The 1,153,433-nt window shown below is 44.5% G+C and overlaps 1 protein-coding gene across 1 annotated transcript; it reads left to right on the plus strand.

Moving 5' to 3' along the window:
• The first annotated feature begins 239,279 nt into the window (after window positions 1–239,279).
• ST8SIA2 (ST8 alpha-N-acetyl-neuraminide alpha-2,8-sialyltransferase 2) lies at window positions 239,280–793,091 on the plus strand. Its single transcript, XM_069766262.1, has 6 exons — window positions 239,280–239,680; window positions 496,734–496,796; window positions 622,606–622,734; window positions 624,972–625,229; window positions 669,105–669,398; window positions 791,203–793,091. The coding sequence occupies exons 1-6, from the start codon at window positions 239,583–239,585 to the stop codon at window positions 791,486–791,488; spliced, it is 1,128 nt and encodes a 375-aa protein (XP_069622363.1). The 5' UTR covers window positions 239,280–239,582; the 3' UTR covers window positions 791,489–793,091.
• The last annotated feature ends 360,342 nt before the right edge of the window (window positions 793,092–1,153,433 follow it).

Genomic DNA, 1,153,433 nt, shown 5'->3' on the forward strand with positions numbered 1-1,153,433 from the left:
TCACGTGACCCTCACATTATAAAAATTTTTGGGTGACACTCATTACTGGTTGGTGACACTTCTAGACCCATGCTACAAGGCGAAATTTCGATCTCTTCTGACAGAGGAAGAGAGAGGTATTATAAAATGTTGCAGTAACAGAGGGCACTTGTAGCAGAATTACTTAGAAAAATTCCCATGTGAAAACGCTGGCAGCAGACTTCAGAGTTTGTTGTACAACCAAGGAGTCCAAGTGAGAGAGACAGAAGTACAATCCAGCACAGGCAGGGGAACAATGGCAAAGTTCTTGGACAGTTTTTTCAGACCCTCCCATCGTGACGGCACAGAGGCAATGGGTGCTGACACAAGAAGTTCAATGTTTGGGAAGATGGTGAGGGAGTACCTTGCAGATCATACAAACGTCCTCCGTGATTCCTCTGTGCCTTTTAATTATTGGGTATCCAAGCTGGACACGTGGCATGAACTGGCTCTCTATGCCTTGGAGATCCAGCTCTGCCCTGCTGCTATCGTTCTGTCACAGAGGGTTTTTAGTGCCGCTGGTGGAATTATAACAGATAAGTGCATTGGCCTGTCAACTGAAAATGCTGACAGGCTGACTCTTATAAAAATGAACAAGGGCTGTATTGGGAAAGACTTCTGTATACCACCAAGTGAAAACAGTGAAACATAACCTCAAATACATTCTCTTTTTTGGGGAAGTGTATTCTCATGCAACTCTTCACAACCACACCTGGGTATACGCTTCCAGATTTGGTCTGTTTGTTCTTATCCTCCTCCTTATCCTCATCCTCATCATCCAGAACCACTAGATGACCTGGGTGAACGTGCTTTGTACTGTTATAGGCCGGTGAATTTTTGGCAAGGGGGCTGTGATGGCACAATTTTATATTGTTAAAAAAAGGACCCCACATTGAGGAATTGGGCATTACATTACATTGGGCCTACTTCTTAACTCTGTCTCCTGCAAGGTGTCCTTTAATTGCCACTAGATCACCAGGGTGAACGTGCTCTATATGGTGAATTTTGGTCAAGGGGCTGTGATGGCACTATTTTATTTAGTAAACCCACATTTAGGACCCCACATTGGGGAATTGTTTGTCAGCTCATGCCCTCCATTACAAGTCTCAGAGACCCACACCATTACATTGGGCCTACTTCTGCAATGTCTTTTTCTTATCTCCGACGACATCACCTGGGTGAATGTGTTCTGTACTTTTATAGGCCACAGAATTTTGAGCAAGGGGGGCTGTGATGGCAAAAGTATATTTTCAGAAAAGGTACCCCCCATTGATGAAACAACATCCTTGTTGGCAAAGACTTCGTAACATTTGTGTACCATAAAGAGCTCACTTGAAAAGCTCCTTTTTGTGTTGCCTGGTTGCTCACATTGAACACAATACACTTCATATACATTTGATAAAGCAATGCTGTTAGTTTGGCTCAGTAGTTCATTACAAATATTTCTTTGTCGACTATATTAGTTTCTCTCCTTGAGAGCCATAACTTTGGCTGCCTAAAATGTACAAATGGTAAATATACAAATGGTGATTTGGAATCCAGATTAAAATACTGCATACTGAATGCATTCAGACAATCACATAGCTGCATCTGCATTTCTGATAAAACATTTACAGATGTGACAGAAAATGCTCATAGTGACACAATCTTGAGAAATGTTTGTTTATTCACTTCACAAACAGTTCTAAACCTCTATGTGTTTGCAGTTTGTCATTGTAAAACATTAAGGTTTACTGAAACTCTACCTGTGGTGGTTTGATCTAAATCCTTGTGGGGTTCTCTGTCTTGGTGTTGCTTCTCTGATATTCCAGATGGATAATGTTTAAAAGCCTCTTGTGGATGATGTAAATATACTGTATGTAGTTAATCTTTATATATACGTAATCACTATATGTATTTAATCCTTATATGTACTTATTAACCTTTGTATGTTAACATATACAAAAGTGTACGCAGTCACACTACTCAATCATACTATTCCTTGAATTTTGTAGTTTGCAATAAAATTGTGTTGCATTGCAAGTATTAGCCTTATTTAAAGCCATATCTGAACCTTAGTGTTAAAAACATGGCAAAAAAAATTGCCAAATTCTCCTGTAAATAATTGTGCAAAGAGGGAACCATCATACCATTAAAAAAAAACGAGTGGATTTTCATGGGCCCATCCAGTATGTGGGTTCCAAGGCGTAATGGGGTGCATATGACTGACTATGCAGCAGGGCTAGCCTTGCAGCCAATGTGTAAAACAAAGGAGTATGGTGTTAGGGCTAGCGGAACGCACTGAGTAAATAGAGATGTTTTTATTGATATTGGTGCGCAGCCCGGGGTCCACCGTGCAGGAGTACCTGCTGCTAGCAAACGGCGGCACTATGTGGCGGTATAGACCAACTCAGTTAATTCACCGAGTAGCTGTGGAAGAGAAGCACTGAACCCTGTTAGACTCCACAGAGGCACAGCCTAACTGCCCAAACAGAGAGCAGTCAGTGGTCACACACGTACACAAAACTCCTCGCCGGAGGAGCCAGCATTCTAGGGGCTTATTTCAGCTGGGTCCCTGAACACACACTCATGTGACCACACTGGCGCAAAGCACATAACAATAGACAATACTAGCGCATGGCCGTGCGGCCATGCGGGCCTTAAATAGTTGCAGCACGTTTAGGACCTTTCAAAGAAGGACCAATGGAGTTGCTGCAGTACCTGAGCATGTGACCCTAGATCTACACTGAGAGATCTTGCCCTGGGCATGCTCAGAGTGCAAAGCAGGACTTAGTCCTAGCACCTACAAGGACCTTCCAAGAAGGACCAATGACCTTAGCTGCAGTATCTGATCATGTGACCCTCGATCTCCACTGAGAGATCTTACTCTGGGCATGCTCAAAACGTGAAAAGCAGGACTTAGTCCCAGAAGCGTCTGCTCGCCGCTGCCCAGCACTGACCTCAATGGCAGAAGCAGGAAATGCAGCAGTAACTCTTAGCACAAGTCAGACTGAGCGAGACGCTGGGATCGACGTCTCTGCTGAGCAGGCTCCACTGCGGCAGGAGAAGAATGGGAGATCGCAGCGGAGATGGCCCGAGATTCCCCCTGTGCAGAGGCAGGAACTCGACCCCTAACATATGGGAGTACAAAATGAATATTGTGAAGTGGATTTTCATGGGCCCATCCAGTATGTGGGTTCCAAGCTGTAATGGGGTGCATATAACTGACTATGAAGCAGGGCTGGCCTTGCTGCCAATGTGTAAAACAAAGAAGTACGGGAGTATAAAATGCATATCCTGAAGTGGATTTTCATGGGCCAGTATGTGGGTTCAAAGGCGTAAGTGGGGCATATGAATTGATAGTAGGGCAGGCCTTGCATTCAATGCTACATTTTTTCAGGAGGCCCTCCTGGACATCTTATGAAAGGGGTATTGTGGTGCGTCATAATTCTTGGCAGCCTATCCACTCACAGCATAGGCTACAACAGTTTAGGAGACCCACTGTTTAATAATGGCCCTTTAAGAAGATTAATGCCGTCTGATGCACCAGTAAAAATAAGCTCTGTGACTTTGAGTACCTACTTCATAAATGAAACAAGATGGGTCTGCTTATGTGTCACACACCACATGGCCAGCTAGGGTTGTAAAATGTTACAATGACATTTACCAGTGAATGCATTTGTAGTGGTTGAAAGTAGGGTTGAGCGAATTTTTTGAGATCGAGTCGGGTTTCACAAATCCCGACTTTCTCAAAAGTCAAGTCGAGTGAAATCGGCCGATCTTATTGAAAAGTCAGGGTCGGGGATCGGCCGAAACACGAAACAAAATGCAAAGTCAATGGGAATTTTTCTTTTTTTATATTTGCTTTAGCGTGATATATCAGAAAAGCCGGTAATTCAATTGCCGGCTTTTCATTTCTCCTGCCTAAACACGACATGATATGAGACATGGCTTACATACAGTAAACCATGTCATATCCCCCTTTTTTTGCATATTACACACTACTAATGTTAGTAGTGTGTATGTGCAAAATTTCGGCGCTCTAGCTGTTAAATTTAAGGGTTAAATCGCGGAAAAAATTGGCGTGGGCTCCCGCGCAATTTTCTCCGCCAGAGTAGTAAAGCCAGTGACTGAGGGCAGATATTAATAGCCTGGAGAGGGTCCATGGCTATTGGCCCCCCCCTGGCTGAAAACATCTGCCCCTAGCCACCCCAGAAAAGGCACATCTGTAAGATGCGCCTATTCTGGCACTTGGCCACTCTCTTCCCATTCCCGTGTAGCGGTGGGATATGGGGTAATGAAGGGTTAATGCCACCTTGCTATTGTAAGGTGACATTAAGCCAGATTAATAATGGAGAGGCGTCAATTCTGACACCTATCCATTATTAATCCAATTGTGTGAAAGGGTTAAAAAAACACACACATTATTAAAAAGTATTTTAATGAAATAAACACACAGGTTGTTTTAATATTTTATTGCTCGCTCAATCCACCTGAAGACCCTCGTTCTGTAACAAATTAAAAATAATAAACCAACAATATACATACCTTCCGTTGATCTGTAACGTCCCATGCTGTAAGTCCATCTGAAGGGGTTAAAATATTTTACAGGCAGGAGCTCTGCTAATGCAGCTGTGCTAGTGGCTGTAAAACCTGGGGAATGAAGGTAATGTAGGTCAATGACCTATAGTTACCTTCATTCGTGGTGATGCGCCCTCTGCTGGATGTCCTCATATGAACTCGAGCCTGGGAACTTGTCTGATTTTTTTCCCACGCTCGAAGGACATCCAGCAGAGGGCGCATCCCCGGGACTGAAGGTAACTATAGTTCATTGACCTACATTACCTTCATTCCCCAGGGTTTTACAGGCACGAGCACAGTTGCATTATAGCAGAGCTCCTGCCTGTAAAATATTTTAACCCCTTCAGATGGATTTACATCGTGGGACGTGACAGATCATCGGAAGGTATGTATATTGTTGGTTTATTATTTTTCCTTTGTTACAGAGCGAGGGACTTCAGGTGGATTGAGAGTACAATAAAATATTACAACAACCTGTGTGTTTATTTCATTAAAATACTTTTTAATAATGTGTGTGTTTTTTTAACCCTTTCATACAATTGGATTAATAATGGATATGTGTCAAAATTGACGCCTCTCTATTATTAATCTGGCTTAATGTCACCTTACAATAGCAAGGTGACATTAACCCTTCATTAACCCGTATCCCACCGCTACAAGGGAGTGGGAAGAGAGTGGCCAAGTGCCAGAATAGGCACATCTTACAGATATGCCTTTTCTGGGGAGGTTGGGGGCATATGTTTTTAGCCAGGGGGGCCAAAAACCATGGACCCTCTTCAGGCTTTAATATCTGCCCTCAGTCACTGGCTTTACCACTCTGGCGGAGAAAATTGCGCGGGTGCCCACGCCAATTTTTTCCATGATTTAACCCTTAAATTGCCTGTAGCTATTAAATTTAAGGGTTAAAGGCAATTTAAGGGTTAAATCGTGGAAAAAATTGGCGTCCTCTGCTGGATGTCCTTCGAGTGTGGGAAAAAAATCAGACGAGTTCCCAGGCTCGAGTTCATATGAGGACATCCAGCAGAGGGTGCATCACCGCGAATGAAGGTAACTATAGGTCATTGACCACCATTACCTTCATTCCCTGGGGTTTTACAGCTATGAGCACAGCTGCATTAGCAGAGCTCCTGCCTGTAAAATATTTTAACCCCTTCAGATGGATTTACAGCGTGGGACGTTACAGATCAACGGAAGGTATGTATATTGTTGGTTTATTATTTTTAATTTGTTACAGAACAAGGGTCTTCAGGTGGATTGAGTGAGCAATAAAATATTAAAACAACCTGTGTGTTTTTTTCATTAAAAAAACTTTTTAATAATGTGTGTGTGTTTTTTTAACCCTTTCATACAATTGGATTAATAATGGTTAGGTGTCAGAATTGACGCCTCTCCATTATTAATCTGGCTTAATGTCACCTTACAATAGCAAGGTGGCATTAACCCTTCACTACCCCATGTCCCACCGCTTCACGGGAATGGGAAGAGAGTGGCCAAGTGCCAGAATAGGCGCATCTTACAGATGTTCCTTTTCTGGGGTGGCTGGGGGCAGATGTTTTTAGTCTGGGGAGCCAATAACCATGGACCCTCTCCAGGCTATTAATATCTGCCCTCAGTCACTGGCTTTACTACTCTGGCGGAGAAAATTGCGCGGGAGCCCACGCCTATTTTTTTCACGATTTAACCCTTAAATTTAATAGCTAGAGCGCCGGAATTTTGCACATACACACTACTAACATTAGTAGTGTGTAATATGCAAAAAAAAGGGGGATATGACATGGTTTACTGCATGTAAACCATGTCTCATATCATGTCGGGTTTAGGCAGGAGAAATGAAAAGCCGGCAATTGAATTACCGGCTTTTCAACATTATCGCGCTGAAGTAAATATATGTGTCTCTATGACATATATATATATATATATATATATAAACGAAACCCGACTTTGGAGTACAGATCGCCGACCGCCGACCCGATCCGAGAGTGGGATCCGGTCGGGTTTCACGAAACCCGACTTTGCTAAAAGTCGGCGACTTTTGAAAAGTGCCGATCTGTTTCACTCAACCTCGGTTGAAAGCAATGTTAAAGTTGAAAAACGCTTCAAAAACGCTGCGTCTGAACTAAGCCTAAGTGGAGGAGGAAATTTTTGGTCTGGGGTTAATTATTTGGCCTTACAGGCAAGTTATTAACCTGCAAAGGATGTACCTTAACATATTTCCCAGCAAAATCCGTTTTGGTCTCGTTTTAGTGTGTTTTTTGTTGCATCAAGAAAAATTGCATGAATTTCGGAAAAAAATGTTTACAGCTGTGAACTAGGAGTCAGGAATGCTTCCAGGGGCGATACCCATGATGTCCCTGTATCATTTGAGCAGTGTTTCCATCATTTTCAGACATTTTTAGACCTTAAAAGGACCCTCGGGGGGGATCGCGGTAAAAATACTCGGGTCTCCCATAGACTTACATTGGGCTCGTTGTTCTGGCCGAGTACCCGAGTATTCCAATCTGCTCGACCCGAGAAATGAGCACCCGAGCATTTTAGTGCTCGCTCATCACTAATTATTACCATAAAGGAACATAAAAATGAATTAATGTATCAAGTGATATTCATAAGCATTAGTGAATGTTTTTAAGGCCCTCCTTAAAGGGGTTCTACCAAGTTGTCGAACAAGAGTGCACTGTTCCTCTGCCTCCTGACTGGGTGGTTCATTTCGGATTGATAGTTCAGGTCAGTGGCATGGATGTGCTGCTGGTTTGAACTGTTCTCTCCCTGATGCTGCAAGCAGAGGTAGCCAGCCTTTATAGTGTCAGAGGAGCAGGAGGGCATTGAAGTAGCAACAGATTTCTTCCCGTGTTTATGTGGGTTTCCCCCCTCACTTCAAAGACAAGCTGATAAGGAATTTAGATTGTGAGCACCGATGGGGACCGTACTGAATATCTGTAAAACGCTGCAGAAAATCATTATATAACATCATTATATTCTGAAGCAATAAATGTATTGTAAGCTGGGTTTTATTTTCAAACAGCAAAGGAACCCAACACTCCATAGTTTTTCTGTTTGGTGTGAAATTCCCGATGTCCCAATGGATTAACCTACAGCTAATTACTGCTCTGTTTTTTAAGTGATTTCCATTAGAAAAAAAGACAATTGCCTAATGTACAATAATTGAAGCAGTATGACTTTCACAGAACACAAAGTTTTTTTAGTTACTGTTACTTTCAAAAATAAAGGAAGCAGAGAAGCCCAAATAATGAAAATTTGACAATCTATATTGCAGCTATATATAAAAACATAATAATAAAAAAAGGGTAACAAATGTACAGAGGAGTCCTAACCACCTTTGATTTTTCTGTTTTTGAGTTTTCGGTCCCCTTCTTCCCAGAGCTATAACTTGTTTATTTTTCCATCAATATGGCCATATGAGGGCTTGTTTATTGTGGGATGCGTTGTACTTTTGAATAAGACCATTGTTTTTACCACATAGTGTACTGGAAAACTTGTAAAAAATTCAAAGTGCTGTGAAATTGCAAAAAAAAGTGCAATTTCACAATTGTTTTTTGTTTTGTTTTTTATCATGCTCACTAAATGCTAAAACCGACCTAAAGTTATGTTTCTCCAGGTCATTATGAGTTCATAGATACCAAACATGTCTAGGTTACTTTTTATCTAAGTGATGAGCACCTTCCCCCCCCAAAAAAAAAAATCCCATAAAAAAAAATCCAAAAAAAAAACCCCAAAAAAGATCCAAAGGGATCTTGGCCTTATTTTTTTGCGTGTCTAGCTGAAGTTTTTTATTGATACCACTTTGGTGCAGATACAATCTTTTGCCCACCCATTATTGCATTTTAATCAATGTTGCAGCAATGAAAAAACGTAATTCTGGTGTTTCGATTTTTTTTTCTTGTTTATAGTGATAAATCGAGTGTTTCTGAACTCAGCAATGTGCATTTTTTTTTTTTAAATTGTTTTATTTTGAATGGGGTGAATGGGTGATTACATAGACTTTTTATATTATTTTAGATATTTTTAAAAAGTTTTTATTACTTTTTGGTTGCTTCAATATTCTCCATGGAAGACTAGAATCTGCGATATTCTGATAGCTTGTGCTTCACACAGCTGGGCTGCAGCCCTGCTCTGTGTAGCAAAAATGCTCACTTGTTATGAGTGCCAGCCACTGAGCGGAGTTCATAGCTATCTGGTATTGGCAACCACAGTGGACTCCTGCTGACCCCAGGTTATCATGGCAACCCATTGGCGTCCCGCGGTCAGGTGACACAGGCACCGATGGGCAAGGTTTGTGACCTGCTTCCGGTGTGATCATGTTAATGCCACTATCAGAGATTGAGAGTCTGTTATCCATAAGGTTACTGCTTCATACAAATACACCAGTTACAATCAAAGATGCAATCAAAGACAAAGTCCAAAGCTTTGCAAGTACTACCTTAGGCCGGTTTCACACGTCAGTGGCTCCGGTACATGAGGTGACAGTTTCCTCACGTACCAGAGCCACTGACACACGTAGACACAGTGAAATCAATGCATCTGTTCAGATGTCATTGATTTTTTGCGGACCGTGTCTCCGTGTGCCAAACACGGAAACATGTCAGTGTTCGTGGGAGCGCACGGATTACACGGACCCATTAAAGTCAATGGGTCCGTGTAAAACATGTACCGCACATGGACGTTGTCCGTGTGCAGTCCGTGTGCCGTGCAGGAGACAGCGCTACTGTAAGCGCTGTCCCCCCTACTGGTACTGAAGCCGCGATTCATATCTTCCCTGCAGCAGCGTTTGTTGTAGAGAAGATATGAATAATCGTGTTTAAAATAAAGATCCATGACCCCCCCTCCCACCCCCTGTGCGCCCCCCCGCTGTTATTAAAATACTCACCATCCCATAGGGGTGGAGCCGCATATTCATTACTGTAAATGAACGGCCCCACGTGACCGCTCATACAGTAGAACGTGCGGCCAGGACAGGAAGCAGCGCCAGCCAGCGAGGGAGCCAGGTGAGTATTTTAATAACAGCGGGGGGCGCACAGGGGGTCGGAGGGGGGGTCATGGATCTTTATTTTAAACACGAATATTCATATCTTCTCTACAGCAAACGCTGCTGCAGGGAAGATATGAATCGCGGCTTCAGCACCAGATGCAGGGGACAGCGCTAAACTTTAGCAGTGTCTCCTGCACGGTGCATGTGGTACCCAGTGGGCACACGGGCGGCACACGTGTGCTGCACGTGTGCCACACTGATGTGCCACAGAAACGCACCGGCACACGGACACAGATAATTCCGGTACCGATTTTTCCGGTACCGGAATTATCTGGATGTGTGAGACTGCCCTTAGTGAGATTGGTGCATAGGACAAATGACCCCAACATACGTTTCGCTTTATGGCTTCATCCTGGGGGTAGATTGTCACTGCACAGGCTCGTCTACACATTTTATCCCTTTTTTACCATTATGTTTTTAATTTTTTTTTCGGCTTCACTTCTTATGGATTCTTACATACTTTTGGAAGTGCCCATATTGCATTATGGGTCTCATACAGGTTTTGTTACTTTAAAATGCACAATGTGCCTATTGGTCTCAACACTCATATGAAGTATAAATTCTTAGCTAATTAAATAATCACAAAGCAGCAACATTTCTTATAGTTTGTTGCAGAACAAACCAAAATATTAAGACAGAGAGCAGCTTATTTATCCTTCTCTCTCTGGTCACTATTTGCTTCACAGGGGCCACAACCAGTACTGAGTTGCTTCACACAGATTATTGAAAATAATTTATTCTTAAGGCTAGGGTAACAAGACCATTTTTCTCTCATCGGTCTGATTAGCGTTTGATTGAATTTTGGACACACTGGGGGCAGAATGCTGGAGACACTGGGGGCAGAATGCTGGAGATTCTGGGGGCAAAATGCTGGAGACACTGGGGGCAGAATGCTGGACACACTGGGGCAATATTCTGGAGACACTGGGGGCAGGATGCTGGACACACTGGGGGCAGAATGCTGGACACACTGGGAGCAGGATGCTGGACACACTGGGGGAAGGATGCTGGACACATTGGGGCAGAGATGCTGGACATTGGGGGCAGAGATGCTGGACATTGGGGCAGAGATAATGGACACTGGGGGCAGATATGCTGGACACTGGGGGCAGAGATGCTGGAAACTGGGGGCAGAGGTGCTGGACACTGGGGCAGAGATGCTGGACACTGTGGGCAGAGATACTGGACACTGTGGGCAGAGATACTGGACACACTGGGGTAGAGATGCTGGACACTGGAGGCAGAGATGCTGGACACATTGAGGCAGAGATGCTGGACACTGGGGGCAGAGATGCTGGACACTGGGGGCAGAGATGCTGGACATAGTTGCATCTAATTCCTCCGACAACTGGAGCTAGGCTTCAGTCCTAGGGTGAAGCCCAAATGAATAGGAGCTTATCTGCAATACCTGCAACCAGATCCACCAGTGTGACATAGCAGTGATATTCTACTCCATACACAGTTTACAACCAGTCAATTCCAAAGGTGGTAACAGACGACTGGTGGGAGTGAAGGATGCTTAACCCCCATCCGGTTTCGGCCTGGGATGCCTAATATTATACTGATATCTTAATCTTTACTAAGCTTGGGAGACTCACGGTCAGTCAGGGTGCAGTTTGTGAGGTTGTATCAGCAACAGTCAGAGACTCAAATTGTCTTCTATCATTGTCATCATCTATGTTTTGTATGGGATCACTGCATACTGGACAACCTACTTTGAATGTCCCTAATTTGCTTATGAAAATGCATACTTACCTACTGCACAGGTTCTGTTGCTTACCTCTAAGTGCACATTTTCTACAGCAATCTGAAGATATTGTTTTTGTTACGTAAGCCGTGAAGGCAGTAGACTTCATAGTTCCGCCAGAACAGTAAAGGCTACAGCCCATCAGTGGCTTCTGATATGCCGCATTGCACACTGTTTACATGACATAATGTCATTCGATCGATGGCAAACACAGCATTTAGAGTGGAGAAGCCGTACCTGTATAGTAAGTATGCTTTTTCAACTAGTTGGGCAAATTAAGGACATTCACAAGATATCGTCCAGTAGTGGACAACCCTTTTAAATCTTCTGTCCATAACAGAGAGTTCCCAATGCTGTATGTAATGGCAGTGCAGTATAGTACTAGCATGAAAATGAAAGCCTGTGGATGAAATAGGAGTTGTCATCTATGTCAGAATGTAGGAAATTGCACAACTTTTAATGTTATGTTTTTTATTTTATAATGTTAATAATAATAATAATAATAATAATTTTATTTATATAGCGCCAACACATTCCGCAGCGCTTTACAATTTATAGAGGGGACTTGTACAGACAATAGACATTACAGCATAACAGAAATCACAGTTCAAAATAGATACCAGGAGGAATGAGGGCCCTGCTCGCAAGCTTACAAACTATGAGGAAAAGGGGAGACACGAGAGGTGGATGGTAACAATTGCTTTAGTTATTCGGACCGGCCATAATGTAAGGCTCAGGTGTTCATGTAAAGCTGCATGAACCAGTTAACTGCCTAAGTATGTAGCAGTACAGACACAGAGGGCTATTAACTGCATGAAGTGTATGAGAACATGATCCAAGGAACCTGATTATGTTTTTTTTTTTTTTGAATGGGCCACACAGGGATAGTTAGGTTAATGCATTGAGGCGGTAGGCCAATCTGAACAAACTGTTCAATATGCTGCAATACTGAGGACAAACAGATAACTTTTATAATTGTGTTTTAGGCTACTTTCACACTGGCGTTTTTTGCAATACGTCGCAATGCGTCATTTAGGGGAAAAAACGCATCATGCAAAGTTGTGTGCAGGATGCGTTTTTGCCCCAAAGATTAACATTAGCGACGCATTGCGACGCATTGACACACGTTGCAACCGTCGTGCGACGGTTGCGCCGTGTTGTGGTGGACCGCCGGGAGCAAAAAACGTTACATGTAACGTTTTTTGCTGCCGACGGACCGCTTTTTCCAACTGCGCATGCGCAGCCGGAACTCCGCCCCAGGGCCGGCGTCAGCACCCGGCGCACCTGGGCAAATGCCGGGGCCCTGGGGAGAGAGGGGGGCCCACTCATGCTGTCATAGATACAGCTGGGAGAGCAGAGCAGGAGATAACATGCTCTCTCCGCCCACAAAGTCACTGCTGGCTGCGTTCTGTTAACCCCTATGTGCCAGCTCTGACACAATCATCTTCTCACTCAGTCAGTGCAGCCAGGCAGGCACACATAGGGGTTAAGAGAAGGCAGCCAGTGTGACATTGTGGGTGGAGAGAGCACTTTCTCCTGCTCTGGCCCCTGGCTGGCTGCTGTGCTGAAGTTTATCAGGCAGATTCCGGAGCTCCTACCAGTGACTGAGTGAGTGCAAAGGTATCCAGCAGTGGTTGCAGATGGACTTGTGGCTCAGTCTGCTGCTGTCTGTCTCCGCTGCCTAAAAATGTGGGTGATGTCTGGAGGAGCAGCTGGTGGGGTGCAGCCTGCAACCTGCAACCACCCAGCTCTCCCAGGATACATGCATGCTGCACCAAACCTGCACCAGTGGGGTAGGAAGAAGCTTAACCCCTTCCCATCTGTATGAAGGTTATTGCTGAACCTTAAAGATAACAATCCGACCCGCATAAATGGGGTTAACCAGATGCCAGGAGGAAGGGGAGCTGCTGCCATGGATAAAACTGAGCTGTGGGCTTTATGTTTGGGCCCCGTGGCCCCAGGCTGGTGACTGGAGGGACTCTGCCCAGTGCTGGCATGTAGGTGATTTCTGCTCCGGAGTCTCAGCTTCTCTCCTCCAGGTCACACTGTGCAGTCACAGCAACATTGGTTGTCTCTGTCCAGGTCCCAGCAGCTGCCACTGCTCCCACCAAGGACATGGCATCACTTAACCCTTCCCCTGCAGCCACCGGAAACAAATCCACAGTATTCCTTGATTAAATCAGGTTCCAACCCAATAGAGGAGCAGACATTTCCTGCTGCCATTAGGATCCGGGACGGGGTGACATTGGCTGCCCTGCTACTCTGTAGTGGGGGGTGACAAGTGTAACATGGGGTAACAATGAAGGAGAAATGCACAGGATAATAGTGAGCGCGACAGTGGGCAGTGTATGGTATGGAGCAGTCAGGGGGTGGGCTGCAGGATCCCCCCATACTGTACATGACTGCTCAGGACAGGGAGGTGTTTAATGAGGTTCTAATGACGGGGCACTAATTGGGTCATTAGGGTTTGTGGAAAGGATTCAGCATCAGGTCCCTCATTAATGCCCGAGCCACCTGTTACTTTGTAGCACCGATCTGTTGGGGCCGCAAAACCAAAGTTGTTTATGTAGAAAAGTCTTTGTTTCATAGAAAAACTCAAAACAGAAAAGATTTTCTGATACAACAACGCCCTGCTCACGACACTGCTCAGCACCTCTCCCCCTGTATATATACACTGCACAGCACCTCTCCCCCTGTATATATACACTGCACAGCACCTCTCCCCCTGTATATATACACTGCACAGTACCTTTCCTCCTGTATATATACACTGCACAGCACCTTTCCTCCTGTATATATACACTGCAGAATTTACAATAGCTGTCACTCATGTAAGAAGTGAAATCTGGCATTGTACTATACATTTCTCTGCCGTATCTGTGCATCATAAATTGGGGTATGTGTTAAAGGGGGGGGCCCACTGAGACTCTTTCGCCCGGGGCCCTCGAAAACCTGGAGCCGGCCCTGCTCCGCCCCCACCTCCCCGCACCTTACAATGGGGCTGCGGATGCGCAGGAAAAATGCATCCACTGCCTCCGTTGTGCCTCCATTTCACTGCTTGAAAAGAAGCTGCGGAGACACCATCACGTGTTTCTCGACGCAAGCAGTGAATAGCCAGGCCTTTCCCCGGGAAGGAACAACCACGGGAAGGGCAGCATCCTATGAAGGAAAGCCACCTATGCCAAGCATGGTATCCATCCACAGACAGCTGTTTCGGGGTTTTTGTCCCTCATCAGTGTGGAGTAGGAATCAGGCTATTAGGAGCAGTGCCTAGTAAAAAGGCTATAAAGGCACAGATGATTGGCCTCGGGGAGACCAAAACATCCAACACCGCAGAGACACCATCACGTGTTTCTCAACGCAGTGACTCCAGAACACTGCCCCCATCCCTTATGGGAAATATGCAGATGCATGAAAAGAAGCTGCGGAGACACCATCACGTGTTTCTCGACGCAAGCAGTGAATAGCCAGGCCTTTCCCCGGGAAGGAACAACCACGGGAAGGGCAGCATCCTATGAAGGAAAGCCACCTATGCCAAGCATGGTATCCATCCACAGACAGCTGTTTCGGGGTTTTTGCCCCTCATCAGTGTGGAGTAGGAATCAGGCTATTAGGAGCAGTGCCTAGTAAAAAGGCTATAAAGGCACAGATGATTGGCCTCGGGGAGACCAAAACATCCAACACCGCGGAGACACCATCACGTGTTTCTCAACGCAGTGATTCCAGAACACTGCCTCCATCCCTTATGGGAAATATGCAGATGCATGAAAAGAAGCTGCGGAGACACCATCACGTGTTTCTCGACGCAAGCAGTGAATAGCCAGGCCTTTCCCCGGGAAAGAACAACCACGGGAAGGGCAGCATCCTATGAAGGAAAGCCACCTATGCCAAGCATGGTATCCATCCACAGACAGCTGTTTCGGGGTTTTTGCCCCTCATCAGTGTGGAGTAGGAATCTGGCTATTAGGAGCAGTGCCTAGTAAAAAGGCTATAAAGGCACAGATGATTGGCCTCGGGGAGACCAAAACATCCAACACCGCGGAGACACCATCACGTGTTTCTCAACGCAGTGATTCCAGAACACTGCCCCCATCCCTTATGGGAAATATGCAGATGCAAACAGCTGTCTGTGGATGGATACCATATTTTGGCATAGGTGGCTTTCCTTCATAGGATGCTGCCCTTCCCGTGGTTGTTCCTTCCCGGGGAAAGGCCTGGCTATTCACTGCTTGCGTCGAGAAACACGTGATGGTGTCTCCGCAGCTTCTTTTCATGCATCTGCATATTTCCCATAAGGGATGGGGGCAGTGTTCTGGAATCACTGCGTTGAGAAACACGTGATGGTGTCTCTGCGGTGTTGGATGTTTTGGTCTCCCCGAGGCCAATCATCTGTGCCTTTATAGCCTTTTTACTAGGCACTGCTCCTAATAGCCAGATTCCTACTCCACACTGATGAGGGTCAAAAACCCCAAAACAGCTGTCGTGAGGAGCTTATATAAAGACATTTATAGTTGTGTTTTGATGAATGGTTCTGTGGGTAGAAGAGTGAATGTTTTTTCAGGTGTGCGACAAGGTTGTCCTTTGTCTCCTGTGGTTTTTATTTGTGCGATTGAACCGTTGCTTTGTATGTTGAGGAAAGATAAAGTGATTAGAGGTGTACAAGTGCCAGGAGGTGGAGGGAGGGAATGGAAGGTTAGTGCTTATATGGATGACGTGTGTGTGTTGTGTGATTCAGAGTATTCTGTGAGGCGGGTGAAGTTATTAGCGTCTATTTTTTGTGGTGCGTCAGCATTTAAGGTGAATTGGGAGAAGAGTGAGTGTAAGGTTTTTGGGGGAGGGGTTTTAAGTAAGGATGTAGGAGTGAATGAGGTGACTGGGTCTATTAAGGTTTTGGGTGTGAAATTTTCAGAGAGTTTGGATGGGAAAGAAAGTTGGGATGATGCAAAAGGAAAGGTTGAGCGGAAGTTATGTTTTTGGAAGATGAGAAGTCTTTCGTTTTTTGGAAAAATCTTAGTTATTAAAAGTGTGATTTTGCCTATTTTCTTATGTATTGCAGTGGTCTTTCCGCCGGGGTATATGTGTATGAGAGGGTTAAATAGGATTCTGTTTGTGTTTTTGTGGAATTCTAGAATGGAGAGGGCTAGGAGGGAGGTTTTGGTGAAACGTTTAGAAAAAGGTGGGTTGGGTTTTCCAAACCTTGAGGTGTTTTTTGGTGTAAATATTGTGATTTTTGTGTTGAGGGTGATTAGGATGGATGGCAAGTTTTCTTGTCTGTGTAGGTTTTTGTTTGGGGCGTATTTATTTCGTTTGAAGTGGCGAGAGAGGGATCTGAGGTATCCGGTTGCTTTTGACGTGCCTAGATGGTATGTGTGGGTTTATAAATTTTTGGTGAAGTATGAGTTATGTGATGTGGATGTTAGGTTGTTGAGTAATAAGAAGGCTGTGTATAGGATGATTGAATGTAGAGAGACAGAGTGTGGAATAAACATGGTTAGAGGGAATGATATAGAAAAAGTATGGAAGAAAGTGCGGTTAGACGGTATGACGAATAGGCAGAGTGAGATTGTGTGGCAGTCTTTGCATGGAGTGTTACCAGTTAGAGAATTTCAGAAGAATCGTGGGTTGGGGAGAAATGATATGTGTCCGAGAGGTGGGTGTGGTGGAAGGGAAAGTGTAATACATGTGTTTTGGAATTGTCATTATGCTAGGGAGGTGATTGGAAGAATGGGACCGTTGTGTAAAGAATTGTGTGGTGTGAGCTTGTTATCATTCGAGTTGTTCATGTTTGGCTTGGGAATGTGTGATGGAGTGAAGGAGAGAGTGTTGTGGTTAATAGTTGCATGTATAAAAGAAGTATTATGGGATGTGAGGAATGTGTATGTTTTTAAGAGAAAGGAAATTGTAGTAAAGAATAGTCTAAAAGTGATTTTGGGGAAGATGTATGTGTGTTTTCTATGGGATAAAAGAAGAAGGGGGGAGGTGGATGCCGAAGGGATTTGGAAGGTGAAGAAGTGGAGATACCTTGTAAATATGTCTTGACTTGCTTTTTCTGATGTTGTATTAAACTGAAATTTTCCGATGATGATGGGAACAGCTTTTGTGTTTTGGATTTGACGCAGCTGTTTGGGATTTTTCTTTGGTCTTGGATTTCTGGACCGTGGATTTTCCCATCTGAGGGGAAAAAAAAGAAAAAAAAAAAAAAAACAGCTGTCTGTGGATGGATACCATGCTTGGCATAGGTGGCTTTCCTTCATAGGATGCTGCCCTTCCCGTGGTTGTTCCTTCCCGGGGAAAGGCCTGGCTATTCACTGCTTGCGTCGAGAAACACGTGATGGTGTCTCCGCAGTTTCTTTTCATGCATCTGCATATTTCCCATAAGGGATGGGGGCAGTGTTCTGGAATCACTGCGTTGAGAAACACGTGATGGTGTCTCCGCGGTGTTGGATGTTTTGGTCTCCCCGAGGCCAATCATCTGTGCCTTTATAGCCTTTTTACTAGGCACTGCTCCTAATAGCCAGATTCCTACTCCACACTGATGAGGGGCAAAAACCCCGAAACAGCTGTCTGTGGATGGATACCATGCTTGGCATAGGTGGCTTTCCTTCATAGGATGCTGCCCTTCCCGTGGTTGTTCCTTCCTGGGGAAAGGCCTGGCTATTCACTGCTTGCGTCGAGAAACACGTGATGGTGTCTCCGCAGCTTCTTTTCATGCATCTGCATATTTCCCATAAGGGATGGGGGCAGTGTTCTGGAATCACTGCGTTGAGAAACACGTGATGGTGTCTCCGCGGCGTTGGATGTTTTGGTCTCCCCGAGGCCAATCATCTGTGCCTTTATAGCCTTTTTACTAGGCACTGCTCCTAATAGCCAGATTCCTACTCCACACTGATGAGGGGCAAAAACCCCGAAACAGCTGTCTGTGGATGGATACCATGCTTGGCATAGGTGGCTATCCTTCATAGGATGCTGCCCTTCCCGTGGTTGTTCCTTCCTGGGGAAAGGCCTGGCTATTCACTGCTTGCGTCGAGAAACACGTGATGGTGTCTCCGCAGCTTCTTTTCATGCATCTGCATATTTCCCATAAGGGATGGGGGCAGTGTTCTGGAATCACTGCGTTGAGAAACACGTGATGGTGTCTCCGCGGTGTTGGATGTTTTGGTCTCCCCGAGGCCAATCATCTGTGCCTTTATAGCCATTTCACTGCTAGAGTCGGAACCTCGGCCCGACGCACAGCGACGGGCCGAATCCAACGCTAGTGTGAAAGTAGCCTTATGTGACAGAACGTGGTGGTAAAAGCAGGGACTCTCTTTAATAGCTGAGCAGTGGAAAACAACACCTATCACAATGAATGGTAAATGGTTGCCCAAGGGTGAGATAAGATGCACAAACAACTTTACAGAATGCTCCTCAAGTGTTCCTGTGAGCTGACAGATGGCCCTGATGCTGGTTCCTAGCTCCCTTTCAGTATCACCTCTTAACTGCCCACTCCTCATATCATCCGCTTATCTTCATGTCTTTCCCTTCATGTCTCTGTTTGTCTACTCTTTCTTCCTTGCTTAATTGTCTCCAGAGCTTTTCTTTATACTTTTTATCTGTATTTTTAATTCTGCCAGATTGATTTATGGGCCCCAACCCCTCTCCCTCCTGATTTTCCAATGTCTATTCCTATCATTATAGACCTCTGTCCTTCTCAGCAGGGGAGGGACAAGCACTGATTGGACATTTCCCGGTCTCCCAGCAAATGGTTTCAGATCACACTACTCAATTGCTTTGGTTGGGGGACAGAAGCTGTATCTAATTAGATCAGCCTCTATGTTTCCAGTCACATTACACACAGATATAAGTGATAATTTCAATGAAAGAAATCTAACACTCCATATGCTTTTGTCATAAAGGAGAATATTGGATCACTCAAACCTAGAGCAGATGTGTACTTACAAGGTGGCCACTTACGGGTGGCACTTGAGCGACAGCATAACCTTGCAGGTAATTTGCTATACTTTTTAAACATGGCTTAAAAAAATTGAGAATTAATGTCCTAGAGCAAATTTGTCATATAAAAACCATCAAGCCTGTGTCTACTTGTAACTCAACTGGTTGTTATTGCAATCTATATATATAATCGTCTAAGGTCCACTTCCGTCTCTTTGTTTGTCTGTTCCGGAAATCCCGCTTCGCTGATTGCTCCCGGCTGGCTGGGCATGACCAATCAGCGACAGGCACTGTCTGGCCGCGAACTGGCCCCTCCCAACTCCCCTCCAGTCAGTCAGTCAGCGCCCACATAGCGTTTTAGCAGTCCGTTAAACAGACTGCGTTACACCGCGGCATAACCCGGTGTAACACAGTCTGTTAACGCTGCTATTAACCATATAAGTGTGACCAACTTTTTACTATTGATGCTGCGTATGCAGCATCAATAGTATAAACATATAATGTTAAAAATAATAATTAAAAAAATCATTATATTCTCACCTCCCAGCGCCCGCGGCAGCCTTTCCCGCTCCTCGAGACGCTCCGGTCTCAAGAATGCATTGCGGCAATGACCCCAGATGATGTAGCGGTCTCACGAGACTGCTACATCATCACGGGTTATTGCCGCAAGGCATTACTGGGAACGGACCATCGCGAGGAGCATGGCTGAAGACCTGGGCTGGATCCGGGGGCCAGCAGAAGGTGAGTATATAACTATTTTAATTCTTTTTTTAACAGGGATATGGTGCCCACATTGCTATATACTACATGGGCTTTGTTATATACTACGTGGGCTTTGTTATATACTGCGTGGGCTATGTTATATACTGTGTGGGCTGTGTTATATACTGCGTGGGCTGTGCTATATACTACGTGGCTGTGCAATATACTACGTGGGCTGTACAAAATACTACGTGGCTGTGTTATATACTGCATGGGCTGTGTTATATACTGTGTGGTCTGTGCTATATACTTCATGGGCTATGTTATATACTGCGTAGGCTGTGTTATATACTGCGTGTGCTGTGTTATATACTGCATGGGCTGTGCTATACACTACATGGCTGTGCTATATACTATGTGGCTGTGCAATATACAATGTGACTATGCTATGTCCTACGTGGCTGTGTTATATACTATGTAGCTGTGCTATATACTACATAGCTGTGCTATATACTACGTGGCTCTGCTATATACTATGTGGCTGTGCTATATACTACGTGGGCTTTGTTATATACTGTGTGGGCTGTGTTATATACTGCGTGGGCTGTGTTATATACTGCGTGTGCTGTGTTATATACTACATCGCTGTGCTATATACTACGTGGCTGTGCTATATACTACGTGGGCTGTGTTATATACTACGTGGGCTGTGTTATATACTGTGTGGCCTTTGCTATATACTATGTGGGCTGTACTATATACTGCGTAGGCTGTGTTATATACTGCGTGGGCTGTGTTATATACTGCATGGGCTGTGCTATACACTACATGGCTGTGCAATATACAATGTGGCTATGCTATGTCCTACGTTGCTGTGTTATATACTATGTAGCTGTGCTGTATACTACATAGCTGTGCTATATACTACGTGGCTGTGCTATATACTACGTGGCTGTGCTATATACTACGTGGATGTGCTATATACTACGTAGGCTGTGTTATATGCTACGTGGGCTGTGAGACTCTTTTGCCTGGGGCCCTTAAAAACCTGGAGCTGGCCCTGGCTTCACTGATTGGTTGCGCCCGGCCAACCACGAACAATCAGCAACAGACGCAGTCTAGCTGCGAATTGGCGTGGGATTTTAACCACGCTCAGCTAATTGGTCGCGCCCGGCCGGGCGAATCCTGTGTATTCATTGCATTATTCTGAAATCTTCATAAATAAACTACATACATATTCTAGAATACTCGATGCGTTAGAATCCGGCCACCATCTAGTGGTTAATAAATATTATTGACAACCATTGTCCTAGTACAATGTTACCTTCTTCTCGTATCTCTTAAAATAGAAAGCTTGTGTCAGACTATTATTATTATAGTCAGGTTTACACACATATCCATAATCTGCTACAAGAGGGTTAATATAAGTTGAACCCATAAAGTACAATTTATTAACATTAAATGTCTTTGCAGCTTTTTTCTATGAGATTAGTTTAATGCTGAAATCGCCAGCGGATCTGTCTGGCTTATTACTCATTAGATCTTTGCTGAACCTTGCATAGTCATATTGCCGACAGAATGTCTGCTTGCATAGAAACATTAATGCATCACCTTTCACATATCTTTGAGACATTTCATTCTGTTTGCTACTAAACCACTTGAAGACTTTAATTTTCCTCGAAGTATTGTAGCATCACAAGCAGCACATTTTATCTGGATGCTGAAGAGTAATTATAGGAGGATTTCCATTATGGCATAGATGCATTTTCCAGACATGTTTGGTTGTGCACTGATGAAAAGCTTGGGTTGGGCTTAACCATGTCCTAATAACGCACTGATTCTTATGCTGAAATAAATGAAAAGTTGCATTGAAACTCTAGTGGAGATCTGCATGGAGAATGGAACCTCTGTCATTGCCAACAAAGGATATATAACAAAATATTGAGATGAACTTTTGTTAATGACTAAATACTTATTTTCCACCATAATTTGTAAAATAAATCTTGCAAAATCAGACAAGGTGATTTTCTGGATTTGTTTTCTCATTTTGACTCTCATAGTTGTGGTCTATTTATGATGTAAATTACAGGCCTCTCTCATCGTTTTAAGTGAGAGAAAGCTGACTAAATACTTTTTCTCCCCACTGTAGTCAATAGCTGACCAAAAGTCTTCCCCAAATATTATATTAGGTGACCAAATGTCAGCCCCGAATATTATAGTTGGGAACCAAAGGTCAGCCCCAATATTATAATAGGTGACCAAAGGTCAGCCCTGAATATTCTGTAAAAACTGTTGACTTGGTCACTAAAGGAGGCCTATTTAGTACTTTTGTCCATTTTATAAAACACCCTGACCACATTACATACAGAGAAAACCCTCAAATAAATAAATAGGCAACCTAATTTTGCAGTGATGTCTTTATTTCACAATATAAAGAACCCCCCCCCCCCACAATGCTTTTTTATTCCATTTTGTTGCCTTTCTAGGAAGATAATGAATCCATAGCAAATGCACCTTAGTTTATTTGATGCACTTCTAGTCCATGATAATTTCCTGTGTTTGTTTCTTTCTCTATGAGCTTTCACTCAGTATTTTTTCAGTTACGTTTTCACAGTGGATTACTGTGAGGCCTGGCGGAACGCACCAAATAATAATTAGAGAGGATATGAGGTGTGTTCGCAGTCCGGGGTCCACCGTGCAGAAATGACTCCTGCTGCTCGGTATGAAGGAAGCGAACCCTGTTGCATCACAGGGCCGCGATACCGCACAGAGAGCGCATGTAAAGAGTCACAGAACTCTGTCCCAAGACTCGGGGAAAGAGTTCCTCTAGACCTCTTATGCTCGACACCGCTACTGTGGTGTCATGGATAGAACTGAACTAATAATTTATCGCACAAGAGTGCATACAACGCCGCTCTGGCGGGCGCCACTAACCACCCTAACCAGGGCCAGGAAAGCGGACTAAGCACACGGTGCCACGCTGGCGGTCGCTGCTGAGAGACGCTGAATTGTGTGCTGGATGTGCAGAGTAGCACTGTCTGGTACTAGGTAGGTTTCACCATTCGCAAGCAGGCAACAACTCTAGGGATGGGAATGATTCGGAGCTTTCATCCATCGATAGGCATACATCCACACACACATTAGCAAGTTTACACTAGTGCATGGCCGAGCGGCTATGCGAACCTTTTATAGCAGTAGCGCTCTGGGACCTTCCTGATGGTCCAATAGGAGTCGCAACAGGACCTGAGCATGTGACCCCCGACCTCGGATGGAAGGTCGTCCAGTGGGCAAGCTCAGTATGGGAAAAGCAGGACTTAGTCCCAGAAAGGCTCGTTCGCTTCTGATCAGTACTGGCTACAAAGGCAGAGCCTGGAAAGGCAGCAGTAACCAGGCGCACAGTATCAGCTTGAGCCAGACACTGGGACCGACGTTTCCACTGAGCAGGTTCCACTGCGGCTGGAGGAGAATGGGAAACCGCAGCAGACAAGGTTTGAGATTCTCACTGTGCAGCGGTGTAAACTTAACACCTAACAATTAGTTTCTTCTGAATAATTTTTTAATAAATACATTATTGTTAATGTTTCCCATTAATTAAGCATTCATCCAGAATCTACATGTATACAGCAATTTTTATTTTTTACAAACAAGTTTTATACTAGCAAACTTTGTTTTGTCACACACCCTTTTTCTCAGCTTCAGATTTATTTGTACAGGCAAGACAAAAAGGTGCTTCTTACAAAATTAGAATATTATCGAAAAGTTACTTATTTCAGTTCTTCAATACAAAAACTGAAACTCATTTCTTTCCTTTCTGTAATGTTTGGAGGTTTTTGATGTATTTTTTCGATTCCTGTACCTAGTGACCAGTCCTGATCGCATAGGTATCTCTCTATCACTTTCAAAACCTTGTGCTCCCATAGACGAGGCCAGTGAAGTGAACTCATGGATTCACTCCTTGTGGGTTGGAGGGATTTAGTATTACGATTAGGGTTGAGCGAAACGGATCGTTCATTTTCAAAAGTTGCCGACTTTTGGCACAGTCGGGTTTCACGAAACCCGACCCGATCCCTGTGTGGGGTCGGCCATGCGGTACGCGATTTTCGCGCCAAAGTCGCGTTTCAATGACGATAAAAGCGCCATTTCTCAGCCAGTGAAGGTGGACGCAGAGTGTGGGCAGCGTGATGACATAGGTCCTGGTCCCCACCATCTTAGAGAAGGGCATTGCAGTGATTGGCTTGCTGTCTGCGGCGTCACAAGGGCTATAAAGAGGCATTCCCGCCGACAGCCATCTTACTGCTGCTGATCTGAGCATAGGGAGAGGTTGCTGCCGCTTCGTCAGAAGCAGGGATAGCGTTAGGCAGGGTCCATTAACCACCAAACCGCTTGTGCTGTAGCGATTTCTACTGTCCAACACCACCTATTGTTTGCAGGGACAGTGGAAGCTACATTTTTTTTCCTCAGCGCTGTAGCTCATTGGGCTGCCCTAGAAGGCTCCCTGATAGCTGCATAGCTGTGTGTACACCGCTGTGCAAACCAATTGCTTTTTTCAAAGCACAAATCCTGTTGTTCCTTCCTTTCTGCACAGCTATCTTTTTTGTTTGTCCACACTTTTGATTTAATTTGTGCAGCAGTCCACTCCTTCTTATTGCTGCCTGCCATACCTGGCTGAGATTACTGCAGGGAGATAGTAATTGTAGGACAGTAGGACAAAAAACGTTGGAGATTAATATTGGCCTTTCTGCTTTTGTGCCAGTCCTGAGTGTGCCATCTCTCTTAAATAGTGGGCTATAGAAAGCCTAGTGTTTTTTTTTTTAAATTTGGTATCTAAATTCTCCCTGAAAAAAAAAAAACAGTGGGAGATTAATATTGGCCTTTGTGCTTGAGTGACAGTCCTGCGTGTGTGGCATCTCTCTCATTTGGTGCCACAGAAAACAGAGTGTGTAACATCGTGCCTGATTTTCCTTGCGGTCTCACCCACCTATAAAGGGATTTCTAAATCATACAGAAGTTAGAGTTCACCTTGTAAGTTGTTTGACATGTTTCCCATTAATTAAGCATTCATCCAGAATCTACATGTATACAGCAATTTTTATTTTTTACAAACAAGTTTTATACTAGCAAACTTTGTTTTGTCACACACCCTTTTTCTCAGCTTCAGATTTATTTGTACAGGCAAGACAAAAAGGTGCTTCTTACAAAATTAGAATATTATCGAAAAGTTACTTATTTCAGTTCTTCAATACAAAAACTGAAACTCATTTCTTTCCTTTCTGTAATGTTTGGAGGTTTTTGATGTATTTTTTCGATTCCTGTACCTAGTGACCAGTCCTGATCGCATAGGTATCTCTCTATCACTTTCAAAACCTTGTGCTCCCATAGACGAGGCCAGTGAAGTGAACTCATGGATTCACTCCTTGTGGGTTGGAGGGATTTAGTATTACGATTAGGGTTGAGCGAAACGGATCGTTCATTTTCAAAAGTTGCCGACTTTTGGCACAGTCGGGTTTCACGAAACCCGACCCGATCCCTGTGTGGGGTCGGCCATGCGGTACGCGATTTTCGCGCCAAAGTCGCGTTTCAATGACGATAAAAGCGCCATTTCTCAGCCAGTGAAGGTGGACGCAGAGTGTGGGCAGCGTGATGACATAGGTCCTGGTCCCCACCATCTTAGAGAAGGGCATTGCAGTGATTGGCTTGCTGTCTGCGGCGTCACAAGGGCTATAAAGAGGCATTCCCGCCGACAGCCATCTTACTGCTGCTGATCTGAGCATAGGGAGAGGTTGCTGCCACTTCGTCAGAAGCAGGGATAGCGTTAGGCAGGGTCCATTAACCACCAAACCGCTTGTGCTGTAGCGATTTCTACTGTCCAACACCACCTATTGTTTGCAGGGACAGTGGAAGCTACATTTTTTTTCCTCAGCGCTGTAGCTCATTGGGCTGCCCTAGAAGGCTCCCTGATAGCTGCATAGCTGTGTGTACACCGCTGTGCAAACCAATTGCTTTTTTCAAAGCACAAATCCTGTTGTTCCTTCCTTTCTGCACAGCTATCTTTTTTGTTTGTCCACACTTTTGATTTAATTTGTGCAGCAGTCCACTCCTTCTTATTGCTGCCTGCCATACCTGGCTGAGATTACTGCAGGGAGATAGTAATTGTAGGACAGTCCCTGTTTTTTTTTTTTTTTTTTAAATCTCCCTAAAAAAATAAGTTGTGGGAGATTAAAATTGGCATTTCTGCTAGAGTGCCAGTCCTGTGTGCGCCATCTCTCTTAAATAGTGGGCCATAGAAAGCCTAGTTTTTTTTTTTTTAATTTTGTATCAAAATTCTCCCTGAACAAAAAAAAAAAACGTGGGAGATTAATATTGGCCTTTCTGCTTGTGTGCCAGTCCTGAGTGTGCCATCTCTCTTAAATAGTGGGCCATAGAAAGCCTAGTGTTTTTTTTTTTAAATTTGATATCTAAATTCTCCCTGAAAAAATAAAAAAACAGTGGGAGATTAATATTGGCCTTTCTGCTTGTCTGCCTTTCCTGAGTGTGCCATCTCTCTTAAATAGTGGGCCATAGAAAGCCTAGTGTTTTTTTTTTAAATTTGGTATCTAAATTCTCCCTGATAAAAAAAAACCGTGGGAGATTAATATTGGCCTTTCTGCTTGTGTGCCAGTCCTGAGTGTGCCATCTCTCTTAAATAGTGGGCCATAGAAAGCCTAGTGTTTTTTTTTTTAAATTTGGTATCTGAATTCTCCCTGAAAAAAAAATACCGTGGGAGATTAATATTGGCCTTTCTGCTTGTCTGCCAAGTCCTGAGTGTGCCATCTCTCTTAAATAGTGGGCCATAGAAAGCCTATTTTTTTTTTTTTAATTTGGTATCTAAATTCTCCCTGAAAAAAAAAAAAAACGTTGGAGATTAATATTGGCCTTTCTGCTTTTGTGCCAGTCCTGAGTGTGCCATCTCTCTTAAATAGTGGGCTATAGAAAGCCTAGTGTTTTTTTTTTTAAATTTGGTATCTAAATTCTCCCTGAAAAAAAAAAAACAGTGGGAGATTAATATTGGCCTTTGTGCTTGAGTGACAGTCCTGCGTGTGTGGCATCTCTCTCATTTGGTGCCACAGAAAACAGAGTGTGTAACATCGTGCCTGATTTTCCTTGCGGTCTCACCCACCTATAAAGGGATTTCTAAATCATACAGAAGTTAGAGTTCACCTTGTAAGTTGTTTGACAGTAACAAATACCGTTAGTTTGGTGACGTTTTTAAAACAATGAGGAAGTCTGGTGGAAGAGGTCGTGGCCGTGGGCGTTCATTGCCAGCTGGCAATGATGGTAGTGGTAGTGGAGCATCGGGTGGTCGTGGGAAAAACAATATAGCAACTAAGTCTCGAGCTGTGGAGCCAGGTTCGTCGTCTGGCTACACAAGGCCTCGAACGCTCCCTTTTCTGGGAGTAGGAAACCCGCTTTTAAAGCCGGAGCAGCAAGAGCAAGTTTTGGCTTGTACTCATAGTACAATAAACCTGAAGACACAAAAGAGAATAGTAAAACCAAAAACACTCAGTTTGAAAAAATGTTGCAGTAATCCGCAAGTGCTAGTAAAAGATGTAAAAAACAGGGTATTTGGTTGATACGTTTTTTGCAAAAAATGTATACTAAGCTGCTCTACCAATCTTCACGGTATACCCTTATCAGAGCAGTCCTAACTAATGTATGCAATCCCTATCTGATGTATTTAAAAACCTGATCATCTGTATATAACCTGTGTGAACAGGGTTCAGAGAGGAAAAATCCATGTGTGCATACAGGGTAGAACAGCTTTTGTGCAGATAGCCCAAGAGGAGTGGTGGAACTCCCCAGTCTTGTAGACACAAGAGAACAATTATGGAAACAGGAACATATGGGCTACTTGCACAGTGAACAAGTCTGTATGATCATGTTCACACACCACCAAGAAACCTGAAGACACAAAAGAGAATAGTAAAACCAAAAACACTCAGTTTGAAAAAATGTTGCAGTAATCCGCAAGTGCTAGTAAAAGATGTAAAAAACAGGGTATTTGGTTGATACGTTTTTTGCAAAAAATGTATACTAAGCTGCTCTACCAATCTTCACGGTATACCCTTATCAGAGCAGTCCTAACTAATGTATGCAATCCCTATCTGATGTATTTAAAAACCTGATCATCTGTATATAACCTGTGTGAACAGGGTTCAGAGAGGAAAAATCCATGTGTGCATACAGGGTAGAACAGCTTTTGTGCAGATAGCCCAAGAGGAGTGGTGGAACTCCCCAGTCTTGTAGACACAAGAGAACAATTATGGAAGCAGGAACACATGGGCTACTTGCACAGTGAACAAGTCTGTATGATCATGTTCACACACCACCAAGAAACCTGAAGACACAAAAGAGAATAGTAAAACCAAAAACACTCAGTTTGAAAAAATGTTGCAGTAATCCGCAAGTGCTAGTAAAAGATGTAAAAAACAGGGTATTTGGTTGATACGTTTTTTGCTAAAAATGTATACTAAGCTGCTCTACCAATCTTCACGGTATACCCTTATCAGAGCAGTCCTAACTAATGTATGCAATCCCTATCTGATGTATTTAAAAACCTGATCATCTGTATATAACCTGTGTGAACAGGGTTCAGAGAGGAAAAATCCATGTGTGCATACAGGGTAGAACAGCTTTTGTGCAGATAGCCCAAGAGGAGTGGTGGAACTCCCCAGTCTTGTAGACACAAGAGAACAATTATGGAAGCAGGAACACATGGGCTACTTGCACAGTGAACAAGTCTGTATGATCATGTTCACACACCACCAAGAAACCTGAAGACACAAAAGAGAATAGTAAAACCAAAAACACTCAGTTTGAAAAAATGTTGCAGTAATCCACAAGTGCTAGTAAAAGATGTAAAAAACAGGGTATTTGGTTGATACGTTTTTTGCTAAAAATGTATACTAAGCTGCTCTACCAATCTTCACGGTATACCCTTATCAGAGCAGTCCTAACTAATGTATGCAATCCCTATCTGATGTATTTAAAAACCTGATCATCTGTATATAACCTGTGTGAACAGGGTTCAGAGAGGAAAAATCCATGTGTGCATACAGGGTAGAACAGCTTTTGTGCAGATAGCCCAAGAGGAGTGGTGGAACTCCCCAGTCTTGTAGACACAAGAGAACAATTATGGAAACAGGAACACATGGGCTACTTGCACAGTGAACAAGTCTGTATGATCATGTTCACACACCACCAAGAAACCTGAAGACACAAAAGAGAATAGTAAAACCAAAAACACTCAGTTTGAAAAAATGTTGCAGTAATCCGCAAGTGCTAGTAAAAGATGTAAAAAACAGGGTATTTGGTTGATACGTTTTTTGCAAAAAATGTATACTAAGCTGCTCTACCAATCTTCACGGTATACCCTTATCAGAGCAGTCCTAACTAATGTATGCAATCCCTATCTGATGTATTTAAAAACCTGATCATCTGTATATAACCTGTGTGAACAGGGTTCAGAGAGGAAAAATCCATGTGTGCATACAGGGTAGAACAGCTTTTGTGCAGATAGCCCAAGAGGAGTGGTGGAACTCCCCAGTCTTGTAGACACAAGAGAACAATTATGGAAACAGGAACACATGGGCTACTTGCACAGTGAACAAGTCTGTATGATCATGTTCACACACCACCAAGAAACCTGAAGACACAAAAGAGAATAGTAAAACCAAAAACACTCAGTTTGAAAAAATGTTGCAGTAATCCGCAAGTGCTAGTAAAAGATGTAAAAAACAGGGTATTTGGTTGATACGTTTTTTGCAAAAAATGTATACTAAGCTGCTCTACCAATCTTCACGGTATACCCTTATCAGAGCAGTCCTAACTAATGTATGCAATCCCTATCTGATGTATTTAAAAACCTGATCATCTGTATATAACCTGTGTGAACAGGGTTCAGAGAGGAAAAATCCATGTGTGCATACAGGGTAGAACAGCTTTTGTGCAGATAGCCCAAGAGGAGTGGTGGAACTCCCCAGTCTTGTAGACACAAGAGAACAATTATGGAAACAGGAACACATGGGCTACTTGCACAGTGAACAAGTCTGTATGATCATGTTCACACACCACCAAGAAACCTGAAGACACAAAAGAGAATAGTAAAACCAAAAACACTCAGTTTGAAAAAATGTTGCAGTAATCCGCAAGTGCTAGTAAAAGATGTAAAAAACAGGGTATTTGGTTGATACGTTTTTGCAAAAAATGTATACTAAGCTGCTCTACCAATCTTCACGGTATACCCTTATCAGCACTTGCGGATTACTGCAACATTTTTTCAAACTGAGTGTTTTTGGTTTTACTATTCTCTTTTGTGTCTTCAGGTTTCTTGGTGGTGTGTGAACATGATCATACAGACTTGTTCACTGTGCAAGTAGCCCATGTGTTCCTGTTTCCATAATTGTTCTCTTGTGTCTACAAGACTGGGGAGTTCCACCACTCCTCTTGGGCTATCTGCACAAAAGCTGTTCTACCCTGTATGCACACATGGATTTTTCCTCTCTGAACCCTGTTCACACAGGTTATATACAGATGATCAGGTTTTTAAATACATCAGATAGGGATTGCATACATTAGTTAGGACTGCTCTGATAAGGGTATACCGTGAAGATTGGTAGAGCAGCTTAGTATACATTTTTTGCAAAAAACGTATCAACCAAATACCCTGTTTTTTACATCTTTTACTAGCACTTGTGGATTACTGCAACATTTTTTCAAACTGAGTGTTTTTGGTTTTACTATTCTCTTTTGTGTCTTCAGGTTTCTTGGTGGTGTGTGAACATGATCATACAGACTTGTTCACTGTGCAAGTAGCCCATGTGTTCCTGTTTTCATAGTACAATAGAGTGTCTCTGGCGGTGGTGGTGCGCACCCAACGTCAGACACACTGTTGTAACATGAGGGGCCCTGGGCCTGTACCACCGGCCACAAGAGAGTTCTTCCCCCCCAGCTCAAACATTGCTCTACCACTTGCACAATTATCTATCACAGTTCCACCAATGTTTAGTCTATGCGCTGACATTATTCAATGCCTGGCACTGACAATACCAATGTGTTGACATGTATGATGGTACTTAACATAGTCAGGGGCAGTGTCCTATATTTACACCAGTAAATAATTAGCACCAAATTACTAGGTCTAAAACTCAGTAGAGGAGCCCACCCCTGTACCTAAGTATTCCACCCTTTTGTGTTTTGGTTTTGTTGTAATGCGAGACATTAACATCTATTTATTTTTTTGGAGTACTAACTGGCAGACACTCATTACATTCGGCCTCCGCTGACAACACCAATGCTGCCTGCGTACCCCTGCAAGAGAATTGCAAGTGGCTACAGCCAAATTTTGTTATGTTAGGCCTACTATACCTGTCTGCGGTCCCTCCTTCCACTAGTCCTCCAGTGTCCTGTCTACTGCTGCCCGTGTACCCCTGGAACCAATTTAAAAGTGCCTACAGCCAAATTTTGTTATGTTAGGCCTACTACGCCTGTCTGCGGTCCCTCCTTCCACTAGTCCTCCACTGACCAGACCACTGCTGCCCGTGTACCCCTGGAACCAATTTTAAAGTGCCTACAGCCAAATTTTGTTATGTTAGGCCTACTACGCCTGTCTGCGGTCCCTCCTTCCACTAGTCCTCCAGTGACCTGTCTACTGCTGCCCGTGTACCCTTGGAACCAATTTAAAAGTGCCTACAGCCAAATTTTGTTATGTTAGGCCTACTACGCCTGTCTGCGGTCCCTCCTTCCACTAGTCCTCCACTGACCAGACCACTGCTGCCAGTGTACCCATGGAACCAATTTTAAAGTGCCTACAGCCAAATTTTGTTATGTTAGGCCTACTATGCCTGTCTGCGGTCCCTCCTTCCACTAGTCCTCCAGTGTCCTGTCTACTGCTGCCCGTGTACCCCTGGAACCAATTTAAAAGTGCCTATAGCCAAATTTTGTTATGTTAGGCCTACTATGCCTGTCTGCGGTCCCTCCTTCCACTAGTCCTCCACTGACCAGACCACTGCTGCTCGTGTACCCCTGGAACCAATTTTAAAGTGCCTACAGCCAAATTTTGTTATGTTAGGCCTACTATGCCTGTCTGCGGTCCCTCCTTCCACTAGTCCTCCACTGACCAGACCACTGCTGCCCGTGTACCCGTGGAACCAATTTTAAAGTGCCTACAGCCAAATTTTGTTATGTTAGGCCTACTACGCCTGTCTGCGGTCCCTCCTTCCACTAGTCCTCCACTGACCAGACCACTGCTGCCCGTGTACCCCTGGAACCAATTTTAACGTGCCTACAGCCAAATTTTGTTATGTTAGGCCTACTACGCCTGTCTGTGGTCCCTCCTTCCACCAGTCCTCCAGTGTCCTGTCTACTGCTGCCCGTGTACCCCTGGAACCAATTTTAAAGTGCCTACAGCCCAATTTTGTTATGTTAGGCCTACTACGCCTGTCTGTGGTCCCTCCTTCCACTAGTCCTCCAGTGTCCTGTCTACTGCAGCCCGTGTACCCCTGGAACCAATTTTAAAGTGCCTACAGCCAAATTTTGTTATGTTAGGCCTACTACGCCTGTCTGCGGTCCCTCCTTCCACTACTCCTCCACTGACCAGACCACTGCTGCCCGTGTACCCCTGGAACCTATTTTAAATTGCATAGAGCATCCTTTTTTAATAGTAGGCATACAAACTCTGTCTGTGGTCCATAATTGAAATTGTCCTCCACTGAACAGACCAATGCTGCCTGTGCACCCCTGTAACCTTTTTTAAACTGCATTGAGCCAAATGTTGTGTTTAAGGCCTACTACCTGTGTCTGTCTGCGCCACTCAATACAGCTGTCCTCCTTTTAAAAAAGCTGAGTGTCAATAGTCTGGTTTTCAGCCTATAGGAATTTAAAAACTGCATTGGGGATTCTACTAATACTTCGGTAGGGCCTACTAATGGTGTCTGCCGCTCCAAGGTGTTCCCCAGGTTTCCTCTCCATAGCTTAGAGCTTCTAGTTCTCATTTAGTAGTTGTTGAAAACAACACTGCATTCGGCCTACAAATTGGGTCTGGGGTGTAGAGACGGTGTGTTCCGCTCCAAGGTGTTCTCCAGGTTTCCTCTCCATTGCTTCAATCTTAAAGCTCTTGTTTAGTAGTTGTTGAAAACAACACTGCATTCGGCCTACAAGTTGGGTCTGGGGTGTAGAGACGGTGTGTTCCACTCCAAGGTGTTCCCCAGGTTGCCTCTCCATTGCTTCGATCTTCTGGCTCTTCTTAAGTAGTTGTTGAAAACAACACTGCATTCGGCCTACAAGTTGGGTCTGGGTTGTAGAGACGGTGTCTTCCGCTCCAAGGTGTTCTCCAGGTTTCCTCTCCATTGCTTCAATCTTAAAGCTCTTGTTTAGTAGTTGTTGAAGACAACACTGCATTCGGCCTACAAGTTGGGTCTGGGGTGTAGAAACGGTGTCTTCCACTCCAAGGTGTTCCCCAGGTTTCCTCTCCATTGCTTCGATCTTCTGGCTCTCGTTTAGTAGTTGTTGAAAACAACACTGCATTAGGCCTACTAGTTGGGTTGGGGCCTTCTATCTGTGTCTGCCGCTCCTTGCTGTTCTCCTACAGTGAACAAAGCTGTGCTGCCGGTTTACTACTGTTGCCAATTTTGAACTGCATTTAGAATACTTACTGATTTGGGCCTACTCTCTGTGTCAGCCTCTCATTCCAGTTGTCCTCCACTGAACAAAACAATGCCCCCTGGTTAGTCCTGTTACCAATTTTGAACTGCATTTAGCCCACTTTATTCTTTGGGCCCATATCTGTTTCCCCCTCATCCTGCCCATTGCCCAGCCAGTGATAGATGAGTCTGCTGGTACATTGACCCATAATGCAACATTCCCCGTGCACGCTACACTGCAAGATTGTGACCCTGCTGAAAGTCAGGTCCCCCTTCCCGCATACCATACCACCTTACACGGGGACAAAGAGGAAGGTGTAGATGAAGGTGCAGGTTCCTTCATCAGGTGGGGGGAGGAATACTCGTTGGCGACGTCACAGGCACAGGGCCCCTCATAGTACGCAAGAGTGTTGCTGCCGGTGGGAGGTGCCCCCGCCGTGCAAACACACCGCTGTACTTTGAGGGGCCCTTTGCCAGTGCCAATGCCAACGAGTGGGCCCCCCCTGCTTGCTCAGGATCACAGCACTTGCAAAGTTGAAATACTTACCTCTCCCTGCTCCACTGCCGTGACGTGGTCCAGATTTACTGGGCCCACTAATTACTTGAACCAGCCCTACCCCCCACAACTTTAGCCAAATGACCCCCAATTTCAAATGCCTTACAATTATTATAAGCTAAATTAAGATTGACAAGCTTCAGTAACAAGAATGGATGTTTTTGCCATTAAAATGGGCTCTGTACATGTTTTCCTGGCCTCTACTCACTGCCGACTATGCTCCCCCATTGACTTGCATTGGGTTTCGTGTTTCGGTCGATCCCCGAATTTTTGCGACAATCGGCCGATTCCACTCGACTCGACTTTTGAGATAGTCGGGTTTCGCGAAACCCGACTCGAATCTAAAAAGGTCAAGGTCGCTCAACCCTTATTACGATCTTGATTTTGCCAGCGAAAATTTTTTTTCGATTCATAATCCGCCACATCTCTGGAGAATTTTTTCTTTTTCCCTTCACTGATTTTATGCTCACATTTTTCCAACTCCTACTCAATGTCTTTAAGACAACGATCCAATGCATCTCCCTGAATTTCTTTCTGAATAGTTTTGAGCTGGAGATCGATTTCATCATCTAGTTTTTTCAGAACTAAAACATTATGTTCTATGATGATTTGCATAAATGTTGCTGAACAAACATTAGCAGCATCAACCCATTTTTTCAACAGTTCATCATTATTCAAGTCAAATGTTGGAAACAATTGGATACGTAATCCTCTGGGTATAATTTTTAGCTCCAGATAATTATCCAAAAAGGTTTTTGTCCCCTGAAGAAATGTGGACGAAACGCACGTCGGGGTAGAGAGACCAGACACTCTTCCATACACTCAGCAGTAAGTACTGTGGCTTTATTACTGCCGCCGGGCAATATAACTTATACAGCTCATCCTATTGGGAGAACAATCTTTAGGCTCTTGGAGGCTATAGTTACGGCGGCGGTCACCACACTTTAAATCTTAGTAGACATGGGCGGGTAATACCCTGTTATAATGTGTATTTTGTGTGGGTTATACCACGGATATCTAAGAGGGAGATTCCATTCCAGCGCCCAGCTGAGGAGATTTAATTAAACTATTGGATGAATATATGCTTTGTGGTTTTTTGAGTTGAGTAGTTTAGTGGTCCCTCACATTTGAGATACCTGTTTTTTTGTTATATTTTATGATGTATGTATTTAATTGTTAAATAAAAATGATTTTATTCAGCTAAATGAGATGGTTGTGCTTTTCTGTGTCACTACTGGTTGCAGTTATATGTGATATGGACGGAATGGATAGTTAGCTTATAGCACAAATTATTATCAGATCAAAAGTTTGGATAAATTATACTTCATGATAGTGATACATTTTCTTAACATTACTTGAGTTTATTTGTGAAAAAGTGGAAATTTGGTGAAAATTTTGAAAATTCCGCAATTTTACAACTTTGAATTTTCATGCCCTTAAATGACAGAGATATGTCACACAAAATACTTAATATGTAACATTTCCCACATGTCTACTTTACATCAGAACAATCTTGGAACCAACATTTTTTTTTGCTAGGGTGTTATAAGGGTTAAAAGTTGACCAGCAATTTCTGATTTTTACAACACCATTTTTTTTTAGGGACCACATCACATTTGAAGAGACTTAGAGGGGTCTATATGATAGAAAATACCCAAGTGTGTCACCATTCTAAAAACTACACCTCTCAAGGTGCTCAAAACCACATTCAAGAAGATTATTAACCCTTCAGGTGTTTCACAGGAATTTTTCGAATGTTTTAAAAAAAATGAACATTTAACTTTTTTTCACAAAAAATTTACTTCTGATCCAATTTGTTTTATTTTACCAAGGGTAACAGGAGAAATTGGACCACAAACATTGTTGTACAATTGGTTCTCAGTACGCCGATACCCCATATGTTGGGGTAAACCACTGTTTGGGCGCATGGCAGAGCTTGGAAGAGAAGGAGCGCCATTTGACTTTTCAATGCAAAATTGACTGGAATTTAGATGGGACGACATGTCTCGTTTGGAGAGCCCTTGATGTGCCTAAACATTGAAATCCCGCACAAATGACACCATTTTGGAAAGTAGACGTCCTAAGGAACTTACATAGATGTGTGGTGAGCACTTTGAACCCCAAGTGCTTCACAGAAGTTTGTAATGTAGAGCCGTGAAAATTAAAAAATCCTTTTTTTCCCACAAAAAATGATGTTTTAGCCCCCAATTTTGTATTTTCGCAAGGGTATCTGGAGAAATTGGACCCCAAAAGTTGTTATGCAATTTGTTCTCAGTATGCTGATGCCCCATATGTGGGAGAAAACTACTGTTTGGGTGCATGGCAGAGCTCGGAAGGGAAGAATTGGCGTTTTGCAATGCAGACTTTGATGGAAAGGTCTGCGGGCATCACGTTGTGTTTGCAGAGCCCCTGATGTACCTAAACAGTAGAAACCCCCCACAAGTGACCCTATTTTGGAAACTAGACCCTAATTGGAACTTATCTAGATGTGTGGTGAGCACTTTGAACCCCCAAGTGTTTCACTAAAGTTTATAACGCAGAGCCGTGAAAATAAAAAACCTTTTTTTTCCCCCAAAAATGATTTTTTAGCCCCCAGTTTTGTGTTTTCCCAAGGGTAACAGGAGAAATTGCACTCCAAAAGTTGTTCTCCAATTTGTCCTAAGTACGTTGATACCCCATATGTGGGAGAAAACTATTGTTTGGACTCATGGCAGAGCTCAGAATGGAAGAAGTGGCGTTTGGAATGCAGACTTTGATGGAATGGTCTTTGAGTGTCACGTTGCGTTTGCAGAGCCCCTGCTGTACCTATGCAGTAGAAACTCACCACACGTGACCACATATTGGAAATTAGACCCCCTAAGGAACTTATATAGATTGTGGTGATCACTTTGAACCCCCAAGTGTTTCACTAAAGCTTATAAACAGAGCACTGAAAATAAAAAAATCTTTTTTGTTTCCACAAAAATGAGATTTTAGCCCCCAGTTTTGTATTTTCCCATGGGTAACAGGAGAAATTGAACCACAAAAGTTGATGTCCAATTTGTTCCGAGTACCCTGATACCCCATATGTGGGTGCATGGCAGAGCTTAGAAGGGAAGGAGCACGGTTTTACTTTTTCAATGAAGAATTGTATGGATTGAGATCGGACATCATGTTGCGTTTGCAGAGCCCCTGGTGTGCCTAAACAGTGGAAACCTCCCAATTCTAACTCCAACCCTAACCCAAACAAACCCCTAACCCTAACCATACCCCTAACCCTGACACACCCCTAACCCAACCGTAAGCGTAATCTAAACCCTAACCCCAACTCTAGCACCAACCCTAACTTTAGCCCCAACCCTAACTTTAGCTCCAACCCTAAATCTAACTTTAGCCCCAACCCTAACTTTAGCCCCAACCCTAACCCTAACCTTAATGGGAAAATGGAAATAAATAACAGACGTATCCAGGACATGAGCTACAAGTGTCACAGTCCCTGTGTCAAGCAACTCATGACCAACAAACCACACCAGAAGCGTGTTACCTTGGCCCAGGAGAAAAAGAACTGGACTGTTGCTCAGTGGTCCAATGTGTTGTTTTAAGATGAAAGTAAATTTTGCATTTCATTTGGAAATCAAGGTCCCAGAGACTGGAAAAAGAGTGGAGAGGCACACAATCCAAGCTACTTGAGGTCTTGTGTGAAATGTCCACAATTCGTGATGGTTTGGGTGGCCATGTCATCTGCTGGTGTAGGTCCACTGTATTTTATGAATACCAAAGTCAGCGCAGCCATCTACCAGGAAATTTTAGAGCATTTCATGCTTCCCTCTGCTGACAAGCTTTTTGGAGATGGAAATTTCATTCTCCAGCAGGACTTGGCACCTGTCCACACTACCAAAATTACCAATACCTGGTTTAAAATCAACAGTATCACTGTGCTTGATTGGCCAGCAAACTCGGGAAAGGTCAGAGAGGCCCGCCGCCTGCACACTGCAGTACTTTGCTCTGCCCTCAACAGGGCAGACAATGTACGCTTGTGCCAGAGCCGCAGAGTGAAGACCAGAAGAGGACGTCATCTGACGAAGATGGGAGGCACCGGACCGGACCGCCACACCTATTGGACCGGACCGGGACCGCCACTGGGTGAGTATAGTCTAACCTCTTTTTCTTATCTTTTAGGATACATCGGGGGCTTATCTACAGCATTACAGAATGCTGTAGATAAGCCCCTGATGCTGGCTTAGCTCACCCTCGATTTTGAGGGTGACAGGTTCCCTTTAAATACTACTGTTCATAAGGTTGGCTGTGGGATACTACAAAACAGACGTCTGTTGGATGATTATACCCTTTCAGAAGAAGCACAAGTGAAACACACGTAAAAGGGTGTATCTGGGTAACTATTTGCCCTGTCTCATGTGCTCTAGTAGTGTGGGTTCTTTCTGGGGTCTCCTTAATACTACTGTTCTTTGTGATTTATGCACTTGCAGTCACAATAGTATTTTAGAGCAGTATTTGTGGCATACCCATGGTGCCTCACACACCATATGGAATTAGATCCACTATATTTAATCATAGTTGTATATTTTTTTGTTGTTAAAAATTATTTTTTTGATATCCATTTAATATGCTGAATAGACTATTTATGATAGCCATATACTAGCACTCACCACTAGGTGGAGATTGTATATGATTGGAATTCCCTCATGCTATAGGAAGTGTGAGATTTTTGTTATTGTTTATATTCTTTCCTTATGGGTCTGCCAAGCTATACATGAAACACATATAAATACCGGTAATTATTTTGGGATTGTGTTATGAAACAGTGTTGCTATATACTTTGTACACTATGTTCCAAATTATTATGCAAATAACATTTTTCTCGGATTTTCCTAAATGGTCGGTGCAAATGAGAGTGAGTCTAATAAAAGTCATCACCCGTTAGATTATACATCGAATTTTATTGAAGAAACCTCCAAGTGATAACAGTATAATCTCCAAAATGAATAAAAACTCAAAATGCACTGTTCCAAATTATTAGGCCCAGTAGAATTTATAAACATTTGATATGTTTTAAAGAACTGAAAATGCTCATTTGTGGAATTTGCAGCATTAGGAGGTCACATTCACTAAACAAAAAAGCTATTTAACTCCAAAACATCCCAATAGCCAAGTTACATGTTAACATAGGAACCCTTCTTTGATATCACCTTCACAATTCTTGCATCCATTGAACTTGTGAGTTTTTGGAGAGTTTCTGCTTGTATTTCTTTGCATGAAGTCAGAATAGCCTCCCAGAGCTGCTGTTGTGATGTGAACTGCCTCCCACCCTCATAGATCTTTTGCTCGATGATACTCCAAAGGATCCCTATAGGGTTGAGGTCAGGGGAAGATGGTGGCCACACCATGAGTTTATCTCCTTTTATGCCCCTATCAGCCAATGACTCAGAGGTATTCTTTGCAGCATGAGATGGTGCATTGTCATGCATGAAGATAATTTTGCTCCTGAAGGCACATTTCTGCTTTTTATACCATGGAAGAAAGTTGTCAGTCAGATACTTTATATGCTTTGCAGAGGTCATTTTCACACCTTCAGGAACCTTAAAGGGCCCTACCAGCTGTTTCCCCATGATTCCGGCCCAAAATCATGACTCCTCCACCTCCTTGCTGACGTCGCAGCCTTGTTGGGACATTGTGGCCTCCACCAACCATCTACTACTCCATGAATCTGGACCATCCAGGGTTGCTCGACACTCATCAGTAAACACGACTATTTGAAAATTAGTCATCATGTATGTCTGGGCCCACTGCAACCGTTTCGGCTTGTGAACACTGTTCAGGGGTGGCTGAATAGTAGGTTTATGAACCAAAGCAAGCCTTTGAAGGATCCTACACCTTGAGATTTGAGGGACTTCAGAGGCACCAGCAGCTTCAAATATCTGTTTGCTGGTTTGTAATAGCTTTTTAGCAACTGCTCTCTTAACCCCTTCCCGACCTTTGACGCACCGTATGCGTCATGAAAACCCGTGCCAATCCGACCTTTGACGCAGCATATGCGTCATGGCCGGATTGGGCTCCTGCAGGCCGGGTGAAAGGGTTAACTGTAATTTCACCCGATCTGCAGGGACAGGGGGAGTTGTACTTTAGCCCAGGGAGGGTGGCTTCACCCCCCCCCCCCCCCGTGGCTACGATTGCTCTGATTGGCTGTTGAAAGTGAAACTGCCAATCAGAGCGATTTGTAATATTTCACCTAAAAAACTGGTGAAATATTACAATCCAGCCATGGCCGATGCTGCAATATCATCGGCCATGGCTGGAAACACTTTTGTGCCCCCACCCCACCCATCGCCCCCCAGCCCTCCGATCTGTGGTCCGCTCCCCTCCGTCCTGTGCTTCGCTCCCCCGTCCTCCTGTCAGCTCCCCCCGTGCTCCAATCCCACCCCCCGTGCTCCAATCCACCCCCCCTGCACTCCGATCCACCCCCCGCACACCGATCCACCCCCCCGTGCTCCGATCCACCCCCCATGCTCCGATCCACCCCCCCGTGTTACGATCCACCCCCCCATGCTCCGATCCACCCCCGTGCTCCGATGCCCCCCCCGTGGCCTGATCCCCCCCCCCCCCTTATACTTACCTAGCCTCCCGGGGTCCGTCCGTCTTCTTTCCTGGGCGCCGCCATCTTCCAAAATGGCGGGGGCATGCGCAGTGCGCCCGCCGAATCTGCCGACTGGCAGATACGTTCCAATGTGAATTTTGATCACTGTGATAAAAAAAAAAAACAGTAAATGACCCCCCCCCCCCCCCTTTGTCACCCCCATAGGTAGGGACAATAATAAAATAAAGAAATTTTTTTTTTCCCCAGTAAGGTTGGAGTTAGAACTAGGGTTAGGGTTAGGGTACGGTATATGCACACGTATTCTGGTCCTCTGCGGATTTTTCCGCAGCGGATTTGATAAATCCACAGTGCTAAACCGCTGTGGATTTATCGCAGATTTACTGCGGTTTTTCTGCGCATTTCACTGCGGTTTTACAACTGCGATTTTCTATTGGAGCAGTTGTAAAACCGCTGCAGAATCCGCAGAAAGAAGTGACATGCTGCGGAATGTAAACTGCTGCGTTTCCGTGCAGTTTTTCTGCAGCATGTGTACAGCGATTTTTGTTTCCAATAGGTTTACATTGAAATGTAAACTCATGGGAAACTGCTGGGGATCCGCAGCATTTTCCGCAGCGTGTGCACATACATTTAGAATTAGGCTATGTGCACACGGTGCGGATTTGGCTGCGGATCCGCAGCGGATTGGCCGCTGCGGATTCGCAGCAGTGTTCCATCAGGTTTACAGTACCATGTAAACATATGGAAAACCAAATCCGCTGTGCCCATGAAACGCTGCGTTGTATTTTCCGCAGCATGTCAATTCTTTGTGCGGATTCCGCAGCGTTTTACACCTGTTCCTCAATAGGAATCCGCAGGTGAAATCCGCACAAAGAACACTGGAAATCCGCGGTAAATCTGCAGGTAAAACACAGTGCCTTTTACCCGCGGATTTTTCAAAAATGATGCTGAAAAATCTCACACGAATCCGCAACGTGGGCACATAGCCTAAGGGTTAGGGTTGGGATGGAATTAGGGTTGTGGTTAGGGTTAGGGGTGTGTTGGGGTTAGGGTTGTGGTTAGGGGTGTGTTGGGGTTAGGGTTGGAGTTAGAATTGAGGGGTTTCCACTGTTTAGGCACATCAGGGGGTCTCCAAACGCAACATGGCGCCACCATTGATTCCAGCCAATCTTGTATTCAAAAAGTCAAATGGTGCTCCCTCCCTTCCGAGCCCCGACGTGTGCCCAAACAGTGGTTTACCCCCACATATGGGGTACCAGCATACTCAGGATAAACTGCACAACAATTACTGGGGTCCAATTTCTCCTGTTACCCTTGAGAAAATAAAAAATTGCTTGCTAAAACATCATTTTTGAGGAAAGAAAAATGATTTTTTATTTTCACGGCTCTGCGTTGTAAATGTCTGTGAAGCACTTGGGGGTTCAAAGTGCTCACCACATATCTAGATAAGTTCCTTGGGGGGTCTAGTTTGCAAAATGGGGTCACTTGTGGGGGGTTTCTACTGTTTAGGCACACCAGGGGCTCTGCAAACGCAACGTGACGCCCGCAGACCATTTCATCTAGTTTCCAAAATGGGGTCATTTGTAGGGGATCTCCAATGTTTAGGTACACAGGGGCTCTCCAAACGCGACATGGTGTCCGCTAATGATTGGAGCTAATTTTCCATTTAAAAAGCCAAATGGCGTGCCTTCCCTTCCGAGCCCTGCCATGCGCCCAAACAGTGGTGTACCCCCACATATGGGGTATCTGCGTACTCAGGACAAACTGGACAACAACATTTATGGTCCAATTTCTCCTATTACCGTTGGCAAAATAGGAAATTCCAGGCTAAAAAATCATTTTTGAGGAAAGAAAAATTACTTTTTATTTTCATGGCTCTGCGTTATAAACTTCTGTGAAGCACCTGGGGGTTAAAGTGCTCAGTATGCATCTAGATATGTTCCTTGGGGGGTCTAGTTTCCAAAATGGGGTCACTTGTGGGGGAGCTCCAATGCATAGGCACACAGGGGCTCTCCAAACGCGACATGGTGTCCGCTAACAATTGGAGCTAATTTTCCATTCAAAAAGTCAAAAGGCGCGCCTTCCCTTCCGAGCCCTGCCGTGTGCCCAAACAGTGGTTTACCCCCACATATGAGGTATCGGCGTACTCAGGAGAAATTGCCCAACAAATTTTAGGATCCATTTTATCCTCTTGCTCATGTGAAAATGAAAAAATTGAGGCTAAATGATTTTTTTTGTGAAAAAAAAGTACTTTTTCATTTTTACGGATCAATTTGTGAAGCACCTGGGGGTTTAAAGTGCTCACTATGCATCTAGATAAGTTCCTTGGGGCGTCTAGTTTGCAAAATGGGGTTACCTGTGGGGGAGCTCCAATTTTTAGGCACACGGGGGCTCTCCAAATGTGACATGGTGTCCGCTAAAGAGTGCAGCCAATTTTTCACTCAAAAAGTCAAATGGCGCTCCTTCCCTTCCAAGCCCTGCCGTGCGCCCAAACAGTGGTTTACCCCCACATATCAGGTATCTGCGTACTCAGAACAAATTGGACAACAACTTTCATGGTTCAGTTTCTCCTTTTACCATTTGGAAAATAAAAAAATTGTTGCTGAAAGATCATTTTTGTGACTAAAAAGTTAAATGTTCATTTTTTCCTTCCATGTTGCTTCTGCTGCTGTGAAGCACCTGAAGGGTTAATAAACTTCTTGAATGTGGTTTTGTGCACCTTGAGGGGTGCAGTTTTTAGAATGGTGTCACTTTTGGGTATTTTCAGCCATATAGACCCCTCAAACTGACTTCAAATGTGAGGTGGTCCCTAAAAAAATGGTTTTGTAAATTTCGTTGTAAAAATGAGAAAACGCTGGTCAAATTTTAACCCTTATAACTTCCTAGCAAAAAAAAATTTTATTTCCAAAATTGTGCTGATGTAAAGTAGACGTGTGGGAAATGTTGTTTATTAACTATTTTGTGTTACATAACTCTCTGGTTTAACAGAATAAAAATTCAAAATGTGAAAATTGCGAAATTTTCAAAATTTTCGCCAAATTTCCGTTTTTATCACAAATAAACACAGAAGTTATTGACCTAAATTTACCACTAACATGAAGCCCAATATGTCACGAAAAAACATTCTCAGAACCGCTAGGATCCATTGAAGCGTTCCTGAGTTATTATCTCATAAAGGGACACTGGTCAGAATTGCAAAAAACGGCCAGGTCTTTAAGGTCAAAATAGGCTGGGTCATGAAGGGGTTAATCAGATGAACTTGCCTGGCAGAAACCTTCCTCATTCTGCCTTTATCAGCACAAACATGTCTGTGCTCAGATTCAGCCACAAATCTCTTAACAGTACGATAATCACGCTTAAGTTTTCGGGAAATATCTCATGTTTTCATCCCTTGACAAAGGCATTGCACTTAGCTGATGCTTTTCAGCAGCAGAGAGATCCTTTTTCTTTCCCATGTTACTTAAAAACTGAGGCCTGCTTAATAATGTGGAACATCATTTTTTAAGTACTTTTCCTTTAATTAGAATCACCTGGAAAACTAATTATTATCACATGTGTTTAAGATTGATTTCAGTGATCCATTGAGGCTTTTCTTGTTTCAATCCCATGTAAAGTACAGACGACACACCTTCTCATTGAAAGATTTTTCTGTAATTTCATGACTATGAAAATTGTACATTCACACTGAAGGCATCAAAACTATGAATTAACACATGTGGAATTATATACTTAACACAAAAGTGTGAAACAAATGAAATTATATCTTATATTCTAGGTTCTTCAAAGTAGCCACCTTTTGCTTTGATGACTGCTTTGCACATTCTTGGCATGCTCTTGATCAGCTTCAAGAGGTAGTCACCGGGAATAGTTTTCACTTCACAGGTGTGCCTTGTCAGGTTAAATAAGTGGGATTTCTTGAATTAGAAATGGGGTTGGGACAATCAGTTGTGTTGTGCAGAAGTATGGTGGATACACAGCTAATAGTCCTACTGAATAGACTGTTAGAATTTGTATTATTGCAAGAAAAAAGCAGCTAAGAAAAACGAGTGGCCATCACTAGGGTTGATGTTATGATCAGGTGGCCTTGGAGCAGCATGAAAAGACCTTCGCTGGAGCAGTGGTAACTTTACTGACCGCAAACCCTGATCCTATCACTGCAACTAGAAGTAGCCGTGGGGTGTGCCTAACCAGACCTAGACACCTCGACACAGCCTAAGGACTAAATATCCCTAAAGATGGAAATAGGAAAACTCTCTTGCCTCAGAGTAGATTCCCAAAGGATAGGTAGCCCCCCACAAATAATGACTGTGAGTAGGAGAGGAAAAGACACATGCAGACAGAAAACAGGGATAAGCAAAGGAGGCCACTTCTACCTAGATAGGAAAGGATAGTACAGGATATTATGCGGTCAGCATAAATGTTGTGAATTCTGTTGTCGAGCTCCCTCCTGTGGTCATGAATGGTACTTCGGCTGGTTCTGTCCATGGACTTTCTCTGGTGGCTGTGGGTGTTTCTGAGTTTCCTTCCACAGGTGACGAGGTTAATTCGTTAGCTGGCTGCTCTATTTAACTCCACTTAGATCTTTGCTCCATGCCACCTGTCAATGTTCCAGTATTGGTCTAGTTCGCTCCTGGATCGTTCTTGTGACCTGTCTTCCCAGCAGAAGCTAAGTGACTGCTTGTTTTTCTCTGGTTTGCTATTTTTCTGTCCAGCTTGCTATTTTGATTGTTGTCTTGCTTGCTGGAAGCTCTGGGACGCAGAGGGAGCGCCTCCGCACCGTGAGTCGGTGCGGAGGGTCTTTTTGCGCCCTCTGCATGGTCTTTTTGTAGGTTTTTGTGCTGACCGCAAAGCTACCTTTCCTATCCTCAGTCTGTTCAGTAAGTCGGGCCTCACTTTGCTTAATCTATTTAATCTCTGTGTTTGTATTTTCATCTTTACTCACAGTCATTATATGTGGGGGGCTGCCTTTTCCATTGGGGAATTTCTCTGAGGCAAGGTAGGCTTTATTTTTCTATCTTTAGGGCTAGCTAGTTCCTTAGGCTGTGCCGAGTTGCATAGGGAGCGTTAGGAGCAATCCACGGCTATTTCTAGTGTGGTTGATAGGATTAGGGATTGCGGTCAGCAGAGTTCCCATGTCCCAGAGCTCGTCCTATATTATCAGTAACTATCAGGTCATTCCGTGTGCTCTTAACCACCAGGTCCATTATTGTCCTGACCACCAGGTCATAACAGTACAGGTGGCCCAAAGTACTAATGCATCTCAATAGAGGGATAAGAGAAGTTCTGAGACCATTTTTTTTTCTTTGCAGTGTGTTTTGTCTCTCTTTTCCCCTTTACATCTGGGTGGTTCAGAACACAGGTGTAGACATGGACATTCAAGGTCTGTCCTCTTTGATGGATAATTGTTGTGAATTCTGTGGCAGAGCTCCCTCCTGTGGTCACAAGTGGTACTTCGGCTGATTCTCTCTGTGAGCTTCTGTTGGTGGAGGGAAGTGGTACTGCGGCTTCTGAGTTTCCTCCCTCAGGTGATCTGGTGAGGTCGTTAGGTGCTTCTCTACTTAACTCCACCTAATGCTTTGATCCTGGCTTCCTGTCAATGTTCCAGTGTTGGACTTGCTTTTCCCTGGATCATTCCTGTGGCCTGCTGCTCTGCATAGCTAAGTTCTTCTTTGCTTTTTGTTTGCTATTTTTTCTGTCCAGCTTGTCTAATTTGTTGCTGGAAGCTCTGGGACGCAAAGGGTGTACCTCCGTGCCGTTAGTTCAGTACGGAGGGTCTTTTTGCCCCCTTTGCGTGGTTTTCTTTAGGGTTTTGTGTAGACCGCAAAGTTATCTTTCCTATCCTCGCTCTGTTAAGAAAGTCGGGCCTCACTTTGCTGAATCTATTTCATCTCTACGTTTGTCTTGTCATCTTAACTCACAGTCATTATATGTGGGGGGCTGCCTTTTCCTTTGGGGTATTTCTCTGAGGCAAGGTAGGCTTATTTTCTATCTTCAGGCTAGTTAGTTTCTCAGGCTGTGCCGAGTTGCATAGGCAGAGTTAGGCGCAATCCACGGCTGCCTCTAGTGTTGTTTGGAGAGGATTAGGGATTGCGGTCTGCAAAGTTCCCACGTCTCAGAGCTCGTTCTATGATTTTGAGTTATTGTCAGATCACTGTATGTGCTCTGACCGCTATGTCCATTGTGGTACTGAATTGCCTTTCATAACAGATAATCTCACTATAAGTGTACAAAACATTCAAGATTTTGTGGTTCAGAATCCAATGTCAGAGCCTAGGATTCCAATTCCTGATTTGTTTTTTGGTGATAGATCTAAGTTCTTGAATTTCAAAAATAATTATAAATTGTTTCTTGCCTTGAAACCTCGCTCCTCAGGTGACCCTGTTCAACAAGTAAAGATCATTATTTCTTTGTTACGTGTTGACCCTCAAGACTGGGCATTTTCCCTGGCGCCAGGAGATCCGGCATTGCGTGATGTTGATGCGTTTTTCCTGGTGCTTGGATTGCTTTATGACGAACCTAATTCACTGGATCAGGCAGAGAAAATCTTGCTGGCTCTGTGTCAGGGTCAGGATGACGTAGAGATATATTGTCAGAAGTTTAGAAAGTTGTCTGTGCTCACTCAGTGGAATGAATGTGCACTGGCAGCAATCTTCAGAAAGGGTCTCTCTGAAGCCCTTAAGGATGCCATGGTGGGATTTCCCATGCCTGCTGGTCTGAATGAGTCTATGTCTTTGGCCATTCAGATCGTTCGACGCTTGCGTGAGCGTAAAGCTGTGCACCATTTGGCGGTACTATCTGAGCATGGGCCTTAGCCTATGCAATGTGATAGGACTTTGACCAGAGCTGAACGGCAAGAACACAGACGTCGGAATGGGCTATGTTTTTACTGTGGTGATTCCACTCATGCTATCTCCGATTGTCCTAAGAGCACTAAGCGGTTCGCTAGGTCTGACACCATTGGTACGGTACAGTCTAAATTTCTATTGTCTGTTACTCTGATTTGTTCTTTGTCATCCTATTCTGTTATGGCATTTGTGGATTCAGGTGCTGCCCTGAATTTGATGGACTTGGAGTATGCTAGGCGCTGTGGTTTTTTCTTGGAGCCCTTGCAGTATCCTATTCCATTGAGAGGAATTGATGCTACGCCTTTGGCCAAGAATAAGCCTCAGTACTGGACCCAATTGACCATGTGCATGGCTCCTGCACATCAGAAGGACATCCGCTTTCTGGTGTTGCATAATCTGCATGATGTGGTCGTTTTGAGGTTGCCATGGCTACAGGTTCATAATCCAGTATTGGACTGGAAATCTATGTCTGTGTCCAGCTGGGGTTGCCAGGGGGTACATGGTGATGTTCCATTTTTGTCTATTTCGTCTTCCACTCCTTCTGAAGTTCCAGAGTTTTTGTCGGATTATCGGGATGTATTTGATGAGCCCAAAGCCAGTGCCCTACCTCCTTATAGGGATTGCGATTGTGCAATTAATTTGATTCCTGGTAGTAAGCTTCCTAAGGGCCGATTGTTCAATTTATCTGTGCCAGAACACGCCGCTATGCGGAGTTATATAAAGGAATCCTTGGAGAAAGGCCATATTCGCCCGTCATCATCACCGTTAGGAGCAGGGTTCTTTTTTGTGGCCAAGAAGGATGGTTCTTTGAGACCTTGTATTGATTACCGCCTTCTCAATAAAATTACAGTCAAATTTCAGTATCCTTTGCCGTTGCTGTCTGATTTGTTTGCTCGTATTACAGGGGCTAGTTGGTTCACCAAGATAGATCTTCGAGGGGCGTATAATCTTGTGCGTATTAAACAAGGCGATGAATGGAAAACAGCATTTAATACGCCCGAGGGCCATTTTGAGTACCTGGTTATGCCATTCGGGCTTTCCAATGCTCCATCAGTATTTCAGTCCTTTATGCATGACATCTTCCGAGAGTACCTGGATAAATTCCTGATTGTGTATTTGGATGATATTTTGGTCTTTTCGGATGATTGGGAGTCTCATGTGAAGCAGGTCAGAATGGTGTTCCAGGTCCTTCGTGCGAATTCCTTGTTTGTGAAGGGGTCAAAGTGTCTCTTTGGAGTTCAGAGGGTTTCATTTTTGGGGTTCATTTTTTCCTCTTCTACTATCGAGATGGACCCTGTTAAAGTCCAAGTCATTTACGATTGGACTCAGCCGACATCTGTGAAGAGCCTGCAAAAGTTCCTGGGCTTTGCTAATTTTTATCGGCGCTTCATCGCTAATTTTTCTAGTGTTGCTAAACCGTTGACTGATTTGACCAAGAAGGGTGCTGATGTGGTCAATTGGTCTTCTGCAGCTGTAGAGGCTTTTCAGGAGTTGAAGCGTCGTTTTTCTTCTGCCCCTGTGTTGTGCCAGCCAGATGTTTTGCTCCCGTTTCAGGTTGAGGTTGATGCTTCTGAGATTGGAGCTGGGGCTGTTTTGTCGCAAAGAAGTTCTGATGGCTCGGTGATGAAGCCATGTGCTTTCTTTTCTAGAAAGTTTTCGCCTGCAGAGCGCAATTATGATGTTGGTAATCGAGAGTTGTTGGCCATGAAGTGGGCATTCGAGGAGTGGCGTCATTGGCTTGAAGGAGCCAAGCATCGCGTGGTGGTCTTGACAGATCACAAGAATTTGACTTATCTTGAGTCTGCCAAACGGTTTAATCCGAGACAAGCTCGATGGTCGTTATTTTTCTCCCGTTTTGATTTTGTGGTTTCGTACCTTCCGGGCTCTAAGAATGTGAAGGCTGATGCCCTGTCAAGGAGTTTTGTGCCTGACTCTCCGGGTGTTCCTGAGACGGTGGGTATTCTCAAAGAGGGGGTAATTTTGTCTGCCATCTCCCCTGATTTGCGGTGGGTGCTGCAAAAATTTCAGACTGATAGACCTGACCGTTGCCCAGCAGAGAAACTGTTTGTCCCTGATAGATGGACTAGTAGAGTTATCTCTGAGATTCATTGTTCAGTGTTGGCTGGGCATCCTGGAATCTTTGGTACCAGAGATTTGGTGGCTAGATCCTTTTGGTGGCTGTCTTTGTCACGGGATGTGCGTTCTTTTGTGCAGTCCTGTGGGACTTGTGCTCGGGCTAAGCCCTGCTGTTCTCGTGCCAGTGGGTTGCTTTTGCCCTTGCCGGTCCCGAAGAGGCCCTGGACGCATATTTCTATGGATTTTATTTCGGATCTCCCCGTCTCTCAAAAGATGTCGGTCATTTGGGTGGTTTGTGATCGCTTTTCTAAAATGGTCCATTTTGTACCTTTGTCTAAATTGCCTTCCTCCTCTGATTTGGTGCCATTATTTTTCCAGCATGTGGTTCGTTTACATGGTATCCCGGAGAACATCGTTTCTGACAGAGGTTCCCAGTTTGTTTCGAGGTTTTGGCGATCTTTTTGTGGTAGGATGGGCATTGATTTGTCTTTTTCCTCGGCTTTCCATCCTCAGACAAATGGCCAAACCGAACGAACTAATCAGACTTTGGAAACATATCTGAGATGCTTTGTTTCTGCTGATCAGGATGATTGGGTGTCCTTTTTGCCGTTGGCTGAGTTCGCCCTTAATAATCGGGCCAGCTCGGCTACTTTGGTTTCACCGTTTTTCTGCAATTCTGGTTTCCATCCGCGTTTCTCTTCAGGGCAGGTTGAGTCTTCGGACTGTCCTGGTGTAGATACTGTGGTGGATAGGTTGCAGCAGATTTGGACTCATGTGGTGGACAATTTGACATTGTCCCAGGAGAAGGCTCAACGTTTCGCTAACCGCCGGCGTTGTGTGGGTCCCCGACTTCGTGTTGGGGATTTGGTTTGTTGTCGTCTCGTTATGTTCCTATGAAGGTTTCCTCTCCTAAGTTTAAGCCTCGTTTCATTGGTCCGTATAAGATTTCTGAGGTTATCAATCCTGTGTCATTTCGTTTGGCCCTTCTTGCTTCTTTTGCCATCCATAATGTGTTCCATAGGTCGTTGTTGCGGAGATACGTGGCGTCTGTGGTTCCATCCGTTGATCCTCCTGCCCCGGTGTTGGTTGAGGGGGAGTTGGAGTATGTGGTAGAGAAGATTTTGGATTCTCGTATTTCGAGACGGAAACTACAGTACCTGGTCAAGTGGAAGGGTTATGGTCAGGAAGATAATTCCTGGGTTTTTGCCTCTGATGTTCATGCTGCCGATCTGGTTCGTGTCTTTCATTTGCCTCGTCCTGGTCGGCCTGGGGGCTCTGGTGAGGGTTCGGTGACCCCTCCTCAAGGGGGGGGGTACTGTTGTGAATTCTGTTGTCAGGCTCCCTCCTGTGGTCATGAATGGTACTTCGGCTGGTTCTGTCCATGGACTTTCTCTGGTGGCTGTGGGTGTTTCTGAGTTTCCTTCCACAGGTGACAAGGTTAATTCGTTAGCTGGCTGCTCTATTTAACTCCACATAGATCTTTGCTCCATGCCACCTGTCAATGTTCCAGTATTGGTCTAGTTCGCTCCTGGATCGTTCTTGTGACCTGTCTTCCCAGCAGAAGCTAAGTGACTGCTTGTTTTTCTCTGGTTTGCTATTTTTCTGTCCAGCTTGCTATTTTGATTGTTGTCTTGCTTGCTGGAAGCTCTGGGACGCAGAGGGAGCGCCTCCGCACCGTGAGTCGGTGCGGAGGGTCTTTTTGCGCCTTCTGCGTGGTCTTTTTGTAGGTTTTTGTGCTGACCGCAAAGCTACCTTTCCTATCCTCAGTCTGTTCAGTAAGTCGGGCCTCACTTTGCTTAATCTATTTAATCTCTGTGTTTGTATTTTCATCTTTACTCACAGTCATTATATGTGGGGGGCTGCCTTTTCCTTTGGGGATTTTCTCTGAGGCAAGGTAGGCTTTATTTTTCTATCTTTAGGGCTAGCTAGTTCCTTAGGCTGTGCCGAGTTGCATAGGGAGCGTTAGGAGCAATCCACGGCTATTTCTAGTGTGGTTGATAGGATTAGGGATTGCGGTCAACAGAGTTCCCACGTCCCAGAGCTCGTCCTATATTATCAGTAACTATCAGGTCATTCCGTGTGCTCTTAACCACCAGGTCCATTATTGTCCTGACCACCAGGTCATAACACATAAAACACTACAAAATATCCACAGCAGAAAAATACAAAAACTCCACCACCCAACTAAAGATGTGGAGAGTACATCTGCGACTCCAGCGAGTCCAACTAGACTGAGAAATACATCAGGCACAGTCTACCAGGAACAAAATAGAAACAAGATAAGCACAGAAAATAAACACACAGCAGTGTGTCTAAAAAAATGAAGCAAACACCAATCTTAGCTGAACTGGCAGCAAGCAGGAGAGGCCAGGCAGAGGACCAACACTTCCAAAGGAACATTGTCTATTGGCAAGGACTAATGAGTCCTGCACAGCTAAATACCCCAGTCAGAATTGCAATTAGCAGAAACACCTGTCCAAGACTGCTGCTCAGGAATAACTGCATTACCATCAACAACCACCAGAGGGAGCCCAAGAGCAGAATTCACAACAGTATCCTTGAGGAGGGGTCACCACACCCTCACCAGAGCCCCCAGGCCGGTCAGGACGAGCAAGATGAAAGGCACGAACCAAATCAGCATGGACATCAGAGGCCAAAACCCAAGAATTATCCTCCTGGCTATAACCCTTCCATTTAACAAGGTACTGAAGCTTCCGCCTCGAAAAACGAGAATCCAAAATCTTCTCAACCACATATTCCAACTACCCATCGACCAACACAGGGGCCGGAGGATCAACAGAGGGAACAACGGGCTCCACATATTTCCGCAACAAAGATCTATGGAAGACATTATGGATAGCAAAAGAGGCCGGAAGCGCCAGATGAAAAGACACCGGATTAATAATCTCAGAAATCCTATAAGGACCAATAAACCGAGGCTTAAACTTAGAAGAAGAAACCTTCATAGGAACATGACGGGAAGATAACCAAACCAGATCCCCAACCCGAAGCCGGGAACCAACACAGCGACGTCAGTTAGCAAAACGTTGAGCCTCCTCCTGAGACAACACCAAATTGTCCACCACCTGAGCCCAAATCTGCTGCAACCTGTCAACCACAGAATCCACACTAGGAAAGTCAGAAGACTCAACCTGCCCAGAAGAAAAACGAGGATGAAAACCAAAATTACAAAAAAAAGGCGAAACCAAAGTAGCCGAACTAGCCCGATTATTAAGGGCAAACTCGGCCAATGGCAAAAAAGCCACCCAATCATCCTGATCAGCAGACACAAAGCATCTCAAATAAGTCTTCAAAGTCTGATTAGTACGCTCGGTCTGGCCATTTGTCTGAGGATGAAATGCAGAAGAAAAAGACAAATCAATGCCCAGCCTAGCACAAAAGGCCCGCTAAAACCTAGAAACAAACTGGGAACCTCTGTCGGACACAATATTCTCAGGAATACCATGCAAACGGACCACATGCTGAAAAAACAATGGAACCAAATCAGAAGAAGAAGGCAATTTAGGCAAAGGCACCAAATGAACCATCTTAGAGAATCGGTCACAAACAACTCAGATAACAGACATCCTCTGGGAAACAGGAAGATTGGAAATAAAATCCATAGAAATATGCGTCCAGGGCCTCTCAGGGACCGGCATTGGCAAAAGCAACCCACTAGCACGGGAGCAACAAGGCTTGGCCCGCGCACAAGTCCCACAGGACTGCACAAATGACCGCACATCACGCGATAAAGAAGGCCACCAAAATGACCTACCAACCAAGTCTCTGGTACCAAAAATGCCAGGATGACCAGCCAACACAGAACAGTGAACCTCAGAAATCACTCTACTAGTCCATCTGTCAGGAACAAACAGCTTCCCCACAGGACAACGATCAGGTTTGTCAGCCTGAAATTTCTGAAGAACCTGTCGTAAATCAGGAGAAATGGCAGAAAGGACCACCCCTTCCTTCAAATTACCGACTGGTTCCAAGACCTCAGGAGAATCAGGCAAAAAACTCCTAGAGAGGGCATCAGCCTTAATATTCTTAGAACCCGGAAGGTACGAGACCACGAAATCAAAGCGAGAAAAAAACAAGGACCATCGAGCCTGTCTAGGATTCAACCGTTTGGCAGACTCGAGGTAAATCAGATTCTTATGATCGGTCAAGACCACAATACGGTGCTTAGCTCCCTCAAGCCAATGTCGCCACTCCTCAAACGCCCACTTCATAGCCAACAACTCCCGATTGCCGACATCATAATTGCGTTCAGCAGGCAAAAACTTACGGGAAAAGAAGGCACACGGTTTCAATAAGGAACCAACAGGATCCCTCTGAGACAAAACAGCCCCTGCCCCAATCTCAGAAGCGTCAACCTCAACCAGGATGCCGCGCGTGCGCTGATGGAGATCGCGGCGGCCATTTTCCCAAAGCCGAGTTTGCATCTCGGCTTCAGGAAAATGGCTGCCGCGATCTCCATCTGCGCACGCGCGGCATCCCGCGGCCATTTTCCTGAAGCCCCGTGCAGCAGAGCACTCCATCTGCGCACGCGCGGCCCCAGGAAGATGGCCGCCCCCACCGATGACAAGGGTTATAGCGCAGATCGCGCGCTGTTTCTTCACGTGCGCACAGTGGATTCGGCACTTGGACATGCGCACATCACTACGCCACCAACGGAAAGCTGGGGAAGAAACAGCGATGTCACCACGCCCACCTGACCTGACCAGCCTGATTGACAGGCGAAAACGGCGACTTTGGTAATGTATTTCGCAGCATAGGTTGGGAATCAGGGTACACTACATACACTATTGTAACGCACAGCGCAGGCCCTATTTAACAGTATTTTTATCTCAATCTGAAAAAACGGGGTGACAGGTTCCCTTTAAGGAACCATCTTTTTTAGCAACAAAAAAGAACCCCACTCCCAACGGTGAAGAAGAAGGCCGAATATGCCTTTCTCCAAAGACTCCTTAATATAGCTCCGCATGGCGGTATGTTCAGGTACAGACAGGTTGAAAAGTTGGCCCTTAGGAAACTTACAGCCTGGAATCAAGTCAATAGCACAATCGCAGTCCCTGTGTGGTGGAAGGAAACTGGACTTGGGCTCATCGAATACATCCTGAAAATCAGACAAAAACTCCGGAATTTCAGAAGAGGGAGAAGGGGCGATAGACATCAGAGGAACATCATTATGAACCCCCTGACAACCCCAACTAGTTACAGACATGGACTTCCAATCCAAAACAGGATTATGTACTTGCAACCATGGAAAACCCAGCACGATAGCATCATGCAAATTATGCAACACCAGAAATCAACAATCTTCCTGATGGGCTGGCGCCATGCGCATGGTCACCTGTGTCCAAAACTGGGGCTTATTTTTAGCCAAGGGTGTAGCATCAATGCGCCTTAAAGGAATAGGGTTCTGCAAAGGCTGCAAGGGAAAACCACAATGCCTGGCAAACTCAAAGTCCATTAAGTTCAAGGCGGCGCCTGAATCCACAAACACCATGACAGAAAATGATGACAATGAACAGATCAAGGACACAGATAACAGAAATTTAGGTTGTACAGTACTGATGGTAAATGAACTGGCGATCCTCTTGGTCCGCTTAGGGCAGACAGAAATGACATGGGAAGCGTCGCCACAATGATAACACAACGTATTCTGACGTCTAAAACCTTGTCGTTCCGTTCTAGACAGAATCCTATCACATTGCATTGGCTCAGGAATTTGCTCTGAGGATAACGCCATAGTGCGCACAGTTCTGCGCTCCCGCAAGCGCCGATCAATCTGAATGGCCAGAGACATAGAATCACTCAGATTGGAGGGTGTGGGAAACCCCACCATAACATCTTTAACGGATTCAGAAAGACCCTTTCTGAAAATTGCCGCCAAAGCATTATTATGCCATTTAGTCAATACAGACCATTTTCTGAATTTCTGACAATACAATTCTGCCGCCAATTGACCCTGAGACAGGGCCAACAAGGTCTTCTCAGCTTGATCCACCGAATTAGGTTCATCATACAGTAATCCTAACGACTGAAAGAAGGAGTCTACATTAAGCAAAGCAGGATCCCCAGATTCCAGGGAAAATGCCCAATCCTGTGGATCCCCACGCAGCAGGGAAATGATGATTTTAACTTGTTGAATGGAATCGCCAGAGGATCGAGGTTTCAATGCAAAAAACAGTTTACAGTTGTTTTTAAAACTCAAAAATTTGGACCTGTCACCAAAAAACAAATCAGGAGTAGGTATCTTTGGTTCTAAAGCAGGAGTCTGAACAATGTTATCTGAAATACCTTGTACTCTAGCAGCAAGCTGGACTATACAAGAAACTAATTCCTGAACATTCATGCTAGCACAAGGCTCGTCAGCCACCCAGAAGACAAAACAGACTGGAGAAAAAAAAATGGCTCAAGATCTTTCCTCCCTTCTTCTGAGATGCAATTAACTCATTGTTGGCCAGAAGTACTGTTATGATCAGGTGGCCTTGGAGCAGCATGAAAAGACCTTCGCTGGAGCAGTGGTAACTTTACTGACAGCAAACCCTGATCCTATCACCGCAACTAGAAGTAGCCATGGGGTGTGCCTAACCAGACCTAGACACCTCGACACAGCCTAATGACTAAATATCCCTAAAGATGGAAATAGGAAAACTCTCTTGCCTCAGAGTAGATTCCCAAAGGATAGGTAGCCCCCCACAAATAATGACTGTGAGTAGGAGAGGAAAAGACACACGCAGACAGAAAACAGGGATAAGCAAAGGAGGCCACTTCTACCTAGATAGGAAAGGATAGTACAGGATACTATGCAGTCAGCATAAAACACTACAAAATATCCACAGCAGAAAAATACAAAAACTCCACCACCCAACTAAAGATGTGGAGAGTACATCTGTGACTCCAGCGAGTCCAACTAGACTGAGAAAAACATCAGGCACAGTCTAGTAGGAACAAAATAGAAACAAGATAAGCACGGAAAATAAACACACAGCAGTGTGTCTAAAAAAATGAAGCAAACACCCATCTTAGCCGAACTGGCAGCAAGCAGGAGAGGCCAGGCAGAGGACCAACACTTCCAAAGGAACATTGACTACTGGCAAGGACTAATGAGTCCTGCACAGCTAAATACCCCAGTCAGAATTGCAATTAGCAGAAACACCTGTCCAAGACTGCTGCTCAGGAATAACTGCATTACCATCAACCACCACCGCAGGGAGCCCAAGAGCAGAATTCACAACAGGTTGAGCGACTTTTAGTTTTTTAGGGTCGAGTCGGGTTGAGCGAAACCCGACTATCTCAAAAGTCGAGTCGAGTGAAATTGGCCGATTATCGCAAAAAGTTGGGGATCGACTGAAACACGAAACCCAATGCAAGTAAATGGTGAAGCATAGTCGGCAATGAGTGGATGCCAGGAAAACACCTACAGTGCCCATTTTAATGGCAAAAACATCCATTCTTGTTACTGAAGCTTGTCAATCTTAATTTACCTTAAAATAATAGTTAGGCATTGGAACATGGGGGTCATTTGGCTAAAGTTGTGGGGGTAGGGCTGGTTCAAGTATTTAGTGGGCCCAGGAAATGTGGACCACGTCACGGCAGTGGAGCAGGGAGAGGTAAGTATTTCAACTTTGCAAGTGCTGTGATCCTGAGCAAGCAGGGGGGGCCCACTGGTTGGCATTGGCACTGGCACAGGGTCCCTAAAAGTACGGGGGTGTGTTTGCACGGCGGGGCCGCCTCCCACCGGCAGTGACACTTTTGCATACTATGAAGGGCCCTGTGCTAGTGACGTCGCCAACGAGTATTCCCCCCCACCACCTGATGAAGGATCCTGCACTTTCATCTGCACCTTCCTCATTGTCCCCGTGTAAGGTGGTATGGTATGCGGGAAGGGGAACCTGACTTTCAGCAGGGTCACATTCTGGCTGTGTAGCGTGCACGGGGAATGTAGCGTTCTGGGTCAATGTACCAGCAGACTCATCTATCACTGGTTGGGCAATGGGCAGGATGAGGAGGAAACACAGATATAGGCCCAAATAATAAAGTGGGCTAAATGCAGTTCAAAATTGGTAACAGGACTAACCAGGGGGCATTGCTTTGTTCATTGGAGTACAACTGTAATGAGAGGCTGACACAGTGAGGAGGCCCAAATCAGTAAGTAGGCTAAATGCAGTTCAAAATTGTTAACAGAAGTAAACAGGCGGCACTGGTTTGTTCAGTGGAGGAGAACATCAAGGAGCGGCAGACACCGTTAGTAGGGCCAACAAAACAAGTAGGCCAAATGCAGTGTTATATTAAAAACAATTTAACGAGAGCATGAAGATAGAAGCTAGGGAAAGGCAACCTGGAGAACACCTTGGAGCGGCAGACACCGTCTCCACAACCAAGACCCAACTTTTAGGCCTAATGCAGTGTTGTTTCAACAACAACTTAACAAGAGCTTGAAGATAGAAGCTAGGGAGAGGCAACCTGGAGAACACCTTGGAGTGGCAGACACCGTCCCTACAACCCAGACCCAACTTGTAGGCCAAATGCAGTGTTGTTTCAACAACTATTAAACAAGAGCTTGAGGATAGAAGCTAGGGAGAGGCAACATGGAGAGCACCTTGGAGCGGCAGACACCGTCCCTACAACTCAGATCCAACATGTACGCCTAATGCAGTGTTGTTTCAACAACTACTTAACAAGAGCTTGAAGATAGAAGCTAGGGAGAGGCAACCTGGAGAACACCTTGGAGCGGCAGACACCGTCCCTACAACCCAGACCCAACTTGTAGGCCAAATGCAGTGTAATATTAACAACTACTTAACGAGAGCCTGAAAATGGAAGTTCAGGACAGGAAACAGGGAGAACAGCAAGGAGCGGCAGACACCGTTAGTAGGCCCCAACCCAACTAGTAGGCCAAATGCAGTGTAATATTAACAACTACTTAATGAGAGCCTGAAAATGGAAGTTCTTCAGTAAAACTGTACAAATATATAACAAAATGTGACAATATAATGTCAAATAAACAACAAGGTAAATCTCATAAAGTGAATATGTGATGGGTGGGAAGGAAGGGAAGAGAGGAGGGGAAAAGGTAACATTTTTACATACCCGACTGCTGGTGTGTAGGTGTTTATAAGGCACTAGTATATGTGGAGAGGCTCCTATGACAGAATTTTATTTCTATGACCTCTGAGAGAAAGCCAATATCATTAAATTAGTAAAAGGATATAAGGAGAATTGTGCCATATTGATCAAAAGAAGAGAGAGCGTAAGTAATACTAACCGAACAAATGACATAGAAGTATATGTTTTTCATCCACACTGGGTATGTAGATAGTCTAATAGAAAATGCACAAGAAGTATAAGTAATGACAAAATGGAGCAGTACCCCAGAGATATAAGGAGAAAAAGATGGACTCTCACCTATAATGGATGTTTTAGAAAAGGAACACTCAGAGAATACTGGTGCTGTAGGAGTGAAATCCAAAGGATTAACTAAACATAAGGAAAGAAAACATACTATAGTAATGTGGCCATAAGAATGAGCGATTCTAAAGGAATATAGATATTGCATTAATACTATACTTCTAACCTTAGAGTACGGTGGTCTAAATCACAAAGAACAGGAGCAGCGATGATTTAATGCACGGAGGTACATGGAGCAGTTGCCAAAAAGAACTGTCAGCGCAGGTGAGCTCCTAGACAATAGCAAAGTATAAGCGGTGTCCCATTAAAACAGGGAGTCAGAAGTAGACATGTAGCTTACCGGTATTTGATAGGCAGAGGGAGTACATCAACGCGGTGTCCACCGCTGGTTGAATACCCCATGCCTAAAGAGACCGGCATAAATAGTGACAGGGCGGGACTATCAGCTGGACCGAGAACCAGAAGAAGCGTGTCATACCGGAAGAGGATATGTGCATGGCCTACAAGAGGAGAGAATGACGCGAATCAGCACAGTAGAGGGGCGGGATTACCCGCAGGGCCAATAGCCAGAATGCGTGTACTAGGAGGAAATAGCTAAAGAAAATAGCAAAGAACTATGGGAGAAGTAGTTCAGGGAACGGCCTGATGTCAGTGCCACCTAGTAAGAGATGATAAAAGTCTCATAAATGTAACGCTATTGTAGCCATAGACACCGGGGCATAAATTCAGAAGCTGATAGGAGGGTGTTGTGTGTGCATAGAGCATATGTAAATGTATATATACAAAATACAAATTTGAGAGGGTAGCATATAAATATGAACATGTTAACATCTATGCAGCCGGGTAGGGAACAAAGGAAGGGAAAAATCCAGGGAGGGGAAGGAGGCAGGCAGTGACTTGCATGATGGGTGTCAGTAAAGGCGACTCTGTAGAGAGAAATAAACGCATTAGTATATGACGTATATAAATAAATCACTGTATGACCCAATGAGTGACCTTAATATGAGATATCTAAGTAATATAGACGGTCTTAAATGAAAGCCAAGGAGTCATAATCTCTGTTTAAACCTTTGGGAGCTAGGGTTTGCAATTCATGAATCCAATATGCCTCCTTCTTCTTCAGGAGGTGGATCCTATTACCACCCCGTCTTTGTACTGGGATGTGTTCCAAAATCTGGAACCTAAGTTGTGATATATTATGACCCTTGGCAAAAAAATGGGATGGAAGTGGCAGTAATAAATTTTGACAACGAATAGTAGATTTGTGTTTGGAAATGCGGGATCTAATAGGCTGAGTTGTCTCACCAATATATAGAAGGCCACATGGGCATTTGATAGCATAGATTACAAATGACGATTCGCAGGTGAAGTAACCTTTAATTCTGTATCTCTTACCAGAGTGGGGATGATGAAAGACGTCTCCCTTAATAACACTACTGCATTGATTGCAGTGCAGGCATGGGAAGGTGCCACATCTAAGTTGGTTAAGAAAGCGTTGTGTCTTATCCTTATTAGTCCCCATATCAGCTTTGACTAGGGAATAACGGATGTTTGGGGGACGCTTATAGCATGGCAGGAAGTGTTCCTGGAACTCTGGAATATGTGGATGGGCTGTGCGTAAGAGATTCCAATGTCGTCTGATGCTATGATGTAGGATATGTACATATGGATGGTATATATGTACAAAGGGAACCCTTTTATTACTCGGGGGACGTGCTGTGGTATTAGGATCAATGGCCTCGGTTAGAAGGTCAGGGGGATAGCCTCTTTCTCTGAATTTGGAATACATTTCCTCTGTCCTAGTTTTGAGGAGAATAGGATCTGTGACTATCCTTTGTACCCGTTTGAATTGAGACCGAGGAATAGATTTTTTTGTGGCAGTAGGATGTAGACTATGATAGTGTAACAGGCTATTCCTGTCTGTTGGTTTGGTATAGAGGTCGGTCTTAAGGGTGCCTAATTCATCTCTGAAAACCAAAGTGTCTAGAAAGCTAACTCTGTCTGTACTGTTCGTCATAGTGAAAGTCAGCCCTGGCCAAGCTGTATTGAGGGTGTGAAAAAACAAATCCAACGTCTGTGGTGTGCCAGTCCACAGACAAAAAACATCGTCTATATACCGTCTCCAAAAGGGGCAGTAGGCCTGAAACAGAGGATCAGGATATACAATCTCCTCCTCGAATAGGGCCATGTAACTGTTGGCATAGGGTGGGGCAACATTTGACCCCATGGCGGTACCTTTCGTTTGGAGAAAAAATTGGTCTTCGAACATGAAAAAAATTTTTGTGAGAACAATGGTCAACAGGTCAATGCAAAGATTTATAACGTCAGGGTGAAGAGGCGAATTTGTCAGGAGGTGTCTTACGCTGAGAATCCCTTGTGTGTGGGGAATGGAGGTATATAGATCTTTAACGTCTAAAGAGACTAATAGGAGATCAGATGGAAGTGGGTCTATGTTTCGTAGTTGGCGTAGGAAGTCACCTGTGTCAAGAAGAAATGAAGGTAAGTTGCGTATAAGTGGGGTCAAATTTTTTTCTAAGAAGATGGCAAGAGGAGAGAGTATGGACTCAGTAGAGGCCACTATGGGGCGGCCCGGAGGGTGTTCAAGGTTCTTATGGATCTTGGGCAGTATATAGAATACTGGAGTGATGGGAAAGTCCTTAGTCAAATACTCCCGTGTCTTGTAATTAATGACACCCTTTTCAACATAGGGATCGAGGGTATCCCTAATGTGATTCCTGATCATGATTGTGGGGTCAGATGGTAACGGTCTGTAAACAGTATTGTCATGTAGTTGTCGGTAAATCTCTTTAGTATAGTCTGATTTATTCATAACCACTATAGCTCTGCCTTTATCGGCTGGCTTTATGATGATATTTTTGTCATTACGTAGTGACTGTAAGGCTTGAAAATCAGGAGCACTGAGGTTAGCAGCGGTATGTAACTTACGTGCCTCAATGTCCTGACGGAGTTTGGAAAAGGACTGTTCGATGAAACCAATAAAGGCTTCAACGGCATGAGAAGTCCTAGGTGGTCTATACCAGGGGTCCCCAACTCCAGTCCTCAAGGCCCACCAACAGGTCATGTTTTCAGGATTTCCTTTGCATTGCACAGGTGATGCAATTATTACCTGGGCAAGACTAAGGAAATCCTGAAAACATGACATGTTGGTGGGCCTTGAGGACTGGAGTTGGGGACCCCTGGTATAGACCACCTAGGACTTCTCATGCCGTTGAAGCCTTTATTGGTTTCATCGAACAGTCCTTTTCCAAACTCCGTCAGGACATTGAGGCACGTAAGTTACATACGTTTATAACCAATGGTGTTTTACCTGGGACCGGGTCACTCTGTAGAAGTCTGCGTCTCTTCTTTCGTTGGCTCCTCCGGGTCCTCTTCTTCTTTGTGGCTGTCGTCGTCTGCGTTGTCCTAAAAAACTATTGGATCCACCCGGATTGTCACGTCGGTCTGTTTCCGAACGTGAAGTGGAAAGGTCAATGGAGGAATGAAAATCAGATCTAGTGGTATTAGAATAGAATGAGGGTTTATCTTGCCAACGATAGACACGATTGTTCTCGTAGTCGTCTGAGTCTCTTTGAAATTTAGTCCTCTTCCTACTCTCAGTATCTCGTCTATGTTGGTCAGTGACTGTTTTTATTCGGACTTTCAGGGCTTCAAGTTCTTCGGCAGTGCCGGAGGAAGACAATTGTGTCTCTATGTTCTTTATAATATCCTTGCTGGAAACTATGGCCCTTTGTAGGTGTTCCACTGTGAGAGTCATTAAATCGAATGAGCACTTATTTAGTATTTGTTCATATTTTTGACAAAATTCCTGACAGTCACTGAACAAGGTAGGACGGAGGGGAACTCGTATCCCCCTCGGGATTCTCTTCACACGTAGGTATTCAGTAAGGGTGGCACAATGTAGTTCCAAATTGATCTGGCGTCGCTGTTCGCGCTCCAGATCCCTCCCTCTCGTTTCTCTTGGAGGTGCTTTGAGAAAGTCACTAGGGAGATTCAACTTAGAAAGTATATTGTTAGTTTCATCCGGATTATACGAAAATGTCAGTGATGACATATCAGACAGCGTGCTCACGAAAAGGAAGATCAAGTAGTAGAGTATATCGTGGCACAGCTGTGTCGGTGCTCAAGAGAGGTTTCCCACACCAGTATATAGTAAGCAAATAACTTGGCACTCAACTTGGTGGATAGTGATAATAAAGAAAACAATTTTATTACTTGAGTAGCAGCCCAGCAAAATAAACGTTTCGGTCAAACAATCAGACCTTCTTCAGTAAAACTGTACAAATATATAACAAAATGTGACTCCCTGTTTTAATGGGACACCGCTTATACTTTGCTATTGTCTAGGAGCTCACCTGCGCTGACAGTTCTTTATGGCAACTGCTCCATGTACCTCCGTGCATTAAATCATCGCTGCTCCTGTTCTTTGTGATTTAGACCACCGTACTCTAAGGTTAGAAGTATAGTATTAATGCAATATCTATATTCCTTTAGAATCGCTCATTCTTATGGCCACATTACTATAGTATGTTTTCTTTCCTTATGTTTAGTTAATCCTTTGGATTTCACTCCTATAGCACCAGTATTCTCTGAGTGTTCCTTTTCTAAAACATCCATTATAGGTGAGAGTCCATCTTTTTCTCCTTATATCTCTGGGGTACTGCTCCATTTTGTCATTACTTATACTTCTTGTGCATTTTCTATTAGACTATCTACATACCCAGTGTGGATGAAAAACATATACTTCTATGTCATTTGTTCGGTTAGTATTACTTACGCTCTCTCTTCTTTTGATCAATATGGCACAATTCTCCTTATATCCTTTTACTAATTTAATGATATTGGCTTTCTCTCAGAGGTCATAGAAATAAAATTCTGTCATAGGAGCCTCTCCACATATACTAGTGCCTTATAAACACCTACACACCAGCAGTCGGGTATGTAAAAATGTTACCTTTTCCCCTCCTCTCTTCCCTTCCTTCCCACCCATCACATATTCACTTTATGAGATTTACCTTGTTGTTTATTTGACATTATATTGTCACATTTTGTTATATATTTGTACAGTTTTACTGAAGAAGGTCTGATTGTTTGACCGAAATGTTTATTTTGCTGGGCTGCTACTCAAGTAATAAAATTGTTTTCTTTATTATCACTATCCACCAAGTTGAGTGCCAAGTTATTTGCTTACTATATACTGGTGTGGGAAACCTCTCTTGAGCACCGACACAGCTGTGCCACGATATACTCTACTACTTGAAAATGGAAGTTCAGGACAGGAAACCAGGAGAACAGCAAGGAGCGGCATACAACGTTAGTAGGCCCCAACCCAACTAATAGGCCAAATGCAGTGTAATATTAACAACTACTTCACTAGAGCCTTAAAATGGAAGTTCAGGACAGGAAACCAGGAGAACAGCAAGGAGTGGCATACACCGTTAGTAGGCCCCAACCACACTAGTAGGCCAAATGCAGTGTAATATTAACAACAATATTAACAACTACTTCACGAGAGCCTGAAAATGGAAGTTCAGGACAGGAAACCAGGAGAACAGCACGGAGCGGCATACACCGTTAGTATGCCCCAACCACACTAGTAGGCCAAATGCAATGTAATATTAACAACTACTTCACGAGAGCCTGAAAATGGAAGTTCAGGACAGGAAACCAGGAGAACAGCAAGGAGCGGCATACACCGTTAGTAGGCCCCAACCAAACTAGTAGCCCCACTGCAGTTTTAAAATTCCAGGCTGAAAACCTGACAATTGCAGGTCATTTTTTTTAAGAGGACAGCTGTATAGAGTGGCACAGACAGACACTGCTAGTAGGCCTTACACCAGAAATTTGGCTCAACGGTCAGCATTGGTGTGGTCAGTGGAGGACAATTGGAAGGAGGGACCGCAGACAGACTTATTAGGCCTAAAATAAAAAAGGAGGCTCTATGCACTTTTAATTAGGTTCCAGGGGTACACAGGCAGCATTGGTGTGGTCAGTGGAGGACTATTGGAAGGAGGGACCGCAGACAGACTTAGTAGGCCTAAACAAAAAAAAGTAGGCTCTATGCACTTTTAATTAGGTTCCAGGGGTACACAGGCAGCATTGGTGTGGTCAGCGGAGGACTATTGGAAGGAGGGACCGCAGACAGACTTAGTAAGCCTAAAATAAAAAAAAAATAGGCTCAAAGCACCTTCGATTATGTGGCAGGGGTACACAGGCAGCATTGATGTGGTCAGCGGAGGATGATTGGAAGGAGTGTCTGACACAGTTAGTACTCCCAAAAAAGAAATAGATGTTAATGTCTCGCAAAACAACAAAACCCAAAAAAAAGGGTGGCATACTTAGGTACAGGGGTGGGCTCCTCTGCTGAGTTTCAGACATAGTAATTTGGCTTTAAGTATTTACTGGTGTCAATATAGGACACTGACCCTGACTATTTTAACTAGCATCATAAATGTCAACAAATTAGTATTGTCAGTGCCAGGCAATGAAGGATGTCAGCGCATAGACTAAACATTGGTGGAGCTGTGAGAGATAATTTTGCAAGTGGTAGAGCACAGTTTGAGCTAGGGGGGAAACTCTCTTGTGGCCGGCGGTACAGGCCCAGGGCCCCTCATGTTACGACGGTGTGTCTGACGTTGCGTGCGCGCCACCACCGCCAGAGACACTTTATTGTACTATGAGGGACCCAGTGGCAGTGCCATCGACTAAAAGCGGGCACACCCACCTCTTCAGACAAACGGCACTCTCACGGGTGCTTGTGCCAAGTGGCGAGACCACGGCCCTGTGGGGGAAGTTAGCCCATTTAGGGAGGTGTAAACATGTTATATGCTGGACAAACAGCTGTTGCAAATTAAGAGATTGGAACAGTCAGTAAGACCAGTCCACAAGCAAGATCTTTTCATAGGAAAGCTAGGTGTCAGCCGGGAAAGGTGGGGCAAAATAATTCAAAATCCATGAGTGGTTCATTTTAATGAAGGTTAGATCATCAACATTTTGGGTAGCCAGATGAGTCCTTTTTTCGGCCAATATTGAACCAGCAGCACTGAATACTCTTTATGATAGCACACTAGCTGCTGGGCAAGCAAGATCCTGCAATGCATATTCTGCCAATTCAGGCCAGGTGTCTATTTTGGTTGCCCAGTAATAAAAAGGGGAATAACGGTTGAGAGAGAACATCGATAAGGGATGAAAAATAGTTAGTAACCATACTGGACAAATGTTGTCTCCTGTCACTTTGAATTGATGCTGCAGTACCTGTCCTGTCTGCAGTCATTGTGAAATCACTCCACAACCTGGTCAGAAAACTCCTCTGTCCAACGCCACTTCTGATTTGTGCACCTCTAACACCTCTGCCCTGTTGCCCCCTGCAGCTCGTGTGAGAACCATCATCGGCGCTGTGTGCTGGGAATGCCTGAATCAAACGGTCTACAAGAATTGCTTGTTTGGTTGCTAATATTTGTTTGAGGTTCTCATGTGGCATGATATTTTGCAATCTGCCTTTATAGCGAGGATCAAGGAGGCAGGCCAACCAGTAATCGTCATCGGTCATCATTTTAATAATGCGTGGGTCCCTTTTGAGGATACGTAAGGCATAATCCACCATGTGGGCCAAAGTTCCAGTTGTCAGATCTGCGCTTGTGATGGGTTGAGGGGAATTTTCTGGCAAATCTACGTCACTTGTCTCCCTCAAAAAGCCTGAACCCGGCCTTGCAACGCCACCAGTTTCTATTGGCCCCGGAGAAGCTTCTTCATTCAAAAAATACTCATCCCCATCATCCTCCTCGTCCTCCTTCTCTTCGCCTGCTACCTCGTCCTGTAGACTGCCCTGACCAGACAATGGCTGACTGTCATCAAGGCTTCCCTCTTCCTCGGCTGCAGATGCCTGCTCCTTTATGTGCGTCAAACTTTGCATCAGCAGATGCATTAGGGGGATGCTCATGCTTATTATGGCATTGTCTGCACTAACCAGCTGTGTGCATTCCTCAAAACACTGAAGGACTTGACACAGGTCTTGTACCTTCGACCACTGCACACCTGACAACTCCATGTCTGCCATCCAACTGCCTGCCCGTGTATGTGTATCCTCCCACAAATACATAACAGCACGCCTCTTTTCACACAGTCTCTGAAGCATGTGCAGTGTGAAGTTCCACCTTGTTGCAACGTCGATGATTAGGCGATGCTGTGGAAGGTTCAAAGACCGCTGATGGTTCTGCATACGGCTGGAGTGCACGGGCGAACGGCGGATATGCGAGCAAAGTCTGCGCACTTTGAGGAGCAGGTCGGGTAACTGGGTCATCTATGACCTCCTCTTTTATCTCGTGTGCAACTTCGTCTGTGTCACCGTGTGAGCCAGTGGTATAGCGTTCGTGACGGGGCACCATATTCTCATCAGGGTCAGATTCTGGATCAGTACACTGCGAGGGCAATGTTCTGGTCTGAGTCAAAGGAACAGCATTGTAATCTGGCTCTGGCTGTGCATCTGTGCACTCCATGTCCGATTCAACTTGTAATGGGCATGACCTGTTAACTATTTCACTTTCTAACCCAGGAACAGTATGTGTAAAGAGCTCCTTGGAGTTACCCGTTGTGTCGCCTGATGCATCCTTCTCTGTTGTTCTTGGTGAAGAAGACAAGTAAGTGACTTGTTCCTGACCATGAACATCCACTAACCACGCGCTGCGTTTACATTTAGCAGTTTCAGAAGAGGAGGCGAAAGAGCTAGAGGCAGAGTCAGCAAGGAAAGCCAAAACTTGTTCTTGCTGCTCCGGCTTTAAAAGCGGTTTTCATACCCCCAGAAAAGGGAGCGTTCGAGGCCTTGTGTAGCCAGACGACGAAGCTGGCTCAACAACTCGAGACTTAGGTGCTATATTGCTTTTCCCACGACCACCTGATGCTCCACCACCACTACCATCATTACCAGCTGGCAATGACCGCCCACGGCCACGACCTGTTCCACCAGACTTCCTCATTGTTTGAAAAACGTAACCAAACTAACGGTATTTGTTACTGTACAACCAGTTACAAGGTGAACTCAAACTTCTTTTGGATTTATATATCCCTTTATAGGTGGTGAGACTGCAGGGAAAATCAGGCCCAATGTATAACAGTACACAGCTTCAGTGGCAGACAGATGTGCCACTAACAGGAGTGACGCAGATGCACACACTACCAATAAAAATCTCCCCCTTTTTATTTTTTCAGGGAGAATATTGAAGAAATGTGGCCCATTCTTATACAGTATATGTTCTGTGGCATAAAATGAGAGACAGATTCCACACACAGGACTGGCACTGAGGCAGAATTGCCAATCTTAATCTCCCACTAGTTTTTTTTTCCTGGGAGAATTGTCAAGAAATCAGGCCCAGTGTTACACACTAGTTTTTCTGTGGCACAAAATGAGAGACAGATGTCACACACAGGACTGGCACAGAGGCAGAATGGCCAATCTTAAATTCCCACTTTTTTTTCCTGGGAGAATTGTCAAAAAATCTGGCACCGTGTTACACACTAGGTTTTATGTGGCACAAAAAGAGAGACAGATGGCACACACAGGACTGGCACTGAGGCAGAAATGTCAATCTTAATCTCCCACTATTTTTTTTTGGGGGGGGAGAATTGTCAAAAAATCTGGCCCAGTGTTACACACTAGGTTTTATGTGGCACAAAATGAGAGACAGATGGCACACACAGGACTGGCACTGAGGCAGAAATGCCAATCTTAATCTCCCACTATTTTTTTATTTTGGGAGAATTGTCAAAAAATCTGGCATTGTGTTACACACTTGGTTTTATGTAGCACAAAATGAGAGACAGATGGCACACACAGGACTGGCACAGAGGCAGAATGGCCAATCTTAATCTCCCACAATTTTTTTTTCTGAGAGAATTGTCAAAAATTCTGGCCCAGTGTTACACACTAGGTTTTATGTGGCACAAAATGAGAGACAGATGCCACACACAGGACTTGCACTGAGGCAGAATTGCCAATCTTAATCTCCCATTATTTTTTTTATTTATGGGAGAATTGGCAAGAAATCAGGCCCACTGTTAGACTGTATGTTTTCTGTGCCAGAAAATGAGACACAGATGCCACACACAGGACTGCCACTGATGCAGATTTGTCAATTTTAATCTGCACCCTTTTTTCTTTTTTTTTTCTTCAGGGAGACTAGTGAATAAATCTGGGCCACTGTATTAGAGTATATTTTCTGTGGCAGAAAGTGGCTTGAAGAGATATAACAAAAAAAAGGGACTGTACTCCAATTACTATCTCCCTGCAGTAATCTCAGCAAAGTATGGCAGGCAGCAATAGCAAGGAGTGGACTGCTGCACAAAAAAGTCAAAATTGTGGACAAACAAACAAGATAGCTGTGCAGAAAGGAAGGAGCAACAGGATTTGTGCTTTGAAAAAAGCCGTTGGTTTGCACAGCGGCGTACAAACAGCAATGCAGCTATCAGGGAGCCTTCTAGGGCAGCCCAATGAGCTACAGTGCTGAGGAAAAAAAAAAGTACCCTCCACTGTCCTTGCAAACAAAAGGTGGTGTTGGACAGTGGAAATCCCTACAGCACAATTGGTTTGGGGGTTAATGTACCCTGCCTAACGCTATCCCTGCTGCAGCAACCTCTCCCTATGCTCAGATCAGCAGCAGTAAGATGGCGGTCAGCGGGAACACCCCTTTATAGCCCCTGTGATGCCACAGAAATCAAGCCAATCACTGCCATGCCCTTCTCTAAGATGGTGGGGACAAGGAACTATGTCATCACGATGCCCACACTCTGCGTCCACCTTCATTGGCTTAGAAATGGTGCTGAACGCATCATCAAAACGCGACTTTGGCACGAAAGTCATGTACCGCGTGGCCGACCCCACAAGGGATCAGGTCGGGTTTCATTAAACCCGACTTTGCCAAAAGTCGGTGACTTTTGAAAATGACCGATCCGTTTCGCTCAACCCTAGCCATCACTACTTTAAGAAATTAAGGTAAGTCCGAAAAATTGGGAAAAGTTTGAAAGTGTCCCCAAGTGCAGTGGCAAAAACCATCAAGAGCTACAAAGAAACTGGCTCACATGAGGACTGCCCCTGGAAAGGAAGACCAAGAAGACCTCTGCTTCTGAGGATAAGTTAATCCGAGTCACCAGCCTCAGAAATCGCAGGTTAACAGCAGCTCAGATAAGAGACCAGGTCAATGCCACACAGAGTTCTAGCAGCAGACACATCACTACAACAACTGTCAAAAGGAGACTTTGTCAGCAAGCCTTCATGGTAAAATAGCTGCTAGGAAACCACTGCTAAGGACAGGTAACAAGCAGAAGAGACTTGTTTGGGCTTTAGAACACAAGGAATGGACATTAGACCAGTGGAAATCTGTGCTTTGGTCTGATGAGTTCAAATTTGAGATCTTTGGTTCCAACCACCGTGCTTTGTGCGACATAGCAAAGGTGAAAGGATGGACTCTACATGCCTGCTTCCCACCGTGAAGAATTGAGGAGGAGGTATGATGTGTGGGGGTGCTTTGCTGGTGACACTATTGGGGATTTATTCAAAATTGATGGCATACTGAACCAGCATGGCTACCACAGAATCTTACAGCGGCATGCTATTCCATCCGGTTTGCGTTTAGTTGGACCATCATTTATTTTTCAACAGGACAATGACCCCAAACACACCTCCAAGCAGTGTAAGAGCTATTTGACCAAGAAGGAGAGAGATCGGTGATACGCCAGATGACCTGGCCTCCACAGTCACCAGACCTGAACCCAATCGAGATGGTTTGGGGTGAGCTGGACTGCAGAGTAAAAGCAAAAGGGCCAACAAGTGCTAAGCATTTCTGGGAACTCCTTCAAGATTGTTGGAAGACCATTCCCGGTGACTACCTCTTGAAGCTCATCAAGAGAATGCCAAGAGTGTGCAAAGCAGTCATCAAAGCAAAAGGTGGCTACTTTGAAGAACCTAGAATATAAGACATATTTTCAGTTGTTTCAAACTTTTTTTTTAAGTATATATTTCCACATGTGTTAATTCATACATTTGATGCCTTCGGTGTGAATGTACAATTTTCATAGTCATGAAAATACAGAAACGTCTTTAAATGTGAAGGTGTGTCCAAACTTTTGATCTGTACTGTATGTATATGACCACTTTGGGTTTCTGCTCATAACTCTCTTCTCGACCTTCTTCAATCTGGCTTCCGCTCTTACACTCTACTGAAACTGCCCTCACTAAAGTCTCTAATGATCTACTAACAGCTAAATCTAATGGTCACTACTTCATGCTAATTCTCTTGTATCTCTCTACAGCATTCCATGCTGTGAATCATTAGCTCCTCCTCACTATGCTACACTTCATCAGCTTCAAGAACATTGTTCTCTCCTGATTCTCCTCCTATCTCTCTGACCGCTCTTTCACTATATCCTTTGCTGCTTCCTCCTCCTCTCATCTTCCCCTTATTGTCGGGGTACCTCAAGGATCAGTCTTACGTTCCCTCCTCTTCTCTTTTTATACTGCCCCTATTGGAGAAACAATCAGTAGATTTGGGTTCCATTCAGATGACACCCAATTATACACTTCTTCTCCTGACAACACGCCTGCCTTTTTAGAAATCACCAGTGTTAGGTGTTGAGTTCCCGCCACTGCACAGGGGGAATCTCGAACCATGTCCACTGCGGTCTCACATTCTCCTCCAGCCACAGTGGAACCTGCTCAGCAGAGATGTCGATCCCAGCGTCTGGCTCAAGCTGATACTGTGCGCTTGTGTACTGTTGCCTTTCCAGGCTCTGCCTTTGTAGCCAGCACTGATCAGTAGGGAGCAGGCATATCAGGGACTAAGTCTTGCTTTTCCCACATTGAGCATGCACACGGGACGACCTCCCATTGGAGGTCAGGAGTCACATGCTCAGCTCCTGTTGCAGCTCCTATTGGACCATCAGGAAGGTCCTGGAGCGCTATGACTATAAAAGGTTCACATGGCAACTCGGCCATGCGCAAGTGTAAAACTTGTTAACTTGTGTATGTGGATGAATGCCTGTCGATGGATGAAAGCTCCGAAACATTCCCATCCCTAGTGTTGTTGCCTGCTCGCAAATGGTAGAGCTACCTAGCGCCCAACAGTGCTATCCTGCACATTAGCACAAGATACTAATCTAGTTAGCAGCGATTGCCAGAGCGGTGCCGTGCGTAGATAATGCGCTTTCCTGGGCCTGGTCAGGGTGGTTAGTGGCGTCCGCCAGAGTGGTGCTGCATGTCCTCTGGTACGGTAAATGTTTAGTTTAATTGATTCCCTTGCACCACAGTAGCGGTGTCGAGCACAAGAGATCTAGAGGGACTATTACCCTGAGTCTTGGGGCAGAGTTCTGTGTCGCCTTGCTTGCATTCTCTGTGCAGTATTACGGCCCTGTAACGTAACAGGGTTCGCTTCCTTCATACCGGGTGAAGCTAATCCATGTGTGTGCTCCCATTATACTGCCATATAGTCCATCATTACCGGGTGTGTTAGCTGCAAGGTGGACCCCGGACTACGAACGCACCTTATATCATCTCTAATTATCATTTGGTGCATTCCGCCAGTCCTAATATTACACTAGCGCCAGGGTCTGACCTGGCTAATAAGCGGTGGACGCCGCGATGACAGCACCCATATAGGCTGTAACTTTTCTCTCTGGATATCCAATACTATATTGGTAGCAACCTCCGGGCAGGCCATATAGCCACTTGAATCTATACATTGTCCCAGTAAACGTTACTGATGAAGGTCCAGCTGTGGGACCGAAACGTTTTCTGATTTGGGATAATAAATCTTTCGTTTCTTCACACCACAAAGTTGAGTGCCGGGTTTTGTATTATTTATGACCTGAGGATAACATCCTCAATAATCAGAATGTCCCACTCCCGTCTGCAAGATTTTTCACGTGCTGCGCCAATTCTTTGAAATGCACTACCCAAGTTAATACGATTAATCCCCAATCCTCACAGTTTTAAGCATGACCTAAAAACGCATTTGTTCAGACTGGCCTACTGTCTCAACGCATTAACCTAACTATCCCTGTGTTGCCCATTCACATAACTTAAACCATATTCAGGTTTCTCGCATCATGTTCTCTTACGCTTTATGCATTTAATAGCCCTTTGTCTGTACTGTTACATATGTAGGCTGTTAACTGGTTCATTCAACTTTATATAAATAACCGTTTCTTACACTATGGCTGGCCCCAACAACGAAAGCAATTGTTACCATCCACCTTTCGTGTCCTTTTCCTCATAGTTTGTAAGCTTGCGAGCAGGACCCTCTTTCTACTTGGTATCTGTTTTGATCTGTGTTTAATGTTATGCTGTAATGTCTATTGTCTGTACAAATTACCTCTATAATGTAAAGTGCTGTGAAATATGTTGGTGCTATATAAATACAATTATTATTATTAGGTTGTACCTGAAGACGGTGATTTCTTCTTAACCTTCAAGGGATTAAAGAACAGTTATGGAAGAGAGAGGTTCTGAGTCTGCATGCTGCTTCCAATTTGTAGGCAGTAGCCATATCTGCAGAGCTTCTTTATAATACTCAGTTTGAAGTAAGAGACAACAGTTTAATGGCAGCACACATCTTCACTATTCACTGTATACATGCTGCACAATGCCAGTGCAGCGCCCCAGAGACCTGGTCGCTGCAGTATGGCACTCTGCCGCTAAGGGGAGTAGCGGTACGTCTGATGGCACTAAGGAGTTCTCCTGACCAGGTATCACCAGAACACATTACACTTCACACTCCGGCCACTAGGGGGAGAAAAAGGCTTTATTTATTGGGCCACTCCTCACACTGGTAAAACTAGGGGCTGGGGAGGAAGTTAGTCAGAAGCTGACTGGGCTGGATTCAGGCAACATCCCGTGGCAGGGGGTGTTGCAGGGAGACGGCACAGGGGGCCCCTGTCGGGCGTGGGAACCTGGCAGGTGCCTAGCGAACAGAACAGAACGTAACGGAACCGCGCCTGTACACCCTGCGGCGGTATCCTAAGAAAGAGACACGAAGGGAAGGATATTGTGGAACCGTGTAAAGAAGATCAAGCACAAAGGAAAGCCAGTAAGAGTCGTGCCGAGAGAGAGAGAGGCAACATCTTACTGAGGAGCGTAGTCAGTGGCCGGAACACCGTAGGAGTAACTGACTTTAGGCCTTACTTCAAACTCCGCTGGACAGTTAGCTATAGGTTGGCTGTCTACCTTACTACACCTACGAAGACATAGGGGGCAACATTGGGAGAGGGGCGTCTCTAGGGTCCTGGAAGACCTCCAAGCCTTCCCGTCATACGGGTGGCGTCCTAGCCATAACATACCTGGGGGACGGTAGAAACTAGTAACACCTGGAACCAAAGAACGAGAGAGAGAGAGCTGTAGAGAACGAACGAACGAGAACAGCAGTTGTGAGGACTAGTCCGAATGCTCAGCAGGATAGGACTACAACACACAGGCGCTATTGGTAGGCAACGATTTCCATCTGTGAAGGAAACTCTGGATGTGCCCATCGGACCGGCCGGTCTCTGAGAGCCCTGTTAAACATACTCTGGATAGAGGATCCTGAAGCCTTCAGTAAAGAGGTAAAGAGATTGCAACCTGGTGTCCTCATTATTGACTGTACCTCACACCATCACCATCCACTTAGCTGGGAAGCCCTGGGGACATACTTCACCTGTGGGAAGGTATACCATCCAGCTGCCATTCCATCACCCCAGTGGACCCCATAGCAGCGTCGGTCACCCTGACCGAACACCACAGGTGGCGTCACAAATCCCTGACAGACTGCTTAACTGCTTCCATTGGATGCCCCTTAGCAGGGTCGCGGACCGGGTCTAGCCACCGTGACAGCCTCAGAACCGAACCAGAGAGGCCAGTTACCGAAACGCGTGGCCCTGTGTCTGGGGGCGCTCCACCAGATCCCCCTACACCAGGGATTCCCAACAAGTAGCTCAAGAGCCATGAGTGGCTTGCAGGCCTGTGATGTGTGGCTCGCGGCTGCCTGCCAACTTGGTGCATTAGCACCAGGTCTAGCAAACAGCTATTAAGAATGGATCTCTAGATAGTGGCTTTTGTGTGTAGCCCTGCACAGAAGAGAATATCTGAATGGGGTTAAGATAGGAAACCCTGTAGCTTGGCATACTGCCTTAGGCCAGTTTCACACATCAGTGGCTCCGGTACGTGAGGTGACAGTTTCCTCACGTACCGGAGACACTGACACACGTAGACACATAAAAATCAATGCATCTGTTCAGATGTCATTGATTTTTTGCGGACCGTGTCTCCGTGTGCCAAAGACGGAGACATGTCAGTGTTCGTGGGAGCGCACGTATTACACGGACCCATTAAAGTCAATGGGTCCGTGTAAAGCACGTACCGCACATGGACGTTGTCCATGTGCAGTCCGTGTGCCGTGCAGGGGACAGCGCTACATTAAGTGCTGTCCCCCCCACTGGTGCTGAAGCCGCGATTCATATCTTCCCTGCAGCAGCGTTTGCTGTAGAGAAGATATGAATAATAGTGTTTAAAATAAAGATCTATGTGCCCCCCTAACTCCCACCCCCTGTGCGCCTCCCCCCCCCCGCTGTTCTGAAAATACTCACCCGGCTCGCTCCCTCGCCGGCGCTGCTTCCTCTCCTGGCCGCATCTTCTCCTGTATGCGGTCACGTGGGGCCACCGATTACAATCATGAATATGCGGCTCCACCTCCCATAGGGGTGGAGCCGCATATTCATTACTGTAAATGAGTGGCCCCACGTGACCGCTCATACAGTACAAGGTGCGGCCAGGACAGGACGCTGCGAGGAATCCAGAAGCTAGGTGAGTATTTTAATCACAGGGGGGGGGGGGGGCGCACAGGGGGTGGGAGGGGGGTGATGACCTGGATCTGCATTTTACACACTAATATTTATATCTTCTCTACGGTAAACTCTGCTGCAGGGAAGATATGAATGGGGCTTCAGCACGATGCGGGGGACAGCGCTAAACTTTAGCACTGTCTCCGGCACGGTGCGTGTGGTACCCAGTGGGCACACGGGCGGCACACGTGTGCCGCATGTGTGCCACACTGATGTGCCACAGAAACGCACCGGCACACGGACACAGATAATTCCGGTACCGATTTTTCCGGTACCAGAATTATCTGGACGTGTGAGACTGGCCTTAGTCTGCCGTCACACTAGCAGTATTTGGTCAGTATTTTACATCAGTATTTGTAAGCCAAAACCAGGAGTGGAACAATCAGAGGAAAAGTATAATAGAAACATATGCACCACTTCTGCATTTATCACCCACTCCTGGTTTTGGCTTACAGATACTGAGGTAAAATACTGACCAAAAACTGTTAGTGTGACGGCAGCCTTAGTGTGATTACAGTGGAAAAGCTTTGGCTGTCATTATAAAAGTAATGTGGGCTCTGGTTGTCATTGCTGCGAGAGTGACAGGAGCTGAATGTGGCTTGGGACCCTATTTCATAGCTAAATGTAGCATTCAAGGTCAGAAAAATTGGGGGCTTCTTCCCTACACAGTGTTTTCTTTCAGCTCAGGAGCAGGAGGTCTCTTAGACTGTTTTCAAAATAGTGAAGCAGCAGACAATCCAAATTTAGGTGAGCACCACCTGAGGATGAAACAGCTGATCCAACTGCACCAGAGTTGTTTGGAGCAGCATTACTAGAGCACTACAGCATTATTACAGGACGGAGCAGTGGCAAACTATCCTCTTTGCCCAATTTTTTTTTAAGTGTTTTTAAAAATATGGAAAAAAAGAAAATATTAGTTTGAACTATCTTATTCTTCCCACTAAAATAAATAAAAACAATTTACAAAATATACATATGTGGTATCTCTATGCCCCGTGGTGCAGTGACCCATGTTACAACCAGGGTGCGCTGTATGTGCTCCTCAGGATATGCATGGAGGCGTATCTGTAATGGTGATAATGAAACTGTGTCCGGCACGATTGTAAATGTAAGCCTTAAGTAATGTTGTTGTCCTGGGACCTCTAGTCCCACAAGCATTTGTATAGTTGTAAAGGGAGGCTTGCAGGGTTGGTCGGATGAGCTGGGTGGGTCTGGCCAACCACACACACCTCCCATCCAGAGGAGGGGTTACAGGTACATAATGTGACCATGGTGTGGTCACATGGTTCAGAGTGTTTGGACCTGAATGGTCTGTGTTGTAGGTCCTGAAAGAGGTCAGGTCTGTGTTGGAATTTCCGGAGAGTGGAGACTTTCAGAAGAGAGACTGTGTGTTAAGGCTAGAGGAACACACCGAGTAAAAATAGATCTCCTCACCGCAGGTGCCGGTATTCTAGGGGCTTATTTCAGCCGGGTCCCGGTATACGTTCACACAATCTCCTCACTGGAGGTGCCAGTATTCTAGGGGCTTATTTCAACCGGGTCCCTGAACACATTCATGCATAACCATACTGGCGCAAAGCACATATTTGGATTGATACTAGCGCATGACCGTGCGGCCATGCGAGCCTTATATAGCTGCAGCAAGTACAAGACCTTCCTAGAAGGACCAATGAGAGGCTGCCACAAAGCCAGAGCACCTACAGGACCTTCCTGAAAGGACCAATGGACTTAGCTGCAGTATCTGACCATGTGACCCTCGATCTCCACTGAGAGATCTTACTCTGGGCATGCTCAGAACGAGAAAAGCAGGACTTAGTCCTAGAAGCATCTGCTCGCCGCTGCGCAGCACTGATTTCAATGGCAGAAGCAGGAAAAGCATCAGTAACTTTGTACAGAGTGGGACTGAGCAAGATGCTGGGACTGACGTCTCCGCTGAGCAGGCTCCACTGCGGCAGGAGAAGCATGGGATACCGCAGCGGAGATGGCCCGAGATTCCCCCTGTGCCGAGGCGGGAACTCGACCCCTAACATCACCCGCCCTAGGGCCCCCCCTTCCTTGGGCCTCGCTACGCTTGAAGGCGACAATGAGCTGCGGAACCCGAATGTGCTCAACAGGCTCCCAGGACCTATCCTCAGGACCATAACCCTTCCAGTTCACCAAATAAAATTTTTTGCCACGTACCACCTTGCACCCCAAAATAGCGTTCACCTTGAAATTGTCCGTAGACGAACCCGATGTCCTGGCAGATGACTCAGAAAACCGGGACATGTATACGGGCTTAAGGAGGGACACATGAAAGGTGTCGGTGATACCAAGGCGTGGAGGAAGGGCTAGATGGTAGACCACATGATTAACCTGTTCGAGGACCTTGAAGGGACCCAAGTAGCGAGGTGCAAACTTAGTGGAATCTACACGCAGCCTGTTACGGGCGGAGAGCCGCACTAAATCACCAGGAGCAAAGGTCGGGTCAGGGCGCCGATGTGCATCGGCGGAGGACCTCATCCTCTCCTTGGAGGCCCGGATGGCATCCTGAGTGTGGTCCCAAATGTCTAGTGCCTCCACTGCCCAGTCTGCCACCCTGGAGTCAGCAGAGGACACGGGCATAGGCAAAGGAACCCGCAGATGCTGGCCGTAATTAAGGAGGAAAGGAGTCTGACCGGTGGAGTCGGCTACAGCGTTGTTAAGGGCAAAAGCCCACGGTAACAAGGATGCCCAGTCATCCTGCCTGGCAGAAACAAAATGTCGTAAATAAGTGACCAGAGTCTGATTGGCTCTCTCAACCAACCCATTCGACTCAGGATGATAAGCCGAGGAGAGATTTAACTCAATATTGAGTAGACGACAAAGCTCCCTCCAGAATTGAGACGCAAACTAGGGACCCCGGTCACTGACAATCTTGTCCGGCATACCGTGTAAGCGAAAGATATGCTTAATGAACAAAGCTGCCAGAGCCCGTGCAGAAGGTAGCCGTGGAAGAGGCACCAAATGAACCATTTTGGAAAAATGGTCGGTGATCACCCAGATAATGGTGCAGCTACGAGACCTGAGTAAGCCCACCACAAAGTCCATCCCGACGATCTCCCAGGGCCTGTCCGCCACCGGCAGCGGGTAAAGCAACCCAGCTGGCCGTTGATGAGGGGACTTGTTCTTGGTGCAAGAGACACACACCCGAACAGAGTCTGCGACATCACGAGCCATATGCGGCCACCAGTATGTCCTCGCCAGTAACTCATATTTCCTTTTGGAACCAAAATGTCCACCCACCTTGGATGAGTGTGCCCAAGAGAGAACCTCCGGTCGCAAACTGGATGGTACAAAAGTCTAGCGAAACCAGGGCCACAGTTCTCAGGCTCTCGGTGGGGACAATTAGCCGATTCTCCTCTTCCTCCACAGAAGACACAACGGAGCGAGAGAGAGCGTCGGCACAAATGTTCTTCTCCCCAGAAAGAAAATGGAAGGTGAAATGAAACCGGGAGAAGAACAAGGACCATCTGGCCTGGCGAGAATTTAACCGCTGGGCTGTCTGCAGGTACACCAAATTTTTATGATCTGTGAAGACTTGGAAGGGAAAACGAGCTCCCTCCAAGAGATGTCTCCACTCCGAGAAAGCCAGCTTCATGGCTAGCAACTCCCTGTCCCCGATGGAATAATTTCTCTCTGCTGGTGAGAAGGTCTTAGAGAAGAAAAATCAAGGATGCTTCTGACCTTGAGCATCCTTTCGGAAGGGGACTGCTCCAGCACCAACGGATGAGGCATCCACCTCCATGATAAATGGCTTATCTACATCGGGGCAATGTAGGATGGGAGCGCTAGCAAAGTGAGACTTTATGGAGTCAAAGGCCCTGGAGACCTCCTCAGACCACAATTTGGGATTTTCCCCCTTCTTGTTGAGGGCAACCAAGGGAGCTACCAAAGTTGAGAAGTGCGGAATGAACTGGCGATAATAATTAATGAACCCCATAAAGCGCTGCACCGCTTTTAGAGAATGGGGTTCCTGCCAGTCCATCACAGCCTGTAGTTTGGCAGAATCCATAGCCAATCCTTGGGCGGAGATGATATAGCCCAGGAAAGGTAACGACTCCTGCTCAAACATACACTTCTCCAACTTGGAATAGAGGGAGTTTGCCCGTAGGAGGTCGAAGACTTTGCAAACATCTCTCCGGTGGGAGTCAATATCAGGAGAGTAGATGAGAATATCATCCAGATAGACTATGACCGGGGTGAAGCGCATATCCCAGAAGATGTCGTTCACAAAGTCTTGGAAAATGGCTGGGACATTACAGAGCCCGAAGGACATCACCAGATATTCATAGTGCTCATCCCTGGTGTTAAAAGCCGTCTTCCATTTGTCCCCCTCACGGATGCGAATCAGGTTGTAAGCACCCCCCACATCTAATTTAGTAAATACCCTTGCTCCCCGAAGCCTATCGAAGAGCTCAGATATCAAGGGCAAAGGATACTTATTCTTAACGGTGATGGCGTTAAGACCCCTGTAGTCTATGCATGGACGCAGTTCCCCATTCTTCTTCTGCACGAAGAAGAACCTAGCCTCAGCAGGTGACACTGATTTCCTGATGAACCCTCTTGCCAGATTGTCTTGAATGTACTGAGACATTGGCTCCATCTCCGGGAGAGATAATGGATAGACTCGACCCCGGGGAGGCTTAGCACCATGCAATAGATCAATAGGACAGTCATAGGGGCGATGGGGCGGAAGGGTCTCCGCCGCCTTTTTGGAGAACACGTCTGCATAAGACCAATATTGCTTGGGGAGAGAGGATAGATCTGTGGGTACCTCTGTAGTAGCAACCTGAATGCACTTCCTCTGACACCTACCCCCACAAGATTCACCCCAGCCCAGAATTCTGCCTGAGGACCACTCGATATGAGGAGAGTGGTACCGTAGCCAAGGTATTCCCAACAGGACCTCATCAATTCCCTCAGGAATGACAAGCAGAGATATATTCTCCTGATGGGATGGCGACAAGGACAGAGTTAAAGGGATGGTCTGGTGTGTTATCTGTGAGGGCAGTGTCGACCCATTCACCACTCGTATCGTTACTGGTTGAGCTAGCATAACCAGGGGTATTGCGTGACGTTGGGCGAAGGCAGAAGACATAAAATTGCCCTCCGCCCCAGAATCCATGCAGAGCTCTACCGAGTGGGAGGATAAGCCTATAATAATTGTCCCCTTAAAGGACAATTTGGAGGCAAACCTTGCTGTGTCTAGTGTACCTCCACCTACTACCACTAGAAGCTGACGCTTCCTCGACCGCTGGGGACATCTGGTGGCAAGATGTCCTGACTGCTGGCAAACATGACAGACCTTGAGTGCACAAGCGGTCTGGGACTTAGATCCCGTTCTTGACACTTCCATGGCCTCATGTTATTCAGGAACCAGGACCGGAGATTCCAGAGGTTTGGCGATGGTAGGAGCCAGCCAAAACCTCTGCCTACACTGGGCTCGCTCTAACCTCCGCTCGTTAAAACGGAGGTCAACACAAGTAGAGACAGTTATTAACTCGTCCAGTGTGGCAGGAATCTCCCTAGTGGCCAGAGCGTCCTTCATGTGATCAGCCAGCCCCCTGCATAAGATGGGGATAAGGGCTTTATCCGACCACTCCAGCTCAGAAGCTAAAGTGCGGAAGTGGACGGCAAAATGGCTGACCAAGGACTCACCCTGAGTTAATGCCAGCAGTTGGAGCACCGTATCATGGGTGACTTTAGGTCCTAAAAAGACCTGTTTCAGAGTGCTCAGGAACAGAGGAGCACTCTGCACCACATGATCGCCACACTCCCACAGCGGCGTAGCCTATTCCAACGCCCTGTCCGACAAGAGAGACACAATAAATCCCGCTCTGTGGGAAAACGTGCAGCCAGGAGCTCGAGGTGAATAGAGCAGTGACTCACGAATCCCCTACAAGATTTGCTATCTCCAGAAAATTTTTCTGGCAGCAGGAGGGGAGATAATGTCGGAACAGGGGTGGCAGTGGACAAGGTTGCTGCAACCACGCTAGCAGCCTGTACAGCAACTGCGGTTACATCCACAGCTGAGGTTGAGCTCTCGAGAGCGGCCAACCTACCCTCCAGCTGCTGGATATACCGCAAGGATTGCTGAATGTCCGCCATTTACTAGCCAGACCCTGGCGCTAGCATTATGTTAAGGCTAGCGGAATGCACCGAGTAAAAATTGATGTTTATTATAAACTAGATTGTGGCCCGATTCTAACGCATCGGGTATTCTAGAATATGCATGTCCCTGTAGTATATGGACAATGATGATTCCAGAATTTGTGGCAGACTGTGCCCATCGCTGATTGGTCGAGGCAACCTTTATGACATCGTCGCCATGGCAACCATTATGACATCTACGTCGATACTGTGCCCGTCACTGATTGGTCGAGGCCTGGCGGCCTCAACCAATCAGAGACGCAGGATTTCCAGGACAGATAGACAGAAAGACAGACAGACAGACAGACAGATGGAAAAACCCTTAGGCAATTATATATATAGATGGTGTGTTCGCAGCCCGGGGTCCACCGTGCAGGAGGAACCTGCTGCTAGTGAATGGTGGCACTGTTTGGCGGTATAGACTAGCTCTGTTACCTCACAAAGCAGCCGTAAGAGGAAAGCACTGCGCCCTGTTAGCCTCACAGGAGCACAAGCTTACTGCCGAACTGATAGCAGTCAATGGTTATGCACACACGCAATCTCCTCACCGGAGGTGCCGGTATTCTAGGGGCTTATTTCAGCCGGGTCCCCGAATACATTCATGCATAACCATACTGGCGCAAAGCACATATTTGGATTGATACTAGCGCATGGCCGCACGGCCCTGCGAGCCTTATATAGCTGTAGCAAGTAAAAGACCTTCCCAGAAGGACCAATGAGAGGCTGCCACAAAGCCAGAGCACCTACAGGACCTTCCTGAAAGGAGCAATGGACTTAGCTGCAGTATCTGACCATGTGACCCTCGATCTCCACTGAGCGATCTTACTCTGGGCATGCTCAGAACGAGAAAAGCAGGACTTAGTCCTAGAAGCGTCGGCTCGCCGCTGCCCAGCACTGGCTTCAATGGCAGAAGCAGGAAAAGCAGCAGTAACTCTTTGTACAGAGTGGGACTGAGCAAGACGCTGGGACTGACATCTCCACTGAGCAGGCTCCACTGTGGCAGGAGAAGAATGGGAGACCGCAGCGGAGATGGCCCGAGATTTCCCCTGTGCAGAGGCGGGAACTCGACCCCTAACACCATGGACCAGGATGATCTGTGTTGGAAGCTCCTGTGAGTGGAGACTTCCTGAATAGCGCCTGGTGAGAACATGTACCTACAGAGCCTGGGACGGCATCTGTGTTGGCGAATCCAGGACTGACAAGGAGTCAGCGTGACGAGTGGAGCTCCTGGAAGGAAACCCCAGACAAGGAGAGTTTCAATACATGGCAGAGAAGTTTATCTGCTACATGAAAAGACTGGTGGTCTTGACGTGTTCGTGGATGTAATGAGATGAACTTTACGTTATGTGGTTTATGATAACTGAATAAACCAAATAGACTGATTTATTTGAGGAAACCGCTCCTGTGTGCTTTAATCCCGAGCCAAGCGAGTGTCACCCATCCCACTCAGGTAGCGCTATCTCACAGTTTGTAAAAGTTTGATCTATCAAAATATAAAATTATAACTTGAAAAACAATTAAGGTTGCACCATGATTTACCAAGAATGTGCTGGTCTTTTCTCTTAATTTTATCGAAGGCTTTTTCGACATGTGCACTCCCAATACCATTAGCCACAGGTGATTTTAAGTAGTTATCTGATCAATTCCTGCCCCATAAATTGTAGGCTTTTTTGATCAGGAGAGGTGACATATCAGGAAAGGGACCTAATTTTCGAAGAACGCCTAGAGAGAGCAGTTGGGCTCATATATATTTGCCAATCTATGCGCTAACTACCTTCGATTTTTACTGTGTTTTTCATAGCAATTTTTGCAGATGAATATTTCATATATACAGTGGGTATGGAAAGTGTTCAGACCCCTTTAAATTTTTCAATATTTGTTTAATTGCATCTATTTGGTAAATTCAAAAGAGTGATTTTTTCTCATTAATGCACACTCTGCACCCCATCTTGAATGAAAAAAAAAACTGAAAAGTAGAAATATTTGCAAATTTAATAAAAAAGAAAAACTGAAATATCACATGGTCATAAGTATTCAGATCCTTTGTTCAGACACTCATCACTCATTTAAGTCACATGCTGTCCATTTCCTTGTGATCCTCCTTGAGATGGTTCTACTCCATCATTGGAGGCCAACTGTGTAAAATTTAACTCATAGAACTTGATTTGGAAAGGCACACATCTGTCTATATAAGACCTCACAGCTCACAGTGCATGTCAGAGCAAATGAGAATCATGAGGTCAAAAGAACTGGCCGAGGAGCTCGGAGACAGAATTATGGCAAGGCACAGATCTAGCCAAGGTTACAAAAGAATTTCTGCAGTACTCAAGATTCCTTAGAACCAGGGCCGGACTGGCCATCTGGCAGTTCTGGCAAATGCCAGAAGGGCCGATGGCAGTAGTGGGCCACTCGAGTGTGCCGCTGTCGGCACACTCCCCCCGCTGTCGGCACACTCCCGGCACCGCATTCAACTATACTGGCGTCATAGACGCCGGTACAGTTGAATGCAATGATGGGGAGAGAGCGTCTGCTGTCGCTCCCTCTCCCATCATTCCCCGCTCTGTCTGCCGCTTACACTGCAGGTGTGCGATGACATCATATCATCGCGCACCTGCTGTGTGACCGGGCGGACAGACTGCAGCTGCTGAGACCGGAGCCAGGAGCAGTGCGGGGCAAGAGGAAAGGTGAGTAGAGTCAGTGTTTTTTTTTATTATTATTACATGGCATGGCTGCATTACATTCTATGGGGCTGGGCAGCGCTGCATTATATTGTATGGTGGCTGTGCTGCATTACATTCTATGGGGGCTGGCTGCATTACATTCTATGGGGCTGTGCTGCATTACATTCTATGGGGTCTGTGCTGCATTACATTCTATGGGAGCTGGCTGCATTACATTCTATGGGGACTGGCTACATTACATTCTATGGGGGCTGTGCTGCATTACATTCTATGGGGCCTGTGCTGCATTACATTCTATGGGGGCTGGCTGCATTACATTCTATGGGGCTGGGCTGCATTACATTCTATGGGGCTGTGCTGGATTACATTCTATGGGGCTGTGCTGCATTACATTCTATGGGGACTGGCTGAATTACATTCTATGGGGACTGGCTGCATTACATTCTATGGGGCTGGGCAGCGCTGCATTATATTGTATGGTGGCTGTGCTGCATTACATTCTATGGGGGCTGGCTGCATTACATTCTATGGGGCTGTGCTGCATTACATTCTATGGGGGCTGTGCTGTATTACATTCTATGGGGGCTGTGCTGCATTACATTCTATGGGGTCTGTGCTGCATTACATTCTATGGGAGCTGGCTGCATTACATTCTATGGGGACTGGCTACATTACATTCTATGGGGGCTGTGCTGCATTACATTATATGGGGCCTGTGCTGCATTACATTCTATGGGGGCTGGCTGCATTACATTCTATGGGGCTGGGCTGCATTACATTCTATGGGGCTGTGCTGGATTACATTCTATGGGGCTGTGCTGCATTACATTCCATGGGGACTGGCTGAATTACATTCTATGGGGCTGGGCTGCATTACATTCTATGGGGCTGTGCTGCATTACATTCTATGGGGACTGGCTGCATTACATTCTATGGGGCTGGCTGCATTACATTCTATGGTGGTTGTCTGCATTACATTCTATGGGGGCTGGCTGCATTACATTCTATGGGGGCTGGCTGCATTACATTCTATGGGGGCTGGCTGCATTACATTCTATGTGGGACTGGCTACATTACATTCTATGGGGCTGTGCTGCATTACATTCTATGTGGGCTGTGTTGCATTATATTCTATGCGGCTGTGCTGCATTACATTCTATGGGGACTGGCTGCATTACATTCTATGGATGCTGGATACAGCTGTAATTATATGTTATATAGTCGTGTTACACTCCCCTCACTTCTTGTAACCTACAAGTGTACAAAGATATTATACAATCACCATGTGACAAGTGGGCCTGTGTGACTTCAAATGCCAGGGCTGAATTTTATGGGGGCTAGCTGCATTACATTCTATGGGGCTGTGCTGCATTTCATTCTATGGGGCTGTGCTGCATTACATTCTATGGGGGCTGTGCTGCATTACATTCTATGGGGGCTGTGCTGCATTACATTCTATGGGGGCTGTGCTGTATTACATTTTATGGGGGCTGTGCTGCATTACATTCTATGGGGTCTGTGCTGCATTACATTCTATGGGAGCTGGCTGCATTACATTCTATGGGGACTGGCTGCATTACATTCTATGGGGGCTGTGCTGCATTGCATTCTATGGGGCCTGTGCTGCACTACATTCTATGGGGCCTGGGCTGCATTACATTCTATGGGGGCTGGCTGCATTACATTCTATGGGGCTGGGCTGCATTACATTCTATGGGGCTGGGCTGGATTACATTCTATGGGGCTGGGCTGCATTACATTCTATGGGGACTGGCTGCATTACATTATTTGGGGACTGGCTGAATTACATTCTATGGGGACTGGCTGCATTACATTCTATGGGGACTGACTGCATTACATTCTATGGTGACTGGCTGCATTACATTCTATGGGGACTGGCTGCATTACATTCTATGGGGCTGGGCTGCATTACATTCTATTGCGCTGTGCTGCATTACATTCTATGGGGGCTGTCTGCATTACATTCTATGGGGGCTGGCTGCATTACATTCTATGGGGGCTGGCTACATTACATTCTATGGGGGCTGGCTGCATTACATTCTGTTGTGAATTCTGTGGCTGAATTCACTCCTGTGGTCACAAGTGGTACTGCAGCTTCTGAGCTTCCTCCCTCAGGTGTTCTGGTGAGCTCGTTAACTGCTTCATTACTTAACTCCGCCTGATGCTGCTATCCTTGCTCCTTGTCAATGTTTCAGTGTTGGATCTGAGCTTCTCCTGATTGTTCCTGTGACCTGCTGCTCTGTATAGCTAAGTGCTTTTGCTTTTTTGTTGCTTTTTTTCTGTCCAGCTTGTCTTTTGTTTTGCTGGAAGCTCTGAGACGCAAAGGGTGTACCGCCGTGCCGTTAGTTCGGCACGGTGGGTTTTTTTTTGCCCCTTTGCGTGGTTTTGCTTTAGGGTTTTTTGTAGACTGCAAAGTTCGCTTTACTGTCCTTGCTATTTCATCCCTACGTTTTGTCTTTTCATCTTACTCACAGTCATTATATGTGGGGGGCTGCCTTTTCCTTTGGGGAATTTCTCTGGGGCAAGTCAGGCCTATTTTTCTATCTTCAGGCTAGCTAGTTTCTTAGGCTGTGCCGAGTTGCCTAGGTAGTTGTTAGGCGCAATCCACAGCCGCTTTTAGTTGTGTTTAGGATAGGATCAGGTGTGCAGTCTACAGAGTTTCCACGTCTCAGAGCTCGTTCTTGTATTTTTGGGTATTTGTCAGATCACTGCGTGCGCTCTGATCGCTAAGCACACTGTGTTTCTGGATTGCCTTCATAACACCTGTCATTAGCAAACATAACAGTACAAGGAGCCCAACTAATGATTCTCAATAGAGGGAAAGAAAAAGTTCTGACATCATATTTTTTTTTTTTTTTTCTGCTCTGTGTTCACTTTTTTTTTTTCCCCTAGACATTTGGGTGATTCTGGACACAGGTGTGGACATGGATATTCAGGGTCTGTGCTCTTCAATGGATAATCTCGTTATAAATGTACAAAAAATTCAAGATACTATTGATCAGAAATCTATGTTAGAACCAAGAATTCCTATTCCTGATTTGTTTTTTGGAGATAGAACTAAGTTTCTAAGTTTCAAAAATAATTGTAAGCTATTTCTGGCCTTGAAACCTCATTGTTCTGGTAATCCTATTCAACAGGTTTTGATTATTATTTCTTTTTTGCGCGCCGACCCTCAAGACTGGGCATTTTCTCTTGCGCCAGGAGACCCTGCATTGAGTAGTGTCGATGCGTTTTTCCTGGCGCTCGGATTGCTGTACGATGAGCCTAATTCAGTGGATCAGGCTGAGAAAAATTTGCTGGCTTTGTGCCAGGGTCAGGATGATATAGAAGTATATTGTCAGAAATTTAGGAAATGGTCAGTACTCACTCAGTGGAATGAATCTGCGCTGGCAGCTTTGTTCAGAAAGGGTCTCTCTGAGGCTCTTAAGGATGTCATGGTGGGATTTCCTATGCCTGCTGGTTTGAATGAGTCTTTGTCTTTGGCCATTCAGATCGGTCGACGCTTGCGCGAGCGTAAATCTGTGCACCATTTGGCGGTACTGCCTGAGGTTAAACCTGAGCCTATGGAGTGCGATAGGACTATGACTAGAGTTGAACGGCAGGAATACAGACGTCTGAATGGTCTGTGTTTCTACTGTGGTGATTCCACTCATGCTATTTCTGATTGTCCTAAGCGCACTAAGCGGTCCGCTAGGTCTGCCGTCATTGGTACTGTACAGTCCAAATTCCTTCTGTCCATTACCTTGATATGCTCTTTGTCGCCGTTTTCTGTCATGGCGTTTGTGGATTCGGGCGCTGCCCTGAATCTGATGGATTTGGATTATGCTAAACGTTGTGGGTTTTTCTTGGAGCCTTTGCGGTGTCCTATTCCATTGAGAGGAATTGATGCTACACCTTTGGCCAAGAATAAACCTCAATACTGGGCCCAGCTGACCATGTGCATGGCTCCTGCACATCAGGAAGTTATTCGCTTTCTGGTGTTGCATAATCTGCATGATGTGGTCGTGTTGGGGTTGCCATGGCTACAAACCCATAATCCAGTATTGGATTGGAATTCCATGTCGGTATCCAGCTGGGGTTGTCAGGGGGTACATGGTGATGTTCCATTTTTGTCGATTTCGTCATCCACCCCTTCCGAGGTCCCAGAGTTCTTGTCTGATTATCAGGATGTATTTGAAGAGCCCAAGTCCGATGCTCTACCTCCGCATAGGGATTGTGATTGTGCTATCAATTTGATTCCTGGTAGTAAATTCCCTAAAGGTCGATTATTTAATTTATCCGTGCCCGAACACGCCGCTATGCGCAGTTATGTGAAGGAATCCCTGGAGAAGGGACATATTCGCCCATCGTCATCACCACTGGGAGCAGGGTTCTTCTTTGTAGCCAAGAAGGATGGTTCGCTGAGACCGTGTATTGATTACCGCCTTCTTAATAAGATCACTGTTAAATTTCAGCATTCCTTGCCATTGTTATCTGATTTGTTTGCTCGGATTAAGGGGGCTAGTTGGTTCACTAAGATAGATCTTCGTGGTGCGTATAATCTGGTGAGAATCAGGCAAGGAGATGAATGGAAAACTGCATTCAATACGCCCGAGGGTCATTTTGAGTATCTAGTGATGCCGTTCGGACTTGCCAATGCTCCATCTGTGTTTCAGTCTTTTATGCATGACATCTTCCGTGAGTATCTGGATAAATTCCTGATTGTTTACTTGGATGACATTTTGATCTTCTCAGATGATTGGGAGTCTCATGTGAAGCAGGTCAGAATGGTTTTTCAGGTCCTGCGTGCTAACTCTTTGTTTGTGAAGGGATCAAAGTGTCTCTTCGGTGTGCAGAAAGTTTCATTTTTGGGGTTCATCTTTACCCCTTCTACTATCGAGATGGATCCAGTTAAGGTCCAAGCCATCCAGGATTGGATTCAGCCGACATCTCTGAAAAGTCTGCAAAAGTTCCTGGGCTTTGCTAATTTTTATCGTCGCTTCATCTGTAATTTTTCTAGCATTGCCAAACCATTGACCGATTTGACCAAGAAGGGTGCTGATTTGGTTAATTGGTCTTCTGCTGCTGTGGAAGCTTTTCAGGAGTTGAAGCGTCGTTTTTGTTCTGCCCCTGTGTTGTGTCAGCCAGATGTTTCTCTTCCGTTCCAGGTCGAGGTTGATGCTTCTGAGATTGGAGCAGGGGCGGTTTTGTCACAGAGAGGTTCTGATTGCTCAGTGATGAAACCATGTGCTTTGTTTTCCAGGAAGTTTTCGCCCACTGAGCGTAATTATGATGTGGGCAATCGAGAGTTGCTGGCCATGAAGTGGGCATTCGAGGAGTGGTGTCATTGGCTTGAAGGAGCTAAGCATCGCGTGGTGGTATTGACTGATCATAAGAGCTTGACTTATCTCGAGTCTGCCAAGCGCTTGAATCCTAGACAGGCCCGTTGGTCGTTATTTTTTGCCCGCTTCGACTTTGTGATTTCGTACCTTCCGGGCTCTAAAAATGTGAAGGCGGATGCTCTGTCTAGGAGTTTTGTGCCCGACTCTCCGGGTTTATCTGAGCCAGCGGGTATCCTCAAGGAAGGAGTCATTGTGTCTGCCATCTCCCCTGATTTGCGGCGGGTGCTGCAAAAATTTCAGGCGAATAAACCTGATCGTTGTCCAGCAGAGAAACTGTTCGTCCCTGATAGGTGGACTAATAAACTTATCTCTGAACTTCATTGTTCGGTGTTGGCTGGTCATCCTGGAATCTTTGGTACCAGAGAGTTAGTGGCTAGATCCTTCTGGTGGCCATCTCTGTCACGGGATGTACGTACTTTTGTGCAGTCCTGTGGGATTTGTGCTAGGGCTAAGCCCTGCTGTTCTCGTGCCAGTGGGTTGCTTTTGCCCTTGCCGGTCCCAAAGAGGCCTTGGACACATATTTCGATGGATTTCATTTCTGACCTTCCCGTTTCTCAAAAGATGTCAGTCATTTGGGTGGTCTGTGATCGCTTTTCTAAAATGGTCCATCTGGTGCCCTTGGCTAAATTGCCTTCCTCCTCTGATTTGGTACCTTTGTTCTTTCAGCATGTGGTTCGGTTGCATGGCATTCCTGAGAATATTGTTTCTGACAGAGGTTCCCAGTTTGTTTCAAGGTTCTGGCGAGCCTTTTGTGGTAGGATGGGCATTGACCTATCCTTTTCCTCGGCTTTCCATCCTCAGACTAATGGCCAGACCGAACGAACCAATCAGACCTTGGAAACATATCTGAGATGTTTTGTTTCTGCAGACCAGGATGATTGGGTGTCCTTTTTGCCGTTGGCTGAGTTCGCCCTTAATAATCGGGCCAGCTCGGCTACCTTGGTTTCTCCATTTTTTTGCAATTCTGGGTTCCATCCTCGTTTCTCTTCAGGACAGGTTGAGTCTTCGGACTGTCCTGGTGTGGATTCTGTGGTGGATAGGTTGCAGCAGATCTGGACTCAGGTAGTGGACAATTTGATCTTGTCCCAGGAGAAAGCTCAACTTTTCGCTAATCGCAGACGCCGTGTGGGTCCCCGACTTCGTGTTGGGGATCTGGTTTGGTTATCTTCTCGTCATATTCCTATGAAGGTTTCCTCTCCTAAATTTAAACCTCGTTTTATTGGTCCATATAGGATTTCTGAGGTTCTCAATCCTGTGTCTTTTCGTTTGACCCTCCCAGACTCCTTTTCCATACATAATGTATTCCATAGGTCGTTGTTGCGGAGATACGTGGCACCTATGGTTCCATCTGTTGAGCCTCCTGCCCCGGATTTGGTGGAGGGGGAATTGGAGTATATTGTGGAGAAGATTTTGGATTCTCGTGTTTCTAGACGGAAACTCCAGTATCTGGTTAAATGGAAGGGTTATGCTCAGGAAGATAATTCCTGGGTTTTTGCCTCTGATGTTCATGCTTCCGATCTTGTTCGTGCCTTTCATGCGGCTCATCATGGTCGGCCTGGGGTCTCTGGTGAGGGTTCGGTGACCCCTCCTCAAGGGGGGGGTACTGTTGTGAATTCTGTGGCTGAATTCACTCCTGTGGTCACAAGTGGTACTGCAGCTTCTGAGCTTCCTCCCTCAGGTGTTCTGGTGAGCTCGTTAACTGCTTCATTACTTAACTCCGCCTGATGCTGCTATCCTTGCTCCTTGTCAATGTTTCAGTGTTGGATCTGAGCTTCCCCTGATTGTTCCTGTGACCTGCTGCTCTGTATAGCTAAGTGCTTTTGCTTTTTTGTTGCTTTTTTTCTGTCCAGCTTGTCTTTTGTTTTGCTGGAAGCTCTGAGACGCAAAGGGTGTACCGCCGTGCCATTAGTTCGGCACGGTGGGGTTTTTTTTGCCCCTTTGCGTGGTTTTGCTTTAGGGTTTTTTGTAGACTGCAAAGTTCGCTTTACTGTCCTCGCTCTGTCCTAGAATATCGGGCCCCACTTTGCTGAATCTATTTCATCCCTACGTTTTGTCTTTTCATCTTACTCACAGTCATTATATGTGGGGGGCTGCCTTTTCCTTTGGGGAATTTCTCTGGGGCAAGTCAGGCATATTTTTCTATCTTCAGGCTAGCTAGTTTCTTAGGCTGTGCCGAGTTGCCTAGGTAGTTGTTAGGCGCAATCCACAGCCGCTTTTAGTTGTGTTTAGGATAGGATCAGGTGTGCAGTCTACAGAGTTTCCACGTCTCAGAGCTCGTTCTTGTATTTTTGGGTATTTGTCAGATCACTGTGTGCGCTCTGATCGCTAAGCACACTGTGTTTCTGGATTGCCTTCATAACACCTGTCATTAGCAAACATAACAACATTCTATGTGGGACTGGCTACATTACATTCTATGGGGCTATGCTGCATTACATTCTATGGGGGCTGTGTTGCATTACATTCTATGGGGCTGTGCTGCATTACATTCTATGGGGACTAACTGCATTACATTCTATGGGGGCTGAGCTGTAAAGCTGGATACAGCTGTAATTATATGTTATATAGTCGTGTTACACTCCCCTCACTTCTTGTAACCTACAAGTGTACAAAGATATTATACAATCACCATGTGACAAGTGGGCCTGTGTGACTTCAAATGCCAGGGCTGAATGTTAGTCCCAGTCCGGCCCTGCTTAGAAAACAGTGGCCTATATAATACTTAAATGGAAGAAGATTATTTTGGGACCACCAGAAGTCTTCCTAGACGTGGCCGTCCAGCCAAACTGAGCAATCGTGAGAGATGAGCCTTGGTGAGAGAGGTAAAAAAGAACCCCACGATCACTGTGGCTGAGCTCCAGAGATGCTGAAGGGAGATGGGAGAAAGTTCCACAAAGTCAACTATCACTGCAGCTCTTGATCATTCGGGCCTTTATGGTAGAGTGGCCGGACGGTAGCCTCTCCTCAGTGCAAGACATATAAAAGCCCGCCTAGAGTTTGCTAACCATGAAGGACTACAAGACTATGAAAAATAAGATTCTCTGGTCTGATGAGACTAAGATAGACCTTTTTGGTGATAATTCTAAGCAGTATGCATAGAGAAAACCAGGCACTGATCATCACCTGCTCAATACTATCCCAACAGTGAAACATGGTGGTGGCAGCGTCATGCTATGGGGTGTTTTTCAGCTGCAGGGACAGGACGACTGGTTGCCATTGAAGGAAACATGAATGCGGCCAAGTACAGAGATATCCTGAGTGAAAACCTCTTCCAGAATGCTCTAGACCTCAGACGTAGCCAAAGATTCACCTTCAAACAAGGCAATGATCCTAAGCAAACAGCTAAAATAATAACAGAGTGGCTTCAGAGCAACTCTGCGACCATTCTTAACTGGCCCAAAAAGAGCCCTGAATAGCTACAGTAAACCATCTCATATCCCCATTTTTTGCAGATTACACACTACTAATGTTAGTAGTGTGTATGTGCAAAATTTGGGCTGTCTAGCTGCTATTAAAGGGTTAAATGGCGGAAAAAATTGGCGTGGGCTCCCGCGCAATTTTCTCCGCCAGATTAGTAAAGCCAGTGACTGAGGGCAGATATTAATAGCCTGGAGAGGGTCCATGGTTATTGCCCCCCCCCCCCGGCTAAAAACATCTGCCCCCAGTCACCCCAGAAAAGGCACATCTGGAAGATGCGCCTATTCTGGCACTTGGCCACACTCTTCCCATTCCCGTGTAGCGGTGGGATATGGGGTAATGAAGGGTTAATGTCACCTTGCTATTGTTAGGTGACATTAAGCCAGATTAATAATGGAGAGGCGTCAATTATGACACCTATCCATTATTAATCCAATACTATGAAATGGTTAAAAAAAACACACACACAATATTGCAAAGTGTTTTAATGAAATAAACACACTGGTTGTTGTAATATTTTATTCCACTCTCAATCCACCTGAAGACCCTCAACCTGTAACAAAGTAAAAATAATAAACCAACAATATCTCATACCTTCCGTCGATATGTCCCACGATGTAAATCCATCTGAAGGGGTTAAATTATTTTACAAGCAGGAGCTCTGCTACAATGCAGCTGTGCTCATGCCTGTAAAACCCTGGGGAATGAAGGTAATGTAGGTCAATGACCTGTAGTTACCTTCAGTCGCGGTGATGCGCCCTCTGCTGGATGTCCTCATATGACCTCGAGTGTGGGAACTTTTCTGAATATTTTCCCAGCCTCGAGGTCATATGAGGACATCCAGCAGAGGGCGCATCACCACGAATGAAGGTAACTACAGGTCATTGACCTACTTTCCATTCATTCGCTGTGGTTTTACTGGCACGAGCACAGCTGCATTGCAGAGCTCCTGCCTGTAAAATAATTTAACCCCTTCAGATGGATTTACATCGTGGGATGTGACAGATCATCGGAAGGTATGGGATATTGTTGGTTTATTATTTTTAATTTGTTACAGGTCGAGGGTCTTCAGGTGGATTGAGAGTGGAATAAAATATTACAACAACCTGTGTGTTTATTTCATTAAAATACTTTGCAATATTGTGTGTGTGTTTTTTTAACCATTTCATACTATTGTATTAATAATGGATAGGTGTCATAATTGACGCCTCTCCATTATTAATCTGGCTTAATGTCACCTTACAATAGCAACGTGACATTAACCCTTCATTACCCCATATCCCACTGCTACACAGGAGTTGGAAGAGAGTGGTCAAGTGCCAGAATAGACGCATCTTCCAGATGTGCCTTTTCTGGGGTGGCTGGGGGCAGATGTTTTTAGCCAGGGGGGGGTCCAATAACCATGGACCCTCTCCAGGCTATTAATATCTGCCCTCAGTCACTGGCTTTACCACTCTGGCGGAGAAAATTGCGCCGGAGCCCACGCCAGTTTTTTCTGCGATTTAACCCTTAAGTTTAGTAGCTACAGCACCCAAATTTTGCACATACACACTACTAACATTAGTAGTTGTGTAATATGCAAAAAAAATGGGAATATGACATGGTTTACTGTATGTAAACCATGTCACATATCATGTCGGGTTTAGGAAGGAGAAATGAAAAGCCGGCAATTGAATTACCGGCTTTTCTGCATTATCGTGCTGAAGTAAATATATATATATATATATATATATGTGTGTCTCAATGACATATATATATAAAAATGGTGCTGATCGCGTCATATGAAACCCGACTTTGGTGCGAAGATCGCCGACCGCATGGCCGATCCCACACTAGGATCGGGTCGGGTTTCATGAAACCCGACTTTGCCAAAAGTCAGCGACTTTTGAAATTGTCCAATCTGTTTCACTCAACCCTACTTTGAACTCCCAAGTGTTTCACTACAGTTTATAACGCAGAGCCGTGAAAATAAAAAAAAAAATTTTCACAAAAATTATTTTTTAGCCCCCAGTTTTGCATTTTCTCAAGGGTAACAGGAGAAATTGGACCCCAAAGATTGTTGTCCAATGTGTCTTGAGTACGCTGATACCCCATATGTGGGGGGGAACCATCGTTTGAGCGCATGGCAGAGCTAGAAAGAGAAGGAGTGTCATTTGGAATGCAGCCTTAGATGGATTGGTCTGCAGGCATCACATTGCGTTTGCAGAGCCCCTGATGTACCTAAATAGTAGAAACCCCCACAAGTGACCCCATATTGGAAACTAGACCCCCCAAGGAACTTATCTAGATGTGTTGTGAGAACTTTGAACCCCCAAGTATTTCACTACAGTTTACAACGCATAGCCGTGAAAATAAAAAATCTATTTTTTTCCACAAAAATTATTTTTTAGCTCCCAGTTTTGTATTTTCCCAAGGGTAACAGGAGAAATTGGACCGCAAAAGTTGTTGTACAATGTGTCCTGAGTACGCTGATACCCCATATGTTGGGGTAAACCCCTGTTTGGGCGCACGGGAGAGCTCGGAAGGGAAGGAGCACTGTTTTACTTTTTCAACGCAGAATTGGCTGGAATTGAGATCGGACGCCATGCCTCGTTTGGAGAGCCCCTGATGTGCCTAAACAGTGGAAACCCCCCAATTATAACTGAAACCCTAATCCAAACACATCCTTAACCCTAATCCCAATGGTAACCCTAACACAACCCTAACCCTAATCCCAACCCTATTCCCAACCGTAAATGTAATCCAAACCCAAACCCTAACTTTAGCCCCAACCCTAACCCTGATTTTAGCTCCAAGCCTATCTGTAGCCTGAACCCTAGCCCCAGCCCTAGCCCTAACCCTAACCCTAACCCTAGCCCTAGCCCTAACCCTACCCTAACCCTAGCCCTAACCCTAACCCTGATAGGAAAATGGAAATAAATACATTTTTTTCATTTTGTAATTTTTCCCTAAAGGGGTGATGAAGGGGGGTTTGATTTACTTTTATAGCGGGTTTTTTAGCGGATTTTTATGATTGGCAGCCGTCACACACTGAAAGACGCTTTTTATTGCAAAAAATATTTTTTGCGTTACCATATTTTGAGAGCTACAATTTTTCCATATTTTGGTCCACAGAGTCATGTGAGGTCTTGTTTTTTGCGGAACAAGTTGACGTTTTTATTAGTATCATTTTCGGGCACGTGACATGTTTTGATCGCTTTTTATTCTGATTTTTGTGAGGCAGAATGACCAAAAACCTGCTATTCATGATATTCTTTTGGGGGAGGCGTTGATACCGTTCCGCGTTTGGTAAAATGGATAAAGCAGTTTTATTATTCGGTGCAGTATGATTACAGCAATACCTCATTTGTATCATTTTTTTATGTTTTGGCACTTTTAAACTATCAAAACTATTTTATAGAAAAAATTATTATTTTTGCATCGCTTTATTCTGAGGACTATAACTTTTTTATTTTTTTCTGATGATGCTGAATGGCAGCTTGTTTATTGCGGGACAAGTTGATGTTTTCAGTGGTACCATGGTTATTTATATCCGTCTTTTTGATCGCGTGTTATTCTACTTTTTGTTTGGCGGTATGATAATAAAGCCTTCGTTTTTTTTGTTGTTTTTTTTTACGGTGTTCACTGAAAGGGTTAACTAGTGGAACAGTTTTATAGGTCGAGTCGTTACGGACCCGGCGATACTAAATATGTGTACTTTTATTGTTTTTTTTTATTTAGATAAAGAAATGTATTTATAGAAACAATATATATATATATATATATATATATATATATATATATATATATATATTAGGAATTTTTTTTAATCTTTTTTACACATGTGAATTTTTTTTTTTACACTATAACATTGCCCCGGGGGGGCATCATGTTATAGTGTAAGATCGCTGATCTGACACTTTGCTGTGCACTGTGTCAGATCAGCGATCTAATGTGCACTCCTGGAGGCTTCCCGGCGCCTGCGCAGGCGCTGTAAAGCCACCTCCCTGCAGGACCCGGATGCCGCGGCCATTTTGGATCCGGGGCCTGCTGCAGGGAGGAAGGAGGTAGGAGACCCTCGGAGCTCCGGGGGTTTCAAGGAAGCACGCAGGGAGCCCCCTCCCTGCGCGATGCTTCCCTATACCGCCGGAACACTGCGATCATGTTTGATTGCAGTGCTCCGGGGGTTGATGTGCCAGGGGCGGTCCGTGACCACTCCTGGCACATAGTGCCGGATGTCAGCTGCGACAGTCAGCTGACACCCGGCCGCGATCGGCCGCGCTCCCCCCGTGTGAAGTACTATCCCGTATGTGGTCATACGGGCCCACCTCGACGGGATAGTAGATAGTCTACTGTCAGAAAGGGGATAATGAGAAAAAATTAACTTTGTTGAATTTACCAAATGGCTGCAATAAAACAAAGTGTGAAAAATTTTAACCCCTTAAGCCCCGAGGGTGGTTTGCACGTTAATGACCTGGCCAATTTTTACAATTCTGACCTCTGTCCTTTTATGAGGTTATAACTCTGGAACGCTTCAACGGATCTTGGCGATTCTGACATTGTTTTCTCGTGACGTATTGTACTTCATGTTAGTGGTAAAATTTATTCGATATAACTTGTGTTTATTTGTGAAAAAATGGAAATTTGGCGAAAATTTTGAAAATTTCGCAATTTTACAACTTTTAACTTTTATACCCTTAAATCACAGAGATATGTCATGCAAAATACTTAATAAGTAACATTTCCCACATGTCTACTTTACATCAGCACAATTTTGGAACCAAAATTTGTTTTTGTTAGGGAGTTATAAGGGTTAAAAGTTGACCAGCAATTTCTCATTTTTGCAACACCATTTTTTTTTAGGGACCACATCTCATTTGAAGTCATTTTGAGGGGCCTATATGATAGAAAATACCCAAGTGTGACACCATTCTAAAAACTGCACCCCTCAAGGTGCTCAAAACCACATTCAAGAAGTTTATTAACCCTTCAGGTGTTTTACAGGAATTTTTGGAATGTTTAAATAAAAATGAACATTTAACTTTTTTTCACACAAAATTTATTTAAGCTCCAATTTGTTTTATTTTACCAAGGGTAACAGGAGAAAATGGACCCCAAAAGTTGTTGTACAATTTGTCCTGAGTACGTTGATACCCCATATGTGGGGATAAACCACTGTTTGGGCACATGGCAGAGCTTGGAAGGGAAGGAGCGCCATTTGACTTTTCAATGCAAAATTGACTGGAATCGAGATGGGATGCCATGTTGCGTTTGGAGAGCCCCTGATGTGCCTAAACATTGAAACCCCCCACAAGTGACACCATTTTGGAAAGTAGACCCCTTAAGGAACTTATCTAGAGGTGTGGTGAGCACTTTGACCCACCAAGTGCTTCATAGAAGTTTATAATGCAGAGCCGTAAAAATAAAAAATCATATTTTTTCACAAAAATGATCTTTTTGCCCCCAATTTTTTATTTTTCCAAGGATAAGAGAAGAAATTAGACCACAAACCTTGTTGTGCAATTTGTCCTGAGTACGCTGATACCCCATATGTGGGTGTAAACCATTGTTTGGGCGCATGGCAGAGCTCGGAAGGGAAGGAGCGCCATTTGACTTTTCAATGCAAAATTGACTGGAATTGAGATGGGACGCCATGTTGCGTTTGGAGAGCCCCTGATGTGCCTAAACATTGAAACAACCCAAAAGTGACACCATTTTGGAAAGTAGCCCCCTAAGGAACTTATCTAGATGTGTTTTGAGAGCTTTGAGCCCCTAAGTGTTTCACTACAGTTTATAACGCAGAGCCATGAAAATAAAAATTTTTTTCACAAAAATGATATTTTAGTCCCCAGTTTTGTATTTTCACAAGGGTAACAGGATAAATTGGACCCCAAAAGTTGTTGTCCAATTTGTCCTGAGTACGCTGATACCCGATATGTGGGGGGGAAGCACTGTTTGGGCGCATGGCAGAGCTCGGAAGGGAAGGAGCGCCATTTGGAATACAGACTTAGATGGATTGGTCTGCAGGCGTCACGTTGCATTTGCAGAGCCCCTGGTGTACCCAAACAGTAGAAACCCCCCACAAGTGACCCCATATTGGAAACTAGACCTCCCAAGGAACCTATCTAGATGTGTTGTGAGAACTTTGAACCCCCAAGTGTTTCACTGCAGTTTACAATGCAGAGCCGCGAAAATAAAAAAAATCTTATTTTTCCCACAAAAATGATTTTTAGCCCCCCACATTTTTATTTTCCCAAGGATAACAAGAGAACTTGGACCCCAAAAGTTGTTGTCCAATTTGTCCTGAGTACGCTGATACCCCATATGTTGGGGTAAACCCCTGTTTGGGCGCACCGGAGAGCTCGGAAAGGAAGGAGCACTGTTTCACTTTTTCAACGCAGAATTGGCTGGAATTGAGATCGGACGCCATGTCGTGTTTGGAGAGCCCCTGATGTGCCTGAACAGTGGAAACTCCCCAATTCTACCTGAAACCCTAACCCTAACACACCCCTAACCCTAATCCCAACGGTAACCCTAACCACACCCCTAATTCTAATCCCATCGCTAATCCCAACCGTAAATATAATCCAAACCCTAACTTTAGCCCCAACCCTAACTTTAGCCCCAACCCTAACCCTAACTTTAGCCCCAACCCTAACCCTAACTTTAGCTCCAACCCTAACCCCAACCCTAACCCTAGCCCCAACCCTAACCCTAGCCCTAACCCTAGCCCTAGCCCTAACCCTAGCCCCAACCCTAGCCCCAACCCTAGCCCTAAACCTAGCCCTAACCCTAACCCTAGCCCTAACCCTAGCCCCAACCCTAACCATAGCCCTATCCCTAGCCCTAACCCTAACCCTAGCCCTGATGGGAAAATGGAAATAAATACATTTTTTTAATTTTATTATTTTTCCCTAACTAAGGGGGTGATGAAGGGGGGTTTGATTTACTTTTGTAGCGTTTTTTATATCGGATTTTTATGATTGGCAGCCGTCACACACTAAAATACGCTTTTTTATAGCAAAAAAGTTTTTGCGTCTCCACATTTTGAGACCTATAATTTTTCCATATTTTGGTCCACAGAGTCATGTGAGGTCTTGTTTTTTGCGGGACGAGTTGACGTTTTTATTGGTAACATTTTTGTACACGTGACAGTTTTTGATCACTTTTTATTCCGATTTTTGTGAGGCAGAATGACCAAAAACCAGCTATTCATGAATTTCTTTTGGGGGAGGCGTTTATACCGTTCCGCGTTTGGTAAAGTGGATGAAGCAGTTTTATTCTTCGGGTCAGTACGATTACAGCGATACATCATTTATATCATTTTTTTATGTTTTGGCGCTTTTATACGATAAAAGCTATTTTATAGAAAAAAATAATTATTTTGGCATCGCTTTATTCTCAGGACTATAACTTTTTTATTTTTTTGCTTATTATGTTTTGTGGTGGCTCGTTTTTTTGCGGGACAAGATGACGTTTTCAGCGGTACCATGGTTATTTATATCCGTCTTTTTGATCGCGTGTTATTCCACTTTTTGTTCGTCGGTATGATAATAAAGCGTTGTTTTTTGGCTCGTTTTTTTTTTTTTTTTCTTACGGTGTTCACTGAAGGGGTTAACTAGTAGGACAGTTTTATAGGTCGGGTCGTTACGGAAGCGGCGATACTAAACATGTGTACAATTATTGTTTTTTGGGTTTTTTTTAATTTATTTATTTAGTAATTTTTTTATTTTATTTATTTATTTTTTTTACACATGTGGACATTTTTTTTTTTACTTTTTTACTTTGTCCCAGGGGGAGACATCACAGATCGCCGATCTTACAGTTTGCACAGCACTCTGTAAGATCGGCGATCTCACTGACATCGCTGCAGGCTTACAGAGCTGCAGGCGACCCGGAAGTACTCCCTGCAGGACCCGGATGCAGCCCCGCAGCCATTTTGGATCCGGGGACTGCAGGGAGAAGACGCTCGGTACACGGTGAGTACATCACCGTGTACCGATCGTCTCAGGGAAGCACGCAGGGAGCCCCCTCCGTGCGCGATGCTTCCCTGTACCGCCGGCACATCGCGATCATGTTTGATCGCGGTGTGCCGGGGGTTAATGTTCCGGGAGCGGTCCGTGACCGCTCCTGGCACATAGTGCCGGATGTCAGCTGCGATAGTCAGCTGACACCCGGCCGCGATCGGCCGCGCTCCCCCAGTGAGCGCGGCCGATCGCATATGACGAACTATCCCGTCACTGGGAATTAAGTCCCAGGTCACCTGGACGGGATAGTACGTCATATGGGATTAAGGGGTTAAAAAGGTCTGAATACTTTCCATACCAACTGTACATTTTATAGCTCTTTTTTTCTCTTGTTCCCATTTTCTATGGCAGTAATGCAATTTTAATGTTCTAGAATAATCATTCTTGGTAAATCATGGTGCAACCTTAATTTTTTTCAAAATGTAAAATTAGTGACTCGATCTTCAAGCTATATAATGAGACAAGGAATCAAATTGCCAGAATTGCAGTTTTTCTGCCTCAGCAACACCTGAAAAATATTCCAACATTAGGTGAGCAAAGCACCATATTTACTCCAACATTCTGAGGCCAACATTCCTGATATAGGGGTGACAGGAGGAAAGTTTGGTTTTAATCAACATTGGGACCTAACTCTAAAAAAGTGTTCAATATGGTAACCATTATAAATGGCTTAGCACAGGAGTCGGGGGCTGACATCATATTTCCCTATTTCATGTTGAGTTGGGACTTATTGTCCCAGGTTACCAAGGTGAGGGAGGTGATAGTGATACAATTGTTGATACCAGGTCCCTATAGACAGAGGGTGTTGGACATGTCCCATTTACATGTCTTGGGTGGCCATTTGGGGGTGGACAAAACTCAAGAACGGTTAATACGGAGGATCTACTTGCCAGGATGTCAATGGGAAGTCCCCATGTATTGCTAATCCTGTTTCACCTGCCAGTTAACCGCTCCCACCTCTAACTTCCAAAATCCCCTCTTGCCGCTACCCACCAAGACAGGGCAAGATAGGGTTCCTATTGAAACTCTATGTTTGCTGATTAAGCCAGAAGGGGACATTGTAGACATCAAAGCAGCCGAAACACTGTTGAAAGCCCCAAAACAGTAATGTTTGGAATTGGTACAGCAGAACCGGGACCTGTTTTCAGATTTGCCGGGGTGTACAGATGTCATAAAACACAAGGTTCTGATGGAACCCCATGTGCAGGTGAATTTGAAGCCCTACCGAATTCTAGAGGCCTGACAAGAACTGATCTTCAAGAAAGTGGAACGTATACTGAATCTTGGAGTCATTGAGAAATCTAAGAGCGGGTGGTCTCACACAATTTTGCTTGTCCCAAAATCTGGTGAAGAATGGAGATTCGGGATTATTGAAAGCTAAAAGGAATCTCCAAGTTCGGCACATATCCAATGCCGCGTGTCAATGAGCTGATAGAGAGACTAGGGCCAGCAAGATACATAACTACTTGTACTTGGATCTAGCAAACAGATATTGGCAAATCACTATGTCACATGAAGTCCAGGAGAAGACAGCTTTCTCTCTGCCTGACAGATGCTTCCAACATGTTCGGATGGCGTTTGGACAACATGGAGCTCCGGCCACCTTACAGAGTGACATGGACCAGATCCTTGCACCAAACAAGAATTATACCGTGGCATACATGGATGATATCATATTCTTTAGCTCAGATTGGGGAAATCATCTGGGAAAGGTCCAGGCAGCGTTTGATGCAATGTGCCATGGGAATGAGTAGGTCAAATACCTTGGATATGTAATCGTTTGAGGCAAAATAAAACCCAAGGTAAATAAAGTGGACGCATTCCAGAAATGGACAAAACCACTCTCAAAGAAGAAAGTTAGGGCCTTTCTGGGAATCGTGGGGTAACATAGTAACATAGTAACATAGTTAGTAAGGCCGAAAAAAGACATTTGTCCATCCAGTTCAGCCTATATTCCATCATAATAAATCCCCAGATCTACGTCCTTCTACAGAACCTAATTGTATGATACAATATTGTTCTGCTCCAGGAAGACATCCAGGCCTCTCTTGAACCCCTCGACTGAGTTCGCCATCACCACCTCCTCAGGCAAGCAATTCCAGATTCTCACTGCCCTAACAGTAAAGAATCCTCTTCTATGTTGGTGGAAAAACCTTCTCTCCTCCAGACGCAAAGAATGCCCCCTTGTGCCCGTCACCTTCCTTGGTATAAACAGATCCTCAGCGAGATGTTTGTATTGTCCCCTTATATACTTATACATGGTTATTAGATCGCCCCTCAGTCGTCTTTTTTCTAGACTAAATAATCCTAATTTCGCTAATCTATCTGGGTATTGTAGTTCTCCCATCCCCTTTATTAATTTTGTTGCCCTCCTTTGTACTCTCTCTAGTTCCATTATATCCTTCCTGAGCACCGGTGCCCAAAACTGGACACAGTACTCCATGTGCGGTCTAACTAGGGATTTGTACACAGGCAGTATAATGCTCTCATCATGTGTATCCAGACCTCTTTTAATGCACCCCATGATCCTGTATGCCTTGGCAGCTGCTGCCTGGCACTGGCTGCTCCAGGTAAGTTTATCATTAACAAGGATCCCCAAGTCCTTCTCCCTGTCAGATTTACCCAGTGGTTTCCCATTCAGTGTGTAATGGTGACATTGATTCCTTCTTCCCATGTGTATAACCTTACATTTATCATTGTTAAACCTCATCTGCCACCTTTCAGCCCAAGTTTCCAACTTATCCAGATCCATCTGTAGCAGAATACTATCTTCTCTTGTATTAACTGCTTTACATAGTTTTGTATCATCTGCAAATATCGATATTTTACTGTGTAAACCTTCTACCAGATCATTAATGAATATGTTGAAGAGAACAGGTCCCAATACTGACCCCTGCGGTACCCCACTGGTCACAGCGACCCAGTTAGAGACTATACCATTTATAACCACCCTCTGCTTTCTATCACTAAGCCAGTTACTAACCCATTTACACACAATTTCCCCCAGACCAAGCATTCTCATTTTGTGTACCAACCTCTTGTGCGGCACGGTATCAAACGCTTTGGAAAAATCGAGATATACCACGTCCAATGACTCACCGTGGTCCAGCCTATAGCTTACCTCTTCATAAAAACTGATTAGATTGGTTTGACAGGAGCGATTTCTCATAAACCCATGCTGATATGGAGTTAAACAGTTATTCTCATTGAGATAATCCAGAACAACATCCCTCAGAAACCCTTCAAATATTTTACCAACAATAGAGGTTAGACTTACTGGCCTATAATTTCCAGGTTCACTTTTAGAGCCCTTTTTGAATATTGGCACCACATTTGCTATGCGCCAATCCTGCGGAACAGACCCTGTCGCTATAGAGTCCCTAAAAATAAGAAATAATGGTTTATCTATTACATTACTTAGTTCTCTTAGTACTCGTGGGTGTATGCCATCCGGACCCGGAGATTTATCTATTTTAATCTTATTTAGCCGGTTTCGCACCTCTTCTTGGGTTAGATTGGTGACCCTTAATATAGGGTTTTCATTGTTTCTTGGGATTTCACCTAGCATTTCATTTTCCACCGTGAATACCGTGGAGAAGAAGGTGTTTAATATGTTAGCTTTTTCCTCGTCATCTACAACCATTCTTTCCTCACTATTTTTTAAGGGGCCTACATTTTCAGTTTTTATTCTTTTAATATTGATATAGTTGAAGAACAGTTTGGGATTAGTTTTACTCTCCTTAGCAATGGGCTTCTCTGTTTCCTTTTTGGCAGCTTTAATTAGTTTTTTAGATAAAGTATTTTTCTCCCTATAGTTTTTTAGAGCTTCAATGGTGCCATCCTGCTTTAGTAGTGCAAATGCTTTCTTTTTACTGTTAATTGCCTGTCTTACTTCTTTGTTTAGCCACATTGGGTTTTTCCTATTTCTAGTCCTTTTATTCCCACAAGGTATAAACCGCTTACACTGCCTATTTAGGATGTTCTTAAACATTTCCCATTTATTATCTGTATTATTAGTTCTGAGGATATTGTCCCAGTCTACCAGATTAAGGGCATCTGTAAGCTGATCAAACTTTGCCTTCCTAAAGTTCAGTGTTTTGGTGACTCCCTGACAAGTCCCCCTAGTGAAAGACAGGTGAAACTGTACAATATTGTGGTCGCTATTTCCTAGATGCCCGACCACCTGCAGATTTGTTATTCTGTCAGGTCTATTAGATAGTATTAGGTCTAAAAGTGCTGCTCCTCTGGTTGGATTCTGCACCAATTGTGAAAGATAATTTTTCTTGGTTATTAGCAGAAACCTGTTGCCTTTATGGGTTTCACAGGTTTCTGTTTCCCAGTTAATATCCGGGTAGTTAAAGTCCCCCATAACCAGGACCTCATTATGGGTTGCAGCTTCATCTATCTGCTTTAGAAGTAGACTTTCCATGGTTTCTGTTATATTTGGGGGTTTGTAACAGACCCCAATGAGAATTTTGTTACCATTTTTCCCTCCATGAATTTCGACCCATATGGACTCGACATCCTCATTTCCTTCGTTAATATCCTCCCTTAAAGTGGACTTTAGACAAGACTTTACATAGAGACAAACCCCTCCTCCTCTCCGATTTTTACGATCCTTTCTAAACAGACTGTAACCCTGTAAGTTAACTGCCCAGTCATAGCTTTCATCTAACCATGTCTTGGTTATTCCCACTATGTCAAAGTTACCTGTAGATATTTCTGCTTCTAGTTCTTCCATCTTGTTTGTCAGGCTTCTGGCGTTTGCAAGCATGCAGTTTAGAGGATTTTGTTTTGTTCCAATCTCCTCGCTGTGGATTGTTTTAGAAATGTTCTTACCTCCCTTCTGAGTATGTTTTCCTGGATCTTCTTTGTTCAAGTCTAATGTTTTTCTTCCCGTCCCCTCTTCTTCTAGTTTAACGCCCTCCTGATGAGTGTAGCGAGTCTTCTGGCGAATGTGTGTTTCCCAGGTTTGTTGAGGTGTAGTCCGTCTCTGGCGAGGAGTCCATCGTACATGTAATTCACACCGTGGTCCAGGAATCCGAATCCTTGTTGTCTGCACCATCGTCTTAGCCAGTTGTTTGCATCAAGGATCCTGTTCCATCTCCTGGTGCCATGCCCGTCTACTGGAAGGATAGAAGAAAAAACTACCTGTGCATCCAGTTCCTTTACTTTCTTCCCCAACTCTTCAAAGTCTTTGCAGATTGTCGGTAGGTCCTTCCTTGCCGTGTCATTGGTGCCAACATGTATCAGAAGAAATGGGTGGACGTCCTTGGAGTTGAAGAGCTTTGGTATCCTATCGGTCACATCCTTGATCATCGCACCTGGAAGGCAGCATACTTCTCTTGCAGTTATGTCCGGTCTGCAGATGGCTGCTTCTGTGCCTCTCAGTAGTGAGTCTCCCACCACCACCACTCTTCGTTGCTTCTTGGCTGTACTTTTTGCTGTCACTTGTTGCTGTGTGCCCTTTTCTTTTTTGCTTGCTGGTATTGCTTCATCCTTAGGTGTGCCATCTTCATCCTCTACAAAGATTTGATATCGGTTCTTCAGTTGTGTGGTTGGTGATTTCTCCATGGTCTTCTTGCTTCTTTTGGTCACATGCTTCCACTCATCTGCTTTTGGAGGTTCTCTGACACTTTTTTCACCTTCTATGACCAGTAGAGATGCTTCTGTTCTGTCTAGAAAGTCTTCATTCTCTTTGATGAGTTTCAAGGTGGCTATTCTTTCTTCCAGACCCCGCACCTTTTCTTCTAAAAGGGCCACTAGTCTACACTTCTGACAGGTGAAATTTAATTCTTCTTCTGGTCGATCTGTGAACATGTAGCACATGCTGCAGCTCACCATGTAGGTTGTCACATCTGCCATGTTGCTCCTAGATCCTGCTGACTTGCTGTGTGTTTTCCTTCTTGTGTAATCTACTCAGCCAAGCTCTCTTGCAATAATGTCCTACAGGCAAAAATTACAGCGCGCGGTTTGGTGATTCTTTCCAAGCAGCTGGTCCCGGCTGTACCCAACGATCTTCTAGCTTAGGGAGATTCTTCGCTTTCCCAGAAGGCACCTGGAATATGCAAATTAGCCTCCTCAAGCTTGAATCTCTGGTTTGGTGATTCTTTCCAAGCAGCTGGTCCCGGCTGTACCCAACGATCTTCTAGCTTAGGGAGACTCTTCGCTTTCCCAGAAGGCACCTGGAATATGCAAATTAGCCTCCTCAAGCTTGAATCCCTGGTTTGGTGATTCTTTCCAAGCAGCTGGTCCCGGCTGTACCCAACGATCTTCTAGCTTTGGGAGACTCTTCGCTTTCCCAGAAGGCACCTGGAATATGCAAATTAGCCTCCTCAAGCTTGAATCCCTGGTTTGGTGATTCTTTCCAAGCAGCTGGTCCCGGCTGTACCCAACGATCTTCTAGCTTAGGGAGACTCTTCGCTTTCCCAGAAGGCACCTGGAATATGCAAATTAGCCTCCTCAAGCTTGAATCCCTGGTTTGGTGATTCTTTCCAAGCAGCTGGTCCCGGCTGTACCCAACGATCTTCTAGCTTAGGGAGACTCTTCGCTTTCCCAGAAGGCACCTGGAATATGCAAATTAGCCTCCTCAAGCTTGAATCCCTGGTTTGGTGATTCTTTCCAAGCAGCTGGTCCCGGCTGTACCCAACGATCTTCTAGCTTAGGGAGACTCTTCGCTTTCCCAGAAGGCACCTGGAATATGCAAATTAGCCTCCTCAAGCTTGAATCCCTGGTTTGGTGATTCTTTCCAAGCAGCTGGTCCCGGCTGTACCCAACGATCTTCTAGCTTAGGGAGACTCTTCGCTTTCCCAGAAGGTACCTGGAATATGCAAATTAGCCTCCTCAAGCTTGAATCCCTGGTTTGGTGATTCTTTCCAAGCAGCTGGTCCCGGCTGTACCCAACGATCTTCTAGCTTAGGGAGACTCTTCGCTTTCCCAGAAGGCACCTGGAATATGCAAATTAGCCTCCTCAAGCTTGAATCCCTGGTTTGGTGATTCTTTCCAAGCAGCTGGTCCCGGCTGTACCCAACGATCTTCTAGCTTAGGGAGACTCTTCGCTTTCCCAGAAGGCACCTGGAATATGCAAATTAGCCTCCTCAAGCTTGAATCCCTGGTTTGGTGATTCTTTCCAAGCAGCTGGTCCCGGCTGTACCCAACGATCTTCTAGCTTAGGGAGACTCTTCGCTTTCCCAGAAGGCACCTGGAATATGCAAATTAGCCTCCTCAAGCTTGAATCCCTGGTTTGGTGATTCTTTCCAAGCAGCTGGTCCCGGCTGTACCCAACGATCTTCTAGCTTAGGGAGACTCTTCGCTTTCCCAGAAGGCACCTGGAATATGCAAATTAGCCGCCTCAAGCTTGAATCCCTGGTTTGGTGATTCTTTCCAAGCAGCTGGTCCCGGCTGTACCCAACGATCTTCTAGCTTAGGGAGACTCTTCGCTTTCCCAGAAGGCACCTGGAATATGCAAATTAGCCGCCTCAAGCTTGAATCCCTGGTTTGGTGATTCTTTCCAAGCAGCTGGTCCCGGCTGTACCCAACGATCTTCTAGCTTAGGGAGACTCTTCGCTTTCCCAGAAGGCACCTGGAATATGCAAATTAGCCGCCTCAAGCTTGAATCCCTGGTTTGGGTACGTCAGGAGATTCATTCCAAACTTTGCCATGGTGGCCGCAGCCCTGACCGATCGCCTTAAAGGGACAAATTCCGTCATGGCTAAATAGACATCAGATTCGGAGATTGTCCTGGTCCAGTCCTGGTTTCCCCGACTTTAAGAAGGAATTTGCACTCTTAATGAATGCATAAGAAGTTGGATTAGTAGCGCTCCTTTCTTAGGAGATGCATGAAGAGGAGCGACATATTCTCTACCTGAGAAGGAACTGTCAGCTTTTGAGAAAAATTATTCCGTGGTAGAAAAGGAATGTTTAGCCGTAAAGTGGGTGGTGGTCACATTACGAAAATATCTCTTAGGGCGAAAATTTAAATTAGTATCAGACTGTGCCCCACTCAAATGGATAAGAAAACGAAAGGGAGAAAATGCTAATGTTACCCTCTGGTTTCTAGCCTTGCAGGATTTCTACTTCTATGTAGAACATAGAGCAGGGAGTTACAAGGTAAAGCCAATGCCATCCCGAGAATAACATGTCTAGTGGTAGAAGGTGCCAAGCCCACGGTTTTAGTCAGAGGGGTCATTATGTAAAGTGGCTGTCAGACACCTAGTGGTTGGGAAATAAACTTGAAGTAATGCTTTAGTACTTTAGGAAAAGGCTCCAGCACACTAAGTTCTGGGAGGGCTTACTAAGTCATAACAGACTGATTGTGAGCATCTGATGAGTGGTTTAGGCATAATAACAGATGCGGGTTCTTTACTGTAAGAGCAGTGAGACTATGGAACTCTTTGCCGTATGATGTTGTAATGAGTGATTCATTACTTAAACTTAAGAGGGGATTGGATACCTTTCTTGAAAAGTATAATGTTGCAGGGTATATATACTAGATTCCTTGATAGGGCATTGATCCAGGGAACTAGTCGGGAAGGAATTTTTTCCCCAAAGTGGAGCTTACTATTTGCCACATGGTTTTTTTTGCCTTCCTCTGGATCAACATGTTAGGGCATGTTAGGTTAGGCTATGGGTTGAACTAGATGGACTTAAAGTCTTCCTTCAACCTTAACCCCTTCCCGACCTTTGACGCCACGTAGGCATCATGAAAGTCGGTGCCAATCCGACCCATGACGCCTATGTGGCGTCATGGAAAGATCGCGTCCCTGCAGATCCGGTGAAAGGGTTAACTCCCATTTCACCCGATCTGCAGGGACAGGGGGAGTGGTAGTTTAGCCCAGGGGGGGTGGCTTCACCCCCTCGTGGCTATGATCGCTCTGATTGGCTGTTGAAAGTGAAACTGCCAATCAGAGCGATTTGTAATATTTCACCTATTATAACGGGTGAAATATTACAATCCAGCCATGGCCGATGCTGCAATATCATCGGCCATGGCTGGAAATACTAATGTGCCCCCACCCCACCCCACCGATCGCCTCCCAGCCCCCCGATCTGGCCGGTACACTGCTCCGGCTCCCCTCCATCCAGTGCTCCGCTCCCCCCCGTGCTCTTGTCCGCTCCCCCCGTGCTCCAATCACCCCCCCGTGCTCCAATCACCCCCCCTGCATTCCGATCCACCCCCCCTGTGCTCCGTTCCACCCCCCCGTGCTCTGTTCCAGCCCCCCCGTGCTTCGTTCCACGCCCCCGTGCTCAGTTCCACGCCTGCCGCGCTCCTATTCCCCCTCGTGCTCCGATCCCCCCCCCGTGTTCCCCACCCACCCCATCATTCTTACCGATCCTGCCGGGGTCCCGTCCGTCTTCTCCCTGGGCGCCGCCATCTTCCAAAATGGCGGGCGCATGCGCAGTGCGCCCGCCGAATCTGCCGGCCGGCAGATTCGTTCCAAAGTGCATTTTGATCACTGAGATAGATTATATCTCAATGATCAAAATAAAAAAAATAATAAATGACCCCCCCCCTTTGTCACCCCCATAGGTAGGGACAATAAAAAAATAAAGAAAATTTTTTTTTTCCACTAATGTTAGAATAGGGTTAGGGTTAGGGGTAGGGTTAGGGCTAGGGTTAGGGGTAGGGTTAGGGGTAGGGTTAGGGTTAGGGCTAGGGTTAGGGTTAGGGGTAGGGTTAGGGGTAGGGTTAGGGGTAGGGCTAGGGTTAGGGCTAGGGTTAGGGTTAGGGGTAGGGTTAGGGTTAGGGCTAGGGGTAGGGTTAGGGTTAGGGCTAGGGTTAGGGTTTCGGTATGTGCACACGTATTCTGGTCCTCTGCGGATTTTTCCGCTGCGGATTTGATGGCGGATTTACCGCGTTTTTTTCTGCGCATTTCACTGCGGTTTTACAATTGCGATTTTCTATTTGAGCAGTTGTAAAACCGCTGCGGAATCCGCACAAAGAAGTGACATGCTGCGGAATGTAAACCGCTGCGTTTCCGTGCAGTGTTTCCGCAGCATGTGTACAGCGATTTTTGTTTCCCATAGGTCTACATTGAACTGTAAACTCATGGGAAACTGCTGCGGATCTGCAGCGTTTTCCGCAGTGTGCACATACCTTTAGAATTAGGCTATGTGCACACGGTGCGGATTTGGCTGCGGATTGGCCGCTGCGGATTCGCAGCAGTATTCCATCAGGTTTACAGTACCATGTAAACATATGAAAAACCAAATCCGCTGTGCCCATGGTGCAGAAAATACCGCGCGGAAACGCTGCGTTGTATTTTCCGCAGCATGTCAATTCTTTGTGCGGATTCCGCGGCGTTTTACACCTGTTCCTCAATAGGAATCCGCAGGTGAAATCCGCACAAAAAACACTGGAAATCCGCGGAAAATCCGCAGGTAAAACGCAGTGCCTTTTACCCGCGGATTTTTCAAAAATGGTGCGGAAATATCTCACACGAATCCGCAACGTGGGCACATAGCCTTAGGGTTAGGGTTGGAATTAGGGTTGTGGTTAGGGTTGTGATTAGGGTTATGGCTACAGTTGGGATTAGGGTTACGGGTGTGTTGGGGTTAGTGTTGGAGGTAGAATTGAGGGGTTACCACTGTTTAGGCACATCAGGGGTCTCCAAACGCAACATGGCGCCACCATTGATTCCAGCCAATCTCGTATTCAAAAAGTCAAATGGTGCTCCCTCACTTCCGAGCCCCGACGTGTGCCCAAACAGTGGTTTACCCCCACATATGGGGTACCAGCATACTCAGGATAAACTGCGCAACAATTATTGCGGTCCAATTTCTCCTGTTACCCTTGTGAAAACAAAAAAATGCTTGCTAAAACATCATTTTTGAGGAAAGAAAAATGATTTTTTATTTTCACGGCTCTGCGTTGTAAACGTCTGTGAAGCACTTGGGGGTTCAAAGTGCTCACCACATATCTAGATAAGTTCCTTGTGGGGTCTAGTTTCTAAAATGTGGTCACTTGTGGGGGGTTTCTACTGTTTAGGCACACCAGGGGCTCTGCAAACGCAATGTGTCGCCCGCAGACCATTCCATCAAAGTCTGCATTTCAAAAGTCACTACTTCCCTTCTGAGCCCCGACGTGTGCCCAAACAGTGGTTTACCCCCACACATGGGGTATCAGCGTACTCAGGAGAAACTGGACAACAACTATTGGGGTCCAATTTCTCCTGTTACCCTTGGGAAAATAAAAAATTCTGGGCTAAATAATTATTTTTGAGGAAAGAAAACGTATTTATTATTTTCACGGCTCTGCATTATAAACTTCTATGAAGCACTTGGGGGTTCAAAGTGCTCACCACACATCTAGATAAGTTCCTTTCGGGGTCTAGTTTCCAAAATGGGGTCACTTGTGGGGGGTTTCTACTGTTTAGGCACATCAGGGGCTCTGCAAACGCAACGTGACGCCCGCAGAGCATTCCATCAAAGTCTGCATTTCAAAACGTCACTACTTCACTTCCGAGCCCCAACGTGTGCCCAAACAGTGGTTTACCCCCACATATGGGGTATCACCGTACTCCGGAGAAACTGGACAACAAATATTGGGGTCAAATTTCTCCTGTTACCCTTGGGAAAATTAAAAAATTCTGGGCTAAATAATTATTTTTGAGGAAAGAAAACGTATTTATTATTTTCACGGCTCTGCATTATAAACTTCTATGAAGCACTTGGGGGTTCAAAGTGCTCACCACACATCTAGATAAGTTCCTTTCGGGGTCTAGTTTCCAAAATGGGGTCACTTGTGGGGGGTTTCTACTGTTAAACCACATCAGGGGCTCTGCAAACGCAACGTGACGCCCACAGAGCATTCCATCAAAGTCTGCATTTCAAAACGTCACTACTTCACTTCCGAGCCCCGGCATGTGCCCAAACAGTGATTTACCCCCACATATGGGGTATCAGCGTATTCAGGAGAAACTGGACAACAACTTTTGGGGTCAAATTTCTCCTGTTACCCTTGGGAAAATAAAAAATTGCAGGCTAAAAGATCATTTTTGAGAAAATAATTTTTTTATTTTATTTTCATGGCTCTGCGTTATAAACTTCTGTGAAGCACTTGGGGGTTCAAAGTCCTCACCACACATCTAGATTAGTTCCTTTGGGGGTCTAGTTTCCAAAATGGGGTCATTTCTGGGGGATCTCCAATGTTTAGGCACACAGGGGCTCTCCAAACGTGACATGGTGTCCGCTAATGATTGGAGCTAATTTTCCATTTAAAAAGCCAAATGGCGTGCCATCCCTTCCGAGCCCTGCCGTGCGCCCAAACAGTGGTTTACCCCCACATATGGGGTATCAGCGTACTCAGGACAAACTGGACAACAATATTTGGGGTCCAATTTCTCCTATTATCCTTGGCAAAATAGGAAATTCCAGGCTAAAAAATCATTTTTGAGGAAAGAAAAATTATTTTTTATTTTCATGGCTCTGCGTTATAAACTTCTGTGAAGCACCTGGGGGTTTAAAGTGCTCAATATGCATCTAGATAAGTTCCTTGGGGGGTCTAGTTTCCAAAATGTGGTCACTTGTGGGGGAGCTCCAATGTTTAGGCACACAGGGGCTCTCCAAACGCGACATGGTGTCCGCTAACAATTGGAGCTAATTTTCCATTCAAAAAGTCAAATGGCGCGCCTTCCCTTCCGAGCCCTGCCGAGTGCCCAAACAGTGGTTTATCCCCACATATGAGGTATCGGCGTACTCGGGAGAAATTGCCCAACAAATTTTATGATCCATTTTATCCTACTGCCCATGTGAAAATGAAAAAATTGAGGCGAAAAGAATTTTTTTGTGAAAAAAAAGTACTTTTTCATTTTTACAGATCAATTTGTGAAGCACCTGAGGGTTTAAAGTGCTCACTAGGCATCTAAATAAGTTCCTTGGGGGGTCTAGTTTCCAAAATGGGGTCACTTGTGGGGGAGCGCCAATGTTTAGGCACACAGGAGCTATCCAAACGCGACATGGTGTCCGCTAACGATGGAAATAATTTTTCATTCAAAAAGTCAAATGGCGCTCCTTCCCTTCCGAGCCTTACCATGTGCCCAAACAGTGGTTTACCCCCACATGTGAGGTATTGGTGTACTCAGGAGAAATTGCCCAACACATTTTAGGATCCATTTTATCCTGTTGCCCATGTGAAAATGAAAAAATTGAGGCTAAAAGAATTTTTTTGTGAAAAAAAAGTACTTTTTCATTTTTACGGATCAATTTGTGAAGCACCTGGGGGTTCAAAGTGCTCACTATGCATCTAGATAAGTTCCTTGGGGCGTCTAGTTTCCAAAATGGGGTCACTTGTGGGGGAGCTCCAATTTTTAGGCACACGGGTGCTCTCCAAACTTGACATGGTGTCCGCTAAAGAGTGGAGCCAATTTTTGATTCAAAAAGTCAAATGGCGCTCCTTCCCTTCCAAGCCCTGCCGTGCGCCCTGCCGTGCGCCCAAACAGTGGTTTACCCCCACATATGAGGTATCAGCGTACTCAGGACAAATTGGACAACAACTTTTGTGGTTCAGATTCTCCTTTTACCATTGGGAAAATAAAAAAATTGTTGCTAAAAGATAATTTTTGTGACTGAAAAGTTAAATGTTCATTTTTTCCTTCCATGTTGCTTCTGCTGCTGTGAAGCACCTGAAGGGTTAATAAACTTCTTGAATGTGGTTTTGAGTACCTTGAGGGGTGCAGTTTTTAGAATGGTGTCACATTTGGGTATTTTCAGCCATATAGACCCCTCAAACTGACTTCAAATGTGAGGTGGTCCCTAAAAAAAATGGTTTTGTAAATTTCGTTGTAAAAATGACAAATCGCTGGTCAAATTTTAACCCTTATAACTTCCTAACAAAAAAAAATTTTGTTTCCAAAATTGTGCTGATGTAAAGTAAACATGTGGGAAATGTTATTTATTAACTATTTTGTGTCACATATCTCTCTGGTTTAACAGAATAAAAATTCAAACTGAAAATTGCAAAATTTTCAAAATTTTTGCCAAATTTCCGTTTTTATCACAAATAAACGCAGAATTTATTGACCTAAATTTACCACTAACATGAAGCCCAATATGTCACGAAAAAACAATCTCAGAACCGCTAGGATCCGTTGAAGCGTTCCTGAGTTATTACCTCATAAAGGGACACTGGTCAGAATTGCAAAAAACGGCAAGGTCTTTAAGGTCAAAATAGGCTGGGTCATGAAGGGGTTAATAACTATGTTACTATGTTACTGGGAGACTGCCTCTCAATGTATATCTCCACCTCTAGGTATGGTTCACTTTGTAAATTGAGAGCGGTTTTGTCTCACACAGGCCTGTGTATGGGGATGTGGAGGTTGCAGATCTCCTGGACTGAATTCCTTTGCTAAAGGGACTGAAAGGCTGGACCTAAGCCAGGCGGGCTAACCAGCAATATTTCATGAACTTGTTACTTTTTGTTTTGCCTTGTGCTGTACGAAGGCTCTATTTCAATATTCTGGTGACATGGTTTATGAGGACTGTAATGAATCTGCCAGATTTTACATAGAAAAGGTTTCTATGTATACCTCTTTAAGAAGACAAGGGAGTCGACATACCACAGTGTACAGAAAGCAAAATGTGGCAACAGGCCATAGTATAGATGTGGCATGTGTAGTTGTTAAATTGGACTAGTAACACAGGTGTGCAAAAACAGATAGCTAATTGTGTACACTTTTTAAACAGTTTTTCTATTTTTTTACCGAATTCAACCCCCTTCTCAAAAATGACATATTAAAGATCCGTTACTAAGCGGCATTAACGCAGTGTAACAGATCCGTTAGCGCACCTATTGCCACCCATTATCATAATGCATAGTAATGCATGTCAAAATAATTTTTTTCACTGCTGCACATGTTCAACAACTGGCTGGAAAATGTTTCATTTGTTTTAGGGCTTTGTCTTGCTATCTCCATTGTTGAGCTATGACATTCTCAAACTATTCTAAATGACCCTAAAATGGCTGCTGCATTCCTTGCATGCGCTTTTGTAGAGGCAATGGTAGTCTTCTGTGATTGGCTGCACTATACCATGTGATGTGATAGCTTTAAGGATGGCACTATGGTAAAGAATTGTCTGCGCTATACCATGTGATGTGATAGCTGTAAGGATGCATTATGCTGAAGAATTGGCTGCGCTATACCATGTGAGGTTATAGCTGTAAGACGGCTGTGGAGACCTCACAGTTGCTTTTGAGGACATGTCTGTGTCCTGTGCCTGATTAAATTTTCTGCATAGCATAAAAAGTCTGCAGGATTTCTTTTTGAGATTCATGAATTGCATCTTGTTTAAATTTACCGGAGCCTATGAATTTCATAATATTCAACTTGAATTTGCATCAAATCAACTCGCTCTTCTCTCTCGCTATCTTAATATCCCATCATATATTTTAAGAAGCATAGGAGACCTGACAGATCCATTTTAATTCCACTCATCCAGCAATCCAGACCAAGAATATGACTTCTAATTGGAATCCTAATCTTGTCAGAACCCATTACAAATCAGGAAAGTATACCTTTATTGGGATAATCCAAATGCTATGACACAGGAATTCTGAGAATGATGACCAGTGGGATTTGTCACTGTAGTTCAAGATATATATTTCCTCGAATTTAATGAACTCAGTTACTATACCATTGTGCTGCTTTTGTCTGTACCAAGATAGCCCTCGGTGTGACAAGGTTTTCACAACTTTGTATTTCCTATTTCTAACATCTGTTTCCTGACACATTTAATAAGAAAAGTCAAGTATTTTCTGTTCAAAGCAGGAGTGTTGGTAGACTTTGGGCACTCTGAGACATTGATGAAGGCATAGGACAAATCACGCAAAGGCACTAGGATACTTACCGGTGGCATAATTTGATGCAAATGAAAAATTGCACACTATAGGCCCCCATGCATTACATTATATTAGTATTGGTTTTCTCATAGGGACCTTTTGAACATCTAGCCCAACAAATAGGAGCAAATATTTGAGAAATGTAAAGGAAATAATACATAGTTTTCAAAATATTTTAAAAATGTAGATCTGAAAATTGTGACTTGCATTTGTATTCAGCCCCGCTGAGTCAATACTTTGTAGGACCACCTTTTTCTGCAATCACTGCTGCAAGTATTTTGCGTTATGTCTCTACCAGCTTTGCACATCTAGAGGCTAACATTTTTGCCGATTCATCTATGCAAACTAGGTAGGCCTGCAATTGCGCCATATGCCTTCCATTTTTGGATGAAGGATTGACAAATACTTTGTGAGATGTTCAAAACTTGGGGTATATTTTTAATGGAGTGTCTGGTGTGTTCCTTTGTTATTGTGATGCTGTTTGATCCCTAATGTTCTCAAACAAGTCTTGGAGGCCTTCACAGAACAGCTGTAGTTATAGTGAGAATAAATTACACACAGGTTGACTCTATTTATTAAGTATGTGACTTCTGTAGGCAATTGGTCACTCAGGATTTTATCAAACTTATATTTTTAACATAGTGTGGTGAAACGCTACCTGAGTGGGTTGGGGACACTCGCTTGGCACGGGATTTAAGCACTCAGGCACGATTTCTCCACTTAAACAGTCTATTCCGGTTTATTAAACGTCATAAACCACATAACATACAGTCTATTAAATTTCATCCATGAACTTATCACAACCACCAGTCTGTTCATGCAGCAGATAAACTTCTCTGCTGTATATTACCGTCCCCATGTCCGGGGTTACCTTTCAGGAGCTCTGCTCCTCACGCTGACTCCTTGTGAGTAAAGTTGAGCGAAATGGATCGGAGAAATTAAAAAATCGCCGACTTTCGGCAAAGTCAGGTTTCATGAAACCGACCCGATCCTAGTGTGGGATCGGCCATGAGGTCGGCGATCTTCGCACCAAAGTCGCATTTCATATGACGCTTTCAGCACCATTTTTCAGCCAATGGTGGAGAACACAGAGTGTGGGCAGCGTGATGACATAGGTCTCGGTTCCGACCATCTTAGAGAAGGGCATTGGCTTGCTTTCTGCGGCGTCACAGGGGCTATAAAGGGGTGTGCACGCCGACCGCCATCTTACTTCTGCCGATCGTAGCATAGGGAGAGGTTGCCGCAGCTTCATCAGAAGAAGGAATATAGTTAGGGAGGGAAGATTAAGCCCCAAAACTGCTTGTGCTGTAGCGATTTCCACTGTCCAACACCACCATTTGTTTGCAGGAACAGTGGAGGGTATATTTTTGTGCATCAAAGCAAAAAGAAAAACAGATTGCCGCACCAACCGCTAGTGAAAACACCTGTACATGTGTGTGTCAGATATCCAGTGAATATGCCACTTGCAGAACTTGGGTGCTGCCACAGAAATATAATCCATGAAATAGCAAAAATTGTAGAAAAAAGTGGGCACTCACCATCTGCTAATATTCAGTCTTTATTGTGCCACATGCCAAATGCAGAAATAGCAGGGAGAAACGTGATATAAAAAGACGACGATCGTTTCACGCTGCTGCGCTTCCTCGGGTCTTGATGCAGAGTGTGAGTGAGAGGACTCTATATAGCAGAAACCACCACCAGGTGGCCACTCACTCACCTGCATAATCACAATCATACTAGTCTAATAAAAACATAAAAGTGATTAAAAACAATGTGAGAATAAGCACCCTACATAAATATGAAATCTTGAACATGAACTGTGCAACCAACATATTATATTGCCAACTCTCCATTATAAATATACTGACATATCCAGTCTCTCGTTTAACCCCAAAGGTCCTGCAGCATTAACCCTCATGATCCACTTCCCCTCTCTTCTCAGAAGTAATTTATTATGATCTCCTACTCGATCAGACAGAGGTACTCTTTCTAGTCCCACAAATCTCAAAACTGACGAATCCCCTCCATGATGTGAACGCATATGTGATATTAACCGAGGGACACCCTTACCAGTGCTGATCGAATTGAAGTGTTCTCTGAACCTCACAAACAACGGTCTAATAGTTTTCCCAATATAGTAAAATCCACATGGGTAGAACAAGGCATATACCACATATGTGGTCCTGTATGAAATAAACTGCTGCACTTTATGTGTGACAGGACCTAGCCTTATTAGTTTGTCAATCATGTGATACCCACAAAAATTGCAGTGACTGCATTTGTAGTTACCTTGAGGGGTCCCGTCCTGAAGCCAATTAGATCGGGTTGTACCGATATTATTATGAACTAAAATGTCTTTTACATTCTTACCCCGACGGCACGCAAATAAGGGGCCTCTGCTGGCCAGTATCAAGACCCGAGGAAGAGCAGCAGCACGAAACGATCATCGTCTTTTTATATCACGTTTCTCCCTGCTGTTTCTGCATTTGGCATGTGGCACAATAAAGACTGAATATTAGCAGATGGTGAGTGCCCACTTTTTTCTACAATTTTGGCTATATTTTTGTGCATCAGCTCTGTAGCTTATTAGGCTGCCTTATAAGGCTCCCTGATAGCTGCATTGCTGTTTGCACGCCGCTGTGCAAACCAACTGCTTTTTTAAAAGCAAAAATCATGTTGCTCCTTTCTGCACACTTATCTTGTTTATTTGTCCACACTTTTGTGTGCAGCAGTCCTTTCTATTGCTGCCATACTTTTCCTGAGATCATTGTAGGGAGACTGAAATTGTACTACAGTCCTTGTATTTTTTCATATATCTTCCAGCCACTTTCTGCCACTTGTGTTGTTTTATGCACAGGTCCTGAGGTTTGGTTTAGTCTCCCCCCAAAAAAAGTGAGATTCAAATTATCACAAAGTGGATATATTTCTGTCCTGTTAGTTTGTGCTATATCAGCCAGCCACTTTCAGCCACTTACATTGTGTTTTTTATGCACAGGGACTGAGGTTTGGTTTAGTCTCCCAAAAAAATAAGTGAGATTCAAATGATCAAAAAGTGGATATATTTCAGTCCTGTTAGTTTGTGGTATATCAGCCAGCCACTTTCTGCCACTTACATTGTGTTGTTTTATGCACAGGACCTGAGGTTTGGTTTAGTCTCCCCCCAAAAAAGTGAGATTCAAATTATCACAAAGTGGATATATTTCAGTCCTGTTAGTTTGTCATATATCAGCCAGCCACTTTCTGCCACTTACATTGTGTTGTTATATACACTGGGCCTAAGTTGTGGTTCAGTCTCCCAAAAAAAAGAGGGAGATTCAAATTCTCACAAAGTGGATATACTTCTGTCCTGTTAGTTTGTCGTATATCAGCCAGCCACTTTCTGCCACTTAGATTGCGTTGTTATATACACTGGGCCTAAGTTGTGGTTAAGTCTCCCAAAAAAAGGGGAGATTCAAATTCTCACAAAGTGGATCTACTGCAGTCCTGTTAGTTTGTCGTATATCAGCCAGCCACTTTCAGCCACTTACATTGTGTTGTTTTTTGCACAGTGCCTGATTTTTTTGTTCAGTCTCCCCCCCCAAAAAAAGGGAGATTTAAAATCTCAACACTTTTATATACACCTTCTACCTTGTTTTACAGTACCATATAACAGTTGGTATTTTGGTTAGATTTTCCAAAAAATGAGGAAGTCAGGTGGAAGAGGCCATGGGCGGTGTTTGTGAGCTGGTACCGATGGTGGTGGTGGTGCATCTGGTGGTAGTGGCAAAAGCACAATAGCACCTAAGGCTGGAGGTGTTGAGCCAGTGTCATCGTCTGGCTACACAAGGCCGTGAGGAAGGTGCACATAACATTGAAGAGGAGGTGATAGATGACCCAGTTGTTGACCCAGATTGGCAGCCTTTGGGGGAAGAGCGTGCCACTGCCAGTAGCTCAGAAGCGGAGGAGGATGATCCACAGGAGTCATCTACATCGCAGCAGCTCTCATCTGGCAGGCCCGTATCAGGCCAAGAACGTTCGTCAAAAACAGTTTTAGGACAGCGTGGCCATCCGGTGAAAGTAGCACTGCGTGCAATGCCTGAAAAGGTATTCCATAGTAGGAAGAGTGCAGCGTGGCAATTTTTTAAAAAAAGATCTGAATGATCAGTCAAAAGTTATCTGTAAGAAAGGCTCCAAGACCTTTAGCAGAGGGAAGCATCTTCAAAATTTAAATACAACATGCATGCTTAGACATTTAACCAGCATGCACTTGCAAGCCTGGACTAACTACCAAACGTCCTGTACCGTTGGTGCACCTGCTCAGAATGAATGTAGTCAGCAATGCTACATTGCTTCCTTCACTGTAAGCCCCCCGGTTAGGACACCACCAGCAGCAAATGTGGTGGTATCGTCGCAAGGCCAAAGCAGTCAGGGAATCACAAGGTTATTGGTAGGAAACACTGTATGTAGGCCAACATCGAGAATACCATCATCAACCCTCTCTCAATCCGCCATGTCCACCACCACCACCAACGCTAGTTCCACCATATGCAACTCTCAAGTCCAGCTCACCCTACAAGAGAACGCCCACATTGCTAGACTAATCTCGTTAGAGATGATGTACTACCGGTTGGTTGAAAGCGAAGCTTTCAAAGCCCTGATGGCCTACGCAGTACCACGCTATGACCTACCCAGTCGACACTTCTTTGTGAGAAAGCCATCCCAGCCCTCCACCAGCATGTGAAAGACTGCATTGTCCATGCACTGAGGCAAACAGTCAGTAGAAAGGTGTACCTCACAACAGATGCATGGACCAGTAGGCATGGCCAGGGACGTTACGTGTCCATCATGGCACACTGGGTTAATGTGGTGGATGAAGGGTCCACAGGGGACAGCCATAGTGGGACAGATCTGCCTAGCCCACGCTATAGGAAACAGTTGGCTGTAGGCGTTCGCCACCCCTCCTCCTCCTCCAGAAGCGAAAGCTCATCCACAGAGCGCAGTCGCACGACCACTCCATCCGCAGCTGCCAGTGTTGCACACGAGGTGTCCCATTATCAAACAGCTAGTGGTAAGCTTCAGCAGGCTCTGTTAGAAATGAAGTGTTTGGGCAACAACAGACACACTGCAGAACTACTGGCCGAGTACTTGCAGAAAGAAACTCAGTCATGGCTGGGCAGTGTACATCTTGAAGCAGGCAAGGTAGTCAGTGTTAACGGAAGGAATTTTATGGCTGCCATAGCCCTTTCAGAACTTAAACACATACCTTGCCTGGCTCACACCTTGAGCCTGGTGGTGGAGTGCTTCCTCAAAAATTATCCGGAGTTACCAGCCCCGCTCCTGAAGGTGCAAAGACTTTGCTCGCACATCCGCCGGTCGCCCGTACACTCCAGCCGTATGCTGAACCATCAGCGATCGCTGAATCTTCCCCAGCATCGCCTAATAATCGACGTTCCAACAAGGTGGAACTCCACACTGCACATGGTTCAGAGGCTGTGCGAACAGAGGCGTGCTGTAATTAATTTGTGGGAGGATACACATACACGGGCAGGCAGTTGGATGGCAGACATGGAGTTGTCTGGTGTGCAGTGGTCGAAGCTCCAAGACCTCTGTCAAGTCCTTCAGTGTTCTGAGGAATGCACATGGCTGGTAAGTGCAGACGATGCCATCATAAGCATGAGCATCCCACTAATGCGTCTGCTGATGCAAAGTTTGACGCACATTAAGGAGCTGGCGTCTGCAGCCGAGGAGGAGGGAAGCCTTGATGACAGTCAGCCATTGTCTGCTCAGGGAACTCTCCTGGACGAGGTGGCGGATGAAAAGGAGGAGAAGTAGGATGATGGGGATGAATATTTATGGGAAGGATGAAGCTTCACAGGGGGCAATAGAAACTGGTGGCGTACAGGTACAGGGTACAGGGTTTTTGCAGGACACAAGTGGTGTTGATTTGCAAGAAAGTGTTCCTCAACCCAGCACAAGCAGTGAATTGACACCTGGAACATTGGCCCACATGGCTGTGTATGCCTTGCATATCCTAAAAAGGGACCCCCGCATTATCAAAATGATGACCGATGATGATTACTGGTTGGCCTGCCTTCTGGATCCATGATATAAAGGAAAATTACAAAATATCATGCCACATTAGAACCTTGAGCAAATATTGGCTACCAAACAAGCAACTCTTGTAGACCGTTTGGTTCAGGCATTCCCAGCACACAGCGGCGGAGATGGTTCTCACAGGAGCCATAGGGGGCAACATGGCAGAGGTGTTAGAGGTGCACAAATCTGAAGTGGTGTTGGACAGAGGGGTTTTATGACCAGGTTGTGGAGTGATTTCACAATGGCCGCTGACACGACAGGTAGTGCTGCATCGATTCAAAGTGACAGGAGACAGCATTTGTCCAGTATGGTTATGAACTACTTTTCCTCCCTTATCGATGTTCTCCCTCACAGGTCATTCCCCTTTGATTACTGGGCATCTAAAATAGACACCTGGCCTGAATTGACAGAATATGCATTACAGGAGCTCGCTTGCCCTGTTTCTAGTGTGCTATCAGAAAGAGTCTTCAGTGCTGCTGGTTCAATACTGACCGAAAAAAGGACACGTCTGACTACCCAGAATATTGATGATCTAACCTTCATTAAAATTAACCAATCATGGATTTCAAATTATTTTGCCCCACATTCTCCTGCTGACACGTAGCTTGCCTGAAAAATGTTTTGCTTTTGGCCTCCTCTTACTGACTTCTCCAATTCCGACATTTGCAGCTGCTGAAGGTCCACCATAGGCCATTTTTATACCTCCCTAAATGGGCTGACACCCCCACAGGGACGTGGTCACCACCTGGCGCGAGTGCCGTTTGTCTGGACAGGTAGGTGCGCCCACTCTTGGGCGACGGCACTGGCACAGGGTCCCTCATAGTACAATGAAGTGTCTCTGATGGTGGTGGTGCACAACCAACGTCAAACACACCATCGTAATATGAGGGGCCCTGTGCCAGTACCGCCACCCACAAGAGAATGTTCCCCCCAGCTCAAACAGTGCTCTACCACTTGCAATACTTACCTCTCCCTGCTCCACCACTGTGTAGTCTGTGCTGTTAAATCATTGAATGGCACTGCCAATAGAAATTTGTTGAAATGATAGATGATAGTTAAAATATACAGGTGCCCTGGCCTCCATTTAGACCAGTTAAAACTTTGCGCCTACTACCACTGTCTGCTAGTCAGCAGAGGAGCCCAACCCAGTAGCTAGCTATGCCGCCTGTTTAGTCCTGTTACCAATTTTGAACTGCTTTTAGCCTACTTTTGTATTTGGGCCTACTAACCGTGTCTGCGCCACTCATTACAGTTGTCCTCCCCTGAACAAAGCTAGGCCGCCTGTTTAGTCCTGTTAAAAATTTTGAACTGCATTTAGCCAACTTTTTTATTTTGGGCCTACTGTGTCTGCGCCACTCATTACAGTTGTCCTCCACTGAACAAAGCTATGCCGCCTGTTAAGTCCTGTTATCAATTTTGAACTGCATTTAGCCTACTTTTTTATTTTGGGCCCACTAACTGTGCCTGCGCCACTCGTTACAGTTGTCCTCCACTGAACAAAGCTATGCCGCCTGTTTAGTCCTGTCACCAATTTTGAACAGCATTTAGCCTACTTTATTATTTGGGCCTATATCTGTGTTTCCTCCTCATCCTGCCCATTGCTCAGCCACTGCTAGATGAATCTGCTGGTACATTGACCTAGACCACTACATTCCCCTTGCACTTTACACAGCCAGAATCTGACCCTGCTGAAAGTCAGGTCCCCCTTCCCGCATACTATACCACCTTACACGGGGACAAAGAGGAAGGTGCAGATGAAAGTGCAGATAATCTGTAAAATTCAATTGAACAAATAAAATATAAATCTTTTTGGATGGAAAAAGAAAAAGAAAGAACTAAAAGATTTATTGGAGCACTAAAATAAAATATATTGTCTTATATGTGTAGCATAGAGATTGAGACACGGTGATTAGCATTGCTAGCCAAAAACGTTGGGAGATTCTGTATATATAATTTCACATGCTCTCAAAAGCCATGCACATTTAATTTTAGGCAGTATAATATTATTTCCGCTACACATAACAATAATAACAGATATTGTTGATGATAATGATGTCATAATTATTATAATAAATTGTCAAATAACATGCTTTTCCATGTGGACAGATAATATACATTGCACATGAATGAATTGCGGACATTCACTTTGGAAAAATTAATCTTCAAAGATTCAGCAAAGAATAAAATTCAGATTCTGATACAATCTTCTTGCTTGTCTTGTAATATTTCCCATATCGCTATTCCTAATAAGAGAGAAAAATATATCAAAATGAGCTGTCAACAATACGACCGCCCATATTTTATTACTGTTGGTAATGTCTTGTTTTATATCTGCAGATCATGCTGTTATGCAGCTAATCTATTGTTATCTGTATGATCTTCTCTCTTTCTTCTCTTCTCCGGACATTTATATTAAGGCAGTGCATACGCATTGCACATGCAAATGCATCATATCATCTGGGATAAGACTCCAAGGGGTGTATGGGTAAGCAGGACAGTATATCCCACCGACATCAGATAAATCCACAGCAACAGAGACAAAATGCTCAGAGATATGTGCGGTTAAGATGATAAAAGTCAAGCAGTATCTGTCTGCTTTTACAGTATCTGCAGTCTTCTCAGGATAGTGATCTGACAAACTTGCCAGCAGTTGCTACTCTTTGAAATGATGCCTTTTAAATTCATGGAATCAGAACTCTTCTGGGAATTTAACAATGTGTGTATGCAGAGCCGCGCTGGACCATCCCCGCCACCTGGCATTATTTTCCGAGCTAGACTATTCAATCACTTGCAGAAATATTATGAAATGGAAAAAATATGGTCTGCTCTTTAACAGATATGTTTGAATTATAAACTTTGAACTGAAGCAGTATAGGTATTTTCTCAATGAAAATTACACTGTAAATTGAAGAAATCAATTATAAAAATTCCAGACTCTGTTGATTTACATAGTGTGCACTCTTATTTCTTGTAAACCTATCTAGAGATTTCCATATTTTTGTAATTGCCATACTTAAGCAGAAAAGAGGGTGTCTAATACGTTATCTCAATCACCAATTATAGGAGTCATTATTTCTTACAATGGAGTTTCACACAGTGTTTGTGTTATGTCAATTAGGGTGTTGTAAAAGGTGCCTCAGTTACATCAGTAGGGGTTCTATAGATGGTTTTCACAAGGAAAGTGTCTCATGTGAGGCAATTTTGGCAATGAAATTATGGTAGTTACCAAATTGTTTTCGAGGTGTGATTTGGTGCTTACCATTTATCTATTTTACAGATGAATGTGATACTGGTCTCTCATTCAGTTTCTCACAGAATTCATAGTTGCCGGGATCCACCCAGGAATAAGGCCGCACAAACGAAAGGGCTTAAATAAATTAAACTTTCCTTGTTCATTAGAATATTGGTGACTGATTATGGGAATTTTATAGGCTCATTATTATGTGTCAAAAATCCCGCTAGATTCCACAAAAAAAAAAACAATCATGATGATTTCCCTTGCAAAAAGTTTCATGATAGTGCACATTTTATGAATAAGCCCTAAATATCTATGTAAACTAATCAAATACATAAGCCAACAATTTGAGTCTCTACACAATATGTATGTGTATAATTAGTTGCATGTAAAGAAGCTGCGGAGACACCATCACGTGTTTCTCGACGCAAGCAGTGAATAGCCAGGCCTTTCCCCGGGAAAGAACAACCACGGGAAGGGCAGCATCCTATGAAGGAAAGCCACCTATGCCAAGCATAGTATCCATCCACAAACAGCTGTTTCGGGGTTTTTGCCCCTCATCAGTGTGGAGTAGGAATCTGGCTATTAGGAGCAGTGCCTAGTAAAAAGGCTATAAAGGCACAGATGATTGGCCTCGGGGAGACCAAAACATCCAACACTGCGGAGACACCATCACGTGTTTCTCAACGCAGTGATTCCAGAACACTGCCCCCATCCCTTATGGGAAATATGCAGATGCATGTAAAGAAGCTGCGGAGACACCATCACGTGTTTCTCGACGCAAGCAGTGAATAGCCAGGCCTTCCCGTGGTTGTTCCTTCCCGGGGAAAGGCCTGGCTATTCACTGCTTGCGTCGAGAAACATGTGATGGTGTCTCCGCAGCTTCTTTACATGCATCTGCATATTTCCCATAAGGGATGGGGGCAGTGTTCTGGAATCACTGCGTTGAGAAACACGTGATGGTGTCTCCGCAGTGTTGGATGTTTTGGTCTCCCCGAGGCCAATCATCTGTGCCTTTATTGTGTATAATTAGTGTCGGACTGGTGTGCCAAGGGCACTGATACAAATCAGAAGCATACATAGTCCGTCCTGGTTACTTAAATCATGTTATAGTATAGTATAATTATACCAGTCATGTCAATCAAGGCAGACATAGGACTTCAAAAAGGACAACTGCATATACACATGATAAACAAACAAGAGCACCAAAAAAACGCAGTCAAGAAAAGTCCAATAATGCAAATATTAAACAGCTTTATTAGTTAAAAAAGACACACAGGTATGCAGCATGGCAGGCAAACAAATCCCCTATACGAGCCCGCACACACATCTCATGTACAGGGACCGAACTAAAGTGCACAGCTATTCATTATGGACCATATAAGTAACACGTCCATATATGTTTCAATAACATCAGTGGTGAAAAAACGTCTATCCGTGATACCTATGACCCTGCAGACAAGTGTCCAATATGTGATACATACCACAGTAGTGAGTCAATAGGATGTGCACCGAAGTCCAGTCCTCCCCGACGCGCGTTTCGGCGGGTGGCCTTCCTCAGGGGGGGACTTTGAGGGGAGCCTTTTCACCTGCATGCAACTATTACATAAGCCTCGTTCACAAATGTACCTAAACCTCTATAGAATAATAAACTGGTAGTTTGGTAAATGAATAATGATTTGCTGTTTTTTTCTGTACCTCATGAATCAAGTGAATTATGCCAAGTATTGCCTATACGGTGGAGTTTGGGCCCATGTCTGCACAGGGGCCCTACGGGGGATTCCCCTGTTCACCTATGGGCCAATCTGAGCCTGTGTATAATACACATAAATCTCATTATTCAAACATCCACCACATAACTAATTCCATATAGAAGACAGTCAACCAACCAAAAAAGAACAATGAATTTTCCTAATTATATGACTGTGGTAATTATAATAATCTTATCCTCACTGTATAAGGGTCATTTTAAAGGTTGAATTCTAACGATAATGTATTTTGAAACGCTGTTCCATGGCACCACGATCCCCCGACCCCTTGCCACTTCCAACTTACTGAGCGCATTGCTGTTACAAGAAATATTTGGATAACCCACCAGGAGTGCTTTCAGTTGTCTTCTAGAAACTACCTCATGATAAATATTCCTATAGTCCGAGGTTACTCCTTGGTGGGAATATTTGCTGACCTGGTAGATGGCCTCTCTTTAGAACTGCATTCCTTTCAGTTCTTAACTAGATCTCTTCACCTTTCTTATCATAAACGATTTTGTTACCATCAGGTATGTCTTTTAGAAACCTCCATTTTCGGATCTATCTAGATGTCCACACCAACAGCTTTTTGAAAGATTTTGTCAAGTGGATCACTAATGAAAAGGTATCTCTATGATTTTTCTGAATCTCCAGTGAGTGACACATCTATCCATCATAAGTGTATGGATGCTATACATTTTAAGCTCTAGATGCACTGCTATTATACATTTTACATGCCTTGAAGTCCTCTTTTTTGTCTGTTGGAAATGCTGTGCAAACACAGGCCCACTTTTCCACATTTTGTAGCAGTTTCATCTTGTGATCCCATTCTAAAAAGAGGTCTAATCACTGAAAGAAGTTTATTTTTGCTCAACAATCCTTTAGATCCCCATTTCTGACTACTGATTCCACCCCCCATCCCTGCCTCACCTTTACCATGATGTTAGAATTAGGGAGATCTGTTCCTTGATACCTAATAAAAAGAAAGGAAAATGGCTCCTTTTGTGGATCAATAAACCTGGATATTCGGTAAAAGATGGTGCATTGCTCATCTGGTTAGGTTGTACGTGGCAGGCACAAGACAATTAGTATGGGTGGATCCACCATGAGCGGCTGATTCTGAGACGTTTGAATAACAGAATTGAAGGGATACCTCAAGGTAAAGAAAAAATTGCAATGTTAAATAAAGTGGCTAGAGCAACTTTGGACATTTACTGGCCTTCAACCTGGCCATATTCATCTTATTCAAGTTTTTCTATTGTCATAGGGCTCAGCTGCTTGACCTCAATAAGATTTATACTACAATTTACATCATATTTACAATATTTATAATTAAGGTCTTTTGTCATATGTCTAAACATGAAAGGCCAATTAGTGCTAATCACATTGACCTTTTTCAACACTATATGTATAATAGATTTTTAGTAAATTGTTATTGTATATTTTTCATTATTTTGAATTGTGGTTCATTTTCACTCATGAATAGTGTTGAGCATTCCGATACCGCAAGTATCGGGTATCGGCCGATACTTGCGGTATCGGAATTCCGATACCGAGTTCCGATATTTTTGTGGTATCGGGAATCGGTATCGGATCCATATTAATGTGTAAAATAAAGAATTAAAATAAAAAATATTGATATATTCACCTCTCCGGAGGCCCCTGGACATCACCGCTGGTAACCGGCAGCCTTCTTTGTTTAAAATGAGTGCGTTTAGGACCTGAGAATGACGTCGCGGCTTCTGATTGGTCGCGTGCCGCTCATGTGACCGCCACGCGACCAATCAGAAGCCGCGACGTCATTCGCAGGTCCTAAATTCCTAGAATGAGGAGTTTAGGACCTGAGAATGACATCGCGGCTTCTGATTGGTCGCGTGGCGGTCACATGAGCGGCACGCGACCAATCAGAAGCCGCGACGTCATTCTCAGACCCTAAACTCCTCATTCTAGGAATTTAGGACCTGCGAATGACGTCGCGGCTTCTGATTGGTCGCGTGGCGGTCACATGAGCGGCACGCGACCAATCAGAAGCCGCGACGTCATTCTCAGGCCCTAAACTCCTCATTCTAGGAATTTAGAACCTGCAAATGACGTCGCGGCTTCTGATTGGTCGCGTGGCGGTCACATGAGCGGCACGCGACCAATCAGAAGCCGCGACGTCATTCTCAGGTCCTAAACGCACTCATTTTAAACAAAGAAGCCTGCCGGTTACCAGCGGTGATGTCCAGGGGCCTCCGGAGAGGTAATTATATCAATATTTTTTATTTTAATTCTTTATTTTACACATTAATATGGATCCCAGGGCCTGAAGGAGAGTTTCCCCTCCTTCAGACCCTGGGAACCATCAGGATACCTTCCGATACTTGGTGTCCCATTGACTTGTATTGGTATCGGGTATCGGTATCGGCGATATCCGATACTTTTCGGGTATCGGCCGATACTATCCGATACCGATACTTTCAAGTATCGGACGGTATCGCTCAAAACTACTCATGAATGGATATAATAATAGTATTGTCATGAAAACAGTCAGTTAAAAAATATGTACATAGTTATAGAGGTTTATATCCAAACTGCTGCTCAGTTAAAGTAGAGCAGTTGACAATATTAACCAATCCAAATTAATCACATAGTTTAAGAAGCACTTAAAAAATAAAAGCAGAATCTTTTTGTTGTGGACTGCCATGCCCTTTTGCACCAAACTAGCTTAACTGATTTTGATCAATTTGGATAATCCTTTAACCCCTTAACGACGAGAGGTATTTTTGGTTTTTCCTTTTCATTTTTTGCTCCCCCTCTTCCCAGAGCCATAACTTTTTTCATTCAAGATGGCCATGTAAGGGCTTGTTTTGTGAAATTGCAAAAAAAAAGGGCAATCCTACAGTTGTTTTTTTTCTACCATGTTCAATAAATGCTAAAACTGACCTGCCATTATGACTCTACAGGTCATTGCGAGTTCCTAGACATGTCTAGGTTCTTTATCATTTAAGTGGTGAAAAAAAATCCAAAGTTTGTTAAAAAAAAAAAAATAATTGAGCCATTTTCCAGTAACCGTAGCGTCTCCATTTTTCATGATCTCGGGTTAGCTGAGGGCTTATTTTTTGCATGCCATGCTGTCGTTTTTAATGATACGATTTTGTGCAGATACGATCTTTTGATTGCCCGCTATTGCATTTTAATGCAATGTTGCAGTGACCAAACAAACGTAATCTGGCGTTTTGACTTTTTTTCGTGTTGCAGCGTTTAACGATCGGGTTAATTATTTTTTCATGTTGATAGATCGGGTGACTCTGAACGAAGTGATACCAAATATGTGTATGTTTGATTATTTTATTGTTTTGTTTTTGTTTTATTTTGAATGATGCCAAAGGGAAGTGATTTGAACTTAATTTTCTTTTTTATCATTTTAAAAACATTTTTTTTTACTTTTGGCATGCTTCAAAAGTCTCCACGAGAGACTAGAAGCTGCCATAATCCGATTGGCTCTGCTACATACAGGTGATGATCAGATCGCCTGTATGTAGCAGAATTGATCACTTGCTATGAGTGCCGACCACCTACAATTTATATATCTTGCTCTGATGAGATCCAACTTGCCTGAGACAGTTGAAGGCAAAGAGAGAAAATGTAATGTAAAATTAATAATGTTCTTTAGGGGGAGTATTGATACTGATCTTGTTATAATAAATCTATCTTGATTACATGTTTTACACACTGGGTATATGTCTATTGCTTCTACTCCTTCATTACTTTTGTATTCTTTTACAAAGATATGATTAATATTGCAGTAGGACAACATTGGTACTTCCAAGATTGCTCAAAGAGGTTGTAAGGTAGTGAATGCTCCCCTTAACATATATAAAATATAAAAGACTGATGACATACTGCCTGTGGTTGGTACGCTATATCTATACAAAAAAGCTTCCACAACATGAATCAGCTAATCAGACTAAGGCCCCCTTCACATGTCCTTGTGATTCCTGCATAGGAAAAAACAGTACTGGTGTGATCCATGGTCCGTGTCCATGTACCACCATTAGAAATTTCTCACAGTGCTAGTGGTGATCTCATTAAGGTTAATGAATTACCGCAATTCATCGGGCCGCTCACATTGAGCTGCTCGTGGGAACCTGGAGATTCAGTGACCAGTGGTAATCTCAATGATGTCACTGTAGGTCACGGAAGCTGCGCTCTGATGCATAGCTCTGTGTCTCCTGGATGCCAGACTGAATGGTCTCATTATGCCACATTTCAGCAGGGTATCCATATGAAGCAGAAAAGTATTACAGCTTAGGACAAATGGATTTCCTCCGGACAGGTGAGGAATATGGTGTTCTTTATTTTTTTATTTAACACTAATAAAAAGGTAAAATGGGATGGGGAGTGCTTATTATAAAAAAAAGGGGTCTGTGTCTTTCTTTTAATTAAAAGCTGTGTATTTTTTACAATATGACTATTGGGTTAGTCTCTATTACTAACCCCAGGGCTTGATGTTAGTGGCCATAAAAAAGCTGACATCAACCCCAACCTTATTACCCCACTTGCCACCACACCAGGGCAGGTGGGACGAGCGAGGGTAAGCACCAGATTTGGTATATCTTATTGATGCGCAATTTCTTTGTCCCTAGCCAAGGAGGGCGGACAATATACATTGCCACTTTTTGGCTATTAATATCAGCCCACAGCTGTCTGTTTAGCCTTTGCAGGTTAGAATATAAAGGTGGAACCTATGTCATATTTTGTCTGGGTCCACCTTAAAACTAACCAGTAAAGGCTAAGCAAACAGCTGTGAGTTGTTATTAACAGCCTAAAAACATTTAGGGCTGATGCCCCTTTTTCAGAATATTAATAACAGTACCCAGCGGCCGGCTTTCCCTGTGCTGGTTCTGAAAAATATGCGGGACCCCACACCTGTTTTTCTTTTAATTTATTTAATTTATTTAATACACGCTAGACACAAGCCAGCAGCTGACTACAACTATCATCAGAGAAGCCTGCTCTCGCTAATCGCAAAGAGAGCAAGCGACAATGATGAGAGCTGCTCTCAGCCATCGGCGCCTAGGAACAGCGTGAACTGTATGGCTTTTTCCAGGTGCTGATGTTATATATGTGTCATCAGTGTGCCCATGTGCAGCACGCATTTCAACCATAGTGCTGGTTAAAAACAGACATGTCTGTGGGTTTGTCACATGGACACTCGGTTCATGTTAAAAATCTTACATGTGTGGACCATCATTGAAAACAATGGACCGCCTACAGACATGAAAAACGAACGTGAGAAAGGGGCCTAAATCTGATTAAGCATAGTGCTCCTATCAGCAAAGAGAACAGCTATTAGCAGCAGTAAAACAATGTCACGTTCACAACGTCCCCGAACCAATTTGACAAAATTTGCACTACTGATTCGAGCTTTCTTTAGCTCGTATTACCAGAAGCTTTCCATTTTACTTTTCAGAATCTTTCAATTTACAAGAGGACTAGGGATGAGCAAGCACTAAAATGCTAAGATACACGTTAATCAAACTGAGCAATTCCTAATGCTTGTTTCAAGTAACGAGTATAATGGGAGTCAATGGGAATTCCAAGCATTTTTCCATCAAACCCTACAAGGATGTCAGTGTAAGGCTATGTGCACACGTTCAGGAATTCATGCAGAAAATTCCTATGGAAATCCGGACATTTCTGCCAGATTTCCGCATGAAATCCGCATGCGTTTTTTGTGCGTTTTTTGCGCGGTTTTGACGCGTTTTTTGTGCGGTTTTTGCGTGCTTTTTCCCGGACATTTCCCAATGCATCAGACAGTGGGAAATCCATGAAAAAACCACAAAATTAATGAACAGGTTCATTATTTTTCCGCAATGCGTTTTTCATGCGGAAAAACGCACATCATGTGCACAGAAATTGCGGATTCCATTATAAATGATGGGATGCTTAATGTTTGCATATTATTTGCGGTTTTATAGCGTTTTTTATAGTGCAAAAACGCTACAAAACCGCAAATAATCGGCAAAGTGTGCACATAGCCTTAAGGTTAGAATGGATGAAAAAAGTGCTCAATTGAAGGAAAACAGCATAGGAATAACCTTGGAACCATTTAAGGGCTGAGAATAAAACATTCAAAATCGAAGATAAATTGGAATTTACATGGAAAAAAATGTTAAGAAACATTCTTTCCTGTATAATAGCTTGCATATAAGGCAACATTTAAAAGGATTTTTTTTAAATAATTTAAGTACACCAAAAATGAAAATGTAATAAAAAAATTGGAAATAGTGTAATGAAGGAAGAAAGAACTTCCAAACATTTGATGGAATAGGGACTCAGATACACCCTGTATAAAACATTAAGGAGGTTTTCATACACATTCTTTTTAAATCACATGTAATGGTACTCCTAAACTATGAACTAAGTAAAAAAGCATGCCAAAAATTACAAACAAGGTCATACATACACTCTTCAAGGCACCAAATGTAGTACCTCATTCAAATATTTTGAACAAAGTGTAGTTGTGGTATTACTACACTCATAAAAGCTCTGCATGCAGTGCAAAGACAGAAATAAATTATAAGGAGGGTCATCCATACACCCTTGAAGGTGACAACTGGAGTGCCTCATTCAAATATTGAAGATTAAAAACAGTCTATGTGCTGCTGTCATCTGGTGGTGTGGAAAAGTTGGAGCTAATCCAGGTTTGTTCATTTTCATCAGGGTGAGCCTGTTAGCATTTTCTGTTGACAGCCAAAACTGCCTCTGTTATGAACGCCTTGGCGGCATTATAAACCAACTCAGACAAGACGCTAAGGGCAGGGCAGCACAACACCTCCAGGGCATAGAAGGACAGCTCATGCCAGTAGTCCAGCTTTGGGACCCAGCAGTTGAAGGTCGCAGTGGAATTAGATGTTTCCCTCCTTGTCAAAAATACCCGGTTATCAGGGCCTGGATGCTGGAGGGCATCATGAAATTGGCCCAGGCCTTTGACAGTGTACCCCTTCATCTGCTGTACCTGGTGTGTGTCTCTATCACCTCTCCTCCTTGTATAAGAAAGGAATCTTGTCCCCTATAACTAGTATTGTCTGATGGGAATATTTTCAACATATTTTCCACAAAGGCGTTCTGGTATAGCACCATTTTAGTAGACTTCTCAATCTCAAGAAGAAGAGATGCAAGGTTCTTCTTGTAGTGTGGGTCTAGCAGGGTGGACAACCAGTACTCTTTTTTGGCCAAGATGAATGTAACATGAGGGTCACGAGAAAGGCAGCAGTACATAAAATTGGCCATATGTGACAAGTTTCCTACAGCCAACACGTCCCTGTCTCCATCATGATGATGAATCTCCATTTCCTCCTCCTACTCCCTATTTTCCTCCACATTCCAATCCTCAGTACAGCCATGTAGGACAAACAGGAAGAAGCTTGTGTGGGTACTAGCCTCTGTTGCACTAGCAACAAGCTCCTGTTCCTTCTCCTCCTCCTCAGCCCCCACTTCCTCATTGTTACACAATCTGTGCTGATCAGATGAGAGGAGGCTTGGCTGGGTAGTATCTCCCTTTGTCATGTCATCCTCAATCTCCACCATGTCTGCATGCAAAGCTTCATGTTTAATTGTGAGCAGTGACTGTTTAAGTAGGCACACAAATGGAATTGTTTTGCTGATTATGATGTCATCGCTGCTCGCCATCCTTGTGGAGTTCTCTAAGTCTTGGAGAACCGCACAAATATCAGATATCCATGATCACTCTTCATTTGTTAAGTGTGGAGGCTGACCATAATACCTACAGGTGTGTTGGACCTGGTATTCAACAACTGGCCTCTGCTGCTCACAAAGCCTAGCCAGCATGTGCAATGTGGGGTTCCACCATGTGGTTACATCACATGCTAGTCAATGAACTGGCAACTGAAGCTGACTTGCGGAAATGGGCGCCAAAGCTGTATACCTTGAAAAGCAGCTCTGGAAGTCTGCATAGATTTTCAGAAACTGCTGAACTACCAAGTTGAGCACCTGAGGTAAGCACAGTAAGTGTGTGAGCTTGCCAAACTTTACAGCTGTCACCAGGTAACGGCCATTATCACACGCCACCATGCCTGGATTCAGCAGCGAGAGCTGTCTAGTCTGTTATTCCTTTCAATAACTCTGCCGTGGTGTGCGGTTTGTCTCCTAGACAAATTAACTTCAGCAGAGCCTGTTGTCTCTTTGCAAGCCAGTGCTGAAGAGCTTCTGGCTGATGTGGATGAAGTGCTCTGAGAAAACATATTGGAGATGAAGCATGAGAAGGAGCCGGAGGGGGTGCATCAACTTTTATAGTTGGAGGAGGCAACCCTGATAGATGTATTGCCAGCAATCCTTGGCATTGGTAGCATGTGCTGTGCCAGGGTGGGACTTGGCCCCAGCCTTGACAATGTTCACCGATTGTGCCATCAGGGAAATGTAGCATCCTTGGCCACAAGCGCTTGTCCATGTTTCAGTTGTTAAACGGACAATCCCGGTAACTGCGTTGGTAAGGGCACGGGTGTTGTTCCTGAACATATGCTAGTACAAAGCACTCATGGTCGGCACCCCCACAGCACTCAGGTGTGAAAGGAAACTAGGTCCCATTACCTTTGACTCCCTTCTACAGTAGATTCAGCTTGAGAAAGGCATGTTCGTGCCAAAACATTGCGAAAGTTAATCTGTCTTTCAGTCGGGTCATCCTGTATTTTTTCTTTGTTGTATTGTGGTGGCATTTGCCTCATTTGTCTACATTGGACAATAAATTGTCATTTGAGTGCCCAAGCTTTTTTGTTATTTATTGCTAACTAATATCTTGGAGCACCACCTCGTATGTATAGTGCAATCCAAGCTGCTTGAAGTCTAGTGTGAAATTTCCAAAATTAGTGATTGTTTGGGTAGCCGTGTCATCTGCTGGTGTAGGTCCACTGTGTTTTATCAAGACCAAAGTCAATGCAGCCATCTACCAGGAAATTTTAGAGCACTTCATGCTTCCCTCTGCTGACAAGCTTTTTGGAGGTGGAAATTTCATTCTCCAGCAGGACGCCAAGATCTGTCATCATTGCCAAAAGTATCATTACCTGTTTTAAAAAACAACAGTATCACTTTGATTAAATGGCCAGCACACTCGCCTGACCTTAACTCCATAGAGAATCTATGGGGTATTGTCAAGAGGAAAAGGAGAGACACCAGACCCAGCAATGCAGATGAGCTGAAGGCTGCTATCAATGTGGTTCTGCAGGTGGGGACCACAGACCACATTCAGTACTAATGCTTTCTGGCTGAGGTTTTGGTCACTTTTGAATGTTGGTTGTGCTTTCACACTCATGGTAGCATGAGATGGTTTCTACAATGCACACAAGTGGCTCAGGTAGTGCAGCTCATCCAGGATGCCACATCAAAGCGAGCTGTGGCAAGGTTTGCTGTGTATGTCAGCGTAGTGTCCAGAGACTGGAAGCGCTTTAAGGAGACAGGCCAGTACACCAGGAGACGTGGAGGGGACAGTAGGAGGGCAACAACCCAGCAGCAGGACCGCTACCTCAGCCTTTCTGCAAGGAGGAACAGGAGGAGCACTGCCAGAGCCCCACAAAATGACCTCAAGCAGACCACAAAAGTGCATGTAAAGTGCAAAACAATCAACCACCAGCACACGGATGTAGAATGCACACTCCAAAGTCCAAGGATCCAATCAGACCAAAGTCACAAGAAGAAAAGAAAAAGAGCAGCATCCATACCAGGTGAATAATATCCAAAGTGGTCTTTATTCTGCCATCCAATAAATACAACGTTTCGGCCAGAGTGGCCTTTGTCAAGTATACAAAATATCACAAGTGGCCATCTTAAATAGTGTGGAGCCCACATGGGCACCAATCACCATCAAGGGGCGGCCTTTATTAAATTACCATAAAAACATATAATACGTGCTTATATCTCTTACATCATATATTGTTACAGCCAATCACAGCTATACCATATAACTTATTATCGATAATACACCATATAAAACAGAAAAGAAAGCGCAGGAGACATATCATCAGTTCACGGCCCAATCATTGTTATAGCTACCCCGTTACCATGGGGATATTGCCACCAATCACCAGCTTCTGTTCATATCCTCCCATTGTTAGTCCAATCCCTATTTGTTGGAAAGAGAAAGGCGCACAAAACATAAGCCGCCAATCAGCATTTACCTATCGAGCGGTGTCCATAAGCCGCAGGACGCCAGCGCATGCGCACAGAGCACGCCGGAGAAGCGATCATGTGACTGCCCAACAGCCTAGCTCGCCGCGCACGCGCCAAGCGCCACAGACCAGACATCAACACCGGAGACACAGACCCAGTCAGGCACATGATCCGTCAGGAGACGCCACAGCGAATGAACGCCAGCATCTCCAACACGCCCACATGCAGCCCCAGGCCTGCGCTCACGGGGATGCCCCGGACATAACCAAATCCATGGCAACCACACGCTCTATATATACATAATTTACACAAGGCGATTTGGCAAACAGGGATCACAAGGAGGACAAAAAGAAAGAAAAAGAATTATTAATAAACTAAGAAATAAACCAAGAAACCTAAATGAAATTGAGAAAAATATATTATATAGAAAACATTTTTATTTAGTGCACTACATCCTCCATCTGTTCCCTGGATGCCAAATCCCAAGTGTCCTGTAAAATAAAAAAAGAAAAAAGAAAAAAGAAGAAAGATTATACCAACAATACATGATTAAAAATAACACAACACATAATTAAAAATACACAGAGAAGGACGCACTAAGGGAGAGAATAGGGGATGTCAGGGTATATAATTCCAACAAGGCCAAATCCACATATGGCCCATCGGGCTGTGGCATCAACATCAAGACATTTTTTTTAATATCTATGATTTATGATGCACATATCTGTAAATTATAATCTATATTCAGCCCCTTAGGTTGTAGTGTCTCCAATACCGAGATCCACCTCAACTCCTTCTGTTTCAATTTGAGTGTCCTGTCACCCCCTCTCCTCAAAGTTGGGACCCCATCAATGACCCTAAACCTCAATTGGTTAATAGAATGTCTACAATCACTGAAATGCTTAGGGATTGGTAAATCATGCATATTTGTTCTTATCGTGCTCTTATGCTTGCTTATCCGTGCTCTTACTTCCATCGTTGTTTCACCAACGTACATTAGTCCACATAGACATATTATTAGATAAATCACAAATTTCGAAGAGCATGTAAAGCGTTCCTTGATCATAAATTTTTTTCCAGTTCGAGGATGGCAAAAGCTATCACCTTTAGGCATATTGCCACAGCAGGCACAATTGAGACAGGGAAAGTTGCCCATCCAAGGAGGATACAAGGTCCTCTGGATGGCAACCTTGCCTGTCCCAATGTCTGACTTGACCAATCTATCTCTAAGGTTACGCCCCCATCTGTATGAGAGAATGGGACGTGAGTCAAAATCTTGGATGTGAGGCAAACCTTTATGCAATATCCCCCAATGTCTATTACGAATATTAGCAATGCCCCCACTAGCTGGACAATACGTGGAGACAAATGGGATACGTTTCTGTTTAACCCTCACATGATGGGTTTGCAAATCGTCAGTAGATAATCTAATCACCTTATTTCTATGGCCCATCACCTTCACCTTTGGATACCATCTCCGTATGAATTTTTCACACATTTCGTTCAATCTTTTGTCGCAGATCTCGGTGTCTGTGACTATCCTGCGTACCCTAATTAGCTGGCTCCAAGACAGTGAATCCATCATCCTTCTGGGATGGTAACTATCATAGCACAAAAGGCTATTCCTGTCAGTCACCTTTGTGAATAAATCGGCCCAAAGTTGACCATCTTGCTTATAGACCATAGTGTCCAAAAATTGCACCCTATCAATCGAATATGTCATGGTAAATTTCAATTCTGGATGCACATTATTGAGTTCCACCAAAAAATCAAGGAGGTCCTCCTGGGTCCCCTCCCATATACAAAAAATGTCGTCGATGTAGCGACACCAGGCCCGAACGTGGACTGGTCTTCTGGTCATATGCTGCTCCATTAGCATTTATTTTATTTTGTATCCAACAATAGAGGACTATATTTAATAAAGAGAGGGTGTGATGAGTAACAGTAACCAGAAAATGTGCTATGTATTAAGAGACCATGCTATATATAAGAGATGATTCTGTAATCATAGATGTCATATACAGTGTAACAAGAGATGATTATATGTAATAAGGGATGGTTCTATACGTAATATAAGAGTAAACTATGTACAGTGGGGAACATAAGTATTTGATACACTGCCGATTTTGCAAGTTTTCCCACCTACAAATAATGGAGAGGTCTGTAATTTTTTTCGTATCTACACTTTAACTGTGAGAAACTGAATCTAAAAATAAAAACCAGAAAAGCACATTATATGATTCTTAAATAATTAAATTGCATTTTAGTGCATGAAATAAGTATTTGATCACCCACTGTACCAGCAAAAATTCTGGCTCTCACAGACCTACTCTACTTATTACCTTTATTAATTGCACCTGTTTGAACTCATTAATTATCATTATCTGTATAGAGGACACCTGTCTATACACTCAATCACACTCCAACCTCTGAATTAGAGTTGAGCGACTTTTACTTTTTTCGGATCGAGTTGGGTTTCGCAGCACCGCAAAAGTGCAATGTGCAGAGTGCAAATGAAGCGCAAGCCACAAGGGTGCTGCTTACTTACCTTACTGTGTTACCTTATTGTGGTGCATTTTATGCCCCGTAGGTATCCTTATATTTCTTCAGCACTTCTTGCACTTTGGTGCTATTAACCCTTTGTGATTACACATTTTCTGTGCCCTGTTGGGATCTTGTTATTGTGATTTTTGTAGCACTTTTTGCACTTTGCTGTTATCAAATTCTTGCGGTTGCACACATCTTGAGTGCATATATTGTTTTGCACTTATTTTCAATAATAATGTATTAATATTTTTGTGCTTTGTTACTGCAGCACACTTTATATCATTTTTATATATAATTTTTTTCGATTATTAATTTTTAATTATTGCTTATATTTTTTTTGGCTGTAACCACATGTGACAAAATATATTTATATCCATTAATAATTTTTCCAGAGGTCACTTATTAATATCCTATATATTTTTTTAAACAATTTTTATTGTCCTGTAATACTCGCGTACTATTATTTTTAATATTGTGCCATTGCCACCATAAATAAAGGCTTATATTTTTCAGTAATTCTCTGTGTGGGTACACTTTTTTGGCTGTCCGTGCTTTAGTTGTGGTTGGTCTTTCCTTTTAGTGTTTAGTCACTATTTTTCTGCACAGTGCACCACTAGGGTTCTATTAATATTTATTGGTATATATATTTATATATTTTATTGGATATTTTGGGTGCATTGTGTTGCATAAATAAGATCGGCAGAAGTAAGATAGCGGCCGGCGTACATGCCCCTTTATAGGCCCTGTGACGCCGCAGAAAGCATGCCAATCACTGTCATGCCCTTCTCTAAGATGGTGGGGACCGATACCTATGTCATCACGCTGCCCACACTCTGCATCCTCCTTCATTGGCTGAAAACAGGCACTGAAATCGTCATAGGAAACGCGACTTTTGCGCGCAGATCGCCGACCTCATGGCCGATCCCACACTAGGATCGGGTCGGGTTTAATGAAACCTGCCTTTGCCGAAAGACGGCGATTTTTGAATTTGTCCGATCCGTTTCGCTCAACCCTACTCTGAATCATGGCCAAGACCAAAAGCTGTCTAAGGATACCAGGGCCAAAATTGTAGACCTGCAGAAGGCTGGAATGGGCTACAGGACAATAGGCAAGCATTTTGATGAGAAGGCAACAATTGATGGCACAATATTTAGAAAATGGAAGAAATACAAGATGACTGTCAATATTCCTCAGACTTGGGCTCCATGCAAAATCTTGCCTCGTGGGGTAAAGATAGTTCTGAGAAAAGTCAGGAATCAGCCAGATCTAAATGAGAGGATCTGGTCAATTACCTGAAGAGAGCTTTGACTAGTCTCAAACATTACCGTTAGTAACGCACTACACCATCATGGACTAAAATCCTGCAGGGCACGCAAGGTCCTCCAGTTCACGACAGCACATGTCCAGGCCCATCTAAAGTTCACCAATGACCATCTGGATGATATCGAGGATGCATGGGAGAAGCTCATGTGGTCAAATGAGACCAAAATAAAACTTTTTAGCATCAACTCCACACGCTGTGTTTGGAGGAAGATGAAGGATGAGTATAACCCCAAGAACACCATCCCAACCATGGTGGGGACAAAATCATACTTTGGGAGTGGTTTTCTGCAAAGGGGAGAGGATGACTTCACCGTATTAAAGGGAGGATGGATGGGGTCATGTATAATGAGATTTTGGCCAACAACCTACTTCCCTCAGTAAGAGCATTGAAAATGGGTCATGGCTGGGCTTTCCAGCATGAAAATGACCCAAAAAACACAGTCAGAGCAATTAATGAGTAGCTCTGTAAGAAACGTTTCTAGGTCCTGGAAGGCCTGGCCAGTCTCCAGACCTGAACCCAATAGAAAATCTTTGTAGGGAGCTGAATCTCAATGTTGCCCAGCAACAGTTCTAAGACCTTAAAGATCTGAAGAAGATCTGTATCTAGGAGTTGCACAAAATTCCTGCTGTACTGTGCGCAAACTTGGTCAAGAACTACAGGAAACGTTTGAGCTCTGTAACTGCAAACAAAGGTTTCTGTACCAAATATTAAGTTCTGATTTTCTATTGTATAAAATACTTATTTCATGCAAAAAAATGCAAATTAATTACGTGAAAAACATACAATGTGATTTTTTGGATTTTTTTAAGATTCTGTCTATCACAGTTGAAGTGTACCTACGACAAAATGCTTGTCTCCGCTGTTATAAGAAGCATCAACATACATAGCAAGCGAGTACACTACAGCTCTGGCAAAAATTAAGAGACCACCACATCAAAACCCTGTCATGGGCAGCCCAATCTCCAGACCTGAACCCTATTGAAAACCTCTGGAATGTAATCAAGAGGATGATGCATAGTCACCTGCCATTAAACAAAGAAGAACTGCTTAAATTTTTGCTCCAGAAGCAGTGGAAAACATGCCAAGACGCATGAAAACTGTGATTAAAAATCATGGTTATTCCACAAAATATTGATTTCTGAACTCTTCCTGAGTTAAAACATTAGTATTGTTGTTTCTAAATTCTAGATTATGAAGTTGTTTTATTTGCATTATTTGAGGTCTGAAAGTACTAGTTTTTTTCAAAAATTATGACCATTTTTCTTTGTCAGAAAAAAATACTAAATTTGTTGCTTGGAAATTTGGAGAAATGTCGGAAGTTTATAGAATAAAAGAACAATTTACAGTTTACTCAGAATCAGTATACCTATAAAGAGTAAAATCAGACTAACTGAACATTTTGCAGTGGTCTCTTAATTTTTGCCAGAGCTGTATATTGTACAGTATATATACATTTGCCTCCTGAATATAAATTGTTAAGCCAGCACTGTAACTTTAATTTCCGCCATCCAATAAATGTAATCAGTCTACGGCTATGTCCACACGTTGAGGATTTTGTTGTGGATCTGCAGCAATTTTTCCTCGTGAAATTGCACCAAATCCACAAAGGGTAGCTCAAGCAATGTAATCAGTGGGAATCCAGAATCGGTGTGTACATGCTGCGCACTGATTCATAGCATTTTATTTTTTTTGCAGATCTGCAGCGTTTCTGCACCCATTGACTTACATTGAGTCAGTCAAATCCGCAGCTAAACCGCAGGTGTAAAAAGGTTTGTGGATTTGCATGCCAAAAATGCTGCAGAAAGTAAGGAGGAAGAATGTGTGGGTGGAGAATATGTGTGTGGGCGGAGAATATGTGTGTGTCTGTCTGCATGTGTCTGTGGGTGTCTGTGTGTATGTGTGTAGCCAGGCATCATCTGATGGGACTACTACTCCCATCCTGCTATGTCTGCTGTCACATACTGTATAACAGTGACAGAATCATCCGGCGACTGTGTTAAATTGTAAAAAAAAATATTCATACTCACCAAACACCTAATCTCCAACACCTGCGTCTCCTGCAACAAAAATAAAATAATAAACCACCATATACTCCCTGTCTGCCATAGTCCATTTAGTAATTAGTAATGAGTGTCCCACAATGATTTAACGTGTAGAACATTCACATCGGGAGATGTGATCGCTCTACCCGGCCTCCGATGATACACTGACAGGAGGTAATCCCTCCCGCAGTGTATCACTGCAGCGCCGTGAGAGTTCACTGAAGTTTGTGCTGTCACTTGCAGCACCGCTGCGTGAGAAAATGTTCTCGTAGTGGTGCTGTGAGAGCACGAACTTCAATGAACTCTCAGTGTTGCACTGCAGGAGCGATTACCTCCTGTCAATCTATCACCGTAGGCCGGTTAGAGCAGTCACATCTGTCGATGTGACTTCTACAAGTGAGATCGTCGTGGGACACTTGGTAAATGGACTACGGTGGACAGGGAGCATTTATGTCGGTTTATTATTTTATTTTTGATGCAGGAGACACGAGCGTTGGGGATTAGGTGATGTTGTAAATACGGTAAATCAAGATTTAATACAGGAGTCTATGTAAATATTTCAATTAAAGGACTTTATTCTGGCTGTGTCTTTATTTACCACATTATTTTAGGAGTAGTAATGGATAGGTGTCTTGTTGATGCTTCTCCATTACTAATCCGTGGGCTTGATGTCACTGGACAATAGAAAGGTGACATCAACCCCACAAATATTACCCCACTTGCAAAAGTTAGGACTGCTCTATATGGGTATGCATTGACGATTGGTGGAGCAGCTTAGTATACATTTTTTTGCAAAAAAAGTATCAACTAAATACCCTGTTTTTTCCATCTTTTGACTAGCACTTGCTTATTACTGTGATTTTTTTTTTACAACAGAGTATTTTTGACCTCACTGTGCCCTTTTGTGTCTTCAAGTTTCTTGGTGGTGTGTGAACAGGTTCCTACAGACTTGTTCAATGTGCAAGTAGCCCATGTGTTTCTGGTTCTATGTATTTCTATGCAGCTGAATGCTCTGGTCCGAACCACCGGCGGCAGTGCCAGAAATTGATGCAAGAGACTCGCATTGCACATGGAAGTGGGACACCGGCCTATGAGTGACAAACCAGAATTCCCTCATTACAGGTTGCCCCTGCACAGCTGATATGATCCCTCTTCCACCTATGGGGTCCTGTGCAGCTGCACTGGTGGTATCTTCATCAGTGGCCATACACATATATTACAAATTAAACCTGTTGCGAATGTTATGTACAGTACTAGAAACCATCTAGCCAAGTTTTCAGTGTTGTTTTTTTTTTTTAATTTTGCACAGTACATGTCTTTTCTTTGTATTTTCAAGTCCTATTGAAATAAAAAAAAATGTTACGGTATATTCAGAGAATGCTGACCTAAAAAGTGCAACCAGAATGCCACAAACCAAATCCATTGCACATAATACATTTTATATTCCAATACAGTTTTTACAGTAACATCAGGTACTTGTTGTTTTTCGGAAAAATATTGTTTGTTTAATCATCCTAAAAAAAATTTTCAAAGTGCCATTGTTGCCATTTCAATTATAGTTAAATTACAGTCAAAGGAGTTGGTAGAAAGTTTTGCAGTAATACAAAGATGCCTAGATATGTCTGACCTTCACTTTAATGAAATATATCAATTCTGCTGAGAGTTTTCAATAACTGCCTAATTAAAGAAATCTGGCACTCATAAAAGAGCACAATAGGAACTTTTAAAAAGTGAGGATTGAGCAATCCTCCTGAATTGTCTAGAGAGTTGCAAGGATATGTTTTCTCATTGTAGTAAAACACTAATAGAAAACACTAGACAATGCCTCTGTTATTTGTGTGTCCATTACTGTCTGGCATTGCAAAATGAAGGCATTACCTAAAAGGATGTATTCATCACACATACACAATGGTGCAGGACAACTAGAGGTGCTTCCAACTAGAAAGGTGAACTTGACACATAATACTGAGCAATGACTAATGCTTCTTTTCTCATGAAACTGAAATTTCAGCTGTTGAGCTTTAATGGATCTGTAGTACTTTGTGGGTGCAGAAGCATCACGAAATCATCTGCATTTTGCCATATCCAAAGCGTTCAAATGCAGTCTTGATTTTATTATTATGATTATTTCATTGAGAACATTTTGATGGGTGAAATAGAAAACTGTATCATAATTGTCTGCTGCGCATAATGCACTTATTTCATGCAACCTCTGCTCCCTGGCGGTGGTTCCAATCGCTCCAAAGCTATACACAGAAACAATGTACAGATGGCCTCTTAACACCTGTGTGAGCGCTATTGACTTGTCAGTATTTTCACGGCATAAAAAGCTTTTTTAGTATCTTATTACTGCTTATATTTAGTGATGAGCGAACATCGTCGGCTCCCTCCTTATTCGGCTAGCTATAGCGCTTACCGAATAGCTGCATCGGGAATCCGGACACCTGGAGCGCTCCCGATAATCAGCTGTCCGGGATGCAGTTGCATGTGTCGCGGCTGTGTGACAGTCACAACACATGCATGGAGAGCTGTCACACAGTCGCGACACATGCAACTGCATCCCGGACACCTGATTACCGGGAGCGCTCCAGATATTCGGGGCAACCTCTATAGCTTGCCAAATAAGGAGGGAGATGACAATGTTCGCTCATCTCTACTGTATTCCTCCAAATGCTTTTTGTCCATCCCTGCTGTAGTCTCACAGCCGAAAGCTAAACTAGAGATTTTCAAATGTAGATTACGACTCCACTTACTGACAAACGTATCCGTGTGCAGGAGCCGTACAGCCGAGATGGAAAATTGTAGGATTATTTTTAAGCTCCATCTGAGTACAACCATAATGGTATAGTATGATGTTGGCTCCATCCGGCTTCATCCAGACCCTCTCCCTATGTAAATACATAGGGAGGAGTCTGTCAGTCAACGAAATATAGGAGGGAAGATGCCAGCACAGTTACCAACTTGACTATTTTTTCTGGATATCTTATTTAAAAATTACATACAGTAAATATTTTTTAGGGACATACTGGAAAACTGTAATAAATTATTAAGATTATAAATAATCCATGTTCTCAGCCAAGAATGCTGATAAGAAGACATCAGCTGTATTGACCGTGAACTGTAAAATGACAATAACGGCCGTGAAAATAATCTGTGTAAGTTTCTTCAGCTTCAAATAAATCACGGACCACTTATTATTTTATGGACTGAGCAAAAATGGGCCTTATTTTTACGGATTGTCCTGGAATTTCTGTACAGTTGACAACCCTGGGAGTCAGCCAGAAGCTACATCGGACTAGTCAGCTGGGCCACCTAATCATTGGCAGTCTTTTCAAATTATGTTTTCTCTTAAACGTGGCAGAGTTTGGGCAGCATGAGTGTGATGGTAGGTTCCTTTTAAGGGGGCAGACAGACGGACGTGTTTCTCTTGCGAGGATCACAGAGCAGTGCACGGACCTCTCCTGACCTGAGCTTGACATCATGATGCATTTCTATGCAGCTGTCACGCTTAGGTCAGGAGAGCCGACCTAGGTTTGCAATATGAACCTCATATGAGAAATATGACCATCTTCTGCCCCCTAAGAGCTGTATTTGTATATCTCTCATGGTTCAGAGACATATATGAGTAGACCTTTAGATGGAAGACTATTCAATTTCTACAAATTATTAGCAGCATACTCATCCTAAAATATGTAATCTTTCCTACTAAATAATTTATAAGTGATTTTATAAAACTCCTCATACAAAGAAATTAGTAAGAATGCTAAGCATTCGGTTTATTACAGTAGTTTGTATATTGCTGTGTTCAGACAATGAAGCTTGGATGCAGATCGCAGTGTATATTGACAGACACAACCCTAGTGATGTAAGATAGTGAAAGGTCTACTTCCCCAGCTCTAGGATAGTGCAGGTGTTAATATTTTATCATCTCCTTCATTGCCTCTTTCCTGCTAATTGCTCCTTTACTGGACATCTAAGGCTAGGTTCTCATTGCGTTAGTGCAATCCGTTTAGCAGACACGCTAACGGATTGCGCTAATGCAATCTCCAAAAAGGGATTGCGTTTGGCAATTCCGCTAGCGCAGATATCCGATCTGCGCTAGCGAAGAACGGACCCTGAACGCTGCAAGCAACGTTCGAGGTCCGTCCGAAACTAACTGCACATCGCTGACGCATGCCGAAAAAGGCATACGTTAGCGATGCGTTAGCAATCCATTAGCACATTGCAGTCAACGGCTCCGTTACATAGCGTTAATTGTGACAATTGCGCCATGGAACGGATTCCGTTAGCGGACACCCACTAACGCAATGTGAACCTAGCCTTAGATAGAAGAGTACTTCATTCCTTGGTGGTCCAGGGTAAGGCCAGGTTCTTATTGCGTCAATGGCAACGCACTGAAGGGATCTGTTACACAGCGGCACTAACGCAATGTAACGGATGCTTCAGCACACCCATTGACTGCCATTATGTAGAGCATCGCTATCGCATGTCATAATCGGTATGCATTAGCGATGTGCCGTCATTCTGTGACAGACCCTCGGCCCGGTCTGCAGCATTTCCGGGTCCGTCACCGTAAGCACAGGTGGAGCCCCTGCGCTATCACAATTGCATAACACCATCTTACAAAAGCGCTAGCATTGCGCAGTCCGTTTAACTCATGCGTTGAACGGACTGCACCAATGCAATATGAACCCAACCTAATTCCTATTGTCGTTGAATGTAGAAGAAAAGGCTAATACCTGTTGGTCTAGTGGTTTAGCCTCCAGCAATGAGTCCTGCTGCATCCCTACCCCTCTTCACATGTAAAGCGCCATGGAACAGATGGCGCTATAACAATAAATAACAATAATAATAATAATAATCCTGTCTATAACAGGCAGCCATATGCAATTTGTGCACAAGCCATACCTGCTCTGCACTCATCCAAATATGATCGGTACAATATTCTGCCCAGTCATTATAGAAGCCATCTGGTGAGTCTGAAGGGATTTTTTTTAATCTGAAATATCTGTTTTACCTTTCTTTTAATTGGGATGCACTTTTCAATATTTTTCTCTCAAAATAGGGTATTCCAGAGAGAAGTATTTATCATCCTATACTGGACTGGACTATAAAAGTCATGTTATGTGTGTGTGTGTGTAGCCCATTCACTATCTCCATCTATCCCCCACCCCCTGAAGATGGTTGGATCATCGTTGTAAATACATCATTGTAAATACACACCTGTACTTTGTATCTCCCCCACCTCATTGTAGATTGTAAGCTCTCACGAGCAGGGTCGTCTTATTTCGCTTTAATTATTGTATTAACGTTGTTACTTATGACTTTTGTGTTTGAAACTGTTAAACTGTAAAGCGCTGCAGAATATGTTGGCGCTATCTAAATAAAGATTATTATTATTATTATTATTATTATTATGAAAAAGCTAGAATATGTGTCTCTAATTGGAATTCCCAATATTTGCTAGAAATTCAGATTAGTAATATTAATGGACGTTTAATTGTAATCATCTAATTACTGTAATGAGTATGAGCTTATTATAAGATGGGTAGAAGAAAGATTGATCCAGCTAATTAGTACACACACTCCAATGAAGTAGTTCTTATAGTCCGCAGGCTGTAATTTATATGTTTTCATACAGTGCAGAATTCCTCTTTTTTACTTAATAAAAAATGCCTTCTTGGTTTGTCAATAATGACATTTTGGTGACAGAAATAAGTTCAATAGCACTTTTATTTAGAAAGTGTGGGAGGAAGAGAATGTTCTATGTAGCGTGTTTGGCACCAATTTTCAGAGAGATGAAGTGATGCTTTCTGTAAGGAATACTGGTTGAGATTCATGCTGCTATGTCCACTTTTCAATTGTCTGTGAATTTGCATTGCTGGCAGGTAGTTCATTTTGCTGGTGAAAATGCCACAATCGAGGAGACAAATTGGGGCATTTCTGGGAAGTTTGACAATAATATAAGAACTTAAGGGCATCCATCACCATATAAAATACCAAATACATCATCTTCAATTATAGATCGGCATTATTGTGAGATGGAGACAGTGACTGAGCAATATATGGATGCTCTCTGTGGAACGAATAAACTTGTAAGAAATCACTCTGATCTTTTTTTATGTAAACAGCGAGACTGTCATATGTGCGGCATCACGCCACTTAAAACTGCATTCAATTAGATGGCCTCTTAAGAAAAGCCAATCAAGTGTGCAGCCGGGAATTCGCTCTTGAGTTTGGAATATTACAGAAGCTCAGAGAAGCTTCTTTCCGTTCTCTTGACCATGTCCACAGTCATTGAAGGGAAATGTCTTAGTCTCTCCTTGACCTCTAATAATTGAGGTGGGAGACAAAATGTTGCTGGAGATAAAAACCTTATTGAAATAAATGGAACTAGTTTTCAATTACATTAATGCTGTATATATTGGTAGCCCATTTGGCTAGCATAGGCCACCAATAACTAATTAGCTAGCGTCCAATAGCCAATCTCTAATCTCTCTAGTGGCAGCTTCCCTAGAAAGGAACTGTAACACTTCATCTCTTTTTTTGTTCCATTATTTATGTATGGTTGTATGGTCACAAAGTAAAAAAAAAAGTGGACCAGATGGGGACAAAGTGGCAAGGCACATTCTAAGCAACGGTATCATTTCATACTAGCAATTGCCAGGGTCCCATCTTTATAGATGTTTTAACAAATTTGATTTACTTTACCCTAATTATGCATTTAGTATAGTGCAAGAGTATAAAAATGCTAACCAATCATGGTCTCTGAGGAATGTCTGGGGGGGCAGGTGGGGATGTACCCCGGGCACAGACAGCAAAGGGGGGCTGTCGGGTCGCCTGGTGTGGCGGTCTAATGTGTCTCCCCAGTGGCTGCATTTTGCCACCCCCTGGACTGTGAGTCGACCATTCTCTGTAACAGGGGTGAGGAAGATTTGAGTACCCAGTTTGAGGAGCAAGGATAGTGCAGATGTAAGAGGCAGGACAGGGTTGTAGTCATGACAAAGTATTGCACTATATCTATGCCCTGGCCTCCTGTTACATGTAGATAACGTCCATAAATCAGTGTACCTGCATCTTCATGTTCTGCATCGTCAGGATCTTCTCTACTTTGCTGAAGATTGCAGAAGGTCTCTGCGGTTGGCTTTGCAGAAGCCTTCCTAAAACTTTTGACTCTGGGACCCAGTGGCAACCTCTCTCCGGATCTATTGACACACCTGGACTGGGTGTTTATAGACATCCTGTCTGCTTCTGGGAATCGCTGGTAATATTACCATTTTCCTCTGTTGAGGCTTGGAGCTATAGCAGTCAGCTATCTTCCTCTTTGGTGTTTGGAGGACATCTATATTACCTCTCTGAGTATACTCAAGATAGGTGTTCCCCTTGCTTGTCTATCCCAGCTGTCTTTAGTTGTAGTGGGGATCAACTAGTTACACATCCTGTCCTTCCCTAAGCAGGGCTTATTGCCAGGGTCAAGCAGGGATTAGGTTCCTGCTCGGCGATAGGTGCAGAAAATATATAGGGATGTTTAGGGCAGACAGGGTGACTTTAGATCTGTCTAGGGGTTTCCACTCCCCTCTTCCCTAGTGTTGGGCTCCATTCCCCTCATCCCTTAGTGTTGCACTTAGTCTTCCCACACTGTGAGTGAGATAGCACCTATCACTATACTAAGGGCAGCTAACAGTGCTATTAATAGCGAATAGAATAGATGTTACCTTGAAATGTTACTTTTTAGGTTGCAGCAGCATGGATTATAATTTAAGAGGCAACAATTCCTGACTATAGGCCACTAATATGCTATCCCCACTGCAACAGCTCACCCTACATGAATTACAGATCAGAGAGGCAGAATATAAAACGGATTCGAATCAGCCTTGAAAATATTTGTTTATATACAGTACAGACCAGAAGCAGAGGAACTGCACTTGGGGACACTTTCAAAGTTTTCCCAATTTTTCAGACTGACTGACCTTCATTTCTTAAAGCAATGATGGCTACTCATTTTTCTTTACTTAGCTGCTTTTTTCTTGCCATAATACAAATTCTAACAGTCTTTTCAGTAGGACTATCAGCTGTGTATCCACCAGACTTCTGCACAACACAACTGATGGTCTCAACCCCATTTATAAGGCAAGAAATCCCACTTATTAAACAGGACAGGGAACAACTGGGAAGTGAAAACCATTTCCGGTGACTACCTCTTGAAACTCATCAAGAGAATGCCAAAAGTGTGCAAAGCAGTCATTAAAGCAAAAGGTGGCTACTTTGAAGAACCTAGAATATAAGACATATTTTCAGTTGTTTCACACTTTTTTGTTAAGTATATAATTCCACATGTGTTAATTCATAGTTTTGATCCCTTCAGTGCAAATTTACAATTTTCATGGTCATGAAAATACAGAAAAATCTTTAAATGAGAAGGTGTGTCCAAACTTTTGGTCTGTACTGCATGTGGCAGCAAAAAACTCTGGTGGAACACAAGCAAACCTGCCTGCTTTAATGAATTTCTGAGTACAGGTTATTGTAAAAAATATGAATCTGTCAACGAGTGTATAGAAAAATGCAATCAAGTTCTGGACTGTAGAAGAGATGTATTTGACTACAATGAACACTCATTTCCAGCAGATGATATCTAGCACCTTTCCCTGTACTAAAAGTCGCTACCATTGGTATTAATAATGAATAGAATAGATGTTACCTTGAAATATATTTTTTTAGGTTGCAGCAGCAAGGACTATAAGGTAATAATTCCAGATGACTAGATGCCGGTAATACGCTATCCCTACTGCGACAACTCACCATAGATGAATTGCAGATAAAAGCTATATTATTAGAGAATAGAATCTATTTGAATTATCCCTGAAAAAAGCTATTAGTTTAACGTAGCAGCATCAAGGAATATTATTTCATGATCCCTGCTGGGGAATATAGTGGAGTGTTTTGCATCTAATCCTCCTGATATGGAGGTGACCAGGATCTTCTGTAATTATTGTACAAAGTTTCCTGTCCCGGCTGTGAAATCCTGCATGCAGTGTGAGAACTCCCTATGTCACGACCACCTGACAGCCAACAACAAGGCACTGGATCATATACACTGCTCAAAAAAATAAAGGGAACACTTAAACAGCAGAATATAACTCCAGGTAAATCAAACTTCTGTGAAATCAAACTGTCTACTTAGGAAGCAACACTGTTTGACAATAAATTTCACAAGCTGTTGTGCAAATGGAATAGACAACAAATGGAAATTATTGGCAATTATCACGACACACTCAATAATGGAGTGGTTCTGCAGGTGGGGACCACAGACTACATCTCAGTATCAATGCTTTCTGGCTGATGTTTTGATCACTTTTGAATGTTGGTTGTGCTTTCACACTCGTGGTAGCATGAGACGGACTCTACAACCCACACAAGTGGCTCAGGTAGTGCAGCTCATCCAGGATGGCACATCACTGCGAGCTGTGGCAAGAAGGTTTGCTGTGTTTGTCAGCATAGACTGGAGGTGCTACCAGGAAACAGGCCAGGACATCAGGAAATGTGGAGGGGGCCGTAGGAGGCAACAACCCAGCAGCAGGACCGCTAACTCAGCCTTTGTGCAAGCAGGAAAAGGAGGAGCACTGCCAGAGCCCTGCAAAATGACCTACAGCAGGCCACAAAAGTGCATGTGTCTGCACAAATGGTTAGAAACCAACTCCATGAGGAAGGTCTGAGTGCCCGACGTCCACAGATGGGGGTCGTGCTCACAGCCCAACATCGTGCAGGATGCTTGGCATTTGCTACAGAACACCAGGATTGTCAAATTTGCCACTGGCGCCCTGTGCTCTTCACAGATGAAAGCAGGTTTACACTGAGCACATGTGACAGACATGACAGAGTCTGGAGATGCCATGGAGAGCGATCTGCTGCCTGCAACATCCTTCAGCATGACCGGTTTGGCAGTGGGTCAGTAATGGTGTGGGGTGGCATTTCTTTGGAGGGCTGCACAGCCCTCTATGTGCTCGCCAGAGGTAGCCTGACTGCCATTAGGTAACGAGATCAGATCCTCAGACCCCTTGTGAGACCATATGCTGGTGCGGTTGGCCCTGGGTTCCTCCTAATGCAGGACGATGCCAGACCTCATGTGGCTGCAGTGTGTCAGCAGTTCCTGCAAGATGAAGGCATTGAAGCTATGGACTGGCCCGCCCCTTCCCCAGACCTGAATTCAATTGAACACATCTGGGACATCATGGCTTGCTCCATCCACCAACGTCACATTGCACCACAGACTGTCTTAAAGTTGGTGGATGCCTCAGAAGACCATCCGCCACCTCATCAGGAGCATGCCCAGGCATTGTAGGGAGGTCATACAGGCACGTGGAGGCCCTACACAGTACTGAGCATCATTTCCTTGTCTTGAGGCATTTCCACTGAAGTTGGATCAGCCTGCAATTTGAAAATTTCCACTTTTACTTTGAGCATCATTCTAACTCAAGACCTCCATGGGATATTAGTTGTGATTTACATTGATAATTTTTAGGTTTAACTGTTCTCAATGTATTCCACTATATAATGAATAAAGATTTACAAATGGAATATTTCATTCAGTGTTATCTAGGATGTGGGATTTTAGTGTTCCCTTTATTTTTTTTGAGCAGTGTACTAATAGAACCCCCTGTCTCTTTTGGTTTCCAAAAAGTTCCTTCAACTAGAAGGTTGAGCCTTAGAAAAGCATTTTTTCCCATTACTAAAGAATGGGTCTCCTAGACTGGTAAAACGTATGCACTAAGTGCAAGGAAAGCCAAAAATTAGAAAGAGGCACTCCAATAATTATTAAGGAGTGGGTATACTAGACTGGTAATGTGCATGCACTAAGTGCATGGGCTGAAAAACATTTACTTTACACCTGGGGGTATACATACATATCAAAGAATGTTAGAGGTAGGCCTTTCAAAATTCTTAATGCAGGCATCATAAACACCCTTAAAAAATTTATAGCGAGGGTTGCATGATCACCCTGTTGATATGGTGGTGGTGGAGGAGGATGAGAAGGAGGAGGACGAAACAAAAAAAAAATCCATGTTTGGGTTAGGAGTGCATGGAAATAGACCAGAAAAAAAACAACTGAATTTGAGTTTATGTTCAGCTGCTGTTATCCAGTCGTGTTGAGAAATCTGGGCAAATCCAGCCCTTGTTCATTTTTATAAGAGTCAACCTTTTTAGCATTTTCAGTTATAATATCCCTGGCAGCACTAAAAACCTACTCTGACAATACGCTAGCGGCAGGGCAGGCAAGGACCTCCAAGACACAGAGAGACAGTTCATGCCACGTGTCTAACTTGGATACCCAATAGTTGCAAAGCACAGATAAATCACAGTGGATACTTATACGGTCGGCAACGTACTCCCTCAACATCTTTCAAAACTTTAACTTCCTTGTCAGAGTACCTTATACATCAGGGCCTGAGTGATGGGAGGGTGTAAGAAAACTGTTCCAGACCTTTGATAGTGATTGTGATAGTGGGAGAACTTGAACAATTGGTGGCTGACTAAATACTTTGTTTCCCACTGTATATACCTTTGTACAATCATTACTAACTCCATGATAACCCCACACTCCTCACTGCTGCCACCCATCCTGTTTTTAAAAAACAAATAAATACATAAATACATGCCCATTGGATGACATTCTTCTTTGGAGGTTGACATATCAGGGTTTTGCATCTCCTCTACCTCCGAGTAGCGGTCATATACCGCCCTCCAGGATCACCCACCCACTTCCTTGACTACTTTTCTGCCTTGCTGCCACACTTCATGTCCTCAGAATTGCCAACCCTTATCCTGGGAAACTTCAACAGCCCCACCTCCCCAACTGCATCTCAGGTTATATCTCCAGCCACTTCTCGTGGCCTCTCTTAACTTTCAACCTCTGAGACACAAAAAGACGGTAACACCCCTGATCTGGTATTTGTCCGGCTCAGTTCAATCTCCTATCTAGATAACTCACCTGTTACAATTGCTTGCCAATGAAATTAAGAGTATAACTACAACTTACACATTTTCAGGTGTGCCCTAAAACACATCTGCTTACAGTGGTCTATCACATTCCCTAATCAAAGACCTTTTTATATATTGCCTATTCTATACGTCTCTGAACATAAATCTAACTTATATGCACGAAGAAAAAGAAATATGCGGCACTCACCCCAATTTTAGCAGTGGAAAACGTGAACTTTAATGGAGAATATAAGCAGATACATAAATCCGTTAAGACATCAGGTAAGCTTAAAGCTCCAATACCGCACCCTCCTGCTTACCTGATGTCTTAACAGATTTATGTATCTGCTTATTTTCTCCATTAAAGTTCACGTTTTCCACTGCTAAAATTGGGGTGAGTGCCGCATATTTCTTTTTCTTCGTGCATATATGGACCTCTGGCTTATATTTTATATGCAGAGCACCGCTACCCCTAGCATTCGTGACGCCTGACCCTTTGGATTTCATTATCAGTCCTGCTTGTTGGAAGCGTATCGCTCTAGTGCCGTCCATTTCTACATACTTGTAACGGCTTATAAATCTAACTTAACCACACCTAAAATCCTCATGCAGCTTTTATCTACCCCCCATTTCCTCAAGATGGTTGGACCATCAATGTAAATAAGCACCTGTAATTTGTGTCACCCGCACCTCATTGTAGATTGTAAGTGCTGAAGAGCAGGGTTGTCATTATTTTAACTTTAATTGTTTGACTATCTTAAACTTTGTAACTTTTGATGGTTTTATATGAACTGCTGACTTGTAAAGCTCTGCGGAATATGTTTTCACAATATAAATGAAGGTTATTGTTATTAGTAGATTGAATATGGTGAAGTTCAGCTTTTGGCAAGTGTAAGAAGAAACAATCTTTTACTTGAGCACAACAGCAAAAACAAGGGCTGGCTGCTGTACTGACAGAAGGTGGAGTAGGATGAACTTGACAAGCTGCTGGACGTAGGTGAAGGCGGAGATGTTACGGTGGATTGAAAATGATGGGGTGAGCTTGGTATCTAATATCAGTCAAAAACAGCAGGCATGTCCACTTCTGTACCGGCTCACGGGCTCTTACTCACCCCGACTGTAGCACGGGTAAACAAGTGGAGGTTCTGCGGCCGGAGACCTGTGTGAAAACACTTTCCACGATGAGAGTAGAGGAAGAATTAGAATATGCGTTTGATTGGGTGGACGTTGGATGGCGAGACCTGCTTGTCTACATTTTAACAAAGTGAAATTCCCAGATTAACACATGTTGATCACGCATGTGGCAGTTCATGCATTTAGTAGTACATTATTGAATTTTTTTTAACTCTACTCTTAACTTTTTAACAGTTTAAGTTTGCAGATTTTGTGATTTGTGTCATTTTTGGTGGTTTGAAAAAAGACCCATGCTAGGCAACTGCAGATCCAAATATGCTGCTGGCCACTGACAGATTTGGTGTGGAGGATGGATTGCTTGTTGTGGTTGCATAACTCTGGGTCTGTGCGATGCCACAATGTAACCTCCTCATTTTCCTTCTACTACTCTGCTGAGCTACTCAGCTGCATGCCTGTGAGTTTACACAAGTGCAATATACTACCTCATCGTCCTCCTCTCTGTTTTCACACTCCTTGCCATGAGAGTTACCCTCTTCATCTTCCTGCCCGGACAGCAAAGTATAGTCCGCGTGAGCCTCAAGTATCTGAGTCTCATCAGGATCACCTCCAACCCCCAGGGTTAAAGTATGTTAACAAGGGTTTTGATTCTGCTCAGACTCTACTTCATCAAACTGAATCAAACTGTAAAAAAGATTTGGCATTGGTACAGATGATTTCCTCCTCTCGACTCTGTGAATCTTTGGACTACACTTCTGATGCCCTGGCATAGAATGTGTGAACAGATCTGCAGACTCAGTGATCTGTGGTTCCCTTCAGTTGGGCGGTTTGAGAGTTGTGATGTGGTGGAAAACAAGGGTAATTCGGGTACTACCTCAGAGGAATGTACTGTGTGTGATGTTAAGGTAAAGGAAGAGGCGCAGAGGCCACTTGATGCAGTGCTTGCCATCTACTGGAGCACATGTTCTTTCTGCCCCTCATCTACAAAGCATACCACTGTGCGGCTTCCAAAGAAAGGGAGTGGAGTAGCCCATCCAGTAATAGAAGTTGTAAAAATGCTGCGCAATTGCTCACTGCAGCAAAAGAAACCTACTTCTCATCTCTCATATCATACCTGTCTCACAACCCTAAACAGCTATTCAGTACTTTCAATTTTCTCCTCCATCCACCAGCTCCCCCTCCCTCTCCTCTCTTCTCAGCTGAATACTTTGCCTCATTCTTTAAGCAGAAGATTGACAATGTAAGCCAAAGCTTTTGCTTAAAGTCTCTACAGCCCCTCCTCATAAGTACTCAACTCTCTTCCTCCAAAACCAATTTCACCATCATGGAAGATAAACTTTCCTCTTTACTCTTCAAATCACATCTCACCACCCAATAATGTCCCACCTCATTCACAACCTTACTACAGTCTTCATCCCAAGCCTAACCCACCTCTTCAGCCGATAACTGACAACTGGTGTCTTTCCATCCTGATTCAAAATTAAACCTCGATCACACCCATCCTCAAAAGCCCTTCATTGTCCCATCTTCTGTGTCTAGCTATCGCCCTATCTCACTTCTCCCGTATGCCTCCAAACTTCTGTAACAACACGTCCATTTTGAACTGTCCTTCCACTTCTCATCTTGCTTCTTCTTTAACACTTACCATATGGCTTCTGATCGCATGATTTAACTGAAACTTATCTGACTAAAGTCATGTACAACCTACTAACTGACAAAACCAAGCAACGCTAGTTTGTCCTCCTCCTTCTCCAGGACCAAGCATCTGCCTTTGACATAGTGACCATTCCCTCTTACTAGACTTTCTGATGTGTTGCCATAACAGACTTAGCCCTTTGTTGGATCTCCTTGTGTGTAACAAACAGGACATTCAGTGACTCCCACTCACACACCACCTCCTCATCTCGCCCCCTATATGTCGGTGGTCCCCAAGGTTCAGTTGTATGCCCAGGCATTATTCTTGGGGAGTGCGTGCGTATTCTTCCCTCTTAAAGTGACCACACACATTGCCCTAAGGTGTCTCAAAGCCAATAGCTGGGCGACATCTTCTATTTAGGACTCCTCCAATACAGAGGTGCCTGAGCAATGTTGTTAGTTTGCCTTGTATGCTTGCTAGTCCTCAGGTTCCCCAGGTCCGCCCGTCTGCTTATCTGCCCTGTACCAGTCTGTTCGTACCTGTCTGCGCTCTTCTGTTCATCAGCTGGTCCAGCCTGCACCTGCCAGTGCCCATCTGTCTAACATCCGATCCAGTCCATACCTGCCAGTGCTCTCCTGTTCCTGAGCTGGTCCCATCTGCACCCATGGTTCCAGTGTCCCTACAGTCCCTACCTGCATTCTTCATCTCTTCTTCGGGCTGTACCAGCCTACCCCCTCTAGGGGTCAGTTGCCACCCTCTGTAGGTCTGCCCCGGGAGTTTCTCCTTGTGCCACCTCCTTGTCCTTCCTTGGGTCATGGTTTTATCCAGCTGCCTCTTATCCGAGATCGGATTTGGTACCCCCCTCTAGACTTTCCGAAGGCTACTACACAGTGGTTCCACAACCTTGCCGGTTACAGTCTCAATTTGCTGGGTTGGCTGTAGTAGAAGAGGTGTCGGTCCCCATTATACTAGTTCTAATCTGGTGAAATTGATGCCACTTTGGTAGTGTCTGCCACAAATTTTTGGAAATGTGTTGACTCCTGGTTGGGTCTCCTTCATGTGTGTTGCCTGGAGCAGTAGGTTTCCAAGAAGGCAGCCCTCCACACCCTTTGAATCAACTACCTGTGTTACTATCCTTACATTTTTCTGACAATAGAAGTCTACGAAACTAATATTTGTGCCAACTTTACATCAGTACAATTTTTGAAAGATAATTTTTTTGTTAGGAAGGTTAAAAGTTGACCAGCGATTTCTAATTTTTCCAACAAAATTTACAAAACTATTTCTTTAAGGAACATATCACATTTGAAGAGACTTTGAGTGGCCTATATGAAATAAAATACTCAAATTTGACAGCATTCCAAAAACTGTACCTCTCAACGAGCTTAAAACTACATTCAAGAAGTTTATTTTTATTAACACTGTGAAAATAAACAACGGTTAACAGGAAAAAAAATGAACAATAAAATGCGTTGTGCAATTTCTCCTGAGCAAGCGGATGCCACATATGTGGGGAAGGACCACTGTTTGGTCGCACAGCAGGACTTCAAAGGAAAGAATCACCATTTGACTTTTTAAATACAAAATTTGCTGGAATAATTAGGGGACGTCATGTGTTGCGTTTGGACAGACACTCATTTGACTAAACAGTGGAAATCACCCACAAGTGAAACCATTTTGGAAACTAGATCCCTCAGGGAAAGTATCTAGATGTGTGGTGAGCACCTTGAACCAGAGGTGCTTCACAGAAATTTATTACATTGAGCCGTGAAAATGTTTTTTAAAAAAAATCTCATTTTCCTCACAAAAATGTTTTTAGCCCCAAATTTTGGATTTTCATAGGAGTAACACGAGATATTGCACCATACAATTTGTTGTGCAATTTCTCTTGAGTATGCAGATACCTAATAAGTGGGAGCACAATACTGTGTAGGCTCACGTTAGGGCTCAGAAAAGGAGTGATGTTTTGGAACGGAGACTTCAATGGAATGGTCTGCCAATGTCATTTCTCATTTCGAGAGCCCCCTATGTACCTAAACAGTGGAAACCCCCTCAATTGACACCATATTCTAAGCTAGATCCCTCAAGGAATGTATCTAGATGTGTGGTGACTAGTGAGCACCTTGAACCCCCAGCTGCTTCACAGAAGCTTATAAGGTAGAGCAGTGAAAATAAAAAAAAAATCAAATTTTTCCCACAAAAATGTTATTTTAGCCCCAATTTATTCATTTTCACAATAATATCAGAAGAAAATGGATCCCAAAATTTGCAACTTATTCCAAGTACAACGATAACCCATATGTGGTTGAAAACTACTTTTGAGGCACAGTGCAAAGCTCCGAAAGGACAAAGAGCCATGTTGGAGTTCACGTTTTACTTGACTGGTTTCAGGGTGCCATGTCACATTGGCAGAAACCCTGAGGTGCCAGAACAGCACAACCCAATTTTACAATCTACACCTCTCAATTAATTCATCTAGGGGTATAGTGCTCATATTGACACGACAGGTGGGTCACAGAATTTTATACCATTGGGCAATGAAGAAAGAATTAATTATATTTTTACCACCAAAATTTTGTTTTTATCCAAGATTTTATATTTTCACACAGAGAAATGGGTAAAAATGGCATCAAATGTGTCCCACAATTTCTGCTGAATGTAGAAATACCCCAAATGTGGCTGTACAGTACTGCTTAGCCATACAGCGAGACTCTGGCAAATAGCACTCTGTCCCTTCAGAGTCTTGTCGTATGGCTAAGCAGTATTGTTATAGAGGAGGCATACGTGAGTGCAGAATTTTCTATAATAGTTTGTGGACACCATATACAGAGCCCCTAAGTTGTAGAAGAGCAGAATCCTCCCTGAAGTGACCCCATTTTGGAAATTATACCCCATAGGGAATTTATCTACAGTTGTCATGACAATTTGATTCAATGAGAGTTTTCCAGAAATCAGCAGCAGTGGATGTTGCTGTAGGAAAATTGCAAATGGCTGTTGTAGTGACCAGTATGCTATAGTGACCAGTATGCTGTAGTGGCCAGTACATTGTAGTGACTAGTATGTTGTGTCCAGCTCATACACCTGTAAATTAGGTGGACTCTCATTGATACAGAAATGACAAACATGTGGACGCTAAGTGTGGATTAAGCCCACTGTGGGACTCAGACTGTAGGGAGCATTTGTATTTGGGAGCACAGTACTACCAGGAACGTGGAAGCCTTTTATATTTACGTTAACAGATGACGGACCTGAGTGAGTTGAAGCTTTTAATGGGAACATTTTACACAACAATTTGGATCACATTTATCCAGCACTCCTTTAAATCTTCGAGTGATGCAATTCAGATGAAACCCCCGAGGGATCCATATACTATATAATTGTCTAAGGGTCACTTCCGTCTTTCTGTCTGTCTTTCTGTCAGAGATATTCATTGGTCGTGGCCTCTGTCTGTCATGGAATCCAAGTCGCTGATTGGTCCTGGCAAAACGCCCACGACCATTGCTACGGCCAATCAGCGACGCCCGCAGTCTGGCAGTAATATGGCCGCTCTTTCCTCCATGCAGTCAGTCAGTGCCCGCTCCATACTCCCCTCCAGTCAGCCCTCACACAGGGTTAATGCCAGCGTTACCGGACGGTGGTGTAACGCCCTCCAGTATCGCAGCTATTAACCCTGTGTGACCAACTTTTTACTATTGATGCTGCATATGCACCATCAATAGTAAAACGATCTAATGTTAAAAATAAAAATAATTAAAAAACGTTATTCTCACCCTCCGCCATCGCATCCTGTCCTTGGCACTTCAAGCGGCAGGTTCCGCTTCCAAAGATGCTATGGGAGAAGGACCTTCCATGATGTCACGGTCATGTGACCGCGACCTCATCACAGGTCCTGTTCTCATACCAATCCTAGGACCGGAAGCTGCTGGGTGCACCGTACACAAGCGCCGGAACTACAACGGGCTCTTCGGATGGTGAGTATATGTTTCTTTTTCATTTTGTAACCTTTTACATACGTACCTGGGCAATATACTACGTAGCTGGGCAATATACTACGTGTCTGTGCTGTATACTACGTGACTGGGCAATATACTACGTGTCTGTGCTGTATAATATGTGGCTCTGTGCTGTATGCTACGTTGCTCTGTGCTGTATACTACATCGCTGTGCAATATACTACGTGGCTGGGCAATATACTACGTGACTGGGCAATATACTAGGCGACTGGGCAATATACTACGTGGCTCTGCTGTACACTACGTCGCTGAGCAATATACTATGTGGCTGGGCAATATACTACGTGACTGGGCAATATACTACGTGGCTCTGCTGTATACTACGTCACTGTGCAATATGCTACGTGGCTGGGCAATATACTACATGGCTCTGTGCTGTATACTACGTTGCTGTGCAATATACTACGCGACTGGGCAATATACTACGTGACTGGGCAATATACTACGTCGCTGGGCAATATACTACGTCTCTGGGCAATATACTACGTGACTGGGCAATATACTACGTGACTGGGCAATATACTACGTGGCTAGGCAATATTCTACGTGACTGGGCAATATACTACGTGGCTGGGCAATATACTACGTGGCTGGGCAATATTGTAGGTGGCTGGCCAATATACTACATGACTGGGCAATATACTACGTGGCTGGGCAATATACTACGTTGCTGGGCAATATACTACGTGACTGGGCAATATACTACATGACTGGGCAATAAACTTTGTGACTGGGCAATAAACTACGTGGCTAGGCAATATACTATGTGACTGGGCAATATACTACGTGACTGGGCAATATACTACGTCGCTGTGCAATATACTACGTGACTGGGCAATATGCTACGTGACTGGGCAATATACTACGTGACTGGGCAATATACTACGTGGCTGGGCAATATACTATGTTGCTGGGCAATATACTACATGACTGGGCAATGTAGTACGTGGCTGGGCAATATAGTATGTGGCTGGGCAATATTCTACGTGGCTGGGCAATATACTACGTGGCTGTGCAATATAGTACGTGGCTGGGCAATATACTACGTGGCTGGGCAATATACTACGTGGACATGCATATTCTAAAATACCCGATGTGTTAGAATCGGGCCACCATCTAGTTCACTATAATGAGGCAGCAGAGTTACTCTGGACTCCGTCTGGCCTTTGTTCAGTGGTGTCCTTTTTTCAGAGGTGTAGAAAACTATGGCCGACGGCACTTTTACGCACTTCTAATTAAAAAGACAGACACCGCTGGATCACAGGCCAGACAGCATTTACAGTGCCTTCATCTGCCTCATTATAAGGAATCTTCTGCCAGGGTCTCTGTCTGAATCACGTATTTCAAAGATTTGCACAGAAACCCCAGAGTAAGCATTTAGCGTAAGAGCGCAGGATGAATATGAGCTGAGCCATACTTTGATCTTTGGGAGGCAGAATGAAAAAAAAAAATCAACAGCAAATGAAGATTTGGTTTTATTTATTTTTTATGCCGTTCCTCGCGTGGTATAAGTGATAAGATGACTTTATTCTTTGGTTCGGTGTGACTACAGTGATACCAGATTGATATGGGGTTTTTCTGTTTGGCTGCTGTCACACACTAAAATACGCTTTTTTTTGTTTTCCAAAAATTAGCTTTTTGCATCACCATATTTAGAGAAGTATAATCTTTCCATATTTCTGCTGACAAAGTCATGTGAGGTCTTGTTTTTTTGTGGGACAATTTCATATTTTTATTGGTACCATTTGATGACATTTTTTTAATGGTTTTCTATTCCGATTTTTGGGATGCAGAATAAAAACCAACAATGCAGGATTTTTTTATTTTTTTTTTTGGGGGGGGGATTATGCTATTCCATGTGTGGTAAAACTGATAAGTAAGTTTTATTTTTTGGGTCAGTACAATTACAGCGATACCTCACTTATATTGATTTTTATGTTTTGCCGCTTTTACACAAAACTATTTTATAGAAAATATAATTATTTTTGCATCACTTTATTCGGAGAGCTTTTTTTCTGCTGATGGAGCTGTGTTTCAGCTTGTTTTCTGCGGGAAAAGATGATGGGTTTAGCAATACCATTTTTATTTACATTCTTTTTTTATCATATTTTATTCCACTTTTGTTCGGCAATATGATGATAAAGCATAATTTTTTGCCTCATTTTATTATTCATTTAACAGTGTTCACTAAAGGGGTTAGCTAGTGAGACAGTTTAGTAGTTTGGGTCATTCCAGACGGGGCAATATTATTATTATTATTTATTATTATAGCTCCATTTATTCCATGGCGCTTTGCATGTGAGAAGGGGTATACATAATTTAAACAGGTACAATAATCTTGAACAATACAAGTCACAACTGGTACAGGAGGAGATACCAAATATGTATACTTTTATTGTTTTTCTTGTTTTTTTTTCATAATATTGCTTTATGGGTACATTATATTTTTTTATTATTATTTTGTGTATTTTTTTTATATTTTTACACTTTTTTTATTTTTATTTTATTTTTTTACTTCTTCCCACTTTGGTACTTTCACTTTCTGCAGTCTTATCTCAGTTATAAGTTATAGCAATGCGGGAGCATTGCTATACTTTATTGCCTGTCAGCCCTGCAGACACAAGTTAGTTACAGGAAAGTTGCGCATGATCTAACTAACTTCCTAGTGCTTGGTGAACCAGATGTTGTCATGATGACATCGGGTCACCAAGGCAATGATCGGTACCCGCGATGACTTCACGGGGTCTACGATCCAAGGGCACAGGGGCTATCTTCCCTCTGCCTGCACTCTATATACTGCAATCTCACCAATCCCAGGGTTTAGGGGGTTAAATTGCCGGGAGAAGTGCTGGCACTACACCTGGCACTGAGAGCTGAATGTCAGCTGTCAGTATCAGCTGACACCAGAAGGCAATTACAGGCTCACAGCCTCCTGTGCACAGGCGACCGCCATGACGTAGATGTACTGCATCGGTTAGGAAGTCCTTCCCGATCATGACGTACATGAACTACAAACGTCACGGAGGGGTTAAAATGGCTGCAAAATGCTCATAGTCAGGGCTAGAGAGCTGGAAAAGGAAACTAAATAGGGGTAGGAGTAGGGCAATTGCCCTGCAAACAAATGTGGATATGGAAATTATTTAGAATAACACAGAATAAAAAAAGATAATAATAATCTTGAACCAGGAGGCAGAGGTTCAAGTGGAGCAGGTGGATGTGGCAGTATAGGTGGAATAGGCAGGGGAGGAGGTATCCAACAATGCTTTTGTGTGGTTTAATTGGTTTTTGTTAGGGACCTGTTTTCAAAGAACATGGAATAATAAAAAAAAAATAACATTCTAGGACCAGGAGGAGGAGGTCCAAAAGTAGGAGGTGGCGGTGGAAGAGGTGTAGGAGGATGAAGTACCCAACACTGGTTTTGCAGGTTTTTGTTTGGGGGGTACTCTAAAAATAGACAGTGTAATAATCTGCTGCCCACTGTTTCTCTGTATACAGACCATGTAATACGCTGCAATTTTTTGGGGATGTGACCGTGTTTCTGTTGGTGGTGGTGTAGCTCCTGAAGCAAGAGAGAGGACATGGTCGATCTGTGCCTGTTACCGGGGTTGTGCAGTCAGAGACAATGTCCATTTTGGTGAAGCCAGAGTCGGTGTTAAATTAACCGACTCAGTCTCTTAAAATATATATTATAAACTGGGTACAGTAGTACAGTAGTTCAATGCAGTATGTGCGGTAATTTTTTTCATAAGAATTTGGGAAGGTTACATAGTTACATAGTTATTAAGGTTGAAGGAAGACTTTAAGTCCATCTAGTTCAACCCATAGCCTAACCTAACATACCCTAACATGTTGATCCAGAGGAAGGAAAAAAAAACCCATGTGGCAAAGAGTAAGCTCCACCTTGGGGAAAAAAAATCCTTCCCGACTCCACATACGGCAATCAGACTAGTTCCCTGGATCAACGCACTATCAAGCAATCTAGTGTATATACCGTGTAACATTATACTTTTCCAGAAAGGTATCCAGTCCCCTCTTAAATTTAAGTAATGAATCACTCATTACAACATCATACGGCAGAGAGTTCCATAGTCTCACTGCTCTTACAGTAAAGAATCCGTGTCTGTTATTATGCTTAAACCTTTTTTCTTCCAAACGTAGAGGATGCCCCCTTGTCCCTGTTTCAGGTCTATGATTAAAAAGATCATCAGAAAGGTATTTGTACTGTCCCCTCATATATTTATACATTAAAATAAGATCACCCCTTAGTCTTCGTTTTTCCAAACTAAATAGCCCCAACTGTAATAACCTTATGAAAAGTACTACAAAATGTCTATTCTATTCCTGATCTAAGGATGTAGGCTTTTTGTTTAGATGAATCTGTGCTGCACTTTATGTACATGCTCAGTAGTGAGGCAGTGCTATGCAGTCAGAGTCGTGGAGTCGGGAGATAGGGAAAGTGAGGAGTCAGAGGTTTGGCTTTGCCTGCTACAGGCCCAAATGAAACACTTTCCTCTGGTGCATGCAGGCAATAGGACATTCTACGTAATTTCGAAGGCATACCACTGGACAAATGGTGAGGCCAGAACAAGAAGAGATGGTTTTATAGATTGGTTTGCTAAGAGTGCCTTTAGTTCTTTTGCTTAGTCTTCAACCTGGTTTCCTGCAGAAAGCACAGATTTTGCACCTTCGGCCTATGAGCATCTGTCTTCCACCATAGGAAGAGGAGGAGGAACTGGGATCATCCACTCTTTTATTAGGCCATGCATCCAAACATGTCTTGGAGAAGGATTCCTGTATCAACACGGGCCAGATACACAAATATTCAGCCAGGGGACAGTTTTGGAGGATGAGGAGCAGGAGGAGGATGCGGCCGTTTTCAAAGCAGGGTCACACTCAAAGCAGCTCACTGGCTTCACTGGAGCATGAATGGGGGGATACAGACGATACACCTCTCACTGAGGGCAGCTTGACCTTGCCTCTGGGCAGCCTGGCATACTTGAGACAATACATGCTTCTGTGCTTGAACAATGACCGCTGAGTTCCCCGGATTGTTACAAATACTGATTACTGTGTGGCCATCCTGCTGGAACCCCACTACAAGCACAACGTGCCATACTTACTTCAGTAAGTAGAGCGAGAGGAGATGGAGGAAGTCGCCAACGCAGCTGGGATGCCATCACTACTAGAGTTGAGTGACTTTTACTTTTTTAGGATCGAGTCAGGTTTTGCGAAGCCCGACTTTGTCAAAAGTCGGTCGGGTGAAATCAGACGATTATTTCGAAAAATCAGGGGCCGACCGAAACACGAAACCCAATGCAAGTCAATGGGAAATCAAAGTCGGCAGTGAGTGGAGGACAGGAAAACACCTACAGTGCCCATTTTAATGCCAAAAACATCAATTCTTATTTCTTAAGCTTGTCAATCGTAATTTACTTTATAATAATAGTTAGGCATTGAAAACAGGGGGTCATTTGGCTAAAGTTGTGGGGGGGTAGGGCTGGCTCAAGATTTTCGTGGACCCAGGAAATGCGGAATATGCCACGGCGGTGGAGCAGGGAGAGGTAAGTATTTCAACTTTGCAAGTGCTGTCCTGAGCAAGCAGGGGAGCCCACTCGTTTGCACTTGGCACTGGCACAGGGCCCCTCATAGTACGGCGGTGTGTTTGATGGCGGGTGGTGCCTCCCACTGCCAGAGACACTTTTGTATACTATGAGGGGCCCTGTGCCAGTGACGTCGCCAACGAGTATGCCTCCCCACTGATGAAGGAACCTGCACTTTCATCTGCACCTTCCTCTTTGTCCCCGTGTAAGGTGGTATAGTATGCGGGAAGAGGAACCTGACTTTCAGCAGGGTCAGATTCAGGCTGTGTAGAGTGCAAGGGGAATGTAGTGGCCTGGGTCAATGTACCAGCAGACTCATCTAGCAGTGGCTGGGCAATGGGCAGGATGAGGAGGAAACACAGATATAGGCCCAAATAATAAAGTAGGCTAAATGCATTTCAAAATTGGTAACAGGACTAAGCAGGCGGCATTGCTTTGTTCAGTGGAGGACAACTGGAATGAGTAATGCAGACACAGTTTGTAGGCCCACAATAAAAAAGTAGGCTAAATGCAGTTCAAAATTGGTAACAGGACTAAAAAGGCGACAGTGCTTTGTTCAGTGGAGGACAACTGTAATGAGTGGCGCAGACACAGTTTGTAGGCCCACAATAAAAAAGTAGGCTAAATGCAGTTCAAAATTGGTAACAGGACTAAACAGGCGGCATTGCTTTGTTCAGTGGAGGACAACTGTAATGAGTGGCGCAGACACGGTTAGTAGGCCCAAATACAATAGTAGGCTAAAAGCAGTTCAAAATTGGTAACAGGACTAAACAGGCGGCATAGCTAGGCACTGGGGTGGGCTCCTCTGCTGAGTAATAATACACCGAAAAACCAACCTTCACACCAAGGCCATGAGATAAAAAATATATATAATCTTTATTAAATACAATACATATTAAAATCAGATAATGGCGGGTGAAATACCCAGGGCACTGAACAAAAGGTGGGCAACCCAGAGCAAAAGTTCCATAGATAACATCACTAATGAAGACAATATGAGCCAGCAAAGTGCCAATGTGCAATTAATCATGTACACACATACATACAGTTAGGGCCAGAAATATTTGGACAGTGACACAAGTTTTGTTATTTTAGCTGTTTCCAAAAACATGTTCAGAAATACAATTATATATATAATATGGGCTGAAAGTGCACACTCCCAGCTGCAATATGATAGTTTCAACATCCAAATCGGAGAAAGGGTTTAGGAATCATAGCTCTGTAATGCATAGCGTCCTCTTTTTCAAGGGACCAAAAGTAATTGGACAATGGACTCTAAGGGCTGCAATTAACTCTCAAGGCGTGTCCCTCATTAACCTGTAATCAATGAAGTAGTTAAAAGGTCAGGGGTGGATTCCAGGTGTGTGGTTTTGCATTTGGAAGCTGTTGCTGTGAGCAGACAACATGCGGTCAAAGGAACTCTCAATTGAGGTGAAGCAGAACATCCTGAGGCTGAAAAAAAAAGAAAAAATCCATCAGAGAGATAGCAGACATGCTTGGAGTAGCAAAATCAACAGTTGGGTACATTCTGAGAAAAAAGGAATTGACTGGTGAGCTTGGGAACTCAAAAAGGCCTGGGCGTCCACGGATGACAACAGTGGTGGATGATCGCCGCATACTTAATTTGGTGAAGAAGAACCCGTTCACAACATCAACTGAAGTCCAGAACACTCTCAGTGAAGTAGGTGTATCTGTCTCTAAGTCAACAGTAAAGAGAAGACTCCATGACAGTAAATACAAAGGGTTCACATCTAGATGCAAACCATTCATCAATACCAAAAATAGACAGGCCAGAGTTAAATTTGCAGAAAAACACCTCAAGAAGCCAGCTCAGTTCTGGAAAAGTATTCTATGGACAGATGAGACAAAGATCAACCTGTACCAGAATGATGGGAAGAAAAAAGTTTGGAGAAGAAAGGGAACGGCACATGATCCAAGGCACACCACATCCTCTGTAAAACATGGTGGAGGCAACGTGATGGCATGGGCATGCATGGCTTTCAATGGCACTGGGTCACTTGTGTTTATTGATGACATAAGAGCAGACAAGAGTAGCCGGATGAATTCTGAAGTGTACCGGGATATACTTTCAGCCCAGATTCAGCCAAATGCTGCAAAGTTGATTGGACGGCGCTTCATAGTACAGATGGACAATGACCCCAAGCATACAGCCAAAGCTACCCAGGAGTTCATGAGTGCCAAAAAGTGGAACATTCTGCAATGGCCAAGTCAATCTCCAGATCTAAACCCAATTGAGCATGCATTTCACTTGCTCAAATCCAGACTTAAGACGGAAAGACCCACAAACAAGCAAGACCTGAAGGCTGCGGCTGTAAAGGCCTGGCAAAGCATTAAGAAGGAGGAAACCCAGCGTTTGGTGATGTCCATGGGTTCCAGACGTAAGGCAGTGATTGCCTCCAAAGGATTTGCAACAAAATATTGAAAATAAAAATATTTTGTTTGGGTTATGTTTATTTGTCCAATTACTTTTGACCTCCTAAAATGTGGAGTGTTTGTAAAGAAATGTGTACAATTCCTACATTTTCTATCAGATATTTTTGTTCAACCCTTCAAATTAAACGTTACAATCTGCACTTGAATTCTGTTGTAGAGGTTTCATTTCAAATCCAATGTGGTGGCATGCAGAGCCCAACTCGCGAAAATTGTGTCACTGTCCAAATATTTCTGGCCCTAACTGTATAGTAGAAGTAAACAGTAACATGTATATTTACCGAATGGAGCGCTCCTGGGGACCTGGTGGGTCCCCAGGAGAGCTCCATTCGGTAAATATACATGTTACTGTTTACTTCTACTATATGTATGTGTGTACATGATTAATTGCACATTGGCACTTTGCTGGCTCATATTGTCTTCATTAGTGATGTTATCTATGGAACTTTTGCTCTGGGTTGCCCACCTTTTGTTCTGTGCCCTGGGTATTTCACCCGCCATTATCTGATTTTAATATGTATTGTATTTAATAAAGATTATATATATTTTTTATCTCATGGCCTTGGTGTGAAGGTTGGTTTTTCGGTGTATTATATGCTTCCTTCATGGCTGTACATTAGGGATATTTATAGGTGTTGGTTATTGTCCTCTGCTGAGTAGCAGACAGTGGTAGTAGGCGCAAAGTATTAACTTGTCTAAATGGAGGCCAAGGTCCCTGTATATTTTAACTATCTATCATTTCAACACATTTGTATTGGCAGTGCCATTGAAGGATTTAACAGAACAGACTACACAGTGGTGGAGCAGGGAGAGGTAAGTATTGCAAGTGGTAGAGCACTGTTCGAGCTGGGGGGGAACACTCTCTTGTGGGCTGCGGTACTGGAACAGGGCCCCTCATATTACGACGGTGTGTCCGACGTTGGTTGTGCACCACGACCATTAGAGACACTTCATTGTACTATGAGGGACCCTGTGCCAGTGCCGTCGCCCAAGAGTGGGTGCACCCACCCGTCCAGGCAAATGGCACTCGCACGGGTGCTGGCGCCATGTGGTGACCACGGCCCTGTGGGGGGAGTCTGCCCATTTAGGGAGGTATAAAAATGGCCCATGGTGGACATTCAGCAGCTGCAAATGGCGGAATTGGAGAAGCCAGAAAGAGGAGGCCAAAAGCAATATATTTTTCAGGCAAGCTACGCGTAAGCAGGAGAAGGTGGGGCAAAATAATTTGAAATCCATGATTTGTTAATTTTAATGAAAGTTAGATCATCAACATTCTGGGTAGCCAGACGTGTCCTTTTTTCAGTCAGTATTGAACCAGCAGCACTGATGACTCTTTCTGATAGCACACTAGAAGCAGGGCAAGCGAGCTCCTGTAATGCATATTCTGCCAATTCACGCCAGGTGTCCACTCTAGATGCCCAGTAATCAAAGGGGAACGAACTGTGAGGGAGAACATTTATAAGGGAGGAAAAATAGTTGCAGTGGCAGAAAGTGGCTGGAAGATATATGAAAAAATATAAGGACTGTAGTACAATTTCAATCTCCCTACAATGATCTCAGGAAAAGTATGGCAGCAAGAAAAAGGACTGCTGCACACAAAAGTGTGGACAAATAAACAAGATAACTGTGCAGAAAGGAGCAACAGAATTTTTGCTTTTAAAGAAGCAGTTGGTTTGCACAACAGCGTGCAAACAGCAATGCAGCTATCAGGGAGCCTTATAAGGCAGCCTAATAAGCTACAGAGCTGATGCACAAAAATGTAGCCTCCACTGTCCCTGCCAACAAATGGTGGTGTTGGACAGTGGAAATCGCTACAGCACAAGCAGTTTTGGGGCTTAATCTTCCCTCCCTAACTTTATCCCTTCTTCTAATGAAGCTGCGGCAACCTCTCCCTATGCTACGATCGGCAGAAGTAAGATGGCGGTCGGCGTGCACGCCCCTTTATAGCCCCTGTGACGCCGCAGATAGCAGGCCAATCACTGTCATGCCCTTCTCTGAGATAGTGGAGACCGAGACCTATGTCATCACGCTGCCCACAGTCTGTGTCCACCTTCATTGGCTGAAAAATGGCGCTGAAAGCGTCATACGAAATGTGACTTTGGCGCGAAGATCGCCGATCTCATGGCCAATCCCACACTAGGATCGGGTCGGGTTTCATGAAACCCGACTTTTCCGAAAGTCGCGATTTTTGAATTTGTCCGATCCGTTTCGTTCAACCCTAATCACTACCTCATAAGGGATGGTTAGCATGGCAGAAATATGAAAAACATTACTCAGCACATCAAAACATCTAGCACCACCATCTGATATGGTTCAAATTAGCAGGAGGCAGCTTTCTGTTATGCCTGTGTGGCAACTCACTCATTATTAATAGGTTAGACAATAAAAAACCCACCTGAGCGTGCCGATTCCTGTGCAGATATCCTGACACCGCTGTCCCCAGTGGTGTTTGCGGGTACAAAGATAACCTTAACCAAAGAACTATTAGATGGCATCCTAAACTGCAAAATTATTTCACCATAACCAACTCTGTACTTATAGATATAATAAAACATAACTTTTATTGGTTTCCATTAAAATAACAACCAAATGATAAATGAATAAACCAGAACAGAACCACCATCACCCAAAAGGACAACACACAGAAAAGAGCATGTTGGTTGTGCCTGACTCCTCAACGTTTATCCTTTCTAATCCTATAAAGTCCTGGTAAAGGAGTCAAGAAAAGAACATAGGGCCACATATGTTGGTTAATTTGATGTACATGTGTAAACCATGCTATAACACACTAGAAGGTATTGTGAGGGTCAGATAGGCTATATATCAAAATGGCCAAAATACATATCTACTGTATATGCAAAAAGGCCCCTGATTGATATAGTGCAAAGTGCAAAAAGGAATGGTGTATATGAATGGTCTCATGAATGGAAGTCTGATCAAATCAAAGCAGGGGAAGTCTGACCAATTCAAAGCAGTGGTCTTTCCCTTAAATTGCACCTGCCTGCCAGTGAAGGTTGGCACCCTATGTAAGCACAAAATGAGGCCCCCACTCCCAAAGGCTGACCCTTCTGTCCCTATTGGCACAATCAGTAAACAAAAAATGTGGCAGATACAGATACATCATTATGAAATCTACCAAATTGGCAATAGGCAGCTTGATAACGCAGATTATACAGCGATTTATATAAAAACAGAGAACACCAAAGTACTGATAATAGTCATATCAATCTGCCACATTATCACAGTAAATTACCTGCACCATCAGCAAGAATCCACCAAAGCAAGAATCCACCAAATTGACTCCAGCTCCACTATCCACAAGCACCAGTATAGTCTCAGTTACTCCGCCAACCACGATATCAGCAGGAATGGTACACTGAGATGAAAATGTGGAGGAAATATACACACCCCGGTTGCCTCCCTTCACATGACCACGGGGACGAGGCTTTTGAGATGGTGAACGTAATTTGACACGAGCCGGTCAAACATTGATGAAATCATCTGTAAGACCTCAGTAGAAACACACCCCCATCCCATGGTGAACTGCAGGCGACCTAGTATGACAGGCGACTTCTCCCTCCTGAATGGGTTCATCCATCTGCACCAGTGAGTCCTCCTCTCTAGATAGAACAACAGGGGGTAGATTTGGTGTATGTCTCTCCCTGGGGCATTTATCCACCCATATAGGAAGGGCCATGGCGGCTTCCAACGACCCAGGAGTAGCATACTGCATCAGAGTATCCTGTAGCCTAGGTGACAGACCCTGACAAAAATGGCTCCTATGAGCAGGGTCGTTCCACTGCGTATCAGTGGCCCACCTCCTATACTCTGAGCAGTACTCCTCAGCTGGCCAGCCCCCCGGCTTGATTTTATGGAGTCTAGACTCAGCCAAGGAGACGCAATCAGGATCCCCATATACAAGCGTCAATGCTGCAAAAAACTCATCCACTGACCGCTAAGATGGTGAATCAAATCGGCAGGGAGAATGCCCAGGAATGGGGATCCCCATTGAGAAGGGAGACTACAGGGTGAACCATTTATATGGATACACCTAAATAAAATTGGGAATGGCTGGTGATATCAACTTCCTGTTTGTGGCACATTAGTATATGGGAGGGGGAAACCATTTCAAGATGGGTGGTGACCATGTCGGCCATTTTGAAGTCGGCCATTTTGGATCCAACTTTATTTTTTTCAATGGGAAGAGGTTCATGTGACACTACAAATTTATTGAGAATTTCACAAGAAAAACAATGGTGTGCTTGGTTTTAATGTAACTTTATTTTTTCATGAGTTATTTTCAAGTTTACGACTATAAAATGTGTTCAAAGTGCTGCCCATTGTGTTGGATTGTCAATGCAATCCTCTTCTCCCACTCTTGACACACTGATAGCAACATCACAGAACAAATACTAGCACAGGCTTCCAGTATCCATTGTTTCAGATGCTGCACATCTCGTATCTTCACAGCACAAACAATTGCCTTACGTTACGATTTGCAGCATCTAAAACAACAGATACTGGAAGCCTATGCTAGCATTTTTGTTCTGCAGTGTTGCTATCAGTGTGTCAAGAGTGGGAGAAGAGGGTTGCATTGACAATCCAACACAATGGGCAGCACTTTAAACACATTTTATAGTGGTCATAAACTTGTAAATAACTCATGACAGAAAAAAGTTACATTAAAACCAAGAATTGTTTTTCTTGTGAAATTCTCAATAAGTTTGATGTGTCACATGACTTTCTTCCCACTGAAAAAAAATAAACTTGGCTCAAAAATTGCTGACTTCAAAATGGCCGCCATGGTCACCACCCATATTGAAAAGTTTTCCCTCTCCCATATACTAATGTGCCACAAACAGGAAAATGATATCATCAACCCTTCCCATTTTATTTAGGTGTATCCATAAAAATGTCCCACCCTGTATAATCCCCATACGCTGTTCCTCACGCCCTGAGGAACGAGGGTGGAGCCTGAAATATAATTGCCTCCTGAAAAACCAAGAATTCATCTCTCCCTCCACGCTAGCCTCATCACTACAGACGGAAAAACACAGGGGACAGTGCCGAACACAAAAGGGACAAGGAGCAAACACAGCATTTAGCTTCCAGACACCACTGCCGAGCTCCACATCACAGATAGCACAGCAACAGGACTCCAAAACACCAGAAGTGGCGGACACCAGAGAGCTGTTCCTGCAAGACTGGTTTCCATAGAGAAACTCTATCACCAACAGTCTGCTGTTGCATCAGGTGACCATTTAAAGGATGGTTGGAGTGGTCATCACCATATCAGCTGACCCAACAGCACTGAAGTTACACCAGATTGTCAGCGGGGAAAAAACTGACATTAATCCCCAGTGGTCCTGAATGGAAAAAGCAACATTTAAATCAGAGAAGAACCAGAGCTGCCACAAATCTAAAAATGGATCGTGGCAACAGTATTCTCACAGCCAGGGGGTGCAGAGTACAAACATCTGCTTAATAGACAGTACTCCCACAGACAGGGGATACAGAGTACACACAGCGTTTTAAAGGACAGTACTCTGACAGATATGGATGCAGAGCAGACACAGTGGCTCAAAGGACAGTACTTCCACAGGCAGGCAGTGCAGAGTACACACAGTGGCTTAATGGACAGTACTCCCACAGGAAGGGGTTGCAGAGTACACACAGCAGCCTAAAGGACAGTACTACCACAGGAAGGGGATGCAGAGTACACACAGCAGCTTAAAGGACAGAACTCCCACAGATATGGGTGCAGAATACACACAGCGGCTTGAAGGACAGAACTCCCCCTGGAATGGGATGGAGAGTACATAAAGCAGCTTAAAGAACAGTACTGCCACACATATGGGTTCAGAATACACACAGCAGCTTAAAGGACAGTACACCCTCAGGCGGGTGGTGCAGGGTACGCACAGCAGCTTAGAGGACAGTACTCCCACAGAAATGGGTGCAGATTACACACAACTTATAAAAGGGAAGTACTCCTGCAGACAGGGGGTGAAAAGTACACACAGCGGTTAAAGGCTATGTGCCCATATTGCGGATTCGTGTCCAGATTTTTACGCACCGTTTTTGAAAAATGCGCATCCGCAGCCAAATCTGCAACGTGTGCACATACCCTAAATGACAGTACTCCCACAGGCAGGGGGTGCAAAGTGCGCACGGCTGCTTAAAAGACAGTACTCCCAGAGAATGAAGGGTGCAGAGTACATACAGCAACTTTTAGCACAGTACTCTCAGACAGGTTTTCAGAGTACACACACTGGCTTTTAACACAGTATTAGCACTGCACTAACACAGATATGGGTTGTAGGCTGGGTCACATGCTGCGCCGACTAATCACAGCCATGTAAATATTCTGGATTGTTCCGGAAGTGACCACGGTCTAAAAGCTTGCTGATTGGCTGCGCTGCAGCCTTTCAACAAGCTTTATTAGACTGGCGAACCAGAACAGAAAATCGGACACACAGTAAAAAGTCTGTGTTTGGGGTTCAGTACTAGACACTAGGTGTCCGGTACAAACCACAAACTGATGGCTAATGGAAAAGAGAACATTTAACAGGGTAGAGGTGCCAAATGAGCAACTGTAAGTACACTGTGTTATATAATATGATAATTGGAATGTATTAAGAGGAAACAAATTTTGATGGAAGTTACTCTTTAAGGTATTTGTCCAAAGAGAGAGAGAGAGGCATGCAAAAGACTGATTGCAAAAGACTTATAAAACGGGTTTATTTGTGATATTACCTGTATAGTCTATTGACTATTGCTACGATTAAAACTAGTGTGACATTGGTATTACTAACTACAGCACATTAGATGCATCTCTTGTCAAATCCTTAATGACAACATTTTGGGGATGAAATGGTAAATTTGTACAAATAATAACGCAGTGAAAGATGTACACAGTAAAAGACTAACCCACCATAAATAAATAGAAGATTACTTCAATTACATAAGTAGTGCAATAATAAAAGTAACATAGCATAACATCTCACAGGTACACAGCCATATAAAAGAAATGCAAATGTGCAAAGACAGCAAGTGTACAATACCAAACAATATGTGAGGCAATGTGTTGATATAAACAAGTGATGAAACAAATGTGTAAAATAAAAAATACTGTATTTTCTGGCGTATAAGACGACTGGGCGTATAAGACGACCCCCCAACTTTTCCAGTTAAAATATAAAATCTTCTTAAAAGTCGGGGGTCTTCTTATATGCCATGTGTCGTCTTATAGGGCACATGGGCTGGTGACTAATGTGCCTTTTTTTGGGGGGAATGGTCCTGATGACAAAGAGAGGGGGCATCTCACAGGAAAGTGTGAGTGGAGAATCCCCCTATTACCTCATTGTAGCAGCGTGGGGTCTCTGTGCTCGGGAGCGGCGGCTGTTCCTCTTTGTGCCATGTGGGTGCTGTGCTGTGGGGTGGCATATCTTCGTGCAGCGTCGGGGCTCTGTGCTGTGGCGGCAGCGGCATATCTTCATGCAGAGTTGGTGCTCCTCTGGCATTTCCTCAAAGCCCGGAGGCACCGGCAGCTCCATTGCTGCGATGCGGTGGCCTCTGGGAAAATGGCCGGCCGCCCCACAGCACAGAGTACTGACACTGCACAAAGAGGAGCCGCCGCTGCTCACCAGCACAGAAACCCCATGCTGCCACAATGAGGTAATAGGGGGATACTCCACTCACACTTTCCTGAGAGACGCCCCCTCTCTTCGTCATCGGGACCACTTCCCCCCACCCACCATATACACATTGGTCTGCACCCAGCGTACAAGACGACACCCGGTGTATAAGACGACCTCCGATTTTCAGGGGTTAAAAATTCATCTTATATGCCGGAAAATACGGTAAGTGGAGTGACCAAGCAACTTTAGGCTGAAAGCAGACTAACGATAAAAAAGAGTGTAATAATATACATGTATATGAGTGGTAAATACTGCCCTATACTACATGTATAGTGTACCAGGAGCAATGTATTTAAAGAAAATAACAAAGTGATATGTGACTATGGTGCAATATGTAAATAATCGTAAGGGATGTGTAATGGAATTTTTCTTATATTGTGCCTCATGATCTCCCATTAATCTATATCCGTATGAGTCGGAAAGTTATTTAATTTATTTAGTTATCAGATGGGAGTGATGATGTCTAGGCACTCTGTAGTACTTAACACCCAATGAAATCTAATTATAACCTAGAGAAGAAAAATAGAGAAAAAAGATAAAGAGGAAGAAAATGAGAAGAAAGAAGAAAGAAGAAAGAAAAAGAGAGGGAGGAAAAAAAAGGTGTGTGTGTGGGGGGAGGAGGATAGGGAGGAGGGATTAGGGAACGAGGGATATGAGTCTGGAATCCGGTCCGGATGAACTTGGTTCTATGATTTCGTGGTATTATATTATTTGTCCCATTTTTGAAGAAGATAATATATAAAGGTTTCAACGGTCTTGGTGGAGTTAACTAGCATAACCAATTATTCAGCCCTTCAGTCTCTCTAAAGATAATCCAGGGAGACCAAGTATTTAATACTTTATCCGAGGTTCTGGTATCCTGACCAATCAGTTGCTCCATTCTAAAAATATGGTTGAGCTCTGTAACAAACTCTGCATGGGAGGGAGATTTTGATTGCTTCCAATAACAGGGAATCAGGTTACGCGTTGCCGTTAGGAAGTGTCGCAACAGGCTTTTCTTGAATTTGGTGATGGAAAGGTTACATATAGATAGCAAGGCCAATTCCATTGTAGGTTGTATTTTGTGAAAAGACATTTTATTGTGAAGCTCAAAGACCTTCTCCCAGAAGCTTTGAATAGGCGGGCAGAACTACCAGATGTGTGAGTATGTCCCCCTATCTCCCCAGCACCTCCAGCAAATATCAGGAGTGGTGGGGAACATAATATGAATACTTGATGGGCATCTGTACCACCTAGATAAAAGCCTATAACTTCTTTCCTGATAGTCTGAGCACAATGAAGATCTAAAAGTGAAGAGGAGGCTTTTGCAATGGACGTCCAGTGTTAGTGGTTTACCTAATTCGCTTTCCCATTTAGAGAAAAATATAGTGGAGTCAGTTGAGGTTAATTGGTGGCCTTGGAACATTCTATATAATAATGATACTGTGTGAGGCAAAGGGTCTCCACCCAGGCACGCAGGCTCACAGGGGATAAGCTGTCTATAAATGTCAGCCTGCCCAGACAGTTTGGTGAGGTAGCTTATAATTTGCTTATGAAGGAGCCATGAGTCCGGTGGGGGTTCAGCTCCGGCGTAAATCGTCTGTAGGGATTTTATCGAGGCCTGATCCGTGTAGTCACAGGCTATTGGATAGTTGTCTTTATGTTTGTGTAGAAAATTGGTCCTGTCAAGACCCGCTGGGAAGTTTGGGTTGTCAGACAGCGGAGTCAGGGGTCCTGGTATAGAAGAAGTGTTAAGCTTATGATTACCGTATTTAATAAATAATATGAGATTTCTTGTGATAAAGGGTAGATCATTTCGTTGGGTGTTTGTGGTACCCTCCCTCGAAATTTGAGCTATAGGATTATGATCCGAGAGCTTCATCTCCAAGCTAACCCATTTTTTACTGAGTTTGTGGTGAAACAGATCCAGGACACAGGTTCCAAGGGATGCACTTTTGTAGAGTGAAAAGTCTGGGAGATCCAGCCCCCCGTTTTGTTTACTTCTGCTCAGGAGATGATATGCCAAGCACGGACGCCCTCCTGACCAAATAGATCTCGTTATTGCTGTCTTAAGTCTGGAGAAGAAAGATACTGGTAGAAACAGAGGAATGGTCTGAAAGGAGTAAAGAAGGCGTGGTAGTAAGTCCATTTTTATAGCGTTAATTCTTCCCAGCCATGATGGATTTAATTTGTTCCATTTCTCCAGGTCAAGTTCCGCCCTATTCAGGGCTATTTTATAATTGGCAACATATAATTGTTGCGATCTAGCAGTCAATCTTATACCCAGATAGGCCAGGAAGTCAGATCGCCATCTAAATGGAAAGGAAGAGCTTAACTGGGAGACTAAAGAGGATGGCAATGAAACATTTAGCATTTCGGACTTATGCATATTAATTTTAAAGTTACTTAGTGCGCTAAAACTGTGTAATTCTGATAAGATATTATGCAAACTAGTAATGGGAGAGGTAACATACATAAGTACATCGTCTGCAAATAATGCCAGTTTATGCTCTTCTGATTGGATTCGTATGCCTGCTATAGATGGGTTGTTACTAGTGTTGAGCATTCCGATACCGCAAGTATCGGGTATCGGCCGATACTTGCGGTATCTGAATTCCGATACCGAATTCCGATACTTCCCGCGTATCGGATACCGGAATCGGAAGTTGCCGAAATTCAAACAGCACGCAGCAGCCAATGAGGAATGAATTGAAGTGTGGGCATATCCTGTTTAACATGGTGGGCATGTAACTACTGGCAAGGCTGTGATTGGATGCTGAAATGATGTCACTCAGCACTATAAAAAAATGCTGCCGCCATTTTGCGCTCACTCTGCTGTGATTTCAGTTAGGGACAGGACGCTGTGTTCTAACTGAGGGCCAGTTGAGATCGCTGATTGCTTTATTTTCCTTTCCAAAGGCTAATTTAGCAAAACGCTGTGTGTTCTTCACTGTTCACCTTGCTCTTGCCTTGCAGCGCTGTTTTAACAGCGTTCTGCAAGGTCTCTCTGTGTGTGTGTGTGTGCAGCTCACTCTGTAGTCTGTGTGCAGCCATATACCCGGTTGTATTCAGCTCAGGGGGGGTTCACACTGCCTCACACAGTTGTCCTTTTTTGCTCCTAGTGCAGCCTGCTACACATTTTTTCTCAAATTTCCTATTAGTGTTTTTCCACCCGTCTCCAGCTAAATTGTGGAAAAACACTACATAGGATAACCTAGAGGGGGGTTTTTCGGGCCTTGCAGCGCCGTTTACGGCTGTCTGCACGGTCTCGGTGTGAGCGCAGCTCGCCCTGTAGTCTGTGTGCAGCCATAGCCGGTTGGATTCAGCTCAGGGTTCGTTACTGCCTCATACCTTGAGAAAAATTTTCCTTTTTTTCAACTAGTGCAGCCTGTTGAAAATTTTTTAAAAAAATTCCTATTAGTGTTTTTCCACCCGTCTCCAGCTAAATTGTGGAAAAACACTACATAGGATAACCTAGAGGAGGGTTTTTGGGCCTTGCAGCGCCGTTTACGGCTGTCTGCACGGTCTCGGTGTGAGCGCAGCTCGCCCTGTAGTCTGTGTGCAGCCATAGCCGGTTGGATTCAGCTCAGGGTTCGTTACTGCCTCATATTTTGATAAAAATTGTCCTTTTTTTCAAATAGAGCAGCCTGTTTAAAATTTTAAACCAAATTTCCTATTAGTGTTTTTCCACTCGTCTCCAGCTAAATTGTGGAAAAACACTACATAGGATAACCTAGAGGGGTTTTTTTGGGCCTTGCAGCGCCGTCTACGGCTGTCTGCACGGTCTCGGTGTGAGCGCAGCTCGCCCTGTAGTCTGTGTGCAGCCATAGCCGGTTGGATTCAGCTCAGGGTTCGTTACTGCCTCATACCTTGAAAAAAAATTTCCTTTTTTTTCAAATAGAGCAGCCTGTTTAAAATTTAAACAAAAATTTCCTATTAGTGTTTTTCCACCCGTCTTCAGCTAAATTGTGGAAAAACACTACATAGGATAACCTAGAGGAGGGTTTTTGGGCCTTGCAGCGCCGTTTACGGCTGTCTGCACGGTCTCGGTGTGAGTGCAGCTCGTCCTGTAGTCTGCGTGCAGCCATAGCCGGTTGGATTCAGCTCAGGGTTCGTTACTGCCTCATATTTTGAAAAAAAATTTCCTTTTTTTCAAATAGAGCAGCCTGTTTAAAATTTAAAAAAAAAATTCCTATTAGTGTTTTTCCACCCGTCTCCAGCTAAATTGTGGAAAAACACTACATAGGATAACCTAGAGGAGGGTTTTTGGGCCTTGCAGCGCCGTTTACGGCTGTCTGCACGGTCCCCGTGTGAGTTAAACTTGCTCTGTAGTCCGATTTGCAGAAAAAAAAAAAAGGAAAGTTCACCAAACACCACTTAACACTTGTGTAGGCCACATTTGAAAAATAATAAAGTTTAGTCCACACTTTACAACATTAGTGTTTCTTACACCTGTTAGGAGGAGCATTTCAGGAATAAGCACACTAAGGCCTTAGTACTTTTCTGCTTATCTTTATCTGTCAACCAAGATGAAGAGGGCAGGGAGTAAGGCACGTGGGCGTGGGCGTGGGCGCGGAGCAGGGAGAGGACGTGGTGATTCTGTGCCTGCTGCGGCCACCGGTGACTCGTCGTCACTCAGTTTCAGCAGGGAACAGTCCTTCATGCGCAGCTTTGTCGGAGAGCGCCGTGCACCGCTGCTGCGTGAAGATCAAATTGAAGCCGTTGTTGGGTGGATGGCAGCTAACGCCTCGGCATCGACTTCAGTTAGTGCCACATCCTCTCAGGCACAGAGCACTGGAGAGCAGCCATCTGTCTCTTCACCACCTGCCAAATTGGCCAGACAGTCAGAGAGCCCAGGACAGGAGCCGTCTCTACTTCTGTTCTCTGAATCTCTTGGCTTGGAAACAGGGGGCCAGCCAAGCAGCATTGGAGAAATGGAAGAAGAGGCAGTGTGCAGTGATGCCCAACAGCTTTGTCTCTCTGACTCTGAAGAGGCGGGTGGGCCAGTGCCTGCGGTGACCACAGCGCAGTACGCATCTGATGATGAAACTCAGGTGCCGCTTTCTGGTGCGTACTGTGCTGCCGAGACTACCCAGGAGGAGCAGTTGGTGGCAGAGGGTAGTGGAGATGATGAGGTCCTTGACCCATCGTGGCGTGAGGAACAGGAAGGTGGTGGGAGCAGCTCAGAGGAAGAGATTCCCCTTACGGGCCAAAGAGGGAGAGGGAGGGGGAAGACTGCGGAGCCTGTAGCCTCCATTTTTGCGCCCGTTAGAAGCCTGTCTCTTTCCAAAGCCAAAAAGGGCGCTCCCAAGACTTGCAGTGCCTGGTCCTTTTTTGACACAGTTGCAGATGACATTTGTTTTGTCAAATGCAAGCTGTGTCATCAGAAAGTCAAAAGAGGTAAAAGTGTCAGCAACCTCAATACCACAAATATGTGGAAACATGTGCGGACCAGGCACGCGGTGGAGTTACAGAAACACAGTGAAGACGTAGGCCAACCAACAGCGGCAGCTACCACCTCTTCAGCTCGTGTTGCCTCTTCCTCCACTGTTGTCCAGACACCTCGTGTAATTCCACCCAAAGCACCACCTTCCCAGTCATCCTCACACTCCCAGTCTACTCTACAGCCATCGGTAGTACAGGCATGGGAGAAAAGGCGGGCATTCTCGGCCAACCACCCCCGAGCACAGGCTCTGAATGCAGGCATTGCCAAACTGTTGTCCCTGGAAATGCTCTCATTCAGGCTGGTGGAGACTGACAGCTTCCGTGACTTGATGGCATTGGCAGTCCCACAGTACAAGGTGCCCAGCCGCTTTTACTTCAGCAGGCAAGCTGTCCCTGCCCTGCACAGGCATGTTGAGGGAAACATAAAACATGCGCTACTGAACGCCGTCAGTAGCAAGGTCCACCTCACCACCGATGCGTGGACCAGTCAGCATGGACAGGGGCGATACGTTTCCCTCACTGCCCATTGGGTTAATGTTGTTGAGCCAGGTACAGATCGTGCGAGTGGCGCAGGACGTGTCCTGCCCACTCCAAGGATTGCAGGAATCCAGTCTGTACGCATTGACTCCTCCTCATACACAAGTTCCTCAGAATCATCTCTGCAGGAGCCGTCACAGTCCACCTCCCGTGAACGTTTACCTATGACCGACATGAGCACAGCCGTGGCCAAACGTCAGCAGGCCGTCTTGAAACTAGTTTCATTGGGGAATCGAAGCCACACAGCGCAGGAGCTCTGGAATGCCATCAAGAAGGAGAGCGATGTGTGGTTACTGCCAGCGAATCTCCAGCCAGGCATGGTAGTGTGTGACAATGGCCGAAATCTGGTGGCAGCTTTGGCCCTTGGCAACCTCACTCACATCCCATGTCTGGCACATGTGCTCAATTTGGTTGTGCAGAGTTTTCTGAGGGACTATCCGGATCTTGATGCCCTGCTGCACAAGGTCCGCCTAGAGTGTGCTCACTTGCGGCGTTCCAGCTTGGCAAGATCCCGCATTGCTGCTCTGCAGCGCCGATTCTGCCTTCCGGAACACCGCATCATATGTGACCTACCTACCAGGTGGAATTCCACGTTACATATGTTGGAGCGGTTGTGTGAGCAGCAGCAAGCAGTTATGGAGTACCAGCTGCATCAGGCGCAAAAAAGTCGCAGTCAGCGCCGATCACACTTCACAACCACAGAGTGGGCCACTATGAAGGACGTCTGCCTGGTTTTGCGTCCTTTTGATTATTCCACGCGGATGGCAAGTGCAGATGATGCACTAGTCAGCATGACTGTCCCCCTTATCTGCCTGCTTCAGCAAACTTTGCAAGGGTTAAGGGATGATGTTGTGGAAGAGGTGGAGGATGAGGAGTCACCTTTTCCATCAGCTTCTGGACAGTCAGCACCACGTGGTTCCTCACAAAGGGGTACGCAGGGGCCACTTTGTGAGGAGGATGAGGAGGAGTCAATGGAGGAGGAAGAGCTCCATCCAGAGGAGGGAGCGACACAATTGTCCAGTGGTCAGTGTGTACAGCGAGGGTGGGGTGATGACGAGCGGACAGAGATCATGTCTCAAGCAGGGGACAGCGTTTCTGGGCCAGTTGGCAGTCTGCAGCACATGGTGGATTTCATGCTGCAGTGCCTGAGAAACGACCGCCGCATCGACCACATTCTCAACATGCCTGATTATTGGGTGTTCACCCTCCTCGATCCTCGCTACCGGGACAACGTCCAAAACCTCATCCCAGCGTTGACCCGGGAGCGTAAAATGCGGGAGTACCACGACACACTGGTGAATTCCATCATCTTCTCCAGTCCAACTGAGAGGAGTGCTGCTAGTGCTTTACAAAGCAGCTCAGTGCGTCGAGGCAGTGGGGGAGGCTCTGCCCAAAGAGGGAAGCATTAGCAGTGCCTCTGCCCAAGGCAAGCCCAGTATGGCACAACTGTGGCAAACTTTTGTGTGCCCGCCCCAAATGTCTACACCATCACCGGCGGCTCCAGTCAGCAGGAGGCAACGGTTCCGTCAGATGGTGACAGACTACATGGCTTGCCCTCTTACTGTACTCCCAGACGGCTCTTCCCCGTTCAAGTTTTGGGTCTCTAAGCTGGATACATGGCCAGAGCTAAGCCAGTATGCATTGGAGGTGCTGGCTTGCCCTGCGGCTAGTGTCTTATCGGAACGTGTCTTTAGTGCCGCAGGTGGTGTACTAACAGACCGTCGCATGCGACTATCCTCCGATAACGTTGACCGGCTTACTTTCCTGAAAATGAACCAGGCCTGGATCTCGCAGGAATTTGCCACTCCTCTGCCTGATTAAGTAATTGGGTGTCATCCAGGTCTCCTGCTGTGTTCATCTTTCTACCACCTGAACTGCTATTCCTGGGCTCCAACACCGCCAGTTGCGGCTCAGAAGAGCAGGATGCACAGTAAAAACATACGACCCAGTGTTATTGGGTTTCAGTAACGTCAGCTGATCCCCAGCTGTGTAGCCGGCAATGTGTCCTGCGACCGCCACGCTGGCACAACATCCTAAATGGAAGGGAACCTGTACCCCCCCCCCCCGTCATTTGTTACTGAAAGAGCCACCTTGTGCAGCAGTAATGCTGCACAAGGAAAAGGTAGCTCTTTTAGTTTAGCTCCTTGCACACGCAGAACTTAACACTTATAAAATGTGTTCACTGATACCGTTATACTGTCCCGGAGCTGGGACTTTCCTTCGTAATGTGACGCAGCACAGCCGTCATTCCTACCCCCTTGCTGCCATGCGCTGCCTCCTCAACGTTGTTTTAAGCTGTCACGGAGGCTGCGCTGTTCTGTTATCCCTTGGCCATGCCCTATTTGCGCTGCCTGTCTTCTGACATAATTTGGTGTCAGGCTGGCTGCGCCTGTGCGGCCGCGCTGCCCGAGATCCCGCCTCGCAGTGTCTTCTGATTGAATCACACTGCGGGCCTGGGATCCATGGGCATGCGCAGTGCATATATTCCCCTCGGGCTCTCGCTCATCTCCCTCCGCCTTCTTTAGACTGTGCGCTGTCAGCTGATCCCTAATAGCATGCCACGGCCGTGACACCGCACAGTCTGAAGAAGAGGGGAGTGAGAGTCGAGGATATGCACTGTGCATGCCCATGGATCCAAGGCCCGCAGTGGGATTACGTTAGATGACACTGCGAGGTGGGATCTGGAGCAGCGTGGACGCACAGGCACTGACAGCCTGACACCAAATTATGTCAGAAGACAGGCAGCGCTAATTGGGCATGGCCAAGGGATAACAGAACAGCGCAGGCTCCGTGACAGCTTAAAACAACGCTGAGGAGGCAGCGCACGGCACCAAGGGGATAGGAATGACAGCTGTGCTGCGCCCCATTACGAAGGAAATTCGCACCTCCGGGACGGTTTAACGGTATAAGGGGACACATTTTTAGTGTTTACTTCTGTGTTTGGAAGGAGCATAATTAAAAGAGCAACCTTTTCCTTTTGCATCTTGCTGCACAAGATGGCTCTTTCAGCTACAAACGTCTTGGGGGGGGGGGGGGGTTAAAGGTTCCCTTTCAACTTGCTCCAATCAGGCTTCGGCCTACACTCTGTTCCTCTGCTCCTCCTGCTGTCCCTGGGCTCTAACACCGCCAGTTGGTGCCTGGAAGTGCTGTCTGCACAGTCAACAGTCGCTCCTCTGTTATTGGGGTTCAGTAACGTCAGCTGATCCCCAGCTGTGTGTGCGGCAATACCTCCAATCTGCTCCTCCTGCTGTCCCTGGGCTCTAACACCGCCAGTTGGTGCCTGGAAGTGCTGTCTGCACAGTCAACAGTCCCTCCTCTGTTATTGGGGTTCAGTAACGTCAGCTGATCCCCAGCTGTGTGTGCGGCAATACCTCCAATCTGCTCCTCCTGCTGTCCCTGGGCTCTAACACCGCCAGTTGGTGCCTGGAAGTGCTGTCTGCACAGTCAACAGTCCCTCCTCTGTTATTGGGGTTCAGTAACGTCAGCTGATCCCCAGCTGTGTGTGCGGCAATACCTCCAATCTGCTCCTCCTGCTGTCCCTGGGCTCTAACACCGCCAGTTGGTGCCTGGAAGTGCTGTCTGCACAGTCAACAGTCCCTCCTCTGTTATTGGGGTTCAGTAACGTCAGCTGATCCCCAGCTGTGTGTGCGGCAATACCTCCAATCTGCTCCTCCTGCTGTCCCTGGGCTCTAACACCGCCAGTTGGTGCCTGGAAGTGCTGTCTGCACAGTCAACAGTCCCTCCTCTGTTATTGGGGTTCAGTAACGTCAGCTGATCCCCAGCTGTGTGTGCGGCAATACCTCCAATCTGCTCCTCCTGCTGTCCCTGGGCTCTAACACCGCCAGTTGGTGCCTGGAAGTGCTGTCTGCACAGTCAACAGTCCCTCCTCTGTTATTGGGGTTCAGTAACGTCAGCTGATCCCCAGCTGTGTGTGCGGCAATACCTCCAATCTGCTCCTCCTGCTATCCCTGGGCTCTAACACCGCCAGTTGGTGCCTGGAAGTGCTGTCTGCACAGTCAACAGTCCCTCCTCTGTTATTGGGGTTCAGTAACGTCAGCTGATCCCCAGCTGTGTGTGCGGCAATACCTCCAATCTGCTCCTCCTGCTGTCCCTGGGCTCTAACACCGCCAGTTGGTGCCTGGAAGTGCTGTCTGCACAGTCAACAGTCGCTCCTCTGTTCCCCAGCTGTGTATCCGGCAACGTGTCATGCGACCGCCACGCTGGCACAACTAAAATGTAAGGGGACCTGTCCCCCCCCCCCCTAGGCGTTTGTTACTGAAAGAGCCACCTTGTGCAGCACTAATACTGCACAAGGAAAAGGTCGCTCTTGAAAGTATGCTCCTTGCAAACGCTGAAGTACACACTCATGTAATGTGTCCCCTCACACCGTCCAACCGTCCTGGAGGTGGGACTTTCCTTTGTAATGTGACGCAGCACAGACGTCATTGCTACCCCCTTGGCACCGTGCGCTGGCTCCTTAGCGTTGTTTGATTCCGTCATGGACCCTGCGCTGTTATGTTATCCCTTGGCCATGCACAGTTTGCGCTGCCCGTCCTCTGACATCATTTGTTGTCGTCCTGGCTGCGCCTGTGCGTCCACGCTGCCCGAAATCCCACCTCGCAGTGTTGTCTAATGTGATCCCACAGTGGGCCTGGTATCCATGGCCATGCGCAGTGCATATACTAGCCTGTCACTCCCCTTCTTCACGCTTCTTCAGACTAGGCGGCGTCAGCTGATCCCTTATAGCATGCCACGGCCGTGACGCCGCACAGTCTGAAGAAGCAGGAAGGAGGTGAGTGAGAGGCGATGATATGCACTGCGCATGCCCATGGAACCCTGGCCCGCAGTGGGATTACATTAGATTACACTGCAAGGTTGGATCTCGGGCAGCTTGGACGCACAGGCACTGCCGGCCTGACACCTAAATGATGTCCGAAGACGAGCACCGCTAACTGTGCATGTCCAAGGGATAACATTACAGCGCGGGCTCCGTGACAGAACCAAACAACGTTGAGGAGGTGGCGCACGGCACCAAGGGGGTTGGAATGACGGCTGTGCTGTGTCACATTACAAAGGAAAGTCCCACTTCCGGGACGGTTTGACAGTATGAGGGGACACATTATATGAGTGTGTACTTCAGCGTTTGCAAGGAGCATAATTTTAGGAGCCACCATTTTCCATGTGCAGTATTACTGCTGTACAAGATGGCTCTTTCAGCAACAAATGCCTGGGGGGGGGGGTTAAAGGTTCCCTTTCAACTTGCTCCACTGCAGGCTTCGGCCTACACTCTGCTCCTCTTTGATTCCCTGGGTTTCAACACTGTCAGTTGCCACCTGGAAGTGTTGTCTACACAGAAAAAACACTAGCTGATGTGTCAGTGGGGTTCAGCACCGCCAGCTGTTCCCCTGCTGTGTAGTCGGCAACGTGTCCAGCACAAGCCACGCTGGCACAACAGACCAAAAGCTGCCACCAGTGCAGGCTTCGGCCTACACTCTGCTCCTCTCCTCCTCCTGCTGACCCTGGGCTATAACACCGCCAGTTGTAGCCTGGAAGTGCTAGCTGCACAGAGAAAGACAACCGCCAATGTGTCAGTGGGGTTCAGCACCGCCAGCTGTTCCCCTGCTGTGTAGCCGGCAACGTGACCTGCAAACGCCACGCAGGCACCTGAACTGAAATTGAAGGAAGCCTGCCCCCCACCCCCAGGTGTTTCTATGTATAACAGCCACCTTGTACAGCAGTACTGCTGCATTTGTACAAGGTGGCTGACTTTTTCTCCTTGCCCACGTGGAACTCAACACGTACAAAATGTGTCTCAGTAGAGACCATTACATTGTCCCTGAGGTGTGACTTTCCTTTTCAATGACACGCAGCACCCCCCTTGGTAGCGCTGCCCGTCTTCTGACATCATTGGTTGGCTGGCTGTGCCTGTGCGTACGCCCTGCCAAACACAACGCCCCTCGTTGTCTCATTTATTTTGACAGCGAGGGTGTGCTTGATGGGCATGTGCACTGCATATGTTCGCCTGTCTTAACTCATCTCCTTCCGCCTGCTTCAGACTGTGCGGCCTCATGGCCGCGGCATGCGACAAAGGGATCAGCTGAGGCCGCACAGTCTGAGGCAGGTGTAAGGACATGAGTGAGCGGCGAACATATTTACTGCACAAGGCCATGATTTCTAGACCCGCAGTGTGAATTTTAGAAATCACACTGTGGCTCTGGGATTCATGGCCATCGCTAACCGCACCGGCCAACATGAAATGAGGTCAGAAGACGGGCAGCGCTCACAGGGCATTGCCAAGGGATAACACAAGAGCGCAGACTCCTGTACAGCAAATAACAACGCTCAGGAAGCAGCGCCCAGCACAAAGGCGTTATTTTTCGACACCTGTGCTGCGTGTCATTAAAAAGACAAGTCACGCCTCCACTACAGTTCAACTGTATACTGGGCTAAATTGTGTACGTCTTTCATTCTGCGTGTGCAATGAGCAAAATGTAAAGAGCAACCTTTCACTTGTGGAGCATTACTGTTGCACAAGATGTGGCTCTTCAACATTTAAACACCTGAGGGTGGGTTAAAGGTGACCTTTGAAATTGGTTCAATTAGGCTGCGGCCTACACTCTGCTCCTCTCCTCCTCCTGCTGACCCTGGGCTCTAACACCGCCAGTTGGGGCCCGGACGTGCTAGCTGCACAGAGAAAAACACCAGCCAATGTGTTAGTGGGGTTCAGCACCGCCAGCTGTTCCCCTGCTGTTCAGCCGGCATTGTGTCCAGCACAAGCCACGCTGGCACAACCGACCGAAAGCTGCCACCAGTGCAGGCTTCGGCCTACACTCTGCTCCTCTCCTCCTCCTCCTCATGCTGACCCTGGGCTCAAACACCGCTAGTTTTTGCCCGGAAGTGCTAGCTGCACAGAGAAAGACACCCGCCAATGTGTCAGTGGGGTTCAGCACCGCCAGCTGTTCCCCTGCTGTGCAGCGGGCATCGTGTCCAGCACAAGCCACGCTGGCACAACCGACCAAAAGCTGCCACCAGTGCAGGCTTCGGCCTACACTCTGCTCCTCTCCTCCTCCTCCTGCTGACCCTGGGCTCAAACACCGCTAGTTTTTGCCCGGAAGTGCTAGCTGCACAGAGAAAGACACCCGCCAATGTGTCAGTGGGGTTCAGCACCGCCAGCTGTTCCCCTGCTGTGTAGCCGGCAACGTGACCTGCAAACGCCACGCAGGCACCTGAACTGAAATTGAAGGAAGCCTGCCCCCCACCCCCAGGTGTTTCTATGTATAACAGCCACCTTGTACAGCAGTACTGCTGCATTTGTACAAGGTGGCTGACTTTTTCTCCTTGCCCACGTGGAACTCAACACGTACAAAATGTGTCTCAGTAGAGACCATTACATTGTCCCTGAGGTGTGACTTTCCTTTTCAATGACACGCAGCACCCCCCTTGGTAGCGCTGCCCGTCTTCTGACATCATTGGTTGGCTGGCTGTGCCTGTGCGTACGCCCTGCCCAACACAATGCCCCTCGTTGTCTCATTTATTTTGACAGCGAGGGTGTGCTTGATGGGCCCAAGCAGTGCATATATTCGCCTGTCTTCACTCCCCTCCTTCCGCCTTCTTCAGACTATGCGGCCTCATGGCCGCGGCATGCGATAAGGGATCAGCTGAGGCCGCACAGTCTGAGGCAGGTGTAAGGACATGAGTGAGCGGCGAACATATTTACTGCGCAAGGCCATGAATTCTAGACCCGCAGTGTGAATTTTAGAAATCACACTGTGGCTCTGGGATTCATGGCCATCGCTAACCGCACCGGCCAACATGAAATGAGGTCAGAAGACGGGCAGCGCTCACAGGGCATTGCCAAGGGATAACACAAGAGCGCAGACTCCTGTACAGCAAATAACAACGCTCAGGAAGCAGCGCCCAGCACAAAGGCGTTATTTTTCGACACCTGTGCTGCGTGTCATTAAAAAGACAAGTCACGCCTCCACTACAGTTCAACTGTATACTGGGCTAAATTGTGTACGTCTTTCATTCTGCGTGTGCAATGAGCAAAATGTAAAGAGCAACCTTTCACTTGTGGAGCATTACTGTTGCACAAGATGTGGCTCTTCAACATTTAAACACCTGAGGGTGGGTTAAAGGTGACCTTTGAAATTGGTTCAATTAGGCTGCGGCCTACACTCTGCTCCTCTCCTCCTCCTGCTGACCCTGGGCTCTAACACCGCCAGTTGGGGCCCGGACGTGCTAGCTGCACAGAGAAAAACACCAGCCAATGTGTTAGTGGGGTTCAGCACCGCCAGCTGTTCCCCTGCTGTTCAGCCGGCATTGTGTCCAGCACAAGCCACGCTGGCACAACCGACCGAAAGCTGCCACCAGTGCAGGCTTCGGCCTACACTCTGCTCCTCTCCTCCTCCTCCTCATGCTGACCCTGGGCTCAAACACCGCTAGTTTTTGCCCGGAAGTGCTAGCTGCACAGAGAAAGACACCCGCCAATGTGTCAGTGGGGTTCAGCACCGCCAGCTGTTCCCCTGCTGTGCAGCGGGCATCGTGTCCAGCACAAGCCACGCTGGCACAACCGACCAAAAGCTGCCACCAGTGCAGGCTTCGGCCTACACTCTGCTCCTCTCCTCCTCCTCCTGCTGACCCTGGGCTCAAACACCGCTAGTTTTTGCCCGGAAGTGCTAGCTGCACAGAGAAAGACACCCGCCAATGTGTCAGTGGGGTTCAGCACCGCCAGCTGTTCCCCTGCTGTGTAGCCGGCAACGTGACCTGCAAACGCCACGCAGGCACCTGAACTGAAATTGAAGGAAGCCTGCCCCCCACCCCCAGGTGTTTCTATGTATAACAGCCACCTTGTACAGCAGTACTGCTGCATTTGTACAAGGTGGCTGACTTTTTCTCCTTGCCCACGTGGAACTCAACACGTACAAAATGTGTCTCAGTAGAGACCATTACATTGTCCCTGAGGTGTGACTTTCCTTTTCAATGACACGCAGCACCCCCCTTGGTAGCGCTGCCCGTCTTCTGACATCATTGGTTGGCTGGCTGTGCCTGTGCGTACGCCCTGCCCAACACAATGCCCCTCGTTGTCTCATTTATTTTGACAGCGAGGGTGTGCTTGATGGGCCCAAGCAGTGCATATATTCGCCTGTCTTCACTCCCCTCCTTCCGCCTTCTTCAGACTATGCGGCCTCATGGCCGCGGCATGCGATAAGGGATCAGCTGAGGCCGCACAGTCTGAGGCAGGTGTAAGGACATGAGTGAGCGGCGAACATATTTACTGCGCAAGGCCATGAATTCTAGACCCGCAGTGTGAATTTTAGAAATCACACTGTGGCTCTGGGATTCATGGCCATCGCTAACCGCACCGGCCAACATGAAATGAGGTCAGAAGACGGGCAGCGCTCACAGGGCATTGCCAAGGGATAACACAAGAGCGCAGACTCGTGTACAGCAAATAACAACGCTCAGGAAGCAGCGCCCAGCACAAAGGCGTTATTTTTCGACACCTGTGCTGCGTGTCATTAAAAAGACCAGTCACGCCTCCACTACAGTTCAACTGTATACTGGGCTAAATTGTGTACGTCTTTCATTCTGCGTGTGCAATGAGCAAAATGTAAAGAGCAACCTTTCACTGGTGTAGCATTACTGTTGCACAAAATGTGGCTCTTCTACATTTAAACACCTGAGGGTGGGTTAAAGGTGACCTTTGAAATTGGTTCAATTAGGCTGCGGCCTACACTCTGCTCCTCTCCTCCTCCTGCTGACCCTGGGCTCTAACACCGCCAGTTGGGGCCCGGACGTGCTAGCTGCACAGAGAAAAACACCAGCCAATGTGTTAGTGGGGTTCAGCACCGCCAGCTGTTCCCCTGCTGTGCAGCCGGCATCGTGTCCAGCACAAGCCACGCTGGCACAACCGACCAAAAGCTGCCACCAGTGCAGGCTTCGGCCTACACTCTGCTCCTCTCCTCCTCCTCCTGCTGACCCTGGGCTCAAACACCGCTAGTTTTTGCCCGGAATTGCTAGCTGCACAGAGAAAGACACCCGCCAATGTGTCAGTGGGGTTCAGCACCGTCAGCTGTTCCCCTGCTGTGTAGCCGGCATCGTGTCCAGCACAAGCCACGCTGGCACAACAGACCAAAAGCTGCCACCAGTGCAGGCTTCGGCCTACACTCTGCTCCTCTCCTCCTCCTGCTGACCCTGGGCTCTAACACCGCCAGTTTTTGCCCGGACATGCTAGCTGCGCAGAGAAAAACACCAGCCAATGTGTTAGTGGGGTTCAGCACCGCCAGCTGTTCCCCTGCTGTGTAGCCGGCAACGTGACCTGCAAACGCCACGCAGGCACCTGAACTGAAATTGAAGGAAGCCTGCCCCCCACCCCCAGGTGTTTCTATGTATAACAGCCACCTTGTACAGCAGTACTGCTGCATTTGTACAAGGTGGCTGACTTTTTCTCCTTGCCCACGTGGAACTCAACACGTACAAAATGTGTCTCAGTAGAGACCATTACATTGTCCCTGAGGTGTGACTTTCCTTTTCAATGACACGCAGCACCCCCCTTGGTAGCGCTGCCCGTCTTCTGACATCATTGGTTGGCTGGCTGTGCCTGTGCGTACGCCCTGCCCAACACAACGCCCCTCGTTGTCTCATTTATTTTGACAGCGAGGGTGTGCTTGATGGGCACAAGCAGTGCATATATTCGCCTGTCTTCACTCCCCTCCTTCCGCCTTCTTCAGACTATGCGGCCTCATGGCCGCGGCATGCGATAAGGGATCAGCTGAGGCCGCACAGTCTGAGGCAGGTGTAAGGACATGAGTGAGCGGCGAACATATTTACTGCACAAGGCCATGAATTCTAGACCCGCAGTGTGAATTTTAGAAATCACACTGTGGCTCTGGGATTCATGGCCATCGCTAACCGCACCGGCCAACATGAAATGAGGTCAGAAGACGGGCAGCGCTCACAGGGCATTGCCAAGGGATAACACAAGAGCGCAGACTCCTGTACAGCAAATAACAACGCTCAGGAAGCAGCGCCCAGCACAAAGGCGTTATTTTTCGACACCTGTGCTGCGTGTCATTAAAAAGACCAGTCACGCCTCCACTACAGTTCAACTGTATACTGGGCTAAATTGTGTACGTCTTTCATTCTGCGTGTGCAATGAGCAAAATGTAAAGAGCAACCTTTCACTTGTGTAGCATTACTGTTGCACAAGATGTGGCTCTTCTAAAGTTAAACACCTGAGGGTGGGTTAAAGGTGACATTTGAAATTGGTTCAATTAGGCTGCGGCCTACACTCTGCTCCTCTCCTCCTCCTGCTGACCCTGGGCTCTAACACCGCCAGTTGGGGCCCGGACGTGCTAGCTGCACAGAGAAAAACACCAGCCAATGTGTCAGTGGGGTTCAGCTACGCCAGCTGTTCCCCCGCTGTGTAGCCAGCAACGTGTCCTGCAAACGCAACGCAGACACAAAGCTGCCTCCAGTGCAGGCTTCGGCCTACACTCTGCTCTCCCTGCTTACCCTTTGCTCCAGCACCGCTAGTTGTGGCTTTAGGAAGACAATCTTGAATAGGCAACGCATCCGGGTTCCAGCACCGTCTGCTGGTTCTCGTCAGTGTCTTTGTCACGGGTACTCCCTCCTGCCCAGCCTGGTTCCAGCACCGTCCGCTGTTTCCGGGTTGTGTCAAGCTCACTGAGACGCCTATGCGTTGCCCCGTCGTGGTGCGGTCGGGTTAGCCAACTCCAGGGTGCCTCCAGTTTAGGAGCTTCCTATGTGGGCTGCGTGAACTGGTAGTCAAGGCTGGTTCTGTAGTGCCAGTAGGCCCAGCTCCCCCTGTAGGACTGTTGGGGTTCGGTAACTGCGGCTGCCTCGCGGCCTAGCTGTTCTCTCCTCTCCTGTGGGCCATGGGGTCCACCACCTGGTTCCAGCACCGTCAGCTGGTTCCGGGCCGAGCCTTTGGCTTAGGTGCCTCCTCCTGGGTATCCGAGTTCCGCCATCGCCAGGCGGTCCTTGGTAGTGCTTTTAAGCGCGGGCACCTACAGCTTAGTAACCGGGTTCCAGCACCGTCAGCTGGTCTTCGGTGCCATTGGCTCTTGCACACTGGGGCAGCGCATCTGGGTTCCAGCACCGCCAGCTGGTTCTCGGCAGTGTTCTTGTCACAGGTACTCCCTCGTGCCAAGCCTGGTTTCAGCACCGTCAGCTGTTTCCGGGTTGTGTCAAGCTCACTGAGACGCCTATGCGTTGCCCCGTCGTGGTGCGGTCGGGTTAGCCAACTCCAGGGTGCCTCCAGTTTAGGAGCTTCCTATGTGGGCTGCGTGAACTGGTAGTCAAGGCTGGTTCTGTAGTGCCAGTAGGCCCAGCTCCCCCTGTAGGACTGTTGGGGTTCGGTAACTGCGGCTGCCTCGCGGCCTAGCTGTTCTCTCCTCTCCTGTGGGCCATGGGGTCCACCACCTGGTTCCAGCACCGTCAGCTGGTTCCGGGCCGAGCCTTTGGCTTAGGTGCCTCCTCCTGGGTATCCGAGTTCCGCCATCGCCAGGCGGTCCTTGGTAGTGCTTTTAAGCGCGGGCACCTACAGCTTAGTAACCGGGTTCCAGCACCGTCAGCTGGTCCTCGGTCATGCCATTGGCTCTTGCACACTGGGGCAACGCATCTGGGTTCCAGCACCGCCAGCTGGTTCTTGGCAGTGTTCTTGTCACAGGTACTCCCTCGTGCCAAGCCTGGTTTCAGCACCGTCAGCTGTTTCCGGGTTGTGTCAAGCTCACTGAGACGCCTATGCGTTGCCCCGTCGTGGTGCGGTCGGGTTAGCCAACTCCAGGGTGCCTCCAGTTTAGGAGCTTCCTATGTGGGCTGCGTGAACTGGTAGTCAAGGCTGGTTCTGTAGTGCCAGTAGGCCCAGCTCCCCCTGTAGGACTGTTGGGGTTCGGTAACTGCGGCTGCCTCGTGGCCTAGCTGTTCTCTCCTCTCCTGTGGGCCATGGGGTCCACCACCTGGTTCCAGCACCGTCAGCTGGTTCCGGGCCGAGCCTTTGGCTTAGGTGCCTCCTCCTGGGTATCCGAGTTCCGCCATCGCCAGGCGGTCCTTGATAGTGCTTTTAAGCGCGGGCACCTACAGCTTAGTAACCGGGTTCCAGCACCGTCAGCTGGTCCTCGGTCGTGCCATTGGCTCTTGCACACTGGGGCAACGCATCTGGGTTCCAGCACCGCCAGCTGGTTCTCGGCAGTGTTCTTGTCACAGGTACTCCCTCGTGCCAAGCCTGGTTTCAGCACCGTCAGCTGTTTCCGGGTTGTGTCAAGCTCACTGAGACGCCTATGCGTTGCCCCGTCGTGGTGCGGTCGGGTTAGCCAACTCTAGGGTGCCTCCAGTTTAGGAGCTTCCTATGTGGGCTGCGTGAACTGGTAGTCAAGGCTGGTTCTGTAGTGCCAGTAGGCCCAGCTCCCCCTGTAGGACTGTTGGGGTTCGGTAACTGCGGCTGCCTCGCGGCCTAGCTGTTCTCTCCTGTGGACCTTCGGGTCCACCACCTGGTTCCAGCACCGTCAGCTGGTTCTTGGCAGTGTCTTTTGCTCTTGTACCTTCTGCTCCCCATCCTGGTTCCAGTACCGTCAGCTGGTTCCGGGCAGAGCCTTTGGCTTAGGTGCCTCCTTCTGGGTATCCGAGTTCCACCAACGTCAGGTGGTCCTTGGTAGTGCTTTCAGGCACGGGTACCTCCTGCTTAGTAACCGGGTTCCAGTATCGTCAGCTGGACCTCGGTAGTTCCATTGGCTCTTGGACCTTCGGCTACCCATCCGGGTTCCAGTACCGTCAGCTGGTTCTCGGCAGTGTCTTTTGCTCTTGTACCTTCTGCTCCCCATCCTGGTTCCAGTAACGTCAGCTGGTTCCGGGCAGAGCCTTTGGCTTAGGTGCCTCCTTCTGGGTATCCGAGTTCCGCCAACGTCAGGCGGTCCTTGGTAGTGCTTTTTAGCACGGGTACCTCCTGCTTAGTAACTGGGTTCCAGTAACGTCAGCTGGTCCTCAGTAGTTCCATTGGCTCTTGGACCTTCGGGTAGCCAGCCGAGTTCCAGTTCCATCAGCTGGTTCTCGGCATTTTCTCAGCCTTCTTGTACCTTCTGCTACGTTTTCACGTTGAAGACCCTAAAGACGACATCACGGAAGACCACCCCTAAGATGACGACGACGACCCTGGAGATGACGACCCTGAAGACCACCCCGATGACGACGACGGCGGAGACGACGACGGCGGAGACGACGACAGCGGAGACGACGACGGCGGAGACGACGACGACGGCGGAGACGACGACAGCGGAGATGACGACCCTGGAGACGACGACATGGAAGACCGAGAAGCAGAAGAACAAGTGGCTGCAGAACAAAGAGCAGAAGAACATTAAGCATAACACTTAATATCAGAGCAAAAGATATGTAAATTATATGCAGAAGAAGACTAAGCAGTGTATGGGGGTGAGTCCGTTCCTCCTCGTGGTGCCCCTGGATAAAGCCTGATGCTGCAGGCCAAACTGAACGCGGACAAATGTAACTTTTGTGACTGGCAGAACGGAAGGTGTAATCTTCAAACTTTTATAGATAACAACTACGGGAATGCCTGTCACAAATGTGTATATGATGTAAAAGTAAAATAGGAAGAATAATATTAGTTGGATAAAATGAATATGAAGAATGTAATTAAAAAAAAAGATTTAGAAGAAGATGAATAAGGTGAAGAAGTTGATGTCAAAGATGCTGATGATGATGAAGATGAAAGTGTGGGAAAATTAAAAAAAAAAAAAAAAAGGGGAAGGGCGTGGAATAGTGAAACATCAATATTTAAAATAAAAATACATAGTCAATATCTTTGTCAATCCTAACATCTTTAAAAAAATAAAAAATCATGTTATTCTATTTGATTGGGCTACGCCTCTATGACTTTAATGTCTCCGCCACCTCCCCAAATACATCCTGCATTATTCTTAGTTGTTCACCTTCATGTAGAATAAACTTACAAGGAAAGAAAGGCTTTATTTTAATTCCGATATTTTGGTCCCATTGACTTGCATTGGGATCGGATATCGGTATCGGCGATATCCGATATTTTTTGAATATCGGCCGATCCAATCCGATACCGATACTTTCCGATATCGGAAGGTATCGCTCAACACTAGTTGTTACGAATGGCTATTGCCAGGTGCTCCATCGTTAGTATGTATAGCAGGAGGGACAGGGGACATCCCTGCCTTGTGCCGTTCCGTATATGGAAGGGGTCCGACAGCGAGCCATTCACCTTTACCCGAGCAAAGGGAGATTCATAGAGGGCCCAATACTCCACAACGCCCTTCTCTGTAAGCCAATTCCATTCAATGTTTGATACATGAAATCCCATCCCACTCTATCGAATGCTTTTTCTGCATCAATCGATAAAATACACAATGGTTCACCTCTTCGGTTTGCTTTATCGATCAGAGAAATGGATCTGATAGTATTATCTCTTGCCTCCCTTCCTGGTACAAAACCCACCTGGTCTTGATTAATTAGGTAGGGCAAGAGACCAGTAAGTCTCTTTGAGATCATTTTAGCGTAAATTTTTACATCTATGTTTATGAGGGAAATAGGGCGGTAATTGCTACAGAGGGATGGATCTTTTCCGGGTTTTGGGATGACTGTGATGTGGGCGGTTAGGGCCTGCGGAGGAAAGGAACCCCCAGAGGAAACAAAGTTGCATGCTATAAGAAATGGAGGGCCTAATAGGTCTAAGAACTGTTTGTAGAAACTTGCTGTGTACCCGTCAGAACCCGGGCTCTTGCCCATTTTAAGGTCTCCGACCACGGAGGAGATCTCCTCTAAAGAGAAATCGTTTTCTAAATCAGCCAAAGTCTCCTCGGAGATCGTGGGTAGTTTATTTTGCTGAATATAAGATTTGATTTTCCCCTGTAAGGTATGTGTGGGGAGGTCTCTATATTGGCCATTTATATTATAAAGGGATTTATAGTAATCATAGAAACTGGATAGGATGTCTTTGGAGCTGTGAACTTTTTTGCCCTTGGCGTTTTTAATGTGTGGGATATATGTTTGTGGACCTCGTGGGTGTAAGGCCCTCACTAGGAGTTTACCGCTCCTGTTCCCAAGGTGATAAAAACGACTTCTAATTCTTTCTCTAAAACACTGGGATTTCTGGTCTAGGATTGTGAGGAGTTTCTGTCTAGCTGTGGACAGGTTTGATAAAGTATGCGGGGAAAGATCTTTTTTATGTTGCATCTCCAGTTTGTGTATCGGTGTAGAAAGGTCGGCAATGTCTGTCAGGCGCTCCCTCTTAAGACGTGCTCCTTGTGAAATAAACACACCCCGTAGGACGCTCTTCAGTGCCTCCCATTGTATGGAGGTGGAAGTCGGGTCCCCGGCATGGTCCGCCACAAAGCCCTCTATTGTGCGCTTCACCGCCACTACCCATATCTGATCCTGCAGAAGGCCTTCATTTAACCACCATGAGAATCCAGATCTCGCAGAGGGGTCGAGCTGAATCGAAAAATAAATGGGCGCGTGGTCAGACCATAGCACAGATCCCACCTCCGCCCCTACCCCAGAGTCTAGTAAGCCATGGGATATGAAAAAATAATCAATTCTACTGTATGTAGAGTGTACTTGAGAATAAAAACTATAGTCTTTCGTGCCAGGATGGAGAACCCTCCACACATCCACTAAGCATAGATCGTGTAACTGTCTCTTCACCTTATTAATAGAGGCCAGAGGGTAAGAGGTTCTACCCGACGAGACATCCACTAGGGGGTCCATTGGGAGATTAATGTCGCCTCCGAGGATTATCGGCAGTGCGCCTGCAAATTTTTCCAAGAGTCGTTTACAAGTGTAACCAAATTTCGGTTGGCCCTGGTTGTTGGGGAAATAGACGTTTGCTAGGATAATAGTGCGTGTTCCCAAGACCACCTTCAAGAAAAGATATCTACCCTCCGTGTCTATTAGTGAGTCAAGGATCTCAGGTTGAAAGGATTTATGGAAGCCTATGGACACTCCTTTAGATTTGGAGCAAGGATTGGTAATATGGAACCATTTTGGGTAGTAATAAGAGGAACAATTAGGGGTCACCCTGGTTTTAAAGTGTGTCTCCTGGAGCATCAGGATTGAGATATGTTGTTTGTGGTTGGAGTACATAATTTGTCTCCATTTCTCTGGCACGTTCAAACCTTTAACATTATGGGAGCAAAATTTAATTCCAGTCATGACTAAAGTTTATTTCAATGAGCTGGTAATGTCGACATACGGACCAAAACCCATGGAAGATTTTGTATGCTTGCTGGGATGGGAGCAGGACAGAGGGATGAGGAAAGCAGGGTGGGAGAAGGAAAAGGAAGGGGCAAGTAGATAGAAAGTAGTAGAAAAAGATTAAGTGCGTGGTGAGTAAACACCGAGAATGAGAAAGAGAAATCATTATGTGGTCACTTGGCGAAAGGTCACCAAGAACCACAACAATCGGGTGGAAAGAAGCCGAAGATGAGAACTGGCCCCTGCTCATCACCCCCATAACCTAAACAGTAAAATATTAAACCAAACTTTGCTAACTAATATCCGATCTAAGCTGGACTAGGTTCAAATTTAAATTTTAACAATATAAACAGTTAAGCACATAGGCAAATCAAACATTCTTCAGGGTTATCCCGGTAGTGGGTACCGGGTCCACATGTCAGCACGGAGTGTGTTCCACATGGCGGGTCATAAATGACTGAGAGTCAAGTCACCTCAAAAAACCCCCATTAGCACATGTTTAACCCCTTTCTGACATCGGACGTACTATCCCGTCCATGTGGGGTGGGCCCCTATGACCATGGACGGGATAGTACGTCCAGCGCGATCGGCGGCGCTCACGGGGGGAGCGCCGCCGATCGCGGCCGGGTGTCAGCTGCCTATCGCAGCTGACATCCGGCACTATGTGCCAGGAGCGGTCACGGACCGCCCCCGGCACATTAACCCCTGGCACACCGCGATCAAAGATGATCGCGATGTGCCGGCGGTGCAGGGAAGCACCGCGCAGGGAGGGGGCTCCCTGCGGGCTTCCCTGAGCCCCCCGCAGCAATGCGATGTGATCGCGTTGCTGCGAGGGTCTTACCTCCCTCCCTCCCTGCTCGAGCCCCGGATCCAAGATGGCCGCGGATCCGGGTCCTGCAGGGAGGGAGGTGGCTTCACAGAGCCTGCTCAGAGCAGGCACTGTGAAGCAGCCTGCAATGCTCTCAGATCGGTGATCTGACAGAGTGCTGTGCAAACTGTCAGATCACCGATCTGTGATGTCCCCCCCTGGGACAAAGTAAAAAAGTTAAAAAAAAAATTTTCAAATGTGTAAAAAAAAATAAAAAAAAATATTCCAAAATAATGAAAAAAAAAAAAAAATATTATTCCCATAAATACATTTCTTTATCTAAATAAAAAAACAAACAAACAATAAAAGTACACATATTTAGTATTGCCGCGTCTGTAACGGCCCGACCTATAAAACTGGCCCACTAGTTAACCCCTTCAGTAAACACCGTAAGAAAAAAAAAAAAAACGAGGCAAAAAACAACGCTTTATTATCATACCGCCGAACAAAAAGTGGAATAACACGCGATCAAAAAGACAGATATAAATAACCATGGTACCGCTGAAAACGTCATCTTGTCCCGCAAAAAACGAGCCGCCATACAGCATCATCAGCAAAAAAATAAAAAAAGTTATAGTCCTGAGAATAAAGCGATGCCAAAATAATTATTTTTTCTATAAAATAGTTTTTATCGTATAAAAGCGCCAAAACATAAAAAAATGATATAAATGAGGTGTCGCTGTAATCGTACTGACCCAAAGAATAAAACTGCTTTATCAATTTTACCAAACGCGGAACGGTATAAACGCCTCCCCCAAAAGAAATTCATGAATAGCTGGTTTTTGGTCATTCTGCCGCACAAAAATCGGAATAAAAAGCGATCAAAAAATGTCACGTGCCCGAAAATGTTACCAATAAAAACGTCAACTCGTCCCGCAAAAAACAAGACCTCACATGACTCTGTGGACCAAAACATAGCAAAATTATAGCTCTCAAAATGTGGTAACGCAAAAAATATTTTTTGCAATAAAAAGCGTCTTTCAGTGTGTGACGGCTGCCAATCATAAAAATCCGCTAAAAAACCCGCTATAAAAGTAAATCAAACCCCCTTCATCACCCCCTTAGTTAGGGAAAAATTAAAAAAATGTATTTATTTCCATTTTCCCATTAGGGCTAGGGTTAGAGTTAGGGCTAGGGTTAGGGCTAGGGTTAGGGCTAGGGTTAGGGCTAGGGTTAGGGCTAGGGTTAGGGTTAGGGCTAGGGCTAGGGTTAGGGCTAGGGTTAGGGTTAGGGCTAGGGTTAGGGCTAGGGTTAGGGCTAGGGTTAGGGCTAGGGTTAGGGCTAGGGTTAGGGTTAGGGTTAGGGCTAGGGTTAGGGCTAGGGCTAGGGCTAGGGTTAGGGTTAGGGCTAGGGTTAGGGTTAGGGCTAGGGTTAGGGCTAGGGTTAGGATTAGGGTTAGGGCTAGGGCTAGGGCTACAGTTTAGGTTGGGGCTAAAGTTACAGTTAGGGTTTAGATTACATTTACAGTTGGGAATGGGGTTGGGATTAGGGTTAGGGGTGTGTCTGGGTTAGAGGTGTGGTTAGGGTTACTGTTGGGATTAGGGTTAGGGATGTGTTTGGATTAGGGTTTCAGTTATAATTGTGGGGTTTCCACTGTTTAGGCACATCAGGGGCTCTCCAAACGCGACATGGCGTCCGATCTCAATTCCAGCCAATTCTGCGTTGAAAAAGTAAAACAGTGCTTCTTCCCTTCCGAGCTCTCCCGTGTGCCCAAACAGGGGTTTACCCCAACATATGGGGTATCAGCGTACTCAGGACAAATAGGACAACAACTTTTGGGGTCCAATTTCTCCTGTTACCCTTGGGAAAATACAAAACTCGGGGCTAAAACATATTTTTTGTGGGAAAAAAAAGATTTTTTATTTTCACGGCTCTGCGTTATAAACTGTAGTGAAATACTTGGGGGTTCAAAGTTCTCACAACACATCTAGATTAGTTCCCTGGGGGGTCTAGTTTCCAATATGGGGTCACTTGTGGGGGGTTTCTACTGTTTAGGTACATTAGGGGTTGTGCAAACGCAATGTGACGTCTGCAGACCATTCCATCTAAGTCTGCATTCCAAATGGCGCTCCTTCCCTTCCGAGCTCTGCCATGCGCTCAAACGGTGGTTTCCCCCAACATACGGGGTATCAGCGTACTCAGGACAAATTGGACAACAACTTTTGGGGTCGAATTTCTCCTCTTACCCTCGGGAAAATACAAAACTGGGGGCTAAAAAATAATTTTGGGGGGAAAGATTTTTTTTTTAATTTTCACGGCTCTGCGTTACAAACTGTAGTGAAACACTTGGGGGTTCAAAGCTATCACAACACACCTAGATGAGTTCCTTAGGGGGTCTAGTTTCCAAAATGGTGTCACTTGTGGGAGGTTTCTACTGTTTAGGTACATTAGGGGCTCTGCAAATGCAATGTGACACCTGCAGACCATTCCATCTAAGTCCTCATTCCAAATGGAGCTCCTTCCCTTCCGAGCCCTCCCATGCGCCCAAACAGTGGTTCCCCCCCACATATGGGGTATTAGCGCACTCAGGACAAATTGGACAACAAATTGTGGGGTCGAATTTCTCCTGTTACCCTCGGGAAAATACAAAACTGGGGGCTAAAAAATAATTTTTGTGGGAAAAAATTTTTGTTTTATTTTTACTGCTCTCCATTATAAACTTCTGTGAAGCCCTTGGTGGGTCAAAGTGCTCAGCACACATCTAGATAAGTTCCTAAGGGGGTCTACTTTCCAAAATGGTGTCACTTGTGGGGGGTTTCTACTGTTTAGGTACATTAGGGGCTCTGCAAACGCAATGTGACACCTGCAGACCATTCCATCTAAGTCTGCATTCAAATGGCACTCCTTCCCTTCTGAGCCCTCCCATGTGCCCAAACAGTGGTTCCCCCCACATATGGTGTATCATCGCACTCAGGACAAATTGGGCAACAAATTTTGGGGTCCAATTTCTCCTGTTACCCTCAGGAAAATACAAAACTGGGGGCTAAAAAAATAATTTTTGTGGGAAAAAAATGTTGTTTTATTTTTACGGCTCTGCATTATAAACTTTTGTGAAGCACTTGGTGGGTCAAAGTGCTCACCACACCTCTAGATAAGTTCCTTAGGGGGTCTACTTTCCAAAATGGTGTCATTTGTGGGGGGTTTCAATGTTTAGGCACATCAGTGGCTCTTCAAACGCAACATGGCGTCCCATCTCAATTCCTGTCAATTTTGCTTTGAAAAGTCAAACGGCGCTCCTTCCCTTCCGAGCTCTCCCATCTGCCCAAACAGTGGTTTACCCCCACATATGGGGTATCAGCGTACTCAGGACAAATTGTACAACATCTTTTGGGGTCCAATTTCTTCTCTTACCCTTGGGAAAATAAAAAATTGAGGGCAAAAAGATAATTTTTGTGAAAAAATATGATTTTTTATTTTTACGGTTCTACATTATAAACTTCTGTGAAGCACTTGGTGGGTCAAAGTGCTCACCACACCTCTAGATAAGTTCCTTAGGGGGTCTACTTTCCAAAATGGTGTCACTTGTGGGGGGTTTCAATGTTTAGGCACATCAGTGGCTCTTCAAACGCAACTTGGCGTCCCATCTCAATTCCTGTCAATTCTGCATTGAAAAGTCAAACGGCGCTCCTTCCCTTCCGAGCTCTCCCATCCGCCCAAACAGTGGTTTACCCCCACATATGGGCTATCAGCGTACTCAGGACAAATTGTACAACAACTTTTGGGGTCCAATTTCTTCTCTTACCCTTGGGAAAATAAAAAATTGGGGGCGAAAAGATAATTTTTGTGAAAAAATATGATTTTTTATTTTTACGGTTCTACATTATAAACTTCTGTAGTTAAACACAAAAAAATGGAGTTCCATACACACAGAAATATGAAAAAGTAGTATAAACTTTATTAACAAATTCAACGACATAAACCAATATACATAAAAATAAATGAAAAAGACGAACAACCTAGTAAGGACATAATAAAAACCTCAGCACTATCAATGCATATATGTGTATTGACTCCAAGACCTATACTGCAAACTGCTCTATAAAAGTCATGTACCCTCCAGTTAGTACCTAACAACAGTGTGTATGTGGATCACTGGATGTACATATATATCTGTGTGCCTGAATGCTTGTCAAAGTGACCGGCATATACAGAGAAAAAAAGAGCAATATTACTCAATGCAATATAAGGTAATCTTACCCATGGTCGGTTTTTTTTTGTGAAAAAAAGTTAAATGTTCATTTTTATTTAAACATTCAAAAAAATTCCTGTGAAGCACCAGAAGGGTTAATAAACTTCTTGAATATGGTTTTGAGCACCTTGAGGGGTGTAGTTTTTAGAATGGTGTCACACTTGGGTATTTTCTATCATATAGACCCCTCAAAATGACTTCAAATGAGATGTGGTCCCTAAAAATAAAATGGTGTTGTAGAAATGAGAAATTGCTGGTCAACTTTTAACCCTTATAACTCCCTAACAAAAAAAAATTTTGGTTCCAAAATTGTGCTGATGTAAAGAAGACATGTGGGAAATGTTACTTATTAAGTATTTTGTGTGACATATCTCTGTGATTTAATTGCATAAAAATTCAAAGTTGGAAAATTGCGAAATTTTCATAATTTTCATCAAATTTCCATTTTTTTCACAAATAAACGCAGGAACTATCAAAGAATTTTTACCATTGTCATGAAGTACAATATGTCACGAGAAAACAATGTCAGAATCACCAGGATCCATTGAAGCGTTCCAGAGTTATAACCTCATAAAGGGACAGTGGTCAGAATTGTAAAAATTGGCCCGGTCATTAACGTGCAAACCACCCTTGGGGGTAAAGGGGTTAAATTGGTACCAATATAGCAATACACATTGCAAGACAGGAGAGGGTCCAAGGAGAAACGTGCCCCCCTCATGTCAAAGTCGAGGGGGGACTGCTCTTCTTGTGTTGCTTAGTGCGCTGCGCCTTCAGCCATCTAGGGGGGATATCTGGGAGTTGGGGAGAGTGAGGCCACTCGGGGAGATCAGTCATTGGTAATTCGAAAGTGCCCAAAAAGTTAGTTAGATCACCTAGGTTACGAAATATGGCCGTCTTCCCCCCTTTAAAGGCTATCAGTTGAAATGGGAATCCCCATCTATAAGTGATGTCTTTTTCTTTTAGGAGGGATAGCAGAGGTCGTAGTGCTCTTCTGAGCTGCAGAGTGCGCCTAGAGAGATCCGATAGTAGTAGAATCTGAGTTCCACAGTAATTGATGGAGTCCCTCTGTCTGGCAGCCATCATGATGGCTTCTTTGATTTTGTAATAGTGTACCCTGCAAATGACATCTCTGGGTCTCGATTCAGAAGATGGTTTAGGACCAAGTGATCTGTGTATACAATCAAACTCTATGGACCCCGCTCCTTCATCATTTAATAATTCAAGAAATAGTTTTTGTACCGTGGAATCTAGATCAGATGGGCCCACAGACTCAGGAAGACTGCGTATTCTGATGTTGTTTCGCCTGTTACGGTTTTCTAAGTCCTCCATTCCGGTCGCCATCTCCTCTAGTCGTAGTGTGTGGCTGGTAATGACCTCCCTGTGGGTTTGTAGTTCCTGTAAAATGGCCTCCTGCGAATTTTCTATGTCTTCCACTCGGGACGTGAATTCCTATTTTAGCACGTGAAGCTCCTTTTTATAGGAATTTTCTATGCGGCAGGCAAAAACTTCCAAGTATTTTTTGGTGGGGAGTGTTCTAATAAATTTGCTAAGATCACTGCTGGTCATGTCATCTAAGAAGTCATTGTTGTCTTCCCCTCATCTGTCATTCTGTCAGGGGAGCTCCGAGAGGCCGACAAATCTCGCAGGAAGGAGCTGTCACTTAAGCCCTTAGTGGAAGACTTGGATCTGGTGTTCCTATGTTTGTTATTTGTATTTAAAAAGCGATCCATATTGTCAGGGTGAGATTCAGAATCCGGGTGTAAACCAGATCGTCTTTTGGATCTGCCCATATACCTCAGTAGGTTTGGTGGTTGGGATATGGTTGTGGGGGGAGATCACTGAGGCAAGCCTGTCTACATTAGACAGCCAGCTCCCTCAACAGCAACTACCTCTCCCCTATTGTGTTTCTAGTGTAAGTACGGAGACAGCCTGGTGCCTAATGAGCTGTGAGCAGGGCTACGGGAGCAGCGTTACTGTCAGTGTGCTGTGCAGCTGCCCCTCTTGGCGTTTAAAAGAAGTGGGGGGGATCCAGGTCAGCTTCTCCACAGCTCCAGGTGGCTCCACATCTCTTTGCCGGTTCAGGTCTGATGTGCACGATATGGGGGGACGCGAGGGGATGACGGAGAAGGCAGGGGTGCACTAAAAGCGACCTGCGCCATGAGCCTGTCTGCTCCCTGTGGCCCTTGGCGCAAGATGGCCACCGCTGTGACATGCGTCCTCTCCCTGCACCGCTGGCGCTCCCACACTCACCGGCGTCTCCTTGTGCTGCTCCGCGGTCTCCCTCCCTGCCTCGTGTCCTGGCTCCGGCTCCGCGCTCCTGCCTGCTGCCGCCACTGGTAGTTTCTCCTCCTGGGCTCCTCAAGAAGGCGGCAAAGAAAGGTGGCAAAGGCGATGGCGTCTCCTCTCTCCAAGATTTCAGGCGCCATCCTGCGCCCCTCTGTCACCGGACCTCTTCTGGCACAGCGCCCAGGTGGTACAAGGTAAGGGGGCCTCTGATCACCTGTTCCGGTGGTTTTATGAGGGATTTTTGTGCCTAGTCCAGGGTTTTTAGGAGATGCCTGGAGAAGCTCCTGTGCAATGTGTCCGTTCAGCTCCGGAGCCAGGCCACGCCCCCTCAATAAAGGCAATTTTATTTACATATATATATATATATATATCTTTGGCCTTATTTATATATAATATAATATATTATTTTACCACCATTTATTCCCAATCCCGATTTGTTTGTTGTTTCTTTTTTTTAAATAACAACGCAGCAGATAGCAAAATTCTTGTGAAAATACAGTTATAATATAAATTAAAGTAAATTATATGCTCTCTTCTTAAAATGCCACACCTCCCCATTGTCCTGGTAAATAGTGTTTGGGTTGGACCCAGTAGTTACATTGTTAGTCTCAGAATGTAGTCAGCTCTATGATTCCTCATCCACCAGAAAGAGCTTCTCGTTTACGCGACATCACCCAGAGTTTCTGCCTAAAGCTCTCTGCTTATTTAATGAGGAGGAATTTTGGACTCAAGTAGACTGACTGCCGTCATAAATTCCTTTTATCTATTCAGAGAACGCCTGCTTCAAATGTTCTAAGAGGGCATCAAGCAAGGTCCTTGGCAGCAACTCATCCAAACAATAGGGGAAAATAACCATGCTTGTATGCAAAATATCTTTTCATAAAACCCCTCCGTTGAAAATGCAGTGGTGCTGCTGAAATAATTTGGTGCTGCCTCCACTGAGAATAATGTATTTAGCTGCTTTGTTTTGAGGCATGAGAGCTTTGTCCCAATCTTAGATTAAAGAATGGTCTCTAAACATGGATGCAATTATAATTTGTCTTTTATCTGCTCCTGTGAAAACGCAGCTGTGTTTTCACGTTGGCTGTATTATATAGTGAGTAGCACCACCCCTTCTACACTGGCGAATGTTTCCAGCTATGTTTTAGCTAGTCCCAGGAAGCGATCGGTGTTAATCTGTTAGCCAGGAATAGGCTTGAAGGACCTCAGCTGACCTATTCAGCCTTTTATCTTCCCCACATGCTGCGCGCCATCCTCTCCTCATCACAGACAGCACCGACACTTCTTTCCAAAAGCCGTCTGGAAATGATTATTTTATATCACTATTTTATATATTGCTATAAACATTTATATATTTTTTATATTTTTTAAGAACATCTTGTTCTATAACAAGAACATGTTTGTATCTACGGGGATTGTATTATTGATTTGCATATCAACAAAAAAAAACACTTAAAAATAATACTTTTTTAGTACTATTTTATGAGATGCATTTGATTGTTACTATACTTATATTACTATTATTATATTAGTGTTTAATTTGTTTGTTTTTTCTATTATTATGCGTACTGCAGGTTTGCAATTTCTGAAGTAATGACAAACAGATGATCTGATTAATATTTCTATGTCACAGCAATGTTAAATCTCTGCAATAAGTAAGCAGGAGCCATGATTAGTTGCGGCCAGATCACCTCACATATTAATGACTGCATGGGCTCATGGTTCATGAAACAGTGCATATACTACAGAATATATTTGTATTAATTTCCGATTTACTTCAATTACCAATCTCTCACTTATCAAAAGGGATTATAGGGAGTGGAAATCAAGCTCACTGGACATTTTCTTCATAGTGGTATCATCAGAAGACATGCGCTGTAGATGGCCCCTATACCCTGCTGATGGCCCTGACAAGGCAATGCGATAAACAGGTGCTTCTCACAAAATTAGAATATCATCAAAAAGGTAATTTATTTCAGTTCATCAATTCAAAAAGTGAAACGCATATACTGTAATATATAGAGTCATTACAGAGTGATCTATTTCAAGCGCTTATTTCTGTTAATGTTGATGATTGGCTTACAGCCAATGAAAACCCAAAATTCATTATCTCAGTAAATTAGAATACTATATAACACCAGCTTGAAACATGATTTTAAAATCCGAAATGTTGGCCTACTGAAATGTATGTTTAGTAAATGCACTCAGTAAGTGGACTGGGCTGCAGACGAGCTGAAGGCTGCTATCAAAGCAACCTGGGCTTCCATAACACCTCAGCAGTGCCACAGGCTGATCGCCTCCATGCCATGCCGCATTGATGCAGTTATTGATGCATAAAGAGCCCCAACCAAATATATACATGTAAGACAAATCGGGAGAACAAAAAGCAACTTACATACAAAAACTCCAAGGGTAGAGAGGAATAAAGGGAAGAATAAGAAGGTACAAACAAAATGGAAATACTATAATGGAGAAAGTAAACAACCATAAACAGCAAAAAACAATCTACAGCAGCAACTACAAACTCCAACTTCAGCAAACCAACACAAGCAAGCCAGGAAATAAAACAGGCTGGGATGTGAAGATCTGGACAGGTTTTATAGAGAGGGAAAAAGAGTAGGTCAGGAACCGCTGTGAGATGGAGCTGCATCTCTCTAACCAGCATACAAAGAGTTGTTAACCTTAACAGCACCATAGGAAACAAAAGTCTATTTAATATGAGGAACAAAACATACAGGCTAAATGGAAGACACGCAATTCATATTATGTAAAGATTTCTTAACCCCAGATCTGCCAGGAGGATGTGGCACAAGAGAGGGAGCTTTTTCTAGGATTCAGGTGTCATGCTGCTGCAGTGCAGTACAGCGCAACCTCCACCGGGGGGAGCTTAAGAGGGAAGTGAGACTGCACACACAGAGCAGCAGAACAGATGCCACCAAGTGGCGAGAGGGTGGTCAGACAAGCCGAGTCAAAAGCATGAGGTGGCTCGACAGTATAAAAGGATTAGACAGAATGGATAGTCAGGATGTAGCAAAAGATTAGAAAACCAGAATGGGCAATATACGGTACAAAAGGCCTGGAGGTCAGAACTGGAGAATCAAGCAGATAAACAGACAGAGAAACGCTGGGAAAAGGACAGACATAGGGAGTTAACAGACACAGGACAAGTCAGGGTTCCCAGCAGGACTAATCAAGAGCTACCAGAGTCAGGTTCACACTCCGAAGGTAAAACTGTAGCTGACACTGCCAGCAAGATTCATGGGAGCTAAATAGCAAACCTGAACCCAGAATGAGGCAGAGCAAAGTTAACCCTTGACATGATCTCCCCGGAAAAAGGGTAGACAGGAATAAACCCTGGATCGGATCATGACATCAGGTCTCTTACAAAAATGTACCTCCAGGTGTGTCATCTAACATTTTATTTTTTGAAACTATGGCCCCTGATTTATTAAGACTGGCATTCTGTATGCCAATATTATTGAACAGTTAAGTAAAAAGGGCAGCACACTGCAGCGCCAAAATATGCAAACTTGAAAACACGAAAATTGAACTGCATTACTGCACTAGAAATATGAAAAGTGAGAGCTTTTAGCGCATAAAAATGGCCATATTTATGTGTACCTCGTAGCCACTTTACGGCATCTCTCTTATACGAGGTCCTACGCTTGACCTACCTCACCGAGAATAAACGTCTCCATCTGAATGGGTACATGTGAAACCTCTTCTTGGACTCAAATTCTCTCTTTCTGTGGAGGGGTATTGGACCTACTATAATTAAAACACCTGTGGCTAGGAGGCGGGGAGTGCACGATCAGAAGGCTAAAGAATACATTTCAAAAACCTGACCTGCACATCCAAACATAGACTGAGTGTGAACAGGTGCTGAACCCAGAGTCGCCAACTCGTATATAGTTAAGTAAAAAGGGCAGCACACTGCAGCGCCAAAATATGCAAACTTGAAAACACGAAATTTGAACTGCATTACTGCACTAGAAATATGAAAAATGAGAGCTTTTAGCGCATAAAAATGGCCATATTTATGTGTACCTCGTAGCCACTTTACGGCATCTCTCTTATACGAGGTCCTACGCTTGACCTACCTCACCGAGAATAAACGTCTCCATCTGAATGGGTACATGTGAAACCTCTTCTTGGACTCAAATTCTCTCTTTCTGTGGAGGGGTATTGGACCTACTATAATTAAAACACCTGTGGCTAGGAGGCGGGGAGTGCACAATCAGAAGGCTAAAGAATACATTTCAAAAACCTGACCTGCACATCCAAACATAGACTGAGTGTGAACAGGTGCTGAACCCAGAGTCGCCAACTCGTATATAGTTAAGTAAAAAGGGCAGCACACTGCAGCGCCAAAATATGCAAACTTGAAAACACGAAATTTGAACTGCATTACTGCACTAGAAATATGAAAAATGAGAGCTTTTAGCGCATAAAATTGGCCATATTTATGTGTACCTCGTAGCCACTTTACGGCATCTCTCTTATACGAGGTCCTACGCTTGACCTACCTCACCGAGAATAAACGTCTCCATCTGAATGGGTACATGTGAAACCTCTTCTTGGACTCAAATTCTCTCTTTCTGTGGAGGGGTATTGGACCTACTATAATTAAAACACCTGTGGCTAGGAGGCGGGGAGTGCACGATCAGAAGGCTAAAGAATACATTTCAAAAACCTGACCTGCACATCCAAACATAGACTGAGTGTGAACAGGTGCTGAACCCAGAGTCGCCAACTCTTATATAGTTAAGTAAAAAGGGCAGCACACTGCAGCGCCAAAATATGCAAACTTGAAAACACGAAATTTGAACTGCATTACTGCACTAGAAATATGAAAAATGAGAGCTTTTAGCGCATAAAAATGGCCATATTTATGTGTACCTCGTAGCCACTTTACGGCATCTCTCTTATACGAGGTCCTACGCTTGACCTACCTCACCGAGAATAAACGTCTCCATCTGAATGGGTACATGTGAAACCTCTTCTTGGACTCAAATTCTCTCTTTCTGTGGAGGGGTATTGGACCTACTATAATTAAAACACCTGTGGCTAGGAGGCGGGGAGTGCACGATCAGAAGGCTAAAGAATACATTTCAAAAACCTGACCTGCACATCCAAACATAGACTGAGTGTGAACAGGTGCTGAACCCAGAGTCGCCAACTCGTATATAGTTAAGTAAAAAGGGCGGCACACTGCAATACCCCTCCACAGAAAGAGAGAATTTGAGTCCAAGAAGAGGTTTCACATGTACCCATTCAGATGGAGACGTTTATTCTCGGTGAGGTAGGTCAAGCGTAGGACCTCGTATAAGAGAGATGCCGTAAAGTGGCTACGAGGTACACATAAATATGGCCATTTTTATGCGCTAAAAGCTCTCATTTTTCATATTTCTAGTGCAGTAATGCAGTTCAAATTTCGTGTTTTCAAGTTTGCATATTTTGGCGCTGCAGTGTGCTGCCCTTTTTACTTAACTATATACGAGTTGGCGACTCTGGGTTCAGCACCTGTTCACACTCAGTCTATGTTTGGATGTGCAGGTCAGGTTTTTGAAATGTATTCTTTAGCCTTCTGATCGTGCACTCCCCGCCTCCTAGCCACAGGTGCTTTAATTATAGTAGGTCCAATACCCCTCCACAGAAAGAGAGAATTTGAGTCCAAGAAGAGGTTTCACATGTACCCATTCAGATGGAGACGTTTATTCTCGGTGAGGTAGGTCAAGCGTAGGACCTCGTATAAGAGAGATGCCGTAAAGTGGCTACGAGGTACACATAAATATGGCCATTTTTATGCGCTAAAAGCTCTCATTTTTCATATTTCTAGTGCAGTAATGCAGTTCAAATTTCGTGTTTTCAAGTTTGCATATTTTGGTGCTGCAGTGTGCTGCCCTTTTTACTTAACTATATACGAGTTGGCGACTCTGGGTTCAGCACCTGTTCACACTCAGTCTATGTTTGGATGTGCAGGTCAGGTTTTTGAAATGTATTCTTTAGCCTTCTGATCGTGCACTCCCCGCCTCCTAGCCACAGGTGTTTTAATTATAGTAGATCCAATACCCCTCCACAGAAAGAGAGAATTTGAGTCCAAGAAGAGGTTTCACATGTACCCATTCAGATGGAGACGTTTATTCTCGGTGAGGTAGGTCAAGCGTAGGACCTCGTATAAGAGAGATGCCGTAAAGTGGCTACGAGGTACACATAAATATGGCCATTTTTATGCGCTAAAAGCTCTCATTTTTCATATTTCTAGTGCAGTAATGCAGTTCAAATTTCGTGTTTTCAAGTTTGCATATTTTGGCGCTGCAGTGTGCTGCCCTTTTTACTTAACTATATACGAGTTGGCGACTCTGGGTTCAGCACCTGTTCACACTCAGTCTATGTTTGGATGTGCAGGTCAGGTTTTTGAAATGTATTCTTTAGCCTTCTGATCGTGCACTCCCCGCCTCCTAGCCACAGGTGTTTTAATTATAGTAGGTCCAATACCCCTCCACAGAAAGAGAGAATTTGAGTCCAAGAAGAGGTTTCACATGTACCCATTCAGATGGAGACGTTTATTCTCGGTGAGGTAGGTCAAGCGTAGGACCTCGTATAAGAGAGATGCCGTAAAGTGGCTACGAGGTACACATAAATATGGCCATTTTTATGAGCTAAAAGCTCTCATTTTTCATATTTCTAATGCAGTAATGCAGTTCAAATTTCGTGTTTTCAAGTTTGCATATTTTGGCGCTGCAGTGTGCTGCCCTTTTTACTTAACTATATACGAGTTGGCGACTCTGGGTTCAGCACCTGTTCACACTCAGTCTATGTTTGGATGTGCAGGTCAGGTTTTTGAAAAATATTATTGAACAGACTTCTGGAGTAAGACATGAGGAATCCATCACATGTCTTACTCCATATACTCCTTATACTGTCATGTACTCCATGTTAATGACTTTGGCACATCCTTTAAATGCCATGCACCATGGGCAGAAATGTACGCCAGCTAGAGGCTAGCCTATTTTTTTTGTAACATAGATTAAGATGAGTTTGTATGGCATGCTTGGTAACGCTATACCATATAAGTTCTGATCACTGCTCAAAAAGCAGAGCTGGCTTGAACTGTCATAAAAGAGTCAAAAGTTGCAAATACTGTATTTGCAACTTTTCAAACAGTTTTATGCCAGAATTCTTTAAAAAAACTGATTGGTAAATTAGAACATAAGTGTTATTATATTTTATAGACATTTTTCACCTGATGAGAAAACTACCAAAGTAATAGAAATTCTATGAACATAAGCAATAAGAATACAATTTTACATTGCTAGCTTCCAGGCTTCATGTGCAGGCATTGCTACTTGAAAGAACATAGGATTGTTTTTATGTTTACAGCAATCTTAAGGTCCATTTACATGGAACGACCAGCGGCACAATACGACCGCTGATTAGTAGTCATTTAACAGCCTGTTTACACAGGCAGACCAAAACAAACGATGAGTACAGAGTGATCTGTAGAAGTGTGAATAGGAAGACATCAATACACTTAGCTAGTGTCCGATTAGCCACAATGCAAAATTTGGAACTGCCTATCCTCCATGTTGATCAGATGTATAGGCCCTTGTAGCATTCTAAATCCTATAAATACATAAATGCTCCCTCCCCCCTTATGTAGAAATGTCCCCCATCCTGTAATAATATCCTCCATATTGGGCCCCTTACAAATATGTCCCTAGCCTAGGCCCTTTCCTGGTATATATGTCCCCATCCTTGAATATATGCCATCCCCCATCCTGGACCCTTTCATAGTAAAATGTCCTCCATCCTGGGCTCATCATCGTCATATAGGAGTCCTCCATCTTAGGCCCCTTCGGGTATATCTGACTCCCATCCTGGTATATATGTCCCCTAGGCTCATCATTGTATTTATGGTCCTGATCCTGGGCCCCTTCCAGTGTATATGTCCCCCACTCTGGAATATACAGTGCCTTGCGAAAGTATTCGGCCCCTTGAAACTTTTCAACTTTTTCCCACATATCATGCTTCAAACATAAAGATACCAAATGTAACTTTTTGGTGAAGAATCAACAACAAGTGGAACACAATTGTGAAGGTGAATTAAATTTATTGGTTATTTTAATTTTTTGTGGAAATTCAAAAAATGAAAAGTGGGGCGTGCAATATTATTCAACCCCTTTACTTTCAGTGCAGCAAACTCCAGAAGTTTATTGTGGATCTCTGAATGATCCAATGTTGTCCTCAATGCCTAAAGATGATAAATAGAATACACTTGTGTGTAATCAAGTCTCTGTATAAATGTACCTGCTCTATGATAGAATCAGGGTTCTGTTTGAAGCACAGAGAGCATCATGAAGACCATGGAACACAACAGGCAGGTCCGTGACACTGTTGTGGAGAAGTTTAAAGCCGGATTTGGATACAAAATGATTTCCAAGACTTTGAACATCCCTAGAAGCACTGTGCAAGCGATCATATTGAAATGGAAGGCGTATCATACCACTGCAAATCTACCAAGACCCGGCCGTCCCTCTAAACTTTCATCTCAAACAAGGAGAAGATTGATTAGAGATGCAGCCAAGAGGCCCATGATCACTCTGGATGAGCTGCAGAGATCGACAGCTGAGGTGGGACAGACTGTCCATAGGACAACAATCAGTCGTACACTGCACAAATCTGGCCTTTATGGAAGAGGGGCAAGAAGTAAGCCATTTCTCAAAGGTATCCATAAAGTGTTGTTTAAACTTTGCAACAAGCCACCTGGGAGACACACCAAACAAGTGGAAGAAGGTGCTCGGGTCAGATAAAACCAAAATTGAACTTTTTGCAACAATGCCAAATGATATGTTTGGCATAAAGGCAACACAGCTCATCACCCTGAACACACCATCCCCACTGTCAAACATGGTGGTGGCAGCATCATGGTTTGGGCCTCCTTTTCTTCAGCAGGGGCAGGGAAGATGGTTAAAATTGATGGGAAGATGTATGGAGCCAAATACAGGACCATTCTTGAAGAAAACCTGTTGGAGTCTGCAAAAGACCTGAGACTGGGGCGGAGACTTGTCTCTCAACAAGACAATGATCCCGAACATAAAGCAAAATGGAATGGTTCACAAATAAACATATCCAGGTGTTAGAATGGCCAAGTCAAAGTCCAGACCATAATCCAATCGAGAATCTGTGGAAAGAGCTGAAAACTGCTGTTCACAAACGATCTCCATCAAACCTCTCGATGTACAAAACTGATAGAGACATACCCCAAACGACTTGCAGCTGTAATTGCAGCAAAAGGTGGTGCAACAAAGTATTAAGCTAAAAGGACCGAATAATATTGCACGCCCCGCTTTTCAGTTTCTGAAATTTAAAATAATCAAGAAATTTCGTTCAACTTCACAATTGTGTTCCACTTGTTGTTGATTCTTCAACAAAAATTTACATTTGGTATCTTTATGTTTGAATCATGATATGTGGGAAAAGGTTGAAAAGTTCCAGGGGGCCGAATACTTTTGCAAAGCACTGTAATCCCCCATGAAGACAGCTGACTCCAGCATGTAAGCGTCAGGCATCATATGACCTTGCTGCCATGCGTTGACAGTAACTTGCACGCCGATGTCAATCGTCAGCTTCTGATTGGCCGGCAGCGTGTATTGCAGTGCAGGGAGCTGGTGGATCAGTGCATTTCAGCTGAATGTGAGTCTTCAGATACACATCCAGTTAAAATATGCACTGGCTTTGGCAGGCTCCCCTCCAGCAGGGGCCCAGTTGCAGTCGCACCCTCTGGCTGCCATTGTTCTCGCCAGTGAAAGCCATGTACACAGGATGATGTACCACAAGAATGATGTTCTTTCGTTTTTCACAAAAGATAATTTCACATGATGAGTGAGCATTTCAGCGAGATAAATGACCAGTTGAGTTTGTTTCATTTTTCATTGCCCTTAAACACACCGGCTGTTGACCGGATCACGTAGCTTTTTATGAAAATCCCTATTTATTCTAATTGCTGGAATTGAAATATCAAGCACCTATTTCATTGTAGATTGTAAGCTTATGACTAGGACCCCCACTCCTAATTCAACTGTTTAAACTGTCCTACGTTGTACTGAATTAATTGTCTGTATATGTCCCCGTTTAATTTTAAAGTGCTGTGGAATATGTTGGCGCTATGTAAAATCAAATTATTATTATGTTTATTTAATGCAAAATGATTGATTAGGGTTTTAATTATTCACAATTTCAGTAGGAAGAGCAGCTCTGGAGTATAACCTACTGTTGCCTTTGATAAGTGAAATTTTTTTAAGATTAAAAAAAGAACATTAACCCCTTCAAGTCTCAGAACATTTTCATTTGTGTATTTCCCTTTTTTGCTCCCCTGCTTCCCAGAGCCATAACTTTTTTTATTTTTCCATCAATATGGCCATGTGAGGGCTTGATTTTTGCGAGATAAGTTGTAATTTTTTTTAAATTCTTTATTTAGGAATTTTAAAACATACAGTACAATTAATAATAATAATAATAATAATAATCATTTTTATATTTTATTTTACAATTGAACTCACAGCTCAATATATCACAAAGAGTGGTGTAATTTGTATAAGCACAATTATACTGTACATGTGAGTTTGTATACATTATAAAACAAAAAACTAGTATATTGGTACAAATGTAAAAACATGTATGAAACAATAACCAGGTGTAACAAACAACTAATAGTTGTCGACGCATCATCGATTGAGCAATTATTTATGGTAAATATAATTAGCTTAGAAGATGAAAGTCTAAGGCCGAAATTCAAGGATTATATAAGCTATAGAGGGATTACCCTTCACACTGGGTCAACGAGGGCCTTTCCTCAAGGGAGCTCGACCACCGCGGCTTCCAGGAACATATTATAAAACCTAATCCTTTCTAGTCCATCTAATCTATGGGTTCCAAATCTTTAGGAAACGGTCATGGGAAAAGGTCTCCCAACTCGAGAGTTCCTCCAGTCGATAAATTTCTTTAATTTTCTCAAGCCATTCTCTCAAACCTGGTGGGGGTTTTTGTTTCCATTTCAAGGCAATCAGATGTTTTGCGGTCCCCACCAATAAAAGTAGATCATTTTTCTTAGGTTTGAAGTTTAGTGTGGAGAGAGATAGAAGTACTTCTGGGGAAGTAAGTTCTGATTTTAACAATCCTAAGGCCTTCAAGATATCATTGACTTTGTACCAAAAAAGTAAAAGTTTCTGACATGTCTAGAAAATGTGGGTTAATGTGCTTCTCGACCTCTCACATCTCCGACACAGTGGAGACTCGGCTAAGCCCAAATGAAAAAGCTTCTCTGGGGTGAAATACAACCTTGAAAGGATTTTATACGCAGATTCCTGAAGCAAGATACATCTAGAGAGGCCATGAGACACAAATCTTATGTTTGTCTTGTAATGAAAGGGTAATATTAAGTTCAACTTCCCAAAAATGGAGAAATAATGGGGTAGTGATATTTTTAGAGTTTAGGAGGTTAATATATATTTTTGGGATTAGTCTCGGTAATAGGCGGATTTATTTTCATTAAAAAATCTAACCAGACCCACTTAGGAGGTGGAGTGGTTAACCTTTTAATCTGTTTCATAAAATGGGACACATGAATTTGTTGAAGGAAATTAATTAGATGTTTTGTAGCTTCTAAGGGCTATACGTTATTGCAAGGAATTTTATTACTCAAAAGATGAGAAATTGGTTTGTTTGGGAGAGAAGTCCAGAGTTCGTAGGGGTCGGTAAAGTCCGGGTTATATATTTATGGGATCAGGCCAAGCGGTATTTTATCCAGAAAGTAGCAAGCAGGTGGGTGGTTAGGAATCAATAAGCGTCTAATTGAAATGGACGGTGAAAGAGTCTCATCAAAGCAAATTTTCTAGATGGGATAAGTTGTCCAAAGCAATTGTTTTGCTTCCCAACCTAAAAGTTACATTTCAATGTGTGTTTGTATACCTTGATCTCCCAGATGAGTAAGTTTTTCCACCTGGCTAGATGTATAGCTTGATAGTAGGAAAGTAGGTTCGGAAGGCCCAACCCTCCAGTTCGTTTCGGCAGGATTAGAGTCTTGAGAGGAAGTCAAGCTTTTTTAATTTTCCAAACAACCTTTGCGATGATTTGGTTTAGGGCTTTAAAGAAGGGACCATGTTCATTACATAAAATATTTTGGGAAGAATATATGGAGCGCCCCCAGACACAGGGCCACGCGTTTCGGTACCGGGCCTCTCTGGTTCGGTTCGGAGGCTGTCACGGTGGCTGGACCTGGTCGTGACCCTGCTAAGGGGCGTCCAATAAAGGTGATGGTACAGCCGGTCAGGGGTTCGTGACGCCACCTGTGGTGTTCGGTCAGGGTGACCAACGCTGCTATGGGGTCCACTGGGGTGATGGAATGGCAGCCGGATGGTATACCTTCCCACAGGTGAAGTATGTCCCCAGGGCTCCCCAGTAAGGTAGATGGTAATGGTGTGAGGTGCAGGCAATAACGAGGACACAAGGTTGCAGTCTCTTTACCTCTTTACTGAAGGCTTCAGGATCCTCAATCCAGAGTACGTTTAACAGGGCTCTCAGAGACAAGCCGGTCCGATGGGCACATCCAGAGTTTCCCTCGCAGATGGAAATCGTTGCCTACCAATAGCGCCTGTGTGTTGTAGTCCTATCCTGCTGAGCATTTGGAATAGTCCTCATAACTGCTGCTCTCATTTGTTCGTTCTCTACAGCTTTCTTTCTCTCTCTCATTCTTTGGTTCCAGATGTTACTAGTTTCTAATGTCCCCCAGATATGTTATGGCTAGGACGCACCCGTTTGACGGGAAGGCTTGGAGGTCTTCCGGGACCCTAGAGACGCCCCTCTCCAAATGTTGCCCCCTATGTCTTCGTATGTGTAGAAGGTAGACAGCCAACCTATGATTAACTGTCCAGCGGAATTTGAAGTAAGGCCTGAAGTCAGTTACTCCTACGGTGTTCCGGCCACCGACTACGCGCCTCAGTAAGATGTTGCCTTCCTCTCTCGGCACGACTCTTACTGGCTCTCCTTTGTGCTGATCTCGTTTACACTGTTCCACAATATCCTTCCCTTCGCGTCTCTCTCCTGGATTCCGCCGCAGGGTGTTTAGGCGCGGTTCCGTTACGTTCTGTTCTGTTCGCTAGGCACCTGCCAGGTTCCCACGCCTGACAGGGACCCCCCTGTGCCTTCTCCCTGCAACACCGCCTGCCACAGGATGTTGCTTGGTTCCAACCCAGTCAGCTTCTGACTAACTTCCTCCCCAGCCCCTAGTTTTACCAGTGTGAGGAGTGGCCCAATAAATAATGCCTTTTTCTCCCCCTAGTGGCCGAAGTGTGAAGTGTAATGTGTTCTAGTGATACCTGGTCAGGAGAACTCCTTAGTGCCATCAGACGTACCGCTGCTCCCCTTAGTGGCAGAGCGCTATACTGCAATGACCAGGTCTCTGGGGCGCTGCATATTTGATTTGATTACGTTAACCTTATCCATCCAGGACAGAAAGGGTAGATCAAAGGAGGTTCCTGATTTTCCCCAATAAAGGGATAAAATTATGATGGAAAAAGGAATGTGGGTCACCTGTGATAAAAATCCCAAGATATTTAAGTTTCCCATTAAGCCATTTATAAGGGGTAGAGTTATTAAGTGAGCGAATGTCCTCATTGTCGGCTGAAATGTTAAGGGCTTCGGACTTGTCAAGATTTATTTTAAAATTGTAGGGTTCCTCAAATAAAGAAATGGTCTCTAACAGCTTTGGGAAGGTGATCCCTGGGTTGGAAAGCAACAGCAAGAGATCATCCGCAAAAGCGGCGGCCTTCATTTCTAGTTGATTAATCCTGATACCCTTGATGTCACTGTTTCGTCTAATGGATTGTATCAGAGTCTCCATAACTAATACAAATAACGATGGAGAGAGAGAGGGCAACCCTGCCTGGTACCATTGCAGATCTTAAAGGGCTTTGATAGGATTCTATTCACCCTGACTCTGACCGTAGGGTAAGCATATAGTGATAACATGGCTTCTATAAATGGTGCTGGAAAGGCAAATTTCTGCAGGACACGTCATATAGTTAGAACTGATGTGATCAAAAGCCTTCTCAGTGTCAGTGGAGAGAACAATGAGGGCCTGACGTGTGTGCTTTGCGTATGAGATGGCTTGCAGAACTCTAGTGGAGTTATCATTAACCTCTCTACCTCGTATAACCCCAGCCTGGTCAGGGTGGTCTAGATCCGCCAATGGAAGGGTTGTGATTTTGGATAAAATCATTGGTTTTACCATATCTTGTACTGGAAAACAGGAAAAAAATTACAAGTGCGGTGAAATTGCAAAAACGTGCAATTCCATACCTGTTTTATTGACGTTTTTTTACCATTTACACCAAATGCTAAAACTGACCTGCCAATATGATTATCTAGGTCAATACGAGTTCATAGATACTAAACATGTATAGGTTCTTTTTATTTAAGTGGTAAAAAAAATTCAAAGTTTGTAAAAATGAAAAAATCGCGTAATTTTCTGAGACCCATTGAGTTTTCATTTTTCGTGATCTGGAGCTGATTTTTTGCGCGCCGAGCTGACACTCACATTTATTTATACCATTTTGGGGTATTTACAATCTTTTGATCATCTGTTATTGCTTTTTAATGCAATGTTGCGGCTACCAAAAAAATGTAATCCTGCGTTTTGACTTTTTTTTTTTCGCTACGCCGTTTGCCAATCGGATTAACTTTTTTTATATTTGGATAGATCAGGTGAACGTGGCAATGCCAAATATGTGTATTTTTTGTTTTGTTTTATTTTGAACTGGGCGAATGGGGGATGATTTGAACTTTTATATTTTTTTATTTTTTTATCTTTTAACAACATTTTTTTTACTTTACAATTGCTTCAACAGTCTCCATGGGAGACTAGAAGCTGCGATAATCTGGTCGCCTCTGCTACATATAGGTGATGATCAGATCACCTGTATGTAGCAGAAATGCTCACTTGCTATGAGTGCGGACTGCTGGGGAGCGCTTATAGCAATTCGGCAATGATAACCGCAGGGGTCTGCTGCAGACCAAAGGTTGTCATGCCAACTCATCGGCAACTCACAGTCATGTGACACGGGCGCCAATGGATGGGATTAGTGACACACTTCTGGCGCGATCACATTAACTGCCGCTGTTAGGGATTGACAGCGGCATTTAATAGGTTAACAGCCACATGTAGATCATGAGCCCACATCAAAGGGAGAGACGTGACATGCGCTGTACATGTGTAAGGTGGCTGCAGAGACTGACTTATGCCCTAAACACGCCCCAGTTCTGAACGTAATACTTTGTATGCCTTTTCTACTGTATATATATTATGATGTCGTACAATGCTGTTAAATGTATACTAATTTGTAGGGAAAGCGTAGTAATACGTTTGGCCCACTAGAAGGGGCACATTGGGACCAAGTAGTGATAATATAGGAACTGGTTAGAATAAGGATGGGCCAACTGTGGATAAGGCAGAGTATTTCCTGCATCTGAGTTAGTAGGGCTGAGGAGCCCGGACAGCGCAGCGGGCCTTAGAGCCCGGACAAAGCAGTTGACCACATGATGTTTAAGTAGGCACCCCGTCATCCAGTGTTTGTGGGCAGAAAATCACAGCAGTGAAGGAATGCAGGGCAGCTCCAATATATGGCAGCTAACTACATGGGCTGATGCCGTTATGTCTGTTTGAAACAGACAGGGGAACACCTGAAGTTAGTTAAGCTGACCCAAAGGAATGTTGCATTGCCGGTGCGCCTCTGGGACATCCCATAAGAAGTGAGGAAAAGCGCAGGGCAAGGTAAAGATGTCTTCTGTGACATGCCCTATGATGTTGCTGTAACTGAGCTGGACGTACTGAGAATGGAACCAAGTAAAACCATTTATGTTAAGTTGGAATAGGACTCTGAGTCTCTTTCTTTGACGCCATCAGGAAGAACTCCTCAGCAGATCAGAGATGACCCTAATTGGTCCTAAAGCAGAAGGAAAGGTATGCCACAAAGGGGACATTCTGTGCATGTGGTGGGGGACCAGGGCATGAATGAGCAATCTTTATCAGCTACGACTATGGCCCTGGCCCCTCTCACAATTGGTATAGTGTGGCAGGATCCTGCAACCTTGTAACATGGGAATGCCATGGAAGATGAGGATATTGCTAATGTGACTGATACCCTGGATGTGACTGATACCCTGGATGTGACTGACACTTTATTTGTGGCAAAGATGGCAACTCTGAAGTTAGTGGAAAATGGTGCGAAGATAGAGGACGACAACGCTAATCCCACCCATCGTGGGCGTCCTGACCGTAAAATAGTGCAAAAATCTGTCTATCAGAGTTGATGGCCTGGGCTGGCGATGCAGGCCTTGGTGAATGGTGCCCGCCCTTAGTGGGGGCAGTGGAAAAGAATAAGGCCTCGTCCCTTACAACAGATTGCATAGAAATGGGTGGAGCGGCCAGAAGAAAATTCTGTGTGCAGTGATGGACCATTTGTGCACACGGTGCTGCGGCGGCATAGGCCGAGTCAAGTGGAAGTGGTGACTGGAGTAAGAAAGGACCTGACCCAGAAATCTGAGGGGAGTCGCTGATAAGTTCTGAACCCATCGATTCCCCTTACCTGCGGAGGAGGAGCAGGACCAGCGGCTGTCAGAGCCGGAACATAGACGTTGGGAGCTGGAGGTCAGTGAACCGGGAGCAGTGACTGCCCCTGAGGAACCCGCACCGGAAATAAAGGCTGAGTCGAAGTGTGCAGCTGTATTAAAGCCAACACTCGACCCAACAGCTATGTCCAGCTATCGCCCAATATCGCTGCTCCCATTCGCTTCCAAACTCCTGGAGCAGCACGTCCATGCTGAACTTTCCTCCCACCTCTCATCCAACTTGCTCTTTGCCAATCTACAATCTGGTTTTCGCCCCATCACTCAACTGAGACAGGCCTGAGAAAAATCACTAATGACCTACTTACAGCCAAAGCTAATGGACAATACTCTGTACTCCTCCTTCTAGACCTGTCTTCTGCTTTTGACACAGCTGACCACTGCCTCCTACTACAGATCCTCTCCTCCTTTGGCATCAAAGACCTCGCCCTATCCTGGATCTCCTCATACCTTTCCAACCGCACATTCAGCGTCTCCCACTCCCACACTACCTCCTCATCCCACCCTCTCTATGTTGGAGTCCCCCAAGGCTCTGTTCTAGGACCCCTACTCTTCTCAATCTACACACTTGGCCTGGGACAACTCATAAAGCCCCATGGATTCCAGTAACACCTTTATGCTGATGACACTCAGATCTACCTTTCTGGACCAGACGTCACCTCTCTGCTGTTCAGAATCCGGAAGTGTCTATCAGCCATATCCTCCTTCTTCTCCTCTCGCTTTCTCAAACTCAATGTGGACAAATCTGAACTCATCATCTTTCCTCCACCTCATAGATCCTCCATACTTGACCTATCGCAATTAATGACATCACGCTTTCCCCTGTACCGGACGTCCGCTGCCTCGCAGTAACCCTTAACTCTGCCCTGTCCTTCAAACCACACATCCAAGCTCTCTCCACCTCCTGTCTCCTCCAGCTCAAAAATATCTCCAGAATCCGTCCTTTCCTCAACCGTCAATCTACTAAAATGCTTCTGCATGCCCTCATAATCTCCCGCCTTGAATACAGCAACATCCTTTTCTGTGGGCTCCCTGCTAACACCCCTGCACCTCTCTAGTCCATCCTTAACTCTGCTGCCCGACTAATTCATCTCTCTCCTTGCTACTCCTCCGCTTCCCCTCTCTGCAAATCTCTTTACTGGCTCCCATTCCCTCAGCATATCCAGTTCAATTTACTAATACTGAACTAAAAAGCCATCCATAACCTGTCTCCTCCATATATCTCTGAACTAATATCCCGATATCTTCCCTCACGTAATCTCCGGTGCTCCCAAGACCTCCTTTTCTCATCTACACTTATCCGCTCCTCACCCAATTGCCTCGAAGACTTCTCCAGAATATCCCCCATCCTTTGGAATTCTTTTCCCCAACACATCCGACTATCAACCACATTCAGATCCTTCAGACGGAACCTGAAAACTCACCTCTTCAGGAAAGCCTACAGCCTGCACTGACCCTGCTGCCTCCTCACCACTACTGAAGCTACCGCATCACTAACACCGGTGCTCCTACAACCCTCAACCTAATGTGTCCATCCCCACCATCCTGAAGAATGTAAGCCCGCAAGAGCAGGGTCCTCGCCCCTCTATATCAGTCTGTCATTGTTAGTTTGTTTACTGTAAGTGATATTTCTAATTTGTATGTAACCCCTTTTCATGTACAGCGCCATGGAATCAATGGTGCTATATAAATAAATAATAATAATAATTGGAGGAGGGATCTGATTGTTACTGGACAGTCGCAGTCAGGATGCTGGAGCAGATGGCGGTGAGTGGTCCTCGACCCCAAAACCCAGAGGGCGGGCCCACGCTCAGTAACACCTCATTACTTGGCTTGTCGCTATTCCACCAGATGACAGAGGACCCCTGCCCATACCCCTGGGAAGGCTACCTGGATTGAAGGGGTAATTGAACACAAAAAGCAGTGGGAGAAGGAGGTATGGGCAGAGCTGCACAGACCCAGAGCGGGCGCTATGGCCAGAATTTGCAGCCGCGAGCAGCTGGTATATATGGACATTGACCGTGGCTATGGATTAATTCGTTAGGTGGGCACCGACGCTAAGGTGTATGTGAATGCCGCCTCAGTTAAATATAGTAGGCCCCTGAAGGAAGGGGATTGGGTCTCTTTCTTTAAAAAGGATAGCCCCCGGGGATATTTTGCGGTGGTTGCCACCCCGTACTAGGAAGATGACCTGGAACTTTGTGCGAGCCCGCAACAGACACAGTCAGCCCCCTGTACCCTGGCCATTGAACAGCCAGGCCTACCTCTCTCCCGTCGCTGTGGCAGGAACCCACGACATCTGCAGATGCAGAGTCGTCATTGGCTGGAACACGAGCGTGGAGCCTGAAGGAAGATAAAGTGACACAAGATGCGTGTCGTTGAACTGTGATATTTTGCTGGTATGAGGAAGTCCTGCTCGTTGCATAATTGAAAGTATATGGGACTGTTCTGCATCCCGGTGGGCGAAAGGAGGTTTAGAGCACCAAAGTTGGGTGCAGTGTGGCAGGCACTCTATCCCAGTTCCTTTGTGCCAGTTGCACGTCCCCTGCTGGATAGCAGGACTTCAACTCTGTGGGGTCACGGGCCCTTTGACTAAAGAAGGACTGTGTATAGCTGCCAAAAACGACTGCGTTTTACTGTACTTAATTGGAAATTTTTATTTTAGGAAAATGCAGCACACCTGTGTGTTAAAGGGCCAAAGGAAACACAAAGGAAGGGGGGAAGCCCCTCAGGACTAAGGACCTGATGAGCAGGTCAAGTTATTGTGCAATGGACTGAAGATGCCACATGGTGGACTGTGTACCAGGCACCTATTAAGAAAAATTGACTCTTATGTGGTGCAGGAAGGATGCTTTTCAGTGGCGGTGGGTGGTCCCCAGTGCTCCACTGAGCCATAAGACTTTACTCACGTTGAGCTAGTAACTTTTCTACCTCATCTGTCTCCCTGCATGGAGTATTACCCTGTAAATATTACATTTTTAAGCACAGTATGGTCTTGGATGACTATTCTTAAGGGATGTGGGAGTGTAAGGTTGCTGCAGAGACTGACTTATGCCCTTAACACGCGCCGCTTCTGAATTCAATACTTTGTATGCCTTTTCTACTGTATATATCTATCTACAGTTAGGTCCATATATATTTGGACAGAGACAACATTTTTCTAATATTGGTTATAGACCTTACCACATTGAATTTTAAACAAAACAATTCAGATGCAGTTGAAGTTCAGACTTTCAGCTTTCATTTGAGGGTATCCACATTAAAATTGGATGAAGGGTTTAGGAGTTTCAGCTCCTTAACATGTGCCACCCTGTTTTTAAAGGGACCAAAAGTAATTGGACAATTGACTCCAAGGCTATTTCATGGACAGGTGTGGGCAATCCCTTTGTTATGTCATTCTCAGTTAAGCAGATAAAAGGCCTGGAGTTGATTTCAGGTGTGGTGCTTGCATTTGGAAGGTTTTGCTGTGAAGTAAACATGCGGTCAAAGGCGCTCTCCATGCAGGTGAAACAAGCCATCCTTAAGCTGCGAAAACAGAAAAAACCCATGCGAGAAATTGCTACAATATTAGGAGTGGCAAAATTTACAGTTTGATACCTCCTGAGAAAGAAAGAAAGCACTGGTGAACTCATCAATGCAAAAAGATCTGAGCACCCACAGAAGACAACAGTGGTGGATGATCGCAGAATAATCTCCATGGTGAAGAGAAACCCTTTCACAACAGCCAACCAAGTGAACAACACTCTCTAGGAGGTCGGCGTATCAATATCCAAATCTACCATAAAGAGAAGACTGCATGAAAGTAAATACAGAGGGTTCACTGCACGGTGCAACCCACTCATAAGCATTAAGAATAAAAAGAATAGACTGGACTTTGCTAAAAAAAATCTAAAAAAGCCAGCACAGTTCTGGAAGAACATTCTTTGGACAGATGAAACCAAGATCAACCTCTACCAGAATGATGGAAGAGAAAAGTATGGCGAAGGCGTGGTACAGCTCATGATCCAAAGCATACCACATCATCTGTAAACCACGGCGGAGGCAGTGTGATGCTTGGGCATGCATGGCTGCCAGTGGCACTGGGTCACTAGTGTTTATTGATGATGTGACACACGACAGAAGCAGCCGAATGAATTCTGAGGTATTCAGAGCCATACTGTGTGCTCAGATCCAGCCAAATGCAGCCCAACTGATTGGTCGTCGTTTCATACTACAGATGGACAATGACCCAAAACATAAAGCCAAAGCAACCCAGGAGTTTATTAAAGCAAAGAAGTGGAATATTCTTGAATGGCCAAGTCAGTCACCTGATCTCAACCCAATTGAGCATGTATTTCACTTGTTAAAGACTAAACTTCAGACAGAAAGGCCCACAAACAAACAGCAACTGAAAACCACAGCAGTGAAGTCCTGGCAGAGCATCAAAAAGGAGGAAACACAGCGTCTGGTGATGTCCATGAGTTCAAGACTTCAGGCAGTCATTGCCAACAAAGGGTTTTCAACCAAGTACTAGAAATTAACATTTTATTTAAAATTATTTAATCTGTCCAATTACTTTTGGTCCCTTTAAAAAACAGGGTGGCACATGTTAAGGAGCTGAAACTCCTAAACCCTTCATCCAATTTTAATGTGGATACCCTCAAATGAAAGCGGAAAGTCTGAACTTCAACTGCATCTGAATTGTTTTGTTTAAAATTCATTGTGGTAATGTCTAAAACCAAAATTAGAAAAATGTTGTCTCTGTCCAAATATATATGGACCTAACTGTCTATCTATCTATCTATCTATCTTATCTATCTATATATATTATGATGTCCTACGATGCTGTTAAATGTATACTAATTTGTAGGGAAAGCGTACTAATACGTTTGGCCCACTAGAGGGGGCACATTGAGACCATGTAGTGATAATATAGGAACTGGTTAGGATAAGGAGGAGACAACTGTGGGTAAGGCAGAGTATTTCCTCCATGTAACGTTTAAGTAGCCGCCCAGTCATCCAGGGTCTGTGGGCCGAAAGTCACAGCAGTGAAGCTATGCAGGGCAGCTCCAATATGTGGCAGCTAACTACGTGGGCTGATGCCCTTATGTCTGGTGCAAAACGGACAGGGGAATAAGTGAAGATAGTTAAGCTGACCCAAAGGAATGCTGCAGTGTCGGTTGAGTCGGTGCGCTCCTGGGACATTCCAGAAGAAATGAGGAAAAGCGCAGGGCAGGACAAGGATGTGTTCTGTGACACTTACTATGATGTTGCTGTAACTGAGATGAACGCACTCAGATCAGAACCAAGTAAAACAATTTATGTTAAGTTGGAATTGGACTCTGAGTCTCTTTGACGACATCCGGAATAACTCCTCAGCAGATCAGAGAGGACCCTGACAGGTCAGAAAGCGGAAGGAAAGGTACGCTACAAAGGGGACATTGTGTGTATGTGGCGGGTACCAGGCCGTGAATGAGCAACCTTTGTCAGCCACGACTATGGCACTGGCCCCTCTCACACATGGACAGCACACATCACGAAGGGGTTAATGTTTATGTCTCCCTCTTACCTCACAAAGACCTATTACATGCAGATCTGCCAATTTTCAGATCTGAAGTCTGCTATGGCTACAAGATGGGCTTTAGCTGCTGTGTGATTCCAATAAGTGTGTCCTAGAAGTGTGAAGATTAATTTAGAATTAAAACCAGAAGGATGTATACAGACTGTGCCCTGCTATCTGCCACTATCGCACTCTAACCAGCATGTCTATTCTTCCTACAGGTATGTTCATGCACCCAACTCTCCAGCCTGCTCTCCTGCCTTGTCTGTCTATGAAATGCACATAGTACATCACCCAACTTTTCACACAGACTTTCCTCTGCTCCTAGCATTCACATGGTATGTTCATGCACCCAGCTCTCCAGCCTGCTCTCCTGCCTTGTCTGTCTATGAAATGCACATAGTACATCACCCAACTTTTCACACAGACTTTCCTCTGCTCCTAGCATTCACATGGTATGCCTTTCAGCTAACCCCAGCTTACCCCAGTGTTATTTATGACCTTGTTTACTCAGGCTTGATTGTATGCATCTGGTCCACCCTTAATTCTCTGACCAAGATGAGCAGAGACCACTCCGCTCTGCTTCACACCTGAATGCACTTAGTTGTACATATATTGCATAGTACAAGTCTACAATGACTTTAGTCTGCTGTGTGATTCCTATAAGTGTGTCCTATAAGTGTAAAGATTAATTTAGAATTAAAACCAGAATTGAGCCAGAAGGAAACTGAAGGTAACTGGACACAGTCACTGTAAATAATGTTTCTGTTTGTTTTCACTTTCACCCCTATAATTCTTCACTTTCTGCAAACTCCCCTAATCCATACTCCTAGTAAAGAACTGTTCATCTCTTCCTCAATCCTCCCCATCCACCTCACCTCCTCCTTAGAACTATTCCTCAACATACAATCCTCTGTCTCCGAGCACAGACAGCCACATCATGCCCTCTCCTGCTCCCACCTGCTAACACTTACTCGGCTCCTTCTCACTGCTGGTGATATCTCTCCAAATCCTGGCCCTCCTCACCATATCCCCACAGTCAATTCTACCTCCCATCCATGCTCTATCACAAATTTCCGTAACCTCTCTAATCTTATACCCATTCGCCCAGCCCCTACTTCCCCAGTCCCACTAACAGGAGCTCTGTGGAACGCTCGCTCTGTCTGCAACAAGCTTTCCTACATCCACAATCTTTTTGTTACTCACAAACTTTCCTTCCTCGCCATCATGAAACCTGGCTCATCCCTTCTGACACAGCCTCTCCTGCTGCACTTTTGTATGGTGGCTTCCACCCTTTTCACTCACCCCGCCCCAGCAGCAAGCATGGCGGAGGAGTTGGTTTTCCCCTGTCAGATAACTGCTCCTTCACCCCAATCCCACTGCCTCCCTTCCTTTGAGGTGCAATCTGTGCGCATCTATGCCCCCACCAACCTCCAACTGGCTGTCATTTACCGCCCCCCAGGGCCAGCCACCACCTTCTTTGACCACTTCACCACCTGGCTACTTCATTTCCTTTATGCGGACATCCCCATTATCATCACGGGTGACTTTAACATACCCATTGACATTTCCCTCTCTGCTGCCACTAAACTTCTATCTCTCACTTCCTCCTTTGGCCTCCCTCAATGGTCTTCTGCAGCCACTCACAAAGATGGTCACACAATGGACCTCATCTTCACCCGCCTCTGCTCCCTATCTAACCTCTCTAACTCACCTCTTCCTCTTTCTGACCACAATCTACTCACATTCTCTTCCCTCTCCACTCCTTATCTACAATCCCCACCCCACAAACTTGCACACCCTCGCAGAAATCTTAAACACCTTGATCTACACTCACTCTCTGAATCCCTCCTCCTTCTCACAGACATAAGTTCCCTACACAATGCGGATGACGCTGCCACTCTATATAACACCACAATAGCTGCAACTTTGGATTCTCTTGCCCCTCTCACATATACCAAAGCTCACAAAATCAACAGACAGCCCTGGCACACCAGCCTGACCAAAGAACTGAGGCGAGCTTCCAGGGCTGCAGAGCGGAGATGGAAAAGAGCCCACTCCAATGAGCACTTTATCGCATTCAAACAGTCCCTCACTACTTTCAAGACCACACTTGCCACAGCAAAACAAACCTACTTCTTCTTCTTTTTATTATTATTATTATTATTATTATTATCATTTATTGTTATTGCGCCATTTATTCCATGGCGCTTTACATGTGAGAAGGGGTATACATAATAAAAACAAGTACAATAATCTTAAACAATACAAGTCATAACTGGTACAGGAGGAGTGAGGACCCTGCCCGCGAAGGCTCACAATCTACCACAGCACGCCACAGCACGGTGGCGCAGTGGTTAGCACTGCTGCATTGCAGCGCTGGGGTCCTGGGTTCTAATCCCACCCAGGACAACATCTGCAAAGAGTTTGTATGTTCTCTCCGTGTTTGCGTGGGTTTCCTCCGGGCACTCCGGTTTCCTCCCACATTCCAAAGACATACTGATAGGGATTCTAGATTGTGAGCCCCATCAGGGACAGTGATGATAATGTGTGCAAAACTGTAAAGCGCTGCGGAATATGTTAGCGCTATATAAAAATAAAGATTATTATTATTATTATCTACAAGGGATGGGTGAGAATACAGTAGGTGAGGATAGAGCTGGTCATGCAGTGGTTTGGTCAATCGGTGGTTACTGCAGGTTGTAGGCTTGTCGGAAGAGGTGGGTCTTCAGGTTCTTTTTGAAGGTTTCGATGGTAGGCGAGAGTCTGATGTGTTGTGGTAGAGGGTTCCAGAGGAGGGGTGATACGCGAGAGAAATTTTGTATACGTTTGTGGGAAGAGGAGATAAGAGGGGAGTAGAGAAGGAAATCTTGTGAGAAACGGAGGTTGCGTGTAGGTAAGTACCGGGAGACGAGGTCACAGATGTATGGAGGAGACAGGTTGTGGATGGCTTTGTACGTCATGGTTAGGGTTTTGTAGTGGAGTCTCTGGGCAATGGGGAGCCAGTGAAGGGATTGACAGAGGGGAGAGCCCGGGGAATAGCGGGGGGACAGATGGATCAGTCAGGCAGCAGAGTTTAGAATAGATTGGAGGGGTGCGAGAGTGTTAGAGGGGAGACCACAGAGCAGGGGGTTGCAGTAGTCAAGGTGAGAGATGATGAGGGCATAGACTAGGGTTTTTGCAGATTCTTGGTTGAGGAATGAACGGATTCATGAAATATTTTTGAGTTGAAGTCGGCAGGAAGTGGAAAGGGCTTGGATATGTGGTTTGAAGGAGAGATCAGTGTCAAGGATTACCCTGAGGCAGCGAGCTTGAGGGACTGGGGAGAGTGGGCAGCCATTTACTGTAATGGATAGGTTTGTTGGGGGGGGGTCACGTGAGATGGGGAAAGATGATGAATTCTGTTTTGTCCATGTTAAGTTTCAGAAATCTAGCGGAGAAGAAGGATGAAATAGTGGACAGACATTGAGGGATTCTGGTTACTAGAGAGGTGATATCTGGTCCAGAGATGTAGATCTGTGTGTCATCAGCATAGAGGTGATACTGAAAGCCATGAGATTCTATGAGCTGTCCCAGGCCAAAGGTGTAAATGGAGAAGAGCAGGGGCCCAAGGACTGAACCTTGTGGGACTCCGACAGATAGGGGGTGAGGTGAGAAGGTGGTGTGTGAGTGGGAGACGCTGAATGTCCGGTCTGTTAGGTATGATGAGATCCAGGATAGGGCCAAGTCTGTGATGCCAAGGGATGAGAGTGTCTGTAATAATAGGGAATGGTCCACTGTGTCAAAGGCAGCCGACAGGTCGAGGAGGAGGAGGACAGAGTAGTGTCGCTTGCTCTTGGCGGTTAAGAGGTCATTAGTGACCTTAGTTAGGGCAGTTTCAGTGGAATGATGTGACCGGAAGCCAGATTGTAAACGGTCAAAGAGGGTGCAAGAAGAGAGATGGGAGGACAGTTCAAGGTAAATGTGTTGTTCCAGTAGTTTGGAGGCATCAGGGAGAAGTGATATAGGGCAATAGCTAGATACAGAGGATGGGTCAAGAGAGGGCTTTTTGAGGATAGGTGTGATGGAGGCATGTTTAAAGCTTGAGGGAAAAAGCTTGAGGGAAAAACACCAATTGTTAGTGATAGGTTGAAGAGATGGGTTAGGGTTGGGATGAAGACTGTGGTGAGGTTGGGGAGGAGTAAGGGGGAGACCAGAGAGCTGCAAGTTTCAAGTGGAACTGTAAGTGGGATATACATAAATCCCTGCAGTTCGTGGTATATTGAAGAGCAGTGGGATACCTAAAATAAGCCTCTGCTGTAAACTAAGAGGTCAATAGCCTTGTGTGTGTTGTTTTTTCATCACATTGTGGAGTGAAGGGATAACTAAGATAAGCCCCCCTGCACATGTGATAGCCGTCTGTTGGCCTAAAGTCACCCCGATCTGTGACGTGGGGGTGACGGTCACGGTGTGAATCGTGACATATCCACACTATATAATGCATTGGGAAATGTCCGGAAAAATCTGCCAAAAAAAGCACCCAAAACGCGGTAAAACGCGCAAAAAACGTGCAAAAAACGCATGCAGATTTCTTGCAGATTTCTTGCAGAAAATTTCAAGTTTTTCTCAGGAAATTTCTGCAAGAAATCCTGAACGTGTGCACATAGCCTACAGTACCAGCAAAGTCTATGAAATTTCAGAAATCTCATGTACGCAGCTGGTTCTTTTTGTCATCAGGAATTTGTGCTTTGCATGTTTTTTTTTTGTACAATGGAACACATCACTTCTTTCAGCATTTTTTACCCATTGAGATGAATGGGTGGTGAAAAAACGCCGAACACACACCAAAAACTCAGGTATCAGGATTTGCTGCATTTTTTTGTGCCAAAACCTGATTATAAATAAAAGGACTTTTTTTTCACCACTAAACGTTATCAGCATGCACAAGTGACTAATCCAGCATGCCATAACCGCCGCAAAAAAAACTGCAAATGCAAGGAAAGCACGCTTGTTTTTCTGCAGCTTCTTTCCTGACAAGAGATCAGGTTTTGCTGCAGAAAATAAAAAAATGCTGAAAAAATGCCTAGTGTGAATGTACCCTTACTGTCCAAACCACGTGACAGATCCCCTTGAATGATCAAGTAGAATAATCACTACATGCTAAAATGAACCCTGGTTACAACATTCCCACTTATAAACCACCAAAAATATATTACTATTGTATAATGTCTCAATATTATTTTTAACCCCTAGACCATCCTGTTAATATTCACCATTAACCCCTAAACCATCTCAGATCAGTAACAACATTTGGTATAAATCTTTATACAAGACCTGTCAGCTTTCAACGCTGCAAGAGCAGTTTTCCTGTAACTCTACATTAGGCCTTTCCTCTATTATTCCTCCTGGAAATGTGTAAGTAGATAACGGCGAGATCCTCTTTGCATCGTCTACAGTGTGATTTTACCAGACAGTGCCGGAGCGCACAGAGACTCGCTGCATTAACACGAGCAACGGTAGCACCTAGTGGTCTATTTATTTATATGTCCAGAAGGAATAATACCGCAAAGACCTGAGAAGAAGATATCCACAACTGTTATGATAAAAGACATAAAATGCAGGATTCACTAGATGTAGCTTAATAATCTGTCACCAGAGTGATGCTGAAACATTCTGATCCCCCCGATGTAACATCCCTGGTTCTGCCCATGATTACAATAATTCGACATTTGTCTCCGGGCACATAAGGCTACTTTCACACTAGCGTTTTTTGAAATACATCGCAATGCGTCGTTTATGGCAAAAAACGCATCCTGTAAAGTTGTTTGCAGGATGCGTTTTTGCCCCATAGATTAACATTAGCGACGCATTGCCACACGTCGCAACCGTCGTGCGACGGTTGCGCCGTGTTGTGGCGGACCGCCGGGAGCAAAAAACGTTAAATGTAACGTTTTTTTGCTGCCGACGGACCACTTTTTCCGACCGCACATGCGTGGCCGGAACTCCGCCCCCACCTCCCCGCACCTCACAATGGGGCAGCGGATGCGCCGGAGAAATGCATCCGCTGCACCTGTTGTGCGGCGCATCAAACGCTAGCGTCGGAATCTCGGCCCAACGCACTGCGACGGGGAGATTCCGACGCTAGTGTGAAAGTAGCCTAACTCCGCTTCTACAGAACAGAAGTGGGTGGATTTTGGTCAAGTAGCAATAATGTAAGTAGTGTTATCATCACTCATTAGTGAGCGGGACCTTCGCTGTGTATTTGGGTGTAACGAGATCACATGGAAAGACCAATAAGAGAAGTGACCTTACTTTTCTCTTCACACCTTAACTGCTGCAAAACAAAATCAGCTTTCGTGTGGATTGTTTGCTTGATGCAGCCTTGTGATTAGAGTTAGGAGATTTCCCTCCCATAGAAATAAATGGAAACACTTTGCCTCCACCACATTACTGTCACAGTTGTGAACAACAATTATCATTTCCTTTTATCAGATTTAATAGCTGGTTCAGAAGTTCTTGACAAATGCAACTTTCGTCTGTGAGATTGACAAGTGTGTGCGCGTCTGTGTGTGCTCGGGTGTATATGTGTGTGCTCACGTGTGCGTGTGTATATGTGTGAATGTGTATGCATCTCTTCAGACAGGAAGAGGACTAGAACTCTAGTGCCCCCTTTTGGTAGTAGCAATCCTAACAGTCATTGTCTACCATTTAACGAGCCTCGTCACATGACTTAGGATAAAAGCCAAAACCAGAATCACAAATTGCGGAGACTGTGTTTCGGGGATACTGCCCCTCGTCAGTGCAAAGTGTGAGATCTGGTTTGGCTGAATGAGAGGTGTCTGTGTACGTGCGTGCGCGTGTGCGTGTGTATGAGAGCTTGCGTATGTATAAGTTCATGTGTGAGTGTGCGTGTCTGTGCATGTGTGCACACCTTCAGATCCAGCATACAGATCACCTACTGTATCCTCACCCATCCCTTGTAGATTGAGAGCCCTCGCGGGCAGGGTCGTTTCTCCTCCTGTACCAGTTGTGACTTGTATTGTTTAAGATTATTGTACCTGTTTTTATTATGTATACCCCTCCTCACATGTAAAGCGCCATGGAATAAATGGCGCTATAACAATAAATAATAATAATACAGAATGAGCATCCTGCTACTTAGCCATTTTTCTGTGCCCTGTAACCCTTTACTTCCTGACACTTTCTTTGAAGATCCATTCATGTGTCACAATACCTTCCCTCCCTAGTGTAGTTATCTGTAGCCCCCTGCCCCAGCCTCCTGCTGAGGACCATCCCCAGGTGAGGACCTCTTCTCCACCACACTAAGTTTAGGCAGCAGAGAAGGTGGGGGGAGAGGGAGGATCTCTGTGTCAGCCAGTGGATGTCAGTACTTCGCATGGATCTCTGCTCTCCTTCCCAGTGTCTGTGAGAACAGCAGCATGGACTCTGATGCTAGGTGCCAGTGATCTGCCACCTTCCCCGCACCCTGTCACCACAGGAGGTGGCACCATCCCCAGAGACCCTGCTCTCCTTGCTGGCATTGACTTGGAGCAGTGTTGGAGCTGCTGGAGCTGGGGCTGTTTGGCATCGTTTCCATCGCTAGCAGGCACCTTCAGGAGCTATGCATCCGGACTTCAGGAGCTGGGTCCTGGCCACTGTCACCTTGCTGGTGGTCTTCCTCATTTTGGCGGATATATCTGAGCTGGAGGAGGAAATCGGGTGAGTGCACATCTAGCCCCTCACCTAGAGCAGCAGGGGGCTCCTGAGCATCTAGTTTCTTTGTCTTCATAGTTCAGCTTGGCTCTTGCTTAACTCTTATGCCTTTCTATGGTTTCCTTCTTCTGGGAGTTAACCTCTTCAGGTGCAAGGTGTATGATGTGTGGATGGTGGCACTTTCCTTTGAGCATATAGGTGAATATCTACTGGCAGATGTCACTGATGACTTCATGTAGCTGTAATATAGCATCACTTGTGAGATGGGGATGCTGTAGGCTATAAATGATCTGCTACTAAGACAAATGCAACATATTGCTGGAAAGCACAGTGCTTAATGCTGGACCATGCCTTGGAGACGAGGCTGAGCCTCCAATGCAAACCAGTGGATGCTGGATAACAATAGTTATGATGCAAAGCTGTGCTTCTATCACAACACCAGCCTCCTGAATGCAGAACCAGGCTTCCTGCTCAGGATCCACACATCTGCCCCTGGTGCTGATACCTGCACCATGGTAGGGGCTCCAGGACTCTACTGTATTAGTCTGGTGTCTATGTGCTCTGGACTTCTTCCAACTCACCTGCCTCTTTGATAACTTGGGTTGTGGATAGCGTTGGAACCTCCATCAGGAGAAAGATTCCATTTTCTGTAGATGGGTTAATTGTTATTATTGATCGGTTATTACATAGTGGATTTAGATAGGATTTGTATGGCTACGGTGTAGGGCTGTGCAGTGTGGGGTGTGGTGAGTTGCCCCTATGGCTGGCATTACACGTGTCGGAATGGATATTGGACAGCAGCAGGAAAGATGAGCTAAGCTTTTCCTGGTATCTCCTGGGTGTGTTGTGTCTGTATTCTCTGCCGTCCTCTTGCTTTCTAATAGGTCATTGGGGCAATATTCATGATGTAGCTGGCCACAAAAACTCATAAAATGTGGAAGATCATTATAAGAAATAGCTTAGACTGTCAAAGATACTCAAGGGTGAAAGTAAACGCACCCCTGGCATGAGATGACTAGTAATCTGCGATTCCTTCTTACCCTTGTATTAACGAACGTTATATTAGAATTGGTAAGTTGGAATACATCACATTACTCTGTGAAATGCCTACGCTTCGGGTCATGTAATAATTTACTTATTAAACCGTAAGTTCAAGTTTAACTCTCAAGTGACAACTACCATCTAAAGGAGTACATTGTGCTGCGTGCAACTTAAATTATTTCATTGCTGTGCTACCAAATGCTTCCATGTAGCCCCAACTGAACTTTGCATGATAGTGTATTAGTATATTGGCCCATTTGAATGCATAAAAAGGCTTTAAAGCACCACTTCAGCAGGGTTTTTTTTTATTTGGAGTGGTGCTTCTTTTTTTAATCTGATACTTTTCAGTAAGCATTTTTCAAACAATTACAACCATGGGGAACAGCTCCACAAATAAATCAAATGCAAAATATGATAACCCCTCTCCAGGGCCGCCTCCAGGTTTTCGTGGGCTTCAGGCAAAAGAGTCTCATTTAGTCCCTTTAACACATACCACAATTCATGTTGCACAGATACGACAAAAAAATATAGGTATAGCACAATGCCAAGGATTTCACTTACTTCTCACATTACATGAGTCATATCTATTGTAAATTCTTCAATAGATCAGATACCGGGGAATCCTCACAGTACACAGATGGACTGCAGACTTTTAATGTTAGAACGAATGATATAGTCCTCCATACAGTATTATGGGCACCACATAGACATCTATACAGTATTATAGACACCACATAGTCATCCCTACAGTATTATAGGCACCACATAGTCCTCCATAGAGTGTTATAGGCACCACATAGTCCTCCATACAGTGTTATAGGCACCACATAGTCCTCCATACAGTGTTATAGGCACCACATAGTCCTCCATACAGTGTTATGGGTGTGGCGCTACTGGGGCCCAGTCACTACAGAGATACTGCACCTCATCCAGAGGTGTGGTATCATACTCTCAGGTAAGGAGGGAGCACTACCCAGGACTCTAACACTCACATCCAACACACACACACCAGTTTAGTCAGGGCACCTGAGTGTACCCTTAGGGAGGAAGGCCTCTTCCCAGGCTGGATGGGAATGGGTGTTGGGAGTGGGTGGGGTAGGTAGCGTAGGGGAGGGGCTAATTAGGATGGAAAGTGAAGAGAAGGAGGGAGGAAGTGGAGCTGAGCAGACGTGCAAGTTGACTACATTAAACTCTGAAAACCAGGGCAAGTTGAGCACCTAGTTTATTATACAGTATTGTTATGGTGTGGGAACCTACTAAGGCACCAATTACTAGTAGTGCATACAGTATGTTTTCACATGCAGCTCCTGACAGACAAACAGAAGAAGAGTGAAATAAGGACAGAAAGAAGCTCCAGAGGCAAGAAAGGGTCCTAGGGGCACGGGAAGTGCAGTAGCAACCCGTGGGCCTAAAACCAGACATGGAGGGACCAAGTCGCAGTCAGGGGACCGGCCCCAACTTAGTAAGAAACTACAAGTCTAGCTAAGAAACTGGAGGCTGTGGCTTCTGCAATAGTCACAGCCACATCCACCCATGCTTCTCCAAAAAGGCAGCTGGATAGAATCCAGGGGACTCAGAGGATGTCGGCCCACCAGGTTCATGGCTGCTGGCTTGGGACACTGTGGGTAAGGCGCTGGGCAGGAGAAAAGGAAAGCCAGCGTAGAGAGACGGCTAGAGAAAGGCATATGAAAGGAGTCCTGGAAAGGTGTATCCCAATCTACCTGGAAGTTTGCTGGGCCACAGACCCGAAGGACACAGCACACCTGGCTGGGTGCCATAAAGAACTGTGAGTAAAAATCTGGAAACTGCACCATGCTGTGTCCTTTGCATTATTCCTATACCGCCTGCCTGACATAGCCACTACCACCATCTTATATCTCAACACTACAACTGCCCTGGGGTTAGCTCTACCTGTAGAGAGCTGCACCAACTCTGCTGCATTACCATCTGCCCCAGAGGATCTGAACTGAAGTGTCGGCCACCATCTCATTGCCGAACACCACGGGTGACTTCACAAACATTTTCTCAATCCCCCCATAAACTTTATTTTTCCCTTTAACAACCATTTTCACCATTAATTGGACTCCCAGGGTCACAGACCGGGTCATTGCTGCCGTGACCTTCCCCTTTAAAAACTGCCGTGTCCGACTCGGTAGCAAGTACCCTATGGCCCCATGGGTTGCTCCATGGGCACCACATAGTCATCCGTGCACTATTATGGGCACCACATAGTCCTCCATACAGTATAATGGGCCCCACATAGTCCTCCATACACTATTATGGGCCCCATATATTGCTCCATACAGTATAATGGGCCCCATATAGTGCTCCATACAGTATAATGGCCCCATATATTGTTCCATACAGTATAACGGGTCCCATATATTTCACCATGCAGAATAATGGCCCCATATAGTGTTCCATGCAGTATAATGGCCCCATATATTAATCCATACAGTATACAATGACCCCACATAGTGCTCCATACAGTGTAATGGCCCCATATATTGCTCCATACAGAATTATAGGCCCCATATATTTCTCCATACAGTATAATGACCCCATATTGTGCTCTATACAGTATATAATGGCCCCATATATCACTCCATGCAGTACAATGGCCTCATATAATGCTCCATACAGTATAATGGCCCAATATATTGCCCCATACAGTATATTGGCCCCATATATTGCTCCATACAGTATAATGACCCCATATATTTCTCTATACAGTATAATAGTCCCATGTAATTCTACATGCATGAAAAAAAATAATCAAATACTCACCTCTCCTTGTTCCCTGCTGCTGCGGTCGCCTCAGCATCTTCTGATTCTCTCTACTGCTCGGCACAGGGCACAGTCTAGTGATGTCATCGTGAACCCTACCCTGAGGTGTCACAGAGAGTCAGAAGACGGAGAATATTTGAGGGGGGTCCCGGTGCCAGCACTGGCCTGGGCTCCCCTAAATCATGGGCCCCATAGCGTGCTGGTGTCCCAAATGGGAGTGGCCCCCTCTCTTCTGAAACAAGTCATTGAACTGTTTTTATATAGCAAAATTAAAAAGTATCTTCTTTATACCATATTTTGCCATTTCCTAATATGCAAATAGGACCAAGAGTTGTTCCTCTGATTCAATGTGTAAACAAATGTTATCTTCTAATTTAAGGTGCCTGCCTCCAGTCTTTTACCTTTCAGCCGTCATATTTATCTGTTATCCACGCTGTTCCTGTCGGTCTCTACCAGATTTTTACTTGCCGGATTGCTGCAGTGTTTGCTGGAGCAAGCTGGAGGTCACTTTACAATGCAAGCATCTGAAAGCCTTGTTTTGGATTGTGACCGATACCACTGACATACGGCCAGTCAGAAGAGGCGATCACAAGATGGCACCGCGGGAATGGACATGCACCAATGGACAGGGGCGGCGTTAGGGGCAGGCAGACTAGGCATCTGCCTCGGGCCCCCACTACCCCTGGGACCTCCAGCCAGTGGCATGCCACTAATAGCAGCATACCATGCAGTCACTATGTGATCCGTGAGTCAGGGAGGCCTGGTGCCAGTGTACCTCCACATTGCTGATTCAACTGTATCGGCATCATAGATACCAATATAGTTGAAAGCAATGATGGAGGAGGAAGCGTCCCCTCTCCCATCATCCCCTTCTGCCTCTGATGCAGCGGGTGCACGATAATGTTACTTCATCACGTGCCACACTATACCAGGCAGTGGAGCTAATGAGGTGATGAGACGCACTGCAGCTGTGAACGAGGAGAGGTAAGTTTTGTATTTATTTTTTTAAATCTATGAGTATGTGGTAGCCATAATACTGCAGGACTATAGAGGCTACTTTATACTTCTAAGGGGGCTGCATAATTCTTCTTTGGGGCTACCTTATACTTCTATTGGGGTGCATGATACTCCTATGGGGCTTCATTATACTCCTATGGGGGCTGCATGATACTCCTATGGAGGCCACATGATACTCTCATGGGGGCTACACGATACTCCTTTGGAGGCTGCATGGTATGCCTATGGGGGCTGCATGGTACTCCTATTGTGGCTACATCATACTTCTAGGGGGCTGCACAATACCACTATGGCACTGAATTAAACTCCTATGGGGCTGCATTTAACTCCTATGGGGCCTGCATTATACTCCTGTGGAGAACTATGGTACATGCATTATAATATATGGAGGACTATGGGGTGTGTATTATACTGTATGGAGCACTATAGGATGTGTGGTATACTATGTGGAGAACTATGGTACGTGCATTATAATATATGGAGGACTGTGGGGTGTATTCTTCTGTGTGGATGACTATGCGGCGCATTATAGTAAATAAGTAATGATAATGAGTAATAATGAGTCTCTCTTGTCAAAGCCAAGGCGAAACGCGCGTCGGGCTGCACTGGTCCAACACTTGGGTATGTGTTCTCTTAGCAAGTGATCATATCTATTGCACTTTGTTTGAGCAAGGATTGCGTGCTGCACACTGGCACCTTTTATATTTAAATAGTTTACTTTTTTCTACCTCTTTTTATACTGGTTAATATTATAATTAATTACTTTTGCTCCCAGTATCTGATTCTTTGATCACAATCACTGCTATTTATTATTAATTTATTTATAATATATTACTGTTTATTATGCACTGGGAATAATCATATTTTTTAAGGGAATTTTTATGTCCTTAATCATTGCAATAACTTTTTAGTATAATAATTTGCTTGCGCTACAAGTGATCATGAAATAATTATGGTAATTAGTATTGGACAGTGATATTTGTACTTTTTATATTAATGTTTAATTATCACTGTTCCAATTTTTCTTGCTATTTTTGATCTGTCCTATGTAATCTATTATGTGTATTTATTTATCCATACCCTCGTGTTGATTCCAGCAATTTTAGGGCCACATGGTGGCATTTTCCGTATTATGTTCAAGAATATTATGTGATGATTTTATGAAATAATAAAATATATATTTTCTTCAAGAAATGAAGTGTGTATCATATGTTTAGGTTTATAATATATATTATAGTAAATAAGCAAAATGCTGCCTATTCATCGAGTTTTTCCTTAACAAACTTTGGAATTTTTTTCACCACTTATTTAAGAAAGAACCTAAACATGTTTGGGGTCTATGAACTTGTAATGACCTGGAGAATCATAATGGCTGGTCAGTTTTAGCATTTAGTGTACCTAGTAAAAAAGCAAAGCAAAAAAACAATTGTGGAATTGCAGTTTTTTTTTTTGCAATTTCACCGCACTTGGATATTTTTTTCCGTTATCCAGTACACGACACTTTAAAACTAATGGAGTTGTTCAAAAGTACAACTCGTCCCGCAAAAAAACAAGCCTCAACATGGCCATTTTGACCAAAAAATAAAAAAAGGTATGGCTCTGGGAAGAAGGGGAGCAAAAAATGAAAATGCAAAACCAAAAATACCTCTGGTCGTTAAGGGGTTAAACTTTTGCTCAGGCTCCACTTTGCGTAAAACTGGCCCTGCCGGCGGGTATAAGGCCGGAGTCACACTACCGTTGAATATGGATGAGAGCTATGTGATAAAAAATCGCTTAGCACTCGGACTAGTATTCATTATTGGGGCAGCTCACATCACCGTTTTTTCCTCGCCCGCTTTGAGTATGCGAGTGAAATCGTAGCATGCTGTGATTGTCACCAACACTCGTCTCACTCGCACCCATATAAGCCTATGGGTATGAGTGAGACAACGCACATCACTCGGATATCATCCGAGTGTGGTTCGATATATATGCTGACCCCGACTATGGAGGAGATGGAGAAATTCCGCGAAAAACGAAAATGCTAAACTGAAAAAAGCTTAGGGGGTTAAACACTTCCTCTTGTCCATTATAGCCGTCTAGTTTGATATTAATTGATAATGCCTTCTAGTTGATTTGGTGAGATGAGCAGACGACCACTACCATGGGCGAGTTATCTGAATTTTCCGGATAGTAAGGCTATTTTTATATCGCTGGATATATTAAGGGTTCTTCAAAAAAAGCTCCTGTTCCTTTGATTGTTCCTTTGGATGGGTTAAAGGGTTGTAAAAATTGGCTGCATTTCTTGACATTTATAGCATTGAAAAGTGCAGCTTTCAAAAGCTGTTTTTTGCTTTCTCACCTTTCCCAAACAACCTTTGTCATATTTTTAGTACGGAGACCTTTTTGGTAGTTATTTACTTGTATGACAGCTGGAAGCAACACATTGTGGACTCATCTAAACACTGAACAATTCAATTTATCTTCAAATATCTCCAGATCCTTAAGTGCTTGAAATGTACAGTCTGTCAATGACACAAAAGCTCAAATCACTACTTAGGAAGGCTCCAGAGCTTCCGCTCTTACAGCTTTTCTGAAAAAAGTTTTTTGAGCCCTTTCATAAATCTATGTAATGCAGAAGTCACCGTTAGAGGAGCAACTGTTCTTCAGGGTTTCTACGGTACATGAATAGGATGCCTACTACTTCGAAAAGAGGATGCACCTGTAAGACACGTGTACTTTTTGAGACCTGTACAAAGCTGGCTGACAATTCCATACAGTTGGCATCCTTATGATTATATGCCCACATGTTTGGATGTATCTTCCATTGAGTTACATTATTCAGTTTATCATGTACTTTTTATGCAGAGTCCTGTTGTTTTGAAAATTTCAGCAGCCAATATGTTTAGTACAGTCAAAAATAGAATCTAGATGGAAATGTGCCAGATGCATGCCAAAAGCATTATTAGCATGGGACTGCTCCATAAATGTCAATGGATACTGTACAGGATAGGTCAAGGAAACTACTTTTTCTTGTTATTTACCTATGTACACTGTCAATTATATGCAAATGTGATGTCAATTGAGACTTTCAATGGTTATATATATATATATATATATATATATATATATGTGTGAGTATTTAGATAAGTCTCAATTCCCATCACATTTTTGCATATAATTATATATATATATACTAGATGGTGGCCCGATTCTAATGCATCGGGTATTCTAGAATATGCATGTCCAAGTAGTATATTGCCCAGCCCACGTAGTATATTGCCCAGCCACATAGTATATTGCCCAACCACGTAGTATATTGCCCAGCCACGTAGTATATTGCCCAGCCACGTAGTATATTGCACAGTCCGCATAGTATATTGCACAGCCCGTGCAGTACCACGCACGCAGTATATAACACAGACCACGTAGTGTATAACACAGGTCACGTAGTGTATAGCACAGCCCTTGCAGTATATTGCACAGCCCGCGTAGTACATTGCACAGCCTGTGTACTATATTGCACAGCCCGCGCAGTACATTGCACAGCCCACACAGTAAATTGCACAGCCCGTGTAGTACATTGCGCAGCCCGCGTAGTACATTGCGCAGCCCGCGTAGTACATTGCACAGCCCGCGTACTATATTGCACAGCCAGCGCAGTATATTGCACAGCCCATGCAGTACATTGCACAGCCGACGCAGTACATTGCACAGCCCGCGCAGTACATTGCATAGCCCGCGTAGTACATTGCACAGCCCGCGTACTATATTGCACAGCCCGCGTACTATATTGCACAGCCCGTGAAGTACATTGCACAGCCCGCGCAATACATTGCACAGCCACGTAGTATATTTCCCAGCCACGTAGTATATTGCCCAGTCACATAGTATAATGCCCAGCTGCGTAGTATATTGTTTCAGATATCCACATGCAAGGAATACAAATAGTTAGAAGAGATAGGATTTCTGTGTAATTTTTCTTTGTTGCTCACAGTTCTAAATTGCTGCTTAGGCTTCAAGAATACCAGGCTTTTATTTTTAGAATGTGCCCGAGATGCTATAAGTGGCTAGATAAACCTAACACGAGTCCACTGTAATTCATTTATTGGATCCAGTGAAGCTGTTTTCATTTACTTTTAATGACCTATAAAAAAAGAGATAACTTTATTGGGTTGTAGAAGCTATGTCATTTTGCGCTGGATATTTAGCTGTGTGAAGTCCCAAATATTCATAAAATCTCACAAACATAGCACAGCACAGAGGCAGAAGTCACATCAGGGCATAGTAGCTGAGGGAGCCTACAAGCGAGATAAGAAGACGCCAGTACTGTGACACAAGGTCACACATACTGTATAAGGGGGGCTTGATAGGATGGTGGTACATGTCCTTAAATGTATGGTAGGATGCAGTGGGCCATAATGTTAGAGTGTTATCAGATTTCCACTCTCCAGGAATGCAGGCGAACACATGAGACAGTTCAAGATCACTTTAACCACATAGTGTTAATAGATGACCTTGATGGTTACATATTCTGTTAAAAAACCTCATGCTTGGTAGTTACAAACATGTTCACAGAGGTGAACAATTAGCAACGACATCAACCCTTGAAATCTCTTAGGCCACCTGCACATGTTGAGTATTTCGTGAGTTTTTTACCTCAGTATTTGTAAGCCAAAACCAGTAGTGGGTGATAAATACAGAAGTGGTGACGTGCTTCTATTATACTTTTCCACTGATTGTTCCACTCCTGGTTTTGGCTTACAAATACTGAGGTAAAATACTGACAAAATACTGAATGTGTGAACATGACCTTACTGAACCCACTGGCAGGATCCTCCGCGGCTACTTAGGCGCAAGCTCTGGTGTCTTCTCTTCAACTCAGCACCTTGTTACTGATAATATTCAGCCTTAGGCCGGGGTCACACTAGACCATAATACGGACGAGTGTTATGCGATAAAAAAACACATAGCAATCGGACCTGTATTCTTCCATGGGGCAGCTCACATAACCGTTTTTTTCCTCTGCCGTTTTCAGTGTGCGAGTTAAATCGCAGCATACTGCGATTGTCATCGATACTCGGCCGAGTCTCTGCTCACTCGCACCCATATAAGTCTATGGGTGCGAGTGAGACAAGCACATCACTCAGATATCATCCGAGCGATGTGCATTATACGCTGACCCCGGCAATGGAGGAGATGGAGAAATTAATTTCTCCGCCTCCTCCACAGCTGTGCTCCGATCCGCTCTCTGCGAGTGGCTCGGAGCACAGACGCATGACACTCGGCTCCTGCTGACAGCAGAGCAGGAGCCGAGTGTCATTAGCATATCGGATCCGATGCTCTCGCATTGGATGCAATATGCTAGTGTGACCCCGGCCTTTCTGCAGATGTACTCTTCATGAACCAGAGTAAGATCCAATGTTCACCTATGAGGTGGATATTCTCAAATTCTCTTAACAGTGGCAATATTTACTCACAGGTGGGCTGGTTTTCCTCAACATGAGACAGATAATGTACCAGAATGGCACTAAAAAGGCAGAGATTCCTGCTTTGCTTCCTTGTGGCCCTTATTATAGCTACAGTTGTGGCCAAAAGTATTGACACCCCTGCAATTCTGTCAGATAATACTCAGTTTCTTCCTGAAAATGATTGCAATCACAAATTCTTTGGTATTACTGTATTATCGTCATTTAATATGTCTTAAATGAAAAACACAAAAGAGAATGAAGCAAAAAGCAAAACATTGATCATTTCACACAAAACTCCAAAAATGGGCCAGACAAAAGTATTGGTAGCCTCAGCCTAATACTTGGTTGCACAACCTTTAGCCAAAATAACTGCAACCAACCACTTCCAGTAACCATCAATGAGTTTCTTACAATGGTCTGCTGGAATTTTAGACCACTCATTTTTGGCAAACTGCTCCAGGTCCCTGATATTTGAAGGGTGCCTTCTCCAAACTGCCATTTTTAGATCTCTCCACAGGTGTTCTATGGGATTCAGGTCTGGACTCATTGCTGGCCACCTTAGAAGTCTCCGGTGCTTTCTCTCAAACCATTTTCTAGTGCTTTTTGAAGTGTGTTTTGGGTCATTGTCCTGCTGGAAGACCCATGACCTCTGATGAAGACCCAGCTTTCTCACACTGGGCCCTACATTATGCTGCAAAATTTGTTGGTAGTCTTCAGACTTAATAATGCCATGCACATGGTCAAGCAGTCCAGTGCCAGAGGCAGCAAAGCAATCCCAAAACATCAGGGAACCTCCGCTATGTTTGACTGTAGGGACCATGTTTTTTTCTTTGAATGCCTCTTTTTTTCTCCTGTAAACTCTATGTTGATGCCTTTGCCCAAAAAGCTCTACTTTTGTCTCAACTGACCAGAGAACATTCTTCCAAAACGTTTCAGGCTTTTTCAGGTAAGTTTTGGCAAACTCCAGCCTGGCTTTTTTATGTCTCAGGGTAATAAGTGGGGTCTTCCTGGGTCTCCTACCATACAGTCCCTTTTCATTCAGACACCGACAGATAGTACGGGTTGACACTGTTGTACCCTCGGACTGCAGGGCAGCTTAAACTTGTTTGGATGTTAGTCGAGGTTCTTTATCCAACATCCAAACAATCTTGCGCTGAAATTTCTTGTCAATTTTTCTTTTCCGTCCACATCTAGGGAGGTTAGCCACAGTTCCAACAAAAAAAAAAAAGAAAGAAAAGGACAGCACTAGAGAAATACGAGCTCAGCTGAGCAGGACTTATTATGAACAGTCGAATAGCAGGTGTCACGAAAGCTGTGGGTATATGGTGCTCTGCACAAATAGTGACAAGTACAATCCACAATGCAGCCGAAGAAAAAGAATACATGCGGCACTCACCCTTTTGTAGCTGTGTATTCGTGCACTTTATTGGAAAAAATATAATAATACATCCATCAGGACATCAGGCATGCAGGAGCGTGCGGTAATGGAGTAAGGACGACGGCCGTTTCGCACGGTGAGTGCTTCGACGGGTCCAGGACCCGTAATATTATATTTTTTCCAATGAGGTTAGCCACAGTGCCATGGGCTTTAAACTTCTTGATGACACTGCGCACGGTAGACACAGGAACATTCAGGTCTTTGGAGATGGACTTGTAGCCTTGAGATTGCTCATGCTTCCTCACAATTTGGTTTCTCAAGTCCTCAGACAGTTCTTTGGTCTTCTTTCTTTTCTCCATGCTCAATGTGGTACCCATAAGCACACAGGACAGAGGTTGAGTCAACTTTAATCCATGTCAACTGGCTGCAAGTGTGATTTAGTTATTGCCAACACCTGTTAGGTGTCACAGGTAAGTTACAGGTGCTGTTAATTACACAAATTAGAGAAGCATCACATGATTTTTAGAAGAGTGCCAATACTTTTGACCACCCAATTTTTTTATGTTTGGTGTGGAATTATATCCAATTTGGCTTTACGACAATTCTTTTTGTGTTTTTTCATTTAAGACAAATTAAATGAAGATAATAACAAAAATTTGTGTTTGCAATTATTTTCAGGAAGTAACTGAGCATTATCTGACAGAATTGCAGGGGTGTCAATACTTTCGGCCACAACTGTATATATTCATACACAATATACATCCCAAGTACTACTTACCCCTACTTCTAGCTATCTATGATGCAAGCAATTTCTACTGTGCGGCACTGTGCGTTGGTCCTCTGTATGTGTTTTCCAACCGGTGGAAGCAGCTTTTTTGACAGATCCGGCAAAAAACGGATGAAACATGTGGCCATCAGGCGCAATCCGGCGCTAATACAACTCTATCAGAAAAAAACGGATCCGGGGGAAAAAAAACGGATCCTGCAAATGTGCTCGCAGGAAGCGTTTTTTACCCATAGACTTGTATTAGCGACGGATCTCGACGGATGGCCACACGTCGCGTCCATCGTGCAACGGATCCGTCGTGTTTTGGCGGACTGTCAGCACGAAAAAACTTTTAAGTGATCTTTTTTTGTCCGTCGCGTCCGCCATTTTCTCCCGCGCATGCGCGGCTGAAACTCTGCCCCCTCCTCCCCGGACTTCAGAATGGGCAGCGGATGCGTTAAAAAACTGCATCCGCTGCCCACGTCACGCACAAATTTCACAACATGCGTCGGTACGTCGGCCCGACGCATAGCAACGGACCCATACCGACGAAAGTATGAAAGAGGCCTTAATGAGCGTTTAAAAGAAACATTATAAACCGGCTTGGGCTCCCGCACAATTTTCTGCACCAGAGGGGGAAAGCCGACGGCCAGGGGCCAATATTTGTAGCCTGCCATGAATATCAGCCCGCAGCTGTCTGCGTAGCCTTTACTGGCTATTAAAATAAGGGGACCCCCCAAAAAATGACGTGGGGTCCCCTATATTTTATAGCCAGAAAGTCTACGCAGACAGCTGCAGGCTGATAATCATAGCCTAGAGAGGGGCCATGGATATTGGCCCCCCCAGCTGCAAATACCAGTCCGCAGCCACCACAGAAAGGGCGCATCTGTAAGATGAGCCAATTCCGGCACTTAGCCCCTGTCTTCCCACTCCCGTGTAGTGGTGGGATATGGGGTAATAAGGGATAATGTCACCTTGCTATTGTAAGGTGACATTAAGCCGGGTTAATAATGGAGAGGCGTCAATATGATGCCTATCCATTATTAATCCAATAGTAAGAAGGGGTTAATAAAACACGCACACATTCGGAAAAAAGTATTTTAATATTCTTCATTTAACCATACTTACCATACTTCAGCGCCTGCAAAAAAAACCCGTAAAATAATCAACCGAATACTACCTGTCCGCCATAGTCCAATTAATAATGAGTGTCCCACGACAATCTCCCCTATAGAACAGTGACATCGGGTGATGTCACTGCTCTATAGGATCTTCAGTGACACACTGACAGGAGACAATGGCTCCTGCACTGCATCACTGAACTATAGTAACCTCTCAGAGTCTCACTTTATGGCAATTGCTGCGTGGGAAAATCTCTCACACAGCAATGCCAAAAGTGAGACTAGGGGCTTTTTTTTAAGAGCGGCGGAGGAATACAGTGCGGAAGGATGCCTTCCTCCCGTCATTGAAGGATATCTTCCTCCCATCATTGTGTTCCTGGATCCCCTAAAGAGCGGTCGCATCAGCTGATGCTGCCGTTCTTCACGGGAGATCGTCGTGGGACACTCGTGGATTTCTGCGGACAGGGAGTATATTGGTTGTTTGTTATTTTAATCTTTTTACAGATGACACTGGCTTCAGGTATCAAAATGACAAGTGATGGTGAGTATGTACTTTATGTTGTATGTACTGTATGTCTGTATGTATGTATTGTATGTAATGTATGAATGTGTTGTATGTAGTATGTATGTAGTATGTATGTCGTATGTATGTACTATGTATGTATGTATTTATGTATGTAGTATGTATGTAGTATGTATGTAGTATGTATGTATGTAGTATGTATGTAGTATGTATGTTGTATGTATGTAGTATGTATGTATGTAGTATGTATGTATGTAGTATGTATGTAGTATGTATGTTGTGTGCATGTATGTAGTATGTATGTAGTATGTAAGTAGTTTGTATGTAGTATGTATGTTCTATGTATGTTTGTATGTTGTATGTATGTTGTATGTATGTTGTATGTATGCTGTATGTAGTATTTTTTTTTTTTTTTACATTCAACACATTAGCCAGATGATGGGACTACTACTGTCCCATCATTGGCTAATGTGTCAATCACTGCCACTGTGGCAGTCATAGCCCAATGGGACTTGTAGTCCCCTCGGACGATGACTGCACACCCGCATAGACCCCCGGCAGGCCGCACAGACCCAGAGAGGCCTGTACAGACCCCCGGCAGGCCGCACAGACTCCCTGAGAGGTCCGTACAGACCCCCGGCAGGCCGCACAGACCCCAAGCAGGCCGCACAGACCCCAGAGAGGCCCGTACAGACCACCGGCAGGCTGCACAGACCCCCCCGAGAGGCCCGTACAGACCCCCAGCAGGCCACACAGACCCCCAGCGGGCCACAGAGACCCCCAAGAGGCCCGAACATACCCCCAGCAGGCCGCACAGACCCCCAAGAGGCCCGTACAGACCCCTGGCAGGCCCGCACAGACCCCCCCACGGTCATGCACAGACTCCGCCCGCACACACAGACGCAGTCTCCGCCCACGCACCACCCACACTCCATTATAGTGCATCATTGCACTATACGAACTTCCGATTCCAGTATCCGATATCTTAAAAATATCGGGACTCAGTATCGGAAATCCGATACAGCGAATATCGGCCGATACCCGATATTTTCAGTATTGGAATGCTCAACACTACTTATAGCTCCTGGAAACCGACTGGGAGCTATTGCTTCTGCTGCTGCAGCCGTTGCTGAAGTAGCAGCATCTGAGTATAGGGACAGCTCAGAAATTGTACTTTCCTTTCTACATCATCTTTATTAAACCAGTTGCCACTGTTGGGCCCATATGGAGAGCAGCCGTGTGACAGAGGTAACCAACTGTGACCTAGGACTGGGGCTTGAACTGTCTTTTCCTGTGCAAGGTGTATATTGACTGTGGCTTAGTTGACTACCACCTCGGGCCACCTTGTTACACTTGGCATAGTCAGCAGTATCCGACCTATGCAGCCCTGCAACCTAAAGACTGTTGGAAGAAATGCCTGAAATGTGTGAATTGTTGCCCGCCATTAAGGAATTAAAGATGGTGGCTGACAGAGATTGCAAGATGGCGCCGACTGCTACTCAGAAGATGGTGGCCATTGGTGCGAAAATGAGAGATGTTGCCGCTTTACATTGGCGTCAAGGAGAAGATTTGGCACCAAAAGGCAGGGGTTGCTCCCCCCTGTAAAGAAGTCCCACCCTAAATGTGTGTGGGTGAAAAAGAAGTTCCCACCCGTACAGCACAAGTGTGGTCCCGCCCATGAATGGGTGGAGCCCAAAAGAGCAAGATGACTTGACAGAAATGGAGAATCCTCATTGCCCAGTGAGCTACCTGTCCATGTGCATAATAAAGTTGTGACACACATATTACACACATGTAACACACAGATTATAACACAAAAGTACCAATATTGGTATTAATATATCATGTGTGCATGTTTGAACTAAAAGATAGGGACAACTGTCAACAGAAATCCTAATGCTCCAGAAAGAAACACAGTCCATAAATCCCATAAAAAATACCTTTATTAAATATATAAATTTAAAATGCACAAAGGAAAAGATACATCGGGACGAGTGGGGGCTTGTGAGAGAACTGTACGGCAATGTAACACACAGGGCTACAGGGTACATCCCACCGTATCAGCACATCATGTATAGTAATATAAACCCCAATGGGTAAATAGGGCAAACGCACATAGCAAGACTCTGGTAGCTCTAATGCGGCCAAAAATGTCAGGCTCCGAAACGCGCGTCGGGGTTGGCTCAGGTCCCCCACGGGTCAGCAAACATCAGGTAAATGCCTTCCTTATACATTCTATGCTGGTACTTGGCTGGTACTCAGTGCTTTCTGTGCTGCATGTGCACTTGCACCTTATTTTTCATATATTCTCTCTTGGCCGCATTAGAGCTACCAGAGTCTTGTTATGTGCGTTTGCCCTATTTACCCATTGGGGTCTATATTACTATTCATGATGTGCTGATACGGTGGGGAGTACCCTGTAGCCCTGTGTGTTACATTGCCGTACAGTTCTCTCACTAGCCCCCACTCGTCCCGATGTATCTGTTCCTCTGTCCATGTGCAGCACAGCATCCGGTGAGGAAGATCATCAGAACCCGGAGCACTGCGGATGCAGAGGACCCAGAGTCAGAAGGAGCAGTCGGGAAGCAGAAGCGGTGGAAAGAAGGACCGCCGCTGCTGTGATTCTGAGTTTGTGTGAACGCAGTGGTGGACCATCGCAGTCACAGTGAGGGCAACGCTTAACCTCATCCCAGTCCCTGCACCTATTCCAGCCCCGGGGACCGTATGCAGTGGTAGTAAAATTGCTCTCCAGCATCGAGGAGACAGGCGCAGGAAGTGTGATGTTATGTGAAGCCGCCTGCAATGGTCGCTACCCCTGCAGTAAGTCAGCGGTAAGAGACACCTTCAAAGAAATTGGTGACCACAGTCGGGTTACGGGAGCTGGAGGCTCCAAGTTTGCAGAGCTGGCCGCTGCTGGAGGAAAGAAGCCAGAAGCTCATTAGACCCTGGACTCACCGCTGAGGAGTGTGAGAAGCAGAAGGAACAACGGGGAATTCTCTTTCAGTGAATCGTTGGGCCACATTTACATAGTGGTGCAGGGCCCATTATGCTGCTCAGATGTCTGGCAAGAACAGCAGTCAAATGTTTTATGTAGTTGATGATGAGCTTTGCGCACATGTCGGGAGGAATTTTGGTCCACTCCTCTTTGCAGATCATCTCAAAATCATTAAGATTTTCAGGCAGTCGCTTGGAAACTTGGAGCTTCAATTCCTTCCATAAGTATTCTATGGGATTAAGGTCTGGAGACTGGCTAAGCCACTACATGTGTGACGCCCCTGGGTCCTAGTCGTCACACTCCAGGCCACAAGGGGCAGCTTTTGATCGTATTCCTAGGTGACTCCCCGATATATAATGTGGTTTTGATCGAAAGTTAGTCAGATAGTGCCAGAGAGCAGACTGGAGCTGTCTGAGGCAGGAAGAACGTATAAGGAACCGTGCAGCCATGAGAAAGTGCTGCTGCTCCTGGACAGAGATAATACCGAAAGCAGAAAAGATTGCAGCGAGCGTGTAGGAGAGTGAAGCACAGGAGAGTGACATCAGGGGAGGACAGCTGCGAATGAGCGATCCCCCTCTGAAGCGCAGATAACCGGTAGCCAGAACACCAAGGTTGTTAAGGACTCTAAGACTTACAGCAGAGAACGGCAGAACAGTTGAACTGCAAATTACCTGTCCGCCTCAATACCCAGGAGGCACAGTGACACATAGAGCCCGGGTTGTGATAGAGACCCTGTAAAAAGGCTCGATTCACCTGTCATATGGATTTGTGTCCTATCCTATATGGGGGACAGTGAGAAGAACTGTGAGGACCTAATCAGAAGCCATAGGCAGTAAGGGACTACAACACCACTGCGCTAGAGGAAGGCTTTTAACTCCACCTGGACAAGGGGACTCCCAAATTGCTTCCAAGCCGACCGGACTCTGCCTATCCTGTGATCTGGTACCCTGGACTGTGTCTGCCTGAAGTCTTCAGTAAACCAGGTAAAGAGACTGCAAGCTTGTGTCCTTGTTCTTTATTCACCATCTTCCATCTACACACCTGGAGCCTTGGGGATATACTTCACCTGTGGGAAGATGTACCATCTAGCTGCCATAACATCACCCCAGAGGACTTCTTAAAGCAGCATCGATCCCCACTGACCGAATACCACAGGTGGCATCACGAACATAAACTTTATTCAATTTCCCTTTTACATGGGCGCCCAGGGCCACGGACCAGGCTACCACCATTAAAACCTCCTGTGAACACCGGACCTGGGACCGGGTACCCCACGGCCCTGGTGGGTGACTCACATGACCTTAATGTGCTTCTTTTTGAGCCACTCCTTTGTTGCCTTGTCTATATGTATTGGGTCATTGTCTTACTGGAAGACCCAGCCAGAACCCATTTTTAATGTCCTGGTGGAGGGAAGGAGATTTACGGTACATGGCTCTATCCATTCTCCCATTAATGCGGTGAAGTAGTCCTGTGCCTTTAGCAGAGAAACACTCCCAAAATATAATGTTTCCACCTCCATGCTTGACAGTAGGAATGGTGTTCTTTGGGTCATAGGCAGCATTTTTCTTCCTCCAAACACGGTGAGTTTAGTTAATGCCAAAGAGATCAATTTTTGTCTCATCTGATCACAGCAACTTCTCCCAATTACTCACAGAATCATCCAGGTGTTCATTAGCAAACTTCACACGGGTCTGCACATGTGCCTTCTTGAGCAGGGGGACCTTGCAGGCACTGCAGGATTTTAAACCTTTATGGCATAATGTGTTACCAATTGTTTTCTTGGTGACTGTTGTCCCAACTGCCTTGAGATCATTAATAAGTCCCCCCATGTGGTTTTAGGCTGATCTCTCACCTTCCTCATGATCAAGGATACCTGAAGAGGTAAGATTTTGCATGGTGCCCCAGATCGATGTTGATTGACAGTCATTTTGTATTTCTTCCATTTTCTTACTAGTGCAACAACAGTTGTCTCCTTCTCACCCAGCGTCTTACTTATGGTTTTATAGCCCATTCCCTTTTGTGCAGGTCTATGATCTTGTCCCTGACATCTTTATAAAGCTCTTTGGTCTTGCTCATGTTGTAGAGGTTTGAGTCTGACTAATTGAGTCTGTTGACAGGAGTCTTTTGTAAAGGTGATTATGTAATACAGCTGTCTTTAATGCAGGTAGCGAGTTGATTAGGAGCGTCTAACTAGTCTGTAGGAGCTAGAACTCTTTTTGGTTAGTAGAGGATCAAATACTTATTTCTAACTGCAAGATGCAAATACATTTATATAATTTATACAATGTGATTTTCTGGATTTTGTTTTTAATTTTCTATCTCTCAATGTTAAAATTAACCTACCCTTAAAATTATAGACTGTTCATGTCTTTGTCAGTGGGCAAACTTACAAAATTATCAAGGGATCAAATAATTATTTCCTTCACTGTATTTGATACTATCACTTGTCAGATACTGATTTCTATGAAAGTTTTGCAGACAGCTATGTTTCGGGAAATCTAATGCTTCTTTGGTCTCGGGTATGTTAATTTCTACAAATGTAGAAGTTTATTCTTGTTATTTTTGAAGCAAAATCTGAATAGATTATCTGTGTGTACATGAAGCAAACTTAATAGAGCATAAAATGTGTTCTAATTTACTAGGAAACTCTAGGGGACCAGTGCTGCTGCGGGGAGGTGTGTTATTTTTCATCCAAAGACATGGGATACATCCATAGGGATTTGTAAGCATTTCATCCATATGGATGTGACGTAAGCTAACACTGAAAACATGGAGCCTGAGATCGTCATTCTGGGCACAAGTTACAGCACTGAGTATATTAGGAAAGTAGAGCATGTTACATGTACTATTGTACCCATAGAACCACTATGAATGTTAGACAATCAGCACAGGTGACCATATATCCACTAAATGTTTCATGGTAGAGAGCTAATTTAGAGGGAACATAAAATCTATTATTTTACACCTTAAAACCATGTATGTGAGAAATAAAGTATTTTGCGGATTATAAGATGCACTGGATTAAAAGACACAGCCCAAATTTTGGGGAGGAAAATAGGAAAAACATTTGTTTAATAATATAGTGGTATTCTTGTAGTCTGCTTTTACAGTAGCTTACCTGGGGCAGAGCATTGTTCCAGGTAGCAGGGTCACTGCTGGTGGCAGCGGCAGAGGAATGAGATGGTGTGGACCCCAGGCTGGTAGCAAGTGGTGTTCGGCAGAGCCCCCTTGCTTTCCATGGTTTTCAATGGTGTGCACACTGGGACAATGGCCACCAGAGGCGCATAATTAATTGAGATCTCAGGAACCGAAATCTCAGTGTCGAGATCTCAATCTGCACATTCACCTCCAGCAGCCATTTTATCAGCGCCCACCACATTGGAAAGCATGGAATGTCGGCAGAAACCCCGCACTGCCCAACACCCCCCTCCTATCAGCTTGGGAACTGCAGCATCGCCCTGCTCCTTCCACCGCCAGAAGCTTCCTGCTGCAACGACCCTGAGGCCCCCAATCTACAACAAATGGTAAGTTACATCTCTGCCCTTCCTTGTAGGTTTGTGGTGCAGTGTACTTAGGTCAGAATTTACTCTCCAATATCAATGTCAGGCCATTCCTGGGCCTAAGCTGGCAATGGCATCCAGCTACAACTGATCAATGATAGCCAAGAACCTAAACATTCTTCCTTCTAGCTATGATGAGAGTAAACGGAGGCGCTGGTGGGTACCACTGCCTGCCACTGCTGCTGCACCACAGAATCAAAAACACATGAAATATCATCATATATACACACAGTATAACAAATGCTATATATTTCCATAGAACAAACAAGTCATTGACAAATAAACCAATATGTTTCAATCAGTGGGGGGAAAAAGTATTTGATCTCTTGCTGATTTTGTAAGTTTACCCACTGACAAAGACAAAAATAGTCTATAATTTTAAGGGTAGGTTAATTTTAACATTGAGAAATAGAATATCAAAAATAAAATTTAGTAAATCACATTGTATAAATTATATAAATGTATTTGCATATTGCAGTGAGAAATAGGTATTTGATCCCTCTGGCAAACAAGACTTAATACTTGGTGGCAAAACCCTTGTTAGCAAGCACAGCAGTCAGATTTTTTTGTAGTTGATGATGGAGTTTGTACACATGTCAGGAGGAATATTTGTCGACTCCTCTTTGCAGATCATCTCTAAATCATTAAGATTTTGAGGCTGTCACTTGGCAACTTGGAACTTCAACTCCCTCCATAAGTTTTCTATGGAATTAAGGTCTGGAGACTGGCTAGGCCACTCCATGACCTTAATGTGCTTCTTTTTGAGCCACTCCTTTGTTGCCTTGGCTTTATGTTTTGGATCATTATCTTGCTGGAAGACCCAGCCACGACCCAATTTTACGGTACATGGCTCCATCCATTATCCCATTGATGTGGTGAAGTAGCCCTATGCCCTATGCAGAGAAACTCCCCCCAAAAATTCCGGGCAGCTGGAAATGATGTCATCGCCGACCCCTGTCACATGATCGGGGGTCGGCGATGCATCAGGATGGTAACCATAGAGGTCCTTGAGACCTCTATGGTTATTGATGCCGTCCTGCTGTGAGAGCCCCCTGTGTTTGGCGCTCACAGCACACCTGCATTTCAGCTACATAGCAGCGATCTGGCTATGCCAGCTTCTAGCCTCCCATGGAGGCTATTGAAGCATGGCACAAGTAAAAAAAAAATGTTTTTAAAAATATGAAAATAATATAATAAAATTAAAAGTTTAAATCACCCCCCTTTCGCCCCATCCTAAATAAAACAATTAAAAAAAAACCAAACCTACACGTATTTGGTATCGCCATGTTCAGAATCGCCCGATCTATCAATAAAAAAAAAGCATTAACCTGATCGCTAAACAGCGTAGCGAGAAAAAAATCTGAAACGCCAGAATTATGTTTTTTTGGTCGCCGTGACATTGCATTAAAATGCAATAACGGGCGATCAAAAGAACGTATCTGCACCAAAATGGTATCATTAAAAACGTCAGCTCGGCACGCAAAAAATAAGCCCTCACCCGACCCCAGATCACGAAAAATGGAGACGCTTCGGGTATCGGAATATGGCACTTTTTTTTTTTTTTTTAAGCAAAGTTTTGAATTTTTTTTCACCACTTGGATAAAAAATAACCTAGACATGTTTGATGTCTATGAACTCGTAATGACCTAGAGAATCCCAATGGCAGGTTAGTTTTAGCATTTAATGAACCTAGCAAAAAAGCCAAACAAATAACAAGTGTGGGGTTGCACTTTTTTTGCAATTTCACCGCACTTGAATTTTTTTTCCCGTTTTCTAGTAAAAGACATGGTAAAACCAATGGTGTCGTTCAAAAGTACAACTCGTCCCGCAAAAAATAAGCTCTCACATGACCATATTGATGGAAAAATAAAAAAGTTATGGCTCTGGGAAGGAGGAAAGTGAAAACGAAAACGCAAAAACGAAAAAGGGCCGCGACTTGAAGGGGTTAAAATTAATTTCTCCACATTGATATCTTCTTTCTTATTCATTATCTCCATTTCCCTATTCTAGAAAGTTATTTCCTAGACATGTAATGCTTCAGGATTTGTAACGTTATTCTAATCCATATTTTATTTCTCAGCAGTGTTTATTGCATTATTTGGTGTGTAATTCAAGTCTTTTTTTTTTTAAAGAGATTTTCTAATCTTCAAATGACCGGCAGTGTAAGCAGCTGTGGCTAGACGGCTGTCATTGAGATTGTCACTCAGGAAATGTAATGGCATCTTTCTTATTCTAGAATACATTATATTAAATGAAAGATTATTTTAAATTGTGCTTCAGGCATAATAGAACCTCGATATAGTGTTTTACTTTTTACAATATGCTACAAAATGTAAAATGATCTTTTATTCAGATTGAATAATCCAATCATGTACATTTCTATTACCTTTTTTATTCTTTACAAAGGGTTTCTTGCCGTCTTGAAAAAGTATGAATCAACACGAAGGAAATTTAATCAATATTGTTTTTTTCTGCGGTAGTGTCTTTTGTATGTATGTAGTTAAGTGAGAAAAAGGAGCTTCTGGAAGGGACTCTGACACCCTCGAAATGCAAATTAAACAAATTAAAAAGTTGTATAGAGGACTTAGCTCATTGCGGTAACTACTTTTAAAGCTCGTTTTACTCCATATGCAAAGTAGGGGGTTCCTGTGAATGTTTCATGCACCTTTATGTCCCTTTAATTTGCATTCTGAGAAGTCCCCTGTGGCTACGATCACAGGCTCAGTATTTAGTGAGTTTTTTTACCTCAGTATTTGTAAGCCAAAACCAGGAGTGGAACAATCTGAGGAAAAGTATAATAGAATCACGTCACCACTTCTGTATTTATCACCCACTCCTGGTTTTGGCTTAGGCTGGAGTCACACTCAGCGTAAGACAATACGGTCCGTATATTACGGACGTAATACGCTGAAAAGTACCCAAAATAGTGGTCCGTAGCTCCTCCGTAGGCAGGGTGTGTCAGCGTATTTTGCGCATGGCATCCTCCGTATGTAATCCGTATGGCATCCGTACTGCGTGTTTTTCTCGCAGGCTTGCAAAACCGACATACGGCTATACAAGGGATCCATGTGTAAAAAAAAAACATATATACTGTCTATATATATATATATATATATATGTCAGTAGACACATATATGTATGAGAAACCAAGTACACGACAAAGATATGCATAGCAAGGATCATGTCAATCAATGATATACCCGTAAAAATGCCATGCCACCAAGACTAGTATATAAATAGGGGTAAGTCGCTATCTACTTCAGAACAGAAAAGATGTGGGTCAATGAAGACCCAAAAAAACGACCAAAAACCCAAATAAATATATGTAAACATCAACTTTATTAAAGTACAAAAATGTATGTATATATAAAAAGGCACATAATACAAAGGAACAGATGAGGCTCAGTACCACAGGGTGTATGAGGACACCACTGAAAGAGCATACAGGAGCGCACAGAGCCGGGATCAAAATCTACTCTATACAAGTACACGGTGGACTATAAAGTCCATACCACTATGTTGGAAAATATAACTGTCATTATGCATCCACATAGACACTACCAAGGCCCAATAACATAATTGGCATAAATGAATCAACATTACCTGAACCAGGGCAAATAGGTAGATCAGATCCAGGGTCCGTGCGCCCTCCCCAACGCATGTTTCGGTGATAAACCTTCCTCAGGGGGAATATACAGAGAGGTCTGATGTGTGACTATTTAACTACTAACACCAGAAATAGAACGCCGCCGTCACCGGAAACAGAATCCTGCCGCAACCGGAAGTGACATATAGTCGCTAGGCAACCATCTCCCCACCTCGCAAAATGAGACAGAATCCAAGCGGCGATGTCACCGCTAGATCGACGGACAGCATCATACACCGGGTCGGCACAGGGCCCTGTGTCCCCCAGTAATGAGCGCGCAACGGCACAGCCATAACATCAATGCAGCACGGGAACACAGCCGCGCATGCGCAAAGGCATGCTATGGATGGAGACTCCATCTTGGAAAAGGGAAAGGGGCAAACCGCGGCAGCAACAGCAGGAATGGAAAGAAAATACCACAAACATATATATGCAGATAGAGACATGTTGGGGGTACAAACAAGCACCTACAGACAATAAATAAAGACAAAATACATATACAAACAATAAATACACACAATAATAGAAAATAATAAAGAAAAAGTAAAAAGAAATAAAAATATCAAAAGCAAAACAAATAAAGAATACCAACTATACGGTCGTATACAAATACTACTATCCAGATCTATGTGGAGCGCACAGAGCAACTGTGATGACGTTAATGACCGGCTGACAGTACATATACATAAGCAAAAGCACTTGTAATCAAGTCATATCTTGTAACATTCAGTCCATGATGTCCGCTCCACTACATCGGGGCTATAGATGATAAAATCCATATATCTTCATAAAAAACGACCAGCGGTATAGAAAAACCCAATCCAAGGGCTGGACCCGTCCACATGTACACATCAACACGTAACACCACCAATACGAAACAGGGCACAACAAGACCTGAATATAAAAATAAATAGACACATATTAATAAAAAAACACAATAAACAATAATTAAAAACAAAGTATGAACAGTGACCCGCACACATGTGCACCAAAAGGGGAATCACAAGAAGGATGAGAAATTAAAATGCTCGTTGAGACCTCGGGGATGGACAGTGTCAAGTGTCCAAATCCATCGAGTTTCTAATTGGGAAAGACGCTGAGAGATATTGCCCCCCCGAATACCTGGGTCAATAGAGTCAATGCCGATGACACGAAGACCCTTGCTATTACAGCTGTGATGTATCTTAAAATGTTTCGGAATTGTGTTTAGGAGCGCAGTGTCGTCTTGCTCCCTTGCCGCCTCAATGCCACGCACGTGCTCCCTGACTGTAACCTTAAGTTGGCGTGTGGTAAGGCCAACATAAATCAGGGAGCACGGACACGTGGCATAGTAAATAACATTGCTCGATTCACACATAATAGACTTATTAATATCAAACTTTTTACGTCCAGAGGAATCGACAAAAGAGTTACTGCGCATATATGTATATATATTATTACTTCATACAGCGCTAGATAGCTTTAAAGCCGGTAATTCAATTGCCGGCTTTTGCTATCTCCTTCCTAAATCCGACAGGATATGAGACATGGTTTACATACAGTAAACCATCTCATATCCCCATTTTTTTTGCATATTACACACTACTAATGTTAGTAGTGTGTATATGCAAAATTTGGGTGCTCTAGCTATTAAATTAAAGGGTTAAATGTCGGAAAAAATTGGCGTGGGCTCCCGCGCAATTTTCTCCACCAGAGTAGTAAAGCCAGTGACTGAGGGCAGATATTAATAGCCTAGAGAGGGACCATGGTTATTGCCCCCCCTGGCTAAAAACACCTGCCCCCAGCCACCCCAGAAAAGGCACATCTGGAAGATGTGCCTATTCTGGCACTTGGCCACTCTCTTCCCATTCCCGTGTAGCGGTGGGATATGGGGTAATGAAGGGTTAATGCCACCTTGCTATTGTAAGGTAACATTAAGCCAAATTAATAATGGAGAGGTGTCAATTATGACACCTATCCATTATTAATCCAATACTAGTAAAGGGTTAAAAAAAACACACACACATTATTAAAAATTATTTTAATGAAATAAAAACAAAGGTTGTTGTAATAATTTATTCTTCGCTCAATCCATCTGAAGACCCTCGCTCTGTAACAAAGTAAAAATAATAAACCAACAATATACATACCTTCCGAAGATCTGTAAGGTCCCACGATGTAAATCCATCTGAAGGGGTTAAAAATTTTTGCAGCCATGAGCTCTGCTAATGCAGCGCTGCTCCTTGCTGCAAAACCCCGGAGAATGAAGGTAAAGTAGGTCAATGACCTATATTTACCTTCATTTGCGGTGAGGTGCCCTCTTCTGGCTGTTCCTGGAGCGTGGGAACTTTCCTAGAAAGCTCCCAGGCTCGAGTTCATATGAGGGCGCCCTCTGCTGGTTGTCCTCATATGAACTCGAGCCTGGGAGCTTTGTAGGAAAGTTCCCATGCTCCAGGAACAGCCAGCAGAGGGCACCTCACCGCAAATGAAGGTAAATATAGGTCATTGACCTACTTTACCTTCATTCTCCGGGGTTTTGCAGCATGGAGCAGCACTGCATTAGCAGAGCTCCTGGCTGCAAAATATTTTAACCCCTTCAGATGGATTTACATCGTGGGACATTACAGATCTTCAGAAGGTATGTATATTGTTGATTTATTATTTTACTTTGTTACAGAGCGAGGGTCTTCAGAAGGATTGAGCGAAGAATAAATTTTTACAACAACCTTTGTTTTTATTTCATTAAAATAATTTTTATTAATGTGTGTATTTTTTTAACCCTTTACTAGTATTGGATTAATAATGGATAGGTGTCATAATTGACGCCTCTCCATTATTAATGTGGCTTAACCCCTTTCTGCCATTAGACGTACTATTGCGTCCATGTGGGGTGGGCTTTACTTCCCAAGGACGCAATAGTACGTCATATGCGATCGGCAGCGCTCACGGGGGGAGCGCCGCCGATCGCGGCCGGGTGTCAGCTGTTTATCGCAGCTGACATCCGGCACTATGTGCCAGGAGCGGTCACGGACCGCCCCCGGCACATTAACCCCCGGCACACCGCGATCAAAGATGATCGCGATGTGCCGGCGGTACAGGGAAGCACCGCGCAGGGAGGGGGCTCCCTGCGGGCTTCCCTGAGCCCCCCGCAGCAACGCGATGTGATCGCGTTGCTGCGAGGGTCTCACCTCCCTCCCTGCTCCCTCCAGCCCTGGATCCAAGATGGCCGCGGATCCGGGTCCTGCAGGGAGGGAGGTGGCTTCACAGAGCCTGCTCAGAGCAGGCACTGTGAAGGCTGCAGCGCTGCATGTCAGATCAGTGATCTGACAGAGTGCTGTGCAAACTGTCAGATCACTGATCTGTGATGTCCCCCCCTGGGACAAAGTAAAAAAGTTAAAAAAAAAAATTTCAAATGTGTAAAAAAAATTAAAAAAAATGTTCCAAAATAATGAAAAAAAAAAAAATATTATTCCCATAAATACATTTCTTTATCTAAATAAAAAAAAAAACAATAAAAGTACACATATTTAGTATCGCCGCGTCCGTAACGGCCCGACCTATAAAACTGGCCCACTAGTTAACCCCTTCAGTAAACACCGTAAGAAAAAAAAAAAAAAAACGAGGCAAAAAACAACGCTTTATTATCATACCGCCGAACAAAAAGTGGAATAACACGCGATCAAAAAGACAGATATAACTAACCATGGTACCGCTGAAAACGTCATCTTGTCCCGCAAAAAACGAGCCGCCATACAGCATCATCAGCAAAAAAATAAAAAAGTTATAGTCCTGAGAATAAAGTGATGCAAAAATAATTATTTTTTCTATAAAATAGTTTTTATCGTATAAAAGCGCCAAAACATAAAAAAATGATATATATGAGGTATCGCTGTAATCGTACTGACCCGAAGAGTAAAACTGCTTCATCAATTTTACCAAACGCGGAACGGTATAAACGCCTCCCCCAAAAGAAATTCATGAATAGCTGGTTTTTGGTCATTCTGCCTCACAAAAATCGGAATAAAAAGCGATCAAAAAATGTCACGTGCCCGAAAATGTTACCAATAAAAACATCAACTCGTCCCGCAAAAAACAAGACCTTACATGACTCTGTGGACCAAAATATAGAAAAATTATAGCTCTCAAAATGTGGTAACGCAAAAAATATTTTTTGCAATAAAAAGCGTCTTTCAGTGTGTGACGGCTGCCAATCATAAAAATCCGCTAAAAAACCCGCTATAAAAGTAAATCAAACCCCCCTTCATCACCCCCTTAGTTAGGGAAAAATTTAAAAAATGTATTTATTTCCATTTTGCCATTAGGGCTAGGGTTAGAGTTAGGGCTAGGGTTAGGGCTAGGGCTAGGGCTAGGGCTAGGGTTAGGGCTAGGGTTAGGGCTAGGGTTAGGGCTAGGGTTAGGGTTAGGTTTAGGGCTAGGGTTAGGGTTAGGGCTAGGGTTAGGGCTAGGGTTAGGGTTAGGGCTAGGGTTAGGGTTAGGGCTAGGGTTAGGGTTAGGGTTAGGGCTAGGGTTAGGGCTAGGGTTAGGGCTAGGGTTAGGGCTAGGGCTAGGGTTAGGGTTAGGGCTAGGGTTAGGGCTAGGGTTAGGATTAGGGTTAGGGGTAGGGTTAGGGCTAGGGCTACAGTTTGGGTTGGGGCTAAAGTTACAGTTAGGGTTTAGATTACATTTACGGTTGGGAATAGGGTTGGGATTAGGGTTAGGGGTGTGTCAGGGTTAGAGGTGTGGTTAGGGTTACTGTTGGGATTAGGGTTAGGGATGTGTTTGGATTAGGGTTTCAGTTATAATTGGGGGGTTTCCACTGTTTAGGCACATCAGGGGCTCTCCAAACGCGACATGGCGTCCGATCTCAATTCCAGCCAATTCTGCGTTGAAAAAGTAAAACAGTGCTTCTTCCCTTCCGAGCTCTCCCGTGTGCCCAAACAGGGGTTTACCCCAACATATGGGGTATCAGCGTACTCAGGACAAATAGGACAACAACTTTTGGGGTCCAATTTCTCCTGTTACCCTTGGGAAAATACAAAACTCGGGGCTAAAACATATTTTTTGTGGGAAAAAAAAAGATTTTTTATTTTCACGGCTCTGCATTATAAACTGTAGTGAAACACTTGGGGGTTCAAAGTTCTCACAACACATCTAGATTAGTTCCCTGGGGGGTCTAGTTTCCAATATGGGGTCACTTGTGGGGGGTTTCTACTGTTTAGGTACATTAGGGGTTCTGCAAACGCAATGTGACGTCTGCAGACCATTCCATCTAAGTCTGCATTCCAAATGGCGCTCCTTCCCTTCCGAGCTCTGCCATGCGCTCAAACGGTGGTTTCCCCCAACATACGGGGTATCAGCGTACTCAGGACAAATTGGACAACAACTTTTGGGGTCGAATTTCTCCTCTTACCCTCGGGAAAATACAAAACTGGGGGCTAAAAAATAATTTTGGGGGGAAAGATTTTTTTTTTTAATTTTCACGGCTCTGCGTTACAAACTGTAGTGAAACACTTGGGGGTTCAAAGCTATCACAACACATCTAGATGAGTTCCTTAGGGGGTCTAGTTTCCAAAATAGTGTCACTTGTGGGAGGTTTCTACTGTTTAGGTACATTAGGGGCTCTGCAAATGCAATGTGACACCTGCAGACCATTCCATCTAAGTCCTCATTCCAAATGGAGCTCCTTCCCTTCCGAGCCCTCCCATGCGCCCAAACAGTGGTTCCCCCCCACATATGGGGTATCAGCGCACTCAGGACAAATTGGACAACAAATTGTGGGGTCGAATTTCTCCTGTTACCCTCGGGAAAATACAAAACTGGGGGCTAAAAAATAATTTTTGTGGGAAAAAATTTTTGTTTTATTTTTACGGCTCTCCATTATAAACTTCTGTGAAGCCCTTGGTGGGTCAAAGCGCTCAGCACACATCTAGATAAGTTCCTAAGGGGGTCTACTTTCCAAAATGGTGTCACTTGTGGGGGGTTTCTACTGTTTAGGTACATTAGGGGCTCTGCAAACGCAATGTGACACCTGCAGACCATTACATCTAAGTCTGCATTCAAATGGCACTCCTTCCCTTCTGAGCCCTCCCATGTGCCCAAACAGTGGTTCCCCCCACATATGGTGTATCATCGCACTCAGGACAAATTGGGCAACAAATTTTGGGGTCCAATTTCTCCTGTTACCCTCAGGAAAATACAAAACTGGGGGCTAAAAAAATAATTTTTGTGGGAAAAAAATTTTGTTTTATTTTTACGGCTCTGCATTATAAACTTCTGTGAAGCACTTGGTGGGTCAAAGTGCTCACCACACCTCTAGATAAGTTCCTTAGGGGGTCTACTTTCCAAAATGGTGTCATTTGTGGGGGGTTTCAATGTTTAGGCACATCAGTGGCTCTTCAAACGCAACATGGCGTCCCATCTCAATTCCTATCAATTTTGCTTTGAAAAGTCAAACGGCGCTCCTTCCCTTCCGAGCTCTCCCATCCACCCAAACAGTGGTTTACCCCCACATATGGGGTATCAGCGTACTCAGGACAAATTGTACAACAACTTTTGGGGTCCAATTTCTTCTCTTACCCTTGGGAAAATAAAAAATTGGGGGCAAAAAGATAATTTTTGTGAAAAAATATGATTTTTTATTTTTACGGTTCTACATTATAAACTTCTGTGAAGCACTTGTTGGGTCAAAGTGCTCACCACACCTCTAGATAAGTTCCTTAGGGGGTCTACTTTCCAAAATGGTGTCACTTGTGGGGGGTTTCAATGTTTAGGCACATCAGTGGCTCTTCAAACGCAACATGAGGTCCCATCTCAATTCCTGTCAATTTTGCATTGAAAAGTCAAACGGCGCTCCTTCCCTTCCGAGCTCTCCCATCCGCCCAAACAGTGGTTTACCCCCACATATGGGCTATCAGCGTACTCAGGACAAATTGTACAACAACTTTTGGGGTCCAATTTCTTCTCTTACCCTTGGGAAAATAAAAAATTGGGGGCGAAAAGATAATTTTTGTGAAAAAATATGATTTTTTATTTTTACGGTTCTACATTATAAACTTCTGTGAAGCACTTGTTGGGTCAAAGTGCTCACCACACCTCTAGATAAGTTCCTTAGGGGGTCTACTTTCCAAAATGGTGTCACTTGTGGGGGGTTTCAATGTTTAGCCACATCAGGGGCTCTCCAAACGAAACATGGCGTCCCATCTCAATTCCAGTCAATTTTGCATTGAAAGTCAAATGGCACTCCTTCGCTTCCGAGCTCTGCCATGCGCCCAAACAGTGGTTTACCCCCACATGTGGGGTATTGGCATACTCAGGACAAATTGTACAACAATGTTTGGGGTCCATTTTCTCCTGTTACCCTTGGTAAAATAAAACAAATTGGAGCTGAATTAAATTTTTTGTGAAAAAAAGTTAAATGTTCATTTTTATTTAAACATTCAAAAAATTCCTGTGAAGCACCAGAAGGGTTAACAAACTTCTTGAATATGGTTTTGAGAACCTTGAGGAGTGCAGTTTTTAGAATGGTGTCACACTTGGGTATTTTCTATCATATAGACCCCTCAAAATGACTTCAAATGAGATGTGGTCCCTAAAATAAAATGGTGTTGTAGAAATGAGAAATTGCTGGTCAACTTTTAACCCTTATAACTCCCTAACAAAAAAAAATTTTGTTTCCAAAATTTTGCTGATGTAAAGTAGACATGTGGGAAATGTTATTTATTAAGTATTTTGTGTGACATATCTCTGTGATTTAATTGCATAAAAATTCAAAGTTGGAAAATTGTGAAATTTTCATAATTTTCGCCAAATTTCCGTTTTTTTCACAAATAAACGCAGGTACTATCAAATAATTTTTACCATTGTCATGAAGTACAATATGTCACGAGAAAACAATGTCAGAATCACCAGGATCCATTGAAGCGTTCCAGAGTTATAACCTCATAAAGGGACAGTGGTCAGAATTGTAAAAATTGGCCCGGTCATTAACGTGCAAACCACCCTTGGGGGTAAAGGGGTTAATGTGGCTACAATAGCAAGGTGGCATTAACCCTTCATTACCCCATATCCCACCGCTACATGGGAATGGGAAGAGAGTTGTCAAGTGCCAGAATAGGCGCATCTTCCAGATGTGCCTTTTCTGGGGTGGCTGGGGTCAGATGTTTTTAGCCAGGGGGGATGGGCAATAACCATGGACCCTCTCCAGGCTATTAATATCTGCCCTCAGTCACTGGCTTTACTACTCTGGCGGAGAAAATTGCGCGGGAGCCCACGCCAATTTTTTCTGCCATTTAACCCTTTCATTTAATAGCTAGAACGGCCAAATTTTGCATATACACACTACTAACATTAGTAGTGTGTAATATGCAAAAAAAATGGGGATATGAGATGGTTTACTGTATGTAAACCACGTCACATATCATGTCGGGTTTAGGAAGGAGATAGCAAAAGCCGGCAATTGAATTACCGGCTTTAAAGCTATCTAGCGCTGTATGAAATAATAATATATATACATATATGTGTCTACTGACATATATATATATATATATATACATATATATATATATATGTATATATATATATATATATATATATATATATATACCTATTCTATGTGTACACATTTATTCTACCTATTCTACTGTAAGCTGTCAGTGTGATTTTACTGTACACCGCACTGAATTACCGGCTTTTCTCTCTAACACCGCTGCGTATTTCTCGCAAGTCACACTGCTGGTCCGTGTGTAATCCGTATTTTTGGGGCTTCCATAGACTTTCATTGGCGTTTTTTTTGCGCAATACAGTGATAAACGCAGCATGCTGCGATTTTCTACGGCCGTAGAAAGCCATATAATACTGATCAGTAAAATACGGCAGATAGGAGCAGGGGCATAGAGAATAATTGGGACGTTTGTTAGGCGAGTTTTACGGACGTATTTTATGCGCTCATACGTCCATAAAACTCGCTAGTGTGACTCCAGCCTTACAGGTACTGAGGTAAAATACTGACCAAATACTGAACGTGTGACCCTAGCCTAAATCTGACGGGGCTCAGTATGCTTAGTGCTCAGCTAGCATTCCCTGAACCCTAACCAAGGTGTTGCGCATGCACACTGACAGGGAAGGAGTCAGCGGCACACACACAGTACGGCCTCACTTTCATCATTGCCTCCTGCATGTGGCTACCACTCACTTCACTGATACACCCAGATGAGTAGTGATCAGCTTCAGAGAGGAGGAGAAGGCGGAGAGGATCATTTGCCTGCTCTCCCTGTGCTCAATACATCACCGAATAGGTCAGTTTCAGTGGTGATAATGGCCTATTCTGTAATCTACTGAAGACAGGAGAAGGACATAACTGATCTTCTCCCCTTTCAGTAGCCTCTCGCTACACTTTTGGGTGTATCAGTGTATCAAGCGGCAATCACTGTTAAGAGGCCATGAAAAAAGTGAGTCTCCAACCCACAATGTATGTGACGCGGTCTCTTTCACGGTCAGTGTGCACACATAGCACCACAGCTACGGTACAGGCAGCACTCGGCCATGCCAAATAATGAATATCAGAATCAGGGAACTGCTCAGCGTCAAAATTGAGGAGGCATAAAGGTCTCGCCTGGATACACCACAGCCCAATAATTTGCATATCAAATAAAACATGTTTTTAAAGTAATTACAATAATGACATAAATACTGCTTACATGATTTGTATAGGGGCTAATAGCCCCACATAACTAGTTAGTTTAATGTGCATTTTGAGGGCGACAGTCTCCCTTTACAGCTAAAATTGTTCTTTAACATTTGTTAAAAGCTACAGTATGGTTAAATCCAGAATATAAATATTTTTCATGGGAGTAATTCAAGCTATACAGTAGGAGGGCAGAGAAGTACCCTCCTTCTTCTGATTCACTATGTTGCTTGCCCCAGGTGCAGGGCATTGCAGTGGCTTAGATATCCATGTTTACAACCACTAACAGCTAATTGTCACTATAGGAATGTTTGTAACCATGGATACCTAAGCTTATGGCAATACCCTGCACATGGGGTGAGCGTCATAGCAAATCAGAAGAACTATACCACATATATAATTAGAGATATTTGCTAATATTATTGTTATCACCACATATTGAGATAGGATCTTGGAGATGGGAATACCCCTTTATGTATCTATAATGTATCCTTTAGCTTGGGAATTGGCAGTATTATGTGCTGATTTTTATAGCAACATTTACATTTCACCCATATTCTTCTGCCAGTGCCAGTAAAGCTGCTGTTTATTTGAGCAACTTCCCTAATTGTCCGGTGTATAAAGAACTCTAAATGTTTGGCTTTAAGCTAAATGTAGTAAATATAATTTAATTTGTGCTTACATTTAGCAATGGGTGGGGCTATTTTGGCCAATTATTGCTGTGAGCCAATGCAGGTAACTTACAGTGATTGGCAGCTCTGAAAGTCTAAGTCCTGGTGACTTCTCCATCTACACTGATGACAATTCAATTGTAATACTTCACTGACCATCAAAGTGCAGGTATATTGCTAATAATAGAGAGTTGCTCTCTGTTTAAAGGGTTATTTCCATCTTCAATGTTTGGCATAAATGGATGTTACCTGTGAAAACAAGCAAACATTTTATTGGGTATTAAAATTCTTCCCCATTTCCCTGACAATAAGGCCGGGTGCCCATGACCCGGAACTAGCAGGGCTTTGGACGTAGCACATCTTTGCCTTCTATTGAACGCAGGTAAATCTGCATGTGTGCACTGAACTATGCAGATTTACCGCATCCAATACATTTGTATTGTATGTAATTTCTCTTACCGAAGCTAGCTTCTCCGCAAGAGAAATTGACATCCTGCGGTCTGAAAAGACACACCGTGTGTCAGTCTCCGTGGACGCATAGTGGACATGGGATTTCTTGAAATCCCATCCAATATGCTGTCACAGCTGGCCGATATGGCTTTGACGCTGCATAAATGCGCAGTGTCAAATCCACATCAACTCCGGATTTTAGCACATACCCTAACAGTTTTCTTTTTTTTTTTCCTGCTCATTATCTGTTTCTGGCCACCACTGATGTGGTGTCTGAATATGCTTTCCAATAAAGCTTGAAAGCAGTGCTCTAAAGCTTGACGGAACAACTGTAGTCCACCATTAGCTCCCAATCATAGCAATCTTCTTTGTCCCTGAGCTCTTTTGTTGCTGACTAGGCAAAGTTGTCTCATATAGCAGCATCATGGAGTGCAAAGTTTGGACAAGCGATGCAACAATAGTGCTGAACTGAACATTCAATCAAGTAGAAGCCCTCCCAAGCATGAAGTTGACCTTTGCCGAAGATGATGGTGCATCTCCAGTTTTTTGAAAATACACCGTGGATCTCTAGACACAAGGAACATGCCTTACTTCTGAGTCTTAGAACCAATTAACTTGGCACCTAATTGTAACTTATATCCCGCTTGCAATATATAGTTTTAATGTCAGATTAATGATTTCAGATGAAACACTTCAAGATATGTCCGGTATGGTCAGAATCGGTTCACACATAAACATATTTCACCCCTCTGTATATTGCAGCTTACTGTATTTAAAGTGCTCCTGAAGATTACAATATTCTCAGGCATTAAAAATGGTCCTACAGATAGCTTCTCCATTTTCAAGAAGATGGTCAATATATAAAGTTGTAGTGAAGCTTAAAATCTGAAACAAAAAAACTATATATACGGTACTTGATTCAAATAAATGAGTGGTCGTCTTCTCAATGGGGTGGTGTTTTGAGGAGATCTTACGATTTTTCCTTCTAGAAAATAAGTTATTATTCATATCATATAATTCTCCTAAACATTTGTAAAAAAAATTCCATGTTACTTTTAATCAAGAGAAATGTAAGTGATTAAAAACAGATAAACTTCCATTGTATACAGATATTGATATAACTAGAGACAATATTCAGCCCACTGTGGCTCTTAACCTGTGACTGTGGCCAAACATAAAGCCATGCAAACAACAAATCAATGCTATTATTAGTTAATCACAGGTAGCACTGGGGAATAGAGTGATGTGAGTGAGATTGCACCAGCAAAAGGGAAATGTAACCTGCAATTGTGTGAAATAAATAGTAATGATCGCAGATCATTGATCTCTTTTAGAAAGCAACAGTTCTACTTACTGGCCTTGCTGGTGACAGTGCTCAGGGGAGAAACTGGAGATCCATCCTCGCAGCATGCTGGAGCTCTACCAATGAAAAGAGGGGGCAGGAAAAGTGCAAACTAGCCTTAACGAAGCAAGAGACCTCTAGGAAAGTCACCTATTTAGTGCTGTCATAGCTGTAACATCTGGGTGATAAGTACAAACCGTACCGGGGTTCTTACCCCAACTACGGGCAGCATGAGTCTGAGATCGGCTGCGCTAATGCAGCAGTCAATCCGGACTGCCACCCATCCAGAAATTCCTGGACAGTTCGTAAATATAGGGTCTTTTTTTCTCCTGTCTGTAAGAAAATTTCCGTGATTTTTTTTTAATCTGTAGAGACTTGTACAGATTTTTTTTAATACAAAATTTATCACCATTTTACAGTTCACAGTGAATGCAGCTAATAACATTGTATAGGATGTATGTTATATAGAAATGTATCGTTTATAATCTCAGAGATGTATTATGGTTTCCTAATGTGTCCGTCAAAAAGTTGGCTGTCCTTCATTTTCTTGAGAAGCAGTCCATAAAAGCACAAAATAATGTTGTAAACCCTGACGTGTATGTTTTACTCTGAAACGTCGCAGCGAAAAGCAACTTTGAAAAGTCGGCCGGGCATATGTATCTAGAATGACTAGTCTGAGGCAGATCCCTGCTTCTCACTGCCTCGTTCCTCTAGGTTGACGGGTCCCTCCCAAAGTGTGTATGCAGGGATGGACCTGTCAGGCTGGAGGAAAGTGGCATGGAGAAGTCATTAAGGACCTGCCTTGGAATTGTCATCCGAGAAACATAGGACAGATTTGCAAAGCATCATTTCAGAATAAAATATACATGGCTGTAATAGCCTGTCTAATTCTGTTATCCATGCTCTCCGTAGTTTGGGCAGCATTACATTACATGAAGAGAATGTATTTCCTAATTAAATCCTTGTAATCATACACATTCTTTTTTTTTCTAATCTGTTTTTTCTCATGTCATATATTTTTTATTCTATTTTCTTAAAGGCGCTTTCTGATTAAAGTTCATTTTAATCAATAGATCTTGTAATAATAATAATTTCCACATTTAGATGTGTTTAAATGAAAAGTTCCTGTGCTGAGATAACCTTATAAATGTTCCCTGCTATGTACTATGTAATGGCTGTGTGTGACTGTGCAGGAACATGGTCTGATCATACCACATCCTGGGCATATTGTTTCTTTGAGTTAAAACATTGTTTTAAGGCCGGTTTCACACGTCAGTGGCTCCGGTACGTGTGGTGACAGTTTCCTCACGTACCGGAGACACTGACTTACGTAGACACATTAAAACAAAATGTATCTCTGCACATGTCAACGTGTTTTCACGGACCGTGTGTCCGTTTGCAAAACACGGAGACATGTCCGTGTTCGTGGGAGCGCACGGATTACACGGACCCATTAAAGTCAATTGGTCCGTGTAAACACGTAATGCACATGGATGCGGTGCGTGTGCCATCCGTGTGCCGCCTGAGAACCACACGGAACAGCGCTACAGTAAGTGCTGTCCCCTGTGTGTGGTGCTGAAGCCACCATTCACCCCTTCTGTCCTGCTCGGCTGAAAGCAGCGTGCAGGAGAGAAGGGATGAAAAATCAAGTTTTTCTTTTGTTAAAAATAAAGTTTGGGGGTCATCTAATGCCTCCCACCCCTCCCCACCCCCCTTGCGCCCGCCCGCTTGCAGAGAAATACTCACCCAGCTCCCGCGATGCTTCCTCTCAGCGAGGTATTAAATGACCCCAAACTTTATTTTTAACAAAAAAAAACTTGATTTTTCATCCCTTCTCTCCTGCAAGCGCTGCTTTCAGCCGAGCAGGACAGAAGGGATGAATGCCGGCTTCAGCACCACACGCAGGGGACAGCGCTGTCTCTTCTACACGGTCCATGTGGTCCTCAGGCGGCACACGGGCGGCACACGGCTGCCGCACGTGTGCCACACTGATGTGCCACGTGAGCACATGGACACGGATAACTCGGGTACCAATTTCTCCGGTACCGGAATTATCTGGATGTGTGAGACTGGCCTAAAACAGGCAGGGAAATGTTTTACCTCACTAAAAGAATCAGCTGTGATCCTGTGCTGTAATGTACAGCAGGGGCACATGTATAAGATTATCACAGCACAGGAACATTTTATTTAAACACATCCAATTGTGGAAATTATTATTATTGCAAAATTTATTGATTAAAATGAACTTTTGTTCATGTGAAAAGCCCTTTTACATGATTACGGGGGCATCCATTTTCCATGAGCTTCTGTTAAAAGCAGTCAGAGATTTTTTACACTGATCATATTTACTATGAAAGCAACAGTCAGGGGATGTTCATTGATTTCTGTGTGAGCATTTTCTACGCATACTTTGAGACCTATGCATAAATGTTTGTGCAAGAAGAGGGAATGGGTGTGCTGTGACCATTACTTTTTGTGTATGAAGGGTCCTGTGATATCTATATATACTGTAGGTTTTACCTGTAAATGTTATCCTGCATGTGATAATAAAAAATAACTTCTGAAAAGTGATCTCTACAGAACAGTAAGAATCTGCCTAATCTGAGGCTTTCAATATTGCAGAGCCTAAAATAAGAAAAAAATCTGCAAAAATTGCTTCCTGTCCTCCACATGGAGCATAATAAGTAGTTTAGTAGAAGTTCTATCAAAGGCTTTGCTCTCAGGCCGGCTTCACACTCAGCGTATGAAAATACGGTCCGTATATTACGGCCGTAATACGCTGAAATGTCCCGAAAATAGTGGTCCGTAGCTCCTCCGTAGGCAGGGTGTGTCAGCGTTTTTTGCGCATGGCATCCTCCGTATGTAATCCGTATGGCATCCGTACTGCGTGGTTTTCTCGCAGGCTTGCAAAACCGACATACCGCTATAGAAATGATCCATGTGTCCCAAAAAGAAAAAAAAAAAAAAAATATATATATATATATACTGTCTATAGAAAGCTCCCAGGCTTTCTAGGTAATTTCCCACGATCTATGAACAGCCAGCAGAGGGCGCCTCACCGCAAATGAAGCTAAATATAGCTCATTGATCTATATTTAGACTCATTCTCCGGGGTTTTGCAGCGAGGAGTAGCATTGCATTAGCAAAGCTCCTTGCTGCAAACTGTTTTAACCCCTTCAGAAGGATTTACATCGTTGGACGTTACAGATCTGCGGAGGGTAAGTATATTGTTGGTTTATTATGTTTTTTCTTTCACAGAACGAGGGTCTTCAGTGACTGGATTGGGCGTAGAATAAAATACTCCAACAACCATTGTTTTTATTTCATTAAAATAATTTTAAATATTGTGTTTGTCTTTTATTTAACCCTTTACTACAATTGGATTAATAATGGATAGGTGTCAAAATTGACGCCTCTCCATTATTAATTAGGCTTAATGTCACCTTACAATAGCAAGGTGGCATTAACCCTTCATTACCCCATATCCCACCGCTACACGGGAATGGGAAGAGAGTGGCCAAGTGCCAGAATAGGCGCATCTTCCAGATGTGCCTGTTCTGGGGTGGCTGGTGGCAGGTGTTTTTAGCCAGGGGGGGGCCAATAACCATGGACCCTCTCCAGGCTATTAATATCTGCCCTCAGTCACTGGCTTTACTACTCTGGCGGAGAAAATTGCGCGGGAGCCCACACCAATTTTTTCCGCCATTTAACCCTTTATTTTAAGAGCTAGAACGGCCAAATTTTGCAGATACACACTACTGACATTAGTAGTGTGGAATCTGCAAAAAAAATGGAGAGAAGACATGGTTTACTGTATGTAAACCATGTCTCAAATCATGTCGGGTTTTAGGAAGGAGAAAGAAAAAGCCGGTAATTGAATTACCGGCTTTCAAGCTGTATAGCGCTGGAAAAAATATTAATATATATACATATATGTGTCTCACTGACATATATATATATATATATATATATATATACAGAGGCGTAGCTAGAGCTTTTGCCGCCCGGGGCTGTTCCCGAGTTTGGCGCCCCCCCCCCCCATCCCCCCCCCCAGCTCAATACACACAAAGGTTACCAAAAATGGTTTTCCTGTTTTGTAGAACTTAAACTGGGCCTAATGGTGTCACCCCCACATGCCACACCTGTGACTTAATACCACCACACCATGACCAGGCCACATAGTGACCGAATAATACTACATACAAGGGACAAATACCACCGCACCATTTCCAGACCACATATTACCACCACATAGTGACTGAATACTACAATACTGATCAGTAATAAAAAAAAACCACAATACTATCACCATAAGTGCCAGTATTCACAGGAGATCTGTACTTAGTATGCAGTGTCTGTGTAGAGGTAATACAGAGATCACTGGTGACATTATACACAGGACCTCTATATAGTATACAGTGTATAGTGTCAGTGTATAGGTAACACTGACTCACCAGTGACGTCTCTAGGTGAAGTCCTTCATCTTTCATCCAGCACAGACCGCCATCATTCCTTCCAGCCAGGACTCGTTTCTGCAGGAAATAACACAGTTATCTTGAGCTCCGCTTGCAGAACACATTACTTAATTTTTCACAACTTCCACATTACACCACATGAAGAAAAAAAGGTGATATAGTGTCACTCTGCACAGTAACAGGACCGCCCCATTTAAAACAGTATACTCAAAAAATAAAATAAATACATCACTGCAGTAACAATATCCCTTAATTATCCCCTATGGTAATAATATTCCCCACCCTGGCCCCGTTTATCTCATTCCTGGCTCCAGCGATATGTTGTCGTATCCTGCCCTCATGAGTATCCATTCTACCCCATATGATCTCCCCATCCTGCCCCACCAGCCTCCATCGTATCCGTCCTGCCCCATGATCCAATCCTGCCCCGTATCTACATTCTGCCCATGCCTCAAGTCCTGCCCCCAGTGTGTCCAGCATATTACCCCCATGTTGTCCAGCAATCTGCCCCAGTGTGTCCAGCATATTACCCCCATGTTGTCCAGCAATCTGCCCCAGTGTGTCCAACATATTACCCCCAGTGTGTCCAGCAATCTGCCCCAGTATGTCCAGCATATTACCCCCAGTGTGTCCAGCAATCTGCCCTCAGTGTGTCCAGCAATCTGCCCCAGTGTCCAGCCTTTCCCCAGTGTGTCCAGCAGTCTGCCCCAGTGTGTCCAGCATATTACCCCCAGTGTCCAGCATTGCCCCAGTGTGTCCAGTATATTACCCCCAGTGTGTCCAGCAATCTGCCCCAGTGTCCAGCATTGCCCCAGTGTGTCCAGAAGTCTGCCCCAGGGTCTCCAGCATTGCCTCAATCTGTCCAGAAATCTGCCCCAGGGTCTCCAGTATTGCCCCAGTGTGTCCAGCAATCTGCCCCAGGGTCTCCAGTATTGCCCCAGTGTGTCCAGCAATCTGCCCCATGGTCTCCTGTATTGCCCCAGTGTGTCCAGCATTCTGCCCCATGGTCTCCAGTATTGCCCCGGTGTGTCCAGCAATCTGCCCCATGGTCTCCAGTATTGCCCCAGTATGTCCAGAAGTCTGCCCCATAGTCTCCTGTACTGCCCCAGTGTGTCCAGCATTCTGCCCCATGGTCTCCAGTATTGCCCCAGTGTGTCCAGCATTCTGCCCCATGGTCTCCAGTATTGCCCCAGTGTGTCCAGCAATCTGCCCCATAGTCTCCTGTATTGCCCCAGTGTGTCCAGCAATCTGCCCCATGGTCTCCTGTATTGCCCCAGTGTGTCCAGCAATCTGCTCCATGGTCTCCTGTATTGCCCCAGTGTGTCCAGCAATCTGCCCCATAGTCTCCTGTATTGCCCCAGTGTGTCCAGCAATCTGCCCCATGGTCTCCTGTATTGCCCCAGTGTGTCCAGCATTCTGCCCCATGGTCTCCAGTACTGCCCCAGTGTGTCCAGCAATCTGCCCCATGGTCTCCAGCATTGCCCCAGCCCCAGACAGTCAGACATAAAGAAAAAAAAAAAAAAAGTAAAATCCTCACCTCTCCCGTTCCCAGCGCAGGTCCGGTGCAGTCAGCGTCTCTCCGGCTCTGCGACGCTCAGGACAGAGAGGCAGAGCGGCGCGCACAGTAGTGACGTCATCGCGCCCTCTGCTCTGAGACGTCGCAGAGTCAGAGGACGCTGAAGCCGCAGGAACCAGGAGAGGTGAGTATTAGAGCGGGGGGCGGGACCCGGGGGTGGGGGGAGCTGGCCCTGGTCGTGGCGGCGGACGGCGCCGCCCGAAGGTTTAAAGGGGCGTCTTTTTTTTTTTTTTAATCTTCTTCTCCTGCAGCGCCGGCCGCCCTCAGCATTGTGCCGCCCGGGGCGGACCGCCCCCCCCCCCGCACCCCCCTTCCTACGCCACTGTATATATACCTATTCTATGTGTACACATTTATTCTACCTATTCTACTGTAAGCTGTCAGTGTGATATTTCTGTACACCGCACTGAATTGCCGGCTTTTCTCTCTAACAGCGCTGCGTATTTCTCGCAAGTCACACTGCTTGTCCGTGTGTAATCCGTATTTTTCACGCTTCCATAGACTTTCATTGGCGTATTTCTTGCGCAGTACGGTGACAAACGCAGCATGCTGCGATTTTGTACGGCCGTAGAAAGCCGTATAATACTGATCAGTAAAATACGGCAGATAGGAGCAGAGGCATAGAGAATAATTGTGCCGTATTTTTTGCGAGTTTTACGGACGTAGTTTCTGCGCTCTTACGTCCGTAAAACTCGCAAGTGTGAAGCCGGCCTCATAAAGGGCTTATTTAGATGTCTGTTTCTCTTCATGTGGGAGAATAGCGGACGGAATTTTTTGACCAAAATATGATCAGAGTTTGATCAAAGTGTGGTTCAAGTGTCATCAGCATATCTCATACATGGATAAAAAAATGTTTCTCCACCTTCTCCTTCATGACAGTCCATGTCATTTGAGTTCACTCCGATTTTTTCACAGCCACAGACTTATATTGCCTATTCCAATCTGACACTTGGATCAAAATCGTTTCGTCTGTGAAAAATTATACATGTGACTGGCCCTATAGACAATCACAGGTACGAGTGCTATCTGTAAAAAATACGGATAGCACTCGTATGCGGAAAAATACGTCTGAATGAGGCCTTAACCCCTTCACGACATGCGCCGTACTAGTACGGCGCATGCCGTGAATCCCCCTTTGATGTGGGCTCCGGCGGTGAACCCACATCAAAGTCGCGACATGTCAGCTGTTTTGTACAGCTGACATGTGCGCGCAATAGCGGCGGGTGAAATCGCTATTCACCCGCCGCTATTAACCTGTTAAATGCCGCTGTCAAACGCAGACAGCGGCATTTAACTACCGCATCCGGCCGGGCGGCCGGATATGACGTCATCGCCGACCCCCGTCACATGATCGGGGGTCGACGATGCATCAGGAAGGTAACCATAGAGGTCCTTGAGACCTCTATGGCTACTGATGCAGGCCTGCTGTGAGCGCCCCCCTGTGGTCGGCGCTCACAGCACACCTGCATTTCAGCTACATAGCAGCGATCTGATGATCGCTGCTATGTAGCAGAGCCGATCAGGCTATGCCAGCTTCTAGCCTCCCATGGAGGCTATTGAAGCATGGCACAAGTAAAAAAAAAAGTTTTTAAAAATATGAAAAAAATATAAAAAATATAAAAGTTTAAATCACCCCCCTTTTGCCCCATCCTAAATAAAACAATAAAAAAAAAATCAAACATACACATATTTGGTATCGCCGTGTTCAGAATCGCCCGATCTATCAATTAAAAAAAAGCATTAACCTGATCGCTAAATGGCGTAGCGAGAAAAAAATCCGAAACGCCAGAATTACGTTTTTTTGGTTGCCGCGACATTGCATTAAAATGCAATAACGGGCGATCAAAAGAACGTATCTGCGCATAAATGGTATCATTAAAAACATCAGCTCGGCACACAAAAAATAAGCCCTTCACCTGACCCCAGATCACGAAAAATGGAGACGCTACGGCTATTGGAAAATGGCACTTTTTTTTTTTTTTTTTTTTTTTTTAGCAAAGTTTGGAATTTTTTTCACCACTTACATAAAAAATAACCTAGTCATGTTAGGTGTCTATGAACTCGTAATGACCTAGAGAATCATAATGTCAGGTCAGTTTTAGCATTTAGTGAACCTAGCAAAAAAGCCAAACAAAAAACAAGTGTGGTATTGCACTTTTTTTGCAATTTCACCGCACTTGGAATTTTTTTCCCGTTTTCTAGTAAAAGACATGGTAAAACCAATGGTGTTGTTCAAAATACAACTTGTTCCGCAAAAAATAAGCCCTCACATGACCATATTGACGGAAAAATAAAAAAGTTATGGCTCAGGGAAGGAGGGAAGTGAAAAACGAAAATGCAAAAATGAAAAAGGGCCGCGACTTGAAGGGGTTAAAGATGAACAGATCGATTCACAGGACTCTGGTCTGGTGCTCATGTCTGTGACACCTCTCAGCTAGGCAGCACGCCGATTAATTTCTAAGGGTATGTTTCCACGATCAGTAAACGATGCAGGTTTGGTGCTGCGTACATCCGCAGTGTTAAACCTGCAGCATCCAGATGTTACAAAAATCCCATGTACAGTATGGGTTAAAAGACACCCGCAGCTCCCTGCATAAACGGACATGCGGCGCGTCTTTCCAGACTGCGGCATGTCTGTTTATGTTGCGGAAACGCTCACTCTCCGCAACATAAATTTCCCATAGACTATCATTAGAGCGGAAAAAACGCATCATCCTTATAGTCACATGCATAGTAACTGCGGAAACGCAGCTTACTACGCATGTGTACTAATTTTAGTAATGTCTTACCTTGTTTCACCTGGACGTTCACGTACACTGCAGTTCTCGAGATGAGATCAGTTGACAGAAGCAGTGGTTCCGATACATAGAAGCACACCGGGGCAAAAATTAAGAAGAATGCAAGAAAAAATATACATATATATATAGTTAGGGCCAGAAATATTTGGACAGTGACACAAGTTTTGTTATTTTAGCTGTTTACAAAAACATGTTCAGAAATACAATTATATATATAATATGGGCTGAAAGTGCACACTCCCAGCTGCAATATGATAGTTTCCACATCCAAATCGGAGAAAGGGTTTAGGAATCATAGCTCTGTAATGCATAGCATCCTCTTTTTCAAGGGACCAAAAGTAATTGGACAATGGACTCTAAGGGCTGCAATTAACTCTGAAGGCGTCTCCCTCATTAACCTGTAATCAATGAAGTAGTTAAAAGGTCAGGGGTGGATTCCAGGTGTGTGGTTTTGCATTTGGAAGCTGTTGCTGTGAGCAGACAACATGCTGTCAAAGGAACTCTCAATTGAGGTGAAGCAGGACATCCTGAGGCTGAAAAAAAAGAAAAAATCCATCAGAGAGATAGCAGACATGCTTGGAGTAGCAAAATCAACAGTTGGGTACATTCTGAGAAAAAAGGAATTGACTGGTGAGCTTGGGAACTCAAAAAGGCCTGGGCGTCCACGGATGACAACAGTGGTGGATGATCGCCGCATACTTAATTTGGTGAAGAAGAACCCGTTCACAACATCAACTGAAGTCCAGAACACTCTCAGTGAAGTAGGTGTATCTGTCTCTAAGTCAACAGTAAAGAGAAGACTCCATGACAGTAAATACAAAGGGTTCACATCTAGATGCAAACCATTCATCAATACCAAAAATAGACAGGCCAGAGTTAAATTTGCAGAAAAACACCTCAAGAAGCCAGCTCAGTTCTGGAAAAGTATTCTATGGACAGATGAGACAAAGATCAACCTGTACCAGAATGATGGGAAGAAAAAAGTTTGGAGAAGAAAGGGAACGGCACATTTTCCAAGGCACACCACATCCTCTGTAAAACATGGTGGAGGCAACGTGATGGCATGGGCATGCATGGCTTTCAATGGCACTGGGTCACTTGTGTTTATTGATGACATAAGAGCAGACAAGAGTAGCCGGATGAATTCTGAAGTGTACCGGGATATACTTTCAGCCCAGATTCAGCCAAATGCTGCAAAGTTGATTGGACGGCGCTTCATAGTACAGATGGACAATGACCCCAAGCATACATCCAAAGCTACCCAGGAGTTCATGAGTGCCAAAAAGTGGAACATTCTGCAATGGCCAAGTCAATCTCCAGATCTAAACCCAATTGAGCATGCATTTCACTTGCTCAAATCCAGACTTAAGACGGAAAGACCCACAAACAAGCAAGACCTGAAGGCTGCGGCTGTAAAGGCCTGGCAAAGCATTAAGAAGGAGGAAACCCAGTGTTTGGTGATGTCCATGGGTTCCAGACTTAAGGCAGTGATTGCCTCCAAAGGATTTGCAACAAAATATTGAAAATAAAAATATTTTGTTTGGGTTATGTTTATTTGTCCAATTACTTTTGACCTCCTAAAATGTGGAGTGTTTGTAAGGAAATGTTTACAATTCCTACATTTTCTATCAGATATTTTTGTTCAACCCTTCAAATTAAACGTTACAATCTGCACTTGAATTCTGTTGTAGAGGTTTCATTTCAAATCCAATGTGGTGGCATGCAGAGCCCAACTCGCGAAAATTGTGTCACTGTCCAAATATTTCTGGCCCTAACTGTATATATATATATATATATATATATATATGTATATATATATATATATATGTGTATATATATATATATATATATATATATATATATATGTATATATATATATATATATATATATACACATATATATATATATATATATACATACACACACTATACATACACATGAAGGAAAAAATAAAAAAATTAAATAAATGAAGGAAAAAATAAGGAAAAAAAAAGATCCCTGTTTGGCCCCTTTTCTTCTTTTTTTCCAAATTGAATTTATTGACCATTGACGTCAGACTGACACTGACAAGATGGCAGCCACCATGTGCTTTCTTTCTGTTCCATTGCCAGCTGGCTCTCTCTTCCAGGTGACCAATTAACCTGTTGCTATTTTTGCATATATACCTCATAATTCTGGGACACAGTACGCTATTTTTCCTGAAGAAGCCGCAGTCAGTGCGGCGATACGCATGGGTGTCTATCCCACACTCTCTCCCCTCCCAGCTACTATGGCTCAATTCAGGCCTTGAGGATTCCCACATCTTTTGGTCTGAGTATTTGGGTTCCTGTTTCTTTCTTTTTCTTACTATCAGAAAAGGAATGGCAACTCCCCTTTCCATTTCCAATATTGTACTGTGAATAAGCACTTTTTTTATATGTTTATTTAACTGTGCCTTAGTTTTGTGTAGCATTATATTGCTATCATCTGGTCTATCCTTTTTGTGAACCATATTATACCATTGTGCTGTGAGCGGTTGGGTTGGGTTGTGGGTTGTCATTGCCATTACCACAAGACATGACCAGCACATGCATCTTTGATGGTTTTTAAATGTTTTTAACACTGTTGTTGCTGTGTCGTGTTCAAAATTGTTTGAACTGTGAATTTGTTGTATTTTTAGATCATAAAGTATGTTTTTTTTACTTGTTACGGTGTTTCCATTCTGTGGGCATGTTCTGTTCTCTTTCATAGTATATTTCACATGCTTATGGAGAACCCTAAGTACATTGTTTAGTGGTGCCCTCCAACCTTTCTTTATTCTAAACTGCAGTGCAGCTGGTGCAGGTGACCGCCGGAGACCAAGTTATTTCCGGTGGTCATCTACAAGCTCTGCTGTGTCTGGATGTCAGGCCGAATGGTGGCATAATGCCACCATTCAGGCAAATGCATCCAGATGTAGCAGTGCTGGACTCGTTGTGGGACACTCGGTAATTGAACTACGTTGGACAGGGAGTATTTTTGCTGGTTTATTTTTATTTTTTTTCAGGAGATTGATGGTGTCGTGGATTAGGCGATGCAGTAAGTATGGTTAATTAATATTATTAAAGGAGTTTTTTTCTGGCCGTGTCTTTATTTACCATATAACTATAGGATTACTAAGGGATAGGTGTCTTATAGAAGTCTCTCCATTACTAATCTGTGGACTTGATGTCACCTGACAATGCAAATGTAACATCAACCCCACAAATATTACACCACTTTTTTTTTTTTTTTTGGAGGGGATCCTGCTATTTTTGCTAACCATCCAAGGTAAGCAGACTGCTGCGGCCTAGTGTTATCAGGCTGGCAAGGTTCAATGATATTGGATACTTGCTAGTCTGAAATGCCAGGCCTCAGCTGTCTGCTTTTTCCTTGTATGGTAAACAAAGATAAGAGGAACCCACGCTGCTTTTTTGGAGGGAATCCCACTATTTTTGCTAACCATCCAAGGTAAGCAGACTGCTGTGTCCTGATATTATCAGGCTGGTAAGGTTCATGGATATTGGATCCTTACCAGCCTGAAATTCCAGTCCCAGTATCCTGCTTTACTCTAGCTGGTTGACATATATAGGGGGACCCCACGATATACAGTACAGACCAAAAGTTTGGACACACCTTCTCATTTAAAGATTTTTCTGTATTTTCATGACTATGAAAATTGTAAATTCACAGTGAAGGCATCAAAACTATGAATTAACACATGTGGAAGTATATACTTAACAAAAAAGTGTGAAACAACTGAAAATATGTCTTATATTCTAGGTTCTTCAAAGTAGACACCTTTTGCTTTGATGACTGCTTTGCACACTCTTGGCATTCTCTTGATGAGCTTCAAGAGGTAGTCACTGGAAATGGTTTTCACTTCACAGGTGTGCCCTATCAGATTTAATAAGTGGGATTTCTTGCCTTATAAATGGGGTTGGGACCATCAGTTGTGTTGAGCAGAAGTCTGGTGGATACAAAGCTGATAGTCCTACTGAATAGACAGTTAGAATTTGTATTGTGTCAAGAAAAAAGCAGCTAAGTAAAGCAAAACGAGTGGTCATTATTACTTTAAGAAATGAAGGTCAGTCAGTCCGAAAAATTGGGAAAACTTTGAAAGCGTCCCAAGTGCAGTTGCAAAAGCCATCAAGCACTACAAAGAAATTGGCTCACATGAGGACCGCCCCAGGAAAGAAAGACCAAGAGTCAACTCTGCTTCTGAGGATAAGTTTATCCGAGTCACCAGCCTCAGAAATCGCAGGTTAACAGCAGCTCAGGCACTCTCGCACCCCTCCAATCTATTCTAAACTCACTGCCCGACTAATCCACCTGTCCCCCTGCTATTCCCCGGCCTCTCCCCTCTGTCAATCCCTTCACTGGCTCCTCATTACCCAGAGACTCCAGTACAATAGCCTAACCATGACATACAAAGCCATCCACAACCTGTCTCCTCCATACATTTGTGACCTCGTCTCCCGATACGTTCCTGCATGCAACCTCCGATCCTCACAAGATCTCCTTCTCTACTCCCCTCTTATCTCCTCTTCCCACAATCGCATATAAGATTTCTCTCGCGCATCACCCCTACTCTGGAACTCTCTACCACAACATATTAGACTCTCACCTACCATCGAAACCTTCAAAAAGAACCTGAAGACCTTCCTCTTCCGGCAAGCCTACAAATTGCAGTAACCACCGATCGACCAAACCACTGCGCGACCAGCTCTATCCTCACCTACTGTATCCTCACCCATTCTTTGGAGATTTTGAGCCCTCACGGGCAGGGTCCTCTCTCCTCCTGTGCCAGTTGCGACTTGTATTGTTCAAGATTATTGTACCTGTTTTTATTATGTATACCCCTCCTCAGATGTAAAGCGCCATGAAATAAATGGCGCTATAATAATAAATAATAATAATAATAATAATAGATTAGAGACCAGGTCAATGCCACACAGAGTTCTAGCGGCAGACACATTTCTATAACAACTGTTAAGAGGAGATTTTGTGCAGCAGGCCTTCATGGTAAAATAGCTGCTAGGAAACCACTGCTAAGGACAGGCAACAAGCAGAAGAGACTTGTTTGGGCTAAAGAACACAAGGAATCGACATTAGACCAGTGGAAATCTGTGCTTTGGTCTGATGAGTCCAAATTTGAGATCTTTCGTTCCAACCACCGTGTCTTTGTGCGATGCAGAAAGGGTGAACGGATGGACTCTAAGTGCCTGGTTCCCACTGTGAAGCATGGAGGAGGAGGTGTGATGTGTGGGGGTGCTTTGCTGGTGACACTGTTGGGGATTTATTCAAAATTGATGCCATACTGCACCAGCATGGCTACCACAGCATCTTGCAGCGGCATGCTATTCCATCCGGTTTGTGATTAGTTGGACTATCATTTATTTTTCAACAGGACAATGACCCCAAACACACCTCCAGGCTGTGTAAGGGCTATTTGACCAAGATGGAGAGTGATGGGGTGCACCGCCAGATGACCTGGCCTCCACAGTCACCAGACCTGAACGAAATCGAGATGGTTTGGGGTGAGCTGGACCGCAGAGTGAAGGCAAAAGGGCCAACAAGTGCTAAGCATCTCTGGGAACTCCTTCAAGATTGTTGGAAGACCATTTCCAGTGACTACCTCTTGAAGCTCATGAAGAGAATGCCAAGAGTGTGCAAAGCAGTCATCAAAGCAAAAGGTGGCTACTTTGAAGAATATAGAATATAAGACATATTTTCAGTTGTTTCACACTTTTTTGCTAAGTATATAATTCCACATGTGTTAGTTCATAGTTTTGATGCCTTCAGTGTGAATTTACAATTTTCATAGTCATAAAAATACAGAAAAATCTTTAAACGAGAAGGTGTGTCCAAACTTTTGGTCTATACTGTATTTTTTTAAATTACTATTTATTAAAAAGGAGGGGACCTCTCTCTGTGCTTTCCTCAACTTTCTGTGTCATGTACTTCTGGCTGTGTCACAAGATTCACCATTAAGTAAATTAGTACACATGCATAGTAAGCTGCGTTACCGCACTTAATACGCATGTGACTAGAAAGATAATGCGGTTTTACCGCATCTAATGAAAATAGAATTAGACTTACCGGTAATTCGGTTTCTAGGAACCTTCCACAACAGCAGTATCAGAGGATGTCTCCCCGCCCTAATAGGGGACAGGAAATCAGAGAAGTTAAATACCCTCCCCTTCCTGCAACCACCAGTGTTTTTTCTGGACACAGTAGCATGAATAATTACCACTTTAAGTGCAGGAATCATCCAATAAGAATATTAGATAGGGAGGGAAATTAGTGTTGCCGTGGAAGGTTCCTAGAAACCGAATTACCGGTAAGTCTAATTCTATTTTTCCAGCCACCTTCCACGACAGCAGTATCGGAGTGATACCAACAGCTAATTTCTTTATGAAGGGACAACGGCCTGCTGAACACGTCTGCCAAACGATAGGTCCCTATTGAAATTTAGCCTGTAATGCCTGGTGAATGTATGGATTTTGACGACCAGGTGGCAGCTCTGCATATCTGCTCAGACGATGCGTTCCCTCTCTCTGCCAAGGATGTCGAGACTGAATGGGTGGAGTGAGCTTTCAGCGATGCCGGGGGAGCAATTTCCCGGGTTGAGTATGCCAGACAGATGGCCTGCTTGATCTAGTTAGCGATTGTACTTTTAGCCGCTTTCTTGCCTTTATTCCGTCCTGACCACTGGACGAAAAGGTTTTGACTACCCTGCGGACATCCAGGGTGTGAAAGGTTTCTGCCTTCGGATTAGAGGGATTTGGACAGAATGAGGGTAACACAATATCTTGACTTCTGTGGAAGTCTGAGACTACTTTCGGCATGAAGGCGAGGTCCAGCTTAAGGATTATGCTATCCATGGTTATTGTTAGGTATGGCTCCTGTACTGATAAAGCCTGTAACTCTCCGATACGCCTGGCGGTAGTGATTGCTACTAGGAAGGGTCCCTGATCAGACTATTTAGTACGAGGTTCAGATCCCAAGGAGGGGTCTGGATCTGGAGCCTAGGACGAATCCTAGCTGCAGATACCTTGAAACGTTTAACCCAATGGTGGCCTGCTAAATCCTGATCAAAAAAGGAACTTAGTGTCGACACCTAAACTTTTAAGGTGCTAGGTGAGAGTCCTAACTCCAGTCCCTTTTGGAGAAATTCTAATATCTGAGCGATGTTGGGATGGAATAGATCAGGTTTGTTTGGGGCACACTAGGAAGAATTTTTTTTCCAAACCTTGCCATAGATGGCATTAGTTATAGGTTTCCTACTTCTTTGTAGGGTTTGAATGACATCATCTGAGAGACCTCTAGCTCTCAGAATCTCGGCCTCAGTAACCAGGCTGCCAGTTTCAGCCTGTGTAGGTCTGGGTGTAGCAGGGGTCCCTGCTGAAGAAGGTCTACTATCTGAGGTAGAAGTATTGGGCCTTCCAGAGACATGTCTGTTAGTGCGCCGTACAAACTTCTTCCCAGCCACATTGGTGCTACCAGTATTGTTGTGACTCGATCCGCCCGGATCTTCTGTAACGTCCTTGGCAACATGGGAATTGGTGGGAAGGCGTATGCTAGAGCAAACTTCTAAGGATGGGAGAAGGCATCCAGTCCCTGAACCCCGCCTGAGAGGTTGAGGGAAAGGAAAGTGTTCGACTTTGTGTCTCGACTGTTGGCAAACAGATCCACATCGGGACTTCCCCATCTCCGGACTAAGGATAGGAACACCTCTTGGTTCAAGGACCATTCTCCAGGATGGAAATCCCTCCTGCTTAGGAAGTCCGCCTGGGCATTGTCTGACCCCTTTATGTGTACTGCCGAGATGGACAGGAGATGTCTTTCTCCCCAGGAAAAATCATTGCAGTGGTTGATTTTAGGCTGGTGTATTTTGTGCCTCCCTGGTGTCGAAGGTAGGCCACCGTAGTTGTGTTGTCCGACATTATACATACATGGTGACCCTGGATGAGGACAGATGCGGCTTTTAGCGCCTCCTCCACCGCTTTCAGTTCTCTCAGATTCGAGGATCTGGACCTGATGCTTGGGGGCCACAACCCCTGGAAGTGGGAACCTTCTATTATGGCACTCCAGCCTCTCTGGCTCGCATCTGTTGTGATCATCTTCAGCGGTATTTGATCCTAGCTGACTCCTCTTTGAAGGTTCTGGGAGTTCAGCCACCATAAGAGTGAGGATTTCACGTGATTGGGGAGGGGAATCCTCCTGGTTATAGCATTCTGGTGTCCTTTTGAATGTCTCAGGATGTGGGTCTAAACGACTCTTGTGTGGACCTGGGCCCAGGAGACTGCCTGGATGCAGAACATCAACGAACCCTGGATTGACATCGAGTCCCTTAGGGTCAGAGAATTCTGGCTTCTGAATCTGGAGATCTTGTAGACGAGATTGTCCTGACGGTCCCTGGATAAAAACGACATTTTTTCCCTTGAGTCCAGAAGAACTTCTAGAAATTTTTTCCTTGGAGATGGATGGAGGTCCGACTTCTCCAAGTTCGGAATCCATTCCAGTGATTTCAGGATATCCAGAACTTTCGTCATCCTGATTTAAATGAGGGACAGATGGAGTGATAAAGAAAATCGTCCAGGTACGGGATAATACAGATCCCCTGATGTCAGATAAAGACTACTGCTTCTGAAATGATCTTGGTAAAAACCCGTGGAGCTGATGAGACTGATGGGAGGATGTTGAACTAATAATGGCTGGTTTGATGGTTCTGGGCCACCGCAAATCTGAGGAACTTTCTGTGGTCGTGATGTATCGGCACATGATAGTTAGCATCTCTCAGATCCAACGTAGCCATTACCCAGTCTTGGCGAATCAGCGGGATTGCTGATTTGATTGATTCCATTTTGAATCTGTGGTATTTGATTACTTGATTCAGGGGTTTCAGGTTTATGATAACCCGGAGTTTCCCAGAGGGTTTATTTCACCAAAAATAGGTGAGAATAGTTGCCTTCTCCTATTTCCTGAGGAGGTACCCGTGAGATTGCCCCTGCCTGAAGCAGATCGAGAATATCTACTTTGAGGCATCCCCAAAGGTGTGGAGACTGTAGGGAGGCAATTGTTAGATGGTGAGGAGGAGGACTCTCAAATTCTAACCTTAAGCCTTCCCGAATGGTATGCAGGACCCACTGATTTGTGGTGATGGCCTGTCATTGGGAAAGAAACCCTGAGTGTCGGCCTCCGTCCGGAGAGCAGTCATTGTTTCTCAAGGGTCTGCTGGGGTTGAGGAACAAGGATGTTCCTAGCTATACCCCCTTTGGGGTAACTCCACTGACCCGATTTACCTTTACCCCTGTAATCCCACTTGGGGACCTGCTCATGGGGGGGACGAAAAAAGCATTTCCTCAAGCTTTTTTGCTCCGGAAGAGCTTTCTTTTTATCCATAGCCTTGTCTAGGATGTCATCGAGGGCTGGCCCGAACATATAATGTCCCTGAAAGGGAATACCATATAATTTGGATTTAGAAGTTAAGTCACCTCCCCAGGATCTAAGCCATAGAGCTCTCCTAGTGGAATTGGAGAGAACTGCAGACTCAGCAGCTACCCATACAGACTCAGCAGAAGCATCTGCCAGGAACCCCGTTGCCTTCTGGTGTAATGGTAGGGAATTTAAGATTTCCTCCCTAGATGTCCCCTGAGAACGGTGATTTTCTAGGGTACGTAACCAGAGAAATAGCGATCTGGCAACACGTGTGGAGGCCACATTTGTCTTCAGCAGATTAGTAGATGTGTCCCAGAATGACTCGCTACCTCCTCTTCCACCCCCATGGTGCCCCTCACCATGGAAATTAGCTCTTCCATATCTTCGCAAGAGAAGAGATATTTCTTAGGCTGCCGTCACACTAGCAGTATTTGGTCAGTATTTTACATCAGTATTTGTAAGCCAAAACCAGGAGTGGGACAAATAGAGGAAAAGTATAACAGAAACATATGCATCACTTCTGCATTTATCACCAACTCCTGGTTTTGGCTTACAAATACTGATGTAAAATACTGACCAAATACTGCTAGTGTGACGGCAGCCTTATTGTCAGTTTTGGGTTTGGAAGTGGAACCCTCATTCTCCCAAATGTCCTCTGAACCCGAGGTATGGATCTCGCCTGAGTCAGAGTCAGATATAGTAGGAGCCATCTTCCTTTTTTAGGAGGAGGAGGCTGTGGTGTCGGGGCCTGAGACAGGGCCGCCATAGAGGATTGAACCTCCTGTTTGATGAGGGTTCTGATACTGTCCAGGAGGGAGGGCTGTTCGCTACGCAGCACTTCATCCGTGCATGATTGGCAGAGTTTTTTCTTATAAACTGAGGGAAGCTTGGTCGCACATGTACCACACTTGCGGCTCTTACCTTTTTTAGGGCAGGGACCTTGTCTCCCTAGTAAGAGAGAGAAAGGCGGACTAAGTCATTTAATAATAAAAACTGGACAGCAAGGGACCTCATCCTCTACTTACAGTAGGAGGGTGAACGCTGAGCTCTGCAGAAGCAGAGTGCAGCGGTTGTCGCCATCCATAGGGTCAGTCAGTCACTGGTCAGAAGGGACACAGACAGAGGCCTTACATGGAGGCTTCCCCCAACCAGGAATATATACACATCGAGGTCGCCAGCTAATTCCATGCTCCTCCTCCTCCCAGGGTCCGTAGGGGGTGCTGCAATTGAACCGCCTGTCATGGCTGCTGCAGGCTTGGAATGCCGGCACGCGTGCAGGCTCCGGAGCATGGAGGCTATACCGGAAGTTCAGAAGTGTCACTTCCGGTGCACGTTGCGCGGCTACCAGCGGCAGCGAAGGGAAGAGAGAGAGCCGGAGAGCTACAGGAGGATCCTGGAGAGCTTCACCGCCCTGCTTTGCCCCACAAGGAGGCGCAGGAAGGGCGGGATGGAGGGTCCCAAGTCACACAGAGCATGTGGAGATGGGAGCAGTCACCAAGGAGGAGAGCGGATCCCCCAACCTCAACTGCCCGGTTATTAACCCCTTCCCGACCTTTGACGCCACGTAGGCGTCATGAAAGTCGGTGCCAATCCGACCCATGACGCCTATGTGGCGTTATGGAAAGATCGCGTCCCTGCAGATCGGGTGAAAGGGTTAACTCCCATTTCACCCGATCTGCAGGGACAGGGGGAGTGGTGGTTTAGCCCAGGGGGGGTGGCTTCACCCCCCCGTGGCTACGATCGCTCTGATTGGCTGTTGAAAGTGAAACTGCCAATCAGAGCGATTTGTAATATTTCACCTATTATAACTGGTGAAATATTGCAATCCAGCCATGGCCGATGCTGCAATATCATCGGACATGGCTGGAAACACTAATGTGCCCCCACCCCACCCCACCGATCGCCCCCCCAGCCCTCCGATCTGTCCAGTACACTGCTCCGGCTCCCCTCCGTCCTGTCCTCCGCTCCCCCCGTGTATTTGTCCGCTCCCACCGTGCTCCAATCACTTTCCCCGTGCTCCAATCACCCCCCCTGCACTCCGATCCACCCCCCGTGCTCTGTTACACCCCCCCGTGCTCCGTTCCACCCCCCCGTGCTCCGTTCCACCCCTCCCGCGCTCCGATCCACCCCCCCATGCTCCGTTCCCCCCCTTCCGTGCTCCTCCCCACCCCATCATACTTACCGATCCTGCCGGGGTCCGTCCGTCTTCTCCCCAGGCGCCACCATCTTCCAAAATGGCGGGCGCATGCGCAGTGCGCCCGCCGAATCTGCCGGCCGGCAGATTCGTTCCAAAGTGCATTTTGATCACTGAGATAGATTATATCTCAGTGATCAAAATAAAAAAAATAATAAATGACCCCCCCCCTTTGTCACCCCCATAGGTAGGGACAATAAAAAATAAAGAATTTTTTTCCCCCACTAATGTTAGAATAGGGTTAGGGTTAGGGGTAGGGTTAGGGTTAGGGCTAGGGTTAGGGGTAGGGTTAGGGGTAGGGTTAGGGGAAGGGTTAGGGCTAGGGTTAGGGCTAGGTTAGGGGTAGGGTTAGGGTTAGGGCTAGGGTTAGGGCTAGGGGTAGGGTTAGGGGTAGGGTTAGGGGTAGGGTTAGGGCTAGGGGTAGGGTTAGGGCTAGGGTTAGGGGTAGGGTTAGGGTTAGGGCTAGGGTTAGGGCTAGGGTTAGGGTTTCGGTATGTGCACACGTATTCTGGTCCTCTGCGGATTTTTCCGCTGCGGATTTGATAAATCCGCAGTGCTAAACCGCTGCGGATTTATGGCGGATTTACCGCGTTTTTTCTGCGCATTTCACTGCGGTTTTACAACTGCGATTTTCTATTTGAGCAGTTGTAAGACCGCTGCGGAATCCGCACAAAGAAGTGACATGCTGCGGAATGTAAACCGCTGCGTTTCCGTGCAGTTTTTCCGCAGCATGTGTACAGCGATTTTTGTTTCCCATAGGTTTACATTGAACTGTAAACTCATGGGAAACTGCTGCGGATCCGCAGCGTTTTCTGCAGCGTGTGCACATACCTTTAGAATTAGGCTGTGTGCGCACGGTGCGGATTGGCCGCTGCAGATTCGCAGCAGTGTTCCATCAGGTTTACAGTACCATGTAAACATATGGAAACCAAATCCGCTGTGCCCATGGTGCGGAAAATACCGCGCGGAAACGCTGCGTTGTATTTTCCGCAGCATGTCAATTCTTTGTGCGGATTCCGCAGCGTTTTACACCTGTTCCTCAATAGGAATCCGCAGGTGAAATCCGCACAAAAAACACTGGAAATCCGCGGAAAATCCGCAGGTAAAACGCAGTGCCTTTTACCCGCGGATTTTTCAAAAATGATGCTGAAAAATCTCACACAAATCCGCAACGTGGGCACATAGCCTTAGGGTTAGGGTTGGAATTAGGGTTGTGGTTAGGGTTGTGATTAGGGTTATGGCTACAGTTGGGATTAGAGTTAGGGGTGTGTTGGGGTTAGTGTTGGAGGTAGAATTGAGGGGTTACCACTGTTTAGGCACATCAGGGGTCTCCAAACGCAACATGGCGCCACCATTGATTCCAGCCAATCTCGTATTCAAAAAGTCAAATGGTTTCCAAAATGGGGTCACTTGTGGGGGGTTTCTACTGTTAAGCCACATCAGGGGCTCTGCAAACGCAACGTGACGCCCACAGAGCATTCCATCAAAGTCTGCATTTCAAAACGTCACTACTTCACTTCCGAGCCCCAGCATGTGCCCAAACAGTGGTTTACCCCCACATATGGGGTATCAGCGAACTCAGGAGAAACTGGACAACAACTTTTGGGGTCAAATTTCTCCTGTTACCCTTGGGAAAATAAAAAATTGCTGGCTAAAAATCATTTTTGAGAAAAAAAAATTTTATTTTTATTTTCATGGCTCTGCGTTATAAACTTCTGTGAAGCACTTGGGGGTTCAAAGTCCTCACCACACATCTAGATTAGTTCCTTTGGGGGTCTAGCTTCCAAAATGCGGTCAGTTGTGGGGGATCTCCAATGTTTAGGCACACAGGGGCTCTCCAAACGTGACATGGTGTCAGCTAATGATTGGAGCTAATTTTCCATTTAAAAAGCCAAATGGCGTGCCTTCCCTTCCGAGCCCTGCCGTGCGCCCAAACAGTGGTTTACCCCCACATATGGGGTATCAGCGTACTCAGGACAAACTGGACAACAACATTTGGGGTCCAATTTCTCCTATTACCCTTGACAAAATAGGAAATTCCAGGCTAAAAAATCATTTTTGAGGAAAGAAAAATTATTTTTTATTTTCATGGCTCTGCGTTATAAACTTCTGTGAAGCACCTGGGGGTTTAAAGTGCTCAATATGCATCTAGATAAGTTCCTTGGGGGGTCTAGTTTCCAAAATAGGGTCACTTGTTGGGGAACGCCAATGTTTAGGCACACAGGAGCTCTCCAAACGCGACATGGTGTCCGCTAACGATGGAGATAATTTTTCATTCAAAAAGTCAAATGGCGCTCCTTCCCTTCCAAGCCTTACCATGTGCCCAAACAGTGGTTTACCCCCACATATGAGGTATCAGTGTACTCAGGAGAAATTGCCCAACAAATTTTAGGATCCATTTTATCCTGTTGCCCATGTGAAAATGAAAAAATTGAGGCTAAAAGAATTTTTTTGTGAAAAAAAAGTACTTTTTCATTTTTACTGATCAATTTGTGAAGCACCTGGGGGTTCAAAGTGCTCACTATGCATCTAGATAAGTTTCTTGGGGCGTCTAGTTTCCAAAATGGGGTCACTTGTGGGGGAACTCCAATTTTTAGGCACACGGGGGCTCTCCAAACGTGACATGGTGTCCGCTAAAGAGTGGAGCCAACTTTTGATTCAAAAAGTCAAATGGCACTCCTTCCCTTCCAAGCCCTGCCGTGCGCCCAAACAGTGGTTTACCCCCACATATGAGGTATCAGCGTACTCAGGACAAATTGGACAACAACTTTCGTGGTTCAGTTTCTCCTATTACCATTGGGAAAATAAAAAAATTGTTGCTAAAAGATAATTTTTGTGACTAAAAAGTTAAATGTTCATTTTTTCCTTCCATGTTGCTTCTGCTGCTGTGAAGCACCTGAAGGGTTAATAAACTTCTTGAATGTGGTTTTGAGTACCTTGAGGGGTGCAGTTTTTAGAATGGTGTCACTTTTGGGTATTTTCAGCCATATAGACCCCTCAAACTGACTTCAAATGTGAGGTGGTCCCTAAAAAAAATGGTTTTGTAAATTTCGTTGTAAAAATGAGAAATCGCTGGTCAAATTTTAACCCTTATAACTTCCTAGCAAAAAAAAATTTTGTTTCCAAAATTGAGATGACGTAAAGTAAACATGTGGGAAATGTTATTTATTAACTATTTTGTGTCACATAACTCTCTAGTTTAACAGAATAAAAATTCAAAATGTGAAAATTGCGAAATTTTCAAAATTTTCGCCAAATTTCCGTTTTTATCACAAATAAACGCAGAATTTATTGACCTAAATTTACCCCTAACATGAAGCCCAATATGTCACGAAAAAACAATCTCAGAACCGCTAGGATCCGTTGAAGCGTTCCTGAGTTATTACCTCATAAAGGGACACTGGTCAGAATTGCAAAAAACGGCAAGGTCTTTAAGGTCAAAATAGGCTGGGTCATGAAGGGGTTAAGGTAACAGTTCTCCGATCGCCGGCCATGGCAGCACTATCTGAGAACCTCTTCATGCCCCATAGGGGACAGGAAAAACACTGGTGGTTGCAGGAAGGGGAAGGTATTTAACCTCTCTGATTTCCTGTCCCCTATTAGGGTGGGGAGACATCCTCCGATACTGCTGTCGTGGAAGGTGACTGGAGAAAGTGTATGGGTAATTTACGCAGCAGAGATGGAGCGTCTTCACTGCATAAATTGACATGCTGCGGTCTGGAATGACTCGCCACATGTCCGTCTCTGTGGGTGAGCCGCCGGCATTGGTGCACACATAGTAGGCATGGGGTTTCTTGACATCCCATGCACTATGCTTTAACAGCTGGATGCTGCAGGTTGGATACTACAGATGTATGCAGCATCCAACCCGCAGCTTTTTCTGACCGTGGGAACATATCCCAATATATCTGCAAACAGGAAATCACTTCTCCTTCCCAGAAGCCAACTTTCAATTTGCTTTATTTCAAGTGACAAAAAAACATACAATGAAAAAACACATAAAAAACACATGCCAAAAAAATGCATAAAAAGCGCATGTAAAAAACACAGGTGACCTGCCAGTGATCTCCGATGCAGATTTGGTGCAGATTTAACCTGCGTCAAATCATGAGCAAATACTGAGCCATTCCTGACCGTGGAAACATACCCTTACTTTTCAGCTTTCCTGGCGTGACTTTTGATTAGTCTTGTCTAGCTTGACATTATCTGTTCGACATGACACTGATCAAAAGCTACCCAGGGACGGTGGAAGGTGAGAGATTCGCAGGCCTTTCGTCTAGCTGCAAGGTAAAGTACCGTGAATCAACCCGCTCATCTCCACTCGCATTATGTTTAAGTTTTCCACTGGACATATACAGTTGGGAGATTTTACCACATTTCTCAGGTGGCTCCAACATATGACACTACCAATAGACTCCTATGTTAAAAAAAATAAAGCGGGATACTGTGCAATATACTGTTTATGTGGGAAAAGTATAAACCGCTAAGATTCTCAGTTGTAAAAAAGTTATAGAAGCACAAAAAACAAAAGAGAAAGAAACGCAGCACCGCTGCAGTACACTCACCCCTCGTGTGTGGAGCTTGTCCGGAAAGCTGAGACTCCAAACATCCAGGCAATCAGTCCTAAGAGGGTGCAGCATCCATGGAAAGCCAGTCACAGTAAATGCCAAAGAAGAAAGTGGAGCGCACTCCTCAATACGGACGAAGAAGTAATCTTTATTGAGACATCTTACAAGGAAGAGCGGACGGGAGAAAAAATGTGTTCGGGAAAGAACGGGACAACAGCTGTTTCGCGCAGCAAGCGCTTCAACAGGTCCTATGGCAGACGGGGATGAGGAGGAGGAACTTAAAGACCCAAAACAGGTGAAAATACCTCCCCTCATCAGCCGTGCACCAGACATTATACGTGACCAATGTTAAAATGGCAAGCACTACAGAGAGTGCTTATCACACAATAAAAAAATATAAAAAAGAGATATATACAAACATGAGATGTGCTAAATACATTTACAATAAGAAAAAACGGGAGAGGAAGTACAAAATACAATAAATTCCAGACCACTTACAAAAAAACCGACATATCAAGGCGTTCATTTAACCCCATAGGGCCGGTAGCATTGGTACGCATTATCCAGCGGGCTTCGCATTTTAAAAGAAGTCGATGCATATCCCCGCCATGAGGAGGTGGATACACCCGATTAATGCCTGCAAAACGTAAGGTCTTAATATCACTTGCATGGCATGATCTAACGTGATTAATTAAGCGGGGGACTCCTTTACCTGTCCGTACAGAGGAAAAATGTTCCTTTATACGAATGTATAGGGGACGGATAGTTTTACCTATATAAAAGAAACCACACTGGCAGAAAATGACATAAACTAAATAAGCCGTTTTACAGGAGATGAAATCTTTAACGACATGCTTGATTGGCCCTATCTGTATCGTGTTACCCGTTATGTGCTGTGTACAAATATTGCATTGTCCGCATCTATAGTTGCCTTTGGGGGTATCCCTGCTGAGCCAATTTGTATGGTCAGTAGTAATACGATTACGTACCAGGATGTCTCCTATATTTCTACTACGGCGACTAGCAAACAAAGGGCCCTTCTCAAGTCTATCTGTTAATACTTCATCCCTACCCAAGATATGCCAATTCTTCCTTATTATGGACCTGATATGTGTATCCATTGGGCCAAATTTAAAACTGAAAACAAAAGGTTTAACTTCACTTGTATTTTTTTGGGACACCGATTTTTTAAGGCTGGGGATTTCCTTATCCGCCCTCATCAGGGCCGCATCAAGAAGAGGGCGTGGATAGCCTCGATTCTCAAAGCACTTATATAGTTGTTGCGATTGTTTCTTAAAACCTGCTATCGTGTTGTTAATTCGCTTTACCCTTAAAAATTGACTATAAGGCAAAGCCTGTTTTGTATAAAAAGGATGAGCGCTTTGATAATGGAGGAGTGCATTAGAAGAAGAAGGCTTGCGATACACTTCTGTATTAATTTCACCTGCTATAATAGAGATTTTTACATCTAAAAAATCTAGAGACTGATTCCCATACAGGGAGGTGAAATTCATATTCATAGAATTATTGTTGGATAAAAAGCGCACAAAATCATTAAAGTCATCCATCAAGCCGTCCCATACCACCAGGATATCATCCACATAGCGAATATATAATTTTATATGCTTCAGGTAGGGATTATCCTCCGAATATACATATTTGTCCTCAAAAAATGCCAAATATAGGTTAGCCAGGGTACATGCGACTGACGTACCCATGGCTGTCCCTTCCTTCTGTATATACCATTGGTTGTCAAACAAAAAGGCATTATGTTCTAAGACAAAAGTCAGACTATCACAGATGAAACTGATGGTCTGGGCGTCTGTTGGTGTTTTTTGTAAAATCTCTTTTACGACATTAACTCCTAGATTTTGTGGGATCCTGGTGTACAAGCTTTCTACATCAATAGAAGCTAGACTGAAGGTTTCCTGCCAAGTAAAGTGCCTTATTACACGTAAGAGGTGGTTGGTGTCTTTAATATAGGAGGGTATATCTTGAAGCAGGGGACGCAGAAGCCAGTCCAAATATCTTGATAAGGGCTCAGTGAGAGAGCCTACCCCTGAAACAATTGGCCGTCCTGGCGGTTCAATAGATGATTTATGAACTTTAGGCCGATGATACCAGTGTGGCTTATTTGGTAAAACCGGTATTAATTTTTCTGCTTGTCTTTTTGATAGTATACCCCCCTCAACATAAGTCCTCAATAGGGATCTCAACTCATTCTGAAATTTTAATGTAGGATTACTTTCAATTTTCTCATATGTCGTATCATTTGTCAACTGTCTAAGGGCTTCAGACATGTAATAACTTTTTGTCAGGAGAACGATATTACCCCCTTTATCGGAAGCACGGACTACTGTATCTTGCCAATTTAATATCTCTTTTAGAGCCCTATTTTCAGTTTCAGACAAATTTGATGGCAATGACGGATACAAAAGCGCTTCTATTTCTTTAACAACCTGTGCCTCGAAGATATCCACAGGATTGCCTGGGGCAACCTGTGGAACAAATGTAGATTTAACACCTCCCATAAACGGCTCCATTGGAGGTTTATTTTTGTATATTGATTCTGCAACAGGATCTGTAAGATCCAATAGCAGAAGTGCGTCATTATGCGTATCCTCCGTTGTGTTATTCAAGGGCATGAAACCAAGGGGACCTATTTGACATGGAATTTCTCCAGGTAATGTTACTATGTTATTTTTATTACCACTGGTTTTGAACATTTTATATAAATGTATTTTTCTTACTGCTTTATACATATCGATCTTAAAGTCCACTAGATTAAAATGTTCAGGGAGACAGAAATTGAGACCCTTAGACAACACGGAGAGGTGTGGGGATTCCAAATTGTGAGTAGTCAAATTTAATACAGCGTTTGGGAGTATAAGCTCTATGTCATTGGCTTCCAAGAGACCTGCTTCCTTTTGCTTTTCCTTTGCGATCTTATTGCGGTACCTGCGGCCTCCCCGCCGCGTGCGCCGTCCAAAGGGAACGATTGTCCCACAGAAGCCTCCTCTGGATCCGTTGCTGGGGCTGAATCTTCATTTGCACTTGAATCGGAGTCTGTGGTCAGGTAATCCCTTTTGGTATAAAGTTTATTATTTTTATGGTACGGTGTATATCTATGAGATCTTTTGATGAAGGCTCGATTGCCCTGTCCAGAACTTCTTTTATTCCAATTGAAGATGTTGCCTGACTCAAAGTCCGTTCTGTCCCTGATAAATTTATCCCTTTTCTTTTGTTTTATTTCAGTTTGTAAATTTATTAATTTAATGTCTAGTTTCTTAGCCAATGTGGTCCATTGAGTTTCCGTTAGCCTTGATTTAAGTTCTTCTTTTGTTTTTGTCAGATTCAATTTAGTTGTCTCATAATTAATGATATTCTGTTGTAAGACTAAGTCCAACAAATCCTGCGAGCATGTACCCTGGCTAACCTATATTTGGCATTTTTTGAGGACAAATATGTATATTCGGAGGATAATCCCTACCTGAAGCATATAAAATTATATATTCGCTATGTGGATGATATCCTGGTGGTATGGGACGGCTTGATGGATGACTTTAATGATTTTGTGCGCTTTTTATCCAACAATAATTCTATGAATATGAATTTCACCTCCCTGTATGGGAATCAGTCTCTAGATTTTTTAGATGTAAAAATCTCTATTATAGCAGGTGAAATTAATACAGAAGTGTATCGCAAGCCTTCTTCTTCTAATGCACTCCTCCATTATCAAAGCGCTCATCCTTTTTATACAAAACAGGCTTTGCCTTATAGTCAATTTTTAAGGGTAAAGCGAATTAACAACACGATAGCAGGTTTTAAGAAACAATCGCAACAACTATATAAGCGCTTTGAGAATCGAGGCTATCCACGCCCTCTTCTTGATGCGGCCCTGATGAGGGCGGATAAGGAAATCCCCAGCCTTAAAAAATCGGTGTCCCAAAAAAATACAAGTGAAGTTAAACCTTTTGTTTTCAGTTTTAAATTTGGCCCAATGGATACACATATCAGGTCCATAATAAGGAAGAATTGGCATATCTTGGGTAGGGATGAAGTATTAACAGATAGACTTGAGAAGGGCCCTTTGTTTGCTAGTCGCCGTAGTAGAAATATAGGAGACATCCTGGTACGTAATCGTATTACTACTGACCATACAAATTGGCTCAGCAGGGATACCCCCAAAGGCAACTATAGATGCGGACAATGCAATATTTGTACACAGCACATAACGGGTAACACGATACAGATAGGGCCAATCAAGCATGTCGTTAAAGATTTCATCTCCTGTAAAACGGCTTATTTAGTTTATGTCATTTTCTGCCAGTGTGGTTTCTTTTATATAGGTAAAACTATCCGTCCCCTATACATTCGTATAAAGGAACATTTTTCCTCTGTACGGACAGGTAAAGGAGTCCCCCGCTTAATTAATCACGTTAGATCATGCCATGCAAGTGATATTAAGACCTTACGTTTTGCAGGCATTAATCGGGTGTATCCACCTCCTCATGGCGGGGATATGCATCGACTTCTTTTAAAATGCGAAGCCCGCTGGATAATGCGTACCAATGCTACCGGCCCTATGGGGTTAAATGAACGCCTTGATATGTCGGTTTTTTTGTAAGTGGTCTGGAATTTATTGTATTTTGTACTTCCTCTCCCGTTTTTTCTTATTGTAAATGTATTTAGCACATCTCATGTTTGTATATATCTCTTTTTTATATTTTTTTATTGTGTGATAAGCACTCTCTGTAGTGCTTGCCATTTTAACATTGGTCACGTATAATGTCTGGTGCACGGCTGATGAGGGGAGGTATTTTCACCTGTTTTGGGTCTTTAAGTTCCTCCTCCTCATCCCCGTCTGCCATAGGACCTGTTGAAGCGCTTGCTGCGCGAAACAGCTGTTGTCCCGTTCTTTCCCGAACACATTTTTTCTCCTGTCCGCTCTTCCTTGTAAGATGTCTCAATAAAGATTACTTCTTCGTCCGTATTGAGGAGTGCGCTCCACTTTCTTCTTTGGCATTTACTGTAAAAAAGTTATACTGACCAAGTTGGTCTGAAGTACTGACCCAAAGGATGACAAGAAGACACGTCTGAATGGAGGTGAACGTAGTCCTATAAATATGCTTGTCATGTGCTAGGAGCTTTCCCAAATGCATACGCCAAAGTTACAGCTGAACCATGTCTATGAATTGAGAAATGTACACTAGAGTAAGAATATCTTGAGCGTACAAGATAATCTACCGTCGTCCTCAGCCTGTTTTCACCTCAACATCTGGAACAGACTCTGAACTAATGGTTAAATGTGTCTTGTCTGTTTGCAAAAAAAGCTTTGTGCTTTGTTGTATCAGGAATATATAGATTTATTCATATGAGTCATCATATAATTTATCCCAAACATCTGTAAAATAAAAAGACATTGCCTACTGTGTTCAGGAGTATGACATAAGAGGAAGCCGTGAGACAGGTTGATCCGTTTTTGAGAGTTTGCATTTTATAAGACAGCCTAGTAATTCAGTAAATCAGTGGCTTAAGGATAATCCCTGTCAGTCAGGTTAATTTGTTAAAACCTCAAATGGCTTTGTTGGTTGCTTTGGCAGAAGAACGCTGTCATTGTTATTGAGAGATTTGGGCTGGATGCTTGTAATGGGCCTAGAATCGCCTCCTAATCTGCTGTGCAATGCACATTTTGCAGTGGAAGGGTTAAGGATATTATAAAGCTCAGTCAGCTCAGTAACTTAAAGGAGCATTTGAAAATCAATGCGTGTCTCTTTGGCTTAATGATCTTTCCTTTTGAAATGGAAATCTGGGAAGTCTGAATCAATGGAGTTAAAGTAAATAGGTCAACTTTTTGAATGGCCTTTCATAATCAGCGCTGTTCAGCTCACTTTGCTCATTTGACAGATATTAAATGTTTCACTGCTGGAAATTTTTACCAAGTTTTGGGGACATAATATTATTGGAGCACACATATCGCAAAGCTCAAACACACGACACGCTGTGTAATCTTCTATGATTTTGTGATTATCAGCTGCATGGCAGATGGACGGGGCTAGATAGGGACATGTGAGGTGCGCAGTGCTCACTCCAGAGCGAGAAAGCATGATATTGGAATAATATGGTTGATTTATTGCTTTTTGTACCAGAATTCTGGTTTAATTTGTGCCAAAAAGCAATACCAGAAAGGGTGTGTTTTTTTGAAAAGGTGTTTGGCCTACAGAGTGATCTCATGGGCTGAAATTTGGGATAACTTATTGGTTCTGTCAATTTTAATGTGGGATAATCTTTGGTTCCGATTCATTAAGCAGCTTTTGCCAGTTTTCTGATGTAAAAGTGCTTGAAATGTCACAAAACATTAGTGCAACTCCTAGTTGCAAAAAATGTTATGACTTTTGGTGTTTTTACACCAATCCCAGCCAGTCCTGCCTGATTTTTAAGTAGGCAGAGCTTTGCCCGGGGGTGTGCCTCTAAGAACTGTTCTAGGCATCACATTTTAAAAAAGACATTGAAAACTGGAGGAAGTTCAGAGAAGAGCTACAAGGATGGTGAGCGGACTGCAAAGTATGTCCTATGAGGAACGGTTACAGGATCTGGGAATGTTTAGCTTGCAAAAAAGAAGAGGATATTTAATAGCTGTCTATAAATATATGGGGATGTCCATGTAGAGGAATCATTATCATTTGAACATGGAAACAGGAGAAGCAATGGAATAAAACTGAAAGGGAGAAGATACAGATTAGATATTAGAAAAAACTTTTTGACAGTGAGGGTGATCAATGAGTGGAACAGGCTTCCATGAGAGGTTGCGAGTTCTGCTTCAATGGAAGTCTTCAAACAGAGGGCTGGACAGACATCTGTCTGAGGCCGGTTTCACACATCAGTGGCTCCGGTACGTGAGGTGACAGTTTCCTCATGTACCGGAGCCACTGACACACGTAGACACATTAAAATCAATGCATCTGTTCAGATGTCATTGATTTTTTGCGGACCGTGTCTCCGTGTGCCAAACACGGAGACATGTCAGTGTCCGTGGGAGCGCACGTATTACACGGACCCATTAAAGTCAATGGGTCCGTGTGAAACACGTACCGCACACGGACGTTGTCCGTGTGCAGTCCGTGTGTCGTGCAGGAGACAGCGCTACATTAAGCGCTGTCCCCCCCACTGGTGCTGAAGCCACGATTCATATCTTCCCTGCAGCAGCATTTGCTGTAGAGAAGATATGAATAATTGCGTTTAAAATAAAGATCTATGTGCCCCCCGCCCTCCCACCCCCTGTGCGCCCCCCCGCTGTTCTGAAAATACTCACCCGGCTCCCTCGTTGGCTGTCGCTGCTTCCTGTTCTGGCCGCATCTTCTACTGTATGAGCGGTCACGTGGGGCCGCCGATTACAGTCATGAATATGCGGCTCCACCTCCCATAGGGGTGGAGCTGCATATTCATTACTGTAAATGAGCGGCCCCACATGACCGCATACAGGAGAAAATGCGGCCAGGACAGGAAGCAGCGCCAGCGAGGGAGCCGGGTGAGTATTTTCAGAACAGCGGGGGGTACGCACAGGGGGTGGGAGGGCGGGGGCACATAGATCTTTATTTTAAACACAATTATTCATATCTTCCCTACAGCAAACGCTGCTGCAGGGAAGATATGAATCGCGGCTTCAGTACCAGATGCTGGTACGTGTGGTACCCAGCACGGTGCGTGTGGTACCCAGTGGGCACACGTGCAGCACACGTGTGCCGCACGTGTGCCACACTGATGTGCCACAGAAACGTGGTGGCACACGGACACGGATAATTCCGGTACCGATTTTTTCCGGTACCGGAATTATCTGGACGTGTGAGACTGCCCTGAGATGGTTTAGGGAATCCTGCACTGAGCAGGGGGTGGACACGATGACCCTGGAGGTCCCTTCAAACTCTAACATTATATGATATTAAGAAAAATTCATTATTTATGCTTCAGAAGTTACAAATTTGGTGCATCTGACTCCAATGAACCCTTCATCAAGACTGGATGACAAAGGACAAATCTTGATGAATCAGGGTCTTAGACTAGATAGTTTAACCCCTCTGTGACCTTAGACGTACTATCCCGTCGAGGTGCCCTGGGCTTATCTGACCCTGGATGGGATAGTACGTCATAGCGATCGGCAGCGCTCACGGGGGGAGCGCCGCCGATCGCGGCCGGGTGTCAGCTGCTTATCGCAGCTGACATCCGGCACTATGTGCCAGGAGCGGTCACGGACCGCCCCCGGCACATTAACCCCTGGCACACCGCGATCAAAGATGATCGCAATGTGCCGGCGGTGCATGGAAGCACCGCGCAGGGAGGGGGCTCCCTGCGGGCTTCCCTGAGCCCCCCGCAGCAACGCGATGTGATTGCGTTGCTGCGAGGGTCTTACCTCCCTCCCTCCCTGCTCCAGGCCCGGATCCAAGATGGCCGCGGATCCGGGTCCTGCAGGGAGGGAGGTGGCTTCACAGAGCCTGCTCAGAGCAGGCACTGTGAAGGCTGCAGCGCTGCTAGTCAGATCAGTGATCTGACAGAGTGCTGTGCAAACTGTCAGATCACTGATCTTTGATGTCCCCCCCGGGACAAAGTAAAAAAGTTAAAAAAAAGTTTTTCCAAATGTGTAAAAAAAAATAAAAAAAAATATTCCAAAATAATGAAAAAAAAAAAAATATTATTCCCATAAATACATTTCTTCATCTAAATAAAAAAAAAAACAATAAAAGTGCACATATTTAGTATCGCCGCGTCCGTAACGACCCGACCTATAAAACTGTGCCACTAGTTAACCCCTTCAGTAAACACCGTAAGAAAAAAAAAAAAACGAGGCAAAAAACAACGCTTTATTATCATACCGCCGAACAAAAAGTGGAATAACACGCGATCAAAAGGACAGATATAAATAAACATGGTACCGCTGAAAACCATCTTGTCCCACAAAAAACGAGCCGCCATACAGCATCATTAGCAAAAAAATAAAAAAGTTATAGTCCTGAGAATAAAGCGATGCAAAAATAATTATTTTTTCTGTAAAATAGTTTTTATCGTATAAAAGCGCCAAAACATAAAAAAATGATATAAATGAGGTATCGCTGTAATCGTACTGACCCGAAGAATAAAACTGATTTATCAATTTTACCAAACGCGGAACGGTATAAACGCCTCCCCCAATAGAAATTCATGAATAGCTGGTTTTTGGTCATTCTTCCTCACAAAAATCGGAATAAAAAGCGATCAAAAAATGTCACGTGCCCGAAAATGTTTTCAATAAAAACGTCAACTCGTCCCGCAAAAAAAAAGACCTCACATGACTCTGTGGACCAAAATATGGAAAAATTATAGCTCTCAAAATGTGGTATTTTTTTTGCAATAAAAAGCGTCTTTCAGTGTGTGACGGCTGCCAATCATAAAAATCCGCTAAAAAACTCGCTATAAAAGTAAATCAAACCCCCCTTCATCACCCCCTTAGGGAAAAAAAAAATTATTTCCATTTTCCCATTAGGGCTAGGGTTAGGGCTAGGGTTAGGGTTAGGGCTAGGGTTAGGGCTAGGGTTAGGGTTAGGGTTGGGGCTACAGTTAGGGTTGGGGCTAAAGTTAGGGTTAGGGTTTAGATTACATTTACAGTTGGGAATAGGGTTGGGATTAGGGTTAGGGGTGTGTCAGGGTTAGAGGTGTGGTTAGGGTTACCGTTGGAATTAGGGTTATGGGTGTGTTTAGATTAGGGTTTTAGTTATAATTGGGGGGTTTCCACTGTTTCGGCACATCAGGGGCTCTCCAAACACGACATGGCGTCCGATCTCAATTCCAGCCAATTCTGCGTTGAAAAAGTAAAACAGTGCCCCTTCCCTTCCGAGCTCTCCCGTGTGCCCAAACAGGGGTTTACCCCAACATATGAGGTATCAACGTACTCAGGACAAATAGGACAACAACTTTTGTGGTCCAATTTCTCCTGTTACCCTTGGGAAAATACAAAACTGGGGGCTAAAAAATAATTTTTGTGGGAAAACAAAAAGATTTTTTATTTTCACGGCTCTGCATTATAAACTGTAGTGAAACACTTGGGGGTTCAAAGTTCTCACAACACATCTAGATAAGTTCATTGAGGGGTCTAGTATCCAATATGGGGTCACTTGTGGGGGGTTTCTACTGTTTAGGTACATTAGGGGCTCTGCAAACGCAATGTGACGCCTGCAGACCAATCCATCTAAGTCTGCATTCCAAATGATGCTCCTTCCCTTCCGAGCCCTCCCATGCGCCCAAACGGTGGTTCCCCCCCACATATCGGGTATCAGCGTACTCAGGACAAATTGGACAACAACATTTAGGGTCCAATTTCTCCTGCTAACCTTGGAAAAATACAAAACTGGGGGTTAAAATATAATTTTTGTGGAAAAAAAAATATTTTTTATTTGCACGGCTATGCGTTATAAACTGTAGTGAAATACTTGGGGGTTCAAAGCTCTCACAACACATCAAGATGAGTTCCTTAGGGGGTCTACTTTCCAAAATGGTGTCACTTGTGGGGGGTTTCTACTGTTTAGATACATTAGGGGCTCTGCAAACGCAATGTGACGCCTGCAGACCATTCCATCTAAGTCTGCATTCCAAATGGCACTCCTTCCCTTCCGAGCCCTCCCATGCGCCCAAACGGTGGTTCCCCCCCACATATGGGGTATCAGCGTACTCAGGACAAATTGGACAACAACTTTTTCTCCTGTTACCCTAGGGAAAATACAAAACTGGGGGCTAAAAAATAATTTTTGTGGGAAAAAAATTTTGTTTTATTTTTATGGCTCTGCATTATAAACTTCTGTGAAGCCCTTGGTGGGTCAAAGTGCTCACCACACATCCAGATAAGTTCCTTAGGGGGTCTACTTTCCAAAATGGTGTCACTTTTGGGGGGTTTCAATGTTTAGGCACATCAGTGGCTCTCCAAACACAACATGGCGTCCCATCTCAATTTCTGTCAATTTTGCATTGAGAAGTCAAACGGCGCTCCTTCCCTTCCGAGCTCTCCCATGCTCCCAAACAGTGGTTTACTGCCACATATGGGGTATCAGCGTACTCAGGACAAATTGGACAACTTTTGGGGTCCATTTTCTCCTGTTACCCTTGGTAAAATAAAACAAATTGGAGCTGAAGTAAATTTTTTGTGTAAAAAAGTTAAATGTTCATTTTTATTTAAACATTCCAAAAATTCCTATTAAACACCTGAAGGGTTAATAAACTTCTTGAATGTGGTTTTGAGCACCTTGAGGGGTGCAGTTTTTAGAATGGTGTCACACTTGGGTATTTTCTATCATATAGACCCCTCAAAATGACTTCAAATGAGATGTGGTCCCTAAAAAAAAAAAACGGTGTTGTAAAAATGAGAAATTGCTGGTCAACTTTTAACCCTTATAACTCCCTAACAAAAAAAAAATTTGATTCCAAAATTATGCTGATGTAAAGGAGACATGTGGGAAATGTTACTTATTAAGTATTTTGTGTGACATATCTCTGTGATTTAATTGCATAAAAATTCAAAGTTGGAAAATTGCGAAATTTTCAAAATTTTTGCCAAATTTCCGTTTTTTTCACAAATAAACGCAGGTACTATCAAAGAAATTTTACCACTATCATGAAGTACAATATGTCTCGAGAAAACAATGTCAGAATCACCAGGATCCGTTGAAGCGTTCCAGAGTTATAACCTCATAAAGGGACAGTGGTCAGAATTGTAAAAATTGGCCTGGTCATTGACGTGCAAACCACCCTTGGGGGTAAAGGGGTTAAAGAGGCACCGGATTTATCAAACAGCATGAATCACTCATACTTGTAGAAAAAGAGAGATCCAGCTTCTGGTAAAATCAAAATGCTTTATTTATATCCATTAAAAGGAAAGGTGCCAAATAGAATAGAAACTGGATGCATTTTGAACATGACATGTGTTCTTAGACTCAGTTTAAAAGTAAGACTCTTTTAAACTGAATCTAATAACACACGGCATGTTTGAAACGGGTCCAGTTTGTATTCTACGAGTATATGGCACCTTTACTTCGGTAAATCGGGCAGAGTATGTCTCAGCAGCCATGCTATGTTTTTTTAATGGATATAAGTAAAGCATTTTGATTTTACCCGAAGCTGGATCTCTATTCTTCTACAAATATTCGCCATAGCGTCTGGCATAGACACAATCTTGTACTTCATCTCTTTAGTTCATAAAGAACCAACTAAGGGTGAGCTGAACAACCTTTTGTTTTCCCTATGACTCACTCATACATTTGATGCCGCCTTTTGTCTTTTTGCTGCAATAGTTTTGCTTTGATCTTGGACAATTGTGGCAGAAGAGAATTTATCTAAAAAAATGTGTTATATAACTGATACAAACAGTAACAGAGTACATCATGATTGACACTTACCACTATCAACCTACCTGCGGCTCCACAAACCTCAGAACCAGAAATAACTTTCCCAGAATTCTTGTAACTAATTTTGCCGAGTAAGGATATGTTCACACATTGATTTTTGCTGCTTTTTTTTCAGCCAAAACCTGATCTCTTGGAAGTAAAATAGCTGCAGTCAAAAATTAGGTTTTTCAGCATGTGAAAGCATTAAAGCATTTTTGCAACGAAGGGCAATTTGATCGAATTATTTAGTGGAAATAGATTTTTATGTTTGAAAAATTAGTGACTATTTTGAACAAAAAAGTTCATGAGTTCATGAAAAAATGCAATTGCAAATGTAAAAAACAGCGTGGGGAGTCTGGCACAGTTTTCCTAAGATATTGGCAGTACATTTTGTAGGTTGGGTACTGTTTACTCTTTCACATTGGTCAGGGCCATGGAGTTGTTCATGTATTGTTCAATTTCACACATTGGTCAGGCAATCTTTCCTTTCACACATCACATATCACTGTACTAATCCTAACTGTCATTCTCAGGTGAGGAGACCAAGACATTTTGGTTCTAACTTGAGAAAATCACAAAAATAAATGTGTTAAATATCCTACTGTGCCTGCTTTTTTTTTAACTCCTGTACCAGTTATGACTTGTATTGTTTAAGATTATTGTACGTGTTTTTATTATGAATACCCCTCCTCACATGTAAAGCGCCATGGAATAAATGCCGCTATAACAATAAATAATAATAATAATAATAATAATAATAATAACTAAATATGCACCAAAAACTGCTGCTTTTTTTGCACTTGCTCATTGCTTTCTATGGATGAAAAAATGTTGCAAAACCCCTGAAAGTAGTGACATGGAGATTTCAGCAGAGATTTCAGTGCTGAGATCTCATCTCCTGAGATCTTGGTGCCAAGATCTCCATCTGCACATGCGCTGCCCCCGGCGGCCATTTTCCCGCAGTCCACTGCACAGGAAACCATGGAACTGAGCGGGTTCTGGCCTTTCACAAAATGTCAGCAGGGCCTCCGCAGCATCAGAGACCCCCGCAGCAGCACTGGAGACCTCCGCAGCACCGGACACCTGAAGCAGCACCACTGGGCACTCTCCCATCCCAGTCTGCGGCCTGCAGCAACAGTACCGGTAAGGTATGTCCAAATTGTAAGACGCACCCTTATTCTCCCCCCAAATTTGGGAGAAAAAAAGTGCGTCTTATAATCCAAAAAATACTGCACCTGTGAGTACTGTGACAGTTAGAAGACGACTGTGTGATGATTATCTCTTACAAGAAGTCCCAGCAAAGTCCCACTGTTAAACAAAATACATGTACTGAAAGAGAAATGGAGCAAAATGTTGTGGACTGTTAAAATAAAATTGTTGTTTTTGGATCTAAAGGCTGCAGACAGTTTGTCAGATGAGCCACAAACTCTGCATTCAAGCCACAGTACACTCTGAAGACAGAGAAGCATGGTGGTGCAAGCATCATGATATGGGCATGTTTCTCTAGCTATGACGCTGGACCTATTTACAGGATATCAGGGGCCATGGACCAGCTTGCATATATTAAAATACTTTATGAGGTCGTGTTGCCTTATGCTGAAGAGGATATGGCATTGAAATGGGTGTTTCACCAAGACAATGACCCTAAGCACACCAGTAAACAGGCAAAATCTTGGTTCCAGTCCAACAAAATAAAGATTACGGAGTGGCCAGCCCAATTTCCGGACATTAATCCGATAGAACACATGTAGGGTGACATTAAAAATGACGTTTTTGAGGTAAAGCCAACAAATGCCAAAAATTTGTGGGATGTAGTCCAAGCATCCTTTGCTGGAATAACAATTGACAGGTGCCAGAAGTTGGTTGCCCAATGTTCATTTTTTCTTATTTTCTGTAAAATAGTTGCAAATGATATACCGTACAGTATATACTCGAGTATAAGCTGAGTCCCCAATACCCACAGTTTTAAGCGTGCCCTAAAAGCGCATTTCTTCAGACATAGCTACCGCCTCAACAGATTAATCTAATTAATGTCGGCACCTTCCCTTTGATGTGGGCTCCGGCGGTGAGCACAAATGTTTCCCAGCACATGCCAGCTGTTTTGAACTGCTGACATATGCCCGGAACAGCCACGGGTGGAATCGCGATCCATGCAGCTATTGACCTGTTAAATGCTGCTGTCAAGCGTTGTGGTCGGCGCTCATAGCAAGTAAGTCATTCTGCTACATACAGGCGATCTGATCATCGCCTGTATGTAGCAGAGCCAATTGGGTTATGGCAGCTTCTAGTCTCCCATGGAGACTATTGAATCATGTCAAAAGGTAAAAAAAAATGTTTTTTAAAATATAAAAAAAATATATATAAAAGTTCAAATCACCTCCCTTTCACTCCATTCAAAATAAAACAATAGAAAAAAATCAAACACACACACATATTTGGTATCGCCGCGTTCAGAATCACCCGATTTATCAATAAAAAAAGGACTAACATGATCGCTAAATGGCATAATGAGAAAAAAAGTCAAAACGCCAGAATTATGTTTTTCGGTTGCCACGACATTGCATTAAAATGCAATAACGGAGGGTCGTATCTGCACCAAAATGGTATAGTTAAAAACATCAGCTTGGTGCACAAAAAATAAGGCCTTACCCAACCCGAGATCACGAAAAATAGAGACGCTATGGGTATCGGAAAATGGCGCAATATTTTTTTTTTTTTTACAAAGTTTGGAATTTTTCACCACTTAGACATGTTTGGTATCTGTGAACTCATAATGACCTGGAGAATCAAAATGGCAAGTCAGTTAGCATTTAGTGGACATAGTAAAATGCAAAACAAAAAAACAACTGTGGGATTGCCCTTTTGTTTGCAATTTCAACACACTTGGAATTTTTTCCCATTTTCCAGTAGACGATATTTTATAACCAATGGTGTCGTCCAAAAGTACAACTCGTCCTGCAAAAAACAAGCCCTCACATGGCCATATTGACCAAAAAAATAAAAAAAGGTTATGGCTCTGGGAAGATGGGGAGCAAGAATCGAAAACGCAAAAACGAAAATACTTCTGGTCGTTAAGGGGTTTAAAAAGTTATTGTTACCATAAAAAGCTGTTTTTAATTTACATTAAAAATTCTGCCAAAACATATCATGTGAACACAGCCTTAGTGGGAACATGAGGACTGGATCTAGGCTACGTACATCTCGCATGTACAGGATGCAAGTCTTCGTTAAATAGGAAGCATAAGTACATGTTACATGATTGGCGGTGATTGCACGGCTTTGGAAACATGGTGGCTCTTTTTGAAATGACCTTTTATTATATTTTAAGAAATAACTTAGTTCTAATGTAAAAAGGATGCAATAAGAATGAGAGCGTAGCTCAGTGCCCGACGTCCCTTTGTAATAGTCACATAGCATTCCAGTGGTTTCTGACACTCTCATATTGTACAACAGTAGGTAGAATTACTCCCGTGAGCTTTTTATAACTTTCTTTTCAGTTTGTTAAGGTTTTTGTCCTGTTCCCATCAGCAAATCTTTGTAAAGGCCACTTTAGACTTAGACATAAACGGCATGGTTATAATGTCAGCAGACGGCTGCCACTGCGAAAGTTAAATGCCATAGCAATACTTGGTACTGAGAATACCTCTATAAACAGCCAAATTAGTTTAGATTTGAAGGCTGACTGAGACAAAGAGTTAGATTCTTCTATTTCATGTTGTAAGTGCAAAATTCATGCAACTAATACACATCCATATTTTCACAACACATTTCTGTGAGTGGCGTTTCTGGCTGTTGCGGAGATGCGTGACTGCTGCCGGCAGTGATCCGGTACAGGGTAAATAGGGCAAACAGTTTTTTTTAAACCTAGAAAATCCGTTATGGAGGAAATACATGTCGTTTTGTTATTTTTAGTCATTTGGAGCATTTTAAGGCTTATTTTAGGGATTATCAGGACTTTAAAGGGATTCTCTAGGAAGTGAACATTGATTGCTTGATCCCGGCCGGACTCTGGGACCCTTGCCAATGAGCACAATGAAGCTGAAGTGGCTGCAGTACTCCTGCAAACATGTCTCTTTTATAGCTCATCTCATCTAAGTGTAAGGAATAAGCTGCAGTACCAGGGACAGCTGATCATTCGGATGAGCCACTGAGCCTGTGAAACCATCAAAGCAACATAGGGCTTCATTGTCCCCAGGTCTAAAACTAGAAAGTAAGTAAATAAAAAGTAGTAGATTTAAATAAATGAAAAGAAGTACACTTAAAGCATAATGTTAAAATATTTCTAGTATTTTTTGGTTTTAATGGAAATTTTAATTCATGTATTTATAATAAATTGCACATCTTCTGAAAATTGGTCATTTGACACACCGGGCAGAGATTCTTTTTTTTTTTTCCTTTTTTTAAAAAATCCGAGATCACGCTCTTTTCACAACGATGCAGTCTGTCACAGCTCACTTCGAAAGGAGGTCTCCCAAGAAAAGATTCCACATCTCTGTGGACCAGAAGACATCAGCAAGGGATTAGGATTAGGATTAGGATTAGAGGCTCTCCTTCGATAAAACTCAGGAAATGCCCAAATCATGCTTTCGACACCCTCATGCTTTCACCCCAGTGACATCAGGAGCTCAATCTAGACTGACCACTCTCCCAAAGGAGTGGAATCTATGGTTTTGGCAGGGAGCCAAATGGCCACAAATTCCCCCCTTAGACCGTTCAGGAGGAAACCTATAAGGGACCTGTATCTTGAGAAGTCCTTGATGCAGGACACATGAGCAAAAAGTGACAAACAGTGGAAAACAAAATAAATAGTGGTAGTTGTTTGCAGTGTAAAAATGCCCGGAAAATGTATGAATTCTCTCATCCTAGCCAAATTAAGGGTGTGTGCTTAAAGGGGTTGCTGCACGAATAAAGTTGTTTTAATCTATATATCTTGGAATAATAATAATTTCCTCAATTGGATGTGTTTAAAAAAATGTTGATGTGCTGTGATAATCTAAATTTGTTCCTGTTGTGTACTGTGTAATGGCTGTGTCTGACCATGCAGGGACATGGTCTGATCATACAACAGCTCCTGGGCAGGGAAGGAATTAAGAAAGTACACAGATATGACAGCACAGGATTGCAAATAATTATTTATTTGAGGTAAAACACTTTTTAAAAACAGGCAAGGAAATGCTTTACTTCACAAAAAGAATCATTTGCAATCCCATGCTGGGTTCCAAATACCATATTTTTTGGACTATAAGACGCACCGGACTATAAGATGCACCTAGAGGTGCAAAATAGGGAAAAAAATATTTGAAGCAAAAAAAATGTGGTAAAATATGTAATAACATAAATTACATACTATTGTATGTGGTAGTATTATAAGTAATAGTATGTTATTATGTTGGAAGCTACAGGTAGAAGATGGTGCTGCAGGACCAGTGTGGTTTCTGTAAAGTACTATGTGAAGGGAGGGTGAGTATAAGAATAGGAGCACAGGCCTTACATTTAAAGCACCACTCCAGCACTGAAAAATGACACTGGAGTGCTGCTTTAAGATTCCATGGAAGAACTATACCTCCCAGCATGTCCTGTAGATCCTATGGCATGCTGGGAGTTACAGTTCACCACAGGAGTGGCAGAGTGCATTTTTATGTTTTGTAGTGACTAACCTTTTAATTAATTCTTACTTGTACAGGCTGTGCAGGTCCTGCAGCCAGCCAGCCACTCTGTGGTGAGGTAAAGAAGAGCTGGAGCATCCCATGACCGCACAGAGCCCTGCCACTTATTGCCTCTCCACAGGTCATAAGAGGAAGCTTGCAGATTCTAGTGCCTGAAGGACCTGTGATGACATAATGAAGAGGGAGGGCTCTGTGCTGTCATGTGATGCTCCAGCCTGCCCTCTTCATAACTTCACCACAGGTCTTATACCAGAGCACTCAGCAGAGCAGGTATTTGGCAATCTCTCCTCTGGCACCATGCTCCTGCCCCCTCTTCCACCGGAAACACATCTCCCCAGCTACTGCAGGAAACCGGTGCTGAGGAAACCATGTGGGTCCATAGTTTAAGTGATGGAATATTAATTTGCTGCTCCACACTGCTCGACGCTGACAGGTTGGGGGTGGAAGCGGCTAATGAATATTCCTTCACTTTAAGCATTGGGACCATGTGGTTTCCCCAGCACTAGATTACTGCAACAGCAACATTTTCCTTCCTCCTGCGAGTGTGATCCCGGTGGGATCCCACTCCACTGCTGCCCCGTTCCCACATGTTACATTTGGACCATAAGACGTGCCCCACACTTTTCTCCCAAATTTGGAGGAAAAAAAGTGCATCTTATGGTCCGAAAAATACGGCACTCTCTTTTGCTTCCTCCCCTGCCCAGGAGCTATGGTATGATCAGACCATGTTCCTGCACGGTCAGACACAACCAATACACAGTACACAGCAGGGGCCCATTTATAAGATTATCTTATCACAGAAACATTTTATTTTATCATATTCAGTTGTGGAAATACTTATTATTCCAAGATGTATTGGTTAAAATCAACTTTAAAATGAACATTGTTCTTGGGAAAACCCCTTCAAAGCAGCGAAAGTTGAAGTGCAGTTCAAAAGTGCCCTAGAACTCAAGTGAGGAGTATAAGAAGATGGACTTTTCTGGTTTCAATCCCTTTCAATCCGTTGAAGCTGGCACAGCTCCTGTAGTTTCCATTTCCTTTTGCAGCTATACATCCACTTTGGTCTTCTTCCCAAGGCCAAGTTGGTGGGGTTGGTCATAATAGCATCCGAAACCTACTGTGTATGTCTCACTAATGGTCTGCTGGGTCTGCCTGTATGCCTCCCTGGTTGAGGAGCCCTTGATGGTGTGCGAGTACACCAGTCCCCTGCAGCTCCCCCAGTTCCGCTGGGCTGAGTAGTATCCCACTGCTGCCACCATTATGTAAATCATATCAAGAGAAAAATAGCACCAAAATAACAAAATACTAAAAAGATTTAAAGCTTTTTTGAAAAAACTGTTTAAAAACATATATATAGGTTCAGGTGATAGGATAATGACAATCGTAAGCTGGTAAGCCAAGAAAGATGGTACCACAACAGGAAATATACACAGTATATCTTGGAAAAGGCAAACAAGATATAAATTGCGCAAAAGTGCATGTGCATTGTGCAATTAAATATACCCATGGACGTATAGTGGTGTTGAATATATTAGGACTCAAGGGTAAACAGAAAAGTGAAGAAAAGGCCAAAAAGGCTATATGCCAAGTTAGGAAAATGTGCTGAGCAAAGAGAAAAGTAAAGAAAGTAAGTCAGTGCCTGATGTTACCTGAAGGTTGTGGTACCAGCTGCCCCAACGCGCGTTTCAGCTTTTCAGCACAGTGCCTTCTTATGGCGGTCCCATCTTTGCTGGCTTACCATTGTCATTATCCTATCACCTAAATCTATATATTTTTTATTGTTTTTTTCAATAAAGGTTTAAATCTTTTTAGTATTTTGTTCTTTTGGTGCTATTTTTCTCTTCATATGATTTCCATTATCTTTGCACTGAACCTGCTATACTGATCCTTTTACCCCGTATATTGATCATTTGACCATTATATTCACTGTGGGTGTCTGCCTGTATATATGATTTACCACCATAATGTGGAGACATGGGGAGTCAGTGGGCGCCCCGGTCCGCTGGATGAAACTGCATGGACCAGTGGTCTTCCCACCGAACGTCCGCTCTCCTTTTAACATGGGCATAAGACAAGACAGGGTGAGTGTAAAACAGTGTGGCAATGCTTTATTGAACCACAAAACAGGAAGATAACACACAGAACAGTCCCACAAAATACCCCAAGATTCTGCACATTACAGAGTCTAACACTTCTGCTGAGTTGCCAGCATAATGGCAGCTGTTACTTCAGAGCTCCCAGGGTCAACTACCCCACCTGTGGCATGCACACAGTTAGGAGGTAATGACAAGCATAGGGAGATGACAGTCCATTGAGATACAAGACAAATTGACCTGAGGGTCACAACCTGGCTTCACCGGACATCTCCATGGAGCCAGGCGACCGTCGGGTCCCAATCTTGCCTTTCTTCAAACATATCCATGGTTCAGCAATTGTCAATGGAGCAGATCTGTGTTCTTCCAACCAGGGCCGAGAACCCCTAGGTTGTTTCCTGTAGAATGATAGATCCGTGTCCCTCATGATGGAATCATGGTCTATTGCTGATGTCCTGGCTCTGGTTCTTTTGATGTATGGCTGTCTTGGCAGAATCTCTGGCTGTCTCTCTCCTTGTCCTTGATTCTCTGTACACAGAGGCATGTAACTTCTTTTAATCTTTAACCAGTGTCCTGCAGTCCAGCATCACAGGTAAAGGGAACAATGGTGAAGACCAAGTCGCCTTGTTTGATTATGTATTCTATTTGCATACATTTTCCTCCTCTGTTTTAAAAATCAGCAAACTATCTGGGCTACCCAATGCATAGTTAGCATATCACTAGTCATCAAGGATAAGAGCTGTCAGGATTCTAGCATAGCAGCTCTAGTGCACAAGACTGCAGCTCTTCCCTCTGAGCTATTCAGCTCACTGGACTGTCCCTTGCTAACCCAAATACCTGTACCTATCTTGTTGTTGATGTCTCCACCCTGAGTTTCCTGTTTGTTACCACCCTGAGTTCTTGATTGGCTCATCCTGATTGCACACCCTATTTGAACTGGCCCTTGCTCTCCTTTCGTTGTGTGATTATTGAGCTACCAGCCTATAGCCAAGCTTCCTTCCACCTGCTGCTTATTCCTTCAAATGACACTGCTGTTCCTGATATCACCTTCTGCCTTGCCTGATTATGATTACTGCTTATTTCTTCAAACAACACTGATGTTCCTGATATCGACCATTGGCTTTCCTGACTACAATTACTGCTTATTCCTTCAAATGACACTGCTGTTCCTGATAGCAACCTCTGACTTTCCTGACTACAATTACTGCTTATTCCTACAAACTACATTGCTGTTCCTGTGTATCGAATCCTTGGCTATCCCTGACTACGAAGCTGTCGGTGCTGACTCTACTGGTTGCAATATCACTACTCCAAACCAGGTCAGTCATTAACAAGAGCAAACTATGTTGTATCAAATATTAGCTTACAAGTAGTGTTGAGCATTCCGATACCGCAAGTATCGGGTATCGGCCGATACTTGCGGTATCGGAATTCCGATACCGAGATCCGATACTTTTGTGGTATCGGGTATCGGTATCGGATACATAGAGATGTGTAAAATAAAGAATTAAAATAAAAAATATTGATATATTTACCTCTCCAGCGGCCCCTGGACTCAGCGCGGGTAACCGGCAGGCTTCGTTGTTCAAAATCAGCGCTTTTAGGACCTGAGAATCACGTCCCGGCTTCTGATTGGTCGCGGGCCGCCCATGTGACCGCCACGCGACCAATCACAAGCCGCGACGTCACCGCAAGCTATTAACGCGCTCATTTTTGAAAAATGAGCGCGTTAATGACTTTCAAAGACGTAGCGGCTTGTGATTGGTCGCGGCCACGCGACCAATCACAAGCCGCGACGTCACCGCAAGCTATTAACGCGCTCATTTTTAAAAATGAGCGCGTTAATGACTTTCAAAGACGTAGCGGCTTGTGATTGGTCGCGTGGCCGCGACCAATCACAAGCCGCTACGTCTTTGAAAGTCATTAACGCGCTCATTTTTAAAAATGAGCGCGTTAATAGCTTGCGGTGACGTCGCGGCTTGTGATTGGTCGCGTGGCGGTCACATGGGCGGCCCGCGACCAATCAGAAGCCGGGACGTGATTCTCAGGTCCTAAAAGCGCTGATTTTGAACAAAGAAGCCTGCCGGTTACCCGCGCTGAGTTCAGGGGCCGCCGGAGAGGTAAATATATAAATATTTTTTATTTTAATTCTTTATTTTACACATCCCTATGGATCCCAGGGCCTGAAGGAGAGTTTCCTCTCCTTCAGACCCTGGGAACCATGAGAATACCTTCCGATACTTGATGTCCCATTGACTTGTATTGGTATCGGATATCGGTATCGGCGATATCCGATATTTTTCGGGTATCGGCCGATACTATCCGATACCGATACTTTCAAGTATCGGACGGTATCGTTCAACACTACTTACAAGTCAATATTACATGCTTATACAAAGGTCTGTTTTCTTGACCAGCCAGAAAGAAATGTTTAAATTCAAAAGCCAACATACAGATAGCAGACTATTCTTCTTGGTTTACTAAAAATAGACCTCTGGTTAATTAAGATACAATGCTGTGTCTCCACAGCCGAGATCTGCTGTACCTCAATTTTGAAGTGTGCTTTTGGATACAGGCTTTGCTGCTGGGATTTGTAGTACCTCATCGCTGCATTATGTAATTACTCATGACTATCTTAGGCAGGAAATTATGCTAGTGAAGTGTTTCAATTTGAAATTAATTATAATCAGGTAGTGCTGAGACTTGAGCTTAATTTTTTTGCTCTGTGCATTTTTTGGTAGATTTTGCTGAGACCTGCAGTATCTCACAATTCTACTATTTATTACTTTCTAGGTAATGGTGAGACTTGTAGTTCCTCACTGAGTTACATTCACACTATCATATTTTCAATCTGAGTGCTGTCCATGAAACAAAATCAGGCAGCACTTAAGATGACACTTTTCTCTCACTGACCGAATGTCAGCGTAAAAACGAATTGCAGCATGCTCTAGTCTCATTTGTATTAACAATGAGACTCTCCGTTCGTGTATGGGTGGGCAAAAAGTCCAAAATCGGATTCTACACTGATCAACCATACAAAATCTGATTTTTACGGAAACATTGCAATTCTTTAACATAGAAAGCTGCATTTGGTTTTGTAAAACTTAATAACTGCTGATAAATAAAAACAGATGCCATATGGATCGCATAATGATGAAAATACAGATTAAAAAACGTCCATTTTTTCTGCATCAAAATTGGACAATTTTTTACACACTTTTGTGAACTTAGTCTTCTAGTGAGTAATTATTGTTTTCTTAGTACATTTTATGGAAAATAAATTAATAAATTCTAGCCTCTTATCCATTATACTGTAGCTCATCCTCTGGATCCCAACTGCACCGCCTTCATCCACTTACACTGCACTGACTGTAAAGGAAATAAGGTCTTAGAAAGTGCTGGAAGGGGAAAGCAATAGTTTAAAAATGGCAGTAGTCATGATAACTGCTTTGATTTAGATAAAAAAAAACAAATAATAAATTCTAATGATAAAAATTATCCTTGACATCACAAGTGACTGACTGGACACGCTTTCTTGATGAGCAATGAATTAATTCCTAGATTAACCAGCAAATCATATTCTGTGTTCATCAACCTTCCCCCCAAATCAAACTACTCTTTCAGTTTATCAAAGCAAAAAGGGTACAATAAGTTTTTAGGGAACACTAAATTACAGGGCTTGAACAGGGCAATATTACTGTGTGGTTTACAATAGGTAGCACTTCCTCCTTGGCACCATGTGGCACTATTGTACTTAGGGACCCTGTCTGTGTGAAACAGATTTCTGCAATACTCATAGCTATGGGTCCATTGAATTTGAAGCACAGTATTTAGGGACATTGTGAAACACATCAGGTGTAAGGATAAGCTGGGCAACAGTAAGCACATAGTTACATCTGGTTTGAGCACTTGCGCCTGTGTTTTGTGGTCGGCTTCCCTGTCCACCAAGCCACAGCAGATATACCTTTTCTCCGGGTGTTTTGTTTGTTATCTTTGCTTCAGTCTTTCTAGGGAATCAGGCGTTTTCATTTACTCATTTGTCTGCCCTTTCATCTTTCAGGTGCGGCTTTGTATACATTCCCCCTGCTGGTATTTTCTGCTGGTTATAGTCTCATTTGGATGTCCAGCCATTCCTGCTGTAGTTTAAGCCAGTCAGTGAAAGACCAGCTAGGGTTTATCATGTTGCTGCTTATGTTCTTTACCGTGCACCTATTTTCTGTTTCTTTTTGGGAAGTAGGCACCATATACTCTACCAGTATGTACTTAATTCTTTATTTTAGACATCTTGATACGGAAGATGTCCAGCAACAGGTTCGGGCCGCATCTGTGGCTGGAAATCTTCCCTATCAAGTTGTCTTTATTTCCTGCAGCGGACACAAGATTTCATGTCCCTGCACTACCAGAGGACTTTAGTTTATGGTGAGCTGGATAACCATTTTTTCTATGTTAATCCTTCATTCTGTGCTTTCTTTTATTCACTCTGGGATCTCTGTCTATTTCAGCACTTTCCCTTTTATAGATAATTTGCACTCTGCTTTGCCCTCCGTTTGTTTTAGGAGGTGCTCAATGGCCTTTCAGGCAGCAAAGGTCCAAATTGACATTGTCTAGTCTGTGGTTAGGGCTATCTCAGCTCATGCAGGAATTACTAGGGACTGCGGGATCAGGTTCTCTAGTCTGTATAGGAAACTGCAGGGTCAGTTTCAGTCTTTAGTGTGTTACTTATTTTCCTGAGTGAGCTTCTACACTGTCATGACAGATAGCAGCAGGATAAGGAGTTTATAAAGGCTGGGTATTGGCAGGGAGGATGCTTAGAAAGTGAGGAGCTAAAAATGTCTAGGCTGAAAACTATAGACAAGTAACGGCTATAAGAAGTCTTCAAAGCAGTCTAGGCTGGATAGAAAAGAGAAGGTGAATGATGTCAGAAAATCATCCGCAAGTCACTAGATTTTACTGAATTATATAAACTCATAGTTAGAAGAGCTCCTTTTCAGAACTGCTTTCTGCCACTATTTACCACAGCATAATAATAGAAATAATCTGTTTTATTCAGTATCATTATAGTACTATTATTTACTCACAAGGTGGTGGTAATAGTAATGGACATGATGTGGTGGTTAGGGTTGAGCGAAACGGGTCGAAATTGTTCAAAAGTCGCCGACTTTTGGCAAGGTCGGGTTTCATGAAACCCGACCCGACCCCAGTGGGGGGTCGGCCATGAAGTCGGCGATCTTTTGAATCTGGAATCGGAATTCCGATCCCGATTCCCGATATGTTTAAGATATCGGGAATTGGTATCGGAATTCAGATTAAAGTGTAAAATATAGAATTAAAATAAAAAATATTGCAATACTTACCCTCTGACGCGCCCTGGTACTAACCGGCAGCCTTCCTCCTTCGAATCCGCGCTTCTAGGACCTTGCCGTGACGTCGCGGTGACGTCGCGGCTTGTGATTGGCCGCGCGGCCGCCCATGTGACCGCTCGCGCGGCCAATCACAAGCCGCGACGTCACCCGCGACGTCACCGAAGGTCCTGGAAGGGCTGATTCTTAGGAAGGAAGGCTGTCGGAAGGAAGCAGGGTGCTTCCGAGGGTGAGTATATACCTAATAGGAATATACTCACCCTCGGAAGCGCCCTGCTTCCTTCCGACAGCCTTCCTTCCTAAGAATCAGCCCTTCCAGGACCTTCGGTGACGTCGCGGGTGACGTCGCGGCTTGTGATTGGCCGCGCGAGCGGTCACATGGGCGGCCGCGCGGCCAATCACAAGCCGCGACGTCACCGCGACGTCACGGCAAGGTCCTAGAAGCGCGGATTCGAAGGAGGAAGGCTGCCGGTTAGTACCAGGGCACGTCAGAGGGTAAGTATTGCAATATTTTTTATTTTAATTCTATATTTTACGCTTAAATATGGATCCCAGGGCCTGAAGGAGAGTTTCCGCTCCTTCAGACTCTGGGAACCATGGAAACCCAATGCACTGCATTGGGTTTCGAGTTTCGGCCGACCCCGACCCCGACTTTTTTATAGGATCGGCCGATTTCACTCGACCCGACTTTTCCAAAAGTCGGGTTTCGTGAAACCCGACCCGATCCTATAAAAGTGAAGGTCGCTCAACCCTAGTGGTGGTATTATTTTGGTCTTTGTACATTGTGTTTTGTTCATTGGAATTAACTGTTAATCACTGTATTTTGGTAATATTTTGACTTTGTGTATGGGTTTTATTTGATAACTCTATATTTAAATCTTATGATTGTGTGTAGAGGGGTGTATATGCTATGTGTCCCTAATCCCCCCCTTAATCCCATTGGACGTACTATCCCCTCAAGGTGACCTGGGACTTAATTCACAGTGACGGGATAGTACGTCCAGCGCAATCAGCTGCGCTCATGGGGTGACTATCGCAGCTGACATCTGGCACTCTGTGCCAGGAGTGGTCACGGACCGCCCCTGGCACATTAACCCCCGGGACACTGCGATCAAACATGATCGCAGCATTACGGGGCATAGGGAAGCATCACGCAGGGAGGGGGCTCTCGGTAGAAGGTGATGTGCTCACCTTGTACCGAGCGTCTCCTCCCTGCAGGCCTCAAATCCAAAATGGCCACGGGGCTGCATCCAGGTCCTGCAGGGAGGTGGCTTACCAGCGCCTGCTCAGAGCCACCGCTGGTAAGCCTGCAGCCCTGCTTCTCAGATCGCTGATCTGACACAGTGCTCTGCAGCGATCTGACCCTATAACTTGATGCCCCCCCTGGGGCAATGTTATAAAGTAAAAAAAAAAATATTCACATGTGTAAAAGAAAAAAAAAGAAACCTAAATATTCTTCCCATAAATACATTCCTTTATCTAAATAAACAAAAAACAATAAAAGTACACATATTTAGTATCGCCGCATCCATAATGACCCGACCTATAAAACTGTCCCACTAGTTAACCCCTTCAGTGAACACCGTAGAAAAAAACGAGCAAAAAACAACCCTTTATTATCATACCGCTGAACAAAAAGTGGAATAGCACGCGATTAAAAAGACAGATATACATAACCACAAATAACTGCTGAAAACGTCATCTTGTCCCGCAAAAAACGAGCTGCCATACAGCGTCATCAGTGAAAAAATAAAAAAGTTTTACTCCTCAGAATAAAGCGATGAAAAAATAATTATTTTTGGTTTTAGGTCATACTGCCTCACAAAGATCGTAATAAAAAGCGATCAAAAAAGTCACGTGCCCCAAAATGTTACCAATAAAAAAATTATAGCTCTCAAAATGTGGTAATGTAAAAAAATATTTTTTGCAATAAAAAGCGTCTTTTAGTGTGTGACAACTGCCAATCATACACATCTGCTAAAAAACCCGCTATAAAAGTAAATCAAACCCCCCTTCATCACCCCCTTAGTGAAAAATAAAAAAAATAAAAAAATGTATTTATTTCCATTTTCTCATTAGGGTTAGAGCTAGGGTTAGGGCTAGGGTTAGGGTTAGGGCTAGGGTTAGGGCTAGGGTTAGGGCTAAGGTTAGGATTCGGGTTGGGGCTGGGGTTGGGGCTAGGGTTAGGGTTAGGGCTAGGGTTAGGGTTAGGGTTAGGGCTAGGGTTGGGGTTCGGGTTAGGGTAGGGGCTAGGGTTAAGGTTGGGGCTAGGGGTTTGGATTACATTTACGTTGGGATTAGGGTTAGGGGTGTGTCAGGGTTAGGGGTGTGGTTAGGGTTATGGTTGGGTTTAGGGTTAAGGGTGTGTTGGCGTTAGGGGTGTGGTTAGGGTTGGGGTTAGGGGTTTGGTTTGTATTAGGGATGTGTTTGGGTTAGGGTTTCAGTTAGAATTGGGGGATTCCACTGTTCAGACACATCAGGGCTCTCCAAACGTGACATGGCGTCCGAGCTCAATTCCAGCCAATTCTGCATTGAAAAAGTAAAACAGTGCTTCTTCCCTTCCGAGCTCTCCCGTGCGCCCAAACAGGGGTTTACCCCAACATATGAGGTATCAGCGTACTCAGGACAAATTGTACAACAACTTCTGGGGTCCAATTTCTCTTGTTACCCTTGGGAAAATAAAAATTTGGGGGGCTAAAAACATTTTTGTGAAAAAAATTGTTTTTTATTTTCATGGCTCTGCGTTATTAACTGTAGTGAAACCCTTGGGGGTTCAAAGTTCTCATAACACATTTAGATAAGTTCCTTGGGAGATCTAGGTTCCAATATTGGGTCACTTGTGGGGGGTTTCTACTGTTTAGGTACATTAGGGGCTCTGCAAACGCAATGTGACGCCTGCAGACCATTCCATCTAAGTCTGCATTCCAAATGGCGCTCCTTCCCTTCCTAGCTCTGCCATGCGGCCAAACGGTGGTTGCCCCCCACATATGGGGTATCTGCGTACTCAGAACAAATTGCTCAACAACTTTTGTGGTCCAATTTCTCCTTTTGCCATTGGGAAAATACAAAACTGGGGGCTAAAAAATAATTTTTGTTGAAAAAAAAGTAATTTTTATTTTCACGGCACTTTTTTTATAAACTGCAGTGAAACAATTGGGGGTTTAAAGCTCTCACAACACATCTAGATAAGTTCTTTAGGGGGTCTACTTTCCAAAATAGTGTCACTTGGGGGATTTCAATGTTTAGGCAGATCAGGGGCTCTCCAAACGCAACATGGCGTCCCATCTCAATTCCAGCCAATTTTACATTGGAAATTCAAATTCCAAGCTCTGCCATGCGCCCAAACAGTGGTTTACCTCCACATATGGGGTATCCGGGTACTCAAGACAAATTGTACAACAACTTTTGGGTTCCATTTTCTCCTGTTACCCTTGGTAAAATAAAACAAATTGGAGCTGAAATAAATTTTTTGTGAAAAAAATAAATGTTCTTTTTTTTTTTTTAACATTCCAAAAATTCCTGTGAAACACCTGAAGGGTTAATAAACTTCTTGAATGTGGTTTTAAGCACCTTGAGGGGTGCAGTTTTTAGAATGGTGTCACACTTGGGTATTTTCTATCATATAGACCCCTCACAATGACTTCAAATGTGACGTGGTCCCTAAAAAAATGGTGTAAAAATGAGAAATTGCTAATCAACTTTTAACCCTTATAACTCCCTAACAAAAAAAAAATTGTTTCCAAAATTGTGCTGATGTAAAGTAGACATGTGGGAATTGTTACTTATTCAGTATTTTGTTTGACATATCTCTGTGATTTAAGGGCATAAAAATTCAAAGTTGGAAAATTGCGAAATTTTCAAAATTTTCTGCAAATTTCCTTTTTTCTTCACAAACAAATGCAGGTAGTATCTAAGAAATTTTACCACTATCATGAAGTACAATATGTCTCAATAAAACATTGTCGGAATTACCAGGATCCGTTGAAGCATTCCATAGTTGTAACCTCATAAATGGACAGTGGTCAGAATTGTAAAAATTGGCCTTGTCATTAACATGCAAACCACCCTCGGGCTTAAGGGGTTAAAACCCTAGGAATACATAGTGGAAGCACCAGAGATCACTGTGGCGGCTCTCTGCACACTGCATTCTGAATTGATTGACTGTGAGGGCAGTCTCACACGTCCAGATAATTCCGGTACCGGAAAAATCGGTACTGGAATTATCTGTGTCCGTGTGCCGGTGCGTTTCTGTGGCACATCAGTGTGGCACATGTGTGGCACACGTGTGCCGCCCGTGTGCCCACTGGGTACCACACGCACAGTGCAGGAGACAGCGCTAAAGTTTAGCGCTGTCCCCTGCATCTGGTGCTGAAGCCGCGATTCATATCTTCCCTGCAGCAGCGTTTGCTGTAGAGAAGATATGAATAATCGTGTTTAAAATAAAGATCTATGTGCCCACCCCCCTCCCACCACCTGTGCGCCCGCCCGCTGTTATTAAAATACTCACCTGACTCCCTCGCTGTGCTGGCGCTGCTTCCTGTCCTGGCCGCACCTTCTACTGTATGAGCGGTCATGTGGGGCCGCTCATTTACAGTAATAAATATGCGGCTCCACCCCTATGGGCACATAGATCTTTATTTTACACACTATTATTCATATCTTCTCTACAGCAAACGCTGCTGCAGGGAAGATATGAATCGTGGCTTCAGCACCAGTGGGGTGGACAGCGTTTAACCCCTTCCCGACCCATGACGCCACGTAGGCGTCATGAAAGTCGGTGCCATTCCGACCCATGACGCCTATGCGGCGTCATGGAAAGATCGCGTCCCTGCAGATCGGGTGAAAGGGTTAACTCCCATTTCACCCGATCTGCAGGGACAGGGGGAGTGGTAGTTTAGCCCAGGGGGGGTGGCTTCACCCCCTCGTGGCTACGATCGCTCTGATTGGCTGTTGAAAGTGAAACTGCCAATCAGAGCGATTTGTAATATTTCACCCATTATAACGGGTGAAATATTACAATCCAGCCATGGCCGATGCTGAAATATCATCGGCCATGGCTGGAAATACTAGTGTGCCCCCACCCCACCCCTCCGATCGCCCCCCCACCCCCCCGATCTGGCCGGTACACTGCTCCGGCTCCCCTCCGTCCAGTGCTCCGCTCCCCCCCGTGCTCGTGCCCGCTCCCCCCGTGCTCCAATCACCCCCCCGTGCTCCAATCACCCCCCCTGCACTCCGATCCACCCCCCCCCGTGCTCCGTTCCACCCCCCCGTGCTCCATTCCAGTCCCCCCGTGCTCCGTTCCACGCCCCCCGCGCTCCGTTCCACCCCTCCCGCGCTCCGATTCCTCCCCCCGTGCTCCGATCCCCCCCCCCGTGGTCCCCCCCCACCCTATCATACTTACCGATCCAGCCGTGGTCCCGTCCGTCTTCTCCCGGGCGCCGCCATCTTCCAAAATGGCGGGCGCATGCGCAGTGCGCCCGCCGAATCTGCCGGCCGGCAGATTCGTTCCAAAGTGCATTTTGATCACTGAGATATAATCTATCTCAGTGATCAAAATAAAAAAAATAATAAATTACCCCCCCCCCTTTGTCACCCCCATAGGTAGGGACAATAAAAAAATAAAGAATTTTTTTTTTTTCCACTGTTAGAATAGGGTTAGGGTTAGGGGTAGGGTTAGGGGTAGGGGTAGGGTTAGGGGTAGGGTTAGGGGTAGGGTTAGGGGTAGGGTTAGGGGTAGGGCTAGGGGTAGGGCTAGGGGTAGGGCTAGGGGTAGGGTTAGGGGTAGGGTTAGGGGTAGGGTTAGGGTTAGGGTTAGGGCTAGGGTTAGGGTTAGGAATGTGCACACGTATTCTGGTCCTCTGCGGATTTTTCCGCTGCGGATTTGATAAATCCGCAGTGCTAAACCGCTGCGGATTTATGGCGGATTTACCGCGTTTTTTTCTGCGCATTTCACTGCGGTTTTACAATTGCGATTTTCTATTGGAGCAGTTGTAAAACCGCTGCGGAATACGCACAAAGAAGTGACATGCTGCGGAATGTAAACCGCTGCGTTTCCGTGCAGTTTTTCCGCAGCATGGGCACAGCGATTTTTGTTTCCCATAGGTTTACATTGAACTGTACACTCATGGGAAACTGCTGCGGATCCGCAGCGTTTTCCGCAGCGTGTGCACATACCTTTAGAATTAGGCTATGTGCACACGGTGCTGATTTGGCTGCGGATTGGCCGCTGCGGATTCGCAGCAGTGTTCCATCAGGTTTACAGTACCATGTAAACATATGAAAAACCAAATCCGCTGTGCCCATGGTGCGGAAAATACCACGCGGGAACGCTGCGTTGTATTTTCCGCAGCATGTCAATTCTTTGTGCGGATTCCGCAGCGTTTTACACCTGTTCCTCAATAGGAATCCGCAGGTGAAATCCGCACAAAAAACACTGGAAATCCGCGGAAAATCCGCAGGTAAAACACAGTGCCTTTTACCCGCAGATTTTTCAAAAATGGTGCGGAAATATCTCACACGAATCCGCAACGTGGGCACATAGCCTTAGGGTTAGGGTTGGAATTAGGGTTGTGGTTAGGGTTAGGGGTGTGTTGGGGTTAGTGTTGTGGTTAGGGGTGTGTTGGGGTTAGGGTTGTGATTAGGATTATGGCTACAGTTGGGATTAGGGTTAGGGGTGTGTTGGGGTTAGTGTTGGAGGTAGAATTGAGGGGTTACCACTGTTTAGGCACATCAGGGGTCTCCAAACGCAACATGGCGCCACCATTGATTCCAGCCAATCTCGTATTCAAAAAGTCAAATGGTGCTCCCTCACTTCCGAGCCCTGACGTGTGCCCAAACAGTGGTTTACCCCCACATATGGGGTACCAGCATACTCAGGACAAACTGCGCAACAATTACTGGGGTCCAATTTCTCTTGTTACCCTTGTGAATCTAAAAAAATGCTTGCTAAAACATAATTTTTGAGGAAAGAAAAATGATTTTTTATTTTCACGGCTCTGCGTTGTAAACGTCTGTGAAGCACTTGGGGGTTCAAAGTGCTCACCACATATCTAGATAAGTTCCTTGGGGGGTCTAGTTTCTAAAATGGGGTCACTTGTGGGGGGTTTCTACTGTTTAGGCACACCAGGGGCTCTGCAAACGCAACGTGACACCCGCAGACCATTCCATCAAAGTCTGCATTTCAAAAGTCACTACTTCCCTTCTGAGCCCCGACGTGTGCCCAAACAGTGGTTTACCCCCACATATGGGGTATCAGCGTACTCAGGAGAAACTGGACAACAACTTTTGGGGTCCAATTTCTCCTGTAACCCTTGGGAAAATAAAAAATTCTGGGCTAAATAATTATTTTTGAGGAAAGAAAACGTATTTATTATTTTCACGGCTCTGCATTATAAACTTCTATGAAGCACTTGGGGGTTCAAAGTGCTCACCACACATCTAGATAAGTTCCTTTCAGGGTCTAGTTTCCAAAATGGGGTCACTTGTGGGGGGTTTCTACTGTTTAGGCACATCAGGGGCTCTGCAAACGCAACGTGACGCCCGCAGAGCATTCCATCAAAGTCTGCATTTCAAAACGTCACTACTTCAATTCCAAGCCCCGGCATGTGCCCAAACAGTAGTTTACCCCCACATATGGGGTATCACCGTACTCAGGAGAAACTGGACAACAAATATTGGGGTCAAATTTCTCCTGTTACCCTTGGGAAAATTAAAAAATTCTGGGCTAAATAATTATTTTTGAGGAAAGAAAACGTATTTATTATTTTCACGGCTCTGCATTATAAACTTCTATGAAGCACTTGGGGGTTCAAAGTGCTCACCACACATCTAGATAAGTTCCTTTGGGGGTCTAGTTTCCAAAATGGGGTCACTTGTGGGGGGTTTCTACTGTTAAGCCACATCAGGGGCTCTGCAAACGCAACGTGACGCCCACAGAGCATTCCATCAAAGTCTGCATTTCAAAACGTCACTACTTCACTTCCGAGCCCCGGCATGTGCCCAAACAGTGATTTACCCCCACATATGGGGTATCAGCGTACTCAGGAGAAACTGGACAACAACTTTTGGGGTCAATTTCTCCTGTTACCCTTGGGAAAATAAAAAATTGCAGGCTGAAAGATCATTTTTGAGAAAATAATTTTTTTTTTTATTTTCATGGCTCTGCGTTATAAACTTCTGTGAAGCACTTGGGGGTTCAAAGTCCTCACCACACATCTAGATTAGTTCCTTTGGGGGTCTAGTTTCTAAAATGGTGTCATTTCTGGGGGATCTCCAATGTTTAGGCACACAGGGGCTCTCCAAACGTGACATGGTGTCCGCTAATGATTGGAGCTAATTTTCCATTTAAAAAGCCAAATGGCGTGCCATCCCTTCCGAGCCCTGCCGTGCGCCCAAACAGTGGTTTACCCCCACATATGGGGTATCAGCGTACTCAGGACAAACTGGACAACAATATTTGGGGTCCAATTTCTCCTATTATCCTTGGCAAAATAGGAAATTCCAGGCTAAAAAATCATTTTTGAGGAAAGAAAAATTATTTTTTATTTTCATGGCTCTGCGTTATAAACTTCTGTGAAGCACCTGGGGGTTTAAAGTGCTCAATATGCATCTAGATAAGTTCCTTGGGGGGTCTAGTTTCCAAAATGGGGTCACTTGTGGGGGAGCTCCAATGTTTAGGCACACAGGGGCTCTCCAAACGCGACATGGTGTCCGCTAACAATTGGAGCTAATTTTCCATTCAAAAAGTCAAATGGCACGCCTTCTCTTCCGAGCCCTGCCGAGTGCCCAAACAGTGGTTTACCCCCACATATGAGGTATCGGCGTACTCGGGAGAAATTGCCCAACAAATTTTATGATCCATTTTATCCTACTGCCCATGTGAAAATGAGAAAATTGAGGCGAAAAGAATTTTTTTGTGAAAAAAAATTACTTTTTCATTTTTACAGATCAATTTGTGAAGCACCTGAGGGTTTAAGGTGCTCACTAGGCATCTAAATTAGTTCCTTGGGGGGTCTAGTTTCCAAAATGGGGTCACTTGTGGGGGAGCGCCAATGTTTAGGCACACAGGAGCTATCCAAACGCGACATGGTGTCCGCTAACGATGGAAATAATTTTTCATTCAAAAAGTCAAATGGCGCTCCTTCCCTTCCGAGCCTTACCATGTGCCCAAACAGTGGTTTACCCCCACATATGAGGTATTGGTGTACTCAGGAGAAATTGCCCAACACATTTTAGGATCCATTTTATCCTGTTGCCCATGTGAAAATGAAAAAATTGAGGCTAAAAGAATTTTTTTGTGAAAAAAAAGTACTTTTTCATTTTTACGGATCAATTTGTGAAGCACCTGGGGGTTCAAAGTGCTCACTATGCATCTAGATAAGTTCCTTGGGGCGTCTAGTTTCCAAAATGGGGTCACTTGTGGGGGAGCTCCAATTTTTAGGCACACGGGGGCTCTCCAAACGTGACATGGTGTCCGCTAAAGAGTGGAGCCAATTTTTGATTCAAAAAGTCAAATGGCGCTCCTTCCCTTCCAAGCCCTGCCGTGCGCCAAAACAGTGGTTTACCCCCACATATGAGGTATCAGCGTACTCAGGACAAATTGGACAACAACGTTCGTGGTTCAGTTTCTCCTTTTACCATTGGGAAAATAAAAAAATTGTTGCTAAAAGATAATTTTTGTGACTAAAAAGTTAAATGTTCATTTTTTCCTTCCATGTTGCTTCTGCTGCTGTGAAGCACCTGAAGGGTTAATAAACTTCTTGAATGTGGTTTTGAGTACCTTGAGGGGTGCAGTTTTTAGAATGGTGTCACTTTTGGGTATTTTCAGCCATATAGACCCCTCAAACTGACTTCAAATGTGAGGTGGTCCCTAAAAAAAATGGTTTTGTAAATTTCGTTGTAAAAATGACAAATCGCTGGTCGAATTTTAACCCTTATAACTTCCTAACAAAAAAAAATTTTGTTTCCAAAATTGTGCTGATGTAAAGTAAACATGTGGGAAATGTTATTTATTAACTATTTTGTGTCACATATCTCTCTGGTTTAACAGAATAAAAATTCAAAATGTGAAAATTGCGAAATTTTCAAAATTTTCGCCAAATTTCCGTGTTTATCACAAATAAATGCAGAATTTATTGACCTAAATTTACCACTAACATGAAGCCCAATATGTCACGAAAAAACAATCTCAGAACCGCTAGGATCCGTTGAAGCGTTCCTGAGTTATTACCTCATAAAGGGACACTGGTCAGAATTGCAAAAAACGGCAAGGTCTTTAAGGTCAAAATAGGCTGGGTCTTGAAGGGGTTAATATAGCGCTGTCTCCTGCACAGCACACGGACTGCACACGGACAACGTCCGTGTGCGGTACGTGTTTTACACGGACCCATTGACATTAATGGGTCCATGTAATGCGTGCGCTCCCACGTACACTGACATGTCTCCGTGTTTGGCACACGGAGACGCGGTCCGCAAAAAATCAATGACATCTGCACAGATGCATTGATTTTTATGTGTCTACGTGTGTCAGTGTCTCCGGTACGTGAGTAAACTGTCACCTCACGTACCGGAGCCACTGACGTGTGAAACCGGCCTGACTGTGTTTTTGGTACAATCAGGAATGGAACAATTGTGAATAGTATAATAGAAACCCGTCACCACTTCTGTGATTCTGGGGTATTCATCACCCACGCCTGGTTTTGGCTCTCAAATACTGACCAAATACTGAATGAGTGAATGTGGCCTTATACTGACACAGGCTGTGTGCACACGTTGCTGATTTTTCATGTTTTTTTTGCGTTTTTTCACTATAAAAATGCTATAAAACCACAAAAAAAGCATACATTATGCATCCCATCATTTAAAATGAATTCCGCAATTTTTGGGCACCTGATGCGTTTTTTTCCGTGAAAAAAACGCATTGCGGTAAAAAACGCAGCATGTTCATTAATTTTGCAGATTTTTTGCGGATTTCCCACTATGTAATGCATTGTGAAATGTCCGGAAAAATCCGCAAAAAAAACACACCAAAAACGCAGTAAAAACGTGCAAAAAACGCATGCAGATTTCTTGCAGAAAATTTCAGGTTTTTCTCAGGAAATTTCTACAAGAAATCCTGAATGTGTGCACATAGCCTGACAGGAAACTTCAGGTAGCTTTTGCATGAAATTAAACTATATTGGAAGGGATATTACTCTGATACAAGCTGTGAACTAACTTTTTTTCAAACCACTTGCTAAATACACGATTTTGCTCAGAAAATAAACCTTAGAAAATAATAGTTTGTCCTACCAGATTCATGAACATGATGCCAGGTGTTTGACATTGTCATGTATCCAAGCAACAGACTCTGTACGACTATTGTGTATGTCAGTGTATCTTGTTTGTGATTTAGAATACTTCATCTCCTAAGGGTATGTGCACATAAAGTCTTTTTTCAGGGGGGTCCACTCTAACACCTGCCTGTAAAAATAACCTTAAAAATGTTCAAAAGATTGAACATTTCTATGTCAAAGCGATTGGTTCATATATTCAGTCTTCTTGTCGTCTTTTACATTGCTGGTGTCAGATGTAAGGGGGTTAAAAAAAACTATCCTGACTATTATTAAAAGGGTTGTCCACTGCTAGAACAACCCCTTCTTAAACTAAATATTTAAACCTATACTCACTTCCCGTGCTGGCTCCGTTCCCGCTCTGTCTGCCCTCGCGGTCCCGGGGCTGTGATGCACAGACACCATGGGAACAGAGCCTGCATGGGAGGTGAGTATAGGTTAATTTATTTTATGGGGGCCGAACATTTAGTTTAAGAAGGCGTTGTCCTAGTAGTGGACAACCCTTTAAGGGCGGCGTCACACTGGCGTTTTAAACGGCCGAGTGCAATGCGATAAAAAATCGCATTGCACTCGGACCAATGTTAAAGGGAGGGTGCTGTGATTTTAGTTTTTGTATTAATAATTATTGATTATATAATCAATTATTTTTAATACAAAAGTAAATGTAGTACTTTAATACTTTTTTATTTATTCATTTTTACTTTTGCCACTGGAGGCCGCCATTTTCATTAGTGTGGGTGTAAGTGTCTGGGCACGACACTTGCACACCTCACTTACGGCAGCCATGGGCATAGGAGCCAACAGTCGGGCTCCGACCGCTCCTCCTGCCTCTCAGCTGTGACTTGGGCACGCCCCCTGGGCTGCTACGTCACAGTTGTGAGAGGAGATCGCGGCCATTTTGTTTTTTATTTTCCTCTGTCATCGCACACACAGCTCAGTGTGTGCGATCATAGCAGGAGCTGCCAGGGAGAAGCTGCTGCTGGGAGCGAGGGTCGGGGTGAGTATCTGCAGCCAGGAGCTGTGATTGCAGCCTGTACTTAGTATTACAGCACAGGCTGCAATCACTGCTCACTGCCGTTCAGAGCAGAGCAGGGAGATCGTCACACTGCTCTGCCCTGAACATGATTCAGCACTTCCTGGAAGAGGACTGAAGGTAAGTACAGAGTTTTTATTTTCTTATGCATCTACCACTGCTACCTGTCCCTATATACCACTGCTACCTGCCCCTATATACCACTGCTACCTGTCCCTATATACCACTGCTACCTGCCCCTATATACCACTGCTACCTGCCCCTATATACCACTGCTACCAGCCCTTATATACCACTGCTACCTGTCCCTATATACCACTGCTACCTGCCCCTATATACCACTGCTACCTGTCCCTATATACCACTGCTACCAGCCACTATATACCACTGCTACCTGCCCCTATATACCACTGCTACCTGTCCCTATATACCACTGCTACCTGCCCCTATATACCACTGCTACCTGCCCCTATATACCACTGCTACCTGTCCCTATATACCACTGCTACCTGCCCCTATATACCACTGCTACCTGCCCCTATATACCACTGCTACCTGCCCCTATATACCACTGCTACCTGTCCCTATATACCACTGCTACCTGCCCCTATATACCACTGCTACCTGTCCCTATATACCACTGCTACCAGCCACTATATACCACTGCTACCTGCCCCTATATACCACTGCTACCTGTCCCTATATACCACTGCTACCTGCCCCTATATACCACTGCTACCTGCCCCTATATACCACTGCTACCTGCCCCTATATACCACTGCTACCTGTCCCTATATACCACTGCTACCTGCCCCTATATACCACTGCTACCTGTCCCTATATACCACTGCTACCAGCCACTATATACCACTGCTACCTGCCCCTATATACCACTGCTACCAGCCCCATATACCACTGCCACCTGCCCCTATATACCACTGCTACCAGCCACTATATACCACTGCTACCTGCCCCTATATACCACTGCTACCAGCCCCATATACCACTGCCACCTGCCCCTATATACCACCGCTACCTGCCCCTATATACCACTGCTACCAGCCCTTATATACCACTGCTACTAGCCCCTATATACCACTGCTACCTGCCTCTGTATACCACCGCTACCTGCCCCTATATACCACTGCTACTAGCCCCTATATACCACTGCTACTAGCCCCTATATACCACTGCTACCAGTCCCTATATACCACTGCTACTAGCCCCTATATACCACTGCTACTAGCCCCTATATACCACTGCTACTAGCCCCTATATACCACTGCTACCTGCCTCTGTATACCACCGCTACCTGCCCCTATATACCACTGCTACTAGCCCCTATATACCACTGCTACCTGCTCCTATATACCACTGCTACCTGCCCCTATATACCACTGCTACTAGCCACTATATACCACTGCTACCAGCCACTATATACCACTGCTACTAGCCCCTATATACCACTGCTACTAGCCCCTATATACCACTGCTACTAGCCCCTATATACCACTGCTACTAGCCCCTATATACCACTGCTACTAGCCCCTATATACCACTGCTACTAGCCCCTATATACCACTGCTACCTGCTCCTATATACCACTGCTACCTGCCCCTATATACCACTGCTACTAGCCCCTATATACCACTGCTACCTGCTCCTATATACCACTGCTACCTGCCCCTATATACCACTGCTTCTGGCCCCTATATACCACTGCTACCAGCCACTATATACCACTGCTACTAGCCCCTATATACCACTGCTACTAGCCCCTATATACCACTGCTACTAGCCACCTATATACCACTGCTACTAGCCCCTATATACCACTGCTACTAGCCCCTATATACCACTGCTACTAGCCCCTATATACCACTGCTACCTGCTCCTATATACCACTGCTACCTGCCCCTATATACCACTGCTACTAGCCCCTATATACCACTGCTACCTGCTCCTATATACCACTGCTACCTGCCCCTATATACCACTGCTTCTAGCCCCTATATACCACTGCTACCAGCCACTATATACCACTGCTACTAGCCCCTATATACCACTGCTACTAGCCCCTATATACCACTGCTACTAGCCCCTATATACCACTGCTACTAGCCCCTATATACCACTGCTACTAGCCCCTATATACCACTGCTACTAGCCCCTATATACCACTGCTACCTGCCTCTGTATACCACCGCTACCTGCCTCTGTATACCACCGCTACCTGCCTCTGTATACCACCGCTACCTGCCTCTGTATACCACCGCTACCTGCCTCTGTATACCACCTACCACTGCTGCCTGCCTCTATATACCATCTACCACTGCTGCCTGCCTCTATATACCATCTACGACTGCTGCCTGCCTCTATATACCACCTACCTTCTGCCTGCCTCTATATACCATCTACGACTGCTGCCTGCCTCTATATACCACCTACCACTGCTGCCTGCCTCTATATACCATCTACCACTGCTGCCTGCCTCTATATACCATCTACCACTGCTACCTCTGTCTTGTGTAGCTAATCCTGTCCTGTGTACAGTATCACACAAGATAGGATTAGATACACGGCGCAGCACAGTATCACACAGGACAGGATTAGATACACGGCTCAGCAGTCAGTATCTAATCCTCTCCTATGCACTCCTCTCCCCCCTGCGTGTCTTTCCCCATTGTGGTTTATTATTTTTGTTGTGGGAGATGAGGGAGTCGAGGATTATGCGTTCGGTATGGTATAAAAAAGATTAATAAAGGACTTTATTCTGGCCGAGTCTTTATTTACAATACATGTGAGATCTATGTGGCGGCATTATGGGTGATCTATATGGCGGTATTATGTGAGAAGCATATGGTGGTATGTGAGAACACTGGCGGTATTATGTGTGATCTATATGGCGGTATGTGAGAACACTGGTGGTATTATGTGTGATCTATATGGCGGTATGTGAGAACACTGGCGGTATTATGTGTGATCTATATGGTGGTATTATGTGAGAACTGTATGACAGTATTGTGTGATCTATTTGATAGTATTGTGTGTGATCTATATGGCGGTATTATGTGAGAACACTATGGCAGTATTATCTTCAGAAAGCGGACCCATTCTATGGTGGTTCTGGCTGAGCACCTGCACGCGGGCCTGGGGTAATAGAGGGGGCAGCATGCCTCCAGTTAGGTGCAGTCAGGGCTGGTGAGGCAGCTGAAGAGAGGGGTCTCATTTTTATCGTTACTATATGGCTACATTTCCTTCCCAGCGTCACCCCGGACTGCGCCTGTCGCCTCACTTTCACACATTGCCAGGACAGGATTGAGAAGACAGGATCTGAGGAGGGGAATGGGGTCTGCATGCAAAGTCTGGATCAGACCAGGCCATCAATCCGCAGAAATGTTTCCTGGATTTCTGTGGAGCAGACGGTCCATCCATGTGTATAAAAGACAGCACTCTATGTACAATCCCTGGCTGCTCCGCGCATCAAACAGGGGGCCCCCATAGACCAGCACACTGCTCTCCTGAAATACTCTGTGCTGCTGTCACCCTGCTCCCTCCACCACATATCTCCCAGAATCTTTGCTGCCTGCCATTCTCGGTGACCGTCTACTTGTCAGTATAAGGCTGCTTTCACACTATCAGTATTTGGTCAGTATTTTACCTCAGTATTTGTAGCCAAAACCAGGAGTGGGTGATAAATGCAGAAGTGCATATGTTTCTATTATACTTTTCCTCTATTTGTTCCACTCCTGGTTTTTGCTTACAAATACTGAGGTAAAATACTGACCAAATACTTATAGTGTGACGGCAGCCATACTCTGCAGTCACCAACAAAATGGCTGCTCACTGGGTTCCTGAATATCATTCTCTCTAATCCCTTAGCAAACACCCATAAAGGGAGGAAAGGAGACATCACACACGTCAGCAGACTCCGCCCATAATTACTGCAGTGCAGTAATGTGAGCTATTTGTACACTAGGTTTTTCTGAAATTTTAGCAGCTGCCCCCCCTAGTGTTGAAAAGTGGAATTTCCAAAACTTTTCAAATTATTTTTCATATTTTACTAAATTGTAAACAAATGATAATATTTTTTAAGAAAATGTAATCATTAATTCTTTACATTTTTACAATTTCTGAAAAAAAAAGTTTTTTGATGGCACCTTCCCTTTAAGCAATGGGGCAGCTCCCAGCAACCGACTTTTTGTCGGCCGTTTTCCTCGGTCCGAGACAATCGCAGCATGCTGCGATTGTCTCGGACCGAGGAAAACTCTCGGCTCACTCGCACCCATATAAGCCTATGGGTGCGAGTGAGACAGCGCACACCACTCGGATATCATCTGAGTGATGTGCGCTATAAGCGGACCCCAGCAATGGAGGAGATGGAGAAATTCATTTCTCCGCCTCCTCCGCAGCTGTGCTCCAATCCTCCCTGTGCGAGAGAATCGGAGCAGAGACGCATGACACTCGGCTCCTACTCTGCTGCGAGCAGGAGCCGAGTGTCATTGGCATATCGCATCCGATGATCTCGCATCGGATGCAATACGCCAGTGTGATGCCGGCCTTAAGGTGTCTTCCTCCTCAATGATGTCTAAAACTGAATGAAGAATTATATGGGGCCCCAAAAAAACTGATGGAAGACACCTGGTGTCTTTTGCAGTATTTTAAAAATGCTACAAAAAAACACTGACATTTCCTGAGTCAGCCTTTGAAAAAAATTGTCGGGTTCACCAGCATTTGAAAGACATCGTGTGCCCATACGCTAAGGCTATGTGCACAGGCTGCGGATTTTGCTGCGAATCCGCAGTGGATTTGACGCTGTGGATCTGCAGCAGTTTTCCATGAGTTTACAGTACCATGCAAACCTATGAAAAACAAAATCCACAGTGCACATGCAGCGGAAAAATCGTGGGGAAAGGCAGCAGTTTATATTCTGCAGCATGTTAATTCTTTGTGCGGATTCCGCAGCGGTTTACACCTGCTTCTCAATAGGAATCTGTAGGCGTAAAACCGCAGGTGGAATCTGCACAAAAACCGCGGAACAACCGTGGTAAATCCGCAGTGAGGTTTTCCTGTGGATTTACCAAAATCAGTGTGGAAAAATCCACACACCATTCAACAGCATGTGCACATACCCTAAAATTGACCACATTGGTCTATTAATTACCATAATGTCTCATATACTGTCAAAGGTCTAGAGAAAAGTAATGGTCACATGCCCAAAATGACTGTGATATATTCAGCTTGAAACTGACTAAAATAGTTAAAAATTATAGAACCAGATTCATGAAAGAACGTAAAAACTATAAGGCTGCCGTCACACTAGCAGTATTTGGTCAGTATTTTACATCAGTATTTGTAAGCCAAAACCAGGAGTGGGTGATAAATACAGAAGTGATGCATATGTTTCTATTGTACTTTTCCTCTAATTGTTCCTCTCCTGGTTTTGGCTACAAATACTGAGGTAAAATACTGACCGAATACTGCTAGTGTGACAGCAGCCTTAAGTCAGAAAATGTAGGCCCAATTGGAGTTGCATCTAAATTTTGTGACTTTTGCCATTTTCACACCAGTTTCTCCCAGCTCCATAAAGATGGATGGAGCTGGGGCAGGATGCATTAGGGGGATAAAAAGATCGTATCTGCATCATGATATCATTAAAAGCGTCTACTCGGCGTGCAAAAAATAAGCCCTCACTCAACCCGAGATCACAAAAAATGGAGATGCTACAGGTATCGGAAAATGGCTCATTTTTTTTTTTTTTTTACGAACTTTGGAATTTATTTTCACCACTTAAATAAAAACGAACCTAGACATGTTTGGTGTCTATGAACTCATAATGACCTGGAGAATCATAATTAGCATTTAGTGAACATGGTAAAAAAAAAAAAAAAAACAAGACAGAAAACAACTGTGGGATTTCACTTTCTTTTGCAATTTCACCGCACTTGGAATTTTTTTCTCATTTTCCAGTACATGATATGTTAAAGCCAATGGTGTCGTTCAAAAGCACAACTCGTCCCGCAAAAAAACAAGCCCTTACATGGCCATTTTAACCAAAAAATAAAAAAGTTATTGCTCTTGGAAGAACGGAAGCAAAAAATGATAATGCAAAGCCAAAAATACCTATGGTCGATAAGGGGTTAATTTGTTGAAATCAGCTTTCCTTAAGTTCTAGGTTTTGACATTTCCATTTTTGAATGTTTGATTGCAAACTACATTGAAACTTACCATATTATGGTCACTGCTTCTCAAATGATCTGAGATTGTTTCCAGGGACGGATTATAATAGGGTCAATCTGGGTGGTAGCCCAGGGCCCAGTGGTGTGAGGGGGGCCCTGGGCTAGCAGATTGCCCGCCGCCATCAGGGCATTACTGCCCTGACTGGCGTATTGGCAAGGTGGGCAGAAGGGGCCTGCATCAGGCCCCGTCTCATCTGCTCACTGGGCCCCTACCGGCGCTGCAGCAGTTTTAACTATTGACATGCGGGCGCGCGCCAATTAGAGGCTGGCAGCTGAAGTCGGCCGCAGGCGCAGTGCACATGTCGCCGGCATCTGATGTCATTGTCAGTCGCCAGCAAGTCTGCGCTGCTGGAGGGAGCTCGCCGCTGGAGCACCGGTCAGGTGAGGAGAACTCGTTTTTTTTTGGGGGGGGGGTTCGAATGGCAATCCGGGGGCCCCAGTGCAATATGCTGGACACACTGGGGCAGATTGCTGGACACACTGGGGGCAATGCTGGAGACACTGGGGCAGATTGCTGGACACACTGGGGGTAATGCTGGAGACAGTGGGGCAGATTGCTGGATACACTGGAGGAAATGCTGGACACACTGCATTACTAACTACCTTCATTTGGAGCAGGTGCACCAACGGTACGGGACATTTGGTAGTTAGTCCAGGCTTGCAAGTGCATGCTGGTTAAATGTCTACGCATGCACGTTGTATTTAAATTTTGGACATTCCTCCCTCTGCTAAAGGTCTTAGAGCATTTCTTACAGATAACTTTTCGCTGATCATTCGGATCTTGGTTAAAAAATTCCCACACTGCACTCTTCCTACTATCGAATACCTTTTCAGGCATTGTACGCTGTTCTCCTTTCACCGAATGGCCATGCTGTCCTAAAAGTGTTTTTGGTTTTGTCAAACGTTTTTGGCCAGATACGGACCTGCCAGATGAAAGCTGTTGCGATGTAGATGCCTGCTGCGGATCATCCTCCTCCGCTTCTGAGCTACTGCCAGCGACACCCTGTTCCCCCAATGGCTGTCAATCTGGGTCAACAACTGGGTCATCTATCACCTCCTCTTCAATGTCATGTGCACCTTCCTCTGTGTCACCGTGTAAGGTGCTATAGCGTTCGGGACAGGGCACCATAGTCTCATCAGGGTCAGATTCTTGCTCAGTACACTGCGAGGGCAATGTAGTGATCTGAGTCAATGGAAGAGCATAATAATCTAGCTGTGGCTGTGCATCTGTGCACTCCATTTCCGATTCATCTTGTAATGGGCTGTTAACTATTTTCCTTTCTAACCCTGGCACAGTATGTGTAAAGAGCTCAATGGAGTAAACTGTAGTGTCACCTGCCGCATCCTTCACTTTTGCTTTGGGTGAAGGACACAAGGAAGCAACTTATTCCTGACCGGGAGCATCCACTGACGACTCACTGCTTTTATATTTCAAACTTTCTAAAGAGGAGGCGAAAGAGCTAGAGGCTGAGTCAGCAAGGAAAGCCAAAACTTTTTCCTGCTGCTCCGGCTTTAAAAGCGGTTTTCCTACTCCCAGATAAGGGAGCCTTCGAGGCCTTGTGTAGCCAGACGATGACGCTGACTCAACACCTCCAGCCTTAGGTGCTATTTTGCTTTTACCACTACCACCAGATGCTCCACCACCATCATCAGTACCAGCTGGCAACGACCGCCGACGGCCTCTTCCTCCAGACTTCCTCATTTTTTGGGAAAATCTAACCAAAATAACAACCATTATATGGTACTGTTAAACAAGGTAGAAGGTGTATATAAACTTGTTGGCAATTTAAATCTCCCTTTTTTGGGGGGGAGACTGCAGCAAAAAACAGGCCCCGTGCATTACACTACACAATGTAATTGGCAGAACATGGCTGGCAGATATATCAAAAGATTCAAGAGCTGTAGTACAATTTCAATCTCCCTACAATGATCAAAGGACAAGTATGGCAGCAATAAAAAGGACTGCTGCTCACAAAAGTGTGGACAAAGAAACAAGAGAACTGTGCAGAAAGGAGCAACAGGATTTTTGCTTTTTAAAAAAAAAACTCCACTGTCCCTGCAAAGAAAAGGTGGTGATGGACAGTGGAAATCGCTATAGCACAAGCAGTTTCGGGGTTAATCTTCCCTCCCTAACTATATCCCTTCTTCTGATGAAGCTGCAGTAACCACTCCCTATGCTAAGATCGGCAGAAGTAAGATGGCGGTTGGCTTGCACGCTCCTTTATAGCCCCTGTGACGCTGCAGAAAGCAAGCCAATCACTGTAATGGCCTTCTCTAAGATGGTGGGGACCGAGACCTATGTCATCACGCTGCCCAAACTCTGCGTCCTCCTTCATTGGATGAGAAATGGTGCTGAAAGCGTCATACGAAACGCGACTTTGGCGCGAAGATCGCCGACCTCATGGCCGATCCCACACTAGGATCGGGTCGGGTTTCATGAAACCCGACTTTGCCAAAAGTCGGCGATTTTTTTAAATTGTCTGATCCGTTTTGCTCAACCCAAATAGTGACTCTACATTGCTGTAACTCACCCCAATGTCTTCATTGAGCAGAGGTAGGTTTTAGTTTGGATTTTACAAAGATCTTTTTATCTTTCCTGTCCTTTCTAAATGAAGTGTAACTCTCGACGTTCGTTACCCAGCCATGGCTTTTGTCCAGCCAGGTTTCCGTAATGCCCATTACATCGCATTCTGTGACTAACATAGGAGTCTCCAATTCATTCATTTTGTTTGCGAGACTTCTTGCATTTGCCAGCAGACATTTATTTTTTTAGCACATTTGTTATTCCTACTCAGCTACCTCCTTTCCTTGCATATCCCAGCCCCCCTAAATCCTCATTAAGCCCTAGAGTCCCACACCCTTTTGTCTACTTTGTCTCCTTATCAGTACAACCCTCCCTCCCCCACATTGCATCCCTTCCCTACCGTAGAGCCTGTAGCTGACAGATAAACTTGCCCAGTTCTCCAGAAACCCAAACCCTTCTTTCCTGCACCAATTTGTAAACCACTTAATTATCTTCCTAAGCTCCCACTTTTTTCTAGTGATGTTTGTGGCACTGGCAGTATTTCTGAAACACCACTTTGGAGGTCCTGGCCTTCAGCTTCTCTTCTACTTCCCTGTAATCATTGTTAAGGACCTTCCACCTCCCTTTAACTTTGTTATTGGTACCGATGTGTACCATGACCACTGGGTTTTCCCCAGCCCCACCCAGCAGTCTGTCTATCCAATCTGCAATATGTCAAACCCGAGCACCTGGCAGACAACAAGTTCATAGTCTTAGCAGAAAATGACCTTGTTTGTTCTTTCCTTTACTTCCTGGTGTGCCACTCTGTGAGTGCGCAGTTGTATGATTAATATTTTCATTTAGCCTTGTACGTCTTCTCTTGTTAATCTGGTTTGTGTATTCTTTTATACAGCTACACCTCCCCTCTTCCTAGGTGGGGGAAGGGACAAAACGGCTGATTCAGTAGCTCAGCAAGGTTCATGGCCTTGGCATCTTCAACATTAGAAGTAATCCAGGGAGCAGCGATAGCTAGGGTGCCCCTAGCTTTAGGGATAGAGAAGGAGCTCCTATCCCTGGGATATCAAACTGCAGTCACATGACAGCCTGTCATTATCATACATAAATAATTTCAAGTATCACACTTGCAAGAAGGCTATGACCACTAAAGATAGATGCATAGGTTAAAGAAAAGTAAATACTTGAAGACGTGAGTCATTGTAGAAAATTTGGCAGTGATGCACAGACTGTAATTCAAAAGTACATGAAATGTCACCTGGCTTGCTGGGAGCTGCAATCACACGCAAGTCACATAATTAAATTCCATTATCATGAACTACTTTGTGTTTGCCAGAAACGGTACATGATGTAAAGTTGTTCTGTCTTAAAGCAAAATTTTCTTTTACATATATAGTTACAAAGTTTTCCCTTAACAGCTCAGTTTTCTTCCATATTAAACCTAAGGACTACATGCAGTCCATGAGGCTGTTTAGTGCAGCCTCCAACAATCACTAATTTAAAGCAAATGATGCTTCCACTATAAGGGTATGTGCACACGTTGCTGGATTCACAGCAGTTTTCCATGCGGTTTACAGTGCCACGTAAACCTATGGAAAACCAAATCTGCAGTGCCCATGCTGTGGAAAATACAGCGCGGAAATGCTGCGGTTTATTTTCCGCAGCATGTCAATTCTTTGTGCGGATTCCACAGAGTTTTACACCTGCTACTCAATAGGAGTTCGCAGGTGTTAAAACACAGGCGAAATCCACACAAAAAACACTGCAAATCCGCGGTAAATCCACAGGTAATCCGCAGGTAAAACACAGTGTGTTTTACCTGAGGATAATTCAAAAGCTGAGCAGAAAAATCAGCACAGAAATCCGCAACGTGGGCACATAGCCTTAGACCAATGAGTTATTCACCACCTAGCCATGCAAATATATTTATACAGGGAAATAAATTTCAAGTCGTATCAGTGGAGTGAGCACCTGCACAAATAAATCATGGAGGTGACTGAAGTGGAGGCATCTTTTTTTTTATATTACCTACAACACAGTTAATTTAATGGTTGGCTAACAGTATATTCCAGATGATCCAAATATTTAGGCAATGCAATTCACCAGGTAAAATTTTCTTAGAGCTCAGTGGGTTTGGTCCTTTAATAACCCTTTCAAGACGGAGCCCTTTTTCGTTTTTGCATTTCTGTTTTTCACTCTCCTTCTTCCCAGGGTCATAACTTTTTTTATTTTTCCTTCAATATGGCTATGAGAGGGCTCGTTTTTGCAGGATAAGTTGCACTTTTGAATGATGTCATTGGTTTAACCATATCTTGTGCTCGAAAATGGGTGAAAAAAATCCAAGTGTGATGAAATTGCAAAAAAGTGCAATTCCACAACTGTTTTATTTTTTTTAACCATGTTCACCCAATGCTAAAGCTGACCTGCCATTATGATTCTCCAGGTCATTACGGGTTTGAAGACACCAAACATGTCTAGGTTCTTTTTTTTATTTAAGTAGTGAAAAAAATTCCAAAGTTTGTTAAATAAATAAATAAATAATTAAAAATTGTGTCAATTTCTGAGACCTTTAGGCCGGCGTCACACTCAGCGTATAAAAATACGGTCCGTAATTTACGGCCGTAATACGCAGAAAAGTCCCCAAAATAGTGGTCCGTATCTCCTCTGTAGGCAGGGTGTGTCAGCATATTTTGCGCATGGCATCCTCCGTATGTAATCCGTATGGCATCCGTACTGCAAGATTTTCTCACAGGCTGGCAAAACCGACATACGGACATACAGTGGATCCATGTGCTCAAAAAATCATAAAAACATATATACTGTCTATATATATATATGTTATTGAGACACACATATATATATATATATATATATATATATATATTTATATTTACTTCAACGCGATATAGCAGAAAGCCAGTAATTCAATTGCCGGCTTTTGCTATCTCCTTCCTAAACCTGACATGATATGAGACATGGTTTACATACAGTAAACCATCTCATATCCCCATTTTTTTTTGCATATTCCACACTACTAATGTTAGTAGTGTGTATGTGCAAATTTTGGGCGCTCTAGCTATTAAATTTAAGGGTTAAATGGCGGAAAAAATTGGCGTGGGCTCCTGCGCAATTTTCTCCGCCAGAGTGGTAAAGCCAATGACTGAGGGCAGATATTAATAGCCTGGAGAGGGTCCATGGTTATTGCCCCCCCCTGGCTAAAAACATCTGCCCCCAGCCACCCCAGAAAAGGCACATCTGTAAGATGCGCCTATTCTGGCACTTGGCCACTCTCTTCCCATTCCCGTGTAGCGGTGGGATGTGGGGTAATGAAGGGTTAATGTCACCTTGCTATTGTAAGGTGACATTAAGTCAGATTAATAATGGAGAGGCGTCAATTATGACACCTATCCATTATTAATCCAATAGCATGAAATGGTTCAAAAAACCACACACATTATTAAAAATTATTTTAATGAAATAAACACACAGTTTGTTTTAATATTTTATTGCTCTCTCAATCCACCTGAAGACCCTCGCTCTGTAACAAAGGAAAAATAATAAACCAACAATATGCACATACCTTCCAATGATCTGTAACGTCCCACGATGTAAATCCATCTGAAGGGGTTAAAATATTTTACAGGCAGGAGCTCTGCTATAATGCAGCTGTGCTCCTGCCTGTAAAACCCCGGGGAATGAAGGTAATGTAGGTCAATGATCCATAGTTACCTTCATTCGCGGTGATGCGCCCTCTGCTGGTTGTCCTCATATGAACTCGAGTGTGTGAACCTTCCTGGAAAGCTCCCAGGCTCGAGTTCATATGATGACAACCAGCAGAGGGCGCATCACCGCGAATGAAGGTAACTACAGGTCATTGACCTACTTTCCATTAATTCGCTGGGGTTTTACAGGCAGGAGCACAGCTGCATTATAGCAGAGCTCCTGCCTGTAAAATATTTTAACCCCTTCAGATGGATTTACATCGTGGGACGTTACAGATCATCGGAAGGTATGTATATTGTTGGTTTATTATTTTTCCTTTGTTACAGAGCGAGGGTCTTCAGGTGGATTGAGAGAGCAATAAAATATTAAAACAACCTGTGTGTTTATTTCATTAAAATAATTTTTAATAATGTGTGTGTTTTTTTTAACCATTTCATGCTATTGGATTAATAATGGATAGGTGTCATAATTGACGCCTCTCCATTATTAATCTGGCTTAATGTCACCTTACAATAGCAAGGTGACATTAACCCTTCATTACCCCATATCCCACCGCTAAACGGCAATGGGAAGAGAGTGGCCAAGTGCCAGAATAGGCGCATCTTACAGATGTGCCTTTTCTGGGGTGGCTGGGGGCAGATGTTTTTAGCCAGGGGGGGGACAATAACCATGGACCCTCTCCAGGCTATTAATATCTGCCCTCAGTCACTGGCTTTACTACTCTGGCGGAGAAAATTGCGCGGGAGCCCATGCCAATTTTTTCCGCCATTTAACTCTTAAATGTAATAGCTAGAGCGCCCAAATTTTGCACATACACACTACTAACATTAGTAGTGTGGAATATGCAAAAAAATGGGGATATGAGATGGTTTACTGTATGTAAACCATGTCTCATATCATGTCGGGTTTAGGAAGGAGATAGCAAAAGCTGGCAATTGAATTACCGGCTTTAAAGCTATCTAGCGCTGTATTACATATTAATATATATGCATATATGTGTCTCAATGACATATATATATATATATATATATACTAGCTGAAGAGCCCGGCGCATAATAAATATCTGTGGTTAGTTATAGCACCTCTCTTCTCTTATTTTCCCATCACGCCTCTCATTTTCCCAATCACTTCTTTCATTTTCCCCCTCACATCTCTCATTTTGTCCCTCACACCTCTCATTTTCTCCCTCACTCCTCATTCCCCCCTAACACTTGTCATTTCGACCTCACATCTGTCATTTTCCGATCACTCCACTATTTTCCCTCACTCCTCTCATTTTGCACTCACACCTTTTCATTTTTACCTCACACCTCTCATTTTCACCTCAGTATATACATGTTTGTCATCTCCCTTATATATAGTATACACCTGTATGTCATCTCCTGTATATAGTATATACCTGTATGTCATCTCCCCTGTATATAGTATATACCTGCTGTGTGTCATCTCCCCTGTATATAGTATATAGCTGTATGTCATCTCCTATATATAGTATATACCTGTATGTCATCTCCTTCTATATATAGTATATACCTGTATGTCATCTCCTGTATATAGTATATACCTGTGTGTCATCTCCCCTGTATATAGTATATATCTGTGTGTCATCTCCTCCTGTATATAGTATACACCTGTATGTCATCTTCTATATATAGCATATACCTGTATGTCATCTCCTCCTGTATATAGTATATACCTGTAGGTCATCTGCTTCTGTAAATAGTATATACATGTGTGTCATCTCCTCCTGTATATAGTATATACCTGTATGTTATCTCCGCCTGTATATAGTATGTACCTGTATGTCATCTCCTCCTCTATATAGTATATACCTGTGTGTCATCTCTCCTGTATATAGTATTTATCTGTGTGTCATCTCCCCTGTATATAGCATATACCTGTGTGTCATCTCCTCCTGTATTAGACCTCGTTCACATGTTTGTTATGATCTGGTGGCCTAGGAGCAGCATGAGACGTACTCTGGAGAAGGTGGTACCTGTACTGACTGCAGACCCTGAACTTAGCACGGCAACTAGAAGTAGCCGTGGGATGTACCTAACACTCCCTAGACACCTCGACACAGCCTAAGAACTAACTTCCCCTAAAGATAGAAACGGGAAAACTATCTTGCCTCAGAGAAAATCCCCAAAGGATAGACAGCCCCCCACAAATATTGACTGTGAGAGGAGAGGGAAATGACATACGCAGACTGAAATCAGGATTTAGCAAAGGAGGCCATTCTAGCTAAAAAGAAAGAATAGGACAGAGTACTATGCGGTCAGTATTAAAACACTAGAAAATATCCACCACAGAAAATACAAATCTCCACGTCTGACTAAAGACATGGAGGGTAAATCTGCATCTCCAGAGACACAGCTTGGCTGCAAAAAATCCTTCACAGACAAAGCTGGACAAGACAAAACATGAAAATGCACTGAACTATAAGGTCCACAGCCTGTGGACAGCAAAAACGAAGCCAGAACTTATCTTTGTTGAAATGAACAGCAAAACAGGAGAGACCAGGTATGGATGTGAATCCACCAAAAACAATGGACAACTGGCACTGACTAAAGGTTAAAGCAGGACTAAATAGCCCAGTCCAAATTGCAAAAAGTGGACACACCTGATAAATGCTGCAATCCAAAGACAGCAGCACTACCACTCATAACCACCAGAGGGAGCCCAAGAGCAGAATTCACAACACACGTTATTTGCTCAGTATTTTTACGTCAGTATTTGTAAGCTAAATTGGCAGCCTGATAAATCCCCAGCCAACAGGAAGCCCTCCCCTGGCAGTATATATTAGCTCACATATACACATAATAGACAGGTCATGTGACTGACAGCTGCCGTATTTCCTATATGGTACATTTGTTGCTCTTGTAGTTTGTCTGCTTATTAATCTGATTTTTATTTTTGATTGATAATACCAGACTTGTGTGTGTTTTAGGGTGAGTTTTGTTTGTCAAGTTGTGTGTGTTGAGTTGCGTGTTGCGACATGCATGTAGCGAATTTTTTGAGATGAGTTTTGTGTGGCAACATGCGTGTAGCAACTTTTTGCATGTCGAGTTGCATGTGACAGGTTAGTGTAGCAAGTTGTGTGCAGCAAGTTTTGCGCATGGCGAGTTTTATGTGTGGTGCCTTTTGAGTATGTGCAAGTTTTGTGTGAGGCAACTTTTGCATGTGTTGCAACTTTTGTGCAGGTGGCAATTTTTCCGCGTGTGCAAGTTTTGCGTGTGGCGAGTTTTCCATGAGGTGAGTTTTGCACTTGCGGCGAGTTTTGCGTGAGCCTAGTTTTTGCATGTGGCGAGTTTTGTGCGTGGCGAGTTTTGAGCGGCGACTTTTGTGTTTCGACTTTTATGTGGCTAGGTTGGTGTATGTGTGGTGAAATGTGTGCTGAGGGTAATATGTGTTCAAGCACGTGGTAGTGTGTGGTGAGTATCCCATGTCGGGGCCCCACCTTAGCAACTGTACAGTATATACTCTTTGGCGCCATCGCTCTCATTCTTTAAGCCCCCCTTGTTCACATCTGGCAGCTGTCAATTTGCCTCCAACACTTTTCCTTTTACTTTTCCCCATTATGTAGATAGGGGCAAAATTGTTTGGTGAATTGGAAAGCGCGGGGTTAAAATTTCACCTCACAACATAGCCTATGATGCTCTCAGGGTCCAGACATGTGACTGTGCAAAATTTTGTGGCTGTAGCTTCGACGCCTCCAACACTTTTCCTTTCACTTTTTTCCCCATTATGTAGATAGGGGCAAAATTGTTTGGTGAATTTGAACGCGCGGGGTTAAAATTTCGCCTCACAACATAGCCTATGATGCTCTCGGGGTCCAGGCGTGTGACTGTGCAAAATTTTGTCGCTGTAGCTGCGACGGTGCAGATACCAATCCCGGACATACACACACACATACACACATTCAGCCTTATATATTAGATATATACCTATTCTATGTGTACACATTTATTCTACATATTCTATTGTAAGCTGTAAGTGTGATTTTACTGTACACCCAGCGCTGAATTGCCGGCTTTTCTCTCTAACACCGCTGTGTATTTCTTGCAAGTCACACTGCTGGTCCGTGTGTAATCCGTATTTTTCTGGCCCCCATAGACTTTTATTGGCGGATTTTTTGCGCAATACGGTGACAAACGCAGCATGCTGCGATTTTCTACGGCTGTAGAAGACCGTATAATACGGATCAGTAAAATACGGCTGATAGGAGCAGGGGCATAGAGAAGCATTGTACCGTATGCAATCTGTATTTTCTGCACCTCTCTTACGTCCGTAAAACTCGCTAATGTGAGGCCGGCCTTAGTGTCTCCACTTTTCAGGATCTGGGGCTGAGTGAGGACTTATTATTTAAGCATGCCGAGCTGTCATTTTTAATGATACCATTTCGGTGTGTATACTATTTTTTTGATAGCCGGTTATTGCATTTTAATGCATTGTTGCGGCTGCCAAAGAACCACATTCTGGGGCTTTTTTTTCGCTACGAGGTTTACAGACCAGATTAATTTGGATTGATTATTTTTTTTATTGTTTTATTTTGAATGGGGCAAAAGAGGGTGATTTGAACTTTTAAATTTTTTTAATTTTGAAAATATTTTTTTTTACTTTTTTTTTAACTTTTTGCATGCTTCAATAGTCTCCATGGGATCAGATCACCTGTGTGTAGCAGAAATTCTCACTTGCTATGAGCTCCGACCACTGGGCGGCACTTATAGCAATTCGGCAGTGACAACCATAGAGGTCTGCTGGAGACCACTGGTCATCATGGCGGCCCATCGGTGACTGATGGGCAGGCTTTCTGGCCTGTGGATTTACCGCAGATTTGCAGTGTTTTTTGTGCGGATTTCACCTGCGTTTTAACACTCCACTGAAACGACTTGAAATTTGTTTATTTCCCTGTATAAATATATTTGCATGGCTAGGTGGTGAATAACTCATTGGTCTAAGGCTATGTGCCCACGTTGCGGATTTCTGTGCTGATTTTTCTGCTCAGCTTTTGAATTATCCTCAGGTAAAACACGCTGTGTTTTACCTGCGGATTACCTGTGGATTTACCGCGGATTTGCAGTGTTTTTTGTGTGGATTTCACCTGTGTTTTAACACCTGCGAACTCCTATTGAGGAGCAGGTGTAAAACTCTGCGGAATCCGCACAAAGAATTAACATGGTGCGGAAAATAAACCGCAGCATTTCCGCGCGGTATTTTCCACAGCATGGGCACTGCAGATTTGGTTTTCCATAGGTTTTCGTGGCACTGTAAACCACATGGAAAACTGCTGTGAATCCAGCAATGTGTGCACATACCCTTATAGTGGAAGCATCATTTGCTTTAAATTAGTGATGGTTGGAGGCTGCACTAAACAGCCTCATGGACTGCATGTAGTCCTTAGGTTTAATATGGAAGAAAACTGAGCTGTTAAGGGAAAACTTTGTGTGTGTTTTTTTTTTGTTCAATAATAGATCTTTATTTAGCTTTCAAAAATGAATACAAAAATGCATGAAAATCCGCATCAAAAACGCATAAAAAATGCATAAAAAATGCATCAAATCCACGTGGATTTTATCTGCGTTTTCTGCCAAGAGATGCAGATGCATGTAGAAAAGCCTTGGAGACACCCTCACGTGTTTCTCAACGCAAGCAATGAATAGCCATGTCTTTCACCGGGAAGGAACAACCACGGGAAGGGTAGCATCCAAAAAGGAAAACCACCTATGCCAAAACATGGTATCCATCCACAGACAGCTGTTTCGGGGGAATTTGCCCCTCATCAGTGTGAAGTAGGAAACTGGCTATTAGGAGCAGTGCCTAGTAAAAGGACTATAAACATAAGGATGAATGACCTCGGGGAGATCAAAACATCCAACACCGCAGAGACACCATCACGTGTTTCTCAACGCAGTGATCCAGAACACTGCCCCCATCCCTTATGGGAAATATGCAAATGCATGTAGAAAAGCCGCGGAGATACCATCACCTGTTTCTCAAGGCAAGCAATGAATCTGCGCAGAAAATTCCACATCAAAATCTGCAACGTTATGCTGATTAAGTAAAATGATCTCTTAGTTGATTAAATCAATCTTGTGGTTGTTTAATCTTTATTTGTAGTTTCAGTTAGATTCTCTTGCTTTGGGGTGGGGCTGTGGGAGGGTCTTTATGTGGTGCTTTGCCTACATTTGCAGCTATATGGTGCGAGGGATTGGTTCTATAGTAGACGCTGGTTCACATGGGACTTAGTTCACAGGTTCCAACAAACATGCAGATTATTACAAGAAGACAATAAACTGTCAGGGTTAGAAAGAAAAACAGCCACTTCTATGTGAACAAAGCTATCAAAGAGCAAAGTAGAAAATAAGTCCATGTAAAACACAGGCTCAGCCTTTTCAATGTGAGTCTTTTCTTGATCTGAGCACCATGTGCAAGGCTTCCTCAACTTGCAAAACACACAGAGTGAAACAGCCCCAATTGACTTAAATACGACCTTCCAAGACCAGGACTGGAGGTAAGTGAGCAGCTAGCTGATCCCACCCAGTTCTTTCAGCTGCTCATAAAACCCTGACCCATAATCCGGGCTCCTAAAACCACCTCTCAGCACTAAATGTGCCAGAGCCTACTTCCCCGGTTCCTACATCACTAAGTTTTGGCATCTGATGTACACATACCTCTCATCCACAACCTGTCTAGCTGGCACCTTACAATGGCTTACGACTAGAGATGAGCGGTGTTCGAGTCGAACTGTTTGCCAATTTCAAATTCGAGCTGTTTTGGGCGGTGTTCGAGTTGTTCGACGAACCCGAACAATTTGCTTAAATTTCGGCCGTTCGAGTTTCTGTTCGATAACTGTTCATTCACCAAAAGCCTAGCTTGATTTGCACATTATAACTGTTTATCATTGCTAATAGACTGTTTCACTGTATAGTGGGCGGGGGGACGGGGAATAGATCTGTGCTGAATTAACGCCGTTCTCCATTTTTTTTTCTTTCCCGCATTTACAGTGGGGCAGTGCAGTCTCCCAGCCTATTAGCAGTGCGCACACACACAGCAATGTGCATGTGATGCACATAAGCAAGGGCATGTGTTATTGGTTGTGTATGTCACATGTCCTCCTTGCCCTATAAGAACCAGCCATTTGCCCCGTCGCCACCATTTCCTCACTGCTGCAGCTTAGTGTTAGACGGCACCGCTGCTGCTGTGGGCGCTATACAGACTAAGAGTGGTTTTTTGAAGCGAATTGTCAGAGAGATAGGTTTAGGGAGGCGGGAGGAGTCGGGACTAGTTGTAATATCAGCCCTTTTCAGGGTAGGTTACAGCAGTTCATTGCACTGTTTGCCAGGCAAGTCTGTGCAAGTGCTGTGCAAGTGTTTGTCACAGCATTTGGTGTAATCTAGCTCAGCCAATCCTTTTAGGCTAGTAGCATTCTCTGATAGTCATCTGAGTAGCCCGCCTGTGAAGCTAGCTACACCGCCTGTGTATCTCAATTTTCACTGCATCTAATCCAGTTAATAGTTTAGGGCCTAGGAGCACTGTCTGCACGTCAGCAGGGTAGCCCGCCTGTGAAACTAACGACACCGCCTGTGTATCTCAATTTTCACTGCATCTAATCCAGCTAATAGATTAGGGCCTAGGAGCAGTGTCTGCACGTCAGCAGAGTAGCCTGCCTGTGAAACAAACTATATCGCCTCTGTCTCTCAATTTTCACTGCATCTAATCCAGTTATTAGTTTTGGGCCTAGGAGCAGTGTCTGCACGTCAGCAAAGTAGCCCGCCTGTGAAACTAACTACACCGCCTGTGTATCTCTCTTTTTGGTGCATTGAATCCAGTTAATAGTTTTGGGCCTAGGAGCAGTGTCTGCACGTCAGCAGAGTAGCCCGCCTTTGAAACTAACTACACCGCCTGTGTATCTCTATTTTCACTGCATCTAATCCAGTTAATAGTTTAGGTCCTAGGAGCAGTGTCTGCACGTCAGCAGAGTAGCCCGCCTTTGAAACTAACTACACCGCCTGTGTATCTCTATTTTCACTGCATCTAATCCAGTTAATAGTTTAGGACCTAGGAGCAGTGTCTGCATGTCAGCAAAGTAGCCCGCCTGTGAAACTAACTACACCGCCTGTGTATCTCTATTTTCACTGCATCTAATCCAGCTAATAGATTAGGGCCTACGAGCAGTGTCTGCACGTCAGCAGAGTAGCCTGCCTGTGAAACAAACTATACCGCCTCTGTCTCTCAATTTTCACTGCATCTAATCCAGTTATTAGTTTTGGGCCTAGGAGCAGTGTCTGCACGTCAGCAAAGTAGCCCGCCTGTGAAACTAACTACACCGCCTGTGTATCTCTCTTTTTGGTGCATTGAATCCAGTTAATAGTTTTGGGCCTAGAAGCAGTGTCTGCACGTCAACAGAGTAGCCCACCTGTGAAACTAACTACACCACCTGTGTATCGCAATTTTCACTGCATCTAATCCAGTTAATAGATTAGGGCCTAGGAGCAGTATCTGCACGTCAGCAGAGTAGCCCGCCTGTGATGCAAACTATACCGCCTATGTATCTCAATTTTCACTACATCTAATCCAGTTATTAGTTTTGGGCCTAGGAGCAGTGACTGCACGTCAGCAGAGTAGCCCGCATTTGAAACTAACTACACCGCCTGTGTATCTCTATTTTCACTGCATCTAATCCAGTTAATAGTTTAGGTCCTAGGAGCAGTGTCTGCACGAGAGCAGAGTAGCCCGCCTGTGAAACTAACTACACCGCCTGTGTCTCTCTATTTTCACTGCATCTAATCCAGTTAATAGTTTAGGACCTAGGAGCAGTGTCTGCATGTCAGCAAAGTAGCCCGCCTGTGAAACTAACTACACCGCCTGTGTATCTCTATTTTTACTGCATCTAATCCAGTTAATAGTTTAGTGCCTAGGAGCAGTGTCTGCATGTCAGCAAAGTAGCACGCATTTGAAACTAACTACACCGCCTGTGTATCTCTATTTTTACTGCATCTAATCCAGTTAATAGTTTAGGGCCTAGGAGCAGTGTCTGCACGTCAGCAGAGTAGCCCGCCTGTGAAACAAACTATATCGCCTGTGTATCTCAATTTTCACTGCATCTAATCCAGTTAATAGTTTAGGGCCTAGGAGCAGTGTCTGCACGTCAGCAGAGTAGCCCGCCTGTGAAACAAACTATACCGACTGTGTATCTCAATTTTCACTGCATCTAATCCAGTTATTAGTTTTGGGCCTAGTACCACAGTTTGGCCACTCAGTTGTGCTCAGTTTTCATCCATCGGTTGTTGTGCCAACAACTACAGATACAGAGTTGCCAATTAGTTAAGCACTAAAATGAGTGGCAAAAGGCCTGTTGCTGGTGGAAAGGGGAATAGGAATAGTGTTGGAAAGTGAAAAAAAGGTTGTGTCCGTGGGGTAGGTGGTAAAGCAACAGTAACATCTGCAGAAGAAAGACCATCTTTCAGCCCAAGTAAGATGTCTACTTCTTTTTGTGGACAATCTGATATCATCCCTTTCTTACGACCATCGCTACAAGCATCGCCAAAAATTCCAGATGAGGCACAACAACAGCAGGTGCTTGAATGGATATCAAGTGCTTGTTCAAATGGGCGCTCCTCCATGTCAACTTCAACATCACAACTACTCCAGTCCTCAGAGTTGTCACCCCAATCGCACTTGCTTCCTCACAGTTTCCAAGTCTCCAGCTGCCCATCTGAGCATGGGGTAACACACATGCTTGAGTCTGTAGAGCTGTTTACGCATACTATAGCCTGGGAATCAGAGGTCTGCTCCAGAGCTTTTGTGAATCCAGACAAGGAAATGATCTGCACTGATGCCCAGAAGCTTTGTGAGTCGGATCCAGGCCCAGATGAAGAAGGTTCTGAGCATAATGTAGACCATCGTTCCCAAGCTGTAACTCGTGTTGGTGGAGACAATGGGGAAGATGATGATGAGACTGAGATACCTGATTGGAACGAAAACTTGACTTTTCGGTCGGGGCAGGAAGAGGTTGGCTCTGAGGATGACGGGTGTGAGAACACACAGGATGATGATGACGAGGTTGTAGACCCCACTTACTGTCAACCACCAGTCTGCCAGTCCATGAGGTCAGCAGACGAGGTGGATGAGGATGCTAGAGACGAGTCTGACGATGAGGTAACAGTGTCACTTCCTGGACAGAGACGGAGTACTGGAAGCACATCAACAACTGCATCCTCAACCCCAACTGTGCCTCAGACCAGAAGTCGGGGTGGCTCTTCAGGTCGCATGGGCTTTAAGCCTTGCAGCCTTGCATAGCCTGGGCATTTTTTGACATCGCAAAGGATGACCCAACTCATGTTGTCTGTAAGATTTGTTAACAAAATCTCAGTAGAGGCCAAAAAATCACTAGCTGGAGTACATGCATGAACCGTCACATGGATATGAGGCATAAGTTGCAGTGGGAATCTCACTGTGCTACAGTGGGCCGGGTCAACCACTGTCTGCCCCATCAAGTGCATCTGCGTCCTTTTCATCCTCTGTGACTGTGTGGACAGCAGTTGCACATGGTTTTGGATGCAGACTTTCCACCTCTTTTCCCGCAACAGGCAGTGTGATTGGCAGGTCGTCAGGACATTTGCAAGTGGAAACACCTGCTGGTGTTGAGCACTCTCCGACAGCGACACCACATTTTGATCAATGCAACATAACATCTCCACCTGCACTTTCCTCACAGACCAGCAGTTTGCCGGGGACACCCTACTCAATTCCGTCTATGCACAGCAGCCAGTCCTCAGTCCCTCAGATGTGGACAAGTAAAAACCATTTCCTCCTAGCCATGACAAAGCTAAGAGGTTGAATTTCTCCATCTGCAAGCTGTTGGCTACTGAAATGCTGCCTTTCCGCCTGGTGGACACAGGATTTTCGATACCTTATGTCCGTCGCAGTGCCCCAGCACCAGATGCCCAGTCGCCACTACTTCTCAAAGAAAGCTGTGCCTGCGCTACACCAGCATGTCGCAGACAACATCACTGCTTCCTTGAGAAACTCTGCATGTGACAGGGTGCATTTCACCACAGACTCTTAGACGAGTAGACATGGACAGGGGCATTACATGTTGGTGACTGGGCACTGGGTAACTACGGCGAGATTAGGAGAAGGGGCTGCTGTCCAAGTCTTGCCATCGCCACGAGTTGCTCGTCGATCCTCCACCTGCACCCAAAGCCTGTCTGGTAATGCCACCCACGTTGTAACTGCGCAGAAGGAATCCTGCACACCTCCTCACTATGCTGTCACCAGGGCTCAACGGCATCAGGCAGTGTTTACATTGAAATGTCTGGGAAATGTGAGTCACACAGCTGAGGAGTTGTGGTGAGCTCTGGAGACCGAGTTCCATCAATGGTTGTCTCCACTCAACCTGCAGCCATGGAAGGCTGTGTGCGACAATGTTGCAAACCTGGGTGTGGCCCTTCGCCGGGGCAATGTCACACATGTGCCTTGTATGGCTAACATTTTGAACCTGGTTGTCCAGCAATTTTTATCCCACTATCCTGGACTAGATAGGCTTCTGCAGAGGGCACGGTCGCTGTGTGCTCACTTCCGCCGTTAGCATTCCGCAGCTCGATGACTTGCATCTCTACAGAAGTCGTTGGGCCTGCCAGTTCACCGGCTGAAATTCGATGTGCCCACACGGTGGAATTCAACTCTGCACATGTTGCAGCGACTGTGGCAGCACCGACAAGTAGGGTTGAGCGAAACTGGTCGGCCATTTTCAGAAGTCGCCAACTTTTGGCAAAGTCGGGTTTCATGAAACCCGACCCCTGTGTGGGGTTGGCCATGAGGTCGGCGATCTTCTGAATCTGGTATCGGAATTCCGATACTGAGTTCCGATATGTTTGCAATATCGGAAATCAGTATCGGAATCCATATTTAAGTGTAAAATAAAGAATTAAAATAAAAAATATTGCTATACTTACCCTCTGACGCGCCCTGGTACTAACCGGCAGCCTTCCTTCCTTAGAATCAGCACGTGAATGACCTTAGATGACGTCGCAGCTTGTGATTGGTCGCGCGACGGCCCATGTGACCGCTCACACGACCAATCACAAGCCGTGACGTCACCGAAAGTCCTTCAAGCGCTGATTCTTAGGAAGGAAGGCTGTCGGAAAGAAGCAGGGCGCGTCCGAGGGTGAGTATATATCGGACGTGCAGGCATGTACTATGGAGGACAGAGAATGAACTTCAAAACTTCAATCCAATATTGCAGCCAGCATGCAGCCAGCGGGTAAGGAAAGGGTGAATCAAACACCCAAAAACCCCGCCTCTATGGCTGAAAATTGTTCCCTCCAAATTCAGGTGACAGAGTCCCTTTAAAAGATGATGATGATGTGAGCAGAGTTTGTGCTGGAGAGGTGAGTAATATGCTACTTGTATATGGTGTCTTAATAAAGTTGTGTCTTTATTAGTGCCTTATCCATATGTGTGGTGATCCCCTTCTATGAGACCGTTTCTGTTTTTCTTGCTGTATATGATTGGCTCGTATGTAGGTCTCGGTGTGATCCCACTGACCGTGGTGCCCCCTCATAGTTTTTTTTCAATAGTGATGAGCGAGTATACTCATTGCTCGGGTGACCTCCGGGTATTTGTTATTCAGAGATATAGATTTCATCACCTCAGTTGCATGATTTATGGCTTCCAGATAAGCTGAATACATGTGGGAATTACCTAACAAACAGGCATTCCTCACATGTATTCAGCGTATCTGGAAGCTGTAAATTATGCAACTGGGGCGATGAAAACTATATCTCCGAGCAATAACAAATACTCGGAAGTCACCCAAGCGTGCTCGGGAAAACCCGAGCAATGAGTGCACTCGCTCATCACTAGTGAGTAACAAAAGGCATCTATCTGTTCTTATTCATTAAGAATTAAAGTTACTGGCAAGAATTAGTTCCCATGTAGTAAGTGATAATGGCACTGGCAAGCACTTGGCATTTAAAACTCACTAGATATCTTTTTGGTTTGAAATTTGACCATGGTTTATAGACCCATCTTATCATCTGTTGATGTGTAGGGAGGAGACCCAATCTAATGGTCTCTCTTGTGTGGGCTGGAATCCTCGGAGCTGGCACCATTATTCCAGGGGGAAGAGATTTCTGACTGGAGTAGTTCAGGATACCTGACTGATGGGGGCGGGTCCGACTTACATAGCGGTGTGTACGGAGCTTTTAGCGGAGAACCAGCATGAGAGCACAGACGGTTGACCCCCCACGCCAGCTATCCATGCCTTCCCACTCGGTTAGCAGCACCATCCCAACTGACGACACCGAGCCCAGAGAGATCCCCACACTGCACAGTGTTCAGTACGGACTTCAGAGCATCGTTCCACTCACCACCGCAGAGGCACCACTGAGTCCTGTCCCTACCGTGCCTACCGAGTGCTGGCCTGCTCCTGTGGACATAACCTCTGGACTGTTTACTACTTCTGCGGCCTTATCTGCTGAACTGTTTGCAACGTTCGCTGTGCCGCGGACCCACATCTCTATAACATCATGTGCCTGTACCAGGAGACCACATGCCGAAGGACCCAGAGAATTCACCACCGCAAGGAGACAGTGCATCACCTTCCTGCAGGACCAGATTGGAGATTTCTTGCGCCATCTGCATCGCCACTGAGGGATCTTCCATCCACCTCCTACCAAGGCCCAGAAACTGATAATTTGAACTGTTGTTTTCTTTATTATAATACCCCCCAGCTTGATATTTTTGTGATATATAAAATCCCTGTTAACCCTTGCTCTGTCTCCTGTGTTTCACATCTTCCAATGCAACTGCTAGCATCTTAAATTTGGCTTAGTTGGCAGGATGCAGTCCAATAGCATGCAGGCGGCAGACCAAGAAGTTGGGGGTGGCCCCAGGACTAGCTTTTCCCTGGAGGCCATGCTGAGCAATTTGCCCAAATTCACGAGGAGCAACACTATGCTGTGGAGCTGGACTGAACACCTTAGAGGCATGATGAGAATGCACCCCATGACCCTTGCTCTGGAGGCTGAGGTAGCCATTATTTCACTGGACGGAGAAGCCAGGGATTCATTGATGTTACGGACACCTCAAGATCATGATACTTTTAATAAGGTGTTACAGATCTTGGAGGAGACTCACGGAGAACCCACAGACATAGGGGAAATGAGAACACGTCATTTTAGTAGAATGCAGAAGGAGGGGGAGAACATAACCCAATATATGAATGCATTGCAAGAGCTACTCACTGCGATTATTAGAAAAGATGGTATGGGAGTAGGACCCACAGACATAATGTTATGAGACCTCCTAGTGACTGGTTTGCAGGACGTGCTGACAAAGCATGCCCTGTAAGAACGTGTACGGGTGAACCCACAAATTACTTTCCCTGAAGTATGGAGTGAGGCACCCATGCATGAACAGGGGCAGGGGGTGACAGTCCTGGTGGGGATGGTCCAGAGCATTTGGGTGTCTGTAAATGCCATTGCTGAACCCCAAATGGGTGGAAGAACTGAGGAGAGAACTTGAGCGTGTGAAAGTAGAACTGGCTGACATAAAGAAGAAAATGGAGGCTACCAGTAATTCTTCAGTGAGCAGGGAAGACCCGGAGCCCCGCCGTGATTCCAGAATGTTTCGCTGGCCGAAGCTCATCACTTGATACAACTGTGGAGAGAGCTGACACATTGCACGGGAGTGCACCCGGCGGGTAAGAGTGACATCTTGCTGCCCATTAAACTAGAGGGCTCTGAGCCGGAGGGATGCTGCCCGGAGCCAGGAACAGGTGAGGAAGAGTAGTGGAAGTCCCACAAGTTTAATGTCAACATGCCCCCTGATATGGGCAGAGATAGACAGATGTGCAGTGCGATGCCTACTAGACATGGGCTCACAGGTGACAACGATGCCAGAGGTTTACTTCTGGCAACATTTTCCTGGAGCAAAGCAGCCTGAATGGGGCCCTGTGATAAAGTTAATGGCAGCCAACCAACTGCCCATCCAAGTTGCAAGGGTGGTATGGATGAAAGTGTCTATCTGTGGGAGGGACCTAAGACGAAAAGTGGGATACTGACCCAGGGAGATGTAAGCAATGGACTCGCCATCACCTTTGGAATGAACGTGCTGAAAAAGTTTGGAAGTCTTCTTACGGCATTCTAAAACAGTGGGGCCCACATGCCCCCAAAGGAGAATTTTCAAACAACTGGCCCGGGTGGCACAAGTACAAGAGTCTAGCTGTGCAGGAGGAGTGTTGGAAAAAGTTATCATCCCTCCCCTCCACCGAACTGTTTCTTCCACCAAGACAAACAGTGCTGTCCCTGCCCATCTGTGCCTGTGTCCTCTTGGAGGTGGTTGAGGTCCAAATTGAATCATCTTCTTCAGAACAATTACCCACGGGACTCCTAGTGGTGCATCACCATTGTTCCCAGAACTGTGGTGGCCTGAGTAATTAATCCACCTGAAGAAGTAATACCCTCCCAAGCAGTACAACTGGAAATACAACCTGGAGACCCTTGGAATGTGGCAGTGAACTCCATCTCAGTACCAGAACCTCATTACATCAAATCGGGCCGACCCATACTGGAACGAATGCGGACCGAGTTGACTGAACTCACACCCACCCAGGTACAACAGGTGGAAGCTATGCTGGGGAGGTATAAAGATGTTTTGCTCTCCACAAAGATGATTTTGGCTGCACCACCACCGGTATGCATGAGAAACCAACTGGAAACATTGCACCTGTAAGAGAGTGTTAGGCCAGGGTCACACTAGACCGTAATACGGACGAGTGCAATGCGATAAAAAATCGCATAGCACTCGTCCCAATGTTAATCAATGGGGCAGCTCCCATCATCCGATATTTTCTCGGCCGTATTCAGGATCCGAGTGAAATCGCAGCATGCGCAAAAAAAACGCCAATGAAAGTCTATGGAAGCCCCAAAAATACGGATCACACACGGACCAGCAGTGTGACTTGCGAGGAATACGCAGCGCTGTTAGAGAGAAAAGCCGGTAATTCAGTGCGGTGTACAGTAAAATCACACTGACAGCTTAGAATAGAATAGGTCGAATAAATGTGTACACATAGAATATGTATATATATATGTCAGTGAGACACATATATATATATATATATTAATATTTCTTCCAGCGCTAGACAGCTTTAAAGCCGGTAATTCAATTACCGGCTTCTGCTTTCTCCTTCCTAAAACCCGACATGATTTGAGACATGGTTTACATACAGTAAACCATGTCTTCTCCCCATTTTTTTTTGCATATTCCACACTACTAATGTCAGTAGTGTGTCTATGCAAAATTTGGCCGTTCTAGCTATTAAATTAAGGGGTTAAATGGCGGAAAAAATTGGCGTGGGCTCCTGCGCAATTTTCTCCGCCAGAGTAGTAAAGCCAGTGACTGAGGGCAGATATTAATAGCCTGGAGAGGGTCCATGGTTATTGGCCCCCCCTGGCTAAAAACACCTGCCCCCAGCCACCCCAGAAAAGGCACATCTGGAAGATGCGCCTATTCTGGAACTTGGCCACTCTCTTCCCATTCCCGTGTAGCGGTGTGATATGGGGTAATGAAGGGTTAATGCCACCTTGCTATTGTAAGGTGACATTAAGCCAGGTTAATAATGGAGAGGCGTCAATTATGACACCTATCCATTATTAATCCAATACTAGTAAAGGGTTAAAAAAATACACAAACACATTATTAAAAATTAATTTAATGAAATAAACACAAAGGCTGTTGTATTAATTTATTCTACTCTCAATCCACTCACTAAAGACCCTCGATCTGTAAATCAAAAAAACATAATAAACCAACAATATAGTAACATAGTAACATAGTAACATAGTTAGTAAGGCCGAAAAAAGACATTTGTCCATCCAGTTCAGCCTATATTCCATCATAATAAATCCCCAGATCTACGTCCTTCTACAGAACCTAATAATTGTATGATACAATATTGTTCTGCTCCAGGAAGACATCCAGGCCTCTCTTGAACCCCTCGACTGAGTTCGCCATCACCACCTCCTCAGGCAAGCAATTCCAGATTCTCACTGCCCTAACAGTAAAGAATCCTCTTCTATGTTGGTGGAAAAACCTTCTCTCCTCCAGACGCAAAGAATGCCCCCTTGTGCCCGTCACCTTCCTTGGTATAAACAGATCCTCAGCGAGATATTTGTATTGTCCCCTTATATACTTATACATGGTTATTAGATCGCCCCTCAGTCGTCTTTTTTCTAGACTAAATAATCCTAATTTCGCTAATCTATCTGGGTATTGTAGTTCTCCCATCCCCTTTATTAATTTTGTTGCCCTCCTTTGTACTCTCTCTAGTTCCATTATATCCTTCCTGAGCACCGGTGCCCAAAACTGGACACAGTACTCCATGTGCGGTCTAACTAGGGATTTGTACAGAGGCAGTATAATGCTCTCATCATGTGTATCCAGACCTCTTTTAATGCACCCCATGATCCTGTTTGCCTTGGCAGCTGCTGCCTGGCACTGGCTGCTCCAGGTAAGTTTATCATTAACTAGGATCCCCAAGTCCTTCTCCCTGTCAGATTTACCCAGTGGTTTCCCGTTCAGTGTGTAATGGTGATATTGATTCCCTCTTCCCATGTGTATAACCTTACATTTATCATTGTTAAACCTCATCTGCCACCTTTCAGCCCAAGTTTCCAACTTATCCAGATCCATCTGTAGCAGAATACTATCTTCTCTTGTATTAACTGCTTTACATAGTTTTGTATCATCTGCAAATATCGATATTTTACTGTGTAAACCTTCTACCAGATCATTAATGAATATGTTGAAGAGAACAGGTCCCAATACTGACCCCTGCGGTACCCCACTGGTCACAGCGACCCAGTTAGAGACTATACCATTTATAACCACCCTCTGCTTTCTATCACTAAGCCAGTTACTAACCCATTTACACACATTTTCCCCCAGACCAAGCATTCTCATTTTGTGTACCAACCTCTTGTGCGGCACGGTATCAAACGCTTTGGAAAAATCGAGATATACCACGTCCAATGACTCACCGTGGTCCAGTCTATAGCTTACCTCTTCATAAAAACTGATTAGATTGGTTTGACAGGAGCGATTTCTCATAAACCCATGCTGATATGGAGTTAAACAGTTATTCTCATTGAGATAATCCAGAATAACATCCCTCAGAAACCCTTCAAATATTTTACCAACAATAGAGGTTAGACTTACTGGCCTATAATTTCCAGGTTCACTTTTAGAGCCCTTTTTGAATATTGGCACCACATTTGCTATGCGCCAGTCCTGCGGAACAGACCCTGTCGCTATAGAGTCATTAAAAATAAGAAATAATGGTTTATCTATTACATTCCTTAGTTCTCTTAGTACTCGTGGGTGTATGCCATCCGGACCCGGAGATTTATCTATTTTAATCTTATTTAGCCGGTTTCGCACCTCTTCTTGGGTTAGATTGGTGACTCTTAATATAGGGTTTTCATTATAGGTATATACATACCTTCTGAGGATCTGGCACGTCCAACGATGTAGATCCATCTGAAGGGGTTAAAATATTTTGCAGACACGAGTTCCGCTAATGCAGGATGCTCATTTCTGCAAAATCCCGGCGAATGAAGCTAAATATAGATCAATGATCTATATTTAGCTTCATTTGCGGTGAGGCGCCCTCTGCTGGCTGTTCCTAGATCGTGGGAACTTTCCTAGAAAGCTCCCTGACTCGAGCTCATATGAGGACAACCAGCAGAGGGCGCCTCTTATGATCTCGAGCAAGGGAGCTTTCTAGGAAAGTTCCCACGATCTAGGAACAGCCAGCAGAGGGCGCCTCACCGCAAATGAAGCTAAATATAGGTCATTGATCTATATTTAGCTTCATTCGCCGGGGTTTTGCAGAAATGAGCATCCTGCATTAGCGGAACTCGTGTCTGCAAAATATTTTAACCCCTTCAGATGGATCTACATCGTTGGACGTGCCAGATCCTCGGAAGGTATGTATATTGTTGGTTTATTATGTTTTTTTGATTTACAGATCGAGGGTCTTCAGTGAGTGGATTGAGAGTAGAAGAAATTAATACAACAGCCTTTGTGTTTATTTCATTAAATTAATTTTTAATAATGTGTTTGTGTATTTTTTTAACCCTTTACTAGTATTGGATTAATAATGGATAGGTGTCATAATTGACGCCTCTCCATTATTAATTTGGCTTAATGTCACCTTACAATAGCAAGGTGGCATTAACCCTTCATTACCCCATATCCCACCGCTACACGGGAATGGGAAGAGAGTGGCCAAGTGCCAGAATAGGCGCATCTTCCAGATGTGCCTTTTCTGGGGTGGCTGGGGGCAGGTGTTTTTAGCCAGGGGGGGCCAATAACCATGGACCCTCTCCAGGCTATTAATATCTGCCCTCAGTCACTGGCTTTACTACTCTGGCGGAGAAAATTGCGCGGGAGCCCACGCCAATTTTTTCCGCCATTTAACCCCTTAATTTAATAGCTAGAACGGCCAAATTTTGCATAGACACACTACTGACAGTAGTGTGGAATATGCAAAAAAAATGGGGAGAAGACATGGTTTACTGTATGTAAACCATGTCTCAAATCATGTCGGGTTTTAGGAAGGAGAAAGCAGAAGCCGGTAATTGAATTACCGGCTTTCTGCTATATCGCGCTGGATGAAATATTAATATATATACATATATGTGTCTACTGACATATATATATATATATAGACAGTATATATGTTTGTTTTTTTTGTCACATGGATCCCTTGTATTGCCGTATGTTGGTTTTGCAAGCCTGCGATAAAAACACGCAGTACGGATGCCATACGGATGTCACACGGATCATTTGATGCGAGAAAATCGCATCCTCGCACTGCACACGGATCAATGTTTTGGTAACATTTGTGCGATTCTCGTCCATCAAAAACGGTCCGTTTTTTTTTTATATGTTGTGTGTGTCCCCAGCCTTACTGACAAATTCCCCCAAAGTTATGCCAGGAGGTGAAGAGAATGTTGAACCAGTTGTTGCAGGTGGGCATCATTAGGGAGAGCCAGAGTCTGTTGGCTGCTCCAATTGTGTTAGTGCAGAAGAAGGATGGTACCTTACATTTTGTGTGGATTAACGAAAACTCAACACCTGTACCATGAGAGATTCATACGCTTTGCCCAGGAATGAAGCATCCCTATCCATTCTGAGAAAAGCCAGGTTCTTCTCTACATTGGACCCCGCCAGCGGCTACTGGCAAGTACCCATGTCTGAACATGTCTGAGCAAAGACAGCCTTTATTCTTCCCATGGGTTTGTACAAGTTTAATTGAATGCCATTCAGCTTAACCAACACTCCCATGACTTTTCAACGTCTCATGGAAAGGGGCTTAGGAGACTTGAATTTTGAATCCACGCTCATCTACCTGGATGCCATTATAGTCTATGTGACTTAATTCGAGGAACATCGGCAGCGCTTGGAACAAGTGCTGGCCCGCCTTCAGAGACATGGACTAAAAGTGAAGCAACAAAAATGACATTTGTTTTGCACACAGATTTAGTACTTGGGTCACGTCGCTTCCACTGAAGGAGTAGAGCCCTCCAGAGAGAAGATTGCTGTGATTCAAGACTGGCCCACTCCAGAGACCGTAAAGGATGTTCGAGCCTTCCTGGGACAGACCAGATATTGCAGGCGCTTTGTGAAGAACTTCGCTCGACGGGCAAAGCCTTTGCTAGAGCTGTTGAAAAAGGTACCTTCCAGAGCAAAAAACTGGAAAATCTGCTGGAAATAGTCCCAGGAAGAGGCCTTTCAGGATCTAAAGAGAGCACTCGCACATGCGCCTGTCTTGGCTTATGCAGATTTCTCGCAACCGTTTATTCTCCACACTGATGGGAGTCTGCTTGGACTTGGAGCTGTGTTGTCACAGATGCAGGACGGGAGAAAGAGGGTGATCACGTACGCTAGCCGGTCCCTTCACAATTTCAAATGCAATCCGGACAACTACAGCTCCTTTAAGTTGGAGCTGATAGCGTTGGTGTGGGCTGTAATGGAGAGATTCGCGGAATATCTATCTGGGTCCGAAATATTTGTGCGCACTGACAGCAACCTGCTAGCGCACCTGGAGAATGTGAGACTGGGAGCTCTGGAGCAGCGATGGGTGGCCAGAATGGCAAAGTTTTGCTATAAGATTGCCTATAAGAGGGGAGCAGAAAACACTCATGATGATGCCTTGTCTAAGAAGAGAAGTACTAATCCAGAGCAGCACAGAGATGCGGAGCTTGAAGATGAAGAAATCCCAAAGTTTCTGTGACCCGCCATGATGTTTGTGGCAACGCAGGAGCAAATACACACCTCAGCCCAAGAAGGCATACTGGGGCGATCTTGGAATGAGTGGGTTCAACTTCAGCAGGAAGATGGTGATCTGGCATTGCTGAGACAGTGTGTGGCTGCTCAAAGACTCCCCAGCTCAGCAGAAAGAAGTACTTTGTCTCCAGAGGTGTTACGAATCCTTTGGCAGTGGGAATAGCTTTGGATGAAGAACGGCCTACTGTATTGGAAAGCACAAATGCGGACTGAGCTAAGAACGACCTGGCAAGTCATAATCCCGACAGCATTGTTACCTGAGATTGCTGTTACTGCACACGAGCAAGGAGCCCACTTTGGTCCAGAAAATACCTTCCAATGGTTACAATGGTTCATTTACCACCACCAGTTGAAAGCAAAAGTGGAAGAGGCCTGTTGAACATGTCAAACATGTGAACTGAATAAGCCGCCGGAGCAGAGAGCTCACGTCCAGTCCATCGTAACCTGTGCTCCTCTACAACTCTTGACAATAGACTATCTGAACATTGGCCCAGCCTATCAGGGCTATGAGCATTACTTAGCGATGGTGAATCACTTTGCAAAGTTTGCCGTGATGACTCCAACTCGAGACCAGACTGCAGATTCAGCTCCATACGCAATCTGCAAATACTTCATTCAACCGTATGGCTGTCCGAAGAGGATTCACTCTGATCAGGGAGCCTGTTTTTAAGGAAGAGTCATGGATGAGCTCCATCGCCTATACCGGATCGACAAATCTCATACTACTCCATACCACCCTCAGGGTAATGGCACCTGTGAACAATTTAATCGTACACTAATTCAGATGCTAAGAACTTTAGAAGAAGAGTGAAAAACCCGGTGGCCTGAATATGTTCCTGAACTGGTGTGGATATATAATAATCGAGTACATCAAACCACAGGATACATGCCTTCCTCCTGTTTGGTTGAGATGAAAAGGGAATCTCTGAGGTGGCATTGGACCCAGACGAGGACTACCTGCGGTTGGGGGTGTCCTTCTGGGTTCGGGAATATCGACATCGCCTACAAACCTTACATCGATTGGTTTAGACTAGACTGTGGAAGCTAGATTTCGCAGAAAAGAACCCATCCGTTGAAAGAGAGTTTCAAGTTGGATACCATGTTTTAGTGTGCGGGAAGCGTCCTCGGGGCAAGCTGGAAAAAGACCCGTAATGAGTAAAGAGAAGAATTAGTCCTGAGGGACCCGAGTATGAAGTCCAGCCTGAGGGAAAAGATGATGCTCCCACTTGAACTCTCCTTCGGAATATACTCCGACTCTGCTTATCTAAAAACCTTGTATGGGTGGAATAGGGGCCCGAGGCTTCCAAAATGATCCAGACACTAGTAACAGAAGAGGACGAAAAAGGGGGTGAAGGGTTGAGCTCTGAGGGCTTTGAGAGGTTAGAACCAGAGAATACAGCCTCACCCATGGCTCTGCCCTCACAGCTGAATTCTGCCCACAAGTGAACTCCACTACTTTTCCTCATCTGAGACGCTCCAAACGAACAACAGATGGCAAGCCCCTCCAATTGCTATGAACAAGAAAATTTTGTCTGGCAACAATCCACACAGAAGAAGAAGAGACAATCACACTCCTCAAAGAGTCTCACCCGTGGAATGGCGAGGAAAAAAAGTGGTGGAGTGTAGGGAGGAGAGCCAGTCTAATGGTCTCTCTTACGTGTCTGGACTAGAAATGTCGGGGCTGTCACCATTATTCAGGGGGAAGAGATTTCTGACCGGAGCAGTTCAGGACACCTGACTGTTGGGGACGGGTCTGAATTAAATAGCGGTATGCGCGGGAAGATGGGGCTTTTGGCGGGGAACCAGCGTGAGAGCACAAAGACGTTTGACTCTCTCTCTCTCGACTTACCCACACCAGCTATCTGGTTAGCAGCACCATCCCGACTGATGACACTGAGCCCAGAGAGATCCCCGCACAGCACAGTGACCAGTACAGACTTCAGAGCATCATTCCGCTCACCATCTCAGAGGCACCACTGAGTCTTATCCCTGCAGTGCCTACGGAGTGTCGGCCTGCTCCTGGACCGCTGGACTGCATGCTACTTCTGCAGCCTTATCTGCTGAACTGTTTGCTATATCGCTGTGCCACGGACACACTCCTCTACAACATCGCGTGCCTCCACCTGGAGATCACGTGCCGAAGGACCCGGAGCATTCACCACCACAAGGTGCCTTTCTGCGGGACCGGACTGGAGACTTTTCGTGTCACCTGCGGCGCCCTCGAGGGATCTTCCAGCCATCTCCTACCAAGGCCCAGAGACTGATAAGTTGAACTGTTGTTTTCTTTATTATAATACCCCGCTGCTTGATCTATTGTTGTGATATATAAAATCCCTGTTAACCCTTGCTCTGTCTCCTGTGTGTCACTGCTTACAGATGCACACTTTAGGTCCTTTAGAAATGTTTTACAAATTAAACCCTCCTGCTAGTCTCTTACTGTTGAAATCAAAATTATTCAGCCATAATTTCAAATTAGGTTAATTAGTAAAATTTATATATGTGGAGGCATGAGGAACAGAGGGTGCTATAGTCCGCTGGCTTTAGAAAGACTGCATGGACCAGGGCACATCCCACGCTCGTACTCCTTTCTCGCTGGCATAATGCTACACAGACAACAAAGGGTGAGTGTAGCACAATAGGATGATACTTAATTGGTTCACCAACAGTCAATAACATATAGTACAGTCCCAGCAAATACGCAGGATGGTGCAAATAAGTCTCACCTTTCTGCTTTCTCAATGGGAATTACAACATCTGCAACTTTGAGATTTCCAGGGCCAACTAGTCCAAACAGTGGCACCCCACTTTTGTCAGGCATCCATATAGAGGAGGTAGTGGCAGGCTAAGGAAGCTGAAAGAGTACATTGATGTATGTAGCTAGGTGACCTGATGGCTACAACCTGGGTTCTCTAAATGTCTTTGAGGGTTGAGTGATGGTCAGTGGAGCAGATCTGTATTCCTCCAGTTGGTGCCATGATTCTCTGGCTGCTGTTCTGTAAAATCTCTGGAAACAAAGGCAGATCCACCTTTTATAGCTCTTATTCAAGATTTTTCAACAGGATTGGGGAAAGGTGGGAGGAAATAATCCCTCATTATTTGAGTGTTCAATTAGCCTGCATATTTTGTCTTTCAAGGTTTTGTAGAATAATCAAGGCTGGTACAACGAAAAATCAGGCATACAACACATTAACAAACATCGATTGTTCAACCTGAGTCTTTGTCCTCCAAGGTTATTAAGAAGAATAAATTGAAGGGGCTGGTACAATAGAAAATCAGCAGGCCTTCAACTAATCAACAAGTCAAAATACAAGAGTCAACGTGTAGGCTCAAATGAAGAATGGCTTATGTCTCTTGACCTGCTGAATAATAAATTCTGACATAATTAGGAATAAATCATGTGTCATCACAACAAACTTTCTGCTTTTGCAATAAATGTGGAAGATCTCAGCTATATTACATAGTTGTCTTCTCTATCTCTAACAGACATAACCAGAGATGAGCACCGACCACGGCTGTTAACAATTAAACACCACTATCAATCTCTGACAAAGAAATTTAACTGAAATGTGCACTGCTGCTCGCACTTACCGACTCCCTGTGATGCAATAATAGCCACCAAAGGGGACTTAAAATGTAAATAAAAAAATAGAATAAAAATGCTTTTCAAAATATAAAAATTTAAAAAAACATAAAAGCTCAAATTAAAAAATGTAACAGGATCAATATATTTGGTAGCTACATTAATAAAAGTCTGATCTACCGAAATGTAAAATTAAACAACCAAATTGGTAGACATCATAATGAGAAAAAAAAGTCAGAAGTTCCTTATTATGGTCACCACGCACCCTTAAAAAAAATGCAATAAAAACAGATCAGTATTCCAGCCAAAAAGGCTATCAGTTAAATCATCAGCTCATCTCACAAAAAACAAGCTATCGCCCAGCTAATCAATGGAAAATCAAAAATTTTATGAGTCTCTGAAAATGACAATGCAAGCTAAAAAAATTTAATACATTTCGGATTTTTTTCTCCACTTATATGAAAAAAAATCTATATATTGGAAGATTAGAATCACCATAATGATAATGACATGTAAAATCATCTTTCAATATATCTTTCACCACATAATGGGTGCTGTAAACCAAAACCTAAAAACCATGGCAGAATTTAACTTTTTTTCCCAATTTCACTACACTTCATCGTCCTGCAAAGAACATGCCAACATACAGCTATGTGGATGGAAAAATAAAAAGTTATGGTATTTGGAATAAGGTGAGGAAAAAACAAAAGCGCAAAAAAAGATTGAAATTATTGAAACTGTACATTAAACGCTAAAAAAATCCAAATTTCAGAATTGCTTCTTTTTTGGTTACTACTCCTTCCCCCAAAAAACAACAAAAAGCGATCAAAATAAAAGTGCCACAAAATGGTATCAATAAAACCATCAGCTTAGGACAGTGCAGCGGGCCTCCTCTGTTCTTCTCACTGGTCACCAGCAGCAGGATTCTGCTGCTTCAGTAGCTGATTATGCTTCCTCAGACGCATGATCAGTTAAAATCTGTTGCTGTGTGGGAGATTCCTCCCGCATGGCAACAGTTAACAGCCACCAGCCAATCTCAGGCTGGTCAGCTAACATCAGAGCGCACGTGGCCAACATATGACCTCACTATCATGGGTGTGCATTATACTGGTATGGGAGTGCATTATACTATGGGGTTGCATTATACTATATATGACAAGGATGTGTATTATACTATGGGGCACATTATACTATGGGGGTGTATTATACTATATATGACAAGAGGGTGCATTGTACTAGTATGGGGGTGCATTATACTATATATGACAAGGGGGTTGCATTATACTATGGGGGTGCATTATACTATATATGACTAGGGGTTGCATTATACTAATGGGGTGCATTATAATATATATGACATGGGGGTTCATTATACCATGGGGGTGCATTATACTATGGGGTGAATTATACTACTATGAGGTGCATTATACTATATATGACATGGAGGTGCATTATACTTCTATGGGGCTGCATTATACTGCTATGGCATTGCATTATACCGCTATGGGGTGCATTATACCGCTATGGGGTGCATTATACCACTATAAGGGTACATTATACCACTATAGGGGTGCATTATACTATATATGACAAGGTGGTGCATTATACTAATATGGGGTGCATTATACTATATATGACTGTGGGTGTGATTATACTACTATGGGGATGCATTATACCATCATGGGGGTGCATTATACCACCATGGGGTTATATTTTAGCGCTTTGGGGCTGCATTATACTGCTATAGGGCTGCATTTTACTGCTATGGCACTGCATTATTATACTATGGGGTGCATTATACTGCTATGGGCATGCATTATACTGCTATGAGGGTGCATTATACTATGGGGTGCATTATACTGTATGGGGCTGCATTATACTATGTATCACTGTGGCTGCATTATACTATATTTGACTATGGGGTACATTATACTATTAAGGATGACTATGGGGGCAATATGGAGAAACATGAGACAGAATGGGAAGATATGTGAGGTCCAGAAAGGGATAAAATGTAGGGTCCAGAAAGTGGAATATTCTTACTATACATACGGGCTAATTAAAGGATATAATTTTTGAGGATACTGTTTTCAGTGTGGGGGAGGAAAGGTCCTGTTACTGTACAGGGTGACAAGGTCACTTTTTTTTCTTCATCTGGCATAGTGTAGAGGTTGGGGAAAAATTAGGGAATGTGCTCTAGATTACTGTGTTTTCTGCAGAGCCGAATCCTGGCTGTAAAAATTGATGGTGGTCTGAACTGGATGAAGAAGAAAAGGGAAGATGAAGGACTTTAACTAGAGACGTCACCGGTAAGTCAGTGTGTTACCTGTACACTGACACTGTACATTGTATACTATTTACAGAGTTCTTGTGTATAAAGTCTTTGTTGATCACTGTATATTACCTGTACACTGACACTACATACAGAGCTCCTGTTTATGTCACTGGTGATCAATGTATATTACCTGTACATGACACTAAAAATGGAGCTCATGTGTATAATTTCACTGGTGAGTTTCTGTGTATAATGTAATTGGTGATCACTATATTATGGGTACACTGACACTATGCACAACACTCCTGTGTATAATGGCACTTATGGTAAAATTAGTATTGTGTTTTTTTTATTAATGATCAGTATTGAAGTATTTGGTCATTATGTGGTTGTAATAAATGGCCCGGCCATGATGTGGCCATGTTTGTCCCTTGTATGTGGTATTATAGGTTACAACATGGTGGCAATATTGTTATGACCCCAATGGCGAGGGTCTCAGAGGAACGTGGAAGTCTGCAAGATACAAAAATCCAGCTCATAGGGCAGTGGTAACTGGGTTGACCATATATCTACTCCTAACGCCAACACTAGAAGTAGCCGGGGGTCATACCTACGTTGATCCTAGATGACTCGCGCCAGCCGGAGAATCTAAATACCCCTAGTAGAGGAAAACAAAGACCTCTCTTGCCTCCAGAGAAAGGGACCCCAAAGCAGGATAGAAGCCCCCCACAAATAATAACGGTGAGGTAAGAGGAAATGACAAACACAGAAATGAACCAGGTTTAGCACAGAGAGGCCCGCTAACTAATAGCAGAATATAGAAAGGTAACTTATATGGTCAACAAAAACCCTATCAAAAATCCACACTGGAAATTCAAGAACCCCCGAACCGTCTAACGGTCCGGGGGGAGAACACCAGCGCCCTAGAGCTTCCAGCAAAAGACAGGATACAGATTAGGAACAAGCTGGACAAAAATACAAAACCAAAAACAAATAGCAAAAAGCAAAGTAAATGACTTAGCTGAATAACCGGACCAGGATCAGTAGACAAAAGCACAGCAGATTAGCTCTGATAACTACGTTGCCAGGCATAGAACTGATTGTCCAGGGAGCTTATAAAGCAACGCCCCTAACTAACGACCCAGGTGCGGATAAAAGGAAAGACAGAAAAACCAGAGTCAAAAAACTAGTAACCACTAGAGGGAGCCAAAAAGCAAATTCACAACAGTACCCCCCCCTTAGTGAGGGGTCACCGAACCCTCACCACGACCACCAGGGCGATCAGGATGAGCGGCATGAAAGGCACGAACTAAATCGGCCGCATGAACATCAGAGGCGACCACCCAGGAATTATCCTCCTGACCATAGCCCTTCCACTTGACCAGGTACTGAAGTCTTCGCCTGGAGAGGCGAGAATCCAAGATCTTCTCCACCACGTACTCCAACTCGCCCTCAACCAACACCGGAGCAGGAGGCTCAGCAGAAGGAACTACAGGCACAACGTACCGCCGCAACAAGGACCTATGAAATACATTGTGAATAGCAAACGACACAGGAAGATCCAGACGAAAAGATACAGGATTAAGGATTTCCAATATCTTGTAAGGACCAATAAAACGAGGTTTAAATTTGGGAGAGGAGACCTTCATAGGAACAAAGCGGGAAGAAAGCCATACCAAATCCCCAACGCGTAGTCGGGGACCCACACCGCGGCGGCGGTTGGCAAAGCGCTGAGCCCTCTCCTGTGACAACTTCAAGTTGTCCACCACATGATTCCAGATCCGCTGCAACCTATCCACCACAGAATCCACCCCAGGACAGTCAGAAGACTCCACATGACCTGAAGAAAAGCGAGGATGGAAACCAGAGTTGCAGAAAAAAGGCGAAACCAAGGTGGCGGAACTAGCCCGATTATTAAGGGCAAACTCAGCCAACGGCAAGAATGTCACCCAATCGTCCTGATCAGCAGAGACAAAACACCTCAAATAAGCCTCCAAAGTCTGATTGGTTCGCTCCGTCTGTCCATTAGTCTGAGGATGGAAAGCAGAGGAAAACGACAAATCAATGCCCATCCTACTACAAAAGGATCGCCAGAACCTGGAAACGAACTGGGATCCTCTATCTGACACAATATTCTCAGGGATGCCGTGCAAACGAACCACGTTCTGGAAAAACACAGGAACCAGATCGGAAGAGGAAGGCAGCTTAGGCAAAGGAACCAAATGGACCATCTTGGAGAAGCGATCACATATCACCCAGATAACAGACATGCCCTGAGATAGCGGAAGATCAGAAATGAAATCCATGGAGATATGTGTCCAAGGTCTCTTCGGGACAGGCAAGGGCAAGAGCAACCCGCTGGCACGAGAACAGCAAGGCTTAGCTCTAGCACAAGTCCCACAGGACTGCACAAATGACCGCACATCCCTTGACAAAGAAGGCCACCAAAAGGACCTGGCCACCAGATCTCTGGTGCCAAAAATTCCCGGGTGACCTGCCAACACCGAGGAATGAACCTCGGAAATGACTCTGCTGGTCCACTTATCCGGAACAAACAGTCTGTCAGGTGGACAAGACTCAAGCCTATCAGCTTGAAATCTCTGCAACACACGTCGCAGATCCGGAGAAATAGCTGATAAGATAACTCCATCCTTAAGAATACCAACAGGATCAGCGACTCCAGGAGCATCAGGCACAAAGCTCCTAGAAAGAGCATCGGCCTTCACATTCTTTGAACCTGGTAAATACGAGACAACAAAATCAAAGCGGGAGAAAAACAATGACCAGCGGGCCTGTCTCGGATTAAGGCGTTTAGCAGACTCGAGATACATCAGATTCTTGTGATCAGTCAAGACCACCACACGATGCTTAGCACCCTCGAGCCAATGACGCCACTCCTCAAATGCCCACTTCATGGCCAACAACTCCCGATTGCCCACATCATAATTTCGCTCGGCAGGCGAAAACTTCCTAGAGAAAAAGGCACAAGGTTTCATAACAGAGCAACCAGGACCTCTCTGCGACAAAACGGCCCCTGCTCCAATCTCCGAAGCATCCACCTCAACCTGAAAGGGAAGTGAGACATCGGGCTGGCACAAAACAGGCGCCGAAGTAAACCGGCGTTTCAACTCCTGGAAAGCCTCCACGGCAGCAGGAGCCCAGTTAGCTACATCGGAGCCCTTCTTGGTCATATCCGTCAAAGGTTTCACAACGCTAGAAAAATTAGCGATAAAACGACGGTAGAAGTTAGCGAAACCCAAGAACTTCTGAAGACTCTTAACTGACGAGGGCTGAGTCCAATCAAGAATAGCTCGGACCTTGACCGGGTCCATCTCCACAGCAGAAGGGGAAAAAATAAACCCCAAAAAGGGAACCTTCTGTACACCAAAGAGACACTTTGAGCCTTTGACAAACAAAGAATTTTCACGCAAAATTTTAAAGACCAACCTGACCTGCTCCACATGCGAGTCCCAATCATCAGAAAAAACCAAAATATCATCCAGATAAACGATCAAAAATTTATCCAGATACTTCCGGAAAATGTCATGCATAAAGGACTGAAAAACTGAAGGCGCATTGGAGAGCCCAAAAGGCATCACCAAGTACTCAAAATGACCTTCGGGCGTATTGAATGCGGTTTTCCATTCATCACCTTGCTTAATGCGCACAAGGTTGTACGCACCACGAAGGTCTATCTTGGTGAACCACTTGGCACCTTTAATTCGGGCAAACAAGTCAGACAACAGCGGCAGAGGATACTGAAATTTGACAGTGATCTTATTTAAAAGCCGATAATCAATACAAGGCCTCAAAGATCCGTCCTTTTTAGCCACAAAAAAGAATCCTGCACCAAGAGGGGAAGAAGACGGACGAATATGTCCTTTCTCCAAAGACTCCTTGATATACGAACGCATAGCGGTATGTTCAGGTACCGACAGATTAAAGAGTCTTCCCTTAGGAAATTTACTGCCTGGAATCAAATCTATAGCACAGTCACAGTCCCTATGAGGAGGCAATGCACTGGACCTGGACTCGCTAAAGACATCCTGATAATCAGACAAATACTCCGGAACTTCCGAAGGCGTAGAAGAAGCAATAGACACAGGCAGGATATCCCCATGAATACCACGACAGCCCCAACTAGAAACTGACATAGCCTTCCAGTCCAGGACGGGATTATGGGTCTGTAACCATGGCAGCCCTAAAACAACCAAATCATGCATTTTATGTAAAACAAGAAAACGTATCACCTCGCGGTGTTCAGGAGTCATGCACATGGTAACCTGTGTCCAATACTGCGGTTTATTTGCTGCCAATGGCGTAGCATCAATACCCCTAAGAGGAATAGGATTTTCTAATGGTTCAAGAGTAAAACCACAGCGCTTAGCAAATGACAGATCCATAAGACTCAGGGCAGCACCTGAATCTACAAACGCCATGACAGGATAAGACGACAGTGAGCAAATCAAAGTTACAGACAGAATAAATTTAGGTTGCAAATTTCCAGCGGTGACCGGACCAACAACCTTAGCTATACGTTTAGAGCATGCTGAGATAACATGTGAAGAATCACCACAGTAGTAGCACAAGCCATTCCGGCGTCTATGAATTTTCCGCTCATTTCTGGTCAGGATTCTATCACATTGCATTAAATCAGGTGTTTGTTCAGACAACACCATGAGGGAATTTGCGGTCTTGCGCTCCCGCAATCGCCGGTCAATTTGAATAGCCAGTGCCATAGCATCATTCAGACCTGTGGGAATGGGAAAACCCACCATAACATCTTTAATGGCATCAGAAAGACCATTTCTAAAATTAGCGGCCAGTGCACACTCGTTCCAATGTGTCAGCACGGACCATTTCCGAAATTTTTGGCAATACACTTCAGCCTCGTCCTGCCCCTGAGACATAGCCAGCAGGGCCTTTTCTGCCTGAATCTCAAGATTGGGTTCCTCATAAAGTAAACCGAGCGCCAGAAAAAACGCATCAATATCAGCCAATGCCGGATCTCCTGGCGCCAGCGAAAAAGCCCAATCTTGAGGGTCACCCCGTAAGAACGAAATAACAATTTTTACTTGCTGAGCGGAGTCTCCAGATGAACAGGGTCTCAGGGACAAAAACAATTTACAATTATTCTTGAAATTCCTAAACTTAAACCTGTCTCCGGAAAACAGTTCAGGAATCGGTATCTTAGGTTCTGACCCAGGACTTCTGATAACATAATCTTGTATGCCCTGCACACGAGTAGCCAGCTGGTCCACACTTGTAATCAAGGTCTGGACATTCATGTCTGCAGCAAGCATAAGCCACTCTGAGGTAAAGGGGATGAAGAAAAAAAAAAAAAAAAAAAAAAAAAAAAAAAAATGAGAGAGGAGAAAAAAAAAACTCAGAATCTTCTTTCTTATAATCCCTCTTTTGCAATGCATTAAACATTTAATATTGGCCTGGCAAACTGTTATGACCCCAATGGCGAGGGTCTCAGAGGAACGTGGAAGTCTGCAAGATACAAAAATCCAGCTCATAGGGCAGTGGTAACTGGGTTGACCATATATCTACTCCTAACGCCAACACTAGAAGTAGCCGGGGGTCATACCTACGTTGATCCTAGATGACTCGCGCCAGCCGGAGAATCTAAATACCCCTAGTAGAGGAAAACAAAGACCTCTCTTGCCTCCAGAGAAAGGGACCCCAAAGCAGGATAGAAGCCCCCCACAAATAATAACGGTGAGGTAAGAGGAAATGACAAACACAGAAATGAACCAGGTTTAGCACAGAGAGGCCCGCTAACTAATAGCAGAATATAGAAAGGTAACTTATATGGTCAACAAAAACCCTATCAAAAATCCACACTGGAAATTCAAGAACCCCCGAACCGTCTAACGGTCCGGGGGGAGAACACCAGCGCCCTAGAGCTTCCAGCAAAAGACAGGATACAGATTAGGAACAAGCTGGACAAAAATACAAAACCAAAAACAAATAGCAAAAAGCAAAGTAAATGACTTAGCTGAATAACCGGACCAGGATCAGTAGACAAAAGCACAGCAGATTAGCTCTGATAACTACGTTGCCAGGCATAGAACTGAGTGTCCAGGGAGCTTATAAAGCAACGCCCCTAACTAACGACCCAGGTGCGGATAAAAGGAAAGACAGAAAAACCAGAGTCAAAAAACTAGTAACCACTAGAGGGAGCCAAAAAGCAAATTCACAACACAATATGTGGTCTGGCCATGGTGTGGTGGTATTTGTGCCTTGAATGCGGTATTATTTGGTCACTATGCACTAGTAATCTGTGGTCCGGCCATGGTATGACAGTATTTATCCCTTGTATGTGGTGATGTTGTTCACTTTAAAAATTGTGTGTGACACATTCCCTTAATGAAACATAAATAAAAATCTAAATAAAGAATATAGGATATTTTATCAAATATTTAATAGGCTAGAGTTGGGCCTGGCAAAAGAGTCTAGCTAGTCATGGCGGTGGCTTAAAAAAAATCTTTTAGCTAAAACAAAAGCTGCTGGCTATGTATGTGATATGGTGTTAGATGGGGACTAATAATGTGTGATTGGTGATGGCATGGTGCAGATGTGGAGTTTTTCTGTGAGTGAGCGGTGGGACTGTGGAAGGTTGGAGGCAGAGCTGGGGTGGAGCCTGGTCAGAGTCTCAAAGGGCCCTGAAAATGTTGCCAGTATGGGGCCCCAAAATTCCTGGTGGCAGCCCTGAACACGACTGTTTAAGTTCTTCATTACAAACATTTTTTTCTACTTATAAGAGCACCGTTTAGCTGAAAATATGATACATATCCAGAGAACAGAATACAGCAGTGTTCCTGAGAAATGTTAGCCCATTCCTCCTGGGCAATGGCCCCCATTTCACTAATATTCGTGGTTTTGTGTGTGGCAACTACCATCTACAAATTCTAGCAAAGATTTTCCATCAGGTTTAACTCAGGTGATTCTGATGACCACTCCAGAATTTTCAGGATTTTTGGCCTGATACCAAGCCTTAGTAGACTTTGATATATGCTTGGGATAATTCTTCTTTTGGAGGGTCCTATAGACTTGGAGGAACCTATAGATTCTGTTCACCAACTGATAATCTGCCACTTCTGGTTTTTGCATGAAAAAGTGCTGCTCTTGGTGGAAGATATCGTACATTTTCTGTATTACAGTAGTTAGAAATATCCCAAGACTGGCACGACTTATTGATTTATTTTCTGTTTCTGTCACAGTTTGAATGTTTTATAAATATACATGTGAATGTTACATTGTGAGAAAAATATTACTAGGAGTGAAGCATAGCCGCATATGTGAATGTTACACCGTGTTCTGTTCTGCTTTTATTTTTATTATAGATGTAGTGGTAAAGCTGAACCCCTACAGACTGGACTGAATCATAGTTTAGAATTATTCATATGAAGAGAATAGAAAATAGCAATAAACTAAAAGTGAAAACTCTACTCTCAATCAGCTGTTGCATATTCCTCTAGTATTGCTCTAGGTAAGGCAATGTTTTCCAAATAAATTCTAACCTCCTAAGGGTATGTTTCCACGTTCAGGAAACGTTGCGTGTTTGATTCTGCGTAGAGCCGCAGCGCCAAACATGCAGCGTCCAGATGTTACAGCATAGTGGAGGGGATTTCATGAAAGCAAAAGAGGGGAGAAGCCAGCACTGCCTATGGTTAAAACGCAATACATAAAGTGCAAATGCACATATTAATTTCTAACTGTATTTTCAAAATGAGACATTTAGCAAAGAATTGATCAATTCTTTGAGCTACCCCGCCACTTCACGGCATTCTCATATTGGGGCAGTCCTACTCTACGTTTTTTATATTCGCTGTGCCATAAAGGCCTCTTAAACGAGTTAAAAGCAAGACCACATTAAATGCAAGCTGTACTTGGAGCATTACTGAATCACTCCCATGGTGCCAGAGGGACAAGCGAGGATAAAGGTTGACCAGGTCCAGGCATAGACATTTCAAGTCCAACCTCCACACTGCCCAGCCAGCACCACAGATAAAGGGTGAGACAGGCTGAGACACAGGTGCATAATTAAATAAAGCATAGGACAGGGCAGGGCTGCTGTATGTGTGTACAGCAGCCTATCAATCACAGAAACACAGAAAGAATGGCGCACGTAACCTGGCGCGCATGGCAACAGTGGTGGTCAGCCACTTTCAGAAATTTTATGAAATCCCATCCCCACTATGCATTAAAAGACACATGCGGCATACCCACGGAAACGGACATGCGGCGCGTCTTTTAAGAACGTAGCATGTCTTAAAAGATGGGGATTAATTATGATGGAATATAGGCTGAACTGGATGGACAAATGTCTTTTTTCGGCCTTACTAACTATGTTACTATGTTACTATGTCCTTACAATGCTCAAACAACACAAGGACAACGCAGGTGACCTGCCAGTGACCTCAGGTGCAGATTTGGTCAGGATTTTACCGGAGTAAAATCCTGACCAAACCCTGATGCAATCCTGAACGTGGACGCATACCTTTAGTGACTGAACCAATTTTGACCTTAATGACCAAGCCAAATTTTACAATTCTGACCACGGTCACTTTATGAGTTTATAGCTCTGAAATGCTTCAACAGATTCCACTGATTCTGAGATTGTTTTTTTGTGACAAATTGTACTTCATGTTAGTCATAAAATGTCTTCAATATGACTGGTGATTATGAAAAAACAGAAATGTGGTAAAAGTATTGAAAATTTTGCAATTTTTAAAATAGTTAATTAATAACAATTCCCACATGTCAACTTTACAGCAGCACAATTTTGAAAACATAATTTTTTTTGTTAGGATTTAATAAGGCTTAAATGTTGGCCAACAATTTCTCATTTTTCCCAAAAAATAGACAAAATCATTTTTTTGGGATCACCTCACATTTGAAGTGAATTTGGGGGTCAATATAACAGAAAATACCCAAAACTGACACCATTCTAAAAACTGCACACCTCACAGTGCACAAAACCACATTCAAGAAGTTTATTAACCCTTCAGGTGCTTCACAAGAACTAAAGCAATGTTGAGAGGGAAAATTAACATTTAACTTTTTTCACAAAAATCTGACTTTAGACCCAAATTATTTTATTTTTACAAGAGTATCAGGAGAAAAAGGACCACAAAACACAAAATTTGTTGTGCAATTTCTCCTAAATGCAACAATATCCAGTATGTGGGGGAAAGCCACTGTTTGGGCACATGGCAGGGCTCAGCAGTGAGGGAGCACGGTTTTACTTTTTGAATGCAAAATTGGATGGAATCGATGGTGGGCACCATGTCGCGTTTGGAAGACCCCTTGAAATGCCTAAAGAGTGAAAACCCCCAATGCTAACTTCAACCTTCAACCCTAAAACAGCCCTAACCCTTGTTATGATCTGGTAATTCAGTACCACAATGGACATAGAAGTCAGAGCACCTACAGTGACCTGACAATAACCCAAAAACATAGAACGAGCTCTGAGACGTGGGAACTCTGCTGACCGCAATCCCTAATCCTCTCCAACCACACTAGAGGCAGCCGTGGATTGCGCCTAACGCTCCCTATGCAACTCGGCACAGCCTGAGAAACTAGCTAGCCTGAAGATAGAAAATAAGCCTACCTTGCCTCAGAGAAATACCCCAAAGGAAAAGGCAGCCCCCACATATAATGACTGTGAGTAAAGATGAAACGACAAACGTAGAGATGAAATAGATTTAGCAAAGTGAGGCCCGACTTTCTGAACAGAGTGAGGATAGGAAAGGTAACTTTGCGGTCAACACAAAACCCTACAAACAACCACGCAAAGGGGGCAAAAAGACCCTCCGTACCGAACTAACGGCACGGAGGTACACCCTCTGCGTCCCAGAGCTTCCAGCAAGCAAGAAAAAACAAATAAGCAAGCTGGACAGAAAAAAACAGCAAACAAAATAACAAAAGCGGAACTTAGCTATGCAGAGCAGCAGGCCACAGGAACGATCCAGGAGGAAACAGGTCCAATACTAGAACATTGCCAGGATAAAAGCACTAGGTGGAGTTAAATAGAGCAGCACCTAACGACTTCACCACATCACCTGAGGAAGGAAACTCAGAAGCCGCAGTACCACTCTCCTCCACCAACGGAAGATCATAGAGAGAATTAGCCGAAGTACCACTTGTGACCACAGGAGGGAGCTCTGCCACAGAATTCACAACAAACCCCATCCCTAACCTCAACACACTCCTAACCACAACCATAACCTCAATGTGAGGAACACTGTGACTGATAAAGCTCACTCAGTACACGTGTTCCGCTATGTCCCAGACGAGCGAGGCAGGGCAGCACACAGAAAGCTTCTGGGATGGGGCACGACCGCTGACGTGCAGTACCTGAGGCACGTGACTGCAGGGGTGGAACTGGGGGACAGAGGCAGCCACAATGCTCACAGGGAAGATAGCAGAGAATGGCAGGCACCGACAGAACTAGAGTAGGGCAGGAGAGCTGAGGTCAATACCAAGAGGACAGCGAGGTACAAGAGCGAGGTACAAAAGAGGAATCAAATACAAGCCAAGTGTCAGAAACCAGAGAGGGCAGCAAAAAGTACCAGGGAGACAGGCAAAATGGGTAGTCAGGATGGAGCAGAAGTCATAAACCAGGCAAACGAATGAGCAGTACAGAATCAATAGACAAAAGCACAAACGGGACAGAGCAGGGTCAGTATAAGGATAACATACAAAAAATGGGCACAAGCACACAAGGGTCAAACTACTCAGCCTAGGGCAGAAGTATAACTGACAAAGACCGGATCCCAGCTGAGGCCTTTTAAAGCCCTCTCACAGTCAGAGAGGCCAAAAAGCCTTAACCCCTGAGGTACCAGCCAAAACTTCCAAACAAACCATGACACCCAACACAACCATAGCTCCAACACAACCATAACTCCAACACAGCCGTAACCCCAACACAACTATAACCCCAACCCTAACCCCAACACAACCCTAACCTAAACCTAATACTACTTTTTTTATTATTTTTACCTAACTAATGGGATTTTAAAGGGGATTTGGTCTACTTTTTTATTTTGATCATTGTGATAGGGTCTATCACAGTGCTAAAAATGAACCAATAAGAAAAATCTATTGTTTCCAGGTATCAGTCAGCAGGTCTTGGTGGGCGCACTGCGTATTCGCCTGACGTTTTCTTCCAGGAAAATGATGCGGAGGGTCGGGGGATGGAGCAGGAGGGTTCGAGGATGGCGGAGGTACCGGGGTGGGGGAGGTTTGAGGGACCCAGTTTCTCTCTCCTCTGATGTGCTAGATCATATCATAGGAGAGAGAAATGAATTGAAAATCTGACTTTTTTTTGCGATCGCTGTTATTCGGTGAATAACGGTGAACACATGATTGGGGACGGTAAAAACCGACCTGAATCATGTTCTTTGAGATCTCAGCGATCCCCGGTAGCCAAGATCCTGGAGATTTTCCAATGCTGGGGGCGCTATACACTTATTTGTCTGCACCATTAAAAAGCAGCGCTGAGGAATAAGTACCCTTAACTGCCGACATTAAAAGGTGCATCGGTGGTCATTAGGGGCAAATTGTTCTTCTGATAACATTTTCTGCAATAATCTCCAACCTAGGGTCTCTAGTTATTGGAAAACTACTACTTTAATCTTGTCCTGATAGAAAAAGTTTGCTAGACCATGCTGGAAGTTGTAATTTTGCAGCAGCTGTAGGCCCAATTTTTCTACATATAAAACAATATTATATAAAAGACAAGACCATGTTTACCATTTACTTTCTGATGTTACTGAATTCAAAGCAACAGATTTCTACTAAAGTGGGTATTCACTCCTGGATAATGTCTTATGAACAGCTCCACGCAGCCTAAAATTAAGAAACAAATTTAAAGCTTATCTACACTGGTGCATCATTCACAATTCCATGAGTTCTGTGGTTGTTTATTGATTGCAGCCATTACTATTTGGTCAGACAAGACTTCCACATTGACAAAATTTTAAGACTGCAGCTGATCACCTGCTGCTCATTAGTTGCAGTGGTCAAGTGATATATCAATGTTACATTACTGTGAGGGGACACAGCACCAACATTTGAGGAATGAATAAATCTGTGGGGAACGGAGGGAGAGTTGGTAAGTCCTTGGTTAATACTCACCTGGTGGAGTTGTGACAGCCACAACTCCTATGTAGATATGGAGAATAACAGCTGCTACTGCCAAATAGCTGATGAATAAATCCTCTATGAAATACACTGTGTGCAGAATTATTAAGCAAGTTGTATTTTGATCACATGATACTTTTTATACATGTTGTCCTACTCCAAGCTGTTCAGGCTTGAGAGCCAACTACCAATTAAGTAAATCAGGTGATGTGCATCTCTGTAATGAGGAGGGGTGTTGTTGACTGATTACATCAAAACCCTAAATAAGGTGTGCTTAATTATTAGGCAAAATGGGTCAGAAGAGAGATTTGACGCGCTCTGGAAAGTCCAAAATTGTGAGATGTCTTGAAGAGGGATGCAGCAGTCTTGAAATTGCCAAACTTTTGAAGCGTGATCACCAAACAATCAAGCGTTTCATGACAAATAGCCAACAAAGTGGCAAGAAGCGTGTTGGGCAAAAAAGGCGCAAAATAACTGCCCATGAATTGTGGAAAATCAAGCGTGAAGCTGCCAAGATGCCATTTGCCACCAGTTTTGGCATATTTCAGAGCTGCAACGTTACTGGAGTAACAAAAAGCACAAGGTGTGCGATACTTAGGGACATGGCCAAGGTAAGGAAGACTGAAAAACGACCACCTTTGAACAAGAAACATAAGATAAAACGTCAAGACTGGGCCAAGAAATATCTTAAGACTGACTTTTCAAAAGTTTTATGGACTGATGAATTGAGAGTGACTCTTGATGGGCCAGATGGATGTGCCAGAGGCTGGATCAGTAAAGGGCAGAGAGCTCCACTCCGACTCAGACGCCAGCAAGGTGGAGGTGGGGTACTGGTATGGGCTGGTATCATCAAAGATGAACTTGTGGGACCTTTTCGGGTTGAGGATGGAGTGAAGCATAACTCCCAGACCTACTGTCAGTTTCTGGAAGACAACTTCTTCAAGCAGTTGTGCAGGAAGAAGTCGGTATCGTTCAAGAAAAATGTGATTTTTATGCAGGACAATGCTCCATCACATGCCTCCAACTACTCCACAGCGTGGCTGGCCAGTAAAGGTCTCAAAGAAGAAAATATAACGACATGGCCCCCTTGTTCACCTGATCTGAACCCCATAGAGAACCTGTGGTACCTCATAACATGTGAGATCTACAGGGAGGGAAAACAGTACACCTCTCGGAACAGTGTCTGGGAGGCTGTGGTAGCTGCTGCATGCAATATTGATCGTAAACAGATCAAGCAACTGACAGAATCTATGGATGGAAAGCTGCTGAGTGTCATCATAAAGAAAGGTGGCTTTATTGGTCACTCATTTTTTGGGTTTTGTTTTTGCATGTTATAAATGTTTATTTCTAAATTTTGTGCTGTGTTATATTGGCTTACCTCGTAAAAATAAACAATTGAGATGGGAATATATTTGGTTTTTATTAAGTTGCCTAATAATTCTGCATAGTAAGGCTGCCATCACACTAGCAGTATTTGGTCAGTATTTTACATCAGTATTTGTAAGCCAAAACCAGGAGTGGGTGATAAATACAGAAGTGGTGCATATGTTTCTATTATACTTTCCCTCTGTTTGTTCCACTCCTGGTTTTGGCTTGCAAATACTGATGTAAAATACTGACTAAATACTGCTAGTTTGACGGCAGCCTAATAGTTACCTGCACAAACAGATAGCCTTCTAAGATAGCCAAATCTAAAAAAAAAACAATCCGACTTCCAAAAATATTAAGTTTTGATATTTATTAGTCTTTGGGTTGATTGAGAACATAGTTGTTGATCAATAATAAAAAATAATCCTCTAAAATACAACTTGCCTAATAATTCTGCACACAGTGTATTATCAGTTGATAAAAATGCCGGGATGGCATTGAATTGCATTGTGAATAAAAAACTTTATTATCATCCATTAGTGCAGCCCAGCTTACGTGATTCATCCAACTAGATCCAACATTTGAGGAATGTCACTGGTCCATAAGTATGAAGTTTGTATTATTTTATCCCACACAGTTGAGCTATACATTAAGAAATTTCCAGAAGTGGACACTGGACACCCCTTTAACACCGAACTCCTCCATTCAGCAACACTGAACACACTGGATGAGAAGCACTAAGGCCAATTCACAGGTGATTCAAATACCCTGCCTACTTTCTAGAGGGGCCGCTAGAGCCTCAATAACAGGCTTGAAATTCCACAACAAACTGCCAAGAGTTGCATATTGATTTGACTGTCACATTGATAGGTGAGGCCCCTTTCACACATCAGTTTTTTGCCATCAGTCGCCATCCGTCGAACTTTGAAAAAAACGGGTCCGTTGAATATTGTGAAAAACTGATGCGACAGATTCGTTTTTTTGCCAGATCCGACTAGCTGATCTGGCTAATTGGATCCTAAAAAATTCGGAGCATGCTTAGTTTAAAAAAACAGAATCCGTCTCCGGATTCCATCATTTGACGGATCTGGCGCCATAGGGTGCCAATGGATTCGTCGCTGTCCGTTTTTTCCATGGACACAAAAAACGTTACTTTGTCTGTTGTCTCTAGTCACTGGACAGACAATTTTCAATGGATCCAGCGAACGACGGATGAAGCGTAATACCATCTGCCACAATCCGTCGCTAACACAAGTCTCTGACAAAAAAAGGATCCGGCGGAATCAGTCGCTGGATCGTTTCTTTTTTTCTAAATTTGAAGGATTGCAACTGATGACAAAAAACTGATGTGTGAAAGGGGCCTAAGAAGTCAACTCTGCAGAATAGTGTACCTTCATTCCCATCTCTACTTTCTGACTGTGATAGCCATAGGAATCATTAGAATAGAAAGCACACCTACGTAGTGTGGGCATATGAAAATAACATTTAGGATCTACCAGCCAAATGATTGTTTTAGTCCAGAGCTGAAAAACGTAGCTGCACGTTAATAAAATATGATCTGATGCCCTATTTCCAAGTTTCCTATTATGCCTACAGCAGCACCACGGGCAGTGACTTTTTAGCCATGTTTTTCCCTCTTCTGCTTATGCTGTACATGAATAATTAGTTCTTATAATTATTTTTTTCTTCGATTTAATTTGTAGAGAAAAATGTGGAATTCATTTTCAGGGGTATTCCTAACAATCCCGGAATTCCAGCTCCTAAAATTCCAGTATTTATTTTAAAAAATGTAAAAACCTGAATCTACGGTGAAAAGCAACGCGTTTCGAACTCACGCCGGCAGAGTATAGGTAATAAATGTATAAATAGTAACACTGATAAACCCACCAATGGAGGTCTCAAGTCTAATATTACTCCACATCCACACAAATGTGGGACGTGAATAGAATGCCGGTAGAGTATGCAAGATGGTACTACAGTATATTCAAAGTTTACAGGAACCTTATTCCATCCAGATGTCCGTGTTTCACGTACTTGTTCTATCCGTTCTTTTCTGTGTTTTGTGCATAAAATGAGTATGATATGGGTTTTTTATCGTGGTACATTCAAGTTTATTTGTACATAAAAACTTGGACAACGCTCTAATGCCATCCTCATAGCATTCTGCTTCATCCCATTTTTCATTGCTACACAACCTTAAGAGGCATTTATCAGTTTTTGTTGTGCATGTGAAATATTGGTGAAACACAGATGGTAAAAACAAACACGCTGTCCAAACACAGATGAAAATCTGTCCCAGCACATTGATTTAAATTGGCATTTTTTTTCAATTAGGAGTAAAAAAGTGGATACCTGAGGTCTAATAAAACAGAAATAGCCGAATACTCCTTGTTCTGGTGATTGGTGTGGGTCTCAGCTGTGGGGGTGTATTATCCAGCTACTCCTTTGCATTTTAAAGCTGTAGACCCTTTCAAAAACTGTCAGATTTGACTGGTACATTTATTATTTTATTTTTCCATGATTCATTGCTTTAACAATCTCCATACATAGCTAAGTCTCCTCAATGAAGCCATTTTTCCCACATAACTGCACTTAATGGCTAGGTATATCATTCAGCCCCCCAGTACCATGCTCTATACTGATGAATGTCCAAAACTCTCAATACTTTGCAAAGTTTTCATACAGATTTCTCGTTTGACTGGGATGGACAGTTTTTTATTCTTTTTCCCCATGGAACGTTGCCTTGAAAATTAGTCTAAATACATCACAGGGTCTCTTCATTGAGAGCAGTTTTCCCCGTGAGCTGCCTCTAAAGAATCTCATTCTTTGTACTGATGAGCTTCAAAGACCCAGAAACAGTGTAGTCTACAGATCACTGGTTTAGCATTTCTTCAAACCAGTAGAGAAGTGCCGTCACATAGTAACATAGTAACATAATTATTAAGGTTGAAGGAAGACTTTAAGTCCATCTAGTTCAGCCTATAGGCAAACCTAACATGCCCTAACAAGTTGATCCAGAGGAAGGCAAAAAAAAACCATGTGGCAAAGAGTAAGCTCCACATTGGGGAAAAATTCCTTCCTGACTCCACAATCGGCAATCAGACTAGTTCCCTGTGATTAAGTAAAAGTTCAGGCTTAGCGGGAAGCCAGTTTAGCAACAGCAGTGCACATCCGTCCAGCCATGCCATCTTTAAGATACCATGTTACATGGGTGAAAAGAAAATAAGCTAGGCTAAGTACAGGCCATCGGTTTTGTTCAACTATAGGTAGAAATCTATAGTTTCCATATATAAACTATGTATACTGTATTACAATGCATGTATTGTACTCATAAAGCTTCCATCAACAATAAAGAGTTAAAGTATATAATTGTAAAATGAGACTCCTGTATGGCAGTGCAATTGAAAGTAATCCAGCATTGTATTGCTCTTGTTTTTAAGCAAGAACATGAAATTAGAGAAACAATGATGCCTGCTGGGTGTAGGACACGAGAGGTGAATGCATTAAAGGTGAACTGTAATTCTAATGAATGTGGAGGATGGCTTTTTTTTTACCAAACCCCAGCTCCACTAACCTTCAAGTACCCTTTCAATCAGAAGTAACATTTGGAAATAGCAGATTATTTCCAACAAGCAAGTCCTAGTCAGATGTGTCTCCTTACCGATATGAGGGCCCAGCATTGTGTAAATGGGGTTCTGGGTGTCGCAATAAATGTTATTCAGTGTACTATGAAAAGTACAAAGAATTTTAATTTTTATGTCATTAATAAATAGTACACGAGAAAATAAGCAATCTTGTAATATACAGTACAGAACAAAAGTTTGGACACACCTTCTCATTTAAAGCTTTTTCTGTATTTTCATGACTATGAAAATTGTACATTCGCACTGAAGGCATCAAAACTATGAATTAACACATGTGGAATTATATACTTAACAAAAAAGTGTAAAACAACTGTAATTATGTCTTATATTTTAGGTTCTTCAAAGTAGCCACCTTTTGCTTGGATGACTGGTTTGCACACTCTTGGCATTCTCTTGATGAGCTTCAAGAGGTAGTCACCGGGAATGGTTTTTGCTTCACAGGTGTGCCCTATCAGGTTTAATAAGTGGGATTTCTTGCCTTATAAATGGGGTTGGGACCATCAGCTGTGTTGTGCAGAAGTCTGGTGGATACACAGCTCATAGTCCTACTGAATAGACTGTTAGAATTTGTATTATGGTAAGAAAAAAGCAGCTAAGTAAAGAAAAACGAGTGGCCATCATTACTTAAAGAATTGAAGGTCAGTCAGTCAGAAAAATTGGGAAAACTTTGAAAGTGTCCTAAAGTGCAGTGGCAAAAACCATCAAGCGCTACAAAGAAACTGGCTCACATGAAGACCACCTGAGGAAAGGAAGACCAAGAGTCACCTCTGCTTCTGAGGATAAGTTTATCCGAGTCATCAGCCTCAGAAATCGCAGGTTAACAGCAGCTCAGATTAGAGACCAGGTCAATGCCACACAGAGTTCTAGCAGCAGACACATCTCTACAACAACTGTTAAGAGGAGACTTTGTGCAGCAGGCCTTCATGGTAAAATAGTTGCTAGGAAACCACTGCTAAGGACAGGCAACAAGCAGTAGAGACTTGTTTGGACTAAAGAACACAAGGAATGGATAGTAGACCAGTGGATATCTGTGCTTTGGTCTGATGAGTCCAAATTTGAGATCTTTGGTTCCAACCACCGTCTTTGTGTGATGCAGAAAAGGTGAACGGATGGACTCTACATGCCTGGTTCCCAACGTGAAGCATGGAGGAGGAGGTGTGATGGTGTGGGGGTGCTTTGCTTGTGACACTGTTGGGGATTTATTCAAAATTGAAGGCATACTGAACCAGCATGGCTACCACAGCATTTTGCAGCGGCATGCTATTCCATCCGGTTTGCGTTTAGTTGGACCATCATTTATTTTTCAACAGGACAATGACCCCAAACACACCTCCAGGCTGTGTGAGGGATATTTGACCAAAAAGGAGAATGATGGGGTGCTACGCCAGATGACCTGGCCTCCACAGTCACCAGACCTGAACCTAATCGAGATGGTTTAGGGTGAGCTGGACCGCAGAGTAACGGCAAAAGGGCCAACAAGTGCTAAGCATCTCTGGGAACTCCTTCAAGATTGTTGGAAGACCATTCCTGGTGACTACCTCTTGAAGCCCATCAAGAGAGTGCCAAGAGTGTGCAAAGCATTCATCAAAGCAAAAGGTGGCTACTTTGAAGAACCTAGAATATAAGATATAATTTCAGTTGTTTCACACTTTTTTGTTACGTATATAATTCCACATGTGTTATTTCATAGTTTTGATGTCTTCAGTGTGAATGTACAATTTTCATAGTCATGAAAATACAGAAACATCTTTAAATGAGAAGATGTTTCCAAACTTTTGTTCTGTAATGTATCTTATCAGAGAAATCTGCTTCTTTCTCCTCCTGATCTGATCTTTCATTCTCAAAAGTCTCAATTTCCAGGTAAATCTGTATTTAAGTGAAGACAAATTAGTAATACTGATAGGAGATGGCAGTTGCTACTAATACTATGTAGATGGAAGGTGAGGGGGGTAGGACTAGAGGCAGAGCTCCTCCCCATTGGTCTTCATAAAATCATACTAGTAGTAACTGCCATCTCCTATGTAGATGGAAGGTGAGGGGGATGGGACTAGAGGCAGAGCTCCTCTCCATTGGTCTTCATAAAATCATACTAGTAGTAACTGCCATCTCCTATGTAGATGGAAGGTGAGGGGAATGGGGCTAGAGGCAGAGCTCCTCTCCATTGGTCTTCATAAAATCATACTAGTAGTAACTGCCATCTCCTATGTAGGTGGAAGTTGAGGGGGATGGGGCTAGAGGAAGAGCTCCTCCCAATTGTTCTTCATAGACTCATACTAGTAGTAACTGCCATCTCCTATGTAAATGGAAAGTGAGAGGGCGGTGGAGCTAGAGGCAGAGCTCCTCCCAATTAGTCTTTATAGACTCATACTAGTAGTAACTCCCATCTACTATCTCAGTAATCTTACAATCTGTCTTCACAGAAGACATTTTAACTGTGAGTTGAGAATTTTGAGAATGAATCAGTCCAGGGGGAGAAAGAAGCAGATTCTTCTGATAAGATATTTTACAAAGTTGCTTATTTTCACATGTACCTTTTATTTATGAAATAATAATTAAAACATCTATTACACTTTAAGCAATATTCTAACATTATATCAGTTCACCATATTTTTTTAGCTTTTGTCGCTGCATATGAATATAGGAATGGTTACATCTTTGGTGTATTCATAGTAGCAGGTTTCTTGGGATTTTTTTTTTTTTTACAATTGTGCAAAAATTGTCTTCCCCCCCCACCAAAAAAACCACATAAAAAGTACACATTTTTAGTTAACCTGATATAAGTAAAGGATGGTGTGGTTTTATAGGAGAACTTTGCACTGAGTGTGATTTTTCCATTTACATCTTGGTACCTTCAATAATTTACTGTAATATTAGTATTCTCCTATTTCTACCTCAATTCTTGGCTCTTAAGCTGCAAAACCAGGGATTGTGCTATTTTTTAGCTGCTTAATATGAGAGAATCTATACTGTGTGCAGAATTATTAGGCAAGTTGTATTTTGATCACATGATACTTTTTATACATGTTGTTCTACTCCAAGCTGTTCAGGCTTGAGAGCCAACTATCAATTAAGTAAAGCAGGTGATGTGCATCTCTGTAATGAGGAGGGGTGTTGTCTAATGACATCAAAACCCTATATAAGGTGTGCTTAATTATTTAGCAACTTCCTTTCCTTTGGCAAAATGGGTCAGAAGAGAGATTTGGCGGTCTCTGAAAAGTCCAAAATTGTGAGATGTCTTGCAGAGGGATGCAGCAGTCTTGAAATTGCCAAACTTTTGAAGCGTGATCACCGAACAATCAAGCGTTTCATAGCAAATAGCCAACAGGGTAGCAAGAAGAGTGTTGGGCAAAAAACGCGCAAAATAACTACCCATGAATTGAGGAAAATCAAGCGGTAAGCTGCCAAGATGCCATTTGCCACCAGTTTTGCCATATTTCAGAGCTGCAACGTTACTGGAGTACCAAAAAGCACAAGGTGTGCGATACTCAGGGAAATGGCCAAGGTAAGTAAGGCTGAAAAATGACCACCTTTGATCAAGAAACATAAGATAAAACGTCAAGACTGGGCCAAGAAATATCATAAGACTGACTTTTCAAAGGTTTTATGGACAGATGAAATAAGAGTGACTCTTGATGGGCCAGATGGAGGGGCCAGAGGCTGGATCAGTAAAAGGCAGAGAGCTCCACTCCGACTCAGATGCCAGCAAGGTGGAGGTGGGGTACTGGTATGGGCTGGTATCATCAAAGATAAACTTGTGGGACCTTTTCGGGTTGAGGATGGAGTGAAGCTCAACTCCCAGACCTACTGCCAGTTTCTGGAAGACAACTTCTTCAAGCAGTGGTACAGGAAGAAGTCGGTATTGTTCAAGAAAAACATGATTTTCATGCAGGACAATGCTCCATCACATGCCTCCAACTACTCCATATCTCAAAGAAGATACACATAATGACATGGCCTCCTTGTTCACCTGATCTGAACCCCATAGAGAACCTGTGGTCCCTCATAAAATGTGAAATCTACAGGGAGGGAAAACAGTTCACCTCTCGGAACAGTGTCTGGGAGGCTGTGGTGGCTGCTGCACACAATGCTGATCGTAAACAGATCAAGCAACTGACAGAATCTATGGATGGAAGGCTGTTGAGTGTCTTCATAAAGAAAGGTGGCTATATTGGTTACTAATTTTGGGGGGTTTTGTTTTTGCATGTCATAAATGTTTATTTCTAAATTTTGTGCAGTTATATTGGTTTACCTGGTGAAAATAAACAAGTGAGATGGGAATATATTTGGTTTTTATTAAGTTGCCTAATAATTCTGCACAGTAATAGTTACCTGCACAAACAGATATCCTCCTAAGATAGCCAAATCTAAAAAAAAAACACTCCAACTTCCAAAAATATTAAGCTTTGATATTTATGAGTCTTTTGGGTTGATTGAGAAATATAGCCGCTGATCAATAATAAAAATAATCCTCTAAAATACAACTTGCCTAATAATTCTGCAGACAGTGTAGCTCTTTGTTGCTTTTTTCCTTGCACTTTCCAACCAGAGCCAATCGCACACTTGACCTAGTCCTAATGTTGCTGGGGTTGGGCTGGAGGATTCTTTGTAAAAGTAGCTGCCCTATGTCCTGAATTGGGGGGCTAGGCATCAGTCACATAGGGTCACATGCAGTTGGACAATAATAATCATAATCATTTTTATTTTTATAGTGCCAACATTTTAGAGGTGATTTGTACAGGCAAAAAAGAAATTACAGAGTAGCACATAAGTCAGATACCAAAAGGCGTGAGGGTCCTGCTCGCAAGCTTACAATCTATGAGTTACTAGTCTAACTTCTGTATTACATTTCCTTTCCAAATAAAAAGGAGCAGGGCTGTTCGGCTTGGTGCAATAACCCTTAGTTAGACCATTAGTTTACATATAAGTATTTCATCAGCCCTGTCCCTTTGAAGGACGCCAGAAAAAGAAAATTAGAAATTGGGTTAAGAAAACTTTACCATATGTCTTCACCTGGGGGGCTATAGATATAAGGCATATGAGGCTCCCATTTGGTTGCTCATTACCAGTCTCACTTCTGTATTACATTTCCATTCCAAACGTAAGGTAGCAGGGTTGCCCATATTTTGTGAAAGTGCAGCGCCCCAGAGTCCTGGTCATTGCAGTAATGTTGTTCTACCACCAGGGGGAGCAATGTTACGTCTGATGGCACTAAAGGAGTTCACCCTGCCAGGTATCGCAGCCACACACACACTTCACACGCCGGTCCACCAAGGGGAGCTAAGGTTTCTATGTACTAGGCCACTCCTCACAAAGGGTAAAACTGGTGGGTTGGTTAGGAAGTAAGTCAGTCAGAGTCAGGAGTCGGAAGGAGAAGGAGAGGAGCAGACTGGGCTCGGCCCAGGAAAAAGGAAAGAAGGACACGGAGCTGCGCCTGCAACCCATGCGGCAGCCTCCTAAGAAAGGACACGAAATGAAGTGTGCCGTAGTGAGTGAGCACAGAAGTCATAGCAACAGGAGTGAAACATCAGTGGGAGACCAGCTAGAAGCAGGCTGTCTCCATCTGAAGCACAGATCCGGTGGCCGGAACACCGAGAAAGTAATAGACTCTACGCTTTACTTCAGAGACTGGCAGGGCAGTCATACGGGTTATGTCCTATCCATCTGGGGGACAGAGAGAGAAGTAACAAGAGTGAGGACATTATGGTAGTTAATGCAAGTAGGGACCTACTACGTTACTGTGCGCAAAGGGAAGGCTACTGATTTCCGCCTGGATAAGGGGACTCTGGAATTGCCATCAGACTGGCCAGACTCTGCCTACCCTGTTATCCAGCACTCTGGACTGTGGATGCTGAAGCCTTCAGTAAAGGTAAAGAGACTGCACCCATTGTGTCCTCGTTATTCGCCGCGCCTTGCACCATCCACCATCAACATCTACACTTCTGGGAAGCCCTGGGGATATACTTCACCTGTGGGAAGGTATACCATCTAGCTGCCATTCCATCACCCCAGCGGACCCCTAAGCAGCGTCGGTCACTCTGACCGAATACCACAGGTGGCATCACGAACACTACCGTTATCTACGAACTTTGCCTTTTATTGGGCGCCCCTCATAGGGCCACGGTCCGGGTCGGGCCACCGTGACATCCTTGCTGAGGGAACTGAAGGACCCGGTACCCCATTGCCCTTACGTGGGGGCAATCCAAATCGACCACAAGTTAGATCATTGGTTTACCTATAAGTATTACATCAGCCCTGTTCCATTGAAATACCCCAGAACTAGAAAACTAGAATTTGGGTTAAGAGGATAAAACCTATTTTTTTAACATCATAACTGAGACTTTAATTTGCCCAAGTGCGGACTTATGACATACTTTATAAAGGTAATAGACTAAATCCATAAGTGTCAGACACAATGTCTAGAAATGTCAGTTTTTTACAAAGGCACATGAAGACAGAGACAAAGTGAAGATGCTTTCATTATTTTTACTTTTACCTTCTAGCTGGCTTTGAAAAAACTAGAACACTGTGTTACAAATTTCCAGAGACATGTTGCTTGCATGGTGGTTCTGAAGGAGTTAGAGAAGTCATACGATTCCGCTAAAAAAATAAATTCCATTGTAACAGTTTACAAGAGGCTGAAGCTAAGTCATGAAGACGTAGGGAATATAAAATTCGATAAAATATTTATTTTAAAGATTAAATAATCGCTTGCAGCCATCACTAGTTGACTCTGAACCTCTCAATGTGTCATTATTATCTAATACAAATGCTGAATTTTCTTGTAAAAAAAATATGGTAATTGTTGCTTTGTCAGAGTCAAGGAGGTGGAGATGTTAAGGAGAAAAGTCAAGATGTTCACATCATAGTACTGCCCAATCTGGATTATTTGATGTCCTTGTGGATAATGGGGCATAGTCTGCAAGATTTGGAGGCTAAAAAGTTGCTGACAAGTTTCCTTCTATTGAGGTTTCTGCATCTCATGGTAATAGACGCCAAACATACCGCGTGTATCCTGATCCTACAGTCATATTCTGTTACATCGGTCTCCTACTACTTGAAAATATATTGTACTCTTGTAAGTTTATAAGAACTACAATGTCAGACACCAAAAGGTATGTTTCTGTTCTATTACTATAGAGAAATATAAGTTTGCAAAGAGGTTTTTAAAGATTATTTTCACGGCTGATTCATTTTTATTTGAAAAAATGGGTACTATTTTGGCAGAGTACATGTGGTATGATCACTTAATTGGGGAAGATTTACTAGTAGGACTGTGCCTCAGATTTTTAAGAAAATGTGCAAGATTTTAGCAAATTTTTCAGCAAATTGTCAATTTATCTTTAGACCTATTTATTTAAAAGTTTGCACCTCATTAGACAAAAAGAATGGTTTACTTTGAAAAAGCATGGTTTATCTAGGAATGGGTGTAGCGTGAGCAGCACCAGCATGCTTTAAAACTTTGGCATGATAAATCCACCTAAAATTAAACCAACCACAAGGTGGTGTTAAATTAGACAAAAATATATAATGGTGCACCAAATGTATAATCCAGGATTAGAGATGGGCGGATCCCTGGATGTTCGGGTCCTGCGGGTTTTGCCGGACAGTTAAAAAAAATTTGGGTTCGCTACCAGAACAGTATATGGACCTAGACCCCATTCACTTAAATGAGGGCCTGAACATCCAGTGTTTGACATGCTATCATATGTTGTGATCGTAGGTAAAAAGTTTGCACTCTAAATAAATTATTTTAACAAATTTGCGCTGGTTCCCCTGTATTTTTTCTAACCAGCCTGGCAAAACTGACAGCTGTGTTCTAAAACTCTCAGCTGTCAGCTTTAGAACGGTTGGTTATTAAGAATAGAGGGGTTATATTTACAATATAACTATAGGATTAGTAATGGATATACGCCTCTTACTAAGCCATTGGCTTGATATAGCCAGACAATATAAAGGTGGCATCAACCCCACAAAAATGAACCCGACTTGCCACTGCAACAGGGCCAGAGGGAAGAGCAGGGCAAAGTGCCAGGGTTGATGCATGTAATAGCTGCACCTTTTCTGGGTGGCTGCAGGCTGCTAATTTTAGTCTGGGGGGCCAATATTCATGTCCCCTTACCAGCCTGAGAATACCAGCACCCACCTGTCTGCTTTAGCAAGGCCAATTGTCAAAAAAGGGGGGATCTCATGCCTTTAAAAAAAAAAAAAAAAAAACAGCATGGGGACCCCACTATTATTGATAACCAGCCTTGCTGAAGCTGACAGCTTTTGCCTGGCTGGCTATGAAAAATACAGGGAAACCCACATCATTTAAAAAAAAATATTTAGATAACAGGCGTCGGCTGATGAATACTCCCATCAGCCGTTGCCTGCTCTCGCTGTTATTAGCGGCAGCAGGCGTCGGCTGATAGAAGCAGTAGTGCCATCACCTGCCAGCAGTAACCAGCGGTAATCTTTTTACCGCCAATCACAGCTGCGGTCTAATGCTGTTATTTGACAGTGTGGGAATCCCGGCTGTCTGATTTGCAGTTATGACTTTACCGCCGATCAGAGGCAGTGTTTGCCACATTGTCATGCACAGAGTGGCAAACACTGGATGTTCAGGCCCCCCATTCAAGTGAATGTGCATAACAGCTTGAGAAACACCCGGTGTTCGGGAGGCCGAACCTGAACTGTAACACAGACTTCCTGGTGAAGTCGGTGTTCACTCTCTGAGCCCGAACAGTAGGTGTTCGGTACGGACGCTGAACTTAAGGCTGTGTGCACACGTTGCTGATTTTTTGCGTTTTTTTCACGCTTTTTCGCTATAAAACCACAAAAAAAGCATACATTATGCATCTCATCATTTAGAATGAATTCTGCAGTTTTTGTGCACATGATGCGTTTTTTTCTGCAAAAAAAAAATGCATTGCGGTAAAGAACGCAGCATGTTCATTAATTTTGCGGATATTTTTGCGGATTTCACACTATATAATGCATTGGGAAATGTCCGGAAAACGTGGAAAAACGCGTAAAAAACGTGCAAAAAATGCATGCAGATTTCTTGCAGAAAATTTCAGGTTTTTCTCAGGAAATTTCTGCAATAAATCCTGAACGTGTGTACATAGCCTTACTGTTCATGTTCGCCTATTTCTAAAGGATATACCATTGTGAGAAATTCAGTGCATTTGAGACTGTCAAGTCTAAGGACCCAATTCATTATTGTATTTATGCCTGTTTTTTGTACATTATTTCTTGTGTCTTAAGCATTTTTTAATTTTTTTTACATTTTTACCTTTGCATAAATATAATCCAGTCCCCACTGGAGTGCTTTTTATGTACGTCAGAAATGTTTTCATTATTTTAGTTGAACATGATACTTTTTGTTCTAAAAAGGCAAAAAGAAAGGCAAAAGACAAAAATAAATAGCAGTTTTATGCAAAATGCATGAACCAGGTATGCACTTTTGAAGAATTCGTTGTAAAATGTCAATGAATATTAAAGGACAATAAAATAAAAAAATCTCAAATAATGAAATGTGCCCTAAGTTTATGCTGTGTACATATTAGACAGAGTTAATAAATCTGGCTCATTGTCTTTTTCCCTGGTGGTGGTCTAATTGCTTACAATTTATATCCATTCTGTCCTTGTTGTAAGAGCTGTCATCTAAACTTGCACTGACTTTTTCAGGAAATTGTGCTTAAAGGAGCTTTGAATGGATATTTTAATTTTAACTAATCAAATGCAGTTAGTGATTCTGAAACAGTTTTTCTTTTTCTTTGGCCCTCTGTTCCAAAGATATACCCCTCGATGACAAATGTATAAACTTTCCCATCAACCAACTTGTCATATACTACAAATCTCTGTGGGCGTTTGCTTGCCTCCTCTAACACAAGCCAGTCAAAAGATAGTCATGCCCTCAGAGTTCTGGGGTCTATACCAAGTAGGTCGAAGGGAAAATTTCAATCTCTAAGATTGCCCCAGGGCCATGACTTTGGAATTTAGGAGCGAAGAAGAAGAAAAACTTCTTCAGAATCCATGTTTCAGCGCCAATTGAAAGAGGTACTCAGCTTTATTTAGCACTCCCATCAAATGTTTAGCCTCCTCCTTTATTGCAATCATGTTGTGTAGCACTGTGTAGTTACAATTGCTCATTTTGCCTTTCTACCCAGATAATTTTTCTCTTTTCCATGTAGGGTATATGCCCACGTCAGGATTTCTGGCAGAAATTTTCCTGACAAAAAACGGACATTTCTGCCAGAAATCCGCATGCGTTTTTTTGCGTTTTTGATGCGTTTTTTCACGTTTTTGATGCAGGTTTTTTTGCGTTTTTTCCAAATGCAAAGAATAGCGGGAAAAACGTGAAAAAACGCAAAATTAATGAACATGCTGCTTTTTTTACCGCGATGCATTTTTTCCACGGAACAAAAAAAAACGCATCATGTGCACAAAAATTGCAGAATGCATTCTAAATGATAGGATGCATAATGCATGCATTTTTAATCATTTTTATAGCGTTTTTTGTCGTGAAAAACTTGAACGTGTGCACATACCCTAAGTCTGTGACATTACATGATTTTAAACTGATTAGCTGAATCTTTCTAAGCTCTATGTAACAACAGCAAGTCTATTTCTCCTGTGTGACTCATGAGTCACTGCAAAAGTCTCAGACAGGGGGAGGATGGAGCAGCTGGATCAGGAGTTGAAGAGGGGAGTGATTTCTGCAGGGAAAAGAGACTTCCTGTTTCTACATAGAGCAGAGAAAAGAGAAGAATTAGCTGGGTAGAAAGGCAAAATGAGCAACTGTAAGTACACAGTGCCATATAATCTGATGAATGCAATACATTATGAGAATAGAAACTTTAATGGGAGGAGAAGTGCTTCTTTAAATAAAAAATCCAGTAAACATTTATCTTTAAACATAACAGCCAAACTGAGTGCACAGAGCAACTATTTTTGATGTTGTCATTTTTGCACATATTTGTTAAATTCGGTTACTTGAATTTTTTCTTTGCATTTTCTTTAGACATTTTTGACTGTGTTTTTGTGCCTTGTTGGTATATAATGTGTTTAAATAGAGATGTTTTGTGCTTGATACTTCCTGGCATTTGGCTTTGCGAAAACTTTATTAATATAGTCATGAGCTGATTTCATGTATTTTTTATGCATTTCCTCCCTGGAAATATACATATTTTCCGTATGTAATGCAAGCCTATGGGAAAAATCTGCACATAAAACTGAAGAGAAATTGACATGCTGCGGATTTGAAACATGCACTGCAGGTCAGTTTACACTGAGCAAAAAAAAAACACATTGGGCCAAGTTTCTAAAAATTGCATCCACTTTGCTAGAACTGTAAGACGTTGTATTTTTTAATGCGGTAAAAATGCGCAGCATCAAAAACTCACCAAAAACTCACCGTGGGCACACAGCCTTAATATTACAGCAGCTGTTGTGAGTGTTTCAGTAGAACAATGTCAAACTCCGACCAGAAAACATTGTGCACCACTGGTTTACATTACACCAAAAAAAGTACTGTGTGTACCAAGTTATATATAAATATTAAACTTATATCAAGTAAATGTATACATTTTAAACTGCATTACTGCTACATAAGACAATTGAGATATGTTGACAAAAAATTGTCCAGTTTGGTGTGTGCCCATCAGCCATAACAAGATCTACCTTTCTGTGATTGGACCCTAACTGTAATGCCTGGTTCTGTCATGCACGTAAACTGTAGTTGCTAATCATAGTGCCAATGAAGAAGATCTAAAAAGCGGCCAAGAATGATTAAATTAAGTAGTAGGTTTAGTTGCTAAGCATCATCAAGGGAGAGTGATTTTATATTCAAATAATTTTTATTTGGGGAGTGAAGAGTGGTTTCAAAAGGTTGTTCATAAAAATCCAAATTTTCCCTATCTCCATTTATTGTCTCTGGCGTTGCGATTACCGAGCACGGCTATTTCTGGCAGTCCTATAGACAACGAATGGAACGGAGTCCGAGTATGTACACCTCCGCTCTTTTCTATTCCAGAGCTGTGTTCATGGTGTTCCAGAGCCTCGACTTTGAGATCACCGTGGGTCACAGCAGTCAGACCCCCAATAACAGAGCGTTACAGATAAGGGACACATTTAGGTAGGGCTAGGAAACAACTCGAATTTTGGGGGATTTTTTTCTGTGTTTTAGAAAAATACAGTATAAAAACTATCTGAATGTTTCAATCACTTCAACTAAAATGAAATGAACTAGACTATGCGTAAGGGTAAGATCTAATGGCGTGGCTGACCATATGTGGCTGAAACTCCATACACCGCTATGGCCAATGGCACAATAACGAAACAAAGTCGTGCAGCCACGATCCACTGCAAGTGGGTGCAGTTTTGGCAATGTCACCAGATGCACAATCGGATATCACTCTTATTCTACGAATGTCAAATGATATCATAGTTGAAGTGGAGAAAGTCTACAAACATCACAAAAAGCTTCACCTGTGGTGATATATTGCTGCTGAAAACAGGTAACAGGCGTATAAACATATAAATGCTGATACACTGGGCACAGTTTCCAAGTTGAAACGATGCTACTAAATATATTAACATTTTAATTCCAGAATAGCACTAATAATAGAAAAATACGCCTTAATAGCTGGGGTAATGAGAAAATTATAGCTTTTAAACTTTGGAGTAATTACGATTTCTCATAATGAAATTATAGACTCATATAATTAATGCTATAGTGGTTTCTTGTAATGCCCTAGGATGGGCTGAGCTTCATCTTTTAGATTTTAATGTAACTTTCTAAAAGGATAGACTTGAATATTGCAGATCTCCAGTCTCATGAACCTCCATGCTGCTGTGTCAATAAATAGCGAACAGAGGACTCTGATCCTGTCATATTAATTATCCCCAACTGAATATTTATGACTCATTAACATTTTTCAATGTCCTAACACTGCTGTTTTATACGCTTGATCTCTAATGGTAAATGAAAAGGACACTTACTTTCCCTAAAAATAACCATGCTGTATTTAACCATGTGTAACCTGAAATTCAAATGTGTCTGCCTTGTACTGCATAATATGTATGGGAAGCACGCATCGGCATTGGGAGATAACCAGCTCTGAATTTGATTTTGTTTTTAAGGCGTGCTGAGAAGTTTGAGACAGGATATAACAAATATCAACTTTGGCACAAAAGCGGTTTCTATTTTTCCCACAGTAGGAAATATACCATTTCCCTGTGGTGGGCTACAATTTCCTTACTACCTCTGTATTTCTAACTCCATCCACAAAGGCACACCTTTAGAGTCATAGCCATAGTTGGACATTAGTGGATTAGGCAAAATTCAAATTCACTTATTTGCGCTGAATTTTCCTGAACAACTCAATTCGGAAAGATGTTATTCTCCACTAATTTAATGTCCCTTCTTATGCACTGGGATCTCTCCACATAACTTAATAACATAATAAATATAATATGTAAAAAAAAAAGCAATCTATATCCTCACCCTTCTCCTCCTCACCACAACTTTGGCTTGCCGTCAACCATAATTAAATCCTTAGGCTTCCAGAGTTGATAGGCTTAGGAGGGTTCAGCGCATGCACACTCAAAAGTCACGGCAAAAGCTGTAATATGACGTCTCAGTGTGGGCCATGACCACTGTAAGCGCATTTGCAGGTCCCCACACCCTCCCCTGAGCCTATGAAACATGGAAACCCCCAACCTAGTGTAAGAGGCCCAGAGGTTTCAGCACAGCTGAAAGTAATATGAAAATGTGATGAGGAGTGGTCAGGAGAGGAGCGGTTGGAAAAATGAATATAAGGATTTTTTTTAATTTTATTTATTTTTAATGACCATTTATAGTTCAGTAGTGGTGGCTGCCATATTGCTGTCTCCACATGGAGGCAAATTACCAAAAATTAACATTTTGACAAAGCGGATTTCTGTAAAATTTTAGTAGAATTCAATTCCACTCTAACTTATTTGCTCATCTCTAACCAAAGTGGTTGTCAAAATAACAGGTTCTGGTGCATTAAAAGGCAACTGTGGCTCTGTTACAGGTTGGAATTCTACAATTGACTACACATTGTTTCCCATTTTTTCAATTATTATGGTAAAGTATTAAGTTTTGCCATGAGATACAGGTGATCCCATGAAGCCATACCTTGATGTAGCTGCATGAGTTGGTATACAAGTACTGTATATACTCAAGTATAAGCCGAGATTTTCAGCCCATTTTTGGGGGCTGAAAGTCCCCCTCTCGGCTTATACTAGAGTCATACCCAGGGGTCGGCAGGGGAGGGGGAGCAGGGGCTGTCTAATAATACTCACCTACTCCTGGCGTGGTCCCGGCAGGTCCCTGCTTCCCCGGCACCAGCAGCTTCCTCCTGTAGTGAGCGGTCACATGGTACCACTCATTACAGTAATGAATATGCAGCTCCACCTTCCATAGGGGTGTAATGAGCAGTAACGGAGACTGCTCAATACAGGAAGAAGCTGCGGCGTTGGGGAAGCAGGGACCTGGAGGGACCACGCCAGGAGCAGGTGAGAATAACGGGGAGGGGAGCACTGCGCTGCACGATATTCACCTGCTCCTCGTTCCAGCGCCGCTCCTTCAGCGTTTTCTGCAGTGACGCTCAGGTCAGAGTGCACGGTGACGTGTTAGTGCACGCCCTCTGCCAGAATGTCAGTGCAGAAGACGCTGAAGATGGAGCTGTGCTGCAGCAAGGAGCAGGTGAATATTGAAAGTGTCAGGGGCCTGAGCGACGGAGAGGTGATTATGTGATTTTTTTTATCGCAGCAACAGTAAATGGGGCAAGTGTCTATATGGAGCATCTTATGGGGCATAATCAACGTTTGTGCAGCACTGTATGGCACAAATATCTTTATGGAGCATCTTATGGGGCCATAATCAACGTTTGTGCAGCACTGTATGGCACAAATATCTTTATGGAGCATCTTATGGGGCCTAATCAACTTTTGTGCAGCACTTTATGGCGCAAATATCTTTATGGAGCATCTTATGGGGCCATAATTAACGTTTCTGGAGCATTATATGGGGCAAGTGTCTGTATGGAACATCTTATGGGGCCATAATCAAGGTTTGTGCAGCACTATATGGGGCAAATATCTTTATGGAGCTTCTTATGGGGTCATAATCAACATTTGTGCAGCATTATATTGAGCAAATGTGTCTATGGAGCATCTTATGGGGCCATTATTAACCTTTATGCAGGATTATATGGGGCATATTTTAATATGGAGCATCTTATGGGGCCATCATAAACTTTATGGAGCATTATATGGGGCTCCTGATTCAATATGGATATTCAAAAACACTTAACCTACTGATGTCTCAATTCATTTTACTTTTATTGGTATCTATTTTTACTTTTGACATTTACCGGTAGCTGCTGCATTTTCCACCCTAGGCTTATACTCCAGTCATTAAGTTTTCCCAGTTTTTTTGTGGCAAAATTAGTGTGGTCTGCTTATACTCGGGTCGGCTTATACTCGAGTATATACGGTATCTGCTTTATTTTTTACTGAAATGCTTCTACTCTTGGCTGTAGACTGTGTTGCAGATCAGCTACATTCAAGTGTATGGAATTTAATTGCCATGTCAGATGCATAACAAAAGGTTGTGGTTTTTTGGAAAATAAAAGATTTTGTTTCTAACCTTATGTCACTCCTTTAAAAAAAATCAATTGACAAGTTATGAATAATATTACTATCTGTTCTTTTTTGCAGAAGAAAAAGCAAAGTAAGCACAAAGAGCCATGTTGAGCTTTAAACTACAAATCTTTTGGAACAATTTCCATTTATTGACTTGGGATCCATTTTTTTTTCACAGTAACTTATTTTGCCAAGGTCGCATTTGTCTGTTTTTATCAAAAAGCACAGGGAGCATTAGGAAGGAAAGTTAGATAGAAAACCCAGTGCACTCCGCACTTATTTAACAGCCAAGATCAAAGCTTTAGGGTGTGAAGAGGAAACCGTTTTACAAGAGGTATGGTACATGAGGAGTCCAACAGCCTTCTACCACAGTAGAACATACTAATATTATAAAAGAGACATGGTAGGTGGGTGTCTATTAGAGACTTTTACATTTTGCACTTGGGTTTCATGTCACACCTTCCCCTCCTCTATTATCAGCAAGAGAAATCCTCTTTTCTGTCTGTAGTTTATTACATATTGTGAGTAGGGTTGTTGTCTTATCGGCCAACAGAAGGAATAGACATATTGAGGTTGTAGTAAATGTATTAAACATTTACTTATACTAAATAAGTTCTAAAAAGCTGTTCTAGATCTATAAAGATTCAGCTGCGGTTGGGGGGAACATAGTAAAGACTGTAGGTAAGTAATTTATTCTATTTTCTGAGGCATTATTACCTTAAACTTAGGGATATCTATCTCTCTTTGAACACCATATACTGTATATACAAGAGCTGAATAACTATTAATTAGTAATGGTATTTTAAAGGCAATCTGACAGTAGGATCAACCTTGCTAAGTCATCTATACCATGTTCCAAATTATTATGCAAATTGGATACTGTGTCTCAGGGCTAAATGCATCACTGAAATCAATCTTAAACACATTTGATAATTAGTTTTCCAGGTGATTCTAATTAGAGGAAAACTACTTAAAAATGATGTTCCACATTAGTAAGCAGGCCACAGACTTCAAGCAATATGGGAAATAAAAAGGATCTCTCTGCTTCTGAAAAGCGTTAAATAGTGCAATGCCTTGGAAAAGGTATGAAAACATTAGATATTTCTCAGAAAATTAAGAGTGATCATCATACTGTGAAGAGATTTGTGACTGAAACGGAGCACAGACAGAGTTTATGCAGGTAAAGGCATAATGAGGAAGGTTTCTGCCAGACAAATTCATTGGATTAAGAGAACAGCTGCCAAAATACCATTACAAAGCAGCAGCTATTAGAAGCTGCTGGTGCCTCTGGAGTCCCTCGAACCTCACGATGTAGGATCCTTCAAAGGCTTGCTGGGGTGCATAAACCTACTATTCAGCCACCCCTAAACAGTGTTCACATACAGAAACAGTTGCAGTGGGTCCAGACATACATGAAGACTAATTTTCAAACTATCTTGTTTACTGATGAGTGTCGAGTAGTGTTGAGCATTCCGATACCGCAAGTATCGGCCTACCGCAAGTATCGGGTATCGGCCGATACTTGCGGTATCGGAATTCCGATACCGAGATCCGATACTTTTGTGGTATCGGGTATCGGTATCGGATCCATAGGGATGTGTAAAATAAAGAATTAAAATAAAAAATATTGATATATTCACCTCTCCGGCGGCCCCTGGACATCACGCTGGTAACCTGCAGGCTTCTTTGTTTAAAATGAGCGCCTTTAGGACCTGCGAATGATGTCGCGGCTTCTGATTGGTCGCGTGCCGCTCATGTGACCGCCACGCGACCAATCAGAAGCCGCGACGTCATTCTCATTCACTAAACTCCTAATTCTAGGAATTAAGGACCTGCGAATGACGTCGCGGCTTCTGATTGGTCGCGTGCCGCTCATGTGACCGCCACGCGACCAATCAGAAGCCGCGACGTCATTCGCAGGTCCTAAAGGCGCTCATTTTAAACAAAGAAGCCTGCCGGTTACCAGCGTGATGTCCAGGGGCCGCCGGAGAGGTGAATATATCAATATTTTTTATTTTACTTCTTTATTTTACACCTTAATATGGATCCCAGGGTCTGAAGGAGAGTTTTCTCTCCTTCAGACCCTGGGAACCATCAGAATACCTTCCGATACTTGGTGTCCCATTGACTGGTATTGGTATCGGATATCGGTATCGGCGATATCCGATATTTTTTGGGTATCGGCCGATACTATCCGATACCGATACTTTCAAGTATCGGACGGTATCGCTTAACACTAGTGTCGAGCAACCCTGGATGGTCCGGATGGATGGAGTAGTGGATGGTTGGTAGATGGCTACCATGTCCCAAGAAGGCTGCGATGTCAGCAAGGAGGTGGAGGAGTCATGTTTTGGGCCGGAATCATGGGGAAACAGTTGGTAGGGCCCTTTAAGAATCCTGAAGGTGTGAAAATGACCTCTGCAAAGTATTTAGAGTTTCTGACTGACAACTTTCTTCCATGGTATGAAAAGAAGAAACGTGCCTTCAGGAGCAAAATCATCTTCATGCATGACAATGCACCATCTCATGCTGCAAAGAATACCTCTGAGTCATTGACTGCGATAGGCGTAAGAGGAGATAAACACATGGTGTGGTCACCATCTTCCCCTGACCTCAACCCTATAGAGAACCTTAGGAGTATCATCAAGCAAAAGATCTATGAGGGTGGGAGACAGTTCACATCAAAACAGCAGCTCTGGGAGGCTATTCTGACTTCATGCAAGGAAATACAAGCAGAAACTCTCCAAACACTCACAAGTTCAATGGATGCAAGAATTATGAAGGTGATAACAAAGAAGGGGTCCTATGTTAACATGTAACTTGGCCTGTTAGGATGTTTTGGAGTTAAATAGCTTTTTTGTTCAGTGAATGTGACCTCCTAATGCTGCAAATTCCACAAATGAGCATTTTCAGTTTTTAAAACATATCAAATGTTTAGAAATTCTACTGTGCCTAATAGTTTGGAACAGTGCATTTTGAGTTTTTATTCATTTTGGAGATTATACTGTTATCATTGGGAGGTTTCTTCCATAATATTTGATGTATACTCTAACGTGTGATGACTTTTATTAGACTGACTGTCATGTGCGCCGACCATTTAGGAAAATCCAAGAAAAATATAATTTGCATAATAATTCGGAACATGGTGTATATGGTCATGTAGGCCATAGACAGTTGAAGAAAATTAAACATTGATATCTGCAATATGATCTGTTAATATCTGCGTGCCAAAAACATTTCTCCCCGAGAATCTGCCTCCACAATTTATTTTAAATGAAAGGGAGTGTAACTAGTGTGAGACATGTAGGTCCAGAGAGAAGACTGTCAGTTATTACATGTTCCACACTGGTAATGCCCTCTTTTCGTTTAAAATAAGCTTTGCAGGAAGATTCTCATATAGATCTGTTTCCAGCTGATAAATCTTAACAGCTCATTTATATATTACGAAAACTCTTGATTTTCTGGGGAATAAGACATTGGAATGCAGGTATCATGGAATCATTTTGTTCAACTTTCTATGAACTGCATGCCCAAATTGACGAGTTATGTGGGTTGATACTACTACCCCTATAGATTCCCTTTAAAAAATCTTTCAAAACAAGGGTTGAACAGTGATGGTCTACATGCTTAGACAACAACCGATTTCTACAACAAAGGTAAATAAATGCTCAGTGGAGTACTACTTTCCTCAGAAACTGTAAATGAGCTCAATGAAAAGAATAAGCCCTTCTTCAGTTTAGGAGACACAGAGCTCAACTAAGCACTTCTGTTACTTCATTTCAGCGATCGGGTAACGTCTCAGCACCCAGACTCTTACCAATTAAAATTTTGGACATGTTTTAATGGAATGTCAGAAGTTTTGTTAAATTACACTTGTTCTTTAATAGAGATGTTCGAATTTGATTGGGTCAGGGCTTATTCGGCAAGCTATAGAGCTTACCGAATATGCTGCAGAGGGAAGCCGGCTTCATAGATCACTCTGGCTGATCAGCTGTTCTGTTCCACAGCTGCATGTGTCGTGGCTGTGTGACAGTCATGAAAGCCCCCAAAAAAGGCTCTCCATATATGTGTTGTGATTGTCACACAGCCACATGCAGCTGTGGAGCCGAACAGCTGATCATCGGGAGAAATCCAGGAAGCAGTGTTCCATCTGCGGCTTATTCGGTAAGCTCTATAGCTTGCCGAATAAGCCTTGACCCCATCAAATTTGCTCATCTCTACTCTTTAAATTTATTGTATTATCTGCTACAACCTAGTTACTTACGGTTTGATACTCCAAAACTGAATTCACAATTCTCGTATTTGCCATTCAGAGTGGCCAACAAGTGAGTCAATAGACACATCTCTAACAGTTTAGCTGAGTTATTGTAATGTAGCAGGAAAAACACTTTTTATCAAAAAAAAAGTTTAGCACTAAAATATACACTCTGAGAAGGACTCTTAGCTCAATGCCGACATTAGGACATTTAGCTCTATAGCGTAGAAAATTGTGTGTGGAAATAAACTCAACTTTTATGTAGAATAATTCTATCTCAAAACTGTAAAGGGTTATTCAAAGGTGAACATGCACTTTTATCGTGTTATACTGTATCCAATGGATAATTATTTAAAAATATATAGTCAAGTATACTTTGCGTCATTTCTTCTATTTTGATATAACCTAACATATGCAGCTAACTGTGCAAACACAGAAAAATCATAACATATGGTTCACGGCCAAAAAAGATTTATAATGGCAGTCCTTGGCGACAGGATTAAAAACAAAACACATTCTTTGATTTTTCTTAGCATTTTGTATTGTTAGGTTTCTTACTCAACTATAAAAAGATAAAAATTGTGAGGAAGGTCACTGCTGCAGTAGGTCTAACATGGATGCCTGACTTTAACTATTGGCCATTCATTTTCCACACAAATGATATGTGGGATGTGAGTGGAAAGCATATAGCGGTATTTGGTATAATTATACAGCACTGTACATTCTGAGTGTAGGAGTGCAGATTTATGAACAGTTAGATACCAGCAGTTCTTTTCCAGAAGGACAAAAATAAATTGCAAGATGCTCAAGCAAGGACCAGTAAAGAGGTGCCCGCTTAAGTCACGGTCCAGTGACTCAGTCACATTCAGACAGTGTAAGAATTGTAGGATTATCATTCAGCGAAATGACAAAGGATTTATTACACTGTATAGGATAGTAATTTATCATCTCATATATAATCTGCACTGTCTACTGGCAATTGAGAGCTTACAGTGAATATATAATGTGGCATATTGTGCTTTTCTATTAAAAATAATAAATCACATTTAAAATTGTTGTTGGCAAATTATGAATGAATTATAGAAGACTTAGTACACACTACTTACACTGTCCACTTTTCATAGAAAAGGGCATATTAAAGAAAATAGAACATAACTGCAGAATCTGACGACATACAACTTTGTAGCCTGTAACCAAGGAGACAGATTTTTTATTTTTTTTAGACGTATTTATGTTATAAATGATAATTGACAAAAGTAGTTGTAAGCTTTATAATCTGACAGCTAATAACCCAGACCAAACGTGCATTATGCTGAGTGATGAAGATATTCATGATATAAAAACTTTTTTTATTGAGACATATTATAAATAGTGTTGAGCATCCCGATACTGCAAATATCGGGTATCGGCCGATATTTGCTGTATCGCAATTCCGATACTGAGTTCCGATATTTTTGCAATATCGGAAATCGGAATCGGAAGTTCCTATAAGTTCCCAGTCATGTTCGGCGTGTGCGGTGCGTATGGTTCCCATGGTCTGGAGGAGAGGAGACTCTCCTTCAGGCCCTGAGATCCATATTCATGTAAAAAATAAAGAATACAAATAAAAAATATGGATATACTCACCCCTCCGATGGACCCTGGCTGTCACCGCTGCAAGCGTCTGCCACCGTTCCTAAGAATGCAGAGAGTGAAGGACCTTCGATGACGTTGTGGTCACGTGAGCGGTCACGGTCACCTGACCGCGACGTCATCGAAGGTCCTTCACTTTCTGCATTCTTAGGAACGGAGGCAGATGCTTGCAGCGGTGACAGCCAGGGTCCGTCGGAGGGATGAGTATATCCATATTTTTTATTTTTATTCTTTATTTTTTACATGAATATGGATCCCAGGGCCTGAAGGAGAGTTTCCTCTCCTTCAGACCCTGGGAACCATCCAGGATCACTTCCGATATTTGTGTCCCATTGGTATCGGGTATCGGTATCGGCGATATCCAATATTTTTTGGATCCCATCCGATACCGATACTTTCAAATATCGGAAGGTATCGCGCAACACTAGTTATAAAACATAACACTAAAAAAAAGCAGAATGCCTTATAGGGGACGTTGAAACGATCAGTAATAGTACAATATCAAGTATGAAAAGTATGCCCATGGATGGGTTACTACAATAATAACAATAGCGTGACCCCAAATCTGCAATCACTAAATCATTAGCAACTAAGGGAATCATTAAGGGAGACTTCATAGAGATCTGCTCAGTGTCTCCTCACCTAAGCAATGATGATCACTTCTGATTTTTGAGTTGTGAAGCCATATTAGGCCATGTGAGACCTGCATCAAGAGCATTTCCATATAAAATATAACATTTCCTTATTTTATTAAATGAAAACTTAGAAAAGCAACAAGAGTTTAGTACTTTGGTCTAGGTCTTATGGTCTTATAAAAATTTTGGCTGTTTGCTAGTTACGCGGTCATTTATCTGGGACTAGGACTTGCAGCCATGTAAAAGCAAGATTGTGTGGCAAGTATGGCAAGAATATGTGCATGTGTGTGTGTGTATATATATATATATATACATATATATTGCGCGTGTATATATATATATATATATATATATATATATATACAGTTAGGTCCATATATATTTGGACAGAGACAACATTTTTCTAATTTTCGTTATAGACATTACCACAATGAATTTTAAACAAAACAATTCAGATACAGTTGAAATTCAGACTTTCAGCTTTCATTTGAGGGTATCCACATTAAAATTGGATGAAAGGTTTAGGAGTTTCAGCTCCTTAACATGTGCCACCCTGTTTTTAAAGGGACCAAAAGTAATTGGACAGATTCAATAATTGTAAATAAAATGTTCATTTCTAGTACTTGGTTGAAAACCCTTTGTTGGCAATGACTACCTGAAGTCTTGAACTCGTGGACTTCACCAGACGCTGTGTTTCCTCCTTTTTGATGCTCGGCCAGGCCTTCAGTGCAGTGGTTTTCAGTTGCTGTTTGTTTGTGGGCATTTCTGTCTGAAGTTTAGTCTTTAACAAGTGAAATGCATGCTCAATTGGGATGAGATCAGGTGACTGACTTGGCCATTCAAGAATATTCCACTTCATTGCTTTAATAAACTCCTGGGTTGCTTTGGCTTTATGTTTTGGATCATTGTCCATCTGTAGTATGAAACGATGACCAATCAGTTTGGCTGCATTTGGCTGGATCTGAGCACACAGTATGGCTCTGAAGACCTCAGAATTCATTCGCCTGATTCTGTTCTGTGTCTCATCATCAATAAACACTAGTGACCCAGTGCCACTGGCAGCCATGCATGCCCAAGCCATCACACTGCCTCCGCCGTGTTTTACAGATGAAGTGGTATGCTTTGGAACATGAGCTGTACCACACCTTCGCCATACTTTTCTCTTTCCATCATTCTGGTAGAGGTTGATCTTGGTTTCATCTGTCCAAAGAATGTTCTTCCAGAACTGTGCTGGCTTTTTTAGATGTTTTTTAGCAAAGTCCAGTCTAGCCTTTTTATTCTTGATGCTTATGAGTGGCTTCCACCATGCAGAGAACCCTCTGTATTTACTTTCATGCAGTCTTCTCTTTATGGTAGATTTGGATATTGATACACCAACCTCCTGGAGAGTGTTGTTCACTTGGTTGGCTGTTGTGAAGGGGTTTCTCTTCACCATGGAGATAATTCTGCGATCATCCACCACTGTTGTCTTCCGTGGGCGCCCAGGTCTTTTTGCATTGATGAGTGCACCAGTATTTTCTATCTTTCTGGGGATGTACCAATGTGTAGATTTTGCCACTCCCAATATTGTAGCAATTTCTCGGATGGGTTTTTTCTGTTTTCGCAGCATAAGGATGGCTTGTTTCACCTGCATGGAGAGCTCCTTTGACCCCATGTTTACTTCACAGCAAAAACTTCCAAAAGTAAGCACCACACCTCAAATCAACCCCAGGACTTTTATCTGCTTAATTGAGAATGACATAACGAAGGGATTGCCCACACCTGTCCTTCAAATAGCCTTGGAGTCAATTGTCCAATTTCTTTTGGTCCCTTTAAAAACAGGGTGGCACATGTTAAGGAGCTGAAACTCCTAAACCCTTACTAACTATGTTACTATGTTACTATGTTCATCTAATTTTAATGTGGATACCCTCAAATGAAAGCTGAAAGTCTGAACTTTAACAGCATCTGAATTGTTTTGTTTAAAATTAATTGTGGTAATGTCTATAACCGAAATTAGAAAAATGTTGTCTCTGTCCAAATATATATGGACCTAACTGTATATATATTGGCATGTAAAAGTTTGACACATTTCCTTTGTATATTAGGCAAAAAAATCATGTACCGTATTTTTTTGACTATAAGACACACCGGACCATAAGACACCCCCCAAATTTTCAGAAGGAAAATAGGGGAAAAAATGTGTCAAATGGGGGTTGACCTTACAGTCAAAATTCAGCGTACTTGGGAGGGGTTTCGGCATTGGTGGACTAGTAGTCACAGAGGTTGTTCAGTGGTCCAGGCTGGTGCGGTGGCCTCCGGAAAATCCCATCCCAGGCTGGTGCCGTGGTGCTGCTGCTATGTAGGGCTGCAGTGGTCTGTAGGGCTGTGGGCTCTGTGGGGCAGTGGGGCGGTGGGGCTCTGTTGGGTGGTGGTGTCAGGGCTTTGTGCTGGGGTGGCACCAGCTATCTGTGCTGCGTGGGGGGCTCCGCCGCCATTTCGTTAAAGCCTGGAAGCCCCCGCAGCACTGTTGTTTGGATATGGAGGCCTCCGGAAAGATGGCCACCGGTGGTCTCTGGAAAGATTGCCGCCGGGGGCGGCACATGCTCAGATTCAGATCTTGGCAACGAGATCTCGGGACAAGATCTTGTTGCCGAGATTCGAATCCGAGCATGAGCCACCCCCGGCGGCCATCTTTCCAGAGATCACCGCATCACAGCAACGAAGCTGCGGGGGCTTTCGGGCTTTGACAAAATGCTGGTGGAGCCCCCCACGCAGCACAGAGCGCTGCTGCCACCTCAACACAAAGTCCTGACATCACCGCACCACAGAGCACAGCTACAACCGCACCAGATGCATTGGGACATCCGCCACTGGGACCCCCACCAGGATTTGTAAGTATATTGTGACCATAAGACGCACCCCCATTTTCCCCAAACATTTTTGGGGAAAAAAAAGCACCTTATGGTCTGAAAAATACTGTATATTGTCATATTTTACATTTTAAAAATTACAAAAAAATAAAATGGTCTGAAGCAAAAGTTGAGTCACTTTTGAAGATTTGTGTGCTCAGATAACTTTGACCAAAGTTTCAGACCTTATATAGCCTGTTAGGGTTATTTCTTGTTCACTATTGTTAGAAAAGACCATGTGATGCAAATTTCCCAGCTTTATAGAAACTTAGCCTCCTCTAACCTTGTGCCCAAAACCAGCAGCCATGAGTTCTTCTAAGCAGCTGCCCAGCACACTGAAAATGAAAATGGTTGAGGTCCACAAAGCAGGAGAAGGCTATAAGAAGATAGCAAAGCATTTTCAAGTAGCCCCCTCCGCAGTTCAAAATGTAATTAAGAAATAGCAGTCAGCGGGAACAGTGGAGGTCAAGATCAGGTGTCTGGAAAACCAAGCTAAATTTCAGAGAATTGCTCGTAGGATTTCTAGTGAAACAAATCCGAACCTCCACTTGACTGAAAATAAACATTTAGATACATTTTGCAGACTCTGGAATTGGGGTACATTGTTCTGCTGTTCAGAGACAAATGCACAAATAAAGCCTTCATGGACGAGTCATCAGAAGAAAACCTTTCCTGCATTCTCATGTTAAAATCCAGGGCCAGAAGTATGCAAAAATACATGAAAAACAAGTCTAATGCATTTTTGAAATAAGTCCTGTGGACCAATGAGTTTACAAATAGAACTCCTTGGCTACATTGATTAAAGTTATGTGTAAAGAAAAATGGGCACAGAATTTCAGGAAAAGAACATCTCGCCATGAGGGTGGATCAATTATTCTTTGGGATTGTGTTGCAACGAATAGCACGGGGAACATTTCACAGGTAGAGGGCAGAATGGATTTTTACAAAGGCCCTCACAGACCTTTGATCTGAACATCATTGAAAATCTGAGACTTATCCTCAAAATAGCAGTGCAAGCAAGGCGACCCAGAAATTTCATAGAACTGGAAGAATTGTTGCAAGGAAACATGGATAAAAATCCCTCAAACAAGAATTTAAAGACTCTTGACTGGCTACAAAAGCATTTGCGAGCTGTGATACTTTCAAAAGGTGGTGCTACTAGGTATTAACCATACAGGGTGCCCAAACATTTGCATTGGCCCACTTTCCTTTTTGTAATCTTAAAAATATAAAAGATGAAGATATACATTTTTCTTGTGTAATGTGTAATCTTTAACTTTAGGGCTTTCAGAGATCATTTCAACTTCAACTTCCTTAATTGTTCACAACAACAGTAATTTTGACCAGGGGTGACCAAACTTTTACATGCCACTGTAAGAGGGAAGGTGAGACAAATATTTGATTTTTTCAAAATGTCCTCTTGCCTCTTCCTGCACCTCTCTCCTTACCAAGCCACCTCTCCACTATATGTCTGTGAGCGTATGCTCTGAATAAAGGACATTTTCATATAGCAACATCGGGTGAGTGCCACTTCATTTCTCTTCATTTTTATTTTATTTTTTCAGTGGTAGCGTTTGGGCTTAGCGAAGAAGAGTAAGAATTAATGGAGTAATAATTGTTAGGGCAGAAGTAAGTATGCTGGAAGTATTAGTGGGTAACTAAAGTGGTGGAAACAGTCGGAAAACAGTTGTTTGCTCATCATTTCTGGTACATATCTGCTGTACACTTTAAAAGCCACACTTGGTGGTGCCATGCAGACCTCTATATACACAGGGCTCAGCATAAGTAAGCACATAACATTTGAAAAGTAAGTTTGTTTGCCTACATACAAAAAAAATGTTTAATCTTTAACCTTAGGCCTTTTTTTTTTAGATCATTTCATCCTCAACTTGTTTAACTGTTCAATATAACAGTAATTTTGACCAGGGGTGCTCAATGTTTAAATATATTTTTAAATGAAGACATTTAACTGTGTATGTCTGTTTTGCACACCTGTTTTACTAGCCCTATTTAACAAATGCACATATCACACCTATACTCCTGATGTTTGCCAAATTTTGCTTTCAGTACAGTATTTTGCATACTATATCACGCATCTTTTAACCCAAAATTTGGGAAGAAAATGGGGTGCATTTTATACTACAAATGTAGCTTACTGGAAGGGGCAGCGGCGGTGGAGCTGGGTTGCAGGAGACAGGGTCACCGTTACAGGAAGCCTGCAGCAGCAGGAGTGGAGCAATGCTGTGAGTCTTGGTTTGGGAGGAGGAGGTGACCAGGCAATGGGCTTTATGAAAATGTCATCAGTGCAGTCATGTGCAGAGACCCTAATTTATACATTGCTCTCCCGGTGGTGGGCTTCAGGAAAATGGTCGTTGGAGGTAGCGCATGCGCAGATTGAGATCTCAGCTCAGTGACGGGCCAAGATCTCAATCTGAGCATGCGCCGCCTTCGGCAGCCATTCTTTTAAAACCCACTGCTGGAAGAGCAATGTGTAGAGTGGGTAATAGATAGTAGTGTAAATGAAAAAAAAAAATACTACATCTGACAATTTGGAAGCAGCTAGGAGCAGCCACAGCAGAAGCACCATCACCACAACTGGATCCAAATGTCCGGTCAGTTTTACTACCAAACGCAGAGCAGAATTAACCTATGTTGCAAGCATTATAGTTGGGAACGAGGAAGAAGACATTATGGAATATTTGGCACATCACTCATATATTGAAAGCAAGATGATATTACTGACAACAGGGACACCATCAGTTTGAGTCAATGTTCAGCACAGAATGGTCTGCCTGATGAAAAATGACTGTAAGGAATAGTTTTGTAAGAAAAAAAGTTAAATGTCTTCGTTGCATTGTGTTATTAAATGGACTGTTGGCAACTACCGGGTTGCCATTCTTTTCTATGTTAAGGTCACTTTGATCAAAAACATTAATCAAACTTGAACTGTTTTTGCATGAAGAAGCCCTTAATAATATCAGAGTTTAATCACTATTTGATAAGTGTGAAGTTTTTTTAGGATCAGAGTTTAGTCAGAGTTTTGTCAGTTTTTCTTCGATTAAAAAAAAAACTCATGGAGGTTTCTCAAGCTTCTGTCGAGCAATCTTTGAATAATGGACAGCACTCGGATGCCATCTGTGTGCTCTCCATTTTTTAACAGACTGCTTTTTTTCACAGGCCCGTAGGCTTGTATTGGCAAATATGATCCAACACTCAGATAATGTCAGACAAGTCTCTTTGCTTTTGTGCGAAATACTCGGTCCATTGAAAAAAATCAGGCAATTGGAGTACCTGTTATTTCCAGCAAATGTATTCACTGCAAATCAGATTTTTTTACATTTGCTGAAACTGCAGAATTTGAATTTAAAAATTTTCAATGATGTCTAGTAATAACCATTATTACTATGGTGCTAAATACAATTGGTTCTTAGAAATTGAAATTTAAAGAGGTTTTTCCATGAACAAATTAAATATTAATTAATAAATCTTTGAATAATAATACATTCCAAAATTGGATTGGTTTAAAAAATGTTCCTGTGCTGAGATAATCTTATAAATGTGCCCCTGCTGTGTACTGTGTAATGGCTGTGTCTGACCGTACAGGAACATGGTCTGATCATACCACAGCTCCTGGGCAGGGGAGGAAGTAATATAGAATATATACAGTAGACAGCACAGCACGGAATTGCAAGTAATTCTTTTTGTGAACCAAAACATTTCCCTGCCTGTTTTTAAGCAATGTTTCACCTCACAGAAAGAATCATTTGCAATCCTGTGCATATACCTGCACGATCAGACACGGCCATTACACAGTACACATGAGGGGCACATTTATAAGATTATCTCAGCAGAGGAATTTTTTTTTACACATATTCAATTGTGGAACTTATTATTATTCAAAGATCTATTGATTAAAATGCTGATTAAAATTAACTTTATTCGTGAGATAACCCCTTAAAGACAAAACACCTTGTAGTCATTAGTGAAAAATGCTATGAAAATAAGAAAAAGTTTATTAAAGTTTTTGATAACTTTGATAGTATCAAACTTTTTGATATTTTACACCACTCTCACTACTGAATAAAAATTGGGTCAGTAAATGAGCTTGGTTATGCAAATAAGCATTAACCCCTGAAAGACCAGGGGTATTTATATTTTTTTTATTTCCGTTTTTTGCTCTCCTTCTCGGAGCCATAACTGAAGGCTTATTTGTTGCGGGACTAATTGTACTTTTGAACGATGCCATTGGTTTTAACATATCACATACTGAAAAATGGGGAAAAATTCTAAGTGTGGTTAAATTGCAAAAAAAATGCAATTCCACGGTTGTTTTTTTTTTATCAAGTTCACTCAATTCTAAAACTGATCTGCGATTATGATTCTCCAGGTCATTACACGTTCACAGACACCAAACATGTACAGGTTCTTTGTTATTTAAATAGTGAAAAAAATCCAAAATTTGTTTTAAAAGACACCATTTTCTGAGAGCTGTCAAATCTCAATTTTTCGTGATTTGGGGCTGGGTGAGAGCTTAGTTTTTGTGCACTGAGCTGACATTTTTATTCATACCATTTTGGTGTATATACAATCTTTTGATCGCCTGTTATTGCATTTTATTGCAATGTAGCAGCGACCAAAAAAATGTAATTCTGGCGTTTTTTTATTGTTTTCTCATTACGCAGTTTAGCGATTGGGCAATTCTTTTCGTATATAGATTGGACAATTCTAAACTCGGCGATACCAAATATGTGTGTAATTGATATTTCTATTGTTTTATTTTGAATGGGGCACAAGGAGGTGATTTGAATTATTATATATATATTTTTTATTTTTTAAGATTTTTAAAAACTATTTTTGTACTTTTTGCATGATTCCATAGTCTCCATGGGAAACCAGAAGTTGCAGTACTTTGATCGCCTCTGCTGCTCACAGGCGATGATCAGATCGCCTGTGTGTAGCAGAAATGCTTACTTGCTATGCAATCTGGCAATGACAACCATAGAGTTATGCTGCAGATCCCTGGTTATAATGCTGACCCATCGGTGACTCGTGATCATGTGACTCGGTCAGCGATGGGCAGGAATAGTGGCGCACTCCCTGTACGTGCAAGTTAAATGCCACTGTCAGAGATTGATAGCGGCATCTAACTAGTTAACAGCAGTGGGTGGATCGTGATTCCACCCTCGGCTGTTGTGGGCACATGTCAGCGCTATAGATCAGTTGTCTTGCCCTGGAAAGGGGCGGGCTCAGTACCGCAGTCCGCATCAGACAGGGGGAGTCCGACATGGGTGTACTATTACGCCACATGCCGGAAACAAATTAAGGGGAATCTGTCATTTGAATATTGTATCTGAACTACAGGCAGAATGTTATCGTGTAGAAGTAGCAGCATGGTGGTGCAGTGGTTAGCACTGCAGCGCTGGGGTCCTGGGTTCTAATCCCACCCAGGACAACATCTGCAAAGAGTTTGTATGTTCTCTCCGTGTTTCTTTCCACGCCAAGATGATGATTGCATTGACTCCACTTTGGAGTGCTTATGATGTTTTGATCAATTTTTATAGCATTTTTGGGGGTTGAGTTCAGCCATCCAAAAAATGCAGTTGTGGTGTTTATTAATTTTTGGGGGTGACGTTTAAGGGTCAAATAATTTTAGATGTTGATACATTGAAATTTTATGGACAAATATGTTATTTTTTTACCACTCTTTATTTTCTAATTGGGAAAGGGGGCAATCTAAACTGATACTGTTTATGTTTTTAATATTTAAAAAAAATATTTTTGTTTAATTTTTATTTTAGGCCCAATATGGGACTAGAGCCTGCCAGAATAATTGTGTCCTTTATTGGGCAAAGGATATATGTATAATATTGACTTAAATGTTTAACACAGTTTCTGTTTTGGGCATTTTTTGTGCGTTACCTATTAACCCCTTCATGACCCAGCCTATTTTGACCTTAAAGACCTTGCCGTTTTTTGCAATTCTGACCAGTGTCCCTTTATGAGGTAATAACTCAGGAACGCTTCAACGGATCCTAGCGGTTCTGAGATTGTTTTTTCGTGACATATTGGGCTTCATGTTAGTGGTAAATTTAGGTCAATAAATTCTGCGTTTATTTGTGATAAAAACGGAAATTTGGCGAAAATTTTGAAAATTTCGCAATTTTCACATTTTGAATTTTTATTCTGTTAAACCAGAGAGATATGTGACACAAAATAGTTAATAAATAACATTTCCCACATGTTTACTTTACATCAGCACAATTTTGAAAACAACATTTTTTTTTGTTAGGAAGTTATAAGGGTTAAAATTTGACCAGCGATTTGTCATTTTTACAACGAAATTTACAAAACCATTTTTTTTAGGGACCACCTCACATTTGAAGTCAGTTTGAGGGGTCTATGTGGCTGAAAATACCCAAAAGTGACACCATTCTAAAAACTGCACCCCTCAAAGTACTCAAAACCACATTCAAGAAGTTTATTAACCCTTCAGGTGCTTCACAGCAGCAGAAGCAACATGGATGGAAAAAATGAACATTTAACTTTTTAGTCACAAAAATTATCTTTTAGCAACAATTTTTTTATTTTCCCAATGGTAAAAGGAGAAACTGAACCAGTTGTCCAATTTGTCCTGAGTACGCTGATACCTCAAATGTGGGGGTAAACCACTGTTTGGGCGCACGGCAGGGCTTGGAAGGGAAGGAGCGCCATTTGACTTTTTGAATCAAAAATTGGCTCCACTCTTTAGCGGACACCATGTCACGTTTGGAGAGCACCCGTGTGCCTAAAAATTGGAGCTCCCCCCTAAGTGACCCCATTTTGGAAACTAGACGCCCGAAGGAACTTATCTAGATGCATAGTGAGCACTTTGAACCCCCAGGTGCTTCACAAATTGATCCGTAAAAATGAAAAAGTACTTTTTTTTCACAAAAAAATTTTTTAGCCTCAATTTTTTCATTTTTACATGGGCAACAGGATAAAGTGGATCCTAAAATGTGTTGGGCAATTTCTCCTGAGTACACCAATACCTCACATGTGGGGGTAAACCACTGTTTGGGCACATGGTAAGGCTCGGAAGGGAAGGAGCGCCATTTGACTTTTTGAATGAAAAATTATTTCCATCGTTAGCGGACACCATGTCGCGTTTGGATAGCTCCTGTGTGCCTAAACATTGGCGCTCCCCCACAAGTGACCCCATTTTGGAAACTAGACCCCCCAAGGAACTTATTTAGATGCCTAGTGAGCACTTTAAACCCTCAGGTGCTTCACAAATTGATCTGTAAAAATGAAAAAGTACTTTTTTTTCGCAAAAAAATTTTTTCGCATCAATTTTTTCATTTTCACATGGGCAGTAGGATAAAATGGATCATAAAATTTGTTGGGCAATTTCTCCCGAGTACGCCGATACCTCATATGTGGGGGTAAACCACTGTTTGGGCACTCGGCAGGGCTCGGAAGGGAAGGCGCGCCATTTGACTTTTTGAATGGAAAATTAGCTCCAATTGTTAGCGGACACCATGTCGCGTTTGGAGAGCCCCTGTGTGCCTAAACATTGGAGCTCCCCCACAAGTGACCCCATTTTGGAAACTAGACCCCCCAAGGAACTTATCTAGATGCATATTGAGCACTTTAAACCCCCAGGTGCTTCACAGAAGTTTATAACGCAGAGCCATGAAAATAAAAAATAATTTTTCTTTCCTCAAAAATGATTTTTTAGCCTGAAATTTCCTATTTTGCCAAGGATAATAGGAGAAATTGGACCCCAAATATTGTTGTCCAGTTTGTCCTGAGTACGCTGATACCCCATATGTGGGGGTAAACCACTGTTTGGGCGCACGGCAGGGCTCGGAAGGGATGGCACGCCATTTGGCTTTTTAAATGGAAAATTAGCTCCAATCATTAGCGGACACCATGTCACGTTTGGAGAGCCCCTGTGTGCCTAAACATTGGAGATCCCCCAGAAATGACCCCATTTTGAAAACTAGACCCCCAAAGGAACTAATCTAGATGTGTGGTGAGGACTTTGAACCACCAAGTGCTTCACAGAAGTTTATAACGCAGAGCCATGAAAATAAAATAAAAAAAATAATTTCCTAAAAAATGATCTTTTAGCCTGCAATTTTTTATTTTCCCAAGGGTAACAGGAGAAATTTGACCCCAAAAGTTGTTGTCCAGTTTCTCCTGAGTACGCTGATACCCCATATGTGGGGGTAAATCACTGTTTGGGCACATGCCGGGGCTCGGAAGTGAAGTAGTGACGTTTTGAAATGCAGACTTTGATGGAATGCTCTGTGGGCGTCACGTTGCGTTTGCAGAGCCCCTGATGTGGCTTAACAGTAGAAACCCCCCACAAGTGACCCCATTTTGGAAACTAGACCCCCAAAGGAACTTATCTAGATGTGTGGTGAGCACTTTGAACCCCCAAGTGCTTCATAGAAGTTTATAATGCAGAGCCGTGAAAATAATAAATACGTTTTCTTTCCTCAAAAATAATTATTTAGCCCAGAATTTTTTATTTTCCCAAGGGTTACAGGAGAAATTGGACCCCATAAGTTGTTGTCCAGTTTCTCCTGAGTACACTGATACCCCATATGTGGGGGTAAACCACTGTTTGGGCACATGCCGAGGCTCGGAAGTGAAGTAGTGACGTTTTGAAATGCAGACTTTGATGGAATGCTCTGTGGGCGTCACGTTGCGTTTGCAGAGCCCCTGATGTGGCTTAACAGTAGAAACCCCACACAAGTGACCCCATTTTGGAAACTAGACCCCGAAAGGAACTTATCTAGATGTGTGGTGAGCACTTTGAACCCCCAAGTGCTTCATAGAAGTTTATAATGCAGAGCCGTGAAAATAATAAATACGTTTTCTTTCCTCAAAAATAATTATTTAGCCCAGAATTTTTTAATTTTCCCAAGGGTAACAGGAGAAATTTGACCCCAATATTTGTTGTCCAGTTTCTCCGGAGTACGGTGATACCCCATATGTGGGGGTAAACCACTGTTTGGGCACACGTTGGGGCTCGGAAGTGAAGTAGTAACGTTTTGAAATGCAGACTTTGATGGAATGCTCTGCGGGCGTCACGTTGCGTTTGCAGAGCCACTGATGTGCCTAAACAGTAGAAACCCCCCACAAGTGACCCCATTTTGGAAACTAGACCCCGAAAGGAACTTATCTAGATGTGTGGTGAGCACTTTGATCCCCCAAGTGCTTCATAGAAGTTTATAATGCAGAGCCGTGAAAATAATAAATACGTTTTCTTTCCTCAAAAATAATTATTTAGCCCAGAATTTTTTATTTTCCCAAGGGTAACAGGAGAAATTGGACCCCAATAGTTGTTGTCCAGTTTCTCCTGAGTACGCTGATACCCCATGTGTGGGGGTAAACCACTGTTTGGGCACACGTCGGGGCTCAGAAGGGAAGTAGTGACTTTTGAAATGCAGACTTTGATGGAATGGTCTGCGGGCGTCACATTGCGTTTGCAGAGCCCCTGGTGTGCCTAAACAGTATAAACCCCCCACAAGTGACCACATTTTAGAAACTAGACCCCCCAAGGAACTTATCTAGATATGTGGTGAGCACTTTGAACCCCCAAGTGCTTCACAGACGTTTACAACGCAGAGCCGTGAAAATAAAAAATCATTTTTCTTTCCTCAAAAATGATGTTTTAGCAAGCATTTTTTTAGATTCACAAGGGTAACAGGAGAAATTGGACCCCAGTAATTGTTGCGCAGTTTATCCTGAGTACACTGATACCCCATATGTGGGGGTAAACCACTGTTTGGGCACACGTCAGGGCTCGGAAGTGAGGGAGCACCATTTGACTTTTTGAATACGAGATTGGCTGGAATCAATGGTGGCGCCATGTTGCGTTTGGAGACCCCTGATGTGCCTAAACAGTGGTAACCCCTCAATTCTACCTCCAACACTAACCCCAACACACCCCTAACCCTAATCCCAACTGTAGCCATAACCCTAATCACAACCCTAACCACAACCCTAATTCCAACCCTAACCCTAAGGCTATGTGCCCACGTTGCGGATTCGTGTGAGATATTTCCGCACCATTTTTGAAAAATCTGCGGGTAAAAGGCACTGCGTTTTACCTGCGGATTTTCCGCGGATTTCCAGTGTTTTTTGTGCGGATTTCACCTGCGGATTCCTATTGAGGAACAGGTGTAAAACGCCGCGGAATCCGCACAAAGAATTGACATGCTGCGGAAAATACAACGCAGCGTTTCCGCGCGGTATTTTCTGCACCATGGGCACAGCGGATTTGGTTTTTCATATGTTTACATGGTACTGTAAACCTGATGGCATACTGCTGCGAATCCGCAGCCAAATCCGCAGCCAAATCCGCACCGTGTGCACATAGCCTAATTCTAAAGGTATGTGCACACTGCGGAAAACACTGCAGATCCGCAGCAGTTTCCCATGAGTTTACAGTTCAATGTAGACCTATGGGAAACAAAAATCGCTGTACACATGCTGCGGAAAAACTGCACGGAAACGCAGCGGTTTACATTCCGCAGCATGTCACTTCTTTGTGCGGATTCCGCAGCGGTTTTACAACTGCTCAAATAGAAAATCGCAATTGTAAAACCGCAGTGAAATGCGCAGAAAAAAACGCGGTAAATCCGCCATAAATCTGTAGCGGTTTAGCACTGCGGATTTATCAAATCCGCAGCGGAAAAATCTGCAGAGGACCAGAATACGTGTGCACATACCGAAACCCTAACCCTAGACCTAACCCTACCCCTAACCCTAACCCTACCCCTAACCCTACCCCTAACCCTAGCCCTAACCCTAGCCCTACCCCTAACCCTACCCCTAACCCTAACCCTAACCCTACCCTTAACCCTACCCCTAACCCTACCCCTAACCCTATTCTAACATTAGTGGAAAAAAAAAATTTCTTTATTTTTTTATTGTCCCTACCTATGGGGGTGACAAAGGGGGGGGGTCATTTATTATTTTTTTTATTTTGATCACTGAGATATAATCTATCTCAGTGATCAAAATGCACTTTGGAACGAATCTGCCGGCCGGCAGATTCGGCGGGCGCACTGCGCATGCGCCCGCCATTGTGGAAGATGGCGGCGCCCAGGGAGAAGACGGACGGGACCCCGGCAGGATCGGTAAGTATGATGGGGTGGGGGGATATTGCAGCATCGGCCATGGCTGGATTGTAATATTTCACCCGTTATAATAGGTGAAATATTACAAATCGCTCTGATTGGCAGTTTCACTTTCAACAGCCAATCAGAGCGATCGTAGCCATGGGGGGGTGAAGCCACCCCCCCTGGGCTAAACTACCACTCTCCCTGTCCCTGCAGATCGGGTGAAATGGGAGTTAACCCTTTCACCGGATCTGCAGGGACGCGATCTTTCCATGACGCCACATAGGCGTCATGGGTCGGATTGGCACCGACTTTCATGACACCTACGTGGCGTCATGGGCCGGGAAGGGGTTAAATGCCCATTGGCCTATATTCCCCATGCAAATAGATCCTGTACCATAATGATGAATTCTGCATCAGATTTTGCGCAATATACAATATACAAATGATAGCTATTATTTCTGGTTCTATCTGTTGATATCAATATTATGTCTCGCGTCTCAACTGTTTGCTTGTCTGGAATTAGTTATTTTTACCATGCTAAAAACATACATATTGCTGAATACATTTTTTTGCTCTCGGTTCTTGCCCTTCTGTGAATTCAAATGTATTCAGTACTTGAAGAGGGAAATAACACTTTTGTAGTTCTCATGATCAATATTGTTTAACATAATAAACAGAAACCCTTGAGGAAGGGTTTTACAATCGTAACCTCTTTTGTGTGACACAGCAGACATGTTTTTACACAGAATCTGTAAAGCTTTTTTCCTTTTTTGCAATTCTTTTAGCTATATAGATGTATTCAAACGCAGCTGTTTTATATCCTATAAATGAAGGTAGCCGCAGTGTTTCAGAGTTAAGCACTAGTGAGGAGCGAGTATACTCATTGCTTGGGTTTTCTCGAGCATGCTCGGGTGACATCCGAGTATTTATGACTGCTCGGATATTTAGTTTGCATCATGGCAGCTGAATGATTCACAGCCACTAGCCTGCTTGATTACATGTGGGAATTCCCTAGCAACCAGGCAACCCCATATGTACTCAGCCTGGCTAGTAGCTGTAAATCATTCAGCTGCCGGGATGTAAACTAAATCTCCGAGCACTAACAAATACTCGGAGGTCACCCGAGCGGGCTCAGAAAAACCCGAGCAACGGGTACTTTCGCTCATCACTATTAAGCACATCTCTCTGAGAAAATACAGCCAGTGCCTGATACATGCTGACGATGGATAGAGCAGCATGTATGAGCTGCCAGGTTCTCTTTAAAAAAATATTTAGAATTGAGAGTCCTCAGTGGTTGAAACCTTTTAGTGGCTAACTGAAAAGATGGCAACAAATTGCAAACTTTCGAGACTACTCTGGTCTCTTCATCAGGCATAGACTAATACAGCATCTGAAGAATCACATATTTATACACATCAGGGCACAGAATCACATATGTGATTCTTTAGATTTTGTATTAGTCTTTGCCTGATGAAGGGACCTGAGTAGTCTAAAAAGCTTTCAATCTGTTACCATATTTTCAGTTAGACATTAAAAGGTATCAACCACTGAGGACTCTCAATTCTAAATATTTTTCTATGTACTGGCTAACACACTACAAAAATATACATATTTGCTAGGTTCTCTTTAAGTGATATAAAGTTTTGGTTGCCTTAAGTGATCTCTAGAGGGAACTCAATAAAAACTTGTTGGACATGAAGTACAACAAAATAAACAGTTTTTACATTTTTTCTAGTAGTGGTTGTGAGATAGCACATTTTTATTTTTTAACTTTATATGCAGACGATTTAATATAAAAAAATATGTATCCAATGCTAAATCTCACTGTTTCTATCAGTCTCTTAGCATTTCAATGTGGCGACTGTGTACATATGCGTCTTCTGCTAGATTTAAAGAGGTTGTCCATTACTTTTACATTCATGACCTATCCTTAAGTTGATAGGCCGTTGTCCAACACCTGGTACCCCAGCCGATCAGCTGTTATCAATGGCAGCGACCGCTGGCCTGATGTATTCATTTGCTGAGCTCCTCCATTTAATTATAGTTGCTGTAGCTTGGTACTACACATCTGCCTCTTATTGCTTTGAAAAGGAGGCGGATGTGCAATATCAAGCCCTGGCCACTACCAGAAGATGAAGCAGCTTGGCAAGTGAAGTAGTAAATACTGTTAGTCAGTTTATTGTGGATTTTGCTATATTGCCATTTTTATGTGGTATGGCATTTTATAGCAACATAAAATAACTGTTCTCCCACCCATTTTATCCTTGCATAATCTAGAAATCTGAGAAATCACATAATTTACTCATTTACATTTTTCTGACTGTAGGCTACAAACACATCATAAAGAAATTGCAAACTCATCTTGTAATAAAATTTCCCAATTTGATAATACATTTGTTAATAAATGGATTTATATATACTTTTGATTTGTAGTTGAAAAGTAATATAAGGGTATGTGCACACGATGCAGATTTAGTGCAGAAAAATCTGCTGCAGTTCTGCACTAAATCTGCATCTCCTGGCAGAATCTGCAGGTGCGTTTTTTATGCGTTTTTGATGCGTTTTTGATGCGTTTTTGATGCGTTTTTTATGCGTTTTTTGAGCACAAATCTGCACAAAAAACGCATGAAAAACGCATGAAAAACGCATGAAAAACGCATCAAAAACGCATGAAAAACGCATCAAAAACGCACCTGCAGATTTCTATTATGGAGGGGTGCAGAAACGCTGCAGAACTGCACAAAAGAAGTGACAGGCACTTCTTTGAAAACTGCAGCGTTTCTGCACAGATTTTTCTGCACCATTTGCACAGCTTTTTTTTTTTCCCATTGATTTACATTGTACTGTGATCACAGTGCAGTTCTGCAGCGTTTCTGCTGCAGAAAAATCTGCAGCAGTTCTGCACTAAATCTGCATCGTGTGCACATACCCTAACACTGCTGGCATTTTGTAGGATTGGATTCATGATTTCTGTGAGGAGCTGGCCTTGTTTAAGAACACAATAATATATATATTTTACTTACGGTAAACGTGTTAAAAATCCACCAATTGGTGGTTCACACCACAAACACGCACACTGTGAAAAATAACCAAAAAATTCCTTGGTGTGTACTAGAAATCTCTAGTGTTGTGCCTATGCTTTCGCCTTTCAAGTGGGGGAAGCATTATGGTGCCCCCAATCCACTATGGCTGCCCCTAGGATCCCTAGATAAACCCTACTGCCAATAAATTGTCCCCATGTAACATAATGAGACCCGTGACACTAAACATAGGTCACACCTATAACTAAGGAAACACTATATCCCAAGGTGATTAAAAACAAAGGAGTACACATAAAGCATTGGTGGCATTCATGGATGTCTAAGTACTATATTTGATGATAAACCAATATATATATGGCTCTTAAAGATACAAACAAGTGTATACACAGATCATTCGTCCATAGTGTATGAGAGCACAGGATATATATAGTGGCAAAAAATAAAGACCTTAGTCCAATACACTCCAGTCACATGGAAATTGAACAGATATATACATAGATCATTTGTCCACGGTGCATAACAGCAGTTAGTATATATAATGGCAAACAGATAAAGATCTAGGTCCAATATATGATGATCACATGGGAACTAATACCTCTTATAACTCAAAGAGTCATGATACACATAGAAAATCCCAAAGTACTCATCTGACAGGCTTAAACTCGCTTTTCATTGCCCCTGCCTCAACACGTTTCACCCTTCCTGCTCATCAGGAGGCCTGATAACATTTGATGTGTCTTGATAGCACATCATATCACATCCTATTGAGACACATCAAATGTTATCATGTTAGTAGATTTTAACAAGTTTAAATAAAATATATATCTTTTATTGGGTTCTTATATATAATTTCTCTTGCAAAATTTGATACCCTAGAACTAATATAATACGAATTCTTGAGCTGGCCTTTTTGTAAAGGCTATTGGACCAATGCACGTGGAGCGGAATCCACGGCTTTAAGGGATGCAGACTTTTTCCAGCACAGAACACTGGTTACGTCGATATTATTATTGAGTTTTGTTATAGATTTGCTGGTTGTGTTGTATTTGCTCACTCGTCAGTTCATCCTCAGAAATCAATGTTTCCATTCAGTGACAGTAAGCAGGGAAAGATGTGCAGTCTGGATCTTATGTAAACGTAAAGCCAGACATGAGATTGGTAATCAGGTAAAGCAATCATTCCATTACTTTTGTTAGTGTTTCAGAGGCCTCAATTGAGACATTGGTTCATATGAGACTGTACTTTGACTCTTGTATGTTAATTTGTAAATGCCTGCTGAGTACGTATTGCATCGGCCCACTGCAGTTTACTAATATACACAATTTAGGACAAATATGAGATTAGTTGAACAATTGAATGATGAAGAATTATCTACCCACATCTTCTCCAATCTGGTGGAGGAAGTTCTGAATGGGAGCTGTGGATATAAAGTCTCTGGCTTCATATGCAAAAGGTCACTTCTGGAACAGCCCAAGGAACCATTGCTCCATCTGGTAGAATACAGGTCTGCTTCTCTGCCCATCACTGAACCCACAAAGATGTCTGGAGAACCCAGGTTGGGACTGTGCTACATGTTGTTGTCTGCTGGAGCTAAGTACATGTGCTATGTTCGTGATATCCATTGTGTGGATGTGAGGAACTATCTTATTATTATTATTATTATTATTATTATTATTATTATTATTATCTTATTATTATTATCTATATTATTATTATTATGATTATACTATCTTAAGGACTGTTGCTGCTGGCTGGAGTGGGATGCATGTGAAACTGTCATGATATCCATCGTCTGAAGGAGCATGGACTGTGGATACAGACTAAACCTGCAGGAGCTACAAAAGCAGTGGGCCAACCAAAAGTTGGGAGACAGTGTACATCTCCTGGTACGGGGGCAGTGTAGCTATTGTCATCGGGATGGGATCTTGTGGACTGGGGACATTCCATTGTGATGATATGCCTAGAATTGGTTTAAGATTTTGAACGTAAGGAATAAAAATAATTACATTGTTAACCTGTCTAGGTAATTATTACCACCCACAGCATCAGATCTTCACAGTTTCGATACATGGTGAGTAAACCTATCATTTGTGGGTTAATATAGTTGCCTAGGAATATGTTCAAACTGGTGTATTTGTTGTAGAAATTTCTGTAACTGTTGCATGCAGCTAAATGGGGTGAGAACCCACTGCAAGTTAATGGAAATTTGCACTGTGAGAACATATCTTTAGGCAGCAATTTTGTCCATCAAATAATAGTACAGGGTGGGCCATTTATATGGATACACCTAAATAAAATGGGAATGGTTAGTGATATCAACTTCCTGTTTGTGGCACATTAGTATATCAGAGGGGGAAAACTTTTCAAGATTTTGAAGTCGGCTATTTTGGATCCAACTTTATTTTTCCCAATGGGAAGAGGGTCATGTGACACATCAATCTTATTGAGAATTTCACAAGAAAAAACAATGGTGTGCTTGGTTTTAACATAACTTTATTCTTCCTTGAGTTATTTACAAGTTCATGACCACTTATAAAATGTGTTCAAAGTGCTGCCCACTCTTGACACACCGATAGCAATACCGCAGATGAAATGCTAGCACAGGCTTCCAGTATCCATTGTTTTAGATTTTAACTTCACCATTCACAAAAAAGTTTGCCTCATCACTGAACATAATGTTCTGTGTAAACTGAGCGTCCTGTTCCAATTTTTGTTTTGCCCATTCTGCAAATTCAGCTCGCCAATCTGGGTCATCCTCGCTGAGATGCTGCAGCAGCTGGATTTTGTAAGGGTGCCATTTGTGAGTAGCTAATATCTGCCGAAGGGATGTTCAACTGATGCCACTCTCCAGTGACATGCTGTGAGTGCTACGCTGTGGGCTCTTGCTGAATGAAGCTAGGACAGCCACTGATTTTTCTTCATTAGTTACAATTTTCTTGCATCCACATTTTGGCAAATCCAGCACTGAACCTGTTTCATGAAATTTGGCAAGCAGTTTGCTAACTGTAGCATGGCAGATGGGTGGTCTCGTAGGGTGTCTTGCATTGAAATCTGCTACAATGACCCGGGTACTGCGTTCACCAGACATCAACACAATTTCGATCCGCTCCTCACGTGTTAACCTCTGTGACATGTCAATGGCTGTAAACAAAGAAAAACTTGTAAATAACTAATGAAAGTATAAAATTAAGTTAAACCCAAGCACACCATTGTTTTTCTTGTGAAATTCTTAATAAGTTTGATGCGTCACGTGACCCTCTTCCCATTGGAAAAAATAAAGTTGGATCCAAAATGGCCGACTTCAAAATGGCCACCATGGTCACCACCCATCTTGAAAAGTCTTCCCCCTCTCATATACTAATGTGCCACAGACAGGAAGTTGACATCACCAACCATTCCCATTTTATTTAGGTGTATTCATATAAATGTCCCACCCTGTAGAAATCATGACTTAGTTTCACCTATGCAGTCATAACAAATCTACAGGATATTGCAGTGTTACATTGAGTTTTAGAGATGATTTAGTAAGGGATGAAATGTTTGCAATTTGAGTATAAACATCTCCTGAAGATAGAGGGCTAGTCACAGTGAAAGCTGAACTTCAGTATTGAAAAAATCTCTTAGAATGATTAGGCTAAGGTTCTTACTTTTAAAATCCATGTCAGAATGGCTGAATAATTCACTGTGAAAATGTAAATTCAATCCCAGCCCTACCCCCAGCCTACTGTCCCTACTCCCTGCATCTGCTGCAGGTCTCAATCAGATTGGATGGGAATATATTGAATACATCTTATAGGATTATTCAGATGTTCTGATAAAGCACACAAGCCTCAATGGGTCTAAGAGATTTTCTTTAATCTCCACTTTTACACCATTTAAAGATTTCTTTACTGGTCTAGACTACAAAACAACTTCAAGTCTGCATTAACGTTAGATATAGCTTGCTGCCGGATCCAATGAAGATAAATCTTTTCTTTGGTTTTCCAATCACTACATAAAAATATATACATTGCCTTAACAAAGCTTCCAATGACCCCTGGTGTGCCATGGAATATAATCAAAGATCCTGTAGAAAATAGCATTTCCAACAGCTGTCACAATTACAACTTGAATGGAAAATTAATCTCGGAGAGTGAAAAAGTCAGATTTCAGCCAAAACCTAATGTCATCCAAAAACTATGGAATGCCTGTCCATCCCCAGGGGTTTTTTTTTAATGGTAAAATGTTGGCTATCTTAAAAAAATTGTGATGATGGTCTAAATTCTTTTCATCGATTTTTTTCTTTCTTTTTTTATATGAAAGCTGATTCTGAAAAATGTCCCAGAGTTTCATCAGCATAACAGTCACATTGACATTCCTCGTCCATTTTGGCCATATTTTTTCACTGTATCGACTGCTATAACAATAATATATCTGCGTAGTTGTTATTCCTGCTGAACAAATTTCAAGATTTGTATTTTGAATCACATTTCTGTTTGATATATCCCCGTTTAGTCTTCATGTATATAAATTCAGTGCAAAGCTTAGGGATTCACAGCTCACTTGCTATTAATAGAAGGCTAGTACACTGGACACAATCATTACTCATGGTTTAGGCTTCGCAACTGGATTAGAGCCAGCTGTACAGTCCAAAGTATCCATGGACTGTGTGTGTAGAAACAAAGTCCTACAGAAGTATCTCGAGCAAATTCGCTTGGTCTAGAGTTAAATGTACAATAAATATTCTTATAGTAAAGTGGATAATGCTGAGCAAGCGATTGTTTTATTATCTTCCTTTATATATTCTAATACCTTTGTGTCTTACTGCCAGGAGTGTTTATCTCCTGCAGTGGAGTTTAGGCTCTCATCCCTTTCAGGCTCACACCCAAGTCAAGAATTATAGAGGATTAACACTTTCAATCTTGAAGTCTCCTACTTAGTGTAATTAAGCAGCATCTATCCAACACCTTTTGGATAATGTCAAGAAACTTGCTATGTTTAAAGACATCCTATCATTAAATACATGGGAAGTCTCACTGCTGAGAAACTCAAGGACCTCAAGAACGGGCGTTTCAATGTCACTATCCCTCTATTCGCCACTGACCAAATGTTTATCTCTGCATGCATGTAGTGGGAAATCTCTTCATTATTTTATATTGTCATTAATGTTTTAATGAAAGATTGGACTCAAGCATTGTTTTATGGTAACTGGTGTTTTCTTACTTTATTTACTACAGTGTTTAACTCCTTTCTGATATCAGATGTAGTAATTCAACTATGTCCCCTTGTCCTATCTGACCAGGGATGGATTATTACATCCGCGCGACTGCCATCTAACACGAGCTGTGTGCGGGTGATCACCGCTGGATGTCAGCTGATTCTGACAGCTGACACCCGACATTAAGTGCCAGGAGCAGTCACGCACCGCTCCCGGAATTTAACCCCTGAAATGCTATGATGACAGCCTCTCTGCCTTTGAATCTGAGACCCCATTGTGGGAAGCGGGGTACCAATTGTGACCATGGTGACTGGATGTCGTCATGATGACATCTGCATCACCAGAGTTAGGAAAGTTGCATGATCATCAACTTTCTATGTCAGTGCCGAGCTGACAGTTTGTATAGCATGGGATGCTGCTGCATCCCCATGCTATAGAAGTGATCAGCCTGCAAAAAATTATAGTTCCATAGTGAGAAAAACATATTTTTTTAAATAAGTGTAAAAATAGAAAATAATAATAATAATAATAATAATAATAATAATAATTTAAAACAATCAAAAGATATTGTATCCATAAATAAATATTTGTATAAAAAACAATAAAAGAACATGTGTTTGGTATCGCCGTGTCCGCAATGACCTGACCTATAAAACTGTCCCACTAGTTAACCCCTTTAGTGAACACCGTAAAAAAAAACGAGGCAAAAAACAACGCTTTATTATCATACTGCCGAACAAAAAGAGAAATAACACGCGATCAAAAATACGGATATAAATAACCATGGCACCACTGAAAACGTCATCTTGTCCAAAAAAACTAGCTGCCACACAGCATCATCAGCAAAAAAATAAAAAGTTATAGTCCTCAGGATATAGCGATGCAAAAATAATTATTTTTTCTATAAGATAGTTTTTATCGTATTAAAGCACCAAAACATAAAAAAATGTAAATGAGGTATTGCTGTAATCGTACTGACCCAAAGAATAAAACTGCTTTATCAATTTTACCAAACACAGAACAGTATAAACACCCCCCCCCAAAAAAAAAAAAATTCATGAATAGCTGGTTTTTGGTCATTCTGCCTCACAAAAATCGGAATAAAAGCGATCAAAAAATGTCACGTGCCCGAAAATGTTACCAATAAAAATATCAACACTTCCCGATAAAAACAAGACCTCACATGACTGTGTGGACCAAAATATGGAAAAATTATAGCTCTCAAAATGTGGAGACACGAAAACTATTTTTTGCAATAAAAAGCGTCTTTTAGTGTGTGACAGCTGCCAATCATAAAAATCCGCTAAAAAACCCGCTATAAAAGTAAATCAAACCCCCCTTCATGACCCCCTTAGTTAGGGAAAAATAATAAAATTTAAAAAATGTATTTATTTCCATTTTCCCATTAGGGTTAGGGCTATGGTCAGGGCTAGGGTTAGGGCTAGGGCTAGGGTTAGGGTTGGGGTTAGGGCTAGGGTTAGAGCTAGGGTTAGGGTTAGGGTTAGGGCTAGGGTTATGGTTAGGGTTAGGGTTAATTAATAAGTACCGTATACTAGTGATGAGCGAGTATACGCGTTGCTCGGGTGGTCTCCGAGTATTTGTGACTGCTCAGAGATTTAGTTTTCCTTGCCGCAGCTGCATGATTTTTGGCTGTTAGACAGCTTGATTACATGTGGGGATTCCCTAGCAACCAGGCAACCCCCACATGTATTCAGGCTGGCTAGCAGCTGTAAATCATGCAGCTGTGTCAACAAAAATTAAATCTCTGAGCAGTCACAAATACTCCCAAGCGTGCTTCGGAAAACCCGAGCAATGGGCATACTCTCTCATCACTAAAGTATACCAGAGACCTTATACAGCTACCTGACTTCACAAGCTGTATACTGAAAAATATAAAGGTAGCATGAGCTTTTATGGATTAAATACAGCTAATAGAAATGTGAAATTGGTTGTTAGGGGTCGAGTTCCCGCTTTTGCTGCGGTCTCCCATTACTCTCCTGCCGCAGGTAAACCTGCCCAGCAGAGACGTCGGTCCTTGCGTCTGGCTCAATCTCACTCTGTGCTTAGGCTTGCTGTTGCTTCTCCAGCTTTTGCCATTAATGCCAGTGCTGGGCAGCAGCGAGCGGACGCTTTTGGGACTAAGTCCTCCTTTTTCCCTTCTGAGCATGCCCAGGGTGAGATCTCCCGTTGGAGATCAAGGGTCACATGCTCAGATGCTGCAGTGGTTCCCATTGGTCCTCCTGGCAGGTCCTGAAAGGGCTAACTTCTGTGGCAGCTGCCCATTGGTCCTTTATTGGAAGGTCCTGAAAGTACTACAGCTATATAAGCTTCGCATGACCGCACGGCCATGCGCTAGTGTACAATTGTATACGTATGTTTGTTGTGAGTGCAAGTCGTTCATTAAATACCCCTACCCTATTGTATGACTGTTCGCGTATGGAGTATGGCTGCTATCTAGCGCCCGACTAACCACTCAACGTGTCACACACGTATCAGCGTCTATTGCTGTGACTGCCAGTGCGGCGCCACGCGCCAGTAGTGTGCTTCCTGACCCACGTCTGGGTGCTTAGTGGTGTCTGCCAGCACGGCACAGTTCGCACTTCGGTGCTCTAATTATTATTGTTACCTAACACACCCAGTTGCGGTGTTGTGTCAGCAAGTGGTCTAATCGGACTTCAATCCTGAGTCTTGGGGTTGTGTTCGCTGACTCCTTGCTTGCACTATTTAGTGCGGTATTGCGGACCTGTGGCTTTACCAGGTTCGCTTCCACCGCCATATTACGCTGCCATTTACTAGCAGCAGGTTTTCACCTGCACGGTGGACCCCGGACTGCGAACGTATCTATTACATCTTTCTTGGTGCGTTCCGCCAGTCCTAACAGAACACTAGCGCCAGGGTCTGGCTAGTAAATGGCAGACGATCAGCGTTTACTGCGGTACATCCAGCATTTGGAGGGAAGGTTGGCGGCTCTAGAGCGTTCAACCTCAGCTGTGGATGTCACTGCTGTCGCTGTTCAGGCTGCAAGTGTAGCCGCAGCCAGTTTGTCCACTGCCACCCCTGCCCCGACTTTATCCCGTCTCCCGCTTCCTGACAAGTTTGCTGGTGACAGTAAACAATGTCGTGGATTCGTAAGCCAGTGCTCCATACACCTCGAGCTCCTGGCGGCGCGTTTCCCTACGGAACGGGCGAAAGTGGGATTTATTTTATCTCTCTTGTCTGGCAGGGCGTTGGAGTGGGCAACGCCACTTTGGGAGCGTGATGACCGTGTGGTACAGAGTGCTCCGCTCTTTCTGGACGCTCTGAAGCAGGTCTTTTTGGGACCCCGTATTACACACGATACCGCGCTCCAGTTATTGACAATTACTCAGGGCTCGTCCATGGTCAGCCAGTTTGCCATCCAGTTCCGGACTCTAGCCTCGGAGTTAGAATGGTCGGATAAAGTTCTAATTCCGGTGTTCTGGAGGGGACTGGCAGACCACGTGAAGGACGCCTTAGCCACCAGGGAGATACCCACCACACTGGAAGAGCTTATTTCTCTATCTACCCGCATCGACCTCCGTTTCCACGAACGAAGGTTAGAGCAGACCCAGTGTAGGCAGAGGTTTAGACTGGCTCCCACCTTCGCCAGACCTCTTGAATCTTCCGTTTTGGCGTCCGACTCCCATGAGGCCATGGAGGTTTCTCGAGCGGGACCTAAGTCTCAGGCCGCTCAAGTACCCATGGTTTGTAAAAATTGTCTCCAACGAGGACATTACACTAATAAATGTCCACAGCGGTCGGGAAAACAATCGCGTCTAGTGTTATGAAAGGTAATTCAGTACCACAATGGACATAGAGGTCAGCGCACATACAGTGACCTGGCAATAACCCAAAAAACAAGAACGAGCTCTGAGACGTGGGAACTCTGTTGACCGCAATCCCTAATCCTCTCCAACCACACTAAAGGCAGCCGTGGATTGCGCCTAACGCTCCCTATGCAACTCGGCACGGCCTGAGAAACTAGCTAGCCTGAAGATAGAAAATAAGCCTACCACGCAAAGGGGGCAAAAAGACCCTCCGTACCGAACTAACGGCACGGAGGTACACCCTCTGCGTCCCAGAGCTTCCAGCAAGCAGTAAAAAACAAATTGACAAGCTGGACAGAAAAAAACAGCAAACAAATAGCAAAGAGGAACTTAGCTATGCAGAGCAGCAGGCCACAGGAACGATCCAGGAGGAAACAGGTCCAATACTAGAACATTGACTGGAGGCCAGGATCAAAGCACTAGGTGGAGTTAAATAGAGCAGCACCTAACGACTTCACCACATTACCTGAGGAAGGAAACTCAGAAGCCGCAGTACCACTTTCCTCCACCAACGGAAGCTCACAGAGAGAACCAGCCGAAGTACCACTTGTGACCACAGGAGGGAGCTCTGCCACAGAATTCACAACAGTACCCCCCCTTGAGGAGGGGTCACCGAACCCTCACCAGAGCTCCCAGGACGACCAGGATGAGCCATATGAAAGGCACGAACAAGATCGGGAGCATGGACATCAGAGGCAAAGACCCAGGAATTATCTTCCTGAGCATAACCCTTCCACTTACCAGATAATGGAGTTTCCGCCTTGAAACACGAGAATCCAAAATCTTCTCCACAATATACTCCAACTCCCCCTCCACCAAAACCGGGACAGGAGGATCAACAGATGGAACCATAGGTGCCACGTATCTCCGCAACAATGACCTATGGAATACGTTATGTATGGAAAAAGAATCTGGAAGGGTCAGACGAAAAGACACAGGATTAAGAACCTCAGAAATCCTATACGGACCAATAAAACGAGGTTTAAACTTAGGAGAGGAAACCTTCATAGGAATATGACGAGAAGATAACCAAACCAAGTCCCCAACCCGAAGTCGGGGACCCACACAGCGTCTGCGATTAGCGAAACGTTGAGCCTTCTCCTGGGACAAAGTCAAATTGTCCACTACATGAGTCCAAATCTGCTGCAACCTGTCCACCACAGTATCCACACCTGGACAGTCCGAAGACTCAACCTGCCCTGAAGAGAAACGAGGATGGAACCCAGAGTTGCAGAAAAACGGTGAAACCAAGGTAGCTGAGCTGGCCCGATTATTAAGGGCGAACTCAGCCAAAGGCAAAAAGGACACCCAGTCATCCTGATCAGCAGAAACAAAGCATCTCAGATATGTTTCCAAGGTCTGATTGGTTCGTTCGGTCTGGCCATTAGTCTGAGGATGGAAAGCCGAGGAAAAAGACAAGTCAATGCCCATCCTACCACAAAAGGCTCGCCAAAACCTCGAAACAAACTGGGAACCTCTGTCAGAAACGATATTCTCTGGAATGCCATGTAAACGAACCACATGCTGGAAAAATAATGGCACCAAATCAGAGGAGGAAGGCAATTTAGACAAGGGTACCAAATGGACCATCTTAGAGAAGCGATCACAGACCACCCAAATGACTGACATCTTTTGAGAGACGGGAAGATCTGAAATAAAATCCATAGAGATATGTGTCCAAGGCCTCTTCGGGACCGGCAAGGGCAAAAGCAACCCACTGGCACGAGAACAGCAGGGCTTAGCCCGAGCACAAATCCCACAGGACTGCACAAAAGTACGCACATCCCGCGACAGAGATGGCCACCAAAAGGATCTAGCCACTAACTCTCTGGTACCAAAGATTCCAGGATGACCAGCCAACACCGAACAATGAACCTCAGAGATAACTTTATTCGTCCACCTATCAGGGACAACGCTGGGCAACGATCAGGTTTATTAGCCTGAAATTTTTGCAGCACCCGCCGTAAATCAGGGGAGATGGCAGACACAATTACTCCCTCTTTGAGGATACCCGCCGGCTCAGATACACCCAGAGAGTCGGGCACAAAACTCCTAGACAAAGCATCCGCCTTCACATTTTTAGAGCCCGGAAGGTATGAAATCACAAAGTCAAAACGGGCAAAAAACAACGACCAACGAGCTTGTCTAGGATTCAACCGCTTGGCGGACTCGAGATAAGTTAAGTTCTTATGATTAGTCAAGACCACCACGCGATGCTTAGCTCCTTCAAGCCAATGACGCCATTCCTCGAATGCCCACATCATGGCCAGCAACTCTCGATTGCCCACATCATAATTTCGCTCAGCAGGCGAAAACTTCCTGGAAAAGAAGGCGCATGGTTTCGTCACCGAGCAATCAGAACTTCTCTGCGACAAAACAGCCCCTGCTCCAATCTCAGAAGCATCAACCTCGACCTGGAACGGAAGCGAAACATCTGGTTGACACAACACAGGGGCAGAAGAAAAACGACGCTTCAACTCTTGAAAAGCTTCCACCGCAGCAGAAGACCAATTGACCAAATCAGCACCTTTCTTGGTCAAATCGGTCAATGGATTAGCAATACTAGAAAAATTGCAGATGAAGCGACAATAAAAATTAGCAAAGCCCAGGAACTTTTGCAGACTTTTCAGAGATGTCGGCTGAGTCCAATTATGGATGGCTTGGACCTTAACAGGGTCCATCTCGATAGTAGAAGGGGAAAAGATGAACCCCAAAAATGAAACCTTCTGAACACCAAAGAGACACTTTGATCCCTTCACAAACAAAGAATTAGCACGCAAGACCTGAAACACCGTTCTGACCTGCATCACATGAGACTCCCAATCATCCGAGAAGATCAAAATGTCATCTAAGTACACAATCAGGAATTTATCCAGGTACTCTCGGAAGATGTCATGCATAAAGGACTGAAACACTGATGGAGCATTGGCAAGTCCGAATGGCATTACTAGATACTCAAAATGGCCCTCGGGCGTATTAAATGCAGTTTTCCACTCATCGCCTCGCTTAATACGCACAAGATTATAGGCACCACGAAGATCTATCTTGGTGAACCAACTAGCCCCCTTAATCCGAGCAAACAAATCAGATAACAATGGCAAGGGGTACTGAAATTTAACCGTGATCTTATTAAGAAGGCGGTAATCTATACAAGGTCTCAGAGAACCATCCTTCTTGGCTACAAAAAAGAACCCTGCTCCTAATGGCGATGATGACGGGCGAATATGCCCCTTCTCCAAAGACTCCTTCACATAACTCCGCATAGCGGCGTGCTCAGGCACAGATAAATTAAACAGTCGACCTTTTGGGAATTTACTACCAGGAATCAAATCGATAGCACAATCACAATCCCTATGCGGAGGTAGGGTATCGGACTTGGGCTCATCAAATAAATCCCGGTAATCAGACAAGAACTCAGGAACCTCAGAAGGGGTGGATGACGAAATAGTCAGAAATGGGACATCACCATGTACCCTCTGACAACCCCAGCTGGACACAGACATGGATTTCCAATCTAATACTGGATTATGGACTTGTAGCCATGGCAACCCCAACACGACCACATCATGCAGATTATGCAACACCAGAAAGCTAATAACCTCCTGATGTGCAGGAGCCATGCACATGGTTAGCTGGGTCCAGTACTGAGGCTTATTCTTGGCCAAAGGCGTAGCATCAATTCCTCTCAATGGAATAGGACACTGCAAGGGCTCCAAGAAAAACCCACAACGCCTAGCATACTCCAAGTCCATCAAATTCAGAGCAGCGCCTGAGTTCACAAATGCCATGACAGAATACGATGACAAAGAGCAGATCAAGGTAACAGACAGAAGAAATTTTGACTGTACCATACCAATGGTGGCAGACCTAGCGAACCGCTTAGTGCGCTTAGGACAATCAGAGATAGCATGAGTGGAATCACCACAGTAGAAACACAGCCCATTCAGACGTCTGTGTTCTTGCCGTTCAACTCTGGTCAAAGTCCTATCGCACTGCATAGGCTCAGGTTCAAGCTCAGGTAATACCGCCAAATGGTGCACAGATTTACGCTCGCGCAAGCGTCGACCGATCTGAATGGCCAAAGACATAGACTCATTCAGACCAGCAGGCATAGGAAATCCCACCATGACATCCTTAAGGGCTTCAGAGAGACCTTTTCTGAAAATAGCTGCGAGCGCACCTTCATTCCACTGAGTGAGTACGGACCACTTTCTAAATTTCTGACAATATACCTCTATTTCATCCTGACCCTGACACAGAGCCAGCAAATTCTTCTCTGCCTGATCCACAGAATTAGGCTCATCGTACAGCAATCCGAGCGCCCGGAAAAATGCATCGATATTACTTAATGCAGGATCTCCTGACGCAAGAGAAAATACCCAGTCCTGACGGTCGCCACGCAAAAAAGAAATAACGATCCTAACTTGTTGAACTGGGTCACCAGAGGAGCGAGGTTTCAAAGCCAGAAATAGTTTACAATTATTTTTGAAACTCAGAAATTTAGTTCTATCTCCAAAAAACAAATCAGGAATAGGAATTCTCGGTTCTAACATAGAATTCTGAACCACAAAGTCTTGAATACTTTGTACTCTTGCCGTGAGCTGATCCACACATGAAGACAGACCTTTAATGTCCATTGCTACACCTGTGTCCTGAACCACCCAAATGTCTAGGGGGAAAAAAAGGCAAAACACAGTGCAAAGAAAAAAAAATGGTCTCAGAACTTCTTTTTTCCCTCTATTGAGAATCATTAGTACTTTGGGCCTCCAGTACTGTTATGAAAGGTAATTCAGTACCACAATGGACATAGAGGTCAGCGCACATACAGTGACCTGGCAACAACCCAAAAAACAAGAATGAGCTCTGAGACGTGGGAACTCTGTTGACCGCAATCCCTAATCCTCTCCAACCACACTAAAGGCAGCCGTGGATTGCGCCTAACGCTCCCTATGCAACTCGGCACGGCCTGAGAAACTAGCTAGCCTGAAGATAGAAAATAAGCCTACCTTGCCTCAGAGAAATACCCCTAAGGAAAAGGCAGCCCCCACATATAATGACTGTGAGTTAAGATGAAAAGACAAACGTAGACATGAAATAGATTTAGCAAAGTGAGGCCCAACTTTCTGAACAGAGCGAGGATAGGAAAGGTAACTTTGCGGTCAACACAAAACCCTACAAAAACCATGCAAAGGGGGCAAAAAGACCCTCCGTACCGAACTAACGGCACGGAGGTACACCCTCTGCGTCCCAGAGCTTCCAGCAAGCAGTAAAAAACAAATTGACAAGCTGGACAGAAAAAAACAGCAAACAAATAGCAAAGAGGAACTTAGCTATGCAGAGCAGCAGGCCACAGGAACGATCCAGGAGGAAACAGGTCCAATACTAGAACATTGACTGGAGGCCAGGATCAAAGCACTAGGTGGAGTTAAATAGAGCAGCACCTAACGACTTCACCACATCACCTGAGGAAGAAAACTCAGAAGCCGCAGTACCACTTTCCTCCACCAACGGAAGCTCACAGAGAGAACCAGCCGAAGTACCACTTGTGACCACAGGAGGGAGCTCTGCCACAGAATTCACAACAGTCCAGTAACCTTAGGGGGAGGTTCACTAGACACAGCGGCTTTTTCCTCCAAACTGTCCTTTAAAGGGACAATCCTGTTTGACTCATCCACTCTAACAGTCGAGCTTTGTGTGGACTCAGGAGCAGAGGGAAATTTCATGTCCTCTGCTTTTGCTCTGCGCCACGCTGTACCACTTGTTATGCTCGCCAAACCTGTAACTGTTAGAGTTGTGAATGGGTCGACACTTCCACAACAAATCACACACCAGACTGTTCCATTCTCGTTGTCCATGTCCCCTTCCCACCAGGAGATTATTTCCCTTCTAGTCCTTCCCGAGGGAATGGATGAGATTTTACTGGGAATACCCTGGCTCCGTTACCACTCCCCACATATTGAGTGGTCCTCAGGGAGAATATTGGGTTGGAGTAAGTCTTGTATGGGCAGGTGTGTGAGTGAGTGTGTACAGGTCTCTACTACCGAGGTACCCGCAGACCTTTCATCTCTTCCAAGGTGTTATTGGTGCTATGCAGATGTATTCTCTAAAAAGGCAGCAGAGACTCTACCGCCTCATCGCCCCTATGACTGTCCTATTGACCTCTTGCCTGGAGCTGAACCTCCTCGGGGAAGGGTATATCCCCTTTCTCTCCCTGAGACAGAGGCTATGTCTCAATACATCCAGGAGAATTTGGCAAGAGGGTTCATTAGGAAGTCAGTGTCTCCTGCAGGGGCGGGATTCTTCTTTGTACAGAAGAAGAATGGGGAATTACGTCCTTGCATCGATTACAGGGGTCTCAATGCTATCACCATTAAAAATAAGTACCCGTTGCACCTGATATCGGAGCTCTTTGACAGGCTAAGGGGAGCAAAGATATTCACCAAACTAGATCTGCGGGGTGCCTACAACCTGATTCGCATCCGTGAGGGGGACGAATGGAAAACGGCTTTCAATACCAGGGATGGGCACTATGAGTACCTGGTGATGGCCTTCGGGCTCTGTAATGCCCCAGCCGTTTTTCAGGACTTTGTCAACGATATCTTCCTGGATATGCTTTCCACCTCGGTTGTAGTCTATCTGGATGATATTCTCATCTTCTCTCCAGATATTGACTCTCACCGGAGAGATGTTGGCAGAGTCTTCGAACTCTTACGGGCGAATTCTCTTTATGCAAAGTTGGAGAAGTGTGTGTTTGAGCAGGAGTCTTTACCTTTCCTGGGCTATATCATCTCGGCCCAGGGATTGGCTATGGATCCTGCCAAACTACAGGCTGTGATGGACTGGCAAGAACCCCATTCTCTTAAAGCGGTGCAGCGCTTTATGGGGTTCATAAATTACTATCGCCAGTTCATCCCCCACTTCTCCACTTTGGTAGCTCCTTTGGTATCCCTCACCAAGAAGGGAGCGAATCCCAAATTGTGGTCGGAAGAGGTCTCCAAGGCCTTCACTTCTATAAAATCCCATTTTGCTAGCGCTCCCATCTTACATCGTCCCGATGTGGATAAGCCATTCCTTATGGAGGTGGATGCCTTATCTGTTGGTGCTGGAGCAGTTCTCTATCAAAAGGATGCTCAAGGTCGGAAGCATCCATGCTTCTTCTTCTCAAAGACCTTCACACCAGCGGAGAGAAATTACTCCATCGGGGATAGGGAGTTGCTAGCAATGAAGTTGGCCTTTTCGGAGTGGAGACATCTTTTGGAGAGTGCTCGGTTTCCATTCCAAGTCTTCACGGACCACAAAAATTTGGTCTATTTGCGTACAGCCCAGCGGCTGAATTCTCGTCAGGCCAGATGGTCCTTGTTTTTCTCCTGGTTCCACTTCACTCTACATTATCTCGCCGGGGAGAAGAACATTCGTGCTGACGCTCTCTCTCGCTCCCTTGTGTCAACTGAGGAGGAGGAGGAGGAGCCTCGGCTTATTGTCCCTTCGGAGAGTCTGAGAACCGTAGCTCCGGTTTCGCTTGAGTCTGTGCCTCTGGGCAAGACTTTTGTTCCCATCAATTTGCGACCGGAGGTTCTCTCTTGGGCTCATTCGTCCAGAGTGGGTGGACACTTTGGGGCAAAGAGGACATCTGAGTTGCTGGCGAGAATGTACTGGTGGCCACATATGGTTTGTGACGTCGGAGACTAAGTTCGGGCATGTGTCTCTGGTGCCAAAAATAAGTCTCTCCGTCAACGGCCAGCTGGTTTGTTATACCCTCTGCCGGTGGCAGACAGGCCCTGGGAGATGGTCGGGATGGACTTTGTGGTGGGTTTGCCCAAGTCTCGTGGCTGTACCATCATTTGGGTAATCACCGACCATTTTTCTAAAATGGTGCATTTGGTGCCACTTCCTCGGCTACCTTCTGCATGGGCCTTGGCAGCGTTGTTTATTAAACACATCTTCCGCCTTCACGGTATGCCAGACAAAATTGTCAGTGATCGGGGTCCCCAGTTTGCGTCTCGGTTCTGGAGAGAGCTTTGTCATCTTCTCAGTATTGAGTTAAATCTCTCTTCGGCATATCATCCCGAGACGAATGGGTTGGTGGAGAGAGCCAACCAGACCTTGGTCACATATCTGCGACATTTTGTCTCTGCTAGGCAAGATGACTGGGCATCTTTGCTACCGTGGGCACAGTTTGCTCTGAACAATGCTGTAGCTGACTCCACTGGACAGACCCCATTCCTCCTTAACTATGGTCAGCATCCGTGGGTACCTGTGCCCATGCCCGTGTCTTCCGCTGATTCCAGGGTGGCAGACTGGGCTGTGGAGGCACGGGACATTTGGGATCGCACTCAGGAGAGAATGAGGTCCTCCGCCGATGCACATCGGCACCCCGCTCCAACCTTTGCTCCTGGCGACTTAGTGTGGCTCTCCGCCCGTAACATCAGGCTGCGAGTTGAGTCTACTAAGTTCGCACCTCGCTACTTAGGTCCTTTTAAGGTCCTCGAACTTGTTAATCCTGTGGTTTACCGTCTAGCCCTTCCTCCACACCTAGGAATCACCGACACCTTTCATGTGTCGCTCCTTAAGCCCGTGTACATGTCCCGGTTTTCTGAGTCATCTACTGGGACGTCGGGTTCATCTACGGACGATTACGAGGTGAACGCTATCTTGGGGTACAAGGTGGTTCGTGGCAAAAAAATTTATTTGGTGGACTGGAGGGGTTACGGTCCTGAGGATAGATCCTGGGAGCCTGCTGAGCACATTCGGGCTCCGCAGCTCATTGCTGCCTTCGAACGTGGCGAGGCCCAAGGAGGGGGGGCCCTAGGGGGGGGTAATGTTAGGGGTCGAGTTCCCTCTTCTGCACAGGGGGAATCTTGGGCCGCTTTTGCTGTGGTCTCCCATTCCTCTCCTGCCGCAGGTAAACCTGCTCAGCAGAGACGTCGGTCCTTGCGTCTGGCTCAGTCTCACTCTGTGCTTATGCTTGCTGTTGCTTCTCCAGCTTTTGCCATTAAAGCCAGTGCTGGGCAGCAGCGAGCGGACACTTTTGGGACTAAGTCCTCCTTTTTCCCTTCTGAGCATGCCCAGGGTGAGATCTCCCATTGGAGATCAAGGGTCACATGCTCAGATGCTGCAGTGGTTCCCATTGGTCCTCCTGGCAGGTCCTGAAAGGGCTAACTTCTGTGGCAGCTGCCCATTGGTCCTTTATTGGAAGGTCCTGAAAGTACTACAGCTATATAAGCTTCGCATGACCGCACGGCCATGCGCTAGTGTACAATTGTATACGTGTGTTTGTTGTGAGTGCAAGTCGTTCATTAAATACCCCTACCCTATTGTATGACTGTTCGCGTATGGAGTATGGCTGCTATCTAGCGCCCGACTAACCACTCAACGTGTCACACACGTATCAGCGTCTATTGCTGTGACTGCCAGTGCGGCGCCACGCGCCAGTAGTGCGCTTCCTGACCCACGTCTGGGTGCTTAGTGGTGTCTGCCAGCACGGCACAGTTCGCACTTCGTTCCTCTAATTATTATTGTTACCTAACACACCCAGTTGCGGTGTTGTGTCAGCAAGTGGTCTAATCGGACTTCAATCCTGAGTCTTGGGGTTGTGTTCGCTGACTCCTTGCTTGCACTCTTTAGTGCGGTATTGCGGACCTGTGGCTTTACCGGGTTCGCTTTCACCGCCATATTACGCTGCCATTTACTAGCAGCAGGTTTTCACCTGCACGGTGGACCCCGGACTGCGAACGCATCTATTACATCTTTCTTGGTGCGTTCCGCCAGTCCTAACATTGGTGATTTTTTTTTGTTTCAAGTCTTCAATGCTGCCTCCAATTCCTTTACGGTCTGTCTCACACGAGCGTATATATCAGAAGAGTATTATCCGATGAGTTGTCGCATAGCACTCAGAGCAATATTATACTATGGGGCAGTGCAGATTTGGGATTTTTTTCTCAAGCCGATTCTATCATCTATCCTATTATCAGATCACATGCACATGTACAAGTCTATGTATGAAACATCGGACTGCACTCGATTGACATCCCAGAGCAGTGCGATTACCGTGGGGGCACAGACAATGGAGAAGATGGAGAAATTAAGTTCTGTCTTTTCCGCACCTGTGATATGATTCAGTCATGTGAGAGAATCGAATCACACTAAGGTGGCACTAGGCTCATACTCTGACAACGTAATCTGCCTGAAAATACGCTCATCTATGCAAGCCCTTAGAGAAATCCATATCTAATATACCATATAAAAATGTACACTATTGAAACCAGGTTTAATAAGCTCTGTTCATATTGTAGATGCATGAAGTATGTCCCATAATGCCCAATATCGGGCTACTCATGGATAGAATTATCAAAGCGGTATAACACTAAAGCTTTCCTAGGAGTAGCAATGGTAAAAGATGAAGCTGCCGGAAGGTGAATATAAGAACGTGGTGGGGGAATTACATTTCGGCTTTGTGCACACGTTGCGGAATTGCCGTGGAAATTTCTGCAGCAATTCCATAACTCTCTGCAGCAGGAAAAACGCATGCAGAATTGGCATGCGTATTCCTGCTAAACACTAGCATTTTGCATGTGTAATTAGCTTACAGAATGCTAGCATTTTCAAATCAATCTGTAGCATCACTTGGAAAAATGATTGACAGGTTGGTCACACTTGTCAAACACTATGACAAGTGTGACCAACTTTTTACTATTGCTATTTTACTATTACTATGCCTGTGCAACATCAATAGTAAAAAGATATAATGTTAAAACTAATTAAAAAAAAATAAAAAATTGTGATATTCTCACCATCCGGGGCCCCCGCAGCCTTCCTGATGCTCGAAATGCTCCCGGCAACTTCCATTCCCAGCAATGCCTTGCGAAAATGACCCCAGATGACGTAGCATCAAGAAAGACCGCTATGTCATCACAGGTCATTGTCGCAAGGCATCACTGGGAATGGGAGCTGCCGGGAGCATCGCTAAGGCCTGGGCTGGATCCAGGGGCCTATTTTTTATTTTAATCTTTTTTTAAGGGCCTGGAGGAGAGTATCATCTCCTCCACCCTAGGTACCATCCGCACATGATCCGCTTACTTTGCACATGGTGGGCATAGCCCAATGCGGAAAGTAAGTGGAGCAGCGCATTCCTATGTGAGCGGAATCGCCGCGATTCCGCACAAAGAATGAGCATGCTGCATATTTTTCCGTGATTCGATTCTGCCGCAGAAAAATACACAGCATTAGCACAGCATTGCGGAATCCCATCGAATTCAATGGATTGTGTTGTGTATGCATTTTCGCAGCGTTTTCGCAGCAAAAAAAGAGGCAAAAACACATACAATCCGCAATGTGTACATATAGCCTTAAAGCGCCACTGCAGTGCTGGAAAAAAACACTAGAGTGGTGCTTTAAGTATTTGCAGCAGAATTTCTGCATCTCTGGCAGGAAAAACGCTGTGTAATATAGGCTCGTTTTTACCAGCTATGTTACATGCTTTTTTCCACACTCATTTGTATGGGTGAAATATGCAGCAAAAACGCTGAAAGAATCGACATGCTGCAGATGTAAATCTGCACCAATTCTGCAAGGAAAAAATAAGCAATATGTGCATGAATCCTGGTTTTGAGACAAAACTGTGCAGAAGAAAATGCGACAAAACTGCAGCGTGTGCACACATCCTTAGACAGTGTTAATAAATATGCCCCACAATGTGCTCTACTGAATACATTCCATCTGACCACTTGACAGTCTAAACCTATTCCTTGGTAGCCAATATATTATCTTATATTAGTTATTTCCACTTCTAAAACTGAAAAGTAGGAAGATCTTAAAGGGCACCTTTCAGCTGCTCTAGTTCCTCTAAACTGCTACCATGCCTTCTCCTTTCTTCCAACTGTTCCTTTAACCCAATTCCACCTCTATCCTCCTTTATCCTCCCCTCTTTTGAAGTCCACTCTGTCCGCATCTACTCTCCCTCCAGCCTCCAAATGGCCATCATATACCGACCTCCGGGCCTGACCACAGCCTTGACGAATTCTCCACCTGGCTCCTCCACTTTCTGTCTACTGACATTCCCACCATCATCATGGGTGACTTCAACATCCCCACTGACATCCACCAGTCAGCAGCATCCAAACTCCTGTCCCTTACTTCATCTTTTGGACTTACTCAGTGGTCCTCCTCAGCCACTCACACAGACGGACACACATTAGACCTGGTCTTCACTCGTTTCTGCTCCCTATCTAACTTCACCATCTCCCCTCTCCCTCTATTTGACTACCATCTACTCACTTACTCATCACTGTCCTCCACACCTGTCACTCATGTCCAGCAACATGCGCACCCCCACAGAAACATTGCACATCCAGACCCTCGCACACTCTCTGACTCTATTCAGCCACTGTCTTCCATAGCTTCACTCCATGACACAGACACGGCCACTAGTTTCTATAATGCCACTCTGGAATCAGCCATCGGTCGCCCCTGTCAGGCATAGCAGAGTGCAAAGTATCAATAGACAACCCTGGCACAATAACATGACTACAAACCTTTGGCAAATATCCAGAATTGCAGAACGGTGTTGGAAGAAAACACATTTGCAAGATGATTTCACTGCACTCAAACAAGCAACACTTGCATTCAAATCAGCTGTCACCTCTGCTAAACAGGCCTATTTCACATCCCTTGTATCTTCTTTATCCCACAACCCCAAACAGTTGTTCACCACCTCTAACTCCCTCCTCTGTTCACCACTGCCCCCTTTGACTTCCTTCCTTAATCTCTGCTGAGGACTTTGCCACAGACTTCAAAAATAAGATAGACCAAACAAGGCAAATCTTTGTTGTCTGACCACCACAACACCTTTGTATGCCAGACCAATGCCCTAACCCCATAACTTCCCTCTCCAAAATCACTGAAGGTCAGCTTGCTAATCTTCTCTCCAAATTACACCTCACAACTTGTGCGCTTGACCCCATCCCACCTCCTCTCCAACCTCACCACTACACTAATCCCATCCCTAACCCATCTCTTCAATCTATCACTAACTTCTGGTACCTTCCCCTCTGCTTTCAATCATGCCACAATCACACCTATCCTTAAAAAGCCTTCCCTTGACCCGAGCGCTATGTCCAGCTACCGCCCCATATCTTTGCTCCCATTTTGTTTCCAAACTACTTGAGCAGCACGTCCACGCTGAACTTTCCTCTCACCTTGCATCTAACTCTCTCTTCGACAGCCTACAATCTGGCTTCCGTTCCCATCATTCCACTGAGACTGCCCTGACCAAACTTACGAGCGACTTACTTACAACCTAAAGCTAACAGTCAATTCTCTATACTCTTCCTTCTAGACCTGTCGTCTGCCTTTGACACAGTTGACCACTGCCTCCTACTACAGATCCTCACTTCCTTTGGTGTTGAAAACCTCGCCCTATCCTGGATCTCCTAATACCTCACCAACCGCACATTTAGCGTTTCCCACTCCCACACTACCTCTTCATCTCACCCCCCTCTCTGCTGGTGTCCCTCAAGGCTCTGTCCTAGGACCTCTTCTCTTCTCAACCTATACCCTTGGCCTGGGACAACTCATAAAGTCCTATGGCTTCCTGCACCATCTACAGTATATGCCGATGACACTCAGATTTACCTCTCTGGCCCAGATGTCACCTCTCTGCTCTCCAGAATCCCAGAGTGTCTATCAGCCATATCGTCCTTCTCCTCTCGCTTCCTCAAACTCAATGTGGACAAAATCGAACTAATTATCTTTCCTCCATCTCACACACCATCCCTACCTGATCTATCTATCACAACAAATGAATTCACACTTTCCCTTGTTCCGGTAATCCGCTGCCTCGAAGTAACCCTTGACTCTGCCCTGTCCTTTAAACCGCATATCCAAGCTCTCGCCACCTCCTGTCGCCTCCAACTCAAAAATATTTCCAGAATCCGTCCTTTCCTCAACCCACACTCTACCAAAATGCTTGTGCATGCCCTAATCATCTCTCGCCACGACTACTGCAACATCCTCCTTTGTGGCCTACCCTCTAACACTCTCACACCCCTCCAGTCCGTCGTTAATTCTGCTGCCCGACTAATTATTCTCTCTCCTCGCTACACTCCTGCTTCCCCTCTTTGCAAATACCTTCACTGGCTCCAAATTTCCCAACATATCCAGTTTAAACTACTAACACTGACCTACAAAGCTATCCATAACCTTTCTCCTTCGTATATATTTCCATACTAATCTCTCAATATCTTCCCTCACATAATCTCTGGTCCTCCCAAGCCCTCCTGCTCTTTTCCACGCTTATTTGCTCCTCACCCAATGGCCTCCAAGACGTCTCCCGAATATCCCCCATCCTCTGGAATTCTGTGCCCCAAAACTTCCTGTTATCCATCACATTTGGATCCTTCAAACGGAACATGAAAACCCATCTCTCCAAAGAAGCTTGCAACCTGTAATGACCACATGACCACCTCAACACCATCGGAGCTACCGCAACATACTGTCTCCTTCCCCACAATCCTGTAGAATGTAAGCCCGCAAGGGCAGGGCCATCTCCCCTCTGTATCAGTCTGTCATTGTTAGTTTTGTTTACTGGAAGTGATATTCGTATTTTGATGTAACCCCGTCTCAAGTACAGCACCATGGAATTAATGGTGCTATATAAATAAATAATAATAATGTCTCTGCTCCATGATATCTCTGAATTTTAGGAACCTCCTTTTTGTTACTCTATGATCTCTATATATTTTCAAAATCAAGTTGTATTCTACGTTAGCACTGTGCAAATGTCTGAAGACTAGTCCAGCAGTGATTTGATTTTCCTGGACTAGGCTCTGTCTTCCATCTTGTAAGCGCTCCCTTCAGTGCATGATTTACACAATTTGAAAAACTGACGTCACCATCGGCTCCTTGCAAACCTGGCACACGTATGCGACATTCTGTCTCCTTTTTTATAGCTGGGGAGCATACATGTTGTTTAATTGTGCATTACGAGAGAGATAGAACAATGATGTTGCAAATTATGTAAATGACACACAAAGGTGCGTGTGTACAAGCTGTGAGGGAGGACTGGTCCAAGGAAACATACACCCCGCCATACTACTCAGACATTTGCATAGCACGAGAACAGAATAACCCTTGTCTTGAAAGTGAATAAATATTGGAAACCTACATGAAAAATGCAGAATGCAGAAATTACATGGAACAGAGACATCGTTGCGATTTAGGGCAGCTAGGGCACCTTGTTTAAAGAGAATCATCAGATTTCACACCTATTTTATTTTACTATTACAGATATGAAATATAAAAACTTCCTAAATATAATTTGTTAAATAATTTTGGAGAGGAATTTGCATACTATGTGATGTGTGCACGCCTGGGGCACAAATTGCTGACTTTTGGCATTTGGATAAGAAGATCCCAGCTCACTTTGTGTTATGTCATTTCCCAACACTAAACATGATCTCGCTCCTAAAGAGTGATATCTTGCAATTTATCCCGAGATCTCGCTGCTTAGGGCAGGGAGATTATGCTCAAATTCATGTGAATAAAGGAGAGCTGTCGCTATGTGGTGGCCATGGTGTTAGTTTTTTTAATGCCAGGGTTCTGCATTCCGCAGTACATTGTTCTTTATGATTGTCAGTCACATAGACACTGCTGTAACCAGCGTGGTGTCACCGAGATCATGCTGTTAAGGGCAATGATATCATTTTTAAAGACTGAAAGTCATTCAGAATGGAGCAGCATTAAATAAGTACTCTGCCTATCAAAATGTTCTAAATATATTGCAATCATCATATTATATTGTACTGTGTACTTGCAATTACTCATTTTGCCATTCTAACCAGCTACTGTAAGTCTTCTCTTTTCCATTAGGTCTATGACATCACATGGTTAAAAACTGAACTTGCTGAGCTCTATGTAAAACAGGAGGTCTATTTCCCTGTGGAGTCATAACTGGCTGCAAAAGTCCCTGCAGGGGAAGAAAGGAGAAGCTGGGTTAGGGATTGAAGAGGGGGACAATAAATGCAGGGCATAGAGACTTCATGTTTTTACATAAAGCAGAGAAAAGAGAAGAATTATAAGGGTAGAAAGGCAAAATGAGCAATTGAAAGTACACAATGCTAGATAATATGATGATTGCAATATATTATGAGGATAAAAACTTTGATGGGAGGAGGGCTTCTTCAATAAAGAAAACCAATGGCATCCATAGTAAAGGTAGAATTCTGCTTTATTGCTGCACTTTGTGTTCCAAACAGTGTGATCTCCATGAGCAGGAATTAGAAGAATGGTAAAGCTGTGTGCCTGCACGTTAGAATTATGTGCAGACCAAAGGGAGCCCTGAGATGCCATGCCAACCACAAGATGCCAATTGGAGAGTGGTTAGAAGACATTTAGCTGATCACACTGCTGTGCAGACAGGTGCAAACTACTGAAAACAAAAGGTGCATCTCACGTAATGGTGTGAACGACACCCTATGCAGACATGTGTGCAATTGGAATACTAGGCAGCCGTTCCACGGATATTTGATGGGTTAGTAAGTGGCTTGCTTTCAGTATTTTCACCTGTGCTGCCCCTGCTTTTATCTGGCTGCATCCTGTTTGTGCATTTGTGTCTGGACAGGATATTGCAAGTATGGCTGTTTTTTCGCTCTCATTGATATTGTCTTAGAACGATGGATAGAAAGAAAGAGCATAGTCTTACATCAATCGAGGATCCAATATTGTTATTTGCTATGAGACCACTCCTTTGTATGTGAAACAACTAAATGATCAAAAGGATTTTCAAACAATACAGATTTGTCTTTTTTTTTTTTACCTTTCCACTCGGTAGACAAGAGGCTTGAGATGAACCATTCAGTTTTAAAAAATAAATAAAAAAATTAAAACATATCTCAGTATTCTGTTGGCAGATGTCTAATGCTTTATGGGTCCTGATTCATTGAGACTGAATTTTTGTATGCCAGTCTTGATTAAAAGTGCGCTCATGTAAGATGAACAAAAAAAAATTGCGAAAGAAACGTATGATTTTTAATGAAATTGTCTCTTCTTTCCATTGTTGCGCACTACTGCAAGAAATCTACCCAAGTTCAATTCTGTCATAATATTACACCCCTTTTTGAGGAGTATATCATGATGAAATTGTCGGCTTGTTTAGCCACACCCACTCTTGGCTAAGCTCCATCCACTTATCCACCGATTCCTGTATAATAATGTGTAAAAGTTCGAACAGTTTTATTTTTTTTTTACATAACTGTGAATTATGCAAAAATGTTATTTTTTCTGTATGTGGCCACTTATGATATAAATTGCAACAAAACGCAATACTGCGATTAATTTTATTTTAAGAAACTGAAGTCCTTAAGAAAATTCCAGAACTGTTAAATCTGGACAGATCTATATACTGTATAAAAGCCAGAGGATATAATTAGTAAATGCCTATATCTAGAACTTGGAAACATCTAAAAATGGAAAAAATTGTTTGCTGAAGAATAACCTGTTCAAGTAAAAAACCCTCTCTGGCGTATATACAGAGCGAGAAGGCTGCGCAGCTTGTGTGTGACTCCAGGATATTAGTAACAAGAGCTGACATGAATTCAAGTGTCATAAGCTCATATGTGCTGCTGAGGGTCAGGCTACACGAGACACATAACATATGCACTCAGATCCTATGCACGCAAGAAAGAATGACAAGGCCCAAGATCAAAAGTCATAGTCAAATTAGGCATAGTCTGTTTCAGTAATGCTGAATTTGAAGATCTGTTCTATCCATACTGCTGAGAACAAGAGCACAAATGTGCTGTGATGTTTTAGAGGTGAATGTATTATATCTGGTTTATGGCAATAACAAATACAGAAGCTGTTTTTTTTGCTTTGTCCACTCTATGAAAAGATCAATTTTAAGTGGTGCAAAACTTTTTATTTTCTATAAATGTCCTATAACCATTCCCCCCTCACGCACACGTAAAAAATGCGCTTCAATAAATGTTTATATATTTATATATTTTTCAGATTATAATACGCACTTTTTTCGCAACAAATTTTGGGGGAAAATGTGGGTGCATCTTATTATTTGAATATACTTTACCAGCTCCGGTTGGGCAGGGTCACAGGGTCGCTGCTGGCAGAGGCAGTAGTGGGGCGATGCTGTGTACCTCAGGCTTGGAGGAGGGGGTATTTGCAGGTGTGACACGGCAGATGTTTGGTCACGTTCGGGTTCCACCGACATTTTGTTAAAGCCCAGAGCTCCCGCACTTCCATGGTTTACACTTCTGTGCACTCTGGGAAAATGGCCACTGAGGGCAGTGCATGCGCAAATGGTGACGAGATCTCCATCTGGGCATGCACCTCCCCCCGCCGCTATTTTCCCGGAGTCCACCGTAATGTACACCATGTAAGTTCAGAGCCTCTAGGCTTTAATAAAATATCAGCGGAGCCCCCATGCCAAAACCGCACCGCCACACCTCCAAATACTCCTTCCTCCCATCCTGGGATCCGCAGCATCACCCCACTCCTGCCTCCACTTCGCTCCACTGCAGCTTCCACCCATGGTAAGCAATAAGACGTACGGATTATAAAAAGCACCAACATTTTATTTGAAAAAAAAGTTTTTTCACCCAAAATTTGGGGTGTGTCTTATAATCTGCAAAATATGGTAAAAATAGTGAGGAAAGTACGTATTTGATACACTGACAATTTTGGAAGTCACACCTACAAAGAATGGAGAGTTCTGTAAAATTTATTTCCTGCAATTTTTATTCTGCAACATCCTCTGCTGCTTGTTTCTGGAAAACATCTATGGAGTCAAAATCATCACTACACATTTAGATAAATTCCCAAAGGGGTATAATTTCCAAAATGGGGTCAATTGAAGGGGGTACTTTGCTCTTCTAGCACTTAGGGGCTCTGTATATGGAATCTGCAAGCTATTCAAGGAAAATATGCACTCCAGGAGGTGACTTGCACTCCTGGAGGCAAGTAGCGCTCCGTTACTCCCAAGTCTTGCCTTGTGGCTAAACAGTACTTTTCAGCCAGATATGGGTATTTCCACATTCAGCAGAAATTCTGGGTCAAGTTTTGTTGCCATTTCTACCCATTTTTCTGCTTGAAAATGTGAAATCTGGGACTAAAAGAAAATTTTTGAGACACACACGTTCAATATGATCACTGCACCCTTAGATGAATTTATTGAGAAGTGTAGTTTACAAAATGGGGTCACTTATGGGCGGGTGCTGCTTGCACCTCAGGGGCTCTCCCAGTGGGTCTTGGCACCAAGCCAGAACAGTAAAATCTGCGATAAATCATGGGGCTTCTACCCTTCTGAGTTTTGCACTGTGACTGTAAAGCAGTTCCAAATTATATGTAGGGTATTGGCATACTCAGAAGAAATTGTCCTTTTTTACCATTAGCCCTTATAAAAATTAAAAATTGGGGGTTAATACAACATTTTAGCAGTAAAAAATGTAATTATTCTTTCTTCACCACCCAATGGTATAAATTTCTGTGAGGCATATGTGTTGTCAACATGCTCACTGCACCCCTAGTTGAATTCATTGAGAGATGTAGTTTGTAAAATGACATCACTTATGGGAGGTCTCTGCTGTTCTGGCACCTCAAGAGCTCTGCCAATGTGACATGGCACCCGTAAACCAGTCCAGCAAAATGTGAACTTCAATATGGCGCTTCTTCCCTTTCGAGTTTTACACTGTGCCTCAAAAGTAGTTTTCGACCACATATGGGGTTTAAGTGTAGTCAGGAGAAATTGTACAACAAATTGTATGGTGCAATTTTTCCTGTTACCCTTGTGAACATAAAAAAATTGGAAACCATTTCAAGGTGCTTACCACACATCTAGATTCATTCCTCAAGGAGTCTAGTTTCCAAAATGGCATCACTTTTGGGAGGTTTCCACTGTCTACGCATATTAATGGCTCTCCAAACATGACATGGCATATGCTAGTGATTCCAGCAAATTTTGCTTTCAAAAAGTCAAACGATGTATTTCTCTTCTGAGCCCTGCCATGTACCCAAACAATTCTTTTCCCCAACATATGGGGTATTGCTGTACTCAGGATAAATTACATAACAATTTTCTCCATTTTCCATTTTCTCCTGTTACCCTTGTGAAAATAAAGTTTTGGTTTAAAGTAAATTTTTTGTGAAAAAGGTGTTAGGGCTAACGGAACGCACCGAGCAAATATAGACGTTTTTATTGTTATTGGTGCGTTCGCAGCCCGGGGTCCACCGTGCAGGAGAACCTGCTGCTAGCAAACGGCGGCACTATATGGCGGTATGGACTAACTCAGTTAATTCACCGAGTAGCCGTGAAAGCAAAGCACTGTGCCCTGTTAGACTTCACAGAGGCACAGGCTAACTGCCCAAACAGAGAGCAGTCAGTGGTCACGCATGCACACAAAACTCCTCGCCGGAGGTGTCAGCATTCTAGGGGCTTATTTCAGCCAGGTCACTGAATACATACAAACACAATCTCCTCGCCGGAGGTGCCAGCATTCTAGCGGCTTATTTCAGCCGGGTCCCTGAACACACTCTTACGTGACCACACTGGGGCAAAGCACATAACACAGAACAATACTAGCACATGGCCGTGCAGCCATGCGAGCCTTAAATAGTTGCAGCACGTACAGGACCTTTCTAGAAGGACCAATGAGAAGCTGTCACAGAGCGTGAGCACCTACAGGACCTTCATGAAGGACCAATGGCCCGAGATTCCCCCTATGCAGAGGCGGGAACTCAACCCCTAACATTACCCCCCCCCTCCTAGGGCCCCCCTCCTTGGGCCTCGCTACGTTCAAAGGCAGCAATGAACTGCGGAGCCTGAATGTGCTCAGCAGGCTCCCAAGACCTATCCTCAGGACCGTAACCCTTCCAGTCCACCAAATAAATTTTTTTGCCACGAACAACCTTGCACCCCAAAATAGCGTTCACCTCGTAATCGTCTGTAGACGAACCCGATGTCCCTGCAGATGACTCAGAAAACCGGGACATGTATACGGGCTTAAGGATGGACACATGAAAGGTGTCGGTGATATCTAGGCCTGAAGGAAGGGCTAGACGGTAGACCACAGGATTAACCTGTTCGAGGACCTTGAAGGGACCCAAGTAGCGAGGAGCAAACTTAGTGGACTCAACACGCAGCCTGATGTTATGAGCAGAGAGCCACACTAAGTTGCCAGGAGCAAAGGTCGGGGCAGGGTGCCGATGTGCATCGGCGGAGGACCTCATCCACTCCTTGGAGGCCCGGATGGCATTGTGAGTGCAGTCCCAAATGTCTCGTGCCTCCACTGCCCAGTCTGCCAGCCTGGAGTCAGCAGAGGACACAGGCATATCGAATCAGAAGAACTATACAACATTTCTAATTGGAGACTCTGGAAGCATGGAATGATTGTTTAGCTTCCGCAACAGCTACCATGCACCAGGATAGCCCTGTCATACACACCAGGACCTCTCCGCTCATGTGCGTATGCGGGCAGTTTCTCCATGTCCGCTCTCCTTTGCACGCTACCGTTGCCTTCCCATATACCTGGTTGCATGGTGACGGCTAGGCGCCGGCCGTCCCACGTGATCCAGTCTGGGTGGGTGGTGCTGATGTGCAGTGGCTTGCGGCTTGGCGGCTGCGCGCCTCTGCTGTAAAGCCCATCCCCATTGGTCTCTTCTGATCATGTGATCAGAGAGGCTTGATATATAGGGAGGGACACTTCACCCCATAAGCCACACCCACTGAAGAAGGAAAATTTCTACTGAAACATGTGTTGGGGAGTGAGTCCCAGGACACATGCCGGGCACCTTGACGGGTAACTGCATTTAACATTTTTTACATTGCTGTTTCTTCACCACTGCAGTGTAATAGTTTTTTAGAGTCACCCTACTAGGGTCTTTGCTATTGGAATACATGTCAGTGGTTATTAGAACCTACATAGGCATTCACTTGTTTGTGACCCTAACACAACATCCCTTGACTTAATTAACTATCAACTGCCCTAATATGACACTTTGTCTACTACAGCAATTTTTACTTAATGTTTGCCCTTCATGCCTTGGTATTGTAACCATATTCATAGAAAAACAGCTGCACACTGAAGACTTGAAGGTTATGCAAAAAGTATTCTTTCTTTGTTAGTGCGTACAGACATCACCAGGTGCTCAATAATGTATAAAGGATTTGGCAGACAATAAGGTTAACGTTTTGACCAGGGGTGGTCTTTGTCAAAACCTCACTTTTCAGTAAAGGTGAAGGATCGACAAGAAAGGAAGACTTAGTCCGGTATGGGTGCTGTCTGTAGAAGCATTGAGATGCTATGTCCGTCTCATTGGTGATGCATCACCAATGAGATGGACATAGCGCTTCAATGCTTCTACCGATCGACCAAACCATCACCTACTGTATTCTCACCCATCCCTTGTAGATTGTGAGCCTTCGCAGGCAGGGTCCTCGCTCCTCCTGTACCAGTTATGACTTGTATTGTTTAAGATTATTGTACTTGTTTTTATTATGTATACCCCTCCTTACATGTAAAGCGCCATGGAATAAATGGCGCTATAACAATAAATAATAATAATACTTTTTGCATAACCTTCAAGTCTTCAGTGTGCGGCTGTTTTTCTATGAATATTGTGACTATTTGTTCAGCCTGCACCTACTGCTCCAGGATACAGAGTGCACCACATTTCTTCAGATTGGTATTGTGACCGGCACTCATTTATTTGGATTATTTGTCACTAACCCATAGTTTACATGTCTATACATCGGTTGCTCTGTAAATGGCTTTTTTTTAGCAAAATCTTTTATGTGTGATTAATTGACTCCTCTTATAATGCAATATATTGTTGAGTCGCTTTTCTCTCACAATATGCAATTAGCATATAAATGCAAATAAATGCAATGCAATATATTTTGATAAATATGTTTTGGGGAGTATATATACATTTCTAATTGGAGGTATTTGCTAATCTTATTATTATTACATCTACTACATACTGGGATAGGGTCTTGGAGATGGGAATACCCCTTTAAGTTTCTACATGATGCTAGATATGTAATGTGGACTCCACATACCAGCCTTTTAATCTGTAAGAGTCATCTACATGTACACATACCCAATCTGTCTAGTAAACATGAATGCATTGGGTGCCTTAAGGATAACAGTGATTTATTGTCATGTCATCCCAATTTATTAAAGATGTGTCAGTAATTGAATTCCGATAGTTTAATGAAATAGACGCAGAATACAGTAAATTAGTCGAATGTTTATGAAACCATTTATTTTTGCGTATGAGCCCTGTAAATTGTGGATGTCTCATTACGAGAATCTCGCACACCCATTTGTTTCAGGCTCCCAGATGGTTTAGGAAAGTTATTTGTTATTAATGTTATAGCGTTTTTCCATTGCATTTTTTTTATATTATCTCTTATACATAAACAATGTATAACAAAGTTGTTGTGAAGAGAACAATAAATCCAAGGTTGAGATTTGTTACTACTGTATTGGCTTCAGTCAGTAATTGGAGCACAGCCATAATGAATGAGTGTAACATCATTAACACGTTCAGTTTGCTGGCAGATGAAAAAATACATGAATAGGCCAATTGACAAATGTAAATCTGCTAGACTCGTGATGTTCATTTTAGAGTCGAAAATAAGGAGCACTTCTCTCTTTCTCTACTCGTGATTTACATCCTTTTTTTCTTTTTTGATACAGGTTTAAAATGACAGAAATTTAAAGCAAAAAAAAATAGAAGCTGATCCATGTGCATAGCCTTCGCGTCATGGACAGCGGGCAGTAAATTGAAATAGCACAAAACTGACAGCATTATTTAAAAAAATATATATTTTTGTTGCATGCAAGCGGGCATCAATACCAGCCAAATGCTGGATTCACTTATCTCCCAATTCACAAATAATAAGCTGGGCCGATTACTAGAACCTATTTTATGGCTTTTTTGGAAGCGATCCATGAAGCAGATATTAGATAGGAAGAAAAGACAGGGCAAAGATTGAAGGAATAGATTCAGGGACTGATGTATGAACGTTTGTAGTATATCTCGGGCAAAGTGGCTACAAGCAGCGATTACGGAATTAGCTGCTGAGCTGGGCATTGATCAATGACATCTTCTTATATGTTATTGTAAGTGTGTATTTTTGACAGCGGTTTATTCCAAATTGCTGTGAAATAAAGAAATTACCAAGCTGAGAAAAGGGACTATGTCACACACCACATTATGCGGCAGGATGGCAACCGGTATTGTTTGGTGAGTCGTTTTATAGCAGGACCAGCGCCATTCATTATGTTTTTATACCCCCCTACTCCCCATCGTTCTTTCTTTGGTAGCCTCATTTCCATCGTAAGAAAAGCTATTATTTTTTGAAAGTCTTATAAATATCTTATATCTAAAAAACTTCTCCAACAGCCACAGAAACTGTCTTTTTGTCGCTGAGATTGTGTAATAGAGTTCATGCTGTGTTTTTTTACTTGGAAACTCATAAAGTTGCAGCAGCCTTTATGCACTGTGATTGACATTCTACATTGTTAATTTCTACATACGTAGAGAACTGGAATATATTGAGGATCATCTGCAGTAGAGGAAGCAATATATGTGTAAAGGTTATCTATAGCTACATTGTTCCTCTAAGGACGTACCACATGGATCCTCCTCCGAAGATGAAAAGAGATTTATACATCGACATGAAAAAGCTACTCATCAAGAATAAATATATATTTAGCCAAATCTAATTCTGCATTCTCCATTTTTCTGATATTCCATATATTGCAGACTGCAGCAATGCACCCATTTTAGAGTAAAGTCCTTTTTTTTAGTGAAGGCAATGTGAAATCTGATATATACGGTAATTGTTAAAGGGGTTTTTCCAGTTTTAATCCAATAAACTATGCTTTAAGGTACCGTCACATTTAACGACGCTGCAGCGATATAGACAACGATGCCGATCGCTGCAGCGTCGCTGTTTAGGTCGTTGTGTGGTCACTGGAGAGCTGTCACACAGACGGCTCTCCAGCGACCAACGATGCCGAAGTCCCTGGGTAACCAGGGTAAACATCGGGTTACTAAGCGCAGGGCCGCGCTTAGTAACCCGATGTTTACCCTGGTTACCATTGTAAAAGTAAAAAAAAAAAAACAGTACATACTTATATTCCAGTGTCTATCACGTCCCCCGGCATCAGCTTCCCTGCACTGTGTCAGCGCCGGCCAGCCGTAAAGCAGAGCACAGCGGTGACGTCACCGCTGTGCTCTGCTTTACGGCCGGCCGGCACTGACACAGTCAGTGTGGGAAGCTGACGCCGGGGGACGTGACCAGACACCGGAATGTGAGTATGTACTTTTTTTTTTTTAACTTTTACAATGGTAACCAGGGTAAATATCGGGTTACTAAGCGCAGCCCTACTCTGGTTACCAGTGAACACATCGCTGGATCGGCGTCACACACGCCGATTCAGCGATGACAGTGGGTGATCAGAGACCAAAAAAAAGGTTCTGATCATTCCCAGCGACCAACGATCTCCCAGCAGGGACCAGATCGTTGGTCGCTGTCACGCATAACGATTTTGTTAATGATATCATTGCTACGTCACAAAAAGCAATGATATCGTTAACAAAATCGTTATGTGTGAAGGTACCTTTACTCATCCTCACTGAGTTCAGTGCTGAGTCTCCTCCTCTATTCCTAGTGTGTGTTATTGTTTAGTACTTACGTTACATTAACAGCACTGCAGGCAATCGGTAAGCTCAGCGGCTCTGAGCGGCTTGTGCCGCCAATTTGCGCAGAGCCGCCGAGCTCAGTTACTGGTTGCAGTGCTGTCAATATGACATCAGCACTGCAGACAATAACAGACACAACAGGCAGAGGTGTAAACAAACTGCTTATGGGGAAGGATCTTTTGATTCATATACGATGTTACAAAAGTTTCAGTATCCCACTTTGTTTAATTGGCAAGTGTCAGTATAATTATATAATTCCGTGTTCCCTGCTTTGCTAATTGCACAAATTTCAAAGGAGTGTCTGTCAGTGCCAAAATGAACCAAGCACAAGTGTTCACTGCACCTTGGCATGGTCAAACATTTCAGTGCCCCTTCTCACTTCCTTGTTTTCCATTGTTGTCTTACCGCCTCTTTCTTGACTGACAGCTCTGGCTTTAAATATGTGCTAGAGAAGGTTGGAAATCAAAGGAAAACAAGTAGGTGGGAAGTTGCACTGAGCTTTTTGGCTACAGCAAGGGTATACTGATCTTCTGCGCTTTATTTGAGCCATTGTTTTTGTGCTGAGTGACTCCCTTTTAAGGGAACCTATTGCCAAAAAAAGCTATTAACCCCTTAACGATGGCTGATACACCTTTAAGGACGCTGAGAAATAAGTGTTTAGGGCCCCCCAGCATCGGAAAATCTCCGGTGTCTCGGCTACCCCGGAGAACATGATTCGGGTCGGTTTTTACCGGCCCCAGTCACATGATTGCCATTATTCATTGAATAAAAGCGATTACAAAAAAAGGCTGGTTTTCCATTCATTTCTCTTTCCTCTGATATGATCTAGCATACCGGAGGAGAGAAAAATGGGGTCCCCCGAGACCACCCAGTAACCCCACCATACACGGATCCTCCTACTCCATCCCCCAACCCTCCACATCATCTTCCGGAAGAAAATGGCAGGCGCATGCAGAGTGCGCCCACTGAGATCTGCCAGCTGGTAACCAGCAACAATAAGAGATTTTTCCTATTGGTTCAGTTTGATCACTGTGATAAAACACCCCCTTTGTTACCCCCTTATTTAGGTAAAAGAAATAAAATATATATTTTTTATTTTTCCATTCTTTGCAGTTAGGGTTGGCTTTAAGGCTGGCATTAGATCTGTGGTTAGGGTTGCGATAGGGTTAATGTTAGGGCTAGGGTTAGGGTTGGGGCTATGATTAGGGTTAGAGTTAGTGTTGTGTTGGGGTTAGGGGTTAGCATTGGGATTGCGGTTGTGTTGGGGTTGCAGTTGTGTTGGGGTTACGATTGTGGTGTTAGGGTTAGGATTATGTTGGCACTAGGGGTTAGGGTTGTGGTTAGGGTTAGGGTTGTATTGAGGTTAGGGTTAGGGTTGGGATTAGGGTTAAGGATGTGTTGGGGTTAGGGATGTGTTAGGGTTGGACTAATAATTGGGGATGTTTTTACTGTTTGCACATCAGGGGTCTCCAAATGCGACATGGTGCCCGCCATAGATTCCAGCCAATTTTGAGTTCAAAAAGTCAAATGGTGCTCCCTCACTTCTGAGCCCTGCCATGCATCTAAACAGTTGCTTTCCCCTAGGGTATCGATGTACTCAGAAGAAATTGCACAACAAATTGTGTTGTCCATTTTCTCCTGATACCCTTGTGAAAATGAAAAAGTTTGTGTTTAAAGTTAATTTTTTGTGAAAAAAGTTAAATGTTATTTTTTTTCCTTCCACATTGCTTTAGTTCTTGTGAAGCACCTGAAGGGTTAATAAACTTCGTGAATGTGGTTTTGAGCACCTTGAGGGGGTGTATTTTTTAGAATGGTGTCAGTATTGGGTATGTTATGTCATATTAACCCCCAAAAGTCTCGTCAAATGTGAGGTGGTCCCTAAAAAAACGGCTGTATATATTTTGTTGGAAAAATGAGAAACTGCTAGTCAAATTTTAACCCTTATAATGTCCTAACAAAAAAATTGATGTTTCCAAAATTGTGCTGATGTAAAGTATACATGTGGGAAATGTTATTTATTAACTATTTTTTGTAACACAACTCTCTGATTTAAAGGCACAAAAGTTAAAAGTTTGAAAATTGCAAAATGTTCTAAATTTTTGCCAAATTTCCATTATTTTCATAAATGAATGCAAGTCGTGTCGTAGAAATTTTACCACTAACATGAAGTACAATATGTCACGAAAAATATTCTCAGAATCTGTGGGATCCATTGAAGCGTTCCAGAGCTATAACTTCATAAAGTGACAGTGGTCAGAATAGTAAATATTGGCTTGGTCAGTAAAGTCAAAATAGACTTGGTCACTAAGGGGTTAACTTGTAGATGTGAGATTAATCTGCAGGCTAATAGAGTTACTAACCTGCCTGGCGCTCGCACTTAGTTGAATGCTACGGTGAGAAAATAATCTTTATTCTCCCCAGTGTTTCGTCATGGGGGCGGTGCCAGTGTGGATTCAGTCACCACTCTGATAACATAGACACTGGGCAGGTTGGTAATACTATTAACCTGTAGATATATTCAATATCTGCAGATTAATAGCATTTTTTTTTCTGGTGACGGGTTCCCATTAAGCTAATTTTGACCAATAGTCACGTGGAGAAGGCTACTCATTGTACAGTACCATACTGACACAGAAAGGGTTACCATTTTTTACCTAATAATATATTACAAATGTGTTTAAACAATATTACTTAGAAGTTTTCCTTGCAATTAATCAGAGTATTGGCTGAGGTTAAATGAAACAGGTAGAGCTTTTTCTTGGTCTTTGGAATCTTGTAAACTAATGAAGTGTGCTAGGACATATTTATTAGACTTGATCAAACTTTTTTGAAATTCTAATTCATGAAGTTCAGATAATGTTTCCTCAAAATTTGCCACGATTTGCAGGTAGTCTAATTGTGCAGAATTGATGTGGCTAAAGGCTCGTAAATCCTCTCATCCAAGAGAATCATGACAATTAAGCAAATGAGACTCTGATCAAACTCTGAGCATAGTTTAATCAAAGTGTCAGCTTAGCGTGATCTCGGATGAGAGAACCTGAGCACACTGTGAGGAGCATTGACTTGCATGGCCAAGTGTGATCCTAATATCGGATTAAACTCGGACATGCAGGAATTTTTTCCTCTGATATACTCGGACATGTGCACAACCCCTTAGACTACATTCGTTTTCTCGAATCACATTCGGACCGATAATTCCACGGGCCCTAACAGTATGAGGTGTTAGTAATTTATGCTGCTTGTTTTAATGTGTTTAAGAGGCCCTAGTAAGCTGGAAGTGAGATGTGAAAGAGAAAGAAAGATTGAGGCGAGTAGAGTTCAGGTGCAGGACAATGTGTAGTAGTAGCAATGCTCCTTCATCTGTGAATTCTGTGTCTGTTAGCCGTAGTCATTATGTAAAATGGTTTTTAAATATATTAAAATGGGCTGTAAGACAAACTATAAATGGGATATAAGCTCTGATAAAATGGGTGAAGTTGACAGACCTGGAGTGTACCGGAGAAATGAGGAGTTGATTACAGAAAGCACAATGTTAGCCTGGATTGGGCTCTGCAATGAGTGCTTTGTGGGGAGCGAGGCTGCCGTACAGCTGCGAGGTATGTTGGGGTAGCCCATGCAGCATTATCTCAAAGATGCAATCTACTACAATGTATAAAATGGTCATAATAACCATTCTTGAGATATTCTTGCATATCAAATTACAAAGTATTGGAATTCGGCAAGACCAGTGGATTTCAGGAAATACAACTCAAATTCGATTTGCAGTGCATCATGTACGTTTGACTCAGAAACACTGCAGAGTTACATAGAATATCATGCTCTAAAAGACATTGAGGACCATGGCACATGGCACATGGGTGTTTCATCGTAAAGACCGGTTCCCATCAGCGTCTCTCTGCCGACTCCTATTGGGTGATGGGTCTCTCCCTCCATGAGATGGCAGAAACCTGACAAAATCAGGCTGTGGCAGATTCATTTTTTGTTTTCAAAACTTTCACATTTTTTTCCTGGTATGCTGGACATTAGATTCTGGACCAAATATTATCTTATGTCAACCCATTCTTGCCTAATCAGTGCTTGAATTTTAGCACAATTTGTGTTTTTGTTTGTCCAACCACTTTTTGAGGAACGACAACAAGTTCTCATTGAGATTGAGATCTTGGATGTTTCTTGGCCTTGGACCCAAAATTTCAATATTGTGTTCACTGAGCCACGTAGTTATCACTAGGGTTGAGCGAAACGGGTCGTTCATTTTCAAAAGTCGCCGACTTTTGGCAAAGTCGGGTTTCATGAAACCCGATCCGACCCCTGTGCGGGGTCGGCCATGCGGTACGCGACTTTTGCGCCAAAGTCGCGTTTCAATGACGCGAAAAGCGCCATTTCTCAGCCAATGAAGGTAAACGCAGAGTGTGGGCAGCGTGATGACATAGGTCCTGGTCCCCACCATCTTAGAGAAGGGCATTGCAGTGATTGGCTTGCTGTCTGCGGCGTCACAGGGGCTATAAAGGGGCGTTCCCGCCGACCGCCATGTTACTGCTGCTGATCTGAGCTTAGGGAGAGGTTGCTGCCGCTTCGTCAGAAGCAGGGATAGCGTTAGGCAGGGTCCATTAACCACCAAACCGCTTGTGCTGTAGCGATTTCCACTGCCCAACACCACCTTCGGTGTGCAGGGACAGTGGAAGCTACATTTTTTTTTTTTCCCCCTCAGCGCTGTAGCTCATTGGGCTGCCCTAGAAGGCTCCCTGATAGCTGCATTGCTGTGTGTACGCCGCTGTGCAAACCAACTGCTTTTTTCAAAGCACAAATCCTCTTGTTCCTTCCTTTCTGCACAGCTATCTATTTGGTTTGTACACACTTTTTATTTAATTTGTGCATCAGTCCACTCCTTATTGCTGTCTGCCATACCTGGCTGAGATTACTGCAGGGAGATAGTAATTGAAGGACACTCCCTGTTTTTTTTTTTTTTTTGTGGGAGATCAAGATTGACATTTCTGCTAGAGTGCCATCCCTGTCTGTGTCATCTCGCACTCAGTGGGCCATAGAAAGCCTATTATTTTTTTTAGCTTGATTTGGGTTCCAAAATCTACCTGAAAAAATCACTACATCAATCAGTGGGAGATAAATATTGGCCTCTGGGCTTGTGTGCCACTCCTGACTCCTGTGTGCGTCATCTCTCACTCAGTGGGCCATAGAAAGCCTTTTTTTGTTTTATTTGTTTTCTAAATTCTCCCTGAAAAAATCATTTTATTTTCTTTGGTTTCTAAATTCTTCCTGAAAAAATCATTTTATTCTATTTTTTTTTTTCCTAAAGTCTCCCTGAAAAAACAAACAAAAAAAAAACAAATCAGTGGGAGATTAATATTGTCCTTTCTGCTTGTGTGCCAGTCTTGACTCCTGGGTGTGCCATCTCTCTCTCTCTCTCCAATTGTGGGCCATAGAAAGCCTATTATTTTTTTAGCTTGATTTGGGTTCCAAAATCTACCTGAAAAAATCACTACATCAATCAGTGGGAGATAAATATTGGCCTCTGGGCTTGTGTGCCACTCCTGACTCCTGTGTGCGTCATCTCTCACTCAGTGGGCCATAGAAAGCCTTTTTTTGTTTTATTTGTTTTCTAAATTCTCCCTGAAAAAATCATTTTATTTTATTTGGTTTCTAAATTCTTCCTGAAAAAATCATTTTATTCTATTTTTTTTTCCTAAAGTCTCCCTTAAAAAAAAAAAAAAATCAAATCAGTGGGAGATTAATATTTACATTTGTGCTTCAGTGACAGTCCTGCGTGTGTGGCATCTCTCTCATTTGTTGCCACCAACAACAGAGTGTGTAACATTGTGCCTGATTTTCGTTGTGGTCTCACTCACCTGTAAAGGGGTAGCTAAATCATACTGAAGTTACTGTGTGACAGCAACAAATACCGTTAGTTTGTTTACGTTTTTAAAACAATGAGGAAGTATGGTGGAAGAGGTCGTGGCCGGGGGCGTTCATTGTCAGCTGGTAATGAGGGTAGTGGTAGTGGTGGAGCATCAGCTGGTCGTGGGAAAAAAAATATTGCACCTAAGTCTGGAGCTGTGGAGCCAGGTTCGTCGTCTGGCTACACAAGGCCTCGAACGCTCCCTTTTCTGGGAGTAGGAAAACCGCTTTTAAAGCCGGAGCAGCAAGAGCAAGTTTTGGCTTATCTTGCTGACTCAGCCTCTAGCTCTTTTGCCTCCTCTCGTGAAACTGGTAAATGTCAAAGCAGCGCGTCGTTAGTGGATGTTCACGGTCAGGGACAAGTCGCTTCCTTGTCCTCTTCAGCAAAAACAACAACAGAGAAGAATGCAGCAGGCGACACAACGGGTTACTCCATGGAGCTCTTTACACATACCGTCCCTGGCTTAGAAAGTGAAGCAGTTAACAGTCCATGCCCATTACAAGTTGAATCTGACATGGAGTGCACTGATGCACAGCCACAGCCAGACTACTATGCTGGTCCTTTGACTCAGACCACAACATTGCCCTCGCAGGGTGCTGATCAAGAATCAGACCCTGATGAGACTATGTTGCCCCATCACGAACGCTATACCACCGACCGACACGGTGACACAGACGAAGTTGCACACGAGCTACAAGAAGAGGTAATAGATGACCCAGTTCTTGACCCCGATTGGCAGCCATTGGGGGAACAGGGTGCAGGCAGCAGCAGTTCTGAAGCGGAGGAGGAGGGGCCGCAGCAGGCATCAACATCGCAACAGGTTCCATCTGCCGGGCCCGTATCTTGCCCAAAACGCGTGGCAAAGCCAAAACCTGTTGGAGGACAGCGTGGCCATCCGGTTAAAGCTCAGTCTGCAATGCCTGAAAAGGTATCCGATGCTAGAAAGAGTGCAGTCTGGCATTTTTTTAAACAACATCCAATTGATCAGCCCAAAGTCATCTGTCAAAAATGTTCAACTACCTTAAGCAGAGGACAGAATCTGAAAAGTCTCAATACAAGTTGCATGCATAGACATTTAACCACCATGCATTTGCAAGCCTGGACTAACTACCAAACGTCCCTTAAGGTTGTAGCACCCTCGGCCAATGAAGCTAGTCAGCAACGCAACATCCCTTCCGGCAGTGTAGGGCCACCATTTTCCGCACCACCTGCAGTATCTGTGCAGGTTTCTTTGCCAGGCCAAAGCAGTCAGGGTCAGGGAATCACCAGTTTCGTAGTAGGAAACACTGCATCTAGGGCACCGGTGGCAACAATACCATCTCCCACCGTCTCTCAGTCTGCCATGTCCACCGGCACCCCCGCTAGTTCCACGATCTCCAGCTGTCCAGTCCAGCTCACCCTACATGAGACTATGGTTAGAAAAAGGAAGTACTTAGCCTCGCATCCGCATACACAGGGTTTGAACACACACATAGCTAGACTAATCTCGTTAGAGATGATGCCCTACCGGTTAGTTGAAAGCGAAGCTTTCAAAGCCCTGATGGACTACGCTGTACCACGCTACGAGCTACCCAGTCGACACTTTTTTTCCAGAAAAGCCATCCCAGCCCTCCACCAGCATGTTAAAGAGCGCATCGTCCATGTACTCAGGCAATCTGTGAGCACAAAGGTGCACCTGACAACAGATGCATGGACCAGTAGGCATGGCCAGGGACGTTACGTGTCCATCACGGCACACTGGGTAAATGTGGTGGATGCAGGGTCCACAAGGGACAGCAAGTTTGGGACAGTTCTGCCTAGCCCACGGTCTAGGAAACAATTGGCTGTAGCCGTTCGCACCCCCTCCTCCTCCTCTTCGTCCTCCTGCAGAAGCGAGAGCTCGTCCACAGACCGCAGTCGCACAACCACTCCATCCGCAGCTGCCACTGTTGCACACCAGGTCTCCCATTATGGGGCAGCTACTGGCAAACGTCAGCAGGCTGTATTGGCTATGAAGTGTTTGGGCGACAACAGACACACCGCGGAAGTTCTGTCTGAATTCTTGCAGAAAGAAACGCAGTCGTGGCTGGGCACTGTAGATCTTGAGGCAGGCAAGGTAGTGAGTGATAACGGAAGGAATTTCATGGCTGCCATCTCCCTTTCCCAACTGAAACACATTCCTTGCCTGGCTCACACCTTAAACCTGGTGGTGCAGTGCTTCCTGAAAAGTTATCCGGGGTTATCCGACCTGCTCCTCAAAGTGCGTGGACTTTGCTCACATATCCGCCGTTCGCCCGTACACTCCAGCCGTATGCAGACCTATCAGCGTTCTTTGAACCTTCCCCAGCATCGCCTAATCATAGACGTTGCAACAAGGTGGAACTCAACACTGCACATGCTTCAGAGACTGTGTGAACAGAGGCGGGCTGTTATGTTTTTGTGGGAGGATACACATACACGGGCAGGCAGTAGGATGGCAGACATGGAGTTGTCAGGTGTGCAGTGGTCGAAGATTCAAGACATGTGTCAAGTCCTTCAGTGTTTTGAGGAATGCACACGGCTGGTTAGTGCAGACAACGCCATAATAAGCATGAGCATCCCCCTAATGCGTCTGCTGATGCAAAGTTTGACGCACATAAAGGATCAGGCGTCTGCAGCTGAGGAAGAGGAAAGCCTTGATGACAGTCAGCCATTGTCTGGCCAGGGCAGTGTACAGGACGAGGTAGCGGGCGAAGAGGAGGAGGAGGACGAGGAGGATGATGGGGATGATTATATTTTTAATGAGGAAGCTTTTCCAGGGCCACTGGAAATTGGTGGCGCGGCAAGGCCGGGTTCTGGTTTTTTGAGGGACACAAGTGACGTGGATTTGCCTGAAACTGCCCCTCAACCAAGCACAACCGCAGATTTGAGAACTGGAACTTTGGCCCACATGGCGGATTATGCCTTACGTATCCTCAAAAGGGACACACGCATAACTAAAATGATGAATGATGACGATTACTGGTTGGCCTGCCTCCTTGATCCTCGCTATAAAGGCAAATTGCAAAATATAATGCCACATGAGAACTTGGAACTAATATTAGCAACCAAACAATCAACTCTTATTGACCGTTTGCTTCTGGCATTCCCTGCACACAGCGCCCGTGATCGTTCTCACACGAGCTGCAGGGGCCAGCAGACCAGAGGAGTTAGAGGGGCAGAAATCAGAAGTGGCGTTGGCCAGAGGGGTTTTCTGACCAGGTTGTGGAGTGATTTTGCTATGACCGCAGACAGGACAGGTACTGCAGCATCAATTCAAAGTGACAGGAGACAACATTTGTCCAGTATGGTTACAAACTATTTTTCATCCCTTATCGATGTTCTCCCTCAACCGTCATTCCCATTTGATTACTGGGCATCAAAATTAGACACCTGGCCAGAATTGGCAGAATATGCATTGCAGGAGCTTGCTTGCCCGGCAGCTAGTGTCCTATCAGAAAGAGTATTCAGTGCTGCAGGTTCAATACTAACAGAAAAAAGGACTCGTCTGGCTACCCAAAATGTAGATGATCTAACCTTCATTAAAATGAACCACAACTGGATTTCGAAATCTTTTGCCCCACCTTGCCCGGCTGACACCTAGCTTTCCTATGAAAAGGTCTTGCCTGTGGACTATTCTGAATGCCTTTTCCAATCTTGTAATTTTCTGCACCTGATTGTCCAGCATACGACATGTTTACACCTCACTAAATGGCCAAACTCCCCACACGGGGCCGTGGTATCGACACTTGGCGACAGCACCCGTGAGAGTGCAGTTTGTCTGAAGAGGTGGGTGAGCCCGCTTTTGGTCGACGGCACTGCCACTGGGTCCCTCCTAGTACAATAAAGTGTCTCTGGCGGTGGTGGTGCGCACCCAACGTCAGACACACCGTTGTAATATGAGGGGCCCTGGGCCTGTACCGCCGGCCACAAGACAGTTTCCCCCCACCCCAGCTCAAACAGTGCTCTACCACTTGCAAAATTATCTCACAGCTCCACCAATGTTTAGTCTATGCGCTGACATCCTTCAATGCCTGCCACTGACAATACCATTGTATTGACATTTTTGTTATGTTAGGCCTTCGATGCCTGTCTGTGGTCACTCCTTCCACTAGGCCTCCACTGACCACACCACTGCTGCCCGTGTACCCCTGGAACCAATTTAAAATTGCCTACAGCCATGTGTTATTATTTTAGGCCTTCGATGCCTGTCTGCGGTCACTCCTTCCACTAGGCCTCCACTGACCACACCACTGCTGCCCGTGTACCCCTGGAACCAATTTAAAATTGCCTACAGCCATGTGTTATTATTTTAGGCCTTCGATGCCTGTCTGCGGTCACTCCTTCCACTAGGCCTCCACTGACCACACCACTGCTGCCCGTGTACCCCTGGAACCAATTTAAAATTGCCTACAGCCATGTGTTATTATTTTAGGCCTTCGATGCCTGTCTGCGGTCACTCCTTACAATATGCCTCCACTGACCACACCACTGCTGCCCGTGTACCCCTGGAACCAATTTACAATTGCCTACAGCCAGCCCAATTTTTTTACTTTAGGCCTTCGATGCCTGTCTGCGGTCATTCCTTCCACTAGGCCTCCACTGACCACACCACTGCTGCCCGTGTACCCCTGGAACCAATTTAAAATTGCCTACAGCCATGTGTTATTATTTTAGGCCTTCGATGCCTGTCTGCGGTCACTCCTTCCACTAGGCCTCCACTGACCACACCACTGCTGCCCGTGTACCCCTGGAACCAATTTAAAATTGCCTACAGCCATGTGTTATTATTTTAGGCCTTCGATGCCTGTCTGCGGTCACTCCTTACAATATGCCTCCACTGACCACACCACTGCTGCCCGTGTACCCCTGGAACCAATTTACAATTGCCTACAGCCAGCCCAATTTTTTTACTTTAGGCCTTCGATGCCTGTCTGCGGTCATTCCTTCCACTAGGCCTCCACTGACCACACCACTGCTGCCCGTGTACCCCTGGAACCAATTTAAAATTGCCTACAGCCATGTGTTATTATTTTAGGCCTTCGATGCCTGTCTGCGGTGACTCCTTCCACTAGGCCTCCACTGACCACACCACTGCTGCCCGTGTACCCCTGGAACCAATTTAAAATTGCCTACAGCCATGTGTTATTATTTTAGGCCTTCGATGCCTGTCTGCGGTCACTCCTTACAATATGCCTCCACTGACCACTGCTGCCCGTGTACCCCTGGAACCAATTTACAATTGCCTACAGCCAGCCCAATTTTTTTACTTTAGGCCTTCGATGCCTGTCTGCGGTCATTCCTTCCACTAGGCCTCCACTGACCACACCACTGCTGCCCGTGTACCCCTGGAACCAATTTAATATTGCCTACAGCCATGTGTTATTATTTTAGGCCTTCGATGCCTGTCTGCGGTCACTCCTTCCACTAGGCCTCCACTGACCACACCACTGCTGCCCGTGTACCCCTGGAACCAATTTAAAATTGCCTACAGCCATGTGTTATTATTTTAGGCCTTCGATGCCTGTCTGCGGTCACTCCTTACAATATGCCTCCACTGACCACACCACTGCTGCCCGTGTACCCCTGGAACCAATTTAAAATTGCCTACAGCCATGTGTTATTATTTTAGGCCTTCGATGCCTATCTGCGGTCACTCCTTACAATATGCCTCCACTGACCACACCACTGCTGCCCGTGTACCCCTGGAACCAATTTACAATTGCCTACAGCCAGCCCAATTTTTTTACTTTAGGCCTTCGATGCCTGTCTGCGGTCATTCCTTCCACTAGGCCTCCACTGACCACACCACTGCTGCCCGTGTACCCCTGGAACCAATTTAAAATTGCCTACAGCCATGTGTTATTATTTTAGGCCTTCGATGCCTGTCTGCGGTCACTCCTTCCACTAGGCCTCCACTGACCACACCACTGCTGCCCGTGTACCCCTGGAACCAATTTAAAATTGCCTACAGCCATGTGTTATTATTTTAGGCCTTCGATGCCTGTCTGCGGTCACTCCTTCCACTAGGCCTCCACTGACCACACCACTGCTGCCCGTGTACCCCTGGAACCAATTTAAAATTGCCTACAGCCATGTGTTATTATTTTAGGCCTTTGATGCCTGTCTGCGGTCACTCCTTCCACTAGGCCTCCACTGACCACACCACTGCTGCCCGTGTACCCCTGGAACCAACATCAGAAAATATAAAAATAAGTATTTTGCTTATAAAAAAGAAAATACTGGAGAGATATCAAATGCAGACATTTTAACATTAAAAACAAACACATACAACAAAAATCTGGTACAGTACTAAAAATGGCCACCAGCTACAATAACTTTCTCCTGCAAGTAGTTAACTGAAAGTTTTTTTCAATTTAAAACACAGATATGGCATCCACCGAGTGTTGTCCTGTCGCGTCTTCTTTATATTATTGCCAAGAAGATGCAAAACAATGAACATAATAAAATAATTATTTACCAAAAAAATAGAGTAAGTCAAAACCACATTGCAAATAAACATTCTTTACAAATAAAGAAGCAGGGCGCGTCCGAGGGTGAGTATATACCTAATAAGAATATAATCACCCTCGGACGCACCCTGCTTCTTTCCGACAGCCTTCCTTCCTAAGAATCAGCCCTTACGTGGTGTAGAGAGAGGGTTTGTTACACTCCAAGGTGTTCCCCAGGTTGCCTTTCCTGAGCTTCGATCTTCATGCTCTCGTTTAGTAGTTGTCGGAAAGTAGGCTGCATTAGGCCTACAAATTGGGTATGGGGTGGAGAGAGATGGTGTGTTACACTCCAAGGTGTTCCCCAGGTTTCCTTGCCATTGCTTCGGTCTTCCGACTCTCGTTTAGTAGTTGTAGAAAACTACACTGCATTAGGCCTACAAAATGGGTATCGGGTGGAGAGAGATGGTGTGTTACACTCCAAGGTGTTCCCCAGGTTGCCTTTCCTGAGCTTCGATCTTCCGGCTCTCGTTTAGTAGTTGTTGGAAACTACACTGCATTAGGCCTACAAATTGGGTATGGGGTGTAGAGAGATGGTGTGTTCCACTCCAAGGTGTTCTCCAGGTTGCCTTTCCTGAGCTTCGATCTTCCGGCTCTCGTTTAGTAGTTGTTGGAAACTACACTGCATTAGGCCTACAAATTGGGTATGGGGTGTAGAGAGATGGTGTGTTCCACTCCAAGGTGTTCCCCAGGTTTCCTTGCCATTGCTTCGGTCTTCCGACTCTCGTTTAGTAGTTGTAGAAAACTACACTGCATTAGGCCTACAAAATGGGTATCGGGTGGAGAGAGATGGTGTGTTACACTCCAAGATGTTCCCCAGGTTGCCTTTCCTGAGCTTCGATCTTCCGGCTCTCGTTTAGTAGTTGTTGGAAACTACACTGCATTAGGCCTACAAATTGGGTATGGGGTGTAGAGAGATGGTGTGTTCCACTCCAAGGTGTTCTCCAGGTTGCCTTTCCTGAGCTTCGATCTTCCGGCTCTCGTTTAGTAGTTCTTGGAAACTACACTGCATTAGGCCTACAAATTGGGTATGGGGTGTAGAGAGATGGTGTGTTCCTCTCCAAGGTGTTCTCCAGGTTGCCTTTCCTGAGCTTCGATCTTCCGGCTCTCGTTTAGTAGTTGTTGGAAACTACGCTGCATTAGGCCTACAAATTGGATAAGGGGTGTAGAGAGATGGTGTGTTCCACTCCAAGGTGTTCCCCAGGTTTCCTTGCCAATGCTTCGATCTTCATGCTCTCGTTTAGTAGTTGTTGGAAACTACGCTGCATTAGGCCTACAAATTGGGTATGGGGTGTAGAGAGATAGTGTGTTCCACTCCAAGGTGTTCCCCAGGTTTCCTCGCCAATGCTTCGATCTTCATGCTCTCGTTTAGTAGTTGTTGGAAACTACGCTGCATTAGGCCTACAAATTGGCTATGGGGTGTAGACAGATGGTGTGTTCCACTCCAAGGTTTTCTCCGGGTTGCCTTTCCTGAGCTTCGATCTTCCGGCTCTCGTTTAGTAGTTGTTGGAAACTACGCTGCATTAGGCCTACAAATTGGGTATGGGGTGTAGAGAGATGGTGTGTTCCACTCCAAGGTGTTCCCCAGGTTTCCTCACCAATGCTTCGATCTTCATGCTCTCGTTTAGTAGTTGTTGGAAACTACGCTGCATTAGGCCTACAAATTGGGTATGGGGTGTAGAGAGATGGTGTGTTCCACTCCAAGGTGTTCCCCAGGTTTCCTTGCCATTGCTTCGGTCTTCCGACTCTCGTTTAGTAGTTGTAGAAAACTACACTGCATTAGGCCTACAAAATGGGTATCGGGTGGAGAGAGATGGTGTGTTACACTCCAAGGTGTTCCCCAGGTTGCCTTTCCTGAGCTTCGATCTTCCGGCTCTCGTTTAGTAGTTGTTGGAAACTACACTGCATTAGGCCTACAAATTGGGTATGGGGTGTAGAGAGATGGTGTGTTCCACTCCAAGGTGTTCTCCAGGTTGCCTTTCCTGAGCTTCGATCTTCCGGCTCTCGTTTAGTAGTTCTTGGAAACTACACTGCATTAGGCCTACAAATTGGGTATGGGGTGTAGAGAGATGGTGTGTTCCACTCCAAGGTGTTCTCCAGGTTGCCTTTCCTGAGCTTCGATCTTCCGGCTCTCGTTTAGTAGTTGTTGGAAACTACGCTGCATTATGCCTACAAATTGGGTATGGGGTGTAGAGAGATGGTGTGTTCCACTCCAAGGTGTTCCCCAGGTTTCCTCGCCAATGCTTCGATCTCCATGCTCTCGTTTAGTAGTTGTTGGAAACTACGCTGCATTAGGCCTACAAATTGGGTATGGGGTGTAGAGAGATGGTGTGTTCCACTCCAAGGTGTTCCCCAGGTTTCCTCGCCAATGCTTCGATCTTCATGCTCTCGTTTAGTAGTTGTTGGAAACTACGCTGCATTAGGCCTACAAATTGGCTATGGGGTGTAGAGAGATGGTGTGTTCCACTCCAAGGTGTTCTCCTTTCCTGAGCTTCGATCTTCCGGCTCTCGTTTAGTAGTTCTTGGAAACTACACTGCATTAGGCCTACAAATTGGGTATGGGGTGTAGAGAGATGGTGTGTTCCACTCCAAGGTGTTCTCCAGGTTGCCTTTCCTGAGCTTCGATCTTCCGGCTCTCGTTTAGTAGTTCTTGGAAACTACACTGCATTAGGCCTACAAATTGGGTATGGGGTGTAGAGAGATGGTGTGTTCCACTCCAAGGTGTTCTCCAGGTTGCCTTTCCTGAGCTTCGATCTTCCGGCTCTCGTTTAGTAGTTGTTGGAAACTACGCTGCATTAGGCCTACAAATTGGGTATGGGGTGTAGAGAGATGGTGTGTTCCACTCCAAGGTGTTCCCCAGGTTTCCTCGCCAATGCTTCGATCTTCATGCTCTCGTTTAGTAGTTGTTGGAAACTACGCTGCATTAGGCCTACAAATTGGGTATGGGGTGTAGAGAGATGGTGTGTTCCACTCCAAGGTGTTCCCCAGGTTTCCGCGCCAATGCTTCGATCTTCATGCTCTCGTTTAGTAGTTGTTGGAAACTACGCTGCATTAGGCCTACAAATTGGCTATGGGGTGTAGAGAGATGGTGTGTTCCACTCCAAGGTGTTCTCCAGGTTGCCTTTCCTGAGCTCCGATCTTCCGGCTCTCGTTTAGTAGTTCTTGGAAACTACACTGCATTAGGCCTACAAATTGGGTATGGGGTGTAGAGAGATGGTGTGTTCCACTCCAAGGTGTTCTCCAGGTTGCCTTTCCTGAACTTCTATCTTCAGGCTCTCATTATATTGTGGTTAAACGGAACAACTGCATTTGGCGTACTAGTTGGTTTGGGGCCTACTATCGGTGTCTGCCACTCCTTGCTGTTCTCCTGGTTTCCTGTCCTGAAATTCCGTTTTCAGGCGCTCGTTGAGTAGTTGTTAATGTTAGACTGCATTTGGCCTACTAGTTGGGTTGGGGCCTACTATCGGTGTGTGCCACTCCTTGCTGTTCTCCTCCACTGAACAAAGCTGTACCGCCTGTTTACTACGGTTGCCAATTTTGATCTGCATTTCGACTACTTACTGATTTGGGCCTACTCTCTGTGTCAGCCTCTCATTCCAGTTGTCCTCCACTGCAATGCCCCCTGGTTATTCCTGTGTTACCAATTTTGAACTGCATTTAGCCAACTTTATTCTTTGGGCCTATATCTGTGTTTCCTCCTCATCCTGCCCATTGCCCAGCCAGTGATAGATGAGTCTGCTGGTACATTGACCCATAACGCAACATTCCCCGTGCACGCTACACAACAACATTGTGACCCTGCTGAAAGTCAGGTTGCTCTTCCCGCATACCATACCACCTTACACGGGGACAAAGAGGAAGGTGCAGATGAAAGTGCAGGTTCCTTCATCAGGTGGGGGGAGGAATACTAGTTGGCGACGTCACTGGCACAGGGCCTCTCATAGTACGCAAAAGTGTTGCTGCCGGTGGGAGGCGCCCCCGCCGTGCAAACACACCGCTGTACTTTGAGGGGCCCTGTGCCAGTGCCAATCCCAACGAGTGGGCCCCCTCTGCTTGCTCAGGTTCACAGCACTTGCAAAGTTGAAATACTTACCTCTCCCTGCTCCACTGCCGTGACGTGGTCCAGATTTCCTGGGCCCACTAATTACTTGAACCAGCCCTACGCACCACAACTTTAGCCAAATGACCCCCAATTTCAAATGCCTTCCAATTATTATAAGGTAAATTACGCTTGACAAGCTTCATTAAGAAGAATGGATGGTTTTGACATTAAAATGGGCACTCTAGGTGTTTTCCTGGCCCCCACTCACTGCCGACTATGCTGCCCCATTGACTTGCATTGGGTTTCGTGTTTCGGTCGATCCCGACTTTACGTCATAATCGGCTGATTTCACTCGACCCGACTTTTGAGATAGTCGGGTTTCGCGAAACCCGGCTCGACTCTAAAAAGGTCAAGGTCGCTCAACTCTAGTTATCACTTTTGCCTTGTGTCATGGTGCTCCATCATGAAGGAAAAAGCAGTGTCCGTCACCATATTAGTACTGGATCGTTGGGAGGAGTTGTACAGAATGTTTTGATACTTTTCTTTATTCATGCCATTGTAACTGTTATTACTGCAAAGTTATTTTCTATTATGAAGCACCCTTAAGAGTGCTTGAGACATCTGGAAGAATGTTGAGATTTACTCACAGCAGGATCTGAAGGGTCTGGCAAATGTAATTTATTTAAAAAAAATGCCTGTGAGCTTTGAGGAATCTGATTGAGCAGAACATGTACGAAGCTATCAATAGCTGAGTATTGGATTTGAAAATTAAGTTTTGTTGTTGTCTGAATGCATTAACAGGATGGTGATATGACTGGGGATGTCACTATCTGACTTGTCCTATTCATTCCATATTCCTTTGTTTTATTCATACTGAATGTGAAATGCATGACGGTATAGATGACAATAAAAATGGTTTGACATTAGGATCGCTGCTCTTCAAAAACAATTTATGAAAAATGGCTAAAGATTTTGTTCTTCATACAGCAATCATTCATGATGTATGTCACTGCACTTCTAGCCTGTTTCATAACTGCCCATCATTATATCTCTGGACATATTGAAGAAGATACAATCAGAATTTCAAAATTATGTTATCCATCTCTGTAATCGCATTTCCTTTCCTTTTCCAGCACGACCATCATATTTATATCCACAAAACAGCCTGCTTTATTTTGAACCCTTAGTGTAGACTAAAACCTAAGCAGATCAAAATTATTAGAATAATACATAAAACGCCTTCTTGTTATTATATTGACTATAAAATGCATTGGGTCTGGAAGTGATTCTTGGACATTGTTAACTGCGTTTCACAAGTAGCTGTCATAGGCTGGCTCACAACCACACCACAGGAATGGATTGGAACAATAATTGCTATTTAGATTGGTTATGACAAAGAAAATGCAAAAATATGCAATGCAAATAGAGCTTAAAATTTACTAATAATGTCCAAAATACAAACGGGAGAAAAAAAAGGTGAATATAAGGGCTGAGTTCAGACCGCTAAATGAGCGTGATCGACAATATTGAAGTCGTTTGCTTGTTTCTCAGCCTCCTTAGGGTATGTGCACATGTTCAGTAATTGGCAGCGCTTTGGTCGCAGCACATGTCCACTGCAAAGCACTGCCGGCTATTGAACGCAAGTGAATCCGCATGTGTTCATTGAACCGTGTGGATTCACTACGTTCAATACATTGTATGGGTGAAAATTATCTTGCGAAGACAAATAAGGATACATTGACATGCTGCGGTCTGGAAAGATGCACCTCACATCCGTATCCGGGGGTGATCCATGGGCATCTGTGCACACATAGTGGGCATGGGATTTGTTGAAATCCCATCCACTATGCTGTAACATCTGGACACTGCACAAGTATGCAGCGTCCTGTCAGCATCAATTACTGACCGTGTGCACCTACCCTTACTCCAGCTGAGGAAGAATGATTGGTACAGATTGTCCTTCATACAGTATAATGCAGGTCTCATATAGTACATATAGTAAAATGCAAGTACAACCCCCCATGGTCCTTGGTCCTTGATAGAGTATACTGTAGCAACCCTCAGAATATACTGTAGCCCCCTGATAGAGTATACTGCAGCACCTCTCATAGAGTATACTGTAGCCCCTTCAAAGTATAATGCATCCCCACAAACACACACAGTATAGTGCAGACCCCTTCACACACAGTGTAATGTAGGCCCTACCCATACATTATAATTCAGCCCCTCCACAAACACACAGTATAATGCAGCCCCCCCACACACAGTATAATGCAGCCCCCACACACAGTATAATTCAACCCCCCATGCACAGTATAAAGCAGCCCCCCCAGAGTATATAGCATCCCTCTCAGAGTATAATGCAGCCCCCCACAAACACACACAGTGTAGTCCAGCCCCACCCACACAGTATAATGCCGGCCCCCAAACACAGTATAGTGCGGTCCCCCCCACACACAGTATAATGCAGCCCCCGCACAGTATAATGCAGCTCCCTAAAAGTATAATGCAGCCCCATACACAGAGTATAAAGTAGCCCCCTCAGAGTATAATGCAGCCAGCCACAGTATAAAGCAGCCCGCTCAGAGTATAATGCAACCCTACACACAGTATAATGGGCCCCCACAAAGTATAGTGCAGTCCCCCACACACAATATAGTGCAGCCCCCACACACAGTATAATGCAGCTCCCTAAGAGTATAATGCAGCCTCCCACACACACAGTGTAATGCAGTCCCCTCAGAGTATAATGCCGACCCCCAGAGTATAAAGCAGCCCCCTCGGAGTATAATGCAGCCCTACACACAGTATAATTCAGCCCCTCCACAAAAACGCACATGGTATAATGCAGCCCCTCACACACAGTATAATGCAGCCAACACACACACATAGTATAGTGCAGTCCTCCCACCCTCACAGTGCAGCCTCTGTACACAGTACAATGCAGCCCCCATATACACAGTATAGTGCAGCCCCCACACACACACTATAATGCAGACACACACACACCATAATGCAGACACACATCTACACAATACTTAACTCTCCTCCTCATTCCCCGGATGCTCTGACTTGATCTTCTGCAGAGCATCTCAGCATCTGATCAGCTCCACTGCTGAAACACGCTAAGTCACAGACAGAGAGGGATTGTCACATGACACACTCTCCTACATCACTGCTTTCAACTTTTTCAGCCTCTATGATGTCGATAGTTTGAATGTGAGGAGGGGGAGGCGACGGGCCCCTCTTTCTCAGGGGCCCCATAGCTTTTCTTAATCCCTATGCTTCAGCCTAATAAAATAATAATACCTATACCCGTCTCTGGTGTTGGTGCTGTTCCAACGGTGTCAGCACTTGCTCTCCCAGGACTTGAGTGACATAACAATGTCACGCAATCCATTCAGCCAATCAAGATTAGCTTCACTCTTCCTACCCTTGGACAAATCACAAAACTATGTAGGAAGTGGGTGTTTCTGCTTCTCCAGAGTTATGTGATTTGTCTGAATGTGGGAAAAAGAAAAACTAATGCTTACAGGCTGCAGGGATTATGTTACATAACAATGTCACGCAGTCCCCAGCAGAACCAGTGCCGACACCACTGGAACAGCAGCGGCACCGGAAGTGGGTATTGATGTTACTATTTTACTGTGGGAAACATATTGATAAGGGGTTGTCTGGAAAGCGACCACCCCACATAAGATAATTGTACAGCAAAAATGGCATCACTCTAGCTTTAGTGAAAAATAAGCTGTGGTCTTTATTCACTGGTGAATATGTGCCCTTATGGCTCTTCAATCTGTTAGCCTGTCTCAAGCTAAAACATTCATAGTGCATGAGCAAGGTATATAAAGGTTACAATCCTTAATCAGTGTTTAATCTACAGTTGTGCTCAAAAGTTTACATACCCCAGCAGTATTTTTGCTTTCTTGTCCTTTTTTCAGAGAATATGAATAGCAATACCAAAACTTTTTCTCCACTCATGGTTAGTGGTTGGTTGAAGCCATTTGTTGTCTAACTACTGTGTTTTCTCTTTTTAAACCATAATGACATCCAAAAACATCCAAATGACCCTGATCAAATTTCCCATACCCTGGTGATTTTGGCCTGATAGCATGCACAGAAGTTGAAACAAATGGGTTTCAATGACTAGCTGAGTGAGTTTTTGGACAGACTCTTGCATCTTTCATCCAGCCACTGACATTTCTGGATTGTGAGTCATGGGGAAAGCAAAAGAATTGTCAACAGATCTACGGTAAAAGGTAGTTGAACTGTATAAAACAGGAAAGAGATACAAAAAGATATTCAATGAATTAATAATGCCAGTCAGCAGTGTTCAAACTGTGATTAACAAATGGAAAATCAGCGGCTCTGTAAAAACAAAACCACGGTCAGGTAGACCAACAAAAATGTCATCCACTACTGCCTGGAAAATTGTTTGGGATGCAAAGAAAAACCCACAAATAACATCAGCTGAAATATAGAACTCTCTGAAAACTAATGGTGTGACTGTTTCAAGATGCACAATAAGGAGGCACTTGAAAAAAATGGGCTGCATGGTTGAGTCGCCAGAAGAAAGCCATTACTGCGCAAATCCCAAAAAGTGTCTCGCCTACAATGCGCAAAACAGCACAGAAACAAGTCTCAAAACTTTTGGAACAAGGTAATTTGGAGTGATGAGACGGAAATTGAACTTTTTGGCCACAACCATATAGGTTGCATTTGGAGAGAGGTCAATAAAGCCTATGATGAAAGGAACACCATTCCTACTGTAAAGCATGGAGGTCGATCGCTGATGTTTGGAGATGTGTGAGCTACAAAGGCACAGGAAACTTGGTCAAAATTGAAGGAAAGATGAATGCAGCACGTTATCAGCAATACACGGTATTAAGAAATAGGGTATGTGAACTTTTGATCATAGTCATTTGGATGTTTTGGGTTGTCATTATGATTTAAAAAGAGAAAACACAGTAGTATAACAATAAACAGCTTCACCCAACCACTAACCATGAGTGGATAAAAAGTTTTGGTGTTGTCATTCATATTCTCTGAATAAAAAGGCCAAGAAAGCAAAAATTCTACTGAGATGTGTAAACTTTTGAGCACACAACTGTATATACATCAGGAGAGCATAATGCATATGTATACAACACAATAACATCAACCTCCTCATGTGTCATTACACATATAGCAATAATTAATCTGAACTAGTTCACATGTACTGTGCATAGAATATTAGAAAATCTTAGTTGCATGATAATGATATTGTGATAACGCTTGTGTTATGGTGAAAAAACACTCACCCAACTGGTGATGTCAGTAATCATTCATAGCATGGTGTCCCAGGGATAACCTAGCACTGGGCTCAGCTATGATGTCAGGGCTCCCAGCTACTCACTGCACTCAATACTTTGTACCTGCACTCTTCTCTCTATTGAGTTGTATGGCACAATATTGGTTCAAGGAATCTATGCATTTTCAGTTGTACAGAGCTGCCATATTAGAATAGGGAATGCCCATGTCTTGATCCAGGCTGGGTTTTGTATCCTGTCTCTCTTTCCCGGTCTGATCATGTACAGCATGAATTGAAGCATAAAATAAAGGAGGCCCAGGAAGCCTTCAGAATTAAACTTGAAAAGAAACTGTCCCACAATAATACCAGGGAGGTTTGGTCAGGAATGAAATTACTGACTGGGCTTAAGGTGAGGCCTGAACATGATGGTGGAAATCTTGACAAGGCTAATGAGATGAATGAGTATTTCAACAGGTTTAGCAGTATATGTGTACTGCCAACTGATAGTGGATGGGAATTGGGTGCAAATTCTGCAACATCGATATTGAAGGATGAGCAGACTAATTTTAGAGTATCCGAAAATGATGTGAGGAGGCAGTTTAAGTCACTTAACATTGGTAAAGCAGCAGGACCAGATGGACTCAGCTCACGTGTCCTTAAAGTTTGTGCAGACCAGCTGTGTACTGTCTTTACACGCCTATTTAATGGAAGCATACAAACACAGAGGGTACCTGTGTTATGGAAAACTTCCTGTCTGGTGCCGGTACCCAAGACTTCTTCTCCTGCAACCCTAAATGACTATCATCCTGTAGCCTTAACATCTCACGCTATGAAGGCCTTGTAAAGATTAGTGCTTGCTCAGTTAAGACCAAGGGTCAATGCTTCTATCGATCCCCTTCAGTTTGCCTACCGACATAGATTGGGGGTGGATGATGCTATTCTTTCTCTGTTACATAGGGTACATTCATTTCTGGAGACTGACGGTACCATGGTACGAGTGATGTTCTTTGATTTCTCGAGTGCATTTAACTCCCTGCAGCCACTTTTACTACACAAAAAGATGACTGATATGAAGGTTGAGGAGGGGATGAGAAATTGGATAACTGACTACCTATCAGATCGGCCACAGTTTGTACAGATGGGAGCAGTGGTGTCAAGCAGATTACTGAGCAGTGTAGGTGCCCCCCAGGGAACGGTGCTTGCGCCCTTTCTATTCACACTGTATACTTCAGACTTTCAGTATAAATCTGAACTTTGCCACCTTCAAGAATTTTCGGATGACTCTGTGGTTGTGGGATGCATTAGGGGAGATCAGGGGGATGAGGAATACAGAAGGGTGGTCTCGAATTTCATGGATTGGTGCAATGGTAACTATCTACAACTAAATGTTAAGAAAACTAAGGAGTTGGTGGCCAACTATAGCAGGATAGACATGGAATACTTACCGATCACTATTGTTGGTAAGGAGGTAGAGCAGGTGGAGAGTTACAAATATTTGGGGATCCATTTGGATAGCAAACTGGACTGGAGATGCCATTCAGAGTTTGTCTAGAAGAAGGGGATGAGCAGATTGTATTTCCTAAGGAAACTGAGGTCTTTTAATGTGTGTAGCAAAATGTTAGAAATGTTCTACCAATCTGTAGTGGCAAGTGCCATCTTTTTTGCAATCACGTGCTGGGGTAGTAGTGTGCGGGCCTCTGATGCTAATAAGCAGAATAAGATTATTAAGAAGGCAAGTTCTGCTGTGGGCTGTAATCTGGACTCTTTTGGGGAGGTAGTGGAGAAAAGAACTCTGAAAAAGTGTATGGCAATTATGAACAATAATGCACATCCATTATATGAGCTATTCATGAGACAGAAGAGCACCTTCAGTAACCGGCTAATACTTCTGAGGTGTAAGAAGGAAAAATATAGGAAATCGTTTGTGCCAACTGCTATGGGAATGTACAACAATAACATTAGGGTTAAACCACCAAGGTGACTGTCTACTTATTTCTCTACATTTCAGTTCACTTGTTGTGTATGTCCTATTCTAATGTATAGTGTTCTTCTGTCAACTCCACTGTCATGTCAACTATGTAATTCCTTTATGATTTTTATGATTTAAGTTGTGCTGCTGTGATACCATAATTTCCCACGGGATCAATAAAGTGTATCGTATCGTATCGTATCGTAAGGGTTAACTTTGCTCTGCCTCATTCTGTATTCAGGTTTGCTATTTAGCTCCTCAGCATCCTGCAGGCAGTGTCAGTTATAGTTTGTGGTTACATGACGTGCCTCTGAGTGTGGTTTCTGATGGGGGCAAAATTTGTGTCCAGATTTTGGAGGTCTTTTTGTAGAAGGCTGGGTATTTTCCTGACCTTCTGCTCAGCCTACCATCCCGAGACCAATAGTCAAACGGAGAGGACCAATCAGTCATTTGAGCAAATTTTGCAATCTCACTATTACAAAGCATGCAAGTCACCTCCATCCTCATGTTTGTTGCGCCAGAACTGATAGACCTTGTGATGAGCTGACCTGTTGACTCTGATATTTTGCCTGGAAGTCTACTTCTTGGCTTTTGAATGTATGCACGGACTTCATTTCATATTCCTTCAACTGTCATGGCACTCACATGATGCGGTTTGCCAATTTTTGGGGTAAAAAGACTACTATTGATGAGCTTGATGATTATGTTTCTTTTTTATTAGGAAATCTTCATGGCTGCGCCTCGATTCAAACCATTGACCTTTCACTTGGGAATCAACCTTATAACCCACTGAGCTATTAGGGGATGTGAGAACGTGGTAATTTGTAGTATACAGGAAGAAAAGGATTTTTCCACTACCAGGAACAAAACAGTAACAATGCAGTGACATGCCAAGAATCTGCAAAACTAATGTATGCTAAATAGTTGCAAGTCAAATTCATGTATGAGATAGCCAAGATAATTTTCTATAAAATGATGGTAGTGTCATGTTCTAAACTGTAGTGAATGGTGAGATATGGAACCTTGAAGTCAATGTCACGCTCGGGATGGGAAAGTCCAGCAGATGGCACAACACGCTCACACAATAGAATGGAAAAAGGAAGAGGAAGGCTCTAACTCTAGGGAGAGGGGGCATGGGGCACTTCCTAACAACCACCTGTGCTTATCCCTAAGCACCCTTAATGCCCTATGCTGGGCTTCCCCCCTGCCGCTGTCAAGTGCCTATTCCCTAACTGTCACCTCACTATACCCTGGCTAGTGCACTGACCGGCAAGGACGCTAGGCTCACTACTGTTATTGGAGCATGTTCGCTCATCACTATTTGTTACTCTTTTGCTCGTCAGTGTATCTCGGAGGAGCTAGTGCTCTCAATTGGCAGTTCAGAGAACCATGCCATCAGTTTCATATTCCTGAAAAAAATTGAACAAATTTAAACCAGTTCATAACGCTACTTGTCCAGATAGACAGTCCCTTAGTTAAAACATGCTTTTGTATTTTTTTGAGAGATTTAGATGACATATTTACCACTAAGGTCTGTTATTTCTTTCTTCTGATAGTGATTTTTGCTGACAATGTCCTCCCTCTTGTTACTTATTCTTCTTCCTCTGTCAGGGTGCTCCTCTTCTTGTTTATTTCCTCCCATCGGCAGGGTCTTTGCTACATTCATGCTTGCCCCTTAAAAGACATCCTACATTTGTTGTATTTGTTGTGATTAGTTACGCCTGCTGTCAGTTAATATGTGAAACAATATATCAGTTAATATGTGAAGCAAACCTATTATCATCCGATTGCCAGCTGTAAATATTTCCTGTTTGGTACTCCTCAAGGTCTCTGTACCACTTATGTCTTTTCACCTCTTCATTGTCTCTTGTGATTTCTGTGATTTTTTTTAAAAGACAAAACAGTCCAGTGCATTAAACATACCTTAAAGGGAGTGTACTTTCTCTGTCACCTTATGGATCTCCGATTGCAGAAATTTGCTATTTAGTAGAATTATATCTATGAAATGTTTATTAGATATCTGTTCAAAACGATTGTACAAAAGCAGAATTTATGTAAATAAATTAGGTCACAAATTAGATCTCATATTCCTTAGTATCCTTTTGCCTTTATATTAAACCCCCAGAGATTTTTTTAAGAAGCCCTCCCATCAAATTGTTTTTCTTCTTAACATATTGCAATCATAGTATTATATAGCACATAGCACTGTGTACTTGCAATTGATCATTTTGCTTTTCTACCCAGCTAATTCTTATCTTTTTCATTAGATTTATGATCATGTGATTATAAACTGACTAGCTGAATCCTTTGAAGCTTTATGTAGAAATACCCGGTCGGTTTCCCTGTATAATTTATCAGTGACTGTAAAAGTTCCTGGCAGAGGGAGGGGAAAAGAAGCTGGGTCAGAACTTTATAAGGGGAGTGATAAATGCAGGGACAAGAGACTTTCTGTTTCTACATAGAGTAGAAAAAAGAGAAGAGTTATCTGGGTAGAAAGGCAAAATGAGCAATTGTAAGTACACAGCACTATATAATATGATGACTACAATATATTACGAGGATAACAATTTTGATAAGAGGAGTGCTTCTTTAAGTTATTTTGCGTCCTATGGATAAGGGAAGACTTACAGTTTTCGGACAAGTCCTCCATTGTTTTTTTCATTGCAGCAGCCATAAGGTCACATGTCCTGCTGTATGGTTTGCATAGGTGATGGAAGCTGCTTGTGTCTCTAATACTTCTATTTAGTTTGTGAAACTGTAACTAAATACATGATATAATCCAGTTAAATATTATTTGAGTTTTAATTCATTCATCTGTTAGCATCAAGGCTCTTTCATGTGTCTCCAAAAGTCTTATCAAGTCCTAGATTACAAAATGTGACAATTGAAATAATCCACATTAAATAATGCATAGTCTTTTCTTGATGGGATCTGATGTAATGTCTCTTGGTTACATTTTACTGCAAAGTTGTGCAGCAAAAATCTGTCTTCTCTGTCTACAAATGGGTGTTCTAACCAGGTCTTAACAAGCAAGAGGAAATGTCTCCGCTCTCTATAAGGAATCGTGGATTGTTAGAGCAAAGCTTACAGACAGTAACAGAATTTGATAAATAATGTATTGTCTTTTGTCTTGCAGGAGCACTGGAGGAAGAGGCACAATCAGATCAGCTGTGGAAAGCTTACATAGCAAATCTAATAGGTTTGTAAATGAGAATTTTTTTTTGTTCATTTGTTTTGGCTGTGAGGCTGCTATTAATCTGCTGCAGCCCTAAATTGTGATGCTCGCCTCAATGGAAACAGTTATCACTCAGCCCAATTCTCAACCTGTCTGTCCTCTTCTTCATTGCAACTTCAATTCCAATTGTGTCAAAATAGGAAAAGTAAAGTATGAGATAAAGCAACAATGTATGTGAATTGTATCAGCAATGTGAATCTTTAGAGTTTTCAACAAATATCTTCATACTTCAATAAAGACCTGACATCTTCAATTGAAGTCACCATATTTTCTTCCTCTAAAGTAACATGTTGACATTACACCCTAGGACAATAGTTTTCTAAAGATGTATTGTCCAAACTGTCCCTGGAATTATAACGTGTAAAGGAAAGTTATAATTTATTGGGAGTTGCTTATCAATCCTCAGGAGTCATGTGAGAAGTCCTGGTCTCTCAGCAGTCACGTGTGTTGGTCCCTCTAAGCTGGAAATGATACAGTTAAATGATATTCAACATATTGGAGTTGTTGGTTTAACGTCTTACTTTCCAAATTGGCCAGTTTAAAAGAGGACAATGATCGTGCATTCTTAGCTTGACTGAGGTCCCACAAGCCAGGAGGCTTCATTACAATCCAGCCCTGGTGGCACCTGGAGGTGTATCTGCCTCAGCTTTATCTGCATGAATCACATGCACTGTGGCTTACAGGTTGGTTGTAATATGAGTTTACACCACATGGGCCAATTTATCAGCTCATTTTCATCTGCTTGAAGTGGGACAATACTTCTTGAAAAGTCAAATGAGGAATGGTTCAAACAGTACTAGGCACTCCTGTCAATCAGAGATAATAGCTATTCCATTATTCATGTCTATCATGCACTTATCTATGTCAGAATTTTAAGATCATCGAACTAAAGTCCATCAGTCCGAGATAGGATTTCATATGCTGGTGAAGTATTAGATAATATTTTTACCTGGCTTGGTGGTAAATGGGGAAGGCCATAGAAAGCTGTGTAATCCCGGTCGGCATGCAGGGACTCAACAACCCAGACGTTTCTAGCAAAGTTGGGTCCTTTTGGGGACATGACTTTTAGGTTAACAAAAGTCTTTTTTACTGCCATTTTACACTGAGGCAAAATATTCTTGATGATTACTATGACTTTAATTAGTCCACTATATTTAGCTGTGTTCTTTTAAGCAGCACACAAAGCTTTTGCAGTTCCATTCACACTTTGTAGCAAATCTGCACATTAACAGATGTGAGGGGTTGACACTTTTAGCTGCTCCTCAAGGTAGACACAGGACCACGTTTGGTTAAACACTCTGGGTGGTTTATTGCATAATAAACCAGGAACCAAACTGGTAACTGGAAAATAGCCTGTCTGGCTCAAAAGAAAATAAAAAGTTCATACACAGTCCTGCCCAGTACTGGCTGGACATTTAATTCCTTCCAGCCAAACCCTGGAAGTGGAGATATGGTAGGTAGACGTCCCGCCAATCTATGACCTTTTGTCCTGATGAAGAATGTTATTAATCCATACATCGGTGATCTGTTATCAGCAGTTAATGAGTAATAACTGCAGCCTTTTCCAATATTTTTTACCAAAACATTTCAAAACCATAATCATTCTTATTATAAGTGAAACATTTCTACAGCCCATAATTCTGATATGTAGACATCAGCTTCATTCATTGTGAACTATAAAAATGATGATAATTACAGTCAAAATCTACTATATAATTGCCTAAGGGGCACTTCCGTCTTTCTGTCACGGAAACCCCAAATCGCTGATTGGTCGCGGCCAGCGGCCGCGATCAATAAGTGAAGGGCACAGTCCGGCCGTGAAAAAGCCGCTCCCTACTCCCCTACCATCAGTGCCCGCTCCATACTCCCCCCCAGTCAGTGCCCGCCGCCCACATAGCGTTGTAGCAGTCCGTTAAACCGACTGCGTTACACCGCAGCATAACGCGGTGTAACGCAGTCTGTTAACACTGCTATTAACCCTGTGTGACAAACTTTTTACTATTGATGCTGCCTTTGCAGCATCAATAGTAAAAAGATCTATTGTTAAAAATATTTTTTAAAAAATAAAAAATTGTGATATACTCACCTTCCAGAGCCTTTCCCGCTCCTCACGACCGTCTGGTCCATGCATTGCGGTCTTGCAAGATTATAACGTAGCACTCTCGCGAGACCGCTACGTCATCATCTCACGAGACCGCATTGCATTCTTAGGACCGGAACGTCACGAGGAGCATCGCTGAACGCCTCGCCTGGATCCAGGGGCGGCCGGAGGGTGGGCATATAACTATTTTTAATTTTAATTTTCTTTTTTTACGGGGATAAGGTGCCCACACTGCTACATAGTATTTGGGCTGTGTTATATACTGCGTGGCTGCTACATAATACGTGGGCTGTGCTATATACTGCGTGGGCTGTTGTATACTACATGGGCTGTTTTATATACTATGTGGGCTATGTTATATACTGCATGGGCAGTTTTATATACTACGTGGGCAGTGTTACATACTACGTGGGCAGTGTTGTATACTACGTGGGCAGTGTTATATACTGCGTGGGCAGTGTTATATACTGTGTGGGCTGTGTTATATACTGCGTGCCTGTGTTATATACTACGTGGGCAGTGTTATACACTACGTGGGCAGTGTTATATAATACGTGGGCTGTGTTATATACTGCGTGGGCAGTGTTAGGTACTACGTGGGCAGTGTTATATACTACGTGGACTGTGTTATATACTGCATGGGCTGTGTTATATACTACGTGCCTGTGTTATATACTACATGGGCAGTGTTATATGCTGCGTAGACAGTGTTATATACTGCGTGGGCAGTGTTATATACTGCGTGGGCTGTGTTATATACTATGTGGGCAGTGTTATATACTGCATGGGCTGTGTTATATACTATGTGGGCTGTGTAATATACTATGTGCCTGTGCTATACTATGTGGGCTGTGTTATATACTACATGGGCTGTGTTATATACTATGTGGGCTGTGCTATATATTATGTGGGCTGTGTTATATACTACACGGCTGTGCTATATACTACGTGGGCAGTGTTATATACTAAGTTGCTGCTATATACTAAGTGGCTGCTATATACTAAGTGGCTGCTATATACTACGTGGCTATGCTATATACTATGTGGCTATGCTATATACTACGTGGCTACGCTATTTACTACATGGCTGTCTGTGTTACATGGGCTGTGTTATATACTGCATGGGCTGTGCTATATACTGCGTGGGCTGTGTTATATACTATGTGGGCTGTGTTATATACTATGTGGCTGTGCTATATACTATGTGGCTCCTATATACTACATGGCTGTGTTATACACTATGTGGCTGCTATATATTACATGGGCTGTGTTATATACTACGTGGCTGTGCTATATACTACGTGGCTGCTATATATTATGTGGGCTGTACTATATACTATGTGGCTGTGCTATATACTACGTGACTGTGCTATATACTACGTGGCTGTGTTATATTCTACGTGGGCTGTGCTATATACTACGTGGCTGTGCTATATACTACGTGGCTGTGCTATATACTCTGTGGCTGTCTGTGTTACGTGGGCTGTGCTATATACTATGTGGCTGCTATATTCATACATCCATATTCTAGAATACCCGATGCGTTAGAATCGGGCCACCATCTAGTAATCTATATAAGTCTCTTCAGCTTAAAAAAAAAAATCACGGATCCTCTCATTTATTTTAACAAACAAACAAGTGCCCTATTTTTACACACTGACCAAGGAATTTTTGGATGGTTGGCAACCCTTTGTAAAATTGATTGGTTGGAAAGATCTAAAGCTTGTAATTTCAAGTGTACTCCAGGAAAATATAATAAAAGTAATGGGCCCCAATTCTTTTCATGTAGTACAAAACCCACGGAACTGGTAATTTTATACTTTTACATTTATTTTGATGCGTTTTTATTTTGTCAATTCTGATAACTACATATTATTTCTACCTAAAATATCAAAGCAACTATTATATGCCATGTCTTTTATTACATCTTTCATAATACCTATCTCTAATAGACAATTATGGTAAGATTGATTTGTATCTGTCACTCTCTTACAATAGCCTTAGACTAATGTAGAAATAAGAAGAGCCATAACCACTTTTCTTTTCCACTAAATCTTACATTACATGTAATTAGAATCCATCCACAATTTATGCTACATGCCTTGAAAAAATATGTTTTTGCTGTTTGTTAGTGAGGTTTTAGACCTTCTAATCCTTAGCAGAGCATTCTCTTCACCGACTGACCTGCATCTGATATCCCCTGAAGCCTTACACCAACACTTCGCAGATCCTCCATGTCTAGCAGATACAGATGCTCTCAGACACAGGTCTTGCTGTTCTTTATATTATGATTAGCACAATGCTCGTAGTGCACAGCTTAGTCTTTTCTGCTTTCTGTCTGCAGTAGAAAATCTCCAGTCTTTTCCATGCAGCCGTGCCATAAGAGACTAGGATTGCCTTGTGCATGACAGAGATGCACAAGCCACCACTAGACTATAATATTTGTAATACAGTATTTTATTTCTATTACTTTTATTGGCACCATTTTGAGATGTATGCATTATTGCCAAATCTCCCAGAATGTCTGAGAGATTTTCAGAATATTGCAGAAATTTCCAGGACTCCCAAGAGAGAAGGTACATTGACAATGTAGAGAGTTTTCAATTTTTTCTTATCCTTCATCGTTCCTGCATTTTCCTTTATTCCCAGATGTTGCCACAGAAACTAAGACCAGCATCAGGACAATTCCTGTGGTTTACTTATGGGAATGGCAAGGAGTATAGGGGGCATTGTGTATCTGCCTGTCTGGCATTGTAGAAAAAAGGGGTCTTGTCTGAGTTTTGCATAAAGGAGGGTCTGAGGAATAATCAATCAGGTAATTCCGGTCCAAGGTCTGTATGAATAGAGGTTCTGTACCATGGGCATCGTTGTTCTTTATCGCCTCCTCTATCCCCTAGATCAGGGGTCCCCAACTCCAGTCCTCAAGGCCCACCAACATGTCATGTTTTCAGGATTTCCTTAGTCTTGCCCAGGTAATAATTGCATCACCTGTGCAATGCAAAGGAAATCCTGAAAACATGACCTGTTGGTGGGCCTTGAGGACTGGAGTTGGGGACCCCTGCCTTAGATCACCATCCTCCTGCTCTGCTTCATGTCGATGAAATGGCCTATGTCATCCACATAGCACCCCTAATTTTGCTCTTGTGCAGGTGTTCTTTGCTTAACCCGGCTAAGAACAGAACAAGGCCCTGTAATCGGAATGTGCTCATAACCAAGAAGTAAAGTCAATGCATGTGCATTACAGAACTTTGCTTTGCTGTCAGTAGGGCAGAGTGAAATATGCCTGTGCAGGAGCGAAATTGGGGCACTGCGTGGATGACATGCGATGCATCTTCCACATGAAGCAGACCAGGAGGAGGATATTTGCAGGGATAGAGGAGCCACCAAAGCAAGGCCAGCAACGACCAGGACGCAAAGTGGCATCAAGGGTATATTTTGGGATATGCAGAGGGAATTGAGTACTTTTACAACAGCCTAACAACCTGTATATAAGAGGCATTAAAGGTGTTTGCTTAGTTTACGTTGGGAAAAAATGAGATAGGTTGCCTTTAAGGGTTTGCTTTAAGATGAATATCAGTCTGGCGCGTGATCTGCATTAAGGGGAGTCTGTATTTCTTTAAGGATCAGTTGTGAAGTCTATATTTATCTCACTTATGATCTGAGGACTAAATTTACTTGATGGTTCTGGGGTCTATGTTTAACTCTATATCAGGCTCATCTCTGGCACATCAGAGTTTGGGCTCAATGTGCCTGACAAACACAGGTTAAAAGATCGCCTATAATATCTATTTATCTAATTTTAGGGCTCTAAAAGTAATCAGTGACCTTCATAGGGATGTATTAAAAGAGAGTATAAATCAGAAGCAAAAAATCTAATTTAATGACTATAAGCATAATATAACAGAAAGTACCCAAATTTTGCAACCACCAACAAATAGCCTCCAGTTTCAGGACTTAACTATTACTAATTCTTTAAAATTAGGTAAAACACTTAATTGTAAGGCAGTTAGATGCTACTGGTGTCATATTCCCTCAGATTCAGACGTCTAAAGCTCAGCACAAGGAAACACAAAAGCAAGGCTGACAGATCAAATCATATCAGAGATTATTATTATTTGCTCGGGACCACTTTGCCTGAGAGGCCATTTCTAAGAAAACCCTCTTGTTTCTATGAAATATCCACAGACTACGCATTACTCATTCATAAAACGAGCAAAATAAATAATTGTGATTAAAAAAAAGTCAGAATTTTCAAGTGAGAACCTTCATGTGCAATGAGCCTGAGAGGCTACAGACGTCATATCTCCGCAAGGATGGCTGTACAACTACTGAGTAGGGGGGCTTCAAGCATCACCTAAAGATTGGAAGGTACTGGGAGGGGCAGTATCCTCTGTTGCCATGGAAAAGAGGGGGAAACAAAAATGTGTGAGCTGTGCCCGTCAGGTCTATTACATCTGAAGCAGGGTTAATTAGCAGTCTTGGTGATTATTTGATTAGGGTGATTTTTGAGTGCCTGAATTTTGACTGCTAGGTGAATGGTCTGTAATCTTCAGGTTATAGCAAAAACTCGGCACTCAACTTAACGTAAGACAGGTGATTTAATGGTGTCCACAAAATTACAGAAACGTTTCAGTCCTACATCCGGACCTTCATCAGGCACAGTTGATAAATGTGAGGGAGCGAGTGGCCCAGAGAATTGCTGATTTTGGAATGAGATCACACTTGTGTGTGAGCGCTGCCTGTATGTGGGCAGTATAGCCTCAAATGAAGCGATATACCTTAAAATATCAGGACATAAGTGACGTGCCCGAACTAGAGAAAGACGCCGACTTCTTTAATTATTCAAATTCATTATGTCTTACATAAATGAGCAATGCATGAGGTTAAAAATTGGGGCTATATATATCATGTGAATCATCACACGTTACATTACTGTGAGATGCCTAGTTGGGACGATGTTGACGAAGTGGGTTTCTCTGTGGATTTGACATTGTGATAAACTGTGGAGTGGAATCTAAGTGATTCCCAGGTTATTAAACCGCTGTATAGAGATATGAGCTTCTCTATAGAGAATCCCCAATTTTTCACCTTTAGATTATGACAGTAAACCGCTGATGTATGAGCGACTTAAATACACAGTGCCAAAGAAGAAGACTGAGAGTGTGATCAGACAGGCTGGAGTTAGAGCACTGTGTTTTTTTTAATAACGAGAGTATCTAGGAAGTAGATTAAGCCATGCAAGAGACAGGTACTGTAGATGTCGTCAGGAAGCATACGTGAAGCTATAGAACAGAAGAACACATTATGCACAGCACAGGAATTTAAAGAAAGGGAAATTGATTCAATCCTCTCTCCTCCCTCCAAACTCCCAAACCTCTGCCGCTAGGGCCCAAATTTCTACCCAGTCACACCTTGTTTGATTGGCTGACAGCTCACTTGCTTGACTATACAGATTAGAGCCAGATGCTTGGGACTTGCTTTGACATGCCCAGAGTACTTTAGCCTTATCTGCATATGAATTAAACAAACAACAATTTTTCAGCCAAGTTGCAACATCTGATATATATAAAGCTATAAATTACATTATCTTTCAAAGAGCAACATGACCATACAAACATTAGGCTTAGGCCTAAGGTGGAGAAGAATGGTCTCTTATACATCCTAGGTCCTCTAGGCATTGCTTGATGAAAAGGGTTTTTTAGCACTAATGTCAACAAACAAGAAGTTTGCACAAGTGCATGAGCCCCGACACAGCAGCACGAGACAGACCAGCAGGGGCATTTACAAGACATTTAGTAAGAGGGAAGTGCGAGAATTCTATGCAAGTAAAAGTATAGATTTTGTCAATTACTTGATCCAGTCTTGCAGTATAGGGCAACATAATAGACATACTGTGAATGTAAAAGTGTTCAAGCTCTTATATTCTTTTATAGAAAGATTTTAAGTGTCCACTCAACACTGAACAGAATGCAGTCTTAAGGGTCTGGAACTCACATGCACCAGAGATCAGGTGTGTTTCAAGATTCTCAAAGGCTTCTGATAATTCCTCGATGGGCTGTTAACCCCTTCCCGACCTGTGACACAGCGTATGCATCATGAAAGTCGGTGCCAATCCGACCTGTGACGCATATGCTGTGTCACAGAAAGATCGCGTCCCTGCAGATCGGGTGAAAGGGTTAACTCCCATTTCACCCGATCTGCAGGGCCAGGGGGAGTGGTAGTTTAGCCCAGGGGGGGTGGCTTCACCCCCCCGTGGCTACGATCGCTCTGATTGGCTGTTGAAAGTGAAACTGCCAGTCAGAGCGATTTGTAATATTTCACCTAAAAAACTGGTGAAATATTACAATCCAGCCATGGCCGATGCTGCAATATCATCGGCCATGGCTGGAAATACTAATGTGCACCCCCCCACCCCACCGATCGCCCCCCCAGCCCCCCGATCTGTGCAGCGCTCCCCTCCGTCCAGTGCTCCGCTCCCCCGTCCTCCTGTCCGCTCCCCCCGTGCTCCAATCACACCCCCCGTGCTCCAATGAAACCCCCCCGTGCTCCGATCCCCCCCCGCACAGCGATCCCCCCCCGTGCTCCGATCCACCCCCCTGCACAGCGATCCCCCACCCCGTGCTCCAATCCACCCGCACGCACACCGATCCTCATCCATGCTCCGACGCCCCCCCGTGCTCCAACGCCTCCCCCCGTGCTCCGACGCCCCCCGTGCCCTGATCTCCCCCCCCTTATACTTACCGAGCCTGCCGGTGTCCGTCTTCTTTCCCGGGCGCCGCCATCTTCCAAAATGGCGGGCGCATGTGCAGTGCGCCCGCCGAATCTGCCGGCCGGCAGATTCGTTCCAGAGTGAATTTTGATCACTGAGATATAACCTATCTCAGTGATCAAAATAAAAAAATAGTAAATGACCCCCCCCTTTGTCACCCCCATAGGTAGGGACAATAAAAAAAATAAATATTTTTTTTTTCCACTAAGGTTGGGGTAAGAACTAGGGTTAGGGTTAGGGGTAAGAACTAGGGTTAGGGTTAGGGTTAGGGGTAGGGTTAGGGTTAGGGTTAGGGGTAGGGTTAGGGGTAGGGTTAGGGTTAGGGGTAGGGTTAGGGTTAGGGGTAGGGTTAGGGGTAGGGGTAGGGTTAGGGTTCGGGATGTGCACACATATTCTGGTCCTCTGCGGATTTTTCCGCAGAGGATTTGATAAATCCGCAGTGCTAAACCGCTGTGGATTTACCGCGGTTTTTCTGCGCATTTCACTGCGGTTTTACAACTGCGATTTTCTATTGGAGCAGTTGTAAAACCACTGCGGAATCCGCAGAAAGAAGCGACATGCTGCGGAATGTAAACCGCTGCGTTTCCGTGCAGTTTTTCCGCAGCATGTGTACAGCGATTTTTGTTTCCCATAGGTTTACATTGAACTGTAAACTCATGGGAAACTGCTGCGGATCCGCAGCGTTTTCCGCAGCGTGTGCACATACCTTTAGAATTAGGCTATGTGCACACGGTGCGGATTTGGCTGCGGATTCGCAGCAGTGTTCCATCAGGTTTACAGTACCATGTAAACATATGGAAAACCTAATCCGCTGTGCCCATGGTGCGGAAAATACCGCGCGGAAACGCTGTGTTGTATTTTCCGCAGCATGTCAATTCTTTGTGCGGATTCCGCAGCGTTTTACACTTGTTCCTCAATAGGAATCCACAGGTGAAATCCGCACAAAAAACACTGGAAATCCGCGGAAAATCCGCAGGTAAAACACAGTGCCTTTTACCCGCGGATTTTTCAAAAATGGTGCTGAAAAATCTCATACGAATCCGCAACGTTGGCACATAGCCTTAGGGTTAGGGTTGGGTTGGAATTAGGGTTGTGGTTAGGGGTGTGTTGGTGTTAGGGTTGTGATTAGGGTTATGGCTACAGTTGGGATAAGGTTTAGGGGTGTGTTGGAGTTAGAATTGAGGGGTTTCCACTGTTTAGGCACATCAGGGGGTCTCCAAAAGCAACATGGCGCCACCATTGATTCCAGCCAATCTTGTATTCAAAAAGTCAAATGGTGCTACCTCACTTCCGAGCCCCGACGTGTGCCCAAACAGTGGTTTACCCCCACATATGGGGTACCAGCATACTCAGGACAAACTGCGCAACAATTACTGGGGTCCAATTTCTCCTGTTACCCTTGAGAAAATAAAAAATTGCTTGCTAAAACATCATTTTTGAGGAAAGAAAAATGATTTTTTATTTTCACGGCTCTGCGTTGTAAACGTCTGTGAAGCACTTGGGGGTTCAAAGTGCTCAGCACATATCTAGATAAGTTCCTTGGGGGGTCTAGTTTCCAAAATGGGGTCACTTGTGGGGGGTTTCTACTGTTTAGGCACACCAGGGGCTCTGCAAACGCAACGTGACATCCGCAGACCATTCCATCAAAGTCTGTATTTCAAAATGTCACTACTTCACTTCCGAGCCCCGGCAAGTGCCCAAATAGTAGTTTACCCCCACATATGGGGTATCACCGTACTCAGGAGAAACTGGACAACAAATATTGGGGTCAAATTTCTCCTGTTACCCTTGGGAAAATTAAAAAATTCTGGGCTAAAAAAATTTTTTTGAGGAAAGAAAACGTATTTATTATATTCACTGCTCTGTGTTATGAACTTCTGTGAAGCACTTGGGGGTTCTAAGTGCTCACCTCACATCTAGATAAGTTCCATTCGGGGTCTAGTTTCCAAAATGGGGTCACTTGTGGGGGGTTTCTACTGTTTAGCCACATCAGGGGCTCTGCAAACGCAACGTGACGCCCGCAGAGCATTCCATCAAAGTCTGCATTTCAAAACGTCACTACTTCACTTCCGAGCCCTGGCATGTGCCCAAACAGTGGTTTACCCCCACATATGTGGTATCAGCGTACTCAGGTGAAACTGGACAACAACTTTTGGGGTCAAATTTATCCTGTTACCCTTGGGAAAATAAAAAATTGCGGGCTAAAAAATCATTTTTGAGAAAATAAATTTTTTATTTTATTTTCATGGCTCTGCGTTATAAACTTCTGTGAAGCACTTGAGGTTTCAAAGTGCTCACCACACATCTAGATTAGTTCCTTTGGGGGTCTAGTTTCCAAAATGGGGTCATTTGTGGGGGATCTCCAATGTTTAGGCACACAGGGGCTCTCCAAACGCAACATGGTGTCCGCTAATGATTGGAGCTAATTTTCCATTTAAAAAGCCAAATGGCGTGCCTTCCCTTCTGAGCCCTGCCGTGCACCCAAACAGTGGTTTACCCCCACATATGGGGTATCTGCGTACTCAGGACAAACTGGAAAACAACATTTGTGGTCCAATTTCTCCTATTACCATTGGCAAAATAGGAAATTCCAGGCTAAAAAATCATTTTTGAGAAAAGAAAAATTATTTTTTATTTTCATGGCTCTGCATTATAAACTTCTGTGAAGCACCTGGGGGTTTAAAGTGCTCAGTATGCATCTAGATAAGTTCCTTGGGGGGTCTAGTTTCCAAAATGGGGTCACTTGTGGGGGAGCTCCATTGTATAGGCACACAGGGGCGCTCCAAATGCGACATGGTGTCCGCTAACAATTGGAGCTAATTTTCCATTCAAAAAGTCAAAAGGCGCGCCTTCCCTTCCGAGCCCTGCCTTGTGCCCAAACAGTGGTTTACCCCCACATATGAGGTATCGGCGTACTCGGGAGAAATTGCTCAACAAATTTTAGGATCCATTTTATCCTATTGCCCATGTGAAAATGAAAAAATTGAGGCGAAAAGAAATTTTTTGTGAAAAAAAAGTACTTTTTCATTTTTACGGATCAATTTGTGAAGCACCTGAGGGTTTAAAGTGCTCACTAGGCATCTATATAAGTTCCTTGGGGGGTCCAGTTTCCAAAATGGGGTCACTTGTGGGGGAGCTCCAATGTTTAAGCACACACGGTCTCTCCAAACGCGACATGGTGTCCGCTAACGATGGAGATAATTTTTCATTCAAAAAGTCAAATGGCGCTCCTTCCCTTCCGAGCCTTACCATGTGCCCAAACAGTGGTTTACCCCCACATGTGAGGTATCGGTGTACTCAGGAGAAATTGCCAAACAAATTTTAGAATCCATTTTATCCTGTTGTCCATGTGAAAATGAAAAAATTGAGGCTAAAATAATTTTTTTGTGAAAAAAAAGTACTTTTTCATTTTTACGGATCAATTTGTGAAGCACCTGGGGGTTTAAAGTGCTCACTATGCATCTAGATAAGTTCCTTGGGGCGTCTAGTTTCCAAAATGGGGTCACTTGTGGGGGAGCTCCAATTTTTAGGCACACGGGGGCTCTTCAAACGTGACATGGTGTCTGCTAAAGAGTGGAGCCAATTTTTCATTCAAAAAGTCAAATGGCGCTCCTTCCCTTCCAAGCCCTGCCGTGCGCCCAAACAGTGGTTTACCCCCACATATGAGGTATCAGCGTACTCAGGACAAATTGGACAACAACTTTCGTGGTTCAGTTTCACTTTTTACCATTCGGAAAATAAAAAAATTGTTGCTGAAAGATCATTTTTGTGACTAAAAAGTTAAATGTTCATTTTTTCCTTTCATGTTGCTTCTGCTGCTGTGAAGCACCTGAAGGGTTAATAAACTTCTGGAATGTGGTTTTGTGCACCTTGAGGGGTGCAGTTTTTAGAATGGTGTCACTTTTGGGTATTTTCTGCCATATAGACCCCTCAAACTGACTTCAAATGTGAGGTGGTCCCTAAAAAAAATGGTTTTGTAAATTTCGTTGTAAAAATGAGAAATCGCTGGTCAAATTTTAACCCTTATAACTTCCTAGCAAAAAAAAATTTTGTTTCCAAAATTGTGCTGATGTAAAGTAGACGTGTGGGAAATGTTATTTATTAACTATTTTGTGTCACATAACTCTCTGGTTTAACAGAATAAAAATTCAAAATGTGAAAATTGCGAAATTTTCAAAATTTTCACCAAATTTCCGTTTTTATCACAAATAAACACAGAATTTATTGACCTAAATTTACCACTAACATGAAGCCCAATATGTCACGAAAAAACAATCTCAGAACCGCTAGGATCCGTTGAAGCGTTCCCGAGTTATTACCTCATAAAGGGACACTGGTCAGAATTGCAAAAAACGGCAAGGTCTTTAAGGTCAAAATAGGCTGGGTCATGAAGGGGTTAAAATAAGTTCCTAAGGGAAAATATTGATTACAGTTTATACCTCAGCCAATGGCTTTAGAAATACATCTTGGAAATCACCTAATATCTGGTACTAGTGAGTTTCTACCCGTTCAGACTTTGTCCTACTTAGTATTGAGCAGTCACTTAAAAAATAAATAAAAAACATGTGTGAAATCCCAAAAATGTTTTTCTGGAGTAGATCACCCTTCAGAGCTGAAAGCTGCCGAAGTTTCTCTATAATAGAAAAGTTTTTTTATGCGCTTTATATGTCATTTTTTCTGACCCTCTGTTTGTTTTGTTTCCTGTTCTAACAATAACCCTATGTTCATACTTTTAGAAACTTTGCTTTAAATCCACTCATTGTAATTGTGATTTTGTAAACCTCATTCTAAAGTTTGTTTCTGCAGAAATTAGCACTCAACATCATGTTTGAATGTTACCTTAGCCTCTGAAAATACATTTATTAAACAAATTTCATTTTTTTTGAATTATGTAAGACTTGAGCCAGTACCGTATTTCCATCTCGATAACAGCTTATTTGTAAGCTTTTGGATGCCTGAAAACCATTACATGACTTCTAGTTAATTCTAAACCTGAAGGTGAAAGTGTTTCTGTTATATACAGACTTTGAAGAGAAAAAGCTGCTACAGGGGCAAAATGTTCCTCATTTGTTCTTTCAAAGGAATGTATTCTAATGGTTACCCACATATTCCATTGTAAAGATTACCAAATGTTGTTATTTAGTTTTTCTAATGTGCAGGAAATGTTAAAGGAATCGTGTATTTAAATATATACTTATACAATACATATGCTTATAGGGTGGGCCATGTATATGGATACACTTAAATAAAATGGGAATGGTTAGTGATATCCAGGGGTATAACTACAACAGGTGCAATGGTTGCAATCACACCCGGGCCCTGGAGCCTAGGGGGCCCTAAAAGTTCCTTTGGCCTATAGAAAAAGTCTATTGCTATTAAAGATTTAAAATATTTCGAGGCCCCATTGGAGCTTTCGCATTGGGGCCCATGAGGTTCAAGTTACTCAACTTCCAGCTTGTGGCACATTAGAATATGGAAGAAGGAAAACTTTTCAAGATTGGTCATGACATTTTGGCTGGGAAGAGGGTCATGTGACACATCAAACTTATTGAGAATATCACTAGAAAAACAATGGTGTGCTTGGTTTTAACATAACTTTATTCTTTCATGAGTTATTTACAAGTTTATGACCACTTGTAAAATGTGTTCAAAGTGCTGCCCATTGTGCTGGATTGTCAATGCAACCATCTTCTCCCACTCTTGACACACTGATAGCAACACCACAGAAGAAATGCTAGTCTAAGGGGGGTCAGATTCCATGTAGGAATGCTAGGACCTGACACCCATAATGTGGTGGTGCACCATCTTGCTGGAAAAACTCAGGGAGCGTGCCATCTTCAGTGCATGAAGAGGGCAACACATCATCATGTAGCAATTTCAGATATCCAGTGGCATTGAGGTTTCCATTGATGAAGAATGGCCCCACTATCTTTGCACCCCATATGCCACATCATACCATCAATTATGGGTGTCCTACATGAACAGCTCCTAGAAAGTGAACTGGTCATCGTGGGCCAGTTGAATGTCCACCAAGGTCTCACGATCTGACCCCTAGACTTTTATCTTTGGGGTCCTGAAGGTAATTGTCTATGCTGTGAAGATACAAGATGTGCAGCATCTGAAACAACGGATACTGGAAGCCTGTGCTAGCATTTCTTCTGCGGTGCTGCTACTAGTGTGTCAAGAGTGGGAGAAGGGAGAAGATGGTTGCATTGACAATCCAACACAATGGGCAGCACTTTGAACACATTTTATAAGTGGTCATAAACTTGTAAATAACTCATGAAAGAATAAATTTACATTACAACCAAGCACACCATTGTTTTTCTTGTGAAATTCTCAATAAGTTTGATGTGTCACATGATTCTCTTCCCATTTAAAAAAATAAAGTTGGATCCAAAATGACTGATTTCAAAATGGCCACCATGATCATCACCCATCTTGAAAAGTTTCCACCTTCCCATATACTAATGTGCCACAAACAGAGCCGAATTGATGAAGGTTAAGATCTTATAAGGACTAGGGTTGAGCGAAACGGGTCGTTCATTTTCAAAAGTCGCCGACTTTTGGCAAAGTCGGGTTTCATGAAACCCGATCCGACCCCTGTGCGGGGTCGGCCATGCGGTACGCGACTTTCGCGCCAAAGTCGCGTTTCAATGACGCGAAAAGCGCCATTTCTCAGCCAATGAAGGTAAACGCAGAGTGTGGGCAGCGTGATGACATAGGTCCTGGTCCCCACCATCTTAGAGAAGGGCATTGCAGTGATTGGCTTGCTGTCTGCGGCGTCACAGGGGCTATAAAGGGGCGTTCCCGCCGACCGCCATGTTACTGCTGCTGATCTGAGCTTAGGGAGAGGTTGCTGCCGCTTCGTCAGAAGCAGGGATAGCGTTAGGCAGGGTCCATTAACCACCAAACCGCTTGTGCTGTAGCGATTTCCACTGCCCAACACCACCTTCGGTGTGCAGGGACAGTGGAAGCTACATTTTTTTTTTTTCCCTCAGCGCTGTAGCTCATTGGGCTGCCCTAGAAGGCTCCCTGATAGCTGCATTGCTGTGTGTACGCCACTGTGCAAACCAACTGCTTTTTTCAAAGCACAAATCCTCTTGTTCCTTCCTTTCTGCACAGCTATCTTTTTTGTTTGTCCACACTTTTTATTTAATTTGTGCATCAGTTCACTCCTTATTGCTGCCTGCCATACCTGGCTGAGATTACTGCAGGGAGATAGTAATTGTTGGACACTCCCTGTTTTTTTTTTTTGTTTTTGTGGGAGATTAAGATTGACATTTCTGCTAGAGTGCCATCCCTGTGTGTGCCATCTCTCACTCAGTGGGCCATAGAATGCCTATTTATTTCTTTGCTTGATTTGGGTTATAAAATCTACCTGAAAAAATCACTACATCAATCAGTGGGAGAAAAATATTGGCCTCAGGGCTTGTGGGCCACTCTTGACTCCTGTGTGTGCCATCTCTCAGTCAGTGGGCCATAGAAAGCCTATTTATTTTTTTGCTTGATTTGGGTTCTAAAATCTACCTGAAAAAATCACTACATCAATCAGTGGGAGAAAAATATTGGCCTCAGGGCTTGTGTGCCACTCCTGACTCCTGTGTGCATCATCACTCACTCAGTGGGCCATAGAAAGCCCATTTTTTTTTTTTGCTTTATTTGGGTTCTAAATTCTACCTGAAAAAATCAATAAATCAATCAGTGGGAGATTAATATTGGCCTTTGGGCTTGTGTGCCAGTCTTAAGCGTGCCATCTCTCTCTCTCAGATAGTGGGCCATAGAAAGCCTATTTATTATTTTTTTTAATTGGGTTTATAAATTTTCCCTGGAACAAAAAAAAAAAAAGTGGGAGATTAATATTGGCCTCTGGGCTTGTGTGCCAGTCCTGAGCGTGCCATCTCTCTCACAAATAGTGGGCCATAGAAAGCCTATTTATTTATTTTTTTTTGGTTTTATAAATTCTCCCTGAAAAAAAAAGGAAGATTAATATTGGCCTTTGGGCTTGTGTGCCAGTCCTAAGCGTGCCATCTCTCTCTCTCAGATAGTGGGCCATAGAAAGCCTATTTATTATTTTTTTTTATTGGGTTTATAAATTTTCCCTGGAACAAAAAAAAAAAAGTGGGAGATTAATATTGGCCTCTGGGCTTGTGTGCCAGTCCTGAGCGTGCCATCTCTCTCACAAATAGTGGGCCATAGAAAGCCTTTTTTTTTTTTTTTTTTTGGTTTTATAAATTCTCCCTGAAAAAAAAAAGGGAGATTAATATTGGCCTTTGGGCTTGTGTGCCAGTCCTAAGCGTGCCATCTCCCTCTCTCAGATAGTGGGCCATAGAAAGCCTATTTATTTAATTTTTTATTGGGTTTATAAATTTTCCCTGAAAAAAAAAAAAAGTGGGAGATTAATATTGGCCTCTGGGCTTGTGTGCCAGTCCTGAGCGTGCCATCTCTCTCACAAATAGTGGGCCATAGAAAGCCTATTTAAGTTTTTGGTTGATTTGGGTTCTAAATTCTACCTGAAAAAATCAATAAATCAATCAGTGGGAGATAAATATTGGCCTCTGGGCTTGTGTGCCACTCCTGACTCCTGTGTGCGTCATCTCTCACTCAGTGGGCCATAGAAAGCCTTTTTTTGTTTTATTTGTTTTCTAAATTCTCCCTGAAAAAATCCTTTTGTTTTATTTGGTTTCTAAATTCTTCCTGAAAAAATCATTTTATTCTATTATTTTTTTTCCTAAAGTCTCCCTGAAAAAAAAAAAAAAAAAAATCAGTGGGAGATTAATATTGCCCTTTCTGCTTGTGTGCCAGTCTTGACACCTGGGTGTGCCATCTCTCTCTCTCTCTCCAATTGTGGGCCATAGAAAGCCTATTATTTTTTTAGCTTGATTTGGGTTCAAAAATCTACCTGAAAAAATCACTACATCAATCAGTGGGAGATAAATATTGGCCTCTGGGCTTGTGTGCCACTCCTGACTCCTGTGTGCGTCATCTCTCACTCAGTGGGCCATAGAAAGCCTTTTTTTGTTTTATTTGTTTTCTAAATTCTCCCTGAAAAAATCATTTTATTTTATTTGGTTTCTAAATTCTTCCTGAAAAAATCATTTTATTCTATTATTTTTTTTCCTAAAGTCTCCCTGAAAAAAAAAAAAAATCAGTGGGAGATTAATATTTACATTTGTGCTTCAGTGACAGTCCAGCGTGTGTGGCATCTCTCTCATTTGTTGCCACCAACAACAGAGTGTGTAACATTGTGCCTGATTTTCGTTGTGGTCTCACTCACCTGTAAAGGGGTAGCTAAATCATACTGAAGTTATAGCTCACCGTGTAAGTTGTGTGACAGCAACAAATACCGTTAGTTTGTTTACGTTTTTAAAACAATGAGGAAGTCTGGTGGAAGAGGTCGTGGCCGGGGGCGTTCATTGTCAGCTGGTAATGAGGGTAGTGGTAGTGGTGGAGCATCAGCTGGTCGTGGGAAAAAAAATATTGCACCTAAGTCTGGAGCTGTGGAGCCAGGTTCGTCGTCTGGCTACACAAGGCCTCGAACGCTCCCTTTTCTGGGAGTAGGAAAACCGCTTTTAAAGCCGGAGCAGCAAGAGCAAGTTTTGGCTTATCTTGCTGACTCAGCCTCTAGCTCTTTTGCCTCCTCTCGTGAAACTGGTAAATGTCAAAGCAGCGCGTCGTTAGTGGATGTTCACGCTCAGGGACAAGTCGCTTCCTTGTCCTCTTCAGCAAAAACAACAACAGAGAAGAATGCAGCAGGCGACACAACGGGTTACTCCATGGAGCTCTTTACACATACCGTCCCTGGCTTAGAAAGTGAAGCAGTTAACAGTCCATGCCCATTACAAGTTGAATCTGACATGGAGTGCACTGATGCACAGCCACAGCCAGACTACTATGCTGGTCCTTTGACTCAGACCACAACATTGCCCTCGCAGGGTAATGATCAAGAATCAGACCCTGATGAGACTATGTTGCCCCATCACGAACGCTATACCACCGACCGACACGGTGACACAGACGAAGTTGCACACGAGCTACAAGAAGAGGTAATAGATGACCCAGTTCTTGACCCCGATTGGCAGCCATTGGGGGAACAGGGTGCAGGCGGCAGCAGTTCTGAAGCGGAGGAGGAGGGGCCGCAGCAGGCATCAACATTGCAACAGGTTCCATCTGCCGGGCCCGTATCTTGCCCAAAACGCGTGGCAAAGCCAAAACCTGTTGGAGGACAGCGTGGCCATCCGGTTAAAGCTCAGTCTGCAATGCCTGAAAAGGTATCCGATGCTAGAAAGAGTGCAGTCTGGCATTTTTTTAAACAACATCCAATTGATCAGCGCAAAGTCATCTGTCAAAAATGTTCAACTACCTTAAGCAGAGGACAGAATCTGAAAAGTCTCAATACAAGTTGCATGCATAGACATTTAACCACCATGCATTTGCAAGCCTGGACTAACTACCAAACATCCCTTAAGGTTGTAGCACCCTCGGCCAATGAAGCTAGTCAGCAACGCAACATCCCTTCCGGCAGTGTAGGGCCACCATTTTCCGCACCACCTGCAGTATCTGTGCAGGTTTCTTTGCCAGGCCAAAGCAGTCAGAGTCAGGGAATCACCAGTTTCGTAGTAGGAAACACTGCATCTAGGGCACCGGCGGCAACAATACCATCTCCCACCGTCTCTCAGTCTGCCATGTCCACCGGCACCCCCGCTAGTTCCACGATCTCCAGCTCTCCAGTCCAGCTCACCCTACATGAGACTATGGTTAGAAAAAGGAAGTACTTAGCCTCGCATCCGCGTACACAGGGTTTGAACGCCCACATAGCTAGACTAATCTCGTTAGAGATGATGCCCTACCGGTTAGTTGAAAGCGAAGCTTTCAAAGCCCTGATGGACTACGCTGTACCATGCTACGAGCTACCCAGTCGACACTTTTTTTCCAGAAAAGCCATCCCAGCCCTCCACCAGCATGTTAAAGAGCGCATCGTCCATGCACTCAGGCAATCTGTGAGCACAAAGGTGCACCTGACAACAGATGCATGGACCAGTAGGCATGGCCAGGGACGTTACGTGTCCATCACGGCACACTGGGTGAATGTTGTGGATGCAGGGTCCACAGGGGACAGCAAGTTTGGGACAGTTCTGCCTAGCCCACGGTCTAGGAAACAGTTGGCTGTAGCCGTTCTCACCCCCTCCTCCTCCTCTTCGTCCTCCTGCAGAAGCGAGAGCTCGTCCACAGACCGCAGTCGCACAACCACTCCATCCGCAGCTGCCACTGTTGCACACCAGGTCTCCCATTATGGGGCAGCTACTGGCAAACGTCAGCAGGCTGTATTGGCTATGAAGTGTTTGGGCGACAACAGACACACCGCGGAAGTTCTGTCCGAGTTCTTGCAGAAAGAAACGCAGTCGTGGCTGGGCACTGTAGATCTTGAGGCAGGCAAGGTAGTGAGTGATAACGGAAGGAATTTCATGGCTGCCATCTCCCTTTCCCAACTGAAACACATTCCTTGCCTGACTCACACCTTAAACCTGGTGGTGCAGTGCTTCCTGAAAAGTTATCCGGGGTTATCCGACCTGCTCCTCAAAGTGCGTGGACTTTGCTCACATATCCGCCGTTCGCCCGTACACTCCAGCCGTATGCAGACCTATCAGCGTTCTTTGAACCTTCCCCAGCATCGCCTAATCATAGACGTTGCAACAAGGTGGAACTCAACACTGCACATGCTTCAGAGACTGTGCGAACAGAGGCGGGCTGTTATGTTTTTGTGGGAGGATACACATACACGGGCAGGCAGTAGGATGGCAGACATGGAGTTGTCAGGTGTGCAGTGGTCGAAGATTCAAGACATGTGTCAAGTCCTTCAGTGTTTTGAGAAATGCACACGGCTGGTTAGTGCAGACAACGCCATAATAAGCATGAGCATCCCCCTAATGCGTCTGCTGATGCAAAGTTTGACGCACATAAAGGATCAGGCGTCTGCAGCTGAGGAAGAGGAAAGCCTTGATGACAGTCAGCCATTGTCTGGCCAGGGCAGTGTACAGGACGAGTTAGCGGGCGAAGAGGAGGAGGAGGACGAGGAGGATGATGGGGATGATTATATTTTTAATGAGGAAGCTTTTCCGGGGCCACTGGAAATTGGTGGCGCGGCAAGGCCGGGTTCTGGTTTTTGGAGGGACACAAGTGACGTGGATTTGCCTGAAACTGCCCCTCAACCAAGCACAATCGCAGATTTGAGAACTGGAACTTTGGCCCACATGGCGGATAATGCCTTACGTATCCTCAAAAGGGACACACGCATAACAAAAATGATGAACGATGACGATTACTGGTTGGCCTGCCTCCTTGATCCTCGCTATAAAGGCAAATTGCAAAATATAATGCCACATGAGAACTTGGAACTAATATTAGCAACCAAACAATCAACTCTTGTTGACCGTTTGCTTCTGGCATTCCCTGCACACAGCGCCCGTGATCGTTCTAACACGAGCTGCAGGGGCCAGCAGACCAGAGGTGTTAGAGGGGCAGAAATCAGAAGTGGCGTTGGCCAGAGGGGTTTTCTGACCAGGTTGTGGAGTGATTTTGCTATGACCGCAGACAGGACAGGTACTGCAGCATCAATTCAAAGTGACAGGAGACAACATTTGTCCAGTATGGTTACTAACTATTTTTCATCCCTTATCGACGTTCTCCCTCAACCGTCATTCCCATTTGATTACTGGGCATCAAAATTAGACACCTGGCCAGAATTGGCAGAATATGCATTGCAGGAGCTTGCTTGCCCGGCAGCTAGTGTCCTATCAGAAAGAGTATTCAGTGCTGCAGGTTCAATACTAACAGAAAAAAGGACTCGTCTGGCTACCCAAAATGTAGATGATCTAACCTTCATGAAAATGAACCACAACTGGATTTCGAAATCTTTTGCCCCACCTTGCCCGGCTGACACCTAGCTTTCCTATGAAAAGGTCTTGCCTGTGGACTATTCTGAATGCCTTTTCCAATCTCGTAATTTTCTGCACCTGATTGTCCAGCATACGACATGTTTACACCTCACTAAATGGCCAAACTCCCCACACGGGGCCGTGGTATCGACACTTGGCGACAGCACCCGTGAGAGTGCTGTATGTCTGAAGAGGTGGGTGTGCCCGCTTTTGGTCGACGGCACTGCCACTGGGTCCCTCCTAGTACAATAAAGTGTCTCTGGCTGTGGTGGTGCGCACCCAACGTCAGACACACCGTTGTAATATGAGGGGCCCTGGGCCTGTACCGCCGGCCACAAGACAGTTCCCCCCCCCCAGCTCAAACAGTGCTCTACCACTTGCAAAATTATCTCACAGCTCCACCAATGTTTAGTCTATGCGCTGACATCCTTCAATGCCTGCCACTGACAATACCATTGTATTGACATTTTTGTTATGTTAGGCCTTCGAAGCCTGTCTGCGGTCACTCCTTCCACTATGCCTCCACTGACCACACCACTGCTGCCCGTGTACCCCTGGAACCAATTTAAAATTGCCTACAGCCAGCCCAATTTTTTTATTTTAGGCCTTCGATGCCTGTCTGCGGTCCGTTCTTTCTACTACTACTACACTGACCAGTCCACTGCTGCCCGTGTACCCCTGGAACCAATTTAAAATTGCCTACAGCCAGCCCAATTTTTTTATTTTAGGCCTTCGAGGCCTGTCTGCGGTCACTCCTTCCACTAGGCCTCCACTGACCACACCACTGCTGCCCGTGTACCCCTGGAACCAATTTAAAATTGCCTACAGCCATGTGTTATTATTTTAGGCCTTCGATGCCTGTCTGCGGTCACTCCTTCCACTAGGCCTCCACTGACCACACCACTGCTGCCCGTGTACCCCTGGAACCAATTTAAAATTGCCTACAGCCAGCACAATTTTTTTATTTTAGGCCTTCGATGCCTGTCTGCGGTCACTCCTTCCACTAGGCCTCCACTGACCACACCACTGCTGCCCGTGTACCCCTGGAACCAATTTAAAATTGCCTACAGCCAGCCCAATTTTTTTATTTTAGGCCTTCGATGCCTGTCTGCGGTCCATTCTTTCTACTACTACTACACTGACCAGGCCACTGCTGCCCGTGTACCCCTGGAACCAATTTAAAATTGCCTACAGCCATGTGTTATTATTTTAGGCCTTCGATGCCTGTCTGCGGTCACTCCTTCCACTAAGCCTCCACTGACCACACCACTGCTGCCCGTATACCCCTGGAACCAATTTAAAATTGCCTACAGCCAGCCCAATTTTTTTATTTTAGGCCTTTGATGCCTGTCTGCGGTCCGTTCTTTCTACTACTACTACACTGACCAGGCCACTGCTGCCCGTTTACCCCTGGAACCAATTTAAAATTGCCTACAGCCAGCCCAATTTTTTTATTTTAGGCCTTCGAGGCCTGTCTGCGGTCACTCCTTCCACTAGGCCTCCACTGACCACACCACTGCTGCCCGTGTACCCCTGGAACCAATTTAAAATTGCCTACAGCCATGTGTTATTATTTTAGGCCTTCGATGCCTGTCTGCGGTCACTCCTTCCACTAGGCCTCCACTGACCACACCACTGCTGCCCGTGTACCCCTGGAACCAATTTAAAATTGCCTACAGCCAGCCCAATTTTTTTATTTTAGGCCTTCGATACCTGTCTGCGGTCACTCCTTCCACTAGGCCTCCACTGACCACACCACTGCTGCCCGTGTACCCCTGGAACCAATTTAAAATTGCCTACAGCCAGCCCAATTTTTTTATTTTAGGCCTTCGAGGCCTGTCTGCGGTCACTCCTTCCACTAGGCCTCCACTGACCACACCACTGCTGCCCGTGTACCCCTGGAACCAATTTAAAATTGCCTACAGCCATGTGTTATTATTTTAGGCCTTCGATGCCTGTCTGCGGTCACTCCTTCCACTAGGCCTCCACTGACCACACCACTGCTGCCGTGTACCCCTGGAACCAATTTAAAATTGCCTACAGCCAGCCCATTTTTTTTATTTTAGGCCTTCGATGCCTGTCTGCGGTCACTCCTTCCACTAGGACTCCACTGACCACACCACTGCTGCCCGTGTACCCCTGGAACCAATTTAAAATTGCCTACAGCCATGTGTTATTATTTTAGGCCTTCGATGCCTGTCTGCGGTCACTCCTTCCACTAGGCCTCCACTGACCACACCACTGCTGCCCGTGTACCCCTGGAACCAATTTAAAATTGCCTACAGCCAGCCCAATTTTATTATTTTAGGCCTTCGATGCCTGTCTGCGGTCACTCCTTCCACTAAGCCTCCACTGACCACACCACTGCTGCCCGTATACCCCTGGAACCAATTTAAAATTGCCTACAGCCAGCCCAATTTTTTTATTTTAGGCCTTTGATGCCTGTCTGCGGTCCGTTCTTTCTACTACTACTACACTGACCAGGCCACTGCTGCCCGTTTACCCCTGGAACCAATTTAAAATTGCCTACAGCCAGCCCAATTTTTTTATTTTAGGCCTTCGAGGCCTGTCTGCGGTCACTCCTTCCACTAGGCCTCCACTGACCACACCACTGCTGCCCGTGTACCCCTGGAACCAATTTAAAATTGCCTACAGCCATGTGTTATTATTTTATGCCTTCGATGCCTGTCTGCGGTCACTCCTTCCACTGGGCCTCCACTGACCACACCACTGCTGCCCGTGTACCCCTGGAACCAATTTAAAATTGCCTACAGCCAGCCCAATTTTTTTATTTTAGGCCTTCGATGCCTGTCTGCGGTCACTCCTTCCACTAGGCCTCCACTGACCACACCACTGCTGCCCGTGTACCCCTGGAACCAATTTAAAATTGCCTACAGCCAGCCCAATTTTTTTATTTTAGGCCTTCGATGCCTGTCTGCGGTCCATTCTTTCTACTACTACTACTACACTGACCAGGCCACTGCTGCCCGTGTACCCCTGGAACCAATTTAAAATTGCCTACAGCCATGTGTTATTATTTTAGGCCTTCGATGCCTGTCTGCGGTCACTCCTTCCACTAGGCCTCCACTGACCACACCACTGCTGCCCGTATACCCCTGGAACCAATTTAAAATTGCCTACAGCCAGCCCAATTTTTTTATTTTAGGCCTTTGATGCCTGTCTGCGGTCCGTTCTTTCTACTACTACTACACTGACCAGGCCACTGCTGCCCGTGTACCCCTGGAACCAATTTAAAATTGCCTACAGCCAGCCCAATTTTTTTATTTTAGGCCTTCGAGGCCTGTCTGCGGTCACTCCTTCCACTAGGCCTCCACTGACCACACCACTGCTGCCCGTGTACCCCTGGAACCAATTTAAAATTGCCTACAGCCATGTGTTATTATTTTAGGCCTTCGATGCCTGTCTGCGGTCACTCCTTCCACTAGGCCTCCACTGACCACACCACTGCTGCCCGTGTACCCCTGGAACCAATTTCAAATTGCCTACAGCCAGCCCAATTTTTTTATTTTAGGCCTTCGATGCCTGTCTGCGGTCACTCCTTCCACTAGGCCTCCACTGACCACACCACTGCTGCCCGTGTACCCCTGGAACCAATTTAAAATTGCCTACAGCCAGCCCAATTTTTTTATTTTAGGCCTTCGATGCCTGTCTGCGGTCCATTCTTTCTACTACTACTACACTGACCAGGCCACTGCTACCCGTGTACCCCTGGAACCAATTTAAAATTGCCTACAGCCATGTGTTATTATTTTAGGCCTTCGATGCCTGCCTGCGGTCACTCCTTCCACTAAGCCTCCACTGACCACACCACTGCTGCCCGTGTACCCCTGGAACCAATTTAAAATTGCCTACAGCCAGCCCAATTTTTTTATTTTAGGCCTTCGATGCCTGTCTGAGGTCCGTTCTTTCTACTACTACTACACTGACCAGGCCACTGCTGCCCGTGTTCCCCTGGAACCAATTTAAAATTGCCAACAGCAATGTGTTATTATTGTTAGGCCTTCGATGCCTGTCTGCGGTCACTCCTTCCACTAGGACTCCACTGACCACGCCACTGCTGCCCGTATACCCCTGGAACCAATTTAAAATTGCCTACAGCCAGCCCAATTTTTTTATTTTAGGCCTTCGATGCCTGTCTGCGGTCTGTTCTTTCTACTACTTCTACACTGACCAGGCCACTGCTGCCCGTGTTCCCCTGGAACCAATTTAAAATTGCCAACAGCAATGTGTTATTATGTTAGGCCTTCGATGCCTGTTTGCGGTCACTCCTTCCAATAGTTCTCCACTGACCAGACCAATGCTGGCCGTGTACCCCTGGAACCCAGCTGAAAGTGCATGTAGCCTCCTTTTTTTCTTTGTTTTATATTTAGAAAGCCCAGATTAACTACGCTGTGCAACGGTTCAAGCTACCCAGTCGACATTTCTTTTGCGAGAAAAGCCATCCCAGCCCTCCACCGGCATGAAAAAGTCTGCATTGTCATAGCACTCAGGCAATCAAACAGTAGAAAGGTGCACCTGACAAGAGACGCATGGACCAGTAGGCATGTCCACAAAAAGTTACGTGTCCATTACGGCGCACTGGGTTAATGTGTTGGATGCATGGTCCACAGGGGACAGCCTACAAAGTCTGTCTGCAGTCCCTAATTCCAATTTTCCTCCGCTGACCACACCACTGCTGCCCGTGTACCCCTGGAACCAATTTTACAGTGTCTACAACATAATTTTGTTATGTTAGGCCTACTACGCCTGTCTGCGGTCCCTCCTTCCAATACTCGTCCACTGACCACACCACTGCTGCCCGTGGACCCCTGGAACCTATTTTTAATTGCATAGAGCATCCTTTTTTTAATAGTAGGCGTACAAAGTCTGTCTGCGGTCCACTATTGAAATTGTCCTCCACTGCCCAGAGCACTGCTGCTTGTGTACCCCTGTAACTTTTTTAAGCTGCAGTGAGCCACATTTTTGGGTTAAGTCCTACTACCTGTGTCTGTCTGCGCCACTCAATTCAGCTGTGTTCCTTTGAAAAAAGCTGAGCTTCAATAGTCTTGTTTTCAGCCTCTAGGAATTTTAAAACTGCATTGGGGGTACAACTTTGGTAGGGCCTACTAACGGTGTCTGCCTCCCCAAGGTGTGCCCCAAGTTTCCTCGCCATTGCTTCGATCTTAATGCTCTCGTTTAGTAGTTGTTGGAAACTACACTGCATTAGGCCTTCAAATTGGGTATGGGGTGTAGAGAGATGGTGTGTTCCACTCCAAGGTGTTCTCCAGGTTGCCTTTCCTGAGCTTCGATCTTCCGGCTCTCGTTTAGTATTTGTTGGAAACTACGCTGCATTAGGCCTACAAATTGGGTATGGGGTGTAGAGAGATGGTGTGTTCCACTCCAAGGTTTTCTCCGCGTTGCCTTTCCTGATCTTCGATCTTCCGGCTCTCGTTTAGTAGTTGTTGGAAACTACACTGCATTAGGCCTTCAAATTGGGTATGGGGTGTAGAGAGATGGTGTGTTCCACTCCAAGGTGTTCTCCAGGTTGCCTTTCCTGAGCTTCGATCTTCCGGCTCTCGTTTAGTAGTTCTTGGAAGCTACACTGCATTAGGCCTACAAATTGGGTATGGGGTGTAGAGAGATGGTGTGTTCCACTCCAAGGTGTTCTCCAGGTTGCCTTTCCTGAGCTTCGATCTTCCGGCTCTCGTTTAGTAGTTGTTGGAAACTACACTGCATTAGTCCTTCAAATTGGGTATGGGGTGTAGAGAGATGGTGTGTTCCACTCCAAGGTGTTCTCCAGGTTGCCTTTCCTGAGCTTCGATCTTCCGGCTCTCGTTTAGTAGTTGTTGGAAACTACGCTGCATTAGGCCTACAAATTGGGTATGGGGTGTAGAGAGATGGTGTGTTCCACTCCAAGGTGTTCCCCAGGTTTCCTCGCCAATGCTTCGATCTTCATGCTCTCGTTTAGTAGTTGTTGGAAACTACACTGCATTAGGCCTACAAATTGGGTATGGGGTGTAGAGAGATGGTGTGTTCCATTCCAAGGTGTTCTCCAGGTTGCCTTTCCTGAGCTTCGATCTTCCGGCTCTCGTTTAGTAGTTGTTGGAAACTACACTACATTAGGCCTACAAATTGGGTATGGGGTGTAGAGAGATGGTGTGTTCCACTCCAAGGTGTTCTCCAGGTTGCCTTTCCTGAGCTTCGATTTTCCGGCTCTCGTTTAGTAGTTCTTGGAAACTACACTGCATTAGGCCTACAAATTGGGTATGGGGTGTAGAGAGATGGTGTGTTCCACTCCAAGGTGTTCTCCAGGTTGCCTTTCCTGAGCTTCGATCTTCCGGCTCTCGTTTAGTAGTTGTTGGAAACTACACTGCATTAGGCCTTTAAATTGGGTATGGGGTGTAGAGAGATGGTGTGTTCCACTCCAAGGTGTTCTCCAGGTTGCCTTTCCTGAGCTTCGATCTTCCGGCTCTCGTTTAGTATTTGTTGGAAACTACGCTGCATTAGGCCTACAAATTGGGTATGGGGTGTAGAGAGATGGTGTGTTCCACTCCAAGGTGTTCTCCAGGTTGCCTTTCCTGAGCTTCGATCTTCCAGCTCTCGTTTAGTAGTTGTTGGAAACTACACTGCATTAGGCCTTCAAATTGGGTATGGGGTGTAGAGAGATGGTGTGTTCCACTCCAAGGTGTTCTCCAGGTTGCCTTTCCTGAGCTTCGATCTTCCGGCTCTCGTTTAGTAGTTCTTGGAAACTACACTGCATTAGGCCTACAAATTGGGTATGGGGTGTAGAGAGATGGTGTGTTCCACTCCAAGGTGTTCTCCAGGTTGCCTTTCCTGAGCTTCGATCTTCCGGCTCTCGTTTAGTAGTTGTTGGAAACTACACTGCATTAGTCCTTCAAATTGGGTATGGGGTGTAGAGAGATGGTGTGTTCCACTCCAAGGTGTTCTCCAGGTTGCCTTTCCTGAGCTTCGATCTTCCGGCTCTCGTTTAGTAGTTGTTGGAAACTACGCTGCATTAGGCCTACAAATTGGGTATGGGGTGTAGAGAGATGGTGTGTTCCACTCCAAGGTGTTCCCCAGGTTTCCTCGCCAATGCTTCGATCTTCATGCTCTCGTTTAGTAGTTGTTGGAAACTACACTGCATTAGGCCTACAAATTGGGTATGGGGTGTAGAGAGATGGTGTGTTCCACTCCAAGGTGTTCTCCAGGTTGCCTTTCCTGAGCTTCGATCTTCCGGCTCTCGTTTAGTAGTTCTTGGAAACTACACTGCATTAGGCCTACAAATTGGGTATGGGGTGTAGAGAGATGGTGTGTTCCACTCCAAGGTGTTCTCCAGGTTGCCTTTCCTGAGCTTCGATCTTCTGGCTCTCGTTTAGTAGTTGTTGGAAACTACGCTGCATTAGGCCTACAAATTGGGTATGGGGTGTAGAGAGATGGTGTGTTCCACTCCAAGGTGTTCTCCAGGTTGCCTTTCCTGAGCTTCGATCTTCCGGCTCTCGTTTAGTAGTTCTTGGAAACTACACTGCATTAGGCCTACAAATTGGGTATAGGGTGTAGAGAGATGGTGTGTTCCACTCCAAGGTGTTCTCCAGGTTGCCTTTCCTGAGCTTCGATCTTCCGGCTCTCGTTTAGTAGTTGTTGGAAACTACACTGCATTAGGCCTTCAAATTGGGTATGGGGTGTAGAGAGATGTTGTATTCCACTCCAAGGTGTTCTTCAGGTTGCCTTTCCTGAGCTTCGATCTTCCGGCTCTCGTTTAGTAGTTCTTGGAAACTACACTGCATTAGGCCTACAAATTGGGTATGGGGTGTAGAGAGATGGTGTGTTCCACTCCAAGGTGTTCTCCAGGTTGCCTTTCCTGAGCTTCGATCTTCCGGCTCTCGTTTAGTAGTTGTTGGAAACTACGCTGCATTAGGCCTACAAATTGGGTATGGGGTGTAGAGAGATGGTGTGTTCCACTCCAAGGTGTTCTCCAGGTTGCCTTTCCAGAACTTCTATCTTCAGGCTCTCATTAAATTGTGGTTAAACGGAACAACTGCATTTGGCGTACTAGTTGGTTTGGGGCCTACTATCGGTGTCTGCCACTCCTTGCTGTTCTCCTGGATTCCTGTCCTGAAATTCCATTTTCAGGCTCTCGTTAAGTAGTTGTTAATGTTAGACTGCATTTGGCCTACTAGTTGGGTTGGGGCCTACTATCGGTGTCTGCCACTCCTTGCTGTTCTCCTCCACTGAACAAAGCTGTGCCGCCTGTTTACTACGGTTGCCAATTTTGAACTGCATTTCGACTACTTACTGATTTGGGCCTACTCTCTGTGTCAGCCTCTCATTCCAGTTGTCCTCCACTGCAATGCCCCCTGGTTAGTCCTGTGTTACCAATTTTGAACTGCATTTAGCCAACTTTATTCTTTGGGCCTATATCTGTGTTTCCTCCTCATCCTGCCCATTGCCCAGCCAGTGATAGATGAGTCTGCTGGTACATTGACCCATAACGCAAAATTCCCCGTGCACGCTACACAGCAAGATTGTGACCCTGCTGAAAGTCAGGTTCCTCTTCCCGCATACCATACAACCTTACACGGGGACAAAGAGGAAGGTGCAGATGAAAGTGCAGGTTCCTTCATCAGGTGGGGGGAGGAATACTAGTTGGCGACGTCACTGGCACAGGGCCTCTCATAGTACGCAAAAGTGTTGCTGCCGGTGGGAGGCGCCCCCGCCATGCAAACACACCGCTGTACTTTGAGGGGCCCTGTGCCAGTGCCAATGCCAACGAGTGGGCCCCCCCTGCTTGCTCAGGATCACAGCACTTGCAAAGTTGAAATACTTACCTCTCTCTGCTCCACTGCCGTGACGTGGTCCAGATTTACTGGGCCCACTAATTACTTGAACCAGCCCTACCCCCCACAACTTTAGCCAAATGACCCCCAATTTCAAATGCCTTCCAATTATTATAAGGTAAATTACGATTGACAAGCTTCTTTAACAAGAATGGATGTTTTTGCCATTAAAATGGGCAGTGTAGGTGTTTTCCTGGCCTCCACTCACTGCCGACTATGCTCCCCCATTGACTTGCATTGGGTTTCGTGTTTCGGGCGATACCCGACTTTTCGCGATAATCGGCCGATTCCACTCGACTCGACTTCTAAGATTAGAGTTGAGCGACCTTGACCTTTTTAGAGTCGAGCCGGGTTTCGCGAAACCCGACTATCTCAAAAGTCGGGTCGAGTGAAATCGGCCGATTATGACGTAAAGTCGGGATCGACCGAAACACGAAACCCAATGCAAGTCAATGGGGCAGCATAGTCGGCAGTGAGTGGGGGCCAGGAAAACACCTAGAGTGCCCATTTTAATGTCAAAACCATCCATTCTTCCTAATGAAGCTTGTCAAGCGTAATTTACCTTATAATAATTGGAAGGCATTTGAAATTGGGGGTCATTTGGCTAAAGTTGTGGTGGGTAGGGCTGGTTCAAGTAATTAGTGGGCCCAGGAAATCTGGACCACATCACGGCAGTGGAGCAGGGAGAGGTAAGTATTTCAACTTTGCAAGTGCTGTGAACCTGAGCAAGCAGGGGGGGCCCACTCGTTGGCATTGGCACTGGCACAAGGCCCCTCAAAGTACAGCGGTGTGTTTGCACGGCGGGGGCGCCTCCCACCGGCAGCAACACTTTTGCGTACTATGAGAGACCCTGTGCCAGTGACGTCGCCAACTAGTATTCCTCCCCCCACCTGATGAAGGAACCTGCACTTTCATCTGCACCTTCCTCTTTGTCCCCGTGTAAGGTGGTATGGTATGCGGGAAGAGGAACCTGACTTTCAGCAGGGTCACAATGTTGTTGTGTAGCGTGCACGGGGAATGTTGCATTATGGGTCAATGTACCAGCAGACTCATCTATCACTGGCTGGGCAATGGGCAGGATGAGGAGGAAACACAGATATAGGCCCAAATAATAAAGTGGGCTAAATGCAGTTCAAAATTGGTAACACAGGAATAACCAGGAGGCATTGCAGTGGAGGACAACTGGAATGAGAGGCTGACACAGAGAGTAGGCCCAAATCAGTAAGTAGTCGAAATGCAGTTCAAAATTGGCAACCGTAGTAAACAGGCGGCACAGCTTTGTTCAGTGGAGGAGAACAGCAAGGAGTGGCAGACACCGATAGTAGGCCCCAACCCAACTAGTAGGCCAAATGCAGTCTAACATTAACAACTACTTAACGAGCGCCTGAAAACGGAATTTCAGGACAGGAAACCAGGAGAACAGCAAGGAGCGGCAGACACTGTTAGTAGGCCCCAAACTGTTATGTAGGCAATCCAGTGACACAGTGTGCCAGCAATCAGAGCACATACAGTGATTTGATAATAACCCAAAAACAATAGAAAGAGCTCTGAGACGTGGAATCTCTGTAGACCGCAATACCTGAACCTATCCTAAACACAACTAAAGGCAGCTGTGGATTGCGCCTGTCACTACCTATGCAACTCGGCACAGCCTGAGGAGCTGACTAGCCTGAAGATAGAAAAACAAGCCTGACTTGCCTCAGAGAAATACCCCAAAGGAAAAGGCAGCCCCCCACATATAATGACTGTTAGCAAGATGAAAAAACAAACGTAGGGATGAAATAGATTCAGCAAAGTGAGGCCCGATATTCTAGATAGAGCGAGGATAGCAAAGAGAACTTTGCAGTCTACAAAAAACCCTAAAGCAAAACACCACGCAAAGGGGGCAAAAAGACCCACCGTGCCGAACTAACGGCACGGCGGTGCACCCTTTGCGTCTCAGAGCTTCCAGCAAAAACGAATAGACAAGCTGGACAGAAAAAGTAGCAACAAAAGCAAAGAAACACTTATCTAAGCAGAGCAGCAGGCCACAGGAAAGATCCAGAAGCACAGGACCAACACTGGAACATTGACAAGGAGCAAGGAAGACAGAATCAGGTGGAGTTAAATAACAAAGCAGCCAACGAGCTCACCAGAACACCTGAGGGAGGAAGCTCAGAAGCTGCAGTACCACTTGTGACCACAGGAGTGAATTCAGCCACAGAATTCACAACAGTACCCCCCCCTTGAGGAGGGGTCACCGAACCCTCACCAGAGCCCCCAGGCCGACCAGGATGAGCCACATGAAAGGCACGAACAAGATCTGGAGCATGGACATCAGAGGCAAAAACCCAGGAATTATCTTCCTGAGCATAACCCTTCCATTTAACCAGATACTGGAGTTTCCGTCTAGAAACACGAGAATCCAAAATTTTCTCCACAATATACTCCAATTCCCCCTCCACCAAAACCGGGGCAGGAGGTTCAACAGATGGAACCATAGGTGCCACGTATCTCCGCAACAACGACCTATGGAATACATTATGTATGGAAAAGGAGTCTGGGAGGGTCAGACGAAAAGACACAGGATTGAGAATCTCAGAAATCTTATACGGACCAATAAAACGAGGTTTAAATTTAGGAGAGGAAACCTTCATAGGAATATGACGAGAAGATAACCAAACCAGATCCCCAACACGAAGTCGGGGACCCACACGGCGTCTGCGATTAGCGAAAAGTTGAGCCTTCTCCTGGGACAAGGCCAAATTGTCCACTACCTGAGTCCAGATCTGCTGCAACCTGTCCACCACAGAATCCACACCAGGACAGTCCGAAGACTCAACCTGTCCTGAAGAGAAACGAGGATGGAACCCAGAATTGCAGAAAAATGGAGAGACCAAGGTAGCCGAGCTGGCCCGATTATTAAGGGCGAACTCAGCCAACGGCAAAAAGGAAACCCAATCATCCTTGTCTGCAGAAACAAAACATCTCAGATATGTCTCCAAGGTCTGATTGGTTCGTTCGGTCTGGCCATTAGTCTGAGGATGGAAAGCCGAGGAAAAAGACAGGTCAATGCCCATCCTGCCACAAAAGGCTCGCCAAAACCTCGAAACAAACTGGGAACCTCTGTCAGAAACAATATTCTCAGGAATGCCATGCAAACGAACCACATGCTGGAAGAACAAAGGCACCAAATCAGAGGAGGAAGGCAATTTAACCAAGGGCACCAGATGGACCATTTTAGAAAAGCGATCACAGACCACCCAAATGACTGACATCTTTTGAGAAACGGGAAGGTCAGAAATGAAATCCTTCGAAATATGTGTCCAAGGCCTCTTTGGGACCGGCAAGGGCAAAAGCAACCCACTGGCACGTGAACAGCAGGGCTTAGCCCTAGCACAAATCCCACAGGACTGCACAAAAGTACGTACATCCCGTGACAGAGATGGCCACCAGAAGGATCTAGCCACTAACTCTCTGGTACCAAATATTCCAGGATGACCAGCCAATACCGAACAATGAAGTTCAGAGATAACTTTAATAGTCCACCTATAAGGGACGAACAGTTTCTCCGCCGGACAACGATCAGGTTTATTCGCCTGAAATTTTTGCAACACTCGCCGCAAATCAGGGGAGATGGCAGACACAATGACTCCTTCCTTGAGGATACTCGCCGGCTCAGATGAACCCGGAGAGTCGGGCACAAAACTCCTAGACAGAGCATCCGCCTTCACATTTTTAGAGCCCGGAAGGTACGAAATCACAAAATCGAAGCGGGCAAAAAATAACGACCAACGGGCCTGTCTAGGATTCAAGCGCTTGGCAGACTCGAGATAAGTAAGGTTCTTATGATCAGTCAATACCACCACGCGATGCTTAGCTCCTTCAAGCCAATGACGCCATTCCTCGAATGCCCACTTCATGGCCAGCAACTCTCGGTTGCCCACATCATAATTTCGCTCAGCAGCCGAAAACTTCCTGGAAAAGAAAGCACATGGTTTCAACACTGATCAACCAGAACCTCTCTGTGACAAAACCGCCCCTGCTCCAATCTCAGAAGCATCAACCTCGACCTGGAACGGAAGAGAAACATCTGGTTGACACAACACAGGGGCAGAACAAAAACGATGCTTCAACTCCTGAAAAGCTTCCACAGCAGCAGAAGACCAATTAACCAAATCAGCACCCTTCTTGGTCAAATCGGTCAATGGTTTGGCAATGCTAGAAAAATTGCAGATGAAGCGACGATAAAAATTAGCAAAGCCCAGGAATTTTTGCAGACTTTTCAGAGATGTCGGCTGAGTCCAATCCTGGATGGCTTGGACCTTAACCGGATCCATCTCGATAGTAGAAGGGGAAAAGATGAACCCCAAAAATGAAACTTTCTGCACACCGAAGAGACACTTTGATCCCTTCACAAACAAAGAATTAGCACGCAGGACCTGGAAAACCATTCTGACCTGCTTCACATGAGAGTCCCAAACATCTGAGAAGATCAAAATGTCATCCAAGTAAACAATCAGGAATTTATCCAGATACTCACGGAAGATGTCATGCATAAAAGACTGAAACACAGATGGAGCATTGGCAAGTCCGAACGGCATCACTAGATTCTCAAAATGACCCTCGGGCGTATTAAATGCAGTTTTCCATTCATCTCCTTGCCTGATTCTCACCAGATTATACGCACCACGAAGATCTATCTTAGTGAACCAACTAGCCCCCTTAATCCGAGCAAACAGGTCAGATAACAATGGCAAGGGATACTGAAATTTAACAGTGATCTTATTAAGAAGGCGGTAATCAATACATGGTCTCAGCGAACCATCCTTCTTGGCTACAAAAAAGAACCCTGCTCCCAGTGGTGATGACGATGGGCGAATATGTCCCTTCTCCAGGGATTCCTTCACATAACTGCGCATAGCGGAGTGTTCAGGCACAGATAAATTAAATAATCGACCTTTAGGGAATTTACTACCAGGAATCAAATTGATAGCACAATCACAATCCCTATGCGGAGGTAGGGCATCGGACTTGGGCTCTTCAAATACATCCTGATAATCAGACAAGAACTCTGGGACCTCAGAAGGAGTGGATGACGAAATAGACAAAAATGGAACATCACCATGTACCCCCTGACAACCCCAGCTGGATACCGACATAGATTTCCAATCCAATACTGGATTATGGGTTTGCAGCCATGGCAACCCCAACACGACCACATCATGCAGATTATGTAGCACCAGAAAGCGAATAACTTCCTTATGTTCAGGAGCCATGCACATGGTCAGCTGGGTCCAGTACTGAGGTTTATTCTTGGCCAAAGGTGTAGCATCAATTCCTCTCAACGGAATAGGACACCGCAAAGGCTCCAAGAAAAACCCACAACGTTTAGCATAATCCAAATCCATCAGATTCAGGGCAGCGCCTGAATCCACAAACGCCATGACAGAATACGATGACAAAGAGCATATCAAGGTAATGGACAGAAGGAATTTGGATTGTACAGTACCAATGACGGCAGACCTATCGAACCGCTTAGTGCGCTTAGGACAATCAGAAATAGCATGAGTGGAATCACCACAGTAGAAACACAGACCATTCAGACGTCTGTGTTCTTGCCGTTCAACTCTGGTCATAGTCCTATCGCACTGCATAGGCTCAGGTTTAATCTTAGACAATACCGCCAAATGGTGCACAGATTTACGCTCGCGCAAGCGTCGACCGATCTGAATGGCCAAAGACATAGACTCATTCAAACCAGCAGGCATAGGAAAACCCACCATGACATCCTTAAGAGCCTCAGAGAGACCCTTTCTGAACAAAGCTGCCAGCGCAGATTCATTCCACAGAGTGAGTACAGACCACTTCCTAAATTTCTGACAATATACTTCTATATCATCCTGACCCTGGCACAAAGCCAGCAAATTTTTCTCAGCCTGATCCACTGAATTAGGCTCATCGTAAAGCAATCCGAGCGCCAGGAAAAACGCATTTACATTACTCAATGCAGGGTCTCCTGGCGCAAGAGAAAATGCCCAGTCCTGAGGGTCGCCGCGCAAAAAAGAAATAATAATCAAAACCTGTTGAATAGGATTACCAAAAGAATGAGGTTTCAAGGCCAGAAATAGCTTACAATTATTTTTGAAATTAAGAAACTTAGTTCTATCACCAAAAAACAAATCAGGAATAGGAATTCTTGGTTCTAACATAGATTCTGATCAATAGTATCTTGAATCCTTTGTACATTTGTAACGAGATTATCCATTGAAGAGCACAGACCCTGAATATCCATGTCCACACCTGTGTCCTGAAACACCCAAATGTCTAGGGAAAAAAAAAGACTGAACACAGAGCTGAGAAAAAAAAATGATGTCAGAACTTCTTTTTTCCCTCTATTGAGAATCATTAGGTTGGCTCCTTATACTGTTATGTAGGCAATCCAGTGACACAGTGTGCCAGCAATCAGAGCACATACAGTGATTTGATAATAACCCAAAAACAATAGAACGAGCTCTGAGACGTGGAATCTCTGTAGACCGCAATACCTGAACCTATCCTAAACACAACTAAAGGCAGCTGTGGATTGCGCCTGTCACTACCTATGCAACTTGGCACAGCCTGAGGAGCTGACTAGCCTGAAGATAGAAAAACAAGCCTGACTTGCCTCAGAGAAATACCCCAAAGGAAAAGGCAGCCCCCCACATATAATGACTGTTAGCAAGATGAAAAGACAAACGTAGGGATGAAATAGATTCAGCAAAGTGAGGCCCGATATTCTAGATAGAGCGAGGATAGCAAAGAGAACTTTGCAGTCTACAAAAAACCCTAAAGCAAAAAACCACGCAAAGGGGGCAAAAAGACCCACCGTGCCGAACTAACGGCACGGCGGTGCACCCTTTGCGTCTCAGAGCTTCCAGCAAAAACGAATAGACAAGCTGGACAGAAAAAGTAGCAACAAAAGCAAAGAAACACTTATCTAAGCAGAGCAGCAGGCCACAGGAAAGATCCAGAAGCACAGGACCAACACTGGAACATTGACAAGGAGCAAGGAAGACAGAATCAGGTGGAGTTAAATAACAAAGCAGCCAACGAGCTCACCAGAACACCTGAGGGAGGAAGCTCAGAAGCTGCAGTACCACTTGTGACCACAGGAGTGAATTCAGCCACAGAATTCACAACACCAAACCAACTAGTACGCCAAATGCAGTTGTTCCATTTAACCACAATTTAACGAGAGCCTGAAGATAGAAGCTCAGGAAAGGCAACCTGGAGAACACCTTGGAGTGGAACACACCATCTCTCTCCACCCCATACCCATTTTGTAGGCCTAATGCTGTGTAGTTTTCTACAACTACTAAACGAGAGTCGGAAGACCGAAGCAATGGCAAGGCAACCTGGGGAACACCTTGGAGTGTAACACACCATCTCTCTCCACCCGATACCCATTTTGTAGGCCTAATGCAGTGTAGTTTTCTACAACTACTAAACGAGAGTCGAAAGATCGAAGCAATGGCGAGGAAACCTGGAGAACACCTTGGAGTGTAACACACCATCTCTCTCCACCCCATACCCATTTTGTAGGCCTAATGCTGTGTAGTTTTCTACAACTACTAAACGAGAGTCGGAAGACCGAAGCAATGGCAAGGCAACCTGGGGAACACCTTGGAGTGTAACACACCATCTCTCTCCACCCGATACCCATTTTGTAGGCCTAATGCAGTGTAGTTTTCTACAACTACTAAACGAGAGTCGGAAGACCGAAGCAATGGCAAGGCAACCTGGGGAACACCTTGGAGTGTAACACACCATCTCTCTCCACCCGATACCCATTTTGTAGGCCTAATGCAGTGTAGTTTTCTACAACTACTAAACGAGAGTCGGAAGATCGAAGCAATGGCGAGGAAACCTGGAGAACACCTTGGAGTGTAACACACCATCTCTCTCCACCCCATACCCATTTTGTAGGCCTAATGCTGTGTAGTTTTCTACAACTACTAAACGAGAGTCGGAAGACCGCAGCAATGGCAAGGCAACCTGGGGAACACCTTGGAGTGTAACACACCATCTCTCTCCACCCGATACCCATTTTGTAGGCCTAATGCAGTGTAGTTTTCTACAACTACTAAACGAGAGTCGGAAGACCGAAGCAATGGCAAGGCAACCTGGGGAACACCTTGGAGTGTAACACACCATCTCTCTCCACCCGATACCCATTTTGTAGGCCTAATGCAGTGTAGTTTTCTACAACTACTAAACGAGAGTCGGAAGACCGAAGCAATGGCAAGGCAACCTGGGGAACACCTTGGAGTGTAACACACCATCTCTCTCCACCCGATACCCATTTTGTAGGCCTAATGCAGTGTGGTTTTCTACAACTACTAAACGAGAGTCGGAAGATCGAAGCAATGGCGAGGAAACCTGGAGAACACCTTGGAGTGTAACACACCATCTCTCTCCACCCCATACCCATTTTGTAGGCCTAATGCTGTGTAGTTTTCTACAACTACTAAACGAGAGTCGGAAGACCGAAGCAATGGCAAGGCAACCTGGGGAACACCTTGGAGTGTAACACACCATCTCTCTCCACCCGATACCCATTTTGTAGGCCTAATGCAGTGTAGTTTTCTACAACTACTAAACGAGAGTCGGAAGATCGAAGCAATGGCGAGGAAACCTGGAGAACACCTTGGAGTGGAACACACCATCTCTCTACACCCCATACCCAATTTGTAGGCCTAATGCAGTGTAGTTTCCAAGAACTACTAAACGAGAGCCGGAAGATCGAAGCTCAGGAAAGGCAACCTGGAGAACACCTTGGAGTGGAACACACCATCTCTCTACACCCCATACCCAATTTGTAGGCCTAATGCAGTGTAGTTTCCAACAACTACTAAACGAGAGCCGGAAGATCGAAGCTCAGGAAAGGCAACCTGGAGAACACCTTGGAGTGGAACACACCATCTCTCTACACCCCATACCCAATTTGTAGGCCTAATGCAGTGTAGTTTCCAACAACTACTAAACGAGAGCCGGAAGATCGAAGCTCAGGAAAGGCAACCTGGAGAACACCTTGGAGTTGAACACACCATCTCTCTACACCCCATACCCAATTTGTAGGCCTAATGCAGCCTACTTTCCGACAACTACTAAACGAGAGCATGAAGATCGAAGCTCAGGAAAGGCAACCTGGGGAACACCTTGGAGTGTAACACACCCTCTCTCTACACCACGGAAGGGCTGATTCTTAGGAAGGAAGGCTGTCGGAAAGAAGCAGGGCGCGTCCGAGGGTGATTATATTCTTCTTAGGTATATACTCACCCTCGGACGCGCCCTGCTTCTTTATTTGTAATGAATGTTTATTTGCAATGTGGTTTTGACTTACTCTATTTTTTTGGTAAATAATGATTTTATTATTTTCATTGTTTTGCATCTTCTTGGCAATAATATAAAGAAGACGCGACAGGACAACACTCGGTGGATGCCATATCTGTGTTTTAAATTGAAAAAAACTTTCAGTTAACTACTTACAGGAGAAAGTTATTGTAGCTGGTGGCCATTTTTAGTACTGTACCAGATTTTTGTTGTATGTGTTTGTTTTTAATGTTAAAATGTCTGCATTTGATATCTCTCCAGTATTTTCTTTTTTATAAGCAAAATACTTATTTTTATATTTTCTGATGTTGGTTCAAGGGGTACACGGGCAGCAGTAGACAGGTCAGTGGAGGCCTAGTGGAAGGAGGGACCGCAGACAGGCTTCGAAGCCCTAACATAATAAATTGGGCTGGCTGTAGGCAATTTAAAATTGGTTCCAGGGGAACCCGGGTAGCAGTAGACAGGTCAGTGGAGGCCTAGTGGAAGGAGGGACCGCAGACAGGCTTCGAAGCCCTAACATAATAAATTGGGCTGGCTGTAGGCAATTTAAAATTGGTTCCAGGGGAACACGGGCAGCAGTGGCCTGGTCAGTGTAGTAGTAGTGGAAAAACGGGCCGCAGACAGGCTTCGAAGGCCTAACATAACAAAAATTGGGATGTAGGCAATTTACAATTGGTTCCAGGGGAACACGGGCAGCAGTAGACAGGTCAGTGGAGGCCTAGTGGAAGGAGGGACCGCAGACAGGCTTCGAAGCCCTAACATAATAAATTGGCCTGGCTGTAGGCAATTTACAATTGGTTCCAGGGGAACACGGGCGGCAGTAGACAGGTCAGTGGAGGCCTAGTGGAAGGAGGGACCGCAGACAGGCTTCGAAGCCCTAACATGATAAATTGGGCTGGCTGTAGGCAATTTAAAATTGGTTCCAGGGGAACCCGGGCAGCAGTAGACAGGTCAGTGGAGGCCTAGTGGAAGGAGGGACCGCAGACAGGCTTCGAAGCCCTAACATAATAAATTGGGCTGGCTGTAGGCAATTTAAAATTGGTTCCAGGGGAACCCGGGCAGCAGTAGACAGGTCAGTGGAGGCCTAGTGGAAGGAGGGACCGCAGACAGGCTTCGAAGCCCTAACATAATAAATTGGGCTGGCTGTAGGCAATTTAAAATTGGTTCCAGGGGAACTCGGGCAGCAGTAGACAGGTCAGTGGAGGCCTAGTGGAAGGAGGGACCGCAGACAGGCTTCGAAGCCCTAACATAATAAATTGGGCTGGCTGTAGGCAATTTAAAATTGGTTCCAGGGGAACCCGGGCAGCAGTAGACAGGTCAGTGGAGGCCTAGTGGAAGGAGGGACCGCAGACAGGCTTCGAAGCCCTAACATAATAAATTGGGCTGGCTGTAGGCAATTTAAAATTGGTTCCAGGGGAACCCGGGCAGCAGTAGACAGGTCAGTGGAGGCCTAGTGGAAGGAGTGACCGCAGACAGGCTTCGAAGGCCTAACATAAGAAAAATGTCAATACAATGGTATTGACAGTGCCAGGCATTGAAGGATGTCAGCGCATAGACTAAACATTGGTGGAGCTGTGAGAGAAAATTTTGCAAGTGGTAGAGCACTGTTTGACCTGGGGGGGGGGGACTGTCTTGTGGCCGGCGGTACAGGCCCAGGGCCCCTCATATTACAACGGTGTGTCTGACGTTGGGTGCGCACCACCACCGCCAGACACTTTATTGTACTATGAGGGACCTAGTGGCAGTGCCGTCGACCAAAAGCGGGCACACCCACCTCTTCAGACAAACAGTACTCTCACGGGTGCTGGCGCCAAGTGGCGATACCACGGCCCCGTGTGGGGACTTTGGCCATTTAGGGAGGTGTTAACATGTCGGATGCTGGACAATCAGGTGCTGCAAATTACGAGATTGGAAAAGTCGTTCAGAATAGTCCACAGGCAAGATCTTTACATAGGAAAGCTAGGTGTCAGCCGGGCAAGGTGGGGCAAAAGATTTCGAAATCCAGTTGTGGTTCATTTTAATGAAGGTTAGATCATCTACATTTTGGGTAGCCAGACGAGTCCTTTTTTCTGTTAGTATTGAACCTGCAGCACTGAATACTCTTTCTGATAGGACACTAGCTGCCGGGCAAGCAAGCTCCTGCAATGCATATTCTGCCAATTCTGGCCAGGTGTCTAATTTTGATGCCCAGTAATCAAATGGGAATGACGGTTGAGCGAGAACGTCGATAAGGGATGAAAAATAGTTAGTAACCATACTGGACAAATGTTGTCTCCTGTCACTTTGAATTGATGCTGCAGTACCTGTCCTGTCTGCGGTCATAGCAAAATCACTCCACAACCTGGTCAGAAAACCCCTCTGGCCAACGCCACTTCTGATTTCTGCCCCTCTAACACCTCTGGTCTGCTGGCCCCTGCAGCTCGTGTTAGAACGATCACGGGCGCTGTGTGCAGGGAATGCCAGAAGCAAACGGTCAACAAGAGTTGATTGTTTGGTTGCTAATATTAGTTCCAAGTTCTCATGTGGCATTATATTTTGCAATTTGCCTTTATAGCGAGGATCAAGGAGGCAGGCCAACCAGTAATCGTCATCGTTCATCATTTTTGTTATGCGTGTGTCCCTTTTGAGGATACGTAAGGCATAATCCGCCATGTGGGCCAAAGTTCCAGTTCTCAAATCTGTGGTTGTGCTTGGTTGAGGGGCAGTTTCAGGCAAATCCACGTCACTTGTGTCCCTCCAAAAACCAGAACCCGGCCTTGCCGCGCCAACAATTTCCAGTGGCCCCGGAAAAGCTTCCTCATTAAAAATATAATCATCCCCATCATCCTCCTCGTCCTCCTCCTCCTCTTCGCCCGCTACCTCGTTCTGTACACTGCCCTGGCCAGACAATGGCTGACTGTCATCAAGGCTTTCCTCTTCCTCAGCTGCAGACGCCTGATCCTTTATGTGCGTCAAACTTTGCATCAGCAGACGCATTAGGGGGATGCTCATGCTTATTATGGCGTTGTCTGCACTAACCAGCCGTGTGCATTCCTCAAAACACTGAAGGACTTGACACATGTCTTGAATCTTCGACCACTGCACACCTGACAACTCCATGTCTGCCATCCTACTGCCTGCCCGTGTATGTGTATCCTCCCACAAAAACATAACAGCCCGCCTCTGTTCACACAGTCTCTGAAGCATGTGCAGTGTTGAGTTCCACCTTGTTGCAACGTCTATGATTAGGCGATGCTGGGGAAGGTTCAAAGAACGCTGATAGGTCTGCATACGGCTGGAGTGTACGGGCGAACGGCGGATATGTGAGCAAAGTCCACGCACTTTGAGGAGCAGGTCGGATAACCCTGGATAACTTTTCAGGAAGCACTGCACCACCAGGTTTAAGGTGTGAGCCAGGCAAGGAATGTGTTTCAGTTGGGAAATGGAGATGGCAGCCATGAAATTCCTTCCGTTATCACTCACTACCTTGCCTGCCTCAAGATCTACAGTGCCCAGCCACGACTGCGTTTCTTTCTGCAAGAACTCGGACAGAACTTCAGCGGTGTGTCTGTTGTCGCCCAAACACTTCATAGCCAATACAGCCTGCTGACGTTTGCCAGTAGCTGCCCCATAATGGGAGACCTGGTGTGCAACAGTGGCAGCTGCGGATGGAGTGGTTGTGCGACTGCGGTCTGTGGACGAGGTCTCGCTTCTGCAGGAGGACAAGGAGGAGGAGGAGGGGGTGCGAATGGCTACAGCCAACTGTTTTCTAGACCGTGGGCTAGGCAGAACTGTCCCAAACTTGCTGTCCCCTGTGGACCCTGCATCCACCACATTTACCCAGTGTGCCGTGATGGACACGTAACGTCCCTGGCCATGCCTACTGGTCCATGCATCTGTTGTCAGGTGCACCTTTGTGCTCACAGATTGCCTGAGTGCATGGACGATGCGCTCTTTAACATGCTGGTGGAGGGCTGGGATGGCTTTTCTGGAAAAAAAGTGTCGACTGGGTAGCTCGTAGCGTGGTACAGCGTAGTCCATCAGGGCTTTGAAAGCTTCGCTTTCAACTAACCAGTAGGGCATCATCTCTAACGAGATTAGTCTAGCTATGTGGGCGTTCAAACCCTGTGTACGCGGATGCGAGGCTAAGTACTTCCTTTTTCTAACCATAGTCTCATGTAGGGTGAGCTGGACTGGAGAGCTGGAGATCGTGGAACTAGCGGGGGTGCCGGTGGACATGGCAGACTGAGAGACGGTGGGAGATGGTATTGTTGCCGCCGGTGCCCTAGATGCAGTGTTTCCTACTACGAAACTGGTGATTCCCTGACCCTGACTTCTTTGGCCTGGCAAAGAAACCTGCACAGATACTGCAGGTGGTGCAGAAAATGGTGGCCCTACACTGCCGGAAGGGATGTTGCGTTGATGACTAGCTTCATTGGCCGAGGGTGCTACAACCTTAAGGGACGTTTGGTAGTTAGTCCAAGCTTGCAAATGCGTGGTGGTTAAATGTCTATGCATGCAACTTGTATTGAGACTTTTCAGATTCTGCCCTCTGCTTAAGGTAGTTGAACATTTTTGACAGATGACTTTGCGCTGATCAATTGGATGTTGTTTAAAAAAATGCCAGACTGCACTCTTTCTAGCATCGGATACCTTTTCAGGCATTGCAGACTGAGCTTTAACCGGATGGCCACGCTGTCCTCCAACAGGTTTTGACTTTGCCACGCGTTTTGGGCAAGATACGGGCCCGGCAGATGGAACTTGTTGCGATGTTGATGCCTGCTGCGGCCCCTCCTCCTCCGCTTCAGAACTGCTGCCACCTGCACCCTGTTCCCCCAATGGCTGCCAATCGGGGTCAAGAACTGGGTCATCTATTACCTCTTCTTGTAGCTCGTGTGCAACTTCGTCTGTGTCACCTTGTCGGTCGGTGGTATAGCATTCGTGATGGGGCAACATAGTCTCATCAGGGTCTGATTCTTGATCAGCACCCTGCGAGGGCAATGTTGTGGTCTGAGTCAAAGGACCAGCATAGTAGTCTGGCTGTGGCTGTGCATCAGTGCACTCCATGTCAGATTCAACTTGTAATGGGCATGGACTGTTAACTGCTTCACTTTCTAAGCCAGGGACGGTATGTGTAAAGAGCTCCATGGAGTAACCCGTTGTGTCGCCTGCTGCATTCTTCTCTGTTGTTGTTTTTGCTGAAGAGGACAAGGAAGCGACTTGTCCCTGACCGTGAACATCCACTAACGATGCGCTGCTTTGACATTTACCAGTTTCACGAGAGGAGGCAAAAGAGCTAGAGGCTGAGTCAGCAAGATAAGCCGAAACTTGCTCTTGCTGCTCCGGCTTTAAAAGCGGTTTTCCTACTCCCAGAAAAGGGAGCGTTCGAGGCCTTGTGTAGCCAGACGACGAACCTGGCTCCACAGCTCCAGACTTAGGTGCAATATTTTTTTTCCCACGACCACCTGATGCTCCACCACTACCACTACCCTCATTACCAGCTGACAATGAACGCCCCCGGCCACGACCTCTTCCACCAGACTTCCTCATTGTTTTAAAAACGTTACCAAACTAACGGTATTTGTTGCAGTCACACAACTTACACGGTGAGCTATAACTTCAGTATGATTTAGCTACCCCTTTACAGGTGGGTGAGACCACAACGAAAATCAGGCACAATGTTACACACTCTGTTGTTGGTGGCAACAAATGAGAGAGATGCCACACACGCAGGACTGTCACTGAAGCGCAAATGTAAATATTAATCTCCCACTGATTTGTGTTTTTTTTTTAAAAAAGGAGACTTTAGAAAAAAAAAAAAAAATGATTTTTTAAGGAAGAATTTATAAACCAAATAAAATGAAATGATTTTTTCAGGGAGAATTTAGAAAACAAATAAAACATAAAATAGCCTTTCTAGGGCCCAGTGAGTGAGAGAGGACGCACACAAGAGTCAGGAGTGGCACACAAGCCCAGAGGCCAATATTTATCTCCCACTGATTGATTTAGTGATTTTTTCAGGTAGATTTTGGAACCCAAATCAAGCAAAAAAATTAATAGGCTTTCTATGGCCCACAATTGGAGAGAGAGAGATGGCACACCCAGGAGTCAAGACTGGCACACAAGCAGAAAGGGCAATATTAATCTCCCACTGATTTGATTTTTTTTTTTTTTTTCAGGGAGACTTTAGAAAAAAAAATACAAAAAAATGAATTTTTCAGGAAGAATTTAGAAACAAAATAAAATAAAATGGTTGTTTCAGGGAGAATTTAGAAAACAAATAAAAAAAAAATAGGCTTTGTAGGGCCCACTGAGTGAGAGAGGACGCACACAGGAGTCAGGAGTGGCACACAAGCCCAGAGGCCAATATTTATCTCCCACTGATTGATTTAGTGATTTTTTCAGGTAGATTTTGGAACCCAAATCAAGCAAAAAAATTAATAGGCTTTATATGGCCCACAATTGGAGAGAGAGAGATGGCACACCCAGGAGTCAAGACTGGCACACAAGCAGAAAGGGCAATATTAATCTCCCACTGATTTGATTTTTTTTTTTTTCAGGGAGGCTTTAGAAAAAAAAAATACAAAAAAAAAGATTTTTTTCAGGAATAATTTAGAAACCAAATAAAATAAAATGATTTTTTCAGGGAGAATTTAGAAAACAAATAAAACAAAAAATAGGCTTTCTAGGGCCCACTGAGTGAGAGAGGACGCACACAGGAGTCAGGAGTGGCACACAAGCCCAGAGGCCAATATTTATCTCCCACTGATTGATTAAGTGATTTTTTCAGGTAGATTTTGGAACCCAAATCAAGCAAAAAAATTAATAGGCTTTCTATGGCCCACAATTGGAGAGAGAGAGATGGCACACCCAGGAGTCAAGACTGGCACACAAGCAGAAAGGGCAATATTAATCTCCCACTGATTTTTTTTTTTTTTTTTTTTCAGGGAGACTTTAGAAAAAAAAAATACAAAAAAAAAGATTTTTTTCAGGAATAATTTAGAAACCAAATAAAATAAAATGATTTTTTCAGGGAGAATTTAGAAAACAAATAAAACAAAAAATAGGCTTTCTAGGGCCCACTGAGTGAGAGAGGACGCACACAGGAGTCAGGAGTGGCACACAAGCCCAGAGGCCAATATTTATCTCCCACTGATTGATTTATTGATTTTTTCAGGTAGAATTTAGAACCCAAATCAACCAAAAAAATAAATAGGCTTTCTATGGCCCACTATTTGTGAGAGAGATGGCACGCTAAGGACTGGCACACAAGCCCAGAGGCCAATATTAATCTCCCACTTTTTTTTTTTTTTTCCAGGGAAAATTTATAAACCCAATAAAAAAAATAATAAATAGGCTTTCTATGGCCCACTATCTGAGAGAGAGAGATGGCACGCTTAGGACTGGCACACAAGCCCAAAGGCCAATATTAATCTCCCACTGATTGATTTATTGATTTTTTCAGGTAGATTTTGGAACCCAAATCAAGCAAAAAAATAAATAGGCTTTCTATGGCCCACTGAGAGATGGCACACACAGGAGTAAGGAGTGGCACACAAGCCCTGAGGCCAATATTTTTCTCCCACTGATTGATGTAGTGATTTTTTCAGGTAGATTTTAGAACCCAAATCAAGCAAAAAAATAAATAGGCTTTCTATGGCCCACTGAGTGAGAGATGACACAGAAGGGATGGCACTCTAGCAGAAATGCCAATCTTAATCTCCCACAAAAAAAAAAAAAAAAAGGAACTGTCCTTCAATTACTATCTCCCTGCAGTAATCTCAGCCATGTATGGCAGGCAGCAATAAGGAGTGGACTGATGCACAAATTAAATAAAAAGTGTGGACAAACAAACAAGATAGCTGTGCAGAAAGGAAGGAACAAGAGGATTTGTGCTTTGAAAAAAGCAGTTGGTTTGCACAGCGGCGTACACACAGCAATGCAGCTATCAGGGAGCCTTCTAGGGCAGCCCAATGAGCTACAGCGCTGAGGGGAAAAAAAAAAATGTAGCTTCCACTGTCCCTGCACACCGAAGGTGGTGTTGGGCAGTGGAAATCGCTACAGCACAAGCGGTTTGGTGGTTAATGGACCCTGCCTAACGCTATCCCTGCTTCTGACGAAGCGGCAGCAACCTCTCCCTAGGCTCAGATCAGCAGCAGTAACATGGCGGTCGGCGGGAACGCCCCTTTATAGCCCCTGTGATGCCGCGGACAGCAAGCCAATCACTGCAATGCCCTTCTCTAAGATGGTGGGGACCAGGACCTATGTCATCACGCTGCCCACACTCTGCGTTTACCTTCATTGGCTGAGAAATGGCGCTTTTTGCGTCATTGAAACGCGACTTTGGCGCGAAAGTCGCGTACCGCATGGCCGACCCCGCACAGGGGTCGGATCGGGTTTCATGAAACCCGACTTTGTCAAAAGTCGGCGACTTTTGAAAATGTTCGACCCGTTTCGCTCAACCCTATCTAAGATAGTCGGGTTTCGCGAAACACGGCTCGACTCTAAAAAGGTCAAGGTCGCTCAACCGTAATAAGGACCAATTAACCTGGGACCCAATTTCCAAGATGGAACCTTTAGCTTAATGTTCCTTTAGGACAGCCATACCAAGTCACCAACACACAGGTCCGGACCCACCAATCAGCCACACTCTTATAGTTGGAACCCATCTTTTGCAAATTAATAATCATCCCCTGCCATATAGTAGAAATAGAAGAAGAGAACCATTCCTCCTCCGGTAAACCAGAAGGGCGATCACCATTGAACGAACCTAACTGCAGAAGGAACCCATATGCCCTGAAAAATGGGGACTTACCGGTTGATTCCTGACAGCGATTATTAACTGCAAATTCAGCCACAGCTAAGAAGGTCACCCAGTCCTCCTGATTCTCAAACACAAAACATCTAAGAGATGTCTCTAAATTCTGTTTAACCTGTTCAGTCTACCAGTTAGACTGTGGGTTAAATCCTGAAGAAAAAGACAAATGGATCCCCAGATGGGTGCAAAACGCCCTCCAGAATTTGGAGATAAACTACACCCCCCGATACAAAACACTATCCGTAGGAATCCTCTGCAGTCTTATTATTTCCCTGACGAAGATTTGCGCCAGAGTTTTGGTGTTAGGCAAAGCAATAAAATGAGACATTTTACAGAACCTGTCCACCAGCACCAGGATTACAGTGTTCCCTGCAGGCAAAGGTAAATCCGAAATAAAATCGACCGACAAATGAGTCCAAGGTCTGCTGGGAATCTCCAATGTTAGGAGAGCCCCTGACGGACGAGTATGTGAGGTCTTAGAACACGCACAGATATTGCAGGCGGCCACTTACTCCTGAACATCTTTATAAGCACCTGGCCACCAAATACACCGAGTAAGTAGATCCATGGTGGCCTTATTCCCCAGATGTCCTGCCAGCACCGTATCATGATGTTCACTGAGGATTCTAAGAAGGAGATTGACTGGTACAAATAGTTTTTCCAAGTAAACAGGTAGCAGGGGTGTCCCTCTGAGCGTCAGCAACCTCTTTTTCAAAATTGGAGCATATAGATGCCATTACTATCCCTTTTTGTAAAATAAGTAGCAGTTTGCACTTATCGCCTCCCCAGGAAAGCAACGGGACAAAACTTCTGCCTTAACATTTTTTCTCCCTGGTCTAAAAGTAACAAAGAAGTTAAACCTGGTAAAGAAGATTGCCCATCTTGCCTGACGAGGTGTAAGACGTTTTGCCGACTCCAAGTAAACCAGATTCTTATGGTCAGTGATCACCATCACTGGGTGAACCGCTCTCTCCAAAAAATAATGTCATTCCTCAAATGCCCATTTGATAGCTAAGAGTTCCCTATTACCAATGTCATAGTTTCTCTCACCTGTTGAAAGTTTTTTTAGAAAAGTATGCGCATGGTTGCCATTTACCAGGGGACGCACCCTGTGACAACACAGCCCCCACTCCCAACTCGAATGGATCCACCTCCACAATGAAAGACTGAGTGACATCAAGCTGATTAAGAATTGGCACAGAAGCAAAACACCTTTTCAGTGTGTCAAATGCCTCCCTGGCAGGACTGGACCACTTGGAGAAGTCTGTCCCTTTTTGTCATATCAGTGAGCGGTTTGGCTACTACCGAAAAGTTTTTAATGAATTTACGGTAGCAGTTGTTGAAGTCCAAAAACCTTTATAAGGCCTTCAATTCCTCAGGACGATCCCACTCCAATACAATGCGAAAACTGGTGGCAGATTATACATATCCACGGAAAAGGATCTCCTCAACCGAGAACATACTGTACACCTCTCAGGTTTGACATACAATTTATTGTCACGTAATATGTGTAGGACTTGTCTGACATGTTGCTAGTGTGACTCAAGGTCAGGTGAATAAACAAGAATGTCATCCAGGTAGATAACAACACACCTGCCTACTAGGTGAATAAAGATATCATTAATAAAGTGCTGGAAGATGGCGGGTGCGTTTGTCCACCCAAAAGGCATCACCAGATTCTTGTAGTAACCTTCTGGCGTATTGAATGCAGTCTTCTACTCATCTCCCTCCTTAATGCGGATGAGGTTGTACGCCCCTCTGAGGTCCATCTTAGAGAACCATTTTGCCCCAACAATTTGATTAAAAGGTCAGGGATAAGAGGTAGCGGATATGGATCATGGACAGTGATCGCATTAAGTTCCCGGAAATCCAGGCAAGGACGTAACCCGCCATCCTTCTTCTTGACAAAAAAGAGCCCCGCAGCAAGGGGAGAAGAGGATGGTCGGATATGACCTTTAGCCATACTTTCCGTAATATAGTCCTTCGTGGCCTGCCTTTCGGGACCTGAGATGTTATAGAGTCTGCTCTTGGGCAGCTTAGCACCAGGAACCAGATTGATGGCACAATCATAAGGACAATGAGGGGGAAGCTCTTGGCTCTCCTGTTCAGAAAAAGCATTCTCAAAGTCTGACACATAATAGGGCACAGACTGGGTGTCCACCATTGCCAACTGGGCACTCAAACAGTGTCCTTGACATTATGTACTCCACTTTATCATTTTCTGTGTCTGCCAATCAATTACTGGATTGTGCAGAGTGAGCCAAAGAAGTCCCAGCACCACAGGTGAGGATAGGCCCTCAAGTACATAGCAGTTTAACACCTCAGAGTGTATGGCCCCTACCTGTAGCTGTAAGTCACAGACCACATGCGTGAAGTGCCCCTGTTTTAGAGGGCCAGAATCGATAGCTATAATGGCTTTCCATCTGGACAAGGTATGTGAGACAAGGCCTTGGTCCCAAACAAACCTAGCGTCGACCAAATGAAACCCCGCCCCACCGTCCAAGAAGGCGGAAACATCCACCTTATTTTCACCCACGTATAAAATAGCTGGAAGGAGAAAACTAGTCTTTCCCACAGAGGTTGTGGGTCCTACTGAGTTGTCAACCTCCCCGCAACCCAGGCCCTCTAGTTTTCCAGCGGTTGCTTAAACAAGTGACGGGTAGGACATGTGCTCACCAAATGACCCATCTTGCCATAACAGAAACACACTCCCCCTTTATGGCGGATTAATGCAAGTTTGCTTGTTGGAACAAAGCACCCACTTGCATGGGTTCCACAGTGGATTCAGCACTGTTCACGCTCAAACTTGGACCTCCTGCCCCCAGAGGTGTCTCCCTATGTCTCTAGCGAAGACAGCGATCAACCCGGATTGCCAGAGACATGGCCACTTCAAGGGAGTCAGGAGTCTCATAGAGAGCTAACACATCCCTGACTCTCACAGAGAGACCCTGGCAGAACTGACTATGGAGGGCCGGGTCATTCCACCTAGTGTCAGTGGCCCACCACCTGGAACTCGGAGCAGTATTCCTCTGCCAGATGGTCTCCTTGCTGAAGTTGGCACAGAGATGACTCAGCCATGGAGACATGATCAGGGTCATCATACACCAAGCTCAAAGCCTGAAAGAAGCCCTCTTCTGTCTGGAGTGACTGTGAGTCAGATGGGAGAGAAAATGCCCATGCTTGTGGGTCCCCCTGCAGGAGCGAGATAACAATTCCCACCCTTTGCTCCTCTGGACCAGAGGATACCGGACGCAGCCAGAAATAAAGTTTACAGGCCTCACAGAACACAACAGACTTATCCCCCCTTGCAGAGAACCTGTATGGCAGCGCAAGCTTGGGCTTCACAATGGTTTGCCTCGAGGGCAAGATTCCCACACCAGATGTAACAGAGTACTGTGAAACCACGTGAGTAAATCTGCCACCTCCAAACTGAGCTGCTGCAACTGCCCTGTCAGCGCTCTGATAGGGTCCATTATGGATCAGATAAGGCTTTCATTCTGAGATAATGCCATGATAGGATTAACGAGTAAACTCGGATCAGAGGCACCTTTCCTGGCCCTAGCACTAGGGGCATCCTAACTCGCCCTGTTCCCTGGGATACCTCAGATGGTGAGGTTGCTGGGGTCTCTGCCCTTGCCCTGTCTCTTATCTGCAGCCCTGCATCTGTCCCCTTCCCCCACCTGGGGACAGACGGGAACAAAGACAAGGGTAAAAGAAAGTTCCTCTAACACAAATATACTCAAACAAATAACAGAGGTATTCACCAGGGTGTGAAGGACGTGGGAAGAAAATTAAGCAGGTAAGGATGAGGAATTTCCAAGCGTACAAATCAAGCAACAGTCATACAATAAAACCCTTCTAGCTCTCTAGACACCAGCTCTTCATTCTTCAAGTCTATCTAGCAAGTGCTATCTCAGACAAGGAGCTAGCCTGAAGGCCTAGCTTTTATAGGAGCAAGAAGTGGCTAACCAAGCACAGCTGAATGCAGGGATTACCACATGGCCAATTAACCCCTGTCCTGCTGAAAGAAAACAAACACATTTAATACACTGGAGAAGTGCTTCTTCGCTGCGGTGAAGCAGGAGCCATCAGACGCTGTGGTCTTCTGGTACTGCTCTGTCGCGGTAACTCCATGCCAGTACCATTCAGTTCTCGTCCGAACACATTCAGATGATAGAATACCTGTTATGGGAGTTTCAGGCTGCTTTCTCCTGAAATGAAGATTATTTTGGTTGTACAACCCAAATTAAACACGAGATTGTGACAGGAGACACAACTCTGCTCCATGAGCGATATTGACTAATTCGCTCTAACCTCTACCAGGAAGTAAAAGCCATGTGGTAACAAATGCTGAGTAGTGCAGGAGAGTTAGCGTTTATGGGGCACACTAATAGTTCTCATCCGAAAGAAGGAAGGAAGTTTGAGATTCTGTGTCGACTATCGCAAGTTGAATAGTGTCACCGTACAAGTCGCCTACCCTTTGACTAGAATAGAAGCATCCCTGACATCGCTTCGACAGACCAAGTATTTCTCCACCTTGCATCTGGCAAGTGGCTACTGGCAGGTTCCTGTGGCTGAAAGAGACAAATGCAAGACAGGCTTCTTTTTACCAGTGGGCCTGTACAAATTGAATAGAATGCCTATCAGACTCATCAATGCCCCTGGGAAGTTTCAGCAGTTAATGGAGCACTGTTTGGGAGGGCTGAATTTTGAATCCATCTTGATCTATCAGGACGTCGCCATCATTCATACACCCACCTTTGAGTGATAACTACAAAGACTATGAGAAGTGCTGACCCACCTACAGTTCCATGGTCTGAAGTTGATGCCCCGACAGTGTAATTAGTTTCAGACAGAAATTGAAAATTAAGTGACTTCAGGTGGAGTTAGATCGGCTGGAAGCAAAATGGAAGCTTTACAGAACTGGCCTCCGACACAAACTCATCGAGAGCTGCAACCCTTCCTGGGACTGACAAGATATTATCGACTTTTCATCTTGAACTTCACTAGGATAGCTGAACCTCTTCAGAAGTTAGTGAAGGGGACCACAAAAGGCCCAAATAATTGGCCCATGGCCTGGAGATGCTTGCAACAACAAGCCCTGGATCAGCTGAGAGAAGTCATGACCAATGCACTCGTGTAAGCATACACTCAATATAAATGTCTACACACTCTATAAACAGACAAAAGTCTTCACGGGTTGGGAACGGCGCTGGCCCAGGTACAGAGGGGTCAGGAATAAATAATAGTATATGGCAGTCGGTCTTTGATAAACTCAAAATGAAACCTAGATAACTACAGTTCCTTTAAGCTGGAGTTGTTATTGCTCTTCTGGGACATGACCAAGAAGTTTGCCGAATACTTCACTGGAGCACAGGTCTTGGTGCAGACTGACAATAATCCATTGGCTTATTTGCAAAGTGCGAAGCTGGGGGACCTGGAACAGAGGTGGGTCACCCAAATGGTGAAGTTTAATTGCTCCATCAAGTGTCATTCCAGCAAAGAGAATGCTAATGCTAATGGTTTGTCTTGAGTCACCATTTCCTCTGGAGAGCTGGATGAAGAAGAAGAGACAGAGATACTGTACTTAGGTCAAGTGAAACCCGTGGCCTCTGTAGCAAAGACTAATGGAGTAACAGCAGGTGAGATGGTGTTGCTCAGCAGGACACCAGCCGAAAGAGCCCAGACTCATAAATAAAGGTTATTATTATTACTATTAGACCTAAGATGACAATCCTGTAGTCCAGATGATCAAGGGATGGCTTCTAGAAGGGGAATAGCCTTCAGTGTTGGCTTTGGCCAAATTGTCCTCAGGTGGCTGGAAGATCCTACATCAGTGGGAAAGACTCTTTGTTAAAGATGGAGTAATGTACCAGGCAGTGTATTTGCTGTCAAAAAGAGAAAATAAATGGCAAGTCAAGCAGACTAGCTCAAAACGTGGCTAAGGAAGGCCATGAGAAACATGCCCATTTCGGTCCAGAGGAAACTTACAAATGGATTAAATGATTTGTGTACTGTCCCCAGCTGGAGCAGATCATCCAAGAACTCTGCCAGCAATTCAGAGCTTGCGAGCTGGCAGGACACCAGAGCAGAGGGCGCTGACTCAACTTATTTGGTCAACTGCACCCCTGGAGATCTTGATGATCGATTATCTACTGTTTGGGTCTGCTGCAGGAGGGCTACAGTACTGTTTTGTAATGACCGATCACTTTTCAAAGTTGCGGTGGCCGTGCCGACCCGCTACCAAACTGCAGAGACTGTGGCTATGAGCATGTGTTGTCACTTCATTCAGGTATACGGATGTCTGAGGATGATTCACTCTGACCAAGGGGTGTGCATTCAAGGAGATATCATGTAAAAGCTCTTTGAGATCTATGGAATTCGGAGGTCCCGAACAACACTGTATCACCCACAGGAAAATGGCGCCTGTGAGTGATTTAATCGAACACTGCTGCAGATGCTTTTAATGCTGAACGGAGACAAGAAAATGTGGTGACTGAATTATTTGCCTGAACTGCTCTGAGCCTACAATAATCGATTGAATATCACTACTGGTTACAATCCCTGCATGTTACTATTTGGACAGTAAGGAAGAGAAGTGTCCGAACTTAACTTGAGTACTCCAACTATGGAAAAACACAGCACTCGAGACTCATGGGTGCAGGAACACCGAATCAGACTGAAAACTGTTCACTAGTTGGTAGGAGACAAGCAACAAAATCAGTTACTCAGTTCAAATTAAACTGTTGACACTGGGGACAGAGTTCTGGTCCATGTAAAGACTACCATAGGATAGTTGGATGGTCGCTGGGAGTCGGAACCCCACAAGTTGTTGAAGCGGGTAATTCTGAATGGACCAGAGTACGATGTGAAGTGAAAAAACGGATCCGATCCAGCACGCCAACCACATTTTTACATGTTTTGCCCCTGTCATTCCATCAACCACCTGAGAAATCCTCGGCCTGAGTCCATCAGGAACAACAGATCTCTAGTGGAAGTGTTTATTTAACTCTTTCACTGCTATAGGGTTAGTAATGGATAGGTGTCTTATTGACACCTCTCCATTACTAACCGGGCTTAATGTCACCTTACAATCAAGGGTGACATTAACCTCTCATTCCCCCTTATGCCACCGCTACAGGGCAGGGGGAAGAGAGGCTAAGTGCTGGAATTGGCACATCTTACAGATGTGCCATTTCTAGGGCAGCTGGGAGCTGGTATTTGTAGCTGGGGGGGGCAATATCCATGGCCCCACTCTAGGCTATGAATATCAGCCCACAGCTGTCTGCATAGCCTTTCTGGCTATTAATTATAGGGGGACCTCATGTCATTTTTTTTGGGTCCCCCTATTTTAATAGCCAGTAAAGGCTAATTATACAGCTGTGGGCTGATATTCATAGCCTGGGAAGATTCATGGTTATTACCCTCTTCCCAGGCTAGACACAAATGTCCCCAGCCATCGGCTTTCCTTCTCTAGCGTTGCTCCGAGGGTCTCCTTCCTTCCTCCCTGCAGCAGGCCCGGATCCAAAATGGCCGCGGGACTGCATCCGGGTCTTGCAGGGAGGTGGCTTCACAGCGTCTGCTCAGAGCAAGCTCTGGTAAGCATCCCTGCTGTGCCTGTGTGATTGCTGATCTGACACAGTGCACAGCAAAGTGTCAGATCAGCGATCTTACACTATACCATGATGCCCCCACTGGGGCAATGTTATAGTGTAAAAAAAAATTTCACATGTGTAAAAAAAAATTTAAAAAATTTCGAAAAAAAAAATATATTGTTCCCATAAATACATTTCTTTATCTAAATTAAAAAAAAAACAATAAAAGTACACATATTTAGTATTGTCGCGTCCATAACGACCCAACCTATAAAACTGTCCCACTAGTTAACCCCTTCAGTGAACACTGTAAAAAAAAACCAAAGCTTTATTATCATACGCCAAACAAAAAGTGGAATAACAATAACACGCGATCAAAAAGACGGATATAAATATCCATGGCACCGCTAAAAACGTCATCTTGTCCCACAAAAAACGAGCCACCATACAGCATCATCAGCAAAAAAATAAAAAAGTTATAGTCCTCAGAATAAAGCGATGCAAAAATAATTATTTTTCTATAAAATAGTTTTGATCGTGTAAAAGCGCCAAAACATAAAAAAAATATAAATGAGGTGTCGCTGTAATCGTACTGACCCGAAGAATAAAACTGCTTTATCAATTTTACCAAACGCGGAACGGTATAAACGCCTCCCCCAAAAGAAATTCATGAATAGCTGGTTTTTGTTCATTCTGTCTCACAAAAATCGGAATAAAAAGCGATCAAAAAATGTCACGTGCCCGAAAATGTTACCAATAAAAACGTCAACTTGTCCCGCAAAAAACAAGACCTCACATGACTCTGTGGACCAAAATATGGAAAAATTATAGCTCTCAAGATGTGGTAACGCAAAAAATATTTTTTGCAATAAAAAGCGTCTTTTAGTGTGTGACGGCTGCTAATCTTAAAAATCCGCTAAAAAAGTAAATCAAGCCCCCCTTCATCACCCCTTTAGTTAGGGAAACATTAAAAGAATGTATTTCTTTCCATTTTCCCATTAGGGTTAGGGCTAGGGTTAGGGTTAGGTTTAGGGCTAGGGTTAGGACTAGGGTAAGGGCTAGGGTTAGGGTTAGGGCTAGGGTTAGAGTTAGGGCTAGGGCTAGGGCTAGGGTTAGGGTTAGGGTTAGGGCTAGGGTTAGGGCTAGGGTTAGGGTTAGGGCTAGGTTTGGGGCTAGGGTTAAGGCTACAGTTAGGGTTGGGGCTAAATTTAGAGTTAGGGTTGGGGCTAAATTTAGGGTTAGGGTTTGAATTACATTTACGGTTGGGAATAGGGTTGGGATTAGGGTTAGGGGTGTGTCAGGGTTAGGGGTGTGGTTAGGGTTACTGTTGGGATTAGGGTTAGGGGTGTGTTTGGATTAGGGTTTCAGTTATAATTGGGGGTTTCCACTTTTTAGGCATATCAGGGGCTCAGCCAATTCTGCGTTGAAAAAGTAAAACAGTGCTCCTTCCCTTCCGAGCTCTCCCATGCGCCCAAACAGGGGTTCACCCCAACATATGGGGTATCAGCTTACTCAGGACACATTGGACAACAACTTTTGGGGTCCAATTTCTCCTGTTACCCTTGGGAAAATACAAAACTGGGGGCTAAAAAATAATTTTTGTGGAAAAAAAATGATTTTTTATTTTCATTGCTCTGCGTTATAAACTGTAGTGAAACACTTGGGGGTTCAAAATTGTCACAACACATCTATATAAGTTCCTTGGGAAGTCTAGTTTCCAATATGGGGTCACTTGTGGGGGGTTTCTACTGTTTAGGTACATTAGGGGCTCTGCAAACGCAATGTGACGCCTGCAGACCAATCTATCTAAATCTGCATTCCAAATGGCGCTCCTTCCCTTCCGAGCTCTCCCATGCGCCCAAACAGTGGTTCCCCCCCACATATAGGGTATCAGCGTACTCAGGATAAGTTGTACAACGTCTTTTGGGGTCCTATTTCTTTGGTTACCCTTGGGAAAATAAAAAATTGGGGATGAAAAGATCAGTTTTGTGAAAAAATATGATTTTTTATTTTCATGGCTCTTGCATTATAAACTTCTGTGAAGCACTTGGTGGGTCAAAGTGCTCACCACACATCTAGATAAGTTCCTTAGGGGGTCTACTTTCCAAAATGGTGTCACTTGTGGGGGGTTTCAATGTTTAGGCACATCAGTGGCTCTCCAAACACAACATGGCGTCCCGTCTCAAATCCTGTCACTTTTGCATTGAAAAGTCAAACGGCGCTCCTTCCTTTCTGAGCTTCTCCCATGCGCCCAAACAGTGGTTTACCCCTACATATGGGGTATCAGTGTACTCAGGACAAATTGTACAACAACCTTTGGGGTCCACTTTCTCCTGTTACCCTTGGTAAAATAAAACAAATTGGAGCTGAATAAATTTTTTGTGAAAAAAAGGTAAATGTTCATTTTTATTTAAACATTCCCAAAATTCCTGTGAAACACCTGAAGGGTTAATAAACTTCTTGAATGTGGTTTTGAGCACCTTGAGGGGTGCAGTTTTTAGAATAGTGTAACACTTGGTTATTTTCTATCACATAGACCCCTCAAAATGACTTCAAATGAGATGTGGTCCCTAAAAAAAATGGTGTTGTAAAAATGAGAAATTGCTGGTCAAATTTTAACCCTTATAAATTGTGCTGATGTAAAGTAGACATGTGGGAAATGTTTCTTATTAAGTATTTTGTGACATATCTCTGTGATTTAATTGCATAAAAATTCAAAGTTGGAAAATTGCAAAATTTGCAAAATTTTTGCCAAATTTCCATTTTTTTCACAAATAAACACAGGAAATATCAAAGAAATTTTACCAGTAGCATGAAGTACAATATGTCACGAGAAAATAATGTCAGAATCACCGAGATCCGTTGAAGCGTTCCAGAGTTATAACCTCATAAAAGGACAGTGGTCAGAATTGTAAAAATTGGCCTGGTCATTAACGTGCAAACCACCTGTGGGGGTAAAGGGGTTAATAGATATTAATAAAAAGGAATATTTTTTAAATTTTACATCTTCTATCAACAGGAACACTATTAATTTTTTAGACCTCACTATTTCTATCGAGGATGGTAAGATTCAGACACAAACTTTTCGAAAATCCACAGACTCTAACAGTTTCATACCGATTGATAGTTGCCATTTACCCAGTTGGCTAATAAATGTACCCAAGAGTCAATTCACTAGAATCCATTGGAATTGCTTAAGGAAACATGAATTTGATTCAGAAGCAATTTTTCTTACAAATCAATTTTTGGAAACAGGATATAGATAGATAGATAGATAGATAGATAGATAGATAGATAGATAGATAGATAGATAGATAGATAGATCTATTGTCCATCATCTATCATCTGTCTATATCTGTCTGTCTGTCTATCTGTGTGTAAACATTATTCTTCTATTGAGTATATAAAATAAGAGGTTGGACAAAGAAATTACATCACAATTCTTTTTTTTTTTGTTAAATAATAGATCTTTATTTAGGTTACAAAAAACGCACACAAATCCACATGAAAAAAAAAACGCATGAAAATCCGCATCAAAAATGCATCAAAAACGTGTGGATTTTTACCAGTGTTTTCTGGCAAGAGATGCAGAATCTGCACTGAAAATTCTGCAGACAAATCTGCAATGTGTGCACATACCCTGATAGTCCGACTCCTGGTTTTGGCTTAAAAATACTGAACTGATGTAAAAAACTAACCAAATACTCATTGTGTGCGCGTGGCCTTATATAGATATCAGAATCTATCTCTGATTCCTAGGAATGTTAGGTGCATTTTTATGGGGTTTCTTCCAATGACAAAAAATTCCTGGAAAAAGTACCGTAGTATTCCATTACTTATTATTGTCACATAAGTTATTGTTAACACAGTTATATAATCTAAATCAGATTTCAGCTGTATAGTATTGCAGAACGATTCCATTAACAGTTCCTGGATTGCATCATTCATAACATTGTCCTTCACTACGAAGACAATAAAAAAAACTTTGCTTTATTCCCATTTGGCGCATCTCAGCAGGTAGCCACTGAAGATATAGCTCTAGGCTGTCATGCTTAGTGACCCCTGCTGTGTCACACTGTTATTCAAAAGCAAATATGAAATTCCCATTTCTTTTCTTTTAGAGGTATTGTGCAGTCCAAGCAACAAATAATGAAGTAAACGTGAAATTTCAAAACTGTACAAATAGTAACAATGATTCTATTTCTAGATCATTTTAGAAAATACAAACTATGAGCTAAGTGTGAAAAATTCCTATGGAGAAGTGAGAAGAACTGTAATTAAAAGCCGAGATGGCAATACTGATTGTGTATCTCAGAAAGGCATATTGTAAACTGCAGGCATGAAGGTCATACAGAAGAAATAGAATTCGAATTCTGAGGGTATAGAATTGTAAAATTCTGTTCACATTTTCTCATTGGGATCATGGTTGCCAGTTTTATTGATTTCACATCGAGAATTGTGCAGTTTGCATTTAAATATACAATAATCCTGACCAGACATTACAGGACCACACCAAAGTCAATGAAATCCATCAGAATCAGCAGGAAATCTTTGTAAAACTTATCCATCACAATCTCATGGATTTCATTCTAGATAGAAGCCATGATAGCAGTGTGAATAATGCCTAAGGGTATGTTTCCACGTGCAGGAAACGCTGCGTGTCTGACGCTGCATAGAGCCGCAGCGTCAGACACGCAGCGTCCAGATGTTACAGCATAGTGGAGGGGATTTAATGAAATCCCGTCTCCACTATGTGTGGTAACACGCACGCGGCGGACCTGCGACTCCGGACATGCTGCGCGTCTTTTCAGATCGCAGCATGTCCGTATATCTTGCGGCGACGCTGCGTCGCCGCAAGATACAGCACAGGGCCCTATGGTGGGGAGCGATGAACCCGGATGTGTGCAGTGAACACATCCGGCATCATCGCGTACCAGAAAGGGGGCGGGGCTTACCGCAGAGCGGGTTTGCCACTCCGACGATACCGCCGGCCATCCTGAACGTGGACACGCAGCCTAATTGTATTTATTTACGGTACAAAATTTTTTAAACTCATTTTATTATATTTTATTTTATAACAATAATTATGACAGTGATGTCATAGAACAGACATGTGAACAATGATGTCGCAGTACAGGTATTATTTACACAAGAGTGGTATACTACAAAGATATGTTACGGATCAGGAATACTGTTGAGGTACAAAGATAATGAAAAATAGTAAAATTATAGTACAGGCTTAAAACATATTGATGTCACAGTATGAGTATACTGTATTGCCTTTAACTTGGTGTAGTAGTGAACTGAATTAAATTTTCCATGTTCATCTATCACATCACTTTACCTGTCAGGATTTGGACCTCCTTCCTTGGTGGTCCTCATACCATTTTTGAAAAAAAACCATGATATTGCAATATTTTGTCAAGAGATGTGTATGCCGCATATGTCTACTGACAGCTAACCACTAGAGATAGGCAAACCCTAACAGTAAAATTCGGGATGTGTACCGACTGTTCAGGCACTGACCCGAAAATGGATTTTACCAGGGAGTCCATTTTAATGTTTGGGTTTGGCTCTCCAAACACCGGGTGTTTCTCACTTTATCATCTTCATAACAGCATGAGAAACACCAGCGGCTGTGATCGGCAGTAAGAATAATACCACTGCTCCCTGTCTGTGAGATGATAAAAAAAAGTTTACCTCCAATCTCACAGGTGTCGGCTGAAGTGACTACGACTGTCATCGCTGATAACAGCGAGAGCAGCCCTCAGCTTTCAGCTTTAGCATGGCTGGTTATCAAGAATAGAGAGATACCACTCCATTTTTAATTATTTAGATAATCAATAAACGGTGTGGGGTCCCTCCCATTTTTGACAACCAGGAAAGCGAAAGCAGACAGCTGGGGGTTGGTATACTCAGACTGGTAAGAGGCCATGGATATTTCCCCCCTGCCTAAAAATAGCAGGCCACAGCTGACTGATAAAAGGCCTATCTATTAGATGCACCAATTATGGCATTTTGCCTGACTCTTCACATTTGCCCTGTGGCAAGTAGGTTTCATATTTGTGGGGTTTATATCATCATTGTATTGTCTGGTGATGTCAAGCCCATGGGATATTAATGGAGACACCTATCCATTAATAATCCAATAGTTATATAGTAAATAAACACATAGCCAGAATAAAGTCTTTTAGTTAAAATAAAAAAGCACATTTTGACTTTTTTTTATTTAAAAATAACAAACACCGTTATACTCACCTAATGTCTATTCTTTTGAAGCCATTGTCTCATGTAAAAAAACAGAAAATAATAAACAACAATAATACTCACCTAACACCCATTCCAATGAAGCCAAGGTCTCCTGTAAAAAAACATAAATAAAAAACAACCATATCCCTCACCAGTCCGAAGTCCCATGCCGTAATCCTTGTCTGTGATAAATAGTTTTCAACCTAGACGATGCCAAGATGCAACCGGCCAGGCTAAAAACCACTGAGACCACTCGCAGCAGCTCATTCTCTCTGTGGCTTTCAGCCTGGATGGTCTCATCTTGGCACCATCCAGGTTGAAATCTATTTATCCCAGACATGGATTACGGCATGGAAAAAAACGTTGAAGAAGTGAGGGACATAGTTGTTTTTTAATTTTGTATTTTTTTTAGAGGAGATCATGGCTTCAACGGAATGGGTGTAAGGTGAGTATAACTGTTTGCAATTTGTAAATAAAAAGTAAAAGTGTGTTTTTTTATTTGAAATAAAGGACGTTATTCTGGCTGTGTGTTTATTTACAATATAACTATAGGATTAGTAATCGACAGGTGTCTTATAGATGCCTCTGCATTACTAACCTGTGCGCTTGATCTCACCAGACAATACAAAGGTGACATCAACCCCACAAATATGGACCCCACTTGCCACCACCAGGCAAAGCGCCAGAATTGGCGAATCCAATAGATGTGCCTTTCCTGGAGCAGCTGTGGGATGTTTTTTAGGTTGGGGGACCAATATCCTCGCCCCCTTAATAGCATGAGAATAGCAGCCCCCAGCTGTCTGCTTTAGCTTGCCTAGTTGTCAAAAATAGGGGAGACCAGACACCATTTTATAAATTAATTATTTAATTATTTTTGAGGGGTTTTGCTCGTTATCAAAAATACAAGGAAACCCATACCATTCCTTTTTAATTTATTTATTTAATGCGCAGGCATTGGCTGATGAATAATCCCATTAGTCGTTGCCTGCTTTTGCTGTTATTATTGGCAGCAGGCAAAGGCTGATGGAAGTAGTAGTCTCATCAGCTGACACCTGTGATTGGAGGTAAACTTTTTACCTCTGTTCACAACTGCAGGCTCACGCTGTCATCTGACAGCATCAGAGCCGTGGCTCACTGACTGGCGGTGTTACTCTTACCGCCGATCGAAGGTAGTATTTGCCATGTTGTCATGCACATAACAGCATAGCAAACACTGGATGATCGGGCCCTCCATTCATGTGAATGGGATCTAGGTTCGCGATCAGGTACTGTTCTGGTACCCAAACTGAACTTTTTTTTAACTGTTTGCCCTATCCTGCTAAACCCGAACATCCAGGGGTTCACTCATTACTACTAACCACTAGTGATGAGCGAGTGTGCTCGTTGCTCGAGTTTTCCCAGCATGCTCGGGTGTTCTCTGAGTGTTTTGGGCGTGCTCATAAATTATGTTTGCCTGTTTGATAGGGAATCCCCACATGTATTTAGGCTGTCAAGCAGCTGCAAATCATGCAGCTGCGGAGACTCAAATAAAATTTACGAGCACGCTCAAAATACTCGGAGAACACGCGAGCATGCTTGGAAAACTCGAGTAACAAGCACACTCACTCATTACTACTAACCAATGTTTGTAATGACAATTACAGGTCCTTCTCAAAAAATTAGCATATAGTGTAAAATTTCATTATTTACCATAATGTAATGATTACAATTAAACTTTCATATATTATAGATTCATTACCCATCAACTGAAATTTGTCAGGTCTTTTATTGTTTTAATACTGATGATTTTGGCATACAACTCCTGATAACCCAAAAAACCTGTCTCAATAAATTAGCATATTTCACCCATCCAATCAAATAAAAGTGTTTTTTAATAACAAACAAAAAAAACATCAAATAATAATGTTCAGTTATGCACTCAATACTTGGTCGGGAATCCTTTGGCAGAAATGACTGCTTCAATGCGGCGTGGCATGGAGGCAATCAGCCTGTGACACTGCTGAGATGTTATGGAGGCCCAGGATCCTTCAATAGCGGCCTTAAGCTCATCCAGAGTGTTGGGTCTTGCGTCTCTCAACTTTCTCTTCACAATATCCCACAGATTCTCTATGGGGTTCAGGTCAGGAGAGTTGGCAGGCCAATTGAGAACAGTAATACCATGGTCAGTAAACCATTTACCAGTGGTTTTGGCACTGTGAGCAGGTGCCAGGTCGTGCTGAAAAATGAAATCTTCATCTCCATAAAGCATTTCAGCCGATGGAAGCATGAAGTGCTCCAAAATCTCCTGATAGCTAGCTGCATTGACCCTGCCCTTGATGAAACACAGTGGACCAACACCAGCAGCTGACATGGCACCCCACACCATCACTGACTGTGGGTACTTGACACTGGACTTCAGGCATTTTGGCATTTCATTCTCCCCAGTCTTCCTCCAGACTCTGGCACCTTGATTTCCGAATGACATGCAAAATTTGCTTTCATCAGAAAAAAGTACTTGGGACCACTTAGCAACAGTCCAGTGCTGCTTCTCTGTAGCTCAAAAGTGGCTTTACCTGGGGAATGCGGCACCTGTAGCCCATTTCCTGCACACGCCTGTGCACGGTGGCTATGGATGTTTCCACACCAGACTCAGTCCACTGCATCCTCAGGTTCCCCAAGGTCTGGAATCGGTCCTTCTCCACAATCTTCCTCAGGGTCCGGTCTCCTCTTCTCGTTGTACAGCGTTTTCTGCCACATTGTTTCCTTCCAACAGACTTACCATTGAGGTGCCTTGATACAGCACTCTGGGAACAGCCTATTTGTTGAGAAATTTCTTTCTGGGTCTTACCCTCTTGCTTGAGGGTGTCAATGATGGCCTTCTTGACATCTGTCAGGTCGCTAGTCTTACCCATGATGGGGGTTTTGAGTAATGAACCAGGCAGGGAGTTTATAAAAGCCTCAGGTATCTTTTGCATGTGTTTAGAGTTAATTAGTTGATTCAGAAGATTAGGGTAATAGATCGTTTAGAGAACCTTTTCTTGATATGCTAATTTATTGAGACAGGTTTTTTGGGTTATCAGGAGTTGTATGCCAAAATCATCAGTATTAAAACAATAAAAGACCTGACAAATTTCAGTTGGTGGATAATGATTCTATAATATATGAAAGTTTAATTGTAATCATTACATTATGGGAAATAATGAAATTTAACACTATATGCTAATTTTTTGAGAAGGACCTGTACAACTTGGTATGGATTTTGATATCATGTCAGTATATTATGTTGAAGTTTGGTTAGAAATTTAAGTTTTTAAAGGGGATATCAAATCATTTGGCTGTGACACTCAGCAACCCTTATGATCACTGGAGTAGGAGCTGATGTGCAGCACTTGGTAGCAGCCACTGCACATTGAACAGATCAGTGGAACTTTGTTCATTGTTTACATATGGTCACCACCAAGTTGTTAGCAGCTTATGGGTGGGGTGCTGAGTTTTGGAAGTGCAACACCCCAGGTAAACAGTTGTTACAGTGGCATTGCTTTCCTCACGGGGAGAGTGATGTCATGCTTGGAAGTGAGGAAGGATCTCTTTAACAGGTAATCAGCACATACAACACCATTCTGACTCCAGGCCAGAAGGGGGAGCTCTACACCCGACTTCAGGGGAGCTGCTCTCTCTGGTCGGGAGGAGGAGTCAGTTGCTAGGCATTTGGGGAGAGGTAGGCAGTTGGTGAGAGGAGAGCGAGGAGTGAGCAAGGAAAGCTGGGGCCATGCAGATGTGTGATCCTGCAGCTCCTGGAAAGAGAAAAGAAAGCAGAGCAACTTGTAAAGATGCTGAAAGGGAAAAGAAGCAAATGAGAGTTAAGAGCTGGAGAGAGAAGCTGTTAGTGAGCTTCCTCCACGCTGAGCGCGGATACCAGTAGCCAGAATACCGAGGTTGTGCTGTACTTTATGTCTCACAGCAGAAACCGGCGGACAGCAGATTGCTAGTTACCTGTCCAAAATTAACACCCAAGGACACAGTGACAGATAGAGCCTGTGTCGTGATAGAGATCCTGTAAAAAGGCTTGAGTTACATGTCGTACGCGTTAGTGTCCTACCTAAAGGGGGACAGAGAGGACGTGAGGACCTTGTGTGAGGCCTAAGGCAAAGGACTACAACACAGCACTACAAGGAAGGCTTCCAACTCCACCTAGTTATGGGGTTTCCTGAGATGCTTCGAAGCCAGCCAGACTACACCAGCACCTGGGATCCGGTACCCTGGACTGTGGCTGCCTGAATTATACAGTAAAGAGGTAAAGAGACTGCAACACTGTGTCGCCCATTTCTTTCCACACCACCTACCACCTGTCCCAACTACACTGGGATTCCTGGGGACCCAGCTTCCCCTGTGGGAAGCCATACCATCCCAGCTGCCATAACATCACCCCAGCGGACCCCTTTAAGCAGCATTGGTCATCCCTGACTGAATACCACAGGTGGCGTCACAAACTTTTATTATTTCAGAAACCCCTTTAAAGACCTTCCCATTAACATGGGCACCCAGGGCCACGGACCGGGTCGCCACCGCCGTTACACATCCCTTTAAGGACCAGATCCGGTACCGAGTACCCCATGGCCCTGGCGGGTGACTCAGATCCTTACCTTTCTGACTTTTATGTCTTATCCTAAAGATTAGTAATCAATGTCATATGCCTGGAGAACCCTTTAACCATTTTGTGGAGCAAATATAAGAGAGAACACATATGTATATCCTGCAGTAAAGCTTTAATTTTAGTATAAACCTGAAACCAAACTGGATTACTTCTGACTGGGTTATTTACATGTTGTATTTCCTTTCCTAGATTTGTGAGAATGGAAGAGATGTCATATTCCAGCTTAGAGAATAAAAACATCTGATCTACACTTTATTGGGCTTTCATTGACATCATACAATTCTCTACCACTTTATTAAAAATCACAAAAATACAAAAAAAGCTTTTTTGACAAATGTGTGGAGTAGGGCTGAGCAAATCTTCCGAAATGAGAATGTACTAGCTTTTTTTTCCCAGGAAATTCAATTCACTTCAATTCATTGCTAATTAATTTGAATCAAAGTACTTCAAATCCTTCAATTGGCAGAAAAGATGTGTATGACACAGTGACTTTTCTGTCTCTGTCCCTATCAATTAGTTTGTATTTTCTTTTTCTCACTAATCTTCACTGCTGTGCAGTCACACACGATCTGTAAAGTTTGTCAATGATTTATGCCTTTCTCTCTTTCTCTTCATATCTTTATGGTCAAGCTGTACGCTTTGACATCTTCTCCCTTTCCAAAATAGTTGCTGTAATTCCTGCATTTGCTTTTATACAGGCTATTGTCATAGCTGTTTTTGTTCTGACCCAAATTCAGATATGCCGGATCACCAGTGAGGCCGAACTAAGAGATTATGCCAACAGATAACAAGCGCTCGGAGAAAAGAATGCACACGGGTTATGAGCAAATCACTTTTCTGCTTTATTTACACATGAGGCAGTATTTTATACCATTGACAGCAATGTAGCTCAATGTAACTCATGTAGCCCCCCACCCACCCCCCGTTACCCAGGTCATGATGACCTTTATTTACCATGTATCCTGAACATGATTTTCTGACTCTTGAAAACATTTCATATGAGATAAGAAGTATGAAATCCTTGAATCGGAGAATATAAGGCTACAACAATGTAAGAACAAATTCTAGCAAAAGAAGGAAAAACATTAACCCTTCTATATCACTATGATTGTTCCTCCTAATTGTCTGTGCTAGACCATGTAATGTGACAGCTGTATAACATTATGGAGGCAGTACACCCTGCTGGACCCAATGTCATATGATCATTCTCTGACTGGTTAAATCTTTGGCAATGCTTAAAATAACATTGACCATTGAAGATGACAATTTCACCCAAATTGAATCACAAGATCGAGTATGCATGGTTCACCAATTTCCTAAAAGTTTGACACAGATTCGCTTTGCATTAAATCGATTCACTAATCCTTAGTCTGGAGACCTTACATTTTTATGATCAAAATTGTCCATTTTAAACAAGGAGATGAAATCTAAAAATAACAGTAAACAATAATCATATTGTTAAGATGGAAAGAAAGCCATTGCAAACCCATTCTTATTCTACTCTAATAGAACTAGATTTTACCATATTGCTACTCTAAATGAGTGAAATGAATAAGAGGAAACACATCAAAGTATTCGATTTAGAACGGACAAAATAATCTGTTTCTTCTGAGAAGACATCACGATTCTTATAACCTTCACATGTCCCTGTAAACTGCTGGAGTTTTTCTAGAAGTCTGAGGAACTGTGTAGGTAAAATGTAGTCCTCAGCACTAATGAAAGGGAAATTGTCATGCGGGTCTTGTCATTGGGATCCTGGGGACTGTGTGTGCTAACTTTTAGCAAAGTTTTATTCAAAGAGATCTGTCGTTAATGTCAAAACTCATGTCAGTGCCTCACATAAATGAATAATACATATCTCTTGATACTAATGTTGGCTAAGTACAGTTTTAAGGAAATATAATTTTTTTCAAATCTATGTTCTAATATTATATTTTAAAATAAACCTCTAGATAAAGCAGTTTTCCCACCTTATAAAATTGCATTGATCAATGTGAGTCCGACTTTTGGGATTTCCACCATTCTTAAGTTCTGTTTCCCAGGACAAGGTCATGCCTGTCCATCCGGCTGTGCAGGAGCTCTAGTGCAGCGCTATTCATTCTCAGGATTGATTGGGGTCTTAGAAGTTGGACCCACACTGATCATGATGCAATATGTCGTCACTTTTTTAAAAACAGGAATACCCATTTGGGAGATTTTTCTAAGATGCATACAAGTGAACATAAATATACACATAAATCTAATTGCACATGATAAAGTATAGCAAAAGTGAAGTATTTGCCAATGACTACCAATCAGACTGATAATTTAATTTTCTACGCTCTGAGAAATAAGAGCTGGATTCTGATTACAGATTTCACAGTTCTGTTCTCAATGCTGGATTATCACGTAGTTTACCTAGAATACTGTGTAAAGTCAAAAATAAATGTAATAGCATAGAGTATCCTGCAATTCTTTCCAACATCATAAATTACTTATGGTTTTAGTTCTACAAGTTCAACTGATGACTGGGTGCTCTGCAGTTTAGACTTCTCAACAGACTGTCTTTACTGGGCAGTCAGCTCTCTGAACATTACGTATTTTAGAACACATAGTTTATTCATCGAAACATCATCATTATACTGGGGAACGTGAATCTATGTATATAAAGCTGAGTGTATGTATGTGTGTGTATGTATCAAGCCACGCCCACTCCACATAGCCCCACCCACTCCACCTAGCCACACTCACTCCACATGCAATGCCTCGTCCACACAGCCCACGTTGTTAGCACACACAGGTGGAGACACATTCACCTCGAAAGCCACCCAGCAAAACTCACCGGCTGTTACGTCCCAGCTACTGCGAGCTACAATCTGGGCCGCCGCCTTCAGAGTATCAGTGCACAGCAGGCACAGGCTACATCTAGCTCCATTGGAACTAGAATGGAGTTGCTCCTGTGAGGCATGACGTCAAGGGAAAGGGAGGAGCCTCATGGATTACACCGCTGTGCTCATAACAGGAAGTCGCTGTGCATTTGTGATGAGAAGAGAGGAGTGAGGTGAAAATGAGAGGAATGAGTGAGGGGAAAATGAGAGGTGTGAGGTGAAAATGAGAGGTATGAGGTGAAAATAAAGAGTTGTGAGTGGAAAATGAGATAAGTGATTGGAAAATGACAGGTGTGAGGTCAAAATGACAGGTAGGAGTGGGAAATGAGAGAAGAGAGGGAGAAAATGAGGTGTGAGGGGGAAATGAGAGGAGTGAGGGGAAAATGAGACATGTGAGAGGGAAAATGAGAGGCGTGATGGAAAAATGAGAGAAGTGAAGTGCTGCTACTGTATGAGGCTGTGTATAGAGAAAAGTGAGGCACTGCAGGTGGAGGCTGTGTAAGGCAACATTCACACATTCAGTATTTAACCTCAGTATTTATAAGCCAAAACCATGAGTGCGAGAAAATACAAAAGTGGTGATGTGTTTCTAATATACTTTTCCTCTGATTTTACTCCAAGTTTTAGCTTAGAAATACTGAGGTAAAAATACTGACCAAATAACATGTGAACGAGGACTAATGGAGAAAAGTGTAGTGCTGCAGAAGCAGTAGGCTGTGTATACGACACGCTTTATTGCAATTAGTGCAAATTATCTCAGGATCAACTGTTTCCAATTGTATATGGAAGAGGAGTGTGAGGTGCTGCAAATCTGTAGAGTTGAATATATGATGTGAAATGTTTTTATGTGCCATATAATCATTAGAATTTGTTGTAACTAATCTCAGTTGGTTACTATGCCCGGGCAACATGGGTTCTTCAGCTAGTAATATGTAAGGAGAAAATTGCATGAAGTAAATAGAAAATGATTGGAAAAAGTATTTGTAAATTATACTTTGATGTTAAGGTAACCTAAATAGAACCGGTCACCAGATCAAAAGTGGGCAGTATTTTCTCTTCTTTTGTTACTGTTGCTACTGTGGGTATTCAAATTTTTTTTTTTATCCTCCATACAGTTCCAAATATACTTTGATAGCATTTATGGTCTTTACTAAGGGGGCATAGCTCACTAGGTAATAATGCAGAGGAACCTAAAGACAGCCCTCTGGAGAATCCTGTGAGCAATGCCCCCTTAATAAAAACTATAAAAACTAACACCAAATAAAAAGGCCCAAATCTCTGGAACTAAATGGAAGATTTTCAGTAAAAGATAAAATTAAAAATGTAATAAACTAAAAGCAAAAACTGGTCACTTATAACGTGGGGATAGATTTTATTTAAACTAGATCTGTAACTGTATAATTCTCAAATTCACATAAACATTTTAGGAGTCAAACTAGAGATGATCACTTAGAATGTACATTTTAATATGAATAGTTACAGCAAAAGATAAAAATTCACTAGATACAGTATTTTGCCTGATGAAGATAAAAGTTCAGTGTTGAAGCGCATAGTCTGAATGTCTTACCAATAAAGAAACTTCAACAACATCCTCTATTCTTTGGGCAGTCATTATCCGCAGCGATGGTGCCCTGCCATTTTACAATTCTGACCACTATCAATTTATGAAGTTATAGCTCTGGAATGCTTCAACGTAGCCCACTGATTCTGAGAATGGTTTTTCGTGACATAGGATAGTGACTTCGTGATAGTGGTAAAATTTCTTCAATATAAAATGCATTTATTTATGAAAAAAACGAAATTTGGCAAAAATTTTGAAAATTGTGTCACACAAAATAGTTAATAAATAACATTTCCCAAATGTCTAATTTACATCAGCACAATATTGGAAACATTTTTTTTTTGTTAGGACGTTATAAGGGTTAAAAGTTGACCAGCAATTTCTAATTTTTCCAACAAAATTTCCAAAACCATTTTTTTGGGGACCACCTCACATTTGAAGTGAGTTTGGGGGGTCAATATAACTGAAAATGCACAAAAGCGACACCATTCTAAAAACTGCACCCCTCAATGTGTGCAAAACCACATTCAAGAAGTTTATTAACCCTTCAGGTGCTTCACGAGAACTAAATAAATGTTGAAGAAAAAAATGAAAGTTTTACTTTTTCCATAAAAAAAATTAACTTTGGAACCAATTTTTTTAATTTTCTCCAGGGTATCAGGAGAAATTGTACAACAAATTTTGTGGTTCAATTTCTCCTGAGTACACCAATACCCCGTATGTGGGGGAAAGCAACTGTTTAGGCACATGTCAAGGCTCAGAAGGGAGGTAACACCGTTTGACTTTTTGAATGCAAAATTGGCTAAAATCAATGGTGGCGCCATTTGGAGACCCCTGATGTACCTAAACAGTGGAACTCCACTAATTCTAACTCCAACCCTAACCACAACACATCCATAACCCTAATCCCAACCCTAACCATAACCCTAACCCTAGCCCAACTCTACCTTTAGCCCAATCCTAACTTTAGCCCAACTCTATCTTTAGCCTAACCCTCTCTTTAGCCCAACCCTAACTTTAGCCAAACCCTAACTTTAGCCCAACCCTATCTCTAGCCCAACCCTCTCTTTAGCCCAACCCTAACTTTAGCCCAACCCTAACTTTAGCCCAACCCTCACTTTAACCCAACCCTAACTTTAGCCCAACCCTAACTTTAGCACAACTCTAACTTTAGCTCAAAACTAAACCTAATTTCTTTTTACTTTTATTTTTTCATTTTTTTTAACCCTAATGGAAAAATGGAAATAAATAAATATTTTATAATTTTATTATTTTACCTAAGGGGGTGATAAAGGGGGATTTGATTTACTATTTTTTTTTTATTTTGATCATGTGATAGGGTCTATCACAGCGATCAAAATGAACCAATAGGAAAAATTTCCTTATGTTGCTGGGTGCTGGCTGGCAGATCTCAGCTGGCAACCTATGAATGCGCCTGCCATTTTCTTCCCGGAAGAAGATGTTGGTGGCCCAGGGGACTTCACGGGAGGTTGCAGGGACACCGGAGGTACCAGGGGGGATCAGGAAACCCCATTTTTCTCTTCTCTGATGTGCGATCACATCATAGGAGAGAGAAATGAAATTGGAAATCAGACTTTTTTTTGCTGTTGCTGTTATTCCGTTAATAACGGCGATCGCAACATTGGTAAAAACCAACCTGAATCATGTTCTCTGGGGTCTCAGCACAAAAACAAAGAAAAAAGACTCCACTATAAAATGCACACCACCCAACACAATATAACAAAATACAAATTTTATTGGCACAAAATTTAAAACACAATTAAAAGCTCTAATAGTGCTTGCAATCCTACATGGTACAAAATAGCTACAAAACATCCATATTACAGCCTGGGGCACAGATACAAACTTAATAATCTGTATACCATATATGATTTAGAAGTGCCCTGCCTAATGGCTCATGGGGAGTCCAAATACATGTAGACACTGATAGTCAGAACCATACAAGACTAAACAAAATGCCATAAGCAGATACAAACCAGCGTTTTGAAGCGAGCAGGCTGAGGGATGTCCGAGGATAAAACAAGCACTTGGCCCCACGCGTATCGCCTCCCAAATGAGGCTTCGTCAGGGGAAGTACCTACATGTCTACATGTATTTGGACTCCCCATGAGCCATTAGGCAGGGCACTTCTAAATCATATATGGTATACAGATTATTAAGTTTGTATCTGTGCCCCAGGCTGTAATATGGATGTTTTGTAGCTATTTTGTACCATGTAGGATTGCAAGCACTATAGTGCTTTTAATTGTGTTTTAAATTTTGTGCCAATAAAATTTGTATTTTGTTATATTGTGTTGGGTGGTGTGCATTTTATAGTGGAGTCTTTTTTCTTTGTTTTTGTATTTAGTTTTTTTCCACTACTTTGCACCCCCTATATATATATACCAGCTTTATGGCGGTGCACCAGTTGCTTTTTGTATACTCTGGGGTCTCAGATACCCCGGTAGCAAAAACTCCAGAGAAATTTTGACTCTGGGGTGCTATACACTTATTTTTCAGTACCGTTAAAAAGCAGTGCTAAGGCATAAGTACCTTTAACAGCAGCCGTTAAAAGGCATATTGGTGGTTGATAAGGGGTTAAATGTATGATTCAAAGATTTATTTTTTTTACTTAGTTACTGATCAGCTTTTGCAAAGTTATTAATCTTTTTAATATAACCCATTATCTTATCTTGTCATGTGTTGGGCATACACTGGAGGGGGTGTCTAAAAGACAGCAAGGTTTTTGCCAGAGGCTCTAATTTTCACCAGAGCCTCTTGGCCGCTTGTAGTCACCAGGTACCATCCCAGGGCCATCCCGGGGATTGCAGCAGCTGAACATAGGGTCAGAGACACAGGAATCCAGTACAGGAGGGCAAAGAGAAAACGTGGTCAGGTGGTCTGAGGTCAAAGCAGGCTGCATTAAATAGGCCACGGAGCCAGATCTCTGCAGGACACAGTATGGTTAATTTTTTTGCAGAGACCGACCATGCCCCCTAAAGTCAAATAGAAACACCATATTGTATCAGCAGTGCAGAGGAGCGCTGCAAGAAGGAAACCTCAGCGAGCCAACCTGACGTGAAGAGACATCGTACAGTGACCATGGTGAGTAGGGTGGTGCTGAGGAGGCACACGAGTTACTGCTGTGACACAAATATCCATATTCCTACAGTATGTGAGGTCTCCTGCTCTCCTACCGATAATAAGAAAGGGAAAGAGTTTTCAAATAGTGTCTCCCTCCACATGGGAGAGGGGAGCAGAGAAGCTAACACAGGAGTAGATATTTCCTAGACTGGCAGCTTGAATGTACTTTTTTGTTGCTAAATAACGACAAACAAAGTTATAGGTACAAAATGACTGTCACCTCTCACCTAACAAAAATGTTCAACCTTTCTCTCTTCCGGTATTTTTCCCTCCTCATTTAAGCATGCCATCATACACCCATTACTTAAAAAACCATCCCTCGATCAAAACTGTGCCACTAATTATAGACCTGTCTCTAATCTTCCCTTCATCTCTAAACTCCTCGAATGCCTGGTCCACTCCTGTCTTATCCGCTATCTCTCAGATAACTCTCTTCTCGACCCTCTTCAATCTGGTTTTTGCTCTTTACACTATACTGAAACTGCCCTCACTAAAGTCTCTAATGATCTACTAACAGCTAAATCTAGTGGTCACTACTCCATGCTAATTCTCTTGGATCTCTCCGCAGCATTCGATACTGTGGATCATCAGCTCCTCCTCACTATGCTCTGCTCCATCGGCCTCAAGGACACCGTTCTCTCCTGGTTCTCCTCCTATCTGACCGCTCCTTCAATGTATCTTTTGCTAGTTCCTCCTCCTCTCACCTTCCCCTTACTGTTGGGGTTCCTCAAGGATCAGTCCTAGGCCCCCTCCTCTTCTATTTGTATACTGCCCCTATTGGACAAACATTCAGTAGATTTGGTTTCCAGTACCATCTCTATGCTGATGACACCCAATTATACACTTCTTCTCCTGATATCACGCCTGCCTTTTTAGAAAACACCAGTGATTGTCTTACCGCTGTCTCATCATGTCCTCCCTCTATCTGAAACTGAACCTGTCAAAAACTGAACTCCTCATGCTCTCCCTGTACTAACCTACCTTGCCTGACATTGCCTTTTCCTTGTGTGGTTCCACCATTACTCCCAAGCAACATGCCCGCTGCCTTGGGGTCATCCTTGATTCTGAGCTTTCCTTCACCCCCACATCTGATCATTGGCTTGCTCTTCTTATCTGCATCTCAAAAACATTTCTAGAATTCGCCCTTTTCTTACTTTTGACATTGCAAAAACTCTTACTGTTTCACTCATGTATTCTCGTCTGGACTATTGTAACTCTCTCTTAATTGGCCTCCCTCTTACCAAACTCTCCCCCCTCCAATCTGTCCAGAATGCTGCTGCCAGGATTATATTCCTCACCATCACCAACCGTTACACCGATGCCTCTACCCTGTGCCAGTCATTACACTGGTTACCCATCCACTCAAGAATCCAGTACAAAACTATTACCCTCATCCACAAAGCACTCCATGGCTCAGCACCACCCTACATCTCCTCCCTGGTCTCAGTCTTCCACCCTACCCATGCTCTCCATTCTGCTAATGACCTGAGGTTAACATCATCAATAATCAGAACTAGGGTTGAGCGACCTTGACCTTTTTAGAGTCGAGTCGTGTTTCGCGAAACCCGACTATCTTAGAAGTCGAGTCGAGTGGAATCGGCCGATTATGGCGAAAAGTCGGGTATCGCCTGAAACACGAAACCCAATGCAAGTCAATGGGGGAGCATAGTCGGCAGTGAGTGGAGGCCAGGAAAACACCTACACTGCCCATTTTAATGGCAAAAACATCCATTCTTGTTACAGAAGCTTGTCAATCGTAATTTAGCTTATAATAATTGGAAGGCATTTGAAATTGGGGGTCATTTGGCTAAAGTTGTGGGGGGTAGGGCTGGTTCAAGTAATTAGTGGGCCCAGTAAATCTGGACCACGTCACGGCAGTGGAGCAGGGAGAGGTAAGTATTTCAACTTTGCAAGTGCTGTGATCCTGAGCAAGCAGGGGGGGCCCACTCGTTGGCATTGGCACTGGCACAGGGCCCCTCAAAGTACAGCGGTGTGTTTGCACGGCGGGGGCGCCTCCCACCAGCAGCAACACTTTTGCGTACTATGAGAGGCCCTGTGCCAGTGACGTCACCAACTAGTATTCCTCCCCCCACCTGATGAAGGAACCTGCACTTTCATCTGCACCTTCCTCTTTGTCCCCGTGTAAGGTGGTATGGTATGCGGGAAGAGGAACCTGACTTTCAGCAGGGTCACAATCTTGCTGTGTAGCGTGCACGGGGAATTTTGCGTTATGGGTCAATGTACCAGCAGACTCATCTATCACTGGCTGGGCAATGGGCAGGATGAGGAGGAAACACAGATATAGGCCCAAAGAATAAAGTTGGCTAAATACAGTTCAAAATTGGTAACACAGGACTAACCAGGGGGCATTGCAGTGGAGGACAACTGGAATGAGAGGCTGACACAGAGAGTAGGCCCAAATCAGTAAGTAGTCGAAATGCAGTTCAAAATTGGCAACCGTAGTAAACAGGCGGCACAGCTTTGTTCAGTGGAGGAGAACAGCAAGGAGTGGCAGACACCGATAGTAGGCCCCAACCCAACTAGTAGGCCAAATGCAGTCTAACATTAACAACTACTTAACGAGAGCCTGAAAATGGAATTTCAGGACAGGAAACCAGGAGAACAGCAAGGAGTGGCAGACACCGATAGTAGGCCCCAAACCAACTAGTACGCCAAATGCAGTTGTTCCATTTAACCACAATTTAATAAGAGCCTGAAGATAGAAGTTCAGGAAAGGCAACCTGGAGAACACCTTGGAGTGTAACACACCATCTCTCTACACCCCATACCCAATTTGTAGGCCTAATGCAGTGTAGTTTTCAACAACTACTAAACGAGAGTCGGAAGATCGAAGCAATGTGGACGAAACCTGGGGAACACCTTGGAGTGTAACACACCGTCTTTCTACACCCCATACCCAATTTGTAGGCCTAATGCAGTGTAGTTTTCTACAACTACTAAACGAGAGTCGGAAGACCGAAGCAATGTGGACGAAACCTGGGGAACACCTTGGAGTGGAACACACCATCTCTCTACACCCCATACCCAATTTGTAGGCCTAATGCAGTGTAGTTTCCAACAACTACTAAACGAGAGCATGAAGATCGAAGCAATGGACAGGAAACCTGGGGAACACCTTGGAGTGGAACACACCATCTCTCTACACCCCATACCCAATTTGTAGGCCTAATGCAGTGTATTTTCCAACAACTACTAAACGAGAGCATGAAGATCGAAGCAATGGAGAGGAAACCTGGGGAACACCTTGGAGTGGAACACACCATCTCTCTACACACGATACCCAATTTGTAGGCCTAATGCAGCGTAGTTTCCAACAACTACTAAACGAGAGCCAGAAGATCGAAGCTCAGGAAAGGCAACCTGGAGAACACCTTGGAGTGGAACACACCATGTCTCTACACCCCATACCCAATTTGTAGGCCTAATGCAGCGTAGTTTCCAACAACTACTAAATGAGAGCATGAAGATCGAAGCAATGGAGAGGAAACCTGGGGAACACCTTGGAGTGGAACACACCATCTCTCTACACCCCATACCCAATTTGTAGGCCTAATGCAGTGTAGTTTCCAACAACTACTAAACGAGAGCCGGAAGATCGAAGCTCAGGAGAGGCAACCTGGAGAACACCTTGGAGTGGAACACACCATCTCTCTACACCCCATACCCAATTTGTAGGCCTAATGCAGCGTAGTTTCCAACAACTACTAAACGAGAGCATGAAGATCGAAGCAATGGAGAGGAAACCTGGGGAACACCTTGGAGTGTAACACACCATCTCTCTACACCCCATACCCAATTTGTAGGCCTAATGCAGTGTAGTTTCCAACAACTACTAAACGAGAGCCGGAAGATCGAAGCTCAGGAAAGGCAACCTGGAGAACACCTTGGAGTGGAACACACCATCTCTCTACACCCCATACCCAATTTGTAGGCCTAATGCAGCGTAGTTTCCAACAACTACTAAACGAGAGCATGAAGATCGAAGCAATGGAGAGGAAACCTGGGGAACACCTTGGAGTGTAACACACCATCTCTCTACACCCCATACCCAATGTGTAGGCCTAATGCAGTGTAGTTTCCAACAACTACTAAACGAGAGCCGGAAGATCGAAGCTCAGGAAAGGCAACCTGGAGAACACCTTGGAGTGGAACTCACCATCTCTCTACACCCCATACCCAATTTGTAGGCCTAATGCAGTGTAGTTTCCAACAACTACTAAACGAGAGCATGAAGATCGAAGCAATGGACAGGAAACCTGGGGAACACCTTGGAGTGTAACACACCATCTCTCTACACCCCATACCCAATTTGTAGGCCTAATGCAGTGTAGTTTCCAACAACTGCTAAACGAGAGCCGGAAGATCGAAGCTCAGGAAAGGCAACCTGGAGAACACCTTGGAGTGGAACACACCATCTCTCTACACCCCATACCCAATTTGTAGGCCTAATGCAGCGTAGTTTCCAACAACTACTAAACGAGAGCATGAAGATCGAAGCAATGGACAGGAAACCTGGGGAACACCTTGGAGTGGAACACACCATCTCTCTACACCCCATACCCAATTTGTAGGCCTAATGCAGTGTAGTTTCCAACAACTACTAAATGAGAGCATGAAGATCGAAGCAATGGAGAGGAAACCTGGGGAACACCTTGGAGTGGAACACACCATCTCTCTACACCCCATACCCAATTTGTAGGCCTAATGCAGTGTAGTTTCCAACAACTACTAAACGAGAGCATGAAGATCGAAGCAATGGAGAGGAAACCTGGGGAACACCTTGGAGTGGAACACACCATCTCTCTACACCCCATACCCAATTTGTAGGCCTAATGCAGCGTAGTTTCCAACAACTACTAAACGAGAGCCAGAAGATCAAAGCTCAAGAAAGGCAACCTGGAGAACACCTTGGAGTGGAACACACCATCTCTCTACACCCCATACCCAATTTGTAGGCCTAATGGAGCGTAGTTTCCAACAACTACTAAACGAGAGCATGAAGATCGAAGCAATGGAGAGGAAACCTGGGGAACACCTTGGAGTGTAACACACCATCTCTCTACACCCCATACCCAATTTGTAGGCCTAATGCAGTGTAGTTTCCAACAACTACTAAACGAGAGCCGGAAGATCGAAGCTCAGGAAAGGCAACCTGGAGAACACCTTGGAGTGGAACACACCATCTCTCTACACCCCATACCCAATTTGTAGGCCTAATGCAGCGTAGTTTCCAACAACTACTAAACGAGAGCATGAAGATCGAAGCAATGGAGAGGAAACCTGGGGAACACCTTGGAGTGTAACACACCATCTCTCTACACCCCATACCCAATTTGTAGGCCTAATGCAGTGTAATTTCCAACAACTACTAAACGAGAGCCGGAAGATCGAAGCTCAGGAAAGGCAACCTGGAGAACACCTTGGAGTGGAACACACCATCTCTCTACACCCCATACCTAATTTGTAGGCCTAATGCAGTGTAGTTTCCAACAACTACTAAACGAGAGCATGAAGATCGAAGCATTGGCGAGGAAACCTGGGGAACACCTTGGAGTGTAACACAACATCTCTCTACACCCCATACCCAATTTGTAGGCCTAATGCAGTGTAGTTTCCAACAACTACTAAACGAGAGCCGGAAGATCGAAGCTCAGGAAAGGCAACCTGGAGAACACCTTGGAGTGGAACACACCATCTCTCTACACCCCATACCCAATTTGTAGGCCTAATGCAGTGTAGTTTCCAACAACTACTAAACGAGAGCATGAAGATCGAAGCATTGGCGAGGAAACCTGGGGAACACCTTGGAGTGTAACACACCATCTCTCTACACCCCATACCCAATTTGTAGGCCTAATGCAGTGTAGTTTCCAACAACTACTAAACGAGAGCCGGAAGATCGAAGCTCAGGAAAGGCAACCTGGAGAACACCTTGGAGTGGAACACACCATCTCTCTACACCCCATACCCAATTTGTAGGCCTAATGCAGTGTAGTTTCCAACAACTAGTAAACGAGAGAATGAAGATCGAAGCAATGGAGAGGAAACCTGGGGAACACCTTGGAGTGGAACACACCATCTCTCTACACCCCATACCCAATTTGTAGGCCTAATGCAGTGTAGTTTCCAACAACTACTAAACGAGAGCATGAAGATCGAAGCAATGGAGAGGAAACCTGGGGAACACCTTGGAGTGGAACACACCATCTCTCTACACCCCATACCCAATTTTTTAGGCCTAATGCAGTGTAGTTTCCAACAACTACTAATCGAGAGCATGAAGATCGAAGCAATGGAGAGGAAACCTGGGGAACACCTTGGAGTGGAACACACCATCTCTCTACACCCCATACCCAATTTGTAGGCCTAATGCAGTGTAATTTCCAACAACTACTAAACGAGAGCCGGAAGATCGAAGCTCAGGAAAGGCAACCTGGAGAACACCTTGGAGTGGAACACACCATCTCTCTACACCCCATACCCAATTTGTAGGCCTAATGCAGCGTAGTTTCCAACAACTACTAAACGAGAGCATGAAGATCGAAGCAATGGAGAGGAAACCTGGGGAACACCTTGGAGTGTAACACACCATCTCTCTACACCCCATACCCAATTTGTAGGCCTAATGCAGTGTAGTTTCCAACAACTACTAAACGAGAGCCCGGAAGATCGAAGCTCAGGAAAGGCAACCTGGAGAACACCTTGGAGTGGAACACACCATCTCTCTACACCCCATTCCCAATTTGTAGGCCTAATGCAGTGTAGTTTCCAACAACTACTAAACGAGAGCATGAAGATCGAAGCATTGGCGAGGAAACCTGGGGAACACCTTGGAGTGTAACACACCATCTCTCTATACCCCATACCCAATTTGTAGGCCTAATGCAGTGTAGTTTCCAACAACTACTAAACGAGAGCATGAAGATCGAAGCATTGGCGAGGAAACCTGGGGAACACCTTGGAGTGGAACACACCATCTCTCTACACCCCATACCCAATTTGTAGGCCTAATGCAGTGTAGTTTCCAACAACTACTAAACGAGAGCATGAAGATCGAAGCAATGGAGAGGAAACCTGGGGAACACCTTGGAGTGGAACACACCATCTCTCTACACCCCATACCCAATTTGTAGGCCTAATGCAGCGTAGTTTCCAACAACTACTAAACGAGAGCCAGAAGATCGAAGCTCAGGAAAGGCAACCTGGAGAACACCTTGGAGTGGAACACACCATCTCTCTGCACCCCATACCCAATTTGTAGGCCTAATGCAGCGTAGTTTCCAACAACTACTAAACGAGAGCATGAAGATCGAAGCAATGGAGAGGAAACCTGGGGAGCACCTTGGAGTGTAACACACCATCTCTCTACACCCCATACCCAATTTGTAGGCCTAATGCAGTGTAGTTTCCAACAACTACTAAACGAGAGCCGGAAGATCGAAGCTCAGGAAAGGCAACCTGGAGAACACCTTGGAGTGGAATACACCATCTCTCTACACCCCATACCCAATTTGTAGGCCTAATGCAGCGTAGTTTCCAACAACTACTAAACGAGAGAATGAAGATCGAAGCAATGGAGAGGAAACCTGGGGAACACCTTGGAGTGTAACACACCATCTCTCTACACCCCATACCCAATTTGTAGGCCTAATGCAGTGTAATTTCCAACAACTACTAAACGAGAGCCGGAAGATCGAAGCTCAGGAAAGGCAACCTGGAGAACACCTTGGAGTGGAACACACCATCTCTCTACACCCCATACCCAATTTGTAGGCCTAATGCAGTGTAGTTTCCAACAACTACTAAACGAGAGCATGAAGATCGAAGCATTGGCGAGGAAACCTGGGGAACACCTTGGAGTGTAACACATCTCTCTACACCCCATACCCAATTTGTAGGCCTAATGCAGTGTAGTTTCCAACAACTACTAAACGAGAGCCGGAAGATCGAAGCTCAGGAAAGGCAACCTGGAGAACACCTTGGAGTGGAACACACCATCTCTCTACACCCCATACCCAATTTGTAGGCCTAATGCAGCGTTGTTTCCAACAACTACTAAACGAGAGCATGAAGATCGAAGCAATGGAGAGGAAACCTGGGGAACACCTTGGAGTGTAACACACCATCTCTCTACACCCCATACCCAATTTGTAGGCCTAATGCAGTGTAATTTCCAACAACTACTAAACGAGAGCCGGAAGATCGAAGCTCAGGAAAGGCAACCTGGAGAACACCTTGGAGTGGAACACACCATCTCTCTACACCCCATACCCAATTTGTAGGCCTAATGCAGCGTAGTTTCCAACAACTACTAAACGAGAGCATGAAGATCGAAGCAATGGAGAGGAAACCTGGGGAACACCTTGGAGTGTAACACACCATCTCTCTACACCCCATACCCAATTTGTAGGCCTAATGCAGTGTAGTTTCCAACAACTACTAAACGAGAGCCGGAAGATCGAAGCTCAGGAAAGGCAACCTGGAGAACACCTTGGAGTGGAACACACCATCTCTCTACACCCCATACCCAATTTGTAGGCCTAATGCAGTGTAGTTTCCAACAACTACTAAACGAGAGCATGAAGATCGAAGCATTGGCGAGGAAACCTGGGGAACACCTTGGAGTGTAACACACCATCTCTCTACACCCCATACCCAATTTGTAGGCCTAATGCAGTGTAGTTTCCAACAACTACTAAACGAGAGCCGGAAGATCGAAGCTCAGGAAAGGCAACCTGGAGAACACCTTGGAGTGGAACACACCATCTCTCTACACCCCATTCCCAATTTGTAGGCCTAATGCAGTGTAGTTTCCAACAACTAGTAAACGAGAGAATGAAGATCGAAGCAATGGAGAGGAAACCTGGGGAACACCTTGGAGTGGAACACACCATCTCTCTACACCCCATACCCAATTTGTAGACCTAATGCAGTGTAGTTTCCAACAACTACTAAACGAGAGCATGAAGATCGAAGCATTGGCGAGGAAACCTGGGGAACACCTTGGAGTGGAACACACCATCTCTCTACACCCCATACCCAATTTGTAGGCCTAATGCAGTGTAGTTTCCAACAACTACTAAACGAGAGCATGAAGATCGAAGCAATGGAGAGGAAACCTGGGGAACACCTTGGAGTGGAACACACCATCTCTCTACACCCCATACCCAATTTGTAGGCCTAATGCAGTGTAGTTTCCAACAACTACTAAACGAGAGCATGAAGATTGAAGCATTGACTAGGAAACCTGGGGAACACCTTGGAGTGGAACACACCATCTCTCTACACCCCATACCCAATTTGTAGGCCTAATGCAGTGTAATTTCCAACAACTACTAAACGAGAGCCGGAAGATCGAAGCTCAGGAAAGGCAACCTGGAGAACACCTTGGAGTGGAACACACCATCTCTCTACACCCCATACCCAATTTGTAGGCCTAATGCAGCGTAGTTTCCAACAACTACTAAACGAGAGCATGAAGATCGAAGCAATGGAGAGGAAACCTGGGGAACACCTTGGAGTGTAACACACCATCTCTCTACACCCCATACCCAATTTGTAGGCCTAATGCAGCGTTGTTTCCAACAACTACTAAACGAGAGCATGAAGATCGAAGCAATGGAGAGGAAACCTGGGGAACACCTTGGAGTGTAACACACCATCTCTCTACACCCCATACCCAATTTGTAGGCCTAATGCAGTGTAATTTCCAACAACTACTAAACGAGAGCCGGAAGATCGAAGCTCAGGAAAGGCAACCTGGAGAACACCTTGGAGTGGAACACACCATCTCTCTACACCCCATACCCAATTTGTAGGCCTAATGCAGTGTAGTTTCCAACAACTACTAAACGAGAGCATGAAGATCGAAGCAATGGAGAGGAAACCTGGGGAACATCTTGGAGTGTAACACACCATCTCTCTACACCCCATACCCAATTTGTAGGCCTAATGCAGTGTAGTTTCCAACAACTACTAAACGAGAGCCGGAAGATCGAAGCTCAGGAAAGGCAACCTGGAGAACACCTTGGAGTGGAACACACCATCTCTCTACACCCCATACCCAATTTGTAGGCCTAATGCAGTGTAGTTTCCAACAACTACTAAACGAGAGCATGAAGATCGAAGCATTGGCGAGGAAACCTGGGGAACACCTTGGAGTGTAACACACCATCTCTCTACACCCCATACCCAATTTGTAGGCCTAATGCAGTGTAGTTTCCAACAACTACTAAACGAGAGCCGGAAGATCGAAGCTCAGGAAAGGCAACCTGGAGAACACCTTGGAGTGGAACACACCATCTCTCTACACCCCATACCCAATTTGTAGGCCTAATGCAGTGTAGTTTCCAACAACTAGTAAACGAGAGAATGAAGATCGAAGCAATGGAGAGGAAACCTGGGGAACACCTTGGAGTGGAACACACCATCTCTCTACACCCCATACCCAATTTGTAGACCTAATGCAGTGTAGTTTCCAACAACTACTAAACGAGAGCATGAAGATCGAAGCATTGGCGAGGAAACCTGGGGAACACCTTGGAGTGGAACACACCATCTCTCTACACCCCATACCCAATTTGTAGGCCTAATGCAGTGTAGTTTCCAACAACTACTAAACGAGAGCATGAAGATCGAAGCAATGGAGAGGAAACCTGGGGAACACCTTGGAGTGGAACACACCATCTCTCTACACCCCATACCCAATTTTTTAGGCCTAATGCAGTGTAGTTTCCAACAACTACTAAACGAGAGCATGAAGATCGAAGCAATGGAGAGGAAACCTGGGGAACACCTTGGAGTGGAACACACCATCTCTCTACACCCCATACCCAATTTGTAGGCCTAATGCAGTGTAGTTTCCAACAACTACTAAACGAGAGCATGAAGATTGAAGCATTGGCTAGGAAACCTGGGGAACACCTTGGAGTGGAACACACCATCTCTCTACACCCCATACCCAATTTGTAGGCCTAATGCAGTGTAGTTTCCAACAACTACTAAACGAGAGCATGAAGATCGAAGCAATGGAGAGGAAACCTGGGGAACACCTTGGAGTGGAACACACCATCTCTCTACACCCCATACCCAATTTGTAGGCCTAATGCAGTGTAGTTTCCAACAACTACTAAACGAGAGCATGAAGATCGAAGCAATGATGAGGAAACCTGGGGAACACCTTGGAGTGGAACACACCATCTCTCTACACCCCATACCCAATTTGTAGGCCTAATGCAGTGTAGTTTCCAACAACTACTAAACGAGAGCATTAAGATCGAAGCAATGGCGAGGAAACCTGGGGTCACACCTTGGGGAGGCAGACACCGTTAGTAGGCCCTACCAAAGTTGTACCCACAATGCAGTTTTAAAATTCCTAGAGGCTGAAAACAAGACTATTGACGCTCAGCTTTTTTCAAAGGAACACAGCTGAATTGAGTGGCGCAGACAGACACAGGTAGTAGGACTTAAACCAAAAATGTGGCTCACTGCAGCTTAAAAAAGTTACAGGGGTACACAAGCAGCAGTGCTCTGGGCAGTGGAGGACAATTTCAATAGTGGACCGCAGACAGACTTTGTACGCCTACTATTAAAAAAAGGATGCTCTATGCAATTAAAAATAGGTTCCAGGGGTCCATGGGCAGCAGTGGTGTGGTCAGTGGACGAGTATTGGAAGGAGGGACCGCAGACAGGCGTAGTAGGCCTAACATAACAAAATTAGGCTGTAGACACTGTAAAATTGGTTCCAGGGGTACACGGGCAGCAGTGGTGTGGTCAGCGGAGGAAAATTGGAATTAGGGACTGCAGACAGACTTTGTAGGCTGTCCCCTGTGGACCATGCATCCAACACATTAACCCAGTGCGCCGTAATGGACACGTAACTTTTTGTGGACATGCCTACTGGTCCATGCGTCTCTTGTCAGGTGCACCTTTCTACTGTTTGATTGCCTGAGTGCTATGACAATGCAGACTTTTTCATGCCGCTGGAGGGCTGGGATGGCTTTTCTCGCAAAAGAAATGTCGACTGGGTAGCTTGAACCGTTGCACAGCGTAGTTCATCTGGGCTTTCTAAATATAAAACAAAGAAAAAAAGGAGGCTACATGCACTTTCAGCTGGGTTCCAGGGGTACACGGCCAGCATTGGTCTGGTCAGTGGAGAACTATTGGAAGGAAGGACCGCAGAGAGGCTTCGAAGGCCTAACATAATAACAGATGGCTGTAGGCAATTTTAAATTGGTTCCAGGGGTACACGGGCAGCAGAGGTGTGGTCAGTGGAGGCCTAGTGGAAGGAGTGACCGCAGACAGGCATCGAAGGCCTAACATAATAACAGATGGCTGTAGGCAATTTTAAATTGGTTCCAGGGGTACACGGGCAGCAGTGGTGTGGTCAGTGGAGGCCTAGTGGAAGGAGTGACCGCAGACAGGCATCGAAGGCCTAACATAATACCAGATGGCTGTAGGCAATTTTAAATTGGTTCCAGGGGTACACGGGCAGCAGTGGTGTGGTCAGTGGAGGCCTAGTGGAAGGAGTGACCGCAGACAGGCATCGAAGGCCTAACATAATAACACATGGCTGTAGGCAATTTTAAATTGGTTCCAGGGGAACACGGGCAGCAGTGGCCTGGTCAGTGTAGTAGTAGTAGAAAGAACGGACGGCAGACAGGCATCGAAGGCCTAAAATAAAAAAATTGGGCTGGCTGTAGGCAATTTTAAATTGGTTCCAGGGGTACACGGGCAGCAGTGGTGTGGTCAGTGGAGGCCTAGTGGAAGGAGTGACAGCAAACAGGCATCGAAGGCCTAACATAATAACAGATGGCTGTAGGCAATTTTAAATTGGTTCCAGGGGAACACGGGCAGCAGTGGCCTGGTCAGTGTAGTAGTAGTAGAAAGAACGGACCGCAGACAGGCTTCGAAGGCCTAACAAAATAAAATTGGGCTGGCTGTCGGCAATTTTAAATTGGTTCCAGGGGTACACGGGCAGCAGTGGTGTGGTCAGTGGAGGCCTAGTGGAAGGAGGGACCGCAGACAGGCTTCGAAGGCCTAACATAAAAAAATAGGGCTGTTGGCAATTTAAAATTGGTTCCAGTGGTACAAGGGCAGCAGTACAATGGTTAGTGGAGGCCTAGTGGAAGGAGGGACCGCAGACAGGCTTCGAAGGCCTAACATAAAAAAATAGGGCTGTTGGCAATTTAAAATTGGTTCCAGGGGTACACGGGCAGCAGTACAATGGTCAGTGGAGGCCTAGTGGAAGGAGGGACCGCAGACAGGCTTCGAAGGCCTAACATAAAAAAATAGGGCTGTTGGCAATTTAAAAATGGTTCCAGTGTTACAAGGGCAGCAGTACAATGGTCAGTGGAGGCCTAGTGGAAGGTGAGACCGCAGACAGGCTTCGAAGGCCTAACATAAAAAAATAGGGCTGTTGGCAATTTAAAATTGGTTCCAGTGGTACAAGGGCAGCAGTACAATGGTCAGTGGAGGCCTAGTGGAAGGAGGGACCGCAGACAGGCTTCGAAGGCCTAACATAAAAAAATAGGGCTGTTGGCAATTTAAAATTGGTTCCAGGGGTACATGGGCAGCAGTACAATGGTCAGTGGAGGCCTAGTGGAAGGAGGGACCGCAGACAGGCTTCGAAGGCCTAACATAACAAAAATGTCAATACAATAGTAATGTCAGTGCCAGGCATTGAAGGATGTCAGCGCATAGACTAAACATTGGTGGAGCTGTGAGAGATAATTTTGCAAGTGGTAGAGCACTGTTTGAGCTGGGGGGGGGGGAACTGTCTTGTGGCCGGCGGTACAGGCCCAGGGCTCCTCATATTACAACGGTGGGTCTGACGTTGGGTGCGCACCACCACCGCCAGAGACACTTTATTGTACTATGAGGGACCAGTGGCAGTGCCGTCGACCAAAAGCGGGCACACCCACCTCTTCAGACAAACAGCACTCTCACGGGTGCTGGCGCCAAGTGGCGATACCACGGCCCCGTGTGGGGAGTTTGGCCATTTAGTGAGGTGTAAACATGTCGTATGCTGGACAATCAGGTGCAGAAAATTATGAGATTGGAAAAGTCATTCAGAATAGTCCACAGGCAAGACCTTTTCATAGGAAAGCTAGGTGTCAGCCGGGCAAGGTGTGGCAAAAGATTTCGAAATCCAGTTGTGGTTCATTTTAATGAAGGTTAGATCATCTACATTTTGGGTAGCCAGACGAGTCCTTTTTTCTGTTGGTATTGAACCTGCAGCACTGAATACTCTTTCTGATAGGACACTAGCTGCCGGGCAAGCAAGCTCCTGCAATGCATATTCTGCCAATTCTGGCCAGGTGTCTAATTTGGATGCCCAGTAATCAAATGGGAATGACGGTTGAGGGAGAACGTCGATAAGGGATAAAAATAGTTTGTAACCATACTGGACAAATGTTGTCTCCTGTCACTTTGAATTGATGCTGCAGTACCTGTCCTGTCTGCGGTCATAGCAAAATCACTCCACAACCTGGTCAGAAAACCCCTCTGGCCAACGCCACTTCTGATTTCTGCCCCTCTAACACCTCTGGTCTGCTGGCCCCTGCAGCTCGTGTGAGAACGATCACGGGCGCTGTGTGCAGGGAATGCCAGAAGCAAACGGTCAACAAGAGTTGATTGTTTGGTTGCTAATATTATTTCCAAGTTCTCATGTGGCATTATATTTTGCAATTTGCCTTTATAGCAAGGATCAAGGAGGCAGGCCAACCAGTAATCGTCATCGTTCATCATTTTAGTAATGCGTGTGTCCCTTTTGAGGATACGTAAGGCATAATCCGCCATGTGGGCCAAAGTTCCAGTTCTCAAATCTGCGGTTGTGCTTGGTTGAGGGGCAGTTTCAGGCAAATCCACGTCACTTGTGTCCCTCCAAAAACCAGAACCCGGCCTTGCCGCGCCAACAATTTCCAGTGGCCCCGGAAAAGCTTCCTCATTAAAAATATAATCATCCCCATCATCCTCCTCGTCCTCCTCCTCCTCTTCGCCCGCTACCTCGTTCTGTACACTGCCCTGGCCAGACAATGGCTGACTGCCATCAAGGCTTTCCTCTTCCTCAGCTGCAGACGCCTGATCCTTTATGTGCGTCAAACTTTGCATCAGCAGACGCATTAGGGGGATGCTCATGCTTATTATGGCGTTGTCTGCACTAACCAGCCGTGTGCATTCCTCAAAACACTGAAGGACTTGACACATGTCTTGAATCTTCGACCACTGCACACCTGACAACTCCATGTCTGCCATCCTACTGCCTGCCCGTGTATGTGTATCCTCCCACAAAAACATAACAGCCCGCCTCTGTTCGCACAGTCTCTGAAGCATGTGCAGTGTTGAGTTCCACCTTGTTGCAACGTCTATGATTAGGCGATGCTGGGGAAGGTTCAAAGAACGCTGATAGGTCTGCATACGGCTGGAGTGTACGGGCGAACGGCGGATATGTGAGCAAAGTCCACGCACTTTGAGGAGCAGGTCGGATAACCCCGGATAACTTTTCAGGAAGCACTGCACCACCAGGTTTAAGGTGTGAGCCAGGCAAGGAATGTGTTTCAGTTGGGAAATGGAGATGGCAGCCATGAAATTCCTTCCGTTAACACTCACTTCCTTGCCTGCCTCAAGATCTACAGTGCCCAGCCACGACTGCATTTCTTTCTGCAAGAACTCGGACAGAACTTCCGCGGTGTGTCTGTTGTCGCCCAAACACTTCATAGCCAATACAGCCTGCTGACGTTTGCCAGTAGCTGCCCCATAATTGGAGACCTGGTGTGCAACAGTGGCAGCTGCGGATGGAGTGGTTGTGCGACTGCGGTCTGTGGACGAGCTCTCGCTTCGGCAGGAGGACGAGGAGGAGGAGGAGGGGGTGCGAACGGCTACAGCCAACTGTTTCCTAGACCGTGGGCTAGGCAGAACTGTCCCAAACTTGCTGTCCCCTGTGGACCCTGCATCCACAACATTCACCCAGTGTGCCGTGATGGACACGTAACGTCCCTGGCCATGCCTACTGGTCCATGCATCTGTTGTCAGGTGCACCTTTGTGCTCACAGATTGCCTGAGTGCATGGACGATGCGCTCTTTAACATGCTGGTGGAGGGCTGGGATGGCTTTTCTGGAAAAAAATTGTCGACTGGGTAGCTCGTAGCGTGGTACTGCGTAGTCCATCAGGGCTTTGAAAGCTTCGCTTTCAACTAACCGGTAGGGCATCATCTCTAACGAGATTAGTCTAGCTATGTGGGCGTTCAAACCCTGTGTACGCGGATGCGAGGCTAAGTACTTCCTTTTTCTAACCATAGTCTCATGTAGGGTGAGCTGGACTGGAGAGCTGGAGATCGTGGAACTAGCGGGGGTGCCGGTGGACATGGCAGACTGAGAGACGGTGGGAGATGGTATTGTTGCCGCCGGTGCCCTAGATGCAGTGTTTCCAACTACGAAACTAGTGATTCCCTGACCCTGACTGCTTTGGCCTGGCAAAGAAACCTGCACAGATACTGCAGGTGGTGCGGAAAATGGTGGCCCTACACTGCCGGAAGGGATGTTGCGTTGATGACCAGCTTCATTGGCCGAGGGTGCTACAACCTTAAGGGACGTTTGGTAGTTAGTCCAAGCTTGCAAATGCATGGTGGTTAAATGTCTATGCATGCAACTTGTATTGAGACTTTTCAGATTCTGCCCTCTGCTTAAGGTAGTTGAACATTTTTGACAGATGACTTTGCGCTGATCAATTGGATGTTGTTTAAAAAAATGCCAGACTGCACTCTTTCTAGCATCGGATACCTTTTCAGGCATTGCAGACTGAGCTTTAACCGGATGGCCACGCTGTCCTCCAACAGGTTTTGGCTTTGCCACGCGTTTTGGGCAAGATACGGGCCCGGCAGATGGAACCTGTTGCGATGTTGATGCCTGCTGCGGCCCCTCCTCCTCCGCTTCAGAACTGCTGCCGCCTGCACCCTGTTCCCCCAATGGCTGCCAATCGGGGTCAAGAACTGGGTCATCTATTACCTCTTCTTGTAGCTCGTCTGTGTCACTGTGTCGGTCGGTGGTATAGCGTTCGTGATGGGGCAACATAGTCTCATCAGGGTCTGATTCTTGATCATTACCCTGCGAGAGCAATGTTGTGGTCTGAGTCAAAGGACCAGCATAGTAGTCTGGCTGTGGCTGTGCATCAGTGCACTCCATGTCAGATTCAACTTGTAATGGGCATGGACTGTTAACTGCTTCATTTTCTAAGCCAGGGACGGTATGTGTAAAGAGCTCCATGGAGTAACCCGTTGTGTCGCCTGCTGCATTCTTCTCTGTTGTTGTTTTTGCTGAAGAGGACAAGGAAGCGACTTGTCCCTGACCGTGAACATCCACTAACGACGCGCTGCTTTTACATTTACCAGTTTCACGAGAGGAGGCAAAAGAGCTAGAGGCTGAGTCAGCAAGATAAGCCAAAACTTGCTCTTGCTGCTCCGGCTTTAAAAGCGGTTTTCCTACTCCCAGAAAAGGGAGCGTTCGAGGCCTTGTGTAGCCAGACGACGAACCTGGCTCCACAGCTCCAGACTTAGGTGCAATATTTTTTTTCCCACGACCACCTGATGCTCCACCACTACCACTACCCTCATTACCAGCTGACAATGAACGCCCCCGGCCACGACCTCTTCCACCAGACTTCCTCATTGTTTTAAAAACGTAACCAAGCCAACGGTATTTGTTGCTGTCACACAACTTACACGGTGAGCTATAACTTCAGTATGATTTAGCTACCCCTTTACAGGTGGGTGAAACCACAACGAAAATCAGGCACAATGTTACACACTCTGTTTTTGGTGGCACCAAATGAGAGAGATGCCACACACGCAGGACTGTCACTGAAGCACAAATGTTAATATTGATCTCCCACTGTTTTTTTTTTTTTTTTGTTTTTTTTCAGGGAGACTTTAGAAACAAAATAAAATAAAATGATTTTTTCAGGAAGAATTTAGAAACCAAATAACATAAAATGATTTTTCCAATGACAATTTAGAAACCAAATAAAAAAAAAAAAAGGCTTTCTATGCCCCACTGAGTGAGAGATGCCACACACAGGAGTCAGGAGTGGCACACAAGCCCAGAGGCCAATATTTTTCTCTCAATGATTGATGTAGTGATTTTTTCAGGTAGATTTTGGAACCCAAATCAAGCAAAAAAAATAATAGGCTTTCTATTGCCCACAATTGGAGAGAGAGAGAGAGATGGCACACCCAGGAGTCAAGACTGGCACACAAGCAGAAAGGGCAATATTAATCTCCCACTGATTTTTTTTTTTTTTTTCAGGGAGACTTTAGAAAAAAAAATAATAGAATAAAATGATTTTTTCAGGAAGAATTTAGAAACCATATAAAATAAAATGATTTCTTCAGGGAGAATTTAGAAAACAAATAAAACAAAAAATAGGCTTTCTATGGCCCACTGAGTGAGAGATGACGCACACAGGAGTCAGGAGTGGCACACAAGCCCAGAGGCCAATATTTATCTCCCACTGATTGATTTAGTGATTTTTTCAGGTAGATTTTGGAACCCAAATCAAGCAAAAAAAATAATAGGCTTTCTATGGCCCACAATTGGAGAGAGAGAGAGAGATGGCACACCCAGGAGTCAAGACTGGCACACAAGCAGAAAGGGCAATATTAATCTCCCACTGATTTGATTTTTTTTTTTTTCAGGGAGACTTTAGAAAAAAAATAATTAAAAAAAATGATTTTTTCAGGAAGAATTTAGAAACCAAATAAAATAAAATGATTTTTTCAGGGAGAATTTAGAAAACAAATAAAACAAAAAATAGGCTTTCTATGGCCCACTGACTGAGAGATGGCACACACAGGAGTTAGGAGTGGCACACAAGCCCAGAGGCCAATATTAATCTCCCACTTTTTTTTTTTTTCAGGGAAAATTTATAAACCCAATAAAAAAAATTATAAATAGGCTTTCTATGGCCCACTATCTGAGAGAGAGAGAGATGGCACGCTTAGGACTGGCACACAAGCCCAAAGGCCAATATTAATCTCCCTTTTTTTTTTCAGGGAGAATTTATAAAACCAAAAAAATAAATAAATAGGCTTTCTATGGCCCACTATTTGTGAGAGAGATGGCACGCTCAGGACTGGCACACAAGCCCAGAGGCCAATATTAATCTCCCACTTTTTTTTTTTTTTTTTCAGGGAAAATTTATAAACCCAATAAAAAAAATAATAAATAGGCTTTCTATGGCCCACTATCTGAGAGAGAGAGATGGCACGCTTAGGACTGGCACACAAGCCCAAAGGCCAATATTAATCTCCCACTGATTGATTTATTGATTTTTTCAGGTAGAATTTAGAACCCAAATAAAGCAAAAAAAAAAAATAGGCTTTCTATGGCCCACTGAGTGAGTGATGATGCACACAGGAGTCAGGAGTGGCACACAAGCCCAGAGGCCAATATTTATCTCCCACTGATTGATTTAGTGATTTTTTCAGGTAGATTTTGGAACCCAAATCAAGCAAAAAAAATAATAGGCTTTCTATGGCCCACAATTGGAGAGAGAGATAGAGAGAGATGGCACACCCAGGAGTCAAGACTGGCACACAAGCAGAAAGGGCAATATTAATCTCCCACTGATTTGTTTTTTTTTTGTTTTTTTCAGGGAGACTTTAGAAAAAAAAATAATAAAAAAAAATGATTTTTTCAGGAAGAATTTAGAAACCAAATAAAATAAAATGATTTTTTTCAGGGAGAATTTAGAAAACAAATAAAACAAAAAATAGGCTTTCTATGGCCCACTGAGTGAGAGATGACGCACACAGGAGTCAGGAGTGGCACACAAGCCCAGAGGCCAATATTGTTCTCCCAATGATTGATGTAGTGATTTTTTCAGGTAGATTTTGGAACCCAAATCAAGCTAAAAAAATAATAGGCTTTCTATGGCCCACAATTGGAGAGAGAGAGAGAGAGAGAGAGAGATGGCACACCCAGGAGTCAAGACTGGCACACAAGCAGAAAGGGCAATATTAATCTCCCACTGATTTGATTTTTTTTTTTTTTCAGGGAGACTTTAGAAAAAAAAAATAATAAAAAAAAATGATTTTTTCAGGAAGAATTTAGAAACCAAATAAAATAAAATGATTTTTTCAGGGAGAATTTAGAAAACAAATAAAACAAAAAATAGGCTTTCTATGGCCCACTGACTGAGAGATGGCACACACAGGAGTTAGGAGTGGCACACAAGCCCAGAGGCCAATATTAATCTCCCACTTTTTTTTTTTTTCAGGGAAAATTTATAAACCCAATAAAAAAAATTATAAATAGGCTTTCTATGGCCCACTATCTGAGAGAGAGAGATGGCACGCTTAGGACTGGCACACAAGCCCAAAGGCCAATATTAATCTCCCTTTTTTTTTTCAGGGAGAATTTATAAAACCAAAAAAAATAAATAAATAGGCTTTCTATGGCCCACTATTTGTGAGAGAGATGGCACGCTCAGGACTGGCACACAAGCCCAGAGGCCAATATTAACCCCTTACCGGCATGGGACGTACTATACCGTCCGATGCCAGCTCCCCTGCTTTGATGCAGGGCTCCGCGGTGAGCCCGCACCAAAGCCGGGACATGTCAGCTGTTTTGAACAGCTGACATGTGCCCGTAATAGGCGCGGGCAGAATTGCGATCTGCCTGCACCTATTAACTAGTTAAATGCCGCTGTCAAACGCAGACAGCGGCATTTAACTACCGCTTCCGGCCGGGCGGCCGGAAATGACGTCATCGCCGACCCCCGTCACATGATCAGGGGTCGGCGATGCTTGTGAATGGTAACCATAGAGGTCCTTAAGACCTCTATGGTTACTGATTGCCCGTCGCTGTGAGCGCCACCCTGTGGTCGGCGCTCACAGCACACGTGCAATTCTGCTACATAGCAGCGATCAGCAGATCGCTGCTATGTAGCAGAGCCGATCGGGTTGTGCCTGCTTCTAGCCTCTCATGGAGGCTATTGAAGCATGGCAAAAGTTTTAAAAAAAAGTTTAAAAAAATGTGAAAAAAATTAAAAAAACATAAAAGTTTAAATCACCCCCCTTTCGCCCCAATCAAAATAAATCAATAAAACAAATATCAAATCTACGCATATTTGGTATCGCCGCGCTCAGAATCGCCCGATCTATCAAATAAAAAAAATTATTAACCTGATCGCTAAACAGCGTAGCGGGAAAAAACTCGAAACGCCAGAATTACGTTTTTTTGGTCGCCGCGACATTGCATTAAAATGCAATAACGGGCGATCAAAAGAAAGTATCTGCACCGAAATGCTATCCTTAAAAACGTCATCTCGGCACGCAAAAAATAAGCCCTCAATTGACCCCAGATGTTGGAAAATGGAGATGCTACGAGTATCGGAAAATGGCGCAATTTTTTTTTTTTTTTTTTTAGCAAAGTTTGGAATTTTTTTTCACCACTTAGATAAAGAATAACCTAGTCATGTTTGGTTTCTATGAACTCGTAATGACCTGGAGAATCATAATGGCAGGTCATTTTTAGCATTTAGTGAACCTAGCAAAAAAGCCAAACAAAAAACCAATGTGGGATTGCACTTTTTTTGCAATTTCACCGCACTTGGAATTTTTTTCCCGTTTTCTAGTACACGACATGCTAAAACCAATGATGTCGTTCAAAAGTACAACTCGTCCCGCAAAAAATAAGCCCTCACATGGCCAAATTGACGGAAAAATAAAAAAGTTATGGCTCTGGGAAGGAGGGAAGTGAAAAACGAACACGGAAAAACGAAAAATCCCCCGGTCATGAAGGGGTTAATCTCCCACTTTTTTTTTTTCAGGGAAAATTTATAAACCCAATAAAAAAAATAATAAATAGGCTTTCTATGGCCCACTATCTGAGAGAGAGAGATGGCACGCTTAGGACTGGCACACAAGCCCAAAGGCCAATATTAATCTCCCTTTTTTTTTTCAGGGAGAATTTATAAAACCAAAAAAATAAAAATAAATAGGCTTTCTATGGCCCACTATTTGTGAGAGAGATGGCACGCTTAGGACTGGCACACAAGCCCAAAGGCCAATATTAATCTCCCACTGATTGATTTATTGATTTTTTCAGGTAGAATTTAGAACCCAAATAAAGCAAAAAAAAAAATAGGCTTTCTATGGCCCACTGAGTGAGTAATGATGCACACAGGAGTCAGGAGTGGCACACAAGCCCTGAGGCCAATATTTTTCTCCCACTGATTGATGTAGTGATTTTTTCAGGTAGATTTTGGAGCCCAAATCAAGCAAAAAAATAAATAGGCTTTCTATGGCCCACTGACTGAGAGATGGCACACACAGGAGTCAGGAGTGGCACACAAGCCCTGAGGCCAATATTTTTCTCCCGCTGATTGATGTAGTGATTTTTTCAGGTAGATTTTAGAACCCAAATCAAGCAAAAAAATAAATAGGCTTTCTATGGCCCACTGAGTGAGAGATGGCACAGACAGGGATGGCACTCTAGCAGAAATGCCAATCTTAATCTCCCACAAAAAAAAAAAAAAAAAAAAAAAAAGGAACTGTTCTACAATTACTATCTCCCTGCAGTAATCTCAGCCAGGTATGGCAGGCAGCAATAAGGAGTGGACTGATGCACAAATTAAATAAAAAGTGTGGACAAACAAACAAGATAGCTGTGCAGAAAGGAAGGAACAAGAGGATTTGTGCTTTGAAAAAAGCAGTTGGTTTGCACAGCGGCATACACACAGCAATGCAGCTATCAGGGAGCCTTCTAGGGCAGCCCAATGAGCTACAGCGCTGAGGAAAAAAAAAATAAATGTAGCTTCCACTGTCCCTGCACACCGAAGGTGGTGTTGGACAGTGCAAATCGCTACAGCACAAGCGGTTTGGTGGTTAATGGACCCTGCCTAACGCTATCCCTGCTTCTGACGAAGCGGCAGCAACCTCTCCCTAAGCTCAGATCAGCAGCAGTAACATGGCGGTCGGCGGGAACGCCCCTTTATAGCCCCTGTGACGCCGCAGACAGCAAGCCAATCACTGCAATGCCCTTCTCTAAGATGGTGGGGACCAGGACCTATGTCATCACGCTGCCCACACTCTGCGTTTACCTTCATTGGCTGAGAAATGGTGCTTTTCGCGTCATTGAAACGCGACTTTGGCGTGAAAGTCGCGTACCGCATGGCCGACCCCGCACAGGGGTCGACTTTGCCAAAAGTCGGCGACTTTTGAAAATGAACGACCCGTTTCGCTCAACCCTAATCAGAACCTCCCACTTCCGTCTCCAAGACTTTTCACGCGCTTTGCCATTTCTTTGCACTACCCAGGTTAGAGAAAAGCAAAATCTATATACTGACTGTAGGTCACATAGATGGTACCACTGTAAATAATATATATAACAAAGCATAAGTGGAAAAACTAAAACGTAACTTTTATTATAACATAAGCCCCACGAAAACTAAACCAAACACCCAAGTGAATAAAAGCTGGGGCAAGGTCTAAGCCCAATGGTATGATGACCATAGAGACCAGTTAACCCCTGACAACAGGATTGTCTGATTTCATCTACGAAATGTTAGAGAAATCAAACTATACTAGTATATAACCTGGAGAAAAGCTGAAGTCAAAAAACATGTATTGTATTCAGCATCATATACCTAGTTACATGTAAAAACAAAGAGTTGCCAGCAGTAGACGCATATATTTAACCAGTGCTACTGGTGGCTATATACATAAAAAAGGAACAATCTCATCAGTTCCAAGGTGTAGGCAAAGGAGCACCGGAAGGCCTCTAGTCAGGGGATAATCCGGAAAGGAAGAGACGACAGTCCCTATGTCAGTCCCTATGGGGCTATCAGTAAGCTATCCCCAAAGCTCCTGCCCTTACAAGGGCAGTCCACAGCTACCCCTGTATACACATGCCCTGCACTCTCCCTGTATAGTCCAGCCCGACGCGTTTCATCCAAGCTGATTCCTCAGGGGACTTGCTTGTGCATGGAGATAAAGTGCCTATGTGCTAGAAAAGAGGGACATAAAGTCCTGCCACCCTCTATGCTGTCCTGCAGAGAGTGGTACAGGCGTGGGGCTTGTATTTAAATAGACAGAGGGGGAGGTGGAAAGGGGGCGACCACTTCCCCTGGGTAATCATGTGACAGCTATGAGTAACCATGGCGACTTAGAAAACAAACACATGTGGGGGATCTACTGTTATGTGGCATACATGCGTGCTGCCGCTCAGGAGGTCCACGTGGCTACCCGCATTACCTATTCACTCACTAACCTGTGACGTCACACGCCGAGAATCATAAGGCAGATTACCTGCAGATGAGGGGCAACAGGCGCTTGCTGTCCAGCATGCTGACGCCGGCGCGCGGTGTTCCCTAGTAGCAGAGCCGCCGCGCTGTAAGCTATGGCGCCGCTCACACTTCCTGTCAGAAGTGCTCACACCGGAAGTGAGTGTAGCTAGGCAACGAGAGACGTCAGGCTGTATGCCTATGCCGCTGCCTGCAAGGTCCACTGACAAATACCGATAATCCTGAAGTATGGACTAAGGTAGTAGAAAGCACCTAAGAGTATAGCACCACGCGCCTAACTCAATACTGAGTATACTAAACGGCAACCGAACTAAACCGGAAAAGCCCATCACTAGGCAACCAGACGCCACTAAGGGCTATAATGGGTGCTGAAATTGGACCTGCGATAGCCCGATAAAGACCAAAATAAGTGAGTGAGTGTTAAAGCGCCACATATTTGAGATGGCTACACGGGCTGAGAATAATTAGCCAATGAAAGAATAGTGCCACATATGACAAAAACACCCATACCAAAAAATATATGGTAAATAATATAAAAGCAATTGTTAATCATGAGAATCCCATAACAAAATTGGGTGGGCAAAATAAGGACTTAGGCATGATAAGATAACACTGACTGTATCACACTGAAAGAAGGACATAAAACAAAGGCAAGGGGAAGTGATTCAGATAAAGCAGCTATAATTAATTTGATCATTTAGGCCTTGTGGACTCACTGTGTTTAAGTAGAAAGTCCACTTGGCCTCACGTTGTAACAACATTTGGTCCCAGTCGCCTCCACGTACAGGTTTTGTAACCTTTTCAATGGCCATAAACTTAAGATGTCTAGTCTGGCCATTATGCATAATGTTAACATGCCGAGAAACAGAAGTATCTCTCCCGTGTTCCACGTCGCCAATATGTTCCAGAACTCTCATTTTAAACTCCCTGATGGTCTTTCCAACATATTCAATACCACAGACACAGGATACCTTATAGACCACTCCCCTGGTGCTACAGTTCATAAATTGGTTAATCTTATAGCTTTTACCTGTAACATTGCTCACAAAATTCGTACCAGTCCCGATATATTGGCAGGCCGTACAATGACCACATTTATAACAGCCCGTTGTATTGCTTCTGAGCCAGGTCTCATTAATAGGACCAACGAAATGACTGTGAACCAGTCTGTCATTAGGTGAACGGGCCTTTCTGTAGGTAATAGCGGGGGTGTTACTCAGGTAATTGGAGATGTCAGAGTCCATTTGTAAAATGGACCAATGTTTTTTGATGATCTCCCTGACATACGTAGCCCCATTGTCATAGGTAGAGATAAACCGTACTACATCATTTTCCTGTGTCTTGGTAGTGGGATTCAAAAGTGCTGTCCTCTCTCTACTCCTGGCCTCATGGTACGCCCTCTGAGACTGGTGAGATTGTTACATAGTACCTGTCACGACTGTTGTGGGGTGATCTGGGTCCAGAAGTTCCTTCCCTGTCCATATTGCTAGGGGTGCTCTAGCTTGCCCTGTTTCCCAGATTACTTCTTATGGTGAAGACGCCGGGGCCACGTACCTTGCCATAGCTCTTGTATCTGCCCTCAGTCTGTATTCTTCCCCAACCCATCAAAGAGGGGAGCAGTAGTGTATCATAATACACCAACGAGATTAACAAGGTAATGCGAACAGGGATAATGAAAAATGCCAATCATACAAATATACTCACACAAACAACAGAGGAATGCACCAGGGAGTGGAGGATGGTGTTAAACCAAAGTAGAAGGGGAATTACTGTATCACACCTAAAGCCTAACACTCAAAGATAAATCCACCAAACGCCCCCTCAAATAACTACCACCAACAACCTCGAGCCATGCAGCAAAAGCTCATTCTGACTGACAATGAGTGCTAGCCAGGACCAAGATTACATAGGAGATGGGACTGTCTAACAGTGAACAGCTGAGCCTTAATACACTAAAGCTTCCAGGAGTTCCCAACTGAGCAGATTAACCCCTGCACTGCTAAAAGAAACCTGCAGTATTTAATATGAACGGGAAGTGCTTCGAATCAGTGCAGTAGTAGGAGAAATCAGACACTGCGGTCTTCTGGCTCCTCTCTGTCGGGGTAAAACTGGAACAGTACCATAATGCATTCATTACATTTTTCCCATATTGTACAGTAAGTTGACACTTCTGTCCAAAGTAGAGTCTTATAATTCCTAGAATGCTTTACATTGCCCTCATAGTCATGCAAATTTTACTTAGCATCAAGGGTTAATGTTACGTATACGGTATTTAAGTCAGAATTTTGCTTTATTTTGTGTGAAGTCTGGGTTGACCACTCTATTAAATCTTGAAAACCACAAATCCATATTATAATTACAAATGATAGTGTGATACAAGTGCCCCATAATATAGTCCTGAGTCTACCACTGATTACTCAATCCGCAAAGTCGAAGCACTCAATATGAGCATGTACGCAGTGGTGTACGGACCCATAGATTTTCTTTTCATCCCATATAGTACTGTGTGCACAATCGTGCATTATTTGAATATTTCAGCTCAGTGGTTTGTGTGAATGATGGACCTTAATCCCCCCAACACATAAACAGAGCTTTTAAGGTGCTATATCATATCCAAAGATGCTTACATTTTTAGTTATCCTTTCAGTTTTGCCTGGTACCTTTACATGTTCCTTGAACATGGGTTCTCCTTCATAAATTAGGTTTTCCTATTACAAATATTCCATATGTGATCCATAAAAATTACACTCATGTAACTACAATTTTATAAATCTCTATATTTGTCTCCAATAATCCAATCTAGTGGAGACATATGAATTATGATCGTTGTCTACAGAAAGTAACCCAATGACGTTTAGGTCAGATTTCATTTGACAAGGTGAAAAGACAGCAAGATTGTCTGCCCTCCGCCAGCCTACAGATGGAGACAGCAGATTTGGAATTCACTTATTTGGTTCCAGCTGCTCAGCAGATGCTCACAATGGCATGGTGCGAATAGGAACTTTTCAGTTTCTTACTAGTCTGACATAAAATACTATATAGCCCCAGAGATATTAATTATTACATTGCCTTATGTGAAATGGTTCATACCAAGTCCATATTTAGAGCGATGTGTTACGGCTCCATACGTGAGTGCTATTTTTGGTGCCAAAAAGGAGTCATCCAAATAGGAGAAGACAAGGAAACTTTTTGGAAATCTCTTTTTTTATTAATTGAGACAATATGTCTGCCATGGTATCTTAGTGGTTTTTGTCCTCCATACATTTTTTTTTATCTCAGTCTGTACCAGACTGTACAATGTGACCCTTACATTCCCCACAGTTTTATAAGGCTTAACTCTGCTTGTGGGGCTTTACATTTAGCCTGTCTGTTTGTAACTTGCTAGCTATGCCCCAATTATTTTTGATCATTACATGGGTATGACAAAGTCATTGTAAGACAAACTATTGTAAATCGTATTGGCATACATTTGGCTAGTAATAGCCTGTGGGCATGATATATGCACTAGTCATGAGAATAACTCATAATACACACCCAACATGGTGCCCAAATGCAGCGTAGCCTTTCAATATAATCTTGTTTTAAAGTATAGTTCTATGTTCTGATAATGTACTGCTCTCCTATATTAGGAACCCGCTATTTTTGAAAGGAAGGGATGTCAGCAGTATTCTCGCTATTTATCTATCATCATCTGTAGTGCACTTTCTTGATTGACTATAGTGGTACAATATGAAGAGTTCCTTTAACAATTATGCAAATGAAATGGCAGGTGCCAAGTAGACATTCCCAAGAAAGGCTTGTGCACTGGCTGTCAAATAAATACATTTTGATAGGGGCAGACTCTGCAATTAATACCAGGTGATCAAATCAGCTGTGTAAGAGTATATGGAACACCTTATAAGAACTAGAAGGTAGGTGTAGAATTAAGCTGTGATAAAGATCTTAGTTGATCGAAACGTGTTGCTTATACCGTTCTTTTTCGCTGCCTATGCATCCATGATGTACAAGGATTCTTTGATGACTATGAAGTTTTAACTTGGAAACTAAAGACTTTAAATTTTAAGGAGCTGGAACTACCACTTCATTCCATAGATTGTCATTGCTAAATACTCATGAGCAGGGTCGAACTGGCCCACCGAAGGATGGAAGGATTCTCCGTTTGTCCCAGGCACTGACATCTGTTGGCACAGTGAAAATACCGTAAGTCACGTGTGCCAGCAATATACATACCAACCATTCTCCCTGGTTGTCTAACTGGGAGCAGCGGTGACATAAAGTCATTAGAACGCTAGAGTGCTCTGTTACTTACAAATAGTGAGCTGCAGTTTGCAGCAGGCGAGCGAGCCTGCAGTGTCATCATTGACAGGCACACTGCTCCTGACTAACTCTGAGAGGAGCCACCATGTACATCACCACTACTCGCTGCTCTAGTGATGGGCAGTCCAGCTAGTTTTGGTGATCCGGCTCTCTTGGCTCCGCTCACCAAAAAAAGACGTCTCTTTTTGGATGTTAAATGGATCCCTATTAAATATGTGTTTACAATATGTAAACACATATTTATGCTGACGTAATGCATCCGTAACCCCCCCACCTGCGACAGAAACATCACCCATTTTCTAGTAGCCAATTAAATTGATAAGTGGGTGGAGTTTTTTCAGGTGGGCGGAGTTATGTCTGCTGAACACTGGGATTTTACGTCCAGTGAGAACCAGTCAAAGAATTCAGTAGCTCTCACTGGTGTGGCGGCTCACACCTTTTACCGCTGGGAGCCGGCTCTTTGAACCGGATCGTTCGCGAATGACCTATCACTACTCAGTTCCTCCCAGAGCTAGTCAGAGAGCAGTGCTCTTGTCACTGATAACACTGCTGACACGCTCGCCTGCTGCACTCTGCGGCTCACTATTTGTAAGTAACAAGAGCTCAGTTGCACCCTGATGACTTTTTATGTCACAGCTCTTCCCTGCATTGAATAAGCAGGGAGAGCACTGCAGATCTTGACATGGCTGATACTGATTGGCCGCAGCGCAGCCAATCAGTATTAGCTTTGTTTGTGTGCTCTTCTCCCCAGCTGTACAGCACAGCTCAGGTAATGAACTGTGCTGTCATCCATAATGCTTGCTCCCCCACAGTGTAAACAGCAAAGGATAGATAGATGACTCCCTGCGAATAAGTGCCTTTAGTCTGGTGTGATAGAGGGGGAGGAACTAAGTTACTTAGAGATGAATGAGGGCCGCATTCCCTCATTTCTCCTTTTCGTCTTATTCACCTGTCTGCACTCCCTCCCTCTATATCACCCCTGACTGAACCTGCTTCCCTTATATTACCCAACTTCACCCACTCGCTTTTATCACCCCTGACTGATATCTTTCCCCCTATATCACTCCTGACTGCACCCTTTCCCCCTTATCACCCCGAATGAGCCCCCTCCCCCTGTATCACCCTGACTGAGCCCCCACTCTCTGTATCACCCCTGACTGCACCATATCACCCTGTATTACCAGTGCTGAACCACCCCCTGTCTGCACCACCACGCCTTCTATCACTCTGACTGAGCCCCTCTCCCCCTCTATCACCCCTGACTGTCCCACCTCCCATTGTTTCACCACTAACTACACTACCTCCCTCTATATAACCATGAATGAGCACCTCCCCCTGTATCACCCGGACTGACACCTCCTCCTGTATCTATGTGACTGCACCCAGTCTCCTGACTCAGCCCCTTTCCCCTGTATCACCCCTGACTGAGCCCCCTCCTCCTGTATCACAGCTGACTGAGCCCCCTCCCAAATTAACAGTGGAAATATGCACGCAGATATTGTGCAGATATTGCTGCATTTACTGCATGCAATGATGAATCTTTACCACTTAGGCTTCTTTCACACTAGCGTCGGAATCTCCCCGTCGCAATGCGTCAGGGAGAGATTCCGACGCTAGCGTTTAGCGCATTGCACAATGGAGGCAGCGGATGCATTTCTCCGGCGCATCCGCTGCCCCATTGTAAGGTGCGGGGAGGTGGGGGCGGAGTTCCGGCCGCGCATGCGCAGTCGGAAAAAGTGGTTCGTCAGGAGCAAAAAACGTTACATGTAGCGTTTTTTGCTCCCGACGGTCCACAGAAGCACGAGGCATCCGTCGCTCGACGGATGCGACGTGTGGCAATCCGTCGCAAATGCGTCGTCAATACAAGTCTATGGGGAAAAAACGCATCCTGCAAGCACTTTTGCAGGATGCGTTTTTTCTGCAAAACGACGCATTGTGACGGATTGCAGAAAACGCTAGTGTGAAAGTAGCCTAACCTGATCCTTTGTATTGCAAAGGATGAAATCGATGGTGAATATGCGGAGCATGATTGGCACTTTGTTCATGTCAAATCTGTATTGGTCAATTCCTGCCATTAATTTTCTCAGCATATGAATGAGAAGTCATAAAATCTCATCCGCTACACTGGTGCTATAACAAATTAGCTTAGTGGTAATAAACACCATGGGACATTTATCAGTGAGTTTACACCAAAATGTGGACCCCAGCCCTGCTGTATCATTAAGACGTCTACTACCTTATATTATACAGTGATATTAGCGTGTTTTACTGCACAATTGGTGGTTTTGTATTTATTTCTATGTAACTACATAATGGGCCCCAAGAATGAGTTTCTCTGGTGGGCCCAAGATGCTCCAGTCCAATGCTGCTTATGAGCCCTTTCCATTTGAAGTCGCCTGACATCTCCAGTATTGATTTGCTGGACTGAGAATCACTTGTCTTCACTGAGGTTTCTTGAGTGTCTCATGCACAGTGAGTTGTGGGCTATGACCTCAGTGATGTTTTGCTCCTCCGCTATTCGGTGATGCACAGCTCAAACAAATGATTTCCAGGGCTAGAAAATAGAGGCTGGAGTTTTCAGGCAACAAATAGTAGCATGGGGGAGGACTTAAAAGGAACTGTATTTTAAACAAACTATGCATTAATCATTAGTACAGGAGACTGTAAGGGTACCGTCACACTATACCATTTCGATCGCTACGACGGTACGATTCGTGATGTTCCAGCGATATCGTTACGATATCGCTGTGTCTGACACGGAGCAGCGATCAGGGATCCTGCTGAGAATCGTACGTCGTAGCAGATCGTTTAGAACTTTCTTTCATCGCTGGATCTCCCGCTGTCATCGCTAGATCGGTGTGTGTGACACCGATCTAGCGATCTAGCGATGCGATCCAGCGATGCGTTCGCTTGTAACCAGGGTAAACATCGGGTAACTAAGCGCAGGACCGCGCTTAGTAACCCGATGTTTACCCTGGTTACAAGCGTAAAGCTAAAAAAAAACAAACAGCACATACTTACATTCTGGTGTCCGTCAGGTCCCTTGCCGTCTGCTTCCCGCACTGTGACTGCCGGCCGTAAAGTGAAAGCAGAGCACAGCGGCTGTGCTTTCACTTTCACTTTACGGCCGGCAGTCACAGTGCGGGAAGCAGAGACTGCAAGGGACCTGACGGACACCAGAATGTAAGTATGTGCTGTTTTTTTTTTTTTAGTTTTACGCTTGTAACCAGGGTAAACATTGGGTTACTAAGCGCGGTCCTGCGCTTAGTTACCCGATGTTTACCCTGGTTACCCAGGGACCTTGGCATCGTTGGTCGCTGGAGAGCTGTCTGTGTGACAGCTCCCCAGCGACCACACTACGATTTACCTACGATCACGGCCAGGTCATATCGCTGGTCGTGATCGTAGGTAAATCGTATAGTGTGACGGTACCCTTAGAAACTTTAAAAGGTATCTTATTAGAGAAATCAGCTTAATTACTCACTTATCAGACACTCAGAGATGGACTGCAGGTGTCATGTCACAGTCCATTATCCTCTATGGTGAAGGGTGGAGGAGTGAGGAGCAGGGAAGCAAACATGCAGAGGTGTGTTATGGCTGGCAATCAGGCCACACAGCGTGCAGTAATCAGCGCACATACAGAGATCTGGCAATAACCAAAAACAATAGGACGAGCTCTGAGACGTGGAATCTCTGTAGACTGCAGTACCTGATCTATCCTCACACAACTATAAGCAGCAGTGGATTGCGCCTATCACTACCTATGCAACTCGACACTGCCTGAGGAGCTGACTAGCCTGCAGATAGAAATACAAGCCTGACTTACCTCAGAGAAATACCCCAAAGGAATAGGCAGCCCCCCACATATAATGACTGTTAGCAAGATGAAAAGACAAACGTAGGAATGAAATAGATTCAGCAAAGTGAGGCCCGATATTCTAGACAGAGCGAGGATAGCAAAGAGAACTATGCAGTCTACAAAAAACCCTAAAACGAAAACCACGCAAAGGGGCAAAAAGACCCACCGTGCCGAACTAACAGCACGGCGGTGCACCCCTTTGCTTCTCAGAGCTTCCAGCAAAAGTTAATAGCAAGCTGGACAGAAAAAACAGAAAACAAACTAGAAGCACTTATCTAGCAGAGCAGCAGGCCCAAGGAAAGATGCAGTAGCTCAGATCCAACACTGGAACATTGACAAGGAGCAAGGAAGACAGACTCAGGTGGAGCTAAATAGCAAGGCAGCCAACGAGCTCACCAAAACACCTGAGGGAGGAAGCCCAGAGACTGCAATACCACTTGTGACCACAGAAGTGAACTCAGCCACAGAATTCACAACAGTACCCCCCCCTTGAGGAGGGGTCACCGAACCCTCACCAGAACCCCCAGGCCGACCAGGATGAGCCACATGAAAGGCACGAACAAGATCTGGGGCATGGACATCAGAGGCAAAAACCCAGGAATTATCTTCCTGAGCATAACCCTTCCATTTGACCAGATACTGGAGTTTCCGTCTAGAGACACGAGAATCCAAAATCTCCACAATATACTCCAATTCCCCCTCCACCAAAACAGGGGCAGGAGGCTCCACAGATGGAACCATAGGTGCCACGTATCTCCTCAACAACGACCTATGGAATACATTATGTATGGAAAAGGAGTCTGGGAGGGTCAGACGAAAAGACACCGGATTGAGAATCTCAGAAATCCTATACGGACCAATAAAACGAGGTTTAAATTTAGGAGAGGAAACCTTCATAGGAATATGACGAGAAGATAACCAAACCAGATCCCCAACACGAAGTCGGGGTCCCACACGGCGTCTGCGATTAGCGAAAAGCTGAGCCTTCTCCTGGGACAAGGTCAAATTGTCCACTACCTGAGTCCAGATCTGCTGCAACCTGTCCACCACAGAATCCACACCAGGACAGTCCGAAGACTCAACCTGTCCTGAAGAGAAACGAGGATGGAACCCAGAATTGCAGAAAAATGGAGAGACCAAGGTAGCCGAGCTGGCCCGATTATTAAGGGCGAACTCAGCCAACGGCAAAAATGACACCCAATCATCCTGGTCAGCGGAAACAAAACATCTCAGATATGTTTCCAAGGTCTGATTGGTTCGTTCAGTCTGGCCATTAGTCTGAGGATGGAAGGCCGAGGAAAAAGATAGGTCAATGCCCATCCTACCACAAAAGGCTCGCCAGAACCTCGAGACAAACTGGGAACCTCTGTCAGAAACAATATTCTCAGGAATGCCATGTAAACGAACCACATGCTGGAAGAACAAAGGCACCAAATCAGAGGAGGAAGGCAATTTAACCAAGGGCACCAGATGGACCATTTTAGAAAAGCGATCACAGACCACCCAAATGACCGACATTTTTTGAGAAACGGGAAGGTCAGAAATGAAATCCATCGAAATATGTGTCCAAGGCCTCTTCGGGACCGGCAAGGGCAAAAGCAACCCACTGGCACGTGAACAGCAGGGCTTAGCCCTAGCACAAATTCCACAGGACTGCACAAAAGCACGCACATCCCGTGACAGAGATGGCCACCAGAAGGATCTAGCAACCAACTCCCTGGTACCAAAGATTCCTGGATGACCGGCCAGCACCGAACAATGAAGTTCAGAGATAACTTTACTAGTCCACCTATCAGGGAGGAACAGTTTCTCGGCCGGACAACGATCAGGTTTATTAGCCTGAAATTTCTGCAACACTCTCCGCAAATCAGGGGAGATGGCAGACACAATGACTCCTTCCTTGAGGATACTCGCCGGCTCAGATAACCCCGGAGAGTCGGGCACAAAACTCCTAGACAGAGCATCCGCCTTCACATTTTTAGAGCCCGGAAGGTATGAAATCACAAAATCAAAACGAGCAAAAAATAACGACCAACGGGCCTGTCTAGGATTCAAGCGCTTGGCAGACTCAAGATAAGTAAGGTTCTTATGATCAGTCAAAACCACCACGCGATGCATAGCACCCTCAAGCCAATGACGCCACTCCTCGAATGCCCACTTCATGGCCAGCAACTCTCGGTTGCCCACATCATAATTACGCTCAGCAGCAGAAAATTTCCTGGAAAAGAAAGCACATGGTTTGAACACTGAGCAACCAGAACCTCTCTGTGACAAAACCGCCCCTGCACCAATCTCAGAAGCATCAACCTCGACCTGGAACGGAAGAGAAACATCAGGTTGACACAACACAGGGGCACAGCAAAAACGACGCTTCAACTCCTGAAAAGCTTCCACGGCAGCAGAAGACCAATTAACCAAATCAGCACCCTTCTTGGTCAAATCGGTCAATGGTCTGGCAATGCTAGAAAAATTACAGATGAAGCGACGATAAAAATTAGCAAAGCCCAGGAATTTCTGCAGACTTTTTAGAGATGTCGGCTGAGTCCAATCCTGGATGGCCTGAACCTTAACCGGATCCATCTCGATAGTAGAAGGGGAAAAGATGAACCCCAAAAATGAAACTTTCTGCACACCGAAGAGACACTTTGATCCCTTCACGAACAAGGAATTAGCACGCAGTACCTGGAAAACCATTCTGACTTGCTTCACATGAGACTCCCAATCATCTGAGAAGATCAAAATGTCATCCAAGTAAACAATCAAGAATTTATCCAGATACTCACGGAAAATGTCATGCATAAAAGACTGAAAAACAGATGGAGCATTGGCAAGTCCGAACGGCATCACCAGATACTCAAAATGACCCTCGGGCGTATTAAATGCCGTTTTCCATTCATCTCCCTGCCTGATTCTCACCAGATTATACGCACCACGAAGATCAATCTTAGTAAACCAACTAGCCCCCTTAATCCGAGCAAACAAGTCAGATATCAATGGCAAGGGATACTGAAACTTAACAGTGATCTTATTAAGAAGGCGGTAATCAATACACGGTCTTAGCGAACCATCCTTCTTGGCTACAAAAAAGAACCCTGCTCCCAATGGTGACGACGATGGGCGAATATGTCCCTTCTCCAGGGACTCCTTCACATAACTGCGCATAGCGGTGTGTTCAGGTACGGACAAATTAAATAAACGACCCTTAGGGAATTTACTACCAGGAATCAAATCGATAGCACAATCACAATTCCTATGCGGAGGTAGGGCATCAGACTTGGACTCTTCAAATACATCCTGAAAGTCCGACAAGAACTCTGGGATGTCAGAAGGAATGGATGACGAAATAGACAAAAATGGAACATCACCATGTACTCCCTGACAACCCCAGCTGGTTACCGACATAGAGTTCCAATCCAATACTGGATTATGGGTTTGTAGCCATGGCAACCCCAACACGACCACATCATGCAAATTATGCAGTACCAGAAAGCGAATAACTTCCTGATGTGCAGGAGCCATGCACATGGTCAGCTGGGCCCAGTACTGAGGCTTATTCTTGGCCAAAGGTGTAGCATCAATTCCTCTCAACGGAATAGGACACCGCAAAGGCTCCAAGAAAAATCCACAACGTTTAGCATAATCCAAATCCATCAGATTCAGGGCAGCGCCTGAATCCACAAACGCCATGACAGAATATGATGACAAAGAGCACATTAAGGTAATGGACAAAAGGAATTTGGACTGTACAGTACCAATAACGGCAGAGCTATCGAACCGCCTAGTGCGTTTAGGACAATTAGAAATAGCATGAGTAGAATCACCACAATAGAAACACAGTCTGTTCAGACGTCTGTGTTCGTGCCGTTCTACTTTAGTCATAGTCCTGTCGCACTGCATAGGCTCAGGCTTACTCTCAGACAATACCGCCAGATGGTGCACAGATTTACGCTCGCGCAAGCGACGACCGATCTGAATGGCCAAGGACATAGACTCATTCAAACCAGCAGGCATAGGAAATCCCACCATTACATCCTTAAGAGCTTCAGAGAGACCCTTTCTGAACAAAGCCGCTAGTGCAGATTCATTCCACAGAGTGAGTACTGACCATTTCCTAAATTTCTGACAATATACTTCTACATCATCCTGACCCTGGCATAAAGCCAGCAGATTTTTCTCAGCTTGATCCACTGAATTAGGCTCATCGTAAAGCAATCCCAGCGCCTGGAAAAATGCATCAACATTACTCAATGCAGAATCTCCTGGTGCAAGAGAAAACGCCCAGTCCTGTGGGTCGCCGCGCAAAAAAGAAATAATAATCAAAACCTGTTGAATAGGATTACCAGAAGAATGAGGTTTCAAGGCCAAAAATAGCTTACAATTATTTCTGAAGCTCAGGAACTTAGTTCTGTCACCAAAAAACAAATCAGGAATCGGAATTCTTGGTTCTAGCATCGATTTCTGATCAATAGTATCTTGAATCTTTTGTACATTTACAACGAGATTATCCATTGAGGAGCACAGAGCCTGAATATCCATGTCCACAGCTGTGTCCTGAAGCACTCTAATGTCTAGGGGAAAAAAAAGACTGAAGACAGAGCTAAGAAAAAAAAATGATGTCAGGATTTCTTTTTTCCCTCTATTGGAAATCATTGGAGTGGCTCCTTGTACTGTTATGGCTGGCAATCAGGCCACACAGCGTGCAGTAATCAGCGCACATACAGAGATCTGGCAATAACCAAAAACAATAGGACGAGCTCTGAGACGTGGAATCTCTGTAGACTGCAGTACCTGATCTATCCTCACACAACTATAAGCAGCAGTGGATTGCGCCTATCACTACCTATGCAACTCGACACTGCCTGAGGAGCTGACTAGCCTGCAGATAGAAATACAAGCCTGACTTACCTCAGAGAAATACCCCAAAGGAATAGGCAGCCCCCCACATATAATGACTGTTAGCAAGATGAAAAGACAAACGTAGGAATGAAATAGATTCAGCAAAGTGAGGCCCGATATTCTAGACAGAGCGAGGATAGCAAAGAGAACTATGCAGTCTACAAAAAACCCTAAAACGAAAACCACGCAAAGGGGCAAAAAGACCCACCGTGCCGAACTAACAGCACGGCGGTGCACCCCTTTGCTTCTCAGAGCTTCCAGCAAAAGTTAATAGCAAGCTGGACAGAAAAAACAGAAAACAAACTAGAAGCACTTATCTAGCAGAGCAGCAGGCCCAAGGAAAGATGCAGTAGCTCAGATCCAACACTGGAACATTGACAAGGAGCAAGGAAGACAGACTCAGGTGGAGCTAAATAGCAAGGCAGCCAACGAGCTCACCAAAACACCTGAGGGAGGAAGCCCAGAGACTGCAATACCACTTGTGACCACAGAAGTGAACTCAGCCACAGAATTCACAACAGAGGTGGGTAGAAAAATATCCTTCAGAGCTCTATTGCAAGTGTTTTACCTCACATCATAGCTTGATTCAGATCAAAACATCTCAGCTCTGCTGCATAATATCCTTCATGTTTCTGCAGCTTGTCTCTGTGAGCTAAAAAGAAAATGAAGAGCACGCAGTCCTCCCGCTGTGCTGTCTATGAAGGAAATTACTACAGCTCTTTTCCAGTCAGCATAGTGGATTGCAAATTACAGATAGACCATTCAAAGAAAAAAACTGGTGAAAATGCAATATATAAGACATAAAATGGCCAGGCACTGTTTTAATCCTCATGTACACACATAGGACACCTAATTCTAAAAAGTTACTTGAAAGTCCAGTTACCCTTTAATGACAAATGCCAAAGCTCTTGCCTGGGTCGTAAACGCCCACTGGGTACCATTTTAATTGCTTTGCATAGTGCAGTTTTCAAAGAGAATTGTACTGCACCAACTGCAAGAAGGTAGAATACCAAGTACCGTATTTTTCGGACCATAAGATGCACTTTTTTCCTCCAAATTTGGGAGGAAAGTGTAGGTGCGTCTTATGGTCAGAATGTAGCATGTGTGGAGGGGGCAGCGGCAGAGTGGGATCGCAGGAGGGTGCAAAATATTGCTACTGCAGGAATCCTGCACTAGGGAAGCCACTGGTCCCAATACTTAAAGTGAGGTGAATATTCATTAGCCGCTTCCCCGCCCACCTGTCAGCACGGAGCAGGGAGCAGCAAATGAATATTCCTTTACTCAAACAGCGGACACACATGGTTTCCCCAGCACTGGATTCAGTTGGGGAGATCCTGTGACCGGTGGAGGAGGGGACAGGAGCACGGTGCCACAGTAGGGAGGGATGCTGGATACCTGACAACGCTGATGCAATGCTGAATGCTCTGTGGGAGTTATAGTTCTCCCATGGGATCTTAAAGCAGCACTCCAGTGTTATTTTTCAGTGCTGGAGTGCTGCTTTAACTAGAAGCCCTGTGCCCCCATTCTTACACTCACCCTCCAGCGTCTTCATATAGTACTTTACAGATGCCACACTGGTCCCACAGCACCATCTTCTACCTGTAGCTTCCAACATAATAACATACTATTATATATAATAACACCACATGTAATAGTAGGTTATTTATGTCATTAAATATTTTACCAAATTTTTTGCTTCAAATATATTTTTCCTATTTTCCACCTCTAAAACCTGGGTGCGTCTTATAGTTGAAAAATACGGTAATTCTTTGATTCCATGGCCATCAGTAAATATATATGTAGTGAGATAATACTGAAGTTTCAGCCAGAAAGTTGGCTTTCTCAGTTTATAACTATGTTTGGATACCACCTTATTGGTGCCATTAGTCCAGAGCCATTCTTTTGGACACTAGATTTGTTCATTGTAATGGTGGAGCCTTGGTCCACACTTGAAAGACCTAGATAGCTTGGTACTGGAGAACACCTTTGAAATTTTCTAACTTGCATAATCATAAAAAAGGTGATTTTATCTTCAAATTGAACTTTATTATCATCTAAATAGATATGTATCCAAGAGTTTAATTGTTTGATATGATACAGGCCATTGTTAAGCTTTAGGTTGTAAGATACAATCTGAATAACATTGTGTAATGTCAAAAAAGTGAGATAAATGAAGACGTCCAAAAACATGTAAGATGCAGAAACACGAGCTTTTATTTTCATTTTTATTTCATTATATTGTTTGAAATAGTTGGAATTTTTAGACTAGATAGTATTTTCCCAGACTTCAGAATTCAAGCACCCCTATGGCTTTTAATTTTGTGCTTTTTAACTTTCATTTTGGCAAATTAATTCTACATTGAGGTCAGATTTATATAGTTACCTGTAAGTAAAATGGGGGTAAATTTTATCCCCCCACCCTCACCCGGGGCCTATACACAGACAATTTTTACACTTTTTATATCTTTTTTCCCAGAATCTAACATTAACATATATTTTTTTTTCTTGACCATGATTTTTTTTAACACTATATACAGATTCAATAAGAGAGAACATCTGGAGTCTTCTGGAGAAAAAATGAATATTTAAGTGGTTCTTCTTATCACTATTCAAGTGATTGGTATTGTGCAGCAGAACTTACTTAGCATGTAAAACAGAAACTCTGAACAATGATCCTTCAATGTCTGACATGTTTACTTAACGTCTAGCATTGAGGTACTTAATGGTCATGCTGGCCAAGCTAATTAGAAATAGCTTTGGGTCAAAGAATTACCCTGTCAGGTGAACAATGAGATGAGCATGAATTAAGGTACCGTCACACATAGCGACGCTGCAGCGATACCGACAACGATCCGGATCGCTGCAGCGTCGCTGTTTGGTCGCTGGAGAGCTGTCACACAGACAGCTCTCCAGCGACCAACGATCCCGAGGTCCCCGGTAACCAGGGTAAACATCGGGTAACTAAGCGCAGGGCCGCGCTTAGTAACCCGATGTTTACCCTGGTTACCATCCTAAAAAGTAAAAAAACAAACGCTACATACTTACCTTCCGCTGTCTGTCCTCGGCGCTCTGCTTCTCTGGTCTGGCTGTGAGCGCCGGGCAGCCAGAAAGCAGAGCGGTGACGTCACCACTCTGCTTTCCGGCTGACCGACGCTCACAGCCAGACCAGAGAAGCAGAGCGCCGAGGACAGACAGCGGAAGGTAAGTATGTAGTGTTTGTTTTTTTACTTTTAGGATGGTAACCAGGGTAAACATCGGGTTACTAAGCGCGGCCCTGCGCTTAGTTACCCGATGTTTATCCTGGTTACCAGCAAAGATATCGCTGAATCGGTGTCACACACGCCGATTCAGCGATGTCTACGGGGAGTCCAGCGACAAAATAAAGTTCTGGACTTTCTTCCCCAACCAGCGACAACACAGCAGGGGCCTGATCGCTGCTGCCTGTCACACTGGACGATATCGCTAGCGAGGACGCTGCAACGTCACGGATCGCTAGCGATATCGTCTAGTGTGACAGTACCTTTAGAAGTGAAGGAAATTAGCTTGTCACATGTAATAATAATAATAATATTAATAATAATCATAATTGTAAAATAACATACTTCTTAAACTTATATCATGTTGTCTTAAGAACGTTTAAAGCATACCTCTCTTTAACTGCTTAAAGGTCTATGACTTACTATTATATCATGGAGTTTGTCATTGTGTTTGGTGCAGGAGCAAAAGCTGAGCCTGCTCAACATAGGAAGATGCCAGATTTATTACTTATTTGGCATCTGTCTTTTACAGCAGCAATAAACGATACGTTTCATCATATCTGTTAACATCTTGAATCACTGACGGCAATATTTAAACACCACAATCCGTGTTAGTTTGGGGGCCCAGCTGTCCCTACATGATGTGTTGTGGGGAGCCAATGGGTTGCTTTGCCATGTGAAGGCCCCTGTGCCTGTTATGATATTTCTCCTGTGATGCTCAGCCATGGGTTGGGCATAGAAGCAGACACTATTATTTTCTATATACAGCAATATTGTATATAGTACTATAGTGTTACTCTATATAGTAAAAGCAATCCAACTATCAAAGGCTTAAGTCCTCTAAGTAGAATTAAAAAAAAAGTGAAAAACAAACAAAAAAAACTTTTAACCCCTTTTCCCCACCAAGGCTGTTTGTAATAGATTTAGCTTTCAGTACCATATTAACGCTGATGACACACAAATATACATGTCATCCCCTGACTTTACCCCCACTGTACTACAGAACGCCACTGACTGTCTGTCTGCAGTCTCCAACATCATGTTCGCCCACTATCTGAACCTCAACCTCTCCAAAACTGAACTTCTCCTGCTCCTGCCGTCTACTAACCTCCCTAAATCTGACAACGCCCTCTCCGTGGGTGGCACCATAATAACATACCGGCAGCAGGCGCGCTGTCTGGGTGTTACATTACAAAGAACATCTCTAGAATCTGCCCTTTTCTTACCATGGAAACAACAAAAACCCTCACTGTTGCCTTGATTCACTTCCGCCAGGACTACTGTAACGCTCTATTAATTGACCTCCCCTCACTCAACTTTCCCCTCTCCAGTCCATCCTTAATGCAGCAACCAGGGTTGTGTGTTGTGAATTCTGTGGTGGAGGAGAGTGGTACTGCGGCTTCTGAGTTTCCTTCCTCAGGTGATGTGGTGAAGTCGTTAGGTGCTGCTCTATTTAACTCCACCTAGTGCTTTGATCCTGGCCTCCAGTCAATGTTCTTGTATTGGACCTGTTTCCTCCTGGATCGTTCCTGTTGCCTGCTGCTCTGCATAGCTAAGTTCTGCTTTTGCTATTTTGTTTGCTGTTTTCTCTGTCCAGCTTGCTTATTTGTTTTTTCTTGCTTGCTGGAAGCTCTGGGACGCAGAGGGTGTACCTCCGTGCCGTTAGTTCGGTACGGAGGGTCTTTTTGCCCCCTTTGCGTGGTTTTTTGTAGGGTTTTGTGTTGACCGCAAAGTTACCTTTCCTATCCTCGCTCTGTTCAGAAAGTCGGGCCTCACTTTGCTAAATCTATTTCATCTCTACGTTTGTCTTTTCATCTTAACTCACAGTCATTATATGTGGGGGCTGCCTTTTCCTTTGGGGTATTTCTCTGAGGCAAGGTAGGCTTATTTTCTATCTTCAGGCTAGCTAGTTTCTCAGGCTGTGCTGAGTTGCATAGGGAGCGTTAGGCGCAATCCACGGCTGCCTCTAGTGTGGTTGGAGAGGATTAGGGATTGCGGTCAGCAGAGTTCCCACGTCTCAGAGCTCGTTCTATGTTTTTGGGTTATTGTCAGATCACTGTATGTGCTCTGACTTCTATGTCCATTGTGGTACTGAATTACCTTATCATAACAGTCGTCCATCTGGCTAATCAGTATTCAGACGTGTCTGCTCTTCACCAGTCGTTACACTGTCTGCCCATTCACTACAGGATCCAATTCAAAGTATTTGCTCTCACCCACAAAGCTCTCCACAGTGCGGCACCCCCTTACATCTCCGCCTAGCCGATCGCTGCTCTCTGCAAATGACTTTCGACTAATCTCTGCACTAATCCGTACCTCCCACTCCCAACTCCAAGGCTTCTGCCCTGCTGCGCCAATCCTCTGGAATGCTCTACCCCAAGATATTAGGACCATCCACAGCTTGCACAGTTTTAGGCGCTCCCTCAAAACACATTTGTTCAGAGCGGCCTATCGCGTTCCCTAATCAAAGTCATTTTATGTGTAAGTGTGTGTAGCCCACTCACTATCTCCATCTATCCCCACTCCCTCAAGATGGCCCTCAAGATGCAGATTGTAAGCTCTCACGAGCAGGGTCATCCTATTTTGCTTTAATTATTGCATTGTTAATGTTGTTACTTATGGCTGTTGTGTTTGAAACTGTTAAACTGTAAAGCGCTGCAGAATATGATGGCGCTATATAAATAAAGGTTATTAGTATTCAACATAGAGAGATGAAAGAACGGCACCAGGGTCATATGCGCTATTTATATGGTGGATCCGTAAGTTAGACCAGCGTGCAGATTTGCAAAATAACAGGTAGTAGGTGCTCAGCATAAAACAATGAATTAATTAAATGGAAGTTGTAGAAGAAATGCAGCACTCACGCTTTTGCATAGATATCGTAGTCTTAATTGCGCCATAAAAGGTTAAACGAATTCAGTCCATGGGAACAGCAGGTTTTCCGAGGGGTGCGGGGAGAAGAAATCAGAAAATCAGACGACGGCCGTTTTGCGCACTAAGCGCTTCAACGGGTCCAGGTGCTTCATTCAAACATGTCATTTCCTTTTAATGGCTTTGGACGTGCATATACAAACATATATTAGCGGTGAACAAAACATTCAATTAGTGTGCAAATTTAAAAACATGTGATGACATCATAATTGCGGACTATGATTTTTTACAAAAATACTGATAAATCTAACCTATCATTTAAGCCAATCAGACCCTGTGCACCAGTTTCTATTATCCATCTGGCTTCATGTTGCATTAGCACTCTATTGTGGTTTCCACCCTGTGAGGGATATTTAACCACTTCTAAGCCTGCAAACTTAGTGCGCGAAAAGACCGTCATCCACTTCCTTCTCCCCGTGCCCCTCGGAAAACCTGCCGTTCCCATGGACTGAATTCGTTTAACCTTTTATGGTTTATTAAAGACTATGATATCTATGCAAAAGGGTGAGTGCCACATTTCTTCTTCAACTTCAATTTCATTTATTTATTATTACCTTCATGACCAATTTTACCAGTGTCACTTTATGTGGTAATAACTCTGGAACACTTCAATACATCCCACTGATTCTGAGACAGTTTTTTCACGACATATTGTACTTCATAATAGTGGTAAAATTTCTTCGCTATGACTTGTGTTTATTTGTGAAAAAAGATAGAAATTTGGCAAAAATGTTGAAAATTTTGCAATTTTCAAACTTTTAATTTTTATGCCCTTAAATCAGAGTTACGTTACACAAAATGGTTAATAAGATTTTCCACATGTCTACTTTACATAAGCACAATTTTTGAAACATTATTTTTTGCTAGGAAGTTATAAGGGTTAAAAGTTGATAAGTGTTTTCTTATTTTTAACAAAATATTTAAAAAAAACTTTTTGTAGGGACCACATTACATTTTAAGAGACTTTGAGGGGTCTGTATGACAGAACACCCAATAGAGACAACATTCTAAAAATTGCACCCCTCAAAAGTATTCAAAACCACATTCAATTAGTTTAATAACCCTTAGGGTGCTTCACAGGAGTTTTTAGAATGTGGAAGGAAAAAATGAACTTTTAACTTTTTTTCACAAAAATTTTACTTTAAACCCATTTTTTTTCACAAGAGTAACAGAAAAAAATGGACCCCAAAATTGTTTTGAAAATTTTCCTGAACATGCCGATACCCTATATGTGGGGGAAAACCAAACTTTGGGTGCATGGTAGGGCTCAGAAGGAGTGCCATTTGACTTTTTGAATGCAAAATTTGCTGGAATATTTAACGGATGCCATGTTTCATTTGGAGAGCCGCTGACGTGCCTAAACAGTGAAAATCCCCTCACAAGTGACACCATTTTGTACACTTGACCCATCAGGAAACTTATCTAGATATGAAGTAAGCACATTGAACCCCTATGTGCTTCACAGAAGTTTATAACTTAGAGCCGTAAAAATAAAAAAAATGTTATTTTAGCCCCAATTTTTTTTATTTCCTCAAGGGTAGCAGAAAAAATTGACCCCAGAATTTGTTGATTAGCTGATTAATTAAGGGAACTGAGGGAGAGATACTGTAACTAAAACCCCTTATTATCTTCAATATACAGTGGCATGTAAAAATTTGGGCACCCCTGGTCTGGTCTGGAAGACGAAGCAAGGTTTCTGTGAGATCTGCTAGTAGGATTGCTAGAGAGGAAAATCAGAAACCCTGCTTGACTGAAAAAGACCTTCAGAAAGATTTAGCCGACTTTGCAGTTGTGGTACATTGTTATACTGTTTAGGGACACATGCACAAATATGGCCTGCATGGAAAAGTCATCAGAAGCGTCAGATGCATCCTAACCATAAAAATTCAGCATCAGAAGTATGAAGAATAACATCTAAACACGCCTCGTGCATTTTGTAAACAAGTCCTGTGAACCAATGAGGTTAAGATAGAACTCTTTGGCCACAATGATCAAAAGTATGTATAGAGAAAAAGAAGTACAGAATTTTTGGAAAAGAACATCTCACCAACCATTAAGCATGGAGTAGATCAATCATGCTTTGATGTTTTGCTACAGTCATTGGCCCGCGGAATATTTTATGGGTAGAAGGAAGAACAGATTCAATGAAATTTCAACAAATTCTTGTTGAAAACATAACACCATCTGTAAAAAAGCTGAAGTTGAAAAGAGGATGGCTTCTGCAAATGAAAAATGATCCTAAACAAAGAGAATTGGGGTGACACATTGACGAACTCTCCATTGTGGCTGGATCTGATTCGGTATTCAGTCGCATTGGAGTGTTCCTTGATGGGGTCTTAAATCCTTTTGCACAAGGGGCAAAGTCTTTTATTAAGGACACTGGATTTCTTGATTAAAGTTGAAGGATTGAAAGTGGGGGAACATGATATTTTGGTCTCATTTGACGTAGTCTCACTGTACACGTCTATTTCACATGATGAAGGAGAAGCTGCAGTAGAGAATAGACTGAGTGAGTGCGTATTTTCAGAAGATGCCTGTAGAATGATATTGGGTCTGTTGAGAGTGGTTTTGACAACAATTTTTTATTTGGAGAAGAGTATTACCAGCAGCTAAGAGGGACTGCCATGGGCGCTAACATCTTATGCATATATACTCATGAGTATGTTGGTGGAAGATTTCGTCTATGTGTCGCCCCATTTCTCTAAAGTTGGGGGATATTGGTGATACATAGATGATATTTTTTTGATCTGGACTGGTACTGTTTACCAAGCTTGAAATGTTTTTCGAATATATGATCATGATTAGTGCAACTGTAAAGTTCACGATGAAAAGTTCTGAGAATAAACTACAATTTCTGGATGTGCTTGTGATCAAAGGAGGGGTGAGAATGAGTACAGAACTTTCTTTTAAAAAAACAGACAGGAATAATATTTTACATTTTTCAAGTCATCACCCTAGAAAGTTGTTAGAGGCGATAACTTATGGGCAGTGTTTAAGGGCAGAAAGAATTTTGGGAGACAAATTGAAATTGGATATGACCTTAAACACAAAGGAAACTAGGTTTAGAGTGCATGCTTATCCACAAAAGATTCTAGATAGACAAAGGGCTAACACTAGTGATGAGCGAGTATGCTCATTACTCGAGTTTCTGCGAGCATGCTCAGGTGGTCTCTGAATATTTTGGCGCGTTCGGAGATTTAGTTTGTGTCTAACAAACAGGCAATCCCCACATGTATTCAAACTGTCTAGCAGCTGCAAATTATACACTGTGTGCAGACTTATTAGGCAAGTTGTAAATTAGAGGATTATTTTTATTATTGATCAACAACTGTGTTCTCAATCAACCCAAAAGACTCATATCGATCAAAGCTTAATATTTTTGTAAGTTGGAGTGGGTTTTTTTTTAGAAATGGCTATCTTAGGAGGATATCTGTTTGTACAGGTAACTATTATTGTGCAGAATTAGTAGGCAACTTAATAAAAACCAAATATATTCCCAGCTCACTTCTTTATTTTCACCAGGTAAACTAATATAACTGCACAAAATTTAGAAATAAACATTTCTGACATGCAAAAACAAAACCCCCCAAAATTAGTGACCAATATAGCCACCTTTCTTTATGATGACATTCAACAGCCTTCCATCCATAGATTCTGTCAGTTGCTTGATCTGTTTATGATCAGCATTGCGTGCAGCAGCCACCACAGCCTCCCAGACACTGTTCCGAGAGGTGTATTGTTTTCCCTCCCTGTAGATCTCACATTTTATGAGGGACCACAGGTTCTCTATGGGGTTCAGATCAGATGAACAAGGGGGCCATGTCACTATTTTTTCTTCGTTGAGACCTTTACTGGCCAGCCACACTGTGGAGTAGTTGGAGGCATGTGATGGAGCATTGTCCTGCATGAAAATCATGTTTTTATTGAATGATACCGACTTCTTCCTGTACCACTGCTTGAAGAAGTTGACTTCCAAAAACTGGCAGTAGGTCTTGGAGTTGAGCTTCACTCCATCCTCAACTCGAAAAGGTCCCACAAGTTCATCTTTGATGGTACCAGCCCATACCAGTACCCCACCTCCACCTTGCTGGCGTCTGAGTCAGAGTGAAGCTCTCTGCCCTTTATTGATCCAGCCTCTGGCCCATCCATCTGTCCCATCAAGAGTCACTCTCATTTCATCAGTCCATAAAACCTTTGAAAAGTCAGTCTTAAGATATTTCTTGGCCAGTCTTGATGTTTTGTCTTATGTTTCTTGTTCAAAGGTGGTCATTTTTCAGCCTTCCTTACCTTGGCCATGTCCCTGAGTATTGCACACCTTGTGCTTTTTGTTACTCCAGTAAGGTTGCAGCTCTGAAATATGGCAAAACTGGTGGCAAATGGCATCTTGGCAGCTTCATGCTTGATTTTCCTCAATTCATGGGCAGTTATTTTACACCTTTTTTTGCCCAACACGCTTCTTGCAACCCTGTTGGCTATTTGTCATGAAACGCTTGATTGTTCTGTGATCACGCTTCAAAAGTTTGGCAATTTCAAGACTGCTGCATCCCTCTGCAAAACATCTCACAATTTTGGACTTTTCAGAGCCCATCAAATCTCTCTTCTGACCCATTTTACGAAAGGAAACGAAGTTGACTAATAATTAAGCACACCTTATATAGAGTTTTGATGTAATTAGACAACACCCCTCCTCATTACAGAGATGCACATCACCTGATTTACTTAATTGGTAGTTTGCTCTCTAGCCTGAACAGCTTGGAGTAGGACAACATGTATAAAAAGTATCATGTGATCAAAATATAACTTGCCTAATAATTCTGCACATAGTGTACAGCTGCGACGACACAAACAAGCCAGCTCCTTTAGCAATGACCTTTTGTGGCTTACCCTCCTTGTGGAGTGTGTCAATGACTGCCTTCTGGACATCTGTCAAGTCACAAGTCGTCCCCAAGATTGTGGAGCCTACTGAAGCAGACTAAGGACCTTTTTAAATGCTTAGGAGGTTTTTGCAGGTGTCTTTTGTTAATTATGCTATTTACTGAGATAATTACTTTTGGGCTTTCATTGGCTGTAAGCCATAATCATCAACATTAACAGAAATAAACACGTGAAATAGATCACTCTGTTTGTAATGACGCTATATAATATATAAGTTTAACTTTTTGTATTGAAGAACTGAAATAAACTAACTTTTTTATGATATTCTAATTTTGTGTATAATCGGCTTACTTTAAGATACAATAAAAAGGGTGACTAAAAGTATAATATAACTGTTTGAGATTTACACCCAGTATTTTTCTGTGAATGTCAGCTATATCTCTACTTTCCATTTTACTGTTCCCGAAGCTGAACTAAATGCTCTGCACCCCAAGGCTTTTTATACAGACTCTTTGATCACTTCTTTTATGACTGACTGCTCATCTGCAAGTTCATAATTTGTGCCAGTAACTGAGATTTGTGTAGTCTCCAGTTCTGCATCTCAATAACAAAAAGAAAAGGTGCATTTTTGCCCTTGTAAGAAAAGCGACATCTGACACTGGAATAGAGTAAAGCCAGCTTCATAGGTCCACATTTCACAATTCATTGTATTTGTTGCAGATTTTCAGCTTTATACATACAGTACAGATCAAAAGTTTGGACACACCTTCTCATTTAAAGATTTTTCTGTATTTTCATGACTATGAAAATTGTACATTCACACTGAAGGCATCAAAACTATGAATTAACACATGTGGAATTATATACTTAACAAAAAAGTGTGAAAAAACTGAAATTATGTCTTATATTCTAGGTTCTTCAAAGGAGCCACCTTTTGCTTTGATGACTGCTTTGCACACTCTTGATGAGCTTCAAGAGGTAGTCACCAGAAATGGTCTTCCAACAATCTTGAAGAAGTTCCCAGAGATGCTTAGCACTTGTTGGCCCTTTTTGCCTTCATTCTGTGGTACAGCTCACCCCAAGCCATCTCGATTGGATTCAGGTCTGGTGACTGTAGAGGTCAGGTCATCTGGCGTAGCACCCCATCACTCTCCTTCTTGGTCAAATAGCCCTTACACAGCCTGGAGGTGTGTTTGGGGTCATTGTCCTGTTGAAAAATAAGTGATGGTCCAACTAAACGCAAACCGGATGGAATAGCATGACGCTGCAAGATGCTATGGTAGCCATGCTGGTGCAGTATGCCTTCAATTTTGAATAAATCCCCAACAGTGTCACCAGCAAAGCACCCCCACACAATCACACCTCCTCCTCCATCCTTCACGGTGGGAACCAGGCATGTAGAGTACATCCGTTCACCTTTTCTGCGTCGCACAAAGACACGGTGTTTGGGACCAAAGATCTCAAATTTGGACTCATCAGACCAAAGCACAGATGTCCACTGGTGTAATGTCCATTCCTTGTGTTCTTTAGCCTAAACAATTCTCTTCTGCTTGTTGCCTGTCCTTAACAGTGGTTTCCTAGCAGCTATTTTACCATGAAGGCCTGCTGCACAAAGTCTCCTCTTAACAGTTGTTGTAGAGATGTGTCTGTTGCTAGATCTCTGTGTGGCATTGACCTGGTCTCTCATTTTTCTTTACTTAGCTGCTTTTTTCTTGCCATAATACAAATTCTAACAGTCTATTCAGTAGGACTATAAGCTTTGTATCCCCCAGACTTCTGCACAACACAACTGATGGTCCCAACCCCATTTATATAGCAAGAAATCCCACTTATTAAACCTGACAGGGCACACCTGTGAATTGAAAACCATTTCCGGTGACTACCTCTTGAAGCTCATCAAGAAAATGCCAAGAGTTTGCAAAGCAGTCATCAAAGCAAAAGGTGACTACTTTGAAGAACCTAGAATATAAGACATAATTTCAGTTGTTTCACACTTTTTTGTTAAGTATATAATTCCACATGTGTTAATTCATAGTTTTGATGCCTTCAATGTGAATGTACAATTTGCATAGTCATGAAAATACAGAAAAATCATTAAATGAGAAGGTGTGTCCAAACTTTTGGTCTGTACTGTACAAAAACTGTTATTTGCATCATCACAAAATGGAGGATTACTATGAAGAGAGAATACACAAACTAAATCATTCACTACAGTATGAACAAACTCTAACCATATGGTGCCACCTGTTGTCTGCTCAACACAGTCCCTCTATAGCACAAGCCTCCAGCTGTTGTAAAATGCTTTAGTTCAGGCCATGAGGGATTACATATTGCATGATCCTTACTGTTTCTGGTAGCAAGTTATTTTCAATTTATTAGCACTGTTTTCTGCCAAATTCTTATATTTAGCTCTTTTAATTTACAGTTATATTTTTTTAAAATTTGCATTAAATATATTAACCTATGTTTTGTTTTAGAGTGGGATTATCAATGAATGACTCAAGTAGTCCAGCTACTACAGACAGAAGCAATGAAAGCCTCAAATTAAATATGAAGCCAGCAACAGTGAAATGGAGACACAATGAGACACTCTCAATGAAGATAAGGTACGATTGCTGACTTCAAACATTGAGAAGGGTGATCCATATTAAAGTGAATAAAGCTTAATCACTGTAAAATAAAGCATTTGCTTCTTACTAATGTTCTGTCTGTGTATTAATTTCCTACAGTGTGCAGAGGCGTAGCTATGGGTTCAGCTCACATGGAGCAGGTGGGGGGGTGAAACATCTGAGTAGTCCCCTAATTGGTAACCCTGATTATAACTATGGTGGCTCACTGATATTACCACCATATAGTGGTAGATACCAGTCCTGCAGGATATACAAGGGATCACAGTGCAGTTATAGTATGGTGCCTTACAGCTGACGTCGTTTCTAATGAAGTCGTTCATTTTGTACACCTTTTTTCCATTTGGCCCAAACCAACATGGTAATCTCCAGATAGCAAAATTGCCCTCTAAAAATATTAGTGCCCTGTTCAAATGCCATAGAAAAGTGTCCACATTTTGCTCCTTTGATTACTACAATACTCTGATTGCCCCTATAACAATAATGTTTCTTAACTGCCCACTTAAAGGGGTTGTCCACTACTAGTACAACTCCTTTTTAAACCAAATTTTTTGGACCCGATAAAATAAATAAACCTATACTCACCTCCCGTGCCACCTCTGTTCCTGCAGTGTCAGCACTCGCGGTCCCGGGTCTCTAATGCAGTGAAATTACACTTGACCCCAATGCCCAATTAGCACTGGCATTACTGTCTCTGCCTCCTGTCAATATGAAAATGAAGAGGAAGACCGAGGTCAGCTGTAGATGGAACTTCCGCTTCATGTTCAGTTTGTCAGAAGGTGGAGACAGTAAAGCCAGCGCTGATTGGGCGCCAGGTATCACGAGTCATTTCACTGCATCACTGCCCCAGGACCAAGAGTGCCGACACTGAAGGAGGAGAGTATATGTTTATATATTTTATTGGGGCAGAATAATTAGTTTAAGAAGGGGTTGTCTTAGTAATGACAACCTCTTTAACATTTGATAATGCCCACTGAGTACCCGGATGTACAACTTCTCTATACACAGCTTAGTAAGCTTACAGCTCACCTATTCACAGTACGGTGGGCACACAGCTTCCCTATACACAGTATGGTGGGACCACATCTCCTTTATACTGAGTATGATGTCACCACAGCTCTTTAATACACAGTATAGTGGGTCCACAGCTATACACAGTATGAATCCTTCACATCTCCTTTATGCATAGTATGATGTCCCCACTACTCCCCCAAAACACAGTTTAATGAGCCCCACAAAAGCCCTCAAACTGTATAATGGCCTCCACACTGTATAATTGCCTCCATTATAGTCCTCATGCTAGTTTTTAAATTGTATAATGGCCCTGCATTAACTCCCACACTGTATAATGGCCTCCACAGTAAGCCCCAAACTGTATAATGGCCCCTTCATTCGCTCCCACTTGGTATGATAGGCCCCACATTAGCTCCTATACAGGAGAATGGTTCCCACATTAACTCCAGTACTGAATAATGAGCACCTTATTAGCCCCCAGACCATATAATGACCCCACATTAGCTCCCACACTTTATAATGGGCCCAACATTAGCTCCTATACTGTGTAATGGCTCCCACATTAGCTCCCACACTTTATAGTGGGCCTATATTAATATCCCAAAGCCTTTAATAATGTCCTCAATCCTGTAATAATATCCCCTGTCCTGTAATAATGTCCCTGAGCCTGTAATAATGTCCCCTGTCCTATAGTAATATCTTCATCCTGGTCTCACCTTATAGTAATGTCCCCATTATGGTCCGATCTTATAGAAATGTCCCCATACTTGTAACAAAATGATATCAAATTATATAAGCCAAATATAATAAATAATGAATAAATAATATAATATTTCTTATAAGAAATTTGCACTACAATAGGAAATTTGGTCACCATGCTCTTCCCCCAGTCGCATGGCACCAATTGAAAACAAAGCAAATAAACATGAAAATCCCGCACCGTGGGTTATTGTAGTTATTGTGCATTTCTGTTGTGTACTAATAAGATCCACAGTTATATTCACTTCAATGAGCACACATTGGCTGATAAGCTTTTGGCAAGTGTTATATGATTACAAAAGCAACACAGAACATAATCAAGAAAAACTCCATGCTTCAGATGGCGAAGCAACAGAGATCAAAGTATTTAGGAATGCCTGCCTGTTCTCCTTACACGAAAGCTTCTTAATAAATGTTCATGTTCTTTCTGCTTCTGTTTTCAGGAAGCAAATATTGCATTTTCTGGATGCTGAAAGGGACATCTCAGTTCTGAAAGGAACTCTGAAACCAGGAGATATTATACATTATATATTTGACAGAGACAGTACCATGAATATATCCAAGAACCTGTATGAACTCTTACCAAGAACTTCTCCTTTGAAAAACAAGAACTTCAAGACTTGCGCCATTGTGGGAAACTCTGGCATTTTACTCAACAGTGGTTGTGGGAATGAGATTGACTCACATGACTTTGTCATAAGGTAATACTTGTGGAAAACGTATGTATGGAAGGAAGGCAAATCAGATATTGAAATAGGGAAGGGTTCTTTACAATTAGAGTGGTAAAGGTGGGGAATCTTATATTGCCAAATCAAATGATAAATGACGTTGAAAAAACAGCATTTATTTGGTACTGAATCATATATATTTAGGAAGAGACAGGTTGAAGTTGATAGACATGACTCATTTTTTAACAATGATTCAACAATGTGAGTTTTCACTCCGGACTTGTGACTACATTTCAAAGAAATCTTAATTAGAGTTGAGCGAATGTGTTCGGATTTGGTTGCCGAATCTGAATTTGCCATATTTGAGCCATATTGGTACCCTATTCATGCCGAATGTACGTTTGATGATCAGTTCCAAACATATTCGGTAATTTCAACTCCCATTGACTCTAATGACGTTCGGCTGTATTCAACGAATATTGCAAAAACAATATTCTATGCTGATCGAATTCGGAACCAAATCCGAACAAATTCGCTCAACTCTAATCCTAATCTGACTCAGCATGTGTGTTTAAAGGGAACTTGGTGTTAGAGCTAGCAGAACGCACCAAATAATAAGATAGATAGAATAAGGTGCGTTCGCAGCCCGGGGTCCACCGTGCAGAGATGGAACCTGCTGCTGAGTAATGACGGACTATATGGCAGTACAAAATGGATTCACACATGAGATAACTTCACCCTGTATGAAGAAAGCGAACCCTGTTGCGTCACAGGGCCGTGGTACTGCACAAAAGAGCGCAAGCAAGGAGTCACAGAGCTCAATCCCAAGACTCTGGATTAGAGTTCATCTAGACCTCTTGCGCTTGACGCCGCAACTGGGGTGTCAGATTGAATGAAATAATAATAATTATTTAGATACACAAGAGTGCGTGTGGTGCCGCTCTGGCGGACGCCACTAACCACCCAGGCTTGGGTAAGGAAAGCGCTATGAAAGCGCACAGCGCTGCACTGCTGGTCACAGCAATTTGACGCTGTTTTGTGTGTCACATGCTCATAGCTAAGTCGGGTGCTAGATAGCAATCATCCACCTTATGTGCAGTCATACACAAGGGAGGGGATAATTAATGAATAACTTTCACACATCAACACACACACATTTACAAGTGTACACTAGCGCATGGCCGAGCGGCCATGCAAACCTTTTATAACGGCAGTGCTACAAGACCATCCAGATCGTCCAATAGGAGCTGCACCAGGACCTGAGCATGTGACCCTCAACCTCCAATGGGAGGTCGTCCCATGGGCATGCTAAGTAGGGGAAAATCAGGACTTAGTCCCAGAAAGATCTGCTCGCTGCTGATTAGTGCTGGCTACAAAGTCAAAACCTGGAAGGACAGTATTAATCAGTTGCCCAGTATCAGCCTGAGCTAGGCGCTGGGACCGACGTCTCCACTGAGCAGGCTCCACTGCAGCTGGAGAAGAATGGGAGACCGCAGCAGAGATGGTTCGAGATCCCCCCTGTGCAGAGGTGGGAACTTGACACCAAACATGGCCCCCCTCCTTGGACCTCGCTATGCTCGAAGGCAGCAATGAGCTGTGGAGCTCGAATGTGCTCAGCAGGCCCCTAGGACCTGTCCTCTTGGCCATAACCCTTCCAATCCACCAAATAATTTTTTTTACCACGTACCACCTTACACCCCAAGATAGCATTCACCTCGTAATCATCCGTAGATGAACACGATGTCCTGGCAGATGACTCGGAAAACCGGGACATGTGTATGGGCTTTAAGAGGGACACATGAAAGGTATCGGCGATACCAAGGCGTGGAGGAAGGGCCAGATGGTAGACCACGGGGTTAACCTGTTCGAGGACCTTGAAGGGGCCCAAGTAGTGAGGTGCAAACTTAGTGGACTCAACTCGCAGCCTGATGTTACGGGCGGAGAGCCATACTAAGTCACCAGGAGCAAAGGTCGGAGTGGGGCGCCAATGTGCATCGGCTGAAGACCTTATTCTCTCCTTGGAGGCCCGGATGGCATCCAAAGTGCGGTCCCAAATGTCCCGTGCCTCCACAGCCCAGTCTGCCACCCTGGAGTTGGTGGAAGATACGGGCATAGGCACAGGAACCCGCGGATGCTGGCTGTAATTAAGGAGGAATGGGGTCTGACCAGTGAAGTCGGCTACGGCATTGTTTAGCGCAAATTCCGCCCATGGTCGCAAAGATGCCCAGTCATCCTGCCTAGCTGAAACAAAATGTCGCAGATATGTGACCAGGGTCTGGTTGGCCCTCTCTACAAAGCCATTCGTCTCAGGATGGTATGCGGAAGAGAGATTCAACTATGTGCTGAGTAGATGACAAAGCTCTCTCCAGAACCGAGACTCAAACTGGGGACCCAGGTCACTGAAAATTTTGTCCGGCATACCATGTAGGCAAAGATATGTTTAAAAAACAACGCTGCCAGAGCCCATGCAGAAGGTAGCCGTGGAATAGGCACCAAGTGCACCATTTTGGAAAAATGGTCAGTGATCACCAAAATAATGGTGCAGCTACGAGACTTGGGTAAGTTCACCACAAAATCCATCCCGACCATCTTTCAGGGCCTGCCTGCCACCGGCAGTGGGTAAAGAAACCCAGCTGGCCATTGTCGAGAGGACTTGTTCTTGGTGCAGGAGACACACGCCCGAACATAGTCTCCGACGTCGTATGCGGCCACCAGTATGTCCTCGCCAGCAGCTCAGATGTCCTTTTGGTCCCAAAATGTCCACCCACCCTGGCCGAGTGAGCACAAGAGAGAACCTCCGGATGCAAATTTGATGGTACAAAAGTCTTGCCCGGAGGCACAGACTCTAGCGAAACCGGAGCCACGGTTCTCAGGCTCTCAGAAGGGACAATAAGCCGAGGCTCCTCCTCCTCCTCAGATGATACAACGGAGCGAGAGAGAGCGTCGGCATGAATGTTCTTCTCCCCAGAGAGAAAATGGAGGGTGAAATGGAACCGGGAGAAGAACAGGGACCATCTGGCCTGGTGAGAATTTAGCCACTGGGCTGTCTGTAAGTAGACCAAATTTTTGTGGTCTATGAATACTTGGAAGGTGACGCGAGCCCCCCCAAAAGATGTCTCCATTCTGAGAAAGCCAACTTCATTGCTAGCAACTCCCTGTCCCCGATGGAATAATTCTACTGCGCTGGTGTGAAGGTCTTGGAAAAGAAGAAGCAAGGATGCTTCCGACCTTGAGCATCCTTTTGGAAGAGGACTGCTCCAGCACCAACAGATGAGGCATCCACCTCCATTATAAATGGCTTATCTACATCGGGGCGATGTAGGATGGGAGCGCTAGCAAAATGAGACTTAATAGAAGTGAAGGCCTTGGAGACCTCCTCAGACCATAATTTGGGATTTGCTCCCTTCTTGGGGGGGGGGGCTACCAGGGGAGCTACCAAAGTTGAGAAATGAGGGATGAACTGACGATAATAGTTAATGAACCCCATAAAGCTCTGCACCGCTTTAAGAGAATGGGGTTCTTGCCCATCCATCACAGCCTGTAGTTTGGCAGGATCCATGGCCAATCCCTGGGCAGAGATGATATAGCCCAGGAAAGGTAAGGACTCCTGCTCAAACACACATTTCTCCAACTTGGCGTAGAGGGAATTTGCCCGTAAGAGGTCGAAAACTCTGCAAACATCTCTCTGGTGGGAGTCAATATCTGGAGAGTAGATGAGAATATCATCCAGATAGACTACGACCGAGGTGGAGAGCGGGAACTCGACACCTAACACTTGGGAGCTCAAACCACAAGCAGCAATCAATTACTGCCTGAATAAGTTCACCTGGGAATGTTTTACTCTGAAACTCTGTGGTGTTCCAGAGAAACATACTGTGAACAACAAGCTGCAGACTATATATCTCATGACTAGTCCAGCCCCCAGTGGCTTATTCCTGCGGCACTCTCCTAGATTGACAGATTTCTCCTGACGTACACTCTTAGGGTACACACACACTAGCGTATGTTTTATCAAATAGCACTCAGCCCAATGTTATACTATGGGCCAGTGCAAATCTGCCATTTACTTCTCATGCCAAAAACATTTATCACATGCTGCGAATGCATCTGATAATCGCATTACGTGCACCCATACAGGTTTGTGGATGTTTATGACACATTGGACTGCACTTGGATGTCATCCGAGGGCACTCCAATTACCGCGGACACAGACAATGGAGACGATAGAGAAATTACGTTCTCCGTCTTCTCCGCAATTGTGATACGATTATCTCATGCAAGAGAGTTGGATCACACTAAGGTGCCACTCAGATCAATGTTTGATCCGAATGGCGTTAGCATAATCAGCCCAAATCTCTAGTATGAGAGAATCGACTGCAGTGCGAGCGAGCCCTTATGTGAGACCTGTCAGTCAAAGAGAACGGAGCGGGAAGAAGACACTGGAGACATGCCTAGGGCTAGAAAGATGCATTGTCACCTGCCAGCTTTTCAAAGTATGCTTTCACTGAAGGCACCACATTGCAGAGTAAAACAATATATGATTGCAAGAATGCAGTTAGCGTCTGATTCATTCTTCCCGTGGTCCAGCCAGCAGGAATCAGCTGACAGGTTCTCATAAATAGGAACATTGGAGAGGCCTGTGCTGTTACAGATTTATTTCTGTCTACACTTTGACAACCATATTTCCTTGCTTAAAGATTTTATAAAATAAAATATTAAGCAATTTACTGTATGTCTGGATTCAAATATAATACTTTTGTTTTTGTATATAGCTCCTATGCACATATGCATGTCACTATTATTACAGCCTTAAAATCAATCCTGTGTCTGACTTAAGCAAACTTGGGGTTTTAATCATTTGATTAAAGGTTTTTCCAGCACTTCCCACTTTCACTTTAGGAAGTGAGAAGTGCTGCTAAGGGGGCTTGAAGGGGCTTTCTCAGATATCAAGGATACCCAGTAGGCATTTCTTATGTGTTCTATGGTAATTTAATGGGTGGTGCTACTATAAGCAATACATTTAGCTAGGCAGAAAAGGTAGAAATAAATGGTTTTGTAATGTACTGTTATTAAAAATCATGCTCCATTCAAAAAATAACAAGCTGGCCAAGCATGCACAGTTCCTGCCATCATAAAAGTTACCCCAACTCCTTACCGCCAGTGTTCACAGCTTATACTCCTTGCACTCACCTCAAATAGGTCTCACAGTGAGCGCAGAGAGGATATTGCTGTAGAAGCATGGAAGCATGCCAGTGATTCTCCCCCCTCTGCTCACAGGTCTGTCCTCTGGGTAAGATTGTTCTGCTTCACAGCCCTGTGTGAGCAAGATTGCAGACAGAAGCTTCCACAAGTCTGTGAAGCAGAACAATCTCATCCAGAGGTCAAACCTGTGAGCAGAGGGGGGAGAATCACTGACATGCTTCAGTGATTCTACAGAAATATGCTCCCTGCACTCCCAGACCTATGTGACGTGAGCGCAGGAAGTATAAGTTGTGTACATTGGGGTGGAAATCTTATGATGGTAGGAACTGCGCATGCTCGGGCAGATGATCAGCCACTGAGAGGAAGGATAAAGGTACCTTCACACTAAACAACGCTGCAGCGATCCAGACAACGATCCGGATCGCTGTTTGGTCGCTGGAGAGCTGTCACACAGACAGCTCTCCAGCGACCAACGATGCCGGTAACCAGAGTAAACATCGGGTTACTAAGCGCAGGGCCGCGCTTAGTAACCCGATGTTTACCCTGGTTACCATCCTAAAAGTTAAAAAAACAAACACTACATACTTACCTTCAGCTGTCTGTCCCCGGTGCTCTGCTTCCTGCACTGGCTGTGACGTCACCGCTCTGCTTTCCGGCCGCTGTGCTCACAGTGAGTACAGAGAAGCAGAGCGCCGGGGACAGACAGCTGAAGGTAAGTATGTAGTGTTTGTTTTTTTTACTTTTAGGATTGTAACCAGGGTAAACATCGGGTTACTAAGCGCGGCCCTGTGCTTAGTAACCCGATGTTTACCCTGGTTACCAGCGAAGACATCGCTGAATCGGCGTCACACACGCCGATTCAGCGATGTCAGCGGGAGATCCAGCGACCAAATAAAGTGCTGGCCTTCTAGCCCCGACCAACGACATCACAGCAGGATCCTGATCGCTGCTGCGTGTCAAACACAACGATATCGCTAGCCAGGACGCTGCAACGTCACGGATTGCTAGCGATATCGTTTAGTGTGAAGGTACCTTAAGAATAACGCCAGGGAGCACACTGCAACACATGAAAGCTTGTTATTTTTTTGAATGGAGCATAATTTTTAATAACTGTAAATTACAAAACCATTTATTTCCACCTTTTCTGCTTAGTTAAATGTATTCTTTATGGTGGCACAACCCCTTTAATTACGACTAGTGCACAATGCCCGCCAAGCATCTATGATACCTTAGCAATGGACAGATGGATACCACTTGAGTAGCGATTCTCACCTCCTGAAGTGAAAGTGAGAAGTGGTGGTTAGCATCTTTAGGAACCATGACAGTGTATGGCCCAATTCTTTCCACTGAAACCATCCACGATTTATATTTATTTTCTTCACTCCCCTTAGTCTCCCCATACCACTTAATTTATAATAATGATACACAAGAGACTTTCTTTTTGGGTATAATTGTCCCCAGCAGCCATTTATTAACAAACAACAATTACCAATGAAAGAATTGGGGGATATCCTTCGGACTACAAGATCCAGCACATGTAGAACAAAATATTTTTCAGTAGAATTATTTTACCCCCAGCCATAACCTCAAGCTCGAGGGCACCACTGGCTCCCAGGATACACCCCCGTTCAGAGCACCACTAAGTGGTAGGTCAGACAAACAGTAATTGCACCCTGAGGAGAACCACCTCTGTGAATATCCCTCCATAATAAATTCCACCAACCCCAAGGACCCCTCCCACACTGCCAAAGCAAACACGATTCTGACACCTCCAGTGTGTGCGCTCCCTCAACATCTCCACGCTGGATGGAGAGTGCCCATAAGTCATTTGCAATGTACCCCGACAACTCATCACGTCCTCCTAGGCACGATGTCTGACTACACTACTACTACCATTTTTAGCGATACAAACCAGAACTTCAGGAGACCAAAATGAATGTCTTTTATCAATTCTCAAACTGCTATTAAACCTAAATCATTGCCTCCTACGTGCAGAACTAGTATATCCGGCATCCTATCTAAACAATAGGCCTGATGCAATTTGGTTAAAACTCTGCTCCACACCATACTTCTAAATTCAAGCTATCTAACAATCAGGCCATCTCTATGAAAACCTAACTGCCTTTTCTCAGGTCTGATATTCACATGGCAGGCCACCCAATGAACGTACAAATGTCCAAAAAGCCAAGCTTAACCAGAGCCTCCATCTGTAATAGAATGAACCAAAAAACACACTTTGATTTATCAGCCAATTTTTCATGCCTACCTTCAAAGACAACTACCACCCGAACATCTTAAATGTCTTGAATATAAGACTTATCACAAACAGAGCTGCACCTCCCTATCCGTTGTATTTCTTCTGGTTCAAGGTCTCTGTTTGCCGCCTCAGTTGCTGCACCTATTCCAAAAAAATGGGTGGTAAAACAAGACAAATCCAATCCCACCTTCGCTAAACACTTTTGCAGGACAGCCGTTAATTGTAATCGCGAAAGAAAAAAAAATCTTCATGTCGCTGGAAGGGTCCCTTTTTATCTCTCACAAGCTGTTGGTATTCCAGAAAACAGTATACCGGGTACATCACTGAACTAGCCACTGGCCCCAACAAAACCCTTCTGCGTTCCAAAACGCCAGATGAAACTGGACATCAGTTATCCTTTAATACCTGACCCTTTCTATAACCCTTTTAAGTCTTTATTGATCATACATTATATAGTCACTTTCTTCTGTCCCCGAAGTTTAAAACCAAAAGCCAATGCCGCTATGAAAATATTGATTTTCGCGACCGACCAACGCAAATCCGCTGCTCGTTCAATAAAAAACAACACTGCAAACATTCTATCCCTATCCAAAATTACCTCACCCCAATACGTTAACCAGTTTATTCATACTCGCCAAGCCGATTCATAAGCCTCCCACATACGGTTAGCAACCCATCCCTGAATCAGTTGTCTTGCTCCTCGATAACCAACCGCCACAGGTGGATCGGGCTCTAAAATCCCGAATCCTGAGACTCTGGTGCAAATTTGCAAAAGTGATCCCACTGAAATCGAGATTAAGGATTTTCAATTCCCAGAACATATACCGCTACAATCCAAGCATTCTGTTGTAGGCAACGTAAGTCTAATTCCCTGAGCAATTTATTCACAGGAGGGGATGAAGTCGTTAAACTGTTAATACTAGCTATGACTAACATGTTATTACAATTAAACCTGATTTTACAGTTCTTAAATTCTTTTTCCCAAATAAACACAGCTACCACAATTGGGAATAACTCCAACAACACCAAATTCTTCACCAAACCTTACTGTGTTCACTCATTGGGCCATTCGCCTGCGCCCTACAGGAGGCCCCAGAACCTGCACCACCAGCAGCATAGATCTCGTGATCCACATTATCATGCACCTCATCCTGAATTATGGAACAGCCATTGCAATTTTCAAAAAAAGTACCCCAGACCACCAAGTACTCCTTCCTTAAATGCACATAATGATGTGGAGCTCGTATCCCTGCTGTTGCTGCAGCTAACCTTCTACAAAAATTCTGCCCATAGGCATAATTCTACAGGCACAATTAAATTTTCCTAATAATCACTGCAACTCTCTCAATGTCAGATCATGCAAACACTGCATCCTGTCTACTTCCTGCTTCAACTACACCAACTTGTCTTCAGATAGCCTATATACCATAGCCACTGAGTCTATCAAAATGCCCAAAAAACTCAACTGTGTAGTAGGTCCCTCAGTTTTTTCCCCAGCTAAAGGTACCCCAAAACACTTCACCATCCAACACATGGTTCCCAATAAATTCTTAAAAACTAATAACTCAAGCGGACCTATAAACCAAAAATCATCCAAATAATGAACAGCAGACTGAATATTAGAAACATCCCTCACCACCCACTCCAGAAATTACCTAAATGCTTCAAACAGTGAACAAGAAATTGCACAGCCTACCGGCAAACACCTACGAGGTAAAAACACCCTTCCCAATAACACTTCAATAGCATATGCTCTCTGAATGAACTGAAAGCACTCTAAATACTGATTCAATGTCCATTTTTGCTAATAACGTACCCATCCTGTAACGTCGCACCCATCTGATAGCCTCATCAAATTATGTGTAAGCCACCGGACACAAATCGAGATCAGTTCCATCGTTAACCAACAATCCTTTTGGGTATAAAAGTTGTTGGATAAGGTGAAATTTATTTGGCTCCTTTTTTGGTAACACTCCAAATGGTGATATTATCAAATCCTCCACTGGGTTGTTTTGAAAAGGACCCGCCTTTCCAATTTTTTCCAAAACAATCCATGGACGCAAAAGCGCCGACCTTACATTTTTTTTTACGAAAAACTTGTTGGTTTGGAGGGAGATTTTAAAACCCTTTTTAAAACATTGAAACAAACAATCAGCCCTTACTCTGTCCAGGAAACTTTAGAAAGGGGACTATCATGAGAAGACTCCCCAGCGCACCAGCTGTGCAGGTGATGTAAGGCTGCCAGCCGCAGATCCCGCATCCAGCTGTACTCCGATAGGCACTCTTGGTCCTGATGGCTCGTTCTCGCTTCTATCTTTTACCCATCCTTCACTCCTCACCTCTGTGGTGGCAGGGAGTATTTATAATCCATATGCAGACTTTTCTTTGCCCAGGCCAGCATATTGCTGCATGTTCCTGCACCTGCTGCATGGTTGACGACCTCTACCCATGACCTGTCATCCTTTTCTGGGCCCCATCTCTTCTCTTCAGTTCCCATTCAGTGACGCCAGCAGACCCTGCACCAGAAATCGCAGTACCAGGACCCACTGCCTGAGCTCTCTCTCCCCTTGCAGTCTGGATCCAGATCTAGCCCTCAGTTCACCTACAATTCCATATGCGTCCCATTTCACAACAGGAGCATCACCGGTAGAGACTGCCGCTGGAGAATACATTTCCGATTTTCCAGGAGAAGCAGGCCAAGCGGCCTGCTCGTGTTTTGGCCTACTTATTCCCTCAGTGTAATTTGGAGGGTGGCAGGTTCTTTTGTTCTCAGCACTTGTGCACTTCAGCTCCCAAGCAGGCCAGTCCCATGATGATACGGCCTGCGAAGAAACGCGTCAGGACATCAATAGGGAGAGTGCAGGGCATGATGTTGTTCAGGGGTAGTTGTGGACTGCCCTTGTAAGGGCGGGAGCTCGGGAACCTAGGTTTATGGATAGCCCTTCAGGGTTTTGACAGGGTATTGTCTCCTGACGTTGCGGATCTTTGGATCCCTCCACCTCAGCGCGCTATGGGCTTCACTTATCCGGGTTTCGGCAGTTGGTGAGATCGTTCTTGTTTTATAATTGTTGATTATTTATGACATCTCATTTGCCTTACCCCCTCCCGCCTGTCTAGTATTGGATACCTGCTAATACCTATACATACAAGGTTACCTGGATTAGCATTTCTTGCACTTATGTATTTTTGCTATTAAGTGGTATCTTGACGTCGTGGGACATTATACGTCGCACGTCTGCGGCCATTCCCACTGATTTTCTATTGTGGTGTTGCTCATAAGTGATGTTCTTTTCTTACAGGCTACATCATTTAGTACCACTACAGGTTACTATTTTTGGGTGACACTATTTGTTTTTGTTTTTGTCTACGCTTTTACCTTGTACACATTAAAGGTTACGGTTTAATTCCTACTATAGCTATGTTCCTCTAATTTTGGTGGGATTTTGTTGGATTTTTTCCAAATAGATCAATTTTGATTAGCTTTTTTCACGCCTACTTATTCCCGCAGCCCTAGGTGGGATGTCAGGATTGCTCCCAGGCCGTGGATGCATTCCAGATGCCATGTGCAGGCACCCACTACCCAGAGAGGCTCCTGAGCCAATGCTTGGAGTAAGAGTCACATCCTCAGCCGCCGACCGTACCCCTCAAGCTGAGGCTGTGGCTCTCCTCTTTCCAGCAGTCCAGATAACTGCTCTTCCAGCAAGATCTCACCTCTCTCACCTGCCTCAACTCTCAGCTGGGCCAGAAGGGCCTCCAGGTTTGACATCCTAAAGATAAGCAAGTGAGGGAGTGTGTGTGTGGATGGACTCTTCTCACTGATATCCCCACATGAATGGCCCTTATTCCTGTACTTTTTCTTTCATACACCCGTTTTACTGCCCCCTCCCACCCTTTATTGGTTCAATCCCATAGCCCCCATTCAAACTTTATTTTACTCTCCTGGTCCAATCACCGTCATGTAGGCTTCTGCTTAAAAGCACAGCTCTGGCCCCTTCAATATTCAAAACATGTCAGTCGTTAGTGTTAATAAGAAAAAGACACAAGTTTTTGACAATCCAGGAGGTGTGCAGAACTATCAAAGTTTTCTCATTAGTCAAGCTAAAATATATTTAAGATTAAAAAAGACAATAAGAAAAAAATCATCCAAGTATTAGTGAAGAACAATTAATGCGGTGCATTTAAAGGTTTTCATGCAATAAATCATGTTGTAAGGACAATTAACAAATGTCCTTGCTCCAGAAGCAAACTGAAGAAATAAAGGAAAAAATAGAGCAAGCAACCAAAAACATCAATCTTTCACAATTTTGTATGACGACTTCTCACTTAACATCAGATAGCAATGACCTTTTAGAGAGGGACCTCTCTTAAGTCCAGTCAATTACAGCTAAAACATCTTAAATCCACTTTTCAGCAATTAGGAAACAGATCAACTCTTAAGGTACCGTCACATTTAGCGACGCTGCAGCGATATAGACAACGAGCCGATCGCTGTAGCGTCGCTGTTTAGGTCGCTAGGAGACGTCAAACACCGGCAATAGCTGAGCGATGCAGGAGCGATCCAGTGACGTATTTATCGTTCTCACTGGTTGTTCGCTCCATTGAAAACCATTGCAGGCATCATCAAACATGACGAATCACGCCGACTTGATGACCAAATAAAGTTCCGGACTTTCAGCGATGACCAGCGATGTCACAGCGGGATCCTGATCGCTGCTGCGTGTCAAACACAATGAGATCGCTATCCAGGACGCTGCAACGTCATGGATCGTTGTTGTTCTCGTTGGAAAGTTGTTCAGTGTGAAGGTACCTTTAGTCTTTGTTCTGTCCTCACTAGCTGAGGCAGGCTCATACGTAGCTATACAGTCAGCTAAACCGCTATACCGGGGTCCAATAAGGAGACTGTGGTTGAGTCTGTGCTTTATTAAACGTAGTGGTATATTGATGCGGTGAAACTGTGAACAATGATATACATAGAATCAGTGCATGGCATAGAACAGATACATAATACACATGATATACATTATGCATAACATTTAGAAGGCTAGTGACTAAACTAGGAGTACAACTGGTTAAACTAAGCTAATATAGAGCAGAGATATCTATAGGAAGCATAAAGACATACCGGCAATGCAATCGCAAGGGGGATGAAGTCAAGCGTCTTTCCTTGAAGGCAAACCGAAAGTGAAAGGAAAAATGGAGGGAAATGGAGGCTGAGCTACCATAATGTATTGCAAAGGAGGAGGAGAATCAGACATGGATAATACAAAAACAAGATTGAACTGCCAACATAACTCTGACCGCTAGAGGGAGCCAAAGCATCACAAACAAATAAAGGTATGAATATCCATACTGCAATTATGCAAAGAGATAATCAGGGTAACAATATTAGATGGCGGAGACAGAACAGTCTTAACACAGCCAATCCAATTATATATATATATATATATATATATATATATATATATATTTGGGTCTCCACCTTTATCTGTTAGGGGTTCCTCTGTTTACCTAAGGGTTTACCTAGGGGTTCATCTGTTTCCTGGTTGCAAGCAAGTGCATTTGAGATGAGTTCACATGGAATTGAGATGGATAAAGGAGTGGTCCTCCCATAAAAGTAAGTATTATTTAAATCTGAGTGAAGTGATTTAATAAAAAATAGTGAGGGATTGGTGTCCCTGATTGCTCGTTTTCTTTTTTCTTTTTTCTTTTGTTTCTATATGTTAGTCTGAACAGTCCCTTGGGTTATAATGATTCACCGTGTGTAGTCAAAGGGACCAGGACTCTTTGCGAGCCTTTGGTGCATGAAGATTGTGAATGGTAGTTATCTGCATATCACAAAGTGTAAGTAAAGCGGTGGAATATACTATATATATTTCTACCACTTTGCTACTTGCCCGATGTAGTAGTCAGAAACGCTATACAAATGGTCTTTCTTAAGGTACCGTCACACATAACGATATTGTTAACGATATCGTTGCTTTTTGTGACGTAGCAACGATATCGTTAAGGAAATCGTTGTGTGACAGCGACCAATGATCAGGCCCCTGCTGGGAGATCGTTGGTCGCTGAGGAAAGTCCAGAACTTTATTTCGTCGCTGGATCTCTCGCTGACATCGCTGGATCGGCGTGTGTGACACCGATCCAGCGATGTCTTCACTGGTAACCAGGGTAAACATCGGGTTACTAAGCGCAGGGCCGCGCTTAGTAACCCGATGTTTACCCTGGTTACCAGCGTAAACGTTAAAAAAACAAACACTACATACTTACCTTCCGTGTCTATCCCCGGCGCTGTGCTTCTCTGCACTCCTCCTGCATCCTGTGTCAGCGCCAGCCAGCCGGAAAGTACAGCGGTGACGTCACCGTTCTGCTTTCCGGCTGACCGGCGCTGACAGTGCAGAGGAAAGCACAGCGCCGGAGGACAGACAGCTGAAGGTAAGTATGTAATGTTTGTTTTTTTAACGTTTACGCTGGTAACCAGGGTAAACATCGGGTTACTAAGCGCGGCCCTGCGCTTAGTAACCCGATGTTTACCCTGGTTACCGGGGACCTCGGAATCGTTGGTCGCTGGAGAGCTGTCTGTGTGACAGCTCTCCAGCGACCAAACAGCGACGCTGCAGCGATCGACATCGTTGTTGGTATCGTTGCAGCGTCGCTTAGTGTGACGGTACCTTTAATTTTTCTTTGTCTTACATAATAGCAACCAACTTCAAAGAATTTTAAACATAGTTACGGTAAATATCCTAGTCAAATGGCAAACATACCTATTGTATGATTCCCAGAAATTAAAATGGGCTATCCAAAGTAATCAAACAGATTAAAAAAATAGTAACTTTGTCACCAACACCTTCACAAAGTCCAATTTTCTGCAATCCCTGAGATCAGTATATAGAAAGTAAATGGACACAAAGTATGAAGGAGTCGTGTGCTTTGTTAATTAATGGCTCATTTACCTACAGATAGACAAGTGATTAGTGAACTAATATTTTTTTCTTCTGAAAACCCAGGAAAATCAATTTTAACCATAGAATTGTCTTTCTTTTACATCTAGATTTTTATAATAGCATTTTATATTAATGGGTCTCGTAACTGTTATTTTAATTAACATTGTAATTAGTATTAATATTTCATAGGTTTGTCTCACATCAGATATGTAAATTTGTTTATTAGTGTTCTCTGTTCTATATTAAATGTACTGAAAAGAGCAAGAAAAGTGATGACTAGATTATAGGAGATGATATAACTATTTGTTTCCTAGGAAGATAAAGGATGAATGAGACTCAATGTTTGTACACTAATCCACTAAGTGCTAATTAAGTAATATTGCTTTTCATCAGCAACCTTGGCACAGACATTTCTTAACTGTTAGATCTTGGATGGAGAGTTGTTTTTGTAAAATGGAGTATTTGCTGGAAACTTGCGCAATTGTTTTGGCATTAAACCACAGATCTGTGATTCAAACTGTCGGCAAATGCTGTCAAATAAAACTGTATTATTTCTAAATTGGCCATTATGGGCTGCGGTATGGTCATTCTAAAGAATATTGTCAGTTTACTTACACCATTATTGCAGTTAGAAGCAAATACAGTATATAACTTGCCTTCAAAGGCCATAGTGCTTACTGCCTCTGCTCGATTGCTTTTTCAGGGCCGATTTCATGCAGCTGGCATATGACCAAGGAATACTATGTTTGGGTGCAGTAATGTTCAGTTGTTGACTCTCAGGTGTATTCTGTTTGGTTAGGTGCTCACTAGCTTGTAACTTCAGAGGTGTATGTATTTATACAGTATAATCTACATCTATAATATAATCTATAATATAACGCTGGGAGCGTCACTCTGTCCGAAGCCTTTATAGACTGCGCAGGCGCAAGCGCCGACGCAGTCTGGCCCCCACAGAGTGACGCTCCCAGGAGATTGCGGTATGCGTAAGCACTGAACGCATACCGCGATCTCCACCGGAGAGTCAGGGACCGTGGACGCGCCAGGAGGGAGGGTAAGTATAGTCACCTGTCCTCCGTTCCAGCGCTGCGTGCGGCTTCGTCTCCGGCTCCTCTGCTGTGACAGAGTCCAGTCACAGGCAGAGGAGCCGGAGTGTGTGTTCAAGAAAATGGCGCTGGAAAGCGCGGACTGCGCAGGCGCCGATTCCTGCTGCCGGAATCGGCGCCTGCGCAGTCCGCGCTTTCCGGCGCCATTTTCTTGAAGACACACTTCGGCTCCACTGCAGGTGTGTCTTCAAGAAAATGGCGCCGGAGAGCGCGGACTGCGCAGGCGCCGATTCCTGCTTTCCGGCGCCATTTTCTTGAACACACACCTGCAGTGGAGCCGGACGATAGGTGAGTATGGTATTTTTTTTTTTTATATGGCAGCAGCATACGGGGGCATATAATACAATAGTGGCGCAGGATGGGAGCAGCACATGACAGAACGGGCGCAGGATGGCAGCAGCGCATGACAGAACGGGCGCAGGATGGCAGCAGCACATGACAGAACGGGCGCAGGATGGCAGCAGCACATGACAGAACGGGCGCAGGATGGCAGCAGCACATGACAGAACAGGCGCAGGATGGCAGCAGCGCATGACATAACGGGCGCAGGATGGCAGCAGGATGGGAGCAGCACATGACAGAACGGGCGCAGGATGGCAGCAGCGCATGACAGAACGGGGGCGCAGGATGGGAGCAGCACATGACAGAACGGGCGCAGGATGGCAGCAGCACATGACAGAACGGGCGCAGGATGGCAGCAGCACATGACAGAACGGGCGCAGGATGGCAGCAGCACATGACAGAACGGGCGCAGGATGGCAGCAGCACATGACAGAACGGGTGCAGGATGGCAGCTGCGCATGACATAACGGGCGCAGGAAGGCAGCAGGATGGGAGCAGCACATGACAGAACGGGCGCAGGATGGCAGCAGCGCATGACAGAACGGGGGCGCAGGATGGGAGCAGCACATGACAGAACGGGCGCAGGATGGGAGCAGCACATGACAGAACGGGCGCAGGATGGCAGCAGCGCATGACAGAACGGGCGCAGGATGGCAGCAGCACATGACAGAACGGGCGCAGGATGGCAGCAGCACATGACAGAACGGGCGCAGGATGGGAGCAGCATATGACAACGGGCGCAGGATGGCAGCAGCGCATGACATAACGGGCACAGGATGGCAGCAGGATGGGAGCAGCACATGACAGAACGGGCGCAGGATGGCAGCAGCGCATGACAGAACGGGGGCGCAGGATGGGAGCAGCACATGACAGAACGGGCGCAGGATGGCAGCAGCACATGACAGAACGGGCGCAGGATGGCAGCAGCGCATGACATAACGGGCGCAGGATGGCAGCAGGATGGGAGCAGCACATGACAACGGGCGCAGGATGGCAGCAGCGCATGACATAACGGGCGCAGGATGGCAGCAGGATGGGAGCAGCACATGACAGAACGGGTGCAGGATGGGAGCAGCACATGACAACGGGCGCAGGATGGCAGCAGCGCATGACATAACGGGTGCAGGATGGCAGCAGGATGAGAGCAGCACATGACAGAACGGGCGCAGGATGGCAGCAGCGCATGACAGAACGGGAGCGCAGGATGGGAGCAGCACATGACAGAACGGGCGCAGGATGGCAGCAGCACATGACAGAACGGGCGCAGGATGGCAGCAGCACATGACAGAACGGGCGCAGGATGGCAGCAGCACATGACAGAACGGGCGCAGGATGGCAGCTGCGCATGACATAACGGGCGCAGGATGGCAGCAGGATGGGAGCAGCACATGACAGAACGGGCGCAGGATGGCAGCAGCGCATGACAGAACGGGGGCGCAGGATGGGAGCAGCACATGACAGAACGGGCGCAGGATGGGAGCAGCACATGACAGAACGGGCGCAGGATGGCAGCAGCGCATGACAGAACGGGCGCAGGATGGCAGCAGCACATGACAGAACGGGCGCAGGATGGCAGCAGCACATGACAGAACGGGCGCAGGATGGGAGCAGCACATGACAACGGGCGCAGGATGGCAGCAGCGCATGACATAACGGGCGCAGGATGGCAGCAGGATGGGAGCAGCACATGATAGAACGGGCGCAGGATGGCAGCAGCACATGACAGAACGGGTGCAGGATGGCAGCAGCGCATGACATAACGGGCGCAGGATGGCAGCAGGATGGGAGCAGCACATGACAGAACGGGCGCAGGATGGCAGCAGCGCATGACAGAACGGGGGCGCAGGATGGGAGCAGCACATGACAAAACGGGCGCAGGATGGCAGCAGCACATGATGGAGACCATATACCAATATAAATGCTCGTCACCCGGGCGTAGAACGGGTTCAATAGCTAGTAAGTTATAGTCTTGTATAAATGGTCACTGTCATTGTTTTATCGCTACAGACAGAAGACGCAACGTCTGATTTCACGCACTTCTGCACTGATTATGAGAACTTCTTCATATTAAACAGAAGTTTCTGTTAGCAGTGCAGGGGTTAAACTATTCTGCTTAGATGAGCTCAGCTGTCCAGTATTGGCTACTTCTCTCTCCTATATATACTCACCTCTGGAAATCTGGATTACCAGAGTTAGTCTTGTACAATCTGGTGTAGAGTGGAAGTGTTGGTTCTTGGTAGAGGCATTTGGAATGATCTGTGACTGTTGCTTAGTGTTTCGGCTGTGTATAAATCCTCAAACTCTCCAATTTGGTTCACCTACCCTTTCTCCTGGGTGGTCCGCTCTGTTGTCTGTGAGTGCATATTTGCATGTTTGGCATTTCATTTATCCCTGTACACCCTCCCTTGTTAGTCTGGGGGGACAGCTACAGCGCTGATTCAGGAGTTCAGCAAAGTATGTGGCTCTGGTATTTCCACCATTAGAAGTAATCTAGGGAGCAAGGATAGCTAGGGCACCCCTAGCATTAGGGACAGGGAAGGAGCCCCTGGCCCCAGTATCCTGAAAACAGAGTTGTGACAGTCATGTTCATAGTCTATATGCCCCTCACTGGATAATGTTTTCTCTTTCCTGGATTTAAACTAAGTATGGGAAAACAAGAACCACAAATATGGTAGTTCTTGTGAAGGACCACAAATGTCGTAGTTCTTGTGAGTTGTAGTGTTTGTTTACATAGGTCTAGCCTTCATCCCAGCCCTATGCAAATGTCAGATATATAGGTATGATAGAGTCAAGCACCAAATTGTAGGCCCATTTCATATCTTGGGATGACCAATAATGCTCTATGGTAGTGTTTCCAGACCAGAGTTCCCAGGATCAATTCCTTCCTTGGGGCCCTGTGAGGTATTCCTCAGAAAAATGCAATAGCAAGATCTAGCACTTTTGAAGTACAGAAAAGAAACTTTATTCTAGCCTGCTGAAACGTGCTTGCAAAGAAAACATATTATATCACAGAATATGACATATATAATGCTTTAACTGTCCCTATACTAATCGGAGCTTATGGTATATGAGAAGTTAGGTTCCAGACTGGACCATGTAAACACTGTGGATATACTCTATCTGGACATTAAAAAAATAAAAACAAAGCAATACTACAAGGACCAAAAAGAAAAAAACGTACAAGGCAAGAGAATACTAAAGAATATGGCTTTATTAAAGGAAATGCCAATGATTTACACAATCAAAAAGGAAATATTAAAAACAGAAAAACACATATCCGCCGGGCAACAGGATTTCAGGATTAATATAGGGATAATTTTAGAGGATCCCCCTTCCCCGTCTTTTATCCTTGTTTTTTGCACATTATAGTGTTTGTTATACAGCCTGTTATTTATTCATTGATATCCTGGTATTTTGGAGGCCATATTGCTCGTTAATATATTTAATCCTGTAATCCTGTTGCTGCGCCGATATGTGTTTTTCTGTTTTTAATATTTCCTTTTTGATTGTGTAAATCATTGGCATTTCCTTTAATAAAGCCATATTCTTTAGTATTCTCTTGCCTTGTACGTTTTTTTCTTTTTGGTCCTTGTAGTATTGCTTTGTTTTTATCATCTTGCGCAGTGGTTCTCATTGCAATCGGGCACAGCGCACCCTGGTGATTGATTATATATATATATTATTATATACTTTCTTTTTTGAATGATATTATAATGTTATAGTCTTTGCACACCAATAGTGGGTATACTGTGTTATTTATTTCTATCTGGACATTTCATAGGCATTTGATACAGTGCCACATAAAAAAGTTGCTACAGAAAATGAGAGCAATGGGTCTAGGGGAAAATATGTGTAATCGAGATAACAACTGGCTGAGTGATAGGAAATAATGGCTGGTTAATAATAGAACACACTCAGGATGGGTGACCTCTTTTTACCATATTTAATAATGACCTTATGGGGTAGAATTTCAATATTTTGAGGTGAAACTAAACTCTGCAGTATTATCAACACAGTGAAGTATAGATTTATGTAAACATTTTGATCCTGTAGTAAATATGCTACATAAAGATCAAGAAGTGTTTACAAATTGCAATTTATATAAAACAAACACTTTATTTCAACAAAAGTTAAAATTCATATAGATATTGACAATAAAAAAATAAAAAGGTGCCTCAAACCACAGAAAATGCACAAAAAGGAGATCAGCTGAAGCAGTATACATCAATACACATTAAAAATATAAGCATCAATAAGGTATATACCTACGGCCTACAGGAAGAAGCACGAGCGAAACGCGCATCGGGGTCAGGAGGTTCAGCGTGCCACTCGGCATCTCACTTTAGGAGCAGCACAGACCCAGGTAATATGTGCATTGGGCAGCTTATTGAACTTGTATTGTGAATACTGCAAACAGAATTTAAGTTTCTAGAAATTGCTATTACTGAGTTCCATTTTGAAACACTGCTCTACCAGTGGAATTTTTATTTTTTTCTCTGCACCTGCACTTTAACATTGCATGTTACTATACCGTTTAAGTGGCCTTTGGTATATACCAGTGTTTCCCAAAATCCAGTCCTCATGGACCCCACGGGTCATGTTTTCAGGATTTCCTTAGTATTGTTCAAGTAGTGGAAGTATCATCAGGGCATCAGAAATTGTCTCACCTGTGCAACACTATGGAAATCCTGAAAACATGACCTGTGGGGTCCGTGAGGACTGGAGTTTGGGAAACACTGGTATATACCTTATTCATGCATAAGCTTCCTTGTTCATTTACATGATAGTGTTGGCCAGAGTAGGGATATGACAATTTCCCTGTGTAATACATCTTGTCGCTTGTGCTCAGAGAAGTCTGTATACTTTAACTGTACATCAGTCGAATCTTTGAACCTGTCCAAATTGATGGACAGGACATATGTAGTCATGTATATATATATATATATATATATATATATATATATATGTATACATATATATATATATATACCTGTGTATTGATGTATACTGCTTCAGCTGATCTCCTTTTTGTGTGTTTTCTGTGGTTTGAGGCACCTTTTTCATTTTTATTGTCAATATCTATGTAAATTTTAACATTTGTTGAAATAAAGTGTTTGTTTGATATAAATTGCAATTTGTAAACACTTCTTGATCGTTGTGTAGTATATTTACTACAGGATCAATATGTTTATCTATCTGGTGGAGTGTTTCCCATTCCTTGTATACGGAAAGTGGGCTTGGGTAGTATGTTACCATACATTTATGTAAGCTGGATGATTTGGCTGAGAAATGGCGACTGAAGGATAACCCCACTGAGATGAAACCCCTTTTCGTTTTTGTGTTTCTGTTTTTCACTCCCCTTTTTCCCAGAGCCATAACTTTTTTATTTTTCTGTCAATATAGCCATGCGAGGGCTTGTTTTTTGAGGGACAAGTTGTATTTTTGAACGACACCATTGGTTTTACCATATTATGTATTCAAAAATAAGAAAAAAATCCAAGTACGGAGAAATTGCAAAATAAGTACAATAACTGACCTGCCTCTAGGATTCTCCAGGTCATTACGAGTTCATAGACACCAAACATGTCTAGGTTTTTTTTTATGTAACCCCTTAATGACAGCCAATACGTCTTTCAACTGACCTGAGATATAAGAGAATAGCCTCCACATACAGGTGACTAGCCAGCAGCTGTTGGCTGCACTCTATAGCTGACAACTTGCTGCATCAGCCACGATCAGTGTTTGTACTGTCCATATCTGTTTAACCCCTTAGATGCTGCTGTCAATTGTGACTACATCATTATAAATGGTTAACAGAGTGTGGGGGCTTCCTCTTTACCTAAAATGGTGCCCTCAGATCATGATTTTGTGGTCCTGATATTTGCCATGGCAATTCATGGACAAATAGCGGCCTTACAGTCTGACGGCTGTAGTAATCTGTTCAGAAGTTAGAGACTTTTAGGTGGTAAAAATACACATTTTCATTTCTGTCATGCCACTTTGCATTAATTCCTGTAAAGCACCTGAAGGGTTAATAAACTACCTGACAGCAGTTTTCAATATGTCAGGGGGTGCTGTTTTTAAAATGGTATTACTTTTGGGGTTTTCCCAATATATGAGATCCCTAAAGTCACTTCAAACATGGATAAGTCCCAAAGAAATACATTTTGTAAATTTCTTTGAAAAAATGCTGCTACATTTTTAAACCTCCTAAAATGCTAACAAAATAAAATAACATTTTACAAATGGTGCTGATGTAAGGCCGACATGTGGGAAATGTTATTTATTAATGGTTTGCTGTGGTATGACCATCTGGATTAAAGGGATAATCATTCAAATTTAGAAAATTGCAAATTTTTTAACATTTTTCTAAAATTTTTGATAATTTTTATAAATAAACACAAAACATATTGACCTAAGTTTACCATTATCATAAAGCGTAATGTGTCAGGAAAAAAACAATCTCAAAATCACTGGGATTTGTTGAAGCGTTGCGGAGTTATTACCACATAAATTGACACTGGTCAGATTTAAAAAATATGGCTCCGTCACTAAGGGGTTAATTGGTGAAAAAAAAAATCAAAACTTTGTTAAAGAAAAAAAAAATGGTGCCATTTCTGATACCTGTAGCGTCTCCATTTTTTGTGGTCTTGGGATGGGAGAGGGCTTATTTTTTGCGTGCCACCCTGATGATTTTAACAATGCCATTATAGTGCAGATACGTTCTTTTGATCGCCTGTTATTGCACTGTAATGCAATGTTGCGGTGACCAAAAAAATGTAATTCTTGCGTTTAGATTTTTTTTCTCGTTATGTTGTTTAGTGATCGGGTTAATCCTTTTCTTATATTGATAGATCGGGCGATTCTGAACGTGGCGATACCTAATATGCGTATGTTTGATTTTTTTTAATTGTTTTATTTTGAATGAGGTGAAAGGGGGGTGATTTTTACTCTTGGCATGCTTCAATAGTCTCTCCATGGGAGACTTGAAGCTGCCATAACCCGATCGGCTCTGCTACATACAGGCAATGATCAGATCACCTGTATGTAGCAGAATACCTCATTTGCTATGACCGCCGACCATCGGGTCGACGATGGGCAGATTTCCGGCGCGATGGCCGGAAGTGTACGTTAAATGCCGCTGTCAGCTTTTGACAGCAGCTTTTAATGGGTTAATAGCTGTAGGTGGATCGCCATTCCACCCGCGGCTGTTTCGGGCACATGTCAGCTGTTGAAAACAGCTAACATTTGTCATCAAAGATGTGGGCTCATTGCCGGAGCGCACATCTAAGGGCTCCTTCTTACTTGCGAGAAATACGTCGAAGTCTCGCAGGTTAAAACCCTGCTCTGGCGCCGGCACTCCAGAGCGGAGCGTGCAGCTCCATGTATTGCTGTGCTGCCGCACGCTCCGCTCTGGAGTGTCGGCGCCAGAGCAGGGTTTTAACCTGCGAGTAGTGTTGAGCGATACCTTCCGATATTCGAAAGTATCGGTATTGGATTGGATCGGTCGATATCGGAAAAATATCGGATCTCGCCGATACCCGATACCAATGCAAGTCAATGGGACCAAAATATCGGAATTAAAGAAAACCCTTTCTTTCCTTGTAGGTTAATTCCACATGAAAGAAAACAACTAAGAATAACGTAGAATGTATCGGAGGAGGTGGAGGAGACATTAAAGGCATAGAGGTTTAGCCCATTCAAATGGAATAGCAGGAATTATAAAAATTTTTAAGATGTTCAGAGTTACAAAGATTTTGACTAGGTTTAGATTTTTTAGATTTTGGATTTTGTCAGATATTTATGTTTCTCTACTTCCATGCTCTGCACCTTTTTTTTACTTCTACCATACTTTCTTCTTCATCATCCTCAGCAGCAGCATCTTTTTCATCAACTTCTTCTTCACCTTATTCATCTTCTTCTTCACCTTCTTCCTATTATTCTTTTTTTTTTAATTCTTCATATTCTTCTCATTCAACTCTTCTTCTTCATATTCAACTTCATCATCTCCTTCATATTCCTCTTCTTCATCAAAATCTTATGTGTAACAAACAGGCATTCCTGTAGTTGTTATCTATCAAAGCTTGAAGATTACACCTTCCGTTCCTGCCTGTCACAAAAGATTTAAAACAGGATTTGTCCGCATTCAGTTTGGCCTGCAGCAGCAGGTTTTTTCCAGGGGCACCACGAGGAGGAACGGACTCACCCCCATACACTGCTTAGTCTTCTTCTGCTTATAATTTAGATAATATCTTTTGCTCTGATTTTTAGTCTTATGCTTAATGTTCTTCTGCTTTTTGTTCTGCAGCTTCTTGTTCTTTTGCTTCTCGGTCTTCAGGGTCGTTTATGCTTAGGGTCTTGAACTTGGAACTGTAGCAGGAGATACAAGAAGGCTGAGGAACTGCTGAGAACCAGCTGACGGTACTGGAACCCGGATGGCTACCCGAAGGTGCAAGAGCCAATGGCATGACCGAGGACCAGCTGACGGTACTGGAACCTGGTTACTAAGCAGGAGGTACCCGTGCTACAAAGCACTACCAAGGACCACCTGATGTTGGTGGAACTCGGATACCCAGAAGGAGGCACCTAAGCCAAAGGCTCTGCCCGGAACCAGCTGACGGTGATGGAACCAGGATGGGGAGCAGAAGGTAAAAGAGTAAAAGACACTGCCGAGAACCAGCTGATGATACTGGAACCCGGATGGCTACCCGAAGGTAGAAGAGCCAATGGCACAACCGAGGACCAGTTGACGGTGCTGGAACCCTGTTACTAAGCAAGAGGTACCCATGCCACAAAGCACTACCAAGGACCATCTGACGTTGGTGGAACTCGGATACTCAGAAGGAGGCACCTAACTCAAAGGCTCTGCCCGGAACCAGCTGACGGTGCTGGAACCAGGGGGACCTAGTCAAGATTGTGTTGCCAAGAACCAGCTAACGGTGATGGAACTCAGGCAGCAAAAGGTCTAGAGTAAAAGAAAAAATAGGTAGGCCGCGAGCCAGCCGCAGTTACCGAAAACCAACAGTCCTACAGTGGGAGCTTGTCCTATTGGCCCTACAGAACCAGCCTTGATTGCCACTTCCCACAGCCCACATAGGAAGCACCTAAACTGTAGGCACCATGGAGTCGGCTAACCCGACCGCAACATGACAGGACAACGTTTTTGTAGGCTAAGTGACCTCGACACTACCCGGAAACAGCTGGCGTGCTGGAACCAGGCTGAACAGTAGGGAGTACCCGTGCCAAAGACACTTCTGAGCAGCAACTGGCGGTGTTGGAGCCCAGGCATTACATGACAGAGTGTAGGCTGAGGCCTAATTGGAGCAAGTTGAAAGGGAACCTTTAAACCCCCCCAGACATTAGCAACTTAAAAAGCCACCTTGTACAGCCCTAACACTGCACAAGGAAAAAGTGTCTCTTTTAGTTATGCTCCTTGCACACGCAGAACTAAACACTTATAAAATGTGTCCCCTGATATCAAGAAACCATCCCGGAGGTGGGACTTTCCTTCGTAATGAGACACAGCACAGCCGGCATTCAGGCCCCCTTGGCACCGGGCACAGCCTCCTCAGCGTTGTTTGAATCTGTCACGGAGCCCGCACTGTTATGGCAAACCTTGGCCATGCGCTGTTAGCGCTGCCCATCTTCTGACATCATTTGGTGTCAGGCTGACTGCGCTTGTGTGGCCGCGCTGCCAGAGATCATGGCCCGCAGTGTCTTCTGATTTTGTCACACTGTGGGCCTGGGATTCATGGCCATGTGCAGTGCATATCTTCGCCTCTCACTCCTCTCCATCCGCCCTCTTCTGAGTGTGCAGCGTCAGCTGATACATAATCTCATGCCACGACCGTGACGCCGCACAGTCTGAGGAAGGCGGAATCAAATGAGTAGGAGGTGAAGATATGCACTGCGCATGCCCATGAATCCCAGGCCCGCAGTGTGACAAAATCAGAAGACACTGCGGGGTGGGATCTCGTGCAGCGCGTACGCACAGGCGCAGTCAGCCTGACATCAAATGATGTCAGAAGAAGGGCAGTGCTGACAGCGCATGCCCAAGGTTAAACATAACAGCGCAGGCTCCGGGACAGATTCAATCAACGGTGAGGAGGCGGCCCTCGGAGCCATGGGGGCATGAATGCTGGCCGTGCTGCGTCACATTGAAAAGGAATGTCCCACCTCCGGGATGGTTTCATGGTATGAGGGGACACATATTTTATAAGTGTTAAGTGCAGCGTCTGCAAGGAGCATAACTAAAAGAGCCACCTGTTCCTTGTGCAGCATTAGTGCTGCACAAGATGGCTCTTTCAGTTACAAATGCCCGGGGGGGACCGGTTCCCTTTAATTGCAGTTGTAGTGCCAGCGTGGCTTTTGCTGGACACGTTGCCAGCTACACAGCAGGGGAACAGCTGACGTTACTGAACCCCACTGACACATGAGCGAGTGTTTTTCTCTGTGCAGCCAGCACTTCCGAGCACCAACTGGCGGTATTGGAGCCCAGTGAATCAAGGTGGAGCAGTGTGTAGGCCGAATCCTGCACTGGAGGCATTTGATTGTCTGTTATTGTGCCAGCGTGGCTTTTGCTGGACACGTTGCCGACTACACAGCAGGGGAACAGCTGGCATTACTGAACCCCACTGACACATGAGCGAGTGTTTTTCTCTGTGCAGCCAGCACTTCTGAGCACCAACTGGCGGTATTGGAGCCCAGGGAATCAAGGAGAAGCAGTGTGTAGGTCGAAGCCTGCACTGGAGGCATTTGAATGTCTGTTATTGTGCCAGCGTGGCTTTTGCTGGACACGTTGCCGACTACACAGCAGGGGAACAGCTGACGTTACTGAACCACACTGACACATGAGCGAATGTTTTTCTCTGTGCAGCCAGCACTTCCGAGCAACAACTGGCGGTATTGGAGCCCAGGGAATCAAGGAGGAGCAGTGTGTGGGCCGAAGCCTGCACTGGAGGCATTTGAATGTTTGTTATTGTGCCAACGTGGCTTTTGCTGGACACGTTGCCGACTACACAGCAGGGGAACAGCTGGTATTACTGAACCCCACTGACACATGAGCGAGTGTTTTTTTCTGTGCAGCCAGCACTTCCGAGCAACAACTGGCAGTATTGGAGCTCAGGGAATCAAGGAAGAGCTGTGTGTAGGCCGAAGCCTGCACTGGAGGCATTTGAATGTCTGTTATTGTGCCAGTGTGGCTTTTGCTGGACACATTGCCGACTATACAGCAGGGGAACAGCTGACGTTACTGAACCCCAATAACAGAGGAGCGACTGTTGACTGTGCGGACAGCACTTCCAGGCACCAACTGCAGTGAAAAAGCAAACACAACCCATACACAGAAGTCCCCAGAGAAACCACCAAGCAAGAAATAGATATAAAATGCCTTTATTATATATAGCTGGCAATTAAAGTAACAAATTGTGCGCACAACGGATCAAAAAAGAATATACAATTAATTAAAATAATTATAAAAGTTATATAAAAATATATATGGTAGAGGCTGACCCAATTTGTGCATATACATATATACACCTGTAGAGATGGTGATTCCCTATTAGCGTGTGTATATACCAGAACTGATTAATTAAAAAAACAAAAAAAGGGTTTTTTTTATGTGAAATAAATAACCATATGTGAGAGGATATTAAATATATGCTAGTGATGGGCTATAATATAAAAACGGGACGTGGCTGACCCTGATACCAAGGAAGATTGCGTGTATTTTTTACCCCTCTCTCTTTTTACACTGTGCACCTTAAGTTGGTGTGTTGTTTGTGTGCGGCTCCTGTGTACCTACTGCAGGTAGCACAATGCACCTTGCACTTTATTGCTCTATATGTGGACACACGGATATGCTGCGCCAATTGATACATTGTCCAACATATAAGGCGTTCTTTGGCTTTTGCCACGTTGCACTTTAAAAAACATTTTCACTATTTGCACTTTAGAATTATATGATGGTTATTAGCATTATCAACTACTATTTTTATATTATAGCCCATCACTAGCATATATTTAATATCCTCTCACATATGGTTATTTATTTCACACACAAAAAACCCTTTTTTTTGTTTTTTTAATTAATCAGTTCTGGTATATACAGTTAGGGCCAGAAATATTTGGACAGTGACACAATTTTCGCGAGTTGGGCTCTGCATGCCACCACATTGGATTTGAAATGAAACCTCTACAACAGAATTCAAGTGCAGATTGTAATGTTTAATTTGAAGGGTTGAACAAAAATATCTGATAGAAAATGTAGGAATTGTACACATTTCTTTACAAACACTCCACATTTTAGGAGGTCAAAAGTAATTGGACAAATAAACATATCCCAAACAAAATATTTTTATTTTCAATATTTTGTTGCAAATCCTTTGGAGGCAATCACTGCCTTAAGTCTGGAACCCATGGACATCACCAAACGCTGGGTTTCCTCCTTCTTAATGCTTTGCCAGGCCTTTACAGCCGCAGCCTTCAGGTATTGCTTGTTTGTGGGTCTTTCCGTCTTAAGTCTGGATTTGAGCAAGTGAAGTGCATGCTCAATTGGGTTTAGATCTGGAGATTGACTTGGCCATTGCAGAATGTTCCACTTTTTGGCACTCATGAACTCCTGGGTAGCTTTGGATGTATGCTTGGGGTCATTGTCCATCTGTACTATGAAGCGCCGTCCAATCAACTTTGCAGCATTTGGCTGAATCTGGGCTGAAAGTATATCCCGGTACACTTCAGAATTCATCCAGCTACTCTTGTCTGCTCTTATGTCATCAATAAACACAAGTGACCCAGTGCCATTGAAAGCCATGCATGCCCATGCCATCACGTTGCCTCCACCATGTTTTACAGAGGATGTGGTGTGCCTTGGATCATGTGCCGTTCCCTTTCTTCTCCAAACTTTTTTCTTCCCATCATTCTGGTACAGGTTGATCTTTGTCTCATCTGTCCATAGAATACTTTTCCAGAACTGAGCTGGCTTCTTGAGGTGTTTTTCTGCAAATTTAACTCTGGCCTGTCTATTTTTGGTATTGATGAATGGTTTGCATCTAGATGTGAACCCTTTGTATTTACTGTCATGGAGTCTTCTCTTTACTGTTGACTTAGAGACAGATACACCTACATCACTGAGAGTGTTCTGGACTTCAGTTGATGTTGTGAACGGGTTCTTCTTCACCAAATTAAGTATGCGGCGATCATCCACCACTGTTGTCATCCGTGGACGCCCAGGCCTTTTTGAGTTCCCAAGCTCACCAGTCAATTCCTTTTTTCTCAGAATGTACCCAACTGTTGATTTTGCTACTCCAAGCATGTCTGCTATCTCTCTGATGGATTTTTTCTTTTTTTTCAGCCTCAGGATGTTCTGCTTCACCTCAATTGAGAGTTCCTTTGACCGCATGTTGTCTGCTCACAGCAACAGCTTCCAAATGCAAAACCACACACCTGGAATCCACCCCTGACCTTTTAACTACTTCATTGATTACAGGTTAACGAGGGAGACGCCTTCAGAGTTAATTGCAGCCCTTAGAGTCCATTGTCCAATTACTTTTGGTCCCTTGAAAAAGAGGACGCTATGCATTACAGAGCTATGATTCCTAAACCCTTTCTCCGATTTGGATGTGGAAACTATCATATTGCAGCTGGGAGTGTGCACTTTCAGCCCATATTATATATATAATTGTATTTCTGAACATGTTTTTGTAAACAGCTAAAATAACAAAACTTGTGTCACTGTCCAAATATTTCTGGCCCTAACTGTACACATGCTAATAGGGAAGCACCATCTCTACAGGTGTATATATGTATATGCACAAATTGGGTCAGCCTCTACCATATATATTTTTATATAACTTTTATAATTATTTTAATTAATTGTATATTTTTTTTTGTTCCGTTGTGCGCACAATTTGTTTCTTTAATTGCCAGGTATATATAATAAAGGCATTTTATATCTATTTCTTGCTTGGTGGTTTCTCTGGGGACTTCTGTATATGGGTTGTGTTTGCTTTTTCCCCATGTTAGTGGTTTCTCCACACTCTTTCTTCACAGAGCACCAATCGCTAGTATACAATATACAATATATAATTTAATTACCCCATATTGTTGAGCCTATTTAGTGATTATTTGGACAGTGGTTGGTTTTTCTGTGGTTGCTCTTAACCAACTGGCGGTGTTAGAGCCCAGGGACAGCAGGAGGAGCAGATTTGAGGTATTGCCGCACACACAGCAGGGGAACAGCTGATGTTACTGAACCCCAATAACAGAGGAGCGACTGTTGACTGTGCGGACAGCACTTCCAGGCACCAACTGGCGGTATTAGAACCCAGGGACAGCAAGAGGAGCAGATTATAGGTATTGCCGGATACACAGCTGGGAATCAGCTGACGTTACTGAAACCCAATAACACGGCATCAAGTGTTGACTGTGCAGCCAGCACTTCCAGGCACCAACTGGCGGTGTCAGAGCCCAGGGACAGAAGGAGGAGCAGATTAGAGGTATTGCCGGATACACAGCTGGGAATCAGCTGACGTTACTGAAACCCAATAACACGGCACCAAGTGTTGACTGTGCAGCCAGCACTTTCAGGCACCAACTGGCGGTGTTAGAGCCCAGGGACAGCAGGAGGAGCAGACTTGAGGTATTGCCGCACATACAGCAGGGGAACAGCTGACGTTACTGAACCCCAATAACAGAGGAGCGAATGTTAACTGTGCGGACAGCACTTCCGGGCACCAACTGGCGGTGTTAGAGCCCAGGGACAGCATGAGAAGAAGAGTGTAGGCTGAGGCCTAATTGGATCAAGTTGAAAGTGAACCTTTAACCCCCCCAGGCAATAGCAACTGAAAGAGCCAACTTGTGCAGCACTAATGCTGCACAAGGAAAAGGTGGTTCTTTTAATTATGCTCCTTGCACACGCTAAACTAAACACTTATAAAATGTGTCCCCTGATACCGTGATACCATCCCAGAGGTGGTACTTTCCGTCATCATGAGACGAAGCACAGCTGGTATCCATACCCCCATGGCACTGGGTGCCGCCTCATCAGCATTGTTTGAATCTGTCACGGAGCCCGCGCTGTTATGTTAAAACTTGGCCATGCGCAGTTAGCGTTGCCCGTCTTCTAACATCATTTGGTGTCATGCTAACTGTGCATGTGCGGCTGCGCTGCCCAAGAACCCACCTCGCAGTGTCTTCTGATTTAGTCCCACTTTGGGGCAGGGATTCCTGGGCATGCGCAGTGCATATCTTCGCCTCTCACTCCTCTCCATCCACCTTCTTCAGAGTGTGCAGCGTCACGGCCGTGGCATGTGATTTGGGATCAGCTGACGCCACACAGTCTGTAGAAGGCAGAGGGAGAAGAGTGAGAGGTGAAGATATGCACTGCGCATGCTCAGGAATCCCAGCCCCACAGTGTGACTAAATCAGAAGACACTGCAGGGCATGATCCCTGGCAGCGCGGCCGCACAGGCACAGCCAGCATGACATCAAATGATGTCTGAAGATGGGCAGCGCTAACTGCGCATGCCCAAGGTTAAACATAACAGCCCAGGCTCTGGGACAGATGCGAACAACGCTGAGGAGGCGGCGCTCGGCACCATGGGGGTATGAATGCCGGCTGTTCTGCGTCTCATTGCGAAGGAAAGTCCCACCTCCGGGACGGTTTCACGATATGAGGGGACACATATTTTATAAGTGTTAAGTGCAGCATGTGCAAGAAGCATAACTAAAAGAACCACCTGTTCCTTGTGCAGCATTAGTGCTACACAAGGTGGCTCTTTCAGTTACAAGCGCCTGGGGGGGACAGGTTCCCTTAAATTGCTGTTGAAGTGCCAGCGTGGCGGTCGCTGGACACATTGCCGGATACACAGCAGGGGATCAGCGGACGTTACTGAAACCCAATAACACTGGGTCATGTGTTGTCTGTGCAGCCGACACTTCTGGGCAGCAACTGGCGGTGTTGGAGCCCTGGGATTAAAGTTCAGGTGGTTGAAACATGAACACAACAGGAGACCTGGATACTGTTGGCAACCAATTATTTAATCGGTAAGAGGAGTGGTAAATTCCTGTGAGATCCAGGCCTTGTTCAATTTCAAGAAAGTAAGCCGGTCAACGTTATCGGAGGATAGTCGCATGCGACGGTCTGTTAGTACAACACCTGCAGCACTAAAGACGCGTTCTGATAGTACACTGGCAGCAAGGCAAGCTAGCACCTACAATGCATACTGGCTAAGCTCTGGCCATGTATCCAGCTTAGAGACCCAAAACTTGAAGGGGGAAGAGCCGTCTGGGAGTACGCTGAGAGGGCAAGACATGTAGTCTGTCACCATCTGACGGAAACGTGGCCTCCTGCTGCCTGGATCCGTGTGTGATGGTGTAGTCATTTGTGGTGGGCACACAAAACTTTGCCACTGTTGGAACAGACTGGTCTTGACTTGTGCTGAGCCACTGCTTCTGCTCCCTCTTTGTGCAGAGATTCCTCCACTGCCTCTACGCACAGAGCTGCTTTGTAAAGCACTAGCAGTAGCAGGCGCAGCACTTCTCTCGATTGGACTGGAAAAGATGATGGGCTGCACCAGTGTGTCTTGGTACAGCCGCATTTTATGCTCCCGCTGCAATGGTGGTATGAGGGTTTGTAAATTGTCCCTGTAGCACGGATTGAGGAAGATGCACACCCAATAATCAGCCGTGGTAAGAAGGTGGGCGATGCGGCGGTCGTTTCTCAGGCACTGCAGCATGAAATCAACCATGTGCTGCAGACTGCCAACTGGCCAAGAAATGCTACCCCCTGCTTGAGGCGTGATGTCTGCCTGCTCTGCATCACCCCACCCTCGCTCTACATACTGACTACTGGAGATTTGTGTAACTACCTCCTTTGGAAAGATGTCTTACTCCTCCATTGACTCCTCCTCATCCTCCTCACAAAAGGTCCCCTGCCTAGTCCTTTGTGAGGAACCACGTCGCGCAGACTGTCCAGAAGCCGATGGCATTTCTGACTCCTCATCCTCAACCTCTTCCACCACCTCATCCCTTAGAGCTTGCAGTGTTCTTTCAAGCAGGCAGATAAGGGGGACAGTCATGCTGACTAGTGCATCATCTGCACTCATGATCCGCGTGGATTCATTGAAGGCCCGCAAAACCTGGCAGATGTCCTTCATAGTGGCCCACTCAGTGGTTGTGAAGTCTGAATGGCGCGCACTGTGACTTTTTTGCACCTGATGCAGCTGGTACTCCATTACTGCTGGCTGCTGCTCACACAACCGCTCCAACATATGTAACGTTGAATTCCACCTGGTGGAGAGGTCACATATCATGCGATGTTCCGGAAGATGGAATCAGCGCTGCAGAGTTGCAATGTGCGATCTGGCCATGCTGGAACGCTGCAAGTGAGCACACTCAAGGCGGACCTTGTGCAGCAGTGCATCAAGATCCGGATAGTCCCTCAGAAAACTCTGCACAACCAAATTGAGCACATGTGCCAGACATGGGATGTGAGTGAGGTTGCCAAGGCCCAGAGCTGCCACCAGATTTTGGCCATTGTCACACACTACCATGCCTGGCTGGAGATTCGCTGGCACAAACCACATGTCACTCTCCTGATTGATGGCATTCCAGAGTTCCTGCGCTGTGTGGCTTCGATTCCCCAAAGAAATTAATTTAAGTATGGCCTGTTGACGTTTTGCCACAGCTGTGCTCATATCAGTCGTAACAGGTAAGCATTCACGGGTCAAGGTGGAGGTAGACCGTGACGGCTCCTGCAGCGATGATTCTGAGGAACTGGAGTATGATGAGGAGTCAATGTGCACAGACTGGATTCCTGCAATCCTTGGCGTTGGCAGTACACGTACAGCGCCACTCGCCAGATCTGTACCCGGCTCCACAACATTGACCCAATGGGCAGTGAGGGAAAGGTATCGTCCCTGTCCATGGTGACTGGTCCACGCATCGGTGGTGAGGTGGACCTTGCTACTAACGGCGTTTAGTAGCGCATGTTTGATGTTTCCCTCCACATGCTTTTGCAGGGCAGGGACGGCTTGCCTGCTGAAATAAAAATGGCTGGGCACATTGTGTTGTGGGACTGCCAATGCCATCAAGTTACGGAAGCTGTCAGTCTCCACCAGCCTAAATGAGAGCATTTCAAGTAACAGAAGTTTTGCAATGCCTGCATTCAAAGCCTGTGCTCGTGGGTGGTTTGCCGAGAATGGCCGTCTTTTCTCCCATACCTGTGCTACTGATGGCTGTAGACTGGGCTGGGAGTGTGAGAATGACTGGGAACGTGGTGCTGTGGGTGGAATTACACTAGGTCTCTGGACAACAGTGCCAGAGGTTCTTCCATGGCGATCCTGTGAGGAAGCCGAACCAGCAGTGTGTGAGCTGGAGGAAGAGGCAACAACACGAGCTGAAGAGGTGGTAGGTGCTGCTGTAGGTTGGCCTAGGTCTTCAGTGTGTTTTTGTAACTCCACCGCATGCTTGGTCCGCACATGTTTCCACATATTTGAGGTATTGAGGCTGCTGACATTTCTACCTCGTTTGATTTTCTGACGACACAGCTTGCATTTGACAAAGCAAATGTCATCTGCAACTGTGTCAAAAAAGGACCAGGCACTGCAAGTCTTGGGAGTGCCCGCTTTGGCTTTTGGAAGAGGCATGCTCCTAATGGGTGCTGAAGTGGAGGCTACAAGCACAGCAGTCTTCCCCCTCCCTCTCCTGGCTGTTTGGGGAATCTCTTCCTCAGAGCTGCTCCCACCACCTCCCGTTCCTCACGCCATGATGGGTCGAGGACCTCATCATCTATGCTACCCTCTTCCACCAACTGCTTCTCCTGGGTAGTCTCGGCAGCACAGTACGCACCAGAAACTGGTACCTGAGTCTCATCATCAGATGCGTACTGAGAAGTGGTAACTGGAGGCACTGTCCCACCCGCCTCTTCTGATTCAGAGAGACAAAGCTGTTGGGCATCACTGCATAAAGCCTCTTCTTCTGATTCTCGAATGCTGCTTGGCTGGCCCCCTGTTTCCAATTCAGAGATTCAGAGAACAGAAGTAGAGATTGCTCCTGTCCTGGGCTCTCTGACTGCCTGGGCAATTTGGCAGGTGGTGAAGAGACAGATGGTTGCTCTTCAGTGCTCTGTGCCTGAGAGGATGTGGCACTAATTGAAGTCGATGCATTAGCTGCCATCCATCCAACAACGACTTCGATTTGCGCATGAAGGTCTGCTCCCTGCTAAAACTGGGGGATGATGAGTTACCGGTGCCCGCAGCAGGCACAGAATCCCCACGGCCTCTCCCTGCTCCGCGCCCATGCCCACGTGCCTTACTCCCTGCCTTCTTCATCATGATAGACTGATAAAGGTAAGCAGAAAAGTACTAAAGGCTTAGTGTGCTTATTCCTGAACAACTGCTAACAGGTATAAGAAACACTTATTTTATGAAGTGTGGACTACACTTTATTATGAGCTTATGTGGCCTACACAACAGTAAAGTGGAGTGTTTGGTGAACTTTGGGTTTGTTTCGCAGAACAGACACTACAGAGTGAGCGCAGTACTCACACACAGACCGTGCAGACAGCTGTGAACGGCGCTGCAAGGCCAAAACAAGCTCCTCTCTCTAATCCTATATAGTGTTTTTCCACAAATCTAGTGGGATACGGATGGAAAGACACTAATAGGATATTTTTGAAAAAATGTGCAGCTGGCTGCAGCACTAAGTGCAATTTAGAACAATGGATTCAGCTGTATGAGGCAGTGACGCACCCTTAGCTGACCACAACCAGCTGTGGCTGCGGACAGACTACAAAGCGAGCTGCACTCGCACACAGACCGTGCAGACAGCTGACAAAGGCGCTGCAAGGCCAAGAAAAGCTCCTCTATCTAATCCTATATAGTGTTTTTCCAAAATCTAGCGAGATACGGATGGAAAGACACTAATAGGATATTATTGTAAAAATGTGCAGCTGGCTGCACTAATTGCAATTTAGGACAATGGATTCAGCAGTATGAGGCAGTGATGAACCCTGAGCTGAGTACAACCGGCTGTGGCTGCGGACAGACTACAAAGCGAGCTGCACTCACACAGACCGTGCAGACAGCCGAGAACGGCGCTGCAAGGCCAAGAAAAGCTCCTCTATCTAATCCTATATAGTGTTTTTCCACAATCTAGCAGGATACAGATGGAAAGCCACTAATATAGGATATATTTGAAAAAATGTGAAGCAGGCTGCACTAATTGCAAAAAAGGTCAATGGATTGAGCAGTATGAGGCAGTGAAGCACCCTGAGCTGACCACGACCGGCTGCGGCTGTGGATAGACAATAGAGCGAGCTGCACTCACACACACAGACCTTGCAGACAGCTGTAAACAGCGCTGCAAGGCAAAAGCAAGGTTCTCACACAGCGGTTGCTAAATTAGCCTAGGTAAAGCACAATTAAGCAAATCGCTATCTCTAAACTGGCCCTCTGTCAGAACACAGCGTCCTGTCCCTAACTGAATTCACAGCAGAGTGAACCCAAAATGGCGGCGGCGACTTTTATAGGGTGTTGTGACATCATTTCAGCAGCCAATCACAGCCATGCCAGTAGTTACATGCCCACCATGCAGAACAGGATGTGCCCACACTTCAAATCATTCCTCATTGGCTGATTTAAATAAAACCGGGAGTTTTCATGATGGGAATTTCCGATTCCGGTTTCCGATATACTGAAAGTATCGGAACTCGGTATCGGAATTCCGCTACCGCAAATATCGGCCGATACCCGATACTTGCAGTATCGGAATGCTCAACACTACCTGCAAGACTCGGACGTATTTCTTACAAGTGAGAAGGAGCCCTAAGGGTGAGACACAACTTGCACTGTACTAGTACGGCGCATGTCATGAAAAGATTTAATAAAATAAATGTAAGGTTATATATTTGGTCAGAGGAAATAAAATGTATCATCATGCACTAACTGGTAGACACTGGATAAAACCGTCATTGAAAAAGTCTTGGGTGTATTTGTGAACTGCAAACTGAACTTTAGCGGCCAGTGTCAGGCAACTGCTGCCAAGGCAAAGATCATGAGATGCAATAAAAGAGGCAAATATGCTTATGATAAGTACATAATTTTGCCTCTATGCAAGTCACTAGTGCAATCATATTTAGAATATTTTGCACATTTTGGAGCTCCAGAGTATAAGAAAAACATAGCTAAACTAGAGCTGGTGCAGAAAAGAGCGACCAAGGTTTTTAACCCCTTCATGCTGCTGCCCATTTTTGTTTTTTCATTTGTTTTTTCCTCTTTTATTTTTCTGTCCACATAGACATATTCTGTCCACAATTGTTCTTTTAAACTACACTATTCATTTTACCACATAATGTACTCAAAAACAGAAAAGAAATTCCAATGGAGTGAAATTTTGAATAAAACACAAATCTAATGTTGTTTTTGGGAATTGTTTTTACAGTGTACATTTTGTGGTAACAATGACCATGCAGTATGATTCTCCTCATCAATATGATTATGTCAATGCCAAACATGTCCAGTTTTTTTGTATTATTTTAGTGGTGAAAAAAAAACCCTGAAGTTTGCAAAAAAAATTTGTTGGAGTTGTGTCACTATTTTCCGAGATCCGTAACATTTTTAGTTTTCATCCTATGAAGATGAGTCATGGCTTGATTTTTGCAGGGCGAGACAACATTTTTATTAGTACCATTTTGGGATAAATGTGACTTTTTTATCACCTATTACAGCATTTCTTGTGGAATTGTGGTGACATAATTTGGGCGTTCTTGAATTTTTTCCATTTACGGTATTTACCAATTGGGTTAATTGTTTTTATATTTTGCTAGATCTGACTTTTCTGAATGCGGTGATACATTTTTGTATTATTTTTATTTTTTTAATATCTTTATTTTCACTGGGGAGAAAAGGGGTGTGATTTGAACTTTTATTTTGTTTTGTTTTTTCATATTTTTAAAACTTTTTTTATTTTTAACTGATTTTGTTAGCCTCCTTAGGGGGCTTGAAGATGCAATCATCCGATCGCTTGTGCTATATGCAGAGATGCTTCAGAAATCACAGTCTCCTTTGAAGTTGAGCCACGGGCAGGGTTTCAAAGCAATTTGCAATGGCAAGCACGGGGGGGGGGGGGGGGGTCATCAGCTGACCACTGGTTGTCATGGCAACCCACTGGCGACCTGCAATCACGAAATGGGTGCGCCGATGGTCGGAAGTATAAATGCGCTCTGTCGGAGATTGACAACGGCATTTAACAGATTAACAATCGTGGGCAAAGCTCCGCTCTACACGCAATTGTTAGTGGCAGGTCCTAGCTGTAATACTCAGCCATCGCATGTCGGGTTTGAGGCGGGCTCGCTGTGCGAGCCCACTTCATACACCAGCTTCTGACTTGTATATGGAGAAAGACTGATCAAACATGAATGAATATGATGTGCATACAATGATATATTGTCATCTCTCTCTCACCCCACACACAAAAATCCAGATATTTTTACCATTGCCTAATTTTAGCCAGTAAAGGCTCTATACTGATGTATCAGTTTGCCAACTTGACAGTTACACACCTACGATATTTCTGTAGTGTGTTGCTCATTGAAAGTAAATGAGAACAGCCTACCTATGCAAATTCTATGACGGTATTCTACTAGAGATAAGCAAATCAATTCAAAATTAATGTAATTTCTTTAGGATTTCCCCAAATTAATAGTTCCATTTGAATCCAAGTTTCAGGCAACTCACTTATGTACCCAGAAAAATGGAAGCCAGCCAGCCGCCATGTTGCTAAGTTCTAAAGATCTGGGAAGAGTTAAAAAAATTATACTCACCTCACCCCAGCCCTCTCCTGTGCAAATGTACTGCTCCTCTTTATTCTCCAACCACTTCCCGATACCAAGATGTCACGCTTTTACTCCATCCAAGGAGAGCATGGAGTGACTCTCTCCTCCTGATTCTCCCTCCTTCATCTTGGAGCTGCAATAGTCTTCTTATGTTCATCACTGTTGACTTTTCTGGCATAAAACCACACTGGCCCTCTCAAATTAAAGATGTTATAAATCTTTCCACTCTAAAAGTCAGTCTTCCATAACCTGTCTCATGTCATCCAATAGATATATTTGTTACACCAGTCATGGTTTCTATATGAACAGAAGAAATTACTATATTCCAATTAGATCCTTAATATGTGAAGCTGAGCAGCACTGAACAGTACGGACGAGAGAGTCTTAACTTCACATAAAATATTATCCATCTGGTTTTTTGAGGCAACGCCACTAGGAAACAAAACATAAATAATAAAATATTAGTATCCCATTTAGTTGTGAACTAGATTGAAAAAAAAAATTCTGTACATCAAAGGAAAACTATCAAACCTTTGCAAATACTCTAAAAATACTGATATGCCGTGTTATTCGCTTTTCCAATATGGTTGCTATGAGTTGTATATATTGACATTTTTTGAGCCAACCCATATTTTATGATGGAAACGACTCGTTGTACTGTAATAAGGAGAAGCATTATAATTATGTACCACTTAGAGTAGATCTACTATGTATTGAATGTGAATTAAAAGGCACATTTAACCCCATCATCACTATTCTACTGGTATATACGATACTGGCATTTCAGTAATGTTGCAGTTGTTGAAGCTAAGCTACAGAATGGCTTCTTTCTCAGCAGTTGAATCAAGACTCTCAGACTCTCAGCATCTTTGAGCTCAACAGGTGTAGAGAACAGAAAAGGAGATTATATAGCTGATAGTGTTATGGAGTACAAAGCCATTGAACTGCTGCAGCAGGGAATGACTGTCTTCAAAGACTGGAGGCATTAGCATTGTGATTTCAAAGATCCATAGTAAAGGAAATCTGAATTCAAATAGCGCTCTGTTTGCATTGATGTGAGGAGAGAACAGCTCATTTGATTAATAACGGAGTAGGCAAGCCTGGCTTGATTCTTGTGTCACCTCCCTGTGACTTTGGATGAGTCATTATGTCTTCGAGCTTTAGGCATTGAAAATTACATCATATGATGCATAACACAGAAGTGCATAGGGCTTCAAAAAACATTTTCCTGATGTCAAGAGTAGTCTTACTTTTTATTACAAAGATTTCACAGTCATAGTTCTTTGACCAAAAAGATGTTGATAAGTTATGTTTGTAGTACTTTATATGAGTATATTTATTTGATTGAGGTGATGGTACAAGCTGTATCCATTTTTAAATAAACAACCTAGCCTATTATTAAGTTATGTGTGAATTAAGCCATAACTATTTATTTATAACAGCAAGTGATGGACTCCGAAATGAAATGAGTTTGTCATAGACAGGATCTTCAGAGCCCATTATTGCGCCATCAGCTGGACCCCTTGGGCACTTAAAGACCTTCTTATTGGGTACCTTTTAGAGAGAAGCTCTTTGGTAGACTATATTCTTACACAATTATAGAGCTATCATCAGGGTCGGCTGATAGTCTAATGTCTATTGAGCCTCCAGACTCTACCCCAACCAATAATATTGGGAGAGAAAAGGCTTGTTGGATTTCCAATGTCCGATGCTTTTCTTCTCAAGATAAACTTTTGTTTGACAGTAGCTCTCATAGAAAATACAAGAGCACTTTGCCGAACCAAGCGTAGACTGCGTTATTGTTCAGTAGATACTTCCAACAGGTGGCACTAGAGTTCTATTCCTCTTCCTTTCTGAAGAGACAACTTGTATATTTCCCAGAGGAGCATTGCAAGGCTTAAAAGTCTCCTGACTTTAGCATGTCAGGCTTGAAATGTCAGTCTCAGTAAGGAGACACAATACTCATTGGATCCCAGTCAGATGCCTCTCACCCAGCCAAACCAGATCTTACTCTTTGCACTGATGAGAGGTAGTACCCGAAAACAGTATTTGCAACTTGAGATTTTGGTTTTTGCTTTTATCATAAGTCACGTGGCAAGGCTCGTTATCGGAGCCAATATCGACTTTTAGAATTTTTACTTCCAATAGGTAGCACTAGAGTTCTAGTCCTCTTCCTCTCTGAAAAGACAATTTGCATATTTACCAGAGGAGCATTGCAAGGATTAAAAGTCTCCTCAACTTGGCATGTCAGTCTCCACTTGGAGAAATGTTTCTCCTTGGATCCCTGTTCAGTAGATAGCGGTTTAATGTGTCTGGCAGCCTTTGGATTGCAGATTGGACAGATTTCCAAAGACAGTTCTGTTGTTTATATTTTTTTTACTAATTGCAACCATATAATTGATGTCGCATCTGTGGATGATTAGAATCGGTATTTAAAAGACCAAAGCCCATCTTTCTTACATGATGTTTTAGGCCTGATTCAGACTTCCATTTTCACATATTTGTTCTATCCGTGTTTTTCACTGCTAGAACACTTACCTTTCTCTAATATATGGTGCAAATCACACGTCGTGTTATTTGGCAGACTGTGTCCAAAAAAAAAATCACAGAGATGTCCGTTTTTAAGTCTATTGGTCTGTGAAAATCACAGGCAGCCTATATTGTCATTCATGTGCAGTCCGTATGCTGTCCATTATTATTATTATTATTATTATACATTTTTATAGTGCCATTTATTCCAAGGTGCTTTACATGTGAAAAGGAGGCAAATATAGACAAATACAATCAACATGAGTAAAAAACAAGGCACTAACAGGTACAGAAGTAGGGAGAACCCTGCCCGCAAGGGCTCACAGTCTGCAGGGGATGGGTGAGGATACACAAGGAGAGGGTAGAGTTGGTCGTGCGGTGGTACAGTAGGTTGAGGATCACTGCAGGCTGTAGGCTTGTCGGAAGACGTGAGTCTTCAGGTTCTTTTTGAAGGTTTCTATGGTAGGCGAGAGTCTGATGTCTTAGGGTAGAGAGTTCCAGAGTATGGGTGAAGCTCGGGAGAAGTCTTGGATTCAGTTGTGGGAAGAAGAGATAAGAAGGGAGTAGAGAAGGAGATCTTGCGAGGATCAAAGGTTGCATGTAGGTAAGTACTGGGAGACCATGTCGCAGATGTATGGAGGAGGCTTTGTATGTCATAGTAAGGGTTTTGAACTGTAGCCTCTGGACAATAGAAAGCCAGTCAAGGGCTTGGCATAGGGGAGAAGCTGGGGAATAGCGAGGAGACAGGTAGATTAGTTGGGCAGCAGAGTGTAGGATGGATTGGAGTGGTGTCAGAGTGCTAGTGGGGAGGCCAGAGAGTAGGAAGTTGCAGTAGTCAAGGCGGGAGATGATAAAGGCGTGCACTAGTGTTTTTGTGGTTTCGTTGTCGAGGAATGCACGGATCCAGAAAATATGTTTGAGTTTAAGATTACAGGAGGAGGTAAGGGCTTGGATATGTGACTTGAAAGAGAGGGCAGATTCGAGGATCACCCCGAAGCACCGAGTATGTGGGACTGGGGAAAGTGAGCAGCCATTGACATTGATGGATAGGTCTGGTGGAGGGGTAGAGTGAGATGGGGGAAAGATGATGAATTCTGTTTTGTCCATGTTCAGTTTTAGAAAGTGAGCAGAAAAGAAGGCCGAGATAGCAGACAGACAGTGTGGGATTTTGGTGAGTAAGGAGGTGAGATCAGGTCTGGATAGGTAGATCTGCGTGTCATTGGTGTAAAGATGATACTGCAAACCGTGGGATTCTATGAGCTGTTCCAGGCCGATGGAGAAGAGTAGGGGTCTCAAAACTGAGCCTTAAGGGACACCGACAGACAAGGGGCGAGATGAGGAGGTGGTGTGGGAGAGGGAGACACTCAAAGTTCGGTCTGTTAGATATGACGAGATCCAGATTAGGGCCAAGTCTGTGATGCCAAGAGATGATAGAATCTGTAGCAGGAGGGAATGGTCCACAGTGTCAAAGGCAAAAGACAGGTCCAGGAGAAGGAGGACAGAGTAGTGTTGCTTGCTCTTGGCGGTTAGTAAGTCATTGGTGACTTTAGTTAGGGCACTTTCAGTTGAGTGATGGGGTCAGAAGCCAGATTGTAACTGGTCAAAGAGGGAGCAGGAGGAGAGCCATTGTGATGCAAAGGAAATACTTTGTAGTTTATTTATTTGATGAAACACTGATGGTAAAGACCGACACTGACCCAACATTGAAGAAATGCGAACCGACTTTTTGGCTACATGAAAAATCAGGACTGAATGAATCCTTATAAATGTTTTCAATGTATTTTAACACAGAAGACATCAAAGAACAATATTCAGACTTAGGCTTAGACGTGATCAGACTTAGAGACTCTGTCATCATGGTAATGCTATTAAATCTATGGCACAGGTTACATAACAGGAGGAAGTTAGCATATTATTTTACAGATCTTAGGGAAATTATTGTTCATTGAAATCACTGAATGTTCTCGGCTTAGCAGTTAAAGGGTCAGTGCTAGTCAGTAACAAGGCTGTAGGTAAATCTATTACGTTGCATTTGCTTAGAAAGTTATACAAAGGCACAAACAATCAAGCTATGTTTACTTATATCAGTGACTGTTGAGAAAAAATTAGAGGAACAAGAATGCTCCAACGAGTATTGCTGATAATAATGTTGTAGGATCAATATATATACTATGTGATCACCTTGTGAGCTATGCAATAGTGCATGGTAATAATGGGGTTGATGTCGAATGCGTCATACAAATGGAAACCAAATTTAAATAGTTGGATTTTTTGGCGCTGTCTCATGTGAAACAAAGTCGTTTTCCATTCACCAATTTAAAACCACCTTTTTATTGGTCAGAGTAAAACCAAAAATAAGAACAGTGCTAATGCATTTTAGATGCTGTACCAGGATCTTCATCAGGTTCTGGACGCCTTATGAAGATTCTGGTTCGTAATTGAAAAACTGTTTGCTCATGTAGACTTTTGTACTGTTACCACTGATTATATTTTGGGTTTTAGACGACTGAAGAAGTGGTTTTAAACTGCTGAACAAAGTAAGACTTTATTTTACATGAGACAGCACCGACAAGCACTCCATTTTTCTCACTAGTTTCCACAAGTTCTGTTACATGACATGACAAATTGAGATCTGTTTTACCGAAGTTAGTGGATTGTGTGTTTATTATTTTGAAATTTTTAAAAACCTTCTTTTTGTAGATGTAATTTGGCCCCAGTTGAAGACTATGCAAGAGATGTTGGTATGAAGACGCACTTGGTAACCATGAATCCATCCGTGGTGCAGCGTGCATTTGAGGACCTAGTGAATGACACTTGGAAGGATAAATTTTTGCAGCGTCTGAAAAGCTTGAACGAAAGCATTCTGTGGATTCCAGCATTCATGGCTAAGGGAGGAGAGGAGCGTGTTGAATGGGTTAATGACCTTATTATAAAGCACCGCATCAATGTACACACAGCTTACCCATCTCTACGACTTCTTCATGCCGTCAGAGGGTACGTTTTTATCCAAACATTCAAAGCTATGTAGATGTATCAATTCAATTGAATTAGAGACCATGTAATAATGCAGATATGTCCCTATATAATTTTTTCAAAGGCTTGAAACATCTTTAGACAAGTCTCAAAAGATGGCTAGCTTTGAAAAAAAATGCTGTATGTGTCTCTTTACGGCCAGATTTTTATGCTATATGTGAGTATTTATGTCTATCAATGACTATTTGCATCACCCAGTGGTTATAAATAGCCAATGGAATACATAATCCGTCTCTTATTATCTGTTAAGGTACCTTCACACATAACGATATCGTTAACGATATAGTTGCTTTTTGTGACGTAGCAACGATATAGTTAAGGAAATCGTTATGTGTGACAGCGACCAACGATCAGGCCCCTGCTGGGAGATCGTTGGTCGCTGAACAAAGTCCAGAACTTTATTTTGTCCCTGGACTCCCGCTGACATCGCTGGATCGGCGTGTGTGACACCGATCCAGCGATGTCTTCACTGGTAACCAGGGTAAACATCGGGTTACTAAGTGCAGGGCCGCGCTTAGTAACCCGATGTTTACCCTGGTTACCAGCGTAAAAGTAAAAAAAAAAAACACTACATACTTACCTACCGCTGTCTGTCCCCGGCGCTGTGCTCTGCACTCCTTCTGTACTGGCTGTGAGCGTCGGTCAGCCGGAAAGCAGAGCGGTGGCGTCACCGCTCTGCTTTCCAGCCGCTGTGCTCACAGCCAGTACAGGAGGAGTGCAGAGAAGCAGAGCGCCAGGGACAGACAGCGGTAGGTAAGTATGTAGTGTTTGTTTATTTTTACTTTTACGCTGGTAACCAGGGTAAACATCGGGTTACTAAGCACGGCCCTGCGCTTAGTAACCCGATGTTTACCCTGGTTACTGGCATCGTTGGTCGCTGGAGAGCTGTCTGTGTGACAGCTCTCCAGCGACCAAACAGCGACGCTGCAGCGATCCGGATCGTTGTCGGTATCGCTGCAGCGTCGCTTAATGTGAAGGGGCCTTTACTTCATAATTAATAGTATTTGACCACAGTTTTAATAGGACAGAATAGGACCATATTTGGACAACTGCAAATTCACACAGAATATATTCATAAAAAAGGATCAGTCAAAAAGTCCCAAGATATACAAATGTGCAAAACTTCGTTTTATAGTAACAGGCATAAAACATAGCAAGTGGGAAAATCCCCTCTGTCAAACCCAGCACATACAAAAGGACAGGTCAGAGTGCATGTGACTATCTCTTATTCATTGTCCAAAGATCCATATTCGGCATGTAACCAGATCATGCAAGTTTATCTCAAAAGTAGACAAGTATCATGGACTTATGCGACCTAATTACAGATATAATTGTGATCCGTATTCATACCACAGTGGGAGGTCACAGCACACGTGCACGCCGTTCCCGTCCACCCCGACGCGTGTTTCGGGAACTACCTTCCTCAGTGGTTGTAATGTTGAAAGTTTTGCTGAAATGTCAACATATTGAATTGATTTTGTTTTGAAGAAATTGGAATTCTTAGGCTACGTGCACACGTTGTGGATTGTATGCGTTTTTGCCACAGTTATTCGTTGCGAAACACAACACAGCCCATTGAATACAATGAGATTCCGCAATGCTGTGCTAATGCTGCGTATTTTTCTGTGGCAGAATCGCATCATGGAGTTGTGGAATTGCCGCAGAAATTTCCCCGGCAATTCAGCAACGTGTGCACATAGCCTAAATTAAATTTGTGAAAAAGTAGAGGTGGACACATTTGTGTTCGATATCCAGAGTACAAGCCCATTTTTGAGATGGTACTTTACTCTGTCTCGAATTGCGGACAGACGGCCGTAGATTTTCTCATGCGACATAATCGGGCTAGTTATGCTAATGACACTCAGCTCAAACTCTGTTAGAGTTTGAGCCGAGTGTCATCTCAGTGTGATCCAGTTCTATCGCATAAAAATATCATATCACAGGTGAGGAAAAGATGGAGAACTTAATTTCTCCATCTTCTCCATTGTCTGAGTCAGCAAATAGTGGTCTCAACTCGAATGTAGTTCGATGTTTTCCATGCACCGATAGACTTGTGTGGGTGGGCGTGATCCGAATTCCAGAGCCACTTGCAACATGCTGCAATTTTTTTTCTCATGCCGAATTGGCACTACCCCATAATATAGCATTGAGCCAAGTGCTATCCGACAAAACATCAGATAATATTATGCTATGTTATGCACTCGTGTGAGCTAGCCGTTATAGAGAGGGTTGCTCATAAACAAGGGACATCATGCGCCTAAAATGTCCAGAAACCATTCAGAATATTGTAAAATATAATAATAAAGCATATTATCTTACCGGTCCTTCCAGCTCCTCTTCTAATGCTGCCTCTACCAAACTCCATACTTCCTCTTCCTGCATGGGCATTGCATGCTCTCCTAACAAATTCATCATCGCTGTGGCCAATGATTGTCTGCAGCAGTTGGATGTTCTTACATCGGGAAATAGAAGTACAGAGACAGGCAGCATTAGAAGTGCAGCATCTTAAACCATTAGGGTGAGTGTACTTCATTTTTAGTTTTTTTTAAATTTCTTTCTTATTTTTTTTTTTATTTCAGAGTTGGACAACCACTATACCAATCACACTGATTAATACATGCTGATTTCCTACATACATGTTGACAGCTTATCCTTTAACAGTTGCTGCTCATATACAAAACCTAGAGCACACACATTCTAGATATTTTTGGCTGTGGTGGTATCCGCATTTCTCAATAAATCCATCAAGTGTGTCTCTTGGGTCTTTAAAGAAAGCTAATGCTATTTGAAATAAGTACATCATTTTGACCACATTTCCCTCCAGAAACACAAAGGATAATGGAACAAAATCAGTGAGATTGTAAGTAAGCTGGAGTATATGTTGCAAGCATGAAACACAATTACATTATGAACAGGTCACGTAAATAGCTCTAAGTATAGAGTTTGCAAAATAAAGGCCGTGGGTCGGGAGATTGTGAAATTCAATGGCTTTACCGGGAGCGCTACAGGCCAGCAATTGTTTGATTTTTGTTCTTTTCCTTGTAAAAAAAAAAAATAACAAAATGCGTTAATCAACGGGGAACGATACAAAACGTCAAGACCATTAGAGGGGTATTAGCTCTGTACCGCAGTAAAGCTATTTATTTTAGTACCTGTAAAAGATGAAGGGAAGAAAAGGTTGAAATCTTATGGCTGTAAGTGACATTCCTTCATTTCAGTAGTTATTCTTCTGTAATAAGCTCCTTATAAACAGGCACATTTCTAATCCCAGCACTGTGGCCTCAGCGCTACCTCCTGCAGATAACAGTATTCACCGCAGCCTTCTATCGGGAGAGGGCTCTATAGTGTGTGCTGCAATGTACTGCTCAAAGTTGGTTGTTTCCATAATTGGGTCACTGAATCTCCAAGACTTATCTCCAGGAAGCTGAACGGGGCATAAAGTGAGTCACATATTAGTCTTTACTGTCAAGACGAAAAATACAGATCAAGCTTTTCCTATGCACCTGCTGCAACTCAGCATGGGAGAAAGGAGCGTGTCAAGGAAATAATATCACTCAGCTCCAGAATGGAAGGTACAATATCTTTCTCGACAAAGAAAAGCAAAGGGAACACGTTTGCCAAGCAGTTCTAATCCTTCCTTCTGACAGAATATACTATAGATGCCAATTTCTGAAATGCTTTTCCAAGGATTGTATAGTGCCAGGCAGGTAAATCTCAGCAGTAAGTGTGCGCTCGGGTCCAGGCAGCCCCGGTAGAAAAATATCTCCTGTCATTAATTTGATTGAGTGGAAGCGGTTAGATTTATATTATTGATGTGCGGAAAGTATTGTTTCTAGAAATGTATGAGTCAGGCTTTCTGATCCAAAGATGAAGCCATTCTTAAAATGACAACGATATCAAATGCAGACAAATATCCCAGCATGAGATCTACAACACCTAACAATATATATTCAACAGCTTTAGTTGTGTTAAGTTAACATTCTGCGCCTTAATCTCTTTTGTCTGTGCTCATTTAATACTGGCTACATCACTGCAGTAGATAAGTGCAAATGTTCATTTGGCTTTTTTACCTTTTATTATACTTACAGTACAGACCAAAGGTTTGGACACATCTTCTCACTTAAAGATTTTTCTGTATTTTCATGACTATGAAAATTGTACATTCACACTGAAGGCATCAAAACTATGATTTAACACATGTGGAATTATATACTTAACAAAAAAGTGTGAAACAACTGAAATTATGTCTTATATTCTAGGTTCTTCAAAGTAGCCATCTTTTGCTTTGATGACTGCTTTGCACACTCTTTGCATTCTCTTGATGAGCTTCAAGAGGTAGTCACTGGGAATGGTCTTCCAACAATCTTGAAGGAGTTCCCAGAGATGCTTAGCACTTGTTGGCCCTTTTGACTTCACTCTGCGGTCCAGCTCACCCCAAACCATCTCGATTGGGTTCAGGTCTGGTGACTGTGGAGGCCAGGTCATCTGGCGTAGCACCCCATCACTCTCCTTCTTGGTCAAATAGCCCTTACACATCCTGGAGGTGTGTTTTGGGTCATTGTCCTGTTGAAATATAATTGATGGTCCAACTAAGCGCAAACTGGATGGAATAGCATGCCGCTGCAAGATGCTGTGGTAGCCATGCTGGTTCAGTATGCCTTCAATTTTGAATAAATCCCCAACAGTGTCACGAGCAAAGCACCACCACACCATCACACCTTCTCCTCCATGCTTCATGGTAGGAACCAGGCATGTAGAGTCAATCCGTTCACCTTTTCGGTGTCACACAAAGACACGGTAGTTGGAACCAAAGATCTCAAATTTGGACTCATCAGACCAAAGCACAGATTTCCACTGGTCTAATGTCCATTCCATGTGTTCTTTAGCCCAAACAAGTCTCTTCTGCTTGTTGCCTGTGCTTAGCAATGGTTTCCCAGCAGCTATTTTACCATGAAGGCCTGCTGTACAAAGTCTCCTCTTAACAGTTGTTGTAGAGATGTGTCTGCTGCTAGAACTCTGTGAGACATTGACATGGTCTCTAATCTGAGCTGCTGTTAACCTGCGATTTCTGAGGCTGGTGACTCGGATAAACTTATCCTCAGAAGCAGAGGTGACTCCTGGTCTTCTTTTCCTGGGGCGGTCCTCATGCGAGCCAGTTTCTTTGTAGCGTTTGATGGTTTTTGCCACTGCACTTGGGGACACTTTCAAAGTTTTCCCAATTTTTCTGACTCACTGACCTTCATTTCTTAAAATAATGATGGCCCCTCGCATTTCTTTACTTAGCTAATTTATCTTGCCATAATTCAATTTCTAACAGTCTATTCAGTCGGACTATCACCTTTGTATCCACCAGACTTCTGCACAATACAACTGATGGTCCCAACCCCATTTATAAGGCAAGAAATCCCACTTATTAAACCTGACAGGGGAGAGGGAACACCTGTGAATTGAAAACCATTCCTGGTGACTGCCTCTTGAAGCTCATCAAGAGAATGCCAAGAGTGTGCAAAGCAGTCATCAAATCAAAAGGTGGCTACTTTGAAGAACCTAGAATATAAGACATAATTTCAGTTGTTTCACACTTTTTTGTTAAGTATATAATTCCGCATGTGTTAATTCATAGTTTTGATGCCTTCAGTGTGAATGTACAATTTTCGTAGTCATGAAAATACAGAAAAATCTTTAAATGAGAAGGTATGTCCAAACTTTTGGTCTGTACTGTATATGATTAACAACATTTACCATTACTGTCCCTATTGGGGCTCACAATCTAGGTTTCCTATCAGTATGTCCAGAGGAGACCATACACACTTCATGCAGATATTGTCCATGGTGGGATTTGAATCCCAGCACTGCAAATCAACAGTGCTAACCATTGAGTCATTACTCTGCCCATTCCCATTACCATAAAAGTCATTTTAATTTGAGATCCTCATATTTGGTCAGTTTTTTACCTCAGTATGTGTAAGCCAAAACCAGGAGTAGGTGATAAATACAGAAGTGGTGACGTGTTTCTATTATACTTTTCCTCTGATTGTTCCACTCCTGGTTTTAACTTACAAATACTGAGGTAAAAAACTCACCTAAATATTAAATGTGTGAACGAGGCCTAATATTGTAGTCCTATATCTCATATTTATTTCTAATTGGGAATACAGTTTTATTCCTGCACTTGACTCATAAATTCTACTTAATTATATCTACATTTTACACAGAATTATTTTTATTTATTATTTTACTTTTAAATTGCAAAGTTAAAGGGAACCTGGCATGAGCTTTATGCTGCCCGAATCTGGTAATTGCAGCCAGGTATATTTACTCTGAAAGGCTGCCCTAATTGTGCTGCCGTGGTATTGGTAGTATGAATCTAATGATCTGTACCTTTTCAGTAAATTTCTATATAGGCTTCATTAAAAATATCCTAACATTCTGCTGCTGCAGAGTGTCTGCAGGTCCTTTATGAAGCTTTGTGCTTTGCATAAATATTACAAATCCATCAAAAAGATACAAAATTGTCATAGCTCTCTGTTCCTCCGTCAGCCCACTCAGTGATAGGACTCATGCACATGAACAATTTTCTCACAAGAGTGCTGTTCATGGTTTTTCAGATATTGGGCTGTGGACATGTATGATTTTTTTCCTCCGAACGAGTGGTCCATATAAAAAATCGGAGACAAGTCCGATTTTGATTCGATTGTCGGTTCAAAATCAGCAATGCATGTCTATGGGTCCATAAAAAAATGGAATGCACTTGAATGAGATCTGAATGTGGTCCGATTTTCCAGGACTGGCAGAAAGGAGAAAATAGAGAGACTTTTTTTTCTTTCCCTATGTCCGAGAAAAACTGATGCCACTCTGATAAAACTCTGATCAAAGTCTGATCCAAGTCGGATTAGAATAATTGGACCATTTTTATCGGCGGTGGAGACATCGGTCGTGTGAAGCTACTTTTAGACTGACAAAATATAAGTAGGGTGGAGAGTGTTGAAAGTTCTCACAATTGCCTTATCTCATCCAGTTAAAAAATCATAATTTTATTAGCGATCCTTAGTCTGCTGATCCGCCACATGACCAGCTCTACCCTCTCCTAGTGTTTCCTCACCCATCACCTGCAGACTGTGAGCCCTCGCGGGCAGGGTCCTCTCTCCTTCTGTACTTGTGTGTGCCTTGTATTGCTCATGTTTATTGTGCTAGTCTATATTTACCTCTTTTCACATGTAAAGCACTATGGAATAAATGATGCTATATAAATGTATAATAATAATAATAATAATAATAGTACCTTATTTAAAAGGAAACAGTTCTATTTCCTGGTCACGATAAAAATAGAACAATGGCATCTACTAGAAAAACAAAGTTTTCATGTAATTACACAATCAAGATGCCACACAAATACCCAGGGCCTTATTTTAAATTATTTATATAGAGGGAGTGTGGAGGGAGTCAGAGAAAAGTCCTATCCTTTCTCTCGCTTTATTTGTTGTATTCCTTAATGAAATCCCTGCCTTGTGTGGCACCTTGATTGTGTACTTATATGAATACTTTGGTTTTCCAATAGATGCAATTGTTGTAAGTTTTCATGACCAGAAACTTGAATTGTTTCCTTTTAAATATGGTACTAAAAAATATGACTATTTAATTGGATGAGATAAGCTGATTTTGAGAACTTACCCTTAGGTTGGAATCACACTATCATATGTATCCAAGAGAGCATCTGATGCAATATGCTAATGATCCTTTGCTTCAGCTCTGTTGTGAGCGTGAGCCATGTGTCACGATTCTGTTGTTGGGTGTCCCTGTCTCTAACGCTAGGGGCGCCCTATCTCGCCCTGTTCCACAGATTACTTTTGATGGTGAAGATGCCTAGGCCACGAACTTTGCTTAGCTCCCGAATCAGCCCTCAGTCTGTTCCCTTCCCTCACCCAGGGAAGAGTGGATAATATGAACAGACATAACTTAAAACACCAAAACTTACAAATATACGCACACATTTTACGGAGGAAAAAAACGGGGAGTGGAGGATGGGGTTAAACCAAAGTTGGTGAAGAAAGCTTATCACACACTCAAAGCAAACCAACATTCTCAGATAAACTCCTATAAACCAACAATGACCTCTAGCCATGCCGCATAAGCTAACTCTGACAATGAATGCTAGCCACGGCCTAGTTTATATGTAAGATGGGAATGGCTGACAGTGCACAGCTGTAAGCTTAAATGCTCAGGGAGCTCTCAACAGAGCAGATTAACCCCTTCACTGCCAAAAGAAATTTATACCGTTTAATAAGGTAAATTGCTTCTAACCCATGCAGGAGTAGGATAAATCAGATGCTGCGGTCTTCTGCCTCCTCTCTGTCGCAGTAAACCCATGACACCGAGTGTCAGTGCTCTTTGCTCCGATCCTCCTGGATGAGCAAATCACAGCACAGGTGCAGTGGAGACAAAGAAAGTAATTTTTCCATCTCCTCCATGGCCTGACTCGGTGTATGTCGGACTGCACTGAGATGACATCCGACCCTTTAACGAGCCTTGCACTGACGAGGTGCCGTACCACGAAACACAGTGTCTGCAAATTGAGATTCTGGTTTGGCTTTTATCCTAAGTCATGTGACAAGGCTCGTTAACGGGTCGACATTGACTGTTAGGATTGCTACTTCCAATAGGTGGCACTAGAGTTCTAATCTCTTGGCTGTAAAGAAGCTGATTACAAAAAGCAGGCTATTGCTGATTTTTTCATGAGTTTTTGCAGCTTTTTTCATGCAGATTACATGAGTAATTTGTCTAAAGTACATATTTCAGAAACTACTGCAAAGAATTGACATGCTACAGATTTTTAAAAAAGCAGTAGTTTTCCAATTCAGTCAGGAAAAAAAGAACAGAGTGTGCATGAGATTTCTGAAATCTCATAGCTTTTGCTGATACTGTTAAATAGCAGCTTAAATTTGCGTTAAAAAGCATAAAAAAGCTGCAAAAATGCAATGTGTGAACATAGCCTTAGTGTTGAGGCACGTGTAGTATAAAGATAATGGACCATACAGTCACATCATCCATGGCTGACATGATATGAGAAATGCCTGCTCCTGTAGTTGACATTTTTAAATTCAGCTGCATATACTAAGTTTAGAAATTCAGCATACTTACAAAAATATTGTTTCTTCTTTATTGATGATTTGTGAACATTTTTTTTCTAATTCGTGAAATCCCCAGTATCTCTGCGGAACATTTTTAAGTTCCTTGGCATTACTCTATTAATTTTTGAGAGGTGCTCAGTGACCACATTTTCTATCTATCTATAGCTCCTATCTAAAATTTCATTGCGGTCAATGGTTTACGTTTGGCGGCTCTCCTACAGGATAATTGTGTGCTAAGTAGGCTTTAGAAGACAGCATTTTATAGTAATAGAGGCGGGAATCACATAAATGTAGCATTAAGGTCTAATCGACCCTGGCAAAAAGGTTATTACATGAGGCTTACTGTAACATTAACTACGTGAAGTGGAAATGGAAATATACTGTGCTCACCATGTACTTTCTCAGAACATGAGCAGGATCATTTCCTAACTTTAGCTAAAAGGTATATAATTTGCACTATGCCCATAGCTTCCTAGATCACTGGGACACATATCCAGGTACATGACTTATGAAGGCTAAGCAAGAACCATTGCCCAAACCTGCTGTGATCATGCACCCTATAACCCTCTCGACCCCTCTTTGAAATTCCTATCAAAACATATAATCTAACATATACTAATAAGCTGTAATATTTTGATGACTACTAAATAAAGAATTGCATTTTTATAAAGGAAAAAAAAAGGGGACAAACTGAACGCCCCCGTGCCTGTCATTAAATCACTTCTGTGACTTCCAGTCTGTGGCTGGTCATCATACTTGTAGAATACGGTCAATTTTACTATATACAGCAATACTGAGGTAATGGTGTACATCGCAAAAACAATCATATGATTGCAGGTTGAAGTCCCCTAAAGGGACAAACAAGGTAAAAAGTTTATAACAATTAAAAAAATAAAGATGTAACCTTGCCGTTTTCACCAATTAACTATAAGGAAATGTTTTATATATATATATGTATGTATTAAAATATAGAATCAAGTAACCCCTTCTATAAATCCTGTAAAGAGAAAAAAATTGGAAATGCCAGAATTGTAGGTTTTTAGTTGCCGCAACTCCACAAAAAATGCAATACAAAGCGCTCAAAGCTTCATATCTACCCCAAAATGTTATCAATAACATCAGGTGATCATGCAGAAAATAAGCCCTCGCACAGCTCCATCAAATGAAAAATAAAAATGTTACGGGTTTGGAAAAATGTCTACTCAAACTAATTTTTCTTTTTTACAAACTTCTGAGTTGCTTTTCACCACTTAAATAAGTGAAAAATACAATTTTGGTATCATCATAACTGTACTGATCTGGAAAATCATGTTTCCAGGTGGTTTTTACTGCAGAATTAATACCGAAAAAAAACAAAACCCAAAAAACAATTGTGGAATTAAGTTGTTTGTTTTTTTTTCTCGCAATTTTGCTTCACTTGGAACTTCCTCCCCATTTTCCAGTAAACTGTATGCCAAAATGGATGGTTTCATTCAAGAGTACAACTAGTCTTAGGCTTCCAACCATCCAGAAATTCCAGGAAAGTCCTTAAAAATAGGGCACTTTTTTTCACTGTCCGTAAGAAAAAATTAAGGCGTCTGTGACGTTTTTGAAGCCAAATAAAACTCCTGCTAATTATTTTGACAGAAACCCAAAAGAAAAATGGACACTAAGAGCTAAAATATAACAATTTTATTGAAGAACCATATAAATAAAATACAAAAATATGAAATAGAAACCAAATAATGGAATGCAAATGAAAAAAAGATGATAAAAGAGGCGACACTAGTGCCACACACGGGACAAGTAATACATATATAGAGCAAAAAAATCAAAAAAATATATTGGTCGGTTACACTGATGCCAAAAGATACAAAATACCATATATAGATCACAGAGATTAGTATATGTTGCGTAGTGCAAGTAATAAGATCATATAGGTGTTTTATAGAAGTAACTGAGCATGTGATAACCAGAGGGAGTAACTATATATTGGATGCTCTCAAACAAAGTGCAAAATGCAGGGAGATACACTGTATGCAGAAAAATATAAAGTAAAGTGCCTAGTGCAAAAGATTGTATACTAAATACTATCAATAAGGTGCATAATGTAAGCTAGATAAATCAAAGTATACTATATGGCATACGCTTGCCAGGACCAAAGGCATAAGTCAATGGTAGAAGGAAAGTCTCATACAGTAAGGTAGATAAAGCCTAGAGTCTGCCTGCATAATATAAATAAGAGGGTACACATACAGAGTACCAACCTGCAGCCGTGTGCGGAGAAGGGAGCCCCAACGCGCGTTTCGCATGTGCTGCTTCCTCGGGGGGCGCTTTTTCACTGTCCGTAAGAAAAAATTAAGGCGTCTGTGACGTTTTTGAAGCCAAATAAAACTCCTGCTAATTATTTTGACAGTAATTGTCATCACTTTACAGTTCACATTGAATACAGATGTCTTCATATCAGAGTTTTGGCCTGTAGACATGGATCGCTTATAACCATAATGTTTCATTATTATTTTCCAATGTGTTCATAAAAAATGTCTAGGATTTTTTTGTTAAGCTGTCCAGAAAAAAACTGAAAGTCAAGTTGACAACAATGAACTAGTTCCATGAAAAACAAGCCCTCAACTAGCTGTCAGTTGGAAAGTAAAAAACTTACAGCTCTTGGAAGAAGGATAGGGAAAAATGAATGCACAAGAACAAAGATCACTCTGCCTTTAGGGGGTTAAAACTAGAGTTGAGCGAATTTCCTTGAGTTTCCACTTATTCGGCAAGCTATAGCGCTTGCAGAATGAGCTGCAATGGGAACTCAGCTTCCTGGATCGCACAGGCCAATCAGCTGATTGGTGCCCCGGGTACATGTGTCGCGCCTGTCGCAGTCACAGCACATGCATGGAGAGCCTGTTTGTTGGGCTGTCCATGCATGTGTTGTGACTGTCACACAGCCGCGACACATGCAGCTGCTGCCCCGATCAGCTGATCGGCCGGTGTGATCCAGGATCCAGCGCTATAGCTTGCCGAATAAGAGGAAACCTGAGCAAATTCACTCATTTGATAAAGCCCCTTAGTGACAAGGCCAAATTTTTCAAATCTGACACATGCCACTTTATGTGACAATAACTGTGGAATGTTTCAACATATCTCAGTGATTCTGAGAATGTTTTTTAGCGACACATTATATTTTATGTTAATGGCAAACTTTTACGCGATATGTTTTGCATTTCTTTATAAAACTATCAGAAATTTGACAAAAATATTTGAAAATTAGCCATTTTCAAACTTTGAATAGTTATCCTTTTAATCCAGATAGGAATACCACACAAAATAGGTAACAAACAACATTTATGTTATGACTGCAGCACTACTGATAAAATGTTTTTTTATTTTGTTAGGATGTTAGAAGCTTTAAAATTTTTCACTTTTTAAAGGAAACTTACAAAACTTATTTTTTTACGAACCTACTCAGTTTTGAAGTAACTAGTTCTAGTATTTTGTAGCCATTTGATATGTAATCAGGATTTAAGCATGAGACTAGGGTTCAGTTTTTACAGATTTTTGTGCTTTTCCATCCATTTGTTACCATCATAAAATTCCCTTAATATTTGCTAAAAGTGCTCATTTGAGTGAAATGAAATATGTTATTTGAGATGTTACTTCAGTTAACAATACAGAATAAAATTTATCACCAGTAATGGTCTATAATTTAAATCAGGTTTTTATCATATGTTGATTATGCAATTGTTGGTGGTTGGTGTTATTTTTTTTTTATATGAATACATACGCACTTCCAAAAAAAAAAAAAAAAACTCCAGCTGAAAATTCAGGAAAAAATAGAACTTTATTAAAGTATGAAAAATGAGTAGCATCTTCAATTTCATCCAGCAACACTATTCATTAAGTAAATTGTGTTGAAAAGAAACATCCAAAACTCCAACAGAATGGTCCAACGCCAGCCATAAACACGTTGATATAAAATGCAAAAATAGTTGCAAACTTGCAAAAGAAAAAAAAGAAAAAAAATCCAAAGAATTCACATATAAAGCAGAGACAAAAAATGCATGATTGACTGAGTGGAACAAGTATAACAAATGAAAATTAAATATATGTGGCTATACGTGTAATGAACTAATGGAATCAAAACCACCAACAAGCTATATAGTGACAAAATATCCATCAAAACATATGTGGGTTCAACATGTATATCAAAAATGAAAATACAAAGTAATAACATTTCTTCTTCACACAGTATATAGATAAATTGTAAACACACACAAGCCACACGTAGATCTGAGATGGCAGTGTATACCGTACTAAATAAAATAAAAAATTAGACAAAAATTAATTAAGCTTAAAAAACAAATGATCTGATTAAAGGGACTCTGTCACCTGAATTTGGCAGGACTGGTTTTTGGTCATATGGGCGGAGTTTTCGGGTGTTTAATTCACCCTTTCCTTACCCGCTGGCTGCATGCTGGCTGCAATATTGGATTGAAGTTCATTCTCTGTCCTCCATAGTACACGCCTGGGCAAAGCAATCTTGCCTTGTGCAGGTGTATACTATGGAGGACAGAGAATGAACGTCAATCCAATATTGCAGCCAGCATGCAGCCAGCGGGTAAGGAAAGGGTGAATTAAACACCCGAAAACTCCGCCCATATGACCCAAAACCAGTCCCGCCAAATTCAGGTGACAGGTTCCCTTTAATGCATGAAAATATATATGCAAATTGCCTCTTCAGAGAAAAAGAGGACTTAAACTCTATAGCGCCGCCTGTTGGTAGTAGCGATCCTACAAGTCACAGTCAACCCTTTATGGGGATCACTGTAGGTTGTAGGCTTGTCAGAAGAGGTGGGTCTTCAGGTTCCTTTTGAAGGTTTCCATGGTAGGCGCGAGCCCGATGTGTTGGGGTAGAGAGTTCCAGAGTATAGGGGAAGCAAGCACGGGAGAAGTCTTGGATGCGGTTGTGAGAGGAGTAGAGAAGGAGATCATGAGATGATCGAAGGTTGCGTGTAGGTAGGTACCGGGAGACCATGTCACAGATGTATGGAGGAGTCAGGTTGTGAATGGCTTTGTATATCATTGTTAGTGTTTTTAACTAGAGCCTCTGGGCAATAGGAAGCCAGTGAAGGGCCTGGCAGAGAGGAGAGGCTGGGGAGTAACGGGGAAACAGGTGGAGTAGTCGGGCAGCAGAGTTTAGGATGGATTGAAGTGGTGCCAGAGTGCTAGAGGGGAGGCCAGAGAGTAGGAGGTTGCAGTAGTCGAGGCAGGAGATGATAAGTGCATGTACTAGTGTTTTAGTGGTTTCATGGTCAAGGAATGCACGGATCCGGGAAATGTTTTTGAGTTGGAATCAGCAAGAGGAGGCAAGGGCTTGGATATGTGGCTTGAAAGAGAGGGTAGAGTCAAGGATCACCCCGAGGCATCGAGCGTGCGGGACCAGGGAAAGTGAGCAGCCATTGACATTGATGGTTAGGTCAGGTTGAGGGATAGAGTGAGGTGGGGGAAAGATGATGAATTCTGTTTTGTCTATGTTCAGTTTTAGAAAACGGGCAGAAAAGAAGGATGAAATAGAAGACAGACATTGTGGGATTTTGGTCAGTAAGGAAGTGAGGTCGGGTCCAGATAGGTAGATCTGCCTGTCATCAGCATAGAGATGATATTGTAAACCGTGGGATTCTATGAGCTGTCCCAGGCCGAAGGTGTAGATGGAGAAGAGTAGCGGTCCTAGAACTAAGCCTAGGGGAACGCCGACAGACAGGTGGCGAGATGAGGAGGTGGTGTGGAAGAGGTCTGTTAGATATGATGAGATCCAGTATAGGGCCAAGTCTGTGATGCCAAGAGATGAGAGAATCTGTAACAGGAGGGAGTGGTCCACAGTGTCGAAGGCAGAAGACAGGTCCAGGAGGAGGAGTACAGAGTAGTGTCGCTTGCTCTTGGCGGTTAGTATTCCCCAAACATTTCAAGTGTGAAAGTGTGAAGCTAATAAGAGTATCATCAGGCTCAGAAGACAGTGGGTAACATGCTGTGTGGTCCTCATTTTCATGTTACCACTTAAAAAAGTGAAAAATTTGGGGCTAAAGCAATGTTTTTGTGAAAAAAAATTAAAACTTTCAGCATGAAGTCCTTATGTTATCAAATTCTTTGGAGGTACTGTTAGTACAAAACACTCACTATAACTCTGAATGAAATCTTTGAGGGGTGTAGTTTCCAAAATGGGGTTTTCTACTGTTTGGGTGCTTTAACCCCTTAAGCCCCGAGGGTGGTTTGCACATTAATGACCGGGCCAATTTTTACAATTCTGACCACTGTCCCTTTATGAGGTTATAACTCTGGAAAGCTTCAACGGATCTTGGCGATTCTGACATTGTTTTCTCGTGACATATTGTGCTTCATGATAGTGGTAAAATTTATTCGATATAACTTGCGTTTATTTGAGAAAAAATGGAAATTTGGCGAAAATTTTGCAATTCTCCAACTTTGAATTTTTATACCCTTAAATCTCAGAGATATGTCATGCAAAATACTTAATAAGTAACATTTCCCACATGTCTACTTTACATCAGCACAATTTTGGAACCAAAATTTTTTTTATTAGGGAGTTATAAGGGTTAAAAGTTGACCATCAATTTCTCATTTTTACAACATCATTTTTTTTTAGGGACCACATCTCATTTGAAGTCATTTTGAGGGGTCTATATGATAGAAATACCCAAGTGTGACACCATTCTAAAAACCGCACCCCTCAAGGTGCTCAAAACCACATTCAAGAAGTTTATTAACCCTTCAGGTGTTTTACAGGAATTTTTGGAATGTTTAAATAAAAATGAACATTTAACTTTTTTCACACAAAATTTATTTCAGCTCCAATTTGTTTTATTTTACCAAGGGTAACAGGAGAAAATGGACCCCAAAAGTTGTTGTACAATTTGTCCTGAGTACGATGATACCCCATATTTGGGGATAAACCACTGTTTGGGCGCATGGCAGAGCTCGGAAAGAAAGGAGCGCCATTTGACTTTTCAATGCAAAATTGACTGGAATTGAGATGGGACGCCATGTTGCGTTTGGAGAACCGCTGATGTGCCTAAACATTGAAACCCCCCACAAGTGACACCATTTTGGAAAGTAGACCCCTTAAGGAACTTATCTAGATGTGTGGTGAGCACTTTGACCCACCAAGTGCTTCATAGAAGTTTATAATGCAGAGCCGTAAAAATAAAAAATCATATTTTTTCCCAAAAATGAACTTTTTGCCCCCAATTTTTTATTTTCCCAAGGGTAAGAGAAGAAATTAGATGACAAAAGTTGTTGTGCAATTTGTCCTGAGTACGCTGATACCCCATATGTAGGTGTAAACCATTGTTTGGGCGCATGGCAGAGCTCGGAAGGGAAGGAGCGCCATTTGACTTTTCAATGCAAAATTGACTGGAATTGAGATGGGACGCCATGTTGCGATTGGAGAGCCCCTGATGTGCCTAAACATTGAAACCACCCACAAGTGACACCATTTTGGAAAGTAGACCCCCTAAGGAACTTATCTAGATGTGTTTTGAGAGCTTTGAGCCCCCCAAGTGTTTCACTACAGTTTATAACGCAGAGCCGTGAAAATAAAAATTCTTTTTTTTTTTCACAAAAATGATTTTTTAGTCCCCAGTTTTGTGTTTTCACAACGGTAACAGGATAAATTGGACCCCAAAATTTGTTGTCCAATTTGTCCTGAGTATGCTGATACCCCATATGTGGGGGGAAGCACTGTTTGGGCGCATGGCAGAGCTCGGAAGGGAAGGAGCGCCATTTGGAATACAAACTTAGATGGATTGGTCTGCAGGCATCACGTTGCATTTGCAGAGCCCCTGATGTACCCAAACAGTAGAAACCCCTCACAAGTGACCCCATATTGGAAACTAGACCCCCCAAGGAACTTATCTAGATGTGTTGTGAGAACTTTGAACCCCCAAGTGTTTCACTGCAGTTTACAATGCAGAGCCGCGAACATAAAAAAATCTTATTTTTCCCACAAAAATGATTTTTAGCCCCCCACATTTTTATTTTCCCAAGGATAACAAGAGAACTTGGACCCCAAAAGTTGTTGTCCTGAGTACGACGATACCCCATATGTTGGGGTAAACCCCTGTTTGGGCGCACCGTAGAGCTCGGAAGGGAAGGAGCACTGTTTTACTTTTTTCAACGCAGAATTGGCTGGAATTGAGATCGGACGCCATGTCGCGTTTGGAGAGCCCCTGATGTGTCTGAACAGTGGAAACTCCCCAATTATAACTGAAACCGTAATCCAACAACACCCCTAACCCTAATCCCAACGGTAACCCTAACCACACCCCTAACCCTGACACACCCCTAATTCTAATCCCAACCCTTATCCCAACCGTAAATACAATCCAAACCCTAACCCTAACTTTAGCCCCAACCCTAACCCTAAATTTAGCCCCAACCCTAACCCTAACATTAGCCCCAACCCTAACCCTAACTTTAGCCCCAACCCTAACCCTAACTTTAGCCCCAACCCTAACCCTAATTTTAGCTCCAACCCTAACCCCAACCCTAACCCTAGCCCCAACCCTAACCCTAACCCTAGCTCCAACCCTAACCCCAACCCTAGCCCCAACCCTAACCCTAACCCTAGCCCCAACCCTAGCCCCAACCCTAGCCCTAACCCTAGCCCTAACCCTAGCCCTAACCCTTACCCTAAACCTAGCCCTGATGGGAAAATGGAAACAAATACATTTTTTAAATTTTATTATTTTTCCCTAACTAAGGGGGTAATGAAGGGGGGTTTGATTTACTTTTATAGTGTTTTTTATATTGGATTTTTATGATTGGCAGCTGTCACACACTAAAAGACGCTATTTTTATAGCAAAAAAGTTTTTGCGTCTCCACATTTTGAGACCTATAATTTTTCCATATTTTGGTCCACAGAGTCATCAGAGGTCTTGTTTTTTGCGGGACAAGTTGCCGTTTTTATTGGTAACATTTTTGCACATGTGACATTTTTTAATCACTTTTTATTCCGATTTTTGTGAGGCAGAATGACCAAAAACCAGCTATTCATGAATTTCTTTTGGGGGAGGCGTTAAACCGTTCCGCGTTTGGTAAAATTGATAAAGCAGTTTTATTCTTCGGGTCAGTACGATTACAGCGACACCTGATTTATATCATTTTTTTTATGTTTTGGCGCTTTTATACGATAAAAGCTATTTTATAGAAAAAATAATTATTTTGGCATCGCTTTATTCTCAGGACTATAACTTTTTAATTTTTTTGCTTATTATGCTTTGTGGTGGCTCGTTTTTTAAAGGACAAGATGACATTTTCAGCGGTACCATGGTTATTTACATACGTCTTTTTGATCGCGTGTTATTCCACTTTTTGTTCGGCGGTATGATAATAAAGCGTTATTTTTTGGCTCGTTTTTTTTTTTTTCTTACGGTGTTCACTGAAGGAGTTAACTATTGGGACAGTTTTATAGGTCGGGTCGTTACGGACGCGGCGATACTAAATATGTGTACTTTTATTGTTTTTTTTTTTTAGATAAAGAAATGTATTTATGGGAATAATATTTTTTTATTTATTTAGTAATTTTTTTTTTTTTTTTTTTACACATGTGGAATTTTTTTTTTTAACTTTTTTATTTTGTCCCAGGGGGGGACATCACAGATCGCCGATCTTACAGTTTGCACAGCACTCTGTAAGATCGGCGATCTCATTCATCGCTGCATGCTTACAGAGCTTCAGCTGCAGCCTGCTCCTGACCCGGAAGTACTCCCTGCAGGACCCGGATGCAGCCCCGCGGCCATTTTGGATCCGGGGCCTGCAGGGAGAAGACGCTCGGTAAAAGGTGAGCACATCACCTTGTACCGATCGTCTCAGGGAAGCGCGCAGGGAGCCCCCTCCCTGCGCGATGCTTCCCTGTACCGCCAACACACCGCGATCATCTTTGATCGCGGTGTGCCGGGGGTTAATGTGCCGGGAGCGGTCCGTGACCGCTCCTGGCACATAGTGCCGGATGTCAGCTGCGATAGGCAGCTGACACCCGGCCGCGATCGGCCGCGCTTCCCCCGTGAACGCGGCCGATCGCGTATGACGTACTATCCCGTCGGTGGGAATTAAAGCCCACCCCACCTCGACGGGATAGTACGTCATATGGGATTAAGGGGATAAGAGCGTGCAAATGTGACATGGTGCCTGCAATCTATTTCAGCCAAATTTGTGTTTCAAAATTCAAATGGTGCTCCTTCACTTCTGAGCCCTGCTGTGTGTCCAAACAGACCTTTTTGACAATATGTGTGGTATCGCCAGGCTCAGAAGAAAGTGGGTAACAAACTTTCCTTCACCTTCATACAAAAGTTAAAAAAAATGAGATTTGAGGATAAAGCATATTTTCGTGAAAAAAAAAAAATCAATATGACGACCTAATGTTATCAAATTCTGTGCAGTATCTGTGAGTTCAAAATGCTCACTATACCTCTGGATAAAATCCTTAAGGTGTGTAGTTTAAAAATTTGGGTTTGTTGGTGTTTTCTTCTGTTTGGGCGCCTTAGGGGTCGTGCAAATGCAACATGGTGCCTGCAATCTATTTAAGCCAAATTTGTATTCCAAAATTCTAATGATGCTCCTTCCCTTCAGAGTCTTGACGTTTGTCCAAACAGAGGTTTCTGACCACATATAGGACATCAACGTGCTCATAAGAAACTAGGTAACAAATTATGTGGTCCATTTTCTTGTGCCATCTACTATATAAAGCTGAATGTGTGTGTGTGTGTGTGTGTGTGTGTGTGTATGTGTGTATGTCCGGGATTGGCATCTGCACCGTTGCAGCTACAGCCACAAAATTTTGCACAGTCACACGTCTGGACCCCGAGAGCGTCATAGGCTATATTGTGAGGCAAAATTTTAACCCCGCGCGTATCAATTCACCAAACAATTTTGCCCCTATCTACATAATGGGGAAAAAAGTGAAAGGAAAAGTGTTGGAAGCGTCGCAGCTACAGCAACAAAATTTTGCACAGTCACACGTCTGGACCCCGAGAGCGTCATAGGCTATGTTGTGAGGTGAAATATTAACCCCACGCTTTCCAATTCACCAAACAATTTTGCCCCTATCTACATAATGGGGAAAAAAGTGAAAGGAAAAGTGTTGGAGGCGTCGCAGCTACAGCAACAAAATTTTGCACAGTCGCACGTCGGGACCCTGAGAGCGTCATAGGCTTCGTTGTGAGGTGAAATTTTAACCCCGCGCGTTCCAATTCACCAAACAATTTTGCCCCTATCTACATAATGGGGAAAAAGTGAAAGGAAAAGTGTTGGAAGCGTCGCAGCTACAGCAACAAAATTTTGCACAGTCACACGTCTGGACCCTGAGAGCGTCATAGGCTATGTTGTGAGGTGAAATTTTAACCCCGCGCTTTCCAATTCACCAAACAATTTTGCCCCTATCTACATAATGGGAAAAAATGAAAGGAAAAGTGTAGGAGGCAAATTGACAGCTGCCAGATGTGAACAAGGGGGACTTAAAGAATGAGAGTGATGGCGCCAAAGAGTATATACCGTACAGTTGCTAAGGTGGGGCCTCGACATGGGATACTCACCACACACGGGGATATGAACACACACAAAATGTGCCACACACTACCATGTGCTTGAACACATATTACCCTCAGCACACATTTCACCACAAATACACCAACCTCGCCACATAAGTCAAAACACAAAAGTCGCCACTCAAAACTCGCCACGCGCAGAACTCGCCACATGCAAAAACTAGGCTCTTGCAAAACTCGCCACAAGTGCAAAATTCTCCTCATGAAAAACTCGCCACCCGCAAAACTTGCACACGCGGAAAAATTGCCACATGCACAAAAGTTGCAACACATGCAAAAGTTGCCTCACACAAAACTTGCACATACTCAAAAGGCACCACACATAATACTCGCAACGCGCAAAACTCGCCATGTGCAAAACTTGCTGCACACAACTTGCTACACTAACCTGTCACATGTAACTCGACACACAAAAAGTTGAAACACGCATGTTGCTACACAAAACTCATCTCACAAAAGTCGCTACATGCATGTCGCCACACGCAACTCAACACACACAACTTGACAAACGAAACTCGCCCTAAAACACACACAAGTCTGGTATCAAAAATAAAAATCTGATTAATAAGCAGACAAACTACAACAATTGCACCATATAGGAAATACGGCAGCTGTCAGTCACATGACCTGTCTATTATGTGTATGTGTGAGCTAATATATACTGCCAGGGGGAGGGCTTCCTGTTGGCTGGGGATTTATCAGGCTGCCAATTTAGCTTACAAATACTGAGGTAAAAATACTGAGCAAATAACGTGTGAACGAGGTCTAATACAGGAGGAGATGACACACAGGTATATACTATATACAGGGGAGATGACACACAGATATATACTATATACAGGAGAGATGACACACAGGTATATACTATATAGAGGAGGAGATGACATATAGGTACATATATATACAGGAGGAGATGACATACAGGTATATACTATATACAGGAGGAGATGACATACAGGTATATGCTATATATAGAAGATGACATGCAGGTATATACTATATGCAGGAGGAGAGGACACTCAGATATATACTGTATACAGGGGAGATGACACACAGGTATATACTATATACAGGAGGAGATGACATACAGGTATATGCTATATATAGAAGATGACATGCAGGTATATACTATATGCAGGATGAGATGACACTCAGATATATACTATATACAGGGGAGATGACACACAGGTATATACTATATACAGGAGGAGATGACATACAGGTATATACTATATATAGAAGGAGATGACATTCAGGTATATACTATATATAGGGGAGATGACACACAGCAGGTATATACTATATACAGGGGAGATGACATACAGGTATATATTATATACAGGAGATGACATACAGATGTATACTATATATAAGGGAGATGACAAACATGTATATACTGAGGTGATGAGGTGAAAATGAGAGGTGTGAGGTGAAAATGAAAAGGTGTGAGTGCAAAATGAGAGAAGTGAGGAAAAATAGTGGAGTGATCAGAAAATGACAGATGTGAGGTTGAAATGACAAGTGTTAGGGGGGAATGAGAGGAGTGAGGGAGAAAATGAGAGGTGTGAGGGAGAAAATGAGAGATGTGAGGGGGAAAATGAAAGATGTGATTGAGAAAATGAGAGGCGTGATGGGAAAATAAGAGAAGTGAGGTGCTTTAACTAACCACAGATATTTACTATGCCCAGGCAACGCCGGGCTCTTCAGCTAGTCTAATATATTAAGCTGAATGTGTGTGTGTATGTGTGTGTGTGTGTGTGTGTATGTGTGTATGTCCGGGATTGGCATCTGCACCATCGCAGCTACAGCCACAAAATTTTGCACAGTCACACGTCTGGACCCCGAGAGCGTCATAGGCTATGTTGTGAGGTGAAATTTTAACCCCGTGCTTTCCAATTCACCAAACAATTTTGCCCCTATCTACATAATGGGGAAAAAGTGAAAGGAAAAGTGTTGGCGGCGTCGCAGCTACAGCCACAAAATTTTGCACAGTCACACGTCTGGACCCCGAGAGTGTCATAGCCTATGTTGTGAGGTGAAATTTTAACCCCGCGCTTTCCAATTCACCAAACAATTTTGCCCCTATCTACATAATGGGGAAAAGTGAAAGGAAAAGTGTTGGAGGCAAATTGACAGCTGCCAGATGTGAACAAGGGGGACTTGAAGAATGAGAGCGATGGCGCCAAAGAGTATATACCGTACAGTTGCTAAGGTGGGGCCCCGACATGGGATACGCACCACACACGGGGATATGAACACACACACAAAATGCACCACACACTACCACGTGCTTGAACACATATTACCCTCAGCACACATTTCACCACACATACACCAACCTCGCCACATAAAAGTCGAAACACAAAAGTCGCCGCTCAAAACTCGCCACATGCAAAAACTAGGCTCACGCAAAACTCGCCACAAGTGCAAAACTCACCTCATGGAAAACTCGCCACACGCAAAACTTGCACACGCGGAAAAATTGCCACATGCACAAAAGTTGCAACACATGCAAAAGTTGCCTCACACAAAACTTGCCCATACTCAAAAGGCACCACACATAAAACTCGCCATGCGCAAAACTTGCTGCACACAACTTGCTACACTAACCTGTCACATGCAACTTGACACACAAAAAGTTGCTACACGCATGTCCCCACACAAAACTCATCTCACAAAAGTCGCTACATGCATGTCGCCACACGCAACTCAACACACACAACTTGACAAACGAAACTCGCCCTAAAACACACACAAGTCTGGTATTATCCTTCAAAAATAAAAATCTGATTAATAAGCAGACAAACTACAAGAGCAACAAATGTACCATATAGGAAATATGGCAGCTGTCAGTCACATGACCTGTCTATTATTTGTATGTGTGAGCTAATATATACAGCCAGGGGGAGGGCTTCCTGTTGGCTGGGGATTTATCAAGCTGCCAACTTAGCTTACAAATACTGAGGTAAAAATACTGAGCAAATAACGTGTGAACGAGGTCTAATACAGGAGGAGATGACACACAGGTATATACTATATACAGGGGAGATGACACACAGATATATACTATATACAGGAGAGATGACACACAGGTATATACTATATACAGGGGAGATGACACACAGATATATACTATATACAGGAGAGATGACACACAGGTATATACTATATACAGGAGGAGATGACATACAGGTATAAACTATATATAGGAGATGATGACATACAGGTATATACTATATACAGGGGAGATGACACACAGCAGGTATATACTGTATACAGGTGAGATGACATACAGGTATATACTATATACAGGAGATGACATACAGGTGTATACTATATATAAGGTAGATGACAAACATGTATATACTGAGGTGAAAATGAGAGGTGTGAGGTGAAAATGAAAAGGTGTGAGTGCAAAATGAGAGGAGTGAGGGAAAATAGTGGAATGATTGGAAAATGACAGATGTGAGGTCGAAATGAGAAGTGTTAGGGGGGAATGAGAGGGGTGAGGGAGAAAATGAGAGGTGTGAGGGAGAAAATGAGAGATGTGAGGGGGAAAATGAAAGATGTGATTGGGAAAATGAGAGGCGTGATGGGAAAATAAGAGAAGTGAGGTGCTATAACTAACCACAGATATTTACTATGCCCAGGCAATGCCGGGCTCTTCAGCTAGTTCCTTATAAAAGTGAAAATATTGAAGCTATAGCAACATTTTAGAATTAAAATTCCTTTTTTTGAATTAATTCCTCTGTAGCACCTGAAGGGTTAAAAAATGCCTTGACAGCGGTTTTGAAGCATTTGAGGGGTGCAGTTTTTAAAATAGTATCACTTTTGGGGAGTGTCCAACATATAGGCTCCGCAAAGTCCATTTAATTCTTAACAGGTCCATAAAGAAACAGAATTTGTAAATTTCTTGAAATAAAATGAGAAATTGCTACTAAGCTTTTAAACATTCTAACCAAATGACATTTGAAAAATTATGAAGATGTAAAAGAGACTTATGGGAAATGTTATTGTTATCTTTTTTAATTATTTTGTACAGCATGACTAACTGGTTTAAGAATCTAAAGATTGAAAGTTTGAAAATTGCAAACTTTTCTATATTTTCTCCAAAATTATGAAATTTTCACAAATAAATGCAAACCATATCAACCTAAATTTATAACTACCATATATACTCGAGTATACGCCGAGTATTTCAACCCATTTTTTTAGGCTGAAATTGCCTTTCTCGGCTTATACTCGAGTCATTCCCAGGGGTCGGCAGGGGAGGGGGAGCGGCAGCTGTCTAATAATACTCACCTGCTCCTGGTGAGGTCCCTGCAGGTCCCTGGTTCTCCAGGCGCTGACAGGTTCTTCCTGTATTGAGCGGTCACATGGTACCGCTCATTACAGTAATGAATACGGACCCCACTCCACTCCTATAGGGGCGGAGCCACATATTCATTACTGTAATGAGCGGTACCATTTGACCGCTCAATACAGGAAGAAGCTGCCAGCGCCCGGAGAACCAGGGACATCCAGGAACTGCGCCAAGAGCAGGTGAGTATGGCAGGGGCAGTGCGCTCTATTCACCTGTTCCTCATTCCGCTGTCGGTGCCACTGTGTCTTCTGCATCCTCTGCAGTGATGCTCAGGTCAGAGGGCGCAATGACGCTATTAGTATGCGCCGCCCTCTGGCAGAGTGTCAGTGTGGAGGACGGGGAACGCACAGCGATGCTCGGCAGTGGAACGGAGGACAGGTGAATATAGCAAGTGTTGGGCGCCTCAGCAACGAGAGGTGAGTATGTTATTTTTTTTTAAATTGCAGCAACAGCATAAGGGGCAAATATCTCTATGGAGCATCTTATGGGGCCATGTGCAGCGTTATATGGGGCAATTATCTTTATGGAGCATCTTATGGGGCCATGTGCAGCGTTATATGGGGGCAAATATCTCTATGGAGCATCTTATGGGGCCATGTGCAGCATTATATTGTGCAAATATCTCTATGGATCATCTTATGGGGCCATGTGCACCGGTATATGGGGGCAGATATCTCTATGGAGCATCTTATGGGGCCATGTGCAGCATTATATGGGGCAAATATCTCTATGGAGCATCTTATGTGGCCATGTGCAGCATTATATGGGGCAAATATTTCTATGGAGCATCTTATGGGGCCATTTGCATCATTATATCGGGGCAAATATCTCTATGGAGCATCTTATGGGGCCATAAACAGCATTTGTGCAGCAGTATATGGGGCAAATGTGTCTAGGGAGCATCTTATGGGTCCATAATCAGCATTTGTGCAGCATTATATGGGGGCAAATATCTCTATGCAGCATATTATGGTGCCATAATCAGCATTTGTGCAGCATTTTATGGGGCAAATGTCTGTATGGAGCATCTTATGGGGCCATAATCAGCATTTGTGCAGCATTATATGGAGCAAATGTGTCTATGGAGCATCTTATGGGGGCCATAATCAGCATTTGTGCAGCATTATATGGGGCAAATGTGTCTATGGAGCATCTTATGGGGCCATAATCTGCATTTGTGCAGCATTATATGGGGCAAATGTGTCTATGGAGCATCTTATGGGGCCATAATCAGCATTTGTGCAGCATTATATGGGGCAAATGTGTCTATGGAGCATCTTATGGGGCCATGATCAGCATTTGTGCAGCATTGTATGGGGCAAATGTCTCTATGGAGCATGTTATGGGGTCATAATCAACATTTGTGCAGCATTATATGGGGCATATTTTAATATGGAGCATCTTATGGGGCCCATCATAAACTGTATGGAACATTATATGGGACGTATTTTGTATGGAGCATTATATGGGGCCCATCATGAACTGTATGGAGCATTATATGGGGCTCCTGATTCAATATTTAACCTACTGATGTCTCAATTAATTTTACTTTTATTGGTATCTATTTTTGTTTTTGACATTTACCGGTAGCTGCTGAACTTTCCACCCTAGGCTTATACTCGAGTTATTAAGTTTTCCCAGTTTTTTGTGACAAAATTAGAGGTCTTGGCTTATACTCGGGTCGGCATATACTCGAGTATATACAGTAATATAAAGTACTATGTGTCATGAAAAAAACAATCTCAGAATCATTGGGATGCCTTGAAGTGTTCCAGAGTTCTTACTACATATAGTAACACTGTTCTGATTTTAGAAAATTTGACTGGTCATTTAGGTTAAAATTGCTTCCGTCCTTATGGGGTTAACTAAGGATAAAAAAAAAATCCCAAAGCTGGACAACCCTTATTAATATATTTAAAGTGTAACACTAATGCCAGCACCCCTGCATGGTTCCTTTTCCCCCACCATGCAGTGACGGCGGCATACCGCCGCAGCCGTGTTGTCACCTCTATGTCGATTGGCATAGCTTGTTCCCTGCTTCTTGCCGCTTTGCACTGTTTCTGGACCTGGGCCTAGTGCACCCGCGCACTCCCCTGTTCTTAGAGAGGCAGCGTGCGAACCAGCTAAGATGCCCCCAGGCAATAACTGGGAGGCATCTTGTTTAAAACACACCCTCCCCAATAGAGAGGGGCCAAGCCAACATTAATTAATTAATTACTGAGTTACGTTTACTGCTAGTGAGATGTTAGGTCCCCTGGTCCTGATGTGACCAGTGTCCAGAACCTGAAGTTCCTGGTTCTTGCGTGGCTAGGTCCTGAACCCGAACCCCTGGTCCTTGTGCTGCCAGTGACTGAACATGCTCTCCTGGTCCTTGTGCGTCCCGGTCCTGGAACTTGTCCCCTGGTGTGTGTGTGTGGGGCCAGTGTCTGATCATGTACACTGTATATCCAGACTGCTACAACCAGTTTCTGAATCTAGCTATATCTGTGACTCCGTGTCAGTATCTGTCCTGCCCAAAGGGTAGTCTGAAAGGAGCCTGGGTCCATATCCATCCCAGCGAACCTTACCCTTGGGGTCAGCAGCTTCAGTACCGGTGACTGCCTAGGAGTGGTACCTGGTGGTTGCTTGCAGCTCAAACCTGACTCCAGTATCAGGAGCTCCAGTGAACACCAGTTAGCCAATTGGTCCATGAACCACGTGCGCCACCTGTGGGCGTGACATAAATAAACTCATATTAAAGATGTAATGCATCCATTGTGGCCCTAGGCGCATTTTATTTTATTCTGTTTTTCCATTCCTTCACACGAGAAGACATTATCACTAATTCTGCTGTTAATTATACCATAATCATTTGGAGTACCATATCTTCAATACTAGATATTTTCCGTAACATGTCACGTCTCCCGCATTCCCCTCTGGCTCTTCTCATACTTACCTGTCCCGGCGCGTCGCTGCTGCCGTTTCTCCTGGGTCTTCTTCCGGCTCCCGGCTTGCGCGTTCATCTCTGCGTGCTCCCGGGTTGTCCGCGCACCGCCTGGTCTCCTCTCTTCTTCCTTCTTCGCTGGATCCTGGTTCTCGGTGCTGGCGCGTGCGCACTTCTCCTTCCTGCTCTGTCGGTGCACACACACTCTCTCAGGCTGGTCTCCGCTCTCTCTGCTCCTCCCCTTCCTGATCCTGGAGGGATCCTGACCCGGAAGCGCTGCGCAACTCCTGCTATGTCAGGTAGCCTCTCCTCCTACTCTTTGCCTGATTGTCATTTGTCCTCATTTGACCCAGGTCCCGCTATACCTTGCTCTGTCCTGTGCGTCCGCCATACTTTGCTCTGTCCTGTCCGTCCGCCATACCTTGCTCTGTCCTGTGCGTCATACCTTGCTCTGTCCTGTGCGTCCACCATACCTTGCTCTGTCTTGTGCGTCCGCCATACCTTGCTCAGTGTTATGCATCTATCTTACCCTGCCTGTTCTGTGTTACCGCCAAACGCTGTTTGCCCTGTGTCTCCATTTTAGCCAGTTCAGCATCTTCTCCGCTCCTACTTTCTGTCCCCGAGTATCAGCTTCCATGGCAATAGTCTCCCTCGAGCCTGCCTCTAACACTCCCTGTATTGGGGTGGTCCACCTGGTTAGCTCACCCTTGGGAGGTTCATTGTCGCGGTCCTGTGGGTTCACTCTAGGAGGTTCGGAAGATCTGACACATAATCTGCAACTTTTCCCTTATTATCTAGGGTTAGGATATTCCTGATCAAGTTGCTGTTGATTGCTTACCTGGTCTTGCTATGCAGGGCAAAAAAAAAAACACCAAAAAACAGGCAAAGATGCTTACCTGTCTAAATAGGCCTCAATACAAATGCACAAGCAGGGTGCAGCGGACCCAAACAAAATAGCAAGTGCACAGGTGCAATACCTAATCAAACAGCCAGCCTTCAATAAGGGTTTGGTCGTGTGGTACACCAATGCACTAAGATAAAATACTCTGTATGTGGCGTGTTCACACAAGGAATGCAAAGCGTCTGGCTACAGCCTATTAATAACACCATATGGCGGGCTGCCCAGTGCTAAAATGCATCCCTTTCGAACAGAGGCAACAGTGTACAGAACAATTTGGGCCCAGCTGCACCCTGCAAAAAATATACGTGCAAAAAAAACATATAAATATATGTAAGGTATTAGTTGATATTAGGGCCATAATATGGAAGCTGGCAACCCACGCCAAGGGTCCTTACTATGCAGGGCACATACTATTCCTTCAAGGAATTGAGAAAGGAATCTCATCAGTTTTTTGGGGATTTTTCTTAATCCATCCTTAGACATTTTACACTTTTAGATGTCTGTCTGAAACCTAGCTGCCTGTGGGCTAGTCCATTTCAGCCATTTTCATTGTAATTGAATCACATTTAGTCTGTAGCAGCTGCTTGGTTTCCTGTTTTCATTCTGAGATGCCACAGTCAATTATTTACTTAACTCATCTCAGGAACACACAGCGAGGTTGCCTTGTAATGGGATATGCCCCTGGCTGGACCTCTCTCACCAAACAGTTGTGATTGGCTTATCTACTGGTGCACCTGCTCAAAAAGCCTGGCAGAGGGGCCAAGACTTGGACAGCTCTTTGCATTACATTTCGTAATTGAAGGATTCAGTGAACCATCCCTTCTTTCTATTAAATCTCTAGCTGTAATCTGTCTTTCATTATAAGAGAAAGGGATAAGTGTCAAGCAGTATGACTTAAGGTATTTGTATATGTGGATAGTAGGCTGATTTAACAAGATACTTTCTGTACAAAACATACGTGAGAATGTTTAATCTTCTCACAAAGTAAGGCTTTAATAATGTCGGTACTTGTGTGCCTGTTGCCTAGGATAGTAGATAAATTACTGATTGCTCATATGTATCTAATCTTTCTTGCTACTTCCTGCCATTTTTTTGTTTCCAACTTATACTATGCTTTACCAAGTGAAATTGATACTGGTTCATTAAACTGTATTCAGACTAAGACTACTGCCTCAATTTATCCAATTTTTTATGCCAGAAAACTGGTGTAAAAAATGTGATGTTACTAGTCATTACTCATGGACAAGCCGTAAGACTGAGTAGTCAAGAGGTACAGAGTCAGATACCAAGAGGGCTCGTCATAATAGGGGTAAGGCAAAGGTGTAGTCAGGTCACAGTCCGAGGTCAGAATTTCAGAAAGGTAGTGATCAAGACAAAGGAGTTAGGCAAACAGATGGTCTGAAGCAAGGTCAAAGGTCAGGCAGAATTAGATCAGAGACAGAACACTGAAGAACAAAGCCAATATGCACCACTGAGCTAAGGCTACAACTGGCAGTAATCAGAGGCAGACAGCCAGCTAAATAGCCAGGGATTCACTCAGAACAGGAGACACCTGAAGGACCCTGCACACCACGCCCTGATTGGCTAACTGGACTGTCACTCACAAAACTTACAGCTCAGCACGCCCGTGCCCCAGATTGGATGTCTGAGCTGCCATTCACCATACTGAGAGTAGGAATCATCCTGACAAAAAGCTTTTAAAAGTATCAAAATCTTAGCACAACACAGAGGTACACAAAGATTTTTTTGACCTTTGGCGTCTGGCACCGACAAAGAGGGTGGGGCTGTGGATGGACCTGGGTTGCCAACTTAGCTTTTTATTTTTTGGGGACAGTTTATAAAAAAAACACAGACAGACAATATTTTTTATGGACACATTGGAAAAGTATGTTAAATGATTATGATTATAAATTATACATGTCTACAGCAGATAATTCTAATATGTAGACATCAGTTGCATTCACTGTATATTGTGAAATTACTGTAAATTTTCTTCATCTTTAAAAAAAATCACAGATGACTTAATTTTTATTTACGGTTGGGGGAAAAATTGCCCTATTTTTACGGACTGTCTTGGAATTTGTGGATGGTTGACAATCCTGGGAGGGACAGAAACATGACGTGGTGGTGACCTCACTCATCAAATTCATGACAAGAGGTGCAGTTCCTTATACTAAACTCCTTACTCTAGTCTATGACTGGAGAAAATTTGTGAAAAGGCAAACTTTTGTGCCTTACCTTATTCATTAAGAGGCATGCTCCTCTTAATGAATCAGGCACCTGACCCTCCACCCTGCACCACCATTGTGAAAAAGGCCACTCTGGATGAATTGGGACCTGCATTTTTATTTTGTGCATCATGATACATTTTGGTTTTAGTTTTAGAACCCATTTAGGTAGTCCACTACATCTGCACAGCATCTTAGGCATGTTAGCTATAACCATATAACCATAAGAGCTGCTATGGGATTCTGAGCTTTACTGGGTTCACTCAGGTAAGAGAACATTGTTCTTTACTGTGGGAAACAGCAAAGTTGTGGGTTTTTGTTATCCAGCACTACAATATGGGTTCTTTAATTTGTGGCACTTAAAGATTTTCCATATCCACTGTATATTATTGATTGTTATGCCTCTGTCACTTTTTTGTCACCAGGTGGTTGGTGCACGGATCATTTTATCATTTTGCAAAGGACCCCTGTAAATCCTGTTTACATTTCTAGTGATATCTAGTTAAATATCAAATCAAACGTTGGCAGTGATGACTACTTATACTTCACATCCATCATTTACATACCCATTACAGCTAGTTACTGGCATCATCAGTCACGTATCATACATGCAGGAATCACCACTGAGACCAGTGATTGCCTGCAGTGGTCACATGAATGGCAGTCATGATCATCAAGTGGTAATTTTATTATTTACCTTCGGCTCATCTTATATAAAGAACCCGAGATGACCCCTTTGATATAAACTTGCAGTAAAGTCGCCTGAAATCTATTACTGTAAACTCTGTGTGTGGTGAAGTCATAGTATCAGTAGAGAAGCTCCATTGTGTATTTTCTTTCATAGAAGAATTCTCATTTTCTTTTGTATTTCGTGACAGCCTTGAAATAATTTGGCCATGTATTTTAGACAGCGAAGCTGTCATGTTCAGTAAGTGTTAATTTCTTCATGAACAGCAATGTCCTAGTTGTTATGAACTGATTCCGACAGTGTCCTCATCTTGTTATCTGTAATTGCGTTATCTGTAATTCCCTGCAAAACATAAATAGGTCTTGTTTAATTCCTTGCGTGGTGTGCACCATGAGCATGACACATTTGATCTCTGAATGATTGCCTATTAAATATTTATTTTAATAGGTCACCGCTTGAGCATTGTCTTTTGTCACCAGGGTAACTGCGGCTACATCTTGTGCGTGCGTGTCAGCTCAGGACGCTTAGTCAAGAAATTGTATACAATTCTCCGCCAGCCTCAAAAGGAGAACGTGTGCCCTCTCTAGAAGCGTGAGGCCTCAGTGGCCCAGAAGGTGCCAGGTGACAATAATACAGCATAATCAATGTCACTCCATGCCTTTGGCATGTTTAACATAAATTAGCTGCAGATAGTGGAAATGTCCCAGACACATGCTCTATGACAGCTTCTTAATGACGGTGCTGTAATTTAAAAAGAATAACTAAGAGATAGACTTTTTGTGAGAGAGATCAAAACAGCAGGAAAATCATTTAGTTTACAATGTTCAATCTCTTAATTTCCTGAAATGCAATTATACATTTAGTCAGTTGCCGATATTTGTATCTTATTATTGTCTGTATTTGTATCTTAATAAAGTTGTTATTTGCGTTTATCTTTGGACTAGTACACCATTTTTCTTTGTGGTAATGCCAGTCTAATGCCAGAGCAACTCTTTTCTATTCTGTTAGGCTACTTTCACGTTGAAGTTTCCGTATTTGCCTCTAAGTAAACTGGATACTTTTTCTTAGAAAATGAAGAAAGTAAAAGTACTAATCTTTTATATCCATTGACTTTTAGTAATGGATCATTTAAAAGCGGATTAAGTACGAATGGTAAACTGCTGTGAAAAGGATGTGCTTTAGTCTATGGATTTTTATTTGTTATTAATGAATCTCCATAGATTTTCACGGCCATGTCCGATCCACAGAATGGATCAGAATAGAACATGCTCTGAGGTTTACAGATCCGGCACATGGTTCTTTTTTCACAAATGTCTGACTGGACCAATGAAACTCTATGGAAATGGGTGCTGTTTGTTTAAAAAAAATAGCCAGCTCAGAGACGTGTATAACAGATGTGTGAATGTAGCTGTAAACCAGATTAACTATTACTATTTTTGCCCATTTTAACCCCCTTAAGATGGGCGCATATGGACGTAACTGTACGTACACGCTAGGGTGACCCCATGTGGAAGGGGCTCAGGAGCACAGCACTCTCCACACAACTGGTTTAATAGCTATGTTAAATACGGTAGTCAAAATTTGTCTCTAACACCTGTAGCTGGTGTTAGGAGTCAGGTTTTCTCTGCTGCACAGGGGGAATCTCGATCCGTCTCCGCTGCGGTCTCCCATTCTCCTCCAGCCGCAGTGGAGCCTGCTCAGCAGGGACGTCGATCCCAGCATCTCGCTCAGTCTGACTCTGTGAGAAGAGGTACTGCTGCTTCTCCAGCTTCTGCCTGTAAAGCCTATACTGGTCAGCAGCGAGTGGACTTCTCTGGGACTAAGTCCTTGTCTGCGCACACTGAGCATGCCCAGGGCAAGATCTCCCGTTGGAGATCGAGGGTCATGTGCTCAGACTCTGCAGCGCATTCTATTGGTCCTCTTGGCAGGTCTTGGAAGGGCAAAGTTTCTGTGGTCGCTTCCTGTCCTGCAACTATATAAACTGCGCATGACCGCACGGCCATGCGCTAGTGTACAATTTAATACGTGTGTTTGTTGTGAGTGCAAGTCGTTCTTTAAATACCCCTACCCTATTGTATGATTGTTCGCGTATGGAGTATGGCTGCTATCTAGCGCCCGACTTATCACTCAACGTGTCACACACGTGTCAGCGTCTACTGCTGTGACCGCCAGTGCGGTGCCACGCGCCGGTGTGCGCTTCCTGACCCACATCTGGGTGCTTAGTGGTGCCTGCCAGCACGGCACAGTTCGCACTTCGGTGCCTTAATTATTTAATTCCTTTCACACCCAGTAGCGGTGCAGTGCCAGCAAGGGTCTAATCGGACTACAATCCCCTTTGGGGTTTAGTTTGCTGACCACTTGCTCGCGCTCTATGTGCGGTACCGCGGTCCTGTGACGCAACAGGATCGCTTTCTTCATGCTGGGTGAGGTTTAACCCACGCGTGTATACTTTTGAATACCGCCATATTGTCTGTCATTTCCTAGCGGCAGGTTTCACCTGCACGGTGGACCCCGGACTGCGAACGCATCTATATCATCTCTCTTGGTGCGTTCCGCCAGTCCTAACATTACACTAGCGCCAGGGTCTGGCTAGTGATGACAGACAAACAGCAATCTCTGCGGCATATCCAGCAGCTGGAGGGTAGGTTGGCGGCTCTCGAGAGCGCGACCTCAGCTGTGGATGTTACCGCAGTTGCTGTACAGGCTGCCAGCGTGGCTGCAACTACTATGTCCATTGCCACCCCTGTTCCGACATTATCTCGCCTCCCGCTGCCAGAAAAATTTTCTGGTGATAGCAAGTTTTGTAGGGGATTTGTGAGTCAGTGCTCTATTCACCTCGAGCTCCTGGCTACACGTTTTCCCACAGAGCGGGCTAAGGTGGGATTTATTCTGTCTCTATTGTCGGACAGGGCGTTGGAATGGGCTACGCCGCTGTGGGAGCGTGGCGATCATGTGGTGCAGAGTGCTCCGCTGTTTCTGAGCGCTCTGAAACAGGTCTTTTTAGGACCTCAAGTCACCCATGATACTGCGCTCCAATTGCTGGCATTAACTCAGGGTGAGTCCTTGGTCAGTCATTTTGCCGTCCAATTCCGCACCTTAGCATCTGAGCTGGATTGGTCGGATAAAGCTCTTATCCCCATATTTTGGAGGGGCTTGGCTGACCACGTAAAGGACGCTCTGGCCACTAGGGAGATTCCTGCCACACTGGAGGAGTTAATAACTGTCTCCACTCGAATTGACCTCCGTTTTAACGAGCGGAGGTTAGAGCGAGCCCAGTGTAGGCAGAGGTTTCGGCTGGCTCCTACTTTCGCCAAACCTCTGGAATTTCCGGTCCTGGTTCCTGAGTCACATGAGGCCAGGGAAGTGTCACAAGCAGGATCTAAGTCCCGGACCGCTTGTGCACTCAGGGTCTGTCATGTTTCCAGCAGTCAGGACATCTAGCCACCAGATGTCCTCAGCGGTCGAGGAAACGTCAGCGTCTAGTGGTAGTAGGTGGAGGTACACTAGACACGGCGACCTTTGCCTCTAAGTTGTCCTTTAAGGGGACAATTACTATTGGCTCATTCTCCCACTCGGTAGAGCTCTGCGTGGATTCTGGGGCGGAGGGCAATTTTATGTCTTCTGCCTTTGCCCAACGTCACGCAATACCCCTGGTTATGCTTGCTCAACCAGTAACGGTGCGAGTGGTGAATGGGTCGACATTGCCCTCACAGATAACACACCAGACCATCCCTTTTACTCTGTCCATGTCGCCATCTCATCAGGAGATAATTTCTCTGCTCGTCATTCCGGAAGGAATTGATGAGGTCCTGTTGGGAATACCTTGGCTACGGTACCACTCTCCTCATATCGAGTGGTCCTCAGGCAGAATTCTGGGTTGGGGTGAATCTTGTGGGGGTAGGTGTCAGAGGGAGTGCGTTCAGGTTGCTACTACTGAGGTACCCGCAGATCTATCCTCTCTCCCCAAGCAGTATTGGTCTTATGCAGACGTGTTCTCCAAAAAGGCGGTGGAGGTCCTTCCGCCTCATCGCCCCTATGACTGTCCTATTGATCTCTTGCCTGGTGCTGAGCCTCCCCGGGGTCGAGTTTATCCGCTATCTCTCCCGGAGACGGAGGCAATGTCACAGTACATCCAGGAAAATCTGGCAAGAGGATTCATTAGGAAGTCAGTGTCACCTGCTGGGGCAGGGTTCTTCTTCGTGCAGAAGAAGAATCGGGAATTGCGCCCATGCATAGACTACAGGGGTCTTAACGCCATCACCGTTAAGAATAAGTATCCTTTGCCCTTGATATCTGAGTTATTCGATAGACTTCGGGGAGCAAGGGTATTTACTAAATTAGATTTGCGGGGTGCTTACAACCTGATTCGCATCCGTGAGGGGGACGAATGGAAGACGGCCTTTAACACCAGGGATGGGCACTATGAATATCTGGTGATGCCCTTCGGGCTCTGTAATGCCCCAGCTGTTTTCCAAGACTTTGTGAACGATATCTTCCGGGATATGCTTTCCACCTCGGTCGTAGTCTATCTGGATGATATTCTTATCTACTCTCCAGATTTTGACTCCCACCGGAGAGATGTTTGCAAGGTCTTCGACGTCCTACGGGCAAACTTCCTCTATGCCAAATTGGAGAAGTGTATGTTTGAGCAGGAGTCTTTACCTTTCCTGGGCTACATCATCTCGGCCCAGGGATTGGCTATGGATCCTGCCAAACTACAGGCAGTGATGGACTGGCAGGAACCCCATTCTCTGAAAGCGGTGCAGCGCTTTATGGGGTTCATAAATTACTATCGTCAGTTCATCCCCCACTTCTCAACCCTGGTAGCTCCCTTGGTATCCCTCACCAAGAAGGGAGCGAATCCTAAATCGTGGTCCGAAGAGGTCTCCAAGGCCTTCACTTCTATTAAGTCCCACTTTGCTAGCGCTCCCATCTTACATCGTCCCGATGTGGATAAGCCATTCCTAATGGAGGTGGATGCCTCTTCCGTTGGTGCAGGAGCAGTCCTCTATCAAAAGGATGCTCAAGGTCGGAAGCATCCATGCTTCTTCTTCTCAAAAACCTTCTCACCAGCGGAGAGAAATTACTCCATCGTGGATAGGGAGTTGCTGGCAATGAAGTTGGCCTTTTCGGAATGGAGACATCTCTTGGAGGGTGCTCGGTTCCCATTCCAAGTCTTCACGGACCACAAGAATTTGGTCTATTTACAGACAGCCCAGCGGCTGAATTCTCGTCAGGCCAGATGGTCCTTGTTTTTCTCCCGGTTCCACTTCACTCTACATTATCTCGCCGGGGAGAAGAACATTCGTGCTGATGCTCTCTCTCGCTCCCTGGTGTCAACTGTGGAGGAGGAGGACGAACCTCGGCTCATTGTCCCTTCAGAGAGTCTGAGAACCGTAGCTCCGGTTTCACTTGAGTCTGTGCCTCCGGGCAAGACTTTTGTCCCCATCAATTTGCATCCGGAGGTTCTCTCGTGGGCTCATTCGTCCAGAGTGGGTGGACACTTTGGGGCAAAGAGGACATCTGAGTTGTTGGCGAGAATGTATTGGTGGCCACATATGGTTCGTGACGTTGGAGACTATGTTCGGGCATGTGTCTCTTGTGCCAAAAATAAGTCTCTCCATCAACGGCCAGCTGGGTTGTTATACCCTCTGCCGGTGGCAGACAGGCCCTAGGAGATGGTCGGGATGGACTTTGTGGTGGGTTTGCCCAAGTCACGTGGCTGTACTGTCATTTGGGTTATCACCGACCATTTTTCTAAAATGGTGCATTTGGTGCCGCTTCCCCGGCCACCTTCTACACGGGCCTTGGCAGCATTGTTTGTTAAACACATCTTCCGTCTTCACGGTATGCCAGACAAAATTGTCAGTGACCGGGGTCCCCAGTTTGCGTCTCGGTTCTGGAGAGAGCTTTGTCGCCTTCTCAGTATCGAGTTGAATCTCTCTTCGGCATATCATCCCGAGACGAATGGGTTGGTGGAGAGAGCCAACCAGACCTTGGTCACATATCTGCGACATTTTGTCTCTGCTAAACAAGATGACTGGGCATCTTTGCTACCGTGGGCGGAGTTTGCTCTTAACTATGCTGTAGCTGACTCCACTGGACAGACCCCATTCCTCCTAAACTATGGTCAGCATCCGCGGGTACCTGTGCCCATGCCCGTGTCTTCCGCCGATTCCAGGGTGGCAGACTGGGCTGTGGAGGCACGGGACATTTGGGATCGCACTCAGGATGCCATTCGGGCTTCCAAGGAGAGAATGAGGTCCTCCGCCGATGTTCATCGGTGCCCCGCTCTGACCTTTGCTCCTGGCGACTTGGTGTGGCTCTCCGCCCGTAACATCAGGCTGCGAGTTGAGTCCAATAAGTTTGCACCTCGCTACTTGGGTCCCTTCAAGGTTCTCGAACAGGTTAATCCTGTGGTCTACCGCCTGGCTCTTCCTCCACGCTTGGGTATCACCGACACCTTTCATGTGTCCCTCTTGAAACCCGTATACATGTCCCGGTTTTCCGAGTCATCTGCCGGGACATCGGGTTCGTCTACGGACGATTACGAGGTGAACGCTATTTTGGGGTGTAAGCTGGTACGCGGCAAAAAGTTCTATCTGGTGGATTGGAAGGGTTATGGTCCAGAGAACAGGTCATGGGAGCCTGCTGAAAACATTCGGGCCCCACAGCTCATTGCTGCCTTCGAACGTAGCGAGGTCCAAGGAGGGGGGGGCCCTAGGAGGGGGGGTAATGTTAGGAGTCGAGTTTCCTCTGCTGCACAAGGGGAATCTCGATCCATCTCCGCTGCGGTCTCCCATTCTCCTCAGGCCGCAGTGGAGCCTGCTCAGCAGGGACGTCGATCCCAGCGTCTCGCTCAGTCTGACTCTGTGAGAAGAGTTACTGCTGCTTCTCCAGCTTCTGCCTGTAAAGCCTATACTGGTCAGCAGCGAGTGGACTTCTCTGGGACTAAGTCCTTGTCTGCGCACACTGAGCATGCCCAGGGCAAGATCTCCCGTTGGAGATCGAGGGTCATGTGCTCAGACTCTGCAGCGCATTCTATTGGTCCTCTTGGCAGGTCTTGGAAGGGCAAAGTTTCTGTGGTCGCTTCCTGTCCTGCAACTATATAAACTGCGCATGACCGCACGGCCATGCGCTGGTGTACAATTTAATACGTGTGTTTGTTGTGAGTGCAAGTCGTTCTTTAAATACCCCTACCCTATTGTATGATTGTTCGCGTATGGAGTATGGCTGCTATCTAGCGCCTGACTTATCACTCAACGTGTCACACACGTGTCAGCGTCTACTGCTGTGACCGCCAGTGCGGTGCCACGCGCCGGTGTGCGCTTCCTGACCCACGTCTGGGTGCTTAGTGGTGCCTGCCAGCACGGCACAGTTCGCACTTCGGTGCCTTAATTATTTAATTCCTTTCACACCCAGTAGCGGTGTAGTGCCAGCAAGGGTCTCATCGGACTACAATCCCTGTTGGGGTTTAGTTCGCTGACCACTTGCTTGCGCTCTATGTGCGGTACCGCGGTCCTGTGACACAACAGGATCGCTTTCTTCATGCTGGGTGAGGTTTAACCCACGCGTGTATACTTTTGAATACCGCCATATTGTCTGTCATTTCCTAGCGGCAGGTTTCACCTGCACGGTGGACCCCGGACTGCGAACGCATCTATATCATCTCTCTTGGTGCGTTCCGCCAGTCCTAACAGCTGGAGCCAAGTCCTCATCAGAGTCCCATGACCCATTTACGGGGCGCTAATGGGTTATTGTGACAGCCAGGGACTATCATGAAGACACTGTTCGGTGTCACCTGGCAGCTCCATAAACAGGCTTAGCACTACCTACTCCAAGTTCCAAAGCCCAGTGATTGACCTGGCCTTAATCCCTTAGTGACAGAGCCAATTTGGTACTTAATGGCTGAGTCAATTTTTACAATTCTGACCACTGTCATTTTATGAGGTTATAGCTCTGGAACTCTTCAACGGATCCCGGTGATTCTGAGATTGTTTCTTTTGTGACATATTGTACTTCATGTTAGTGGTAAAATTTCTTCAATATGATTTGCCAATATTTATGAAAAAACGGAAATTTGGCAAACATTTTGCAATTTTTAAACTTTTAATTTTTGTGCCCTTAAATAAGAGAGTCATATTGCACAAAATGGTTAATAAATAACATTTTCCACATGTCTACTTTACATCAGCACAATTTTGGAAACATTTTTTTGTTAGGAAGTTATAAGGGTTAAAAGTTGACCAGCGATTTCTCATTTTTTCAACAAAATTTAAAAACCATTTTTTTAGGGACCACCTCATATTTGAAGTGAGTTTGGAGGGTTAATATAACAGAAAATACCCAAAAATGACACTATTCTACAAACTGCACCCCTCAAGGTGCACAAAACCACATTCAAGAAGTTTAGTAACCCATCAGGTGCTTCACGAAAACAAAAGCAATGTGAAAAGAAACATGAACATTTTACTTTTTTCACAAAAAAATTATTTTAGAACCAAACTTTTTTACTTTCACAAGTTTAGCAGGAAAAAAATGGACCACAAAATTTGTTGTGCAATTTCTCCTGAGTACGAAGAAACACAGTATGTGGGGGAAAGTCACTGTTTGGTCGCATGGCAGGGCTCAGAATGGAGGGAGCACCATTTGACTTTTTGAACGCAAAATTGGCTGGAATCAATGGCGGGTGCCATGTCGCATTTGGAGACCCCTTGATGTACCTATGCAGTGGAAACCTCCAATTCTACCTCCAACCCTAACACAGCCCTAATCCCAACCCTAGTCACAACCCTAACCATAACACAACCATAAGCCTAACCCCAACACCACAACCCTAACCCCAACACAACCCCAACTACAGCACAACCCTAACCCCAACACAACCCTAGCCCCAACCCTAACCCTTGCCCCAACCCTAGCCCCAAGCCTAACCGTTGTTAGGACTGGCGGAACGCACCAAGAAAGGTGCGTTCGCAGTCCGGGGTCCACCGTGCAGGTGAAAACCTGCTGCTAGTAAATACAGGCTATATGGCGGTACACTAAAGTATATACACGTGGGTTCAACCTCACCCAGCGTGAAGGGAGCAATCCTGTTGCATCACAGGACCGCGGTACCGCACCTAAAGCGCGAGCGAGTAGTCAGCGTACTTAACCCCAACTGGGATTGAAGTCCGATTAGACCCTCGCTGGCACTACACCGCAACTGGGTGTGTAAGGTAACTAAATATAAATATATGAATGCACAGGAGTGCGAGCAATGCCGCACTGACGGACGCCACCAACCACACTGGCTTGGGTATGGAAAGCGCAAGGCAAGCGCACGGTGCCATACAGGCGGACACAGCAAGAGGACGCTGCAATGTGTGTTTCGTGCTGTTGGATAAGTCAGGCGCTAGATAAGCAAACATACACCTTCCGCGAACAGACATTCAATAGGGAGGGTTATTTAAAGAGCGACTTTCACTCACAACACACACACATATTTACAAGACAATACTAGCGCATGGCCGTGCGGTCATGCGCAGTTTATATAGTTGCAGCACAGGAAGTGGCTACAGAACTTTTGCCCTTCCAAGACCTGCCAAAAGGACCAATGGGATGTGCTGCAGCACCTGAGCATGTGACCCTCGATCTCCAACAGGAGAACTTGCCCTGGGCATGCTCAGTGCGTGCAAACAAGGACTTAGATCCAGAAACGTCCACTCGCCGCTGCCCAGCACTGGCCTTAATGGCAGAAGCAGGAAAAGCAGCAGCAACTCTTCGCACAGAGTCAGACTGAGCGAGACGCTGGGATCGACGTCCCTGCTGAGCAGACTCCACTGCGGCTGGAGGAGAATGGGAGACCGCAGCGGAGACGGATCGAGATTCCCCCTGTGCAGCAGAGGAAACTCGACTCCTAACAACCGTAGCCCCAAATCTAACCCTAGCCCAACAAAACCCTAGCTGTAGCCCTAGCCCCAACCCTAACCATAACCATAACCACAGCCCTAACCCCAACACCACCCTAACTCCAACACCACAACCCTAACCCCAATACAACCTTAACCCCAACCCTAGCCCAAACTGTAATCCTAGCCCCATCCCTAACACTAGCCCCATCCCTAACCCTAGTCCCAACCCTAACCCTAGCCTAACCCTAACCCTAGGTCTAACCCCAACCCTAACGTTAGCCCCAACCCTAACCCTAGCTCTAACCCCAACTTTTCTCCCCAACCCTAAACCTAATGGCTAAATGGAAATACATTTTTTTATTTTATTATTTTTACCTAACTAAGGGGGTGATTAAGGGAGGTTTGAGTTACTATTTTTTTTTATTTTGATCACTGTGACAGGTCTATCACAGTGATTAAAATGAATCAATAGGAGTAATCTCCTATTGTTGCCTGGTGCCGGCCGGCAGATCTCGTCAGGTGCACTGTGCATGCGCTCGCCATTTTCTATTTTCTTCCTGGAAGAAGAAGCTGAGGGCCCGGGGACATCATCAAGGGATGCAGGAGGTGCCGGAGGTACCAGGAGGGCTCTGGGGACCCCATTTCTGTCTCCTCTGATGTGCTTGATCATATCAGAGGCGAGATAAATAATTAGGAAATCAATTTTTTTTTGCGGTTGACATTATTCTGTGAATAATGGTGACTGCAACACTGAGGTCGGTAAAAACCGACTCAAATTATGTTCTCCGGGGTCTTAGCTAACCCCGGTAGCTGAGACCCTGGACATTTGTCAACGCCGGGAAGCGCTATCCACTTATATCTCAGCGCCGTTAAAAAGCGATGCGGAGGAATAAGTACCCTTAACTGCCGCCGTTAAAAGTCATATCAGCGGTCGTTAAAGGGTTAAAGTAAAAAGTAGAAACATTAAAAAAATATATATACATACAAGATATAAAAAATTTAAATCACCCCACTTTTCTTCTATTAAAAACAAAAGAATTAAAACTAAAATAATATATCTGACATTATGTACGGAAAAGTCAAATCTATTAAAATATAAAGTTAATTAACCCAACTGATAAATGCAGCCATGAGGTAAAAAAATCAAACACCCCTAAAAAACAGAAATAAAAAGCAATCAAAATGTCATATGCATAAAAAAATTAGATCAATGAAAACCTCTGCTCACTTCGTAAAAAATAAGCCCTCATACAGGTCTATTGGAGGAAAAATAAGTGTCTGAAGCTGGCAACAGAAACAGCATTTTTACAAACGTCTATTTTTTTGTTTAAGTGGTGAAAAAAATTCTGAAGTTTTGTAGGACCATAATTGTACTGACCTGGAGAATCATAATTACAGGTCATTTTTACAAAACAATGAACACCGTAAATACAAAACAAAAAAATAATGTAAAAATTGCATAATTTAAACCAATTCACGATATTTGGAATTTTTTATTTTTCCAGAACATTATACGATAAAAGGAATAGTCCAATCAAAACTACAACTTGTCCCTAAGAAAACACCCCCTGAAATAGCTATGTGGATAGAAAAATAAAAAAGTTATGACTTTTGGAAAAAAAGGATGAAAGAATGAAAGTGCAAAAATGAAAAATGTCCTTGGAGGGAATGTGTCTAAGCATGCTCTTTTCTCTTTCACTTCATTATCGTATACCTTACATATTTTCCTACTTATTCAATTCTCCTGGGAAACATCATCTATTAAAGCATTGTACTACAGTACATAAGGCAGAAGTTTAAAATGTTACCATTTTTAATAGATAGCACAACAATACAGTATATCTGGAATGATAACGACTAAGATTTGACAATATAATATTTACACTGGTTGTAAAAAAAACTGGAAAATCTTAATTCTTAAAATCTTATTGAGTCCCTTTGTATGTTTAGTTGTATGTGCACCTTTGTATGGGCAATATGGTTATAGGCCACCAAGTATTTTCAGCATAGTCTCATATACATGTGCACTCATCTATAGCGACTTAGTTGGCATGCAGCAGAAGCGCTGGGTCTCCTAACTAGCATACAGCGCATATCCTTGGTGACGAACAGTTGCGTACCACAGATGTACAGTCCCTTTATGCATCGGACCCCGAACTCCAAGAACCATTTAGCTTCCTCTGAGATACTATTACTTGAGAAGTAAAAACCCACACTACTGAACCAGATTGTTCTGATGAAGGTCCAGATGTGGACCGAAAACGTTCAATAATTTATAGTCTTGATGCATAATAAATGAACACAGTTTTGAGTGCCAAGTTTTTCCAAACATTTATTCTTAAAAGGTTTTTCGGGATAATGTTACTATAGTTTGCCGGGCAACTTGCAAAATGCGACGTGGAGCATAGCAAAGGGTGACATTGATAGGTGAAGGGAGCAGAACCCAGGAGTTGAGACAGGCGTGTAACAAAAGGTTTGCATAGCTACAGGCTCTGTATTGCAATTGCATTGTTAGTAGGTTATACAATGTGATACAAAACAACGAGAGCTCAAAGGAGTTGTCCAATACTTCGACAACCTCTTCTGTTTCAGCGGTGTCAGCACTGACTCTCACTGGGATTGCATGACATTGTTGTGTGACGTGATCAATGTGGCCAGTTAGCACTGGCTCCACTCTCCTCTCTTACAGATGTTATTGGCATCCAGAAAAAGTGAGAGTTGCTGCTCTCTCACTCCCTCCTGATGTCAATTACATCTGTATGGGTGGAGAGTGAAGACGGTGCTAATTGCCCACAGGGATCACGTCACATAATAATGTCCCAGTGAGAGTCAGTGCTGTTGTGAATTCTGTTGTCGGGCTCCCTCCTGTGGTCATGAATGGTACTTCGGCTGTTTCTGTCCATGGACTTCCTCTGGTGGGTGTTTCTGAGATCCTTCCACAGGTGACGAGGTTAATTCGTTAGCTGGCTGCTCTATTTAACTCCACTTAGATCTTTGCTCCATGCCACCTGTCAATGTTCCAGTATTGGTCTAGTTCACTCTAGTTCCTTAGGCTGTGCCGAGTTGCATAGGGAGCGTTAGGAGCAATCCACGGCTATTTCTAGTGTGTGTGATAGGATTAGGGATTGCGGTCAGCAGAGTTCCCACGTCACAGAGCTCGCCCTTTATTATCAGTAACTATCAGGTCATTCCGTGTGCTCTTAACCACCAGGTCCATTATTGTCCTGACCACCAGGTCATAACAGTACAGGTGGCCATAAGTACGAATGCATCTCAATAGAGGGATAAGAGAAGTTCTGAGACCATTTTTTTTTCTTTGCAGTGTGTTTTGTCTCTCTTTTCCCCTTTACCTCTGGGTGGTTCAGGACACAGGTGTAAACATGGACATTCAAGGTCTGTCCTCTTGGATGGATAATCTCTAAAAGGGTACAAAACATTCAAGATTTTGTGGTTCAGAATCCGATGTCAGAGCCTAGGATTCCAATTCCTGATTTGTTTTTTGGTGATAGATCTAAGTTCTTGAATTTCAAAAATAATTGTAATTTGTTTCTTGCCTTGAAACCTCGCTCCTCAGGTGACCCTGTTCAACAAGTAAAGATCATTATTTCTTTGTTACGTGGTGACCCTCAAGACTGGGCATTTTCCCTTGCGCCAGGAGATCCGGCATTGCGTGATGTTGATGCGTTTTTCCTGGCGCTTGGATTGCTTTATGACTAACCTAATTCAGTGGATCAGGCAGAGAAAATCTTGCTGGCTCTGTGTCAGGGTCAGGATGAAGCGGAGATATATTGTCAGAAGTTTAGAAAGTGGTCTGTGCTCACTCAGTGGAATGAATGTGCCCTGGCAGCAATCTTCAGAAAGGGTCTCTCTGAAGCCCTTAAGGATGTCATGGTGGGATTTCCCATGCCTGCTGGTCTGAATGAGTCTATATCTTTGGCCATTCAGATCGATCGACGCTTGCGTGAGCGTAAAGCTGTGCACCATTTGGCGGTACTATCTGAGCATGGGCCTGAGCCTATGCAATGTGATAGGACTTTGACCAGAGCTGAACGGCAAGAACACAGACGTCGGAATGGGCTATGTTTTTACTGTGGTGATTCCACTCATGCTATCTCCGATTGTCCTAAGCGCACTAAGCGGTTCGCTAGGTCTGCCACCATTGGTACGGTACAGTCTAAATTTCTATTGTCCGTTTCTCTGATTTGCTCTTTGTCATCCTATTCTGTTATGGCATTTGTGGATTCAGGCGCTGCCCTGAATTTGATGGACTTGGAGTATGCTAGGCGCTGTGTTTTTTTCTTGGAGCCCTTGCAGTATCCTATTCCATTGAGAGGAATTGATGCTACGCCTTTGGCCAAGAATAAGCCTCAGTGCTGGACCCAATTGACCATGTGCATGGCTCCTGCACATCAGGAGGATATCCGCTTTCTGGTGTTGCATAATCTGCATGATGTGGTCGTTTTGGGGTTGCCATGGCTACAGGTTCATAATCCAGTATTGGACTGGAAATCTATGTCTGTGTCCAGCTGGGGTTGCCAGGGTGTACATGGTGATGTTCCATTTTTGTCTATTTCGTCTTCCACTCCTTCTGAAGTTCCAGAGTTTTTGTCGGATTATCGGGATGTATTTGATGAGCCCAAAGCCAGTGCCCTACCTCCTCATAGGGATTGCGATTGTGCAATTAATTTGATTCCTGGTAGTAAATTTCCTAAGGGCCGATTGTTCAATTTATCTGTGCCAGAACACGCCGCTATGTGGAGTTATATAAAGGAATCCTTGGAGAAAGGCCATATTTGCCCGTCGTCATCACCCTTAGGAGCAGGGTTCTTTTTTGTGGCCAAGAAGGTTGGTTCTTTGAGACCTTGTATTGATTACCGCCTTCTTAATAAAATTACAGTCAAATTTCAGTATCCTTTGCCGTTGCTGTCTGATTTGTTTGCTCATATTAAAGGGGCTAGTTGGTTCACCAAGATAGATCTTCGAGGGGCGTATAATCTTGTGCGTATTAAACAAGGCGATGAATGGAAAACAGCATTTAATACGCCCGAGGGCCATTTTGAGTACCTGGTTATGCCATTCGGGCTTTCCAATGCTCCATCAGTATTTCAGTCCTTTATGCATGACATCTTCCGAGAGTACCTGGATAAATTCCTGATTGTGTATTTGGATGATATTTTGGTCTTTTCGGATGATTGGGAGTCTCATGTGAAGCAGGTCAGAATGGTGTTCCAGGTCCTTCGTGCGAATTCCTTGTTTGTGAAGGGGTCAAAGTGTCTCTTTGGAGTTCAGAAGGTTTCATTTTTGGGGTTCATTTTTTCCCCTTCTACTATCGAGATGGACCCTGTTAAAGTCCAGGCCATTTACGATTGGACTCAGCCGACATCTGTGAAGAGCCTGCAAAAGTTCCTGGGCTTTGCTAATTTTTATCGGCGCTTCATCGCTAATTTTTCTAGTGTTGCTAAACCGTTGACTGATTTGACCAAGAAGGGTGCTGATGTGGTCAATTGGTCTTCTGCAGCTGTAGAGGCTTTTCAGGAGTTGAAGCGTCGTTATTCTTCTGCCCCTGTGTTGTGCCAGCCAGATGTTTCGCTCCCGTTTCAGGTTGAGGTTGATGCTTCTGAGATTGGAGCAGGGGCTGTTTTGTCACAAAGAAGTTCTGATGGCTCGGTGATGAAGCCATGTGCTTTCTTTTCTAGAAAGTTTTCGCCTGCTGAGCGTAATTATGATGTTGGTAATCGAGAGTTGTTGGCCATGAAGTGGGCATTCGAGGAGTGGCGTCATTGGCTTGAAGGAGGCAAGCATCGCGTGGTGGTCTTGACAGATCACAAGAATTTGACTTATCTTGAGTCTGCCAAACGGTTGAATCCGAGACAGGCTCGATGGTCGTTATTTTTCTCCCATTTTGATTTTGTGGTTTCGTACCTTCCGGGCTCTAAGAATGTGAAGGCTGATGCCCTGTCAAGGAGTTTTGTGCCTGACTCTCCGGGTGTTCCTGAGCCGGCGGGTATTCTCAAAGAGGGGGTAATTTTGTCTGCCATCTCCCCTGATTTGCGGCGGGTGCTGCAAAAATTTCAGGCTGATATACCTGACCGTTGCCCAGCGGAGAAACTGTTTGTCCCTGATAGATGGACTAGTAGAGTTATCTCTGAGATTCATTGTTCAGTGTTGGCTGGGCATCCTGGAATCTTTGGTACCAGAGATTTGGTGGCTAGATCCTTTTGGTGGCCGTCTTTGTCACGGAATGTGCGTTCTTTTGTGCAGTCCTGTGGGACTTGTGCTCGGGCTAAGCCCTGCTGTTCTCGTGCCAGTGGGTTGCTTTTGCCCTTGCCGGTCCCGAAGAGGCCCTGGACGCATATTTCTATGGATTTTATTTCGGATCTCCCCGTCTCTCAAAAGATGTCGGTCATTTGGGTGGTTTGTGATCGCTTTTCTAAGATGGTCCATTTGGTACCTTTGTCTAAATTGCCTTCCTCCTCTGATTTGGTGCCATTATTTTTCCAGCATGTGGTTCGTTTACATGGTATCCCGGAGAACATCGTTTCTGACAGAGGTTCCCAGTTTGTTTCGAGGTTTTGGCGATCCTTTTGTGCTAGGATGGGCATTGATTTGTCTTTTTCCTCGGCTTTCCATCCTCAGACAAATGGCCAAACCGAACGAACTAATCAAACTTTGGAAACATATCTGAGATGCTTTGTTTCTGCTGATCAGGATGATTGGGTGTCCTTTTTGCCGTTGGCTGAGTTCGCCCTTAATAATCGGGCCAGCTCGGCTACTTTGGTTTCGCCGTTTTTCTGCAATTCTGGTTTCCATCCTCGTTTCTCTTCGGGGCAGGGTAAGTTTTCGGACTGTCCTGGTGTAGATACTGTGGTGGATAGGTTGCAGCAGATTTGGACTCATGTGGTGGACAATTTGACATTGTCCCAGGAGAAGGCTCATCGTTTCGCTAACCGCCGGCGCTGTGTGGGTCCCCGACTTCGTGTTGGGGATTTGGTTTGGTTGTCGTCTCGTTATGTTCCTATGAAGGTTTCCTCTCCTAAGTTTAAGCCTCGTTTCATTGGTCCGTATAAGATTTCTGAGGTTATCAATCCTGTGTCATTTCGTTTGGCCCTTCCTGCTTCTTTTGCCATCCATAATGTGTTCCATAGGTCGTTATTGCGGAGATACGTGGCGCCTGTGGTTCCATCCGTTGATCCTCCTGCCCCGGTGTTGGTTGAGGGGGAGTTGGAGTATGTGGTGGAAAAGATTTTGGATTCTCGTATTTCGAGACCGAAACTCCAGTACCTGGTCAAGTGGAAGGGTTATGGTCAGGAAGATAATTCCTGGGTTTTTGCCTCTGATGTTCATGCTGCCGATCTGGTTCGTGCCTTTCATTTGGCTCATCCTGGTCGGCCTGGGGGCTCTGGTGAGGGTTCAGTGACCCCTCCTCAAGGGGGGGTACTGTTGTGAATTCTGTTGTCGGGCTCCCTCCTGTGGTCATGAATGGTACTTCGGCTGGTTCTGTCCATGGACTTCCTCTGGAGGGTGTTTCTGAGTTTCCTTCCACAGGTGATGAGGTTAATTCGTTAGCTGGCTGCTCTATTTAACTCCACTTAGATCTTTGCTCCATGCCACCTGTCAATGTTCCAGTATTGGTCTAGTTCACTCCTGGATCGTTCTTGTGACCTGTCTTCCCAGCAGAAGCTAAGTTCCTGCTTGTTTTTCTTTGATTTGCTATTTTTCTGTCCAGCTTGCTATTTTTATTGTTGTCTTGCTTGCTGGAAGCTCTGGGACGCAGAGGGAGCGCCTCCGCACCGTGAGTCGGTGCGGAGGGTCTTTTTGCGCCCTCTGCGTGGTCTTTTTGTAGGTTTTTGTGCTGACCGCAAAGCTACCTTTCCTATCCTCAGTCTGTTCAGTAAGTCGGGCCTCACTTTGCTAAATCTATTTCATCTCTGTGTTTGTATTTTCATCTTTACTCACAGTCATTATATGTGGGGGGCTGCCTTTTCCTTTGGGGAATTTCTCTGAGGCAAGGTAGGCTTTATTTTTCTATCTTCAGGGCTAGCTAGTTCCTTAGGCTGTGCCGAGTTGCATAGGGAGTGTGTGTGATAGGATTAGGGATTGCGGTCAGCAGAGTTCCCACGTCACAGAGCTCGCCCTTTATTATCAGTAACTATCAGGTCATTCCGTGTGCTCTTAACCACCAGGTCCATTATTGTCCTGACCACCAGGTCATAACAGTACAGGTGGCCATAAGTACGAATGCATCTCAATAGAGGGATAAGAGAAGTTCTGAGACCATTTTTTTTTCTTTGCAGTGTGTTTTGTCTCTCTTTTCCCCTTTACCTCTGGGTGGTTCAGGACACAGGTGTAAACATGGACATTCAAGGTCTGTCCTCTTGGATGGATAATCTCTAAAAGGGTACAAAACATTCAAGATTTTGTGGTTCAGAATCCGATGTCAGAGCCTAGGATTCCAATTCCTGATTTGTTTTTTGGTGATAGATCTAAGTTCTTGAATTTCAAAAATAATTGTAATTTGTTTCTTGCCTTGAAACCTCGCTCCTCAGGTGACCCTGTTCAACAAGTAAAGATCATTATTTCTTTGTTACGTGGTGACCCTCAAGACTGGGCATTTTCCCTTGCGCCAGGAGATCCGGCATTGCGTGATGTTGATGCGTTTTTCCTGGCGCTTGGATTGCTTTATGACTAACCTAATTCAGTGGATCAGGCAGAGAAAATCTTGCTGGCTCTGTGTCAGGGTCAGGATGAAGCGGAGATATATTGTCAGAAGTTTAGAAAGTGGTCTGTGCTCACTCAGTGGAATGAATGTGCCCTGGCAGCAATCTTCAGAAAGGGTCTCTCTGAAGCCCTTAAGGATGTCATGGTGGGATTTCCCATGCCTGCTGGTCTGAATGAGTCTATATCTTTGGCCATTCAGATCGATCGACGCTTGCGTGAGCGTAAAGCTGTGCACCATTTGGCGGTACTATCTGAGCATGGGCCTGAGCCTATGCAATGTGATAGGACTTTGACCAGAGCTGAACGGCAAGAACACAGACGTCGGAATGGGCTATGTTTTTACTGTGGTGATTCCACTCATGCTATCTCCGATTGTCCTAAGCGCACTAAGCGGTTCGCTAGGTCTGCCACCATTGGTACGGTACAGTCTAAATTTCTATTGTCCGTTTCTCTGATTTGCTCTTTGTCATCCTATTCTGTTATGGCATTTGTGGATTCAGGCGCTGCCCTGAATTTGATGGACTTGGAGTATGCTAGGCGCTGTGTTTTTTTCTTGGAGCCCTTGCAGTATCCTATTCCATTGAGAGGAATTGATGCTACGCCTTTGGCCAAGAATAAGCCTCAGTGCTGGACCCAATTGACCATGTGCATGGCTCCTGCACATCAGGAGGATATCCGCTTTCTGGTGTTGCATAATCTGCATGATGTGGTCGTTTTGGGGTTGCCATGGCTACAGGTTCATAATCCAGTATTGGACTGGAAATCTATGTCTGTGTCCAGCTGGGGTTGCCAGGGTGTACATGGTGATGTTCCATTTTTGTCTATTTCGTCTTCCACTCCTTCTGAAGTTCCAGAGTTTTTGTCGGATTATCGGGATGTATTTGATGAGCCCAAAGCCAGTGCCCTACCTCCTCATAGGGATTGCGATTGTGCAATTAATTTGATTCCTGGTAGTAAATTTCCTAAGGGCCGATTGTTCAATTTATCTGTGCCAGAACACGCCGCTATGTGGAGTTATATAAAGGAATCCTTGGAGAAAGGCCATATTTGCCCGTCGTCATCACCCTTAGGAGCAGGGTTCTTTTTTGTGGCCAAGAAGGTTGGTTCTTTGAGACCTTGTATTGATTACCGCCTTCTTAATAAAATTACAGTCAAATTTCAGTATCCTTTGCCGTTGCTGTCTGATTTGTTTGCTCATATTAAAGGGGCTAGTTGGTTCACCAAGATAGATCTTCGAGGGGCGTATAATCTTGTGCGTATTAAACAAGGCGATGAATGGAAAACAGCATTTAATACGCCCGAGGGCCATTTTGAGTACCTGGTTATGCCATTCGGGCTTTCCAATGCTCCATCAGTATTTCAGTCCTTTATGCATGACATCTTCCGAGAGTACCTGGATAAATTCCTGATTGTGTATTTGGATGATATTTTGGTCTTTTCGGATGATTGGGAGTCTCATGTGAAGCAGGTCAGAATGGTGTTCCAGGTCCTTCGTGCGAATTCCTTGTTTGTGAAGGGGTCAAAGTGTCTCTTTGGAGTTCAGAAGGTTTCATTTTTGGGGTTCATTTTTTCCCCTTCTACTATCGAGATGGACCCTGTTAAAGTCCAGGCCATTTACGATTGGACTCAGCCGACATCTGTGAAGAGCCTGCAAAAGTTCCTGGGCTTTGCTAATTTTTATCGGCGCTTCATCGCTAATTTTTCTAGTGTTGCTAAACCGTTGACTGATTTGACCAAGAAGGGTGCTGATGTGGTCAATTGGTCTTCTGCAGCTGTAGAGGCTTTTCAGGAGTTGAAGCGTCGTTATTCTTCTGCCCCTGTGTTGTGCCAGCCAGATGTTTCGCTCCCGTTTCAGGTTGAGGTTGATGCTTCTGAGATTGGAGCAGGGGCTGTTTTGTCACAAAGAAGTTCTGATGGCTCGGTGATGAAGCCATGTGCTTTCTTTTCTAGAAAGTTTTCGCCTGCTGAGCGTAATTATGATGTTGGTAATCGAGAGTTGTTGGCCATGAAGTGGGCATTCGAGGAGTGGCGTCATTGGCTTGAAGGAGGCAAGCATCGCGTGGTGGTCTTGACAGATCACAAGAATTTGACTTATCTTGAGTCTGCCAAACGGTTGAATCCGAGACAGGCTCGATGGTCGTTATTTTTCTCCCGTTTTGATTTTGTGGTTTCGTACCTTCCGGGCTCTAAGAATGTGAAGGCTGATGCCCTGTCAAGGAGTTTTGTGCCTGACTCTCCGGGTGTTCCTGAGCCGGCGGGTATTCTCAAAGAGGGGGTAATTTTGTCTGCCATCTCCCCTGATTTGCGGCGGGTGCTGCAAAAATTTCAGGCTGATATACCTGACCGTTGCCCAGCGGAGAAACTGTTTGTCCCTGATAGATGGACTAGTAGAGTTATCTCTGAGATTCATTGTTCAGTGTTGGCTGGGCATCCTGGAATCTTTGGTACCAGAGATTTGGTGGCTAGATCCTTTTGGTGGCCGTCTTTGTCACGGAATGTGCGTTCTTTTGTGCAGTCCTGTGGGACTTGTGCTCGGGCTAAGCCCTGCTGTTCTCGTGCCAGTGGGTTGCTTTTGCCCTTGCCGGTCCCGAAGAGGCCCTGGACGCATATTTCTATGGATTTTATTTCGGATCTCCCCGTCTCTCAAAAGATGTCGGTCATTTGGGTGGTTTGTGATCGCTTTTCTAAGATGGTCCATTTGGTACCTTTGTCTAAATTGCCTTCCTCCTCTGATTTGGTGCCATTATTTTTCCAGCATGTGGTTCGTTTACATGGTATCCCGGAGAACATCGTTTCTGACAGAGGTTCCCAGTTTGTTTCGAGGTTTTGGCGATCCTTTTGTGCTAGGATGGGCATTGATTTGTCTTTTTCCTCGGCTTTCCATCCTCAGACAAATGGCCAAACCGAACGAACTAATCAAACTTTGGAAACATATCTGAGATGCTTTGTTTCTGCTGATCAGGATGATTGGGTGTCCTTTTTGCCGTTGGCTGAGTTCGCCCTTAATAATCGGGCCAGCTCGGCTACTTTGGTTTCGCCGTTTTTCTGCAATTCTGGTTTCCATCCTCGTTTCTCTTCGGGGCAGGGTAAGTTTTCGGACTGTCCTGGTGTAGATACTGTGGTGGATAGGTTGCAGCAGATTTGGACTCATGTGGTGGACAATTTGACATTGTCCCAGGAGAAGGCTCATCGTTTCGCTAACCGCCGGCGCTGTGTGGGTCCCCGACTTCGTGTTGGGGATTTGGTTTGGTTGTCGTCTCGTTATGTTCCTATGAAGGTTTCCTCTCCTAAGTTTAAGCCTCGTTTCATTGGTCCGTATAAGATTTCTGAGGTTATCAATCCTGTGTCATTTCGTTTGGCCCTTCCTGCTTCTTTTGCCATCCATAATGTGTTCCATAGGTCGTTATTGCGGAGATACGTGGCGCCTGTGGTTCCATCCGTTGATCCTCCTGCCCCGGTGTTGGTTGAGGGGGAGTTGGAGTATGTGGTGGAAAAGATTTTGGATTCTCGTATTTCGAGACCGAAACTCCAGTACCTGGTCAAGTGGAAGGGTTATGGTCAGGAAGATAATTCCTGGGTTTTTGCCTCTGATGTTCATGCTGCCGATCTGGTTCGTGCCTTTCATTTGGCTCATCCTGGTCGGCCTGGGGGCTCTGGTGAGGGTTCAGTGACCCCTCCTCAAGGGGGGGTACTGTTGTGAATTCTGTTGTCGGGCTCCCTCCTGTGGTCATGAATGGTACTTCGGCTGGTTCTGTCCATGGACTTCCTCTGGAGGGTGTTTCTGAGTTTCCTTCCACAGGTGATGAGGTTAATTCGTTAGCTGGCTGCTCTATTTAACTCCACTTAGATCTTTGCTCCATGCCACCTGTCAATGTTCCAGTATTGGTCTAGTTCACTCCTGGATCGTTCTTGTGACCTGTCTTCCCAGCAGAAGCTAAGTTCCTGCTTGTTTTTCTTTGATTTGCTATTTTTCTGTCCAGCTTGCTATTTTTATTGTTGTCTTGCTTGCTGGAAGCTCTGGGACGCAGAGGGAGCGCCTCCGCACCGTGAGTCGGTGCGGAGGGTCTTTTTGCGCCCTCTGCGTGGTCTTTTTGTAGGTTTTTGTGCTGACCGCAAAGCTACCTTTCCTATCCTCAGTCTGTTCAGTAAGTCGGGCCTCACTTTGCTAAATCTATTTCATCTCTGTGTTTGTATTTTCATCTTTACTCACAGTCATTATATGTGGGGGGCTGCCTTTTCCTTTGGGGAATTTCTCTGAGGCAAGGTAGGCTTTATTTTTCTATCTTCAGGGCTAGCTAGTTCCTTAGGCTGTGCCGAGTTGCATAGGGAGTGTGTGTGATAGGATTAGGGATTGCGGTCAGCAGAGTTCCCACATCACAGAGCTCGTCCTTTATTATCAGTAACTATCAGGTCATTCCGTGTGCTCTTAACCACCAGGTCCATTATTGTCCTGACCACCAGGTCATAGCACAGTGCCAACACCACTGGAACAGAGCCTTCATCAGAGGTGAGGATAAGGGGGAAACTAATGGGGAAATTAAGGATTCAGAAGAAGTTTTCCAAACCCTTTAAAGATACACAACAACCTTAAGAGCTTAAAGATACAAATACAACTAAGCACCATGAAAGAGAAGCATTGTGGTGTAGGGAGGTGTCAAATTCACTGAGGTGTCAAATTCCAGAGGGGGGTGGAAAGAAGCACTGGAATAGTCCTGGAGGTGGGGCTGTGAAAACTTGAAGAACGATGAGGAAGGTCATAATGAAGGTTATCGCTCTCTTACAAAATTATTATTATTTACTTACTAAATAACTATATTTTAAATTTGTTGCAATAATCAAACAATAAAACATTGTACTTCTCCAATCTCATTATATTAAAGTGCTGTTTTACACTTTGCTAGTAAATTCTCATTGTCTTGACTGTTTCCATTTCCTTAGACGGATACAGTGATCTGGACAGTCCTTCTGCTGAGAAATACATTAGTGAACAATACCTTGTGCCTAATCCTAGCCTCCAACCAGACATTATGATATGTCCTAATGCAAAACCAGAACACATGAGCTGCGCGCACAGTGAACAAGCCTGTAGAGACATGTTGGGGAATCAAAAGATGTGAGCACAGCTACAGGGGTGCACGGGTAGGTTCCCACACCTTATAAGCATAGATATAAAGAACCCGGCACTCAACTTCAATCAAACTTGAGGTTTTATTCCGTAGTACAAAAACGTTTCGGCCTAGTGTGGCCTTCGTCAGTTACGTACTGAAGGGTGACTGAAAATACGCTCGGTGAGCGCGTTGGATCCGTGGGTAATCACTTTTAAATAGTCCGCTATGGAAATAACACGACTGTAAGCTTAAGTGAGCCGGGTCCTGACGCGGTGTCCACCGCTGTCGGCGTGAATGCCCGGGTCTACGTAGAGACATGTTCACACCACCAAGAGACTTAAAAACACCAAAAAGCACAGTAAAACCAAAAACACTCTGTTGCATGTGTCCATGTGGACACGCTCCGTTCTGTCCAGCTTCGACATTCCTTTTCTGAATCCTGCTCATACAGGTATTGTACATATGACCAGGATTTAAATACATCAGATAGGGATTACATACATTATTTAGGACAGCTCTGATATGGGTATACCTTGACGTTTGGTAGAGCGGCTCAATATACATATACCCTGTTTTTTTGCACTTGTTGTCAACTGTGATTTTTTTGCAACAGAGTGTTTTTGGTTTTACTGTGCTTTTTTGTGTTTTTATATCCTAATGCAGCAGTAATTTGTATCATCCTATAGCATTGAAACAAATTTACAGTCATTTTGTGTCCAAATAAAGAAAGCAGAAGCTTGGTGACTATAGATTTTAATGCCCTCATTTAAATATTCAAAATTAATTAATTGTTCCAGTCTGCGTCTAGTCTCCTTTAGCAGATGAAAGCCTCACTATGTGTCTCTATGGTGACCAGGAGAGGGAATTGAAGAAAAGGGAGATGATGAAAGGATTGAACATTTGTGAGGTACAGCACTATGACCTTAACCATTCAAATACCATGGGTACTTGAAGCAATCCGCATGCTTTATTGAATTATTTCACTTTAATCCCGATGATATAACCTGCCTAGAATTTTTATGTTTTGATGCAAATGTTTCTTTGTTTTTTTTTAATTCTACACAAATGAATGTTAGCGCCATTGAAACTGTTAATGATATCTAGTTCCAAAAAAGCAATTGAAGCAAAATGTTATTTGTTTTATAGGTGAAAAGATTCAGACACATCCAGTTTATACCTATATTATAAAATGTATATAATAACCAGTTATATAATAATATATAATTGTGTAGATTAAATTATTTCTAATAAGTATGCAAAGAAGCGTAGTCAGCCTGACTATCAGGCTATTAAAGAACAACAAAGCCGATTAGCTTGCATGTAGAAATTTAGAATTCTTTTTAACAGCCACAATTGGCCCAATTACATGAGTCCTTAAAAAGAACCTGTCAGCACGACTTTGTAATGTAAAGAAATGTCATGACTCAGATGTCGGGTGACCCATGACCAGGGGCTCCTTCCCTGTCTGAAACACTTGGGTGCGCCCTAGCTCGCCCTATTCTTCAGGATACTTCTGAAGGTGAAGATGGTGATGCCACCACCCTTGCCTTATCTCCTGAATCTGCCCTCCGTCTGTTCATTTCCCCCACACAGGAGTTGCAGTGCACTGCAGTACACCAACCCAACGAACAGGGCAACATGAACAAGGGTAAATGGAAATACCAGGCATACAAATATTCACTCAAATATAACAGAGGAATGCACCGGGGAGTGTAGGATGGAGATAAACCAAAATAAGAGAAAGGAAGGTAATTATCACACTTACAAACCCAAGCAACAGTCACAGGTAACTCCTTATGAAACCTCCAAAAACACCTCTCCTTCAAGCCATGCAGTATAAGCTAGCTCTGGCAATGTGTTTCAATCAAGATCCAGATTATATAGGGGATAGAAGTGGCTAACTATGCTCAGGTGAGAGCTCAGACTCCCAGAGCTCCCAACATGGCCGTTTAACCCCTGTTCTGTCAGAAGAAATAAACACCTTTTAAAAAGAAGAAGTGCTTCTTTTCAGTGTAGGAGTAGGAGCAATCACACCATGTGGTCTTCTGGCTCCTGTCTGTTGCAGTATCCCTGTGACAATACATGGCTGTAATGGCACTGTAATACTGATTTCATTGAAACATTTGGTGAAGAATCCTCTTTATTCTTCTTCTCTAATCCCCTTTTGAAGTTTTCTGCCAATTAGATTTTGGTGCACAGGGGCCGGGCTGTACATGAGGTCTTCTCCTCCTTGTCTGTGATTACCCAACCCCTCCACCTGCCTCCTCTCTAAAAATTACCTGCGTCCTGCTCATTAGTGACCTGTCATTCAAAAGCCAAAGGCAGAAAGAGTGTTGGGGAATCACAGACAGGGAGGAGAAGACCCATGTACAATCCAACCCCTGTCCACTAAAATTATTAAAAAACTTCAAATGGTAATTAAATTGGTGGTCCTAAATATAAATTAATTTTGTCCTAAATGCCTATATTTTTAAATCAATAATGTAATCTATTTTCTAGTATACTGTGACAAAGTCACTGGTGAAGTGATGGAGAGGAGATACATGTCACTGCACATGATGGCGTCAATTATGTAAAACCAGAACTGTTTCCTCCAGCACACTATGTGTTGGGTCGGTTTATTGAAAGGTATGTTATGGGCTTGTTTTAGTGGACATCCATAGAGTGAGAGGGAGGGGGTCCACGGTATCTCCACATGCAGACTCCTGACAGGACCTGTGTGATGTCAGGATCATGTGACCAGTCACATGATGGAGAGTCACATTGTCTTGCTTAAAATAGCTAATCTCCATTGTTAGTTGGGGGCTGTTGAGGGACTGGAGAGGAAGACTCCAGGAGAGTGTTTGTGCACATAGTGCTTGTGCAAGGACATTGTTAACCCTGAGTGGGCTGACTCCCACTAGTGCAAGGACTGCACATAGTGCTACCATTTTGTTTTGATTTGCTGTTTTTCCCCAGAGGGCTGTATTCTCTTTACCACACCTTGCTTTGTACAGTACTAATAGGCCAAGTGCATCCTTAAAGGCACAGTGCTCCATTAATTACCTCCATGTGCAGCTGAGTGAGCCGATCTACCACAATACTTTAATAGAAAATTCCCTATCCTTCACTAACTACATTATCTAACTGCTTTACTTTTTTTGCAATTTCCTTTCTGATAATGCTTCATTTCAGAATCCCAATGCATACTGTGATACTGAAACAAAACGTCATCAGGGGCAGAGACTGCTGTCACTGCCTTAGGCTACTTTCACACTGGCGTTTTTTGCAATACGTCGCAATGTGTTATTTAGGGGAAAAAACGCATCCTGCAAATTTGTTTGCAGGATGCGTTTTTGCCCCATAGATTAACATTAGCTACGCATTGCGACGCATTGACACACGTTGCAACCATCGTGCGACGGTTGCGCCGTGTTGTGGAAGACCGCCGGGAGCAAAAAAATGTTACATGTAACGTTTTTTGCTGCCGACGGACCGCTTTTTCCGACCGCGCATGCGTGGCCGGAATTCCGCCCCCACCTCCCCGCACCTTACAATGGGGCAGCGAATTCCACCCGCCACTATTGCGCGCACATGTCAGCTGTACAAAACAGCTGACATGTTGCGACTTTGATGTGGGCTCACCGCCGGAGCCCATATCAAAGGGGGAGACACGACATGCGCAGTACTAGTACAGCGCATGTCATGAAGGGGATAAAGTCTTGTAACCCTGCCCTCTATACTATAGGTTTATTGTCTTTTTGATGAGATATTGTCTTAAAAAAGCACAATATGATGTTTTGGTAAAATATTTAAAGCTATCAGCTGACTGATCAAAATACAAAGTAGTAACACTTAGATCTATATTAGGCTTCTTTTACACATACCGTTTTTTTGTGGCTCATTGTTGTGGACCTTTTTTTCGGGCCATATCGCCGCAATTTTCACGGTCTGCCACAATAACAGACCACAAAAAACTTGCAGATCGCAAGAAAAAGAAAATGGTGTTCCGCAAAATCGGAAGTCATGGTGCAAGCTTCCGTTGTTTTTGTGGCCCCATTGATTTTCAATGAGTGCCGTGTCCATAAGCCGGCTTGATCTTTTTTCACGGCCGTAAATACGGCCTTTACGGCCATACGGCGCACGGTGAATATATTGCGGCCCCATCGAAATCTATTGGGGTTGCAAAAACGGGTCACAAAACAACAGTATGTGTAAAAGAAGCTTTAAGATAGGTCCAGTTTTATATTTCTTGCAATTAATCAGAGTTTCCAAGCATGTTGGACAAGGCTACGTCATCTACAATGACTACGGAAGTATTCACCCCTCTTGGCATTTTTCGCAGTTTGCTACCCTACAATCTGAAATCACTAATTTTTTGGAGGATTTGCAGCATACAACTGCATACAACTGTGAACATTTAGTTTTCTTTTTATTGTGAAGCAAACAACAAATAGGACAAAATTACAGAAAACTTCAGTGTGCATAGCTATTCTCCCCCCTAAAGGTAGTACTTTGCAGAGCCTCTTTTTTGCGACAATTTCAACTGCAAGTCACTTTGAATAAGTCTCTCTGAGCTCTCCACATATTGTCACCGGGATTTTTCTCCATTTCTCAAGACAAAACTGCTCCAGCACCTTCAAGTTAAATGATTTCCTCTGGTGAACAGCAATCTTCAAGTCTCACCACATATTCTCAATTGGATTAAGGTGTGGGCTTTGACTAGGCCACTCCAAAAAATTTGCACATTTCCCCTTAAACCACTTGAGTGTTGCTTTACCAGTATGCTCAGCCTCCTTTCCAGTCTCAAATCACTGACAGACTGAAACAGATTTTGCTCAAGAATATCCCTGTATTTTGTACCATACATCTTGCTTTGACTTGGACTATTTTTCCTGTCCCTGACAAACATCCCCACAGCATGATTCTGTCACCACCATATTTCACTGTGGGGATGGTGTTCTTGGGGTGATGAGAAGTGTTAGTTTGGTGCTAGACATAGCGTTTGCCTTGGTGGCCGAAAAGGTACGTTTTCGTCTCATCTGACCACAGCAACTTCCGCCATACATTTGGGGAGACTCTCATGTCTTTTAGCAATCTCAAAATGAGCCTTACAATTTTTGAGTGTAAGTAAAGTGTATGGCCGGCGTCACACTGACGTTTTAAATGGCTGAATGCAATGCGATAAAAAATTGCATTGCACTTGGACCAATGTTAAGAATGGGGCAGCTCCCAGCAGCCGACTTTTTGTTAGCCGTTTTCCTCTGTCCAAGACAATCGCAGCATGCTGCGATTGTCTCGGACCGAGGAAAACTCTTGGCTCACTCACACCCATATAAGCCTATGGGTGCGAGTGAGACAGCGCACACCACTCGGATATCATCCGAGTGATGTGCGTAATAAGCGGACCCCAGCAATGGAGGAGATGGAGAAATTCATTTCTCCGCAGCTGTGCTCCGATCCTCCCTGTGCGAGAGAATCCGAGCACAGACGTAAGCAGAAGCTGAGTGTCATTAGCATATCGCATCCGATGATCTCGCATCTGATGCAATACGCCAGTGTGACGCCGGCCTATGGCTTATTGTGGTCGTATGGACAGATACTCCAATCTCTCTTTGGGAACTGTGCAGCTCCTTCGGGGTTACCTTTGGTCTCTAGCTGCCTCTCTGATTAATGCCCTCCTTTCCTGGGCTGAGAGTTTGGTTGGGTGGCCTTCTCTTGCCAGGTTTATCATAGTACTATGTTCTTTACATTTAATGACAATGGATTTGATGGTGCTCCGGGGGCTCATTAGAGATTTGGATTTTTTACTTTTTTTTATAACCCAATACTGACTCGTACTTTTCAACAACTTTATCCCTGACTTGGTTGGAGATCTCCTTGGTATTCAATGTTTTTTTTGGATACTGGTGCCCATTGCTTAATGGTGTTGCAGCCTCTGTGGCCTTCAGAATAGGTGTGTGACAGGCATCTGACACTTAGATTGCACACAGGTGGACTTCTTTTCACTAAGCATGTGACTTATGAAGGTGATTTATTGCACCAGAAATTTTTATGGGCTTCATAGCAAAAGGGATGAATACATATGCACATGGCAATTTTTTGTTATTTGATCCTATAAATTTAACTTATGTCTATATTTTTTTCACTTCAGCTCATTCAGTGCTGATCACAAATTGGATTACAAAAATTTCTAAACACAGGTTGTAATGTAACAAAATAGGTAAAAAGTCAACGGGTTGAATACTTTTGCAAGCCACTGTAAATCCATCTCCATGAGGATGGTCTGAGTGCCCGACATCCACAGATGGGGGTTGTGCTCACAGCCCAAAACCTTGCAGGACGCTTGGCATTTTCCACAGAACACCAGGATTGGCAAATTCACAACTGGCACCCTGTGCTCTTTACAGATGAAAGCAGGTTCACACTGAGCACATGTGACAGATGTGACAGAGTCTGGATATGCCGTGGAGAGCGATATCAGCATGACAGGTTTGGCAGTGGGTCAGTAATGGTGTGGGGTGGCATTTCTTTGGAGGGCCGCACAGCTCTCCATGTGCTCACCAGAGGTAGCCTGACTGCCATGAGGTATCAAAATGAAATCCTCAGACCCCTTGTGAGACCATATGCTGATGCGGTTGGCCCTGGGTTCCTCCTAATGCAGGCCAATGCCAGACCTCATATGGCTGGAGTGTGTCAGCAGTTCCTGCAAGATGAAGGCATTGAAGCTATGGATTGTCCCGCCCGTTCCCCAGACCTGAATCCGATTTAACACATCTGGGACATCATGTCTCGCACCATCTACCAACGTCACGTTGCACCACAGACTGTCCAGGAGTTGGCGGATGCTTTAGTCCAGGTCTGGGAGGAGATCTCTCAGGAGCCCATCTGCCACCTCATCAGGAGCATGCCCAGGCATTGTAGGGAGGTCACACAGGCACGTGGAAGCCGCACACACTACTAAGCATCATTTCCTTGTCTTGAGGCATTTCCACTGAAGTTGGATCAGCCTGTAACTTAATTTTCCACTTTGATTTTGAGCATCATTCCAAATCCAGACTTCTGTGGGATATTAGTTGTGATTTACACTACCGTTAAAAAGTTTAGGGTCGCTTAGAAATTTCCTTATTTTTGAAATAATGGCAGTTTTTTTCCAAGGAAGCTAAGATTAAATGATTCAGAAATACACTCTATACATTGTTAATGTGGTAAATGACTATTCTAGCTGCAAACGTCTTGTTTGTAATGCAATATCTTCGTAGGTGTATAGAGGCCCATTTCCAACAACCACCACTCCAGTGTTTTAATGGTACTTTGTGTTTGCTAACTGTGTAAGAAGGCTAATGGATGGTTAGAATACCCTTTAAAACCCTTGTGCAAGAATGTTAGCACAGCTGAAAACAGCTTGGCTGATTAGGTAACCTATAAACCTGACCTTCCTTTGAGCTAGTTGAGAATCTGGAGCATTACATTTGTTGGTTCCATTAAACTCTCAAAATGGCCAGAAAAAAGAACTTTCATGTGAAACTTGAGAGTCCATTCTTGTTCTTAGAAATGAAGGCTATTCCATGCGAGAGATTGCCAAGAAACTGAAGATTTCCTACAATGGTGTGTACTAGGGTTGAGCGAAACGGATCGGCCAATTTCAAAAGTCGTCGACTTTTAGCAAAGCCGGGTTTCGTGAAACCCGACCCGATCCCACTGTGGGATTGGGTCGGCGGTCGGCGATCTTCGCTCCAAAGTCGGGTTTCGTTTTTTATATATATATATGTCATTGAGACATATATATATATATATGTCAAACAAAAAAGGAAGGCAGCACTCCAATTGTTGAAAAGGTGAAAAAACTGTGAAGTTTATTTCAGACCCACATCTCACGACGTTTTGGCTCACACTGAGCCTTTCTCAAGGCTTGGAGTGCTGCCTTCCTTTTTTGTTTGACATATTATTTGGGTGGACATGTGGACCATCTTACCCAGGAGGCTTGGCACCCATCGGTGAGCATTGTGCTGTTCTCATTTTCTTATCTATATATATATATATATATATATATATATTTATATATTTACTTCAGCGCGATATAGCTGAAAAGCCGGTAATTCAATTGCCGGCTTTTTATTTCTCCTTCACAAACCCGACATGATATGAGACATGGTTTACATACAGTAAACCATGTCATATCCCCCTTTTTTTGCATATTCCACACTACTAATGTTAGTAGTGTGTATGTGCAAAATTTCGGCGCTGTAGCTATTAAATTTAAGGGTTAAATCGCGGAAAAAATTGGCGTGGGCTCCCGTGCAATTTTCTCCGCCAGAGTGGTAGAGCCAGTGACTGAGGGCAGATATTAATAGCCTAGAGAGGGACCACGGTTATTGGCCCCCCCTGGCTAAAAACATCTGCCCCCAGCCACCCCAGAAAAGGCACATCTGGAAGATGCGCCTATTCTGGCACTTGGCCACTCTCTTCCCACTCCCGTGTAGCTGTGGGATATGGGGTAATGAAGGGTTAATGTCACCTTGCTATTGTAAGTTGACATTAAGCCAGATTAATAATGGAGAGGCGTCAATTATGACACCTATCCATTATTAATCCGATAGCATGAAATAGTTAAAAAAAACACACACAATATTGCAAAGTATTTTAATGAAATAAACACACAGGTTGTTGTAATATTTTATTGCACTCTCAATCCACCTGAAGACCCTCGACCTGTAACAAATTAAAAATAATAAACCAACAATATACATACCTTCCGATGATCTGTAACGTCCCACGATGTAAATCCATCTGAAGGGGTTAAAATATTTTACAGGCAGGAGCTCTGCTATAATGTAGCTGTGCTCGTGCCTGTAAAACCCCGGGGAATGAAGGTAATGTAGGTCAATGACCTGTAGTTACCTTCATTTGCGGTGATGCGCCCTCTGCTGGATGTCCTCATATGAACTCGAGCCTGGGAACTTTTCTGAATATTTTGCCACGATCGAGGTCATATGAAGACATCCAGCAGAGGGCACATCACCGCGAATGAAGGTAACTACAGGTCATTGACCTAGTTTCCATTCATTTGCTGGGGTTTTACAGGCACGAGCACAGCTGCATTAGCAGAGCTCCTGCCTGTAAAATATTTTAACCCCTTCAGATGGATTTACATCGTGGGACGTTTTAGATCTACGGAAGGTATGAGATACTGTTGGTTTATTATTTTTAATTTGTTACAGGTCGAGGGTCTTCAGGTGGATTGAGAGTGCAATAAAATATTACAACAACCTGTGTGTTTATTTCATTAAAATAGTTTGCAATATTGTGTGTGTTTTTTTAACCATTTCATACAATTGGATTAATAATGGATAGGTGTCATAATTGACACCTCTCCATTATTAATCTGGCTTAATGTCACCTTACAATAGCAAGGTGACATTGACCCTTCATTACCCCATATCCCACCGCTACATGGGAGTGGGAAGAGAGTGGCCAAGTGCCAGAATAGGCGCATCTTCCAGATGTGCCTTTTCTGGGGTGGCTGGGGGCAGATGTTTTTAGCCAGGGAGGGGCCAATAACCATGGACCCTCTCTAGGCTATTAATATCTGACCTCAGTCACCGGCTTTACCACTCTGGCGGAGAAAATTGTGCGGGAGCCCACGCCAATTTTTTCCGCGATTTAACCCTTAAATTTAATAGCTACAGGGCCGAAATTTTGCACATACACACTACTAACATTAGTAGTGTGGAATATGCAAAAAAAGGGTTATATGACATGGTTTACTGTATGTAAACCATGTCTCATATCATGTTGGGTTTGTGAAGGAGAAATGAAAAGCCGGCAATTGAATTACCGACTTTTCAGTTATATCGCGCTGAAGTAAAAATAAAAATATATTGAGATTTCCCATTAACTTGCATTGGGTTTCATGTTTCGGCCGATCCGCCGACCCCGACTTTTCAAGATAATCGGCTGATTTCACTCGACTCGACTTTTGAGAAAGTCGGGTTTCGCGAAACCCGACTCGACCTCAAAAAAGGAAAAGTCGCTCAACCCTAGTGTGTACTACTCCCTTCAGAGGAGAGCACAAACAGGCTCTAAACAGAGTAGAAAGAGAAGTGGGAGGCCCCGTTGCACAACTGAGCAACAAGACAAGTACATTAGAGTCTGTAGTGTGAGAAATCAACGCCTCACAGGTCCTCAACTGGCAGCTTCATTAAATAGTACACGCAAAACGCCAGTGTCAACGTCTACAGTGAAGAGGTGACTCCGGGATGCTGGCCTGCAGGGCAGAGTGGCAAAGAAAAAGCTATATATGAGACTGGCTAATAAAAGTAAAAGATTAAAATGGAAAAAGAACACAGACATTGGATAGATGAAGATTGGAAAAAAAGGTTGTGGACAGATGAATCCAAGTTTGAGGTGTTTGGATCACACAGAAGAACATTTGTGAGATGCAGAACAACTGAAAAGATGCTGGACGAGTGTCTGGCGCCATCTGTCAAGCATGGTGGAGGTAATGTGATGGTCTTGGGTTGCTTTGGTGCTGGTAAAGTGGGAGATTTGTACAAGGTAAAAGGGATATTGAATAAGGAAGGCTATCACTCCATTTTGCAATGCCATGCCATACCCTGTGGACAGTGCTTGATTGAAGCCAATTTCATCCTACAGCAGGACAATGACCCAAAGCAAACCTCCAAATTATGCAAGAACTATTTCGGAAAGAAGCAGGCAGCTGGTATTCTATCTGTAATGCAGTGGCCAGCACAGTCACCAGATTTCAGCCCCACTGAGCTGTTGTGGGAGTAATTTGACCGTATGGTATGCAAAAAGTGCCCATCAAGCCAAACCAACTTGTGGGAGGGGCTTCTAGAAGCAAGGGGTGAAATTTGTCCAGATTACCTCAGCAAATTAACTGCTAGAATGCCAAAGGTCTGCAATGCTGTAATTGTAATTGATGAAAGCAAAGTTTGAAGGATAACATTATTATCTATATATATAATTGTCTAAGGTCCACTTCCGTCTGTTTGTCTGAACAGAAATTCCGCATTGCTGATTGGTCACGGCCGGCGCAACCAATCAGCGATATTGGGGCGGGATTTAAACACAGCTTCACTTTTTACTATTGATGCTGCCTATGCAGCATCAATATTAAAAAGATATCATTTTAAAAATTATTTAAAAAAATAAATCGTGATATTCTCACCTTCCGGCGTCCCCGACAGCTTTTCCAACTCCTTGCGATGCTCTGGTCCCAGTAATGCTTTGCGGTAATGACACCAGACGACATAGCAGGCTCGCAAGACCACTACATCATCACGGGTTATTGCTGCAAAGCATCACTGGGAACGGACCTGGCGGGAGCATTGATAAAGGCCTGAGCTGGATCCGGGGGCCACCGGAAGGTGAGTATATAATTCTTTTTTATTTTAATTTTTTTTCAACAGGGATATGGTGTCCACACTGCTATATACTATGTGGCTGTGTTATATAATGCGTGGGCTGTGTTATATACTGCATGGGCTGTGTTATATACTGCGTGGACTATGTTATATACTATGTGGCTGTGCTATATACTACATGGGCTGTGCTATATACTACGTGGGCTGTGATATATACTACGTGGGCTGTTTTATTTACTATGTTGGCTGCGCTATATACTACGTGGGCTGTGCTATATACTACGTGGGCTGTGTTATATACTACATGGGCTGTGTTATATACTACGTGGCTGTGCTATATACTACGTGGGCTATGCTATATAATACGTGGGCTGTGTTATATACTATGTGGGCTGTGTTATATACTACGTGGACTGTGTTATATACTACGTGGGCTGTGTTATATACTGCGTGGGCTGTGTTATATACTGCGTGGGCTGTGCTATGTATTACATGGATTGTGTTATATACTATGTGGGCTGTGTTATATACTGCGTGGGCAGTGCTATGTATTACGTGGATTGTGAAATATACTACTGTGCAATATACTACATGGCTGTGTTATATTCTACGTTATTTACTAGGTGGCTGTGCTATATACTACGTGGGCTGTGTTATATACTACACAGGCTGTGCTGTATACTACGTGGCTGTGTAATATACTAAGTGTTCCCCTCGAACACTCTCGCACCCCTCCAATCTATTCTAAACTATGCTGCCCGACTAATCCACCTGTCCCCCCGCTATTCCCCAGATTCTCCCCTCTGTCAATCCCTTCACTGGCTCCCCATTGCCCAGAGACTCCAGTACAAAACCCTAACCATGACATACAAAGCCATCCACAACCTGTCTTCTCCATACATCTATGACCTCGTCTTCCGGTACTTTCCTGCACGCAACTTCCGATCCTCACAAGATCTCCTTCTCTATTCCCCTCTTATCTCCTCTTCCCACAATCGCATACAAGATTTCTATCGTGCATCACCCCTACTCTGGAACTCTCTACCACAACATATCAGACTCTCACCTACCATCAAAACATTCAAAAAGAACCTGAAGAACCACCTCATCCGACAAGCCTATAACCTGCATCAACTACCGATCAACCAAACCGCTGCATTACCAGCTTTACCCTCGCTTACTATATTCTCACCCATCCCTTGTAGATTGTGAGCCTTCGCGGGCAGGGTCCTTTCTCCTCCTGTACCAGTTATGACTTGTACTGTTTAAGATTATTGTACTTGTTTTTATTATGTATGCCCCTCCTTACATGTAAAGCGCCATGGAATAAATGGCGCTATAGCAATAAATAATAATAATAATAAGTGGCTGTGCAATATACTACGTGGCTGTGCAATATACTAAGTGGCTGTGCTATATACTATGTGGGCTGTGTTATATACTACGTGGGTTGTGCTATGTACTACGTGGGATGTGTTATATGCTACGTGGGCTCTCTTATGTACTGTGTGGGCTGTGCTATGTATTACATAGATTTTGTTATATACTATGTGGGCTGTGTTATATACTATGTGGGCTGTGCTATATACTACATGGCTCTGCAATATACTACGTGGCTGTGCTATATACTACGTGACTTTGTTATGTACTACATGGCTGTGCTTTATACTACGTGGCTGTGCTATATACTACATGGCTGTGTTATATACTATGTGGCTGTGTTATATTCTACGTGGCTGTGCTATATACTACATGGCTGTGTTATATACTACGTGGCTGTTATATTCTACGTGGCTGTGCTATATACTACGTGGGCTGTGTTATATGCTACGTGGGCTGTTTAATACTACTTGGCTGTGATATATACTACTTGGGCTGTGTTATATGTTACGTGGGCTGTGCAATATACTACGTGGCTGTGCTATATACTACGTGGCTGTGTTACATACTACTTGGCTGTGCTATATACTACATGGGCTGTGTTATATGCTACGTGGACTGTACAATATACTACTTGGCTGTGCTATATACTACGTGGCTGTTGCATACTACGTGGCTGTGCTATATACTACATGGGCTGTGTTATGCTATATGGGCTGTGCAATATACTACATGGCTGTATTATATGCTACATGGCTGTGTTATATGCTACGTGGCGGTGCTATATGCTATGTGGGCTGTTAAATATGCTATGTGGCTATGCTATATGCTACGTGGGCTGTGTTATTGTGTTATATGCTACGTGAGCTGTGTTATATGCTACGTGGCTGTGCTATATTTCTCTTCTGTATCTGAGCATCATGAATCGTGGTGTGTGTTAAAGGGGACCCACTGAGACTCGTTCGCCCGGGGCCCTCAAAAACCTGGAGCCAGCCCTTGCTTCACTGATTGGTCGCACCTGGCCAGCTACAACCAATCAGCGACAGGCGCAGTCCGGCCTCGAATTGGCGCAGGATTTGAACCACGCATTGCTGATTGGTCGCACCCGGCCGAATCCTGTGTATTCATTGCATTATTCTTAAATCTTCATAAATCAACTACATTTTGTAGAATACTCGATGTGTTAGAATTGGGCCACCATCTAGTTTCAAATAAAAATATTTTTTTTGAAAATTATCATTGTCTGGACTAGATTTTCAATTCATTTGGCAACTCATTTGATTAATAAAAGTATGAATTTTCATGGAAAACACAAAATTGTCTGGGTGACTCAACTTTTGAACGGTAGTGTACGTTGATCATTTTTAGCTTTTATTGTTCTCAATACATTCCACTATGTAATGAATAAAGATTTACAACTGGAATATTTCATTTAGTGATATCTAGGATGTGGGATTTTAGTGTTCCCTTAATTTTTTTATGCAGTATATTTATATATTCATCCCAAAACCTTCCTGACCAGGCCGATTCTGACCACTGTTACTTTATAAGGTCATAACTTTGAAACACTTCAATGAATCCGACTGATTATGAGACTGTTTTTTCAAGACATATTGTACGTCATGATAGTGGTAAAATTTATTTGACATGACTTACGTTTGTTTGTAAAAAATTGGAAATTGTGTAAAAATTTTGAAAATTTCGCAATTTTCAAACTTTTAATTTTTACGACCTTAAATCCGAGAGATAGGTCACACAAAATAGTTAATAAATAACACTTTTCACTAGGGTTGAGCGAAACGGATCGGTCCTTTTCATAAGTTGACGACTTTTGGCAAAGTCGGGTTTCATGAAACCTGACCCGATCCCTGTGTGGGGTCGGCCACGCGGTCGGCGACCATCTCGCCAAAGTCGCATTTCCTATGACGCGTTCAGCGCCATTTCTCAGCCAATTAAGGTGGACGCAGAGTGTGGGCAGCGTGATGACATAGGTCCTGGTCCCCACCATCTTAGAGAAGGGCATGGCAGTGATTGGCTTGCTTTCTGTGGCGTCACAGGGGCTATAAAGGGGTGTGCACGCCAACCGCCATCTTACTGCTGCCAATCAGAGTATGGGAAGAGGTTGCTGCCCCTTCGTCAGAAGCAGGGATAGCATTAGGCAGGGTACATTAACCCCCAAACCGCTTGTGCTGTAGCGATTTCCACTGTCCAACACCACCTTTTCCTTGCAGGGACAGTGGAGGATAGATTTTTCTTCCTCAGCTCTGAAGCTTATTGGGCTGCCCTAGAAGGCTCCCTGATAACTGCATTGCTGTTTGTACGCCGCTGTGCAAACCAACTGCTTTTTTCAAAGCACAAATCCTGTTGTTCCTTCCTTTCTGCACAGCTATCTTGTTTGTTTGTCCACACTTTTGACTTTTGTGTGCAGCAGTCCTTTTTAATGCTGCCTGCCATACTTTTCTGAGATTACTGTAGGGAGATAGTAATTGTAGTACAGCCCCTTTTTTTTGTTATATATCTTCAAGCCACTTTCTGCCACAGAAAATATACTCTAATACAGTGGCCCTGATTTACTCACTAGTCTATCTGAAAAAATAAGAAAGGGGCAGATTAAAATTGGCAAATCTGCTTCTGTGCCATTCCTGTCTGTGGTATCTGTCACTCATTTTCTGCCACAGAAAATATACTGTATTATAGTGGGCCTGATTTATTCACTATTCTCCCAGAAAAAATAAAAATGTGGGAGATTAAGATTGGCAAATCTGCATCCGTGCCAGTCCTGTCTGTGGCATCTGTCTGTCATTTTCTGCCACAGAAAATATACTGTATTACAGTGGGCCTGATTTATTCACTATTCTCCCAGAAAAAAAAAAAAAGTGGGAGATTAGGATTGGCAAATCTGCATCTGTGCCATTCCTGTCTGTGGTATCTGTCACTCATTTTCTGCCACAGAAAATATACTATATTACAGTGGGCCTGATTTATTCACTATTCTCCCAGAAAAAATAAAAAAGTGGGAGATTAGGATTAGCAAATCTGCATCTGTTCCAGTCCTGTCTGTGGCATTGGTCTGTCATTTTCTGCCACAGAAAATATACTGTATTACAGTGGGCCTGATTTATTCACTACTCTCCCAGAAAAAAAAAAAAGTGGGAGATTAGGATTGGCAAATCTGCATCTGTGCCATTCCTGTCTGTGGTATCTGTCACTCATTTTCTGCCACAGAAAATATACTATATTACAGTGGGCCTGATTTATTCACTATTCTCCCAGAAAAAATAAAAAAGTGGGAGATTAGGATTAGCAAATCTGCATCTGTTCCAGTCCTGTCTGTGGCATTGGTCTGTCATTTTCTGCCACAGAAAATATACTGTATTACAGTGGGCCTGATTTATTCACTACTCTCCCAGAAAAAAAAAAAAGTGGGAGATTAGGATTGGCAAATCTGCATCTGTGCCATTCCTGTCTGTGGTATCTGTCACTCATTTTCTGCCACAGAAAATATACTATATTACAGTGGGCCTGATTTATTCACTATTCTCCCAGAAAAAATAAAAAAGTGGGAGATTAGGATTAGCAAATCTGCATCTGTTCCAGTCCTGTCTGTGGCATCGGTCTGTCATTTTCTGCCACAGAAAATATACTGTATTACAGTGGGACTGATTTATTCACTATTCTCCCAGAAAAAATAAAAAAAGTGGGAGATTAAGATTGGCAAATCTGCATCTGTGCCATTCCTGTCTGTGGTATCTGCCACTCATTTTCTGCCACAGAAAATAGACTGTATTACAGTGGGCCTGATTTATTCACTATTCTCCCAGAAAAAATAAAAAAGTGGGAGATTAAGATTGGCAAATCTGCATCTGTGTCAGTCCTGTCTGTGGCATCTGTCTGTCATTTTCTGCCACAGAAAATATACTGTATTACGGTGGGCCTGATTTATTCACTATTCTCCCAGAAAAAATAAAAAAGTGGGAGATTAAGATTGGCAAATCTGCATCTGTGCCAGTCATGTCTGTGGCATCTCTCTGTCATTTTCTGCCACAGAAAATATACTGTATTACAGTGGGCCTGATTTATTCACTATTCTCCCAGAAAAAATAAAAAAGTGGGAGATTAAGATTGGCAAATCTGCATCTGTGTCAGTCCTGTCTGTGGCATCTGTCTGTCATTTTCTGCCACAGAAAATATGCTGTATTACAGTGGGCCTGATTTATTCACTATTCTCCCAGAAAAAATAAAAAAGTGGGAGATTAAGATTGGCAAATCTGCATCTGTGCCAGTCATGTCTGTGGCATCTCTCTGTCATTTTCTGCCACAGAAAATATACTGTATTACAGTGGGCCTGATTTATTCACTATTCTCCCAGAAAAAATAAAAAAGTGGGAGTCTAAGATTGGCAAATCTGCATCTGTGCCAGTCCTGTCTGTGGCATCTGTCACTCATTTTCTGCCGCAGAAAATATACTGTATTACAGTGGGCCTGATTTATTCACTATTCTCCCAGAAAAAATAAAAAAGTGGGAGATTAAGATTGGCAAATCTGCATCTGTGCCAGTCCTGTCTGTGGCATCTGTCACTCATTTTCTGCCACAGAAAATATACTGTATTACAGTGGGCCTGATTTATTCACTATTCTCCCAGAAAAAATAAAAAAGTGGGAAATTAAGATTGGCAAATCTGCATCTATGGCAGTCCTGTCTGTGGCATCTGTCTGTCATTTTCTGCCACAGAAAATATACTGTATCACAGTGGACCTGATTTATTCACTATTCTCCCAGAAAAAATAAAAAAGTGGGAAATTAAAATTGGCAAATCTGCATCTGTGCCAGTCCTGTCTGTTGCATCTGTCTGTCATTTTCTGCCACAGAAAATATACTGTATTACAGTGGGCCTGATTTATTCACTATTCTCCCAGAAAAAATAAAAAAGTGGGAGATTAAGATTGGCAAATCTGCATCTGTGCCAGTCCTGTCTGTGGCATCTGTCACTCATTTTCTGCCACAGAAAATATACTGTATTACAGTGGGCCTGATTTATTCACTATTCTCCCAGAAAAAATAAAAAGGGGGAGATTTTTATTGGCAGTGTGTGCATCTGCATCAGTCCTGTTAGTGGCATATCTGTCTGCCACTGAAGCTGTGTACTGTTATACAGTGGGCCTGATTTTCCCTGCAGTCTCACCTACCTATAAAGGGAGATTTAAATTCACCACAAGTTTGCGTACACCTTGTAATTGTTTTTACAGTGCCAATTGTTTGTTTGGTTACATTTTTCTAAGAATGAGTAAGTCTGGTGGAAGAGATCGTGGCCGTGGGCGGTCATTGCCAGCTGGTAATGATGGTAGTGGTGGTGGAGCATCAGGTGGTCGTGGGAAAAGCAATATAGCACCTAAGTCTCGAGTTGTTGAGCTAGCTTCATCGTCTGGCTACACAAGGCCTCGAACGCTCCCTTTTCTGGGAGTAGGAAAACCGCTTTTATTGCCGGAGCAGCAGAAACAAGTTTTGGCTTTCCTTGCTGACTCTGCCTCTAGCTCTTTCGCCTCCTCTTCGGAAAGTGCAAAATGTAAAAGCAGCGCGTCATCAGTGGATGTTCCCAATTAGGGACAAGTCGCTTCCTTGTCTTCTTCACCCAGAACAACAGAGAAGGATGCGTCAGGCTACACAACGGGTTACTCCATGGAGCTCTTTACACATACCGTTCCTGGGTTAGAAAGGGAAATTGTTAACAGGCCATGCCCATTACAAGATGAATCGGACATGGAGTGCACAGATGCACAGCCACAGCCAGATTATTATGCTGTTCCTTTGACTCAGATCAGAACATTGCCTTCGCAGTGTACTGATCCAGAATCTGACCCTGATGAGAATATGGAGCCCCGTCACGAACGCTATAGCACCGGCTTACACGGTGACACAGAGGAAGGTGCACAGGACATAGAAGAGGAGGTCATAGATGACCCAGTTGTTGACCCCGATTGGCAGCCATTGGGGGAACAGGGTGCAGGCGGCAGTAGCTCTGAAGCGGAGGAGGAGGAGCCGCAGCAGGCATCACCAGGTTTCATCTGGCAAGCCCGTATCTGGCCAAAAACGTGTGGCAAAACCAAAACCAGTTGTAGGACAGCATGGCCATCTGGTTAAAGTAGCTAGTGTGCAATGCCTGAAAAGGTATCCGATAGTAGGAAGAGTGCAGCCTGGAATTTTTTTAAACAAGATCCAAATGATCAGTGCAAAGTCATCTGTAAAAAATGCTCAAGGACCTTCAGCAGAGGTCAGAATGTTAAAAATCTAAATACAATTTGCATGCGTAGACATTTATCCACCATGCACTTGCAAGCCTGGACTAACTACCTAACGTCCCTTAACATTGTAGCACCCTCTCACAATGAAGCTAGTCAGCAACGCTACATCCCTTCCCTCACTGTAAGCCCACCGTTTACCACACCACCTGCAGTAAATGTGGAGGTTTTGTCGCAAGGCCAAAGCAGTCACGGAATCACCAGGTTCGTGGTAGGAAAGACTATGTAGGGCAACAGCAAGAATACCATTACCAACCCTCTCTCAGTCTGCCATGTCCACCGGCACCCCCGCTAGTTCCACCATATGCAGCTCTCCAGTCCAGCTCACCCTACATGAGACTCTCATTAGGAAGTACTCATCCTTGGATCTGCGTACACAGGGTTTGAACGCCCACATTGCTAGACTAATCTCGTTAGAGATGATGCCCTACCGGTTAGTTGAAAGCGAAGCTTTCAAAGCCCTGATGGACTATGCTGTACCATGCTATGAGCTACCCAGTCGACACTTCTTTTCGAGAAAAGCCATCCCAGCCCTCCACCAGCATGTAAAAGACAGCATTGTCCATACACTCAGGCAATCTGTGAGTAGAAAGGTGCACCTGACAACAGATGCATGGACCTGTAGGCATGGCCAGGGGCGTTACGTCTCCATCACGGGAAACTGGGTGAATGTGGTGGATGCAGGGTCCACAGGGGACAGCAATATTGGGACAGTTCTGCCTAGCCCACGGTCTAGGAAACAGTTGGCTGTAGGCATTCGCCCCCCCTCCTCCTCCTCGTCCTCCAGCAGAAGCGAGAGCTCATCCACAGACCGTAGTCGCACGACCACTCCATCCGCAGCTGCCACTGTTGCACACGGGGTGTCCCATTATGGAACAGCTAGTGGCAAGTGTCAGCAGGCTGTATTGGCAATGAAGTGTTTGGGCGACAACAGACACACCGCGGAAGTTCTGTCCGAGTTCTTGCAGCAAGAAACTCAGTCATGGCTGGGCACTGTACATCTTGAGGCAGGCAAGGTAGTGAGTGATAACGGAAGGAATTTTATGGCTGCCATAGCCCTTTCACAACTGAAACACATTCCTTGCCTGGCTCACACCTTAAACCTGGTGGTGCAGTGCTTCCTGAAAAGTTATCTGGGGTTACCCGACCTGCTCCTCAAAGTGTGCAGACTTTGCTTGCACATCCGCCGTTCGCCCGTACACTCCAGCCGTATGCAGAACCATCAGCGGTCTTTGAACCTTCCCAAGCATCGCCTAATCATCGACGTTGCAACAAGGTGGAACTCCACACTGCACATGCTTCAGAGACTGTGCGAACAGAGGCGTGCTGTTATGTATTTGTGGGAGGATACACATACACGGGTAGGCAGTTGGATGGCAGACATGGAGTTGTCAGGTGTGCAGTGGTCGAAGGTACAAGACATGTGTCAAGTCCTTCAGTGTTTTGAGGAATGCACACGGCTGGTTAGTGCAGACAATGTTAGGGTTGGCGGAACGCACCAAATATATAATTTATTAAATGGAATTGGTGCGTTCGCAACCCGGGATCCACCGTGCAGGAAAGCACCTGCTGCTAAATAATGGCGGCTCTATATGGCGGTATATACCAACTCTGTTAGCTTCACAGAGTAACCACGAGAGGAAAGCTCTGTGCCCTGTTAGACTTTCACAGAGGCACAGGCCAACTACCCAGATGTGAGCAGTGAGTGGTCATGCATGCATACAAAACTCCTCGCCGGAGATGCCAGCATTCTAGGGGCTTATTTCAGCCGGATCCCTGAACACACTTAAACACAATCTCCTCGCCGGAGGTGCCAGCATTCTAGGGGCTTATTTCAGCCGGGTCCCTGAACACATTCAAACACATGACCACATTGGCGCAAAGCATATAGCATAAGACGATACTAGCGCATGGCCGTGCGGTCATGCGCAGTTTATATAGTTGCAGCACAGGAAGCTGCTACTGAAGTTTTTGCCCTTTCAGGACCTTCCAGAAGGACCAATGGAAAGTGCTGCAGTACCTGAGCATGTTTTGCCCTTTCAGGACCTTCCAGAAGGACCAATGGAATGTACTGCAGCACCTGAGCATGTGACCGAACATGTGGCCCTCGACCTCCAATGGGAGAGCCTGCCCTGGGCATGCTCAGTGTGAGTAAACAAGGACTTAGTCCCAGAGAGGCTCGCTCGCCGCAGATCAGTGCAGGGTACCATAGGAAAGCCAGAAAAGCCGGTAGTGACCCTATGCACCGAATCAGCCCCAGCGAGACGCTGGGAGCGACGTCTCCGCTGAGCAGAGCCCACTGCGGCCGATACCGAATGGGAGACCGCAGCAGACACGGATCGAGATTCCCCCTGTGCAGCAGAGGAAACTCGACTCCTAACATTACCCCCCCTCCTAGGGCCCCCCCCTCCTTGAGCCTCACTACGCTCAAAAGCTGCGATAAGCAGCGGAGCCCGAATGTGCTCCACAGGCTCCCAGGTTCTATCCTCTGGGCCATGACCCTTCCAGTCCACCAGATAAAATTTCCTGCCACGTACCACCTTGCACCCCACAATAGCATTCACCTCAAACTCATCCGTGGATGAACCCGATGTCCCAGCAGATAACTCGGAAAACCGGGACAAATGAACGGGCTTTAAGAGGGAAACGTGGAAAGTATCGGTGATACCAAGGCGTGGAGGAATAGCCAAACGGTAGACCACAGGGTTGACCTGTTCCAGAACCTTAAACGGGCCAATGTAGCGAGGAGCAAACTTAGTGGACTCAACTCGCAGCCTGATGTTACGGGCGGAGAGCCACACTAAGTTGCCAGGAGCAAAGACCGGAGCGGGGCGCCGGTGTGTATCAGCCGAAACCCTCATTCTCTCCTTGGAGGCCCGGATGGCATCCTGTGTGCAGTCCCAGATGTCACGTGCCTCCACTGCCCAGTCTGCCACCCTAGAATCGGTGGATGACACGGGCATGGGCACAGGGACACGTGGATGCTGGCCGTAATTAAGGAGAAAAGGAGTTTGACCAGTGGAATCGGCTACGGCGTTGTTCAGGGCAAATTCCGCCCAAGGTAGCAAAGATGCCCAGTCATCCTGCCTAGCAGATACGAAATGTCGCAAATATGTCACCAGAGTCTGGTTGGTTCTCTCCACCAACCCATTCGTCTCGGGATGGTATGCAGAGGAGAGGTTTAACTCTATGCTGAGTAAACGGCAGAGCTCTCTCCAAAACCGAGATGCGAACTGGGGACCCCGATCGCTGACAATCTTATCAGGCATACCATGCAAACGGAAAACGTGTTTAATGAACAACACCGCCAAGGCCCGTGCTGAGGGTAACCGAGGAAGCGGCACCAAATGCACCATCTTGGAGAAATGGTCGGTGACAACCCAAATAATAGAGCAGCCACGCGACTTGGTTAGACCCACCACAAAGTCCATCCCGACCATCTCCCAGGGCCTGTCTGCCACCGGTAGAGGGTAAAGCAACCCAGCAGGCCGTTGCCGAGGAGACCGATTCTGGGCGCAAGAAACGCATGCCTGAATATAGTCCTTGACATCTCGGGCTATATGCGGCCACCAGTATGTTCTCGCCAGAAGCTCAGATGTCCTCTTGATCCCAAAATGCCCACCCACTCTGGAGGAGTGAGCCCAAGAGAGAACCTCCGGTCGCAAGTTAGCTGGTACGAAAGTCTTGCCCGGGGGCACAGACTCTAGCGAAACCGGAGCTACAGTTCTCAGGCTCTCAGAAGGTACAATAAGCCGAGGCTCCTCCTCCTCCTCCTCCGATGATACCACGGAGCGGGAGAGAGCGTCAGCACGAACGTTCTTCTCCCCGGAGAGGAAATGGAGAGTAAAATGGAACCAGGAGAAGAACAGGGACCATCTAGCCTGGCGAGAATTCAGTCGCTGGGCCGTTTGCAGATACACCAAGTTCTTGTGGTCAGTGAAGACTTGGAAGGGAAAGCGAGCTCCCTCCAAGAGATGTCTCCACTCCGAAAAAGCCAACTTCATGGCCAGCAACTCCCTGTCCCCGATGGAATAATTCCTCTCCGCTGGTGTGAAGGTCTTGGAGAAGAAGAAGCAAGGATGCTTCCGACCTTGAGCATCCTTTTGGAAAAGGACTGCTCCAGCACCAACGGATGAGGCATCCACCTCCAAGATAAATGGCTTATCAACATCGGGGCGATGTAGGATGGGAGCGCTAGCGAAGTGTGACTTGATCGAGAGAAAGGCTTTGGAGACCTCCTCTGACCACAACTTGGGATTTGCTCCCTTCTTGGTGAGGGCAACCAAGGGAGCTACCAAAGTTGAGAAGTGTGGAATGAACTGGCGATAGTAATTAATGAACCCCATAAAGCGCTGCACCGCTTTAAGAGAATGGGGTTCCTGCCAGTCCATTACAGCCTGTAGCTTGGCAGGATCCATAGCCAAACCCTGGGCAGAGATGATATAACCAAGGAAAGGCAAGGACTCCTGCTCAAACACACATTTCTCCAACTTGGCGTAGAGGGAGTTTGCCCGTAAGAGGTCGAAGACTTTGCGAACATCTCTCCGATGGGAGTCAATATCTGGAGAGAAGATGAGAATATCATCCAGATAGACTACGACCGAGGTGGTGAGCATATCCCGGAAGATGTCGTTCACAAAGTCTTGGAAAACGGCTGGGGCATTACAGAGCCCGAAGGGCATCACCAGATATTCATAGTGCCCATCCCTGGTGTTAAAAGCCGTCTTCCATTCATCCCCCTCACGGATGCGAATCAGGTTGTAAGCACCCCGCAGATCTAACTTTGTAAATACCCTCGCTCCCCGTAGCCTATCAAACAGCTCAGATATCAGGGGTAGTGGGTACTTGTTCTTAACGGTGATGGCGTTAAGACCCCTGTAGTCTATGCATGGACGTAAGTCTCCAGTCTTCTTCTGTACGAAGAAGAACCCTGCCCTGCCGGTGACACTGACTTCCTAATTAATCCTCTTGCCAGATTCTCCTGGATGTACTGGGACATTGCCTCCGTCTCCGGGAGAGATAACGGATAGACTCGACCCCGGGGAGGCTCAGCACCAGGCAAGAGGTCAATAGGACAGTCATAGGGGCGGTGAGGCGGAAGGGTCTCCGCAGCTCTTTTGGAGAACATGTCTGCATAGGGCCAATAGTGCTTGGGGAGAGAGGAAAGATCTGCGGGTACCTTTGTAGTAGCAACCTGAACGCACTCCCTCAGACATCTACCCTCGCAAGATTTACTCCAACCCAAAATTCTCCCAGAGGACCACTCAATATGAGGAGAATGGTAGCGAAGCCATGGTATCCCCAACAGGACCTCATCAATTCCCTCAGGAATGACTAATAGGGAGATTATCTCCTGATGTGATAGAGACACAGATAGCGTGAAAGGAATGGTTTGGTGGGTAATCTGTGAAGGTAGTGTTGACCCATTTACCACTCGAACGGTTACCGGCTTGGCGAGCATCACCAAGGGTATTGCGTGACGCTGGGCAAAAGCGGAAGACATAAAGTTACCCTCTGCCCCAGAATCCACGCATAGCTCGACCATAAGAGTGGATGGGCCTATGGTAATTGTCCCCTTGAAGGACAACTTTGAGGCAAAAGTCGCCATGTCTAGTGTACCTCCTCCAACTGCCACTAGACGCTGACGTTTCCCCGACCGCTGAGGACCCTTGGAGGCAAGGTGTCCTGACTGCTGGCAAACATGACGGACCTTATGTGCACGGGCAGACTGAGACTTGGATCCCGCTCGTGTCACCTCTAAGGCCTCATGTGACTCGGATGCCTGGACTGGAGATTCCAAAGGTTTGGCGAAGGTGGGAGCCAGCCGAAACCTCTGCCTACACTGGGCTCGCTCCAACCTCCGCTCGTTAAAACGGAGGTCAATACGAGTAGATACGGCTATGAGCTCCTCCAGTGTGGCGGGAATCTCCCTAGTGGCCAAAGCGTCCTTCACATGGTCAGCCAGCCCCCTCCAAAATACGGGAATGAGGGTTTTATCTGGCCATTCCAACTCAGACGCTAATGTCCGGAAGTGAACAGCAAAATGGCTGACCATGGTTGAACCCTGAGTCAAAGCCAGCAGTTGGAGCGCTGTATCATGGGTGACTTGAGGTCCTAAAAAGACCTGTTTCAGAGTGTCCAGAAACCTAGGAACACTCCGCACCACATGATCGTTGCGCTCCCACAGCGGGGTAGCCCACTCCAACGCTCTGTCCGACAGGAGAGAGATTATGAATCCCACCTTTGCCCGCTCAGTAGGGAAACGTGCAGCCAGAAGCTCGAGGTGTATACCACATTGGCTCACGAAACCCCTACAGGACTTACTGTCCCCAGAGTATCTCTCAGGCAAAGGAAGGTGAGATAGGGTCGGAACAGAGGTGGCAGTGGGTAAAGCTGCTGCAGCCACGCTAGCAGCCTGAACAGCTATTGCGGTAATATCCACCGCCGAGGTTGCACGCTCAAGAGACGCCAACCGGCCCTCCAGCAGCTGGATGTACCCCTGCAATCGCTGTTCATCCGCCATTACTTAGCCAGATCCTGGCGCTAGTATACTGTTAGGGTTGGCGGAACGCACCAAATATATAATTTATTAAATGGAATTGGTGCGTTCCGCCAACCCGGGATCCACCGTGCAGGAAAGCACCTGCTGCTAAATAATGGCGGCTCTATATGGCGGTATATACCAACTCTGTTAGCTTCACAGAGTAACCACGAGAGGAAAGCTCTGTGCCCTGTTAGACTTTCACAGAGGCACAGGCCAACTACCCAGATGTGAGCAGTGAGTGGTCATGCATGCATACAAAACTCCTCGCCGGAGATGCCAGCATTCTAGGGGCTTATTTCAGCCGGATCTCTGAACACACTTCAACACAATCTCCTCACCGGAGGTGCCAGCATTCTAGGGGCTTATTTCAGCCGGGTCCCTGAACACATTCAAACACATGACCACATTGGCGCAAAGCATATAGCATAAGACGATACTAGCGCATGGCCGTGCGGTCATGCGCAGTTTATATAGTTGCAGCACAGGAAGCTGCTACTGAAGTTTTTGCCCTTTCAGGACCTTCCAGAAGGACCAATGGAAAGTGCTGCAGTACCTGAGCATGTTTTGCCCTTTCAGGACCTTCCAGAAGGACCAATGGAATGTACTGCAGCACCTGAGCATGTGACCGAACATGTGGCCCTCGACCTCCAATGGGAGAGCCTGCCCTGGGCATGCTCAGTGTGAGTAAACAAGGACTTAGTCCCAGAGAGGCTCGCTCGCCGCAGATCAGTGCAGGGTACCATAGGAAAGCCAGAAAAGCCGGTAGTGACCCTATGCACCGAATCAGCCCCAGCGAGACGCTGGGAGCGACGTCTCCGCTGAGCAGAGCCCACTGCGGCCGATACCGAATGGGAGACCGCAGCAGACACGGATCGAGATTCCCCCTGTGCAGCAGAGGAAACTCGACTCCTAACAGACAACGCCATAATAAACATGAGCATCCCCCTAATGTGTCTGTTGATGCAAAGTTTGACGCACATAAAAGAGCAGGCATCTGCAGCCGAGGACGAGGGAAGTATTGATGACAGTCAGCCATTGTCTGGTCAGGGAAGTCTACAGGATGAGGTGGCGGGCGAAGAGGAGGAGGACGAAGAGGATGATGGGGATGAGTATTTTTTGGATGAGGAAGCTTGTTAGGGGTCAATAGAAACTGCTGGGATTGCAAGGCCGGGTTCAAGGTTTTTGAGGGATACAAGTGATGTTGATTTGCCCGAAAGTGCTCCTCAACCCAGCAGAAGCACTGATTTGACAACTGGAACATTGGCCCACATGGCGGATTATGCCTTGCGTATCCTCAAAAGGGACCCACACATTATAAAAATGATGACCGATGACGATTACTGGTTGGTCTGCCTCCTTGATCCTCGCTATAAAGGCAAATTGCAAAATATCATGCCACATGAGAACCTTGAACAAATATTGGCAACCAAACAAGCAACTCTTGTAGACCATTTGATTCAGGCATTCCCAGCACACAGCACCGGTGATGGTTCTCGCACAAGCTACAGGGGGCAACAGGGCAGAGGTGTTAGAGGTGCACAAATCAGAAGTGGCGTTGGACAGAGGGGTTTTCTGACCAGGTTGTGGAGTGATTTCGCAATGACCGCAGACAGGACAGGTACTGCAGCATCAATTCAAAGTGACAGGAGACATTTGTCCAGTATGGTTACTAACTATTTTTCATCCCTTATCGATGTTCTCCCTCACCCATCATTCCCATTTGATTACTGGGCATCCAAAATAGACACCTGGCCTGAATTGGCCGAATATGCATTGCAGGAGCTTGCTTGCCCATCAGCTAGTGTGCTATCAGAAAGAGTATTCAGTGCTTCTGGTTTAATACTGACCGAAAAAGGACTCGTCTGGGTACCCAAAATGTTGATGATCTAACCTTCATTAAAATGAACCACTCATGGATTTCTAATTATTTTGCCCCACCTTCCCCGGCTGACACCTAGCTTTCCTGTAAAAAAGGTCTTGCTTTTGGACTGGTCTTACTGACTGTTCCAATCTCTTAATTTGCAGCTGCTGTTTGTCCAGCATACAACATGTTTACACCTCCCTAAATGGGCTAACTCCCCCCACGGGGCCGTGGTCTCGTCGCTTGGCGCAAGCACCCGTGAGAGTGCCGTTTGTCTGAAGAGGTGGGTGTGCCCACTTTTGGTCGACGGCACTGCCACTGGGTCCCTCATAGTACAATGAAGTGTCTCTGGCAGTGGTGGCGCGCACCCAACGTCATACACACTGTTGTAACATGAGGGGCCCTGGGCCTGTACCGCCGGCCATGAGAGAGTGCCCCCCCAGCTCAAACAGTGCTCTACCACTGGCAAAATTATCTCTCACAGCTCCACCACTGTTTAGTCTATGCGCTGAAATCCTTCAATGCCTGGCACTGACAATACCAATTTGTTGACATGTATGATGCTAGTTAAAATATTCAGGGACCCTGTCCTACATTTACACCAGTAAATACTTTGCGCCAAATTACAATGTCTGAAAGTCAGCAGAGGAGCCCAGCCCTGTACCTAAGTATGCCACCCTTTTTTTGTTTTTGTTTTGTTGTTTTGCGAGACATTAACATCTATTTATTTTTTGGGAGTACTAACTGTGTCAGACACTCCTTCCAATTGTCCCCTGCTGACCACACCAATGCTGCCTGTGTACCCCTGCAACATAAACGAACCTGCATTGAGCCTATTTTGTTATTTTAGGCCTACTAAGTCTGTCTGCGGTCCATCCTACTAATTGTCCTCCAGTGACCACACCAATGCTGCCTGTGTACCCCTGGAACCTAATTAAAAGTGCAAAGAGCCTACTTTTTTATTTTAGGCCTACTAAGTCTGTCTGCGGTCCCTCCTTCCAATAGTCCTCCGCTGATCACATCAATGCTGCCCGTTTACTCCTACCACATTATCGAAGCTGCTTTGAGCCTATTTTGTTATTTTAGGCCTACTAAGTCTGTCTGTGGTCCCTCCTTCCAATAGTCCTCCACTTACCACACCAATGCTGCCTGTGTGCCCCTGGAACCTATTTAAAAGTGCATAGATCCTGCTTTTTTATTTTAGGCCTACTAAGTCTGTCTGCGGTCCCTCCTTCCAATTATCCTCCACTGACCACACCAATGCTGCCTGTGTACCCCTACCACATAATCGAAGCTGCATTGAGCCTGTTTTGTTATTTTAGGCCTACTAAGTCTGTCTGTGGTCCCTCCTTCCAATTGTCCTCCGGTGACCACACCAATGCTGCCTGTGTACCCCTGCAACATCATTCTAACTGCATTGAGCCTAATTTTTTTTATTTTAGACCTACTAAGTCTGTCTGCGGTCCCTCCTTCCAATTGTCCTCCGCTGACCACACCAATGTTGCCCGTGTACCCCTACCACATAATCGAAGCTGCATTGAGCCTGTTTTGTTATTTTAGGCCTACTAAGTCTGTCTGTGGTCCCTCCTTCCAATAGTCCTCCACTTACCACACCAATGCTGCCTGTGTACCCCTGGAACCTAATTAAAAGTGCATAGAGCCTACTTTTTTATTTTAGGCCTACTAAGTCTGTCTGCGGTCCCTCCTTCCAATAGTCCTCCGCTGACCACACCAATGCTGTCTGTGTACCCCTGGAACCTAAATAGAAACTCAAGGCAAGGGATATATAAATTCCTGATGCTCTTAATATAATAGTAAAGATAAAGTATTCAATACACACTCAAAATTTGCATATATAGTTATATGTATCCCATAATGGACATAATGAGGGACAAATCGGAAGAAAATATACAAAAGAAAAGAGAACACAAAAACCGAACTGATGCCCAAACAATGAATTCAAATAATTTTATTTACAAGTGAATACACCAAATGGTAGAGGGGAAAGAAAACCAAAAAAGAGGCAGAATACCAAGAAGACGGGGCAATAAACAGTCCTGCTATAATAGGATAATGGAGTGATACAAAATAAATAAATAAATAAATAGATAAATATATATATATAACCCCACAGAACTGAAAAACTATAAATACACACAAAATGAAATAAATTAAATAAATGCACAAAAGAAAAAAAGTGCAATATATCATAAATGGCGGTACACCTTTAAGAAATGGCCTAAGGTACTAGATAGGCTAAGGTGCACAAAATAATTACAAATGCCATAAAATATGTGTGTATATATAAGTACACCGGCGTAAGGTGCAACCAGTGCTAAAAAGTGCGGCCAGAATATAAATATATATATATATATATATATATATATATATATATAAAAGGTGCAAATGTGCGGCCACCAACAGTTGCGCTGGTAACAGGAGAGTAAATGCAGGTACCTGCTAAATAAATCCAGGCCACAAATAGTGAATCATGAATTCAACAACCAGTGTTTTAAAGTAATGAGCCTGGAGCAGGTATTACCTGAGATGCTGCCATATCCTGGATGTGCCACTAAGTCTGTCTGCGGTCCATCCTACCAATTGTCCTCCGGTGACCACACCAATGCTGCCTGTGTACCCCTGGAACCTAATTAAAAGTGCATAGAGCCTACTTTTTTTATTTTAGGCCTACTAAGTCTGTCTGCGGTCCCTCCTTCCAATTGTCCTCCACTGACCACACCAATGCTGACCGTGTACCCATGTAACCTTTTTTAAACCTGCATCGAGCCAACTTTGTGGTGTAAGGCCTATTAGCAGTGTCTGTCTGTGCCACTCAATACAGCTGTCCTCTTAAAAAAATGACCTGCAATTGTCAGGTTTTCAGCCTATCGGAATTATAAAACTGCAGTGGGGCTACTAGTTTGGTTCGGGCCTACTAACAGTGTCTGCCGCTCCAAGGTGTTCTCCAGGTTGCCTTTCCTGACCTTCTATCTTCAGGCTCTTGTTAAATAGTTGTTACATGGAACAAATGCAGTGGGGCTCCAAGTTTGGTTGGGTCCTACTAACAGTGTCTGCCGCTCCAAGGTGTTCTCCTGGTTTCCTGTCCTGAACTTCCATTTTTAGGCTATCGTTAAATAGTTGTTAATATTACACTGCATTTGGCCTACTAGTGTGGTTGGGGCCTACTAACGGTGTATGCCGCTCCTTGCTGTTCTCCTGGTTTCCTGTCCTGAACTTCCATTTTCAGGCTCTCGTTAAGTAGTTGTTAATATAACACTGCATTTGGCCTACTAGTTTGGTTGGGGCCTACTAACGGTGTATGCCGCTCCTTGCTGTTCTCCTGATTTCCTGTCCTGAACTTCCATTTTCAGGCTCTCGTTAAGTAGTTGTTAATATGACACTGCATTTGGCCTACTAGTGTGGTTGGGGCCTACTAACAGTGTATGCCACTCCTTGCTGTTTTCCTGGTTTCCTGTCCTGAACTTCCATTTTCAGGCTCTCGTTAAGTAGTTGGTAATATGACACTGCATTTGGCCTACTAGTGTGGTTGGGGCCTACTAACGGTGTATGCCGCTCCTTGCTGTTCGCCTGGTTTCCGGTCCTAAACTTCCATTTTCAGGCTCTCATTAAGTAGTTGTTAATATTACACTGCATTTGGCCTACTAGTTTGGTTGGGGCCTACTAACGGTGTATGCCGCTCCTTGCTGTTCTCCTGGTTTCCTGTCCTGAACTTCCGTTTTCAGGCTCTCGTTAAGTAGTTGTTAATATTACACTGCATTTGGCCTACTAGTGTGGTTGGGGCCTACTAACGGTGTATGCCGCTCCTTTCTGTTCTCCTGGTTTCCTGTCCTGAACTTCCGTTTTCAGGCTCTCGTTAAGTAGTTGTTAATATTACACTGCATTTGGCCTACTAGTGTGGTTGGGGCCTACTAACGGTGTCTGCTGTTCCTTGCTGTTCTCCTCCACTAAAGAAAGCAGTGCTGCCTCTTTACTACTGTTACCAATTTTGAACTGCATTTAGACTACTTACTGATTTGGGCCTACTCACTGTGTCAGCCTCTCATTACAGTTGTCCTCCACTGAACAAAGCAATGCCGCCTGGTTAGTCCTGTTACCAATTTTGAAATGCATTTAGCCCACTTTATTATTTGGGCCTATATCTGTGTTTCCCCCTCATCCTGCCCATTGCCCAGCCAGTGCTAGATGACTCTGCTGGTACATTGACCCAGACCGCTACATTCCCCTTGCACGCTACACAGCCAGATTCTGACCCTGCTGAAAGAGAGGTTTCCCTTCCCGCATACTATACCACCTTACACGGGGACAAAGAGGAAGGTGCAGATGAAAGTGCAGGTTCCTTCATAAGGTGGGGGGGATACTCGTTGCGACATCACTGGCACAGGGCCCCCCATAGTACGCAAAAGTGTCGCTGCCGGTGGGAGGCGCCCCCGCCGTGGAAACACACCGCCGTACTTTGAGGGGCCCTGTGCCAGTGCCAATGCCAACGAGTGGGCCCCCCCTGCTTGCTCAGGATCACAGCACTTGCAAAGTTGAAATACTTACCTCTCCCTGCTCCACTGCCGTGACGTGGTCCACGTTTCCTGGGCCCACTAAATACTTGACCCAGCCATACCCCCCTACAACTTTAGCCAAATGACCCCCAATGTCCAATGCCTATCTATTATTATAAGGTAAATTAAGATTGACAAGCTTCAGTACCAAGTAGTATAAGAATGGGGGCGCAGGGCTTATATTTAAAGCACCACTCCAGCACTGAAAAATAACACTGGTGTGCTGCTGTAAGATCCCATGGGCGAACTATAAATCCCAGCATTTCCTGCAGATCATATGGCATGCTGGGAGTTATAGTTAACCACAGAAGTGGCAGATTGCTTTTTATGTTCTATAATTACTAACCTTTCATTTAATTCTTTCTTGTACAGGCTGTGCTCAGTGCAGGTCCTGCAGCCAGCCATGACCGCACAGTGCCCTCCCTCTTATGACCTCACCACAGATCATGAAAAACTAAGCTGCACTGTTTGTAGTGAGGTGTCTGCAGGACCTGTGATGACATCATGAAGAAGCAGGGCTTTGTGCGGTCATGTGATGCTACAGCCTGCTGTCTTCATGACCTCAGCACAGGTCCTCCACAGAGCATTCAGCATTGCATCAGCGCTGTCAGGTATGCTGCGTCCCACCCTCCTGTGGCCCCTGCTGCCGCCCCCTCCTCCACTGGACTCAGATCTCCCCAGCTGCTGCAGGAATCCAGCACTGGGAAAACATTTGGGTCTGATGTTTAAGTGAAGGAATATTCTTTTGATGCTCCCTGCTCACTGCTTGGTGCTGACAGGTGGGCGGGGAAGCAGCTAATGAATATTCACCTCACTTTAAGTATCAGGACCACATGGTTACCCCAGCGCTAAATTCCTGCAGTGGCAATATTTTCCTGCCTCCTGTGATCCCACTCCACCGCTGCTTTTTCCCCACATGCTACATTCCGACCATAAGACGCACCCACACTTTACTCCATCTTATGATCCGAAAAATACGGTAATTTACAAAACCATTTTTTTAGGAACCATATCTAATTTGAAGTGACTTTCAGTGGCCTATATGACTGAAAATACCCAATAGTGACACCATTCTAAAATCTGCACCACTCACGGTGCTCAAAACCACATTCAATACGTTTATGTGGAAGGAAAAAATAAACTTTTAACTTTTTTTCACAAATTCCTTTAGACCTAATTTTTTTTTAGTTTCACAAGGGTAACAGTAGAAACTGCACCATACAATTTGTTGTGCAATTTCTCATGAGCATGCTGATACCCTATATATGGGGGAAAACAACTGTTTGGGCGCACGACAGGGTTCCGAAGGGAAGTAGCACCATTTGACTTTTTAAATGCAAAATTTGCTGAAACAATTGGCAGACATCATGTCATGTATGGAGAGCCCCTGATGTGCCTAAACAGTGAAACTCCCCCACAAGTGACACCATTTTGGAAATTAGACCCCCCTCAGGGAACATATTTAGATGTGTGATGAGCACCTTAAACCCCCAGGTGTTTCACAGAAGTTTATAATGTTAAGCCGTGAAAACTAAAAAAAAAATCACATTTTTCCACCAAAAATGTTTTTTAGCTCCAAATTTTGTATTTTCACAAGGGTAACATGGCTGTTTTCCAGAAACAAGCAGCAGTGGATGTTGCTGTATGAAAATTGCAACCTGCCATTGTTGTGACCACTATGTTGAAATGACCAGTACATTGTGCCCAGCTCATGCTGTTGGAGACATGCACCCATAAATTAGGCGGGCTCTCATCACTACAGAAATGCCAAACATATGGGCGATAAATGTGGTTTGGACACATAGGGCTCAGTAGGGAAGGGCATTTCGATTTGGGAGTGCGGAATTTGCTGAATTTCTTTTGAGGGGAAAGGATTCATTTTGCTTCTCCTGAACCTTTGTGCTACCAGTGATGTGGAAGCCCCCTATGCTTTTTGTTCCTCGGTATGATGATAAAGCATAGTTTTATGACTGTTTTTTTTTTTTACAGTGTTCACTAAAGGGGTTAACTAGTGGGACAGTTTTATAGATCGGAATGTTCCAGATGTGACAATACCGAATACGTATATTTTTTTGTTTATATTTTTTCACATAAATTAAATGTATTTATTGCAATAGTACTTTTTCTTTATTTTGTTCTTTATTTCGGGAATTTTTTTTACTTTTGTTAATACCTTTTTTCTTACCTTTTTTAAATTGTCCCACTATGGGACATCATCCTTATACTGACAGATTGCTGATCTGATACTCTGCAATGCTTCTGCACTGCAGCACATCAGAGCAGCGTCTTACAGGCAGGGGAGAAGATGTGTCAGTTCATGCTCTTAGCAGGTGCTCACAAACCACCTTCCCTGCAGGACCCTGGATGACTCCATGGCCATCTTGCCTCCAGGGGTCATAATATTGACTTTAGCACAATGCGATTGTGCTGATGAGAGCAGACAAGGAGCTCACTCCCTATGCGATGCTCCTTAATGTCGCTGTCACTATTGATAGTAGCATCAGAGGGGTTAAATGTCCGCGATCGGTGCTAGCACCGATTGTGGGCATTGCTGCAAGGTGTCAGCTCTCAAATAGAGTTGACACCCTCTCCCAATCATTGCGGCACTCATCGTGAGCCCGCGCGATCGCGGCGCCTTGCATATACTGCAGTTTGTGGGAACGCAGCTCCCGCAGCACCGTATATGTACAGTGCATGTTGGGAAAGGGTTAAACTAACCTCCCTACCATTATTTTTTTGCAATAGGGAGGAAACCCACACTAACATGAGAAGAACATACAAACTCCTTGGAAATGTTGCCTGTGGTGGAATGTGAACCTAAGAACCCAATGTTGCAAAAAAAACAGAACCAACCACTTCACCACCATGCAGCCCATGTTGTTTAAGCTAATCAAGCTATTTTGGATTATCAGATAGTCCTAGAAAATGAGATGGGATCCTTCAATTCAAAAACTCCAATTAAAATTTGAACACAATTGCTATTGTAATAAGAGGAATCAATTATTTTCAATAGTCCTATCTTCTACTTCTAGGATTTGTCTGATTACTGTATATAGTTTGGAGATGTATTGCTATGTTATGGTGGCTTACGACCATTTGCTATTATATCTAGTCATAATGTTTAAAATGTAACTTGGATCCAGATTCTTTTAAAGTCACTGTTTGTTCTCTTATTCACTAGGTCATCTCTTAAATGTAGTATTAAACCAACATATTTTTAAGATTAGTAGCTGTGCATATGTCATGCATAATGTTGCTTTAAGAAGGATTCTGTGCTCCAGAGGAGGTTATATGGATTAATATGGTCAGTGGGTGGGGGCTCATGGTGAAATCCTGCCATAAATGGAGTGATGTTGCTCTAATATATATTCAGCAGTAAATGATGCAGCACCATGGAATTCAGGGGACAGATTATCCTCGGATTTGTCATCTTGTGCTTAAATCTCAAACTGTTTAAGTCTCATTTCCACAGAGTTTACAACATTTTTATTACACAATTTTATGACTTGACACAGTCAAAATATATCTATATGGCCAGATATGAACTTCGTTTTCACAAATATAATTGCACCAGGGAATATAACTCTGTGCTTTTCAAAGCCTGACCATAGTGATTGATGACATCATCCTGCCTTATGACCACCGAATGCTGTTGAGTGGCCATAAAGGAATGGCTTCACTACATACTGTATGTTCAGAAGTTGTCAGGTTCAGTTATAAAATGAGCTATTTCTTAATGATTTTGACCTCTTGAATTCAAATCTATGACTATGAAAATTTTGAGTTGGCTCTTGTTTATTATATCAAAGAGTTTTCCTTTCACTGCTACATAAAATTAATGTATAAAAGTTTCAGTACTTTGAAGCATTATTTTTTCAAATGTAAAGACGCAGAATATTTTGTTATGCTAATTTTATGATGTTTATTTAGCGCAAACTTATCAACAATTCAAATAACTAAAACATGTCTAAACACTATTGCCAATTATAAACAATGGAAATATATAGAAAATGAGATGCTCACTACTTTTAGTTTGGTGCTCAGGAGAAAAATAGAAACATCCAGAAAAGTAACTCCGGCACACTGTTACTTCACAGAGTAGCCGAGAACTCAAAGCACTGCGCCCTGTTTGACTTCACAGTGGCACAGGCTAACTACCCAACTGAGAGCAGTCAGTGGTCATGTATGTACACAAAAACTCCTCGCCTGAGGTGCCAGCATTCTAGGGGCTTATTTCAGCCAGGTCCCTGAATACATTCACACAAAATCTCTTCGCCGGAGGTGCCAGCATTCTAGGGGCTTATTTCAGCCGGGTCCCTGAACACAAACTCACATGACCACACTGGCACAAAGCACATAACATAGAACGATACTAGCGCATGGCCGTGCGGCCATGCGAGCCTTAAATAGTTGCAGCACATACAGGACCTTCCTAGAAGGACCAATGAGAGGCTGCCACAGAGCGTGAGCACCTACAGGACCTTCCTGAATGGACCAATGGCTTTAGCTTCAGTATCTGATCATGTGACCCTCGATCTCCACTGAGAGATCTTACTCTGGGCATGTTCAGAACGAGAAAAGCAAGACTTAGTCCGAGAAACGTCTGCTCGCCGCTGCCCAGCACTGACTTCAATGGCAGAAGCAGGAAAAGCAGCAGTAACTCTTTGTACAGAGTCAGACTGAGCGAGATGCTGGGACTGACGTCTCTGCTGAGCAGGTTCCACTGTGGCAGGAGAAGAATGGGGGACCACAGCGGAGATGGCCCGAGATTCCCCCTGTGCAGGGGCGGGAACTTAATTTCTTGATGCGAATGCACACTTGCCTTCATCTGTCCATTTGATTCTGTCGATTTTCTGAATGCATTTCAGCTCTGTCTCCTAATTCTCCCCTCCTGTGTTTCTGTGATCTGTCTCCCTGCTCCTCCTCCCTCATGCTCACACCTGGCCTATCTCATGTGCTCTTAAATCGTTATAAATTTAGAGTCCCAGGTATGACTGACCGTGGTCTGGCTCCATAAGTATGGCTCTTTTAGTGTGCAGCAGAAATATGCCAGAAACGGAACAGAAGGTTGGAGAAACCACTGTTATTAATTGTAACTAGTTTTTCTTTTTCCTCACACTTACTCTCACTATGTTTACATATACCCTTACAGTTTTTGCTTTGCTATCCCCAAACCCCTGTACCCTCTAACCAAATAATAATATATCCTTCCCTTTTACCTCCCCTCCAGACCTCCTTTGCTGACCTGCTCCTCAACATCAGATCTCTCCTATTAAAGCAGAAATCCAGCGAAACACTCTCCTTCTCACACCTGCTCGCTCTCTCCCTGCTTCTCCTCATTGCTGGCAACATATATCCAAATCCTGGACCCCTACAGCTAGTACCTCCTATTATTTACCCCACCTATCACTCCCAACCTAATGTAAACACCCAGAATATCTCCTACATGAAACCTGTGTCCTTAATGCCCACCCACCTGCTTGCTCTCTCTGTATCATTCTGGAATGCCCACTCCGGCTGCAATAAACTCCATCTGATTCATGACCTCTTTACCACATGTAATTTTTCCTTCCTGGGCCTCACCAAAACATGGCTGACACCTTCCAACACAACGTACCCTGCTGCTCTGTTACAGCGGCCTCCACTTCACCCACACTCCTCGCCCTGGCAGCAGAAATGGTGGAGAGGTGGGTCTTCTCCTTTCTACCAACTGTACCTTTAACCTATCCCACCGGTTCCCTACCACATCCTCCCTTCTTTTGGAATCCACTCTGTCCGCATATACTCTCCCTGCAACCTCCCGCTGGCTGTCGTATACCAACCTCCAGGCCCGATCACTGTCTTTATTGACCAGTTCTCCACCTGGCTTCTTCACTTTCTCTCTGCTGAAATTCCCACCATCATCATGGATGACTTCAATATCCCCATTGACACCTGCCAGTCTGAGTCCTCCAAACTTCTGTTGCTCACTTCAGCTTTTGGACTTACTCAGGGGTCCTCCTAAGTCACCCATCCATCTCTGCTCCCTATCTAACTTTACAACCTCTGCTCTCCCACTATCTGACCACCAACTACTCACATTCTCATCACTGTCCTCCTCACCTGTAACCCATATCCAACAACTAGCGCACCCCAGCAGAAACCTTGCACGTCTAGACGCTCTCTGACTCTATTCTACCACTGTCCTCCATATCTTCATTCCACAAGAGAGACACTGCCACAAGTTTCTACAATACCACTCTCACCTCTGCTTAACAGTCCTACATTCGTTGTATCTTCCTTATCCTACAACTCCAAACAGTTATTCAACACTTTCAACTCACCACCTGTGCACTTGACCCCATCCCATCTCCTCCACAACCTCACCACCACACTTATCCCATCCCTAACCAATCTCTTCAACCTATCACTAACTTCTGGCACCCTCCCCTCCGCTTCCAAACATTCCACAATCACACCTGTCCTCAGAAAGCCATCACTCGACCTGAGCGCTATGTCCAGCTATCACCCCATAATGTTGCTCCCATTTGCATCCAATTGCATTTGCATCTTGAACAGCATGTCCATGTTGAACTTTCCTCTCACTTTGCATCTAGCTCACTCTTTGACAATCTACTATCTGGCTTCCCTCCCCACCATTCCAGTGAACTGCCTTGACCAGACTTACTAATGACTTAGAGCCAAAGTTAACAGACAATTCCTCCTTCTAGACCTATCTTCTGCCTTCGATACAGTTGACCATTGCCTCCTACTACAGATCCTCTCTTCCTTTGGTATCAAAGACCTTGTCCTCTCCTAGATCTCCTCATACCTTATCAACCGCACATTTAGCATTTCCTACTCTCACACTAGCAACTCATCTTGCCCTCTCTCTGTTGGTGTCCCTCAAGGCTCTGTACTAGGATTCCTACTCTTCTCCATCTATACCCTTGGCCTTTGACAACATTATAAAGTCCTATGGCTTCCACTACCATCTATATGCTGATGACATTCAGATCTACCTCTCTGGCCCAGATGTTACCTCTCGGCTGTCCAGAGTCCCAGAGTGTCTATCAGCCATATCCTCCTTTTTCTCCTCTCGCTTCCTCAAGCTCAATGTGGACAAATCTGAACTAATTATCTTTCCTCCATTTCGCATATCTTCCCTACCTGATCAATCTTTCATAATAAATGACATCACACTTTCCCCTGTAATGGAAATTCGCTGCCTCAGAGTAACCCTTGACTCTGCCCTGTCCTTCAAACTGCACATCCAAGCTCTCGCCACCTCCTGTCGCCTCCAGCACAAAGATATTTTCAGAATCCCTCCTTTCCTCAACCTTCACTCTACCAAAATGCTTGAGCATGCCGTAATCATCTCCTGCCTCGACTACTGCAACATTGTCCTCTGTGCCTACCTTCTAACACTCTCACACCTCTCCAGTCCGTCCTTAATTCTTCTGCCTGACTAATTACAACCTGCAATAACCACTTTGCCTCTTCAATACCACAGTAGCTGCTGCAACCCCCGACCTGCTGTCTCCTTCCCCATCATCCTGTAAAATATAAGCCCACAAAGGCAGGGTCCTCTTCCTTCTGTACCAGCCTGCCTTTGTTAGTTTGTCTACTGTAAGTGATACTTGTATTTTGATGTAACCCCCTCTCATGTACAGCACCATGGAATCAATGGTGCTAAATAAATAATAATAATAATAATACTTGAATGCTTTTGCATTTTTATCCATTGCCTTTACAAAGTTCTTCATTAGGCCTGACTTGATATGCAATTGTGGTAACAAAATCTTATGGTGGTCAACAAGTGCTGGGTGCAGGACATTTTTACTCCTCGACTGAAGTGAATGTTGGAGATGCTAGTCTTTTTTTTTGCTTTTTTTTGTAGTGATATTCTATTGCACGACTATCCATCCATTTCTCACATAGAAAGCAGCAGTACTTTGTATATCCACCCTGGATAACACAGCTGGGTATAACAAATATAGGTGGCCAGGCACATTAGATTGTCAACCAAACACACTATCAATGGGAGCAGCTGACCATCTAAAAGTTCTATTTTGGTCCCATCTGATCACATGACCTCACCTCCCAGGCCTCCTCTAAATCATCCAGATGATCATTGGTGAACTTCAAATGGGCCTGTACATGTGCTGGTGGGAACAGGGGGACCGTGCGTATCCTGCAGGATTTTAAACCATGACAGCGTAGTGTATTACTTATGGTAATGTTTGAGACTGTGGTCCCAGCTCTCTTCAGGTCATTGACCAGGCCCTCCCATGTAATTCTGGGCTGATTCCTGACCTTTCTCAGAATCATCCTTACCCCACAAGGCGAGATCTTGCACAGAGCTTCAAACCAAGGAAGATTGACAGGTATCTTGTGTTTCTTTGATTTTCTAATAATTGTGCCAACAGTTGTTGCCTTCTCACTGAGCTGCTTGCCTATTATCCTGTATCCCAACCTTGTGCAGGTCTACAATCTTGTCACTGGTGTCCTTAGGCTATGTGCACACGTCTGGAATTGCCGCAGAAATTTGGCATGCGGAATTGGCATGCGTATTCCCGCTAAACACTAGCATTTTGCAAGCGTAATTAGCTTGCAGAATGCTGGTATTTTCCAAGCGATCTGTAGCATCGCTTGGAAAACTGATTGACATGTTGGTCACACAAGTCAAGCATAGTGTTTGACAAGTGTGACCAACTTTTTACTATTGATGCTGCCTATGCAGCTGCTGGACAGACACTGGCACTAACCTTATGGGTAAGATAGACATGGCCTCATTTTCATTTTGTCCTATTTAGGTTTAGATGATTAGTTACCTATATGGTTACACTGAGAACATGCATTGCTATACCTTACCAAGCACCATGCACTTTCATGATATATTTTTTACTTAGATATCTAGCATGACATGTTTTCAGTGTCCATAGGCTCTATTCTATTTTTGCCCATGGTGAGATTTTCAGTGATTTATGTCCTCCGTATACAAGCTGTGCGTGTACCCTGTTCGTCAAGTCTGTACTTATATTTATTCTGTGTCTATTAATAAAATGTGTTACTCTTTTTAGTAAATTACGTCTGGGGTTATATTTACTCTGTGTTTGTTGTAGGATATGTCTGTATGTCTGTCTCTGTATACCTATATATATATCTATTATCTATCTCCATATATTATCTATATAGCATTCATTGATGTCCAAAAACACTAGAAAAATGCAGGTGAAAAATGCATCAAAAACGTTTTTCCTGCCAAGAGGTGCAGAAATGTCTGCATTCAAATACTCAAGGTTTGCACATGCCCTATATGGTCCTGTAAATGATTAATAGCTGCTGAGTATAAAAGCACACAGAAGACAAGCAAGAAAAGAATCGTACAACTTTTCTGGATGAAAATCGTAACTATTTTTAATGCGCTGTTGTGATTCAAGCCTTATGCCCACTCTGAACATATTCATGCTTGGCTAAACTGAACATATGCGTATAACATACATGTATGGTCTAATACCATAGGTACAGCCTGACCGGCACCCTAAGCATGTAGCAGACTAGAGAATCAGGTGTTGAGCCAAGGGAACAAAACCGTATAAGGGTACAACCTAAATGCCAACAGGTACCGTCTCTGGGCAAAGACACACACAAACATGCAGACAGAGTGGTAAAGTAGCCACCAACACACATCAAACATAAAAGACACTAGTGTGCCCGCGTGTGCCGCTGAGAGCCTTTTATACGCTAAGCTCCACCCCAAACACTCATGCCCAGTTGGACGAGACATCGCCTGCAGGCCAATCCGGGATTGTCACATCATCAGAGCAGCTAATGTCTTATCACCAATGAGAAGCCGTCACATCACGGACATGATCAGTAAGGTTATCTCTGGACTTAGACTCCAGAGCGCAAGGCTGCACCCGCATATCACTGGTTACCATAGACTTGGCTAGAGAACCAGCAGTAACCAAATGTATACCACGAGCCTGAGCAAGATGCTGGGACCAATGTCTGAGCTGAGCAGCAACCGCAGCAGCTGGACCTGAAGGGGAGACCACAGAAGCAGACAAGGCTTGGTATCTATCCCACACAGCAGGAGAATCCCGACACCTAACATACAGGTCACAATGATGGCTCTATGGTTAGCGCTGGAGAAGAAACATTCATATATTTGACCACATCTAAGCATTCTGATTTTATTTGTAATACATTGCACATGTATGCAGATGGCAATGAGGTAGTAGGGCAAAATGAGCAATTGTAAGTACACAGTGCCATATAATATGGTGACTGCAATATATTAAAAGGATAAAATATTTGATGGGATGAGCGCTTCCTTAAAGGGAACCTGTCACCCCCCAAAATCGAGGGTGAGCTAAGTCCACCAGCATCAGGGGCTTATCTACAGCATTCTGTAATGCTGTAGATAAGCCCCCGCTGTATCCTAAAAGATGAGAAAAAGCGGTTATATTATACTCACCCAGGGGTGGTCCCAGTCCAATGGGTGTCGAGGTCCGGTCTGGCACCTATCTTCATCAGATGACGTCCTCTTCTTGACTTCATGCTGCAGCTCCGGTGCAGGCGTACTTTGTCTGCCCTGTTGAGAGAGCAGAGTACTGCAGTGCGCAGGCGTCGGGCCTCTCTGACCTTTACCAGTGTCTGCGCACTGCAGTACTTTGCTCTGCCCTCAACAGGACAAATCAGTACACCTGCGCCGGTGCCACAGCATGAAGACAAGAAGAGGACGTGATCGTAAGAAGATGGGAGGCCCTGGACCAGACCGCGACACCCATCAGATCAGACTACCCGCCCTGGTGAGTATAATCTAACCTCTGTTTCTCATCTTTCAGGATACAACAGGGGCTTATCTACAGCATTACAGAATGCTGTAGATAAGCCCCTGATGCCGATGGGCTTAGCTCACCGTCGATTTTGAGGGTGACAGGTTCCCTTTAAGAGAATATCATACTTCAATGACATGTTTCACCTTTTTTGTTTTCAGCTTAATATTATGACTGACTTTGCAGTATATCTTTCACAATAGGTGTAGATACAGTTTTTCATTAGGTTTACTTAACAGCATTCACGTATAGTTCAATTAGCAATTGTTCATCCATAAGACTATAGCAAAAAATACTTTTTAGATTTTGACCAATGAAGTATAATTTTTGTATAGTAGCAATAAAGAGAATCATCCCTATACTATGATGGAGGCAAATGGGAGTTATTGTAGCAAATTTACCAGTATATGATGCCTGGGACTTCACATTTAGTGTATTCTTCAAGTATTGTTATTTTAGGGGCGCTGTGGAATTAATGGTGCTAAATAAGGGAGTACAATAAATATCATATTTTTTGGACTGTAAGATGCACTGGTCCCCTCATCCTTATCTTTGTACGCATGGCCCCCTCATCCCCATTCTGGTACGCATGGCCCCCTCATCCCCATCCTGGTGTGCATGGCCCCCCATCCCCATCCTGGTGTGCATAGCCCCCTCATCCCCATCCTGGTGTTCATGGCCCCCTCATCTCCATTCTGGTGTGCATGGCCTCCTTATCCCCATCCTGGTGTGCATGGCCCCCTCATCCACATCCTGGTATGCATGGTCCCCTCATCCCTATCCTGGTATGCATGGCTTCCTCATCCCCATCCTGGTGTGCATGGCCCCTCATCCCCATCCTGGTATGCGTGACCCTCTCATCCCCATCCTGGTGTGCACGGTCCCCACATCCCCATCCTGGTGTACATGGCCCCCTCTTCCCCATCCTGGTATGCATAGCTTCCTCATCCCCATCCTGGTATGCATGGCCCCCTCATCCCCATCCTGGTGTGCATGACCCCCTCATCCCCATCCTGGTGTGCACAGTCCCCACATCCCCATCCTGGTTTCCATGGCCCCCTCTTCCCCACCCTGGTATGCATGACTTCCTCATCCCCATCCTGGTATGCATGGCCCCCTCATCCCCATCCTGGTATGCATGGCTTCCTCATCCCCATCCTGGTAAGCATGGCCCCTCTCATCCCCATACTGGTATGCATGGCTCCCTCATCCCTATCCTGGTGTACATGGCACTCTCATCCCCATCCTGATATGCATGGCTTCCTCATCCCCATCCTGGTATGCATTGCCTCCTCATCCCCATCCTGGTATGCATGGACCCCTCATCCCCATCCTCGTGTGCATGGCCCCCTCATCCCTATCCTGGTATGCATTGCCCCTCATCCCCATCCTGGTGTGCATGACCCCCTCATCCCCATCCTGGTATGCACGGCCCCCTCATCCCCATCCTGGTGTGCATGGCCCCCTCTTCCCTATCCTGGTATGCATGGCTTCTTCATCCCCATCCTGGTATGCATGGCCCCCACATCCCCATCCTGGTATACATGGCTTCCTCATCCCCATCCTGGTGTATATGGCCCCCTCATCCCCATCCTGGTATACATGGCTTCCTCATCCCCATCCTGGTATGCATGGCCCCCTCATCCCCGTCCTGGTATGCACGGCCCCCTCATCCCTACCCTGGTAAGCAGATGGCAATGAGGTACATACATCAAAGAAGAATAACCAAGGAAATATGCAGGCAAAGCTACAGAAATAGATAGATGATGTTTCTCTCAAATTTCCTGTGCAATTGTGGAGCGTGAACATTATACTCACTAAACAACCACTACCACTTTTTTGTGATATGTAACATTTCTGTGTGTCAAATGAAAAGTGTCATTAAAGGGAATCTGTCAGTAAGATCAACCCCCAAACCACTTCTCATCTTCTATCTGTTGCTGCATTTTCTTAAAAATTGTTTCTATGCCCAACACTGGGCTCATTACCCACACTGATAACTCACTGACTGTGAGGCTGCCGTCACACTAGCAGTATTTGGTCACCAAGAAGTCTATTAAGTAATACATTGCAGAAATCAGGATCTCTGTCCCTACATCATGCTGCTCTCAAATTACATAGAAAAACCTGCTAACATATTCCTTTTACATTAGCTTACTTTTTCATTTTGTTTATCATTTTCTTTAATCAACATGTCCCATTTTGAGAAATAAAGGAGTACACTTTTACCAGCTAGGCACTAATGTATCACTTGTACCACTAATTGCAGCCTAAAGAAACTGTTTATTAACCGAGGATTAATTCTGGATGAATCACAAATAGTTTTGAAGTTCATTCACAATGGACAGAATATTAATATAAAAAATACTATTTGATATGTAAAGCACATAAATTTGCATAAACACTTGCAAAGTGTTTCCATTGGTATGCATGACCCGTCTTCCACTTTTACTGTTAAAAAACCCCTTACTGTGAGGAACCTTTAGATCCGCTTTTTATCTCTCCACAGTTGCTAATCATTTCTAAAAGTCCTTGAAATAAAAAATATTGTCTCTGGATAGGTTTATATAACTGTTGAGAAAAAGAACAAAAAAGGTGTTTTTTCTCCAAAAACTGAAATAGCATAATTTTTTCAAACTTCTAAGTAGGAGAGAGTTATTCTATGTTCTTAATCCAGACGCCATTCAAAATCTGAATCCTCCTATTGCTGAAATGGCCTGAAGAGTGACTTATATTAAAGAAGCACTCCTCCCATAAAACTTTTTATCTTCTTAATATACAGTGGGTACGGAAAGTATTCAGACCCCTTTAAATTTTTCAATCTTTGTTTCATTGCAGCCATTTGCTAAATTCAAAAAAGTTCATTTTTGTTCACATTAATGTACACTCTGCACCCCATCTTGACTGAAAAAAACAGAAATGTAGAAATGTTTGCAAATTTATTAAAGAAGAAAAACTGAAATATTACATGGTTGTAAGTATTCAGACCCTTTGCTCAGTATTGAGTAGAAGCACCTTTTGAGCTAGTACAGTCATAAGTCTTCTTGGGAATGATGCAACAAGTTTTTCACACCTGGATTTGGGGATCCTCTGCCATTCTTCCTTACAGATCCTCTCGAGTTCCGTCTTGTTTGATGGTGAACGTTGGTGGACAGCCATTTTCAGGTCTCTCCAGAGATGCTCAGTTGGGTTTAGGTCAGGGTTCTGGCTGGGCCAGTCAAGAATTGTCACAGAGTTGTTCTGAAGCCACTCCTTTGTTATTTTAGCTGTGTGCTTAGGGTCATTGTCTTGTTGGAAGGTGACCCATCAGCCAAGTCTGAGGTCCAGAGCACTCTGGAAGAGGTTTTAATTCAGGATATCTCTTTACTTGGTCGCATTCATGTTTCCCTCAATGGCAACGAGTTGTCTTGTTCCTGCAGCTGGAAAACACCCCCATAGCATTATGCTGCCACCACCATGTTTCACTGTTGGTATTGTATTGGGTAAGTGAAGAGCAGTGCCTGGGTTTCTCCACACACACCGATTAGAATTATCACAAAAAAGGTCTATTTTTTTCTCATCATTCCAAAGAATTTTATTTCTCACAGTCTGGGAGTCCTTCATGTGTTTTTTTTTAGCAAACTCTATGCAGGCTTTCATATGTCTTGCACTGAGGAGAGGCTTCCGTCGGGCTACTCTGCCATAAAGCCCCGACTGGTGGAGGGCTGCAGTGATAGTTGACTTTGTGGAACTTTCTCCCATCTCCCTACTGCATCTCTGGAGCTCAGCCACAGTGATCGTGGGGTTCTTCTTTACCTCTCTCACCAAGGCTCTTCTCCCACAATTGCTCAGTTTTGCTGGATGGCCAGGTCAAGGAAGACTTCTGATGGTCCCAAACGTCTCCAATTTAAGGATTATGAAGGCCACTGTGCTATTAGGAACCTTGAGTACTGCAGAAATTCTTTTGTAACCTTGGCCAGATCTGTGCATTGCCACAATTCTGTCTCTGAGTTCCTTGGCCAGTTCCTTTGACCTTCTGATTCTCATTTGGTCTGACATGCACTGTGAGCTGTGAGGTCTTATATAAACAGGTGTGTGCCTTTCCAAATCAAGTCCTATCAGTTTAATTAACCACAGATGGCCTCCAATGAAGGAGTACAACCATCTCAAGGAGTAGAACCATCTCAAGGAGGATCACAAGGAAATGGACAGCATGTGACTTAAATACTGTATGAGTGTCTGAGCAAATGTCTGAATACTTATGAACATGTGATATTTCAGTTTTTCTTTTTTATTAACTTTCCAAAAAATTTCAACATTTCTGTTATTTTCAGTCAACATGGGGTGCAGAGTGTACATTAATGAGGAAAAAATGAACTTTTTTGAATTTAGCAAATGGCTGCAATGAAACAGAGTGAAAAATGTAAAAGGGTCTGAGCGGAAATGGAAGAGATCCCACTCTGCCTAGCACTTAATCGCAAAAAAGCAGTCCCTCGCCAGCTTCAAGTCCACACTCACTGCCGCAAAACAAACTTCTCATCTCTCATATCCTCCCTGTCTCACAACCCTAAACAGCTTTTCAACACTTTCAATTCTCTACTGCATCCCCCAGCACCTCCTCCCTCTCCGCTCATTTCTGCAGAAAATTGATACGATCAGAGAAAGATTTGGCCCGCAGCCCCCAATGCCCCTCTTCACTTCTCAGCCCTGTTCCTCCAAAACTAGCTTCTCCACCATGACAGAAGATCAGCTCTCCACCCTCCTGTCAAGATCACATCTCACCACTTGCACGCTTGACCCACTCCCATCCCACCTCATCCCTAACCTCTCCACAGTCTTCATCCGAACCCTAACACACCTTTTCAACCTCTCAATTACAAACGGTGTCTTCCCCTCATCTTTCAAGCATGCCTCGATCACATGTACCTCAAAAAGCCCTCCCTCAACCCATCTTCTGTATCTAGCTATCGCCCGATATCTCTTCTCCCTTATGCCTCAAAACTACTGGAACAGCATGTTCATCTTGAACTGTCCTCCCACCACTCTTCCTGCTCCCTCTTTGGCCACTTACAATCTGGTTTCTGACTGCATCAGTCAACTGAAACGGCCCTAACTAAAGTCACCAATGACCTACTAATGTCATGATCCATGTTTGGATCTGTGGCAGATCTGGTTTCCCTCTGATTTAAACCTTTTTTCCTTTCTGGTCATTGGGGGTTAATGCCGCTGGTGTTATTGCATTGCATTGCTACTGGGTCAGCTGATGTTTGTGACCACTCCCACCATCCTTTATAAGGTCACCTGGTGCATCAGCTGACTGTTGGTTATACAGTTCCTTTCAGGAGGCCAACCTCGCAGATACAGCTCTCTGGTGTCAGCCAAGTCTGGTGTTTGGAGCTCATTTGCTGTACTATCTCTGTTGTGGAGTCTGCAGCGGTGTGCACAAGCTAAGTTCTGAGTTTTGTTACTTTGTAGTTTGTGCATTCACCTTTTGGTATTGTGTTCCCCTCACTCTCATATTGTTTATCCCTGTTTATTTGCTTTGTGGTGCTGTTTACACTGTTCACCTCCTGGGGTGGGGGTTGGCGGTTTAGTTCAGGGTTTAAGAGGAAACAGGGACAAGTCGGTGACTTGGGCCTCCCTACCTTCATGGGTACCCCCAAGTTAAGGAAAGACAGGGCTTCCCCTAGCCTGAGGGGCAGTTCAGGGGCCCAGATTCCTCATATCCTATTTTCCTATTTATGCCCCGTGACAACTAACCACCGAGAGCAAGCGACACTACTTTGTCCTCCTTCTCCTGCACCTGTCTTCTGCCTTCGACACTTTTGATCATTCCCTCCTGCTACAGATTCTATCATCTCTTGGCATCACAGACTTGGCTCTATCCTGGATCTCGTCATATCTAACACACCGAACATTCAGTGTCTCCCTCTCCCATACCACCTCCTCACCTCACCCCCTGTTTGTCGGTGTTCCCCAAGGCTCAGTCCTAGGGACCCTGCTCTTCTCCATCTACACCTTTGGCCTGGGACAGCCCATAGAATCCCATGGTTTACAGTCTCATCTCTACGACGATGATACGCAGATCTACCTCTCTGGACCTGACCTCACTTCCTTACTGACCAAAATCCCACAATGTCAGTCTGCTATGTCAGCTTTCTTTTCTGCTCGCTTTCTAAAACTGAACATGGACAAAACAGAATTCATCATCTTTCCCCCATCTCACTCTGCCCCTCCACGAGACCTATCCATCAAAGTCAATGGCTGCTTACTTTCCCTAGTCCCACACGCTCGGTGCCTTGGGGTGACCCTCGACTCTGCCCTCTCTTTCAAGCCACATATCCAAGCCCTTGCCTCCTCCTGCACACTCACACTCAAAATTTTTTCCAGGATCCGTGCATTCCTTGACCATGAAACCACAAAAACACTAGTGCATGCCCTTATCATCTCCCGCCTTGCCTACTGCAACCTCCTACTCTCTGGCCTCCCCTCTAGCACTCTGATACCTCTCCAATCCATCCTATACTCTGCTGCCTGATTAATCCACCTGTCTTCCCGTCATTCCCCAGCCTTCCCTCTCTGCCAAGCCCTTCGCTGGCTTCCTATTGTCCAGAGGCTCCAGTTCAAAACCCATCAAAGGCTCCAGTTCAAAGCCATCCACAACGTGTCTCTCCCATACATGTGATATGGTCTCCCAGTAATTACCCACACGCAACCTTCGATCCTCTCAAGATCTCCTTCTCTACTCCCCTCTTATCTCTTCTTCTCACAACCGCATACAAGGCTTCTCCTGTGCTTCCTCCATACTCTGTAACTCTCTACCCCAACACATCAGACTCTCGCCTACCACTGAAACCTTCAAAAAGAACTTGAAGACCCTCCGCTTCCGACAAGCCTACAACTTGCAGTGATCCTTAGTCTGCTGAGCCGCCGCACAACTATCTCTACCCTCTCCTAGTGTATCCTCTCCCATCCCCTGTAGACTGTGAGCCCTCGTGGGCAGGGTCCTCTCTCCTTCTGTACTTGTGTGTGCCTTGTTTTGCTCATGTTTATTGTACTTGTGTATAATTGCCCCTTCCACGTGTAAAGAGCCATGGAATAAATGGCGCTATAAAAATGAACAATAATAAATTATAATACTTTCCGTACCCACTGTATTGCAATCATCATGTTATATAGCACTATGCACTTACAATTGCTCATTTTTCCCTTCTACCAAATTAATTCAACTGGTTTTCATTAAGTCTATGACATTGCGTGATTAAAAACGGACTGGCTGAATCCTTCTAAGCTCTATGTAAAAAGAGGAACTTTCTTTTTCCGGCATGAGTCATTATTAGAACTACAATACTACTTAATGGAAAAGTCCCTGGCAGGGAAAAGATGCAGAGCAGCTGGGTCAGGAGTTAAAGAGGGGGTGGAGCTGGGCTTCCAGGGATTTTGAAGTGATGTAGCACTGTAATTCTAATGGCTTGTGCACATGGCCATATTTTAGGTCTGAGTTCGATCAGGCAAAACATTGGATCATACTGGATCAATGTTATTCTATGGGGCTATGGATATGTCCTCTGTCCCAGGAAGAAAACACTGCATGCCCAAGTTTGATCCGATATTTCAATCAAACTCGGTCATGTAACTTAGTGAATCCATGGAAATCATCAGAATGCACTTGGATGGCATCTGAGTACAGTCCAAATTTCACAGACTGACAGAACAGAGAAAATGGAGACATGATCTTCTCTATTTTCTCCTCATCTGAGAGAATCAGATTACACTATGCTCACATTGTGATCATGCACTGATCAGAGGGTGGTTTTCTTAATTGACCTCATTCTCTCAGATTAGAGAATACATGTCGTTTCCACCTAGCCTATTGATGAATCATGCAGGGAAAATAGACCTCCTGCTTCTACATAGAGCTTAGACGGATTTAGCTAGTCAGTTATTAATCACATGATGTCATATACCTAATGGAAAAGTGAAGAATTAACTGGGTAGAAGGGCAAAATGAGCAATTGTAAGTACACAGTGCCATATAATATGATGATTGCAATATATTAAGAGGATAAAAAATTTGATGGGACGAGGGCTTCCTTAAGAGAATATTATACTTCAATGATATGTTTTATCTTTTTTGTTTTCGACTTAATATTATGACTGACTTTGCAGTATATACTTCACAATAACTGTAGATACAGTTTTTCATTAGGTTTAGGGTGGTTTCACACTTGCGTTTTTGTCTGCAGCGTTTTTTGCACAAAAAAAGCATGCGTTTTTTTCCCTATATTTAACATTGAAAACGCTGTTATGAACAGGTGATTCAGAACCACAATGGACCTAGTGGTTAAGAGCACACAAAGTGGGGTGTGGCCTGACTGCTCATGGTGGAGGCTGCTTGATCCAGGAGCTCCCGTTCTCCTGGGCACTAAAGCATCTATAAAAGCGTCCAGATCGCCTATATCCTGCTAATTCTTACCGCAGAGCCTCATTAACCGATCCTCATCTGATGGGAAAGGTAAAACACCTGCAGTCTGCGCTCTCTAAACGGGTCTCAGATTACTTCCCTCCAGGCCGCTCAGACGCAGCACCTCTCCCCAACATGGCGCCTCCCTCCCCCCGTGCAGCCCGCGCTTCTCGTCGCGACTCCCAGGCACAGGATGCAGTTTTGGCGGTCCTTTCCCCAGACTCGCCAGTCACCCTCACCCTGATGAAGGGGCTACTGTCGGAGCTTAGAGTCTCCATTCAAGACGATATGAAGATTATGGTGGCGGAGCTCAGGGGGGAGGTGGTGGACTTGGGTAACCGCACGGACCACCTTGAATCCAAAATGGCTGAACTTGTTCAATCCCATAACACTCTCTTGGATGAACATGAACAGCTTCAGCTCTCGGTAGAGACATTACAGACCAAGAACTATGACCTGGAGGATAGACATAGACGGAACAACGTCCGCCTTAGAGGCGTCCCAGAGTCGATCCCTCCCGAGGAGCTGAGAGCCTTTCTTCAGGATTTCATGCTGGAAGTTTTACCAGGATTAGAGCCCAGAGATCTAAAAATTGACCGCATCCACAGGGTACAGAAGCCCTCTGGCGTCCGTTCAGACCTCCCTCGAGACGTACTTGCAAGAGTGCATTTCTTTGAAGCTAAGGAGGACTTTTTGAAAGCACTAAGAGCAGCCCCTGCCCTTTCTGATCGCTTTGTGAAGCTGGAGGTGTATCCGGATTTATCTCCAGGCACATTGGCCCAGCATCGTGCGTTCAAACCATACACAACGCTCCTGCGTGACAAAGAAGTCGCATACAGATGGGGTCATCCTACACGCCTGATTATACGCAGAGACAATACCACCCACGTCTGCCTTACTCCCGCTCAAGCGGCACGACTCTTGGAAAACTGGAACTTCCTTCCAGCGTCCCCTTCTGCAAAGTCTCAGCGTTCCGGACAAGACTCCGTTGTTAAGAAGGGACCTCGCGGGAAAAGAATCGACCCAGAATGGAGAATTGCCTGATATCGTTCCTGCTGATCTGGATTTCATTCCTGCTGGATAATATGCCCAGGGGACCGTCTTCCTGGTAGCTTTTTTTGTTTTTCTTCTCACTTCTCAGGTTGTATTTTTGTACCTGTCCCCTTTCCGTTCTCTCCTTGATTCCCTCGTCCGCCCTTCCTTTTTCCTCTAATAAATACACCTGGGAATGTGGCCCCATCGAGCGATTTCTGTTCGCTGTGGACTTTTAGATTTTTTTCCACTTTTTATTTTATTTTTCTTCTTTGTAAATATTGTTGGTAAGCGGGGGAGCATCGCGGACCGCTCATGTCCTATTTTCAGGGGTTCTGCGGTCCTTGTTCTGCTATTAATGCCTTATTTTCTTCTTTTTTGGTTTGGTTTTTGTTATGGAATGTCATTGTCTGAAATGTTCGTTATTATTATCCTGATTGTGTGTACCTTTTACCCCTTCCCCCCACTACCCTCTTTTGTATGCAGATTATCTCCTGCGCTCTTTATTGCTCCAACATGTGAACTAGTGGTCCATTACCGATTCTGATCATGCCTTTCTCGACATTAGCTTTAAATGTGAATGGCCTTAACTCCCCTCAAAAACGTTCTCTTTTATATGGCCAATTAAAAAAATCACGTGCGGATATTGTCTTTTTACAGGAGACTCATCTTCTAGAAGCTAATAACTACCGCATAACCTCCCGTTTTTATCCCCAGCGTTTTTTTTCTAACGCTCAGGATAACAAATCTGGGGTTGCAATTTTTATTAGCGCTAACTTGTCGTTTGAATTGATTAAAGTTTTAACTGATCCTGAGGGAAGATATCTACTCCTGACCTGCCGCTTAAATGAGGTTCTGTTCTCCTTATTAGCGATATACGCCACAAACTCAAAACAATCTACCTTCCTCAACTCGCTATTAGTTGACCTTATTCCTTCTATGGTGGGACATAAACTAATTGCGGGTGACCTGAATGCTCCCTTAAACAAATCCCTCGACTGCTCGAATCCCATGACTTTTAGATCTGACCTAGCCCCTATCACCTCCTCCTTTCACCTACACGACATTTGGCGATACCTTCACAGCAATGAACGAGACTACACCTTCTTTTCCCCCAGACACAAATCTTTTAGCCGTATAGACTACTTTTTAGTTAATGACTCTCTCCTTCCCTTATGTATGACGGCCGACATTGACACTATCTCTTGGTCAGATCATGCCCCTATTACTTTAACTATTTCGGACTCTACTCCCCACTCCCCCTTGACTTCCTGGAAAATGAACGAACACCTCCTGACATCTCCGACCAATCATGACGCCCTTTCTACCCACCTGAAAGAGTTTTTTCGATTTAATAATGTTGATGACATTGCTCCAGATGTGTTATGGTTTTCCCATAAGGCTGTAATGCGGGGTCATTTCCTCAAACTAGCAGCCCACACCAAAAGACAGTATAATGCGACTCTGGACTCCCTCCTGACCAGGATTAAAACGCTTGAAAAGTCTCTCTTGTCCTCTCAGGATTTCACGACTCTTTCAGACTTATTGAAAAGTCGGAACCAACTACGCGCGTTCCTTCTGTCGCGAGTCGAACTCCAACTGAAAAAAAACAAATCCTTCTACTATAGCATGGGGGACAGAGCTGGAGCCCTCCTTGCTCGTAGAATTAAAAAAGCAGAGATCCGTTCCAGAATTTCGCACACTATCTCCTCCAATGGAGACACAATCCGTAACCCTATTCTAATTGCTGAACAATTCCGCAATTACTATAATGATCTCTATAATCTGTCCTCCTCTTCTTCTACGCCTCAACCCTCCCCTGAAGCCATTTCTGAATTCCTCGCAAAAGCCAAACTCCCTTCGCTGTCTGCGGATCAACTAGAATATCTAAATAAACCTTTCACTCTCCCTGAAATTCTAGAAGTCATTCGCTCCACCAAAAAACGTTGTGCCCCGGGCCCAGATGGTTTCCCCTATCAGTATTATTCTTCTTTCTCTTCCCTCCTTGCTCCTCATCTATTATCTCTTTTCCAGTTCTGGCAGCGTGAGGGACACATCAAACCAGAGGGACTAAAAGCGGCTATCTCCACAATTCCAAAACCGGGGAAACCTCCTACAGACCCGAGCAGCTATCGCACGATAGCTTTGCTTAACTGTGATTTGAAAATCTATTCTAAGCTGCTAGTGGACCGCATCAAAGTTGTACTTCCATCATTAATTGCTTTGGATCAGGTGGGATTCATTCCTGACCGTCAAGCAAGGGATGCCACAAGAAGGGTCATAGATCTCTTAGAGGTTCTGGAAGGGAGAGGTTCCCCTGGTGTACTCGTGTCCCTAGATGCGGAAAAAGCTTTTGACCATGTGCATTGGGGGTACCTAGCGGCAGTCCTAGACAAATTTGCCTTTTGTGGCAATATTAAATCAGCCATTATGGCCTTATACTCGTCCCCCTGTGCTTTTGTTAAGGCGGGTGGCTTTTCTTCCTCCACTTTTTCAATATCCAACGGGACGCGTCAGGGCTGCCCCCTTTCCCCCCTCATTTTTGCCCTTGTTATGGAACCGCTGGCAGCTATTATTCGCACTCACCCTGATATTTCAGGTATTTCTGTGGGCCCTGTAGACCATAGAATCAGTCTATATGCTGATGATGTTCTCCTCACTTGCACAAACCCATCTATCTCTATCCCAGCTATTATGTCTGTTCTCTCCGACTTTTCTAATACTTCTTTCTATAAGCTCAACCTTTCCAAGTCCTCGATCTTCCCGGTCAACCTCCCCTCATCTTCCCAACAGGTGCTCTCTGCGCAATTTCCCTTCAGCTGGACCACTGATGGCTTTCGCTACCTAGGGATCCACATCTCCTCTATTAAAACCATTATTAGAAAAAACTGCGACTCTTTACTTTCCTCCATCCGTTTGTTATGTTCAGAATATTCTGCTCACCAATTATCCTGGGTCGCTCGAATCCAAACTGTTAAAATGATGCTCCTCCCTAAGATCCTATACCTTCTCCGCTGCATCCCCCTTCCCTTTCCCAAAAAGTATCTTAACCTTTTCCAATCGGTTTTGAGTCGGTTCATTTGGAGTAATAAACCACACTGGGTCGCCATGTCCACTCTGACCCTCCCATATACCAGGGGTGGCTTCGGAGTTCCCGACATTGCATCATACCATTCATCAGTTGGCCTGGACGTGGCGAGGATTTGGTGGCTTGGGTCTCCTACTTCGCTATGGTTACAGATTGAGGCGTGTTTTGCTCCTCGTGGATCGACCAGACTTCTTTTGGAGATGAATCTTCTTCGCTTTTTCTCTCCACCCTCCACCTTACGCTCTATCCAAAACCTTCTTTCGATTTGGCATAAATTTAAAAACTCACATTTCCATGCAAGCTGTAGAAACCCTTATGGGAGAGATCTCCTTTACAACTTGGGGCAGCGGATCCACACCCATATCTTTACTTGACGACCTATTAGATCAGGGTCGTCTTCCTCCTTATAATGCCCTAATCTCCAAATTTTCCCTCTCTCCTTCATCTTTGTTTTCCTACTTCCGGCTCCGACACTTTCTTAATACAGTGACAATCCCAGTTTACGATCCCCTGGAGATTAATTTTATCGTTGCAAGCACTCTTTGGACAACCCAGTCAAGCTCGCCGTGGGATTTCTATCATTTATAAAGCTCTTCTCGCATCACGTCTCACTACTAAACTCCCTTATATGCTTAGGTGGGAGTCCAGACTTGCTTTCTCAGCTTCTTTAGAACAATGGCTGACAGCCTCGGGTCATGCTTCTCATTTTACGCGCTGCATTAACCATCTGGAGCAATCGAAAAAACTTATGTTTAACTGGTACCTAACCCCGACTCGAATTGCAAGGTTTGGTGGACCGGGATCCTCCCTCTCCCCCTTCTGTTGGAAGGGATGTTCTGATCCGGGTTCAGAAGCTCATATGTGGTGGTCCTGTCCGGGTGTGAATCAGTTCTGGACTGAGGTGAGCTCCCTTCTTTCATCTCTGACGGGGCTTCCCATGGTATTAACGCCATCTTTAGCTTTACTTGGCTTGGACCTGGAATCTTTCCTCCTCAGCTTAAGTCCTATCATAACAAACACTCTCATAGCGGCCCGTCAGACTATAGCAGCTCATTGGAAAACACCGGTTCTACCGACTCTACAAGAGACTATATCTCGTTTAAATTTACACTGCGCATATGAGATTATGCTGGCCCATGACTTGAACCAGAAAATAAAAATTCTGAACTGGTGGGACCCATGGATTTCCTCTACCTATAACACAGTTGATGTATCGCCCTGATTTTCATTATGTCTTGTTTTACGGTAAACTCTACACTTTGTAATTGGAGCTGCCATTAGTCCACTACCTATCTTATATGTGGTAAATTGTTAATCTGCATTCCTCCCCCTCCTCCCTTTTCCCATTCCCAATGGTTAAATCGTTTGTTTTCTTGGTATATTGTAATTAGTGACTATTGGTTACTTTTGTTATTGGAATTCTTTAATAAAAAAACAATTGGTTTAAAAGAGCACACAAAGTGACCTGATAGTTACTAACATAGGACGAGCTCTGAGACGTGGGAACTCTGCTGACCGCAATCCCTAATCCTATCATACCACACTAGAGGTAGCCGTGGATTGCGCCTAACGCTCCCTATGCAACTCGGCACAGCCTGAGAAAATAACTAGCCCTGAAGATAGAAAAATAAGCCTACCTTGCCTCAGAGAAATTTCCCAAAAGAAAAGGCAGCCCCCCACATATAATGACTGTGAGTTAAGATGAAAATACAAACACAGAGATGAAATAGATTTTAGCAAAGTGAGGCCCGACTTACTGAATAGACCGAGGATAGGAAAGATAGCTTTACGGTCAGCACAAAAACCTACAAACAACCACGCAGACGGGGCAAAAAGACCCTCCGTACCGACTAACGGTACGGAGGTGCTCCCTCTGTGTCTCAGAGCTTCCAGCAAGCAAGAAAAACCAATATAGCAAGCTGGACAGAAAATATAGCAAACAAAAGTAACACAAGCAAAACTTAGCTTATGCAGGGCAGACAGGCCACAAGAACGATCCAGGAGAGAGCAAGACCAATACTGGAACATTGACTGGAGGCCAGGAACAAAGAACTAGGTGGAGTTAAATAGAGCAGCACCTAACGACTTAACCTCGTCACCTGAGGAAGGAAACTCAGAAGCCGCAGCCCCACTCACATCCACCAGAGGAAGCTCATAGACAGAACCAGCCGAAGTACCACTCATGACCACAGGAGGGAGCTTGACCACAGAATTCACAACAGTACCCCCCCCTTGAGGAGGGGTCACCGAACCCTCACCAGAGCCCCCAGGCCGACCAGGATGAGCCAAATGAAAGGCACGAACCAGATCGGCAGCATGAACATCAGAGGCAAAGACCCAGGAATTATCTTCCTGACTATAACCCTTCCACTTAACCAGGTACTGGAGTTTCCGTCTCGAAATACGAGAATCCAAAATCTTCTCCACTATATACTCCAACTCCCCCTCAACCAAAACCGGGGCAGGAGGATCAACGGATGGAACCACAGGTGCCACGTATCTCCGCAACAATGACCTATGGAATACGTTATGGATGGAAAAAGAAGCTGGAAGGGTCAAACGAAAAGACACAGGATTAAGAACCTCAGAAATCCTATACGGACCAATGAAACGAGGCTTAAACTTAGGAGAGGAAACTTTCATAGGAATATAACGAGATGACAACCAAACCAAATCCCCAACACGAAGTCGGGGACCCACACAGCGCCTGCGGTTAGCGAAACGTTGAGCCTTCTCCTGAGACAATGTCAAATTGTCCACCACATGAGTCTAAATCTGCTGCAACCTATCCACCACAGTATCCACACCAGGACAGTCAGAAGACTCAACCTGCCCTGAAGAGAAATTAGGATGGAAACCAGAATTGCAGAAAAACGGCAAAACCAAAGTAGCCGAGCTGGCCCGATTATTAAGGGCGAACTCAGCCAAAGGCAAAAAGGACACCCAATCATCCTGATCGGCAGAAACAAAACATCTCAGATATGTTTCCAAGGTCTGATTGGTTCGTTCAGTCTGGCCATTTGTCTGAGGATGGAAAGCCGAGGAAAAAGACAAATCAATGCCGATCCTAGCACAAAAGGCTCGCCAAAACCTCGAAACAAACTGGGAACCTCTGTCAGAAACGATGTTCTCCGGAATGCCATGTAAACGAACCACATGCTGGAAGAACAATGGCACCAAATCAGAGGAGGAAGGCAATTTAGACAAGGGTACCAAATGGACCATCTTAGAAACGCGATCACAAACAACCCAAATGACCGACATTTTTTGAGAGACGGGGAGATCCGAAATAAAATCCATAGAGATATGTGTCCATGGCCTCTTCGGGACTGGCAAGGGCAAAAGCAACCCACTGGCACGAGAACAGCAGGGCTTAGCCCGAGCACAAATCCCACAGGACTGCACAAACTAACGCACATCCCGTGACAGAGACGGCCACCAAAAGGATCTAGCCACCAAATCTCTGGTACCAAAGATTCCAGGATGACCAGCCAACACCGAACAATGAACCTCAGAGATAACTCTACTCGTCCATTTATCAGGGACAAACAGTTTCTCCGCTGGGCAACGGTCTATCAGCCTGAAATTTTTGCAGCATCCGCCGCAAATCAGGGGAGATGGCAGACAAAATTACCCCCTCTTTGAGAATACCCGCCGCCTCAGAAACACCCGGAGAGTCGGGCACAAAACTCCTAGACAGGGCATCCGCCTTCACATTTTTAGAGCCCGGAAGGTACGAAAACACAAAGTCAAAACGGGAGAAAAACAGCGACCAACGAGCCTGTCTAGGATTCAACCGCTTGGCAGACTCGAGATAAGTCAAGTTCTTGTGATCAGTCAAGACCACCACGTGATGCTTAGCTCCCTCAAGCCAATGATGCCACTCCTCGAATGCCCACTTCATGGCCAGCAACTCTCGATTGCCAACATCATAATTACGCTCAGCAGGCGAAAACTTCCTGGAAAAGAAGGCGCATGGTTTCATCACCGAGCCATCAGAACTTCTTTGCGACAAAACATCCCCTGCTCCAATCTCAGAAGCATCAACCTCGACCTGGAACGGGAGCGAAACATCTGGCTGGCACAACACAGGGGCAGAAGAAAAACGACGCTTCAACTCTTGAAAAGCTTCCACAGCAGCAGAAGACCAATTGACCACATCAGCACCCTTCTTGGTTAAATCAGTCAACGGTTTAGCAATACTAGAAAAATTATTGATGAAGCGACGATAAAAATTACCAAAGCTCAGGAACTTTTGCAGACTCTTCAGAGATGTCGGCTGAGTCCAATCATAAATGGCCTGAACTTTAACAGGGTCCATCTCGATAGTAGAAGGGGAAAAAATGAAACCCAAAAATGAAACTTTCTGAACACCAAAGAGACACTTTGACCCCTTCACAAACAAAGGATTTGCACGCAGGACCTGGAACACCATTCTGACCTGCTTCACGTGAGACTCCCAATCATCCGAGAAGACCAAAATATCATCCAAGTATACAATCAGGAATTTATCCAGGTACTCTCGGAAGATGTCATGCATAAAGGACTGAAACACTGATGGAGCATTAGAAAGCCCGAATGGCATAACCAGGTACTCAAAATGGCCCTCGGGCATATTAAATGCTGTTTTCCATTCATCGCCCCGTTTAATACGCACAAGATTATACGCACCACGAAGATCTATCTTGGTGAACCAACTAGCCCCCTTAATCCGAGCAAACAAATCAGACAGCAGCGGCAAGGGGTACTGAAATTTGACCGTGATTTTATTTAGAAGGCGGTAATCAATACAAGGTCTCAGCGAACCATCCTTCTTGGCCACAAAAAAGAACCCTGTTCCCAATGGCGACGACGACGGGCGAATATGACCCTTCTCCAAGGATTCCTCTACGTAACTCCGCATAGCGGCGTGCTCAGGCACAGACAAATTAAACAGTCGACCTTTAGGAAACTTACTACCAGGAATCAAATCGATAGCACAATCACAATCCCTATGCGGAGGTAGGGCACTGGACTTGGGCTCATCAAATACATCCCGATAATCCAACAAGAACTCTGTGACCTTAGAAGGGGTGGATGATGAAATAGACAGAAATGGAACATCACCATGTACCCCCTGACAACCCCAGCTGGACACAGACATTGATTTCCAATCTAATACTGGGTTATGGACTTGTAGCCATGGCAACCCCAACACGACCACATCATGCAGATTATGCAACACCAAAAAGCGAATATCCTCCTGATGCGCAGGAGCCATGCACATGGTCAGCTGGGTCCAGTACTGAGGCTTATTCTTGGCCAAAGGCATAGCATCAATTCCTCTCAATGGAATAGGATACTGCAAGGGCTCCAAGAAAAACCCACAGCGCCTAGCATACTCCAAGTCCATCAAATTCAGGGCAGCGCCTGAATCCACAAATGCCATGACAGAATAGGATGACAAAGAGCAGATCAAAGTAACGGACAAAAGAAATTTCGACTGTACCGTACCAATGGTGGCAGACCTAGCGAACTGCTTAGTGCGCTTAGGACAATCGGAGATAGCATGAGTGGAATCCCCACAGTAAAAACACAGCCCATTCTGACGTCTGTGTTCTTGCCGTTCAGCTCTGGTCAAAGTCCTATCGCACTGCATAGGCTCAGGTCTATGCTCAGATAATACCGCCAAATGGTGCACAGTTTTACGCTCACGCAAGCGTCGACCGATCTGAATGGCCAAAGACATAGACTCATTCAGACCAGCAGGCATAGGAAATCCCACCATGACATCCTTAAGGGCTTCAGAGAGACCTTTTCTGAAAATTGCTGCCAGCGCACATTCATTCCATTGAGTGAGCACAGACCACTTCCTAAACTTCTGACAATATATCTCTACCTCATCCTGACCCTGACACAGAGCCAGCAAATTTTTCTCTGCCTGATCCACTGAATTAGGTTCATCATACAGCAATCCGAGCGCCAGAAAAAACGCATCAATATTACATAATGCAGGATCTCCTGGCTCAAGGGAAAATGCCCAGTCTTGAGGGTCGCCACGTAATAAAGAAATAATGATCTTAACTTGTTGAACTGGGTCACCAGAGGAGCGGGGTTTCAAGGCCAGAAACAGTTTACAATTATTCTTAAAGCTCAGAAACTTAGCTCTATCTCCAAAAAACAAATCAGGAATAGGAATTCTTGGTTCTAACATAGAATTCTGAACCACAAAGTCTTGAATATTTTGTACTCTTGCAGTGAGATGATCCACACAAGAAGACAGATCTTTAATGTCCATAACTACACCTGTGTCCTGAACCACCCAAATGTGTAGGGGAAAAGAAAGACAAAACACAGTACAGAGAAAAAAAAATGGTCTCAGAACTTCTCTTTTCCCTCTATTGAGAAGCATTAGTGCTTTGGGCCTCCAGTACTGTTATGAACAGATGATTCAGAACCACAATGGACCTAGTGGTTCTGAGCACACAAAGTGACCTGATAGTTACTAACATAGGACGAGCTCTGAGACGTGGGAACTCTGCTGACCGCAATCCCTAATCCTATCATACCACACTAGAGGTAGCCGTGGATTGCGCCTAACGCTCCCTATGCAACTCGGCACAGCCTGAGAAAATAACTAGCCCTGAAGATAGAAAAATAAGCCTACCTTGCCTCAGAGAAATTTCCCAAAAGAAAAGGCAGCCCCCCACATATAATGACTGTGAGTTAAGATGAAAATACAAACACAGAGATGAAATAGATTTTAGCAAAGTGAGGCCCGACTTACTGAATAGACCGAGGATAGGAAAGATAGCTTTGCGGTCAGCACAAAAACCTACAAACAACCACGCAGAGGGGGCAAAAAGACCCTCCGCACCGACTAACGGTACGGAGGTGCTCCCTCTGCGTCTCAGAGCTTCCAGCAAGCAAGAAAAACCAATATAGCAAGCTAGACAGAAAATATAGCAAACAAAAGTAACACAAGCAAAACTTAGCTTATGCAGGGCAGACAGGCCACAAGAACGATCCAGGAGAGAGCAAGACCAATACTGGAACATTGACTAGAGGCCAGGAACAAAGAACTAGGTGGAGTTAAATAGAGCAGCACCTAACGACTTAACCTCGTCACCTGAGGAAGGAAACTCAGAAGCTGCAGCCCCACTCACATCCACCAGAGGAAGCTCATAGACAGAACCAGTCGAAGTACCACTCATGACCACAGGAGGGAGCTTGACCACAGAATTCACAACAAAACGCATGCTTTTTTTGTGTACGCATTTGGTCGCGTTTTCAATCGCATGCATTTTTTTACTGCATGCGTTCATTTTCAAAAATGCAACTTGTAGTATTTTTGAGAGGCGTTTTTTGGACACAAAAAAACGCATGCGTTTTCATGCATTTTTGGGGGGTCAAAAACACATTGGAGTCAATGGGAACGCATGCGTTTTTTTGTGCATGCGTTTGTATGCGTTAAAAACGCAAGCGTTTTTAAAAAAAAAACATAAAAACACACTGATAAACCACCCCACACCATAAAATTGATAAAGGGATCCTACCCCTAACCCTAAACCTACCCCTAACCCTAACCCTACCCCTAACCCTAATTCTACCCCTACCCCTAACCCTAACCCTACCCCTAACCCTAACCCTACCCCTAACCCAAACCCTGCCCCTAACCCTAATCTCTTTAAGGGTAGGGGTAGGGTTAGGGGTAGGGTTAGGGTTAGGGGTAGAGTTAGGGTTAGGATCCGGTTAGGGTTAGGGGTAGGGTTAGGGTTAGGGTTAGGATCCCTTTAGGGTTAGGGTTAGGGTTAGGATCCCTACCCCTAACCCTACCCCTAACCCTAACCCTAGCTCTTTCTGTTTATAGTGGGTTTTTTACTTTATTTTGATGATTGGCAGCTGTCACACATTTGCATGCGTTTCAAAAACGCAAACGCATGAAAAAACGCATGTAAACGCGTCAAAGCGCCGCATTTTTTCACCACATGCAAAAACGCATGCGTCAAAAAAACGCAGCGTTTGCACGCGTTTACATGCGTTTTTTCACCATGCGGTTTTTTTAAAAACGCATGCGTTTTGAAACGCAAGTGTGAAACCAGCCTTACTAAGCAGTATTCACGGACAGTTCAAATAGCAATTGTTCATCCACAAGACTATAGCAAAACAAATACTTTTTAGATTTTGATGAATAAAGTACAAATTTTGTATAGTAACAATAAAGAGAATCATCCCTATACTATGATGGCGGCATGTGGGAATTATCGTAGCAAACTAACCAGTATATGATGCCTGGGACTTCACATTTAGCGTATTCATCAAGTATTGTTATTTTAGTTGCACTGTGGAATTAATGGCGCTAAATAAGCGAGTACAAAAAAATATTGTATTTTTCAGACTATAAGACGCACTGGATCATAAGACGCACCTAGGTTTTAGAGGAGGAAATTAGAAAAAAATTTGAAGCAAAACATGTGGTCAATTCTGTACTTAATATCCCCTATCCTGGCATATATGGTCCCTCATACTCATCCTAGTCTGTATGGCCCCCTAATCCCTGTCCTGGTATACATGGCCCCCTCATCCCTACCCTGGTATGCATGGCTCCCTCATTTCTGCCCTGGAATGCATAGCCCCCTCATCCCTACCCTTTTATGCATGGCACCCTCATCCCTATCCTGGTATGCATGGCCCCCTCATCTTCATCCTGGTATGCAGATGGCAATAAGGTACACACATCAAAGAAGAATAACCAAGGAAATATGCATGCAAAGTTACAGAAATAGATATATGTTATCTTGGTATGCATGGCCCCTCTCATCCCCATCCAGGTATGCATGGCCTCTTCATCACTAGCCTGGTAGGCATGGCTCCCTCATCCCTTTTTCTGGTAGGAATGGTCCCCCTCATTATAGCCCCATCCTTATCCTGGTATGATGGGCCCCCATTCCCATCCTGGTATGCATGGCCCCATCCTCATCCTGGTATGCATGGCCCCAGCCTCATCCTGGTATTTTTGGCCTCCATCCCCATCCTGGCATGCATAGCTCCATCCCTATCCTGGTATGATTGACCCCCATCCCAGTTCTGGGATGCATGGCCCAATCCTTATCTTGGTATGACTAGCCTCCATCCCCATCCTGATATGCAGGTCCCCATCAGAAAAACATTAAAAACTTTGCACATACCTTCCTGCGTTCCCTCGCAGTGTCTTGTTCTGATGGCAGCAGCTGCTTTATGCTTGTAAGCAGCGCATAGTAGTGACATCATGCGCTGCTAACAAGCCGTGGACAGCTTTCGCAATACTCACTGCTCTGCACGCTGGGACTGTGTGCATGCAGGGCAATGAGCATTCATTGCTCTTTAGTAGCGAGCATATTGTCAGCCGCAGCCTTTTGCTACCTGCAGCTGCCGGGCTTTCATGTGTCCCCGCTACTAAAGAGAATTAATATTCACTCCATTCCACGTAGCGGGGACACGTGAATGCCTGGCAGCCACAGGAAGTCGGCAGCTGCAGCTGGCACTGTGCACGATACTAAAGAGCAATGAATACTCACTGCCCTCCACACACATAGTCCCGTCGTGCAGAGCAGTGAGTATTCCATCAGCTTGTAAGCAGCACATGGTATCCCTGCTATGCGGTGCTTACAAGAATAAAGCAGCTGCTGGCATCGGAACAAGATGCTGCGAGGGAGCGCAGGAAGGTAACTGTAATGGGGTTTTTTATGTTCTTCTGACGGGGCCATGCATACCAGGATGGAGATGGGGGCAAACCAATCATTTCAGGATAAGGATGGGGTCATGCATGCCAGGATGAGGATAGGGACAATCATATAGGATAAGTATGGGGCCATGCATACCAGGAACGGGGATGGGGGCCAATCATGCCAGGATAAGGATGGGGCCATGCATACTAAGAACGGGGATGGGGGCCAGTTATGCCAGGATAAGGATAGGGCCATGCATACCAGGAACGGGGATGGGAGCCAATCATGCCAGGATAAGGATGGGGCCATGCATACCAGGAACGGGGATGGGGGCCAATCATGTCAGGATAAGGATGGGGCCATGCATACCAAGAACGGGGATGGGGACCAATTATGCCATTATAAGGATGGGGCCATGCATACCAAGAATGGGGATGGGGGCCAATTATGCCAGGATAAGGATGGGGCCATGCATACCAGGAACGGGGATGGGAGCCAATCATGCCAGGATAAGGATGGGGCCATGCATACCAGGACGGCGATGGGAGCATGCACAGCAGGATGCTATTAAAGAGAAATTAATATTCATTGACCACCATGCCAAAGAGGGGGAGCAGTGACTATTCATTTCTCTTTAGCAGCGGGGTCAGAAGTTAGCCGCAGCAACCAGCTTCTGCCTCCTGTGACCTGCTGCTTCACATGTGCCGCTCCACCACCTCCCCACCACAGCCAGAGCAGGTAAATCCGGACTATAAGACGCACCCCCCATTTTCCTCCACATATTTGGAGGAAAAAGTGTGTCTTATAGTTAGAAAAATACGGTAAATATTGTTATTTTAAGAGCTTATTACAATCTTGACAAAGTTATCATCTATCCCCACGATCCCCATAACTGGTCTCTGAAATGCATCATTAGAATGGAGAATTGGCTGCGTATGTGCACCATGTCCTATTCATTGTCCAAGAGACTTCCTGAATACTGAATTGAGAATAACCTTTTAGTAATGTTACTGTATGGTTGCCTGAATAATTAAAGTAAGTTATTCATAAAATGCAGTAATGGACTGCGTAGTCTTGTATAATGAACACAAAACAGTTACACAATATTGTCTTTTGTCTCTTCCAGGTATTGGTTGACCAATAAAGTGCATATAAAAAGACCTACTACAGGAATCCTCATGTACACACTGGCTACGCGTTTCTGTAACAGAATTGACTTGTACGGCTTCTGGCCATTTTCCCGAGATCTCCACCAGAACCCTGTGAAATACCACTACTATGACAGCCTTAAATATGGATACACATCGCAGGCTGGACCACATGCAATGCCCATGGAATTTAAGGCCTTGAAAAATCTACATTTACAAGGAGCTCTGAAACTTACAGTGGGTAAATGCGAATCAGGGACATAGCATCTTATGCAGTGCTTTCTTCGCAAAATACAAAAGCAGTTGGACAATGATAGGAGGGCTTCAGTGACAATTGTCAAGATTTTATTGAGTTGTAAAAGTATTGTTGGCTTTAAGTATGAATACAGAAGGGAATGATCCTTCAGTGAGCTCAATTGTGTAGGACAACTAGACACTTCTAGCTCAAAATTTGTGCCACAGAATGGTGGAGCGCACAGTTTGCGCTGATATTTGCCTTCTTACAGTGAAAAAGTAGTACTAGTAATACAACGCAAACCCAATCTTATAGGAGGATGAATATGGTGCTATCAATATACATGAAGATTGTCTGTAATTATTATTTACTTCTTCCTTCTAAAATTTTTGGAAACACTTTGATGGTTTTTCTGGACCGAGAAAATGGCACTTGCTTCTTGCAAGTGTAAGCAAACTGCAGCATTGATATTGCTGTTAATTAGATATACAGTGCTAATAATGTTCTGAGATAATCATTCACGTCCGTGCAAAGAAATATGAGCCTCTGATGTTTCTAGTACTGCTTTCAGCAAGTGCTGATTTGTGCCTATAACTACAATTCAACTGTTTGTATTAAAAAAATAGATGTGCAATGACATTATTTGCATTTGGGGTAGACATTCTACAGACTTTATATAATGCATATATAACTGTATTTAAAAGTGTACAAAAAAGGATGATGTTCACCAGTCAGGAAATAGCACATTCTACTGTAATTGTCATATTGTTCTTTAAAAGCTGGGTGACCGCCAATAGTCCTGTGAGGTCTGAGTATTTTTCTTAGAATACATTATTCTGGTAGTAAAATTTCGGGGTCGTTTAGGAGTTGAACCTTCTTAAGATCTAAATGTAATACCGTTACTGATACCTAAACCAGTCCAAGTGTTCCGTGTTTGGGGTCCCGTGTAGCCAAATGAAGTATAAATTATAATGTCATTAACAATATTGACTTTGTAAAATTCTGTTATACGTTCTGCTTTTTTGTCTTCAATGGTCATTGAACATGGCTAGTTACGTCAATGATCTGGATCTGTCTGTTATTTTATTGTAAAGATGGGTAGAAAGGGGTGTGCTGTGATATGTGTGATCCAAGGTTATTTGTGGTCAATACTGTCAACGTTTCTAGGAAAGTAAAGCAAAGGCACTGGCATCGTATCTTCTGCAGAACCTCCTAGGCCAAGAGACTCTCTCGTCAGTGGAGCAACAGCTTTAAGAATGCTTTTGCTAATAGAAATTTCACAACTTTTCAAAGAAATGGCAACAAGACGCTCGTTTACTCTCAGGATTTCATCTGTTTTGTTAACACAGTTCTTACATCATTATGAGTGCAATGGAAATATGTCTTAATTCCTGAAAAACAAATCAAGAAGAAAGGTGTCATCAGAAGTGTTTTCAGGTACATGTTACAAGCTATTCCACCTCATAAAGAGCATCAGGAAATGTTCTGTTCTGCTAAGTATTACGTGTAAAAGTATTATAATAATTTCTGACACAAGAACTGCAGAGTGGACCTCATTTTGGTTTTGTAGGATCTGGAACCATATACGTTGTTAGCCATGGATGGATTCATCAATAAATAAATTTAAAGACAGCAATTTTAAGACATCTCATTCTTCGTCAAACAAGCACTTTTTATCTTGCCTTAATATCAGCTGCACATCATTATTAATAATAATTTTTATTTCTATAGCGCCAACATATTCTGCAGCACTTTTCAATTCAGAGTGTACTTATGCAAACAAGATAAGACATTACAGAGTAACACATAGTTCAACGCATGTCAAGAGTGATGTTCAAGCTTGTCATTTCTGAGGAAATAAGCGTAACAAAATAAAAAAATAAAGTACATGTCATGTAAGGTCCAGACATCAGTACAAGGCCGGGGTCACACTAAACGTATGGAAAATCGGTCTGAGTCTCCCTGCTTAGTGTCCCATGAGTGTTCTCCGTGTGGTCATCCATGTGTAATGCATTTGCAATGCGATGATGCAATTGTCTCGCACCCATGTATCCGTATAACATCCGTATGATATGCGTATGGCTTTACATTTCTCACTGCTTTACCCCATTGAATTCTATAGCTCAATGGGCTGAAATGAGGAAAATGGTTGCGCATTTCTCGCAAGCTACACTGAAGGTTAGTGTGGTGTCCGATTTTTTTCTCACATCAATAGACTTGCATTGGTGAGACTCAGGCGATATATGCACACAATGGCAGTTAACTGCGATTTCACTCGCACGCTGAATACACCTGAGAAAAAAAAATGATGATGGGAGCTGCCCCAAAGATTAACAGTGGTCCGAGTGCTATACGATGTTTTCTCACGTAGCACTCATCCGTATTCTATGCTAGTGGGAAAAAAACAAGGCAATATTACAAGGACTAAAAAAAGAAAAACATGCAAGGCAGAGAGCTATCAGAAATATGGCTTTATTAAAGGGAATGCCAATAATTACACAATCATAAAAAATACAAATAAAAACAGAAAAAACCACATCCGCATAGCACAGGATTACAGAGCTGTATATATATACAAGCAATATGGCCCCCACAATATCAGGAAATTAACAGATTGTGCACCAAACAATATAACATGTAGGAATAAAAGAGAAAAAAGAAAGGAAAAGGAGGGGAATATTTTCCCAGTGTAAATATATAAAAAATATTAAAATTGTATATATATTGTTGCTATATGTGTAGTAAATATAATATAAAATCTCAGTGCAAAATATCAAATATAAATAGTCACCTGACTAAAAATCCCCATATAACTATAATATGTATATAGCTATCTGTTAAACAAAGGTGGTGAGAAAAAAATCCCAAAGGGTTAATAAAACGGGGGGTTAGAAAAACCCACTAATATAGCCACTAGAACTTTAAAAAGTGCAAGAAATGTTTAAAGTGAAAATGTACCCACACAATCCAAATCATTCAGGTGTCTTCCTACAGGCTACACAGGCTTACTGGTAACGCCTGTCTAAAGGTGCATAGTAAAAAGTGCAGCTGTGCAATCCAAATTGTAAAATTCTCTCTATCTGGGGGGGCTCTCTCCTGTGCCAGCGTGTACCCGACGCGCGTTTCGGTCTTCAACCTTCGTCCACCCCCTGACGAAGGTTGAAGACATTACTGAAATCAATGCATCTTCAGGAGCTGAGAATCTGCCTGGCAGTTTTAGTCATTAGACTATCAAATTCTTCTTTTTTTCTCATTAATTTTGATTGTTGAAGGCAAAACAAAGACATTCATTATTGAGCTTTGAAGCTGCTTGAACACCACTAACTCAATCAACCCATGCAGAAAGAGCATTCATTCCAGTCGGAGAAGACTATTGCCTATTAGTTGTTGAGAGGCTAATATCCCACAGCTCTTTATAATTCCTTTAAACCTCCAAGCTGATACATCTCTTATATTTTATTATTTATTTTAAGCATTTCAAGTTATTCACAGGTTACAAAAACAGTCATTAACGTTCAATAGTGCCATTTACACAGTTGTACCACGCACCATTTATTTGAAGTCAGTGACTGGGTAAGAAGCTTTGCATTCTCGCCCACTAATCAAGCCTTTGGTTCTAATGTCTTTGTGCTTGAATGAATTGCTGCCTGAATTAGAGTGCTTCAACGTTCTGAATTGATTCATCACGACAAGACATCTTGTGTGTTTGGACAAATATATGTAGGGCTGTGAAGAAGTCCTCTCAAGAAGAAGTGCTATTGAAGGACTCCACATCATACAGAAAACCTGAGCTCAGCAAAAGAGCTAGTTTTGCACTAGTGCAAAGTACCAACCATACAAATATCAGCAATCTGAATTATCTGTCCAGGAGTGTGTTTTTAATTTGGTATCTTTACACTGGCAATGTTATTCTGAAAAACATTAGATCATGAAAGAGCACTGCATACGTACAAATTGAGAATTATGCTTCAAGTGACGGTTTGTTTATAGTGAATGGTGAAGCGACAGGCAGACATTTTGGCCAATTAATGGCCTTGATCACATAGTCGCAGAGTAAAGGGAAACATGTAGCACTCTGTTCCCAATGCTTATTAGGATGTGTTTCATATAGACCAATATGGTATTTGGCAGTTGCTTGTTCGTTGGTGGCACAGTTGTAGATGCTGACACTTCAGTGTCTAGGCGTGGAATGGCCATGATCTACTGTCTATGGGACCATTGGCTCCTTTCACTAGCACCGTCTGACTCATCTTAGTTGAGAGAACTCCAAATAAACGATGATCAGAAGGCAATAATACTTGTACAAAAACATAATTTTATTGAAAAAATACATTTAAAAACCATACTGCCAATATTAGGGAAGTAGAACATCCGACAAATCTCACACCATCACTTAGTGTTGATGCACCGCCACAGTGTCATACAGCAGACAGCTTACTCCCCTATTGGGTATTAGTGAAGAGGGGTATTAATTACAATAAATAGATAAAACAAATGCATGTATATATACACATTATTTCACCCTCTATACCACCACTATAAATCAGTCATGACCAACTCTCCATAGCGTAACCCCCCATCAAGACACCCCCCATTAATTTCTAAAGCAATGCTGGCAGCACTCATATATCTATTTTGAAAAGATACAATCTGGATATGATACTAAACATGTGCATTCAACTTCTTTGGTCAACCATGGCAAGGCCAGTTCTAAGTGGAACCTGTCTTATTAAACCATTGTATGATCTTGGCCACCATGCTGCAGCTCAGTTTAAGGGTGTTGACAATCTTCTTATAGACTACGTCATCTTTATGTACAGCAACAATTCTTTTTTTCAGTTCCTCAGAAAGTTCTTTGCCATGAGGTGTCATGTTGAAATTCCAGTGACCAGTAGGAGAGAGTGTGTTATGCCTGTGTTGTCAGGTGACCCGGGACCAGGGGCTCCTTTCCTGTCCCTAATGCTACAGGGTGCTCTAGCTTGCCCTGTTGTCCGAGGTACTACTGAAGATGAAGATTCTGGGGCCATGTACCTTGCCTTATCTCCTGAATGTGCTCTCTGTCTGTACTCTTCCCCACCCAGGGAAGAGAGGAGTTGCAGTGCACTGTAGTACACCAACCAGACAAACAAGGTAACACGAACAGGGAAAATGGAAAATACCAGGCATACAAAAATACACACACATATAACAGAGGAATGCACCAGAGAGTGGAAGATGTGGAAAAATCAAAGTGGGAAACAAAGGGAATTATCACTGTCACTAAACCAAACAACAGTCACAAATAAATCCACCGAACACCTACTCTTATAACCATCAACTACTACCCTAACCATGCAGCATAAGATATCTCTCACAATGTGTGTCAGTCAGATTATATAGGGGATAGAAGTGGCTAACTGTGCTCAGCTTAGAGCCCTATCTGCCAGAATTCTCAATATAGCAGATTAACCTTTATACTGCCAAAATAAATTTACACTGTTCAAAAAGAAGATTAAATGTACCATCACACTAAAGCGACGCTGCAGCGATACCGACAACGATCCGGATCGCTGCAGCGTCGTTGTTTGGTCGCTGGAGAGCTGTCACACAGACAGCTCTCCAGCGACCAACGATGCCGGTAACCAGGGTAAACATCGGGTTACTAAGCGCAGGGCCGCGCTTAGTAACCCGATGTTTACCCTGGTTACCATCGTTAAAGTAAAAAAAACAACCACTACATACTTACCTACCGCTGTCTGTCCCCGGCGCTCTGCTTCTCTGCTCTGGCTGTGAGCGCCGGTCAGCCGGAAAGCAGAGCGGTGACGTCACCGCTCTGCTTTCCGGCCGCTGTGCTTACAGCCAGTACAGGAGGAGTGCAGAGAAGCAGAGCGCCGGGGACATACAGCGGTAGGTAAGTATGTAGTGGTTGTTTTTTTTACTTTAACGATGGTAACCAGGGTAAACATCGGGTTACTAAGCGCAGCCCTGCGCTTAGTAACCCGATGTTTACCCTGGTTACCAGCGAAGACATCGCTGAATCGGCGTCACACACGCCGATTCAGCGATGTCAGCGGGAGATCCAGCGACGAAATAAAGTTCTGGACTTTCTTCCCCGACCAGCGACATCACAGCAGGGGCCTGATCGCTGCTGCCTGTCACACTGGACGATATCGCTAGCCAGGACGCTGCAACGTCACGGATCGCTAGTGATATCGTCTAGTGTAACGATACCTTAAGTGCTTCCATTCAGAGCAAGATTAACAACAATCAGTTGCTGTCATCTTGCTCTACTCTGTCGTGGTAACAATGGCACCAAATTGTACAAACTTTTACTCCCCATTAACACCTGAGCCATTGTAAGGGTACCGTCACACAGTGCAATTTTCATTGCTACGACGGTACGATCCGTGACGCTCCAGCGTCATAACAATATCGCTCCAGCGTCGTAGACTGCTGTCACACTTTGCAATCTACGATGCTGGAGCGATAATTTCATGACGTATGTGCGATGTAGAAGCCGTTGGTTACTATGCGCACATCGTATACGATATATGTTACACCATGCAATCATGCCACCACAGCGGGACACTAGACGACGAAAGAAAGTTTCAAACGATCTGCTACGACGTACGATTCTCAGCGGGGTCCCTGATCGCAGGAGCATGTCAGACACTGCGATCTCGTAACTATATCGCTCGAACGTCACGAATCGTGCCGTCGTAGCGATCAAAATTGCACTGTGTGACGGTACCCTAAGTCTAATGAGTAACATGACACTGGTGTTGTAACGTGGTTAGTTGGGCAAAATTGAAACATCACATGGCCATAAGTATTCAGACTTTTTGCTCAGACACATATTTAAGTCACATGCTCTCCATTTCCTTGTGATCCTCCTTGAAATGGTTGTACTCCTTCATTGGAGTCCAGCTGTGTTTAATTAAACTGATAGGACTCGATTTGGAAAGGCACACACCTGTCTATATAAGACCTCATAGCTCACAGTGCATGTCAGACCAAATGAGAATCTGGAGATCAAAGGAACTGGCCAAGGAGCTCAGAGACAGAATTGTGGAAAGGCACACATCTGCCCAAGGTTGCAAAAGAATTTCTACAGTACTCAAGGTTACTAAGAACACAGTGGCCTCCATAATCCTTAAATGGAGATGGGAGAAAGTTCCACAAAGTCAACTATCACTGCAGCCCTCCAGCATCAGGCCTTTATGGCAGAGTGGCCCAACAGACATATGAAAGCCGGCATAGAGTTTGCTAAAAAACACATTAAGGACACACAGACTATGAGAAATAAGATTCCCTGGTCTGATGAGATGGAGATAGACCTTTTTGGTGGTAATTTTAAGCAGCATGTGTGGAGAAAACCAGGCACTGCTCATCACCTGCCCACAACAATCCCAACAGTGAAACATATTGGTGGCAGCATCATGCTATGGGGGTGTTTTTCAGATGCAGGGACAGGACGACTGGTTGCCATTGAAGGAAACATGAATGCGGCCAAGCACAGAGATATCACACCCCTTCCAGAGTGCTCTAGACTTCAGACTTGGCTGAAGGTCCACCTTCCAACAAGACAATGACCCTAAGAACAAAGCTAAAGTAACAAAGGAGTGACTTCAGAACAACTCTGTGACCATTCTGGACTGGCCCAGCAAGAGTCCTGACCTAAACCCAATTGAGCATCTCTGGAGAGACCTGAAAATGGCTGCCCACCAACGTTCACCATCCAACCTGACAGAACTGCAGAGGATCTGCAAGGAAGAATGGCAGATGATCCCCAAATCCAGATGTGAAAAAACTTATTGCATCATTCCCATGAAGACCCATGGTTGTTCTAATAAACCTAAAAGAACCCTAAGAGCTACCAAAGGGCATCCCCCGTAAGCCAAAACATATAAACCGAAAAAAGACCGAAAACAACTCAGTACGGTAATGGATAAAAAATAAGTCTAAACAAATGAAAAACATCAAATGTGAAAATATGCACAAAATCCATATCAAGCGTGGGTCAATATGAATATAAATTTTATTGAAAATACTAAATATTAAATGTATAAATACATCATACAAAAGAGAACAACAGTGAGTAAGCAAGAAACAGCTAAAAAGAGCAGCGAATCATATGTAACAACAAATGGGGATGCGCTGAAAGACGAAGCCATGGCGGTGAAACGCGCGTCGAGGCGCTCTGTTTTCTGTCTGCACGCCTTCCCCCCTGCCGCTGTGAGGTCCCAAGGTACTAGTATTTAGTTTGATTACCTTATTGAGACTACCTTGTGTTATACAACATAGTGCTGCAACTCAGTACCCTGGGTTCCTAGTGCTTTGATTACCAGCTTGACTTTCATCTGTTACCCTCTATGAGGTTTTCCATTGATAACATGCTGGCATTACTTATGGCATCCATGCTTCAGGTGTTGCGGGTTTTGCAGTAGTGATATTTTTGTGCTGTCTTTCAGCGCATCCCCCATTTGTTGTTACATCTGATGCGCTGCTCTTTTTTAGCTGTTTCTTACTTACTCACTGTTGTTCTCTTTTGCATGACGTATTTATACATTTAATATTTAGTATTTTCAATAAAATTTATATTCATATCAACCCTCCGTCACATACAACTGATCTGACAGGCGCTTCTCTTTTACTTTCATTTCTCCTTCCTCACCAGATTGTGAGGAAACCCCCTCCCTCCAGGTAGTCTCCTGTCTCTTGAAGGTCTGTGAAACCTGATATCACAGTTGGATTTCAGAGCTTCAGGGGAGAGGATATAGCTGCACAGATCTCTCAGGCTCATTGTATGTGAATACGTCACATTCAGTAAGGTTGGTATTTTATGTTTTTATTCATCACAATAGTTTATTTAGCTTGTTTTATGAATGTATAGCACAAAATGTGAGGATATTTCATAGAAATAAGGGAGATTTTATAAAAGAAAGTGTGCTGCTCAGGCATATACAGTAGTTCCCTAACATATTCCTTCTCTTGCTTCAGATTATCTGCTGAAATGGAGAGGAAAATGTACAATTTATCCAAACAACTTGATGTTGAGGAAGTAACAAACATGCTGTTAGATGATAGAGACCTCACACTGAATGAGGATTTAGGAGAGGAAAGTGAGAATGATTCTCATGATGAGGTGGAAGAATGTGTCCTGGATTCTGAAACAGAGCAAAATAGTGACAGTGGTGAGGATGAAGAAGTTGGATCATATTATATTGGAAAAGATAAAAATACTAAATGGAACAAGAAGCCATTCCAGAAAAAACGTAGGGAACCTTTAAACATTATTACTCACCTTCCTGCAGTAATAGGAACTGCACGTAATGCAAAAACTGCAGTTGAATGCTGGAACAGTATATTTACAGATGACATTCTGGACTCTATTGTCACATATACCAACCAATATATAGACATTATAAAGGACAAGTACATCTGCAACAGAACCATCAAGCCCACAGATGAAATAGAACTGCGTGCTTTTTTTGGATTACTGTACCTTGCAGGAGCTTATAGGGCAAATAGACAAAGTTTGGAGGAACTTTGGGGTAAAGATGGGAATGGAGTTGAAAAATTTAGCCTTGTTATGTCCATAAACAGATTCAAGATTCTAATTCGTAGCCTTCGGTTTGACGACAGAACTACCCGAACCGAACGCAAAACACATGACCGACTTGCTCCAATTCGTGATATATTTCAAAGATTTGTTGTAAACTGTAAACAAAGTTATTACCCTGGAGAGAATCTCACTATTGACGAAATGCTCCCTGGTTTTCGTGGTAGATGTGCCTTTCGTCAATATATTCCATCAAAGCCAAACAAATATGGAATAAAAATTTATGCCCTTGTTGATGCCAGTAAGACCTATACTTACAACCTGGAAGTTTATGCAGGAAAACAACCAGAAGGTCTTTACTGTGTGAGCAACAAACCCATTGATGTTGTAAAAAGACTGGCTGAACCCTTATTCGGATCGGGTCGCAATATTACAGCTGACAATTGGTTTACAAGTTGTGATCTGATTGATTATCTGAAAATTCAGAAGCTGTCATATGTGGGAACTGTAAGAAAAAACAAAAGGGAATTGCCGCCACAGTTTGTAAGTGTGAAAGAGAGACAACAGTACAGCAGTATGTTTGCATTCCATAATGGAAAGGCTTTAGTTTCCTATGTACCACATGCCCAAAAAATCGTACTTCTTCTATCAACACTTCATGATGATGCTGCCATCGATCCTGGGACTGGGGCAGAAAAAAAACCGGAGATAATTACATTTTACAATGCCACCAAAGGGGGTGTGGATACAGCATATCAGATGTGCTCCACTTTCAACGTCAGCAGAAACATCAAACGCTGGCCAATGGTCATATTTTTTGCTATGTTGAATTTGGGTGGTATAAATTCACAAGTAATTTATCTTGAAAACAAGCTTGAACCACTCCGTAGACGATTGTATCTGAAAAAATTGGCCCATGAACTAGTACTTGGAGAGCTACGCAGGAGAAGCGTGAAAACAATCGGTATCCCCTCTCGCCTTCAAGTTCAGCTCAAAAGGTTCCGCCCAGAAGATGATGGTGAAAAGTCACCATCTGCACCACCTCACAAAAGAAGGAGATGCACCACCTGCCAAACGGAAAGCGGAACCAGAAGGCTTTCAAATTATGAATGTCTCAAATGTCATAAAGCAATTTGCCTGACACATGCAAAAATGGTGTGTAATTCTTGCTATTTGCTCTGCAAGTGTGACTTTTCTGGGGAAACCTCAGCATCTACTTCTGATTGAATATGTTTTTAATAGTACTTAAGGTACCTTAAAATTAAGTTTGTGTTCAAAAATTTTCTTTGTACATTTTTTTGAGAGAGTCGAACTGGGGACTATTTGGCGGGAGTTTTGAAAAGTTTGTATTTCATAGTTATTAGTTTTATGTTAAGTAAATGTTTTTTTTGCAACTGATTATGTGTAGTCTCTTTTATTACATCCCTATGAAGGTCACTGATCACTTTTAGAGCACTGAAATTGCAAACATTAGATATTATAGGTATTTTTCCAGCAGGCGCCTGACAGGCACATTGTATGTGAACTCGTTAGTCCTAATATTGTATGTGACGGAGGGTTAACCCCCGTTTGGTATGGATTTTGTGCATATTTTCACATTTGATGTTTTTTCATTTGTTTAGACATATTTTTTATCCATTACCGTACTGAGTTGTTTTCGGTCTTTTTTCGGTTTATATATCATGGTTGTTCTAGCTCAAGAGGGTGCTTCTACTCAATACTGAGCAAAGAGTCTGAATACATATGACCATGTGATATTTCAGCTTTTCTTTTTTAATACAGTTGCAAAAATGTCTACATTTTTGTTTTTCAGTCAAGACGAGGTGCAGAGTGTACATTAATCAGAAAAAATGAACTTTTTGGAATTTACCAAATGACTGTAATGAAACAAAGAGTGAAAAATTTCAAGGGGTCTGAATACTTTCAATACCAACTGTACATCATACTGTTAGTATTTAACAATCATAGACACTAATTAACACCAGTAATATCATTAAAACCAGTAAAACTTTTATCTCGTCATCATGCAAAAAACAAGCCCACACACAGCTCTTTCAGTTGAAAAATAAAAAAAAATTATTGCTCTCAAGAAACGGTGATACAAAAACATATTTGTATACAAAAGTGTTTTTCATTTTAAAAAATCTAAAAATCTAGAAATATTATTTAACCCTTGTGTTGCCACCATTATACTTACCAGAAGAATAATCTGTAATCTATAAAGGTCTTATCACTTTTAAAGCACAGTGAGCAGTATGAAACGGTGTAAAAAAAGACAATTCTTGAATTGCTGTTTATTTTCTCTTGTTGCCCCTTGTGTAAATTAAGACTTTAAAGCTAAATTAACATTTTAACATTTTCATTTTTGTGGCCCAAACGTACATAATTCTGTGATGCAGTTTGTGGTTTAAAAATGCTCACCATATACCTAAATTAATTCCTTCTGTAGTTTAGTTCCAAAATGGGGTTACATGTGAGGCTTTTAGTTTTTTGACACCTCAAGGACACAAAAAATGCAGCATAGCATCCAAATTTGCTCTTTTCTTTCCGAGCCAAATCATGTGCCCCAAATTATTTTTCTTTTATGAAATGTGAGGAATCACTGTGTTCCATAGAAATTGCAAAAATGATTATGGGGTCCATATTAACTCTTGTAGAAATTAGAAATGTACACATTTGGGGCCAAAACAGCATTTTATTGGGAAAAACAAATTTTAAATTTCACATCTAACTATTATAAAGTTTTGTAAAGTACCTGTAGGTTAAAAATTGTCAGCACAACCCTACTTGAATTTCTTGAGGGGCATAGTTTTAGGGTCACTTTTGAAGATTTCTGCTGTTTTAGCATGTCATGTGTTCTGCAACTGCAACATAACGTCCACAATCAATTACAGCTAAAGACCACATTTACTGATTGAAGTTTAGAATAACTTGAGGGGTGCAGTTTTTAAAATGGTATCACATCTTGGGGTTTTCCAATACATAGCAAACTAAAACTAATTTCTAAGCTCAATAGGTCGGTAAAGATAGGATTTGTAGATTCCCTTAAAAAATTGCTTTTAAATTGTAACCTTTCAAATAGTAATGAGCAAATACATTTGTCACTATTCATTACTCGCACGAATAATACAGTATTAGTGCTATTCATTACTCAATGAGTAATTAGGTGTTTGCCTCAGTATATTCGAGTGACCCACCCAGCATGACTGGTGCTTTATTTGCAGCCAATGACCATGCTAGGCTGGCTTGCCAATCACAGTAATTGGTGTGGCATTACGCTGATTGGCTTGCCTTCCAGCATCATAGTGACTCTTTAAACGCTTCCAATGCCATCTTTTGCACATTGCAGCTAGAAGCAGCATAGTGAGAGCATAGTGTGAGCGTAGGGAGAGTAAAAGGAGCGTAGGAAAAGTGATAGAAAGTTATAGTGAGCGTTAGGGCAGAGCGAAATGGATTGGACAAATTCAAAAATCGCCGACTTTCGGCAAAGTCGGGTTTCATGAAACCTGACCAGATCCTAGTGTGGGATCGGCCATGAGGTCGGCGATCTTCGCGCCAAAGTCGCGTTTCGTACAACGTTTTCAGCGCCATTTTTCAGCCAATGAAGGAGGATGCAGAGTGTGGGCAGCGTGATGATATAGGTCTCGGTCCCCACCATCTTAGAGAAGGGCATGACAGTGATTGGCTTGCTTTCTGCAGCATCACAGGGGCTATAAAGGGGCGTGCACGCCGACCGCCATCTTTTTTCTGCCGATCGTAGTATAGGGAGAGGTTGCTGCAGCTGCATCAGAAGAAGGGATATAGTAAGGGAGGGAAGATTAACCCCGAAACTGCTTTTGCTGTAGCGATTTCTACTGTCCAACACCACCTTTTCTTTGCAGGGACAGTAGAGTTTATATTTTCGTGCATCTGCTCTGCAGCTTATTAGGCTGCCTTATAAGGCTCCCTGATAGCTGCATTGCTGTTTGTACGCCGCTGTGCAAATCAACTGCTTTTTAAAAGCAAAAATCCTGTTGCTCCTTTCTGCACAGTTATCTTGTTTATTTGTCCCCACTTTTGTGTGCAGCAGTCCTTTTTATTGCTGCCATACTTGTCCTGAGATCATTGTAGGGAGATTGAAATTGTACTACAGTCCTTGTATTTTTTCATATATCTTCCAGCCACGTTCTGCCACTTACATTGTGTAGTGTAATACACTGGGCCTGAGTTTTGGTGCAGTCTCCCCCCCAAAAAAGGGAGATTCAAATTGTCACAAAGTGGATCTATGTCAGTTCTATTAGTTTGTCGTATATCTTCCAGCTACGTTCTGCCACTTACATTGTGTAGTGTTATGTTATACACTGGGCCTGAGTTTTGGTGCAGTCTCCCCCCCAAAAAAGGGAGATTCAAATTGTCACTAAGTGGATGTACGTCAGTTCTATTAGTTTGTCGTATATCTTTCAGCCACGTTCTTCCACTTACATTGTGTAGTGTTATACACTGGCCCTGAGTTTTGGTGCAGTCTCCCCTCCCCCCAAAAAAAAGGGAGATTTAAATTGTCACAAAGTGGATCTACGTCAGTTCTGTTAGTTTGTTGTATATCAGCCAGCCACGATCTGCCACTTACATTGTGTAGTGTTATACACTGTGCCTTTAGCAGTTGGAAGAATCTCCAAAATTTAAATACAATGTGCATGCTTAGACATTTAACCAGCATGCACTTGCAAGCCTGGACTAACTACCAAACATCCCGTGCCGTTGGTGCACCTGCTCAGAATGAATGTAGTCAGCAACGCTACATTGCTTCCCTCACTGTAAACCCACCGGTTAGGACACCACCAACAGCAAATGTGGAGGTATCGTCGCAAGGCCAAAGCAGTCAGGGAATCGCAAGGTTCTTGGTAGGAAACACTGTATGTAGGCGAACATCAAGAATACAATCACCGACCCTCTCTCAATCTGCCATGTCCACCACCACCCCCGCTAGTTCCACCATATGCAGCTCTCCAGTCCAGCTCACCCTACAAGAGACTCTCGTTAGGAAAAGAAAGTACTCAAACCACATATCCAAGCCCTTTCCACTTCCTGCCGACTTCAACTCAAAAATATTTCACGAATCCGTTCATTCCTCAACAAAGAATCTGCAAAAACCCTAGTCCATGCCCTCATCATCTCTCGCCTTAACTACTGCAACCTCCTGCTCTGTGGCCTCCCCTCTAACACTCCCGCACCCCTCCAATCTATTCTAAACTCTGATGCCTGACTAATCCACCTGCCCCCCGCTATTCCGCAGCTTCTCCCCTCTGTCAATCGCTTCACTGGCTCCCCATTGCCCAGAGACTCCAGTACAAAACCCTAACCATGACGTACAAAGCCATCCACAACCTGTCTCCTCCATACATCTGTGACCTCGTCTCCCGGTACTTACCTACACGCAACCTCCGATCCTCACAAGACCTCCTTCTCTACTCCCCTCTTATCTCCTCTTCCCACAATCGTATACAAGATTTCTCTCACGTATCACCCCTACTCTGGAACCCTCTACCCTAACATATCAGACTTTCACCTACCATCGAAACCTTCAAAAAGAACCTGAAGACCTACCTCTTCCAGCAAGCCTATAACCTGCAGTAACCACCGATCGACTAAACCGCTGCATGACCAGCTCCACCCCCGCCTACTGTATTCTCACCCATTCCTTGGAGATTGTGAGCCTTCGCGGGCAACGTCCTCTCTCCTCCTGTACCAGTTATGACTTGTATTGTTTAAGATTATTGTACTTGTTTTTATTATGTATACCACACCTTACATGAAAAGCGCCATGGAATAAATGGCGCTATAACAATAAATAATAATAATAATACTCTCATCCGCGTACACAGGGTTTGAACGCCCACATTGCTAGACTAATCTCATTAGAGATGATGCCCTAATGATTGGTTGAAAGCGAAGCTACACAGTACCACGCTATGACCTACCCAGTCGACACTTCTTTGCGAGAAAAGCCATCCCAGCCCTCCGCCAGCATGTCAATGACCACATTGTCCATGCACTGAGGCAATCAATCAGTAGAAAGGTGCACCTCACAACAGATGCATGGACCAGTAGGCATATCCAGGGATGTTACGTGTCCATCTCGGCACACTGGGTTAATGTGGTGGATCCAAAAAGCAAAAAAAGAATATCCAGCTCAACGAGACAGTGAAAAGTAAAAACTTGGTACTTTATTCACTTCATATAGAAGCAGAGGATAAAAACATCAGCACAATAAGGATAAGAACACTATCTATCTACGCGTTTCAGGTGGCAAAGCACCCTTAATCATGATTAAGGGTGCTTTGCCACCTGAAACGCGTAGATAGATAGTGTTCTTATCCTTATTGTGCTGATGTTTTTATCCTCTGCTTCTATATGAAGTGAATAAAGTACCAAGTTTTTACTTTTCACTGTCTCGTTGAGCTGGATATTCTTTTTTTGCTTTTTGGATTCCCCACGCCTTGACACAGCGTTTCCGTGCTCCGAGTTGAACTGTTACTATGGTGAGCTGGATTTTCTTTTTCGTTATAATGTGGTGGATGCAGGGTCCAAAGGGGACAGCCATAGTGGGACAGTTCTGCCTAGCCCACGGTCTAGGAAACAGTTGGCTGTAGGCGTTCGCCACCCCTCCTCCTCCTCCTTCAGAAGTGAAAGCTCGTCCACAGAGCGCAGTCGCACGACCACTCCATCCGCAGCTGCCAGTGTTGCACACGAGGTGTCCCATTATTGAACAGCTAGTGGTAAGTGTCAGCAGGCTGTGTTAGAAATGAAGTGTTTGGGTGACAACAGACACACCGCGGAAGTACTAGCCGAGTACTTGCAGCAAGAAACTCAGTCATGGCTGGGAAATGTACATCTTGAGGCAGGCAAGGTAGTCAGTGATAACAGAAGGAATTTTATGGCTGCCATAGTCCTTTCAGAACTTAAACACTTACCTTGCCTGGCTCACACCTTGAACCTGGTGGTTCCGTGCTTCCTCAAAAATTATCCGGAGTTACCAGCCCTGCTCCTGAAGGTGCGAAGACTTTGCTCGAACATTCGCCAGTCGCCCGTACACTCCAGCTGTATGCTGAACCATCAGCGATTGCTGAATCTTCCCCAGCACCGCCTAATAATCGAAGTTGCAACAAGGTGGAACTCCACACTGCACATGGTTCAGAGGCTGTGCGAAAAGAGGCGTGCTGTAATTAATTTGTGGGAGGATAAACATACATGGGCAGGCAGTTGGATTGCAGACATGGAGTTGTCCGGTGAGCAGTGGTCGAAACTCCAAGACCTCTGTCAAGTCCTTCAGTGTTTTGAGGAATGCACACGGCTGGTAAGTGCAGACGATGCCATCATAAGCATGAGCATCCCACTAATGCGTTTGGCATTATCTTTTGCAGACAAGGACTGGCCATATGAGAATTCCAAGGAAAGAACCAAATCCAACCAAGAACATTGACAGCAGGCATGGACTAAAGCCCAGAGCAGGTTTAAATAACAAACCCAGGCAAGGCGATTAGTGAAGGCAGCTGATACAGCTACCTAAAGGAGCAGCAGTTCCACTCGAAACCACCAGAGGGAGCCCAAGGGCAGAACTCACAAAAATACCATTAGCAACCACAGGAGGGAGCTCCAGAACGGAATTCACAACAGTACCCCCCCCTTGAGGAGGGGTCACCGAACCCTCACCAGAGCTCCCAGGCCGATCAGGATGAGCCAAATGGAAAGCACAAACCAAATCGGCAGCATGAACATCGGAAGCAACAACCCAAGAATTATCCTCCTGGCCATAACCCTTCCACTTGACCAGATACTGAAGCTTCCGCCTCGAAAAACGAGAATCCAAAATCTTCACCACATATTCCAATTCCCCCTCAACCAACACCGGAGCAGGAAGATCAACGGAGGGAACCATAGGTACCACATATCTCCGCAACAAGGATCTATGGAACACATTATGAATGGAAAAGGAAGCTGGAAGGGCCAAACGAAAAGACACTGGATTGATAATTTCAGAAATCTTATAGGGCCCAATAAAGCGAGGCTTGAACTTAGGGGAAGAAACCTTCATAGGAACATGACGAGAAGACAACCAGACCAAATCACCAACACGAAGCCGGGGACCAACACACCGACGACGGTTAGCAAAACGTTGAGCCTTTTCCTGAGACAACGTCAAATTGTCCACCACATGAGTCCAAATTTGCTGCAACCTGTCCACCACGGAATCCACACCAGGACAGTCAGAAGGCTCAGGCTGCCCTGAAGAAAAACGAGGATGAAAACCAAAGTTACAAAAGAAAGGCGAAACCAAGGTAGCAGAACTAGCCCGATTATTAAGGGCAAACTCGGCCAAAGGCAAAAAGGTCACCCAATCATCCTGATCAGCATACACGAAGCATCTCAAATAGGTTTCCAAGGTCTGATTGGTTCGCTCCGTTTGGCCATTTGTCTGAGGATGGAATGCTGAAGAAAAAGACAAATCAATGCCCATTCTAGCACAAAAGGACCGCTAAAACCTAGAAACGAACTGGGAACCTCTGTCAGACACAATATTCTCCGGAATACCATGCAAACGAACCACATGCTGAAAAAATAATGGAACCAAATCAGAGGAGGAAGGCAACTTAGGCAACGGCACCAAATGGACCATCTTAGAAAACCGGTCACAAACCACCCAGATGACAGACATCTTCTGAGAGACAGGAAGATCAGAAATAAAATCCATGGAAATATGCGTCCAGGGCCTCTCAGGAATAGGCAAAGGCAAAAGCCACCCGCTGGCACGGGAACAGCAAGGCTTAGCCCGAGCACAGGTCCCACAGGACTGCACAAAGGAATGCACAACCCGCGACAAGGAAGGCCACCAAAAGGACCTAGCCACCAAATTTCTGGTACCGAAAATCCCAGGGTGACCAGCCAACACCGAACAATGAACCTCAGAAATTACCCTACTAGTCCATCTATCAGGAACAAACAATTTCTCCACAGGACAGCGGTCAGGTTTATCAGCCTGAAACTCCTGAAGTACCCGCCACAAATCAGGGGAGATGGCAGAAAGAATCACCCCCTCCTTGAGGATCCCAGGCGGCTCAAGAACTCCCAGAGAATCAGGCAAAAAACTCCTAGAAAGGGCATCAGCCTTCACATTCTTAGAACTCGGAATATACGAGACCACAAAATCAAAACGTGAGAAAAACAGAGACCACCGAGCCTGTCTAGGATTCAACCGCTTAGCAGACTCGAGGTAAATCAGATTCTTGCGATCAGTCAAGACCACCACGCGATGCTTGGCTCCCTCAAGCCAATGTCACCACTCCTCAAATGCCCACTTCATAGCCAACAACTCCCGATTGCCGACATCATAATTACGCTCAGCAGGCGAAAACTTTCTGGAGAAGAAAGCACACGGTTTCATCAAAGAGCCATCAGAATTTCTCTGAGACAAAACGGCCCCTGCCCTAATCTCAGAAGCATCAACCTCAACCTGAAAAGGGAGAGAAACATCTGGCTGACGCAACACAGGGGCAGAAGTAAAACGACGTTTAAGCTCCTGAAAGGACTCAACAGCCGCAGAGGACCAATTCACCACATCAGCGCCCTTCCTCGTCAAATCGGTCAGAGGCTTCACCACACTAGAAAAATTTGCAATAAAGCGGCGATAAAAATTGGCAAAGCCCAAAAATTTCTGAAGGCTCTTTACAGATGTAGGTTGAGTCCAATCATGAATGGCCTGGACTTTAACAGGGTCCATTTCAATAGCCGAGGGGGAAAAAATGAAACCCAAAAAAGAAACCTTCTGAACTCCAAAGAGGCACTTAGACCCCTTCACAAACAACGCATTAGCACGAAGGACCTGAAATACCATCCTAACCTGCTTTACATAAGACTCCCAATCATCGGAGAAAACCAAAATATTATCCAAATACACAATCATGAATTTATCCAGATAATACCGGAAGATAGCATGCATAAAGGACTGAAATACCGATGGAGCATTAGAGAGCCCGAATGGCATCACAAGATATTCAAAATGGCCTTCGGGCGTATTAAATGCTGTTTTCCATTCATCACCTTGTTTAATACGCACGAGATTTTACGCCCCTCGAAGGTCGATTTTAGTAAACCAACTGGCACCCTTAATCCGAGCAAACAAATCAGAAAGTAAAGGTAAAGGGTACTGGAATTTGACAGTGATCTTATTGAGAAGGCGATAATCTATACAGGGTCTCAAGGAGCCATCCTTCTTGGCAACAAAAAAAAATCCCGCTCCCAACGGTGACGAAGACGGGCAAATATGCCCCTTCTCCAAGGACTCCTTTACATAACTCCGCATAGCGGTATGCTCTGGCACAGACAGATTGAAAAGTCGGCCCTTAGGGAACTTACAGCCAGGAATCAAATTAATGGCACAATCGCAGTCCCTATGTGGAGGCAGGGAACGGGACTTGGGCTCATCAAATACATCCTGGAAATCCGACAAAAACTCAGGAACTTCAGAAGAAGGGGACGAGGAAATGGTCATCAAAGGAATATCACTATGTATCCCCTGACAACCCCAACCAGTTACAGACATAGATCTCCAATCCAGCACTGGGTTATGTACCTGTAACCATGGAAAACCCAGCACAACAACATCATGCAAATTATGCAACACCAAGAAGCGAATATTTTCCTGATGTGCTGGAGCCATGTACATGATTAACTGAGTCCAAAACTGAGGTTTATTCTTGGCCAATGGCGTAGCATCAATCCCCCTTAAGGGAATAGGACTCTGCAAAGGCTCCAAGGAAAAACCACAGCGCTTGGCAAATTCTAAGTCCATTAAGTTCAGGGCAGCGCCAGAATCCACAAACGCCATAACAGAAAAGGACGACAATGAGCAAATCAGGGTAACAGACAAGAGAAATTTAGGCTGTACAGTACTAATGGTAACAGACCCAGGAACCCTCCTAGTACGCTTAGGGCAATCAGAAATAGCATGAGCAGAATCACCACAGTAAAAACACAGGCCATTCTAACGTCTGAATTTCTGTCTTTCTGCTCTAGTCAAAATCCTATCACATTGCATAGAGTCAGGACTTTGCTCAGAGGACACTGCCATATGGTGCACCACCTTGCGCTCACGCAAGCGCCGATCAATCTGTATGGCTAGAGACATAGATTCGCTCAAACCGGTAGGCGTAGGAAAGCCCACCATAACATCTTTAAGGGTTTCAGAAAGACCTTTTCTGAAAATAGCAGCCACAGCCTCTTCATTCCACTTAGTGAGCACAGACCATTTTCTAAATTTCTGGCAGTATAACTCTGCCGCTTCTTGACCCTGACATAGGGCCAACAGTGTTTTCTCAGCATGCTCTACTGAGTTAGGTTCGTCATACAACAATCCGAGTGCTTGAAAAAATGCACCCACACTCAACAATGCCGGATCCCCTGTTTCAAGAGCAAAAGCCCAGTCTTGAGGATCACCACGCAGTAAGGATATGATGATTTTTACTTGCTGAATGGGATCACCAGAAGAACGGGGTTTCAAAGCAAAAAACAATTTGAAGCTATTTTTAAAGTTCAAAAACTTGGATCTGTCCCCAAAAAAACAAATCAGGAGTAGGAATTCTAGGCTCTAGAGCCGGAGTCTGGACAATATAATCTTGGATACTCTGAACTCTTGCAGCAAGTTGATCCACACGAGAAAACAAACTCTGAACCTCCATACCAGAGCATATATCCAGCACCACCCAGATATCAAGAGGGAAAAAAAGACAGAACAGAGCACAGAAAAAAAAAGGTTCAGAACTTTCTTTTCCTTCTTTTGAGATGCATTTAATTCATTTCTGGCCTGCTGTACTTTTATGACCTGGTGGTGAAGAGACCACACTGATATGACCTGGTGGCTAAAACGCAACATGGAGCGAGCTCTGAGAAGGTGGTATCTCTACTGACCGCAGTCCCTAATCCTAACAACAACACTAGAAATAGCAGTGGGATGTTCCTGACTCTCCCTAGACACCTCTTCACAGCCTAAGAAATAACTACCCCTAAAGAAGGAAATAGAAAGCTATCTTGCCTCAGAGAAAACCCCCAAAAGGAAAGATAGCCCCCCACAAATATTGACTGTGAATGGAGAGGGAAATGACGTACAAAGAAATGAAATCAGAATTCAGCAAAGGAGGCCAATACTAAACTAGATAGACAGAAAAGGATACTGTGCGGTCAGTATAAAAACTACAAAATCCACGCAGAGTATACAAAAATGAACTCCACACCGACTCACGGTGTGGAGGCGCAAATCTGCATTCCCACAGCTTCCAGCTAGCCTGAATAACACATAGTGACAAGCTGGACAAAAATTGACATATTTGCAAAGCAATAGAGTCCAAACAAATGGACAAACAAAAACTAGCAAAAACTTATCTTTTGCAGACAAGGACTGGCCATATGAGAATTCCAAGGAAAGAACCAAATCCAACCAAGAACATTGACAGCAGGCATGGACTAAAGCCCAGAGCAGGTTTAAATAACAAACCCAGGCAAGGCGATTAGTGAAGGCAGCTGCTACAGCTACCTAAAGGAGCAGCAGTTCCACTCGAAACCACCAGAGGGAGCCCAAGGGCAGAACTCACAAAAATACCATTAGCAACCACAGGAGGGAGCTCCAGAACGGAATTCACAACACTCAGGGAACTCTCGTGGACAAGGTGGCAGACGAAGAGGAGGAGGATGATGGGGATGAATATTTATGGGAGGATGCTTCACAGGGGGCAATAGAAACTGGTGGCATTGCAAGGTCAGGTACAGGGTTTTTGCGGGACACAAGTGATGTTGATTTTCAAGAAAGTGCTCCTCAACCCAGCACAAGCAGTGAATTGACACCTGGAACATTGGCCCACAAGGCTGAGTATGCCTTGCGTATCCTAAAAAGTGACCCCCGCATTATCAAAATGATGACCGATGGCGATTACTGGTTGGACTGCCTCCTGGATCCACGATATAAAGGAAAATTACAAAATATCATGCCACATGAGAACCTTGAGCAAATATTGGCTACCAAACAAGCAAATCTTGTAGACCATTTGGTTCAGGCATTCCCAGTGAACAACGGCGGTGATGGTTCTCACATGAGCCGTAGGGGGCAACATGGCAGAGGTGTTAGAGGTGCACAAATATGAAGTGGCGGTGGATAGAGGGGTTTTATGACCAGGTTGTGGAGTGATTTCGCAATGACCGCTGACACGACAGGTACTGCTGCATCGATTCAAAGTGACAGGAGACAGCATTTGTCCAGTATGGTTACGAACTACTTTTCCTCCCTTATCAATATTCTCCCTCACAGGTCATTCCTCTTTGATTACTGGGCATAAATAGACACCTGGCCTGAATTGGCAGAATATGCATTACAGGAGTTCGCTTGCCCTTCTTCTAGTGTGCTATCAGAAAGAGTCTTCAGTGCTACTGGTTCAATACTGACCAAAAAAAGGACACGTCTGGCTACCCAGAATATTGATGATCTAACCTTCATTAAAATGAACCAATCATGGATTTCAAATAATTTTGCCCCACCTTCTCCTGCTGACAGGTAGCTTGCCTGAAAAATGTCTTGCTTTTGGCCTCCTCTTACTGACTTCTCCAATTTCACCATTTGCAGCTGCTGAATGTCCACCATAGGCCATTTTTATACCTCTCTAAATGGCCTGACTCCCCCCACAGGGCCGTGGTCACCACCTGGCGCAAGCACCCGTGCAAGTGCTGTTTGCCTGGACAGGTGTGTTTGCCCACTCTTGGGCGATGGCACTGGCACAGGGTCCCTCATAGTACATTGAAGTGTCTCTGATGGTGGTGGTGCACAACCAACGTCAGACACACCGTCATAATATGAGGGGCCCTGTGCCAGTACCGCCGCCCACGAGAGAGTGTTCTGTTGTGAATTCCGCTCTTGGGCTCCCTCCGGTGGTTGTAAGTGGCACTTTTGTGAGTTCTGCTCTTGGGCTCCCTCCGGTGGTTTTAAGTGGAATGGCTGCTCCTTGAATTTAGCAGTCAGCAGCTGCTTCCCTGATTGTCTATTCTGCTCGGCTATTTAGCCTGGCTCTTTCCTTCAGCTTGTGCCACTTGTCAATGGTTCCTGGATGGATTCACATCTCTTTGGATTTCCCTGTTATCCTGACCAGTTCAGCAAAGCTAAGTCCTTGCTTGCTCTTTTCTGTCCACAGGTTGTGGACTTATCCGTTCTGTGCATTCTATGTTTTGTCCAGCTTGTCAGTATGAATTAATTCAGTGAAGCTGGAAGCTCTGGGAAGCAGATTTACCCTCCACACCTTTAGTCAGGTGTGGAGATTTTTGTAAACTCTGTGTGGATTTTTTGTAGTGTTTTATACTGACCGCACAGTATTCCATCCCGTCCTATCTATCTAGCTAGACTGGCCTCCTGTGCTCATCCTGGTTTCATTCTGTGTATGTCTTTTCCCTCTCCACTCACAGTCATTACTTGTGGGGGGCTATCTATCCTTTGGGGATTTTCTCTGAGGCAAGATAGTTTTCCTGTTTCTATCTTTAGGGGTAGTTAGTTCTCAGGCTGTGACGAGGTGCCTAGGGCGTGTCAGGAGCATCCCACGGCTACTCCTAGTGTTGTGTTGAGGTTAGGGACTGCGGTCAGTACAGGTACCACTTCCTTCAGAGCTCGTCCCATGTTGCTCCTAAACCACCAGATCATAACAGTGTTCCCCCAGCTCGAACAGTGCTCTACCACTTGCAATACTGACATCTCCCTGCTCCACCACTGTGTAGTCTGTGCTGTTGAATCCTTCAATGGCACTGCCAATACAAATTTGCTGAAATGATCGATGATAGTTAAAATATATAGGGGCCCTGACCTCCATTTAGACCAGTTAATACTTTGCGCCTACTACCACAGTCTGCTACTCAGCAGAGGAGCCCACCCCAGTACCTAGCTATGCCACCTGTTTAGTCCTGTTACCAGTTTTGAACTGCATTTAGCCTACTTTATTATTTGGGCCTACTAACTGTGTCTGCGTCACTCATTACAGTTGTCCTCCACTGAACACAGCTATGCCGCCTGTTTAGTCCTGTTACCAGTTTTGAACTGCATTTAGCCTACTTCTTTATTTTTGGCCTACTAACTGTGTCTGCGTAACTCATTACAGTTGTCCTCCACTGAACAAAGCAATGCCGCCTGATTAGTCCTGTTACCAATTTTGAACTGCATTTAGCCTACATCTTTATTGTGGGCCTACAAACAGTGTCTGTGCCACTCTTTACAGTTGTCCTCCACTGAACAAAGCTATGCCTCCTGTTTAGTCCTGTTACCAATTTTGAACTGCATTTAGCCTACTTTATTATTTGGGCCTATATCTGTGTTTCCTCCTCATCCTGACCATTGCCCAGCCACAGCTAGATGAGTCTGCTGGTACATTGAACTAGACCACTAGATTCCCCTTGCACTCTACACAGCCAGAATCTGACCCTGCTGAAAGTCAGGTTCCCCTTCTAGCATACTATACCACCTTACACGGGGACAAAGAGGAAGGTGCAGATGAAAGTGCAGGTTCCTTCATCAGGTGGGGGGCATACTCGTTGGTGATGTCACTGGCACAGGGCACCTCATAATACGCAAAAGTGTCTCTGGCAGTGGGAGGCACCACCCACCGCCAAACACACCGCTGTACTATGAGGGGCCCTGTGCCAGTGCCAAGTGCCAACGAGTGGGCCCCCCCTGCTTGCTCAGGATCACAGTACTTGCAAAGTGGAAATACTTACCTCTCCCTGCTCCACCGCCGTGACGTATTCCGCGTTTCCTGGGCCCACAAAAATCTTGAGCCAGCCCTACCCCCCCACAACTTTAGCCAAATTACCCCCTGTTTTCAATGCCTAACTATTATTATAAAGTAAATTAAGATTGACAAGCTTAAGAAATAAGAATTGATGTTTTTGGCACTAAAATGGGCACTGTAGGTGTTTTCCTGTCCTCCACTCACTGCCGACTTTGATTCCCCATTGACTTGCATTGGGTTTCGTGTGTCGGTCGGCCCCCGACTTTTCAAAATAATCGGCTTATTTAACCCAACCCGACTTTTGACAAAGTCGGGTTTCGCGAAACCCGACTTGGCCCTAAAAAAGTAAAAGTCGTTCAACTCTAGTCGAAGTCCAACAGTCCATTGGAAGCCGTGGTTTTACGATAAAGGTCCGTGCTTAGATGGTCGCCTTGGGGAGAGATCCTGAGATCCAAAAAATCAACAGTGAGTGCTCAAATATGAAATGTAAGAAAAATATTGAAGGGATTCTTATTGAGTAACTGAATAAAGCTCTCACAAGACTCCTTTTAATTGGTCCAGACAAAAAAAATATCATCTATAGACCTTAACCAAATCAAAATGTTTGACAAAGAGTCCGGCGAAGGATACATGCACGCCACCTCCCACCACCCCATATAGAGGTTGGTAAAGGAGGAGGCACAGCATGCACCCATCACTGTACCCGAAATCTGTTTATAAAAATTATTATAAAAAATGAAATAATTGTGTACCTATACAAATTGAAGTAATTTTAAAAGAAAATCATCATGTAATTGAGTGTGTCCTTCTGCCGTTTGCAGAAAATGCTGTACGGCCCTCAAACCATGTTGATGAGTTATGTTGGTGTACAACGACTCTACGTCGACCGTCACCAACAAAGCACCCGGGGGAATTTTGAAATTCTGGATGCTTTGGATGAAATGTGTAGAATCCCTCAAATATGATGGAAGCTTTTGCACCAGAGGTTGTAAATAAAAATCTAAATATGTGCAAGCTCTCTCCCCAAGGCCACCAATGCCCGAGACTATCTGTCTTCCAGGAGTGCAGTTAAGATCCTTATGTACCTTGGGTACCAAATAAAAAGTAGGTATTACTGGTTTCTTTACAAAAATATAGTCCTTTTCCCTTTTAGTTATAGTCCCTCTGATAATGCAGCATCCAAAAGACGGTCCAATTTGGCATTAAAGACCTCTGTACGGTCTGATGGTAGTTTAAGATAAAACTTCTTATTAAGATGTTTAAATGCCTCTTTAATGTACATTTCTATGGGCCATAGAAGTACATTGGCCCTCTTATCTGCTTGTTTAACCTTCCTCTAGTGTTAGGGTCGTGACCGACCCGTTTTAGGTTTTAAATGCATACAAATTCTACATAGATTTGTTTATTGCATCAAGACTTTTTGACTTTTTCGGGAATTTATTGTTGCACAAAATACAATAAAATAAAACTATTTTACTAAATTGTAAAATGCTCTTATTAAAATTATAACATTTGTGTTGTTGGGGTCAATTTCGACCCAGGTCTAATATAAGAGTAAAAAAACAATAATAAGTCCCAAAACTAAACTCATAAACACAATATAAACCAACAGCCCACAACCAGCTCTACCTCCAACAACTTTAGTTAGGGACATGTCCAGGCATGTATGGTCAAATCAGCTTAGAGTTGGTACTTTGCAGAGTATAGTATATATTATTTTCTTGAGGTTCATTTGACAATATTTTTATATTGAAAATGAAGGGTATGCTCTCAAATGAAATGCCCAGGGGGCCACAACAAAAATATTAAAATCAATCCTTTCATGGATGAGAAACCCTAACAAGGTAACTAAGAGGTAAGAAACAAATTGGATCATAAATAACTGTTTTTAGGGTATCCTAGGGGTGATTTAAAACACGGGTCAAAACCGACCCGTTAACATAAGAAAGAGTAACAGAAAGCTAACACTAGAGGAAGGTTAACTAAAAACTGGGTATTAGATTTTAAAGCTGCCAGAGCTTCCTATCATCCAAAGTAAGATTTTGTCCACCCTGATAATTATCAGGTAATTTTTGAACCTCCCTTTTCATGACTTCAAAAAATGTCTTCACTGATGGTAATAGGGATATTGGTGGAGTAGTCATAGAGGGAGCCTTATGTGGAAATGGTCTCCTACCAACATCAGACACACCATCGTTATATGAGGGGCCCTGTGCCAGTACCGCCGCCCACGATAGTGTTCCCCCCAGCTCGGACAGTGCTCTACCTCTGATGTATCATTCTCATATAGAAGGTCCAAGAGATCTGAAAACAAACATCTGTCCAAGTCTGTTGAAAGGTTGAATTTTGAATTTGTACAAAGGAAGGACAGTGAATAGCAGTAGAGATCACGTCTCTACTTTGAGTCATGTGGAGTGATATTGGCATTGGAGGTAACCCCTTAATGACCGCCGATACACCTTTTAACGGTGGCAGTTAAGGGTACTTATGCCTCAGTGTCGCTTTTTAATGGCGCTGAGAGATAAGTGTATAGCGCCTCCCCAGGGTTGTAATTTCTCTTGAGTCTTGGCCACTGGGGGTAGCTGAGACCCCAAAGAACATGATTCTGGTTATTTTTTTACCAACCCCAGTGTTGCGATCGCCGTTATTAATGGTATAACGGCGACCACAATAATAGTCAGGTTTCCCATCTAATTTCTCTCTCCTATGATGTGATCACACATCAGAGGAGAGAGAAATAGGTTCCCCCTATCCCCTAGTACCTCTGGAGTTACTAAAAAAAACCATGAAGTCCCCTGGGCCGCCGGCTTCTTGTTCAGGGAGAAAATGGCAAGCACACTCCGAGATCTGCTGGCCGGCACCCAGCAACAATAGGACATTTTTCCTATTGGTTCATTTTGATCACTGTGATGGACCCTATTACAGTGATCAAAATAAAAAAAAATAGATCAAATCCCTTTTTATCACCCCCTTAGCTAGGTAAAAATTGTAAAATAAAAAAAGTATTTATTTCCATTTTTTCATTAGAGTTACAGTTAGAGTTGGGCAAAAAGAGTTGGGCTAAGGTTAAGTTTGGGCTAAAGTTAGGGTTGGGTTGGGCTAGGATTAGGTTTGGGGCTAGAGTTAAGGTTGGGCTAGGGTTAGGGTTGGGGCTAGGATTAGGGTTGGGCTAAAGTTAGGTTTGGGCTAAAGTTAGGGTTGTGGTTATGTTGGGATTACGATTAGGATTGGGATTAGGGTTAGGGGTGTGTTATGGTTAGGATTGTGGTTAGAGTTAGGTGTTATGATTAGGATTGGGATTAGGGTTAGGAGTATGTTGGGGTTAGGTTTGTGGTTAGGGTTATGGTTAGGATTGAGATTAGGGTGAGGGGTATTTTGAGGTTAGGTTTGGAGTTAGAATTGGGGATTTCAACTGTTTAGGGGGTCTCCAAACGCGACATAGCGCCACCATTGATTCCAGACAAATTTTGCGTTGAAAAATTCAAATGATGCTCAATCCCTTTGAGCCCTGACATGTGCCCAAACAGTGGCTTTCCCCCACATACGGGGTATTGGTGTACTCAGGAGTAATTGCACAATAAATTTTGTGGTCCATTTTCTCCTGCTACTCTTGTGAAAATAAAAAAAATTTGGTTACAAATTTAAATTTTTGTGAAAAAAGTAAAATGTTCATTTTTTCTTCTACATTGCTTTATTTCTCGTGAAGCACCAGAAGGGTTAATAAACTTCAAGAGTGTGATTTTGCGCACCTTGAGGGGTGAATTTTTTAGAATGGTGTCGCGTTTGGGTATTTATTGTTATATTGACCCCCGAAACTCACTTCAAATGTTTGGTGGTCCCTAAAAAAAATTGTTTAGTAAATTTTGTTGGAAAAATGAGAAATCGCTGGACAACTTTTAACCCTTATAACATCCTAACAAAAAAAAATATGTTTCCAAAATTGTGCTGATATAAAGTAGACATATGGAAAATGTTACTTATTAACTGTTTGTGTGACATCAGCCTCTGATTTAAGTTTATGAAAACTAAAAGTTTGAAAATTGCAAAATTTTCTAATTTTTTGGCAAATTTCCATTTTTTACACAAATAAATGCAAGTTATATTGAAGAAATTTTACTGCTAACATGTAGTACAATATGTCACAAAAAACTTTCTCAGAATCAGTGGGATACATTTAAGCGTTTCAGAGCTGTAAGCTCACAAATTGATAGTGGTCAGAATGGTAAAAATTGGCTGTCATTATTTTAGCTGTCATTATTTTACTCAGGGGAAGCATAGTGATTGGGAAAGGGTTGTCCAAACAATGAAAATCCCTTTAAAACAATGGAAGATATGATGCAGAGCAAAACAGGGTTGAAAGGCAGAAATTAAGAACAATCTTCATTTTGAATATAAAAAATAAAGTCTAGTCTATAGAGTTCAATATTTTGCTTACTGCAGTACACTGAACAATTCTAACATAACAAGTGGCACCTGTCATAATGGAGTGATGGGATGTCAAGCCAAGAAAAGACTTAGCACCACACACATCTATATTGGAAATATGTTTACCTAGATAACCTTCTCCTTCATTAAGTTTTTATTGAGGGACATCCATAAGGCCATATGTTACTGTAAATCTATTATCCTGTTGTTAAGTCACTTACTCATTTGACCCTTACAGTCTGTATGTGTCTAATATGTCATCATCACTTGGTTGATCTATTATCTACTGTTAAAGTGGATTTTACTGTGTCACTTAAAGAGATCATTCAAGAGTGTTATACATTTGATTTAAGAGGTGTTCAGGCACTTAAGGCAGTTTGATTAATAGACTAATGTTGCTGCATTAGTGATATCATACAACAGGTGGCATTTATTAGCACCTCGAGAGGTGGGAAAACCCGGTACTATGAATGTCTTAGACATTTAAGTTCTGATTGTCTTATGCACAGTGGATATAAAAAGTCTACACACCCATATTAAAATGCCAGGTTTAGGTTTGTAAAAAAATCATACCAACAAGAATCAATTATTTTTGGTGGAAAAAGAGAAATAGAGAACTAAAATTATGTGGTTGCATACATATGCATACCCTTAAACTAATACTTTGCTGAAGTAACTATCATCGAAAAAATGGAAAGGTAGCATCTAAATAGAAAAATAGCTCAGAGAAAAAATACTACAATAAAAATATGAAGTTTATGAGCTATACATTAAAAAATGCATACATGGTAGAGCTAAATAAAATCTAGATAGCCGTCTAGGTTTGTCCTGGACCCATTTACAGGAAAAGGTATGAACAATAAAGATACTGATACTATTGTGCCCTATAAAGCCTTGATGGGGAACTGTACCATACCCAGCTGCAAAATATTAGCACCCTAATTACGCAAATGGCACCCCTGCTCAAAGATGGCTGGCCCTAGTTAGACCCTAGTCAGCCGTATTAGTAACCACAAAATCTTACAAATATAGTAGATATTGGATGTTAATATAGACTAATGTAGCAACAAATGTAGAAGAAGCCTGTAACAGTTTCTCTAATAACTTCACCTTTAATGGGACAATGTCTGACACTTTCTTATGGATAAATCAGAATCTCAATTTGCAGACACAGTGTTTCAAGGTATTGCTCCTCCATCAGTGCAAAGTATGAGATCTGATTTTGCGGTATAAAAGTCTTCTTAGTAGGATTTAAGGCGTAACATTTCTCCTTGTTTAGAGTGACATGCCTAGCCTGGCATGCCAATGCGAAGAGGCTTATAAGCCTTGCAATGCTCCTCAGGAAATTAAATATGAAAATTGCCTCTTCAGAGAGGAAGAGGACTCGAACTCTAGGGCCACCTATTGGAAGCAGCAATCCTAAAAGGAGAAATTGTATCCGTTTAACTAGCTTGTAAATTAGAGTACATTTTCTAAAGTCAATGGCTACTAAAGATGAGTCCTCACAATTATAGTGATTCCATGTGGATGTGATTCCTCTGTGGGGAAGCAATTGAAGCAATTTGATTTTTGGAAGAAACAACCTTGTCCATGGGTCAGGTATGTCAGCTTATCTCCATTTAAAGAAGCACTCCTCCTCCCATCAAAATTGTTATCCTCTAAATATATTGCAGTCATCATATTATATAGCACTGTGTACTTACAATTAATCATCTAGCTAATTCTTCTGTTTTCCATGAGGTCTATGACATCATGTGATTAAAATCAAACTAGCTGAATCTTTCTAAGCTCTATGTAGAAACAGGAGGTCAATTTTCCCTGTATGAGTCCTAAGTCATTGCAACAGTCCCTGGTAAGGGGGGCGGAGCAGCTGGGTCAGGAGTTGAAGAGGGGAATGATAAACACATGGACAAGAGACTTCCTGGTTCTATATAGAGCAAAGGAAAGTGAAGAATTATAAGGGTAGAAAAGCAAAATGAGCAATGCAATTGTAAGCATACAAAGCTATATAATACGATGAATGCAATATAGTAAACGGATAAAAACTTTGACTGGAGTGCTTCTTTAACTGAAAGGGACTAGAAATTAAATATGCGCAAATCTGCAAAACTCAAATTCAGTGCTCGAAATTACCTTAGAAGTTTGATTCAAATCTGCCATATACAGTGCCTTGCGAAAGTATTCTGCTCCCTGGAACTCTTCAACCTTTTCCCACATATCATGCTTCAAGCATAAAGATACCAAATGTAAATTTTTGGTGAAGAATCAACAACAAGTGGAACACTAATGTGAAGTTGAAGAAATTTATTGGTTATTTTAAATTTTTGTGGAAATTCAAAAACTGAAAAGTGGGGTGTGCAATAGTATTCGGCCCCTTTAACTCAATACTTTGTTGCGCCACCTTTTGCTGTGATTATAGCTGCAAGTCGCTTGGGGTATGTCTCTATCAATTTTGTACATCAAGAGACTGAAATTGTTGCCCATTCTTCCTTGGCAAAAAGCTCGAGCTCAGTGAGGTTTGATGGAGATCTTTTGTGAACCTCAGTTTTCAGCTTTTTCCACAGATGCTTGATTGGATTGAGGTCTGGACTTTGATTTGGCCATTCTAACACCTGGATACATTTATTTGTGAACCAATCCATTGTAGATTTTGCTTTACGTTTGGGATTGTTTTGTTGGAACACAAATGTCCATCCCAGTCTAAGGTCTTTTGCAGACTCCAACAGGTTTTCTTCAAGAATGGTCCTGTATTTGCCTCCATCCATCTTCGCATCAATTTTAACCATCTTCCCTGACACTGCTGAGGAAAAGTAGGCCCAAACCATGATGCTGCCACCACCATATTTGACAGTGGGGATGGTGTGCTCAGGGTGATGAGCTGTGTTGCCTTTACGCCAAACATATAGTTTGGCATTGTTGCCAAAATGTTCGATTTTGGTTTCATCTGACCAGAGCACCTTCTTCCACATGTTTGGTGTGTCTCCCAGGTGGCTTGTTGCAAACTTTAAACAAAAATTTTTATGGATAGTTTTGAGAAATGGCTTTCTTCTTGCCACTCTTCCATAAAGGCCAGATTTGTGCAGTGTACGACTGATTGTTGTCCTATGGACAGACTGTTCCACCTCAGCTGTAGATCTCTGTGTGACGGGGTGTACGGCAGAGCAAGAAGGGACAACAGGCCAAGGGATGATTCCACAGATTTATTATCAAGAACGCTGGAACAACACATGCAGGTAGATCTACAGAGTCCACAATTAGTCCAACGGAACAGGTTCGGGGGCACCTCCCGATAATCCTTGTGCCAGGTAACAAAGCAATAGTCCACAATTAGTCCAATGGAACAGGTTCGGGGCACCTCCCGATAATCCTTGTGCCAGGTAACAAAGCAATAGTCCACAATTAGTCCAATGGATCCCAAAACAATCTCACGAACGACGAGATATGTCCTCAGCTCAAGTCTCGCCCCGTTCGCTTCCGCTGTCCCAGATGGGCGTGTGGTCTTGCCTCAGCTAAGAATCCCCACTCCTTCTCCTTCAAGGATCAACTCACATCGGATCTCAAAATAAGAATGGATTGTCTGAGCTCCTGGGATCCGCCCATGAAGGGGGGTAGGGGTCACACCTTCTATTAAATGGTTGGGTCCACCAGAAGATTCTAGACTTTTGGGCTCCACTTAGTCTATGTAGTATGTACATTTGACTAGCCACCTGCTGTGAGGAAGAATGGCTATTCTTTCACTAGTGATGTTGACAAAGCTTAATTACATTATAGCTTAGGGCTGCAAGTATTGGGGGAAGGAGACATATTGTTACAGGTGAACTCCAAGCACAAGAAAATACATAAATTACAGCTAATAGAAACCAGACAACAGTTACCTACATCAATGGCATACTATTCAAATACAGGACAGGGCAAAAGTACATATCATGACAATCCCTTCCCCTCCCAATTTGTGTACGTACTAGGGACCTCTACAGGTCGCTGGTTAAGTACACATAGGCAGAGCGTAACTTACATGTGGCGGCTTCATGCAGCCACGAATTGGCATCGTAGCTCTCCCACAACATTGCCCAGGAGAATATCTGCAGGCAGACCACTCATCACCCCAACCACACATCGCCTGACCCCAAAACCAAAGTTCAGATCCACAGTGGCTGTGGGAATAGTCCTCCATTGTCCACCAGCCAGTTCAATGACAATCCCAGGTCCTCGATGGATTGCCTCAGGCCGAACTACTCGGGAATCAGCCAGTGTGAGGAAAGCCCCTGAGTCACAAAATCCAATAAGTCTCTGTCCATCCAGCACGACCTCCTGCAAGTGTTTACCTCGATGAGCAGAAGTCGTCATAGCTGCGGGTCGCACACCATAAACTCCTAGTGGTGCAACATGGGTGGGTGAGGCACAAGGCCAGTCCTCACATAGTGGTGACACGTCGTCCTCCATGGCACTTGGCTGTACATAATTAATAATATGACTGGGTACAGGATTAATCCTCATTTGAACAGCTGGGCAGGAGGCTTGCAGATGCCCTGGCTGTCCACATCGATAGCATCTGTGCTGGGTCTCACTCCATCCAAGGCGTGCTCTTGGGTGAGGGGAAGGGGAACCTGAAGGCCGGCCCCCACCTGAAGGTGCTGTAGGGTTTTGAGGACGACTCCTCCATGGGCTGGCTGGGCATGAGGCCTGCAGATGCCCCGGATGCCCACAACCATAACACCTGCGCTCTGCTACTTCCTCTCCTCGTCGTATTCCAGAAAACAGAGTAGAAGCAACTGGAGGCACATTTACACGAGTATCAGCATGAGGTGGTGGCTTAGAGGAACGGGGAACAATGGGGACAGAAGAACAAGGGGCCACCGGTGTTGTGGAGCTGGTAGGCCTCTCTCCATCCTCCAACAGAATCCTCCACTGAGGCTTGATGGTGAGAGCCTCATCAGCTAGAGCTGCAGCTTCCTCCACAGTGGCTGGTCTCCTTTCATGCACCCATTCCTGGATCTCAGCAGGGCACTTGAAGTAAAACTGCTCTTTTAGGATAACCTGGAGGAAGGTCTCCCAGGTTAGAGCCCCCTCTGCCTCCAGCCAGCGATGACATATCTGTTTGAGTCTGTGGGCATACATCTTGAAAGACACTTCCTCATCACAGGCTAAAGTACGGAACTGAGTCCTGTAAGTGTCTGGGGTAACAGCATAATGTTCTAGAATAGTCCGTTTAATCTCCGCATACTCACAGTTCCCCTGAGGGTCCATAGCTCTATAGGCTGCGGCAGCTCCACCCTCTAAGAGCCCCACCAGATGTCGGACTCGGTCCCTTTCCGGGACTTCCATTAATCGACACTGATGCTCAAAGTCCTGGAAGAAGCCCTCAATGTCGCCTGCAGCCTCATTAAAGGGCTTGAAGTCTTTGCGGGACACTCTGGGGAGTTCCCTCATGGTGGGTGCTGGGGTTAGAGTCTGTCTGGAGCTTCTAGCTGCTTCCAAAGCGATCTGCCTCTCCAGCAATGCCATCTCCTGAGCTCTGTCCTCGGCTCTGTGAATGGCCTCTCTCTCCCTCTCCTCGGCTCTGTGAATGGCCTCCCTCTCCCTCTCCTGAGCTCTGTGAATGGCCTCCCTCTTATAGTCTATGGTGGCCTCTTCTCCCAGCAATGCCAACTCCTCTTCGTACCACACAACCCACTGACTTTTTTGGGTATTTACCTCCGGCTGCCTTCTTTCCTCCATTTGCTGTGAGGATCCTTCCTCAGCGTCATCTTGCAGGCGAACTCCTTCCAAAGCCTCAATTAGCTGCTCCTTGGAGAGTCCTTTAAAACGGACTCCCACTTCACGGGCCTTTGATTGTAGGCTCCCCAAAGTCCAGTTCTTGTACTCTGCGGTGTTGGTTCCCGATGTTGGGCCATTGTCCTCCATTCCTCCTGCTCTGATCCCTCTGCTGCCAACCAGTTTGTGACGGGGTGTACGGCAGAGCAAGAAGGGACAACAGGCCAAGGGATGATTCCACAGATTTATTATCAAGAACGCTGGAACAACACATGCAGGTAGATCTACAGAGTCCACAATTAGTCCAACGGAACAGGTTCGGGGGCACCTCCCGATAATCCTTGTGCCAGGTAACAAAGCAATAGTCCACAATTAGTCCAATGGAACAGGTTCGGGGCACCTCCCGATAATCATAGTACATAGTTAGTAAGGCCGAAAAAAGACATTTGTCCATCCAGTTCAGCCTATATTCCATCATAATAAATACCCAGATCTACGTCCTTCTACAGAACCTAATAATTGTATGATACAATATTGTTCTGCTCCAGGAAGACATCCAGGCCTCTCTTGAACCCCTCGACTGAGTTCGCCATCACCACCTCCTCAGGCAAGCAATTCCAGATTCTCACTGCCCTAACAGTAAAGAATCCTCTTCTATGTTGGTGGAAAAACCTTCTCTCCTCCAGACGCAAAGAATGCCCCCTTGTGCCCGTCACCTTCCTTGGTATAAACAGATCCTCAGCGAGATATTTGTATTGTCCCCTTATATACTTATACATGGTTATTAGATCGCCCCTCAGTCGTCTTTTTTCTAGACTAAATAATCCTAATTTCGCTAATCTATCTGGGTATTGTAGTTCTCCCATCCCTTTTATTAATTTTGTTGCCCTCCTTTGTACTCTCTCTAGTTCCATTATATCCTTCCTGAGCACCGGTGCCCAAAACTGGACACAGTACTCCATGTGCGGTCTAACTAGGGATTTGTACAGAGGCAGTATAATGCTCTCATCAAGTGTATCCAGACCTCTTTTAATGCACCCCATGATCCTGTTTGCCTTGGCAGCTGCTGCCTGGCACTGGCTGCTCCAGGTAAGTTTATCATTAACTAGGATCCCCAAGTCCTTCTCCCTGTCAGATTTACCCAGTGGTTTCCCGTTCAGTGTGTAATGGTGATATTGATTCCCTCTTCCCATGTGTATAACCTTACATTTATCATTGTTAAACCTCATCTGCCACCTTTCAGCCCAAGTTTCCAACTTATCCAGATCCATCTGTAGCAGAATACTATCTTCTCTTGTATTAACTGCTTTACATAGTTTTGTATCATCTGCAAATATCGATATTTTACTGTGTAAACCTTCTACCAGATCATTAATGAATATGTTGAAGAGAACAGGTCCCAATATTGACCCCTGCGGTACCCGACTGGTCACAGCGACCCAGTTAGAGACTATACCATTTATAACCACCCTCTGCTTTCTATCACTAAGCCAGTTACTAACCCATTTACACACATTTTCCCCCAGACCAAGCATTCTCATATTGTGTACCAACCTCTTGTGCGGCACGGTATCAAACGCTTTGGAAAAATCGAGATATACCACGTCCAATGACTCACCGTGGTCCAGTCTATAGCTTACCTCTTCATAAAAACTGATTAGATTGGTTTGACAGGAGCGATTTCTCATAAACCCATGCTGATATGGAGTTAAACAGTTATTCTCATTGAGATAATCCAGAATAACATCCCTCAGAAACCCTTCAAATATTTTACCAACAATAGAGGTTAGACTTACTGGCCTATAATTTCCAGGTTCACTTTTAGAGCCCTTTTTGAATATTGGCACCACATTTGCTATGCGCCAGTCCTGCGGAACAGACCCTGTCGCTATAGAGTCACTAAAAATAAGAAATAATGGTTTATCTATTACATTACTTAGTTCTCTTAGTACTCGTGGGTGTATGCCATCCGGACCCGGAGATTTATCTATTTTAATCTTATTTAGCCGGTTTCGCACCTCTTCTTGGGTTAGATTGGTGACCCTTAATATAGGGTTTTCATTGTTTCTTGGGATTTCACCTAGCATTTCATTTTCCACCGTGAATACCGTGGAGAAGAAGGTGTTTAATATGTTAGCTTTTTCCTCGTCATCTACAACCATTCTTTCCTCACTATTTTTTAAGGGGCCTACATTTTCAGTTTTTATTCTTTTACTATTGATATAGTTGAAGAACAGTTTGGGATTAGTTTTACTCTCCTTAGCAATGTGCTTCTCTGTTTCCTTTTTGGCAGCTTTAATTAGTTTTTTAGATAAAGTATTTTTCTCCCTATAGTTTTTTAGAGCTTCAATGGTGCCATCCTGCTTTAGTAGTGCAAATGCTTTCTTTTTACTGTTAATTGCCTGTCTTACTTCTTTGTTTAGCCACATTGGGTTTTTCCTATTTCTAGTCCTTTTATTCCCACAAGGTATAAACCGCTTACACTGCCTATTTAGGATGTTCTTAAACATTTCCCATTTATTATCTGTATTCTTATTTCTGAGGATATTGTCCCAGTCTACCAGATTAAGAGCATCTCTAAGCTGGTCAAACTTTGCCTTCCTAAAGTTCAATGTTTTTGTGACTCCCTGACAAGTCCCCCTAGTGAAAGACAGGTGAAACTGCACAATATTGTGGTCGCTATTTCCTAAATGCCCAACCACCTGCAGATTTGTTATTCTGTCAGGTCTATTAGATAGTATTAGGTCTAAAAGTGCTGCTCCTCTGGTTGGATTCTGCACCAATTGTGAAAGATAATTTTTCTTGGTTATTAGCAGAAACCTGTTGCCTTTATGGGTTTCACAGGTTTCTGTTTCCCAGTTAATATCCGGGTAGTTAAAGTCCCCCATAACCAGGACCTCATTATGGGTTGCAGCTTCATCTATCTGCTTTAGAAGTAGACTTTCCATGCTTTCTGTTATATTTGGGGGTTTGTAACAGACCCCAATGAGAATTTTGTTACCATTTTTCCCTCCATGAATTTCAACCCATATGGACTCGACATCCTCATTCCCTTCGCTAATATCCTCCCTTAAAGTGGACTTTAGACAAGACTTTACATAGAGACAAACCCCTCCTCCTCTCCGATTTTTACGATCCTTTCTAAACAGACTGTAACCCTGTAAGTTAACTGCCCAGTCATAGCTTTCATCTAACCATGTCTCGGTTATTCCCACTATGTCAAAGTTACCTGTAGATATTTCTGCTTCTAGTTCTTCCATCTTGTTTGTCAGGCTTCTGGCGTTTGCGAGCATGCAGTTTAGAGGATTTTGTTTTGTTCCAATCTCCTCACTGTGGATTGTTTTAGAAATGTTCTTACCTCCCTTCTGAGTATGTTTTCCTGGGTCGTCTTTGTTCGAGTCTAATGTTTTTCTTCCCGTCCCCTCTTCTTCTAGTTTAACGCCCTCCTGATGAGTGTAGCGAGTCTTCTGGCCCTTGTACCTTATGCCCGGTAACAGAGCAATAGTCCACAATTAGTCCAATGGATCCCAAAACAATCTCACGAACGACGAGATATGTCCTCAGCTCAAGTCTCGCCCCGTTCGGTTCCGCAGTCCCAGATGGGCGTGGGGTCTTGCCTCAGCTAAGAATCCCCACTCCTTCTCCTTCAAGGATCAACTCACATCTGATCTCAAAATAAGAATGGATTGTCTGAGCTCCTGGGATCCGCCCATGAAGGGGGGTAAGGGTCACACCTTCTATTCAATGGTTGGGTCCACCAGAAGATTCTAGACTGGTGGGCTCCACTTAGTCTATGTAATATGTACATTTGACTAGCCACCTGCTGTGAGGAAGAATGGCTATTCTTTCACTAGTGATGTTGACAAAGCTTAATTACATTATAGCTTAGGGCTGCAAGTATTGGGGGAAGGAGACATATTGTTACAGGTGAACTCCCAGCACAAGAAAATACATAAATTACAGCTAATAGAAACCAGAGAACAGTTACATACATCAAATGGCATATTATTCAAATACAGGACAGGGCAAAAGTACATATCATGACACTCTGCAGTTCATCCAGAGGGATCATGGGCCTCTGGACTGCATCTCTGATCAGTTTTCTCCTTGTTTGAGATGAAAGTTTAGAGGGACGGCCGGGTCTTGGTAGATTTTCAGTGGTATGATACTCCTTCCATTTCAATATGATCACTTTCATAGTGCTCCTTGGGATGTTTAAAGTTTTGGCAATCATTTTGTATCCAAATTCAGCTTTAAACTTCTCCACAACAGTATCACGGACCTTCCTGTTGTGTTCATTGGTCTTCATGATGCTCTCTGTGCTTCAAACACAACCCTGAGACTATCACAGAGCAGGTGAATTTATAGGGAGACTTGATTACACACAGGTGGATTATATTTACCATCTTTACCATCAACATTGGATCACTCAGAGATCCACAATGAACTTCTGGAGTGAGTTTGCTGCACTGAAAGAAAAGGGGTTGAATAATATTGCACGGCCCACTTTTCAGTTTTTGAATTTCCACAAAAATTTAAAATAACCAATACATTTCTTTCAACTTCACAATTGTGTTCCACTTGTTGATTCTTCACCAAAAATTTACATTTGGTATCTTTATGTTTGAAGCATGATATGTGGGAAAAGGTTGAAAACTTCCTGGAAGCCGAATACTTTCACAAGGCACTGTACACACATTTATTATGCTTTGAGGCCTTTCCAGACATCAAAGCACAATAAAAATATGGTTAAAAAAATATTGCAATACTCATTTCTTCCCGGCCCACACATGGCCTGCATTGCAGCTACCTCTGGCTTCAGTCACTCTCCAAGACTCTTCTGCACTTTCACCACTTACTAAGCATCTTGATGTCATCAGACTGTGAGGCGACACATGCCATGTTATCAAGTGAGGCATACCCAGTGACAGTTACTAAATTCAAAGAAAACAAATCTCGAAAAGTTTAGACTTTAGTGAATCAGAGACTTGTTGAAAAATTCTAAGCAATTTTTATTCTCTTATCTATACTAGCTGCTATATCAAACACATTCATGGACAAAAGTGGATTTTTTTTAAAGTATATCCTGGACAACCCATTAAAAGATTTGCTCATGATTTGCTTAGTGTTTGTAAAATGTTTTGCATTTTAGAGAATACGATTACGGTAACTAATTTCTAATGGTAAGAGCTACATATTTTATCTCCCTCTGGTTTTAACAAACGTGAAAGAGTAGAAGCAAATACTACTGCTTCACTGCTCACCAATCCATCTCCCACATCACCTATGGGTGGAGTAATGCTTTAATCTGCCGAGTAATCTCTAAAGACTGTGGATTGTACAATCCCTTGTACACTCTAAATGCAAATACTTCTAATTATTTAATGTAATAATGTGGACTTGTGTTACAGCTGTGACAATCAATTGAAATTAAAAGCCTTACACAAAACAGGAAAGCTTAATACAGAGATAATGGGCAGAGATACTGGGAGTTAGAAAAATAAAAGTCATTATTCTTCTTTTAGAAATGTTTTAACACCCCATTGATACTAAAAGATGAAAACCTTATTATACAGTTGTGACTCCAAGGCATTACTAATCCTTTAAGCTGAAATGGTGGCTGGCAAAAAATGTTTTAATTAATATGTTTTCATTTCTTTCCTAAATTGAATTCATATTTCTATTATGCTTTTATTGTATTTTTGAATATTAAGATTCTCAATAAATCTGCAGTACAGTTTACAATCTGCGAAAGAGAAAGACCATGATCATCAGGCATCTGCCAATCAAGAAATGCCCAAAACAAGAAAAATTAAGAAACAACCAATATGAAAATCGAACTCAGTAGGGAAAAATAGTATGTAATCCAGATTCAATCCTCATTTTTATTCATCTTATTTTGTAATATTCTTCAGGCTGCTCCACATAGTTTAAAGTTCACTATAGATGAATGAATCAATTCAATGCAAATCAATTTTGTTTCAATTTTTTAGGAATTTGATGACCCCAGCTAATTTAAGCATGTTGCAATTCACTTACTTTGAATGGCCTAAAATTGTCACCGCCATTTTACACATTGCAGAAGATTGCGCAAGACCTTGTGCTTTCGCCTAATTTCTTGCAGTTATCACATCACATTATATAGCACATCCAATCAGGATTGACTGTGATACACTTTGTGCACAATTATGAGGCAAGTGAGCATTTTGATCATATCATTATTTTTATGTAGATTTTCCAACTACAAGCTGTGTAAACTTGAATGCCTATTGGAAAAGCAGATCAAGTGATGTGTATTTGTGTAATGATGTGGGTGCAGCCTAAGGATACAACCATTTAAAGTTATGCTGCAAATAGTCAAACAGCAACGCAAAAAATGTTATAAAAAAGAAACACATTGACTGTAAAAGATCCCTATATCCTCCAGGGCTGTCATATTCCAGAACTGCAACCTGGACTGTCCAGAAGGTGTTCAAGGTGCTCATTGCTCATGCTCTGAGACATGGCCAAGGTAAAGAAGGCTGACATCAATCTTCACCAATGCAAGTCTATGGGTCTCTGAAAAAATTAGACAGTACTTGGATGCCATCTATGTGCTGTCTGTTTTCCATGCATTGTTTGAGAAACATTCATTATTTTTCTTTTTCTCATATGAAAAAAAATGATGACACTCTTCCCAAACTGTCTGTGTTAAAAAGCTTGAAAGCGGTTGTATACAGTCTAGCACAGCCTGCACAGGGGTAGGGAACCATTAACGTCAGGCAGATCCTGCAAGCTCCGGTCACCAACCTACCACAGGACTCAACCACAGTACCTGAACTTCCACGCCTGCCAGGTAGAGCCGCACGGAGCGCCTGTCACTGGCCAGGACAGTGCTCCGCTCCTATCCTTGCCTCATCTACTCCACAGCTATACCTACAAACAGCATCTCCTCACCGCTTCAGCACTGGTATGCAGGCTCAAATGCAGTGAAAGATAAGGTAAATACTGCTGTCTACCATACCATTGTAGCTAATATCAACACAGGCTCTCCCAGCCTCATCAGCAGGGCCGTATTTGCCACTAGGCACTTGAGGGCATGTGCCTAGAGTGCCAGGATGCGGGGGCGGCACCTGAGCAAGTTTTTTTTTTTTTTAAATTCGGGGCCATCAACCTTCATGGAGCAGCATATGGGGCATATTATTCTATAGAGCATCTTATGGGGCCATCATTAACCTTTTATGCAGCATTATATGGGGCATATTTCAATTTTTAACATCTTATGGGCCCATCATGAACTTTATGGAGCATTTTATGGGGCATATTTTGTATGGAGCATCTTATGGGGCTCCTAATTCAATATGGATATTCAAAAACATTTAACCTACTGATGTCTCAATTAATGTTTCTTTTATTGGTATCTATTTTTACTTTTGACATTTACCAGTAGCTGCTGCATTTCCCACCCTAGGCTTATACTCGAGTCAATAAGTTTTCCCAGTTTTTTGTGGCAAAATTAAGGGTCTCAGCTTATACTCGGGTAGGTTTATACTTGAGTATATACGGTAATTCTCATGTTTTTATTTATGTTAGGAGCATTAAAAGGAATGTCCAGGTTTGTAATGAGTCTGCAGTCATTCTTTGTGACTGCAGACTTCTGAATTCTCACAGTGTGCCTGCACGCTGTCAGGATTCTCTTGTGCTGGTGATTTACATACATGCTGTCATGTGCTGACTAGACATGTGCGGCCTCATTCAATGAAAATCAACTGAGTGAGGCCAGGCACGTCTAGTCGGAATGTGGTCAGACATATACAAATCACATGCTTGTGCTGACATGACTGTCCATCAGCAAGGGAGAATCCTAAAAGTGTGCAGTGCATTAATTGTAAGAATTCAGAAATTCAGAAGCCTGCGATGTCAGGATTCAGCTCTGCAGGTTCCAATAGTCATCACATGGACACTTCACTCATATGCGATTTTCATACTTGTGGACTTGTGACAACGAGCTTCTCTTCCTGCGTTTCTCAGTTTTTCTCTGAACATTGATAGCATTAGGGACAGGAGCTTGTGTGTACATGACTAAGTGTGCAAATCGCATATGTCCTTGGGAAGGGGGGCGCCAAAATGAATTCTTGCCACTGGTGCCAGAAAACCTAGATGCACCTCTGCCGGAATGCTACTGTGAGCAGTGATTACCGGGTCCTGTGGAGGGATGTCTGTGCACAGTGCAGCACAGGCAATGAGGCAGGGACTGAGGGTGTGCACAGAGAGAGAATAGAGACTGCCCATCCCAGTCTACACCGTAGCCTGGAGCCCTCATTATCATAGGAATATGTCAGTTAATAAATTGTTTTTCTAAAGCTTTATAGTGTAGTTTTAGGTCAGAGAGGGATGGTTAGGGATAAGCTAGCAAGGTGGAGGGACAGGTACTGATGGCTACTTATGGACATGTGCGGCACTTGTGTTTTTGCACTTGCGGTGAGACAAAAAACACTGCTAGCAGTGTTTTTTTTCCATGGCTGCAAGTACCACATTTGCCTGATTGCAGGCAAAACCGCAAGAGACGCACATGTCCACAAGTCCCATAGGAAACGAATGAGGCCGAACGCAGTGTTGCCATAAGTGATCCATTATGCGGCAGATGCGTAAAAACTGCTGGATCGGCTGCAAAAGGCTACTTTCACATCAGCGATTTTTGCCAAAGTCACTGCTGATAGTGTCATACTCACAAATGGGGGAGGCAGCACTAAAAGTGCCTAGGGCAGCATCAACTCTAAATACGGCCCTGCCCATCCCTCGAGTACTGCTTTGACTGATTATTGACAATTTTTAAGTGGGGACACCTACAGACTGAACAAGAGCCTCCTAGCACTCATACCTGTGCTTGGTCCCTCTCCACCCATCTCAGTGGACGCTCTGCTGGTTGTGACTCTCTCCTCCCTGAAGCATACCATTGCTGGAATGTCATTTTAAAGTGCAATTCTGTATCTATTACACTATCATCCCTCTGTGTTGTGCTTACTGATAGTAACATTTCACATTCACTTTCAGATGTATAGTAAATCAGCTCCGAGAAGAGGAGAAAAAAATGGCTCACCTAAACCCTCCCTGACTTCCATAAACCATTTTAAAAGACCCTTTTATTGAAGGAGATGGCTTAAAAAAAAGGAGTATTGTACTTTTCAGCAGGAATGAACAGAGGAATTCATCATTGTGGAAAGAGCAAGTTCTGCAGTGTGTCTAATATGCAATGATAAAATTGCATCGATGAAATGGTCAAATATAAAGCGGGACTTCAATACATGCCATACTGCATTTGCATTGAAATATCCTGCATGGGACAGCAGAAAGAAAGCATGTCAAGAGCTACTGTGCAAAGTGCAAGCTAGTCAGCAGCAACTCCATGGTTGGATGCAACAAGGTGACTAGAATTTGGCTAGCTTTGCTGGTGCTTTAGCAATTGTGAGAATTGGAAAGCCATTCACAGATGGGAAGTATGCCAAAACATTCATATTTGATGTTGCCGATGAACTTTTTGATGAATTTTCGGATAAAGACAAGTTAATCAAACAAATAAAATACATGCCTCTGTCAGTAAGAACTGTTCACGATCGTACCATCATGATGTACTGATGGTGCTCCGTGCATGATGGGGAAAACCAAAGCATTCGTAGCGATTCTTCGTGAACATGAAAAGAGACCTATACTAAGTTTCCACTGCATCCTACATCACGAGACACTTTGTGCTCAGATGTGTGGCGAGCAACTTGGTGAGGTGATGTCGCTGGTCATTCAGGTGGTCAACTTTATTGTTGCTCGAGCTTTAAATGATCCCCAGTTTAAAACACTGCTGGATGAAGCTGGGAATAATTATCCTGGTTTGCTTTTGCACAGCAATGTGCGTTAGTTGTCAAGAGGGAAGGCGCTCAGCCGTTTTGTGGCTGGTCTAAGCGAAATCCGGACTTTTCTTGAAATAAAAAGCATTGAGCATCCTGAGTTAACTAAGACCTAGTGGCTCCTGAAGTTCTACTATCTCATGGACATGACTGAACATCTGAACCAGCTTAATGTGAAAATGCAAGGCATTGGAAATACAGTGTTATCCCTTCAATAAGCAGTATTTGCATTTGAAAACAAGCTAGAACTATTCATCGCCAACATTGAAACAGGTCATTTACTACAGTTTGAAAAACTGGGAGAGTTTAAAGATTCATAGAATCATAGAATGTTAGAGTTGGAAGGGACCTCCTGGGTCATCTGGTCCAACCCCTTACTCAAAGCAGGATTCACTAAATCATCCCAGGCAGATGTCTTTCCAGCCTCTGTTTGAAGACTTCCATTGAAGGAGAATTCACCACCTCTCGTAGCAGCCTGTTCCACTCATTGATCACCCTAACTGTCAAATAGTTTTTTCTAATTTCTAAGTGACCCTGCTCAACATTTTGATCTTCAGCAGCTAGCGGGCTTCACATCTAATCTCCTGCAGTCATTCAAAGCGCGCATTGGAGAATTTCGTGAGCGCACTCGTCTTTTTAAGTTCATCACCCAACCACATGAGTCTGTAGTGTACAGCGCTGACCTGAGTTACATCCCCGGTGTCTTTGTCAGAGATTTTGAGCTACAAGCTGTTGACCTGAAAGCCTCAGACATGTGGGTGAATAAGTTCAAGTCACAGAATGAATATTTAGAAAGACTTGCACGACAGCAAGCAGAGTTGGTGAGCAAACACAAGTGGGGAGAGATGAAAAAACTTCAACACCTGGAGCAGCTGATTGTCAAACCTTGGAACGCGCTTCCCATCACATATCACACACTGTAGCGTCTGAGTACTGCTGTACTGACAATATTTGACTCTACATATGCATGTGAACAGTCTTTCTCACATCTAACGAACATTAAGACCAACCTATGATCACGTTTAATGGATGGAATTGCCAATGCTTGCATGAAGATTAACCTCATCACGTATCAACCAGACTGCAAAGCCATCATCAAAACCATGCAGCATCAGAAGTCACATTAATGGTGATACCGGAATCGGAAGTTCCCAGAATTCAAACTGAACGCAGCAGCCAATGAGGAATGATTGGAAGTGTGGGCACATCCTGTTTAGCATGGTGGGCATGTAAGTACTGGCAAGGCTGTGATTGGCTGCTGAAATGATGTCACTCTGCACTATAAAAAACGCTGCCGCCATTTTGCGCTCACTCTGCTGTGATTTCAGTTAGGGACAGGACGCTGTGTTCTAACTGAGGGCCAGTTGAGATAGCTAATTGCTTTATTTTCCTTTCCAAAGGCTAATTTAGCAAAACGCTGTGTGTTCTTCACTGTTCACCTTGCTCTTGCCTTGCAGCGCTGTTTTAACAGCGTTCTGCAAGGTCTCTGTGTGTGTGTGTGTGCAGCTTACTCTGTAGTCTGTGTGCAGCCATATACCCGGTTGTATTCAGCTCAGGGGGGGTTCACACTGCCTCACACAGTTGTCCTTTTTTGCTCATAGTGCAGCCTGCTGCACATTTTTTCTCAAATTTCCTATTAGTGTTTTTCCACCTGTCTCCAGCTAAATTGTGGAAAAACACTACATAGGATAACCTAGAGGGGGGTTTTTGGGCCTTGCAGCGCCGTTTACGGCTGTCTGCACGGTCTCCGTGTGAGCCCAGCTCGCCCTGTAGTCTGTGTGCAGCCATAGCCGATTGGATTCAGCTCAGGGTTCGTTACTGCCTCATACCTTGAGAAAAATTTTCCTTTTTTTCACATAGTGCAGCCTGTTTAAAATTTAAAAAAAAAAATTCCTATTAGTGTTTTTCCACCCGTCTCCAGCTAAATTGTGGAAAAACACTACATAGGATAACCTAGAGGGTGTTTATTGGGCCTTGCAGCGCCGTTTAAGGCTGTCTGCACGGTCTCTGTGTGAGCGCAGCTCGCCCTGTAGTCTGTGTGCAGCCATAGCCGGTTGGATTCAGCTCAGGGTGCGTTACTGCCTCATACCTTGAAAAAAAATTTCCTTTTTTTCAAATAGTGCAGCCTGTTTAAAATTTAAAAAAAAATTCCCTATTAGTGTCTTTCCACCCGTCTCCAGCTAAATAGTGGAAAAACACTAAATAGGATAACCTAGAGGAGGTTTTTTGGGCCTTGCAGCGCCGTTTACGGCTGTCTGCACGGTCTCCGTGTGATTTAAACTAGCTCTGTAGCCCGATCTGCAAAAAAAAAAAAAGTAAAGTTCACCAAACACAACTTAACACTTGTGTAGGCCACATTTGAAAAATAATAAAGTTTAGTCCACACTTTACAACACCTGTTAGGAGGAGCATTTCAGGAATAAGCACACTAAGGCCTTAGTACTTTTCTGCTTATCTTTATCTGTCAACCAAGATGAAGAGGGCAGGGAGTAAGGCACGTGGGCGTGGGCGTGGAGCAGGGAGAGGACGTGGTGATTCTGTGCCTGCTGCGGGCGCCGGTGACTCGTCGTCACTCAGTTTCAGCAGGGAACAGTCCTTCATGCGCAGCTTTGTCGGAGAGCGCCGTGCACCGCTGCTGCGTGAAGACCAAATTGAAGCCGTTGTCGGGTGGATGGCAGCTAACGCCTCGGCATCGACTTCAGTTAGTGCCACATCCTCTCAGGCACAGACCACTGGAGAGCAGCCATCTGTCTCTTCACCACCTGCCAAATTGGCCAGGCAGTCAGAGAGCCCAGGACAGGAGCCGTCTCTACTTCTGTTCTCTGAATCTCTTGGCTTGGAAACAGGGGGCCAGCCAAGCAGCATTGGAGAAATGGAAGAAGAGGCAGTGTGCAGTGATGCCCAACAGCTTTGTCTCTCTGACTCTGAAGAGGCGGGTGGGCCAGTGCCTCCGGTGACCACAGCGCAGTACGCATCTGATGATGAAACTCAGGTGACGCTTTCTGGTGCGTACTGTGCTGCCGAGACTACCCAGGAGGAGCAGTTGGTGGCAGAGGGTAGTGGAGATGATGAGGTCGTTGACCCATCGTGGCGTGAGGAACAGGAAGGTGGTGGGAGCAGCTCTGAGGAAGAGCTTCCCCTTACGGGCCAAAGAGGGAGAGGGAGGGGGAAGACTGCGGAGCCTGTAGCCTCCACTTTGGCACCCGTTTGGAGCCTGTCTCTTTCCAAAGCCAAAAAGGGCGCTCCCAAGACTTGCAGTGCCTGGTCCTTTTTTGACACAGTTGCAGATGACATTTGTTTTGTCAAATGCAAGCTGTGTCATCAGAAAGTAAAAAGAGGGAAAAATGTCAGCAACCTCAATACCACAAATATGTGGAAACATGTGCGGACCAGGCACGCGGTGGAGTTACAGAAACAGACTGAAGATGTAGGCCAACCAACAGCGGCAGCTATCACCTCTTCAGCTCGTGTTGCCTCTTCCTCCAGCTCACGCACAGCTGGTTTGGCTTCCTCACAGGATCGCCATGGAAGAACCTCTGGCACTGCTGTCCAGAGACCTTGTGTAATTCCACCCACAGCACCACCTTCCCAGTCATCCTCACACTCCCAGTCTACTCTACAGCCATCGGTAGTACAGGCATGGGAGAAAAGGCGGGCATTCTCGGCCAACCACCCCCGAGCACAGGCTCTGAATGCAGGCATTGCCAAACTGTTGTCCCTGGAAATGCTCTCGTTCAGGCTGGTGGAGACTGACAGCTTCCGTGACTTGATGGCATTGGCAGTCCCACAGTACAAGGTGCCCAGCCGCTTTTACTTCAGCAGGCAAGCTGTCCCTGCCCTGCACAGGCATGTTGAGGGAAACATAAAACATGCGCTACTGAACGCCGTCAGTAGCAAGGTCCACCTCACCACCGATGCGTGGACCAGTCAGCATGGACAGGGGCGATACGTTTCCCTCACTGCCCATTGGGTTAATGTTGTTGAGCCAGGTACAGATCGTGCGAGTGGCGCAGGACGTGTCCTGCCCACTCCAAGGATTGCAGGAATCCAGTCTGTACGCATTGACTCCTCCTCTTACACAAGTTCCTCAGAATCAACTCTGCAGGAGCCGTCACAGTCCACCTCCACATGGACCCGTGAACGTTTACCTATGACCGACATGAGCACAGCCGTGGCCAAACGTCAGCAGGCCGTCTTGAAACTTGTTTCATTGGGGAATCGAAGCCACACAGCGCAGGAGCTCTGGAATGCCATCAAGCAGGAGAGCGATGTGTGGTTACTGCCAGCGAATCTCCAGCCAGGCATGGTAGTGTGTGACAATGGCCGAAATCTGGTGGCAGCTTTGGCCCTTGGCAACCTCACTCACATCCCATGTCTGGCACATGTGCTCAATTTGGTTGTGCAGAGTTTTCTGAGGGACTATCCGGATCTTGATGCCCTGCTGCACAAGGTCCGCCTAGAGTGTGCTCACTTGCGGCGTTCCAGCTTGGCCAGATCCCGCATTGCTGCTCTGCAGCGCCGATTCCGCCTTCCGGAACACCGCATCATATGTGACCTACCTACCCGGTGGAATTCCACGTTACATATGTTGGAGCGGTTGTGTGAGCAGCAGCAAGCAGTTATGGAGTACCAGCTGCATCAGGCGCAAAGAAGTCGCAGTCAGCGCCGATCAGACTTCACAACCACAGAGTGGGCCACTATGAAGGACGTCTGCCAGGTTTTGCGTCCTTTTGATTATTCCACGCGGATGGCAAGTGCAGATGATGCACTAGTCAGCATGACTGTCCCCCTTATCTGCCTGCTTCAGCAAACTTTGCAAGGGTTAAGGGATGATGTTGTGGAAGAGGTGGAGGATGAGGAGTCACCTTTTCCATCAGCTTCTGGAGAGTCAGCGCCACGTGGTTCCTCACAAAGGGGTACGCAGGGGCCAATTTGTGAGGAGGATGAGGAGGAGTCAATGGAGGAGGAAGAGCTCCGTCCAGAGGAGGGAGCGACACAATTGTCCAGTGGTCAGTGTGTACAGCGAGGGTGGGGTGATGACGAGCGGGCAGAGATCATGTCTCAAGCAGGGCACAGCGTTTCTGGGCCAGTTGGCACTCTGCAGCACATGGTGGATTTCATACTGCAGTGCCTGAGAAACGACCGCCGCATCGACCACATTCTCAGCATGCCTGATTATTGGGTGTTCACCCTCCTCGATCCTCGCTACCGGGACAACGTCCAAAACCTCATCCCAGCGTTGACCCGGGAGCGTAAATTGCGGGAGTACCACGACACACTGTTGAATTCCATCATCTTCTCCTGTCCAACTGAGAGGAGTGCTGCTAGTGCTTTACAAAGCAGCTCAGTGCGTCGAGGCAGTGGGGGAGGCTCTGCCCAAAGAGGGAGCAGAAGCAGTGCCTCTGCCCAAGGCAAGCCCAGTATGGCACAACTCTGGCACACTTTTGTGTGCCCGCCCCAAATGTCTACACCATCACCGGCGGCTCCAGTCAGCAGGAGGCAACGGTTCCGTCAGATGGTGACAGACTACATGGCTTGCCCTCTTACTGTACTCCCAGACGGCTCTTCCCCGTTCAAGTTTTGGGTCTCTAAGCTGGATACATGGCCAGAGCTAAGCCAGTATGCATTGGAGGTGCTGGCTTGCCCTGCGGCTAGTGTCTTATCGGAACGTGTCTTTAGTGCCGCAGGGGGTGTACTAACAGACCGTCGCATGCGACTGTCCTCCGATAACGTTGACCGGCTTACTTTCCTGAAAATGAACCAGGCCTGGATCTCGCAGGAATTTGCCACTCCTCTGCCTGATTAAGTAATTGGGTGTCATCCAGGTCTCCTGCTGTGTTCATCTTTCTACCACCTGAACTGCTATTCCTGGGCTCCAACACCGCCAGTTGCGGCTCAGAAGTGCAGGCTGCACAGTAAAAACATACGACCCAGTGTTATTGGGTTTCAGTAACGTCAGCTGATCCCCAGCTGTGTAGCCGGCAATGTGTCCTGCGACCGCCACGCTGGCACAACAACCTAAATGTAAGGGAACCTGTCCCTCCCCCCCCGTCGTTTGTTACTGAAAGAGCCATCTTGTGCAGCAGTAATGCTGCACAAGGAAAAGGTAGCTCTTTTGGTTTAGCTCCTTGCACACGCAGAACTTAACACTTATAAAATGTGTTCACTGATACCGTTATACCGTCCCGGAGCTGGGACTTTCCTTCGTAATGTGACGCAGCACAGCCGTCATTCCTACCCCCTTGGTGCCATGCGCTGCCTCGTCAGCGTTGTTTTAAGCTGTCACGGAGCCTGCGCTGTTCTGTTATCCCTTGGGCATGCCCTATTTGCGCTGCCTGTCTTCTGACATAATTTGGTGTCAGGCCGGCTGCGCCTGTGCGGCCGCGCTGCCCGAGATCCCGCCTCGCAGTGTCTTCTGATTGAGTCACACTGCGGGCCTGGGATCCATGGGCATGCGCAGTGCATATCTTCCCCTCGGGCTCTCGCTCATTTCCCTCCGCCTTCTTTAGACTGTGCGCCGTCAGCTGATCCCTAATAGCATGCCACGGCCGTGACACCGCACAGTCTGAAGAAGAGGGAAGGAGGAGAGTGAGAGTCGAGTATATTCACTGTGCATGCCCATGGATCCAAGGCCCGCAGTGGGATTACGTTAGACGAGACTGCGAGGTGGGATCTGGAGCAGCGTGGATGCACAGGCACTGACAGCCTGACACCAAATTATGTCAGAAGACAGGCAGCGCTAATTGGGCATGGCCAAGGGCTAACAGAACAGCGCAGGCTCCGTGACAGCTTAAAACAACGCTGAGGAGGCAGCGCACGGCACCAAGGGGATAGGAATGACAGCTGTGCTGTGTCCCATTACGAAAGAAAATTCGCACCTCCGGGACGGTTGAACGGTATAAGGGGACACATTTTTAGTGTTTACTTCAGTGTTTGCAAGGAGCATAATTAAAAGAGCAACCTTTTCCTTTTGCATCCTTAGTGCTGCACAAGATGGCTCTTTCAGCTACAAACGTCTTGGGGGGGGGCTAAAGGTTCCCTTTCAACTTGCTCCAATCAGGCTTCGGCCTACACTCTGTTCCTCTGCTACTCCTGCTGACCCTGGGCTCTAACACCGCCAGTTGGCGCCTGGAAGTGCTGTGTGCACAGTTAACAGTCGCTCTTCTGTTATTGGGGTTCAGTAACGTCAGCTGATCCCCAGCTGTGTGTGCGGCAATACCTCCAATCTGCTTCTCCTGCTGTCCCTGGGCTCTAACACCGCCAGTTGGTGCCTGGAAGTGCTGTGTGCAAAGTTAACAGTCGCTCCTCTGTTATTGGGGTTCAGTAACGTCAGCTGATCCCCAGCTGTGTGTGCGGCAATACCTCCAATCTGCTCCTCCTGCTGTCCCTGGGCTCTAACACCGCCAGTTGGTGCCTGGAAGTGCTGTGTGCACAGTTAACAGTCGCTCCTCTGTTATTGGGGTTCAGTAACGTCAGCTGATCCCCAGCTGTGTGTGCGGCAATACCTCCAATCTGCTCCTCCTGCTGTCCCTGGGCTCTAACACCGCCAGTTGGTGCCTGGAAGTGCTGTCTGCACAGTCAACAGTCGCTCCTCTGTTATTGGGGTTCAGTAACGTCAGCTGATCCCCAGCTGTGTATCCGGCAACGTGTCATGCGACCGCCACGCTGGCACAACTAAAATGTAAGGGGACCTTTCCCCCCCCCCCCTAGGCGTTTGTTACTGAAAGAGCCACCATGTGCAGCACTAATACTGCACAAGGGAAAGGTCGCTCTTGAAATTATGCTCCTTGCAAACGCTGAACTACACACTCATGTAATGTGTCCCCTCACACCGTCCAACCGTCCCGGAGGTGGGACTTACCTTTGTAATGTGACGCAGCACAGCCGTCATTGCTACCCCCTTGCCACCGTGCGCTGGCTCCTTAGCGTTGTTTGATTCCGTCATGGACCCTGCGCTGTTATGTTATCCCTTGGCCATGCACAGTTTGCGCTGCCCATCCTCTGACATCATTTGTTGTCGTCCTGGCTGCGCCTGTGCGTCCACGCTGCCCGAAATCCCACCTCGCAGTGTCGTCTAATGTGATCCCACAGTGGGCCTGGTATCCATGGCCATGCGCAGTGCATATACTAGCCTCTCACTCCCCTTCTTCACGCTTCTTCAGACTAGGCGGCGTCAGCTGATCCCTAATAGCATGCCACGGCCGTGACGCCGCACAGTCTGAAGAAGCAGGAAGGAGGTGAGTGAGAGGCGATGATATGCACTGCGCATGCCCATGGATCCCTGGCCCGCAGTGGGACTACATTAGATGACACTGCAAGGTTGGATCTCGGGCAGCTTGGACGCACAGGCACTGCCAGCCTGACACCTACATGATGTCAGAAGATGGGCACCGCTAACTGTGCATGGCCAAGGGATAACATTACAGTGCGGGCTCCGTGACAGAACCAAACAACGTTGAGGAGGTGGTGCACGGCACCAAGGGGGTTGGAATGACGGCTTTGCTGTGTCACATTACAAAGGAAAGTCCCACTTCCGGGACGGTTTGACAGTGTGAGGGGACACATTATATGAGTGTGTACTTCAGCGTTTGCAAGGAGCATAATTTTCGGAGCCACCATTTTTCCAAATGCCTGGGGGGGGGGTTAAAGGTTCCCTTTCAACTTGCTCCACTGCAGGCTTCGGCCTACACTCTGCTCCTCTTTGATTCCCTGGGTTTCAACACTGTCAGTTGCCACCTGGAAGTGTTGTCTACACAGAAAAAACACTAGGTGATGTGTCAGTGGGGTTCAGCACCGCCAGCTGTTCCCCTGCTGTGTAGTCGGCAACGTGTCCAGCACAAGCCACGCTGGCACAACAGAACAAAAGCTGCCACCAGTGCAGGCTTCGGCCTACACTCTGCTCCTCTCCTCCTCCTGCTGACCCTGGGCTTAAACACCGCTAGTTTTTGCCCGGAAGTGCTAGCTGCCCAGAGAAAAACACCAGCCAATGTGTTAGTGGGGTTCAGCAACGCCAGCTGTTCCCCTGCTGTGTAGCCGGCAATGTGACCTGCAAACGCCACGCAGGCACATGAACTGAAATTAAAGGGAACCTGGCTCCACCCCCCCAGGTGTTTCTATGTATAACAGCCACCTAGTACAGCAGTACTGTTGCATTTGTACAAGGTGGCTGATTTTTTATCCTTGCCCACGTAGAATTAAACACGTAAAATATGTGTCTCATTACAGACCATTACAATGTCCCTGAGGTGTGACTTTCCTTTTTAATGACACGCACCACCCCCCTTGGTAGCGCTGCCCGTCTTCTGACATCATTGGTTGGCTGCCTGTGCCTGTGCGTCTGCCCTGCCCGACACAACCCCCCTCGTTTCATATATTTTGGCTGCGAGGGTGTGATTGATGGGCATGTGCAGTGCATATGTTCGCCTGTCTTAACTCATCTCCTTCCGCCTTCTTCAGACTGTGCGGCCTCCTGGCCGTGGTAGGCGATAAGGGATCAGCTGAGGCCGCCCAGTCTGAAGCAGGTGTAAGGACATGTGTGAGCGGCAAACATATTTACTGCACAAGGCCACGAATCCCAGCCACGCAGTGTGATTTTTTGAAAACACACTGCGGGCCTGGGATTCATATCCATTGCTAACCGCAACGGCCAACATGAAATGAGGTGAGAAGACAGGCAGCGCTCACAGCGCATGACCAAGAAATCACAATAGCGCAGACTCCTGTACAGCTAATAACAACGCTCAGGAATCTGCGCCCAGCACCTAGGTGTAAATTTTGACACCTGTGCTGCGTCTCCTTAAAAAGACAAGTCACGCCTCCACTACTGTTTGACAGTATAATGGGCTAAATAGTGTACGTGTTTTATTCAGCGTGTGCAAGGAGCAAACTAAATAGAGCAACCTTTTACTTGTGCAGCATTAATGCTGCACAAGATGTGGCTCTTGTACCTTGCAACACCTGAGGGGGGGTTAAAGGTTACCTTTGAAATTGGTTCAACTAGGCTTCGGCCTACACTCTGCTCCTCTCCTCCTCCTGCTGACCCTGGGCTCTAACACCGCTAGTTTTAGCCCGGAAATGCGAGCTTCACAGAGAAAAACACCAGCCAATGTGTTAGTGGGGTTCAGCACCGCCAGCTGTTCCCCTGCTGTGTAGCCGGCATTGTGTCCAGCACAAGCCACGCTGGCACAACCAACCAAAAGCTGCCACCAGTGGAGGCTTCGGCCTACACTTTGCTCCTCTCCTCCTCCTGCTGACCCTGGGCTCTAACATTGCCAGTTTTTGCCCGGACATGCGAGCTGCACAGAGAAAAACACCAGTCAATGTGTTGCAGCTGGCAACGTGTCCTGCAAACGCCACGCAGGTACATGAACTGAAATTGAAGGAAGCCTGCCCCCCACCCCCAAATGTTTCTATGTATAACAGCCACCTTGTACAGCAGTACTGCTGCATTTGTACAAGGTGGCTGACTTTTTCTCCTTGCCCACGTTTAATTAAACACGTACTAAATGTGTCTCATTGAGACCATTCCACTGTCCCTGAGGTGTGACTTTCCTTTCTAATGATACGCAGCACCACCCTTGTTAGCGCTGCCCGTCTATTTACATCATTGGTTAGCTGGCTGCGCCTGTGCGTCTGCCCTGCTCGAAACAACGCCCCTCGGTGTCTTATTTTTTTGGACAGCGAGGGTGTGATTGATGGGCATGTGCAGTGCATATGTTTGCCTGTGTTCACTCATCTCCTTCCGCCTTCTTCAGACTGGGTGGCCTCATGACCGCGGCATGCGATAAGGGATCAGATGAGGCCGCCCAGTCTGAAGCAGGTGTAAGGACATGTGTGAGCGGCAAACATATTTACTGCACAAGGCCACGAATCCCAGCCACGCAGTGTGATTTTTTGAAAACACACTGTGGGTCTGGGATTCATGTCCATCGCTAACCGCAACGGCCGACATGAAATGAGGTCAGAAGACAGGAAGCGCTCACAGCGCATGGCCAAGGGATAACAAGAGCGCAGACTCCTGTACAGCAAATAACAACGCTCAGGAAGCTGCGCCCATCCACCAAGGTGTTATTTTCAACACCTGTGCTGCTTTTCTTTAAAAAGAAAAGTCACGCCTCCACTACTGTTTTACAGTAGAATGGGCTAAATAGTGTACGTGTTTTATTCAGCGTGTGCAAGGAGAAAAATTAAGAGAGCAACCTTTTACTTGTACAGCATTAATGCTGCACAAGGTGTGGCTCTTGTACCTTGCAACACCTGAGGGGGGGTTAAAGGTTACCTTTGAAATTGGTTCAACTAGGCTTCGGCCTACACTCTGCTCCTCTCCTCCTCCTGCTGACCCTGGGCTCTAACACCGCCAGTTGTAGCCTGGAAGTGCTAGGTGCACAGAGAAAAACACCAGCCAATGTGTTAGTGGGGTTCAGCACCGCCAGCTGTTCCCCTGCTCTGTAGCCGGCATCGTGTCCAGCACAAGCCACGCTGGCACAACTGATCAAAAGCTGCCACCAGTGCAGGCTTCGGCCTACACTCTGCTCCTCTCCTCCTCCTGCTGCCCCTGGGCTCAAACACCGCTAGTTTTTGCCCGGAAATGCGAGCTGCACAGAGAAAAAAAACAGCCAATGTGTTAGTGGGGTTCAGCACCGCCAGCTGTTCCCCTGCTGTGTAGCCTGCATCGTGTCCAGCACAAGCCACGCTGGCACAACTGACCAAAAGCTGCCACCAGTGCTGGCTTCGGCCTACACTCTGCTCCTCTCCTCCTGCTGACCCTGGGCTCTAACACCGCTAGTTTTTGCCCAGAATTGCTAGCTGCACAGAGAAAAACACCAGCCAATGTGTTAGTGGGGTTCAGCACCGCCAGCTGTTCCCCTGCTGTGTAGCCGGCAACGTGACCTGCAAACGCCACGCAGGCACATGAACTGAAATTGAAGTGAGCCTGCCCCCCACCCCCAGGTGTTTCTATGTATAACAGCCACCTTGTACAGCAGTACTGCTGCATTTGTACAAGGTGGCTGACTTTTTCTCCTTGTCCACGTGGAACTCAACACGTACAAAATGTGTCTCATTAGAGACCATTACAATGTCCCTGAGGTGTGACTTTCCTTTTTAATGACACGCAGCACCCCCATTGTTAGCGCTGCCCGTCTTCAGACATCATTGGTTGGCTGGCTGTGCCTGTGCGTCCGCCCTGCCCGACACAACGCCCCTCGTTGTCTCATATATTTTGACTGCGAGGGTGTGATTGATGGGCACGAGCAGTGCATATGTTTGCCTGTCTTCACTCCCCTCCTTCCGCCTTCTTCAGACTGTGCGGCCTCATGGCCGTGGCAGGCAATAAGGGATCAGCTGAGGCCGCCCAGTCTGAAGCAGGTGTAAGGACATGTGTGAGCGGCGAACATATTTACTGCACAAGGCCACGAATCCCAGCACCGCAGTGTGACTTTATGGAAAGGCACTGTGGGTCTGGGATTTATGGCCATCGTTATCCGCACCGGCCAACATGAAATGAGTTCATAAGACGGCCTGTACTAACAGGGTATTGCCAAGGGATAACACAAGAGCGCACTCTCCTGTACTGCAAATAACAACGGTAAGGAGTCTGCGCCCAGCACCTAGGTGTAAATTTTGACACCTGTGCTGCGTCTTCTTCAAATGAAAAGTCACGCCTCCACTACTGTTTGACAGTATAATGGGCTAAATAGTGTACGTGTTTTTTTCAGCGTGTGCAAGGAGCAAAATGAAGAGAGCAACCTTTTACTTGTGCAGCATTAATGCTGCACAAGGTGTGGCTCTTGTACCTTGCAACACCTGAGGGGGGGTTAAAGGTTACCTTTGAAATTGGTTCAACTAGGCTTCGGCCTACACTTTGCTCCTCTCCTCCTCCTGCTGACCCTGGGCTCTAACACCGCTAGTTTTTGCCCTGAAGTGCTAGCTGCACAGAGAAAAACACCAGCCAATGTGTTAGTGGGGTTCAGCACCGCCAGCTGTTCCCCTGCTGTGTAGCCGGCATCGTGTCCAGCACAAGCCACGCTGGCACAACCGACCAAAAGCTGCCACCAGTGGAGGCTTCGGCCTACACTCTGCTCATCTCCTCCTCCTGCTGACCCTGGGCTCTAACACCGCTAGTTTTTGCCCGGAATTGCTAGCTGCACAGAGAAAAACACCAGCCAATGTGTTAGTGGGGTTCAGCACCGCAAGCTGTTCCCCTGCTGTTTAGCCGGCATCGTGTCCAGCACAAGCCACGCTGGCACAACCAACCAAAAGCTGCCACCAGTGGAGGCTTCGGCCTACACTCTGCTCATCTCCTCCTCCTGCTGACCCTGGGCTCTAACACCGCTAGTTTTTGCCCGGAATTGCTAGCTGCACAGAGAAAAACACCAGCCAATGTGTTAGTGGGGTTCAGCACCGCCAGCTGTTCCCCTGCTGTGTAGCTTGCAACATGACCTGCAAACGCCACGCAGGCACATGAACTGAAATTGAAGGGAGCTTGCCCCCCACCCCCAGGTGTTTCTATGTATAATAGCCACCTTGTACAGCAGTACTGCTGCATTTGTACAAGGTGGCTGACTTTTTCTCCTTGCCCACGTGGAACTCAACACGTTCAAATTGTGTCTCATTGAGACCATTAAACTGTCCCTGAGGTATGACTTTCCTTTCTAATGATACGCAGCACCACCCTTGGTAGCGCTGCCCGTCTTCTGACATCATTGGTTGGCTGCCTGTGCCTGTGCGTCCGCCCTGCCCAACACAACGCCCCTCGTTGTCTCATATATTTTGGCTGTGAGGGTGTTATTGATGGGCATGTGCAGTGCATATGTTCGCCTGTCTTAACTCATCTCCTTCCGCCTTCTTCAGACTGTGCGGCCTCATGGCCACGGCATGCGATAAGGGATCAGATGAGGCCGCCCAGTCTGAAGCAGGTGTAAGGACATGTGTGAGCGACAAACATATTTACTGCACAAGGCCACGAATCCCAGCCACGCAGTGTGATTTTTTGAAAACACACTGTGGGTCTGGGATTCATGTCCATCGCTAACCGCAACGGCCGACATGAAATGAGTTCAGAAGACAGGAAGCGCTCACAGCGCATGGCCATGGGATAACAAGAGCGCAGACTCCTGTACAGCAAATAACAACGCTCAGGAAGCTGCGCCCATGCACCAAGGTGTTATTTTCGACACCTGGGCTGCTTTTCTTTAAAAAGACAAGTCACGCCTCCACTACTGTTTTACAGTAGAATGGGCTAAATAGTGTACGTGTTTTATTCAGCGTGTGCAAGGAGAAAAATTAAGAGAGCAACCTTTTACTTGTGCAGCATTAATGCTGCACGAGGTGAGGCTCTTGTACCTTGCAACACCAGAGGGGGGTTAAAAGTTACCTTTGAAATTGGTTCAACTAGGCTTCGGCCTACACTCTGCTCCTCTCCTCCTCCTGCTGACCCTGAGCTCTAACACCGCCAGTTTTTGCCCGGACGTGCTAGCTGCACAGAGAAAAACACCAGCCAATGTGTTAGTGGGGTTCAGCACCGCCAGCTGTTCCCCAGCTGTGTAGCCGGCAACGTGAACTGCAAACGTCACGCAGGCACAACAGAACAAAAGCTGCCACCAGTGCAGGCTTCGGCCTACACTCTGCTCCTCTCCTCCTCCTGCTGACCCTGGGCTCATAACACCGCCAGTTTTAGCCTGGAAGTGCTAGCTGCACAGAGAAAAACACCAGCCAATGTGTTAGTGGGGTTCAGCACCGCCAGCTGTTCCCCAGCTGTGTAGCCGGCAACGTGACCTGCAAACGCCACGCAGGCACAACAGAACAAAAGCTGCCACCAGTGCAGGCTTCGGCCTACACTCTGCTCCTCTCCTCCTCCTGCTGACCCTGGGCTCATAACACCGCCAGTTTTAGCCTGGAAGTGCTAGCTGCACAGAGAAAAACACCAGCCAATGTGTTAGTGGGGTTCAGCAACGCCAGCTGTTCCCCTGCTGTGTAGCCGGCAACGTGACCTGCAAACGCCACGCAGGCACATGAACTGAAATTAAAGGGACCCTGCCACCCACCCCAAGGTGTTTCTATGTATAACAGCCACCTTGTACAGCAGTACTGCTGCATTTGTACAAGGTGGCTGACTTTGTCTACTTGCCCACGTTTAATTAAACACGTAAAAAATGTGTCTCATTACAGACCATTACAATGTCCCTGAGGTGTGACTTTCCTTTTTAATGACACGCAGCACCCCCCTTGTTAGCGCTGCCCGTCTTCTGACATCTTTGGTTGGCTGGCTGCGGCTGTGCGTCCGCCCTGCCTGAAACCACGCTCCTCGTTGTCTTACTTATTTTGACTGCGAGGGTGTGATTGATGGGCACGAGCAGTGGATATCTTCGCCTGTCTTTACTCATCTCCTTCCGCCTTCTTCAGAATGTGCGGCCTCATGGCCGCGGCATGCGAGAAGGGATCAGATGAGGCCGCCCAGTCTGATGCAGGTGTAAGGACATGAGGGACAGGCGACAAAATTTACTGCGCAAGGTCACGAATCCCAGCTCTGCAGTGTGACTTTATTAAAAGACACTGCGGGTCTGGGTTTCATGGCCATCGATAACCGCACCGGCCAACATGAAATGAGGTGAGAAGACAGGCATCGCTCACAGCGCATGGCCAAGGGATAACAAGAGCGCAGACTCCTGTACAGCAAATAACAACGCTCAGGAATCTGCGCCCAGCACCTAGGTGTAAATTTTGACACCTGTGCTGCATCTTCTTAAAAAAAACAAGTCACGCCTCCACTACTGTTTGACAGTATAATGGGCTAAATAGTGTACGTGTTTTATTCAGCGTGTGCAAGGAGAAAAATTAAGAGAGCAACCTTTTACTTGTGCAGCATTAATGCTGCACGAGGTGTGGCTCTTGTACCTTGCAACACCTGAGGGGGGTTAAAGGTTACCTTTGAAATTGGTTCAACTAGGCTTCGGCCTACACTCTGCTCTTCTCCTCCTCCTGCTGACCCTGGGCTATAACACCGCCAGTTGTAGCCTGGAAGTGCTAGGTGCACAGAGAAAAACACCCGCCAATGTGTTAGTGGGGTTCAGCACCGCCAGCTGTTCCCCAGCTGTGTAGCCGGCAACGTGACCTGCAAACGCCACGCAGGCACAACAGAACAAAAGCTGCCACCAGTGCAGGCTTCGGCCTACACTCTGCTCCTCTCCTCCTCCTGCTGACCCTGGGCTATAACACCGCCAGTTGTAGCCTGGAAGTGCTAGGTGCACAGAGAAAAACACCCGCCAATGTGTTAGTGGGGTTCAGCACCGCCAGCTGTTCCCCAGCTGTGTAGCCGGCAACGTGACCTGCAAACGCCATGCAGGCACATGAACTGAAATTGAAGGGAGCCTGCCCCCCACCCCCAGGTGTTTCTATGTATAACAGCCACCTTGTTCAGCAGTACTGCTGCATTTGTACAAGGTGGCTGACTTTTTCTCCTTGCCCACGTGGAACTCAACACGTACAAAATGTGTCTCATTGAGACCATTCCACTGTCCCTGAGGTGTGACTTTCCTTTCTAATGATACGCAGCACCCCCCTTGGTAGCGCTTCCCGTCTTTTGACATCATGGTTAGCTGGCTGCGCCTGTGCATCTGCCCTGCGTGAAACAACGCCCCTCGTTGTCTTATTTAGCGAGGGTGTGGTTTATGGGCACGAGCAATGCATATGTTCGCCTGTCGTCACTCATCTCCTTCCGCCTTCTTCAGACTGTGCGGCCTCATGGCCGCGGCATGCGAAAAGGGATCAGCAGAGGCCGCCCAGTCTGAAGCAGGTGTAAGGACGTGTGTGAGCATCGAAAATATTTACTGCTCAAGGCCACGAATCCCAGCACCGCAGTGTGACTTTATGAAAAGGCACTGTGGGTCTGGGATTTATGGCCATCGTTAACCGCAGCGGCCAACATGAAATGAGGTCATAAGACGGGCAGCGCTAACAGGGCATTGCCAAGGGATAACACAAGAGCGCAGACTCCTGTACAGCAAAAAACAACGCTCAGGAAGCTGCGGCAAGCACAAAGGCGTTATTTGGGACACCTATGCTGCGTCTCCTTAAAAATACAAGTCACGCCTCAACTACAGTTTGACTGTAGAATGGGCTAAATTGTGTATGTGTTGCATTCAGCGTGTGCAAGTAGAAAAATTAATAGAGCAACCTTTTACATTAATGCTGCACAAGGTGTGGCTCTTGTACTTTGTAACACCTGAGGGGGGGTTAAAGGTTACCTTTGAAATTGGTTCAACTAGGCTTCGGCCTACACTCTGCCCCTCTCCTCCTCCTGCTGCCCCTGGGCTATAGCACCGCTAGTTTTTGCCCGGAAGTGCTAGCTGCACAGAGAAAAACACCAGCCAATGTGTTAGTGGGGTTCAGCACCGCCTGCTGTTCCCCCACTGTGTAGCCGGCAAAGTGTCCTGCAAACGCAACGCAGACACAAAGCTGACTCCAGTGCAGGCTTCGGCCTACACTCTGCTCCCCCTGCTTACCCTTTGCTCCAACACCGCTAGTTGGGGCTGTAGGAAGACAATCTTTGATAGGCAACGCATCCGGGTTCCAGCACCGCCAGCTGGTTCTCGGCAGTGTTTTTGTCACAGGTACTCCCTCGTGCCAAACCTGGTTTCAGCACCGTCAGCTGTTTCCGGGTTGTGTCAAACTTGCTGAGACGCCTATGCTTGCCCCGTCGTGGTGCGGTCGGGTTAGCCAACTCCAGGGTGCCTCCAGTTTAGGAGCTTCCTATGTGGGCTGCGTGAACTGGTAGTCAAGGCTGGTTCTGTAGTGCCAGTAGGCCCAGCTCCCCCTGTAGGACTGTTGGGGTTCGGTAACTGCGGCTGCCTCGCGGCCTAGCTGTTCTCTCCTCTCCTGTGGGCCTTGGGGTCCACCACCTGGTTCCAGCACCGTCAGCTGGTTCCGGGCCGAGCCTTTGGCTTAGGTGCCTCCTCCTGGGTATCCGAGTTCCGCCAACGTCAGGCGGTCCTTGGTAGTGCTTTTAAGCGCGGGCACCTACAGCTTAGTAACCGGGTTCCAGCACCGTCAGCTGGTCCTCGGTCGTGCCATTGGCTCTTGCACACTGGGGCAACGCATCTGGGTTCCAGCACCGCCAGCTGGTTCTCGGCAGTGTTTTTGTCACAGGTACTCCCTCGTGCCAAACCTGGTTCCAGCACCGTCAGCTGTTTCCGGGTAGTGTCAAGCTCACTGAGACGCCTATGCTTGCCCCGTCGTGGTGCGGTCGGGTTAGCCAACTCCAGGGTGCCTCCAGTTTTGGAGCTTCCTATGTGGGCTGCGTGAACTGGTAGTCAAGGCTGCTTCTGTAGTGCCAATAGGCCCAGCTCCACCGTAGGACTGTTGGGGTTCGGTAACTGCGGCTGCCTCGCGGCCTAGCTGTTCTCTCCTCTCCTGTGGGCCTTGGGGTCCACCACCTGGTTCCAGCACCGTCAGCTGGTTCCGGGCCGAGCCTTTGGCTTAGGTGCCTCCTCCTGGGTATCCGAGTTCCGCCAACGTCAGGCGGTCCTTGATAGTGCTTTTAAGCGCGGGCACCTACAGCTTAGTAACCGGGTTCCAGCACCATCAGCTGGTCCTCGGTCGTGCCATTGGCTCTTGCACACTGGGGCAACGCTTCTGGGTTCCAGCACCGCCAGCTGGTTCTCGGCAGTGTTTTTGTCACAGGTACTCCCTCGTGCCAAACCTGGTTCCAGCACCGTCAGCTGTTTCCGGGTAGTGTCAAGCTCACTGAGACGCCTATGCTTGCCCCGTCGTGGTGCGGTCGGGTTAGCCAACTCCAGGGTGCCTCCAGTTTAGGAGCTTCCTATGTGGGCTGCGTGAACTGGTAGTCAAGGCTGGTTCTGTAGTGCCAGTAGGCCCAGCTCCCCCTGTAGGACTGTTGGGGTTCGGTAACTGCGGCTGCCTCGCGGCCTAGCTGTTCTCTCCTCTCCTGTGGGCCTTGGGGTCCACCATCTGGTTCCAGCACCGTCAGCTGGTTCCGGGCCGAGCCTTTTGCTTAGGTGCCTCCTCCTGGGTATCCGAGTTCCGCCAACGTCAGGCGGTCCTTGGTAGTGCTTTTAAGCGCGGGCACCTACAGCTTAGTAACCGGGTTCCAGCACCGTCAGCTGGTCTTCCGTCGTGCCATTGGCTCTTGCACACTGGGGCAACGCATCTGGGTTCCAGCACCGCCAGCTGGTTCTCGGCAGTGTTTTTGTCACAGGTACTCCCTCGTGCCAAACCTGGTTCCAGCACCATCAGCTGTTTCCGGGTAGTGTCAAGCTCACTGAGACGCCTATGCTTGCCCCGTCGTGGTGCGGTCAGGTTAGCCAACTCCAGGGTGCCTCCAGTTTAGGAGCTTCCTATGTGGGCTGCGTGAACTGGTAGTCAAGGCTGGTTCTGTAGTGCCAGTAGGCCCAGCTCCCCCTGTAGGACTGTTGGGGTTCGGTAACTGCGGCTGCCTCGCGGCCTAGCTGTTCTCTCCTCTCCTGTGGGCCTTGGGGTCCACCATCTGGTTCCAGCACCGTCAGCTGGTTCCGGGCCGAGCCTTTGACTTAGGTGCCTCCTCCTGGGTATCCGAGTTCCGCCAACGTCAGGCGGTCCTTGGTAGTGCTTTTAAGCGCGGGCACCTACAGCTTAGTAACCGGGTTCCAGCACCGTCAGCTGGTCTTCCGTCGTGCCATTGGCTCTTGCACACTGGGGCAACGCATCTGGGTTCCAGCACCGCCAGCTGGTTCTCGGCAGTGTTTTTGTCACAGGTACTCCCTCGTGCCAAACCTGGTTCCAGCACTGTCAGCTGTTTCCGGGTAGTGTCAAGCTCACTGAGACGCCTATGCTTGCCCCGTCGTGGTGCGGTCGGGTTAGCCAACTCCAGGGTGCCTCCAGTTTAGGAGCTTCCTATGTGGGCTGCGTGAACTGGTAGTCAAGGCTGGTTCTGTAGTGCCAGTAGGCCCAGCTCCTCCTGTAGGACTGTTGGGGTTCGGTAACTGCGGCTGCCTCGCGGCCTAGCTGTTCTCTCCTCTCCTGTGGGCCTTGGGGTCCACCACCTGGTTCCAGCACCGTCAGCTGGTTCCGGGCCGAGCCTTTGGCTTAGGTGCCTCCTCCTGGGTATCAGAGTTCCGCCAACGTCAGGCGGTCCTTGGTAGTGCTTTTAAGCGCGGGCACCTACAGCTTAGTAACCGGGTTCCAGCACCATCAGCTGGTCCTCGGTCGTGCCATTGGCTCTTGCACACTGGGGCAACGCATCTGGGTTCCAGCACCGCCAGCTGGTTCTCGGCAGTGTTTTTTTCACAGGTACTCCCTCGTGCCAAACCTGGTTCCAGCACCGTCAGCTGTTTCTGGGTAGTGTCAAGCTCACTGAGACGCCTATGCTTGCCCCGTCGTGGTGCGGTCGGGTTAGCCAACTCCAGGGTGCCTCCAGTTTAGGAGCTTCCTATGTGGGCTGCGTGAAATGGTAGTCAAGGCTGGTTCTGTAGTGCCAGTAGGCCCAGCTCCCCCTGTAGGACTGTTGGGGTTCGGTAACTGCGGCTGCCTCGCGGCCTAGCTGTTCTCTCCTCTCCTGTGGGCCTTGGGGTCCACCACCTGGTTCCAGCACCGTCAGCTGGTTCCGGGCCGAGCCTTTGGCTTAGGTGCCTCCTCCTGGGTATCCGAGTTCCGCCAACGTCAGGCGGTCCTTGGTAGTGCTTTTAAGCGCGGGCACCTACAGCTTAGTAACCGGGTTCCAGCACCGTCAGCTGGTCCTCGGTCGTGCCATTGGCTCTTGCACACTGGGGCAACGCATCTGGGTTCCAGCACCGCCAGCTGGTTCTCGGCAGTGTTTTTGTCACAGGTACTCCCTCGTGCCAAACCTGGTTCCAGCACCGTCAGCTGTTTCCGGGTAGTGTCAAGCTCACTGAGACGCCTATGCTTGCCCCGTCGTGGTGCGGTCAGGTTAGCCAACTCCAGGGTGCCTCCAGTTTAGGAGCATCCTATGTGGGCTGCGTGAACTGGTAGTCAAGGCTGCTTCTGTAGTGCCAGTAGGCCCAGCTCCCCCTGTAGGACTGTTGGGGTTCGGTAACTGCGGCTGCCTCGCGGCCTAGCTGTTCTCTCCTCTCCTGTGGGCCTTGGGGTCCACCACCTGGTTCCAGCACCGTCAGCTGGTTCTCGGCAGTGTCTTTTGCTCTTGTACCTTCTGCTCCCCATCCTGGTTCCAGTACCGTCAGCTGGTTCCGGGCAGAGCCTTTGGCTTAGGTGCCTCCTTCAGGGTATCCAAGTTCCACCAACGTCAGGTGGTCCTTGGTAGTGCTTTCAGGCACTGGTACCTCCTGCTTAGTAACCGGGTTCCAGTAACGTCAGCTGGTCCTCGGTAGTTCCATTGGCTCTTGGACCTTCGGCTACCCATCCGGGTTCCAGTACCGTCAGCTGGTTCTCGGCAGTGTCTTTTGCTCTTGTACCTTCTGCTCCCCATCCTGGCTCCAGTACCGTCAGCTGGTTCCGGGCAGAGCCTTTGGCTTAGGTGCCTCCTTCTGGGTATCCGAGTTCCGCCAACGTCAGGCGGTCCTTGGTAGTGCTTTTTAGCACGGGTACCTCCTGCTTAGTAACCGGGTTCCAGTAACGTCAGCTGGTCCTCGGTAGTTCCATAGGCTCTTGAACCTTCGGGTAGCCATCCGAGTTCCAGTTCCATCATCAGGTTCTTGGCATTTTCTCAGCCTTCTTGTACCTTCTGCTACATTTCCAAGTTGAAGACCCTAAAGTCGACGACCCGGAAGACCACCCCGATGACGACGATGATGACAACCCGGAAGACCACCCCGATGACGACGACGACGACGGCGGAGACGACGACGGCGGAGACGACGACGGCGGAGACGACGACGGCAGAGATGACGACACTGGAGACGACGACATGGAAGACCGAGAAGCAGAAGAACAAGAGGCTGCAGAACAAAGAGCAGAAGAACATTAAGCATAACACTTAATATCAGAGCAAAAGATATTATCTCAATTATATGCAGAAGAAGACTAAGCAGTGTATGGGGGTGAGTCCGTTCCTCCTCGTGGTGCCCCTGGATAAAGCCTGATGCTGCAGGCCAAACTGAACGCGGACAAATGTAACTTTTGTGACTGGCAGAACGGAAGGTGTAATCTTCCAACTTTTATAGATAACAACTACGGGAATGCCTGTCACAAATGAGAATATGATGAAGAAGTAGAATAGGAAGAATAATACAGTTGAATAAAATGAATATGTAGAATAGGAAGAATAATAATAGTTGAATAAAATGAATATGAAGAATGTAATAAAAAAAAAAAAAAAAGGTAAAGGATGAAGAAGAAGATGAATAAGGTGAAGAAGAAGTTGATGTCAAAGATGCTGATGATGATGAAGATGAAAGTGTGGGAAAAGTAAAAAAAAAAAGAAGGGGAAGGTCGTGGAATAGTGAAACATCAATATCTGACAAAATAAAAAAAATATTTACATAGTCAATATCTTTGTCACTCCGAACGTCTTTTGGGCTAAACCTCTATGACTTTAATGTCTCCGCCACCTCCCCAAATACATCCTGCATTATTCTTAGTTGTTTTCCTTCATGTAGAATGAACCTACAAGGAAAGAAAGGGTTTATTGTAATTCCGATATTTTGGTCCCATTGACTTGCATTGGGATCGGGTATCGGTATCGGCGATATCCGATATTTTTTGAATATCGGCCGATCCTATCCGATACCGATACTTTCCGATATCGGAAGGTATCGCTCAACACTAGTTAGCAGACCTATTGTACTTTAAAAGTGTTGGTCTTACATAAAATGCACACATTTACTTGTATTTAGTTTTAAACATATTGTATGGCTCTCAAGGAATTACATTTTAAAATATGTGGCATTCATGGCTCTATCATCCGAAAAGGTTCCCGACCCCTGGTCTAGCAGTTAGAGCTTTGGAGTACCTTCAATTTGCATTGAATCAATTCACCACAAATCCAATTTTTGGGGGAAAAATTTGTCTAAGCTGTTGAATTTGAATTTACACAAACTTCACTAACGAACCAAATCAACTACTAAGCTGAAAATTTGCCAACTGGACAATCTGACCGTATCATTGTGTTGCATTTCCCACTATGGAATGACCAGCAGTATGCCACTATTCTTCAGAATATATGCTAAAACTCGTCAAGCTAACCTTGCAAACAAGGACTGGACTCACCTCAAAGCTAACATTCTGGAGACCTCTGTAAAAGTCCGAGGAAGAACAGAGACTAGTTTGTTTAAAACTAGGCATTGCATTTATATAGCTTTGCATAGATGGGTTTCAACAGTTGGACTCTGGTCCTGCTCTGCCCTTATTCACATTAAAGTAATTTTTGAAACATAGTATGGTTTTAATATTAGATATTGTATAGGACCATCCCAATTTGCGTATACCTTGTCACGGTGGGATGGTTTTTATTAAAAGCAGTATTTACTAAGTACCCTATGCTATTTATATGCACTATTACTTTTTACTTACTTAGAGCAGAGATTTTGGTCATTTTATTTCTATCTTAGGTTTTGTCTGTTGAATGACCATTGTGAACATGCTCCTATATGTTGCATGCATAACAAATATATACTCCGGTTCATTTTTTTTTGTTTTTCTTTAGGTTCTTGTACTCAGTACAAACAAGGGGTGGCTTCAATTTCTTTGAGCCGGTCTTTGAATTTATAAAGCTTCCCATGGCTGGGTATCCACATTCTGGCTCCAGGCCTGCCATGCTCCTATTCACATTGAGCTAATTTTTTGACACAATGTAAGGTTTTAATATTAGAGAAAATATAGGGCCGTCCTGATTTGATTACACCTTGTCACAGTGGGATGACATTTATGTTTATTTGTTTTTTATCAAAAACAGTATTTACTTATTACTTATATGTTATTTATATGTACTTTTACTTTTTACTTACAGCAGTGTTTTCTCTTATTTTGCTTCTATCTTAGGTTTTGTCTGATGGCCACTGTGAACATACTCCTATATGTTGCATGCATACTAACTTTTGCTCCAGCTCATTTTTTTTTTTTTGCCCTATATAAAAACAAAGAGGAATGGTCTCATTACTATAATTATTGGGGGAAACCCCTATGCTCCATTGCAGGAAAAATCATAGCAACAATCCTCCTGAACATATTCAAGCCCACCATCACAGAAGCATTGCTCTCAGGGAGCGATTGTGGCTTTAGACCAAATAGGAATACCAATGATACAGTTTTTGTACTCAGACAGATTCAAGAGAAATGCAGGGAGCTAAACAAGTTACTGTATGTTTAATTTGTTCACTTTACCAAAACATTTGACACAGTGAGTAGGAAAGGGCTGTAGCAAATCATGGAACAATTAGGGTATCCTCCAAGGCTCCTCAACATGATCATTCAGCTACATGTTGGTTAGCTTGGTTAAGTCATAAACAGCACTGAATTCTCAGAATCCTTCCCAATGAATAATGGTGTAAAATAAGGCTATGTACTTACACCAACTCTTTTCACAATTTCCTTTAGCATGATGCTTAACCCCTTTCAGACATTTGCAGTAATAATACACCCACATGCCCTGGGCCTTATTGATGCAGGATGTATTATTACTGCATCGTGATCGTGCACACACAGAGGCTGTTCCTGACAGCTGACACTCGGCACTAAGTGCCAGGAGCAGTCTCGCACTGATTTTGCCACTTTAACGCCCTAAATGCTGCAATCAAACTCGATCACAGCATTCCGGGAGCAGGCAGAAGGATGACAGCCCCTCTGTCCTTGGATCAGAGACCCCGAGGCCTGCAACTCTGGCTTCAGCATCGTCTCTGGCCCACATCTGCATTTCTCCTTTTCTTGGCTCCAAATCAAGCTGTGGTTTGGTGTGCAGGACTTTTATATCTGGGAACTTCATTATCAACGGCAAAGGTCCTTCAATCGAAATCGTCCCCCCTGCAACTTTTCTGGTGCTAGTTGGTTCCTCATGGTCCCGTTTAGCCAGTAGCTGGCAGCTTTTCTGCACCAATTACACATCATGCAGGGGCTTTTCAGGAGTACCATTGACTCCTCCTACATTACTCCCTACTTTTAGCTCACCAGTTCTCAGGCGAGTGGGATCCTTGAGGATCTGGAGCTTTCCTAAAGGTAATCCAATTTAGGCCAATAGTTGGGCACACTCTTGAGTTTTAGCTGTATCTGTTCCCAAACAAATATGTCCTGTGCTTATTGGTATCAGGATCCTGTCAACACCGGCGCGCTTTAACGGCTGAGCAGGGTGACCCCGGGGAGAGCCCAAGCAGACGGGACCTGAGCAGTGTGCTGAAGATATCAGAAAACAGAAGGAACTATGATCAATGTGACCACGGGGGGGCTTGGCGTCCTGCTACTGGAGATAAGTGCAGGATTCTACAGGCACCCTGAAGTAGAGGAGAGGAAAACTCAAGTCGTACAAACGGGGGTCATACACAGAGAGGGCGGCGCGGTACAGAAGGGGCGAGGAGAGAATAGTCAGAATGAAGGCAACGAGTCAAACACGGAGATAGCAGCGCAGTACAAAAGGGACAGACAGAATTCTAAACGGGGACAAAACCAGATCAGAACTAGACAAGCATAAAGTAGCACAGGCACAACAGGGTCACATACACTCGGCCAAGGGTCAGAGTATAAGAGACAGAGAATGGCCCCACAATGAGGCTATAAGAAGCCTCCCAGAATCCCAGAGTGAGGCCACCCAGCTGTGCTCCAGCTTATTCTTGGGCCACTTGGCCCACACTAGAACATGGTCTCCTGACTGAAGCTGTTTGCCTGACGTCAGAGGCAGAGCTGAATGTTTCACCTTGACCAAATACCTCACTATCTGGAGTTGGTGCCGGTGTTCTCGGATCCAGGTACTCGGACTACGACCTGGGCAGGGATCTTCTGAGTCAAGCTCCACCTCAGTAATCTCCCATCCACTTCGCCAACACAGCAGCATATAGGGTGTGTAACAGTTAGTCACATGTACTTGATTGTTGTAGACCCACACCAACTCAGAGACAATTCGGGCCTTTCTTTTAACGGTCATCCTCCAAGATTCATAACATTGGCAACAAGGTATGATTGAACAGCAGAAAAAAAGGCAGCAACACTTACCTGCCCAGATCTTAGAACAAATGCACTGTAGGGTTCAGCCAGCCCATAAAGCAAGATGTTAGCAACATAGGTGCAAAATACCAGATCAACAGCCACTCTCCACATACCCACTCCTGGAGGGGGTGACTGCCCAGTATACAATTGCACAATAAAAGGCCCACATAGGGCGTTGTTCACACAATGGTACTGCATAGTGTCTGGTTCACAGCCTATGAGTCACCACCCTACTTTTCGATTAGGCAGGCTGGCCAGTACACTGTCAATGCATCCCAGTGCGAACACCCCTCACGCGAGACCGAACGTGTTTGGGCTTGGCTGCACCCCGAAAAATATAGTGCAAAAAATATTCAAAAATAGTGAGGTATTGGTTAATATTTTGGCCAAAATACGCAAGCTTGTAACCCACGCCAAGGGTCCCCACGCTTACGAGTCCTACGCTAAACTAAATAGCAAAGCCACTAGAGACTCAAGGTCTACAAAAATTCAATTTTCAACAGCATAAAAAAAGGCAGCAACACTTACCTGCTCAGATCTTAGAACAAATGCACTGCAGGGTGCAGCCAGCCGAAAAAGCAAGATGTTAGCAACACAGGTGCAAAATACCAGCTCAACAGCCACTCTCCACATACCCACTCCTGGAGGGGGTGACTGCCCAGTATACAATTGCACAATAAAAGGCCCACATAGGGTGTTGTTCACACAATGGTACTTCATAGTGTCTGGTTCACAGACTATTAGTCACACCCCTACTATTCGATTGGGCGGGCTGGCCAGTACACTCTCAATGCTCTCTTTCGCTCTTCACCATGTGTCTATATACATATATATATATTAGATGGTGGCCTGATTCTAACGCATCGGGTATTCTAGAATATGCATGTCCACGTAGTATATTGCGCAGCCCATGCAGTATATTGCCCAGCCACATAGTATATTGCCCAGCCACGTAGTATATTGCCCAACCACGTAGTATATTGCCCAGTCACGTACTATATTGCCCAGCTACATAGTATATTGCCCAGTGACCTAGTATATTGCTCAGCCACATAGTATATTGCCTAGCCACTTAGTATAATGCCCAGTCACGAAGTATATTGCCCAGTCACATAGTATATTGCCCAGTCATGTAGTATATTGCCCAGCCATGTAGTATATTGTCCAGCCATGTAGTATATTGCACAGCGACATAGTATACAGCACAGAGCCACGTAGTATACAGCACATACACGTAGTATACTGCCCAGTCACGTAGTATATTGCCCAGCCACGTAGTATATTGCCCAGCCACATATGTAACAGATTAAAAAAGACTTAAAATAAAAAATAAACATATAATCACCTTCCGAGGGCCCCTTGTAGTCCTGGCGCTTGTGTGCGGTGCACGAGGCAGCTTCCGGTCCCAGAGTTGGTATGAGCGCAGCATCAATAGTAAAAAAGTTGGTCACATAGGGTTAATAGCTGCGTTAATGGAGTGCGTTACACCGCCGTCCATTAACGCTGGCATTAACCCTGTGTGAGGGCTGACTGGAGGGGAGTATGGAGCAGGCACTGACTGCGGGGAGGAAGGAGAGGCCATTTTGCCACCGGACTGTGCCCATTGCTGATTGGTTGTGTCAAAGGTCCTGGGCGTTTTGCCACGACCAATCAGCAACTTGGATTTCTATGACAGACAGAAGCCGCAACCAATGAATATCTGCACTAGTTTGGATGTGCGAGTCTTTTTTTTGTCATTTCTATGGTAGCTGACTGACTCAGCACTCCTCCCATCACCATGTGGTTTTTAATTGCATCTCATCACACTTGGTCCCGGCCAACTCATATGTAGGCTTTGCTGAACAGAGGTGTCCACATTCACCCAGGCATACAGACATTGGCCTTCGGTAAGTGTTCACATTTGGACAGGGGGGTCAGGGACCCATCAGTTTTATGAGACCACCTTGACGACGGTTGATGGGCTCACACTATTTGATTATATCAAATTCTGTGCAAAGCGTCTCTTAAATATTTTCCTAATGTTCAAAAGCCATTTTGCTATTCATATTTCATATATTTCAGATTAGACATGCTTTTGCACAATAGAGTGCAACCTTTTTTGTATATTTATGTATGGAGGCAGCTGCTCCTGGTATGCACCTATTCACACTAGTTTGGATGTGCGAGTCTTTTTTTTGTCATTTCAATGAATATCTGCGACAGACAGACAGACAGAAGGACAGACAGAAAGATTGAAGTGACCCTTAGACAATTATAAAGTAGATATATATGCAGTTTTGCTCAAAAGTTTACATATCCCAGCAGAATTTTTGCTTTCTTGGCCTTTTTTCAGAAAGTATGAAAGATAACACCAAAACTTTTTCTCGACTCATGGATAGTGGTTGGGTGAAACCATTTATGGTCAAACTACTGTGTTTTCTCTTTTTAAATCATAATGACAACTAATAACATACAAATGACCCTGATCAAAAGTTTACATACCCCATTTTTTAATACCGTGTATTGCCCTCTCTAACATCAATAACAGCTTGAAGTCATTTGTGGTAGTTGTGGATGAGGTTCATTATTTTCTCAGATGGTAAATCTGCCCACTCTTTTTGGCAAAAAGCCTCCAGTTCCTGTAAATTCCTGGGCTGTCCAGTATGAACTGCGCACTTGAGATCTCCCCAGAGTGGCTCAATGATATTGATGTCAGGAGACTGAGATGGCCACTCAAGAACCTTCACTTTGTTCTGCTGTAGTCAATGAGAGGTTGACTTGGCCTTGTGTTTTGGATCGTTGTCATGTTGGAACATCCAAGTACGTCCCATGTGCATCTTCCGGGCTGATGAGTGCAAATTTGCCTCCAGTATTTGCTGATTATGTGCTGCATTCATCTTTCCTTCAAATTTTACTAAGTTTCCTGTGCCTTTGTATCTAACACATCCCCAAAACATCAGTGATCCACCTCCGTACTTTACAGTAAGAATGGTGTTCCTTTCATCATAGGCATTGTTCACCTCTCTCCAAATGTAACATTTATGGTTGTGGTGAAAAAGTGCAATTTTGGTCTCAGCATACCAAATTATCATGTTCAAGAAGTTTTGAGGCTTGTCTCTGTGTTGTTTTGCGTATTGTCCGCAAGATACTTTCTGGCATTTAATGGCTTTCTTCTTGCGACTCGACCATGCAGCCTATTTGTCTTCAATTGCCTCCTTATTGTGCTTCTTGAAATAGCCACACCACTAGTTTTCAGAGAGTCCAGTATTTCAGCTGATGTTATTTGTGCATTTTTCTTTGTATCCGGAAAAAGTTTCCTGGCAATTGTGAACAAAATTTTTTGGGGTCTACCTTACCATGGTTTTGTTTTTAGAGAACCCCTGATTTTCCATTTGTTAATCACAGTTTGAACACTGCTGACTGGCATTATCAATTCCTTGGATATCTTTTTGTGTCCCTTTCCTGTTTTATACAGTTCAACTACCTTTTCCCATAGATCCGTTGACAATTATTTTGCTTTCCCCATGACTCACAATCCAGAAATGTCAGTAGCTGGATGAAAGATGCAAGAGTCCCAGAAACTCACTCAGCTTTTAAGCACACACACTGATTACAAGCAAACAGGTCACAGGTGAGGATGTTACCTTTAGTAGCCATTCAAACCCATTAGTGTCAACATCTGTGCATGTTATCAGGCCAAAATCACCAGGGTATGTAAACTTTTGATCAGGGTCATTTGGATGTTTTGGGCTGTCATTATATTTAAAAAAAAAAGAAAACACAGTAGTTTGACAATAAAATGCTTCAACCAACCACTAACCATGAGTGGAGAAAAGGTTTTGGTGTTATCATTAATATTCACTGAAGAAAAGGCGAAGAAAGCAAAAATGTAAACCTTTGAGCACAACTATATGTGTCATACCATTAGTACTTTGAGATGGAGCTATGACATAGCTCCTCATTTTGTGTGTCCCATGCACTTTTTTTTATAGGTTATGGGTTTCCATGTCTTTTCCTTGCTATATATATTATCACTGTTAAATAAAGATTTGTTCGATTTTACTCTATATGGAACTTTTGATCGTTCTTTTCCACTACCCCTGGTCTATCGCTATGTACTCAGTAGTGATTGAAGTTGCGCCAGCCGTACCTCTATGACTGAAAGCACGAGGCTGCTGGGAGGAATAAAGGTAATTTCCTTCCGGTAGCAGAGCTCTAAGTACTGCAGCCGCATGGCTTCAGAACGCTATTAATCGGCAGATTAGTCCCATTTCTGCAGGTATAAAGTGTTTTTTGTCATGACAGGTTCCCTTTAACTTGACACCTAACTTATTACAGTACAAGTCATGCAAATGCTTCATCACATATGATGATATATTATATGCCATGTTAATTTTTTCTACACCTGTTTTATAATGTATGTACGCAGGCTTCTCTGTGACTGCATGCTTCTCTGAATTCAGTTCCTGACCTCCTGCACACATCTCCTACTGGCCCCGGTATGAAAAAAGGATCAAACAAAATCAGAAAAACTTTACTGCGCTCATGAAATAAATGTGCAGATGGCCTTAAACTGTTACAGGGCTTTGATGGTTCCCTTTCATTGTAATTATACACAGATTTTCTAGGGCTATTTTAAAACAATTACCTATACAATACTGAGGGCAACATTTATAGATGTAATTACAATTATTTCTCAATATTACATGGTTTCATTCTTCGGTCTGTAGCTGGCTGTACATAAGTGCTTTTCTTCCTGACATCTATACAGCAGAGAGGAGACACAGGGGGTATCAGTACAATCACTAAAATCCAAGGAATCAGAAATGAGTGACTGGCAGCCCTCAGCATGCCCACTAACCTGTAAGACACAGAGTCCCATATGCCACAATGCAATGTTGTTTTTATTTCTGCCTATGTATTATAATATGTGAATGCATATACATGTTCTGTGTGATTACTTATTAAAGTAAGAATACATCTAAAATGTATTTTTCCCTTTAATCTTCCACCCCCTCCCTGGTAAATCAGCGGGAGTCCTTTGAGATTCTTCTCTTCAAGCTGAAACAATTTGAAAATGATATTGTTAAAAATGTACTTTTCTGAAATAAAATATGCAGATTTTAAATGTAGCACTTAAAGTCCAATTCTCATTAGTTTAATTTTTAACACTAAGTTTGCGAAGTTCAGAATTTGCTGTTTCTTAAATTAACAGTTTCTGAAACTTTCTAACAACTTTTATAAACAGATTTAGGCCGGGGTCACACATACCGTAGGGAAATGCGGTCCGTTTTTTGCAGGCGTAATACGCAGAAAAGTTCCTGCACAGTGATCTGTAATTCAACGTGAGGATGCGATTTTTTTCTCAAAAAATTATCCGTGTGTCATCCGTATGGCATCCGTACGCGGCTTGCAAAATGGGCATAGAATGGATCCATGGACTCAAATATTCTTGAAAACATATATACAGTCTATATATATGCAGTACAGACCAAAAGTTTGGACACACCTTCTCATTTAAAGATTTTTCTTTATTTTCATGATTATGAAAATTGTAAATTCACTCTGAAGGCATCAAAACTATGAATTAACACATGTGGAATTATATACTTAACAAAAAAGTGTGAAACAACAGAAAATATGTCTTATATTCTAGGTTCTTCAAATTAGCCACATTTTGCTTTGATGACTGCTTTGCACACTCTTGGCATTCTCTTGATGAACTTCAAGTTGTAGTCCCCGGGAATGGTTTTCACTTCACAGGTGTGCCTTGTCAGGTTTAATAAGTGGGATTTCTTGCCTTATAAATGGGGTTGGGACCATCAGTTGTGCTGTGCAGAAGTCTGGTGGATACACAGCTGATAGTCCTACTGAATATACTGTTAGAATTTGTTTTATGGCAAGAAAAAAGTAGCTACCGTATTTTCCGCTTTGTAAGACGCACTTTATTTCCCCCAAATTTGGGGGGGAAATGTGGGTGCGTCTAACAAAGCGGATATACCGCTTACCATTACAGGGTGGGATGAGGGGGTGTCCGCCGCCGCTACCGCCTGCTGCTGCTGTCGTCTGCTGCCGCTGCCGGCGTTGTCCGCTGCTGCCCCGGGTGATGCTGGAGGCTACGGTGCTGCGGGGGGCTCTGGCGACATCTTGTGAAAGACCAGAGCCCCCCGGCAGTTCGTCCATGCGTTCCAGTATGACTAATTCAGGGAAAATGGCCGTCGGAATCTCGGGAGATGAGATCTCAGCGCTGAGATCTCATCTCTCGAGATTCCGGCAGCCATTTTCCTGGAGTTAGTTCCAGTTTGACTGACTCCGGGAAAATGGCCGCCGGAATCTCAGGAGATGAGATTTCAGCGCTGAGATCTCATCTCTCGAGATTCCGGTGGCCATTTTCCCGGAGTCAGTCATACAGGAACGCATGGACGAACTGCCGGGGGCTCTGGCCTTTCACAAAATGTCGCCAGAGCCCCCCGCAGCACCGGAGACAACCCTGCAGCATCGGAGACAGCCCTGCATCACAGGAGCCACCCTGCAGACCCCTCATCCCAGCCTGCAGCACAGGAGCCCTGTTGTGAATTCTGTTGTCAAGCTCCCTCCTGTGGTCGTGAATGGTACTTCGGCTGGTTCTGTCCATGGGCTTCCTCTGGTGGTTGTGAGTGGGGCTGCGGCTTCTGAGTTTCCTTCCACAGGTGATGGGGTTAATTCGTTAGCTGGCTGCTCTATTTAACTCCACTTAGATCTTTGCTCCATGCCACCTGTCAATGTTCCAGTATTGGTCTTGTTCACTCCTGGATCGTTCTTGTGACCTGTCTTCCCAGCAGAAGCTAAGTTACTGCTTGTTTTTCTGTTTGCTGTTTTTCTGTCCAGCTTGCTATTTTGATTTTTGTCTTGCTTGCTGGAAGCTCTGGGACGCAGAGGGAGCGCCTCCGCACCGTGAGTCGGTGGGAGGGTCTTTTTGCACTCTCTGCGTGGTCTTTTTGTAGTTTTTTGTGCTGATTGCAAAGTTGCCTTTCCTATCCTCAGTCTGTTCAGTAAGTCGGGCCTCACTTTGCTAAATCTATTTCATCTCTGTGTTTGTAATTTTTCATCTTTACTCACAGTCATTATATGTGGGGGGCTGCCTTTTCCTTTGGGGAATTTCTCTGAGGCAAGGTAGGATTATTTTTCTATCTTCAGGGCTAGCTAGTTCCTTAGGCTGTGACGAGTTGCATAGGGAGCGTTAGGAGCAATCCACGGCTATTTCTAGTGTGCGTGATAGGATTAGGGATTGCGGTCAGCAGAGTTTCCACGTCTCAGAGCTCGTCCTGTATGATTAATAACTATCAGGTCATTCCGTGTGCTCTTAACCACCAGGTCCATTATTGTCCTAACCACCAGGTCATAACAGAGCCCCCCTGCAGCACAGGAGCCCCCTGCAGACTCCCTCATCCCAGCCTGCAGCAATGCTCCACTCCTGCCTCCAGCAACGACCCTGGGACCCTGATCCACCACAGCCACAACCCCTGGTAAGTAATAAGACGCATGGATTATAAGACGCCCCACCAATTTATTAAAAAAGTTTTTTCCTATTTTTCTCCTCAAAATTTGGGGTGCGTCTTATAATCCGGAGCGTCTTACAAAGCGAAAAATACGGTAAGTAAAGAAAAATGATTGGCCATCATTACTTTAAGAAATGAAGGTCAGTCAGTCTGAAAAATTGGGAAAACTTTGAAAGTGTCCCCAAGTGCAGTGGCAAAAACCATCAAGTGCTACAAAGAAACTGGCTCACATGAGGACCGCCCCAGGAAAGGAAAACCAAGAGTCACCTATGCTTCTGAGTAGGGTTGAGCGAAACGGGTCGAACATTTTCAAAAGTCGCCGACTTTTGGCTAAGTCGGGGTTTCATGAAACCCGATCCGACCCCTGTGCGGGGTCGGCCATGCGGTACGCGACTTTCGCGCCAAAGTCGCGTTTCAATGACGTGAAAAGCGCCATTTCTCAGCCAATGAAGGTAAACGCAGAGTGTGGGCAGCGTGATGACATAGGTCCTGGTCCCCACCATCTTAGAGAAGGGCATTGCAGTGATTGGCTTGCTGTCTGCGACGTCACAGGGGCTATAAAGAGGCGTTCCCGCCGACCGCCATCTTACTGCTGCTGATCTGAGCTTAGGGAGAGGTTGCTGCCGCTTTGTCAGAAGCAGGGATAGCGTTAGGCAGGGTCCATTAACCACAAAACCGCTTGTGCTGCAGCGATTTGCACTGTCCAACACCACCCTCGGTGTGCAGGGACAGTGGAAGTTTTTTTTTTTTTTTTCCCCTCAGCGCTGTAGCTCATTGGGCTGCCCTAGAAGGCTCCCTGATAGCTGCATTGCTGTGTGTACGCCGCTGTGCAAACCAACTGCTTTTTTCAAAGCACAAATCCTCTTGTTCCTTCCTTTCTGCACAGCTATCTTTTTTGTTTGTCCACACTTTTTATTTCATTTGTGCATCAGTCCACTCCTTATTGCTGCCTGCCATACCTGGCTGAGATTACTGCAGGCAGGGAGATAGTAGCTGCCTGCCATACCTGGCTGAGATTACTGCAGGCAGGGAGATAGTAATTGTAGGACATTCCCTGTTTTTTTTTTTTTTTTTTTTTTGGTGGGAGATTAAGATTGGCAATTTGGCATTTCTGCTAGAGTGCCATCCCTGTGTGTGCCATCTCTCTCACATAGTGGGCCATAGAAAGCCTTTTCATTTTTCTGTATTTTTTTTTGTGGGGTGTATAAATTCTCCCTGATAAAAATACAGTGGGAGATTAATATTGGCCTTTGGGCTTGTGTGCCAGTCCTGAGTGTGCCATCTCTCTCACAAATAGTGGGCCATAGAAAGCCTATTTTATTTTTTTTTGGGTTTTATAAATTCTCCCTGAAAAAAGGGAGATTAATATTGGCCTCTGGGCTTGTGTGCCAGTTGTGAGCGTGCCATCTCTCTCACAAATAGTGGGCCATAGAAAGCCTATTTAATTTTTTTTTTAGTTTTATAAATTTTCCCTGAAAAAAGGGAGATTAATATTGGCCTCTGGGCTTGTGTGCCAGTTGTGAGCGTGCCATCTGTGCCAGCCCTGAGCGTGCCATCTCTCTCACAAATAGTGGGCCATAGAAAGCCTATTTAATTTTTTTTTTTGGTTTTATAAATTCTCCCTGAAAAAAAGGGAGATTAATATTGGCCTCTGGGGTTGTGTGCCAGTTGTGAGCGTGCCATCTGTGCCAGTCCTGAGCGTGCCATCTCTCTCACAAATAGTGGGCCATAGAAAGCCTATTTAATTTTTTTTTTGGTTTTATAAATTTTCCCTGAAAAAAGGGAGATTAATATTGGCCTCTGGGCTTGTGTGCCAGTTGTGAGCGTGCCATCTGTGCCAGTCCTGAGCGTGCCATCTCTCTCACAAATAGTGGGCCATAGAAAGCCTATTTAATTTTTTTTTTGGTTTTATAAATTTTCCCTGAAAAAAGGGAGATTAATATTGGCCTCTGGGCTTGTGTGCCAGTTGTGAGCGTGCCATCTGTGCCAGCCCTGAGCGTGCCATCTCTCTCACAAATAGTGGGCCATAGAAAGCCTATTTAATTTTTTTTTTTGGTTTTATAAATTCTCCCTGAAAAAAAGGGAGATTAATATTGGCCTCTGGGGTTGTGTGCCAGTTGTGAGCGTGCCATCTGTGCCAGTCCTGAGCGTGCCATCTCTCTCACAAATAGTGGGCCATAGAAAGCCTATTTAATTTTTTTTTTGGTTTTATAAATTTTCCCTGAAAAAAGGGAGATTAATATTGGCCTCTGGGCTTGTGTGCCAGTTGTGAGCGTGCCATCTGTGCCAGTCCTGAGCGTGCCATCTCTCTCACAAATAGTGGGCCATAGAAAGCCTATTTAATTTTTTTTTTGGTTTTATAAATTTTCCCTGAAAAAAGGGAGATTAATATTGGCCTCTGGGCTTGTGTGCCAGTTGTGAGCGTGCCATCTGTGCCAGTCCTGAGCGTGCCATCTCTCTCACAAATAGTGGGCCATAGAAAGCCTATTTAATTTTTTTTTTGGTTTTATAAATTTTCCCTGAAAAAAGGGAGATTAATATTGGCCTCTGGGCTTGTGTGCCAGTTGTGAGCGTGCCATCTGTGCCAGTCCTGAGCGTGCCATCTCTCTCACAAATAGTGGGCCATAGAAAGCCTATTTAAATATTTTTTTGGTTTTATAAATTCTCCCAGAAAAAAAGGGAGATTAATATTGGCCTCTGGGCTTCTGTGCCAGTCCTGAGCGTGCCATCTGTGCCAGTCCTGAGCGTCCCATCTCTCTCACAAATAGTGGGCCATAGAAAGCCTATTTTTTTTTTTTTTTGGGTTTTAGAAATTCTCCCTGAAAAAAAAAGGGAGATTAATATTGCCCTTTGGGCTTGTGTGCCAGTACTAAGCGTTCCATCTCTCTCTCTCTCTCTCAGTCAGTGGGCCATAGAACGCCTATTTTTGGTTTTATTTGTTTTCTAAATTCTCCCTGAAAAAATCATTTTATTTTATTTGGTTTCTAAATTCTTCCTGATAAAATCATATTTTTTTTATTATTTTTTTTTCTAAAGTCTCCCTGAAAAAAAAAAAAAAAAAAACAGTGGGAGATTAATATTGGCCTTTCTGCTTGTGTGCCAGTCTTGACTCCTGGGTGTGCCATCTGTCTCTCTCTCTCTCTCTCTCTCTCTCTCTCTCTCTCCAATTGTGGTCCATAGAAAGCCTATATTTTTTTTCCTTGATTTGGGTTCAAAAATCTACCAGAGAAAATAACTACATCAATCATTGGTAGAAAAATATTGGCCTCTGGGCTTGTGTGCCACTCCTGACTCCTGTGTGCGTCATCTCTCAGTCAGTGGGCCATAGAACGCCTATTTTTGTTTTTATTTGTTTTATAAATTCTCCCTGAAAAAATCATTTTATTTTATTTGGTTTCTAAATTCTTCCTGATAAAATCATATTTTTTTTATTATTTTTTTTTCTAAAGTCTCCCTGAAAAAAAAAAAAAAAAAACAAACCCCCCAAAAAATTGGGAGATTAATATTGGCCTTTCTGCTTGTGTGCCAGTCTTGACTCCTGGGTGTGCCATCTCTCTCTCTCTCTCTCTCTCTCTCTCTCTCTCTCTCCAATTGTGGTCCATAGAAAGCCTATATTTTTTTTCCTTGATTTGGGTTCAAAAATCTACCAGAGAAAATAACTACATCAATCATTGGTAGAAAAATATTGGCCTCTGGGCTTGTGTGCCACTCCTGACTCCTGTGTGCGTCATCTCTCAGTCAGTGGGCCATAGAACGCCTATTTTTGTTTTTATTTGTTTTATAAATTCTCCCTGAAAAAATCATTTTATTTTATTTGGTTTCTAAATTCTTCCTGATAAAATCATATTTTTTTTATTATTTTTTTTTCTAAAGTCTCCCTGAAAAAAAAAAAAAAAAAACAAACCCAAAAAAAAATTGGGAGATTAATATTGGCCTTTCTGCTTGTGTGCCAGTCTTGACTCCTGGGTGTGCCATCTCTCTCTCTCTCTCTCTCTCTCTCTCTCTCCAATTGTGGTCCATAGAAAGCCTATATTTTTTTTCCTTGATTTGGGTTCAAAAATCTACCAGAGAAAATAACTCCATCAATCATTGGTAGAAAAATATTGGCCTCTGGGCTTGTGTGCCACTCCTGATTCCTGTGTGCGTCATCTCTCACTCAGTGGCCCATAGAAAGCATATAGTTTGTTACATTTGTTTTCTAAATTCTCCCTGCAAAAATCTATTTTTTTTATTTTTTGCGGTTTCTAAAGTGTTCCTGAAAAAAATAAAAATAAAAAAAAAATAATAGTGTGACATTAATATTAACATTTGTGCTTCAGTGACAGTCCTGCGTGTGGGGCATCTCTCTAATTTGCAGCCACCAAAAAAAGAGTGTGTAACATTGGCCCTGATTTTTGCTGTGGTCTCACCAACCTGTAAAGGGGTAGCTAAATCATACTGAAGTTATAGCTCACCGTGTAAGTTGTGTGACTGCAACAAATAACGTTAGTTTGGTTACGTTTTTAAAACAATGAGGAAGTCTAGTGGAAGAGGTCGTGGCCGGGGGCGTTCATTGTCAGCTGGTAATGAGGGTAGTGGTAGTGGTGGAGCATCAGGTGGTCATGGGGAAAAAAATATTGCACCTAAGTCTGGAGCTGTGGAGCCAGGTTCGTCGTCCGGCTACACAAGGCCTCGAACGCTCCCTTTTCTGGGATTAGGAAAACCGCTTTTAAAGCCGGAGCAGCAAGAGCAAGTTTTGGCTTATCTTGCTGACTCAGCCTCTAGCTCTTTTGCCTCCTCTCGTGAAACTGGTAAAAGTAAAAGCAGCGCGTCGTTAGTGGATGTTCACGGTCAGGGACAAGTCACTTCCTTGTCCTCTTCAGCAAAAACAACAACAGAGAAGAATGCAGCAGGCGACACAACGGGTTACTCCATGGAGCTCTTTACACATACCGTCCCTGGCTTAGAAAGTGAAGCAGTTAACAGTCCATGCCCATTACAAATTGAATCTGACATGGAGTGCACTGACGCACAGCCACAGCCAGACTACTATGCTGGTCCTTTGACTCAGACCACAACATTGCCCTCGCAGGGTGGTGATCAAGAATCAGACCCTGATGAGACTATGTTGCCCCATCACGAACGCTATACCACCGAACGACACGGTGACACAGACGAAGTTGCGCAGGAGGTACAAGAAGAGTTATTAGATGACCCAGTTCTTGACCCCGATTGGCAGCCATTGGGGGAACAGGGTGCAGGCGGCAGCAGTTCTGAAGCAGAGGAGGAGGAGGGGCCGCAGCAGGCATCAACATCGCCACAGGTTCCATCTGCCGGGCCCGTATCTTGCCCAAAACGCGTGGCAAAGCCAAAACCTGGTGGAGGACAGCGTGGCCATCCGGTTAAAGCTCAGTCTGCAATGCCTGAAAAGGTATCCAATGCTAGAAAGAGTGCAGTCTGGCATTTTTTTAAACAACATCCAATTGATCAGCGCAAAGTCATCTGTCAAAAATGTTCTACTTCCTTAAGCAGAGGTCAGAATCTGAAAAGTCTCAATACTAGTTGCATGCATAGACATTTAACCACCATGCATTTGAAAGCTTGGACTAACTACCAAACGTCCCTTAAGGTTGTTGCACCCTCGGCCAATGAAGCTAGTCATCAACGCAACATCCCTTCCGGCAGTGTAGGACCACCATTTAGCGCACCACCTGCTGTATCTGTGCAGGTATCTTTGCCAGGCCAAAGCAGTCAGGGTCAGGGAATCACCAGTTTCGTAGTAGGAAACACTGCATCTAGGGCACCGGCGGCAACAATACCATCTCCCACCGTCTCTCAGTCTGCCATGTCCACCGGCACCCCCGCTAGTTCCACGATCTCCAGCTCTCCAGTCCAGCTCACCCTACATGAGACTATGGTTAGAAAAAGGAAATACTTAGCCTCGCATCCGCGTACACAGGGTTTGAACGCCCACATAGCTAGACTAATCTCGTTAGAGATGATGCCCTACCGGTTAGTTGAAAGCGAAGCTTTCAAAGACCTGATGGACTACGCTGTACCACGCTACGAGCTACCCAGTCGACACTTTTTTTCCAGAAAAGCCATCCCAGCCCTCCACCAGCATGTTAAAGAGCGCATCGTCCATGCACTCAGGCAATCTGTGAGCACAAAGGTGCACCTGACAACAGATGCATGGACCAGTAGGCATGGCCAGGGACGTTACGTGTCCATCACGGCACACTGGGTAAATGTGGTGGATTCAGGGTCCACAGGGGACAGCAAGTTTGGGACAGTTCTGCCTAGCCCACGGTCTAGTAAACAGTTGTCTGTAGCCGTTCGCACCCCCTCCTCCTCCTCCTCCTCCTCATCCTCCTGCAGAAGCAAGAGCTCGTACACAGACCGCAGTCGCACAAACACTCCATCCGCACCTGCCACAGTTGCACACCAGGTCTCCCATTATGGGGCAGCTACTGGCATACGTCAGCAGGCTGTATTGGCTACGAAGTGTTTGGGCGACAATAGACACACCGCGGAAGTTCTGTCCGAGTTCTTGCAGCAAGAAACGCAGTCGTGGCTGGGCACTGTAGATCTTGAGGCAGGCAAGGTAGTGAGTGATAACGGAAGGAATTTCATGGCTGCCATCTCCCTTTCCCAACTGAAACACATTCCTTGCCTGGCTCACACCTTAAACCTGGTGGTGCAGTGCTTCCTGAAAAGTTATCCGGGGTTATCCGACCTGCTCCTCAAAGTGCGTGGACTTTGCGCACATATCCGCCGTTCGCCTGTACACTCCAGCCGTATGCAGACCTATCAGCGTTCTTTGAACCTTCCCCAGCATCGCCTAATCATAGACGTTGCAACAAGGTGGAACTCAACACTGCACATGCTTCAGAGACTGTGCGAACAGAGGCGGGCTGTTATGTTTTTGTGGGAGGATACACATACACGGGCAGGCAGTAGGATGGCAGACATGGAGTTGTCAGGTGTGCAGTGGTCGAAGATTCAAGACATGTGTCAAGTCCTTCAGTGTTTTGAGGAATGCACACGGCTGGTTAGTGCAGACAACGCCATAATAAGCATGAGCATCCCCCTAATGCGTCTGCTGATGCAAAGTTTGACGCACATAAAGGATCAGGCGTCTGCACCAGAGGAAGAGGAAAGCCTTGATGACAGTCAGCGATTGTCTGGTCAGGGCAGTGTACATGACGAGGTACCGGGCGAAGAGGAGGTGGAGGATGAGGAGGATGATGGGGATGAGTATATTTTTAATGAGGAAGCTTTCCCGGGGGCACGGGAAATTGGTGGCGTGGCAAGGCCGGGTTCTGGTTTTTTGAGGGACACAAGTGACGTAGATTTGCCTGCAACTGCCCCTCAACCAAGCACAACCGCAGATTTGACAACGGGAACTTTGGCCCACATGGCGGATTATGCCTTGCGTATCCTCAAAAGGGACACACGCATTACAAAAATGATGAACGATGACGATTACTGGTTGGCCTGCCTCCTTGATCCTCGCTATAAAGGCAAATTGCAAAATATTATGCCACATGAGAACTTGGAACTAATATTAGCAACAAAACAATCAACTCTTGTTGACCGTTTGCTTCTGGCATTCCCTGCACACAGCGCCCGTGATCGTTCTCACACGAGCTCCAGGGGCCAGCAGACCAGAGGTGTTAGAGGGGCAGAAATCAGAAGTGGCGTTGGCCAGAGGGGTTTTCTGACCAGGTTGTGGAGTGATTTTTCTATGACCGCAGACAGGACAGGTACTGCAGCATCAATTCAAAGTGACAGGAGACAACATTTGTCCAGTATGGTTACAAACTATTTTTCATCCCTTATCGACGTTCTCCCTCAACCGTCATTCCCATTTGATTACTGGGCATCCAAATTAGACACGTGGCCAGAATTGGCAGAATATGCATTGCAGGAGCTTGCTTGCCCGGCAGCTAGTGTCCTATCAGAAAGAGTATTCAGTGCTGCAGGTTCAATACTAACCGAAAAAAGGACTCGTCTGGCTACCCAAAATGTAGATGATCTAACCTTCATTAAAATGAACCACAACTGGATTTCAAAATCTTTTGCCCCACCCTGCCCGGCTGACACCTAGCTTTCCTATGAAAAGGTCTTGCCTGTGGACTATTCTGAATGACTTTTCCAATCTCGTAATTTTCTTCACCTGATTGTCCAGCATACGACATGTTTCCACCTCACGAAATGGCCAAACTCCCCACACGGGGCCGTGCTATCGACACTTTGCGCTTGGACCCTTGAGAGTGCTGTTTGTCTGAAGAGGTGGGTGTGGCCGCTTTTGGTCGACGGCACTGCCACTGGGTCCCTCATAGTACAATAAAGTGTCTCTGGCGGTGGTGGTGCGCACCCAACGTCAGACACACCGTTGTAATATGAGGGGCCCTGTGCCTGTACCGCCGGCCACAAGACAGTTCCCCCCCCCAGCTCAAACAGTGCTCTACCACTAGCAAAATTATCTCTCACAGCTTCACCAATGTGTAGTCTAGGCGCTGACATCCTTCAATGCCTGGCACTGACAATACCATTGTTTTGACATTTTTGTTATGTTAGGCCTTCGAAGCCTGTCTGCGGTCCCTTCTTTCTACAACTACTACACTGACCAGGCCACTGCTGGCCGTGTACCCTGGAACCAATTTAAAAGTGCCTACAGTCAGCCCAATTTTGTTATGTTAGGCCTTGGAAGCCTGTCTGCGGTCACTCCTTCCACTAGACTTCCACTGACCAGACCACTGCTGTCCGTGTACCCCTGGAACCAATTTAAAAGTGCCTACAGCCAGCCCAAGTTTGTTATGTTAGGCCTTGGAAGCCTGTCTGCGGTCACTCCTTCCACTAGACTTCCACTGACCAGACCACTGCTGCCCATGTACCCCTGGAACCAATTTAAAAGTGCCTACAGCCAGCCCAAGTTTGTTATGTTAGGCCTTGGAAGCCTGTCTGCGGTCACTCCTTCCACTAGACTTCCACTGACCAGACCACTGCTGCCCATGTACCCCTGGAACCAATTTAAAAGTGCCTACAGCCAGCCCAAGTTTGTTATGTTAGGCCTTGGAAGCCTGTCTGCGGTCACTCCTTCCACTAGACTTCCACTGACCAGACCACTGCTGCCCGTGTACCCCTGGAACCAATTTAAAAGTGCCTACAGCCAGCCCAAGTTTGTTATGTTAGGCCTTGGAAGCCTGTCTGCGGTCACTCCTTCCACTAGACTTCCACTGACCAGACCACTGCTGCCCATGTACCCCTGGAACCAATTTAAAAGTGCCTACAGCCAGCCCAAGTTTGTTATGTTAGGCCTTGGAAGCCTGTCTGCGGTCACTCCTTCCACTAGACTTCCACTGACCAGACCACTGCTGCCCATGTACCCCTGGAACCAATTTAAAAGTGCCTACAGCCAGCCCAAGTTTGTTATGTTAGGCCTTGGAAGCCTGTCTGCGGTCACTCCTTCCACTAGACTTCCACTGACCAGACCACTGCTGCCCGTGTACCCCTGGAACCAATTTAAAAGTGCCTACAGCCAGCCCAAGTTTGTTATGTTAGGCCTTGGAAGCCTGTCTGCGGTCACTCCTTCCACTAGACTTCCACTGACCAGACCACTGCTGCCCATGTACCCCTGGAACCAATTTAAAAGTGCCTACAGCCAGCACAAGTTTGTTATGTTAGGCCTTGGAAGCCTGTCTGCGGTCACTCCTTCCACTAGACTTCCACTGACCAGACCACTGCTGCCCATGTACCCCTGGAACCAATTTAAAAGTGCCTACAGCCAGCCCAAGTTTGTTATGTTAGGCCTTGGAAGCCTGTCTGCGGTCACTCCTTCCACTAGACTTCCACTGACCAGACCACTGCTGCCCGTGTACCCCTGGAACCAATTTAAAAGTGCCTACAGCCAGCCCAAGTTTGTTATGTTAGGCCTTGGAAGCCTGTCTGCGGTCACTCCTTCCACTAGACTTCCACTGACCAGACCACTGCTGCCCGTGTACCCCTGGAACCAATTTAAAAGTGCCTACAGCCAGCCCAAGTTTGTTATGTTAGGCCTTGGAAGCCTGTCTGCGGTCACTCCTTCCCCTAGACTTCCACTGACCAGACCACTGCTGCCCATGTACCCCTGGAACCAATTTAAAAGTGCCTACAGCCAGCCCAAGTTTGTTATGTTAGGCCTTGGAAGCCTGTCTGCGGTCACTCCTTCCACTAGACTTCCACTGACCAGACCACTGCTGCCCATGTACCCCTGGAACCAATTTAAAAGTGCCTACAGCCAGCCCAAGTTTGTTATGTTAGGCCTTGGAAGCCTGTCTGCGGTCACTCCTTCCACTAGACTTCCACTGACCAGACCACTGCTGCCCATGTACCCCTGGAACCAATTTAAAAGTGCCTACAGCCAGCCCAAGTTTGTTATGTTAGGCCTTGGAAGCCTGTCTGCGGTCACTCCTTCCACTAGACTTCCACTGACCAGACCACTGCTGCCCATGTACCCCTGGAACCAATTTAAAAGTGCCTACAGCCAGCCCAAGTTTGTTATGTTAGGCCTTGGAAGCCTGTCTGCGGTCACTCCTTCCACTAGACTTCCACTGACCATACACTGCTGCCCATGTACCCCTGGAACAAATTTAAAAGTGCCTACAGCCAGCCCAAGTTTGTTATGTTAGGCCTTCGAAGCCTGTCTGCGTCCCGTTCTTTCAACTACAACTACACTGACCAGGCCACTGATGGCCGTGTTCCCCTGGAACCAATTTTAACTTGCCTACAGCCAGCCCTATGTTATTATGTTAGGCCTTCGAAGCCTGTCTGCGTCCCGTTCTTTCAACTACAACTACACTGACCAGGCCACTGATGGCCGTGTTCCCCTGGAACCAATTTTAACTTGCCTACAGCCAGCCCAATGTTAGGCTTTTGATGCCTGTCTGCCGTCACTCCTTCCACTAGGCCTCCACTGACCTGTCTATTGCTGCCCGTGTACCCCTTGAACCAACCTAATAAAATATTTTAAAAATTAATTTGATTATAAAAAATAAGATCGTGTTGAGATTTCAAATGCAGACATTTTAACAATCAAAACAAACACACAACAAATATCTGGAACTGTACTACAAAGGTCCAACAGCTACAATTTCTTTCTCCTGCAAGAAGTTAACTGAAAGTTTTTTGGAGTTGTTAACACAGATATGGCATCCACCGAGTGTTGTCCTGTCGCGTCTCCTTTAAATTATTTCCAATAAGATGTTAAACTATTAATTTAATAAAATCAATAATTAAAAAATTAATTGAGTAAGTCAAAAGCACATTGCAAATAAACATTAATTACAAATCAAGAAGCATGGCGCGTCCGAGGGTGAGTAGATACCGAATAAGAATATAATCACCCTCGGACGCGCAATGCTTATTTAAAACAGCCTTCCTTCCTATGAATCAGCCCTTCCGTGGTGTAGAGAGAGGTTGTGTTACACTCCAAGGTGTTCCCCAGGTTGCCTTTCCTGAGCTTCGATCTTCCGGCTCTCGTTTAGTAGCTGTTGGAAACTACGCTGCATTAGGCCTACTAATTGTGTATGGGTGAAACAGTGGCGCATCTGCGGTCCCTCCTTCCACTAGGCCTCCACTGACCTGTCTACTGCGGCCCGTGTACCCCTTGAACCAACCTAATAAAATATTTTAAAAATTAATTTGATTATAAAAAATAAGATCGTGTTGAGATCTCAAATGCAGACATTTTAACAATCAAAACAAACACACAACAAATATCTGGAACTGTACTACAAAGGTCCAACAGCTACAATTTCTTTCTCCTGCAAGAAGTTAACTGAAAGTTTTTTGGAGTTGTTAACACAGATATGGCATCCACCGAGTGTTGTCCTGTCGCGTCTCCTTTAAATTATTTCCAATAAGATGTTAAACTATTAATTTAATAAAATCAATAATTAAAAAATTAATTGAGTAAGTCAAAAGCACATTGCAAATAAACATTAATTACAAATCAAGAAGCATGGCGCGTCCAAGGGTGAGTAGATACCGAATAAGAATATAATCACCCTCGGACGCGCAATGCTTATTTAAAACAGCCTTCCTTCCTAAGAATCAGCCCTTCCGTGGTGTAGAGAGAGGTTGTGTTACACTCCAAGGTGTTCCCCAGGTTGCCTTTCCTGAGCTTCGATCTTCCGGCTCTCGTTTAGTAGCTGTTGGAAACTACGCTGCATTAGGCCTACTAATTGTGTATGGGTGAAACAGTGGCGCATCTGCGGTCCCTCCTTCCACTAGGCCTCCTCTGACCTGTCTACTGCGGCCCGTGTACCCCTTGAACCAACCTAATAAAATATTTTAAAAATTAATTTGATTATAAAAAATAAGATCGTGTTGAGATCTCAAATGCAGACATTTTAACAATCAAAACAAACACACAACAAATATCTGGAACTGTACTACAAAGGTCCAACAGCTACAATTTCTTTCTCCTGCAAGAAGTTAACTGAAAGTTTTTTGGAGTTGTTAACACAGATATGGCATCCACCGAGTGTTGTCCTGTCGCGTCTCCTTTAAATTATTTCCAATAAGATGTTAAACTATTAATTTAATAAAATCAATAATTAAAAAATTAATTGAGTAAGTCAAAAGCACATTGCAAATAAACATTAATTACAAATCAAGAAGCATGGCGCGTCCAAGGGTGAGTAGATACCGAATAAGAATATAATCACCCTCGGACGCGCAATGCTTATTTAAAACAGCCTTCCTTCCTATGAATCAGCCCTTCCGTGGTGTAGAGAGAGGTTGTGTTACACTCCAAGGTGTTCCCCAGGTTGCCTTTCCTGAGCTTCAATCTTCCGGCTCTCGTTTAGTAGCTGTTGGAAACTACGCTGCATTAGGCCTACTAATTGTGTATGGGTGAAACAGTGGCGCATCTGCGGTCCCTCCTTCCACTAGGCCTCCACTGACCTGTCTACTGCGGCCCGTGTACCCCTTGAACCAACCTAATAAAATATTTTAAAAATTAATTTGATTATAAAAAATAAGATCGTGTTGAGATCTCAAATGCAGACATTTTAACAATCAAAACAAACACACAACAAATATCTGGAACTGTACTACAAAGGTCCAACAGCTACAATTTCTTTCTCCTGCAAGAAGTTAACTGAAAGTTTTTTGGAGTTGTTAACACAGATATGGCATCCACCGAGTGTTGTCCTGTCGCGTCTCCTTTAAATTATTTCCAATAAGATGTTAAACTACTAATTTAATAAAATCAATAATTAAAAAATTAATTGAGTAAGTCAAAAGCACATTGCAAATAAACATTAATTACAAATCAAGAAGCATGGCGCGTCCGAGGGTGAGTAGATACCGAATAAGAATATAATCACCCTCGGACGCGCAATGCTTATTTACAACAGCCTTCCTTCCTAAGAATCAGCCCTTTCGTGGTGTAGAGAGAGGTTGTGTTACACTAAGGTGTTCCCCGGGTTGCCTTTCATGAGCTTCGATCTTCCGGCTCTCGTTTAGTAGTTGGTGGAAACTACGCTGCATTAGGCCTACAAATTTGGTATGGGGTGTAGAGACAGGTTGTGTTACACTCCAAGGTTTTCACCAGGTTGCCTTTCCTGAGCTTCGATCTTCATGCTCTCGTTTAGTAGTTGTAGAAAAGTACGCTGCATTAGGCCTACAAAATGGGTATGGGGTGGAGAGAGATGGTGTGTTACACTCCAAGGTGTTCCACAGGTTGCCTTTCCTGAGCTTCGATCTTCATGCTCTCGTTTAGTAGGTGTCGGAAAGTAGGCTGCATTAGGCCTAAAAAATGGGGAATGGGGTGGAGAGAGATGGTGTGTTACACTCCAAGGTGTTCCCCAGGTTTCCTTGCCATTGCTTCGGTCTTCCGACTCTCGTTTAGTAGTTGTAGAAAAGTACACTGCATTAGGCCTAAAAAATGGGTATGGGGTGGAGAGAGATGGTGTGTTACACTCCAAGGTGTTCCCCAGGTTGCCTTTCCTGAGCTTCTATCTTCAGGCTCTCATTAAATTGTGGTTAAATGGAACAACTGCATTTGGCGTACTAGTTGGTTTGGGGCCTACTATCGGTGTCTGCCACTCCTTGCTGTTCTCCTGGTTTCCTGTCCTGAAATTCCATTTTCAGCCTCTCGTTAAGTAGTTGTTAATGTTAGACTGCATTTGGCCTACTAGTTGGGTTGGGGCCTACTATCGGTGTCTGCCACTCCTTGCTGTTCTCCTCCACTGAACAAAGCTGTGCCGCCTGTTTACTACGGTTGCCAATTTTGAACTGCATTTCGACTACTTACTGATTTGGCCCTACTCTCTGTGTCAGCCTCTCATTCCAGTTGTCCTCCACTGCAATGCCCCCTGGTTATTCCTGTGTTACCAATTTTGAACTGCATTTAGCCCACTTTCTTCTTTGGGCCTATATCTGTGTTTCCACTTCATCGTGCCCATTGCCCAGCCAGTGATAGATGAGTCTGCTGGTACATTGACCCATAACGCAACATTCCCCGTGCACGCTACACAACAACATTGTGACCCTGCTGAAAGTCAGGTTGCTCTTCCCGCATACCATACCACCTTACACGGGGACAAAGAGGAAGGTGCAGATGAAAGTGCAGGTTCCTTCATCAGGTGGGGGGAGGAATACTAGTTGGCGACGTCACTGGCACAGGGCCTCTCATAGTACGCAAAAGTGTTGCTGCCGGTGGGAGGCGCCCCCGCCGTGCAAACACACCGCTGTACTTTGAGGGGCCCTGTGCCAGTGCCAATGCCAACGAGTGGGCCCCCCCTGCTTGCTCAGGTTCACAGCACTTGCAAAGTTGAAATACTTACCTCTCCCTGCTCCACTGCCGTGACGTGGTCCAGATTTCCTGGGCCCACTAATTACTTGAACCAGCCCTACCCCCCACAACTTTAGCCAAATGACCCCCAATTTCAAATGCCTTCCAATTATTATAAGGTAAATTACGCTTGACAAGCTTCATTAAGAAGAATGGATGGTATTGACATTAAAATGTGTACTCTAGGTGTTTTCCTGGCCCCCACTCACTGCCGACTATGCTGCCCCATTGACTTGCATTGGGTTTCGTGTTTCGGTCGATCCCGACTTTACGTCATAATCGGCCGATTTCACTCGACCCGACTTTGGACATAGTCGGGTTTCGCAAAACCCGGCTCGACTCTAAAAAGGTCAAGGTCGCTCAACTCTACTTCTGAGGATAAGTTTATCCGAGTCACCAGCCTCAGAAATCGCAGGTTAACAGCAGCTCAGATTAGAGACCAGGTCAATGCCACTCAGAGTTCTAGCAGCAGACACATCTCTACAACAACTGTTAAGAGGAGACATTGGGCAGCAGGCCTTCATGGTAAAATAGCTGCTAGGAAACCACTGCTAAGGACAGGCAACAAGCAGAAGAGACTTGTTTGGGCTAAAGAACACAAGGAATAGACAGTAGATCAATGGAAATCTGTGCTTTGGTCTGATGAGTCCAAATTTGAGATCTTTGGTTCCAACCACCGTGTCTTTGTGCGATGCAGAAAACGTGAACGAATGGACTATACATGCCTGGTTCCCACCATGAAGCATGGAGGAGGAGGTGTGATAGTGTGGGGGGCTTTGCTGGAGACACTGTTCAGGATTTATTCAAAATTGAAGGCATACTGAACTAACATGGCTACCACAGCATCTTGAAGCTGCATACTATTCTAACCGGTTTGCGTTTAGTTGGACCATCATTTATTTTTCAACAGGACAATGACCCCAAACACACCTCCAAGCTGTGTAAGGGCTATTTGACCAAGAAGGAGAGAGATGGGGTGCTGCGCCAGATGACCTGGCCTCCACAGTCACAAGACCTGAACCCAATCGAGATGGTTTGGGGTGAGCTGGACTACAGAGTGAAGGCAAAAGGGCCAACAAGTGCTAAGCATCTCTAGGAACTCCTTCAAGATTGTTGGAAGACCATTCCCGGTGACTACCTCTTGAAGCTTATCAAGAGAATGCCAAGAGTGTGCAAAGCAGTCATCAAAGCAAAAGGTGGCTACTTTGAAGAACCTTGAATATAAGACATATTTTCAGTTGTTTCACACTTTTTTGTTAAGTATATAATTCCACATGTGTTAATTCATAGTTTTGATGCCTTCCATGTGAATGTACAATGAAAATACAGAAAAATCTTTAAATGAGAAGGTGTGTCCAAACTTTTGGTCTGTACTGTATATATAGGTTAAAAAAATTGGAACAGCACCATACACAGTACCTTAACAAAGTGCATGCATCCTAAGCCAGCAATCTCAGAAGGCTCCTTGCAATAGTAGAAAAAAGGGGAAACAGCACAGCAGACTTCAAGAAAAAAAAAGTGATGTTTATTTGCCCAAATGGCGTGATGACATTTCGGATACAATCCTTTCTCAAGCAAGAAATATATATATATATATATACAGTGGGGCAAAAAAGTATTTAGTCAGTCAGCAATAGTGCAAGTTCCACCACTTAAAAAGATGAGAGGTGTCTGTAATTTACATCATAGGTAGACCTCAACTATGGGAGACAAACTGTGAAAAAAAAATCCAGAAAATCACATTGTCTGTTTTTTATCATTTTTTTTGCATATTATGGTGGAAAATAAGTATTTGGTCAGAAACAAACAATCAAGATTTCTGGCTCTCACAGACCTGTAACTTCTTCTTTAAGAGTCTCCTCTTTCCTCCACTCATTACCTGTAGTAATGGCACCTGTTTAAACTTGTTATCAGTATAAAAAGACACCTGTGCACACCCTCAAACAGTCTGACTCCAAACTCCACTATAGTGAAGACCAAAGAGCTGTCAAAGGACACCAGAAACAAAATTGTAGCCCTGCACCAGGCTGGGAAGACTGAATCTGCAATAGCCAACCAGCTTGGAGTGAAGAAATCAACAGTGGAAGCAATAATTAGAAAATGGAAGACATACAAGACCACTGATAATCTCCCTCGATCTGGGGCTCCACGCAAAATCCCACCCCGTGGGGTCAGAATGATCACAAGAACGGTGAGCAAAAATCCCAGAACCACGAGGGGGGACCTATTGAATGAACTGCAGAGAGCTGGGACCAATGTAACAAGGCCTACCATAAGTAACACACTACGCCACCATGGACTCAGATCCTGCAGTGCCAGACGTGTCCCACTGCTTAAGCCAGTACATGTCCGGGCCTGTCTGAAGTTTGCTAGAGAGCATTTGGATGATCGAGAGGAGTTTTGGGAGAATGTCCTATGGTCTGATGAAACCAAACTGGAACTGTTTGGTAGAAACACAACTTGTCGTGTTTGGAGGAAAAAGAATACTGAGTTGCATCCATCAAACACCATACCTACTGTAAAGCATGGTGGTGGAAACATCATGCTTTGGGGCTGTTTCCCTGCAAAGGGGCCAGGACGACTGATCCGGGTACATGAAAGAATGAATGGGGCCATGTATCATGAGATTTTGAGTGCAAACCTCCTTCCATCAGCAAGGGCATTGAAGATGAAACGTGGCTGGGTCTTTCAACATGACAATGATCCAAAGCACACCGCCATGGCAACGAAGGAGTGGCTTCGTAAGAAGCATTTCAAGGTCCTGGAGTGGCCTAGCCAGACTCCAGATCTCAACCCTATAGAAAACCTTTGGAGGGAGTTGAAAGTCCGTGTTGCCAAGCGAAAAGCCAAAAACATCACTGCTCTAGAGGAGATCTGCATGGAGGAATGGGCCAACATACCAACAACAGTGTGTGGCAACCTTGTGAAGACTTACAGAAAACGTTTGACCTCTGTCATTGCCAACAAAGGATATATTACAAAGTATTGAGATTAAATTTTGTTTCTGACCAAATACTTATTTTCCACCATAATATGCAAATAAATTGTTAAAAAAACAGACAATGTGATTTTCTGGATTTTTTTTCTCAGTTTGTCTCCCATAGTTGAGGTCTACCTATGATGTAAATTACAGACGCCTCTCATCTTTTTAAGTGGTGGAACTTGCACTATTGCTGACTGACTAAATACTTTTTTGCCCCACTGTATATATATATACACTAGCTATTGAACCCGTTCTACGCCCGGGTGGCGAGCATTTATATTGGTATATGGTCTCCATCCTGTCATGTGCTGCACCCATCCTGCGTCCCCATCCTGTCATGTGCTGTTCCATCCTGCGTCCCCATCCTGTCATGTGCTGCACCCATCCTGCGCCCCCATCCTGTCATGTGCTGCACCCATCCTGTGTCCCCATACTGTCATGTGCTGCACCCATCCTGCGTCCCCATCCTGTCATGTGCTGCACCCATCCTGCGCCCCCATCCTGTCATGTGCTGCACCCATCCTGCGTCCCCATCCTGGTATGTGCTGCACCCATCCTGCGTCCCCATCCTGCGTCCCCATCCTGTCATGTGCTGCACCCATCCTGCGTCCCCATCCTGTCATGAGCTGCACCCATCCTGCGTCCCCATCCTGTCATGTGCTGCACCCATCCTGCGCCCCCATCCTGTCATTTGCTGCACCCATCCTGCGTCACCATCCTGTCATGTGCTGCACCCATCCTGCGTCCCCATCCTGTCATGTGCTGCACCCATCCTGCGTCCCCATCCTGTCATGTGCTGCACCCATCCTGCGTCCCCATCCTGTCATGTGCTGCACCCATCCTGCGTCCCCATCCTGGTATGTGCTGCACCCATCCTGCGTCCCCATTTTGCATCCCCATCCTGTCATGTGCTGCACCCATCCTGCATCCCCATCCAGGAATGTGCTGCACCCAACCTGCGTCCCCATCCTGTCATGTGCTGCACCCATCCTGCGTCCCCATCCTGTCATGTGCTGCACCCATCCTGCGTCCCCATCCTGTCATGTGCTGCACCCATCCTGCGCCCCCATCCTGGTATGTGCTGCACCCATCCTGCATCCCCATCCTGTCATGTGCTGCACCCATCCTGCGTCCCCATCCTGGTATGTGCTGCACCCATCCTGCGTCCCCATCCTGTCATGTGCTGCACCCATCCTGCGTCCCCATCCTGTCATGTGCTGCACCCATCCGGCGTCCCCATCCTGGTATGTGCTGCACCCATCCTGCGTCCCCATCCGGCGTCCCCATCCTGGTATGTGCTGCACCCATCCTGTGTCCCCATCCTGTCATGTGCTGCACCCATCCTGCGTCCCCATCCTGGTATGTGCTGCACCCATCCTGCGTCCCCATCCTGGTATTTGCTGCACCCATCCTGCGTCCCCATCCTGCGTCCCCATCCTGGTATGTGCTGCAATCATCCTGCGTCCCCATCCTGGTATGTGCTGCAACCATCCTGCGTCCCCATCCTGGTATGTACTGCAACCATCCTGCGTCCCCATCCTGGTATGTGCTGCACCCATCCTGCGTCCCCATCCTGGTATGTGCTGCAATCATCCTGCGTCCCCATCCTGGTATGTGCTGCAACCATCCTGCGTCCCCATCCTGGTATGTGCTGCAACCATCCTGCGTCCCCATCCTGGTATGTGCTGCACCCATCCTGCGTCCCCATCCTGCGTCCCCATTCTGGTATGTGCTGCAATCATCCTGCGTCCCCATCCTGGTATGTGCTGCACCCATCCTGCGTCCCCATCCTGTCATGTGCTGCACCCATCCTGCGTCCCCATCCTGTCATGTGCTGCACCCATCCTGTGTCCCCATCCTGGTATGTGCTGCACCCATCCGGCGTCCCCATCCTGGTATGTGCTGCACCCATCCTGCGTCCCCATCCTGTCATGTGCTGCACCCATCCTGCGTCCCCATCCTGGTATGTGCTGCACCCATCCTGCGTCCCCATCCTGGTATGTGCTGCACCCATCCTGCGTCCCCATCCTGCGTCCCCATCCTGGTATGTGCTGCAATCATCCTGCGTCCCCATCCTGGTATGTGCTGCAACCATCCTGCGTCCCCATCCTGGTATGTACTGCAATCATCCTGCGTCCCCATCCTGGTATGTGCTGCACCCATCCAGCGTCCCCATCCTGGTATGTGCTGCAATCATCCTGCGTCCCCATCCTGGTATGTGCTGCAACCATCCTGCGTCCCCATCCTGGTATGTGCTGCAACCATCCTGCGTCCCCATCCTGGTATGTGCTGCACCCATCCTGCGTCCCCATCCTGCGTCCCCATTCTGGTATGTGCTGCAATCATCCTGCGTCCCCATCCTGTCATGTGCTGCACCCATCCTGTGTCCCCATCCTGTCATGTGCTGCACCCATCCTGCGTCCCCATCCTGTCATGTGCTGCACCCATCCTGCGCCCCCATCCTGTCATGTGCTGCACCCATCCTGCGTCCCCATCCTGGTATGTGCTGCACCCATCCTGCGTCCCCATCCTGCGTCCCCATCCTGTCATGTGCTGCACCCATCCTGCGTCCCCATCCTGTCATGAGCTGCACCCATCCTGCGTCCCCATCCTGTCATGTGCTGCACCCATCCTGCGCCCCCATCCTGTCATTTGCTGCACCCATCCTGCGTCACCATCCTGTCATGTGCTGCACCCATCCTGCGTCCCCATCCTGTCATGTGCTGCACCCATCCTGCGTCCCCATCCTGTCATGTGCTGCACCCATCCTGCGTCCCCATTCTGTCATGTGCTGCACCCATCCTGCGTCCCCATCCTGGTATGTGCTGCACCCATCCTGCGTCCCCATTTTGCATCCCCATCCTGTCATGTGCTGCACCCATCCTGCGTCCCCATCCAGGAATGTGCTGCACCCAACCTGCGTCCCCATCCTGTCATGTGCTGCACCCATCCTGCGTCCCCATCCTGTCATGTGCTGCACCCATCCTGCGTCCCCATCCTGTCATGTGCTGCACCCATCCTGCGCCCCCATCCTGGTATGTGCTGCACCCATCCTGCATCCCCATCCTGTCATGTGCTGCACCCATCCTTCGTCCCCATCCTGGTATGTGCTGCACCCATCCTGCGTCCCCATCCTGTCATGTGCTGCACCCATCCTGCGTCCCCATCCTGTCATGTGCTGCACCCATCCGGCGTCCCCATCCTGGTATGTGCTGCACCCATCCTGCGTCCCCATCCGGCGTCCCCATCCTGGTATGTGCTGCACCCATCCTGTGTCCCCATCCTGTCATGTGCTGCACCCATCCTGCGTCCCCATCCTGGTATGTGCTGCACCCATCCTGCGTCCCCATCCTGGTATGTGCTGCACCCATCCTGCGTCCCCATCCTGCGTCCCCATCCTGGTATGTGCTGCAATCATCCTGCGTCCCCATCCTGGTATGTGCTGCAACCATCCTGCGTCCCCATCCTGGTATGTACTGCAACCATCCTGCGTCCCCATCCTGGTATGTGCTGCACCCATCCTGCTTCCCCATCCTGGTATGTGCTGCAATCATCCTGCGTCCCCATCCTGGTATGTGCTGCAACCATCCTGCGTCCCCATCCTGGTATGTGCTGCACCCATCCTGCGTCCCCATCCTGGTATGTGCTGCACCCATCCTGCGTCCCCATCCTGCGTCCCCATTCTGGTATGTGCTGCAATCATCCTGGGTCCCCATCCTGGTATGTGCTGCACCCATCCTGCGTCCCCATCCTGTCATGTGCTGCACCCATCCTGCGTCCCCATCCTGTCATGTGCTGCACCCATCCTGTGTCCCCATCCTGGTATGTGCTGCACCCATCCGGCGTCCCCATCCTGGTATGTGCTGCACCCATCCTGCGTCCCCATCCTGTCATGTGCTGCACCCATCCTGTGTCCCCATCCTGGTATGTGCTGCACCCATCCTGCCTCCCCATCCTGGTATGTGCTGCACCCATCCTGCGTCCCCATCCTGCGTCCCCATCCTGGTATGTGCTGCAATCATCCTGCGTCCCCATCCTGGTATGTGCTGCAACCATCCTGCGTCCCCATCCTGGTATGTACTGCAACCATCCTGCGTCCCCATCCTGGTATGTGCTGCACCCATCCAGCGTCCCCATCCTGGTATGTGCTGCAATCATCCTGCGTCCCCATCCTGGTATGTGCTGCAACCATCCTGCGTCCCCATCCTGGTATGTGCTGCAACCATCCTGCGTCCCCATCCTGGTATGTGCTGCACCCATCCTGCGTCCCCATCCTGCGTCCCCATTCTGGTATGTGCTGCAATCATCCTGTGTCCCCATCCTGGTATGTGCTGCACCCATCCTGCGTCCCCATCCTGGTATGTGCTGCAATCATCCTACGTCCCCATCCTGGTATGTGCTGCAACCATCCTGCGTCCCCATCCTGGTATGTGCTGCAACCATCCTGCGTCCCCATCCTGGTATGTGCTGCACCCATCCTGCGTCCCCATCCTGCGTCCCCATCCTGGTATGTGCTGCAATCATCCTGCGTCCCCATGCTGGTATGTGCTGCAATCATCCTGCGTCCCCATCCTGGTATGTGCTGCAATCATCCTGCGTCCCCATCCTGCGTCCCCATCCTGTCATGTGCTGCACCCATCCGGGGGCCTGAGCAGGCGGGGACACCGGCGTGCTGTGGGGGTCAGGTGCCGATATCGCCGCCAGCTCAGGCCCCCCAGCACTTCCTATACTCACCTGTCTGTCCCGTTCCAGCGCTGCGCGCTGCCATCTCCCCGGTCTCCTGGCTGTGACTGTTCAGTCAGAGGGCGGCGCCGGCGCGCATTAAGCGCGTCATCGCGCCCTCTGAACTGAAGGTCACAGGCCGAAGACCGGGAAGATGGCGGCGCTCAGCGCTGGAACGCAGGACAGGTGAATATGGCTGATACTCACCCTCCTGGCGGTCCCTGCTTCTCTGTTGGAGATCGCGGTGTGTGTTCAGTGTGAACGCATACCGCGATCTCCCGGGAGCGTCACTCTGTGAGGCCCAGACTGCGCCGGCGCTTGCACCTGCGCAGTCTATAAAGGCTTCGGACAGAGTGACGCTCCCAGCGTTATATTATCTATATATATAATTGTCTAAGGGTTTTTCCGTCTGTCTGTCTGTCTGTCTGTCCTGGAAATCCCGCGTCTCTGATTGGTCGAGGCCGCCAGGCCTCGACCAATCAGAGACCGGCACAGCATCGACGTAGAAATCCTGCGTCTCTGATTGGTCGAGGCCGCCAGGCCTCGACCAATCAGCGACGGGCACAGCGACGATGATGTCATAAAGGACGTAGACATCCCGCGTCTCTGATTGGTCGAGGCCGCCAGGCCTCGACCAATCAGCAACGGGCACAGCGACGATGATGTCATAATGGTTGCCATGGCGACAATGATGTAATAAAGGTTGCCTCGACCAATCAGCGACGGGCACAGTCTGCCGCGAATTCTGGAATCATCATTGTCCATATACTACGGGAACATGCATATTCTAGAATACCCGATGCGTTAGAATCGGGCCACAATCTAGTAGATATATATATATATATATATATATATATATATATATATATATATATATATATATCATTGAGACACATATATGTATATATATATATATAGTTCATACAGCCCTAGATAGCTTAAAAGCCAGTAATTTAATTGCCGGCTTTTGCTATCTCCTCATCAAACCCGACAGGATATGAGACATACATACAGTAAACCATTTCATATCCCTTATTTCTTTTACATATTCCTCACTACTAATGTTAGAACTGTCTGTGTGCAAAATTTGGTGGTTCTAGGTGTTAAAATAAAGGGTTAAATCACGAAAAAAACTGGCGTGTGCTCCCGCGCAATTTTCTCTGCAAGAGTGGGAAAGCCAGTGACTGAGGGCAGATATTAAATGCCTATAGAGGGACCATGGTTATTGGCCCCCCTGGCTAAAAACATCTGCCCCCAGTCACCCCATCTGTAAGATGCGCCTACTGTATTCTGGCACTTAGCCCCTCTCTTCCCACTCCCCTGTAGCGGTGGGATATGGGGTAATAAAGGGTTAATGTCACCTTGCTAATGTAAGGGGACATTAAGCCTGGTTAATAATGGAGAGATGTCAATAAGACACCTATCTATTATTAATCCAATAATAATAAAGGGTTAATAATACACACACATTGTGTATAAAGCATTTTAATGAAATAAATACACACGTGGGGTTATTGTATGCTTAATCCACCTGAAGACCCTCGTTCTGTAAAAAAAATAAAAAATAAAAAAGCAACAATATCTTATACCTCTTCGTTGTGCAGTCATGTCCCACTCTGTAAATCCATTTGAAGGGGTTAAATATATTTACAACCAGGAGCCTGCTAATGCTGCTGTTACTCCTGGTTGTAAAAACTGAGGAATGAATGGAATGCAGGGGAAACTAGCATCGTAGACCTGCGGTGATGCGCCCCCAGGTGTCCTAAACTCATATGAACTCTAGCGTGGGAATTGTTCTGAATATTTTCCCACGCTAGAGTTCATACGAGTTTATGCCAGCAGGGGGCGCATCACTGCAAGTCTAAGATGCTACGTTCCCCTGCATTCTATTCATTCCCCAGTTTTTATAACCAGGAGCAACAGCTGCATTACCAGGTTCCTGGTTGTAAATTTATTTAACCCCTTGAGATGGATTTACAGCGTGGGACATGACTGAAAGGTATGGGTTATTGTTGCTTTTTTATTTTATTTTTTTTCCAGAATGAGGGTCTTCAGGTGGATGAAGCGTACATTAAAGATTTTAAAACCCCATGTGTGTATTTATTTCATTAAAATACTTTATTCATAATGTGTGTGTGTATTATTAACCCTTTACTACTATTGGATTAATAACACTGGTCAACACAATTTTTCTGGCAAAACGTTTTAAAACATATTTTAAGTCAATATTGGATGCAGATTACGAATATGAACTCCGTTTTTGGCTATCACATCAGGATTTTGAGATATTTTCAATTTTTGATAAAAATTACTCCTGTCTAATGTTTTATGATAAAAACACATGATTTTCGGTACTACATTTTGTATATTTTTAATCAAGGAATAAGAAAGATTACAAAGTCTATGTACAGCAAATCAAATATACTTACAAAATTAAACTACAAAATATAAAAACACATATATATGGCACACAGATGAATGGCAAATGGCAGTTATTTGAACTGTCTTTTCTTGGCTGATCTGTGATGTACAGCTTCTGGGTTGTCTCTCATCAAGCTCCAGCAATAGTCAGCCATCATATGTGAGTCCCACCGGCCTTGATACTGTTCTTCTATTGTTTTAATGTCCTGATGAAAACGCTCCCCTTGTTCCTCGCTCACATCCCCAAGGTTCTCTGGAAAAAAGTCCAAATGGCTGTGTAAATAGTGAATCTTGATACTCATTCTACATCCAAGATTTTGCAGACTCATTAGTAGCTCTTCCACAATCTCTTCATAGTTGTCTGCTTTCTTATTCCCTAGAAAATTCTGCACCACATTACAAAATGCATTCCAAGCTCTTTCTTCTGTCTCATTCATTGATGTGATAAAATTTGGGTCTCTCATAAGTGTTCTTATTTGAGGTCCATCAAATATTCCAGCCTTTTTCTTCTTTTCACTAAGTCCAGGAAAAGATGAACATATATAGTTAAAGAATTCTCCACAGTGATTGAGAGCTTTGACAAACTGCTTCATCAATCCAAGATTTATGTGTAAGGGAGGAAAGACAATGTTCTTCCTATCCACTAGAGCAGGGGTCCCCAACTCCAGTCCTCAAGGCCCACCAACAGGTCATGTTTTCAGGAGTTCCTTTGCTTTGCACAGGTGATGCAATTATTACCTGGGCAAGACTAAGGAAATCCTGAAAACATGACATGTTGGTGGGCCTTGAGGACTGGAGTTGGGGACTCCTGCACTAGAGGATCATGGATGACATTGTTATCGCCAGATGCCAAACTCTGTCGCTGAGGCCATCTAGGTTTCACCCAATGCTCTGCTGTAGCTCTACTGTCCCCGTAGCACAGAAAACAAGGGTGTTTTGTGTACCCTCCTTGCAGACCCAAAAGAAAGTTAACCAGTTTCAAATCAACACAAATTAACCACCCATGAACATTATATTGTAACCTCTCTAGAACAATCTTGATGTTTTTATATTCTTCTTTAAGTTTTACAGAATGACCTATTGATACAGAGCCATACTTATTTCCATTGTCTAACAGAACATATTTTAAACTTGTTTTGGAACTTTCAATAAAAAGCCTCCAATCCCTTGAATCATATGCTGGAAGTCCCATAAAGACAAGTAGCCCTTCAACATCAGTACAATAGACAAGCTGGCCATCTTAATGGAAGTACTTACGCAGTTTTGCTTCCCTGTTACGATAAAATGAGACACTTGTACCGGGTTTCAACATTCGATTCTCTTGTAGTCTTGAAGCCAATAGTTCAGCAGACTCTTTTGGTAGATAAAGATCTCTAACCAGATCGTTCAAAGCAGACTGAGTAAACAGAATTGGTTTGTCACAATCTTCATCACATGGCTGAAAAATATCTGGACTGTCTTCTTCATCAGTATAACAATGTGAGGAGAGTTATGTGTCAACGTTTTCTGGAAGCGCAGTAAATTTTGGAACAGGTATGTCTTCACTATGGGCAACTGGTCGAATAGCTGAAGGGATACTCGGGTATTGCAAATATTGCTGGTTTTTCTTATTGAAACCTTTTACATCGACAAGGCAGAAATAGCAGTCTAATAAATGATTGCTTGGTTCTCTCCAAACTGATGTTTATCATTCTTTCCTTGAGACCATGATCTCAAGCTCTCAATACAGGTTCTGCAAACTTTGTGAGGAGCCCAATGCATGTCTTGGTCTCCAAGTTTTACTTTGAAGTACGCAAAATACACCCTCTTAGCAAAGTCAGTAATGTTGCGCCTCTGAGTCTTCACAGTAAAGTTTCCACAGATGTAACAAAAAATATTTGGATCATTTGAGCAGTGAGCACTGTCTTCTGCGAGATGTAGAGGCCATTGTTAGATCAGCAAAACATCCTGCAGAGAGAAATACAAGATAAAAGTTGTTAGCTACCTGAGTTGTTCATTGAATTTCTGTCCCCCCCCCCCACACACACACACACAAATGCACACACATACAGACACACACACACACACACACACACCCTTAGGTATTGATTCACAAACAAAAAACAGCAGGATAAAAACAATAAATATCAAAATTCATTGAAAATTTCAATAAATAAAACAGTACCTGCACACGACTGTTGTGTACGTTGAAAACTGTTTGTTTACTTTCTTATCATAACAAATGGGAATTCTGCATGTTCAAAGGAAACAAAGATATTCTCACATTTATTGGGAGACTAAATGAAAACTAAATTTACCTTAGTGAACCGTACAAACCGGCACTTTTCATACACTACTTATATTTATAATGGAATTCATGAAAATAGACTATATACCTGTAGCGCAAAAACGTGATGTGATAGCACCCTCAAATTAGTCTAAAACTGTTCTTAAAGTCCATGCCAGAATTTTTTTTTTTTTGTAGACCAGTGTAATGGATAGGTGTCTTATTGACATCTCTCCATCATTAACCAGGCTTAACCCCTTTCTGACATCGGACGTACTATCCCGTCGAGGTGGGGTGGGACCCCATGACCACGGACGGGATAGTACGTCCAGCGCGATCGGCGGCGCTCACGGGGGGAGCGCGGCCGATCGCGGCCGGGTGTCAGCTGCCTATCGCAGCTGACATCCGGCACTATGTGCCAGGAGCGGTCACGGACCGCCCCCGGCACATTAACCCCTGGCACACCGCGATCAAAGATGATCGCGATGTGCCGGCGGTGCAGGGAAGCATCGCGCAGGGAGGGGGCTCCCTGCGGGCTTCCCTGAGCCCCCCGCAGCAACGCGATGTGATCGCGTTGCTGTGAGGGTCTTACCTCCCTCCCTGCCTGCTCCAGACCTGGATCCAAGATGGCCACGGATCCGGGTGCTGCAGGGAGGGAGGTGGCTTCACAGAGCCTGCTCAGAGCAGGCACTGTGAAGCAGCCTGCACTGCTATCAGATCAGTGATTTGACAGAGTGTTGTGCAAACTGTCAGATCATCGATCTGTGATGTCCCCCCCGGGACAAAGTAAAAAAGTTTAAAAAAATTTTTCCAAATGTGTAAAAAAAAATAAAAAAGAATATTCCTAAATAATGAAAAAAAAAAATATTATTCCCATAAATACATTTCTTTATCTAAATAAATAAAAAAAAAACAATAAAAAAACATATATTTAGTATCGCCGCGTCCGTAACAGCCCGACCTATAAAACTGGCCCACTAGTTAACCCCCTCAGTAAACACCGTAAGAAAAAAAAAAAAAAAAAAAAACGAGGCAAAAAACGACGCTTTATTATCATACTGCCGAACAAAAAGTGGAATAACACGCGATCAAAAGGACAGATATAAATAACCATGGAGCCACCATACAGCATCATCAGCAAAAAAATAAAAAAGTTATAGTCCTGAGAATAAAGCGATGCCAAAATAATTATTTTTTCTATAAAATAGTTTTTATCGTATAAAAGCGCCAAAACATAAAAAAATGATATCAATGAGGTGTCGCTGTAATCATACTGACCCGAAGAATAAAACTGCTTTATCAATTTTACCAAACGCGGAACGGTATAAACGCCTCCCCCAAAAGAAATTCATGAATAGCTGGTTTTTGGTCATTCTGTCTCACAAAAATCGGAATAAAAAGCGATCAAAAAATGTCACGTGCCCGAAAATGTTACCAATAAAAACATCAACTCGTCCCGCAAAAAACAAGACCTCACATGACTCTGTGGACCAAAATATGGAAAAATTATATCTCTCAAAATGTGGTAACGCAAAAAATATTTTTTGCAATAAAAATCGTCTTTCAGTGTGTGACGGCTGCCAATCATAAAAATCTGCTAAAAAACCCACTATAAAAGTAAATCAAACCCCCCTTCATCACCCCCTTAGTTAGGGAAAAATTAAAAAAAATTATTTATTTCCATTTTCCCATTAGGGCTAGGGCTAGGGTTAGGGCTAGGGTTAGGGCTAGGGTTAGGGCTAGGGTTAGGGTTAGGGCTAGGGTTAGGGCTAGGGTTAGGGCTAGGGTTAGGGCTAGGGCTAGGGTTAGGGCTAGGGTTAGGGTTAGGGCTAGGGTTAGGGCTAGGGTTAGGGTTAGGGCTAGGGTTAGGGCTAGGGTTAGGGTTAGGGCTAGAGTTAGGGCTAGGGTTAGGGTTAGGGCTAGGGTTAGGGTTAGGGCTAGGGCTAGGGTTAGGGCTAGGGTTAGGGCTAGGGTTAGGGCTAGGGCTACAGTTTGGGTTGGGGCTAAAGTTACAGTTAGGGTTTAGATTACATTTACAGTTGGGAATAGGGTTGGGATTAGGGTTAGGGGTGTGTCAGGGTTAGAGGTGTGGTTAGGGTTACCATTGGAATTAGGGTTAGGGGAGTGTTTGGTTTAGGGTTTCAGTTATAATTGGGGGGTTTCCACTGTTTAGGCACATCAGGGGCTCTCCAAAAGCGACATGGCGTCCGATCTCAATTCCAGCCAAAAAGTAAAACAGTGCTCCCTCCCTTCCGAGCTCGCCCGTGTGCCCAAACGGGTTTACCCCAACATATGGGGTATCAGCGTACTCAGGACAAATAGGACAACAACTGTTGGGGTCCAATTTCTCCTGTTACCCTTGGGAAAATACAAAACTGGGGGCTAAAAAATAATTTTTGTGGGGAAAAAAAGATTTTTTATTTTTACGGCTCTGCGTTATAAACTGTAGTGAAACACTTGGGGGTTCAAAGTTCTCACAACACATCTAGATAAGTTCCCTGGGGGGTCTAGTTTCCAATATGGGGTCACTTGTGGGGGGTTTTCTACTGTTTAGGTACATTAGGGGTTCTGCAAACGCAATGTGACGCCTGCAGACCATTCCATCTAAGTCTGCATTCCAAATGGCACTTCTTCCCTTCCGAGCCCTCCCATGCGCCCAAACGGTGGTTCCCCCCAACATATGGGGTATCAGCGTACTCAGGACAAATTGGACAACAACTTTTGGGGTCCAATTTCTCCTCTTACCCTCGGGAAAATACAAAACTGGGGGCTAAAAAATAATTTTGGGGGGAAAGATTTTTTTTTTAATTTTCACGGCTCTGCGTTACAAACTGTAGTGAAACACTTGGGGGTTCAAAGCTCTCACAACACATCTAGATGAGTTCCTTAGGGGGTCTAGTTTCCAAAATTGTGTCACTTGGGGGGGTTTCTACTGTTTAGGTACATTAGGGGCTCTGCAAATGCAATGTGACACCTGCAGACCATTCCATCTAAGTCTGCATTCCAAATGGAGCTCCTTCCCTTCCGAGCCCTCCCATGCGCCCAAACAGTGGTTCCCGCCCACATATGGGGTATCAGCGCACTCAGCACAAATTGGACAACAAATTTGGGGGTCCAATTTCTCCTGTTACCCTCGGGAAAATACAAAACTGGGGGCTAAAAAATAATTTTTGTGGGAAAAAATTTTTGTTTTATTTTTACGGCTCTCCATTATAAACTTCTGTGAAGCCCTTGGTGGGTCAAAGCACTCACCACACATCTAGATAAGTTCCTTAGGGGGTCTACTTTCCAAAATGGTGTCACTTGTGGGGGGTTTCTACTGTTTAGGTACATTAGGGGCTCTGCAAACGCAATGTGACACCTGCAGACCATTCCATCTAAGTCTGCATTCAAATGGCACTCCTTCCCTTCCGAGCCCTCCCATGCGCCCAAACAGTGGTTTCCCCCCACATATGGGGTATCAGCGCACTCAGGAAAAATTGGACAACAAATTTTGGGGTCCAATTTCTCCTGTTACCCTCGGGAAAATACAAAACTGGGGGCTAAAAAATAATTTTTGTGGGAAAAAATTTTTGTTTTATTTTTACGGCTCTCCATTATAAACTTCTGTGAAGCCCTTGGTGGGTCAAAGCGCTCACCACACATCTAGATAAGTTCCTTAGGGGGTCTACTTTCCAAAATGGTGTCACTTGTGAGGGGTTTCTACTATTTAGGTACATTAGGGGCTCTGCAAACGCAACATGGCGTCTCATCTCAATTCCTGTCAATTTTGCATTGAAAAGTCAAACGGCGCTCCTTCCTTTCCGAGCTCTCCCATCCGCCCAAACAGTGGTTTACCCCCACATATGGGGTATCAGCGTACTCAGGACAAATTGTACAACAACTTTTTGGGTCCAATTTCTTCTCTTACCCCTGGAAAAATAAAAAAATTGGGGGCGAAAAGATAATTTTTGTGAAAAAATATGATTTTTTATTTTTACGGTTCTACATTATAAACTTCTGTGAAGCACTTGGTGGGTCAAAGAGCTCACCACACCTCTAGATAAGTTCCTTAGGGGGTCTACTTTCCAAAATGGCGTCACTTGTGGGGGGTTTCAATGGTTAGGCACATCAGTGGCTCTCCAAACGCAACATGGCGTCCCATCTCAATTCCTGTCAATTTTGCATTGAAAAGTCAAACGGCGCTCCTTCACTTCCGAGCTCTCCCATCTGCCCAAACAGTGGTTTACCCCCACATATGGGGTATCAGCGTACTCAGGACAAATTGTACAACAACTTTTGGGGTCCAATTTCTTCTCTTACCCTTGGAAAAATAAAAAATTGGGGGCAAAAAGATAATTTTTGTGAAAAAATATGATTTTTTATTTTTACGGTTCTACATTATAAACTTCTGTGAAGCACTTGGTGGGTCAAAGAGCTCACCACACCCCTAGATAAGTTCCTTAAGGGGTCTACTTTCCAAAATGGTGTCACTTGTGGGGGGTTTCAATGTTTAGGCACATCAGGGGCTCTCCAAACGAAACATGGCGTCCCATCTCAATTCCAGTCAATTTTGCATTGAAAAGTCAAATGGCGCTCCTTCGCTTCCGAGCTGTACCATGCGCCCAAACAGTGGTTTACCCCCACATGTGGGGTATTGACGTACTCAGGACAAATTATACAACAATGTTTGGGGTCCATGTTCTCCTGTTACCCTTGGTAAAATAAAACAAATTGGAGCTGAATTAAATTTTTTGTGAAAAAAAGTTAAATGTTCATTTTTATTTAAAAATTCAAAAAATTCTTGTGAAGCACCAGAAGGGTTAATAAACTTCTTGAATGTGGTTTTGAGAACCTTGAGAGGTGTAGTTTTTAGAATGGTGTCACACTTGGGTATTTTCTATCGTGTAGACCCCTCAAAATGACTTCAAATGAGATGTGGTCCCTAAAAAAAAATGGTGTTGTAGAAATGAGAAATTGCTGGTCAACTTTTCACCCTTATAACTCCCTAACAGAAAAAAATTTTGGTTCCAAAATTGTGCTGATGTAAAGTAGACATGTGGGAAATGTTACTTATTAAGTATTTTGTGTGACATATCTCTGTGATTTAATTGCATAAAAATTCAAAGTTGGAAAATTGCAAAATTTTCATAATTTTCGCCAAATTTCCGTTTTTTTCACAAATAAACGCAGGTACTATCAAAGAATTTTTACCATTGTCATGAAGTACAATATGTCATGAGAAAACAGTGTCAGATTCACTGGGATCCGTTGAAGCGTTCCAGAGTTATAACCTCATAAAGGGACAGTGGTCAGAATTGTAAAAATTGGCCCGGTCATTAACGTGCAAACCACCCTTGGGAGTAAAGGGGTTAATAACCAACAGAGATAAATTGATCTTTTGAATTTCTAATTCACTGATTTTTTCGAATTTTCTGCAAAAATTTGATTTGCGGCGAATACATTCAATAGGAGAGAGAAAAAAAAGGGATGCCAAGGACCATAACATAGGTCTCGCTCACAAAAGCGGATACAACAGTCAGGTGCTATCCGATGTTTTATCCGCTAGCACTCAGACTAATGCTATGCTATGGGGCAGTGCTGATCACTGATCAGTGTTTTTTTCTAATGCCGATTCAGCATGAGAACAAAAATCACTGCATGCTGCGATTTTCAACACAGATCAGATCACAGTCACCCTTTCAAATCTACGGATGCGTGTTGAACATCAAACTGTACTCATATGTCAGCTGAGTGCAGTCCAATTTCTGCAGACTCACAGAATGGAGAAGATGGAGAAATTTTGTTCTCCATTTTCCTCTCACCTGTGCCATGATTCCCTCATCTGAGTGAATCAGATCACACTAAGCTGTCACTCAGATCAAACTCTGATCAGAGTTTGAGCCATGTGTCATTCACATAGTCGATCTCGGAAGAGCAAATCTACTTTGTGTGACCCCAGCCTTAGCCTGTGACTCTGGAGATGTAAAAAGACTTTGCCGTGTAAACTGTGCTCCACTGGGAACCTCTGATCTGTGATGGCCCAGGAACTGACCACCACTGCACAAGGTATAATAATTCTATGTCAGATTATGGGAAGGCCTGCACAGCCATGCAAAATAATGCTGATGCTCTCTAATGCTCCAGTAGAGTGAGAAATTATGTTGTGCAATGGGCAAGTTTTTTTTTTTGCTAACCACAAACCAAATTTTAAAGTGAAAAAGCGCTGTACTTTGATAATCATAATGGATTGGACATAATAGCAGAAGACCAGGTTCAGAGCCAAAGACAAAGGCAGATCTAGGGGGGGCAGCTGGGGCACGCGCCCCAGGCGCAGCCGGCAGGGGGGCGCAGTCGGGCCACCTAATGCGGCGGTCCACAATGTCTCCCTCGGCGGCTGCATTCTGCCACTCCCTGGACTGGAGTCTCTGTTCTCTGTGCCGACTGTCAAGCTGACAGGTGGCACAGAGAAGCTGCAGCGCACCGGCTCCCAGGGATCAATTGTACTCGCATCTTAGAGATGCGAGTACAATTCAAGGTCTGACTGCCGAGTCAGAGCGACACCAGCAGCGTAATCAGATCATGTAATCACGCTGTTGACATCACTCCCCTGTGCTGCAAATATAGATATGGGTGGTAAGTGCTCCAGTGGTGCTGAAGACACCGAAGATTAAATGCCATGGGGGGAGATTTAATGTGTGGGGAGAATATGAGGGGTTGGAGGATTTATTGTGTGTGGGGAGAATTGGAGTGGGGATGGGGGGGTTTATTGTGTGTTGGGGTGAATTTGAGTGGGGATGGGGGATTTATTGTGTGTGGGGAGAATTGCAGTGGGGATTGAGGGAGTTATTGTGTAGGGGAGAATTGGAGTGGGGATGGGGGATTTATTGTGTGGGGGAGAATTGGAGTGGGGATGGGGGGATTTATTGTGTGGGGAAGAATTGGAGTGGGGATGGGGGATTTCTTGTGTATGGGGAGACTTTGAGTGGGGATGAGGGTGTTCAATGTTTGTGGGGAGAATTTGATTGGGGATGGGGAGATTTATTGTGTGTGGGGAGAATTTGAGTGGAGATGGGGAGATTTATTGTGTGTGGGGAGAATTTGAGTGCAGATGGGGAGATTTATTATGTGTGGGGAGAATCGGAAAGGGGATGTGGGGATATAATGTTTGGGGGGAGAATTGGAGTGAGGATGGGTGATTTATTATGTATGGGAAGTGTGATGCAGTGACCCCTGTTACAGGTAGGGGGCACTGCATGGTCTTCCCAGAATACGCATGGGAAGACCGTATTGAGGCCATAGGAATGCATGGCAGTCGCAGACATAACTATGGTGATGAGACAAAGTCTGGCATTATTGTGAATGACCGGTATGTGTGTCGCAGAGGAAGAAACTCTGTGCTGTCAGCCTGAACTAAGGTTGTTCTGGGACCTGTAGTCCCACAAGTAATTGTGTTGTTTGTATTATTTTAAAGGGAGGCTGGCAGGAAGTTGCCAATGCCCATCCTGACCAGGTGTCTGGAAGAGTGTAAAGCTGACGAAGAGTTGGCACTAAAATTAGAACAAGACAGTCACCCGGTCGTGGCAGATGTCTTAATGGAAAGGTCCGAAGCAAAACGAGAGCCGTCTGTTTGTGAAGAGAGTGAGACCTCGCTCTTCAAGACCGTGATAGATGTACCCGAAGATGTGCAAGGAGGCTGTACCAGTGAAGGTGTGCATGAGGCCTTTAAAAAAGCGGTCGATGCTTGTAGGGTGCACTGGGCACTTGAGACTCAGCAGTTGGTCGCACTGTCAACTAAGGAAGTCATAGTGAAAAGGGTGGCTATCTTGAAGAATATGCACCCACAATGTCTTCGCACGAAACAGATGATCCTGTTGAGGAATAAGTAAGCTGCTCGACGTTTGGAGCAGGCCAGGAAAGCTCAAAGTCGGCTGGGCTTTGTGGAAGACATCATTCAAGTACCCAGAAATCTTGTGGGGAAAGTCATTGCAAGATTTAGAAAAGTGATTCAGGACCTGGTGAATAGATCCAGAGTGGCAAGAGTGAGAATTCCAGATAATGGTGAAGTCCAGGTAGCTGGTGAAGATGGAATGGTCCCATTTGTCATCATTTGTACCTCAGTACAAAACCTTAAGAACATTCGAATGCTTCTTGAATGCAGGGTGTCCTTCCTGTGAGAGATAGAGCAGCTAAGACTGGACTGGCTGCAGATTAATAAACAGCTGCAAAATATAAGATGGCGACCACTTTCAACCCAGGGTATGGAGATACCAAAAGATACCCTAAAGTGACCCCTGTTACAGATAGGGGGCGCTGCATGGTCTTCCCAGAATACGCATGGAGGCTTATTGAGGCCGTAGGAATGCATGGCAGTCGCAGGCATAACTATGGTAATAAGACAAAGTCCAGCATTATTGTAAATGGCCGGAATGTGTATCGCAGCATTTGCACTACTAAAGCAGGATGGCACCATTGAAGCTCTAAAAAACTATAGGGAGAAAAATACTTTATCTAAAAAACTAATTAAAGCTGCCAAAAAGGAAACAGAGAAGCACATTGCTAAGGAGAGTAAAACTAATCCCAAACTGTTCTTCAACTATATCAATAGTAAAAGAATAAAAACTGAAAATGTAGGCCCCTTAAAAAATAGTGAGGAAAGAATGGTTGTAGATGACGAGGAAAAAGCTAACATATTAAACACCTTCTTCTCCACGGTATTCACGGTGGAAAATGAAATGCTAGGTGAAATCCCAAGAAACAATGAAAACCCTATATTAAGGATCACCAATCTAACCCAAGAAGAGGTGCGAAACCGGCTAAATAAGATTAAAATAGATAAATCTCCGGGTCCGGATGGCATACACCCACGAGTACTAAGAGAACTAAGTGATGTAATAGATAAACCATTATTTCTTATTTTTAGTGACTCTATAGCGACAGGGTCTGTTCCGCAGGACTGGCGCATAGCAAATGTGGTGCCAATATTCAAAAAGGGCTCTAAAAGTGAACCTGGAAATTATAGGCCAGTAAGTCTAACCTCTATTGTTGGTAAAATATTTGAAGGGTTTCTGAGGGATGTTATTCTGGATTATCTCAATGAGAATAACTGTTTAACTCCATATCAGCATGGGTTTATGAGAAATCGCTCCTGTCAAACCAATCTAATCAGTTTTTATGAAGAGGTAAGCTATAGACTGGACCACGGTGAGTCATTGGACGTGGTATATCTCGATTTTTCCAAAGCGTTTGATACCGTGCCGCACAAGAGGTTGGTACACAAAATGAGAATGCTTGGTCTGGGGGAAAATGTGTGTAAATGGGTTAGTAACTGGCTTAGTGATAGAAAGCAGAGGGTGGTTATAAATGGTATAGTCTCTAACTGGGTCGCTGTGACCAGTGGGGTACCGCAGGGGTCAGTATTGGGACCTGTTCTCTTCAACATATTCATTAATGATCTGGTAGAAGGTTTACACAGTAAAATATCGATATTTGCAGATGATACAAAACTATGTAAAGCAGTTAATACAATAGAAGATAGTATTCTGCTACAGATGGATCTGGATAAGTTGGAAACTTGGGCTGAAAGGTGGCAGATGAGGTTTAACAATGATAAATGTAAGGTTATACACATGGGAAGAAGGAATCAATGTCACCATTACACACTGAATGGGAAACCACTGGGTAAATCTGACAGGGAGAAGGACTTGGGGATCCTAGTTAATGATAAACTTACCTGGAGCAGCCAGTGCCAGGCAGCAGCTGCCAAGGCAAACAGGATCATGGGGTGCATTAAAAGAGGTCTGGATACACATGATGAGAGCATTATACTGCCTCTGTACAAATCCCTAGTTAGACCGCACATGGAGTACTGTGTCCAGTTTTGGGCACCGGTGCTCAGGAAGGATATAATGGAACTAGAGAGAGTACAAAGGAGGGCAACAAAATTAATAAAGGGGATGGGAGAACTACAATACCCAGATAGATTAGCGAAATTAGGATTATTTAGTCTAGAAAAAAGACGACTGAGGGGCGATCTAATAACCATGTATAAGTATATAAGGGGACAATACAAATATCTCGCTGAGGATCTGTTTATACCAAGGAAGGTGACGGGCACAAGGGGGCATTCTTTGCGTCTGGAGGAGAGAAGGTTTTTCCACCAACATAGAAGAGGATTCTTTACTGTTAGGGCAGTGAGAATCTGGAATTGCTTGCCTGAGGAGGTGGTGATGGCGAACTCAGTCGAGGGGTTCAAGAGAGGCCTGGATGTCTTCCTGGAGCAGAACAATATTGTATCATACAATTATTAGGTTCTGTAGAAGGACGTAGATCTGGGTATTTATTATGATGGAATATAGGCTGAACTGGATGGACAAATGTCTTTTTTCGGCCTTACTAACTATGTTACTATGTTACTATGTTACTCTGTGCTGTCAGCCTGAAGTAAGGTTATTCTGGGACCTGTAGTCCCACAAGTAATTGTGTTGTTTGTATAATTGTAAAGGGAGGCTGGCAGGGCTAGTTCTGAGAGCTGGGCAGGTAGAACTAGCCACACACACCACCCATCTATGGGAGTGGTTACAGCTTGATAATGTAACTAGGGTGTGGGTCACATGGTTCCTTTATGGTCTCTGAGTATGGACCTGAATGGTTCTGTGCTGGAATGTCCTGGAAGCCTATATGTTAGGAGTGCTAACTTCCTGAATAGCAAGTGGTGGGGTTTTGGGACCTGGTGGCCTCTGTGTTGGACGGTCTCTAGTGGGGATGGACGTCTTGAACAGCACACTGTAGAGGCCTTGGTGTTGGAAGGTCCAGAGTGAGGACCAGAATCCCTGTAGAGCACCTGGTGAGGCAAAGGACCTGCAGAGCCGGTGACAGCTGCTGTGTGGGGAAGCTACAATCCTTCGGTGGGTCTGGACTGACTGATGTGTGCCTGCCAGGCAAGTTGGTGAACCCCGAAAGGCAGTTTCCCTAGGAGAGAGGACTGACAAGGCGTCAGCAGGTGGAGCAGGAGCTTACGTAAGGTACCTAATCAGACTTTTGGTGCTTGTTATATACTATGAACTGTGAGGTAACCCATGGCAACTGGTCAGAAGAGGGCCAGCGTGTTTAGTTGCTGCAAACTAATGATATGCAACTTAATGTCATGTCCTGATACAGTGTATAATGGACTGTTCGTGATACGGTTTATGATTCTTTAATAAACCGCATAGACTGTTAAAATGAAAAACCGTGCCTGTCTGAGTGTATCCCGTTGCCGAGCGAGTGTCCCCCAACACATGCGGTGAGCGCTACCTTACAGAAGACTTTAAGTGGGGATGGGGGTATTTAATGTGTGTGGGGAGAATTTGAGTTGGGAGGGGGAGATTTATTGCTTGTGGGGAGAATTTGAGTGGGGGATGGGGATATTTATTGTGTATGAAGAATTTGAATTGGGGATGGGGGATTTATTGCGTATGGTGAGAATTTGAATGGGGATGGGGGATGTATTGTGTGTGGGGAGAATTGGAGTAGGGATGGGGGATTTATTGTGTGTGGGGAGAATTGGAGTGAGGATGTGGGATTTGTTATGTGTGGGGAGAATTCAAGTGGGGATGGGGGATTTAATGTGTGTGGGGATTTAATGTGTGTCGGGGGAGATTTGTCATGGGGATGGGGGTGTTTAATGTGTGGGAGGAGATTTGGAGTGGGGATGGTAGATTTAATGTGTGGGGGGAGATTTGGAGTGGAGATGGGGTTATTTATTGTGTGTGGAGATTTGGAGTGGGCATGGCGGGATTTAATGTGTTGGGGAGATTTGATAACACAACACGAAGAGCAAAGGGGGAGATGGGGCATGTATGAGTAAACAGTGCAGGGGAATGGGGGCATGTATGAGGAAACAGTATGGGGGATGGGTGCAGACAGTATGGGGAGCAAATTGGGGAATTTATGTGGACACAGTATGAGTAGCTGTTAGGAGTCGAGTTTCCTCTGCTGCACAGGGGGAATCTCGATCCGTCTCCGCTGCGGTCTCCCATTCTCCTCCAGCCGCAGTGGAGCCTGCTCAGCAGGGACGTCGATCCCAGCGTCTCGCTCAGTCTGACTCTGTGAGAAGAGTTACTGCTGCTTCTCCAGCTTCTGCCTTTAAAGCCAATACTGGTCAGCAGCGAGTGGACTTCTCTGGGACTAAGTCCTTGTCTGCGCACACTGAGCATGCCCAGGGCAAGATCTCCCGTTGGAGATCGAGGGTCATGTGCTCAGACTCTGCAGCGCATTCTATTGGTCCTCTTGGCAGGTCTTGGAAGGGCAAAGTTTCTGTGGCCGCTTCCTGTCCTGCAGCTATATAAACTGCGCATGACCGCACGGCCATGCGCTAGTGTACAACTTTATACGTGTGTTTGTTGTGAGTGCAAGTCGTCCTTTAAATACCCCTACCCTACTGTATGATTGTTCGCATATGGTGTATGGCTGCTATCTAGCGCCCGACTTAACACTCAACGTGTCACACACGTGTCAGCGTCCTCTGCTGTGACCGCCAGTGCGGCGCCACGCGCCTGTGTGCGCTTCCTGACCCATGTCTGGGTACTTAGTGGTGCCTGCCAGCACGGCACAGTTTGCACTTCGGTGCCTCTATTGTATATACTTTTCACACCCAGTTGTGGTGTAGTGCCAGCAAGGGTCTAATCGGACTACTATCCCTGTTGGGGTCTAGTTCGCTGACCACTTGCTCGCGCTCTATGTGCGGTACCGCGATCCTGTGACACAACAGGATCGCTTTCTTCACGCTGGGTGAGGTTTAACCCACGCCTATATACTTATGAGTACCGCCATATCGTCTGTCATGTCCTAGCAGCAGGTTTCACCTGCACGGTGGACCCCGGACTGCGAACGCATCCATTACATCTCTCTTGGTGCGTTCCGCCAGTCCTAACATTACACTAGCGCCAGGGTCTGGCTAGTGATGACAGACATACAGCAATCTCTGCGGCATATCCAGCAGCTGGAGGGTAGGTTGGCGGCTCTCGAGAGCGCGACCTCAGCTGTGGATGTTACTGCAGTAGCTGTACAGGCTGCCAGCGTGGCTGCAGCTACTATGTCCATTGCCACCCCTGTTCCGACATTATCTCACCTCCCGCTGCCAGAAAAATTTTCTGGTGATAGCAAGTTTTGTAGGGGATTTGTGAATCAGTGCTCTATTCATCTCGAGCTCCTGGCTACACGTTTTCCCACAGAGCGGGCTAAGGTGGGATTTATTTTGTCTCTATTGTCGGACAGGGCGTTGGAATGGGCTACGCCGCTGTGGGAGCGTGGCGATCATGTGGTGCAGAGTGCTCCGCTGTTTCTGAGCGCTCTGAAACAGGTCTTTTTAGGACCTCAAGTCACCCATGATACTGCGCTCCAATTGCTGGCATTAACTCAGGGTGAGTCCTTGGTCAGTCATTTTGCCGTCCAATTCCGCACCTTAGCATCTGAGCTGGATTGGTCGGATAAAGCTCTTATCCCCATATTTTGGAGGGGCTTGGCTGACCACGTAAAGGACGCTCTGGCCACTAGGGAGATTCCTGCCACACTGGAGGAGTTAATAACTGTCTCCACTCGAATTGACCTCCGTTTTAACGAGCGGAGGTTAGAGCGAGCCCAGTGTAGGCAGAGGTTTCGGCTGGCTCCTACTTTTGCCAAACCTCTTGAATTTCCAGTCCTGGTTCCTGAGTCACATGAGGCCAGGGAGGTGTCACAAGCAGGATCTAAGTCCCGGACCGCTTGTGCACTCAGGGTCTGTCATGTTTGCCAGCAGTCAGGACATCTAGCCACCAGATGTCCTCAGCGGTCGAGGAAACGTCAGCGTCTAGTGGTAGTTGGTGGAGGTATACTAGACACGGCGACGTTTGCCTCTAAGTTGTCCTTTAAGGGGACAATTACTATTGGCTCATTTTCCCACTCGGTAGAGCTCTGCGTGGATTCTGGGGCGGAGGGCAACTTTATGTCTTCTGCCTTCGCCCAACGTCACGCAATACCCTTGGTTATGCTTGCTCAACCAGTAACGGTGCGAGTGGTGAATGGGTCGACATTGCCCTCACAGAAAACACACCAGACCATCCCTTTTACTCTGTCCATGTCGCCATCTCATCAGGAGATAATTTCTCTGCTCGTCATTCCGGAAGGAATTGATGAGATCCTGTTGGGAATACCTTGGCTACGGTACCACTCTCCTCATATCGAGTGGTCCTCAGGCAGAATTCTGGGTTGGGGTGAATCTTGTGGGGGTAGGTGTCAGAGGGAGTGCGTTCAGGTTGCTACTACTGAGGTATCCGCAGATCTATCCTCTCTCCCCAAGCAGTATTGGTCATATGCAGACGTATTCTCCAAAAAGGCGGCGGAGACCCTTCCGCCCCATCGCCCCTATGACTGTCCTATTGACCTCTTGCCTGGTGCTGAGCCTCCCCGGGGTCGAGTCTATCCGCTATCTCTCCCGGAGACGGAGGCAATGTCACAGTACATACAGGAAAATCTGGCAAGAGGGTTCATCAGGAAGTCAGTGTCACCTGCTGGGGCAGGATTCTTCTTCGTGCAGAAGAAGAGTGGGGAATTGCGTCCATGCATAGACTACAGGGGTCTTAACGCCATCACCGTTAAGAATAAATACCCTTTGCCTTTGATATCTGAACTGTTCGATAGGCTTCGGGGAGCAAGGGTATTTACTAAATTAGATCTGCGGGGTGCTTACAACCTGATTCGCATCCGTGAGGGGGACGAATGGAAGACGGCTTTTAACACCAGGGATGGGCACTATGAATATCTGGTGATGCCCTTTGGGCTCTGTAATGCCCCAGCCGTTTTCCAAGACTTTGTGAACGATATCTTCCGGGATATGCTTTCCACCTCAGTCGTAGTCTATCTGGATGATATTCTCATCTACTCTCCAGATATTGACTCCCACCGGAGAGATGTTTGCAAAGTCTTCGACCTCCTACGGGCAAACTCCCTCTATGCCAAGTTGGAGAAGTGCATGTTTGAGCAGGAGTCCTTACCTTTCCTAGGCTACATCATCTCAGCCCAGGGATTGGCTATGGATCCTGCCAAACTACAGGCTGTGATGGACTGGCAGGAACCTCATTCTCTTAAAGCGGTGCAGCGCTTTATGGGGTTCATCAATTATTATCGCCAGTTCATCCCGCATTTCTCAACTTTGGTAGCTCCCTTGGTTGCCCTCACCAAGAAGGGGGCAAATCCTAAATTGTGGTCTGAGGAGGTCTCCAAGGCCTTTATCTCTATAAAGTCACACTTCGCTAGCGCTCCCATACTTCATCGCCCCGATGTTGATAAGCCATTTATCATGGAGGTGGATGCCTCTTCTGTTGGTGCTGGAGCAGTCCTCTTTCAAAAGGATGCTCAAGGTCGGAAGCATCCTTGCTTCTTTTTCTCCAAGACCTTCGCACCAGCAGAGAGGAATTATTCCATCGGGGACAGGGAGTTGCTAGCCATGAAGTTGGCTTTCTCGGAGTGGAGACATCTCTTGGAGGGAGCACGTTTTCCCTTCCAAGTCTTCACAGATCACAAAAATTTGGTGTATCTGCAGACAGCTCAGCGGTTGAATTCTCACCAGTCCAGATGGTCCTTGTTCTTCTCCCGGTTTCATTTCACCCTCCATTTCCTTTCTGGGGAGAAGAACATTCGGGCCGATGCTCTCTCTCGCTCCGTTGTGTCATCTGCAGAGGAGGAGGAGGAGCCTCGGCTTATTGTCCCCACCGAGAGTTTGAGAACCGTGGCCCCGGTTTCACTGGAGTCTGTGCCCCCGGGCAAGACTTTTGTTCCATCTAGTTTGCGGCCGGAGGTTCTCTCTTGGGCGCACTCGTCCAGGGTGGGTGGACATTTTGGTACTAAAAGGACATCTGAGTTACTGGCGAGGACATACTGGTGGCCGCATATGGCTCGTGATGTCACGGAGTACGTTCGGGCGTGTGTCTCTTGCGCCAGGAACAAGACTCCTCGGCAACGGCCAGCTGGTTTGCTTTACCCTCTGCCCGTGGCTGACAGGCCCTGGGAGATGGTCGGGATGGACTTTGTGGTGGGCTTACCCAAGTCTCGTAATTGCACCATTACCTGGGTGATCACCGACCATTTCTCCAAAATGGTGCATTTGGTGCCTCTTCCACGGGGCTACCATCTGCACGGGCGTTGGCTGTCTTGTTTATCAAGCATATCTTTCGCTTACACGGTATGCCAGACAAAATTGTTAGTGACCGGGGTCCCCAGTTTGCGTCTCGATTCTGGAGGGAGCTATGTCGTTTACCATGTATTGAGTTAAATCTCTCTTCGGCATATCATCCCGAGATGAATGGGTTGGTAGAAAGGGCCAACCAGACCTTGGTCACATATCTGCGACATTTTGTTTCTGCCAGACAGGATGACTGGGCATCCTTGCTACCGTGGGCAGAGTTTGCACTTAACAATGCCGTAGCCGACTCCACCGGTCAGACTCCATTCCTCTTAAATTACGGCCAGCATCCGCGTGTTCCAGTGCCCATGCCTGTGTCTTCCGCTGATCCCAGGGTGGCAGACTGGGCTGTGGAGGCACGGGACATTTGGGATCGCACGCAGGATGCCATTCGGACCTCCAAGGAGAGAATGAGGTCCTCCGCCGATGTTCATCGGCGCCCTGCTCCGACTTTTGTCCCTGGCGACTTGGTGTGGCTCTCCGCCCGTAACATCAGGCTGCGAGTTGAGTCCACTAAGTTTGCTCCTCGCTACTTGGGTCCCTTCAAGGTTCTCGAACAGGTTAATCCTGTGGTCTACCGCCTGGCTCTTCCTCCACGCTTGGGTATCACCGACACCTTTCATGTGTCCCTCTTGAAACCCGTATACATGTCCCGGTTTTCCGAGTCATCTGCCGGGACATCGGGTTCGTCTACGGACGATTACGAGGTGAACGCTATTTTGGGGTGTAAGGTGGTACGCGGCAAAAAGTTCTATCTGGTGGATTGGAAGGGTTATGGTCCAGAGAACAGGTCATGGGAGCCTGCTGAAAACATTCGGGCCCCACAGCTCATTGCTGCCTTCGAACGTAGCGAGGCCCAAGGAGGGGGGGCATGTTAGGAGTCGAGTTTCCTCTGCTGCACAGGGGGAATCTCGATCCGTCTCCGCTGCGGTCTCCCATTCTCCTCCAGCCGCAGTGGAGCCTGCTCAGCAGGGACGTCGATCCCAGCGTCTCGCTCAGTCTGACTCTGTGAGAAGAGTTACTGCTGCTTCTCCAGCTTCTGCCTTTAAAGCCAATACTGGTCAGCAGCGAGTGGACTTCTCTGGGACTAAGTCCTTGTCTGCGCACACTGAGCATGCCCAGGGCAAGATCTCCCGTTGGAGATCGAGGGTCATGTGCTCAGACTCTGCAGCGCATTCTATTGGTCCTCTTGGCAGGTCTTGGAAGGGCAAAGTTTCTGTGGCCGCTTCCTGTCCTGCAGCTATATAAACTGCGCATGACCGCACGGCCATGCGCTAGTGTACAACTTTATACGTGTGTTTGTTGTGAGTGCAAGTCGTCCTTTAAATACCCCTACCCTACTGTATGATTGTTCGCATATGGTGTATGGCTGCTATCTAGCGCCCGACTTAACACTCAACGTGTCACACACGTGTCAGCGTCCTCTGCTGTGACCGCCAGTGCGGCGCCACGCGCCTGTGTGCGCTTCCTGACCCATGTCTGGGTACTTAGTGGTGCCTGCCAGCACGGCACAGTTTGCACTTCGGTGCCTCTATTGTATATACTTTTCACACCCAGTTGTGGTGTAGTGCCAGCAAGGGTCTAATCGGACTACTATCCCTGTTGGGGTCTAGTTCGCTGACCACTTGCTCGCGCTCTATGTGCGGTATGTTGCGTCACAGGATCGCTTTCTTCACGCTGGGTGAGGTTTAACCCACGCGTATATACTTATGAGTACCGCCATATCGTCTGTCATGTCCTAGCAGCAGGTTTCACCTGCACGGTGGACCCCGGACTGCGAACGCATCCATTACATCTCTCTTGGTGCGTTCCGCCAGTCCTAACAGTAGCGATGTGAAAAATGTATGTGGACAGAGTACGGGGATTGAAGATGATGGGATGCGTGCAGACACAGTCAGGTGAGCAGGCAGTATAGAAAGTGAGGGGTTAAATACATGAGGAGAAAGTATGGTGAACAGAGGGATGTGAGAGGAGACAGTATGAAGAGGGAGAGGAATAATGTGAGGAGACAATATTGGGGAAAGTGAGTGGGCACAGAATAGAAACTGAGTAGTGGGGACGCAGCATGGGGGGACAGTGTAAGGGTACAACCAGGAGGGAGCAGTAAAAAAGGAGGGTGAGTGTGATGAGAGAGTACAGTATACAGTTGCGGCAAAAAGTATTGACACCCCTGCAATTCTGTCAGATAATAGTCAGTTTCTTCCTGAAAATGATTGCAAACACAAATCCTTGTTATTATTATCTTCATTTAATTTGTCTTAAATGAAAAAACACAAAAGAGAATGAAGCAAAAAGCAAAACATTGATCATTTCACACAAAACTCCAAAAATGGGCCAGACAAAAGTATTGCACCCTCTGCCTAATACTTGGTTGCACAACCTTTAGCCAAAATAACTGCCACCAACCGCTTCTGGTAACCATCAATGAGTTTCTTACAATTCTCTGCTGGAATTTTAGACCATTCTTCTTTGGCAAACTTGGCAGTTTGGAGAAGGCACCCTTCAAATATCAGGGACTTGGAGCAGTTTGCCAAAGAAGAATGGTCTAATATTGGGCACTATAGGGGGGACACAGTATGAGAGGACAGTGTGAAGAGGGGAGCCAGTATGGAAAGGAGAGGTCAGTGTGAAGAGCATGTACCATGAGAGGGACAGTGTGGGGGTCATATTTTGTGCAGACAATATAGTGGGGGCAATTTTTTTATTCAGGATCATTATAATTACACTTCTGTCTATAAGGGCATCATGTGGAGATTTTCTGCAAAAGAGCGGAGAAGATGGAAATCTGCAGAGACGAGCTGGGGATGAGAAAACTCATCATGGGGTCTGGACAAGATGAAGAAAAGAAGGAGAACGACTCCAGAGACGACATCTTCTATAAGGTACCTGGATGCAAATGTTATTTGTGATAATAATTCTCATGTTTTTATTTATGTTAGGAGCATTAAAGGGGATGTCCAGGTTTGTAATTAGTCTGCAGTCATTCTTTGTGACTGCAGACTTCTGAGTTCTCACAGTGCGCAGTGCACACTGTCAGGATTCTCTCATGCTGGCGGTTTATATACATGCGGTCACATGCATTGCTGACTAGACATGTGTGGCCTTACTCAATAAAAATGAACTGAGCGAGTCCAGGCGCGTCTAGTCGGAATGTGGTCAGAAGTATACAAATCACATGCTTGTGCTGACATGACTGTCCACAGACAAGTGAGAATCCTAAAAGTGTGCAGTGCATTAGTTGCGAGAATTCAGAAGCCTGCAATGTCAGGATTCAGCTCTCCAGGTTCCAGTAGTCATCACATGCACACTTCACTCGTATGCGACTTTCATACTTGTGGTCCTGTGACAATGAGCTTCTTTTCCCACTTCTTTCAGTTTTTCACTGAACATTGAGAGCATTAGGGAGAGGAGCTCGTTGGTACATGACTAATTGTGCAAATCGCATACAGTTAGGTCCATATATATTTGGACAGAGACAATATTTTTCTAATTTTGGTTATAGACATTACCACAATGAATTTTAAACAAAACAATTCAGATGCAGTTGTAGTACAGACTTTCAGTTTTCATTTGAGGGTATCCACATTAAAACTGGAGGAAGGGTTTAGAAGTTTCAGCTCCTAAACATGTGCCACCCTGTTTTTAAAGGGACCAAAAGTAATTGGACAGATTCAATAATTTTAACCCCTTCCCGACCTTTGACGCATACGCTGCGTCATGAAAGTCGGTGCCATTCCGACCCATGACGCAGCATATGCGTCATGGAAAGATCGCGTCCCTGCAGGCCGGGTGAAAGGGTTAACTCCCATTTCACCCGATCTGCAGGGACAGGGGGAGTGGTAGTTTAGCCCAGGGGGGGTGGCTTCACCCCCTCGTGGCTACGATCGCTCTGATTGGCTGTTGAAAGTGAAACTGCCAATCAGAGCGATTTGTAATATTTCACCTAAAAAACTGGTGAAATATTACAATCCAGCCATGGCCGATGCTGCAATATCATCGGCCATGGCTGGAAACACTTATGTGCACCCACCCCACCCCACCGATCGCCCCCCCAGCCCCCCGATCTGTGGTCCGCTCCCCTCCGTCCTGTGCTCCGCTCCCCCGTCCTCCTGTCCGCTTCCCCGTGCACCAATCACACCCCCTGTGCTGCAATCAAACCCCCCCGCACTCCGATCCCCCCCCCCGCACACAGCGACCCCCCCCCGTGCTCCGATCCACCCCCCCCGCACAGCGATCCCTCACCCCGTGCTCCAATCCTTCCCCGTGCTCCAATCCTCCCTCCCGTGTTCCGATCCACCCCCCCCCATGATCCGATCCACCCCCCCGTGCTCCGACGCCCCCCCCGTGCCCTGATCTCCCCCCCCTTATACTTACCTGGCCGCCCGAGGTCCGTCCGTCTTCTTTCCTGGGCGCCGCCATCTTCCAAAATGGCGGGCGCATGTGCAGTGCGCCCGCCGAATCTGCCGGCCGGCAGATTCGTTCCAGAGTGAATTTTGATCACTGAGATATATCCTATCTCAGTGATCAAAATAAAAAAAATAGTAAATGACCCCCCCCTTTGTCACCCCCATAGATAGGGACAATAAAAAAAATAAAGAATTTTTTTTTTTTTCACTAAGGTTGGGGTAAGAACTAGGGTTAGGGTTAGGGGTAGGGTTAGGGGTAGGGTTAGGGGTAGGGTTAGGGTTAGGGGTAGGGTTAGGGGTAGGGGTAGGGTTAGGGCTAGGGTTAGGGGTAGGGTTAGGGCTAGGGTTAGGGTTAGGGGTAGGGTTAGGGCTAGGGTTAGGGTTTCGGTATGTGCACACGTATTCTGGTCCTATGCGGATTTTTCCGCAGCGGATTTGAAAAATCCACAGTGCTAAACCGCTGCCGATTTATCGTGGATTTACCGCGGTTTTTCTGCGCATTTCACTGCGGTTTTACAACTGCGATTTTCTATTGGAGCAGTTCTAAAACCGCTGCGGAATCCGCAGAAAGAAGTGACATGCTGCGGAATGTAAACCGCTGCGTTTCCGTGCAGTTTTTCTGCAGCATGTGTACAGCGATTTTTGGTTCCCATAGGTTCACATTGAACTGTACACTCATGGGAAACTGCTGCGGATCCGCAGCGTTTTCCGCAGCGTGTGCACATACCTTTAGAATTAGGCTATGTGCACACGGTGCGGATTGGCCGCTGCGGATTCGCAGCAGTGTTCCATCGGGTTTACAGTACCATGTAAACATATGGAAAACCAAATCCGCTGTGCCCATGGTGCAGAAAATACCGCGCGGGAACGCTGCGTTGTATTTTCCGCAGCATGCCAATTCTTTGTGCGAATTCCGCAGCGTTTTACACCTGTTCCTCAATAGGAATCCGCAGGTGAAATCCGCACAAAAAACACTGGAAATCCACGGTAAATCCACAGGTAAAACGCAGTGCCTTTTACCCGCGGATTTTTCAAAAATGATGCTGAAAAATCTCATACGAATCCGCAACGTTGGCACATAGCCTTAGAGTTGGGTTGGAATTAGGGTTGTGGTTAGGGTTAGGGGTGTGTTGGGGTTAGGGTTGTGGTTAGGGGTGTGTTGGGGTTAGGGTTGTGATTAGGGTTACGGCTACAGTTGGGATAAGGGTTAGGGGTGTGTTGGAGGTAGAATTGAGGGGTTTCCACTGTTTAGGCACTTCAGGGGGTCTCCAAACGCAACATGGCGCCACCATTGATTCCAGCCAATCTTGTATTCAAAAATTCAAATGGTGCTCCCTCACTTCCGAACCCCGACGTGTGCCCAAACAGTGGTTTACCCCCACATATGGGGTACCAGCATACTCAGGACAAACTGCGCAACAATTACTGGGGTCCAATTTCTCCTGTTACCCTTGAGAAAATAAAAAATTGCTTGCTAAAACATCATTTTTGAGGAAAGAAAAATGATTTTTTATTTTCACGGCTTTGCGTTGTAAACGTCTGTGAAGCACTTGGGGGTTCAAAGTGCTCACCACATATCTAGATAAGTTCCTTGGGGGGTCTAGTTTCCAAAATGGGGTCACTTGTGGGGGGTTTCTACTGTTTAGGCACACCAGGGGCTCTGCAAACGCAACGTGACGCCCGCAGACCATTCCATCAAAGTCTGCATTTCAAAAGTCACTACTTCCCTTCTGAGCCCCCACGTGTGCCCAAACAGTGGTTTACCCCCACACATGGGGCATCAGCGTACTCAGGAGAAACTGGACAACAACTTTTGCGGTCCAATTTCTCCTGTAACCCTTGGGAAAATAAAAAATTCTGGGCTAAAAAATTATTTTTGAGGAAAGAAAACGTATTTATTATTTTCACGGCTCTGCGTTATAAACTTCTGTAAAGCACTTGGGGGTTGAAAGTGCTCACCACACATCTAGATAAGTTCCTTTGGGGGTCTAGTTTCCAAAATGGGGTCACTTGTGGGGGGTTTCTACTGTTTAGGCACACCAGGGGCTCTGCAAACGCAATGTGACGCCCGCAGACCATTCCATCAAAGTCTGCATTTCAAAAGTCACTACTTCCCTTCTGAGCCCCCACGTGTGCCCAAACAGTGGTTTACCCCCACACATGGGGTATCAGCGTACTCAGGAGAAACTGGACAACAACTTTTGTGGTCCAATTTCTCCTGTAACCCTTGGGAAAATAAAAAATTCTGGGCTAAAAAATTATTTTTGAGGAAAGAAAACGTATTTATTATTTTCACTGCTCTGTGTTATGAACTTCTGTGAAGCACTTGGGGGTTCAAAGTGCTCACCTCACATCTAGATAAGTTCCTTTGGGGGTCTAGTTTCCAAAATGGGGTCACTTGTGGGGGGTTTCTACTGTTTAGCCACATCAGGGGCTCTGCAAACGCAACGTGACGCCCGCAGAGCATTCCATCAAAGTCTGCATTTCAAAACGTCACTACTTCACTTCCGAGCCCCAGCATGTGCCTAAACAGTGGTTTACCCCCACATATGGGGTATCAGCGTACTCAGGAGAAACTGGACAACAACTTTTGGGGTCAAATTTCTCCTGTTACCCTTGGGAAAATAAAAAATTGCGGGCTAAAATTCATTTTTGAGAAAATAATTTTTGTTTTTTATTTTCATGGCTCTGCGTTATAAACTTCTGTGAAGCACTTGAGGGTTCAAAGTGCTCACTACACATCTAGATTAGTTCCTTTGGGGGTCTAGTTTCCAAAATGGGGTAATTTGTGGGGGATCTCCAATGTTTAGGCACACTGGGGCTCTCCAAACGCGACATGGTGTCCGCTAATGATTGGAGATAATTTTCCATTTAAAAAGCCAAATGGCGTGCCTTCCCTTCTGAGCCCTGCCGTGCGCCCAAACAGTGGTTTACCCCCACATATGGGGTATCTGCATACTCAGGACAAACTGGACAACAACATTTGTGGTCCAATTTCTCCTATTACCATTGGCAAAATAGGAAATTCCAGGCTAAAAAATCATTTTTGAGAAAAGAAAAATTATTTTTTATTTTCATGGCTCTGCATTATAAACTTCTGTGAAGCACCTGGGGGTTTAAAGTGCTCAGTATGCATCTAGATAAGTTCCTTGGGGGGTCTAGTTTCCAAAATGGGGTCACTTGTGGGGGAGCTCCATTGCATAGGCACACAGGGGCTCTCCAAATGCGACATGGTGTCCGCTAACAATTGGAGCTAATTTTCCATTCAAAAAGTTAAAAGGCGCGCCTTCCCTTCCGAGCCCTGCCGTGTGCCCAAACAGTGGTTTACCCCCACATATGAGGTATCGGCGTACTCGGGAGAAATTGCTCAACAAATTTTAGGATCCATTTTATCCTATTGCCCATGTGAAAATGAAAAAATTGAGGCGAAAATAAATTTTTTGTGAAAAAAAAGTACTTTTTCATTTTTACGGATCAATTTGTGAAGCACCTGAGGGTTTAAAGTGCTCACTAGGCATCTAGATAAGTTCCTTGGGGGGTCCAGTTTCCAAAATGGGGTCACTTGTGGGGGAGCTCCAATGTTTAAGCACACAGGGTCTTTCCAAACGCGACATGGTGTCCGCTATCGATGGAGATAATTTTTCATTCAAAAAGTCAAATGGCGCTCCTTCCCTTCCGAGCCTTACCATGTGCCCAAACAGTGGTTTACCCCCACATGTGAAGTATCGGTGTACTCAGGAGAAATTGCCAAACAAATTTTAGGATCCATTTTATCCTGTTGTCCACGTGAAAATGAAAAAATTGAGGCTAAAAGAATTTTTTTGTGAAAAAAAAGTACTTTTTCATTTTTACGGATCAATTTGTGAAGCACCTGGGGGTTTAAAGGGCTCACTATGCATCTAGATAAGTTCCTTGGGGCGTCTAGTTTCCAAAATGGGGTCACTTGTGGGGGAGCTCCAATTTTTAGGCACACGGGGGCTCTCCAAATGTGACATGGTGTCCGCTAAAGAGTGCAGCCAATTTTTCATTCAAAAAGTCAAATGGCGCTCCTTCCCTTCCAAGCCCTGCCGTGCGCCCAAACAGTGGTTTACCCCCACATATGAGGTATCAGCGTACTCAGGACAAATTGGACAACAACGTACGTGGTTCAGTTTCTCCTTTTACCATTGGGAAAATAAAAAAATTGTTGCTGAAAAATCATTTTTGTGACTAAAAAGTTAAATGTTCATTTTTTCCTTCCATGTTGCTTCTGCTGCTGTGAAGCACCTGAAGGGTTAATAAACTTCTTGAATGTGGTTTTGTGCACCTTGAGGGGTGCAGTTTTTAGAATGGTGTCACTTTTGGGTATTTTCAGCCATATAGACCCCTCAAACTGACTTCAAATGTGAGGTGGTCCCTAAAAAAAATGGTTTTGTAAATTTCGTTGTAAAAATGAGAAATCGCTGGTCAAATTTTAACCCTTATAACTTCCTAGCAAAAAAAAATTTTGTTTCCAAAATTGTGCTGATGTAAAGTAGACGTGTGGGAAATGTTATTTATTAACTATTTTGTGTCACATAACTCTCTGGTTTAACAGAATAAAAATTCAAAATGTGAAAATTGCGAAATTTTCAAAATTTTCGCCAAATTTCCGTTTTTATCACAAATAAACACAGAATTTATTGACCTAAATTTACCACTAACATGAAGCCCAATATGTCACGAAAAAACAATCTCAGAACCGCTAGGATCCATTGAAGCGTTCCTGAGTTATTACCTCATGAAGGGACACTGGTCAGAATTGCAAAAAACGGCAAGGTCTTTAAGGTCAAAATAGGCTGGGTCATGAAGGGGTTAAATAAAATGTTAATTTTTAGTACTTGGTTGAAAACCCTTTGTTGGCAATGACTGCCTGAAGTCTTGAACTCATGGACATCACCAGACGCTATGTTTCCTCCTTTTTGATGCTCTGTCAAGCCTCCACTGCGGTGGTTTTCAGTTGCTGTTTGTTTGTGGGCCTTTCTATCTGAAGTTTAGTCTTTAACAAGTGAAATGCATGCTCAATTGGGTTGAGATCAGGTGACTGACTTGGCCATTCAAGAATATTCCACTTCTTTGCTTTAATACACTCCTGGGTTGCGTTGGCTTTATGTTTTGGGTCATTGTCCATCTGTAGTATAAAACGACGACCAATCAGTTTGGCTGCATTTGGCTGGATCTGAGCACACAGTATATCTCTGAATACCTCAGAATTCATTCGGCTGCTTCCCTCCTGTGTCACATCATCAATAAACACTAGTGACCCAGTGCCACTGGCAGCCATGCATGTCCAAGCCATCACACTGCCTCTGCCGTGTTTTACAGATGGTGTGGTATGCTTTGGATCATGAGCTGTGCCACACATTCGCCATACTTTTCTCTTTCCATCATGGTAGAGGTTGATCTTGGTTTCATCTGTCCAAAGAACGTTCTTCCAGAACTGTGCTGGCTTTTTTAGATGTTTTTTAGCAAAGTCCAGTCAAGCCTTTTTATTCTTGATGCTTATGAGTGGCTTGCACCGTGCAGTGAACCCTCTGTATTTACTTTCATGCAGTCTTCTCTTTATGGTAGATTTGGATATTGATACGCCTACCTCCTGGAAAGTGTTGTTCACTTTGTTGGCTGTTGTGAAGGGGTTTCTCTTCACCATGGAGATTATTCTGCGATCATCCACCACTGTTGTCTTCTGTGGGCACCCAAGTCTTTTTGCATTGATGAGTTCACCAGTGCTTTCTTTCTTTCTCAGGATGTACCAAACTGTAGATTTTGCCACTCCTAATATTGTAGCAATTTCTCGGATGGGTTTTTTCTGTTTTCGCCGCTTAAGGATGGCTTGTTTCACTTGCATGGAGAGCTCCTTTGACCGCATGTTTACTTCACAGCAAAACCTTCCAAATGCAAGCACCACACCTCAAATCAACTCCAGGCCTTTTATCTGCTTAATTGAGAATGACATAACAAAGGGATTCCCCACACCTGTCCATGAAATAGCCTTGGAGTCAATTGTCCAATTACTTTTGGTCCCTTTAAAAACAGGGTGGCACATGTTAAGGAGCTGAAACTCCTAAACCCTTCATCCAATTTTAATGTGGATACCCTCAAATGAAAGCTGAAAGTCTAAACTTCAACTGCATCTGAATTGTTTTGTTTAAAATTCATTGTGGTAATGTCTATAACCAAAATTAGAAAAATGTTGTCTCTGTCCAAATATATATGGACCTAACTGTATGTCCTTGGGGGGGCGCCAAACTGAATTTGTGCCCCGGATGCTATAAAACCTAGATACACCTCTGGCCATGGATATGTAAAAGAAACAGAAAGACAAAACCCTACTGAGGGGAGGGTTAGAATTTGACTCAAACAGCATGAAGCAATTAACCCTACCTGTCAGATTGTCAGGTTTAGGTTGGTGGGGGGTGGAGTAATCCTGTGGGGAATTCTCTGATATTTGTGGACGGACATCTATCATTAGTGCTTACCTAAGCATTGTGGCAATCCTACTTCATGGCAGCAGAAAAACACTTTCAGCAGACAACGTACCATGCCACATGGGTAGATTGGTTATGGGACATGATACGGGTTATGGGACATGATACGGGTTAACTTTATACCCCTGATATGGTTTTTTTTTATACCCCCTTTGCAGTTTCCAGATATTATTCCTGGTATGAGGTAAAATAGGCTAATGAGAACATGTTATCAGCTCCATCTAATTTATGGAAACTTACATGTTCTTCCTGTGTGTGTGTTGGTTTCCTCCAGGTTCTCCAATTTCCTCCCATACTCCAAAGACATATAGATAAGGAATATAATTTGTGAGCCTCATTGAGGAAAGCTGTGGAATAAGATGACGCTATAAAATCAAAGCACAATCTAATATATAAAGCTGAATGTGTGTATGTATGTATGTGTGTATGTCCGGGATTGACATCTGTACCGTCGCAGCTACAGCCACAAAATTTTGCACAGTCACACGTCTGGACCCCGAGAGTGTCATAGGCTATGTTGTGAGGTGAAATTTTAACCCTGCGTGCTCCAATTCACCAAACAATTTTGCCCCTATCTACATAATGGGGAAAAAGTGAAAGGAAAAGTGTTGGAGGCGTCGCAGCTACAGCCACAAAATTTTGCACAGTCACACGTCTGGACCCTGAGAGCGTCGTAGGCTATGTTGTGAGGTGAAATTTTAACCCCGCGCTTTCAAATTCACCAAACAATTTTGCCCCTATCTACATAATGGGGAAAAAGAGAAAGGAAAAGTGTTGGAGGCAAATTGACAGCTGCCAGATGTGAACAAGGGGGACTTAAAGAGTGAGAGCGATGGTGCCAAAGAGTATATACCATACAGTTGCTAAGGTGGGGCCCCGACATGGGATACTCACCACACACAGGGATATGAACACACACACACAAAATGCGCCACACACTACCACGTGCTTGAACACATATACCACCTTCAGCACACATTTCTCCACACATACACCAACCTCGCCACATAAAAGTCGAAGCACAAAGTTGCCGCTCAAAACTCACCACGCGCAAAAATTGCCACATGCAAAACTAGGCTCACGCAAAACTCGCCACATGTTCAAAACTCACCTCATGGAAAACTCACCACACACAAAACTTGCACACGCGGAAAAATTGCCACATGCACAAAAGTTGCAACACATGCAAAAGTTGCCTCACACAAAACTTTTTTTTTCTGTGCTCTAGTTTGTCTTTTTCTCCGGCGTTTCATCCTCAGACTAATGGCCAAACTGAGCGAACTAATCAGACCTTGGAGACATATTTGAGATGCTTTGTGTCTGCTGATCAGGATGATTGGGTGTCTTTCTTGCCGTTGGCTGAGTTAGCCCTTAATAATCGGGCTAGTTCGGCTACTTTGGTTTCACCTTTCTTTTGTAATTTTGGTTTTCATCCTCGTTTTTCTTCTGGGCAGGTTGAGCCTTCTGATTGTCCTGGTGTTGATTCTGTGGTGGACAGGCTGCAGCAGATTTGGACTCATGTGGTGGACAATTTGATGTTGTCTCAGGAAAGGGCTCAACGTTTTGCCAACCGCCGTCGGTGTGGTGGTCCCCGGCTTCGTGTGGGGGATTTGGTTTGGTTGTCTTCTCGTCATGTTCCTATGAAGGTTTCTTCTCCTAAGTTTAAGCCTCGGTTTATTGGTCCTTATAAAATTTCTGAAATTATTAATCCGGTGTCTTTTCGTTTGGCTCTTCCTGCCTCTTTTGCCATTCATAATGTTTTTCATAGATCTTTGTTGCGGAGATATGTGGAGCCCGTTGTTCCCTCGGTTGACCCTCCTGCCCCGGTGTTGGTTGAGGGAGAGTTGGAATATGAGGTTGAGAAGATTTTGGATTCTCGTTTTTCGAGGTGGAGGCTTCAGTATCTTGTCAAGTGGAAGGGTTATGGCCAGGAGGATAATTCTTGGGTTGTTGCCTCCGATGTCCATGCCACCGATTTGGTTCGTGCTTTTCACTTGGCTCGTCCTGATCGGCCTGGGGGCTCTGGTGAGGGTTTGGTGACCCCTCCTCAAGGGAGGGTACTGTTGTGAATTCCGCTCTTGGGCTCCCTCCGGTGGTTGTAAGTGGCACTTTTGTGAGTTCTGCTCTTGGGCTCCCTCTTGTGGTTTCTAGTGGTATGGCTGCTCCTTGGAGTTAGCTGTCATCAGCTGCCTCCACTTATCATCTCTTCTGCTCGGCTATTTAAGTCTGGCTCTATCTTCAGCCAGTGCCACTTGTAAATGGTTCCTGGTTGGATTCACATCACTTTGGAGTTCCCTGTTATCCTGACCAGTTCAGCTAAGCTAAGTTTTTGCTTACTTTTTCTGTCCATAGTTTGTGGTCTTATCCATTCTGTGCTTTCTTTGTTTGTCCAGCATTATCAGTTTGAAGTATTTTCTGTCTTGCTGGAAGCTCTGGGAAGCAGAGTTACCCTCCACACCTTTAGTCAGGTGTGGAGATTTTTTGTAAACTCTGCGTAGATTTTTTTAGTGTTATATACTGACCACACAGTATTCCATCCTGTCCTATCTATTTAGTTAGACTGGCCTCCTGTGCTCATCCTGGTTTCATTCTGTGTATGTCTTTTCCCTCTCCACTCACAGTCATTATTTGTGGGGGGCTAATCTATCCTTTGGGGATTTTCTCTGAGGCAAGATAGCTTTCCTGCTTCTATCTTTAGGGGTAGTTAGCTCTTAGGCTGTGACGAGATGCCTAGGGAGAGTTAGGAGCATTCCACGGCTACTTCTAGTGTTGTGTTAAGCTTAGGGACTGCGGTCAGTACAGTTACCACTTCCTTCAGAGCTCGTTCCATGTTGCTCCTAGACCACCGTCTCATAACAGGGGAGGGCTTCATGTTGGCGGGGGATTTATCAGGCTGCCAATTTAGCTTACAAATACTGAAGTAAAAATACTGACCAAATAACGTGTGAACGCGGTCTAATACAGCACCTGTTCACACTTAGTCTATGTTTGGATGTGCCGGTCAGGTTTTTGAAATGTAATACAGGAGATGACACACAGATATATACTATATACAGGAAGAGATGACACACAGGTATATACTATATACAGGAGAGATGACACAGGTATATACTATATACAGGAGGAGATGACACACAGGTATATACTATATACAGGAAGAGATGACACACAGGTATATACTATATACAGGAGCAGATGACACACAGGTATATACTATATACAGGAGCAGATGACACACAGGTATGTACTATATACAGGAGGAGATGACTTACAGGTATATACTATATACAGGAGAAGATGACACAAGTATATACTATATACAGGAGGAGATAACATACGGGTATATACTGTATACAGGAGGAGATGACACACAGGTATATACTATATACAGGAGGAGATGACACACAGGTATATACTATATACAGGAGGAGATGACACACACACATATATACTATATACAGGGGAGATGACACACAGGTACATACTATATACAGGAGGAGATGACATACAGGTATATACTATATACAGGAGGAGATGACAACCTGGTATATACTATATACAGGGGAGATGACATACAGGTACATACTATATACAGGGGTGATGACACACAGGTATATACTATATACAGTGGAGATGACACACAGGTATATACTATATACAGGAAGAGATGACATACCGGTATATACTATATACTTGAGGAGATGACACACAGGTATAAACTATATACAGGAGCAGATGATATACAGGTATATTGTTATGATCTGGTGGCCTAGGAGCAGCATGAGACATACTCTGGAGAAGGTGGTACCTGTACTGTCCGCAAACCCTGAACTTAGCAGCGCAACTAGAAGTAGCCGTGAGGGGTACCTAACACTCCCTAGACCTCTCGACACAGCCTAAGAACTAACTTCCTCTAAAGACCAAAACGGGAAAACTATCTTGCTTCAGAGAAAATCCCCAAAGGATAGACAGCCCCCCACAAATATTGACTGTGAGAGGAGAGGGAAATAACATACGCAGACATGAAATCAGGATTTAGCATAGGAGGCCATTCTAGCTAAAAAGAAAGAATAGGACAGAGTACTATCCTGAGCAAGCAGGGGGGGGCCCACTCGTTGGCATTGGCACTGGCACAGGGCCCCTCAAAGTACGGCGGTGTGTTTGCACGGCGGCGGGGGCGCCTCCCACCGGCAGCGACACTTTTGCGTACTATGAGGGGCCCTGTGCCAGTGACGTCGCCAACGAGTATTCCTCCCCCCACCTGATGAAGGAACCTGCACTTTCATCTGCACCTTCCTCTTTGTCCCCGTGTAAGGTGGTATGGTATGCGGGAAGAGGAACCTGACTTTCAGCAGGGTCACAATCTTGCTGTGTAGCGTGCACGGGGAATGTTGCGTTATGGGTCAATGTACCAGCAGACTCATCTATCACTGGCTGGGCAATGGGCAGGATGAGGAGGAAACACAGATATAGGCCCAAAGAATAAAGTGGTTTAAATGCAGTTCAAAATTGGTAAGAGGACTATCCAGGGGGCATTGCTTTGTTCAGTGGAGGACAACTGTAATGAGAGGCTGACACAGAGAGTAGGCCCAAATCAGTAATTAGTCTAAATGCAGTTCGACATTGGCAACAGTAGTAAACAGGCGGCACAGCTTTGTTCAGTGGAGGAGAACAGCAAGGAGCGGCAGACACCAATAGTAGGCCCCAACCCAACTAGTAGGCCAAATGCAGTCTAACATTAACAACTATTTAACGAGAGCCTGAAAATGGAATTTCAGTACAGGAAACCAGGAGAACAGCAAGGAGCGGCAGACACTGTTAGTAGGCCCCAACCCAACTAGTAGGCCAAATGCAGTTGTTCCATTTAACAACTATTTAACAAGAGCCTGAAGATAGAAGCTCAGGAAAGGCAACCTGGAGAACACCTTGGAGCGGAAGACACCGTCTCTACAACCCAGACCCAACTTGTAGGCCGAATGCAGTGTTGTTTTCAACAACTACTTAAGAAGAGCCTCAAGATTGAAGCAATGGAGAGGCGACCTGGGGAACACCTTGGAGTGGAACACACTGTCTCTACACCCCTGACCCAACTTGTAGGCCGCATGCAGTGTTGTTTTCAACAACTACTAAACGAGAGCCAGAAGATTGAAGCAATGGAGAGGCAACCTGGAGAACACCTTGGAGTGGAACACACCGTCTCTACACCCCTGACCCAACTTGTAGGCCGCATGCAGTGTTGTTTTCAACAACTACTAAACGAGAGCCAGAAGATTGAAGCAATGGAGAGGCAACCTGGAGAACACCTTGGAGCGGCAGACACTGGTAGTAGGCCCCAACCCAAGTACTAGCCCCACTGCAGTTAGATTTACAAAAAAATACTAAACGAGAGCCTGAAGATCAAAGCTCAGAAAAGGCAACCCGGAGAACACCTTGGAGCGGCAGACACTGGTAGTAGGCCCCAACCCAAGTACTAGCCCCACTGCAGTTAGACTTAAAAAAACTACTAAACGAGAGCCTGAAGATCAAAGCTCAGAAAAGGCAACCCGGAGAACACCTTGGAGCGGCAGACACTGGTAGTAGGCCCCAACCCAAGTACTAGCCCCAATGCAGTTAGATTTAAAAAAACTACTAAACGAGAGCCTGAAGATCAAAGCTCAGAAAAGGCAACCCGGAGAACACCTTGGAGCGGCAGACACTAGTAGTAGGCTTTAAACCCAAAATTTTGGTCAATGGAGTTTATAAAATGTTCCAGGGGTACACAGGCAGCATTGGTGTGGTAAGCGGAAGAGTAGTAGAAAGAACGGACCGCAGACAGGCTTCGAAGGCCTAACATAATAAAATTGGGCTGTAGGCAGTTTATAATTGGTTCCAGGTGTACACGGGCAGCAGTAGACAGGTCAGTGGAGGCCTAGTGGAAGGAGGGACCGCAGACAGGCTTTGAAGGCCTAACATAAAAAAAATTGGGCTGTAGGCACTTTAAAATTGGTTCCAGGGGTACACGGGCAGCATTGGTCTGGTCAGTGGAGGAGTAGTAGAGAGAACAGACCGCAGACAGGCTTCGAAGGCCTAAAATGAAAAAAATTTGGCTGTAGGCACTTTAAAATAGGTTCCAGGGGTACACGGGCAGCAGTAGACAGGTCAGTGGAGGCCTAGTGGAAGGAGGGACCGCAGACAGGCTTCGAAGGCCTAACATAAAAAAAATTGGGCTGTAGGCACTTTAAAATAGGTTCCAGGGGTACACGGGCAGCATTGGTCTGGTCAGTGGAGGAGTAGTAGAAAGAAGGTACCGCAGACAGGCTTCGAAGGCCTAACATACAAAAATTGGGCTGTAGGCACTTTTAAATAGGTTCCAGGGGTACACGGGCAGCATTGGTCTGGTCAGTGGAGGAGTAGTAGAAATAACGGACCGCAGACAGGCTTCGAAGGCCTAACATAATAAAATTGGGCTGTAGGCACTTTATAATTGGTTCCAGGGGTACACGGGCAGCAGTAGACAGGTCAGTGGAGGCCTAGTGGAAGGAGGGACCGCAGACAGGCTTCGAAGGCCTAACATAAAAAAATTGGGCTGTAGGCACTTTTAAATAGGTTCCAGGGGTACACGGCAGCATTGGTCTGGTCAGTGGAGGAGTAGTAGAAAGAACGGACCGCAGACAGGCTTCGAAGGCCTAACATAATAAAATTGGGCTGTAGGCACTTTATAATTGGTTCCAGGGGTACACGGGCAGCAGTAGACAGGTCAGTGGAGGCCTAGTGGAAGGAGGGACCGCAGACTGGCTTCAAAGGCCTAACATAAAAAAATTGGGCTGTAGGCACTTTTAAATAGGTTCCAGGGGTACACGGGCAGCATTGGTCTGGTCAGTGGAGGAGTAGTAGAAAGAACGGACCGCAGACAGGCTTCGAAGGCCTAACATAAAAAAAATTGGGCTGTAGTCACTTTTAAATAGGTTCCAGGGGTACACGGGCAGCATTGGTCTGGTCAGTGGAGGAGTAGTAGAAAGAAGGTACCGCAGACAGGCTTCGAAGGCCTAACATACAAAAATTGGGCTGTAGGCACTTTTAAATAGGTTCCAGGGGTACACGGGCAGCATTGGTCTGGTCAGTGGAGGAGTAGTAGAAATAACGGACCGCAGACAGGCTTCGAAGGCCTAACATAATAAAATTGGGCTGTAGGCACTTTATAATTGGTTCCAGGGGTACACGGGCAGCAGTAGACAGGTCAGTGGAGGCCTAGTGGAAGGAGGGACCGCAGACAGGCTTCGAAGGCCTAACATACAAAAATTGGGCTGTAGGCACTTTTAAATAGGTTCCAGGGGTACACGGGCAGCATTGGTCTGGTCAGTGGAGGAGTAGTAGAAAGAACGGACCGCAGACAGGCTTCGAAGGCCTAACATAATAAAATTGGGCTGTAGGCACTTTATAATTGGTTCCAGGGGTACACGGGCAGCAGTAGACAGGTCAGTGGAGGCCTAGTGGAAGGAGGGACCGCAGACAGGCTTCGAAGGCCTAACATAAAAAATTGGGCTGTAGGCACTTTTAAATAGGTTCCAGGGGTACACGGCAGCATTGGTCTGGTCAGTGGAGGAGTAGTAGAAAGAACGGACCGCAGACAGGCTTCGAAGGCCTAACATAATAAAATTGGGCTGTAGGCACTTTATAATTGGTTCCAGGGGTACACGGGCAGCAGTAGACAAGTCAGTGGAGGCCTAGTGGAAGGAGGGACTGCAGACAGGCTTCAAAGGCCTAACATAATAAAATTGGGCTGTAGGCACTTTTAAATAGGTTCCAGGGGTACACGGGCAGCATTGGTCTGGTCAGTGGAGGAGTAGTAGAAAGAACGGACCGCAGACAGGCTTCGAAGGCCTAACATAAAAAAAATTGGGCTGTAGTCACTTTTAAATAGGTTCCAGGGGTACACGGGCAGCATTGGTCTGGTCAGTGAAGGAGTAGTAGAATGAACGGACCGCAGACAGGCTTCGAAGGCCTAACATAAAAAAAAATTGGGCTGTAGGCACTTTTAAATAGGTTCCAGGGGTACACGGGCAGCATTGGTCTGGTCAGTGGAGGAGTAGTAGAAAGAAGGTACCGCAGACAGGCTTCGAAGGCCTAACATACAAAAATTGGGCTGTAGTCACTTTTAAATAGGTTCCAGGGGTACACGGGCAGCATTGGTCTGGTCAGTGGAGGAGTAGTAGAAAGAACGGACCGCAGACAGGCTTCGAAGGCCTAACACAATAAAATTGGGCTGTAGGCACTTTATAATTGGTTCCAGGGGTACACGGGCAGCAGTAGACAGGTCAGTGGAGGAGTAGTAGAAAGAAGGTACCGCAGACAGGCTTCGAAGCCCTAACATACAAAAATTGGGCTGTAGGCACTTTTAAATAGGTTCCAGGGGTACACGGGCAGCATTGGTCTGGTCAGTGGAGGAGTAGTAGAAAGAAGGTACCGCAGACAGGCTTTGAAGGCCTAACATACAAAAATTGGGCTGTAGGCACTTTTAAATAGGTTCCAGGGGTACACGGGCAGCATTGGTCTGGTCAGTGGATGAGTAGTAGAAAGAAGGTACCGCAGACAGGCTTCGAAGCCCTAACATACAAAAATTGGGCTGTAGGCACTTTTAAATAGGTTCCAGGGGTACACGGGCAGCATTGGTCTGGTCAGTGGAGGAGTAGTAGAAAGAACGGACCGCAGACAGGCTTCAAAGGCCTAACATAAAAAAAATTGGGCTGTAGGCACTTTTAAATAGGTTCCAGGGGTACACGGGCAGCATTGGTCTGGTCAGTGGATGAGTAGTAGAAAGAAGGTACCGCAGACAGGCTTCGAAGGCCTAACATACAAAAATTGGGCTGTAGGCACTTTTAAATAGGTTCCAGGGGTACACGGGCAGCATTGGTCGGGTCAGTGGAGGAGTAGAAGAAAGAACAGACCGCAGACAGGCTTCGAAGGCCTAACATAATAAAATTGGGCTGTAGGCACTTTATAATTGGTTCCAGGGGTACACGGGCAGCAGTAGACAGGTCAGTGGAGGCCTAGTGGAAGGAGGGACCGCAGACAGGCTTCAAAGGCCTAACATAATAAAATTGGGCTGTAGGCACTTTTAAATAGGTTCCAGGGGTACACGGGCAGCATTGGTCTGGTCAGTGGAGGAGTAGTAGAAAGAACGGACCGCAGACAGGCTTTGAAGGCCTAACATAAAAAAAATTGGTCTGTAGGCACTTTTAAATAGGTTCCAGGGGTACACGGGCAGCATTGGTCTGGTCAGTGAAGGAGTAGTAGAATGAACGGACCGCAGACAGGCTTCGAAGGCCTAACATAAAAAAAATTGGGCTGTAGGCACTTTTAAATAGGTTCCAGGGGTACACGGGCAGCATTGGTCTGGTCAGTGGAGGAGTAGTAGAAAGAAGGTACCGCAGACAGGCTTCGAAGGCCTAACATACAAAAATTGGGCTGTAGTCACTTTTAAATAGGTTCCAGGGGTACACGGGCAGCATTGGTCTGGTCAGTGGAGGAGTAGTAGAAAGAACGGACCGCAGACAGGCTTCGAAGGCCTAACACAATAAAATTGGGCTGTAGGCACTTTATAATTGGTTCCAGGGGTACACGGGCAGCAGTAGACAGGTCAGTGGAGGAGTAGTAGAAAGAAGGTACCGCAGACAGGCTTCGAAGCCCTAACATACAAAAATTGGGCTGTAGGCACTTTTAAATAGGTTCCAGGGGTACACGGGCAGCATTGGTCTGGTCAGTGGATGAGTAGTAGAAAGAAGGTACCGCAGACAGGCTTCGAAGCCCTAACATACAAAAATTGGGCTGTAAGCACTTTTAAATAGGTTCCAGGGGTACACGGGCAGCATTGGTCTGGTCAGTGGAGGAGTAGTAGAAAGAACGGACCGCAGACAGGCTTCGAAGGCCTAACATAAAAAAAATTGGGCTGTAGGCACTTTTAAATAGGTTCCAGGGGTACACGGGCAGCATTGGTCTGGTCAGTGGATGAGTAGTAGAAAGAAGGTACCGCAGACAGGCTTCGAAGGCCTAACATACAAAAATTGGGCTGTAGGCACTTTTAAATAGGTTCCAGGGGTACACGGGCAGCATTGGTTGGGTCAGTGGAGGAGTAGAAGAAAGAACAGACCGCAGACAGGCTTCGAAGGCCTAACATAATAAAATTGGGCTGTAGGCACTTTATAATTGGTTCCAGGGGTACACGGGCAGCAGTAGACAGGTCAGTGGAGGCCTAGTGGAAGGAGGGACCGCAGACAGGCTTCGAAGGCCTAATATAAAAAAATTGGGCTGTAGGCACTGTTAAATAGGTTCCTGGGGTACACGGGCAGCATTGGTCTGGTCAGTGGAGGAGTAGTAGAAAAAACGGACCGCAGACAGGCTTCGAAGGCCTAACATAAAAAAAATTGGGCTGTAGGCACTTTTAAATAGGTTCCAGGGGTACACGGGCAGCAGTGGTCTGGTCAGTGGAGGAGTAGTAGAAAGAACGGTCCGCAGACAGGCTTCGAAGGGCTAACATAATAAAATTGGGCTGTAGGCACTTTATAATTGGTTCCAGGGGTACACGGGCAGCAGTAAACAGGTCAGTGGAGGCCTAGTGGAAGGAGGGACCGCAGACAGGCTTCGAAGGCCTAACATAAAAAATTGGGCTGTAGGCACTTTTAAATAGGTTCCAGGGGTACACAGGCAGCATTGGTCTGGTCAGTGGAGGAGTAGTAGAAAGAACGGACCGCAGACAGGCTTCGAAGGCCTAACATAATAAAATTGGGCTGTAAGCACTTTATAATTGGTTCCAGGGGTACAACGGGCAGCAGTAGACAGTCAGTGGAGGCCTAGTGGAAGGAGGGACCGCAGACAGGTTTCGAAGGCCTAACATAATAAAATTGGGCTGTAGGCACTTTAAAATAGGTTCCAGGGGTACACGGGCAGCATTGGTCTGGTCAGTGGAGGAGTAGTAGAAAGAAGGTACCGCAGACAGGCTTCGAAGACCTAACATACAAAAATTGGGTTGTAGGCACTTTTAAATAGGTTCCAGGGGTACACGGGCAGCATTGGTATGGTCAGTGGAGGGGTAGTAGAAAGAACGGACCGCAGACAGGCTTCGAAGGCCTAACATAATAAAAATGGGCTGTAGGCACTTTATAATTGTTTCCTGGGGTACACGGGCAGCAGTAGACAGGTCAGTGGAGGCCTAATGGAAGGAGGGACCGCAGACAGGCTTCAAAGGCCTAACATAAAAAAATTGGGCTGTAGGCACTTTAAAATAGGTTCCAGGGGTACACGGGCAGCAGTGGTCTGGTCAGTGGAGGAGTAGTAGAAAGAAGGGACCGCAGACAGGCTTTGAAGGCCTAACATAAAAAAATTGGGCTGTAAGCACTTTATAATTGGTTCCAGGGGCACATGGGCAGCAGTAGACAGGTCAGTGGAGGCCTAGTGGAAGGAGGGACCGCAGACAGGCTTTGAAGGCCTAACATAAAAAAAATTGGACTGTAGGCACTTTAAAATAGGTTCCAGGGGTACACGGGCAGCAGTAGACAGGTCAGTGGAGGCCTAGTGGAAGGAGGGACCGCAGACAGGCTTCGAAGGCCTAACATAAAAAAAATTGGGCTGTAGGCACTTTAAAATAGGTTCCAGGGGTACACGGGCAGCATTGGTCTGGTCAGTGGAGGAGTAGTAGAAAGAAGGTACCGCAGACAGGCTTCGAAGGCCTAACATACAAATATTGGGCTGTAGGCACTTTTAAATAGGTTCCAGGGGTACACGGGCAGCATTGGTCTGGTCAGTGGAGGAGTAGTAGAAAGAACGGACCGCAGACAGGCTTCGAAGGCCTAACATAATAAAATTGGGCTGTAGGCACTTTATAATTGGTTCCAGGGGTACACGGGCAGCAGTAGACAGGTCAGTGGAGTCCTAGTGGAAGGAGGGACCGCAGACAGGCTTCGAAGGCCTAACATACAAAAATTGGGCTGTAGGCACTTTTAAATAGGTTCCAGGGGTACACGGCAGCAGTGGTCTGGTCAGTAGAGGAGTAGTAGAAAGAACGGACCGCAGACAGGCTTCGAAGGCCTAACATAATAAAATTGGGCTGTAGGCACTTTATAATTGGTTCCAGGGGTACACGGGCAGCAGTAGACAGGTCAGTGGAGGCCTAGTGGAAGGAGGGACCGCAGACTGGCTTCAAAGGCCTAACATAAAAAAATTGGGCTGTAGGCACTTTTAAATAGGTTCCAGGGGTACACGGGCAGCATTGGTCTGGTCAGTGGAGGAGTAGTAGAAAGAACGGACCGCAGACAGGCTTCGAAGGCCTAACATAAAAAAAATTGGGCTGTAGGCACTTTTAAATAGATTCCAGGGGTACACGGGCAGCATTGGTCTGGTCAGTGGAGGAGTAATAGAAAGAAGGTACCGCAGACAGGCTTCGAAGGCCTAACATACAAAAATTGGGCTGTAGGCACTTTTAAATAGGTTCCAGGGGTACACGGGCAGCATTGGTCTGGTCAGTGGAGGAGTAGTAGAAAGAACGGACCGCAAACAGGCTTCGAAGGCCTAACATAAAAAAAATTGGGCTGTAGGCACTTTTAAATAGGTTCCAGGGGTACACGGGCAGCATTGGTCTGGTCAGTGGAGGAGTAGTAGAAAGAAGGTACCGCAGACAGGCTTCGAAGGCCTAACATACAAAAATTGGGCTGTAGGCACTTTTAAATATGTTCCAGGGGTACATGGGCAGCATTGGTCTGGTCAGTGGAGGAGTAGTAGAAAGAACGGACCGCAGACAGGCTTCGAAGGCCTAACATAATAAAATTGGGCTGTAGGCACTTTATAATTGGTTCCAGGGGTACACGGGCAGCAGTAGACAGGTCAGTGGAGGCCTAGTGGAAGGAGGGACCGCAGACAGGCTTCGAAGGCCTAACATAAAAAATTGGGCTGTAGGCACTTTTAAATAGGTTCCAGGGGTACACGGGCAGCATTGGTCTGGTCAGTGGAGGAGTAGTAGAAAGAACGGACCGCAGACAGGCTTCGAAGGCCTAACATAATAAAATTGGGCTGTAGGCACTTTATAATTGGTTCCAGGGGTACACGGGCAGCAGTAGACAAGTCAGTGGAGGCCTAGTGGAAGGAGGGACTGCAGACAGGCTTCGAAGGCCTAACATAATAAAATTGGGCTGTAGGCACTTTTAAATAGGTTCCAGGGGTACACGGGCAGCATTGGTCTGGTCAGTGGAGGAGTAGTAGAAAGAACGGACAGCAGACAGGCTTCGAAGGCCTAACATAAAAAAAATTGGGCTGTAGGCACTTTTAAATAGGTTCCAGGGGTACACGGGCAGCATTGGTCTGGTCAGTGGAGGAGTAGTAGAATGAACGGACCGCAGACAGGCTTCGAAGGCCAAACATAAAAAAAATTGGGCTGTAGCAAATTTTAAATAGGTTCCAGGGGTACACGGGCAGCATTGGTCTGGTCAGTGGAGGAGTAGTAGAAAGAAGGTACCGCAGACAGGCTTCGAAGGCCTAACATAAAAAATTGGGCTGTAGTCACTTTTAAATATGTTCCAGGGGTCCACGGGCAGCAGTAGACAGGTCAGTGGAGGCCTAGTGGAAGGAGGGACCGCAGACAGGCTTCGAAGGCCTAACATAAAAAATTGGGCTGTGGGCACTTTTAAATAGGTTCCAGGGGTACACGGGCAGCATTGGTCTGGTCAGTGGAGGAGTAGTAGAAAGAAGGTACCGCAGACAGGCTTCGAAGCCCTAACATACAAAAATTGGGCTGTAGGCACTTTTAAATAGGTTCCAGGGGTACACGGGCAGCATTGATCTGGTCAGTGGAGGAGTAGTAGAAAGAAGGTACCGCAGACAGGCTTTGAAGGCCTAACATACAAAAATTGGGCTGTAGGCACTTTTAAATAGGTTCCAGAGGTACACGGGCAGCATTGGTCTGGTCAGTGGATGAGTAGTAGAAAGAAGGTACCGCAGACAGGCTTCGAAGCCCTAACATACAAAAATTGGGCTGTAGGCACTTTTAAATAGGTTCCAGGGGTACACGGGCAGCATTGGTCTGGTCAGTGGAGGAGTAGTGAAAAGAACGGACCGCAGAGAGACTTCGAAGGCCTAACATAAAAAAAAATGGGCTGTAGGCACTTTTAAATAGGTTCCAGGGGTACACGGGCAGCATTGGTCTGGTCAGTGGATGAGTAGTAGAAAGAAGGTACCGCAGACAGGCTTCGAAGGCCTAACATAATAAAATTGGGCTGTAGGCACTTTTAAATAGGTTCCAGGGGTACACGGGCAGCATTGGTCCGGTCAGTGAAGGAGTAGTAGAATGAACGGACCGCAGACAGGCTTCGAAGGCCTAACATAATAAAATTGGGCTGTAGGCACTTTTAAATAGGTTCCAGGGGTACACGGGCAGCATTGGTCTGGTCAGTGGAGGAGTAGTAGAAAGAAGGTACCGCAGACAGGCTTCGAAGGCCTAACATACAAAAATTGGGCTGTAGTCACTTTTAAATAGGTTTCAGGGGTACACGGGCAGCATTGGTCTGGTCAGTGTAGGAGTAGTAGAAAGAACGGACCGCAGACAGGCTTCGAAGGCCTAACATAAAAAAAATTGGGCTGTAGGCACTTTTAAATAGGTTCCAGGGGTACACGGGCAGCATTGGTCTGGTCAGTGGAGGAGTAGTAGAAAGAAGGTACCGCAGACAGGCTTCGAAGCCCTAACATACAAAAATTGGGCTGTAGGCACTTTTAAATAGGTTCCAGGGGTACACGGGCAGCATTGGTCTGGTCAGTGGAGGAGTAGTAGAAAGAAGGTACCGCAGACAGGCTTTGAAGGCTTAACATACAAAAATTGGGCTGTAGGCACTTTTAAATAGGTTCCAGGGGTACACGGGCAGCATTGGTCTGGTCAGTGGATGAGTAGTAGAAAGAAGGTACCGCAGACAGGCTTCGAAGCCCTAACATACAAAAATTGGGCTGTAGGCACTTTTAAATAGGTTCCAGGGGTACACGGGCAGCATTGGTCTGGTCAGTGGAGGAGCAGTAGAAAGAACGGACCGCAGACAGGCTTCGAAGGCCTAACATAAAAAAAATTCGGCTGTAGGCACTTTCAAATAGGTTCCAGGGGTACACGGGCAGCATTGGTCTGGTCAGTGGATGAGTAGTAGAAAGAAGGTACCGCAGACAGGCTGCGAAGGCCTAACATACAAAAATTGGGCTGTAGGCACTTTTAAATAGGTTCCAGGGGTACACGGGCAGCATTGGTCGGGTCAGTGGAGGAGTAGTAGAAAGAACGGACCGCAGACAGGCTTCGAAGGCCTAACATAATAAAATTGGGCTGTAGGCACTTTATAATTGGTTCCAGGGGTGCACGGGCAGCAGTAGACAGGTCAGTGGAGGCCTAGTGGAAGGAGGGACCGCAGACAGGCTTCGAAGGCCTAATATAAAAAAATTGGGCTGTAGGCACTGTTAAATAGGTTCCTGGGGTACACGGGCAGCATTGGTCTGGACAGTGGAGGAGTAGTAGAAAAAACGGACCGCAGACAGGCTTCGAAGGCCTAACATAAAAAAAATTGGGCTGTAGGCACTTTTAAATAGGTTCCAGAGGTACACGGGCAGCAGTGGTCTGGTCAGTGGAGGAGTAGTAGAAAGAACGGTCCGCAGACAGGCTTCGAAGGCCTAACATAATAAAATTGGGCTGTAGGCACTTTATAATTGGTTCCAGGGGTACACGGGCAGCAGTAGACAGGTCAGTGGAGGCCTAGTGGAAGGAGGGACCGCAGACAGGCTTCGAAGGCCTAACATAAAAAATTGGGCTGTAGACACTTTTAAATAGGTTCCAGGGGTACACGGGCAGCATTGGTCTGGTCAGTGGAGGAGTAGTAGAAAGAACGGACCGCAGACAGGCTTCGAAGGCCTAACATAATAAAATTGGGCTGTAGGCACTTTATAATTGGTTTCAGGGGTACACGGGCAGCAGTAGACAGGTCAGTGGAGGCCTAGTGGAAGGAGGGACCGCAGACAGGCTTCGAAGGCCTAACATAATAAAATTGGGCTGTAGGCACTTTAAAATAGGTTCCAGGGGTACACGGGCAGCATTGGTCTGGTCAGTGGAGGAGTAGTAGAAAGAAGGTACCGCAGACAGGCTTCGAAGGCCTAACATACAAAAATTGGGTTGTAGGCACTTTTAAATAGGTTCCAGGGGTACACGGGCAGCATTGGTCTGGTCAGTGGAGGGGTAGTAGAAGAAACGGACCGCAGACAGGCTTCGAAGGCCTAACATAATAAAATTGGGCTGTAGACACTTTATAATTGTTTCCAGGGGTATACGGGCTGCAGAAGACAGGTCAGTGGAGGCCTAGTGGAAGGAGGGACCGCAGACAGGCTTCGAAGGCCTGACATAAAAAAATTGGGCTGTAGGCACTTTAAAATAGGTTCCAGGGGTACACGGGCAGCAGTAGACAGGTCAGTGGAGGCCTAGTGGAAGGAGGGACCGCAGGCAGGCTTTGAAGGCCTAACATACAAAAAATTGGGCTGTAGGCACTTTAAAATAGGTTCCAGGGGTACACGGGAAGCATTGGTCTGGTCAGTGGAGGAGTAGTAGAAAGAATGGACCGCAGACAGGCTTCGAAGGCCTAACATAAAAAAAATTGGGCTGTAGGCACTTTTAAATAGGTTCCAGGGGTACACGGCAGCATTGGTCTGGTCAGTGGAGGAGTAGTAGAAAGAACGGACCGCAGACAGGCTTCGAAGGCCTAACATAATAAAATTGGGCTGTAGGCACTTTATAATTGGTTCCAGGGGTACACGGGCAGCAGTAGACAGGTCAGTGGAGGCCGAGTGGAAGGAGGGACCGCAGACTGGCTTCAAAGGCCTAACATAAAAAAATTGGGCTGTAGGCACTTTTAAATAGGTTCCAGGGGTACACGGGCAGCATTGGTCTGGTCAGTGGAGGAGTAGTAGAAAGAACGGACCGCAGACAGGCTTCTAAGGCCTAACATAAAAAAAATTGGGCTGTAGGCACTTTTAAATAGGTTCCAGGGGTACACGGGCAGCATTGGTCTGGTCAGTGGAGGAGTAGTAGAAAGAAGATACCGCAGACAGGCTTCGAAGGCCTAACATACAAAAATTGGGCTGTAGGCACTTTTAAATAGGTTCCAGGGGTACACAGGCAGCATTGGTCTGGTCAGTGGAGGAGTAGTAGAAAGAACGGACCGCAGACAGGCTTCGAAGGCCTAACATAATAAAATTGGGCTGTAGGCACTTTATAATTGGTTCCAGGGGTACACGGGCAGCAGTAGACAGGTCAGTGGAGGCCTAGTGGAAGGAGGGACCGCAGACAGGCTTCGAAGGCCTAACATAAAAAATTGGGCTGTAGGCACTTTTAAATAGGTTCCAGGGGTACACGGGCAGCATTGGTCTGGTCAGTGGAGGAGTAGTAGAAAGAACGGACCGCAGACAGGCTTTGAAGGCCTAACATAAAAAAATTGGGCTGTAGGCACTTTATAATTGGTTCCAGGGGCACATGGGCAGCAGTAGACAGGTCAGTGGAGGCCTAGTGGAAGGAGGGACCGCAGACAGGCTTTGAAGGCCTAACATAAAAAAAATTGGACTGTAGGCACTTTAAAATAGGTTCCAGGGGTACACGGGCAGCAGTAGACAGGTCAGTGGAGGCCTAGTGGAAGGAGGGACCGCAGGCAGGCTTTGAAGACCTAACATACAAAAAATTGGGCTGTAGGCACTTTAAAATAGGTTCCAGGGGTACACGGGAAGCATTGGTCTGGTCAGTGGAGGAGTAGTAGAAAGAATGGACCGCAGACAGGCTTCGAAGGCCTAACATAAAAAAAATTGGGCTGTAGGCACTTTTAAATAGGTTCCAGGGGTACACGGCAGCATTGGTCTGGTCAGTGGAGGAGTAGTAGAAAGAACGGACCGCAGACAGGCTTCGAAGGCCTAACATAATAAAATTGGGCTGTAGGCACTTTATAATTGGTTCCAGGGGTACACGGGCAGCAGTAGACAGGTCAGTGGAGGCCGAGTGGAAGGAGGGACCGCAGACTGGCTTCAAAGGCCTAACATAAAAAAATTGGGCTGTAGGCACTTTTAAATAGGTTCCAGGGGTACACGGGCAGCATTGGTCTGGTCAGTGGAGGAGTAGTAGAAAGAACGGACCGCAGACAGGCTTCTAAGGCCTAACATAAAAAAAATTGGGCTGTAGGCACTTTTAAATAGGTTCCAGGGGTACACGGGCAGCATTGGTCTGGTCAGTGGAGGAGTAGTAGAAAGAAGATACCGCAGACAGGCTTCGAAGGCCTAACATACAAAAATTGGGCTGTAGGCACTTTTAAATAGGTTCCAGGGGTACACAGGCAGCATTGGTCTGGTCAGTGGAGGAGTAGTAGAAAGAACGGACCGCAGACAGGCTTCGAAGGCCTAACATAATAAAATTGGGCTGTAGGCACTTTATAATTGGTTCCAGGGGTACACGGGCAGCAGTAGACAGGTCAGTGGAGGCCTAGTGGAAGGAGGGACCGCAGACAGGCTTCGAAGGCCTAACATAAAAAATTGGGCTGTAGGCACTTTTAAATAGGTTCCAGGGGTACACGGGCAGCATTGGTCTGGTCAGTGGAGGAGTAGTAGAAAGAACGGACCGCAGACAGGCTTTGAAGGCCTAACATAAAAAAATTGGGCTGTAGGCACTTTATAATTGGTTCCAGGGGCACATGGGCAGCAGTAGACAGGTCAGTGGAGGCCTAGTGGAAGGAGGGACCGCAGACAGGCTTTGAAGGCCTAACATAAAAAAAATTGGACTGTAGGCACTTTAAAATAGGTTCCAGGGGTACACGGGCAGCAGTAGACAGGTCAGTGGAGGCCTAGTGGAAGGAGGGACCGCAGGCAGGCTTTGAAGGCCTAACATACAAAAAATTGGGCTGTAGGCACTTTAAAATAGGTTCCAGGGGTACACGGGAAGCATTGGTCTGGTCAGTGGAGGAGTAGTAGAAAGAATGGACCGCAGACAGGCTTCGAAGGCCTAACATAAAAAAAATTGGGCTGTAGGCACTTTTAAATAGGTTCCAGGGGTACACGGCAGCATTGGTCTGGTCAGTGGAGGAGTAGTAGAAAGAACGGACCGCAGACAGGCTTCGAAGGCCTAACATAATAAAATTGGGCTGTAGGCACTTTATAATTGGTTCCAGGGGTACACGGGCAGCAGTAGACAAGTCAGTGGAGGCCTAGTGGAAGGAGGGACCGCAGACAGGCTTCGAAGGCCTAACATAATAAAATTGGGCTGTAGGCACTTTTAAAAAGGTTCCGGGGGTACACGGGCAGCATTGGTCTGGTCAGTGGAGGAGTAGTAGAAAGAAGGTACCGCAGACAGGCTTCGAAGGCCTAACATAAAAAAAATTGGGCTGTAGGCACTTTTAAATAGGTTCCAGTGGTACACGGGCAGCATTGGTCTGGTCAGTGGAGGAGTAGTAGAAACAACGGACCGCAGACAGGCTTCGAAGGCCTAACATAAAAAAAATTGGGTTGTAGGCACTTTTAAATAGGTTCCAGGGGTACACGGGCAGCATTGGTCTGGTCAGTGGAGGAGTAGTAGAAAGAAGGTACCGCAGACAGGCTTCGAAGGCCTAACATACAAAATTGGGCTGTAGGCACTTTTAAATAGGTTCCAGGGGTACACGGGCAGCATTGGTCTGGTCAGTGGAGGAGTAGTAGAAAGAACGGACCGCAGACAGGCTTCGAAGGCCTAACATAATAGAATTGGGCTGTAGGCACTTTATAATTGGTTCCAGGGGTACACGGGCAGCAGTAGACAGGTCAGTGGAGGCCTAGTGGAAGGAGGGACCGCAGACAGGCTTCGAAGGCCTAACATAAAAAATTGGGCTGTAGGCACTTTTAAATAGGTTCCAGGGGTACACGGGCAGCATTGGTCTGGTCAATGGAGGAGTAGTAGAAAGAGCGGACCGCAGACAGGCTTCGAAGGCCTAACATAATAAAATTGGGCTGTAGGCACTTTAAAATAGGTTCCAGGGGTACACGGGCAGCATTGGTCTGGTCAGTGGAGGAGTAGTAGAAAGAAGGTACCGCAGACAGGCTTCGAAGGCCTAACATACAAAAATTGGGTTGTAGGCACTTTTAAATAGGTTCCAGGGGTACACGGGCAGCATTGGTCTGGTCAGTGGAGGGGTAGTAGAAAGAACGGACCGCAGACAGGCTTCGAAGGCCTAACATAATAAAATTGGGCTGTAGGCACTTTATAATTGTTTCCTGGGGTACACGGGCAGCAGTAGACAGGTCAGTGGAGGCCTAATGGAAGGAGGGACCGCAGACAGGCTTCGAAGGCCTAACATAAAAAAATTGGGCTGTAGGCACTTTAACCCCTTCACGACATGCGCCGTACATCTACTGCGCATGCCGTGAATCCCCCTTTGATGTGGGCTCCGGCGGTGAGCCCACATCAAAGTCGCGACATGTCAGCTGTTTTGTACAGCTGACATGTGCGCGCAATAGCGGCGGGTGAAATCGCTATTCACCCGCCGCTATTAACCTGTTAAATGCCACTGTCAAACACAGACAGCGGCATTTAACTACCGCGTCCGGCCGGGCGGCCGGATATGACGTCATCGCCGACTCCCGTCACATGATCGGGGGTCGGCGATGCATCAGGAAGGTAACCATAGAGGTCCTTGAGACCTCTATGGTTACTGATGCAGGTCTGCTGTGAGCGCCCTCCTGTGGTCGGCGCTCACAGCACACCTGCATTTCTGCTACATAGCCGCGATCTGATGATCGCTGCTATGTAGCAGAGCCGATCAGGCTATGCCAGCTTCTAGCCTCCCATGGAGGCTATTGAAGCATGGCACAAGTAAAAAAAAAATGTTTTTAAAAATATGAAAAAAATATAAAAAATATAAAAGTTTAAATCACCCCCCTTTCGCCCCATCCTAAATAAAACAATAAAAGAAAAACCAAACCTACACGTATTTGGTATCGCCGTGTTCAGAATCGCCCGATCTATCAAATAAAAAAACATTAACCTGATCGCTAAACGGCGTACCGACAAAAAAATCCGAAACGCCAGAATTACGTTTTTTTGGTCGCCGCGACATTGCATTAAAATGCAATAACGGGCGATCAAAAGAACGCATCTGTGTAAAAATGGTATCATTAAAAACATCAGCTCGGCATGCAAAAAATAAGCCCTCACCCGACCCCAGATCACGAAAAATGGAGATGCTACGGGTATCGGAAAATGGCCCTTTTTTTTTTTTTTTTTTTTAGCAAAGTGTGGAATTTTTTTTCACCACTTAGATAAAAAAGAACCTAGTCATGTTAGGTGTCTATGAACTCGTAATGACCTAGAGAATCATAATGGCAGGTCAGTTTTAGCATTTAGTGAACCTAGCAAAAAAGCCAAACAAAAAACAAGTGTGGGATTGCACTTTTTTTGCAATTTCACCGCACTTGGAATTTTTTTCCCGTTTTCTAGTAAAAGACATGGTAAAACCAATGGTGTCGTTCAAAAGTACAACTTGTCCCGCAAAAAATAAGCCCTCACATGACCATATTGACGGAAAAATAAAAAAGTTATGGCTCTGGGAACGAGGGAAGCGAAAAACGAACACGCAAAAATGAAAAAGGGCCGCGACTTGAAGGGGTTAAAATAGGTTCCAGGGGTACACGGGCAGCAATGGTCTGGTCAGTGGAGGAGTAGTAGAAAGAAGGGACCGCAGACAGGCTTTGAAGGCCTAACATAAAAAAATTGGGCTGTAGGCACTTTATAATTGGTTCCAGGGGCACATGGGCAGCAGTAGACAGGTCAGTGGAGGCCTAGTGGAAGGAGGGACCGCAGATAGGCTTTGAAGGCCTAACATAAAAAAAATTGGACTGTAGACACTTTAAAATAGGTTCCAGGGATACACGGGCAGCAGTAGACAGGTCAGTGGAGGCCTAGTGGAAGGAGGGACCGCAGGCAGGCTTTGAAGGCCTAACATACAAAAAATTGGGCTGTAGGCACTTTAAAATAGGTTCCAGGGGTACACTGGAAGCATTGGTCTGGTCAGTGGAGGAGTAGTAGAAAGAACGGACCGCAGACAGGCTTCGAAGGCCTAACATAAAAAAAATTGGGTTGTAGGCACTTTTAAATAGGTTCCAGGGGTACACGGGCAGCAGTGGTCTGGTCAGTGGAGGAGTAGTAGAAAGAAGGTACCGCAGACAGGCTTCGAAGGCCTAACATACAAAAATTGGGCTGTAGGCACTTTTAAATAGGTTCCAGGGGTACACGGGCAGCATTGGTCTGGTCAGTGGAGGAGTAGTAGAAAGAACGGACCGCAGACAGGCTTCGAAGGCCTAACATAATAGAATTGGGCTGTAGGCACTTTATAATTGGTTCCAGGGGTACACGGGCAGCAGTAGACAGGTCAGTGGAGGCCTAGTGGAAGGAGGGACCGCAGACAGGCTTCGAAGGCCTAACATAAAAAATTGGGCTGTAGGCACTTTTAAATAGGTTCCAGGGGTACACGGGCAGCATTGGTCTGGTCAATGGAGGAGTAGTAGAAAGAACGGACCGCAGACAGGCTTCGAAGGCCTAACATAATAAAATTGGGCTGTAGGCACTTTATAATTGGTTCCAGGGGTACACGGGCAGCAGTAGACAGGTCAGTGGAGGCCTAGTGGAAGGAGGGACCGCAGACAGGCTTCGAAGGCCTAACATAATTTAATTGGGCTGTAGGCACTTTAAAATAGGTTCCAGGGGTACACGGGCAGCATTGGTCTGGTCAGTGGAGGAGTAGTAGAAAGAAGGTACCGCAGACAGGCTTCGAAGGCCTAACATACAAAAATTGGGTTGTAGGCACTTTTAAATAGGTTCCAGGGGTACACGGGCAGCATTGGTCTGGTCAGTGGAGGGGTAGTAGAAAGAACGGACCGCAGACAGGCTTCGAAGGCCTAACATAATAAAATTGGGCTGTAGGCACTTTATAATTGTTTCCTGGGGTACACGGGCAGCAGTAGACAGGTCAGTGGAGGCCTAATGGAAGGAGGGACCGCAGACAGGCTTCGAAGGCCTAACATAAAAAAATTGGGCTGTAGGCACTTTAACCCCTTCACGACATGCGCCGTACATCTACTGCGCATGCCGTGAATCCCCCTTTGATGTGGGCTCCGGCGGTGAGCCCACATCAAAGTCGCGATATGTCAGCTGTTTTGTACAGCTGACATGTGCGCGCAATAGCGGCGGGTGAAATCGCTATTCACCCGCCGCTATTAACCTGTTCAATGCCACTGTCAAACACATGATCACATGATCGGGGGTCGGCGATGCATCAGGAAGGTAACCATAGAGGTCCTTGAGACCTCTATGGTTACTGATGCAGGTCTGCTGTGAGCGCCCTCCTGTGGTCGGCGCTCACAGCACACCTGCATTTCTGCTACATAGCCGCGATCTGATGATCGCTGCTATGTAGCAGAGCCGATCAGGCTATGCCAGCTTCTAGCCTCCCATGGAGGCTATTGAAGCATGGCACAAGTAAAAAAAAAATGTTTAGGAGTAGTAGAAAGAACGGACCGCAGACAGGCTTCGAAGGCCTAACATAATAAAATTGGGCTGTAGGCACTTTAAAATAGGTTCCAGTGGTACACGGGCAGCAGTGGTCTGGTCAGTGGAGGAGTAGTAGAAAGAAGGGACCGCAGACAGGCTTTGAAGGCCTAACATAAAAAAATTGGGCTGTAGGCACTTTAAAATAGGCTCCAGGGGTACACGGGCAGCAGTAGACAGGTCAGTGGAGGCCTAGTGGAAGGAGGAACCACAGACAGGCTTCGAAGGCCTAACATAAAAAAAATTGGGCTGTAGGCACTTTATAATTGGTTCCAGGGGTACACGGGAAGCATTGGTGTTGTCAGCGGAGGCCGATTGTAATGAGTGTCTGCCAGTTAGTAGTCCCAAACAATAAATACATGTTAATCTCTCGCATGACAACAAAACGAAACCACCAAAGGGTGCAATCATTCAGTACTGGGGTGGGCTCCTCTGCGGAGTTTCAGACCTAGTAATTTGGCGCAAAGTATTTACTTGGGTAAATATAGGAAACTGCCCCGGACTATGTTAAGTACCATCATACATGTCAATACAATGGTATTGTCAGTGGCTGGAATTTAAGGATTTCAGCGCATAGACTAAACATTGGTGGAACTGTGAGAGATAATTGTGCAAGTAGTTTAACAATGTTTGAGCTGGGGGTGGGGGAACTCTCTTGTGGCCGGCGGTACAGGCCCAGGGCCCCTCATGTTACAACAGTGTGTCTGACGTTGGGTGCGCACCACCACCGCCAGAGACACTTTATTGTACTATGAGGGACCCAGTGGCAGTGCCGTCGACCAAAAGCGGGCACACCCACCTCTTCAGACAAACAGCACTCTCACGGGTGCTGGCGCCAAGTGGCGATACCACGGCCCCGTGTGGGGAGTTTGGCCATTTAGGGAGGTGTAAACATGTCGTATGCTGGACAATCAGGTGCTGCAAATTACGAGATTGGAAAAGTCATTCAGAATAGTCCACAGGCAAGACCTTTTCAGAGGAAAGATAGGTGTCGGCCGGGCAAGGTGGGGCAAAAGATTTTGAAATCCAGTTGTGGTTCATTTTAATGAAGGTTAGATCATCTACATTTTGGGTAGCCAGACGAGTCCTTTTTTCGGTTAATATTGAACCTGCAGCACTGAATACTCTTTCTGATAGGACACTAGCTGCCGGGCAAGCAAGCTCCTGCAATGCATATTCTGCCAATTCTGGCCAGGTGTCTAATTTGGATGCCCAGTAATCAAATGGGAATGACAGTTGAGGGAGAACGTCAATAAGGGATGAAAAATAGTTAGTAACCATACTGGACAAATGTTGTCTCCTGTCACTTTGAATTGATGCTGCAGTACCTGTCCTGTCTGCGGTCATAGCAAAATCACTCCACAACCTGGTCAGAAAACCACTCTGTCCAACGCCACTTCTGATTTCTGCCCCTCTAACACCTCTGGTCTGCTGGCCCCTGCAACTCGTGTGAGAACGATCACGGGCGCTGTGTGCTGGGAATGCCTGAAGCAAACGGTCAACAAGAGTTGATTGTTTGGTTGCTAATATTAGTTCCAAGTTCTCATGTGGCATTATATTTTGCAATTTGCCTTTATAGCGAGGATCAAGGAGGCAGGCCAACCAGTAAACGTCATCGTTCATCATTTTAGTAATGCGTGAGTCCTTTTTGAGGATACGTAAGGCATAATCCTCCATGTGGGCCAAAGTTCCAGTTGTCAAATCTGCGGTTGTGCTTGGTTGAGGGGCAGTTTCAGGCAAATCTACGTCACTTGTGTCCCTCAAATAACCAGAACCCGGCCTTGCCACACCACCAATTTCCAGTGGCCCCGGAAAAGCTTCCTCATTAAAAATATAATCATCCCCATCATCCTCCTCGTCCTCCTCCTCCTCTTCGCCCGCTACCTCGTTCTGTACACTGCCCTGGCCAGACAATGGCTGACTGTCATCAAGGCTTTCCTCTTCCTCTGCTGCAGACGCCTGATCCTTTATGTGCGTCAAACTTTGCATCAGCAGACGCATTAGGGGGATGCTCATGCTTATTATGGCGTTGTCTGCACTAACCAGCCGTGTGCATTCCTCAAAACACTGAAGGACTTGACACATGTCTTGTATCTTCGACCACTGCACACTTGACAACTCCATGTCTGCCATCCTACTGCCTGCCCGTGTATGTGTATCCTCCCACAAAAACATAACAGCCCGCCTCTGTTCGCACAGTCTCTGAAGCATGTGCAGTGTTGAGTTCCACCTTGTTGTAACGTCTATGATTAGGCGATGCTGGGGAAGGTTCAAAGACCGCTGATAGGTCTGCATATGGCTGGAGTGTACGGGCGAACGGCAGATGTGCGAGCAAAGTCCGCGCACTTTGAGGAGCAGGTCGGATAACCCCGGATAACTTTTCAGGAAGCACTGCACCACCAGGTTTAAGGTGTGAGCCAGGCAAGGAATGTGTTTCAGTTGGGAAAGGGAGATGGCAGCCATGAAATTCCTTCCGTTATCACTCACTACCTTGCCTGCCTCAAGATCTACAGTGCCCAGCCACGACTGCGTTTCTTTCTGCAAGAACTCCGACAGAACTTCCGCGGTGTGTCTGTTGTTGCCCAAACACTTCATAGCCAATACAGCCTGCTGACGCTTGCCAGTAGCTGCCCCATAATGGGAGACCTGGTGTGCAACAGTGGCAGCTGCGGATGGAGTGGTTGTGCGACTGCGGTCTGTGGACGAGCTCTCGCTTCTGCAGGAGGACGAGGAGGAGGAGGAGGGGGTGCGAACGGCTACAGCCAACTGTTTCCTAGACCGTGGGCTGGGCAGAACTGTCCCAAAATTGCTGTCCCCTGTGGACCCTGCATCCACAACATTCACCCAGTGTGCCGTGATGGACACGTAACGTCCCTGGCCATGCCTACTGGTCCATGCATCTGTTGTCAGGTGCACCATTGTCCTCACAGATTGCCTGAGTGCATGGACGATGCGCTCTTTAACATGCTGGTGGAGGGCTGGGATGGCTTTTCTGGAAAAGAAGTGTCGACTGGGTAGCTCGTAGCGTGGTACAGCGTAGTCCATCAGGGCTTTGAAAGCTTGGCTTTCAACTAACCGGTAGGGCATCATCTCTAACGAGATTAGTCTAGCTATGTGGGCGTTCAAACCCTGTGTACGCGGATGCGAGGCTAAGTACTTCCTTTTTCTAACCATAGTCTCATGTAGGGTGAGCTGGACTGGAGAGCTGGAGATCGTGGAACTAGCGGGGGTGCCGGTGGACATGGCAGACTGAGAGACGGTGGGAGATGGTATTGTTGCCGCCGGTGCCCTATATGCAGTGTTTCCTACTACGAAACTGGTGATTCCCTGACCCTGACTGCTTTGGCCTGGCAAAGAAATCTGCACAGATACTGCAGGTGGTGCGGAAAATGGTGGCCCTACACTGCCGGAAGGGATGTTGCGTTGCTGACTAGCATCATTGGCCTGAGGGTGCTACAACCTTAAGGGACGTTTGGTAGTTAGTCCAGGCTTGCAAATGCATGGTGGTTAAATGTCTATGCATGCAACTTGCATTGAGACTTTTCAGATTCTGACCTCTGCTTAAGGTAGTTGAACATTTTTGACAGATGACTTTGCGCTGATCAATTGGATGTTTAAAAAAATGCCAGACTGCACTCTTTCTAGCATCGGATACCTTTTTAGGCATTGCAGACTGAGCTTTAACCGGATGGCCACGCTGTCCTCCAACAGGTTTTGACTTTGCCACGCGTTTTGGGCCACATACGGGCCCGGCAGATGGAACCTGTTGCGATGTTGATGCCTGCTGCGGCCCCTCCTCCTCCGCTTCAGAACTACTGCCGCCTGCACCCTGTTCCCCAAATGGCTGCCAATCGGGGTCAACAACTGGGTCATCTATAACCTCCTCTTCTAGCTCGTGCGCAACTCCGTCTGTGTCACCGTGTAAGTCGGTGGTAGAGCGTTCGTGACAGGGCAACATAGTCTCATCAGGGTCTGATTCTGGATCAGTACCCTGCGAGGGCAATGTTGTGGTCTGAGTCAAAGGACCAGCATAGTAGTCTGGCTGTGGCTGTGCATCAGTGCACTCCATGTCAGATTCAACTTGTAATGGGCATGGCCTGTTAACTGCTTCACTTTCTAAGCCAGGGACGGTATGTGTAAAGAGCTCCATGGAGTAACCCGTTGTGTCGCCTGCTGCATCCTTCTCTGTTGTTGTTTTTGCTGAAGAGGACAAGGAAGTGACTTGTCCCTGACCGTGAACATCCACTAACGACGCGCTGCTTTTACATTTACCAGTTTCAAAAGAGGAGGCAAAAGAGCTAGAGGCTGAGTCAGCAAGGTAAGCCAAAACTTGCTCTTGCTGCTCCGGCTTTAAAAGCGGTTTTCCTACTCCCAGAAAAGGGAGCGTTCGAGGCCTTGTGTAGCCAGACGACGAACCTGGCTCCACAGCTCCAGACTTAGGTGCAATATTTTTTTTCCCACGACCACCTGATGCTCCACCACTACCACTACCCTCATTACCAGCTGACAATGAACGCCCCCGGCCACGACCTCTTCCACCAGACTTCCTCATTGTTTTAAAAACGTAACCAAACTAACGGTATTTGTTGCTGTCAAACAACTTACACGGTGAGCTATAACTTCAGTATGATTTAGATACCCCTTTACAGGTGGGTGAGACCGCAAGGAAAAGCAGGCACAATGTTACACACTCTGTTTTTGGTGGCACCAAATGAGAGAGATGCCACACACGCAGGACTGTCACTCAAGCACAAATGTCAATATTAATCTCCCACTGTTTGTTTTTATTTTTTCAGGGAGAATTTAGAAACCCTCCCAAAAAAATGATTTCTTCAGGAAGAATTTAGAAAACAAATAAAAAAAAGTGATTTTTTCAGAGTGAATTTAGAAACCAAATAAAAAAAAAAATAGGCTTTCTATGGCCCACTGTCTGAGAGAATGAGATGGCACACCCAGGAGTCAGGACTGGCACACAAGCAGAAAGGCCAATATTAATCTCCCACTGTTTTTTTTTATTTTTTCAGGGAGAATTTAGAAACCCCCCCAAAAAATGATTTTTTAAGGAAGATTTTAGAAAACCAATTTAAAAAAGTGATTTTTTTTTCAGAGAGAATTTAGAAACCAAATAAAAAAAAAATAGGCTTTCTATGGCCCACTATCTGAGAGAGAGATGGCACACCCAGGAGTCAGGACTGGCACACAAGCAGAAAGGCCAATATTAATCTCCCACTGTTTTTTTTTATTTTTTCAGGGAGAATTTAGAAACCCCCCCCAAAAAATGATTTTTAAGGAAGAATTTAGAAAACAAATTAAAAAATTGATTTTTTCAGAGAGAATTTAGAAACCAAATAAAAAAACAAAAACAAATAGGCTTTCTATGGCCCACTATCTGAGAGAGAGAGATGGCACGCTCAGGACTGGCACACAAGCCCAAAGGGCAATATTAATCTCCCACTGTTTTTATTTTTCAGGGGGAATTTATAAAACCAATAAAAAAAAAAGGCTTTCTATGGCCCACTATTTGACAGAGAGATGGCACGCTCAGGACTGGCACACAAGCTCAAAGGGCAATATTAATCTCCCACTGTTTTTTTTTTTTCAGGGAGAATTTATAAAACCAATTAAAAAAAAAGGCTTTCTATGGCCCACTATTTGACAGAGAGATGGCACGCTCAGGACTGGCACACAAGCCCAAAGGGCAATATTAATCTCCCACTGTTTTTTTTTTCAGGGAGAATTTATAAAACCAATAAAAAAAAAAATAGGCTTTCTATGGCCCACTATTTGACAGAGAGATGGCACGCTCAGGACTGGCACACAAGCCCAAAGGGCAATATTAATCTCCCACTGTTTTTTTTTTTCAGGGAGAATTTATAAAACCAATAAAAAATAAATAAATAGGCTTTCTATGGCCCACTATTTGAGAGAGAGATGGCACGCTCAGGACTGGCACACAAGCCCAAAGGGCAATATTAATCTCCCACTGTTTTTTTTTATTTTTTCAGGGAGAATGTAGAAACCAAATAAAAAACAATAAATAGGCTTTCTATGGCCCACTATTTGACAGAGAGATGGCACGCTCAGGACTGGCACACAAGCCCAAAGGGCAATATTAATCTCCCACTGTTTTTTTTTATTTTTTCAGGGAGAATTTAGAAACCCCCCAAAAAAATGATTTTTTAAGGAAGATTTTAGAAAACCAATTTAAAAAAGTGATTTTTTTTCAGAGAGAATTTAGAAACCAAATAAAAAAAAAATAGGCTTTCTATGGCCCACTATCTGAGAGAGAGATGGCACACCCAGGAGTCAGGACTGGCACACAAGCAGAAAGGCCAATATTAATCTCCCACTGTTTTTTTTTATTTTTTCAGGGAGAATTTAGAAACCCCCCCCAAAAAATGATTTTTAAGGAAGAATTTAGAAAACAAATTAAAAAATTGATTTTTTCAGAGAGAATTTAGAAACCAAATAAAAAAACAAAAACAAATAGGCTTTCTATGGCCCACTATCTGAGAGAGAGAGATGGCACGCTCAGGACTGGCACACAAGCCCAAAGGGCAATATTAATCTCCCACTGTTTTTATTTTTCAGGGGGAATTTATAAAACCAATAAAAAAAAAAGGCTTTCTATGGCCCACTATTTGACAGAGAGATGGCACGCTCAGGACTGGCACACAAGCTCAAAGGGCAATATTAATCTCCCACTGTTTTTTTTTTTTCAGGGAGAATTTATAAAACCAATTAAAAAAAAAGGCTTTCTATGGCCCACTATTTGACAGAGAGATGGCACGCTCAGGACTGGCACACAAGCCCAAAGGGCAATATTAATCTCCCACTGTTTTTTTTTTCAGGGAGAATTTATAAAACCAATAAAAAAAAAAATAGGCTTTCTATGGCCCACTATTTGACAGAGAGATGGCACGCTCAGGACTGGCACACAAGCCCAAAGGGCAATATTAATCTCCCACTGTTTTTTTTTTTCAGGGAGAATTTATAAAACCAATAAAAAATAAATAAATAGGCTTTCTATGGCCCACTATTTGAGAGAGAGATGGCACGCTCAGGACTGGCACACAAGCCCAAAGGGCAATATTAATCTCCCACTGTTTTTTTTTATTTTTTCAGGGAGAATGTAGAAACCAAATAAAAAACAATAAATAGGCTTTCTATGGCCCACTATTTGACAGAGAGATGGCACGCTCAGGACTGGCACACAAGCCCAAAGGGCAATATTAATCTCCCACTGTTTTTTTTTCAGGGAGAATTTATAAAACAAATAAAAAATAAAAAAAAGGCTTTCTATGGCCCACTATTTGACAGAGAGATGGCACGCTCAGGACTGGCACACAAGCCCAAAGGGCAATATTAATCTCCCACTGTTTTTTTTTTTCAGGGAGAATTTATAAAACCAATAAAAAAAAAAAAATAGGCTTTCTATGGCCCACTATTTGACAGAGAGATGGCACGCTCAGGACTGGCACACAAGCCCAAAGAGCAATATTAATCTCCCACTGTTTTTTTTTTTCAGGGAGAATTTATAAAACCAATAAAAAAAATAAATAGGCTTTCTATGGCCCACTATTTGACAGAGAGATGGCACGCTCAGGACTGGCACACAAGCCCAAAGGGCAATATTAATCTCTTACTGTTTTTTTTTTTTTCAGTGAGAATTAATAAAACCAATGAAAAAATAATAAATAGGCTTTCTATGGCCCACTATTTGAGAGAGAGATGGCACGCTCAGGACTGGCACACAAGCCCAAAGGTCAATATTAATCTCCCACAGTTTTTTTTTTTGTCAGGGAGAATTTATAAAACCAATAAAAAAAATAAATAGGCTTTCTATGGCCCACTATTTGAGAGAGAGATGGCACGCTCAGGACTGGCACACAAGCCCAAAGGCCAATATTAATCTCCCACTGTTTTTTTTTTTCAGGGAGAATTTAGAAACCCCACAAAAAAAAACAGAAAAAAAAAATTAGGCTTTCTATGGCCCACTATGTGAGATGGCACACACAGGGATGGCACTCGAGCAGAAATGCCAATCTTAATCTCCCACAGCTTTTTTTTTTTAGGGAGAATTAAAAAAAAAAAAAAAAACACACAGGGACTGTCCTACAATTACTATCTCCCTGCAGTAATCTCAGCCAGGTATGGCAGGCAGCAATAAGGAGTGGACTGCTGCACAAATTAAATAAAAAGTGTAGACAAACAAGATAGCTGTGCAGAAAGGAAGGAACAACAGGATTTGTGCTTTGAAAAAAGCAGTTGGTTTGCACAGCGGCGTACACACAGCAATGCAGCTATCAGGGAGCCTTCTAGGGCAGCCCAATGAGCTACAGAGCTGAGGGAAAAAAAATGTAGCTTCCACTGTCCCTGCAAACAAAGGTGGTGTTGGACAGTGGAAATCGCTACAGCACAAGCGGTTTGGTGGTTAATGGACCCTGCCTAACACTATCCCTGCTTCTGAAGAAGCGGCAGCAACCTCTCCCTATTCTCAGATCAGCAGCAGTAAGATGGCGGTCGGCGGGAACGCCCCTTTATAGCCCCTGTGACGCCGCAGAAAGCAAGCCAATCACTGCAATGCCCTTCTCTAAGATGGTGGGGACCAGGACCTATGTCATCACGCTGCCCACACTCTGCGTCCACCTTCATTGGCTGAGAAATGGCGCTTTTTGCGTCATTGAAACGCGACTTTGGCACGAAAGTCGTGTACCGCATGGCCGACCCCGCACAGGGGTCGGGTCGGGTTTCATGAAACCCGACTTTGCCAAAAGTCGGCGACTTTTGAAAATGAACGATCCGTTTCGCTCAACCCTACTCTTCACAGATGTGGGCTGAATCCAATCATGAATGGCCTGAACCTTAACCGGATCCATTTCTATAGATGAGGGAGAAAAAATGAAGCCCAAAAAAGAAACCTTCTGCACTCCAAAGAGGCACTTCGACCCCTTCACAAATAAAGCATTATTACGGAGGATCTGAAATACCATCCTGACCTGTTTCACATGAGACTCCCAATCATCGGAAAAAATCAAAATATCATCCAAATATACAACCATGAATTTATCAAGATAACTCCGAAAGATATCATGCATGAAGGATTGGAACACAGATGGGGCATTAGAGAGTCCGAATGGCATCACAAGGTATTCAAAATGGCCTTCGGGCGTATTAAATGCAGTTTTCCATTCGTCACCCTGCTTAATACGAACAAGATTATATGCCCCTCGAAGGTTAATCTTAGTAAACCAGCTAGCCCCCTTAATCCTAGCAAACAAATCAGTAAGCAAAGGCAAAGGGTATTGAAATTTGACCGTGATCTTATTCAAGAGGCGATAATCAATACACGGCCTCAAGGAGCCATCCTTCTTGGCAACAAAAAAAAAGAAGAATATGCCCCTTCTCCAAAGACTCCTTAACCCCTTACCGGCATCGGACGTACTATACCGTCCGATGCCGGCTCCCCTGCTTTGATGCAGGGCTCCGCGGTGAGCCCGCACCAAAGCCGGGACATGTCAGCTGTTTTGAACAGCTGACATGTGCCCGTAATAGGCGCGGGCAGAATCGCGATCTGCCCGCACCTATTAACTAGTTAAATGCCGCTGTCAAACGCAGACAGCGGCATTTAACTACCGCTTCCGGCCGGGCGGCCGGAAATGACGTCATCGCCGACCCCCGTCACATGTCCGGGGGTCGGCGATGCGTCTCCATTGTAGCCATAGAGGTCCTTGAGACCTCTATGGTTACTGATTGCCCGTCGCTGTGAGCGCCACCCTGTGGTCGGCGCTCACAGCACACGTGCAATTCTGCTACATAGCAGCGATCAGCAGATCGCTGCTATGTAGCAGAGCCGATCGGCTTGTGCCTGCTTCTAGCCTCTCATGGAGACTATTGAAGCATGGCAAAAGTTAAAAAAAAAAGTTTAAAAAAATAAAAAAAACATAAAAGTTTAAATCACCCCCCTTTCGCCCCAATCAAAATAAATCAATAAAAAAAAATCAAATCTACGCATATTTGGTATCGCCGCGCTCAGAATTGCCCGATCTATCAAATAAAAAAAAGTATTAACCTGATCGCTAAACAGCGTAGCGGGAAAAAAACTCGAAACGCCAGAATTACGTTTTTTTGGTCGCCGCGACATTGCATTAAAATGCAATAACGGGCGATCAAAAGAACGTATCTGCACCGAAATGCTATCATTAAAAACGTCATCTCGGCACGCAAAAAATAAGCCCTCAACCGACCCCAGATCACGAAAAATGGAGACGCTACGAGTATCGGAAAATGGCGCAATTTTTTTTTTTTTTTTTTTAGCAAAGTTTGGAATTTTTTTTCACCACTTAGATAAAAAATAACCTAGTCATGTTTGGTGTCTATGAACTCGTAATGACCTGGAGAATCATAATGGCAGGTCATTTTTAGCATTTAGTGAACCTAGCAAAAAAGCCAAACAAAAAACCAATGTGGGATTGCACTTTTTTTGCAATTTCACCGCACTTGGAATTTTTTTCCCGTTTTCTAGTACACGACATGTTAAAACCAATGATGTCGTTCAAAAGTACAACTCGTCCCGCAAAAAATAAGCCCACACATGGCCAAATTGACGGAAAAATAAAAAAGTTATGGCTCTGGGAAGGAGGGGAGCGAAAAACGAACACGGAAAAACGAAAAATCCCCTGGTCATGAAGGGGTTAATATAGCTCCACATGGCGGCATATTCTGGCACAGACAGGTTGAAAAGTCGGCCCTTAGGGAACTTACAACCTGGAATCAAGTCAATAGCACAATCACAGTCCCTATGTGGTGGAAGGGAACTGGATTTGGGCTCATCGAATACATCCTGGAAATCTGACAAAAACTCAGGAATTTCAGAAGAGGGGAAGAGGAAATTGACATCAAAGGAATGTGACCATGAACCCCCTGACAACCCCAACTAGTCACAGACATAGATTTCCAATCTAACACCGGATTATGTAGCTGTAACCATGGAAAACCCAGCACAATATCATAATGCAAATTATGCAACACCAGAAAATGACAATCTTCCTGATGGGCAGGCGACATGCGCATGGTCAGCTGTGTCCAAAACTGAGGTTTATTTTTAGCCAACGGTGTAGCATCAATCCCCCTTAAAGGAATAGGGTTCTGCAAAGGCTGCAAGGGGAAACCACAACGTGTGGTAAATTCTAAGCCCATTAAGTTCAGAGCGGAGCCTGAATCCACAAATGCCATGACAGAAAATGACGATAATGAGCAGATCAAGGTCACAGATAACAAAAATTTAGGTTGTACAGTACTGATGGTAACAGAACTAGCGATTCTCTTTGTACGCTTAGGACAATCAGAAATAACATGAGCAGAATCGCCGCAGTAAAAACACAACCTATTCTGACGCCTAAATCCTTGTCGTTCAGCTCTAGACAAAATCCTATCACACTGCATAGGCTCAGGGCTCCGCTCGGAGGACAACGCCACAGTGTGCACAACTCTGCGCTCGCGCAAGCGCCGATCAATCTGAATGGCCAGAGACATAGAATCACTCAGACCAGCAGGCGTGGGGAACCCCACCATAACATCTTTAACGGATTCAGAAAGACCATTTCTGAAAACTGCCACCAAGGCATGCTCATTCCATTTAGTCAGTACAGACCATTTTCTAAATTTCTGGCAATACGATTCTGCCGCTTCTTGACCCTGACACAGGGCCAACAAGATCTTCTCAGCTTGATCCACAGAATTAGGCTCATCATACAATAACCCTAATGCTTGAAAGAAAGAATCAACATTAAGCAAAGCAGGATTGCCAGATTCCAGGGAAAATGCCCAATCCTGTGGGTCACCACGCAGCAGGGATATGATAATTTTAACCTGCTGAATGGGATCACCAGAGGACCGGGGTCTCAATGCAAAAAACAGTTTACAGTTATTTTTGAAACTCAAAAATTTGGATCTGTCACCAAAAAATAAATCAGGAGTGGGAATCTTAGGTTCTAAGGCAGGAGTCTGAATAATATAATCTGAAATACCCTGTACCCTTCAGCAAGCTGATCCACCCGAGAAACTAACTCCTGAACATTCATGTTATTACTAGGTTCCGTAGCCACCCAGAGATTAAGAGGGAGGAAAAGACAAAACAGGCTAAGGAAAAAAAAATGGCTCAAAACCTTTCCTCCCTTCTTCTGAGATGCAATTAACTTATTGTTGGCCAGTTGTACTGTTATGATCTGGTGGCCTAGGAGCAGCATGAGACGTACTCTGGAGAAGGTGGTACCTGTACTGACCGCAAACCCTGAACTTAGCAGCGCAACTAGAAGGAAGTGGGGGGTACCTAACACTCCCTAGACCCCTCGACACAGCCTAAGAACTAACTTCCCCTAAAGACAGAAACTGGAAAACTATCTTACCTCAGAGAAAATCCCCAAAGGATAGACAGCCCCCCACAAATATTGACTGTGAGAGGAGAGGGAAATAACATAAGCAGACATGAAATCAGGATTTAGCATAGGAGGCCATTCTAGGTAAAAAGAAAGAATAGGACAGAGTACTATGCGGTCAGTATTAAAACACTAGAAAATATCCACCACAGAAAATACAAATCACCACATCTGACTAAAGACATGGAGGGTATATCTGCATCTCCAGAGACACAGCTTGGTTGCAAAAAATCCTTCACAGACAAAGCTGGACAACACAAAACATGAAAATGCACAGAACTATAAGGTCCACAGCAGGTGGACAGCAAAAACAAAGCCAGAACTTATCTTTGTTGAAATGAACAGCAAAACAGGAGAGACCAGGTATGGATGTGAATCCTCCAAAAACAATGGACAACTGGCACTGACTAAAGAATAAAGCAGGACTAAATAGCCCAGCCCAAATTGCAAAAAATGGATACACCTGATAAATGCTGTGATCCAAAGACAGCAGCACTACCACTCATAACCACCGGAGGGAGCCCAAGAGCAGAATTCACAACAGTATATACTGTATACAGGAGGAGATGACTTACAGGTACATACTATATACAGGAGGAGATGACACACGTATATACTATATACAGGAGGAGATGACGTACAGGTATATACTATATATACTATATAAAAGAGGAGATGACTCATAGGTATATAGAGGAGGAGATGACATACAGCATGTATATACTATATACAGGGGAGATGACATACAGGTATATACTATATACAGGAGATGACATACAGGTATATACTATATATAGGAGGAGATGACATACAGGTATATAGTATATACAGAAGAGATGACATACAGGTATATAATATATACAGGAGGAGATGACACATTGGTATATACAATATACAGGAGGAGATGACATACAGCAGGTATATACTATTTACAGGGGAGATGACATACAGGTATATACTATATACAAGAAAAGACAAACAGGTGTATACTATATATAAGGGAGATGACAAACATGTATATACTGAGGTGAAAATGAGGGGTGTGAGGTGAAAATGAAAAGGTGTGAGTGAAAAATGAGAGGAGTGAGGGAAAATAGTGGAGTGATCGGAAAATGAGAGATGTGAGGTCGAAAGTGTTAGTGGGGAATGAGAGGAGTGAGGGTGAAAATGAGAGGTGTAACAGAGAAAATGAGAGGTGTAAGGGAGAAAATGAGAGGCATGATGGGAAAATAAGAGACGTGAGGTGCTATAACTAACCACAGATATTTACTATGCCCAGGCAACGCCGGGCTCTTCAGCTAGTCTAATATATAAAGCTGAATGTGTGTGTGTATGTGTGTATGTCCGGGATTGGCATCTGCACCGTCGCAGCTACAGCCACAAAATTTTGCACAGTCACACGTCTGGACCCTGAGAGCGTCATAGGCTATGTTGGTGGCGAAATTTTAACCCCGCGCGTTCCAATTCACCAAACAATTTTACCCCTTTCTACATAATGGGGAAAAAGTGAAAGGAAAAGTGTTGGTGGCAAATTGACAACTGCCAGATGTGAACAAGGGGGACTTAAAGAGTGAGAGCGATGGCGCCAAAGAGTGTATACCGTACAGTTGCTAAGGTGGGGCCCTGACATGGGATACTCATCACACACAGGGATATGAACACACACACACAAAATGCGCCACACACTACCACATGCTTGAACACATATACCACCTTCAGCACACATTTCTCCACACATACACCAACCTCGCCACATAAAAGTCGAAGCACAAAGTTGTCGCTCAAAACTCGCCACGCGCAAAAATTGCCACATGCAAAACTAGGCTCACGCAAAACTCGCCACACGTTCAAAACTCGCCTCATGGAAAACTCACCACACACAAAACTTGCACACGCGGAAAAATTGCCACATGCACAAAAGTTGCAACACATGCAAAAGTTGCCTCACACAAAACTTGCACATACTCAAAACGCACCACACATAACTCGCCATGCGCAAAACTTGCTGCACACAACTTGCTACACTAACCTGTCACATGCAACTCGACACAAAAAGTTGCTACACAAAACTCATCTCACAAAAGTCGCTACATGCATGTCACCACATGCAACTCAACACACACAACTTGACACATGAAACTCGCCCTAAAACACACACAAGTCAGGTATTATCCTTCAAAAATAAAAATCTGATTACTAAGCAGACAAGCTACAAGAGCATCCATATGTACCATATGTATGTATATGTACCATATAGGAAATACGGCAGCTGTCAGTCACATGACCTGTCTATTATATGTATGTGTGAGCTAATATATACTGCCAAGGGGGAGGGCCTCCTGTTGGCTGGGGATTTATCAGGCTGCCAATTTAGCTTACAAATACTGAGGTAAAAATACTGACCAAATAACATGTGAACGCGGTTTAATACAGGAGGAGATGACATACAGATAACTACTATATACAGGGGAGATGACACACAGATATATACTATATACAGGAGAAATGACACACAGGTATATACTATATAAAGGAGGACATGACATACAGGTATATACTATATACAGGAGGAGATGACATACAGGTATATACTATATACAGGAGGAGATGACACACTGGCATATACTATATACAGGGGAGATGACATACATGTACATACTATATACAGGGGAGATGACACACAGACGGGTATATACTATATACAGGGGAGAGGACACACAGGTATATACTATATACAGGAGAGATGACACACAGGTATATACTATATACAGGAGGAGATGACACACAGGTATATACTATATACAGGCTGAGATGACATACAGGTATATACTATACACAGGAGGAGAAGACACACTGGTATATACTATATACAGGGGAGATGACATACATGTACATACTATATACAGGGGAGATGACACACAGGTATATACTATATACAGGGGAGATGACACACAGGTATATACTATATACAGGGGAGATGACACACAGGTATATACTACATACAGGGAAGATGACACACACATATATACTATATACAGGGGGGATCACTTACAGGTATATACTATATACAGGAGGAGATGACACACGTATATACTATATACAGGAGGAGATGACATACAGGGATATACTATATAAAAGAGATGACATATAGGTGTATAGAGGAGGAGATGACATACAGCAGGTATATACTATATACAGGGGAGATGACATACAGGTATATACTATATGCAGGAGATGACATACAGGTATATACTATATATAGGAGGAGATGACATACAGGTATATAGTATATGCACAAGAGATGACATACAGGTATATACTATATACAGGAGGAGATGACACATAGGTATATACAATATACAGGAGGAGATGACATACAGCAGGTATATACTATATACAGGAGATGACATACAGATGTATACTATATATAAGGGAGATGACAAACATGTATATACTGAGGGGAAAATGAGAGGTGTGAGGTGAAAATGAGGGGTGTGAGGTGAAAATGAAAAGGTGTGAGTGCAAAATGAGAGGAGTGAGGGAAAATAGTGGAGTGATCGGAAAATGACAGATGTGAGGTCGAAATGACAAGTGTTAGGGGGGAATGAGAGGAGTGAGGGGGAAAATAAGAGGATTGAGGGGGAAAATGAGAGGTATAAGGGAGAAAATGAGAGATGTGAGGGGGAAAATGAGAGGCGTGATGGGAAAATAAGAGAAGTGAGGTGCTATAACTAACCACAGATATTTACTATGCCCAGGCAACGCCGGGCTCTTTAGCTAGTAAATGAATAAAATAAGACATAAGGAAACTGCAAAAAGCTAATCTGTCCGGATGTGCGAAAATAACTACGTAAATATTTCAGCACCATATGTACTCTATGGCATGATGAACTGTCATGTTTCAAAGGCCAAAGGAGGTCCAACAATACTAATTGGGTGTCTATTAAAGGGACCAATCAGTGCCTTTTATTTATTGTGTTTGGCTTAATAGCTAGTTTTAGAAGATTTCAAATTCTTTGTATGCCATAACTCATTGAGTTTTCTGTAGCAATTGTCCATATGAACAGAACAGTCAAATGAATACATTATTTCACTTTCTCATAGAACAATAGAAGTAATTTTATTAATAAGTAAGACTACACATACCCTAAAGCAGTGGTCTCTAAGAGAAGACATTTCAGCTATTGTAAAACTATAATCTCATATCATACCCTGGATGCAGCAGACATGTCTCGCGCCAAACACACAGGCTTTGGTGATTGGCTTAGGCAATCAAACGAATGTCTGCCATGAAATTACTGCAGCAAAGTTAACAGAGATTACTACTCTTCACCAGGGTAGCCATCATGGAGAGGCGGAAAAATTAGCAGGTGACTGTTGAATATTTTTTTTATTTTCTAAAATTCTTTACTGTTTGAGTTTTTTTTTATTTTAAAAACCCTTAAAATTTTGTCCATTGAGAAATACAGTATGAAAGCAAAGTCCATTTATCAATACAGCTCACTCAATATGTCCGTGCTATTTAAATGCTAATAACAACATTCATGCCATATAAAATGTATTGTGCTTTTTCATGCAATATATTAACATATGTATAGTGCAGTCTTTCCTGCCAGGGAAATATCTGTATCCAGAGGGAGAAATCGTCATTATTAAAGTGAGTCGTAATAAAAAAAATGGATGTACAGTATAGAGAGAAAATAGTATCCTAAGTATTGAATTAACCTCTAGTATAAAATACTGAATTTAGTAAAGCTCTGGGTCTTACATGTGCCGCCCTGTGGCTGAGGAACGGTTAATCGTCTATGCTTCTTATCATACTATAAATAGCCAGCCTTAAGCCATTTTTCCTTCCTGTAAGTGGGTATAAAATATTAAAAACAAAATTTTCAGTGGGTGACTTAGATGAATATATTTTCACTAGCGTCCTTCGAGTGGAATAGGTGTGAGTGCATTAACTTGTATTGGTCTGCATGTATATCTGTTCTATGGCAAGAATAGAAAACTGCAACCATTAGCTCATCTGGATCTTCTTTGACAGCTTGAAGGCTTACAGAACCGTACAGCCAATCTTCAAAATGCTACTGAAATAAATATTAATCTTGTTGTCGATGGCCTTCTCTTTATTTGAAAATGGCTAAGAAGCCTGTTTGACCTTTGTAATCTAATCCTGTTAACAGGAGTGAAGACAGATGTATGGAAATCTCTCGCTACCCTGGTAAAATCTCTACAGACAGAGGCAATCTCAAATCTCTCCCTTACAAATGCTGTTCGGCTCATTTTATTTGGATAATATGCTTGGCACCAAGACAAATCCCTTAATTCTTCCTCCTATGCCAAGAAGTCTGTGCAGTCAATGAAATATAATACAGATATTTTGAGTCAATCCGGAGAAGAAAATAGTGTGTGCATGCGAGCCAAAGTCATGCAGCATCTGGCCACCATTTTCTGCAAGCTCTCCTCCTAGAATATTTTTCTTTAAATTTCTTAAAATTTCCTAAAATTGTAAGCCAGCCATCTCCCAGCCAGCTATGGTAACCAACAGACTTCAATATAGTCAATGGGTCCATAAGGCATCAGTACAGGCGCACAGGTGGTTGGTAAGTTTAGTCACTTGTACTTTACAAATTTGATTTAGCGTTATGGTGTATAACATTTTTACATTAAAAAGGTGGGACCCTAATCAAGCCCCTAACACAGGTGTAAAAAAAAAAAGTCTAAAGGGTACTAATGGGGAAATGTAATATTTCATTTATTTTGGAACATGGTTTGTGATATTTTTGCCTTCCTTTTGCCAGACAGATGGAAACCTAGACCAAAATAGCTTTTTAAATTTGAACGATTTTGATAAAGTTTTTTGCAAAAATGACTATTGCTATGACGTTGCCTCAATTTATCTATTTGCTAAAAGCTTTTTTATCTGATATACTTAAAATCCTAATTGCTTAGCTAGTTTATCCATTGCATTTTCATGAGATTAATGGATACTAAGCCACTATCATTTCATGTACTCAAATATAGAAAAAAAGAGACATGGACCGCACATCCAAAAATCATACGACGATCTAATGCAGCCAGGCAAAAATGGACAAAACCGAACATAAAGTTCTTAATTTAAGATTCTGATCAGACTGTATGAAGCCCACTGCCATGTCATGGAGAGCCTTTCAATTGATCCCAAACTTTTTATAGTGTTAAAGATGTGGTGCCGTGGCAATGCACCAGCAGGGCGGGTGACCTGGTGCCACCTAGCACCCATGCTATAAGACAGAGCCCCCATGACTCCAGGCCAGACCCCTCCACAAGCACAAAACCACAGCAACAATGGCTGCCATACAGTACCAACACCAGGTGAAAGGAGCATAGAAACATAAAAATCACATAATATGTGACCTGGAGTCATGCAGACTTGGCCTTGCAGTATGGGTGTTGTGGTGCACCAGGTCACCCGCCCTGCTGGTGTACTGTTGTTTTGATGGTGGCTTGTGCACGGCATCGCACCCTTTAGGCTAGGGACCCAGTGTGAAGTTCACCATGATGTGGTAGTGGGTTTCATACAGTCTGATTAGAATGTTAAACTAAAAACTACATGTTCAGTTTTGTATATTCTTGCCCAGTGGCATTAAATTATGATTTTTGGATATGCGACCCATGTCTTTTTTCCACAGCTCCTGTATTCACATTACTGTCCCTTCTTTTTTGTTTTAATTGGACCAGCACTCCTCCCATTTGACCCAGTTATTTTTAAACTAGCAGGAGACTGCAAGATGTGGCTCCACCTATATTTGCTCTCAGTTCACAGTCTGAAAGCTTGTGGAAAGTGAGGTTTTTATGTCTACTCACCTGGTGCTGTATGGCAGCCATTGTTGCTGTAGTTTTGTGCCTGTGGGGTGGTGTGGCTAGCATGGGTGTTGAGGGGCAACTGTCACAGTGATGGTGGTTTGTGCACAGGGCTCGAACATATTATTCGAATACGCCGAAGTCACTCGGTTAGGACCCGAGCATGTCCGCTCATCAATACCGGACAACCCTTTAATATCTTGCTGTACGTCAATCGATTATTTTATTTTGCAGCCTTGAAAGTTTTTCAGAAACTTTTTTACAATTCTGTTTAGCACTCCGGTCATAAACTATTTTACATAGTAATGTGTTTTCTATTTGTGGAGCATCAAAGAGATGACTGATAAAAATGGAAAGTAATAGTCCTGCATGCATTGACTTGGCTGAGATTAATGACAGCCTATACCCACTTTTTTATCTGACGGGTATCAGACATTATTTTCATCTTTCTTCATTACTAGAATAAGTGGCATCGAAATGAAATCAGTGAATTAATATACTGCAGTATCTATGAAAGCCAATGTTCACGCCACATTTGAATTATAGAGTTAAAGTACAGATTTATTTTCTTCTTTTTTTAGGATGAATTTAGTTTTTTTTAAGTAGAAGTTAACTTTTTTCACTTATTTCAACATATTCTGCACAAGTATACACCTTACAGAATATACAGCTCTGGCAAAAATTAAGAGACCACTGCAAAATGTTCATTTTTTCTGATTTTTCTCTTTATAGGTATTTTTCAGCAAAATGTAAATTGTTATTTTATTCTATAAACTTCTGACAACATGTCTCCAAATTTCCAAGCAATAATAGTATTTTTTTCTCTGACAAAGAAAAATGGTCAACATTGAAAAAACACCAACTCTTTTAGACCTCAAATAATTCAAAGAAAACAAGTTCATTATCATTTAGAAACAACAATACTAATGTTATAACTCAGGAAGAGTTCAGATATTAATATTTTGTGGAATAATCATGATTTTTAATCACAGCTTTCATGCATCTTGGCATGTTTTCCACCAGTATTTCACACTGCTTTTGGCGCCAAAATTTAGGCAGTTCTTTGTTTGATGGCTTGTGACTATCCACCATCCTCTTGATTACATTCCAAAGGTTTTCAATGGGGTTCAGGTCTGGAGATTGGGCTGCCCATGACAGGGTTTTGATGTGGTGGTCTCGTAATGTTTGCCAGAGCTGTATATGTCTTACTGTAAAAGTAAATTAAAGTAACATACAAATAAGATAATAACATATTTAGATATCAAGGACGAAAAAAGACATTTGTCCATCCAGTTCAGCCTACATTCCGTCAGAATAAATCCCCAGATCTATGTCCTTTTAAAGAACCTAATAACTGTAAGATGCAATATTGTTACGCTCCAGGAAGACATGCAGGCCTCTCTTGAACCCCTCGATTGAATTTGCCATCACCACCTCCTCAGGCAAGCAATTCCAGATTCTCACTGCCCTAACAGTAAAGAATCCTCTTCTATGTTGGTGGAAAAACCTTCTCTCCTTCAGACACAGAGAATTCCCCCTTGTGACCATCACCTTCCTTGGTATAAAGAGATCCTCGAAGAGATATTTGTATTGTCCCATTATATACTTATACATGGTTATTAGATCGCCCCTCAGTCATTTTTTTTCTAAACTAAATAATCCTAATTTTGCTTATCTCTCTGGGTATTGTAGTTCCTCCATCTTCTTTATTAATTGTGTTGCCCTCCTCTGTACTCACTCTAGTTCTTTATATCCTTACCGAGCACCGGAGCCCAAAACTGTACACAGTACTCCATGTGTGGTCCAACCAGAGACTTGTACAGAGGCAGTATAATGCTCTCATCATGTGTATCCAGACCTCTTGTAATGCACTCGATGATCCTGTTTGCCTTGGAAGCCGCAGCCTGGCACTGGCTTCTCCAGGTAAGTTTATCATTAACTAGGATCCCCAAGTCCTTCTCCATGTCAGATTTACCCAGTGGTTTCCTGTTCAGTGTGTAATGGTGATATTGATTCCTTCTTCAAATGTGTATAACCTTATATTTATCATTGCTAAACCACATCTGCCACCTCTCGGCCCAAGTTTCCAACTTATCCAGATCCATCTGTAGCAGAATACTATCTTCTCTTGTATTGACTGCTTTACATCTACAAATATTGATATTTTACTGTCCAAACCTTCTACCGGATCGTTAATAAATATGTTGAAGAGAATAGGTCCCAACACTGACCCCTGCGGTACCCCACAGGTCCCAGTGACCCAGTTAGAGAATATACCATTTATAACCACCCTCTGCATTCTGTCACTAAGCCAGTTACTTACTCATTTACACACATTTTCCCCCAGACTCAACATTCTCATTTTGTGTACCAACCTCTTGTGTGGCACGGTATCAAATGCTTTAGAAAAATCAAGATATTCCACGTCCAATAGCTCACCTTGGTCCAGTCTATAGCTTACCTCTTCATAAAAACTGATTAGAGTGGTTTGACAGGAGCGATTCCTCATAAACCTATGCTGATATGGAGTTAAACAGTTATTCTCATTGAGATAATCCAGAATAACATTCCTCAGAAACCCTTTAAATATTTTACCAACAATAGAGGTTAGATTTACTGGCCTATAATTTCCAGATGCACTTTTAGAACTCTTTTTAAATATTTGCTATGCGCCAGTCCTGTGGCACAGACCCCATCGCTATTGAGTCTCTAAATATAAGAAATAATGGTTTGTCTATTACATTACTTAGTTCTCTTAGTACTCGTGGGTGTATGCCATCAGGACCCAGAGATTTATCTATTTTAATCTTATTTAGCCGATTTCGCACCTCTTCTTGGGTTAAATTGGTGATCCTTAATATAGGGTTTTCTTTGTCTCTCGGCATTTCACCTAGCATATTATTTTCCACCGTGAACACCGTGGAGAAGAAGGTGTGCAATATAGGGTTGAGCGACCTTTACTTTTATAGGATCGGGTCAGGTTTCACGAAACCCGACTTTTGAAAAAGTCGGGTCGAGTGAAATCGGCCGATCCTATAAAAAAGTCGAGGTCGGGGTCGGACGAAACCCGAAACCCAATGCAGTGCATTGGGTTTCCATGGTTCCCAGGGTCTGAAGGAGCGGAAACTCTCCTTCAGGCCCTGCGATCCATATTTTAGTGTAAAATAAAGAATTAAAATAAAAAATATCGCAATACTTACCCTCTGACGTGCCCTGGTACTAACCGGGAACCTTCCTTCCTTAGAATCAGCCTTCCAGGACCTTGCGGTGACGTCGCTGTGACGTCGCGGCTTGTGATTGGCCGCGCGGCCGCCCATGTGACCGCTCGCGCGGCCAATCACCCGCGACGTCACCGAAGGTCCTGGAAGGGCTGATTCTTAGGAAGGAAGGCTGCCGGAAAGAAGCAGGGCGCGTCCGAGGGTGAGTATATACCTAATAGCAGCCTTCCTTCCTAAGAATCAGCCCTTCTAGGACCTTCGGTGACGTCGCGGGTGACGTCGCGGCTTGTGATTGGCCGCGCGAGCGGTCACATGGGCGGCCGCGCGGCCAATCACAAGCCGCGACGTCACCGCAACGTCACCGCAGGGTCCTGGAAGGCTGATTCTAAGGAAGGAAGGTTCCCGGTTAGTACCAGGGCGCGTCAGGGGGTAAGTATTGCGATATTTTTTATTTTAATTCTTTATTTTACACTTAAATCTGAATTCCGCTACCAATTCCCGATATCTTAAACATATCGGGAATCGGTATCGGAATTCCGATTCTAGATTCAAAAGATCGCCGACTTCATGGCCGACCCCACACTGGGGTCGGGTCGGGTTTCATGAAACCCGACCTTGCCAAAAGTCGGCGACTTTTGAAAAATTTCGACCCGTTTCGCTCAACCCTAGTGCAATATATTAGCTTTTCCTTGTCATCTAAAATCATTCTATCCTCACAATTTTTAAAGGGGCCTACACTTTCACTTTTCATTCTTTTACTATTGATATAGTTGAAGAACAGTTTGGGATTAGTTTTACTCTCCTTAGCAATGTGTGAAAAATATTTAGAATTGAGGTTGATACCTTTTAATGGCTAACTGAAAAGATGGTAACAAATTGCAAGCTTTCGAGACTCCACAAGTCTCTTCATCAGGCAAAGACTAAAAAGAAATTCTGAAGAATCACATATTTATGCACAACATAGCATAGAAAAAAAAAATGTACCTTAGCAATGTGCTTCTCTGTTTCCTTTTTGGCAGCTTTAATTAGTTTTTTAGATAAAGTATTTTGCTCCCTATAGTTGTTTCAGAGCTTCAGTTGTGCCATCCTGCTTTAGTAGTTTAAATGCTTTCTTTTTATTGTCAATTGCCCCTCTTACTTTTTTTCTTTAGCCACATTGGGTTTTTCCTATTTCTTGTCTTTTTATTCCCACAAGGTATAAACCACTTCCAGTGCCTATTTAGGATGTCCTTAAACATTTTCCGTTTATTATCTGTATTCTTATTTCTGAGGACATTGTCTCAGTCACCCAGATTAAGGGCATCTCTAAGCTGGTCAATCTTTGCCTTCCTAAAGTTCAGTGTTTTTGTGACTCCCTGACAAGTCCTCCTAGCGAACGACAAGTGAAACTGTACAATATTGAGGTCGCTATTTCCTAAAGTACAATAGGCAATACGTCAGATTCTTTGCTTTGAAAACCAACCGTTGCAGCAGGGTGCTGGTCATTCTGGACAAAATGGCAAGCTGTATACTGGAATGTTTGCGGGATGACAGGCATATTATAAAAAGAATTATTGGATAACCACACTTTTAGGCCACGTTTACTATCAGTATTTGGCCAGTATTTTACCTCAGTACTTATAAGCCGAAACTAGGAGTGGGTTAAAAATGCAGAAGTTGTGACATGTTTCTATTATACTTTTCCTCCGATTGCTCTTCTCCTGATTTTGACTTACAAATGCTGAGGTAAAATACTGACCAAATACTGAATGTGTGAAGTTGGCCTTGTTCGGGTTTCAGCCTTCCTTACCTCGGCCATGTCTCTGAGGAGTGAACACCTCGTACTTCCGGGCACTCTAGGGAGGTTGCAGTTCTGGAATATGACAGCATTGGAAAATAATGGCTTCCTGCCACTTTACATTTGATTCTTCTCAAATCTTTGGCAGTTAAATGAAACCTGACAGGTAATAACCAACCTGTTGGCAGCGTGTTATAGCTGTTAAGTGTACGGACTGGGCCGCGCTATTGACTAGTCATACAGGCGGGTCCCTAGCGGCATCTCCCTGCTTAATCACAGTGACTGGGAAGTTTCTGTCTACCTGTGCGAACATATATACACATCACTTGATCTGCAAGCTTTAAACATGCCTCAATCACACCTATCCTCAAAAAGCCCTCTCTTGACCCATCCTTTGTATCTAGCTATCGCCCTATATCACTTCTCCCCTTTGCCTCAAAACTACTGGAACAACATGTCCATCTTGAACTGTCCTCCCATCTATCTTCCTGCTCCTTCTTCGACCGCTTTCAATCAGGCTTCCGATCACACCACTCCACTGAAACTGCCCTAACTAAGGTCACCAATGACCTATTAACCGCCAAGAGCAAGCGACACTACTCTATCCTCCTCCTGGACCTGTCCTCTGCCTTTGACACAGTGGACCATTCCCTGCTGCTGCAGACCCTCTCATCCCTTGGGATCACAGACTTGGCCCTATCCTGGATCTCGTCATACCTAACTGACCGTACATTCAGCGTCTCCCACTCGCACACCACCTCCTCACCTCGCCCCCTATCTGTCGGAGTCCCGCAAGGTTCAGTACTAGGACCCCTGCTCTTCTCCATTTACACCTTTGGCCTGGGACAGCTCATAGAATCTCACGGCTTTCAGTATCATCTCTATGCTGACGACACACAGATCTACATCTCCGGACCAGATATTACCACCCTACTAACCAGAATCCCTCAATGTCTGTCTGCTATTTCATCCTTCTTCTCCACTAGATTTCTAAAACTTAACATGGAAAAAACAGAATTCATCATCTTTCCCCCATCTCACACGACCTCCCCAACGAACCTATCCATTACAGTAAACGGCTGCCCACTCTCCCCAGTCCCACAAGCCCGCTGTCTTGGGGTAATCCTTGACACTGATCTCTCTTTTAAACCACATATCCAAACCCTTTCCACTTCCTGTCGCCTCCAACTCAAAGATATTTCACGGATCCGCACATTCCTAAACCAAGAATCCGCAAAGACCCTAGTCCATGCCCTCATCATCTCCAGCCTTGACTACTGTAACCTCCTGCTCTGTGGCCTCCCCTCTAACACTCTTGCACCCCTCCAATCTATTCTAAACTCTGCTGCCCGACTAATCCACCTGTCCCCCCGCTATTCCCCGGCCTCTCCCCTCTGTCAATCCCTGCACTGGCTCCCCATCACCCAGAGACTCCAGTACAAAAGCCTAACCATGACATACAAAGCCATCCACAACCTGTCTCCTCCATACATCTGCGACCTCGTCTCCCGGTAGTCTCCTGCACGCAACCTCCGATCCTCACAAGATCTCCTTCTCTACTCCCCTATTATCTCCTCTTCCCACAATCGCATACAAGATTTCTCTTGTGCATCCCCCCTACTCTGGAATTCTCTACCACAACATATCAGACTCTCGCCAACCATCGAAACCTTCAAAAAGAACCTGAAGACCCACCTCTTCCGACAAGCCTACAACCTGCAGTAACCACCGATCGACCAAACCGCTGCACAGCCAGCTCTACCCTACCTACTGTATCCTCACCCATCCCTTGTAGATTGTGAGCCCTTGCGGGCAGGGTCCTCTCTCCTCCTGTACCAGTTGTGACTTGTATTGTTCAAGATTATTGTACTTGTTTATTATGTATACCCCTCCTCACATGTAAAGCGCCATGGAATAAATGGCGCTATAATAATAAATAATAATAATAATAATCTGCACCATCCAATAAGGATTGACGTTTATACAGCTTGGAGTTAGAGAGTATGCATAAAAATGATGATATGGTTAAATACTTTCATGCCTAAAAAATGCTCACTATAGATATATATATATATATATATATATATATATATACACTGCTCAAAAAAGTAAAGGGAACACTTAAACAACCAAATAGTAACTCAAACTTCTGTGAAATCAAACTGTCCTGTCAAACTTAGGAAGCAACACTGACAATCAACTTCACATGCTGTTGTGCAAATGGAATAGACAACAGAAGGAAATTATTGGCAATTTTCAAGACACACTCAATAAAGGAGTTGTTCTGCAGGTGGGGACCACAGACCACATCTCAGTATCAATGCAATTTCGCAGATGTTTTGGTCACTTTTGCACGTTGTTTGTGCTTCCAGACTCGTGGTAGCATGAGACGGACTCTACAACCCACACCAGTGGCTCGGGTAGTGCAGCTTATCCAGGATGGCACATCAGTGTGAGCTGTGGCAAGAAGGTTTGCTGTGTCTGTCATCGTAGTGTCCAGTGGTTGCAGGCACAACCAGGAGACAGGCCAGTACACCAAGAGATGTGGAGGGGGCCGTAAGAGGGCAACAACCCAGCAGCAGGACCACTACCTCATCCTTTGTGCAAGGAGGAACAGGAAGAGCACTGGAAGAGCCGTGCAAAATGACCTCAAGCAGGCCACAAATGTGCATGTGTCTGCACAAACTGTTTGAAACAGACTCCATGAGGATGGTCTGAGTGCTCGATATCCACAGATGGGGGTTGTTCTCACAGCCCAACATCGTGCAGGACGCTTGGCATTTGCCACAGAACACCAGGATTGGCAAATTCGCCACTGGCGCCCTGTGCTCTTCACAGATGAAAGCAGGTTCACACTGCAAACATGTGACAGACATGACAGAGTCTGGAGACGCCGTGGAGAGCGATCATCTGCCTGCAACATCGTTCAGCATGACCGGTTTGGCAGTGGGTCACAAATGGTGTGGAGTGGCAATTCTTTGAGAGGCCGCACAGCCCTCCATGTGCTCACCAGAGGTATCCTGACTGCCATTAGGCAACGAGATGAGATCCTTAGATCACTTGTGAGACCATATGCTGGTGCGGTTGGCCCTGGGTTCCTTCTAATGCAGGACATTGAAAGACCTCATGTGGCTGGAGTGTGTCAGCAGTTCCTGTAAGATGAAGGCATTAAAGCTATGGACTGGCCCGCCCATTCAGCAGACCTGAATCCGATTGAACACATCTGGGACATCATGTCTCACACCATCCACCAATGTCATGTTGCACCACAGACTGTCCAGGAGTTGGCAGATGCTTTAGTCCAGGTCAGGGAGGAGATCCCTCAGGAGACCATCCGCTGCCTCATCAGCAACATGTCCAGTCGTTGTAGGGAGGTCATACAGGCTTGTGGAGGCCACACACTACTGAGCATCATTTCCTTGTCTTGAGGCATTTCCTCTGAAGTTGGATCAGCCTGTAACTTCAGTTTCCACTTTGATTTTGAGCATCATTCTAACTCCTGGCCTCCGTGGGGTATTAGTTGTTATTTACGCTGATATTTTTTAGGTTTTATTGTTCTTAACACATGCCACTATGTAATGAATAAAGATTTGCAACTGAAATATTTCATATAGTGATATCTAGGATGTTGTATTTTAATGTCCCCTTTATTTTTTTGAATAGTGTATATATAACTTGGAAATTCAGACCTACATGTGCTAAGGGTTTGTTCTGACCAAATCAAACAGTTTTTTTCAATTAAATATCAATTCACAGTTATATTCCAGATATGATGAGAATTGTGTCAAGCAAATTGACTCTGAAGTTCTCTTCACACCTTCAATTTGACATTTAGCTTGTTTTTCTTTTACTGTGAGCCAGGTATAATCATTGATTTCTTTGGGTTTGATATATTTATTAGAAGGTTAACATGATGTTTGGATGCATGCATGCCTATCATGAGTGGCAGCAGGTGTCTGCAAATTACACAACCATTTAGAAGCAGAAAAAATATGTACTTAAACAGGACCTATCACCTCCTGGAAAACTTCATGAAGTAGCAGATAGGCAAAATAGTAAACCTTTCTCATGCACATGTAGATTTACCATTTTTTTAGAAATATATATACAGTATATATATATATATATATATATATATATATATATATATATAGTACAGACCAAAAGTTTGGACACACCTTCTCATTTAAAGATTTTTCTGTATTTTCAAGACTATGAAAATTGTACATTCACACTGAAGGCATCAAAACTATGAATTAACACATTTGGATTTATATACTTAACAAAAAAGTGTGAAACAACTGAAATTATGTCTTATATTCTAGCTTCTTCAAAGTAGCAACCTTTTGCTTTGATGACTGCTTTGCACACTCTTGGCATTCTCTTGATGAGCTTCAAGAGGTAGTCACCGGGAATGGTCTTCCAAGAATCTTGAAGGAGTTCCCAGAGATGCTTAGCACTTGTTGGCGCTTTTGCCTTCACTCTGCGGTCCAGCTCACCCCAAACCATCTCGATTGGGTTCAGGTCTGGTGACTGTGGAGGCCAGGTCATCTGATGTAGCACCCCATCACTCTCCTCCTTGGTCAAATAGCCCTTACACAGCCTGGAGGTGTGTTTGGGGTCATTGTCCTGTTGAAATATAAATGATGGTCCAATTAAACGCAAACTGGATGGAATAGCATGCCGCTGCAAGATGCTGTGGTAGCCATGCTGGTTCAGTATGCCTTCAATTTTTAATACATCCCCAACAGTGCACCAGCAAAGCACCCCCACACCATCACACCTCCTCCTCCATGTTTCACGGTGGGAACTAGGCATGTAAAGTCCATCCGTTCACCTTTTCTGCATCGTACAAAGACACGGTGTTTGGAACCAAAGTTCTCAAATTTTGACCCATCAGAACAAAGCACAGATTTCCACTGGCCTGATGTCCATTCCTTGTGTTCTTTAGCGCAAACAAGTCTCTTCTGCTTGTTGCCTGTTCTTAGCAATGGTTTCCTAGCAGCTATTTTACCATGAAGGCCTGCAGCACAATGTCTCCTCTTAACAGTTGTTGCAGAGATGTGTCTGCTGCTAGAACTCTGTGTGGCATTGACCTGTCTCTAATCAGAGCTGCTGATACCCTGCGATTTCTGAGGCTGGTGACTTGGATAAACTTATCCTCAGAAGCAGAGGTGACTCCTGGTCTTCCTTTCCTGGGGCGGTCCTCATGTGAGACAGTTTCTTTGTAGCACTTGATGGTTTTTGCCACTGCACTTAGGGACACTTTCAAAGTTTGCCCAATTTTTTGGACTGACTGACCTTCATTTCTTAAAGTAATGATGGACACTCATTTTTCTTTACTTAGCTGCTTTTTTCTTGCCATAATATAAATTCTAACATCTATTCAGTATGACTATCAGCTGTATATCCACCAGACTTCTGCACAACACAACTGATGGTCCCAACCTCATTTATAAGACACAAAATCCCACTTATTAAACCAGACATGGCACATCTGTGAAGTGAAAACCATTCCCGGTGACTACCTCTTGAAGCTCATCAAGAGAATGCCAAGAGTGTGCAAAGCAGTCATCAAAGCAAAAGGTGGCTACTTTGAAGAACCTAGAATATAAGAAATAATGTCAGTTGTTTCACACTTTTTTGTTAATTATATATTTCCACATGTGTTAATTCATAGTTTTGATGCCTTCGGTGTGAATGTACAATTTTCATAGTCATGAAAATACAGAAAAATCTTTAAATGAAAAGGTGTGTCCCAATAGGAATGCTGCTTTGGTTAATCATCTGCTGGTTTATTAAACATGGCATAAGCCATGGCAGGACTTAAGTAATTAAACATGGCCTTTCTGGCATCATAACAAAACAAAAGATAACTTACAGCACAGCCCGTATATCTGCGGGATTCACTAGCTTAGGATACAATACACTTCAGTTCCCACTGTAGCTTCCCATCAACAAATATTTGAGAAAAAAAACAGTAGCTTAACATTTAACTTCACCCAAACCACACCCTTGGGGAGGACATATGGTGAGTGGCCAATCCACCCATCTCTCACACCTACTCACATAAAACCCAACCCTGTCACGGCCAATTAACTTCTCAGCACATAACATGCTGGAGAGAAACTTCAGGGTTTCACATCACGGAAGATAGAACCTTCGCAAGACATATCTCCCCTCATATACAGCACCAGACCCTGTCACTACATATATATATATATATATATATATATATACACACACACTGGGGTTCAAATCCTGGCTCTGTGCTGTTGGAATTAATATACCAGTAGTGGTCCTTGGGCAAGACTAATAACACCATAGAGCCTACCTCAATAAACATGATAGTGTCACAAACAAAGAGAGTCATGCCGGCTCAGACGTCGTCTGGATTAACAAAGTCTGCGTCAGATGTCGAGGAACCAGGACAATCTGATGATAAATTGGCTACTGGAGAAAACCTTACATGGACAAAGCAGAGAACCTTGATCTGATGAAATGCTATTATAACAGCAGACCAAATTAGAGAGGATATATGAAGCATATGAGGAAACTCTGGATGGACACAAGACCTGCATGTTCAATGACTGAAAAACAACTAGTCACCCAACGTTTCAATGTCATAAAGAGAAAGCTATTATTACAACTTGATGTGGATCAACTGCACTGCAGATCCACCCCACATGAAGACCTGGAAGAATAACATGTGTAACCCCCTGAAAATCCTGATCTAATCCTGCAAATAGAGAGCACTGCAGCTGATCTGAAACAGAAGATCTTAGATAAACTACCATCAATACTAGAGATCGACTGCCAAGGCTCAGCAAAGAAACGCTAACAAACAGTATGCTAGAAGATGCCAATAGCGCACTTGCATCAATACCTACCACCACCATAACTCAAACTAATAAACTGATCTATGCTACTCACCGGTCTGTAAAATCCAAGGTTTATTTCAATACTTTAAAAATATCTTCAGCCGGAGAATGGGAAGTGGAGTGTGAGGACGACAACTGCCGTTTCGAGCAATTGACCCGTAAAAGCACAATTGCACAAAATGACCGTCGTTATCGTCCTCACACTCCACTTCCCATTCTCCTGCTGAAGATGTTTTGATTGCCATCCATTTTTTCTACTTGGTTGGACTATTAGTGCTGTTGTTTTCTGGATGGGCACCAGAGAGTCCAGGTACACATGCTTGCAGTGTTTTTGATATACAAGTGGACTTTCATGCATTGGGTGCATTATTGGTGTGGATCACTTTGTTGTTTGCATGATCTATGCTACTGCCTCAGCAATCATGGAAATGCTTGACTAATGGCTGTACAACCAGCAAGAACAAACAGAAGTACGTGCCCCCCCTCCCTTCGAAAAGGAGACTGGAGACAAAGATCAAGGTAACTCAAAGAGAAATCAGCCAACTAGCAGAAATACAGAAGGGTGTAAAGATCAAGAATAAGTCCAAGCTGAACAAGTACAAAGGCCTGACCCCAACTGACGCCCTAGAGACTGCTAAGCATAAGCTCACAGCACTTGCCGCAAGACTAGGGAGATATACTACAGAAGCTGAGGCCAAGAAAATTAATGCCCTGTTCTACAAAGAACCATCCAAGGTGTACTCCCAACTACAGAGTGACAGCACAAAGGCAGCAACTCCAGCAACAGCAGAGACTGAACAATACTGGGGGAACATATGGGAGAAGGAAAAAACACACAATACCAGTGCAATGTGGCTGCAAGATCTGAGAATGAAGCACAGCAACCACAAAGCGGGTCAATAACATGAAGAGCTGGAATGCACCTGGCCCAGACATGATCCACACCTACTGGTTAAAGAAATTAACAGCGGTACATGAACACATGGCAAAGCACATGAACAAACTGCTAAAGGCAGGCCACCACCCAGCTTGGCTAACACAAGGAAAAACAGTGCTGATCATAAAGGATGAGGATCCTTTTTGATCAGCACTGTTTTTCCTTAAAGGAACAGTTCCATCCAACTACCGCCCAACAACCTGCCTTACAGCAACATGGAAACTCCTATCAGGCGTCATAGCCACCAAACTAGAGAACCATATGAATCAGTACATGAATCCAGCTCAGAAAAGCATTGGGACCGACACCAGAGCTCAGAGGTCTAATCACCAGTTCCTAGTAGATAGAGCAGTCGCTCAAGACTCAAGATCCAGACAGACCAATCTCAGCACAGCCTGGACTGACTACAGGAAAGCCTATGACTCAATGCCACACACATGGATCTGTGAATGCTTGGTTCTCTACAGTGTCAACAGGAAATTAAGAACCTTCCTCAGAAACTCAATGGGGCAATGGAGAACAACATTGGAAGTCAACTATGGAGAACAACATTGGAAGTCAACTCAATACAACTAGCACAAGTGACCATTAAATGTGGCATATACCAAGGTGATGCACTGTCCCCATTGCTGTCCTGCATAGGCTTGAACACCCTCAGTCAGATAATTACAGAGTCTGGCTATGGATACAAGTTCAAAAATTGGAAGCACCATCAGCAGCATCCTCTACATAGATGACATCAAGCTGTATGGGAAAAAATGAACGAGACATCAATTCACTGATCTAATTGACAAGGATCTACAGTTAATATATCGGGATGTCCTTCGGTCTGGAGAAGTGCGGCCGGTTAGTAATAAAGCGAGGCAAGTAGTCAAGACTGATGAGTGGAATTACCAGCAGGGCCCATAGCAGATGTGCAGACATGCTACAAGTACAGGGATACTGTAACCATGATGAGGAGGCAAGGAAAGCAGCGACATCCAAACACCATAAAAGTGTAAGACAGGTCCTGAAGAGCCAGCTCAATGGGAAGAATAAAATCCATGCCATCAATACATATGCCCTGCCAGTTATCAGATACCCTGCTGGCATAGTGTGCTGGCCAAAAGAAGAGATGGAAATTGTGAAGACATAAAAGCTCCTCAATATGAATGGAGGTCTCCACCCTAAGGGTATGTGAACACATTGCGGATTCTCTGCAGATCCGCAGCGTTTTTTGAGGTGCAGAAACGCTGCAGATCCGCAATTGATTTACAGTACAATGTAAATCAACGAGAAAAAAAAAAGCTGTACACACGTTGCGGAAAATCCGCTGCGGAAATGCTGCTGTTTAAAAGAAGTAACATGTCACTTATTTATTGAGAATCTGCAGCGTTTTTGTACCCATTCCATTATAGAAAACCTGCAGGGGTAAAAAATGCAGCAAATCCACAAGAAAATCGCAGCACAAAAGCACAAAAAACGCTGCGGAACCGCACATAAAATGTGACAAATCCGCAGGGGCGTTTTCTGCCAGGAGAGGCAGAATCTGCACCAGAAATTCCTAAGCCTAATCTGTAACATAGTAACATAGTAACATAGTTAGTAAGGCCGAAAAAAGACATTTGTCCATCCAGTTCAGCCTATATTCCATTATAATAAATACCCAGATCTACGTCCTTCTACAGAACCTAATAATTGTATGATACAATATTGTTCTGCTCCAGGAAGACATCCAGGCCTCTCTTGAACCCCTCGACTGAGTTCGCCATCACCACCTCCTCAGGCAAGCAATTCCAGATTCTCACTGCCCTAACAGTAAAGAATCCTCTTCTATGTTGGTGGAAAAACCTTCTCTCCTCCAGACGCAAAGAATGCCCTCTTGTGCCCGTCACCTTCCTTGGTATAAACAGATCCTCAGCGAGATATTTGTATTGTCCCCTTATATACTTATACATGGTTATTAGATCGCCCCTCAGTCGTCTTTTTTCTAGACTAAATAATCCTAATTTCGCTAATCTATCTGGGTATTGTAGTTCTCCCATCCCCTTTATTAATTTTGTTGCCCTCCTTTGTACTCTCTCTAGTTCCATTATATCCTTCCTGAGCACCGGTGCCCAAAACTGGACACAGTACTCCATGTGCGGTCTAACTAGGGATTTGTACAGAGGCAGTATAATGCTCTCATCATGTGTATCCAGACCTCTTTTAATGCACCCCATGATCCTGTTTGCCTTGGCAGCTGCTGCCTGGCACTGGCTGCTCCAGGTAAGTTTATCATTAACTAGGATCCCCAAGTCCTTCTCCCTGTCAGATTTACCCAGTGGTTTCCCGTTCAGTGTGTAATGGTGATATTGATTCCCTCTTCCCATGTGTATAACCTTACATTTATCATTGTTAAACCTCATCTGCCACCTTTCAGCCCAAGTTTCCAACTTATCCAGATCCATCTGTAGCAGAATACTATCTTCTCTTGTATTAACTGCTTTACATAGTTTTGTATCATCTGCAAATATCGATATTTTACTGTGTAAACCTTCTACCAGATCATTAATGAATATGTTGAAGAGAACAGGTCCCAATACTGACCCCTGCGGTACCCCACTGGTCACAGCGACCCAGTTAGAGACTATACCATTTATAACCACCCTCTGCTTTCTATCACTAAGCCAGTTACTAACCCATTTACACACATTTTCCCCCAGACCAAGCATTCTCATTTTGTGTACCAACCTCTTGTGCGGCACGGTATCAAACGCTTTGGAAAAATCGAGATATACCACGTCCAATGACTCACCGTGGTCCAGCCTATAGCTTACCTCTTCATAAAAACTGATTAGATTGGTTTGACAGGAGCGATTTCTCATAAACCCATGCTGATATGGAGTTAAACAGTTATTCTCATTGAGATAATCCAGAATAACATCCCTCAGAAACCCTTCAAATATTTTACCAACAATAGAGGTTAGACTTACTGGCCTATAATTTCCAGGTTCACTTTTAGAGCCCTTTTTGAATATTGGCACCACATTTGCTATGCGCCAGTCCTGCGGAACAGACCCTGTCGCTATAGAGTCACTAAAAATAAGAAATAATGGTTTATCTATTACATTACTTAGTTCTCTTAGTACTCGTGGGTGTATGCCATCCGGACCCGGAGATTTATCTATTTTAATCTTATTTAGCCGGTTTCGCACCTCTTCTTGGGTTAGATTGGTGACCCTTAATATAGGGTTTTCATTGTTTCTTGGGATTTCACCTAGCATTTCATTTTCCACCGTGAATACCGTGGAGAAGAAGGTGTTTAATATGTTAGCTTTTTCCTCGTCATCTACAACCATTCTTTCCTCACTATTTTTTAAGGGGCCTACATTTTCAGTTTTTATTCTTTTACTATTGATATAGTTGAAGAACAGTTTGGGATTAGTTTTACTCTCCTTAGCAATGTGCTTCTCTGTTTCCTTTTTGGCAGCTTTAATTAGTTTTTTAGATAAAGTATTTTTCTCCCTATAGTTTTTTAGAGCTTCAATGGTGCCATCCTGCTTTAGTAGTGCAAATGCTTTCTTTTTACTGTTAATTGCCTGTCTTACTTCTTTGTTTAGCCACATTGGGTTTTTCCTATTTCTAGTCCTTTTATTCCCACAAGGTATAAACCGCTTACACTGCCTATTTAGGATGTTCTTAAACATTTCCCATTTATTATCTGTATTCTCATTTCTGAGGATATTGTCCCAGTCTACCAGATTAAGGGCATCTCTAAGCTGTTCAAACTTTGCCTTCCTAAAGTTCAATGTTTTTGTGACTCCCTGACAAGTCCCCCTAGTGAAAGACAGGTGAAACTGCACAATATTGTGGTCGCTATTTCCTAAATGCCCAACCACCTGCAGATTTGTTATTCTGTCAGGTCTATTAGATAGTATTAGGTCTAAAAGTGCTGCTCCTCTGGTTGGATTCTGCACCAATTGTGAAAGATAATTTTTCTTGGTTATTAGCAGAAATCTGTTGCCTTTATGGGTTTCACAGGTTTCTGTTTCCCAGTTAATATCCGGGTAGTTAAAGTCCCCCATAACCAGGACCTCATTATGGGTTGCAGCTTCATCTATCTGCTTTAGAAGTAGACTTTCCATGCTTTCTGTTATATTTGGGGGTTTGTAACAGACCCCAATGAGAATTTTGTTACCATTTTTCCCTCCATGAATTTCAACCCATATGGACTCGACATCCTCATTCCCTTCGCTAATATCCTCCCTTAAAGTGGACTTTAGACAAGACTTTACATAGAGACAAACCCCTCCTCCTCTCCGATTTTTACGATCCTTTCTAAACAGACTGTAACCCTGTAAGTTAACTGCCCAGTCATAGCTTTCATCTAACCATGTCTCGGTTATTCCCACTATGTCAAAGTTACCTGTAGATATTTCTGCTTCTAGTTCTTCCATCTTGTTTTGTCAGGCTTCTGGCGTTTGCGAGCATGCAGTTCAGAGGATTTTGTTTTGTTCCAATCTCCTCACTGTGGATTGTTTTAGAAATGTTCTTACCTCCCTTCTGAGTATGTTTTCCTGGGTCGTCTTTGTTCGAGTCTAATGTTTTTCTTCCCGTCCCCTCTTCTTCTAGTTTAACGCCCTCCTGATGAGTGTAGCGAGTCTTCTGGCGAATGTGTGTTTCCCAGGTTTGTTGAGGTGTAGTCCGTCTCTGGCGAGGAGTCCATCATACCAGTAATTCACACCGTGGTCCAGGAATCCAAATCCTTGTTGTCTGCACCATCGTCTTAGCCAGTTATTTGCATCAAGGATCCTGTTCCATCTCCTGGTGCCATGCCCGTCTACTGGAAGGATAGAAGAAAAAACTACCTGTGCATCCAGTTCCTTTACTTTCTTCCCCAACTCTTCAAAGTCCTTGCAGATTGTCGGTAGGTCCTTCCTTGCCGTGTCATTGGTGCCAACATGTATCAGAAGAAATGGGTGGACGTCCTTGGAGCTGAAGAGCTTTGGTATCCTATCGGTCACATCCTTGATCATCGCACCTGGAAGGCAGCATACTTCTCTTGCAGTTATGTCCGGTCTGCAGATGGCTGCTTCTGTGCCTCTCAGTAGTGAGTCTCCCACCACCACCACTCTTCGTTGCTTCTTGGCTGTACTTTTTGCTGTCACTTGTTGCTGTGTGCCCTTTTCTTTTTTGCTTGCTGGTATTGCTTCATTCTTAGGTGTGCCATCTTCATCCTCTACAAAGATTTGATATCGGTTCTTCAGTTGTGTGGTTGGTGATTTCTCCATGGTCTTCTTGCTGTAACGTGTCCACATAGCCTTAGTCTAACATCCAAAGATTGTATACCAATATAAAGGAGGGTGATTGAGGCTTGATAGGCATCCAAGCCACCATCACGGCCGAAACAAGGAGAATCCAGAAACACATCACAAAAATGGCACCAAAAGTTGAGATGCTGAGAGAAAAGCCTAAGGAAGAACAGGAACATGAAGCGCCATGGCTAGACAAGCCGCAAAAAAAAAAAAAAAACACCATAAGAGGAAAAACCTCCACTATTCTGAACAAAAAAAAAAAAACAGTATACAGGCAAAGATGCTTACCTGTTCAAGGCCTCTACCGATAATGCAGCCACCCTACAATGAGGAATTGGCCGCTTGGTGCACCTGTGCAAACAAATAGTCTGTATGTGGCGTGTTCACACAGGAATGCAAAGTATATGGCTCAAAGCCTATTAATGACGCCATGTAGCGGGCTAACCATAATGCATCCTGTGTGAACAGAGGCCACAGTGTACAGAGCCATCTAGGGCCCGCATTATCGGTATTATTGCACCTGTGTATTTGCCATCTTAATTTGGGTCCGCTGCACCTTGGTTAGTGCAATTGTTGGAGGCCTTGAACAGGTAAGCATCTTTGCCTGTATACTGGTGTTTTTTTGTTTGTTTTTTTTCTAGACAAGCCGCAGCATGGGATGTACCATTGACAGATAGGCCTCTTTCACACTTCAGTTATTTGGCGTCAGTCTAAAACCGCCATTTTCCTCAAATAACGGATCCGTCATTTTTTTTTGACGGATCCGTTATTTTCCCATAGACTTGCATTAGTGACGGATTGTGACGGATGGTCGTCCGTTCCATCCGCCATGCGACGGATCCGTCGACATTTGGCGGACGTTTTCTGAAAATAGACGGACATTGGAACGTTTTTTGTCAACGCCGAAATGGCGGATCGCGACGGATCCGTCGCGTCCGCCATTCCATAGAATGGGCGCCTATGGGCGACGGATCCGCCGCAACCGTTTTTTCGGCGGATCCGTCGCCCCAATCCGTTTTTTCAATTGCGCATGCTCCAAAAAGTAGATACTTCTCCCAGACAACCCCCAAGTAACGGATCCGTCAAAAAAACGGATCCGTTAGAACCATTTTCGCAACAATTGTGACGGATCCGTCAATCCGTCACTATGTCGGTAGTGACTGACGCCAAAAGACTGAAGTGTGAAAGAGGCCTAATGGAGTTGGGTGACATGGAGAAATCCTACCAATGGCTGGAGAAAACTGGACTCCGACACAGCATTATGGTTTAAAAAGAGAAACCACAGTAGTTTGACAATAAATGGCTTCACCCAACCAAGGTTTTGGTGTTATCCTTCATATTCTCTGAAAAAATCAAGAAAGCAAAAATTCTGCTGGGGTATGTAAACTTTTCAGCACAACTGTATATATAAATATATTTGGTGTGTGTATTTATATTTGGTGATCAATCCTTTGCCTTCAAAACAGCACCTATCCTTCTAAGTACACTTGCACACAGTTTTTGAAAAAAATTGGCAAGGAGATTGTTTCAAACATATTTGAAAGATAATCACTGGTGATGAGTGGATCCATTCCTTACAAATCGACTTCAACTTGATTTTCCTGAAATTCATACATCTCTGCGAAATGAAATAATTTGTGATGCAGTTTGCGAAGATCCCCCAAATTAATGCATTCATGTTCTGCTGACTGCATTAGGGCAGTCTCACACATCCAGATAAATCCAGTACCGGAATTATCTGTGTCCGTGAGCCCGTGCATTTCTGTTGCACATCAGTGTGCCGCCTGTGTGCCGACTGGGTACCACACGCACCGTGCAGGAGACAGCACTAGAGATAAGCGCTGTCCCCTGCATCTGGTGCTGAAGCTGCCATTCATATCTTCTCTGCAGCAGCGTTTGCTGTAAAGAAGATATGAATAATCCTTTTTTTTTTTTGTTTCTCGTGTTTAAAATAAAGATCCATGTCCCCAATCCCCTTCCACCTCCCATAGGGGTGGAGCCGCATATTAATTTCTGTAATGGACGTCTTGATTTCCTATCTTTAAGGGTATGTTTCCATGTTCAGGAAACGCTGCGTGTTTGTGTTTGGAGATGTTACAGCATAGTGGAGGGGATTTCATGAAATCCTGTCTCCACTATGCATTAAAAGACGCATGCGGCAGACCCGCGTAAACGGACATGCGGCGCATCTTTTCAGAAAGCAGCATGCCCTTACAATGCTCAAACAACGCATGAAAAACGCAGGTGACCTGCCAGTGACCTCAGGTGCAGATTTGGTGCAGATTTTACCTGCGTAAAATCCTGACCAAATCCTGATGCAATCCTAAACGTGGACACATACCCTAACATTGTAGACGCAGGTGCATGCGTTTGCATGCGTTCGCTCTCGTTTGCTTATGCTTGCGTCTTTTCGCGGGGCGTGGCTAATGCATCATGTTGCAATTTTTGAGGCGTCAAATTTCCGTCAAATATGCTCAGCCATGCGCATGCTGATGAGTGCATTAAAAAACGCATTACTGTCTATGGGAACGCATGCATACTCATATCTTTGGGTATGCATGCGTTCGATGCGCTTGCATACTTTGGACTGAGCATGTCCAGGAACTGATTTAGACACGCCCATTGAGATACGCACTCCTGGAAATATCAAACACATGCGCATAAAAAGCGCAAATGCATGCAAAATTGCATGGAAACACAGCATTTTCTTTGCTGTCATGCGTAAGCTGATGCGGATAAAAAATGCTGCATTATCATGCGTTTGTATGCGTTTTTGCATGCGTTTGCGGATGATACGCTGCAAACTCAACCGCAAATGTGAACCTAGCCTTAGTTAGCATGTGATAGGGTTAACAGTTAGTGCCAGCCCATTTTAGGAGGATTTAAGTGGGCTCAGGAAGCTAATTCCTGATTGCCAGGCAGTTATTGAGAAGTTACTGAAGGGGAAAGAAGTGTTATACAATGTTGTGTAGATTATGGACCACAAATGAGAAGTGTGTTTAGCGACACAATTACTAAGGATAGCAAGTCCCAGACCAAAGTATTCAACAGCAATTGTTATCTTATATGGCATGGGTGCAGAGATTGAAGGATTAGTAAGAAGGGTCCTATTTGCCATGAGTGAGTACCAGCTTCAGCAAAATAGAGCTAAGGGAGGCAGAATTTCCCTAGGCATTTAGAAGGAGTGCAATACAGAAAGGCACCATGTTTACCAGTTCTGGATCTGTAGAGAATTCCTATTCAGACCGGGAGGGGACATGTGGTACCATTACAGTGAAGGATAAAGAAGTGCAAGCCAGAGCTGAGAAACTTGAGAAATATTCTGTCATTCTTGAATTGTACCAATACCATTGAAATGCGGTGTGTATTGTGGCACCCCTAGGGGTATTTGCCACAAAAACAGTTACTGACACTGGATACAAATACTAAAATAGCAAGACTGCACTACCACCTCCGGCCAGAAGGGGGAGCTCCAGAGACTCCCCTTGATCCATTCTGGTCTGAGAGAAGAACTGGCAGTTGGGCTAAGGAGCTGATAGTGAGAGGTCATACAGCTGAATTTCTAACAGCCCTATGACGGTTTCCAGGCCCAAATCACCGGCCTGAGGAGAAGAGGGACAGAGAAAAGGGACATTGTGAGAACCGGGTAGCATTAATCACTACCCAGAACAGGCGCAAAGACGGATACCGGATCCGTGGCTGTATTCATTATATATAATACAGCAACCGGAAAAACGTGAGGTGATATCAGCTTCACTAGGGCCGGACGCAGCAACAGACACAGAGTTCAGCGGTACTCCCGGAGGGGGTAAGCCGATAAATGGACTCGGGTTGCCCGTCGAACCAGGACCCGGAGGGGACAGATTGGGCCGGCAGCCAGTTCACATACAGCAGCAGGGCCACACAGAAATTGCGCACAATAAGAGGCGAAGACCCCGGCAGGGTCAAAGTAACTCAGAGTTCCCATACAGAATCCGGTGACAGGACTGGTTGTAAATCCTTTTATGTTAAAGTAAACTGGTTAAACGTTTCAGTGCCTCAGTCTTTCATTTGGACAATAGCCATCTATCTAGGATCGGGATCGTCACCGCTGGGAGAACCTGCTGCTGATCAAGTAAGTGCCTGTCCCCTCATGATACCCCTTACACTGTGCATTGCCTGAGGCCACAGCACCGGGTCAAGCCACCCGTGACATCCCCCTCAAGAGACAGACCCCATTGGCCGGTGCTGGGTATCCCGGTCTCCTGGGCGTCACAATTGGTGTCACGAACAGAATCTAGCCAGCCCGTATACCGGGTATTGTGTGCCGTGATTGGAGCCCAAAACTGTGAAAACTTGGATGAAAAATCTTGAAAATTGACTTTCTTAAAGAAAAATCCATTCCCCATTGAAAACTATTGAAAGTGACTTTTCCCCATTGGTTATAATGGAGTAAAGATGGCCGCCAACCCCTGAGGTAATCACCTCATAACCGTTAGGCACGAGACTGTTAATTGAGCTACGCCATCACCTGAACCCCAGTCTGACTGAAAAACTTCAGAATCCGCCATTACAGAGCGCGCAGCGGGCGGGAGCAGCAGGGGGCGTGTCATTGTGGGCGGCACCAAGCTGAGCGCTCTGACGTCAGAGCAAGGGGAAAACCGATACTGCTGCACAGCGGAACGAATCTACACTATCCCGACGGAAGCGGCGGACCGGAAGGGTCCGGATTAACTAAGGGGGCACAGTATGTCGCAGCACGGAGACGCCGCAGCACCCGGCGACGCTAATGCAGCTGAAAGACAGAGTGTCGATAGAGAGTCCGGTAGCGCAGCGGTGCAAGGAGTGGCGCCCATCATGCCAGTGCTGATGCCATATACCATGGCCCATGGCTTCCAATGTATGAAGGTGAGCCTAATACCCTTGATGAATTCAGAGAAAAGATGCTGGCCCATTTTGACATGTTCCCCGTGGGTGAAGTTCAGCGTGTTAGTCTCCTGATGATGCAGTTAAGTGGCCATGCTAAGCGAGAAGTCACAGCATGGGCAGCTGATTTAAAAGGCACTGTTGAACGTATATTTGCTGGACTAAAAGCTACATTTGAAACCACTGCCAGCAGCAAAGCTAAAGTACAATTCTTTAATTGCAAACAAAAAGTTAATGAGGGCGTGAGAGACTTTGCCTTAAACCTGCAGGAAGCCCTTAAATCACTTACACTGGCTGAACCCATTTTTAACACCGGAGCGGATAAACTGCTAAGAGATCAATTTATTGAGGGACTCTACACCCCTTCTCACCGGGGGCATGTGAGCATGCTTGTTTTTAAGAACCCTGAATTGACATTTGCCCAATTAAAGGAGAGCGTTATACGTCTCCAGCTGGCAGAGGCACCTCGGGATCAGGAGCCTGCGCAACTCATGGCAGAGGCTCTTCAACAACATGGAGTACCAGTGACATCAGCTATGTCCGGGGCCATTGCTAAGCCCCTGGGGCCCAGTACTAATGAGGCTCTTCAACAAAAGCTTGACTCTTTAACTGATGTTGTTGCTTCAATGGCTAAAACCATGCAGGAGATGAGAGGACCCAAGATGGAGTTGTCAAACCGTAGGGAAGGTGTTCCATGGATGAGACCCCGGAGATACCCGACATGGAGAGGACGACCCCGCGACCGCTACCAACCGGATGGACAGCCCATTTGCCGCCGTTGCCAGCAGCCAGGCCACTTTGCACGAGATTGTGATTTAAACGGGAATCCCCTGGGAATGCGGGCCGCTTCGCAGGAATGAACTTTCAAGGCCCAACACCCTGGCACGACAGGTACATCGGAGGACGACCCATTATCCCGATCGTGCTGGACGGAATGCCCCTCAACACTTTGCTGGACACAGGTTCCCAGATTTCATCTATACCGTATATCCTTTATAAGAGGTACTGGGCTGATGCAGATATTGATAAAGGGCCCTCTGATTTTGAACTAGATATATGGGCCAGTAATGGTAAGTTGGTACCGAAACTAGGATTCAGGGAGATGACCATAAAGATTGGTAAAGTAGAATTGAAGAAACAGGGTATAATTGTTGTTGATGTTGACCGGCGGAACTGTGAACCAACTGTATTGATATGAATGAATGTGTTAGAGAACTGCTTTTCCGAAGTCATTTCTGTCTTACAGCAAATTTCTGAAACTGCCCAATCCTGCCAGCAGAGAGTTCTCCGGAGGGAAATAAAAGTATTGATGTTAAGGCAACAGGTAGAAGTTGCAGGTGGAGAAATCGGCAGTGTGAGGGTAAGTGATCCAACGTCTATTGTAATCCCACCAAAAACAGAAATGCTGGTATGGTGTAGAGCAGCCATTGGTACTAAGGGACGAGATTATCAAGCCTTAATAGAACCAGTGTACACCGACAGCAGGCCCACTATACTCACAGCACGAGGGATAGTCGAGGTACACCGGGGACGAGTGCCGGTACGACTTTTGAACTGTGGAGAGGAAGAGGTCACTTTGCCAAGGTATGCTACAATGGCAAAGCTATATACTGTTGACAACAATGCCATCACAACCATTAAGCCCTTGGAACCAACCTGTCAGGTGGAAGGCAATGGTTCAGATGGAGAAATGGAGGATTGGTGCCAACAGCTACACGTGGGCATAAATTCAACACCTACCCATCAAAAACAAGGGGTGTATAGGCTAGTGACGGAATATGAACAAGTCTTCAGTAAACACCCATTGGACTTCAGACGGATAGAAGGGGTAGAACACACAATCCCCACAGGTGACCATCCCCCAATAAAAGAAAGATATAGACCCATACCGCCCGCTCACTATCAATGTGCAAAAGATATGCTGAGGGAAATGAAACAGGCCGGGGTAATAAGAGACAGCTGTAGCCCCTGGGCGGCCCCTCTAGTGATTGTCAAAAAAAAAAGATGGAACTATGAGAATGTGCGTAGACTACCGGCAGATTAATAACATCACCCATAAAGATGCCTACCCCTTGCCTAGGATAGAAGAGTCCTTGACTGCTTTGAAATCTGCTAATTATTTTTCCACCTTAGACTTAACAAGCGGGTATTGGCAAGTCCCTGTGGCTGAGAGAGATAAGGAAAAGACGGCATTCACCACACCAATGGGTCTAAGTGAATTTAATCGCAAGCCGTTCGGACTCTGCAATGCATCCGGTACCTTCCAGCGGCTGATGGAATGCTGCCTCGGACACAAGAACTTCGAGACCGTCCTCCTGTACCTAGATGATGTGATCATCTACTCAAAGACTTACGAACAACACTTAAAAGACTTGGCAGAAGTGTTCGAAGCCTTATCCAGGTATGGCATGAAAGTCAAGCCATCCAAATGTCACCTTCTCAAGCCAAAGGTACAGTACCTGGGACACATCGTGAGTTCGGAGGGAGTAGCACCGGATCCCGAGAAAATAACCGCCATAAGGGATTGGCCGAGACCTACCAGCGCAAAAGAAGTGAGGCAATTCCTGGGATTGGTGGGTTACTATCGCAGATTTATAAAAGGATTTACCAAGTTGGCAGCACCCTTGCAAGACGCCTTGGTAGGGCAGACGAAGAAACCTTCAAACCGAAACCCTCCTTTCCAGTGGAACGACGAAAGGGAAGACTCCTTTGAACAACTAAAGAAGGCACTAACCGGAGAAGAGGTTCTGGCATACCCAGATTACCATCAACCTTTCATCCTCTACACCGATGCCAGTAATGTGGGACTAGGAGCGGTGCTGTCACAAAAGCAAGAAGGTCGGGAGAAAGTCATCGCCTTTGCAAGTAGAAAGCTCCGGCCTACTGAAAGAAATCCAGAAAATTATAGCTCCTTCAAATTGGAACTACTGGCAGTAGTTTGGGCTGTGACGGAACGTTTCAAACACTATCTGGCCGCTGCAGAATTTATTGTCTATACTGACAACAATCCGTTGACCCACCTAGACACGGCCAAATTAGGTGCGTTAGAACAGCGATGGATAGCCCGGTTATCTAATTACAACTTCAAGATCAAATATCGAGCAGGTCGCAAGAATGGAAATGCCGATGCCCTATCCCGGATGCCACACTTGAGAGATGTAGAAGAAGAAACGGGGGAGCTTGAAGAAATTGAACTACCAGCCTTCCATCATCCCAAGGCAAAACATCATCAGTCAAGTACCTATCAGAAACAACAAGAGGTGAATTTTAATCCGTTAGCACACCATAGATGGGCTGACACCCAAGACAGCAATCCGGCTGTGAAGTTGGTGAAGGAACTGTTAACTGAGCAAAGTGCATATCCCGATGAGGATGCCCCAGAAGAGACGCATCAACTCTGGAAAGAGAGAGGCAAAATGTTCCTGTATCAAGGGAAGCTCTGTAGAAGGTACACCAATCCGAAAACACATGAATTGGTTTGGCAGATTATCGTGCCTAAACAAGATGTCAAGATGGTCCTCGAAGCTTACCATAATGGTGCTGGTCACTTCGGTTGGAAAAAGTTAGAAGTACTTCTAAGAGAAAGATTTTATTGGGTCGGGATGAGAAAATCAATCGAACAGTGGTGCAGAAATTGTGGCCCGTGCAACCTCAGAAGAAACGATCAAAAGAACCAAAGAGCACCACTGCAGCCCATAGTCACCAAACAACCACTTGAACTTGTAGCCATAGACCACGTGAAGTTAATACCAAGCCGGTCCGGCTATGTCTATGCCTTGACCATCGTGGACCATTATTCACGCTTCTTGGTAGTAGTACCCGTAAAAGATCTGACAGCAAAAACAGCAGCCAAAGCGTTCCAAACGTACTTTTGTAGACCCCATGGATATCCGGAACAGGTTCTCACCGACCAAGGTACAGCCTTTGAATCAGAGATCTTCAGAGAATTCTGTAATATGTATGGTTGCAAAAAGATCAGGACGACAGCCTATCATCCACAAACAAACGGCTTATGCGAGAAGATGAACCATATTGTAATAGACCTACTAAAGACTTTACCTGAGACAGAAAGGAATCAATGGCCAGAGAAATTGCCTGACTTGGTGGATCTGTATAATCATGTCGCGATGAGCTCCACCAACTGCACCCCAGCTTATCTTATGCGTGCAAGACCCGGCCAATTACCAATCGATCTAGAAATGGGAATTCTGAAACCAGACGCAGAAGTTCAAGACTCCAATTGGGATATCATACGGCAAAAGCAGTATCGCCAAGTGCAAGAGAGTGTGGAAAGAAGCCTTCAGCAAACTAGAGAAAGACAAGAGCGAACTTTCAACCAGAATGCTCTAGCGACCCCATTAAGACCGGGTGACCAAGTGCTCAAGAGAAATCGTCGAACCAATAAACTGGACAATCAGTGGGAAGCCGTACCCTACATAGTTTTACCAACAAGAGTGGATAATCCTAAAATGTGTCTCATTAGCAAAAACGGAGGCTTAACATCTGTACTAGTGTCAAGAGACAATCTTAAATTATGCCCGGAAGCATTGAAAGACCCAGACGTTGTCCAGCCAGAACCAGAAGTTATTCAACCCATACAGGTTCAACCAGTAAAGGAAAAAGAAGAGGAAGTGTATCACACCTGTATAGGAGACTTTCCCAAAACCCTACTAACATACCATGGTGCAGTAGTGGTTCCCATGGTGGCCTTTTATCCAACACCGAACCCAATACCAGAAGTCCAAAGACAGGAAGAGGCTGACCCCGTACTACAGGAGGTTCCAGGCCAGGAAGAACAGATTCCTGAAAAGAGTAATCCCATTCACGGTGGACTTGCCAACTCCATAGTTATGGAATTATCTTTAGCAGAGCGGGCAGATACTACATCCGCAGTAGACAGTAGTACACCACATGAAGAGATACCGTTATTACGTAGATCACAGCGTAGTACCCAGGGTCAATTACCGGCCAGGTATGCAGATTACCAACTATAAAGCTCATAATGTGAATTGTATATATGTTATGCCGTATATAGTTAAACAAAAAATGTAGTATAGTCATTGTTATCAGTCTGCAACGTTTAAGCCCAGTACCTACAGAGACTTGTCTGTATGAACTTCTTGCATATTCTTGAACTTTTTATCAGCCCGGAGGCACTAAATCAAAGCTCCGGGAAGACTGCTTTTTGAACTTTGCTTTTTGCTCTTTTTGAACTTTCTTTAGACTTTATATTGGTAACTCCGTTGGAAAAATGGAACTAAATTCCTGGACACAAAGTGCAGTGCCTTTCCTAGTACCTTCAAGGATAGAACTGTATTAATGGACGCTATTTGAAGTGACTTTTTACAGAACTCTATTTTTGTTTACTTGAGTGGTTTTTGTAACTTTTCATTTTTAAGACTCTGTACATATTAATTGTTATTTTAAAATGTTATCGTCCCACAGTCCCGGAGTACTGTTCTTAACTAAGGGGGAATAATTGTGACGCCCAGGAAACCGGGATACCCAGCACCGGCCAATGGGGTCTGTCTCTTGAGGGGGATGTCACGGGTGGCTTGACCCGGTGCTGTGGCCTCAGGCAATGCACAGTGTAAGGGGTATCGTGAGGGGACAGGCACTTACTTGATCAGCAGCAGGTTCTCCCAGCGGTGACGATCCCGATCCTAGATAGATGGCTATTGTCCAAATGAAAGACTGAGGCACTGAAACGTTTAACCAGTTTACTTTAACATAAAAGGATTTACAACCAGTCCTGTCACCGGATTCTGTATGGGAACTCTGAGTTACTTTGACCCTGCCGGGGTCTTCGCCTCTTATTGTGCGCAATTTCTGTGTGGCCCTGCTGCTGTATGTGAACTGGCTGCCGGCCCAATCTGTCCCCTCCGGGTCCTGGTTCGACGGGCAACCCGAGTCCTTTTATCGGCTTACCCCCTCCGGGAGTACCGCTGAACTCTGTGTCTGTTGCTGCGTCCGGCCCTAGTGAAGCTGATATCACCTCACGTTTTTCCGGTTGCTGTATTATATATAATGAATACAGCCACGGATCCGGTATCCGTCTTTGCGCCTGTTCTGGGTAGTGATTAATGCTACCCGGTTCTCACAATGTCCCTTTTCTCTGTCCCTCTTCTCCTCAGGCCGGTAATTTGGGCCTGGAAACCGTCATAGGGCTGTTAGAAATTCAGCTGTATGACCTCTCACTATCAGCTCCTTAGCCCAACTGCCAGTTCTTCTCTCAGACCAGAATGGATCAAGGGGAGTCTCTGGAGCTCCCCCTTCTGGCCAGAGGTGGTAGTGCAGTCTTGCTATTTTAGTATTTGTATCCAGTGTCAGTAACTGTTTTTGTGGCAAATACCCCTAGGGGTGCCACATATAATGCATAAGAAGAAAACCTCTATGTTACAGAAGAAATGTACCGAAAGTATTGTGTCTTCTATTAATTGTAGAAAACCTATTGAAAGAGTTCCAGTAGAGCTGTTTTAATCTTTCTACAATGAATTCTGGTCTCATTGATTTGTCGCATGTTTTCAAGGTCCCTGTACCATCAAACCACTACTGGCCATAATAGGGGTAAGCAGCAAACCGCCATATCGCTCTCAGGGGTACTGCAACACTGTGTTGTAGGACTTCAAAGCAAACCTCACTGCGACCTGTCCCTTACAAGACTGTGTGATATGAGAGCTGCTGAGTATTATGGGGTAATTGACGCATCTCCACCTGACAGCATTAGCCTGCTCTCTGTCTAAGGCCGGTTTCACACGTCAGTGGCTCCGGTACGTGAGGTGACAGTTTCCTCACGTACCGGAGACACTGACTCACGTAGACACATTGAAATCAATGTGCCTCTGCACATGTCAGCGTGACGCATGTGGATGTATACGCCAGAAACACTGCAGACACAACCGCAAATGTGAAACCAGCCTAACTGCTGCAGAACACAATGTATGCAAAATCACATGTGAAACAGGTCAGTGCATTACAATCAATACACATGTTTTTCAGAAGGGGTGCCAACAGCTCTTCCATTCCTTTACAGTGTAGCACAGCCAGTTAGAGGGGACTATCACATGGAGTATGTGCTGGACAAGCAGCGGCCATTTTATGCTTGTACAGTGTAGTGATAGAAGGTCAGAGTGCATAGCTCATTACAGGGATTGATTGATCTGTGATACAATGATGTAACAACACTTTGTGAAAGCATATTTTTCTATTCTTTGTCATACACTGCAAAGAAAGAGAACAGTGTGATAGTGTGTCCTAATATTGATAATGAAAGACGAGCAAGTCATAATTTTTCTCGTTTTTTTTCAATAAATGGAAAACAAAAATCTGCTCTTTCCAGAAATGTAACCCCTTAACTACTGCTGATACGCATTAAATCAGCAGTCGTTAAGGTTACTTATTACCTCGGAAAAGATAAAGAAGGGAGTATCACCACCCAGCCGCATCGACTCCCACGGGTATAAGTTGCACATGACAGATGTCATCCCTGCAGGGATAATCGGGGCCGATTATCCCTTTAAATACCGCTGTCAGTTGCAACAGTGGTATTTAAGTTGTTACAAGGGTATCACAAGTGATTGCTGGTCCCAGTGATTACCATGATACCATGAGGTCATGAGATGACCCCAACGTACAGTGGTCTGTGAGACCCAACAATAAGCTGGCTCTCACAGGCTTTGTCTGTGAGACACTGACAGAGTCTCATTCACTGCTCACTGCTGTATGAGTACAGCAGTCCATGAGACAAGTGATCAAAGTTAAAATTATACATGTCCCAAGGTAAAAAGTGTAAAAAAGTAAAATAAAAAAGACAAATAAAACATGTAAAAAAGTTAAAAAAACACATAAAAGTGCAAGTCATTACATTGTATAAACCTGAACCATAATCTCTTATATAGTTGGAGGACTGATATCTACTACTATATACAGGGTGGTCCAAAAGTAGGTGGACAGAAAATAATAACATTTCTTTTGATTTATATATAAAATTATATTTACTAACACAAGCATAACATTGACAATTAAATTTTATTCTGAACAATCATACAAAAGCCCTTACATTTTATGAACGCAGGTGCTCAAACTGTTGTCCATCACAATTTGCATATCTTTGAAGTCTGCCTCTTATGCTTCAACAAACATTTTTGCACAAGTCTCTTTGGGTATTAATTTCTTGAAATGCATCTCTTATGTAATTTTTCAAATCACTGACACTTTTTGGTTTTCGACTATAAACTATGTCCTTGAGTACTCCCCCCCCAAAAAAAAAAAAAAAATCCATTGGGGTCAAGTCTGGTGAACGTGCCACCCAATCTATTTATTAGGAAATACTTCATCAAGACACTCGCGGACTACTCTTGAATAATGTGGAAGGGCCCCATCTTGTTGGAAATAAAGGTCATTTGTAGGGTTGAGCGACTTTTACTTTTTTTTGGATCGAGTCGAGTTTTGCGAAACCCGACTATCTCAAAAGTCGAGTCGAGTTAAATCGGCCGATTATCGCGAAAATTGGAAGATCGACCGAACAACGAAATCCAATGCAAGTCAATGGGGAAGCTTTTGTGAATTCTGCTCTTGGGTTCCCTCCAGTGGTTGTTGGTGGGAATGCAGTTGTCTCTGACTCGCAGTCCTGGCCAGGTGTATCGGATAATTACAATTCTGACTGGGATATTTAGGTGTGCAGGATCCTTTAGCCCTTTCCAGTTGTCAATGTTTCTTTGGAAGTATTGGATCTCTGCCTGGCCTCTCCTGCTTATCTGCCAGTTCAGCAAAGATAAGTGTCTGTTTCTTTTCCTGTGGCACACATGCAGTGTGCTTATTTTCAGTACTGTTCGCTTGTTTTTCTTTTGTCCAGATTAGACTGTGTCTGTGTTTTCTCAGTCTGGTTGGTTTCACTGGAGTTGCAGATATACGCTCCTACATCTTTAGTTAGATGTAGGAAGTTTTTTGCATATTCTGCTGTGGACTTTTTGAAGGGTTTTAATACTGACCGCAGAGAACTCTGTCCTATCCTGTCCTACCTAGCTAGAGTGGCCTCCTGTGCTAAATCCTGTTTTTTCTGCCTGTGAATGCTTTTTCCTCTATGACTCACCGCTAGAGTTGAGCGACCTTGACCTTTTTAGAGTCGAGCCGGGTTTCGCGAAACCCAACTATCTCAAAAGTCGGGTCGAGTGAAATCGGCCGATTATGACGTAAAGTCGGGATCGACCGAAACACGAAACCCAATGCAAGTCAATGGGGCAGCATAGTCGGCAGTGAGTGGGGGCCAGGAAAACACCTAGAGTGCCCATTTTAATGTAAAAACCATCCATTCTTCTTAATGAAGCTTGTCAAGCGTAATTTACCTTATAATAATTGGAAGGCATTTGAAATTGGGGGTCATTTGGCTAAAGTTGTGTGGGGTAGGGCTGGTTCAAGTACCGGTAATTAGTGGGCCCAGGAAATCTGGACCACGTCACGGCAGTGGAGCAGGGAGAGGTAAGTATTTCAACTTTGCAAGTGCTGTGATCCTGAGCAAGCAGGGGGGGCCCACTTGTTGGCATTGGCACTGGCACAGGGCCCCTCAAAGTACAGTGTGTTTGCACGGCGGGGGCGCCTCCCACCGGCAGCAACACTTTTGCGTACTATGAGAGGCCCTGTGCCAGTGACGTCGCCAACTAGTATTCCTCCCCCCACCTGATGAAGGAACCTGCACTTTCATCTGCACCTTCCTCTTTGTCCCCGTGTAAGGTGGTATGGTATGCGGGAAGAGCAACCTGACTTTCAGCAGGGTCACAATGTTGTTGTGTAGCATGCACGGGGAATGTTGCGTTATGGGTCAATGTACCAGCAGACTCATCTATCACTGGCTGGGCAATGGGCACGATGAAGTGGAAACACAGATATAGGCCCAAAGAATAAAGTGGGCTAAATGCAGTTCAAAATTGGTAACACAGGAATAACCAGGGGGCATTGCAGTGGAGGACAACTGGAATGAGAGGCTGACACAGAGAGTAGGGCCAAATCAGTAAGTAGTCGAAATGCAGTTCAAAATTAGCAACCGTAGTAAACAGGCGGCACAGCTTTGTTCAGTGGAGGAGAACAGCAAGGAGTGGCAGACACCGATAGTAGGCCCCAACCCAACTAGTAGGCCAAATGCAGTCTAACATTAACAACTACTTAACGAGAGCCTGAAAATGGAATTTCAGGACAGGAAACCAGGAGAACAGCAAGGAGTGGCAGACACCGATAGTAGGCCCCAAACCAACTAGTACGCCAAATGCAGTTGTTCCATTTAACCACAATTTAATGAGAGCCTGAAGATAGAAGCTCAGGAAAGGCAACCTGGGGAACACCTTGGAGTGTAACACACCATCTCTCTCCACCCCATACCCATTTTGTAGGCCTAATGCAGTGTACTTTTCTACAACTACTAAACGAGAGTCGGAAGACCGAAGCAATGGCAAGGAAACCTGGGGAACACCTTGGAGTGTAACACACCATCTCTCTCCACCCCATACCCAATTTGTAGGCCTAATGCAGTGTAGTTTCCAAGAACTACTAAACGAGAGCCGGAAGATCGAAGCTCAGGAAAGGCAACCTGGGGAACACCTTGGAGTGTAACACACCCTCTCTCTACACCCCATACCCAATTTGAAGGCCTAATGCAGCGTAGTTTCCAACAACTACTAAACGAGAGCCGGAAGATCGAAGCTCAGGAAAGGCAACCTGGGGAACACCTTGGAGTGGAACACACCCTCTCTCTACACCCCATACCCAATTTGAAGGCCTAATGCAGTGTAGTTTCCAAGAACTACTAAACGAGAGCCGGAAGATCGAAGCTCAGGAAAGGCAACCTGGGGAACACCTTGGAGTGTAACACAACGTCTCTCTACACCACGGAAGGGCTGATTCTTAGGAAGGAAGGCTGTTGGAAATAAGCATTGCGCGTCCGAGGGTGATTATATTCTTATTAGGTATATACTCACCCTCGGACGCGCCCTGCTTCTTTATTTGGAATGAATGTTTATTTGCAATGTGGTGTTGACTTTCTCTATTATTTTGGTAATTAATGATTTTATTATTTTCATTGTTTTGCATCTTCTCGGCAATAATATAAAGAAGATGCGACAGGACAACACTCGGTGGATGCCATATGTGTGTTTTCAATTGAAAAAACCTTTCAGTTAACTACTTGCAGGAGAAAGTAATTGTAGCTGGTGGCCATTTTTAGTACTGTACCAGATTTTAGTTGTGTGTTTGTTTTTAATGTTAAAATGTCTGCATTTGATATCTCTCCAGTATTTTCTTTTTTGTAAGCAAAATACTTATTTTTATATTTTCTGATGTTGGTTCCAGGGGTACACGGGCAGCAGTGCCCTGGTCAGTGTAGTAGTAGTTGAAAGAATGGACCGCAGACAGGCATCGAAGGCCTAAAATAAAAAAATTGGGCTGGCTGTAGGCAATTTTAAATTGGTTCCAGGGGTACACGGGCAGCAGTGGTGTGGTCAGTGGAGGCCTAGTGGAAGGAGTGACCGCAGACAGGCATCGAAGGCCTAAAATAATAACACATGGCTGTAGGCAATTTTAAATTGGTTCCAGGGGTACACGGGCAGCAGTGGTGTGGTCAGTGGAGGCCTAGTGGAAGGAGTCACCGCAGGCAGGCATCGAAGGCCTAAAATAATAACACATGGCTGTAGGCAATTTTAAATTGGTTACAGGGGTACACGGGCAGCAGTGGTGTGGTCAGTGGAGGCCTAGTGGAAGGAGTGACCGCAGACAGGCATCGAAGGCCTAAAATAATAACACATGGCTGTAGGCAATTTTAAATTGGTTCCAGGGGTACACGGGCAGCAGTGGTGTGGTCAGTGGAGGCCTAGTGGAAGGAGTCACCGCAGACAGGCATCGAAGGCCTAAAATAATAACACATGGCTGTAGGCAATTTTAAATTGGTTCCAGGGGTACACAGGCAGCAGTGGTGTGGTCAGTGGAGGCCTAGTGGAAGGAGTCACCGCAGACAGGCATCGAAGGCCTAAAATAATAACACATGGCTGTAGGCAATTTTAAATTGGTTACAGGGGTACACGGGCAGCAGTGGTGTGGTCAGTGGAGGCCTAGTGGAAGGAGTGACCGCAGACAGGCATCGAAGGCCTAAAATAATAACACATGGCTGTAGGCAATTTTAAATTGGTTCCAGGGGTACACGGGCAGCAGTGGTGTGGTCAGTGGAGGCCTAGTGGAAGGAGTCACCGCAGACAGGCATCGAAGGCATAAAATAATAACACATGGCTGTAGGCAATTTTAAATTGGTTACAGGGGTACACGGGCAGCAGTGGTGTGGTCAGTGGAGGCCTAGTGGAAGGAGTGACCACAGACAGGCATCGAAGGCCTAACATATCAAAAATGTCAATACAATGGTATTGTCAGTGGCAGGCATTGAAGGATGTCAGCGCATAGACTAAACATTGGTGGAGCTGTGAGATAATTTTGCAAGTGGTAGAGCACTGTTTGAGCTGGGGTGGGGGGAAACTGTCTTGTGGCCGGCGGTACAGGCCCAGGGCCCCTCATATTACAACGGTGTGTCTGACGTTGGGTGCGCACCACCACCGCCAGAGACACTTTATTGTACTAGGAGGGACCCAGTGGCAGTGCCGTCGACCAAAAGCGGGCTCACCCACCTCTTCAGACAAACTGCACTCTCACGGGTGCTGTCGCCAAGTGTCGATACCACGGCCCCGTGTGGGGAGTTTGGCCATTTAGTGAGGTGTAAACATGTCGTATGCTGGACAATCAGGTGCAGAAAATTACAAGATTGGAAAAGGCATTCAGAATAGTCCACAGGCAAGACCTTTTCATAGGAAAGCTAGGTGTCAGCCGGGCAAGGTGGGGCAAAAGATTTCGAAATCCAGTTGTGGTTCATTTTAATGAAGGTTAGATCGTCTACATTTTGGGTAGCCAGACGAGTCCTTTTTTCTGTTAGTATTGAACCTGCAGCACTGAATACTCTTTCTGATAGGACACTAGCTGCCGGGCAAGCAAGCTCCTGCAATGCATATTCTGCCAATTCTGGCCAGGTGTCTAATTTTGATGCCCAGTAATCAAATGGGAATGACGGTTGAGGGAGAACATCGATAAGGGATGAAAAATAGTTTGTAACCATACTGGACAAATGTTGTCTCCTGTCACTTTGAATTGATGCTGCAGTACCTGTCCTGTCTGCGGTCATAGCAAAATCACTCCACAACCTGGTCAGAAAACCCCTCTGGCCAACGCCACTTCTGATTTCTGCCCCTCTAACTCCTCTGGTCTGCTGGCCCCTGCAGCTCGTGTGAGAACGATCACGGGCGCTGTGTGCAGGGAATGCCAGAAGCAAACGGTCAACAAGAGTTGATTGTTTGGTTGCTAATATTAGTTCCAAGTTCTCATGTGGCATTATATTTTGCAATTTGCCTTTATAGCGAGGATCAAGGAGGCAGGCCAACCAGTAATCGTCATCATTCATCATTTTAGTTATGCGTGTGTCCCTTTTGAGGATACGTAAGGCATAATCCGCCATGTGGGCCAAAGTTCCAGTTCTCAAATCTGCGGTTGTGCTTGGTTGAGGGGCAGTTTCAGGCAAATCCACGTCACTTGTGTCCCTCAAAAAACCAGAACCCGGCCTTGCCGCGCCACCAATTTCCAGTGGCCCCGGAAAAGCTTCCTCATTAAAAATATAATCATCCCCATCATCCTCCTCGTCCTCCTCTTCGCCCGCTACCTCGTCCTGTACACTGCCCTGGCCAGACGATGGCTGACTGTCATCAAGGCTTTCCTCTTCCTCAGCTGCAGACGCCTGATCCTTTATGTGCGTCAAACTTTGCATCAGCAGACGCATTAGGGGGATGCTCATGCTTATTATGGCGTTGTCTGCACTAACCAGCCGTGTGCATTCCTCAAAACACTGAAGGACTTGACACATGTCTTGAATCTTCGACCACTGCACACCTGACAACTCCATGTCTGCCATCCTACTGCCTGCCCGTGTATGTGTATCCTCCCACAAAAACATAACAGCCCGCCTCTGTTCACACAGTCTCTGAAGCATGTGCAGTGTTGAGTTCCACCTTGTTGCAACGTCTATGATTAGGCGATGCTGGGGAAGGTTCAAAGAACGCTGATAGGTCTGCATACGGCTGGAGTGTACGGGCGAACGGCGGATATGTGAGCAAAGTCCACGCACTTTGAGGAGCAGGTCGGATAACCCCGGATAACTTTTCAGGAAGCACTGCACCACCAGGTTTAAGGTGTGAGCCAGGCAAGGAATGTGTTTCAGTTGGGAAAGGGAGATGGCAGCCATGAAATTCCTTCCGTTATCACTCACTACCTTGCCTGCCTCAAGATCTACAGTGCCCAGCCACGACTGCGTTTCTTTCTGCAAGAACTCGGACAGAACTTCCGCGGTGTGTCTGTTGTCGCCCAAACACTTCATAGCCAATACAGCCTGCTGACGTTTGCCAGTAGCTGCCCCATAATGGGAGACCTGGTGTGCAACAGTGGCAGCTGCGGATGGAGTGGTTGTGCGACTGCGGTCTGTGGACGAGCTCTCGCTTCTGCAGGAGGACGAAGAGGAGGAGGAGGGGGTGCGAACGGCTACAGCCAATTGTTTCCTAGACCGTGGGCTAGGCAGAACTGTCCCAAACTTGCTGTCCCCTGTGGACCCTGCATCCACCACATTTAACCAGTGTGCCGTGATGGACACGTAACGTCCCTGGCCATGCCTACTGGTCCATGCATCTGTTGTCAGGTGCACCTTTGTGCTCACAGATTGCCTGAGTGCATGGACGATGCGCTCTTTAACATGCTGGTGGAGGGCTGGGATGGCTTTTTTGGAAAAAAAGTGTCGACTGGGTAGCTCATAGCGTGGTACAGCGTAGTCCATCAGGGCTTTGAAAGCTTCGCTTTCAACTAACCGGTAGGGCATCATCTCTAACGAGATAAGTCTAGCTATGTGTGCGTTCAAACCCTGTGTACGCGAATGCGAGGCTAAGTACTTCCTTTTTCTAACCATAGTCTCATGTAGGGTGAGCTGGACTGGAGAGCTGGAGATCGTGGAACTAGCGGGGGTGCCGGTGGACATGGCAGACTGAGAGACGGTGGGAGATGGTATTGTTGCCACCGGTGCCCTAGATGCAGTGTTTCCTACTACGAAACTGGTGATTCCCTGACCCTGACGGCTTTGGCCTGGCAAAGAAACCTGCACAGATACTGCAGGTGGTGCGGAAAATGGTGGCCCTACACTGCCGGAAGGGATGTTGCGTTGCTGACTAGCTTCATTGGCCGAGGGTGCTACAACCTTAAGGGACGTTTGGTAGTTAGTCCAGGCTTGCAAATGCATGGTGGTTAAATGTCTATGCATGCAACTTGTATTGAGACTTTTCAGATTCTGTCCTCTGCTTAAGGTAGTTGAACATTTTTGACAGATGACTTTGCGCTGATCAATTGGATGTTGTTTAAAAAAATGCCAGACTGCACTCTTTCTAGCATCGGATACCTTTTCAGGCATTGCAGACTGAGCTTTAACCGGATGGCCACGCTGTCCTCCAACAGGTTTTAGCTTTGCCACGCGTTTTGGGCAAGATACGGGCCCGGCAGATGGAACCTGTTGCGATGTTGATGCCTGCTGCGGCCCCTCTTCCTCCGCTTCAGAACTGCTGCCGCCTGCACCCTGTTCCCCCAATGGCTGCCAATCGGGGTCAAGAACTGGGTCATCTATTACCTCTTCTTGTAGCTCGTGTGCAACTTCGTCTGTGTCACCGTGGCGGTCGGTGGTATAGCGTTCGTGATGGGGCAACATAGTCTCATCAGGGTCTGATTCTTGATCAGCACCCTGCGATGGCAATGTTGTGGTCTGAGTCAAAGGACCAGGATAGTAGTCTGGCTGTGGCTGTGCATCAGTGCACTCCATGTCAGATTCAACTTGTAATGGGCATGGACTGTTAACTGCTTCACTTTCTAAGCCAGGGACGGTATGTGTAAAGAGCTCCATGGAGTAACCCGTTGTGTCGCCTGCTGCATTCTTCTCTGTTGTTGTTTTTGCTGAAGAGGACAAGGAAGCGACTTGTCCCTGACCGTGAACATCCACTAACGACGCGCTGCTTTGACATTTACCAGTTTCACGAGAGGAGGCAAAAGGTTTTCCTACTCCCAGAAAAGGGAGCGTTCGAGGCCTTGTGTAGCCAGACGACGAACCTGGCTCCACAGCTCCAGACTTAGGTGCAATATTTTTTTTCCCACGACCAGCTGATGCTCCACCACTACCACTACCCTCATTACCAGCTGACAATGAACGCCCCCGGCCACGACCTCTTCCACCAGACTTCCTCATTGTTTTAAAAACGTTAACAAACGAACGGTATTTGTTGCTGTCACACAACTTACACGGCGAGCTATAACTTCAGTATGATTTAGCTACCCCTTTACAGGTGGGTGAGACCACAACGAAAATCAGCCACAATGTTACACACTCTGTTGTTGTTGGCAACAAATGAGATGGCACACACGCAGGACTGTCACTGAAGCGCAAATGTAAATATTTATCTCCCACTGATTTGTGTTTGTTTTTTTTTAAAGGGAGACTTCAGAAAAAAAAAAAATTAAAAAAAAATTATTTTTTACAGAAGAATTTATAAAACAAATAAAATGAAATGATTGTTTCAGGGAGAATTTAGGAAAAAAAAAAAAAGGCTTTGTAGGGCCCACTGAGTGAGAGAGGACTCACACAGGAGTCAGGAGTGGCACACAAGCCCAGAGGCCAATATTAACCCCTTTACCCCCAAGGGTGGTTTGCACGTTAATGACCGGGCCAATTTTTACAATTCTGACCACTGTCCCTTTATGAGGTTATAACTCTGGAACGCTTCAATGGATCCTGGTGATTCTGACATTGTTTTCTCGTGACATATTGTACTTCATGACAATGGTAAAAATTATTTGATATAACCTGCGTTTATTTGTGAAAAAAACGGAAATTTGGCGAAAATTATGAAAATTTCGCAATTTTCCAACTTTGAATTTTTATGCAATTAAATCACAGAGATATGTCACACAAAATACTTAATAAGTAACATTTCCCACATGTCTACTTTACATCAGCACAATTTTGGAACCAAAATTTTTTTTTGTTAGGGAGTTATAAGGGTTAAAAGTTGACCAGCAATTTCTCATTTCTACAACACCATTTTATTTTAGGGACCACATCTCATTTGAAGTCATTTTGAGGGGTCTATATGATAGAAAATACCCAAGTGTGACACCATTCTAAAAACTACACCCCTCAAGGTGCTCAAAACCATATTCAAGAAGTTTATTAACCCTTCTGGTGCTTCACAGGAATTTTTTGAATGTTTAAATAAAAATGAACATTTAACTTTTTTTCACAAAAAATGTAATTCAGCTCCAATTTGTTTTATTTTACCAAGGGTAACAGGAGAAAATGGACCCCAAACATTGTTGTACAATTTGTCCTGAGTATGCCAATACCCCACATGTGGGGGTAAACCACTGTTTGGGCGCATGGCAGAGCTCGGAAGCGAAGGAGTGCCATTTGACTTTTCAATGCAAAATTGACTGGAATTGAGATGGGACGCCATGTTTCGTTTGGAGAGCCCCTGATGTGGCTAAACATTGAAACCCCCCACAAGTGACACCATTTTGGAAAGTAGACCCCCTAAGGAACTTATCTAGAGGTGTGGTGAGCACTTTGACCCAACAAGTGCTTCACAGAAGTTTATAATGTAGAACCGTAAAAATAAAAAATCATATTTTTTCACAAAAATTATCTTTTTGCCCCCAATTTTTTATTTTCCCAAGGGTAAGAGAAGAAATTGGACCCCAAAAGTTGTTGTACAATTTGTCCTGAGTACGCTGATAGCCCATATGTGGGGGTAAACCACTGTTTGGGCGGATGGGAGAGCTCGGAAGGGAAGGAGCGCCGTTTGACTTTTCAATGCAAAATTGACAGGAATTGAGATGGGACGTCATGTTGCGTTTGAAGAGCCACTGATGTGCCTAAACATTGAAACCCCCCACAAGTGACACCATTTTGGAAAGTAGACCCCCTAAGGAACTTATCTAGAGGTGTGGTGAGCACTTTGACCCACCAAGTGCTTCACAGAAGTTTATAATGTAGAACCGTAAAAATAAAAAATCATATTTTTTCACAAAAATTATCTTTTTGCCCCCAATTTTTTATTTTCCCAAGGGTAAGAGAAGAAATTGGACCCCAAAAGTTGTTGTACAATTTGTCCTGAGTACGCGGATACCCCATATGTGGGGGTAAACCACTGTTTGGGTGGATGGGAGAGCTCGGAAGGGAAGGAGCGCCGTTTGACTTTTCAAAGCAAAATTGACAGGAATTGAGATGGGACGCCATGTTGCGTTTGAAGAGCCACTGATGTGCCTAAACATTGAAACCCCCCACAAATGACACCATTTTGGAAAGTAGACCCCCTAAGGAACTTATCTAGAGGTGTGGTGAGCACTTTGACCCACCAAGTGCTTCACAGAAGTTTATAATGCAGAGCCGTAAAAATAAAACAAAATTTTTTTCCCACAAAAATTATTTTTTTAGCCCCCAGTTTTGTATTTTCCTGAGGGTAACAGGAGAAATTGGACCCCAAAATTTGTTGCCCAATTTGTCCTGAGTGCGATGATACACCATATGTGGGGGGAACCACTGTTTGGGCACATGGGAGGGCTCAGAAGGGAAGGAGTGCCATTTGAATGCAGACTTAGATGGAATGGTCTGCAGGTGTCACATTGCGTTTGCAGAGCCCCTAATGTACCTAAACAGTAGAAACCCCCCACAAGTGACACCATTTTGGAAAGTAGACCCCCTTAGGAACTTATCTAGATGTGTGCTGAGCGCTTTGACCCACCAAGGGCTTCACAGAAGTTTATAATGGAGAGCCGTAAAAATAAAACAAAAATTTTTTCCCACAAAAATTATTTTTTAGCCCCCAGTTTTGTATTTTCCCGAGGGTAAAAGGAGAAATTCGACCCCACAATTTGTTGTCCAATTTGTCCTGAGTGCGCTGATACCCCATATGTGGGGGGGAACCACTGTTTGGGCGCATGGGAGGGCTCGGAAGGGAAGGAGCTCCATTTGGAATGAGGACTTAGATGGAATGGTCTGCAGGTGTCACATTGCATTTGCAGAGCCCCTAATGTACCTAAACAGTAGAAACCTCCCACAAGTGACACCATTTTGGAAACTAGACCCCCTAAGGAACTCATCTAGATGTGTTGTGATAGCTTTGAACCCCCAAGTGTTTCACTACAGTTTGTAACGCAGAGCCGTGAAAATTAAAAAAAAAAATCTTTCCCCCCAAAATTATTTTTTAGCCCCCAGTTTTGTATTTTCCCGAGGGTAAGAGGAGAAATTCGACCCCAAAAGTTGTTGTCCAATTTGTCCTGAGTGCGCTGATACCCCATATGTGGGGGGGAACCACTGTTTGGGCGCATGGGAGGGCTCGGAAGGGAAGGAGCTCCATTTGGAATGAGGACTTAGATGGAATGGTCTGCAGGTGTCACATTGCATTTGCAGAGCCCCTAATGTACCTAAACAGTAGAAACCTCCCACAAGTGACACCATTTTGGAAACTAGACCCCCTAAGGAACTCATCTAGATGTGTTGTGATAGCTTTGAACCCCCAAGTGTTTCACTACAGTTTGTAACGCAGAGCCGTGAAAATTAAAAAAAAAAATCTTTCCCCCCAAAATTATTTTTTAGCCCCCAGTTTTGTATTTTCCCGAGGGTAAGAGGAGAAATTCGACCCCAAAAGTTGTTGTCCAATTTGTCCTGAGTACGCTGATACCCCGTATGTTGGGGGAAACCAACGTTTGAGCGCATGGCAGAGCTCGGAAGGGAAGGAGCGCCATTTGGAATGCAGACTTAGATGGAATGGTCTGCAGACGTCACATTGCGTTTGCAGAACCCCTAATGTACCTAAACAGTAGAAACCCCCCACAAGTGACCCCATATTGGAAACTAGACCCCCCAGGGAACTAATCTAGATGTGTTGTGAGAACTTTGAACCCCCAAGTGTTTCACTACAGTTTATAACGCAGAGCCGTGAAAATAAAAAATCTTTTTTTTTCCCACAAAAAATATGTTTTAGCCCCGAGTTTTGTATTTTCCCAAGGGTAGCAGGAGAAATTGGACCCCAAAAGTTGTTGTCCTATTTGTCCTGAGTACGCTGATACCCCATATGTTGGGGTAAACCCCTGTTTGGGCACACGGGAGAGCTCGGAAGGGAAGAAGCACTGTTTTACTTTTTCAACGCAGAATTGGCTGGAATTGAGATCGGACGCCATGTCGCGTTTGGAGAGCCCCTGATGTGCCTAAACAGTGGAAACCCCCCAATTATAACTGAAACCCTAATCCAAACACATCCCTAACCCTAATCCCAACAGTAACCCTAACCACACCTCTAACCCTGACACACCCCTAACCCTAATCCCAACCCTATTCCCAACCGTAAATGTAATCTAAACCCTAACTGTAACTTTAGCCCCAACCCAAACTGTAGCCCTAGCCCTAACCCTAGCCCTAACCCTAGCCCTAACCCTAACCCTAGCCCTAACCCTAGCCCTAACCCTAACCCTAGCCCTAGCCCTAACCCTAGCCCTAGCCCTAGCCCTAACCCTAGCCCTAACCCTAGCCCTAACCCTAGCCCTAACTCTAACCCTAGCCCTAATGGGAAAATGGAAATAAATACATTTTTTTAATTTTTCCCTAACTAAGGGGGTGATGAAGGGGGGTTTGATTTACTTTTATAGCGGGTTTTTTAGCGGATTTTTATGATTGGCAGCCGTCACACACTGAAAGACGCTTTTTATTGCAAAAAATATTTTTTGCGTTACCACATTTTGAGAGCTATAATTTTTCTATATTCTGGTCCACAGAGTCATGTGAGGTCTTGGTTTTTGCGGGACGAGTTGATGTTTTTATTGGTAACATTTTCGGGCACGTGACATTTTTTGATCGCTTTTTATTCCGATTTTTGTGAGGCAGAATGACCAAAAACCAGCTATTCATGAATTTCTTTTGGGGGAGGCGTTTATACCGTTCCGCGTTTGGTAAAATTGATGAAGCAGTTTTATTCTTCGGGTCAGTACGATTACAGCGACACCTCATTTATATCATTTTTTTATGTTTTGGCGCTTTTATACGATAAAAACTATTTTATAGAAAAAATAATTATTTTTGCATCGCTTTATTCTCAGGACTATAACTTTTTTATTTTTTTGCTGATGATGCTGTATGGCGGCTCGTTTTTTGCGGGACAAGATGACGTTTTTAGCGGTATCATGGTTAGTTATATCTGTCTTTTTGATCGCGTGTTATTCCACTTTTTGTTCGGCGGTATGATAATAAAGCGTTGTTTTTTGCCTCGTTTTTTTTTTTTTTTTCTTACGGTGTTTACTGAAGGGGTTAACTAGTGGGCCAGTTTTATAGGTCGGGCCGTTACGGACGCGGCGATACTAAATATGTGTACTTTTATTGTTTTTTTTTTTTTATTTAGATAAAGAAATGTATTTATGGGAATAATTTTTTTTTTTTTTTTTTCATTATTTTGGAATATTTTTTTTTTTTTTTTTTACACATTTGAAATTTTTTTTTTTTACTTTTTTACTTTGTCCCAGGGGGGACATCACAGATCAGTGATCTGACAGTTTGCACAGCACTCTGTCAGATCACTGATCTGATAGGAGTGCAGGCTGCTTCACAGTGCCTGCTCTGAGCAGGCTCTGTGAAGCCACCTCCCTCCCTGCAGGACCCGGATCCGCGGCCATCTTGGATCCGGGGCTGGAGGGAGCAGGGAGGGAGGTGAGACCCTCGCAGCAACGCGATCACATCGCGTTGCTGCGGGGGGCTCAGGGAAGCCCGCAGGGAGCCCCCTCCCTGCGCGGTGCTTCCCTGTACCGCCGGCACATCGCGATCATCTTTGATCGCGGTGTGCCGGGGGTTAATGTGCCGGGGGCGGTCCGTGACCGCTCCTGGCACATAGTGCCGGATGTCAGCTGCGATAAACAGCTGACACCCGGCCGCGATCGGCGGCGCTCCCCCCGTGAGCGCTGCCGATCGCATATGACGTACTATTGCGTCCTTGGGAAGTAAAGCCCACCCCACATGGACGCAATAGTACGTCTAATGGCAGAAAGGGGTTAATCTCCCACCGATTGATTTAGTTATTTTTTTTGGTAGATTTTGGAACCCAAATCAAGCAAAAAAATTAATAGGCTTTCTATGGCCCACAATTGGGGAGAGAGAGAGAGATGGCACACCCAGGAGTCAAGACTGGCACACAAGCAGAAGGGGCAATATGAATCTCCCACAGATTTTTTTTTTTTTTTTTTTTTCAGGGAGACTTGAGAGAAAAAAAAATACCAAAAAAATGATTTTTTTCAGGAATAATTTAGAAACCAAAGAAAATAAAATGATTGTTTCAGGGAGAATTTAGAAAACAAATAAAACAAAAAATAGGCTTTCTAGGGCCCACTGAGTGACAGATGACGCACACAGGAGTCAGGAGTGGCACACAAGCCCAGAGGCCAATATTAATCTCCCACTGATTGATTTAGTGATTTTTTTCAGGTAGATTTTGGAACCCAAATCAAGCAAAAAAATTAATAGGCTTTCTATGGCCCACAATTGGGGAGAGAGAGAGAGATGGCACACCCAGGAGTCAAGACTGGCACACAAGCAGAAGGGGCAATATGAATCTCCCACAGATTTTTTTTTTTTTTTTTCAGGGAGACTTGAGAGAAAAAAAAATACAAAAAAAATGATTTTTTTCAGGAATAATTTAGAAACCACAGAAAATAAAATGATTGTTTCAGGGAGAATTTAGAAAACAAATAAAACAAAAAATAGGCTTTCTAGGGCCCACTGAGTGACAGATGACGCACACAGGAGTCAGGAGTGGCACACAAGCCCAGAGGCCAATATTAATCTCCCACTGATTGATTTAGTGATTTTTTTCGGTAGATTTTGGAACACAAATCAAGCAAAAAAATTAATAGGCTTTCTATGGCCCACAATTGGGGAGAGAGAGAGAGATGGCACACCCAGGAGTCAAGACTGGCACACAAGCAGAAGGGGCAATATGAATCTCCCACAGATTTTTTTTTTTTTTTTTTTTCAGGGAGACTTGAGAGAAAAAAAAATACCAAAAAAATGATTTTTTTCAGGAATAATTTAGAAACCAAAGAAAATAAAATGATTGTTTCAGGGAGAATTTAGAAAACAAATAAAACAAAAAATAGGCTTTCTAGGGCCCACTGAGTGACAGATGACGCACACAGGAGTCAGGAGTGGCACACAAGCCCAGAGGCCAATATTAATCTCCCATTTTTTTTTTTTTCCAGGGAAAATTTATAAACCCAATAAAAAAAATAATAATAAATAGGCTTTCTATGGCCCACTATCTGAGAGAGAGAGATGGCACGCTTAGGACTGGCACACAAGCCCAAAGCCCAATATTAATCTCCCACTGATTGATTTAATGATTTTTTCAGGTAGAATTTAGAACCCAAATCAAGCAAAAAAATTAATAGGCTTTCTATGGCCCACTGAGTGAGAGATGGCACACACAGGAGTAAGGAGTGGCACACAAGCCCTGAGGCCAATATTTTTCTCCCACTGATTGATTGATTGATTTTTTCAGGTAGAATTAGGAACCCAAATCAACCCAAAAAATAAATAGGCTTTCTATGGCCCACTATTTGTGAGAGAGATGGCACGCTCAGGACTGGCACACAAGCCCAGAGGCCAATATTAATCTCCCACTTTTTTTTTTTTTCCAGGGAAAATTTATAAACCCAATAAAAAAAATAATAATAAATAGGCTTTCTATGGCCCACTATCTGAGAGAGAGAGATGGCACGCTTAGGACTGGCACACAAGCCCAAAGGCCAATACTAATCTCCCACTGATTGATTGATTGATTGATTGATTTTTTAAGGTAGAATTATGAACCCAAATCAACCAAAAAAATAAATAGGCTTTCTATGGCCCACTATTTGTGAGAGAGATGGCACGCTCAGGACTGGCACACAAGCCCAGAGGCCAATATTAATCTCCCACTTTTTTTTTTTTTCCAGGGAAAATTTATAAACCCAATAAAATAATAAAAAAATTGGCTTTCTATGGCCCACTATCTGAGAGAGAGAGAGATGGCACGCTTAGGACTGGCACACAAGCCCAAAGGCCAATATTAATCTCCCACTGATTGATTTATTGATTTTTTCAGGTAGAATTTAGAACCCAAATCAAGCAAAAAAATTAATAGGCTTTCTATGGCCCACTGAGTGAGAGATGGCACACACAGGAGTAAGGAGTGGCACACAAGCCCTGAGGCCAATATTTTTCTCCCACTGATTGATGTTGTGATTTTTTCTGGTAGATTTTGGAACCCAAATCAAGCAAAAAAATAAATAGGCTTTCTATGGCCCACTGAGTGAGAGATGACACAGACAGGGATGGCACTCTAGCAGAAATGTCAATCTTAATCTCCCACCAAAAAAAAAAAAAAAAAAAAAAGGAACTGTCCTTCAATTACTATCTCCCTGCAGTAATCTCAGCCAGGTATGGCAGGCAGCAATAAGGAGTGGACTGATGCACAAATTAAATAAAAAGTGTGGACAAACAAACAAGATAGCTGTGCAGAAAGGAAGGAACAAGAGGATTTGTGCTTTGAAAAAAGCAGTTGGTTTGCACAGCGGCGTACACACAGCAATGCAGCTATCAGGGAGCCTTCTAGGGCAGCCCAATGAGCTACAGCGCTGAGGAAAAAAAAAAAAAAAAGGAGCTTCCACTGTCCCTGCACACCGAAGGTGGTGTTGGGCAGTGGAAATCGCTACAGCACAAGCGGTTTTGTGGTTAATGGACCCTGCCTAACGCTATCCCTGCTTCTGACGAAGCGGCAGCAACCTCTCCCTAAGCTCAGATCAGCAGCAGTAACATGGCGGTCGGCGGGAACTCCCCTTTATAGCCCCTGTGACGCCGCAGACAGCAAGCCAATCACTGCAATGCCCTTCTCTAAGATGGTGGGGACCAGGACCTATGTCATCACGCTGCCCACACTCTGCGTTTACCTTCATTGGCTGAGAAATGGCGCTTTTCGCGTCATTGAAACGCAACTTTGGCGCGAAAGTCGCGTACCGCATGGCCGACCACGCACAGGGGTCGGATCGGGTTTCATGAAACTCGACTTCGCCAAAAGTCGGCGACTTTTGAAAATGTTCGACCCGTTTCGCTCAACCCTACTCACCGCCAATATTTGTGGGGGGCTGTCTATCCTTTGGGGATTTTCTCTGAGGCAAGACAGTATTCCGATTTCCATCTTTATGGGTATTTAGTCCTCTGGCTGTGACGAGGTGTCTAGGTGTGTTAGGTACACTCCACGACTACTTCTAGTTGCGTCGGTGTTAAGTTCAGGTTTGCGGTCAGTATAGTGGCCACTTTCTCCAGTGAAAGTTCTCATGCAGCTCCAAGGTCACCGGATCATAACAGTACAACTGGCCAACAATGAGTTAAATGCATCTCAGAAGAAGGGAAGGAAGCTCTTGAGCCATTTTTTTTTCTCCAGTCTGTTTTGTGTTCTCTTCCCTCTTAATATCTGGGTGGCTGAGGAGCCTGGTGCTAGCATGAATGTTCAGGAATTAGCTTCTCGTGTAGACCAGCTTGCTGCTAGGGTGCAAGGTATTTCTGATTATATTTTTCAGACTCCTGCTTTAGAACCAAAGATTCCTACTCCTGATTTCTTTTCTGGTGACAGGTCTAAATTTTTGAGTTTTAAAAACAACTGTAAACTGTTTTTTGACCTGAGACCTCGATCCTCTGGTGATTCCATTCAGCAGGTAAAAATCGTAATCTCCCTGCTGCATGGTGACCCGCAGGATTGGGCGTTTTCCCTGGAATCTGGGAGTCCGGCTTTGCTTAATATTGACTCCTTTTTTCAGGCTTTAGGACTATTATATGATGAACCTAATTCTGTGGATCAAGCTGAGAAGACCTTGTTGGCCCTGTCTCAGGGTCAAGAGGTGGCAGAATTGTATTGTCAAAAATTCAGAAAATGGTCTGTATTGACTAAATGGAATAATGATGCTGGCAATTTCCAGAAGGGGGCTTTCTGAATCCAATAAAGATGTTATGGTGGGGTTTCCCACGCCTTCCGGTCTGAGTGATTCTATGTCTCTGGCCATTCAGATTGACCGACGCCTGCGAGAGCGCTGAACTGTGCGCGCTGTGGCGTTATCCTCAGAGCAAATTTCTGAGCCTATGCAATGTGATAGAATTCTGTCTAGAACGGAACGACAAGGTTTCAGACGTCAAAATGGGTTGTGTTATTATTGTGGCGACGCTTCTCATGTCATTTCTGTCTGCCCTAAGTGGACAAAGAGGATCGCCAGTTCAATTACCATCAGTACTGTACAACCTAAATTTCTGTTATCTGTGTCCTTGATCTGCTCATTGTCATCATTTTCTGTCATGGTGTTTGTGGATTCAGGCGCCGCCTTGAATTTAATGGATTTTGAGTTTGCAAAGCGTTGTGGTTTTCCCGTGCAGCCTTTGCAGAACCCTATTCCTTTAAGGGGCATTGATGCTACACCCTTGGCTAGAAATAAGTCCCAGCTTTGGACACAGGTAACCATGCGCATGGCGCCAGCCCATCAGGAAGATTGTCGATTTCTGGTGTTGCATAACTTGCATGATGTTATCGTGCTGGGTTTTCCATGGTTGCAGGTACATAATCCTGTGTTGGACTGGAAGTCCATGTCTGTGACTAGTTGGGGTTGTCAGGGGGTTCATAATGATGTTCCTTTGATGTCAATCTCCTCTTCTTCACCATCTGATATTCCAGAGTTTTTGTCTGATTTTCAGGATGTATTCGATGAGCCCAAGTCCAGTTCCCGCACAGGGACTGTGATTGTGCTATTGACTTGATTCCAGGCTGTAAGTTTCCTAAGGGTCGACTTTTTAATCTATCTGTGCCTGAACATACCGCCATGCGGAGCTATATTAAGGAGTCTTTGGAGATAGGGCATATTCGGCCATCTTCTTCACCGTTGGGAGCGGGGTTCTTTTTTGTTGCTAAAAAAGATGGTTCCTTGAGACCCTGTATAGATAATCGCCTCTTGAATAAAATCACGGTCAAGTTTCAATACCCGTTACCTTTGCTTTCCGATTTGTTTGCTAGGATTAAGGGAGCTAGTTGGTTTACCAAGATTGACCTTCGAGGGGCATATAATCTTGTTCGTATTAAGCAGGGTGATGAATGGAAAACTGCGTTTAACATGCCCGAAGGCCATTTTGAATACCTTCTGATGCCATTCGGACTCTCTAATGCTCCATCTGTTTTTCAGTCCTTCATGCATGACATCTTCCGGACTTATCTTGATAAATTCTTGATTGTATATATGGACGATATTTTGATTTTTTCCGATGATTTGGAGTCTCATGTGCAACAGGTCAGGATGGTATTTCAGATCCTTCGTGACAATGCCCTGTTTGTGAAAGGGTCTAAGTGTCTCTTTGGGGTGCAGAAAGTCTCTTTTTTGGGCTTCATTTTTTCTCCTTCGTCTATAGAGATGATCCGGTTAAGGTTCAGGCCATTCATAATTGGATTCAGCCCACATCCGTGAAGAGCCTTCAGAAATTTTTGGGTTTTGCAAATTTTTATCGCCGTTTCATTGCTAATTTTTCCAGCGTGGTTAAACCCTTGACCGATTTGACGAAGAAGGGCGCTGATGTGGCGAATTGGTCCTCTGCGGGTGTCTCTGCCTTTCAGGAGCTTAAACATCGTTTTACTTCTGCTCCAGTGTTGCGCCAACCGGATGTTTCTCTTCCATTTCAGGTTGAGGTTGACGCTTCTGAGATTGGGGCAGGGGCCGTTTTGTCTCAGAGGGATCCTGTTGGTTCCTTAATGAAACCGTGTGCCTTCTTTTCCCATAAGTTTTCGCCTGCTGAACGCAATGATGATGTCGGCAATTGGGAGTTGTTGGCTATGAAGTGGGTATTTGAGGAGTGGCGACATTGGCTTGAGGGAGCTAAGCACCGTATTGTGGTCTTGACCGATCATAAGAATTTGATTTACCTCGAGTCTGCTAAACGGCTGAATCCTAGACAGGCTCCATGGTCCTTTTTTTTTCCCGTTTTGATTTCGTGGTCTCGTACCTTCCGGGATCTAAGAATAATAAGGCTGATGCCCTCTCTAGGAGTTTTTTGCTTGATTCTCCTGAGGTCTTAGAGCCGGTCGGTATTCTGAAAGAGGGGGTAGTCCTTTCTGCAATTTTCCCTGATTTGCGACGGGTTCTTCAGGAATTTCAGGTTGACAAACCTGACCGCTGTCCTGTGGGGAAATTGTTTGTTTCTGACAGATGGACTAGTAAAGTGATTTCTGAGGTTCACTGTTCCGTGTTGGCCGGTCATCTTGGCATTTTTGGTACCAGAGATTTGGTTGGTAGGTCCTTTTGGTGGCCTTCATTGTCACGTGATGTGCGTTCTTTTGTGCAGTCCTGTGGGACTTGTGCGCGGGCCAAGCCTTGTTGCTCCCGTGCTAGTGGGTTGCTTTTGCCATTGCCAGTCCCTGAGAGGCCCTGGATGCATATTTCGATGGATTTTATTTCTGATCTTCCGGTCTCCCAGAAGATGTCTGTTATCTTGGTTGTTTGTGACCGGTTCTCTAAGATGGTTCATTTGGTGCCCTTACCTAAATTGCCTTCCTCTTCTGATTTGGTTCCATTGTTCTTTCAGCATGTGGTTCGTTTGCATGGTATTCAGGAGAATATTGTTTCTGACAGAGGTTCCCAGTTTGTTTCTAGGTTTTGGCGGGCCTTTTGTGCTAGGCTGGGCATTGATTTGTCTTTTTCTTCTGCATTTCATCCTCAGACAAATGGCCAGACCGAGCGTACTAATGAGACCTTGGAGACTTATTTGACATGCTTTGTGTCTGCTGATCAGGATGATTGGGCGGCCTTCTTGCCATTGGCTGAGTTTGCCCTTAATAATCGGGCTAGTTCTGCTACCTTGGTTTCGCCTTTCTTTTGTAATTTTGGTTTTCATCCTCGTTTTTCTTCTGGGCAGGTTGAGCCTTCTGACTGTTCTGGTGTGGATTCTGTGGTGGACAGGATGCAGCAGATTTGGGCTCATGTGGTGGACAAGTTGGTGTTGTCTCAAGAGGAGGCTTAACGTTTTGCTAATCGTCGTCGGTGTGTTGGTTCCCGGCTTCGGGTTGGGGATCTGGTCTGGTTGTCTTCCCGTCATGTTCCTATGAAGGTTTCTTCTCCTAAGTTTAAACCTCGGTTTATTGGTCCTTATAGGATTTCTGAGATTATTAATCCGGTGTCTTTTCGACTGGCGCTTCCGTCCTCTTTTGCTATCCATAATGTCTTCCATAAATCTTTGTTGCGGAAATATGTGGAGCCCGTTGTTCCCTCTGCTGATCCTCCGGCCCCTGTGTTGGTTGATGGGGAGTTGGAATATGTTGTTGAGAAGATTTTGGATTCCCGTTTTTCGAGGCGGAAGCTTCAGTACCTGGTCAAATGGAAGAATTATGGCCAGGAGGATAATTCTTGGGTTTTTGCCTCTGATGTCCAGGCTGCTGAATTGGTCCGTGCCTTTCATCTGGATCGTCCTGATCGTCCTGGGGGCCGTGGTGAGGGTTCGGTGACCCCTCCTCAAGGGGGGGTATGTTATGACCTGGTGGTTAGGAGCACCCGGAATGACCTGATAGTTAAACCTCATACAGGACGAGCTCTGGGATGTGGGAACTCTGCTGACCGCAAGCCCTAATCCTATCACACACACTAGAAATAGCCGTGGAGCGCTCCTGACCAGACCTAGGCGCCTCGTCACAGCGTAAGAACTATCTAGCCCTAGAGATGGAAAATAAAGCCTACCCTGCCTCAGAGCAATTCCCCAAAGGTAAAGGAAGCCCCCACATATATTGACTGTGAGTAAAGATGAAAGTCACAAACGCAGAAATGAAACAGGTTTCAGCAACGGGAGGCCAGACTTACTAAATAGACAGAGGATAGGAAAGGTAACTTTGCGATCAGCACAAAAACCTACAAAAGACCACGCAGAGTGTGCAAAAAAGACCTCCGCACCGACTCACGGTGCGGAGGAGCCACTCTGCATCCCAGAGCTTCCAGCTAGCAAGACAAAATCATGATAACCAGCTGGACAAGAAAACAGTGAACAAATAATGACTATCAGGAACTTAGCTTCTGCAGGAGAAGGCAGGTCACCAGAGAGATCCAGGAGCGAACTGAGCAAATGCAAAAACATTGACAGCTGGCATGGAGTAACAATCTGAGAGGAGTTAAATAGAGCAGCCAACCAAAGGATAAACCACGTCACCTGTGTAAGGAACCTCAGAAGCCGCAGCTTCACTCATAGCCACCAGAGGGAGCCCATAGACAGAACTCGCCGAAGTACCATTCACGACCACAGGAGGGAGCTCGACAACAGAATTCACAGCAGTACCCCCCCCTTGAGGAGGGGTCACCGAACCCTCACCAGAGCCCCCAGGCCGATCAGGATGAGCCAGATGAAAGGCAAGAACAAGATCGGCAGCATGAACATCAGAGGCAAAAACCCAGGAATTATCTTCCTGACCATAACCCTTCCACTTGACCAGGTACTGAAGTTTCCGTCTCGAAACACGAGAATCCAAGATCTTCTCCACCACATACTCCAACTCCCCCTCAACCAACACCGGGGCAGGGGGATCAACGGAGGGAACCATAGGCGCCACTTATCTCCGCAACAACGACCTATGGAACACATTATGGATGGCAAAAGAAGCTGGAAGGTCCAAACGAAATGACACAGGATTAAGAACTTCAGAAATCTTATAAGGCCCAATGAAACGAGGCTTAAACTTAGGAGAGGAAACCTTCATAGGAACGTGACGAGATGACAACCAAACCAAATCCCCAACACGAAGTCGGGGACAAACACAACGCCGGCGGTTAGCGAAACGCTGAGCCTTCTCCTGGGACAATGTCAAATTGTCCACCACATGAGTCCAAATCTGCTGCAACCTGTCCACCACCGCATCCACACCAGGACAGTCCGAAGGCTCAACCTGCCCTGAAGAGAAACGAGGATGGAAACCAGAATTACAGAAAAAAGGAGATACTAAAGTAGCCGAGCTGGCCCGCTTATTGAGGGCGAACTCAGCCAAAGGCAAGAAGGACACCCAATCATCCTGATCAGCAGAAACAAAGCATCTCAGATATGTCTCCAAAGTCTGATTAGTTCGTTCGGTTTAGCCATTAGTCTGAGGATGGAAAGCCGAAGAAAAAGACAAATCAATGCCCATCTTAGCGCAAAAGGACCGCCAAAACCTCGAAACAAACTGGGAACCTCTGTCCGAGACGATGTTCTCCGGAATGCCATGCAATGGAACCACATGCTGGGAAAACAATGACACCAAATCAGAGGAGGAAGGCAATTTAGACAAGGGTACCAAATGGACCATCTTAGAGAAGCGATCACAAACCACCCAAATGACCGACATCCTTTGAGAAACAGGGAGATCTGAAATAAAATCCATGGAAATATGCGTCCAGGGCCTCTTCGGGATCGGCAAGGGCAAAAGCAACCCACTGGCACGAGAACAGCAGGGCTTAGCCCGAGCACAAGTCCCACAGGACTGCACAAAAGAACGCACATCCCGTGACAAAGAAGGCCACCAAAAGGATCTAGCCACCAAATCTCTGGTACCAAAGATTCCAGGATGACCAGCCAACACTGAACAATGAATCTCAGAGATAACTCTACTAGTCCATCTATCAGGGACAAACAGTTTCTCCGTAGGACAACGGTCAGGTCTATCAGCCTGAAACTTTTGCAGCACACGCCGCAAATCAGGGGAAATGGCAAACAAAATTACCCCTTCTTTAAGAATACCCGCCAGCTCCGGAACTCCCGGAGAGTGAGGCACAAAACTCCTTGACAGGGCGTCAGCCTTCACATTCTTAGATCCCGGAAGGTATGAAACCACAAAATCAAAACGGGAGAAAAAGAGCGACCATCGAGCCTGTCTAGGATTCAACCGTTTGGCAGACTCGAGATAAGTTAAATTCTTGTGATCCGTCAAGACCACCACGCGATGTTTAGCTCCTTCAAGCCAATGTCGCCACTCCTCGAATGCCCACTTCATGGCCAACAACTCCCGATTGCCCACATCATAATTGCGCTCAGCAGGCGAGAATTTTCTAGAAAAGAAGGCACAAGGTTTCATCACTGAGCCATCAGAACTTCTTTGCGACAAAACAGCCCCTGCTCCAATTTCAGTAGCATCAACCTCAACCTGAAAAGGGAGCGAAACATCTGGCTGGCACAACACAGGGGAAGAAGCAAAACGTCGCTTCAACTCCTGAAAAACCTCTACAGCCGCAGAGGACTAATTGACGACATCAGCACCTTTCTTGGTCAAATCAGTCAACGGTTTAGCAATACTGGAAAAATTAGCGATGAAGCGAAAATAAAAATTAGCAAGCCCAGGAACTTCTGCAAGCTCTTCACAGATGTCGGCTGAGTCCAATCGTAAATGGCCTGAACTTTAACAAGGTCCATCTCGATAGTAGAAGGGGAAAAAATGAAACCCAAAAATGAAACCTTCTGAACTCCAAAGAGACACTTTGACCCCTTCACAAACAAGGAATTCGCATCAAGGACCTGGAACACCATTCTGACCTGCTTCACATGAGATTCCCAATCATCCGAAATGACCAAAATGTCATCCAAATATACAATCATAAATCTATCCAGGTACTCTCGGAAGATGTCATGCATAAAGGACTGAAACACAGATGGAGCATTAGAAAGCCCGAATGGCATAACCAGGTACTCAAAATGGCCCTCGGGCGTATTAAATGCCGTTTTCCATTCATCACCCTGTTTAATTCGCACAAGATTATACGCACCACGCAGATCTATCTTGGTGAACCAACTAGCCCCCTTAATCCGAGCAAATAAATCAGACAGCAGCGGCAAAGGATACTGAAATTTGACTGTGATCTTATTAAGAAGGCGGTTATCAATACAATGTCTCAAAGAACCATCCTTCTTGGCCACAAAAAATAACCCTGCTCCCAATGGTGACGACGACGGACGAATATGACCCTTCTCCAAGGATTCCTTTATTTAACTCCGCATAGTGGCGTGCTCTGGCACAGATAAATTAAACAGACGGCCCTTAGGAAACTTACTACCAGGAATCAAATTAATAACACAGTCGCAATCCCTATGAGGAGGTAGGGCACCGGATTTGGGCTCTTCAAATACATCCCAGTAATCTGATAAAAACTCAGGGACTTCAGAAGGAGTGGAAGGCGAAATTGACAGCAATGGAACATCACCATGTACCCCCTGACAACCCCAGCTGGACACAGACATAGATTTCCAATCCAACACTGGATTATGGACCTGTAGCCATGGAAACCCCAGAACGACCACATCATGCAGATTATGCAACACCAAAAAGCGAATATCCTCCTGATGTGCAGGAGCCATGCACATGGTCAATTGAGTCCAGTACTGAGGCTTATTCTTGGCCAAAGGCGTAGTATCAATTCCTCTTAATGGAATAGGACACTGCAAGGGCTCCAAGAAAAAACCACAGCGCCTGGCAAACTCCAAGTCCATCAAATTCAGGGCAGCGCCTGAATCCACAAATGCCATTACAGAATAGGACAACAGAGAGCAAATCAGAGTAACGGACAAAAGAAATTTAGACTGTACCGTACCAATGGTGACAGACCTAGCGAACCGCTTAGTGCGCTTAGGACAATCGGAGATAGCATGAGTGGATTCACCACAGTAAAAACACAGCCTATTCCGACGTCTGTGTTCTTGCCTTTCAGTTCTGGTCAAAGTCCTATCACACTGCATAGGCTCAGGCCTATGCTCAGAGAACACCGCCAGATGGTGCACAGCTTTGCGCTCACGCATGCGCTGATCGATCTGAATGGCCAAAGACATAGACTCATTCAGACCAGCAGGCATGGGAAATCCCACCATGACATCCTTAAGGGCTTCAGAAAGACCCTTTCTGAAAATTGCCACCAGGGCACATTCATTCCACTGAGTAAGCACAGACCACTTTCTAAACTTCTGACAGTACACCTCCGCTTCATCCTGACCCTGACACAAAGCCAGCAAGATTTTCTCTGCCTGATCCACTGAATTTGGTTCATCATAAAGCAATCCAAGCGCCAGAAAAAACGCATCAACATCTCGCAATGCAGGATCTCCTGGCGCAGGGGAAAATGCCCAGTCTTGAGGGTCACCACGCAGCAAAGAAATAATGATTTTTACTTGTTGAACGGGGTCACCAGAGGAGCGGGGTTTCAAAGCTAGAAACAGTTTACAATTATTTTTGAAATTCAAGAACCTAGATCTATCCCCAGAAAACAAGTCAGGAATATGAATTCGAGGCTCTAACATAGGATTCTGAACCACAAAATCTTGAATGCTTTGTACCCTTACAGTGAGATGATCCACACAAGAGGACAGACCTTGAATGTCCATATCTACACCTGTGTCCTGAACCACCCAAAGGTCTAGGGGAAAAGAAAAACAAAACAGTGCAAAGAAAAAAAATGGTCTCAGAAGTTCCCTTATCCCTCTATTGAGATGCATTAATACTTTGGGCCAGCTGTACTGTTATGACCTGGTGGTTAGGAGCACCCGGAATGACCTGATAGTTAAACCTCATACAGGACGAGCTCTGGGATGTGGGAACTCTGCTGACCGCAAGCCCTAATCCTATCACACACACTAGAAATAGCCGTGGAGCGCTCCTGACCAGACCTAGGCGCCTCGTCACAGCCTAAGAACTATCTAGCCCTAGAGATGGAAAATAAAGCCTACCTTGCCTCAGAGAAATTCCCCAAAGGTAAAGGAAGCCCCCCACATATATTGACTGTGAGTAAAGATGAAAGTCACAAACGCAGAAATGAAACAGGTTTCAGCAAAGGGAGGCCAGACTTACTAAATAGACAGAGGATAGGAAAGGTAACTTTGCGATCAGCACAAAAACCTACAAAAGACCACGCAGAGTGTGCAAAAAAGACCTCCGCACCGACTCACGGTGCGGAGGAGCCACTCTGCATCCCAGAGCTTCCAGCTAGCAAGACAAAATCATGATAACCAGCTGGACAAGAAAACAGTGAACAAATAATGACTATCAGGAACTTAGCTTCTGCAGGAGAAGCCAGGTCACCAGAGAGATCCAGGAGCGAACTGAACAAATGCAAAAACATTGACAGCTGGCATGGAGTAACGATCTGAGAGGAGTTAAATAGAGCAGCCAACCAAAGGATAAACCACGTCACCTGTGTAAGGAACCTCAGAAGCCGCAGCTTCACTCATAGCCACCAGAGGGAGCCGATAGACAGAACTCGCCAAAGTACCATTCACGACCACAGGAGGGAGCTCGACAACAGAATTCACAACAGGGGTACTGTTGTGAATTCTGCTCTTGGGTTCCCTCCAGTGGTTGTTGGTGGGAATGCAGTTGTCTCTGACTCGCAGTCCTGGCCAGATGTATCGGATAATTACAATTCTGACTGGGATATTTAGGTGTGCAGGATCCTTTAGCCCTTGCCAGTTGTCAATGTTTCTCTGGAAGTATTGGATCTCTGCCTGGCCTCTCCTGCTTATCTGCTAGTTCAGCAAAGATAAGTGTCTGTTTCTTTTCCTGTGGCACACATGCAGTGTGCTTATTTTCAGTACTGTTCATTTGTTTTTCTTTTGTCCAGATTAGACTGTGTCTGTGTTTTCTCAGTCTGGTTGGCTTCACTGGAGTTGCAGATATACGCTCCTACATCTTTAGTTAGATGTAGAAAGTTTTTTGTATATTCTGCTGTGGATTTTCTGAAGGGTTTTAATACTGACCGCACAGAACTCTGTCCTATCCTGTCCAATCTAGCTAGAGTGGCCTCCTGTGCTAAATCCTGTTTTTTCTGCCTGTGTATGTTTTTTCCTCTCCGACTCACCGCCAATATTTGTGGGGGGCTGTCTATCCTTTGGGGATTTTCTCTGAGGCAAGACAGTATTCCGATTTCCATCTTTAGGGGTATTTAGTCCTCCGGCTGTGACGAGGTGTCTAGGTGTGTTAGGTACACTCCACGGCTACTTCTAGTTGTTAAGTTCAGGTTTGCGGTCAGTATAGTGGCCACTTTCTCCAGTGAAAGTTCTCATGCAGCTCCACGGTCACCGGATCATAACAGGAAGCATAGTCAGCATTTTAATGGCAAAAACATCCATTCTTGTTACTGAAGCTTGTCAATCTTAATTTACCTTATAATAATAGGCATTGGAAATTGGGGGTCATTTGGCTAAAGTTGTGGGGGGTATGGCTCGTTCAAGTTTTTAGTGGGCCCAGGAAACGTGGACTACGTCACGGCAGTGGAGCAGGGAGAGGTAAGTATTTCAACTTTGCAAGTGCTGTGTTCCTGAGCAAGCAGGGGGGCCCACTCGTTCGCATTGGCACTGGCACAGGGCCCCTCAAAGTACGGCGGTGTGTTTGCACGGCGGGGGTGCCTCCCACCGGCAGCGACACTTTTGCGTACTATGAGGGGCCCTGTGCCAGTGACGTCGCCAACGAGTATGCCCCCCCACCTGATGAAGGAACCTGCACTTTCATCTACACCTTCCTCTTTGTCCCCGTATAAGGTGGTATAGTATGCGGGAAGGGGAACCTCACTTTCAGCAGGGTCAGATTCTGGCTGTGTAGCATGCAAGGGGAATTTAGTGGTGTGGGTCAATGTACCAGCAGACTCATCTAGCACTGGCTGGGCAATGGGCAGGATGAGGAGGATACACAGATATAGGCCCAAATAATAAAGTGGGCTAAATGCAGTTCAAAATTGGTAACAGGACTAACCAGGCGGCATTACTTTGTTCAGTGGAGGACAAAGTAATGAGAGGCTGACACAGTGAGTAGGCCCAAATCAGTAAGTAGCCCCCAACAAAACTAGTAGGCCAAATGCAGTTTAATATTAAAACTACTTAATGAAAGCCTGAAGATAGAAGCTCAGGAAAGGAAACCAGGAGAACACCTAAGAGCGGCAGACACCGTTAGTAGGCCCCAACCAAATTAGTAGGCCAAATGCAGTTTAATATTAAAACTACTTAATGAATGCCTGAAGATAGAAGCTCAGGAAAGGAAACCAGGAGAACACCTAGGAGCGGCAGACACCGTTAGTAGGCCCCAACCAAACTAGTAGGCCAAATACAGATTAATATTAATACTACTTAATGAAAGCCTGAAGATTGAAGCTAAGGCAAGTAAACCAGGAGAACACCTAGGAGCGGCAGACACCGTTTGTAGGCCCCAACCAAACTTGTAGCCCCAATGCAGTTTTCAAATTCTGATAGGCTGAAAACCTGACAATTGAAGCTCAGCTTTTTTAAGAGGACGACAGCTGTATTGAGTGTCGCAGACAGACACTGGTAGCAGGCTTTAAACACAAAAGTTGGCTCAATGCCGTTTAAAAAAGGTTACAGGGGTACACGGGTACACGGGCAGCATTGGTGTGGTCAGCAGAGGACGATTGCAAGGAGGGACCGCAGACAGACTTAGTAGGCCTAAAATAAAAAAAGGAGGCTCGATGCAGGTTTAAATAGGTTCCAGGGGTACACAGGCAGCATTTGTGTGGTCAGCGGAGGACAATTGGAAGGAGGGACCACAGACAGACTTACTAGGCCTAAAATAAAAGAGTAGACTCGATGCAGGTTTAAATAGGTTCCAGGGGTACACAGGCAGCATTGGTGTGGTCAGCGGAGGACAATTGGAAAGAGGGACCGCAGACATACTTACTAGGCCTAAACTAAAAAAAGGATGCTCTATGCAGTTTTAAATAGGTTCCAGGGGTACACAGGCAGCATTGGTGTAGTCAGCGGAGGACAATTGGAAGGAGGGACCGCAGACTGACTTATTAGGCCTAAAATAAAAAAAGGAGGCTCAATGCAGGTTTAAATAGGTTTCAGGGGTACACAGGCAGCATTGGTGTGGTCAGCGGAGGACAATTGGAAGGAGGGACCGCAGACAGACTTACTAGGCCTAAAATAAAAAAGTAGGCTTGATGCAGGTTTAAATAGGTTCCAGGGGTACACAGGCAGCATTGGTGTGGTCAGCAGAGGACAATTGGAAGGAGGGACCGCAGACAGACTTACTATTCCTAAAATAAAAAAGTAGGCTCGATGCAGGTTTAAATAGGTTGCAGGGGTACACAGGCAGCATTGGTGTGGTCAGCGGAGGACAATTGGAAGGAGGGACCGCAGACAGACTTACTAGGCCTAAACAAAAAAAGGATGCTCTATGCAGTTTTAAATAGGTTTCAGGGGTACACAGGCAGCATTGGTGTGGTCAGCAGAGGACAATTGGAAGGAGGGACCGCAGACAGACTTACTAGGCCTAAACAAAAAAAGGATGCTCTATGCAGTTTTAAATAGGTTCCAGGGGTACACAGGCAGCATTGGTGTGGTCAGCAGAGGACAATTGGAAGGAGGGACCGCAGACAGACTTACTAGGCCTAAAATAAAAAGTAGGCTCGATGCAGGTTTAAATAGGTTCCAGGGGTACACAGGCAGCATTGGTGTGGTCAGCGGAGGACAGTTGGAAGGAGGGACTGCAGACAGACTTACTAGGCCAAAAATAAAAAAGTAGGCTCGATGCAGGTTTAAATAGGTTCCAGGGGTACACAGGCAGCATTGGAGTGGTCAGCGGAGGGACCGCAGACAGACTTACTAGGCCTAAAATAAAAAAGTAGGCTCGATGCAGGTTTAAATAGGTTCCAGGGGTACACAGGCAGTATTGGTGTGGTCAGCGGAGGACAATTGGAAAGAGGGACCGCAGACAGACTTACTAGGCCTAAAATGAAAAAGTTGGCTCGATGCAGGTTTAAATAGGTTCCAGGGGTACACAGGCAGCATTGGTGTGGTCAGCGGAGGACAATTTGAATGAGGGACCGCAGACAGACTTACTAGGCCTAAAATAAAAAAGTCGGCTCGATGCAGGTTTAAATAGGTTCCAGGGGTACACAGGCAGTATGGGTGTGGTTAGCGGAGGACAATTGGAAGGAGTGTCTGACACAGTTAGTAGTCCAAAATAATAAATTGATGTTAATATCTGGCCAAAAAAAAAATTAACAAATAAACAGGTGGCATACCTAGGTACAGGGGTGGGCTCCTCTGCTGACTTGCAGACAGTGGTATTTGGCGCAAAGTATTAACTGGTGTAAATGTAGGACAGGACCCCAGTATATTTTTAGTAGCATCATACATGTCAGCAAATTGGTATTGGCAGTGCCATTGAAGGATTTAACCGCATAGACTAAACAGTGGTGGAGCAGTGAGAGATAATTTTGCAAGTGGTAGAGCACTGTTTGAGCTGGGGGGAACACTCTTTCGTAGCCGGCGGTACTGGCCCAGGGCTCCTCATGTTACAACGGTGTGTCTGACGTTAGTTGCGCACCACCACCACCAGAGACACTTCATTGTACTACGAGGGACCCTGTGCCAGTGCCGTCGCCCAAAAGTGGGCACACCCACCTCTTCAGCCAAACGGCACTCGCACGGGTGCTTGTCCCAAGTGGTGACCACGGCCCGTGGGGGGAGTCAGCCCATTTAGGGAGGTGTAAAAATGGCATATGCTGGACATAAAGCAGCTGCAAATGGAGAAATTGGAACAGTCAGTAAGACCAGTCCAAAAGCAAGACCTTTTTACTGGAAAGCTAGATGTCAGCCGGGAAAGGTGGGGCAAAATAATTAGAAATCCATGATTGGTTCATTTTAATGAAGGTTAGATCATCAACATTTTGGGTAGCCAGACGACTCCTTTTTTCGGTCAGTATTGACCCAGCAGCACTGAATACTCTTTCTGATAGCACACTAGCTGCTGGGCAAGCAAGCTCCTGCAATGCATATTCTGCCAATTCAGGTCAGGTGTCTATTTTGGATGCCAAGTAATCAAATGGGAATGACTTGTGAGGGAGAACATCGATAAGGGAGGAAAAATAGTTAGTAACCATACTGGACAAATGTTGTCTCCTGTCACTTTGAATTGATGCTGCAGTACCTCTCGTGTCTGCGGTCATTGCGAAATCACTCCACAACCTGGTCATAAAACCCCTCTGTCCAACGCCACTTCTGATTTGTGCATCTCTAACACCTCTGCCATGTTGCCCCCTGCAGCTCGTGTGAGAACCATCACCGCCGCTGTGTGCTGGGAATGCCTGAACCAAACGGTCTACAAGAGTTGCTTGTTTGGTAGCCAATATTTGCTCAAGTTTCTCATGTGGCATGATATTTTGCAATTTCCCTTTATAGCGTGGATCCAGGAGGCAGGCCAACCAGTAATCGTCATCGGTCATCATTTTGATAATGCGGGGGGTCTCTTTTTAGGATACGTAAGGCATAATCCGCCATGTGGGCCAATGTTTCAGGTGTCAATTCACTGCTTGTGCTGGGTTGAGGAGCACATTCTGGCAAATCAACATCACTTGTCTCCCTCAAAAACCCTGTACCTGACCTTGCAACGCCACCAGTTTCTATTGCCTCCTGAGAAGCTTCCTCTTCCCATAAATATTCATACCCATCATCTTCCTCGTCCTCCTCCTCTGCGTCCGCCACCTCATCCAGGAGACTGCCCTGAGCAGACAGTGGCTGACTGTCATCAAGGCTACCCTCGTCCTCGGCTGCAGACGCCTGCTCCTTTATTTGAGTCAAACTTTGCATCAGCAGACGGATTAGGGGGATGCTCATGCTTATGATGGCGTCGTCTGCACTAACCAGGCGTGTGCATTCCTCAAAACACTAAAGGACTTGACACAGATCTTGTAGCTTTGACCACTGCACACCTGACAACTCCATGTCTGCCATCCAACTGCCTGCACGTGTATGTGTATCCTCCCTCAAATACATAACAGCACGCCTCTGTTCGCACAGCCTCTGAAGCATGTGCAGTGTGGAGTTCCACCTTGTTGCAACGTCGATTATTAGGCGTTGCTGGGGAAGATTCAAAGATCGCTGATGGTTCTGCATACGGCTGGAGTGTACGGGCGAACGGCGGATGTGCGAGCAAAGTCTTCGCACCTTCAGGAGCAGGGCGGGTAACCCCAGAAAACTTTTCAGGAAGCACTGCACCACCAGGTTCAAGGTGTGAGCCATCACTGACTACCTTGCCTGCCTCAAGATGTACACTGCCCAGCCATGACTTAGTTTCTTGCTGCAGGAAGTCAGACAGAACTTCCGCGATGTGTCTGTTGTCGCCCAAACACTTTATTTCCAACACAGCCTGCTGACGCTTCCCACAAGCTGTTCCATAATGGGACACCACGGTTGCAACACTGGCAGCTGCGGATGGAGTGGCTGTGTGACTGCGCTCTGTGGACGAGCTTTTGCTTCTAGAGGAGGAAGAGGAGGGGCAAATGCCTACAGCCAACTGTTTCCTAGACCGTGGGCTAGGCAGAACTGTGCCACTATGGCTGTCCCCTGTGTACCCTGCATCCACCACATTAACCCAGTGCGCCGTGATAGAGACGTAACGTCCCTGGCCATGCCTACTGCTCCATGCATCTGTTGGGAGGCGCACCTTTCTACTGACTGATTGCCTGAGTGCATGGACAATGCGGTCTTTGACATGCTGGTGGAGGGCTGGGATGGCTTTTCTCGCAAAGAAGTGTCGACTGGGTAGGTCATAGCGTGGTACTGCGTAGGCCATCAGGGCTTTGAAAGCTTCGCTTTCAACCAACCGGTAGGGCATCATCTCTAACGAGATTAGTCTAGCAATGTGGGCGTTCAAACCCTGTGTATGCGGATGAGAGGATGAGTACATCCTTTTCCTAAGGAGAGTCTCTTGTAGGGTGAGCTGGACTGGAGAGCTGCATATGGTGGAACTAGCGGTGGTGGTGGTGGACATGGCAGACTGAGAGAGGGTTGGTGATGGTATTCTTGCTGTTGGCCTACATACAGTGTTTCCTACCAAGAACCTGGTGATTCCCTGACTGCTTTGGCCTTGCGACGAAACCTCCACATTTGCTGCAGGTGGTGTTGTAAACGGTGGGCTTACAGTGAGGGAAGGAATGTAGCGTTGCTGACTAGCTTCATTGTGAGTGGGTGCAACAACTTTACGGGACGTTTGGTAGTTAGTCCAGGCTTGCAAGTGCATGGTGGTTAAATGTCTTTGCATGCAACTTGTATTTAAATTTTTGACATTCTAACCTCTGCTAAAGGTCCTTGAGCATTTCTTAGATATCACTTTGCACCGATCATTCGGATCTTGGTTAAAAAATTGCCAGACTTCATTCTTCCTACTATCGAATACCTTTTCAAGCATTGCACACTGAGCTACTTTAACCGGATGGCCACGCTGTCCTTCAACTGGTTTTGTTTTTGACGTTTTTGGCCAGATACGGGCCTGCCAGATGAAAGCTGTTGCGATGTTGATGCCTGCTGCGGCTCCTCCTCCTCCGCTTTATAGCTACTGCCAGCGGCTCCCTGTTCCCCCAATAGCTGCCAATCGGGGTCAACAACTGGGTCATCTATCACCTCCTGTTCTATGTCAAGTGCACCTTCCTCTGTGTCACTGTGTAAGCCGGTGCTATAGCGTTCGGGACGGGGCACCACAGTCTCATCAGGGTCAGATTCTGGCTCAGTACACTGCGAGGGCAATGTTGTGATCTGAGTCAATGGAACAGCATAATAATTTAGCTGTGGCTGTGCATCTGTGCACTCCATGTCCGATTCATCTTGTAATGGGCATGGCCTGTTAACAATTTCCCTTTCTAACCCAGGCACGGTATGTGTAAAGAGCACCATGGAGTAACCCGTTGTGTCGCCTAATGCATCCTTCTCTGTTGTTCTGGGTGAAGGACACTAGGAAGCGACTTGTTCCTGACCGGGAGCATCCACTGATGACGCGCTGCTTATAAATTTTGCACTTTCCAAAGAGGAGGCAAAAGAGCTAGAGGCAGAGTCAGCAAGGAAAGCCAAAACTTGTTCCTGCTGCTCCGGCTTTAAAAGTGGTTTTCCTACTCCCAGAAAAGGGAGCGTTCGAGGCCTTGTGTAGCCAGACGATGACGCTGGCTCAACAACTCGAGACTTAGGTGCTATATTGCTTTTCCCACGACCACCTGGTGCTCCACTACCACTACCATCATTACCAGCTGGCAATGACCGCCCACAGCCACGACCTCTTCCACCAGACTTCCTCATTCTTGGAAAAATGTAACCAAACTAACAAACGTTATATGGTACTGTAAAACCAGTTAGAAGGTGCACGTAAACTTGTTGTGAGTTTTAATCTCCCTTTATAGGTGTGTGGGACTGCTGGGAAAATCAGGCCCACTGTATTACACTACACAGTTTCTGTGTTAGAAAGTGGCTGACAGATATGCCACAAACAGGACTCACGCAGATGCACTCAGTGGCAATATAAATCTCCCTTTTTTATGTGTGGGAGAATGCAGGAAAAACTCAGGCCCACTGTATTACACTACACAGTGTGAGTGGCAGACAGTGGATGACAGATATGCCACAAACAGGACTGATGCAGATGCACTCAGTGGCAATATAAATCTCCTTTTTAAGGTGTGGGAGAATGCAGGAAAAAATCAGGCCCACTGTATTACACTACACAGTTTGAGTGGCAGAAAGTGGATGACAGATATATCAAAAAATACAAGGGCTGTAGTACAATTTCAATCTCCCTACAATGATCAAAGGACAAGTATGGCAGCAAAAAAAAGGACTGCTTCCCACAAGAGTGTGGACAAAGAAACAAGAGAACTGTGCAGAAAAGAAGGAGCAACAGGATTTTTGCTTTGAAAAAAGCAGTTGGTTTGCACAGCGGCGTACAATCAGCAATGCAGCTATCAGGGAGCCTTATAAGCTACAGAGCTGATGCACAGAAATCCAGCCTCCACTGTCCCTGAAAAGGTGGTGTTGGACAGTGGAAATCGCTACAGCACAAGCAGTTTGGGGGAAAATCTTCCCTTCATAACAATATCCCTGCTTCAAACGAAGCTACAGCAACCTCTCCCTATGCTCAGATCGGCAGAAGTAAGATGGCGGTCAGTGTGCACGCCCCTTTAGAGCCCCTGTGATGTTGCAGAAAGCAAGCCAATCACTGTAATGCCCTTCTCTAAGATGGTGGGGACTGAGACCTATGTCATCACGCTGCCCACACTCTGCGTCCACCGTCATTGGCTGAGAAATGGCGCTGAAGGCGTCATATGAAAAGCGACTTTGGCGCGAAGATCGCATACCGCATGGCCGATCCCACACTGGGATTGGGTTGGGTTTCATGAAACCCGCCATGTTGACATTGTTGTGCATTACTTCAATAAAATGCTGCCAGAGCCAACACATGCGCATATCACGATCTCCAGTGTCATTTTATTGAAGACGCTGTATTTGCGAATTCACAGACACAGTGACATGCCCATACCCTGACTCCGGGGCCATTATATTGAAGTATTGTCTACAAAATTAACATAGCACTGAGTACACCCACATTCTGGTGCAAATTTAATTGTAGTACACTGAGAGCAGAGCACTAAGAAAATGCCGCCCTTAAGGCTACTAGAAAAAGGTAGAAGACTATTTCAAGAGTAATAAATAAACAAAAATATAATTTAAGATAAAGGATGAAAGGAAGGAAAAAAGACCAGAAAGGAATACATAGAGAGTACCCGACCTAGATAGCCTGAGCACAGTGCAAAAAAAATAAATAAAAGGGAGGAAAGCAGCCAGGGAAGGAAGATAAACCGTATTTTGATGTTTATAATACGCACTGAATTATGAGATCCATCCCAAATTTTAGTGAAAAAAAATAAGAAATTTTTTTTTTAATAAAATACTGGTGCTTCTTATAATCCTTATGTCTTATTGTTAACTGAGGCTGGCGGCTGCAGTAATTTGGGGTCCCAGGGTCACTGCTGGCAGAGGCAGGAGTAGGGCGATTCTGCCGACCCCAAGTTGGAAAGAAGGGGTGTTCGGAGGTGTGTCTCCCGAGATCTTGGTTCTAAAAACTCCATCTGCGCATGCGCCATCCCCAATGGCTATTTTCCCCAGAGTCCACTGCAATGTAAACCATGGGGGGCTCCGGGCTTTCACAAAATGTCGACGGCGCCTCCGCACCACCGAACACCTGCAGCATCACACCTCCAAACACCCCCTCCTCCCAGCCTGTGGCCCACAGCATCACTCTTGCCTCCACTCTTCCCAGTAGCAACCTTGGGACCCTGCTCCACCACAGCCGATATTGTATGTTCGAATTCTAAGATGCACCCCCATTTTCACCTCAATTTTGGGGAAAAAAGCAACTCTTATAATTCGAAAAATACGGTACATAAGATTACACCTACAATCTTCAACATCAACAACCCAACGTAAAGAAATATCACACAGTTTTAAAAAAGTCGTTTACAGACAATTTATTGAAAAATAAATACATTTTGTTTTTCAGCTAATGCTGCAATATTATTAAAAACTGCCAATAAAAGTTTACAACCTTATTAATTAGTTCCATAATAATGCCATCCAAATGCCAGCAAGTACCTTCTGAGGAGAAAGCTTAGGCAAAAAAAGAAATAAGGGCTATAGCTCAAAGAGTTTGTAAAAGTAAAGTTACAGAACAGCACCTTCAATTGTAGGAAGAAGCTAATGCTCTTGGAAAAAGGGCTGACCATCAAAATCTCATCCAAAAAGACCGTCAACAGATACACAAAGCTAATGGTCAAAGCCATAGGTCTGCCCGATGGACTATGACGGAAGACGAGCTTCAGCTACATCGCAAAGCCAATACTGAGTGACACATACAGTAGTAGACCATACTAACCAACCTGCTCAGTGGAGCAAGAACTTCAGATCTTGCAATGCTGCTTTGCTTGCTGAAAACTTCAATAATGAACAACAGTGAAGTGTGCTATCTTGGCCCAATGAACAAAAAAATGCCTATTTTGTAATACAAACTATTTGAAAAAGGAAATTATAACAAACTATTGGAATAATGGAAGCATTATATTGGAAGAAGTATGCATGCATCCCTGGATTACTAATTGCATGTAGGGATCGGAACCAAACTCGAAGAATTTTATGGAAAACACAAGATCATACAATAGTGCAAACACTTTTGCATCAATGGGAACACAAGTTGACCAAACAGTTCACAGGCGATCAGGTCCTTTGTGTTACAGAATCCATGGTCAAATTTATCACGCAGCATCTGCGTTGCATCCTAACAAAGGTGAATTACAAACATACGCCCAGTTATATATTCTAGATTCTGCTCAAGCCCTAAAAGAATGCACAATTCACCCAACACTGGATGAATTCATAATGTAATGGAAAATCTCCAAAGAATTATTGAAGATATCAATACTTTCTCCAGAGAATACAAAACTATGCTGAAATTTGAACAAGAACAAATGCTAAAGGCAAATCTGAAAAACCGAACGACAATTGAATATAACATGACTTTCATGAGAGAAAAAGTAAATACTGTGCCCCTTGCAGAATTAACGTCCCAACTGCCAGAGGGGAAAATGCTGCCATTTTCCACAGCACAGATAGTACACTTCCAGAAAACCGTGACATTACAATTCACCCTAAAAGTGTGATTTTACTAAATATATCTGCCCTAAGTAGACTCTGTGACTCAATGTGTTACTCTTTGCTTTTCCCTTATGGGGTCTATGGGTGGACAACAGATCTAAAAACAACAGTTGCTCAAGGAAATGTGACTCATATTCAATGGTATTCATACCACTTTCTCATTGGTGATGGTACTTTTAAGCATTTCCTTAATGCAGGAAAGCTGACACACCAATTTATGGTCGATGCCTATTGTAAAACTGAGGCAAACCATTTGAATTGGGTGTGCAAAAATCAAAGTACCATAAAAGCTGAAGAATATGACATTTTTCACTGATTTGTGAACAACCACCATTTCAAGGATGTAGATATCCTACCTGGTAAAAAAGGAATATTGCCCTCAACTGTCCAGGGAAGTCCAAGAAATATGGCACAAAACTACCAAGATTCCATGGCAATGGTCAGAAAATATGGCAAACCTGATCTATTTGTAACATTCACATGCAATCCAAAAAGGATGGAAATCAGAGAAAACTGACTTCCCAGTCAGCAACCATGTGACAGGCCCGATTTAGTAGCACGAGTATTTAGCATGAAACTAAAATTGCTACATGGAGACTTAAGCAGATACCACAGATTTGATATCTTAATGGTATAGTATATGTAATTGAGTTCCAAAAAAAGAATGTTCCCTCACAGACACATATTAGTATTTATGGACCCAGAATACAAGGCCTGGGAGAAAGAAAGAATTGACAAAATTATTTGCGCAGAGTTGCCACACAAAGACACTCATCCAATGCTTTATGAAACTGTAAAGTCTTGCATGATTCACAGCCCATGTGGTCTACTGAATTCAAATGCACCATGTATGTGTAACAAAGTGTCACGAGGTGGTTGTCATAGCTGTGTCCACTAGATCACAGTCAGTGAGCACCCCGCTCTCTTGCACATGAAATGACAGTTCTAGTCCCAGCCCCAGGTCACAGTGGGATACCTCAGTCTTCAGCTGTTTTCCACAATGGGACGATGCCATCCGGATGAACCATGGTTCACACTGAGTAGGGCCCGACAGTGGCAACTTGGATTTTAATAATAAGGTGTAAAAATGAACAAGAATTGAATGATTCCTATTCTGTCTCTAGACACAGCAATGGCTGCACCAGCAAAGTCCATGACTCTCAGCAAGCTCTACGGAGGCAAAGTCTCTGGTGGGGCACCTACAGAGTCCTTGTCCCCTGTTCCACTGCCTGTCAGTCCTTGGCAGCTTGAAGTCCCCAGCTTGGGATCCACATATACCTCAAATAATAATAATAATATTAATAATAATAATAATAATAATAATAATTTTTATTTATATAGCGCCAACATATTCCGCAGCACTTTACAATTAAGCGGGGACATATACAGACAATAAATTCAGTACAAGTTAAGACAATTTAAACAGTGATATTAGGGGTGAGGTCCCTGCTCGCAAGCTTACAATCTACAAGGAAATGGGGGGACACAATAGGTGAAAAGTGCTTGTTATTTCAGGTCCGGCAATTATAATAAATAGGGATTTTCATATAAAGCTGCATGATCCGGTCATCAGCCCGTGTGTTTAAGTGCAATAGTCAAGTATCAAGTGCAGTTATCTTGTGCATGGAGGGTGTGGAGACAGATGAATAGAAGGGTGCAGATTCACATGCAGATATTTGGAGGGAGGGAACAGGACAAAGTTAGTTTACTGAGTAGTTGATGTGGTAGGCTTGTTTGAAGAGATGGGTTTTTAAAGTGCGCTTGAATAGGTCGGGGCTAGGTATCAGTCTGATCATCTGGGGAAGTGCATTCCAGAGAGCTGGCGCAGCACGAGAGAAGTCTTGGAGACGGAGGTGTGAGGTTCAGATTATGGGGGATGTTAGTCTTAGGTCATTTGTAGAACCGAGGGCACGTGTAGGGTGATAGATGGAGATGAGAGAGGAGATATAAGGCGGTGCAGAACTGTGGAGAGCTTTGTGGGTGAGAGAGATGAGTTTATACTGGACCCTGTAGCGAATGGGTAGCCAGTGTAATGACTGGCACAAGATGGAGGCATCGGTGAAGTGGCTGGACAGAAATATGACCCTGGCTGCCGCATTCAAGATGGATTGGAGAGGAGAAAGTTTGGAAAGAGGGAGACCAATCAGAAGAGAGTTGCAGTAGTCCAGACGAGAATGAATAAGAGCAACAGTAAGAGTCTTAGCAGTTTGAAAGGTGAGAAAAGGTCGGATTCTGGAGATGTTTTTAAGATGCAGGTGACAGGAGCGAGTGAGTTGATCGTATATAGGGAGTAAAGGAAAGTTCTGTGTCGAATATGACCCCAAGACAGCGGGCATGCTGTTTGGGAGTTATGGTTGAACCCTCCAGCGTAATTTCGATGTTGGGTAGAGTGAGGTTAGTAGAAGGGAGAAACACAAGTAGTTCAGTTTTGGAGAGATTTAGTTTCAGATAGAGGGAGGACATGATGTTAGAGACAGCAAACAGACAATCCTTGGTATTTTGAATTAGGGTAGGGGTGATGTCGGGGGAAGAAGTGTATAATTGGGTGTCATCAGCATAGAGATGGTACTGGAACCCAAATCTGCTGATTGTTTGTCCAATAGGGGCAGTGTATAGAGAGAAGAGCAGGGGGCCCAGGACTGAGCCCTGCGGAACCCCGATAGTAAGGGGACGAGGAGAGGAAGAGGAGCCGGCAAAAGATACAGTGAAGGAGCGGTCAGAGAGGTAGGAGGAGAACCAGGAGAGGGCTGTGTCCTTGAGGCCTATGGAGCGGAGCATGGTGAGAAGGAGCTGGTGATCCACACTATCAAATGCAGCAGATAGATCCAGGAGAATCAGCAGAGAGCAATGACCTTTGGATTTAGCTGTCATTAGATCATTAGAGACTTTAGTGAGGGCAGTTTCAGTGGAGTGTAAAGAGCAGAAACCAGATTGCAAGGGGTCAAGAAAAGAGTTATCCGAGAGATAGCGGGTTAGACGGGAGTGGACCAAACGTTCCAGGAGTTTAGAGATGAAGGAAAGGTTAGAGACAGGTCTGTAGCTAGCCATGCAGTTCTGGTCCAGGGATGACTTTTTAAGTAAAGGGGTAATGATGGCATGTTTAAATGAGGAGGAAAAGATGCCTGAGGAGAGAGAGAGGTTAAATATTTTAGTCAGGTGAGTGGTGACCACTGGTGAGAGAGACTGCAGGAGAGGTGAAGGAATGGGGTCCCTATTGCAGATGGAAGCCGAGCAGAAGTGAGGAGCTTGGAAACTTCTTCTTCTGAAACAGGCTCAAAGATGTCTAATGAGCTTGAGGTGCGGCAGGAAAGGGGATCCAGGCACTGGGGAGATTGGGCTTTTGATATCCTGATGGATGTGGTTGATTTTTTTCTAGGAAATAAGTGGCCAGATCCTCACCACTGAGATTGGAGATGGGGGCCTGTACTTTAGGTTTCATGAGGGAGTTTAAGGTTTCAAAAAGAGGTTTTGGGTTGTTGGATAGTGAGGTGATGAGGGTGGTGAAGTAGGATTGTTTGGCCAGAGAAAGGGCAGAGTTATAGGTTTTGAGCATGAACTTTTAGTGGATGAAGTCTTCTGCTAAGAGAGATTTTCTCCACTGCCACTCTGCACACCTTGAGCAGCCCTGTAGAAAGCGTGTTTGCATAGTGTGCCAGGGCTGCCGTTGTTTGTGTCGGATCTTTCTGCGTGTAGAAGGTGCTGCTTCATCCAGGGCATTCTTCAGTGTAATATTCAAGTGTGACAATGCTAAGTCTGGACAGGAGAGTGAGGAGATGGGGGCTAAAGCTGTGTGGAGGTTGTCCATAAGCTGCTGGGTATTAATGGTACGTGTATTCCGATAAGTGGAATAAGGGTCCTCACGGTTCCAGACAGGAAAACACGTATTCCGAGGACAGGGTCTCTTCTATCTCAGACAGGGACACACATGTGCCCCAGATGGGGGCTCCTTCTGTCCCAAGCAAGGACACAACTGTGCCCCAGACAGGGACATACACCCTGCCACAGGCAGTCCTGCCTGGGCTCTGACCAGGAAGCAGAAGCTTCCTGCTCCCTTGAGGCTGCAAGTCCAGCCCCCTAAATTAACCCCTTCTGTCCCTGCCTCTAGCATGTGAATAACAAACAGAGCACAACAATCATACATGGCAGACACAGCACATTTGACAGTGTATAACATTAAGGCATGAGTGGTACATAGCATTACACATTATTGAACAACAGCAAAACATGAACATGTTAACATCCAGGTACACCATCCGGGTACCACATAAAGTGCACGGGACCAGCATGAAGGAGAAAGGAATCACCGAGGGTATCCACCACCTCCTTATATATGGATAATGGGAACTGTACCAAAGGATTTCTGTTGTGAATTCTGCTCTTGGGTTCCCTCCAGTGGTTGTTGGTGGGAATGCAGTTGTCTCTGACTCGCAGTCCTGGCCAGGTGTATCGGATAATTACAATTCTGACTGGGATATTTAGGTGTGCAGGATCCTTTTGCCCTTGCCAGTTGTCAATGTTTCTTTGGAAGTATTGGATCTCTGCCTGGCCTCTCCTGCTTATCTGCCAGTTCAGCAAAGATAAGTGTCTGTTTCTTTTCCTGTGGCACACATGCAGTGTGCTTATTGTCAGTACTGTTCGTTTGTTTGTCTTTTGTCCAGATTAGACTGTGTCTGTGTTTTCTCAGTCTGGTTGGTTTCACTGGAGTTGCAGATATACGCTCCTACATCTTTAGTTAGATGTAGGAAGTTTTTTGTATATTCTGCTGTGGATTTTTGAAGGGTTTTATACTGACCGCACAGAACTCTGTCCTATCCTGTCGTATCCAGCTAGAGTGGCCTCCTGTGCTAAATCCTGTTTTTTTTCTGCCTGTGTATGTTTTTTCCTCTCCGACTCACCGCCAATATTTGTGGGGGACTGTCTATCCTTTGGGGATTTTCTCTGAGGCAAGACAGTATTCCGATTTCCATCTTTAGGGGTATTTGGTCCTCCGGCTGTGACGAGGTGTCTAGGTGTGTTAGGTACACTCCACGGCTACTTCTAGTTGCGGTGTTAAGTTCAGGTTTGCGGTCAGTATAGTGGCCACTTTCTCCAGTGAAAGCTCTCATGTAGCTCCAAGGTCACCGGATCATAACAGTACAACTGGCCAACAATGAGTTAAATGCATCTCAGAAGAAGGGAAGGAAGCTCTTGAGCCATTTTTTTTTCTCCAGTCTGTTTTGTGTTCTCTTCCCTCTTAATATCTGGGTGGCTGAGGAGCCTGGTGCAAGCATGAATGTTCAGGAATTAGCTTCTCGTGTAGACCAGCTTGCTGCTAGGGTGCAAGGTATTTCTGATTATATTGTTCAGACTCCTGCTTTAGAACCGAAGATTCCTACTCCTGATTTCTTTTCTGGTGACAGGTCTAAATTTTTGAGTTTTAAAAACAACTGTAAACTGTTTTTTGACCTGAGACCTCGATCCTCTGGTGATTCCATTCAGCAGGTAAAAATCGTAATCTCCCTGCTGCGTGGCGACCCGCAGGATTGGGCGTTTTCCCTGGAATCTGGGAATCTGGCTTTGCTTAATATTGACTCCCTTTTTCAGGCTTTAGGACTATTATATGATGAGCCTAATTCTGTGGATCAAGCTGAGAAGACCTTGTTGGCCCTGTCTAAGGGTCAAGAGGCGGCAGAATTGTATTGTCAGAAATTCAGAAAATGGTCTGTATTGACTAAATGGAATAATGATGCTTTGGCGGCAATTTTCAGAAGGGGGCTTTCTGAATCCGTTAAAGGTGTTATGGTGGGGTTTCCCACGCCTTCCGGTCTGAGTGATTCTATGTCTCTAGCCATTCAGATTGACCGACGCCTGCGAGAGCGCAGAACTGTGCGTGCTGTAGCGTTATCCTCAGAGCAAATTTCTGAGCCTATGCAATGTGCTAGAATTCTGTCTAGAATGGAACGACAAGGTTTTAGAAGTCAAAATGGGTTGTGTTATTATTGTGGCGATGCTTCTCATGTCATTTCTGTCTGCCCTAAGCGGACAAAGAGGATCACCAGTTCAATTACCATCAGTACTGTACAACCTAAATTTCTGTTATCTGTGTCCTTGATCTGCTCATTGTCATCATTTTCTGTCATGGCGTTTGTGGATTCAGGCACCGCCTTGAATTTAATGGATTTTGAGTTTGTAAAGCGTTGTGGTTTTCCCTTGCAGCCTTTGCAGAACCCTATTCCTTTGAGGGCATTGATGCTACACCCTTGGCTAGAAATAAGCCCCAGTTTTGGACACAGGTAACCATGCGCATGGCGCCAGCCCATCAGGAAAATTGTCGATTTCTGGTGTTGCATAACTTGCATGATGTTATCGTGCTGGGTTTTCCATGGTTGGAGGTACATAATCCTGTGTTGGACTGGAGGTCCATGTCTGTGACTTGTTGGGGTTGTCAGGGGGTTCATAATGATGTTCCTTTGATGTCAATCTCCTCTTCTTTACCTTCTGAGATTCCAGAGTTTTTGTCTGATTTTCAGGATGTATTCGATGAGCCCAAGTCCAATTTTCTTCCACCACACAGGGACTGTGATTGTGCTATTGACTTGATTCCAGGCTGTAAGTTTCCTAAGGGTCGACTTTTTAATCTATCTGTGCCTGAACATACCGCCATGCGGAGCTATATTAAGGAGTCTTTGGAGAAAGGGCATATTCGGCCATCTTCTTCACCTTTGGGAGCGGGGTTCTTTTTTGTTGCTAAAAAAGATGGTTCCTTGAGACCCTGTATAGATAATCGCCTCTTGAATAAAATCACGGTCAAGTTTCAATACCCGTTACCTTTGCTTTCCGATTTGTTTGCTAGGATTAAGGGAGCTAGTTGGTTTACCAAGATTGACCTTCGAGGGGCATATAATCTTGTTCGTATTAAGCAGGGTGATGAATGGAAAACTGCGTTTAACATGCCGAAGGCCATTTTGAATACCTTCTGATGCCATTCGGACTCTCTAATGCTCCATCTGTTTTTCAGTCCTTCATGCATGACATCTTCCGGACTTATCTTGATAAATTCTTGATTGTATATTTGGACGATATTTTGATTTTTTCCGATGATTTGGAGTCTCATGTGCAACAGGTCAGGATGGTATTTCAGATCCTTCGTGACAATGCCCTGTTTGTGAAAGGGTCTAAGTGTCTCTTTGGGGTGCAGAAAGTCTCTTTTTTGGGCTTCATTTTTTCTCCTTCGTCTATAGAGATGATCCGGTTAAGGTTCAGGCCATTCATGATTGGATTCAGCCCACATCCGTGAAGAGCCTTCAGAAATTTTTGGTTTTGCAAATTTTTATCGCCGTTTCATTGCTAATTTTTCCAGCGTGGTTAAACCCTTGACCGATTTGACGAAGAAGGGCGCTGATGTGGCGAATTGGTCCTCTGCGGGTGTCTCTGCCTTTCAGGAGCTTAAACATCGTTTTACTTCTGCTCCAGTGTTGCGCCAACCGGATGTTTCTCTTCCATTTCAGGTTGAGGTTGACGCTTCTGAGATTGGGGCAGGGGCCGTTTTGTCTCAGAGGGATCCTGTTGGTTCCTTAATAAAACCGTGTGCCTTCTTTTCCCATAAGTTTTCGCCTGCTGAATGCAATTATGATGTCGGCAATCGGGAGTTGTTGGCTATGAAGTGGGCGTTTGAGGAGTGGTGACATTTGCTTGAGGGAGCTAAGCACCGTATTGTGGTTTTGACCGATCATAAGAATTTGATTTACCTTGAGTCTGCTAAACGGCTGAATCCTAGACAGGCTCGATGGTCCTTGTTTTTTTCCCGTTTTGATTTCGTGGTCTCGTACCTTCCAGGTTCTATGAATATTAAGGCTGATGCCCTCTCTAAGAGTTTTTTGCCTGATTCTCCTGAGGTCTTAGAGCCGGTCGGTATTCTGAAAGAGGGGGGGTCCTTTCTGCCATTTCCCCTGATTTATGACGGGTTCTTCAGGAATTTCAGGTTGACAAACCTGACCGCTGTCCTGTGGGGAAATTGCTTGTTCCTGATAGATGGACTAGTAGAGTGATTTCTGAGGTTCACTGTTCCGTGTTGGCCGGCCATCCTGGCATTTTTGGTACCAGAGATTTGGTTGGTAGGTCCTTTTGGTGGCCTTCATTGTCACGTGATGTGCGTTCTTTTGTGCAGTCCTGTGGGACTTGTGCGCGGGCCAAGCCTTGTTGCTCCCGTGCTAGTGGGTTGCTTTTGCCATTGCCAGTCCCTGAGAGGCCCTGGACGCATATTTCGATGGATTTTATTTCTGATCTTCCGGTCTCCCAGAAGATGTTTGTTATCTGGGTTGTTTGTGACTGGTTCTCTAAGATGGTTCATTTGGTGCCCTTACCTAAATTGCCTTCCTCTTCTGATTTGGTTCTGTTGTTCTTTCAGCATGTGGTTCGTTTGCATGGTATTCCGGAGAATATTGTTTCCGACAGAGGTTCCCAGTTTGTTTCTAGGTTTTGGCGGGCCTTTTGTGCTAGGCTGGGCATTGATTTGTCTTTTTCTTCTGCATTTCATCCTCAGACAAATGGCCAGACTGAGCGTACTAATCAGACCTTGGAGACTTATTTGAGATGCTTTGTGTCTGCTGATCAGGATGATTGGGTGGCCTTCTTGCCATTGGCCGAGTTTGCTAATAATCGGGCTACCTTGGTTTCGCCTTTCTTTTGTAATTTTGGTTTTCATCCTCGTTTTTCTTCTGGGCAGGTTGAGCCTTCTGACTGTCCTGGTGTGGATTCTGTGGTGGACAGGTTGCAGCAGATTTGGGCTCATGTGGTGGACATGTTGGTGTTGTCTCAAGAGGAGGCTCAACGTTTTTCTAATCGTCGTCGGTGTGTTGGTTCCCGGCTTCAGGTTGGGGATCTGGTCTGGTTGTCTTCCCGTCATGTTCCTATGAAGGTTTCTTCTCCTAAGTTTAAACCTCGGTTTATTGGTCCTTATAGGATTTCTGAGATTATTAATCCGGTGTCTTTTCAACTGGCGCTTTTGGCCTCTTTTGCTATCCATAATGTCTTCCATAGATCTTTGTTGCGGAAATATGTGGAGCCCGTTGTTCCCTCTGCTGATCCTCCGGCCCCTGTGTTGGTTGATGGGGAGTTGGAATATGTTGTTGAGAAGATTTTGGATTCCGTTTTTCAAGGCGGAAGCTTCAGTAACTGGTCAAATGGAAGGGTTATGGCCAGTAGGATAATCCTTGGGTTTTTGCCTCTGATGTCCATGCTGCTGATTTGGTCCATGCCTTTCATCTGGATCGTCCTGTTTGTCCTTGGGGCCCTGGTGAGTGTTCGGTGACCCCTCCTCAAGGGGGGGTACTGTTGTGAATTCTGCTCTTGGGTTCCCTCCAGTAGTTGTTGGTGGGAATGCAGTTGTCTCTGACTCGCAGTCCTGGCCAGGTGTATCGGATAATAACAATTCTGACTGGGATATTTAGGTGTGCAGGATCCTTTTGCCCTTGCCAGTTGTCAATGTTTCTTTGGAAGTATTGGATCTCTGCCTGGCCTCTCCTGCTTATCTGCCAGTTCAGCAAAGATAAGTGTCTGTTTCTTTTCCTGTGGCACACATGCAGTGTGCATATTTTCAGTACTGTTCGTTTGTTTGTCTTTTGTCCAGATTAGACTGTGTCTGTGTTTTCTCAGTCTGGTTGGTTTCACTGGAGTTGCAGATATACGCTCCTACATCTTTAGTTAGATGTAGGAAGTTTTTTGTATATTTTGCTGTGGATTTTTGAAGGGTTTTATACTGACCGCACAGAACTCTGTCCTATCCTGTCGTATCCAGCTAGAGTGGCCTCCTGTGCTAAATCCTGTTTTTTTCTGCCTGTGTATGTTTTTTCCTCTCCGACTCATCGCCAATATTTGTGGGGGACTGTCTATCCTTTGGGGATTTTCTCTGAGGCAAGACAGTATTCCGATTTCCATCTTTAGGGGTATTTAGTCCTCCGGCTGTGACGAGGTGTCTAGGTGTGTTAGGTACACTCCACGGCTACTTCTAGTTGCGGTGTTAAGTTCAGGTTTGCGGTCAGTATAGTGGCCACTTTCTCCAGTGAAAGCTCTCATGCAGCTCCAAGGTCACCGGATCATAACAGATTTCCCAAGGATTTCTGTTCTGAAACTAATAGCAATGTAAATGGATACCTTAAATACCAATGACAGGACGATGACTACTTTGTTGAACTTGGTGGAGAAAGGGTGGATAACAGATGGGTTGTACCGTACAACCCTTATCTTTCTTTAAAATACAATGTCCATATAAAGGCAGAGATTTTCATTTCCATACAAAGTCTAAAATATTTGTTCAAATACATTTACAAAGGGCATGATTGTGCAATTATCCAATGTGTTACTGTCTCCATAGAACAAGAAGCACAGTTTAATGGGATAAAGTAAAAAATTACTTGGAAACTCGATATGTAAGTGCTCCTGAAGCATGCTGGAGACTCAGGGAATGTAAAATGCACCATCAAACTGATTGTGCGGAAAGCTTAAATGCCCACCTTGAGGACAAGCATATAATGTTCTTAATACCAGGAAAAAAGCTTAAGCTGTTGAGCAGAAAGACACCAAGTCTAAACTTCTTGTTAGTCTAAACTGAATCGAGAAGATCCTAATGCCCAACAATATTTATACATTGAAATCTCTGAACATTACACATTGAATTATAAAAATGTTACATGGAAACCACGTAGCAAAGGTAAATAAAAATACAATTGGCAGAATGCTTAACGTTAGTCTATTAGACAGACAAAAATACTTTCTCCGAAATCTCCTTCTCAATGTTAGAGGAGTAGCATATTTTAAGGATCTAGAATAACTAAGGGAAGCCGTTTTGCTACTTTCTAAGAAATATGTATTGCAAGAGGTTTAACTGGGATGCTTGCCTAAATGAGGCTGCAACTTATTAAATGCCAATGCAACTTAGGCAATTGTTTGCCTTTCTTTGCATCATGTCTGAGCCATCTAATGCAGCAGCGTTTTTTCAAAGGCACAATACAAATCACAGGGAAGACTATAACAGGCTTTTCCCTTATGTAGAAAAGGCCCTCTATATGACATTACATGAAATTGAGTCTGCGTTATGGACACATGGAAAGTCAGTAAAAGATTTTGGCCTACAACTTCCTGTTAGCAAGTACAATAAGCCAATCCATTCTAGCAAATATTATGACCCTGTTGCGAAAAAGGCTTTGTCTGAGGAGAAATTACAAATGTTAAATCTAGAACAATGAAAGTCTTTCGACAAAACCAAAGAAGCAATTGTATATCTCCAGCTTGCCAAAATGCCTATTTTTTATTGACAGACCTGGTGGAAGTGCAAAAACATTCCTGTATAATACAATCATGCATTATGTTCATAGCAAAAACTAATTCGTTTTGCTATGTGCATTTACAGGCATTGCAGCTACTTTACTGGAGGGAGGCCAAACTTCACGTAATCTGTTCAATCTGCCTATATCAATTAATAAAACATCCACTTGCAATATACAACATGGCAGCAATACTGTCAATGAGTTGAAAAACGCCAAACTCATAATCTAGGACGAAGCTTCTATGGCTCCAGCTCATGGTGTAAATGCAGTTGACACACTGTGCAAAGAACTCATGGCTGAAGATCCAAAAGTTCCCTCCAAAAGACATATAGAACTGCAGTCATTTTAGGTGAGATTTTCAACAAATCCTTCCTATTGTACCACATTGCAGCATAACCGAAATCATTTCAGCATGTATGAAGAACAGCAATTGTTGGAGGAATACGGAAGTCCTCAAATTGGATCAAAACATGCATACCAATGAGGACAATGTCCGAATCAAGGCTTTTCCCTATAGCTTTTAAAGCTTGGAGATGGAAAATTTCAAGAACCAGAACTCGAAGGAAAGGATTTTTGAAATTCCTTCTGTGTGCATTGAAAATGGATGTATTGTTGATGCTGTCTTTCCTCAAGTCATCCAACCAGAAGACAAAACAATGCAAACTGTGAATCCTAACTCCAAAAAAACAACATTCACATGAACTGAATTAAAATGTTCTTAGTCTAATTCAGTCAAAAGTGAAATCCTGTAGAATGTAAGCCCGCAAGGGCAGGGTCCTCGCCTCTCTGTATCAGTCCGTCATTGTTAGTTTGTTTACTGTATGTGATATTTGTAACTTGTATGTAACCCCTTCTCATGTACAGCACCATGGAATCAATGGTGCTATATAAATAAATAAATAAATAAATAATAATAATAATAATAATAATAATAATAATAATAAAATGCTACACCAGCATTGATTCAATTCAGCAAGACTAATGCTGAGTCACTACTCATGGGCAAGCCATGAGGTAGTGTAGTCAGGAGGTTCAAGATCAGATACCAGGAGGGCTCGCAGTACAGGGGGCTATACAAAAGCATGGTCAGGTAATAGTCCAGGGCCAAATACCAGGAGAGTTCGTAGTACAGAGGGGTGATGCAAAAGCTTTGTTAGGCAACAGTCCAGAGTCAAATGCCACAAGGGTACGTCAAAAGCAGAAAGGGAAATCCAAAAGAGCAGTCACAACAAAATCCAGGGTCATCAGCAAAATCAGAGACAACGCAAGTAAACACACCTGCTTATAGCAAATCAACAACTGACACAGAGCACTAGCATTTAGCCAGCTATAGTGCCTTGCGAAAGTATTCAGCTCCCTGGAACTTTTCAACATTTTCCCACATATCATGCTTCAAACATAAAGATACCAAATGTAAATTTTTGGTGAAGAATCAACAACAATTGGAAAACAATTGTGAAGTTGAACGAAATTTATTGGTTATTTTAAATTTTTTGGGAAATTCAAAAACTGAAAAGTGGGGCGTGCAATATTATTCGGCCCCTTTAACTTAATACTTAATACAGTAGTATTGCTGTTCTTGGACCTGTAGTCCCACAAGTATTTGCATAGTTTAAAAGGGAGGCTTCCATGGTTAGTTGGACAGCTGGGCGGGTCTGACTAATCACACACACCTCCCACCTCCCTCTCACAATATGCATTTTGTACTCCGTACTCCTTTGTTTTACACATTGGCAGCAAGGCCAGCCCTGCTGCATAGTCATAGGCACCCCATTAGGCCTTGGAACCCACATACTGGATGAGCCCATGAAAATCCACTTCACAATATGCATCTTGTGCTCCATACTCCTTTGTTTAATAGGATCTTTGTCCAAGATTTGTGGACACTGGACAGCTCTGAAAGAGCAGGCCGATCTGTGGCTGACCGCTGAACCTACAACCAGCCATGGTCGTGTGGGTCAATGGCTGGAACCTGGTGTCTGCTCTGTGTCGAGGCGAGCTCACACACGTGTCATGCCTGGGCCATGTGCTTAATCTCATTTTTTAACATTTTATGAAAAGCGACACAGAGGTCCCAGTTCTGCTAGGAAAAGTATGAGGCTCTGTGTACACATTTTAGAAAGTCATCTAGAGCTTCATCAGCCTTTGATGTGCTTCTGCAGCACTTGCAGCTTATGTCTCACCGACTGTTGTGTTATGTCATCCCTATGCATTGGAACTCTACACTGCATATTTTGGAAAGGATTTGCGAGCGGAAGAGGGCAGTTGTTGACTACCAGCATCAACAAGGCCGTCGGTGTTCAGTTCTGAATTCTCACATAAGATCCCATGAGTGGACATGGATGTCAGACATACAGTACAGAACAAAAGTTTGGACACACCTTCTTATTTAAAGTATTTTCTGTATTTTCATGACTATGAAAATTGTAAATTCACACTGAAGGCATCAAAACTATGAATTAACTCATGTGGAATTATATACTTAACAAAAAAGTGTGAAACAGGTGAAAATATATCTTATATTCTAGGTTCTTGAAAGTAGCCACCTTTTGCTTTGATGACTGCTTTGCACACTCTTGGCATTCTCTTGATGATCTTCAAGAGGTAGTAACCGGAAATGGTTTTCACTTCACAGGTGTGCCCTGTCAGGTTTAGTAAGTGGGATTTCATGCCTTATAAATGGGGTTGGGACCATCAGTTGTGTTGAGCAGAAGTCTGGTGAATACACAGCTGATAATCCTTTTGAATAGACTGTTAGCTGCTTTTTTCTTGCCATAATACAAATTCTAAGTTAAAAAATGAGTGGCCATCATTACTTTAAGAAATTAAGGTCAGTCAGTCTAAAAAATTGGGAAAACTTTGAAAGTGTCCCCAAGTGCAGTTGCAAAAACCTTCAAGCGCTACTTGAGGACCGCCGACTTGAGGCTCACATGAGGACCGCCCCAGGAAAGGAAGAACAAGAGTCACCTCTGCTTCTGAGGATAAGTTTATCCGAGTAACCAGCCTCAGAAATCGCAGGTTAACAGCAGCTCAGATTAGAGACCAGGTCAATGCCACACAGAGTTCTAGCAGCAGACACATCTCTACAACAACTGTTAAGAGGAGACTTTGTGCAGCAGGCCTTCATGGAAAAATAGCTGCTAGGAAACCACTGCTAAGGACAGGCAACAAGCAGAAGAGACTTGTTTGAGCTAAAGAACACAAGGAATGGACATTAGACCAGTGGAAATCTGTGCTTTGGTCTGATGAGTCCAAGTTTGAGATCTTTGGTTCCAACCACCGTGTTTTTGTGCGATGCAGAAAAGGTGAACGGATGGACTCTACATGCCTGATTCCCACCGTGAAGTATGGAATAGGAGGTGTGATGGTGTGGGGGTGCTTTCCTGGTGACACTGTTGGAGATTTATTGAAAATTGAAGGCATACTGAACCAGCATGGCTACTACAGCATCTTGCAGCGGCATGCTATTCCATCCGGTTTGCGTTTAGTTGGACCATCATTTATTTTTCAACAGGACAATGACCCCAAACACACCTTCAGGCTGTGTAAGGGCTATTTGACTAAGAAGGAGAGTGATGGGGTGCTACCCCAGATGACCTGGAATACTGAATCTGTCTCATATATTTACCTGGTCAATTCTGAATGGACCGGGAGCAGGTAAAACCTCAAAGCTTGCCCTAATCATAATCAAAGTGCAAAGAGCCTCCAGAGTGTCAGGAAGCCGAGATGCCAGGGGAAGGGGGTGGGAAAGATCCCACTCGTATCGCTGCCGCTGTGCAGCTTCGTCATGGAATAGTGGTCAGCGGTGAGTGTCAGCTTTAAATACAAAAAGATAATGAGCCTTGTTAGTTACCATGTCGGGAGTTCCCTCCGTAGAACCGGAAATTTCTCAGGAGGGAGATGCGCAAGCGCAGTGGCAGCGAAGGAGAAGATAAATACATAAAGCAGGGATCTTGATTGGCGCATGCGCCGATGATAAAGTCGGCTGGAAGGTGAAAGTAAATCAGAGCAAGCGCGATGTGCGGCCGCACAGCAAGAATCCTGGCAATTAAGCAACAGGAGGAAAACAAGGGAGCTATTAGATGTTGAGACGGGAATATATCATATCACGAAGGAGTAATGCAGTAGATATATTGGGACCTTAGAGGAATATTACAGAGACATGATTGATGGGGCAGATGTAGTCCTTCAAAAAATAATATAAAAGAACAAAAAGTAATGAAGAAAAAATTAAAAAAATTAAAAAATGAATACATTGAAAATAAAGGAACACAAATAATATTAATGACAAAAATAAAAATAAATAATCAATAATCTGTATGAGCGCAAGTCCAAATAAACTTAGAACCCTTTTTCTAGTCCAAAAGTAATAATGCAGGGTCAAGGATGAGCGCAAAAGATGGTAACTTGGACAAAAACAATAAACATAATAATAATAATAGAAGGGCACTCATGTCTGGATATATATATATATATATGTGTATATATATATATATCTATATATATATATATATAGATATATATATATATATAAATAAATAAATTTCCCGAGTGGCACAAGTAGTAGATAGCCCGAGACCAAAATCAAGATCAATAAATTTAATAGTTATACATGGTCGTAGATACATAGAATATATGCCTTATAATCCATCCGGGATGGATGTGAAAAAAAAAATTGGGGGGGGAAAGGGAGAAGGAAAAGAAAAATCAATCACATATTTACAATATAAGTATACTTATACATATGTCCAATTCATGTATACTCAATTACTATATAGAAGATGAAACGTAGAGAAGGTCCCGAAAATCCTGACATTGGAAAATCCAATCATGTCCAATAAGGTGCCCAATGTCTTCATAAATAGTAAATATAAGTCCAAGTAATTCCAAGGGGCGACAGCCTTGAAGATATGGCGGTAACAGATGCCGGAATGCATAAATATAGAATATTTCTGATTAGATTTCCAAGTTCCAGAATGAAACAGTTCCTCAGTTTGATCCAAATGTGCCATGCATTTATATTAGGTCCTTAGTCCTGGCCCGGAAAACCGGTGTACAGAAGCTCCTCATTAAAGCCAAATGATGAGATGGATTTTAGATGGAATATCAAGCGGGCTTCATGCTGTAACAGTAGTCTGTGCCGAATACCACCCCTTTCATTACCCCGGATCTTCTGTAGGCCAAAAAAGCGGGTGTTAGTAGGTTTACCCCCATGCATCCTCAAATAATGCGCAGCTATTGGTGTTAACATCTTACACTTCTTGGAGTCTGAGTGGGCTAAGTTGATGGTTGAGAGATGTTTTTGTGCTCGTCTTCTCAGCTCCTGTGATGTCTGGCCCACATACACTTTTTGACAAGGACAAACAATGGTGTAAATTACAAAGCTCGTCTTACAGTTAATATAATGATGAAGAAGGTGTTCCATATTATCACAGGGATTGAGAAAACAGTCTCTTGTGGAAGGCATATATGGACACACAGTACACTCAACGCAGGGGAAAGAGCCCCTAAGGTGGATCCCACGATTAAAGGGAACCTGTCACGCCATTTTTTCAGATTGAGCTATAAATACTGTTAAATAGGGCCTGTGCTGTGCGTTACTATAGTGTATGTAGTGTACCCTGATTCCCCACCTATGCTGAGAAATACATTACCAAAGTCGCCGTTTTCGCCTGTCAATCAGGCTGGTCTGGTCAGGTGGGCGTGTTCACAGCGCTCTTTTCTTCCCCAGCTTTCCGTTGGTGGTGTAGTGGTGTGCGCATGTCCAAGGTCCGAATTCCCTGCGCCCACGTGAAGACACAGCGCGCGATCTGCGCTGTCATCCCTTTCATCGGTGGGGGCGGCCATCTTCCTGGGGCCGCGCGTGCGCAGATGGAGTGCTTTGCTGCACGGGGCTTCAGGAAAATGGCCGCGGGATGCCGCGCGTGCGCACAAGAGATCGCGGCGGCCATTTTCCCAAAGCCGAGTTTGCATCCCGCGGCCATTTTCCTGAAGCCCCGTGCAGCAGAGCACTCCATCGGAAAGCTGGGGAAGAAAAGAGCGCTGTGAACACGCCCACCTGACCAGACCAGCCTGATTGACAGGCGAAAACGGCGACTTTGGTAATGTATTTCTCAGCATAGGTGGGGAATCAGGGTACACTACATACACTATTGTAACGCACAGCGCAGGCCCTATTTAACAGTATTTATAGCTCAATCTGAAAAAACGGGGTGACAGGTTCCCTTTAAGCTTAATAACTGGACGTGAGAAATGGCTCCTAGTAATGATATATCGTAAGTTAGGTGCCCTTTTTGCAGTCATGAGAGGTCTAGAACTCACACAAGTCGATGTTTGGGCATCTGAAGTCAGAATGTCCCAATTTATAATTAAAACGTTCCTCACCTGATTCCAATTTGTACTGTGTTCTGTAATAAATCTCATTGTAAAGTCTTGTAGGCGAGGATGCGATGTCAAGAGAGCCTCCTGATTACGAGTTCTAGCACGTTGGAAGTCTGTGGAAACAGTCTTCTTCGGGTACCCCCTCTGATACAATCTCTGGGTCAAATCTTTGGCTTGTTCCCTGAAGCAAGTGTTCGTTGTGCAATTGCATCGGGTTCGTAGAAATGGTCAAACAGGGATCCCAGTCCGAGTATGATGAGGGTGGAAACTCTGGTATTGTAAAACATTGTTAGTAGCCATCGGTTTACGGTACAAGTCTGTCACCAGTCTGTCCCCATCTATGAAAACTCGAAGATCTAAAAAAATTGCTGAATCCGGGAAACAAGAAGATGTAAAAAAGATGCTCAATGAATTTTCAATAAGTTCCCTCAGAAATTGAATAAAGGTTGCCTCAGTAACTACCCAAATGAAAAAAATATCATCCAGATAGCGGTGCCAGTGTTTGATGTGATCCAGATATCCTTGGGAGCAGAAAACAATCGTCTCCTCCCACCATCTAAGAAAGATATTTGCATATGCCAGTGCACAACGTGCTCCCATGGCCACACCCGATACTTGCTTACAGTAAGTCCTGTCAAAAAGGATATAGTTATGGTACAAGACAAAACTGAGGAGGTCCAAGATAAAGGAGTCATGAAGACGATTAGTCCCACTAAGACCATTAGGAAAGTAGGAAAGTGCCTGGATACCATGAGCATGACTAATATTGGAGTAAAGTGACTCAACATCACAGGTCACTAATAACTCCTGGCCTGTTTAGGTGATATTACAGCAAGCATTAATAAAGTCAGGTGTATCCTTGATGAAAGATGGTAATGCTGAAGCTATAGGTTGTATGAAAAAAATCAATGTAAGTACATACCCGTTCACTCATACTTCCTATGCTTGACACAATCGGTCTGCCTAGTGGCTTGTGGATATTCTTGTGCACCTTTGGCAGAAGGTAAAAAGTGGGAGTGACTGGGTTATCCACCCACATAAATTTCTTTTCATTTGAAGATATTATCCCCATAGAAGCTGCTTGATCAATCAGTTTATGTAGTCTCTCTAGAACCCTCTCCAACCCCTGTTGGATCTGAAGGTAATCTCATATAGATTCTTTGATCACTCAGTTGTCTGTTGGCTTCTTCAAGGTACATATGGGAAGGCAACAACACTACATTCCCACCCTTGTCGTCTTCTCTTATAATGATGGAATCATTGTTTTTCAAGGAATTGATGGCTTTTCTTTCTTGCAATGTATATATCATATGTTTTTAATTGATTTTAAATTGATTGGTGTGTCTTTGTTACAATAAAGTTTACATTTTTTGTCATATAACAGGTGTGCACTTTTTCATGCATAGGCTTTCCCCCCTTTTTCTTGTTGTTTTCTCTATATAGTAATAGACTCAGATTTACCCTTTACAAGCAGCTGATTCCCTTGCTTTGCAGATTAATCCTTTGCATGAAGCTACTTTCTCTTGTAGATTAACGCAATAGAATAGTATCTTCCTTTATCTAGGCTGCGTAATTCACAGGGACATCTTATTACATGGCTGATAAATGATTTTATTCTGTATGAAGTAAAGCTCCTTCTTTTGGCTGGAGGTATGGTAATTGTTTTTTCTATCTGCATGAATAGTCTACTAAGCATAAAAGGTTGTTGTAAATGGGTTATCTCAATAATAACAACATACAGTATTAGGACAAATGATGGATTTCATAGAAAGGGATCTTACTCTAAAAGCCAGACCAGAAAATCAGCTCCTGATCCATCTGATCCGGTCACTTTTGCGTTTCAAGGATATGGATCAGCTTGTGGGATGTAATTGGCCATGTTAATACACTAGAGTATATACTGATTACCAGAAATACATGGATCTTTAAATGTGGCGTTTAGTCATACTGCAAGGAATATGAATCACTTTTAGGTATCTACCTGCAATTTTCTTATTTTAAGCTAATGAGTAAGGGAAACAAGCTTAGAGTCAATGTTTTATGTTTGTTAAAAGAGCATGCATAGCAATTAGCAAATTTCATTTTATAATTATTTTTTTTATAGCACCTTAGCAACTACAGAGTAGCGGTCTAGATAAGACATGAATAAAAGTAATAAAAGAATGATAGAAATCTATTTAATGCCAATTACAAAGACACTTTGAGGCTAGCTAATCATGCTGGGACTTATGGTCCATGATGAGAAGTCACAGTTTGAATCTGATCCGTTCTGTAATCAATTGGCGGAGCAATGCTTTGACTTTGTGGACTTTTTTCTATGAATTCTCTGAGTAGAGCCATCTTTAAGCCAGCACATGAATCGACTGTTAATGCAGATGAATATCGCAGTTTAGTGATGGAGCAGATGTGTATCACAGCACTTGGACTCTGGTCTGTCTGTGGTAACGATTATTACTACACCCCCACTCTTTGCAGGAATTCCACATATTGTGCATCTTCCAGTCTGTTCAGGCAGAAAGTGCTTTGAAATCCCTCATAAGCATTTCCAGAAGAGCCTGGCACAGCAGCGAAGGTAAGACTGCAGATAAAAAGAGCCATCTTCTTAAAACTAATGAGTCTGACAATGAACCAAAAGCCCAAGATCCTCAGACAGTAATACCCATCCAATTAGACTTCCAGCCGATCCTCATTACTGAAGCAGGGTTTGGCTCTTGGCTGCTCAGATGAGTCTGTTAGCTACTGTTTAAAATGGAGAGAAAAAAGAGAGTTTTATAAAGACATGTTGACATGCGGTATTGCTGCTTCAACATTTGCCCCACAGGTGATGAGAAGAGGCCACCGGTTAGTGGAAGTACCGCACTAACTTCTCAGCTTTGAACCAGCTGTCTGTTTTATGCGCTGCGGTAACCCTTCGCCTTGTGTCCTGCTGAGTGTCTTCCCATTCAGGAACATTTAATAAGACAAGACAAGATACGGTTCATACAGCATTACCATGGAAACATTTCTTATGAGGGCATGAGTCAGGTTGCGACAGCAACCATGAGTTAAAGGTCAGCAAAGGCGAAGAATTATTATCATTGATGAAGTATTTTTAATAAGACCTAACACTTTGGAATCGGAAAGCAATAAGACTCAGTATTCAGTTTTTACGTGTCAGAAAACAATATATTGCTCATTTAATGTCTATATAAGTGCAATTATAGAACATTTCATAAATGAAAGTAGAGCTAGATACTGGGGCAAAAGATAACAAAATAGTAATGGTGTTTGAATAGTCCTCATTTTAAATGGGTGCTCTCATCTCATTATCAGGATATGTGACTATAATTGTTGAGTGCCCAACCTCTCAAACATGAAAATTCCTGGTAACAATAGGTTTATTTACAGCACCACTTAAGTGGTGTGTCCCCTTCACAGTTTTTCCTCTGTAGAAAGGACATATGCTTCCAACCAGCTGTATAGCTTCATTGAAGCCTCTGGCACAACTGAGTGGGCCAGAGCTAGCGGTCCAGGATAAACATGTGAAAAGGAAGCATCACTGAAGTAGTGATGTGGTCCCTTCATTCGTAGATTTGGAAGGAGAGGAATAATCCTTGTGATGTGGCAGAACTTGCTAAAATAAAAATCCCACCCACCCCCACCACACACACAATTTATGTTGGGTGTGTATATTAGGATATATTTATAGAAAACCAATGGATTTTCCAGTCCAAATTTTTTTAATAATTCTCCCATGTGTAAATAAACTCAGAAGCTGAGTGACCACTATTTACAGTGTTCAAAATCCATAACTTTTTTTTTGCAAGAATGTAAGGACTTTTTATAGGGTGAATGTAGTATAATCACATACAATAAGTCAGCACTAAACTCATTCCAAATGTAGCAGACATGTCGCCACCATTTTTAGCAAGAGATATTAATCAAGAAAACAGTTAAAAAAAGATTTTATGTGCTTTGTATCCTTACCAACTACCATTTCCCAAATAAACACACAAAACATACTGCTTGACAATGACTAAAGGCCACTAGTCTCTTTATTAAATATCTAAATGTACAAAATACTAGCCAAGGATACTATTTACCATAATTTTTAAGACATAAGAACACATATCACCTGTCAGACTGAACTGACTTAGGATGAATAACCTGTCAGGGGTCTCAAACTATTCTCTTGGTTGGCCCCAAACACAAACAAGAACTATTTCACAAGTCACATCCATTAAAGAGAGAAAGTCAAAGCACCAAAGGGACAGGAAATCATTGCGACTGTCTTCTCCCTACCCACATTGTGCCTCTTTTCTTTACTCCTTCCTTATTTCTCTTATCAGTCCTTGTATATTTCTTCAATCCCTTAGGCTTGTCTAATAAACTCTGGCAATGTCAGATCTGTACTTTCAGTATTTTTCTAATAAATCAAATATTATCTAAAAATATACATGAGCGCACATGAAGCCTAGTAGGATATGTTCACGTCTCCTACATTAGGATATAGTTTTGTAAATCATGTCCAGTGTAATTTCAGAAAATCAGTTCTACACTGTGTCCAATTTTCTGAGCATTGTGACTGTTCTCTAGCTTTATGGATATATCAAATTCTTCTAGATTACCTGCAACACCAACTGCGGTGATGACTTTGTTTGCCTCCAATTTGCTTTCAATTTACAGGAACTACCTGGAGGCAGTTATAATACGACTTGCTCTTAAGTCTGTGCAGATTCTCCTTTTCGCCTTTAATGCACCAAGCAAAGGTTACAGAATGTAGGGCAACTTCAATTCCCAAATCATTATTACATTTCTGGCATATTCTCCGGAACTATTTTCATTCAGACCCAAAATAAAGATACATTATAAGTTTCCATTTCCTTCCACTGAAGTTGAGGATGGGGTTCTGCCAGCTCACAGTAAAGAGTACTTCTCAAACTTCAGATGAACTTGTTAATAGGATGTAAAAAGTCCATGACTTTTGCACCTCTCATCACTCTAGGCATTGTAAAATGTACTCAATATACCAGGAGCAAATTACACATCAACTGAACTGTGCTATGTTAGCACAAGAAATATCTTCAATATATATTTTGTTAAAATGCCTATGACATAGTACTAGCATAGCACAGAGATGTACGTTCTTCATCCTTAATTTAAGACCTTTAAAGGCCCCTTCACATTAAGCGACGCTGCAGCGATACCGACAACGATCCGGATCGCTGCAGCGTCGCTGTTTGGTCGCTGGAGAGCTGTCACACAGACCGCTCTCCAGCGACCAACGATGCCGGTAACCAGGGTAAACATCGGGTAACTAAGCGCAGGGCCGCGCTTAGTAACCCGATGTTTACCCTGGTTACCATGCTAAAAGTAAAAAAAAACAAACACTACATACTTACCTACCGCTGTCTGTCCTCCAGCGCTGCGCTCTGCTTCTCTGCTCTCCTCCTGTACTGTCTGTGAGCCGGAAAGCAGAGCGGTGACGTCACCGCTCTGCTTTCCGGCTCACGGACAGTACAGGAGGAGTGCAGAGCACAGCGCTGGAGGACAGACAGCGGTAGGTAAGTATGTAGTGTTTTTTTTTTTTTACTTTTAGCATGGTAACCAGGGTAAACATCGGGTTACTAAGCGCGGCCCTGCGCTTAGTTACCCGATGTTTACCCTGGTTACCAGTGAAGACATCGCTGGATCGGTGTCACACACGCCGATCCAGCGATGTCAGCAGGAGTCCAGCGACGAAATAAAGTTCTGGACTTTATTCAGCGACCAACGATCTCCCAGCAGGGGCCTGATCGTTGGTCGCTGTCAAACATAACGATTTCATTAACGATATCGTTGCTACGTCACAAATAGCAACGATATCGTTAACAATATCGTTATGTGTGAAGGTACCTTAAGAGAGCCTCCCACCTGCTGTTTAGCATTGTATAATAGATGAGTCCTCAGGCTCCAGGACTGACTGCAACGCTACCTGCAGGCCCCCTATACAGGCCCGTAATCTAGTTCCATGGGAATTGGTGTAGTTAGTAATTCTTCCCTGATGTGCAGAAAAAGTGCAGAAATTGGACTCACACCCAGGAAGCATTTGGACCCAGAGGAAAGGAGTTGCCTGAATATATAAAGACATGGAATGGTTGGTGTGTATGGTATGCCAGCTACATGTGAGACAGTGGGTGCCTTGCTATTATAAAAAGGAGTAAACCCTTAGCCCTGCAAAAAGAGAATCTGTTCACTTTGAGACCCTAGAATGATGCAGAGACAGTTTTCTAATTTAAATGTCACTCATAGCACTTTACGGACATCGCCAACACTGTTCCTATTGAGGTTCTTAATCTAGATTCCCTATCAGTATGTCTTTGGAGTGTGACAGAAATCCAGAGAACTCAGATGAAACACACTCAAACACGGGGAGAACATACAAACTCCTTGCAGATGTTATCCTTGGTGAGATTTGATCCCAGGCCCTCACCTCTACAAGGCAACGATGTTAACAATTGAAAGCCACCGTGCTGACTAGAGATGAGCGAACTTGTTCGGGAAAACGTTCACAAATCTCAAATTCGGCACGAACGTAGCACATTCGGATTTGTGTTCTGCTTCACGAGCATTTTTAGTCAAAGTCGGCAAAATTCGGTCACAGTTCGGTGAATCATAGCGAGAATTCAGAAGGCTAGATTTCCACTTAAAAACCGCTAGGCCTAAAATTGGGGTGCACCCAGGAGGCTCAATTTTCTAATACAAATCATTTGGGATACATCTGTGTTTCAGTGAGAAATCAGAAGGCCAGATTTCCACTTACAAATCATTAGTCTTAATATTGGGGTGCAACCAGGACTCCCAGTTTGCTAATCCATATCATTTGGGATACAATTGTGCTTCAGAGACAAATCAGAAGGCCAAATTTCCACTACAATTTGTTAGGCCTAATATTGGGGTGCAGCCAGGAGGCCAAATTTGCTAATCCAAATAGTTTAGGATAAAACTATGTTTTAGTGAGGAATCAGAAAGCCAGATTTCCACTTAAAAATCATTAGGCTTAATATTAGGGTGCAGGGCTGCCACTAGGAAGTTTGGGGTCCTATGCTGGCAACATTTTTTGGGCCCCCTTGAGACTCCGCCCAGGCTCCATCACAAGTTCCGCCTCCAGCACGCAAATCTTCCACAGTCCCTCCGCCCTTTCTTAGAAAAACTCCATTTCTGCACAACACCTTCACCAATAACGTGTAAGGAGAAGACCCAGACCAGGCCTACCTACTCCGTGACGGATCCCGAACTGTCGGGGCTGTCAACAAGGATTCATGGGGGAAAGCTTAAAGCCCCAGACCCACCTCTGCACCTAGGAGTAGGGGGCATGGCTAAGATAAAAAGGCCACAGCGCACGGCAAATCAGTTAGTTGCAGTGGGAACGTGCATCGCGCAAGAGGGCAGTGTCAGGGCTTCTGCGGGGGGGGCCAACTGCCAGAGTGGTCAAAAACCATCAGAGGCTAAACTGTTAACAGAGACTGCTGACAATGACATACCTGGTCCCGGCTGACATCGCTGACCATGAGTGACAGTATGCCGAGTCAGGACATAAGCCTGAGCACGTACCGATGGGAGAATTGGGACACCCGCTGTGAGGGAGAATCGAGTTGCTCATTGTCCCTGTACGCTGACAGGGAGAAAGACTGTGCTCTGTCTGGCTCATCGTTTCCTGACACACCGATCACCGACTGGACCACGAGGAATCACCGCTGCCACCAGGATGCAGGACACCATCTTTTTCAGCACCATACTGGACCCCTTATGCATAACTGCTTTGGCGCCAACGTCCACATCCTGAACTAACATTCTGAAGTCGTCAGACCGATAAGTTTGCTATCCTTGAACTTCCTACCCTATGCTTCACACCCGCTTCCCCTGAGTTACATCCCCTGTGTTCCTTTATATTGTTTTATCTGTTTTCTCCCTGCGAGGAGTATGCCTGTTAAATTAAATCCCACGTTAACACTTGCTCTGCCTCTGACCGTTTACTGCATCTTCCTACCTCCTCACACACGCATTATTATTATTATTTATTATTATAGCGCCATTTATTCCACAGCGCTTTACATGTGAGGAGGGGTATACATAATAAAAACAGGTACAGTAATCTTGAGCAATACAAGTCACAACTGGTACAGGAGGAGAGAGGACCCTGCCCACGAGGGCTTACAATCTACAAAGGATGGGTGAGGATACAGTAGGTAAGGATAGAGCTGGTCATTCAGTGGTTTGGTCGGTCGGTGATTACAGCAGGTTGTAGGCTTGCCGGAAGAGGTAGGTCTTCAGGTTCTTTTTGAAGGTTTCGATGGTAGGTGAGAGTCTGATATGTTGTGGTAGAGAGTTCCAGAGTAGGGGTGATGCACAAGAGAAATCTTGTATGCCATTGTGGGAAGAGGAGATAAGAGGGGAGTAGAGAAGGAGATCTTGTGAGGATCAGAGGTTGCGTGCAGGAAAGTATCGGGAGACGAGGTCACAGATGTATAGAGGAAACAGGTTGTGGATGGCTTTGTATGTCATGGTTAGGCTTTTGTACTGGAGTCTTTGGGTAATTGGGAGCCAGTGAAGGGATTGACAGAGGGGAGAGGCCGGGGAATAGTGGGGGGACAGATGGATTAGTCGGGCAGCTGAGTTTAGAATAGATTGGAGGGGTGCGAGAGTGTTTGAGGGGAGGCCACAGAGCAGGAGGTTACAGTAGTTGAGGCAGGAGATGATGAGGGCATGAACTTTTTGCAGATTCTTGGTTTAGGAATGTATGGATCCATGAAATATTTTTGAGTTGAAGGCGGCAGGAAGTGGAAAGGGCTTGGATATGCGGTTTGAAGGTGAGATCAGTGTCAAGGATTACCCCGAGACAGCGATCTTGTGGGACTGGGGAGAGTGGGCAGCCATTTACTGTAATGGATAGGTTCGTTGGGGGGATCGCGTGAGATGGGGGAAAGACAATGAATTCTGTTTTGTCCATGTTAAGTTTTAGAAATCTAGCAGAGAAAGATGAAATAGCGGATAGACATTGAAGGATTCTGGTTAGTAGGGAGGTGATATCTGGTCCAAAGTTGTAGATCTGTGTGTCATCAGCATAGAGATGATAATGAAAACCGTGAGATTCTATGAGCTGTCCCAGGCCAAAAATGTAAATGGAGAAGAGCAGGGGCACTAGAACTGAACTTTGTGGGACTCCGACAGATAGGGGGTGAGGTGAGGAGGTGGTGTGTGAATGGGAGATGCTGAATATTCGGTCAGTTAGGTATGATGAGATCCAGGATAGGGCCAAGTCTGTGATGCCAAGGGATGAGAGGGTCTGTAGTAATAGGGAATGGTTCACTGTGTCAAAGGCAGAGGACAGGTCCAGGAGGAGGAGGATAGAGTAGTGTTGCTTGCTCTTGGCGGTTAATAGATCATTGGTGACCTTAGTTAGGGCAGTTTCAGTGGAGTGGTGTGACTGGAAGCCTGACTGGAAGCGGTCAAAAAGGGAGCAGGAAGATAGATGGGAGGACAGTTCAAGATGGACGTGTTGTTCCAGTAGTTTTGAGGCATGGGGGAGAAGTGATATAGGGCGATAGCTAGATACAGAGGATGGGTCAAGAGAGGGCTTTTTGAGGATAGGTGTGATTGAGGCATGTTTAAAGCTTGAGGGGAAAACACCAGTTTGTTAGTGATAGGTTGAAGAGATGGGTTAGAGTTGGGATAAAGACTGTGGTGAGGTTTGGGATGAAGTGGGAAGGGATCGGGTCAAGTGCACAGGTGGTGAGATGCGATTTTGAGGGTAGAGTGGAGAGTTGATCTTCTGTAATAGTGGAGAAGTTGGTTTTGGAGGTGGAGGGCTGGGAAGTTGGGAGGAAGGGCTCTGGGGGTTGTCGACTAAAACTGTCTCTGATGTTCTCAATCTTCTGCTTGAAAAATGAGGCAAAGTCGGCAGCTGAGATGAGTCGGGAGGGAGGAGGTGCTGGGGGATGGAGGAGAGAGTTGAAGGTGTTGAATAACTGTAAAGGGTTGTGAGACAGGAAGGATATGAGAGATGAGAAGTAGGTTTGTTTAGCTGTGGCGAGTGTGGTCTTGAAAGTAGTGAGGGACTGTTTGAATGCGATAAAGTGCTCGTTGGAGTGGGATATTTTCCATCTCCACTCTGCAGCCCTGGAAGCTCACTTCACAAGGCAGGAGAGCAGGCTGGAGAGCTGGGTACATGAACATACCTGTAGCAAGAATAGACATGCTGGTTAGAGTGCGATGGTGGCAGATAGCAGGGCACAGTCTGTACACATCCTTCTGGTTTTAATTCTATATTAATCTTCACACTTGTAGGACACACTTATAGGAATCACACTGCAGCTTTAACACCATATCACATACATAGCCATCAGCTTTTGTTTTGACCAAAAGATTTCTTAAGTAATGAGGCATCAGCGCCTTTCTCAGATACGCTGAGGGGTTATGGTGACCTGGGAGGTAATATGTGACTCTGTATTGCGATCTAAGGCTACACGCTGCCTTGATGGCCAGAAGTTATGCCCTCAACAGTGGTCACAGTCAGGATAGATGCCTAGGTTTCCATCCACCATAGTGATCCACGGGAAATGGAAAAAAAACACAAGTGTTCTAGACTCACATTTCCTATTCTGTACATAAGATTTTTTCAACTGTCTCATTACCATCATAGACAGGATTACAGTGATTGCTAACACCTCTGTATTCAGTATATATGACAGGAGCCACAATGCATAGTATGTCAGGTTACAGTTAACCTTCTCCTGTACAATGATAACATTCCTATATTTATTTAGCTTTATGTATGTATTTATTACTCTCAGTTATATAGCTCCATTACTTCCACAGTGCTTTACAGACATTATCGGCACTGTCCCCATTCAGACTCATTATCTAAATTCCCTATCAGTATTTGAGGTGTGACAGGAAGCTGAAAAACCTGCAGGAAACACAAACATACAAACTCCTTGTAGATGTTGTCCTTGGTGGGATTTGAACCCAGAACTGCGAGGCTGCAATGCTAACCACTAAGCCACTGTGCTGCCCCTATACAGTATATACAGTAGATTACACAGGACACTATTCACCATAGGTGATGTCACAGCTCACCTTCTCCTCCTTCTGTACAATGACTGAAAACTAGTGATGAGCGAGCACTAAAATGCTTGGGTTCTCGTTGCTAGCTAGCGAGAGAGCAATTTGTAATACTCGGGTACTCGAACAGAACAACAAGCCCAATGTAAGTCTTTGGGAAACTGGAGCATTTTTACTGCGATCCCCCCGGGGGTCCTTTTAAGATCTAAAAACGTCTGAAAATGATGGAAACATTGCTCAAATGACATCATGGCAAATGCCCCTGGAAGCAATTCAGACTCCTAGGTCACAGCTGTAAACAATGTTGTCAGAGTTTCACGCCACTTTTACAGGTGCACCAAAAAACATACAAAACCGAAACCAAAATGGATTTTGCTGGGAAATATGTTAAAGGGAACCTGTCACCCCCAAAATCGATGGTGAGGTAAGCTCACCGTCATCAGGGGCTTATCTACAGCATTCTGTAATGCTGTAGATAAGCCGCCGATGTTACCTGAAAGAGGAGAAAAAGACAAAGTACGCCTGCGCCGGAGTCTGCGCCGGAGCCGCGGCGTGAAGACCAGAAGAGGATGTCATGGAATGAAGATGGGAGGCACCGGAGCGGACCTGAGACACCCATTTGACCAGACCGCAGCAGGACCGCCCCTGGGTGAGTATAATCTAACCTCTTTTTCTCCTCTTTCAGGTTACATCAGGGGCTGTAGATAAGCCCCTGATGACATTGAGCTTACCTCGCCATCTATTTTGGGAGTGACAGGTTCCCTTTAAGAAACATTCTTTCCAGGGTAATGACTTGTATATAAGGCAAAATAATTAACCCCAATCAAAAATGTTCCTCCATCACTTGGGCTATGTTCACACGCAGCGTTTTTGATGCGTTTTTCAACTTTAGCATTGCTTTCAACCAATATAAATGCATTCACTGGGAAATGTAATTGTAACATTTAACATTCTAGCTGGCCATGTGGTGTGTGAGACATAAGCAGACACATCTTGTTTCATTTATGAAGGAGGGACTCTTAGGCCGGGATCACACTAGAGAGGAATACGGACGTATGAGAGGCGCAAAAACAAAGCATTCCACATAGACCAATGTTTCTCTATGGGGCAGCTCCTATCTCCGGTATATATCTCGGCCGTATTTTACGGGCTGAGAAAATTGCAGCACGTATTGCGCAAAATATCCACCAATGAAAGTCTATGGGGGCGAGAAAAATAGGGATTACACACGGACCATGCGTGTGACTTGCGAGAAATACGCAGCGGTGTTCTATAGAAAAGCCTGTAATTCAGTGCAGTGTACAGTAAAATCACACTGCCAGGTTAGAATAGAATAGCTAAAATAAATGTGTACACATAGAATAGGTATATTTATATTTAATACAGAGCTAGATAGCAGAAAAGTCGGTAATTCAATTGCCGGCTTTTGCTATCTCCTTATCAAACCCGACAGGATATGAGACATGGCTTACATACAGTAAACCATTTCATATCCCTTATATTTTTACATATTCCTCACTATTAATGTTAGTAACATAGTAACATAGTAACATAGTTAGTAAGGCCGAAAAAAGACATTTGTCCATCCAGTTCAGCCTATTAGTAGTAGTAGTGTGTGTGTGCGAAATTTGGGAACTCTAGGTGTTAAAATAAAGGGTTAAATCACGGAAAAAACTGGTGTGGGCTCCCGCACAATTTTCTCCACCAGAGTGGGAAAGCCAGTGCTGAAATTAATAGCCTAGAGAGGGAACATGGTTGTCAGCCCTCTCCTGGCTAAAAACATCTGTCCCCACCCACCACAGAAAAGGCGCATCTGAAAGATGCGCCTATTCTGGCACTTAGCCTCTCTCTTTCCACTCCCGAGTAGCGATGGGATATGGGGTAATAAAGGGTTAATGTCACCTTGCTAATATAAGGTGACATTAAGCCTGATTAATATTCAGAAAAATTCCGACGCTAGAGTTCATATGAGTTTATGCCACCAGGGGGCGCATCACCGCAATTCTACGAAGCTACGCTCCCCTGCATTCCATTCGTTTCCCAGTTTTTACAGCCAGGGGCAGCTGCATTACCAGGCTCCTGGTTGTAAAATTATTTAACCCCTTCAGATGGATTTACATCGTGGGACTTGACTGTACGGCAGACAGGTATGGGATATTGTTGCTTTTTTTCCCCTTTTTTTCAGATGACAAGCGTCGTCAGTTGGGTTGAGCATACAATAAAGATGTTAAAACCCATGTGTATTTATTTCATTAAAATACTTTATTCTTAATGTGTGTGTGTTTCTTAACCCTTTATTAATATTGGATTGCATTAACCCTTTGTTACCCCATATTGCACCGCTACTCCGGAGTGGGAAGAGAGTGGCTAAGTGCCAGAATAGGCGTATCTTACAGATGTGCCTTTTTGTGGGGTGGCTGGGGGCAGATGTTTTTAGCCAGAGGGGCCAATAACCATGGTCCCTCTCAAAGCTATTAATATCTGCCCTCAGTCACTGGCTTTCCCACTGTAATGGAGAAAATTGTGCGGGAGCCCACGCTAGTTTTTTCTGTGATTTAACCCTTTATTTTAACACCTAGAGCTCCCAAATTTTGCACACAGACACTTCTAACATTAGTATTGAGGAATATGTAAAAAGATAAAGGATATGAAATGGTTTACTGCATGTAAAACCATGTCTCATATCCTGTCGGGTTTGATAAGGAGATAGCAAAAGCCCCAATTGAATTATCAACTTTTCTGCTATCTAGCTCTGTATTAAATATATATATATATATATATATATATATATATATATATACAGTATATATATATATATATATATATACAGTATATATCTATATAATTGTCTAAGTGTCACTTCCGTCTGTTTGTCGGTTTGTCTGTCACGGAAATCCCGCGTGGCTGATTGGTCCCTTCCATACTCCCCTCCAGTCAGTGCCCCCTCCATACTCTCCTCCAGTCAGTGCCCCCATTGCGGTTTAGCAGTCCGTTAAACGGACTGCATTACACCGCCGCATAACGTGGTGTAATGCAGTCCGTTAACACTGCTATTAACCCTGTGGGACCAACTTTTTACTTTTGATGCTGCCTTTGCAACATCAATAGTAAAAAGATCTAATGTTATTAATAATTTAAAAACATAAAAAATCATTATATTTTCACCTTCCGGCACCTTTCCCACTCCTCGCGATGCTCCGGTCCCAAGAATGCATTGCGGCAATGACCGGAGATGATGTAGCTATCTCGCAAGACCGCTACATCATCACGTGTTATTGCTGCAATGCATTCTTGGGACCGGAGCATCGCTAAATGCCAGGGCTGGATCTGGGGGCCGCCAGAAGGTGAGCATATAACTATTTTTTACTTTAGTTCTTTTTTTAACAGGGATATGGTGCCCACATTGCTATATACTACGTGTTAGGGGTCGAGTTCCCACCTCTGCACAGAGGGAATCTTGAGCCATCTCCGCTGCGGTCTCCCATTCTTCTCCTGCTGCAGTGGAGCCTGCTCAGCTGAGGCTGAGTGTCTCGCTCAGTCTGATACTGTGCAAAGGGTTACTGCTGGCTTTCCAGCTTCTGCCATTGTAGCCAGTACTGGTCAGCGGCAAGCAGACGTCTTTGGGACGAAGTCCTACTTTTCCCCTTCTGAGCATGCCCAGGGTAAGATCTCTCATTGGAGATCAAGGGTCACATGCTCTGGTACTTCAGCAACTCCCATTGGTCCTTCTGGTAAGGTCCTGAATTTGCTGCAGCTATTAAAGGTTCGCATGACCGCACAGCCATGTGCTAGTATCAATCTATGTTATGTGCTTTGTGCCAGTGTGGTCTTGTGTGTATGTATTTAGGGCCCCGGCTGAAGTAAGATCCTAGAATACCGACACCTCCGGTGAGGAGTTTTGTGTGTATGTATTCAGGGTCCCGGCTGAAATAAGCCCCTAGTATACCGGCACCTCCGGTGAGGAGTTTGTGTGTGTGCAAGACCACTGACTGCTATCAGCTCAGCAGTTAGCTGTGTACTCCTGTGAGTCTAACAGGGCACAGTGCTTTCTATTGTCGGCAACTCTGTGAAGTAACAGAGTTCACTTAAACCGCCTTATAGTGCCATATAGTGGACCCCAGGCTGCGAATGCACCAATAACTTCATCTATTTACTCGGTGCGTTCCGCTAGCCCTAACACTATGTGGGCTGTGTTAGAGACTACGTGGTCTGTGTTATATACTGCATGGGCTGTGTTATATACTGCATGGCCTGTGTTATATACTATGTCTCTGTGTTATATACTACATGGGCTGTGCTATATACTACGTGGCTGTGCAATATACTACGTGGCTGGGCAATATACTACGTGGCTGTGTTATATACTACGTGGGCTGTGTTATATACTACGTGGGCTGTGTTATATACTACTATACATATTCTTGAATACCCGATGCATTATAATGGGGCCACCATCTAGTATATAGATAGATAGATAGATAGATAGATAGATAGATAGATAGATAGATAGATAGATATGTTTTCACGAATATTTGAGCCCATGGATCTATTATATGTCCATTTTGCAAGCCGGCGAGAAAAATCTCGCCATATGGATGCCATATGGAGGTTTACATGCGCAAAATACGCAGCCACACCTTGTCAACGGATGACATACGGATCACTGTCCAGGGAACATTTCTGCGTATTTGGTCCTTTAAAAACGGACGGTATTTTTATACGTTGTGTGTGACTCCAGCCTTAAAGTCACAGAGCATATTTTTAGAGGGGCATCAGGCAGCCTTATTATTCATAAAGGGCCATTTTTAAACAGTGGGTCTCCTATACTGTTAATGCCTATGCAGTGAGAGGCTGGGCGCACCCCAATACCCCTTTCACGAGAGGTACAGGAGGGCCTCCTGAAAAAATGTTGCATTGAATGCAAGACCTGCCCTGCACTAAAGGTACATGCACCCCAATAACCCTTTCAGCAGACGTACTTGAGGGGCTCATGACAAAATATTTCCCATTAGAAGAAATTGTGTTTCCCATACTGTTTGCTTATACATTGAATGCAAGGCCTGCCCTGCACCAAATTTATATACACCCCAATAACCCTTTCAGCAGATGTACTTGAAGGCCACAGAACAAAATTGGTCCCATTAGAAGAAAGTGTGTCTCCTATATTGTTTGCTTATGCATTGAATGCAAGCCATCGCCTGCCCCAAAGTTACATGCACCCCAATAAGCCTTTGAACCAAAGTACTGGATGGCCACAGGAAAACCCATTTCATATTTTTTATTTGTTACTCCCATACTGTTTACCTATGAAGTAAATGTAAGGCCTGCCAAAAATTAGGAGGCACCCCAATAACCCTTGGAAGAGACGTAGAGGTGGACCTTATGAAAACAATGTTTCCATTATTAGGAAGTGGGTCTCCAGTAATGTTTGCCTATGCAGTGAATGCAAGGCCTGCCAAAAATTAGTACGCACCCCAATAACCCTTGGAAGAGACGTAGAGGTGGGTCTCCTGAAAACAATGTTCCCATTGTTAGGAAGTGGGTCTCCCATAGTGTTGTCTATGCATTGAATGCAAGGCCTGCCAAAAATTAGAAGGCACTCCAATGCCCCTGGAAAGAGACGTGGTGGAAGGCCTCATAAAAAAAGTTCCCATTATAAAGGAGCTGGTCTCCTATACTTAGAATGCCCATATACTAAGTGCATGGGCTGACAAAAATTTCCCCTTGGGGGGTACATGTTTATTTTTTACGGGCATCATAGACACCCTTGCAAAAAACTAGACTGGCTGTAGCATCACGGAACACGATCACCCTGGTGTTCTAGTGGTGGTGGATGATGAGGATGAGGAGAAGAAGGAGAACGACACCAAGTAGCGAAAATCAGGAAGTGTATACCCATGTGTGGGTGTGAAGAGGTGCATGGGAATACACATCCCAAAAAGACACTGTATTGGAGGTTATATTTTGCTGTTATCATTTGGTGGTGTAGAGAAGTCTGGCCCAATCCAGCCCTTGTTCATTTTTAGAAGAGTCAGCCTGTCTCCATTTTCAGTTGGCAGGCGAATGCGATTATCTGTTATAATTTCACCAGAGGTACTAATAATCTGCTCTGACAAAACACTAGCGGCAGGGCAGGCCAGGACCTCCAAGGCATAGAGAGCCAGTTCATGCCAGAGGAATCACGGAGGACATTGGTACAGTCAGCAAGGTACTCCCTCAGCATCTTCCCAAGTATTCCATTCCTTGTGATATTACCCCGCGCCTCAGGGCCAGGGCGATGGGAGGGTCTGAAAAACTGTTCCAGAACTTTGCCAGTGTTCCCCGTGCCTCTGCTGTATTGGAGTTGTGTCTCTCTCGCCAGTACTCCTTGGTTGTCCAACGAACTGTGACATGTGCCGCCAGCGTTTTCAGATGAGATTTTTTTAATAATTCAGCAACAATAGTCATCTAATACTGCACCATTTTAGTACACTTTTCTGCTTCTGGAAGAAGAGATTTAAAGTTCTCCTTGTAGCGTGACTCTGTAAGTGTCACCAACCAGTAGTGAGTGTCATCGTAAATTTTCATAATGCGATGGTCATTGGAAAGGCAGCGCAACATAGAGTCAGCCATGCGTGCTAGACTGGTAACAGGCAAGCATTCTGTGTCCTCACTAACAGGATAACTGACCAAGGTGTCCTCCTCCTCCTCCCTGTCCTCAGGCCATCGATGCTGAACAGACGGTATGATAGTTGTGCTTGTAGTACCATCTGTAGCGCATGAAAGTAGTTCTTGATCTTCCTCCTCCTCCTCCTCCTCACCCTGTATTGTTCCTTGCTCCATGTCCTCCTGCTCTGCCTGCAATTTATTATAAATTAGGCAGAAGATTGTATTCCTGAGAGGACCACGTGTCACAGGCGCAGTATAACCCCGTGTAGGCCCATTACAGTTAAGGGAGGGAGTGGTATAGTCTTGGGGCAGTCTGATTCCACTCTGCGAAGCTGGCACTTGGGGTCTCTCAGACTGCATAACTTGAAATCTTTGAGTTGTGGCTCATATTGTGTTGGAAGAGAAAATTCTGTCATTCTTTGCACAAGTTATAAAGAAAAGTTAGTTTAATATCATATTGTGCTCTGAGTCATAGCAGCGCCGCATTGCATTCTCGAGCAGTGACCAGCATACCGATCGTTATACCTCTTACTAGCCATACATGTAGATCAGCACTGGAGATGAGTAAACCTTTCAAGGTTTGGTTCTGTTCAATTCACCGAACGTTTAAACATTCGCCGAACATGTTTGCTGAACAGTTCGACGAACATACCTTCGTAACGTCATTTGCATTGTAGCTGTTCCATACTGCATGTCTACATGTATATTTTTTCTCTCTGAACCCTGCTTACACAGGTACTATACTGATGATCAGGTTTTTAAATACATCAGATAGGGATTATGTACATTAGATAGGACTGCTCTATTATGGCTATACCTTGGCGATTTTTTGCAAAAAAACGTATTAACTAAATACCCTGTATTTTTTCATTTTTTGACTAGCACTTGCTTATTTACTGTGACTTTTTTTTACAACAGAGTATTTTTGACCTCTCTGTACGTTTTTGTGTCTGTATGTAAACCATGTCTCATATCATGTCGGGTTTGAGAAGGAGATAGTAAAAGCCGCCAATTGAATTACCGGCTTTTAAGCTATCTAGTGCTGTATGAAATATTAATATATATACATATATGTGTCTCACGGACACCCATAGACATTCAATGGCGTATTTTTTGCGCAATACGGTGACAAACGCAGCATGCTGCGATTTTCTACAGCCGTAGAACAACGTATAATATGGATCAGTAAAATACGGCAGATAGGAGCTGGGCCATAGAGAATCATTGTACCGTATGCAATCCGTATTTTCTGCACCTCTCATACGTCCGTAAAACTCGCTAATGTGAGGCCGGCCTTAGACCTGCAGCAAATCAGTCATCAGCTGACCCTGAAAACAGGTACCTTGGTCTGAATGCACTCTTTGGGGGCACCCATACACTGGAATGAAATGTTTACAGATCGCCTCTGCTGCGGACTTAGCAGTCTGATCTTTAGTGGGAATGGCCACAGCAAATTTTGTGAAATGATCGGTCATGACCAGGCATGAATGATGACCGCTGCTGGAGTACCCAATGGACAGATAATCCACCATTAATACTTCCAGGGGGCAGACGTCACGATTGTCTGAAGAGGAGTTCTCTGTTTTGGGGACTTATTCAATTCACAGGGCCGGCACTTAGAACACACCTCTCTCACGACTTCTTCCAAGCCAGGTGTGTACACAAATCGGTGCAACCATCTATAAGTCTTTTCAGGTCCAAAATGTGCACCCTGCATATGAGCCTCTCGGGCAATGTCTGGAGCGATTGAGGCTGGGTTCACCACCTGCCAACGGTACCCCAGCTCTGCCGCTATGTAGATCCAGCGATACAGTACCCCTTCCGTTATGGCCAATCGCTCCCAATGCCACAGCAGATTCTGCCCCTCTGCACCCAGCCGAGCTCTTGCCTTTCCATCAGGCCAGGACTTTTGACTAAGCCACTTCTTTACTCTTGACAGCTCGGAGTCCGCACCCTGCAAATCAGCCCACTCCTGACAAGTCTTTCCCAGCAACGTGGCGACCCGTGTCGCCACCCCACTTAACCATGGCACATTCACGAACACAGGTAATGTTCTCAGGTCAGGAATCTCAGTATCTTCAAGGTCTTCATCCACAACATGCCTGGGAGCACCACAAGTCACTCGTGACAGTGCATCAGCATTGGAGTTCTCTTTACCAGAACGGAACTGAATCCGGTAATTAAACTTGAACATCCGCGCTGCCCACTACTGCTCTAGGGCTCCCAACCTGGCATTCTCCAAGTGTGCCAGTGGGTTATTGTCAGTCATCACAAAAATCTCTGAGCCATCAAGGTACTCTGCAAATTTTTCAGTCATAGCACACACCAAGGCTAACATCTCCAACTTAAGCGAGCTATAATTATCTGGGTTTCGTTCGGTGTCTTGTAGAGACCGACTGGCATATGCAATAACCCTTTCATGCCCCTCCTGCTCTTGGGCTAAAACAGCTCCCAGGCCATGGAGGCTCCTGTCAGTGTACAGAATGAAAGGTCGGTCAAAATGTGCATGCGCCAACAAAGGTGCCTGCACTTGGGCATCCCGGATCCGATCAAATGCCTGTTGTTGTCGATCTGTCCATTGGATGAGTTGGTTCTTGGTCCGTCGCGCTGTCCCTCTCAACAGCTCGTTCAGTGGCTCAGCCACTTTAGCAAAGTCTTTTACAAATCGGCGATAGTACCTGGCTAGACCGAGATATGCCTGTACTTCTCTCCGGGTCTTGGATCTGGGCCACCCTTGAATGGCCTCAATTTTACTTGGTACCGGATGCACACCCTCAGCCGACATTACATGCCCCAGATACTCAATCTGCATCCGGAATAGTTGACATTTTTTTGGCTTGATCTTAAGTCCATTGCCTCTCAATCACTGCAACACTTGCCGGAGCTTTTTCAGGTGATCATCGAATGAATTTCCAAATACGATTACATCATCCAGATGGATCAAAACAGATTTGAAATTGTAATCACCCAAGCAATACTCCATCTATCGCTGAAACGTTCCTGGGGCATTACTCAGTCCAAAGGGCATTCGGTTAAACTAAAACAGACCCATCGGCAAGATGAATGCTGTCTTCTGCTGATCTCAAGCTGCCACGGGCAACTGCCAGTAGCCACTGGCTAAGTCAAGAAGTACTTCACCTTCCCTAGTGCGGACACGGATTCCTTGATTCTTGTTAAAGGATAAGAATCACGTACAGTATGTGCATTCAGCTTGCGGTAATCAACACAAAACCATATGGACCCATCCTACTTCCGTACCATTACAACTGGTGCGGCCCAAGGACTCTGAATCTGGTGGATTACCCCATTGTCTAGCATTTGCTCTATCATCCCCTTAACCTCTTGATAGAGGTTTGGTGGGATCTGACGATATCTCTCTCGAATCAGAGGGGTATCTCCTGTGGGTATTTCGTGTTCTACTGCCTTTGTGCAACCAAAGTCTTCATCATCCCTGGAGAAAGCAGCCTGATATTTCCACAATGTATCCTCCAGCCTGCACGCCTGCTCGAATGTTAACTGGGACTTATCCACCCCCATAATCTCCATGATCTTCCTGCCATTCCACGCAGGTGTGGGGGACTCTTTGGTTGTCGTCTGCATTGACAGGGTCCAGGCAGTCCTGCAGTCTGCTCTCAGTGTAAACTGACTTTTGGGAATGACTCTCTCGCCGCACACATATACATCAGCCAGCTTGGTGCCTGCTGCCAGAGTCATCTCATGATCTTGCAGATTCAAGCACCTTATTGGTACACTTCCATCTCATACAACGGTCACCGTTTGGGCTACTATTAGACTATCCGTGTCTTCTGACCGACTGGTCAGTTCCAGAATCACCTCCACACCATTCAGTTTTCTGTGTGTCCCTACCGGCATCAGTATAAGCTTGTCTTGACCCGGACCGATCACAACAGCAGACCCGCGTGGGACATACACCGCTTCCACTGCTCTTCCTTCTGCCAAACTCTTCTGAATGCCGCACAAACGGACCACCTGCTGCAGGACTCTCTGAGTGACTTTGTGGGGTGTCCCCGCTTCCAATAATGTGGACCATCGCGTTTAAACAGAAGGGAATCCAGCTCTCTCAGGATCTTCATTACCAGAACAACCGGAAGGTTTGGCCTCGCCTGCATTTTCACGAGCACCACTCACTTGTTCCCTAATTCCTGACCACACAGCTGTACATTCATCCACGCAATGCCCGCCACTGGGATTTTCTCATTATTGGCGGCCTTCAGTCTTAATAAATGTCCCGACTCCGGTTTGACAGTACCTTTGAAGTGCACCTTAAAAAACTTCATTGGTATCGTAGTCACCTCCGACCTGGTATCCACCAGGCACGCCACCTTCTTGCCTGCAAACTGCACCTCCAAAGTAGGGCTGTCCTCAATCAGATCCTCGGAACAGACATTGGGCACTGATTTTCGTTCCTGCCCCACCATATGCCCGACTACAGCAAGGGCCTCTCTTTTACTGACGATGAGGGTACAGCTGCCAGCTTCCTCTGGCAGTCTCGCTGCAAATGACCAAATTCCCGGCAGTGCCAGCATTGCTCTGGTCTTCTTGCCTGATCTCTGGATGGCCTGGGTCTTAAAGCAGTTGACATTTCCCTTAAAGTATAGGGTAATTGCTCATATGTACAATGGAATAGAAGGGTTAGGTGGTGCGGGGTATATCGGAGGCGTTTCCCGAACCTGCATCTGCTGCATTTGCTCCGCCAGGCTTTCCATGTTTTTCTGTAAAGCCACCAGCTGTGTCTGGATGGGATCTGACCCTAGCCCTGGTGCATCAGCCACCTGCAGGCTACTCCACTGCAGAACGGGCTTCACTTCTAAGGTCCGTGCTACTGCTTCTTCCTGTATTTCAGCATATGTAATACCAGGAATACTTTGTGCTTTCAGTAACAATTCACTCATTTGTGTCTCACTTTGGATCCCCTCAATGAACTGATTCCGAAGAATGCTGTCAACCGCGGCCTCAGTACCCACAGTCACAAGTGACTTCCTTTTAACCTCCTGATGCAGCTCTTTCAACGCTATGGCATACTGAATCACACTCTCTCCGTTTCTCTGGGTCCGAGCGAAAAACTGTACTCGCAGTTGCCCTGCCGCCGCCATGTGATCAAATGCTTTTTTCAATATTTGAATGATGTCATCTACTGTTCTTCACTTATGTTTGGATTTCAACAAGACAACTTTGCGGGGATCCCCCTCCAAAGCATTCAGCGTGACTTCTGGCTGCAGTCAGGGGCTAACACAGAGCAAGGCAATGGCATTCTTTAACCTGCCTACCCAATCACTGAGAAGCAGATTGTATCCATCAAACTTGGCCAGGTGATTAAGTAGCGCTCCCGTGGCAGAGCAACCCACTAATCGATCTCTAGCAGAAACAATGGGGGAAGGGGGTGAATAGCTACAGCAGGCGCTACAGCAGGCGCGACAGCGCCTTCTGTTCCATCAGTAACATGCATAGCAAGCATCATATCCTGCCGACTACGCCAAAATGTAGCGACCGGTATGCCGGTCGCTGCTCGAGAACGAAATACGGCGCTGCTATGAATGACTCAGAGCACAATATGATATTAAACCAATTTTTCTTTATAACTTGGGCAAAGAATGACAGTATTTTCTCTCCCAACACAATATGGGCCACAACAGCCAAAACTCAAAGGTTACCAGTTACGCAACCTGAGAGACCCAAAGTGTCAGCTTCACAGACAGGAATCAGAATACCCCAAGACTATACCACTCCCTCCCTTAACTGTAATGGGCCTACATGGGGTTATACTGTGCCTGTGACACATGGTCCTCTCAGGAATACAATCTTACGGGTTGCCTCCCTCTTAATTTACAATAAATCATGGGTACCCGGTTTTTCCCAACCTATATATATCACATAGAAAGAAAAAGGAAAACAAACAGCCATAAAGTCCCATAAAAAGTAGATTTTTATTAAATATCATTAAAACCACCAGACAGATTACAGAAATACAGCGCAGGGGAATTAACATGCGTTCCAAGCGGCCATAAATAAGGATGAAGGAGCAGCCTGCTCCGAAACGCGCGTCGGGGTCGGGTCCGGTCGCCCATCCATCCTGTCTATCCTGTATATGCTGGGTATGTAAACTATGCTGATATGATATCTAATGTTTCCCATTCGGTGGCACTGGTCCATTATATCCTTTTCAGTAGTTATGGGTACTTGTTATAACACATCTCAGCATTGCATCTAGTCAGATTGTGGGTTGGTGTCCTGGTCCGTTATTTATGGCCGCTTGGAACGCATGTTTATTCCCCTGTGCTGTATTTCTGTATCCTGTCTGGTGGTTTTAATGATATTTAATAAAAATCTACTTTTTATGGGACTTTATGGCTGTTTGTTTTCCTTTTTCTTTCCAATTCATGTTTGGCAGCTGGTCCCTATATGTCCTTGATGCATATTTGCTATTTTTGAGCCCTGGTATGATATACTGCTAATTCATACATATCTATTTAAATATGCTTGCTTCAATACTATTTTGCTATATATATCACAGTATATACTCAATGTATACGCAGTGCACTGTCTTAGGCCGGCGTCACACTAGGCGTAAGTAAATACGGTCCGTTTTTTATGGCCGTAATACGCAGTAATTACCCCAAAACACTGTTCCGTATTCAATGCGAGGATGCGAGTTTTACACACAAATTTATCCGTGTGTCATCCGTATGGCGATTTTTTCTCGCAGGCTTGCAAAAAGGACATATCATGGATCCATCGGCTCAAATATTAGCAGGCTCCTGGGTGTAAAATGATTTAACCTCTTCAGATGGATTTACAGCGCGGGACAACACTGTAACGACGGAAGGTATGGAATATTGTTGTTTGTTTTTTTTAACTTTGTTTCAGGTGACAAGGGTCTTCAGGTGGATTAAGAGTATAATAAAATATTAAAACACCATGTGTCTTTATTTCATTAAAATACTTTTTAATAATGTGTGTGAGTTTTATTATCCATTTCGTACTATTTGATTAATAATGGACAGGTGTCATAATCGACGCCTCTCCACTATTAACCTGGCTTAATGTCACCTTACAATAGCAAGGTGACATTAACCCTTTATTACCCAATATCCCACCACTACACAGGAGTGGGAAGAGAGTGGCCAAGTGCCAGAATAGGTGCATCTTACAGATGTGCCTTTTCTGAGGTGGCTGGGAGCAGATGTTTTTAGCCAGGGGGGGGCAATAACCATGGACCCTCTCTAGGCTATTAATATCTGCCCTCAGTCACTGGCTTTCCCACTTTGGCGGAGAAAATGGCCCGCGCCATTTTTTCCAGGATTTAACCCTTTAATTTAATAGCTAGAGACCCCAAATTTCACACAAAGACACTTCTTACATTACTAAAGAGGAATATGTAATAAAAGAAGGGATATGACATGGTTTACTGTATGTAAACCATGTCTCATATCCTGTTGGGTTTGTGAAGGAGATAGGAAAAGCCGGCAATTGAATTACCGGCTTTTCTGCCATCTAGCGCGGAATTAAATATAAATATATATATATGTGTGTCTCACTGATATATATATATATATATATATATATATATATATATATATATATACACCTATGATATGTGTACACATTTATTCTACCTATTCTATTCTATTCTGTCAGTGTGATTTTACTGTACACCGCGCTGAATTGCCGGCTATTCTATAGAACACCGGTGCGTATTTCTCGCAAGTCACACGCATGGTCCGTGTGTAATCCGTAATTTTCTCACCCTCATAGACTTTCATTGGCATATTTTTTGCGAAATACGCTGACAAACGCAGCATGCTGCAATTTTCTACGCTCGTAACATACCGTATATTACGGATGCGTAATATACGGCAGATAGGAGGTGCCCCGAACAGAATCATTGGGCCTTGTGCAATGTGTATTTTCTGGACGTATTTTCTGTGCTCATACATCCGTACAACGCGCTAGTGTGACGCTGGCCTTATTGTTGAGCACTCAGAGTGTACTCTTTCACAACATATGCTTCAACGGTAAATAACTGAATTTATTATACAGATGTCCAGCAGCGGATTAAATAGGTATTTGAGCCACCAAATCTTCTGATGCAGATCCAGATAAAGTTCACAAATAATTCCAGGAATATCCCACAGCCATTATCTTGAAGCACAGTAATCCACACAGTCTCTATTAGTTTGCATGCAATTCTCAATACAAGAGTGTTCTTAAATAGGCTGTGATATCTACAAGTTATCCCTAGCTAACTACACAGTCGGTGACCGGTCACACTTCTCTGTTTACTCACAAGAATACCTTTCTGGAAATCACACAGTCCCAAAACAGGAATGCCTGAAGATTGGGATTCCCCACTCTCCATCACCGCGCTGCTTCTTCTCAAACGTCCGGAAACTCTCTCTGAGGTAACTGTCCTGTTTCCCGAATCTTCTTGTCTGTAACTTAAAGGTGACCTCTGGTGGCTGAACAAAATTACTGCAACAACATTGTAAATATCCTGTCTATTGCTCAAGGGTGACCTCCGGTGGCTGAACACAGTTACTGCATCAACACTGTTTATGATAGAAAAAACATCACCATATTACAGAGGTTTGGCAGGAAACTTGGTGAGAGGGAAGGGACTGCTGTACGGAATGGAGGAAAGTGTGGCTTAGTTTACCTCTGCTGACAGAGAGTCCTGCTGCATGTACAGTGTAAAGGTACCTTCACACTGAGCAACTTTAGAACGATAACGATAGCGATCCGTGACGTTGCAGCATACTGGATAGCGATATCGTTGTGTTTGACATGCAGCAGCGATCAGGATCCTGCTGTGACATCGCTGGTCGGAGCTAGAAGGCCAGAACTTTATTTCGTCGCTGGATCACCCGCTGACATCGCTGAATCGGCGTGTGTGACGCCGATCCAGCGATGTCTTCACTTATAACCAGGGTAAACATCGGGTTACTAAGCGCAGGGCCGCACTTAGTAACCCAATGTTTACCCTGGTTATCATTCTAAATGTAAAAAAAAAAAAACACTACATACTTACATTCCGGTGTCTGTTGTGTCCCCCTGGCGTCAGCTTCCCTGCACTGTGTCAGCGCCGGCCGGCCGTAAAGCAGAGCACAGCGGTGACGTCACCGCTCTGCTTTACGGCCGGCGCTTACACAGTGCAGGGAAGCTGACGCCGGGGGACGCGACAGACACCGAAATGTAAGTATGTAGTGTTTTTTTTTTTTTTACATTTACAATGGTAACCAGGGTAAACATCGGGTTACTAGGTGCGGCCCTGCGCTTAGTAACCCGATGTTTAACCTGGTTACCTGGGGACTTCGGCATCGTTGGTCGCTGGAGAGCTGTCTGTGTGACAGCTCTCCAGCGACCACACAACGACTAAACAGCGACGCTGCAGCAATCGGCATCGTTGTCTATATCGCAGCAGCGTCGCTAAATGTGACGGTACCTTAAGGCATCTGTCCTTGAGACCTATCATAAGATTTTTTTTTCAGGGATACTCGATGGATGGGCATACTGTAGGATCGATTACTCAAAAAAACTCCTCTTCCTCCACAATGCTGAGGATCAACCTGTGTGAAAAATTATCATGTGTAGATTGACAAGTGTTTTGTTACTGCAAATTGTTGTTAAAGCTGGGCTTGGAACTGAGACTGATTGTACATCCAGGCTCGATCTGAACTCATGGTTACTGATATGAGTTTGCAGCTAAGGGAAGCTCTGATCCATGAAATTTACTGGTTCTTCTGCTGCCATGACCCACAGAGACTAGTTCACCGAACCATAATTGTATAAGGTTCCAGTTCTTTCTAAAATGGAATTTATCAGTTATTTTTTTTCCTAATTACAAGAAGACAGTGAAACATTCTTTTCTAATCTGTTTTTATTTCCGATTGTAGATTTTTAATTCTTTTTTCTATACATTATATTTCACACCTATATTCATTTAAAAAATTATGGCGGATTAGTGCAATTATGGGTAATGGCAACTACTGATATATAGACTTATAAAAGGGTAAATTCCATCATTTAGAGATGGATAGGCTATAACTTTTGTAGCAATGATTGTTTAGTTCCTGGGAAACCCCTCATCAATCCCAAAAACAGTGTTACGAAATACCCTGTAAGCATGCGCTGCACACTCTGTTCATTTTCTATGGGATTCACTTAGATTTTCATGCTTGTCATGGACTGTACACATGATGTAATAGAGACTGCAGAGCAGAACTATTTATTTTTTTCATTTTGCCTCTCCATTGCGGAGATATTAGCAATCAAAGTATTTGGCACCTAACAAATTAACTTTCATTATGTTCAAGTGGGTGAGTTTTCACTAGGGGCACGAACTTCTTCCTGCCAGGTCATGGGCTCCAGCGTCACCCAATTTGTATGGAAATTCAGAATCCTGCAACAAATTACGCTGAGCCCCAGCAGAGACCACAGACATCACTACACAGTATCTTGCACTCAGTACATCTGAACCTGCAGGCCATCACAGATTCTACTATAATGCTCCTCATATAAGATGTGAAGTCCTGTAGGCAGGTCCTGGTGTGATCAGTAAAGTGCATTGTATATATGTGTACATAATATACCACATATAGTATACAGATTAGCAGTGGCGTAACTACCGCGGTCGCAGCGGTCGCCAGTGCGACCGGGCCCGGCAGGTCAGGGGCCCGGGCCCGGCAGGCAGGCTCGGACTGGCAGTGCCTCCCCCCGCTCCAGGGCCTCCCCCCCCTTCCCCGCCGCCGCCGCCGCCGCCGCTGCCGCCGCTGCCGCTGCCTTGAATACTCACCCTGCTCCAGCGATGGTCTCGGCGTCTGCACTGCAGCTCGTTCCTGCTTGAGCGGTCACGTGACACCGCTCATTAAGATCATGAATATGCGCATATTCATGATCTTAATGAACGGTGTCACATGACCGCTCAAGCAGGAAGAAGGTGCTGCGCCGGCGCCGCCGTCTGGAGTCGGGACAGAGCGCGAGGGATGTCGGCACGGCCGTGCAGTGGGAAGACAGGTGAGTATGAGGGACGAGGGACGGGGGAACGGGGGGATGAAGGAGGACATAAGCCGGCGCGCCGAGCAGGAGCGGAGAGCTAAGCCTGCATACAGGGGGGAATATGAGCCATGCAGGGGGGAATATGAGCCATGCAGGGGGGGATATGAGCCATGCAGGGGGGAATATGAGCCATGCAGGGGGGAATATGAGCCATGCAGGGGGGAATATGAGCCATGCAGGGGGGAATATGAGCCATGCATACAGGAGGGGTAATATGAGCTATGTATATGGGATAGGAGGGAGATGAGCCATGCATACAGGAGGGGGGTCATTATACAGTATTGAGCATCATGTGTGGCCGTTATACAGTATGCAGCATCATGTGTGGCCATTATACAGTATGGAGCATCATGTGTGGTGGCCGTTATACAGTATTGAGCATCATGTGTGGCCATTATTCTATGGGGGTTACATTGAGTTGTATGGCAGGGCTGCAGGGGGGGGGCCCCATTTGGAAGTTCGCACCGGGGCCCCTAACTTTGTAGTTACGCCACTGCAGATTAGTCTATGACAGAGCTGGGAAAAGTGCAGCCTGTGGACTGAGACAGCCAAAGGGCTGAAACAGTTGCTCTCAGGCTCCACCATGGCTTTCCCTGTCGTCCGTCCGCTGCTCACTGTCACCGCTATCCACATCCTTGGGATGTAGACAGCACCTCCAATAAGTGTGTGAGACAGCTGACGCAATATTGTCACTTCATCTCGCCTGCTATGCGGAGAGTCGGTGCACCGAAGACAGAAGCAGAGCACCAGGGGAACAGAAGCGAGGTGAGTATTGTTTTTTTTATATATATATATATTTTATATATATTTTATATATATTTCTGTGCATGGCATATTTTTATGTATATGGAGGCTCATACTGTATATAGGGGACCATGTGGGCGCTCATAATGTATATGGAGAGGCTATGTGGGGGCTGTATACAGGGGGCTATAGGAGGCTCATACTGTATAAGTGGGAGCTCATACTGTATACACGAGGCCTACATGCAGTCTTATACTGTATGTGGGGGCTATGTTGGGGCTCATACTGTACACAGGGTGCCATGTGGGGACTCATACTGTATACACGGAGCTATGTGAGGGCTTATATTGTATATAAGGCAGCTATGTGGGGGCTCAAACTGTATTCAGGGGGTATGTAGAGGTTCATACTGTATGTAGGGGGTTATGTGGGGGCTCATACTGAATGTTGGGGCTCTGTGTGGGCTATTACGGTATATTTGGGGCTCTGTGTAGGTTTTTACGGTTTATAGGGGGCTGTTTGTGAAGGGGTTTTCCCATGAACAAAGTACACTTTAATCAATAGATCTTGGAATAATAATAAGTTCCACTAATGGATATGTTAAAAAAAGTGTTCCTGTCCTGAGATAATCTTATAAATGTGACCCTGCTGTGTAATGGCTGTGTGTGACTGTACAGGGACATGGTCCGATCATACCACAGCTCCTGGGCAGGGGAGGAAGTAAGAGAGTATACAAACATCACAGCACGGGATCACAGCTAATGCTTTCTGAGAGGTAAAACATTTTACTTCATGTTTTTAAGCAATATTTTACCTCAAAGAAAGAATCGTCTGTAATCTTGTGCTGTCCTGTCTGTATATTCTCTTTTGCTTACTCTGCCCAGTAACTCTGGTATGATCGGACCATGTCCCTGTACGGCCAGACACGGCCATTACACAGTACACAGCAGGGGCACATTTTTAAGATGATCTCAACACAAGAACAATTTTTAAACATATCCAATTGTGGAACTTATTTTTCAAAGATCTATTGATTAAAATTAACTTTGTTCATGGGAAAACCACTTTAATTCTTCCAATATTTAGTGATACAAAGATTATTATTTTAAAATAATTATAATTAATATTAATATTGAGAATTATTAATTGGTTCGGCCCTTCGGTCTCTCATGTGGCCCCTCGGGAAATTAATTTCCAACCTTTGGTCTATGAGATACTGTGATACACACATCAGATGTTTTACAAAATACACATAATTGTACAGTATACTATCAGACGACTGTAGTCACAGTATATCATATGTCAGTCACATAGTCTCCTGAATACTGTATGTAATATACTGTGTGCACACACATCAGATGTTATGTTCAGTATAATGAGTAACTAGCATAATATCTGATGTCTGTAGTCATAGTATAATATATACCACCACATGGTATATATACTGTGGTATATATATGATATGTATACTAGTTACATATTATCCTATATGCTAATCTATATGCACATACAATTATATACAGAATAATAGGCGGATGGTAAAATATTTGATGTCTGTATCACAGTATATATAGCGCCATATATGCTCCTGTATAATGTATGTGCTGTACTGTGTACACCGGCATCCAGTGTTATATACAGGGTAATATGTGACTGGTGTCTTATGTCTGAGTGATTGTTTAATATGTAACTTTCACTTACTATCCTGTGTAAAAATATTTGATAAGTGTAGCCACAACATATCACAGACCAGTAGAGATCATCAAGTTTACCAGAACACTGGTCAAATGCTCACTTCAGTAGTCCGTGCCCACCAGATGAGAGCCCTGTGAGCCTCCTTCTACCTGTCGGCATCTCTGGCTCCTCTTTTGATATGTAGACCTTATGTGATGCCATCTTTGTGGCGTGAAACATGCATCACATTGTATCACGCTATAAAATAAAAGGAAGAGAAAGGATGACGCCAGGTAGATTGTGGTCATGGGACTCTGGTTCAGCAGCCATTGAATATTGATCTGACCACTATACCAGGGTCCTGCAAATTAGGTTTAAGTTTCACTTCTATTTACCAGTAATATAGTTTCCTATATACAGTATGTGGTTTACTATATGCACAGACATCAGATGGGATATTCAGGATAATAACGGACTTGTACATCATTTATTAGATCTTTTTTTTCATTGTTATGGAGATAAAGTTTATATTGATGATTTGATTTATCAAATACACAAACAAATATTCTTCTGAATCCTTCTGGTAGTCCTGTGCTTGTGTGTGACCACCATTACTACGAGGACATGTTTTTTAAGGAGTGCAGAAAAGCAAAGCGTACTTTGCTTTAATAGTGACGTTCGAATAGTGAAATATTCGGATTCGGGAAAATCGGCATAAATAAGTTCTAATATCCATGTATTCGTACCGAATAATTAATCCAATGCAAGTCAATGGGAAAGCCGAATATTTTTCTGCTGGACCCAACAAACAGGTTTGGAGGCCTGAAATAGAAAGCTTAAATTGATGGGAAAGTGCTTAAACTAAATGGGAACAGCATGAAGAAGATGCCTGCATGCCTTTCTGACTCACATACGGTATCTGGGAATAATGTTGTCAGACTATGGCGCCGGTTTTGCAAATTTATAAGCCTTACCATACCTAACTTTTTTTTGCAAGGGGAAAAATGCTAAGAAACATTTTTTCCTTCATAATTACATATATAACACAAAATAAAAATGTTAAAAAAAAATATATCTCCCTTTTAGCATATGTTCAAACGGAGTGTTTTGGCTTTAGTTTTTCCTTTTACATTTGGGAGAACTCCCACTCCTACATTTGGGAGGTCACTCCCTCATTCCAAATTGTTAGCTAGATAGTGGAATACGTATTCCACATCACTTTACAATGCCAGCTAAAACATACCCATTTGATTTTTGGGCTTCGCCCGCCACCACCACCACGTCCACCGCCATGTGATTATGCGGCCCTCGCTTCACATTTTCAGAGGGCCAGCAGGTGCCGTGAAACCAAAGTTTTGTGAGCTCAACAGTTCATTTGGGCCACCAGATCCCAATGGAGCCACTGTTATAGCACGTGAAGCCGCTGTAAGGTGAATACAGGAGTTGGGGGAGCTGTATGATCAATGTCAAGAAATTGCATTCTACTATACACCAAAAGTATTAGAATTAAATTCTGAATACAGTGCATGCAAGCAAGGGCCTGTATTGTGGTCAGTCTATCAGGCCTGAAACCCAGGTCAGGATCATGTACAAGCCTTATTTTACTTGGAAACAGCCTCCTCAAGGGAAAGAGACAGGAGTGCCATTGACCAATCTGCATAAGACCAAGCACTTCTTCTGGAAACTACCCTATCAGGCAGAATGTATCTTTTGCATGGTTTTGAACAACAATGGAATAATTACAGGATATGTCCCAGACAGTGATGAGGTCTGTGGGTTGTATTACTCAGGTGACAGGCAGTGCTACAGAGCTCAGGTAAAGGCCTTAGCGTGGCAATGACCATGTTCCAATATGTGTAAGGTTGTGGCCTGAATAGTAACATAGTAACATAGTTAGTAAGGCCGAAAAAAGACATTTGTCCATCCAGTTCAGCCTATATTCCATCATAATAAATCCCCAGATCTACGTCCTTCTACAGAACCTAATAATTGTATGATACAATATTGTTCTGCTCCAGGAAGACATCCAGGCCTCTCTTGAACCCCTCGACTGAGTTCGCCATCACCACCTCCTCAGGCAAGCAATTCCAGATTCTCACTGCCCTAACAGTAAAGAATCCTCTTCTATGTTGGTGTAAAAACCTTCTCTCCTCCAGACGCAAAGAATGCCCCCTTGTGCCCGTCACCTTCCTTGGTATAAACAGATCCTCAGCGAGATATTTGTATTGTCCCCTTATATACTTATACATGGTTATTAGATCGCCCCTCAGTCGTCTTTTTTCTAGACTAAATAATCCTAATTTCGCTAATCTATCTGGGTATTGTAGTTCTCCCATCCCCTTTATTAATTTTGTTGCCCTCCTTTGTACTCTCTCTAGTTCCATTATATCCTTCATGAGCACCGGTGCCCAAAACTGGACACAGTACTCCATGTGCGGTCTAACTAGGGATTTGTACAGAGGCAGTATAATGCTCTCATCATGTGTATCCAGACCTCTTTTAATGCACCCCATGATCCTGTTTGCCTTGGCAGCTGCTGCCTGGCACTGGCTGCTCCAGGTAAGTTTATCATTAACTAGGATCCCCAAGTCCTTCTCCCTGTCAGATTTACCCAGTGGTTTCCCATTCAGTGTGTAATGGTGATATTGATTCCTTCTTCCCATGTGTATAACCTTACATTTATCATTGTTAAACCTCATCTGCCACCTTTCAGCCCAAGTTTCCAACTTATCCAGATCCATCTGTAGCAGAATACTATCTTCTCTTGTATTAACTGCTTTACATAGTTTTGTATCATCTGCAAATATCGATATTTTACTGTGTAAACCTTCTACCAGATCATTAATGAATATGTTGAAGAGAACAGGTCCCAATACTGACCCCTGCGGTACCCCACTGGTCACAGCGACCCAGTTAGAGACTATACCATTTATAACCACCCTCTGCTTTCTATCACTAAGCCAGTTACTAACCCATTTACACACATTTTCCCCCAGACCAAGCATTCTCATTTTGTGTACCAACCTCTTGTGCGGCACGGTATCAAACGCTTTGGAAAAATCGAGATATACCACGTCCAATGACTCACCGTGGTCCAGCCTATAGCTTACCTCTTCATAAAAACTGATTAGATTGGTTTGACAGGAGCGATTTCTCATAAACCCATGCTGATATGGAGTTAAACAGTTATTCTCATTGAGATAATCCAGAATAACATCCCTCAGAAACCCTTCAAATATTTTACCAACAATAGAGGTTAGACTTACTGGCCTATAATTTCCAGGTTCACTTTTAGAGCCCTTTTTGAATATTGGCACCACATTTGCTATGCGCCAGTCCTGCGGAACAGATCCTGTCGCTATAGAGTCCCTAAAAATAAGAAATAATGGTTTATCTATTACATTACTTAGTTCCCTTAGTACTCGTGGGTGTATGCCATCCGGACCCGGAGATTTATCTATTTTAATCTTATTTAGCCGATTTCGCACCTCTTCTTGGGTTAGATTGGTGACCCTTAATATAGGGTTTTCATTGTTTCTTGGGATTTCACCTAGCATTTCATTTTCCACCATGAATACCGTGGAGAAGAAGGTGTTTAATATGTTAGTTTTTTCCTCGTCATCTACAACCATTCTTTCCTCACTATTTTTTAAGGGGCCTACATTTTCAGTTTTTATTCTTTTACTATTGATATAGTTGAAGAACAGTTTGGGATTAGTTTTACTCTCCTTAGCAATGTGCTTCTCTGTTTCCTTTTTGGCAGCTTTAATTAGTTTTTTAGATAAAGTATTTTTCTCCCTATAGTTTTTTAGAGCTTCAATGGTGCCATCCTGCTTTAGTAGTGCAAATGCTTTCTTTTTACTGTTAATTGCCTGTCTTACTTCTTTGTTTAGCCACATTGGGTTTTTCCTATTTCTAGTCCTTTTATTCCCACAAGGTATAAACCGCTTACACTGCCTATTTAGGATGTTCTTAAACATTTCCCATTTATTATCTGTATTCTTATTTCTGAGGATATTGTCCCAGTCTACCAGATTAAGGGCATCTCTAAGCTGGTCAAACTTTGCCTTCCTAAAGTTCAGTGTTTTTGTGACTCCCTGACAAGTCCCCCTAGTGAAAGACAGGTGAAACTGTACAATATTGTGGTCGCTATTTCCTAGATGCCCAACCACCTGCAGATTTGTTATTCTGTCAGGTCTATTAGATAGTATTAGGTCTAAAAGTGCTGCTCCTCTGGTTGGATTCTGCACCAATTGTGAAAGATAATTTTTCTTGGTTATTAGCAGAAACCTGTTGCCTTTATGGGTTTCACAGGTTTCACTTTCCCAGTTAATATCCGGGTAGTTAAAGTCCCCCATAACCAGGACCTCATTATGGGTTGCAGCTTCATCTTTCTGCTTTAGAAGTAGACTTTCCATGGTTTCTGTTATATTTGGGGGTTTGTAACAGACCCCAATGAGAATTTTGTTACCATTTTTCCCTCCATGAATTTCGACCCATATGGACTCGACATCCTCATTTCCTTCGCTAATATCCTCCCTTAAAGTGGACTTTAGACAAGACTTTACGTAGAGACAAACCCCTCCTCCTCTCCGATTTTTACGATCCTTTCTAAACAGACTGTAACCCTGTAAGTTAACTGCCCAGTCATAGCTTTCATCTAACCATGTCTCGGTTATTCCCACTATGTCAAAGTTACCTGTAGATATTTCTGCTTCTAGTTCTTCCATCTTGTTTGTCAGGCTTCTGGCGTTTGCGAGCATGCAGTTTAGAGGATTTTGTTTTGTTCCAATCTCCTCGCTGTGGATTGTTTTAGAAATGTTCTTACCTCCCATCTGAGTATGTTTTCCTGGGTCTTCTTTGTTCAAGTCTAATGTTTTTCTTCCCGTCCCCTCTTCTTCTAGTTTAACGCCCTCCTGATGAGTGTAGCGAGTCTTCTGGCGAATGTGTGTTTCCCAGGTTTGTTGAGGTGTAGTCCATCTCTGGCGAGGAGTCCATCGTACCAGTAATTCACACCGTGGTCCAGGAATCCGAATCCTTGTTGTCTGCACCATCGTCTTAGCCAGTTGTTTGCATCAAGGATCCTGTTCCATCTCCTGGTGCCATGCCCGTCTACTGGAAGGATAGAAGAAAAAACTACCTGTGCATCCAGTTCCTTTACTTTCTTCCCCAACTCTTCAAAGTCTTTGCAGATTGTCGGTAGGTCTTTCCTTGCCGTGTCATTGGTGCCAACATGTATCAGAAGAAATGGGTGGACGTCCTTGGAGCTGAAGAGCTTTGGTATCCTATCGGTCACATCCTTGATCATCGCACCTGGAAGGCAGCATACTTCTCTTGCAGTTATGTCCGGTCTGCAGATGGCTGCTTCTGTGCCTCTCAGTAGTGAGGCACAGGCATAGGTCTGTGGAGTATATTAACCCAGTCTCTTAGACATGCTTAAAATGTACAGAAACTGGGCAATACCTCACCACCATTTTTTTTACCCAAATTAGAAAAAGAAGGGAAGCAACAGTTTAATAAACAGACACAAGTCTCATTTAGGAGCATGGAAAAGCCAGCAATGGTCTTTGTCCTGCATCAGACAATGTAAAGTGCTAATAAATATGTATGCCCTATCTAACTATCAATGTGAAAGAAATATGTATGCCCTATCTAACTATCAATTTGAAAGACACATATATGCTGACAAGAGACAAATGAACGCTGTGCTGGGACAACGAACTGGACGTGGTTGCTGACTGTTGTGTCTGTATTACTGCAGGTTGTGGGCAAGAGCCATCAGTGCTTTCTTCCTGGATAGCAGATTGGGAAGGATGTGACACAGGGGAAAGGCTAGTGGTTTCACCCTCAGACATAGATTTTGTACTCAGGCATTTCGCCCAGCTAATGGGTTGCTGCGATTGTGAGCAGTATATGGTATATGCTAACAAAGGTATTATCTTGAGTTTACACGAGAAGAGAAACAATATGCGGCACTCACCCCAAAATAGCAGTGAAGTTCGTGAACTTTATTGGAGAAGATAAATGAAATACATCCATCAGGACATCAGGTATGCAGGAGGGTGCGATATTGGAGTACGGACGACGGCCGTTTCGCACACACAGGTGCTTCGACGGGTCTTCGGGGTGAGTGCCGCATATTCTTTCTCTTCTCGTGTGCACTAGGATTTATGCTGGACATTTCTTATGCAGAGCACCATAACCCCTAGCTTTCGTGACGCCTGACACTCAGCTGTCCACCATTAGTCCTGCTCATCGGTATTCGTATTGCTCTAGTGCCGTTCTATTTTTCAGACTTGTTGTGGCTATTATCTTGAGTTTCCCTTTATAAAGGGATGTGTGGGTAAGATTTTCGATCTAGCAGCATAGATACAGAGCATGTTTCATTACTCATATTACTATTCGGTGTAAGGCTGAAACCTGAAGAAGTGTGCGAGCATATAAATGCACTGATGTTCCACAATGTCCAATTGCATACCCAAAAATCAACAACAGGCTCCCAGATACACATTTAAAGAGACCGTGAGAAGGGCAACACAATAAAAAAAATTATAATACTAGGATATAGAGAGATTGAAAGTACAAGTTTCACCATTGCACAATGTACAAAGTTTGAAAAAAATTACCCAAGGGGTCTGTATCATAAACGCTGAAAGATAACGTGATGGGGTCCTCACAATACTTTTTGCAGTTTTTAGAATAGGTAGAGATAGGAAGTACAAGTTTCACCATTGCACAATGTGGAAAGGTTTCGAAAAATTACCCAAGGGGTCTGTATCATACACACTGAAAGAAAACGTGATGGGGACCTCACAATAAATTTTGCAGTTATTAGAATAGCTAGATATAGGGAGGAGAAGTTTCTCCATTCAACAATGTGCAAAGATTTCCAAAAATTACCCAAGGGGCCCTTATCATACAGGGTGAAAGAGGCCATTATGGGGACCTCACAATACATTTTGCAGTTATTAGAATAGCTAGAGATAAGGAAGTACAATTTTCATCATTGCTCAATCTACAAAGGTTTCCAAAAATTTAAAAACATTACCCACTTGGGGTATACATACTAGTTGCAGAAGCAGGAGGAGTAGAACGTAATTTCCAGAACAAAATGGGTTTGGATGGTAAGGGATAGACGTAACTTAAGACAACTTCCAAAAAATAACATTTGGGCTGCATTTACAGTATGTTGGGTTGCTGTCATCCATAGGGCTTACAAAGTCAGAGGAAATCCAGCCCTTTTCAATTTTAGAAGAGTCAGTCTGTCTGCATTTTTCATTGACAGGCATGTGCGTCTATTCGTTATGATTAGGGTTGAGCGACCTTTACTTTTATAGGATCGGGTGGGGTTTCACGAAACCCGACTTTCTCAAAAGTCGGGTCGAGTGAAATCGGCCGATCCTATAAAAAAGTCGGGGTCGGCCGATACCTAATAAGAATATACTCACCCTCGAACGTGCCCTGCTTCTTTCCGGCAGCCTTCCTTCCTAAGAATCAGCGCTTGAAGGACCTTCGGTGACGTCGCGGCTTGTGATTGGTCGCGTGAGCGGTTACATGGGCCGTCGCGCGACCAATCACAAGCCGCGACGTCACCGAAGGTCTTTCAAGCGCTGATTCTAAGGAAGGAAGACTGCCGGTTAGTACCAGGGCGCGTCAGAGGGTGAGTATAGCAATATTTTTTATTTTAATTCTTTCTTTTACACTTAAATATGGATTCCGATACCGATTTCCGATATTGCAAACATATCGGAACTCGGTATCGGAATTCCGATACCAGATTCAGAAGATCAACGACCTCATGGCCGACCCCACACAGGGGTCGGGTCGGGTTTCATGAAACCCGACCTTGCCAAAAGTCGGCGACTTCTGAAAATGGACGACCCATTTCGCTCAACCCTAGTTATGATTACAACTGCAGAAGTAAAAACCCGCTCAGACATCACATTTGCAGCAGAGCATGGCAGGACCACCAATGCATACAAGGAGAGGTCGGGCCACTTGTGCAGCTTGGACAATCAATAGTTAAAGGGCACTGAAGAATCGGGAAGGACGTTGGTATGATTACTTAAGTACTACTTCAACATCTTAGTCAACTTCTTCCTCCTTGTTATAGTTACACCCACAGATGTGATGGTTTCATGAAAATGACCCAGTTGGTGGACATCCTCCACCCCCCCTGAGTTGCACATGGTGCGCATATCCCTCCCCTGTGATACTTGTGAGTGAAAAGATCTTGTACCTCTGCCAGCAGTGTTGTGACATGAATGCACTGAAAATGGCACATTTGCCTCCGACATGAGAGAAGGAAACTTCTTGTATCGTAGGTCAAGAAAGGTGCACAGCCAGTATTTCATGCTGGCCAAAATACTTTCATGTGAGGTATTGGGAAAGGCATCTGCACCTGAACTCTGCCATGTGAGGAAGACTGCAAAGAGTCAAACGTCCAGTGTCCCCACCAGGACAAATACTAACCTTCCTCTCCTCCTTATAATGCATTGCCTCCTCCTCCTCCTCCTCTTCAAGCCATTCATGCTGGAAAGGCATGAAGCTGGGATAGGGAGTCCCCTCTGTAGCGCAAACCAAAAACTCCTGTTCCTCCTCCTCCTCTTTCTTGTCATCACCCAAAGTGGAATGAGAATAGTGTGTGAGGCTGGGCAGTGTGGTATCGGTATCAGTTACTGTAAAATCTTGCTCCCTACCCACCTGCTCAGCATTCAAAGCTTCCTCTTTGAGCTTCTGCAGAGAACATTTTAATAGACAGATCAGTGGATGGTTACTCTAATAGTAGCATCATCAGCGCTCACCATCTTGGTGCAGCACTCAAAGTTTTGAAGAACCTCACATATGTCAGCAATGCACGCCCGCTCAGCAGTTGTTATGTGTGGTGGTTGAGTGTTACTCTGATGAGCAGTAAAAAGCTGGAATTCAGACACTGCCCTCTGCGTCTCTCTAAGCCTTTCTAACATACGAAAGGTCGAATTCCATAGTGTGGGCAGGTCACAAATCAGTCGGTGACAAGGCAAATTAAAGCGCTGCTGCAGCAAAGCCAGACCTACGAAAGCCTAAGATGACTTTTGGAAATGGGTGCTGACACATCATACCTTGGCAAGTAGGTCCAGCAAGTCAAGGTATGTTTTTAAGAACCACTGTACAACCAAGTTCAGCACATGGGCCATACATGGAATGTGCCCCAGCTTGCCAAGCTTTAAAGCCATCACCAAGTTACGCCCATTATCGCACACAACCAGACCTGGTTGGAGGTTCAGCGGGGAGAGCTACTGATTGGTATGGTCTTTTATCCCTTTCAACAGCTCTGCTGCATTGTGAGCTTTATCACCTAAATAGATGAGAGCGTGCTGCTGCTTCGCCAAGGCAGTACTGCATAGCTCCCTGCTGGGGAATGATGGGCAGGCTAGTTCAGATGAGGATGAGGAGGAGAGACAGGAACTGGAATACAAAGAGACTTAAACCCTGATGGACGTTGGGCATGCTATTCTTGGTGTGGGCAAGAGGTGTGATGCTCCAGCATCGGAATCTGTCCAAGACTCTTCCAGGTTCACCCAATGTACCATCAGAGAAATGTAGCTCCCTGTCCACAAGAATTTGTCCATGTGTCTGTGGTTAGGTGGACCTTCCCTTTGACTGCGTTGCCCAGAGCATGGCTGATATTGTGCAACACGTGCTTATGTAATGCAGGGATAGCACACCAGGAAAAATAGTGGTGGCTGGGAATTGAGTACCGTGGGGACCGGTAGCGGTACTTGGCACCACCAAGAGGTCGTGGAAAGACTCAGTTCCCACAAGCAGAAACTGCAACTTTTCCAGGGCTAGCAATGTGGCAATGTGGGTGTTTAGCGTTTGGGCCTGTGGGTGGGTGGATATCTATGCTTCCTGTGAAATGTCTGGGGCAGGAACAACTGAATGCTGCACTGTGTCAATGAACTGGATATGGTTGCTGACTGTCTGTGCAACCGCTGGTTGTGGGCAGGAGGCATCAATGCCTGCTTTCTGGAGAGCAGTTTGGGAAGGCCATAACACAGGGGAGGGGGCATTGGTTTCACCCTCAGACACAGAATTTGCACCCAGGTGTTTCGCCCGCCTACTGAGATGCTTGGCTGCCATGTGCTTCTGCATGCTGGTGATGCTCAGGTTGGCAGTGTTCTTGCTTCTCCTCAGCTTGGTATGGCAGGTGCTGCAAATTACAGTTGTTTTATCTGAAGGACTTTCAGAAAAAAACTGCCATACAGGGAAACAATGCACGTTTGGCCTGTTATCTAGCCGAGGGGAGGCTCTGTCAAACAGTTGACCGAGTTGTGCATCTGGTCAAACCACTACCTCTTCTTGCCTGTTTTCGTTCTTCGGATCTATCCCTCTCTGCACTGCTATGTTAGTTATGCATGTTACTGTGCCAGGTTGAATCAGTGGCCACATCATTAACCACATCGTCTTCCAATTCTTCAGTCAGATCCTCCTTCTGAGTTGCAATTTTAGGCAAACCTTATGGCAACTGTGCATCATGATTATCCTCCACCTCTTCAGACATGAATTGATCCTCCCCAAAGTGGCTTTCTTCTGGCTGTGGGTGCTCACATGTTTGTGCATCACTGCACTCCACCTACTCATGACCCTCTTTATTGGTGCACAGTGAGAATCCACAATAATTACAAAAGAACATAAACAATTCCTTGGAGTGGCCTGCATTGGGGTCATAGTGTATGTCTCCTGGGACTCTTGATAGTGGGAGGAAGGAGGACCAGGTTGAGGATTGTGCAGCCCAGCCTCTTGGCTACAGAGACTGGATCGCATCTGCTTGTTAACACACTGGAGCCTTTGTCTGCCATTCAACCCACAACATCTTCGCACTTGTCTGGGTTCAACAGTGGTGTAGCGCACAGACCTAATTTTTACAGGAAGCTAGAATGAGATAAAGTCACCTTCTGATCTGTCACACGACTTTGGCAGGCACCACCACATCCACATCCCCATTCCTTAAAGTCACCCTTTCCCATATTGAATGCATTATGAAAGAAAAATTTCCTGGCTTTATTTTACACAAGTACCCTCACAGAGGTGTTATGTAAGGATTCCCTGTATCTATCAATGTGTGGGTAATTTTTTTTAAGCTATCAGCTGTATTAAACACGGAAACAGCAGACTCAGGAAAATTACTGGTAAATAGTCATGCTGCGTATCTCAGCAGGCTTTTCGCCACTTGCACAACTGTTAGATAAATATAGGCTATTTAGTTAACCAATAGCACAGTAATTTTTTTTTATCGGCTTTATTACACACACCAACATCAGACTCTAGAAAATTACTGGTAAATAGTCACGCTTGCATACCTCAACATTCTTTGAGCCAGTCGCACAACTGCTAGATAAAGATACGCTATTTATTTAACCAATAGCAGAGTAATTTTTTGTTAAATCGACTTTATGACACACGGCAACAGCAGACTGAAGAAAATTATTGGCAGTGGTAAATAGTGTTGTTTGCGTATATCAGCAGGCTTTTTACCAGGCGCACAACTGCTAGATAAATATACGCTATTTATTTAACTAATAGCAGAGAAACATTTTTTATGTCACCTTTATGACACACTGCAACAGCAGACTCAGGGAAATTACTGGTAAATAGTGACCTTTGCGTATCTCAGCAAGCTTTGAACCAGTCGCACAACTGCTAGATAAATATACACTATCTATTTAACCAAAAGATTTTTTTATATCGCCTTTATGACACACGCCAACAGCAGACTCAGGAAAAGTATTGGCACTGGTAAATAGTGATGTTTGCATATCTCTGCAGGCTTTGTGCCAGTCGCACAACTGCTCAATAAATATACGCTAGTTAACCAAAAGAAAATTGGTTTTTTTAGATCACCTTTATGACACATGACAACAGCAGACTCAGGAAAATTAATGGTGAATAGTGACGTTTGCATATGTCAGTTGGTTTTGCTCCAGTCACACAACTACAAGATAAATATACTCTATTTATTAAACCAATATAATTTTTTTTCTATTGCCTTTATGACACACAGCAACAGCAGACTCAGGGAAATAACTGGTAAATAGTGTCATTTGCATTGCTCCCCTGGTTTTGCGCCAGGCGCTCAACTGCTAGATACATACAGTATTAGCTATTTCAGCAATAGACAAGGAATATTATTTAGCAATTAACTTTTAAAAAAGATGTTTAGCATATTCTGGCACTGACAAATATTATTTAGCTGCAATAAAAGCGGTTTAGTATATACTGGTACACAGGAATATTATGTAGCTCAAAAAAAATTGTTTAGTGGTACTGAGTAATATTATTTGTCTCTAAAAAGAGTTGTTTTGCATATTACGTTACTGGATATAAAACCCTGCCTCTCTCCCTAATCCCACATTCTGTTCCCACATTATGCACAATGCAAACTAGCAGAGATCTGCGGCATGTACTTGCAATGATAACACCTAGGTCACCGATATGATTCCTCATTAAAATTAAGATCCCTTCAAATTCAGACATTAAACTACTATAGTACAAGGAAGGAGAAATGATCAAATATTAATAATAAAAACAAATTTTATTGTATCAAACAACAATATGACACATAAATATTCTAAGTATGGATAACATAATTTTGAGACTACATACAGAAGACTTATTCGTCACACGGATACAACACTCCCACCATGATAGAAACCAAGACAATATTTTACCTACCATGAGAGCAAATAGTATATATCTCTCCTTTGTATATAAACAAAATAATAGACTTTACTTATCATACAATAATTCTATCTAAAATAGACACAGATAGCAAAGTTGTCCTGTGTGGATTTTATCAAGCTGGTATCTAGCCAACTGAATAATGCATAGGTACGTTGGTAATATCAATGAAAACAAATGCATCAATGCTAAACCTATGATCATTATCTGGTAAGCAAATCACAGGTATGCCCAGCTCAGACTACACCTGTCGACATGAGAGATCTCCGTGCTCCAAACAACCTCAACTCCCGTTTCACCGCCTCATGCAGCTTCGTCGGGAGGTCGGGAGGCGGTGAAACGCGCATCGAAGTTGTTTGAAGCAAGGAGATATCTTTCACCATGTCGACAGGTATAGTCTGAGCTGGGCATACCTGTGATTTGCTTACCAGATAATGATCATAGGTTTAGGATTGATGCATTTGTTTTGATTGATATTACCAACGTACCTATGCATTATTCAGTTCCCTAGTTACCAGCTTGATAAAATCCACACAGGACAACTTTGCTATCTGTATCTATTTTAGATAGAATTATTGTATGATAAGCAAAGTCTATTATTTGGTTTATATACAAAGGAGAGAAACATACTATTTGCTCTCATGGTATGTAAAAAATAGTCTTGGTTTCTATCATGGTGGGAGTCACCGCTGTGCTCTGCTTTACGGCCTGCGCTGACACAGTCAGTGCGGGAAGCTGACGACGGGGGACGTGACAGACATCGGAATGTGAGTATGTACTGTTTTTTTTTTTTTTACTTTTACAATGGTAACCAGGGTAAATATCGGGTTACTAAGCGCGGCCCTGCGCTTAGTAACCTGATATTTACCCTGGTTACAAGTGAACACATCGCTGGATCGGCGTCACACACGCCGATCCAGCGATGACAGCGGGTGATCAGCGACCAAAAAAAGGTCCTGATCATTCCCCAACGACCAACGATCTCCCAGCAGGGGCCTGATCGTTGGTCGCTGTCACACATAACGAGATTGCTAGCGGGATCGTTGCTACGTCACAAAAAGCGTGACGTTGAAACAATATCGTTAACGAAATCGTTATGTGTGAAGGTACCTTAAAATTGGAGGTTTATCCTTAGGTTACACTATCAATATAGGATTGATGGAAATTTGAATCTCGGCAGATCCACTGACTGAATGGTTTACAGCATTGTGGCACAATTCTAAACTCTTAGTAAAGGTTGTTTTTTTTGTATTACTACTTGCGCTAGTACTGCAACTTTATTCTACTAAAATATTACATGTTTATCTTAATATTTTCAACACAAAAGAAACAGAGTACATATATCACCAAATAATTTTATTAAACATATATTGTAATGACATGTAACATAAGAGTACCAAAATACAAGAAGAAACAACAGCTGAGCACTCAAAGGGAGGATCACTGCTCCATTAGTAAGACTTGGCAGAGCATATATCCGTATATAGAAAAAAAACTCCATTACTACGGATGCCTTCAGATTCACATGAGAAACGATCAAGTTTACATAAAAAAATACACATATGTTTGAAAGCACCACCCAATGTCAAAAAGCGTATATATCACTGGCATTATTGCTCACCCATTGTAAGTCCGAGAGGTGCAGTGGTCCGCCCTATGACCCCTGACGCGCGTTTCGCGTTAGATGGCTTTCTCAAAGGGGATGTCAATAGTATGAACAGACTACACCCTATTAATAGTGTCATTCTCTATATCAATCAATCAAATATATTGCACTGTGGAAGGTCAAACACCCTGAAACATGTGTCTGTAAATGGAGTTTCTAGCTTTGCTTCTTATCCTACGTCATGTGGCAAGGCTTGTAATAGAGTCAAAATTTACTTTTAGGATTGCTACATCCAATAGGTGGCGCAATAGATCAAATCCTATTCCTCTCTGAAGAGGTTATTTGCATATATCAATTCCTAGAGGAGCATTGCATGGCTAATAAGTCTCCTTACGAGGTCAGAAGACAGGAGTGTAGATTAAGGAGAAATGGATAAGACAAACTGATAGAGGCAAAGTCTGGGGTCAGGTAACTAAAGTCAGAGTATGTCAAAGACAAAAGAGGCAGTACAAATGCGTGGTAAAAAAAATGTGAATTCAAGATCTGGCATCAAAGATCAGGAAATCACAACACTGAATACAGATCAAACACTACTGAGCAAGGCTACAACTGGCAATGGTTTAACCTTCTGCTAAATAGCCAGGTAATCACCCTGAAGGGGTGACAACTGGATGAAACCCCATAGGCCCAGCCAGATAGGACAGCTGGGCTGTCATTCACACTACTGACAGCCCAGCATGCCCCTACTTCATATTGTATGACTGGGCTGTCACCCAAAATATTTGAGCATGCCCTTGATCCCACAGGCTGACTGAGCTGTCACTCACAGCAATCATGAGGTATTCCTCGATATTTTGACCCTACAATACATTTTTCACCTTTTTATTGCACATCTTTTCCATTTTTGCAGGATGCAGCCAAACCCTTTTCTATTGGTTAGGTGAATATTGCTGTCTATCTTGTGGGGTGCACTTACATAGTGCTGGACAGCCTGCCTGATCTATATATGGACATCATCAATAGACTGTAATCCAGACACGGAGCATCACATATATCAGTGTAACTGGCACCATATGCAAGCCTCATCTGTATGCATTTCTAATACTAGGCAACCATCCATAAATTGATAGGTTTGTAAGAGGTTACTCCATCAATATTTTGCACCTGTGAAAACCATAATTACAAAAAATGGTGAGGTTCGTGTAGACTGCTGGACCCAACTGTTAAAGGCAAACTAAGCCAGAGGTAGTAATGAGGACCTGTCCTCCTGCCAAGTCATAAAAAAAACACATTAAAATTTGTTCCAAAGATTGAATTGTCCTTTCTGTCTGAACCTTGGTCTCAGTGTTGTAGGCAGATGAAAATGACAAGTCAATCCCCAGTTTCTTACAAAATGCTCTCCAGAATCTAGAAACAAGTTGTGCTCCCCTATTAGACAATAATGTTAAGAGGAATTCCATGCTATCACACAACATGACAAATACACAATTTGAAGAGTGTCTCTGCATTGGATAACACTGACAAAGGAACAAAATGAACCTCCACCCAAATAACAATTTTCCCACCAGACAGAGGCAAATCAGTGATTAAATTTATGGCCTCATGAGTCCATGGTCATTATGGAATTGATAATGTAACTAATTCCCCAGCCGGCAGATTAGGACAGACTTCAGCGCGTGCGCAAACTTCACAAGCGGATACAAATCTTTAATCTCATTATTCATTGACGACCACCAAAATAACCCAGCAGTAGCTTTCTGCATAGCTGGAACCCTATATTGACCATTCAAGATGGAATTATGGAACTCATGCAGCAGACGCAACCTTAGGTATACAGGTACAAATAATTTGGGCAATCGAGTGACGGAAGGAGCCAACAACTGGACTGTATGGATTTCTGCTTCCATTTCTGAGCATACCACAGAAACCACAATGCCCTTAGGGAGAATGGAGGATGGAGTTTCCGGTGGAGAAAGTAATCAAGACTGTGTGATAATTTGTTGCCCTTCACATTCTTAGACCCTGTCCTGAATGTGATAGAAAAATGTAATCTACAGAAAAATAAGAACCATCTGGCCTTTCTAGGAGTTAGCGGTTTAACTGATTAAATATAAGCTAAATTTGTATGGTCAGTGGCCACAATTACTTGATGAACTTCCCCCTTCAAAAAATGCCTCTCTTCCTCAAAGGATAATTTAACAGCAAGTAATTCCCAACATCATAATATCTTTCAGGAGATGAAAATTGTTTTGAGAAAAATGCACATGATCACAAATTGGTCATTGTTTTGAAACCCTGGGATGAAACGGCCCCTACCCCAATCTCCGAAGCATCCACCTCTCCAATGAGTGATTCTTGGAGATCAGGTTGGATTACAACAGGAGTAGACATAAAACACTCTTTCAAATTTTCAAAAATCCTAATAGTATCCGGTAACCAAAGCTTGAGCTCTGCCTACATGTGAGGTCAGTAAGAGGTTTAGCAATTTGAGAAAACCATTAATGAATTTCCTCTATTAGTTGGCAAATACTAGAAAACGTTGCAATGCTTTCAGGTTACTAGGTTAAACCCAATCTATGAAGGCTTGCACCTTTCCAGGATCCATCTTAAACTCGCCAGTCAATAAAATTAACCCCAGAAATTTAATTTCCTGAAAAGAAAAAATAAATTTCTTAATATTAGCAAACAAAAAATTCTCCCTCAGCGTTTGTAATACTACACAGAAATGTTGCTGGTGAGAATCCAAAATCAGGAGAAAAAAATAAAATATCATGAAGGTAAATCACAACAAATCTTCCAATGCAATCTGAAAAAGTATGATTCATAAAGTTTTGAAACACTGCTGCTGCATTGATTAACCCAAATGGCATGAGAAGATTTTCAAATAAACCCTCAGATGTTAGAAACACCGTTTTCCACTCACCACCTTTCTTGATGTGTATCAAATTGTAAGCTCCTCTAAAGTTAAGTTTAGAAAACCAGTTAGTAAGCTGACTACAAAGATTAGGGATGAGTGGAAGTTGGTGTGTATCTTAACTGTGATTTTATTCCATTCCTGGAAATCGAGGTAAAAAAAAGGAGACCACTATCTTTCTCTTTTACAAAGGAAAATCCAGCAGCTACAGGAGAGGAGATAGGATGGATATGACCCTTCCATAAACTTTCGGTCCCATAATTTTTCATGGTGGTATGTTCAGGCTCAAACAAATTGTAAAGGCATGATTTAGGTAGTTTGGCATTAGGGACAACATTAACAGCACAATGATAGGGACAATGGGACCTCTTTTTCGGAAAACATGTCTCCGAAGTCTTTCAGGTTCCCTGGCAGGCCCTCCAGGCTAGAGGAGCATATTGTACAGAACTTAGACATTTATTATGACAATTGAGGCTCCACTTAACAATCTTCTTCTGACACCAATCAATAACAGGGTTGTGAATAAGCAGACTTTGAAGCCCCAGTTCCACCCCAGCAGGTAAATTATCCAAGAAATAGATGCAGAGTGAAGTACCCTCACTTGAAGAATGAATTCCGCCTTTACCCATTTGACAAAGTTCTGAAGTAAGTTCTGAAGTAGCTGTGTTTTTTCAGCAGAAAAAAATTTGCATGGTTTTTGCAAACTAACTGTCCTTTCCTTTAATTTCAAAACCTAAAGTTAGCTGGAGACCCTCAGAAAATCAATGCTAGCAATGGTTCTTAAAGTACAAAACCGTATTAAGCATTACATTATTTGAGTAGAGAAAAGGTGCCTGGAAATCTGAATTACCCCCTCGACAATCACCTAGACATAGGCTTTTTCTCTATGTCTTGCTTGATTAAGGGCAAGTAGGATAGTCCTTTAAAAAATGTCTTGTGATACCACAGTATAGACAAAGTCCAAGATCTTTTCTATGTTGTTTCTTCACAGTAAGAAAACTGGCAACTCCAACCTCTAATAGCTCCACTTCAGGTAAGTGGACATTCTTTGAGGGAGTATACAAGACATTCTGCTGTCCAGCATGCCTCTTGTGAATTCTACTGTCCATCCGTACAGCCTGGGTTATGGCCTCAGCCAAAGAACAAAGGGAATCATAAATAATAAGAATATTAACCCCTTAGTGACAGAGCCAATTTGGTACTTAATGACCGAGCCAATTTTTGCAATTCTGACCACTGTCACTTTATGAGGTTATAACTCTGGAACGCTTCAACGGATCCCGCTGATTCTGAGATTGTTTTTTCGTGACATATTGTACTTCATGTTAGTGGTAACATTTCTTCGATATTACTTGCGATTATTTATGAAAAAAACGGAAATATGGCGAAAATTTTTAAAATTTTGCAATTTTCAAACTTTGTATTTTTATGCCCTTAAATCAGAGAGATATGTCACGAAAAATAGTTAATAAATAACATTTCCCACATGTCTACTTTACATCAGCACAATTTTGGAAACAAAATTTTTTTTTGTTAGGGAGTTATAAGGGTTAAAAGTTGACCAGCAATTTCTCATTTTTACAACACCATTTTTTTTTAGGGACCACATCACATTTGAAGTCATTTTGAGGGGTCTATATGATAGAAAATAATGAAGTGTGACACCATTCTAAAAACTACACCCCTCAAGGTTCTCAAAACCACATTCAAGAAGTTTATTAACCCTTTACGTGCTTCACAGGAACTGAAACAATGTGGAAGGAAAAAATGAACATTTAACTTTTTTTTGCAAACATCTTAATTCAGAACCATTTTTTTTATTTTCACAAGTGTAAAAACAGAAATGTAACCATAAATTTTGTTATGCAATTTCTCCTGAATACGCCAATACCCCATATGTGGGGGTAAACCACTGTTAGGGCGCACCGCAGAACTTAGAAGTGAAGGAGCGCCGTTTGACTTTTTCAATGCAGAATTGGCTGGAATTGAGATCGGACGCCATGTCACGTTTAGAGAGCCCCTGATGTGCCTAAACAGTGGAAACCCCCCACAAGTGACACCATTTTGGAAACTAGACCCCTTAAGGAACTTATCTAGATGTGTGGCGAGCACTTTGAACCCCCAAGTGCTTCACAGAAGTTTATAACGTAGAGCCGTGAAAATAAAAAAATCGCTTTTGTTTACACAAAAATGATCTTTTTGCCCACAAATTCTTATTTTCACAAGGGTAACAGGAGAAATTAGACCACAAAAGTTGTTGTGCGATTTCTCCTGAATACGTCGATACCCCATATGTGGGGGTAAACCACTGTTTGGGCACACCGCAGAGCTTGGAAGTGAAGGAGCGCCGTTTTACTTTTTCAATGTAGAATTGGCTGGAATTGAGATTGGACGCCATGTCGCGTTTGGAGAGCCCCTGATGTGCCTAAACAGTGGAAACCCCCCACAAGTGACACCATTTTGGAAACTAGACCCCTTAAGGAACTTATCTAGATGTGTGGCGAGCACTTTGAACCCCCATGTGCTTCACAGAAGTTTATAACGTAGAGCCGTGAAAAAAAAAAAATCGCATTTTTTCTACAAAAATGATCTTTTTGCCCACAAATTTTTATTTTCACAAGGGTAACAGGAGAAATTAGACCACAAAAGTTGTTGTGCAATTTCTCCTGAGTACGCTGATACCCAATATGTGGGGGTAAACCACTGGTAGGGCGCACCGCAGAGCTTGGAAGAGAAGGAGTGCCGTTTTACTTTTTCAATGTAGAATTGGCTGGAATTGAGATCGGACGCGATGTCGCGTTTGGAGAGCCCCTGATGTGCCTAAACAGTAGAAATCCCCCACAAGTGACCCCATTTTGGAAACTAGACCCCCCATGGAACTTATCTAGATGTGTGGTGAGAACCTTGAATGCCCAAGTGCTTCACAGAAGTTTATAATGCAGAGCCGTGAAAATAAAAAATATTTTTTTTTTCCACAAAAAAGATATTGTAGCCCCCAAGTTTTTATTTTTACAAGGGTAACAAGAGAAATTGGACCCCAAAAGTTGTTGTCCAATTTGTCTTGAGTATGCTGGTACCCCATATGTGGGGGTAAACCACTGTTTGGGCGCACGGCAGAGCTCGGAAGGAAGGAGCGCCGTTTTGGAATGCAGACTTTGATAGAATGGTCTGCGGGTATTATGTTGCATTTGCAGAGCCCCTGATGTACCTAACCAGTAGAAACCCTCCACAAGTGACCCCATTTTGGAAACTAGACCCCCCAAGGAACTTATCTAGATGTGTGGTGAGAACTTTGAATGCCCAAGTGCTTCACAGAAGTTTAGAATGCAGAGTCGTGAAAATAAAAAATATTTTTTTTTTCACAAAAAAGATTTTGTAGCCCCCAAGTTTTTATTTTCACAAGGGTAACAAGAGAAATTGGACCCCAGAAGTTGTTGTCCAATTTATCCCGAGTACGCTGATGCCCCATATGTGGGGGTAACCCACTGTTTGGGCGCACGGCAGAGCTCAGAAGGGAGGGAGCACCATTTGACTTTTTGAGCGCAAAATTGGCTGTCGTCTTTGGAGATCCCCTGATTTTGCCCATAGTATTGCCGACGGATCGTGACGGATGGCCACACGTCGCGTCCGTCGTGCACTGGATCAGTTGTGTTTTGGCGGAGCGTCGGCACAAAAAAACGTTCAATGAAACGTTTTTTTGTACGTCGCATCCGCCATTTCTGACCGCGCATGCGTGGCCGTAACTCCGCCCCCTCCTCCCCAGGACATAGATTGGGCAGCGGATGCGTTGAAAAACTACAGCTTCTGCCCACGTTGTGCACAATTTTCACAACGTGCGTCGGTATGTCGGGCCGACGCATTGCGACGGCCCCGTACCGACGTAAGTGTGAAAGAAGCCTAACCCTAAATTTATTCCCAACCCTAACCCTAAATTTAGCCCCAACCCTAACCCTAAATTTAGCCCCAACCCTACCCCTAACCTAACCCTACCCCTAACCCTACCCCTAACCTAACCCTAGCCGTAACCCTACCCCTAACCCTAACCTACCCCTAACCTAACCCTAGCCGTAACCCTACCCCTAACCTAACCCTAGCCCTAACCCTACCCCTACCCTAACCCTACCCCTAACCCTACCCCTAACCCTACCCCTAACCCTACCCCTAACCTAACCCTAACCCTAACCCTACCCCTAACCCTACCCCTAACCCTAACCCTAACCCTACCCCTAACCCTATCCCTAACCCTACCCCTAACCTAACCCTAACCCTAACCCTAACCCTACCCCTAACCCTACCCCTAACCCTAACCCTAACCCTAACCCTACCCCTAACCCTACCCCTAACCCTACCCCTAACCCTAACTTTAGCCCTAACTGCTGTTCTCCTGCCGGCCGGCAGATGGAGACAGATGGCGGGCGCACTGGGCATGCGTCCGCCATGTTCTTCTGCCGGCGGCCAGGAGGAGCAGCAAGAGGATCCAGGGACCTAGGTGAGTATGCTAGGGTCCCCGAATCCCCCTATTTCTCTGTCCTCTGATGTGCGATCACATCAGAGGACAGAGAATTACACTTTACTTTTTTTTTTTTTTTTTGCGGTCGCCGGTAAACAGTTAATTACCGGCGATCGCAAAACAGGGGTCGCTAAAACCGACCCCCGATCATGCTCTTTGGGGTCTCGGCTACCCCAGGCAGCCGAGACCCCAAAGATTCTCCCGGTGCCGGCCGGCGGGCGCACTGCGCATGCGCCCGCCATTTTGAAGATGGCGGCGCCCACCGGGAGACACGAGGAGCATCGGGGGAGCTAGGTGAGTATTGGGGGGCCACCTGGGACCCCTTTTCTCTGTCCTCCGATGTGCGATCACATCGGAGGACAGAGAAATTAAAAAGAGATCGCTTTTTTTTTTTTTTTTTTGCGATCGCCGGTAAACGGTTAATTACCGGCGATCGCAAATGCGGGGAGGGTTAAAACCCCCCCGAATCATGTTCTCTGGGGTCTCGGCTACCCTCGGCAGCCGAGACCCCGGAGAAAATCGGCCTGTGGGGGGCGCTACACACTTTTTCCACAGCGCCGTTAATTAACGGCGCTGTGGTTTAAGTACCCTTAGCGGCCGCCGTTAAAAGGCGTATCGGCGGTCGCTAAGGGGTTAATTTAATAATGTTTAAAAGAATTGTATTTCTATGGCGCCAAAATATCCCACAGCACTTTACATTTTAGAGGGGACTTGTACAGAAAATAGACATAACAGCATAATAATAAGCACATAGATCAAAACAGATACCAAGAGGAATGAGGGCCCTGGCCGCAAGCTTACAATCTATGAGGAAAAAGGAGAGGCACGAAAGGTGGATAGTAACAATTGCTTTTGTTGTTTGGACCAGCCATAGTGTAAGAATCGTTGTTCATGTAATGCTACATGAACCGGTTATTGGCCTAAGTATGTAACAGTATAGACACAGAGGACTATTAAATTCGTAAAGCATGTGAGAACATGATGCGAAGAACCTGGTTATGGTTAAAGTATTGAATGGGCAACACAGAGATAGTTAGGTTAATGTGTTGAGGCAGTAGGCTAGTCTGAACAAATGTGTTTTTAGGACATGCTTAAAACTGTGTGGATTGGGGATTAATCGTATTAGTCTGGGTAGTGCATTCTAAAGAATTGGTGCAGCACATGGAAAGTCTTGGAGACGGGAGTGGGAGGTTCTGATTATTGAGGATGTTAATCTGAGGTCATTAGCAGAATGGAGGGCACGGGTATGGTGGTAGACTGAGATGAGGGAGGAGATGTAGGGTGGTGCTGAGCCATGGAGTGCTTTGTGGGTGAGGGTAATAAGTTTGCTCTGGATGATGGAGTGGATGGGTAACCAGTGTAAGGACTGACACAAGGTAGAGGCAATGGTGTAACGATTGGTGAGGAATATGATCCTGGCTGCAGCATTCAAGACAGATTGGAGAGGGGAGAGTTTGCTAAGAGTGAGACCGATTAGTAGAGAATTACAATAGTTCAGACAAGAATGAATAAGAGAAACAGTAAGAGTTTTTGCAGAGTCAAAAGTAAGAAAAGGTCAAATTCTTGAAATGTTTTTGAGGTGCAGATAGCAAGAGTAAGCCTGTGATTGGATGTGGGTGGTAAATGAAAGCTCAGAATCAAGTATGACCCCAAGACAGCGGGCATGTTGCTGGGGAGTAATGGTGGAACCACACATTGAAATGGCATTAATGGGCATAGGTAGGTTAGTAGAGGGAGGAAACACAAGGAGTTCAGTTTTTGACAGGATATCATAAAGCACCAGAATGTTCTTAAGAGATTTGGAAAGACCTCTATGGAACTAAACTGAGGGCTACATTGTGCCACTGAATTCCAGTGGTCCACTGTCGGAATTTGGTACAATAGTCCTCAGTAGTGTTGAGCGACTTTTACTTTTATAGGATCGGGTCGGGTTTCACGAAACCCGACTTTTTCAAAAGTCGGGTCGAGTGAAATCGGCCGATCCTATAAAAAAGTTGGGGTCGGGGTCGGCCGAAACTCGAAACCCAATGCAGTGCATTGGGTTTCCAACGGTTCCCAGGGTCTGAAGGAGCGGAAACTCTCCTTCAGGCCCTGCGATCCATATTTAAGTGTAAAATAAAGAATAAAAATAAAAAATATCGCTATAATTACCCTCTGACGCGCCCTGGTACTAACCGGGAACCTTCCTTCCTTCGAATCAGCCCTTCCAGGACCTTGCGGTGACGTCGCGGTGACGTCGCGGTGACGTCGCCGGCTTGTGATTGGTCGCGCGACCGCCCATGTGACCGCTCGCGCGACCAATCAGAAGCCGTGACGTCACCGCGACGTCACCGAAGGTCCTGGAAGCGTTGATTCTTAGGAAGGAAGGTTGCCGGAAGGAAGCAGGGCGCGTCCGAGGGTGAGTATATACCTAATAGGAATATAATAGGTATATTGTATGGAAGGGCTGATTCGAAGGAAGGAAGGTTCCCGGTTAGTACCAGGGCGCGTCAGAGGGTAATTATAGCGATATTTTTTATTTTTATTCTTTATTTTACACTTAAATCTGAATTCCGATACCAATTCCCGATATCTTAAACATATCGGGAATCGGTATCGGAACTCCGATTCCAGATTCAGAAGATCGCCGACTTCATGGCCGACCCCACACAGGGGTCTGGTCGGGTTTCATGAAACCCGACTTTGCCAAAAGTCGGCGACTTCTGAAAATTGCCGACCCGTTTCGCTCAACCCTAGTCCAAAGAACAAGATTGCAGGGTAAAAAATAACCTACAGTTCTCCCTGGAAAACCATCTTTCCTGAATATTTATAAGAAAGGGACACCACAGGTTTGGAAGATATCATCTGCAAGCCCGAGGTTACACACATCATAGTTACTGCTGGCAGCGGAGAGCTCTAGGAGGTTTTCGGAAAGCTAGACACCTGGCCCAGCAACTGGAACTGTGATGATTCAAGGTTCTGGTGCTCTTTAGCCAGATCTGAATCATTTGGGTCAAACTCGCCACCTGATCACAAAGCGTGTGTATGGGATCCATACTGGCAAAAAAAAATTATGTAAAAGTATTTGGCCAGTTGTTATGTGATGCTGAGTCATTTCTCGTAGGCAAGCCAGGAAAGTTAAGAGGTCCGAGGAGGAAAACCAGTCGTTTGCTAAATTAGATACTAGTACCTGTGTTGTTCCTGATGTCTCCAACCTGAGTTCCTTAAGTCTCTACCCAAATCATCCAGTGACTGTTATTACTGACCACAAAAATTTAGAATTAATCCATATAGCTAAGTGGTTGTCTGCAAGAAAAGCACGTTGAGCCTTATTTATCTACAGGTTTAATTTTATAATTTCTTACCAGCCTGGTTCAAGAAACGGCAAGACTAATGTTCTATCCAGGATATTTACCGAACGTAAGGAAAGATCTAGCACTGACTGTACTATTCTATACCCCACAAAATTGGGGGGAATACTGGACACTAAAGAATTTTTAACAAAGATGAAAGATGGACACCGAACAGACTTTTTTCTTAACCATCCTTCTAAAGACGTTGATCTTTCTTTTAAGGTGGGATTTTGGATGCAGAACCATCAAATATATGTCCCCAAATATGCTTGACTTGATTTCCTCAAACTTGTCCATGATTATTATTATTTATTTATATAGCACATTGATTCCATGGTGCTGTACATGAGGAGGGGTTACATACAAATTACAGATATCACTTACAGTAAACAAACTAACAATGACAGACTGATACAGAAGGGCGAGGACTCTGCCCTTGCGGGCTTACATTCTACAGGATGGTGGGTAAGGAGACAATGGGTTGAGGGGGTAGCTCTGGTGGTGGTGAGGAGGCAGAGGGGTCATTGCAGGCTGTAGGCTTTTTTGGAAAGGTGGGTTTTCAGGTTCTGTCTGAAGGATCCGAATGTGGTTGATAGTCGGATGTGTTGGAGAACAGAATTACAGAGGATGAGAGATATTCGGGAGAAGTCTTGTAGGTGATTAGATGAGGAGCGAATAAGTGTGGAGGAGAGAAGGAGGTCTTAGGAGGACCGGAGTTTGCATGAGGTAAGATATCGGGAAATTAGGTCAGAGATACATGGAGGAGACAGGTTGTGGATGGCTTTGTAGGTCAATATTAGTAATTTGAACTGGATACACTAAGGGAATGGGAGCCAGTGAAGAGATTTGCAGAGGGGAGAAGCGATGGAGTAGCGAGGAGAGAGATGAATTAGTCGGGGCTCCAGAGTTAAGTATGGACTGGAGAGGTGCGAGAGTGCTAGCAGGGAGGCCACAGAAAAGGATGTTGCAGTAGTCGAGGTGTGAGATGATGAGGGCATGCACAAGCATTTTAGTAGTCTGAGGGTTGAGGAAAGGATGGATTCTGGAGATATTTTTGAGCTGAAGGCGACAGGAGGTGGAAAGAGCTTGGATGTGGAGTTTGAAGAACAGGGCAGAGTCAAGGGTTACTCTGAGGCAGGGGACCTCATGTATGGGGGAATCCATGATGTCATTAGTGGTGATAGATAGATAGATAGATAGATAGATAGATAGATAGATAGATAGATAGATAGATAGATAGATAGATCAGGTAAGGAATATCTGTAAGATGGAGGAAAGATCATGAGTTCAGATTTGTCCATGTTGAGTTTGAGGAAGCGAGAGTAGAAGAAGGAGGATATAGCTGATAGACGCTCCGGGATTCTGGACAGCAGAGAGGTAACGTCTGGGCCACAGAGGTAGATCTGAGTGTCGTCAGCATACAGGTGGTGCTGGAATCCATGGGACTTGATGAGTTGTCCCAGGCCAAGTGTATTTATTGAGAAGAGTAAGGGACCTAGAACAGAGCCTTGGGGGACTCCAATAGACAGAGGGTGTAATGTGGGAGTGGGAGACACTGAATGTGCGGTTGGAAAGGTATGAGGAGATCCAGGATAGGGCGAGGTCTTTGATACAATTAGCTACAGTGTGTTATGATCACCACCATTAATGTACCCTCAGGGTTAACAATATAAACTAGCTTGGAGGATACCACTATAGTAAAACTTAACTTTTAATAAAACACATAAAATCTAGACAACTCAACTAACAAACAGCCAAAAAGTGCTCATGTGAACGAGTGCTGAAGAAATAAAAATTGGTTGGATCTCAACAATGATAGCAGAGCGGTGTGCCTCTCCAGAAGTAGCGGACGTATGGTCACCATAAAGTATCCTTGACTGGAGGTCCGTAGTCCACGCATAGGGGTTGGGGTTGGGGTGATATCTTTCCTTACCTGTTATACCCGTTCAAACTCCTGTCCTAACAAGGAGAGGCACACCACTCTGTTATCATTGGTGAGATCCAACCAATTTTTATTTCATGATCACTGGTTCACATGAGCACTTTTTGGTTGTTTGTTTGTAACTTTTATTAAAAGTTAAGTTTTACTACAGGGGTATCCTCCAAGTTAGTTTATACGAGGTCTTTGATGCCAAAAGATGAGAGGATCTGTAGTAGGAGGCAGTGGTCAACTGTGTCGAAAGCAGAGGACAGGTCTAGAAGGAGGAGTATAGAGAATTGTCCGTTAGCTTTGGCTGTAAGTAGGTCATTAGTAATTTTGGTCAGGGCAGTCTCAGTGGAATGATAGGGGACGGAAACTAGATTGTAGATTGTCACAGAGCAAGATAGATGAGAGGTGGGAGGAAAGTTCAGCATGGATATGCTGCTCCAGGAGTTTGGAATCAAAAGGGAGCAGCGATATTCTGCGATAGCTGGACTTAGCGGTTGGGTCTAGGGTTGGCTTTTTAAGGAGAGGCGTGATTGTGGCATGTTTGAAAGCAGAAGGGAAGGTACCAGAAGTTAGTGATAGGTTGAAGAAATGGGTTAGGGATGGGATGATGGTGAGGTTGGGGAGGAGGTGGGATAGGATGGGGTCTAGTGCACAAGTGGTGAGGTGTGATTTGGAGAGGAGACAATTAAGCTCCCCTTCAGTGATGTTGGACAGGGAGGTTATGGGGTTTGTGTATTGGTATGGTATACAGAGGGGTTGTGGAGGTTGAACAATAAAGACTTGCCTTGTTTGGGAAGTGTGTGGCAAAGTCCTCAGCAGAGATGAAGGAAGTTGGAGGGGGCAGTAATGGGCGGAAGAGGTTGTTAAAAGTTTTGAACAACTGTTTGGAGTTGGAGAATAAGGAGGATGCAAGTGTTTTGAAGTAGGCCTGTTTAGCAGAGGTGAGGGCAGATTTGAAAGCGAGCGTTGCCTGTTTGAATACAGTGAAATCATCTTGCGAATTTGTTTTCTTCCATCGCCGCTCTGCAACCCTGGACACTTGCCGGAGCTTTTTAGTGATGTTATTGTGCCAGGGTTGTCTACTGATACGTCGCACTCTGCCATGAACGAGAGGGGCAACCGTATCAATAGCTGATGCTGTGAGAGTGGCATTGTAGAAAGCAGTGGCTCTGTCTGTGTCGTGGAGCGAGGATATGGATGCCAGGATAGAGTCAGAGAGTGTGTGGGTGTCTAGGTGTGAGAAGTTTCTGCGGGGATGCACATGTTGCTGGACATGGGTGACAGGTGAGAAGGACAGGGATGAGAAAGTGAGCAGATGGTAGTCAGATAATGGGAGAGGGGAGGTGGTGAAGTTAGATCGAGAGCAGAGACAGGTGAAGACTAGGTCTAGTGTATGTCAGTCTGTGTGGGTAGCTGCGGAGGACCACTGAGTAAGTCCAGATGAAGTAAGGGACAGAAGTTTGGAGGCTGTTGACTGAAGGGTATCAGTGGGGATGTTGAAATCACCCATGATGATAGTGAGAATGTCAGTAGAAAGAAAGTGAAGAAGCCAGGTAGAGAATTGGTCAATAAAGGCAGTAGCCGGGCCCGGAGGTCGGTATATGACGGCCACTTGGAAGTTGGAGGGAGAGTAGATACAGACCGAGTGGACTTCAAAAGAGGGGAGGATAAGGGAGGGTAGAGGTGGGATTGGGTTGAAGGTGCAGTTAGTGGAAAGGACAAGACCCTGGAGTCATGAAAACGCAAGAACTACTGCTTTGATCTTTTTGGTGGCCTAATTGTAGGAAGGATGAGAGAAAATCTGTTTCTTCTAGTGATGAGCGAGCATGCTGGCCACTACTCGGTGCTTGCCCAAGCATCTCACTGGTCGAGATGCTCGGAGTTCGCCAAGTATTTCCAGGGTTGCTCGGCGGGAGCTCGGATCCCAGCCCTGCATATTTGGTGCTCTTTAGAGTGCAAATAAACATGCAGGGATTGTCGGCCACACACTGTAATGCCGCAGCCACATTGGTTGTGGCATTACAGGGATTGGCTGGCCGCACAGCGTCATCAGGTCTGGGGCCGCCATGATAGTCACAGTCTGCTCCGGAATCAGACAGTGTAGGGAGAGTTGCTGCTGAGCTAGGGAGAGATTTGTTTGCTTCGTACTTAGTGAGGGCCCATATATAATACAAATATCCATCTCAACAGTCCTTCTGAGGACTAATAAAGCTGCACAGATATCAGTGATAGGCAGACAGGCAGTGTATGTGGCAGACTTCAATGCATATAGCAAGAGGGTCCTTTCCAGTACTTTCCTTCTGCTGCTGCCTATTACAGATATTTCTAGACATAGGCCCCGGTATCAGGGGCCAGGAATATTTTTTTTTATTTTAATCCTGATTGTTTCCTTTAAAAGCAATCCAGAGAACATTGTTTTTTTGTGGCACCCTGACGAAGGAGGACGGAGTTCCTCTGAAACGCGTTGGTTAAGTTTGGTCCCAGTGCCGCTCCGTAGCTGTGACGTCACACGCTGAGTCTTTTGTCGGCCATCTTCCCCCCGCTCGTATCCAGGGACGCCACCGGCTGGGGCTTTCCCTGGCTCTACGCAGCTACTGCACAGCGTTCCTGTGCCTGCTCCCCTGCAGGTTCGCCTGTATATCTCCTCGGGGCTTCCCTGCGCAGCACCCACGTGGACTTATCCATTCATCCTTTGGCACCTATCTCTCGGTGCTCCGCTGTGCTGCAGCCCCTTCCAGGTCCGCTTGCCCTCACGCCTTCTACCTTCCCGGTGCTGGGCTCTTCACCACAGAACCCCAAGTGCGTCCACCTCGCCGACACCACTGCACCTGTGTTCTGGTAAGTCCATCTTTTCACCATTTGTGTTTATCGGGACACTCTATTTGATATCTTATATTTGGTAGGGGGCCCGCCACATCATTATTGCAGGTTATTGGGTCACTCCTCAGCAGTGGTTACGGGTGGACCCTGGTGGTTCTTTCTGCATTTTGGTTGGTACTGTCCAGCCCCCAGAAGCCCCCCAGGTCCCATTCCATTGTTTGCACGTGTGTCTACATATTTCCATACGTGTTTTTGGTCCCTTTATGCGCGGTTTCAGTTGCAATTTTTATTTTCTAGTACTTCTATAGCAGGATTGGCACTTACCTGCCCTGACTCCAGCTGCTAGGGACTTTGTGTTTAGGATCAGCGCTTGTGTGTTTCCCCTTTTATAGTTACATAGTTATTAAGGTTGAAGGAAGACTATATGTCCATCTAGTTCAACCCATAGCCTAACCTAACATGCCCTAACATGTTGATCCAGAGGAAGGCAAAAAAAAACCATGTGGCAAAGAGTAAGCTCCACATTGGGGAAAAAAATTCCTTCCCGACTCCACATACGGCAATCAGACTAGTTCCCTGGATCAACGCCCTATCAAGGAATCTAGTGTATATACCCTGTAACATTATACTTTTCCAGAAAGGTATCCAGTCCCCTCTTAAATTTAAGTAATGAATCACTCATTACAACATCATACGGCAGAGAGTTCCATAGTCTCACTGCTCTTACAGTAAAGAATCCGCGTCTGTTATTATGCTTAAACCTTTTTTCCTCCAACCGCAGAGGATGCCCCCTTGTCCCTGTTTCAGGTCTATGATTAAAAAGATCATCAGAAAGGTCTTTGTACTGTCCCCTCATATATTTATACATTAAAATAAGATCACCCCTTAGGGTATGTTCACACGTTCCTGATTTCCATCCTTTTTTTTTCAGGACTGTTTTTTAAAAAACTGCAGCTCTTGGCAGAAAACGCAGGTCCTTTTTTTGGTCCTTTTTTTGTCCTTTTTTTGTCCTTTTTTGATGCGTTTTTTGATGCGTTTTCTGATCCTTTTTTTATGCACTTTTCTATGCAGAGACTGTGTGTTTCCTAGGAAGCTTTTTAGGGCTAAAATGGCTGAAAATACCCTACCCCTAACCCTACCCCTAACCCTACCCCTAACCCTACCCCTAACCCTACCCCTAACCCTAACCCTACCCCTACCCCTAACCCTAACCCTAACCCTAACCCTATTCTAACCTTAGTGAAAAAAAAAAAAATTCTTAATTTTTTTTATTGTCCCTACCAATGGGGGTGACAAAGGGGGGGGGGGTGTCATTTACTATTTTTTTATTTTGATCACTGAGATAGGTTATATCTCAGTGATCAAAATGCACTTTGGAGCGAATCTGCCGGCCGGCAGATTCGGCGGGCGCACTGCGCATGCGCCCGCCATTTTGCAAGATGGCGGCGCCCAGGGAGAAGACGGCCGGACGGACACCGGGAGGCCGGGTAAGTATAAGGGGGGGAGATTAGGGCACGGGGGGGCATCGGAGCACGGGGGGGGGGCATCGGAGCACGGGGGGGACATCGGAGCACGGGGGAGGGGCATCGGAGCATGGGGGGGTGGGATCGGGGCAGCCACACTCCACCCACGCACTTCCGCCCGCTTCCCCGCACTTCCTGCTGCAGCGGTTCTGCACCACGAACCGCAATAAAACCCGCAGATCTATTTTTGATCTGCGGGTTTTACTGCGGGTTTGACCTCACAATGGAGGTCTATGGGTGCAGAACCGCTGCGGCTCCGAAAAAAGAAGTGACATGGTACTTCTTTTTTCCCGCAGCTATTCAGCGCGGCTTTTTTTTTTAAATTCAGGATCATGTGCACAGTGGTTCCTGTTTTCCATAGGGTACATTGTACTGTACCCTGCATGGAAAACAGCTGCGGAACCGCAGCGGCAAAAACGCTGCGGTTCCGCAGTAAAAAACGCACTGTGTGAACATGGCCTTAGTCTTCGTTTTTCCAAACTAAATAGCCCCAAGTGTAATAACCTATCTTGGTATTGCAGACCCCCCAGTCCTCTAATAACCTTGGTCGCTCTTCTCTGCACCCGCTCCAGTTCAGCTATGTCTTTCTTAAACACCGGAGACCAGAACTGTGCACAGTATTCTAAGTGTGGTCGAACTAGTGACTTGTATAGAGGTAAAATTATATTCTCCTCATGAGCATCTATGCCTCTTTTAATGCATCCCATTATTTTATTTGCCTTTGTAGCCGCTGCCTGACACTGGCCACTGAATTTAAGTTTGTCATCCACCAATACACCCAGGTCTTTTTCATTGACGGTTTTGCCCAGAGTTTTAGAATTAAGCACATAATTATACATCTTATTACTTCTACCCAAGTGCATGACCTTACATTTATCCCCATTAAAGCTCATTTGCCATTTATCAGCCCAAGCTTCTAGTTTACATAAATCATCCTGTAATATAAAATTGTCCTCCTCTGTATTGATTACCCTGCAGAGTTTAGTGTCATCTGCAAATATTGAAATTCTACTCTGAATGCCCCCTACAAGGTCATTAATAAATATGTTAAAAAGTAGAGGGCCCAATACTGACCCCTGTGGTACCCCACTGCTAACCGCTACCCAGTCCGAGTGTGCTCCATTAATAACCACCCTTTGTTTCCTATCCCTGAGCCAGCTCTCAACCCACTTGCACATATTTTCCCCTATCCCCATTATTCTCATTTTATGTATCAACCTTTTGTGTGGCACCGTATCAAAAGCTTTTGAAAAGTCCATATACACTACATCCACTGGGTTCCCTTGGTCCAATCCGGAACTTACCTCTTCATAGAAACTGATCAAATTAGTCTGACATGAACGGTCCCTAGTAAACCCGTGCTGATACTGGGTCATGAGGTTATTCCTCTTCAGATACTCCAGTATAGCGTCCCTTAGAATGCCCTCCAGGATTTTACCCACAGTAGAGGTTAAGCTTACTGGCCTATAATTTCCGAGTTCAGTTTTTGTTCCCTTTTTGAATATTGGCACCACATTTGCTATACGCCAGTCCTGCGGCACAGACCCTGTTATTATGGAGTCTTTAAAGATTAAAAATAATGGTCTATCAATGACTGTACTTAATTCCTGCAGTACTCGAGGGTGTATCCCATCCGGGCCCAGAGATTTGTCAATTTTAGTGATTTTTAGACGCCGCCGCACTTCCTGCTGGGTTAAGCAGGTGACATTTAATTGGGAATTTTTATCACTAGACATTTTGTCTGCCATGGGATTTTCTTGTGTAAATACTGATGAAAAAAAGTCATTTAGCATATTGGCTTTTTCCTCATCCTCATCCACCATCTCACCCAGACTATTTTTAAGGGGGCCAACACTATCATTTTTTAGTTTCTTACTATTTATGTAGTTAAAGAATATTTTAGGATTATTTTTACTCTCTCTGGCAATGAGTCTCTCTGTCTCAATCTTTGCTGCCTTGATTTGCTTTTTACAGAATTTATTTAATTTTCTGTATTTATTTAATGCCTCCTCACTACCTACTTCCTTTAATTCTCTAAATGCTTTCTTTTTGTCACTTATTGCGCCCCTTACAACTCTATTTAGCCATATTGATTTCCTCCTATTTCTAGTATGTTTATTCCCATACGGTATATACTGTGCACAGGTCCTATCCAGGATGCTAATAAACGTCTCCCATTTTCTTTGTGTATTTTTGTGTCTCAGGATATCGTCCCAGTTAATTGCACCAAGATCCTCTCTCATCCGTTGGAAATTTGCCCTCCTGAAGTTTAGTGTCCTTGTAACCCCTCTACTACACATCTTTTTAAAGGGTACATGAAAACTTATTATTTTGTGATCGTTATTTCCCAAGTGACCCCCAACCCTTATATTTGATATGCGGTCTGGCCTGTTGGTTAATATTAGGTCTAGCAGTGCCCCCTTCTTGTTGGGTCCTGAACCAGTTGTGAAAGGTAATTGTCTCTCATAATTGTCAAATTATGTGGGGATGTACTACTATCGTTTTTAAGTGTTTTTAATCGTATGTTGTGTCTCTGTTTGACCATAATAAAATTGACTATTGTATTATTAGGATTATTGTTCCCTTTCTTTGGTGATCCCCGGCTTTGTGTATGTCTCCGGCAAACAGTATGAGAGAACCACTTTCTTATAATGGGAACATTGTTTTCAGGAGGCCCTGCTGTACGTCTCTTCAAAGGTGTATTATGGTACGTCCAAATTTTTGGCAGCTCTTGCATTCACTGCATAGGTAAACAGTATGGGAGACCCACTTCCTAATAATGGGAACATTGTTTTCAGGAGGCCCTCCTGTACTTTTCTTCAAAGTGGTATTGTGGTGCGTCTAAGTTTTGGGCACTCCTTACATTCACTGCATAGGCAAACAGTATGGGAGATCCACTTCCTAATAATGGTAGCATTGTTTTCAGGAGGCCGTCCTGTACAACTCTTCAAAGGGGTATTGGGGTGCATCAAAATTTTGGGCAGGCCTTGCATTTACTGCTTAGACAAACAGTATGGGACACCCACTTCATAATAATGGGAACAATGTTTTCAGGAGGCCCTCTTGTACATCTCTTCAAAGGAGTACTGGGGTGCATCTAAATTTTGAGCAGGCTGTGCATTCACTGCATAGGCAAACAGTATGGGAGACCCACTTCCTAATAATGGGAACATTGTTTTCAGGAGGCCCTGCCGTACGTCTCTTCAAAGGGATATTATGGTGCATCCAAATTTTTGGCAGCTCTTGCATTCACAGCATAGGCAAACAGTATGGGAGACCCACTTCCTAATAATGGGAACACTGTATTCAGGAGGCCCTCCAGTACAACAGAAAAATGCTCGAGTTTACCATAGAGTTACATTGGGCTCTTTGTTTGGGTCGAGCACCCGAGCATTCCAATTTGCTGGACCAGAGCAACAATCACCCGAGCATTTTAGTGCTCGCACATCACTGTTTTCTTCCTCTTTAACAAGAGCACAAAACAAGACGCCACAATCCTCACCTCTAGGACTCTTTCAACCTCTTCCAGTTCCATCCAGGCCATGGGGATCAATATCAATGGATTTTTATCGTTGACCTACCTCCCTATAAAGAAATGACTGTTATCCTTGTTGTGGTGGATCAGCTCACAAAGATGACCCATTTCATTCCAACTAAAGGGATTCCTACCATTGAGCAAATTGCAGAATTAGTGGTCAGATTTATTTAGGCTGCTTGGAATTCCTGACAATATACTGTATATACTCAACTATAATTCGACTCGAGTATAAGCCGACCCCCCTAATTTTGCCACAAAAAACTGTGAAAATTTCTCGAGTATAAGCCTAGGGTGGAAAATGCAGCAGCTACTGGTAAATTTCAAAAATAAAAATAGATACCAATAAATTGAAATTAATTGAGACATCAGTAGTTTAAGTGTTTTTGAATATCCATATTGAATCAGGAGCCCCATATAATGCTCCATATAGTTCATGATGGCCCCATAAGATGCTCCATACAAAATACGCCCCATATAATGCTTCAAATAGTTTATGATGGGCCCCATAAGATGCTCCATATTAAAATATGCCCCATATAATGCTGCACAAATGTTGATTATAACCCCATAAGATGCTCCATACAGACATTGGCCCCATATAATGCTGCACAAATGTTGATTATGGCCCCATAAGATGCTCCATAGACACATTTGCCCCATATAATGCTCCACAAATGCAGATTATGGCCCCATAAGATGCTCCATAGAGAGATTTGCCCCTTATAATGCTCCACAAATGCGGATTATGGCCCCATAAGATGCTTCATACAGATATTTGCCCCATATAATGCAGCACATTGCTCCATACAGATGTTTGCCCCTTATAATGCTGCACATGGCCCCATACAGATATTTGCCCCATATAATGCTTCACATGGCCCCATACAGATATTTGCCACATATAATGCTGCACATGGCCCCATAAGATGCTCCATACAGATATTTTCCCCATATATGTTAGGAGTCGAGTTCCCACCGGTGCACAGGGGGAATCTTGAACCATGTCTGCTGTGGTCTCTCATTCTGTAATAGCCGCAGTGGAGCCTGCTCAGCGGAGACGTCAGTCCCAGCGTCTCACTCTGTGCAAAGGGTTACTTCTGCTTTTCCTGCTTCTGCCATTGAGGCCAGTGCTGGGCAGCGGCGAGCAGACACTTTTGGGACTAAGTCCTGTGTTTCCCCTTCTGAGCATGCCCAGTGCAAGATCTCCCATTGGAGATCGAGGATCACATGCTCAGATACTGCAGCAGATCCCACTGGTCCTCCAGGAAGGTCCTGAAGGTGCTCAACTTCTGTGGCAGCCTCCCATTGGTCCTTCTGGGAAGGTCCTGTACATGCTGCAGCTATAAATGGTTTGCATGGCCGCACGGCCATGCGCTAGTATACATTTGTAATCGTGTGTGTGTTGATGAGTGCAAGTCGTTCCTTAAAAAAACATCCCTTGTGTATGACTGTTCGCATAAGGTGTATGGCTGCTATCTAGCGCCCGGCTAAACTCACAGCATTAACACACAAAACAGTGTCTACTGCTGTGACCGCCAGTACGGCGCCACGTGCCATTAGAGCGCTTCTTTAGCCCAAGTCTGGGTGGTTAGTGGCGTCTGGCAGTACGGCACAGCTCGCACTCTCGTGCTATTTAATTATTAGTTTTGTTACATGCGGTACTGCGGCCCTGTGGCGCAACAGGATTCGCTTCTTTCATACAGGGTGAAGCTAACCCGTGTGTATCCTCATTGTACCGCCATATAGTCCGTCATTGCTTAGCAGCAGGTACCATCTCTGCACAGTGGACCCCGGGCTGCAAACGCACCTTATTCCTTTTCTTTAATTATTTGGTGCGTTCCGCTAGCCCTAACAATATAATGCTGCACATGGCCCAATACAGTTATTTGCCCCATATAATGCTGCACATGGTCCCATACAGATATTTGCCCCATATAATGCTGCACATGGCCCCATACAGATATTTGCCCCATATAATGCTGCACATGGCCCTATACAGATATTTGCCCCATATAATGCTGCACATGGCCCCATAAGATGCTCCATACAGATATTTGCCACATATAATGCTGCGCATGGCCCCATACTGATATATTCCCCATTTAATGCTGCACATGGCCCCATAAGATGCTCCATACAGATATTTGCCCCATATAATGCTGCACATGGCCCCATAAGATGCTCCATACAGATATTTGTCACATATAATGCTGCACATGGCCCCATACAGATATTTGCCCCATATAATGCTGCACATGGCCCCATAAGATGCTCCATACAGATATTTGCCCCATATGCTGTTGCTGCGATTAAAAAAGTAAAAAATTACATACTCACCTCTCAGGCCCCCGGCATTTGCTATATTCACCTGTTCCGTGTTCCAGCGCCGCCTGCCACTGTGTCTTCCCCGTCCTCTGCACTGACTGTTCAGGCAGAGGGCGGCGAGCACTAATCGCGTCATCGCGCCCTCTGACCTGAGCGTCAGTGCAGAGGACAGGGAAGATGCAGCAGCGCCGATGGTGGAACGGGGAGCAGGTGAATATCGCTCACTGCCCCCTGTCATACTCACCTGCCCCTGGCACTGTCCCTTCACGTCTGTTCCCCGGCGCTGGCAGCGTCTTCCTGTAGTGAGCGGTCACATGGTACAGTAATGAATATGCGGCTCCACCCCTATGGGAGTGGAATCAAGTCCATATTCATTGCTGTAATGATCGGTACCATGTGACCACTCACTACAGGAAGAAGCTGCCGGCGCCGGAGAACCAGGGACGTGCAAGTTCCGTGCCAGGAGCAGGTGAGTATTATTACACAGCTGCCGCTCCCCCTCCCCTACCGACCCCTGGGTATGACTCGAGTATAAGCCGAGAGGGGCAATTTCAGCCTAAAAAATGGGCTGAAATTCTCGGCTTATACTCAAGTATATACGGTAATTTCTGATAGAGGTGTTCAGTAGTGTTGAGCATTCCGATACCGCAAGTATCGGGTATCGGCCGATATTTGCGGTATCGGAATTCCGATACCGAGATCCGATATTTTTGTGATATCGGGTATCGGTATCGAATCAATAGGGATGTGGAAAATAAAGAATTAAAATAAAAAATATTGATATGCTCACCTCTCCGGCGGCCCCTGGACTTCACGCTGCTATCCGGGAGGCTTCTTTGTTTAAAAAGCGCGCCTTTCAGACCGGTGAATGACGTCCCGGCTTCTGATTGGTCGCGTGCCGCCCATGTAACCGGCACACGACCAATCAGAGGCCGCGACGTCATTCGCAGGTCCTCAATTCCTAGAATTAGCAGTTTTGTGAATGAGAATGACGTCGCGGCTTCTGATTGGCCGCGTGCCGCCCATGTGACCAATCAGAAGCCGGGACGTCATTCACAGGTCTGAAAGGCGCGCTTTTTAAACAAAGAAGCCTCCCGGTTAGCAGTGTGAAGTCCAGGGGCCGCCGGAGAGGTGAGCATATCAATATTTTTTATTTTAATTCTTTATTTTACACATCCCTATGGATCCCAGGGCCTGAAGGAGAGTTTCCTCTCCTTCAGACCCTGGGAACCATGAGAATACCTTCCGATACTTGATGTCCCATTGACTTGTATTGGTATCGGATATCGGTATCGGCGATATCCGATATTTTTCGGGTATCGGCCGATACTATCCGATACCGATACTTTCAAGTATCGGACGGTATCGCTCAACACTAGTGTTCAGTTTACATCAAATTTTTGGAAAAGCTTCTGTAGAGCTTTAGGAGCTACTGTCAATTTAACTACTGCTTTCCACCCACAATCCAATGGCCAAAATGAAAGAACTAACCAAACTCTTGAATAATACCTGGCTGTTTTATTTCTTACCTACAGGATGACTGGATGGACTATTTACCAACAGCAGAATTTGCTTATATAACTGTAACTCTCGGCACAGTTCTACATCCCAAAACCCATTTTTTGCTATCTATACCTTGCATCTGGCGTTTATTCCTAATCTTACACTGAATTCTTTGGTTCCTGCTGTTACTGACAGACTTGCAAAGTTGCAGAAAGCTCGGGAAGAACTAATTGGGATGTTACAAAAGGCCTAAGAAGATTACAAATAAACAGCAGATAACAGTCGCAAAGACCTTTCTACCCTTCCAGTTAGTGTTTAGGTGTGGCTTTCTACAAAAAATCTGAAAATGAAAGTGCCGCATTCTAAATTGGATAAAAAATTAATTGGACCTTCTCAAATTTCTACACAATTTAACCAAGTTGCTTTCTGTTTAAAACTTCTTAACAGCCTGAAAATATATCCTGTATTCCATGTTTCCTTGCTCAAAATATTCAAAGAAAACCCACATCCAGGAAGAACTCAGCCACCTCCTGAACCAGAAAAAGTCCATGGTAAAGAAGAGTATATTGTGGATAAAATTCTGGACTCTATAAGATTTAGAAAAAGATTGCAATATTTGGTGCAATGGAGGGGATGTGGACCAGAAGATAATTGCATGCACCCAGCCTTACAAGAGCCTTTCACCAGAGACATCCAGAGAATGTCCAGAGGCCATCCTGCAAGGAGGATAGTACTGTTAGGATTCCAACTCAGCAGCTCTTATGCACCAGGTGGTAGCTCTTCCCTCTGAGCTATTCAGTTCGCTGGACAGTTCCTTGCTAAATCAGATTCTAGTACCTGTCTTGTTCTTGATGTCTCCAACCTGAGTTCCTGATGTTTTCACCCTAGATCCTGATTGGCTTATCCTATCATCTCCTGATTGAGCATCCTACTTATACCTGGCACTGCACTTCCTTGATTGCAAGATTATTGAGCTCCCAGCCTATAGTCTAGCTTCTTCCCACCTCAAGATCCTACTGCACATCTCATCTGTGTACCAACCTCTGGCTATATCCTGACTATGTTACCTGCTTATCCTCCCAACTAAACTGCTGCTCCATGTACCGACCTCTAGCTATATCCTGACTACGATTCCCTCTTATCCTCAAGACCCTACTGCTGCTCCATGTACCGACCTCTGGCTATATCATGATGATGCTACCTGCTGGCAATAACTCGGTCAGTCCATAGCAAAGGGATAGTCAGAGAAAAAGTCCAGGGTAAGGTAACTAAGGTCAGAGTGCCTCAAAGACAAAAGGGGCAATACAAACAAGTAGTCAAAAGGCAAATTCAAGACCCGGCAACAAAGATCAGGGAATCAGAACATTGAGTGCAGAGCAACACCAATGAGCAAGGCTATAACTGGCAATAGTCTAACCATTACTAGCCAGCTAAATAGCTAGGTAATCACCCTGACACCTGGGGGAAATCCCACAGGTCTGGCCAGATAGGACAGCTTAGCTGTCTTTCACAATACTGGCAGCACTGCCTGCCCCTGTCTCATATAAAACGATTGGGCTCTCACTCACAATACTCAACATCCCATTATGCCCTTGATCCCTCAGCGTGGCTGAGCTGTCACTCACAGTGTCCTTATTACACCATGAGTGCTGGATTCATGACAATTGCATGGCCTATAAATTTACTTACATTGGTTTGGCACTTTACACAAGGAGAACTGTTCTCCATTAGATCTACAGTCAGAGGTGTCTCACATAGCCAAATCAGATCACTTGCTTTGCACTGAGGGACAAATACTGGATTGGCTTCATATCCTAAGTCATGTGCAACGGTCATCATATGGTCGATATTGACTTTTAGGATTGCTACATCCAATAGGTGGAGCTAAAGTCAAGTCCTCTTCCTTTCTGAAGAGGCTATTGGCATATTTAAATTCCCAGTGAAGCATTGCAAAGCCTATAAGATGACTTGGCACTCTCCACATGGAAAAACATTGTCCCTTAGATACTTTATATCAAGAACTGAGCTGTAATACTGGACAGAAGCCATTACGTTCAGCAGATGTTTTAACCCCTTAAAGACCAAGGCTATTTAGTTTTTTGTGTTTTCTTTTTTGTCCCTCTTCTTCCCAGAGCCATAATTTTGTTATTTTTCTGTCAATATGGCCATGTGAGGGCTTGTTTTTTGTGGGACGAGTTGTAATTTTGAACGACAACATTGATTTTATCATATCATGTACTGGAAAACTGGAAAAAAATTAAAATGCGGTGAAATTGTAAAAAAGTGCAATTCCACAACTGTTTACGAGGTCATTACGAGTTTGCAGATGCAATACATGTTACTTTTTATTTAAATGTTGAAAAAAAATCAAAAATTTGTAAAAAAAAAAAAAATGTTGCCACTTTCCGAGACCCGTAGCGTCTCTGTTTTTTGGGATCTGGGGCTGGATGAGGGCTTCATTTTTGCGTGCTGATCTTAAGTTTTTACTGATACCATTTTCGTGTAGAGACGATCTTTTGATCGCCTGTTATTGCATTTTATTTCAATGTTGCAGCTACCAAAAAACGTAATTCTGGCATTTTGAATTTCTTTCTCATTATGCCGTTTACTGATCTGATTAATTATTTTTATATATTGATAGATTGGGTGATTCTGAATGTGGCAATATCAAATATGTGTATTTTTTAAAATTGTTTTATTTCGAATGATGTGAATGGGGAGTGATTTGAACTTTTTAATATATTTTTAAAAACTTTTTTTTTTGCTTTTTACCTACTTAAATAGTATCCATGGGAGACTAGAAGCTGCGATCATCCAATCGCCTCTGCTACATAGAGCAAGGCTGCAGCCCTGCTCTATGCAGTTGTAATGATCACTTGCTGTGAGCGCTGACCACTGGGCGACACTCATATCGATCCGGCAATGACAATCACAGGGGTCTCCTGCAGATCCTGAGTTGTCATGCCAACCCCTTGGCGATCTGCGGTCATGTGACACAGGTGCCAATGGGCGGGGTTAATGACAACCTTCCTGCGCGTGCATGGTAAATGCCACTGTCAGAGATTAACAGCAGCATTTAACATGTTAACAGCTGCGGGTGGATCGCGATTCCACCCACTGTTGTTAGTGGTACATATCAGCTGTTCAAATCAGCTTGCATTGTAAAAACAGTATACCAAATAGTGTATGATTGTTTTTGCAGAATTGCCTTGGATCGAAAAGTAACTACACTTTTCAATAAAATGTAATAAAGATGTACTAATGCATACTGGTGAGTGGAATGCCAAATATGGCGAAAAACTTTTTTTTTTACTTTGGATACTTTTTATTGCACTGTTATTGGGGTGCTATGACATTATCAAAGGGGGAACTTTGCTAGGGACTATTCATTGAAAGTATAGGTTGTGTTCTGTTCATATTAGTAATACAGGGCAATCAGCTTAGATAATATTAATGGAGGCACTGTTCTGGCATTTATTACTGGGAACACAATGCAAGACATCAGCACCTCTAACATCCTATTTTAAAAATGGTTCTCTTTACAAATGTGGATTTTTGAACAATGTCAAATTTTTTATATATAATTTATGCTATCTCCTGTTGAGATTTTCATTAGAAACCTATTTGGTTTCTATCAACTCAAATTTGCTCTCATATCTTTATTAAGACCATAAGTAAAATAAAAGGTCATGTACATGGAATTGCCTATAGCTTTACGTTGAAATGACATTTCTCCTTATTTATCAAACGCTGCAGAATTGTTCAAGTTTATATGGAAAAAAATGTTTAGTAATTAGTGATGAGCGAATACACTCGTTACTCGAGATTTCTCGAGCATGCTCGGGGGTCCTCTGAGTATTTTTTAGTGCTCGGAGATTTAGTTTTTCTTGCCACAGCTGAATGATTTACATCTATTAGCCAGCTTGATTACATGTGGGGATTCCCTAGCAACCAGGCAACCCCCGCATCTACTTATGCTGATAAACAGATGTAAATCATTCAGCTGCATCAAGAAAAACGAAATCTCCGAGCACTAAAAAATACTCGGAGGACACCTGAGCATGCTCGACAAATCTCGAGTAACGAGTATATTCGCTCATCACTATTAATAATGTAAAACTTATATAGAGTTGAAATAGACTACCAAAATCGCGAGTCTTCCCAATGTGGACTTTAGAAACTGAAAAGTGTTTCCAAGCAGATGACTAAAACAACAATTAGTCCTCATACACGATTAGTGTAATAAAGAAATAAATAAAATGCCTATTATTATGCTAATGATATGATGAAAAAGTCTTAATGATAATAATGGGCAATTAGTATTTTAACGATTGTAGTTTGTCAACTTAGTTTTGAAGTATCAAACAGCTGTTGGTTGGCAAATTGGTCCATAAAGCTGGAATGTAATCCTAATAACATAAACGTGTTATGGCAGTTCTGTCTCTTCACAGAATCCTACAGATGGATCCCATACATGTCAACATAGGGGAGAAAAACATGGGCGTAATTGCTACCAAATGGTTTGTATTACATTCAATTGGAATTCACGCTCAATCTCTCTGTTTGTATCATTTTTAACGTTGCAGATCTCACTTGTGACAATACATTAAATGAAATGTTACTGCCAAGCAGATAAACCGCACCACGCACAAACTTATAGCAGATTCTGCTTCTCATTAACAGCAACATCTTTTGCTCATGTTCAACTTGGCATGAATCCCGCAACTAAAAAACGAAGGAAATATTTGACAATGAATTTTAACTTATCAGATTGAAGTTGATGTTTAACAGAGGTTGCTCAATGCTGTTGGACATGAGTTCAGAACTTTCAACTTTCAAGCCCCCTTAAGCCATGTTTATTAAGGGAGAACCCCATACCAAACTCCAACCCCTTGTATATAGCACAGTCCCCAAACACCTGATTAATTTTTGTCTCTCCGCTTGTCCTCACAGTTGAGCATAAGGAATTACTACTGTAGCTTAAAGATGTCAGAAACAATCATATATATCTTTTTTAAAAACCACACTCTCCCCACAACCCTGTCAGCCACATTTCCTACATATAAACATCCACATTGAAGAGTCTTTAGAAAAACAATTTAAGCTACAGTGCCATCATACCAAACCCACCGAAAATGGACCTTAGCACTCACAGCCACCGACATGCAATAGACATGGCTCACTGACCCCATAATAGAGACAGCCACAGTACCACCACACAATGACCAACATATTGGCCCTTACGACTGCAATATCCAGAAAGCTCTCATAAGGATATGTTCACCTACCTCCACCTTATATAACAGGATTAAGAACTCTGAAGAATTCGAAAAGCATTGGTTTTCATGGAGGGTATCCACTACAACTTTTTGGAAAGTATGTAAATATATTTTTTAAATTTTTAATGGATTAAATAAAACGTGTTGTTTTTATATATACTGGGATCTGGATTTTTTACCTTTTTGGACATATCTACCCAAAACACCATGCAGTGGCGTGCTTCCCGGGCTTAGTTAATATACAAAAAAAAACTTGTTTGGGAGAGAAGAACAGACAAATCGCGGCGCCCTAAGTGCGTAAACACAATATTATAGTCTTTAAAGGGTGCACAATTTTATGCACTCACCTGATAAAAGACTAAAATGGCTTTAGATCGTGTATCCTCGAAATTCCCTCTGAGATACTTTTCAATATACAAGGCTTGCAGCTTGCCTCAGGTGGATCCAAGTGAGAGAGCCAGAGTAAGGGCTTGTTTTCACTTGCGAGAAACACGTCCGTGTCTCGCATGTGGAAACGAAGCTCTGGTGCCGGCACTCCGGAGCGGAGCGTGCAGCTCCATGTGTTCCTATGCGGCCGCACGCTCCGCTCCACAGTGCCGGCGCCAGAGCTTCGTTTCCACATGCGAGACACGGACGTGTTTCTCGCAAGTGAAAACAAGCCCTTAGGCTCACACAGGATGAGTAGTTCAAGAAAAGCACATCCAGCACAGGAAAGAAACGTTTTGGATATATCGTTTGGGAACATTATTTCCAAATGGATTGAATGATATCATAGAGAGAGTTTAAAGGATATTTTATTTTTTTTATTTATTTTTTTTGTGGTTTTTTTTCTTTGATATATATTTTTTTTCTCTCTTTCTTGCATCAATGTTAACAAGGCTGTATCAATCAGTGGGTGTTTTCCTGAACTTGGTCCACACCCCAAATCAAGTTTCTGAGACTGAGATAAAAGGTTTGATACTATATATAAGTGTAATTGAATTTTATACTAGTAGGATTTGTACTGTGTTTTTATGATACCTGAAGAAGGATATATACTGTATCCGAAACGCGTTGTATCTCTTCTATTTTAAGTTATGAAATAAAAAAAATATGAAATATCATCTTTGAATGTGAGTCCTGGGAAGCGCTGCCATTCATGGGCTGGAACGGGCTTAGTTAATGACTGGATTAATTTTGGGAAGGATGAACTGAAACTGAACGTTTGTTTGAATACACACCTCCAACCATTGTTCTAAATGAAAGATCTGTCTAGTCCATCTTACGATTGCAGATTTTTCTGACTCAGTTTCAACAATCTATTCTTTAAGCTGTTTACATCTGGATTTCTGTCATACATGAGGAAACTTGACAGTTCAATCTGCACATCAGTGAAAGAAATCCAAATGTCAGCCTTGGATGTTTGCAGTGAATTACACTGCATCAGATTTTTCGGATATACAAAAAAATATCTCTTTGAGCATACCCTAACAGTGACAGCCACTTTGATTACGTCTTCAAAGTTGCTCCTTTGCCTTTCCTTGGCAGGGACATGAAGTTGGCATGGGAAAATGCACTCAAAATTTATGCACAGGATTTTAATACTTTTAACTCCTTATGCATGCAATTGACATTGTGGATTTATCACAGGGGTTATTTGGATTGGTTCATCTACTGTTGTTTATGATCATATCTCGCATTAGGTGCGTGTTTACATTTTTAGCTATGGATATTTGCTATTGTATAAATCTCTATTTTACATTAAAGGTAGAAGAAGTTCTGAAATGATTCTTCTTGGTATGAGTTTCTTCACATGAAAAAAAAAACCCTAACAGGGGTGTTTAGTCTTTTTATATCCATTGTAGTATAGTATAGTATGATAAGAAGAATATTGATGTGTTCATACTTTAAGAAGGTGGTACACTAGGCATTCATATGTGGAAGTGCAGAGGTACACATCAAAACATTGATTATGTCTCTTTTCCAAAGTATGTGTACTATTCAAATGAAATGGAGAGATTCGTGGATATTACCCACATTGCTGCATAAAGGAATGTCCAGGCGTATTGGCGATATAAATGGTGGTTTTATTCCCAACGCGTTTCAAACCCTGAAGAAGTCCTAGTGACTTTCAAATGTGTTGGGAATGAAACCACCATTTATATATCCAATATGCCTGGACATTCTTTTATGCAGAAGCGCGGGTAATATCCACAAATCTCTCCATTTGAAAATTCTGAAGCGGCCAGTGGATCTGCGGCAGCTGCTAAAATCTGATGAGTTTCTTTTATGCCATAACTCCAAGAAATATCAGGTGAGTGCAAACTCATTCATACTCTGTGATTTCTATTGGATAAGACCCTATAGGTGCTTTTCTCTCCTACAGTATCTCCTATTACTATTCAGATCAGTAATATTAAATAGACAAGCCACACTGCCTGGAGCCACAGAATACCAGATCATAGATTCCTGGAACAGAAATAAAAAAGTTACAAAATAACTAATCAGGAATATAAAAAATGCATGTGTCATGATCCGTTCCAGGGTTTAATCCTGTCTCCCTTTTTTCTGGATGGATCATGTCAAAGGTTAACTTTGCTCTGCCTCATTCTGGGTTCAGGTGTGCTATTTAGCTCCAATGCATCCTGCTGGCGGTGTCAGCTATAGTTCTGCCTTTCGCATGTGAACCTTACTCTGGTAGATCTTGATCTCTCCTGCTGTGACCCCTGACGTGCCCCATGTCTGTTGACTCCCTCTGCCCTTTTCCCAGGGTTTCTCTGTTTGCTGGCTTGATTCTCTGGTTTGTCACTTGGCTCGTATTCGGATCGGCTTCTGCCCTCTGTCTTTGTCTTATCCGCTTCTTTTTTCCTGACCACTTATACTGCTGCTACTATTGGTACTTCTGCTTTTTTTGACTCGGCTTCTCTGAACACTGTCTCGTCACTTGGCGGCGTCTGTGCTGCTGCCCTGTGTGTGCAGTCTTACTTCCCTCTCAAGAACCCCCTGGTGAGGGTTGCGCAATACTGTACTGCAGCAGCATGACAGCATGAAGTTACAATATAACCAATATAGTTAATATTATAAAGTTTTCATAAACATACAACACTATATAATGAGATACCTGGAACTCAGTGATGGACAGCTCTGTCATCCTATCATGAGTTGGGGTGTGCTGAACTGTCAGTGCTTTGATTGACAGCTCAGTTGGCTTATCTCAGACTGGGAGGTGCAGAGATTTCTCCAGGTGCTCCCTGTTCTTAGTAGTTGCCCAACTATTTATGTGAGCTGTCTGGCCTAGATCACTGCCAATCAAAAGCTTATGCTTTCTTGTGTGTGTTTGACTGATTTCTGTGCAGTGAATTCTGATGCATGACCTTTGGACTGTACTCTGAGCATCTGTTCGCTATTGCCCCTTTGCTAATCTGCTATTTCTCTGGTATTATGACCCTGGACTGTTACCTGACTTAAGCCTTTGTATTGGTACTGACACCAGAACTGCTAACTTCTCTGCCTCACAGCCTGTCCATATGGAGTGACTAGCATCACAGTATGTTTGTGTTAATCAGGATAAGAACCTATATAACCATATTGAAGTATGAAAATGTCATTATCATTTGGATTTATTGAGTCTAAACTAATGTATCCAAAGTATTTCCCCTCATCCAGCACAAGTAATTTCTACTCAAATATTTTATGTCTCGATTATAAAAGGTTTCAACATATTTTCTTTGGTTTCTTCTATGTCTCCAACTTCAAAATGTCTTACCTCTTTACAGTAGATATCTTCTCTTCAAATGTCTTAATTGTGGATCAATTAAATAATATCTGTTCATTTGAATATAGAAGTCACATTTTACAATTACCAGTATTATATTCCTTAATATTTAATTGATTGACTTTATTTTAGGGGTCGAGTTCCCGCTTCTGCACAGGGGGAATCTCGGGTCGTTTCTGCTGTGGTCTCCCATTCTTCTCCTGCCACAGTGGAACCTGCTCAGCGGAGACGTCAGTCCTTGCGTCTGGCTCAGTCTCACTCTGTTCTTAGGCTTGCTGTTGCTTTTCCATCTTTGCCATTAAAGTCAGTGCTGGGCAGCGGCGAGCGGACGCTTTTGGGACTAAGTCCTGCTTTTTCCCTTCTGAGCATGCTCAGGGTGACATCTCCCGTTGGAGATCGAGGGTCATTTGCTCAGATGCTGCAGCGGTTCCCATTGGTCTTCCTGGAAGGTCCTGAAGGTGCTAAACTTCTGTGGCAGCTTCCCATTGGTCCTTTTTTGGAAGGTCCTATACGTACTGCAGCTGTGTAGGCTTCGCATGGCCGCACGGCCATGTGCTAGTGTACAATTGTATACGTGTGTATGTTGATGAGTGCAAGTCGTCCTTTAAATAACCCTCCCTATTGAATGACTGCTCGCATAAGGTGTATGGCTGCTATCTAGCGCCCGACTATCCTCACAACGTGTTACACATGAATCAGCGTCCATTGCTGTGACCGCCAGTGCGGCGCCACGCGCCAGTAGTGCGCTTCCTAACCCACGTCTGGGTGCTAGGTGGTGTCTGCCAGCACGGCACAGTTCGCACTTCGGTGCACTAAAACTATTTCTATTAGTTACCTAATACACCCAGTTGCGGTGTTGTGCGCAATAAGTCTGAACGGACTTCAATCCCGAGTCTTGGGACTGAGTTCGGTCCTGTGGCTTAAGAGGGTTCGCTTCCACCGCCATATAGCGCTGCCATTTACTAGCAGCAAGTTTTCACCTGCACGGTGGACCCCGGACTGCGAACGCACCTAATATCATTTCATCTTATACTTGGTGCGTTCCACCAGTCCTAACAGAACACTAGCGCCAGGGTCTGGCTAGTAAATGGCGGACGATCAGAGTTTACAGCGGTACATCCAGCAGCTAGAGGGAAGGTTGGCGGCTCTAGAGCGTTCAACCTCAGCTGTGGATGTCACTGCTGTCGCTGTTCAGGCTGCAAGTGTAGCCGCAGCCAGTTTGTCCGCTGCCACCCCTGCTCTGACTTTATCTCGTCTTCCGCTTCCTGACAAGTTTGCTGGTGACAGTAAACAATGTCGCGGATTCGTGAGCCAGAGCTCCTGGTGTCATGTTTCCCCACGGAATGGGCGAAAGTGGAATTTATTCTATCTCTCTTATCGGGCAGGGCGCCACATTAGGAGCGTGATGATCGTATGGTACAGAGTGCTCCTCTCTTTCTGGACGCTCTGAAGCAGGTCTTTTTAGGAGCTCGTGTTACCCACGATACCTCGCTCCAGTTGTTGACTATTACTCAGGGCTCGTCCGTGGTCAGCCAGTTTGCTGTCCAGTTCCGGACTCTAGCTTCAGAGTTAGAGTGGCCAGACAAAATTCTAATTCCGGTGTTCTGGAAGGGACTGGCAGACCACGAGAAGGACGGCTTGGCCACCAGGGAGATACCCGCCACACTGGAGGAGCTTATTTCTGTATCTACCCGCATCGACCTCCGTTTTCACGAACGGAGGTTAGAGCGGACCCAGTGTAGGCAGAGGTTTCGGCTGGCTCCCACCTTTGCCAGGCCTCTTGAGTCTCCTGTTTTGGCGTCTGACTCCCATGAAGCCATGGAGATTTCTCGAGCGGGACCTACCGTATATGCTTGAGTATAAGCCAACCCGAGTATAAGCCGACCCCTTTAATTTTGCCACAAAAAACTGGGAAAACTTATTGACTCGAGTATAAGCCTAGGGTAGGAAATGCAGCAGCTACCGGTGAATGTCAAAAATAAAAATAGATGCTCCATACCGTTCAGTATTGCCCCATAGATGCTCCATAGAAAGCTGTGCCATATATAATGCTCTGCACCGTTCATTATGGCCCCATAGATGCTCCATAGAAAGCTGTGCCATATAGAATGCTCTGCACCGTTCATTATGGCCCAATAGATGCTCCACATAAAGCTGTGCCATATATAATGCTCTGCACCGTTCATTATGGCCCCATAGATGCTCTACATAAAGCTGTGCCCCACATATAATGCTCTGCACCATTCATTATGGCCCCATAGATGCTCCATAGAAATCTGTGCCATATAGAATGCTCTGCACCGTTCATTATTGCCCCATAGATGCTCCATAGAAAGCTGTGCCCCATATATATTGCTCTGCACCATTGATTATGGCACCATAGATGCTCCATATATAATGCTGCTGCTGCTGCAATAAAAAAAAAATCACATACTCACCTCTCTTTGCTCAGGACGCCGGCGCTTTCAATATTTACCTGCTCCTCGTGCGGCTTCATCTCCAGCACTGACGCTCAGCAGAGGGCGCGCACTGACTACGTCATGGCGCCCTCTAACCTGAGCGTCACTGCTAGAGGACGCTGCAAATGGAGCCGCACCGGAGCGAGGAGCAGGTAAATATCGCGCAGCGCTCCCCCTATACTTACCTGCTACCGGCGCGGTCCCTGCTTCTCCCGGCACTGCATCTTCTTCCTATATTGAGCGGTCACAGTTACCGCTCATTTGCAGCAATGAATATGCGGCTCCACCTCTATGGGAGGTGGAGCCGCATATTCTGTTGTGAATTCCGCTCTTGGGCTCCCTCCAGTGGTTGTTAGTGGCATTTTTGTGAGTTCTGCTCTTTGGCTCCCTCCTGTGGTTTTTAGTGGTATGGCTGCTTCTTGGATTTAGCTTCAGCAGCTGTTTTCACTGATCGTCTTTCTGGCTCGGCTATATTAGTCTGGCCTTATCCCTCATTCAATGCCAGTTGTCAATTGTTCCTGCCTGGAGTCATTGCTCTTAGGACTTTCCTGACACTCTGACCAGTTCATCAAAGCTAAGTCCTTGCTTGTCCTTTTGCGGTTCTCTTGTTGTGGACTTGTTGTTCAGCACTTTCTTTGTTTTTGTTAATTTGTCCAGCTTTTCAGTATGGGTCTATTCAGTTAAGCTGGAAGCTCTGGGCAGCAGAGTTTGCCCTCCACACCTTTAGTCAGGTGTGGAGATTTTTGCATTTCTCTGCGGTGGACTTTTTCTAGTTTTTTTTACTGACCGCACAGAGTTCTGTCCTGTACTATTTTCTATCTAGCTAGAAGTGGCCTCCTGTGCTTAATCTTGTTTCATACTACGTATGTCATTTCCTTCTCCTCTCACAGTCATTATTTGTGGGGGCTAACCTATCCTTTGGGGATTTTCTCTGAGGCAAGATAGTGTTCCTGCTTCTATCTTTTGGGGTAGTTAGCTCTTTGGCTGTGACGAGATGCCTAGGGAGTGTTAGGAGCATTCCACGGCTGCTTCTAGTGTTGTGTTGAGCTTAGGGACTGTGGTCAGTATAGTTGCCACCTGCTCAGAGCTAGACGCATGTCGTTCCCTAATCACCAGATCATAACAATATTCATTGCTGTAATGAGCGGTACCATGTGACCACTCAGTACAGGAAGAAGCTGCAGCGCCGGGAGAAGCAGGGACTGCAGGGACCGCGCCGGGAGTAGGTAAGTATAACTAGACATCCCCCTTCCCCTCCCCTGCCGACCCCAGGGTATGACTCGAGTATAAGCTGAGAGGGGGACTTTCAGCCCCAAAAAATGGGCTGAAAATCTCGGCTTATACTTGAATATATATATATACAAGTCTCAGACCGCTCGAGTACCCATGGTTTGCAAAAATTGTCACCAACTAAGACATTACGCTAATAAATGTCCACGGCGGTCGGGAAACGATCGCGTCTAGTAACCATTGGGGCAGGTTCACTAGACACAGCTGCATTTTCATCCAAACTGTCCTTTAAAGAGACAATCCTGTTAGGCTCTTCCACTCTAACAGTCGAGCTTTGTGTGGATTCAGGAGCAGAGGGAAATTTCATGTCCTCTGCTTTTGCTCTGCGCCACGCTATACCACTAGTAATGCTCGCCAAACCTGTAACAGTTCGAGTTGTGAATGGGACGACACTTCCACTGCAAATCACACACCAGTCTGTTCCATTCTCGTTGTCCATGTCCCCTTCCCACCAGGAGATTATTTCCCTTCTTGTCCTTCCCGAGGGAATGGATGAGATTTTCTGGGAATACCCTGGCTCCGTTTCCACTCCCCACATATTGAGTGGTCCTCAGGGAGAATATTGGGTTGGTGTAAGTCTTGTATGGGCAGGTGTGTTAGTGAGTGTGTACAGGTTTCTACTACCGAGGTACCCGCAGACCTTTCTTCTCTTCCTAAGTGCTATTGGTGCTATGCAGACGTATTCTGTAAAAAGGCTGCAGAGACTCATCGCCCCTACGACTGTCCTATTGATCTCTTGCCTGGAGCTGAACCTCCTCGGGGAAGGGTATATCCCCTCTCTCTCCCTGAGACGGAGGCTATGTCTCAATACATCCAGGAGAATTTGGCAAGAGGGTTCATTAGGAAGTCAGTGTTTCCTGCAGAGGCGGGATTCCTCTTCGTACAGAAGAAGAACGGGGAATTCCGTCCTTGCATTGATTACAGGGGTCTTAATGCCATCACCATTAAAAATAAGTACCCGTTGCCCCTGATTTCTGAGCTCTTTGACAGGCTAAGGGGAGCAAAGGTATTCACTAAACTAGATCTGCGGGGTGCCTACAACCTCATTCGCATCCATGAGGGGGATGAATGGAAAACGGCTTTTAATACCAGGGATGGGCACTATGAGTATCTGGTGATGCCCTTCGGGTTCTGTAATGCCCCAGCCGTTTTTCAGGACTTTGTCAACGATATCTTCTGGGATTTGCTTTCCACCTCGGTCGTAGTCTATCTGGATGATATTCTCATCTTCTCTCCAGATATTGACTCCCACCGGAGAGATGTTGGCAGAGTCTTCAAACTCTTACGGGTGAATTCCCTTTATGCAAAGTTGGAGAAGTGTGTGTTTGAGCAGGAGTCTTTACCTTTCCTGGGCTATATCATCTCCGCCCAGGGATTGACTATGGATCCTGCCAAACTACAGGCTGTGATGGACTGGCAAGAACCCAATTCTCTTAAAGCGGTGCAGCGCTTTATGGGGTTCATAAATTACTATCGCCAGTTCATTCCCCACTTTTCAATTTTGGTAGCTCCTTTGGTATCCCTCACCAAGAAGGGAGCGAATCCCAAATTGTGGTCGGAAGAGGACTCAAAGGCCTTCACTTCTACAGGTCCTTCTCAAAAAATTAGCATATAGTGTTAAATTTCATTATTTACCGTAATGTAATGATTACAATTAAACTTTCATATATTATAGATTCATTATCCACCAACTGAAATTTGTCAGGTCTTTTATTGTTTTAATACTGATGATTTTGGCATACAACTCCTGATAACCCAAAAAACCTGTCTCAATTAATTAGCATATCAAGAAAAGGTTCTCTAAACGACCTATTACCCTAATCTTCTGAATCAACTAATTAACTCTAAACACATGCAAAAGATACCTGAGGCTTTTATAAACTCCCTGCCTGGTTCATTACTCAAAACCCCCATCATGGGTAAGACTAGCGACCTGACAGATGTCAAGAAGGCCATCATTGACACCCTCAAGCAAGAGGGTAAGACCCAGAAAGAAATTTCTCAACAAATAGGCTGTTCCCAGAGTGCTGTATCAAGGCACCTCAATGGTAAGTCTGTTGGAAGGAAACAATGTGGCAGAAAACGCTGTACAACGAGAAGAGGAGACCGGACCCTGAGGAAGATTGTGGAGAAGGACCGATTCCAGACCTTGGGGAACCTGAGGAAGCAGTGGACTGAGTCTGGTGTGGAAACATCCAGAGCCACCGTGCACAGGCGTGTGCAGGAAATGGGCTACAGGTGCCGCATTACCCAGGTAAAGCCACTTTTGAGCTACAGAGAAGCAGCACTGGACTGTTGCTAAGTGGTCCCAAGTACTTTTTTCTGATGAAAGCAAATTTTGCATGTCATTCGGAAATCAAGGTGCCAGAGTCTGGAGGAAGACTGGGGAGAAGGAAATGCCAAAATGCCTGAAGTCCAGTGTCAAGTACCCACAGTCAGTGATGGTGTGGGGTGCCATGTCAGCTGCTGGTGTTGGTCCACTGTGTTCCATCAAGGGCAGGGTCAATGCAGCTAGCTATCAGGAGATTTTGGAGCACTTCATGCTTCCATCGGCTGAAATGCTTTATGGAGATGAAGATTTCATTTTTCAGCACGACCTGGCACCTGCTCACAGTGCCAAAACCACTGGTAAATGGTTTACTGACCATGGTATTACTGTGCTCAATTGGCCTGCCAACTCTCCTGACCTGAACCCCATAGAGAATCTGTGGGATATTGTGAAGAGAAAGTTGAGAGACGCAAGACCCAACACTCTGGATGAGCTTAAGGCCGCTATTGAAGCATCCTGGGCCTCCATAACATCTCAGCAGTGTCACAGGCTGATTGCCTCCATGCCACGCCGCATTGAAGCAGTCATTTCTGCCAAAGGATTCCCGACCAAGTATTGAGTGCATAACTGAACATTATTATTTGTTGTTTTTTTTGTTTGTTATTAAAAAACACTTTTATTTGATTGGATGGGTGAAATATGCTAATTTATTGAGACAGGTTTTTTGGGTTATCAGGAGTTGTATGCCAAAATCATCAGTATTAAAACAATAAAAGACCTGACAAATTTCAGTTGGTGGATAATGAATCTATAATATATGAAAGTTTAATTGTAATCATTGCATTATGGTAAATAATGAAATTTAACACTATATGCTAATTTTTTGAGAAGGACCTGTATAAAGTCTAATTTTGCTAGCGCTCCCATCTTACATCGTCCCGATGTGGATAAGCCATTCCTAATGGAGGTGGATGCCTCATCCATTGGTGCTGGAGCAGTCCTCTATCAAAAGGATGCTCAAGGTCGGAAGCATCCATGCTTCTTCTTCTCAAAGACCTTCACACCAGCGGAGAGAAATTACTTCATCAGGGATAAGGAGTTGCTAGCAATGAAGTTGGCCTTTTCGGAGTGGAGACATCTTTTGGAAGGTGCTCGGTTTCCCTTCCAAGTTTTCACGGACCACAAAAATTTGGTCTATTTGCGTACAGCCCAGCGGCTGAATTCTCATCAGGCCAGATGGTCCTTGTCCTTCTCCCGGTTCCACTTCACTCTCCATTATCTCGCCGGGGAGAAGAACATTCGTGCTGACGCTCTCTCTCGCTCCCTTGTGTCAACTGAGGAGGAGGAAGAGGAGCCTCGGCTTATTGTCCCTTCAGAGAGTCTGAGAACCGTAGCGCTGGTTTCGCTAGAGTCTGTGCCTCCGGGCAAGACTTTTCTTCCCATCAATTTGCGACTGGAGGTTCTCTCTTGGGCTCATTCGTCCAAAGTGGGTGGACACTTTGGGGCAAAGAGGACATCTGAGTTGCTGGTGAGAACGTACTGGTGGCCACATATGGTTCGTGACATCGTAGACTATGTTCGGGCATGTGTCTCTTGTGCCAAAAATAAGTCTCTCCATCAATGGCCAGCTGGTTTGTTATGCCCTCTGCCGGTGGCAGACAGGCCCTGGGAGATGGTCGGGATGGACTTTGTGGTGGGTTTTTCCCAAGTTTCGTGGCTGTACCGTCATTTGGGTAATCACTGACCATTTTTCTAAAATGGTGCATTTGGTGCCGCTTCCTCAGCTACCTTTTGCACGGGCCTTGGCAACATTGTTTATTAAACATATCTTCCGCCTTCACGGTATGCCGGACAAAATTGTCAGTGATCGGGGTCCCCAGTTTGCGTCTCGGTTCTGGAGAGAGCTTTGTCATCTTCTCAGTATTGAGTTAAATCTCTCTTCTGCCTATCATCCTCAGACGAATGGGTTGGTGGAGAGAGCCAACCAGACCTTGGTCACATATCTGAGACATTTTGTCTCTGCTAGGCAAGATGACTGGGCATCTTTGCTATCGTAGGCAGAGTTTGCTCTGAACAATGCTGTAGCCGACTCCACTGGACAGACTCCATTCCTCCTTAACTATAGTCAGCATCCGCGGGTACCTGTGCCCATGCCCGTGTCTTCTGCCGATTCCAGGGTGGCAGACTGGGCTGTGGAGGCACGGGACATTTGGGATCGCACTCAGGATGCCATTCGGGCTTCCAAGGAGAGAATGAGGTCCTCCGCTGATGCAAATCGGCGCCCCGCTCCGACCTTTGCTCCTGGCGACTTAGTGTGGCTCTCCGCCCGTAACATCAGGCTGTGAGTTGAGTCCACTAAGTTTGCACCTCGCTACTTAGGTTTTTTTAAGGTCCTCGAACGGGTTAATCCTGTGGTCTACCGTTTAGCCCTTCCGCCTCGCCTAGGTATCACCGACACCTTTCATGTGTCCCTTTTGAAGCCCGTATACACGTCCCGGTTTTCCCGGTGTCCTGCTGGGACATCGGGTTCGTCTACGGACGATTACGAGGTGAATGCCATTCGGGGTACAAGGTGGTACGTGGCAAAAAATTTTATCTGGTGAATTGGAAGGCCTGTGGTCCTGAGGACAAGTCTTGGGAGCCTGCTGAGCACATTCGGGCTCCACAGCTCATTGCTGCCTTCGAGCGTGGCGAGGTCCAGGGGGGGCCCTAGGGGGAGATGGTGTTGGGGGTCGAGTTCCCGCTTCTGCACAGGGGGAATCTCAGGCCATTTCTGCTGCGGTCTCCCATTCTTCTCCTGCCGCAGTGGAACCTGCTCAGCGGAGACGTCGGTCCTTGCGTCTGGCTCAGTCTCACTCTGTGCTTAGGCTTGCTGTTGCTTTTCCAGCTTTGCCATTAAAGTCAGTGCTGGGCAGCGGCGAGCGGACGGTTTTGGGACTAAGTCCTGCTTTTTCCCTTCTGAACATGCCCAGGGTGAGATCTCCCGTTGGAGATCGAGGGTCATTTGCTCAGATGCTGCAGCGGTTCCCATTGGTCTTCCTGGAAGGTCCTGAAGGTGCTAAACTTCTGTGGCAGCTTCCCGTTGGTCCTTCTTTGGAAGGTTTTATACGTACTACAGCTGTGTAGGCTTCGCGTGGCCTCACGGTGATGCGCTAGTGTACAATTGTATACGTGTGTATGTTGATGAGTGCAACTCGTCCTTTAAATAACCTTCCCTATTGAATGACTGCTCGCGTAAGGTGTATAGCTGCTAACTAGCGCCCGACTATCCTCACAATGTGTTACACACGAATCAGCGTCCATTGCTGTGACCGCCAGTGCGGCACCACGCTCCAGTAGTGCGCTTCCCAACCCACGTCTGGGTACTAGGTGGTGTCTGCCAGCACGGCACAGTTCGCACTTCGGTGCACTAAAACTATTTCTATTAGTTACCTAATACACCCAGTTGTGGTGTTGTGCGCAATTAGTCTGAACGGACTTCAATCCCGAGTCTTGGGACTGAGTTAGTTGACTCTTAGCTTGCGCTCTTTAGTGCGGTATTGCTGTCCTGTGGCTTAACAGGGTTCGCTTCCACCGCCATATAGCGCTGCCATTTACTAGCAGCAGGCTTTCACCTGCATGGTGGACCCCAGACTGCAAACGCACCTAATATTATTTCATCTTATATTTGGTGCGTTCCGCCAGTCCTAACACTTTCTGTTATGAACTGGTGATTCAGAGCCCCAATGGACCTGGTGGTTAAGAGCACACAAAGTGACCTGATAGTTACTAATAACATAGGACGAGCTCTGAGACGTGGGAACTCTGCTGACCGCAATCCCTAATCCTATCACACCACACTAGAGGTAGCCGTGGAGCACTCCTGACCAGACCTAGGCGCCTCGGGCACAGCCTGAGAAACTAGCTAGCCCTGAAGATAGAAAAATAAGCCTACCTTGCCTCAGAGAAATTCCCCAAAGGAAAAGGCAGCCCCCCACATATAATGACTGTGAGTAAAGATGAAAATACAAACACAGAGATGAAATAGATTTTAGCAAAGTGAGGCCCGACTTACTGAATAGACCGAGGATAGGAAAGATAGCTTTGCGGTCAACACAAAAACCTACAAACAGCCACGCAGAGGGCGCAAAAAGACCCTCCGCACCGACTAACGGTACGGAGGTGCTCCCTCTGCGTCCCAGAGCTTCCAGAAAGCAAGACAAACCAATATAGCAAGCTGGACAGAAAAGATAGCAAACAAAAGTAACACAAGCAGAACTAAGCTTATGCAGGGCAGACAGGCCACAAGAACGATCCAGGAGAGAGCAAGACCAATACTGGAACATTGACTGGAGGCCAGGAACAAAGAACTAGGTGGAGTTAAATAGAGCAGCACCTAACGACTTAACCTCGTCACCTGAGGAAGGAAACTTAGAAGCCGCAGCCCCACTCACATCCACCAGAGGAAGCTCATGGACAGAACCAGCCTAAGTACCACTCATGACCACAGGAGGGAGCTTGACCACAGAATTCACAACAGTACCCCCCCTTGAGGAGGGGTCACCGAACCCTCACCAGAGCCCCCATGCCGACCAGGATGAGCCAAATGAAAGGCACTAACCAGATCGGCAGCATGAACATCAGAGGCAAAGACCCAGGAATTATCTTCCTGACCATAACCCTTCCACTTAACCAGGTACTGGAGTTTCCGTCTCGAAATACGAGAATCCAAAATCTTCTCCACTACATACTCCAACTCCCCCTCAACCAAAACCGGGGCAGGAGGATCAACGGATGGAACCACAGGTGCCACGTATCTCCGCAACAATGACCTATGGGATACATTATGGATGGAAAAAGAAGCTGGAAGGGTCAAACGAAAAGACACAGGATTAAGAACCTCAGAAATCCTATACGGACCAATGAAATGAGGCTTAAACTTAGGAGAGGAAACTTTCATAGGAATATAACGAGACGACAACCAAACCAAATCCCCAACACGAAGTCGGGGACCCACACAGCGCCTGCGGTTAGCGAAACGTTGAGCCTTCTCCTGGGACAATGTCAAATTGTCCACTACATGAGTCCAAATCTGCTGCAACCTATCCACCACAGTATCCACACCAGGACAGTCCGAAGACTCAACCTGCCCTGAAGAGAAACGAGGATGGAAACCAGAATTGCAGAAAAACGGCGAAACCAAAGTAGCCGAGCTGGCCCGATTATTAAGGGCGAACTCAGCCAAAGGCAAAAAGGACACCCAATCATCCTGATCAGCAGAAACAAAACATCTCAGATATGTTTCCAAGGTCTGATTGGTTCGTTCAGTTTGGCCATTTGTCTGAGGATGGAAAGCCGAGGAAAAAGACAAATCAATGCCCATCCTAGCACAAAAGGCTCGCCAAAACCTCAAAACAAACTGGGAACCTCTGTCAGAAACGATGTTCTCCGGAATGCCATGTAAACGAACCACATGTTGGAAAAACAATGGCACCAAATCAGAGGAGGAAGGCAATTTAGACAAGGGTACCAAATGGACCATCTTAGAAAAGCGATCACAAACCACCCAAATGACCGACATCTTTTGAGAGACGGGGAGATCCGAAATAAAATCCATAGAGATATGTGTCCAGGGCCTCTTCGGGACTGGCAAGGGCAAAAGCAACCCACTGGCACGAGAACAGCAGGGCTTAGCCCGAGCACAAATCCCACAGGACTGCACAAACGAACGCATATCCCGCGACAGAGACGGCCACCAAAAGAATCTAGCCACCAAATCTCTGGTACCAAAGATTCCAGGATGACCGGCCAACACCAAACAATGAACCTCAGAGATAACTCTACTCGTCCATTTATCAGGGACAAACAGTTTCTCTGCTGGGCAACAGTCAGATCTATTAGCCTGAAATTTTTGCAGCACCCGCCGCAAATCAGGGGAGATGGCAGACAAAATTACCCCCTCTTTGAGAATACCCGCCAGCTCAGGCAAACCCAGAGAGTCGGGCACAAAACTCCTAGAAAGGGCATCCGCCTTCACATTCTTAGAGCCCGGAAGGTACGAAACCACAAAGTCAAAACGGGAGAAAAACAGCGACCAACGAGCCTGTCTAGGATTCAACCGTTTGGCAGACTCGAGATAAGTCAAGTTCTTGTGATCAGTCAAGACCACCATGCGATGCTTAGCTCCTTCAAGCCAATGACGCCACTCCTCGAATGCCCACTTCATGGCCAGCAACTCTCGATTGCCAACATCATAATTACGCTCAGCAGACGAAAACTTCCTGGAAAAGAAGGCGCATAGTTTCATCACCGAGCCATCCGAGCTTCTTTGCGACAAAACAGCCCCTGCTCCAATCTCAGAAGCATCAACCTCGACCTGGAACGGGAGCGAAACATCTGGCTGGCACAACACAGGGGCAGAAGAAAAACGACGCTTCAACTCCTGAAAAGCTTCCACAGCAGCAGAAGACCAATTGACCACATCAGCACCCTTCTTGGTTAAATCAGTCAACGGTTTAGCAATACTAGAAAAATTATTGATGAAGCGACGATAAAAATTAGCAAAGCCCAGGAACTTTTGCAGACTCTTCAGAGATGTAGGCTGAGTCCACTCATAAATGGCCTGAACTTTAACAGGGTCCATCTCGATAGTAGAAGGGGAAAAAATGAAACCCAAAAATGAAACCTTCTGAACACCAAAGAGACACTTTGACCCCTTCACAAACAAAGAATTAGCACGCAGGACCTGGAACACCATTCTAACCTGCTTCACGTGAGACTCCCAATCATCCGAGAAGACCAAAATATCATCCAAGTACACAATCAGGAATTTATCCAGGTACTCTCGGAAGATGTCATGCATAAAGGACTGAAATACTGATGGAGCATTGGAAAGCCCGAATGGCATAACCAGGTACTCAAAATGGCCCTCGGGCGTATTAAATGCTGTTTTCCATTCATCGCCCTGTTTAATACGCACAAGATTATATGCACCACGAAGATCTATCTTGGTGAACCAACTAGCCCCCTTAATCCGAGCAAACAAATCAGACAGCAGCGGCAAGGGGTACTGAAATTTGACTGTGATTTTATTTAGAAGGCGGTAATCAATACAAGGTCTCAGCGAACCATCCTTCTTGGCCACAAAAAAGAACCCTGCTCCTAATGGTGACGACGACGGGCGAATATGACCCTTCTCCAAGGATTCCTTTACGTAACTCCGCATAGCGGCGTGCTCAGGCACAGACAAATTAAACAGTCGACCTTTAGGAAACTTACTACCAGGAATCAAATCGATAGCACAATCGCAATCCCTATGCGGAGGTAGGGCACTGGACTTGGGCTCATCAAATACATCCCGGTAATCCAACAAGAACTCTGGGACCTCAGAAGGGGTGGATGACGAAACAGACAGAAATGGAACACCACCATGCACCCCCTGACAACCCCAGCTGGACACAGACATAGATTTCCAATCCAATACTGGGTTATGGACTTGTAGTCATGGCAACCCCAACACGACCACATCATGCAGATTATGCAACACCAAAAAGCGAATATCCTCCTGGTGCACAGGAGCCATGCACATGGTCAGTTGGGTCCAGTACTGAGGCTTATTCTTGGCCAAAGGCGTAGCATCAATTCCTCTCAGTGGAATAGGATACTGCAAGGGCTCCAAGAAAAACCCACAGCACCTAGCAAACTCCAAGTCCATCAAATTCAGGGCAGCGCCTGAATCCACAAATGCCATGACAGAATAGGACGACAAAGAGCAGATCAAAGTAACGGACAAAAGAAATTTCGACTGTACCGTACCAATGGTGGCAGACCTAGCGAACCGCTTAGTGCGCTTAGGACAATCGGAAATAGCATGAGTGGAATCACCACAGTAAAAACACAGCCCATTCCGACGTCTGTGTTCTTGCCGTTCAGCTCTGGTCAAAGTCCTATCACATTGCATAGGCTCAGGTTTATGTTCAGATAATACCGCCAAATGGTGCACAGTTTTACGCTCACGTAAGCGTCGATCGATCTGAATGGCCAAAGACAAAGACTCATTCAGACCAGCAGGCATAGGAAATCCCACCATGACATCCTTAAGGGCTTCAGAGAGACCCTTTCTGAAAATTGCTACCAGCGCACATTCATTCCATTGAGTGAGCACAGACCACTTCCTAAACTTCTGACAATATATCTCTACCTCATCCTGACCCTGACACAGAGCCAGCAAATTTTTCTCTGCCTGATCCACTGAATTAGGTTCATCATAAAGCAATCCGAGCGCCAGAAAAAACGCATCAATATTACATAATGCAGGATCTCCTGGCGCAAGGGAAAATGCCCAGTCTTGAGGGTCGCCACGTAATAAAGAAATAATGATCTTAACTTGTTGAACTGGGTCACCAGAGGAGCGGGGTTTCAAAGCCAGAAATAGTTTACAATTATTTTTAAAACTCAGAAACTTAGCTCTATCTCCAGAAAACAAATGAGGAATAGGAATTCTAGGTTCTAACATAGAATTCTGAACCACAAAGTCTTGAATATTTTGTACTCTTGCAGTGAGATGATCCACACAAGAAGACAGACCTTTAATGTCCATCACTACACCTGTGTCCTGAACCACCCAAATGTCTAGGGGAAAAGAAAGACAAAACACAGTGCAGAGAAAAAAAATGGTCTCAGAACTTCTCTTTTCCCTCTATTGAGAAGCATTAGTACTTTGGGCCTCCAGTACTGTTATGAACTGGTGATTCAGAGCCCCAATGGACCTGGTGGTTAAGAGCACACAAAGTGACCTGATAGTTACTAATAACATAGGACGAGCTCTGAGACGTGGGAACTCTGCTGACCGCAATCCCTAATCCTATCACACCACACTAGAGGTAGCCGTGGAGCGCTCCTGACCAGACCTAGGCGCCTCGGGCACAGCCTGAGAAACTAGCTAGCCCTGAAGATAGAAAAAAAAGCCTACCTTGCCTCAGAGAAATTCCCCAAAGGAAAAGGCAGCCCCCCACATATAATGACTGTGAGTAAAGATGAAAATACAAACACAGAGATGAAATAGATTTTAGCAAAGTGAGGCCCGACTTACTGAATAGACCGAGTGTTAGGAGTCGGGTTTCATCTGCTGCACAGGGGGAATCTCGATCCGTGTCTGCTGCGGTCTCCCATTCGGTATCGGCCGCAGTGGGCTCTGCTCAGCAGAGACGTTGCTCCCAGCGTCTCGCTGGGGCTGATTCGGTGCATAGGGTCACTACTGCCTTTTCTGGCTTTCCTATGGTACCCTGCACTGATCTGCGGCGAGCGAGCCTCTCTGGGACTAAGTCCTTGTTTACTCACACTGAGCATGCCCAGGGCAGGGTCTCCCATTGGAGGTCGAGGGCCACATGTTCGGTCACATGCTCAGGTGCTGCAGTACATTCCATTGGTCCTTCTGGAAGGTCCTGAAAGGGCAAAACATGCTCAGGTACTGCAGCACTTTCCATTGGTCCTTCTGGAAGGTCCTGAAAGGGCAAAAACTTCAGTAGCAGCTTCCTGTGCTGCAACTATATAAACTGCGCATGACCGCACGGCCATGCGCTAGTATCGTCTTATGCTATATGCTTTGCGCCAATGTGGTCATGTGTTTGAATGTGTTCAGGGACCCGGCTGAAATAAGCCCCTAGAATGCTGGCACCTCCGGCGAGGAGATTGTGTTTAAGTGTGTTCAGGGACCCGGCTGAAATAAGCCCCTAGAATGCTGGCATCTCCGACGAGGAGTTTTGTATGCATGCATGACCACTCACTGCTCACATCTGGGTAGTTGGCCTGTGCCTCTGTGAAAGTCTAACAGGGCACAGAGCTTTCCTCTCGCGGTTACTCTGTGAAGCTAACAGAGTTGGTATATACCGCCAAATAGAGCCGCCATTATTTAGCAGCAGGTGCTTTCCTGCACGGTGGATCCCGGGTTGCGAACGCACCAATTCCATTTAATAAATTATATATTTGGTGCGTTCCGCCAACCCTAACAGTATACTAGCACCAGGATCTGGCTAAGTAATGGCGGATGAACAGCGATTGCAGGGGTACATCCAGCTGCTGGAGGGCCAGTTGGCGTCTCTTGAGCGTGCAACCTCGGCGGTGGATGTTGCCGCAATAGCTGTTCAGGCTGCTAGCGTGGCTGCAGCAGCTTTACCCACTGCCACCTCTGTTCCGACCCTATCTCACCTTCCTTTGCCTGAGAGATACTCTGGGGACAGTAAGTCCTGTAGGGGTTTCGTGAGCCAATATGGTATACACCTCGAGCTTCTGGCTGCACGTTTCCCTACTGAGCGGGCAAAGGTGGGATTCATAATCTCTCTCCTGTCGTACAGAGCGTTGGAGTGGGCTACGCCGTTGTGGGAGCGCAACGATCATGTGGTGCGGAGTGTTCCTAGGTTTCTGGACACTCTGAAACAAGTCTTTTTAGGACCTCAAGTCACCCATGATACAGCGCTCCAACTGCTGGCTTTGACTCAGGGTTCAACCATGGTCAGCCATTTTGCTGTTCACTTCCGGACATTAGCGTCTGAGTTGGAATGGCCAGATAAAACCCTCATTCCCGTATTTTGGAGGGGGCTGGCTGACCATGTGAAGGACGCTTTGGCCACTAGGGAGATTCCCGCCACACTGGAGGAGCTCATAGCCGTATCTACTCGTATTGACCTCCGTTTTAACGAGCGGAGGTTGGAGCGAGCCCAGTGTAGGCAGAGGTTTCGGCTGGCTCCCACCTTCGCCAAACCTTTGGAATCTCCAGTCCAGGCATCCGAGTCACATGAGGTCTTAGAGGTCACATGAGCGGGATCCAAGTCTCAGCCTGCCCGTGCACATAAGGTCCGTCATGTTTGCCAGCAGTCAGGACACCTTGCCTCCAAGGGTCCTCAGCGGTCGGGGAAATGTCAGCGTCTAGTGGCAGTTGGAGGAGGTACACTAGACACGGCGACGTTTGCCTCAAAGTTGTCCTTCAAGGGGACAATTACCATAGGCCCATCCACTCTTATGGTCGAGCTATGCGTGGATTCTGGGGCAGAGGGTAACTTTATGTCTTCCGCTTTTTCCCAGTGTCACGCAATACCCTTGGTGATGCTCGCCAAGCCGGTAACCGTTCGAGTGGTAAATGGGTCAACACTACCTTCACAGATTACCCACCAAACCATTCCTTTCACGCTATCTGTGTCTCCATCACATCAGGAGATAATCTCCCTATTAGTCATTCCTGAGGGAATTGATGAGGTCCTGTTGGGGATACCATGACTTCGCTACCATTCTCCTCATATTGAGTGGTCCTCTGGGAGAATTTTGGGATGGAGTAAATCTTGCGAGGGTAGATGTCTGAGGGAGTGCGTTCAGGTTGCTACTACACAGGTACCCGCAGATCTTTCCTCTCTCCCCAAGCACTATTGGCCCTATGACGTGTTCTCCAAAAGAGCTGCGGAGACCCTTCCGCCTCACCGCCCCTATGACTGTCCTATTGACCTCTTGCCTGGTGCTGAGCCTCCCGGGGGTCGAGTCTATCCGTTATCTCTCCCGGAGACGGAGGCAATGTCCCAGTACATCCAGGAGAATCTGGCAAGAGGATTCATTAGGAAGTCAGTGTCACCGGCAGGGGCAGGGTTCTTCTTCGTACAGAAGAAGACTGGAGACTTAAGTCCATGCATAGACTACAGGGGTCTTAACGCCATCACCGTTAAGAACAAGTACCCACTACCCCTGATATCTGAGCTGTTTGATAGGCTACGGGGAGCGAGGGTATTTACAAAGTTAGATCTGCGGGGTGCTTACAACCTGATTCGCATCCGTGAGGGGGATGAATGGAAGACGGCTTTTAACACCAGGGATGGGCACTATGAATATCTGGTGATGCCCTTCGGGCTCTGTAATGCCCCAGCCGTTTTCCAAGACTTTGTGAACGACATCTTCCGGGATATGCTCACCACCTCGGTCGTAGTCTATCTGGATAATATTCTCATCTTCTCTCCCGATATTGACTCCCATCGGAGAGATGTTCGCAAAGTCTTCGACCTCTTACGGGCAAACTCCCTCTACACCAAGTTGGAGAAGTGTGTGTTTGAGCAGGAGTCCTTGCCTTTCCTTGGTTACATCATCTCTGCCCAGGGTTTGGCTATGGATCCTGCCAAGCTACAGGCTGTAATGGACTGGCAGGAACCCCATTCTCTTAAAGCGGTGCAGCGCTTTATGGGGTTCATTAATTACTATCGCCAGTTCATTCCACACTTCTCAACTTTGGTAGCTCCCTTGGTTGCCCTCACCAAGAAGGGAGCAAATCCCAAGTTGTGGTCAGAGGAGGTCTCCAAAGCCTTTCTCTCGATCAAGTCACACTTTGCTAGCGCTCCCATCCTACATCGCCCCGATGTTGATAAGCCATTTATCTTGCAGGTGGATGCCTCATCCGTTGGTGCTGGAGCAGTCCTTTTCCAAAAGGATGCTCAAGGTCGGAAGCATCCTTGCTTCTTCTTCTCCAAGACCTTCACACCAGCGGAGAGGAATTATTCCATCGGGGACAGGGAGTTGCTGGCCATGAAGTTGGCTTTTTCGGAGTGGAGACATCTCTTGGAGGGAGCTCGCTTTCCCTTCCAAGTCTTCACTGACCACAAGAACTTGGTGTATCTGCAAACGGCCCAGCGGCTGAATTCTCGACAGGCTAGATGGTCCCTGTTCTTCTCCCAGCTCCATTTTACTCTCCATTTCCTCTCCGGGGAGAAGAACGTTCGTGCTGATGCTCTCTCCCGCTCCGTGGTGTCATCGGAGGAGGAGGAGGAGGAGCCTCGACTTATTGTCCCTTCTGAGAGCCTGAGAACTGTAGCTCCGGTTTCGCTAGAGTCTGTGCCCCCGGGCAAGACATTCGTACCAGCTAACTTGCGACCGGAGGTTCTCTCTTTGGCTCACTCCTCCAGAGTGGGTGGGCATTTTGGGACCAAGAGGACATCTGAGCTTCTGGCGAGAACATACTGGTGGCCGCATATGGCCCGAGATGTCAAGGACTATATTCAGGCGTGCGTTTCTTGCGCCCAGAATCGGTCTCCTCGGCAACGGCCTGCTGGGTTGCTTTACCCTCTACCGGTGGCAGACAGGCCCTGGGAGATGGTCGGGATGGACTTTGTGGTGGGTCTACCCAAGTCGCGTGGCTGCTCCATTATTTGGGTTGTCACCGACCATTTCTCCAAGATGGTGCATTTGGTGCCGCTTCCTCGGTTACCCTCAGCACGGGCCTTGGCGGTGTTGTTCATTAAACACGTTTTCCGTTTGCATGGTATGCCTGATAAGATTGTCAGCGATCGGGGTCCCCAGTTCGCATCTCGGTTTTGGAGAGAGCTCTGCCGCTTACTCAGCATAGAGTTAAACCTCTCCTCTGCATACCATCCCGAGACGAATGGGTTGGTGGAGAGAACCAACCAGACTCTGGTGACATATTTGCGACATTTCGTCTCTGCTAGGCAGGATGACTGGGCATCTTTGCTACCTTGGGCGG

This window comes from Ranitomeya imitator, chromosome 4 (genome assembly GCF_032444005.1).
Source record: "Ranitomeya imitator isolate aRanImi1 chromosome 4, aRanImi1.pri, whole genome shotgun sequence".
NCBI classification, from domain to species: Eukaryota; Metazoa; Chordata; class Amphibia; order Anura; family Dendrobatidae; genus Ranitomeya; species Ranitomeya imitator.

Coding starts and splice junctions, on each gene's coding strand:
- ST8SIA2 (XM_069766262.1), top strand. CDS start 239,583: ATGCATCCGGACTTCAGGAGCTGGGTCCTGGCCACTGTCACCTTGCTG. Junction 239,681..496,733: donor GAGCTGGAGGAGGAAATCGG/GTGAGTGCACAT, acceptor TTTGTCTTGCAG/GAGCACTGGAGGAAGAGGCA. Junction 622,735..624,971: donor ACACTCTCAATGAAGATAAG/GTACGATTGCTG, acceptor TTCTGTTTTCAG/GAAGCAAATATTGCATTTTC.